This window comes from Caretta caretta, chromosome 8, assembly GCF_965140235.1.
Source record: "Caretta caretta isolate rCarCar2 chromosome 8, rCarCar1.hap1, whole genome shotgun sequence".
In the NCBI taxonomy this organism is placed as follows: Eukaryota; Metazoa; Chordata; order Testudines; family Cheloniidae; genus Caretta; species Caretta caretta.
Window position 1 is genome coordinate 108,180,025 of NC_134213.1, and position 1,101,145 is coordinate 109,281,169.

General features: G+C 49.8%; 5 protein-coding genes, 3 long non-coding RNA genes and 2 other non-coding genes across 37 annotated transcripts; 4 read left to right on the forward strand and 6 right to left on the reverse strand.

Moving 5' to 3' along the window:
* Positions 1-28,282: 28,282 nt before the first annotated feature.
* Positions 28,283-67,608, reverse strand: KDM4A (lysine demethylase 4A). 5 transcript variants are annotated; one of them, XM_075131904.1, is made up of 22 exons: positions 67,488-67,608; positions 67,129-67,295; positions 65,656-65,831; positions 62,272-62,386; positions 60,387-60,580; positions 57,980-58,029; positions 56,945-57,048; positions 56,206-56,343; positions 54,672-54,922; positions 53,778-53,968; positions 52,498-52,868; positions 47,979-48,099; positions 46,272-46,450; positions 41,088-41,292; positions 40,707-40,783; positions 39,742-39,797; positions 38,446-38,554; positions 36,555-36,743; positions 35,596-35,766; positions 34,304-34,423; positions 32,796-32,888; positions 28,283-31,924 (listed from the first exon to the last, which is right to left on the reverse strand). In XM_075131904.1, exons 2-22 carry the CDS (start codon positions 67,264-67,266, stop codon positions 31,784-31,786), a joined length of 3,189 nt encoding a protein of 1,062 aa, XP_074988005.1. In that variant the 5' UTR covers positions 67,267-67,295; positions 67,488-67,608; the 3' UTR covers positions 28,283-31,783. The 5 variants fall into 5 exon arrangements, with proteins under 5 accessions (XP_074988005.1, XP_074988006.1, XP_074988007.1 ...); XM_075131905.1 differs by having other exon boundaries at positions 67,129-67,307; positions 67,488-67,534; XM_075131906.1 differs by lacking the exon at positions 67,129-67,295 and having other exon boundaries at positions 67,488-67,504.
* Positions 67,609-78,729: 11,121 nt separating this feature from the next.
* PTPRF (protein tyrosine phosphatase receptor type F) lies at positions 78,730-684,175 on the reverse strand. Of its 12 annotated transcripts, XM_075131907.1 has the most exons (36): positions 684,083-684,175; positions 501,852-501,932; positions 439,430-439,589; positions 347,956-348,101; positions 345,925-346,066; positions 213,324-213,512; positions 204,908-204,925; positions 190,223-190,333; positions 170,332-170,601; positions 166,638-167,219; positions 165,649-165,782; positions 163,595-163,739; positions 158,811-159,116; positions 155,826-156,019; positions 146,520-146,546; positions 143,474-143,591; positions 140,630-141,208; positions 139,985-140,082; positions 132,573-132,826; positions 131,739-131,829; positions 128,982-129,185; positions 125,219-125,373; positions 121,329-121,444; positions 118,319-118,351; positions 115,272-115,369; positions 101,048-101,171; positions 97,647-97,822; positions 92,437-92,556; positions 91,274-91,428; positions 89,833-90,118; positions 86,211-86,389; positions 83,767-83,893; positions 82,941-83,066; positions 82,124-82,278; positions 81,481-81,616; positions 78,730-80,307 (listed from the first exon to the last, which is right to left on the reverse strand). In XM_075131907.1, the coding sequence occupies exons 3-36, from the start codon at positions 439,509-439,511 to the stop codon at positions 80,239-80,241; spliced, it is 5,745 nt and encodes a 1,914-aa protein (XP_074988008.1). In that variant the 5' UTR covers positions 439,512-439,589; positions 501,852-501,932; positions 684,083-684,175; the 3' UTR covers positions 78,730-80,238. The 12 variants fall into 12 exon arrangements, with proteins under 12 accessions (XP_074988008.1, XP_074988010.1, XP_074988016.1 ...); XM_075131909.1 differs by lacking the exon at positions 204,908-204,925; XM_075131915.1 differs by lacking the exon at positions 158,811-159,116.
* On the reverse strand, positions 177,122-181,831 carry LOC142073046 (uncharacterized). Its single transcript, XR_012669754.1, has 2 exons — positions 179,060-181,831; positions 177,122-178,692 (listed from the first exon to the last, which is right to left on the reverse strand). It is a non-coding gene; the product is annotated as an uncharacterized LOC142073046 (long non-coding RNA).
* A 39,654-nt stretch (positions 684,176-723,829) lies between the features above and the next one.
* LOC125642022 (U6 spliceosomal RNA) lies at positions 723,830-723,940 on the forward strand. Its single transcript, XR_007358231.1, has one exon. It is a non-coding gene; the product is annotated as a U6 spliceosomal RNA (small nuclear RNA).
* Positions 723,941-799,052: 75,112 nt separating this feature from the next.
* LOC142073130 (uncharacterized) lies at positions 799,053-809,735 on the forward strand. The gene is made up of 2 exons (XR_012669809.1): positions 799,053-799,121; positions 809,460-809,735. It is a non-coding gene; the product is annotated as an uncharacterized LOC142073130 (long non-coding RNA).
* Positions 809,736-858,460: 48,725 nt separating this feature from the next.
* On the reverse strand, positions 858,461-858,567 carry LOC142073148 (U6 spliceosomal RNA). Its single transcript, XR_012669821.1, has one exon. It is a non-coding gene; the product is annotated as a U6 spliceosomal RNA (small nuclear RNA).
* A 91,620-nt stretch (positions 858,568-950,187) lies between these two features.
* On the forward strand, positions 950,188-957,054 carry HYI (hydroxypyruvate isomerase (putative)). The gene is made up of 8 exons (XM_048862036.2): positions 950,188-950,416; positions 951,639-951,750; positions 954,951-955,065; positions 955,388-955,466; positions 955,574-955,623; positions 956,025-956,094; positions 956,365-956,499; positions 956,880-957,054. The coding sequence occupies exons 1-8, from the start codon at positions 950,218-950,220 to the stop codon at positions 956,951-956,953; spliced, it is 834 nt and encodes a 277-aa protein (XP_048717993.2). The 5' UTR covers positions 950,188-950,217; the 3' UTR covers positions 956,954-957,054.
* A 1,328-nt stretch (positions 957,055-958,382) lies between these two features.
* Positions 958,383-1,029,417, reverse strand: SZT2 (SZT2 subunit of KICSTOR complex). Of its 12 annotated transcripts, none has more exons than XM_048862528.2 (74): positions 1,029,337-1,029,417; positions 1,028,132-1,028,257; positions 1,027,727-1,027,900; positions 1,027,110-1,027,280; positions 1,025,139-1,025,270; positions 1,023,395-1,023,554; positions 1,023,015-1,023,121; positions 1,022,465-1,022,675; positions 1,021,004-1,021,174; positions 1,018,399-1,018,630; positions 1,017,568-1,017,697; positions 1,016,785-1,016,927; positions 1,015,093-1,015,245; positions 1,014,350-1,014,464; positions 1,012,332-1,012,537; positions 1,011,681-1,011,905; positions 1,011,140-1,011,218; positions 1,010,506-1,010,603; positions 1,009,976-1,010,144; positions 1,005,631-1,005,745; positions 999,788-999,901; positions 998,099-998,296; positions 997,886-998,004; positions 997,186-997,324; positions 996,526-996,687; positions 995,393-995,597; positions 995,015-995,127; positions 994,431-994,674; positions 993,473-993,632; positions 993,297-993,389; positions 993,000-993,081; positions 992,339-992,623; positions 991,797-991,935; positions 991,274-991,390; positions 991,104-991,167; positions 990,639-990,824; positions 990,110-990,508; positions 989,800-990,010; positions 989,315-989,389; positions 989,041-989,179; positions 987,823-987,943; positions 987,473-987,602; positions 987,235-987,387; positions 986,931-987,033; positions 986,472-986,589; positions 985,936-986,047; positions 985,212-985,330; positions 984,633-984,797; positions 983,256-983,337; positions 982,521-982,571; positions 978,965-979,153; positions 978,490-978,672; positions 978,120-978,295; positions 977,746-977,912; positions 977,303-977,400; positions 976,519-976,651; positions 976,210-976,337; positions 972,997-973,118; positions 972,247-972,429; positions 968,782-969,052; positions 968,451-968,530; positions 968,029-968,154; positions 967,511-967,713; positions 967,290-967,380; positions 965,897-965,977; positions 965,311-965,385; positions 964,209-964,274; positions 962,653-962,866; positions 962,017-962,200; positions 961,625-961,747; positions 960,789-961,287; positions 960,249-960,365; positions 959,722-959,790; positions 958,383-959,105 (listed from the first exon to the last, which is right to left on the reverse strand). In XM_048862528.2, exons 1-74 carry the CDS (start codon positions 1,029,364-1,029,366, stop codon positions 958,962-958,964), a joined length of 11,067 nt encoding a protein of 3,688 aa, XP_048718485.2. In that variant the 5' UTR covers positions 1,029,367-1,029,417; the 3' UTR covers positions 958,383-958,961. The 12 variants fall into 12 exon arrangements, with proteins under 12 accessions (XP_048718485.2, XP_074988021.1, XP_074988020.1 ...); XM_075131920.1 differs by having other exon boundaries at positions 987,823-987,940; positions 1,010,506-1,010,627; XM_075131919.1 differs by having other exon boundaries at positions 1,010,506-1,010,627.
* On the forward strand, positions 1,029,366-1,061,638 carry MED8 (mediator complex subunit 8). Of its 2 annotated transcripts, none has more exons than XM_075131929.1 (7): positions 1,029,366-1,029,455; positions 1,039,899-1,040,017; positions 1,043,609-1,043,753; positions 1,044,507-1,044,647; positions 1,045,070-1,045,151; positions 1,049,880-1,050,128; positions 1,061,036-1,061,638. In XM_075131929.1, exons 1-7 carry the CDS (start codon positions 1,029,450-1,029,452, stop codon positions 1,061,047-1,061,049), a joined length of 756 nt encoding a protein of 251 aa, XP_074988030.1. In that variant the 5' UTR covers positions 1,029,366-1,029,449; the 3' UTR covers positions 1,061,050-1,061,638. The 2 variants fall into 2 exon arrangements, with proteins under 2 accessions (XP_074988030.1, XP_048718496.1); XM_048862539.2 differs by lacking the exon at positions 1,061,036-1,061,638 and adding an exon at positions 1,053,057-1,053,565.
* LOC142073047 (uncharacterized) lies at positions 1,046,006-1,074,701 on the reverse strand. The gene is made up of 3 exons (XR_012669755.1): positions 1,074,635-1,074,701; positions 1,060,724-1,060,801; positions 1,046,006-1,046,253 (listed from the first exon to the last, which is right to left on the reverse strand). It is a non-coding gene; the product is annotated as an uncharacterized LOC142073047 (long non-coding RNA).
* Between the last annotated feature and the right edge of the window lie 26,444 nt (positions 1,074,702-1,101,145).

Genomic DNA, 1,101,145 nt, shown 5'->3' on the forward strand with positions numbered 1-1,101,145 from the left:
GGAGAATGCCAAACAGTTTCACACAAGCACTTCCGATAAAACTGGTGACAGAATCTGTGAAACTGCAGGGATTCACAAACACTCCCTCCAAGCTGCAGCCACCATGAGTAACAAATCCCACTTCCCCACAACCAGCGGCAGAGAGAACTCACCACATTTATCCCCAACAATATTTTCAACCCACTTGGTGTGTTATGTGATCAGCTCTAATTAATGCCCAGCCACCATAAGACACATTCAAACCACACACATTACACAGCTGGATTTCCCTCCTCTGACTCATTGGCACCAGAAATCTTCCGTAACGATAGAACAGACACTGCAGGGTTGGGCATTTCTGCCATGCACACACGTACGCAGTAGACCTATGGCAGATAATGTTGCTATTACAGTTTGTTCTTCCTTTCCAGATCAGGAGCGTCCCTTTTCATGCCCCAGCAGCGATCTCATACCCAAGCTGTCGTGTCCCAGCCTCACCTGGACTCCAGCGCTTCCCTCTTGGCAACGGGCAGCCAACCTTCAGTTTGTAATCCTGGTGCACGGGCGGTGAAAGGCAGCTGAGGGCTGAGAGAGAGAGAGATTGTCATTTCATCTCCTGTTCATCAGCCCAGGCAGACCTAAAAATAGCCCCAGGAGTGGGCTGACTGAAGTCATGCTGCTGTATCTGTTACCCTGGCAGCTGAGAGAGAGAGAGAGAGAGAAAAATTGCTAATCCGTGGCAGAAAAATGATCCCTCCGACCCTCTGGAGCCCAGCGAGAGTGGCAGCTACAGGAACTGCCCAGCTGCAGGTGCAAAAGGGGTAGCTTCAGCCTTTGCACTTTACCAGCCGGGAAACAAGAATCACCCAGGAGAGAAGGGGTGATCGTTCCCGAGACAAACACGGAGCGCGTTAATCCCTGTGCCCTTGTAATAGCGGAGCTGTGCGGGTTTGCAGGCTGTATCTGACCTGCTGGGAGCCAGGTACGTTCATGCCCGCAACACAGTACGTGATGCTCAGTATTGCTGTTGTTGCGCAAAGGAGCACGTCTGCCATGCCGACTCTCCAGGAGCATGGGACCTTTGATTGGTGAGGGCTGGGCGCCTGGAGACGCAACAAGCGAACCAGGCAAGGGGGAGCGGCGCTACTCCCACCACGGGCTGGGCAAGACTACGGCTGTGGGTTACCCACTCAGCAGCCTGCAGGCCTGCAACCCTGGCAGGGGGAGAATGGGGACTGCAGGGAGGGATGCATCCAAGCTCCTCCTTAAGTCTCACGTCTGCCCCGACGCCCACGGGCGGGGAAGACGCCCGCAGACTGAATTCAGAGAGGATCCTCCCGCCGTGCATCGGTCCTTTCTGCCCACCCAGTGGCATGTGAGCCCTCTGGGCAGGGGCTGCCTGCACCTATGCCTGGTACAGTGACTGCACTGCCAGCACTTGCATGACGGGAACAGGTGCCCCACAGGAAGCAAGTGGCCTGCCCAGCTCTTCCCACTTCCTGCCTGCAGTGCCCCAGGTCAGATCCAGCCCTGCCAGGCTGTCAAGGTTCCTTCCCCACTCTGAACTCTAGGGTACAGATGTGGGGACCTGCATGAAAACCCCCTAAGCTTATTCTTACCAGCTTTGGTTAAAACTTCCCCAAGGTACAAACTATTTTACCTTTTGTCCCTGGACCTTATTGCTGCCACCACCAAGCGTCTAACAGATATATAACAGGGAAAGAGCCCGCTTGGAAACGTCTTTCCCCCCAAGCCCTACACCTCCTTTCCTGGGGAAGGCTTGATAATAATCCTCACCAATTTGCATAGGTGAACACAGACCCAAACCCTTGGATCTTAAGAACAATGAAAAAGCAATCAGGTTCTTAAAAGAAGAATTTCAACTGAAGAAAAAGTAAAAGAATCCCCTCTGTAAAATCAGGATAGTAAATACCTTACAGGGTAATCAGATTCAAAACACAGAGAATCCCTCTAGGCAAAACCTTAAGTTACAAAAAGACACAAAAAAAGGAATATCCATTCCCTCCAGCACAGCTTATTTTATCAGGCATTTAAACAAAACAGAATCTAACGTATATCTAGCTAGATTACTTTACAGGAGTTCTGACCTGCATTCCTGCTCTGGTCCCAGCAAAAGCATCACACAGACATCACACACCCCTTGTTCCCCGCCAGCTTTCGGAAGTATCTTGTCTCCTCATTGATCATTTTGGTCAGGTGCCAGCGAGGTTATCCTAGCTTCTTAACCATTTACAGGTGAAAGGGTTTTTCCTCTGGCCAGGAGGGATTTAAAGGTGTTTACCCTTCCCTTGATATTTATGACACATGCGGATCCAGGAGGGCACCAGGGAGCTGCCAGGCTCCTCCCAGCGCTTGGTGCCTGGCTCAGCAGAGGGGTCAGTGCACCGTGAAGCGTGTGCACCTCGGCTGCCTGTACAGGTGAGCAGGGAGCGTGTCTCTTTACAGCCCTTCACCCATGCTGTGGGCAGGGAGATGAGCAGCCCAGCTGGGGTCATCTTCGTTGGTGGGCAAGGGACAGAGCAGCGTGGGAAGGGGAGAGCCAGGGTCAGGGGGCTGCAGGGATGGTTCCTGGGGACCCTTGCACCCTGCCCTGCAGGGTCCCAGCCGGGCCCCTCCTGTAGCAGTGCTCCCACTGTGGGGCTCCACTTGCCCAACAGCGAAGGTGAGCGTGCACCAGGCGTACGAGTGCACCCCGTGTGCACAAGGTGTGTGTGAGTGTGCACTCAGTCTGCAGCCCCTGGCGCTCCGGCCTCACACTTCGAGTAAGGAGAGTGCAGGACTCCCTGCATTACTGTGACTGCAACCCAGGAGGGCCTGGCATTATTGCCCCACTCTGCCCCACACACACCCTGGGGGCTGCTGCCAGCAAGGCGCCGCCTGATGGTCTCACAGATCCAGGGGCTCCAGGGCCCAGCAGGACAATTCAAGAGGTGGCTGCTGACTTCAATCCACTGGATGTCACCTGGCTCACATCCGCTCTGACTCTCTTGGCAAGTGGAAGCCCCGTGGCTGGCGGCTCCATTCGGAGCTTCTGACAGGCAGGTCCCACTTGTGCACGCAGCAGCTGCCAGCCAATGCCCGCTGTTGTCTCTCCCGCGGCAGAGAGCCCCAGTGTCAGCGGGGCACGGCCCTGCCCTCTGGAAGCCATGCAGCCAGCTGGGCTGGCTCTGCTGCAGGTTCTGGCTAGTGCAGACAGGAAGCATCCGCAGCCTGCGTGTGGCTGCCAGAAGCAGGCAGCAGACAGAGGAACCACTTCCTCTTTCCTGCCACAGCTGCTGTCAGCACAGCTCCAGCCCAGCCGTGGTGCGTTCAGGGCCAGCGCGAGGTGCTGTGGGGACAGCGAGGGAGAAGGCGACCTGGGGTCGCTTCCAGAGCCAAGGCAGGGCAAGTCCCTCCACATGCTGCCTCTCCCCTGCCCTGGGGGGCACTGCCTAGGACAAGAGAGGTCCATTCAGTCCTCACCTCTGTGCTGGGACAGCCAACCAGCCCCTTGGCATTGCCCAGAAACGACCTGGCGAGCACTGGCCTGGCCCATACGAGAATCCGCTGCACAGAGAGGCCGGGCTCCATCCCATTAGCAGCCACGTGCTCTGCCTCATCTTCCTCATTCTACACACCGTCACTAAACCAATGCACCCCACTGGAGCCTAGCGTTCCCCTCACCCCGGCCATGGCCCAGCTGTGCGTGGTCCCCCCGCCCCGCCAGCCCCTCCCCGGCAGCTCACGGCCTCCTACCCGGCACTCCCTGAAGCAGGCCCCCTTCCTGGGGGCGCCTGGCATGCTTTTGTGCACTAGAAATAAAGAACAGTGCGGCATCACGCTGCCCAAGCCCGTCACCCGCTGGTGTGTGTGGGGGGGTCCGTCTGCCTTGGGTCACACGTGCCTCTGGCCCAGGCATGTGCGTCTCTGCGTGTGCCCAGCGTGTCTCAGCAGGGGCCAAGGCCACGAGAGGTCTCATCAATTGCTGCAGAGGCCGTTGTGATGAGGGCAGAAGAAGGGGCCAGCAGCGGCGTGGGGCAGCCCAGGTGCCCAATGAGTGGGTGAGAGGTGGCACGATATTTACTGCCGGACGACGCAGGAGCAAAGGCCAGAGCACCACGGCACAATTACTCTGAACCAGTCCTCGCACTAGGACCCACAAGCAAAAGGAGCCCGGGACCCCCCAGCCAGGACCATTCAGTGATTGTGGGCTCCGAGCAGTGCTGGGGGGCGGGGTGAGGCAGCCCTGTCTGTTCAGCTCTCCAAGGACCACCTGTGAAATGCAGGCATCAGAGACAGAAATAGGGAACCTGCATCTCAGGCAGCCACATGGCGCTCACTGAACGTAGGTCCCACAGGGGCCCCCAGCTCCAGTTTACTCCCCAGCCAGGGGAGCTTTACTCACAAATAGCTCAGGACGACGGCTTTACATCCCCAGCAGCCAGCCCCAGCTGCGAAAGCCGTCAGCAACCCGTACAGCCACAACCACAGGGCAAACCCACACCCCAGTCAAGCCACGCCCCAGTTAACCACGGCTAGGCTCCTGCCCCAGACATTCGGAGAGTCCCACAAACACAATTCAGACCAAACCCACCACAGGCCCAGCCAGCCAAAACCAGAACCCATGCCCAAAGCATGATGATCACTATCTGCCCAGAAACCCTGGCCCTCACCCCCCTACCACCAATGAGACGCCTGCCATCGCAGTACCCGAGTACCTCCCAGGGATTTAGAAAACCACCACCAGCACTTTTCTCCTTCCCAGCTGGCGTAGTTAGCAGAAAAAGTAATCAGGCCCCCGATCTTATCCCAGTCCAACTATAATCCCCAGCCTCAGCCCCCATCACAAGCCAGGTCAGAGCCTACACTAAATCACCGTCCCCTATGTTCACATTAAACCATCCCAAATGGCCACCCATGCGAATGTGACCCTAATCAATCTTTACCACGGCTCCAAAGTCACCAGCAGCCAACCTAGCCCCTGACTATCCTTGAGCTTTACTGGTTCAATGCAACCTCAGAACATCTCGAACCTTAACCACAAACCACAGAGAAGGACTTCCTCCTGCACAGAATCTTCACAGCGCAATTCCCAGAGCAGAGCATCCCGCCCAGCCAAAGAGACCCGTCTGCACCAACGAGATCCTAACTCTCTAGGGGTCACGCTCTCCCATGCATTCGGCTAACCCTCGCCTGGGCTCTCTCGGGATGGACCTCCCCTGGGGCCTCGGCTGGGTGCAGGACGTGCAGCCCACCCACCCCTCCACACAGTGAAAGCCTGTCTGCTGCCTTTGCCCTGATCACGGGACTGAGTAACTCACCAGAACACAGGAGTGGACGGGACACCGGGCCCAGCCCAAGCCACCCCTTCTGCAAAGCTGTCCCAAATGGGGGGATGCACCCCCCACCCCCCGTCTCTGAGGCTTTCCTCTAGAGGCCTCAAAGCCCTTTCAAACTAATTGGCACCTGGCGGCCTGTCCCGGCCTGCGATTTCCACGGCAGCGACTCGGGAGCAGACGCTTGGCAAGCGGGACACGTTGTCTCCGGCAGACGAGGGGAGGCTCGCAGCGAATTAAACCAGAGCAGGGGCACCCCCAGGGCAACAGGCTGGTGCTGGAGCAGCAAGAACCGCTAACACCCGGCTGCGCAGCGCCTCCCAGGGGAGCAGGCCGTCAGTACACAAGGCACCGGCCCTGCCCCAAGGGCTTTGCAGCCGGAGAGCAATTAGTGTGATTAGACGCAAACGGAGCCAAACGTTTCCTCGGGAGGCTGAGCGCCGGCTGGCCACAGCACTGTCGCAGGCTGGCTCCAGCAGGGCCCTCAGATGGGTCCCAGTCCCTTCAACTGCTGCCCCACGTCCGCTCAGAGCTCTACCACCCCTGCTCTGGCTCCCCAACAGCGGGCGTGGGAGCGCCAGCCAAGGAGCCCGCGGGCCCCACGCCGCCCCAGAGAAAGGAGCCAGCTCCCCAGCTTGGGAAAGGCTCAGTCCCAAGTGGTGTTCTGCTGCCTGACTCACTGCCGGAGTCTGACCCTTGGCTGCCCGGGGAGCGCGCAGCTGCACGCTGATGACCACGACAGGCAGAGCCGCCCGGAGGCAGGGCCTTACCTGGCACTGCTGGTCTAGATTCCAGCCCAGTGGGCAGGCGGCCAGCAATGCGCACGGTGGGTCAGCCACAGCCGAGAGGGGACACACTGGACCCTCAGCCCCTCGTTTTGGAAGGGATGGGGGTAGCAGTGCAGAGGCCTCACGCCCCCGCCACCCCGTGCTTGGGCCCAGGGCCATCACAAAGCGGGCCGCACAGAGAGCCTGGCACCCGCAGGCAGCCGGGCCTTGCCAGCCGCCTTGGAGCCGCTCACCGCACGCACAGCTGGCCCCAGGGATGCGCTGGGCGCTGTTGCCATGGCTACTCACCATCACCCCCAGTTCTCAGACAGGCAGCTGCCGAGTGGGGGGCACCCCGGAGCCCCGGGCTCTGAACGCGCCTATCGCAGGAGCTGTCCCTGCTGGCAACGCGGCAGGACTGGGCTACTATGGGCTCTGCGAGGGGGCCGCCAAAAGAGTCTGGGGGACTCAGCAGGGACAGGCGGGGGCTTCCTGCCCCTTCGGCTCATCCCCCCGGAACAGGAGCCCCACGACTCTGCTCTCGCTGCTGTGGGGTGAGACAGAGGGGCCCTCCCGGGGTGAGCCCACAAAGTGGGGCCACAGGTGGGACGTGCCTAGAGTTCCCCCGCCCGGCTCTGAAGGGAGCAGCCCCGCCCTAGCCCCAGAGTGAGGGGAACTGGGTCACCCCCCACCTCTGAACCCCACTATTGAACAGGTTTGGCTGCCAGCCTGGTCAGCACAGACAGGGAACAAGTTCTGCGCTTTGGTGGCCTCCAGCACAGCAGTGTCCCCCACCCCCAACCTGGCACCCCACCGCTCCAGCCAATGCCCGACCCCCGCCCACCAAGCACAGTCCCCCCAGCCTATGCCCTGGCACCCCTACACCCAACACAGCACCCCCACCCCGCACCCTGTCACCCCTACCACAGCTTCTCCCCACACCCAGCACAACCACCCCACCCACCCAGCCAATCCCCTGGCACCCCCCCACACACCCAGCGCAGCACCCCCACCCTACACCCTGGCACCCCCCCACACACACACAGCCTATGCCCTGACACCCCCAGCGCAACACCCCCCCACCCTGGCACCCCCCCATGACCCCAGCCTATAGCCTGGCACCCTCCACCCCCCCAGACATCCCGTCACCCCGTGTTCTGTTACCCCAGTATGGCACCCTATGCCCTGGTGCCTGATGCCCATGGCCGGGCCCTACTATGTTCAGTAATTACTGGGGGGGAGAGGGGGGGTGTCAGGGAGCAAGGCGGGGCCTGGTGCTTAAAGAAAGAAAGAATGGAGGACCTGGCCCCACTGCCCGGCCCCCACATCTCTGTGGTTAGCTTCAGAGCCCCTGCAGCGCCCATCCCCCTCTGCTCCCTGCGGGCTCCTGCCCTCCCCATGTCCTGACAGTTCGGGGGCTTCCCTCCCACAGAGCAGTGGGGGGTGACCCTACAGGGGCTGGGCTGGGGGAGGCAGAGCTTCCCCCACCTTTGGTGGCTTGCAGCCCCTGCTACACTGGGGTTGGGGTCAGCTCCCCTGGGCTCCCCTCAGCAGCCCCCAAGCCAGCCAGCTCCGGCCTGCAGTGCACACGGGGAGCATGGGGCGGGGTTGGAGAGGAACCAGCTCTCACACCATGGCAACCAGCACGTCCAGGGGAGAGGATTAAAAAGGAGCAGCTGGCAAGACCTGGCTGTCAGAGCCAAGAGTCAGCTCAGCCGGGGACCCAGGGCGGGCCCAGCACCATGAGCATCAGCCTGACACTGAGCCCTCTGCAGCCCCCCACCCACTCCGGACTCCTGGCACAGGAAGCCGCACGCAGCCCAGGACCGGCTGCGTCGCTGCCCTGTTACGCTGACGGGCAGGGCGCCGCGGAGGGAGGCCATGGCAGGGACTCGTGTGCTGTGCAGCACCTGGCACATCAGGGCCCTGATGCTGGAGGGGGGATCCAATAAAGAGCAGGGCCAGGCCCCCACGGTCCAGCCCGCCAGTCTCCTGGTCCAGCCCCGAGAGCCACGTGCCCATTACATCGGGGTGGGGGGTAACCCTTCCCGGCAGCTAAGGGACATTCTAGCAGCATGTCAGAGTCACTGGCCGCTTACGGCCAGCAGGCACCAGGCCACCCGCTCTGGCCACCTGAGTCACCGGCGCCCCAGCACCAGCCAGCACCCACACCCCAAACCCAGCTCCCGGGATCAGGCCAAAGCCGCGCAGCCCAGGGGAGACCAGGCTAGTCCATGCCACGGATGGGGCACAGGAGGGACAGACATGCAGCCGGATGATCCTGGCACGTTCATGCCCAGCCTGGGTGGCACCGGGCAGGCAGGAAGTTGCTGGCACAGCTCATGCCAAGGCTGCAGCCTCTCGTCCCTCAGGACCCGGCTGGATGGAGGGGCAGACCGAGGCACACACTCACCTGGAGATCTGCTCCCCGCGGCGAGCTCCTGCAGGGTTCGCTCGATGCCAGCGCCTGCTCCCACCCCAGCCTCAGCAGCGCTTCATCGCTCCCTGACCTCACTGGGGCCCTGGACAGCAGCGCCTGGCTCGACTGGCTACGGGCCTGGGCAGCCCAGGGGCAGGGCAGCCACGGGCCCTGGGAGCGGAGGCGCTGAGGGGCAGCCAAGCTCTGCTGACTCGCACATTGCATCTCTCCACCCCGAGCCAACACGTTCAGGCCCAGGTAGCTCAGAGACCACACCTGCCCCTCCCCCAGCGAACGGGAAACGGGCGTTTCAGCCTAGAGCCGTGACAAGGAGCCATTGAGAGCAGGGCCTCGCGCTGGGCCTCTGCGCCAGGAGCGCTCGCTGCCCCGAGCCACGGGACAAAGCGGGGCTGCCAGGCCAGCGAGTGCTGCCAGGAGCTGCCCCCAGCTCCGTCCAACTCCCCGTCCCTCACGCTGGCTCGCCAGCGGCGCCTGCCCTCCAAACAGCCCATCTTATTATTATGCAGACACACTCCTTGAGTCCCACCTCCGGCCGTGCATTTCCCTCCTCTTCCCAGGCCCCTCTGCCCCGGGCTCCTCTCAACCCTGCCAACACCTTTCAACCCCAACTCCCAGCCCCGGGCTCCCCTCCCCCCGACCCGCAGCCCCTGCTCGCCCGGCCCTGGGCTCCCCTCAGTCCCGACCCGCAGCCCCTGCTCGCCCGGCCCCGGGCTCCCCTCGCCCCCCTCGGTCCCGACCCGCACCCCTGCTCGCCCGGCCCCGGGCTCCCCTCGCCCCCCTCGGTCCCGACCCGCAGCCCCTGCTCGCCCGGCCCCGGGCTCCCCTCGCCCCCCTCGGTCCCGACCCGCAGCCCCTGCTCGCCCGGCCCCGGGCTCCCCTCGCCCCCCTCGGTCCCGACCCGCAGCCCCTGCTCGCCCGGCCCCGGGCTCCCCTCGCCCCCCTCGGTCCCGACCCGCAGCCCCTGCTCGCCCGGCCCCGGGCTCCCCTCGCCCCCCTCGGTCCCGACCCGCAGCCCCTGCTCGCCCGGCCCCGGGCTCCCCTCGCCCCCCTCGGTCCCGACCCGCACCCCTGCTCGCCCGGCCCCGGGCTCCCCTCGCCCCCCTCGGTCCCGACCCGCAGCCCCTGCTCGCCCGGCCCCGGGCTCCCCTCGCCCCCCTCGGTCCCGACCCGCAGCCCCTGCTCGCCCGGCCCCGGGCTCCCCTCGCCCCCCTCGGTCCCGACCCGCAGCCCCTGCTCGCCCGGCCCCGGGCTCCCCTCGCCCCCCTCGGTCCCGACCCGCAGCCCCTGCTCGCCCGGCCCTGGGCTCCCCTCAGTCCCGACCCGCAGCCCCTGCTCGCCCGGCCCCGGGCTCCCCTCGCCCCCCTCGGTCCCGACCCGCACCCCTGCTCGCCCGGCCCCGGGCTCCCCTCGCCCCCCTCGGTCCCGACCCGCAGCCCCTGCTCGCCCGGCCCTGGGCTCCCCTCGGTCCCGACCCGCAGCCCCTGCTCGCCCGGCCCCGGGCTCCCCTCGTCCCCCTCGGTCCCGACCCGCACCCCTGCTCGCCCGGCCCCGGGCTCCCCTCGCCCCCCTCGGTCCCGACCCGCAGCCCCTGCTCGCCCGGCCCCGGGCTCCCCTCGCCCCCCTCGGTCCCGACCCGCAGCCCCTGCTCGCCCGGCCCCGGGCTCCCCTCGCCCCCCTCGGTCCCGACCCGCAGCCCCTGCTCGCCCGGCCCCGGGCTCCCCTCGCCCCCCTCGGTCCCGACCCGCAGCCCCTGCTCGCCCGGCCCCGGGCTCCCCTCGCCCCCCTCGGTCCCGACCCGCAGCCCCTGCTCGCCCGGCCCTGGGCTCCCCTCGCCCCCGACCCGCAGCCCCTGCTCGCCCGGCCCTGGGCTCCCCTCGGTCCCGACCCACAGCTCCAGCTCGCCCGGCCCTGGGCTCCCCTCGCCCCCCTCGGTCCCGACCCGCAGCCCCTGCTCGCCCGGCTCTGGGCTCCCCTCGCCCCCCTCGGTCCCGACCCGCAGCCCCTGCTCGCCCGGCCCTGGGCTCCCCTCGCCTCCCTCGGTCCCGACCCGCAGCCCCTGCTAGCCCGGCCCTGGGCTCCCCTCGGTCCCGACCCGCAGCCCCTGCTCGCCCGGCCCTGGGCTCCCCTCGCCCCCCTCGGTCCCGACCCGCAGGTCCTGCTCGCCCGGCCCTGGGCTCCCCTCGCCTCCCTCGGTCCCGACCCGCAGCCCCTGCTAGCCCGGCCCTGGGCTCCCCTCACTCTGCAAGGCTCTGCTGGAGCCCCTCAGTCCTGAACCGCAGCCCACACCACCAGGTGCTAATATCACCCTGGGATTCACAGCTAGGAGAGGGGAGTTTATCCAGGATCTCTCTGACTTGCTGGGCACCGTCACAGACATCTCAGATGCCGGCCTGTCCCACCCCACTAGTCCCGTGAGCTGGGCCTTCCTTGTCAAATGCCACCTGGCCAGCTCACCACAACCCCTGGCCCTGCACTCAGCCAGACCATTTTCCTCCCCCGGCCCAGCATGTCTGTGCCCAGCCTAAAGGGAACAAAGCCCTCCCAGCTCTGATGGATTCACCCTCTCCCCTGGGGGCCACAGCTAGGTCAGCCCCATTGTGGACAGCAATGGATCCCCAGGCTGAGCTGTCCAGACTTGGGGGCTCACGCAGCAGAGCCAGGGACTGAACCCACATTCCTGGAGCCCGGCTCTGGCACCATAACCCTGCAGCGACCATCTCCCGCCCCCACCCCCTTCAGACCCCTCTCCCCCCAGAAGGGGCAGCTCCCCCCTCCCAGCCCGCTCCTCCGGCTGGCACCAAGCCCAGCACACTGCACCCACCTCACTCCGCATCTGGCTTGGCCACAGGCTTCTCCCAGTGTCAGGCTGAGTCACTAGGAATAATGGGTCTTGTGACCAGCCCAGTGCGGGGAGGGGCAGATGGCTGCCCAGCCTGCCACATTGAGGAGACACTTGGATCTGGCCCGGACAGGGCAGCGCCTCCTGCCCAGGGGCTGTGACCAGGGCCAGTCTCCGCAACTGGCCCATGAAGGGCCAGATGAGGCACCTGGGTCCCAGCCTCAGCGCCCGCCTTCTGATGCCTGCGCCCACACTTGGCCCCGGGGATCATGCTGCGTGGGCAGGAGGAAATCAGCACCTCCGGGTGCTCCAGCACCAGCATGAGCCCTGCCAGGCATGCGGACCCACGGCCGAGCTGCTTCTGGTCGGGAAACGGCCCCTCTGTTCAGACACCAACTCCCGGAGCCCGGGGACGCACTCGCTGCCTGCAGCGGAAGAACAAAGCTGGTCAGACCGAGCCGTGAAAGTGGGCATGGGCTGGGAGTCAAGACTCATAGGTTTTATCCCTAGCTCTGGGAGGGCAGTGGGGTCTAGTGGGCTACAGCCAGTGGGGACCCACGCTCCTGAGGGTCTATTCCTGGCTGTAGGAGAGGAAGGGAGTCTAGTGGGATAGAGCGGGAGACCAGAAGTCCTGACTTTGCCAATCACTGAGTGACCTGTATCAGGGCTCAAGACATGCCTCAGTTTCCCCTTTGCATCCTGCAGCCGCCCCTGTGAGAGAAGGATCAATATTGCACAGCCCCGGGCATGGGGGACAGGCCCCTGTCATGCGCTGCTTGGCTAGAACCACCCCGATCACCCGGCGTGCTCCCCGCCCATGCTAGAAGGTTGTCTCCGCTGGCTGCTTTCCTGTTCCACGAGCAGGAACAGCGCACGACTGCTGCGGCCCCAAGACGGGGCTGCCTGGGAGCACAAGCGGGGCCTTGTGTCTGCTCCTCATGCAAGCAGAGAGACACACACGGCTCCTGGGCCTGCCCGCAGCAGCTGCCCTACAACCCCCAGAAGAGGGACTGGACAAATACAGGCCAGGCCCTGGGAACCTGAGGAGGGAGACCCAGCACGTCACCTCCCCTCCCTCCACCAACTGGACTGTGAGAGTGCACAGGAGAATCCAGGCTCCAGGGAAGGGGGTGTCTGCCCAGGCTCAGAGGGAGCCCATTTCCCTGGGGGCTGAAGGCAAGGGGGGCCCCCCATCTTCTCGAGGTGGAGTCATCAGCCTGTCACTAGGACAGCTGGGCAAATGGGGCAGCTCAGCACTCGCCAGAGGGCAGGGCTCCAGGGCAGCTGTTCTGCCCTCTGCTTCGAGTCCCAGCCCTCGACCGTCTCCTCCTCCCCCGCAGGATCCAGACATGATGTTTTCAGCTACGAATACTGAGCTTGCAGAGGGAATACAAACCTGGGAGGGATTTGGTGGCTGCAGACTCACTAGAGCATTTCACAAGCGTGCAGTGCAGCAAAGCCCAGAGAGATTTTGTACAGGCCAGAGTCCAGGTCCCCTAGTCTGACCCCGCCTGTATAGCACAGCCCCAAAACAATGCCCAGACCCCCTCTGTAGGAAAACATCCAACCTCTTCTCTGACCCCCTCTCCAATTTATCCACATCCTTCTTGAAGCCCCAGCACAGGACACAGGATCCCAGCAGCCATTGCACCGGGCCAATAACCTCACGGCTCCTATGCGAGGAGTCCCCTGGTCATGCCCCCCCCTTGGGAGAGCAGCTTTGGTTTGGGCCGGAGCGTCACAGCCCTTGAGAGGCTGGGCACTGGCCAATGCCGGGCAGAGAACTGGCCGTGCTGCCCATGGCTCCCAGCATGGGGCAGAGCTGAGGAAACAGGTGGGCTTTGCAGGCAGGTCCTGTTCCCCTGCCCACCCCGCCCATGCCACCCTCGCCAGTGCATCACCCACTCTCGAGGGCAGCACCTGTCCTGTGCTGCTAGGGAACAGCAGGGCAGCAAGAAAAATCCAGGTCAAGCACATTCCCACTGGAGGCTGCTCAGCAATGCCAGGAGCGTGGAGCGCATCAGCTGAAGAAAGGCTGCCTCAGAGGCCAGGGGCTAGAGCTGGTGCCAGGTCAGCACCAAGGAGCAGGGCAAGAAGGAAGGAGAACAATCTTCCCAGAGCTCCCAGCGAGGTGGCAGAGGGCAGACCAGTGTCACACGGGCAAGGAGCAGTGAGACCGGGAGCTGGAGTACAAGTTAATCCTGAGAAGCCCTAGGTGAAACAGGCATTTCCAAGGAGTTACTAGGAGCTGGAGGGGGCAGGTGGGGCTGGGAATTTGCCCATGACCCGAACTCTCCCGCTCACTGAACACCCAGGCTCTTTCCTCCCTGCAAGCTTTGGTATAGGTAGCTGGGAGTGCTGGCTGCCAACATGCCTGCCTGCATCCCAGCAGTAATGCAATGCACTGCTCCCCATACATGTCCTATTCCTTCTCCTCTGTGCTTTGGCAGGTCTCAGTATTTCCATGGCTGGGGGGTGGGAGAAGAGCTGTCATTTCTCTCTCTGGCGCACAGTGCCCTCCTCCAGCTCCCCTGCAAAGTGTTGCAGCCTTCTGGCTCCTAGAGATCCTCTAGGTCAGTGGTTTTCAAACCATGGGTTGCAACCCGGGTTACGGAATGGAAGGCACTGGGTTGTGGCGGCTCTGGTCAGCACCGCTGACCGAGCTGTTAAAAGACCCCTTGGTGGTGCTGCCCGGCTAAGGCAGGCTAGTCCCTACCTGTTCTGACACCATGCTGCAACCCAGAAGCGGCCAGCAGCAGGTCCGGCTCCTAGGCAAGGGGCCACAGGGCTCCACACGCTGCCCCCACCCTTAGCACCAGCTCCTAACTCCCATTAGCTGGGAACTGGCCAATGGGAGCTGGGAGGGGGTGGTGGTGCCTTAGGGCGAGAGCCGCACAGAGACACTCAAGTACATCTGCCTAAGAGTCGGACCTGCTACTAACCACTTCTGGGGCACAGCGCGGACAATTGGCTGTAAATGGCTGCTTACTTGCAAGCCTTCTTGTGAGTCAGGCCAGGAAGAATGAAGGCTTGGGATCCATCTTAAACATGGTGCTTTTCCATTTAGAAGGAGGGATGGGGACCCAGAGAGACAAAAGATTCCCACCTTGTGCCAAAGCTATATAAGGGGGTGGAACAGAACAAAGGAGGTTCCAGTCATGAGAAATCCCCTAGCTACCACCTGAGCTGGAGCTAACAAGAACTGTAGCGGAGGACGGATTGGGCCCAGACTAGGAAGGAGTCCAGTCTGTGAAAGAAGCTTATTGGAACATCTCTGAGGGTGAGATTTTATCTGTAAACAGTTTCTTAATGTACTAGGCTTAGACTTGCATGTTTTGTTTTATTTTGCTTGGTAACTTACTTTGTTCTGTCTGTCATTACTTGGAACCACTTAAATCCTACTTTTTATATTTAATAAAATTGCTTTTGCTTATTAATTAACCCAGGGTAATTAATTAATACCTGGGGGAGCAAACAGCTGTGCATCTCTCTCTATCAGTGTTATTGAGGGCAGACAATTTATGAGTTTACCCTGTATAATGAGTTTACTTCATACAGAGTAAAACAGATTTATTTGGGGTTTGCATCCCATTGGGAGTTGGGTGTCTGGAATTCACAGGAGCTCATATTGACTCAGTAGTAGCGAGAGCCTCCCTCCCAACACACAGATTGATGTCCCTATCCAACTTGGTCAGTATGATTTAGATCAGCCCTCAAACCCCAGGCAGGGACTGTCTTCAGCTACTAGGGCGCATGGTGGCAGGCACTTTTGTTCTAGATCACACACGACTGTAAAAGTGATGCCTTTAAGAGTGGCTCAGGCTGGTTTATTCACCAAGCAGACACAGTTTAAACACACAGTGCTTTCCACATCCACTTCTGTAAAGGAATCTCTCAATTGGTGGAAAGATCCTCACAAGGTGTGTGCCAGAGTCCCCTTCACTCTCCCTCCCCCAACAGTTGTCATAATGACAGATGCTTCCTGGTTAGGAAGGGGAGTGCATCTAGACAGCCACACAGCTCAGGACAGGTGGATGCCCCAAGAAACCACTCTGCACATCAGCTTCCTGGAACTCAGAGCAGTCGCATGTGTCTGTCTCCAGTTTCTGCCACTAATCAGAGGCAAACAAGTAAAGGTTACGATGGACAATACATCATGAATGTTTTATATAAACCAGCAAGGGGGAGCAAGATCCCTCTCCCTCTGAGCCGAGGCTATAAAGCTTGGAATTGGAGTATGCACAGATGGTTATCATGACAGCTTACCTTCCAGGAGTTCAGAACATGACCACAAACATACTCAGCAGGCATGTCTCTCAAAACCCAGCGTGGGAGGTAGATTCCACCATACTTCACCACATATTCCTTTTTAGATAGGCCTCTTTTCCATGGCGATAAACAGGAAATGCACCCAGTTTTGCTCCAGAACCAGGACGGGGCACCGATCCTTGGGGGATGCCTTTCACCACCAGGTCTTGCGTATATGTCCCTCCAACTCCTCTGATACCTAAAGTTCTACTCAAAATAAGAAAGGACAGGGCTAGAGTTATTCTGATTGTTCTGACGTGGCCCAGATAAACATGGTTTCTTTACCAGATACAACTGGCTGTGTTCTCTCTGATCACTCTCCACACTGCTTTTCCTCTCCTCTCCCAAGAGAGCAGGAAGATCCTTCACTCCAATCTCAGAATCCTTTGCCTCAAAGCATGGCTGGTCGATGGCTCATGGGCATAGAAACGGCCTGTTCACAGCAAGTAAAAAGAGTGCTTCTACACAGCAGAAAACAGTCCACATGCAGAACACACTCACAAAAATGGACAAGATGTGCCAACTGGTGTGATCTCGAACTCGTTACATCAACAACCTCATCAGTGCAAGACACACTGGACTACATTCTAGAACTAAGGAGCTTGGGTTTATTAGCTGAGCTCCATTCAAGTTCATCTGACAGCCGTCAGGGCCTTCCATTCTCCAATAGAGGATTACTGTATTTGCCTGCCCAATGACAATGAGGGTCTCTATGCTTACTAGAGCTCTCGCTACCTGAGGAACCAGCAACCTTCTGGTTACCATATTGGAGACTAATGGGATCCAGGGGAACTAACAACTTCGACTTCTTCAAGGTAGATTCCCTACCTGAAGAACTCAGGGCAAGGACTTTGGAAGACTTATGAGAGGAATCTTGGGGCTTCCTCTGAGATGCCCTTGACGAGTGTGGCTCAGAGAGAGAAGAGGCAGCTGACTTACTCAGAGACCAACGTACCAGGGGCACTCCTGGCTTGGGACAGAGGCTGGATACAGCAAGCTCTCCACCATAAGGCATCAAAGTTTTATCTCCCGGCTCTTTCTGGCTCTAGATTTTAGAATCCAGCCAGAAGTTGCACTTTTGGAAAATACGAGATTCCCCAAGGCAAAAGATGCAGCAGGACCATCCGTCACTAAAGTTTACCTCCAAGCACAACAGACAATGCTCAAATCCAGGAGAACCAGGCATACCCTTTGGAATGTGGGGAAGTACCATCTAAAAGTTATATTATATATAAAAACGAATACAGCTAACTATAACTACTAGACTATACTAACTACAAAAGCTAAGAGAACACAGTTGAGGCAAAATTCAATTTGGAAAACTAGCTAAGGTCCATCTCAGGCCAGTGCAATTGAGAAGGAACTGAGGATGGTTGGCTCACACAGTTCAGTGTAGCAACGGCATGGGGCTGAGCAACACACATGCATGGGCCGAACGGACACTGGTCTGCGACATCTCCGATCAAAGGTGCTGTGGAGCACCCGTAGGGACACTACTCAAAGCAGAACTGGTGACATTTTCTGTTGGTCTTTGTTGCAAACAGGCCCACTTGGGGAGTCCCCCACAGCTGGAAGACGGACCTGGTCACGTCCAGATGCGGCAACCACTTGTGGTGAGTGGAGAAAGACATGCTTAGGTGATCTGCCAGCATGTTCTGCACTCCTGGGAGGTAAGCTGCTTTGAGGTGGAGTTGGCTCTGCAAAACTCCCAGAGGAGAATTGCCTTCTGGCACAGTGGGGACAAACACACCCCTCCCTCTCTGTTTACATAAAACATTGTCGCTGTGTTGTCTGTTAACACTAGGGCTTGGCTACACTTGCGAGTCAGAGCGCATTAACTCAACCCCGGGCGCCCCAATTCCTGAGCTGTCCACACTGGCAAGGCACGTAGAGTGCCTGGACTCTGCAGCAGGAGTGCTCCTGGTAATCCCCCTCCACGAGACGCACAATGCTTGCTGCGCCCCGGCTGGCATGCCCGGGTGTCATGTGGATGACGTGTTGCATTACTGCGCTGCGATTGGCCTCCGGAAACGTCCCATAATCCCCTGAAGTCAAGTGGCCACGAATGTTACTGTTTTGAACTTGGCTGCATGCCTGCAGCCATTCCCTTTCAAAGCTCCGTTTCTGACAGTCGGCTGCTTCTCTGCTCCAGGACAAAGCAACCACCAGTGTGGAATGCTGCTGCTGCTGCCGAGACAGGCATTTGTGCGTGTGAGAGAGAGGCGGGGGTGGGGGCTGATGTCGGGGTTTCCCCCTTCCCTCTGCTGCTGGCTGAACTTACAAGACAGCATGCTGACACCCTCTCAGCCCCACAAAACACCCTCTCACTCCCCCCCCACATACACACAACACACTCCCTGTCACACTCCACCCTCACATTTGAAAAGCACGCTGCAGCCACTTGCACACTGGGATAGCTACCACAATGCACTGCTCTTTGTGGCATTGCAAGAGCTGCTAAGGTGGGCATGCCACTGCACTTGCAGCTGACAGTGTGAACACACGACAGCACTTTCCCTGCTGCTGCCTCTGAGAGCTGGTTAACTCCCGGCACGCTACATCTGCAAGTGTTGCCATAGCCTAGCGGGCTCCACCCCCCAGAATACTTGGACGGAAGGCTGAATAGGCTAGATGGATAACATGTAGTTCCCCGAGTCCTCATATCCTGCAAGGACCACAACCCGCGAGTCTGCAGGGTTCTGAAGTATGCCTCCCCATCCCAGGGACAAGGCATCCGTGACCAACACGAGCATTGGCTGCAGCAAAATGAAGGGAACTCCTGCACAAACGTTCTGAAGGTCTGTCCACCAGTCCAGGGAGGACAAAATTACCTCAGTCTACACCATGTTGACAAGAGAGATACACCAAGGTAGCCACCCCTAAAGCCTCCTGAAATGTAGTTTGGTATGTTGTACCACGTAGGTACATGCTGCCATGTGCACCAGAAGTCTGAGGGAAGTGAGCAGAGTAGTAATGGAATATGCTTTTAGATCCAGTACAAGGTCTCAGAGCATTTGGAATCTTGACTGGGGCAGAAACGCTCTGGTTTGTGTAGCATCCAGGAGTGCTCTGAAACTATTCTTCGCTCAGGATTCAGAATTGATTTTCCACATTGAATAAAAGCCCCAGTGCATTGATAGTGGATTGAATGGCAGCCATACAGGACAGCACTTGAGACGGGGATGGACCCCTCACCAACTAGTCATCCAGGGAGGGGAACACATTTGTCAAGGTTTGACATTTGTCAAAACTTCTCCAAGGTGCAAATTAATTTTATCCTTTGGCCCTGGATCTCTACTGCCACCACCAAACTCTAACTGGGTTTACTGGGAAACGTAGTTTGGACACGTCTTTCCCTCCCAAATCCTCCCAACCCTTGCACCCCCTGGGAAAGGTTTGGTAAAAATCTTCTCCAATTTGCATAGGTGACCACAGGTCCAAATCCTTGGATCTGAGAACAATGAAAAAGCATTCAGTTTTCTTACAAGACGACTTTTAATAGAAGTAAAGAAATCCCCTCTGTAAAATCAGGATGGTAGATACCTTACAGGGTAATTAGATTCAAAACATAGAGAATCCCTCTAGGCAAAACCTTAAGTTACAAAAAAAGACACACAGACAGGAATAGTCATTCTATTCAGCACAGTTCCTTTCTCAGCCATTTAAAGAAATCATAATCTAACACATACCTAGCTAGATTACTTACTAAAAGTTCTAAGACTCCATTCCTGTTCTATCCCCGGCAAAAGCAGCATACAGACAGACACAGACCCTTTGTTTCTCTCCCTCTTCCCAGCTTTTGAAAGTATCTTGTCTCGTCATTGGTCATTTTGGTCCGGTGCCAGGGAGGTTACCTTTAGCTTCTTAACCCTTTACAGGTGAGAGGATTTTTCCTCTGGCCAGGAGCGATTTTAAAGGGGTTTACCCTTCCCTTTATATTTATGACAACATTGATTTCCAGTTCCCTCAGATATAGAGTCATCAAGGCCAGGTACTTTGCTGATAAAGCAAATGGAAATACTGTGAATTGGTAAGGAGTTCCATTCACTATGAACCTGAGAAACCTGCGGTGGAGTCTGGATGGATCACTACATGGACGTAACTATTCTTTAAGTCAAGGGCAGCAAACCAGACACCCTGTTCCAGAGAAGGAATGATGAAAGTTAGGATAACCATGTGGAATTGTGTTTATTTCAGGTATTTAATTCTTAGATCCAAAAATAGGTCTGAAACTGCCTTTTGCTTTCATAGAATATCAGGGTTGGAAGGGACCTCAGGAGGTCATCTAGTCCAACCCTCCGCTCAAAGCAGGACCGATCCCCGACTAAATCATCCCAGCCAGGGCTTTGTCAAGCCTGACCTTAAAACTTCTAGGGAAGGAGATTCCACCACCTCCCTAGGTAATGCATTCCAGTGTTTCACCACTTTCGTCGTGAAAAAGTTTTTCCTAATATCCAACCTCAATCTCCCCCACTGCAACTTGAGACCATTACTCCTTGTTCTGTCATCTGCTACCACTGAGAACAGTCTAGAGCCATCCTCTTTGGAACCCCCTTTCAGGTAGTTGAATCAGCTATCAAATCCCCCCTCATTCTTCTCTTCTGCAGACTAAACATCCCCAGTTTCCTCAGCCTCTCCTCATGAGTCATGTGTTCCACTCCCTGAATAATTTTTGTTGCCCTTCGCTGGACTTTCTCCAATTTTTCCACATCCTTCTTGTAGTGTGGGGCCCAAAACTGGACACAGTACTCCAGATGAGGCCTCACCAATGTCGAATAGAGGGGAACGATCACATCCCTCAATCTGCTGGCAATGCCCCTACTTATACATCCCAAAATTTGGGAATAAGGAAATAGCAGGAATAAAAGCCTTTCCCCCCCCGAGGTAGAGGAATTTCCTCTATGGCTCCTGCCAGGAGAGACTGGATCTCCTGCTGAAGAATGGCCTTGTGAGAGTGGGGAAGAGGGTGAGAAGGGGGGATAGAAACAAATGAAAGGGAATGTCCCATATCCACCATGCTTTGGACCCAGGGATCTGATGTGATGCAAATCCAAGCACAGGGGAGGTGGGACAATCAGTTGGCAAAAAATACGGGTAGGAACAAGGTGTTCTGCAAGTATGGGCATACTGCCCTTGACAAACCTGTCAAAATGCAAGTTTTTAGACCGGGACACTGGGTGAAAGGAACCTGTCGTCGCAGATGAGTGGTCCCCTCATGTAATTCCTGCCCCTTCTTCTTTGCAGGTCTTGGGACAGAAAAATAAAGCTCTGATATTTGTGAGCCTGCTAAGGCCAAAATTGCTTCCTCTGTCACCCATGTGTAAATTCCAAGCAAATTCAGTACTGCCCTGGTACCTTTCAGGCTATGCAGCCTGACATCTGTCTTTTCTGAAAAGGACAGTCCCTGAAATGGCAAGTCCTGGATGTCTGCTGTACTTCAGGAAGGAGACTGGAAGATTGCAGCCACGAACACCTCATCATAGATATGGTGGATGCCATGGATCGAGCTGCTGAGTCAGCCACAGCCAAACTATCCTGAAGAGCTGTCCTTGCCACCAGCTTGCCCTCCTCTACCATGAAAGCTTATTCCTTCCTGAAGTCCTCCGGTAGCCTTTCAACTTCACAATGTTTTCTCAGAGTACTAAGTTTTAGCAACTTAGGAGAGCTTGTTAGCAATTCTTAGCTGTAGGCCTCCTGTCAAATAGTTTATGGCCAAACAAGTCCAGTCTCTGATTCGTTACTCTTTGGTGTCAATGCTTGGTGTCCATGCCTCCCCCACTCATTTGCTATCACCAACAAAGAGCCTGGAGGTGGGGGAGTAGAAGTGTTCGAAGCCTTTAGAAGGGACATAGTATGTCCTCTGCCCATTTAGCCATGGGTGAGAAGGAAGAAGGGGCTTACCAGCGTTTTAACCGATTCCAGAAATTCTTTGTTATTTCGAAGTGCCTCTCGGTAGGGCCCTACAAATGCTAAAATGTCCACTAGGTCTTGGCATTTCCTACAGACCTCTTCCACTTTAACATCTAAAACTGAGGCCACCCTCTTAAGCAATTCTTGGTGAGTCTTGTAATCCTCTGGTGGTGGTGAATCACTCATCAATTCTACAGCCTTGTCCGGTGAGGAGGAAGAAGATGCACCAGGATGCTGAGGCAATGGCTGGTCTGCCTCTTGCCATGGTTGAGCTGTCTGAGCAATTTCCAGTGACTAGGTCCTGGTACTGGATGTTAGAGAACATGGTGCGTGGTGCTGATCTCAGTGCACCTTTAAGGAAGTCATCTCAGACAGGTAAGATGTCCTTGTAGGGGACGGGACACCCCACAGGGCCCAGAAAGGCCACTGGTGTGGTGGTGGGGGCCCCCCTGGTTGCACAGGCCATTGCCTTTTGTGATGTGCCAACTGCTGTGACATCCATGGACCCTCCCCCGCCCCCGGCTCAGATGGAGGAGAAGCTTCCCATCTGCTACAAGGCACAAATCCTTTTACACATCTAATGAAGCGGATCAGTCTCCTGGTGGAGCAGAACTAGTGTGGACAGGAGATAGGTTAGCTGAACCCAGAGATGGTGGTACTGGGGATGTTAATGGTGGCTTGTGCCTGGAACGTACCGGCCTCCTCGGTACAGGAACCGGCCTCGGTACTGCATGCTCTTGCAGAGCTGGCATGGGGACCACAGTTGCCAGTACCAACAGCAACGCTTCCTACGCTGCCAGGGAAACGTGCCTGTGTCTGCTAGGGGTGTTGACTTGCCCAGGGTGGGAGCTACCCCGGTCTCCAAGCAGTTGTCTGTGACCAGCCCTGTGTGCTGGGACCAGGGGAATGAGATCCCAAGCTGTGTGTCTGGGAAAGGAGAAAGGGTGTCTGGTTCTTCTTCGTCTGTGGAGCAGACAGAAGGGGCCTTTCAGCCTGTGATGGTTGAGGGTCGTGCAGTTGTCTCAGAGCTGGTTCTGGATTCAGCTAAAGCCCAGGAGGGGAAGGGTCCTAAGTTTGTGTCTGCTCGGGAGAATGGCCCTGTAACTAGGTCGCATCCAGTTAGTGTCTATGTAAAATCCCAGAGACCGGACAATTCTGATGCTTGTATTTTGCCTGTTGCTAGTGTGTTGTTGGGAAAGGGTGTAGCAACTGTGTCTAATCAGGGTGAGATCCTAGCCAGGGCACAAGGAGAGCATGAAGGTGATGTGATTGTGTTACCTACTGAGGGTGTGGAAGCCTATAGCAAGAAGGAAAAGATTCCTGAACTTGTGTGTGGCAAAGGGAAGGAGAATGCTTCTGACCTTTTATCTAGGAAGTCTGTAAGTTTGCCTGAAAGGGGATTGTGTAGGAATCCGCCAGACGGGCCAGAGGTAATTCTGGATGTAAATGAGACCCAGAAAGTCTATTGTTGCTCAGGAAAGTGTTTCTCTAGAGCAAGCCCTAGGTAAAAAGGGTAAGAGCAGAATTTCTGTGAAGGGTGATTTATTGCATAGAAAAGCCCCTAGGGAAAGGAATCCTCATGGAGTCTTTGCAAGCAGTTTACTGCAGCTGAAGGGTGTGAAAGTGATTTAAGCAAGAAAGCTTCAGTTCCTAACAGCCAGAAATTTTCAGTTGTGAATGGATCCACTGACTCTCCTGTTGAAAGATCCAGTGTGGAGAGCTTTGAGAAGGTCTCAGATGGAGTGAAAGCTGTTAAGAAAGGTATACCGTCCTATAACCAAGTGGCTGTGTTTGGCCAGCTTGTTGGGGAGACAAGGTTGTTGAGAAAGGGATGTCTCCATGCTAGTTCTGTAAGTGAACAGTATGTGGCCCAGGTCAAGAGGGGGCTCTTAACTAAGAGAGCCCGAATTGCAGCCCTCCAGACTGAAGCGCTGGGAGAAGACCTGATCCCAGTTTGACCCCTGGGGGTTTTGGGGTGGCAAAAGGGCACAGGCTGCATAAACCTTCCAACATGCGGCATGCGAGTGCTATCGACCACCCCGACCTAAGGGAGGGCGTGAAACTGGAAAGGCCTGGTGTAACTCCCACCAAGGAATGGGAGAGATGCTGGGGCATCCATGGGAATGTTGGTGGCTTCGAACTTCCCCAGGCCACCGACTAAAGTGACCCTGCTCAGTTTGGTCTCAACAGGGTGAGAGATGTGACAAAACTGTTCTTAATGTTTCCTCTGAATAGTGTGGAGGTGCCTCAGTTTCCCCTCTGCAGTTCTTATCTATCTAGGTGGCGGGATAAGAGTGTATGATCGTTGCAGAGCCCTAGAGGGCAGGTGTGTGCAGGGGTCTGGACACAGAGAATGGCCAACACCCTATTTCCTGGCAACTGACGGCCTGGGCCCTTCCTCCCTGCAAGGTGAGAGCTAAAGGGTTGGAGAACAAAGGAATCCGGTGCCCTCCTGGCCCAGGAAAGGGACAAAGCCCAGAGGAGGAGGGGCTGGAGGGAGTTTCAGTTTGGGGCTGGCTGGGGACATGGAGTGAAGGGCAGACGTGGTTGTCTGGCTCACTGCCCCCCAAAATGGACCCGGCTGAGGGTCCTGTTCTCTGCACTGACAAGCTCTGTGTTAGACCATGTTCCTGTCGCCTAATAAACCTTCTGTTTTACTGGCTGGCTGAGAGTCACGTCTGACTGCGGCATTGGGGGGCAGGACCCTCTGGCTTCCCCAGGAGCCCGCCTGGGCGGACTCGCTGTGGGAAGCGCACGGAGGGGCAGAGGAGGCTGAATGCTCCAAGGTCAGACCCAGGAAGGTGGAAGCTGGGTGAGCTGTGTGTCCTGCAGACAGGCTGCTCCCGGAGAGGAGACTTCCCCAGAGTCCTGACTGGCTTCGTAGGGAGCAGTTCCAGAGCATCGCCCGGGGACGCGAGGACACAGTGCCAGAGATGTCTCAGGAGGCATACTCTGTACTCATGGTGCCTTGCTTGGAGCCCACTCTGAGCCCAACAGTGCTGATGGAGAGCAAGGAGATACAAGTCTCCTTGCTCCATCTTTTTTAGAGCAAGGCTTAAACCAGAGGTGGACAAACTATCACCCTGATATCTGCTGAGAGAGCAATACAGCGGTGCACAGACAATCCAGGAAGTTTTTGGAAATTGTAGGGGACAATTTCCTGGTGCAAGTGCTGGAGGAACCAACTAGGGGCAGAGCTCTTCTTGACCTGCTGCTCACAAACAGGGAAGAATTAGTAGGGGAAGCTAAAGTGGATGGGAACCTGGGAGGCAGAGACCATGAGATGGTCGAGTTCAGGATCCTGACACAGGGAAGAAAGGAGAGCAGCAGAATACGGACCCTGGACTTCAGAAAAGCAGACTTTGACTCCCTCAGGGAACTGATGGGCAGGATCCCCTGGGAGAATAACATGAGGGGGAAAGGAGTCCAGGAGAGCTGGCTGTATTTTAAAGAATCCTTATTGAGGTTACAGGGACAAACCATCCTGATGTGTACAAAGAATAGTAAATATGGCAGGCGACCAGCTTGGCTTAACAGTGAAATCCTTGCTGATCTTAAACACAAAAAAGAAGTTTACAAGAAGTGGAAGATTGGACAAATGACCAAGGAAGAGTATAAAAATATTGCACAGGCATGCAGGAGGGAAATCAGGAAGGCCAAATCACACCTGAACTTGCAGCTAGCAAGAGATGTTAAGAGTAACAAGGAGGGTTTCTTCAGGTATGTTAGCAACAAGAAGAAAGTCAAGGAAAGTTGTGGGCCCCTTACTGAACGAGGGAGGCAACCTAGTGACAGATGATGTGGAAAAAGCTAATGTACTCAATGCTTTTTTTGCCTCTGTGTTCACGAACAAGATCAGCTCCCAGACTACTGCACTGGGCAGCATAGCATGGGGAGGAAGTGACCAGCCCTCTGTGAAGAAAGAAGTGGTTCGGGACTATTTAGAAAAGCTGGATGAGCACAAGTCCATGGGGCCGGATGCGCTGCATCCGAGTGCTAAAGGAATTGGCGGATGTGATTGCAGAGCCATTGGCCATTATCTTTGAAAACTCATGGCGATTTTGGGAAGTCCCGGACGACTGGAAAAAGGCTAATGTAGTGCCCATCTTTAAAAAAGGGAAGGAGGAGGATCCTGGGAACTACAGGCCAGTCAGCCTCACCTCAGTCCCTGGAAAAATCATGGAGCAGGTCCTCAAGGAATCAATTCTGAAGCACTTAGAGGAGAGGAAAGTGATCAGGAACAGTCAGCATGGATTCACCAAGGGCAAGTCATACCTGACTAATCTAATTGCCTTCTATGACGAGATAACTGGCTCTGTGAATGAGGGGAAAGCAGTAGATGTGTTATTCCTTGACTTTAGCAAAGCTTTTGACACAGTCTTCCACAGTATTCTTGCCAGCAAGTTAAAGAAGTATGGGCTGGATGAATGGACGATAAGGTGGATAGAAAGCTGGCTAGATTGTCAGGCTCAACGGGTAGTGATCAATGGCTCCATGTCTAGTTGGCAGCTGGTATCAAGTGGAGTGCCCCAAGGGTCGGTCCTCGGGCCAGTTTTGTTCAATATCTTCATTCATGATCTGGAGGACGGTGTGGATTGCACCCTCAGCAAGTTTGCAGATGACATTAAACTGGGAGGAGAGGTAGATACGCTGGAGAGTAGGGATAGGATACAGAGGGACCTAGACAAATTAGAGGATTGGGCCAAAAGTGTAGAGTCCTGCACTTAGGACGGAAGAATCCCATGCACCACTACACACTAGTGACCAAACAGCTCGGCAGCAGTTCTGCAGAAAAGGACCTAGGGGTTACAGTGCACGAGAAGCTGGATATGAGTCAGCAGTGTGCCCTTGTTGCCAAGAAGGCCAATTGCATTTTGGGATGTATAAGTAGGGGCATAGCGAGCAGATCGAGGAAGGTGATCGTTCCCCTCTAGTCGACATTGGTGAGGCCTCATCTGGAGTACTGTGTCTAGTTTTGGGCCCCACACTACAAAGATGTGGAAAAATTGGAAAGCGTCCAGCAGAGGGCAACAAAAATGATTAGGGGACTGGAACACGACTTATGAGGAGAGGCTGAGGGAACTGGGATTGTTTAGTCTACGGAAGAGAAGAATGAGGGGGGATTTGATAGCTGCTTTCAAATACCTGAAAGGGGGTTCCAAAGAGGATGGATCTAGACTGTTCTCAGTGGTAGCAGATGACAGAATGAGGAGTAATGGTCTCAAGTTGCAGTGGGGGAGGTTTAGGTTGATATTAGGAAAAACTTTTTCACTAGGAGGGTGGTGAAACACTGGAATGGGTTACCTAGGCTGGTGGTGGAATCGCCTTCCTTTGAGGTTTTCAAGGTCAGGCCTGACAAAGCCATGGGTGGGATGATTTAGTTGGGGATTGGTCCTGCTTTGAGCAGGGGGTTGGACTAGATGACCTCCTGAGGTCCCTTCCAACGGTGATAGTCTATGATTCTATGACAAGGAGCAGGGGAGTTTGGATGGGTGGGGAGTTCTGAAGGGGGCAGGAACTGGGAGGGGTCAGATAGGGGGCGGGGGCCAGGCTGTCTGGGGAGGTAGAGCCTTCCCTACCCAGACCTCCGTACAGTTTTGCAACCCCAATGTGGCTCTCGGGTCAAAGTTTGCCCACCCCGGCTTAAACTGTCTACAAACATGATACTTGTCCTGGATGTGGGCTCTTCCAAACATTTTAGACAGCTGGGGTGTAGGTCACTGACCAACATCGGTCTGGCACACAACTGACAGGATCTGATCCCAGGAGATCAAGGCATGACTCCAGTCCTGAGAATTAAATTTGGTCCAAATAGGATGTAAAAACTAAAACCTACAGATGCACTCTATCTAACAATGAAAAAAGAATCTGATTGTACACTGAACGAGGACCACTAGCTTGAGATGACAAGACTGGAAGTACTTCAACAACGGTCACTGTTGTTAAGAAGGAACTAAGAGGGGGTTGGGGCACCTCCACCCTCATACTAGCACGTCGGGGTATGTAGTGACAAAGCACTCGAGCCACCCCAACAGGTACCACGTGGGGGGAGTTCTCTAACAACTGTGCATGAGGTGTGCACGCATCTCCAGTGGAAGAGACATGGGCAATCACTCAAAGAACTGGGTTGTTTGTTCCAGCATTCAGAGGGCCTTTCCTGCTGGCTGCCCAGCATGGTGCTTAGGCACACTGCTCCCGAGGAAGGAGACTGCTGAACAGCTTGGGCTGAGTGACTGGTTCCCTTTTGCTGAGGGGTGGAGATGGCAGGTAAGAAAAGAGGCTTTGGAGACCACAATAACTTACTCATATGTTAAATAAAACTAAGCATTTTACCAGCATATTGGATTCTGAACTGGTTACAACAATGGCAGAATGAATCTCGTCTCATTGTATTATTCTTCCAGGAAAAACAAAAAAAACCCCAGACAGTGGTGAACTGTTAAGGGTACACAGCTTTCGTCCCTACCTTTAGCTTCTTTGATCATAGTGCAGTTTGAATGAACCCCGGAATGGCAGCAACCACCACCCATTCTTACTGAAGGTACCCAAATTGTCATGTGACCACTGGACAGACATGCAAGGAGAGGGTGTAATGGAGGATTAGGAGGAGGTTAATAGGTAGTAAGACTAGACAAATTAAAAGCCTTGTGAGGATTTCCAAGTAAAATTGTTAAAGATTTAAAATCAGTCCAGAGATTCTCTGTTTTGAAGTTAATTATGTTTATTACTAGATCAAATTAAAAATACAGAGGCTGCTGGAGTCTTATTTCTCCCCATGTTCGCATTAAAAAAAACAAAGCACAGCTGTAGACAGGTCAGACAACAGGAGCCCAAGTGGCGCATGGGAACTGTAGATACATATGGAAGCCTCAGGCTGGGTGGCCAGAGAAGGGCGAGACCCCTCTCATCCCAGGCATCCCTGATCATGCCAATACAGAACTCATTTAGCCCCAGATCGGAGCTCTGTCTCATTCAGAAATTGGGAAGGATGATCTTAGAAAATGGGTGTAACCATTGAAACTACTTTCCCTGCCTGTCAGAAGGCCCTGCTTGTGGATCAGGAGTTCTCCTAGAAGTCTGGAGACAAAGAGGGATCTACAATAAGTAGTTCGCAAAACAGGCCACTTGCTTCCTAGTTCTAAAAAGGAAAAGGAAAACTGATTTGCCAATCTTTCCCAGGATTACATCCAGGCAGTTCCATTCTACAGTTTGCGAAGACTCCACCCTGAGCCAAAAATCAGACTTAGCATGAGGGGAGGCAGCCCATGATCTGCAATGCCACAGCAAATGGAGCGAATGAATAGCTCTCACCCAGAGCTTCCCTGCGGGGTGGATTAGCATCAACATTTGTGTTTTGAAGACTTTTCTAGAAGTAACATCCTATTTTAAATATATTCCAAAAGCACCTGCCCAACTGACATCCTAATGACACTTGTCCTGAGATTGGAAGGAATCCAGAGGAAGGGAATTTTCTGCCCCTTATATTTTAAGCACATTAATGGATGTGCCTACAGAATTGGTCTAAAATTTAAAGATTTTACTTGGAGTCAAAAAATTATATGGACTCCCTGAAATGAGATTTACATCTACATATGTTTATTTAACTACATTTAACAATGTAGTTTATGAGAAATGGGACAATCTTCCTTTAACCAATGATGCAGGAAACTCAGCAAGGATGGCAGTGGTTTCCAAGACAGTGCAGACAGCCGACAAGACCCTCAGTCTGAAGTCTGTTTACAGAGAACACTTTGGGTCACATCAAGTCAGAGCTCCCTGACCAGAACTAACACCGAGCATAGAAACTCTCCTGAAAGTCACTCAGTCCTGGGAGCGGCAGGTGACAAAGCATGGCGTAACTGAACTGGAACGCTTGCAGGACAAGCCCAGCTGCCTTGCACTACATTGTCATTTTAGGGTGGGAGCCTTCTTTGTAGATAGGTATTTATACCAGACATGTAGTATCACCCCCTAGAATGGAAACTCAGTCCATGCAGGTAATATAGCAGATTGGGTAGGAAGCCTGTACATCATCCAGACAGCTAAACTGGTAACTTTTTGGGGGTGGGGAAGCAGAATAGAGAATAGATTTTCCAGTGATGAACAGGACAGCATTCAGTCTAGAGGGAATTAAAGTGAATCCCAGGTACATTAGAAGACTAGAGGGCAGATTCAGAGAGATGCTGGCAGTTTCCTTTTGATGCCATTTCTTGTGGCTAACGAAAGGAGGGGAGTTGTCTACTTGCAGCTCTAACAGATTCTCGTTTCATAACCCTGCACGCTTGCAGATACTGTGACAATTTCACAATGTCCCAGTTCTACATGTTAGCAATTCCAATGCTCACCAGAATGATTCATCATCATTTGAAACCAACCATAATGAATTAAGTTACTGGGAAGTGAAGGCCCTGTCCCTTTCAGGAATCTGTCCAAATGCTGATTGACAGGGGCTTCTCCCACACATTGTAAGAGAAGGACACAAGAGCAAGCCTGAGCACTAGAAATTTGTATTGTCACTAGTCACATCAGCATCCTGATCCCAGACGAGTTTTGGTATAAACAGAGGATCATTTTTCAAAAAAGCCTGTTGTTTGACTCTTAATCAGCAAAGTAATAAAAAGTCACTGCACAACACTACATTTTATTGCTAATCACAAATTGATGCACCAGATTTCAAAATAATTTGGTTTATAGTGTTCTTTTTTAAACAAAGAGGAAACTGCTATAAATCAGGGTCTTGTGTATACAAGGTCCCTTTACTACAGCAATGGGTCTGTGTCAGTGAAGAGGATTAAAAGAAAATAACTGAGTACATCTGTACGATGTTTTTCTCAAAGGGAAACTACCCAAGTCACTCCATTCAGCTGGAAGGCAGCCAGTCTGCCCACAGTCTAAAATCCCTTTCCCAGGGGGTGGGAAAGCCCCACATCCTTATACAATTGCTGCTTTAACTTGTTAATGCTTTACTAGGAGCATGTCAGAACATCTTCAGGATGCACGCAATGCATGGCTCCTGAACTGACAGCTTTCCATTGTTGGGATAGTCAAGTCTCTCCGATGCAACTAAGAGTGTGGCCAATTAATGCTCTACACAGGATTTAAAAACAGATGCTCTACCAGCTGTGGCCAGACAGAACAACGTGGCAGTACTTCAGCTTCTGAGTGGCACTACGCCACCATTCATTAACAAGTACAGTTCAGTGCATCTTGTAACTGGGTCCTATGCTCAGATCTAATTATCCTAGGTAAGAGCCTGTGGCAGCATGGCCACAGACAAGCTGCTGGATTGCTACAAATACTGCTGCCCTGTCATCTCCAATACTGTGGTGTTTGGCTCTCCAGGGAGGACCCTTTGGACTTTATTGCCTTAGTGAAGTGTACACTCAAGTACTCTTTGGGGGCTGAATGAACATTCTTGTTAGAGGGCTGCACTGCAGGAGGCTCCAGACAGATTCCTATTTATACGTAGGCACAGACCATTACAGTTAAACACGAGTAAGTCTCAAAATATCAAAATCAGAACAAAAAACTAAATAGAGAGTTAAATAGCTCATCCAATAGGATTTGATTTTCACATTTCATCTCTTCACACAAACGCCTCCAATCCACTTGGCTCTGCACAGCCTGAGGCTCCACCCTCAGAGGGGAGATGCTGAGAAAGAAGAAACTGAAGCTGCTCCAGACAAAACACACAGGTATAAATATAAAAAGAGGTTCAATGTCAAGCACCAGTAATACTGCCTGCTCGGTGCAGGCGTGGCCATTGGGGAGAGACTCCCAGAATCAGGAACATTATTCAACAAAAATAACACACTTTGTATCCTCCTGCAGCTGCCAAGATTCCTGGGTGAAGTCCCCAGAAGAGTTTGCCACCTGTCAATTTTGGCTCAGACAAGAAGAAACAAAAAGACTGTTTGAGGAGATAAGCTGCGGAAGGCAGAACTCCCAAGCTGGCTTGCTGGATCTTTGTTTGGTGGAGACAACTTCAGGTGAGGAGCCTGCAGGCAGGCATCCACCCACTGTTGCAACGCTGAACGGTTCCACCATCCAACCATCTCCTTTCAGCTACTGCAGGGTACAGTATCAGCTTCCTTTTTTAAAAAAAACCCATGGATTTGAAATGTCCAAGTTTGGCCTCTGTTGCACTGGAGTGTTAGAATCCATTGGGAGGCTGGCATCTCTCCTTCTCTACCATAGGCAGTGCTTACTCCATGATGGCCCGGTACAGTGCAGGTTCAATGTAATCCTCCCGATAGCGTGAGTTGATCACTCTTTGTCTCTTCCGCTCTTGTTTGACCTCCTTCTCTGTGAAGATTTCTGTGAAGCGCATATCTGAAGCTACTGACTGCAAGAGTAAAGCAGGGTTAGACACCCACAGCGCCATTCAGATTAACTCATTACCCCTCACCTACAAGCGGTCCCACATGGCAGAGAAATCGCTTGGGGCATGGGGCGCTGGGACTGTTATGTACAAGCCCAAGTGACACTGCTGCATGGAGAGAGAAACAGCTTAACAAACCTGCAGTCACTAGACCCACTGAAATTATTAATGGGCAAACACCACTGAGGGCCAAAGGATTCTAGCTCAATGCCAAGCGTGAAGGAGACTTAAAGGAGTCAGTTCAAAGATCAAACTAAACACCCGGGACGTCTGCAGTATGCTCTGCTCTACTGAGACAGGCAGATTTAAACACCCACTCAGCATGAACGTCCCACCCTATCCTTCCTGGACTCAGACACACTGCATGCTTATTAACGAGTGTTGCAACTGAGCTAGGTCAGATGGGTGCACAGGACCTGTCTCTCAGGTCAGCAATGCACCTGGGTTGTGAATGGTCGTGGAGCTAATGCCTTACTATGTGAGGCCTACTGGAGCGATACAGGCCAAGGACACCAAGGCACTTCCTGGTGTACCTCACTATTTCAGAGAGGCAGGATTTCACTATTTAAGTCCCATAAATTGTCAGTTAGCACGCAATGAAGGGCTACAGACCTCAGCTAGAGGTGAGCTGAAGTAATGTATCTACAGAAAGAGAGAGATCAGCCAAGGAATAGACAGCAAACAAACTCCCAGAGCAAGTCTCACCTTGCAGTGCCCTTGCTGTGCACTTCAATGGGTTTGCTCCCATGAAGGCAGGCTACTCTCAGGGGAAGCCACGTGGACATCACGGTTATGTAGTGGACATTTAGTACGTATGCACACCCCCACTACTTACCAGCCTTGATTTGACTCTCTTTGGAAGCTCCTCATCAAGAGTGTACACATCATCTCTCTTCGCCATCAGCTGGGATCCATCTTCAAATTCCACCTAACACACAAATCATACTGTACTGCCCGAAGTCACAAGAGCCAGACCCCCACACTACTACAGAGTCTCCCTGTTCAGTTCCCGGCTCTCTAAGTGAGCTTCCATAATGAAAGCTTTCAATATACGTGTACTTTCTGGCATAGCATGGGGTCATGTGTAAATGAGGGGGGGATAGCAGCAGCTAGTTTTATATCTAGTACTGGGAACAGACTTTATACAAGCAATAATCCTGAGCGGAGCAGGAAGTTGCACGGCCCAATCTGCCTAGGGTCAAGGGAATGACCATTTTTAGGAATATTCTCAACACTTTGCAATAAGCCAGCCCCTCACTGGGGATTTTTACTCATCAGGCAAACTGGGTGCTTCAATGCCACTCTGGATATTACCTGAGCAGCAGGGTTGGGAGACTAGGGCAAGGTGTACACGAGTACTCTAAAATTCAAGGTTTTTTTTGTAAATAAAACTTTGCTTCAGCCAGATTCAGTTACAGGAGCTTAAATATTGGGGCCCATTTTCAAATACGGGCGCCTACCACGGTTCTAAGCTGTGCACGCATGCACACGGATTTTAAACCCCGCGAAACATCGCGTGCGCTCCGGCTTTTTTTTTTTTGGGCGCTTTGGCAGTGGCATGGAAGAAATAGTTTGCGCACACGGCCTGATAAAAATTAGAGGGAACATTGGTGCCTACAGCTAGGCAGCCAGTTAGAAGCAGCCTGAGTTTCAGAGGTGATGAGCCACCCCTAATGCTGCTGATTTCAGTGGGCGCTGCTGGTGCTCCGAGGCTCTTTTCACACCCGAGTCTGAACCTGCCCATATTGTGCAGGCTCAGCATGACCCCCAGGACATCTGGAAGCTCAACAGTCGCACTCGCAGGACTCACTGCTGAGGGGGGTGGCAGAAGGGCTTAGCTCACGGTGCAGACACTGACTAGATGCCACTTTTTCCTACAACCCGCTGCATGGAATCACTTCTCTGTATATCCCACGGATCTGTATTTCTAGTGCAGAAGGGAAGGGATGAATAGCCCACACATCTGTACCTGGCTATAAAACGGTGGGTCACCAAGGACATCTAGGCTAGAGCAGGGTCCTCAGCACCCAGTTATTCAGCATTTATGCTCCATCCAGACTAAAGGCTTAGATTTTTACTGCCATAAAAATATAATCTCTTCTCTATGCAGCTTTCCTTCCAATATACCAGGAACAAACCCCATAACCGCCCCCAACCCTTCCGGAGTGGATTTAATTGCAGGAGTTAAAGAGGGTCCTAGGACTTGGTTTGCCAGTAGTACCACAGTTCTACAAAAGGTCTTCTAAAATAGACAGTGGGGAGATGTCTAGAGACTACTGTGATGAGCATTTTATCTAAATAGTGAGAGGTGGAGGGCAGCGGTAAGGAGTAGGAGCTCGGTACCTGGTACATCTGGATGGCATGTGATGCCACAAATTTGGCTCCATAAACTTGCCCATCTGTCCATCTGACTTGCACGACCTCTCCTTCAGCAGGAGGACCCAGCTGAAGACAGTCTCGACTCTGATGGGACAAGAAAGAAAGTCGGGAGATGTGGAGAAGTGAGCAGTAACAACTTCTTTATATTTGCATAAAGATTCAGCAGGCCCAGAGATCCATCCAATTTTTAGAGGGCTTTCCATCAGAGTACCAAAGCACCTTACGAACAGCCCTTGAGATAGGTGCATATTACCACCTAGAGACAGGGAAATTGAGCCACAGGGTTCCACAACTAAACCATTAGTTCACAAACACAGGGTGTTTCCTGCTCCCAGCTATTTCAAATGGTCTGCAATTTCAAAGTCAAGCTTCTTGGATCCTTTCCTTCTCCTGGCTCAGCTCATTACAGAGACCCTGAACACCATCTGCACCCTCAGTGACAACTGTGCAAATGAATTGCCTTGTCATTTGCCCTTCACCACCCCACCACCCAGCCCTGCGTATTAGCCACATGGCTTGAATTAATATGCAAACTAGATACCATTAACTTGGGTTTGAATGCACCCAATGAAGTGAGCTGTAGCTCACGAAAGCTTATGCTCTAATAAATTTGTTAGTTTCTAAGGTGCCACAAGTCCTCCTGTTCTTTTCTGGGGTTTGAATAGAGACTGGAGTGGCTGGGTCATGACAATATTGAATCTATTTCCCCATGTTAAGTACCCTCACACCTTCTTGTCAGTCTAAATGGGCCATCTTGATTATCACTACAAAAGTTTTTTTCTCCTGCTGATAATAGCTCATCTTAACTAATTAGCCTCTCACAGTTTGTATGGCAACTTCCAACTTATCTGTATGTATATATATTTCTTCTTACTATATGTTCCATTCTATGCATCCGATGAAGTTGGCTGTAGCCCACAAAAGCTAATGCTCTAATAAATTTGTTAGTCTCTAAGGTGCCACAAGTACTCCTGTTCTTTTTAATGAATACAACTGTTCATAAGTCTGAAAGAAGATCAATACAGGCACTTTGCAACCAAAGCATTAAATTAGACAACAACAGGTTTTTAAGCGGGAAAAAAATCTAAAAAGCTGTAAGAAATTCTTTGCTCAGATGAGAGTACTTCCCTCCTTATGAGCTGTCATTAACCCCCTAGAGATGTTAGCAGACAGACACATTTGCTCCCACAATGGTGATGCAGTTTCCTTGTACCACATGCCCTCTAGTGGAGTAGCTCCCTTATTTCACAACATACCACAATGTCCTCTGGATAGAGGTTGTCGCTGAAGGAGCCATCATCAAAGTTGACTTCATAGAAGGTTTCCTTTGTAAGACTGACCACTTCGCACTGATAGAAACGACCATTCTTGTGCTTGCTGATTACCATTTGGCCAGCTGAGAGATCTTGAAGAGCAGCTTTAGCTCGCTGAGAGGAGAAGAGCTCTTGTTAGACAGCTAAAATGAAGGTCAGTATACTGGTACTGAACATGGGCCTTGGCAGATAAGAGACAGAACTACATTGCTGCCAAGAGTTCTTAATTGAACGTAGGATCCACCAGTGATCTGAAGTCAATCTTTAAAAGAGTTTTCCCCCAGAGTGCTTTAAATGCTTAAAAACCAAACCAGTCAGCGGCAGCGACCAAGACAGTGCAGTGCATAGCTCAGGCCACCTAGGGACTTACAAGCGCTCCGTCTTTAGAGTAGGTTCCTCAAGACAGTTTGAGGACTTTGCAGCAAGCCCTCTACAGGCCCATCTCGAGCAGAATACTGCAGTTCATTTGGCAGAAGGGCTACATGGGAACATTATCCACTGGTTGGTCAACAGAACAGGACATTCCACTGGGATCCCAATACTAACTCTGCACATTAGTATCACTTACTTCACACACATGTTAGCTATTCCTTCTCACAACAGCTCCAGGGGGGAGGTGGTTCTCAGTCACTTTATAGAAACTAGGGAAAAGTGACCGGCTGAAGGTCATATGCAGTCAGCAGCAGGACTAACATCAGGGCTCAGCTCTTGGCATGGGATGGGAGCCAAGGTCATTAGACTATGCTGGCCAAAATGCACAGGGAATTCTTTTATTGGTATGAATCTGTCAAAGACATTAACTCATCCACCTTATCTCTCTAGCACAGCCAAAAGCTTTTCCAGTTTCCCTTGATACTCTGGCCTATTCCAGAACAAATCCTAGTTGTGTCCCAAATACTCACCTCTGCCTGGGATGGAATCTTATGCCTAAAGCAGGTAATGAAGACAACGAATGGCCAGTCATCAGGCTGCATCATGACTCCAGCTGCTTGAGCACAGCTGACATGAAAGGACGTAGGACAGCGACCATGAGAGCACTGCACACAGCAACCTGCAATTCTCTTCCTCCGCTTCTTACAGAAGATGCATTTCTGCAGACAGGAAACTACAGATTACTGCTCAGCACTGGCTTTCCCCAAGTACAGAAGACTGACAGGCTCCCCAGGTGTTACTAGAAATACCTTTTTTCATTACTACATTATTGCAACTACTCTTTATCCCAGAAAGGCACCATGCTTTATCATAGTCTAGAGAGAGAAGGGCACTTGTTTTATTTCATAACCGGGCAGGAATCTCAGGAGTTACAAACAGGGACACAGGCAAAAAAGTTAAGTGTTCATAATATACCAATCCAACAAGCTTAACAGCAAAACATTGAACTGAAATGTCTGCAAGGGAAGGTGACCTGGACACGAGTCATTCTACCACATTTCAGCAATGACAAAAGTCAATGGCCCACTGCAACTCCTGCCTGTAGTTATACAAGGACAGAAACAGGCCAGAGGCCTAGAGTAACATTATACCCCAAAGGATTTCACAGAACCAGAGACAGAACTTCAGAAGGGAGGAGAACTGAGTAGAATTTGTACAGATGCAGATTCCATACCCTTACCCTAAAGGCAGAAAGCTAGATTTGGGCCAGCAGATTTGGCGTAACTGATGGATGTCACAAACACTGGTTTATATCTTTAGAGCAGGATTGAGCAAATGGAGGAAAAGGCTCTAAAATGTAAGTATTTCTAAAAATTAGTCGTGCCAGCCAGGAAGTCCCATATCTTACAGCTAAAGTCAACATACAGCTTTTTATTTAATAGTTCTCACCTTGTTTGCCCCGAAATACTGAAGGTGTTTTTTTTTTTTTTTTTTTTAACAACAAAGTGGTTCAGTTCATTGTCATATTTTTAGGTACAGGGGTTTTGAGAATAAATTAAATGATTGTGAAGCACTTTGAGATCAGCTGATGAAAATATATAAGGACTAGGCATTAAGTATTTGCACCTTCTCCTACTTCCATCAGTCTGAGACTCATGGAGTGGCTAGACTGTAGAAATCCTTAAAGAGAGAACACTAAAAATGATAAAGCCGCCCAGGACTCAGGCCAGTTAGCAAGGACTCGTGCAGAATAGGCTTATCGCGGTCATCTCAGACTCTTCAATGACTGAGAACGCTCTTGGCAGTGGTCTCCCCTCTATTATGCTGCTTTTCCAGAGGCTCCAAGTCCACTGGTCAAATCCCACCCCATTTCTTCTGCTAGTGCTGCACTGGATCGCAGGCTTGGGTAGTTAATAGCAAGGTATGATGCGATATAACCATACAAAGCTCAGTTCTCTCCTTCTGGATTGCGGGAAACTCACTCCTTTAGATAGAAGAGGAGGAAGGGGGAGTCTAACATTCCTTAAACTGAGTTTGTAGACAAGCTAAACAGACCCAGCTTTTATTTTATTTAAAGTGCCTAGAGATTCCTGCATAAGATACCAACGTATTACTGTATTATGCAATTCAAATCACTAGCTAAACTATAACAAGACTCCATACTGACCCCTTTGTTAATTCTAACTTCAAGTAATTATCATGCTCTGTGTTAATACCCAAGAACAAAGCTAGGTTTCAGAGAGTAGGGAGTACTCTAACTGGATTTATTTAACAAACCACCTCCCAACCATCAGAGTTCAGATTTTCTCAGACCTCTATTTAATAGAGGGAAGTTGTCTCCTTCAGGAGGAGACTAGAAGACCCCACAGATAGGACTTCAATGAAACCAATAAGCCTAACAGTGAATCCCAGATGTCTTACCAGTCTGAAGCGCTGCAGAGGGATTTTGCCAACATCCACTGGACTGCGCTCTGCAATATTCACAAATTTTGCCTCCAGTACAGCTACAGCACACATCACATGGACCCACCTGCCAGAATTGGAGATGAGAAAAAAAAAAAATCAGTACACACGGAAGAAAAAGACAGTTGAGAATTTAAGTCAGTTTAGTGTTAACGAAGCATAGCAGATTGGCAATCCCTCCAGCCCTAAGAATGAAGTCCTTTGTTGAACCATACAGCAGACTGGAGCTCAAGTAGTATAAGCCTCCCTCACACTAGCCCTGATAAAGGAGACATCTAGGAGCAAAACTAGACTTCATTCCATTTAGTTCTTGGCCTTTCCACTGAAGTGAACAAGGGAGCGACTGAGTGAGACTTGTGCTGCTGGTATTTATGCTGCAGGCACATGTGCCCTACAAGCTTGTTTCACTCAGGCCACAGACCTGTCAGATAACTATTTACAGTCACTACTGACCTGGTTTTGAAACAGTGACCTAGAGGTCAAAGGCCACTCCCAGAGTCTTCAGGCCAAGTTCCCATAGTTTACGCCTTGGCATTGCAAGTTAAGGTTTGGATACTAAATACCAATGTATTTTGCATCCGAGAACTTTAGACATACCAGCCAAGTTCATCTGTGTCCTTGTCCATTAACAGTCGCACATGCTGCAGCTGCCCAAGTCAGCCTTGAGCCAGAACATGCTGCACTGCAGGAGGGCCCCACCTCCCCAAGTCAGTGAAGTGTCGTTTGGGAAAAGTAAAGGAAGCTTTGTGGCTGTCCTGTGATGCAGACGCCTCCAGCCAAGCCCCAAGCTGAAGACACTAGCAGTGTAAATTTAGACAGTCTACTGGCAGAGATGAGGTATGTGGAGCCTTTGGTTGCTGTATGGGGCATGATCTCTCTGTACCCTGGTATTCAGAGTTCCTGGCCCCCGAGGTGGCTCTGGGAACCAAAGACAATTTTAATTAATAAGAAACTTCACAGTTAATAGCTATCACCACCTTGGGATGGGGAACTCCCTGGGAAGTCAGTGACTGGCTGTGGGTTTCTGTGATACTGCACCACTCACCCAAGTCCTGGTGCATAAGGCACCATGTGGTCACATCCTGAACTATGTTATATATGTTTACAACCCTCTGCATCCATCCTGTCAATCCATCTGGCAGATGCCCTTGGACACGACATCATCCCTGCAGCACACTCACACTAAGCAATGCACTTTTAACAACCTTACAAGAAAAGCTGCTCCACAGAGAATGAAAAAGCTGGAATACTCACTTGTCGTCATTGGCTCTCTGCAGTGCGCCTCCTCGTAATGAACACAAGCAGCAGTCCTGCCACAAAGAAGAAAATGAGGAACCATGTTATCTGTCAATGAAGCAGTAAGCTTGTGCCAGAGAGCCTCACTGTGACAACACATATTTAGAGGAATAGCTCTTTGTTGCCAATTAGCCCCACAGATACAATTACTTTGCAGAGGACAGCCTAATTAAGAGTTATCAACTGGCTTCTGCTTTTGAGAAATGGACCCACCTCATAGTTCTCTAGATACTCAGAGGTGGAGTAAACTAAGGAGAGCTACTCTGAAGATGGGTGGGAAAAATACTGAGAGCCAATGTTGTGAGCTCAGACCAGAGAAACAAAATCCTTTCCCAACTCGGCATAGCTGAAGCTGGGAACAAACCAGCTGGTGGATGCAATTCAAGGGGCTGGCCCCTGGAAGAGATGTAGCGGTCCACTCTATTGGTGGAGAGCCCATGACACTTTCTGAAAGAACCCCTCTACTCTGAGCCACCTTCCTCCTCAATGAGTTAGATTTCAGTATCCTCTCCCACTGCAGCCACAGCTAAGCAACAAGTTAGCTGCATTTTGTAGAGCAGAAGGCGTCATATACAAGGAGAGACCACCACATTCCTGCAGAACTTCCCTTCTCCATTTCTGACCACCACAGCCTGAATCACTGCACTGGGCAGCTGGTTCTTTAAGCCAGAAGACATTAAATCAAAAGGCCAAATGGAAGAGAATTACACTCTGGAGGTGTTCTCTAAATTACAGCCTTACCACAAAAGGGGAGCAGACATGGCACAACGCAAGATTTCAGGAAGAGCTCTGTAACTAGCCTTCATCTCACCTTTCCCCCTGCCCTCCCATGGGCTCCCCACAGCTTGGATACCCGACTAATAGGATCCTCCTGAGTCCTTAAAGAGAAAGTGAAGTGAGGCTTGTACAAGCAATTTTCTTACCTCTTCTAAAGCATTGGCTGTACACCTGGAGCACATCCAGTCTTCAGTGGCCTTGTCAGGGGACACACCATAACAACCTATAATGGAAACAGCACTGGCCTAATCTTACAGATCTCTCACCTTGGAGGTCAAAGAGGGAATATGAAAATTACAGCCCTTGGCTCCACTTCACAATCCCCACGTGAGGGTTCCATACACCTCAGGTTTGCTCATACACCACCCTTGCCCCACCATTCACAAGGCCGTCTCCATGATCCAACTGAGGAATGGACTCAGTTCTTTATTACAGCTAACAGGGGTTGGTAGGTGGAATTGTTACAATGTACAAGATCAGACTGCAGGGCAAGTTAGTGCCTAGGAGTGGGGTCTGGCTGTACTCACTAGCATGAACACAGACACTGCAGTTTTTGCAGGTGATCAGGACACTAGTTCCATCTTCCTCCAGGTAAGGGGTTGACAGATTGAGGTCAGTGCTGCAGCCAGTTGCAGTGAAGCACATCTCAGGAATCAGAGGTTTGGTTCGTAACTTCCTGGTGGCAGTACTTGGAGCAACTCCAGAGCTCTGACCATGGCCTCCACATTCTACCTATGAAAGTGAGGTGGGGAGCATAGGTAAATTTTACTGGGAATATTGAAAACCTCAGATTTCCCTCTCACATTTTTATTCTTACCACCAGCTTCATCAGGCAAGGATAACTACTACACAACAGCAAGCTAATGACCAGATAAACTTTACTTCCTGCGTCATTCAGAACATGATCCCATCTTTAAAGAGAAGTACAAGCCATAAGAACGGTCATACTGGGTCAGACCAATGGTCCATCCAGTATCCTGTCTTCCAACAGCAGCCAATGCCAGGTGCTTCAGAGGGAATGAACAGAACAGGAAATCAAGTGATCCATCCCCTGTCGTCCAAGCCCAGTTTCTGGCGAACAGAAGCTAGGGACACTCAGAACATAGTGTTGGATCCCTGACCATCTTGGCTAATAGCCACTGATGGACCTATCCTCCATGAACTTACTAACAGAGTTCAAAACAGAACTAGATGTCTTGGCCTTCACAACATCCCCGGCAAAGAGTTCCACAGGTCGACTGTGCCTTGTGTGAAGTAGTACTTCCTTTTGTTTGTTTTAAACCTGCTGCCTGTTAATCTCATTTGTGGCCCCATGTTCTTGTGTTATGAGAAGGAGTAAATGACATTTCCTTATTCACTTTCTCCCCACCAGACAAGATTTTATAGACTGCTACCATACCCGCCAATTAGTCGTCTCTTTTTCAAGCTGAAAAGTCCCAGTCTTTTTAATCTCTCCTCATATGGAAGCTGTTCTGTACGCCTAAGTATTTTAGTTGCCCTTCCCTGTACTTTTCCCATATATCTTTTTTGAGATGGGGTGACCAGATTTGCACACAGTATTCAAGATGTGAGCAGGTCATGGATTTATATAGTGGCATTATGATTTTTTCTGTCTTATCTATCCTTTCCCTGATAGTTCCTAACATTGTTAACTTTGACTGCTGCTACACATTGAGCAGATGTGTTCAGAGAACTATCCACGACTCCAAGAACTTTCTTGATTTTAAGACACCATCAGTTTGTATGCATAGTTGGGATGTTGTTTTCCAATGTGCATTACTTCGCATTTTTCAATACTGAATTTCATTTGCCATTTTGTTGCCCAGTCACCCAGTTTTGTGAGATCCTTTTGTAACTCTTCACAGTCTGCTTTGGAATTACCTATCTTGAGTAGTTTTGTATTATCTGCAAATTTTGCCACCTCACTCTTGACTCCTTTTTCCAGATCATATATGAATATATCTCTCTCCATTCTGAAAGCCAACCATTTATTCCTACTCTTTGTTTCCTATCTTTTAACCAGTTACCGACCCATGAGAGGACCTTCCCTCTTATCCCATGACCACTTGCTTCGCTTAAGAGCCTTTGGTGAGGGATCTTGTCAAAGGCTTTCTGAAAGTCTAAGTACACTATATGCAGTGGATCACTCTTGCCCACGTTTGATGACCCCCTTAAAGAATTCTAATAGATTGGTGAGGCACGATTTCCCTTTTCAAAAACCATGTTGACTCTTCCACACCAAATCGTGTTCATCCATGCATCTGATAATTCTGTTCTTTACTATAGTTTCAACCTATTTGCCTGGTACTGAAGTTAGGCTTACCGGCCTGTAATTAATGAGATCACCCTGGAGCCTTTTTTTAAAGGCTTTTTAAAGAATTTTGTTTCTTCACATTTGTGTGAAGAAACAAAATTCAGTAAACTCTCTACTAGTGTTCCATACTCTCCCAGGGCCCACAGAGTTCTCAGCGAGAGCAGCTTCAAATCCAGAGGTATTCCCATTCTATCTAGAGTAAGACTGAAGGTGTTTGAAACACATTGTTCTGTGACAAGCAGCAAGAGACCTCATCTGGAATACTGTGTACAGTTCCGGTCTCCCATGTTAAGAGGGATGAATTCAAACTGGAACAGTACAGAGAAGGGCTACTAGGATGATCCGAGGAATGGAAAACCTGTCTTATGAAAGGAGACTCAAGGAGCTTGGTTTGTTTAGCCTAACCAAAAGAAGGTTGAGGGGAGATATGATTGCTCTATAAATGTATCAGAGGGATAAATACCGGAGAGGGAGAGGAATTATTTAAGCTCAGTAGCAATGTGGACACAAGAACAAATGGATATAAATTGGCGATCGGGAAGTTTAGACTTGAAATTAGACGAAGGTTTCTAACCATCTGAGGAGTGAAGTTCTGGAATAGCCTTCCAAGGGAAGCAGTGCGGGCAAAAGATGTATCTGGCTTCAAGATTAAACTTGATTAAGTTTATGGAGGAGATGGTATGATGGGATAACATGATTTTGGCAATTATTGATCTTTAACTATTCATGGTAAATAGGCCCAATGGCCTGTGATGGGATGGGATTTGAGTTACTACAGAGAATTCTTTCCTGGGTATCTGGCTGGTGAATCTTGCCCACATGCTCAGGGTTCAGCTGATGGCCATATTTGGGGTTGGGAAGGAATTTTCCTCCAGGGCAGATTGGGGCACAGGTCACTTGCTGGAGGATTCTCTGCACCTCGAAGTCTTTAAACCATGATTTGAGGACATCAATAGCTCAGACATAGGTGAGAGGTTTATTGCAGGAGTGGGTGGGTGAGATTCTGTGGCCTGCATTGTGCAGGAGGTCAGACTAGATGATCATAATGGTCCCTTCTGACCTTAATATCTATGAGTCTATGAGATATATTTGTCTGTATGTGCCCCCTGGAATCACAAGGTCTGTCCCTTCCCCAAGAAGGGTATCTGTGGCACACCTTTACAATGCCTAGACTTTTACAGATGCAGAGTCAGACGACTGCAGTGCTACTATATGAGTACTGTTCATTTAGTTATATCCTCCGATCTCTTACGCTATGTCTACACTGGCAATTGAATAACAAAAATTTTGTCATTCAGAGGTGTTACCTTCCTGCCATCCCCCCGAAAGACAAAAGTTTTGCCACAAGTGCCAGTGTGAACAGCTCGTTGTCAGCAGGAGCGCTCTCCTGCTGAGAACGCAAATGCCACTCGTTGCGGGTAGAAGTCCTGTCAGCAGGAGAGCTGGCAAACAGCGGCTACACTGCATTACTTTTACCAGCATGGCTGTGGTGTGACAGCCATGTCGCTAAAAGCTGTGTAGTGTAGACATAGCCTATGATTCTAAAGACTTATACAAACATGTTTAAACATCCCCATAGCTGTTTCATACTCTAGGGCCTTGTCTACACTTGCAACAGTGTGTAGGGTACATGCAGTGATATGCTGCAGTGAAAACTAGGCTGTGTCCACACAGCAGTGTGTAGCTACACAGCAGTGGCAGGCTCTGGGGTGGAGGAAGCAGGGGAGGGCTGCTGGAACCCTTCCCTTCTACCTCCCCCCTGCCGGAGCTTTTCATGGTGGCTGGGAAAGGCTCCGGCAGCAGGGTGGCAGCGAGACACTACACTGCTAAAAAGAGCAGTGTAGACATGGGAGGCACTGCTTGGGCATACACAGAGCTGCGCAGGATACATAGCTGCGCAGGATACATATCTTAAGGTTCTGGTGTGTCCGTATTCTATTCGCCTAAGCAGTGTCTCACCATTTACACGGCTATTTATACCCATGCTAGCTAGATGTGCAGCGTCTGTATTCGACAAGCCATCTAGCCTAGTTGTGAACAAGACTACTGTCTCAAACAGATATTTGTTGTTAGGCAGGTAGACCTGGAAATGCATCTCTCCATTGAAAAACCAAGAGACTTTTATAAACTCAATGTCAAATTAGACACCAATTAAAATTTAAAGGGACAAGATGGGTGAGATAATCTCTTTTATTGGACCAAGTTCTGTTGGTGAAAGGCAAGATTCCAAGCTACACAGAGCTCTTCTTCAGGCTGCAACATTACAAATTAAAATTTAATGCAGTTCTAATGGACTATGACTCCAACTTCTGGAGGACTAGGTAACTGAGGTCAAGCACTGATAACTCAGGCATTCGCAACTCCCATTCTCAGGTTCAGTCCTCTGGAAAAACTTCGCTGCCTAGTGTAAACAGACACCTCTAGCTGCTCCTTTGCTCAACTATTTTTGCCCAAGTATCTGTTTATGCCATTTACAAATCAAGACGAGATGACAATAACTGGCATTATCTGCGCAAATGGGTGACTGTATGTGTTGCAGGAGTTAAAATCCCCGTGCATTTTGTTGTCCACAGTTATCAAAACGAGTACAAGAGCCAAACATGAACAGTCTCCTCGCACCTGACCTGGGGCAACCAACTTCTTCAAGGCCGAATTTAGAGATGCCTGTTTGAGATTATTTTTTCCTTTACATTTTAGCCCTCTGAATGCACTGCTCTATATGCTTCTCAAAAAAACTCAGAGTGATCATCCTAGGATACATAACCTCAATAAGGACCTGCCCAAAACATCTAATTTTCCTTTCCAATACAGAAGTGAACATATTAGTTTCTAGATCTAACACAATCATGGTGGTCCCAAAAACCATTATAGGTTTAGCCCATCAGTCCTCCTTCACCCTAGATGCCTGAGAGAAGAAAGCTTCTGCTTTTGCACGTACTTAGACAGCCATCGGGTTATATCCAGTCCTCTCCTTTTATTTTAAACTATGGGAATGTTCTTTCCCGATCCCTGCCATCAGGAAGCAGATTAAAGTGGGTCTCTAAAATTTAGTTTTCAGGAAAGAATTAATCTGAAAGTGAGGTGCTATGCACATAACTTTGATAGGAATTTAACAAGTTTGAGCTCAGCCAGAGCTAAGGAGGGAAGTTTCAAAATATATGCAGCTATGAAACAAACAAGGAAGTCTGATGCAACCTGAGGTTGTAAAGGGAAGAGCAATACTATTTACTGGATCACACAGATCTGCAGGCTTATTTAGCAACAGACTGAAACAACATTATTCTAAAATAAATTTACAACCTACTAGTTTACAAAATCCTGAGGAATGTGGCAGCTACCTTCTCCCTCAGCTTCTGCCATACAAAGAACAGCTCTGGGAGAAGTCCAGGATGCTTACCTGGTACGTCTGGAAGAGCATGCATACAGCACAGTGAGGGGGCTGCTGAGCCATGGTCTGATTATATTCTTTTTCTGCCTCAAAATTCTGAGGGCGATTTTGCCACAGCTGGCTAAGTGGTTTGGCCCAAGCCTCTGTCTCCTCAGCCTCTTCTTCAGGAGTTAGGTGCTCTGACATCTCTGCAACAAGAAATGGTTTCATTAGTGTTAGCGATATGTCCTGCTGCTGCCACTGTGTTGCAAGGAGAGCTTATGATAACCACCAAGATGAAGAATGGTAAGGAGAGGGGCTTCAATCTCTGACAGTGGGAAGTATGCACATGCCAGGAATGGTGAGAAATTGTTTATTTCCTTCTGAAGAAACACAAGGGAATTTAGCAGAAACATGACCTGAGTACACCACAAAGAAATTCATACAAATGAAAAGTATAGGCATGCATGATCCTGTTCCTGCTTACAATGGGGTGACCAACCCACACAAGCTCTGAACAGGGGCTAGAAGGGGCCAATTAACCTTATATGCTGCATCTGGAGGGTAACCAAGGACTGGTTGGAATGGCAAATGAAATTCATATGGGGAAGGAGCTGGGACAGGATTATAAGCCAGGAAGTGAGAGCACGAAGGGACTGCAGGGAAGAGGTCTGCAGTCACTCCCTGGAGGGAAAGGGAGTTAGCTAGGGACAAAAAGGGGATCCAGGGGGATAGTAAACCTGGGTTCCTGCCCTAGGGTGGGGAGTCCAACAAGAGGCAGAGAATGGAGAAGCAGCAATAGGGAGCAGAGGAATCTCTAGTGGCAAGCCAGAGATCAGCAAGGAGATAGAGGTGGGATAGGAAGAAGCCCAGGGAAACAGCAGCAAGGAGTGGGACTGCAGAGACCTGGGCTGCTGGTTACAGGGTCCCTGTGGTGGAACCCAGTGTAGAGGGAGGGCCTGGGTTCCCCTACCAGGGATCTGAAAGTGGTACAGGACCTGCAGACTTGGAAAGGAAGACTGTCTGTGATAGTGTCTGGACAGCTTGTCTAGTGGGACTCTTATCCCAGAAGGCAGGACGGACTATATAGTGACTTAGCTGGAGGGCCAAGTCACAAAGAGGGACCACATTGAGTCAGAGAGAGAGAGGGGAGCTCACAGTGCAAGCAACCGATGAAGTGAAAGCTAATTCTCAGACCCAAATTACAAAGAGGAGCACCTGTAGAGAGGTGAACCCCTTCATACTGCTTCAAGGGGCCTACAATTTAATCAGATCCAAAGCATATACAGGCTAAATGGTCAGTCAAGAATGTGCATGTTTTAAAAAATATGGATATTTAGTGGATTATTGGAAAGCGCCAAGGAAACATCAACTGTGGAATACAGAAATGAAGTTCAGCTACATTTAGAATTTGACTGGTATGCACAGTTGTGACTTTCTGTGACTGGAAAAAATATTCAGATTCCAAAGAAAGTAGTGGGAAAGGGTAAACACCTGGGGGTGAAACAATTCCACTGCCGAGGCTGTGCACTGGAGAACGAAGCAAGAATTCCAAGCAGAACTAAGAACCTCTCTTAGGCTGGAGAGAAGTCACATGCCTAGATGCCTCCCATATATCTTCAGTTACCTCATGGAACATACCATATTGCCCTCATACATCTGGAGCACTCTCCACCTTCCCATCCAAGGCCTCCCCAGATAGCTGAATTCCACCCGACTAAAGTATGTAGAACTTACCATCGTCACTGATGCAGTCTTTAACCACAAGAGGATGATGACGAGGAAGTTTGCTCAAGGGCTGGCGACGACCCTTTGACTTTTTACTCTCTTTCATTGATCTCAGGTACTCCGCTGCCACCTGGACAAGGCAAAGCAGCAACTCAGCAATAATCATGTTACAGCCAGTTTTGGGCCAAAATGGATCTGACAAGTTTAAAAAGCGGGCATTCTTACAAGACACTAAAACAAAGAAATATTTCCGTAAGGTATATTAAACTTTGGATTTATGCTTCTGAAAGTATTGGAAACCCAAGTATTTTAGCATTGTACTGCTATAGGATAGCCAAACAGCAAAAGTGACTGTTTTCATTGTTCAAGCTGAGTGAAATGCACAAAGTTAAACAGTCACCAGTTAATGGCGAAAAGTAAGTTAGATCTGTTGTGTAATCTACGCTGGACAAGTCCTAACTCAGCCCATTATATAAGTTTGTTTACATAAGGCAAGCTAAAGCTGAAGACACACTCCCAAACTGGATTGTTTAAGTTAAAAACAGTGATAAGGGGTCTTCAGGGTTCCAGGTAAAGTCCTGGGTTAATATGAAGACATGCTGAAAGATTCTAGAAATGGGAGAAAACATTTCCAGTTGAAGTCACTTAAGTGTGTTTTGATGAGGTAAAGGCTGAGGCTGCCATGATCTTCTGGATATTGCTTATCTGGGGGGATAAGTGCATGATGCTGAAAAAGTCAGCAGGATGCATGGACTGGAAGGAATGAGCGTTGCTGTTAGAACTGGTGCTGCCCCGCACTGCTGCCATATTGATCCTAAAAGATGTCCTGATTAGATCAAACCAGAGAGAAGTAACCAGATTACCTCACTACATCACTTCTAGCTTTGGCTAAAATCCTGAACTTCTGAAGTATAACCCCAAGGTTCCTACTGTCATCCACCTTCTTCCGTCTTTCTTCTTGCCCACCTTCTTGCTCCTTTTCCCCTCCTGACAAGAATTTGGCTTAGCTTGCTCAGATAATTCCAACTTTTGCAACATTACTACGAGCCTGGGATCAGAAAGGGAGCTAAAAGCAATGCCTTAAACAACCTGACACTGGTGAAAGTTTGCCAAATCTCTATGTGGCTGATAAGCCCACATGCGAGGTCTGTAATTTCTCTGCAGCTAGGATGCAAATAGAAGAAGATTTCTCTCCCCTTTCCAAAGTTTCATGGATTATAAAGCCAGAAGATCCACTGTAATCCTCCAGTTTGACTTCCTGTATAACAGACAGTAGTACTTTCCTGAATTAATTCCTGTTTGAACTAGAGAATCTGTTTTAGAAAAAACATCAAATCTTGATTTAAATATTTCCAGTAATGGAGGATCCACCACAACCCTTGGAAAATGGTTCCAATTGTTAATTACCGCAACTGTTAAAAATATGAGCCTTATTTCTGTCTGAATTTGGCTAGCTTCAACTTCCAGTCATTGGATCTTCTTGTAACTTTCTCTGTGAGACTGAAGAGCCCTCTATCATCAAATTTCTGTTCCCCACATAGGTACTTATATACTGATCAAATCACACCTTAACCTTCTCTTGGTTAAACTGAAGAGACTGAGCTCCTGGACTCTCTCATTATAAAGCATATTTCCAATCCTTTAATCATTCTCATGGCTCTTCTGTGAACCCTCTCTGATTTATCATCATCCTTGAATTGTGGCCACCAGAACAGGACACAGTATTCAAGTAGTAGTCACACCAGGTCCAAACACAGATATAACTATTCCTATTCAAGATTCCACTTTGTACATCCAAGGGTTGAACTAGCCCTTCAGGCCACAGCATCATACAGGGTTGAACATATGTTCAACCAACTATCAACCATAACCCAAGTTCTTTTCAGAGTCACTGCTTCCCAGAATATAGTCCGCCATCCTCTAAGTATGACCTTACATTGGCTGTACTGAATCACATATTTGCCTGCACCCAGTTTAAGAGAAATCCAGACAGCTCTGTATCAGTGCCCTGTCCTATTAATTATTTATCACTCTCCCAATCTTTGGGTCATTACAAATAAAGTTTTGCATATGAATGCATATTTTCTTCCAGACCACTGATAAATGTATTAAATAGTATAGGGCCAAGAACTGATCTCTGCAGAACCCCACTAGAAACACAACTGCTTAATGATTCCCCATTTACAATTACATTTTGAGACCTGTCAGTTAACCAGTTCTCAATCTACGTAATTTGTGTCATGTTGATTTTGTACTGTTCTAGTTTTATTCAAACTGTCATGTGGTACTAAATCAAATGCCTTACCAAAGCCTATGTATATTACATCCACACTATTATCTTTACCAAATGTACTCTCCTTAAAAAAAAAAAAGTTTGACAATCTATTTTCCATAAATCCTTGTTAACTGGCATTAATTACTCTCCTTTAATTCTTCATTAATCAAGTCCTGTATCAGAAGTTACATTTTTGTGACCAGGGTCAATATCAGACCGATAGACCTATAATTATCACGGTCATCCCATTTACCTAGTTTTCCTCCAGTCCTCCGGCACTTCCCAAGTATTCCAAGGGTTACTGACCAATCAACATTAATGGTCCAGAACGCTCCTTGGCCAGCTCTTTTAATAAACTCAGAAGCAAGTTATCTGGAACTGCTGATTTAAAGAGGTCTACTTTTAGTAGCTGCTGTTTAACATCCTCCTGAGTTATTACTGGAATGAGAAGTATTTCATTGTGATGTACGCACACATCTGACTCCCCTGCTCCACCCCAAATACAGAACAGAAATATTTAAATGAACACTTCAGCACTACCGACAATTCCACCATTTCCATCTAGTAATGGACCAATATCATTTATACAGTTCCTGACTGGATTCATAACTTTTTAGTTTTGTAAATCTGGCCCTTTAAAGACAGCAAAGTATATGTATTACCAGTTTGGATTTTATATTTTTTGGGTTCACGCAGACTGATCAAGTCATGCTCTCTTGATCAATCTGTGATATTTTGTTTTAAAGGGAGATTGAGCCTGTTTCAGCACCACCACCTCAAAGCTACCTGAGCTAAAAATCTCCCCCCTAAAATACAACCAGTAAAACTATTTAGGAAGACTAAAGAAAGGGTTTCTTACTATAAAAGACTATCCAACAAAAGGGAAGTGGAACAAGAGAAGCTGACCGGCTTTCATTTTAATTTCAATTTTTTATAGAACGTAAGAACAGCCATACTGGGTCAGACCAAAGGTCCATCTAGCCCTGTCTTCTGACACTGGCCAATGCCAGGTGCCCCGGAGGGAATGAACAGAACAGGTAATCAAGTGATCCATCTCCTGTCACCCATTCCCAGCTTCTGACAAACAGAGCCTAGGGACACCAATCCTGCCCATCCTGGCTAACAGCCATTGATGGACCTATCCTCCATGAATTTATCTAGTTCTTTTTTGAACCCTGTTATAGTCTTGGCCTTCACAACATCCTCTGGCAAAGAGTTTCACAGACTGACTGTGTTATGTGAAGAAATACTTCCTTTTGTTTTAAATCTGCTGCCTATTAATTTCATTTGGTGACCCCCTACTTCCTGTGTTAGAAGGAGTAAACGCTTCCTTATTTACTTTCTCCACACCAGTCATGATTTTATAGACCTCCTTCGTATCCCCCCTTAGTTTATTTTCCAAGCTAAAAAGTTGCAGTCTTATTAATCTCTCTTCATACAAAAGCTGTTCCATACCCCTAATCATTTATGTTGCCCTTTTCTGAACCTTTTCCAATTCCAATATATCATTTTTGAGATGGGGTGACCACATCTGGATGAAGTATTCAAGATGTGGGTGTACCATGGATTGATACGGAGGCAATGTGATATTTTCTATGCTATTATCTATCCCTTTCTTAATGATTCCCAACATTGTTAGCTTTTTTGACTGCCGCTGCACACTGAGTGGATGTTTTCAGAGATCTATCCACAAACACTCAAAGATCTTTCTTGAGTGGTAACAGCTAATTTAGACCTTATCGTTATATTTATTTATATATATTCTGTGAGTTTAGTAAAAATGTAAGCCAGCAATAACTTGACATGAATAAAACAAGGTTTTAACTAATACCTTGTATGTTGTTGGTCCCAAGACACCTTTTATCAACCTGACAAATTTTTGAAATGTTTACTTTTAGAGATTTGAGGTGATAAAGAAATTTGTTTTTCAAAATGTGTGACTTTTTGACTTGTGTCCCTGGTAGTATTATACATCCAAACGAAAAAGGTTTCTCTCGATCCAGTTTGTGAGGTGACAGTACCAATACATTGATGGTCTGAATGATAATTTAAATTAAAATTACAGTCAGGTTTCCATTGTAAAGATTAAATGACAGAGAAATTACCAAGTAAGGAGACCTGTTGTACTGACACCAGTAGAATCGAAAGCATGAGTGCAATAGATGAAGGACACTTACAATTTAACAGACCCACCAAATTCACCACAGCTTAATGCAGTTCTGAACTTTCCCCATCAACAGCTGCCATTCATACCTCTGCAAGTTCCTGTTCATTCACACTGGCTGTAATGCTGGCTTTCTTCCCTGAGGCATGTTCACTGTCAGCCCCATTGGCATCTCCTTTAGCATAGCTATGGACAGTAAGAACCCCAGCTTGGCCAAGAGTTCTTCTGGGCAAGAGTTCAGCTGACTCAGAGTCTGAAGTAGAAGAATATGCTGGAGAGCTGGACTGAAGGCTGAAAGCTGAACTCGGCTTAGAAGCAGTGAGGGCTGAGGTGGAACTGATTGAATGAGGAATGGAAAGATCCAGCGCAGCTGCCTCTTGCTCTTCCTCATCCTCCTCCTCCTCTTCCAGTTTCACATTTTTCAGTTCTTCAAATTTGACTTCTGAAGAATCCACATAATCTGAAACAAAGACAGATTGTTGATGAAGTCAGGGCAGCTTGGAGACTGCCTTGAATTAGGCACCATGAAATGATGGAGAAGACAACCACTAGATAGGAGGCTCCTGGCTGTGCAGAAGAAACGGAATGCACAATCAGGAAACAGTAGCCGATTTGTTCAAACATCCTGTCAGGTAGTTCACACACTGCTTAGCAGGAAGGAACCTACGGTAAGATAGGGACATGCTTTACTGAGCGACTGACCCTTGCCCTTTTCCTCTCTGTCTAGTCACTTGTCTAATGTCATAGAAGCTCTCTGGCCAGGACTGTTGAAGCATCCAGTATGTTTCTAGACAGAGGGAAATGATGAAGTGGAAAGACTAGAAAATTCTAGAAGCTAGAAGGGCCAGCTTTTTTACAGAAATCTCAAACACTTCCTCTTTCCTTTTAGACTCCTTGGAAATAAGAAGCTCCAAGGACATTTTCAATCATCCAAGCAGCCACAAGACAGTTGTCTGCACCCTTGTTCTTCCCCTCCCTCCACCCTGCTCATATTGGTCTCCTCCTCCTCCTGTTCTTAACTAGAAGTGCCACCTACATGTCGGGTGCTAACAAAGTCATTTAGGCAAGCAGTGGTCTCCATATGAACCAGTAGTGGAGTCAAAAATGCCACACACCCAGGAGCGGAGGCCAATAAATTGAAAGCCTCCTAAAGAGGGACTCTGGAGAAGGAAACCCCAAGGCACATGAATATTCCAAACACTCTGCTTGTCAAGGTTCAAACAGGCCTTTGTGACACGCTGTCAAACTCAAATGGCCTCTTAAATAAGAGGGGATGACCGGGATTCAGCACTAGTGCCTCTGGTCTGACCTTTAAAACACAAAAAACTTATCATACTATACAGTAAGATAGAACTTGAGAAGCAATTACCTGAAACTGGGAGTCCATCTTCACCCTGCTGCACAAGCTCACTAGTGGGTCTGACAGGAGGCTCTGCCACTTCCACCTCATACTGCACAGAGCTCAGCTCCTCCTTAGGAAAGGCTTCGCTCTGACTCACCTCTTGTGGCACCTCGAGGCAGACCCTGTGCCTCTTGGTTCCTATGCGATGCTTGGGCAGACTGCAGAAAACAAACCCACAAGTGGTTGATCACACAGAATTACTTAGGTGAAATCTCAGGTCAGTACCCTCAAGAAATGCCTGGTTTGGGTCATATGCCAGATGCCAGGAATTTTAGAAACCAGCACTGGGCAAGCCATGCACTCTCGGCTATTTCAAAATAGCCTTGTGTAGTACCACTCATCCTTAGGTTCCCTCAGCCCCACAATGTACAATTAAAAGATGCCAGAGTACATTGGCTCCCCTCACATAAAATTCAAGACCACCAGCTTAGACATCACTGTTAAACTATTCCTTAAGCAACAATGAATAGGAATTGTGTACTATCATGGCAACTCCAGCATTGACGCTGCTGGAATTTGGCCATGGAGAATGTTTACACAATCCCAACAAAATGCTTCTTCGTTCTTGTCTCCAACATACAGCACTCCTCCCCAACTTCAGGCTTTGGGCAGCAATGACCTAAGTAGGCAAACCATGGTGGATCAAGCTAGTGCTGTTGTATGGCTCCCTGCCATTTATCCCCTGACAGATACACATCAGCTTGGACCTAACCACTTTAGCAAAGAGCAAATCCTCTTCCTGAGACAGGAACCAGCCCAATCCCAGCTGCTTATGTTCCATTGGAATGTAAAGCATTCCAGTGCAGCAGGTTACACTGGCTTGTCATTGAACAGGGAAGCATTCACCACTACATGACATACCTCTTCTTCTCATCCATGTCTACATCCTCTTTACATGCCTCCCCAGTTTCTATTTCCTCACTGCACTGCTTCCCATTCTTGACTTTCTGGAAGAGCTCCCCCTTGAAGAACTCTGCTGCCTCTGGTGTGGGAAGGGTGTGGTCAATGGCAGTCGCATCTTTCCCAGCTTTCCAGAGCTTGTAGCGATCTGGCTGGTATTTCCTCACAAAAACATCCATGGAGATCTTCACCATATCCTTCCGACATGAGCACTGCAGTTACACAGAAGACACTAGGCCAATTACATAAGCATTTTATTTTCCAACCCAATACCACTTTGTTCTTTTGTATCTCAACTGATCCAAAATACCTCCAAGTGGTGAGACTCAAACATCTAAAATCTCCCTTGTCAGGATTATCCACCTATTATAACTGGGGAATCAGTGAGGACAAAGATTAAATGGCTTGTACAAGATCACGTAAGGAAGTCAGCATACATGACAGAACAGAAACAAGGAGAGTGAGCAGGTAGCTAGCCAGAAAGAAAAGCCACACCAGAGTGCATCGACCTATTGGTGGAGTTATCCACATAGTTAAGAGCACCAACCCATTTGCAGATTGTTTGAACTCCTCCCTATTTACAGAAATTTCTGTTCTGGGCCCTCTGATCTTTACATTGCAGAAATGAAGCTTAAATAATATCTGCAGCTTATACGACAATGCAGTTGGGTCCAGAGACAGGTCTTTAGCTTCTAAAGTTCTCTGCTTACTGGCAGCAAGTTGACTCCTCTTGCCCAGAGTTACACTTCCAGGGCTAGCAAATCTTAGTGTGTGTGTCCAGGGTGGGAAAGTAAGGATGGCCTTGCATGGTGGTGAGAGGGAGCGATCATTTGGACTGAACAGGTTCTAGCACTTCATAAATAGACTTTTAGTTGAGTTCTCTGGCAAACAGCAGTCTGTTGCTTGTGGGCTTGTCTACACACAAGTTGTATCGCTTTAACTATCCTAGCAGAGGTAGGGCTGTACCACCAGTTATATCGGTATAAAGGGGTTTACACCAATGTAGCCTATTCCCCTAAGGGGAGCAGAATAAGTTATACTAGTATAAGGCACCTTTGTAATGATATAACTATGTCCCACTAGGGGTTGTGCAAATTTAATTACCTCAGTACAAAAACATCTCTAAGCGAAACAGCTACAGTTGGTACAAAACCTGTTTAGACTTGGCCTAAGACCCTGCCATAATGTGCAACCTTCCAGTACCTGCTCAGTCTTACCCAGCAGTTACAGTCTAATCTCTTATGCTCTAAACCCTTAACATGATCTCTTCCTCTGGATATCTCAGATGGGATCGGTGTTCCATCATTTGCTGCCCAGAGTCTAAATGGGCACCAAAACCCTAGATAAGAGGCTCATTTGACTCTGCTGCCTGTAGTTATAGGAGATAGGAACAATGGTTTGTTCTAGAGGATCAGTCAAAGAACCAGACGTCAAAAATACACCAAAGCAGATTTTTTTTTCATATGCAATAAAAAAAGGACAGTAGACCACTTACTAACACAGACTGCTTTCCATATTCAATCCACCGAAGCGTAGCAAAGTTGGTAGATTCAGCACAATTAAACCCATGATTAAAGCCAGCATGATAACCATAAGGGAATGTTATCATGAATTCTCCAGCTTCCTGTGTCACCTAGAAGAAAGGAAGTCCACAAAGACTGTTAACTGGTTCACAAAACAGTTCTCATTCTCCTGGGTTTGACATATAAGCTGCCTTTGCTCTCCTCTTATGCAAGGATTTTCACTGTTTCCTTAACATGCTGGAGACACTCACTCAGCAGTAGCTGGTAAAATTGCAGTGAAGACAAAATGACTTAGAATGTTTATTTCAAGCTATGCTGGCCAGGCAAGCAAATAGATTCATGCCCTACTCAGGTCCCCTACTGCAGTGCAATGAACTACAGTCCAAAACTCAAGATAGTACAGTATTAAATATACAGCAGAAAACTGTTGGCAAAACTCAGGTTCTCAGCAATTCACCTGCATAAACAGACGTAGTCAGACACTCCAAGACCACAGAAGATACAGGTTAGAGTGCATGCTTCTAGAAGTCCTACTCACATGTGCATCATAAGAATTTACATTTTAAACATTTTCTTTTGTTGATTAGCTTAAAAAAATCCCTTCCCATCTGCCCTCCTCAGAAATCCCCACCGTCTCTCCAAGCGGACATTCTGGGAACCCTTTGACTGGACTTGCTATACTTAAAAGTATCCCAGGCCTTTTCCCTTCACCTTATCAAATGGGATGCCATATTTCTTCAATATCAATGGAGAGATGAGGGTCATCTTGTGACGGAGAAAAGCTTCACAACTCTGGGCACTTCCTGGAAAGAAGCCTGTTTAAAGAAGGGTATGGAGAGAAGTTGAATGCTCTGCTGCTGAAACCAGGAAAGAATAAGTTAATTAATCAGTACTCTACTAGGAAAGTTACTGCCCACACAAAGTAACTCCTTTCTGGCCTAGAATAGGTGTATTCCATTCTGGACCATACAAACCTGTACTATGTAAGGAAGACATGGTCAGAAATCAGATTGGTGACCTAAGCAGATATAGCTGCAGGCCTTAAAGAGGCCTTCTCTACAATATAGGGGATGGGGTGCAGTTACCTTCCCCGAGTCAACAGAAACCTTTATCAAAAGAGCAAAGACCATCTGCATATTCTTTTCCTGCCTTTTAAGCAAATTCAAATGACAGCAACAGATGGGTAACTTCCTATTTTGGAAAATTAAGTAAGTTTTTAATACATGGCAACAAGTAGTTTATGTTCAAAATGCAGCCTTTTAAAGAAGTTCAACAAAACCACTACGAACAGAACAGGTGTCGTAATTTTAGTAAGAGTCAAAGAAGACAGCTCATGGGGCTTTAATGATAATCTTGTATTATTAAAACCCATAAGCAATAGCACAGTTGTGCATCAGGCAGAATACAAGATTAACAAGTCTAATTCCATAGTCCAAGCTAAACTAAGGGCAAAACTATGAACATGAATAGTGGAGTGAGTAGTTTTTATAGCCTTAGTTTTAATTTATAAAACATTTTTGTCTTGAGTGTTCCTCTTATAGCAAGAAACACAAAAATAACCTCATATTATCAAGTGACAAGTTATGAAAACAATTGTATCACCACATACAGAACTATGGTCCACACCCACGTGAACACGTAAGCATGTTACAGTCTGGCAGAGACCTGAAGCCTATCGTAATTATCCCCCTACCCCATGTAAGAGGCAGAATATAGGATCAGGACAGAGAAGAGTTGAATAATTACCTTTGGCAAGTCGCTCCAGTCGCTTCCCATGCTCTGGAGGGATGGAATACCTGCAGTCACAAGAGCAAACCAGTAAAAAGGGGACAAGAAAGTTTGGTTCTTTTTAAAAAAAAAATCCATTTACAACTTCAAATATAGAATGGTCAGCAAGATATAGATTGCCTACTTATCCCACTAACCTATATTAGCTCACTCAATTTTCTCTTTTTCTCTAAGGACGGACAAGAGAACTACTGGTGAAATGATTGGTTAGGCCAGCGATACAGTATTGATTTGACCCTGTTACATACAGGAAAATTCCATCTATTTCTCTCTCTTCAACAGCCTGGAAGCTCAAACAGCTGCTTTCCAGCATGAACAAGTTGGGAAATGTACCTGTTAGTTCAAACTGGCATTTGAGCCTCCTGTTAGTTGCAGACAGATTGCTGGGAGAACATGGTTTGAAACACTGGTCATACAAGAGAGCCCATGAGTCTCCCAGAGGACCTCCCCATATAGACTATTCTCCCCACTGGAAAAGCCAGTTTCCCACCTGGATTCACACTAAACAGAGAAAAAGAGCAATGTTTAATTTCACCTCTGCTATAGGTGCCCTTCCTGGCAGATATCTGTCACTGAAAAGTATCCAACTTCATGCTGTCTCTGCACTGCAGAAAATGCCATGCTTGACAAGGGTACCAAACTGCAACCCTAAGGACTCCATTATTTCTAAGGCATTTGGAACCATACACTCTAAGTACTACCCATCTCTCCCGTAGCCTTGTACTGGAAACGCACAATTCCTCCAGTGTGAGAGGGCTCCCCATTGCGAGGCACTGGAAACTTCCAAATGCAGAAGAAAAGCATTTAGGTCAGGATGACCCACCACCCTTCTAAATTACAGTAAGTTACAATAATTTAAAATCCCCCTCACTGTTGAGGATTACAATACACTGACCAGTTTAACTGTCTGTCCATCACGCTTCGCTTTATTTAAATCTTCTCACTACACATTTGCTTAGTTTGATAAAATACTCTTACTACAATTTTTATCAAGCAAATGTTGCTATTGCATTCTACCTAAAATAATTGGTCATCACTTCCACTAAAATATTAAATCTCGTTTGCTTAGGCAAGAGTCTGGGGAGAAGTCTCTGAAGTACTTGAAATCACGGCATGTTTGTGCAGCCAAAGGCATAACAAAAAGGGAGAAGTTTGAACTACATTAGCGAACATAGTACTAGTGTGGAAGGGGTTAAGAAGATTAAGCACTCCTACAAGCTTTGCACTTTAAGGATTGGGGGTGTCTCTGCATATTCCTTTCATGTACTATTTCCCCCCCCCCCAACCGTTTCCAACCCTTCTAACCACAGTAATTAATTGCCCCAGACTGAAACAATAGCACTAAGCAGCTAGAATTTCCACCATTCATTGGTTCACCTAACAGCCAATTGCAATCAAGTTCTAAGGTGCAACACAATTAACTCTTTCCATTGATGACCTTAAAAATACCTAGGTGAGAGGATTTTCTCATAGGACTAGGATAATTTAGCTCAACAGTTCTCATCCTTTTGTTCCCACACTACTGGTGCGACATCTCTCTCCACACTAGGTGCACCCAGATACAAAGCAAGAGGAACAGAGTCTCACACCCACGCCCAGCCCTGGCCCCCAATCCAGGTGTGGGGTGGGCAGGCTCCTCCTGGCAGGATCCAAGTGCAGAGGGGCTTACTGGGGGGGGGGGGGGGGGGGAAGGGGGGGAATCTGGTGTGGGGTAAGAGGATTCTGTTGGGGCAATCTGGATGCACAGGGGCTCGGGGGGGGGGGGGGGAGCGCAGGGGGGAGGTGCAGGGGAATGGAACTCTGCAGGGGGGTCCAGGTGAAGGTGGCTGGGACTTGGCTGGGTGAGTCTGGGAGGTGGGGGAGTGGGGCTTGGTGGGATAGGAGTCTGGGTGCAGCTGGGTTGGGGTTCAGTAGGGTGGGGAGTTCAAGCACAGGGGGCTTAGCAGGGGTCTGGATGCAAGGGAGGGGTGGGGCTCCACGGGGAGTCTGGGTGCAGGAGGGCTCCAGATACAAGGGGGGGGGGTCCTGGAGATGGGTCGTCTGGATGCATGGGGGTTGGGCAGCCAGGGGAGTTCCCTGTATAGCTTCCCTTGGCTTCCCTGCCAGAAGTAATTTTTCTGCGGGGAAGGAAAAATAAATAAATCTGTGGGGGGATATGAATATGCGCACATGCAATGGCACAGAATTCCCGGGGAGTAAAGGAGCAGTAGCCTGAGGAGATGGGGGGGAAAAAAAACAACACTATTTTCCTAGTAATCGTTATCCCTTGTTTGCCCATCTGTCCCTCCTCATTTATCGAGGGACTCCAATAGTTTATGGTATTCTCTCTCTAGAGAATCTTGGAGGCTACTCTAGCAAACCTTACCATGACTTGGGTTCTCCAAAGTGCAAGTAATTAATACTATATAGGTCCATGTCCTCAGTATGCCAGGCAAAGGAGGTTTTCCACATGCCGAAGTAGAGGTAAGGAGTATTCACTCCCTCGATGGTTATGCCACTTTCATTCTCCACTACGTCCAGGATTGTGTTCAACTTGCCAATATTCCACTCATGTACATGCTGCAAAACATGGAGCTCAGATTAAGCAAGAAAAGCAACATGTTAGCAAGACATCAGTTATGTAACACTCACCCCTACATCACTCTGTACTTTGGGACACAGATTTGTTTTTCAATTTTGCTGAGCAATCTGAAGTCTTCACCTCCCTGTGACTCTCCCCCCCCCCCCGCCTTTTAAATACAAGTCTCATTTTCTATTAGCCTGTATTTAACTGCCACTAATCACACCCCTCATTAACATCTCAGCATAAAGGCCGAAATCAAAGAGGGACGTGCGTGACATGAATCTGAAATCCCCTAGCCTCTAGAGCAGGGGTGGGCAAACTTTTTGGCCCAAGGGCCACATCTGGGTGGGGAAATTGCATGCAGGGCCATGAATGTAGGGCTGAGGCAGGCGGTTGGGGTGCAGGCTCCAGCAGCTCCGGGGTGGCAGCGGAGCGCAGCGGGGCTCAGGCAGGCTGCCTGCCTGCCTGCCCTGGCCCTGTGCTGCTCCCAGAAGCTGCTGGCACCACATCCCTGTGGCCCCGGGGGGGGAGGGGGGGTAGCAGCAGAGGGGAGAGGCAGGGGACTGTGCGTGCTGCCCTCACCTGCAGCTACCTCCCCCGAAGCTTCCATTAGCAGCGGTTCCCCGTTCCCGGCCAATGGGAGCTTCGGGGGAGGTAGCCGCAGTGGAGAGCAGCGCACTGAGCCCTCTGCCCCTGCCACCCTCTCTCCAGGGGCCATAGGGATGTGGTGCCGGCCGCTTCCGGGAGCGGCGCGGGGCCCACGGTGCTGGCAATCCTGCTGGCTGGATCCAAAGCCCTGATGGGCCAGATCCGGCCCACGGTCCATAGTTTGCCCACCCCTGCTCTAGAGACAAACACTTCAGGGTGAGCCACACAGACGGGCAGCACAGGTGTAGAAAGCATGCACCACCACCCACTACACTGGTCCTGTCCAATGGGAAGAGGACTTCAGCATCCAGAACTGTCATGTTTTTCTTCCTACCATTGTGTTTCCTTCCAAACCCCCTGTTAAAAGATTGGACTAGACCCCTACAAATTTTTGAATGGAGGTGCGCACCTCTTTGGAAATCTCAGACAGAGGTCCACAGACCACAGTTTGAAAACTACTGTTCTAGTCTAACAAACTCTTACTGGCAAAACGTTGCTGCATGATTATGCACTCAGTTCTGATGGTTATCAGCATGTCACAGCTATCAAGGTGAGTCACACCACAATTAAGTTATCAAAACTACAAAGAGTCCCCCACGGAATTGTGTACAGCAGCAGGATACACAGGCGATACGTGTTCCCTGCTAGTCTTCATTTCAGGCTCCTTTGTATTCGTAAGTACATTAGCACCATTAAGTCAACTTTGTGCCTTACCTATATTTATATTTTTAGTTAATTTTGGCTCCCAGGAGTTTCCAACTGTATTACAATAAAGCACTAATGAATGGATACACATGAATACTCTCAGTGTCTTCTAGTCAGCCTCAATAATTTTGATTTAATTACAAATATGTTAGAGGTACAACTGATTGCATCTCTCACGTAATATATTTCAGAAGACAGAAGTCTGCTATGAACTCCATTAAACACTTCTGAAACTTTGCAAAGCTGAATTCCAGGGCAGAGAGTTTACATGATAAACCCTATCAAGATGCACAAGGATGATTATGCCACTAGAAGACAAAGTATTTTCCTTCACCTTCTCATAGAGCGTGCCATTAACATCAGCACCATAGATGGGGGCATTGAAAGTGAGGTTCTTCCAGTATTTCCGCTCAAGGTCCTCAAAGTCGGTATATCGGGGTGTGCAGTACCTTAAAAAAAAAGAGCCGTTTCGTCAACTCATTTAAGCAATAAAAATTTTGCAATTCAATACACTAGAGTTTAGAGCAACAGCCCAGAATTAAGAAAGCAGCCAGAAGGTTATATTCAAAAAGTTAATGAAAGAATAAAGAGGCACATTTAGCGTATCTCTCAGTAGCTAGGGCACTGGACTAGGAGCCAGGGGACCCAGGCTCTATTTTCTGCTCTGCCATAACCTGTTGTGTGACAGTGGGCAGGTCACTTCACTTCTCACCCGCTTTTTGTACAGTGTCTGGCAAAATGGGACCCCTACCTTAGTTGGGATCCGTAGGTACTACTGAAATACTAATCCCCAGCATAACTCCCCCAGCAAGTTACAAGTTTACAAAGCATATAGTTTATCCTTTACTGTTTAAACGAACAACCCACACTGAACAAAATGGAATAATGAGCATTTAATTAGTTTCTTCTTTAGTCCTCAAGCCACATCTTGTCGAGGGAATAATATCTTTTTAAAAAGTTAATTTACTAACAATTACATTTATTTCATAAAGTAGCATGTAAGTCTAGTTTACATTTCAATTTCTCTCAGCTAGAACAATGGAAACTAATGAAAATTTCACTTTCTGGATCTCAGAAACTAGTGTAGTAATGCAACTTTTGAGGTTTCAAACACGGCAATAAAATAGCTAAAACTCAGTTTTATGAGTGACTATAAAAACAACAAAAAGAAAAGGAGTACTTGTGGCACCTTAGAGACTAACCAATTTATTTGAGCATGAGCTTTCGTGAGCTACAGCTCACTTCATCAGATGCATACCGTGGAAGCTGCAGCAGACTTTATATACACACAGAGAATATGAAACAATACCTCCTCCCACCCCACTGTCCTGCTGGTAATAGCTTATCTAAAGTGATCAACAGGTGGGCCATTTCCAGCACAAATCCAGCTGGAAATGGCCCACCTGTTGATCACTTTAGATAAGCTATTACCAGCAGGACAGTGGGGTGGGAGGAGGTATTGTTTCATATTCTCTGTGTGTATATAAAGTCTGCTGCAGTTTCCACGGTATGCATCTGATGAAGTGAGCTGTAGCTCACGAAAGCTCATGCTCAAATAAATTGGTTAGTCTCTAAGGTGCCACAAGTACTCCTTTTCTTTTTGCGAATACAGACTAACACGGCTGTTCCTCTGAAACCTATAAAAATAACATTGTTGGGTTCCAAATTTGTGGTCTTTCAATACCTCAAGGTCAAGGGTGCTCAGTTAATCATGAAAAACCATTTGTTTCTAATTTCCAGCCCTGTAAACTACTTGTAATTTCAGTTAGGTTCGGTGAGCAAGTGCTGGATGATGTTGGTATCGTATTAGATGATCTGGTGCTCTCTTCTGGTCTTAAACTCTATGTAGCGCCTGCAGGTCAATTTCCATCCTTTCCTTCTTGTACATCAGTTTAAAAAAAAAAAAAAATCCCAGAAGACCAAAAAATGCCACCACAGCTAAACAGAGTAAAACAGGCAGTTATAGGCAAAAAAGCATCCTTTAGAAACTGGAAATCATATCCTACTGAAGAAAAGTAGAAAGGAGCATAAGCTATGGAATAGAATTGGGCAGGTCAAAAAAGAATTTGACGAGCAACTAGCAAAAAAGGGTTAAAAAAAGAACTGTATACATTCATGGAGGATAGGTCCATCAATGGCTATTAGCTAGGATGGGCAGGGTTGGTGTCCCTAGCCTCTGTCTGCCAGAAGCTGAGAATGGGCGACAGGGAATGGATCACCCGATGATGACCTGTTCTGTTCATTCCCTCTGAAGCACCTGGCATTGGCCACTGTCAGAAGACAGGATACTGGGCTAGATGGACCTTTGGGCTGATCCAGTATGGCCGTTCTTATGTTAAAAGACACAAGAACTAACAGCAAAACACAAAAAATATTAAGTGCATCAGAAGCAGGAAGCCTGCCAAACCATCACTGAGGCCATTGGACAATCAAGGTGCTACAGCAGCACTCAAGAAAGACAAGGCAGTTGAAGAGAAACTACATGAATTCTCTGCATTGGTTTTCACTGCACAGGATGTGAAGGAGATGCCCACACCTGAGCCATTCTTTTTAAGGTGTCAACTCTGAGGAACTGTCCTAGATTGAGATGTCAGCAGAGAAGGTTTTGGAACAAACTGATAAATTAAACAGTAATAGGTCACCAGGACCAGATGACATTCACCAAAGAGTTCTGAAGGAACTCATATGAAATTGCAGAACTATTTACTGTGGTATGTAACCTATTACTTAAATCAGCTTCTGTACCAGATGACTGGCGGAGACCTAATGTAATGTCAATTTTTTTAAAACGGTCCAGAGGAGAACCTGGCAGTTACAGGCTACTAAGTCTAACTTCAGTACCAGGCAAATTGGTAGAAAATTATAACAAAGAACAGAATTATCAGACACATAGATGAACGCAATAGGTCAGGGAAGAGTCAACACAAATTTTGTAAAGGGAAATCATGCCTCACCAGTCTATTAGAATTATCTGGGGGGGGGGGGGGGGGGAAGGAGGAGAAAGGGAAGGGAAGCAACAAACATGTGGACAAGGGTGATCTAGTAAGTATAATACAGTTGGACTTTCAGAAAGCCTTTGACAAGGTCTCACTTCAAAGGTTCATAAGCAAACTCAACAATCATGGGATAAGAGGGAAGGCCCTTTCATGGATCAGTAACTGGATAAAAGACAGGAAACAAAGGGCAGGAATAAATGGTCAGTTTTCAGAATGGAGAAGTAAATAGCGGGGTCCCCCAAGGATCTGTACTGGGACCAGTGCTGTTCAACATATTCATAAATGACCTGGAAAAGGGATCAAACAAACAATCAGGTGGCAAAGTTTGCAGCCAACACAGAAATCAGTCAGGATAGTTAAGTTGAAAGCAGACTGCAGAGTGTTACCAAGGGATTTCACAAATCTGGGCAACAAGATGGCAGATGAAATTCAAGTTGATAAAGGCAAAGTAATGCACATGGGAAAACATAATCCTAACTATACATACAGGACTAACAAAAGTAAAGTGTAGCAGGACAGATCTGTTAATTAATATGCCATTTTTGCATTGTCATTTTAAAGAAAATTTTGTTATCGCTAAAATGTTCTTTAACGGTTAACCAGCTAAATACCTCTACCCAAGAGAATCCATTTAACTATACACTAAATAGAGAGAAAGCTGTGTGATGGTAACTGATGCATAAGCCCCACAGATGTTAAAATGCAGGCACAAACACTCTTACTTGTCACTATTTGCAATTCTTCTAAATTCCCGGACAGTCATAGCCTTCTTCTGGATGTTGTACTGTGTGAAGAGGCCAGACTGTCCAGTCACCACCTGCTGAATTGGAGCCGGGATGACCAGTTCATCAATATCATCATAGCATGTTCGCGGTTTCCATTCCTTTGGGGGAATTACCTGATGGTTCACAGAATAAAAGGCAAAGATCAGAAAACATAGCAATTCAACCTATGAGTTAAGTTTCCTTTAAGCTGCATGGCCCCACAGCCGCCTATTAAGCCCTGTGCAAGGGCTCAGGGTTGCCGCAGGGAAAGGCACCCCTCCCCACCGTGGGCCTGCCCCAGATTTGCCGTGGCCAGCCAGGGAGGAGCCCCTCCCTTGGCCCGGCCCAGCCCAGCCCAGCCGGAGCTGCCACAGCCAGGGAAAGGCACCTCTCCCCCAGCCCTGAGCTGCTGTGGCTAGAGAGGGCTGGGGGGAGTCCTCTCGCCCCACTGCAGCCCTGGGGCAGCCTGCACCCCGAACGCCTCATCCCCCGGTCCCACCCCAGAGCCCACACTCCCCAACCCTCTGCCCTAGCCCTGAGCCCCCTCCTGTACCCCTCACCCCCAGCCCCACCCAGAAGCCTTGACCTTTAGCCAGGGACCTCACCCCCTGCACCCAACCCTCTGTCCCAGCCCTAAGTCCCCTCCCACACCCCAAACCTCTCATCCCTGGCCCCACCCCAGAGACCGCCCCCCATCCAAAGCCCTCATCTCCCCACACCCCAAGCCTCTGCCCCAGCCCCGAGTCCCCTCTCAAACTCCAACCCCCTCGCCCCCCCCCCCCCCACGTTAATTTGGTTATCTGCACCAGTATGAAGGTGATGTCTCACACATCACTTCCGTATTGGTGCACATACCAAATTTCGCTCTGCACACGGATGTAACGAATTAGAGCGAACACCGCCTAGGAGAGGAGCTTCATCTGGAGGGCAAGGATTGTCCAGTCAGCCACGTTCAGTAAGGAACGAACGCAGCGGGAGCGGGACGGCGTCAGTGGCTTTTGATTGTGGTTTGTGAGCAAGAACTAGAAGGTTCAGTTCACCGCACTCCAGACCCGCCGGCCGCCAGCGCGGGTGTCGGCGTGCCCGCCGCAGGGCGCTAGAGAGGCGAGGCGGGGGAGGCCGTCCCTCTCCCTGGGCCCACCTCTGCGGGCGGCAGGCCGGCCTGGGAGCTGCCCCGGCGCGAGGGAGGGCAGAGGGCGGGCGCGGCGCCAGCTCGGAGGCTTGTCTCTCACCCACAGAGGCGGCGGAGAGGCCGCGGTCCCAGCGCCGGGCGGCGGAGCGGCCGCCGGGCCCCGGCAAGGCGGCGCCGGCAGGTTCCGGGGCCGGCGGGAGCCGCGCGCAGGCGGCGGGGGAGGCCGGGGCGCGACCCCCCCGCCCCAGGGTTAACGGGGCCGCTTGACCCCCCCGCCCGCCCGCCCGCGCCGCACCCACCTTGGCGAGCCCGGCCCGGTGGGCGCCGCGGGCCTCGATGTAGGCGACGTAGCGGCCGAAGTCGCGGAACTGCGCGGCGGTGGGGCGGAAGGTCAGGATGCGGGCGCCGGGGTTCAGGCTCTCCAGCTCGGCGGCCATGGTCCCGGCCCGCGCGGGCCCCGCGCCCCCTGGGCGGAGAGCTGAAGCCAGTGAGCCCGCGACGGCAGCCGAGCCCCGCGAGCCCGCCCGGCGAGCCCGCCCCGCCCCGCCCCGCGCGCCGCTCCGCTGCCGGGGCCCGGCGCCTCAGGGGCGAGGCCGGGCCGGGCCGAGCCGGAGGAGACCGGGACCGGCGGCCCGCCCCGCGCGCCCCGCGGCCTCACCTCAGTCGGCGCTCGCGGCTGCCTCCGCCAGGGCCCCGCCACGATACGGCTCGGAAGAAGGAAAGAGAAAACAGCCCGCCCCCCGCGTACCAACCTCCGCTTCCATTGGAGGGGCAGCACCGCGGCGGGCCAATCGCCACAGGGTCCGCATCAGCCGCGCCTTCTCATTGGCTGAGCGCACCTGCCAATCACTTTCCTCTTCTTCCCCCTGTGTCGCCCCCACCGCGAACGAATCTCTCCTGCATCCCGAAATCAGTTCCGGCGCGGATGGATATATGGCTGCGCGCGACGATGTTACGTCAGGTGAAATGACAGCGACGTGAGCTGTATCCCTCCACTCGGCGTGCCGACTAAAGAATCCACCAGAGGGCTTCCACTGGACAAGCTCCTCCCGCCCTCGCAATCGGGCTAAGCCAATCACAGCGCAGTCTGGGATTCCAACCAATAAGAATTAGCGTCTCTGCCAGCCAGGGCGGTGGGAGTTGGCCAATCAGAAAGGAGAATATGTTGTTGCCAGGCAGATGACAGAGACCCCGGCTGGGGGCGGCGCAGTTGCTAGGGCACTGCCGGCCCGAAGAGACTCGCCGCTGCGGAAGGTCCCATGCGAGAAGGGGCGTGCTGGGGAGGGGCCCGACCGGGGCTGAGGGGGGGCCCTGGGGAGGGGGAGCCCCGCCCCCTGGTGCTGGGGGGGGCCTGCGGAGCCCCGCCCCCCTGGTGCTGAGGGGAGGCCCAAGGGAGGAGGAGCCCCGCCCCCCTAGTGCTGGGGGAACCCTGGGGAGGGGGATGGGGAGCCCTGCCCCCCTGGTGCTGGGGGGAGGCCCAGGGAAGGAGGAGCCCCGCCCCCTAGTGCTGGGGGGGGGCCTGCGGAGCCCCGCCCCCCTGGTGCGGGGGGGGGGCCCTGGGGAGGGGGTGGGGAGCCCTGCCCCCCTGGTGCTGGGGGGATCCTGGGGAGCCCTGCGCCCCTGGTGCTGGGGGGAGGCCCAAGGGAGAAGGAGCCCTGCCCCCCTGGTGCTGGGGGAACCCTGGGGAGGGGGATGGGGAGCCCTGCGCCCCTGGTGCTGGGGGGACCCTGGGGAGGGGGAGCCCTGCGCCCCTGGTGCTGGGGGGAGGCCCAGGGAAGGAGGAGCCCCGCCCCCTAGTGCTGGGGGGGGCCTGCGGAGCCCCGCCCCCCTGGTGCTGGGGGGGGCCCTGGGGAGGGGGTGGGGAGCCCTGCCCCCCTGGTGCTGGGGGGATCCTGGGGAGCCCTGCGCCCCTGGTGCTGGGGGGAGGCCCAAGGGAGGAGGAGTCCTGCCCCCCTAGTGCTGGGGGAACCCTGGGGAGGGGGATGGGGAGCCCTGCCCCCTGGTGCTGGGGGGAGGCCCAAGGGAGGAGGAGCCCCGCCCCCTAGTGCTGGGGGGGGCTGCGGAGCCCCGCCCCCCTGGTGCTGGGGGGATCCTGGGGAGGGGGGTGGGGAGCCCCGCCCCCCTGGTGCTGGGGGGATCCTGGGGAGCCCCGCCCCCCTGGTGCTGGGGGGATCCTGGGGAGCCCCGCCCCCCTGGTGCTGGGGGGACCCTGGGGAGGGGGAGCCCTGCGCCCCTGGTGCTGGGGGGAGGCCCAGGGAAGGAGGAGCCCCGCCCCCCTGGTGCTGGGGGGGGGCCCTGGGGAGGGGGTGGGGAGCCCTGCCCCCCTGGTGCTGGGGGGATCCTGGGGAGCCCTGCGCCCCTGGTGCTGGGGGGAGGCCCAAGGGAGGAGGAGCCCTGCCCCCCTAGTGCTGGGGGAACCCTGGGGAGGGGGATGGGGAGCCCTGCCCCCCTGGTGCTGGGGGGAGGCCCAGGGGAGGAGGAGCCCTGCCCCCCTAGTGCTGGGGGGGGGACCCTGGGGAGGGGGATGGGGAGCCCTAACCCCCAGGTGCTGGGGGGATCCAGAGAGCACATGAGATGGATAAAAATGAAGCCAACAGGGGACCCAAAATCCTCCACAGATATGGTTTGAAAAACTTTTCTTATATTGTGGGAGGGTGCAAGATAGCAGAAAAGTAGAACTGTGTGTTCCAGCGTGTGTGTCATTTGGGCAGGGACACTCTGTTTCATTTCTAGAATCCTGTACCAACTTGTCAATATTAGGAGGATGCAAGCCATTTTTCCATGGTAAATGGTATGGAGTCACCATGAGCCTAAACGTGAAGGTAGAGAAATCTGAGGACACATTTAATGGCTGATACTTGGGTGGAGATTGCTTATTAAAACTAGCAAGAGGGCAGCAGGCAGCTTTAGTTGAAGGGACCAGAATGTTTCCTGCTCCCAAAGGTGAGCTGGATCAGAACAGGCAAAAGAAAGTCCCTATCAGGGGAACCTTTACAAATGAAAATGTTTATGCAAGCAGCTGAGCACAAGAAAAACCCTGGGATTGGGCGGGAAGGAGCTGCCAAACGTCCATCTGGAGCAAACAGAGAGATTACTTGCTAAATGTTGCAACCATTTCTTTTCTTATTAAACAATGTACCAGTAAAAACAACCTTTAAATCAAATGAGTCCCAAAGGACCAGCGTTTGGGCAGCATGTTGCTTACTGTTGCTGGGAGACATATAAAGTGAGGACAGGGCCCTCACAAGCCATTGCCCTCCAGAGAGCAAAATGTGACAAAAAATTGGTACAGGACCTATCCTCACTCCTCACAAGTCATACAATCATAGAATATCAGGGTTGGAAGGGACCTCAGGCGGTCATCTAGTCCAACCCCTTGCTCAAAGCAGGACCAATCCCCAACTAAATCATCCCAGCCAGGGCTTTGTCAAGCCTGACCTTAAAAATATCTAAGGAAGGAGATTCCACCACCTCCCTAGGCAACGCATTCCAGTGTTTCACCACCCTCCTAGTGAAAAAGTTTTTCCTAATATCCAACCTAAACCTCCCCCACTGCAACGTGAGACCATTACTCCTTGTTCTGTCATCAGCTACCACTGAGAACAGTCTAGAGCCATCCTCTTTGGAACCATTGAAAGCAGCTATCAAATCCCAGCTCATTCTTCTCTTCTGCAGACTAAACAATCCCAGTTCCCTCAGCCTCTCCTCATAAGTCATGTGTTCCAGTCCCCTAATTATTTTTGTTGCCCTCCGCTGGACATTTTCCAATTTTTCCACATCCTTCTTGTAGTGTGGGGCCCAAAACTGGACACAGTACTCCAGATGAGGCCTCACCAATGTCGAATAGAGGGGAACGATCACGTCCCTCGATCTGCTGGCAATGCCCCTACGTATACATCCCAAAATGCCATTGGCCTTCTTGGCAACAAGGGCACACTGTTGACTCGTATCCAGCTTCTCGTCCACTGTAACCCCTAGGTCCTTTGCTGCAGAACTGCTGCCGAGCCATTCGGTCCCTAGTCTATAGCGGTGCATGGGGTTCTTCCGTCCTAAGTGCAGGACTCTGCACTTGTCCTTGTTGAACCTCATCAGATTTCTTTTGGCCCAATCCTCTAATTTGTCTAGGTCCCTCTGTATCCTATCCCTACCCTCCAACGTATCTACCACTCCTCCCAGTTTAGTGTCATCTGCAAACTTGCTGAGGGTGCAATCCACACCATCCTCCAGATCATTTATGAAGATATTGAACAAAACCAGCCTGAGGACCGACCCTTGGGGCACTCCGCTAGATACCGGCTGCCAACTAGACATCTCCACCTTTGTTGGCACCTCATCTGCTCGCCTCCCTCCTGTTTGGTGGCGACTGGACCCGTCTCAAACCTCTTCTGATAAGTGAGATCCCTTTCTCCTTTTCCTGGTGGCTCACCTAGAATCTTGGATTAGGAGTATTGAGATGAAATTAAGATTTTTTGTTTTTTAAACAGGCGAAATTTTGGAGTGAGTTGCACTGGAGTGCGGACTAGACTACAAAGGGCAGTACCCCAGTGCTTCACTGTGTGGAAGTGAAATATTTAAAAATAGACTGGAAGATCCCATCAGAGCACAGGGTTATGGGTTGGTGGCTCTTAACACTCTGCTCAGCTGTGGTGCTGAATAAACCATCGTCTGATTATCCAGCCCCCTCAGATGAACATATTTGCTAAGCATTGCTCTTAACAATCATAAATGAATAACATTTGCCTTGTCATGATCAGACTTTGGTATTAACACCCCATTGCAAGGGATGGGGTAGCGCACGTCTCTGCTGAGAACTATCATTTCAGAGTCTCTCTTCCCGCCCACGGGGCAGGGAAGGCGTATAGAATGCAAACCATGACATCCTGTTCCATAGGACCAGTTGCAGATAGGCTCTGTGATGGGCATTACACGCTGAGGATCTAAAAAAGAAGGTCAAGCAAGCAGGGAGTAATTTGGGGAATGACATTATATTGGGGCAGGGTCACCACCACACGCACATTCAGATTATCTTGTAATCTGCTGCAGTTTATGAGGGATGGGGGGTAGAGATCCAAATTTGGGGTTGTTTGAACAAGTAGGTCCCACAATACAGCCCCCCAATGAGCTTTTTATACAATTTACCAGGACTTTTTGTCTCTCCTGGCAGTTCACATGGCTCGGTTCTCCATCTGGGTCAGTGTCCAGTCTCATTTCAGGGTTACCCAGATCCAAAGAAACAGAAAGGCTCTTCTTCCTCCTGCCCTCCAGGCAGCGTTCCCAATCCCTTCTGGGCTACCGTCATCTCTGGCTCTGGGATAGAGCGCTGACTCCCAGACTGTTTCCCTCTCACACTCAGCCCCTCTGGGCTACCGTTAAGTCTCTCTGTGCTGGAATAGAGCTCTGGCCCCCCAGGCTCCTCCCCTGGAGTTAGGCCCTTCTGCAGAAGCCCAGGTTGCTCCCTGTCATCTCTCTTCCAAACGGAGTTTTATGAGGCCCAGGTGTTTCAGGGTGCCCCCTTAAGCTAGGAGGCAGGGAATTATGGCACAGGCAGGCCTGATTGAACAGGGAGGGCTAGCTGCAGCCACCTGGTCCGTAAGGCTATGCATACACAGCCCATGGCAGGGAGCCTCCCAGCCCAGGTCAATGGCTCTGCGTTCATGTTAGTGCTCTAAAAATACCTGCATAGACAGCACTTTTGGGTTGTGGCTTGGTTCCTGAGGCCCAGGAACAGGGGTGGGCCTCAGAGCCCAAGCCAAAGTCCAATTTCAAAGTTGTGGTTACGCAGCTGTTTTTAGAGTGATAATGTGAGTGCAGCTAGTGAGAGTCCCTCAAGCTGGGGAAGCCAGGTCCGGTGGTGTTGGGCTAGGCTAAAATGCGAGGGATTGGCTACCACACTGACAATGACATCAGAGAGGCTGGTGCAAGATTCCCAGTCAGTTCTGGGCCAGGAGTGTATGAGGACATCAAGAAAAGGAGGACTTGTGGCACCCTAGAGACTAACCAATTTATTTGCACATAAGCTTTCATGAGCTCCAGCTCACTTCCTCGGATGCGTTCCTACACTGGGATATGAGTGCTTAGACCCCTTTCCAGCCAGGAATACGCTATACCAGCATAAGCTCTTTTATAGCAGTACATTTCCATCCACACTAGGTGGCTGTACCATGTTAACTAGGCTGGTAAAGCAGTACAACTTGTGCGTGCGGACAAGCAGGGATAGGGGGATGAGAACGTCTGTTGGGCTGAATGGAGCAAGTCACAGGTCTCAAGCTGTTGTTTCAGGCTATGTCCATGCTAGCACTTTTGCCCGTCTCCTGTATGCTGCTCAGCACAGCTGCTGGAACTAGAGGTGCTCAGGGACGCATTCGCGCCAGTCGCTGGGGGTAGTTTAATTATGTCTCTCCCGCCAGCACAGAGCAGCTACAAGAGCGATGTTACCGCGGCACAGCTGCCTGGGTACAGCTGTGAGCTCGCTAGTGTAAATGTGGCCTCAGGTTTCACTCATCCCCGTTCATCTGTGAAAATCCTGTTACGATGAATGGGCCACTTCACATCTCTGCCAGCCTCCCATGCTGCTGATGGTGTGCAGCGCCCTTTCCCCTCCATTACACCCAGATGTGGGGGAGGGACTCAAGTGTTATCCACGCTGATGGATATGCAGTCCTCACCGCTCCACGCCGCCCCCCCCCCATTTTTAAGCAGTGCCCCCGCCTGCTTCTGACAGACATCATAGTGCGTTCTCCTTCCAGCTAAGACAGAGTGCTGCAGCGTGTGGGGACAGCAGGACACACGGTCAGATAGTAGCCTCACAAGTTGCAATTAAGACACTTGAGGATGTTCTACACGTGGCTGTAGCCCATAACAGCCAAGGCGCGCTAGCTTCCCTGGTGGACGCTCTTACTCCTCCGTGAGTGCCTTTATGCTGTTTAGCTTAATCCAATTTGCTCAATTAATTAATGTTTCTACCCACATTTCCATGTGTGTCTGCCTAAGCTAGAATTAGGTACAGTCCCCATCTCTGTAGTTCCTATACCTTCTCAAGTAACTTAGGTATGCACGGGGATTTGCTGGACTTCATGGACCAGTCACCTCTTACACCAGTTTCACTTGAGCGTGATGACTTCCGTTAAATTATCCCAGATTTATATCAGCGCATGTGGGCTCAGAATCGTGGCCCTTCCTGTGGCGAGACGGTGATCTGCTTGGCGTATCCTGTACCTGGGTGGTTTTATTTTCCCCTGCTCCCCCATTGATTTGGCTATGGTGAGCTAGCTTTGTCAAAAAGAGGGTCTTGCAGCAGTTCCCTGCGAAGATAAAATGCAGCCCAAAGACAGAGGCACCCTCTGGTGCTCAGACCAGGAACGTTGGCTCGCTGCAGCCTTTGCACCGCTCAGTTCAGAAGAGGTGACTGGGCGGGGAGCTCAGCGATGTGAGGGAGCGCAGCACGGAGGATACACTCTTGCCTTACGCTGCCATGTCCTGCACAGCAGCCCCTTCTAGAGCAGTTGAGGGAATGTGATTGGGGGAGGGAGCAGGGGTGGGGGGGAGGTTAAGACTCTAATAAGTGCTACTTATAGTGGTGGGTTTTTTTGCAGTTGGGATGTCCGTCCATCAGCTGGTCTGAGACTCCTCAATCCCAATTAATTTCACAAAGGCCACCAAACAGCCCTCAAAAGCTGACAGCATTTGGTCCCAACCATCCTGGACTTGGTTTGAACTGGTGACCTAGAAGCAAAAGGCTCCATAACTCATTCCCAAAACCCTGCACTAACCAGTCCTGAGAATGGTACATCAGCTCTGGTGCTGCAAGTGATCTTGGGGCAGGGACTGGGCCTTTATTTCCTCCACAAAGCACTCTGTTTATTGAAGGCATCCCATACACGTGTTAAATGGTAATGAGCTAGCCCTGGGAAGCCGATGAGTGCAGAAGACCATTATCCCCAGCAGGAGGAGTGGTGGGTTGGCTAAGCATCCTTAGCCCCTGAAATCAGCTGCAGATACCAGGATAAAATGCCAGCTCCTAGACTGGGAGCCTCCCCTGCCTCCAGGGGCTCGGGCTGTTCTTTGCTGCTGAGGCAGGCATGTGCCCTGCACACACCATCGGCTCTGAAAAGCAGCGGGGAACTTTGTATTGCCAGGCTTTGAAAGCCAATGGGTTTTTTCCTCTCCCGGAAAGGGATGCAGGAGCATCGCAAACTACAAGTCCCTTCCAACAGCCTTCACTGATGTTCACTGCCCAAAATCGTGGCTGACGCAGCATAAAGGTTGACCAGCTGTGTCTTGCACCCTTCCAGACTGTAAAATGTGCCTTACCTAAACCTCTGAAATGCAGCAAATACAGAATTACAGTACCCAGCAGCCCTGCCCCCTTAATTCTGCCCCAGGAAGCCGGAGAATGAACTGAGAGTCTATCCAGAGCTGCCTTGGTATGAGTGATAGGAGGAATTAACCAGTAAATGGGCCGTTTTATGTGGTGTGGTGTGTCCCACACAAATACATTCTCTCATTCATCGGCCTGCACCCAACGGCCTGGCCCTGTGTTTGGGACAGCCAGCCGGACCGGAGTGGGTAGTGCATGCAGCGGGTCACCCCTGCTCACACGGATACGAGGGGTGTGGGACATGGCCCTTTGCTTCTGTTCGGAGCTGTGCTGACAGATGCGGGCAACAGGCTGCTCTTGGGAAGTGCAGCAGTCCGGCCTCCTACGTGGCGGAGCACCGCAGAGCAGAGATGAGCGCAGGGGATGTTCACAAGGAATCCTTAGGGCTGGGGTCCAGGGGCAGGGACAGCTCCCATTTCCGAACAGGTGAGATGGTAAGCTTAGGCCAGATATGGCCAGCTGGTGTTCGCTATACACCTGTCTATACAGGGAAACTATTGAAAAAGCATCTAAGATGCGAATTGAAAGCCCAATAGCTATTCCTCACAAGCGCCCTGGGTGGAGGCTGAAAACTTACTTTGGTAGGGCTCCGGCTCTTGGGCAAGCCCCACCGCCTGAGACACAGAGCCATGCTGCCCGAACCCCGAGCTCGCCAGCGCTGCTCAGGGAGGTGATTTAACTACAGTGCTGGGAGAACCCCCCCCAAGGCTGCAGGGAGTAGCTAGGCTGGAACCCTACAGTGGCATAGCTGCAGTCTTCTCTGAGCATGCCTTCCTATGTGGTTAGCTTAACCCACTTCCAGGAAATGCATGGAGACATAAGAAGTTAAAAGAATCAGGGGGGAAAATATCACATCTGGGCAACGTGAAAGGGAAAATCACCCTGGACATGTTACAGGAAAATTCTTCTGAGAGAAATAGACTGAAAACAAGGTGGAGCCGGAGAGGGTTGTAAAAGTGAAATGAAGGCAGTAGCTACACCCAGAGGCCTCCAGCTGACAGCAGGGCCCCTGTTATGTTAGGTGCTGCACAGACCCATGGTGAGATAGGCCTAAGCTCTCCAGGGCAGGGACTGAGCTACACTTAAAAGTTAGGTTGTCATAGCTATGTAAGTCACGGGTGTGAAGAATACACACCATCGCTGTGGCCTCCCCCCCCACCCCCCAGCATGGATGTCGGTGGGAGGACGCTTTCATTGATGGAGCTGCCATTGTCCAGGGCGGTGACGTTCCTACCACGATGGAACAACCCCTTTCTAGGTGGAGGCTGCATCTCCACGCTGGGCTTACTCTAGCATGGCTCTGCCCTGGGGTCTCTGTAGCGTAGCCCTGCTCTTCGGCCATGGCTACACTACGAACTTCAGGCGACGCAAACATATGTAACCGTACAGCCGCTGAAGTTCGTAGATCACTGGGGCACGTGCATTTTGTCTGCTTTATTGGCGCTGGGTGTAATCTCCCGGAGTGGGTGCGCTGAAGTAAGGAGCGGTGCACTACAGGTAGGTACCCCAGCGTAGCACGCACCGCCGTCTGCTGCAACGCCTCTTTGGACATCTTTGCAGCGCTCTGTGGGCTAGTAACAATTCACCCCGGATTTCTGGGAGCTAGGGGTCAAGTACCCCGCATACAACTTTCTCCATCGCTGAATACATTCCAGAGCCCATAATTCTCACACTGTTTGAAAATCCCCCAAATCCACACAGCGCTTTTCAGTCTCGGCCATCACCCCCAGAGCTCAGCACTATTCTCACGAACTTCGCAAATGCAGGACATACCCTCCTCCTGTACTTGCCGACCTCCAGGGCGCACTGCAGCAACAGGGATCACAACGAGGACGATGAGGATCTCTCCAAGGGGACTTAGCTGCTGGACATAGCAAAGAAAACGTGCAGCTTCCTGGTGGCTTTCATGGAGCAGCTGCAGAAGGTGGAGCACTGCTTCTGGGCCCAAGAAATGAGCACTGACTGGTGGATCCCATTGTAATGCAGGTGTGGGCTGGTGAGCAGGGGCTGCAGACCTTTCCGATCCGCCACATTCCTGGATCTGTGCGCCAAGCTTGCCCCAACCCCCCAGCACAGGGACACCAGAATGAGAAACGTCTGGACGGGGAGAAGTGAGTGGTGATCACGCTGGAAACTTGTGACATTAGATTGCTACTGGTCGGTGGGAAATTATTTTGGAGTTGGGAAATTCCAAAGTGGGGCCGTTGTCATGCAAGTGTGCAGTGCCATGAATTGTCTCCTACTATGCAGAACGATGACTCTCGGCAACATGCCAGAAATAGTGGCTGGATTTGTGGCAATGGGGTTCCTGACCGGTGGTGGGGCAACAGATGGAACAAACATCCCTATTTTGGCATTAGCCCACCTGATACCGCAAGAGAAAGGGCAACTTCTCCATGGTTATGCAAGCACGGGCGGATCGCTGGGGACGCTTTGCTGCTCTCGGTGTGGGCTGGTCAGGGAATGTGCATGACGCTCCCACCTCGAAGATTATACCAGAGCCCCTGGCAGCTCAGCCATGCCCTAATGATGCCAGTGCAGCTCTGTCTCGGGTCTCACGGCTCCGTGCGGCGCAGCGTCCCGCGACCCCCGGCGGGAGGCAGCAGGGGCAGAAAGAGGCGGCAAGAGAGGCATTATATCAAAAAGGGGTTCCTGGCCGGCAGTGCCCCCCATCCACATCCCACTGGCCTGGAGCATCGGTACTGAGGGGAGGGGGGCGGTGGGGAGCAGGAACCTGCCAGGGGATGCACAGTGGGGAGCCCCGCTGGAACCCACGACTGGTGCCAGGGGTTGTGTTCTGCAGGGGGGTGGGGCACTCCCTCCCTGCCAGGTACCAGCTGCTGCTGGCAGTGCCCATCCCCCGTACTTCGCTCCACAGAGGAAGGGGAGCTGAGCCCCACCAAGCCCAGGAGAGGGAGCTCCCCCTCCATGGTTAGCAGAGCTGCCCCCTTTCCCCATCGCCCCTGGAAGGAGCGTCTGTTTCCGTCCGTCAGCCTCGCAGAGCCCAGCGAGCAGGGTTGAGCGTCTCCTTTCTCCAGGAGGGGAAGCTGAGCAGTGTCAGCCCCAGAGAGCTGTGGCACTGGGACAAGAGCGGCTCTTCACACCTCTCTGCTGACTGCAGCGGGCAAGGTCTGTCCCCTGCGACAGGGTCAGAGCGTGATCAATGCAGGTGCTCAGCTGCCAAGCCTCTGGCAGGGCCTGTGCCCCTTCTCCCTGCGCTGCACGTGGCCATGGCAGAGGATGGGGAGGGGTCATTCTGAAGAGGCCACAGCCCCCTTTCCCCTGCTCATCTGTTCTCAGCCAGGCTGGGCTCCACGACTTCCGCTGTAGGCCCAGCCAGCTGCCGGGAATCCCGCAAGGGAGAGGCCCCGAGGGCTCCGTCCCTGCAAGCAGCACCCCAGCCCTGGTCCCTTGCAGCCCGGGGAGCTTGCCTGCTCCGTAAGGGTGGGAGCTGACAAGGGCCCGCTGCAGAAAGGCCCCTGGCTTCTGTTTATTGCTGAACAAAGAAGGCAGCAAGACCAGCTTGTATGAAACCTGATTATTCAAATTTATTAACATCAAGAATTATGCAATGATGCTGTAGATTTGTTTTTTTATTAACAAATAGAAAACAGACTGTATACACCAGTGACCCCTACGGCACTATGCACCCACACGGTAAAAATGAACGTGTCCTCCAAGATCCCCACCCTGGGTTGCTGATTTCACCATCGCTCAGATTCTTAGCATTCAGAATACATTTGATAATACAATTAGCTACCCTTCCACCACCTTTATTGAGAACTCTGTGCACTCGAGAGAGGGCGGCTCTCCCCATCTTTAGTGCAAGCGTGACAGAATAAGGAGTAGTAAGATATAGTACCATTAAATTAAGTCCAGTAGACTTGCCACATTGGTTCATTAGAACGTCCTGAAGTAGCAGAAAGTACAATATTCTAGTGACTTTAAACATTTGCAGGATAGCAGAAATTATAGATACACCCAACCTCCGAAAACGTCCCCCCTCCCCCGCTGCCCCTTCCCTGAAGTACCCCATTTTCCAAAAATAGCCCATGCAGCCCCCTTGCGGGAGCGGCTAGAATTGTGCTCCTTCCCTGGGGAAGTGCGGCGATGCATTCATTGGTGAGAGTTCCCTGCACACGCACAACTGCAGCACGAGACGCGTTGCATGGCCGGCTTCTGCTGCGGCCCCGCCCCCTCCCCAGTGAGACACCCCCCAGCCAGGAGTCCGGGATGTCGGGTCTCTCACAACCGCAGCAGTGCCGACAAGTCACGTCAGGTTGGGATCGGCCAACACACATGGGCACTGAACGGGTTAATGCGCACTTTAATAGGACTGACCAGTTTCGAGCTTGTGCTGGAGTCGTCTCTCCCGCGACCCAAAGTCCCTTCCCCCCCACAGGAAATAAGGGGAAAACAGATACAAAAAGACTCAGTAGCTTAGCTCCAGTTCGGTGAAGTTTTCTAGTCTACAGAGGATGAAAAGCAGCCTATGGGGAATGGAGAGGGTCTGGAACTGTGAGCCAGTTACTGCTGGGGGTCTCCAAGGGGGCTGCACTAAAATGGGCAGCACCAAAGGCAGGGGCGGATCCGAACACGGGAGAAGGGAAGAAAGAAAAGCCAAAGGAAAGGAACCCCCAGAAGGCCTGACGGACCCAGCCCTGCCCAGCCAGATGGTCAGACTAGCAAACAAAGAGAAAGGGTTATAAAAACACGAGTAACTATTTTACAGATAAAAAAAGATCCCGTTCCATCCACCTAAAGCCTGGCTGTGAAATGCAGTCGCGCAAGGGGGGTGAGAGGGAGACGAGTGAGCAGAAATTGGACGGGACACTGGAAATGCTTTTGGAGTCGGACGCCCGTGCTCAGCGGGGGGCGATGCTCCCGAATGCAGGGGTCAGATTTGGTTGGTCGTGAGAGGACTGCTGCCTCGGCAGCAGCAGGATCTGTACAGGACTGAAGAATGGCAGCTGTGGCTCAGAAGGACCCTCTCAGCTCCCAGACATTCCCACTGCGACGGGGGAAGCACTAGTTACGTTGCATAGTGGTCAAAGCTGCCGAGATACTCCAGCGCTGCTCGATAGCACAGCTGGTACTGGTCCTGCGAGGAGAGAGGGCAGCGTGTGAAGGGAGGTGCCCTGTGCGGAAGGCGGGGCGCTGCGCGGCACAGGGGACTCACCACCGGGACAGCTCGAGCAAATAGAAGGTGCCGTCCCCAGCCCAGGTCTCTGCACACGGGCAAGCTCTAGGAGGCAGGGCGGCCCAGTGGTTAGAGCACTACCCTGGGACGCGGGAGACCTGCTCTGCCCCAGACGCCCTGTGCCATCTTGGCCCCTGCGTCTCTCTGGCCCCGTCGCCCTCTGCGCAGTAAGAACAGCCTGCAAGGCGGGGGCCAGGTGGGGCCCTTGGATGGGGTCTGGGGTGCTGCCCGAAGCAGTTTTGCCCAGCCCAGCTCAGGTTGGTATGTTAGCATGGAGGCTGCACTTCACCCAAGCCCCAGGGAGAGCGGCATGCGCTGGGCTGTCCTGCGGGATCTGGCCGGGAGCCATCCCTCCCTGGGTGGGTTGAAGGGTCAGAGGTTAAGGTGCCCCCCGGGGCCCTGGCCACCCTGCTTGACACAGTCGGGGCCTGCTGCTGGTTCCCCGCTCTGGTTGTCCCTAGAGCAGCGCCAGGCCTGGCCCTGAAGAGGGGCTCTCCATGCAGCTGGCAGCCCTCCTGCCGCAGACAGGCCCTTCCCAGCTCAGAGCGAGATCTCCAAGCACAGCCAGGGTCACGACAGGCCGGTGGCTCAGAACTAACCCCAGTGAGGCTGCTGCCTCCCTGCCCAGGCCCAAGCAGCAAGACGCCAGACATTAACCAGTGGCCTGGCCGTGGCCTGCAGAGCTGGACAGACACACCTGTGCCTGCAAACCCGCCTGGCTGCTCCAGGTGGGGGCAGGTTGGGGGTAGAGTGTGGGGCACAGCATAGAGCAGAGAGCGGGATTCCAGTTTCCACCCCCAGCCCCAGCCCAGCCCGGCCCAAGAACCCTCCTCCCACCGGGGCTGTGACCTATGCGCAGACGGGGCTTCCTGATCCAGCCTGGAGCCCAGGGCTGGCCAGAGACTGGGACCTGCTGCCAGATTCAGCTCTGTTGAAACGAGACCCTTCCAAACAGGCGTAGGGCAGCGCCGGGCCCCTGGCTGTCTCCCTTTTCCGGGCACACCCCAGCAAGGGCTGGAGGGGAGTCAGCTCCCATCCTGGGGGAGCTCCTGCCCTCAGTCAGCGGACACCTACCTCTGTCTGCACCATGGCTGGTCGCTGCGTTCGCAAGGTCTTCACCGTCTGGAACATGTCAACCACCCCTTCATAGCGCATGCGCTCCAGGACTATGCTGAGCGTGATGAACACTCCCGTGCGCCCGACCCCGGCACTGTGCAGCACAAGGAGCAGAGGGACTGTCAGCAGAGATCCCCGGCCCCAGGGACGCAGGTCCCCAGGATGGCGGCTTTGGGGCCCCACCCCCCCGCAGCCCTGCCCCGTCACTGAGCCACCTGGGCCCCCGGGGCCCATTCTGCCCAGTGCAGGACATGTTGGATGGGAAGGGGCTTGCAGAGACTCTCGGGGGCCTCTGCTTCCTGTTGCCCGGCCCTGTGGGCACCACCCGGCCTCCCTGCAGCTCCCCGTGTGCCTTCCCCAGCACACTGGCTCTGCTGGAGGTGCTGAGCCTGCAGAGCCATGGGGCCTGCTGGGGGTCCAGGCTCCACGCCGTGGCCTGTGTGGCAGCCTGCAGTTCCCCCTGCCGTTCCCAGCTCTGCCCCACGGAGGGCGCCAGGGAGCGCGGCTGAGCAGGACCCCTCATGGCTCTGTGGAGGACAGCGTCTCCGGGGAATGCTCTGCTCTCCAGGAATCCTCCGGCACCTGCCCGGCCAGCGCTCACCTGCAGTGCACCGTGATGGGCCCGTCCTGGCCAAACTGCTCCTTGGTTTTGTGCACCTGCCCTATGAAGTCAATGAAGCCCTCACCGGTCTTCGGCACTCCCTGCTCGGGCCAGTCTGTGAACTGGAACTGGCGGATGGTCCGTGATTGCCCATCCTGCAGGGAAGGAGGCATCTGTCTAGGCCCTGCTCACGTGCCAGCCCACAGAGCCCCAGGGGTGGGTTCCTGGGCCGGGGACTGGCTGTGCCTCGCAGGGGCCAGGCTCCGCAGAACCCCAGGGGTGGGCTCCTGGGTCGGGGACTGGCTGTGCCTCGCAGGGGCCGGGCTCTGCAGAGCCCCAGGGGTGGGCTCCTGGGCCGGGGACTGGCTGTGCCGCACAGGGGCTGGGCTCTGACGGTGCCTTGCAGGGGCCGGGCTCTGCAGAGCTGGAGAGGCGACCTGGGCAGGTTTCGTTCCCCTCTGCTGCTCTGGGCCTGACTCTCCTCTCGCACTGGGTGCGCCTGACTGACCCCAAGGTAACCGAGCGCTGCCCAGTGGGCACACCAGGGCGAAGGGGGCACGGCAGGTCTCCACTGGCTCTGCCCGGCCATGCCTGACTCAGAGGAAGGTGCAGCCCCAGCCCAGGAGCCCGGCAGCCTCTGTCACGGCTGGGATGGGGCTAGGCCAGCACAGACACGCAGCCAGGCCGTCGGCTCCTGCCCTGAGAGACGAGGACTGCTCCAGGAGTGACAGCCTGCTGGGCCCTCGAGGGGATCCCGGCCCCGACGAGTGGCTCCCACGGGAGGGACACGCGCGAGAGCACCGCCGGCCCCGCTCACCCTGGCATCAGTGACCTTGAACTCGCGGAGGATGTACTGGGGCATGCTGTACTCTGCCATGGGGTCCACCACGAAGTACTGGTAGCGGGCAGAGCGCTCCGCTGGCCAGTACTGGTGGCACTTTTCCTGCAACAAGAGGAGACGCGTGAGCAGCAAAGCCGGGTCCTCGCCCAGGGGGTCTGCGTAGCCCCAGCCCTGCCCCTCCCCATCCCCCGCACCAGACGCTCTCCAGGGCAGGGTCCCCCCCAGTCACCGCCCGTTATGGGGGCCTGGAATTGGGCCAAGCTCCCAAGACCAGTGAGGGCAGCTGGCCTGGCTAGGGGCTGGGCCATCACCCTGTGCAGTGGGGCTTGTACCCGGGATGCCATTGCTAACCCGCTGTCTGCCACCCCCGTGCAGCCTCGGCCAGCCGGCTCCACCTGGGACAGCCCTGGCCCTGAAGCAGCCACGGCCAGCCAGGGCTGGGAGCCTTCGCTGACGTAGGGTTGCAGCAGCAGCCGGGGACAGAGAACCATGTCCCCATAGGGTATCTCCACCCCTCGGGCAGCGACCCAACGGATTGCTCCCAAGCTGCTGGGCCCAGGCTAGCCTTGCCCTCCGGGACCCTAGCGCGGAGCCAGCCAGGCTGGGACACTCTGCTGATATGTGCACAGGCCCCACAGTAACAGCTCAGGGGACAGGGGAAGGAAAGAGCCAGCAGCGGCAGGAAACGGCCCAGGTCATTGGCAGCATGGCTCTTCCATGGGCCTTCCCCAGGCCCCCCTTCCCCGGCCCACCCCGCAGCCCTGGTCTGCCCCCCAAGCCTCACCCCCCCGCCCTTACGTACCCGGCCCATTTCGCGCAGCTTGGTCAGCATCACCACGATGGTGGAGTTATGCTCCCACAGCATGCGCCAGAAATCCTCCGTGGTCTCCGCCAGGGGCCCCTGCGTAGCAATGTAGGCTTTCTGCTGCCTGCAACACAAACAAGCCACCCTCAGAACAGCCGGCAAGGGGTCCCCAGGCAGCCCACACCCACCCGGGGGGCTCAGGCATCCGTCCCGCATGGGGCAGAGCGCTGGGCCCTGAGCATTCACCGAGCTGGGCACGGGGCTCTGCGGCAGCTGGGAGGAGGGACTGGCAGCCGGATCAGTGATCAGTGTGGGGGGCAAGAGGGCCGGTGGGAGGGTGTCCCCGTGGGCAGTGCCCACGGGGGTGGAGGGGGGGCATGCTGGATGCAGCTCTGTGTGCTGGACTCTCTGGGGGTTGGGGAGGGAGAGGAGTCCCTGAGCCACCAAGAACCTGTTGTCCCCTTGACAACCACCCTTAGCACACTGCTCCTCAGCTGCACAAAGCCCTACCCCAGCATCCCCGGGGCGTCGCATGGCCACGCCTGGGCTCGGCTGCTGATTCTGCCACCAACAGCATTGGCATCCAGCCCTCCTAGCTCTGCAGCTGGGCACTGGCCCCCGAGATGCCTCTTGATCACCCCAGACGTCGCCACAAGGGAAGCAGCGGGGCAGGCCCAGGCGCTGCTCTCTGGTGGCATTACACGGGCGAGCTGTTGTGCCAGGATAACCCCGGTGCCCCGCGCTCAGTGAGTGCAGGGGAAATCCACAGCAATCAGCAAGACCGAGGAGACTCCTGAGCCCTGGGCGTCGGTAACAAGGAGCGGTTCATGTTTCCACCACTAAGGGGCACTGGAGATCTCAGAATAGGGGCCTGTGGCACTTCCCAGCATCAAATCTCTCTACCATTTAATCTCTCCACTGGGGCTACAAACCAGTGACCGTTCGGCTGCTGCTTCTGGCGGGTTTATACGACACCAGAAACATGGAGAGTAAGGGGGCAGGAAGAAACAGAGGAGCTAATAAAGACGCAGCTTTCGCGATGCCTGCAGGAGCTGGGGCCTATTGATCTTGTTAGATCCACCTCGGAATGATCGCTCCGTTCCGAGGAATGGGCAGGAGAGAACAGAGCCCTTCAGGGAGGCGACAGGTCGGCCCTGAAACGGTGCCATCTGCTGTCCTGGCACTTGTACCTCCATGCAACAAACAGCCTCGCTCGCCGGGGGGGGGGGGCGGGGCACCGCACACCGAGCCTGGCGCTGGAAGGCAGCCCGGGGCAGAGCCCTCCCCAGGCACCCACCCCACAAGCGGCCCGGTTTTCAGCTGGCGTTTGCACTGGTTCCAGGGCATGAGAGAGGGAGGCGGCCAGCTCTGCCCGCTGCCACCTGGCTCCATGCAGCTCTAAGTGGCCTGTCCTCTCCCTCAGAGCACTCCAGGACTGACTGTATTCACTGCCCTGGTCCCAGGCTGTTCTCGGGCCAGCAGCCAGCCAAGAGGCTGCAGTGCTGGGAGCACGCTGACCCCACCTGCCCATTCCCTGAGAGCAGTGTCTGGGCCGGGCTGGGGGGACCCCCCGGTCCCTGGCATCCTACGTGGCAGGGTTTCACTCATTCCCACTCCTGCAGTCTGTGGCTCGGGTGTCGAGCAGCCGGGACCCAAGGCAGGAACCTGCTGGCCCAGTTCCTGGTGGGTAAGTGGCTCGTTAGTTTGTGCTGAATGCCAAGGGAAAGGGTTGGGGGAGGTTTTGTGCCTGGGCCGGTGGCTGGGTGAGGCTGCTGCTCGGTGCAGCTGGCACAGCCGCTGCCCTGCCTTGCCCTCACCGGTGCCCAGGAGCCGGGAAGACGCTGTATGGAACCACGGGAACGTGTCATGCAGGACACCGATTGCCTGCTCATGCTATGTACAGAGCGTCCCCAAGAGCTGGCTGCTGCGAGGCTCTCACTGGTGCCTGGCTCCAGCCCTGCCTGTCCCGAGCTTTCGCCCGAGTCCTCCCACAGCTCCGCTGGCAGACCGGCCGCTGCTGACTGCCAAGCGGCCCCTTCTTGAAGAGGCTGCTCTGGCTACTGCCGAGCTTAAACTGGGCTTCCCGGGAGGCCAGATACCGAGCAGGGGCTCTCAGCAGAGGGGCCCGTGCTGAGCTTTTATAGAGGGTGGGAACAGTTACCCCAGGAAGTGCCTGTCAGCACAGGGCAAAGAGTGCACACGTTGGGAGCTAGAAAGGGGGGCACTCTGGCTAACGCTTGTTTGTCATGCGGTACCTGACCCCAGCCAGGATCCCGATGCAATGAAGAGAAACAGGATCAGACTCAAATCCAACCCACTCCATTCCCATCCAGCACCAGGAGGCAACGTCTGGCAGACGGGAGAGCCCATCGCCCACAATGGGCAGTCCCAGCTGCTCCTAGGCAGGAGGGGATGGGCCCATGCGTCCTGGTGACTCTTACCTGTAGCCATCTATGAAGCTGGCGTTGATGTAATCGGAGCCCTCGACCCCACGGATGGGCTGCAGGCAGACTCTGGTCAGCTCGTACGGCATGATGTTCACCAGGCGGTTCTTAAATTTGTTGCATGGAAGGTTGGCACTGATGAACCGCGAGGTATGTGCTTTGGAATTGGCCAAGAGCTGGAAGGAGAGGAGGAGGGTCAGGAGTATGCAGGAGCCTGGGGGTTTAGTCACGCCTGCATGAGCAGCTCCATGTGCAGAGCAGCCAGGGGGTGGGGGACGGAGAGAATCCTAGAACATCAGGGTTGGAAGGGACCTCAGGAGGTCATCTAGTCCCACCCCCTGCTCAAAGCAGGACCAACCCCCAACTAAATCATCCCAGCCAGGGCTTTGTCAAGCCGGGCCTTAAAAACCTCTAAGGAAGGAGATTCCACCACCTCCCTAGGTAACCCATTCCAGTGCTTCCCCACCCTCCTAGTGAAGTAGTGTTTCCTAATACCCAACCTAAACCTGTCCCACTGCAACGTGAGACCATTACTCCTCGTTCTGTCATCTGCTACCACTGAGAACAGCCGAGCTCCATCCTCTTTGGAACCCCCTTTAGGTAGTTGAAGGCTGCTATCAAATCCCCCCTCACTCTTCTCTTCTGCGGACTAAATAGCCCCAGTTCCCTCAGCCTCTCCTCATAAGTCATGTGCCCCAGCCCCCTAATCATTTTCGTTGCCCTCTGCTGGACTCTTTCCAATTTGTTCACATCCCTTCTGTAGTGGGGGGCCCAAAACTGGACAAAGTACTCCAGATGTGGCCTCACCAGTGCCGAATAGAGGGAAGTAATCACTTCCCTCGATCTGCTGGCAATGCTCCTGCTAATGCAGCCCAATATGCCATTGGCCTTCTTGGCAATGAGGGCACACTGCTGACTCCTATCCAGCTTCTTATCCACTGTAATCCCCAGGTCCTTTTCTGCAGAACTGCTGCTTAGCCAGTCGGTCCCCAGCCTGTAGCGGTGCATGGGATTTTTCTGTCCTAAGTGCAGGACCCTGCACTTGTCCTTGTTCAACCTCATCAGATTTCTTTTGGCCCAATCCTCTGATTTGTCTAGGTCACTCTGTATCCTATCCCTACCCTCCAGCATATCTACCTCTCCCCCCAGCTTAGTGTCATCCGCGAACTTGCTGAGGGTGCAATCCACACCATCCTCCAGACCATTAATGCAAACGTTGAACACAGTCCCACACACGCAGAGCAGCTGGGCCGGGGGGTGGCACATAGCTGCCATCTAAAGGCTTTCGCTGCCTGTGTCCTGGCACCAGGAACTGGGACATTGGTTCTAAAAATCAACCCCTCCCAATTCCCAGCCCGTGGCCGGTACTGCCCTCAGATGCTGTCCCCCGAGAGGGGGATCCCTGGGGCTGGCTGCCCTCCCTGGAGACAGGGAACGTTTCCGTTCAAGAACCGAGTGCTGCCCTGCAGCATGGGCTAAGCTGGCCCTACTCATTCCCCGTGTCTAATGCCCAGCTCCAGCCCATTGGAGCACCAGAGGCTATTGCTGAGCCATGTGAAACGCTGGCTGCAGAGAATGCTCCTCCGGACCGCGCTAGCTGCTCTATGCAGACTGCCAAGCACCCCGCCTCCACAGCGCCTGCTTCCCTCGAGCTCGGGGCTTTGCCTTGTACTCAGCCCAAGGCGGCTGCAGACTAGAGCCCAGCGGAGCTGTTACTCTGCACCCACAATACCTGACGTGGGTGCACTGTTCCCTGCACTGGGGGAGGAGGGATCTTCCTTGGTGGTTAATGGCCTTGCCTGTCCTCCACCCACTCACCCCCTCCCTGTTCTCACGTTCACACCCTGGGAGCATGACGATGGAATGTAAAATCGGTGACATTTTCAGGTCACGTCTTGGGGCTGCCTTCACACCCAGCAGTGGCTGTGGTCAGTGCGGTACCTGGGTTTACAGGCAAGGACCACAAACCACTCTCTCTCTGGCCCCAGTAACTAATGGCGCAGGGGCTAGCAAGGGGGACCTGGGAGTAACACAGTCCCCCCACCCATGCTGATGAACCCTTTCTTGCACCCACATGGACACAGGAAGGGTGTCGACGAGACCACCCTTAGCAGGCAGCTCTCTCCTGGTGCTGCCCTAAGGCTTCCTTCCAAAGGGAGTCCGATTTTGGGCCACCTTTCTTAGAAGAGCTCCTCTGTTCAGAAACCAGTTTGTGTGGGTCCCTGAGTGGTCTCTTCGGCAGGGCTCACTGTGCACAAATACGGGGCATCTGGCCGCAGCACTGGTTGTCTACACTGTGAGCAGAGGTGTGACCCCCCAGCTGGAAGAGCTGCATCAGTCAGCGCACGAAACCAACAAAGCCTCGGGCAGACTAGCCCGCCTGAGACCCTAGGCAGTCCTCAGTGTAGCCCCTCCCGCAGCTCTCCCCCCCACGGCTACACTGTCGTTTTAGTGCCCTAGCTCCATAGCAGTGCAAGTACATCCCCTGGGGCAGGGAGTCACCCCCGTGCCAGTGTAGACGCACCCGTGAACAGGGATGGAGGGTTAAAATCTCTCTCAGATACAGAATCCTCCCAGAAGGGAGAGGTTTTCTAAAGAGCCTCACTTCACAATCCGGAGCGAGGGAATCTCCTTCTAAACATGTGAGACCTGGCAGATGTGCAAATACCCCCTCTCTTCCTCCCCACATGCCTAAGCCCTGAACGGATGGACTTAGTTGGACAGAAACCCCTGCTTATTGGCTCAGTGGAGACTGAGCTAATGCCCAAGGCGTCGTCAGTTGCTTTGGTGACCGCAGGATGAAGCTGCTTTGCCTTTCCCTGTGTTCACAGAAGTCAATGTCTGGCCTCTCCAGCCCTGTCTGCATTTGGAGGAGATTCCCAGGGCGAAGCAGAACTCCAGCAGCTCGTTTCACAGCCTGCATGGTCTGCTGCTTCCCTGCATGAGCTGTATTCCCCTGCATGCGTCTGCTGGACTAATGCCCATCATAGGAGTACATGGGCACTTATCAGAGCTGGTTTCCATCACCACGGCTGTCGTAAATATCTGTGCTAGGCTGTCACACACACACACACACTCAGCAGCAGATGGGCTGTTTTTAAAAACCCTACTCCTGTGTTCTTTCGGATGCTGCTGTCACCACGGCCTGACGCCCTAACTGGAGGTTAAATGATAACCGAGCTCAGCAGCACGAAGGCGGGACTATAAACATCTCAGATAGTTACACTGGAGCTGTTTCCAGACAAGTTGTTCACAGTCACATCAATTATCCTGAACACACAATCTCCATCTGGTTTCAGATGCAGCTCCAGCCGCACTGTGAACCAAGAGCAGAATGTGCTGCTAAGACTCTCGCATCTGCCTTCTAGATCCTCCCTGCCAAGCCAGGGAGGAAGTGTGGGCAGCCCCAAACGCCACAATTCAAATGGATTTTAACAGCTTCTACCTGGTTTGGAAATGAACAAAAGAACCATTATACCCAGCACAATCAGATTCCCTCCCTCCATGCCCAGAGCTAGCTGCTGGCTGCTCTCGGGGGTGCGGGACAGACGGACAGCCTGGCACCAACAGGGCCCAAGCCAGGGGATTTCGGGGGGGGCATGGATGCTTGCTTGCTTACCTTGAATTCCAGCTCCATTGCAGTGACGCTCTCGCCCAGGGGCACCTGGCTCAGCTTCTGGAGGTGAGCAAAGAGGTTGCGTGCGGGTACTTCGGTGTTGCCGCAGGTGGCTGCCTCCAGCAAGGCCTCGTGGATGAAGATGTATTGGTCCTCGGTCTGCACCATGTAGTTACGCTGAGATCTCATGCACGTCACGTGGCCATAGATGTCGACCGTCTTCTCATGCTTCATCCTCTCCAGCATGGCATCGATGACAATGAAGCAGCCCGTCCTGCCCACGCCAGCGCTGCAGGAGCACCGCACAGTGCAGGAGTTAGCACTACCCTGCCAGAGAGCTCTCCCACCTCAGCCCTGCTCCCTGGGCACCCTTTCCCTCCAGGGAGCAGCCAGCAGAGACACCACGAGGGTTTAAACGCCAGGCAGGGGAGTCAGGAGACCTGGATTCTAATCCCAGCCATGACCCCAAGTCACTGCATGGCCCTGGGCAAGCCCCTTCCCTCATTTGTGTCTACACTTCTCCCTCCGCACAATGAGAGCCCGACCAGGGCAGAGAAGGGGGTTGTGCACTTTTGTATTTAATATTCTGCACCTGGGCTCAGAACACACCTGGCTGGCGCTTTGGGAAATGGAAACCCAGACCAATCTCTATGTCTCGCCGCTCTCTATGTCACGCATGCGGGAGGGCGTTAGCCAGGGGTGATCTCTGCTGGGCTCACCCTGACAGGCAGCAGTCATGGGCCCTGACACAGGAACGCAAGGCAGAGATACGGAGCCAGGGCACTTCCTTGCTATTGTCCAGTCAGATCCGTAACTGGGTTTTATGTGGCGTGTATGGGTTTTAACTCTGAAACTGGGCATGAAGGAAGAGCTTTAAATCCTGTCTCCAAGGCATCTGCAAGTGCAGTGGTGATGGACTGGTTTGGGAGTAACACAGCCCCCCCCTCGCTGATCGTCCCCACTCTGGTGGGGGAGATAAATCTCAGGCCAGATAAGATGCGGATTCTTAGTGGACTAATAGTTCCAGCAAATACAGTCCTTCTCACCCCTCGTGGAGAGCTACAATAAGTGGTCTGTGCGGGGGCATGCGCATCGGTGTGTGGAATCCCCCTGGCTGGGCAGCTCTGGGCATGCTGCAATTCTAAACTGCGTTTGCTGTTTCTCATGGAGAATTGTGGCTTCTGCACCTCTGATCAGAACTGCAAAGCTGATTCATTTGACCGTGGAGCCACAATGCAAACTCCACCCGTAGCAAAGACACTGGCCCTGGGGTTCCCAGGGGATGCATCCCATCACCACAGCCCAGTCTGCAGCGAAAGCACGTTACCATTAAGCAGGAAAAAGCCAAACCGGTTTTATTACAGCAGCTCAAGGATCTCGCAGCTAAAACACGCACCCCCTGCAACCTTTAGAACACAGCAGCTCCTCCCGCAATGACTCTTACCTGCAATGGACAACCATGGGCCCAGCGTCAGGGGGGTTACAGGCTTTCACACGGCGCAGGAAGGCGAGGATGGGGGTGGGGTACTCCGGCACCCCATGATCCGGCCACGCCATGAATTGGAACTGGCGTAACTCTCGTTTCTCGCTGGAGCCATTCTGCCAAGAAACCCAAAGAGACATGCCGGGGCTGGCAACGAGCTGGTCTCTGCGGGGACTCAGCCATGGAACAATGCGCTGAGTGTCACTGTAGGCGATCAACACCCGCACAAACGCCAAAGGGCCAAATGCCCCCTCAGCACAGTGACCCCCGCCATGCCCCTGAGCCCAGGGGATGGAGGCCCCTGAGCACAGACAGCTGATCTGGAGAAAGGGCCGTGTGCGCTGTAGGGATCTGGATCAGACTGAAGAGAAGGTGAACAGCTCTCGGCACCGCACAAGGATGGGCCAGTGTCCATACCCCAGGTGGGTAAACTGAGACACAAAGGAATGAGAAGGCAGGACTTTCCCTGCTCTAATCGCTCCACTGATGTGTGGTTGGTTAAGCATGGCGACAGTGGGAGCTGGAGCCTCGCAAGTGGGGTAATCTGGCCTGCGATGGACCAGGCACACACGCAGTTCCCTGGGGAGCCAGCTGGGCAGCCAAAGGTGGCCATCTCCTGGAGAGTAACCCCCCACAGCCTCCTGCCTGGGGGAGTGAGTGAGCCCCCTGTGTAGCAGTGCTGTCAGCCTCTGCATGGGGACCCTCCACCTGCTGGGTGCAGGGCCCTGCAGAGCCAGACTCAGCCGGCTGCAAAGCCTGCCTCTTCGGGGGTTTCCACTGGCATGGCTAAGGAATGCAGCAGGCTGGAGAGGAGCAGTTGGCGGGACGGGCAGCTCCAGCTTCACGCTCTGCCAGGTGGAGAGAAGCTCAGGGCTAGCACACCCCATGGTCCTGCCCCAGGGAGCGAACAGGCACAGCCCAGGGGCAGGTCTTCTGGCCAAAATCCTGCATAGGCTGGGTGTGAGCCCTGTGGGTGCGAGACGGTCTCTGCCCAAACAGCCCAGCTGTGTGATCAGCCAGGGACCTGGTAATGGGCCTCTGTGGGGCTGGCTAACCCCAGGGCCAGGCATGCCGGGCACAGCCACGTCCAGGCCAGAGGCAGAGCAGCCACAGCCCCCCATTACCTTGTAGAGTGCAAACGTCCGGACGGTGTAGGTAGCCAGCTCGACTGTGTCCAGCAGCGTCACTTGAATCAGCCCGTAGGTCTCTGTGCCCCGGCCTGGCCAGTACTGGTCACACTTCACCTGCAGCATGACAGAAACGGATGGGTCACGGCTTGGCCAGGGCTCAGGACTGGGAGCAGGCTCTTGCAGGAGGCTTCTCCAGGACGCGGGACTCCCGTTAGTGCCTTGCCCTGGGTCAGGGCTGAACAGCCTCCCTGAATGTAACATGCAGTTTGCGGTGTAGGGAACTCAAAGCGCCTGTCCTGGGTCCCTCCACTGCAGCTCTGAGTCCTCACGGTGCCAGCATGCACTCCCCTGGGCCCACATTCAAAGTGGGTTTACTTTGGGAAGAGCTCGCTGATGCAGGAATGATCAGGGTGGCCAGGTGCCTGGTGCACAGAATGCAGGGACAGCAGCAAGGATGCTAATGAGTGCAGAGGAGAGGCACTGATGCAAAAGCAATTTCTCTCCCCTATAATTTCCTGTTCTCTACCTGCTCTTTGGGAAGACTGGGGTCTGCAGAGGAGCGCACTTGCGGCCTCCTCATCTGCAGGCACCTACCCAGAGCCTATAATCATCTGCTCCAGACCCCGCTGTGGCATGGCATGATCGGGGGCCACCAGCCCTGCCCCACAGGGATGCTGCAGGCATGGAGCTGGGCCCCGCAGGGCATCACTCATCTGGGCTTGGAAGCCATTTTCTTTGCTAACCAGCGAAGAGTCAGGAGGCAAGGAGAGAGGCGGGAGAGTATGCCCTTGAGAAGGGCAGCGGGAGTGAGAGACAGACACAGCCAGTGACCCAGCAATCTGCAACCAGCCCAGGGGCCTTCTCCCCCAAGCTGTGAGGGAAGAAACAGGAGTCTCCTGCAGCTCTGAGGCTGGAGTTGGGGTGAGCGCACAGCCCTCGAGCAGCTCTGCAGCCTGCTCCCTCAAGTGCCCCCACGCCAGCGTCACTGTACCCACCTTTGGTAGGTGGCGAGGCCCTGTGGGAGTGACAGGTCCCAGCACGCACCGCTCCACGCCTGGCTGCTCTGCGTGCTAGGCCCGGTACTCTCTGCACTGCAAGGAAGGCTGCCACGGGCACCTGCTCCCCTCCCTCATCTCACCAGCCCGGGGCACCAGCTTCACTCCCCCTACTCAGCTATTCGGTTTTTACAAGCTGCCTCTTGTTCTTGATTGTCTCTAAACCTTGGCTCCTATTAATTCTGCACATAAGTCCAGCACCCAGCTGCCTGGCTGACAACAGAAACTTCATTCCCACTCCTGTGAGCCGCACGGGACCCGGGTGCCTGCCCTAGGAGAGGGGAATGAATGGAAGCTCACTGGGGCTTGTCAAACCTAATTATTAGCTGTGTGTTTACAAGGGCCGTGTGGGAAGGGGAACAGGATGTATTAGAATCAATGGAATGGCACTGTAAGCCCAGTGAGCTTTGGGACAGGCGAAAGGACAGTGGGATGGCACTGGGGATGCTGGCATCCTGCCTCTTTCAGTTCAACTGAGCCGCTTCTGTCTCTGGCGAGGTCCTGGCACGCAGGGTTTGTTCCTGCCCCATCTCCCTCCAAGCCTGCTCTGCCCCTAAAAGAAGATGTGGAGGGGGGCTGCATGCCTAGAGGGTGGGTGCTGAGATTCCAGCCTCTCTCAGGATGCCCCAGTGGAGAGTGTGTGGTGAGACCCAGGCTGCGCGTACAGCTGAGCGCGCAGATCTCTCTCCCTCGCCGGGCATGGAGTAGAACATTGTTTTATGGTGACTGGCTGCAGAACGAACGCTGAGGTCACAACTAAACTAATCCTATCCTCACGGGTCAGTGGCAGCTGCAGCCAGCACAGAGCCACTCAGCTTGGCTCCAGGAGGAAGTGAACCCTGGCTAATCTGAGCCAGGTTCTCAGCGTCTCTAGAGTGTAAACTTCAGGGCCAGAGATCTGCTGCCCGCCCTCCCCACCAGCCAGCGGTCTCTCTCACAGCGACAGACTGGAAAGCCTCGTGAGACAGCTTCTCTTCCCGACACGTGGAAACCACGGAGCTGGGATTGCACAAACACAAACCCAACTTTTGAAGCACCCTGTGTCGGGCTCATAGGAGCTGCGGCTGGTAATTGAAAATTATTTATTCATGACCAGATAAGAGTCAGTCACATTTTCTGCCAAATTTACCCATAATGTTTATGCCCCATTTTCAAGCTCTGTAAATTTTATGCAGAAGCCGATACACTGTGGCACTAAAGCCGATAAGAGACGGTTTCTTCTGGCAGCACTCGCTTCTCATTGAGACAAGGAACATGCAAATATCCTGAACAGACATTTACTGCCAGCTTTGCTGAGTGGCCCTCCTGCCTCAGTGAGCCCGACAGCCACGGAAGGCAACCCAGCCCCGTCTGCCCACAGAGCAAGTGACGAGCCCGTGCCCACGCAGCAAGGGTCGCTGGTGAGGAGCGCATCAGGCTTCATCTTCCCTCCCTGCTCCGGTGCTACTGTCGGCTAAGTGGGAGGGGGAGCCCCACAGCAGCCGCCGGGATGCACTCTCAGGGTATTTGACGGGCATGCAGGAGCCAGTGGTAACATCTCCCCGCAGCTGGTGGGAAGTGCCAGGGCTCAGCACCCTGGGAAAGCTAAACGACGGCATGTGTTTCTGAACCACCACCACCAAACGATTCAGAAACTGACTGTAAAGCTTTGAAGGCAGTTAAATTGCCCGAGCCAGACGCTTCGGTCCTTTATGTGGCTCTTGCTTTGTGTGAACATGAAAAGGGAGGATGATTTGGACCATCAAGCCGGCTCAGATTGCTGACATAAAAGCTGATGTTCTTTAAAGATTTTTTTCTGCAGCTCATGCCCCCCTTCCCAGAGCCCATGAGCCCTTTAAAGCACTCTCACCCCGCAGGGCTGCGAAGCGGCGGCTGGCCTCAGGTCAGCTTATCTCCACATGGCATTACTGGTGGGATGTGCGCTCTCGGCTCAGAAATCAGGCAAAGCCCGCTCCGCATCGTGCGCCTGGCTCCGCAGCCCCAGAGCCTGGCCCACAGGCTACACAGCTGGAGCCGTGGTCTTGTGCTGAGCCTCCAGCTTCTAGCGGTGCCTAGCAAAGGGAACCAGCCGGCTGAGGCTGTCCAGACTCCCAGCGGAGTCCAAGAAGAGCTCCAGGCAAGCTGTTTCCAAAGGCAATGGGGCAGGACGGGGAAAGCGAGAAGGAGAAGACGACAAGGGAAGAGGCTGAATGGGAGTGACTGAATCCCAAATCGAGGGAGTTGGGAGATCTCTCACCAGGGAACACTGGGAAAGGAAATCCAATCCAGAGAATCTTCATGGGAAAGCGATTCCTTGACCCCCATCCCTCCGCCAGTCTCCCCATCCCCTCCCACTCCCTCCCGCATACCCTGTTTCCTTCTCTCTCAGCCCCCGGGTCAGCAGGGAAGTACCATTCCTCCTGTCCAGCACAGGGCTGCTGTAGGGAGTCACAGTACTGCTGTGGGTAACCGGTTTCAGGTGTACCCCCATACCTTCCCCACTTCCTGTCCCGGATTCTGTCTCGCTGGGGATGATGGGAAGGGCGGGCTCTGGCTGGCAGGACTGTCTCTCTCGTGGAGTGAGGGGCAGTGCTGCACGGACTTGGCAGAGTGGCAGCCAGCGCCCGGGGCTCCCCATGGCATTTCGTCCTGGCTCTGGTGGTGGAGGTTGCACAGGCCCAGCGCAGGGCCTGCCCCGTGCCCTGCATCCAGGACGGGAGGCAAGGCCAGTGTGTGTGTTAGGGGGAGATAAGGCACGTCTCAGTAGCAGGGGGCAGACAGGTGCTGGCAGGGTCCAAAGACACCTGTTACAGAGAAGCATGCACCCTGCAGTGCCTTTTGATAAGCAGCCAGCCTAAAAGTGAAATGACAGCGATTTAGTCAGCCACCAAACAGGGCTTTTCTCACACCTCAAATGCACCTTTAAAAAAAAAAATTTAAGGGCCACTCAGGTGTTTTTAGCCACTGGCCCTGCTCAGAGGTGCCCTTAGCAGCTGCGGCTCCTCCTCCTCTCAGGATGCGCCTCTGCCCACACAGCAACTGCTGGATGGAGCTGCAGCAGAAATCCCAGGGCTCCAGTCTGTTTGCTTCCCTCGGTGTGCACAGTCCTGGGGGGCTCAGCCCAGCGTCCGGCAGAGCATTGGGGCAGGTGCCGTAGGGCCCGCAGGGGGCACAAAGCTGCACCTGTGTGCACGTCTGTCTCTAGCGAGGGACTGGCAATTGCCCAGCGAGGAGCTGGCCTGGTCTCAGCAGCTGGGGGAAGCCTGAAGCCAGGCCCGCTTGGGCCCCGGGGGAAAGCAGTTTGTTTGCCAGCCTCTGGGCCCCTCCCAGCCCAGCCGTGCGCAGGGGCTCTGGACGGGGAGAGCGCCGCAGAGCTTGGCTTTTAGCTGAACCCAACCCCCCCGCTCTCCCCTCCTGCAGCCCCAGCTCACAGCCTGAGCACCGGCCCGCTGCCTGTGGTTGGCATGGCAACGCAAAGGCTCAGGTTTCGCCGCTGGGAGAAAATGGGGTCAGGAGAGAGACGGGCAGGGAGGTGCCATTCGCAGGGCAGGGCGGCCACACGCCCATCTCCAAAGGAGGCCCTGTTCCTTCCTTCCTGGCTCCGCAGGGGGCTCTGCATTGCAGCCCCAGGAGCTGAGCCCATTGAGATGGGACCATCCCTGCAGCTCTCTTGCATTGGCCAGGGACCGATCAGCCTGGTCATTGCAAGGAGATTCCACCAGCAGCTCCGCAGCATGGGGATGCCGCGGCCCTAGCAGTCTGCCCAACGCTTACAATGCTCCTTACCAGCCTCACCACCCTGCTTCTGCGGGGACACGGCGCCCAGGGGTAGGGGGCCTAGGGACCAGCCCCAACACTCCTATTGCAAAGCTTCGCATTCTTCTCCTGGCAGGCGTGGGTGGCACCTGAGTGTGGAGAGGGAGGGCGGAGGCTAGTGAGTGCATGTGGGTGGGATGGGGAGACAGGGGAGGCCAGCGGGGGCGAGGGGTGGGGTGGGGGCTATTACTCAGAGCAGTTTGGATCCAGGCCTGCTGCTCCCTCCCATGCAGTCTCTCACTGAAAACCTGAGGTCACCCCCAGCCCTGAGAGAAGCTTGTTCCCACCCTGCGCCTGTAACAGTGACCCGTGTTTCACTGGGGTCAGAAACATCCCACCCCAAGCTCCCTGTACCCTGGATTTCTCCTCCAGCCGGGTCATCATGACTATGGTCGCTGTCCTCTGCTCCCACACCATCCTCCAGAAGTCGCTGAGCGTCTCTGGCAGGGGCCCCTGAGTAGCAATGTAAGCATTCTGCTTCCGGTACCCATCGATGTAATTAGCATTGATGTAGTCACTGCCGGGCACCCCTGTGGAGACAAGGGGAGCCGGGTTACTGCTGCTGGGCCAGCACGACTGCAACGCTCCTGACAAACCTGGGAGACGCTGAGCCAGGCCCTCCCCGGAGGGCTGCGCGCAAATGGAGAGCGTGTTCCTGGAACAATCGAACTAACACGTTACCGGAGCAATCAGGCAACATGGAAGCAGAGACAGCTGCCACCTCACACGCGAAGGGAAGTCACAGGCAGCACATACAGCCCCAGGCAACAGATTGAAATAATTGTCTCACATTGGCCTGCTGTTCGCTAGGCCTTTCACCACTTCGGGACTGGCTTTGTTGCTCTGTTTAGTTTCACACTCCCTCGTGTCTGTTTGCAAAGGAGAACATGCGAAAAGCTTCACGTCCCCTAGCCTCCGCACGCTGCCCCCCACATGCAGCCCGCCACGACGCTCCCCTGCAACCCCCCTCCTCTGGCCTCTGCACGCTGCCCCACGCATGCAGCCCCCCATGATGCTCCCCTGCAGCCCCCCCTCCTCTGGCCTCCACGCATGCAGCCCCCCACGACGCTCCCCTGCAGCTCACCCTCCTTTGACGTCCACACGCTGCCCCCCAGGACGCTCCCCCTCCTCTGGGCCTCTGCATGCTGTCCCCCACATGCAGCCCCCCCACGACGCTCCCCTGCAGCCCACCCTCCTCTGGCCTCCGCACGCTGCCCCCCACATGCAGCCCCCCCATGATGCTCCCCCTCCTCTGGGCCTCCGCATGCTGCCCACCGCATGCAGCGCCCCACGATGCTCCCCTGCAGCCCACCCTCCTCTGGCCTCCGCACGCTGCCCCCCACATGCAGCCCCCCCACGACGCTCCCCCTCCTCTGGGCCTCTGCATGCTGCCCACCGCATGCAGCGCCCCCACGACGCTCCCCCTCCTCTGGGCCTCTGCATGCTGCCCACCGCATGCAGCGCCCCCACGACGCTCCCCTGCAGCTCACCCTCCCCTGGTCTCCACATGCTGCCCCCCCCCCCCCCGCATGCAGCCTCCCCACCATGCACGTAAAGCTCACCCTCCTCTGACCTCCGTAGGCTGCCACCAGTATATAGCGCCCCCTGCAAGCGGTGTCCCCCATGTGTAAAGCTCACCGTCCTCTGGCCTCAGTGTGCTGGCCCCCGCATGCAGCACACCCCCCACAAGCTTGCCCTCCTCTATGTTCTGCCAGCTGCCCCCAGCACAGTGCCCCCCCATGCAGCACCCACCGTATGCCCCCCCGCACATGCCCCTCCAGTGGAAAGCTCTTGCCTGGAAAGACCTTTAAAACACAAACCCGCAGTTACTAAGTCAAATGTAATACAGTTCTGCCCCGGAGTTGAATGTGAGCACCTGGCTTGGCGGGGGCTGCGGCAGCCCCTCAGCACCAGGTCTAGGACCCAGCAGGGATCCCCAAGTTCCCACGGAGGGCGTGCTCACATTTTCCTTTAAAGGAGGCTTAGGATTAGTTGCACCTGCCACAGGGCTCTGCAGAATCTCCTGCAGATTCCCAGCAGCCTTAAGCAGAATCAGTGGAAGAGAAGCGGGGGTGGGGGGAGGAGAAGCACCCTGGCAATCTGGAGCCTGGAGACCAGATCAGCCGGAGTTCTGTGCTGGCTCCCCCTTGGCCCAGCCGCGCTAACACATGGGGGCCTCTTCTTCCTGGCTGCTGCATCCTGCAGTGAAGGAGAGGGAGCTGGCAAGGCACTTTGGGAATGGCTTGGTCACAGGACCAGCTTACAGGACCAGGGTCACTTCAAGAAAGTGGATTCCCCGTGCAGAGCTCAGCCCCTCGGTATAGGGGAGCCCCACGCTGCTACGGGGAAGAGGATGAATCTCCTGCAAAGGAAGAGCAGCCCAGTGGCATTAGAGAGATGTTCCTTCTTGGGATGAAGAGAGACCAGGCTGCATGGCCACCTGCATCCCAAATGAGCTCCAGCCTCACCACCACATGGGCCCGCACATAATTAGCTGGGATCCCCTCACGCGTTCAGCCAGCAGGCTGGGCCACGTGCTCGGGTGCTGGAGTGTTTCCGTGTGTGCGACAGACAAGAGTGAGTGGGTGTTGTAATGCAACGCGCGCTGCGTGTCCAGGGACTGCAAAGCAAACATTAGCGCAGGTCAGAGAGCTCAGCAGCCTCCTATGCACAGAGCGGGAGGCGGATAGGTCAGCGTTTGGTCTCACTGCGCTATACACACATCAGCACTCAGGTGCTTGCCTCTCACACCAGAGCTCTTGGGCTTCGCTGGGCCTTGCAGCAGGGGCTGGAAATACAGCACTCCCATGCCTGGTTAGCTGAAGCCACCGCTTGGGCACCCAAACCTAGATGGGACAAAACCTTGAGGAAGGTCCAGCAGGGAGGAGTCCTGCCCTGGCCCCTGGACCGGGATGGACTAGATGGGGCCTAGGAGCACTTTCTAACCTCTGTGATTTGCCACCCTGAGCTGACCTGTTTTTCCTGGCCCCTAGACACCGGGCACAGAGCCAGCATTCCTGGCCAGCTGGGTGCGTGGCTGAAAGAGGCACATGGGTGCGCTGCCCGTTCTGGGAGGGGCCAGCCAGGGGAGCAGTCCAGCAGGCAGCACAAAGGGATGGCTCGCACTGAGGCTCCTGGGGGCGGCGGGGGAGGGCAGGGCAGGCCACGGGCTGCCTGCTCCACTCCCCCATAGGGGCAGGCACAGCCCCTTGGCGGCGGGTGTGGGCTCACTATGGGCAGAGCTCCTGTGGCCAGCACCCTTCTGTCTCCAGGGCTGACAAGCCAGCTCCTCTCACCCCCAACACAAAGTCCGGCCATGTGGCTTTGAGCTCATGCAGTTGGGGCTCTAGAGGTCCCAGGTATGATCCCGCCCGAAGATGACCGGGGTCTGCTGCCGTTACACCAAGGCTGGGAGAGCTGGGCCTGGGCGTGGCAGGAGGCAGCTGAAGCACCGCTGGGGAAGAGGCCAGCAGAATTCTGCTGTTGTTTCTTATCCTTCGGCCTGAAAGACACATTTGCAGGGTCTGGAGCCAAAGTGCACCTCTGGACTGTCTGCAGCCCCTGCCTGGCTACAAGACCCTCCTCAGGCAGCCTGGGGCGCAGCATGGACAAGCACCCCGCTCCCCTGGCTGTTTGCCCTGCTACACTCAGGGAGTAACCTTGCTCCACTGCCTGTTACAATGATCCCCAACAGGTGGCTTTCCATGCCACTCCCTCAGACGCCGCTTGGAACCGGCCCCAAGCCCCACGCTTACCATCGACAGAGGTCAGGATGACACGTGAGTGGTCATAGGCGATCACGTTTGCATAGCGGTTTTTTGGTTTATTCACTTCCAGGTTGGAGTTCTCCCAGGTGAACTGCTGCCCTGGATCGATGGACTGCAGGAGAGAGGACAGGCTGTTACAGCACGCTGGGCTGTCTGGAGGAGACGCACCTTTCCTGGGAGTTGCGGGATTGCCATGCCACAGCCTGCCACCCAGCCACACCTGGCTGCGACTCCGCTCGGTCAGGGCCAGCAAGGCATTCTCTGGGCTGGTGCTCAGCCGATGCCAATCCCGATGCCCTGCCAGGAAATCAAACCTGCCCTGGAGCAATTTGACAGTCACTGAAACAGCTTCTCTGCTGCAGCGCATGCAGGCTGGCTAGTGTGATGGGGGGGCCTCCTCTTCCCAGCCAATGCTCCCTAGTCCAAGCTTTCCCCGCCCCAAGCAGAAATTCCTCTACCTCAATTACTGTAGCAGAGACTGGCTCCTGCTGGGCCATGCACACACTTACTGACCCCAGAGGTTTTATCAGTCAGCAAACTGCAGGCCCTGGAAACGGAGCAGCCTCTGGAGCCTTGTGCAGCCCAGGGGATTTGGATATTAAAGAACAAGAGCGAACAAGGCTCCTGCTGGGAGACGTCATGAAACCGGATGGGTCACTAGCTGCTGCATCAGCGGCTTCCGCAGTGGGAGCATCTCTCCTTTCAGTTCATGGCGTGACAAGGAACTGCAGACCTGGGGACAGGGCCATAAACATGTGTAGGGCCCAGATGCTAGGGACTGGCTGGGAATCAAATGTGCGACTCATCTGCATCCCTGACAAAGGATTCCGCCCACGTACTCAACACTCTGCTGTGGGGCCAGCTGGGCCCGTGACACACCTGACATGGCTGACGGGACCCGCCCCACATACTGAACGCAGCCCGTCTGCTGTGGGGCTGAAACCTCCTGCCCTGCATAACCGCCACAGCCCCTCCGGGATCATTCCCCTGCGTCCCTGCCTTGGCTCATCCAGGACCCCCGCATGTACCCACCACAGCCCCTCCGGAACCCTTCCCCCTGCATACCTGCCGTGACCCATCCGAAATCCTGGGCCACCCTGCAATCAACACAGCCCATCCAGAACACACACACGCTCTGTACCTGACATGGCCCATTCATCACAGGGCTGCCTGGCCACTGTATTCCCAAAATCATCATCCTCGTAGTCACATTTCTCACGTGCAGAAGAGAAGAAAATGTGAAGGCCTGTCCCAAACATGTCTCTCTGAGCTGGGAGGGACCCTCCTCATCAAAGCCTCCCTCATTCCCACACCTGGTCTGGGTGCGCACGCAAAAAGGCAGCTATAATCATGCCATGAAACGCTGGGAGCTGCATTACCAGCCTTGTCAGCGCCTTCTCAAAACCACACGCTAGTTCAACCACAAGATATGGGCTGGCTGCAGGACCCACTATGGCCTGTGTGATGCATGAGGCAGGCCAGATGAACGTAATGGTCCTTCACCACTATGAAAGCCCCAAAGGGCGTCAGGCTAGAGACCAGCACTTTCTGTTGATCACCCAGGGAAACACAAAGTGCAAACACCAGCCCATGTGATTACTCCCTGTACCGCCCCCTCTGGTGTTCGCTGCAGCTGCCCTTGGATCAATAGCACGGTTAAGGGCACCATGTGCCTGCTCTGATATCTAAGTAAAGGATAGCCTGTATCTCATGTGGGGTATTGGCATCCTGAAGAGGGGCTGTCACCAGGCCCTTCCGCAGCTCTCCGAATGAACACGATCCTGCGCCGGGCCTGCCTTTGGCACAGCACACATCACTCCCACCCAGGGGCCCTGGCGGTAGCGCGCTCCCCCCGCAGGGCCTGGCAGGGAGACGTGGCATCACAGTGGAGCTAATAGGGGGTTTGGGCAACGCAGAATGTAAACAGATGTTTCTGACAGAAACCCTGTAATCTTCTACCATCAGAGTAATAAGCAGCCCCAGCGGCGGCAAGCAGGGGCGCTGTGGCTGGGGGAGCAGAGGACGCCAGCACCTGGCTCCTGGCTGAAAGTTTAGCTGCGTATTCCACTGGGTGTCCACACATCTCTGTGCTAACACTGGCCACTGGCTTGTTCCACAGCTCCTGACTGGGGCTGCTCGTGTCTCACATCATCTGATTTCACGTTGCACAATGGAGAATTTCATCACATTTCCTTTTGAAATGTTCTTCGCCCTCTGCTGTGGGCATGCGGGTCGAGGCTGTTCGCTGCGGGTCGAGGCTGCTCGCTGCAGCTCAGGTCTGGCAATCTGAGAGCCAAGCCAGGCTCCGAAGCCCCCAAACTGAAGGCCATGTTACTGAAAGGGCCCCATAGGGCAGAGGACGAGGAGATGCAGGGCAGGAGAGGGCCTGGGGCGGGGCAAGGCAGGGGGTGAGACAGGGCATGTACTGTTGTGATAGTTGGGACTACAGATTTACCCTAATTACAAGTTTAACGCGAAGAAGTGAGCAAAAATTCATAGAAGGGTCATGATAACCAGCAAAAGCAAACGTTGATGGGAAAAGATGGGAAAGGGAGACAACGGCTGAATTAGACTAAACAAAACAGCCTCCTGACAGAACTCAAGCACTGTGTTAAGATCATGCTGGGTAGCAAGACCAGCATGAAAGGAGAATCAGTGAACCAAAATTGGTGCATCAGAAACTAGGCCTAATTGGTGGAAAAAATACAGACAGGATGAGCCGGTGCACCCACCCCTGTCTTCTGTGGTCCTTCGTGAAAGGGACTTTGGGGGAGAAAAACTGGCTACTAGAATGAGGTTCACCATCACAGCTGTCACCCCACCATCTGCTGGGACCCTGGGCCTCCTTCACCCTAATCCTGAGTGATGTCCTGGCCAGCCCAGGCCAGAAAGAAGGAGCCAGACGATACAGTCACCTCCACTGGCTCCAGCCACATCCCAAATACTACCTGGGACTGTGTCACCACCCCTCTCCCACATGTGCCTTTTCCGGGTTCCTTCTGTCGAACATGAGTCTGGCTTAGCCGGCCAAGGCTGTGTATTGTGCACCATGGCTATGAGCCTGCAGCCAGCCAGAGGCAGCTAGAAGCAGTGCCCTGAACAGCCCAAAGCCGGTACGAGTCTGCCAGGTCTCGGAGTGGCTGGGCCTGTGTTTCTCCAGCTTGGGGTGGGGGTGGGGGTGCACGCAAGTGAGGGACACCCCAGGGACAGACGCTGCAGCCTCTCTCTCTGCTGCTCTTTTCTCTCCCCTCTTGGGTGTGTTCGCCTGGTTCTGTCGGCGAGGAAACGGGATCCAACTTCAGCCGCAGCAGCAGCTCCTGCCCGTGTCTTTGCTCCAAAGGCCCGTGACTCCCGCAGAGACTGTCCAGCCGTCTCTAAAACCTCTCTCCAGCTAAACTGCCAGGGACCAAGGGACGCTGTTACAAGGCCAGCCTCACTTAGCACTGTCCCAGGGTGAGGATGCCCAGCAGGGTGGGGCAGGGCGGGGCGAAGTTGCCGGGCGGAGGGGAGGGCCCAACAGGAGGGGGGCAGGACGGGGCGAGGATGCCGGGCGGAGGGGAGGGCCCAGCAGGAGGGGGGCAGGACGGGGCGAGGATGCCGGGCGGAGGGGAGGGCCCAGCAGGAGGGGGGCAGGGCGGGGCGAGGATGCCGGGCAGAGGGGCCAGCAGGGTGGGGCAGCACACCGCTCACAGGACTGTGGCCCATCCTCCAGGTGAAGAAGCCCCTCATCCATCGGGGCTGACACAGGCACTGGCCAGGTGTAGTCCAGCTACGGCCTGCTCTGCAGGGCCCGGAGGTGGGCGGGCTGTCCCCTCCCTGCCCGACCCCAGGAGCCAGCTGTCCAGGAGGGCGCTTCCAGATCAGCTGGTCTGTTCTGGCTCTGCAGGGTCCCAGCCGAGCTTGCTGCTGAGGGCTGATCGCTAGCCCAAGCCACGAGCCCCGCTGTAGGAAGGGAGGGGCGTGTGCAGGATGCAGAGAGAGCAGACCAGCATTCCAGTCCGCGGGGAAAGGAGTACGGGTGTCACGGGGCCTGCACAGACCAGCTGGGAGTTTACAGCCCTAGGTCGCCAGCCTCCTGGCTAGAGGCTAGAGCCGTGCTACTTGAAGTGAGCAGATCGAGGGACGTGATCGTTCCCCTCTATTCGACACTGGTGAGGCCTCATCTGGAGTACTGTGTCCAGTTTTGGGCCCCACACTACAAGAAGGATATGGATAAATTGGAGAGAATCCAGCGAAGGGCAACAAAAATGATTAGGGGTCTGGAACACATGAGTTATGAGGAGAGGCTGAGGGAGCTGGGATTGTTTAGCCTGCAGAAGAGAAGAATTAGGGGGGATTTGATAGCTGCTTTCAACTACCTGAAAGGGGGTTCCAAAGAGGATGGCTCTAGACTGTTCTCAATGGTAGCAGATGACAGAACGAGGAGTAATGGTCTCAAGTTGCAGTGGGGGAGGTTTAGATTGGATATTAGGAAAAACTTTTTCACTAAGAGGGTGGTGAAACACTGGAATGCGTTACCTAGGGAGGTGGTAGAATCTCCTTCCTTTGAGGTTTTTAAGGTCAGGCTTGACAAAGCCCTGGCTGGGATGATTTAACTGGGAATTGGTCCTGCTTCGAGCAGGGGGTTGGACTAGATGACCTTCAGGGGTCCCTTCCAACCCTGATATTCTATGATTCTATGAAGTGGTGGTCCGTGGACCGGTGCCGGTCCGCGAGCCATCGGCTGCCAGTCTGCACGCACACTGGAAAATAAAATGGCCGGTCCCCCACATCAGATAGCTTGAGAAGCGCTGGGCTAAAGGATTCACGGGCAGCTCAGCTGCCACGAGGACGGTGTGGGAGAAGGAAGGAGGGAGGCCAGGCAGATGGTAAATAGATCTCACTGTCAGTAAGGGGGCCTGATCTCAGCACTGACCCTGCCCCCCCGCCCCCTGGGTCAGCCAACCAATGTTACATACACATCATTAGCAGAAAGTCAGCCAGCGTTTCTAGCCATGAGGGCGACCAGCCACTGGAACAAACTCCCTCCCAACAGCTTCAGATCCAGACTGGCCGCCTTTGGCCAACGGCAAGTCACCTGGATCAGGGGTCACTGGGTAACGTTTAATGACCCGTGTCTACAGGTCAGACTGGGTGATCTGGTCCCTTCGGGCCTGGCACTCTACGGGCTATGAATGCCTGGGCACTGCCTTTACCACACAGCCAAGAGGGCTGGCGCCGGCCCCTGCCATGTGGGCAGCAGGGTGGGAGAACTGCAGGACAGACAGGCCCAGGCCTGGTCTGATGGCACCACAGGAGGGCCCTGTTCAGCCTTGGTGTCTCCCCACGCGTGTCCCCAGATCGATCCCTTGCTCAGCACAAGCAGCACCTCAGCGTCCAGACTGGTCCCACTAGCAGCTGCTAGCCACCGAGCCGTACAGCTAGCCGTGGAAGGGGCACTAGCCAGCGAATCCTGGTGTGCAACGGTGTTACAGCTTCACCGCAGCTAACTGAATGTCTTCATCTTGGGGCAGTCCAGCAGACACACAGGTCTCCCGGCTTCCTGTGCTCACACCAACACAGCTCTGTCCTTCCCCTCCGGCAGCTGGGCCAGGCCTTCCCGTGCTCAAGGCAGAGGAGACAGCATTCCCTGTCCTGAACTTTAGCCTCCCTCCTGGCTCTGCACAGCCACTTTTGCCTTGCAGAGCTGGTAACTGTCTGGGCAGGCTAGGCCGGCCACGCAGGTGCCCCGACGGCAGAGCACAGAGCTGGCAACGCAGGGCTTTCCACCAGGGAGAAGCATCCCAAACCTTCACGCCTCCCAGCGCAGGAGAGCGCTTGCCTCATGGCTGGGGCTGGGGGTCACAAACCTGCACCCCTCCCAGCGCAGGAGAGCACTTGCCTCATGGCAGGGGCTGGGGGTCACAAACCTGCACCCCTCCCAGCGCAGGAGAGTGCTTGCCCCACAGCAGGGGCTGGGGGTCACAAACCTGCACCCCTCCCAGCGCAGGAGAGCGCTTGCCTCATGGCAGGGGCTGGGGGTCACAAACCTGCACCCCTCCCAGCGCAGGAGAGTGCTTGCCCCACAGCAGGGGCAGGGCCCCACAAACCTGCATCCCTCCCAGCCCCGGGCGAGCATGCACCCCACAGCAGGGGTTGCGGGTCACAGGCTCCTGCTGGAGTTGTGCTCTCAGGAAGGAAGATGATCCAGGGCTGCCGGGCTCCACGGTGGGATGGGAGCAGTTCGCAGGCTGAGTCTGAATGCAGCGAGGGGAAGGATCATTTCTCCAGGTGGACTTGGCTGCAAAGCGCCCCAGTTGTGAAGAACGGCTATGAGGCACTGCCATTAGGGTAATTGTTTTGCTGTGTAGCGAGAATGTGCAAAAACAGTCTAATCACCAGCAGCCCCTCCGAGGGTGAACAGGTGAGAAGGCAGGAGTAATGGAGCACCTGGGTGCGAAGAGGCTCTAATTAAATACTCCTGCAAATGAGTGACTCATTTAGAAGTAAAATGATTTAATTTGAGCTCTGGTGATGAATTAATGTGCACCTGGCCCCCCTGGAAGGCAAGCAAAGGAGTAAACAAATGGGCGGCTGCTGGGAACACAGCTGAAGCCCATTCCGCAGAGCTCTGGGCTGGCCAGCCCCACCCGGGAGGGGCCACACAGGTCCAGTATGCGGTAGCAATACGGCTTCATTCCTGCCTGGCGGCCTGCTCCTAGTCCTGGGGAGGGGACCCCCCCTCTTCATGCAGCAGCTCAATGAAGCCAGTGGGTCCCCACCACCGTACAAACTCCACAACGCATCTCTTCCCTCTGCTCCTTCACCAACTAAAGCCGAGTAGTGTCAAGCGATGGGAGGGTCCAAAACTTAACGACTCCAGGAAAAGCTTGAAACTGTCCCAGGTTTTTAAACTACCAGTGAACGAGCCTCTAGTCGCTCCCAGCCCGAAGTAAGCAGCAGCACATCAGACAAGCTCCTCGTTATGAGCATATGGGTTATTACAGCCTCAGGACTCGGCACATGGGAAGGAGCGTGGGAGCCTGCAGAGATAATGTGCAGACACAGAGGCTGTTCCAGACAGCAGAAGCTCCAGTGGGAAACGCGTCTTCCTCAGCAGATCCAAAAGCACTTCACAAACGTGGCTAATGCGCCCAAGTTTTCTTTACAGTGGGGGGAACTGGAAAGCCGGGAGCAGAACATCCTGCTGCAGGTCCCTGAAGGAATCAATGGCAGGTGCCTGGACCACAGTCTATACGTCTTAGCCAGGGAGATCAGTCGCTGCCTGTCCCCTCTGCTCATACAGGAGTTGAGGAGCTGAGCCCATTCCCCTGAGGGCTGTAGGAGCAATGATCACAAAGCTCCTTAGCAGATGATTACAGTCCTCCCTGCTCATCAGCAGCCACGTACAAAATCAGGGGAAAGCAGAGCTGCCCTGACGAGAACCTGAGTGCTGCACGGCACCTGGGCGTGCACACAAGAACCAGCAGAGTCACCTACCAGCTTTTTAAGCCTTGCAGGTTCATACCAGAGAAGCCACTTGGGAGCTTGCTTTGTTAGAAACAGGCCTGGCCCCGGGGATCTCATGGACCTGCCCAGCCCTGCCACCAGCCATCAGCGCTTCCAAGCCTCCTGTGACAGCAGCCAGATTAGCGCAGCCATTGACCGCCGTCAATCTACACGATGTCTTAAATGGGGAGATAACGTGCTCCTGAATCAATCGCTGGCAAAGCTTTCACCTTATTAGTCACATTCCTGGAATGTACGCACTGAATGCCTGCCAGCAACTGCACATTAGTACAAGCAAATTAAACCCAGGACAAGGTTTACCCTGCACTGCTCTGGGACCCAAGGGTCACAGCTCATTACTTACCCTGCTGGGGCAGCCCCTAGCCATACTGCCAGAGAAGTGATGCGGAGTGAGGCCTGGGGCCCAGGTGCAAACAAGCGGCCAGAGGGACCCTGCAGGCTGCCTGTACCAGGATTAGAAATCAGGGTGCAGAGCCTGTCATGCTGAAGGTCTCCCCCAACCCTACTTCTCCCTCTAGCTCTTGGTGCCAGCCCTCCCCTTTCCCGCACGGGGGAGGCGGGGGGGCAGGACCCCGCAGTTCACAGGACAGCGTGTTAATACTCCTGTTGAGGTGGGAATTAGAAGGAGCCAGGGGGTCTGGGGCCCAATGACACAGCTCCCAGGCCTCAGCACTCTCCGGGCACTCCGCGGCACAGCTGTTGGATAACATTTCACAGGGCAGGGCCGGCCTGAGAGCCAGGATTCCTGGGCCTGGTCCCAGCTCTGCTACTGGCCTGCTGGGTGACCGGGGATGGGCCTGGCACCTCCTCAAGGCGGATGAACGCTGGAGAAGCTGGCTGCTCGGCTGGAAATGGCAGGAAGGAGATTTAATGAAGGAGATTTACTTCGGGGTGCACGAGATGCTGACCCCTCCACTCACCCCTAGAGCTCAGCTGGGGAGAACATGCCCAGTCTCCTCCCCTCTAGCAGCCCTCGTGCACTGCCGTCAGCCCGACTCCGGAGGTGGCCATGGCTGCTATGACTCCAGTGTGTCCCCGCGGCAGCGCTTGCTGTACCTCCCGCGAGCACAGGGCTGGCACCTCCGGGGAACCGCGCGTCTCTTGCCTGGGCAGTCGCGCCTTCCAGGAGAAGAGGTGGTCGAGTAGAGGCCCTACAGACGGAGCTGCCTGGACATACTAACAGAGCCAACCTACCAGCGTAGAGCCGACTGGCCGGGGAGACTCGAGAGCATCCCCAGTGGGACACTCCAGAGCCCTGGGCACCTAACACTACCCCTGCCTGCAAGAAGCCTCCTGCCAGCACGGGCTACAGAAACACCCTCAACAGCCCCAAGGGCTGCAAGTGTCAGGGGACAGCCACAGCAGAAACCATCGCTCCCTTGCACTAGGCCACGAAGGGCGCGTCATGTACAGACCCACTCACTTTCCAAGGCTCTTTGCTCTCAGTAACTGGCCCTTCTGCCCTATTCCTGCAGCTCTCCTGCTCCTCAGTCCCAGCTCTCCAGCACAGGCAGAGTCACACGGACAGCGGGGACCGGGCCAGGGGCGGGACCGGGCGAGCGCCGGGCTCCCTAGCCAGAGGGGCGGGGCGGGACCGGGCCAGCGCCGGGCTCCCTAGCCAGAGGGGCAGGGCGGGGCGGGACTGGGCCAACGCCAGGCTCCCAAGCTAGAGGGGTTGGGTGGGGCGGGACCTGACTAAGGCTGTTCTCTAGAACGGGGAAGGTGGCCTCTGCCTGCTCTCCTGTCACCTTGGTACATGGCGCAGCCGCGGTGCCAGGCCCCTGCCCGTCTTAAGATCTCCGTGTGACACAGCCCAGAACTGGGGAGAACAAAAGGCCCGAGTGGCTCTGTCTGGGCAGGCCTCGTGCCTGTCAGTGAGGGGGCAGCAATGCCCAACTCCCCGGTGTCTAGCAGTGTGTGCCACACAGCACCACGAGACACAACGATCCCCATCGGGGCTGGAGCCGACCCTGAGTAACACGCTGATGGGCACCTCGAGGCTGCAGTGCAGACAGGTGTCCAACAGGGGGAGCTCTAACACAGCCTCAGCACAAACCCATCCAGCCTGAGATAAATAATTAACCGGCTGAGCCTCCCTTGCCCTTGTTTAATTCCATTAACCCCAGGCCGTAAATCACTGGGACTCTCACTGGACGCTGCCAACGGCACGCTGGGGAGAGCTGCTGCCAGACCCTGAGTGCTCTGCTTGCCCCACCGGGCCCCGGCCGGCCGCAGGCTGCTCCGGCTCCAGCTCTGCATTAACCCTGCCTGCTCCGGTTCCAGGGTGAACCCTTCTGGCTCCGACCTGGCTGCAGCCTCCGGGAGGGAGCTCCTCCCCCGCGCCCAGAGCAGGCGCTGGGGTTCCCGGATTTGTCCTGGAGCCCCGTGCCCAGGCCCCGAGCACGCCCAGGTTACTGCCCCCTCCAACACAGCTCACTCCGGGCAGTTCTGCTCAGGGGCTGACGGGCTGTGAAAGATCTGCTCTGCGTCTGGGCTGCCTGTTGTGCCTGGAATACGCTCCCTTTACGAGAGCCCCGCACGCCACACAGAGATGTGAGGCTGTTGGCTTTCTATGGGAAAACACAAACTATGGCTCTTCCTAAAACAGACAGTAGAAGGGCCTCCGGTTCACCCCGCTGCACTGCTCCCCAGGCCGGGCCAGTGGCACTGGCCTGCATCCAGCCCCGGGCGCAGAGATTAAGCGCTTGAGTCTGCTCTCTCACTGAGCTGAGTCCCCAGGAAAAGGGGCGGCTGGCGGAGCTGGAAGAAGTCGGGACAGTGGGCACTGGAGGCCAGTGCTTACGACTCTGCAGAGAGCAGCAGTTGCTGCCTTGTGCACATGCTCATCCAGGCTGCAGCACACTGCCCCAGCGCTCCCTGTACTATTTCCACATCCACTGGGCAGTTCCCTTCCGAGCGCCCCAGGACGTCCAGCCCGGAGCGCCAGGCTCCCTGGCTGATTCCACTCCTAGATCCCGGCCTGGGAGTGTGTGACCATCAGCCAAACCCGGTACTGGGATGAGACCAACCCCATTTTCACTAGTGACCCTAGGCACCTGGTGCACACCTACTTCAGCCCACCCTAGCGTCGTTGCCTTATGAGCGTGCTGCGGTCAGTCATTCCACCCGAATCTGGAGTCCAATGTGGCGGAGTCCAATGTGGCAGAGTCCATGGGAAGGCATTACATGCAACAATCAGCTATTTAATAGTTATTCAGCATGGAAAAAGAAAAGGGGAACTTGTGGCACCTCAGAGACTAACCAATTTATTTGAGCATAAGCTTTCGTGAGCTACAGCTCACTTCACTGGATGCTCACGAAAGCTCACGCTCAAATAAATTGGTTAGTCTCTGAGGTGCCACAAGTACTCCTGTTCTTTTTGCGAATACAGACTAACACGGTTGCTACTCTGAAACCTGTCAGCGTGGAAACTACAACTGACTGGTGCTTTCAACCAGCCATGATATTCTACAAAGGGAGAACAAGAAGAGAGCAGCACAGGGAAATGGTTAAGGGAATTTACTTAATGCTAATTTTCTGAACCAGTTCAAGAGCTTGCTATTGTGTGGCAGGCTCTGAACGGCAAAGACAACTCTCACAGGCAGCTACCCAGAGCACTCACAGGCCTCTCCTGGGATACAGAAAAGATAGAATCAGGTTACAGCAGATCCGAGAGTTTTGCTTTAAATTTCAATTGGATTCATACAAAAGAATGAGGCAGGCAGGTTGGAACGTGCACAGGGTCGCCGTGCTCACGGCAAACAGACGCACAAAATGGGGGGTATGGCATTTCAGCGCACACTCACTGCACTGCAAGCTAGCGGCATTAACAAGGCCTCTCCCTGGATCAGGAGAGCTGTGCGTGGAGTGGCAGCTACTTGGCCGATATGCCCAGTCTCCTCAGAGTCCTCCATCACACAACCCTCTCCAGCGGGCTGCCACTTGTCCCTCACCTTGCTCACTTCCTTTCCAGCATGTATCATTGTATCTTGTGGGGAAGCGTCCTGATCCCATTGCATAAGTCCATGGAGATAGGCTCCAGCAGGGGGAGGCCCCAGGCAGAGGCAGATAACAATTCCAACAGCAGCGATCACACATGCACAGGACTCGTTCCCAATCTAGCCCCACTTAAAACTGGAGGGGGGGGGGGATAATTTATGAGTTATGCCTCACACAGCTGAAGTGGCTCCTCTAGGGATGTATGCAAGCCGAGGAAAACATTTCGACTGCCGCTGCGGCTCTAATGGCTGCATGGGAACTTCTCCCCAAATGAGAACTTTTCAGATTGATCGGCCAGTCTGGCCAATGGCTCCAGTGGGAGCAGGGCTGGAGCATGCCAGGGACAGACGCAGCAATTCGAGTGCTCATTAACCTCCCGACACCCGGCTTGGCAGGCTCCTCAGGAAACAGGGGAGAGGTGGCAGGGGAGCCCAACCACGAGTGATAACAGTTTGGGTTCTCAGAGTAACAGCCGTGTTAGTCTGTATTGGCAAAAAGAAAAGGAGGACTTGTGGCACCTTAGAGACTAACCAATTTATCTGAGCATAAGCTTTCGTGAGCTACAGCCCACTGGAGCAGCAGCAGCGGTCTGGGTTGTGGTGCAGGAAGGACTGCAGGAATTAAACAGTGGGGAGAAGGTTGCAGGTCGGGACCAAGGGGTATCCGCAGAGTGGGGGTTGGGGGGCCCAGGGCGAGACCTAAGAGCATCTGCAGAGCAGTGGATGGGGGCCCAGGGCAGGACCGAGGGGTATCCACAGAGCAGGGAGGGTGGGGGGCCCAGGGAGGGTATCAGCAGAGCGGGGGGTGGGGCAGGGCGGGACCAAAGCGAATCAGAAGAGTGGGGGGGACCGAGGGGCAGAAGAGTGGGGGGGTAACAGCACAGTGGGGGGCCAGAGCGGTATCCACAGAGTGGGGGGATGGGGGCAGTGGTGAGCTGGAGCCGGTTCGCACCGGTTCGCTAGAATCGCTTGTTAAATTTAGAAGTCCTTTTGTGGGACAACCAGTTCTAACAGGGCTTCTAAATTTAACAACCGGCCTAAAGTGGCGCCTTAGGCACCGACTCTGTGGGGGCTCCGGGACTGGAGCACCCATGAGGAAAATTTGATGGGTGCAGAGCACCCACCGGCAGCTCCCTGCCCTGCCCCGCCCCCGACCCCAGCTCACCTCCGCTCCGCCTCCACCCTGAATGCACCGCCCTGCTCTGCTTCTCCACCCCCTGCCCCGCCCCCCCGGCTTCCCGCAAACCAGCTGTTCGCGCGGGAAGCTGGGGAGGCCTGAGAAGCAGGGGGCGGCTTCGCACTCAGGCCCAGGGAGGTGGAGGCAGAGCGGAGGGGAGCTGGGGGGCGCGAGGAGGGCCACCCGCGCCGCAGCAGGTAACCCGGGCGGGGACTGGGGGACGCCTGCTTCTCAGCTCTCCCCGGCTTCCCGCGTGAACAGCTGATTCCTGGGAAGCCGGGGGAGGGGGCGGAGAAGAAGAGCGCTGGGTGGGTGGGAGAAGCAGAGCGGGGCAGCACGTTCAGGGGAGGAGGCGGAGCGGAGGTGAGCTGGGGCCGGGTGCCGAGCTGCCGTTGGGGGCTCTGCACCCACCAAATTTTCCCCGTGGGTGCTCCAGCCCTGGAGCACCCCCGGAGTCGGAGCCTAAGGCGCCACTTTTGATGTGATCAGTGGGGGGAGCAGCTGCTCCCCCTGCTCCCCCCCCAGCTACGCTCCCCCGCCCCTAGGAGCCGGACAGACCTGCCGGATGCTTCCTGGGAGCTGCCCCAGGTAAGCACCACCAGGACTCCGCACATCGCCCCCCAGCAGGTCCCTCTGGCTCTTAGGGGCGGGGTGGGCACCCCCTATGGCGGCCCACGAGACCTTCCTGCCCGGTTCTGGGGGCAGTCAGGGGACAGGGGAGGGGGGTGGACGGGGCGGGAGGACGGGCGTCAAGGAATGCAGGGGGTTGGATGGGACAGGAGTCCCTGGGGGGGCGGGGGGGGCTACGACCCCCTCGTGGGGTGAGGAGGGAACCGGTTGTTAAGGTTTTGGCAGCTCATCACTGGGTGGGGGGGCATGGAGACTTAGGGAGGGACCAAGGGGTATCAGCAGAGCAGGGTGTTTAGTGTCGTGACAGATGTGGGACACCGGGTGCTGCAGATCAGGCCTGGGCGCTTCGGGATAGCTACGCCATGTGACGAGGGAAGCAGCCGTGGAGCTGGAGCTGAGGTGTGTGTGTGTGTGGGGGGGGGGGAACCTAGTCTGGAAAGGGGGTGCACAGGGAAGCTGTGAGCGTGGAGGGAGTCGGAGGTTTGGCCTGACGTACCTCGGCAGAGCTGCAGGGCACAGCTTGCAGAGCGAGTGCCCAGGATAGGCCTGGATCAAAGAGAACAAACAAGCTCAGCGCAAGCCCAGTGCTGGGCGAGGTGCTGAGAGCCAGGAACCGCTCTGCTCTCACACTCCCTGTGTACGTAACTGGGCTGAGCCGGATTACGCTCCTGGCACCACCAGGGCCAGCAAGCGCTCTGCTGCCCAAGGCCACCTCCCCAGGGTAGGGCCCCATCATTACAGCCCAATCACCCATGGGAGCAGCATGGAGAGCCGCCAAGCTCCATGCTGCCTCCTCTGGGGGATGCTGCACACGGACCGGCCCCCCCCCCGCTGCGCATGGCTCTCGGGTCGGTCTCCCAGGAACACATGCACGCCTGTCTCCCTCTCTGCAGCTCACCTCGTACTCCTGGGAGAACCTCAGCCCGTCGTTGGCCTTCAGCCTGTCGATGTTGTCAGCGAGATCCGTCACCGGGATTGGCGGGTGGTCTCGCATACCTGGCAGGCCGAAGAGAGGGGGAGGGCAGAGTTACTGCTCTGCGCCAGGCAGGAGCGCGCGACGGCAGCACACTGGAGGCGGGCAGTGACTATGGGACGCGCTGGGCGGGATGGATGGCCCGCGGCATGCTGCGCGGGGGACAGAACAGACGGGATGTGCAGGATGGTCATGGCCAGGTGAGCATGCTCAAACGTGGGCACAGGGCCTGGCCGTGCAGAGGGGAAGCCCCGCTCCGCTCACAGGCCGAGGAGGGTGGTAATGCTCTGCCGGGGCTCCCGCACAGGCTGAGGTTGAACACACTGATTCTCAAGAGCGCTAGGTTCCCCTGGGGGAGGGGTGGTCTCAGGACTTACCCCTAACGATTACAGGGTCCCCAGAGGGGCTACTGAGCCCCTGCCTTGGCTAGTCTTCGTGGCAGCCAAAGGGGCATGCACACCAGTTGCTATTTACCCACCGATGCTCCCAGGGGCCCGTGCGGGGCAGCACGATTCCCGGCCCCAGGCCTGCCCCCTCGCATCTCAAACCAGCAGCTGTGAGGGAGAGCTCTGGGTTTACCGCAGGCACCTCCTCTGCAGAGCTGGGTGCCAGGCCTGGGCCCTTACGGACCTCAGGGCTCCCACTCACTGGCCAGACTGCCTCCACCGCGCTGCGGCTGTGCCAGGCAGGCTGGTAGGAGCTGGAGGCCCTGTAGGGAGCTGGCCTGCGTCTCTCAAGTCCCCATGGCCAGTGTGTTTGAGCGTTGATGGCACATGGCCCTGCTGGGAGGTCCGGCTGGCTGGCGCCTGTCCCTGGTGAGGAGCGCAGAGCCCCAGGAGGGATGGGCTGTATCACACGGGGACAGGATAGAGATCAGAGGAGGGAGCCTTATGACAGCATTTGGGGTTTACAGCCCAGGCCCCGAAGGACCCTTTGCTCTGATCCTGAACTGACAAACTGGCAGGAACGTGGCTGGAAAACAGCTCGTCCAAGTTCTCAAGGCTTGTGGCACCGCAGGCTGCTCTGTGGGTTTCCCAGAACCCCCACGTGGTTAACGATGATTAATGGGCGATGTTGTTGGTACACAAGCAGGGAGGCAGGCTGGAGCCCAGCCAGGAGCCTTCCAACAGAGCTCGGCAGCCTGGCTGGCAGTGACAGGCTACGACAGCAACCCAGCAGGAGCATCCACCCAGCAGTGACAAGCCACCAGGTGGCAACGCGCAAGCGTCACTGCACGCTGCAACGCAGCCACTGGGGAAACCACCAACTCTCCCAGCCACGAGGGCCTGTCACCACCCTCTAAAGGGAATTGCACAGTGCTCGGAGTCCGCCCCACACGTGCGCCCTCCCTCCACCGAGTGCCGCGAGCACCACCCCCGCCATGGCATAGAGCACTGCCCGACAACCGACCTGGGGCAAGGTGGGGTCCCTCTGCCGTGGCATTAGGGTCATCTCACAGTGACTCGCTGTTGGTCTCCACACTGAGGCCACTGCCCCACCCGGCAGAGGGCACAGATCAGTGCTCCGTAGCCCCGAGCCGTCCATGCGCTGCGCCAGGGCACCGGGGAGCAGCTGTGCGAGTAATGGGCATGTAGGAGAGCTGGCAGGGAGGGGGACACAGGCTGGAAGATGTGTGCTGTGTGTCAATCCAGTGCAGTACCTGCCTCAGCATGGCAGAGCCATGGGACCACAGCTCACACCACAGCTGCAGCTGCACCCTGCCGTGTGGGATTCCCCGTTAGCTGGTCAGGGCCATGCTGCAGCAGGCTGGGAGCACTTGAGCTCCAGGAGCAGCCCTGGGGGAGGGGCGCAACACCTTCCCCAGCACAGTGGCTCCCGAACAGCACCCACATATGCCAGGGGGAGGGGTCTGGAGAGCTCTGCTCTGCACAGCTCCTTGACTTCAACATGCGTTTCCAGGGAGGCCTCTGTAGCAGGCAGAGTGGAGATCAGAGAAGTGCTGAGAACGCTCCGGCAGGCCCTTGGTGGGGGAGGCCAGAGATCCCCACTCATCCCGACAGGACTGCAGGCTGCAAAGCCCTTAATACTGGCCAGGGGGTGCCATTCCCAGCTCTTGTTCACGTACTTGGCTCCCCAGCACCGGTGAGACAGACCTTTACAGTTATTTGGGGGTGAACTCAGTCTGAGGCTCACGAGAGACAGAGACTCCTAGCTACTCACACAGCTCTGCTCCTACACTGCTCTGCGCTTGCTTCTTGGCCAGGCCCTGTGGTCTGGGCCAGCTGTGTGGTGATTTGAAGGCTGAGGGCTGTGTACGCACCCAAGTTATTCTGGATTAATGCAGGGTGTGGATTTAAAGTGGAGCAACTATTCCGGAATAACTCCATGTGTAGACAAGCCCTGACAAGAGTCCCTCAGCATGCAGAGAACCTGTCCCCTCTGCTGTATTTCACTGGTGACCAGAGCTGGTCCATCCAAGGCGAAAGGAGAGTGTGTTCAACCCCTGGGCCACGGAAGGCCCTTCAATTTGTCCTTTTAGGGGGTTTAATTGTCTGCCTCTAAGGAAATGTCTGTTGTCCTGCCCACACCTGAGACGGAACTTCACAGCTGCAGAGTGCCCCATGCCCAGCTGTGCCCAGCGATCTGCCAAGGGACACAGCAGATTGGGCTGCATGAGCTGGACTGGAATGCAGCTCTGAAGAGAGACAGTTGTTTGCTAATCAGCTGGGATTATTTTAGTGAGATCCTCAAGGCCAAAAGCCTTGTAGCCCCCAGACTGCTTTTGTGCTGTGCTGAACTGCTGGAGTGTGACGCAAATGGCCCCAGAACCTGGCCTGTGTGGGAGGTCTTGGCCCATTAATCATGTTAGAAAGTGAAATTACTGCCACTCTAATCTGCTGTGAGTGAGGGTGACCTTCAATGACATCATAACAAAAATTACAGAGATGAGAGAAAGGGGAAGAGAAAGAAAAGCAAAGTGTCAAGATAAATACAGGAGGGTGAAAACTAACTTGAGATATTCGGGCAACTGGGGACACTGGAACCTGCAAAGAAAAAAAACGGGGCAAGAACAGAAATCCCATTAGCCGTCAGACAATCATCGCAGAGGTTCAGAGAGGGAAAGGCAAAGAGATGAGGATGCAAAGGAAAGAGCAGAGTTTGCTGCATAAAAGCAAGGACAAGCTGGAGGCTCCCTCCTGCACTAATCCAAGCCACACGGGCGCACTGCCTGGCTGGGGAGCTGTGATAACCTAGCAGTGGAAGAGTCAGATTTTAACCCCAACCAGCACACTTTACTGCCGCTGGGGTACAAATTAATGTGCTGCTCTGAGTATGTGAAATGAACACACATCCCACCCTGACCCTCCATCATCCCCCTGCAAACCCTACGACTGCCCATGCCTCCGGGGGAGGCAGGTGTGAGGTTAAGGAGCGGACGTGCACTGGGGAGGGGGATAGAATCACATTCTTCCTGGTGGACAGAGAACACGGCACCGCCCAACCTAGCTTCCGCTGCAGGGTCAGGCCTTTGGAATTCCAGCTGGCCGCTGTCCTCTCCAGCAGCTGGGCTCAGCCAGAGGCCTCACTGCAACACATTCTACCGCTTAGCAGAGACACAGTCTGGCCAAATGGCACATTAGTACAAAGAGGCTGACAATTCGTAAAATAACCTGGGTCTAGAGCAAGAACCATTAAAGCAATAAGGCTTAAAATTTAATAATGGCAGGTGGATTAATTATGCATTAAACAAGGTTTTCCCAGCCTCTATGGTCTCCAGCAGGGACTATCAGCCACCAGCCCGTGCAGGTCTGATTCCAACATGTCTCGTTCGTATCATGCCCATACAGCGCTGGGGATGCATCTCGGATGGCGGACAGCAAAGGTGCCGTTTGTGCCCCCTGGGCTCAGAGCCCGTCAGCGCCCCTTCATTCATCAGCACAGTCCCCTCATTTCTAGCCATGAGACTCCCCTTCCCACCAGCCGAGACTCAGCAGAAGCATTAGAGGGACAGGAAATGAGAGAGAAACTTTGCTTGGGAGGGAAGTGCCAGATCGCTGGAGACGTGGGCTCAGCAGCCAAGGAAACAGAGCCATCTCTGGGGAACTGGGCTTTCCTTCCCTCACACCTACCATCTGTGCTCCATTTGTCCTGATGCATGGGGAATGGGAGGCAGGGGGAGGCCTGCACCCCTCTTCCCACCAAATGTGTTTCTTGTGCAGATCTGTGTAGGGTCTTGCCCCTTTGTGCAGCATGTGACAGAAGCACATCTGACATCCTTTGCCCAAGGGTAGGGCCTATGAATGCATCCAGGGCCCCTGCGGGGACAGGATCCTACACAAAATCCCAGCCAGCCCCAGTGCTCCAAATAATTGCAAGGAACCATGGCTGCTTCTCGCTGGGGAGTGCGGCTGGTGCATGGAAACCAGATTTGGAAAGCACGTGCCCGGCATACAAGCAGTCTGAGCAAACCCCCAGGTACTGTCACCCTAAGGCCCTGCTGCTGCACCTCACCCGTCCCCAGCTCCAGCCTCAGCCCTGCACTCTGTGCGCTGGCAAAGCCCTGATTGTGAGCTCTCAGCTCCTCCTTTAGCTGACTGCTCCTCCCTCTCCCAAGACAGTAACAAACAATCTTCTCCAAAGTTGCTGCGTAATATTTGCTTCATTTCATACCCTGATGAGACCCTCAGCCCACTATTTATGGCAGAGTTGTCACCGCATCCTTCCCCTCCATGTGGAACACGAGCCTGGCATGAGTACTGTCTAGCAGCTACACAAGCCTGAACCTCCTGCAGCCCCCCAGCCCTGGCCCTGTCCAACCTCCCCTCTCGGCAGAGGAAGGGGAGAGCTGGGATGTGGGGCTGACTCAAAGAGCTGCGAGCCAGCGGTAAGAAGAAAGCTCTCGCTCACCCTCCCTGCCCAGACCTAGCAGGCTTCCCTCAGGACACACTCCCTTCAAAAGCCTCCCATTAGACAAAAGCTTGTAGCCAGAGAAGCAGCAGGAAGAAAAGGAAAGTAGGTTCCGTCCTAGGAAAAGTCACAGGCTGGAAGGCAGCAGGGACCAGGGCGTGCCCTCATTTACTGCTAACTGCCCCCACCACTGAGACAACCCAGTGGCCCTTCTGCTGCATCGAGGACTTGGGCTATTCTGAAAGGGGCTCAGTTAGCTTGGGCGTGCCGATCTCTGATCACGCTAATGACAGACCTGGTGCTTTCAGAGCCTTCAGAGACTCATGGGCTACAAAGCAGCAGCATGAGACGTCTCTGCACTGGAAAGTACAGTTGCCTCCAGTGGCTGATACACTGTCTGCGGATGCCAGGCACCACAGGACAGTGCAGGCATGACTGGTGATGCTCCACAGCAAACAACTGCACGCAAAACTCCCTGGGTGTGACCGAACCCTCGTCCTCTGGGCTGCCAGCACTGCCCCCAGCAGCATCCCTCTCTGTGCTGGGGAGGAGCTGTGCTCACAGCTTCCTCGCTTCTCCACACAGGAGCAGAGCAGGAGTAACCTCCTCTGGAGCCATCTATCAGATCTCAGTGTGGGAAGGGGCCTGCCCTGCCCAGACACAGCTGCTGTCTGACAGCACAGCCTCTTCGGCAGGCCAGCATCCCTCGGGCTGGTCAGAATGGAAAATCCTCAGAGCTTCCCTGAGCCCTGAAGTCTCCCTGCCAGAGCCTCAGCACAGACACTGCAGCAATTCCCCTGATCAGCCACGGTGCAGCCACGTCCTGCAGTGTACAAGCCTCGCTAACCAGCAGGGAGTGGGAGGGCCTGACACACACCAGGCTTCTGCCTCCTGGCCCCTCCAGGCCCTGTGCGGCCGGGGGAGCAGCATGTCAACGCACGGAGCAGAGATGTGGGAACTCTGCACAAAGACCACTGGCCTTATCGCTATGGCTGGGAAGGGGCAGAACGTTTCAGAGAGTGCCGGGAGCGAAATCCCCTCGGCCCAGTGTCTGGAGGTGGGAGGGAGCTCTGGGACACCCCAGCGAGGGCAAGCACTGCAGCAGCATCCTACCTGGGGTCTGGTAATTGAGGCGTCTCATCTCGACAGGGTCAGAGGAGTGAGCCAGCAGGGAGTCCTTGAGGCCGATGGAGTGCTCGTCCTTTGATGAGGGGGAGTTGGCTCTTTTCCTAGGGAAGGAAAACACACAATTGAGGGGCACAGTGAGGAAGTGCAAGTCCCATAGAGCAGCATGGCGACCATGCGCACAGCTGGTGCTCAGGCAGCTGCCTGCCAGCAAGGCAGACATGGGGGGCTGAATGTACTGATGGGTGCCTCTGACCATGAGCTCGGCTGCTGCACTCCGGGGCAGGGAGCGCCACTCCCTGAGCAGCTAAATCAGCTGCCCAGTCACTGTCACAAGGGAAAGCAAAACCACTTAAAAGCCCTCCCTGCCTGGCCCAGGGCTGCAGACGGGGGCCATGCTGGATGTGTGTGGGGGGGGATGGGGCGAGGGCTGCGCACAAGAGTGGCAGTCAGGACTCCTGGGCTCTCTCCAGTTCTGGGAGGGACTGGCAGGAAGTGTTCAGAGCAGGGGGCCAGGAGGAGTCAGGACTCCTGCATCTGAGACCCAGCTGGGCCAACACCTCTCTGTGGGACCGTGTCACTGGCCTAAGGTTCTCCACCTACAGAGCGCGGATGAGCACTCTGACTTCACACTGCAGGACGACAGGGGCTTACCCAGCAAGTGTGTGGGAAGCCCTCAGGAGATGCCATATTCCGCACAATGTATTTATCAGAAGCAAAGAAGAGGAAGCAAAACCCCATTACCTCTTACTCTCCCTAGGAACTATTTCCTGAAGCGGAAGGATATTGTCAATTTTTTTTCCCAAGTATTAAAAGAAATGAAATGTCAAGAACCATAGTGTAATGGCATAAAGACTCTTCAGGGTATGTTTTATTGGGCCATTAATACATGTCTGGAATGGCTGAAGGCACCCAAGGCGTGTATTAACGGGACAATAAAACACACTGTTGTCTCTTAATGCTGTATTTATGTCACCACCTTGGGCGCTGATCTTGGTGTAATTCACTAGCTATGGAAGGACAGACCAGATTGGTAATTGGATGGGAGACCTTTAAGGCAAACTTGGCACTGCAAGAAGTGCTATGGATGTTTCAGATGGCACCGCTCTTCCCCTTGGGTTACAACTAAAGGGAATGCCCCCATGCGGTGCTAGGGGGCACTGTGCTGTGTGGAGTGGGGACATTTCTCTGGGTCAGCGCTGACCCAAATGCCTCAGCGTAGAACTAGAGGGTGCTGCTGGGATACTGGAGGCTTTGTCTTTTGGACAAAACATAAACCCAGGGGGCTGCCCCACTGGTGAATATCAAAGACCCCACAGCTTTCTGTAGGAGACGAGCATATTGTCACCAATATCCCAGGCCAATTTTACCTTGTGTCCCCATCTAAATTCACCAGCTTTCCTCCCCTTTCTAATCTGTTCTGAGGAGTTGCTGGGCATTTTTAACAGCTGCCATGTTCCGTCCAGAAGTAGCTGCATTTCGGACTGGTGGCTGACCAGAGTCTCACATACCTGACAGGAAAGGTGCTGTTCCAGGGCAGGGTATTACTACATACACACTGATACAGAGCTGTGCACACGGGTTTCTGCATTAGTGCCGGCTGTGGGGAGCGGCAAGACGTCATTCATTGTTTGCTGATTCTAGGCAACAGAACTTTCCTTCACTCGGGGCACCCAACCATGACTGAAGTTCAGTCTGCAGCCACAACGTGTGGATATTGGGACTACAAGACATTGGGGGCGATCGGCAGGGGAGGAGCAGCATGTGATCCTCACACCATGTGGAGTCATCCAAGCATCCACCAAGTCCTCTGACTCTTTGAGAGCCAGACAGGAGAGTTCCCGGACTCAACAGCATCAATGGAAGGAGAGGGAGAAGTGCACACGAAAGCACTGTCTCTCCTGCTCTCAGACACCATGGTGAGACACGGCATATGCTATCGTACTTTGGTCCCCAAGTCCTTGGACAATGTGACTTGGGTCTCTGTGGGGAAGGAGGCAAAAGAGGTGTTTGATATTAGTCAGTTTCAAAAGCCCACACAGGGCTTCTGTGAAACCAACAAATCCAGGCTGTCCAGACTTTCATGCAATGTACCAATAGTTGGATTCAATCCATTTGCATTTGAAATTTAGAACTCCAGGGAGAAAACCCCTCAGAAAAGAAGCTAGAGAGCGAAGCCTTAGGAGAAACCAGCCGGACTCAGCACCCGGAGGAGAGCTGGGAGGCAGTGTGTGCCGGGTGCTGCTGTCTCACAATGCCAAGTGAAGAGCACAATGAAACCGAGTAATTTAATTTCTGAAGAGTCCATCTCACAATAGGGTCTGGGGAGCACAAATAAAACAAAACAAAACTAAGCCAAGCTGGGCCCAGCACCCAAAGGGACCTACAGACAGATAGACAGACAGAGGGAAACCCAGATGAGGGAATATCTGCCCTGGGCTTCCACAAAACATTCCTTGCGTGGCTCAGAAACCACTTGTGTGTGTCAACTTCCTTAAAAGAACCCTTCCTGGCAACAGGTGAATTGCCACACAGGGCCATCTGGGTGTGGGCTAATGCGTCAAGGCAGGGGTTGAATTATGGAGCCCAGCTCAGATGACACTTTCCCAAGCAGCACAAGTCCCTTGTCAAAGCAATGGCCACAAGCTGGCATTGCACCCGTGGTAAGGTCAGGGTAAACTTTACCAGCTGCAGGAGACACCATGTTACAGACACCTAAGTTCTCAGTTGAAAGACCAGCTATTCTGGGAGTGCACAGAAACCCCTATAATCACCTACAATCTACTCTGAAACATTTCTAGATTTGTAACCCATTTGCAAAAGACTCTGGCACAAATCTTGTGATCTGTGATTGTCGGCCACGTGAATCGCTAAAGGCTGAGGGGTAGGATGTGGCCACTGCCTTCAACCCTTGGCTTTCACCATGCCTGCACACAGGGAAGCAGGGACACACCAGACAGTAGGTTCTTAAAGGGGGAAGTAGATTTTAAACTTTAATCGAAGACGGAAGAGAAAAAAGATTCCTACCTTTCTTGTTTACTAGATCCAGAGAAAAGCAGAAACAGAAGAAAGGAGGTGATCACTGACTGCACATGCACAGAGCTCCATTTAATCAGAGAACAAAGCCAGCTCCCTTCCCCCAGCACAAAATACACATAGAAAGAGAGAATCCAGGAGGTGAGCTGATAGACTCTAACCGATTACAATTGAGTGGGCTATAGAAACTCATGTAAATGAACCAACAGCTCATCACAGAGACTTACAATACAGGGTCACACTACAGAGCTTACGGCCCAGGTATGGGGACTAACCCAGGGAGCTTGGAGGGCTGGTCCTTCAGCAGGGAGCCCGCAGCGCCAGTGGGGCGCTCAGCTAGAGCTGTGAGGGGCATCAGGAGGAGCAGCAGCATTTCTGTCTGGGTTTAGCCCCGAGTGTCCTTGGCCTGCAGAGGAGTGGAGTGAAGCAGGCAGGCTCCTCAGGAGGGGCACCTGAGAGGGGCCAATCAGGCGCCCACATCTTCAACTTCACCAGGACACTCCGGCTCTGGAAACCAACCTGGGGCAGCTAACCCGAGTGTAGGGGGGACTCCTCCTGGCATGCCACCAAGGACAGATAGCTTCCCCTTCCCCCGGGGCCCTGGACCTCCAGCCTCCCTCTTCTTTCTGTACCTGGGGATTCACATTCATGCCCCCAGCCAGCCGTCTACTGCCTTTGCAAACCAGCCCTATATGCTGCTTCGCACGTCCTCCACCATGCCTGTAGGCCCTGAACTGGGAGGGGCAGCATCAGATGGGGATGGGGAACGTGGGTCTGACGGAGGGAGGGAGGGAGGTCCCTAGGTGCTGACATGCTGTGTGGGGAGCAGGCCTGGCTCTCACCTTTTGAAGAGCAGGATAGCAATGACGATGATGATGATTAATATAACGGCCAGCACCGGTCCCATCACCCACAGCATCTCGGGCTCGTCCTGCTGCTTTGCTGAAGACACTTCCATCACGATCTCATCCGAGTAGGGGCTGGCTGCGTACCTCTTCTGCAGAGCACGGTGCGGGGGGGAGGAATGCAAACATCCGTTAGGCTGAAGGAAACAACCACCTTCCATCCTATTGTATGGCCCCCTGCCTCTGCCCAGTGTGGGGGGGCCTGGCTCCCACACCCAGGGCTCCCCGTGCGCCCGGGCATCGTGCCAGCAAGCCAGGACACAGCACACATGGATATCCGCCTTGTCCCCCTCCTGCTCCTGGGAAATGGCACAATCCAACTTAGAGCAATTCTCCAGCCAGCCAGCCAGCCGAGCTCCCTAGGTGCCGAAATGGAACAGCCCAGCTAAGAGCAACTCCCCACACTAGCAGCCCTGTTAGTCTGTAGCTGCAAAAAGAACAGGAGGACTTGTGGCACCTTAGAGACTCACTTCATCGGATGCATGCAGTGGAAAGATGTATATACACAGAGAACATGAAACAATGGGTGTTACCATACACACTGTAACCAGAGTGATCAGGTAAGGTGACAGATTTCAGAGTAACAGCCGTGTTAGTCTGTATTCGCAAAAAGAAAAGGAGGACTTGTGGCACCTTAGAGACTAACCAATTTATTTGAGCATAAGCTTTCGTGAGCTAGCAGGAGAGAAAAAAAACCTTTTAGCAAATTACAGGCTTTGAAATCCCAGGCACCGGCTGGCTGATGAGCGCTAAGTGGTTTATAACACCTATTATGCCAATATAAACACATCTCCCCAGGATGGGGCTCTAGTAGGAGAACCCCTGCCAGGCCAGACACTTCTCTTGAGGGAACAAAAGGACAAGAGACGTCTCTGTGTGTCAGCTCTGTGAGCAGAAATCTTGGCGCAGGGGTCTCTCGCTAGCAGGGTCCTTCCAAAGACCTAGGTGTGGTGGCCCCGTGACCTCCGGCCTCCAAGAGGCTGCTTCTTACAGCGAGTACAGCAGGGCAGGATTAACAGACCCAACGCACAGCTGCAGGCTTGTTATGCTGCCGTTGCTAAGGCTTATGTCGCCATGGCATCGCTTCACAGCTCAGCCTTACTGGGTCAGAGGGGTTAAATACTGCAAAAAGCAATCCCTTCCGCCTGGAGAGAAAGCTGGAGCTGCTCAGAATAGCGCCTGCTGCCCTACGCTCAGGAACTAGAAACTGTCCAGCCTCGCCACAGACAGAAAGTTCTGGTGAGAGAAAAGGTGCCCGTGGATCTACACATTGCTTGCTTTATGGTCAAGTTAAGACACACACTACACCTGGGTGCAGGTGCGAAGGGGCGGGTGGGAAAAGCAAGCGAGCCTCACATAAATGCACACCTTGATCTCCTCTCCTGGGCATCCCGGGTACAAACAGGAGTAGCATACGGACAGGCCTGCTATCTACGACCCCATTCCGGCGTTGGACCTGTGCATTGCATCTAGTCAGATTTATCAGCAGCCTGCAGTGGCCCTGGCAGCAGGTTCTGCTGGGGCAATGTGCCCTTGCACGCCCCACATAGGCTTCTGCAGACTTCAGGTTCTTCTCCTTTCCTGGCCAATGTCTGCGTGTGGCCATTAGGGGCACTAGGGAGATAGCTCAGGGCCCCCAGGTGTCTGGCGCTCTCCCGGATCCTGACACAGGGGTGAGGAGGGGAACGAGCTAACTCCATATCTGTCTCTGCCAGACGAGGCTGGGGAGGGGAGTGGGCAGCGGGAGGTAGGGGCTCATTGCTGAGGAAGGCGCACAGGTCCCACAGAAGACAGGGCTAAATGCCACTATCACCTGGAGCCTCCTTCCCAGCTCCAGCCAGCAGCGCTTCAGAGTGTTTGACCTGCTGGGCTTGCAAGGGGGCCTGAGACTCCAGCGTCCCCTGGCCTCCCCCCAAAGCAAGGAAGGAGCCCCAGCGAGGATGAGATTTCCAAGGGCACCCACTAGTGCCTGGCCCTTTCCAGATGGAGCAGGTGCCCCCGATGAGCCGTGCTCCCAGCGCCTGGCTGGTGACAAACCATGCTCGCCCCGACTCCTGGGACACAGCATGCAATGCAGGAGTGGCGTGGGGACAAGCAGCCCTGTGACTGAACAGACTGCTTTGTGCTTTGCAGGTGAATGGGCCCCATGTACCAGGGTGACGCAGTACAGAGTCCTGGGGCAGTAAAGCTACTAGCCGGCTGCCTTGCAGGTCTACATTATGCTTGGAATCCATCCCCATCCCCGCCGAGGTGGAAGCTGGCAGCGACCTCCCAGGGCTGCGCCTCCCAGCGCACAGGCCTCAGTTAGCTACCCGAGTGGGGCGTTTCTCGTAGGGCACGTAGGGTGCCTGGCTGGTGTGATCTGAGACCTCTGCATTGTGAGCCGGGACTCTTCCCCTCCTCCCTGGGTCTGCATCTTGCTACACGCACAGTGAGTAACGGAGAGTTTGACCAGTGCTAATGAGCCATTACAAGTAAACGAGGCTGAAGAAGTGAGCCCCAGCGTGGGAGCTGAGCGGAGGGTCCAGAGCATCTTTATTATCTCCCATTATTTACACACTGCCACTGCCACCTCTCTCCTACCCTCCCCCACAGGAGGGTCTCACTGCACAAGTCCTGCTCTGCTATTTCATGCTCACTGAGGCAGCCATCCTCTTCCTCCCGTAGACCCCTGCGTGCTGGGCCAGCTGATCCAGGTATGCGCCCTTTCCCCTTCGCAAGGAGAGGCACCAGGGCTGGGAACACTCACGCTTTCACGGCTTCGCCCAGCAGAGACCCTGTTACTGTGGGAAGAGGTGAATGTACTCCCTTACACGCCCCTTTCAAGGGAGATTCTGATCAGGGAAGTGAATCTCCAAGCTCCCCTCCAAGTCTCTTCTGAGTCAGCCCTTTTCAGCCAGGCAGAGTCCAGGGCAGCTGGAGTGCGCAGGACTCCGCCCCGCCTCCTGCATCAGGGCTGACTCCAGAATCGACAGGGTCACAAAGCGGAGTGCAAAATTGCTCTGCAGATCCCAGTGGCATCTCAGCACTCCTGGAGCTCCGACTTGTCCCGGGGCAGATAGGGTTGGAGCGTTACTGCCAGGAGACAGGAGAAAAAGGTGGGGGTACTCAGACAACGCTGATGTCTAACCTATTGTTACAGGGCACCAGAGCTACACCGCACCAGGGTGCACGGAGCAGCCCTCCTCCACCCACCCAGTGCTGGCGGGCTCCTCTCCGCATGCCAGTTTAGAGGTTTCTCCGCAGCCACCAGCTGAGAATCTGGTGAGCACAGCAGCAGTTTAGGAAGGGGGGTGAGGCTGCTGGATGCCTGTGGGCTGTCTCCGAGCCCTGGTCCCTGCGAGTGCACAGGCCTGGATTCACGAGGCTGCTCCACAGTCACTTTTCTGAGCAAAAATGTGTCTCAGAGCCAGCCCCATCACAGCAGAGTCTGGAGTTCTGCAGTGGCCCGGCTCAACTCCCATTGCTGCCCTCAGCTCTCACCTGGCATGTCAAAGATACCTGCTCTTTCCCTCGGAAAACACCATTCATCAAGGCAGTTCCAATGGACGCCTCCTCTCCCTGACACCAGCTACCTGCCTGGCTCGCCTCACCTTGCAGGGAACTCCACTGAACAGGCTGCCAGCTCCCTGCACTGAGCCCCTCGGGTGCCCCTTGGCTGGGGGCGAGGGGGATGCCCCTTCTAGCAAGAAGCCCTTACCGTCTCGCCATCCTCCAGCGACGCCAGCACGAAGCAGCGGTAGCTCAGATCCTCGGAGAGCGGCTTGTTGTAGAAGCCCTTGTAGGTCTTCTCGTCTCCCAAGGTGAAGGTCTCCGGCAGCACATCCACTTGAGCAGCGATATAGGGCTTCAGCCTGTCTGCTTGACGGCGCTGACGCCTGCCCTGGCTGATGGCCTCCAGTAACTGAGGACAAAGAGCTTGGGTCATTACCTCCCTCTCCCCAGCGCTGGAGAGGTGCACGCTGCCCTGACTGACAGCAGGGGACCTGCACGTGGACTGGGCCACGCCTAGCCAGGAACAGGAGTTTCAGAACTATCCTCCCCACTTATTTCACTAAAAGAACAGGAGGACTTGTGGCACCTTAGAGACTAACCAATTTTTTTGAGCATAAGCTTTCGTGAGCTACAGCTCACTTCATCGGATGCATTAGTCTCTAAGGGCCCACAAGTCCTCCTTTTCTTTTTGCAAATACAGACTAACACAGCTGCTACTCTGAAACTTATTTCACTAACTCCCATTTCATTGACCCCCGGCAGCCCCTCCCACTCCTCAAGTCAGAGGGCTGGATTGGCAACCTCATGCTCATTTCCATAACAACAGGCTGAGGTCAACGGATGAGGCTGGGCTGGGGAAGGGGAGGAAAGGCTCCTGGCTGAGAACAGTTAACATGCAGCAAAGCAACTGGGCGGCTGGGGGGTGTGACTGAAGCTCCCAGCCGTTGAAGGCATTGCTGGGGCCCCCATCACCGTGGGATCTGCTGCAAGCACCTTCGCACCTAGGCTGGCATCAGCAAGAGGTCTGGGCCTGGAGACTCGGCTGCTGTGACTCTCACGCTGTTATTTCACGGGAGGGGCATTGCTTGGACCCCAGGAGCCCTGGGTTAATGGATTCCAGCTGGCTGCAAGGGAAGCAGGCCACGGTCTGTGCTCTGTGTTGGCATAAAGAGCCGCTTGGCTCTGCACAGACAGTGGGTGTGAACTGCAGTCGCAGCTGCTGTAGAGAAAAAGAAGTGACATTTGTGCGTCTCTCCCCTGTCTGAGCTCCGCTATTTCCCTGTGCTGGGCTGCCGGTAGGGCTGCATGTGGCCACAGCAGATTTCATGGGATGCTCAGAGCAAAAATGGCAAATTTCATAGTTGGCCACAAATTCCTGAAAAAGGCATAAACACCCCAACATTCAATTACGCCGCTAAGGACGACTCTCCGGTGTCTGAAGAAGCTTTTCTCGTGAACAAAAATGAATGCCAGGCTCCGAACGGACATTTTAATTTCAAATAGAGGAGGAGGCATGAAATACATTTCACAGCCCAACGTGTCACTGCTGCATTGTCAGAGCAGACAGGGCCCGAGAGTGACCTGGGGCTGGAAACACGGGTATTTACGCAGAGGTGCTGGCAGGCTGTCAGAGCGCCCCAGCCTCTCCCCCTGGCAGCTGGGCCCCTGTTGCAGTGAGCCAGGGAGGCTCACTAATACCCTGGGAACCATGGGGAGCAGGAGAACGCCAATGAACTGTGATGTTTGCACCAGGCAGGGACGAATGAGAGCTGCAGGGGTGGGGAATTACAGCCAGCACGTCTGCACCGCAGCCATTTGCTGCCCATTGTCACCCTTCAGTCCCTTTCAGCTGCGGGTGACACCAGGCCGCACCGGCTCTGTGCTTGTTTGGCACCACGGCAGGACCTCGCTGCCTGTTCACCATGCGGCAGTGCAGACTTGGGCTCGTGCACAAGGGGCTGGCATCAGCGAAAGCCCCTTCTAGTGTCTACTGAAAAAACCAAACCTCTGCGTGCTTCAGAACCACCCTGTTACGGTCTCCACGAGCCCCCGTGCCGCACTGCCTCCTCTTTGGCTGTATTAGCCCACACTGCTGGAAGTCCGAGTATGGAGGATACAGACCGGCCTGTGTCTAACTCTGGGCTGCAGCGAGAGCGTGCGGCTCTGTGAGCGAAGTCAAGCATTCTAATGCAGGAAATGCCAGAATGCACGTTGCCCATGCAGCTTTCAGTCGGCCCCCTGGTGCCTATGCATTATGAGAGTTTTTAATTACACGATCACACACTATGCTGTCCACAGGACCCTGCCTCATTCAGCGCACCGGAAGCAATAATCAGCTGTTCACTATTTTGTTTTCTCCTTGTTCAATGTGTGGCCCCTGGGCCATATTTACTGCGCACCATTCAAATCCTACTCCAAAGACAGACAGGGAGCTGTGATGGTTAAACCATGAAGAGCATTTTGACAGTCCAACGTGGAAGGGGCTAGGGCACTGGATGGGGGGTTGAGAGTTTTGGGTGCTGAGTTTTAGCTCTGTACCCGACATTCGCAGACACCCTGGGTAAATGACCTGGCTTCTCAGCTTCCCCACTTGTAAAATGGGGACAGCACTACTTACTCTCTTGCCTAATGCCGGGGTCTGACTCGGTGTTTGCAAAGGGCTGAGGGAGTCTCCCAGGGAAGCAGCTAGAAGGCGAAGGATCATCGTTAGGAATCAAACCCTTGGGCAGGCTCTGGGAGTGCCAAGCATGAGGACTGTTATCAGACCCTGCATAGGCAGGAAGGAAAAGGTGAGCTCTGGGGGCTTCTCTGCAATCCTGTCCCCTGGCAGGCCTGGCTCTGCCCCTTAGCTCACACAAGCCGGAGCACTAAGCCACCTTTCCCAGGGCCCAGGCAGCGTGGGCGAAGCACAAAAGGAAGCCTTAGCAGACTCATACTTAAACCAGGTCTCATTGACTCCTACCTGGTCCAGCTCCATCTCATCAGGCGTCCGCCACCGGGCTGCGCGGCTGCTGGTGGTCTGACCCACGGGCACAACCACAATATAGTACCACCTGGGGAGGGAAGAGGGGTCAGGGGAGGAGGCTGCTGCTAGCAGGAGATATCAGGACATTTCTTCAGCAGGCGATTGACTAGAAACAGGTTCAACATGCCTCCCATCAAAACCCCCTCCCCAAATCTCCTCTTTCTCCCCTTCTGTAATGGGCAAAGAGCTTCACTGAGTCAGAGGCCAGTCTTCCTGCTGTGCTGAGGATCGGAGCACTCCCTGCTAGCGATCATTAGGTTAACGAAGATACACAGACCACGCGCTAGAGGATGGTAACAGGAGCTGGGGTAAGGACACTTATATAAACTGGCTGTAGCAGGAGCCCTGGGGGAACTGGGTTTCAGCACAAGGCTATCACAGTTACAAATGAGACTTCTATGAACTGGCGTGTTTTAATCTCCTGGAGGCTTTAAAGATACAATTTATTCAAAAGCTGTTGCACAGTGACAGAGAAAGCACCTCTGGCCCCTCAGCTGGCTTTACCGGGAGGGTCTCAGTCCCGCCCCTAGAAGGGATGGGGAGCTGTGTTGCCCTATCTCACAAAAACATCAGCTCAGAACATGCCAGCAATACGCTGTCATGTGGTGAAGGGAAAACCTGGCTCCAGCATTTGCGGGCTGCTCTGGCATTCATCCCACAATGTTACCGAATCAATGGGTTAGAATGGGTTAGACTTAGTGGGTACGTAAAGAGAACAATCCAGCCTCCTACCTCCCCTTGCCCTCTGGTCCATTAGCAGGGAGCACCTACCTAACTGGCGCTGAGGTCTGGACTTTGGGAAGGGTGAGGGTGAACTTTCCTTCCTGCATGTATTTGTTTGTGGAGATGGGTTTGTTCTGCAAGACATCAGGAGCCGTGTGGATAGATACCCGGTGCTGGAGCCCACCAGCGCTGCTGCCGCGGTTCATTAGCACAAAGGAATACTCCGTATCCGGCTGAAGGTCACTTATGAGCTTCTTCATCGAATGGCCGTCCACCTCCACACTCTGGCTGTTGTACAGGATCTGAAACAGGAAAGGACACATCATGCAGCAGGGCGGCTGCTGACAAAACATGCTCAGAATAGAAGGCAGCATTAGAGCTGATAATCTGGCTCTGGGCCCTACCTCAGGTGGTTCTCATCCTGTGAATTCCATAAAGAGCCATACAGCTTGAGGTCCGGCAGAGTAACCCACAGCCGCCAGCAGAGCAGCACTCACTGCTCCCTACAGCCACAGTGCGGCATCTCGAACACCAGCTGGGTGGTTAGAATCCTAAACTGCAGAGACTCCACCAGACGCATCCCTGGCGATGCCCCCCCCTTCAGCGCATAGGTAGGACGACCATACAGATGGGTTTATATTAATGGGTCTTTGTTTCCTTGTGGGGACATGACATACAATGGACTTTTGGCATAAAACCCCATTTGCTCTAAAGTGGTTTCATCCCTAATCTAACAGTAAACGCAGGTTAACTGGTTAACGCAGAACTGCCCCTTCCCAGAAAGGGAACTATAGGGATTGTTTGTTTCCTAGAATAATGCCTCTGACCAATCAGTAACGCATCTCACACATCCACAAGCGCGACCTCACTGGCTCACGGCCTCACTGACAATGGCTGCTGGCGCGCTGCAATCCAAGCACAGCGCTTGGGGCTCAAACCTTACCTCTGCCTGGGGTGGGCTTCCAAAGAACTGCACCCAGCGTCACTGCTGGAGAGAACGGGGAAATGACTTTAGCATAGAGCACTCTCCTGTTGGCATGGAGCAGGGCACTGCCACGTGGTATCATGAGGAAACAAGAAACCAGGCCCCTGTGGCTGCCTTCTCAACCCACCCTAGTTGGCTGACCGAGAGCTGCTCTCCTGGACGCGTGGTGCTGTGGGCTCTCCTTGGTGGTTGCTGCTGCCCCACGTGCTCAGCATGAATTTGCTCCAGCTGCTGTTCTGCATGAGCAGAGAGGCATCTGCTGGGCTCCGTTGGTTTCAGGCTGAAAATCTGGATCTGAGCCCTGGTTCAAACTCTCACTGGAAGAGCCAGTGGCACGGGGACACCTCCCCACCCCAGCTGTAACAGCAACGCGTGGCAGAGTCAGAAACACAAGCAACCCCCCCCACACACAGGCGGTGCTGGTGAGAGGACTGGACGGCCTGGAGCTACCTTCGGCTGCAGCAGAACGCCGGCTCCTTTCTGCTAGGCAATCCCCAGCACTCTGTGGGGTGTTCCTGAATCTAGTAGAGGCTGCTTAAGCAATTAACGCGCATAAAGCGCTCTGAAGATACCATATACTGAGAGCTGCTGTCAAGAACCAGGGAGGGGGTGAGCCTGGAGCACCCAGGTGGAGACAGCTGGCTCAGGCCAACAAACATGCTCTGCCTTTGGGCTCTCCAGAGAAGGGACCCAGCAATCTTTCTCCCCTCTGGGTGCAGCTGAGCCTGGCGAAGCAGCACAAGAGGGAGGTGGGACACTTCTGCCAGCCCACACTGCAAGCAGCCAGCAGAGCCCTGAAGAAGCTGGTGTCTCATTGGGGCAGGTGCCACTCATTAACTCCTCAGAGGAGCTAACCTCTCCAGAGAGAAGTGGAGCAGCAGGCCCTGCAGAACCCCAACGGGCAGCCAGGCACAGGGAGTAGAGTGAGGCGTACAGTGCTGCTCTGGGTTATCCAAGTAGCCACGTGCCAGAAGGCTTTGGCCACTGCACTCTGCTGAGGTTGGTCCATTCACATACAGACTCTTCTCCAGCATCCCAGAGGAGATGGTCAGCTGGGAACCGAGCACAAGGGGAGGGTTCAGTAGGAGAGGGACAGATACGATCAACGTTCTCATTGACTTGTGCTGGGCTTTAGGGATGGGTCCCCGCTGCTAAATTAACAAGGATGCCTGCAGCGATGAGAGCCCTGCTGGCTCCCCAGTGCAGAGGCGATGCAGAGAGAGTGTTCTCTGCTGTGACTGCTGTGAGACTATTTCTACCGAGGCTTTAATCCCTGTCTCTGCAGAGAGACACATCAGACAGGCGCGAGAGTGAGTGCAAAGAATCCGACCCAGAAATGCCTCTTAAAGCCTCTGGAATCTCAGATGTGTAGTTGGCAGGTTTCCTCCTGCTCAGTCACACCAGACTCAGCCAAGCCAGAAGAAACAGCTGGTTATTTTACAGCTCTGCAGTCTATCCTTGCATCAACTCCTTCAAACACTAACAGAACATTGCAGCAGTGGGCAACATATTCCAGACAAGAACAGGGCTGGGCTACAGGCAGATTCCTACCTGGCTCCCTGCCTCAGCTCAGGAAACCTGCTCAGACTCAAACAAGAACAAAGTTGAAACACGAAGGTCACACAAACCCGGCTCTAACTCTGCTCCCCATCCCAGACTCTGCAGCAGGTGGGATCTCCCATCACACAGTCTCCCACAACTAAGTGATTCCAAAGGGCTTCCACATGTGCTTTAGGAAGGCATATTGTCTATAAAATGCACACGTGTGAAGGTTATAGGCCTTGCTGGAGCCCTAGGCATGGTTAAAAGTATGAGCCAAGGTTGGCTGTGAACCAAAGTGGGCATTGTTAGAGTAGTAACACTAGGAATCAGCTGACCAAGCAAACACAGAAGACGCAGACCTCTCAAGTAACCACCTAATGCTCTCCTCAGAGGGCGGGGTGGGACCCCGTGTAAGATCCGGAGGGGAGGTCAGGATAATGGATGAGGAGGTTTTATCTGATCTATTAGGTGTGAGGCACAAGGATGGTAACTAGTAACATCTGGAGAGTAGCACGTAACTTGTTTGTATCGCTGTATAACAGGAGGGGCAGCTTTGTATTGGCCTATGGGACAGGCGTACACGTGTTAGTGTGCCGGTACCCAGCGAGCTGGGCACTGACTCCGAGCTTTGCTGACAATGACCCTGGCCGCGCTTTCGCCACCAAGTCAAGCCTGTGTCCGTCCTTTCTGAGCGACATCGCGGTCTGCTGAGTCAGCAACCAGCCATCTCTGCTGGTACAGAAACGCGGCAGCTCCAGGAACAGGAACAAGCGTGCGGTGTTTCCCTGGGGGTGGGGGCAGGAAGGCCCACGAGTGCTGCAGACTGGATGGACAGTCTGGGGCTTTCAGCCAGAGTCTCCTTGCTTGCTCTGGGTTTGGTTGAAAAGCTACATAAACTTGCATTGCATGGTCTCCTGCTGACATCCGAAGATGACGTTCATTGCCTTACCCAGACACGTGTGCCCAAAGACAACGGAACAACGCTCCCAGCCCCTCTCCCCACAACGGTTCCGTGTTCCTTTACCTGCCAATCTGCATTACCTTCTCTGCACCATTAGTTAGTGCCTCTCCATGAACCGTACGATGATGTAAGGGCACAGGGATAAAGTCACTGCTGCGTGGGAGCCCAGGGGCCTGAAGCTAACTTACCAGCCAGAGGTTGCAGAACGGCTCAGTGACACCTACTTTAGTCAGCAGTGAAATGTGGCCATAGGGCTTTAAACTGCTGAACACTGGGCTGACCCACGCCTGGCCTGCTATAAAATCCCTGTCAGAGCTACTCTAGCTCACAGAGACAGGCTTGCAACGCTAGGTGGGCCCGAATGCCCTTGCTGAAGGCTGGAGTCTTGGTTAACGCAGTGGAGGCTAGCTGCCACTCAGGTGGCTGTTTCTAAGCTCACCTGAAAATGTGCTGAACTGACTCACGCAACGACTGAAACAGAGCAGCTTGAGAGGGAATCTCAGGAAAACCTTCCTGACTGTCCGAGCAGTAGGACAATGGAACAGACGCCTCGGGGCGTCCTGGAAGCTCCTTCAAATAGAGGCTGGATAGCATCCGTCTTGGATGGCGCAGACACAACAAATCCTGCACTTTGGCAGGGAGTTAGAATCTTTTTCTCCCCTGTAAAAGACCTAACAATACTGCCCACAACCCACACAGCCTCTGTCCTAGGCAAGGCCAGGGAGGTGTATCAAGGAAACGAAAAAATCACCACCAAGGCTGGCCTTACACTTGACGTGAAAGCACCGAAAGTGCCCAAACCAGCTCCTAGCTCAAAATGGTGAGAATCCAGCAATTGTCAAATTTCGCCTTTACTTGGAAAATATGCAAGGAGGAAAATCCCTGGGACCTAAGAACAGCGTCCAAGGCGTATGGCCTGGAGGGCTGGAATGTAACATCTCCTGTAAAATGCCCCACCAAAGCCAGGCAGCGCTTTTCAGGGAGTTTATCCCGGGCCCAGATGAAGCTGTGAAGTTCCCTGAAGAGAACTGACACCTGCTTTACTGATTTGAGAGGAGTGAAAATTCCAGAGGTCTCCAATTCACCACCCCCCCACCCCCCAAAAAAAAAACAAAAACAAAACCCACAAGGTTGTGCCAGTACTCACAATCAGAACAAAATCCCTATTAATTAAATCGGTTAACATGGAATGTGACACCCTTTGGGATGTAGATTTAGTGTGAGACTGTTTATCAAGTGCAGATAATACTAATTGTTCCCAGGGAGATTTATCTGCTGTGGTTATTAGGCTCTGTCCTCTGCCTCTCATGTGCCTGCATTAAGCAGAGAGTAAAGAGGTGAACCTTGTTTGTAAAACAAACTCCTGAAGGTTGAGACTTCTATCAGTGCAGTCAAAGCCCAGGGGCTGTTCCTCTAAGCCCACATGCACCTGCATTTCTGGGAGTATTAACAGAAGAAAGATACTACTGGAGAAATATCTTTAACCACCCTCCCGTGTGCATGGTTGCTCTCAGATGACAGGTAACTAACACCATCTACTCCTGGGTCACAGCAGGGGCAGACACGGAATGAATCACTGCTCGTGTTTGGCTACAAGGCAGAGACAAGGCATCAGCACTATTCCTTCTGGCACCTGACCTGCTCTACCCACCCCCACAAGTTGCAGCACCCCACCCAGAGCACTTGGAGGGGAAACCACTGTGGCTAGAATAAGGAAACCAAACTGGCCATTCAACACACTGCACAAACTGGGATCTGGGCTATTCCCTCCGTCCCAATGAGACTCCTGTCTGTCCAAACATGGCCGGCCCCGGGAAGCTGTGAGTGCCATGCCCTCTCTGATTCCCTGTCTCTTTCCAGCTAAACTCTGCAAATTCAAAGTGATTCCGACTCAGCGTTCTAACTGAGAGGCAGGATTGAAATGGGGCGTGATTAGCAGCAAGCAGGGGAGAGATACACAAACACAGGCAGCCATTCCAGACGCTTCTCCCACTTGCTGTGGAGAAACTGCCCTGTGGTGTGGTCATATCCCTTGGCATTCAACTCATCCATTCCATGCGCTTCCTACACATGCAGCATGGATGGGCAATGCACCCTGCATCGCACCCCCTGCCCACACACAGGTGAGCACAGAACTCCCCTTGGAGACATGTTCACTCTCACCACAGGAAACTGGTGACCTTGATTTCACTGCTAGGCAGGGAGATGTTCAGGTTGTGGAGAAGGAAGCTCTGGACTCAGACTCAAGAGACCGGGTTTTCATCTCTGGCTCTACTCAGGCTCCCTGTGTGTCTCTGGGCCTAGTGCCCATCTGTGAAATGGGGGTAATGTTTTCCTGCCTCTTGGGGGTGGATGGGTGGGTGTAAATTCATCAGTGCTTGTGAGCTGCTCCACCACTACAGCGATGGGGGGGCACAGAGAACTCACGTTTCAGAATTCAAGGTGGCGCAATGCCCAGAAGTGTTAGCGATCACCTCTGTATGGGTCCAGCGAGTCAGTCTGCATGCCCATCAGCGCCCTTCGGCACAGCAAACTCTGAGCAGAGATACAGTGCTTCTGTCTGCAAGATTCTCCCCCCACAGCCCGGACCACCTCTGCAGAAATCCCCCACCCTGCGTGCCTCGGCTGCGCCCTACACCCAGCTGGGGCTGTTGAAGGGACACGGGCAGCTTGGGCCCATGGGAATAAGCCATTGTGGGCCCGGAGGCTGATATAACACCCAGCGTTGGGCCGGACAAGTGAGAGCAGCAGCCATTTGTGCAGGGTCTGCCCAGGCAGCCATCAGAGAGGGGACTATGTACTGCTAAAATGGAACCACCGCTCGGGATTGTGCCCCTGCTCTGATAGCTCTGTGGTGAGCAGGCGATCTGGTTAGCCAGGGCCGGGGCAAAGGGAGCCACTCTAAAGTCGAGTTGCTGCCTGGTTTTCAGGCTGTTCTGCCTTGTTCAGGTCCTGTGATGAGATCACATTTCCAGCTGTCTCATGGACACTCTGCAGCCTTGGGATTTCCCCTTATGTCCAGAGAGCATCTCCCTCTCCCCCTCTCTGAGGGCACAAAGCTGTAAGACACCACCAGCTCCGCTGTGCCACAGCGCCAGCCTGGATTACAAACAAATGCAGAGCCTGCTAGGATACTGAGAACAGGAGCGCCCCACGCAGGCATTGCCAGGGGGCTGTCCTGGCCAGCTGGAAGTGGGATCTTTGTCCAGCCAGACTCCAGACACCTAGTGGGGCTGGCACTGGCAGACTGTATAAGCCCCTACCAAAGCTGAGCAGGGGAGAGGTATTAATAACAGCCTTGGGAGGACTGCACAAGTCTCCCTCTTCCCCAGGTGGTAAGAGCAGAGCAGGGGGATGCTTTGGAGAATATACCGTGGAAAGGAACCAGTGGGCCCACGCCAGGGAAGGGTGGAGGCTTAGCACCTGGAGTAAATGTTCCTCTGCTCAGGTCTATAGCTGGATGGTGAGCTCGCTCAGTGTCTGCAACCTGGGCCTGTCACTATTAGCAACCCTCTAGGGCCACTTAATGACCTATCTAGAAGGAACCTCCCAGCACTTACGCACATTCTAAAGAACATGACCTAACATGGCACACGCCACCTTGACTTAGCACATGACACAAGCCTGTCCCATTTGGCTTTTCCTGCTGGCCTCAGAGCAATCATTTTCATTGTTTGACTCAACACTGCTGACCCCCTTCACTGGTATGGCTCTGGCTTGCAACCCTGCCAGAGACCAGGAAGGCAGGAGTAAACCAAGCAGCTGCAGGATGCCAGGAAGGAGGGTGAGAAACCAGCAGCACCTCTGCCTTAGTATCTTTGCTTTCCAAAGCATCAGCAGTTCCTTATTTCTGTGCTCGGAGGCCTTGCTCAGCCAACCATTTGCCTGGCAGCCTGGCGCTGCCATGTGACAGGCAGTCAGTAGAGGTGCTGCTGCCCTCCCATGGGGGCATCCCGTGCAGTTGGTCCTTACCTTGAAAGGCACCACCGACTTGTAGGAATCAGGCACTTCCCAGCTCAGCAACACTGATGTTTTCATCACGGCGTTGACGCGGAAGTTTTTAGCAAACACTGAAATTAAAAACAACACCTGTGAGCTGCCTGCACGGCCCAGCAGGAACTCAGCAGCACGGGGTACTGAACTCAGCAGCAGCAGGAAAGGAGACAAGCAGAGGAGCGCAGCAGCCTTTCCCCCAGCCGAGTTTCTGATGGTGACTACATTCTCCAACATCAGAGAACGGCAGCTCTAGACTGAACTGCAGCTTTCCTCTCCCCCCGACAACTCTCTTGGCCCTTTGCCAGGATCAAAAGCCAGCAGCTCTCAGGAGCTGGAACTTGCAGGTCTGCACCAGAGCCAGCAGAGACCCTTTCATGTACAGATGCAGTGGGAGTGTGCGTGTGAAGTGACAGAGGCAATTATGTTCCCACCAAAAATCCTCCTCCTAGTAACAGGCAATGTGAGGGAAGCCTTCAGCGAGGCTCCCTGTGCCGAGCCACTTTTACTAGAGGAAATGAGATGACGTACAGCCTCGTTAGCCAGAGCCAGGGGGAATCCAGCCTGCCACACCAAAGGGAGGGTCACCGGCTGGAGATGAGGCTGGACTGTAAGGCTTGTTACCTTGCTCAACAGGCATGGTCCGGGACTGGATGCTAGGGCTGAGCGGCCCCACCCCCTTGCTGGTGCTGGCCCTCACTTTTATGTCATAGGTGGTGTCAGGTCTGAGGTTGGTCAGCATGATGCTCGTGTCCTTGGTGACGTTGGTCAGCTCCTGCTGGCTGTTGATGTCTCTGTACATAACCGTGTAGTTGGTAATTCTCCCATTTCGCTCTGCCAGCACTGGGGGGTCCCAGGCCACCTCTGTGGTGGAGGTGGTGAGCCCAACCACACGCAGGTTCTGCGGGAAGCCACTGGGCAAGTCCTCTGTCGTGGTGATCTCCTTCTCAAACTCCTCCCCTGGACCGGCTCTGTTCTTGGCAGACAGCTTGAAGATGTAGGTGGCACCTTTGTGCAGCCTGGTCACAGTGTAGTGATGGTCATTTTTCCCAAAGTCCATGATGTTCATCTTCTCCTCGTCGGTGCGTTTGTACTGCAGCCGGTACCCCAGCAGCTCCCCGACCATCTCCTTGGGGGGGTGCCACTGGATGAGAGCGGTGTTCATGGCTGTTGTGCTAATCATCATGGTGGGCTTGCCTGGGACTGGAACAGAAAGACACTGTGACCACCCACAAACCCATCCTGCTGCCGGAAAGAGAGGAGAGAAAACTCAGGTCTACTGGGTCCAGGATTGGTGTAACTTTGTGCTCAGATAACACAGTGGTGAGTGCAGCATACAACCTAGATGGACCCAAATCCAAGTGCTGATAAAAGCTGGATCCAGCAAATTCTGGGTTCAGATTCCCCAAATTTTACTGTCTAAATGGGCAATGAATGCAGCAGCTGACATTACAACATAAAAATCCAGACCCAGACGTACAATGGCTTAATTGCACCTCAAAACCCATATCTGTCTCACAGATCATTCTGGATTATGTGGACCTCTCCAAGCGACACCCTCGCTGCAGACAAGTGCCACGGCACCAGGAAAACCTGGACCCTGAGGTACTGTGTTGCCACGGATGCCCAAAAGCCCATACCCAGCATCCTGATCTATCTGGGTGCGGAAAAATGTCACCCCCAAACCTTGTAATTTTACCATCTGCAGAGGCTGTAAGTGGTGCGGAGTGGGCTGTTAGCAATCAGAATGTATTTTGCTTTAGCTGATGAACCAAATCATGATGTGAATGTTGATGTGACTGGGGAGCAGCAACAGTCAAGCCACTGAAATTCTGCTCATGCTGCACAAGTGAAGGGCTGCTGCCTTCCCAGGTTAAGAACCGTTAGTTTGGAATTGAGGATTTAATACCTGGATTCCTCACTCCTTACACAAAGGGCGTCACCATTCCGAGGGAGAACAGATTTGTATACGATCCAACTGATACGGAAAACACCCCTAATCAGTGGGATAATGTCCTGGTAGTAATAAACCAGACACTGTATTTGATGGTGTTCTGGCCCAATTCTGCCCTCAGAAGCCCATAACACTGTTCCCTTCTGAGGTCCCGAGGAGCTAGACAAATCTGTAGGAGGGGACTCTGCTACTATTCAAGTACATCTAATTCAATATGCATTGCTAATGTCGCTCTCTCCATTACTCGAACTCACAACACAATTGCTAATAGCAGCCAAGAGTTAGGGACAGATGATTTTTCAAAGTTGATTCAACATATCGTTATCTTTAAATGTGCATCACGAGGTGGGACAATCTGCTGCAGTTTACTGTGTAGCACTGGGATGTTTAGGAAGCTTCTCCTGTTTGCAGGACAGCTGTGTTAACTCAACAGAATGTACGTCCTGGTGAGGCCTGCGGAATAGAGCAGCTGAGATGCTGACAATGGAAATGACCTCTGGAGTTATCCTGGTGCCATCTGGAGCAGCACAGAGAGTGAGCTGTTCCTGGGTTAAATGCTCCAGGAACTCAGATTTCCAGTTCATGCAAAATGCATTCCCATTATAATGAGCAATAAACATTATGCCTGGGGTTAGTCTGCCAATCAGCAGGACTACCACGTGTAGGTCAGGGCTAGTGATCCAAAAATGAATGACTAGACAATGCCGGCTAGCTGGTCCTCTCTCCCGACAACCACCCAAATCTGCTCCCATCATGTTTCCAGAGAAAAGCCAAATGCCTGATGTGTTCTTGTGATGTCCCTGAACCAGGGCCTGGGCTCCTCTGGGCACTAACACTGGATACGCTTGTCTGTTTAGACAGTAGAACTTTGGAAACAAACTATGGCTGGATTCAGCAGGATCCAAAGACTGCATATGGCATTTTGCTGCACTTCTGCAGCAGCAGGTGTTGGTTTAAGCTGGGCTTGTCTAGTGACATGTAGAGGCTGGATCCACTTCTAACTGCCTCTCAAAACCCCTTCAGCGCAATGAAGGCTGTTGCAGGAGGCTCTACAGCCACCGTGGCTAATCCCTCCAACCGCCCCAAACCAGGTGTCAGCGCATCAGAAAGCTGTGTGAGGAGGACTTCATTTCAGAGTCAGGTGAGGTCTGGTGTCTAGGACCTGGCTTTCCCTTCCCTACTCCCAGCACTGAGTGGGTACGTTAAGGCTGAAAGGTTTTCATAGATCTCTTCTAAAGGGCAGCTGCTTTTTCTCCCCTTTTGCCCACCCAGTGTCTGTCCATTTCCTACCTGCACCCCTGCTGTGTGTGAACCCTGCACAACTGATCCACATGTAAAGCCTGTGCGTAAGGGATGCAGATTGCACTCTCATCCTTTGCCCCCACTGCAGAAGTACAAATCCCCATGACATTCCCCATCCTGCCCACTCCTTTCAAAGGTGCGCCCTCAGCAGTATCAGGTGTGCCAGGTCCCAAGGAATTTCATAAACCCACCCAGCAGCACCACACACTCACCCGCCCCTGTCGTAGTGACGACTTTGGGTTTGCTGCGTGCCCCATCTCCCTTGGTGGTATAGGCTGCGACAGTGACGGAATAGGTGGTTTCAGGAAGAAGGCCTCCTATGATGGTTTCCTGTGGGACCGTTCATAAGGTGAGCAGAAAATAAGCAACAAGAAACAAATCTGGTTACTGCTTGGGATACAGGAAGGAGGCCCGGCATCTGAAGGCTTTCAGTCAGAGACGCACTGATGATGGCTGGTTTTGTTGCATGCATCACACCCCCTGCAGGTCTCTAACCTCACGCCCGTGCGGCGTTAACGGCACAATGACAACATTTATTCCAGTGGCTCCATTTCTAACATCTCACTCGCCCTCTCTCACAAAGATGTCACCTCTCCGACACTCAGGGTTTTGTGCCTGTATCCAAAGCTGCCACCAGACCTGTGCAAACTTGCCTAGAAACAGAGGCTGAGAGGGCACGAGGGCCATCCCTAACCGACTCTGAGTAACTCCTCTGAGCCTCGACCCCACCCTTGCCTCCACAGCTGCTGTTTCCAGGAAGTTTTGGTTGGAAAATGCACTCTAGGCAAAGCCCTCAGGGACAGCCAGGACCCAGCAAGTGGATCATAACAAATCAAAGCCACCAACAAAAGCAGAAGGCCAGCTCAGGGTACATCAGTGCAACCCTCACTGGGGCTGATTTTGGAATTTGAAGGTGCCTGGAGTCCTGCTGGGAACTCCTGGGAGACAACCCAGGGTGGGGGAGCCGCTGTGGTCCAAGAGACGGGCTTGTCAGGGTATTGCTGCTCAGGGCCCCCAGGCTGAAACTCCGCTGCAGCATAGCTGCCAGGGAGGGTCCATGTATGCACAAGGTGGGGCAAGTTCTCAGGGGTGGGCTTGGCCAGGGGCCAGTAACTTGGGATCACTCCAGCTCAGCCCAACAGCTGCCCCAAGGCACAGCCGCGGAAGCACTATGCTGCTGGTGGTGGAGGAAAGGCCCTGCTAGCAGTGAAGTAACTGAGGCTTGGCGAGGACGACGTGCTCAGAACGTGTCAGCTCCTGCTGAGAGTGCCTTGCTGCCGTGCAGCCCCACCCCCAGCTTCACCCTTCCCGGGGCACCAGGAGGGCATGAGCCCCCTAGGCACATTGAAATCAAAGAACCGAGCATGACCACCTGCCATTTTCTATCGGAGGTGACTCCGTGTGAGCTGAGGGGCTCCACCCGCGAAGGGCCCTGGGACTGGCAGCCAAGCGGTTCCCAGACTCTGCGGACAGGCTGAGGAAAACGACCCCTAGGACTTCTCTGTCACTGATGTTACGAATGGGATCTGCCTTGGTAAGCATAGCCCCCTGAAGACAGGGAAAGCTGCCTAGGCCAGGGCAAGGCTGTAACACCCTGCTGAGCTCCCCCAAAGCTGTCCTGGCTAACCAGCGAGCAGTGACATGGGGCAGGGGATGGGACTGGACACCCCAGTGCACACTAATTGGACTAATTATCTCTGTAGGACAGAGCCTGGCCTCTGGTGCGTTCCCTCTGCATCCACGCTCCACAGGGGCCACTGATTTACCTCCACCAAAGCCTATCAGACCTTCCACTGTGGAGCCCCCCACAGCCTCTCCCACTTTTTATCCATATTGCCTAATGGACAACATAGGGACGTTCTTGGAAAGGCAAAACCCCACTTGACTCCCCAGCTGAGCAGGGCCATGCAGGACAGACCCCACTCTCTGCCATGCCACAGGCTCAGCTGTTCAGACCCAACCACGGTAAAGCTACTGGCCAGGGTACGAGAGATGCACTACGACCAGATGAAAACAAACACAAGGAATAACATGGGACAGGGTGACAAGAGAGGGTGAATCATGTGTGAAGGGGCCAGGGGAGGACTGGTGCTGTGGGGGTGGGGAGATGGGATGCCTCCTGGGACTTGTGTCTACTTTCCAGGGATTCCTTAAAGGCCTTTCAAAGGATCTTTCGTTTGTTCGTTCTGGAATCATTGCTGCTCTCCCATTAATTGGTCTCCCAAACACCAGCAGCATCAGGCCCCCGATTCCATCCAGACCCACCTGCGAGGTGCCTGCCCAGCCTTACTTCGCCCAAGCCACCGGATTGTCATTGTGGAACCAGCAAAGCCAGAGATACAAATCAACAAGCACCAATAAGAACGACATCAAAATCAGAGCATGAGCGAAATTCCACCTCTCCACTCCACACCCGGCGTCTGTGAGAGCGAACAAGTGTGCAGGACAACTGGTGCCCACAGAGCCACGGAGAGCACCCCACAAAGAACCTGCAGACTCGGAACCTCCCAAAAAGATTAACTTCTCCCAAATCCATGCAAAGAGAAATTCTCATGCAAGAGCATACCATGGGGAGCAGAGGAGGGGGAAGTAAGATGAGGATGGATCAAGGAAGAGATGATTGCACAATGGAAACATAGGGCTGTCATCACAAAACCACTCCTACCAAAACTCCTCAGTTTAAACAGCGGGAGAAATGGACTGGGCCTGGAAAGCCCACAGTGGGGTGTGTAATTGAATTGCTGACTCTAAAAAGGTCATTTTCTAGTTTGTTCCTCCAGATTTTTTTTCAAAATTATTTGGGAAAAACTGGATTTAACTATTTAAATGTGATTGTTTTCCTATTACAGTCTCTGTTTCAGCCAAAGGTCACGGTTGAGCGTGCAGGTTATTTTTCACGACTTGGATCAATGAGGTTTAAAGATTATATATCTGATTTTACCATACAACTAGCTGAGCCAACTACTGCAGAGAGGAGGATGCACCTCCTGAGTCGATCACTTGAGTCTGCCTAAAATTGCATTGCAACAAGCTGGAGACACAGATTATAGAAAATGTCAATTGCTTTTCTGCATTTAGCAGCAGTCTAAATGCCAATTTTCTCTGGATTTGCTGCTTGTGGAAGTCTTCACAGTGCAACTCTCCAACCTCATTAAGGGAGTGAAAGGGATGTTTTGACAGCACTATGTCTACAAAATTCATACATCGATTTGCCAGACCCCTCTGATCCAAACTAGAACACACACGAGTGGTACTTACATGGTCGATGGAGTCCTCAGCCCTCCACTGATGGGGGAGAAAGGAAGGAGGAGAGAAAAATGAAGACAGAATTTTAAGGGAGGACTTCTAGGAAGGGGTGAGAATGACAACAGCCTGGGTTAGCAGGACAGGGTGTGGGGTTATAACACGTACACACAAGAGGATCACTCAGCGCAGGCTGCACCCAAGGCCAGACATGGGATACAGTGCAATCCCCGACATGCAGCCAGCCTGTGCAGCGGCGCTGAGAAAACACAGACAAAGCAGGGCCAAGCAGCTTCCCTCTCACAAAGATGGAGAGGTGACCACTTGCTAACTCTGCAGACAGGGTCTCTGGGTCCCTCCCTCTCTTCAGCCTTGCCTACAGCTTGCCTTTTCTGCTAGCTCCACCGGTGCTAGCAATCAGGGGAGCACTGGCACAGACAAGGTCTGAATGTTACACTCCCTGGGTCACCTAGATCTGCTCTGGACAATGATGGCTGCCTAGAGAGCTATCTTCACTAGGGCTTCCCCTATTGCCACCACCCAGGGAACTAAGAGAGATTTTTGGCCCAGAAGCCAATCACAGATTTGCTCTCTGCTCCAGAGTGTTGTATATGGTGACTTTCCAGCCATTGTCTCTCATTGGAAACCAGTGCTATTAACACAGTAAATAATGGAGGGGTTCATTGTAGAGGAAGTGCTGATGCAATGTTCAAAAGGCTTTTGATACTACATCATCTGCAAGAAGGCAGATCTGGAGAAGGGGGTGAACAATGAGGTGGCAAAACTTGCAGACGATACAAAATTACTCAAGATAGTTAAGTCCAAAGCAGATTGCGAAGAGTTACAAAGAGTTCTCACTAAACTACTGGACAACAAAATGGCTGATGAAATTCAATGTTGATAAATGCAAAGTAATGCACACTGGAAAACATAATCCCAACTATGCATACAAACTGATGGGATCTAAATTAGCTGTTTACCACTCAAGAAAGATCTTGGAGTCATTGTGAACAGTTCTTTGTAAACATCTGCTCAGTGTGCAGCGGCCGTCAAAAAAGCGAACAGAATGTTGGGAATCATTAAGAAAGGGAGAGATAATAAGACAAAAAAAATTATATTGCTTCTATATAAATCCGTGGTTCGCCCACACCTTGAATACTGCGTGCAGATGTGGTCACCACATCTCAAAAAAGATCTGTTGGAATTGGAAAACGTTCAGAAAAGGGCAACAAAAATAAGGAGGGGTCTGGAACAGCTTCCGTATGAGGAGAGATTAATAAGATAGGGACTGTTCAGCTTGGAAAAGGAACGACTAAGGGGGGATACGATGGAGAGCTATAAAAATCTTGACTGGTGGGGAGAAAATGAATAAGGAAATGTTATTTACTCCTCCATATAGCACAAGGACTAGGGGTCACCCAACGAAATTAATGGGCATCAGGTTTAAAACAAGAGGAAGTATTTCTTCACACAACACACAGTCAGTCTGTGGAACTCTTTGCCAGAGGATGTTGTGAAGGCCACGACTATAACGGGGTTCAAAAAAGAACTAGAGAAATTCATGGAGGGTAGGTCCATCGATGGCTGTTAGCCAGGATGGGCAGGGATGGTGTCCCTAGCCTCTGTTTGCCAGGAGCTGGGAATGGGCGACAGGGGATGGATCACTGGGTGATGCCCTGTTCTGTTCGTTCCCTCTGGGGCACCTGGCACTGGCTGCTGTCGGTAGACAGGGGACTGGGCTAGCTGGACCATTGGTCTGACCCAGTCTGGCTGTTCTGATGTTGTTGAGGCACTCTGGGGCGGGCCCATACAAAGCTGAGCTGCGAGCCCCACCTCACGTACACACAATACAAAGGAGGCCCCCAGCTCATACAAAATCGCAGGCTGAGCAAGCCTGGAAACGAGAGCATCAAACCTGCTGAACATTTAGATGAGAAATCCTGACGTACTGTGTAACAAAAGAATGGCAAGTGGTAAAAGCACATGTGGCAGGAAGAAGAGCTCCCCGCAGGCAAGGCTACGAAACGTTTTCTGGAGAGAGTGCTTCTCTGCCATCCTAGGGAGGCAGCACACAGATTTCTGATAACTGCTACAAACGGACTCGAGCTTGCAAGGCATCCAATGGCATCTCGGTCACTAAACCTCACGCAGGGCTAGGCTACCACTGTACATGCTGGCAGCTAGGTTCTTGTAGGCTGCACACAGAGGGCATGGCCACCGAGACCATGGCAAGGTTCCCTTGGCTAAGGCAGTGCATTAAGTTACGTGAGCTATGGCGTCTGCCCAGAGGAAGCACTGTCTAGTGGTTAACGCACAGGAACTAGAGTCAGGAGTCAGAGTTCTGCTCTTAGCTCTGCTGCTGATTTGTGGTGAGGCCCTGGGAACGTCACTTCCCCGCTCTTTGCCGCACTCCCGGCCCTCAGTGATAGGTAGTGTTCACACCCCAAAGCCCCATGCATGTTTGCAAAGGGCCTGGAGAGCCGCAGAGGCTCTGGAAGAGCTAATGTTAGCAGAACCACGAGGTGCTCTCGCAGACCGGGCCATGTCTGAACGGCGGGGGCTCTTGTAAACTCGCAGAGTATTAAAATGCATGACACGTCTTCAACGTTTTACTGTTTTAATCTCTAAATTCAGTGGGAACCAGCTATTGGCTAAACTGCTCTTCTGAATTTCTATTACATTGCACCTACAGAATGGCATTATATGGCAACTAAAATTGTGCCCGTAAACCATCTTAAAAGTCTCTTTCAAGGAAGAGGTCAGGTCATCCCCAGAGATGTCATATAAAACCAAGGTCCTGACCAAATGCCATCATTAAAGATCCTCTTTCATAAGGTCTGGGTGTTATCGCCAGTGTTCTGTCTTCAGTCCAACTCGAGTAATTACATTCTGCCTGGCTCAAGTTCTACCCGTACTAACCATCCTAAGCTGGGTGAAGTGTGCTGTGTGCAGGTGAACAGCCTTTGGAGGTCACTCCATTGGCCGACAGCTTGCTAGGGAAAGGATCAAAGGACCGGAATCCATTTCAGGAATCCATTCCTGCTCCAAGCGCTGCACCTCTGGCAGGAGGGGAGAACACGCATTTTATGACACTTGATTAAAGCACTGTCCCAAATACTGCCTGAGTGTTTGTCCAGACTCCGAATGAGAACACCTGCAGCAGCACCACTGAGCCGCCAACCCCACGCCTGTGTGCTGGACAATGGAGGAGATGCAGGTTCTGAAGGCCGGTGCCCCCACTAACCTCCTCACACCACACGGAGGGGGGTGTAATAAGCCAACAATGTACGTGCAATAGCTGTATGCAGGAGATTTGAGGATGAATTTTTAAAATGATGGAGCCATTTAAATTTACATCTTCTGCATATTGTAATTTTCTTTCAGATGACAGTGGGGCTAGATCCTGTCGGAACATATTTGAGATGCCATGCCTGGCCACAGACTCAGTTATAAATTCAGTTTCATTACGAAAATATCACCTGCAGATAAAAACATTTCCCTCCTAAACCAGCTCAATTACCTCATAAGTGTTTAAGGGTGCTGAGTAAGACAAATTAATCTTGAGAACGCAGAAGCCTTGATAAACGGCATTCAGACGGTGCTGCGTGCAGGAGGCAAGATGGCACAGAGAAGTGCTAAAGCTAACAGCCTGTATTTATGGCCGCTGCAATGCATTTACGACATTTCATTTTGCACTTCAGCACCGTGCGCCGCAGTTATGTCCCTCTCCAAGGAAACGGATGCCTCCCCTGACCATGGCTCTGGCAAAAGCACGGATTTAGGGCCCTTCTCAACTAGCTTGCCTGTGCAAGGCAGATTCTTGACCCTCTTTGTCCACTGAATGCAGTGGCGACAGTGAGATCTCTGTTACGTGCAGCGCTTGCTCAGAATTCGAGCTGAAGAGAGGCCCCAGTGGTCTACCTCGTCGCATTACCTCCTGCTCCAGAGTTCTCTGCAAATCACCCTCCGGGCACAGCAGGAGGAGCTCAGTACAAGCCTTCTTGTTGATGCTTGTGCAGGGTGGCCGGAGAGGAGGGCGCAGGGAAATGGGGCTTGCTAATTTCCCAGGCACGCTACTCAGAGAGAACTTGGTTTTCACTCCGCTGCTATTTTTCAGACGCTTGGCAGGACATGAGATGGTCTGTGAATGCCGGACAGATGGACAGAGCAGGGCTGTTTGTGCCACCCCCGCTCAGCCTCACCATGAACATCTCCTTTGGGACTGTACGTGCTCCACGGCTGAAGCACAGAACGGAGCAGTTGAAGCAGCAGCCAGAACGCTCTGCCATACAGCCAGTTCTCTTCACTCCCAGTGTGGCCAGCTGGTTCCCAGAGCCAGAAGCTCTCTGGGGAAGCCCTCCTCAATTAGCAGAGGGTCAACACAAGGGGAGGTTAATGCATTGCTTCCAAAGCTGCCAGAGGAGCATGTCTGGCGAGGGCTCACGGAGAGCGGAGGGCCAGAGACATTGGAAGCGCCCCAGTGACAGAGATGGCCCATCTCCACGGCTGGGCGAGCACCAAAGGAAACACAGCAGCCGACCATACAGGCCCACAAGGACACATGACTTTTCCAGAGCTGAGCGCGAGTCCCACGGAAAGCTGTCTGGGGGAAGCGTCACTTTCCAAGACACCCAGCTCCCCATCTTCCACAGGTTTTCTGCTGCATGTCTGTAAGGAGCAGGGATCAGAGCTCAGTCTGATCTGAATAAAGAAAAGGAGTACTTGTGGCACCTTAGAGACTAACCAATTCATTTGAGCATAAGCTTTCGTGAGCTACAGCTCACTTCATCGGATGCATACTGTGGAAACTGCAGAAGACATTATATACACAGAGACCATGAAACAATACCTCCTCCCACCCCACTCTCCTGCTGGTAATAGCTTATCTAAAGTGATCACTCTCCTTACAATGTGTATGATAATCAAGCTGGGCCATTTCCAGCACAAATCCAGGTTTTCTCACCCCCCCCCCCCCCCCACACACACACAAACTCACTCTCCTGCTGGTAATAGCTTATCCAAAGTGACCACTCTCCTTACAATGTGTATGAAAACCAAGGTGGGCCATTTCCAGCACAATCCAGGTTTTCTCACCCTCCCCACCTTTTTTTCCAAAAACCACACACACACAAACTCACTCTCCTGCTGGTAATACACATTGTAAAGAGAGTGGTGATGAAGTGAGCTGTAGCTCACGAAAGCTCATGCTCAAATAAATTGGTTAGTCTCTAAGGTGCCACAAGTACTCCTTTTCTTTTTGTGTATATAATGTCTTCTGCAGTTTCCACAGTATGCATCCGATGAAGTGAGCTGTAGCTCACGAAAGCTTATGCTCAAATGAATTGGTTAGTCTCTAAGGTGCCACAAGTACTCCTTTTCTTTTTGCGAATACAGACTAACACGGCTGTTACTCTGAAATCTGATCTGAATGTCCACCCAGTCCCCTGGACTGGCAGCTTACGTCCTCCATACCAGATGTTCCAAAATCACTGGTCACTTACCTGGCATTGGAATCTAGGGCATGTATGTTCACAGCTGCTCCCTCTCTCTGTGCTGAATCTGAGCCCACAGATGGGGGCAGAGGACAAAACAACAAGCTGATGTCCAGTCACCTTCTGGGAGTGATCTGCTTGGTCCCACCTTGGCTCACTATGTGGATTTGCAGCATAACGGGTCGGTTACTGGCAACTGGGGAGGTGAGGAAGGGTCACGGATCCTGCTCCTCTCTCCTGGAGACACCCACAAGTCCAGGATTGCCAGGAGGAAGAGAAGAATGGGGTTACTGCTCACGGAGCACGTAACATGCTGTCTGGGGGTAGGGTACCCCATGAATGTAGGTGGGGCTCCCCATTTGCTCTGGAAGCTAGAGTCGCCGATCTCCGGCAGCCACAGGACTCCGAACTCCATGGGGGAAGGATCACACACTCTCACACTGTGCGTGGAACCCACGAAGACTCAGGAGCCACAGACCCAGCGCAAGTGAAAGGAACGGTTCTGCTTCAAGTCACTTGCTCTCCTTCCATGCTCTCGTGGGTTCTCCCAAAGCCAGCCCAGAGACAGGGAGCCTCCATTCACAAGAACAGAACGGGGGATGAGAGCAGCCCCACACAAACTAGAAGCCTGCCAGCATCCAGCCTTGGCTTTATCTCCTGCACCACCAGCAGAGCCCATATGGGAGATGCAGCCCCACCATGTCGTTGTGCTCAGGCCAAAGTCTGCAATACCGCAGCACCTATTGCTGTCTTCGAGGTCTTCCCCACGGCCAGACGCGGACGCTGCCCTGCTGTCTGTCAGCCGGATGTGAGGGCATAGACTAAACATTTACTTAAATATAAAGAACTTGGATGGGAAAATCAGTCACAGCATAGCCATGGCAGAAGAGAGGCCTCGACTTCACCACAGGACCTTTCGAACAACCAATTACAGTCCCTACGAAGGCGGCTGGCAAAGGAAAACAAACACTCCCTGGCACCAAGATTGCTGCCTCACTGCTGGCTTCCTGCCCAGCTCAAATGGTTCTGGATATTATCTGAACAACTAACATCTCCATCCCCCTTTATTCTGCCTTTTGTCTCCAGTTACTCTCTCTCTGTTTCTCTGCTTCACACAGGGACCAATTCGGAGTCAGCTTTAGCAGCAATGACTTATACCACTGCAGGACCTCGATTGGGTAGGCTATTCCCACTCACAATCAGCAGATCATCCAGGAAGGGCCCTGCCCACATGCCTGGAAGAAAATTTCCTCTCTGACCCCAGATATGCAATCAGTTTAATTCTCTTGTGCTCGGGAATAAATCTTTTATGGGTGCTGAACAGCACCAATGTGATGGATTCCAACTGCCTTTGAGTCTTGGCCTTCATAATAGGAGTCCCAGTGAATCGTTTTGATTGCACTTACAAAAACGTTACTTTCCCCAAACTCCACATGCTCAAGTTTGAGTGGGCGGCCTCTGCTTAGCAAAGGCTTCATCCCTGTCCTGTCCACCTGGAAGAGCCTAACATTTCTGCAGTAACTCCTCCTTGCTGGCACCTCACGCTGTGCTGGGAAAGCTCTCTCCTAATCACTCACGGAAGACCTCTCCTTGCAAGGTTATCAGCTCATTTCTGCAGCCACTTGGTTCCTGGAGAGCAATACTCCTCCTGACAATTACCAGCTTGCCATTAGCTTCCCTTCTAATTTCACTCCATGGGACTTCCCTGAAATGGAGGGGACTGGCATGATCTGTAGCTCGGAGAAGTACCTGGGAGAATCCACAGCTAGCAATGAACTTTCCACATAATGCCAAAGACTGACAAGCGCTCCACAGGACCAAAAAACCCCAAGCAACTTGCTTGCTTGACCACAACTTGTGTGTGAAAAAACAAACAAACCCAAAAATCTGGGACAAACCAACACTGTCCCAGTGTATCCAAGGCCTAGGATGGGTAAGTCTTTCAGCAAGACAAGATGACAGTTAATTAATGAGGACTTCCAACCCCTTTGTACATCTTTGGCTATGGAACAGCTGCTCAGGTGCTGTGAAATACCAACATGGTCTCAGACACACACACAGCAGGGCTTACCCCTCCTATAGGGACACGAACACATCCCTGCAAAAGGGAGCTTAGGGAACCTTTGACAGGAGTTGGATACTCACTGGAAAGTTTCTATAGCCTTGGAATCTACCCTCATTGCAGTGAGCTAGCAGGGGGCTCCAGAGACCAGAACTGCTCTCTCTAAAACTCCCCATTGTCTAGGAAATGAGGAAGAAATGAAAACAAGATTGACTGGCTGAAGAGGAAAGGTTCTGAAGGCGACTACAAGTGCAACAGTGCTCGCTTTGACCTAAAACTGGGATTAACCCATTAGCCCCAAACTAAACAGGAAGGCGATAAACTGTTCAAGCTACAGCAGAAAGATGACGCTTTTGTGGGAAAAGAAAAGGCCATTAGGCAGCTTTTTTACGTATTCAAATAAAGAAGCATGTGAAACCCCAGCGATGTGCTCCATCCAGCCCTTCAGTGAGCTCTCAGACCATTTCCTCTCCTTTACATTGTCCTTTTCCACACTGCTACTGCCTTTAATCCTTCAGAATCTGAATGGGAAAAACCCTGCTCTGAGCACTGTGCTCCCTGCTGAGAAATGTGTAAATGATTCATAGCTGCATTTAGGAGATGGATCAATTAATGGCTGCAGCTCTCCAGTGTTTATTTTGGGTATGATTCAAGCAGGCCAGGTCTGAATTGGCCACTTGTCACTTGCAGCAGCGGATTTGTACAATTCTCTTTGCAGAGAATGGCCCAAGTCCATCCTGTGTCGGGCTCGGAGTTCTCCTCCAGAGGAATTTTATTCTATCTGCGGCTATGACTCAAGCGAGGCTCTGAAGACTTCCCTGGCCCTAGGAAAGTTACTCCCAGAGAGCAGCCATTGCTTTTTCTTGTGCTGGAAGTCTCGACTGCCCAGGGTGAGGGCCCGCACATGGGATACACTGCAGGAGTCGAGGCAGACCATAGAGCCTGCTGGCAGCCCAAAGCATGGAGTGAGTGTGAACGCAGGGAGGGAAATCCATTCCCAAGCTCCGTCTCACCTCTTCACTCCTGCCCAGCCCTCTCAGACCTGCCTGCTCTGTTTACCTTTGTGTTTCAAAAGGTAAATCGAGGTTGAGTCTCACCTTACAAAAGCAGAGCTGTAAATGGGCATGGCTGGCTGGAGTCCTCTGGGCAGAGCCTGGCAATGGGGAATTTCATGGCTCTCAGTGCAATGTGCCAATAGGCGGGGCTGGGTTGGATGATGGGCAAATATGAAGAAAGTCCTGCCTAGGGAGCTGTACCTTAAAGTGGCTCTGCCCCTTGCTGAACACTGGCAATGCAAAAGGAAGCAGACAGGAAAGACTTATTTAAACCTCTCTGAAGGATTACTCCCTGCTTGGCAAGATGCAGCCACTACGTGCCAGCTCCCCACGTCCCTCTCACAGGCAGGGATGGAGCTATAAGGAAATAAATCCCTGCCAGTTGAGCTCTCCCCTCTCACCCAGAATCCACAGGACAGTGCAATCATCATCTCATTAACTGTGTCACCAGCTCATGAGCTCTGTAAACACCAGTTTCAAGGGGGCAAGCCACACTTCTCCTCTGGGAATCAGCTTTGTCTGTCCCTGGGTCTAGCCAGTGACTTAGTGGCCTCTGGCTGCATCCCGTGTCCTGCACATCGCAGTGTACATCTATCTCTGGAATCTCAGAGTCACTGCAAACGGGAGGCGTTTGTGCAGAGCTTTACTCAAGACAGCGTCTGTGTGACACAGCAATAGTGACTGTCCCATGCCCACCAGCCCCATGCTGTACCTGGGCCTCTGCTAACATGACATCTTTGATAACAGGCTGCCCTTGCGGTTCATTGTTCTCCAGCTTCACGTAAGTGACCTGGTACCCCCGGATCTGTCCATGCTGCTTGTTGGAGAGCGGCAGTTTCCAGCTGACCCGGATGGCTGTTGAATTCACAGACTCCACCTCCACTTTTCGTGGGGGGGCGCTGGGCACTAGAATACACATGGGACAGGAGCGTTACTGGCACAGGTCACACCATTCCCACCGCCACAGAGCCTCCTCCCACACCCATGGCCACGCACACCTCCCTGCACAGCTACAGTCCCATCACCCAGATCCCTCCCGGTGGCCAGGCAGAGCCCTGTGGCCCCAGTGGGAATGGCTCGGGCTGTGAGCTACGGGAGTACACCTTGCCTAGGGCTCCAGGAGGCCACCTGCAGTCTGCTGTTTACTCTCCCCAGGGCAGACGCCCCGCTCAAATACAGACACACAGCTCTAGGCAGATGTAACATGGGCCCTGAAACTGACACACGTCCCCACATGCCCCATCACCGCCCAGATCCTGCACAGCACTGCCAGAATGACAACAAAAGGTTAATGGGAAGAGGAAAAACAGCAGAGAGAGCCCAGCCAGAGAGAGGGGCCGGCACTTCATGCCTGGCTCGCTGAATGCTTTTGGAGAATAAAGTGAAAATGTATGGTGCCCTGAAAATATCAATTTCCTTGCCAGGTGAGGCACATTTAAAGATATATTTACACCTTGTCCACCCTTTGGAAACATGACGTCCTTCTGCCTTTTTGGTCCCGTGCTGAGTGAACAATGTCAGTGCTGAAAAAGCCACCTCTCCCTTGCTCTTGGAAAGCTCCCTTGGACTGAACCAGCTGGGAGCAGAGTCACATTCCCTTCAGAGGGTGTCACTGCCATGCGAGCACTGAGGAGCTAGTTGCAAGACACAGCTCAAGTCCTTTGTCCCACTGCTGAGGGGCCCCCACCCACTCTTCCTTCCCCAGAAGGATCCAGGGCCTGTAAAAGGCCCATATGCCTCAACTCCCAGCACAGCAAGAAATCATCCCAATTAGGTAATTAGGGATGGATAGCTGACATGCAGAAATAATGAACGTTGCTATTCCAACCAACTAGATGGGAAGAAACAGCTACCAAGCAGGAAAGCATGACTTTGAAGCCTCAGGGCAATTCATTCTTTTCCCCAGATGTCTCTCTTAATTGTAGATAATTACATAAATTGGAGAAGGGAAGGAGTGAGTATTTCAGCACTGCTAGGCCAGCAAAGGTGACAGAGTGGAGGGGGCTGTGGTCAAGTGGTTACCACAAGCCTGGTGCACCCTGTGTTGTCATCCAACCCACTCAGTGACCTTGGGTGAGCCTTACAGCTTCCTTCCCTGGGCGAATGAGCCGAACCCCGCCCACCCACGCCTCTCAGCTGGGAACTGGGGCGAAAAGCAAGATGCTCCTGAGCTGAGCTTGTTGGGTAACAGATCATCAGCCCTGGCAGCGTCAGGAACAGATCTTGGGGTGGGAGGACAGTGTTTGCCAGGAATCCGGTCCTGGGGGACCAGGTGGGTTCCCCCAATTTGGGGTGTCTGCTGCACTGCCTGTACCAGTGATGTGAGCAAGGGATGGGTCTGAGATCCGAGAGGGAAAGTTCAATTTGTTCTCATCTCACTCAGAGTTCTGTATTTCACATTCCTTCCTTGGGGACATCTCCTGAGCATCAGCATGTTGGAGAAATCTGAAATCATTTCTGACAGCTGAACTGGGATGTCCAACCACGGTGCCCTAAAACTAACTAGGAGAGCTTGTTGTGACATTTCTAGGGTAGCAGCTTCCCTTGGGCTGTGACTCGGCTGGATGAGAACTGAAGCAAACGATACAGGCAGCAGTACACACAGACGTATTCGTCGAGCCGGGCAAACAGTCCGTGAACATTTCCATACACCACATCCCACAGCCGAAGAGGCACAAGGGACAGTGGCAGCACATTTAGTGAAACTGCAAAATGTCTGGTCTCAATTTGTGAAGCTGGCTGGGCAATGCAGAGATACTCCTCCGCTCGCCTCTCTGCCGCTTCCCTCCCACTGCCACGCACAGCCTCTGAGGTCAGCATCAACCACGGCAGTTCCTCCCCTCACTCCGAGCACCAGCACTTTCAAAGGGAATGGCTTAAGCCCTGGTGACATAACTGACAGACTTGCTAATGCAACGCAATTTCTGTTTAAGGCCGTCCCAGCCAGGAATGCATTCTGGACATGGGATATTCTGACGCTGGAGAGGAAGAACAGATTTATGTAAGCTGTGGCCTGCCTGGGAGCAGCTTTCCAACAATAACCATGAGCTTCAAATGGACTTTGTTTCCTCTCTCTGATTTTCTGCATTTCTAGCCAACAAGCTAACTTTAAATCCTGATCCGACAATGCAGGAGGGAACAGCCGCTGCCGGGGGGATCCACCCCACAGCCTTTGCCTGGAGGGGGTGGCACCCTACAGCCTTTCCCTGGGGGACCCGCCCTACAGTGCTTCCATTACAGAGGAGCTTTGCTCTCACACAAGCCTGGAAGGCCAGGGCAGGGGAGCTGTGCTCTGAGTGCAGGCAAGTGGCTGCCTCATTCTCCCAGCAGGCCCAGGGTTGCGTGGTGGGGATCAAATGGGGGAAGTGCAATGGACCAGCTCACCACTGGCATCCAGGACTCTGCCTCTCCAGTCACTTGGTGCCTGCCGTGAGCTCCCCACGCAAGGCACACAAAGGCCAGCGAAGAGACCAGCAGCAGGAGAGGGGCACGTGGCAGAGGCTGCAAGGCTGGAGCGTGGTGTGAGAGAAGGAACCACTCCCCAAGAGAATGCAGCCATCTGTCCCCGCTATGGCCGGCCGGTAGCGAGCATGTTCCGGGCACTGGCAACAGACTGAGCAGCGCCTGGCAGAACAGCAAGGAGCGGTCCTGGATACCTGCAGGGAAGTGGCTAAAGGAGCGGCTCAGTAACACCTACCGTCCTCATCAGTGCGCACATGCACCGGGGAGCTCTCCGGTCCAGGCCCCACATCTGTGTGGGCCCGCACCCACACCTTGTATTCTGTCCATTTCTCCAGGTCCTTGATCTCCCAGCTGGAGCGTTCCCGTCCAATTCCATCCACTACGTGCTTGGCGCTGTCCTCTGCGTCCACCGCCTGGTACGCAATGGAGTACTGCGTGATGACCCCATGGCGGCTCTGAGCAGGCGGTGGTACCCAACTTACCCGGATGGTAGTGGAGCTGGTGCTTACGCACTCGACTTCTTGGGGTGGGGCGGAAGGGGCTAGGGATAGTGGGGAGATGAAGGGAAATGAGCGGAAGGAAAAACAAAATGTAGAGGGAACTCTTACCCAGCCAACGGAGCACTGCGTAGCAGCAAAGAAATGCAGCCGAGAGCTTTGCAGACTCTCCCACTCCTCCTTTACAGGTAATCTGAGAAGTCGTTGGGGGCAATCTGTATCTGAACATCTGACAGGCAGCGCTGCCACACCAGACTGCCTCCCCAGCTGTCTGGGGTTTAATGCAGTGACAGCGTGGGGAGGGGGAGAGAGACATGGGGCCAGGGAGAAGAGAAATGTTTTCAGCTGAGATGTGAAACAAACAGAGCTGAAGAGGCGGCAAAATCCCAGCAGGCTGGAGCGATAGAGGAGACGGCTCCTGCACCAGATGTGGGGAGATGGCGTGAAGGGCAGAGAGGAGCCTGGGGCTAGCTGAGGGCAGGTGCAGCAAGAGAACAGAGAGAAGACACTTAGAAGACTGGCTAGAGCAAGATCCCGAGAGGGAACTGGGCACTGTATCCTGGAATGGGGCGGGAGCCTGCGGAGCTTTCGAGGCTGGCAGGGAAGGTGGCTGTGCTTGTGCATGTGAGAAGGGACGTCTGGAAATGGGTCCAGCTTGTTCATTACCTGTCAATGGGCTTCAGACCCTGCCCCAGCCCCAGCCCCAGCCTAGGGGGGACGGGGCAGGCAAAGTTTCGCTTCAAAGCAGACGTGAAAATCATCTGCCTCTAACACCAAGTTCTGAGCCACGCCAGCAGGAACCATAGCTCTGGGCTGGGGACAGAAGATGGTGGGTGTGCTGTTATGAAGGTGACCAATACACAGATGCTACCCAGCCCACCACTCCTGGCCCTGCTGGGAACGAGGAAGGAAGAGAATATGGGGCAGGAGGGGAATTAGCAAAGGACAACGACCTGCAGGAGGTGCTGACCGGTTACCCGCAGCCTGCGGTGAGGACAGGCCCCCTCTGTAGTGCTCAGGAACGGAGGAAACGGGCAGGGAGAGAGCAAAGGCACAGATACAGCACACACACCTGAGCATCAGCAGCCCAGACAACAGCCAGAGGGAGGACAGAGAAGGCAGACTGGAGAGAATGGAGTCTTGGGGAACACCTCAGAGGAGGCGCCTGTGAAGTGAGGAGCCATGAGACTCCGGGAAGTCCTTCCCTTCCACTACCAGCTGCAAAGGCCAAGCAGGCAGGCCAGCGTTTGCTCGGCCATTTGCTCTGCACCGCGTCTCCCGGGACCTAATGCGAGGAGCTGCTGTCATAAGGGCCCCCTCTGCAGGGCAGCACAGGTAGGCGTCTCGCTGGCCCTTTCCATCCTGCCTGTTGGCTGGGTAAGAGTCACACAGACAATGCACAAAACACACAAGCAGTCGCTTAACCCTTAAGGGAAATAAAATAAAAGGCAGTAACATAAGCAGGGTCAACTTAAACCACCCCCGGCATGGAAATGTCCATCCCCCGCCCCGGGCAGGCAGCAGGGCCAGCGTGCGCACGCATGCACACACGCACACACACACACATGCACGCACGCACGCATTCCCCCCCCCCCGGCAGACATGCTGCTGTCTCCACGTCACAGCAGGCCGAGGGCCAGGAGAGTGTGTACTGCTGCCCGGCTTTGGGCATGAGTGGGCCTGCACCCCTACCCAGCTCAGAGGCTCCTTACCAAGGGAAAATCTGCCTCAAGCACCCTGGCAAATCTCGAGGGAGAGCAGCATTTGAATTGGGGAGGGACCTGCGGGATAGGAGATCTGAGGGTTGTTACTCCTTCCACCTCCCACACCTACTTGGGGGACCATCAGCCCCTTTTCACTTCCAGATCCCTTTGCAGAACCCCAGCAGGTGAATTTAAACTAGTTTCCTAACTAGCTTCTCACCAAGCATAGGGTGGGCCGCGCCCCTGCTTCTGCAGACACTGTGTGTCCCCTGCCTGGGCAGCCTCAGGTTGGCAGGAGACTCGTTACTATTCAGCGGCACACAGAATATTTCCAGAACAGGTCCTGCTTCAGCATCCAACATCCCCCTCACCCCTGCCCTCCGCCCCGGTGCCCCTGCCAGGCACAGCTCAGGGGTTCCTCTGCTAAATTACGCACCTTGTATGGTGCTGCTGCGGACTCCTGCATTGATTGCTGCGCCTCTGGGACCCTCAGCAGAATGAGGTGTCCAAGGAAAACTCAACTCAGCCAAGCCCTTAGGAACGGGAACCTCTTTGCCCAGACCCCTCAGGAGCTGAGGGCCCTCTCTGTGCTGCTGGAGGCTAAGTGAAGAGGCAGCGCACCCTCCTCTGCTTCCTGCGCAGACAGCGCAGCTGCGGAAGGCGACCCCTGGCCCCAGCCCCTGGTCTATCAATGAATGCCAGAACAACTTGGTTCCGGCAGGGCAAAGCCCAGCTAACAACCCAGAACGGTCTCATTAAGGGCATGCCTCTTGCTTGTCAGTGCCAGGAATATCACCTGAAACAGGCTCTTCGGATCATGCAAGTCTGACTGCTGCTGCTTGCCACTCTCTGTGATCTAAACGCCTTTTCCAGGGCACCCAGATGGGATGGCACAGGGGACAACCACTTGAAGTGTGGACGAACGATACCCATCCTAAGGTCAGAGGGAACCTATCTGACCTGCACAGCAGGCCGGAGCATTTCACCCAGTGATTCTAGCACCAAGCCCATAACTTCAGGCTGAGCTAAAGCAGGCCTCTTCGACGGAAGTCCAAGGCTGCCTTAAAGACTCCAGGTGACAGAGCCCACTACACCCTTACATTTCTAGGCATCAGCAGCCCTTGGGGCTTTTTTCTGAGCCCTTTCCAATTTGTCAGCACCCTTTGTGTGGGGTGGACACCCGAACTGGGTAACTTTGTTATGTTACTGCTGTGGTCTTTGCTGAGAAAGCCAAATCTCTAACAGGGTGACTTTGGAAGTGCTGGTGAGGAGACAGTGTGTGCAGAGTAGGTTAGGAGCCCAGTGAGCAGGTAGGGCTATCTCCAAGGAGTGTCTTCTCCTAGTCTGACTATGGCAGGGCTCCTCAGGGCTTGTCTACACTTGGAGTGCTCTTGACGAATGGACTGTGTGGGGACAGAATGCCTTGCTCCCGGTTAGCTAAATCCCATCGACACAGCACTTGGTGCCTGCATCCGTTGCCTGTCTGGCTTTGTTATTTGAGTGGTGGAAGAGGTGCCCAACCCTTTGTCTATCAATGACAAAGTGGCATCAAAACCAGCAAAAAAAATAAAATGACAAATCCCTATATTCAGAGCATGTTCTCCAGCGCTCAAATATTTATAACGGCTTGAGCGGAGACTCTTTCTATATTTTATGTCCAACCTATTGCACAGGCACTGAGATTCCATTAGCCAAAGCACTAGTTTAACTGGGCTGCTGGGACCCTAGTGATTGATATGCTAATGGGGGGAAGGAAAAAACAGGGCTGCAGCCTTTTCCTTGAAGGGAAGGTCATTGTAATCATGAGTGGCGCTGCTGCCCTCCTTCTCTGAGGGCCACCTCAGCCTAGCCAACACAGCAGGAACAGCAGACGCTCTCCCTGCAGAGAAAGCCGGCTGCCTTCACCAACTGCTCACCCCACATGGTCACCAAATCCTAGACAGACGCTCCTTCTGCCCCTTTTAATGCTCTTTGCATGATAGCAAACCCAGAACTGGTTAGTGAAAACGAGCTTATCTAGAGAGCCCTTGGATAGCCCTAATCTGCTTACGAGCAGCACTTTGAGCTGCCAATCACAGCCAAGGGAACTCTGCTCTGCGATCGCATGGGGCAGAGAGTGGATGAAAGTGGTATCGCCAGGGTCACCTCAGAATCTGGCCTCTTTATTAACTTCCCTGCTGCTTGTGGTTGTTTCCCTCATGCCTGCAGTTCCTGAAGCAGCAGCCTCATTCACTCACACACAGCACCACGTTCCTCCGCCTGGTCTCCCAGCCGCCAGTCAGCACAGGGGAGCCCCGCCTTGCAAATGTGTCCAATGCAGTCCTGCGACTGGCACCCTCAGCAGACAGGCAGCTGGGGAGGTGGTTGGGAAGGGGAGGGGGAGGAATGAGAGTGTCCCATGGCCTGGGAGACAGGTGCTCTCAAGCTGCCGGAGTCTAGCAATCTGAGCCTGGCCTGCCCATCTGAATGGCATGACGGCATGTAAGCAAACTCACAGAGACACATTTCCCTGCCCAGCAGCCTCTCCCAGGCACTTTGCCAGCCCACGTTCCTCCCTCCTCAGTGTCTCTGTGAATCTACCTGCGGGAAAGGACGGCATGGCTGAACAATACAGACAGGACTTACCATATCACCTTCTGCCAATCAGGCCGAGATGGGAGTGCAGGCTGGCTTTCCCTAACCCCACACCGGGTCGCTATTTGTCAGTGGCTGGTCTGACAATACAAGGGCAGGAGCACTGAGGCCTGGTGGTCCCCATGCCTAGGGGGAAGCCAGGCTGCCTTTGCTCTGTCCTCACCAACAGCCCTGTGGACACTTACTGGATTGGGCAGTTCTGGCTTCTATGACTGGGGTGTACACCCCCAGCCCCAGCTCCGAACGGGCTCCCAGCTGGAACTTGTACAGCGTGTCAGGCTTGAGACCTTCCACTGCGTACGACGAGCTTGGGTCAAAGTCCACCTTGTGCTGGAGAACAGATGGGAGACGCCAGTTATTTTACACAGTTAGAGAAGAGCAGATAAACATTTCTCCCCGGGGATCAGCTCCCAAGGCCAGGGGAGCCAGTGACCATGCTCCCAGAACTGCCCTGAGCTCCTGAGCCATGGAGCCCAGACACAGCGTTCCCCCTGCTGCCCAACACACTCGCGATAGACACTCCTCCGGTGTCTCGGGTTACTGAGCGTCTTGAATTCATCGGCCGCGACTCCACAGTGGAGCAGCTTAGCTCTACAATGCTGCCCACGCAGCATGGCTGTAACGGACACCGCTAATTCCCTGCGCCAGGTTTGGGGGCAAGCATGACCTAGTCATTAAATATGCACCTGAGCCACAGAGCAGCTGGGGTCTGTTCCTTGCCCTGAGCCCTGGGGAGTCCCTGCCCAGCTGCGACGTGGGGAGAAAGCCCCACCTCGTGGACTCGTTCGTGTTTGTAGCAAGCCTGTAGATGCCCATGCGGAAGGCAGGCCCCCTGGAGCGCTCTATCAACACCTGTCCTGCAGGAAGGGCGAGTGGCTTGCTTATAGGAACTCACGGTTGTTCAGTGGAGTTCAACCTGCAAAGTGACTGGTATTGTTTCTGGCACCAACGTACAGGGAATTGGACCATGCACCCCACAGCAATGGGACACTAGGGCTTTGCGTCTGTGTTATCACTACGATGCTGCACGGCACCAGGGATAAATCTGGCACCAACGTACAGGGAATTGGACCATGCACCCCACAGCAATGGGACACTAGGGCTTTGCGTCTGTGTTATCGCTACGATGCTGCACGGCACCAGGGATAAATCTGGCACCAACGTACAGGGAATTTGACCATGCACCCCACAGCAATGGGACACTAGGGCTTTGCGTCTGTGTTATCGCTTCGATGCTGCACGGCACCAGGGATAAATCTGGCACCAACGTACAGGGAATTGGACCATGCACCCCACAGCAATGGGACACTAGGGCTTTGCGTCTGTATAATCGCTACGATGCTGCACGGCACTAGGGATAAATCTGGCACCAACGTACAGGGAATTGGACCTTGCACCCCACAGCAATGGGACACTAGGGCTTTGCGTCTGTGTTATCGCTACGATGCTGCACGGCACCAGGGATAAATCTGGCACCAACGTACAGGGAATTGGACCATGCACCCCACAGCAATGGGACACTAGGGCTTTGCGTCTGTGTTATCGCTACGATGCTGCACGGCACCAGGGATAAATCTGGCACCAACGTACAGGGAATTGGACGATGCACCCCACAGCAATGGGACACTAGGGCTTTGCGTCTGTATAATCGCTACGATGCTGCACGGCACCAGGGATAAATCTGAGATGGCTGCTTTGGGTTGATCTTGATTGTTCCAGGCACCCAACATGGATTCTGGAGGGACTCTCCCCACATCCTTCTCCTGGGCTGTGTGGCCATTCCTGAAGATCCAGCTCCCAAGGCCGCCAGGCCTCCAAAGCAGTTCTGGTTGTGGAGCTGTGCAGCCACAGTTTGTAGTCAAGTTTACTTTCATTACCCTGCACACGTCCCCTGCCAGCCCAGCACTAGGAATGCCTTGCTGAAACCCAGAGATCATTGCACTGCACTTTCTCGAGGAACTAGAGCTTCCGATCACAGGCCCCAGACTAACTCGATGGGACTCAACTCACGGGTTGGAGCAGCAGTGTAGTTGAAAGACAGGTGGAGATTAGGTTTCACACCACCATAGGCTAAAGACCCAAGAGCCCACTGATTTAGGGAGAAAACACCTCTGTTGCCGTCCTGCGATGCTGCAGCCCCAGATACTGCAGCTAAGGTTGTGGTGGCCTTTTCCCAGCTGCGGGATCATGATACTCTGACCTTATTGGTCACTGGCTGAGGCCAAGGTAGACTCCTCACCTGACTCCCATCCTCTCCTTCCCAGTACAGCAGCTCGTATTTTGTAATGCGTTCCTGTGAGGCCGGGAGCCACGTCAGCAGGATCCGGGTATCAGACTCTGCCTCTGCCTGGAAATCAGCTGGCTGGGCTGGAACTGGGGACCAATAAAATACAGTTAGCGATGGCCTGGGTGCTACGAAGGGTGGCAGAAACTCTGCTACCATAGGCTGAACCTGGTCCTGGAAAGGATCTTCTGTATTTAACCTTGGCCCTCTCTTCCTACTCCCCAGCTTCAGGCCAGGTGACAAGTCCTTGAGGCCAGGCCGGTGGAGCTGTAAAATCCAACTTGAGCAGACAGTCCTACCTGCTTGAGCTCTCACCGAGCTAGCACACTAAAAATAGTCGTGTAGCCGCTGCGGCGGGAGGGGCTGGCAACCCCAGTACGATCCCGTCCACCCAGGTATAGGCTCAGGCGGCCAGCCCCTCCCGGGCCTCTTGCCACTGCAGCTGCACGGCTATTTTTAGCGCACTAGCTCCATCAGAGCTCGTGTGGGTTTCTCTGTCTGAGCTGGGAATCACTTCGTCCAGCTCCAGCACAGACCCACCAGAGCCTACTCAGGAATTGCTCGTTTCTAGTCACGGATTCAATCAGCAGCCTAGGCCTCTTCCATTGCACACAGAGTCATACCCCTCCCAGAGAAAGCCCGGCACTGCTGCAGGGGTGAGTTACTCAGCCTCCGCGGGCTCCCGCCAGAGTCCAACACAAGTCGTTATGGTTATTTTTGCTGAAATTGACACAGATTCCCCCCAACACGCACTAACGGTGTGAAGCTGCTGTCTCTGGCACCAAGCTGTCACTCTGGCATGTGACCGGTAAAGCACCCAGCCTGGCTCGGAAGCCCAGTAAACAGAAGGTGGCCTGCACAGCAGCATGCAGGGGGCAGAGGGAAAGGGACACGCAGCACCAGGAGCAGGATGACAGCACTAAGAAAAAAGGTTTCACACATACCCCCCTGCTGAGTTTTGACCTGGATGATGTCTGAGGGAGGCCCATCTCCCACGGAGGTGAAGGCCAAGACACGGATGCTGTAGGTGGTCCCTGTGATTAGGCTGCCCACAGTGGTGAGGTGACTGTCGTCTGTGTTGTGTTTCTGCCACATGCTCAGAGGCAGATGCGGGTCCGTAGTGTAGTAAACCCGGTATCCTCGGATCTGTCCGTTGGGCTCCTCTGGCTGCTCCCACTGAACAAGCATGGTGCTGGCACTCAGCATCCGTGCCTGGACCTTCAGGGGTGGGCTGGAAGGAGCCTGCTCTCCGGTCCGTGCCTCCACCAGTTCGCTAGGAGGCCCCCTTCCAATATTATTGACGGCAATGATGCGGAACTCATACTCCGAGAAGGGGCTGAGGCCACCAATGCTATAGCGGGTTGTCGCTACGCCGTCCACCTCCTGGAACTGGCCCTCCCAGGACTTGGGCTTGTACTGGATGACATAGTAAGAGATGGGGTCTGAGTTGCCAGAGTCCCAGGTGAGGGTCACGCTGGTGGCTGTTGTCTCAGTCACCAGTGGCTCCGTCGGTGGCTTCGGCAGCGCTGGGATTGGAAGGATAGAGAAGCATTTTAAATAATTCAGTCAGCTTAACTCCTGCAATGTGCAGAGGGATAAAAATGGAGCTGCCACCTCCCATTAACATTCTTCTTTAAAAGGCAGAAATCATTTCATACTCTGGAACATGCATTTTTATATCATCATATATGGCACGAAGTGGTTCTTAATGGAAGGATAAACAGAGCAATCATATTATTAGACGTGCTTGAAGCACTTGCCAGCAGCAGGCTAAAGAAAGGTAATTTAACAGGGATGCTTGTTGTCGGGGTGTTGAGCTGGTAGTTGAAAGGTGCTCACCTGGGCTAGGCTACACCTCTGGGAGCAAGCTTCACAAAGGGACACAGGGAAACAGCCTGAGCACCACACACTATCTAGCTCCACAGAGACAACATCCTAGGCTGCGGGGAGCTCATGGCAAGTGCAGTTAGATGCGCTGAGGCTAAGAATGCCCTGTAAGTATTACAGGGCATGCAGACAGGATGCAGCCAGAGAAATTACCATTATTTCACAGGGTGGCGTGTCAAACCGTAACCAGACAATATATCGGTCCACAGGAATTCTGACACTGAGATCGCTGAAGTGTTTACATAAAAATGGCCAAACTGGGTCAGACAAAGGTCCATCTAGCCCAGTATCCTGCCTTCTGACATTGGCCAATACCAGGTGCCCCAGAGGGAATGAACAGAACAGGGAATCCTCAAATGATCCATCCCATCACCCATTCCCAGCTTCTGGCAAACAGAGCCTAGGGACACCAACCCTGCCCATCCTGGCTAACAGCCATCGATGGACCTATCCTTCATGAATTTATCTGTTTTTTTTTTTTAACCCTGTTATAGTCTTGGCCTTCACAACATCCTCTGGCAAAGGTTAATGAGGTCTGCAGTTGCTGCAGCAAAAAATGTCCAGATTTGCCATTTTACCAGAAGAACAAAGTGAGGGAAATCTGCAGAGCATCAAGCTAATAAGTGAATTAAAGTGTCCAGTAATGAAGTCTCCTATGTACTGACCCAGGTAACTGGTTATTCGTGCTGCAGTAATGCCCAAGTCTGAGCTAAAAGGAACTGACACTCTGTCCCAAAATGAGTGCCCAACTACCTTGATTTGAAGAAAAGCAATCCAGTTCTAAGTCAGACATCTGGATGTTCGATCAGGCTTTGCTCTCACACACTACAGAAAGCCCTCCTGGAATGTACAGCCGAATAATGTCTGCTCTTCAGGACAGAACCATGTCTGTTTGGATTTGTACACCACTGAGCACCCTGGGAACTGGAGTCTGACTGTGGCCTTAGGGTGCTACTGCAACGTAACGTTAAATCACTGTTGATGCTGACTCGATCCTGGGCATGCTGGTAGCAGGGACAGGCTCTCCCGCAACGAGTCACAGAACATGGGAGTATTTTGAGAGGGTAAAGCATTCCTCCAGGGGGACAGGTGAGTACTGATTTCCAGAGGCAGAGACGGGACACATGATATATACTTTAGATGGCCCCAAGAGCAAATCTAGTTAATGCATTAGCATGCAGGCCAGTGTTTGGGAGCACTGACGTTTAGGACACACTGTATGGAACCACGTAACTTGCTAATTTATAACGGCTTTTCACCAGCACTGACCATGTGTGTCTTCTCCTCTGCCCAATGACAGACCTGCTCTTCTGCAGGCACCTGATGCAATGACACTGTGGCGCCTAGAACACACAGCCCAAGAGGGGGGTGGAGAAACAGAGTGGAAGGGGCTTAAAGATCTTTGCTCCTAATGAGAACTGAGCAGAAAGCCTTAGGCCCCTTCAGAGTGCATGTGAGGGCTTGAGTTTCTGTTCCAGATACAGCCCTGTGTTAAACTGCAGGTGTCACCTTCTACCACCCAGATGTGGGGAGAGCGGACAGGGACTAAGGAGTTAATACAAAGAGCAGTCAGTGCTGTGGGGCTGTGCCTCCCACCCCCTCTGTGCTCTCGTTTTCCATCTGACTCTCAGCGGTGGACATTGTATAGGCAGGGAGAAACGGTCAAACCCAGGGATGGGACAGGAACCGAGTGACGGGTAATGCAAGTAAAAACTGAGGGTTAAAAGGCTTTTGCAAACAATATCTGGAGAAGAAGAATTTGTGTTGAACTCCCAGGTCAAAGGGGACCAAGTCTCAATTCTGGGGCACTGTCTGAGCAAGGCCTTGGTGCTAAAAGGGGACCGTGAGACAGTAGGGGCTTGTGAGGACAGACGGATTTAAAAGAACGATGCGCCTGTGGAAATGAGAGTTACAGCCTGCCTGCTGGGGGAGGAGGGCTGGGTTGTTCTGGGCCTGCCTGGGCACTAGCTGGAGATGCAGAGCCAGAATCTCAGGCCAAACGCAGACGTAGGGCTCTGCATCCACAGGAATCGATAGTGATGTGGGGCCAAGTAAACAAAATGCCTGTCAGTGTCAGAGCAGGAACCACACCTTAGAGACAGTGCAGGATGGGAGGAGGGAGGCAGAGAGAGGGGTGGAGGCTGAGGGTATAGCAGGCAGTTGAAAGAGTCCATTTAAGACCCTCCATGTCGTGGGTGGGGACAGGGAGCTCACCATTAAGTCCCTATGCACACAGCCCAAGGGCATAGGACCGGGTTTATCTCTGTTCAAAATGGGTCTCTTGACAAGGAGGGGGGTTGGGTCACGGGGCCTCAGGGTACCTGCGCTAAAGCGCAGCTGCAACCTGCCAGGGGCTGAGCCAGGACTCGCTGGCTGGAGACTTGGGTCAGAATTCCTCAGGAGAAACAGACCCTGTAGCCCCAGTGATGCCTCTTGGCACATCAGAGCCTGCCCACAGGCAAGCAGCCTCCCACGCTCTCCCTTGCCAAGGGCGGCGTGGGCTCCACGCACAGGGGGAGGAGACAGGCTGCTGGCGTGAAGAGTCAAATCGAAGCTGGAAAACAAATGGGAAAATCAGGTCGTGGGCTGTGAACTTCCTTCCCGAGACAGCAGGGCCATGAGGCTGCTATGGCCTGCAGTGCACAGAGTGCACCCAGCAGGAGCCCATGGAAGGGCCCTTCAGGTCCAGACCCCACTGAGAAGCAGCAGAGCTTGCTCACGAAGGGGTGGGGGGGCTGTGCTGTGTTTTACCTTTGACAGTGATCTGGGCCGTGGCTTCGATCATGCCGAGAGAGGAGATGGCCACGCAGGTGTAGTTGGCGGACTGCACAATGTTGTTCAACTCCAGGACATTCCTGCCGACAGGCATCTCATCTTCTTTGGTCAGTTCCTCCACACCAGCCATCCACTTCACGTAGGGCATTGGTGCACCCACGGCCACACATGTGAGGTTCACGCTCCCCCCAGGCATCACCTCGTGGTTGCTCGGAGGGATCGAGAATCGAGGTGCGACACGCCGCACTGTAACAAGGAGGAGACAGTTAGTAGTGTCACTGGATCGGCACGTGGCACTCAGCTACATTAAGGGGGTTTGACATTTTCACGGACAGGGCGTATATCTATCCATAGAGATAGATATAACGAAGCACAAAAGCTGTTTGCTGCTTTGTCAAATTGCACACACACTGCTCTCCTTCCTTAGCCACTGGCATCTTATTAAAACCACTCATTAGGGGTTGGCACATCCACTCCCCCCAAACGGAGGCTATTACTAACATGAACCATTCCCCCATTTAAATTACATCCCCCTAATTGGAAAGCATACACAAATGCCACTCACACTCTTTCTTCGTACAGGGCCCACTGAAGCTCTGCAAAATGGAATTACCTGATCAATTTATTAGCTTAGAGCCAAGCCACTCGCTCCCTACACCTCACAGAGTATGGGCAGGGGGTGCGGGAGGTTTTTTTTCCTGAATTAGCACTGGGGTTACTGCTAGATAAAATATAATTGCCCTGAAAATGGACCTCGGGATCAGGTTCAGAAAAAGAAACCGTCGCCAGAGCTGCATGACAACGTCACAGACTGATCTGATCACCTTGCTGGGCAGGAGACACTAATCCTGACAGCCATGAGATCCCACCCACTTCGACAGGAGAGTGCTGGGCTGCCAGAACCCGATCCACCTTTGTGGCAGCACTTTGGGAGACCTATTTCTCCTTATTTCATTGCAAAGCATCTCTCCGCAGCCACCTCTCGCAGGGCATTTAATTCAAGACTTATTTGTAAGCAACTCTCAGCTACAATAAAGCTCTAAAGCTGCCAGCCGTATGCATTCCAGTCAGAGAAATGACACTGAGAAACGAGGCCCCTTCTGCGGGGTTAGTGTTATGGGCCTATTTAAGAAGGGGTAGAGAAACACAACTGTGTTCCGTAAATCTTTGTCTGCTCTGGGCTAATGCAGTTTGGTCTGTAGTTAAAAAGGGAAACTGCCTGAATGTGTCTTGCCTGGAACTCTCGCTCTCCCCTGCCTTCTCCACTGGAAAGGAAATATCAAAGCCCAGGGAAGGTTCACGACTGACTCACTCACACGGAGCCGTCCATTTCCAATGACTCTCGCTCAGCGCAATCACGGCTGGCAGAGCAGCGAACAGTCATAGAGCGGGATCTGAAAGGGAATCCCAGTGGCTCCAGGTCCCAGAACTTTGCCCATGGAGTTGGAAGGACTCTCTGATGCAGGGCCTGTGGGGAGCACGGTGGCACTGGGCATCCTCCCACATCAGCCCTGGTACTGCCTCAGCAGTGTCAGCTCAGTCTGACAGGCTGATTCTGCCTAACCACATTTCACTAGCACGGCTCTTTGATGATTCACTCCCAAATCCACAGACTTGCAGACACAGACTGAACACAGAAGCCCCCACGCTAGATGTACAACAGAGCTATGACTTGGTGATAAATTAGACAATGCTGTCAACAATGCGTGTGTACTACACATCTTCTTGGAGACAAAACAGGGCTCATTAGCTCCTTCCCAGCCAGGGGGAAGGATAACGTGTGCTTTTTAAGATGTCTAAATCCAAAGTCTTGCTGGATGTTTCTTTTAATCAATTATTAAATCCCAAATCAATAGCTACATGTGTGATCGCCAGGAGGCGTTACCTGCCTGACAGGGGAGTGCTCCCCAAACCAGACAGAAATGAAACTTGCCTCGAGCGCTACACAGTCATGAGAATACCGCGCGGACTCGATGGACATGGCGATGGGTTTAACATGATGGTGTGTATTTTCAGTCAAAGCACCCCAGCACCATCCTTTAGGAGGCAGCTTTCATTTTCCAATGAACATGGCACTGAATTCTTTCAGACAGCCGCTGTTTGGACTGGATCCCAGTCCAGGGATAGCAACCCCCCCACACCTCCCACATTTTCAAAAGGAAGAAAAATTAGAGAGAAAAACTGTAGGTCTGCACAGAGCATTTGTTCATGCACCTGACATGCACCAGGCAGGCAAGAGAGGCCAGGATGGTGTCACAAAGCAAAGGGAATGAGTTAAGGGAGATGCACACTGACTTAGGTACGCAGACACTGGACAATGGAAAACATCGAGCGTGACTTCTCCCCAAGAGGCCATGCAGGAGGATTGGAGTCTCAGAAAAACCAGCATGCAGAAACAGCCCTCAAAGCCCAACCCTGTGAGAACAGGGCTAGAATGGCCTCTGTTGCCCCCCATAGACAGGGCCCCTGTTGCAGACACAGCTGCTCCCCAACCTATCCAATGCCATTCACTTCAGGCTCAGAAACCCTTGGGCCCAACTGACACGTATCCCTCAGACTTGAGTCCCTGGCTCTCCTTTGTGAGAGCGCGGAATGCTGTAACCCCCTTGCTCGGAAGGAACACAGCTTGTGAATCTGCCGATAAACGCCTCCGTTCATTCTGCAGCGTGCTACTGAGAGAACCTCTGGTCCCTTTTCAAAGCTGCTGTTTACTATGCTGTTGGCAGGGGAAGAGAAAAGGCTGCTAGACAATATACTGAGCTGGGGGTCTGCGTGCCTAGGGATGGGATGAATGGCAAAGAAAATACTCTCTCCTCCCCTCTCCAGAGCGGATCAATACAAGGAAAAGGTTTCTAGGCAAACCCTTGTCCTTGAGTGACAGTCGCATAGGCTGGTGGGGCAGGGAGATCATCCCAGGAGGCCTCTTGGTTAAATCTTAGCACAATTTTTTAGTCTGCAGAAGAGAAGAATGAGGGGGGATTTGATAGCTGCTTTCAACTACCTGAGAGGTGGTTCCAGAGAGGATGGTTCTAGACTATTCTCAGTGGTAGAAGAGGACAGGACAAGGAGTAAGGGTCTCAAGTTGCAGTGGGGGAGGTTTAGGTTGGATATTAGGAAAAACTTTTTCACTAAGAGGGTGGTGAAACACTGGAATGCGTTACCTAGGGAGGTGGTAGAATCTCCTTCCTTAGAAGTTTTTAAGGTCAGGCTTGACAAAGCCCTGGCTAGGATGATTTAATTGGGGATTGGTCCTGCTTTGAGCAGGGGGTTGGACTAGATGACCTCCTGAGGTCCCTTCCAACCCTGATATTCTATGATTGAATTTCTCCTTTTCTTAAAGGATTGTTCCCCCCATTGTGTGCATTGCTTGAATGTTCCTCTATCCTAGGTGGAAACAGCTCCGCACCCCTCCTGAGGGCTCCACAGCTGACTGCAGATGCCCTGTTACTCTGGGTCAGCCCAATCAGCAAGCTGAGTGTTGCCAGGCCATTCCCACCAACGCTAGACATGGTTCTAGCTGCTGACAGAGCACCAGCCACTACTCGACAGCCGGGAAGATGGGTGGAAAAACAGCATTGCCTTTGTTCTTCTCCCACACTCAGCTTTCCTTGAGGCAGGGACCCTAAGGACCCTCTCTGCCTGTGGCCTCACTCCACAGAGGGATTGTGCTGGTCTCACCACGACAAAGAGGCCAAAATGGCCTGGGCCCCCCTATCCGTGCAGAATTTGCACCAGGTTAAAACTACTGCAAAAGAGAAGCAACAGGAATTGACAGAACATCCTGGGGCACTAGGGAAACTGGCCACTGAACCAGGGAAAGGCCGGGCCCACGAAGGCCCTGCAGTGTGCCCTGGAGGTAAACAAGCCAGGGCTCTGCAGACCAGTGGGAAAACAAGGGCCTCTGTTCCCCCCAACCCCTTGTGCACCCTCTGTCAGGCCTCAGTGTCTGGGCACGTCTAGCTGGAGCTCCCAGGGAAAGCTGAGGTGTTCACACCTCACGGTGGTACCGAGAGCAGCCAGAGGCCGCTGCTGGCAAGGAGGCTCCATTGTGCCTCACACAGCCTCGGCTCTGACACCTAGAACGTGAGGAAATTACTAAGTAACTTCCTAAGGTTACTTGTGAGAGACTGCTTCAGTCTTGCTGGTGATGCGCTGCGCAATTGCCACAAAGCTGGCCCCCTCCCTCACCAGAGCGGGACTGGGAAATCAACGGTGGGCTCAGACAGGCTCCCTGCTAAGTGGAGAGAGGGGCCGCGTCCTTTCAGTTACACCTTCTCCACTAGTAACAATGGGCTGAGCTTTTACTTACGGGCGGTGGGAGAAGAGAGGGGGGCAGGCTCAGAGATGCCTTTAGTTACAAATCTGGCCATGATTATAATCTCGCCAGACCGTTGGTAAGGGAAATACAGGAGGTGAACTCTCACACAAACCAGCACATCATCTGGGGATAATTGGCAGCTGTTTTTAGTGCCTGGTCCGATGGGACAAGCAGAGCTGCTATCAGTTAGCATTAGAGAGAGTAGGTAGAGCTCTCACAGAAGCTTACATAGCACCCACACATACTGTTCTGGCTCAAGCCAGTTCTGTAAATCTCTTGCTTCCCCTAGCATAAGAACCCACTAATAATTTAAACCAGCATAACTCCCTCAAAGAGCAGTTCTCCAGAAACGTTCTCCAATTTACAAGTCAAATTACAACAGCTAGTGCAGCCCGTGATGTCACCTAAATGCACTGGAAATTTTTGTTACTCTCCATGTCTTGCAGTAATTTCCTCCCTTTTTTATTACAATTTTCTTGAAAAGAATTTGCAATTTTTTTTTTTAAATCTTCTTTTCGGATCAAGATCAAAGAAGGTGGTTTGGAGGTTTTGCAAGAACAGCATGGGGGAAACTGCTGTGCATATTAAAATGATTTCAGCGGACAATAGTATAATTCAGAGGTTCATTTAAACCAGCAGACGGTCGAAAATGAGATTCATTGCCATTCATCCCAGGCCTGGCCACCATGAAAGGCTGTGTAATGCAGCACAATTCAGCAAGCTTCCCCCCTTGGGGCACCCTGCCTGGGAGGGAAAGTGAAACCCCAAAGTGGTAAGCCACCCAATGCAACCTGAGCCATTGCTCTGGATCACACAGGGAAGGGCGAAAGGAAAGTACAGCACAGTCTCTGAGGAGCTGTGGGAGAAACAAGCAACATCACAGCGCAGATGGAAGAGACTGAGAAGTGTTAATAATTTAGCATGCATTAGCGTGCACATTCCCTGCATTTGGTGCAAGGAGCATGGATCAGTTGCCCTGCTCCTTTCACCCCTGGAGCGGCTGTTCCCTCAGAGAGTGACCTCACCCCACGAAGAGCCCGCAGGTCTACCCTCCTCTCTGCTCTCCATTCAGCCTGGGAGACTCTGGGCACGAACCAAGGGCTTCACACACTCATGGGTCACTCAAGACCTTTAGAGCCATCACATCTCTCATGTGCTGGAGCAGAGTAGGAAATGCTACAGCGTGCGTGCGTGTGTTGGGGGGGGGGGGAGGGGGGGGGGAGGAAAGACTTCCAAAGTGAAACAAGAGCAGCAGCACTGGGGAGGGGGAAGTGAAGCTATTTTTTCCCATGCGCTATCTTGGCGACAGCAGCCCCCAAAATACAGAGTCCCTCTCTCTAGCTCCCACAGCCCCTCCACCCCAAAACTCAGTGCTCCTCCCCCCACTAACCTGTACTCCATGCACCCGTTCCCTGGTCTCCCTCCCTACTGATTCCTGCTCTCACTGCCCCGGCCATGCTGGCACCTGTCCGACCCCCAGCTCCCACCCCCCTGGCCAATCACACGCAGTGGCAGGTGAGGGATGGGCAGGCAGATTCCCCGCAAGCCAATCAGCGCTGCCTCCCCATATATGTTCACAGAAACCTCTGCTGGTCTCTGGGCATGAAGGGACCGCCCAGTCTTCCAGCTGCTCCTCCTGCACCCAAACCCTCTGCTCCTGGCTTCCCCTCCACCTGGGAAAAGAGCAGCTGCTCCGCACCCACCCTCCCCAGAGAAGGAGCAGTGCTAGGAATGTCCTGGGTTTGGGGAGGTGACCAGATGTCTCTGGGGCGACAGACTCCCCCTTTCATTACATTTGAGAGGGAGAACAAGAGAATCCCAGGGAAGCGGAATGTCTTGGCACCCCAACTCCAAGCCTACTGCCTGCAAGTCCCTCTCTTTCTCCAAGCCACTTGCTTGAGGTGGGGAAGGAGTGAACTTAGGAAACAACCATCTAGAAACAGGATCATTGGGCTGCACGGTTTACGCAGCTGCAGACACCTTTCATCTCTCTCTTTTAAGCCAGGTCTCCAAATGGAAAGATAGTTACCGGAGCCTCATAATCTATTGTCAGAATCAACAGCAGGAGAGGAAAAATTGGAACCAGAAAAATGCATTTACAGTCTAATCTTGTGCTCAAACAATGCTGTACTATTTATGTTCCCAATGCATCCTTGAATGCTGACATTTTATAGACAATTTCCAAAACAGGGCCTTGCCATTTTTGGATTATATTTCAGCTATAACTTTTAGGTGTAATTATTTGCGCTGACAACCACATATAAAAGAGGATATATCATTACAGTGCTGCAGCACTGGAGACATCAGCATTCAGCATAGTGACATACTAATAGCAAAGTACGGGAGACGGAGATTGTGGAGCTATGCAATTTGCATTCACTCTCTGAAATTTCTCTGATGAAAATAACACAACATTAAGGAGGGGAATAAGAGAAAAGATCCACTGTATCAAGATAAAATAACTCTTTAATAAATAACCTTGTAGCAGTCGCAGAGCAGTAATTAAATGCATGGGTGAGCAGTACATAGGTTTAAGTAAAGCTAGAAAAACGTAAGATGTAATTATCAGTGCCAAACAAATTATAAGCACTGCAAATCCCATTGGAATATTTAGAAACTATTTTCTGCCACCACATTAAATATTTGTGTACGTGTGGATTTTTGGTAGGGTGAGAGGGAGAGGCCAATGGAGAGCGGAGAAAAGGAGAAATTATCTGCTCCTCTTGGCTGATAGCCATTTTCTCACTTGTTCAGCTCCTGGCCATTAAAGCATGTGACTGAAATGCAGAAGCACCGAGACAGAGCCCGAGATTCACTGTTCCTGTGATCTCTGAGCCTTCTCCGCAGCCTTCCAATTCAGTGACATCCTGCAGGCTCTGGGGCTCGGCTTTGGGTCTTTCTTTCTTTTCATTGTTCTCATTTTCCATTGTTGTCTTAGGTTCAGGTCATTCTGAACTCCAAGAATTCTTTTTTTAGAGGGGAAAACAAGAGCCTCTGCCTCAGTACAACTGAAATGAGAGCATGCTGCAGGGAGGGAAATGGGAAGTAAGTAAATACTGCACTGGAACAACTGCTAGGAGGACTCGTTCAACACGTTCTCCTTCTTGTTAAAATCAAATTAACTCAGATGGCTGCTTGGTGGCTTGTGTGAAACAAACTGGGGTCCCACCAGCTCCTGGGGGCAGGGCTGCACATCACAATACCAGCAACCTAACTGGATCTAGGGCTGAATGGGTCACAGAGAACGACCCCGCATTACAAGTGGTGACTCCAGTTCAGAGGGTGCAGGGAGAATCTGCAAAGTGCCTGCCCATGAGGGATCTGTTCTGGGAATTAAACCAGTCACCAGGGCTGTCAAAGCCAGCACTTTCATCCGTGCTAAATGTGTCACAGATCTCAAAGGCCTCGCATCAGCCTAGACCTGGCATTCCGTGTACAGATTTGACCTGCCCACGCCCTTTCCCTGTGCGATTGTTCTTTGGTCCCACTCTGCTCTCAGGGCAATGGAGCTGCATCAGGACAGAGAGGAGGGTAAAGCAACGTTCCCTCGTGACCCAGAGCTCCTGGTAGGACAGCAGCTGGGCTTGTCAAGGGGTCACCCAAGCAAGGCTGAGGTCACTGGGGCTCTTCAAATTCTGCTGCTAGCAAGGCAAAGACCCAGCACAAGTGAGGAAGGCGAAGGCAAACCCTGCCACCTGGACATGCAAGGGGGTTCAGAGGCCTGGAGATCCCAGCACGCCAAGGGAGTGAGAACCACAGAAGAGCAGGAAGCTGCATGTAACACAAAGGCACCAGAGCACTGGGCCAGTGTCCTCAGCTCCTCTTTCTATACAGGTGCAAGGGAGAGGAGGACTCGAACCTTTGCCTACAGCCGTGATCAAAAGGGAGTTTAGCAATCTAAAATAACCGAAACAATGAAGCAAAAGGAGAAAGTGCAGCTCCTGCTCTCCGCCAGCAGCTCACACAGCGAGAGGGGGAGATCAGTCACATCAAAGCTTCCAACTAGTGCTCTTGATCTCCTACCAGGAAAGAGAAGCAGTTCAGATGTATTAGCACAGAGCCTGGTACAGGTAATGGGTGAAGGCAAAACCCCGCATGCACTTCTTTCCCCTTAAACACAGAACCCTTAGCTTGTGTTTTGCATGCAAATATATTCTGTGCATTTTAACTCTCAAGCAACAAAGGCATGCAAGCAGTGTATCAATGCCATCACCAAAGTCACAGCAAACAGTAAGCAGATTTCATCAGGCGCACTGTGGCCGTGCCTGGCAGGGAGCCAAGGTCTGTAGGGGCCCGCCCCTTTCAGGGCAGGCTCTCCTTTCCCTACTGGAAAAGTCCCATCTGACGTGGCGTACTGTAGATGGATAAGAAGTGAAAAGGACCAACCTTCTCGCTGATCTGAGAGATGAAAGTTTGTTTTGTTTGATGGCAGAGTGCGATGAAGATGAGGAGGGAATAAAAAAAAGACAAGGAAAAACACAGAGAGTAAAAACAGGCCAAGCTTCATCTGTCCGCACACCACTGAAACAACAAGACAAGACTGCAGAAGTCAGTCAGGATTCCCCACAACGCACGCACACAGCTTCACACTCGCAAAAGACCCAGAGCCTTCCACATGCACTGCTCTGACCAGGGACAAGCACCCACTGACCGACTCGAGACACATGGAGACATGGCAGACAGGAGTGCACATCACACCCAACAGCTGCAGTGCATTTCAGTGGGCAGCCCCTCTCCTGGCCAGTATTCGAAGCACAGACATGTAAATACATGCAACACACACACACGCACGCCTTTAGTCACCGCATGGATTTGCTTCAAACACGCGCGTGCTCCCATTCCAAGCATAGAGATGATGGTAAAGGCACTTTGAACCCACTGACCACACACTGGGAAGAGCATAGACACGTAGATCATAACGTTAAAATATGGAGGAAATGTTCCTGGTGGTAAATGGAAAGTCTTCTACCATGAAGAGCTGCTCCCCCTCTCCAACCAAAGAGCTAACTGTGGCAGAAAGGTATTAGACAATTGACAGGCATGTGCAGTCTCAGCTGAGCTCAATGTCGGGAGAGCCTTACTGGTGCATTGTGCTGGCGTGAAAGACAGACAAGAAATCAAAGCAACAAGAACACCCAGAATGAATGTGGAGGTCCCAGTTTTTGTTCCTGCAGGAGAGACAGTAAAAGGTTAGTTACATTTTCCTTACGGATAAAGGACATCTTATTTCTTTAGCCAGAACGACATCACTCCAGCTAGAGATCTGTGGCATAGCTGCTGTAACTGAACCCTCGCTGAGAGAACACAAAGACGAGGGTTGATGGTTAAAGACTGCTTACGAATCACATTCTTTTGTGGCGAGGGAGGCTGTGGGGGGAGAAACCTGCTTTTCAGAAGAAACATTGCAAATTAAAAACCAGCATGTGGTACAGTATGTACAGTAGTCAGTCAGTCATTTCCAGTGATCAAAGAGGAGAGGATTTTAACGCACACTGACATGATGTAGAACAGGCAATGAACTGCTAATATGGGCTACAGCAGAGGCCTAAAAAGTGCAGTGGAGCTTGGAGGAGAACAGCACAAGCCTTGCTTTTATTTCTTTGAGTACCTGACGCTAGGGGACTAGAGCCAGAAGGCTGGAAACTCAGGAGCCAGTGCTAAGACCAGAGATCACACCTCTTGAATGTCCGTTATCAACACAGCCCTGATTCCAGGGCCAGATTTCCTTCAGTCCCTTTCAAAGCTGGTATTCTCCCTCTGCCAATTATTCATATCAAAACTGCTTCACCCTGTACAGACACAGAGGTACAAACCCACATACGGTAGCAGGAGGGAAACAAGCTGGAGGGACGCTCTCATCCCCTGAAGAAACACATCCCACCTTTTGCTGGGGGCTCAGCAGGTCGAGAGGGTTTGAGATTCAGCTTAGCTCATCTCAAGAAAGAGGTCACACTTCCTAGCAGCCCTTGCATTGAGAGGCAAGGCGGCGCCCCAGGCCAGTCCACTGTGCGAGGCAATACAGGGAAACAATCCTGCAGCCCATATGTTAACACACTGTGTACTAACACTGGCGGCAGCATCATGAGACGGGGGTACCAGGGAGCTGTGATAAAGGTGAGGAAACAAGTAGGTTTAATTGAACCCTGTGACTGAACAGGGCAGGACAGCCCAGGGCAGTCAGAAGAGGGTACAAAGGCCACAATCCTAGTTTAATGGCTAGGTCCAGTAACACAGCAGCTGTGGCAGCCGTAGTCTGTCAGTGGGTCACGGCATGCCTTAGTGGTGGGTGCATTAGATATCTACAGTCTCCAAGGAATCACAGTTGTATATGATCTGGCCTTTAGGATGGGCAGGCAGACTGAAGCCTGCTGGTTCTACCAGAGGATCAACAGGTTTCCCCTTTGAAATCTCAGGTCGGCACAATGTTTGCTGCACTCGTGTAGCTGGAGGGGATTGGGAGCTTGTCAGCATGTCTGGAGGGCTGGCTGCTCTGGCAATGGCTTTCCCAAAAGTATTTACCCTTCAGATTACAGTTACAGAGGTGAAGGGGGACACATGATACAAGCTAGTTCAAACAGATTATTTTCTAGCGTGCCAGACAAGATCAAGTTTCAAGGCTGTTGCTCATCACTAATTGCTGGATTATCTCTTAATCTCTTACTATATTAATGGACTATAGGAAATAAACAGCAGGCTGCTTCCCAAAGACTAGCAAAAGAGAAAGCCCCAGACAGAAAGCTCTCTCTTCTTTCTTTGGCTAATATTTAAATTTCTGCTGTTGTTACTTTGTCTGTAAAAAGGCTGAGACACACTGAATTGAAAGTTTATTCTCCTTCCAGCTCCCATTCCGATTCTCCCTTATCTGCAGGTCTCTATCCCTCTCACTCCTAGGCTGCGGCAGTATGTTTTACCAACAGGCCTGTCACCTTTCTCCAGTGCACTGGACACCGAATACTGACAGTGAAAACCGCAGGGGAATTTGTGCCATGAGGGCACAGAGGATTTAGAGATGTGGTGCCTGTCACGTGTCCACAGTGTCTCATGATCAGGGCCGGCTCTAGGCACCAGCAAAACAAGCACGTGCTTGAGCGGCACATTTCGAGGGGCGGCATTCCAGCGCTGGCCATGCTGCCCCTAGAAATGTGCCCCTGCCTCTGCCTGCTCCCCTGGGCGCGCCATCGCCGCCCACTCCTCCCCCCTCCCTCCCAGGCTTGCCGCGCGCGAAACAGCTGTTTGGCGTGGCAAGCCTGGGAGGGAGAAGCCTGTCAGCGGAGCGCTCGGGGGAGGCGGCAGTGGTGGAACGCAGGCGAGCTGGGGCGGGGAGAGGTTCCTCTACCCCCCGCACCCTCGCTCCCCTCCGCTCCGCCCGCTCCCCTGAACACGCTGCCTCTCCCTCGCCTGAGAGGGAGGGGGGAGAAGTGGAGCGGCGGCGTGTTCAGGGGAGCAGGCGGAGCGGAGGGGAGCGAGGGCAGGTGGTTGCGGGGGAGAGCTGCAGAAAGCAATGGCGGGGGGGATATGTGGCACACCCAGGAGAGGAGGTGGGGCCAGAGATTTTGGGAAGGTGGAGCCGGGGGTGGGCACGAAAAAAAGCGGGGGTGGCGAAATTTTTTTTTGCTTGGGGTGGCAAAAATCCTAGAGCCGGCCCTGCTCATGAACCCTGAGTATCCTGACAAGATTCAAACTCATCTGCCTTTCTGGGAACACTGATGTAAGTAAAATCACAATGGGAATGACTAGGGGGCAGCCAATCACACACAGATGGAAAAAAATCCCAATCCAGGGAGAGACAGCGAGGAAGCCTAAAGATCAAGGCCACGTCAGAGACATGCCTGCCAGCACAGACCATCAGGTGGCTCCAGCACGCCGAACCCTGAAATTCCCACGCTGACTGAATCTGGTCAGACTCTTCCAAGACAGGATCATTTTATGCAGCAGCCGCAATATTCTTACCGCAGCAGCTTGCTGCAGACAGAGGGACTGTAAGAGTCTTTGCTTTTAGATATTTTAGCCGAGAGCGTAGGCTCTTGTAGTAGGGATGGGGCCTGTGCCTAGGATATGTCCATACAGGGCTGAGAACAACGATCACAAGCTTAACAAAATGCTGGTAGGTTTCCAAGGCTCCGCAGGGTGGGCAGCAAACAGATTCTAACCCCCACGAGAGCTCAAGTCCAACTGGCATTGCCATTCCTCAGGGAATTCTCCGCATTTGCTGAGCACCAATAGGGCATTCAGTGCTGTACACGATAAAATACAGAACAATAATACCTCGCTCTTACAGAGCACTTCCCATCAGCAGATCTCAAAGCGCTTTACATCAACAGGCCCTACCTAAAGACCTTACAGTCTAAAGACAGAAACCACCAAGACTAGGAAAGCCCAGAGGGAATTAACCTGATCCTGCTCATTCACATAACTGTATTTTGAGCCCCAGGGACGCCACACTTTGTACTCTGACTTTCATTTTTCACACTTCTCAGCAGTGGAGAACTACACAAGGAGAAATTGGCTGTTTTATCCCAGATGAACTAAGAATAAGACCCTCCTCCCCCCACAAATACAGGATGTCCAGGAGCCACAATGCTGGGTGCATTAGAGACAGCCGAGAGATACAAATAGGATTCTCAAGACACCAAACTGTACCTTCCCACTTGTAGTGAACACACACTCCCGCACACAATCAGTGGCACAAGCTCAGGGATCCATTGCGTGTGGCATGGGAAACGAGAGGATCCCTTTGTGCATGGGAAATGAGAGGATCTGGGATGTTTAGCGAGTACAGTGAGATGATACTTTATACCAGATATTGTATGAGGGAGGGAAAATAACTAACAAGCCCTACCCAAGCAGTTGTATCACATCCTTGGACATCAACCAATTCGATTCCCTGTTTCATAAAGCACATTTTATAAATAATCAGACATGGTCCCTATATTGCACTGTTCACCTGCAAAGGGCTTCGCAAGGAATCATCAGTTGTGAGGTTTATTTATTTAACATCTGTACAGTGCTTTGAGAAAAGGGCGGAGAACTACTGTTTACTGAACAACAATTATTATTAGGGACACAGAAAAACTCTCATATGATGAGAGACTGAAAAGATGGTTTGCCTTAAAGGCGAGATGAATAAGAGGCGGCATGATAAAAATATTCAAAATAATGAATAGGACAGAGAAAGTACATCAGAAACGGCTGTTCTCCCTGTCTCATCACAAGAGCCAGGGGACATTTGAGGACAATGATATTGAAAGGTGGCAAATTTCAAACTGATCAAAGGGAAAGCTGTAAATACTTTTCCCCATGAAGCCCAGCTGGCCTATGGAACTTATTGCCACACTGTTGTTGAGACCATAAGCTTAGCAGGCTGGAAGGAGAGACTGGCTGTTTATATGGTTAACAGGAATATCCGGAGTTGCTGTAGTGCATTCAAAAACCAAAAAGCCACCAAGAGTTTTAAAGGGCAGTGGTTTTCAAACTGTGGGTCGTGACCCAGTAAAGGAAGTGGGTCGCGGTGGCTCTGGTCAGCACCATGGAGCGGGTCGTTAGACGTCCCATCAGTGGTGCTGCCTGGCTAAGGCAGGCTAGTCCCTACCTCTTCCGACACCGCGCTGCGCCCTGGAAGCGACCAGCAGCAGGTCTGGCTCCTAGTCCCGGGGGGCCACAGGGCTCCGCATGCTGCCCCTGCCCTGAGAACCGGCTCTGCACTCCCGTTGGCCAGGAACCGGCCAATAGGAGCTGGGGAGGGGGGGGTGCTAGCTCACCTCCGCCTAGGAGCATGACCTGCTCCGGGGCGCAGCGCGGTCCGCGGTGCCAGGACAGGTGGGAAGCCTGCCTCTGTACCCCCGCTGCACTGCTGACCAGGAGCTGCCTGAGGTAAGCCCACAACCCAACCCCCGGCTCCAGCCCTGAGCCCCCCAAAACCAGGGCCCCTTCCTGCATCCCAACCCTCTCATCCCCAGCCCCACCCCATATCCTGCACACTCAGCCCAGAGCCCTGACCCCCTCTCACACCCCAACCCTCTGCTACAGCCCTGAGCCCCCCCACCCCTCATCCCCAGCCCCACCCCAGAGCCTGCACCCTCAGCCCAGAGCCCTGACCCCCTCCTGCACCCCAACCCCCTGCCCCAGCCCAGAGCCCCCTCCAACACCCTGAACTGCTCATTCCCGGCCCCACCCCACAGCCCTCACCCCCAGCCCTGAGCCCCTCCAACGCCCCAAACCCCTCATTCCCAGCCCCACCCCAGATCCTGCACTCTTAGCCCAGAGCCCTGACCCCCGCCCGCACCCCAACCCCCTGCCCCAGCCCAGAGCCCCTTCCCACACCCCGGGACCCCTCATCCCCAGCTCCGTTGGGTCGCGGGCACCAACAATTTTCTTCAACTGGGTCCCCAGAAGCAAAGTTTGAAAACCACCATTCAAAGGGATGTAACCACCTCTTCTGCCTCATGGTTCAGGCAACACTCCAACTACCTGGGGGGAGCAAGGAATTTTCCCTGCAGACAGGTCATTCCATAGCTGCTACTGCAGGGCTTCCTGCTCCTTCCTCTGAACATCTGGGGCTGGCCACTGCCACAGACCACCAGTCCGATCCAACATGGCAATTCACAGATTTCTATCAGTAATACATTCTCTCCTGGCCAAGCTAACCAGGCCTCACCTTTGCAACATCTCTTTGTACGTGACCACTGCCAGGGCCCTTCTCTGGATTTGTACAGCTCCGCCGGATCAGAGGGGCAGTGACACGGCGCACGTACTGTAGGTGCGGGGGTGGCATTTTATCCCCTTTCTCAAGAACCCTCTTCTTTGATCACCGATCATTTGATCAATGCCCTCAGCTTTGACTGTCCCATCAGCAATGCCCTCAGCTTTGATTGTTGTTGCTACTTCAGCTGGTTTTAATTTTAGATAAGCAAAACATTTCCGTTTGAAATACTTCAAATCCTGCTGCCGTTGCTCCAGGCCAGCCTTTGTCATCTAGCATCATTATTGTGATGTGCACAGCGCCCGTGATGTGCTCAGCACTTCACAGACACGCAAATCATGGGCTCAGGCAGGCAGCCAGTTGGGTTGGTTAGGTGACTTGGCCCCAGGGAGGGCTCCAGAGACCCCCGTCACGTGCCTGGAGACATTAGCTGCGCTCTCATCGGAGTACTGTTGCCAGGACCAGAGCGATTTGCAATCCTAATTTTATTTTGGTTTAATTTGGTTCCGGGGTGAAACTCGGCAGATCAAATCTCAGCCCCCAAGCAAATTCTACCCCCTCCAAATTAAATACCAGCCCAGCCGTTTAAAAGACAAAGCAGGAAAATATACAGGTATCATAATAATACCATTTATACTGACTGTGATCTTGTTTAATTTACTGATGTATAATTCTGCAGCAGGGCCCTTATTTATAGCTGTCTTTTTGAAAGCCAGTTTTGCGGGTTCCTGCTCTGTAATGTACAGTATGTGTCAGACTCTTTGTAGTAGAAAATTTTCTGTGTCTGCCTCACCTACACAGTCACCACCAACTTGCTCTAGCCATACCTTGAAGGTCCAAAAAGTGGCATCTATAACAAAGGCCATTTGCTGGACAATGGGTATTTTTGTTTTACCCGGAACACGATGTCTGAATATGGAATCTCCTAATCAAACATGAGGGTACCCTACAGTTACACTATCGCGAGCAGCAGCACAGAGTCAAGTCCAGAGAATACTGTCGCGCTCTAAGAGGACATTATCCCATGCAGCCTCCCCATCCAGTGGCTTTGTATAAATTAGGCTAAAGCCAATTTCATCTGCAGGATAGACCGAGGCTGAGGCCAGAGGGAAGGGCCTATTCATGCAGGCTCAGATGTTTAGACTGTATCCCACAGCTAGGAGAGCCATGGGGAGCCTGCCCGATGCTGCCGGCATGGCAGTGCAAAGCCCTTTGCTGACTCACAAGCCTCTGTGTGCAGCTGAAGGCAACCGGAGGCCAAGTGGAGGATGGAAGAAATTTATTTCTTCTGGGAACTGGAGCCATTATGCTGGACACACAACTCATTGATGTAATAACATGGTCATACTATTGGCACGCCCATCTTTGCTCCTGCTGTTACATTGACGTACTGTGTCTTGTCTAAAATCAGACTGTAAGAAACATGACTTCGTATGTGTCTGCACAGCTCTCAGCACCATGGGGTGCCCTGGCCCTGGAGAGGACTCCGGGGCATTACTGTAATAACAGCACATTGGAGACTCCCGATCTGTTCTGACAGACTAGGCAAGGGATCAAAGCAGAGTGTCAGAAAGTGCACCTGGACAGAAGGACGTGCAGTTCTAAAATGGCCAGGTGAGGCTGTCCTCCACAGAGAGCACTATAAATTCTCTCTCTCTGACCTGCAATCCCCCTCTCTTTGGCATGGTCTTCAATGCTTTTGCTTCTCCCGAGAGCGCAAAACATCTCCTGCCAACCCTTTTGGGTCAAAGCCAGCCATTCAGAGTGAAGTGCTCTGTCAGGCTTACAGCACAGGGCTGCGCTGTGTGGCGTTGTCAGAGCGCACTCTTTACAGACAGATAGACCTGTCAGTTTAGAAGCAAAACACTTTTGAGGACTGCTTTTCAGCACACTTATTACAATGAAAATAATAGCTTGAAGGAAAATGCATCCACTTTCCTTTACAAATCCCTTGTGTGGAAATGTTTTAACTTTTAATGAAGTCCATCTGTGCTGAAGTGCTGGCTCTGAAGGATTCAGAGGCAAGACACTGCGGAGTAGCCAGCTCCATCCTCCTCCTGTTCTTTTAGTGATATGGGAAGCCCTGAGCAGTGCCTGGATACTCACTCTCAGCACCCAGGAACTTCCTCTGTTAGTGTGAGGGTCAGGATGTAACAAAGATGCTAATGAGCTTGTGCTTTGTAACCCAGGGTTCCCACAAAGGATTTCCTGGGGGGCTGTGAAAGGGGAGGAAATGATCAAAAACTAGAAACCCCAGGAGTCAAGTGACAAACAAACATTTGAACTATTAAAAAAACAATAGGCTGTAAATGAAAGCAGGCACAAGCTCTCCTGAGAATTACCACTGGATGGAAATTAATACCTCTGCTCACAAAGCTACAATAGAAGCAATACTCAGCCACTTTCCAGTAAGTAGCTAATTCCTTGGGTATTCATTGTAATAAGGTCAATCATTATGAAACCATCATGTGGCAGTGGTGTAGCTAGAACACTTAATTCCACTGTAATTTAGCATTAATTAATGTCTTCTCTAGCAAATATGTAGGCACTTTCCAAGGACCCCATTGAAAGTTGCCAATTCTTCTAACTAACCACAACATAGCATAATAACCACATGGGCAGAAACAAGAGATTCTTTTTATTCTGCAATGCAGACATGAGAGACAAGGGGAAAAAAATTTCAGTTTGATAAAGGTATAAACTATGGTTCTTGGTTTGGCTGACTTGTTGAAGCCACTAACTGATGTATTCATGATGAACATTTTGTTTTTTAAAACAGTAGATATCAGATACCTCATGCATAAATATTATCTAGGAACCAGGATATATGGGGAATTTCATCTGTGGACGATTTATGGAGTAACCGGTCTTCTCTATATTGCAGGGCTTTATCAGGATCATGCAGGCTGGAGATTCACATTGTAAAGATGATGTGCAATAAAAGGAGGCTTGGTCCAAAATGCACACAAAAGGAAAGCACTGGTAAACAGACAATGAACTGAGCACAGATCTGGGGCACTCTCTTTATGGAGCATCTGGATCCTCCCATCCACGTGTAAACCCATTTTCATCCCCAAGCACATGCAGGCCAGGCAACCCCTTCTGTGTGACAAGCCAAGTGCTGTAGCTTCCTGTATTTCTTACAGTCTTAAGGGATTCTCTTGGTAAATAAAGAATGAACATCCATGAATGGGAAACCAGGAAGATTTAAGCCGAGGTTTCTCCGTCCCTAGAAGCTGCCGCATTCAGCTGAAATACTAGCCTCCTAGCAGTATTTTCCGTAATATTTCTATGATCAATGGGGTACGTTTCATGGATTGATCCTATGTACAGGAAGGAAAACACTCAGCTATTGTGGCACGAAGGCTAAATACCCCCAAAGTCAGTGCAACAACATCCAGTGTGATACACTCAAATGAACACTCTCTCCTTCAGGGTGTGAAGGGACAACCTGGGGATGAATTTTACTAAAGCTGGCCTGAAAAATGAATGTACAAGAATACAGGGAGTTTAAAATCACCCATAATTATACTGCACGAGTCAAACGAGTGGGTCCACTGCACAGAGAAAGCTCTAATCTTCTGAGCATGTTTAATCTGACACTTTAGTTTGCCTAAGATTTTTACAATCCAAATGATGCTGCAAAATGAGCCCCCTGGCAAATAAGCGAAGAATCCAATGCAAGACGCAGCACCTAGAAGCAAACAAAAAAAGCACAAGGCACGAAGCGGAACCTAGAAGCAAACGCATAGCATGTGACGTTTTATCATCATCCTCTCCTCTCTCCACACTGACCAAAGCATTTGTAGCTTCCAAGGGGTGGCTTTGGGGGTTGTGCTCAAAGGAGAGAGAGAGGAAGAAATGAAGATGAGATTTCATTTACCAACAGTTGTCAGTGTCTTGAGTTACTATGTGGAAATAAAGTTGGGTTCGAAACACCTTCTGAAAAAGCATTACGTAGCATCACACCCCTTGGGCAAATCCCAAACCAGTTTTCAAGGGTTTCTGACCTGGTTGCTCTGGCGATACCAGATCCCAACCAGGGAAGCACTTTTTTTCCCTTGATGAACAGAACAGAGTTAATCAACGATTTAAAGATGCCCCTCTCTCCTTCCAAACTTGTAATTCAGATTTATTTAATGTAGAAAAATAAATTAGGCCAGAGGTCCATCAGCCATAAAGTCTGGTCATTTTTGTATTCTGAAAACAACAATTTAGAAAAGGCAAGACAATAACCATTAGAAAGTGGCTTCTTCGCATGAATAGCAACTGATTTTCAGCAGGGTTCTTAGTGTGTATCTTTAATACCCATAGGATCTACCTTCAATGAAGTTACAAGATGGACCGAGAAAACTTCTAAAAGCTGTTCTGGTCTCTAGTTTTTAAGGCTCAACACCCCAAAGCAGGTGGCTAAAGACCTGCTCATCCACAATTGACAAGCCTTGGCTTAGTGGGTAAATGGGACTTTATTTTAGACTTCTCCACTGAAGCTTTGTCTTTATACGAGAGAGATTGAAACACCTCTCCTCCCCTTAAGTAATTGTGCCACAAAGTGAAGAAATTCAGAGGAATTAAAATTCTGGCCTTAGCTCAGCTCTTTTGACAACAGAAGCATCCCACAAGCTTGGTGAAGATGGATTTCCAGATCTTGCTAATTTGAGTCAAGCCTGGTGTTATTCAAACATGCGTTTGGATTTAATCTGTCAAATCTTGAGCAAATGGCCACTCAAGTCACACAATCCACAAAGCGTTATCGATGCACAAAGACAGGACCACATACTTGTTCATTGCAAAGCCACACAGTTCATTAAACAGGGAGAGAGTGACCCTGGGAGAGAAGCTGCTCTTACCTCGAACGTAAAGGTTAGCTGGAGCAGAGTAGCGGGTTCCTGCACTGTTGGTTGCAACACATTCATATTTGCCTTGGTCAGACTCCTCGCTGTTCTCTATTTGCAGAGCTCCTGTGCACAAACAAGAAGACATAGACAACACAGGTTACGGCAAGTCCAGACATGGCAACTCAACAGTTTCACCACATGAGGAACACAGGCTCTACTTGAAAAGTAACTTTCCTGGGTAAGTGTACCACAAACTGCAGCCCTCAGACTCTCAATGGTACCTATCTGCAGCCCCAGGGTGTCCATGCTGTTGTGGGTGAGTTGTTTTTAATCGCATGCGAAAACCAGTTATTGATGCCTTTCCAATGGACACAGGTACTTAAATGCACTGCTTAAATAAAGAACACACACATCTCTATGTTAATTACAGTGTTGGATGGAAAGGATTCCTGTCTAATAAAACGACCTTTACCAGACTTTAAAATTAGATTTTTCTAATCAAAGCAGCTGAACAAAAAGTAGCCTAACCACGGCTGTTTGCTTCCTACTCCTCCACAGTCATGGCCTCTGCTGAACAGAACCAGGGCTCTGCCGCCTGCTCAGCCTCCCTCTTCTCCACCAAATCCCTCCTCAAAAGCCACATCTTTAGATTTGCCGTTAATCAGCTCTCTCCAGGCCAGTCCTTTCCTCACTCTCTCACCTGATTACAGACAGTATCAAATAGCAAAAACAAACAATCTGCGGAACAAAGAACATCACAGAGTTCCCCTTGCCTTTGTTCCCACTCCCCGCCCCAGGAATATCTCACTCAGGCTGTACGCGTCTCAGGGTCCAGAAGTTATCTCGTCACATGTCTAGAGTGCCAGGCGCACCAAGGGTACAAATGATAACAGCCCCCAGAACACAGCGAGAGTCGCGCTAAGCACGTGAGACCAAGGCTATGGCTACTCTGCGCCCGAACACTTCGTATGGAATTTCCAACCATCTCAGGTGAACTGTGATCAACCCACATCCGCACTGGCTGTCCCACCCACGTTCAGCACCCGGTTGGCTGGAATGCCATTTAACATTTCAAAGCCTGCTCTCCACCTTGTATGGATGGGACCTAAATCTGGCTGAACCTGAACTCTGCTAACTGAGCTGCAGGTGGAATCTAGAAGGAAAGAGGTGAGAAAATGAGAGAGACCCAGAATACACCTGGTGACAAGAATAAAAAGTAACCCACCACTGTTACGGGCAAATGCCCAGACCTGGCTCTCTCGGCTGCTCTGCCTGCTTTCCCACGGCAACAAGGAAATCATTTTTAAAGCACCTCCAAGTACTCAGATTTTTCTGGCTCCAGCAGCTTGTCAGAGGGGAACTCTGCTCACAAACCACACACTTGAACTAGAAGAAAACATTAACCCCTTTGCTTGTAAGAATTTGAACCCATTTCCATCTGCCACGGTTCAGAATAACTGTGAAGAGCAGCACTGTGAATAGCTGCAGAAATTGCCATCTCCCTTGTTCTCAGTTCAAGTGGAGGAGGTCAAACTCGGGTTTTCATATCATTAGAAGAGAAGAGAAAGTGATGTGAATCAACCACCACCCACCTGCATTATTTAGAAGGATAAACTGAGACTGTAGCAGAAGTCTGTGTGTCACGGAGAAAAAAATGAACTTCCTGGAGTTCTGCCACATAATACAAATGATGCACAAAGCCCTTGCTGTTGCATTAGGGCTGAAAATGAGGCTTCAGCAAGACAGAGAAAACACGCTACTGCATTCACTCAGTATGCTCGTTTCCCCAAACCACAGAGATCTCTGGACCGCTTCGAAATGCAGGGCCAGCCCAACATCTCTCGTGCATTATTGCTGAATTCAGGGGAAATGTTGGATTTCCACATGCTCTCAGTGAAAAACATCTTCAAACAGACAGCAGCATGACAGGCAGCAGGGAAGGAAGCTTCCCGGCCCTGACAAGCTGGAGAGAAGAATAAAATCTAGAGATGGAGAACACCTATTAGGTTATCTAGTGCATGCCCAGGGGCCCGTGCAGGATGGCTCCCAATTGTAATGTATTAGTGTTCTGTCCAATTCAGCTGTAAATATGCCAAATTATAGGGCTTCCACCACTTCCCCAGGGACTGTGTGCCACAACCTAACAGCCTCACTGGCGGGACAATCTCTCTGATATTTAGCCTATTTTACCCTCCCTCTTAATTTCCTCCTATTACTCGCTCGGGTGTCTTCACTGCGGAGTTAACTCAGGTGCTGAGCACCCAGGTTAGCTTACCCCAGGCGAGAGCCCCACACTGCAAGGCTGTAGCTAGAATGCTGTGTCGTGGCTGGAACAGCACTCCCCTGCGTGCGTCACTAGGACTTCAAGGAGCATATCCCATGGTTCTCTGCGCTGCAGGAAGTGGAGCTGCTCTAGGATTCCTTCCCAGTGAATTACAGGAGAATGGTTCTGTCCGTCTGGGCGCATGGAGTGGGGGGGGGCGGGGGAGGGGAGGAGGGATCGTGGGAAGGCCCTGGGGGACTATCAGCAGCCATTTATCCTGCATCCTCACCGCAAAGTGGGCAGGTTAAAAGAACATGAGAACGGCCAGACTGGGTGAAACCAAAGGTCCACCCAGCCCAGTCTCCTGTCTGCCAACAGGGGCCACCACCAGAGGCCCCAGGGGGACCGAACCGAACAGGGCAGTGTATCAAGTGATTTATTTTTTCAAGGGGTCATTGTGTGTGGGGGGGTCCTCTATTTTTTTTTAAATTGGGGTTGCATTTAATTTCAGCCTCTTTATGAGGTTTTTAAAAAGTTTTCCTGTAGCTTGAAGGCATTTCATTCGTTCTTGTGACTGTTTCTTTTAATTTCCATTTAACTAGCTTCCTTATTTTTGTGTAGTTCCCCCTTCTGAAGTTAAACAATACAGTGGTGGGTTTCTTTAGTATTTTTCCCCCATAAGGATGTTACATTTAATTATATTGTGGTCGCTATTACTGAGCAATTCCATTATAGTCACCTCGAGGACCAGATCCTTTGCTCAACTTATAACTAAATCAAGAATTGCCTCTCCCCTTGAGGTTCCAGGACTAAGGTTACCAAGTCCAGCTGAAAGTCTCACACTTTCTTTTTAGGGTTCAGAGGAGCAGCCGTGTTAGTCTGTATCCACAAAAAGAAAAGGAGGACTTGTGGCACCTTAAGGCTAACCAATTTATTTGAGCATAAGCTTTCGTGAGCTCCAGCTCAGTTCATCGGATGCATGCAGTGGAAAATACACCTCTCTTTTCAGACTACACCGAGAAGCCAGCTGGCTTGGGTTGAAAGCACCAGTAAACACGGGTGAGAGAGTTTTGTTTGAGGACAGGAGGGGGGTTAGGGCAACACAAGAAGACATCCTCTTTGTTATTTAGCCTGGTAAGTAAACTTCACTGGGGGCTTACATGCAAATGCAGACTTATGACCTTCCCACTTTCCTTAACCATTACTTAGCTAATCTACAGGTGCTTAATCTCAAGACACTCAAATGTCATAGCTCTGGTGGGGGGGGAGGAAAGAAAAGCAAAGGAGGGATGAAGGAAATGACTTGCAAAGAGGACTGTTGCAGATGAAACTCTATCGCAGTGTGGCCAGGGGCGTGGTTCTGAGAACACCACTTTCAGCGTGTGCTTCAGCACAAGTCTACAGACTCCTCCGGCCACTGTACAACCAACTCGAGATGTGTCCAGTATAGCTATGGGCATGCAGAGACAACAGTGACCAGGGCCACAGAGCACTGCATGGAAAATGCTTGAGAGGTCCCAGGAGACAAAGGAGGTAAAAGGAAACCTCCAGTCTGTGCCAGAGAAGAGTTTCTGACCGCTACAAAAACAAAATCGCCACTAAACAAATGTAAAAAGTCTGCAATATAATTAACAATAACAGGAAGCTGCCCCATCGTGATACTGTGATGGCAACCAGCAGGGCTGCCAGCGTCGTTTTTCTAGTGGGAAAACAAATGGTGAAGTGATAGACACAGGGAGATGTACATGTTCCCAAATATCTGCAGGGTGTGCATGCCACAGAGGATTATTAGTTATCTGAAGAGGGGGCAAGGCCATAGCTGGGGAAAGGGGAACAATGTAGGCTGAGGAGGAGGAAAATCCCCAGGTAGTGGGAGCCTCATCACTTGAGAAATTCACATTTAGTTTGCATAAGGCACTAGAAAACCTACCACAGGGAACAATCCGGGCGGGGCTGAAGGACTGAATGGGTCCTGACCAGCCCTCATCTGCAGAGCTGATGGAAGTTGCTGAGATGAGGGAGTTTCCAAGCACTGATAAATTCTATCCGTTCTTTGCAACTACTCTGACTGACAGTTGTCAAATCAACGATTAACCATTTACTCACCTGCTGGTGCTGGGAAAGCCCCGTCTGTCGTTTCCTCTATGCTCTGCTACCCTATAGCAAGGGCACAGGGCTGGGAATCTGGAGACCTTTGCCATTGACTCTCTGAGTGACCTTGGACAAGTCTCTTCCCCTTTCTCCACCTCAACAGCTCTCTCTGTACACCTGGAAAAATGACACCGACCTAGACCTGCCTTCAGAGAGTGTTTTGAAATCTAGGGGGCTAACAGCTGCCCAATAAACGTTAATCATTACCATCATTGTCACCCATCGGGGCTCCGGCTAGGCAGGATTTAGAGGGCAGACACCTGGCCCCACCTCCCAGTGAGACGACAGCCACACTGCTGATTAGACAAAGAAAATGTGACCGGATTTAAAAAAAAAATGCTTTTTAAAAAAATGATGTTGAAACATGTCTCAGGGCCCAATCCTGAAAACACTCCCTCCTGGGCAGCACTTGCTACATGGAGGACTCTGGCTGAGGTCACTGACGTACGTGGGGCTACCTGCCCTAGCAAGCACCACACCTGGAGGTAAGCCCTAAAACACGAACAACAAACACGGCATCACTGAAGGAATGAGGGAGCACATTACTATGCCTTCCAGCTTTTCCACTGGCGAGAGAGACTCCCAGCCAGAGGGTCTGAGCTGAGTAGGGAGGAGCGGCAAGCAGTTGACACTAGAAATGGGTGTCAGGCTATGCTGCTCTACACTGACATGGAAGCAAAGCCTCTTCCTGCAGACACTGCCCCTCTCAGCCTGCCTCCCAAGCAGGGCTCTGTCTCCAGCCCCTCTCCACCATGGGCAGGAGGAGCACAGGTTGCTAGGAGAGGCACTGGTTGTGATAAGCTGATCTTGATCACAGCTCAGGCCCATTACAGCACAGCAGAGAGCTGCAAGCTCTGAGTAGAGCCCCTGGCTGCTCTCCGGGGCCAGGGATGAGGCTGGACTTTCTGGAGCTGAGGGAAGAAATGGCTGCTGCTGATTGACAAGCAGCTCTTTCTTCTGCACTCAGGCCCCCGTGCCAATCACGTCTTCATTTTGGAGTTTTCTTTTTTTCTCCTTCAACATGGGCGCAGACTACAGCCCCGCAGCCGCTCTCCGAGATTCCTATCTATTCAAATAGAGTCGTGCTGCTTAGGGAACATCATTAGCTGGAATGATAGTGCTTAAAAGTGGCATTTAAAAAGCGCATTGTGAGAACATGGGGAAGGAAGATCCTGATAAGGCCATCAGGCTGGCAGATACGCTGGGGCAGGCTGGGCTCCACTCCCTCCACCGTCGGTAACGCTCTGTAAAAAGCTCTCTAGCTCCAAGACAAGTTTAACTCTCTGAAACCCTAATGCTGAAACAGACAGGAGGAAAGGCTGTGCTGCTCCACCGGGACCCCTGCGCAGCTTCTCTAGGGCCTACTTTTCTGCAGACGTTGAACACGGAGCTCTCCCAGGCACACGTGCACCCCAGTTTTAGTAGCAGGGGAACTCCTGGACTCAGCCACGAGGGCTCAAAGACAAGAAGAATTTTATCTTTTCCCTGGACTACGAGGATGAACACAAGTGAAATGCCCAGGAGTCAGAGAACTCACCGCTGAATGTATGTAAGGAAGAGGGTCACAATGCTGGTGCTAATCGATCCCAGCTTCTGACACAGACACTGTCCTTTCTCAACCAGCGGCTCTAGAGGAGATGGAATTTCACCCACCTGGCATCCCTGGGCACCTAGTTACCCTACTCCTCCCCATCCACGTCCTCCACAAGAGAGAAATCCAATGTGTGGCTTCCTCCGCAGTTGCTTTCCATGTCAGCCATTTGGTGAGCAGAACAATCCATAGTGCTGAGGCTGGTGCCCTACATTTCCCCTCACTACAAGGCACAACATAGAGAGATTTCAGAGGAACAGCCGTGTTAGTCTGTATTCGCAAAAAGAAAAGGAGTACTTGTGGCACCTTAGAGACTAACCAATTTATTTGAGCATGAGCTTTCGTGAGCTACAGCTCACTTCATCAGATGTTTACCGTGGAAACTGCAGCAGACTTTATATACACACAGAGAATATGAAACAATACCTCCTCCCACCCCACTGTCCTGCTGGTAATAGCTTATCTAAAGTGATCAGCAGGTGGGCCATTTCCAGCACAAATCCAGGTTTTCTCACCCTCCACCCCCCCACACAAATTCACTCTCCTGCTGGTGCTAGCCCATCCAAAGTGACAACTCTTTACATAGTCAAGTCGGGCTATTTCCTGCATAGATCCAGGTTTTCTCACATCCCCCCCACCCCCATACACACACAAACTCACTCTCCTGCTGGTAATAGCTCATCTAAACTGACCACTCTCCAAGTTTAAATCCAAGTTAAACCAGAACATATGGGGGGGGGGGGGGGGTTGTTAGGAAAAAACAAGAGGAAACAGGCTGCCAATTGTGCCCACATATCTATTCAGGGGACACCATCACAGGGCCTAATAACATCAGCCACACTATCAGAGGCTCGTTCACCTGCACATCCACCAATGTGATATATGCCATCATGTGCCAGCAATGCCCCTCTGCCATGTACATTGGTCAAACTGGACAGTCTCTACGTAAAAGAATAAATGGACACAAATCAGATGTCAAGAATTATAACATTCATAAACCAGTCGGAGAACACTTCAATCTCTCTGGTCACGCAATCACAGACATGAAGGTCGCTATCTTAAAACAAAAAAACTTCAAATCCAGACTCCAGCGAGAAACTGCTGAATTGGAATTCATTTGCAAATTGGATACTATTAATTTAGGCTTAAATAGAGACTGGGAGTGGCTAAGTCATTATGCAAGGTAGCCTGTTTCCTCTTGTTTTTTCCTAACCCCCCCCCCCCCCCCATATGTTCTGGTTTAACTTGGATTTAAACTTGGAGAGTGGTCAGTTTAGATGAGCTATTACCAGCAGGAGAGTGAGTTTGTGTGTGTATGGGGGTGGGGGGGATGTGAGAAAACCTGGATCTATGCAGGAAATAGCCCGACTTGACTATGTAAAGAGTTGTCACTTTGGATGGGCTAGCACCAGCAGGAGAGTGAATTTGTGTGGGGGGGTGGAGGGTGAGAAAACCTGGATTTGTGCTGGAAATGGCCCACCTGCTGATCACTTTAGATAAGCTATTACCAGCAGGACAGTGGGGTGGGAGGAGGTATTGTTTCATATTCTCTGTGTGTATATAAAGTCTGCTGCAGTTTCCACGGTAAACATCTGATGAAGTGAGCTGTAGCTCACGAAAGCTCATGCTCAAATAAATTGGTTAGTCTCTAAGGTGCCACAAGTACTCCTTTTCTTTTTGCGAACATAGAGAGAGGAATTCCTGGGAAACAAGCAGGGAGAACTGGAAGTCCTGGCACAGTCAAGGAATTATGATGTGATTGGAATAACAGAGACTTGGTGGGATAACTCACATGACTGGAGCACTGTCATGGATGGATATAAACTGTTCAGGAAGGACAGGCAGGGCAGAAAAGGTGGGGGAGTTGCATTGTGTGTAAGGGAGAAGTATGACTGCTCAGAGCTCAAGTATGAAACTGCAGAAAAACCTGAGTGTCTCTGGATTAAATTTAGAAGTGTGAGCAACAAGGGTGACGTTGTGGTGGGAGTCTGCTGTAGACCACCGGACCAGGGGGATGAGGTGGATGAGGCTTTCTTCCGGCAACTAACAGAAGTTACTAGATCGCAGGCCCTGGTTCTCATGGGGGACTTCAATCACCCTGATATCTGCTGGGAGAGCAATACAGCGGTGCACAGACAATCCAGGAAGTTTTTGGAAATTGTAGGGGACAACTTCCTGGTGCAAGTGCTGGAGGAACCAACTAGGGGCAGAGCTCTTCTTGACCAGCTGCTCACAAACAGGGAAGAATTAGTAGGGGAAGCTAAAGTGGATGGGAACCTGGGAGGCAGTGACCATGAGATGGTTGAGTTCAGGATCCTGACACAGGGAAGAAAGGAGAGCAGCAGAATACGGACCCTGGACTTCAGAAAAGCAGACTTTGACTCCCTCAGGGAACTGATGGGCAGGATCCCCTGGGAGAATAACATGAGGGGGAAAGGAGTCCAGGAGAACTGGCTGTATTTTAAAGAATCCTTATTGAGGTTACAGGGACAAACTATCCCGATGTGTAGAAAGAATAGTAAATATGGCAGGCGACCAGCTTGGCTTAACAGTGAAATCCTCGCTGATCTTAAACACAAAAAAGAAGCTTACAAGAAGTGGAAGATTGGACAAATGACCAGGGAAGAGTATAAAAATATTGCTCGGGCATGCAGGAGTGAAATCAGGAAGGCCAAATCACACTTGGAGTTGCAGCTAGCAAGAGATGTTAAGAGTAACAAGAAGGGTTTCTTCAGGTATGTTAGCAACAAGAAGAAAGTCAAGGAAAGTGTGGGCCCCTTATTGAATGAGGGAGGCAACCTAGTGACAGAGGACGTAGAAAAAGCTAATGTACTCAATGCTTTTTTTGCCTCTGTCTTCACGAACAAGGTCAGCTCCCAGACTACTGCACTGAGCAGCACAGCATGGGGAGGAGGTGACCAGCCCTCTGTGGAGAAAGAAGTGGTTCGGGACTATTTAGAAAAGCTGAACGAGCACAAGTCCATGGGGCCGGATGCGTTGCATCCAAGAGTGCTAAAGGAGTTGGCGGATATGATTGCAGAGCCATTGGCCATTATCTTTGAAAACTCATGGCAATCGGGGGAAGTCCCGGATGACTGGAAAAAGGCTAATGTAGTGCCCATCTTTAAAAAAGGGAAGGAGGATGATCCTGGGAACTACAGACCAGTCAGCCTCACCTCAGTCCCTGGAAAAATCATGGAGCAGGTCCTCAAGGAATCAATTCTGAAGCACTTAGAGGAGACAAAAGTGATCAGGAACAGTCAGCATGGATTCACCAAGGGCAAGTCATGCCTGACTAATCTAATTGCCTTCTATGACAAGATAACTGGCTCTGTGGATGAAGGGAAAGCAGTGGACGTATTGTTCCTTGACTTTAGCAAAGCTTTTGACACGGTCTCCCACAGTATTCTTGCCAGTAAGTTAAATAAGTATGGGCTGGATGAATGGACGATAAGGTGGATAGAAAGAAAGCTGGCTAGACTGTCGGGCTCAATACGTAGTGATCAATGGCTCCACGTCTAGTTGGCAGCCGGTATCAAGTGGAGTGCCCCAAGGGTCGGTCCTGGGGCCGGTTTTGTTCAATATCTTCATTCATGATCTGGAGGACGGTGTGGATTGCACCCTCAGCAAGTTTGCATATGACACTAAACTGGGAGGAGAGGTAGATACGCTGGAGCGTAGGGATAGGATACAGAGGGACCTAGACAAATTAGAGGATTGAGCCAATAAAATTTGATGAAGTTCAACAAGGACAAGTGCAGAGTCCTGCACTTAGGACGGAAGAATCCAATGCACCGCTACAGACTAGGGACCGAATGGCTAGGCAGCAGTTCTGCAGAAAAGGACCTAGGGGTTACAGTGGACGAGAAGCTGGATAGGAGTCAACAGTGTGCCCTTGTTGCCAAGAAGGCCAGTGGCATTTTGGGGTGTATATGTAGGGGCATTGCCAGCAGATCGAGGGATGTGATCGTTCCCCTCTAGTCGACATTGGTGAGGCCTCATCTGGAGTACTGTGTCCAGTTTTGGGTCCCACACTACAAGAAGGATGTGGAAAAATTGGAAAGCATCCAGCGGAGGGCAACAAAAATGATTAGGGGACTGGAACACATGACTTATGAGGAGAGGCTGAGGGAACGGGGATTGTTTAGTCTGCGGAAGAGAAGAATGAGGGGGGATTTGATAGCTGCTTTCAACTACCTGAGAGGGGGTTCCAAAGAGGATGGCTCTAGACTGTTCTCAGTGGTAGCAGATGTCAGAACAAGGAGTAATGGTCTCAAGTTGTATTGGGTAGGTTTAGGTTGGATATTAGGAAAAACTTTTTCATTAGGAGGGTGGTGAAACACTGGACTTTGGTAAATCCAGGACTTTGTCTAAAGTAATTTAAAGACCCTGTTTCTGTGGATCACTTCTTGCTGACATCCGGCGCTTTGGCTGGAGCATTTCCAATGGAAATCAGTGAAACGGAGCCACGCTGGCTTCTGCTCCATTCAAACAGAAACCCTCTCGCTGGCAGCAAATGAAAAGTAGCTGCCCCCTGTGCTTTATACATAGCAATACAAAGAGAGGAGAGAACAAATTCTAACTCTGGGCTAAGGGTCAGCTGCAGAAACGGCTCCAGGATGTGAAAGAGAGATGTGACATAAACCCACCCACTCCATTATGGCTCTAAAACTTGCCTTAGACACTGACACTTACTATGTTTTGGCCTTGACGTCTGATCATGTCAATAATGCTAATGAAAACGGAATAAAGTAACAGAGCAAAAAGCCATGTATAAAACAAGTATGGGAAAAAATCTGATCAGTGTCTGGACTGTGGTCTCCAGTTTGCTTCAGTCACTTTTTGGATGTGGGAAAACAGTTCTCATCAAGTGAAAGCTGCAAGGGGAGTTTTACAGCGCAGCTATCAGGGGATCCTACTGGGCTTGTGATAATCCTTACCGATCCATCAGAATGCACCTTTCCAAAGGACAGAAGGCATTGCAGACATGCCAGCCCCATGTGGTGCGCTGTCTCTGGGGCTGGGGAGAGCACTCCACCCACGACCCTCCAGAAGCACTAGAGACGGATTTTTAAGGGCTGGCCTGAAGGAGTGGGGACAGCAGGATGTGGACTGAGAATCTGACCTGAGGAGATGGCAAGAGTTTGATGCTGTGGTAAATTCCCCTAAAGAATCTGTGCTCACGAAGGAACACTGGGATGGACTCAGACTCCAAACACTTTTTAAAAAGTCTCTGACAAGCAAATAAATAAAAGCAACATTTCTAGTATTCTTTGGCTCATGCAGTACTACGGACTTTGTACTTTATAATGCAGTCAAATTCCAGCTATTGTAGACAAATGCACCCAGCCCATCAGTGGCGCCAATTATGCAAACACGATAACTACAAACATAATTTCCTTGTCCGTGCTCGCTATGTTCATTCCATCCCAGACCCTGATGACTGGCTTGTTAGGGACCTGTTTTGGATGCCTGTGCACTCTGATATACACCGAAGAGACAGCTGGCGATGTCACTGGACCTGAATGTGGGCAAACAGGAGAAAAGGGAGGTATGGAGTACACGCAGTGGCTCTTTTGGGCTCCTGGTACATTAGCGGGTCTTGGATGGCTCTGAGCTCTCTGGGCCAGCTATTGGGAAGGATCCCACAAATCTTCATGGTTCAGTATCAGCTGTGAACTACAATACTAACTAGGAGGAATACTGATTTGTGTAGTTCTGAAGGGACAGAGTCCACTTGAAGACCAGTCAGTCTATTCGTGTGCAATGAGTGACAAACTATTCCAATAGTTAGCCACCTGTGTCTCCCTGCCAACGTCTGGGGTTTTACAATCACATTCTACATTTTAAAAAATATTTGTTTCCCCCCTTTTTGAGAGTGAAAACCCCAGAGAAACAACAAGGAAAACAGTAAAGAAGACCATACACAAAGCACCATCAAAAGCACAAACACACACCAAAAGAACGAAGGAAAATACTTCCCTTCCCTGTACTCTCCCTCACATATAGGAATCTTAGGTGTTACCTGTGATAGTAGTGTGGTAACAAAGACAGGATAATGAAAGGGAATGCTAAAGTTGATCGTGTCTCTTTATCATTTCTGGTGCTACCCATGGCCCTGGTACATCACCTATGAAGTGCTAATGTCCCCATGAAACTCTGCATGTCTTGCTCCACACATCTACCATGGCAGGAGAGAACTGCCAAAAGACTCTCTGAGAGACTGATTAAGCTCGACTCCAGAGCAATACAGAAAACTAACATCGTGTTTTATACTTTGAAAACAGAGGACAAGGCATCATTTCCTCAGACTTAGAGTGGTTGTCATTCCTTATCCACCTGTTGTTTAACATGCCAATCACTCGCTGGTTCCATGTCTCTCTGAACAGTGTAACAGAACTCTGGGACTGGCCCATCAGCCAGGGCTTCTCCTGAAGGGCGGAGAGATAACATCTGGAGCTAAGAATACTGGATAACTAATAGAATTATCTCTCTGTGGCTGAGTAATTATGGCAGGCATGGACAGAAAGGACAGGTTTTGTAGTAGCAGGACCAAAAGAAAAGGTTAGTCACAGAAATAAATCTCATCCAGGCTCAATGAGGACTGATTAGGAGTTTCTTATCTTAATCTCCTGTTGATCATGCACTGATTCCTGCAATTGGGTCTTCCAGTGGTCTAGGCCTGTCCTCATAAAGTATTGGGCTAATGCTTGAAATTCCCAAGCTACTTCACACACCAAAAACCTCTCAACAGAGAATCATACAGATAGTTAGATCAGCAGTCACCCAAACTGATTGTTCTAACAGAGTCAAATTTCCTTTCGGACCAGGCTCATGGATTCTAGAGAAGCTCAAGCAGCGAACTTACCGTAATGAGGAACAAGAGTGCCGCTGGGTATAGAACATGGCAGAACAGTCACATCTAAGTGGACATAACCTCTCCTTTAGAAAAGTGGTTTCATCTAATCAGTTGTTATCTTTAGAAATTCAACGACCTCTGCTAAGGCGTTAGGCTAGCAGAAATCCTCCAGAGAAAGGCAGAAAGGGGCACATGGCTTCGGTTTGCACTCATAAAAATGTTGTCTTTGACATTCAAACAGGACACATACATTTTAAATAATGTCAAGCACATTCTTAAAATACCTTGTCAGGATTCGAATGGGAGGGATTTATGTTTTATGAGATGGATGATTCTTATTACAGAGATATGTTCAGTTCCCAAGCAGGAGGTATGGAACATCCACACGGTTCTGATGCTGAGTTACTAATGTCATCAGACAGCTGTGCAAGGAAAGGCCCAAGAAATGCAATGTGTTGTGTATGCAACGCTGGAAGCTTGGTGCACTCAGCTAGTTAGTATTCAATCTCTCCCTTCGTTTTAGGATTTGTAATAGGAATAGAGATGAAGAAATAGTTTAAGTAGCTTGTAACATCACAGCTGTCTATCTTGAAGCATTCCAAAGGTAGGAATGACACATACATAAACCCATTCATTTTTTATAAATAAATAAAATAGTTTCAATCTTTTTCCCTGACCCAGATTTGCTACACAGGCAACTTGATGCAAATACACATAAAACAGCAATCCTCATTGGCTCTAAAATCACTTTACAGGAGCTGAAAACATTAATCCACAGCAACAGAACCAGTTCCAAAGAGTCAAATTATTAACTTCCAGCAGTGATTCAGTGGCGGGTGGGGAGGAGAGAAGGAGCAGCATTGGACAAATGAGATTGTATCGATTTGGAGGGGTAATAATTCTATCCAGAAATGTAGGGGTCAGTCAACAGTGGTAACAGAAATCACAAGAGAACTCAAAGGGTCTTACCATGTAACACAGATTAACATATTAAAGTTAATATAAAAGGACAACTGTGAGTATTAGGCTAAAAAAACAACACTCCAATTGGTAAGTCATTACTGGTGCATACAGGCTGTGAAAAACTAGCCAAAGTCTGTGCATGCTGGGCTGTCAAACTGTTGGTGGGTTTAAGTAATGAAGGCTTAAAGCAGCCAGATCTGTTTCAGATTCATTTGCTCAGAACAAATCTCTATGCTACAATTCAGTGCCAACTGGCTCCAGGGGATGGGGCAGGCTTTTGGGTCTCCTCAGGAGTGGCTGATTCCTCACTCTCATGACAGTACTTGAAAGGCAAACACATAGCTCTCAAACCAAGGGGCTGCTTATCTCACAGCCAGATTTGCCTGAACTCTCTAGAATTTACCTTCATCTGATTAGATTTTCATGCCTGACAGCAGCAGAGTGACAAAAGGTTTGATTGTTCTCTTGTGAAAATGTTACAGTCTTAAACCTACACCACAGCGACTGATCAAAACTCCCTGTGCATCGACACCCAGCAGGTGACTGCTGTCCCATGCTGTATGGAAGTTCAGAGAGTTCGTGAAGCCGCAGGAGGAGCCAGCCCCTCTGGGGCACACGGGAGAAGTGTTTCCAGTTTTCAAACTTTCCGTTGAATAACCCCCTTTCAACAGTGCAACACTGCAATGGATGACTCTGCAAGGAGTCACACTAAAAATAAACCAAAATCAACACGCTAGTGGGAGAGTGCAGATGAGCAAGAGCACCGGCAGAGTCAGGGCTGAGAGAAAAAGCTGGAGATGAGAAACACTGGTGGAGAAGGAGCAGGGCAGACAGGAAATGAAGTGATGTGACACATTTCAGCATTCTTACCTCTGATTGGTGTACCACCTGGTGAGGTAATTTGAATGCAAATAAGATTAGAGAGAAGCGTTAGTACAAAGAGGAAAGGAAGAAAATTATAACTAAAAAGCAGAAAGTTTTTAAAGCTAGAATTTGTATTAGCGCAACAGGAATAAATAAAAAGAAACTGAAAGTCAGAGTGACACTCTTAGGTTAGTAAAGCTCATTGCTCCCAGGAGTGCAGCATCCACCTGGTGTTTGCCATTCCGCTCCTAGCTGCCCACTACGCTGCAGAGGAGGTGCTGGTGACTGGCCTACTCACTTGCATTCATTATTATTCAAGCAGTTGAGATGGAAGAGACATTGGAAAGATGGTGCGGTGCCCTTTGTTCAGTAGCAAGGGGTGAGGTAGTGGAGACTGAGTGGTGTGTGAGCCTGAGTGTGCTGGGAGGGTCGCGGTGTTAAGCACATGGTCGCTGGCGTGGGGCACATTCTGGCTTTCAGGTTAGAATGACCAGTGGGACAAAATCTGCTGATTTAAAGAAATGAAATTAAGGGGAGAGGAGAGCAAAGCCAGCCTCCATGAGAGCCCACTTGTACAAACCCAGTATTAGTCTCCTCTGGCATGGAGATTAGTGTCATGTAGAACTAACTTTATATAGAAAATACTTTCAAACAAAACTACAAAGAATTTCTACTAATCCCAGTGATTAAACAATGGCACACCAGCCACACCTCCCTCATTTCTGCCTAATTTGGACAGTAGCTAGAGGAAAGAATCCTTACCCTCTTTATAACGGAGCTGAAGATCATTTTTACATGCTGTAATGCAGTGCATCTTATAAGGAGGGCTTTTTGGTAAGGAGGTCCAGTTGACTTGATGCAACAGTCAGCAAAAATTTGTATTATCATTGGGTTTAAGATTAGCATGTGGAGCATCAACAAGTTATTGCCCTGAGTTTACTATGTGGTTAATAAACAATACATAGTTTCAAGTGTGTGGAAATCCAGGTAGGCAAATTGGCAGTGAACCCCTCTAATCCCCAGTTTTGTCCCCTTGGTCTTATTTTGCACATATGAAGGCTGTTAGTACAAGGGAGAGATTCATGCATATCTAATCTGTAGGCAGTTCATGGTAGGTGTTGGTTTTATGCAGATTTGTAAGATCTGAATACCAAGCACTTACCAAAGAAAACTGAGGAATTTAAACAGACAGAAAAACAGGGTTAAACAGGACACAGAGTGTCAAATCATGTTCAGTGTATTGATTAATAAATACCAGTATGCATACACGAGTGCTGTGTATCTCAGATTTACAGCTCCCCATTCCATTATCCACAACAATGCTCACCCAATGGGAAACAAAGAAAGACACTCAAAGAGTTTCTGTAAATACAAAGAAGGCAGATTTTAAGCATGTTTAACTTGCCTCTTAAAAAGTAATTAAAATATTTACACTTATTATCTCTCTCTCCTAACTACTGTTCCTTTAGGCAGAAGCCTTGTTCAAATCAGAAATAGCAATTCTGACAGCTCCTTTTAGCATTCTCCTCAGCCAAGATGACATTACTCCATTTTATTTAACTTTATGGCTGGTTATATTTTTTGACGTTTTTGTCCACAGATGAGTGAAGCATCAGGGAAGATCTTGCTGTCGCTGAAGTTGTGGGTAATCTCTCCTTTGCCATAGTGAATCTGCTGCCTATTTATCTATCTTGGTAACTACTGCTACCCTTGACAGAACAGTGACAGCCAGAGATATGTGCACAGCACTGATGCTGCACAGACAGGGAGCAGAGGGTTATTTTTCGTTGCCCAGGTGGAAAGTTTGGTAAGTGCTCAGCTTTCTCTGAAGCCGCTGGTTTTCTCTGCCTATTCCACCCCATGTAAAAAGCCTCAGCATAGAAGGTCACTCCCCACACAGGCATGGAAACGACACAGAGAACCCATCCCTGGAGCAGAACCCAGGAATTCCTTCCATGCTCTTGGCCGGCTGAAGTGGGGTTTATAGTTTTACACTAACACCACGGAGATTTGAAGCCAGTTGTTAAATCTACCCACCACAGTAGTTAGGCCCTTTTCTCTAATACGCAATTGTCTACACAGAGCTCCAGGAGCAAGTACACACTTGAAACAGATTCCCTCAAGCTAAGTGTGATGGGCTCATCTTCTCCCTGCACTACAGCTCAATCCCTCTGGCCTAGCAGCCTAAGCCAGCTCTTGCAGGAGGCTCACGGTGCAGAAGAACAATATTCATTCAGGGGCCTAGTCACCCTGCCAGGCTTGGGACATTTTCATTCTCCACTCAGAGGAACACTGATGTGGGGATGTTTGTGGCATTCGAGGAGCTCCTATAACACTTTCCTGTGGGATGCTCAGCGTGACAGAAAGAACACAGGCAACGAGTCCTCAAAAATCACAGGACAAGATCGATTCCCCCTCATACCCCAAAAGGGCTTCATTACAGAACAGACCATGAAGCTGGCAGCATGACAAACACTTGGACAGATTAATAACTGAGCCCAGCTTGTGTCCTGTGATGGCTAGGCAGGCTTATGACAAAGGGCATCCCAGGTACAAGCTTTCAGCCTAGTCCTTTGTGTGCACTGAAGGGCTGAAGTGCTCATCGTAAGTGAGAGAACTTAACAGTTCACGACCTCAATAACTGGCATTACATTAGCCTGGGCCCTCTCCCTCACTGGAGGTGCAGGTTGATGCACATTGGCAGGAGAGTATGTAGGGGAAGCTGGCATTGTCGCTGTCTGTGATGGACCCATTCTCTAGATAAGTGTAGACTTCAGTCTCTGTGGCCTTGCCTGACCCATAATTCCCCACTGGTGCAGCTGCAGCCACCACAGTGATGATGGAAGCATTAGTACGGACAGGACTTGAGTATTTTTACTGGTGGGACTGATAGCTCCACCCAGAGCAGGTCTAGAAACACCAGCGGCTGCGTGGCCCTAGCCCTTTCCACTGGTGGAGAGTGAGGGGCTGATTTCTGTTGGACACAGACTCGCCTTAAGGCTGTCAATCCAGTACCTCTTCACAGACACATAGTTCACCCCCCTGATCCCAGTTTCCGAGTATCTCACACTGAACGTAGCAGGGAGCTGGGTTTAGTAATACCCCCATCCCAGAAAGCTCAGTTCAGCTGGTATCAGATAGTTTTGAATGAAGCCCTATTTAAGGCAAGCCATTGTTAGGGAATGTGACAACAAGAGAGAGGGTTACTTACCTTGCACAGTAACTGTGGTCCTTCAGAGCTTTACCGGTGTGGACCCCCTTATTGGTGTGTGCATACATCTCATGCACTGACAGCCACATGGACAAACATTCAAAGAATGACAAATTCTTACTCTGTAGTTCATCTCTCTAAACGTTTTGTCTGGGCCATCTGTCTGCTCAGCCCACTCCTGAGAGAGCTCACACCCTTCACATGGGGAACTGTATCCTTTTGGACCATGCTATTATGCAGTTCTTCTTTTCAGCCAGATGCCCACATGCTTTCTGGATTTACAACCTGATCTTGACAGGAGGCAAGAGCCTCCTGCCAGACTCTGAGCACCTTCCACACTCGATGAAATAAACAATTTTAATGTTCTTGGATTCGGTAAGCTGTTTGGGACAGGGACTATCTCCTCCTGTGCGTCCATGCAGTGCCCAACGCAAAAGAGCCCCAAGCCTGACTGGGGCTTTTGGGCATGACTGTAATGGAAGCGGGAGAAGCAGAAGGTGCTCAGCTTCTTGCAGGATCACTTTCTCAGGTGGCTGAGCATCCCAGTGATCTGACAACAGCGATAGCCTCTAGGCTGTCAACCACAAGTAACAGATCTGAAAAGCAGGCATCTAAGTGAAGCAGCATAACTGGAGAGAACATGTTTGCTAACAACTCAGAGTGCGCAACTACCCAGGGATAATCTAGGTGAGCAGCCGCGCACACGGCCACCATGGAATGAGGCATCACACTTGCACTGAGAACGATTGGGGGTCTTCTGCAGAGCCATGTTTCGTGACTTGAATATCAAATGAGCTGCCTGTTAGCAATCGCCAGGTCCAGGACACAGTTCTAGTCGCTATGAATTAAAATACATCATGAACAGGATGACTCTTGTTAAACAAAGCTGTTTAACAGATGCAGAATTTTTGGCATCACAAAACAGTGTTAGTGAAACATTTCCTCTTCTAACCTCAGTGGGGGTGGGGGCGGGGGCAGAAAGACTTTGTTTGTCTAACCTGTTTTAAAGAGCAGGTTAGACAAACACCTGTCAGGGATGTTCTAGATAATACTTAGTCCTGCCTCAGTGCCGGGGACTGGACTAGAGGACGTACCGAGTTCCCTTCCAGTCCAACACATATGAGTCTTTGTTAGCATTCAGGATAAATGGAACATCTGGTTCCAACATTACTTTCTTACAATTTTTTTTTAAATTTTATCAGACAATTTTCTCATGAGCAAGGCAAAAACGCTTCCTTGAATATGAATCCTGAACCCATGTGTTGGAAGTGACCAACAGGTTGAAAGGTCTGAATACCATAAACTTTGTAAGAGGGTCCTTCAGAGAGCTGTACTGAATTAAAGGTTCTCTGCTCAAGACCCTAAAATTCAAAATGAGCTCCTGAGCATCAGTAGAAACGCTTAGACCTGGTCTACATTGGGAAAATTGTCTCCAGATCACTAAACTAGTTTGAAAACAAATTCCCCTAAATCTATTTTAAAACCAGTTGGAGCCATAATGTAAACTAGACTCCTGGTTGCCAGAACCTGTTTTAAAACCACTTAGTATACTACATCTCCAGCTGTTTTAAAATTGGTTTAGCAGAGCCAGTTTTAAAATGGTTAGCAGTCAGGGTAAATTTCTCCAGTGCAGACTATGCCTTACATCCTGTGGCCTTTGTCGATGATTATGAGGCACTGACAGGAAGTTGTACTTCCAGGACAGAATCACTTGGGTCTTTCCGAGTAATTGGTTTGTGGCAAAGCCTACTTACCACAAGAGGAAGGAGATACTGGTAAGTTTAGTACTGGAAATGTTTAATACAGCCAGGTAGGATCAGATCCTGGACTGTCTATCTGACAAGCTAGAGAAGATCTTGTACCTACTGCTGTGTTGAACTCTGTAGAAGAACTGTGTGTATGTGGAATAGCCCCACCCCAATTTGCAATAATACACAAGACTTGACATTAAGGAACAGAAAGATTTTGTTCCTGGGTGGGGATACATTCCTTTTATAAAAAGAAACTAAGGAGCCAGCTAACTATAAGAAAGTTTACTAAAAAATGCATATACGCATGTATATAAATAACAGACAAGTTTCAGGAATGACACCCAGGACATACATGAATAGGAGTTTTCTTTCTGACAAAGACTCCAGCTGGTAGTGTTATAGAACTAAACCTGCCTAAGGTTAAGTCGCGGGATCTCCTGGTCAGCCTCCTCCTGGCCCTGGCTAAAGTGGCCATCTATAAAACCAGGGTGAGGAGGTTGGCCGATGGAGTCTCCTGCGACTGTGGGGCCTATTTCCGATCCTCTGTCCGTTCATGCCTCTGGGCAGAGTTCCTCTGGGCGGCGTCCACTGACTCCCTTGACGCCTTTGAGGAGCAGTGGGCGCTGTCCGAGGTTCTCTGCTTTGCCCGCCCACTTCCTGGATCCCAATAAGGCTACGACTGGTCTTCCTCGCAATGCACATCCTCTTCAGGACCCCTGTCAGAGGAAGACTAGACCTCTAGAAAGTGCTGGGCAGAGCCCATCTTGAGTATACATGGTCTGACTGCACATTATTTCAAAGCTTCTGTCTGAAGCCCCCTAGAGCGCTGCCAGCCCATGTAAATCGGGGTGTCAAAGGAGAGCACCTTTTCTAACTATCTGACTTATTATCTATCTAGCTGTTCATACTGCACCAGGAGCCTGAAGAAATAAAGGGGAAAAAACTCTCTCTCACAAGGGAGAATGTAGATTTCCAAAGCGGCTTTGGCATTTTCAGACTGACGTTCAATATGTCTGAGGTAGAACTCTGGCCCTTTTGGAAAATAATATATAGCAAACGACTGTGTGCTGGGTGAAGACTTTGTTAGGAAATCTCGTATATGAAATGGCTAGACGTTACTCTTTATATGCAACTATTTTAACTACATTCCATCGGTCTGGGTCTTATTAGTTTTAATTAAATTAAATGAAATGAGTTTGTGCTCAGACCGCGACAGTCTGAGCTGACACCAGGCTGGCTGGGAGATACTATTGTATCAGATGATTTTGCTCTAAATGGAGCAGAGACTCCTTTTTTGTGGGAAGATGAATACTTCATAATGAAATGCTTGTTTACATTTATTTTCTTCTGAAAAACAACTTTCCTTCATTATCAAATTCTGCTGGAGTCTCTAATAGCAGCTGGTGGATTGGATCAGGGACTGCCTGATCTATTGCACTGGTACAAACAGGACAACTGCAGAGGGGAAGGAAGGATCCATATTCCACACCCAGTTCTAGCTCAAATTGTACTTACAGGAATGACCACAAGCTGGCAGCTGCTAAATTCTGACCCAGGAGAAGCCAGAGTCTCATGGTGTAAATTACTTGATTCCACTTTTGTTAGGAGGTGGGAGAATCTTCATCCTAACATTGGCTTTGCGTCCTCCTTCCCCACCCCCTAAAAACAAAACCCTCACCCACACTTGGAAGCCTGCTGTGCTGAAACCACACTGAAGTCTAATCGATTTCCGTCACAGGACTGAGGATGTGTGTTGCTCATTGATTTCTAAAAAGGTTCCCTTGATACCTCCCTTGGTAATTATAGTCTCTTCAACAAGCAGTCAAATTCTAGAGTTTGAATCCCCTGTGAAATTCAATTGAGACGCGTCTTGAGAACAGGAAAAAGGAAACAAAACTTGGACACTATGGCAGGGCTTATTGTTTTTACACTCTAGCTGTCTCTCCAAGCTCACCCAGCAGACAGGAGATGGACAAGTGCCCATAAAGAGGATGCAGAGAGCAAGTGCATCAGAGCTGGCTCTCTTATTTACAGTTTTACCTAAGGATGCTGATTTAGTCAGTTATGAAAAACAAAATATCCATAGCACTTTCCTACTGCTGCTTACCTAATGCTTCCAGGAATAATTAATGAGTGTGATATTTTCTTTCAGCACAAACGTATCAAGATTAAACCAGGTTTGTTGGGGAGAAAAGCTGAAGGTCACTGTGAAATTTCCTAAGCTGGAAATGTATTAGTGTAATTAGTGCTCACTAGCATATCTAGGTGAAACCAGAATGCCAGGCTAAGTTCTAATGTAGGTGACAGAGGTTGCTAATTACCCACTCTCCCCGTTAAAGGCTGTTCCATGCTAGCACAAGAGACAGAGCACCACAGTCAGGTTGCACAAGGAGGGCACACATTAAATGTCCATGTTATAAGGAGAGAATATAGGAATGCCCTGGTAGCTCTGGACAAGGCAAACTATGCCTTTGGGTGCCAGTAGATACCACAGCCAGGCAACAGAGGCTGCATTATCTTATTTCTAGTCAGGAGGCACCATATCAACTCCCTTCTGCGCTTTCAACTGACTACCACAGGATTCCTTACTTCCAGCCCTGTGGGATAGTGCTGCTATGCATTGTTAAACACTTGCTGTGTTCCACCCCAGATGTGGCTGTGTTTGAGCAATAGATTAGGCAATCCTTTTATGTAGTTTAACTTTGTAAAGGGCTCTGAGATCCTGCAGGATGGAAAGACATGACAGAAAGGCAAGAGAGCATTATTAAGAGGCCCAAGTGCATTTCCATCCATTGGAGCAGACTAGTTTGTGCCAGAGTGTTAGAGAGAAGTCTGAAGCATGTATTGCACATTCTTGTATTTAACTCGTTAAATAAGAAATAAGAAAGTGCAGCCTGGTAACCATGTTTCTGTTCTTGAAATCTACAGACCAGTCATTTATTTGCTACTCGACTTCTTGGTTTTTCTTTATCCTTGTTCTGCCAAATGTGGAGACTGGTGAAGAATTCAAGAGAAAAAAGGGTGTTGTCTTGACGGCTCTGGGCCTTGACATCCTGTGTGCTGTGTTCTCCATTCTGTTCTAGAGAGGTTCTTACACTGCGCTCATCACCGTAGGATCTGAGCGCCTGCTGAGCTATGGGGAAGTGTCTGACCTTGCCCTGAATCTGAGGCAGTCTCATTATGAGCTAGCCTCCTCAGCCAACACCCCGACTGACAGAGGAATCTGCGTGATGTTCCCAAAGGCATGTCCGTGCTAATCTCTCTCTCTAGCAGGCCATGATATCCTGCCAGAGGAAACTGGCCCCCAAAGGTTGGTTTTCATATCACAATGGGACAAAGTTAACGTCTGGGTTTAGGTGCATAGCTGCACTTCAGAGTAATATGCAAAAAGCTATAATGGCAACAGGCTGGGAGGGAAGAGCGAAGGAGAAGGGAAGCCTTACTTGCTTTGCGGCCTTACCTGAACGGAGCTGCTTGATGCGCCCATTGCTAGTTCCTGTATCCACAGGAAGGAAGTCCTTGAACCAAGAGATTTCAGGATCGGGGTTGCCACTGGCAGCGCAGAGCATTGTGGCTGTGCGGGCCTTTTCTACCACCTTCAGCTGCGGGCCCATGTCAATGGTTGGAAAGCCAGATGGGAGGTGATCTTCTGCAATAGGAAACAACACACACCAGACTGATGAGTTACAGGTTGCATAGTAATGGGATCCAGTGCCATGCTGCAGCATCTGTGCCTCTGCCGGAGAGCATCAGCCCAACTCCTCCACTGTGGTTATGTCCACACTACGGCCGACGGCAGCTCAGGGGTGTGAGTATTCCACCCCCTGAGCACCAGGTGTTACACCGACATAAGCGCTCGTGTGCACAGCGCTATGTTGGCAGGGGAGCTTCTCCCGCTCGTGGAGGTGGGTTTTTTATGCTGACGGGAGAGCTCTTTCCTGTCGGCACAGAGCATCTTCCCCAGACATGCGGCAGCAGCTGTAAGTATAGACATGGCCTGAGATGCTTGCAAACCCCCAAAGCGCTCTAGCCTCTATAATGAGCACTCACTGCAGCAACAGGGGCTGCTGCTAAATTGAACTCTGTTTGAATCAGCTGCCGTGGGACATGCCCACGATTTTCACCGATGCGTAAGCTCGATCTATTGTTGTTAATAAACTCTCAGAGCAGGTGTTTGTCTTTATGCAAGAAGAGAGAGGTGTTCTGGATGCTACACAGACATGCAGCCAACCACCAGGTCAAATAGGCACCTTACAAACAAACAAACAAACATACTAAACAATACAAATTGTCAAGAGAGTATGAGTCTTCCCAACGGAAAGATCCATTACAAATCTCTCCCTGCCCCAAAAACTGGTGTTAAAGAGGTTATTAGAAACAAACGAATGTAAACTTTACATCTAACCACGAAGAGCAATGCCAGGCTGTGCATTAGGAAGCTCCCGATGGACTTCCTAGGCAGCTGAAAGCATCGGAGGTGTGCAAGAGATGACTAATGCACACGCTGGTGTGGCTTACTGCTATATTATAAATGAAAGCATCCCCATGCTGAACTGTGAAAAGCACAGATAGAACGGCTTGAAAAGGAAAGGCCAATTCCGCGTGCTGCTGCCGTACGTGCACAGGTAGGCTTGGCTGAATGTGTTAAGTAGCCTGTGCTGAAAAACAGAGGAAGCTTCAGAACAGCCATTCAGCAAAGAAGTGCAGGACAGAGCTCATTTACTCACTTCTGTGGCAAGATGTACTGTACTCTACTAAGCCTAAATGGCAATGAAAAAGGACACACTTCCACGCAAAGAGAGAGCCAGGAGAACATTAAGGATCCTGAAAAGCACTACAAATTCAATTATTTTCAGCAGGCTCCTGTTTTCTCTAGTTTGAGAGCAGAACTTAAGCAAACCCTCTCCTTGCCTGCTAATCTGCCCCTTCCACTCACTGGAACATTTCAAACCTACCAGGCCCGACGGATCCCCCAAAGTCCAACAAGATTGTGACCCCACCATACCTCGATTTTTACATTTCTTTCCCTGGGATCCTACCATCCCCATATTTTACCCACCCTCAGAGAAGCACGAACAAGAAGATACTTTGGTTGTGTCTTTTATTTTAAAGTTCCACATTTGCAGCACAAACTAGGAACATTTGGTGACTAATCTTAAACATCCTTTCCTAAGATCTCGGGAGAATCCCCAAGACACTTCCCACTTGTTTGTGCATCAAGATTCTACAGCACAAGGCAACATCTGCTGTAAACAAAACAATGCACTAGAATGTTGCTTCTGTGTTTGGATGCGAGGGGCAGCCGGGTTTTCTAAAGGGAAAAAGCTACTGAGGCTTATTAAAAGCATAAGCCATATTTTGGCTCCCAGTCTGGCCTCCCTAGAAACCTCCCCCATACCAGCAAACATAGGAGGATTTTTTGAAAGGTACCACTGAAAACTAGTTCCTTTTTTTATTTGCACTCCACTGATTTTCAAAGACAAAAGGCACCCAGAGCTTAAACAGAAAGACACCAGAGCCTGCATTCAGTAACCAGCAACACCACCACGGACACAACCACAACACATATTGCGCCTTAGTTCACAGGAGAGACACCACAGTGTAGAGTGCCGTAGACTAAACTGTGAAGGGAGATACACAAACAGTGGTAAACAATTAAATTCCGTCGGCGCACAGCCAGGTGTCCTTGAAGTCCAGCACCTTGCTATCTGCGATGTGAAAGCAGATGTTCAGTCTGGGGAGGCTGAAACCCCAAAGTGCTTTTTAATTTAATACCACGCTGAATATTTACACAGTCTTTTCTGGCTTGCTTAAGAGTTTACACAGAACACGTGAAGCAAAGTATCAAGTAATTAACTTGATCCAAATCATGCATGGAGATTTAGCATTAAACTATCACTAAGGCTGCAAGTTTGTCACGGAAGTCACAGATTCCGTGACTTTCCGTGACCGCTGTGACTTCTGCAGTGGCCGGTGTGCCAGGCCTGGGGACAGCTCAGGCAGCCCCTGGGCCAGTCGCACCAGCAGCTGCTGGGGCAGTCTCGGACCACGCCTCCGCCTAGGAGCTGAGCGAGGGGGATATCGCCACTTCCAGGGAGCCCCCCAGGTAAGCGCCGCCCAGAGCCCACCTCTCCCCATCCCGTGCCCCAACCCACAGCCAAACTCTGCTGCTGCTGGGGTGGAAGAGATGCAGAGCCAGGTAGGGAGCCCCTCTTCTGGAACCCTCTTTCCCTACATATTGTACTTCCTCTTTCGGGGGGAAAGGCTTCCCCTTTTCCCCAAGCAGGAGGAACGAAGCAGGCTCTTGCCCCTTGCTCCTACCCTTTGTCCAAAGCAGCTGTTTTGCCCTTTCTTCTCAGCACCTGCCATCACTGTTCTCGTTCACCAGCTTGGGTGACAATGACTTTTCTAGAAGACACTGGCACTGGACACATGCCCCCTTCTCCCATCTGCTGCACTGCTCCAAGAACCAGCTGGAGTGAAGGCATGGGACATGTAGTCAATCCCAAACTTCAGTCTTACATGACCACAGGGATCAGCTCCAAAGTGCAGCTGTAAACACATGGATAACAGCCACTTACATGGAAGGACAGCAGGAGTCCCTGGTGAATACAGCAGTTGGCAGGAGAATCCTGAGGAGTCAGCCTGGTGAGCTCTCCAGGGTCAACGCTATCTATCACAGAGAACAGACACTTTGGGGCCTGCTCTCTTGTTGGATGAGATTTATATGCCTAAGACCCAACGATATTACTGGCCGTCCTTAGCTGCACGCATATCTGTTAGGGAGAAGAAATACCCTATGGTGTGGTGAGAGCCGTTTATTTGCTACGAGCCTGGTCACGGTACATGCAGGTTGTATAGCCACGAGTCTGCTTTGCAGGTCATCACAAACAGGCACCAATAAAACCTTTACCCCACAACAGCTGGGAGTTTGTTTGTGTCAACATATTTCTCAGAAAGACTAGTTCAGATGAAATGATAGCGAAAACTGTAAACATTTTTATGGGCACTATTCTTCATATACCTCAGCCTGTAAAGTCAGGCCCCCTTAGTACCATAAGTCCAATTGCTCAGACTGCAGAGGGAGAGCAAAAATGATGCCCAATATATTTTGAAAATAACAAAAAATTGTCTAAAGTACCTTTTCTATATGTTCCATTATAACTGTAATGTTAAATCTCGCACAATCCATCAAAAGCTTTATACCACTGGAAAGGCACGTTCTCAGCTTATTCCCAGTGAGATACTGGGCCATAAACCTGTCACTGAGCTAGAAATATCCTATCTAGCCACTGGTTTGCTAGAGTGCCCCTCATCTCGGTCTCTCTCAGTCCAGTGTAACTCTTAGGGGCTCAGTAAGAACGAGTAACATCCAAAGCTGCTTTGTGCTTTCACATCTGGCAGCTGTTTGAAGTTGCTCAGAGGTCTGGAGAGCTAGACACAGGCTTGGTGGAAATGGAATTACGGGCAGAATGCAGGTGGAGTGAGGGCTGTGGTGCATTTTTGACCCCCTGCGTATCAGCACGGCACAGAGAGGGCGGTACATACACAGAATGTGACCATTCAGTGAATGGGCCAGAGCTCTCTCCAAGCTGAAATCATTTATTCTTAAAGGGATCCTGAGATGAGGCCTGTGCTATCCTGGGTACGTCACTCTGTTCTCTCGTGGCGTCTCAGAGACATACAGAAGGGTATGTTAGGAGTGAGCACGCTCTACTGATGAACCTTTACGATAGTTCTATACTTGATAGATGATCAGGATTAATTTATACATTTCACAAGCCTCCTAACCGCCCTCAGAGGCATTGAAATGCAGTCGCAAATGAAAAATATCAGTGACAGTGAGCTGGTCATTTACAAAGCCGTGAGTGGCAGGCAATATTAACGAATGGAAGCAGCAGAGTAACAAGGGCCCAATGCACAATCCACTCCGGTGCCGCTGCTTGCTGAACAAACAGCCCCCACTCTTCTGGCACAGGCTACCCAGAGCTGCTGCTCAATTAACGCAAGACAATCAAAAGCAACCAAGCAATTTCGGGGCCCAGCAGAGGGGCATCATTTTCTGTGACAAGAAGCAGCACTGAGGTGGGTGTGTTCAGGCTGAACAAATCTACACCAAAAGCTTGTTATTAATAGCTCTGAGAAGAGAGTCTTCCTTTATGGGCTTGTATTTTCACAGACGTCCATGTCAGCGCACAGCAGAGAAGTGCAATTTAAAGCCAAACTCTCTGAAAGCTCCTATTGCCCAGGTTAAAGCCTGTGGGGAGTGGCTGGGAGGAAGGAAAGTGACCAGTGCCAAGTCTCATACAGCTCTAGGAACGTCCCAAAACACTGGCACAATCTCGCTACCTGCCCGAGGAAAAGGTGGTGCAGTGAAAGTAATGTACTTTAAAGACAACAAAGTATTAATGACTGGGATGGCAAAGTATAAACAGCTTCACGCAGGTTATGCAATTACAAAAAAATCTAGTCATCGATGGGTTTCAATGACAAACCCGCCGACGTCCTGTGGTGTCACTCCGAAAATGACATGCTGAGACGGCTCTTTAAAAACTTCATTTTAACCGAAAAAACCCAAACCCAAACCAAGCCCTCGAGAGATCTTCTCCGAGCAAAGCCCATGAACTACCACGCAACAGCTGAAAGTAAACAAAGCAGTTGGTACCTCTTCAAAAGACCACACAGCAGCAGCGAAATGTTCATAAAAGGAAAGAGTCTGAGTCATGCGAAGCAAAGGAGGAGGAAATTTAAGGGAAATCTAAGGGAATACTAGACTGGCCACATGGTAGAAGAAAATAATCTCTTAGGAAGAGCCCAGCCTTAGATGTGCTGTGGGTAGGATCTCACATGGTTCTCTCACTCGGCTAGAGATTATGATTCAATGAAACAGCAAATAAAAGAGCAGTCCTTAAAGTGCCAGGAAAGGAAGCTGCTATTATTATTATTTTTCATGCTTTGTGTGTATAAAAAGATATTCTATACTTTCCACAGTATGCATCCGATGAAGTGAGCTGTAGCTCACGAAAGCTTATGCTCAAATAAATTGGTTAGTCTCTAAGGTGCCACAAGTACTCCTTTTCTTTTTGCGAATACAGACTAACACGGCTGTTACTCTGAAACCTTTTTTTTGCTGAAATCCTTACAACTCATAACCAGGTAGAGATACAGTTTTACTGGCCACACCCAGCAGCTGATTAAAAATATTACTTAGAAAAGGCTTGTGACCACTGGGAGTTATTTGCATTTTTAAACATAATTCACCCCTCCCTTGGTAGGGGGGTTTCAACGGGTAAAGGAACAATGAAGGAACCCAAAGTTGCTCTTTCAGGCAGGTCCACTGGGCTCCAGTAAATTTGTTGGTACCAGCAGAATTCTCCCTGGAATTATTCTCAATCCATGGTTTTTTAAAAATGTTTTGTATCGAGAACCTCAATACAAGTATTGTCATGTCCTTCATTTCCCTGTATTATTGCAAAAACGCGACAAAGCACATACACCACACGCCCATGTAAGGGAAAAAACCTCCATGCTTTTCTAAGAAAATACTATACCTGGCCCTTACTCCTATTTTCAGCAATCCATTAACCCGTTACATTTTCCATACTTCTTCGCGTGCACTATGGGATATGCTATTAGCGCAGAGATTTTTATTTTTAGCTACATAATCAATAAAGCACTTCCATATATCATTAAGTGCAACCTACTGTTAAAATTAATGGGGCATTTGACTTGTGATCCATTTGAGTATGGTTGCAGCTCAATGCAGAAGAAAATGCACAGGAACTGAGTTAATGGGACAGAGAAACTCTCCCATGCTTACTAACGTTCAGACTCAGATTAATGTGAAGGATTCCGGCTGTCACTCAGCTGAAATACAAAGTTCATTCGCTTCCAGTTCACACCCCAGGATGCAAGATTTTGGATTACCTGAAAGGTCAGACTTTACTAAAATCTGGTTTCCGTTTGGCTTCTGCAGCCCATCTGCATCATTGTTAACCCACTGGCATCTCTTCCTCTGGTGGAAAGTCATGCCCATCAGAGAGAACAGTCAAATAACCAAGAATAGAATTTTCAGACAAAAACTTTGTTAAGATGGAAGACGTTTGTAAATATCAACAGTAGGCACCTTTAAAAAGTCATATCAGCAGATGTGACATTATGGCATCTTAGATAGCACCACCTTATGTCTAAACTAGCTAATAATGGGGGCGTCTCCAGATACCACAGTGTACTAATTACCGGGAAATGTTGATTTTTAAATGGCACTCACTGCAGCAATTACTTAAGGGAAAAAACCTTGAGAATATTATAGTTTTCCTCCCAAAACACCAAGACTTGCAAGACCTTTGAGGCAGTTAGGCTGGTTCTGTATTTTACTGGTGGGAAAGGGACTTGCACAGAGGTGGGAACACAGTGAGTTTGTGGCAGAGCCAGGGATAGAAATATACCTCCCTACTATCCATCCTATGCCTTTACTATTAGACTATTCCGATGAAGTGAGCTGTAGCTCACGAAAGCTTATGCTCAAATAAATTGGTTATTCTCTAAGGTGCCATAAGTACTCCTTTTCTTTTTGCGAATACAGACTAACACGGCTGTTACTCTGAAACCTACTATTAGACTGTGGTTTTGAGAAGAAACATTAATTGCCCTGACAGCAATTGGGTGCAGGATTCTGGCTACATGAACCATCTTTCAGAGATCATACACAGCAGAAGCAGAGAGGCTCTGCGTGTCAGGCCAGCAGCAAGTCAATGGTCTGGATACAAACAAATAAAATACTGGCTTTTGACAAGTGATGTTTTTTAATGTTGGGCTGATGTAATTGATCGGAGGTTAATGGGAGGACATCAAATTTTTTACATAGGCAGCAAGTGTTACAGAAACTCAACCCTCTATTTACTGCTCTTAAACAATACCCATCTTTTCAGGAACATGTACAGCAAAAGCAGTGGCTCCCAATTTCAATCAGGGCTTTAAACAAATCCCCTGTGTAGGCCCTCATGAATTAAAGAGCACATTACAAACAAATGGCAAGTTGGCTGTGGAACAAGATCAGGGCCATATGGATAAAAACGGTACCTTTCACACTTTCATTTTAATACAAACCAATTCAGCAGATCAATTAAAATTCCTCTTGATTACATGGTAAAATGTATTTCTGAACATTATACTCATTTGCACATGCTCCAGTGTCTCAATTTGTCAAATGACTGATAAGAAAAGTGGCTGGGGTTCGCTCTCATTTTCACAGGCACACAAGGAGTGCGATTGTTTTCTCCCTGGGAAAGTGTTCAGCTCAGCAGCAAGCTTGTGGCAGAGGGGCATTTCCCACCTTTGCATGCAGGAAGGGTACACTGCCCTTGAATCCTGTCCTCTCCACTTTCCAAGTACGTTATATATGATGGCTGAAGAGTGAGAATAAGGAACAGCCCCCTGACTTCATTCACTAAGTGTTTTAATGCAGCATGCAGGCTTCAGAGTTCCTAGACTCTTGAGTTTAATTCAAGCTAGACATTTAAGATGATCCTTTTCCCTTGAAAGGAGACAATATTTACCTCAAACTTTTAAAGACAGCTTGCTGCTTTGCCACCCCACTACAGTTGCTGTGTTCATGAAGAAGGGCTCTGTCTCTGTATGGACCACACCTAGATATGTCTACATGAGAGGAGAAACCCCAGAGCTTCCTTCATTTCTTGAAGGATTTCTTTTCCATTTTTTTAAATCAGAGAAAAGGGAAAACATGGCAGGCTGTGTACAGTTCCCCTATATCAGTTATGCAACACATCTTAACATCAAAGTGAGAGATAAACGAGTAACTGTCCTTAGATCTGTTTAACTTCTTCATTCAACTACTGCAGATAAATTCATTTCTGTCTCTTACTGAACTGCAATCAGCATGCACCAGACCAGGATTAAAACACAGCAATTATGGTGTCTCTCTGAGGAAATTATTGCAAGGACACAGATTGCATGAAATGGTTTGTTACTTGTTCCTGGATGGCAGCAGGGGACAGAGAGAGGGACACACAGACAGACAGATTTTCTTACACCACCATTCTGGCACCTCTACACACAGCACATCTTACAACAATGGTTGTATCAATACACACTGGGACTTCTGAATCAACATATCCCAGATCTTCCTCATTCCGCATCAAGACATGCTGCACTGGGTGGGTGGAGTCAGGAGGTCTGGGTGAGCCAGGTCATCTGCAGTGAATGTGACTTCCAATGTAGACTGAGGAGAAACCAGCGGAGTGGGTACCAGGTCAGATGGAGCTAAGCTAAACCCAGGCCCACTTGATGGGATCTGCAGGTACAGCTGCAGCCAGCGCTCGGAAGCCGTGGGGACAGGTGTGTGGATATGAGAGATTGCACTGGTGCTGCAAGCTCAAAGTTGCTCAACCAGTGTATTGTGAGGTTTTTTACTTTGTGTATTTGGATAGAACAGGAGAAGAAAAAAGATGAGTTTCCCAAAATGGGAGATGCCCACATGGCCTTCTCTTCTCCTAGAAGACTTAAGTGTTTATGCTGCCAGCTTCAAACAAGGGACGATGTTACTCCTATCTCTGTTTTCCATTTCCTGGTGCTTATTAACTAGCCAGCAGAGCTGCTAGACCGGAAACCACTGCCCATCACTATGTCTATATGTGCAAGAAATGTTGAAAGGGCATTGTAATGCATTCCACATTCTTTCCCACATTGCAATCACTGGGTTGCTCTACTTTGCAAGCCATAAGGACGTCGCTACCATTGTCAGAACACACAAGGCACAATGCCTTCTTTATTCTATCTGGTCCAGCTTAGACGAGGCTTTCTGGGAAAGAGCTGCCATAACTGCAGGGTTACATTTCAAATGGCTGAAGAAAACCTGCATAGAAAGGGACTCTTCCTCTTCTGGAGTAGATGAACTGCATGTAAAGGCAACAGGAGCCACCACCACCTGACCTGGCCAGCCATTCTGTTTTCATGAACTGTCTCACAAGGTCAGGTGTGTGGAGCTGCTCATTACAGGACGCCAGTGACAATGAACTGTAACCAAGTGATGACGGAAAGTGATTTACCATCAGCTAAGCTGCCATCTGATAGTGACCATACAAGAGGTCAGACAGCACTATCCTTTATTAATACACCAACAATCAGCAGCACAAACCGTGCTCCCAGATTAGACTCCTGAAGCTGGATGTGAGCACATTCTTTCTAATTAGAAAATGGCCCTGAATTTCTAATAAGCAAAGTTAGAATTTTTGGGATTTATGCCAAATTAAAGACAATTAATTTTCCCATCTTGAGTATTACATACCTTAATAGCTCTGTCCTTGAGTCAGTCTCACCCTTCATGAGCACAGCTATTTAGCTCAGTCTCTAAAATTTGATGTGCGTGAAGAACAGCTAATAAGAAAGTTCTGAAACAAACCTGAGTTACCACATCAAAATTTCTCATGTTTTACAACACTGCAAAAGCAACTGGATTCCAAGTCTATCTCAGATCCTAGATTAGAGGCATTTGCCGCAAAGCCTCTGCTCTCTGGTCTTTAGAGGCATTAAACAATTCCATGTTTCCCTTTAAGATGCTCTTTTAATATACAGCGTGACAATACATACAGATAATCAGAGTAGTTTTCATCAAGTGATCTGAGTGAAGCTCATTGGCTTTATTTGATACTACAAAAGACTATTTAACCTGCTCCCAAATTATTTCATCGATGTAATTAGGAGCCAGGGACTAGGGAAGGCTCTCCAGAGCTGTAACTATCAGCATGGGAGAGAACTTTCTACTGTGCAGCACTGTTGTAGCTATGTTGGACCCTGGATATTAGAGAAAAAAGAAGTTGGGCCAATAAAAGATATTACATCACTCACCTTGTCCCTCTAACTTTCTACTAAGCAGACACTGATTAAAGTCTGTCTGTTTCTGTAGGCAGTGCTGTGGAGGGGGCAGCCTGTAACTGTTTAGCTCTGGAAGATTAGACCATGGTGGTTAAATTTTTATATTCTCATCCCAGTAAATGCGTGTTGCTGTTCGGGGTCCAACACAACTGAACGAGAGAGACACATTCTAGCAGCTAACTCAAGCTTCCCAGGTGTCTTCCAGTGAATGGAGTGTGGCAGCAGTCTCCCTCCTGAGCTCTCTCAGCAAACACTGCAGGGTCACCCCTCACTATTACCAGCAGGAGAGTGGGGTGGGCAGAGGTATTTTTTCATGCTTTGTGTGTATAAAAAGATCTTCTACACTTTCCACAGTATGCATCCGATGAAGTGAGCTGTAGCTCACAAAAGCTTATGCTCAAATAAATTGGTTAGTCTCTAGGGTGCCACAAGTCCTCCTTTTCTTTTTGCAAATACAGACTAACACGGCTGTTACTCTGAAACCCTCGCTAACCAGCACTCTCCTCTGCGGCAGCACTGAACACTCCGGTTATGAGTTTCAAAGCTGGGGAGGGGGGAGGATTCAGTACACAGGAGATGTGTAGCTAACTCTCCTAGCCAGCTTGAGAATCTCAGCCATTCACTTTACTGAACCAGGGATTGATACAAATGCCAGAGAGAAAAAAACCTGCCTAATGAGTCTTCACGATTTAGACTGACCACAGCAGCCTTGAACAGAATTGCCCCCACACAAACTAAGGAGAAGGCCTAAGAGCAGATGAATCAGCGATCTGCTTGAGGGGATCAAGTGTAGGTCCAGACGAGTTCTGTAATCAATGGATCTCTTATATCCTCAACACAGACACAGCCCTGATGGTCTCCAGGCAATGGCCAGACCCCACTGCGACCAGTTGTCTCTCATCTAAGAAGTGAGAGGGAGCTCTTGTGAATTTCTTTAGACAGGGAGATGACTCTGGAAAGATCTTTGTTACTAATAACCTATCTGATCCGTCTGTCCTATTTCTAAGGATTACCAGCAATGTGCAAAGGCCCTTGAGCCAACAAAAGATTAAGCGCTCTGACTGTCACCCCACCACACACGGGCTGGCACAGCCATACATCCCACATCACCTCATCTCCTTCAGATCCAGGACACTCACGGATCTTTTCAGTACATGTGCAATGAAAACCATTCCCCCTGGATTGAAGGGAAGGGTGAGGGACTACCTACATAATGCCGGGAAAGTTTCCCCACAAGAGGGGGAAGGCTGAGAGCTGGAAATTGCTTAATTTGATACTATCTTAAATGAAATCATGAATCTCTGACACAGGGCTGGGGAATCGGGCTCTTTGGGGCTCTGCGTTTTTCCTTTGCCTTCTTCCCTTCTCCTCCTCTTTCTCCCACACTCTTTCCATTTTCAGCTGCCTTCTCCTCCTACTGTCCTATCTTCCAAACCCAGGAGCAACTGCCTGGAGCTTGGTGAACTGCCAGGATGGAGAGCACTGGGAAAAGATAAATGCAGGGGAATGCATCTGGGAAAGCTTCTGGGAGAGACTTGAGAAGGAGGCAGGGTGGTCTTGTGGGGAGGACACTGGCCTGAGACTCGGGAGGCCGGGGTTCTTAACCCAACTCTGCCACTGACATGCTGTGTAACTCTGAGTGTGTCACTTCACCTTCTAGGCCTGTTTCGCCTCCCACTCTGTAAGGAGGAAGGACAGTCTAGTGGCTAAGTCACAGGAGTGGGGCTCTGGATTCCTGGGTTGAATTCCTGGCTCTGCCACTCAGTTTCTGGGTGACCTTGGTCTAGTTGTTTACTCCATCCCGTGCCTCAGCTCCCCACCTGTACAATGGGGATAGCTCTTCTCCACCTGGCAGGGGTGTTGCGAGGCACTCATGCCATGGTAATGGAAGGCTGTGAGGCTGGACCGCAGCTTTGGGGTCAGACCCTGTCACACTTACTCTGGGAACAAAGCAAAAGACTGATTCACTAGATAATGGAGAAAAGCAACATCTTAAATTTACATTGAGAAGAGAAATTAAATTAGCAAGTGCATTTTGATCATGATGTGACCTTTAGAAATGATTGAGAGAGGAAAACATTAGCCACCATTATGTTCTCCTGCACAGATCACTCCCAAATGCGGCTCACTGTTCAAAATATTATTGCTAAATTTATTCCCTGTTTTCAGGGTGAATTTAAGAATTTCAGATGACTTTGTTATTTCCTCATTTCTTCAGAGACAGCCTTTGCTTCTCTCTTTATGTGCTGGCAAATTGGGACAAATACTGTGGCTAGACTTAAAAGGACTGGACAATTTTATGACATTTAATAACATTTGTACCTATAAAAGCCGAGAACAATAGGGGTAATGAAATCTCATGCTGCACGGCACAAGGAATTCTTTTTCTCCTGTCCCAAATACAGAATTTATGCAACTGGCCAATGATATTATGGGAATAAGGAGGTTTATCCTCCTCTTAGGCATCATCATGTGTTGGCCACTTCTGGAGGCCAGGAACCTAACTAGAAAGACCAATGATTGGATAGATCTCAAAAAATGAAAGTTCCCATATCCCTCCCTATGCTGCTCCATTTCCGACATCCGTCGGCTCATTAGCAACGACAGAGTTTGGTGCACAAATCTTCCCACTAAAACAGGCCTTTGCTTTCTCCCCAGCTTGGCCAGGCTCATGGAAAAGATGCTAACTGTTTTGACTAATATTATGGTTTCAAGGTGCATTGTCTTCTCCTGTGCTTGTACAAGACACTCTAGGAATTATAGACCAGTCAGCCTAACTTCAATACCTGCAAAGATACTGGAACAAATTATTAAACAATCAATTTGTCAGCACCTAGAAGATAATAGGATTATAAAGCATAGCCAGCATAGATTTGTCAAGAACAAATCCTGCCAGACCAACCTAATTTATCCTTCTCTGACAGTATTACTAGCTTATCAGATGGGAGGAAGCTGTAGATATGACATACCTTGGTTTTATTAAGACTTTTGACACTTATCAGACTTCCCTTTTATTTTCCAAAAACCACACACACAAAGAGTGAGTTTGTGTGTGTGGTTTTTGAAAAAAGGGTGTGTGTGTGAGAAAACCTGGATTTGTGCTGGAAATGGCCCAACTTGATTATCATACACATTGTAAGGAGAGTGATCACTTTAGATAAGCTATTACCAGCAGGAGAGTGGGGTGGGAGGAGGTATTGTTTCATGGTCTCTGTGTATATAATGTCTTCTGCAGTTTCCACAGTATGCATCCGATGAAGTGAGCTGTAGCTCACGAAAGCTTATGCTCATATAAATTGGTTAGTCTCTAAGGTGCCACAAGTACTCCTTTTCTTTTTGTTAACAGCAAGGTTTACCCTGAAAGAGTGTAGCCACTGTTTTATAAAATTTGTCTTTTTAAATACTGCTGTCCCTTTTTTTTTCTCCACCAGCTGCATGTGTTTCAATGATCACAGGATCTTCTCCTTCCCAGAGGCTAGTGAAGATTAGAAAGAAAAAAAAACGCACTCGAGATGAAATGTTCTCCGAGCTCATGCTGTCCTCCCGCACTGACAGAGCACAGACGAATGCGTGGAGGCAAATAATGTGAGAGTGCAGGAAAGCACAAAATGACCAGGAGGAGAGGTGGCGGGCTGAAGAGAGTAATTGGCGTGCTGAAGACAGGGCTGAAGCTCAAATGTGGCGGCAGCGTGATGAGAGGAGGCAGGATTCAATGCTGAGGCTGCTGGAGGACCAAACCAGTATGCTCCAGTGTATGGTTGAGCTGCAGCAAAGGCAGCTGGAGCACAGACTGCCACTACAGCCCCTGTGTAACCAACCGCCCTCCTCCCCAAGTTCCATAGCCTCCACACCCAGATGCCCAAGAACGCAGTGGGGGGGCCACTGGCCAACCAGCCACTCCGCCACAGAGGATTGCCCAAAAAAAAAGAAGGCTGGCATTCAATAAATTTTAAAGTTGTAAACTTTTAAAGTGCTGTGTGGCATTTTCCTTCCCTCCTCCACCACCCCTCCTGGGCTACCTTGGTAGTCATCCCCTTATTTGTGTGATGAATGAATAAAGAATGCATGAATGTGAAGCAACAATGACTTTATTGCCTCTGCAAGTGGTGATCGAAGGGAGGAGAGGAGGGTGGTTAGCTTACATGGAAGTAGAGTGAACCAAGGGGCGGGGGGTTTCATCAAGGAGAAACAAACAGAACTTTCACACCGTAGGCTGGCCAGTCATGAAACTGGTTTTCAAAGCTTCTCTGATGCGTACCGCGCCCTCCTGTGCTCTTCTAACCGCCCTGGTGTCTAGCTGTGCGTAACCAGCAGCCAGGCGATTTGCCTCAACCTCCCACCCCGCCATAAACGCCTCCCCCTTACTCTCACAGATATTGTGGAGCACACAGCAAGCAGTAATAACAGTGGGAATATTGGTTTCGCTGAGGCCTAAGCGAGTCAGTAAACTGCGCCAGCGCGCCTTTAAACGTCCAAATGCACATTCTACCACCATTCTGCACTTGCTCAGCCTGTAGTCGAACAGCTCCTGACTACTGTCCAGGCTGCCTGTGTACGGCTTCATGAGCCATGGCATTAAGGGGTAGGCTGGGTCCCCAAGGATAACTATAGGCATTTCAACATCCCCAACAGTTATTTTCTAGTCTGGGAATAAAGTCCCTTCCTGCAGCTTTTGAAACAGACCAGAGTTCCTGAAGATGCGAGCGTCATGTACCTTTCCCGGCCATCCCACGTTGATGTTGGTGGAACGTCCCTTGTGATCCACCAGAGCTTGCAGCACTATTGAAAAGTACCCCTTGCGGTTTATGTACTCGGCGGCTTGGTGCTCCGGTGCCAAGATAGGGATATGGGTTCCGTCTATGGCCCCACCACAGTTAGGGAATCCCATTGCAGCAAAGCCATCCACTATGACCTGCACATTTCCCAGGGTCACTACCCTTGATATCAGCAGATCTTTGATTGCGTGGGCTACTTGCATCACAGCAGCCCCAACAGTAGATTTGCCCACTCCAAATTGATTCCCAACTGACCGGTAGCTGTCTGGCATTGCAAGCTTCCACAGGGCTATCGCCACTCGCTTCTCAACTGTGAGGGCTGCTCTCATCTTGGTATTCATGCGCTTCAGGGCAGGGGAAAGCAAGTCACAAAGTTCCATGAAAGTGCCCTTACGCATGCAAAAGTTTCGCAGCCACTGGGAATCGTCCCAGACCTGCAACACTATGCGGTCCCACCAGTCTGTGCTTGTTTCCCGAGCCCAGAATCGGCGTTCCACAGCATGAACCTGCCCCATTAGCACCATGATGCACGCATTGGCAGGGCCCATGCTTTCAGAGAAATCTGTGTCCATGTCCTGATCACTCACGTGACCGCGCTGACGTTGCCTCCTCGCCCGGTATTGCTTTGCCAGGTTCTGGTGCTGCATATACTGCTGGATAATGTGTGTAGTGTTTAATGTGCTCCTAATTGCCAAAGTGAGCTGAGCGGCCTCCATGCTTGCCTTGGTATGGCATCCGCACAGAAAAAAGGCGCGGAACGATTGTCTGCTGTTGCTCTGAAGGAGGGAGGGGCGACTGACGACATGGCTTACAGGGTTGGCTTCAGGGAGATAAAATCAACAAAGGAGGTGGCTTTACATCAAGGAGTATTTCAGGCAGGACTTCATGGAGGGTTCCAATAAGAAATGGTGCACCTAAGTTATTCTTCTTATTGGAACAAGGAGGTTAGTCTGGCCTCTGATTGATACATGGCTAGATTTACCTTGCTGCACCTTCCCTGTGAGTGACTGCAGTGTGACCTAGAGGAATGAGTCCCCTAGATGGGGGAGGAGGTAAATGAGTACAAAACAAATCTGGTCTATTTCTTGTTTTGATCCACTCCATCTATCTTTTACATCTTTGGCTGGCAGCAGACGGTGCAGAAGGACTGCATGCCATCCACATCTCATGGCTGCTCGGCAGAAGATGGTGCAATAGGACTGCTAGCAATCCATATCGCCTGCCTGCTCACCATAAGACGGTTCAATAGGACTGACTGCAGGACTAAAGAGAATGAACTGGTCAAATCACTCCAAATTTAGTCCCTGCGCCCATGTCTGCCCAGGCGCTCATGGCCGACGTGGCCAGGAGCACCTCGGACATGACGATGACGGCTACTAGTCGTACTGTACCATCTGCTGCCACAAGGCAAGGGGTTGCTGCTACTGTGTAGCAATGCAGTACCACGTCTGCCAGCACCCAGGAGACATAGGGTGACGGTTACCTGAGCGGGCTCCATGCTTGCCGTGGTATGGCGTCTGCACAGGTAACTCAGGAAAAAAGGCGCGAAACAATTGTCTGCCCTTGCTTTCACGGAGGGAGAGAGGGAACGGGGGCCTGACAATATGTACCCAGAACCACCCGCGACAATGTTTTAGCCCCATCAGAGTGCTCCATTGTGACTGCTCTGGACAGCACTCTCAACTCAGATGCACGATTGTTTGCCGTTGCTCTGACCCAGGGAGGGGCAACTGAGGACACAGCTTAAGGGTTGGCTTCAGGGAGCTAAAATCAACAAAGGGGGTGGCTTTACATCAAGGAGTATTTCAGGCAGGACTTCACGGAGGGTTCCAATAAGAAATGGTGCACCTAAGTTATTTTTCTTATTGGAACAAGGAGGTTAGCCTGGCCTCTGGTTGATACATGGCTAGATTTACCTCGCTGCACCTTCTCTGTGAGTGACTACAGTGTGACCTAGAGGAATGAGACCCCTAGACAGGGGAGGGGGGGAAGCAAATGAGTACAAAAAAAATCTGGTCTATTTCTTGTTTTGATCCACTCCATCTATCTTTTACATCTTTGGCTGGCAGCAGACGGTGCAGAAGGACTGCATGCCATCCACATCTCATGGCTGCTCGGCAGAAGATGGTACAGTACGACTGCTAGCCATCCTCATCTCTTGCCTGCCCGGCAGAAGATGGTACAATACGAGTGCTAGCAATCCATATCGCCTGCCTGCAGGACTAAAGAGAATGAACTGGTCAAGTCACTCCAAATTTAGTCCCTGCGCCCATGTCTGCCCAGGCGCTCCCAGCCGACGTGGCCAGGAGCACCTCGGACATGACGATGACGGCTACCAGTCGTATTACACCATCTGCTGCCACAAGGCAAGGGGTTGCTGCTACTGTGTAGCAATGCCGTACCGCGTCTGCCAGCACCCAGGAGACATACGGTGACGGTTACCTGAGCGGGCTCCATGCTTGCCGTGGTATAGCGTCTGCACAGGTAACTCAGGAAAAAAGGCGCGAAACGATTGTCTGCCCTTGCTTTCACGGAGGGAGGGAGGGAACGGGGGCCTGACGATATGTACCCAGAACCACCCGCAACAATGTTTTAGCCCCATCAGGCATTGGGATCTCAACCCAGAATTCCAATGGGCAGCGGAGACTGCGGGAACTGTGGGATAGCTACCCACAGTGCAACGCTCTGGAAGTCGACTCTAGCCTCGGTACTGTGGAAGCACTCCGCCGAGTTAATGAACTTAATGCACTTAGAGCATTTTCTGTGGGGACACACACACTCGAATATATAAAACCGATTTCTAAAAAACCGACTTCTATAAATTCGACCTTATTCCGTAGTGTAGACATACCCTAAGAGTCCCTGTGCAATCTTGTTTCCCAGCCTGCCTCAATCTCAGGCCAGGCCAACTTTGGGTAGGGATGAAGATGGAAGCCAGTTTTATGAAGGGCAGGGGGAGAATCAGCAGAACTGGTGTGAGAGTGTAGGTGGAGAGCGCTAGGGATGCAGCAGATAGAGATTTTCTGTCAAGCAAGAGAAGGACTTTCTCATGCCTCATGACTAATCTTAAGCTTGTTGTAAGTGGAATGACACTACAGAGATATAATATTGACGGGGTCCACTGCTTATTAGTTTTGAACTTGCCAGGGGGCAAGTAGGTAAACATAAGTGGGTTATAAGGCTTGCTAAGATTAAGGCCTGTTGTATTAGCGTGAGGCCTTGTGGGAGTAGTTATGCTAAAGGCTGGGTTTTAGCTGAAATGTTACAGGCCTAAGGAAATAACCTCACGTCATAAATTCTGTGCACGCAAGTCTGAGAGATCAATGAATAACCATTAAGGGTACAGTACAGCCGAGTTTAGCAAGAAAGGAAGGGGGGGAGGGGTTTAGCAATCTGGTTACTAGGTAGTAATTAGGCAGATGGACCGTATTTACATATAGGAATTATTCAGAAATGTGACGTACTTTATTAATATTCATAATTAAAGGGGTAGTTGTAGAGACCTGGAAGGCCACATATGGATAGTAGGTAGGTATTAATCTTGTTATGGTCACAGACTTTAGTCATGAAGTTACATAAAACTGGGGTATAAAGGACCCAACCTACTTCCTCATTTTCTGGGTTCTGTTGAACTAGCCTTAACTAGATCCATGGTCTTCTGAGGGACTTCACTAACTTTGTATTCCTCTATTTCTTCCTCGTGTGCGTAAGTATGCTCTGATACCTTGTGGCTTGGAGGTATTTGTTTGATATATCATCTGGTAGAGTTCAATTATATGGATAAATATCCTTGTTTGGTATTTAAATAAAGCAAGCATTCAAGGCGCATCTCATTATTGCAAACTGCCTCAATCCCTTAAAGAAAGGAAAATTTGTAAGATAAACTTCTGTGTAGCCTACTTTGGGAAAGAGCCTTTGCTGAACAAAACAATAATACGAGTGTCTGAGTGTTTGATTATTAATAAACATCCTAAGTGTGGAAAATTTACAGTCTTGTTTGACTAGGCTACAAGACCAAAGGGTCCCATCCTGATTTCCCAAGGGGCTCCAGGTATGGTCCCCAGGGAGCTCTCAGTCAGACTGAAGCTACTCGTGCTCTGCAGCACATGGTGCAGGCATGGCAAACACCATGGTATTGTGAGCAGGTCATGATAAGGTGAGGCCCCTGAGGCCACAGGTTTGGCAGCACTCTCAGAACTGGCTTGGGTAGCTGGCTACCCCCATACTGATCTCCCAAAGGGCTTCATTCCAAAATCAAATCAATTCACAGAGGAAGCCACTAATGCCTGGGCAAAAGGGCAGTCTTCCCACATGCACGTGGCAGTGCCAGGCAGGAGAGGCAGAAAATATCCGAGTGAAGCCACGAAGCCTCAGCACACAGAGTCCTGGGAGAGCTCTGAGACTTTGTCTTACTCAGGTTGGTAATAAAAATGGACTAGCCAAGATGGCAGATTAGGAGAACTATCTGTCAAGCTGCCCTGTTAAGCATGCCCCTGTTCCCCCCTCCTGGCATCATGAGAACATGTCAGAACCTTTCTTTGCACGGAGCTAGCTGTCAGCCTCGCCTGCTGTCAGTTTGCGAAGAGCCTCTAATAAACTTGCCCATTTGCGAGCCCCATGCAGCACAAGGCATCACTGCAAACTCATAATTAAATTCATTACTCCATACAATTTTAAGCCATTCTTCAAATAATTACAGTAATTTGATAAGCAGAAATCACATAAACCTGCTGCAGCTTTATCACTCCCATTTGCTGTCTGAAGGAAAATGTGTGAGTAATTAGTCAGATGATAACAGTCCAGGTTATGCAAGCAAAACAAAATTAAAATGATCCTTACTCCAAAAAATAAAATAAAATGGAATAAATGACACCTTAGGCAGCAGTGGAGAGGGAGCAAGGGAAGCAGTGGCAGCTGGATGGAAAGAAAGGAAGGTGAAGCCCCTCGCTGAGTGGCATTTGCCGGCACAATCAGGAGGAGGCAGGTGCGCTAGACCAACCAACCTGCAGCTACGTCTCTCAGGAAAGTCACGTCAGGTAACCTTGGTAACTCGGAGGCTCAGGAAGGCAGGAGAAGAATGCTTCTTGAAATATTCACAGGACCATGACAGAACATTCATTAGGGCTCTAATGCCAAAAAGAATCAGCTGCCTGAACTGCTACTCTGCATTTCCCCACTCCTCAGCTCCCCTTGCTTATGAGGTTCCTGACCTTTCCTGCTATGAGGCGGTGAAAGTCAGCAAAACTGCAGCTCACGGTGCAATGAGGAATGGTGAAGAAATGGCAATGAAAAATTCACACCTGCTGGCTTCTCCAGTGGGCTTGAACAGATGGGGTCAGAGCTCAGGGAATACAGAGCACACATACAGCTCTTCCTACAAGCTCCAGCTCAGTGGTGACGGGTGACCAGACAGCAAACGTGAAAAATCGGGACGGGGGGTGGGGGGTAATAAGAGTCCATATAACAAAAAAATCCAAAAATCGGGACTATCCCTATAAAATCGGGAGATCTGGTCACCCTAGGGTGACCCCTTTCACACAGCAAGCTTCTGAGTGTGACCCCCCCTCTAAATTAAAAACACTTTTTTTTATGTTTAACACTATGATAAATGCTGGCAAAGCGAGATTTGGGGGTGGAAGCTGACAGCTCGTGACCCCCATGTAATAACCGAGCGACCTCCTGTCTGAAGCTATTCTGGTTCCTCACCTCCTCCTTGGATTGTCTGGTTCCAGGCTTTTCAGCAAACACAAACCAATAATAAATAGTACACTGGAAGCACTAAGAGCACTTTTCCGGCAATCAGTCTCAAAGCACTTGCCACTGTATTGTTAGCCCCCTTTCGCAGATGTGGAAAAGGAGGGAAGAAGAGGTGAAAGCCAAGGTCCAGGTCACTCAGTGAGTCGCTGTCAGTGTGTAGTAGAACCCAAGTCTCCTGACTCCCAGCAGCATGCTCACTCCACTAGACCACAGCTGGCCTTTCAATTACACACTTTAAAGCAGAGTTGGTGAGAGTGGCCACCTCCAATCCTTTGAGTGTGTTTTATATCTGCCTGGGAAAGTCTCCAATTCCACCTAGAAAACACTGCACCAGAAAAGGAGCTAATAGAACAAAGGGTCCTTGGCTGCCATTTGTCAGAAAACACTGAGTGTGATGGGCTGCAATAAAAACCTGGCCCAGAAACAAGATGAGTAAAGAGGAGAAGGCCAGAATGGTGGTTTATGTGGTGCCCAGATTAAGAGCCTCATCAGGTTTCTGCAATCAGATCTGATAGTGCCACAGAAGGAACAAAGAAAAGGCTCCAGACCCTCATTTCACAGAAAAGTGAGCAGTCCTCAGTTTCCTCAAAGTGACTTCATACCTCATTAAAACTCATCTAAATTCCATACAAGATGACTTGCAAGAAACAGAAAGAATGAAACCGCAGATAGCCCTTTTCCTACTTGAAGACGCATCTTCAACCAGCCTGACCCCCAAACACTAGTTTTAGGGAGAGAAATTCCCTTTGCTACAAAGACACACGTAAAAAAACCTGAACATTTCATTTCAACTCAACTGCACCTTTCCTCCCCTAGAGCAGTGGTCTCCAAAGATTTTGGATCATGTACCCCCACGGTGCCACCGAAGAAAGAAGGAGGGAAGACCTGCTGCAGGCGTGCAGAGCTGCCGCCAAAGAAAAAAAAACGGCAGAGTGCAGTCCGGTGGCGCTCCTCCTGGGGTGCGCGCACCCCACTTTGGAGACCACTGCCCTAGAGTATGGCGCTCTGGCCATTAGAAGCAATCCATGTCCTAAGCACCACACAAATTCAGTCAACTTTAACTGCGACACTTTTCAGAGGAATCAACCTCTGTGCTGCAGCTCTTTAGCTACTCTGTTTTTTAAGATCCTAAAGTGAAGAAAATTTCACATCCTTAATCCAGAAATAAAACAGAAGCTGCAGAGTAAGCAAGCGCAACACAACATAGAAACAGGAGGGTCAGCAGTACTAGATACGCTAGAAAAGATGGTTTTTCAAGCTTATATTTTACCAGCCATTAAAATCTGAGTTAATTACATGCCCAGGAAAGTGAGAGATTGATCACATTGGCTATACCCCATTACATTATACACTGCTAGACACAAAAACTCCTGTGTCCAATCAATGGTCTCAGAATCATAGAAATGTCGGGCTGGAAGGGACCCCCAGAGATCATCAAGTCCTGCACTCTATGCTGAGGCAGGACCAAATAAACCTAGACCTTCCCTGACAGGTGTTTGTCCAACTTGTTCTTAACCTTTAATGACCGGGATTTCACAACCTCCCTTGGAAGCCTATTCCAGACCTTGATTACCCTTAGAGTTCAAATGTTTTTCCTAATCTCTAACCTGAATCTCCCTTGCTGCAGATTACGCCCATTAATTCTTTAGTGGCCATGGAAAACAGTTGATCATTGTCCTCTTTCTGACAGCCCGCAGCATATTTGAAGACTGATGTCAGGCTCCCCCTCAGTCTTCTTTTCTCAAACCTACACATGCCCCATTATTTTTTTTAACCTTTCCTCATCGGTCAGGTTTTCTAAACCTTTTAGCATTTTGGTTGCTCTGCTCTGGACTCTCTCCAGTTTGTGGTGTGTGGTGCCCAGATCTGTACGATGTGCTCCGGCTGAGGTCTCACCAGGGCCAAGTAGAGCGGGACAACTGCCTCCCGTATTTTACCTACACCACTCCTTTAATAACGCACAGAATGAGATTGGCCTTTTTTGCAACAGCATCATACTGTTGACTCATTTGCAATTTGTGATCAACTATAACCCCGAGATTCTTTTCAGCAGTACTGTGGCCTGTCAGGCTAGTCCCCATTTTGTAGTTGTACATTTGGTGTTTTTCTTCTTAAAGTGTAGTACTATGCACTTGTCTTTACTGAATTTCACCTAATTGATTTCAGACCAGTTCTACAATTTGTCAAGGTTGTTTTGAATTCTCCAGAGTGCTAGCAACCCCTCCCAGCTTGGTCCATCCATATGTCCTATTGGCATATTCTCCACTCCATTATCCAAGCCACCAATGAAAACATCGTATAAAATCAGACCCATGACAGACTCCTGTGGGACTCCATTAGAGATGTCCCCCTGGTTTGACAGCAAATGACTAATAACTACTTTGAGTTCAGTCTTTCAAACACTTTTGCATCCACCTTGTAGTCATTTAATTTAGACCAATTTCCCTAGCTTCCTTATGAGAACCTCATGTAGGACTGTGTCAAAAGCCTTACTAAAATTAAGATGCATCACATCTACAGCTTCCCCCTTACATACTAGGCCAGTAACCATGTCAGAGAAGAAAATTAGGTTAATTTGGCATGATTTGTTCTTGACAAATCCATGTTGGCTATTATTTAAAACCCTATAATCCTCTAGGATGGTGTTCACAAAGTGACTGTTTAATGATTTGTTCCACTATCTTTCCAGGTGTCTAAGTTAAGCTGTAACTGGTCTATAATTCCTTGGCTCCTCTTTGTTCTTCTACCATTACCTAGAGTTCATCCCCCTTCTTCCTACAATTGTTTTCTCACACGGCTCTGACAATGGCCATCAATTTCAACCTGCAGCTTCCCTGCTATTCTAGCTAATCTTCCCCCACAGCGCTCTGCCGATGCTGCTGAAAACCTCACCTGCAGCAAACACTATGATTTCCACTGTGGCTTTTCCCTGTACAGAAATTGCCATTGCTGCAGCTGTTTAATAATGCGAACACATCAGGGAGTAGGATGTGACCACCAAACTCATGTCAGCTGCTTCAGCTAGATCTGAGCCCAGATTCCAGCTGGAAAGAGTTAAAGCCTGAACTTGCATGGATCACCCCACCTTTCTGAACGCAGCATCTCTCAGCCTAACACACAAAAAATAATCCCTTCCGAAATGGACACATGCACAAAGTGCTGATATGGCAGCTGTAGTAGCTGCCAGGCTGGCGTGGCAGCTGGCACAGCACTGGCCTGTGACACTGAGTGTTTGTTACAATTATTGGGGATTTATGCAGATAGGGAGCCTGTCAGTTATCACTGATTTCACTCTGGAAGGCACTCTCTGAATCAAACCCTCTTGGAGGGAGAGGAGCAGCATTCTTCTCAGGGAGGGGGGAGTGTTTTAACTCGAACAACCCTTTGACAGATAGTCTGTTTAACCAAGCTCAGCTGCACAACTCCCCTGGGGTCTGCCAACGGCCTTTGATTAAAAGTTAGTGTCTTCTACAACGGACCCAGCAGGAAATGATGCTGCCGCCCTGCTGGCCGGAGTTAAAGAAAACAGAGCCAAGTTTAGCCCAAGCTAAACCCATTAGGGTCTCTTCTACGCTATGGATATGCACTGGTGTAAAGGAACTGAGAGAAGCTGGAAGGATGCAGCACATCCACACAAGCTGACCTCAGGCCATGGCTGGTGGCTGCAGCTAGCAGAAACATACAAATCTCACTGCCAGAAAAAGTGACTCCCCAGAAACATACAAGATAGGGCAATGGTGAAGTGAAGGGGAAGGGAAACCGAGAATAACGGCCACATTTGATTGAAATACAGGTAGCAGCCCTCCCAGATGCACACATTTAAAAGTATGCTGCCCTGATTAAGTTTGAAGGTTTCTAATACCAGCTTCATACTATAGAAACCCAACAGGCACTTTGCTCCCTTTTCTAATTATGAAGACTTTAGCTCTATGGAATCTGATCTTTGCTAACATAACTGCACATCTTTTCTGTCTCTAAAACCCTGCATGAGGAGTGAACAGAAGACGGGGAATACATAATGCAGAGGAAGGTATGCTATGCTTCTTTCTATAAAGCTATAATCGTAAGACTTCATAGCTCCATTTATTCCACTATTCAGGAACTTCATGTACTAGCAAATACACTGTGCAATGTGCTTTGCAATTATCAAAAGTCTCTAAAAAGTTTTTAACAGTTGCACTAGATTTTCTGTTGTACACATTGCACATGATAATTCTTTCTGCAGATTTATGTACTGAAAAACAAAATAGTGCGACTGTGGCAGCTCTTTGGGCCATCAATCTTTTATACCTCAGAACAGCAATTTCCTGTTAATGTGTGTTTAATTTCACTCACATAGATATAAGGTCCTTGTCAGTCCTAAATGTCAAAAGGACAAACTTCACTACAACTAATTATAGGATAATCCTTTTGGGGGAATGTTTATCTTGATGCTTCCAGTGGTACAAAAGACAACAGGAAATAGTTCAAAGTCCAGTTAGGTGTATATCCAGACTAAGGCATCTTGGCAGTGCCTTACAGTTACGATTGTAATTAGGTTCCCAGTTTTCAAGAGCAGGAAGTCTCATGTACAGACTGCTGGCAAGGGAGGAATTTTGAGGGAAGTCTTCAGTTAATTGAACAAGGTGTTTGAGAGACAGTCTGGGAGGGCTTGAAAAACAAATCCCGTCCTCCCTCTTTGTGAAAACTCTTCAAATGTTTTGGAATGTCATATCTCAAAGAGCCTAAAGCAGACACTCCTCAATTTGGTTTATTAACCTGCCTTGGACTACCTCTGGAAGGTGGCTGGTTATGTCTGGGGATACTCACGGCACGGTTTTGAAGCTGCAAGAACGCGGGTGTGGCTAGCGGGGTCCTGCAGGGCTCAGAAGTACGCCTGATGCTATTTAGTATTTTTATCCATGATCTGGAAGTAAATATAAACTGACTGCTGATCAGCTCTGTGGATGGCACAAAGACTGGAGTGAGAAATAACAATGAGGACGGGCTGGACAGTCAGACAGCTATCCGGATCACTTGATAAGCTTGACCCATGCAAACAGAATGCAGTTTAATACAGCCAAGTGCAATGTCATACAGCTCAAAAGGAGAAGTGTAGGCCACACCTACAGAACGAGGGACTGAGCAGTGACTCTGAAAGAGAGTTAGCGTCCTGGGTACATCTACACAGCAAAACCAAAACAAAACCCCCGCTGCAGTGAGCCTGGGTCTACAGATGCTTGTAGTCCACTAAAAATAAGGTGTAGACATTTGGGCTTGGGCTCTTGACACCCACCTCCTGTCTAAGCTCCAGTCTGAGCCCAAATGTCTGTACAGCTATTTTTAGCACCATCATGTGAGCCCAAGTCTGTTGACCCAGGATCGGAGGATTTTTTCTGGTATGTAGGCATATCCCTAGTGGACAAGCAACTCCATGTGAGCTCCCAGTGGGATGCGAGTTGGAGAAGAAAGGTGATTCTACCTCTGTGTAAGCCATTAGTAAGAGCCATACTGGAATAATGTGTCCAGTTCTAGTGTCCTTATTTTTAAAAAGTACAGCAGAACCTCAGAATTACAAACTCCAGAGTTATGAACTGACCAGTCAACGACACACCTCATTTGGAGCCGGAAGTACGCAATCAGGCAGCAGCAGAGACCAAAAAAAAAAGCTAGCAAATACAGTACAGTCCTGTGTTAAATGTACACTATTAAAAAAATAAAGGGAAAGTTTAAAAAAACCATTTGACAAGGGAAGGAAACTGTTCCTGTGCTTGTCTCATTTAAATTAAGACGGTTAAAAGCAGCATTTTTCTTCAGCATAGTAACGTTTCAAAGCTGTATTAAGTCAACATTCGGTTGTAAAGTATTGAAAGAACCACCCTAATGTTCTGTTCAGACTTATGAACAACCTCCATTCCCGAGGTGTGTGTAACTGCGGGTTCTACTGTACGTTGAAACGCTGGAGAGGCTGACACTCATTATTGGGGAGCTGGAGAAAAATGCCGTAGAGAGAGAGGCCTAGGCCATGCCTTCACTAGCAGCGTTCGCGGTAGCACTTTAAAGCGGCTGTGTAGTCGCGGAACCTGTGTAGTCACAGCACCCTTTTTATCCCAAAGAAGATGGAGAGGTGACTTGCTTAGGGTGTATACGTATCTTTTACATCGGTTCTGGGGCTTATGGGAATGGGATGACTTCACCATCTGGGCACATCTTAAAAACAGATCTCTGGAGTGGAAGAGTCCGACTAGGAACCAGAAAGAAGTGATACACAAGCTATATCAACTCAATGATTATATGCACATGAGGTACTGGCAAGCAGTGATGTAAGGAATTTGGGAAGAGGTTTCAATACAAAAGCTTGATAAAAACAATAATGGCTATTAAGTGGGAAGACAGGAAAGGGAAACAAGGAGGCAAAGGCATTAAGTAACAGGAATCTCCACCAGCTGACAGGGTCATTTCATCTGTATGGAAAGGCAGCAGCTCACAACAAAGCAAAATAGCTAGAGGGAATTTGGTCTGCTTCATCAAACAGGCTCTCTGGGAATGGCTGGCAGGAGATGGAAGTGAAGAATAGGCTGGAAGATGAAGTTAGACAAATTCAGACTGGAAACAAGGTGTACATTTACAACGGTGAGAGTAATTAACCACTGGAACAATTTACCAGGGGCCTTGGTGGATTCTCCATCACTGGCCATTTTTCCACTCAAGATTCGACGTTTCTCTAACAGATCTGCCCTAGGAATTATTTTGGGGCAGTTCTCTGCCCTGTGCTGTACAGGGGGTCAGCCTAGATGATCACAATGGTCCCTTCTGGCCTTGGAATCTAGGAATCTACGGATGTGTCCCATGCCTCACCAGAAGAGACACCGATGCTGATGACAGGAGGATGAATATTTGTGCTTCCCATCTTTGAGTGCTCCATTTATTCTGAACTAATCATCCCCTGCTTCACTGTGGCCATTATGGCTCCTGCCTAGAGCAGAGCTTGCCCCAAACAGTAGTTTGTTCTGAGTCTTGGTGCCAGTGAGTGTGAAGTGCTGCTCACATGAACTTTTGGACATATCGTCTTTCTGCAGGAATAGTTTTCCAGCTGCAACTCGCACAGACACTTAGATACCTTATTGTGCCAAGGCATCTCAAAATACTCTATAAAGCCTAGCACACCAGCATCAGGTGACCTGGGAACGGCCTTGGTGATGTAGACATAGCTAGCCCAGAACAAGATTCCTAAAGGCTTTACAGTGCAAATGAAAAGGAAGCCCTTTCATTAAGGGAATTTGACTTGTAGTGTCAACCAATATAACTAAGTTACATGCTCACACCATCTGTTACATGTTGCCCGTTCTATGAAGTTTGTTCTTGGCTAACGGGTAACTGGCCAGTCTGGAGGACAGCTGCTCACCTTTAATTTATGCCAGATGTGCTAGCAGTTCTGTACTAGATTTTCTTCTCATCCTAACTGACAATTGTAGAAATGTGACAGCAGTTTCTGTCAGCTGGCGTGTTCAGCCACATCCTTTCCTGCTTTTGGGCTTGCCAATTTCTCTCTGACAACCTTAGAAACATTTCTATTTTGGAAGTCTGACGACATGACAGCCAACGACTACATACAATGCCCATCCTTATTCTGTTTTTTTGTGAGACTTCCATTTTCTGTTCCACACCGTGTGTAAATGGGCTGAGCATTGGTGGTTATCATTAATGCTCTGCCACCAACAGATGACATGGTCCCAGAGTCAACGTCCAAAACTCACCCCTTCCCTTGTTGTCTGACTTGTTAAGTCAGAAACAAGAACACAACATAAACCTCAGCGTGAGCATCTTCTGAGTTGGGCTGTTCCTACAGCTTCCTTACAGGACTTCACTGCACTAGCTCTGCAGTTCCCTTTGGCCAAAGAGAGACTACCACCACTTCTATGTCCTGGTGCTAACGGCTCACCAGCCACCTTGATTCAGCAGTAATTACCGTGAACCTCAAAGCATCTAGAGCCTTCAAGTGACCCATCAGAACAGTGCTGCTTTTCCCTGTGCAGGGGCTCAGTCTGCCATCCTGTTCACAGAAGCAAAACAGGAATTTACGATCCAGTTAATTAATTTTTGGAAAGTATCTACAAAGGTTGAGATGATGATTTGCTATTAATGTATGTAAATGACTCTGGTTTGCGCCATAGTCACCGATCAGGCATTACTCGCCTACAGGATGCAGACTGAGGTTCAACGGTGTGCAGTAGTTTCACTTGTCCATATTTCAGAATAAACAAGCTGCAAACTAAGTATCCGCAAGGCAACACTAAGGGTCTTAATTAAGCTATGAACAGTAGATTGCCATCTTGTGAGAGTAGCTTTGGTGGCACATGACAGAAGGGTCCAAGGCAGCCGTTATCTCTCAAACAATCCGCATCCACATGGAGAATGGCAGACCCATCTTCTCTTTAACAGCCACCCCAGTTCTCTAGCACCAGAGGAGTTTTTGGGAGTGTCGTCTCCTATGGTCCATATATAGTGCTCAGACACTTACATCACATATATGCAAAGCTAGTTTGAAGAACAGGGTGGAGAGCAGCGTGGGTAGGAAAAATTAATTATAAATCTGAGAGTCTGTTTTAGTCTTTTAAAGAAAATGTTTAATTAGGCCATTTTTATTAAATGTAACAATGTAATTCTTACTACAGCCATTTTCAGATGTATATTCTCGCTATTGGCAAGGTTTCTAAAGGAGGTAACCATAGCCTGGGGTGCCAGCTTTTTGTCTTTGAGGTAAGAAATAGCTTGTTCTCACTTTGCATTTTAAGAGCATCGTGTAAAATCTGCACAGGCAGCCTGAGAGGAGATCAGTGTTGATCATTAGTGCCCATTAGATCGTTATTGCTCCTGCACACAGACGGAATCAATCTTGGGGCAGAGCTTCGGTGAATCGGGAGAGAGAACAGCCTGCCTGTCTCCATGTCGGTAATGCTGTGCGGGCTGGAAAGGAACAAAGTGCACGAGAGCAGAATCCTGAATGGAGGAGAGAGATAAGCAGTAAAATTCTTCAAAGGTCACCCTCACTGAGAGGGGGAGGAGATGGACCAAGAGAAATGAAAGGCAGTCCTGACAGTAACAGGAGGCATGGAGAGTCACACTGCTATTGAGAACATGGGTTTTCCCGTTCAGAGGGGAGTTTCATGCACACACAGTTTGTTTGAAATGTCTCTTCATTCTCACCAGTTTACATGACCAGAAACCAACTGCAATATCTGAAGAGGATATTAGATTATTATTAACATTGTCCTCAATGCTGTACAAAAACACAGAGACAGGCTCCCAGCCCTGAGGACTATCCCAAGTAAAACATGCTGATGACACAGCATGCTGGCAGACCCGGAGAATGGTGCCAACTTAGAGGGGCTTTAACTGACACATGTTGGCACTTGTGGACCTCAGAGAGAAATTTTAATGAAGAATTGCTGGATGCCTGGAGCACTGCAATAAGGAGGGAGCTCCATGCACAGGGACAGCATGCAAGCAGACAAAGGGAGAAGAAAATACAGGGAATAGTGAGGCTGGCATTACTGGCCAAGCTAAAGGATGACCAAAAAAAAAACCAAGAGCGGAGATCTTGGTGAGGAAAAGTTGTGCAAGAGCGTTGAAGGCAAGGACAAGAACCCTGATGTGGAAGGTGAGAGGGAACCAGCAGAGGGATCTGATGTGGTCCAAACAGCAGGTGAGGAAGATTTTACTCCATGGATACCTTGATTATAATGATAATCTTGCTGTGACTCAAGGAGACCCTCTCACTCACATTTGGTATTTCAGGGAAACTGTGATTGCAGAAAGACTGAATTTTTTTAAAAAAATATGTTCTATTGCAACAAACCCTCGGACATCAAAGAACTCCCCAGCAATCACCGTGCCAAGTACAGTGCTTGAGACACCGCGTGTGCTTGTGACATTGGGAAAGAAGGAAGAAAGAATGTGAGAACTAATCCAGTAATCAGGATTATCGTGATAATTCTAGCTAGTAATTAGTAAATGAAAAGTTAATTATCACACCTTTCTCTCCCCTCCCCCACGATGTCTCACTCAGCTGTTCACAAGCGGATAACCATAGAAACAAGTGTGAACGGAGCTTGGGTGGTTTGTATTCATGCAGTAACAAAAGAACGCATTTGCATTCTTTGCCACAAGACTCAATTTACCTTGACTGATGGTTGAATTTCAATAAGTTCTTTAATATTTTGGTCATTAACCAGGATGCCATAACTGTATCACTGGAGTGCTATTGTATTTCATACGCTGGCTCTTTGTAGCTGCATTCTGTAATATGTTTGAACTTCTAATTGAACCTGTTTAAAGATTGATGACCAACATATTTTAAACATGATTCATTGAAATGAGGAGACATGCCTCAAGGTTTACACACACAGCACCGTGCTGTTCACTAGGATTGGGAAGTTCCAAAAATCCAGTCATGTGGCATAGTAAGTTCCTGAAAATCTCCTTTTCTAGATCTGTCCTTGATTCCCTCTTTCCTCCCCAACAATGTTTAGACATTGTTTACAACTCCAACCACTGATCAGGACTTCAAAATATCTGGGGGTAACTTCACTTTTATTGCTAGCAACAATCTCAATTAGTTCACTAGCAACACTTCTCCTCATACAGTTATGTTCCTAGAAATAAATGAAGATAGAGCCAAGACAAACTTCCCCATCACAGATATAATGTTAAGGTTCAAGTGCCATGGAGACTTATAGTGCTATAAAAAGAAATAATATATTTTAAAACAACATTGTTACTATGTTGCAGCTTAAGAAAATGGAAAGTCAGGAAATAATAGGCATACCTCTGCGCTCATCTTCCACTTAATGGTGAAAGAACTCTATGATTTACTTGCCAGATGAGAACTTTAAAGTCGCCCCTTGTTGCATATATGAATTACAATGACGTGGTCCCTGCTACGGGGAGTGCCAATGAGAAGTGCGGTTGGGAAAGTAACTGAAATACTTCCCTGATGGATTTTATTTTCTAAATGGACAACCTATCCTAAATGCTCAATTACTGAGGGACAATCTACAGGTTAATATATTTGCTTTCTACCACCAACACTCTGTATAACTTCTCATCAGTGATGTACCCGAGTACTCAGATTCTAATATCTAAACCAGGGATGGGCAAACTTCTTGGCCTGAGGGCCACATCTAGGTATGGAAATTGTATGGTGGGCCATGAATGCTCACGGAATTGGGGTTGGGGTGCAGGAGGGGGTGAGGGCTCTGGCTGGGGCTCTGGGCTCCAGGGTGGGGCCAGAAATGAGGAGTTCAGGGTGTGGGAGAGGGCTCCGGGCTGGTGCAGGAAGGGGTGAGGGGCTCTGGGGTGGGTCCGGGATGAGAGGTTTGGGGTGCAGGAGGGTGCTCCGGGCTGGGACCGAGGGCTTCAGAGCGCAGGAGGGGTAGGGCTCTGCTGCATGCTGCCCCGTCTGTAGGTGCCGCCCCTAAAGGACCCATTGGCCACGATTCCCGGCCAATGGGAACTGTGGGGAGGCACTTGCGGTGGGGGCACATGCCGCTCCTTTTGGGAGTCATGCGGCATTGCCCCCAACCCTGCTCCCCATCTGGAGTGCCGGTGTGAGGCAAGCCCCAGACACAGCTCCCCAGCGGGAGCTTGAGAGCTGGATTAAAACGGCTGGTGGGCCGGACGCGACTCACGGGCCATAGTTTGCCCACCCCAATCTAAACTGTATTCTTAAATTTATTCCCCTTAATTTGGGTTATTGCTGATTATGCATTATATATATCTTCTGACTTTTAAAACAAACTTTGTGTTTGTGGCTAATCTAAGCACTATACCCAGAGGTACAGACACTATTTTCTTAACCTGTGTATTATATAATTTTTTTAACATTAGCTTTAATAACATTTTTAAATTTATTATTTATATTGCAGAAGCACTCAGATTCCAATCAAAATCAGGGCCCATTTTACACAACAGAGTAAGAGAAAGTCCCTGGTCTAAAGAGCTCACAGTTAGTTGTGCGACGATAGAACCTGAACCAGCCCTCCTCTGCAGCAGCACCTGGCCATGGTAAGAATATGAAACGCCCGTAAGAGGCTGATAACATTTTAATACTGTGTTTAGAGGTGAGGCAATTAATGAAACTGTGATAGCAGTGAATCTATTAAACCAAGGGGACAGTGGGAATCTGCACTCTGCTCCTGTCGCACTGCCTGCCGCCGAGTGGCTGGCAAGAATTAAAATTGTGCTGTCAATAGTGTATGTTTCGCATGATTACACACCTTTAAAGTTGATCAGGAAGAAAATAAATTCAGACGTGTATGTCAGGAGCTGAATAGGAAAGATTCTGTAACAAATCTCAGACACCTCAGAAGAGCTGCTCAGACACGAACAACTAGAAAATGTCTTGGGGAAGCCACTTGTAGGGTTCACTTTTCCGTCACTGTTGGATTGTAAATGGCACGCTGGAACCACAGGGCTGTTCTGTCTAGGTTGTACTGTAGAAGGGTTGTTTTCCTCATCCCCCAGCAGTATGATAGGAGAGACTTCACGGTCTTTGGCTTGAATACCTCTAGTGCATATGGATCTGCAACCTCCCTTTGCAACAGGTCTCATCACCCAGACTGTTCGCACAGGGCTTTTGCTAATGTAATACTTAATCTGAATTTTCCCCAATGCTGTTTATGCCCATTCTTGCCCTTCTGTCTGCACAGCCTGCAGAGAATAGTTGTTCCCTGTCCCCATTTCTGAAGTAGCAGGCGCTTTGCCTGCCTCCCCCAACTCATCTTTTCTCCCTACTGAAAGGCCTAGCTCTCCTTTTATCCAAAGGTCCCAGCAAGTGTCCCACCCCCACCAATTTGTTATTTGTCTTTGATACCCAGAGGAGAAAGAGCAAACGCAAAGGAATTCTTTTGTCTGCATCTCTTTGTTCTCACATCTCTGCATAGTAACAGAATATTCAATGAAGTCATTTAACATTTCTCAGTGATCGACAAATAATCCTTTGTGTTTTTAAAGAGCGACTATGGACAGAAAAAGGACTGTAAAAAAAATGACGTATTTTTACTTAGCAGATCTGATCCTTGTGTGTAGTCAGCCACATCTGCCCACTTTATTAACAAAAATACACCTGAACAAGTCTTTCTTCTGTTAGTTTGCAAATCAATGTAGTTCTGGGAGAGAGAGCTGCAACATTCAGAATTTTGCATATAATTATGTTAATTACTATTCTGCTGACTTAACACCCCATAGGTCTCTGCTCGCTCCTCCACAGAGTATAGGATTCAAATCTATGGGAGAAATGATGCAGACACACCCTTGTAAACAAAAACTCTCCTTTTGGTATCGAATGACATTCTTCTTTACTGTCTGGAGGCAATCAGACCAGGACCAACAAGGAACATGCAACAACTTCAAAGTAAGGTGAGCATTATAAAAAACAAGGCATAAAAAAGCACGCATTTCCAACTGATGAAATACCTCTTATGAACAAGTTAGAGGGTTTACCTAACATCCATCAAGAGCCTGTTAGTGGATTTGGGAGATTAAATCCTGGATCCAGTGCACTCTTCTCTGAGCATGGTTGACACAACAGTTTCTCTAACGCAACCGCCTACCAAACGGGCACATTTTGAGGCTGCTATAAGGGGTAAACACAGAGCCCAGACATAATTTACTATAGAAGGCACTCGGGGCTCATCCAAAGTACTTTCTTCTAGGTGTTGCTTGTTTAGTTGTATTAGGAATCTATCATTGAAGTTAAATGTATAGAGACTCAGCTCTGAAAGAGAGCCAACTGACCATACTGGGTTAGACCAGTGGTCCATCTAGCCCAGAATCCTGTCTTCCTACAGTGGCTAGTGCCAGATCCTGCAGAGGGATGGAACAGAACAGGGCAATTACTGAGTGATCCATTCCCTGTCATCCAGTCCAAGCTTCTGGCAGTTAAGAGATTTAGGGACACTCAAAGCATGGGATTGCATTGATAGCCATTGATGGACCTATCCTCCATGAACTTATCTATTTCTTTTTTGAACCCAGTTATACTTTTGGCCTCCACAACAGTCTCTGGAAAGAAGTTCCATGGGTTGAGTGCACGTTGTGTGAAGAAATATCTCCTTACGTTTGTTTTAAACCTGCTGCTGAATAACTTCATAGGGTGACCCCTGGTTTGTGTTATGTGAAGGGATAAATAATACTTCCTTATTTACTTTCTCAACACCATGATTTTATAAACCTCTATCACATCCACCCCCACCATCTCTTTTCCAAGTTTAACAGTCCCAGTCGTTTTAATCTCTCCTCATACGGAAGCTGTTCCATACCTCCATTCATTTTTGTTGCCCTTCTCTGTACTTTTCCCAATTCTAATATATATTTTGTGAAATGGGGAGACCAGAACTGCTTGCAGTATTCTAGGTGTGGGCATACCATGGAGTTATATAGTGGCACTGTGATATTTTCGGTCTTATTAACTATCCCTTTCCTAACGGTTCCTTACATCATTAGCTTTTTTGACTCCTGCTAAATATTGAGTAAATGTTTTCAGAGAACTATCTCTGATGACTCCATGATCTCTTTCTTGAGTGCTAAAAGCTAATTTAGACCCCATAATTTTGTATGTGCAGCTCGTATTACGCTTTCCATTGTGCATTACTTTGCATTTATCTACACTGAATTTCATCTGCCATTTTGAGACCAGTCACCCAGTTTTGTGAAATCCCTATGTAGCTCTTCGCAGTCTCCTCTGGACTTAAATATCTAGAGTAATTTAGTATCATCTGCAAACTTTACCATGTCTCAGTTCACCCCTTTTCCAGATCATTTATGAATACATTTTCCAGATCATTTATGAATACATTGAACTTCACCGCTCCTAGTACAAATCTTTGGCGGACCCTTCTATTTATCTCTCTCTGCTGTGAAAACTAACCATTTACTCCTAGACTTTGTTTCCTATCTTTTAACCACCCTAACACAACTAAGATTTTTTGTATATGTTTCACTTTTTAACCACCAAAAAAAGAAGTGCTCCTATGCATCTACTATTAAGGTATCTGCAGTTTCCTATAACGTTTCACCCTTGGTCATCCAGATCAGTTGGTGTCTCTCTGCTAGTTCTGTACCTGTCCATTTAGATTGTACAATGTATTTGGTGTGATATAGGGCCCATGCTTCCACTGTCTGAACACTAGCCCTGTCAGATTTGCCTCCTAACACTTCAATTTATTACCCCACAACCTCTCTCAAGCTCTAAGATACAGTCAACCCTCTAGGCACTTTCCTTTCTGTGTTGTTTAATGCTCTCCTAAGCAGCCCCGGGAGCCTGCCTGCCACCGGTGTATTCGTATTTCAGTGTTGGCAGGATGCAGCATTGACCAGGGTCATACATACAAACAGTGCTAGAGATTGGTCTCACCCCATATTACAGTAGTCCCCAAACATTTTACCTCGCGCTCCACCTTACCCTTCTCCACCCCCCCACTGAGCCAGGGCCGGGAGCGTGGGGACATGGACAGGAATAAGGGGGCCGAGGCTGGGGCCACAGCTGGGGGCGGGAGTGGAGCGGAGGCCAGCAGTTGGGGTTCTGGAGCCAGGAGTGGAGCTGGGCAGCGCTGGCTGGGGCCCCAGCTGTGCCTCCCCGAATGTTCCTCCACATCCTCCTAGGGAGGTGAGCCCCAGTTTGAGGACCTCTGCCATAGTAGCTTAAGCTAACTCTACAGACAGAACAGATCAGATGCACAGAGTGGCTCAGGATTGCTCCTAGCACCCTACAAGATTTTCTGTTTCTAATGACTGAGGTGTGACAGATTTCTTTTGGAGGATTGGGCCAAAAGAAATCTGATGAGGTTCAATAAGGATAAGTGCAGGGTCCTGCACTTAGGACGGAAGAACCCAATGCACAGCTACAGACTAGGGACCGAATGGCTAGGCAGCAGTTCTGCGGAAAAGGACCTAGGGGTGACAGTGGACGAGAAGCTGGATATGAGTCAACAGTGTGCCCTTGTTGCCAAGAAGGCCAATGGCATTTTGGGATGTATAAGTAGGGGCATAGCGAGCAGATCGAGGGACGTAATCATCCCCCTCTATTCGACATTGGTGAGGCCTCATCTGGAGTAGTGTGTCCAGTTTTGGGCCCCACACTTCAAGAAGGATGTGGATAAATTTGGAGAGAGTCCAGCGAAGGGCAACAAAAATGATTAGGGCTCTGGAACACATGACTTATGAGGAGAGGCTGAGGGAACTGGGATTGTTTAGTCTGCGGAAGAGAAGAATGAGGGGGGATTTGATAGCTGCTTTCAACTACCTGAAAGGGGGTTCCAAAGAGGATGGCTCTAGACTGTTCTCAATGGTAGCAGATGACAGAACGAGGAGTAATGGTCTCAAGTTGCAGTGGGGGAGGTTTAGATTGGATATTAGGAAAAACTTTTTCACTAAGAGGGTGGTGAAACACTGGAATGCGTTACCTAGGGAGGTGGTAGAATCTCCTTCCTTAGAAGTTTTTAAGTCAGGCTTGACAAAGCCCTGGCTGGGATGATTTAATTGGGGATTGGTCCTGCTTTGAGCAGGGGTTGGACTAGATGACCTCCTGAGGTCCCTTCCAACCCTGATATTCTATGTCCTACTTGAGGAGATACACAGAGACATGCCTGGAAGAAGCACCAAGTTGTCAGGAGGCATCGCAATGACTCAAAGGAATCCATCCCAACACAGAACCACAGTTTACCTGCCAGGTCTGAAGCAATATTCTGCTTTTGGCCAAGGGAGCTCAGACCTCTGTACACGTTTTTCTTGAGGATACTAGGAGAAAACCTTTCCCTGGAAAACAAGCTGGTTGAGACTGACTGTGGAGGAATGAATTTCTATGCCCGTATGTGGCAAAGAGAGAGGGAGGGAGGGAGTTAGTCTCACACTGAAGCTTTTATCTTTGATTTCTTCAGCTGGAAACTGCCACAACCACTTATTCTCTACTTTGATTACATCAAACTTGGCATTTTAAAAGCGTGTTTTGTTTTTTTAATTCAGGTGCTGTTTTGAATTTGTTTTAAGATGAATGTTGCTTTTGCTTCCATCACTGGTTTCTAGCCTGCACTGTAGAGCTTCTGCTGCATTTTCACAATGTATAGTACTTCTTAGACCATTATCACTGAGTCAAAGAGAGTGGTGGCATTTTTGCAGTTCAAGTACACTGCTCTGTATTTGCAGTAGCTGATTTTTAAACTCGTTAAAATGTAAATAGCATCACCTATTTGCACAGATCAGAATGTCATCAGCTAATTCTTCTGCTTTCAAACCGATTTGTTTGTCAGCTGTTCTGTCACCTTATGTATCAATAACAGGATATATTTTTGATCACCATTATGAATGTAATGCCAGAACTCCTTTTGTTCTCATTCCCAGGTGTTCGTGTCTTGGCTGTTTCAAATCTCATCAGGGTGCCATGTCTTGCACAAGCTGAATCTGAATGTACGTGTGTTGCATCACAGGGTGAGCTAACTTTGCTGCAATCCCTCATTTTTAAAATGACCAGTGCAGGATTATTAGAGTTCTCAGGGGAAAGTGACTTCTAGGCCAGTGCACATCCCTCCTGTATTTCAACACAAAACATTTCAGAACCTCCACAATATATATGCATGTTTGATCATGGCAATGTGTGGGGAACAGGGATTTAATAAATGGAATGCCCAAATTTTCCTTGTAATTCTTTGAAATGAAATTCACCCCTTAAAAATCACCTTACTATTTTTCAATACAACCCTAACTCCATTACACTAGCATTATTGTGGAAGAAACTATTTCCACAGAAGCGTCTGAAGAGGCCCTTAGACATCCAAATATGCTGTAGTAACATGAAGTGATGAGGGGAAATTATTCCCAAAGAAATCTATTATTATCCATTATGCAAAAAGAAAAGGAGGACTTGTGGCACCTTAGAGACTAACCAATTTATTTGAGCATGAGCTTTCGTGATTAAATTGGTTAGTCTCTAAGGTGCCACAAGTCCTCCTTTTCTTTTTGCGAATACAGACTAACACGGCTGTTACTCTGAAACCTGTCATTATCCATTATGACACCCAAATAAAAGAGCAAATGCCATTGACATTACGGAGAAGAAAAGGGAAATTAAAGTTCGTTCCATTACTGTGCAGATTCTGACACAGATACCTCAAGAATGGGATTCAGGCTCAGGCTGCCTCCATCTCAGAATCCTGCTTGCTTTGTTGCCATTCATCATTATTAAGTTTGTGATATGTCCCTGCTCTATGTGGCAGGAGGCCTGCCGCCGCTCCTCTAGCCAGCCGGTCTTGTGAGAATGGGGACAGTTATTTCTTTCCCCCATACTTCTGCTGACCACTAATCTTCTTTCTTTGCTCTGTTTACCCCAGCCCCTTCCCCTTTAGCTCTCAGGATTCCTCTGAGAGAGAGAACATCCCCTCTTCCCCCCGACTGTAATGCATTTTCTAAAGCTCCAGGCCTTTTATAAGGAGTTCAAAGCTCAATGTCAAGTGCACGGCTGTGACCCAGGACATAATTTAACAGAACATACATTGAACGTGGGGTCAGCAGGAAAAGGCTGTTAGATTTCCCAGAAGGCCTGTTTAGGAATTAGGACCCCTAGGAATATGGCACTATGAAAAAAAGTCTGAGGAATCTCAAGACACAATGATTAGCTAGCTCTCACTCCACTCTCCTGTGCCGAGGTACAACACTGGGAGTCTGTGGCTGCTGGGAGCGAGGAGTGGGTTAGGACACTGCTACTCAAAGCGGTGGTCCGTGGACCAGCACCGGTCCGCGAGCCATTGGTTGCCGGTCTGCGCGCATATTGGAAAATAAAATGGCCGGTCCCCCACATCAGATAGCTTGAGAAGCACTGGTTTAGGACACTTTGGCAGAGTGAGTCCTCATGCACGCCACACCTTCTGTCCCATCCTCTCCACACATGAAAGTAACAGGAGGAAGGCAGGTCAGTAGCAGCTCCCTTAAAATGGATGGGGAGAATGACGCTTGCTGCCAGCCAAGAATGGGTGCCCACTCCTGGCACTTCTTGCCAGACCCTCTGCCACATGAGATATAGGAAAGCCCTTGTTCCAGGGAGTGAAGGAGGACGGGTCTGCTGGCAAAGTGGAGAAGAGAAGAGGAGAGAAGAGAGTAGTTGAGTTTTCCTGTCTTTGCCCTTTGCCTAAAAGTTCTAAGAATGAATAGATTGCCCTAAAGATGAGGATGCAAACTAATCAGTTATGCTGGAAAGGAAGAATACAAGGGGAGGCCAGCACAGCTTTTTAAGAAGCTGGGGGTTAAAATAAAAAATCCAGCCTAGAAATGTAGACAGGGAATGATACAAAGCAAAAAAAGAAAGATCCAGAGCCAATCAAGGAGCACAGGAGAGAGAAAGACAGCGGAAAAGCAGAATGAATTAATGTGCCGAAGGGGTTAACAGGGAAGAAGAAGAGATTTTAGAGCTAAAGCAGGGGAAATAAGGCAGAGGGGGGATGAGATTGAGGATTCTGAAGAGTCTGAGGCAATGAACGATTTTTAAAAGAAAAATAAGGGGAAAAGTGATGCTGAATAGTTTAATCTCAGGCTGTTAAAGAATTAGCTAATGAATTTACTAAGCCAACAGCAATTATTTTGAAAGGCCCTAGAGGGGCCTGAGGCATCAGAAGACTGGAAAAGGCAGGCAAACCTTTATGCAAAAAAGACAAAAGGAGTGATCCTGGCAATTATTGCATGCTAAGCCTAACGCCATCACAAAACAAATGTGAACACAAAAATCCATACATACTTCAATGTTAGCAGAAACTCTAAAATAAGTAACTTCATTGGGGATGTGCAAAGAACAAAAGATGTCAAACAAACCTGAGTGTTTTTGATAGAATTAGAAAGTGAATGGGCAAATGGAAGAGTCAATGTGATATATTTTGTCTGGAGGAAAGCATGTACTATAGCCTTTCACAGAAATGGAATGGGCTGACGTTAGAACACTGTTGGGGGACTGAATACTTACTGAATGTCCGTAGCTAAAGGGAAGGATAAATGACAGCGTGTCACCACTGGGGATTGGCGTCAGGACAGTTTTTATTTAACAGTTTAATTAATCTAGAAGAAGGGGGTAAAGGTGTACATTAATGCAATCTGCAGGTGATACGAAACTGGGCTACTAATATCAGCAAGGACAGACATAACATGAAGGGACTGAGACACACTAGAAGTACTGTCCCCAAGGAGACTCAAGCTTAGTAAAAATCAGTTCGGGAGCAGTTACACTACGGAAGACCTGACAGTCCCAGCTGGAGGCACATTGGGTATTGGTGAAATGGGACAAAGACACCAAAGTATGTGATGTGGAGATGTGGAGAATCATAGAATCATAGAATATAAGGGTTGGAAGGGACCCCAGAAGGTCATCTAGTCCAACCCCCTGCTCGAAGCAGGACCAATTCCCAGTTAAATCATCCCAGCCAGGGCTTTGTCAAGCCTGACCTTAAAAACCTCTAAGGAAGGAGATTCTACCACCTCCCTAGGTAACGCATTCCAGTGTTTCACCACCCTCTTAGTGAAAAAGTTTTTCCTAATATCCAATCTAAACCTCCCCCACTGCAACTTGAGACCATTACTCCTCGTTCTGTCATCTGCTACCATTGAGAACAGTCTAGAGCCATCCTCTTTGGAACCCCCTTTCAGGTAGTTGAAAGCAGCTATCAAATCCCCCCTCATTCTTCTCTTCTGCAGGCTAAACAATCCCAGCTCCCTCAGCCTCTCCTCATAACTCATGTGTTCCAGACCCCTAATCATTTTTGTTGCCCTTCGCTGGACTCTCTCCAATTTATCCACATCCTTCTTGAAGTGTGGGGCCCAAAACTGGACACAGTACTCCAGATGAGGCCTCACCAATGTCGAATAGAGGGGAACGATCACGTCCCTCGATCTGCTCGCTATGCCCCTACTTATACATCCCAAAATGCCATTGGCCTTCTTGGCAACAAGGGCACACTGTTGACTCATATCCAGCTTCTCGTCCACTGTCACCCCTAGGTCCTTTTCCGCAGAACTGCTGCCTAGCCATTCGGTCCCTAGTCTGTAGCTGTGCATTGGGTTCTTCCGTCCTAAGTGCAGGACCCTGCACTTATCCTTATTGAACCTCATCAGATTTCTTTTGGCCCAATCCTCCAATTTGTCTAGGTCCTTCTGTATCCTATCCCTCCCCTCCAGCGTATCTACCACTCCTCCCAGTTTAGTATCATCCGCAAATTTGCTGAGAGTGCAATCCACACCATCCTCCAGATCATTTATGAAGATATTGAACAAAACCGGCCCCAGGACTGACCCTTGGGGCACTCCACTTGATACCGGCTGCCAACTAGACATGGAGCCATTGATCACTACCCGTTGAGCCCGACAATCTAGCCAGCTTTCTACCCACCTTGTAGTGCATTCATCCAGCCCATACTTCCTTAACTTGCTGACAAGAATACTGTGGGAGACCGTGTCAAAAGCTTTGCTAAAATCAAGAAACAATACATCCACTGCTTTCCCTTCATCTACAGAACCAGTAATCTCATCATAGAAGGCGATTAGATTAGTCAGGCATGACCTTCCCTTGGTGAATCCATGCTGGCTGTTCCTGATCACTTTCCTCTCATGCAAGTGCTTCAGGATTGATTCTTTGAGGACCTGCTCCATGATTTTTCCAGGGACTGAAGTGAGGCTGACTGGCCTGTAGTTCCCAGGATCCTCCTTCTTCCCTTTTTTAAAGATTGGCACTACATTAGCCTTTTTCCAGTCATCCGGGACTTCCCCGGTTCGCCACGAGTTTTCAAAGATAATGGCCAATGGCTCTGCAATCACAGCCGCCAGTTCCTTCAGCACTCTCGGATGCAACTCGTCCGGCCCCATGGACTTGTGCACGTCCAGCTTTTCTAAATAGTCCCTAACCACCTCTATCTCCACAGAGGGCTGTCCATCTCTTCCCCATTTTGTGATGCCCAGCGTAGCAGTCTGGGAGCTGACCTTGTTAGTGAAAACAGAGGCAAAAAAAGCATTGAGTACATTAGCTTTTTCCACATCCTCTGTCACTAGTTTGCCTCCCTCATTCAGTAAGGGGCCCACACATTCCTTGGCTTTCTTCTTGTTGCCAACATACCTGAAGAAACCCTTCTTGTTACTCTTGACATCTCTGGCTAGCTGCAGCTCCAGGTGCGATTTGGCCCTCCTGATAACATTCCTACATGCCCGAGCAATATTTTTATACTCTTCCCTGGTCATATGTCCAACCTTCCACTTCTTGTAAGCTTCTTTTTTATGTTTAAGATCCGCTAAGATTTCACCATTAAAACTTCACACCAAAGATCCTGAAGGTAAACTGTAGCCCCTTTCTACAGTTACCAGTGAGATTCACCAAGGACCAAGCATTCTGCTCTCAGCACCAGAAAGGTATCAGCGACTTATCAAAGGAGTTCAGAGAAAAGAAAAGGAGGACTTGTGGCACCTTAGAGACTAACAAATTTATTTGAGCATAAGCTTTCGTGAGCTACAGCTCACTTCATCGGATACATGCAGTGGAAAATACAGTGGGGAGATTTTATATACACAGAGAACATGAAACAATGGGTGTGACCATACACACTGTAATAAGAGTGATCAGGAAAGGTGAGCTATTACCAGCAGGAGAAAAAAAAAACCTTTTGTAGTAATAATCAAGGTGGGTCATTCCCAGCAGTTGAGAATTCAGAGTCCAGGAGTTCAGGGAGGAGACAACACGAGTGATTAAGGGGAAGAATTTTTCAAAGACACAAATGGCATCTAGGTACATAATTCCTGTTGACTTTCAGTGGGAATTAGTCACCTAACTTGAAAATTTTCCCTATGGATTATAGGGACTGACAAATAAGAAAAGATTAACAGAATCAAAAACAATTATGTTTGGCACAGCAATGCCATAATGAGGTACAATATCTTACATGTACTAAGTGCCTTTCATCTAAATAGAGCTCAAAGTCTTCAGAAACTCCACCCAGAAATCACTTCGCTCACCACTAAAGCACAGCCACATCTGGGTTGAAATGAAGCAGCTGTTGAGGACATGAGCAAAATATACTCTACTTAATTCCTCCCTGATTTTTTTTATTTTATATATATATATATATATATTACACACACACACACCTATCTATAGATATATACACATTTAATTTCAAAATATTCCAGCTACAAAAGTCATAATATCCTAGACTGTCCCATTGGTCTCTCAGATGAGACTGACTGTCGCATACAGTATAGCATTATGGCATCAGTGTGTAACTATGCAGAAGGAAATGAGAGGTGAGATAACTGCACTTCTGGTCTGAAGAACCCATTGTTTTAGTTCATGCAATGTGAGAAGATGAATGTGTCTGTCTGTGTGCTGGACTCAGTAAAATACTCTCATCTAGAAAAAATCCAAAGCAAGTCTTGACTGATGCTATTGAGGACGTGAATACAGTTTCAAAAGCTTACACAGCAATACTGAAGGGTGGAAAGACCGACGAGATCTATTAGAAAAGGGGATCTGTGTTTCGGGCAATGTTCCTCTTCTCCCTCTGCCATCTCACTCATCACCATCTTGTTCACAGTCCCAACTGAGCCCATTCTTGCTACTGAGGCAAATGCTTCTTCATTGTCCTAAAGCCTTCAAGAGCTTTTTGTCACCCATTCTTTGGTCCAGAAGATGTTCCTTATCAGAACATTTTTATTAAAGTGAATCTAGTCCTGAACCAACAACCTTGCAGACTGAACACATGAAAGAGGTTGAGAATCTCCAGCAAACTAACTCCACACTGCACTGCCCTGCCTTGCCTTGGAAGGACTCTCACTAGATAGGAGAGAGGAGGTCAGTGTTTATGCCCAGTTAGTCCTTGTGCCTCTCTGCTGAGGCTGCAACAAATAGGACAATTGTGACAGTGGCTCTTTTGTCGCAAACAGCTGTCTGATAGAAATAATACAGAGGTAACATTCATGTCAAGTAGTTCACTGAATAACTAGTAGATTGAAAGTTACCATCACTAGCAAGTTAAGACAAATTGGAACCCATGAGCTAGATGACAGGCTCTGCAAATCCCATTGCCAATCTTCTGAGCCACGCCACTCCCTCAGTACACAGGCTTGACAAACGTGTCGTTTTACTAGGTGTATCTGCGTAATCTGTTTTCTTCCTTCACATTAACCACTGCTGCAGGGGTCTCTTTCCTAGAGAAGCTCTTTAAGTTAGGTCCAAAACTTTGTCTTGTTTTCAAGCACAAGCTGACAGTGAAAGCCTGAAGTCTAAGAGTTCTAGCCTTCCGAGGCTTTTTCTGTGGAAAGTATTGTGAATTATTCCTTAGCTTTTGTCCCCATTGCCTGTTACGATGCCTCCTCCCTAAAGCACAATTCTGAATTCTCTCAATACTTTTCTTCCGTTCACAGTGAAACGGGCAGACAAATGATGAGTTAGTTTAAGTTACACACTGATCCTTCTTCTGAGTTAACATTTATGGCCTGACCAGACAGGCTAAACCCCAAGTAATCTATTCACTTTCCACCATGCCATGGAAGAAGCAAAGGAATAACTCCCAGCACTTTTACTGAAAAGGGCCCAAGATGTAAAGAACTCACAAGACTTGACACATTTACAATGAACTTAAATTTGAAAATGACATCAAATTTTTGACCTAACTTGCAGCTTCCCTAGAAGAGAAACAATCACAAAAGTACTAGCAGACGTTACTTCAGTGTGGAGACATGGACTTAAGTGCTAGCAGATGCTGCGCCTGTGGATGGCACCACGGATGGCACCAATGCTCGAGGCTGGAGTACAGGCAAGGCTTAGGGACTTCTGCCATCATGCCATCTAACTCGGAAGCAGGGTTAGAGGACACACTTGTAAAAACACTTGAGCCCTGTCTACACTACATCGTTCACCAAGCTACACTGGTGGTGACGTACGGGTATGCAATCGGCAAGAGCATACGCAGTCTGAATCTGCCCTCTAACAGGAACATCTGTTCTTCTCGCCTTACCAAACAGGATTTGTGTAATCAATGAGCACTGTCAGAGGTGTTTGTGCAGATGCTAGCCTGCGCCCACATATGCTTTCCAATACCACTATTAATATAGTTGCATCATCTTGTTGTGTCTAGACTTGCAATGTTTTTCTTTGATTGTGAATTTCCTTGATTTTGGCAGCATGTCTCCTAACTCTGAAGGCCTTTCCTAAATGTAGTTTTCAAATGTTTATATTTCCTTTGCCCCCCCCTTCACCCCCCACAGTAATTTTCGGTGCTTTGAACATTTCAGGAATTTAATTACATAAATAGCTACCCTAATCTTGTAACAGCATACTAAATTACATAATTGCCATTAGGATGGGTAATTACACAGTGAACATATGAAACAGACAGCTTTCTGCATTCCATATCACAGCCATGTCAAAATATTTTATTTACAGAACACAAGAAGAAGTAATTCCACAGACCGTATACAATTTTATTTTAAAACATAAAATTGTTTTTGAGATACGGCTGTATAAAAATAGCATTGGAAAAACCCCTTCCTATGTTTGTATGTCCTTATTTATTTTGCAAAGAAATAATACAATTCCAGGCTCTGGCCTTTGGGAGACGGTTTCAGCACATAGCTAATGTTTACAGCCCTGAAAATGGCTGTGCTGTCTTACAGCAGATATACTATTGGGCTTCACTAAAATGTTTTCCTGAAGTAGAGCTCACAGACTAAGTCAAAAACTTAGTCATGATTGAGATTTTTGCTCTGTTAATGACCTGTTAATTGCAGAACTACAAGTGTTCTCACTGAGTGAATCTTAACTATCTCATAAAGCCATAGCTTATTCATCACAGTTATGAAAATAGCTCTGAATATAATGAAAGTTTTATTTTTGTTTTCAGCCAGAACCTCAGATTTATAACCTTTAATGTCAGAAAACAGTTCAGTGCGCTGAAAAACACAGGGAGCCTAGCAGTCAATTACTGAAAAAAGGATAGATACTTCTCTAGAATTTGGGGGGAAATGGATAAAGTTTTTATTAGCTGTTGGTTACACAGCCAGCTTGAAATGGAAAGAGACAGTAAGCTGAAATAAAAGTTTAAGCACCACTGTACAGATTTGCATAAATATCACCGGAGGTTACTTCAGTGCTGAGACGTGGACTTAAACTTGGGTTCAGTGCTTGCTGACCCAAATCCTGTAATGACCCAGAACTGGAGACTGATTGGCACAAGCCTAATTACATGTTTACAGCACAAGCAAAATTGCGCAGATGAATTTCTTCAGCGTGGCTAAAATGAGACTCTGTTAAACAAGGGTGGAGCTGAATCAATCCAGATACAAAAGTAACTGAAACACTGTCAAACACTAATGTATCAAATAAGTGTTGAAAATCATTAAAAATGTAATTTAGTGGCTCTAGTACAACTGAACTGCTGTTTCTATTAAAAAAAACAGTTTTGCAGAGGTTTTACACAGTTTAATTTGCAGCAGGATTAAACCTGACATAAGCGCTGGCATTTGATTCAATACTATTCACTGCTCTATACTAATGCAACTGCAAAGTGTAATATACTTCCAGGATTATACACACCATGTCTCAACAGATGAGCTCATGAACAGCTGATAATGTGCGTGCACACACACACACACACACACACACACACACACACACACACACACACACACAGTCTCTCGATACCATCATCTCAAAGACAGGATGCTACACTTGAAACCACCACATTTTAGATGAAGAAAAAACAATGCCCAATCACACTTACAAGAGAGTACTATAGATTTCAACCATTTTCACTAGGAAATTCTGGTCCTTCTCAGAAGCAAAATGGCTTTTCAGATTTGAATGGAATCACTACAGAATCATTCCTCCTCTTTGATACAATCCTACACTAGCCTGGCCCTGCATTACTGGCAGGGAGAGGGCTGTCTGTTTAGAAGATTCCTGTGGGAGCAGCACTGGAACAAGCCAGGAGACAGGCTGTGATTCCAGGTTTTCCCTAAGCCCACCTCCACAAGCAACTTACCTCTTCTTATCATCATCATCTGTATTGTGGTCCCACAACAGGATTCAGCCACACTGTGCTAAGCACTGGGCAACAAAAGATAAGAATGGGGTCCCTACCCCAAAGGGCTTACAAATGAAAAACAGAGGGTAGCTATTAGCGAGCTGCCAGCAGAGTAAAATGGAGCCTGCACCAGCCACAGTATTGAAGCAAGAGAGGAGGACGTGAATTGGAGGAAGCCAGTATGGTGGCAAATTTAAACAGAGGCTGCTCTAAGTTGGCAGCCACCAGGAAAGGCTGCAGTTGAGGGAGAAGGTTGTAAGCACAGTGGACAAAACTCACTCTTCCCCTCATTCTAGCTAATTTTATATTTTTTCCAACTGGAACAAAGCACTCCTTAAATTGTGGCAGCAATGACTGGAGCAGTTAGAAAGGAGTCAAAGTGCCACCATCTTGGAAAACACTGGGATGATCCAGCAGCACCCTCCTCCAAGTTCTTCTTCAGCACTCGTCTCCCTCCAGGCAGCCTACACCCCTACGCTTCCCCTTTGAGAAATGGTACCAGACACACACACAAATTTTCAGAACCACCATGACATGTCCAGCACCAGCAAGAGAAGCTGCAGTCATCTCTTGTCCTCCTCCTTGTAAGCATCACTACCTAGGTCACCTCTTCACCTAGACTGTGGATGGAAGTGCCCTGTTAGGTCTGATCCTGCAGTACCGGAGAGTTTAATGGAAGGTTTTCACTGCGAGATCATCAATACCAAAGAGATCAGCAGGTGGGAGAATTGCAGGTTTTTTCAAGTAACTTGCTAAGATTACGCAAAAAGAAAAGGAGGACTTGTGTCACCTTAGAGACTAACAAATTTATTTGAGCATAAGCTTTCATGAGCTACAGCTCACTTCATCGGATGCAAGATTGTGGGTCTTTTGCTCTTTAGTTTACATTTTTAACTGGGTCTTTGTTCGTTCTCCACCCCACCAGATCCCAAGAGGGCAGCTCAGAATCTCCACCAGGCAGCGGGAGGAAGTGTCACAGCCCTGTAGAGTCCTAATCAGGAGTTACTGGTTACAAAAGAGATAAGAGGGCACAGAGCACAAGTACAATGAAGTAGATAATGCAACCAATGTGGATATTCGGCTTCTGCATTTCAGAGCATAGACAGATTGCTCTGGGAGAAACTGCCTTTCTTATTGTCTTGTTTTCACCTGTATGGGAAGCCATACTCCTGTTCAGTCCTGCTCCCAGACCTATCTAGCATCTTTCCATCCAACCCTAGTCAGAACAAACCTCAATATCTCATTTCTTGAACTTTTAGACAATGGGGACTTCTCCAGTAGGCTCAGGGCAGGGAATAATTTTAAACGGTTATTCCATGATTGATGAGAACTTGAGTTAACATTTGAGAAAAATATTTTTAAAAGCTGAATTCTCACATAACACTTCAAAGTGTGGTTGACGGGCCAGAAATGCCTCCACTCCATTTATTTTCTGAGCCAACACTAAGCCTCCCGACAAAGCTAATTAAATCGTAAGGAAAGGCATCTGACAAGGTCCAGCAGACTCAAATGCAGTCTTAATCGTGGCCTCTGGCAGAAAGTTCACATTCGACTGGGGAGCAACTTTATGTTAAATCTCCTTGAAATCTCGTGCCCTTGACTGACTCCCTTCCAACAGCTCCAGTTACCCTTGCCTAGACTGAAAGAGTGCTTTGTTCCAGCTGGAAGAAAGTTTAAAGTTAGCTGAAATGGAAGAAGGAGTAAATCTCCATGCTCCAACCAAACAAGATGACATCCATTCCATCCTCCACTTTAAATAGAGGCCAGAAAAAGGGCATCTTCTCAGCAGTATCAGAATCAACCATTCTACTGGAAAACCACTATTAGCTAGGATTATACCACCTTGCACTCGTCAAGAGTTGACCCATTGCAATGTATTATTGTGTGAGTAGAGACTGCTGAAGTCCACAGCTCAATAATCTCATGTACTATGGTGCAAACCTGACAGCAAAATGAGCTAGCTTTATTGCCAGAGATGAAGGTGGAAATTCCACCAAAGGCCATGAAGGGTAAAATCCATACAAAAATATCAAGATAAAAATGTAACTGGTCTTGAGAGCTGGATTCACAGGCACAAGGCTGGCTTGCAGATCTCTAAAGGAAGAAGACTGGAAGAAGTCCAACATATATACAAAGGCAACGCCATGTAAAGATCCAAAGCACAACACTGATATAAAGTACAGGATAAGATAACAGGGGATAAGGCATAGATTGTAAAGGCGTAGAATAAATATTTTGTGATAGCTAGCACTGGGTTTGATCCATAACGTCCCAAGGCTGCTTGTCATTATTATTACCAGATTATTATGTGCCTGATTTAAAGGAAACTGATGAAAGATTACTGTTAAAACTATTTCCAATAACTAATTACACAGCCTGTATTTACAGTGCTAGTTCAGTCTCAATTTTGATCAGCTTTTGTTGATTTATAGCACTGTCACCCACTTTAAAAACCTGCAGTCAACTGAATTATACAGTAGGTAATGAATGGACTCACTATTTCAAATCAAAGGATGAAGCTCCATTAGACAACAATTGCATGAAGTGGCGCTTAAAAAATATAGTTATGAACCCTCTGTCTCCCTGAGAGCTGTTGACTGGGATTCCTACTTTCTTAGCTACTGGCAGAGTAAAGTTTGCTGTAAGCCAGTCTGAATAAACACGTAAAACCCAACACATTATCTCACATAAGTTTCAAGGAGGAAAGGGTTCTGCTCCACTCAGAGAGCCACATTCTGTTCCACGGCTGGACTGAAAGAGAAAAGAAGACTCTAGTCGGGCAGCCTAAGAGAGTTATTACTACATGAATAAACCAGTGGCTGCGCTAAATGCCAGTGAACCAGTGGGGGCTACAGAACAGGGGTATGCACAACAGGGGGTTAAGTAGGGGCTCGGGTCCCCCCAGTAATCATCAGGTGCACAGAACTCCTCCAGCCCCAGGGCTGTGGCTGGGGGGAGGGTGAGCTCCTCCTGGCTCCAGGGTTATGACTGGGGATGGGGGGGGGGGGACTCCTCTGGCACTGGGCCTCAGTGAGGGCACAGAACCGTGCCTCTCCAAAAGAGGTCAAATTTAAATTTCTGCACACATCCCTGCTGCAGAACCATAGCAAGGTCGCTATCCCACTGTGGTCTACCTACAGTACAGGATGTAAACCAAACAAAGTAATTGGGCAGACAAACAAGAACGTGTGTCTTTAGTGCTCACTCTTCTTCCGTAACATCCATGGGAAGAGAGTCAACAGTAATATAAATAAAAGGCGTCCATGTTATTCCCTCCTCTGGGGTTTCCCTGGGCATCTCTAATCCAGTAAATTATAAATTTTCCCAGAAGAAATGCTCTCCTTTTGTGCCATATACAAGGCCAAGCATATTGTTGGTGCTTAATGAACAGTAATAATTGATGATTACATATGGACATAGCACCAGCTGAGAATAAAAATCAAGTTAAAATGATATTTGAATTTTAGAAAGAACTTTATTTCATGACAGCTGAGGAATAAAAATGGTGGGGAAGAGCAGTTACAGCAAAAGATTCTGGAAGGAATGGAGTGTGTACCTTTGGGGCGGCGGGGCGGGGAATAAACAGCGAAAGAAGGGTTAATCACAAATGGGTATGAGCAAGCCCAGCATGTTCTGATAATCATGATGGCTGGTTGGTGTGTGCCAATTAAGAGGATTCTACTGTAATGTGTAGCCTCAAACTGTTTTTCAGAGCAAAACCATTACCACTGAAATGCTGTTCAGGTTTTAAACGAAGCACTGACCAGCAGCTGTGGGATTCACTTTGCTCTTTGTATTTTTGCTTTTTGTATAAAAACAATGCCTGGTGCTGCATGCAGATCAGGTACAATGTGTGCAGCGAAGTCTTCTCAGAATAGACAAGGAAATGAGAACATATGGCAATTTAGCTCAAGCTCCTGCAATCAGCCCCCCTCATTGTCAGGGACAAAAGACACTAACATTGTTTTAAAGAAAGAAATTATCTCTTTTGATCAAGGGTTTATGTGGCTCTCAACGAGGCAATATTTGACTTTCCATGCCAGCAAGCCTTCCTCTGTTAATTCCACCTGGTGCTGAATCATGTGTTCTAAAGGTGGTGCTTCTGCCCCACTGGGAATCATGGAGGCAGACGTAGGCTGAACACCTTTGTTCATATTAACTTTAGATTAATGTATGGGTTTCTTTCAACGTGTGTTATGGTAGAGCCCGGGGCTCCAATCAGGATCGGAGCTCCACTATGCTGAGCACTGTACAAACCTAGTAAAGGACAGTCCCAGCCCTAAAGAGCTTACATTACTGTATCTGTATGTATTTCCCACCCCACCCCCCTTATTTCCCACAGCACTCACATAAGCAGTGCTGTGTAAGTCATGGCAGCTTTATAATAAAGTGTTACAGGTTTCACGATGTCATTTATGGACTGAACTTGCTATATCCAACTTCAGTTAGATGTGAAATGAATCAACAGACAGATTATTGCTCTTCGCCTAGCTCACCTTTCCCTTTTGGATTCAGGATTTACCTATCAGTCTGTCACTTGACTGGAGTGGTAGCCAAGGTTACTGGCATAGCATTCTTTTCATCACTAGCCCTTTTGTTTCCCATAACTGTGGTGTAAACAGATTACTATAGCTTAAGACCCTTACTGACTGAGAACCACTTATTGGTGTATAATTTTGCATCATATTTAATATGTTGTAATACCACCTGCAGGCCTACAGTCAGGATCTGGGCTCACTGGGTTAGGTGCTCTACGTACACAGAAGAAGAGCTGAAGCGCTTACAATCTGAACTCATGAGAAATGTACCTAGCACGTACAGTAGGTGAGTCCCTACTCCCTACTTCTATTCACCACTCCCTGTTCACACATCCATGGATAATATTAGACCTTTGGGCCACAGCATCACACCAGGAGCTCAGGTCAAGGTGTTTATCCACCATGAACACAAAATCCTTTTCAGAGTCACTGCTTTCCATGATATAGTCCCCCATCATGTAGATATGACCTCCCACTCCTTGTTTCAAACTGTGGGTTGGGACTCCAAAGTGAGTTGTGACCCCATTTCAATGGGGTCACCAGGGCTGGTGCTAGACTTGCTGAGGCTTGGGACCAAAGCCCAGTGGCTTCAGCTCTGGGTGGTGGGGCTCAGGTTACAGCCCCCCTCTCCTAGGGCTGAAGCCCTTGGGCTTTGGCTTTGCCTCCTTCCATTCTGGGGCGATGGGGCTCAGGCTTTGGCCGCCCCCCTCCCTCAGCCCAGGGCGAGGGGACTCAGGTGTGCTCAGGCTTTGGTCCCCCCCTCCTGGGATCGTGTAGTAATTTTTGTTGTCAAAAGAGGGTTGTAATGCAATGAAGCTTGAGAACCCCTGCTCTAGCTGTATCACTTTGCATTTGGCTGTATTAAAATGCATTTTGTTTGGAAATGCACAGCTTACCACGTGATCTAGACTGCCCTGTATGACTGTCCCGTCCTCACTGCTATTTACCACTCCATTGATATTTGCATCATCTGTAAATCTGATCAGCAGTGATTTTCTATTTACTTCCAGGTCACTGATAAAGTTACTGTTGAATAGGATCAGGCCCATAAATGATCCCTATGGAAACACCTCCATTTTGGGATGAATCCCCACTGACAGCTACTTTTTGAGATCTGCCAGTTTCTTAAAGTATCTAACATGTCTTATTGATATTTTATAGTGCGGCTTTTTAAAATCAAACTTTTGTAAGGCACTTGAATTATACCACGACCTTCCATAAGAATGGCCACATTAGGTCAGACCAATAGTTCACTTAGCCCAGTATCCTGCCTTCTGACAGTGGCTGGCGCCAGATGCCTCAGAGGGAATATACTGAACAGGGCAATTTTGCGTACTCGATCCCCTATTGTCCAGTCCCAGCTTCTGGCAGTCAGAGGTGTAGAGACACCCAGAGCATGGGGTTGCTTCTGTGACCATCCTGGCTAATAATTACAGTAACTCCTCATTTAAAGTCGTCCCAGTTAACATTGTTTCGTTATTAGGATGCTGATCTATTAGAGAACATACTCGTTTAAAGTCAAGCAATATTTCATTATAAGGTTGTTTGGCTCATCCTGCTCCGCCCGCCTGGCGCTCCTGACAGAGAGCGGGGTCGGGACGCGAGGGCTTGCCCCATTCTGCCCAGCACTCCTGCCAGGGAGAGGGGTTGGAGCGTGGGGGTTTGCCCCAATTCCACCCGCCCGGCATTTCAGCTGGGGATCGGGCAAGGCCCCGACCCCGCTCCCTGGCAGGAGCACCAGGAGGGAAGAACATGGCAACCCCCCACGCCTGACCCCACTCCCCAGCTGGAACGTCAGGTATGCAGAGTGGGGCAAGTCCCCAATCCCGGTACGCCCCTGTCTCAACCAAGCTTCACAATCATCATTGGTGAGTACAGTATTAAATTGTTTGTTTTAAACTATTTAAAAACTTATACTGTGTATGTGTATAATGTCTTTTGTCTGGTGAAAAATAATTCCCACTTACATTAATTCTTATGGGGAAATTGGATTCACTTAACATCGTTTTGCTTAAAGTAGCATTTTTCAGGAACATAACGACAACATTAAGTGAGGAGTTACTGTATTGATGGACCTATCTTCCATAAACTTATCTAATTCTTTTTTGAACGAAGTTATAGTTTTGGCCTTCACCACATTCCACGGCAAGCAGTTCCACCATGGGTTAACTGTGCACTGTGTGAAGAGGTATTTCTTTTTGTTTGTTTTAAACCTATTAATTTCTATTAATTTAATTAATTCTATTAATTGCCTATTAATTTCTAAGCACATCATATCTACACAGTTACCTTAATCAACCAAATTTGTATTCTTACATCAAAAAAAGGTTTCAGGTTTGTTTGACATACCTATTTTCCATAAACCTAACTGATCTATAATACCCAGGTACACAACTTCTCCTTTTAAAATATTGGCACAATATTACCACTCTTCTAGTCTCATGCAATTTTCCCAGGATTCCAAGATTCATTAAAAGTTAACAGCAGACCAGAGATCTCAGCCAGCTCTTTTAGGACATCTGGACACGTTATCCAGCCTGCTGATATAAAAATGTTTCTCCCTTGTGGATACTGTTTAACATCCTCTTTTGTCATTAATGGACTGGAAAGCTTTATCATCCTCATGTGAAATGAGTACATCATCCTACTTCTTTCCAAATGCAGAACAGAAATAGCTACTGAGCATTTCTGCCTGTTCTGCATCATTAACAATTTTACCATCTTCATATATACCATTCCTGGGGTTTCAATGATACCATAAGACAGATTATTCCTGGTAGTGTAGTGAGTGATATGGAAAAGGTATAGTCATGGGTAGAAGAGGACAACAAAGGCAGCTTTAGGGAAAGAGAACTTGCTGGGGAAGGGATCTGAAGGTAGTGAAGAGATCCAAGTGGACGGTGAGGTGACAACTGGTCAGTGAGATGGGAGAGGATGTGTTTATTAATATATTGTGCAGGATTTAAAGAACATTCTGTCTCAATCTATTTGTCCTGTGCTGCTGCTCCTTGTGCTTTGCACTCACCTCCCCTTCCTTTATTTCTGTTCTTCCTGGAAGTAAACCATGATGCCAAGCCAATAAACTGCGCACAGGCCACTCCTGGATCTGTGGTTTGCATGTTAAACCCGTTTGGAACAGAGGCTGCTCCAGCCTTCCACAGCACTTTCTCCAAAGCCCAGCCACCTACAAGCTTCATTTTTATGCCTATTTGTGCAACAAGTGCCTCACTTTATTGGCTATTTTTGGTGATGCCATCAGAAAGCTACTGTGCCAAGCCACCTCACTTGCCTCAGAGTTTCTCCCTCGGGCGAGGGGGGCGGGGGGGAAAGCCCAGAGTAAATCAACCCCACTCTGTCGGGTTTTATTTTTCACGCTGGTTGATTGTTCAATATATTTACAAGGTGGCCTCAGGGTAGGCCGAGTCGTTCTCCTAAGCAAAACAACAAACCCCCCAAACTCAGCACAAAAAGGAATACCTTTCCCTGCCTCTTTCCGGGGTTTTGTCTTATTATGCTGGCTTCTGGTGGCCAGTCCTTTACCAACTAACAGTTAACTTCCTATAAGGAGAACAGACAGCCTTCCACCCAGGAGTAGCCGTCTCTCCCTGCTGCAGCTTGCTTCTCCTCCTCCTTCTTCCTCTCACCAGAAGAGGGGTTTTAAAGATCACTAGCAGCCCTTAATTAGCCTCAGGTGTCTCTAATTAATTTGAGGTGACCTCTTTTCAGTTTATAGGGAAAAGGGTCTTCCTCATTCTGGGGCTGATGTATCTGCCTTCTCCCACTCTCTTAGATCTGTCACACACCTCTGGAGACCACAGGTAATGGCTTCTAATTTTCCCCAAGGGTATAGAATCATAGAATCATAGAATATCAGGGTTGGAAGGGATCCCAGAAGGTCATTGTCACGGAGTCCCTGGGCGATGCTCTGGAACTGCTCCCCATGAAGTCAGTCAGGACTCTGGGGTAGTCGCCTTTCTGTGAGCAGCCTGTCTTCAGGACACACAGCTCACACAGCTTCCACCTTCCTGGGTCTGACCTCAGAGCATTCAGCATCCTCTGCCCCTCCGTGCGCTTCCCCCCAGCGAGTCCGCTCAGGCGGGGCTCCTGGGGAAGCCAGAGGGTCCTGCACCCCAACTTCGCAGTCAGACGTGACTCTCAGCCAGCCAGTAAAACAGAAGGTTTATTAGACGACAGGAACATGGTCTAAAACAGAGCTTGCAGGTGCAGAGAACGGGACCCCTCAGCTGGGTCCATTCTGGGGGGCAGTGAGCCAGACAACCACGTCTGCACTTCCCTCCATGTCCCAGCCAGCCCCAAACTGAAAACCCCCTCCAGCCCCTCCTCCTCTGGGCTTTGTTCCTTTCCCAGGCCAGGTGGTCACCTGATTCCTTTGTTCTCCAACCCTTTAGCTTTCACCTTGCAGGGGGGAAGGGCCCAGGCCATCAGTTGCCAGGAAACAGGGTGTCGGCCATTCTCTGTGTCTAGACTCCTGCACACACCTGCCCTCTAGGGCTCTGCAATGATCATACACCCTTACCCCACCCCCTAGATACTTAAGAACTGCCTAGGGGAAACTGAGGCACCCCCACACTATTCAGAGGAAACATTAAGAACAGTCCCACTTCGTCACAGTCATCTAGTCCAACCCCCTGCTCAAAGCAGGACCAATTCCCAGTTAAATCATCCCAGCCAGGGCTTTGTCAAGCCTGACCTTAAAAACCTCTAAGGAAGGAGATTCATTCCAGTGTTTCACCACCCTCTTAGTGAAAAAGTTTTTCCTAATATCCAATCTAAACCTCCCCCACTGCAGCTTGAGACCATTACTCCTCGTTCTGTCATCTGCTACCATTGAGAACAGTCTAGAGCCATCCTCTTTGGAACCCCCTTTCAGGTAGTTGAAAGCAGCTATCAAATCCCCCCTCATTCTTCTCTTCTGCAGGCTAAACAATCCCAGCTCCCTCAGCCTCTCCTCATAACTCATGTGTTCCTGTCCCCTAATCATTTTTGTTGCCCTTCGCTGGACTCTCTCCAATTTATCCACATCTTTCTTGAAGTGTGGGGCCCAAAACTGGACACAGTACTCCAGATGAGGCCTCACCAATGTCCAATAGAGGGGAACGATCACGTCCCTCGATCTGCTCGCTATGCCCCTACTTATACAGGGGCATACTCAACCCCTACTCAGCCCCAGTCCCCGCTCCTACTCCACCCCTTCCCCCAAGGCCCCACCCCTGCCCCACCACTTCCCATCCCTCTCCCGAGCACGCCCTATCCCCACTCCTCCCCCTCCCTCCCAGTGCCTCCTGCATACCACGGAACAGCTGTTCCAAGGCGTGCAGGAGGCACTGGGAGGGAGAGGGAGGAGTTGATCGGCAGGGGGGAGCTGGCTGCAAGTGGATGCCAAGCAACCGCTAATTTGGAGCACCCACAGAAATGACGCCTATGCTAGAAACTGATCTGAATCACCACATTCCAGGTGATTTTCTCTCCAGTAATAAACATTTGGACCAGCATCCATATTAACCTGACTGGCAACAGCTGCAAATCTAACACAGACCCACAAAACGTGACCCCAACAATCCAGATGTCTTCTGTTCACGGGGCAGTCCACCTACAAAAGAAACCAAATGGGGACTAGGAGGCCAAGTGCAGCCGGGCTCCAAAGGAGTCAGACATGTTTCTCTCCCTCCCTGGTTATGGAAGAAGTTTTTCTTTAGCTCCCTATCCTCATGTTCACATCAGACTGCGTTGGATCACTCTTAATTGCCAGTCCGGAGATCAGACTTTAAAAGCAGAAAGACTCCTCAATGCAGCAATGGCAGGGTTCAGGCACCACACCTCTCCCTACCCTACCCAGGCTCTGACTCTCTCAGTCACCACACACCTGAATGGACTCTTAAAGCTCTTCCTCCCACCCCCCGAAATTACAAGCAAATCTGCTGCTATTCCACTTTAAACAGGCAATTCCTATATTTCCCTCCTGGCTTTGGGAATATGCTGAGTCACAAGAGACAGTAATGGAAAAGCTGCTCTTAGGGGCAAAGCCACTAGGTTGCAATCGCTTTGCTTTTGCAGGATGATTTTATTCTCGCTGCTGCCCTCAGTGTACGGGGGAGGGGAATGTCTGAGTTCTGTGTTTGAACGGAAGGGATGAGTGAACTGGGCCCATTCCCTTGATGTATCAGAAAATCTATTCGGTTTCTGTCACTTCTGAAGCTACTTCTATGTGATGAGGTGTTCACCCAACACTAGCCTAGAAGGGATTAATGAGGCTGGGAGGGGCCAATTAACCAAATAGGCCACATCTGAGGGGAATTAGGTGGCCCACAACTCGTGAGCGATGATGGAGCCCAGCAGAGAAGGAGCAGGAGGGGCTGGATGAAGCCATGAAGCTGGCAGCAGAAAGGGGCTGCAATCAGGGAGCCTGTAGCCATTTTCTGGACATTAGAGAAGGAAGGAAACATGTGGGAGAGGGTGTAGGAAAAAGCTAGGAGAATGGCAGCAAGGTTTAGGATGGTGCAAACTTTGGCTGCTAATTACAGGATCCCTGAGCTGGAACCTGGAGTAGAGGGCAGGTCTGGGTTCCCCTACCAGCTACTGAGGAAAGTGGCTCAGTCTGGGCAGTGAATGGAAAGACTGCCGGAGACAGTATGTATGGTGAGACTGAGTCATCCGGGAAGGAGAGGACTACAGTGACCTGGCCAGAGGGCCAAGCCAAGAAGAGAAGCACCCCAAGTTGAGCAGAGAGAGGTGCTGAGGCATGTAAATAAGTGGCAGAAGAGGGTGCTGCACCTGGAAGGAGCTAATCCCCAGAGCAGGCAGAAGGAGGCATCTTAGCAGTAAGTGGACCCTGCTGCAGTCTACGCTGCAAGCTAAGGGTGTGGGTCTCCTGCTTGCATAAACCTGCTGGTGCTCGCACGAATATCAGTAGTAGCGTAGCCGCGGTAGCACGGGCAGCAGCAGCAGCAAACGCATGGCTGAGCCCACGCCTGCCTGGAACAGGTAGGTAGGTATTTGGCATGGCTAAGCCACACCTCCACTGCCGCTACCCAGTCTACCGTGGCTACACTGCGATCTACAGTCCACACCGCAAATGCTTGGGGGCGGCGCTATGCCTCCAGGACACGGGTGCAAGCAGATTAGATCAAGAACTCACCAAGGAGGACACAGCTGCTGCTATGCTGTTTCTGGTGAGAGGTAACCCTAAGCTGATCACCCCGCAGGTGAGAAGGGAAAACCAAGAGGAAGTCCCTCATCTCCCCAGACGTACACCCTGAGATATTCAGCTAAGTGCAGACTCATGTGGATGTGGTGGTCTCTGAAGCGGGTGGACGCAGAATACTGAACTAGATGGACCTATAGCCTGATCTGACATGGCAGCTGGGAATAAAGAGTAACAAAAACAGTATGAACCCACCGGGAGAAAAGCGCTTGCTGTGAATGTTTGGGAAGGAAGACGAGTAGAAGTCCACACAAATCACGTAATCCTGGTTTTCAAAGACATGTTTTGCTGAATTGTGATATGAAGACAGGGCTAAAATGATCCCATGCAAAATTTTAAACTCCATAACATACAGATACCTTAGTTACCAAGCACAGAAAGAGCACAAAGTCCTCACCATCAACTTATCCCTCTCTCAGTATATGTTTGCTTCATCATTGCTGAAAATTTTTTTTTAGTAATTGTTATACAGTCAGCATGAAGGAATCACACTGAGTGCACATGCATTCACAAAGTAACCATAAGAACACAAAAAAACCAGGAGTACTTGTGGCACCTTAGAGACTAACAAATTTGTGAGAGCATAAGCTTTCGGGGGCTACAGCCCACTTCATCGGATGCATAGAATGGAACATATAGTAAGATATATATATATATATATATATATATATATACACACACACACATAAAGATAAGTTGAAAGTTACCATACAAACTGTGAGAGGCTAATTAGTTAAGATGAGCTATTAACTAATTAGCCTCTCACAGTTTGTATGGTAACTTCCAATTTATCTGTATGTGTATCTATATCTATCTAACTATATGTTCCATTCAATACATTCGATAAAGTGGGTGGTAGCCCACGAAAGCTTATGCTCTAATAAATTTGTTAGTCTCTAAGGTGCCACAAGTACTCCTGTTCTTTTTGCGGATACAGACTAAAACGGCTGCTACTCTGAAACCTGTCATAAGAACACAAGAATATCCAAACTGGGTCAGACCAATGGTCCACCTAGCCCAGTATCCTGTCTTCTGAAAGTGCCTGGTGCCACATGCATCAGAGGGGTGAACAGAACAGGGCAATTTATCAAGTAAACCATCCCCAGTCATCCAGTCCCAAGTTCTGGCAGTCCGAGGCTTAGGGACACTCAGAGCATAGGGTGGCGTCTATGACCATCTTGGCTAATAGCCATTGATGGACCTATCCTCCATGAATTTATCTACTTCTTTTTTGAGTCCTGTTATACTTTTGGCCTCCACAACATCCTCTGGCAACAAGTTCCACAGACTGACTTGGCCTTGTTTGAAGTAGAACTTCCTTATGTTTGTTTTAAACCTGCTGCCTAGTAATTTCATTGGGTTCACACAGTATGTGAAGGGGTAAATATTCCAGGCGTGGCGTTATCTTATTATCTATCCCTTTCCTAATAGTTTCTAACATGCTGTTAGCTTTTTTTTTTTTTGGACTGTCGCTGCACATTGAGCCTATGTTTTCAGAGAACTATCCATGACGACACCAAGATCGTTCTTGAGTGGTAACAGCTAATTTAGACCCCATAATTTTGTATGCATAGTTGGGATGATGTTTTCCAATGTACATTACTTTGCATTTATCAACATTGAATTTCATCTGCTATTTTGTTGCCCAGTCACCCAGTCTGCAGGTCCCCTTTCACTGAGGTTCTCTCTTGTATCAAATGACGAGAATACCCTATTTTACCTTCAGCATATCCGAACATTGCTGGAAAAGCTATTACAAACACACTGATTCTGTATATAATCTGAAGGAGGGACTCGAAATTGCACCCTCTTATTGATTATGCTGGTACTAGTTTGCACTGTCACACATCCATTCATTTTACCAAATTTAATTCCCATAGAGGCCGAAGGTCTAAGAATTATTATAACAGAGATGCGTGCACATCCCCTGTGGCACTAGGACAGTGTCAGGACTATACAGAGGAACATAAATGTTGTTCTAAAAGAGAGACACTACTTTCAGCCACATTTTCCAATAAAAACCAATTTAATCTCCAAATATAACACAACAGCACCAGCAAGGAATCAGACCTGACCTTTGGGGACTTTGTAGCTCATTGCCAACTTCTCTACATTGTGGCCTGGAGATCTCAGAGATCAACGCAAGTTTCATTTTTTAAGTTCCTACCCCTTTGCTTTGTGAGAATGTAACTGATATAAGCCAGTAACGGGGGTCAGAAGTTAGGCCCTGATTTGTGGTTAAGAGAATACGTAATTCACAGCTTCACTGCAGCTGCTCAGGTCTGACTTTTGGGGTTTAGAAACGAGCTCACTGGCCTCCTATGTTTTGAAAGGACCCCTGACCAATTTGCGGCTATGAAGACAGCACGCTCAAAAGCTCCCTTCCCACTCCCAGCCGGCTGAGCTGGATCCTTTGTGGAATAGTCAGCAGGACCTGTGGCCAGTAGAAAGGGCACCTCACGCAAATCTCAAGCCCTCCAAAATCATGAGATTTTTTAAAAATATAAATGTGTGGGTATCAGTATTTGACTTCTGGATTTTGAATCTCTAGGGACACTTGGGTCACATTTTCAAGCTTTTCTCTGTAACCAGTATGGTTAGAAATTTCCTTTTATTTTAAATGGGAGCTGAGATGCTCACGTAGTCACTTGACTCCAGCAACTGGGGCTTTAAATGAGGTCCTAGATATTGCGAGACTCACAATAAAATCATGAGAGATGGAAACACTGAGCTCCACAGCAGGAGAGAAGTGTGGTTCGGTGTACTGAGCAGATTGTCGTCACCAAGGGACTCCTGCTTTCCAGCCCTCGCTCTAGCAATGCAATGAAAAGAACAGAAAAGAAAGATGAAAGATCAGACTAGAGCAAGGATGGGTGACTGTTATGGCTCAATTCAATCAGAACATTTAAAACTCAATGAGCAAAAAAAGAAGTGGGGCATCACCCGTTTTGGAGGGCATATCTTCAGTAGAAAAGATTCCTGGGTCCAAACCAAGCAGAAATGTTGTTCATATCTTAGCTGCATATAACTTCCAGCAGATGGAAAACAGCGGAACTGGAAAGCACCTGCTATAAGCAGCAACTTGGCGATTCAGGTTTCCGTTCACATAAAAGCTTTGTCTATACAGTTTTTCCTCGGTGCTGCCTACACTGCAGCCTGGTTCGGCATAACCTAAGTCGCTCACAGGTGTGGGCCCTCCCAGCGACGTAAGTTACACCAACACAGCGCTATGTCATTGGGGGAGCGTCTCCCGCTGACACAGCTTCTGCTGCTCGCGGAGGTGGGCTTTTATGCCTCCCGTCAGCACAGAGTGTCTTCACCAGACACACTGCCGTGGAGCAGCTGTATCGGTCCAGCCGCACCGCTGCAGCGCTGTACGTACAGACATGGCCTTAGATGTTGTTGCCTCTTTATTTGCTTGTGTTCACAAGCTTAACTCCCACAAGGAAGAGAAACAAGATGAACTAAAGAGGAGCTACAATGCAGGAAAATAACAGCTATTTACCTTTACAAAAAGAGCTTCAACTGGTTATTTTGTTTCCAGTAGCACAGGAGTTTTACTTCTTACAGCCCATTAAACCTGTTTCCACACTCCCATCCCCTGCTCCAGGCCCCTAACAAACCACATGAATACAGACTGGAAAACACAAAACCTCTTTGCTGATGAACTGCTGAGAAAAGGTTTCAACAGGGCTGGTATTAACAGTGCAAATTTCCAACCTTCTTCTATTTATATCAAGGATAATTGGTGACTAGAAATATTTGCATTGCTAATTTTCCTCCATTTAGAACAAACACCAGGTCCCAGTAATATGGTTTAATAGCTGCAGTTAAGTTGCTGCCCCCTCTCTTGTTTTCTTAAGGAGTTTTCTCTCTCCATTTATTAATAAGTTCCAAAACAAAGAGCCCATTGTATCATAGCTCCACTATTACAAAGTTTGCTGCACTAACAACATCATAAACGTGACATTCGCCAACCTAATCAGGAGCCAAAACAGAAAATGCAGAGTGGGGCTAGGAAGAACGGTAATTAAAAACCTGTTACTCTGTGTGTGACTGTCACCTTATTATGAATTAATGGAAAAACGTGTGACCATTTCCACGGCGGACAATGCTGTGCAGATCTTAATTACTGTGTAAGGCACTTCCATTGTTCAGCAATAGGTGCCCTAGAAATACCTCAGGAAGATCTGAACTGGATGGCTAAACTATGCTTTCATTGCCATTAACAAGGGACATTACATCCCTTTAATTGGAGTTCCCTGAAGGTAAACATTCTGTTATAGATTCCCATTCTTCATCTGTCTTAGGTCACCCATGAGGCTTTGGGAACTGATTAGCAGGCTCATAGAGTAGAGTTTAGAGCCCTCCAAAGAGGCAATCATTATACGTGCCTCAAGGGAAAAAAAGAATACATAGAGTGCATTTGACTTCAACCAGCAGCTCCTTTTCACATAACAAACGAGACACTGTCAAGTCCCTTCAGAATCACTTTAAAATAGATGAGGCAGATTTGGGGCCTAAAAAGAAAGCTTGCTTTTCTGGTCCACTGGATTTGCAGGCAGTGCCCATTGAAAGCATTTGTGTTGCATACCAAATTAACTGTGTCTCTGCCAAGATAGTAGCTGATAATATTTAATCACCGTCACCTCATGAAGTCACTCAACCCATAAGCAAAATCCTTTAACTGGCATTTAAACAGGAAGTTCCCAGAAAGTATTCACAACATGTACCTAATTAATCCCATCACATATCAAAGTCAGCAAGGAACGTCACGGCCACATAATAGAGAAACGTGCTCTGTTATAGGGTTGTGTCATTCAGCTGAGCTGTCACCTGACATCACAGTGCCAGAAGTGAATTTGCCTAGGGGAAAGGAAGTTGCATAGCTTCTGGGTACTGTGGTGATTCACTGAATAAGGACGTTGCTGATTTACTTCAGCTTTACACTGTCTAATGGCCAACTCTGTCACGTCGGAAACGAAGGACGCTGCTCCCTGAAGCGGCACAGAACAGGAAGAGCACAACAATTCAAAGGAGCAGCAACGGACTTGCAAAGGACACAGCCTGAGGCTGCATGACTACCTAGAATTATCACCACGACAGAAGTGACTTTTTCAGTGACTTTGGCCTGGTCTACACTATGCAGTGCTGCTGAAGCATCCTCGTTAAGAATCTGGCTCCCACCAATGTAAGTGCCTCTCAACACCAATTTAGTACCACTGCCTCCGTGAGTGGTGTAGAGTTGAAGTAATTTGGTCGACACAGTGTCAGTGTAGGCACTCCACTGCTCCATCCCACAGTGCTCCACACTGACGATACAATCGCTCCTGGCGAGGTCACACACGGCCAACACAAGGAGCCATGTGCGCACACACACAAGCAATTTAATAACTGCAGTGGCTATATGCTGATGTAGGTAAACACAATTTTGAAGTGTAGACGTGGCCTGGGAAAAAGATTTGGGGATCATGGCGGATAATGAGCTGAACATGAGCTCCCAGTGTGACGCTGTGGCCAAAAGAGCTAATGCGATCCTGGGATGTATAAACAGGGGACTCTCGAGTAGGAGTAGAGAGTTTATTTTACCTGTGTATTTGGCACAGGTGTGACCGCTGTTTTAAGATTGTGTCTAGTTTTGGTGCCCACAATTCAAGAAGGATGTTGATAAATTGGAGAGATTTCAGAGAAGAGCCACGAGACTGATTAAAGGATTAGAAAACATGGGGCTTACTGATAGACTCAAAGAGCTCAATCTATTTAGTTTAACAAAGAGAAGGTTAAGGGGTGACTTGATTACAGTCTGTAAATACCCACATGGGAAACAAATATTTAACAGTGGCTTCTTAAATTTAGCAGAGAAAAGTCTACCACGATCCAACAGCTGGAAGCTGAAGCTAGACCAATACAGCCTGGAAATAAGGTGTAAAGTTTTAGTGGTGAGAGTAATTAACCATTGGAACAATTTACCATGGGTTCTGGTGCAGTTTCCATCACTGGCAATTTTTAACTCTAGATTGGATGTTCTTCTAGAAGCTCTACTCTAGGAATTATTTGGGGCCAGTTCTCTGGCCTGTGCTATGCAGGAGGTCAGACTGGATGATCGTAACAGTCCCTAATGGCCTTGGAATCTATGAAACAGGTGAACACAGCCTGGTAAAGTAGTAAGCCAAGTGCATAATCATTCTCTCTGACAGGTGGGTGTGACGTATCTAATACTAATCCCCAAAGCTAGAAGCCCAGGAATCCTTTGAGTAAAACTTCCTTTTTTATGATAACTGAATCCACATGGGTAGCTCCAACAGAGTTAGAGATTGCAGGAGGACAGATACCTAAAAGGATATCACCAAGCTAAAGCCATGGAGGCTCTAAAAAGAGACAAATAAAACATGGTTGTTTTTCTGTCCTTTGCCCCAACACCATATTTCCCGCCATACTTCTAGAAATATCATAATCTCCTGAAGAAATCTGTTATTTTAACAGATTTTATTAATCCCTGAAATTATATCCTTACTCGGATATAGTCAGCGGTATGATCCAGGTAACTTAAAAGAAAGATATAGACATTTTTCTCAGCACAGGACACTAGAACAATCTCAAGAAGTTTAAGATAAAAAATTAATCTGAGATAAAGTTTATCATTCAAATTCTAAGTCTCCTGCTCTCAGAAACCATTGCATCTTGCTAAAGAGCAGATTCCGTGATCTCACAGCTCAGTGTCAGTTTCCATGTTATCCTAATCAGAAAAATAACCTCATGAATTTAAAAAAAATATATTCCAAAACAGGATGGTCCAGTAAGTTCATCCCCTGCAGCAGGAAAGGATGGATTTCATTATGTAGGTACAACTTTCATAATTTGCTTCCAAGGAGATATAGCAGAAAACAGTCTTCCAGCACTGTGTCTGCAGAACTAGTTTTAGAAAGGAGCAGTAGGATCTCTTCTACTATGTACAAAACAGTCACTCATAACCTCAACTCTGACTTATTAAATTTGTTATTTCATCACAAAACATATTTTGGCTACACACAATACAACCCAGGTCTACATCTCATTAATATCTGTGTATGGTTCAATTTAGTAATGGGTACTGGATAGCTGACCTAATTTTTTGAAAGATATAATGTGTGTATGTAAAAGTTGGTGTCCTGATAAGGTCAGACATTTTGAGTATGTAATAAACAGTGTGTACTCCCTGTGTGTAGTGGTATATGTCACATGAGAATGCAAGGATTGCAATTGTCTTTAAATCATCAAACAATGCTGTGTTGGAAGCCTGGAGTTAAAGTTGTGCATTGCAGTGTGATTGTCATTTTTTGATGTGTGCCTGTATTGAAATTAGAGAGGGTATTAAGGTGATGGTGTGTGTCATGCCAGCAGTACTAATTCTTAAGAGACTGATACTGTGAATGTAGCCTTAATTTCTGCTTGCCCTGCTTTTCCAGTGTTGTGCTGAGAGGAAATACACTTGATCAACCTAAATTCTAAGGGCATGGTTATGCTGGGGAAATCTTCCAACCCATCAACCAATTTTAAAACTGGTTACAGCTATAGCATACACCCATTTTCAGCTGGTCTTTAAACCTGTTTGGTAAACACAGGCCAGGATACCTTAAACCACCTACTACAAGGTGTATACTTTTGTTTTTAACTGATTTAAAGTTGATTTAACTGGGTCAGTTTTTAAACTGTGTTAGAAAATTTCCCAAGTACAGACATGTCCTAAGCTATTAACAGTTTTTGTGTGGGAACAGAGAAAGCGGTTTGATGCATTCTTTTCCAGTACATGTTGCAGCAACTCCAGCACTTATTCAGTGGAGTTTACAAGAGGTGTGATTTATAGCATGTGCACATTCCAGCCAAGAGGATGTGGGATGGTGACTTCAAAAAATTCAGGAATCATTGTGATAGGGTGTGTTTGTGTCTAGGGGGAGAGTGCGCTAGGGGAAAATTCCCTCGTCTATTAACTCATTTTTCTGTCCTCTGAAGGTAAAGGGCATTGTAGGAAGAAGTCTCATTTAAACATGCTCCATCCACAATCTCAAGGACTTCTGGGCACCCTGTTCCTCCTACTGGAGGACAGACTCTGGTTGACTAATATGACTTCTCAGCAAGGAATATCAGTCTGCACGAGAGCTTTCTAAATGACGACAGGATGTTTGGTCAGTGCACCCTGGTCTTCCAGAGGGCTCGTCTATCCTTCTCAAGTGCATGTCAACCTAAATAATGGAGATTGCAGGACTCTGGCTGCCAATCCTTCCTGGGCCTCTTCATTTTTGTCTTATGAAAACATAACATCCACCATTTCTTAAGCAATAAATGACTAATATTGCTATCACCTATGTGTTATTTCCCTCATGCAAGACAAAGATTTAGAGCAGCCTAGTTAAATCTGTTCACAAAGAGATTGTTTTAATCCAGAAATTAATTTGTTACCTCGCTTTTCAAAAATGGCAAAGAAAGTATCAGTTAATATAATTGGAAGGGAACTTCCTGGCTCTGCAGATTTCTCCTCACCAACATGCAGTAATGAGGAGTTCCTCCCAAAGGCCTTTTGTGGACACAGTATTTCAGAAAAAGAAAAGGAGTACTTGTGGCACCTTAGAGACTAACCAATTTATTTGAGCATAAGCTTTCGTGAGCTACAGCTCACTTCATCGGATGCATACTGTGGAAAATACAGAAGATGTTCTTATACATACAAACCATGAAAAAAATGGGTGTTTACCACTACAAAAGGTTTTCTCTCCCCCTCACCCCACTCTCTTGCTGGTAATAGCTTATCTAAAGTGATCACTCTCCTTACAATGACAGGTTTCAGAGTAACAGCCGTGTTAGTCTGTATTCGCAAAAAGAAAAGGAGTACTTGTAGCACCTTAGAGACTAACCAATTTATTTGAGCATGAGCTTTTGTGAGCTACAGCTCACTTCATCAGATGTATACCGTGGAAACTGCAGCAGACTTTATATACACACAGAGATCATGAAACAATACCTCCTCCCACCCCACTGTCCTGCTGGTAATAGCTTATCTAAAGTGATCATCAGGTGGGCCATTTCCAGCACAAATCCAGGTTTTCTCACCCTCCACCCCCCCACACAAATTCACTCTCCTGCTGGTGCTAGCCCATCCAAAGTGACAACTCTTTACATAATCAAGTCGGGCTATTTCCTGCATAAATCCAGGTTTTCTCACATCCCCCCCACCCCCATACACTGTGGAGGGGGGAGGGGGAGAAAACCTGGATTTGTGCTGGAAATGGCCCACCTGATGATCACTTTAGATCACTTTACTCTGAAACCTGTCATTGTAAGGAGAGTGATCACTTTAGATAAGCTATTACCAGCAAGAGAGTGGGGTGGGGGGAGAGAAAACCTTTTGTAGTGGTAAACACCCATTTTTTCATGGTTTGTATGTATAAGAACATCTTCTGTATTTTCCACAGTATGCATCCGATGAAGTGAGCTGTAGCTCACGAAAGCTTATGCTCAAATAAATTGGCTAGTCTCTAAGGTGCCACAAGTACTCCTTTTCTTTTTGCGAATACAGACTAACACGGCTGTTACTCTGAAACAGTATTTCAGAACAGTTATTGAGACAGCAATGCACTGAAGGAGAATTTGTCAATGTTGTAGAACTATTGTAACTGGTCTTTTCTCTCTGGACTTGAAGTAATTTGAATTGAATTAAACTGGGTGTTTGTATTCTAACCACAAGGAGAGGGAAGTGCTGCAGCTCTATGCACAGCCTCTCCTGGCACACTCCCCTCTGGATGCTGGCTTTTTAACTCAGAGGCAGCTCTCAAATGGCCACTTTACTTGCATTCTTGCATGTTGTCACTCCTTTCCACCCTCCCAACCTGCAAGATTTGGGCTTGTTTCCCCTACTCATCTCTCACATGTTTACTGAGTACTTTAATTGCATCACCAAGACTGGCTGGTAACCAGTAAGGCCCATATTTATACAAGTCTTTAGGTGTTGCTGTGCTCATCGTTACAATGCCTAACTGATTTAGGACTGTACATCTCAGAGATACCTAGGAGCCAAACTCCCATGGACTGTTGATGAGGTTTAGATTCCTAAGGGCCTACATCACTTTTGAAAATGAGACCTCAGCTCCTCAATCAGTTCAGCACTGCAACCTTGAGTGCTGCAGCGCCAACGTGCCTTGACAAATCTGGACCTACCTGCACAGGCTCTCCTGGCACCTTCACCACACGGGTGGAAGAAAACACAGACTAGCATTTCGGGGGGGCTTAGAAGAAAATGAAAGAAGAGTCTCTTCGTTTGCTTCAGTAAGAATCTCCCGGCACTCCAGTGTCAAGGGGCTATACCGAGCTCAGCCAAGACGGGTTATTTGCTTCCCTGGGGGAAGAGGTTGAAGGAAAGCAGTCTGAGCATGCTTCTCACCTTCTGGAGGAGCAAGACCACCTCAGGTAATGCAGGATGATTTATAACATAATTCCAAAGCATACTGCATGTTTGTGTAAGTAAAACAGTCCAGCCCTGAAATAAAGGAAAAACTGGGTGAAAGGTAAAAAGCAGAGGCAAGAAGAAAAGATGGTAGGGAGCAATCAAGGCCCTGGAAGCAGAGAAACCTTTTCCTAGGCACAAGCATATATAGATGACACCTCCCAGCAGGTTCAAGAGAAAAGGAACGGACTATTCGAGGCATGTAATGCCCTCAGTGCACCAGTTTATCACAGCTGGTTCTAAACGTTACCTGATAAGGCTATTAGCTTCTGAAGTTAAGTCAGGGAAGGAAACCCAGGAGTAGGAACCTAGAGAGCATACTCCATTTCAAGAGCAGCACCGATTTCTCTCTTGATTACCAAAAGGTCATCTGACAAACAGTACTGAGCTCTTTCATACTGCATCTAGTCAACCTTTTCTCCAGCAGAAGCTGCTGTATTAGATTATTTAAAAATATTTATGTTTCTCGAGGACAACCTCTGCTCAGCAGTGCCTGCCAACTTCTCCAGTTTATTATACTGATGGCAAATGTTTTAGTGTTGACATCTTCTGAAATTTCAGTGAAGATAAATTGCATTAAACACTAAAACATTACTTACAGGTGGAAAATAGACTAACTTCATAGACACCAGCAAGCAGGGCATCTCCAGTTCCAGAGTGGCAGGGACTGCGGCAGAGAGCTCTGTTTAATAAGGAAAAATCAATTGGCATTAACAGAAAAAGCCACCTTTACTTTCATTCTCTGTTACAGAAATGCTGTTAGACATGCTACACCAAGACATGGTACTAGACAGAATCCGCACTTCTTGCATACGCAAATGAGTTCTGCTTCGAGCCACTCCATGTAGAAATAGAGCACCTGTTAATATCCTCTGCGGTGCCCTGACCTAGGCAAACAAATCCTGCTTGTTTCTCACTTTGTTAGCAAACATGCATAAGACAAATGCTGCCAACTCCTTCTACTCCCCTCACAAATTTGCATCCAGCTATGCAGCTTGGAACCATGAGCAGGAACTCTCTGTCCTGTTCCTCTCACTTTACTCCCTGGCCCTCTTTCCTGCTCCCTTAGATACAGAGGTTCCTGATACGTATGTAATTGCTCTAATTCACATCCCTTAGGGAGAGAGAATATTTCTCCTTTTAAAGGATATTAGTAACCCTCTGGCAATTCCATTTATCTCGTCAGCACAGTGAGTCTGAAAGTATTAGCACTTGCTCGCTCTCTCTCTCACACACACACTCACAACCCCCCCCCCCCGAGCATCTGCAGAGACAATGGGAGCTGCGAGTGTATATTATACACAAACACTGTTACAGCAATTGAGACAAGGCCAGCACAAAACAACAGATGACAATTTCATAACTACTACAGAGCAGATACTCCGTCATATTGCAAGATTAACACCGTGCATATTTTACTTATTGAACAGACAGTGGAGATACGCTGATTGATTTGCCAGAGCTAAAAGGTTTCAAGATGCTACGGATGCAGCAGAGCAAGAAATGGGTTAAAGCTACATTTTAAACTGAAATCAATCCCGTATAAACCCTTTCTCTGTTTGCGTATGTCTCTCTCTCTCTCCCTCCCTCTCAACACAGAGAGAAGATAAATGAATGGTTAGAGCACTATCATTCTAACAACTATGTATTCATTACAAAATTATCAACCATAGAATCATTGAATATCAGGATTGGAAGAGACCCCAGGAGATCATCTAGTCCAACCCCCCGCTCAAAGCAGGACCAACCCCAACTAAATCATCCCAGCCAGGCCTTTGTCAAGCCAGGCCTTAAAAACCTCTCAGGAAGGAGATTCCACCACCTCCCTAGGTAACCCATTCCAGTGCTTCACCACCCTCCTAGTAAAAAAGTTTTTCCTAATATCCAATCTAAACCTCCCCCACTGCAACTTGAGACCATTACTCCTTGTTCTGTCATCAACTACCACTGAGAACAGTCTAGATCCATCCTCTTTGGAACACCCCTTTCAGGTAGTTGGGGTTTTCCAAGAGTAAATGGAAAAATTAATCTCCCTCCCACTCTCTACCCCCACCCCCATATCACGGTTTAACTTTCTTAGGGTACGTCTACACTAGAAATTTAAGTTGACTGCGGTGGTGCATGTCCACGCTACCTTCCTCGGGTCTGTGGTGCACATCCTCATCAGAAGTGCGTCCATCGACCTATGAGGGGCAGCGTGGAGAGCTGAAAGCTGGTCTCTCCGCTCCGCTGGCAGCTCCCTGCCAGAAGCCCAGCTGCACCAGAGGCTCCCGAGGTCCCAGTGGGCTGCCCCTCCCTCACAGCACCCTGTTTCCACTTGGAGTCGGGGGGAAACCACCCGGGGTTTCTCGCCTCCCCGTTCCCTGCTGGGAGCTATGGGAAGCCCCCCGGGGTTTTGTGTGTCCTTGTTCCATGCTGGGAGCAGGAGGAACCTGCCGCCCAGGGCTTCTTGCCTCCCCGTTCCCCACCAGGAGCAGGGGGAAGCTTCCCATAGCAGGAAGCTTGCCCCCAGGAAGCGGGGTTCAGATGCCCCAGCTTCTCAGACCCACCCCCCACCTCCTCCCTGCAGGGAGCTGGGCAGCCTTATCAATGCTGGAGCCGTGAAATTGAAAAGACAGACAGCATTCCCAGCCAGGAGCAGGGTCCAGCTGCCTGGGCCTCTTGCCATCACTCCCAGCCGGAAGCAGGGTCCAGCCGCCCAGCTCTCTGGGGGAGTGGGAGAGGAGAGGGGGCTGGGCTCTAGCTGCCTGGCTGTCTTGTCAATTTCATTGCCCCTCTGCAAAACTGACAAGATGGCCAACAGATGTAAGTGACACAGTGTCTACACAGAACTACACCAACATATGCCCTCGCCTCTGGTGAAGGTGGAGTTATGTCAGTGTAGTAGGGCACCTACACCAGTGGGAGCAAGGCTGTAGTGTAGACACTGACAGAACTGGGTCAACGTAAGTTGCCTTACGTCGACCTAACTCTGTAGTGTTGACCCGGCCTTAGATTATGAACAAAATAACCCCCAGGAAACAACCAGGATGAGTGCTGCTTTATTACAATATACAGTCTTCCCTAGACTGAATATTTGTCTTAGAATTATTCTCCTTTTGTTCCTGCCCCTCACATTCAGACACATTCTCATAATACCTTACACAGTCCTCCTGCTTGCTTCTGTAGCCAGAGACACTGCAATCATTCTTCTGGGTTGGTAAAGCAAGGCAAACCCTCCTTTACTCCAGGCACGAGAACATGGGTTGGGACTCCCACCTCTGTTGAGCTTCACATGGACACAAAATTCATAGCTTATGGGGACAGGAAACAGCATCACCAATCCCAAGCATTCAAAAGTCACATGTCAGGCCCTGCAAAACCCACAAGACTGGCTTAAAAATAATTCAACTTTTAAAATAATAAATTCTGGGTCTTTTTCTTTGCCATCTGGTTTTTTACTTCAAGCTTTTCTCCACAACCATGAGGCCAGAAGGTGAGATTCTCAGGTACTCGCATGGTTTGAGGAAATGGGGCTGTTAAGAAAACACCAAATACTGCAAGACTTGAGATAAAATAATGAGAGTCAGTAGCACAGAGGAAAGTGCCTGGTTTTTCCTCTCTTTAGAGGTGGGTGGGGATCGTCAGCTTTGGACCCCGTTTCCTCCAGCTTTCATTACACCTAGTTTCCAGCTGCAAGGACAATTTTATTTTCTCCTGCCTAATCTCAGAAGCTAGTCTCAACCAGGAAGCTATTCTCAGCACTGCTTCCTCCCACTTATTTCTAGTGTCCTAACCAAACTCCCCCCACCATAGATATGAACCCTTCACAGAGTAGGAGAAAGAGTATCTTAGGTGGTCCAATGCTGGCTGAAGCTGCTGGGTGTGCTAACCAGATGCCAGTGGCTCCATGTATCCCCATTTCCTCCTTCCAGTTTTCCGAACTTCACCAAAATCAATAGGGTCCTGCCTACTGATTCCTAGAATATTCCCTGGAATTTTGGAATTGATCTCAGGTGGTGTTCAAAAGTTATCACATTATGGCAAAACAGAGAAATGCCATCAAATTGAAGAAAAGGCCTCACAAATTCAGCCAATTATCTGTTTCAAAACCTTAATCTGATTCCCAAATTTCAATTTACATTGGTCTTTCCACTGTATAGTCCACTCAGAGGCAGATGGAAAAGGTTAAAGAGCTACTGGTTCTACATAAAGGTCAAATACCCTGATTTTAATGGTTTTACAAACCTTGAATAACAGGCCACCCAGTTCGTCTTTCAGAGGGAGTTAGCAGGTACCACTTCCATACTGACACTTCCCCATACGTGTATGATTTAATATGAGCTCAATTTTATTTACACAAGTTCTATTCCACCAATGACATTTTTAAAAGAGCATAGGTGATTTAAAGAGGACTCAAGCTGATGAGAACTAAAATTAAGCTTTCCAGCTGTAGGGCAGGTGCACAATGTGCATGCATCACCTGTTGCCTCTTCCTCTCCAGCCTGCATTCTTGTGAGCAGCTGGTCTCAGCAGGGTTCTTGTATATTTAAATATCCTGCCCTCATTAGAACTGAGTGGACAGGACAAGTGATGGGCGCCTATATAGCAACCTGGACAGTTACAGATAGATGCTAGTACCCTGGGCTTGCAGGACTCAGACATACTTTGTTTACAGGCCCTGTTTGAGAAATGGATTTCATAGCCCTAGCAGGACAGGGTGAATACAAAGTAACATATGATGATTTTTAAGGTAAGGTAAATGGGTCTCAAAACCCTGCTCCTCCCCTCCTCTTCCTCTACAGAGAGCCAATGTTACATTCATTTAGCATAAAGATTGCAATTGATAAAAAAAATGCTTGAAATTCGTCCAAGTTCTTTCCTGAAAGCCCTATTTTCTCAACTGACACCTGCCCCTGGCGTATCCCGAATGGCAGAGAAAGACACAGCGCTGTCTGGAAAGGAGGAGGTCTCTTCAGGTTCTCAGATACTACGTTCTTATTCCCCCCATCCTTCCCCCCAAAATGCTTACTGTCCACTAGCCCGTGGCTCTTAATCCCAGCTATCCTAAATGGAAACTGACACCTAAAGCCAGCAGGGGAAACACTGCAGCAGTCATGAAACCCCTAGATACAAAGCTAGGTACTGGGCTGTCCAGCGAACCACATTCTGAGCATCATCTCCAGTGTTTGGCTTGGAACGTTAGGGGCCTCCATGTTGAATCATCTCTTTGCCTGCCTGATTGGGTCAAGGATGCTTGTTTGCGATGCTCTTTCCCATGCAGGAATGATTTCCTGTAGATCTCATATGCCACTCCCAGCAGGTGCTGGCCCCAAACATTTGCTCCTGAGAGTATGTATTTTACATCACAATACACACTATGGTATGGCTTGGCCACAGTCTAGAGGACAAGACGACGAAGCGATATCTAGTGGGAACAGCTTCCCTGTCACTATGTCTCCTGTGGAGCACAATGGGCTCTGAGAAAAAGGGTGACTGAATGACCAAAAAGCGTCTGCCTTGTGTAATGATCACAGAGAGCAGAGCTGCAGAAGTGCTGCATGGTGTCTAATCAGACAGGAAATCATCATCTTCATCATCAGGAAATCATCAATGAGAGAGACACTGATGGTACCAGACACAGATCCACAACTTCCCCCTTCGGCCTCCCTATTCCTCTTTGGCCTGCAGCATCCTACCAAAGAAAAGTTAATTCCTGGAGATGCTTTCCCCTATGTATAAATTTACTGAGCTCTGAGACTCGGCAGGGAGAGGAGGGGAGGGGAGGGGAGGGGAGGGCTCAGGTCCCAAAAGCAATTCACGGAATAGAACACAGGAAGGCAGGGCTGGTCTGAATCATATTTGTGTATACAATATGCACAAAATGAAAAAAGGGACAAGCTTGAAACCATTCTTGGCTAATACACCTTGCAAGCCATTCTGAGAGGGTACCAGAATCAGAATTAAAATGCCTCAGAAAGGACTTGCTTTCAGAAAGGATGGATCAATAAGGCTGTAAAGGTTTTAATTCCTTTTTACCAAAGCTCTCTGCAGAGTAAGAATCAGGCTCTCTTATTTACAGCAGTTTAGGATTTTGTCTGCTACAAGCTGCTGCCCTGCTGTCTGATGAACCCACCTTCAGGTCACCCAGGGCTTTGAGAGTCTGAGCTGGTGCCTACCATTTGTCTGTGTAGATTGTAAGCTGCTTGGGCAAGGCCTTTGTCTGTCTCTTCCATGTTCCGTCAGTGGTCAAGCACCCTACAGGCACTCAAACAACAACATGCTTCTCTCCAACACCAGACAACACCAGTCTTGAAGCACCCTCATTGGGGCAGCAAGCCGGAGACATCCCAAAGTGGGTTCTGCACCACAACGTCAATTCCAGACAGCCAGTGCCAACAGAGCCACCTTCTGCTCATGGTAATGACTCAGGATATTTTGTCTGTTAAGTCATTGCAATATCCAGCGAGGAACCCAGCCAGCCAATTGTCAGTACTTCCGGTTCAGATACAACCCACATGAGGAAGCTGAACTCAGCAGCTGCTATACAGTGGTGGATTAGCCAGTGGGCCAATGTGACCCGTGCCCAAGGGCCCCAGCCAATTGGGGGACCCCAGAAAAATGGGCACCCCCATGTCCCAACCCACTGTGCCTGCCTGGTGCTCCTGCCGGGGAGCAGGGGAAGTCCCCATGCCTCGACCCTGCTCCCCGGCAGGAGCTCTGAGCCAGCAGAACGGGGCAAGCCCCCGTGCCCTGACGCCACTCCCTAGCAGTAGCAAGAGGCAGGTGGGAGAAGCCCCCATGTCCCAACCCCGCACCCGGCAGGAGAGGGGAGATGCGGAAGGGTTGGGGAGGGACCTCCACTTGCTGTGGCCCAGGGACCCACAAAAGCTTAATCCGCCTCTGCTGCTATGAGCATACCCTGTCTCCAGGTAAACACCACTGTTTGACAAGTACGCTTTTCCTCCCCTGCTGATGGTCTCCACTTGGGAAGCACTGGAAACACTCTGCTTTCCCCGCCTCCTTTGTTTTCAAACACAGCTGAAACGAAGATGGTGTTTTGTTTATTTCCTTGTTTGCGTCCCTACACCATATGCAGCTTTGAAAACAGCGTTAGACAACGGCTGCAGCAAGAGCCTGGAGAGTTCACAGTCTGCGTTCATGACTCTCTGAGAGCAGCGGCTCTTGAAATGTATTTCCATTAGAAGAAACACCAATCTGTGACAACGGGATGATTTCAATATCCCGCCTCCTGCCACAGGTGCGCTTACAGTCCCAGATGCATGATTTTACAGCTGGCAGGTCACCTCAGGGCAGTAAAGCTTGTAACTGATGGTAATTTCTTCTTGTGGAGCAAACCTTAGGCTCCATGCTCCAATAGCAGGCTGTGGCAGGTGTCTAACCACAGGTTCAGCTAGTCAATGGACGGCACTGATCGTTACAACCAGGGCCACTCTGAACTGTGACAAACCCCTTTCATCCAAGGCCCTCGACACACACACAAGCAGTCCCTACAGAATAGGGAAAGTCATGATTCTTCTCTAATATGAGGCAGATCCTCCATTGATCTAAATTGTCATAGCTCTATTTATTACTTCATCCATCCCTGTGTACAGACAAACTGTCCCTCTGGGCAGCTCCTCGTGCCCAATGTAATTTCATGTGATAATGTAAGTTAATGTGTTAACCATTCATCCTCATCCTCACACCCTCTTCTCACTTAGGTACTGCTTGTTGATCATCCTCAGTGGAATACAGCAGGGACCATCTCTCGAAGAAGAAGCAGAAATAGAAGAAGCAGTAGAGGAGGGAGTAGGAGGAGGTTACTCACCTGTAACTGGAAGTTCTTCGAGATGCGTGGTCCCTATTTCTATTACATTGAGGGTTTACCCATGCACACCATGTGCCCGGAGGCAAAGATTTTGAAAACAGTAGTGTCCGTTGGATGGACGTCCATGGATGGACCAACGGACATTACTGTTTGGTCCATCCATGCACTTGATTCACCTCATGGTTTCATCCACGGAGATAAAGGGCAGGACAGAGTGACTGCGTCTCCAGTGCCTTCTCCACAGTAAATACAAGAGATCTGCAGGAGAGGGGGAAGAGGGCGGGCAGTACAATACAGATAGGGACCACACATTTCCAAGACCCTCCAGTTACAGGAAAGTAACCTCCTCCTCTTCTTCGAGAGATGGTCCCTACTGTATTCCACTGAGGGTGATTAACAAGCTGTACCTAAGTCGGAGGATTTTGCAAGAAGAGGATGGAACAGTTGAGCAGAGGACAGCCACACCAAATGAGGCATTCATCATACAGTCCTGCACCAAGGCATAATGCATAGCAAAAGTATGTACTAAACTCCACGTGGCCACTAGGCATAAGTCCCAAAGTGGCACATCATGGAGGGTGGCTGGGGTCGAAGCCTGGGCTCTCATGGAATGGGCCCTTATGCCAGGGGGTGGAGGCAGTCCTGCCAACTGATAGCATAGTGTAATGCACCCTGAAATCCACTTGGTGATTCTCTGTGTGGAGATCACCTGTCCCATGACTTTCTCAGCTATTGCAATAACCAATCTAGGGGATTTCCTGATTGGGCTCATCCTCCGTAGGTAAAAAGAAAAGGAGTACTTGTGGCACCTTAGAGACTAACCAATTTATTTGAGCATAAGCTTTCGTGAGCTACAGCTCACTTCATCGGATGCTTATGCTCGAAAGCTTATGCTCAGATAAATTGGTTAGTCTCTAAGGTGCCACAAGTACTCCTTTTCTTTTTGCGAATACAGACTAACATGGCTGTTACTCTGAAACCTCCGTAGGTAGAAGCCCAAGGCCCAGCAGATGTCAAGGGAGTGAAGTCATCATCCCAATTCCGAGACATGAGGATTCAGGAAGAAAGCAGGTAAGTGGATAGGTTGTTTGAGGTGTAACTGGGATATAACCTTTGGCAGCAACTTGGGACGTAGACACAGGGAGACTTTATCCTTACGGAAAGTGCTGAATGGAGGGTCTGCCATCATGGCCCCAAGTTCACCTACCCTTCTCGTTGAAGTGAAAGACACAAGGAAGGCAACTTTCATGGAAAGGAGGGTCATAGAACACTAAGCCAGAGGTTCAAAGGGGTGTTTCATTATTGCTGATAGAACTAGGTTGAGTTCTCGCTGCGGAGTGATAGGTTGTACGGGTGGGAAGGTTCTGAAGAGGCCCTTCCAAAACCTAGCAGTCAACGGGTGTGTACATACCGAGTGTCCTTATATGGGTTGGTGGAAGGCGCTAACTGCTGCAAGTTGGACCTTGAAAGAGTTGAGGGCGAGACCAGATGCTTTCAAGGATAGGAGGTAATCAAAAGAAGAGGAACCTCCACCTCTTCTGGGGAAAGCCCTTTCTGTTGGGCCCAGGATGTGAAGTGCTTCCACTTGGCCTGGTAAGAGCACCTGGTGGACTCTTCCATGCTGCTTGAGAGGATGTTTTGCACTTTGGATGAACACGCCCATTCTAGAGAAGATTCCCATCCAAATACCACGCTTTGAGATGATGTGTTTGCAGATTAGGATGTCTGATCCTGCCATTGTGTTGCATTTGTATCCGGGGGAAGGTGGAAATGAGAAGTGGGGGACTGCCTGACATGCGGAGAAGGTTGGGAAACCAGAACTGTCTGGGCCAGAATGGAGCAATCAGGATGACCATTGCTCTTTCCTGCCTGACTTGTGAAGTAGTCGTGGCAGAAGGGGGAAGGTATAGTTTATCTGGTCCAACTTGCGGAGCATGAGAGCATCGCCCTGAGAGTGGAGACCAATACACCCCCTGAAGCAGTACCTGCTGCATTTGTTGTTGGCAAGGGAGGAGAAGTCGTCTCTGGTCAGAGTCCCCCATTCATGATCAGTGATGATTCTGCTGCTGAGGGAGTCCGCAATCATGTTCCGAGTCTTCAGAAGATAGGCTGCAGACACAGGGTCTTGTGGGAGATGCACCAGTTCCATAGACTGACTGCCTCTGCACATAGAGCCGTTGAGTCATGCTTCCTTGTTCGTTGATGTAACAAACAGTGGTGGTGTTGCCTGACATGATAAGAACACGATGGGAGCAGATGGATGGAAGAAATGCTTGGCATGCCTTCCATACAGCCCGGAGTTCCAGCAAGTTGACATGCACCCTGGATTCCCAAGGGGTCCATGTTCCCTGTGTCATGTTGTGTCCCATGTGTGCTCCCCATCTACCCACGATTAGTGATAATCATCCTTGCCGAGGAGGATGGGAGAAAGGGGACCCCCATGCATACCTGTCGCGGGTCCATCTACCACTGGAGACAGGAGAGTACCTCGGGGGACTCTAAGCATAAGGTCCATGGCATGGCGCATAGGTGAGGAAACTCTCTGGAGCCACATTTGGAGGCAGTGAAGGTAGAGACAAGCAAAGGCGGTGACGTATGTGCACGAGGCCATGTGGCCAAGGAGGGACAGGCAAGTCCTGGCTGGGACAGAGGGACTGTTGACTACACTGGCTATGAGTTCCTGCAGAGTCTGGAATCTGTCTCTTGGTAAGGACGCTCGTGCTGTGACTGGAATTGTTGGTGGTCCCTATGAAGCCTAGGCACTGTGTGGGATATTAAGTTGATATTTCAACACTGATGATGACTTTGAGAGAGGAAAGGAGCCTGAGCAACATGGAGGTTGAGATCCAGACTTTGTCTCTGGACCACGCTGCTATGAGCCAGTCAACAAGATAGGGGAATACAGGGACCCCATAATGCCTGAGTTAGGCCACCATGACAGGGAAAATTTTGGTGAAGCCCCGGGGAGCAGTGATGAATCTGAATGGCAGGATGCTGTATAGAAAATGCTAAGGGCCTACTGTGAACCTCAGGATCTGTCTGTGGGCCAGATGTATGTCTATGTGAAAATAAACATCCTGCATATTGAGAGCTATACACCATCCACCTTCTTCTAATGATAGGATGATGGCTGCTAAGGTGACCATACGAAACTTGGGTTTGGGGATTTAACCATTGAGACAGCAGAGATCCAGGATCGGTCTCCATCTGCCCTTCTTTTTGGGTATCTGGAAGTAGGCTGAATAGAACCCCTTGATAGTCCGGAGGGACCTGCTTTACGACCCCTCTTAGTAGTAAGGAGTTCACCTCTAGAGAGAGAACGCTGTGGTAAGAGTGGTATCTGAGGAGGGATCAGGAAGGGAGATGTGGATGAGGTAGTGAGATGAACTTGATCGTATAGCCATGGTGGATGACATTTAACACCTACTTGTCCATTGTTAGAGTGCTAAACAACTCCCAAAGGGGATTGGGTTGACAGCTGGCAAGGAGGTTGGCAGCTCTCTAAAGTTTCTCAGAAATACCTCTTCTGTGAGGGGTTGCATCTGGAAGGAGGAAAACTGTGAGGATGGTCCTTGAGAACGAGATCTTTGAGTCTTTTGATGCTTCCTTGGTGGTTTTTAAGGCTTCTGGTGGCAAAATTCGGAGGTTCTGTAACATGCGGACTGCGGGCGATAGTTAAATTTTGGTGCAGGTGTGTAAATACCCAAGGAATGGAGTGTAGCTCTCAAATCCTTGCAGGTATGGAGGGAATCGTCAGTTTTTTGGTTAAAAAGATGTGATTCATCGAAAGGGAAGTCTTCTCTGGTATTTTGTGCCTCCCTCGAAAAACTGGAGGAGTGGACCACAACTCTCTCCTCATTACGATTCCTGTGGCCATTGAACATGATGCGATACCTGCCGCATCTACCACTGATTGGAAAGAGGTCCTCACTACTAGCTTGCACTTATCAATTATTACCTGAAATCAGGCCTGGTCTTGCTGTGGTAGATTGTCGGCAAAGTCCTCCAATTTGCTGTAATTCAGGAAATCATATATGGCAAGCAATGCCTGGTAATTCAAAATCCGAAATTAAAGGCTGGCGGAAGAGAAGATATTGCAGCCTCAAAGGCCCTGTCACTTGCCCTCCCCCTTGGATGGGCTTAAGTGTGGATGCTGTTGCCTAGTCCATTCTGTCACGGCCTGTACTACAAGTGAGTCGAGAGGTGGGTGTGAGAACAGAAACTCAAATCTCTTGTCTGGTACACACATCTTTTTTCTGCCCCTTTTGTGGTAAGCATACGCATACATGTGGCCGGCATATGCCAAACTGTCTTAGCTGGCTCAACGATAACATCACTGATTGACAGAGTGACGCTGCTTGGCACTGCTCAGTGAAATATATCCAGCAGCTCAACTTCCATTACTGGTTCAGAGCGTCAACTCAAAAGCACCCAAGACAGTGAAACAGGCGACTCCTCCCTGACAGAACAGACAAGTTCTGAAGGTGGGTATTGGGGCCAAGATCCTCAATAGAGCCAGCATGATGGATCTGGAAGCTGTTGTGGAGGGCCCCCGGGCAAAGGGAACCAGTGATTCTGTGTTGGCTGGAGCGGAGATTACTGCCATGATGTAGAAGGCCACTGTTGGTACTTGTAGTGGAGGGAAGGGGAGGGACAGTCCCTGACCCCCAACTGATTCCTCTGAAGGTGAAAACTTGGAGACCAGTTCCATCAGCACTACTGTCGGAGCCAGTGGAATGTGAACACCATCAGAGTGGGGGGTGAGGAGTGCCTCACATGCACATCTCATGCTGGAGAGAATGTCTCCTTTGAAGTTGAGGGCCCCAGAAGGCGTAGGGATCTTGGCTCTCCCTGGGCAAGCACTTGCTGGGCTTTTCCCAACTTTCACGGCGTGCCAGGCACTTTTTCAGTCCCCATAACTGGTACAGAAGCAATCGTCTTCCACCAAGAGGATGGCGCTTTTGCTCTGAGGGGCACTGATGTTAATTCTGTGTGTATGGGCCTCATTCAGTACTGACGGATCCGTCACTTTACGTGGCTTCTTCTTGCGCCTGTGTGCTTTACAGCGTGTTCCGGCCCCATGACTGGAACTCATGGAACGAGTCTCTCCCTTCTTAGGTTTAGGGGAAGATTTACTGCTATGTCTATGTGCGTGTTTCCTTACCTCCTGACGAGGCCCCGGTGCGGGGTCTATTATGGTGGTACCACTGGAACTGCCCTCTGACTCTGTAGTTGGAGGCACTCTCCTGGCAGCCGATGTACAGGGGGGTTGCCCGACCAGGATCCGAATGAGATCTCATGGTCCTTCCAAAGGTGGAGAGCCGGCCTTCTCAGGTACGGCTTGAGAAGGACAGCAGATACTGCATCTGGATGAAACGTGGGCTTCTTCCAAGCAGTACAAGCAGTGTTGATGTTAGTTGTGGACTGAGAAGGAATGCAGGTAGGGGGAGCAGATTTTAAAGTCAGGGGCTTTCGGCATAGTTCAGTACCCGCATGTGGGTGCGGGGGTTCACAAGGAATCAAAATCCCCCCAAAAAGGACCCCCAAACTTCTTCCTAAAACTGAAAACTACTAAAAACGACTATATAAAGCACTTAGAGGAGAGGAAAGTGATCCGGAACAGTCAGCATGGATTCACCAAGGGCAAGTCATGCCTGACTAATCTAATTGCCTTCTATGACAAGATAACTGGCTCTGTGGATGAAGGGAAAGCAGTGGACGTGTCGTTCCTTGACTTTAGCAAAGCTTTTGAAACAGTGTCCCACAGTATTCTTGCCAGCAAGTTAAAGTAGTATGGGCTGGATGAATGGACGATAAGGTGGACAGAAAGCCGGCTAGACTGTCGGGCTCAACGGGTAGTGATCAATGGCTCCATGTCTAGTTGGCAGCTGGTGTCAAGCGGAGTGCCCCAGGGGTCAGTCCTGGGGCCAGTTTTGTTCAATATCTTCATTCATGATCTGGAGGATGGTGTGGATTGCACCCTCAGCAAGTTTGCAGATGACACTAAACTGGGAGGAGAGGTAGATACGCTGGAGGGTAGGGATAGGACACAGAGGGACCTAGACAAATTAGAGGATTGGGCCAAAAGAAATCTGATGAGGTTCAACAAGGACAAGTGCAGAGTCCTGCACTTTGGACGGAAGAACCCCATGCACCACTACAGACTAGGGACCGAATGGCTCGGCAGCAGTTCTGCAGAAAAGGACCTAGGGGTTACAGTGGACGAGAAGCTGGATATGAGTCAGCAGTGTGCTGTTGTTGCCAAGAAGGCTAATGGCATTTGGGGCTGTAGAAGTAGGGGCATTGCCAGCAGATCGAGGGACGTGATCGTTCCCCTCTATTCGACATTGGTAAGGCCTTATCTCGAGTACTGTGTCCAGTTTTGGGCCCCACACTACAAGAAGGATGCAAAAAAATTGGAAAGAGTCCAGCGGAGGGTAACAAAAAAGATTAGGGGACTGGAATACATGACTTATGAGGAGAGGCTGAGGGAACTGGGATTGTGTGGTCTGCGGAAGAGAAGAATGAGGGGGGATTTGATAGCTGCTTTAAACTACCTGAAAGGGGGTTCCAAAGAGGATGGCTCTAGACTGTTCTCAATGGTAGCAGATGACAGAACGAGAAGTACTGGTCTCAAGTTGTAGTGGGGGAGGTTTAGATTGGATATTAGGAAAAACTTTTTCACTAGGAGGGTCGTGAAGCACTGGAATGCGTTACCTAGGGAGGTGGTAGAATCTCCTTCCTTAGAAGTTTTTAAGGTCAGGCTTGACAAAGCCCTGGCTGGGATGATTTAGTTGGAGATTGGTCCTGCTTTGAGCAGGGGGTTGGACTAGATGACCTCCTGAGGTCCCTTCCAACCCTGATATTCTATGATTCTAAAATCTAACTATGTATAACTGAAACCTGTAAATTTTTTCAAGTGCGACACACACAAGAGGACATAATAGTTCTGACCCAGACTATGCAGCAGTGAGAAGGAACTGAGACGCAGTTTATGAAATCGGTGACCCTTCCAACAAATGTTATTTCTCACTGTTTGGTAAAAATATATGTAAATAAGAGACACTGTTAACCTCTGCACCACTGAAATGGTGTTTTAAATACCCTCCTTCAGATAAACACTGCCAAAACCATTAGTAAGCTTATTTTCCCACTTAAAACCCTTAATAACCTCAGGTTTCAGATTAACAGCCGTGTTAGTCTGTATTCGCAAAAAGAAAAGGAGTACTTGTGGCACCTTAGAGACTAACCAATTTATTTGAGCATAAGCTTTCGTGAGCTACAGCTCACTTCATCAGATGCATCGGTTGCATCCGATGAAGTGAGCTGTAGCTCACGAAAGCTTATGCTCAAATAAATTGGTTAGTCTCTAAGGTGCCACAAGTACTCCTTTTCGTTTTGCTTAATAACCTCAATTCTTACAAGACGCACGAAGCTGAAGTTACTTATTTCATTACCTACTAACCTCCAGATTAATTTCCATTCTGTGCTGCACAACGGCAGGGTCACAGTGGGGTTTCTATGCTACAGGAGCTGCACAGGTAAAGGTGTGGCCTGTAAACAACAAAATGGGTGAAGTCTTTATTCTATCGCTTCCTAAAGCAATGGGTTTAATTACCTTTCCTTTGAAATATTAAAGACCCACCCATTTTCTCAGATCTAATTAATGCCAAATTTTACACAGGAAAGTTTTTTACTGTATTTCAAAATGTCTAGCACTAGCAGTTCCAGCTTTTCGACTTATGCTCCATGGTAGATGGGCCAGGGAAGGGCCATGACGACTTCTACAGTAGTCCAGGTCTCCTCCTTATGGGCTGCCTCCCTTTTGCACTATTAGAAGAAAGAAAAGGAGGACTTGTGGCACCTTAGAGTAACAAATTTATTTGAGCATAAGCTTTCGTGAGCTACAGCTCACTTCATGCTCAAATAAATTTTGTAGTCTCTAAGGTGCCACAAGTCCTCCTTTTCTTTTTGCGAATACAGACTAACACGGCTGCTACTCTGAAACCTGTCACTATTAGAAGAGTTTACTTTTTCTTAAACTCCGTTGCAGGTCATCCAGCTTCTCCCCTTTCCCACACAGACTCACTGGGAAGCAGGCAAGCTGTCCACTTACAGATCTTCATAAGATAGGAGGAAATAATGAAGGGAAGAGCAAGAGTAGTCAGTAGAGGCAGACAGCACCAAAGAAAAATGTGTTGGTTTGAATACAGAACACACATCTGCCCTGGCACTCTTCCCTTTCCCCGGGGGTTTATAATGAACACCCTGTCTCACCTTCTCTGACCACCATGGAGAAAAAATCAAGAGCCTTCAAGAGAAAACGTCAGAGATTCTTTCAAATCCACATCAGCAGTGAAAATAGTCTTCTGACCTGGCCCAAGTAAAATATTCCATCTGCTCAGTCTCTTGCTCATTAGAGAGAGAAGTCACGGATGTTTTCACTTTAATATGTCTACATTTATCAGCATCAGGAAAAAAATCAACACCGATGGAAGTGTGAAGCATCCCTGTTTTGATTTCCAGGGCAGCAGCGAGAGGGCTTGAACAGGCACATCTCCACAGGCAATCAGTGACCTGCTGACCACCGCATCTTTTGTATACATTGTGGCATTTACAGTTTTGTACAGAGGTTAAAATCAGAAATTGCCAATCATTCTAGACCACAAAGTTGGTAATATAAAGCATTTCCACGGGTTTCCTTCTGGAAACAGAACAAAATTCTCATTACTGAGTCCCCCTTTTTTGTTTTACAATTTGAATAAACCCATGTGACACTTCAGACTGCACCCCGGATCCTAGCCAGAGTGTGAAGGGGAGCTCCCACACCAATCTACAAATTCCTCCACGTGATCTCTGGTTTTCAAGCACTAAAGGCAACAAATCAGAATCCTAATATGAGAATTCTCTGCCTGTTTGCTCCTGCACTAAAAGCCAGTATTAAACGAACTAGTTCATTACCTTTTTCCTACAGTATATAAATATTCAACACCCCCTGACAGGGTTCGAAAACGTGAAAACTAGTTACATTTTCAATGCAGCATTTGTTCTTTCCTAAACTAAATCTACATATTCACATTATTTACACATTTTTCTTTTAACCATTTTAAAAGCCAATATTGATGTTCCCAAAGAAAGTGTATGAGGGCATGCTAGCCTACACCTGTTTCTGAAGAGCGAATCACCGTGACCATGATAAAGAGTCTCTCTTTGTTTATTTACTTACAGGGGAACAATGTTCTGGGCAATTCAAAAATTCATGTTACCGTATAGACAAGTTAAGGTTAGAATCTCAGGGGGGGCTTTGGAGTCTAACTTTTCATTTATCCACCCAAGAAGTCTATTCTTCCAGAAGGTGGTTTCTGTAATTGACGTTTCTGAGATATTTTTGCAGCCTGCCTTCCCTTCTGCAGATTTCCAAAGGCCTCAGTGAAATCATGAAGAGAATTCATAGCAGAATGCCTTGTATTCATGGAAACCAAAGGACAACAAAGGCAACTGAGGGAGGGAGATTTTTCCTCAGTTCACAGACACCAGGACATACCCTTAAACGCAATTAACAGCCATTTACAATATCCCAGGGATTCTTAAGGGAATGGGTGCAGGATGACGCTCTTATTAAGACAGAAATTCCCACACACCCATTATCACCGATATTCTATTTCCTCCTTCATTAATACCTGCAAAGCAGTCAAAAATAGCCACAGGAGATCACAAAAAACTAACCAAGAGGTAAAAGAACTTTTCTGTGTGGTTGTTCTACGCATATTAGTTCCTATTTTAAAAGGAGACTTTTAGGCTATTTTACCATCAAGTTGGGTAAAAGCTGGCTCAGCACTTCCCAAGGCAAGGAGCATGGAAATCTTGCTGAAGAAGGAATATTATGATCTGCTAAGCTTAATGGGAACTTGGTGAGAGGAGTCTCACCATTAGACTATCAATACAGCTCAGTAAAATCTACAGAGAGGGAGAGGAAGGGATAGAGTCAGTCCAAAGTACTTATGTCAGGGAGCTACAATTCCACAAAAAAAGAGTGTGCTTCTTTGGATTATAACCAAAGGAACGAAAAAGAAAGGAGAAACCAAAGAGGTCATCAACTCTGAAGGTAACAGGCTGCAGGATATCATGCTCTGGAGGGATTCTGACTATCCAGATATTGGTTGGGGAAAAAATACAAACAGAGCAAACATGTATCAAACATTATTGAGTACGATTTATGGTCAAACAAGAGAAGAAACTGCAGCCCAAAGAGATCAACTTCTCATGAACAGAGAAGAACCAACTCAGAGTTTGAACACAAAAAGGCAGCTTGAAACTAGGGAGCACAAGCCACTTGGGTAACAGAATAGTGAGGGCTGGAGGGAGCTCTACAAATGCAGCACCACCAGGGTGTTAGATTTCAGGAAATTAAGTTTTGGGGGGAATTCATGCTGAAGCCTGTGCATGTAGCCCTACCATCACTGAGAGGAGTCTTGGCGAAATCCTGCTTGTCTCATTCATGCAACTACTGAATACTGTGCAATCAAAGCCACAAAAGTATGGCATAAAGCAAGGGGACCCTAAAAGACACCAAAATTAAGGTACAGTAGAATATGATTCCTTTGACAAAAGGAATGTGAGGAACAAGCAGCAGTCAATGAGGCTTCACAAGGGGCTATTGAAGCAGCACCAGCAGTAACTGGAGGAGGAGACATCTGATGGAAGCTATTTATGCATGAAATGTCACCTGACAGAGCTCATGGCAGAGACATTCCAAGGATGAAAAATGCAGCTGGAGATAAGGACGAAATTCAGATGAGGATATGAAGATATAATGAAGAAGAGGAGACAGGAGATAGAACACACAACTCAAGATTTGTGCACACCTACTGAACAAAAAGACTTGGAGGGTGGACTGCCAGGAGAGTGATCCATGGAAGAACGTGACCATGAGGACAAGGCAGAGGAAGAGATCAGACAGTAGTGGTGAAATTGAGCTGAGTAACAGGTTTGCTGTACTGGGGAATGAAGAGAAAAAGGCAGACGACGGAGTGGCTAGGAAAAAAAGAAGGGAAGCCAGTCCCTGTAGATGAGAGAAAGAGATGCTGGAGATAGCCAGGGCTTGGAGCCTAAGGAAAAGTGAGTAAGATCATAGAATCATAGAATATCAGGGTTGGAAGGGACCCCTGAAGGTCATCTAGTACAACCCCCTGCTCGAAGCAGGACCAATTTCCAGTTAAATCATCCCAGCCAGGGCTTTGTCAAGCCTGACCTTAAAAACCTCTAAGGAAGGAGATTCTACCACCTTCCTAGGTAACGCATTCCATTGTTTCACCACCCTCTTAGTGAAAAAGTTTTTCCTAATATCCAATCTAAACCTCCCCCACTGCAGCTTGAGACCATTACTCCTCGTTCTGTCATCTGCTACCATTGAGAACAGTCTAGAGCCATCCTCTTTGGAACCCCCTTTCAGGTAGTTGAAAGCAGCTATCAAATCCCCCCTCATTCTTCTCTTCTGCAGGCTAAACAATCCCAGCTCCCTCAGCCTCTCCTCATAAGTCATGTGTTCTAGACCCCTAATCATTTTTGTTGCCCTTCGCTGGACTCTCTCCAATTTATCCACATCCTTCTTGTAGTGTGGGGCCCAAAACTGGACACAGTACTCCAGATGAGGCCTCACCAATGTCGAATAGAGGGGAACGATCACGTCCCTCGATCTGCTCGCTATGCCCCTACTTATACATCCCAAAATGCCATTGGCCTTCTTGGCAACAAGGGCACACTGCTGACTCATATCCAGCTTCTCGTCCACTGTCACCCCTAGGTCCTTTTCTGCAGAACTGCTGCCTAGCCATTCGGTCCCTAGTCTGTAGTGGTGCATTGGATTCTTCCATCCTAAGTGCAGGACCCTGCACTTATCCTTATTGAACCTCATCAGATTTCTTTTGGCCCAATCCTCCAATTTGTCTAGGTCCTTCTGTGTCCTATCCCTCCCCTCCAGCGTATCTACCACTCCTCCCAGTTTAGTATCATCCGCAAATTTGCTGAGAGTGCAATCCACACCATCCTCCAGATCATTTATGAAGATATTGAACAAAACCGGCCCCCAGATGTACAAGGATCTGCAAGAGAGAACGTAAGACAGATTCTGACCAACATTAGGAATAGATAGGTCTATGTGACTGGGAACTCCATACTCAGAAGAATCAACAGACTTGTCACCAGACCAGACCCAGAGAACAGAAGAGTGCACAGTTTGCCAGGAGCAAGTATAGGACAGGTGGACATTAGGCTGAAAAGGATCTTGATGGGATCAGGAAAAAATCCACTGATTGTCCTGCATGTTAGGATGAATGATGCTGCTAGATTCTCCATGGAATGGATCCAGGACAACGGCGCTCAACTGAGTAAGATGCTGAAAGAAGTGGAAGATCAGATGATGTTCAGGGAATACTTACAGCCCCTAAAGAAGAAGGGCAAAAGCATGAAAAGGTTAAGATCAACTGATGGCTCAAGGATTGGTGCTATGACAAAGGTTTTGAGATGACTGACCATAGGGAGGCATTCACAAAAAGAAGACCCTTCTCGACTGATGGACTCCACTTGAGCACCTGTGGTATTAACCTTCTGGGATCAAGGCTGGCACGACAGAGAAGGGTGGCTTTAAACAAGGAAGAGATGTGGGGAGAAGGTTGGGAGAGACTCAAGAAACCTCCACTCCTGGTTTCAACAGACAGGACGACGAAAATCAGCAAAGGGAAGACATAGTAAGGAGTAATGGAATACCACAAGTTAAGAGTATAGACAGCAAAGAGAAAAAGTATAAACATTGATTGGACCAGTCATCAGATATTATAGTTAGTAAGAGGCCTGGATACAATCTGGCTAGAAAGCTGGGTCAGGTCTGAGGGAAACAACTGAAATGCTTGTACATGAATACAAGGAGTCTGGGCAATGAACTGGAACTGGTGCAGGAAGTCAAACTGGTTATTATAGTGATTACAAAAACATGGTGCTATAGCACTCAGGAGGGCATGTGCTGTTTAGGAGCAATAGGAATAAAGGTAAAGGTGGTGAGGTAGCATTGCACATCAACAAATCAGTCAACTGTAAAGAAATAAGAAGTGATAGTGTGCACAAACAGGAATCTGTCTGGGTCAAAATCACTTTGGGGAAGGATTGTAAGGGAGGTTGCCTTAGGATAGTATTAGAGATCTGATACAGAATCAGACTCAGCTATGGACAGGGATCTCATTATTATTATTACTATGAGAGAGATAAATGCTTCTGGAATTGTGTCATAATGGGAGACTATCTTCCTGGATACAGACTGGAAGATAAATGCTGCTGATATTGGTATGGCCCAGTTATTCCTGGATATGACAGATGAGTTTTCTTCATCAAATTGTTACTGAACCAACAAGAGGTGATGCAATTTAGACTTGATTTTGGTAAGTAGCAAGGACATCACAGAAGAGCTGGCTGTAGGAGATAAGCTTGAATTGAGTGATCACAAGCTGATTCAGCTTAAATTAAAGGGAAGGATAATCAAAATCAGGTAATCAACTTCTTTTTATTTCAAAAGAGCAGACTTTGGGAAATTAAGGGAGTTAGTTAACGAAATCAACTCGACTGAAGAACTCAAGGATTTAAATGTGGAGAAGGCTTGGAATTTCTTCAGATCAGCTCTACAAAAGCTACCTGAAAGTTGCACCCCAAGTAAGAGGGGGGAAAATTTGTAGGAAAAGTCTCCAGACCAAGCTGGATGAATAACTACCTCAAAAAGTTAATTAGGAATACGCAGAAAGTCTACAGGGAATGGAAAATGGGGTTAATCAGCAAAGAAAGATACATTGTAGAGGTCAAAAAATATCAAAATTAAGTGAGAACTGCTAAAAGACGAGCTGAATTACCTTTGCCAGGGAGATTAAAAATAAATAATAATAGGCTTTTTAGTTATATAATTAAAAATAGAACATGAAAATTTAAGACTGGGCCATTATGCAATGTGGATGGGAAGGAGATTAAAGATAATCTAGGTATGGCCCAATAACTAAATGAATATTTTGCCTCAGTTTTCAATATGGATGACATTATGGAACATGGGCATGACAGTGGGACAGCTGATGGAAATGACTGTTTACAAATGGAAATTACCACATCTGAGCAGACATGCCAAACCTGTGGAAAAAAACGCAGATATTGGGCTTATTTTTGGCAAATTGGTTTGTGAATTGTTTGTTGGCTAGTTTTTGGCTTGTAGATTGTTGCTTCTTCTTCTTTTTTTTTTTTTTGATTGGCTCCCAGCAAGCAGGGGTAAGCAGAGGCAAGGGAGGGGGGAGGGAGGAGAGAGAGAGTCAGGGGTGCAGAGCGGGCCCACCACAGTCCCAGACTGCATACCAGGGGGATCTAGTCACATAGAGCGTTGGGGTTCTTAGGGATTGGCTTGTTTTGGCCTTGTTTTGAAATGGGATTAGCTTGATTTTTGGCTTATTGTGAAAGTCAGGGTGCTTATTTACCACATGAAAGTTGGCAACTGTGCATCTGAGGTGAAAGAAAAACTTAAAGATCTTAATGTGCTCCAATCTGAGAGAATAGATAATTTCCATTGCAGAATCCTGAAAGACCTGGAATATGAGATTGCTAGTCCAGTACCAAGAATTTTTAATAATTCTGTGTAAACAGAGATTGTACCCATATAACTAGAGAATAGCTAACATCATACCTATATTTAAGAAAAGGGAAAAAATTGATATGGATAATAACAGACCTGTTAGTCTGACCTCAATAGTATGCAAGGCTTTAGAACAAATTGTGAGGGAAAGACTAAATAAATTAATTGAGGTAAACTGTGAACAGGATGTAATACGACATGGGTTTATCAAACATAGATCATGACAGACTATCCTAGAATCACAGAACTGTAGGTTCTGAAGGGACCGCAAGGGCCATCTAGTCTAACCCTCTGCCAAGATGCAGGATTTGTTGTATCTAAACTACCCAAGACAGATGGCTATCCAGCCTCCTTTTGAAAACCTCCAGTGAAGAAGCTTCCACAGCCTCCCGTGGCAGACTGTTCCACTGTCCTACTGTTCTTACAGTTAGGAAGTTTTTCCTGAGGTTTAATCTAAATTGGCTATGCTGTCATTTGAACCCTTTGTCTCTTGTCCTGCCTGCTGTGGCAAGACACAAGTGCTTGACAAGACACTGCTCTGTGCTGATTAGGCCTCAACTGGAGTATTGGGTCCAGTTCTGGGTGCCACTTTTCAGAAAAAATGTGGACAAAATGGAAAAAGTCCAGAGAAGAGCAACAAAAATGATTAAAAGTCTAGAAAACACGACCTATGAGGGAAGACTAAAAAAAACTGGGTTTGTTTAGTCTGGAGAAGAGAAGACTGAGAGGGGCCATGATAACAGTTTTCAAGTACATAAAAGGTTGTTACAAGGAGGAGGGAGAAGAATTGTTCTTCTTAACCTCTGAGGATAGGACAAAAAGCAATGGACATACAGTAAGGAACGTTTAGCTTGGACATTAAGAAATAATTCCTAACTGTTAAAGGAGTTAAGCACTGGAATAAATTGCCTATAGAGGCTGCGGAATCTCCATCATTGGAGATTTTTAAGAGCAGGTTAGACAAACACCTGTCATGGATGGTCTAGATAATACTTAGTCCTGCCATGAGTGCAGGGGACTGGACTAGATGACCTGTTGAGGTCCCTTCCACTCCTATGATTCTATGATGGGCTGTTTGTGATGCCAGAGGCAGGGCTCAGCAGTCCTGGGACTCACTTCCAGTTTATGTCTTACATTCCTAAAAGCTTATGCTTCGGATCTTCAGCCAGCCACCTACAGGGATCAGGAAGGATACTCCAAGTGTATTCTGTGCAGGGAGGGTTGGCGTCCTTCCTCTGAAGCATCAGAGATGGCCACAGTTAGAGAGATGGGACACTGGACAGGGTGGGCCACTGCTCTGAGATGACACCAAGCATTCTCTGTCTCAGGTGCTTGGCTGGCTGATTCTTGCTCACATGCTCAGGATCTAACTGATGGAGTCAGGAAGGAATTTTCCCCATGTCAGATTGACAGTGACCTTGTGGGGTTTTTGCCTTCCTCTACAGAGTGTGAATGTGGGTCACTTGACATGATTATCAGGAATATTTCTCTTAATCTTTCGCTTGCCATTGCAGGGGCCTCGGGCACTGGTGCACCTCAGTCCCTTCAGTCTTCTGTATGTAGTACATAATAGTCTAGTCTACTGCGAGCTCTAATACTTCGGTCTAATTTTGGTTGTTGGGTTGAGTGGTCAAGTGCTGGATGGGGTTGGTGGCCTGTGATATACAGGAGGTCAGACTAGATTGTCTGGTGGCACCTTCTGGCCTTAAACTCTATGACTCTATCTTGTAATGTTTCTTAATTTTACACCAGATGTCTGGCAGCCACATTTCCCTCAAACCCTTCTGTATTATCCACCTGCTCTGAAAATAACTGTGGCTTTTTCAATTATCTTGAACTTGATTTGTTGCTTTAAAAACAACACCTGCCCCTCTAAGCCTTTCCTTTTCACTGTGCTGCAAGCGTATGCAATATGTTTATGATAGGAAACAGCAGGAGTGTTGAGGAGTTTCACCATCTCTAATTAAGGCAAGGTTCATCCTACAATTTTATCCATGTAGAACACTGCTCGTTTATTTGTTTAAGTGTATGGGCTTAGCTTGCAACTGCCAAAATACAGGTGTCAGTATATGACAACCATAAGCTGCTGAGGTGGGAGCTTTCTGCTAATCCTTTTAGGCAGATGTGATGCTGTAGATCAAAGAACACAAGCTCCCATAGCCTGGATTAGAACACATACTAGAAAACTGGTAGGGAAATGCTCAACTGTTGTGTTTCCTTGTAACAGGGACAAACACACACAGTTGTGTTGAATGCACCATATCACAGTAACACGGATCCTGTCTACATCAGCCAGTGAAACCATGATGATAACCTATGCATAATTCACTACGAGGTTGCCAACACAGTGCCAGACCCTGAGAGCTCACAGATTACTATGACTGCAATGAAAAGATACTAATATGGGAAGCGAAGCAAAGGGAGGGAGGGAGAGGCGATTAAACAGCAAACCAATATCCTCTCCTGCTTTGCCCCTATGTTTGATGGGCTCTGGAACAGCAGCAATGGTCACCTCTGTTCAGGTGAGCCACACGGGCACACAATGCAGTGCTAGAAGTTCACCAGTTCAGTCTTCTGTCTGGCCTTTGGCATGCAGACTACTTTACAAAAACACTGTGTGGTCACTACAAACTTATTCTCCAAGGCAGGCCACCTAGCCAGCAAGATCCCAAGAGTGAATCATTAGAGTCAAATACTTCCCTGCTTCCAGCAACACCTGGCACAAACTTCCAGCAACACAACTCCCCATCCCACCAAATGAGCTTCTGAGAAGGTAGATTCTTCTGAAATGCACAGTCAAAGACAGAAAGCTTTAAAAAAATGGACCACACACAGACAGATACACATCCACCCACATGTCCTGCTTTGAGCAGGGGCTGGACTAGAACTTCCTGAGGTCCCTTCCAACCTGGATATCCTGTGTGTGTCAAAAACTACCAATAAGCAGCAGCAGCCAAAGCCTCAACACAGCCCTTCCTATGTTAATCAAGGACTCCCTATTCAGTTCCTTCCACAGATGAGCCTTCCTTTCAGTATTGCTGATGAACAAGGTGTTCCAGACAGGCCAATTTCTCCTCATGTTAACACACTGGTTTAGTCTAGGGCAAGACTTCTATACAGAGTTCCTTGAAGACTCAGCAGCCAGCAGTGGGGGAAGGGATTTCTGGAGAGATGACCAGCTGTCCTAAAGTACTGTCTTAAATCATACAGTGTATGACATATTCCAAATATCATGTAGCGGAGTGTCTGGGCATTCTGGCTGCAGGTCTCTCTCTAAAGGAAACAGGATAGAACTTGGTAGTGCATTATCCTCTCATTCTGGACTAAGTAAGAGTCAGGTGATTTGTCCTGCACATGATTACTAGGTTTGTTCTGAAGAATAATGAAAAGGACTGATTGACATGTTTGTTTATTCCAGTTCTACAGTATCAAGTGCATTAGTAGTTCAGCAACTCAAGAGACTGCTCAGTCTAGCCAAGTATATTTGATGCATTTCCCCTCACCAGCCAATTCTGCTCCTGCTATTTAAGGTCTTCCATACCTGTCCCAAGCAACCAGTTTCTCTCAGCAGGTTGCTAATCTTTAACTTCTTCTTTGCAGGACAGAAGGTTTAGACCCCAATAACCCTCCTTTTATTGTCTTGTATATTCCCTACAGCAGAGCTCTGCTGAGGTATAGTGAGAGTGTCAGACAAAGACTGCAGCCACTGAAATGATAACTGAATGACACTCTGAAAGAGATGACAGTTATCTAGAGTTGTGGGTGTAAACATCAGTGCTGTCACCTGGTGATCACAGGCAACATAACTGGTCTTGCAGCATCATTAGATAAGACAGACTAAGTTAGCCAGGGTGGCCAACTGCTGGAATCTAACACACATTCAACAAAGTGGCAAAGCCGGCAGCAACTGAGTGGAACAGAGAAGACTGGGCATTCTTAGCCATGATACTAACACAGCATGGTTGATATGCTAGACAAGGAGAGTCCCTGTTTGGTAGAAAGAGGCCAGCACTGGGAATTAACCCTCTTCTGTGGGTGCTGACTCTGCAATCTGGGGATCTTCTGTCTTTTATTCTGCCCTCAGAATGTCACTTCCTGCATGAAGTGGCAGAGAAGATTTGTAACTGCCCTTGGGGGTCTGTCTATTTAGTACGTCTTGTGGCTATGGATTTTTCCTTATGAATACTATGAACATCAGCCATAACTATACAAACCCTTCCTAAGTCAAATATTGACAAAAGAGTTGTGATCTATAACATCATTAGAATTTATGTCCAGTCCAGAGACTTCCCTTGTTTTATAGGCACAAGGCTAACAGGTTGGTTAGAGGCCAAAAATGAAGAAACAATATTCATCATTCTTGATTAACTTTGAGAGATTCTGAAGCAGATGGAAGTCGCTCAACCATTCAGCAGCTTGTGTTACAAACATTTCACTTTGAAAAGGCTCTGGCATCCTGAACGGACTGGGATTCAAACCAGTGTATTTCTTTCCATTTAAACCTCCTTTATTAAAAAATTTGACAAGCCAATGTCAGTCAACAGTGGAGAGTTCTTTGTGAAAACAAAAACACAAAAGCAGCCCTATAAAGTTGAAAGGGACCTTGTTTTACACACCAGAATGGAAAGCCTCCGAGATATCTCACTTTTTAATGCAGAATTAAGCCTGCTGGATGTTTGTGTATCACTGACTAAAAGAATTCCTTTTCAACCAGCCCCATTCACTCCTGGCGTTGGCTGGGTGCAATGAAAGCTCATTACATCTATTTGCCTCCAAATCAATGACCAGCTTCAGTGCAGAGGCAGTTTACAACAAGTTCCATCTCTCAAGTCAGAACTACAACAGATCCTCAGCCTAGCTGGTTTGCAAAGACGCTTACCCAGGGCAACCAGCTCACATCACAACAGACCTTCAGTAGCAAATGGAAGCCTTGCCCTATTCAGAAAGGCATAGTCAAGGCATTCTAAATTTATCTAATCAAGTAACCTAGCAACAGTCAAGATTTGAAGTTTTTAAAGTTCACTGTTTCAAGGGAGAAAAAGGTTTCATCAATTAGTCTTTCCCCCCAAACCACAGAAATAACCACAGTTGCACCGAGGGGATCAGGAATAGAAGAGTGCAGCAGAGGTGACGTTGCACAGGCTTCCCAAGAAAAGGTGGCATCTCTTTCTGCCGGTCACTCCATCCCCTGGCTCTGGCACGCACTGCAGCTTTACCGAGGGGGAGAAACTGCTGCTGGCAAAAACAAAAATCAAATTTCAAAGGAAAAGTTAATTTTGTACAGCATTAACTATGAGATCCTAGTCCAAACCCTCTCATTAGTTGTGGCACACAAAATAGTCACTGTTTTGTTTTGTTTTGACCTTAGGCTAGTGCAGAATACAAATCTCCTTGCTGACATGACTGCATGTTTCTTCTGCAAGCTCAGTGCAAGAGACAGTACACCCAAAGACGGGCAATGGAAATTCTTCAGGTCATTTCAACCCAACCTAAATACAAGTCTACAGAATCTGAGCAGCAATCACACTGAATTCTGTTACAATCAGCTAACTCCTCCTCTCCCCTCACACACACACACAGAATAGCTAGCTGGTATAGTCTCTGCTCTGGCTTATGCAGATCACACTGCAGAACACAGGAGTGCTCAGAATATTAAAACACCGGAGTCTAATTTTTTTTAAATCAATGGAAGTTGTAAAGGATAAGGGGTTTGGTGGTGGTTATTCTGCTGTTTTATTCCAGGCTCCCTGGTACGTGTGTGCATGTGTACCCCCAAAGTATGGAGAGAATGAGGCAGCTGCATCCTAGACTGCTCCTTCCTGGCCCACAGAGTAGTTACATATTCAGAGCTCATGCATTCCAATTACCTGCCCCCAGGAACAAAACTACAAAGGATTTCAAGCCCTTGAGGTGGCGCACAGAACCCAACTTTCTCAAACACAGCTCTGAAACACTGGGAATTTGTTACAGATTTGAAAACACTCTTCCCTTGGATTCCACACAGATGGACCCTCTTCTGCTCCTCTTCAGTTTGATCTCCTTAAGCCTGGAAGTTATGTCTTTATCTGCTGTGAAAATATTTTATCAGTGTAATCTGGTTACGAATATTTACACAATTTGCCCAAAATTCCCTCATTACAGCTGTCATTCTCAATTATTCACAGGTAGTGGTACATGCAGTTTCCGTGGAAACCAGCAGCTCACAGCCAACAGATGTGCAGTCAATTGCAGGCAATGACCACTCAAGCAGAACTGGTCGACCTGATAATTATGTTGATGTTTGACCATCTCAAATCTACAGATAACAAAAGTCTGGTTTACATTTCAGCCTCTTATTTGCAAATCTTTCCTATGCTGCGAGGCAACCAAGTCCCAGTTTCATTCCATTTGCTGGGTACCTCGGAAACATATAATAAATGTAATGAGGAGGCCGTATCTTTTATGACACATCACATTTTCCACATCTCACTACCACTTTCTGTATTTACAATTGAATATAAATGTCAGATGACACCAACTGTAAAGCCAGTCATAAGTGATTCATTCCACAACATTTCAAGAGTTTGCCTACTATTAACTAGTGAAAATGACTGTGCTAATGGCTTCAATCATTTTTCAAGAAAAGAATTTAGAGCTGCCACTTGTTTCCCTAGTATCTGGTGTCTTATTCAGCTGAAAAAGTTAGTATTCAAATGATCATACTTCCCTATTCCTCTAAGCTTTATTCACTATTTAATGCTTTGTGTGTCTCAGGCACATAGAGCAGAATCCAGAGAAAGGGATGAATAGCCCCATGGAAATGCTCTTTAGCTGGCCTTGATGCACAGAAAAATTAGAGTATGTGGGGGCAAACTGGGGTCACAAACCTATGTGATGTAAATTAATTACTGTAGCCAGACCATGTAAGTAGAACTGTATGGCTATCACCTGTGTACTTGAAGGGTTAGCATCTTTGTGGGACTGTCAGTGCCAGGGAGCCTAAGTTTCTGTGCAGATACCTGGTAAGCAGAACTTTAGAAGGAAATCTAGATTAGACAGGACATTTTTCCCATCGGTCCTTGGAGCTGCTCAGCCTTCATTAAAGTTTGAGGTAACACACTTTGTCTGTTCCCCATGCTTATAGAACGTGATAAAACAGAACATTCCACTAGCATCCCCCACCATTCGACAATTGGCATCATCTTGCCAAGGAGTTTGTCCGGGGGAGAGTATCTTGCCAGCTAACCACACAGAGTCTAGAATGTAGAGATATCGGCCTGCATTACAAATAAATGACATTTCAATTTGTGTTCAGCTAAAATGGACTAATACATCATGAGGAATGAACACCAAGCTGTCTTGCTAATCCAAGTCAATCATACTATGCAGCAGAGACTTCAGCAGTGTGACCCACTGGACTCCAGGAGAAAGGCCTCATTTGTTCTCATCTCACAAGTCATCAACAGTAAAATGGCCAATAGCTCTCCTTCCTGCAGAGATGGACTTGTCACCTGACAGATTGAACAAAACCGGTTACCGACCTCTCGTAACTGTTGTTCTTCGAGAGCTGTTGCTCATGACCACTCCAATTAGGTGTGCGTGCACCATGGGTACAATTGTCGGAGGGTTTTTCCTCTAGTGGTACCCATCGGGTCAGCTATGGAGCCCCCTGGACTGGCTCCTTTATGGTGGTGTATATAGGTCCTTGCCAACCCGCTGCTTGCTCAGTTCCTTGCTGGCTACTCCGACAGAGGGGAGGCAGGCGGGATTTGAAATGGACATGAGCAAGATATCTCAAAGAACAACAGTTACAAGAGGTAGATAACCATTTTTCTTCTTCGAGTGCTTACTCATGTCCATTCCAATTAGGTGACTCCCAAGCCTGTACTCTTGGTGGAGTGGTCCGAGTTCATCTGGTTGCAGATTGCAGCACTGCCCTGCCAAACGCTTTGTCATCTCTGGACTGTTGCGAAATTGCGTAATGTGAGGTGAAGGTGTGGCTAGAGGACCATGTGGCTGCCCTGCATATATCCTGAATGGGCACTTGAACTAGGAAAGCAGCAGATCGAGCTCTTGTAAAGTGTGCTGTCAATGTTGGGGCTGGAGTCGTGGCCAAGACGTGATCCAGAATGATATGCGTTGGGAGGAGATGGGACGCCCTTTCATCCTCTCTGCGACAGCGATGAAGAGCTGTGGGGACTTCTGAAACGGCTTTGTGCACTCGATATAGAAAGGCAGGGCGCATCTCACATCCAAGGAATGCAATCTCTGTTATTGGCATGTGGCTTGGGAAAAAACACAGGTAGGAAAATGTCCTGATTTATATGGAATTGAAAGTCTACCTAAGGAAGAAATGCAGGGTGTGGGCACAGTTGCACTTTGTCTTTATAAAAAACAGTGTAAGGGGGCTCAGATGTCAGCGCCTTGACTTCGGAGACCCTTCTGGCTGAGGTGATGGTCACAAGGAAAGCTACCTTCCAAGATAGGAAGAGCAAGGAACATGTCGCTATGGGCTCAAAGGGGAGGGCCAAAGCCTGGGAGGACCATATTGAGGTCCCAAGGAAGAAGAGGCTTCCTCACCTGAGGATACAGTCTATACAGCCCCTTGAGGAAGCTGCCTACCATTGAGTTTCCAAAGACTGACCCACCCTCCACCCCTGGGTGAAAGGCAGAGATGGCGGCCAAGTGAACCCTGATCGAAGAGATTGCCAACTCCTGTCATTTCAAGTTGAACAGGTAGTCCAAAACAAACAGGATCGAGGCTCGTGATGCAGCAGTACCCTTATGCATAGACCAAATTGAGAACCGTTTCCACTTGGCAAGGTAAGTGGCGGAGTAGAGGGCTTCCTGCTTCCGAGAAGTACCTCCTGAACTGAGTCGGAGCATTGAAATTCAGACTGGTTTAACATGGAGCTTCCTGTGAGGTGAAGGGACTATCAAAACCTGCTGTGGTCTTCTGTGATGAGGTCCGGGAACAGGGGAAGGGCTATGGGCCTGTCCACTGATAGGTCCAATAGCGTGGTGAACCAGTGTTGGCGGGGCCATGCTGGTGCTATGAGGATCAACAGGCGGACTTTGAGGAGGCCCCTGTGTATGAGAGAGAAGGGCGGAAACCCGTAGAGCAGGTGATTTGCCCTTGAGAGGTGAAATGCGTCCGCGATGGAACCTGGGCTGTGATTCAGGAAGGAGCAGAAGCGCTGACACTTTCTGTTGCTCTGTGTTGCGAATAGGTCCAGGAGGGGAAAGCCCTACCTCTGGAAGATGTCCAGGGCGATATTCGCTCTGAGGGACCATTCGTGCCTGTCAAATGAGCAGCTGAGCTGGTCTGCTAGCTCGTTCTGATCTCCTGGCAGATATGATGCCTCCAGGTGGAGGGAATGGGCGACACAGAAGTCCCACAGATTGAGGGCTTCCCAGCATAGGGGAGAGGAGTGAGCACCACCCTGTTTGCTGATATAGAACATCCCCGTGGTGTTGTCCATCAGTACCAGCACACAGTTGCCTTGAAGATGAGCTGAAACGCATGGCATGCCAGACGGACCGCCCTCAACTCTCTGACGTTGATATGCAGCGATAGTTCTGCCTGGGAGCACATGCCCTGTGTCCTGATACTGCCTAAGTGTGCTCCCCATCTGAGCGCCGAGGCGTCCATGACTAACTGTAGCGAGGACTGCGGTTTGGCAAAGGGTAGTCCCCCGCAGATCACCTGAGCCTGCAACCACCAACCAAGGGACTCTAGAACCTGCTGCGGGAGCATGACTATTCTTTCCAGAGAGCCCTGACTGAGCTTGTATACCTGCGCCAGCGATATTTGTAGGGGATGGAGACGCAACCTGGCATGCTGGACCACATAAGTGCAGGACACCATACGCCCCAGCAGTTTCATGCACTTTCTGGCAGTGGTTGTGGGGAATCGGCAGAGGCTCTCAATAATGTCCCTGACAGATTGGAAGAGGGCCTCAGGCAGGGATGCCCTGGCTTGCGTGGAGTTCAGAAGAGTCCCAATGAATTATATCTTCTGCGCTGGGGTCAGTGTGGACTTGGGCACATTCAACATGAGGCCCAACCTGAGAACTGTGGCATGGAGGTGCTCCTCCACTTGTGCTTGTGACCTGGCCTTGATGAGCCAGTCATCCAGGTACGCGAAGACTTGGACTTGATGTTTGTGGAGGAAGGCCACCACGACAGTCATGCACTTTGTGAATACCCGAGAGGCCGCCGAGAGCCTGAACGGGAGCACCCTGAATTAGTAGTGCTGGACATTGACCACAAACCGGAGAATTCATCTGTTGGTCGGGATGATGGAGATGTGGAAGTAAGAGTCCTTCAAGTTGAGGGCAGCGTACCAGTCCCGCGGATCCAGGGAAGGAATGATGGAGGCCAGGGAGACCATGCAAAACTTCACTTTCTTTATGAATATGTTGAGGTCTTGCAGATCTAGCATAGGTCTGAGCCTTGGCCTTGGGGTTGAAGACGTATCAGGGGTAGAACCCTTTCCCCATGAACTCCTGAGGAACCTCCTCTATCGCTCCGGGAGCGAGGAGCGATTGCACCTCCTGTAAAAGGAGATGCTTATGAGAGGGGTCCCTGAAGAGGGACAAGGAAGGGGGATGGGACTGCAGGAGGGAACAGAATTGGATAGAATATCCCACCTCTACTGTGCTCAGTACCAAGCAGCTGAGGTAATCTGGGCCCAGGAAAGGCAGAAGTGGGACAGACGGTTCACAAAGGGGGGAGAAAAATCTGGGAGATGGACTGGTGCTCCGTCCTCAGGCACACCTTCAAAAATTAGGCTTCAGGAGAGGAGGCTGTTTGGACAAACTGTGGCCCGGGTTGGAGGAGGATCTCGATGGCCTCCTCCAGTTGTTCCTACCCCTCCTTCTATTGAAATCCTGCCTTGTGCTCCCTGAGTAGCAGCATCGGGGAGGCTGAGGCTTGAAGGGCTTCCTCTGCGGAGCAGGGGGGTGGATTCCCAGGGACTTACAGGTTGCCCTAGAATCCTTCAGATTGTGCAGCCGTGAGTCTGTCTGCTCTCCAAAAAGACCAGCACAGTCAAAGGGGAGGTCCTGGATGGCTATTCTGGACCTCCGTGGAAGGCCCGACACCTGAAGCCATGAGCTTCTGCGCATAGTAATCGCAGTGGCCATAGTCTGCATAGCAGAGTCCGCAGAGTCCAGGACTGCTTGAAGGAAGGTCCGGACCACCACTTTACCCTCCTCGAGTATCCTGGTGAACTCCAAACGGGAGTCCACGGGCAACAACTCCTGGAACTTGGACAGGAGGGCCCAGGAGTTGTAAGCATATTGGCTAAACACTGCATGCTTGTTGGCGATGTGAAGCTGGAGCCCCCCGGTTGAATATACCTTGCGATCGATGAGGTCCAGCTTCTTGGCCTCCTTGGCCTTTGGAGTCGGACCTGGCTGTCTTTGCCGCTCCTTGTGATTGGTGGTGTCCACCACCAATGTGCCCAGCTGGGGATGGGTGAAGAGGTGCTCATACCCCTTCTGTGGAACAGCATATCGGCATTCTACCCCTCTAGCTGCTGGTAGGATAGAGGCCGGAGTCTGCCAGAGCACCTTAGTTGTATTTAAAATAGTTTTAATAAGAGGAAGGACCACCCTAGAGGGCTCCTCAGGAGCCAGGATATCAACCATTGGGTCTAAATGCTCTGTGACCTCCTCAGCCTGTAGGTTCAAGTTTTGCCACACCCGGCGAAGGAGTTCCTGATGGGCCCTGGTGTCCATTGCTGGCAGAGAGGTAGTCGTCCCTGCTACTGCCTCATCACGTGAGGAGGAGGAAGATAACTGGGGAGGGATTGGGTCCTATTCCCCTTCTGGGCAGTTTCAGGTGCATCCACTACAGGTGCCCTTCCTTGCACCGAGGATGGAGCGATAACAGCTCCCGTCTAAGGGTAGGATTGCCCCAGGCCTTCCTCTCGGGACACAGCCCACATTCCTGGATCCCTTGAGACCGATGTGGCTGACAGGGTCTCGCAGTGTCCCAAGGCCACTGAAGTCACCCTCGAGCCCGGCCCCTGGGCCTAGTGGTAGGCCCACAGGGTCCAGAAGGGCCACTGCACCGGCCTCTGCATCTGGGGAGGCCATGACACTGTTGGTGCCAGTTGCGGTGCATTGCTTCTCAAGCTGTGATGGCAGTGGTGCCGGGATCTAGAGTGGAACCAGCTCCGCCTGGAGGTGTAGGATTCCACCTCTGACTCAGAGGAGTACTCAGATGCGGACCAAGACAGAATGGTGCCGATGCTCCTTACCAGAGTCCTTTCTTGGAGCCAAGGGTTCCTGCACCGATGCCGGCGCCCTGCGCACCGAGGCTGCCGAAGCCGGCTCTGGCGCCGGCTGTGGGTGAAGTGCAGATTCCATTAGGAGGAGCTTCAGAGGAGAGTCTCTCTCCTTCTTTGTTTTGGGCTTAAAGCCACTGCAAATCTTGCACCTATCCGCCTGATGATTGTACCCAAGGCACTTGAGGCAGGAGTTGTGCAGATCGTCATGTGGCCTAGGCTTCAGACACTTCTCACAGGGCCTAAAGCCCTGGGACCGAGGCATGCCCCAGTCTGGGGGAAAGGGAATCAGGGAAGCCCCCCCCAGCTAAGTATTATTCAACTGATTAACACTAATGGGTAACTATTTACAGCAAGAAAAGGAGTACTTGTGGCACCTTAGAGACTAACAAATTTATTTGAGCATAAGCTTTCGTGAGCTACAGCTCACTCAAATAAATTTGTTAGTCTCTAAGGTGCCACAAGTACTCCTTTTCTTTTTGAGAATACAGACCAACATGGCTGCTACTCTGAAACCTATTTATAAGAGCTATTTGAAGAAAGACCACTAAGTAGGCACTTGCAATATGCAAGACCGAGCTGCTCCAACAACTGTCACTTGCGTTAAGAAGGAACTCAGCAGGCAGCGGGTCGGCAAGGACTTATATACACCTCCATAAAGGAGCCACTCCCAGGGGCTCCACAGCCAACCTGATGGGTACCTCTAGAGGAAAAGCCTTCCGACAATCATGCACGCGGCGTGTGCACACCTTATTGGAATGGGCATGAGCAAGTACCCAAAGAAGAACTGGAAGCTACCCAAATAAGCATCCCTAAAACTTGATGCCAAAATCATAAGATTGGCCATACTGGCTCAGTCCAATGGTTCATCTACACCAGTATCCTGTCTTCCAACAGCAGCCAATGCCAGGTACCCCAGAGGGAATAAACATAACAGAGCAACCATCAAGGGCCCCATTGCCCATTCTATGCTTCTGGCAAACAGAGGCTAGGGACACCATCCCTGCCCATCCTTGCTAATAACCATTGATGGACGTATCCTCCATGAACTTATCTAGATCTTTATTGAACCCTGTTATGGTCTTGAAATGAGTCCAGTGCTCTAACTAAATTGTATAAAGAGGGGTAAAACAATGCTTAGGAACCATATGTCGGCTAAAATAAATGCCTTTCATTTGCTAATGATCTCGATATCAACTGAGGCATTTATACTGGTGTCAATAACCATAGTATCCAAGTACCTCCTTCCACTCAAACTAAAATCTCAGCCTCTCTTTCTGACATCTCCTTGTGGACGTCCAGTCATCAGTTTAAACTCAACAAAAGAGCTCCTAAACCCCACCGCCAATCCCACCTCATAGCTTCCTTTCACGATCACAGGGGAGAACACCATTCCGCTTATCACTCAGGCCTGTAACCTGGGCATCATCTTCAACTGAGACCTCTCTCTAGGTGCTTATATCCAGACTATGTATAAATCTTGCAAATTCTTCCTGAACAACAGCTCTAAAATATGGCCTTTCCTCTGTACACTCAGCCAAAACTCTCTTTACATATACAATGATGGAGTCTAAATTAGCTGTTACCACTCAAGAAAGAGATCTTGGAGTCACTGTGGATAGTTCTCTGAAATCATCCACTCAATGTGCAGTGGCAGTCAAAAAAGCGACCAGAATGTTGGGAATCATTAAGAAAGGGATAGATAAGACGACAGAAAATATCATATTGCTTCCATATAAATCCATGGTATGCCCACACCTTGAATACTGCGTGCAGATGTGGTCGCCCCATCTCAAAAAAGATATATTGGAATTGGAAAAGGTTCAGAAAAGGGCAACAAAAATGCTTAGGGGTATAGAACAGCTTCCATATGAGGAGAGATTAATAAGACTGGGACTTTTCAACTTGGAAAAGGGGTGACTAAGTGGGGATATGATAGAGGTCTATAAAATCATGAGTGGTATAGAGAAAGTAAATAAGGAAGTGTTATTTACTCCTTCTCATAATACAAGAACAAGGGGCCACCAAATGAAATTAATAGGTAGCAGGTTTAAAACAAACACAAGAAAGTATTTTTTCACGCAACACACCTGTCAACCTCTGGAACTCCTTGCCAGAGGGTGTTGTGAAGGCCCATACTATAAGGAGGTTCAAAAGGGAGCTAGATAGATTCATGGAAGATAGGTCCATCAATTGCTATTAGCCAGGATGAGCAGGAATGGTGTCCCTAGCCTCTGTTTGCCAGAAGCTGGGATTGGGTGACAGGGAATGGATCACTTGATGATAACCTGTCTGTTCATTCCCTTTGGGGCACCTGCCATTGGTCACTGTCAGAGGACAAGATACTGAGCTTGATGGACCTTTGGTCTGACCCAGTCTGGCCGTTCTTATGTGTTTACGTTCTTTCAGGCCTTCACCATTTCACATCCCAACTACTGCACCCTCCTCCTCTCCAATCTTGACCAATTCCATCTTGCCCCAATTATACCCATTCAAACCACTGCTGCAAAGATCATTTTCCTGAATGGTCACTTCATCTCCGCCACCCCTCTCTCTGCATCCCTCCACTGCATCAAACACAAACTATTTGTCTTCCCTTTTAGGGCCCTTCCTGGTCTAACCTCTGTCACAAACCATGGAGACACAGAGGGCTTGTCTACACTGGCAATTTAATGAGCTGCAAATTTCTCGCTCAGGGGTGTGAAAAAACACCCCCACCCCCGAGCGCAGCAAGTTGCAGCGCTATAAAGCGCCAATGTAGAGAGTGCACCAGCACTGGGAGCTATGCCCCTCATGGAGGTGGGTTTTTTAAGCACTTTTTCATTACTTTATATATCAAAAGAAATAAAACACTCATAAAGCATCCTTAGCATATAAACAGTTCTTTCACACACAAAAAGGCTGCACATTGGCTCTCTTGTTCTACTTCACAAAAGAGGTGATAAGACCAAACATACTGAAACAGATGAAATTGTCAGACAAATGAAACCTTCCCTCCTTGAAAAACATCAGCGTCAAAACATTAGGGACAGCTTTCCTTTAAAAAGATAGTATGGATTTCTAAAAACCTAAATAATACGTTATATGGCCTCTGCTTTTGCTCTTTTAGTACAGAGGGAAGTCAGCTATGACAGTTGGCCTGTGGACTGAAAATAAAAACTGTGAATAGACAAAAGTTAGTGTTTGATTTTAAACAAACACTAAATTATCTTCAAATTTGCTAACTTAGATAGTACTCAGAGAAAAGATAGGAACAGCTGCTAGACTGGAAGCCACATTCATTATTGTTCTCCTCCCTTGTGTTTCCCATGTTTAAAACTAACCCAGAGGTTAAAACTCAAGACTTTGTTTTGTTTAATTCAGCCATAACGCAATTCAAGCCTGCAGTTAACCATTCAGTCTCGTCTCCAAAGATCAGTCTTTCAGATACATGTCACCTACAACTTTAAGATAAAAAAAGTTAACTATAATAAATGTCAAAATAACCTTTAAAAAGCTGAAAGCCTCATATTGGCAGGTAGCACTATGGAGACGTTCTTACTAACACATCTATGGAGCTTTGGGTAGCTCCTGCTGGTGGATCAGACACACGGATATTTGGGTAGGCCAGACTACCACCTTTTCCCCAATAGTCCTAAGTCTTAGACTCTAAGATCAGCAGTTAATGTGACAAGAGGACAACTTTATTTTATTTGGCACGGAGGTCCAGTTTCCATGCAACCTGGTGCTTCATGTCTGGATGAACAACAGGCACAAGATAATGAATCACATGTGTTGTTCAGATTTTGCAGATTCATTTTTCAGCTACAGAAAAACATCACTTGTCAGTCTTAGAATAGCAGCGTAGATCTAATGTACATTGCTGCTTGCAATTTTTTAAAAACATATACCAAAAAAGAAAAGGTTAAGTGATAAGAGAAGGCATTTTGATTCAATGCTTCAGTGAGTATTAGTGACACAGTTGTTAGAAAAGTGGGGAAGATGAGTTGTCAAGTTTTGTGACTTAACTTATGTTCCAGACAGATTTGTTAAAAACTTAGTGCTTTTCTTTTTAGTGCCCCATCTTTTTAATGTTTTTTAATAGTAATTGAATATACGACTCTGCACATAACAAGGAGGAGGACACATGTACAAGTAGTAATTCGAGATGGACAAAAGAACCAGCTTTCCCTGTGAAATATTGACTCGGCTCCAGTTCCTTCTTGCACCAACATGGATGTTACTTATAGTCTGGCAGCATGTGTAATTTCAAGGGGCAAGTTAATGACTGATTAATAAAAATCTACAGAATCATAAATGCAGTGGTGTCACCCTCTGCCCCTGGCGGAGGGCTCTCTATCCCCTATATCCCCTAGCTCCCAACTCCAGGTCCAGCAGCTCAAGGAAATGTTGTTAATACATTGTCATTGGAAATGGGTCAAGTTGGGTATCATTCGAAATACACAAACACAATGGTACCAAACATGACAAGCCTGGAACAATTATACAGATATCTATTTGAGAAAATGTTAAAAAACAATGTTAACACAGATGTCAAACATGCAAACCTCACAAAGTTAAATAGTGGCCCTCGACTGAAAATACTGTGTGATCAGTTACTGCTCAGAACAGAACACCGGATTTTTTTAATGTTACAGATTACTATAAATGAAAGGAGTGCTGCACGTTGATCTGCCAACATTGGCAAAAACTAAGCCATTCAGTGGCACTGATTATCGGCTTTGTTTATTACGCCAAAAGAGTTCTAAAGAGGCACTGGTTCAGATAGCAGAATCCAGCCAGAAATCACTGCAATCCATCCGCAAATGGCACGCCCATTGTTATACAATGGGCATCAAATAACATAATTAACTACAATCCAAAAAGAACAAGGAGTACTTGTGGCACCTTAGAGACTAACAAATTTATTTGAGCATGAAAGCTTATGATCAGATAAATTTGTTAGTCTCTAAGGTGCCACAAGTACTCCTTGTTCTTTTTGCTGATACAGACTAACACGCCTACCCCTCTGATACAATCCAAAAGTAATTTATTACAAAATCCTTGTTTTTACTTTGGTCTTGATAATGTTTAGGCATCTGTGGCAGGGTGTATCAGGCCCTCTGAGGCCTCAAATCCCATAAAGGAGCAGTGGCAGGGAGGCTTCCAAGTGGCCTCGAGAGGCTGCATGGGACACAGCCAGCCAGCGACGGGCTGCAGGGAGCAGCAGGGAGCAGCCAGGGGCCTCAGTGCAGAGCAGAGAGTAGTTGTTGCCTGGAGCCAGAGGAGTGAAGATGAGATATCAAAGGAGCGGAAGGCTGCAGACCTACTTCACAACCTGATAGCAGATGCCTCAATAGTGCAAGATGCTACAGAGATGGTGCATACTTCAAAGCACCTCCCTTCATCCTACTAGGATCATTTCCATCTTATCTGGGTTCAGCATTAGCCGGCTGGCAGCTGAAGCTGGGGAATGATGCTGTTACTGTTTGATGTAAATGAGATGTAGAACCCCGTACTACTGGCATTTCCACCCATGCTGTCTCATCAGCTCTCCCAGAGGCATCATCAGATGTGACCAACACAGGGGAGATGACGGAGTTCGTGGATTTGATCAATGAGGGTTCTGGATGGAAGATGATTTGCCCATAAAACCCCAGGTCTGAGAAGGACCTGAACCATATTAGGGTATTTCTGCTCAACCCTGCTGCATCTTTGAGACAAGAGAGGATAATTACTTGTACCACATATCACTAAAGGGTCTCAATGAGGGCTGATGGTCCTATAGTGCTAGATGTTGTCCAAACACATACGAAAACATTGGCCTTAACTTCCAAAGAATTTGCCATATCAATGTACAGGAAAGACACTAACAGAGCGAAATGTCAATGGCACACATCTTGCTCTATTTTCATTATTTTGGTATTTGCTGATCAACTGTATCAAACCCCGGAGAGAGGTACTGCAGAAGGAGCATGGATGTACAGCCACATATGGACAGGAAGTGGCTATTCATCAGAGAAACTTTCTGTACGGTGCCCTGGCAGGTGGCATTGGAGACCTGTTTTTACTGGAGTCTTGATTACCTTGCTTCGAAAAGGAAGATGACACGCTTGGTTTCTGTCTAGCAATGATCACCATTCCTTGAGGCTGCTGCATGTTTTAAAGTGAGTGGCAGATTCCACTCATTATGAAGTGCTGACAATCTCAGTTAGCAGGGCCCAAGCATTCTCTGCTCTCTTTTAGCAGACAAAGGGCCAAAATTCACAGTATGCAGCCATGAGGGCCATCAGTGCTTCCATGACTGCTTGTGTGAAAGATGATAAGATGTATGTTAGCTCTAGCTCCTGGATAACTCATCAAACTGAGGTCCTGTCTGTCTGTGATCACTAAAGATCTGTTTCAGAGTAACAGCTGTGTAGTCTGTATTCGCAAAAAGAAAAGGAATACTTGTGGCACCTTAGAGACTAACCAATTTATTTGAGCATAAGCTTTTGTGAGCTACAGCTCACTTCATCGGATGCATACCGTGGAAAATACAGAAGATGTTTTTATACACACAGACCATGAAAAAATGGGTGTTTATTTTTAACAGGAGAGTGGGGTTGGGAGGGGGGAGGGAGAAAACCTGGATTTGTGCTGGAAATGGCCCACCTTGATTATCATACACATTGTAAGGAGAGTGATCACTTTAGATAAGCTATTACCAGCAGGAGAGTGGGGTGGGGGGAGAGAAAACCTTTTGTAGTGATAAACACCCATTTTTTCATGGTCTGTGTGTATAAAAACATCTTCTGTATTTTCCATGGTATGCATCCGATGAAGTGAGCTGTAGCTCACGAAAGCTCATGCTCAAATAAATTGGTTAGTCTCTAAGGTGCCACAAGTACTCCTTTTCTTTTTACTAAAGATCTGGTGCACTTTCCCCAAAGGGCAGGATGTTAACTCCAAATATTTGGCCATATTACAATTTGAGTTATTACTGTACTGCCTCCTGAAAATCTCCCTACAATTTCAACAGGCAGCTGTTAAGCACTGAAAACGTATTTGGTACGTTACAAAACACGGAAAGAGGCTCCCTGCCCCAAGGAACTTGAAATATGAAAGACAAGACACAAAGACAGCAAGCCACAGTAGGTGGTACTCAGTTAAACGGTCATACTATGCACTCCCCTTTGGGTTTCAGAGTAGCAGCCGTGTTAGTCTGTATTCGCAAAAAGAAAAGGAGTACTTGTGGCACCTTAGAGACTAACAAATTTATTTGAGCATAAGCTTTCGTGAGCTACAGCTCACTTCATCGGATGCTCACGAAAGCTTATGCTCAAATAAATTTGTTAGTCTCTAAGATGCCACAAGTCCTCCTTTTCTTTTTCCCCTTTTAGTGTGTGCAGGACATGAGGGAGAGAGGGAGTCTGTAAGGGCTTGTCCTCACTAGAAAGTTACATTGAACTAGAACATGATCATGAAGAGCTGTGTTGACTAACGCAATACTGACCACGACTTAGTAGTCGTATGACCAGCATTTACCCATGACCATCTGGCACATTGCTGGACTTGACTTGTCCCTGTCTATGTTGTCTGAAAAGTCATGCTCAGCATGGAGTTAGCAGATGCAACTCTTCAGGATAGAATTCTAACTCAATGCAGTTTTCTAGAGAAGACTAGCCCAAAGAGAGATCTGAAGTAAGAAAGGGTGGAGTGTGCACTGTTTAACTATCAAACTATGGAGTAGCGTTGCTGCATTCTGTAAGAATCTTAAATGAACCAAATTGTACCACACAATCTTTATGGATAGTAATTCCATGCTTGAATAATAAGAATATAGCAGTACGGATATCTTACCGACCACCTGATCACGATGGTAATAGCAACTGTGAAATCTTCAGGGAGATTAGAGAGGCTATAAAAATAAAAAAACACAATAATAATGGGGAATTTCAACTATCCCCATATTCAAATGTCACCTCAGGACAGGATGCAGAGATAAAGTTTCTTGACACCTTAAATGACTGCTTCTTGGAGCAGCTAGCCCTGGAACCCACAAGAGGAGAGGCAATTCTTGATTTAGTCCCAAGTGGAGTGCAGGATCACAGTCCAAGAGGTGAATATATGAATCAGTTGGTAACAGTGACCATAACATTATAAAATTTAACATCCGCGGGGACGGCACGGTGAGAGAAGACACCACAGCAGGCCACCACAGTAGCATTTAATTTCAGAAAGGGGTGCTACATAAAAGGGAGGAAATTAGCTAAACAGAAACCAAAGGGTACAGAGCCAAAAGTGAAATCCCTGCAAACTGCTTGGAAATTTTTTAAAGACACAATAATAGAGACTCAACTTAAATGTATACCCCAAATTAAAAAACATAGTAAGAGAACCAGAAAAGTGCCATTGAGGCTAAACAACAAAGTAAAAGAAGCAGTGAGAGGCAAAAAGGCATCCTCTAAAAAGTGGAAGTTAAATCCTATTTAGGAAAATAGAAAGGAGCAAAAAACTCTGGCAAGTCAAGTGTAAAAATATAATTAGGAAGGCCAAAGAAGAATCTGAAGAATACCTAGCTAAAGACTCAAAAAGTAACAGCAAAAAAATTAAATACATCAGAAGCAGGAAGTCTATTAAACAACCAATGGGGCCACTGGACGATCGAGATGCTAAAGCAGCACTCAAGGACAATAAGGCCATTGCAGGGAAACAAAATGAATTCTTTGCATCAGTCTTCATGGCTGAGGACATGAGGGGAGATTCCCAAACCTGAGCCACTCTTTTAAGATGACAAATCTGAGGAACTATCCCAGTTTGAGTTGGTTTTGGAAAATTGATAAACAGTAATAAGTCACCAGGACCAGATGGTATTCACCCAAGAGTTCTGAAGGAACTCAAATGTGAAACTGCAGAACTACTAATTGTGGTACACAACCTATCACTTAGATCAGCTTCTGTACCAGATGACTGAAGGATAACTAATGTGATGCCAACTTTTAAAAAAGGATCCAGAGGCAGTACTGCCAATTACAGACCAGGCAAATGGGTTGAAACTATAGTAAAGAACAGAATTATCAGACACCTAGATAAACATGATTTGTAGGGGAAGAGTCAACATGGTTTTTGTAAAGGGAAATCATGCCTCACCAATCCACTAGAATTTGATGAGAGGGTCAATAAGTATGTGGACAAGGGTGATCCAGTGGATACAGTGTACAGTAGAACCTCAGAGTTACGAACACCCCAGGAAAGGAGGTTGTTTGTAACTTTGAAAAAACTTTAGGGTTGTTCTTTCAAAAGTTTACAACTGAACAGTGACTTAATACAGCATTGAAACTTTACTATGCAGAAGCAAAATGCTGCTTTTAACCATTTTAATTTAAATGAAACAAGCACAGAAACAGTTTCATTACCTTGTCAAATCTTTTATTTTTAGCAGTTTACATTTAACACAGTACTGTGCTGTATAGTATTTGCTTTCTTTTTTGGGGTGGTTGTGGGTGGAAGGGGGTCTCTGCTGCTTGACTGCGTACTTCCAGTTCCAAATGAGGTGTGTAGTTGACCAGTCAGTTCATAACGATGGGGTTCATAACTCTGAGGTTCTACTATACTTAGATTTTTATATTGTACTTTGACAAGGTCCCTCGCCAAAGGCTCTTAAGCAAAGTAAGCTAATATGGAATAAGAAGGAAGGTCTTCTTAGTAACTGGCTAAAAGACAGGAAACAAAGGGTAGGAATAAACTGTCAGTTTTCAGAATGGAGGGGGTAAATAGTGGGGTCCCCAGGGGTCTGTACTGGGCCCAGTCCTATTTAACATATTCATAAATGATCTGGAAAAAGGGGTGAGCAGTGAGGTGGCAAAATTTGCAGAAGACTACTCAAAACTACTCAAGACAGTTAAAAAAAAGCAGACTGTGAAGAGCTACAAAACAATCTCACAAAACTGGATGACTGGGCAACAAAATGGCAGATGCAATTCAGTGTTGATAAATGCAAAGTAGTGCACACTGGAAAACATAATTCCAACTATACCTATAAAATGATGGGATCTAAATTAGCTACCACTCACGAAAGGTGGATAGTTCTCTGAAAACATCCACTCAATGTGCAGTAGCAGTCAAAAAAGCAAACAGAATTTTGGGAATCATTAAGAAAGGGATAGATAATAAGACAGAAAATATCATATTGCCTCTACATAAATCCATGGTATGCCCACATCTTGAATACTGCGTGCAGATGTGGTCGCCCCATCTCAAAGAAGATATATTGGAATTGGAAAAGTTACAGAAAACGGCGACAAAAATGATATGGGGTATGGAATGGTTACAATATGATGAGAGATTAATAAGACTGGGACTTTTCAGCTTGGAAAAGAAACAATTAAGGGGGGATATGATAGAGGTCTATAAAATCATGACTGGTGGGGAGAAAGTGAATAAGCAAATGTTATTTACTCCTTCTCATAACACAAGAACTAGGGATCACCTAATGAAATTAACGGGCAGCAGGTTTAAAACAAACAAAAGGAAGTTCTTCTTCACACAATGCACAGTGAACCTGTGGAACTCGTTGCCAGGGGATGTTGTGAGGGCCAAGACTATAACAGTGTTCAAAAAGCACTAGATAAGTTCATGGAGGATAGGTCCCTCAATGGCTATTAGCCAGGATGCGCAGGGATGGTGTCCCTAGCCTCTGTTTGCCAGAAGCTGGGAATGGATGACAGGGGATGGATCACTTGATAATTCCCTGTTCTGTTCATTCCCTCTGAGCACCTGGCATTAGCCACTGTCGGCAGACAGAAGACTGGGCTCGATGGACCACTGTTCTGACCCAATATGGCCATTTGTACGTGAACGGCTGCTTTGACAGTTTGTAAAGTGTTCTGGAATTCTTTGAGACAAGAAGTGCTGCATAATGTGAGTTGTTATCATTATGTTATTACCTAAAGCTATGACAATCATTTAAATCTTAATACCCAGGAGTCCAGAAGGTCACCCCTACGAACCTATCACACTTTACATGACTCAGTACAGGAAAGAAGCCTCTCTCTCCCTACAGGCAAAGACACAGAAGATAAGCTACAGATGAAAATTCAGGTAGCATAGGAAAGGAGTTACAAGCCCCATAATTTTCCTTCCTGCAAGGATAAAGGCTGCACTGACAACCAAATCCCACTGTTTAAAATGTGGAAAAAAGAGACCAAGTAGTATCACAGGAATAAAAAGGCCAGGTCTCTGCCATCCACAGCAAATTACTCGATAATATGAAATGGCACTTGGAATGCACTGAACGGCCAGCTGCAGAGTATTTTTTAAATAATTAACACATTGGGATCACCCAGATGTACAGTTCAGATTCATCTGCTCATTGTAATTGCTACAGTAGTCACAACTTAATGAATCATCAATTGTGACAGGATCAATGAGCCAAACTGAACAACAAACTAAAGTTCGTAAAATTCATGCCTGGGGCACTCTCTCTCTCTTTACATTTCCATCACTTTTAGTGTCTGATTGATAAAGACAAGACTCTTTCTGCATCCTTCTCCTCTCTTGTTTATGTGAACGACACACTCTGAAGGTAAAAGTTCAGTTTTACTGCATCTGAGCCTTGGCATTAGTCCTCTGATCAGTTACAAAGCCTTCAACAAGCACATGAAGGATGGAAGCTGCAATGTAACAATTACGTTCCGTGCTAGAGAATTTTTCATGAGATATCATTGCTCCTGCAGATAAATTTAAACCAATCGAGTCACTAGGCCCTCTACTGTGCTACTTTATTGGACACAGTCAGTATAGGAAGACCAGGGTACCCAATAGCTTTCCTGTGAAGGACAGGATGCAGGAAGTGGCAAATGCACTGTGGATCCTCCCCATAACCTGTATCCACACAGCCAGCTTGAGAGGGATTTTCCCCTCATTAGCATCTGATGAGTGTTGACAAGCTGAGTTGTGAATCTAACTGCCCCTGTAATGCCAGTGAAGACATTCACTTCACATTCACAGGAAGACTCTGCCTGGTGCTACTTTGCCTCGCCCATTGGGAAGAAAGAGACCAATGTATCTTTGAATATGGGTGTGTGAATTAAGAAAGCATCTCCTTTATCTTCTCACTGTCAAAGATGAAGAAACATGTGGTTGAGGCTAACATGAAATCTCCTCAATGTACGTGGCATGCTCCAGAGATTCTGGATGGTTACCATGCATTAGCTACAGACAGACTGTGCCACCCTCTTTCTGCACTCCTGGAACAGAGAGCAATCTCTTGGCATTGCCTGGAGTGTTTTCTGGGTGGAGCACTATGTGGTAGGTAAATCCTGTTTGAGATGGTGCAGGCAGAAGATGCTGTGCTGTGCATGTCCAGGCCACGAGAAGTTGTGAATCATGAAGTGGGAGGATATAAGGCCTGTTTTTTCTCTCTCACTCTTCAACAGACTCAGCCTTTTCCTCCTTTGCTCTTGTTCTCCATATTGAATATTCTCTGATCCTGGGCTGTGCATCCTCCAGACATATACCTTTCCCCACAACACTATTTAACATCACCAGCTGACAAGTTGTACCTCAATTTATCATCAACACTTTCACTACCCTTCTTTCCTCTCCAAGGTGGCCAGTGAGATGACAAAGGTACTACTAAAATCAGAGACATAGAAAGATGAATTTTAACCTTGCTTGGCTGGTAAGGGTGATATACAAACTGTGGATTGTGAAGCAAAAACCAAGGCTTCGGATTCTAAGTTGGAGGAAGTACTCCACAGGTTAAATGCTTCCAGTCATCACCACCGAGCAAGAAAAGTGGTTGAAAGATCATTAGTTTGGGAATATAACTGCATTAAGTTACAACTCTAAATCAGCATTTGCATGTCTCCATTGAACTCTCAGATCTAGAATTTGGAGAGATTTCATTTGGGCTGGATCCATGTGATAAAGGGACTGAAGCAACAGAGCAAAGGATTAGCATGACAGATGAACACACTGCAGTTTTTCCCCCTGGCATCATCCATCCTGGATCAAGGATCTTGAAAAGAGGGCTCTTATAATGTCTCACGCCCACTGGTTTTCTTTGGGAGAAAGGATTTTTAAAGAGCTCTAAGCAGAAGGAAACTGAGCAGGTCAGAGGTACCAATAAGAATGACTGCTGTATTATTAGACTTTGAAATTTCGGAGAAGACAATCAACAGTTTGCAACTGCTATGGGGAAGAAGCTGGCTGAGTACCATAAGATTAATGTTAGATTAACATTCAGGTGAGCTTCTTAAAGAGCCTATGGAGGGCAAATATTTTAACCCTCAGTGCACCAATTGTGCTAGGTGCAGAAACAGAGTACAATTAATGAATCAACAACAACATGATGACTTTTTGAGGCAATGTTATTTATCCATAATCTCTAGCACCAACTTCCTGGGAGACGGGGCTCAATGGTTTTTCCTGATCAGTAACTGGTACTGTATTTTAACAGGTGCCTTAACCATAGACTCTCCCCTACTCCAAACAGTATTTAAAAAAAAAAAAAAAAAAAGACAAAAGACACAAGATAAAGTAGGAGCTGAGTCTTGAGTCTGAGCTCAATGGATTGAAACCAACTGTTAAAATAATCACGACTGGCAGGCCTTTGTTGCAAGTCAACTTCATTTTGCACTGTCAACGCCTCAGGCTGAGATCAAGAGGTGGTCAATCGATAATAATGGTTTGATTATACTTCTTCAAGAGGGGAAGGAAGGGGAAAAGTATCAATGAAATTTCCTCCTCTGCACGTATTGTAGGTGATAGATGAACGACAAATTCCTTTATCATACTTCTCCCAGCATGGAGGTCTGGTTTTTGAAGCACTGTGGTTGCTTCAGCTATTTGAGTTCATTAGCACACTGTGTCGTTTCAAACTTACCGTTTGCTGGGTGTCTCATTAGGATTCAGGTTCCCATCTTGAGAACGGTTTATTTGGTGCTGTGATTTTTAGTGGGAATGTAAAGAAGAAAAGGTGGATCTCTAACCAGAGAAGCTTCTCATAATCGTAAGATTTAATGATGTTTTGTAGGTATTTGCACTGAATTCTCTGCAACTGGATAGGTACTATAATGTTTCGTTCTCTCAATTTTTACTGACTGGAAGTGTGCTTCCCTCATTTCTGTATAGGGAGTTATTGAAGATCACTGTGATCCATATATATATGGAAACACTTAGCACCACAGTGATCTTCAGTATATATATGAGAGACAGAGTGTGTGTACACAAGTTACCTTGTAACAAATCATAGAATCATAGAATATCAGGGTTGGAAGGGACCCCTGAAGGTCATCTAGTCCATCCCCCTGCTCGAAGCAGGACCAATTCCCAGTTAAATCATCCCAGCCAGGGCTTTGTCAAGCCTGACCTTAAAAACCTCTAAGCAAGGAGATTCTATGTATGACAATATATATATATATTCTATAAATGACAATATACATGCCACAATAAATTTACGCACAAACAAGTTTGCGCTATTATGAGTTAATTCAAAAGTTAATTTCTGCCATAGAAGTTAAGGAATGGAAAAGACCTGTCAGGCCATCTTGTCTGTCCCCTTTCTCCTTTCCTTAGGGTCCATTGACATTTTCAGGAGAATTTTCCAGTTTCGTTTCCAAAGATCCATGTGATGCGTTCTTCAGACTCTCTTGGAGGACTATTCTATAGCCTAGCAGACTTCAAAAGCTCTGAACACACAATATGACTAACTTTAGCAGTCAGCAGAAGATATCAGGCAGGGTTGACATATGTACTACAGAGAACACAGCTATCAGTAATAGGTTGCTACGCTTCTCCATATAAGCTCTCAGAATGGGATAACTTGAAGGAGATCCAGCAGTAAGAAAGAAAGATCCAGTATGTTTGAGCTTGAAACATATGGTAAGTAAGGAGCTGTTATTCTTTAACTTCTGAGGGACACTAGTAGAGCTGAAATGTATGTGATGTTTGTCTTCTTTTCATATGAGTAGCATTTATGGATGCAACTACTCAAGTCTTCCAAAGTTACAAATTAATTAGATCTCTGTGTCTCTCTTCTGCTAGAATTAACTCAATCTCCATCCAAGTGCATCTTATGCTTAGAAACAACAGGGAGTCCGGTGGCACTTTAAAGACTAACAGGTTTGTTTGGGCATAAGCTTTCATGGATCTGAAGAAGTGGGGTTTTTACCCACAAAAGCTTATGCCCAAATAAATCTGTTCAATAAAATAGTAGCTAAAGGAGAACTGGTCAACATAATTTATTTGGACTTTGTCAAAAACCTTCATAAGAGACTATTCGTGGGGTGAGAATCATAGGACTAGAAAGGACATTGAGAGGTCATCTAATCCAGTACCCTGCACTCATGGCAGGGCTAAGTATTATCTAGGCCAGCGGTGGGCAAACTACAGCCAGCGGGCCGAGATGTTTTAAGCCAGCCTGCAAGTTCCTACTGGGGAGCGGGGTCTGGGGCTTGCCCCGCTCCGGTGCTCCAGGCGGGGCGCCGAGTCGGGGGCCGCACGATATGGCTCGGCCCCGCTCCAGCCGGGGTGCTGGTTCGGGGGGCCGCTCCGGAACTCCAGCTGGGATGCAAGGTTGGAAGCTGCACCACGTCGCTCCCGGAAGCCATGGCATGGCCCTGTTCTAGAGCTCCAGCTGGGAAGCAGCGTCAGGGGACACACCATGAGACTCCTGGAAGCCGCAGCATGGCCCCATTCCAGCACTGTAGCCAGGGCGCAGGGTTAGGGGCTGCTCTGGCTCCTACGTGCTCCAATGGCCCCCTCTGACACTCCAGTGGGAGCTGCATGGGTGGTGCCTGTGGACGGGGCAGCGTGCAGAGCTGCCTGATTGTGCTTCTGCGAAGGAGCTAGAGAAGGGACATGCCACTGCTTCTGGGAGCTGCTTGAGGTAAGCACCGCTCAGCTCCTGCACCCCTGAGCCTCTCCCCACACTCCAACCCCCTGCCCTAGCCATGATCCCCCTCCTGCCCTCGGAACCCTTTGGTCGCAGCCCAGAGCTCCCTCCTACACCCCAAACCGCTCATCCCCAGTTCCACCCCAGAGCCCACACCCCAGGGCCCGCCATACAATTTCTATTCCCAGATGTGGCTCTCAGGCCAAAAAGTTTGCCCACCCCTGATCTAGACCATCCCTGACAGGTATTTGTCTAACCTGATCTTAAAAATCTCCAATGATGGAGATTCCACAACCTCCCTAGGCAATTTATTCCCATGCTTAACCACCCTAACAGTTAGGAAGATTTTCCTTATGTTCAGCCTAAATCTCCTTTGCTTCAATTTAAGCCCATTGTTTCTTGTCCTATACCCAGAGGTTAAGGAGAACATTTCTTCTCCTTCTTCCTTGTAATAACCTTTTATGTACTTGAAAACTGTTATGTCCCCTCTAAGTCTTCTCTTTTCCAGATGAAATAAACCCAATTTTTTCAATCTTCCCACATAGGTCACGTGTTCTAGACCTTTAACCATTTTTGTTGCTGTTCTCTGGACTTTCTCCAATTTGTCCACATCTTTCCTGAAATGTGGCATCCAGAATTGGACATAATACTCCAGTTGAGGCCTAATCAGCGCAGAGTAGAGTAGAAGAATTACTTCTCGTGTCTTACTTACAACACTCCTGCTAATAATCCAAGAATGATGTTTGCTTTTTTTGTAACAGTGTTACACTGTTGACTCATATTTAGCTTGTGGTCCACCATGACCCCCAGATCCCTTTCCGCAGTACTCCTTCCTAGGCAGTCATTTCCCAGTTTGTGTATGTGCAACTGATTGTTCTTTCCTAAATGGAGTACTTTGCATTTATCCTTATTTAATTTCATCCTATTTACTTCAGACCATTTCTCCAGTTTGTCCAGATCATTTTGAATTATAATTCTATCCTCCAAAGCACTTGCAACCCCTCCCAGCTTGGTATCATCCACAAACTTTCTAAGTGTACTCTCCGCCATTATCTAAAGCACTGATGAAAATATTGAACAGAACCAGACCCAGAACTGATCCCTGTGGGACTGCACTCGTTATGCCCTTCTGGCATGACTGTGAACCACTTATAACTACTCTCTGGGAATGGTTTTCCAACCAGTTATGCACCCACCTTATAGTAGGTCCACCTAGGTTGCATTTCCCTAGTTTGTTTATGAGAAGGTCATGTGAGACAGTATCAAAAGCTTTACTAAAGTCAAGATATACCATGTCTATCACTTCCCCCCATCCACAAGGCTTGTTATCCTGTCAAAGAAAGCTATCCGGTTGGTTTGACACGATTTGTTCTTGACAAGAAGTCACAAGAACGCGAGGCAGGATATGACAACTCTCTGGACCAATCCTGAACCAATCTCAGGAGATCTGATTTGGGAAACGAGAAAGAGAACAGTTGTTTCTGAATCAGAAATATACTCAAGTTTAAGAAGTCAGTGTCTTCTCAGACTCCAGGTTTTCACCTCAGGGTACAATTCCCAAAGGTTCCACTGTGTATTGGTTTCAGAGTAGCAGCTATGTTAGTCTGTATTCACAAAAAGAAAAGGAGGACTTGTGGCACCTTAGAGACTAACAAATTTATTTGAGCATAAGCTTTTGTGAGCTACAGCTCACTTCATCGGATGCATTGTGTATTGGTTATGTGAGATTCCATTCAAAACTTTTCAAAGGATGTATTTCTTGCTTCATAAACTAAGTGGAATGAACCTGACTGATAATGTCAGTACATGGCAGTCTTCTGATGGAGTTGGTCATTGTGGATACATTATATGGTCATGTACCATTAGTTAAACATTTAAACAGAGATGAGAGATGGAAATGATGGTATTTGGGTCTAATGAGTTCTACAGATCTGCTGACTCTCCTGTTTGGAGAAGAGATTGACAACACTAAGCTTTCTAAACTAAACTAAAAGCAAAAAATAAATTTAAGTACATTAGAAGCAGGAACCCTGCCAAAGAATTAATGGGGACACTGAATGATCGAGGTGCTAAAGGAGCACTCAAGAAAGACAAGGCCATTGTAGTGAGGCTAAATGAATTCTTTGCATCGGTCTTCACTGCAGAGTTTGTGAGGAAGATTACCACACCTGTGCCATTCTTTTTAGATGACAAACCTGAGGAACTGTCCCAGATTGCATTGTCAATAGAGGAGGTTTTAGAAGAAATTGATAAACTAAAAAGTAATAATTCAACTTCACTACCAGGCTAATTGGTTGAAACTATATTAAAGAACAGAATTATCGGACACATGGATGAACATGATTTGTTGAGGAAGAGTCAACATGGCTTTTGTAAAGGGAAATCATACCTCACCAATTTATCACAATGCTTTAAGGTTGTCAACAAACATGTGGACAAGGGTGATCCAGGGATATAGTGTACACGGATATTCAGAAAGCCTTTTACAAGGTCCCTCACCAAAAGTTCTTAAGCTAAATAAGGAGCCATGGGATAAGGGGAAGATCCACTCATGGATCAGTAACTGGTTATAAGATAGGAAACAAAGGGTAAGAATAAATGGCCAGTTTTCACAACGGAGAGAGGTAGGATCTGCTCTGGGACCAGTGCTGTTCAACATATACATAAATGATCTAGAAAAGGGGGTAAACAGAGAGGTGGCAAAATTTGCAGACGATACAAAATTACTCAAGATAGTTATGTCCAAAGCTGACTGCAAAGAATTATTGACATTTCATTAAACTGGGTGACTGGGCAACAAAATGGCAGATGAAATTCAATGTTGATAAATGCAAAGTAATGCACACTGGAAAACATAATTCTGATTATACATACAAATTTATAGGGTCAAAATTAACTGTTACCACTCAAGAAAGAGATCTTGAATAGTGGATAGTTTTCCAGAAACATCTGCTCAGTGTGCAGTCAAAAAAAGAGAATGTTCGGAATCATTACGAAAGGTACAGGAAAATAAGACCGAAAATATCATATTACTAATATAAATCCACAATACTGCCACACCTTGAATACTGGTCACCTCATCTCAAAAAAGATATTAGAATTGAAAAAAGTACAGAAAATGGCAACAAAAATTATTAGGGCTGTGGAACAGCTTCCGTACGAGGAGAGATTTCTAAACTGAAGAGTCCCAGGTTTTTAAAGAGACAGTTAACGGGGGAATATGACAGAGGTCTATAAAATGAGAATGCTGTGGAGAAAGTGAATATGGAAGTGTTGCATCCCTTCACATAACATGAACACCCAATAAATTACTAGGCATCAGCTTAAAAAAGAATTAGGTAAGTTCCTGGAGGACAGATCCATCTATGGTTATTAGACAGGATGGTCAGAGATGCAACCCCATGCTCTGGGTGTCCCTAGCCTCTGACTGCTAGAAGCTGGGAGTGGATGACAGGGGAGGATCACTCAATAATTGCCCTGCTTGGTTCATTCCCTCTGAAGCACTTGGCATTGGCTGCTGTCGGAAGACCGGATTCTGGGCTAGATGGACCATTGGTCTGACCGAGTATGGTCATTCCTGTATTCTTCGGCTGACAAAGTTACTTCTCAATTGTCTCGTTTGCAGCCAGGAAAGCCACTTTCTTTAACTAAATTAAAAAACAACATTAAAGTAATGCTACATTTCTCGTTTAATCTGACATAAATAAGGAAATTTAGAAATCTAGACTCTGAGGTGATGGGTGGTTTGTAGGTATCAAAGATAGAACAGCTGCACCACAGTCATTTAGGATACCCTGGCATGTCTAGGTATTAGGAGCACACAGGATACAATGCATGTAACAACTGTTATTACTCAGGCAATACAAGGTGAGTTAAACAGTGATTGTGAATGCTCTTGGCCCTAGTTAAAGTTAAGTCCTTAATGCTCACCTCTATCCCTATGATTCCTGGGGTGTCAGAACCTCAAGAAACCTCTTATTTCCCCCCATCCTCAAGGTCTCATTTTGCAGTCACCACCTTAGCAGCTGAGAAACTAACAAAACTTTGAGCCAGTCAACACGGCTGCTAAGTCTGCCTGCCAGAGCAATATAAGGGCACCTGCTGTTGCGCAGTGAAAGGCATTCTTTCCTTATGAGTAGAACGCGCACCTTGCCATCATGGGGCTTGAGTCTGAACAGTGAACGAGGCTCTCCGGCAGGGCAGGGCAGGGCATCACACATAGGTCATCCACAAATGATTGGCTTAATTTTAACTTTTGTTAAAAACATGGTACACCACCAGCTAAGGGGAAAAAACCAGCCTTCTAGGCAGCTCTGTTTCTATGTATGTCACAGTGCTATTTGGAAGTTTCCCAATGCAGGAAAGCATGCAGAGACTCACTGTACTGCAGCACTCAGGAATGCAATGTTTACAGAGGGCATTTAACCCAGTATCACACCAGTCTCTTCTATACAGTTAGACCAATTTCAGTGGAAAAGAACAGTGGGATTCGAATTTGTGGCACAGTCTCCCAAGGGAGACTATAGAAGACCTATTACTTAGGCCATGTAAAACTAGACTCCTTGAGCATATACAAGGGAGAACAGCCATGTATTGGCCAAGAGAATGGACAAGACATTTCTAATATCTTCTTCTACAGAAAGGGCACATTTCATCACTCTTAAGATGAGCTACAGTGCACATTTGGGGTTGCAGCATTCAACTTTGCATACAGACATACTGCATCTAAACCGAATCAAGCTCTCCTCCCTCATCACTCTAATTTTATAACAGTTACTGACAGATTTTTCCTGGCAAGAAGATGTGAAAGAAAACGAGAGACACATTAGCCAAAAGGGGATGTCCTTACTGATCCTTTCGTAACTAGCCAAGCATAAATAAGGATTAAACGCAGCTAACTTTTGTTTACCATAGCTATGCTGAAACCGCTGTTAGACGAGTGTTTACAACAGGACATATTGTTTCAGGCCTTTGGAGATCCAGCTCTCTGCAGAAATCATTTGTAACTGTCAAGTGTTTATCATTTGCAGTGTTTCAAACTGGGTAACTCCAGGAACTGGGATGGAGCCAGCAGATGGTGAGAGAAATTAAGCTCATGACATGGTTCAGTAATCAGTGAGCCACAATCTGATGGAGGTGCATCCCACCCCAATACAATGTACTCTGGAGTTTTACTAGCTTCTGGGGCTCCATTACAATTCACCAGAACTTCCCTGACTTCTGGCAGGGAAAGTCCATCAAGTAAAACTCACCTGGTGGGTTACCTTGAAACTAAAGCCTACAGTGTAAGTAAAAAGAAAAGGAGTACTTGTGGCACCTTAGAGACTAACCAATTTATGTGAGCATAAGCTTTCGTGAGCTACAGCTCACTTTATTGGATGCATACTGTGGAAAGTGTAGAAGATCTTTTTATATACACACAAAGCATGAAAAAATACCTCCTCCCACCACTTCATCGGATGCATACTGTGGAAAGTGTAGAAGATCTTTTTATATACACACAAAGCATGAAAAAATACCTCCTCCCACCAGTGGGGTGGGAGGAGGCATTGTTTCATGGTCTCTGTGTATATAATGTCTTCTGCAGTTTCCACAGTATGCATCCGATGAAGTGAGCTGTAGCTCACAAAAGCTTATGCTCAAATAAATTGGTTAGTTTCTAAGGTGCCACAAGTACTCCTTCTCTTTTTGCGAATACAGACTAACACGGCTGTTACTCTGATCCAGTGTAAGTAGTCCCTCTGCTGCTATTTTGCTTCTCCTCAACAGGAGTTACTTCATGGCAGGGTTTGGCAGCACACTCAAGATGAATGCACTGGGGCTCAAAACAAGCTCAGTTATGCAGCAGATAATAAGTCTAGGATACAAGGCATGAGGGATTTGTGTAAACGAATGCTGGAAATGGAAATGAGAGATAATATTTTAGCATTCATTAAACTTAAAACCAAGGAGAATTAAGCTCTAAATGTGTTTCTTCACTGTTGCCTTGATATGACACAACATGCTCTGGGCAGCAGAGGGCTGAAAAGTCTGTTCACAGAGTATCAAGGTTCACCAAGGTTGAGATCATTTCTCACCACTGTTTATTAAGGCTACAAACTGAAGATAACAATGCCTATGTTCCAAACTCTTGGGAGAAAGCACAGTACTTCACAGCTAAGCAAGCTCACTACGTTGGCCAAGGCGAAGGTAAACCCTGGTGAAAGATCCTGCACTACTTTTTCCCTATGCCTGCCAATTGGAATTTGCAAATCAATGCTGAGAGAATGCAGATTACAAGAGACCAGTGGAGAACATAATTACCTCTGCCTTTCTTAATATAGTGACGAAGCTGAAGACGCAAGGCATTTTGTTAAAGAGCAGTATGTGAAGACTCTTGTAATCAGGTTTGTTCAGGGTAGGAAATATTGCCAAATTCTTGCCACACTGCTCATCCTTCTCTATTTACATTTCATATAATCACCCTACTTAAAAAGCTCTATAATGCTAGACGTAATCCTGCACACTGCAACTGAATAATATATTTATTAATTTGTTACATGGAGTGTCCACCAACTGTCCCTGAAGGTTTCCTTGGGAATGTTTGTCAATTTATTGATTCTAACCCTCCCCTGTTTGCTTTGCTTTCACCCTGCTGCTAGGCATGCAAGAGTGTACTTGTATGCTGCTTCAGGTCATAATTGAAAAAGACAGAAATGTTCAATATGACTCATACATAATTCAGCTTATCAGCTGCCCAGGAGAAAAAGAGAAGAGGGGGTGTTCACATGTCTACCTCACCCGCTATCAACAGGAGAAATAATTTTCAATTATATTAAGTATATGCAGCTCTGCTCCCAAACAGGATTTGAAGTTACACAGAAAAAAACAGGGAGATGCAAGCAGCTGATTAAGGATGTGGCAGGGAATCAAACTCTTAACAGAACATTCACATGTGTTTGAGCTCCTGGCTCCTACAGGAAGAAATGAGACTCCAGCTTGTCTCTTAATATACTGAATAGAGTAAGTTAGCAATCAGAAAAGACAATGTGCCATTGATGCACAAAACACAGCAGAAATCTAAATCAAATAAAGCTCCAGATTAGTCTGCAACCAACAGAGAAGTCAGCTAAACCCTGAATGTTTGTGAACTTCTGGTTTCAGTGCTAAGGTCTGTGCTCTAAAGATCAAATTGTGAAGAATTCAAAGGGTTGTAATGTAAAATCAATATGTGCTGTGCCTTTAGCAGCATGTACCCCTGAAAATGTCTGTGATGAGCAGAGCTCTGCTGCGCACCTGGGATCTTTGTACTGGTCAGGCTCTTGAAAGACAGCAGGTTTGCACCATTTCAATTTCCACCTGACAGCAATTACAAAAACTATAGGTTTCAGAGTAGCAGCCGCGTTAGTCTGTAATCGCAAAAAGAAAAGGAGGACTTGTGGCACCTTAGAGACTAACAAATTTATTTGAACATAAGCTTTCGTGAGCTACAGCTCACTTCAATCCGATGAAGTGAGCTGTAGCTCACGAAAGTTTATGCTCAAATAAATTTGTTAGTCTCTAAGGTGCCACAAGTCCTCCTTTTCTTTTTACAAAAATTATGTTAACCACACGATCAGCAAGAAAAGCCAAACCCCACTAAGATCCCTGAGGATTTCACCCTCCTATTTAATTTTCTCATTTGCTTCACACAAAACGTGCCGTTTCCAGACAGCTTGGTAGAATTCTTGTTGGGGAAGAAAAACAAGAGGAAGAGGAGCCTGGGCTAAAGTGTATTCCCTGAGTGCCGGAGAGCGCCCTGCAGGATCAGCTGGCCAGGCCTAGTATCCACGCTGACGTTACCTGAGCAAAGAGAGAAGTGGTTTCAGGTATAGCCACAATGCAGGAGAAGCGTCACAAACCCCCATGCTTATGCATAGCAGACATCAGGTGCAATATGGAAATGGGCACAATAAAGAGGGACATTGAGAAGAGAAGGGCAAAGATTTCGCTAAAAAATAAGAACTTATCTGTAAAAATCCTCAAAGGAAAAAAAAAGGATAAAACATTGTGTCCAAGTCTAATTAGCTCTACACCGTATTTTAACGAATGGAGCTCATCTTCTCCCTCAGCCCCAGGAAATGCGAGTGGGAGATTCCCTGATTCCCGCGCCAGAACAAGTAAGCTCACAACTGCGTGTGTGTGCATGCACCCAACAAACCCACACATATCAGACACCTTCCATTTTAAACCACATTTCCACTCCCTCAGAACTTTCATAAACATTTTCCTTTTGGGGTGAAATTCCCTGCTTAATCTCAGCCATAGTACACATTTATTATTTTGACACTGTGGTAATGCCCACCATGGACTTGGTGCACCTCTAAAGCAGAGGTAGGGCAGTGCCACTACCCCCACATTACAGATGGGGAACGGGAGGCTCTGAGATTGTGAGAGTTACAAAGAGTCCTGTGGCACCTTATAGACTAACAGACGTACTGGAGCAGGAGCTTTCGTGGGTGAACACCCACTTCGTCAGATGCATGTAGTGGAAATTTCCAGAGGCAGGTATAAATATGCAAGCAAGAATCAGGCTACGGATAACGAGGTTAGTCCAATCAGGGAGGATGAGGCCCTCTTCCAGCAGCTGAGGTGTGAACCCCAAGGGAAGAGAAACTGCTTTTGTAGTTGGCGAGCCATTCCCGGTCTTTGCTTAATCCTGAGCTGATGGTGTCAAATTTGCAAATGAACTGAAGCTCATCAGTTTCTCTTTGAAGTCTGTTCCTGAAGTTTTTTTGCTGTAGGATGGCTACCTTTAAATCTGCTATTGTGCGTCCAGGGAGGTTGAAGTGTTCTCCTACAGGTTTTTGTATATTGCCATTCCTAATGTCTGATTTGTGTCCATTTATCCTTTTATGTAGGGACTGACCTAAGTCGTGCAGAACGCAATGCCATCCACAACCTCAGAAACAATCCTGACGTTATAATCAAAGAGGCTGATAAAGGAGTTGCTGTTGTCATCATGAACAGGTCTGACTACCAAAAGGAGGCTGCCAGACAACTCTCCAATACCAAATTCTACAGGCCACTTTCCTCAGATCCCACTGAGGAATACACCAAGAAACTGCACCATCTACTCAGGACACTCCCTACACTAACATAGGAACAAATCAACATACCCTTAGAGCCCCAATCGGGGCTACTCTATCTACTATGCAAGATCCACAAACCCTGAAATCCTGGACGCCCCATCATCTCGGGCATTGGCACTCTCACTGAAGGACTGTCCAGATATGTGGACTCTCTACTCAGACCCTACGCCACCAGCACTCCCAGCTATCTCCGTGACACCACTGATTTCCTGAGAAAACGACAATGCATTGGTGATCTTCCAGAAAACACCATCCTTGCCACCATGGATGTAGAGGCTCTCTACACAAACATCCCACACACAAATGGAATACAAGCGGTCAGGAACAGTACCCCTGATGATGCCACAGCACAACTGGTTGCTGAGCTCTGTGACTTTATCCTCACGCACAATTATTTCAAATTTGGTCACAATAGATACCTCCAGACCAGTGGCACCGCTATGGGCACCCGCATGGCCCCACAGTATGCCAACATTTTTATGGCTGACTTAGAACAACGCTTCCTCTCGTCCACTCACACCTCTACCTACGCTACATTGATGACATCTTCATCATCTGGACCCATGGGAAGGAAACCCTGGAAGAATTCCACCACGATTTCAACAGCTTCCACCCCAACATCAACCATAGCCTGGACCAATATACACGGGAGGTCCACTTCCTAGACACCACGGTGCAAATAAGTGATGGTCACGTTAACACCACCCTATACCGAAAACGCACCGACCGCTATGCCTACCTTCATGCCTCCAGCTTCCATCCCAGATACACCACACAATCCACTATCTACAGCCAAGTGCTGAGGTACAACCGCATTTGCTCCAACCCCTCAGACAGAGACCAACACCTACAAGATCTTCACCAAGCATTCTCAAAACTATGATAACCGCACGAGGAAATAAGGAAACAGATCAACAGAGCCAGACATGTACCCAGAAGCCACCTGCTGTGAGACAAGCCCAAGAAAGAAACGAACAGAACTCCACTGGCCATCACATACAGTCCTCAGCTAAAACCTCTCCAACACATCATCAGTGATCTACAACCCATCCTGGACAACGATCACTCACTTTCACAGGCCTTGGGAGGCAGGCCAGTCCTCGCCCACAGACAACCCGCCAACCTGAAGCATATTCTCACCAGCAACGACACACCACAGTAACTCTAACTCAGGAACCAGTCCACGCAATAAACCTCGATGCCAACTCTGCCCACATATCTACACCAGCGACACCATCACAGGACCTAATCAGATCAGCCACACCATCACCGGTTCATTCACGTCCACCAATGTAATATATGCCATGTGCCAGCAATGCCCCTCTGCTATGTACATCGGCCAAACTGGACAGTCCCTACGTAAAAGGATAAATGGACACAAATCAGACATTAGGAATGGCAATATACAAAAACCTGTAGGAGAACACTCCAACCTCCCTGGACACACAATAGCAGATTTAAAGGTAGCCATCCTACAGCAAAAAAAACTTCAGGACCAGACTTCAAAGAGAAACTGATGAGCTTCAGTTCATTTGCAAATTTGACACCACCAGCTCAGGATTAAGCAAAGACCGGGAATGGCTCGCCAACTACAAAAGCAGTTTCTCTTCCCTTGGGGTTCACACCTCAGCTGCTGGAAGAGGGCCTCATCCTCCCTGATTGGACTAACCTCGTTATCCGTAGCCTGATTCTTGCTTGCATATTTATACCTGCCTCTGGAAATTTCCACTACATGCATCTGACGAAGTGGGTGTTCACCCACGAAAGCTCCTGCTCCAGTACGTCTGTTAGTCTATAAGGTGCACTCTTTGCCGCTTTTATATAAACAAATACTCTCATCTCCATGTATATTAAAATAAGTACCTTTATCTTAGTCAAAAGTGGAAAATAATTATTATAATCTATAAAACAATTACATGGAAAAAAGCAATGGTCTCTAAAGACACTATCCCTTTATACAAAATACATACTAAAGCCATTTAGAAGCAGGACCAGCACAAGAACTAAAATAAAGTCATATTATACTGTAGGCAAGTATGAAGATCTTTATATCAAACATAGTGCTTTATGTAGCCACTACAGTCCTCCGTAAAGACAGGAAACAGAATGGAAAGTTGTTACTATAACAAAAAGTAAATACAGCTAAATTCCACACCAGCTGCAAAAGCTGAAGAGCGACTTGCAAACCCATATACAACAAACTGTAGCAATTTAGTCCAGATGGGGTAGAAATATAGCTTAAGTTTTTCACATTTCAAAGTGCAGGTTCTTAGATACCATGGAGAGGGCCACTGTAGGATGACCGTGACAGACGAGAAAGACCATAAAGGCGTATCTCTGGCTAGATCCCAAAAGCTGGTAATGGGCATGGCACACCTCAGTTCCATAATTCATCTGATTCACTTCAAAGCAAAGCTCACAATCTACAACTCCTTCCTGCTCACAAACATTAACGGACAAAGACTTCTGTCATTGAAGGAAACAACGGCAAATAGTACTGGAGGCCTACAGCCTTCCAGAACTAATTCAGAATACCTCAGTATTATCTGGATTCACTAAGAAAACCTGCAGATATTGAACCAAAAAACATACCACCAGCCAACATGAGAAATTCCCACCTACCTTCTAACACTGTTAATTTGGCACTGGTGTTTATCTCCCCAACACTGTTGGTTGCTGTGCACTCATAGATTGCTTCATCTCGATGAACACGCAGGGGTTGAATCCGGAGAACTGATCCTGACCCATCATCGAACTCAATAACCTTGACAAGAAAAAGAAAAGGGTTTTTTATTGGCTCCTACTGAAATGGAGACTGAAAGTGAGATTGAATTCAGGAACAGAATCCATACACACAAATATACCACCTGACAAAAGAGATGTTCCTTATCCAGTGAAGCAAGAAAATTCAGGGTTAGGAATATATTTGCCCTTTGCGGAGCCCCAGAACAAAAGGAGATCCAATGCTGTTCTTTATGAAACAATTAAAACTTGAAAAAATATCAACCTGCTAATACAGATGTGGATCCTCTGACTTAAAACATCTGAACCATATCTACACTGGTGATTTTACTGATCACACTGATGGATTTTCGTGTCAACTTTAACCTCGATTCAATATAAAAGAACAGAGCTCTAAGATCCTGTGGGCTATAAGAGAAATATCGTTAAGCGTGGGACAATATGCTGAGCCACTTCAGCAATCGCTAACTTCAATAGGAGCTGAGGATGCTTAGCACCTTCCAGGATCAGGCCCTTCACAACAGTGGCACGATCAACAGTGACATAATTACAGTTCCTTTCCTAGTATAACAAACAGCCACTCATCGTTCCATCATGCTAAGGTGGGAGAAGTATTACTCGAACTCTTCTACATGGCAGAGAAGAGAGGAATGTATTACACTACAGGACTATTATAAATGACTCTTTAATGGCAGATTGCAAAGCCACAGCCTCAGGCCACAGCTAACTTTAAACTCATCCTGTTTCAGTTACTGAAAGAAGCAAAACAATGCAAACATGAGAAACTGAACTATGTTAGTGGTACTACAGGAAGCAGGGCTACGCCCTGGAGCACAGACCTCACCTCATCATTTTATCACTCAGGTCATATATGAAGTGGCTCAGCAATACTGAGCACTAGGACGACCTACTTCAAGTCCAGACCCTGTGCTACCTCCTCTCCTACACGTAGTGCTATGTCCCGTGAAACACTGTTAATGCTGCACAGCCAAAGGATAAAGAAGAAATAACTGACAAGAGTGGTCAGCAGAAACCACTGAAGATGAAAGAAGTGGCAGGAAACAAGAGAAACAGGCAGAAGGTGAAAGATAAGTAGGGGCACTGAAACGCCTCTGGTGAGAAGTCTCCTGTGCCCAAGGTATAAAACTGACACAAAAAAACATACTTCAGGTGCCAGGGTGGGGTAGATGGGTCAGGGGAGGCTGCGCCAATAAAAAAAGCAAAAATATCCAAGAGATGGAAACACAGAGGAAGGGTTACATTCCCAAGGGTGGAGTGGAAGAAAAGGGCATAACCCAAACGGAAGATAGGAGGAGAGGTGGGGAGAGGAACTCAAATTGCTTTTCCTGTTAAAAATCTTAGAACAATGTAGGTTGGGAAGCCCTGTTTGCCCCATCCCAGTTACTCTAAAGAAAAATCAGATTCTCCCTTTGGCATCTTCTCCCTATTCCTATTCTGAATCTCAAATCAGACCGAGAGATGGCAGCAGTTCTGCCTGGAAAGCTTCCTGCTAGAGCTTGAGCACCCCATTTCAGTCTGCTTGGGGCTGGGAGGCTAAGCAGGTTTCCATGCCCACTCCCCTCCCCCACTCTAACACACACAAAACCTACATAAATCGACCGTTTATGACCCAGCTCTGACATCTCAGTTAGTGCTTCTACAGGTTCTGGGATGACCAAGGCTAGACCAGATTCCTACCAGAACAAGCATTCAGTATATTTAGTCAAATTCTGACTCACCATTGCAATGTCTGACCTAAGGCAGGGCTCACCGAAGGAAGGAAAAATTTCCCTTGCAACAGTTCTCAGCCTTTTCTCCTATAGCAACTGCCAGAAATTCAGGCTCTGACCCTGGTTACTGTGCAGCTAAGATTGGCAAGTGACAGATTTGGTTCCAGATCTCTGCAGTTACCTCAAACCGCTGGGAGCTGACCTTCTTCCCTTTCTTCATCCATGTGATGCGAGGCTTGGGCTCTCCTGTCGCCTGGCACACAAACGAGGCCACTCCTCCAGAAATCCCAATCTGATCTTCGGGAGCTTTCATAAAGCTTGGCTTGCCTGGAAGACAACCACACGATCAGTGGTGAGCCACCTCAGGTAAACAAGGGATAGATCAGGATAGATCCTGGGTACCCTGTTATCCCAAGTGAAAGGACCCCCAGCGTCACTACTTTAAAACCCAATGGTAATGACTGTCCTCACACCAGCTCAGTGTAGGCTGCAGCATAACAAGCATGGTTTCAGCTCAGAAACATTTTTTTCTTATATAAAACAGTTCACCTGATTGTGTGGAAATAACGGCAATGCAGACTCCCGCTCACACTGACTCCGGCCGATGACACCGGGACAGGGTTTTTCTCCTCTAATTTAAAACCTCTTCATTTTGTAAACATAAAATTTTGCAGGTGAATAATGCGATCACATCATTGGAAATTACAGAACAGCTGAGACGTTGAGGTGTATTGAGTGCATGCTGCACGTGGGCACTAATTACCTTTCCTGAGAGCTTTCAGAATCTAGTCCGAACCAATGGGTATTATTATTAATGCACAATTGAGTCTAATTCAAACTTAGGCTCCGATCTACCTAAAGATCCAAGGATCCCTACACCTGTCCAGCCTGGCATGTGACCAGTAAAAGACTATTAACTAAAACTGGGAGTGAGCAGAGAAACCGGAGAGACATTCAGGCCTGAGTGACTCAGCAAAAAAGGAAATTTAGTGACCAATTTAGTGATCAATAGAAGACATTTCATGAAATATGGCCTTGTTTCCTGAACGTATATGACTCTGTTCCAGCTCGATACAATTAGTTATTTGGTTTGAATATAGTGTTTATATTTTTCTTAGGCAGAGTCAGTCCCAGAGAATACTGCAGCTCTTGGTCAAGTAGGTATTTTTACAAGATTTATACTGCTTTGCCTTGTTAGGAGCGTGAGGCACACATGCTGTCATTTCTATAAAACAATAAAGCCTCTCTCTCTCCCATCACCCACTCTCAGACACACACAGTTAAAACCAGCCCATGATGACACCAATCACCTATCACCACTTGTGAGTTAAAAATCACAGGTGGTTAGGGAGGGAGCCATTCTCCTGCAGAGCTCAGGAGCAGCTCTGGGGGATGAGGAAGAAGAGGGAGCCTTCCTCCTGTGAAGCTCAGTAGCTGTGCAAAAAGAAGGGAATAACCATCTCCTTCCCTGCTAACAAACATAAAAATCCGGGTGGAGCTCTTCTGGCATTGTAGGAGAAGTCTTCCATGGAGTGACCTATCGAATAACTTGTGAAGGGCTGGCTAAAACAGTCACAGCACGTCTATCCTGAGTACTGCACTGGCCTCCATATACTTATCGTTAAGAATGAGTCAAATTTTAATACATAAACCCATTTTTCCCCCACGTGCCAGAACATCTGAAGAGAAATTTTTCATTGGCTGGGTTGAAAGCTGTGAGACGCTAGCCCCACCTAAAATCAAAATTCTCTTTCTACTTTACCATGTGCTAACTGGTCACATTAAATCCTAGTCTCTCCCCAGACTTAAGCTCAAAGAGTTAGCACATGGAAACAACCTGCCCCGGCCTGAGCAGAGTGCTAGTCAGCTCAAACCACCTAGCACTATTTAACAACACAACTTTTAATGCTAGTCTAGACAAAGTCAGAGGACCAAACCCTGTTCTCTGCCTCTCCCACCAAGTGCCTAGCAGGCCAAGGGCAATGCCACCCACATTCTATTTGCAACACAATGTGCTACTCCCCTTTATTTACTTGGGATCAACACAACTTGCTTGTCAGTACCTACAGTGCACTCAGGCAATGCCTGAATACCATGGGTGGGGGAATTGCCCTGGATCTAGAAGGAAAGGATATACAATATTTTCTATAGGCCAATGCCATTAATGAGGACAATGGCAAATAGGAGCATCTGAAATTCAACAAGCATCTGAAAAGTCTTTGCGAGCATGAGACAAGGCCATATTCCAGCCTGATTCAGAAACATGCAATCATCACCTCACCAGACACCTGGATTACCCAGGTACCTGATTCAACAATCTTGTAAAGAATCTGTAAAAAGGATATGCAGAGGCCTGAGGAATCAAATGGAGTAAAACAAGGGTCAGAGGAGAGGTGACTCATCTTGCCATGCAGTCAGTGGAACCATCAATGCCGAGGGGAGAGAGATGCCCAATCTCGGTAACTAGAGACACAAGGTGGGTGAGGTCAGATCTTTTATTGGACCAATTTCTGTTGGTGAGAGATGTCTCTCTCACAAACAGAAGCTGGTCTTATAAAAGATATGATCTCACCCACCTTATGTCTCTAACAGCCTGGGACCGACATGGTTACAACACCACTGCATGTACCAATGGAAGACAATGAATTTTGCTGTCTGAAATGGAAACTCCACAGCAGGCTCTTCCGCCTTGTATTTAGTGGCGACACTCCAATTAAGTGTCCCAGACGTGAAGAAGAGTTCTGTGCAAACTAAAAACCTGTCTCTCTCACCAACAGAAGTGGGTCCAATAAAAGATATAACCTCACCCACCTTTTCCCTCTAATAGCCTGGGACTGATATCACAACAACACTGTATACAACAGTGGTAACTAGAGACAGTCTTACAACATACGAAGCTGCTGAAACGTGACTATGAAGTTCTGTAGATGACAGAGAACAACAGAGCCTAGTGAGGTGGGGAAGCCTTTCATCATCATACGCTCATATGCAGAAAAGGACCTGGGGATTACAGTGGTTGAGAAGCTGGATATGAGTCAGCAGTGTGCCCTCACTGCGAAGAAGGCCAACGGCATATTGGTTTGTATTAGTAGGAGCACTGCCAGCAGATTGAGGGAAGTGATTATTCCCCTCTATTCGGCACTGGTGAGGCCACATCTGGAGTACTGTGTCCAGTTTTGGGCCCCCCCACTACAGAAGGGATGTGGACAAATTGGAGAGAGTCCAGCGGAGGGCAACGAAAATGATCAGGGGGCTGGGGCACATGACTTATAAGGAGAGGCTTATTTACTCTGCAGAAGAGAAGAACAAGGCAGGGATTTGATAGCAGCCTTCAACTACCTGAAGGGGGAAGTCCCAAAGAGGATGGATCTAGACTATTCTCAATGGTGGCAGATGACAGAACAAGGAGCAATGGTCTCAAGTTGTAGTGGGGGAGGTTTAGGTTGGATATTAGGAAACACTATTTCACGAGGAGGCTGGTGAAGCACTGGAATGTGTTACCTAGGGAGGTCGTGGAATCTCCATCCTTAGAGGTTTTTAAGGCCTGGCTTGACAAAGCCCTGGCTGGGATGATTTAGTTGGGGTTGGTCCTGCTTTGAGCAGGGGGTTGGACTAGATGACCTCCTGAGGTCTCTTCCAACCTTAATATTTTATGATTCTATGACTCAATGAAGCCTGGAAACTTGTGCTATTCAACCCAGTGGCAGAGAGCTGATTGGCCCAACCATACAGGAAACAAGCTGTTACAGATTCATGGATCAGTAAGGCACCTCACAGGAGATGAGAGCTTACTAACTGACTAAGGACCAAGTGTGGACCACCATTATCGTTTGCTTGTTCTGCAGCAGCATCCAAAAGGCTCAAAGAGAAACAGGGTCCACAGGTATACGTGGTCCTTTCCCCATAAAGCACATGAACCGTAAAAAGCAAGACAAACCTGACCCAACCATAGAAATGAGACAGAGTTAGGCTTCCAGAGAATGGTTTCTAAGGGTTATGTCAGTATAACTTTTGTGGCGCACCCCCCGAGCAATACAAGTGACACTGACCGGTGCAGATAGTGCTATGTTGGCGAGAGAAGCGATGGTTTTATTATGCCAGCAGGAGAGCTCTCTCCCGTTGGCACAGAGTTTCTTCACCAGATGCTGCATCAATGCAGCTGCGCCACTGTAGCGCTTCTAGTGTAGACACCTAACACACTGGAACTTGATGGCTCCCTGTCGTGCAGAGTCCTGACACTAAAGACCCGTAATTACTAGTTGTGGTTGCCTGATTTACATTGATTTCACACATTTACTTTTCTGTAATCACATCTCTGTAGAAATAGTTTATATTCACAAATATTTGTATTTATTCCCCTCTACCATTGCTCCCAGTGAAATACTGATTTACTGTTCATGTTGATTGTGGTGTGATTGACTGGTTTGAAACGCGTGTTGAGCTGATATGTCTTGTATTGAATTTCTGCAGTTGATTTTTTCTTTTGATTTTGTTATTTACTTTGTGATGCTAGTAAACTAGCGTAAATTTATTAAATGACAAATACTACAGAATCCAAACCATCTATCCTTGAAGAACATATAAGGAGTACTTGTGGCACCTTAGAGACTAACCAATTTATTTGAGCATAAGCTTTCGTGAGCTACAGCTCACTTCATCGGATGCATACTGTGGAAACTGCAGAAGACATTATATACACAGAGACCATGAAACAATACCTCCTCCCACCCCACTCTCCTGCTAGTAATAGCTTATCTAAAGTGATCACTTTCCTTACAATGTGTATGATAATCATGTTGGGCCATTTCCAGCACAAATCCAGGTTTTCTCACCCTCCGTCCGTCCCCCCCTCCCCCACACACACACACAATGTGTGGGGAGGCGGAGGGTGAGAAAACCTGGATTTGTGCTGGAAATGGCCCAACTTGATTATCATACACATTGTAAGGAGAGTGATCACTTTAGATAAGCTATTACCAGCAGGAGAGTGGGGTGGGAGGAGGTATTGTTTCATGGTCTCTGTGTATATAATGTCTTCTGCAGTTTCCACAGTATGCATCCGATGAAGTGAGCTGTAGCTCACAAAAGCTTATGCTCAAATAAATTGGTTAGTCTCTAAGGTGCCACAAGTACTCCTTTTCTTTTTGCGAATACAGACTAACACGGCTGTTACTCTGAAACAGGTCAAATATAGATCGCGTTATATACCTGTTCCCCAGACTGCGCATGCTGAGAACTTATTGTGTCTTTTTTTAAACACACAAAAATAAAACTTTTTTTAAAAAGAAACAAAGGGAAATTGGGCTTAAACAGGAATAAAACCTGGGAAACTCATAGCCGTGTTTAGCTTACAGTTACACCATTGGAATGAATCTCTTACTCCCTACACATTTCATTAAGCAACACCAATTTCTGGCAACCATCTAAATACACAGGGAGTGTATTAGTTACAAAGGTATATCTGTATATAAAACAAATTCTCAGACATGTTTTGAGACAGTAAAAAACATAATTAATTTTGAGTGTCCCAAAGAAGAAGAAAAACCCTGAAGTTTCGAAAGCCAGGAAACTCCGAGTTAAGATTATACAAACAACAAAGACTCAGATTTCATGTCCTGGCCCCCCAACCACATATTGGGATAGGGATATGTGTGACCCACTGTACCTTCAAACAACACCCTGTACCCCCATATTCGTCACTTGAATATGGGTACGATATGTTTTATACAAAGTATGCCTTGTGAAGTACCATTTGAAAAGTTATAATTGTTGAACATCACTATCCTGTCAAAATGTGTGCATCATCGTTGTATGTGAAGTTAAGAAATTTTGCTATGTTTGTTACTGAACCATGTTGATAGTCTGGGTAACGCCCACAGACTAGCTCTTCAGTGTCAACAAAGGAGTGACCAACACCCAGCCAGGAGTTAAGCGACCATCTGGGCCATTCACCAGCAGGAAAGATGTAAACAAGAGCGTTACCATTCACATGAGAGAGTGCTGCTTGAGTACCTACACCATGTGCCTGCCTAACCTGCCTAACCCCCACCACACAACATGGGTCTTTCCAGCACCTGGAGGAGAGTATCAAATAAGGGACAGTGACAACATCAGACCAACTCTCCTCCCCCCACAGTGAAGGCAACAAGATCATTTGGAAGACAAACATTTAAATGGGGAGCAGGGACTAACTGACAAAGCTTTCCAGTTAGCACAGATTGCTGTAGGGTTTTGGTTAAGAGAAAGCTTATTGCTTCAAATTTGACTTAGTCTGACAAAGTTTATTAAATAGCTTGCAGTTTTTATCTTTTATTTCCTTTTGTAACCAATTTTGAGCTGCTACGCTTATATCACTTAAAAATATATATATCTTTCTGTAGTTAATAAACTTACTTCTATGTTTTATCTAAGCCAGTGTGTTTTTGATTGAAGTTTGGAGAATCTACTCAGGTTACAAAGGCTGGTGCATATTTGTACCCTTTGATGGTCTGAAGAACTAATTAATGAGTTTACTCTGATCAAGGGGGTCTTGAGCAGTGTAAGATGTACATTTCCGAGGCTCGGGCTGGGGAAATTTGCAGGTGTCTCCCTGTATACAGTTCATAAATGGCTGTGAGAGCCTTCATATAACTTTGGGAGTGCCTCCACATGCTAATGGCTATGTGAGAGCAAAGCCCAAAGGGGCTACTTGTCACTAGCAGAGCAGTAAGAGAGAGACCCTGAGCTAGCAATTTAAGGGGGCACAGCAATTTCACAGTCCAGGTTGTACCCCAAAGCATGACACAGTACAACAACCAAGACTCAGATCTTATGTCCTGGCCTTCTGGCCACATACATGGATTAGGGGTATGTCAACAACTCTTGAAACTTATGTTAGTGACGATTAAGGCTAAGATTTTGTCAAGGACATTTTTAGTAAAAGTCACGGACAGGTCATGGGCAATAAAGAAAAATTCATGGAAGCCTGTGACCTGTCCCTGACTTTCACTAAAAATATCCGTGATAAAACGGGGAACTCACCTGCAGGGGTCCCCACACCGCTCACAGCGGCTAGGCAGCTGCGGGGGCCCGCTCGGAGGTCCAGGCCGCTGCAGGCTGAAGTCACAGATTCCATGACATCCATGACCTCCGCGAAAAAAATCATAGTCTTAGTGACGATTAATGAACAGGTCATAGTCCACACAGTCCTCAGTCAGGGTATCACGGAATGTGGGACTCTAAGCCACTGTGTAGAATATGTGTCACATGGACTGCGTAAAAGGTGCCTAGCTGACTTCTTTCCAGAGTAAACAGATTAGAGTTCAACCACTAAAATATGTTATGGGGAGAGGGACAAGAAGCAGGGATGGGCCAGGGAAAGGCCCGAGCAATCCATTTAACCTGTTTCTTAATCCTGTTTTGAATGCGTCTCTCTCCAGGTAGCCACTGGAGACACAGCAAGAAAACTGTATACTGCAAATATTCAACATTCAATTTTTTAAATCACACACAATTCTTCCCTCTCGCACTTTAAATTGGGCAAAGTGACTAGCCCCTATGGAGACGGACATACATGTCAGCTCAGAAATTCTAAATTCAAGTTACCTGTTTTTTGAACGAATTGCAAATGTAAAAAAATAAAACATTTTTTCAAGGGAACAACATGCACTTTCATGCTCAGGGTCCAGAAATAGTTTTTACAAAATCAAAGCAGATTTTACTCAGAAAGCACATTTCTCAGAAAGATTTAGCTTTGGAATGAGACCAAGCTTGCGAAATTTCAGTCCGAGAGAGAAACTTCTGGGAAAGTTCTCAGTGACTGAAGGGAGTGGTATAGGATGGCTGAATGCCCATCACAGCCTGACCTCACTTGCCACCAGTGCAACACTCTTAAGATCTATCTGTTTCCCTCTATGGGCTCATTATTCAAAGTGGCAGATCCCCAGAATGTGCTCGATCCACACCCTTAAAGAAACTCTTATTCCACTCTTCACCCAAATAATGTTTTCTTGTCTATAGTGGGAGTGGCAGCAACTGCTACAGTTAAAAGAAAAGGAGTACTTGTGGCACCTTAGAGACTAACCAATTTATTTGAGCGTAAGCTTTCATGAGCTACAGCTCACTTCATCGGATGCATACCATGGAAAGTGAGCTGTAGCTCACGAAAGCTTATGCTCACATAAATTGGTTAGTCTCTAAGGTGCCACAAGTCCTCCATTTCTTTTTGCGAATACAGACTAACACGGCTGTTACTCTGAAACCTGCTACAGTTAAAGCTACTTAAATATTTCTATTTACTTACAACTTTATTAAATTTTCCATGCTAGGTCTTCCATGCTAGGTCCATGCCTAAAGGTGAATTATTCCAGAAAATTGAAGGGAAAACAGTTCAGCATGTGAGTACAAAGAGAGTGAAAATGACACTCTTCTCACACAAAAAAAAACATTGCAACATAAAAAACAAACAAACCAAGAAGACTGTGCTCCAGGTGAGGTTGAAGGGTGACACTCTGCAAGGTGACAGCCCTCACTGAACGCAGTGCTCTCGTCTGTTCCAAAGGGATTTTTATTTCACAGTTAATAGTGACTGATAGTTACTCACTGAGCATACTCAGATTTTTGGCTAAGTTTATAAAGTACACAGCCAAGGAAGGATTTGCTGTCAAAGAGGGCTAATTTAGTTTCATTGTCACAGAAGAGTCTACGCCAATATACTGGTACAAATCAGTAGGGACACCCAGAAGCAGTCAGATGGGATCTGGCAGACTTTAAGGGGCTTGGGAAGGGTGCTAAGGTGCCCAGGAGAAGGGATCCCTTCCTCACACTTGACGAGATCTAGAAGAATGATGCTGTCCATAAGTAGTTAACACATATTTCTATGGACCATTCAAGGTGAAGGGGCCCATTAACACTCCTCCAGTCATAGGGGGGAAAGAAAGGGGGACGGGGGATATTTGTGGGTTACAGATTGTTGTAATAAGCTATTAAACCAGTGCCTCTATTCATGCCATAATTTTTAGTGACTAACAAAGTTATGAATTTAAGCTCCCAGGCCCACTTTCTGAATGTGTTGTGCCCGTTTCCTTTCAGAATGAGGACTGATTATAGAGTGACAGCTTTGTGAAAAGCGTTCACCCACAGGTGATATGGAAATGACAAAAGACAAAAACACTCTATCACCTATTACCTGTGTAAACTCGAATGCTTGTCTCTCTCACCAACAGAAGTTAGTCCAATAAAAGATATTACCTCACCCACCTTGGCTCTCTAAAACAGTTCAATGTCACCTGAACTCAACGCATCTTCTGTAGACTCGATAGTTCCTGTCTGAAACCTAGAACATGCTCTGGGCCTTTCCTACAGCCTCCCTCTGTGAAGGATTCAACCCCTCCTCTCTGAGGGGATCTCCTACCCAACCTTCCCCTGACTTGTGCACAGAGCCCCTCTCACAGGTCCTTTCCCTGACCCCTGGCATCTCCCATTTGACTGAGCAGGATCTCTCTTACAGGAAACACTACCATTGAGCTGTTACTTGTTACCCTTGTCACGAAAGCTTATGCTCAAATAAATCTGTTAGTCTCTAAGGTGCCACAAGTCCTCCCTTTCTTTTTGCGAATACAGACTAACACAGCTGCTACTCTGAAACTTGTTACCCTTGGTCACCTGACTCATCTGGTCAATCAGCCTTCACATTGGGTCTAAGGCATGTGCATACCCCCGGAGGTGCAACCCCGGTTACAAGTTTACTCTGCACTGGTTATATAAGGAACACTCCCTTCCTATTAACTTTGTAACGTCCAGGGTATGAGAAGGAGCTCTAACTTGAGACATGCCTATACAAACAGATCTACAGACTTGCTGGTACAGGCTAATATTTATCCTATGGATTTATGTCAAATCAGACATGGCTAGAAGGTTCCTTTTTATATCTTTTTAGATGAAAATCAAATCCTTATGCTTTTCAACATTTTGTATCTGAATCCAAGTTCAAAGTTGATGTATTCTGAGACTCATACCATTACTTCCATTCTCAGGGATTGTTTTAAGTAGGGGAGACAACCAAGATCTGTGAAAAAAATTAATTATTAAACACAGCTCTGTAATTAGACAGATGAATATGCATTCACCTGTTAAAAAGAAAAAAATCATTCTATGATAACTCTACAGGTTATGGGGACTGGCCATATTTCTGAACAAAACAGAGGAGCAGACACAATCAACAGACTTCACACAGAGGGAACTGGCACTTTACATGATGGTTGTCACTGTGACGGAGTGGGGAGGGGAGTTTTATTGGGACTGTCTGCATTGGTGATGGGATACCAGGGTGTGACTTCACTTGAGGGACAGTACCTGAGCGTGTAACCTGAACCCAGGAGGGGGGATGGGGCCAGGTGACACCTTTTGCCCAGGAAACTGGACAAAGGCTGGAAGAGGAGCTGGGGGAGGCTGGGTGAGACTGCTAGGGAGAGTTTCAGCTTGGAGCTGGCTGGGGAAATGGAGGGAGGCCTAGATGGGGCTCTGGCTCCCTGCCCCCAAAGATGGACCTGACTGAGGGGTCCTGTTGCCTGTACCTACAAGCTCTGTTTTGGACTGTGTTTCTGTCGTCTAATAAACGTTCTGTTTTACTGGCTGGCTGAGAGTCACGGTGAATCGCAGGAAGTGGGGGGTGCAGGGCCCTGACTCCCCCACACTCCATGACAGTCACCACTTGGATTAAACAGAGATTCTAATTTACATTCTTTTTGAGAAAAAAAAAATGTACTGGATGAGATTAACTAACCCCCTCCAATCTGCAAATATGTATGCATTGGGTAACATTACTAATCTGAATAGCCTGCCTGAAGTCAATGAGTGCCTGAATGAGACAGGAAGGATGGTTGAGTAGTTAGCTCTCTAGCCTGGGATTTAGAAGACCCCTGTTCAATTCCCTGCTCTACCACAGACTCCAAGTCACTATGCTGCAGGTCCCTATCTGTAACTCATACTTCCCTTCCTCGTGGGTGTGCTGTGAAGACAAATACTTTAAAGGATGGGGAGGTGCTCAGATACCACAGGAAGGGGGACCATGCAAGTACCTTAGGTAGACAACAGCTTTACTCTGTGCATGGCTGGTCCTAGAACAGCAATGTCCAGAACAGAGAGGCGGTGGTTACTGTACACAAAGGAAGAATACCACAATTTCTCTTCATCCCATATCACCTTTGACATAAATATGTATGAAGGATTGGTGTTTTTTCTTCCTCCCCGATTTATTCCACTGTTGAACCATGATTCCTCAATTAGCACATTATCCGCCTTTGTGAGCAATAGCGTAAGTTGGATATTTTGAGTCACCATACTAGGAATACTATCTGACTGAATGTCTTTTGATTCAAAGGTTGTGGTCTCGATTAATTTTAAAGTATGAACGATCCTGTTTAGTCCTTTTAATATAACGGGATGGTGTCCCTAGCCCAGGGGTGGGCAAACTACGGCCCGCGGGCCAGTTCCGGGGCCGCACCATGCAGTCCCCAGAAGCCACGGCATTGCCCCACTCCAAGGGTCGGGGGCCGCTCCAGGCTTAAGAGCCAGAGAAGGGACATGCCATTGCTTCCAGGAGCCTGCACCCCTGAGCCTCTCCCCACTCCCCGTCCTGATCCCCCTCCTGCTCTCCAGACCCCTTGATACCAGCACAGAGCACCCTCCTGCACCCCAAACCTCTCATCCCCATCCCAGAGCCTGCACTCCTGCCCCAGCCCTGATCCCCCTCCGAACCCATAGGTCCCAGCCCAGAGCACCCTCCTACACCCCAACTCCTCATCCTCAGCCCCACCCGAGAACCTGCACCCCCGAGCAGAGCCCTCCCACCCCAATTTTGTGAGCCATACAATATCTATTCCCCAATGTGGCCCTCAGGCCAAAAGGTTTGCCCACCCCACCCTACCCTCAGTTTGTCAGAAGATGGGAATGGGTGACGGGATGGATCACTTGAGGATTCCCTGTTCTGTTCATTCCCTCTGGGACACCTGGCACAGGCCACTGTCGGCAGACAGGACACTGGGCTAGATGGACCTTTGGTCTGACCCAGTATGGCCGTTCTTATGATAATGGGTTACTGATATCAGCTGGTATCAGTGATCGTGCTGTTAGAAATGTTCTCTGCAGAAAGTTTCTTTGGCTCTGATGAAGACACTTGTGGTGTGTGTGTTCACTCCTTTTTTAATTGAAGGGTCATAGCCCATTCTTTTGTAATGTACACACGCCCCATTTTCACAACATGGTACCCAAAGTGTGCTACAGTCCTCAGCTTGTATTTAAGCATAAAAGGTTACCTAAAGCTAGCTCTGTATTACACTATCCTAATTGTAGTCTTAATGTTGCTTAGGCTTTCATGTCTACAACATGCCCAATAGCTAGTATAAACTGTTATGGTATTTCAATTCAATTTTAATGGCAGTGTTTTTTCCAGTTTGAAGTGTACTTATCCATGGTAATCAAATCTGCAATCAATATCTCAAAATAAGATGCATTTCTCTTTACCTGCCATTTCTACTGCTTTTTCTAAAGTTCCCAAGCGTAAATATTTACACAAATTCACATAAAGTGAAGTGAATAATTGATAAAGAATTCATTTCAGTGCCAGACCCTTTAACATGCTCAGGCAAATCTTCAATGATTTTTCAAATGTTCAGAATCATATAATCCTTCACCTGTCTATTTAACAAACCAAAAAAAAATCAACATTCTGTTCAATGAAAACTGATAAAACTTGGTCAACTTGGTCAGACAGCGGAGGCTGCTCTTTTGTCTATGTACTGACAGAAAACATGATGAACTAAGAACCAGCTCAGTGTGGCTCGAAAGCTTGTCTCTCATCAGCAGAATCTGGTCCAATAAAAGATATTACCTCACCCACCTTGTCTCTCTACTATCCTGGGACCAACACTGCTGCAGCTACCCTGCATATAAGATCCAAAGGGTTGATGTCAATGGGAAGAGTGCTGTACTGTGTTTATGTATGTTAGAACACACTTAAGTCAGAGAGTGGGGGCATACCCATTATTAGCGTAGATGTCATTTTACAGGTACACAAATACCTCAAAAGACCCACACTCTTCTGTAATCATTGTCTCCACTCCCACCAAAATGATACGGCTACTTTCTGCCAGTTCTCCTTCCACAGTTCCACTTATCCAATACTGGACCCTTTCATGGGGGCATGGCTGCCTCTAAGAGCTCACAGGCACCCAGTGGCAGAGAAACGGTGAAACTTTCACTGGCATTCCTTGAAGTGGTTTGATTTTTTACTGATTTTATATATGATTTAAAGGTTCATAGTTTCAAAAGCCAGAAGGGAACACTGTGATCATCTAGTCTGACCTCCTGTATAACAGAGGCCATAGAACGTCCCAAAATAATTCTGAGCATATATTTTCAAAAAACATCCAATCTTGATTTAAAAATTGTGAGTGATGGAGAATCCACTATGATATAAAGTCTGAAAGCACCTAAGATTACTATTTTTAAAATTCCCTCTTTTATTAAAGCATCAATATAATACTGCTGGTATAAATCCATTTCTGATTAGCCACCTGTCCTTGTTTATTTCTCTGAAAACCATCACTGTACATTGATGACACTGAGTAAGTAAGAAAAAATAGGTGTTTATGTTAAGTACTGATGATGAGAGAAATTCCCTTTTGTTCCATTGAAGTGTAATGTGAATGAGGTTAATGCTTTTAAATGTTAAGGCCATGATTGCTGGGTATTAATAAACGATAGCAAGAGCCGGCCATAGTATTTTAGCACTTCAGCAGACTTCTCATACTGTCTCGCTGAATCACAGACATTGCTCACAAGAGATTAAATGCCGAACATTAACTAGCATCATACTGAAATGGAACGGTTTCAGCCAACCAGACTGCAGTGGTGCTGTACTGTTCGGGTATGTCTACACTAGAGCCCTGGAGGACTATCTTTTTATCCCTGCTCCTGCCCTTCCCCGCAATACCTGCTCTAGCATCGTTTCTTGAGTTTTTATCCCACTCCCACCCTCAAAAACCTTAGATCCTGCAAACCCCACGAGAGAGAGAGTCCCCCAGGCTGCTAAAACAAAACAAAAACCACCATGGTCGGTTAATATATTTTCATGCCTATAAACGGAATTCAGACACAATTTTTATGTGGTTAACTGAGGAGAGGTTAAGTGGTTTCCCAAAAATTCCCAGAGTCTGGGTTTTTTGCCCACCCAATCCCGCTCACAACATTTGCCCGCTCCTGCTATTATGGCAGCAGGTCCTGCGAGACCCCGGGATGCCAGTCCCGCCGTAGGGCTGTAGTCTACACTACAGTGACACAGCTACAGCGATGGAACGGGTTTTTCTCTTGCTGTAGTAGAGACATGGTAGGTAGGTTGACAGAAGAATTCTTCGTTGACCTAGTGGTGTGTATACCAGGGCTTAGGTCGGCTTAATTATGTGTAACCCCTTTGGGGTTTAGAGAGCATGGCCCCTTTAAATCCTTTTCCTGAGTGGGGAAGTGTTGGTTGTTCCTGGTGGAAGTAATGTGGGGGGAGGAGGAGCAGAGAGAGGGGGGACAGGAGAGCAACAGGAGAGCAGGTTGGAGCTCCAGACACAAGGGCTACAGAAAGCAGGCCCACACACAGTGAAGGAGCCAAGAACCTGCCTGAAGCCTGGGAGGAACAGATCGGGGACATCCCAGGACAGGAGTCAGGAGGGACACTGTGCCAGACAGGAATCACCCAAGAAGGACAAACGAGGGCTGGACTCAGTATCACTGCTGCCCAGAGCTGTATGCGGCTGTGAGTACTGGGGCTTGTGACTTTGCATTGGGAATAAGGAGGGAGGCTGTTAGCGAGTTAAGTGGGGAGTTGTTCCTCTGTGTGGCTTTGCAAAGACCGGCAGAAGAGGGCATCAGAGGTGTTTGTTGGGAAAGGTTTACTGGCACCAAAGATGACCAGGAGCACCCACGACTCACCACTGGTCTGGAACTCTGCCCAGGACTCCTGAACTCTGTGTGCAGACACATTCATAATGGCATGGAGAGTGCACTTACAAATGGCATAGAGAGTACACTTATAAAGTTTGTGGACGATACCAAGCTGGGAGGGGTTCAAGTGCTTTGGAGGACAGGATTAAAATTCAAAATGATCTGGACAAACTGGAGAAATGGTTTGAAGTAATGCAAAGTACTCCACTTAGGAAGGAACAATCAGTTGCACACATGCAAAATGGGAAATGACAGCCTAGGAAGGAGTACTGTGGAAAGGGATCTGGGGGTCACGGTGGACCAGAAGCTAAATATGAGTCAACAGTGTAACGCTGTTGCAAAAAAAGCAAATATCATTCTGGGATGTATTAGCAGGAGTATTGTAAGCAAGACACAAGAAATAATTCTTCCACTCTACTCCGTGCTGATTAGGCCTCAACTGGAGTATTGTGTCCAGTTCTGGGCGCCACATTTCAGGAAAGATGTGGACAAACTGGAGAAAGTCCAGAGAAGAGCAACAAACAGGATTAAAGGTCTAGAAAACATGACCTATGAGGGAAGGCTGAAAAAACTGGGTTTGTTTAGTCTGAAGAAGAGAAGACTGGGAAGGGACATGATACCAGTTTTCAAGTACATAAAAGGTTGTTATACGGAGGAGGGAAAAAAATTGTTCTCCTTAACATCTGAGGACAGGACAAGAAGCAATGGGCTTAAATTGAAGCAAGGGAGGTTTACGTTGGACATTAGTAAAAACTTCCTGTCAGGATGGTTCAGCACTGGAATAAATTGCTGAGGGAGGCTGTGGAATCTCTATCATTGGGGATTTTTAAGAGCACGTTGGACAAACACCTGTCAGGGATGGTCTAGAGCAGGGGTGGCCAACCTGTGGCTCCGGAGCCACATGCGGCTCTTCAGAAGTTAATATGCGGCTCCTTCTCTAGGCACCGACTCTGGGGCTGGAGCTACAGGCGCAAACTTTCCAATGTGCTGCGGGGGTGCTCACTGCTCCACCCCTGGCTCTGCACCCACTCCACGCCTTCCCGCCCCCTCCCCTGAGCCTGCAGTGCTCTCACTCCTTCCCCTTCCCCCCCGCCCCTGCCCAGAGCCTCCTGCACGCCACGAAACAGCTGATTGGGAGGTGCGGGGATGGAGGGGGAACCGCTGATTGGTGGGGCTGCTGGTGGGTGGGAGACACTGAGAGCGGTACTGGGAGCTGCTGACGTATTACTGGTTTCAGAGTAACAGCCGTGTTAGTCTGTATTCGCAAAAAGAAAAGGAGTACTTGTGGCACCTTAGAGACTAGCAAATTTATTTGAGCATGAGCTTTCGTGAGCTACAGCTCACTTCATTGGATGCATCCGATGAAGTGAGCTGTAGCTCACAAAAGCTTATGCTCAAATAAATTTGTTAGTCTCTAAGGTGCCATAAGTACTCCTTTTCTTTTGACGTATTACTGTGGCTCTTTGGCAATGTACATTGGTAAATTCTGATTCCTTCTCAGGTTCAGGTTGGCCACCCCTGATCTAGATAATACTTAGACCTGCCTTGAGTGCAGGGGACTGGACTAGATGACCTCTCGAGGTCCCTTCCAGTCCTGTGATTGCTCAGTGTCCGCCCTTTCAGTCTATGGTACCACTGGCCCTGTGGGACCTTGAATTGAATGCAACCCTGTGTTACTGATCCCTCTATTTTTCACCCTGTTGCTTTTCTCCTTTTATCCCTCTGTGAATAAATATTTCTCTTTCCTTTATTCATTGTATTCTTCCCGTGTGTGGGGGCGTGTTTTCACTCTGGGGAGTTCTGAAGAGGTGCCCCCGGGGTTAAAGGGACTTTCCCTGCTGCATTCCTGCACACACCTTCTCTTGGCTGGAGCTGCCTGCAGAGCAGACTCCATCTTGGCCATGAGGGCACTAAAGTTATCTCTCTCTCAGGGGTGTTGAATTTTTCACACTCCTGAGCAACTTAGCTTGGTCACATCACAACCAAGGGCTTAGTAAGCAACCTTGAAAATTTCCACTTGCCCATTCCCCTGGGGCTAGTGATGACTTTGATAGGCAGCTAAAATTTCAGGGGGGTGGGGTTCAGTCTGATCCTCCTCAGCCTGACGAGAGTGGATGAGCAGATTTAATGGGAAGGGTGCTAACCTGTCATCACAATTTTGCAAGGCTGATGAAATTGCAGCTTGTCTCCTATGCAATTCCATGCATGCTGGTTGGCTGTGGGTGGGGAGGTGCATATTCACTGTGTGGATACTCCTCAACATCTACTGTGAACATGGCATTCTCTCTATTCTGAAAACATGTCAAAAGGTAAGAAAATGGGGCTCAAGCTGCTCAATGGGGACATTTTTAAAAAGAAAGACTGTTATAGAAACTGAAAAAAATTCTTCACTCCCACCCAACTTCCATTTGAGCTCCTTCAACCCCAGCAAGGCTCTTGCACCCAGGAAACAACTGTGATCTTTGTGTTCCCATTGCTGGCTACACTGGAAGAGTCCGGGGCTGCCAACTGGAGTCAGTCTTGAAGCACAATTGAATACGAGCTGTACTGCACTTATTCTGGGGAGATGTGAAAGGGTGTGCATGTGCACAAAGCAAGAGGTAAGGGGAGGAAGAAAAGAAGAAGGTGACAGAAAGAAGCAACAGTTTGCTGTTTCCAAACCATGCACCTCTCAGCACCTTACCGCAACCCAGGCTGCAGCTTTCCAGTTTTAGTTTCGCTTAAAATTTGAAAATTGACCCAAAACTTCCATGTATTTATAGCTTGGGGGCACTTCCTGTTATCTTAGTAATATATATCCCTTTGGCTAATAAACTCTTATTTATTAGACTCTGTGTTTATAAGCCCATTTGGACTCGGACTTTATTCATCTCAGGATAGGATCAGGAGGTTGCTTCCTCTTTATTATGATGTACACAACATTCTTTTGAGAGCTTTCAGCTGTTTACCTAAATAACTTTACCTTAATGTCTAAATATGGCCTTTTTCATCTTCATAGATTACATACAATGGGCTGGAGATTAGCAGTGCTGGTTGCTGGGCATTAAACAACTCAGTAATTATAGCACTGCCTCAAGCAGTCTGCACAGCTGTGGCTGCTCCTATCATAGAATATAAGGGTTGGAAGGGACCCCAGAAGGTCATCTAGTCCAACCCCCTGCTCAAAGCAGGACCAATTCCTAGTTAATTCCTAGTCACTTTTGTGATTTTTCTCCTAATCTACAGTTTATTATTTGCAACTTTCTCCAAAACTTCAAAGTTTTACTTTGTACTGGAAAGTGCAAAGGGCCCCTAGCATATGCAGAGGTAGGAAACAAAGGCAGAGCAAGAACAAGCAGGACTGGAATCTCATGCTTGAAAATTAAATTTAGTGAGCATGCCTGCCACATTAAACACAATATTCTTTTGCACAAAGGGATTAAAAGGTTTTAATCCCTTTTTGCAAGCAGCTAATTCTTGAATCGGTAGTTCAAAGGGCCTTGCCAGGCTCAGGTTTTTCCTGGTTTTAAGACTTAAAAGTGAATGTTGCCTTATTTTGTAAATATAGGACCTTTACTCTGACTCCCCACTCCATTAAAATCCATTGTAAGCAATCATAGAATAGCAAACAAATTCCTTAGCTCCTAAAAAGGCCTTTTGCTAGGGAAACTGCATTTCATTTTAATTATACTGTACATTGTTCTGTACTTCCCGTAGCAGTGAATTGGACCTTTGCCTCATCTACCTGGTGAGGAAGAAAGCATCCTGCTTAATGATGAATTCACTCTGGCATTCCCATTATACAAGTCATTTCTCCCCATTTGTAGAAACTACTTTCACATTCATTCAGAGTCCACAAACAGTGCGCACAGGCAAACAAAAATTCATGTATACATTTAAATGGTTACTACAATATAAAGTTTCAGAATGTGACTAGGCACCTCAGAAAAATTCTCTTACACTCTCTCACACACAGAGACTCTTGGAGTTGCCTCAGGAAAGGAGGGTTTCAAAGAACTTTAAGAACTTTCCTCCAGCTCAGGTTCTGAAAGAGAATCTATGAGATGGAGAGATTCCTTAGTGTTCTTAGAGATACTGAAGAATGGCCATTCCCCCAACTGTATGTTTCGTGGATTTATAGGTTTTTAAGAGCAAAGGGAACATGGAGGAGCCCAGTAAATTATCCTCACATGCTTCTGACTGGTGAATCCTAATCTTCATAGGCAATCTTGGTCTTTGATATACTCAAAATGTGCATCAAAGGGAAGGGAGCGGAACGTGTCTGGATGAACAGGCTCAAGAGCTGTAAGGAATCACCAGCACAGATGTTATGGGTAGTAGTGATGCTGGCACTGAGGAGAGTAATGATGCCATGCACCCACTGCATGTGTTAGTGTCACACTCCATGACAAAGCCTCCCTGAAGACAGGGGTGCTGGAACAATTTGTATGTGGGGGTGGTGAGAGCCACTGAACCAAACTGTAAACACTATACGTGATGGAAACCACTTCAAGCCTGGGGGTGCAGCAGCACGACCAGCATCCCTAGTTTCCAAACCTATGCCTGAAGGGACTGAGCCTGTCCAAGAGAGGCCCTTCTTCAATGTCAAGGGTTATTCTTTTTCCAACTCCTCTAACAATATCTGTATCACTACGTGAGACTATCCAGGCATGGTAACAACTGAAGCAGACATCACTGAGGTGGTAAGGCCAAAAGACTGCACTTAAGCGCTATCAAGTAGGAGGTGTTTGAGCTAATGCTTTCTAACCTAGCGCAAGAACTGAACGAGGAGTAGAGCCTATTAGCCAAGGAATAAGCATCCCAGTCCCAAACACAGAAGGCCCAAATCAATCTAGGTCTGGGAGGGTGGGAGAAGGGTTCCCATACAATTTACATCCTGATGTTAAGTCAGTATCATCCACTTCAGCAAACATTTCAGAAGTCTGTAGAGGATGAAATTAAAACAGCCTTTACATCAACATGGAAAACCTCAGTTGAAAGAAAAGCTTGCTGTGGTACATGGGGAGGTGTCAGCAGCTCTAGGTTCAACAGCCAGTGGAAAAAAATAAGTCATCTCCCCTTTCACAGAAACCATCTCAGCCCCCTAGACCAGGGGTCGGCAACCTTTCAGAAGTAGTGTGCCGAGTCTTCATTTAGTCACTTTAATTTAAGGTTTTGCGTGCCAGCCATACATTTTAATGTTTTTTAGAAGGTCTCTTTCTATAAGTCTATATATTATATAACTAAACTATTGTCGTATGTAAAGTAAACAAGGTTTTCAAAATGTTTAAGAAGCTTCATTTAAAATTAAATTAAAAGCTGATCTTATGCTGCCGGCTCACTCAGCCCGCTGCCAGCCTGGGGTTCTTTCACCTACGGCGGCAGCAGGCTGAGCGGGGCCTGCGGCTGGGACCCCAGCTGGCAAGGGGCCGGCAGCCAGAACCCAAGACCGGCAGTGGGCTGAGCGGCTCAGCCCGCTGCCAGTCTGGGGTTCCATCCGCTGGCTCCTGCCAGCCAGGGTCCCGGCTGCCGGCCCCTCTCAGCCCGCTGCCAGTCTGGGATCCTGGCCCTGCCCACACAGAGTGGGTACCTACCTTCTCCCCGGTTCTAGCCCATTCTCTGCCTCTCTCTCTGCACTGAGCTGAGGGTGGGAGTGCACTGAGCACAGAGCTGGGGGTGAAGGTGCAGGGTCTGGCCAGGAGCTAAAATGAGGGAGGGGGCTTAGGGTTGGGGCAGGAGGTTTGGGTGTGGAGTGCTTACCTGGGCAGCTCCCATTTGGTGCAAGGGTTGCAGGTGGGAATGTGTGTGGGGGGGGGGATGCAGGAGCTCCCGTTTGGAGCTCAGGGTGGGGGTGGGAATGTGGGTGGTGCAAGAGTCAGGGCATGGGGGGTGCAGGAGTCAGGGCAGGGGGCTGCGGGTGTGTGAGGAGGGTGCAGGAGTCAGGGCAGAGGGCTGGGGGCATGTGAGGGGGGTGCAGGAGTCAGGCATGGGGTGTGGGGGGGGCTGGGTATTTGTAGGGGGTGCTGGAGTCAGGGCTGGGGTAGTGGGGGTGTGCAGGAGTCAGGGCAGAGGGCTGGGAGTGTGTGTGTGTGTGGGGGGGTGCACCGGTCAGCGCAAGGGGCTGGGGTGTGTGTGGGGGAGTGTAGGGGTCAGGGCAGAGAGCTGGGGATGTGGGCTAGGGTCATGGGGGGTACTCCCAGCCCCCTGCCCAGAGCGGCTCACAGCAGGGGGCTGGAGGGGATATGCCCTGATTCCACCCCCCTTCCCCAAGACCCCATCCCCACCTCTTCTCTGCCTCCTCCCTGGAGCAGTGAGCCTGCTGTGGCTCCGCTTCTTCCCCTCCCTTGCAAGGGCCATCAGCTGATCGGGGGCAGGGAGGGAGAGGAGGGGGGGCAGGAACCCAGCATGCTGGGGGAAGAGGAGGGGGAGGGGGAGGTCGCCTGCCCTGCAGCAGCAGCCCTTAACCCTGCCCCTGGGGCGGGTGGGGGGGGGGGGGGGCGCGGAGAAGAGCAGGCCGGGGCAGGCAGGATTTTTAAATGGCACGCTGCTGCCTGCCGGGGTCCCGGCCTGGGTTCGGCAGTGGGCTGAGCGGGACCGGCGGCTGGGGCCTGGCAGGCAGCACACCCCGAGGGCTGCAAGTTTCAGCGCTGTAAAATGCCAGTGTAGACAGTGCACCAGTGCTGGGAGCCGCGCTACCAGCTTCATTAAGGACCTAAACTAGAATTTGAATCTGGTTTTCCACGTGGTGAAAAGCTGAGACTTAACAGTGGGAACCTTCCTGATCTACTTCAAGTCAATACACATACACACTGGCTGCGTAAACCAACACATAATCTGGCATAAGGAGGAGAAAGCGGCAAGACACCTTGCTCAATTAAGCCTGACTCAAGCAAATGTTAGTCACTCAATTCACTCATATTAGTAACTTGGCAACTGGGTCTTGTTTGAGAATGATCAATGCAAGAACTCCCTGTCTACCAGAAAGCCTGGCTATTTAAACTGGCTGAGAAGTAGATGGCTGCCAACTGCAGTTACACTCCCCAGGAACAAACACCTACCAAAAGAAACTCTTTGTCCTTTGCTGAGCAGGAACTGATTACATAAGCATGATGCTGATTGGATTGTTGAGTCTAGGTTTTCTGTACCAAGCAACAGTCGGGGCAGCAGTATTTCTAAAAGCAGAAATTTTGCATAGTAATAACTGAACACCAGGAGAACCCTGGAGTTTGTCAAAGAGAACAGAGATGGGGCACTCAAAACAGTTTAAAAAAACTTTCACTTGTGCTTTATAACAAGTCTCCATTTTCACTGAGACTGTGGAGCATGTCTGTTTACCAGCCAGAGGTCTCAGAAGGGACATGCATTTTGTGACCGTGTCAGGATGATGTACAGTTAATGGACAAACATGCACACTTCAGCTGGCATAATAGTATTTCAACATGCATTTTCTCAGTCTTTTAAAAAATGATCATAACGTAACAAAACACAAATTTAAACTGGGGAAACAAGCCTTATTTACAGCAAGGAAACGGCTTCCTAAGCTCCCAATACTTCCAGTTTAAAATGATGGCCCACAAAATGATTTGTCATGTGCTGGCATTCACTCACTGGACCACTCATCGTTTTAGATACAAATTTATTTCAGCCAGCCATTCTCCTGCTATTTATTATTGATCACACAGGCTGGTGAATGATTTTAAAGTTAGAGAAAATACAACGTTACAGACTTCAGTCCCACATTATTTCAAAGGTCCCACCTCTTTCCTTTTTGTGTTATGCATGTCTCATTATGAGACCATCCAACCTTTACGTATTGGAGGATGAAGAGACTCTAAGCCATTAACTAGTGAAATGCAGCCTCTGCACAAGTGACAGAGTTTTAAAAAATTTTGTATTCACATAGTAGCATCAACCCATATTTAAGGAGACAGTATTTAAGATTCTAGTTGAGAGACATCCTCATCCAGTGTACTATGAATTCAAAGGCCACCCTGCAGCAGCAGGCAGGGATTTATCTTTCAGACTGATGCAATCATTAACAACAACATTACCAGCCACTTCGGTTTTGCTGATTTGGTGCTTCACCTGTGAGTAAGTGAACTTCACGAAATAAATTACATACAACACTATTAGTGATACCTGTACTATATTTACAGGCATCCATGTAGGTTATTTGCCCACTGTGGTTTCTGAGTATATCTACATTGCACATAATTCCATTAGACATTGATGGGTTGGCTTGCAACCAAGCACACTGTTAATGGACTCCTCCTGGGCAGGAGGGTAGTGGAGCTCACTCAGACACTTAGTGCATAAAGACCGCTGTTCTCAAATACAGACCCAAGAACACTACAGTATGGCAACTATAAGGCATAATGCTTTTGATAATCTCATGTCTTTTTTTGTGTTTGGGTCAAAAATCTTTAACAGGAGAGCTGGAAAATTAATTACTAAAATATTAAAGTTAAAATCATTTCTTCTTTAACTTGAATTCCAGACTCTGTGGTTCCCCTTAAACAGGTCATAATGTCAAGCACCCTGAAGAGAGCAGAGTGTGTCTTCTTCTTAGTTTCAGAGTAGCAGCTGTGTTAGTCTGTATCCGCAAAAAGAAAAGCAGTACTTGTGGCACCTTAGAGGCTAACAAATTTATTTGAGCGTGAGCTTTCGCGAGCTACAGCTCCCTTCATCGGATGCTCAAATAAATGGGTTAGCCTCTGAGGTGCCACACGTCCTCCCGTTCTTCTTCTTAGTGTATGCGCAAGTGCCTCAAGTGGCATGTGACCGGGGTTCATCGCTCAATTTGGTCTTCTGGGTAGATGAGTAACTTCCCCAGCCCAGGCTGGGCCCTGATGGGGAGTGCGACCTGAACGTTGATCCATGTCCCACGGAAGAGTGTGCAGAAAAATGCTTCCTGCCCTATTTGAGTTGTGACTGAGTTCATTTGCTGTGGCTGGAGGAAAAAAACCTGAACTCCAGCGTTGGAGTGTAAGAGGAGCAAGAACTTATTATTTAATTTCATTCTGCAAATACTGTGCTCATGATTTCACTGGGAGTTGGTGGGTACGTATGTTTGTGTGAGAATTTCTTTTACAGAACCTTGAACTTAGCTTTAAAATCCAAAACTACTGCCACCTTGGCAGAATTTAAATAGTATCCAAGTGACACAACTAATTCACATTTAGTTGTGCAAGACCTTATAGCTTTTGGCATCGAGAAACCCATCATGTTTATCAGGTGAATAAGGAAAAAACTGCATTACAAAGTTTTAAAAGGATCATTACCTGTAGGAAGTCATAGCAAAGTAGTAAAGTAAAATAAAGTAAAATAAAGTAAAGTAGCAATAATTGCTCCCTAAAACCTGTTCTCCTCCTCTTATTAACCTTAAATAAATCTTAAATCAGAGAAAAGTATCACTAACTTCTCAGCCAGTGAACTCCAAGTAAGGATCTTGTTTGTACATTTACTGTTAGCTCTAAAAAGTCTTAACTCTTTGAATCTTCTTCGGAATTTAAGAGGAGGAAACACTGATTCCTGTGTGTTTTGGTTTTTAAGTCTCCTGTTAATTACTGGAGACTTGAGTCCGCCACATCCATTCAGCTGAGAGACTAGTTCTCTGATGCCTGGTCTACATGGGGGTGGTGGTGGGGATCAACCTGAGATACACAACTTCAGCTATGACAATAACGTAGCTGAATTCAACGTATCTTAGGTCGATTTACCTCGTGTCCTCATGGCACAGGGTCGACGGCAATCGCTCCCCCGTCGACTCCGCTTCTGCCTCTCGCTGCAGTGGAGTACAGGCATCAACGGCAGAGCGATCGGGGATCGATTTATCACATCTACACTAGATGCGATAAATCAATCCCTGATAGATCGATCACTACCCGCCATACCCTAAAGCATACGTTAAGATGTCCACTGCTCCAAAGGCCATATAAACTTGCCTTTCACACACTGAATGACCATAATGTGTTCACCTTGCCATCTGGAGATACTGAAATCTGATCTCCAGTGGTACAGGCCAAACTGAAAAGTACAACAGACACTAGCAACAAGTTAGATCAGATCTCTTCTAATCTTGCCACACTAAACAGTCAGTTCTCTAAAGTACCCCTACCCTGAGGATTTAAGGAAAACAAAGAATTTTCAGAAGATTTCTGACTAAAGCATGCAAAAACTAGTGATACCATTAGAACCTTATACTGGTGTTACAAGTGTCATCATGGGCCCAAGTGTTACACCTGCTATATAATACATCAGAAAAGAGGGAGGAAACTATGTTCCTTTCAATTTTATGAAAAGGATTTCACTTGATAGTGCTGGAGCTCAGTGAGGCCATCCCATTTCTACCTTCTAATACCTCCAGAAAACCCATATCTACCGTGACGTATACGAGAAAGTGGATAATGATGGCAGAGTCTACACACATTTTATATACGCATATAACACACACACCGTGTGTGTATGTTACAAAAAAGCAACTATTTTGAAGACATGGCCAATCATGACATCGACCAACTAATAAATGACAAGTTAAATGGAAGTTGAGTATAAAAGATATTTCTATTTTTTTAAAATCAACAATTTACATAAAGAGGCATTAAATGTCTATGAAAATTGTACATATTCAGTCTGTATCCTTCTCGTTCAACATTTTCATGTTGTTTATCCTCTTTGAGCCCAAGTTCTTCTGGGCAGGGATCATCTTAACAGGTGTGTGTGTCGCATCCAATGTGCCTGGGCCCTGGTTCTGATTGAGAGTTCTTGGCATTAGCCAAACAGAAACAATAGTCACTGTCCACTTCATTTGTGCACCATATTCCTCTTCTCTGCCCTTTAGATGCAACTTGACTTTTCACACTGAGCTCTTCAGGGAAGGGGGCATGTCTTCCTGTATATTTGTACAGTGCCTAGCACATGGTAGACTCTACCAGAAACAATATCAAATAAAAATATCTTGTTGTATTAAGTAGATCTAGATTCTGTGTTACGTTCACTTTTCCCTCTAAGTCCATCCTGAGCTAGCATCCCAACATGGTGGTGCACTATGCTATGAGAGATGCACTCTTTCTATCTTCGGCAGGCACATGTTAAAAGTTCATTCTAGTTTTAGAAACATTTCTAGTTCAAATGATATTCCTTATACTTTGGGTGGAGAATGCTGCTGGAAGAGGTAATACCTCTACAGCTGTAACCACCTTTTTAAGCACACTCTACCATAGGTGCCTATAGATCCCAATCACTGCAGCATCTGGGTGTCTTACACTCTTTAATTCATACATTCCAAGGCCAGAACAGATCATTGTGAACATCTAGTCTGATCTCTGGAATAACACAGGTCAGAAAACTGCCCCAAAATAATTCCTAGAGCAGAGCTTTCAGAAAAATATCCAATCTTGAGTAAAAATTTTCAGTTATGGAGAATTCACCATGACCCTTGGTAAATTGTTCCAATGGTTAATTACACTCACTCAAAAAATTATGCCTTATTTTCAAGCTGAATTTGTCTATCTTCAACTTAGAATCATAGAGTTGGAAGGGACCTCTGGAGGTCATCTAGTCCAACCCCCTGCCCAGAGCAGGACCAATCCCATTTAAATCATCCCAGCCAGGGCTTTGTCAAGCCTGACCTTAAAAACTTCTAAGGAAGGGGATTCCACCACCTCCCTAGGTAACGCATTCCAGTGTTTCACCACCCTCCTAGTGAAAATTTTTTTCCTAATATCCAACCTAAATCTCCCCCACTGCAACTTGAGACCATTACTCCTTGTCCTGTCATCTGCTATCACTGAGAATAGTCTAGATACATCCTCTTTGGATCCACCTTTCAGGTAGTTAAAAGCAGCTATCAAATCCCCCCTCATTCTTCTCTTCCATAGACTAAACAATCCCAGTTCCCTCAGCCTCTCCTCATAAGTCATGTGTTCCAGACCCCTAATCATTTTTATTGCCCTCCGCTGGACCGTCTCCAATTTCTCCACATCCTTCTTGTAGTGTGGGACCCAAAACTGGACACAGTACTCCAAATGAGGCCTCACCAGTGTCGAATAGAGGGGAACGATCATGTCCCTCGATCTGCTGGCAGTGCCCCTACTTATACACCCCAAAATGCCATTGGCCTTCTTGGCAACAAGGGCACACTGTTGACTCATATCCAGCTTCTCGTCCACTGTAACCCCAAGGTCTTTCTCTGCAGAACTGCTGCCGAGCCATTCGGTCCCTAGTCTGTAGCGGTGCATTGGATTCTTGCGTCTTAAGTGCAGGACTCTGCACTTGTCCTTGCTGAACCTCATCAGATTTCTTTTGGCCCAATCCTCCAATTTGTCTAGGTCCCTCTGTATCCTATCCCTACCCTCCAGCGTATCTACCTCTCCTCCCAGTTTAGTGTCATCCGCAAACTTGCTGAGGGTGCAATCCACACCATCCTCCAGATCATTAATGATCTTCCGCCCATTGGATTGTACTGAACCTTTCTCTGCTACATTAAAGAGCCCACTATTAAACATTTGTTCCCTGTGTAGATACTTCTATACTGTAAACAAGTGACCCCTTAACCTCTTTGTTAAGCTAAATAGATAGACTCAGAGCTCAATCAATATAAGGCAGGTTTTCTAATCCTTTCATCATTCTCATGGCTCTACTCTGAACCCTCTCCACTTTATCAACCTCCTTCTTGAATTGTGGGCACCAGCCCTGGACACGGGATTCCAGCTGCGGTCGCACCAGTCTCCAGTACAGAGGTAAAATAACCTCTCTGCTCCTACTCCGGATTTTCCTGTTCATGCCTCCCAGGATCCCATTAGTTCTTTTTGGCCACAGCCTCACCCTGGGAGCTCATGTTTAGCTGATTATCCACCCTGATTCCCAAATCTTTTTCAGAGTCACTGCTTCCCAGGATAAAGACCCCCATTCTGTAGGTATGGCCTACGTTCCTAGATGTAAACATTTACATTTAGCCATATTAAAATGCATATTGTCTTCCTGAGCCCAATTTACCATGAGATCCAGATTGCTCTGAATCAATGACCTGTTCTCTTCATCAGTTATGAATTAATGCATTTCTCCTGACACATCCCGGTGAGACAGGGCAGAGCTGCTGTCCACACTTTACAGAGAGGAAACTGAGGCACAGAGACTGACTTGCCTATGTTCACACAGGAAGTCTGCAGCAAAGCAAGAACTGAAACCAGATCTCTCCTGAGCCCCCAGCCAGTGCCTTTACCACAAGACCATCTTTCCTTTTGGAAGATCTAAACCCAAATCCTGACCAGTTGTGGTGATTTTTAATAAGTGAATAGAAAGAAGTGTAAAATCTCATGTCCTGGCCACATCCCAGCATATGACCCTGCACTCTGTTCCCTACACACCTGGATGCATTGTTCTTCACTTCCTGCCCTGAGCTGCCATGTAGAGTTGTTTTTAAACAGCTGTTGTGACCCATCTCAGTGGTGGCTGCATTTCAGCTGTCAGGAGAGAGATCTCTGTATTGCTCCCTTAACTACTTCACGAGTGTGTTTGTAAGGCACTTTGAGATCTTCGCTGTAAGTGCAAAATGTTATTACTGTTAAAAGCTGCTTCTTACACTATATCCCTTTGAGACCACATGAGCTGCGCAGGAAATTATCCTACAAATTTTTGATGTCTTTTGCAGCAATGTCACTTGACTGGCATCCGCATCTCTTTCACATTAACATCCTTGTTATGAAATTTCATATTCTGTGACACTCACATCTGGGATGGCAGGGGGCCCTTAATGCCAATATTTAAGGTTACTTGGTGTTTGTTACCTGCCCTACTGGTTAGTCCAACCAAGTCAGACCACTTCATGCCAACACAAAATGGCCCCTGCTCCTACTAAGTGCATCTTCACAAGATTTCTACTTTAATTTTCTCATCAGGAAAAAACAAGCAACTCCTCTTCTACACTAACGTCCCCTTTCTGGACCACATCATGAAACCAGGACACACCAGTATTATCCAAGAATCCTAACACAGATTAGGAAAAGCTCCCTGCTACACAGGCCCATTGCTTACATAAAAACAGCTTAAGAGAATGATTTCCAACACTTCTTTCAACAGACTGTCTCCATTTAAGTTTATCTCCTATACAAGTCTATGTACCAAACCGATATTCCAGTTGAAAGCTGTAGCTAAATTACAAAGCCACTGATCACTGCAGAGCCACACACAAAGAATTTTGCCTTTTCTGGCTGTCCTAGAAGCTCTGCAGTTGCCCTTTCCACTCTAGAAAGAGACAGTCTTGACACATGTGAGATGTGAAATGCTCAGAAGAAGGTTGCTTCAAGTTTACCAAAAGACAGTGATGATCACAAGGCAAAAGCAAGTGTTAAGTGTCATCAGTTCTGATATGGCACAATCAGGTGGAGACCACCACCTACCTACAGAATCAACACTTTGTGAACTCCTTCTAGTCTTAACTCTTTCCCATCTGGTTTTCGGTTGCCTTCAGGCTGCTGACAGCGATAAAGCTGTACAGGGAAAATAGGCAGAGTCCACTGGCTGTAACCCACTGCAGAGAAATCAAAGCTATTAATGACCCCAGAGTCAACCTAAAGGGCGGCAGAACTAGGGGGAACAGATTCCCCTGCCAGTGACCATAAAAAAAGTGGTAAGATGCCCTTCTCTTTAGAATTATAGCTATCCTGTCTGTAAGAAATGAAATACCGTTGCTATTTAGTCACAGGCAGCATTGCAAGAACTTTCCCACATCAGCGCGAAGGAGGCAAACAGCATTTCAAAAACGTATCTCTTGGCTAGTTTCCTCGTAGCATGCAGTTCTATGGATGTTCCTGTTTCACATTCATGAGTGTGCTCACGAATGCATGGACACACCGGGCTGATCAATTCCTGAGGCCCTCGTTGCTGCCAAATCATTTGGCATCAACACAGGAGACCAGAATTGAGAATCAGCTTCTGGTTGCTCACTCAATATATATTATGTGTGTGATTTGCTTGCATCCCTACGGGTTGGTCCATGGAGTAGCGCTGTCCTTGGCCTCAGCAGGATGGGGCTCTTGGTCAAGGGGTTAGGAGAGAGAAACTATGTTCTCACGGAGGCACCATGAAAGTAGTAACAACCTCCTACAATACTCAGATAAGAAACCAAAACGCATCAGACATACTGATCAGAAACTTGCACCGTTGCAATTCTTCCCTATTCCAATTCACCCCTCAATCAAAGAAACTGCATGTAATGTTTAATGCCATACATCTAGGTATAACCTGGATATTAATGCTAGCTCTCTCCCGTCTAGTTACAAACAAGCTGTGTCACACATGGCTACCCTAAAAAAAACAAAATCATCTTTAACCTCACCTGCCTCGCCAACTACTACCCATCCCCCCTTCCTCCTTACACCTTTAGGTTGATTGACTGCGTTGTTTATAACTTATGCTCCAGCTCAGCCAGAAGTTACAGCCTTGATGCAGGAATCATTGGGTGAAGTTCTCTGGCCTCTGGTATGCAGGAAGTCAGACAGGATGATTTTAATGGTTCTTACTGGTCTCAACATCCATCAGTCTATGAACATCACTTCAAGTGCCTTTTCTCCAATTCCACCCTTGAATTCCTCCAATACAGCCTCCATCCCTTGTACTCTGCTGGATCTGCTTTCACCAAAATCTCCAACCACCTCTTCCTAGCAAAATCTTGAGGTCTCTACTCTATCCTTATCCTTGCTCCATCTTTCCTTTTGACACTGGGTAAAATTGCCTAAGTGACTTAGAACCCTAAATCCTTTTTTTTTTTTTGGTAAGTAACCTTCTCCATCTGCCACTCGCCCATGGCTCTCACCACACCCCTCCTCTACATCATAGCTTCCATCCTCCTTCTTTTGCCCTTCCCCACACTGGGTCCCCATCTTGTTACAATCACCCCTTTACAGTTCCCACCAGCACTACCAGGTCCTCTTCCCATCTCCATTCCTATCTCCCCCTCCCCTCCCCTCCCCTCCCCAACACTAATCCAGATCCCACAGGCACACCATTCTCTTCCACCTCCTCCTCCTCACCTCTAGTAATATTTGCCCCAACCCTCCCACTCCACCAAAACTCTCCCCACCTCCCAGACCCATCCCTGCCATCATCTTCACCCCCCCCCCCTTCCACCAGCTCCTGGTTCTCACAGAGACCTTTGTCTGACACGGCCTCTGCAGCTGCCCTCTCTTATTGAGGCCTCTCCTTCTATCACACCCTCCACCCTCAATCAGACCATGGTGGCGGAGCTGGACTTTCTCCCATTCTGCCACTTCCAATCCCTCCCACCTCCCCTTCCGACTTCTCCTTCTTTTGAACAGCACTGCATCCTCCATCCACTCAACTCCTCCACATCAGGGGCCAGGGGAAGTAGTGGGTGTGTTAAATGCAGGGGGAGTAAGCAAGAGAGCTAGGGAGTGTTGGATGGGTAACATGGGTATGGGCAGGGGGGCAAAAAGGCGGGCAGGGGTGTAAAGGGTTGTGGCAGGCAGAAGGGATGCTGTGGTGGTGCTGCGTACGGGGCAGGAGGCAGGGTGTAATGGTGAGGGGAGGAGGGGGCACTTGGGGTGGGAGAGGAGGTAGGGCAGAAAGTGGGAATAATGAGCAGTTAAGGGTGTGGGAGGAGGCAAAGGAAAAGATGCAGCGGGGTTAGGGCAGAGGGAACTAGGCAGTCTGCTGCAACATGGCTCAGCAGCACTGTGGATGCCAGCACAGGAGCTGGCCAAGGGGTACTCTGTCACCTTGCTACATGCCGACTCTAGGGCCATCTGTATTCATTAAGGGCCCCCACTATTTTCTTTGCTTATAATCCAAGCACTAAGATACCTCCCCTCTGTGTTCCGCAGTGCAGGAAGAAAATGAGCACTCCTCCTTTAAAGGTGGGGCTACCCCTCTATGGAGTGTCAAGGCGGAGTGTCCCTCACCGCGGCAGCTGAAGAGCCAACAGATACTGCAGCAGTGCTGGTAATCAGTACCCAGGTAAAGGGTACTCTCCTAGCTGAGGACAATAATGGTGACTCAGGCTGTACAATCACCACAAGATCACTTGGTGCTGAGAATAATGTCAGTGCTGAGAAAGTTGTGCTGGAAGCATCTGTACCACAGCGGCCATCCCCAGCGTCATGGCGCCAGGCTCGCTGCCACGGCATGTGCTGATGTCAGCACAAAGAGGTGGTCACTGGATGAAGTGCAGCCTGCTCTCTCAGAAGACACCATGTGTATTCGGAGACTGGATTTTGTCAAGGTGTCAGAGGGACCCAGTTTGGGCTCTAAACGGTCTTTTGCAGAACAATCTGAGCTGACCTAGGTCTGCATTCACGGTGAGAATGACATTCCTTCTCACCTCTTTCTAACTGCTGGGTAGAGAAGGACTTAGCTGCTCTGCTGGTCTCACTTGATGAAGGTTTTGGTTCTTCTTGGATTAGAGCCCCAGCTCAGAGGAGCACTATGGAAGAAGCCTGTTCACAACCGGTAGCCCCGTTTGTCTACAGTTCTGGGGTGGCTCTCATTAAGAGCTCCAGTAAAAAGTTTAAGATTAGCATCTCTCTCACCTTCTGCAGCCTCTTAAGACACTGTTGGCCAAAAGAATCCAATCACACATGCATGAGGAACATGTAGAAAGAAGTGGAATCCATGTGGCCAATTGCTTGAAAAATAATTATCTTTTTTCCCCGCACAGACAAGCTTCCCTATCAGGTTATGCTCTGAGATCTACATCAAGGAGAGGGCACTAGATCTCAGATAGTAGGTAACAATGGTTTTACTTCTCTTTTTTCCTCCACAAAGTGGCAGAAAAACATCAGCAGACTTTTGGAACAGCATTCAAGACCTCTCTCTAGATCACCATTCAAGAACTCCTGGACGGTTCACTTCAAAATTGCAGAAACATTTGACCACGGTCTCAGTTGTAACTGCTGTGCTCCATAATGAATCCAAAATCTTGTGTGGAAAAAAGAAAAAACAAGGATCTCAGTGTTCCTGCATTGTAACCTTGTCAGGAAGCCTCATATTCTGTGCGCTGTATGTATATGAAAGTACCAAAGAATAAGATCCATCTGTTGGGGACACCGGGGCATGGCCACTAGGTAACTCGAGGGGATGGAAGACCACGAGTGTCGATGAAGCCCCCTCGCACTAGGCCCAGGTGTCCTTGCCCCCTTCCCCTTCCCCCCCCCCCTCCCCCCGCCTGGAGGCACTCGCAGCAGCTCTGCGTACTAGGCCCAAGTGTCCTTGGCCCCCCCGCCTGGAGGCATACACAGCAGTTATGCTGAAGATCTGCAACAATGTGCTGCAGTCAGACTGCCTGAAACTAAGCAAGGCCAAACAGGGCAGATATGGAAGAACAATGCTGAATAAAGCAGCTTTATGTATAGTTTAACAAATGATACAGAGAACCAGGGAACTAGCTGGGAACTGGATTGGCTAGCTATATGGATACTTGGGGCAGCTTGCTATTGGATAAGTATGCTGGGAAAGGTTTCAGAGGAACAGCCGTGTTAGTCTGTATTCGCAAAAAGAAAAGGAGTACTTGTGGCACCTTACAGACTAACCAATTTATTTGAGCATGAGCTTTCGTGAGCTACAGCTCACTTCATCAGATGCATACCGTGGAAACTGCAGCAGACTTTATATATACACAGAGAATATGAAACAATACCTCCTCCCACCCCACTGTCCTGCTGGGAAAAAGGATGTATAAAAGCCTGTGTGACTTCCTGCTCTGTGTACAGGATTTGAGATTCAAATCTCCCTGTACCTATTTGAAGCTTCAAATAAACTTTTCTGCTTCTCCACCCCGTTGTGATTATTGGGTGTAGCACACCGGGTAACGAACCACTCAAGCTGTTGTTCAGCCTCTCGGCACTGGGTGCCAGCAACACATCCTATTGCAAAATTTTCTTTTAACATATACACCTTCGGTATCTGCTCTGAGAATTTTTGAAGGATAACAGTCCACAAGAGAGTGAGAGCATGAAGACAGCTGCAGAAAGCACACAAAGCTGACTGGTACATGCATGCCACAGCATGTTGCAAGCCCTTGTTTATTGAACTGCAAAGAATGCTGTGGCCCTCCTTGCAGAATCTACCTGTTGACATGGACACAATATTGCATATTTAAGGAGCTATACCAATTATTCAGTGTGCTCAACAGCTGCAGCTTCACACAACAAAACTACAGGAACAATGTATGAATTCATAGCATCACACTGCTAAAACCTGTAAGCTATGCAGGTAAAAATTCTGATGTACAGAAGAGATTATTTTGCTAGAGGAAAAAATTAATCTTTAATACAAGAAATCATGTTATGGCTTCCTGGTATTTACAATACAGTTTTAAATCCACATATTTAAATGTTCAGTACTAACTCAATTCTTTACCTGGGATCTTAATTCTAAAGCATTTATCATCCTTTCTTAAAACAGCATTAGCTTAACCCTTCCATATCTGGAGAGCGGAATTTCCTCAAGATTACCACTATTATTTTGTGATTACTCCTCATATACTGAGCAGAGTACAAACAAAGAAGGACACAATCCCTGCTTTCAAGAAGTTTACTATCTAATTCAGGCAAAGGCAGGGTGGTTCAGGTGCCAATTATGTATATTGAGGTACTCTTACTGGTTCAGGTATTCGAGGTTTTTTGTTTGTTTGATAAATACTATCTGGATTAGATATCAAACCAAGAGACCAAGGGGATGCCATCATAGCGCTCAACTATGATGATTACATTAACGAGGCCAACTGACAACTCTCTGTCACCATCTACTATAAAGAACTCAAAGAAAACCCTACACCACAATTTACCTGGGAGTTTAAACAGCTCCGAGAGAAACTCTATCACCTTATCCCCCATGCCAGGGACCTTCTACATGCTTCCCAAAACACATAAACAAGGGAACTCAGGCAGACCCATCATATCTGGCCACCGCACACATGCTGAAGGAATATCGGGACCCACAGAAACCATCCTGAAACCACTCAGCACCCAAACAATACTACTGAATTCAGGATACTACTGACTTCCTCGAGAAACTCTGCATCACCAACAACTTCCCTCAGAACACCGTCCTTGCCACCACTGATGTCAACTCCCAATACACCATTGTCCCTCACAATGACGGCATTGCTGCCTATTCCAATATTTATAAGATAACGGACAGCTCTCAGATATCCACCCCAAACACATCGCCAAACTCATCCATTTCACCCTTAACCACAACAAATTTACATTCAACAACAAACACTTTCTCCAAACCATGCAAACAGCCATGGGTACTAAGATAGTTCCCCAATATACCAACCTCTTATTGGGACATTTTGAAGAACAATTCCTAGACAAATGTACCACGAAACCGATGATATACTTGAGATACACCGATGATATTTTCATCCTCCAGACAGACCACCTAAACGCCCTCATAGAGAGCCATCACAACTTCCACCAGCATCACCTATCCATCAAACTCTCTCTAGAACACACTCATACTAGCATCGATTTCCTGAACACCTCCATCAGCTTCAACAATGGAACCTTAAAGATAACTATATATAAAAAAAACCCCAGATCACCACGTTTACTGTCAAAGATCATGTAGCTACCCCAAACACACCAAGAAATCTGTTATCTACAGCCGGGCATTCAGATATCACAGAGTATGCTCCAAGGAGACAGTCCATGATATACACCTTAACACACTTAAAACCGCCTTCACTGAACAAGGACCCTCCCCCAGAGAAGTAGATTTCATCATAGATTAGGCCACCCAAATACCCCAAGATAACCTGCTTCAATACAGAAATAAACCCCTCTCCAACAACACTCACCTAACCGTCATTTACCACCCCGCACTGGAACACATACAGGGTTACAACCTATAATATTTGGGGGCCACGTCCTGAAAGAAATATTTCCTGAACTCCCCTCTTCCAGCCTTCAAATAACCCCCCAACCTCACCAAGCGCATTATAGGAAGCAAGCTCCACACAGACCAGGACACATCAACTTTGATAGCTGCTTTCAACTACCTGAGAGGTGGTTCCAGAGAGGATGGTTCTAGACTATTCTCAGTGGTAGAAGAGGACAGGACAAGGAGTAATGGTCTCAAGTTGCAGTGGGGGAGGTCTAGGTTGGATATTAGGAAAAACTTTTTCACTAGGAGGGTGGTGAAACACTGGAATGCGTTACCTAGGGAGGTGGTGGAATCTCCTTCCTTAGAGGTTTTTAAGGTCAGGCTTGACAAAGCCCTGGCTGGGATGATTTAATTGGGGATGGGTCCTGCTTTGAGCAGGGGGTTGGACTAGATGACCTCCTGACGTCCCTTCCAACCCTGATATTCTATGATTCTATGAACTCAAAGAAGCACCAGACCTGCCAGAACAACAGATGAAAAACCTGTAAACATCTCTCCACTGCTACAATGATCAACACCCCCCACAACACACTTTTCAAGATCCATGCCTATCACAACATGTGGTATACTTCATTTCAATGTTCCAATAACAACTATGTGAATGAAATGAGACAATCACTACACACTCTACACTCTGAACTCACGCAGAAAAATTGTAACAAATAAAAACACCATAACATTGTGGGTGAACACTTTTCACAAAGCAATTTCTCCATATCTGACCTCTCAGTCCTCTTCCTCAAAGGGAACCTGCACAAAACCTTCCTAAAATGAGCTTGGGAGCTTAAATTCATAACTTTGTTAGACCTAAAAATCATGGACTGAATAGATACACTAGATTTATGACTTATTACGAAGGCTGTGAATCTGTCACAGATTCCGTGACTTTCCATGACCTCTGTGACTTCTGCAGCAGCTGGTACAGGTTCAGGGGCTGCCCGAGCCGGGCAGCCCCTAGGTCAGCAGCAGCAGTTTGGGTGTGTGGGAGGGGGCTCAGGGCTGGGGGTTGGAGGATGTAGGGGGCTCCCTGGCTCCCATGGGCATGGCCCTGCAGCTCCTAGGCAGCAGAGGGGCCGGGAGGGGGTCTCCACGCAGTACGCTGCCTGCAGACCCCATCCCCACATCTCCCATTGGCTGCGGTTCCCGACCAATGGGGGCTGTGGCAGCTGGCGCTTCTAGTGGAGCCCCTGCCCTGGTCCCTCCGCCGCCCAGGAGCTGCTAGTTCCTGCCTTTCTCTGCTGGATTAGAGGGATTTTTAGTACCCAGTATATTCTCCTTATTCTCATCCACGTCGTCTCTCTAATATCCTGGGACTGACACAGCTACAAAAACACTACATATGAGCAGTTACATTGGGCAAGAATGAGTGCAGGGCATCAGAGACCAGCCTTACTCACAAGCTTCTATTTTTCACTTCAATGAAAAACGCAGAATAAATTAAATTACAAGAAAAGGCAGTAAAGGAGATTCTGGGGCCCAGTGAAACCCAGAAAAAGCAAGAAACCGTTTGCTCTCCCAACCACGTCTGTGCCTGCTGAGGATTGTGGTGTTTTCTAAGCAGTGTCAGTGAAAACCTGGGTGTGTTTTCCACCAATCACCTGAATCTCAGATTTTCCCCAAGGGGTTCTGATGAGCTGGTTTGGTACAAGACTTGTAATGAGAGATCTGAGGACTGTTATGTGGATGCATGAGTCTCCTTTTAAGGATTCATTCATGTCTGACACGTCCCCAAAGTGGAGTGCACGTTCTGCATATGGCTGCACGTTTATTTCACAATTCCAGTTATTTTACCATTTAGTTTCCACAGGAACTCCATGGTGCAGGTGCACTAATGTTTGTTCCATTATCTCTCAGTATTGGCACCTTTAGCACCTGTCACTACTGTATAGCTGTCACTCTTGGACCTGGTGGTCTGATCTGTGCGTTTAGAAACTTCTGTGGATTTGGGTCAGATTTTTTGTGTTGGTTATAAACCTGTTTTCAGTGATGATCTTATGCTCCTGTGCTGGCTACATATGCAGCAGCCATTCCCTGAGAAACCTGTTTAATAACCTGGAGAGGTAGTTCAGAAAAAATGGTGTGTGTTGGAAAGGCGTTTTCTCTGTGCTCCTTCCCTGCACCCTAATCAACTGCATCCAGTGACTAAAGGTTGCCATCGGTTAGAGAGTTTGCATGTGATTTTTTCCAGGCAGGCTGCTGTGGGATTGCAATTTATCTATACTTTCTGTGAAGTTTAGCCTTTTAATTCCCAGGATTATTGCTTAGGGTAACAGATGCTCGGAGTGCAGAAATACCATAGCCTGTTCAGTTCCATAGACTAGTCATTAAGTAATTTTACTGGACTGGTGTCCTCCTGCCTGTATAAAACAGGTATTCTCTTAGGCGGAGAGAATGGCAGCTAAGCCTATAGATCTGGTGCCAGATGGAAGCTAACATTTCAACCACCATACCATTTTTCTTTTGACATTTACCTGTCAACTGCATAGTTATTATCTAAGGACAAAGGTTTTGCTGCCTTAGCTATAATTCTGTTCCAGGCAGGGACTGCATTTTATCTATGTACGTGGGAGATGCTACCAGTTCTCGGTAAAAGTGCTAGATTTCCATATAGACATTTACAGCCCCTCATTCCTCTTTTGTGCTGTGCATGAGGGTAAAGGTGAATATGCAGAGCCAAGACTTTTCACAACGTACCACATCTTGATACAAAGAGTATTCGCACTCTCTCCTGAGAATATAGGAAAGTTCTTAGATTGAACTGAGTTAGGATTTCTTGAACAGTGCCGCGCATATAGGGATCAATTTAGATGGAGAGCTTTAATTTAAATTGCACACTGTTCAGGGCAGGGATCCTAGATTTCTGTTTGTTTCTGTAAAGCACTTTGTGTGCTGTAAGAATAGTAATAAAGTAGCAAAATATTCACTGTTTCAGCCCCTGATCTTACAAAAGGGTCCTCTGGTATGGCACTTACTGCCTGCATGAAGCCCCTTTCAAGTCATTCCATGCAGGTTTATGGCCATATTTCTTAAAAGATTAAGTTCTCAGCTTCTTCCTGAAAGGTCATGGAGGAATAGGAGTAGCTGTGTGTGTCTTTATGTTACTTTGGCAAGGGGTGTGTGTGTGTGTGTGTGTGTGTGTGTAAAAAAAATAAGCTGGGATTAAACAGAAATGCCTTTATTAAATTTTTTATCAGGATGTGTAAAACCAGACTTTAGTTTTAACACACATACCCCATTCCAATAGCAACCCTAAGCACAGAACAGTGTTTGGTAAAGAAATGGACTGGACATGTTAGTGTCTCTGCCATAGAAAAAGTGGTCAGCTGGAAATGAATGTATTTATAGTGCCTGATGTGGGGGGGGTGGGGGGGGAAGCAGGGGAGAGAGGAGAGATGATCTTGTCATTAAAGAACAGGACTGGGAATCCGGAGATCTGGCTTCATCCCCTTCTGTGGCTTTCTTTCATCATCTGTAACATGTAGATATTACTGACCTATATCACAAGGAGTTACGAGGCTTAGTTCATGTGTAGCTTTTTGAAATTGCTTTTAGATCCTCAAATGGGTGGTCTAGAGAAGGCACAATACAAAGTATAGGACTGAAAAATATCCTCTTTGACCAACTTTTTCTCTCTCTTTTTTTTTTGATTTTTTGACAATCTTTCAGTTTATTTTATTGCCAGCTCTAGTATCCCAATTTATATGATGCATCCAATGAAGTGGGTTTTAGCTCACGAAAGCTTATGCCCAAATAAATTTCTTAGTCTCTAAGAAAGGGAGTACTTGTGGCACCTTAGAGACCTACCAATTTACTTGAGCATAAGCTGTCGTGAGCTACAGCTCACTTCAATCCGTTGAAGTGAGCTGTAGCTCACGAAAGCTTATGCTCAAATAAATTGGTTAGTCTCTAAGGTGCCACAAGGACTCCTCGTTGTTTTTGCCAATTTATATGGTTATCTCCAATTCATGGTAATAAAACATTTACACCATCATATTCCCTATATTATGGTGTATAAAGATCTTCACAATATCTTTTATTAGACCAGCTTCTGTAGGTGAGAGAGAGAGAAACTTTCCAGCTACACAGAGTTCTTCCTCTGGTCTGGGGAAGGTGCTAAGAGCATCACAGCTAAACACAAGGTGGAACAGATAGCTTAGAACTTTAGCATAAGCAATTAGCACATGTTCTAAGGGACCATTCAAGGTGAAGTGGCCCATTAACGCCCCGGCAGTCATTGAGACCATGATTTTAAATGTTTAGCAAAGTGTGATAAGCATATGTAGAATCCATGAATCTGTTGGTCTGTCAGGGTCCGGTGCTGCAAAACCTCCAGACACATCTCCACTGCTACAATGATCTACACCCCCACAAGACACCTTTCAAGATCCACAGGTCCTGCCATACCTATCACAACACGTGGTGTACCGCATCCAGTGCACGAAGTGCCCCGATAACAAGGATGTTGGTGAAACCAGACAATCACTGTGCTCTCAAATGAACTCGTATAGAAAAATGATAACAGACAGAAACACCCTATCACTTGTGGGTGAACACTTTTCATAAAGCGATCACTCTGTATCTGATCTCTCAGTCCTCATCCTCCAAGGAAATCTGCACAGCACTTTCAAAAGACGAACCTGGGAGCTGAAGTTCATAACTCTGCTAGACACTAAGGCTGTGTCTACACTGCCACTTTCCGCACTAAAACTTTTGTTGTTCGTGGGGTGTGGAAAAAACACACCCCTGAGCGACAAAAGTTTTAGTGCTGAAAAGCACCAGTATCGACATCACTTTATCGCCGGGAGCCGCACCCCAGTGACAAAGCTATCACCGCTTGTTCGGGGTGGGGTTTTTTTGTTTTTTTTTTTATCACCGGGAGAGGTCTCCCCCAGCCATACAGCGTAACTACGCTGCCCATGTCACAGTGCTGCCGCGGCTGCGCTGTAATGTGGGTAGTGTAGACACACCCTAAAAATCATGCTCTCAATAGAGACACTGGACTCATGGTTTATTACAACTATCTGTAACCCACTAACCTCTCTTTTTTTCTATAAAAAGAAAAGGAGTACTTGTGGCACCTTAGAGACTAACCAATTTATTTGAGCATGAGCTTTCGTGAGCTACAGCTCACTTCATCAGATGTTTACCGTGGAAACTGCAGCAGACTTTATATACACACAGAGAATATGAAACAATACCTCCTCCCACCCCACTGTCCTGCTGGTAATAGCTTATCTAAAATGATCAACAGGTGGGCCATTTCCAGCACAAATCCAGGTTTTCTCACCCTCCACCCCCCCACACAAATTCACTCTCCTGCTGGTGCTAGCCCATCCAAAGTGACAACTCTTTACATAATCAAGTCGGGCTATTTCCTGCATAGATCAAGGTTTTCTCACATCCCCCCCACCCCCATACACACACAAACTCACTCTCCTGCTGGTAATAGCTCATCTAAACTGACCACTCTCCAAGTTTAAATCCAAGTTAAACCAGAACATCTGGGGGGGGGGGGGGGGGGGGGGAGGAAAAAACAAGAGGAAACAAGCTACCTTGCATAATGACTTAGCCACTCCCAGTCTCTATTTAAGCCTAAATTAATAGTATCCAATTTGCAAATGAATTCCAATTCAGCAGTTTCTCGCTGGAGTCTGGATTTGAAGTTTTTTTGTTTTAAGATAGCGACCTTCATGTCTGTGATTGCGTGACCAGAGAGATTGAAGTGTTCTCCGACTGGTTTATGAATGTTATAATTCTTGACATCTGATTTGTGTCCATTTATTCTTTTACGTAGAGACTGTCCAGTTTGACCAATGTACATGGCAGAGGAGCATTGCTGGCACATGATGGCATATATCACATTGGTGGATGTGCAGGTGAACGAGCCTCTGATAGTGTGGCTGATGTTATTAGGCCCTGTGATGGTGTCCCCTGAATAGATATGTGGGCACAATTGGCAACGGGCTTTGTTGCAAGGAAAAGTTCCTGGGTTAGTGGTTCTGTTGTGTGGTATGTGGTTGTTGGTGAGTATTTGCTTCAGGTTGCGGGGCTGTCTGTAGGCAAGGACTGGCCTGTCTCCCAAGACTTGTGAGAGTGTTGGGTCATCCTTTAGGATAGGTTGTAGATCCTTAATAATGCGTTGGAGGGGTTTTAGTTGGGGGCTGAAGGTGACCGCTAGTGGCGTTCTGTTATTTTCTTTGTTAGGCCTGTCCTGTAGTAGGTAACTTCTGGGAACTCTTCTGGCTCTATCAATCTGTCTCTTTACTTCTGCAGGTGGGTATTGTAGTTGTAAGAAAGCTTGACAGAGATCTTGTAGGTGTTTGTCTCTGTCTGAGGGGTTGGAGCAAATGCGGTTGTATCGCAGAGCTTGGCTGTAGACGATGGATCGTGTGGTGTGGTCAGGGTGAAAGCTGGAGGCATGCAGGTAGGAATAGCGGTCAGTAGGTGTCCGGTATAGGGTGGTGTTTATGTGGCCATTGTTTATTAGCACTGTAGTGTCCAGGAAGTGGATCTCTTGTGTGGACTGGACCAGGCTGAGGTTGGTGGTGGGATGGAAATTGTTGAAATCATGGTGGAATTCCTCAAGGGCTTCTTTTCCATGGGTCCAGATGATGAAGATGTCATCAATATAGCGCAAGTAGAGTAAGGGCTTTAGGGGACGAGAGCTGAGAAAGCGTTGTTCTAAATCAGCCATAAAAATGTTGGCATACTGTGGGGCCATGCGGGTACCCATAGCAGTGCCGCTGATCTGAAGGTATACATTGTCCCCAAATGTGAAATAGTTATGGGTAAGGACAAAGTCACAAAGTTCAGCCACCAGGTTAGCCGTGACATTATCGGGGATAGTGTTCTTGACGGCTTGTAGTCCATCTTTGTGTGGAATGTTGGTGTAGAGGGCTTCTACATCCATAGTAGCCAGGATGGTGTTATCAGGAAGATCACCGATGGATTGAAGTTTCCTCAGGAAGTCAGTGGTGTCTCGAAGGTAGCTGGGAGTGCTGGTAGCGTAGGGCCTGAGGAGGGAGTCTACATAGCCAGACAATCCTGCTGTCAGGGTGCCAATGCCTGAGATGATGGGGCGCCCAGGATTTCCAGGTTTATGGATCTTGGGTAGTAGATAGAATATCCCAGGTCGGAGTTCCAGGGGTGTGTCTGTGCGGATTTGATCTTGTGCTTTTTCAGGAAGTTTCTTGAGCAAATGCTGTAGTTGCTTTTGGTAACTCTCAGTGGGATCATAGGGTAATGGCTTGTAGAAACTCGTGTTGGAGAGCTGCCGAGCAGCCTCTTGTTCATATTCCGACCTATTCATGATGACAACAGCACCTCCTTTGTCAGCCTTTTTGATTATGATGTCAGAGTTGTTTCTGAGGCTGTGGATGGCATTGCGTTCCGCATGGCTGAGGTTATGGGGCAAGTGATGCTGCTTTTCCACAATTTCAGCCCGTGCACGTCGGCGGAAGCACTCTATGTAGAAGTCCAGTCTGCTGTTTCGACCTTCAGGAGGAGTCCATCTAGAATCCCTCTTTCTGTAGTGTTGGCAGGGAGACCTCTGTGGATTAGTATGTTGTTCAGAGGTATTTTGGAAATATTCCTTGAGACGGAGACGTCGAAAATAGGATTCTAGGTCACCACAGAACTGTATCATGTTCGTGGGGGTGGAGGGGCAGAAGGAGAGGCCCCGAGACAGGCCAGTCCTTGCCTACAGACAGCCCCGCAACCTGAAGCAAATACTCACCAACAACCACATACCACACAACAGAACCACTAACCCAGGAACTTTTCCTTGCAACAAAGCCCGTTGCCAATTGTGCCCACATATCTATTCAGGGGACACCATCACAGGGCCTAATAACATCAGCCACACTATCAGAGGCTCGTTCACCTGCACATCCACCAATGTGATATATGCCATCATGTGCCAGCAATGCTCCTCTGCCATGTACATTGGTCAAACTGGACAGTCTCTACGTAAAAGAATAAATGGACACAAATCAGATGTCAAGAATTATAACATTCATAAACCAGTCGGAGAACACTTCAATCTCTCTGGTCACGCAATCACAGACATGAAGGTCGCTATCTTAAAACAAAAAAACTTCAAATCCAGACTCCAGCGAGAAACTGCTGAATTGGAATTCATTTGCAAATTGGATACTATTAATTTAGGCTTAAATAGAGACTGGGAGTGGCTAAGTCATTATGCAAGGTAGCTTGTTTCCTCTTGTTTTTTCCTCCCCCCCCCCCCCCCCCCCCCCAGATGTTCTGGTTTAACTTGGATTTAAACTTGGAGAGTGGTCAGTTTAGATGAGCTATTACCAGCAGGAGAGTGAGTTTGTGTGTGTATGGGGGTGGGGGGGATGTGAGAAAACCTTGATCTATGCAGGAAATAGCCCGACTTGATTATGTAAAGAGTTGTCACTTTGGATGGGCTAGCACCAGCAGGAGAGTGAATTTGTGTGGGGGGGTGGAGGGTGAGAAAACCTGGATTTGTGCTGGAAATGGCCCACCTGTTGATCATTTTAGATAAGCTATTACCAGCAGGACAGTGGGGTGGGAGGAGGTATTGTTTCATATTCTCTGTGTGTATATAAAGTCTGCTGCAGTTTCCACGGTAAACATCTGATGAAGTGAGCTGTAGCTCACGAAAGCTCATGCTCAAATAAATTGGTTAGTCTCTAAGGTGCCACAAGTACTCCTTTTCTTTTTGCGAATACAGACTAACAGGGCTGTTCCTCTGAAACCTGTCTTTTTTTCTATGACTACAGAGGTGTAAATGGGCCACTTCACCTTGAATGGTCCTTTAGAATAGGTGCTAACTACTTATGCGAAACTATCTTGTACTTAGCTGTGACAGGATAAGTCCCTTTCCCAGACCTGAGGAAGAGCTCTGTGTACCTCAAAAGCGTCTCTCCCTCGCCAACAGAAATTGGTCCACCCAAAGATATCGTCTCACCCGCCTTGTCTCTCGTCTCTCTCTCTCTCTAATAACTTCTCCTCTATGCAAACACCAAGGGAACTGGCATCTTCTCAGCTGAGACAAGGATGGAGAAAAATTGTTCTTGTTAACCACTGACGATAGGACAAGAAGCAATGGGCTTAAATTGCAGCAAGGGAGGTTTAGATTGGACATTAGGGAAAAAATTCCTAACTATGAGGGTGGTTAAGCACTGGAATAAATTGCCTAGGGATGTTGTGGAATCTCCATCATTGGAGGTTTTCAAGAGTAGGTAAGAATTAGACAAATATCTGTCAGGGATGGTCTACTCCCTAGATAATATGTTGTCCTTCCTTGAGTGCAAGGACTAGACTAGAAGACCTCTAGAGGTCCCTTCCAAACCTATGCCTCTAAGATTGGTTGTGGCTCCCTCATCAACATTGCTTCTGAATGGGGTGCTACAAAGCAAGAGAAGACATGAGCTACCCCCAAAGGGTTGTCAATGCTGCCTTGGTGCAAGCGCTGCTCCCAAAGGATACAGTATGAGTCTGAAACTTGGGTCTGCACAGGAGTCCAGCTAAACACCACACAAGCACAGGAATCCCTCCTTTGGGTGTACGACATGTTTTAGATTCTGCTTATTGAACCACTGCAGCTATATTGTAAAATGAAGTTCTGCTGACACTGAATAATCCCCAGTGGGTGCTAACGTTTTAGGGTTCTAGCTGCAAATTTAGATTTGTGAACCCACACTTCTAGTGTGATGAATACATCTAAAGAACTCTAAGGCACCATTGAAATGAAGGGCCTATTTGAACACTTAGAATCAACGTGAGATTGGCAGCATTTTAGCCAGATAAGAAGGGGGCGGGAAGCTTGTTTCCACAGCCTACGGAAGGAAAATACCCATGGTTTATGTGAATCAGAGTCAGAGTTCAAGGTAAGAAGGGACCAGCAGGTGATCTAGTGTGACCTGTATATCACAGGCCATCAACACCACCCAGCCCCCACACACTAAACCCAACAACCGAAATGACACTAAAGTATTACACCTTACATGAGACTAAACTAGGATATGCCACAGGTAGAGAATTGGCCCGGGGGGGGTGGGGTGGGCGCAGAGAGGTGCACCAGTGTCCGAGGTCCCCACAATGGCAGGGAAATTATTAAAAGGCAGGTCGTGTGCAGTAGCCACTTTTCTACACCCCAATAGCCCACTTTCTTTATGTTACCCATGTATTTCTAACATACATCTCTACCCCGGATATAACAAGATTTCAATAGCTAGTGGTTTATTGGACAGAGCTTTGTATATGGTTGTTGGAACTTTCGAAAACTGTGTATATTCAACTGTTGCAGCCCTAGATCTCCTGTAATAATGTTTCACCTAGTATAGATGGGACGGACACTTGCCTACATTAAAATTAATAGCATGGAATATTTTAGTTTAAAAAATCCAAATATCTTTAAGTAACATATCTAGAAAATACATTTACAAACATTAATCACATTGTGTTCTTAAACACTTTAAAGTTAAAAATCCTGCCAAACTGACTTTCATAAGTTACTAAATAATTTGACCCCAGGCTTAGATATTTTATGCCAAGTTGAAACCCAGAGGAGAATTTTTACAGGCAAGTTATAAACTCTCTGAAGTCAGACTTATACAGGAAAACACCAACAGTCTTATTTTCCTATGCTTTCCAAACTTTCTCCCTCACCCTCAAACTTACTCTCCTTTCACCTTGTCTCCATGACTAATGATCTATAGGCTCTATGTCGGGGTGGGCAAACTTTTTGGCCCAAGGGCCACATCTGGGTGGGGAAATTGCATGCAGGGCCATGAATGTAGGGCTGGGGTGCAGGAGGGAGTGGGGGGGTGCAGGAGGGGGTGTGATGCGCAGGAAGGGGCTCAGGGCAAGGGGTTGGGGCGCAAGAGGGGTGCAGGGTGTACGAGGGGGCTCAGGGCAGGGGGTTGGGGTGCAGGGAGGGGTGCAGCAGGGGCTGGGGTGCAGCAGAGGCTCAAGACAAGGGGTTGGGGTGTAGGAGGTGTGTGGCAGGGGGCTCAGGGCAGGGGGTTGGGGTGCAGGCTTTGGCCCGGCACCGCTTACCTTGAGTGGCTCCAGCATGGCAGTGGCGCACAGCGGGGCTAAGGCAGGCTCCCTGCCTGCCCTGGCCCCGTGCTGCTCCCGGAAGCGGCCAGCACACGTCCCTGCGGCCCTTTGGGGGGAGAGGGTTCCACGCACTGCCCTTGCCTGCGGGTACCTCCCCTGAAGTTTCCATTGGCCGCGGTTCCCCAAGGGGCAGCAGGTACATGGTGCCGGCTGCTTCCGGGAGCGGCACGTGACCAGGGCAGGCAGGGAGCCTGCCTTAGCACTGCAGCACCATGGGGGTGGCAATCCTGTGGGCTGGATCCAAAGCCCTGACAGGTTGGAGCCAGCCCACGGGCCGTAGTTTGCCTACCCCTGCTCTCTATGCCTCCGCTCTCACGCCTCCTCCTCTGGATGTATGTATCTGGTGTCTATACAATTTGTATGACAAGAATCATAAGCACAGTACTTGTGTTCTGAAAAGGAAAGAGCATACCTTTGGTGCTATAAAAGTAACTAAATCCATTCTAGTGGGCACTACCATAATTTCTCTATGACAAAGGATGGTGGCAGTGCTGTAACCTACATGATCAACTCCTGAACCACCCACAGTTTCACAATTAAACAACGGTGACTTGGGTTGAAGAAAAGATAGTGCAAGGATTTAAAAAGTGGAGGTAACTCCTCTAGAGAAACATGTAACAGAGACCATGATATGAACTGTAATTCCTTTTAACTGACATTAACTTATCCTCAAGCTTTTCACGGATTCAGGTAGGACATATAAAAGTCATAGTAGAAAGTTGCAATGACTAGGTTACAACTTTGAATTTAGCCTATGACTCGGGATTCCCCTGAGGCAACAGTGGCCATTTCTCAGTGATCTCACTAACATCCCACGTTTTAGCAATGATAAAGACTAGAAAAGCCCACGCCCCCTGGACTCAGAGGGGAATCCAATCTTTAGCAAGATAATGCTATCTTCTAATCTGATTAGCCCCAGAGACTGCAGATAAACATAACAAAGAACAGCCGGACACCAGCTGTAAAACCAATCCAGTCGAGTAAATAATGCAGCTGGCCCAGAGAAGCTCAGCATCTGGGACCTGTCGCTTGCAATGCTTTTAGGGAAATGACAGACTCAGTTCTCACGTCAGACATGGGAAAACGTGTTAATCTGTTTACTTTAAATGGATTTACCTCAATCTCAGTTAGAGAGGATTGATATAGAAAAGCACAGCCAAGACGACCAGGCAGACAAAGCACCACTCATGGAAGACAGCATTTCATGACACCAATCACATGGGCTCCAAGGATCAGATATGGCACAGGTCAAATAGGAAACATTATGAGATTAAACAAATGCATTTACAATTAGGTGCAATGTGCATCAGCCTGAGCGTCAGCTGCTAGACTCCACAGTGACTATGGCTAACACCTCTCCAGCAGAGGGGAAAAACAGTTACTTACTGTCATGGAGCCACTGGGCCAATGCTCTGGAACTACTCCATACAAAGCCAGCCAGGACTCTGGGGAGCCTCCTCTCTCTGAGCATATTGTCACCAGGGCAAGAAGTTTACACAGCTTCGACCTTCCTGGGTCTGACCTTGGAGCATTCAGCATCCCTTTCCTCCCCGTATGCTTCCTGCAGCGGGTCTGCCCAGACGGGAAGCCAGAGGGCCCTGTACCCCAACTCCGTACTCAGACATGACTCTCAGCCAGCCAGAAGGTTTATTAGTCGACAGGTACACAGCGAAGAACAGAGCTTGCTATTACAGAAATCAGTGACTTTCAGCCAAGTCCACCTTGGGAAGTCCTGGGCCAGACGGCCTGGACTCCCCCCCTCTTCCAGTCCCCCAAACAGACTGCCCAGTCTCCAGCAACCAGACCTCCAACACCCACCATTGCTCCTCCTCTTCCTCCTCCTCTTTGTCCTGCTTCCTGGGCAAAAGGTGTCACGTGGTCACATCCCCCTCCTGGGTCTCAGGTTACATAGGTGCAGATAGCTGGGCAGCCTCAGCAAAAATCACACACCCAATTCCCACCACCGAAATCTTGGCGCAGTACACAGGGAAACGGAGGTACGCGCAGTGTTAGTATAGGACAGTGAGACATAAGAATCGGGGGCAGGAGGGTAACGAGTCTATCCCGAGGGTCCCGGCTGGGTCTGTATACCTTCGCCAACCAAGCCTGGAGGGGACAAAGGCGCAATCTGGCGTGTTTTACTACATACACGCAGGCCGCCATATACCCCAGACGTTTCATGCAGTTTCTGGCCGTAGTTGTAGGAAACCGGCGGAGGCTCTTGATGATGCCCTGCTGCTTTGGAACCGGGACTTGGGCAGGGAAGCTCTGGCTCAAGTGGGAGTCCAGGAGAGCCCCAATACATTTTTGGGTTGGGGCTTGGGCCCATTCAGAATAAGCCCCAGCCTGCAAGTGGCACGTGCCAACGCCACATGCTCTTGCACTTGTACTCGAGAAATCGCCCTTGATGAGCCAGTAGTCCAAGTACAGGAAAACCTGTACCCTGCTTTTATAGAGGAAGGCTGCCATAACGGCCATGCACGTTGTGAACATATGATGGGCCGCTGAAAGCCCGAATGGGAGTACAGTGAACTGGTAGTGTCAGCTGCTAACCATGAATCTCAGGAATCATCTGTGCGCCAGAATATTCAATATATGGAAGTACGCTTCCTTCAAGTCGAAGGTGGCGTACCAGTCCCCCGGATCCAGGGAAGGAACAATACTGTCCAGAAAGACCATACGAAACTTTAGTTTTCTTATAAGCGTGTTGAGGTTTTGCAAATCCAGAACAGGCCTGAGCCCCCCTTTGGCCTTGGAGATGAGGAAATATTGGGAGTAAAATCCCCTGCCCCTGAACTCCCCTGCCCCTGAGGAACCTTCTCTATTGTCCCTAGAGCAAGGAGTGATTGCACCTCCTGTAGAAGGAGTTGCTTGCGAGAGGGGTCCCTGAAGAGGGACGGGGAAGGTGGGTGGGAGGGCACAGAACTGGATAGAATATCCCACCCCTACCGTGCTCAGGACTCAACGAACTGAAGTAATCTGGCACAGGCATGGTAGAAGTTGGACAGATGATTCACAAAGGGAGGAAAAGGATCTGAGACTTGGGCTGGTGCTCCATCCTCGAGCGCACTTTCAGAAGTTCAGCTTCGAGCTGGGAGACTGCTTGAAAGAGCCCTGGCCCTGGCCAGAGGACTGCGGAGGACGCCTCCTGTTGTTTCTGCTCCTCTGTTGACTATAGTCGTGCCTAGGGGGCCCTGGGGCATGAAGGGCTTTCTCTGGGGTGCTGGCGTGTGCATTCCCTGAGATTTGACGATTGCTTTAGAGTCCTTGAGACTGTGCAGTCTCGAGTCCGTCTTGTCAGCGAACAGCCCTGCAGCGTCAAGTAGAAGGTCCTGTATTGTATTCTGGACCTCCGCCAGGAGTCCCGAGACTTGTAGCCATGAGCTACACCTCATTGTAATGGCGTAGCCATAGTCCGCACTGCAGAGTCAGCAGAGTCCAAAGCAGGTTGGAGGGAGGTTCTAGCCACCACTCTGCTCTCCTCTAGGACTGCAGGAAATTCCTGTCATGACTTCAGTGGGAGCAGTTGCTGCCACCTGCTGGTTGGAAATTTGAATCTGGAGACCCCCCGGTCAAGTATACCTTTCGACCAAAGAGGTCCAGCTTCTTGGCATCCTTGTTTTTTGGGGTAGGCCCCAGTTGCCCCTGCTCCTTCCCCATGTTTTGCTGCATCTACCACCAGGGTCTCCGGTGGGGGGTGGGTGAAGGTGCTCATACTCCCTTTGTGGGATGAAGTAACTCCTCTCTACAACCCCTAGCTGTAGGGGGTATAGAGGCCGGGATCAGCCAGAGCACCTTTGTGGTGTTTTGTATAATTGTTATAAGTGGCAGTGCCACCCTGGACGGACCCTCCGGGGCGAGTATGTCGACCATCAGGTCCGACTCCTCCACAACCACCCCAGTTTGCACGCTGAGGTTCTGGGCCACCCTCTTAAGGAGGTCCTGGTGGGCTTTCGTGTTCATCACTGGAAGGGACATGGTTGTGACCGCTACTGCCTCGTCCAGCGAGGAAGATGAGGAGGCTCAAGGTGGGACAGGGTCTTCCGGCCCCTCTGGTGATGTGCTCATGGACATCCACCGCCGCTACAACTGGTGGTGTGGGAGCCACGGATATTGATGGCTCTGACAACGCGCCCGATCTGGGAAGCCCAGGATCTGAACCCCGCTGTGGGTCCTCAGGAACCCCGGACACATCGGTGGTGACCGACGTTGCATAGGGCAGGGCACGGGCAGCGGAAACTACTGATGCTGCCCTGGAACTATGCCCTTGGGCCTGATGATAGGCCCAAGATGTCAAAAAGGGCCATTGTGCTGGGCCCTGATACTGGGGTGGCCAGGATACCATTGGTACCGAGGAGTTCTCCATTCTACAGTGCTGAGAACGATGCTGGGATGTTGAGGGGTACTGGCTGTGTTGGGACACGAACAACTCCACCTCTGACTCAGAGGAATAGTCCAAGCCTGATCAGGGTTCCAGGGAGCGCTGCATCATGGTGGGATTGCCCCGGTGCTAGATAGCTGGTGCTGCAGACAGTGCCTGAAGTGGTGTCTGCACCTGAACCGGTGCCTGGGAATGTGAGGTGCGGGACTTGCCGTCATGGCAATCAAGTCCCACATGGCCAAGAAAGATTCTAGTGTGGAGGGAAGGTCAAGGTCCTCCTTCAACACCTCCTGGACCAGGGAGTCCACCGACACCGGGCTCCACAGACCTCCTCTCGAGGCCGGAGTCAACGGTGCCAGGACCGATGGATCTGCCTTCAGGTGTCCCGGCATGGGACGCATCACACTCGTGTTCTGTGTGCTCTTCTTGACGGGGGAACAGTCTTTCTCCGCCTTTTTCTTCTTATGTGGCACAGGGGACTATGATTGGTGTCACACTGATGAGCCAGCCTCCCGCGCCGGGGAGTGGTGCTGATGCTCTGTATGCGAGTCCTTCCTCAGCGCCGAGGTGTCCTGCACCGGAGCGGCTAGGGCCACCTCTTGTGTCAGTTGAGGCTGGAGAGCGGACTCCATTAAAAGGAGTTTCAGCCGACAGTCTCCCTCTCTTTTGGTTCTGGGCTTGAAGCCTCTGCAAATACTTCACTTGTCCTAAAAATGTCCCTCTCCCAAGCCCCTTAGACAAGCAGCGTGTGGATCCCCTCTGGGTGTAGGCTTACTACACCTATCACACAGCTTGAACCTCTGGGGCCACGGCATGCCCTGGCGACAGGAAAAACTTGGGGGGGGGAACCCCCAACTTAAACTTACCCATTAATTAACTAAGAAACTCACTAACTACTTATGATAACGATTAACAACTATGTACGGGGGAAAAAACTCTAGGAAAGTACTTGCTAAAGCAAGAGACAAGTTGCTCCATCAACCGTCACTGGCGGTAAGAATGAACTGAGCAGGCGGCGGGTCTGTATACACCGCCACGAAGGCGCCACTCCAAGGGGTTCCACAGCCAACCCAATGGGTACTGCTAGGGTAAAACCTTCTGACTATCGTGCACGTGGCGCACGCACACCTATTGGAATGGACATGAGCAAGCACTCGAAGAAGAACACATAGTTTTGTTTCAGAGTAGCAGCCATGTTAATTTGTATCCACAAAAAGAAAAGAAGTACTTCTGGCACCTTAGAGACTAACAAATAAATTTGTTAGTCTCTAAGGTGCCAGAAGTACTCCTTTTCTTTTTACATAGTTTTGTGTTGGGGATATTTGGCTGGGGGGAAATTTAAAAAATCTAAATGAAGATAGCTGCCCTGCCATTTCTATTTCACAGGAATTGGGATGCTGAAATGGAAGTAAGATGAATTACACCAGAACCATAGTAACCAGAAACAGGCTGTTACTTTTGCCTGAATTTACCAGAAAGTAATAGATATGAGTGATAAGTACCTTCTTTATTTTATATATTTAGAGGGTGATGTGGGAGTACTTTTGTTGGTTACAAAAATAAAAAGCGGTGCCTATCCAAAACTGTAGGCATCCCTGCCATTAACTTCAAAAACAATAAAATTAAACACAAAATCCCTCTCCATGCCAAGTCTGATTGCCCTCCAAAGCCCACCTCTGCAGCAGCCCTCACAAACAGAGCTGTCTTGAAGCATGCCCTGAAAGTCAACAGATTTCATAAACACCTAAGACAGATATATCTTTTATTGGACCAACTTCTATTGGTGAGAAAGAAAAGCTTTTGAGCTACACAGAGCTCTGTCCAATAAAACATATGACCTCACCCACCACGTCTCTCCAATATCCTGGGACCGACATGGCTACAACACTGCATAAGACAGATATATATACACAGACAGGTCCGGTTTACAAAAAAGTACTCCGTTTTTCCTACCAACCAAGCACAATATTGAATCCCAACAGCACAACCACCACCTCCACTGGTACTTTCTCAGTTGCATAAGCGTATGACAAATATGTCACAAAATAACTTCCTTTAAAAATTCCCCTCTAAGACTTTCTAACTTGAAGGTGCACGTATTTCATGCCTACACTAAACCGTGGTGAGGAGCTCCTTTGTCTCTGCTGGCTGATTAAGAATGAACTTATGAAGCCTTTACATTAGGGTGACCCCAGGATAGCACAGCAATAGCTGAGCCAAGCAATTCCATGGGTAGCCACTCTAAAATGCAACGTATGAAGAGTCCAATCAGTGTTATATACCACCTGTCCCCTGGCATTCCTATAGGAATGCCTATGGTATGTGTATATGAGGCCCTCAGGAACACAAACGAATGAGCCTCCCAGGCACAATGAGAATATGAAGTGATTAGGAGAACCCAAAGCGTTATACAAGAAACACCAGATAAGAACAACTGAAATAGATACTGCTGTGCTATCTGTCTTTAAAAAATACAAACTTTCTATTTTTATGGAAACCATGACTAGTTATAGTTGTAGTTATATTGCTACAAATAATGCAGACCCCAAACAGGACAAATCGGTTCCTTATTACAGCACGTAACATGATCTAGTAAATAACCTTATGTACCAAGCTCCAACACTTTCTAAAAACAAAAGCCACAATATGGACACCAAAAAAGGAAAACAGTACAAAAGCAGAGAAGGAAAAATAAATCAAACAAAGAGGCAAGACAACTAAAACAGTAGAAGAGATAAGACAGCTATCTGCAAAGGAGATACAGACCAAAATGCACCCGCTCTACACTTGCTAGCCTTCTTGCATTCTTCAAATGCATCTGTTCCCTGAAGCTGCTTATGAGATGCCAGGAAAGCATATCTTTCACCATCAGTCTATTATCCTTCAGCCCAATGTACTCTGTGAACAGATGTCATATCGAGTCATATTGACCTGGGTTATGTAATCAACAAAATGCTATTTTCTCAAACTGCCCTGCTTCTGAAAGCTCTTAGTCCAGTGAACAATGATACAAATGCCAACCATTTCCCACAGTACAGTTACTAACTTCTTGATTGTAACTACTGTATTCTAAGATCATTTTTATAATTTAAAAAAATAGTAATATATTAATCTAAAATCCTTACAGTGCCTGCAGCCTCCCACACAACCTCTTTGTGCAATCAGATTTGTGCCATTTACATTGAAAATTAAGATGTTTTTCCTTGCTTCTAGCTCAGTTACCTTTGCCATAATGTAGCTTGTAAAATCATATTAACAGAGGGGAACAGGGATTGTTTTCATTAGTATGTTGGCTTCTGGATGGGGAAAATAAGGAGAGAAATAATGATAAAATTAATATGTTATAATTTAATAGCACAAGAAGCTTGTCTATAATTTAACAACATTTATCTTTTATTGAACATGTGACGCTGAAAAACCAAATGCCAGTTCTGGCCAAGGCAATAGAAACTAGCTAAAAATTGAGGAATTCATAGCTGGAAACCAAACCAGCTCACCTGTATGTTAGTTTTGTTTAAAATGGGTGTTAGTCTTATAAGAATGTATTCAGTGTTTAAACTCTGTAAAATGCTTGTAAATTCCTACATGCATTAATCTCACTTGTAATGTCTGTATTCCATGCTATAGGGAAATATGTAAGTTTTGCTTTATAACTTTGAAAATGCTTGTTCTGAACTTGTGAACCCAAGCAAGGCCTGTATCTGTACTTTTCAGTCCATGCATCTGAAGAAGTGGAGGATTTTTACCCATGAAAGCTTATGCCCAAATAAATCGGTTAGGGCATGGCTACCCTGGAAACTTCACAGCGCTGTCGCAGGAGCGCTCCCGCAGCAGCGCTTTGAAGTGTGAGTGTGGTGGATTACCAGCACTCCTGGTAATCCACCTCCACGAGGGGATTAGCTCCCTGTTTACACTAGCGCTTTAAAGCACTCTGACTTGCTGCGCTCAGGGGGGTGATTTTTCACACTCCTGAGCCAGCAAGTTAGAGCGCTATAAAATGTAAGTGTAGACAAGCCCTTAGTCTTTAAGGTGCCACCAGACTCCAGGCAAAGGAATCATTCTCCCCTCTTCCCCACCTCACCCCGCCCACCCAGGAGGACTATCAACAATTAATAAATTTGTTAGTCTCTAAGGTGCCACAAGTCCTCCTTTTCTTTTTGAGGATACAGACTAACACGATTGCTACTCTGAAACCTATCAACAATTAAGTGGCCCATTATAAGACAAAAGCTCTGTTAATTGACCGATCCACCTTTGAAGAAGTTCGTGCAGAAGGCCTCCTCCCATCAGTCTGAATGCTGGAAGAGGGAAATAAAAACAGCTGACATGAAGATTTTTCATCTCTTTGCTGTTTAACGTCTCTGGCCCTGTGAGAGTTCAAAATCAGGCAGAGATCCCTAAGGGTGGTCCCCAGGTCTACTTGGACACACTAGCTCAAAGTAGCACCTTGGAACCCCCATATTCACCAAGTCCAAACTGTGTTCCAGATTAGAAAATTCTAGTGCATTATTAAAGTATGCAAACTTTATGATATAAAGCATCAGAGCTGAGAAAAGAACAGTGATTGCCTGATAGGACCCTGGCTTGACTCAATACATTTCCATTTGCTGTAGGGGTGAAAGAATTGCTAGGACTGAAATCTCAGACTCTTTCTGGGTTCAAGAGAGCTTTAATCTTGATCACCTATCACAGTAACAGCAAAACAATCTCACTTTAAAGTTTGATGGAAATACAGTACATGGAATCACAATTCATCTGCCAGATAATGAGGTAGTATTAGTGAGCTGTATCTCGTTACAAAGTATTAACACAGCAGTGGTACTTAAAGTTTACCTTTGCAAAGACATCCACAAATACGCAACAGCAAAATTGGTAAGTCTTAAAGAACATACTGCTAGACTTTTCACAGGAACCATCTGAGGAGAGGTTTACATTTTCTTCTTCTCTAAGAGGCTTCTGTACTTACAAGTTTGTTTTATTTCTGCAAGAGTTTTCTATGGGGACTGAAAAAACATCTGTGAGATTATATTTAACAAGTCAATACAGTTAAACAGAAGTTTTCCCAGGAAAGTACTCTGATCCAAGTTCATTTGTGGAGTTTGAACAAGAACATCACCAGTCAAACTGAAAACACAGAGCTCAGTAATGGGCAGTGATTGTTGGGACTTTGAAGCACTAGGCACAGGTCATACCAAGAGACTGAGAATCTGGTTTCATAGGTTCTGTGTGGGGCAGCTCACAGAAAGATCTTGGGTAATTCACTAAAATGCACTGCTATGAAAGTTCTTCATTATACTTTGTAAAATAGGCTCTTATTGTCCTTTAATCATTTAAAGAAAGATGAGATTCCCTGACTGATCGTCAGCATTTTAGGCTCGCATACAGCAGACAAAATATAATGTGTCAAAAGGGACTAAAATCAAGTCTGTATACATCAAGACTGTAGTAATCTAGTAACAAAATTCACAGTTTGGACCATATGATATAATGAAATAGGCCCTATGCATAAAACTAGCACTAATGCAAAGCTAATGGTGAGAGAACTCAAGCATTCAAAAGTCAGGAAAGGCAGAGGTAAAAGATCTGAAGCTTAACTTTTAACACTGCTTCCTTGGTCTGTTGTCCTAAATTAGGGCTTCTCTTTGTACCATAATTATTCATCAGTTAATACAATATACAGTATAGTACAACTAGAATTTCTTTTACATCTTTATCTACAGAAAGTTAACTACAGTGTTCAGAGTCTTGGTTTGGTTTTAAAGCGTCAAGTGAGATCTTTAAAAAAGCCAATTCTGAAGAAAATCAATTCAGTAGTTTTAATGTTCCCAATTTTTAAAAATCAGCTAGTTAAAACTTTTTCATATATTTTTATGATCAACTCAAACCTAGAGTGGGGTAGAACATAGGAGGGTTCTGACGCACTTTAGCTCTGTATGGATTCCACCTGGAGATGCTGCAGAACTTTATTTCAGATTTAAAGGGGATAAAGTCTTGTTATAAATACCTCCAAATGATGTTTCCATAAATTTTACTATGTTTGCCTTTTCTTACGTTTCCTCCCATCCTCTTCTAGTTATGGCCCCTTGAATTATTCCTTGCCCTCCTTGGATTTTAACATCTTTTCATCAGACCAACAGTACTTGTAGGTTTTTGATCCACCTAGCCTTTTAGGGCCCAATTTTGCCACCCATATTAATGATGAGTAGCCCCTAACTGAGTTACTCCACTGAAACCAATGAGATAATTCATGAAGTTAAATGCTACTACACATTAGCAGGTTAGCAGAATAGGGCTTTCAATCATTCCTTGGCCAAGACAGACTATGCTCATAATCTTTTGTTTCTCCAATACACTGATCATTTTCACCGTACTCCCTCAAAATTGTAAACACCTCCCTAGTAACATGGTACCCAAAATTAGTGCACGAGAATCTTCTTATGGAGTGAAAAAACTCATAGTTCACACCACTCTAATTCTATGTGCTCATCACCATCGAGGAAATGCAGCTGCTCAGCCCAGACTGAAAAAACAAAAACTTTACACTAAATTTTAAATTTTCACAGCACACACATGAAGTTCGGCCCAAAATTTTGAATATATTTTAAAAATATTTTATTTAAACAGCTCACACTCATTCGCATGGCAACATTTGTTTTATCAGAGCACCCTGCTTGTACCGTTCCCTCTGTAGCCATCTGTCAGCTTTCGCCACTGAAGCTGCTTCTACAGAAAACATCACTGCAATATCAGAACAGCATGAATTTAGGCAGACAGCCACCTCCTTAAAAGGGTAGTGTTTGCATTATTTTAAAGCACTTTTTGCTCTAAAAGTCTTTGCTATTCTGGACAAATACAGATACTGAAATCAGCATTATCTAGGCCCAGATGGTGCCAGCACTTCAATACCACATTTTATTATTCCCCTCCAAATAATCAATGACCTGCTCATTTTCACTTGCCGCCAGCTGTCAGCCCAGAATTATTGAGCTAAAGCAAGAACGTGCAACTCACCCTATGAGATCAGGTAGATTAATCACATGTTAAAAATGGAGCCCCCTCAGTATTCACGTACAGTTTCTAAAATGATCCCTGCCTCTCACTTATTTCACACACATATTAAAACTTTACCAAACTTTGCCACGCACTTCCTGGGCTGGTTGAATTTCTGTTCAATACTGAAAGTTTGAATCTTTGTTTGATTAACTTGATTTCATTTTCATATTGAATTAAGTGTTACAAAGCCTAATTTAAAACAAAGTAATCAAAGTGGCTACAAATTTTAATAGATGACACATTAAAACAGGCTCTCAGCACTTCCTGTCTTTTAGAATGGAAGCTTTTGGGGAACACATACGGTCTCCATTTTGTGATCTGTACAGTGCTTAGCACTTCGTTGGTGCATAATGAATCAAGCAATACCAAAAGAAACATCTTGTCATAATCAAGCAATGAAGAAAATTCAACATAAATATCCTAACCAAAGAATATACTGGGAGTGGAATATAGATCATGCAAGTTCCACGCCCCAGAAGAGCTGTTTATCCATAGTTTTAATTTTAAAACAAGATTTGAGGATGAGTGCATAAAGCCCAAAAGAACTGAAATAATACTGAAGAGCATCAACTGTTAATGGCTGGGGGGCAGGAAGGAGGAAGGGAAAAGATGCAAAGGTTTTGAGAAAAGATATTTAAAGTCTTCTCGTATAGATTTGCCTATTTCCTCCCATTCATGGTTTTCCAGCCTGTTTATCCTAGACCTCTGCGCATTTTCACCAAGTCTCAAAGCAGTCAGTGACTTCATTATGTTTCTGTTAAAAGGGATTTGCAATACAAGCCTGACCACTAACATTCCCAAAATGTTACACACAGGAAATAATTTGAGACTTCCTATAGGCTGAGAAAATGTGTATTTTTTTTGGGTTATAAATTCTGCCATGACATTATAGGGGGAGCGGCAAAGACTCATATTCAGGTTGCCTAACACTGTCCCTTATAAAAATTCTTCCAACTTTATTTTACCCCCTTTAAAAGATCACTAGTACCTCCTCCATTATTAGCAGAACCCTGTTCTCCTAGGTAATATTCAACTGCCTTTATCATGAGATCATGCTTTCTCTACCTGCAATCCCCTGTCTTGTTCACTACATAAATTCCAACTTCTGCAACAAATGAAGCAGGGGTCCTACAAAAAAAACACTTAATTCACCACATGACCCTGATCAGGTCTGAAAGCAGGACCATCCTGTGCACCAAATGAGGCAGGGGTCCTGTGGGAAAAATAGTGTGTGATCGATCACATAACTAAAGATTGTATCATAATACATAAACACATGGATGCAGAACTAAGGTTGCATGGAGCCACCTTAATTCTGGTATTTTCTAATTTTTGAGTGTTTGATTTTGCACCTTCATAACATTCTTAATGTAATTTAAAAAAAATATAATTATATTAATAGGGCTATTTCAGAAAACAAGCAACAAATGGCAAACAAATGGATGGCTCAACTCCATATCACAGACAGTAAGTCTCCAGCAAATACTGAAGTGATTGAAACATGTCTCTTCTATGGTGCAGATACATAAACTGAAAAGGGTTCAAGAACTTTTATTAGTCACAATTAAGGCTACGTTTTAGTCACAGGTATTCTTAGTAAACGTCATGGACAGGTCACAGGCAGTAAACAAAAATTCATGTATATACCCCTGACTAAATTTTGGGGAGGGAGGAGGAGTGCCGTGGGTGCTGGCAGGGGCAGCCCAGGGGCCCACGGCCCAGGACCCCCACTGGTGTTTGGGGGGAAGGGGGTTGGCGGGGCTGGCATGCTTCCTACCTGGCTCCACGCCTCCCCAGAAGCAGGGACACCCCCCTCGCTCAGCTCCTCAGTGAAGGAGCTGCCCCTGCCCCAAGCACCGGCTTCGCAGCTCCCATTGGCCAGGAACCATGGCCAATGGGAGCTGTGGAGGCAACGTGCAGAGCTACCTGGCCATTTCTCTGCCTAGAAGTTAAGCGAGGGGATGTCGCCGCTTCCGGGGAGCGCCACCCAGAGCCTGCCTCACCGTGTCCCATACCCAAACTCCTGCCGCTGTTTCAGGAAAGGAGGCGCAGTAGCCCGAGACTGCCCCAGCAGCAACCCGTGTGATTGGCACCTGAGCTGTCCTTGGGCCAGGCGCACTGGCTGCTGCAGATGTCACAGAATCCTTGACTTCTGTGACAAACTCGCAGCCTTATTCATAATCTTCCAAATAAGTGACAAAATAGCCTCATGCAATGTCCATGATGGGAACTGATGAAATTATCCAGTTGCAATTTATACCAGCTGATGAGTTTGCTAAATGTGAGAGAGAGTAAGGAAAAATATGCTATAATTTCACATCTTTGTCATTTCTCCATAATTCTTACAGGTACTGCATCTTCTCAGTATATGAAAGGAATTGTACAAAAAAGGGATCTTACAACTGAAGTGCACACAACTATAAAGCATTCAGAAACAGTTTGGTTTCATTAAAATCTGCTACTCTATATACACGTATCTCCGTATCACCCAACCATTGCCAATCCCACAAAATCTAATCAATTGGTTCTCAAACCACTTATCTTTCTAATTACTCTTGTCAAAGTGAACATAATTACATGAAAAAGGCCTTGCCTATACTCTTCTCTAGTAAACAATTTCTGTTATTGCCACTGAGCGGAGATGCAATACAAAACCCCAGAAACAGCAGTAGACAAAACCAAGGAAGAAATCTGCTACCATGAAGGAAGATATTCCAACAGGTAACACATGCTAGCGAGATTTCATTGTTTTTCAAAAATGGATACGCACAGTAGTAAAGGAAAAGGCTGACCAAATTAAAACTATCACATGCTAAATGCAACATTAGTTATCCAGACACCGATATTACCCTCTGACCTGAAGGTCCTCCTATTCTTTATACAGGTAAGGAAAACACCATCTGCATTCAGGGCTGAGTGTTTTATGGTAAAAGCCAACTACTCAGCCTCCCTGCTAAGGGAGGGCACAGCAAGGGAAAGGATATAGCAAAGTTTCTTCTGTAGGCTGTATAAGAGCCTGATTAGTGTTCATTCCGTGACATATATCTCAACTCCTTGGGCAAAATTATCTCTCTCAACAGTTTCACACTAAACTAATCCAGGCATTTAAAAATAAACAAATGAGGCACCATCTAATCAGAATTCCCATCTAGCAAAGTGGAGCAGTTGGAATCTGCTGAATGAATCTCATTTAACAACCACATATACATTCATGACTCCCCTCAAGGAAGCTGTATCATCCAAGAGGGTCATTGTCAAACAACTCCACCCGTTTTGCTATTTCACAAAGTCCATTAAGTTCCCACTGGAAGGCAGTGCAGGGGATTGGTAGTGTGATATGGAACTTATCACATCTTCCATCGATCACTGAAACCAGTGCAACTTAGGCAGCCGTGACCAAAAATTACAGCCACATGATAGATGTTTACTGCTCTGCTGCTCGTGAAATAAGTTGATGTCCTCAGTTCTATGCCTAAGGAAGAGCTCTGTGTAGCTCAAAAGCTTGTCTCTCTCACCAACAGAAGTTGGTCCAATCAAAGATATTACCTCACCCACTTATCTCTCTTAATGTCCTCAGTTCAGTTACAAGCTGACTGGGGTTTATACATCACCACTGGCCATCTCAGTAGTCGCAACATGAAGGCCAAAGATTTAGTGGGCCATGGAAAATGAACTCTCCTCCATTCCTATTGTTCCATGTCAGGAACTGAGGCATACTGGCAGAAGTCCATGTGAAGGAAAGCTTGCACTGCTATGATCCATGATGTAACTATTGCTCAGTGCTATAAATTATCGATTTTCACCAGAATAACCTTTACTTTGGAATTAAAGAAGTAGAGTTTGTACAGTTTAAATTTACTGTTATGTTTTAAAGGATGGGTTGATAGAAAGATCCTATACAAGCTACTGAGAAAATTCCGTCATCAGAAAAACAATATCAATGTTTTAGACTAGCTACTCATCAATTTTTTCTATTCTGTTTTCCTAGATTTGGAAATGTCTGAAGCAGAGACTCTGGGACTCATAATTTTAATGTAGTTATTTCTTGTATCAGTACAGGGTTTTGGAGTCACTTCAAACAAATCTTTATTTGTAGCCAGGTTTTAAAACTACATATAACATGATACTTGAATATAATTTTTAACATTAGTCTGGGGGGCGGAGGAGAGAATACTCATTTGCTCAAACACGCCTAAACCATTTATTCAGCTGCCTCTTAGCACCAAGTGAGACTGATTTATGCAACTAGAAAAATAAACCACTTATTTAGGGCAATGAACAACAAGGAAAATTTCTCCAAGATTAAAATATCTTTACAAGGCTCAGTCCAGGACCACACACAGAGAAAAACTTTCTTTACTTCAATAGAAGATTGATGCCAATCCCAACAGACCTTTTCTAATCTTGCAACCAAGAGAAGAGGAAAGGGCTTAGAAGTCAAAGAAATCTTTTTAATGCCTCTGGAAGAGTCAGCAGGTTGACTTTCGGAGTTAATAGCTTGGGGCAGCAGAATGAGGTGTAAGATATTATTCCCGACCATATGTAGCCATATTGCCTGGATGGAGATATAGTCCAGGGATAGTCATACTGAAATGACCATCTTACTTATAGAACTGGAAGCCTGAGGTTATGTACTAATTGGAGTTGGCATGTTTACCAACTCTCTTAGACAGAGTGAAATAATTCCATTGTGATGAGGACTGGGGGAAAATAAGGACAGAAAGTGTTTGCAGAAAGCCACCTTCTTCCCCTTTACTTTTACTCAGAAGCATAGAATGTACAATTGAAAATTGGCAATCAAATCTATAGGGCATAAAGTTAAGAGAACCTTGAAACTATTGCAAGTGAGAAACCTCATCTAACACAGGAAGGATGGAAGTATAGTCATGCAGAAGACTGATCTTCCAATGACACCCAAGGACCAAACAGGTTTCAACACTTTTGGAACTCAAGGTTGCCTGATTCCTTGTCAACAAATCCCTACAGATACAGATCATTCCTAGGCAGAGGTGATGAGGATGTGTCCTGTCCTATCCTATACACCGCAGATAGTGATAGCAAATAAGAAAAGTTTAAAGGGTGGAACTGTATGTGTGACCATACTGGTACAGTAGCTAGTGACAAAACTAAGTGTAAATATCTTGCACTAGGATGCTGTATTTGGTCCAGAGCCTCAAGAAACTGCTGTTGAGTTTGGCACAGTAATTCCACAGGTGACCTAACCTAATTCTGCATATTAAACACCAGGTATTTTAAAGATAGCTGAAGGTGTACATAAGCAGCAGGAAAAAGTTTGTTTATACAAAGTTGTCTGCTGAAGGTGACAATATAAGGGATTTTCACGTTCACAAGTGTAATCATTTAAATGACAAATTTAACAAATGAAACGCCACTTGTAAGCTATTAATTACATGCAATGAGTTCCATGCTGAAGGACCTGGAAATTTTAACCAATTACTTTCTGACATCTCAGTAGCACCATTCTGCATCTCCTTCCGCCTCGCCTTGTTTATAGCTCTACTCAGTAACAGTTTTTACTTGTTTCCTTGATGTCTTAATTTCCTGCAATAATACATCTGCCATGAATAATTAAGCAATGCATTTGCTGCTTGCTGAAAGCTGAGTAAGAGCTATAAATCAGTTCTGGGACCCACTGCCAGTACAGAAACAATCAGTGAACTGCTAATATTTGTCTCTCTCTTTGCAGGTTAGAGAGGGGGAACCAGCAAGCAGCACTTCAACACTGACCAACCGTATCTGGTTTCCTGCACCCCAGCATCTCTAGTTAGCTCTGTTACCTGTTTCTAGCATTTAACAGCAAGATTCTATCGTCAACTCTTGCATCTCCTATGATAATGAAGGGAAACTTCCTGGGTGTATTATGATTTTCATATTTATTTCTTCAAGAAAGCTCAGCTCACTGTCATTTCCACAGAGGTTTCTGCTGATTTCCTTGCTCTACACGTGGGATAAGGGAAGCAATGGCACATCAGTTCGCTAGCCTGAGGGCATGAGTCTGTCTCCCTATCAGGATTAGATCCAGAGGTGATCCTAGATTCTTTACTCCCACCCTTGAGCAGTTTTTTTTTCCCATAGTCGAAGCGAGATTCAATCCATCAGTCAGGTTACAGAGTAGCTAATAAAACCCTGTAGGAGCAGAAAAGCCCATTCTGCATCCCAGCAGTGCCCTCTGTAAGGCCATGTTTGTGCTACCACTTACGTCAGTAAAACTCGTGTCACTCGAGCAGTGTTCCCTCCGATTTTTTATGTCCATGTGCGGAATGAATTTTGTTATGTGCACCAATATGGAGGTGATGTGTGGTGTGGGGCTGAGGGCTGGGGCAGAGGGTTGGGCTGTGGCGGAGGTGGGGGATGAGGGCTCTGGCTGGGGGTGCCAGTTCAAGGGTGGGGCCAGAGATGAGGGGCTCAGAGTGCAGGAGGGGGCTCAGGGCTAGGGCACAGAGTTGGGGTGCAGGGGGGTGAAAGCTCTGGGGTGGGGCCAGGGATGAGGGGTTTGGGGTGCAGGCTGCCCCATGGCTGTGGTGGGGAGAGAGAACTCCCCCCAGCCCTCTCTCGCTGCAGCAGCTCGGGGCCAGGGGAGAGATGCCTCTCCCCAGTCGAGGCACCTCCAGATGGGCTGGGCCGAGGAAGGGGCCCCTCTCCATGGCCAGGGCAGCTCCAGCAGGTCTGGGCTGGGCTGGGCGAGGGGTGTCTCTCCCCAGCTTCAGCAGCTCCAGCAGGGCGGGTGGGACTGGGGGAGGGGCGCCTATCCCCACCTGCACAGCCCTTGATAGTCTGCTGCGCGGCAATGCAACGCAGAGGGAACTTAGCTCAGGGATGTGGAAAAAAACACACCCCTAAACGACATAAGTTACACTGAAAAAAGCACCGGTGTGCATAATGCTATGACAGCAGAAGAGCTTCTCCTACCGACAGCTCCCACTACTCACTGAGGTGCTTTTATTAGGTTGCCAGGAGAGCTCTCCCGCATCAGCACAGAGCAGCTACCCTAGCGATCTTACAACAGTGCATCGGTACAGTTGTGCCACTTTAAGCTCACTAGTGTAGACACGGCCTAAGTGTCACCTTATCCATATTTCAGAGAAACAGCCGTGTTAGTCTGTATTCGCAAAAAGAAAAGGAGGACTTGTGGCACCTTAGAGACTAACCAATTTATTTGAGCATGAGCTTTCGTGAGCTACAGCTCACTTCATCGGACAGAGACAAACACCTACAAGAGCTCTATCAAGCATTCTTACAACTACAATACCCACCTGCGGAAGTGAAGAAACAGATTGACAGAGCCAGAAGAGTACCCAGAAGTCACCTACTACAGGACAGGCCTAACAAAGAAAATAACAGAACGCCACTAGCCGTCACCTTCAGCCCCCAACTAAAACCCCTCCAACGCATTATCATGCATCTACAGCCTATCCTGAAGGATGACCCAACTCTCTCACAAATCTTGGGAGACAGGCCAATCCTTGCCTACAGACAGCCCCCCAACCTGAAGGGAATACTCACCAGCAACCACATACCACACAACAGAACCACTAACCCAGGAACCTATCCTTGCAACAAAGCCCGTTGCCAACTGTGCCCACATATCTATTCAGGGGACACCATCACAGGTCCTGATAACATCAGCCACGCTATCAGAGGCTCGTTCACCTGCACATCTAACAATGTGATCTATGCCATCATGTGCCAGCAATGCCCTTCTGCCATGTACATTGGTCAAACTGGACAGTCTCTACGTAAAAGAATAAATGGACACAAATCAGATGTCAAGAATTATAACATTCATAAACCAGTCGGAGAACACTTCAATCTCTCTGGTCACACGATTACAGACATAAAAGTTGCGATATTACAACAAAAAAACCCTTCAAATCCAGACTCCAGCGAGAAACTGTTGAATTGGAATTCATTTGCAAATTGGATACAATTAACTTTCCACAGTATGCATCCGATGAAGTGAGCTGTAGCTCACGAAAGCTTATGCTCAAATAAATTGGCTAGTCTCTAAGGTGCCACAAGTACTCCTTCTCTTTTTGCTTATCCATATTCACCATCAGCCAGCCAGCCACACAGATTTTTTACTTTTCTGTATATAGAGATCTGCAGTAGAGAACAAAGAACTACAAAAAACCCAGTGATAACACTTTCCTTCAGCCTTTCTACTTGCATACATATCATGGGACAGGAAAAATAAAGCAACTTTCCATTACCAGAATAGCATCACCTTTCAATTGGAAAGAGGTTTACAGTGCAACCACTTCAAAGGAAACTAAACTAAACAGAATGCAAGTGTCTCAGGCTTGGCGGAGCAAACACATTAGAAAACTAATCAAGCACAGGTATCCAGCCAGGTCTAGCAAAATGTCAGAATAACCATTAAGATTCTGAACGTCTAAATTTCAAAATCTCACCAATTCACTGGAAGATGCAAGAGCTCAGAAAATTTAAAAAGGTCAAAATGCAGAACAGTTTATCATTAAATTTCCTTACAAAATACCCTCATGCAGAAACAAACCATGTAATGTTCCTGTTTTTAATTCTGTTGACAAAAGATTGTACATATTTTAAAAAACACTTAGCAGCTGTGCTGTCAGTCTGCAGAGTTTCTGTGTATGTTGCTGTAATATTCCCATATTCTACTATTCATAACAGGCTGCAGATTTGATTCTCACTGTTTTTAAAAAAATTTAACTATTTAAAACCACAGAAAGACTGGAGAGAACATCCTGACAGAACAGCTGGAGTTTGCAGGACTCTGCAACTCACTGAGCAGACAATATCTTTATTTGCTTTTTACAAATGTTTTTTTCCTATTAAAAGGAAATACAAGTGCATTTTTATGTGAACTGGCTAGTTAAGAGAGCTTTCAGAATAGCATGTAAGAATATAGGATACGCATATAGTAAGCCCTGATTCATACTACAGACTTATGTCAGTATGATATTCAATGATTCAATCACTATTTCGCTCAGGGGCATGGACAATCCACACTTGTAAGCAACGTCGTTAGACCAAACTAACCCCTAGTGTAGACAGGGTCTGTCGATGGGAGGATTCCCATCGACATAGGTACCGAATGGCTCGGCAGCAGTTCTGCAGAAAAGGACCTAGGGGTTACAATGGACAAGAAGCTGGATAGGAGTCAACAGTGTGCCCTTGTTGCCAAGAAGCCCAATGGCATTTTGGAATGTATAAGTAGGGGCATTGCCAGCAGATCGAGGGACGTGATCTTTCCCCTCTAGTCGACATTGGTGAGGCCTCATCTGGAGTACTGTGTCCAGTTTTGGGCCCCACACTACAAGAAGCATGTGGAAAAACTGGAAAGAGTCCAGCGGATGGCAACAAAAATTATTAGGGGACTGGAACACATGACTTTTGAGGAGAGGCTGAGGGAACGGGGATTGTTTAGTCTATGGAAGAGAAGAATGAGGGGGAATTTGATAGCTGCTTTTAACTACCTGAAAGGTGGATCCAAAGAGGATGTATCTAGACTATTCTCAGTGATAGCAGATGACAGGACAAGGAGTAATGGTCTCAAGTTGCAGTGGTGCAAATGGTTGGCTGGGCTTTTTCAATATCAACCATGCAGCAGCTTCCAACAGAGTAGACCGAGGACCATCTCACCAAACAACAATTCATGCAGCCATGATGCTGAATGGGTGAAGGGCAAAATTAAAATAAGGAAAAGAAAAATACTTATTTTATTGACTTTCTTTCCAATATTTCTTGACTTTTTAAACCAATATAGCTTTTGGCTACAAAGGCATCCAAAGTGAATAATCCCTTTTTTCTCCCACTATACGTAGATAGGGACTTTAACTTAAAAAATGGGAAATTCAAAACCAATTCTAGGAAATACTTTTTCACAAAACATGTCTTTACATTATGGAACTCTCTGCCACAGGAAGTCAGAGACCAACAAGATTAAAAAAGGGACTGTACATTTTAACAGAATATTCAAAGTTATCAATATTAATTATACATTTTGTGGATGAGATATTAAACCTCCTGTTTTAGGGCTTACCCCAACCTCTAATTATTAGAGATCAAAAGGAGACCTAATATAGGAGCAAGTTATCCCACATCTGCTACTGCAGAGTTCTTACACCTTCTTCTACAGCATCTGGCACTGCCACTGTCAGAGACAGGAGCCTGGATGAGATGGACCTTGGGTCTGATGTAGTCTGGAATCTCTTATCATCCTACTACAATATCATAGAATCATAGGGTTTGAAGGGACTGCAAGGGTCATCTAGTCTAACCCTCTGCCAAGATGCAAGATTTGTTGTATCTAAACTAAGACAGATGGCTATCCAGCCTCCTTTTGAAAACCTCCAGTGAAGAAGCTTCCACAGCCTCCCGTGGCAGTCTGTTCCACTGTCCTACTGATCTTACAGTTAGGAAGTTTTTCCTGAGATTTAATCTGAATTGGCTATGCTGTAGTTTGAACCCTTTGCTTCTTGTCCTGTCCGCTGTGGCAAAAAACAACTTTTCTCCATCTTTTCTGTGGCAGCCTTTCAAGTATCTGAAAACCGCTATCAGATTACCTTAATCTACTCTCTTCCAAACATACCCAGTTTCTTCAGCCTTTATCCATATGGCTTGCATTCCATTCCTTTGATCATCTTTGTCCCCTACCTCTGGATACTTTCAAGTTTTTTCCCATTCTATATTTGTGCATTTGGTTTTTCTTCCCTAAGGGTAGCATCTTACATTTATCTTTGTTGAATTTCCATTGTGTTGTCTATAGCCCAGTTCTCCAGTTTATCAAGATCCCTTTGAACTTTAGCTCTATTCTCCAGAGCTTTGTGCCACCTGCAAACTTGGTCAAAAAGCTCTATATCTACATTCAGGTCATTAATAAAGATGTGGTAGAATCTCCTTCCTTAGAGGTTTTTAAGGTCAGGCTTGACAAAGCCCTGGCTGGGATGATTTAACTGGGAATTGGTCCTGCTTTGAGCAGGGGGTTGGACTAGATGACCTTCTGGGGTCCCTTCCAACCCTGATATTCTATGATTCTATGTTAAACAACACTGGACCCAGAACAGATCCCTGTGGAACGCCATTCAAGACCTCCTTCCAATCCGACATCATTCCATTAATAGTTACTCTTTGTTTGTGGATGTTTAGCCAATTATGTATCCACTTCATGGTAGTTCCACCCAACCTGCATTTCTCCAGCTTATTTATTAGAATGTCACGTGAGACTGTCAAAAGCCTTGCTCAAGTCCAGCTATATTATGTTCACCGCATTCGCCCCATCCACCAAATCAGTTACCCTGTCAAAGAAGGAAATCAAGCTGGTTTGGCCTGATTTGTTCTTGGTAAATCCATGCTGGCTGCTAGTGATCACTTCTACATCCTTCAGATGCTCTCAAAATTGAATGTTTTATACATCGCTCTGGTAGCTTCCCAGTCAGGCTGACTGGTCTACAGTTTCCCAGTTCCTGCTTTTCCCCCTTTTTAAAGATGGGCACCACATTAGTTCTTCTCCAGTCTTTTGGGACCTCTTCTGTCATCCATGAGTTTATCAATACGGTTGCCAGTGGCTCCGAGATTTCTTCAGCTAATTCCTTCATTACCCTTGAGTGAATAGCATCCTGCCCCGCTGATCTTAACTCATTCAAATTGGTCAGAAGATCTCTGATGTGTTCTTTACTTATCCCAATCTGCATCTCTTCCCCCTTTATTGTCTATAGTAACATCGCTAGTCATCCAGTCACATTTTTTGTGAGAAGATTGACACAAAACAGGCATTGAGCAGCGATGCCTTCCGATCATCTACCATTACAAGCTCACCTTCTCCACTTAGCAGCAGACCTACACCATCCTTGATCTTTCTGTCTGACATATTTGAAGAACCCCTTCCTGTTGTCTCTAATATTCCTTGCCAGATGTAACTCATTCCTTGTCTTGGCTTTCCTGATTTTGCCCCTACATGCTCATGCTAGTCCCATGTATGCTTCCTTGGTGACATTCCCCTCCTTCCATAAGAATTAATGTAAATGGGGGGGGGGCGGGGGTTAGGTTCCAGGGATTTTTTTTTTTTTTTGCCAGACAAAAGGCACTATATCCATTTTAAATAATTTTAAACAAGCAATTTAATACAGGTATAAGTTTTAAACAATTTTAAAGAAACAATTTAATACTACAATCATCATTGCTGAGTATGAAGCTTGGTTGAAGTGGTGGAGTCAGAGAGTGGAAGAGGATGGATTGTCCGGCTGCTCCTCTTGCTGTTCTTGCAAGCAACAGGCACTGACTTTGCCGGGGGCTCAACCCTTGGCCCATCCAGTCCACCCCTTCCCCCAAGCCCCCACCCTTGACCTGCCTCTTCTCCCCCCTAACCTCCACCCCCTTTACTTCACATGCTGCGTCCTTACTCCTCCCCCTCCCTTCTGAACGCTGCAAGCCAGCTGATTACCATGGGCAGGAGGCAGGGGAAGGAGTGGGGAGGTACGCCGAGTCCTCGCTCCCACCCCCACACCCCGCCCGGGGCAATCAGCTGTCTTGCGGAGCAGGAGGGAGGGGGAGGAGTGAGGACTTGGCACGCAGGCTCCCCCTCCCTCCCCTGCCTCCTGCCCAGGGCAAGCAGTTTGTTTGCATTGTTCAGGAGGCAGGGGATGGAGGAGGAGCCTGCGCGCCGAGTCCTCGCTCCTCCCCCATCCCTCCTAAACACAGCAAGCCAGCTGATTGCCACGGGCAGGAGGTGGGGGGAAGTGGGGGGGAAGGCGCTGATCTGCGGGGTCTGCCGGGGAGCAGGAGGCACTGTGGGGATGGGGGGGGCCGTAGGGAGGCTGCCAGCTGTGGAGAAAGCAGGCAGCCAAACAACGTAAGGGTGGAGCATTGCACGATTTTAAATGAGCATGTTCCCTAATTGATCAGCAACGTAACAACGAAACAACGTTAACCGAGATGACTTTAAAGTGAGGAGTTACTGTATGTAACCCTTTTGGTTTATAGAGAGCTAAAAAGATCCTTGTGCAGCCACATTGGATTCCTATGGTTCTTCTTATCTTTCCTCAGAATAGCCTGATGTTGAGTCTCTACTATTACCTCTTTTAAGAACTGCCAGTGCCCTTTGATTCCTTTTCTTCCTAACTGGTCTTTCCATGGGACCTTGCCTACTATTTCTCAGAGTTGGTTGAAATTCACCTTTCTGAAGTCCAGTGTCCTGGTTTTGCTGTTCTCATGTCCTCCTTTCCATAGGATCTTGAAGTCTATTAGATCATGATCACTTCCTCCCAAGTTCCCAACCACCTTCACGTTCACAACTAATTCATCCATATCGGTCAACATCAGATCCAAAATGGACGCTCCCCTAATTGTTTCCTCAATTTTCTGTCCCCTACACATGCTAAGAATTTGCAGGATGTATTATGTTTTGCTGCAATAGTTTTCCAACAGATATCAGGGAAGTTAAAATCCCCCATTAATACTAGCTCGTGTGCTAGCTAATTTTGTTACCTGCTTATGGAATGACTCATCCACTTCCTCTTCTTGATTTGGTGGTCTATAATAGACCACCACTCTAACATTGCTCCTGTTCTTTTCCCTTGTTATCCTCACCCAGAGACTCTCAGTAGGTCTGTCACTCACTTCCTCTTGGACCTCGGAGCAAGTATATATATTCTTGACGTACAGTGCAACACCTCCCCCTTTTTTAATACCTATCCTTTTGGAACAAAGTATATCACTTAATGCTGGTACTCCAATCATGGAAGCTGTCCCACCAAGTCTCTGTGATGCCAGTTAAGTTAATTTTCTTCATATACCATGACTTCCAGTTCATCCTCATACTCTTTGCATTTATATACAGGCATAGAAGATATTTTGCAGACTGCCCTGTTGCTTTTCTTTTTGCCTTTTTAATCCAGTTGTGATTTCTAGGCCCTTTCCCAGAAATTAGTCCTTCCCCTTGTCTTCGATACTTGAGTCCAGATGCATATTGGCTAGATTTTGTTCAGCATCCCCCACAGGACCTAGATTGAAGCTCTCTATGAGGTTAGCCGGGTGATGTTCAAAGATGCTCTTGCCAGTATTTGATAGATGGAACCCATCCCAGCACAATAATCCTCTTTATATAATGTCATATAGATTTTTCTATAGCCTTACGCACATAGGAAATATATTATGATATACTGCTCTATGTATGCCAAGTAAATAGAGTTCCTCGTGTCTTCAAAAGTACAGTAAGCTGTTCTAACACAACATATTACAGAGTAAGTTAAACGCCACAAATTTAAACTAAATTAGCTTCACAGTAAATGCCTGACCCCCTACAGAAAGCTGTGCTGCTGGCTGAAAAGAAATTCAATAGCACATATTCGTTGACTAAATCAAATACAAAAAAAGAACTTATCATAAAAACGTCCAAGCCAATAAACACATTCTGGACCCCTATAACAATGAAAAAGATATTGCAAGATGCTATGCATATAACTCTAGGGTTATAGAAAAAGTATGAGATTATATAGTATTTGAGAAATGATGTACTCAATTAGAGGCAATGTTGTGATCCTGTATACCCACAAAGGGACAGAGTTAAGGTTGAGCAGACAGCCTCAGGGGAGACATTTTGTTACTTGTGTGTCCTGTGGTGTAACCGTAATGTTCCTTTAACAATGGGAATTATATACATATTCACATGATTAAGAAATAGAGAGGGAAATATTTCATAACACGGAACCATGAGTAGACACCACCTGAATGCCCTACACAATGCAGATAATAAGATGTAGAGTGGTGAATTCCTTCTGCAACTTTTACCTTATAGAGACCTTTGTTTCATTCACTGCACAGTTTACCTAAATTTTCAAGTATACAGCTAATTCAGTCGTGCACAAGCTAAGGATGGCATCCTTTGGTTAGTGAGTTGGATGATTTCAGAAGAAAACTTAGTGCAATATATACCATGTATCTATCTATATGGTATATTTTTCAACGTGTTATATCTTGGTCAAGTCAAACTCCATTTTCACTGGGCCACTGAAAGGCATTTCCAGTGAGGGCTATTCCATGTCAAATTTACAACTTTCTAACCTCAGCCATTTCAGCAGTAGAGTATTTTTAATAATGTTGCATGATTTTTTTTTAAATTTAATCTATAAACATGCAAAGTGTTATTCCCCACTCTCCTCATTCTCAAAAATGGTCAAAAGCATTTTTGCTCAAACTTTCAAAAACAAACAAACAAAACCTTTTACCTTTAGCCAAAGGCCAAGATGGAAAATTTTCACCCAAAAGTGTAAGCTTCAAAAAGTTACAAGTAACTGAAACAATGAGTGGAAACATTTGTGCAAAACCTGTACCATGCCTGCTGCAATACATATTATACCATGTTGGAAGTGTGTTGAGATCAACATAAAACACAAGCAAATGACAGACAACAAGCAGGACCTCTCTCACTGATGAGAAGATCAGAAATAATTTTTTGTAGCTCAGCACTTCTTATGTAAAACACTGTATTGGAACATAGTAATTGCCATACCCAAGACTGGATACCTTTCTGGAAGATGCTTATAGTCAAACAAGTTAATGGGGCTCAATACAGGAGTAACAGAATGAAATTCTATGACCTGTGTGATAGGTCAGACAAGATGATCTAATGATTCCTTCTGGACTTAAAAGCTATGGATGACAGATCAGACCAGTGGTCCATCCTGACTAGTAAACCCTATCTAATTACCATCGGTACCAGATGCTCCCAAGAAAGGTGCAAAAAAGCCGACACTAATGGACCATTACTGAATAACCTTGCCACAGGGAATCCCAGTTTCTTCCTATCCCCAGACAGTGAGTAACTGGGCCTGTGCCTCAGCACATGGGGATACATAGAACTTTCATCCTATCTAGTGTAGCCAGAATATTCTCACCATACACATAAATACCTTAGGGCAACAAGTTCACTAGGTAGGTATTCTGTTTTTCTGGGATTAATAATATCATTTTGGGGGTTTACTTGTAGCCATTTTTATTCAAAAATGGGGGAGAGGGTTCAAGTATTTGTCTTTGCATATATGGTAATGAGTAATGCATATTATCACACCCCTGTAAGTGCACATTACAGCACTGTGTAGACAAGCCCTTCGATACGCATAACCATTTCCAGTGTTTTCCCAGTGTTTATTGGATAAACACGGATTTCTTTTTCTTTTCTTTTTTTTTTGTAACAAAGTAGTTTTATTTGTGTTTATCAGTTAAAATGTAAAATCAGAAGCCCTGCCAAAGCATAATTGTGAGTGTGTGTGTGTGCGCATGTGTAAAAAAAAGTACTTTTTAATCAGAAGTGTCTATTCCAGACCATTCATTATTTTGTATACCTCTATCTTCTCCCTCTCTAAACTAATCAATCCCAATCTTTTCAAGTTCTCTTTGCAAGGAAGGCTTTCCAACCTCTAATAATTCTCATCACACTCCCGAAACCCTCTCTATTTCTACTAAATCCTTTTTGAGAAAGCATGAATGCAGTATTTCAGGTAGAGGGCATCCTGTTGCTTCATATAATTGCATTTGAATATTTTCATATTATTTCTAACCTAGTCTTCATACATTCAAACCTTTGTTTGTTTTCTGACCACCACTGGTCAAGACACACTAAACCCATCTGTGATTACCATATTATAAAGTTCACTTTGCTTTACAAGTGATCTCTCAATCTGACATTACAGAAAGACACACTGTTCCACATTAAATAATTAGATACTGAAACATATACCCAGCTGTTTACATCAATATTTTGATTCAGTATCTTTCTCAGCCTCAAAATCCTTGGCAACATCCGACTTTTAACCTCCACAGTTCACTCTTCCTGATGCATCTTTCTTCAGACAGAAGGCAGGCTCCTGGCCAGTAGACGAAGACCATAGCCTTCTCATTTCTAAAACAAATTTCTTCAAACACATCAGAGGCACAAGTCCTTGATGAAACTCAGGTTTATGCCAATTTGTGAAGCATGCTCTCACTCTCTTTAAAATCCGTTTAATTCGTCAAGCAAAACAAACGCATTTGAAAAATTCCATGACAGATTAAAACATTTTGCATGTTTTCAGAACTCAGAAAACTTTTCTGCTCTCTCTTGCTATCCCCTAATATATTTCCTTTAGAGTTGAGACCTGTAAGAATTTCCAAAAGCCCAAAACGTAGTATACGCAGAAAGCCAGAATTTGAAAACAGAGCCTTCAGTACAGCCGTAAGTACAATTCTACCGTGAAGCAACAGTTTAGCAACAAATTACTCACAAGTAGGTTTTATTTCTACTACGGTCCACTTCAATGGCCTAGTAAAAGCAGGTGGTATGTCATTAATACAGAGCCTGAGTTTCATGAACAAAAACTGCCAAATTCGGCTAATAGAGGATTTTTTTAGTATTTCCTTCTCAAAAAATTTCAACTGCCTGTACATTTACAAACATACTTATTACTTTTTTAGCTGGATGAGATGTGGACAAACAAATGAAACTGGCCTACAGCTAGTTCTGGAAATGAGAAAAGAATCCTGTAAGAGCAATGGGTTTATTGCTGATAAAGTCTTCAGGTGACACAAACATCTGTGGGATGGTAAATAATTACATGGACAGATCACTGATACAGAGAGATCTGAATCAGTTGGTGAGTTGGGCACAAACAAAACGTATTTTAATAGAAATAATTGCAAGATCATACATCCAGGAACAAAGGATGTAGGTCACACTCAAAGTATCAGAGGCTGCATACTGGAAAGCAGTGACTCAGAAAAGGACTTAAGGGTCATTATAGATAATCAGCTGAACACGAGCCCTTAGTGTGATCCTGTGGCAAAAAAAGCTTAACATTGTACCTAGATGTGCTAACAGAGAATACCAAATAAGTGTAAGATGGTGGTGGTATTATCTCTCTAAATGGCATTTCTGAGACCACCACTGAATACTACGTCCAGTTCCGGTGTCCACACTTCAGAAAACATATGTTGGAAAATTTGACAGCTTCAGACGAGCCACAAGAATGATCTGTAGTCTGAAAAACATGCCTTAAAATGAGAAAGGTAAGGAGCTCGATCTATTTTATAGAAAAGAAGGTTAAAGAGATGATTTGAAAAGTCTATAAAGTACCTTGTATGCAGTGTTGTTGTAGCCATGTTGGTCCCAGGACATTATACACTGGATTTATGGCTTATTAAAACAATCTATAACCACTAACAAGCCCCCCAACTGCCACACATACACACACACCCCGGCTTTCAAAAGCTTGATATCTCTCTCACCTACAGAAGTTGGTCCAATAAGAGATAATACCTCCCCCACCTTGTCTCTATAAAGTACCTTCACAGGAAGAAGATATCCAATACTAGATACTGAAACAATCTGGCAGACAAACGAGTTACAAGACCCAACAGCTAAAAGCTGAAAATCAGCAACGATCAAATTAGAAATAAGATGAAAATTTTTAATAGTAAGGATGGTAATCAACCATTGTAACAGACCACCAAGAGATGTAGGTAAGATATCCATCACTTGAAGCCTTTAAATCAACACCAGACATCTTTCTAAAAGATATACTCTAGCTCAGCAGTTCTCAAACTCATTAACCCATTGTAATGAAGTTGCCAGGGCTGGCTTAGATTTGCTGAGGCCCAGTGCTGAAGCCAAAGCCCAAGCTCCACCGTCTGAAGCTGAAGCCAAAGCCTGAGGGTTTCAGCCCTGTGTTTTGGGACTCAGGTTACAGCCCCTGCCACAGCCCACATCCAGGGCAGTTGGGCTTTGGCGGGCTCAGGCTTCAGTCCCAGCTCCTGGGGTCATGTAGTAATTTTTATTGTAAGAAAAGGGTGGCAGTGTAACAAAATTTGAGAACCCCTGCATCTAGCTCAACCCCAAATTGTTAAACTAGATGCAGAAATTATTGGGTGAAATTATACAGCCTGTGTTATGCAGGAGGTCAGGCTTAGAAGATTATAATGGTCCCTTTGGGGTTTAAAATGTAGGATTCTATGCTGAAGATAAAATTTTAAAGAGAAGCTTTACTGATCTCTTTCAAAAGCAGCCCAGTCAAGAAGGACACAACTGACCCTCTCAAAAAATATAAAACATTAACTCTGGCTCAGCACGTATCCATATGCTGGGTGATCAATACCAGGATTTCAGTATAGCAACTTCCTTGCAAAGGCAGGAGGCAAATCTGGCTACACAGATTAGTCCCAGTTTTCATGTCATCATAAACTGACACTGACAGAAAATGAGAGAATCCTGCACATTTCACCAGCAATGCCTGGGTTAATGAGGACTTTAAGCCTCCACTCCTTTCCCTGAAAAGGCAAGGTAGAGACAGGTACCATACCACATTCATCACTGAAATCACTGTACCCCTGTTATTATTTATTAATTGCTGCTGATGTGCTCAGAGTTGTATGGGACACAAAATACAGAGTCCCTGTACAAGGAGCTTCGCGTCTCAGTCAGAAACTGAGAAGACAGATGCACTGGGAAGCCCAGAGGAAGGAACAGCTTATGACTTGGTTTTGGTATTTTTTTTTAATGTTTGGGTTGGCTCTCCTGTGAATATTAGTAAACATGCGTGTCTATAGGAGGACCCTGAACACTTGGAGGTTGGCAGTTTGACAAACCAGGATGAAAAGGGTTTGACACAAAATACAGTGAATGATGTTGTAAATGGGTTTATGAGAAAAAAACAAAGGAAAGATTAATTGAACTGTGGACTGCTGCTTTAGAAGCCACACTTGCTACCCAAACAAGCTGTCACAGGAGATTGTGTACATGACAGAGCAATAAGAGGCTTGGTTATCAATGGCTGTCCAGTCTCCAGGTAGTGTCCATCTTCTTAGGGCGACCCAAGGGTATCATGGGTCACTGGAATTGAAGGGACAAATGTGGGAGGTTTAATGTTTTAATTGTGCTAGCCCCAAATGATCCAGGTCACATTGCATTTGGTGTAACTCAAAGACAGTTTATTCCCCTAAAGAATATTTTAAAGTTTTGCTTCCAACCTTTATTGGTGAAGATGGTTAAGCTACCCAAACATAACACAGTTAATAGCTGTAGAAAAGTACCTGAACATTTACTTAACTACTTGCAAAGACAAAACACACTGGTATCTGGATCATACCTTATAAAACCCACACAAAACAGTCACGCACATCATTTTAGGGACATCATAAAAAAACAAAGAATAAAGAAACAGGAAGAGGTAAAGGATAAGTCTCGGGTTCAGAACTTCATCTTTGGGTCTCTCCACTTGGCTCTGCAAGTGCCTCTCTTTCATAGACTTTAAAGACTTTAAGGTCTGAAGCGATCATTATGATTGTCTAGTCTGACCTCCTGCACAACGCAGGCCACAAAATCTCACACACCCGCTCCTGTAACAAACCCCTGACCTTTGTCTGAGCGACTGAAGTCCTCAACATGTGGTTTAAAGACTTCAAGGCACAGAGAATCCTCCAGCAAGTGACCCATGCCCCATGCTGCAGAGGAAAGTGAAAAACCACCAGGGCCTCTGCCATTCTGCCCTGGAGGAAAATTCCTTCCTGACCCCAAATATGGCGATCAGCTAAACCCTGAGCATGTGGGAAAGACTCACCAGCCAGACACCCAGGAAAGAATTTTCTGTAGTAACTCAGATCCCACCCTATCCAGCGTCTCATCACAGGCCATTGAGCATATTTACCGCTAATAGTCAAAGATCAATTAATTGCCAAAATTAGGCTATCCCATCATATCATATCCTCCATAAACTTATCAAGCTTAGCCTTGAAGCCAGATATGTCTTTTGCCTCCACTGCTCCCCTTGGAAGGCTATTCCAGAAATTCACTCCTCTGATGGTTAGAAACCTTCATCTAATTTCTAGTCTAAACTTCCCGATGGCCAGTTTATATCCATTTGTTCTTGTGTCCACATTGGTACTGAGATTAAATAATTCCTCTCCCTCCCTGTTATTTATCCCTCTGATAATATTTAGAGAGAGCAATCAGATCTCCCCTCAGCCTTCTTTTGGTTAGGCTAAACAAGCCAAGCTCTTTGAGTCTCTTTTCATAAAACAGGTTTTCCATTCCTCGGATCATCCTAGTAGCCCTTCTCTGTACCTGTTCCAGTTTGAATTCATCCTTCTTAAACATAGGAGACCAGAACTGCACACAATATTCCAGGTGAGGTCTCACCAGTGTCTTATATAACGGTACTAACACCTCCTTATCTCTATTGGAAATACCTCGACTGATGCATCCCAAGACCGCATTAGCTTTTTTCACAGCCATATCACATTGGCGGCTCGTAGTCATCCTGTGATCAACCAATATTCCGAGGTCCTTCTCCTCCTCTGTTACTTCCAAGTGATGAGTTCCCAGTTTATAACAAAAATTCTTTTTATTAACCCCTAAATGCATGACTTTGCACTTTTCACTATTAAATTGCATCCTATTACTCTTACTCCAGTTTACAAGGTCATCCAGCTCTTCCTGTATGATATCCCAGTCCCTCTCTGTATTGGCAATACCTCCGAGCTTCGTGTCATCCACAAACTTTATTAGCACATTCCCTCTTTTTGTGCCAAGGTCAGTAACAAAAAGATTAAATAAGACTGGACCCAAAACCGATCCCTGAGGAACTCCACTAGTAACCTCCTTCCAGTCTAACAGTTCACCTTTCAGTATGACCCTTTAACTAGTTCCTTATCTGCCTTTCAATTTTCATATTGATCCCCATCTTTTCCGATTTAGCTAATAATTCTCCATGTAGAACTGTATCAAATGCCTTACTGAAATCAAGGTAAATTAGATCCACTGCGTTCCCTTTGTCTAAAAAATCTGTTACCTTCTCAAAGAAGGAGATCAGGTTGGTTTGATATGATCTACTTTTTGTAAAACCATGTTGTATTTTGTCCCAATTACCATTTACCTCAACGTCCTTAACTACTTTCTCCTTCAAAATTTTTTCCAAGACCTTGCATACTACAGATGGTAACGACAGGCCTGTAGTTACTCAGATCACTTTTTTTCCCTTTCTTAAAAATAGGAACTATGTTAGCAATTCACCAGTCATACGGTACAACACGAGTTTACAGACTCATTAAAAATTCTTGCTAATGGGCTTGCAATTTCATGTGCCAGTTCCTTTAATATTCTTGGATGAAGGTTATCTGGGCCTCCCGATTTAGTCCCATTAAGCTGTTCGAGTTTGGCTTCTACCTCAGATGTGGCAATATCTACCTCCATATCCTCATTCTCATTTGTCATCCTACCATTATCCCTAAGCTCCTCATTAAAGATTGAGGCAAAGTATTTGTTTAGATATTGGGCCATGCCTAAATTATCCTTAACCTCCACTCCATCCTCAGTCTTTAGCAGTCCCACTTCTTTCTTTGTTTTCTTCTTGTTTATATGGCTACAGAACCTTTTACTATTGGTTTTAATTCCCTTTGCAAGGTCCAACTCTACATGGATTTTGGCCTTTCTCACTTTATCCCTACATGTTCTGACCTCAATAAGGTAGCTTTCCTTGCTGATCCCTCCCATCTTCCACTCCTTGTAAGCTTTCTGCTTTTCTTATTCACCTCTGAGATGCTTGCTCACCCAGCTTGGTCTACAACTCCTGCCGATGAGCTTTTCCCCCTTTCTTGGGATGCGGGCTTCTGATAGATTCTGCACCTTGACTTGAAGTAATTCCAGGCCTCCTCTGCCTTTAGATCCACAAGTTCTTCAGTCGAACCCACTTCCCTAACTAATTTCCTTAATTTTTTAAAGTTAGCCTTTTTGAAATCAAAAACCCTAGTCACAGATCTATTTTTGTTTATCCTTCCAGTTAGCTTGAACGGAATTAGCTCATGATCACTCGAACCAAGGTTGTTCCCCTACAGCTGTCCTTCAAGGGTGGCCTGCACCGGTTATCTCTGTGGCTGATCAGTTACGGAGTCACCACCAGTCAAGCAGGTTGAAAGTCTAAGAAGGCCCAGTTGAATCAAGGAGTCAAGATCAGTCAGGTTCAATCGTTGGGTCCCAGGAAGTTAGAGCTAACAATTCTTTATCATCTTCCCATAATCTTTGGTTTCCTGTTCTTGACCCAAGTTAGGATCCAAATAACGTGGCCATAGGTAAAAGCCCACATTTGATATGTGTGTCCGTCCATTGTTGTATAGACAGATCCTCACAGGGACAGAGGCCTGTTGACATAAGAAGTCAGCACCTATTTTCACAGTCCTTTCTCAGATTTCACTGCTGCGATGCCGAACGCTATGCCATTATTAGCACAAGCTCACAATTGGCCAATTATTTACCCTGTCCTCCCCATAAATAAATAAAGTTGAAGTTCATCCAAAATCTTTAGAAATCAAAATAGTTAATTGGATATTTGCCACATATCACATTCACACCTCACTTGACATATGCCCTGCTGTAGCTCTTCCACCCTACAAGGTCACTTTGGAAGAAGCTTTCTTCTTTAAATCCTTTGAAATTCTGCCTGAGATAATCCAAGACACACGTGGTTAGAAAAGACCTCTGCTGGGTCACTTCGTCCGCCCCTCGGTTAATGGAAGCCATGCCCAGGATGTCAAACACAAAGCCTAATTTAAAGAAAGAGTGATGATGGCCTCCGCCTAAAGTATTGATTTCTTTTCCTGAGACTCCACATATTTTGGTTGAAAAGATTTTTTTTTATTAAAGCAAGAAACATATTCCAAAGGCCTGAAAAGAGCATTTTTTCCTTGACAATTGAACTAAACATTAAATGAAATCTGCGAAGCCATTTTTCTGTGGTATAGTTGAGATCTAGCAGAAGGGGAAGCAGAGAGAGTGCATAAAAGAAAAACATGAGCAAGCTGAGGGAGAAAGTGTAAAACAATCATCCTGAATCAGCTCCAAGCTGCTCTAATGGAATTAGGGTCACCCTGACAGAAACACACTCAGATCACAGATAAAATTTAATAATTTCTCCACAGCAGTCTGCAAAAACAATAGGAGGGTTTTGAAAGTACTGTCTGCCAAACTAGCACTATAGATATGTATATACAAGATACATATATCTAATATCCACCCACCCACCCTTATGCTCACCTATCCCTGGCGGTAGCTCACCAGAAAGGTTTGTGATGCTGTTGACTCTGTTCCCTTACAGTGTGGAACCCACAATCTAATCCGGGGTGGGCAAACTACGGCCAGCGGGCTGGATCTGGCCCCTCAGGGCTTTGGATCCGGCCCGTGGGATTGCCACCCCACGCTGCTCCTGGAAGCGGATGGCACCATGTCCCTGCAGCCCCTAGGGGACAGGGCGGCAGACAGCTCCGTGCGCTGCCCTCGTCTGCAGGCACCGCCTTCCGCAGCTCCCATTGGCCACGAACGGGGATCCGCGGCCAATGGGAGCTTTAGGGGAGGTACCCACAGGTGAGGGCAGCGCAGGGAGCCCTCTGCCCCCGCAGGGGCCACAGGGACATGTGCCGGCCACTTCTCGGACCAGTGCTGGGCCAGGGCAGGCAGGGAGCCTGTCTTAGCCCTTATGCGCGCCCCTGCCATCCCGGAGCTGTTCCAGGTAAGTGGCGCTGGGCTGGAGCCCGGAGCCCAAACTCCTTCTCCACCCTGCACCCCAACCCCCTGCCCGTAGCCCCCTTGTACATCCCACAGCCCTCCTGCACCCCAACCCCTTGCCCATAACCCCTTCCTGCACACCACCCTCCCACCCCCCATCCCCTCCCACACCTCAACCTCCTGCCCCAGCCCTACATTCATGCATGCAATTTCCCCACCCTGATGCGGCCCTCAGGCCAAAAAGTTTGCCCACCCTGATCTAACCTCTTTTCTGAAACAGTGACATATGGTCAACCTTTGTATTACCCTCCACTTCTTCACCACTACCATTACTTGCAGCTTCTGTGAACTCAATTCCAAGCAAGTCAATGTAGTAAATTCCCTGCACTACTATGTACTACATATTCAATCTGTTTTATCTCACCCTTCCACGTCTCGCTATATGACAGTTGCCTAACTGTCGAAAAGCTACAGCAGCAGCACTAAAATCTGTTGTGACAACAACAACAGACTTAGCAAGTAGGGAAACCCAGGTTATGTGTGGGCTCCTGAGTACAAAGCAGGGCAACAGCCTATTGTCAGATACACGACACAGCTGATCCACACATACTGTCCCCTTTACCCTCAATTATTTACCGGGTCTAGGGGATCTAGAAACAATGAAACATATTTTATATGTTCATATCTAGAAACATATTTTCCCTGTTCTGTCACCTTTTATCAGAGGAACTTAGAGCACTCAACAGATATTAAATTGATCCTGACACCTCTGTAGCACCCTCCAAAATGGCTTTCCAACAGGGAGAATGAACAGCCACAGTGATCTAGAGGTCACTTCTCACTATGTATCAGCCCAGCTCCAAATCCTATGGCAGGGCTTCTCATTCTTTACCTCAAGCTCCAGCTTTCTCCTTTGGAACAAGGATATCACAAGGTTATACACACCAATGTATTCTGCCTTGGCTGCAATGTCCTTTTCTACAAAACACAATTTCCATCTCCAGATAAGTCATCCCTTAATTGGAAGTCTAATTGCTCCCAACCTGCCTGTCCCTCGGACAGAAAGGAAAAATGAAATTGTCACTTTTTTTTTCTCCTGCCACTGGCAGCTGAGGCACTTCCTTCCTTTCTGTTTCTCAGATGCTGCGATCCAGACCAATTTGTTTTGAACAGTTTCACCCTGTTATTCAAAAGAGAGTCAGTGGGGAAGGATAAAGGAAGAATAGGAATTTAGAGCCACTACTGGGGTCAAACTGCACCTCCACAGAAGCTCTTGACAGAAGCTCTTTCTGTTTCTTGACTTTAGCAAAGCTTTTGACACGGTCTCCCACAGTATTCTTGTCAGCAAGTTAAAGAAGTATGGGCTGGATGAATGCACTATAAGGTGGGTAGAAAGTTGGCTAGATTGTCGGGCTCAACGGGTAGTGATCAATGGCTCCATGTCTAGTTGGCAGTTGGTGTCAAGTGGAGTGCCCCAGGGGTCGGTTTTGTTCAATATCTTCATAAATGATCTGGAGGATGGTGTGGATTGCACTCTCAGCAAATTTGCGGATGATACTAAACTGGGAGGAGTGGTAGATACGCTGGAGGGGAGGGATAGGATACAGAGGGACCTAGACAAATTGGAGGATTGGGCCAAAAGAAATCTGATGAGGTTCAATAAGGATAAGTGCAGGGTCCCGCACTTAGGACGGAAGAACCCAATGCACAGCTACAGACTAGGGACCGAACGGCTAGGCAGCAGTTCTGCGGAAAAGGACCTAGGGGTTACAGTGGACGAGAAGCTGGATATGAGTCAATAGTGTGCCCTTGTTGCCAAGAAGGCCAATGGCATTTTGGGATGTATAAGTAGGGGCATAGCGAGCAGATCGAGGGACGTGATCGTCCCCCTCTATTCGACATTGGTGAGGCCTCATCTGGAGTACTGTGTCCAATTTTGGTCCCCACGCTACAAGAAGGATGTGGATAAATTGGAGAGAGTCCAGCGAAGGGCAACAAAAATGATTAGGGGTCTGGAACACATGACTTATGAGGAGAGGCTGAGGGAACTGGGATTGTTTAGTCTGCAGAAGAGAAGAATGAGGGAGGATTTGATAGCTGCTTTCAACTACCTGAGAGGTGGTTCCAGAGAGGATGGTTCTAGACTATTCTCAATGGTAGAAGAGGACAGGACAAGGAGTAATGGTCTCAATTCGCAGTGGGGGAGGTTTAGGTTGGATATTAGGAAAAACTTTTTCACTAGGAGGGTGGTGAAACACTGGAATGCGTTACCTAGGGAGGTGGTAGAATCTCCTTCCTTAGAATTTTTTAAGGTCAGGCTTGACAAAGCCCTGGCTGGGATGATTTAATTGGGGATTGGTCCTGCTTTGAGCAGGGGGTTGGACTAGATGACCTCCTAAGGTCCCTTCCAACCCTGATATTCTATGATTCTATGATTCTTGGTTAATCTGTGCCAATTGTGGAGGGTACAGGATCATCCAGGTCACAGCTCTACAAATTTGCCTTCCATGTCAGGAAGAAGCAATTCAATCACTCAGAGCCTGAGAAAAAGACTTGCCTGCCTCCTAAGAGGCAGCGCTTCACACCCCAAACATCAATATTTGGAAATGGGGCTGTGAAGCAGGGCCAATTTTGGTAAATTTAAACATGGGGAAGTGTAACATTCCATGGAATTAGCAACATGTAAACAACACAGAGTATCACTAGAATCAGAAAAGTCCTGAGATACCTTGGATGACTCCTGCTTTTGTATCTGATGCAGCAAAGCTCTTTGTTCTTTCTAGGAGAGGAGCAGGGATAATTATCCATCAGGAACCTTCATACCTTAGAGGATAAAGCTTGCACCCTCTTGTTCTCTCCTGACTCCAAAACAGGCTAAGAACTATTTATATCAGGTGAGGTGAATTAAAAGTTTACAGTCAACACCACTCAGGAGAACTTGAGGAAGGGGATAGCTGTGGCATAATGACCATTCTTTCCCCCAGCTGTAGTCGTGACCCACTCAGAGAGGCTCTGAAAGAGATTACATTAACCCACCAGCTGTGCAGAAGTGCTATTGCTGGTAAATATTAATTACTCATCTTTCCTCCTATTCCCCCACGTCCCTCATCTTACTTCCATCACCTCGGAGCCCACTGTCTCCCCTTCACTCAAGCTTAAAAGCTTTTGATCCCTTCCCTCCCTCCTCACAACCAGGCTCTCATCAAGATCCACAGTGACTTTCTCTAGTTTTTGTAAAATTGTAGCTTAAATACAAATCTGATGACAAAGTAATCATTGTGTGAGAAGCAGCTAATTGTTATAACAAGCTGCACTGGAAGCACATCTCAGCCATCTACTGCCAAACTTGACTTTCTAATTTCCAAGAAAAACTGAGAATCCGCCTGATTTTCAAAAAGTACTAATCACCTGCGGCTCCCATGGACTTCAGTGAGATTTCTGGTTGCTGAGCCTTTCTGAAAAAAATCAACCCTCTGACAGGTATCAGTGGCAGCCAGAGCACCACTCCTATTCCCCATCAGCTATCCCATCCAAGGCTGGTGCCAGACAGCTGTATCAGAGACTGAACACCAATTATCCATATCTCCCCTGCTCAGAAACCTGTGTTCTGACTTCTCTTTTCTGCTTCATGTGCAGGATAATACCGGCAGTCTTGAAGTTTCACAACAAAAATGTGTGGGAGGGAAAGTCACACCAGTCCAGAAAAAGCAGCAGACAGGAAGGTGGTGACTTGGCACCTGCCATGTGTACAGGGAGATGAGGGGGAAGGGAACCTGTGTCATAGGTACAGAGGAAGCTGTCTTACCTTAGACATGGCCCCACAAATATCTAAGGATAGGCCTAGCTAATACAGATGGCTGCCCAAGCTGAGGAATGAAAAGCAAGGCTGAAAAACGAGCCTGCAGAGCTTTCTGCATTATGTGTAACACATTCACTAGAGCACTCCTGGAACGCATTTTCAGCAGCTCAGTTAGCCAAGTTTCTCCTCTCCTCTCCCTCCGCTCCACAAACTCTCTTTTCATAGCTTTTTTCTAGGGGTGTCAAGCGATTCAAAAAATTAATTGCAATTAATTGTGTGATGAATCACACTATTATTAATAGAATACCATTTATTTAAATATTTTGGATGTTTTCTACATTTTCAAATATATTAATTTCAATTACAACCCACAATACAAAGCGTACAGTGCTCACTTTATTTTTATTACAAATATTTGTGCTGTAAAATACAAAAGAAATAGTATTTTTCAATTCACCTCATACAAGTACTGTACTGCAATCTCTTTATCATGAAAGTTGAACTTACAAATGTAGAATTATGTAAAAAGAACTGCATTCAAAAATAAAACAATGTAAAACTTTAGAGCCTAAAAGTGCAGTCAGTCCTACTTCTTGTTCAGCCAGTCACTCAGACAAACAAGTTTGTTTACATTTGCAGGAGATAATGCTGCCTGCTTCTTGTTTACAATGTCACCAGAAAGTGAGAACAGGCATTCGCATAGCACTGTTGTTGCCAGCGTTGCAAAATAATTACATGCCAGATGCGTTAAACATTCATATGTCTCTTCATCCTCAACCACCATTCCAGAGGACATGCGTCCATGCTTGTGACTGTAGTATTAGGATTTTGTGTTTTTATTTTGTATAATTTAAAAAGAAGGATAAAGAATTTTGTGTAGCATGTATTAAATGCATTGATGTATGATTTGATTATATTTTGCCAGCCACCCTTTCTGAAAGCAGAAAGGAATGGCCTAGTGTGCCATTGGTAAAGATGCATTAGCCAGAATTTTGTGTCTGAATTTTGTGATTTCAAGGCAGTGACAGACATTTTAGGGTCACCACTTTGTTGTAGGTTTAGCATTTTAAAATAAATAAAAGAATGCAATGATTGTTTTTTCTTGCATTGCAATTTGATGTTCCTGTTCAAATGCTTTGTGTAAATCAACCCTGTTTTGTGTGTGAATGAGGAATGTGCGTGTTCAAAAATAAGTGTGAAGGCCATCACTGGACCAGATGTTCTAGGAAGGAATGGAGGATGGACGTAAAAGTGCCAGAAGGAGATTGCAACATGCCCCTGTTGAGATGTCAGAGGAGGGCAGATTGATGACTCTGGAAGATGTGGCAGGCACCCATCAGTGGGGACAAAACAGCTGTAATCAAAACCCGCATGGGGTAACTCCCTAAAAAACTAATAAAAGAACAAAATAAAGGATGAGAAGGACAATTTAAGAAAACAAACACTCGTCAAACAACAATTGATTACAACTTGATGATGCAAAACTCACTGGTCCCAACGAAGGAAAATCTCTATGTAAACGGGGCTTTGCCATGAGACTTTGGGTTCGTCCTGCCAACATTTCCCCGAAGCATCGCATCATAACTGACAGAACTCGGCTCCTCCCTACCTGCGATCAACCCAGCTGGCCACTAGATTGATCCAGTCTCTGGACTGATAACTATAACATCAACTTCTGGACAGTGTGGGTGTGTGATTGAATGCACATGCTAATTGTTGTATTTCCAAGAAATGTGGCATATTGCCTTTTCCCCTGAAAAAGATCTTGTGTGATTCTTATAACATGACGGGTACTGCTTGATAATGATTCAAAGCATTGCAGACCGACAGCTGTTTACTTTTATCATCTTAGTCAGATGCCACCAGAAGAAGGTTGATTTTCTTTTTTGGTGGTTCGGGTTCTGTAGTTTCCACATCAGAATGTTGCTCTTTTAAGACTTCTGAAAGCATGTTCCACACTTCATCCCTCTCAGATTTTGGAAGGCACTTCAAATTCTTAATCCTTGGGTCAAGTGCTGTAGCTATCCTTAGAAATCTCACACTGGTTCCTTCTTTGCGTTTTGTCAAATCTGCAGTGAAAGTGTTCTTAAAATGAACAACATGTGCTGGCTCATCATCCCAGACTGATATAACATAAAATATATGGCAGAATGCAGGTAAAACAGAGAAGGAGACATACTATTCTCCCCCAAGGAGTTCACTCAAAATGTAATTAACACATTATTATTTTAACGAGCGTCATCAGCATGGAAGCATGTCCTCCGGAACGGTGGCCGAAGCATGAAGGGGCATACGAATGTTTAGCATATCTGGCATATAGATACCTTGCAATGCCGCCTACAAAAGTGCCATGCAAACGCCTCTTCTCACTTTCAGGTGACATTGTAAATAAGAAGTCAGCAGCATTATCTCCCGTAAATGTAAACAAACTTGTTTGTCTTAGCAATTGGCTGAACAAAAAGTAGGACTGAGTGGATTGGTAGGCTCTAAAGTTTTACATTGTTTTGTTTGAATGCAGCTATGTAACTGAAAAAAAAAATCTACTTTTGTAAGTTGCACTTTCACGATAAAGAGATTGCATTATGGTACTTGTATGAGGTGAATTGAAAAATACTATTTCTTTAGTTGATCATTTTTACAGTACAAATATTTGTAATAAAAATAGTAATATAAAGTGAGCACTGTACACTTTGTATTCTGTGTTGTAACTGAAATCAATATATTTGAAAATGTAGAAAAGCATCCAAAATATTTAATACATTTCAGATGGAATTCTATTGTTTAACAATGTGTTTAAAACTACAATTAATCGTGATTAATTTTTTTAAGTTAATCATGTAAGTTAACTGTGATTAATTGACAGCCCTACTTTTTTCATTTCTCTCCTGGACTGGGCTAATCACGGCCGGAATGAGGGCTCCAGAACGTTTTGAGCATTGTGTTGGTTGATACAGGTTAAAAACAAGGCAGCACCATACTAAAATATTTTACCTTCACTCTACTGACATGCGAATCTAGAAGTGCTACAGCAGGGCCACCTGCTCAATCTTCAGCAGCTCTCACCCATTCAAAAATTCCAAGGACAGAAGGGACCATTGTGATCATCGAGTCTGACACCATATAACACAGGCTGGAGAACTGCCTCCAAAAAATTCCTTTTGAACTAGAGCAGATCTTTTTTTAAAAAAAAATCCGATCTTGATTTAAAAATTGTCAGTGCTGGAGAAACCACCATGACCCTTGGTACTTTGTTCCAGTGTACAATTATCCCCACTGTTAAAAAATGATACCTTTTTTCCAGTCTGAATTTGTCTAGCTTCAACTTCCAGCCACTGGATCGTGCTAGACCTTTCTCTGCTACACTGAAGAGCCCCCTATTAAATTTCTACTCCCCCTGTAGGTACCTGAAGGGCCAAAATCCATGTGCTGTTTATGTAAAAACCTGATATAGGTTGTGTCAACTCTTTTTACAGGCCCAAAGTCCAGAGTTTGGTCAAGAGGCCCAGTAAACAGTGAACAATATTAGCTAAGAGAAGGAGAACAAATAAAAGACAACCTTGCTTTTTACTAAGGTACGCTTGGTCACCAAAACGCCAGATGGGGAGCAGTAATTGGAGCTCTTATCTGAAGCTGCAAACAGACCAAAGGAATGAAAGCAGCCCATGATGTTTGTGTCTTCTCCTCTGGCAGAGGAGGTAGCCATGCTCTCCCCACACACCAACCTTGAGTTTATGGAAGAGGTTCAAGCATGTCAGCATGAGATATGGCATCCTCCTCCCCTCCCCAGATACCAGTGTCTGCCTTTGGAAGTGCAAATGACAGCAACTCAAAGACAATTCCTATTGCCCCATACTTTTCAATGTTTTTCTACTTTAACCCCCAAGTATGTACCTGTTGGACAATCAGAGGAGCTACTTCATTCCTATGGACCCCAAATCAGAATTCAACAGATATATTTTATACTAACACACTTTACACGTTGTTTAAAGTACAAATTGTATGTTACTTGTTAACCTGAAACCATGGGCAGAGACATTATGTAATCTTTGACTATTGGCTACTGTGTTTATCTTTCAGAATAGCAGCCGTGTTAGTCTGTATTCGCAAAAAGAAAAGGAGTACTTGTGGCACCTTAGAGACTAACAAATTTATTTAGTTAGCCCTATCAAGGGGCTTGGGACTACCTACCTTGTCATTTCCTTCTGCCCATGGAAAATCCATATAATCCAGTGTAATCAATTATTTGGCAGTGTCTCTGAGCCTAATAAGCAAGGTGACACTCCGCCAGCGCTGTGTGTAATAAACCCACGTGCTTGATTCTACATGGTGTCCATTTTGTTCCTTCAGTACTTATGAACTGTGATCAAGTCACCTCTTAACCTTCTCTTTGTTAACTAGATTGAACTTCTGAGTCTCTCACCATAAGGTGTGTTTTCCAATCCTTCTCATAGGTCTTTTCAGAAACCTCTCCAATTTATCAGTATCCATGCAACCATCTGACTGCTAGGCTTCAGCAGAAGCATGGAGGTTTTGAGGGTCAATGAAATTAATAAAAGAATGGGGAAAATAAAGTAATGGAAATTCCCTGTGCACGGTAGCAGCTCCTCCTCCCAGTACAAAGCTGTGTTTAGTCCATTATAGCTGATCAGAATCAAATCTAAGGTTTCAAACTCACAGTCATTAGACATATTGCTCCCCCAATGCCACACAACTCTTACTGACGGTTTGTTTTTCAAAGTCACAGAAAAGGACAAGATTTTATTTTGTCCTTCCCAGGCATGTCCTATTTAATCGCACTGGAAACAATAGACCATTAGAGTTACTTTTCCATTTCTCTCTCAGCACATACCTGAGCCAAGCAGGTGAATATTTGATGGAAGAAAATATTTAATGTTCATGAGGTTTTAGGAAGTTACGGTTTGAACGTTACTTACTGTCTGCCTCCATTGAAGGCATCAAGCAGCACAGAACTACTGCTGGTACAAGGAATACTGGGACACAGAAGTGAGGCACCATATTCCAAAGCAGAGCCAGTCCTCCTTAGTCTGAAGCAAGTGGCCAGTACATCCAGCATTAAGAAATGCAGACTTATTCCTACAAACAAAGAGAATAGGAGAAAATGGATCAAATCTAAAAGACAAGACAGTAAAATTAGACCATGGTGCCCCAGTATCTCACCCCGAATCGCAAAAAATATATACATATCATAAACTCAGATTTTTTTAAACGTCGGTTTAACCATCTTTCCTACTTTAACAATGCTGTGCCAATGATGCCCCTGTGGCATGAGACATGTCCTGGTTACACACCTGGTTAGTATGTTCCTGGGCCCTGGTTTGAAGCATTGCATGTAGATTATGAGCATTCTGGAAGGAAAGTGGAGCACTAGGGAGACCACTTATCGCACACGACACTACTCATAGCACTCTTGCTGTTCATGAGAATTTCAGAGAAGGGCTCAAGTCCTAGCTCTGGGGACAAAGATTTTGGCTGTTCTTCCTTTTGGGGTTTTTTGTTTTGATTTTGTTTGTGTTTGTTTTTTAACCTTTTTCTGAGATTCACAGATATCATAAAAACTTTTGACGGTGATGTTAAGCATTGCGTTTTAGGAACGTTACCTTCTGACAAAAACAAAAAGTGTTCAGACAATGGCAGCAACAATGGTGCCCAGCAAAATGTCAGGAAAATCCACCAAGACAATATTTACATCCTATCATACTATCTAACAGTCAATGATGTTTCTTCTTCCCTCTATCACTGTATTATACAGTAAATCTCTTCACATGTTATATCATACAATACAAAGATAATTTTATTTATGTAGTGCCTTCTACAGCCAAGACATCTGAAGGTACTTTACACAATAACCTAGTTCTGAACTAGATATGGAGAAAATACTGATTATTCCATCCCTGCTTCTATTATCTCAATACAAAAATAAACCCCAGTATGCTCAGAAGCAGGATTCTGCACGCTGAAAGAAATGCCCTTCGTAACAGCCTGACACCCCATTCTCTTCTTGCTGGTATCTAACCCCTAAATCCTCATTTGGCTCCCGCAAAAGAGTTACTGAAAACTCCATTAAGATGTCCTGCTCTGCAGAGACAGAGACAGATAGTTGTATCATTACCAGCAGCATCAACTTTATTTCAACAGGAAACTCAATTCAAGCCCCAGTTGGTTTGCCCAATGTTGAACAGCTCTGTAAATATGAATGAGTGCCTGGGCTAACAGTGAAGATTATGCCTCTAACTTCTGCAGGTGCTGTTAACTTATTCAACCTGATAAAGCGAGAAAAATTCTGCAGCACGCTTTCAGCAGCACTATTATATCTGACTCATCAGCAATAGAACTGTAAGAGGGCTACTCTCCTCACAAAAGGCGCTAAGTATTCAGAATTACTGTGCCAAAACTAACATTTTGTGTCAAATTCCACCTCTGATCAGGGCAGAAAATGTGAGAGGTTTACAACTAGCTTAGAAGGCAGCTTGGATATTTACCAGCCTAACTTTTGAAGGAGTCATTTTGTAAGAGTATTGGCTCAGGTCTGTCTACCAGACAATGCTCAGAAGTCACGTGAACAGCAGCATGGTTTCTCATGTTCCTCATTCAGAGAAAACTTACAGAGAAACTCCAACTAAGAGAATAGATCTGTCTCCTCATTCCTGTCTCTCTTCAGAAAACGAATTCAAATTTGCTCTCGTCTCAGGTTTGACAGAATTATGACTTTTCAGGCCCGTGAGCTGGACATAAATTGCAACATAAGAAATTGATGAATTTATCAGTTGTCCCATAAGGTATTTTATAGACTTGCTCTTTTTGCAACCGTTCACTCCCTTAAACTAATTTACCATCTTGGTTAAGAGAAACCAAATTTCTTAGGCAAAATTGTTCTTACCCACCCCAATCCCCATTGCCCCATGGCTAATAAAGCCCCATAGTCTTTCTTTGCCCCTCAGTAGGAAGAATCCTCCTCCTCCCCACCTCCATTGTTGCAGTGTATGTGGAAAAACTGTCTACATACAATATTTAAAACCCTCTAAATTGGAATGCTTTAATTTTTTATAAATCTAAGTAACTGTCATTCTGTTTGGAAACTGAAAACATGAAACGGGCCTCTATTTATATGGTTCAGCTCTCCCATTTTTAGAAGCAAACAGCTCTCCCCAGCCAGACAACTGAGCATTTGATGCAACATGACAGAAAGTCAGGTGAAGCACAATGAACCCTTAGGAGGCAGATGTTACCCATAGCCGAACAGCTGGCAGAGGGAAAATCCTGAACCAAGACGGTTAGAGGAGCTCTTCCCTTTGCTGCAGGAGTGGCGTCAGAAGAAAATTATCTACAAACAAGTGAGATAAGTTTGACAATGAACTAAGCATGCATCCGATGAAGTGAGCTGTAACCCACGAAAGCTTATGCTAAAATAAATTTGTTAGTCTCTAAGGTGCCACAAGTCCTCCTGTTCTTTTTAAGAGTATCAGTGATTCATATAGTGCTGGGCAAAACAGGGAGCAGCCAGCTCTGTTGGGAGAAGGTTAACTCTAAAACATTGAGAGAAATCATAACCAGCACTGAATAGCTCAAGTCCTCCATGAACTTCTAATAAATGAAATAAGTGGGTCATCAGCAATGAGCAGCACACCGAAGAGCTGGATGAGAAATCTCAAAGAAACTAGGTGAGGAACAAGAGACTCTCACAAAAACACACATTAAAATTAAGCTACTTAGGAAGGGATGCTTGGAACAACTTGAAAATCAAGTGAAGACAAGGGATATTTGAATCAAAGATTTGAATCAAATTCATCAAGGGGAAGAACTGCCAGATCCAGTTTTGCTTATGATCACAAGATAAAAACAATCCCATCTTTGTTGAGAAACATGATGGGTTTCCCTCCAGAAACTTTTCTGAGCAAGAAGATAACTCCAGCACATCAATTGTATCACTATCTGACATAGGAGACAAGGAACAATTTTTCCTAAAGAAAGCCACAACAAAAGGGAGCTGCTTTTTAATGGTGGAAAGGTATAAAATGCTCTGAAACTGGAGCCCAGATATGCAGATCGGGAGATGTGAACTAAACACTGTCCAATCCCAAGAGAGGCTGCAGATCTCCCTGCTCTTTCCAGACTTGCGCAGTATAATGGGACCCCCTTTGCATTGTACATATGATGTCCTAGAGTAGAATCTGCACAGCCTAAGGATCCTGAGGAAGACACTGACTCGTCCGTATGGAGAGAAGTGTCCACAGCACTTTGGGGTCCTGAACAACATAAAACTGACCAAGCAAAGCACATGCAAAAGTAGGGTGGTGAGCAGCGAATGAAGCAGGCTACATTATTAACAGTGATGATAATAATCAGTATAGATCAGCGGCTTCATCCAATGCTAACATCTAATCTGCATACTGAAGGAGGAATGGAAAACGTATGGAACCGGGTTAATTAAAGACTATCATAATGCACACACACAAAGTAGCAGAAATAGAGTTGTGTAGGCAGTTCCTGACTTGTCTTGTGAATGTTTCACTTTGAAGCCTTAACATATTTTTAGCACAGTGTGTTTTTGTTTTGTTTTTTGAGGGGGTAAGGAATAGAATACAAAGACACTAGTGTAGCAATATGAACAAGACTCAATCTGGTGATACTGCAAGATGCAAACTATAGGGCAAATCTGAAAGATATGAAAAGGGAGATCTATTTGGGAGGCGATGATACCAAGAGAGATTTAGCGTGAAACTGGATGGGAGCTTGCAGTACAACAGAGAGGTAAAAAAGCTGCTGCACGTGCAGAGATATCACTTCACAGACCAAGGTGAGACCATGCCTAGAACATCAGTTCCCAACTATAAATATAAAACAACCTGGAGAGAACTGACCAGCAAAATGTTTAAGGGGCTGAAGGGACTGACATACAAGACAAGCGGCAAGTATCATAGAGATTGGCTAAAGAAGGAATCCGATAACGATCTGTAAGTATGTGAAGTGTATAGACACCAGGGCGGGAAAGGAAGTTTATGGCTACTCATGGTTGCACACCTTTGGCTAACGGAATGAACAGAGCAAAGGGAAGTTTTGGCTGAATATCCCGATAAACTCCCTGCAGGTCAGATGTGGGAGACCGCAGTGCATTAAAGCACATAAAGAACATTTAGTGACCACCAACAGGGCCTACATGGACCAATTAATGTGCACTTTAGAATTCACACCCCTGTAGTGTGCATTACCCACTGCGTACACAAGTCCTAAACTGAAATTAAGAAAATATTCCCTCGGCACCTGCAGAAGAAATTACAGCTGCCAAAAGCTGGTTTAGCACTTGAACAAACTATCATTTATTTGTATCCATCCTGTTCAGCAATGAGCATAACTTCTGAGACTCTATTACTGTTTTCATGACACCTCCAAGGATTTTATTCTCTTTACTTTTAATTTTAGAGCTTTTTGACTAACCTCATTTTATTTAAATTGCCCTTTCTGAAGTTGTGTCACATTTTGATACCCAATCTGGCCAGTGGAATTTAATTATATTGTAGTTAATAATACTTAGTAGCCTCAGCTACAGTCACTTCCTGAATCAGCTCCTGTATATACTTAAAAATATACTGATTGGTCCTTATAGTGCTGTGATATAATTGACAAACTGTGACCGTATAAATCATTGTTGCAACCACTGTTCTATATTTGCAGCAAATATTGTACAAAAGTTGTCGTGTGAGGTGTCTATGACAATGTTATGATTTGCTGGTTATGATTATGCTACCTGTATGCATGTATCATTTTTCTATTTAAAGTGGTATGCATTGGCTCGATACTGTCTGTATTTCAAACTTGTGCTATGCTTCTGGGTGACACCCCAGACAATGTGGCATCAGCTCTGCCTAGTCTGCTCGATGGCCCATTAAGGACCCTCAGCTACACAACTGACCCATTGAGAGAAGGCAGACACACCTTGTGACCCAGCAAGGTATGCAGGGACAGGCCTATGGACAGAACTCTGAGGTTTTTCCAGGCCATATGCTGGGTGGCTTATGGTTGGAACAAAGAAAGCACAAACCACATGGCAAAAGAACTATAAAAGGCAGCAGCAGCATCTCCATTTTGTCTTTAATCCTGCTTCTAACCTCTGGAGGAACTTTGCTACAAACTGAAGCTCTGAACAAAGGACTGAATGACCCATCCCAGCTGTTGATGTACTCCAGAGACTTGATTTGTGCCTGTAGTTTATTCCATCACTGCTACAAGCCTGAACCAAGAACTTTGCCATTACGGTATGTAATTGATTCCATTTAACCCATTCTAGCTCTCATCTATATTTTTTTGTTTTTATGAATAAACCTTTAGATTCTAAAGGATTGGCAACAGCGTGATTTGTGGGTTAGATCTGAATTGTATATTGACCTGGGTCTGGGGCTTGGTCCTTTGGGATCGAGAGAACCTTTTTTCTTTTATTGGGTTATTGGTTTTCATAACAATTCACCCCCATAATGAGTGGCACTGGTGGTGATACTGGGAAACTGGAGTGTCTAAGGCAGAGGCGGGCAAACTGTGGCTCCTGGGACCGTCCTGCCCAGCCCCTGAGCTCCTGGCCGGGGAGGCTAGTCCCTGTCCCCCCTTCCCCGCAGCCTCAGCGCGCCACCAGCTTTCTGGTATGCCTCTCCTGCCGGGCACCGTGTCAGCGTGGCTGGCTCCAGCTGGGCTGCGAGCTCCTCCTGCTCTGAGCAGCATGGTAAGGGGGCAGAGGGAGGGGTTGGATAAGGGGCAGGAGATCCCAGGGGGGGCAGTCAGGGAACAGGGAGTGGTTGGATAGGCGTGGGAGTCCCAGAGGGGGGCCTGTCATGGGGCTGGGGGTGTGGATAGGGGTCAGGGGGGCAGTCAGGGAATGGGGGGGTTGGATAGGGGATAGGGGTTCCAGGGGGGGGCAGTTAGGGGTGGTGGTCCCGGGAGGGGGCAGTCAGGGGACAAGGAGCAGGGGGGTTGGATGGGTCATAGGTTCTGAAGGGGGAAGTCAGGAGGCGGGAAGTGGGAGGGGGCCAGGCTGTTTGGGGAGGCACAGCCTTCCCTACCCGGCTCTCCATACAGTTTCTCAACGCCGATGTGGCCCTTGGGCCAAAAAGTTTGCCCACCGCTGGTCTAAGGGAATTGCTTGGATGACTTATGGTTAGCCAGTGGCGTGAGACCGAAGTCCTCTCTGTTTGGCTGGTTCGGTGTGCCTTAATGGTAAAGGAAACCCAGCTGTAACTGCCCTGCTCTAAGCAATTTGTCCTGAATTGTTACTCTCAGTAGTGTCCTGCCAGAGGCCGCATCGTTACAATTGCAACTGCAGACAGACACTATTGTCTCCTCCTCCCTCTCCCAACAGGCTCTCATGAAGCTTCCATGGCACTAAAAGTGACATTTGTGTTGGCATCCTTTCGTCTGCAAGAGATTATGGGAATTGCAGCCTATGATGTAGATGGTTTGCAATGTCTCATGTGACTGAATTATCCAATCCGAGATGTACATGATCTCTAGCAGTTATTGCAAATGTATCTATCTTGGTTGGGAGCTGCTTGCTTCCTGTGGGTTCTTTTCTCTTCAAGCTGTAGGAGACAGCTTCTGTCATGGACTCTGATACCCTGATGGAGACGATGGCACCACTTTTTACGATCACTTGCCAAGATTTCCCATCAGTCAGGATCAATTCCAAATTCCTTTATATCTCGCTTGCTTGCGTCTTTATAACGAAGCTTGGGACACCCTGTTGTTCTTGTTCCCTCCGATAGCTCCCCGTATAGCATGTCCTTGGGTAGGCGTCAGTCTTCCAAACTATTCAGATGATCCAGCCAGCGCGGTCGTCTTTGCTTGACCAGGGCTGTCACACTTGGTAAATTTGCCCTTTGAAGAACTTCTGCATTGGTGACTTTATCCTGCCATTTGGTGTCGAGTATACGGTTGAGTATACGGTGTAAACAATGTAGGTGGAAACTCCATGTTTCCCCAACATACATGAGAGTGCTGAGGATGCAGGCTTGGTACACTAGCATTTTGCTCTTGATGGCAAGCTCTGAGTTGTTCCATGATATTTTAGTTAGTCTGCTAAAGGTGGTGGCAGCCTTTCCAATGTGAACATTTAGTTCTTCATCCAGTGAGAGGTTGGTGTCACTGTAGAACCTAAATAGCTGAACTTCTGGACCACTTCTAGCTGGTTTGCATTTAAGGTAATTGAAGGATCTTGTGGAAACCCTGTCCTCCTAATACAACCATTTTCTTGCTGATGGTGACAGGGAATGCCTGACAGGCACTTGAAAGGCAGTCCATGAGTTCTTGTAGTAGATCACAAAAAGAAAAGGAGTACTTGTGGCACCTTAGAGACTAACAAATTTATTTGAGCATAAGCTTTCATGAGCTACAGCTCACTTCATCGGATGCATGCAGTGGAAAATAGAGTGGGGAGATTTTATATACACACAGAACATGAAATAATGGGTGTTACCATTCTCTGTGTATATAAAATCTCCCCACTGTATTTTCCACTGAATGCATCAAATGAAGTGAGCTGTAGCCCACGAAAGCTTATACTCAAATAAATTTGTTAGTCTCTAAGGTGCCACAAGTCCTCCTTTTCTTTTTGCGGATACAGACTAACACGGCTGCTACTTTGAAACCTGTAGTAGATCGTCATTGTGGGCTATGAGGGCATCAGCAGCAGCAAATAGGAAGTTCCCTGAATAGCACCTTTTTGACTTTGTTTCAGAGTAACAGCCGTGTTAGTCTGTATTCGCAAAAAGAAAAGGAGTACTTGTGGTGCCACAAGTACTCCTTTTCTTTTTTTGACTTTGGTCTTTGACTTAAGCTGGGATTGGTTGAAGAGTTTCCCATCTGATCTTGTGTGGAGATGCACTCCACCTTTCATGTCTTTAAAGCACAATTTAAGAGTACCGAGAAGATTCCATGGAGTGTAGGGGCAAGAACACACTGTTGCTTCACATCGCTTTTCATCTCAAAGCTGTCCGAAGTGGACCCGTCAAACTGGACTGTTTCTCTCATGTTATTGTGGAACGAATGTATAAGACTTAACAAGGTTAGCGGGCATCCTATCTTTTCTAGTACTGCAAATAGACCTGCTCTGCTGTGTTGAATGCTTTGGTAAGGTCCACAAGGGCGATGTACAATGGCCGGTTTTGCTCTCTGCACTTTTCTTGGAGTTGACGCAGAGAAAATATCATGTCTATAGATGACATGATACATTACATAAATTAACGCAGTCTATAATGGTACCCTCTAATTTTCTTTCTACATATGTTTTTCACCAGGACATCTGAGTGCCTATGGAAGTGGGAACTGTTCCCATCTAACTAATCCAGTAATCCTGTCTGACAGTGGGCCATACCAGATGCTTCAAAAGAATGTGAAAGAGTCACTCTACAAAGGACAATTACAGAGTAGCCTGCCCATAACAGATCATTTGGTGTATGACCTATGCCATGATGGAAGGTTTATAATATCTCTAATTTAAAAAAATTAATCTAATCTAATGTAACTGTGAACGTTCTCAGCGGTAGATTTTGATATTACTCCTCCTGAAGGATGTTGAACTTCGTTATACTGTAGTCATTACTAGTGGTTCAACTACAGTTACTTCTTGAACCTAACTACTGTGGATTGCAAAAGGTTAAGCTCAGAACAGCCTCTTCTCTTGTGTGCTCTAGAACTAGTTTTTCCAAGAATCAATAGTTAACGGTGTTGAAAAATTGCTTCTCTAACCTGTGCTCTGACATGATATAATGATCAGCTTATACACAGGTAGTTATCACCCATAATTACTGCTTTATTAGATTTAATTTCCTTTTTTATCTCCATCAACATTGCACACGATCCTTTTCCGAATCAGGAGGCTCTCAGATAAAATAGTGAGGAGGGTCAAATAAGCAAGCAGGTAGATGGAATATATCCGCACAACTCTATTTGTATTCATAACTCAGGGACTGTGAAAAGACAAGTTTTTCATGTAAACATTCTTCACCCTGAACTAAAGCAAAAAATGTTCTCCATCTCCTGTAAGATACTCAAGACATGGCAAGCCAATGATAAAATAATAATGTCAAGGGAAAAAGTCTGATTCTCATTTCCACTAGGCCCCCGTTATATTGGTCTGATAAATACAAATATAATATATTCACCCTGAGCAGTGTAAAGGAGCCTCAAAGTAAATGAGAATCTGCCCCTAGAATTAATGAACATTTAAGGTTGAGATATCAGGCACTCAAATGAGGAAATTCAGTGTTGACGTTGAGAACTCATCCTTAACTCTGTTTCTTATGGTTTACAATGAATCTCTCTCTCAAATTGTTGCTGCATACTTGCAGAAAACTAAACTTGAATTTCTTATACAACAGTCTGTATAGTAAGTTATGTAACACTATCACAGTCTTCATACCCTGCTAGGCTTAAGTCTATCACCCTCTTTCATGTGCTCAAAACAATCTGTTTTTGAAGAAAATCGATTAATACACATTACAACTCTTCTTTATTTGGCAGATTAATATGGTAGGCTTCAGAGTAACTTTCTGCTTGAAAGGCCCAGACAGCTGCATTGACACTGCAGCAAATCACAACACTTCGGGATGAACAGTCGTCCAACACATCCACCTTTCACACCACATGGCAAGTCCCCAGATCTCTGTCCAGCAGAAAAGGCCAAGATTTGTTCCAGTGCTGTCTTTCGGCTCATATTTTCCTGAAGACATGTTTGCAATATTACCATATGAGTGTGCGCACTGCAGAATCTGCCTCATGTGAGCACTGAAAGCTCACAGTAGAGGAAGACGGCAACGCTCCTGGGTGGCTATTGTTCCATGCTGCCTGCTAGTCTTCACGAAAACGCAGCCTCATCCATTTCAGATTGGGAAATGCAAAGAGGAAGGGAGAGGGCAAGAACACACTATCTATCCTAATTGCATCAGTCTGTACAATTGCCCCCATGACCTATGACAGTGAAGTGCAGAGGCTGCTGCAATAAAGTTAAAAAATAACTACGTGCAGCACTGATGCAGGAAGAGCTCCTAATTATCCCTCCATATTTCTCACTGCGCCTCGTTCTTTGACTGTTTCAGTCCCTGTTAAGATCTTCGTTTTCCATAAGGCTCAAGACAAACTTACTCAGCTTGTGCCTTGGTACCTGGATGACACCGATTAGTATAAAAACTACGTGACCAGCAGTCAAAACTGTGAGTATATGATGGTCGCCTATCAGTTTATGGTGGGCTTTTACCTCTATACTACAGGGATAACAAACATGGTAGAACAGTAGTCATGACTGGAGTACAGGAATTGAAGGTATGTGCTGTTCAGGGAAGACGGAAATAAAGGCAGTACAGTAGCATTGTGTATTAATAAGGAGGTAGACTAAATAAATTAGAAGTGATGGAACATCACATGCATCCGACAGATATGATAATCTTCACTTTCCAGGATAACCCCAACCATGATCTGAAACACCTGTTTATTTGCTCATCTTTAACCAAAAAGTGAGGAGGAGGAGGTCTGTTTTACAGGAGAGGACCAGGTTTGACATTTTATTTACTCTAGAACTTCCTACTATCACAATTACAAGGATGTTTTCTTTCTATCTCAATTACACCTCACAAATTTTATATATCCTCTTTACCAAGGGAATTGTCCCATACTAATAGGGTGATTCAAGATAAACCTGGATCCTAAGAAAAGATCCACCTGAGAAAGTGATGTACCTCACAAAGAAGTGCCCTTTTGTAATGAAGATTTTTGCAGACAGCAAATGGAAAGACCTTTGTAAAAAGGCTCATTCCATCTATCATCTGTAGAAGCTTCACCACATTGCTATTGAAGTTATTCACTCTTTCCTTCCAGGCTACAGCCTTTAAGTGACCTTGTGTAAGACATAAAGGGGATATATAACGTACAGCCTCCTGGGATACCATTCAGTAACATTTTACAAGGAAAGAAATTACTGTTAGTTGGTTTTTCAATCCATTCATGCATTAATGTGCTGAAATATACACTTGGAGTCATTAGGATCGGATTCAACACACACACACTTTACAGCACTTAGGAGGAAAGCCATTTTAATTCTGTTAGTTGCCAAAACTTAAATTCCTGAAGGCAAAAGCTTTATGTAGAAAGGAACAAAGCAAATTTTAATGGAAAAAAATGTTAGCCTGTTTCCAGATTAAGGAGAAACAAAGGAAACCCTCATGTGGCATTCAGCAACTAAAATTCCAAGAAAAGGTAATAGCTAAGCTATGCTCTTAAACAGAGCTAATGCTAAAGTTCACCCACTGACAGAAGACATAGCATCTTATTAATCAAATCCAAGCATATCAAATTAACAGAAGTATGGAATTCAGCTCTTCAGCTGTTGCACCCCTTAGCAGATATTGTTCTGGCGCTTGAGACATTGACCTAAGGCCATGGGACCTCACCAGCTATCCAGGCCTTTGTCACCTGCTGATTGGATACAGCAATGAACTCCATTATGTGCAACCCCTGAACACCACTCCGAAATTTCACTTCATGTGCAAATCGGCTGCCTGCTTTGCTTAGATGTTTGTCATATTAGACTTGCAAATTCAAGGTGCTGAGCTTCGAGGTATACAACTATATATGACTTGCACCCCAGCTATCTAAGACACTGTCCCCCCATACTTCATGAACAGAGCTGAGACTCTGATTAACCGCCTCTAAAGACGTGTCTGGGAGCCAGACACAGAACCTTCACTGTGAAAGAACCTTCACTGACTTACGTGCATCCTCTATTGGTCCAAAAGTCAGAGGTTTTTTTTACCTTTAGCCCTCTAGCAAGGACCACGTATTTACTCAGCCTTTCCCCTGAAGGCATGGTACAAAGGGCAAAGTTCCTTTTACGGGTCTGTTCTGAATGAGCTCTCTTAGCTCTGTTTTAACCCAGTGGCTTTCAATATAATAGATCTGCACCAAAAGGTAAAAACCAGCACATTTTATAGATTGAATAAATACAAAAATTTATTCAAATATTAAAACCACAAAAAAGTTTATTACATTTTAATTGTTGCCTGGTGGTGCCTAGCTGTATTTCTAAAGACACTGCCATTAACAAGACTATCTCATTATGCCTATGCACAAAGTAATCAAGGTCAGGACTGCTCTGGTTATAGATAAACTGCTGCTGCACCGCCAGGTGAGGGAGCACCACGCACTTTAAGTGTCCATTCACCCCACCCTTCCGTGTATTTGTATTACTGTAGCACTAGCAGACTTAGTCACGGAGCAGGAACCCATTGCACTAGGCAGCGTACAAACATGGAACAAAAAAGTGATCCCTGCACCAGGGCACTTATAATTAGGGCTCCTTGTCAGTCTCGGGGGTCGCGGAAGTCACAGATTCTATGTCTTTCTGCGACCTTTGTGATTTCTGCAGCGGCTGGTGTGGCTGACCCTAGGGCTGCCCAGGCGGCCGTGGGGAAAGCCACACTGGCCACTGCTGGAGTGGCTCTGCAGCCAGATGCTCAGGCGGCCCTGCTCCCGGGACCACCTGCAGCTCAGTGGTCCCTGGGGCAGGTGGGCAGCCCCACAGCCAGCCACATCGGGACAGCTGAAGCAACCCTGGACAGCTGGCCCCGGAGACCACCTGAGCAGCAGCGGGTGGGCAGCCCCAGGGGCGGCCAGAGCAGCCACTGCTCATGGCCCCTGGCCCCCAGGACCCTCTCCAGCAGCAGCAGCCCCCCCCCTTCACATCACCCCCAGAGCAGTGCCCCCCTGCCCCAGAGCTAAGATGTAGTCAGGGGTATATAGTACAAATCACGGTCACGGGCTGTGAATTGTTGTTTATTGCCCATGACCTGTGCATGACTTTTACTAAAAATCGTCAACTAAATCGTAGCCTTACTTATCATCGAAGGTGTATATCTATATTGGCATTTTGTCTGTATAACTGTACCACACCCCTCTGAGTGACATAAGTTACACCAACAAACACTGGTGTGGACAGTGCTATGTCAGCAAGAGACGTTCCTCCACCAAAATAACTACCGCCGCTCCTTGGAGGTTTGAGCTAGAGGGGTAGCTCAAAACCTTGTTGCTTTCACCAACAGAAGTTGGTCCATAAAGCATTACCTCACCCACTTTGTCTCTCTAATATCCTGGCACCAACCTGTCCGCAATAACACTGCAAAAGAGCATTCTAAGGGTAAATATACAAGAGAACACCCCAGGGGTCCCACTTTGCTTTAGAATGTAGCTTTAGCATGGGGCATCTCAGGGCTATAACCTTCCACTTGTGTCTTTGACACTTGTACTCTTAAGAGCTATGTGGGACTGAAACCTGTGAGGAAGAAAATCTCCATCCAACTCTCGTGCACTGTGAGAGCTATTTTTCCTTCAAAGGGTACTTTTGAGAAGAGCTTTGAATCAACTGCAAATATTTATCATCCAGTTTTTATTTTATTCCCTCTCGCTGCCTTTTAGAAAAGCTGAATCTTAATGTAGGCCCTGGGGGGGAAAAAGGTAGGTGTGGAGAAACATGGCGCACACTCCATTACAGGAAACAGGGAGAGCACACAGTGGCGTTTGCCTGATGCAGCTGGTATCCTCTCTGCCTGCATTCACAACACATTACGTTTCTGAACTAGCATTGAAGACATGAAAACATTTGGAAAAACATCAATAACCAGCTCATTAAGTGGAAGAACTGAATACCCAAGCACTGTCAGAGCTGGATTAGTGATCCAACTCTTCTTGGAAGATCTTGGCACTACAGAACATATTTTACACAAAACAGGTGGTTCATGAGAAGTGGTTTGTTTTTTGCCCTTCTAAGAGATTCTGTAAAGGGGTTTAAATAGCTATCCACTGAAACTCACTTCGTCGAACCCCATTAGAATATTGCAATGAAATCCAATTAATGATAAAAGAAAAAGACTAACCTATCAGTTCCATTTGTTACAGAATCCATTACAAAACAGATCCCACAGGAAGTAAAAAAAAAAGTGGTGTGATCAAAAATATCATTCACTCTAACCTCAGCTGTTGAAGATATACAACCCCAAACACCTTGCAACAGAATCAGGGACATACCTAGGGTTGCCAGGTGTCCTGTTTTCGACCAGAACGCCCGGGCGAAAAGGGACCATGGCTGCTCCAGTCAACACCGCTGACCAGGCCAATAAAAGTCCAGTCGGAGGCGCAGCGGGGGCTCCCTGCCCGCTGTGGCTCTGTACAGCTCCCAGAACCAGCAGTGTGCCCCCCCCCCCGGCTCCTACAAGCAGGGGCAGCCAGCTCTGCAGCTCCCATTGTCCGGGAACCGCAGCCAATGGGAGCTGCACGAGCAGCACCTGCAGATGGGGCAGTGCACAGAACTGCCTGGCCATGCCTCCGCATAGCAGCCGGAGGGGGCACATGCCGCTGCTTCCGAGAGCTGCTTGAGGTAAGCACCGCCTGGAGCTTATACCCCTAACCCGCTCCTGCGCCTCAACCCCCTGCCCAGCCCTGATCCCCCTCGATCCCAGCCTGCACCACCCTCCTGCACCTCAAACCCCTCATCCCTGCACCCCAACCCCCTGTCCCAGCCCTGACCCCCTCTGAACCCTTTGGTCCCAGCCCAGAGCCCCCTTCCACACCCTGAACTCCTCATTTCTGGCCCCACCCCAGAGCTCACACCCCCTCCCGCACCCCAACCCCCGGATCCAGCTCAGTAAAAATGAGCGAGTAAGGGTGGGGACAGCGAGCGACAGAGGGAGAGGGGGATGCAGCGAGGGGGGGGCAGGATCTCGGAGAAGGGGCGGGAGGGGGTGGGTCCTCAAAAGAGGGGTGGGGCAGGGCAAGGGTGTTTGGTTTTGTGCAAGTGGAAAGTTGGCAACTCAAGACTAAACACCCAGTCTTTTTAACCTTTCCTCAAAGGTCAGATTTTCTCAAGCTTTTTATCATTATTATATTACTATTATTACTCTCCTCTCCCTCTCATGTGTCCACATCTTTCCTGAAGTCTGGTGCTCAGAACTGGACACAGTGCCTCATCAGTGCCAAGTCATGTCTTATAGAAGATACCTGTTAATACAATACACCCCAGAATAACATCAGACTTTTTCACAGCCACATCACACTTGACTCATATTCAATTTGTGAGCCACTATAACCCCCAGTTCCTTTTCAGCACTACCACCACCTAGCCAGTTAGTCCCCATTTTGTAGTTGTGCATTTGAGTTTCCATTCCTATGTGAAGTACTTTGCACGTCTCTTTATTGAATTTAATCCTGTTGATTTCAGACCAATTCTCCAATTTGTCAAGGTCCTTTTGAATTCTAGTCCTGTCCTCTAAAGTGCATGCAACATTTCCCAGCTTGATGCCCTCGGCAAATTTTATAAGCATACTCTCCACTCCGTTATTCAAGTCATTCATGAAAATATTGACTAGTACCAGACCCAGGACTGGCTCCTGTGGGACCCCACTAGAGACGCACTCTCAGTTTCATAGTGAACAATTCATAAGTACTCTGAGCATGGTCTTTCAACCAGCTGTGCACCCACCTTATAGTAATTTCATCTAGACTGCATTTCCCTAGTTTGCATATGAGACTGTAATGTGGGACTGTATCAAAAGCCTTACTAAAATTAAGATATATCACATCTACTGATTCCCCTCTATCCACTAAGCCGGTAACCCTGCCAAAGAAGGAAATTAGGTTGGTTTGGCATGGTTTGTTCTTGACAAATCCAGGCTCACCATTCCTTATGAATCTATTATCCATCCATGTTCTTACAAATTGATTGTCAGATATCAAAGTTAGGCTGACTGGTGAATAATTCCACAGTCCTCTTTGTTCCCCTTTTTAAAAGTAGGTACTAAGTGTGCCCTTCTCCGGTCTTCTGGGAGCTCACCCATTCTCCAGAAGTTCTCAAAGATAATTGCTAATGGTTCCAAGATTGCTTCAGATACTTCCTTATGTACCCTAGAATGAATTTCATCAGGCCCTACTGACTTGAGTAGATCTAGTTTACCTAAATATTCTTAAACCTGTTGTATCTGGTTGCCATTATCCTTTTAAGTGACGACTGAAGACATGAATGCCTGAAAGGGTCAGCCCCTTGATCCATAGACAGGAAGTAGAAGTGCGGGGGGTGCTGGATCACCCCCTGTTTTCATGTGGGGCCACTGGCCTGCAACCAGGGCTCCACTCCCCAGCTTAGTTTCTGGGGACTGGCGCCGCACCTGGGGCCCTGCACCCAGGACTACACTCTCCAGCTCTGCACCCGGGGCTCGGGTCATGGCCACTTGCCCCGCTCCCCAGCCACTGGTCCCAGGCCCCACACCTCAACCCTGCACTTGGGGCTCAGGTTACAGCCGCCAGCCCCACTACCCGGCCGCTGACCCTGTACCCAGGGCCCACACCAAGGGCTCCACTCCCAGCCACTGACCCTGTTCCCAGAGCTCCATGCCTGGCCCCACTCCCAGGCCTCTGCTCCTGGACCCACATGTGGGGTCCTGGCTGCCAGCCCCTGCCCAGGGCTCTGCTCCTGGCCCCACACCCAACCCCAGCTGTGGCCACAGCCTCGGCCCCCTTACACCTGTCCAGGTCCACCCCTCCCGGAGACACAGCCCCGCTCCCAGCCTCAGCTCAGGGGGGAGGAGACAGGGGTACAGGCTGTGGGTTGGCTTTTAGAACCTCCTCTACTAAAAATGTTCCAGTGTCACTGCTCTGATCTTATTTACTGAACTCCCCACTATTCAGCACCCATATTCCAAGAGAAGCCAGAAGTATTTTCTTCCATCTATTCGGGAGAGGGACACGAGAGAGACTTGATCATAACAAGTTCTGGCTCTGCAGGGAGGGTTCATAAAGAAAGTCAGTCAGTTATTCAGATAGGGCTCACAGTGGGGTTGACTGCTACTAAAACATTTTTTTAAACTGAAAGTTGCTAGCTGAGGGACTATTGTATGATCCGTAGGACTAAACCTTTTACAGTTGGATGCTACCCCTGTTTTGTTGGGAACACACCACAAAACCCTGCTCTCAACCAGCTGTACTAAAAGATTTCTAACGTGTCACTGATGGCTGAGAACCACATTCACTTGGTCCATTGTTTAAAAAAAAGTTCCACTTTAATTTATCATACTACCTGCAAGTCAGACGTCCTCCAGCTGAATGAGAATCTCAAGCCCCCTTTCATCACTGGGGAGTGAGAAGAGCTGGCAGAGCTGCCTGCTTGCTCTACTGAAGATGTTACATTAAACCAAAAGCAGTGTCACTTTACCTTGAAAGGCCTTTTAAAAGAGCTTGAAGCAATTCAGCTGTAACAGCATTTGTAGGTTTTGGATTAACTACAAGCCTTTTTTAACCCTTTAGAGACTCTATATGTGCATATTCCCATCTTTGTATGTATTCTGTCACACGCTGGTGAGTTAAGCATTAAATAGTACTGCATGTAATTACTGTAACTTGCAAAGAAGCTCAAATTACAGAGGTCCATATATTTTCCTCCCCACCAGAAAGGGCCTGCAGACTTTAGTAAATTAGCCCAAGCCTTCCACTCATATCATTTGCAACTTCCCTTGTTAACATCCTGAGCTCAGAGGGGCAATGAAAAGGTCAAAATTCTACTAAGACCGTGCTAAAATATTTATTAAACCATTACCTTAAAACATTTCCAGTTAACACGAATACAGAAAGATGTCTACCTCTTGGGACTTTGTAAATTCATGATTCATATCATAGAATTTTTCAAGCCCTTTTTAACAGTTTTCAAGCTGTTAATTGCCAATACAGTGCATTAGAAACCGCAAAAATAAAATTTGATTTGAATTCTTTTGAAATGAAATATTAGCAAAAAATGCTTTGCCACCAATAACTGCTTCTGTTTGTCATTTTTCTGAACAGCTGAAAGCCTGAGGGAACAGTACAGGGAAAAACAGCAAACCAGCTCTTTAGTCTTTTGTTTATTAAAGTCCTGAATTTATTCAAGTGATTTTGAATCTTGAACTGCACAAGACAATCTTCTGAACCATTCTATACTCAGTTACTGATAAGGAAGGACCGAGGAGTGGGGGGGTTTGGAGAATCAAAAATGTCCTTTAAATGTAGATACAGTACTTCGAAAGAAAACATTACCTAACATAAGCACAACCATCACAGCTCTCAGATCACAATGGTGAGAATATGTATTTACCAGAATCAGATTAAGTCCTGCAGGCATGTCAGCCAATCTTCAATAGAAACAAAGTTAACATACATGAGTATTGAAGAAATTCAGAAGTGGGAGGAAGGCAGAGCAGCAGAGCAGTTTTAGCAATAATTCAAAAAACACAAGCTTGTAGTATCCTATTAAAAACCGGGCAGACTGAGTTTTAAATGGCTAACATTACTAACTAGGCCAGCTAGTATACGACTGGTCAAGTGATTGATGTCTATATGCCAAATTAGCTGTGCTATTTTTACAAGCCTCTTCTTGAAAGTTTAAGGTGACTAATTGGTCTCACAATTCACCAAATACTGAAATAGAGTGAAATTTCTCCATGCGACTAATTCCACCCAGCATGAAACAGGTAGATCTGTTAATTGATTTCATGGACTCTTCTCTTCAGTGAGCTTAACAGCGAAGTGCTGAGGAAGGAGAGAGGGAGAGAGAGAATTACTGAATGACTGTGTGGTATTTCATTACTAAATGACTGCTGACAGCTGGGCAGCCCCATTCTTTGTTCACTACATTCAGCCAGAAGGCCCAAGAGAATTTTATAGCAGGGACTACTGAGACATTTTTTACTGCATTACTTTATTACTTTTCTCCCCCAGAAACTCTTAATAGATGGAATAGGTACTGCATACCATTACAGTCTTCCATACAACAGTGATGCTGCACAAAGCTATAGGATGGCTTGATGTTAATATCTGACCCAATGATCACTAATGTGGTAAAATACATCACAGGCTTCCTTACACTATCTGCGGGACACGCTCACCCTTTACAAGAACAATGAGGTACTGATTTAAAATACACTTTTGAGCATTCCTCTCATTGTGTTATTTTTTCAGCCGAACACATACATTTCAGGACAACATGTACACATTCTATAGATTATATATGGTGTACGAAACAGTCCCAAGCAATATCCAGAAGTAGAAGATACAACTCCTGTCACTCATATTAAACAGGGGGAAACAGTTTCTACACGTAAAAATTAATATAAAAATAAGCAATCATGGGGCCACTATCCTATTATTTGTTTTCATATTAAATCCAATAAAGACCTCCATTCGATATTTAAAATAAAGCTTGCTGTAGACTTTATAACGGATTATATAAGAACTTGTTCACAGGATACCACTTCCTCACCATGTTCCAGGCAATAAATAAAGTTATAAAGCTTACATATAATTTAATTGGCAGTAGACCCTGCTCTAGAACTCCTTAAGTTCAGCCTCTTACATTTGCATTTCCCCTCCCCTGTCAACCCCTCTGTTCATATTCCCTAGAGTTTATTCTGCAAGAAGCTCCTGGGAAAAGTTGGAGTTTGCATCACAGATGGATTCCAAGTACATTGCTTGCAATCTGAATCTAGACTCCACACCTGGTAGTTTAAATCTGTACGCAAGCAGAGGAGAACTAACTGGCTCGATCTATTTTACTTCATCTTTTCAACAATAAATTACTTGTATAGTGCTCACAAAAGTCAGTCCAATCTAAGAACACAAGCAGCACAGGAAACTGGGGAAGAGGGACATAATCAAAATATACATGCTTTTTATATAATGTATACATTTTTGTTAAATAAATTAGCTTCAACTATACCTGACTGTTTCTTAGCCAATTCATTATTATTTGGTCAACAACAAGAAAAGTACAGGCTTTCCTCCCATTCCTCCCCCACAATGCATTAATCTACAACTTTACAAGCAGGATCAATCTATCACAGGTCTATCATACCATATAAAATGAAAATGGCTCTAAAATGCGCCTGTACATACCAATTAATTATTAAAGACACATTAGCTGAAGCTTTTCACCTGTCATTTAAAAAGTTAGGAATAAAATGACATGCCATTCATTCAACTAATGGAGCACAGTTTACCCATATTCATCAGTTCACACTAACAAGAAGATCCTAATATTATCCATCTTGCTGCTGCTGAATACTCCAAGTAGATCCTAACAGAACGCACCTTCTGTGTGGCTAGAGGTGCCAGTTCAAGCAACTTCAGAGTAGGGCAAACCAGCAGGTGCAGTGAATGCAGCAATAAGCAGCATGTGTACCTCCAAGCTATGAAAAGCAATTCCACTGCATTAATCTTCGACAGGAAAACAAAGAAGAAAAGCATGAAACTATGAGACAAGGGACCTCACAAATGGTGGATCCAGCATCCCCAGAAACCACGACTGATGTTTTTAGCTGTGCTTTCCTTGGTTTAATCAAATGAAGTGGCTGGCAGTGATGAGAATGGAGGAGCTGGGAGAAGCCAGTCTGCTTGACAGGCAAGCTTCTCCCAATCCAACCAAAGAAGTGAGTCTGTTGCCTCCACACCTGGAGTCAAAGCACTGACAAAACAGAAGTTTAATTAGTTGGAGGCATATAACTCTAGGTTTCAGAAATAAACTAAAGTTATTTCTAAATGCACCCAAGCCAATAGCACCAGGAACAGATAACAAAACAGCGACTTCAGAGAATATCGTATTGCTACCACTTGTGGCCTGAGCTTTATTCTAATGGCACAAATCAAAGAATGATTATCAGTTGCATAGACAGTAAATGGCCTGATGATGTAACCAAAATAGAATTGCTTCACCCAGAATGGTCACTTAAGGCCATAACTGGAATGATTCAAAATAAAAACATTCATTAAAATCATCACGTCAGAAGTGGGAGGAAGGCAGAACAATCTTCAAAATATAATCTTCAAAAAATAATTCAAAAACCACAAGCTTTTAGTATTAGACTTTCTAGAAATGGAGAAGCAGGACCCCACCCCCACCCACAATATAATACCATAAACCTGTAACAGTTTGCATCTCGTCTTTTACAGTCTCTGAAAATGTACTTTTTATGAATACAAATGCTAACAAAATTCATTCCAGCTATTTTAACATCAGGCATCCATATAAAAATCTATATCCAATTTCATGAAAGATTCATATTTTTATTGGAAATGTTCTAAACAGTTTAAGGTTAGTAGTAGTGGTGAGTCAAGGTAAAGGCATATTCCATCAGGCCTCTAAGGGGAATACCAGGTGTAACCATAATAAATACATTTCTATTGCCTCGGCTTTTATAACTTTTACAGGCAATAACCTTTCTAATAAAACTACCAAATGAGCCCTAGTGTATATATGAAATATCTCAACACTAAAAAATGAAACTTATGTTTAAATGTTTTGTTTAATCTAACCTACATCTCTTCCACAGAAGCTCAATTTCTCAGCCCATCCCCACTGCCATGAATTAAATAGTGCCCCACAGAAGAGACTGACTGGCCACTCTTCCAGCCAAACATTTTTAGGCTGATGATTTCCCATCCCACCATCAACCTCAACCTAGACCAATCCACACAAGTGCTCCATTTCCTGGACACTAATGTGCTAATAAGAGATGGTCACATTAACACCACTATACCGGAAACCTACAAACCGCTATACTTACCTACATGTGTCCAGCTTCCATCCAGGACACACCACACAATCCATCGTCTACAGCCAAGCTCTAAGATACAACCGCATTTGCTCCAATCCCTCAGACACAGACAAAACCTACAAGATCTCTATCAACCATTCTTAAAACTACAATACCCACCTGCTGAAGTGAAAAAACAGATTGACAGAGCCAGAGGAGTACCCAGAAGTCACCTACTACAGGACAGGCCCAACAAAGAAAATAACAGAATGCCACTAGCTGTCACCTTCAGCCCCCAACTAAAACCTCTCCAACCGCATCATCAAAGATTTACAACCTATCCTGAAAAATGATCCCTCACTCTCTCAGATCTTGAAAGACAGACCAGTCCTTGCTTACAGACAGCCCCCACAACCTGAAGCAAATACTCTCCAGCCACGACACACCACACAACAAAAACAGTAACTCAGGAACCTATCCTTGCAACAGACCCAGTTGCCAACTCTGTCCACATATCTATTCAAGAGACACCATCATAGGACCGAATCACATCAGCCACACCATCTGGGGCTCGTTCGCCTGCACATCTACTAATGTGATATATGCCATTATGTGCCAGCAATGCCCCTCTACCATGTACATTGGCCAAACCGGACAGTCTCTACGCAAAAGAATAAATGGGCACAAATCTACATCAGGAATCATAACATTCAAAAACCGGTAGGAGAACATTTCAACCTCTCTGGCCACTCAGTAAAAGACTTAAGGGTGGCAATTTTGCAACAGAAAAGCTTCAAAAACAGACTCCAACGAGAAACTGCTGAGCTTGATATGCAAGCTAGATACCATTAACTTGAGTTTGAATAGAGACTGGGAGTGGCTGGGTCATTACACATATTCAATCTATTTCCCCATATTAAGTATTCTCACACCTTCCTGTCAACTGTCTAAATTGTCCATCATGATTATCACTACAAAAGTTTTTTTTCTCCTGCTGATAATAGCTCATTTTAATTAACTAGCCTCTTACAGTTTGTATGGCAACGTCCACCTCGTGTGTGTGTGTATATATATATATATATATTCATATATATTCTTGCTATATGTTCCATTCTATGCATCCGATGAAGTGGGCTGTAGCCCACGAAAGCTTATGCTCTAACAAATTTGTTAGTCTCTAAGGTGCCACAAGTACTCCTGTTATTTTTAGGCTGCTTCACCATTGCTCACGCATTTATTCGATTTACTTAGCTTTCCAGCTCTGAACTAAATTTGGCTTCAAAGTGACTAAACTGAAGAGGACTAACTCTGTATTTCATAAAAACGCTGTGGGAGATTACATAGCACGTCATTCTTAAGGCTCACATACTAAAAAGGCAACTCCCATCAGGTATAGAGGTCACCATTAAAAAGATACCATATACTTAGCCACAATTATGTCCGACTCTGTACATAAGAAAAATTGTGGTACCTCCAATACCAATATTGGATACAATTGTCAGATGCTGCTGTTTTAGTGGCAGCCACAGTATAAAATGCAGGTTGGATGTGGAAATAGTTTTTATCTAAATTCACGTTTCTGATTCATTTCTCAACAGCATGACCCTAATTTTAATCTATATTGTTCAAGAAAAAGTTTTGAGTTTCAGTTGCCAAATACATTGCATCTACTAAGGCAACTGTACATTTTAAAGTTGATGGAACAAATCAATCTATTGTATTTAAAATGTCCTTCAGGAGCTCTCATGTCTTATGCCACTTGTGAAAGATTTCTTGTACTTGTGGCATCTCTAAATTAGATCTCCCAGTGCTGGTGAATTCTTCATGCCCTATGAGACAGTGTCATAAATAGAAAACCCAGGGAATGTTCAGAAGAGACCACCTAGTTAGGTACTTTCACCTTCCTTGTGATTTGCAAGTGCCACAAACCAAGATAACTTCTGCTCTTCAGACCCTTACTTTACCTAATGTCTCCTGGCTCTTTGACCTCATTGTAAATATTCTAAAGCTTTGTTTCTAAAGAACATAGTATAAACAACACATTTCAAATTTCATCATGAACAGGAGAACCTGCCACAATCTACAATATTTCATCTGCAGCTGATTTCCCCTTAGATTTTTATGTCCTTTTACCTCCAAAATATACATCTTGAGGGTCACCCCTCATTACTACTTGAAGGATGTCAGGAAGAGAGAAAGTATCAGTTATTCAAAGCTGTACTGAACTTCTGTGCATTAAGATAGAGAGGGAGAAGGAAGAGTGGCATAGAGCTGTGCTTTCAACGTGGTTCCGGAGATCATGTAGCCCAAAGCTCTAATCCGAGCTCTGAAATGGACTCCTCCCATGACCTTGGGCAAGTCACTTCACTTCTTTGCTGGACACTCCTGTCACAAGATTTACTATTCACCCGGGGGGGGGGGGGGAGGCGGTGCTTCCTTCTGGCTCATTTGCGAATTAGCTCTCAACCATTCTCACGCCCCCTCATTCAGTTGCTTGCCCCGTTGTTCCCTCCTCCCCCCAATCTCTGGATTCATGTTACTTCTTTATGGCTTGGCCCTCCAGACAGGTCAATAAAGTTTTCCCCTTCCACGGTTACCAAGTGCCATTGGACAATCCACCTCAGGCAGTCTTCTGGTTCACTGCTGAGACCGTGCCAGTGCTCTGAGGGCTGATGGGGAACCCAGGCCCACTCAGTACTCCAGGTTCCAGCCCAGGGACCCTATGCCCAGCAACCAAGGTCTGTTCAAGCTCCAACCTTGTTACCAATTCCCTGGGCTCTTTCCTGCCTTTCCTCCCTATCTTTCACCTGCCCTAGGTAACCACTGGAGCTTGCTCTGCTCCCTGCAGCTAACCTCCCGCTAGGGCAGAGTCAGTATTCCCCAGGCAGGATACCAGGGTTTCCTCCACCCAGGATTCTTCATAGAATCATAGAATATAAGGGTTGGAAGGGACCCCAGAAGGTCATCTAGTCCAACCCCCTGCTCGAAGCAGGACCAATTCCCAGTTAAATCATCCCAGCCAGGGCTTTGTCAAGCCTGACCTTAAAAACCTCTAAGGAAGGAGATTCTACCACCTCCCTAGGTAACGCATTCCAGTGTTTCACCACCCTCTTAGTGAAAAAGTTTTTCCTAATATCCAATCTAAACCTCCCCCACTGCAACTTGAGACCATTACTCCTCGTTCTGTCATCTGCTACCATTGAGAACAGTCTAGAGCCATCCTCTTTGGAACCCCCTTTCAGGTAGTTGAAAGCAGCTATCAAATCCCCCCTCATTCTTCTCTTCTGCAGGCTAAACAATCCCAGCTCCCTCAGCCTCTCCTCATAACTCATGTGTTCCAGACCCCTAATCATTTTTGTTGCCCTTCGCTGGACTCTCTCCAATTTATCCACATCCTTCTTGAAGTGTGGGGCCCAAAACTGGACACAGTACTCCAGATGAGGCCTCACCAATGTCGAATAGAGGGGAACGATCACGTCCCTCGATCTGCTCGCTATGCCCCTACTTATACATCCCAAAATGCCATTGGCCTTCTTGGCAACAAGGGCACACTGCTGACTCATATCCAGCTTCTCGTCCACTGTCACCCCTAGGTCCTTTTCCGCAGAACTGCTGCCTAGCCATTCGGTCCCTAGTCTGTAGCTGTGCATTGGGTTCTTCCGTCCTAAGTGCAGGACCCTGCACTTATCCTTATTGAACCTCATCAGATTTCTTTTGGCCCAATCCTCCAATTTGTCTAGGTCTTTCTGTATCCTATCCCTCCCCTCCAGCGTATCTACCACTCCTCCCAGTTTAGTATCATCCGCAAATTTGCTGAGAGTGCAATCCACACCATCTTCCTTTTCTCTTCGTAACTCCCCTACTCTCTAGGGAATGACGGCAGTGTTCCTTCCTGCAGCCCCCTCTTGCTCTTCACCTCTGGTTTTATGCTTGCACCTGCCCAGCTGGGCTTCATTATCAGTGAGGCCTGATCAGCTCTGACTCTCCTCCATGTGCAGCCTGTCACAGGGTTAACTGGCCCGTTTTACATATTCAGGCCTTTTGCGGGGTGGACACCCCATCACAGCTCCTCATCAGGGAAATAGAGAATACTTATTCAGAACTTTTATAAACATCAATTTAAGTGGTCTGACCATGAAAAACACTATAAAGCTGTCAAGTATTATTACTATTATCCTGAAGATTTGAGAAAGTTCTTGGTATAATTCTAGTTACTGAGGTTTTAGAAGCGTTGGAGATTATTTAAGTTTCTAAACGTTTTCTAGTTTAACTTGTTTTCACTCCTTAAAACTCCCCCAAAATTGTCATTTTTCTGGCTGAGTCAATAGCCAGCTGGTGATTTTTTTGGTGAAAACTGAAGCAAAAATGGATCAGCCATTTTTAAGATGAAAGAGTACAAAAATAAATACACCTTTTTAGAAAAACAATTCCAGCACAAAAATTGCTGAAAGGTAAAAAAAATTATATTTAATATAACAGTCATCTACTTAAGCCCTGATCACAGTATCAGTCTTTATTAGCATTTTCACACAGTTCTTTTAGAATAAACTCCTTTATGTAACAGTAATAATGAGAAATAATCATTTCAGAAATATTACTAGCCAAATCCCAAAGATCAAAAGAGCTCAAATGATATTCCTTTGAGTAATCCACCTTCCTTGTATCTTCACAGGCATTTAAAATTAGACACACAAGTGGAACAGTCTAGCCAGCAGGATGCATTTCAGTATTCAAAGTAAAAGCAGATCACATGACTCCAGACATGTGATCTGTACCCAAAGTAAAAGTTAACACCTCCTATCTTCTGTGCCTTGCAATAGTTTTACCAAGCTGCAGTCCAGTATCTGGTCAGCATTCATCTTTAATTGTACACTGACACATTAGCTGGAGTCTTGGGGGTGTGTGTGTGCATATTTCACCTTTTAACAGAATGCACTGAAAAAAGGCTCAAACTAGACATGGCAGATGGAGCTGTATAGTCTGCCCATCTCCAGAGAGCAGATTTGTAATGCAAAACACTGAACTGAAGATGCGATCCATGGATACAAGGAAGCAATCAGAACCAAACTGATTAAACAAGACTCAGGTCTCAGTATGGTACACAGAATACTAAATAGAAACAAGGATACCTTAGAGAGAAACAAATCGCACACTGAACACAGGACAGCAAGATTTTCATTACCAATATTACTGTCTTCTTTAGAAATATCAGACAACGCTTCTAGAAATGCAAAATATATTTGCATCTAAGGAGAAATCACTTGGTCAAACTCACCTGAATACGCTCAAATGAAAATCGATGCTTAAGGTTTGTTTTTAAAATGTACAAACCTCGCAAGTTTCTAACCAACAGAGCGAGGTTCTGAAACAGCCTCCCAATAGGTATGGTGGGGGCAAACATCCTAATTCGTTTTCAGAAAGATCTTAAGACATTTATGAGTAGGATTATACCACAGGGTTGCTGGGGTTAGTGGGGGCTTGGCTAGGCTCAACTGCTTTGGAGGTCTATTCTGGTTCTGTCATATGTTCCTAAAAATCTCATGTTTCCAGTCTTCAGCTAGTCACCTGCAAATATCAAAACCCCAGTGCTGTGTTGAGATGTATTCTGAGTTTGTTTGGTGTCCCCTCCTCTCCCTGTCTCCTCCTTCAAAGCATCAAAGATGGCCAGGGTTAGAGATGGGACACCTGACGGGATGGGATAGAGCTCTGAGGTGGTTCTGAGAATACTATCTTTCAGGGGCTTGGCTGGTGGGTCTTGCTCACATGCTCAGGGTCTAATTGATCACCATATTCAGAATCAGGAAGGAATTTTCACCCAGCTCAGATTGGCAGGGAACCTGGGGTTTTTTGCCTTCCTCTGCAAATAGGTGCAGGTTGCTTCCTGGGATCAATGGAGTAGAGCTCACTTAATCCCCTGCCATTGCAGGGGCCTGGAGAGTTGCTGCATCTTGGTCACTCCTATTTGCCACTTGTGGAACATAGCAGTTTAGACTTCTGTGGGCTTTAATTTTTTGGTATAATTTTGGCTGTTAGACTTGGCGTAGGGTTGACTGGGTAGTGTTAGTGACGTGTGACCTACAGGAGTTCAGACCCAATGATCTGATGGTCTTTACTGGTGCTCCTGTGACTGGGACCAATACTATCCAAAATATCTGCATTTAGTGAGCCGGTTTCTCAGACTCAGATTAATTGAGTTTGAGGCCAGAAGAGGCCACTAAATGTAACCCAGTTATCGTTGCACTGAGCCAAATAGCTTGTGTTTGACTAAACCATCTTCCAGAAAGGCAACCAGTCTTGATTTGAAGACTTCATGAGATGAAGAATCCACAACTTCCTTTGGGAGTTTGTTCTGGTGGTTAATCGCCCGCACCGTTAGAAATGTGCGCCTGGTTTCTAATTTGAATTTGTCTGGCTTCAGATTCCAGCCACTGGTTCCTGTTCTGTCTTTCTCCGCTAAAAGAGCCCGTTAGTATCCCATATTTTCTCCCTGTGATGAGCAATCTGCTTTCCTGTACTGAGCCTGAACAGACTTTACAGACCTCCCACTGGTTCTGTTTCATCAGCTAATGGAAACTTTTAATTTTTTTGAACAACCATCTTAGGGTTCCAACAACTGCTCTGCCAGTAACACCCCCACCCACACACTTTTAGTCGCCCTTGCTCAAACAGCCTTCAGAAAATCTATAATTTAGACTTCCCAACAGCTCCTCTGGAGAAGCACAGAAACCACCCCTCATAAAGCTGGTTTTGTTTTACTCCTACTCAGCACAAAGCCCAGCTCCCAAACTACTGGAATCAGCTTGGTATTTTATTTTGCAGTCGTACAACTGTCTGCAAAGTGGATGATATCACAGGTTCTGCTAGAATAGATGCCTTCTAACTCTCAACAGAGAAAATGAAGTGAGATCTACTCATCCAAGAACTATGTGAATTTATACGTTCTATGTCCTATCAGCGTTAGATTTCATACTGAAAGGAAGTTAACTTTTTCGTTCAAAGTCAAAAAGTAAAAAAAATCTTTTGTCTGTCTGTAAGGTAGGTACATTTTATAACTACTGGACTCATCCACTGAGCTATTGAACGTACATACCACTGAACTGTTGCAGATTCTACATGCCTCGCTATCTAGGTGCTGCTGGAAAATTCCTGTCACCTGCAAAAAGGGTAACTAATGGCCAAAATAGAGCCCAAGATACTTAAGTAGAGTATTTTGTGCACCTCGATTTCGATGAATTAGCTTTAGATTTAAAAGGATGCTGCGGCAAATCATTAGTTTGGTTTTTTATTTGTTTACTTTTCTGCTCAATATAAGCAATACCAGCTCAGAAACTTGACAATAAGCATCCCTTCTCCAAACTGATTTAATTCTCTCTCATTTGTCCAATATTTTTTCTGTGTTTCAAATAGAATAGACTCCAGCCTCTTTTAACACAAAACTTGCACAGCATCTTATCATACCAAACAACCTCCAGCTTCAATTATATCAGCCCTGCTCTGCAAATAAGATGTATTATTAGTTAACTGTTGCAGCTGAGCCACCAGAGGAAGCATAACATTCTTGTTGCTCCACAGTAAATGGGGAAGGGATCAGTCGATCTACCTTCTGTGATCTGCATTGGTTCCATAAATTTTAAGGCAGGAAGGGATCATTATATGATCATCCAGTCTGATCTCCTGCATAACACAGGGTATTGAATTCCTAGATCAAGCCCATAACTTCTGACTGATGCATGTAAGAATCTCCTCATAAAGCCTTTAATAATTGAGGTCTAAGGTAACTGTGTCTCTCCCTAGTAAATGGGAAACCATCTCTGCACATTGACAATCTTACTGCTGACCTGTGTACAATCTTCTGTTTTGGGGGGAGGGGGGATAGCTCAGTGGTTTGAGCACTGGCCTGCTAAACCCAGGGTTGAGAGTTCAATCCTTGAGGGGGCCATTTAGGGATCTGGGGCAAAAATTGGGGATTGGTCCTGCTTTCAGCAGGGGGTTGGACTAGATGACCTCCTGAGGTCCCTTCCACCCCTGATATTCTATGATTGGCAAGAAGGTTGCACAGAGTAATTCTGACATCACCTCTAGTCCCCAGGCTTTCTTGATGCCAGTCAAGTAGGCCTCATGCCTGGTATAGGACAGACATTGTGTCAGTAACCTCCTTCTAGCAATTTACAAGGTTGCTGATTTATTTTTCCTTATACCGAGGACTGGAGAGATCCACAATGAATACTGCAAATTCAGACAGCTCATAGAATCATAGAATATCAGGGTTGGAAGGGACCCCAGAAGGTCATCTAGTCCAACCCCCTGCTCAAAGCAGGACCAATTCCCAGTTAAATCATCCCAGCCAGGGCTTTGTCAAGCCTGACCTTAAAAACCTCTAAGGAAGGAGATTCTACCACCTCCCTAGGTAACGCATTCCAGTGTTTCACCACCCTCTTAGTGAAAAAGTTTTTCCTAATATCCAATCTAAACCTCCCCCACTGCAACTTGAGACCATTACTCCTCGTTCTGTCATCTGCTACCATTGAGAACAGTCTAGAGCCATCCTCTTTGGAACCCCCTTTCAGGTAGTTGAAAGCAGCTATCAAATCCCCCCTCATTCTTCTCTTCTGCAGGCTAAACAATCCCAGCTCCCTCAGCCTCTCCTCATAACTCATGTGTTCCAGTCCCCTAATCATTTTTGTTGCCCTTCGCTGGACTCTCTCCAATTTATCCACATCCTTCTTGAAGTGTGGGGCCCAAAACTGGACACAGTACTCCAGATGAGGCCTCACCAATGTCGAATAGAGGGGAACGATCACGTCCCTCGATCTGCTCGCTATGCCCCTACTTATACATCCCAAAATGCCATTGGCCTTCTTGGCAACAAGGGCACACTGCTGATTCATATCCAGCTTCTCGTCCACTGTCACCCCTAGGTCCTTTTCCGCAGAACTGCTGCCTAGCCATTCGGTCCCTAGTCTGTAGCTGTGCATTGGGTTCTTCCGTCCTAAGTGCAGGACCCTGCACTTATCCTTATTGAACCTCATCAGATTTCTTTTGGCCCAATCCTCCAATTTGTCTAGGTCTTTCTGTATCCTATCCCTCCCCTCCAGCGTATCTACCACTCCTCCCAGTTTAGTATCATCCGCAAATTTGCTGAGAGTGCAATCCACACCATCCTCCAGATCATGAATGAAGATATTGAACAAAACCGGCCCCAGGACCGACCCTTGGGGTACTCCACTTGATACCGGCTGCCAACTAGATATGGAGCCATTGATCACTACCCGTTGAAGCTCATTTTGAAGGTACTGTATATTTATTGAAAGGTTCAATATGTATCCAGAGCCTCTTAAAAATTTGGGCACAATCAGTCTAGAACTTAATAACAGAAGGGGGGTATTCTAAGGCCTGCCCGGCCCCTCTCTCTTTCCCAGACCTAGCACAGGCTGCCTTTGAGAGTGAGACCAACAACCTGCCCTCCCACTTTCCATATGGAGGCCCTACGTCAGTGAGGAAGAGCCACAAGGAGGCCTATGTAAGACCTCATTCTCTGGTGCTCCCTCTCCTCTTAGCAGCAACTCCAGAAAAGACCAGGCAGAAAGACTAGGGTCTCCCAGGCTCCTCCCCGTGATCATCCTCACGGCCTGGTAGACCCTTGGTGCCACAGGAATCATTCAGTTTTGAAATCTCAAATCTGGATTCTACATTTCATTCCCTGATCTGTGTCTCCCTTACCCACCAAAACTACTTGGATACACAACCTCCTTCTCCATGTTCACCCACATTCCTCAGTCCTTTCCTTCCCGTTTACAAAATACACCAGCTTTGAATTCCCAGGCTACGGAGGGGCCATTTTCAAGAATGCATGGAGGAGTGGGTCTTCAGTTTTCAAACAGAAAAGGAGTACTTGTGGCACCTTAGAGACTAACCAATTTATTTGAGCATGAGCTTTCGTGAGCTACAGCTCACTTCATCGGATGCATACCGTGGAAACTGCAGCAGATATTATATACACACAGAGATCATGAAACAATACCTCCTCCCACCCCACTGTCCTGCTGGTAATAGCTTATCTAAAGTGATCATCAAGTTGGGCCATTTCCAGCACAAATCCAGGTTTTCTCACCCTCCACCCCCCTACACACAAACTCACTCTCCTGCTGGTAATAGCCCATCCAAAGTGACAACTCTCTTCACAATGTGAATGATAATCAAGGTGGGCCATTTCCTGCACAAATCCAGGTTCTCTCACCCCCTCACCCCCCTCCAAAAACCACACACACAAACTCACTCTCCTGCTGGTAAAAGCTCATCCAAATTTGTTTTCACCAATCCTGGGCAATAACAAGTGAGTCCCAAAACATCTGGATTTTAATCCCTCTTCAAGCAGGTGTGACAGGGTCAGGCCAGATGGCTACAGGAGAGTAATTTTTTTTTTTAAATAGCACTGTGCAGCTTTATTAAGTCACTCAGTTACAGTAGTATCTTATAAGACTGGGACAGTCAGATTTTGAAGTGTAACAGACATTCAGCATGGAATAGTATACTACATATTCCTTTCACAAACATGTCTTACAGAGCAATAGAAGGCAGATATATTAGCCCCAGGTTAAGTAGGTCCCTTTTCCCTGGTAAGGTAACAGAGAAGATTCCAGAACAATCAGGAACCTTCTGGAGACAATTAAGACAGGCTGATTAGAACACCTGCAGCCAATCAAGAAGCCGCGAGAATCAATGAAGGCAGGCTAATCAGGGTACCTGGGTTTAAAAATGAGCCCACTTCAGTTTATGGTGCGCATGTAAGGAGCTGGGAGCAAGAGGCGCTAGGAGCTGAGAGTGAGAACGCGGACTGTTGGAGGACTGAGGTGTACAAGCATTATCAGACACCAGGAGGAAGGTCCTATGGTGAGGATAAAGAAGGTGTTGGGAGGAGGCCATGGGAAAGTAGCCCAGGGAGTTGTAGCTGTTGCACAGCTGTTCCAGGAGGCACTCTAGACAGCTGCATTCCACAGGGCCCTGGGTTGGAACCCGGAGTAGAGCACGGACCCGGGTTCCCCCCAAACCTCCCAACTCCTGGTCAGACAGAGGAGGAGTTGACCTGGCCTGTGGGTTCATGAAAACGGCCAAACTGAGGGCTGCCGTGAAGCTCCATGGACAGCAAATCAGCCAATAAGCGCAAGACCCACTAAGGTAGAGGAGGAACTTTGTCACACAGATTAGAATACAATACATATGTTAAAGGAAATCATCTTTTTGTAAACTGGTGTCCTTTTGAAGCTGTCAGTATCATCCTGTTACTAGCGTTAAAACAAAGCCTTGGAAAGGAAGGTTAGAGGTGTCGTTAAAGCATACTATTGGAAGTAGAACTAAGATCTACACAGGGTTTTTGAGGTCTCTGGTAAGTCACTACTTACTCAGTGGGGATACATTCCTTACTGTTTGTAAGTTGCTTTGAGATCCTCATATGGAAGGTGTCAGAGAAGGACATATGTACCAAACCAAGACTCCACAGCATGCTACTGGCCAAGTGCTCTGGGGACAATTATAAAAATGTGCTCACTGGAAGCCCGGTGTGAGCAGACATCAGCTAACTGTGCTCAGGAGGGGCAGTGTTTTCCCTCAAATATTGGTCATTATTTTTTAACCCAATTTCTTGCATAGAAAGCTGCGGTTTCTTTCCAGCTAGCCTTGTATTTGCTTTGGTGAGAGAGTACATGTGCTTGTGTTTATACTTTTCCCGCCATGTTGTGACATCTTTTACCCATACAGTATGGCAGGACAGGTTATTTACCAAGTATCAGTGCTCTAGCCACTGTTTTCTAAACGGCGCCCTTGTTCTGTTTGGAGGTACATTTTTCTTGCTTACTTTCTTCTCTTTAAAAGCACTGCATTATTCTACTTGTAGTTTATGGCTCAAACACTGCAACTGTAAGAAAAAGGTGGGATACGATTATTTTTATAAAATTCAACCATAGTGAATAAATGATAGATTGGCTGCAGAAGAAATTCAGAGCTACAGTTCAGAAGTTCTTGCACTTTAGAGCAGACTGGAATAGCACTGCAATTGACATAGGAATTGGCTATGCATTGGCAGCATTCATTTCCCTACCATTATCGTGCCTTGGCTTAGTCTTGTGCGATCTAAACATTTACACAGCACTCATAGTATCTGAGCACTTGTGAGGGTGAATCTCCCTCAGATTGACCTATCTATACATTTATCATACCTGCATCACCATGGAATCAATAGTAATGAAGACAAGGATTGTTAGTGTCGAGTAAGGACCAAGATGCCTCTTCAGCAGGTGCCTCCTGCTAGGAGAGCAATCCAGTGCAACATACAATAATAGCAGGGGATGAGTAGGAACAAAAAAGCAAGGACACGTGAACACAACTTTCCAGCAGTTTTAATGTTTGATTTATACTGAATTAGATTGTGTTACTTTCAGGAATGCTTTGGGAGCCCTGGTATACAGCACAGCACTGCAAAATGGCATAAAGAATATGGATAGAAGTGAAACCCATGTTATACACTCTCTATTTATCATGTACGTTTGACCACCTCTGCATCACTCTGCCTTCAAATGCATCTCCACTGGAACTACTTCTGACATTCAAAACTTCTGAGCAGCTCCCCACGCCTTCCTTTCAAAAACCAACTGCCACCATCACCACCAGACAGCAAAATCTCTTCCTCTCCCCTAAAGAATAAAAATCTCCTTTAAAAATGCACTGCCTTCAAGACTGATGGACAATATTCAATCCTGGACCAGTGACAGGTATAAGTGCCAATATCTGAAACCATCAAGCCCAGAAGCAGAGAATATAGATGACCTCCTGAGGTCTCTTCCAACCCTAATCTTCTATGATTCTACAATATGTGCTACTGGAAAGCAGAAGTTCCCCAGCAGCACACAACACTTATGTGTAGCCCTGGCAGATCCAGAGATATGAGTCCTCAGGAATCATGTTATTGTGAACAGAGGATCTATTTCAGAAGGTCAGAAAAATGGACTGTTTAATACTTCTCTCTCCTCTGAGACCTCTAAAGATGGACACACAGTAAATAACGGAGTCTGGCTTTACAGTGGGAGGTATATGAAAGTCTCTAATAAAAAATTTGTAAAATGTGGTATCCTATACAGAGACTACACTATGGAATAGTCTGGAATGAATGTTTTATGAGCACTTTTTTGGGATCATCTGAAAAACCAGTGTAAGCAATATGCATATTAAAAAGTTATGTCAATACAATCTTTATATCACACCATCATATATAATCTATCTATTCATTGTATGCATTTAGGTGCTCAGATACCACCAGCATAAAAAAAAGAAAAAGGAACAAGAGAGTTTGGTCTTACCTATACTGGCCAAAAAAACAAGGCAGCATCTTGCTCGCTAAAATCATGTTTACATAGGGATCTCGCGAATATTATTATTAGAACTGTACCAGAAAAATATTTGATGAGGTCCTTAAATAAAGACTGGAAACATGATATTTTCTTAAGAAAAGGTACATTGGTTAAAATACAAATGTTTCATTTGTACCTGCCACTCACTATAATGCAATCAATGCATGACATCGTTTTATTGTTTTTTGAACACAGTGGCATGTATTCCTTAATTACACTTTAAACCAAGAATAAAGGTCAGCTATACATAATTAGCAATGGAAAGCAATAGTCACTGTATGATTGTAAACAATTCCCATAACTTAGTCAATTACTAATAGACCTTTAGACTTAAATATCTCATAGCCCCCTCCACACAGGGAAAACATCATTAAAACAGATTAAAACTGCTATTTTAGTCAAACTGACTATTTAATGGATGAGAAAAATGTGGACCTGTAATGCCCTTCTTCAGAACAAATGATGAAATCAACTGTTGCCCTCAGAGTCTTAATCTAGCAAAAAGAACGTTCTTCCTAATCAGTTTCCAAAATCTATTCTCCCCTCTGTTAAAACAATGTATTTGCATAATCACAGAACTATTTCAAAGGAACATTTTTATGGTGGATAACCACATAAGTTGTACGTGTTCAGATACACTGAATTAGACTAAATTCTTTAATGAGAAAAAAATATATAAGTGGAATCCAGATTTACAATTAACATTTGATTTATCTTTATCCAAGATGGCATTTAAGCTATATGCATGTATGAGAGCACTTTATCTCACAATGCCACTTTCCCTGGAGTACCCACGTCTCACTTCAATATCAGTGCACAAGGACTTGAAACAGGCTTTACCTGCAGCAGAGAGAGAATTCTTAGACTATCCGTTTCTAACAGCATCAGAAAAGCAGCAGAGAGTAATACTGACAGATGGCCTCACTCACCCTCCATGTAAAAGACTTAACTCTGGCAACACTTTTCCCCACAAATTAATCTTTGGGGAGCTGGTAGATAACTATCCACTTCAATCTTTCCACCAACAAATAATACATATATTTAAAATAATTAAGCCCTGAAGAAAATTTCCCGGAGAATACAAACTTCCCTACAAACCATTAGTTCAACTAATTTCTGTCTTTGGAACTACAACCATCTTTGGAGTTTGGGCTAGCCAGACTTTTGATCCATTTGTTCAATGTCTGGAGCCTCATTTTCAGAAGTTCTGAGCATCCACAACTCCAACTGAAACCAAAGAAAGTTGCTCAACACTTCTGAAAAATCAGCCTATGATATTTATACATTAAGCGATAGTGTTGCCAACTTTCTAATCACACAAGACCGAACACCCTTGTCCTGCCCCCTACCCCGCCCCTTCTCTGAGGCCCTGCCCCCACTCGCTCCATCCCCCCTCCCTCCGTCACTCACTCTTCCCCACCCTCACTCACTTTCCCCAGGCTGGGACAGGGGGTTGCGGGTTCAGGAGGGGGTATGAGCTCTGGGCTGGGGATGAGGGATTTGGGGTGAAGAAGGGGGCCCTGGGCTGGGACAGGGGGTTGTGGTGTGGGGACTCTAGCTGGCGGTGTGGGCTCTGGGGTGCGGCCAGGGCTGAGGGGTTTCGGGTACGGGAGGGGACTCCGGGCTGCAGCAAGGGTTGAGGTGCAGGAGGGGGTGCAGGATGCCAGCGGTGCTTACCGTGGCTCCAAGGAAGCAACTGCCAGGTCCCTGCAGCCTCTAGGCGCACGGGCAGCCTGCATGCTGCCTTCATGCCCGCAGGCACCACCCCCTGCAGCTCTCATTGGTTGTGGTTTCTGCCCAATGGGGGCTGCAGAGCCAGCACTGGGGGCATGGGCAGCACGCAGAGCCTCTCAGTCCCTGGCCATCCCAGCACCTAGGGGCCCCAGGGACTTGGTGCCCGCTTCCAGGGGCAGCGTGGAGCCAGGGCAGGTAGGAAGCCTCCCTTAGCCCTGGGCTCCCACTCTGCCGCTAACCAGACTTTTAATGGCCCGGTCGGCACTGCCAACCAGAGCCACCAGGGTCCCTTTTCGACTGGGCGTCCCGGTCGAAAACGGGACACCTGGCAACCCTATTAAGTAGTAGGAGAAGGGGGTCTTCAAATCAATGGTGTTAGTAGCAGCAGGTTGCTGGCCACTGAAAGGGTGGCTAATAAGAATGCTATGGTGCTGCTTCCTGCAGCCTGCCTCTCTCCTTACGAAGTTACCTAGCATTTATTCTGAAAAAACATTTTTTCCACAATGCATAAAATGAGTGAGTCAATTACTTTCACTATTTTTTGAATTTGATCTATTTTATTTTTACATACATTAAAAAATATAGGAACATGAATGTGCCTTAAACAAAGCAACCACATTATTATTACCTATCCCCTCTGCTCCTTTGTATCTGTCACCCTTCACCATTAAATCAAGTCTAAATTTAGATTATAAGCTTTTTGGTGCAGGGATTTTCTATACTTTTTGTGAGATGCCTAGCACAGCTCTGGAAACCATATAATAAAAAAGGAAACAAGAACAGGCGTTGGTACCAAAACACAGGTTCTCGGAACAGGGAACCCCAGATATGTAGCTGGGCTATGTAAACGCTCTGCTTCTATCTGTGCAGTTTTACATGATTAAAAAACTCATTTTAAATTGGAGAGAATAAAATTAAAAGTTATTACTGAAGTATAAGCACACACCATGCTTCCTAACAACATCCACTAAGTAGCAACAGACACCAGGCTATAGCTGAATAAACTGGGACAGTACCCATCCCCCCAATATAGACTGCAGATTATTCAACCATATTAGTACTCAAACCCTTCAAATCGACTATGAAATGTTTGCAGCACTGGGCACTTCAAACATAAACTCTTCGGGGTAAGGGCCTTGCCCCTGCATCTCCCTGCAAAGCATCCACCACATTGTTAGGAATACAAAAATAATAAAAAGAAATAAAAAAACAAGAGTATCAGTCCAATAGGAAAATACTGATTGCCCGAACTCTATTCACCAAGAGGAAGCCAAGAATGTATTTAGTAGGGAAATAAGAGATCTACTCCCACATCATTTATGGATTGTGGATTTTACCCTTCAGTCTGAATTTCAATGGAGGGCTAGTGTACAAATGTAATGGGAGTTCTCAATTCAGGAAATCAGCATCTATGGCAGAATGTGTATCAGTGTTGGGATGTCATTACCAGGTGTGTTTAATTATTGCTTTTACAGTGATCAGGAAATGGCTGCAAGGCACTTATTTTTCAAAGAGACAAATCATCACAGGGCAATGCAGAGTGTTTTAACAACTCTAAATACTTCACCATCTGCAAAGTCACCTGATTTAAACATCAACCCCAAAAAATATTCATTATTCCATTCTTCCCTTTCCAAACCATAGGTATATATCTACACAGTACTTGTATCAACACTGACAGCATGGTATCCAAGTGCCTATGTACGCATGGTTTAATACATGTTTAGCACATAAAGAAATACATCAGAAGAAATCTGCACAGAAAGGTTCTCTTATGGGTACAATATGTAGCACATATGTGAGTAAGCACACACAATACTTCAACTGACATTTAGTTCTATCTGAACTGTAAACAATATATCACACCCAGGAAAGTAAATCTACTGTACTCCTTTCACTTTAAGGTGAATACAAGCCAATTGTTTTCATACGGATACACCATCTGTAAGGAAAATAAATCTTAGTGTCCAGTAGAAGAGTTGAAGCCTACATGGAATTTAGGATCAAACAAATTAAAAGTCAGTTACTCAGACATTCAGAGGACTCCGGCAGACATGAAGCTTTCAGATTAACAAGTCCATCAAACAATAGATGCAACTCCTAATGTCTGCTCTGATGCCAAGAAACGGAGGTGGCTTTCGAATCAGCACTGAAGAGTTCTAGGCAGTGCTTGCACTAGAAAACTGAAATGTGGCCATAAGGGTAAGATTTTTAAAAGCTCTCAAAACTGGCTTAACTCTGGGAGGTTTACCACTGACTTCAATGGGAGCTGAGGTAGGCCAACACTGAATGCTTTTGAAAAGCTCACCATAAAGCCACTATCAAATCAAAACAACTGACCCATTTTACACGGTTTTCACGAAACCTTGGCACGAGCCACATACTCAGGTAGCAGATTGCTCGGTCCCTAGGAAGAGGTATAGCAAGCAGAGAGAGCATCCAAACACTCAGTGAATCCAGGACCAAGGTAAGGGAGTGAGCCATTTGCAGCCCTCCCTGGACTGAATAAAAGGCAGACCTTTCATTTCGGGCCTTGAAGAGTAGGATGAAATGGATGTTGAGGAGCCCCAAAGCAGAAATAAATTAAGAGATGAGTTACAGAGGAACCACTTTTAACTGCTCAAAAATTTTTAGCTTTTCCATGGGGATTCAGGCTTCTAAATCACTTTGATGCTGTTGAAAATTTTACACATAGAATCATAGAATATCAGGGTTGGAAGGGACCTCAGCAGGTCATCTAGTCTGCTCAAAGCAGGACTAATCCCCAACTAAATCATCCCAGCCAGGGCTTTGTCAAGCCTGACCTTAGAAACTTCTAAGGAAGGAGATTCCACCACATCTCTAATTTGTTACTAACATCTCAAAAACGTACAACTCCAGTGCAAACAAACGGACCCTTTCACACAAACATGCACAAAGTGACTTATTTCAGAACAGTAAAAGTCACTTCTCCATTTCACTACCAAATTTCTATTTTTTTAATGGGAAAAGTTTCTCTTTTTGCCATTCTTCTTACTCTCAAAACTGCTTAAGAGATTTTGATCTATGTTTAAAAAAATATATTAAAAATGGAAAAATTTGGCCTTCAATGCGCCACAAACACTTGGTGGCTGAAAACAGGAGGTTACACTAGAAAGAGTTATGCAACCTTGACTATTGTGGTCATTGCCAATTTTACACAGAGCATGTGTATACACACACACGCACATTATGTTAATAAATTTAATCCCATTGCTTCCAGTGCCACTGGCATAAAGAAAATGCTTTAACCCTGTCTGGGTACTGCCGTGACAAGAACGTCTCTAAAGAGACAGTGAAGAGAATTTGTGTCTTTACCTGAAAGCAGCCATAATTAGGAAGTGATGGATGCCACTAGTAAAAATGAGTGACGCTTTTCTGGAGCTCTCTTATCCGTAACTGTGCTGTTTTCAGATAAAGTAACCCTTTCTGTCAGATGATGTCAGGAACATCTACAGCCAGTCAGTCACTCTGCTATTGAGGAAAAAATGTAACATACGTGTCATAACATCTACATACTGGTTTTACGAGCCCTTCTTCCTTGCTCGTTTTGTCAGTTAGACTCCTTAATTCAGACAGTGCCGATGGGTAGTACTCTCTGGGCAAGTTAAAACAGCCAAAAAAACCCTCTCCAATGTTCCTTCTTTCACACACTGTACCAACGTTCCCTCCTATTTTTTACATCTATGTGCAGAATGAATTTTGTTATGTGCACCAATATGGAGGTGATGTGTGGTGGGGCAGAGGGGTTTGGGAGGGGGTTCAGGGCTAGGGCAGAGGGTTGGGGTGCGTGCCCTGGAGTGGGGCTGGGGATGAGGGGTTTGGGGTGTGGGCGGGGGCTCAGGGCTGGGACAGAGGGCTCCAACTGGGGGTGAGGGTTCTGGGGAGGGGATGCGGGGTTCATGGTGTGGGAGGGGGCTCGGGCAGAGGGCTCCGGCAATGATGGGTTTGGGGTGCAGGCTGCCCCAGGGCTGCGGTGGGGAGAGAGGACTCCCCCCCATCCCTCTCTTGCCGCAGCAGCCCAGGGCTGGGAGAATGCACCTCTCCCCTGGCCCCAGCACTGCCGCAGCCAGAGGAGAGGTGCCTCTCCACGCCTGCGCGGCCCTTGATAGCCTGTTGCACAGATGTGCAGCTTAGAGGCAATTTAGCTCAGTACCAATAGCACACCCCTTTACACAGCAGACAAAAGTACTTGCCATTTGGAGGCAATTATGCTAAAGCAAAAATCAAGAGCTAATCTTTTTCCTTGGTCCTGTGTGGTGGATGACAAAGTGGAACCACTGCAAGGAAACATTTGCAAAGAAAATGTGGAAGATTATAAACAAGAATCAATTTAGAATTCAGTGAGATACCCAAAAAAGGATTCAAACTCTTACACCCTTAATTTTAAGGCTTTTAAAATATTATAAAGTGGAAAGGACTATATTATATAATGCAATTAACCCAGACTACACAGATGGTCTTCAGTTTCTAAACCACCATATAGATACCATCTCTCTGGATGCAAAGCACTGTGTTCCAATGGACAAGCAGGGTCAACTTCCTAATCACTAACTGAAGAAATTAGACCCCGCAGACTGCTAACGGCTATCAAGAAAGGTAATCTGAAATCGGCCACACCTCTGACTAAGGTGGCCTCATTAATTTAATGGAACTGCTTGAAAAAGGGCACCGACATGATGAACAAAATGGGGAAAGACGGGCAGGGCGGGCAGGTAAGTCTTTCAGAGCAAGGAGTTCGGTCCTTTGTCAAGCAGCCTACCTACATTTTTAAGCAACTAGATCAGACCTTGAAAGACACGAGTCTAAATTCTTCAATACTCTAAATCGGTGAAACCTTTTCAAGACAAGCAATTCCACTTAACTGTTGATCAAGTTCATGAAACAGTGACTTCCTTTCATAAGGCAAAGCTTAAATCTCTGTGATCTCCTTATGAAATTTCACAGAGGCAACAATCAGACTTCATAGGTTTCATTCTTGATCTTTAGGCACAGTCTAAGACTATTAATACTTAACCATTGCATGTTATGGATTGCATATAACTAACAAGCTCGTGACTCTTCAAAACATCCCTGCCAAAGAAATAATCAGGTATTGCCAGTCACTGATCACATGCTTTCTTAGTAGTTTAGAGTAACAGAAGCTGATGAGCCACTCTGATCAGGCACGTGTTTTATCCTGTACTGCAAAGCAAAGATCGCCACTGAATATTCAGTACAGTACAATGCAGGTTAGTGTAGTTTCATTTGCACAAAAATATCAGAGTACTTCACTAGCAATTACAGGGTACACATGCAACTGTAATTTAACAAGGAGGTTAAATGACAGTATGGTAAGTAGCATATGTTGATTTAGGAAGAAAGGAGAGCACACTGACAAAATAAACAGAGGACTTTAATAGTAGACTAAAGTCCTTACTTGGGGTCAAATATTCTTTTGCAAAATATGCACCATCAGTTCTTTCAGGAGTAAATCCTGTTCTAAAGGATAGCTGGAGTACTTCTTTCTTTCTCTTTTTTTTTTTTTTTTTTTTTTTAGAAACAGAGTCATGTCTGCAGCAGAACTGGTATGGTTCTGCAGCACAGCAGGATGGGTAGGATCTGGGAAGGCTATGTCAGGATGGGTTTGAGCATTGGCCTGTTAAACCCAGGGTTGTGAGTTCAATCCTTGAGGGGACCATTTAGGGATCTGGCGCAAAAATTGGGGATTGGTCCTGCTTTGAGCAGGGGGTGGGACCAGATGACCTCCTGAGGTCCCTTCCAACCCTGATAGTCTATGATTCTATGATGTATACATGCGAGCTGAGCAAGGACTCTGTGCATCTCCTCAGTAGGGACTTCTGGGTAGGACAGACTGCAAGAAGGTGAAGTCTAGTGGATCTGTGGCAATGCACAACTATCAGCCATTTCCCCCATGGAGAGGAAGCATGGGAGGAATGGGGGCTATTCCAGCTCTGAAGCTGGAACACAAGTCAGTCGCAGCTGTGTTGTCTCCTCAAAAATCCCTCCAAGGGACCTCCAGCACACCAGCTTGCTGCACAGCCGATACACTAAGGAGAGTAATTTGGGGTAAAATGTTAAGTTTCCAAACTGTGTGTATACAAGTAAACATCTCACCATTTACCAACACCATACATTTCTGTTTACTTTATTAATAATTTATATTAATTGTTAGCACAAAAAGGCCCCAATCAGGATCGGGTCCCCCTTTGATCTGTGCTCTGTACAAACAGTGTCTTTCAAAAACTATTAACAGTTTACATCTTCACATACAAGGGTTCATCAGAAACAACAGAGGAGGAGAAGGAACTGGATGTATTAGTCTATCAAATGACAATTACTAGCCACCAATGTGAGGCAACCCTGAGAAGGAGGGGTGGGCAGGCAAATGTGATCCTAGGATGTATCAGGTGAGGAATTTGCAGCAGAAATAGGGAAGTATTTACTGCCATAGAATAAGGCACTGGTAAAACCTCATCTAGAATACTGGGTACCGTTATGGTTGTAACAGATACAGCAATTCCCTGCAATATCGTTGCAAGACCTTATTGGAAAAAGTGCATGATCATGGGGAACTTCAGTCTGAGTGACACATGCTGCCAGTACTCAAATATCCTTGGAATTTTTAAACATTATAGATTACTAATTAGATGTGCTAATAAAGTTTGCAGATGATACAAAGCTGAGAGGTATTGCCAATTTAGAGAAGGACAGGGGTATCCTACAGGAGGATCTGGATGACCTTGTAAACTGGAGTAATAGTAATAGGATGAAATTTAACCGTGAGAACTTAAGGTCATGCATTTAGGGATTAATAACAAGAATTTTAGTTATAAACTGGGGATGCATCAATTAGAAGTAACGGAGGAGGAGAAGGGCCTGGGAGTATTGGTTGATCACAGGATGACTATGAACGGCCAATGTGATATGGCTGTGAAAAAAGCTAATGCGGTCTTGGGATGCATCAGGCGAGGTATTTCCAGTAGGGATAAGGAGGTCTGAGTACCGTTATACAAGGCACTGGTGAGACCTCACCTGGAATACTGTGTGCAGTTCTGGTCTCCCATGTTTAAGAAGGATGAATTCAAACTGGAACAGGTACAGAGAAGGGCTACTAGGATGATCCAAGGAATGGAAAACTTGTCTTATGAAAGGAGACTCAAGGTGCTTGGCTTGTTTAGCTTAACCAAAAGAAGGTTGAGGGGAGATATGATTGCTCTCTATAAATATATCAGAGGGATAAATACCGGAGAGGGAGAGGCATTATTTAAGCTCAGTACCAATGTGGACACAAGAACAAATGGATATAAACTGGCCACCAGGAAATTTAGACTAGAAATTAGACGAAGGTTTCTAACCATCAGAGGAGTTAAGTTTTGAAACAGCCTTCTGAGGGAAGCAGTGGGGGCAAAAGATCTATCTGGCTTTAAGATTAAACTCGATAAGTTTATGGAGGAGATGGTATGATGGGATAACATGGTTTTGGTAATTAAATATTCATGGTAAATGGGCCCAATGGCCTGTGATGGGATATTAGATGGGGTGGGATATGAGTTACCCAGGAAAGAAGTTTCTGTAGTATCTGGCTGGTGAATCTTGCCCATATGCTCAGGGTTTAGCTGATCGCCATATTTGGGGTCGGGAAGGAATTTTCCTCCAGGGCAGATTGGAAGAGGCCCTGGAGGTTTTTCGCCTCCCTCTGTAGCATGGGGCACGGGTCACTTGCTGGAGGATTCTCTACTCCTTGAAGTCTTTAAACCACGATTTGAGGACTTCAATAGCTCAGACATAGGTGAGAAGTTTTTCGCAGGAGTGGGTGGGTGAAATTCTGTGGCCTGCGTTGTGCAGGAGGTCAGACTAGATGATCATAATTGTCCCTTCTGACCTTAGTATCTATGCATCTATGACAATTTCCTAATTCAAAAAGTGTTGCAGCCAACACAGGGGATTCCTTATTAGACTTTGACTTAACAGATAAAGAGGAACTGATCACAGAACTAAAAAAATAAAGGTATCTTAGATGTAAGTGATCATGACTTGATCACACTTATAATGCGTGAGCAGAATAAAGTCCAGACCAGTGATATGTATTTGCTTTAATAGGGCCAATTTCACAAAGCTGAAACAAATATGAGCCAAATCAACCAGGAGGAAGAATTTAAACAGGAAAATGTGAATGATAACTGAGAATCATTTAAGAACACCTTCCAAGATGCCCCAAAAGCCACAATCCCACAACAGAGGAAGAAAGCCATGCCGATTCAAAAACCGATCTTGGGGGGAAATGAAGGCAGCCATTAAAAAAAAAATGTAACAAATGGAAGGAAAATGGAGGTTGGTTTTAATGCAGAAAGTTAACATTGTGCCAATTTTTAAAAAAGGTAAACAGGATGACCCAGGTAAATATAGGTCTGGCAATTTAACATCGATCGATCCCAGGCAAGATAATGGAGCGTCTGATATGGGAGTCAATTAATAAAGAACTGAAGGAAGGTAATGTAATTAATGCAAATCAATATGGATTTATGGAAAACAGATTCAGTCAAACTAACTTGATATCTTTTTTATGAGATTACAACTTTGATAAGGAAATAGTGTTGACGTCATATATTTAGACTTCTGTAAGGCATTTCACTCGGTATCACATGACATGTTTAAAAAACTAGAATGATATAAAATTAGTATGTCATATATTAAATGGATTAAAAACTGGCTGAGAGGACTTAAAATGTAATTGTACATGAGGGACTGTCACCGAGAGGGTGCGTTTCCAGTTGAGTCCTGTAGGGATCAGTTCTGGGCCCCATGCTATTTAATATTTTTATCAATGATCTGGAAGAAAGCATAAATGATCATGGATAAAGTGTGCAGATGACACAAAAACTGGGGGAATGGTAAAATAATGAAGAGGACAGGTTAATGATCCAGAGCAATCTGCACTGCTTGGTAAACTGGGCACAAACCACATGCATTTAAATTCAGCTAAGGTAAATATATACAGCTAAGAACAAAAAATGTCAACCGTACTTACAGGATGGGGGACTCTGTCCTGGGAAGCAGTGACTCTGAAAACAATTTGGGGGTTGTGATGGATAATCAGCTGAACATGACTAAGGCTAAGATTTTGTCATGGTTATTTTTAGTAGAAGTCATGGACAGGTCACGGGCAATAAACAAAAATTAACGGAAGCTGTGATCTCTCTGTGATTTTTGCTGCTGCGCCTCCGTGGTTTCCCCCACCACCGTGGTGGCTGTGAGCTGTGAGGTTCCCCCTCCGCCCATGGCAGCTGGGAGCTGCAGGGTGACCATATTTCCCAAACAGAAAATGGGACACGCCCGAGGTGTCCCTGTTGCCCATTGTTGGAACCTCAGTAGTCTGACACCTGTCGCTGGAACTTTGCAGGGGGCCCCCCGTCGCTTGTCGCTGCTCTCACCTGTCGCTGGAACCCTGCCAGGGCCCCACTGGCTGTCAACTCCAGAGTCCTGCAGCCCCTGGGAAGCAGAGAATGTCATGGAGGTCTCGGAAGTCACGGATTCCATGACCTCTGTGACAAACATAGCCTTAAACATGAGCTCCCAGCATGATGCTAAAAGAACAGGAGTACTTATGGCACCTTAGAGACTAACCAATTTATTGGAGCATAAGCTTTTGTGGGCTACAGCCCACTTCATGATGCTGTGGCCAAAAGAGCTAATGCGATCCTGGGATGCACAAACAGGGGATTCTTGTGTAGAAGTAGAGAGGCTATTTTACTTCTAGATTTACCACTGGTGAGACAGCTGTGGGAATACTGGGTACAGTTCTAGTGCCCACTATTCAAACAGGATGTTGATAAATTGGAGAGGGCTTAGAGAAGAGCCATGAGAATGATTAAAGGATTAGAAAGCATGCCTTATAGTAATGAACTCAAAGAGCTCAATCTACTTAGCTTAACAAAGAGAAGGTTAAGGGCACGGGTGAAAGTAAGTTAGAGGAGTCCTGAGCAGGGGGTGTGGCCTCAACCGGAAGAGGCAGGGCCTTAAATCCCCGGGCCCTTTAAATCTTGATTTAAAGGGCCAGGGCTCCAGCTGCGATAGTGGCGGCTGGGAGCCCCAGGGCTCTTTAAATCACTGAAGAGCCCTGGGGGCTCCCGGCTGCCACTGCTACCCCGGGGCTCTGGACTCTGACAGAGCTTTAAAGGGCCTGGGGCTCTGCTGTGGTAGCAGCTGCCGGAGCCCCGAGCCCTTTAAATCCCCACCTGAGCCCCACCGCTGCTACCCCAGGGCTTCAGCAGCAGGGCTCCAGCGGGGATTTAAAGGGCTGGGGCAGTAGCGGTGGCTGGAGCTCCGGGGCTCTTTAAATCCCCGCCAGAGCTCCCCCCCACCCCTACCCCAGGGCTCAGGCGGGGATTTAAAGGGCTTGGAGCTCCTGCCGCCGCTACCGCCCCGGCCCTTTAAATCCCCTCCGGAGCCCCGCTACTGCTACCCCAGGGCTTTGGCAGCAGGGCTCAGGAGGGGATTTAAACGGCCCTGGGGCAGTAACGGCAGCTGGAACTCCAGGTCCCTTTAAATCCCCACCAGAGCCCCACCGCCACTACCCCAGGGCTCGGGCAGCAGGGCTCAGGCCGGGATTTAAAGGGCCCCGGGGGGGATAGCAGCGGCTGGAGCTCTGGGGCCCTTTAAATCCCCGGCACAGCCCTGCCGCTGCTACCCCAGGGCTTTAAATTGCTCTCTGGGAAAGCTGGACCTGGTACGGCGCACCGGCTTACTTTCACCTCTGGTTAAGGGGTGACTTGATTATAGTCTATAAGTATCTCCATAGAAACAGTATCTAGCAGAGAAAGGTCGAACACGATCCAATGGCTGGAAGTTGAAGCTAGAAATAAGGCTTTAATTTATAATGGTGAGAGTAATTAACCACTGGAACAATTTACCAAGGGTCATAGTGGATTCTTCATTACAGACCATTTTTAACTCAAAATTGGAAGTTTTTCTAAAAGATATGATCTTCTAGGAATTATTTGGGGGACTTTCTCTGTCCTGTGTTATACAGGAGGCCAGACTACATGGTCAAAGTGGTTCCTTCTAGTCTTGGAATCTATAAATTAAGTTTAGTATCTCTGGGGTCCATTGTATTAATTTAATGGTTTATGTATTTTTATGGGGAGGGGAGGGGAGAGTCGTGGTGGTTTAAAGAACTGTACTGAACAATGTGCTAGACAAAAATGGACTCTTGGAACAAAACATGTTAAGTGATTTTCATTTACTATAGTACACTGGACCCTCGCTAGAATGCGCGTCTATATAACGCAAATTCGGATATAACGCGGTCGCGGCCATGGATCCCAAATTTAAGTACAGTACAATTTTTTTGAGTTTTAAGTGACTTTAGTGTTCATTACCTTATCATTCATGCAAGATCGCTGGAGGAAAGACACATACTGTATCACAGTCCAACGAGGAATTCGACTTCGAGGGATTTACAGAGGAGGAAGTTGGAAGAACAGACACGGAGTGGATGGCAAGAGCTATCCCAGCAACTGTCTGGGCTCGGGGTAACAGTTCTGCCACAAAATAACAAGTCCACGATTGTGTACTTTACCGAGTTAGCCGGCTATAAAGCATCGACATCATATTTCTATAAGATTTTCACCCAGACAGAACTCTCCAAGGTATGTACGAGTTTTGTGTTCTACCATCATCATCGCCATACATTTGCGTAGTTGTGTCGCTGAAATAATTTAGTCAAGTCCCTAAGACGATTGCTGTAGGCCTAGAACGCCATACAAATGTAATGTAATAAAAATGTATTTATGTTTAGAAAGATATCAAAAATGTTGGGCAAAAGGAAGGCTTACTCGGTGCAGGAGAAATTGGACACTATCGAACAACTTAGAAATGGCGAAACCCAGACAAAGATTAGCCGTGATATTGCCATTAACGAGTCCACCTTTCGTGGAAGGCTGAAGAATGCTGACAAGCTCAGAACTTACATGCATAACCTGGATGAAGAGCATGGCCTTCAAAGAAAATGAGCCCGTTTAGCGAATGATGCCGATCTTGATTCTGTGGCGTACACATGGTTTGTGCAAGAACAGCAGAAAGGCATTCTGATCTCTGGTCCGCTTATAGCCATGAAAGCGGAAAAATTCAACCGGGAACTTAATGGCGAATTCAGGTTGGCTGTGGCAATTTCAGAAAAGACATGGAATCTCTCAGATTGCAGTTTCGGGAGAAAAACGCTCTGCTGATGACAACACCATGCAATCGTACCCTGCGATGCTGAGGGGAATTTTACAAACACAGAGTTACTCGGAGGAACAGGTTTACAATGCAGATGAAACAGGAATTTATTATAAAATGTTGCCTGATAAAACCCTGGCTGTCAGAACAGATGAACGTAAGAAAGAAGGATATAAACAGGCAAAAGATCGCCTTACTTTATTGTTTTGTGTGAATGCAACAGACAAGCATAAATTAAAACCATTGTGCCTTGGAAAGTCTCGCATGCCTCGGTGCTTTCATCACGTAAATGTGAATTGCCTGCCGTTTTCGTACAAGAACTCCAAAAATTCCTGGATGACAAGTGAGATTTTTGAACAATGGTTCTTCACAGAATTTGTCCCTTCTGTGCGAAAGCATTTGCAGGCAAAACGCTTAGAAGAAAAGGCCATTCTTTTGCTAGACAACTGTCCAGCGCAACCTCCAGCCAAAAGATTCAGAACCTGTGAAGATAAAATACGGGTTGAATGCTTACCTAAAAACATGACTTCCAAAATCCAGCTGCTTGACCAGGGTGTTAACGCCATTTTTAAGCAGCACTATCGACGGAACTTGGTACGACCAATGATAGAAAGCGAGTTATCTGTCACCGATTTTTTGAAGAAGTTGACTATAAAAGACATTTTACATTGGCGGAGATTCCTGGAATTTATTGCACGCTGAAATGATAAACCGCCGTTGGATGGTGGGACTGAGAAAGTCGTTTGGCCACCTGCTCCTCTAAGAAAATGAAGAAAGCCGATCACAGTCTGATGAAGAATTCGACTTTGAAGGATTTACAGAGGAGGAAGTTGGAAGAACAGACATGGAGTGGATGCAGGAGTTGTCCCAGCAACTGTCCGGGCTCGGGGTAACTGTCACAAAATATCGAGTCCTGGATAAGAGGCGACGATGAAGCAGAAGAATTTTATCCCACTGCTGAAAGTCTAACGGATGACCAAATTCTTCAGGCAGTATGACCAAACAACATTCCAGAAGCTGAAGAATTGGCCTTTGCCATGGAAGAAGAGGAGAAAGATGAAGCGGACATCATTCCAACATCAACTACAACCGTAGCCGGCTTAGAGACTGCTTTGAGATGGTTTGAGACGCAAGACGTTGAGCCTATAAAAATTATGCAGCTTCGTAGTCTTTTGCAGTTTCTTAAGCAGAAGCAGCACAGCAGCAAGAAGCAAAAGGAACTCACCGACTTTTTTAAGAAAAACTAGACTAGTTTATTGTAATGTCTACTTTAAATCTCTAATAAAGCAACACTTTTTGTCTCCTTTATTGTTTCCTTTACGTAGGAGTTTATTTTCTAAGGATTTCTATACTTTATGGATATGAAGGTAATTAGCACTACAAAAATTTCTATATACGTATTTATATATACAGGGTATATACATTTCTCTACGGCATTCCATACGCGAAGACGGAAGTTTCTCTATGGCATTCCATATGCAAAGATGGAAGTTCATGGCGCCTGAAAGTGGACAATCAAAACAAAGCACACAAAGCATTTAACCGAATTCATTAAAATCACTTCCATTTTAAAACACAATTTCCACTGATCCCTATGGTGATTATTGTATCTTATAGACTCGTTTTTTACTATAGTTCTGAGTTTTGATGCTATTGTTAGCGCACTATAAACTGCAAATTCACAACTACATACACCTGTACTGAAATTTCGGTCATAAAAATATAATTTCATTTGAACGCGGTCCCCGCTATAACACAGTACTTGGAACGGATCCCAAATCCCGCATTCTAGCAAGGGTCCGGTGTACTATATATTCATATTTAAACAGTATGACAGGGAAATATTTAGTTTTATTTATTTATTTTTTCCTCACAGTGAAATGACTAGCCAAATATTATTATTTTATCAACTACAATTGGTTAATAACATAGTAAAATTGGTTCATAACTTAGATTGCTTAATAATTAAATCACACAGTGTTACATTAAAGAGTCACTTGTGGGTCATGAGCCTCAGCCAGAATATCACTACCCTAGACTATCTGGGATGTTTTAAAAGACAAAGAAATTTAAAGAGCATCTACTGCAGTGTTTCTCAAACTAGGGGTTCTGACTCAAAAGGGGTCCCAAGCCCGTTATGGGGAATCATGGTATTGTCACCCTTACTTCTGCCCTGCCTTCAGAGGCTGGAGAACAATGGCTGCTGGCCAAGCACCCACCTCTGAAGGCAGCGCCGCCGCCAGCACCAGCCAGAAGTAAGGCTTGTATGGTATGGGGGGGTGTCATAAATAGAAAGGAAAGGGTAACCACCTTTCTGTATACAGAACTATAAAATCCCTCCTGGCCAGAAGCAAAACCCTTTCACCTGTAAAGGGTTAAGAAGCTAAGATAACCTCACTGGCACCCGACCAAAATGACCAACGAGACAAGATACTTTCAAAGCTGGAGGGGGGGGAGACAAACGGTCTGTCTATCTATGTGATGCTTTTGCCGGGAACAGATCAGAAATGATCTTCAGAACTTCTGTTAAGTTAGTAAGTAATCTAGCTAGAAATGTGTTAGATTTCCTTTTGTTTAAATGGCTGGTAAATAAGCTGTGCTGAATGGAATGGATATTCCTGTTTTTCTGTCTTTTTGTAACTTAAGGTTTTGCCTAGAGGGATTCTCTATGTTTTGAATCTGATTACCCTGTAAGGTATTTACCATCCTGATTTTACAGAGGTGATTCTTTTACTTTTTCTTTAATTAAAATTCTTCTTCTAACATCCTGATTGCTTTTACATAGTTCTTAAGATCCAAGGGTTTGGGTCTGTGTTCACCTATGCAAATTGGTGAGGATTTTTATCAAGCCTTCCCCAGGAAAGGGGGTGTAGGGCTTGGAGGGATATTTTGGGGGGGAAGACGTCTCCAAGTGGGCTCTTTCCCTGTTCTTTGTTTAACACGCTTGGTGGTGGCAGCATAGGGTTCAAGGACAAGGCAAAGTTTGTACCTTGAGGAAGTTTTTAACCTAAGCTGGTAAGAATAAGCTTAGGGGGTCTTTCATGCAGGTCCCCACATCTGTACCCTAGAGTTCAGAGTGGGAAAGGAATCTTGATGGGGGTTTGTCACTTTTTGAGGAGGGGCGGGGGGAAGGTTGTCATCTAAATTCCCTGTAAGCTGCACAGCCATGCAGCAGCCTTCTTAGCACCGTGCAGGTGCTCAGGGAACCCGTCCGGGGACCTGCTGGGGGAGCGGCGACCTCCCCTGGCCCCAATCTAGCCTGGCCCCCAACCTGCTGTGGCCAGTGCGGCCCAGATCCACTGCGGCGCTCCTCCCCCAGCCCCAGAGCTGCCACGGCAGGGGGAGGCTCCTCTGCCCCCCAGTCCTCTCTCCCCACCACAGCCCAAAAGCACTGTCCTGCACCCCAAACCCCTCATCCCTGGCCCCACCTCAGAGCCCACATCCCCAGCCAGAACCACCTCACCCCTGCACCCCAACCCTATGCCCCAGCCCTGAGCCCTGTCCCACACACCGAACCCCTTGACCCCACCCCCACCACATGAATTTTGTTATATGCACCAATATGGGTGGGAAAAATTAGAGGGAACACTGGTTGTCACAACCTGAAATATTTTCAAAGGGGAACTCCCTTCAAAAAAAGTTGGAGAACTTTTCTCTGAGAAGTGACAGAACGAGAAGCAATGGTCTCAAGTTTCAGTGGGGGAGGTCTAGGCTGGATATTAGGAAAAACTATTTCACTAGGAGGGTGGTGAAGCACTGGAATGGCTCACTTAAAGAGGTGGTGGTAGAATCTTCATCCTTAGAGGTTTTTAAGGCCCAGTTTGAGAAAGCCGTGGCTGGGATGATGTAGTTGGGGTTGGTCCTGCTTTGAGCAGGGGGTTGAACTAGATGACCTCCTGAGGTCTCTTCCAACCCTAATCTTCTATGAACCACTGATCTACTGTAATAGTAAGGATTAAATATTTTAAAACATGAGTTTTGAACAGGATATAAACCTTCAAAGCATAAACCAACCACTAATAGATGAGAGTGAGAAAGAAGCTTCCCCTGTGGGCAGGTTATTCAGTAATTACTTACTGCAGGGTTTCTTGCACCTTCCACTGAATAGTTATCTGGTACTAAACACTGCTGGAGATAGGATACTGAATTAGATGGACCACTGGCCTGTTCCAGTAGGGCAATTCCTACTAGGTTACGTTCCTATAAATTGAAGGTGCAGCCTGACTGGAGATTCCGGCAAAGATTTTCAAAAGTGTTTGGTGATTTGAGTGCCTCATTTCCTGTGCCCGATTTGAAATACTATAAAGGGGATGATTTTGAGAAAGTGCTGAGCTCTCAAAAATCAGTAATAATTTTAAAAAATTGGTTTTTATCTTTAATTGAGCTCTCCCTTTCTGTAGCAATGCAACCTTTATATTAGTAAAACAAAGATACATTTTATGTTGCCCCTGTAAAAACTCAATATAACAATTACATTATCTTCCCTACAATATCTTCATGAATTATTTAGATAATGGCATGGAGAGTACACTTATAAAGTTTGCGGACGATACCAAGCTGGGAGAGGTTGGAAGTGCTTTGGAGGATAGGATTAAAATTCAAAATGGTCTGGACTTACTGGAGAAATGATCTGAAGTAAACAGGATTAAATTCAATAAGGACAAATGCAAAGTACTCCTCTGAGGACAGTACAATCAATTGCACATACAAAATGGGAAATGACTGCCTAGGAAGGAGTACTGTGGAAAGGGATCTGGGTCTTATAGTTGATCACAAGATAAATGTGAGCCAACAGTATGGTATCAAGGCCGAGTGCAAGCCCTCTGTACAGGGGTGAATTTCATCCTAAATTCACAACACTATTCACCATGAATATCTCAGCCAGAATGTCAGAATATCAGAATATACTTCTCAGCCGTCTCTGTTCGCCCTTCCAGATTCAGCAACCAGATGGCATGAGCATCAACTTTTCTCTCCACGGCTTGAATCACAGCCACTAGAGTCAGGGAGATCTCCGCAGTTTGCAGCGGGGTTTCTCTCACAGAAGTCCATCTGGGGACAGCATGGACAAACTGGAGAAAGTCCAGAGGAGAGCAACAAAAATAATTAAAGATCTAGAAAACATAACCCATGAGGGAAGACTGAAAAACATGGGTTTGTTTAGTCTGGAGAAGAGACGACTGAGAGGGGACACAAGATTGTTACAAGGAGGAGGGTGAAAAATTGTTCTTGTTAAACTCTGAGGATAGCACAAGAAACAGTGGGCTTAAATTGCAGCAAGGAAGGTTTAGGTTGTACATTAGGAAAAACTTCCTAACTGTCAGGATAGATAAGCACTGGAACAAATTGCCTATGGAGGATGCAGAATCTCTGTCACAGGAGGTTTTTAAGAACAGGTTAGACCAGTGGTTTTCAGCTCACAGTCCTCTTGCAGCTCACCAGCACACAGCTGCGGCCCATGTGACATCCTCAGGGTCACACAGGTGGTATATATATTGTGTGGATGTGGCCCACATAACACAGAGAATTGCATATGTGGCTCACAATGCTAAATAGATTGAGAACCACTGGGTTAGACAAACACCTGTCAGGAATGGTGCAGTTATTGAATGCAGGGGTCTAGACTAGATCACCTTCCAGTCCTACACTTCTGTGATCGTTCCAGTATTACAAGACAATATTGTAACAGTCTACTCCAAAATATGAATCTGTCTGAGGATATTTACCTCTAGGATAGTTGCTAACAAAGTACTGAAGTCTGCTTTCAGTGTAGTTAGTTTTTAGAAAACATTAAAAACAAGCTTGGTTTCCTACATCACTATACCAAAAGATTTTTCTACAACCCATATACATCTTTAACTATTCATGTGTCACATATTACCGTCAATAAGACCTTTCCCCGCTGACTGTCTCTAATGAAAAACTGTTCATAATTTGAACAGCCCTTTAACTATGATCTTTGTGCTATAATGGATAGATACCACAGGCGTCAGAAGGACTGCCAAAGACCCCCTACCCCCAAACGGCCTGACCCTCCTAGAACCCTTGCCCTACCACCCCCCAATCCCACCCTACCAAGGCCCATTCCCCCCACCCCACCCCACACACTTTCTCCTTACCTTTCTCTCCCTGCTGACCAACCCAAAGTCCTCAAGTGGCAGGTCCCCGGCACCAATTGGATCCTCCACTGCAGTTTTGGTAGCTGACAGGTAAGGACCCAGCTACCAGCATGTGGCTCAATGCAAAGCACGACCTGGGTGCCAGCCAACCAGGCCAGGTCATGGCTCACTCCTTCTCAGCCAGGTGGGGGGGCAGGGGGAGAACAATGGCCCGAAAACCTTTGTAAAAGTGGGGGAGAGGGGCAAGGCCAAAGTGGTGGATGAATTAATATTTAAATATCCCAGAGTGTGTATGTTTCTTGTGTTAAAATGCTGGGGGGGAGGCAGCCATTTCCGGCGCTGGTGGTAGATACATAAAAGAAGAACACAGAACAAAGCCAGATACAATGAAATACCAGTAATTTTCTACTCTTACTGTTCCAGTTTACTATTGTAAAAATTCAGGGGCTGTTTGAATTGGGTCAGGAGAGTCTGGTAACCATGTAATTGTTCAACTACTGTATGGCAAACCCAATTATTTCAGGCAGCTTTAGGTCTCCACAGTTTTGCCTAAGAATGTAATGTGATACACATCCACTCTGTGTGGAACCTTTTATCCAGAAACTCTACAGCTAGATGCTACTATCTGCATAAAGATTCCCAGCTGTTGTCACCAAATGTGATTAAAGAACCTGGAATGGCAACTTATGGTCCATTCCTCCCTACCACAAAAAAATACCCATATACTTTTTAATTACACAGTCCTTTCTCATTTGAAACCCCATCCTATATTATTCCAATACTAACATCTGAGTCAGTCTGGCACTAGTTAACCAAACTTCAAGATTACCCTGGTACTGGATAGAACATAACCAATTTAATTAGCATTAAACGTATCCTCAAAGGAGAGCTTGGCACCAAAACTCCTTATATGCATAGACATGTGTATCTTGTATTTTTAATGAGTTCAGCGGTTGTCTCGGGTTTAAAAGCACGCACATAGTGTGGCAGCTATTCAAACCCATTGCTTCAGAGTGCTAGCAATTGCTGACTATGTGTTATGACAAAGCTAAATTGTCAATTATGATGATTCTACTATCACCTTTATTATATAACCTTCAGGTATCAAAATTAATTTAGTAGATAATATGACAAAACAAAAGCCACCAACAAATTGCCTAGGGAGGTTGTGGAATCTCCACCACTGGAGATTTTTTAAGAGCAGGTTAGACAAACACCTGTCAGGGATGGTCTAGATAAGACTTAGTACTGCCATGGATGCAGGGGACTGGACTAGGTGACCTCTCGAGCTCCCTTCCAGTCCTATGATTCTATGAAATGTACCGAAGAAACAAAAGAAAAGTTAAAAGAACCAGAGGGCTAGTGCTTATGTTCAATTTTGCAAATGTGATTACATTTTGCACCATCTTCAGCTACCGGTAAATACTGTTTTTTAAGATATTCAGTTTGGCAAAGAAGCCCCCAACGTAGGATAAGTAAGCATTCAGCTTCAGCCAAAGATGAACTTCACCATCAGTATACACTAGTTTAAATCTGCATCTTTAAAACACACACACAACTAATGGTAACACCAACAGCTAACCCCTTGAGGCATCAATATACTCAAGGACTCGAAACTCGACTCATTTGTTAGGTAAAATGAACTGTAACATGTCTTAAGTCCAAAGGACCCTACATAGTGATATGCAGGAATGCTGGGATAGGCCCACACGGTCAAGGTACTGTTCATTATATTAGAGACACAAGGTAGGTGAGAAAACATCTTTTATTGGACCAACATTGTCTCTCTAATATCCTGGGACCAACACAGTTACAACAACACTGCAAACAACTGTTCATTATATAGCAGATAAAAGTATCCAGAACTTTACTGTTTTAAATTAAGTTTAAGATGCTCTGGCCAAGAAAACATGTTAGTGGTATATATATAATTGAGTCATTCGGAACTGATTATATTTTGTAACAGTGCTATCTAGGTATATAAATACGAAACTAACATTTATAGTAGAAGCCTTCAGGTGAAAAAAACATTATCAAAACACATCTTACAAAGTGCACAGAAGTTAAAAACAGAAGTACTCAAAGAATTAGATGACATCAATTATCATTTTGTAATTTGGGATTCGAATACTGGTTGCAGAGAGAAAGCTCAATTTAAAGTGTGTGTTCCATATTAACTTGGAACCTTCCAAACTGCAATGGTGGCAGTTTCAGTGTTAAAAAAAGAAAAACAAAAAGCATCTCCACACCCTTAAATCTCTGCCAAAGGATGCATATTTCTAAAGAAAATTCTTGTAAACTGCACTTTTAAAATAGTTTGTACGGAGCAGCTTTTCACTTCAGGGAGTTTGTTAACTTCATGACAGGTTTCAGAGGAACAGCCGTGTTAGTCTGTAGAAAGCTCATGCTCAAATAAATTGGTTAGTCTCTAAGGTGCCACAAGTACTCCTTTTCTTTTTGTTAACTTCATGATTACAATATTCAAAAGCAAATTTTGCATACTATGTTAAATTCCTGAAAGAGCACTAACACAATAATTTGTGATTAAAACACTTTGTAGAGCATGCTTCAGGAAGTAACACAGTTACCAAGGTCTACAAAACAATCTGAATTCTGCTAATCAAGGTTACAATTTATCTTCAGGGTCTCTCTTGTAAAATCATTCCTTTCTGACTTAGACCCAGCCTGATGTGACTGAAAAGGCAACTCTGAAAACTCTCTCCTTTTCTTTTTTACTCCCATTCATCTGAATAGCAGGAAGAGGGTGAAGGAGTGGGGGTTAGGGCTTGTTTGTGTTGGGTTTTTTTTCATTGATTTTACTAAGGAAATTATTTTAAAGAAACGCCCCCAAGTTAAACTGTGACCTCGATCTGTAAGAACCTGCCCAATTTAACTGGTAAAACAAAAAAGTTACTTAAAGATTTTACTGTATGTCACTCAAACCTCATTTTCAGCTATATATTGCATGGGCAAGACTTGCCTGTCTTAAATCATTATTTTTCTTAGATTTGCAGAAAAGCTAGGCTCATATTAGGAACCATGGAATGACTTAACTCCTCAAGGCCAGCTGAAAACTTTCAGAACTGTGTGTTTCCAAATTGTATATATAGCACACAAAAGCTACTTTGAAACCTATGCTAAATTGGGAAACACTTGAAGATTGATCTAAACTGATGCTTCTCTGAATAACAATAACATCAAGTCTGAATAACCAATGCAAATTTAGACAGAGCAAAGACAGTCAGTCATTAACACAGTGCACTGATTCAGTATGTTCCCACTTAGGTAACCCTCCTTTAAGGGTGCTGACAATCTTCTTCTATACACTCTCCCTTAGGTAGTCAGAGAATGCTTATGTCTACGGGAACACACGTAAACAGACAATTATGGAATGTTCTCTCATGTGTTACAGAAATTTCCCATAATTCTCATTTCTGGGCTCGCCTCCTTGCTCACACAGTATAATCCCCGGCACAGTCACTGATGTTTCCTCTTGTCAGACAGGTTTTAACCACTTTGCTGATGTACTTGGGGCTATTATGCTGAAAAATCAACAGAGGGCCAATTAAACACCTACTGAGGATAATCCATGGTGGATAAGATTTAGCTGTACTTTTTCAGCATTAACTGCCCCTCAGTTTTGCATTTCCCAACCTCCTTGCGAGGCAGACCCAAACTCTAACAATGCATAGCAATAGTGTGCAAACATGTGCAAGTGTTCCTCACCCACTCTGTTGAATAATCCAGCATGTGCTGGACCCAAAACTTGTCATCTGTAAACAAAACAAGGATTCCAATCATACTTGCCAACAACTTCCACTCCGTCATATTTTCTTTTTGAAGCACAAGGACTTTGGCACCCACTTTCCCATTCATACCATCTTCAGCTAACAATATTTCTGACCTGACTTGCACATACCACCTTCCCAGTACTCTCTCTGATATCAGTTGCCATTTGAACATTATCTGTTCTTGGCAGAGTATACCCTAAAATACTTAGATCCTGAAAGTTTTTGTTCTCTTCCAGCTTTGTCGTCAGACTTCAAGAATACTTAACACAACAAGATCTTCCTCCTCTAAGTCTTTGCTTAGGTATTATGACCAATTTCCTGGTTTACAAACTTCCTAATTGTTTCAAACAACAGCATCCTATTTAATGAGCTTCAGGTTCCTTTCTGCACCCTCCTCCCCACAATACCAGCTAAGTAATGTAAAGCCTAATTGACTGTTAAGGTCAATGGCCAACACTTTAATCTTATTTAGTATATTCTCAGACAGTTCCATGAGTCATTATAATTTTTATTCTTACTGACAGGAAGCAATATAATATATTGGGGGAGGGGGGAAATATCAGAAAATTTGGAAATGGCAGAGATGCTTAACTTCTTCATTTCAAAAAGAAAAGGAGTACTTGTGGCACCTTAGAGACTAACCAATTTATTTGAGCATGTGGCTCACGAAAGCTCATGATCAAATAAATTGGTTAGTCTCTAAGGTGCCACAAGTACTCCTTTTCTTTTTGCGAATACAGACTAACACGGCTGTTCCTCTGAATTCTTCATTTCAGTTTCCAACAAGAAGGTTGGTGGTGATTGGACGTCTAACAGTGAATGCCAGTGAAAATGAGGTAGGATAAATGGCTAAAATAGGGAAAGAACAAGTTAAAAATTACTTAAGACAAATTAGATGTCTTCAAGTCACCAGGGCCTGATGAAATGCATCCTAGAATACTCAAGGAGCTGACTGAGGAGATATCTGAGCCATTAGCAATTATCTCTGAAAAGTCATGGAAGACGGGAGAGATTCCAGAAGACTGGAAAAGGGCAAATATAGTGCCCATATCTATAAAAAGGGAAATAAGAACAACCTGGGGAATTACAGACCAGTCAGCTTAATGTCTGTACCCGGATCAAAGTTAATGGAGCAAGTAATTAAGCAATCAATTTGCAAACATCTAGAAGATAATAAGGTGATAAGTAACAGTCAGCATGGATTTGTCAAGAACAAATCGAGTCAAACCAACCTGATAGCTTTTTTTGACAGGGTAACAAACCTTGTGGATAGCGGGAAAGCGGTAGACTGGTATATCTTGACTTTAGTAAAGCTCTTGATACGGTCTCACATGACCTTCTCATAGGCAAACTAGGGAAATGCAACCTAGATGGAGCTACAATAAGGTGAGCGCAAAACTGGTTGGAAAACCATTCCCAAAGAGTAGTTATCAGTGGTTTCCAGGCATGCTGGAAGGGCATAACGAGTAGGGTCCTGCAGGAATCAGTTCTGGGTCCGGTTCTGTTCAATATCTTCATCAATTATTCAGATAATGGCATAGAAAGTACACTTATAAAGTTTGTGGACGATACCAAGCTGGGAGGGGTTGCAAGTGCTTTGGAGGATAGGATTATAATTCAAAATGATCTGGACAAACTGGAGAAATGGTCTGAAGTAAATAGGATGAAATTCAATAAGGACAAATGCAAAGTACTCCATTTAGGAAGGAACAATCAGTTGCACATACACAAAATGGGAAATGACAGCCTAGGAAGGAGTACTGTGGAAAGGGATCTGGAGGCCACAGTGGACCACAAGCTAAATATGAGTTAACCGTGTAACACTGTTGCAAAAAAAGCGAACATCATTCTGGGATTATTAGCAGGAATGTTGTAAGTAAGACACGAGAAGTAATTCTTCCGCTCTACTTTGTGCTGATTAGGCCTTAACTGGAATACTGTGTCCAGTTCTGGGCACCACATTTCTGGAAAGATGTGGACAAATTGTGGACAAAGTCCAGAGAAGAGCAACAAAAATGATTAACGGTCTAGAACACATGACCTATGAGGGAAGACTGAAAAAACTGGGTTTGTTTAGTCTGGAAAAGAGAAGACTGAGAGGGGACATGATAACAGTTTTCAAGTACATAAAAGGTTGTTACAAGGAGGAGGGAAAAGAATTGTTCTTAACCTCTGGGGATAGGACAAGAAACAATAACCTTAAATTTACCACAAAGGAGGTTGAGGTTGGACATTAGGAAAAACTTCCTGTCATGGTGGTTAAGCACTGGAATAAATTGCCCAGGGAGGTTGTGGAATCTATGTGATTGGCTATTCTAAGAGAAAGTAGATATCTGTCAGGGATGGTCTAGATAATACTTAGTCCTGCCATGAGCGCAGGGGACTGGACTAGGTGACCTCTCGAAATCCCTTCCAGTCCTATGATTTATGTTGATAAAAAGCATAAATCATGTGAAATGTGTATATTTTACAGAGTGCTAAATTAGAAAGATGGCATGAAATATTCCCTTTTCCATGTTATCATATGTAATCCCGTTGCTTATTTTAATAGACAATAAAATATTAAACTGCAGGATTCTGCTGGTGCCTCCACAATTTGTAACTCTAAGAACATTTCTAATACAGTAAATGTCATACTTTAAATACCAATTTGTTACAGTGAAGGAAAACCTTGAAGGGAACCTACCCAAAACTTCTCTACTTTAAAAAAAGACATGTTCCAAGCTGCTATTCGTGATGCTTGATTTTACAATGTCTATCTGAGCTCAATGTACACAAATATTGCAGGGTTCCTGATATACTTGTTTGAAAAGCAACACCATCACTAATCAGACACTGAAATGTCACTTGTGGGAGAATTTAGGAATGCAAAACTGAACATTCTAGGAGGACTGGAGTGACCTTTGAAAAACGATGTAAGTGAAACAGTAACATACATAAATGTGAGTGACAAATTCTACACCTGCCCAGACATGAATTCAGGGCTCTGCATTGATGACAACGCCCAAAATACGCCAGGAAGCAGCATGCTCTGCATTGCTTTAGGTAATAGATATGGCATCAGCTGACACAGAGTAAAGCTGAACACTAACCTCAAGTCTAGGCAGGTAGATAAAAGAGGAATTAAGAGAAAAAACATTTTTGCAAGTTATCTGTAGAAAGTCAACATATTAATTATTTAACATCATCAACAGTTCTGATATTTTTAAAAGGTATTTCAGCTCATTTCTAACAAAACTTTAAAAGGACATTAAAACCCTAGCCATATTTTTCATAGGGTCTTTCTCCAGCCCCAATGGCCAAGATTACTTCTAGTAAAGCTTAGAAGAGGAAAAAACACAAAAGCAGGTATGTGGGCAAGGCAAAAGATAGTGGAAAACAAATTTCAATTTCTGGCTGTGCCTCAAACTTCTTGTCTCACCTTAATCTCACTGTACCTCAGTTCCCAGTCTGTAAAATGGAAATAATAATGCTTCCCTACCTCACAGAGATGTTCAGAGGACAAATCCATAAATGCCTGGGAGCCGCTCAAATACTAGAGTGACAGTGGCCATAAAAGTACCTAGAAAAATAAAATATATAAAAATAAATCTCCTGCATAAGCATAGTAGCAAAGGAATTTGCAGAATGAAAGGGTTAAAACCTCACATTGTGGCATAAATCCCCCACCAGGGCCAAGTCTGTGTATCTGGAGTGGGGGTGGGAGTGACAGATTCCCATTCAGCCACCATGAAAACTGAGAGAGAGGGGGACAATTACCTATGGATCCACGAGCCCCATGCTCCGTTCAGCACTGCCCCAAGCTCAAAACGCACAGTGGTGGGGCAGAGTGCCCCAGTGGAACTGGGCTCCATGATACTCAGTGGTTGCGGATCCAATAGATGGATTCCCCAGATCTACACCCTACAAGAAGAACATCAGTTCTGCTATGTTTGGGCCAGTCTGAGCTTGAATTAGCTGTTAACTGTTAGTTAAAACAAGGCAAATGAGTACATCTATTAAAAAAGGGAAATTATTTAAGATTAAACAAAGGTGTAAATCTGTTATTAAAAAAGACTGCAAAAACCTAACATATTTCCTGAAGAGTTTTGGGACCATTTTGAAGACTGAACAGTAGTCTCCTTAAACCTGGATATTAATCATTTCTTATTTTCTGTTAAGCACAGACTGCAGGCTTAAAAAAATTTACACATTGTGTAATATTATAGTACACATAGATATACACAGATGCACTTGCGCAGACGTGCACACAGTCTGAATGCACTGTTACGACATTCAGATTGTGTTCATGTTCCTATGCTAAACCCGGATGTTTAGAGGTTCCAATATCACCCTAAATATATTTTATATCATTCACAGGATTTAGACCTGTTATAATCTAGTGGGTGAAATATGCCTTAAAAAAACCCTCTAGTACCAGTGTGATGACGGATTGCATACTAGCCCTTTTCACCCCCTCCTTCATCAGCTAGTCCTTGATGCAAGTGTGGCAGTCACATCACAATGGAAGCTTTCCAACAATATTTCAGTCAGTAAGTGGCTTGTTAAATGCTGGGATGTATTATCTATGGAGAACGATACTTAAGCTGTTTATCTTGAGACATGGCAACCCTTTATTAAATCTATAGAAAATGCCTGAAGTTTATGTAAGCCAGCAATTCATATTAATTTCCCATGTTTCTAGTATCAATTTCTAATGCAAACTATGATGTTGCTTTTTATATCTCTTTTTAATTTATTCTCTGGACACCCTATGTAATTTGCTATAACCCCAACATATATAATTGCAATCTCCTATTGTATACCTGTACTTATTTACGCATTAAAATTTCTTTTTTAGACACTTAAATTTATACAGTTCAAATCAGAAACTCTCCTACACAATGGCTTTTCTCTCCATAATACCATAAAAAAAGGAAATGTGCTACCAAAACACCCTTCTGTTTTGGAAATATTAAGACAGAGACAAACAGAGAGGCAAGGAAATTCAAGGTTAAAGTTGGAACTCACTCTCAGTCATGCCCAGATCTTGCAGAAGACAATTTCAGGCCACTGAAAAACCCAACCACAGTAAGATCAGTCAAAACTGTACGCTCCCATTAGCTCTGAATGTCTTTGGTTTTGTTAGTTTGAGTCACAAACCTAATATTATGTAATTCGTCAGCTGCAAATGTTCGACTGATTTAGTTTTGTATGGCGTATCGAGATTTACAGAGAGCAAATATTTTCAGCTTCACACAGAGACCAGTATAAACACTGCACATTTACTAGTTAGGCTTAAATATTAAAAAAGTTCAACCAGCAGTGATGAATTTTTCCATGCAGTACGCTGCATCCTCTATGATGGAGGCTCAGGGCATTAGAATCTACAGTGCTTGGGGAGAGGTTATATTGACACAAATTTTATACCATGGAGAATGGCAGTACAAAGTTCTCCACAAAGATGAGGGGACCACACACATTATATCCTTGGCCCTTCTACCCAATGGGACTCAGTGCAGAAGAGGACATCAGAGATTATTAGTTTTGCAGTTCTCAAACTGTGGATTTGTGTCTCCAGAGATAACGTGCTTGCTAACAGCAAAAATGTATGTTTGTTTATTTGTTTATTTAGTTATTTATAAATAAATATATAGAGGTGAGAAATAACAGACCTCAACCCTATTGTCCCTCCGCAAATTTGTGTACATAGAATCAATCCCTTACCTCTCTCTAAAAGTGCAAAGTTTCAAAAAATTCAGTGAATAGAAGATTGTTGGGGGTGGAATGGATCTGGACAAGGAACATTAGAAGAACGTAAGAACGGCCATACTGGGTCAGACCAAAGGTCCATCCAGCCCAAAATCCTGTCTACCAACTGTGGCCAATGCCAGGTGCCCCAGAGGGAGTGAACCTAACAGTAATGATCAAGTGATCTCTCTCCTGCCATCCATCTCCACCCTCTGACAAACTGAGGCTAGGGACACCATTCCTTACCCATCCCGGCTAACGGCCATTAATGGACTTAACCTCCATGAATTTATCCAGGTCTCTTTTAAACCCTGTTATAGTCCTAGCCTTCAAAACCCCCTCAGGCAAGGAGTTCCACAGGTTGACTGTGCGCTGAGTGAAGAACTTCCTTTTATTTGTTTTAAACCTGCTGCCCATTAATTTCTTTTGGTGGCCCCTAGTTTTCATATTATGGGAACAAGTAAATAACTTTTCCTTATTCATTTTCTCCACACCACTCATGATTTTACAGACCTCTATCATATCCCCCCATTAGTCTCCTCTTTTCCAAGCTGAAAAATCCTAGCCTCTTTAATCTCTCATCATATGGCCCCTGTTCCAAACCCCTAATCATTTTAGTTACCCCTTTTCTGAACCTCTTCTAATGCCAGTATATCTTTTTTGAGATGAGGGGACCACATCTGTATGCAGTATTCAAGACGTGGGCGTACCATGGATTTATATAAGGGCAATAAGATATTCTCCGTCTTATTCTCTGTCCCTTTTTTAATGATTCCTAACATCCCGTTTGCTTTTTTGACTGCTGCTGCACACTGCGTGGCCGTCTTCAGAGAACTATTCACAATGACTCCAAGATCTTTCTCCTGATTAGCTGTAGCTAAATTAGCCCCCATCATATTGTATGTATAGTTGGGGTTATTTTTTCCAATGTGCATTACTTTACATTTATCCACATTAAATTTCATTTGCCATTTTGTTGCCCAATCACTTCAGAAGGAGAAGAAGTCTGGAGATAAATGTGAGAAGGGAGGGACAGGCAGTAGAAACAAAAGTGAAACTGGTTGAACAGCATATTCCAGAAGTCTTGAGATCTTTCTGAGTGTAGCCTTCGTTGATCTGACATCTATCATACCATTCTCTCACTAAAAGGGAAAAACCTATAATGGCAGCAGTCAGTAAGAGACCCCCAGTTTGGGAATATTTTAATGAAGTTCCTCTACCTATGGGTAACACAGGCATGCGTGCAAAATGCAAATACTGCAACAAAGAAACGCAAAAGGCCTGGCTGCCCGAATAAAACAACATCATGAGAAGTGTTCCTTCTCAGGAGGAAGCTGCATTGAAGAGGATGAAAGGAACATGTCTGAACATGCAGGATCTTCAGGTTGGTAAACTTTTTTATTCCATACTTCTTTCTTAAGGACTGCCTGTCCTCCTCCTGGACTATTCTCAAATTCTCATGTTTGAGCAAAAAATATAGTTGGTTACTCTATGGTCCTGTCATTTCAGATGCAGTTGTGATAAAAAATGAATAGCTGAAATAGGCAGATTGTCCTTTTACAATTTCACCTTTAAAGTGCATTCACTGACTCTCCATACTAATGAGTAATACTAAATGAGCAGTATGGTAATAATAATTAAATAACAGCATTGACTTATTTTGTTTAGGAGAATCCATCCTCAACATACAGGATTCTGAAGGCTATCCACCTTCAATATCACCATCATTTTCTATAGTTTCAGAGTTATCTGCCAATGATAGTGTTTCAGTCACATCAGGTATGTCACATAGCCACAGTGTATCACCTATAGCAAAAAGAAAAAAAATCTCCATCATTCAGAATCAACCACACAAAGTTTGTGCTAAGAACCAGCAGATTACAAAACAAGGGAATAGATGAAAAACTTGCCCCGTTTGTTTATGCAACAAACTCTCCTTTCGGTATGACTGAGAACCCACACTTCAGTAACATGGTTCAGTCATGAAGACCAGGATACAGTCCACCCAACAGAGTAGATGTCTCAGACAAATTGCTGGATAAAGTGTATGAAAGAGAAATTGAGCAGTGTGCAAAAATGTCTAGAGGGTAAAATTGTTAACCTGAGTCTTGATGGGTGGAGCAATGTCCACAATGATCCTGTTGTATGTGCTTGTGTGACAACAGAAGACGGGAATGTCTTCCTTACAGAAACAATTGATACATCAGGAAATGCACACACAGCAGAATACTTAAAAGAAGTAGCAGTAAAAGCTGTAACAAACTGGAAAAAAATTCAAAAGTCTAGTACGCAGATTGGTCACAGACAATGCTGCAAATGTATCCAAGATGAGAAGAAATTATTTAGAAGAGAGTCCCAAGCTAATAACATATGGTTGCAGTGGTCATTTGATGCACCTCCTAGCCAAAGACTTCGGTGTTCAAGAAATAAAGGCTAATGTTATTGAAATTGCAAAATACTTCCGTAACAACCACTTTGCAGCAGCTGCTCTGAAAAAAGTGGGAGGAACCAAGCTAACTCTCCCACAAGACATGCGATGGAACTCAGTAGTGCACTGTTTTGAGCACTATCTCAAGAACTGGCCTAATCTGATGACAGTTTGTGAAAAAATCAATGCAAAGAGTCCTGTGCCACCTTATAGACTAACAGACGTATTGGAGCAGGAGCTTTTGTGGGTGAACACCCACTTCGTCGGATGCATGTAGTGGAAACTTCCAGAGGCAGGTATAAATATGCAAGCAAAAATCAGGCTACGGATAACGAGGTTAGTTCAATCAGGGGGGATGAGGCCCTTTTCTAGCAGTTGAGGTGTGAACCCCAAGGGAGGAGAAACTGCTTTTGTAGTTGGCGAGCCATTCACAGTCTTTGTTTAATCCTGAGCTGATGTCAAATTTGCAAATGAACTGAAGCTCAGTTTCTCTTTGAAGTCTGGTCTTGAAGTTTTTTTGCTGCAGGATGGCTACCTTTAAATCTGCTATTGTGTGTCCAAGGAGGTTGCAGATTCTTGCTTGCATATTTATACCTGCCTCTGGAAATTTCCACTACATGCATCCGATGAAGTGGGTGTTCACCCACAAAAGCCTGTGCTCCAGTATGTCTGTTAGTCTATAAGGTGCCACAGGACTCTCTGCCACTATTACAGACCCAGACTAACACGCCTACCCCTCTGAAAAAAAGAGATGGCACTGTCTCTTTTTGAAATTTGAAAAAGAGATGAAATTTGAAAAAGAGATGGCACTGTCTCTTTTTGAAATTGAAATTTGGGAGGAACTGAGTGAGAGCTTAAAAAGAGAAATATGTAAAGACAGAGTTAAATTACAAGCATTAAAAAAAAAGGAATGGGACAAGCACTATCTCCAGGTTATGTTCTTGCAAATATTCTTAATACTCGGTACCAGGGTCAAACCTTAATTGCTGATTAAGAGGAACTGGCTATGACATGAACATCCAGCTATCATCCCATTACTAAAATAAACTTCAGAGCTAAGGGTGAACCATTCAAGACATATATATTTGCTAATGATGTTTTAAAGGAAGTCACACTAGTGAACTGGTGGAAATCACTTGGATTCAGAGACTGTTGACGTGATAATCTCACTTTTAACAGCAGTAACTTCTTCTGTCAGTGTAGAAAGAATATTTTCTTCCTTTGGCCTAATTCATTCCGAATTGAGAAATGGTTTGGGACCTGAAAAAGCAGGAAAGCTTGTTTTTCTTTTCCAGATTATGAACAAACAGGAAAATGGAGGTGAAGACGATTGAGTTAGCTGCAGAAGTCAAAATTTTAAGTTTCTCATGTTTACCTGCCTAACATAGTCAATTTAATTTTTGTTGGTTTCTTTTAAATATTTCATTTAACTCTTTTAGTTAAAAACAATTTTAACAAAAACAAACCTGATTTTAAAAAACTGTAATGTTTAAGTAAATTCAAAAATTCATATTTTTTTTGTTAAAATATTATATGTTTGCTGTTGAAGAAAAAAAATCCAGAATGCATAACATTGTTGTTTTAGTTAAATAAAACAATTTAAATGTCCGTCTGGTGATGGTCTCCTCCTAATGCAGCATGACAAGAAAATCCTCCAAAAATTAATGATTAACATGTTGAATTGGAGACAGTTCACCTCCCAATTACTTCATAAATATCTGCTTCAACTATCATTGGTAAATGAAATAACCAAACAATCATTCGTTTTTCTGATATAGCTGTAAAACTAATCTGAAAAGTTTTCAAAATAAATCACTTTCATAGAATCATAGAATATCAGGGTTGGAAGGGACCTCAGGAGGTCATCTAGTCCAACCCCCTGCTCAAAGCAGGACCAATCCCCAATTTTTGCCTCAGTTCCCTAAATGGCCCCCTCAAGGATTGAACTCACAACCCTGGCTTTAGCAGGCCAATGCTCAAACCACTGAGCTATCCCTCCCCCCCAATATTTTTTTTAAAAATAACGGGGCAGATCCCTCCCCTCCAAAACCATGAGATCGGCTAAAAATAATTTTTAATGGTGTTCTGTTTATTTACCTTTTGACTGGAGCCTTTGGTTCACATTTCTTGCAACCACGAGGGTGAATTTTTTTTCATACTTTTTTAAAGAAAATCTAAGATTCCCAATTAATAACCTGATTCCAGCAGCTAGGGCTTAAAGAAAAACACCAAACACTGAAATACTGACAATAAAATTGTGAGAGCTAGCAACACTGAAGTCTGGTGCATTTTTATCTCAAGGCAGTGCCATTGTGTTTGCTTAACTTTTTATTCTTGGAGACCTGTCTTTATTCTACAACTAGGAAAACAGAGGCCACAACGTTAACCTAACTGCTCATGATCAGGAAAAAAGGCAGATAACTAGATGGAGAGAAAAGAGGGATGACATTTAAAAATGTATAGTGTGTACCTTCTAAAAATGAAACCTACATCTATCTCTGAGTTGTGAAGAATATGTATGAAGGTTTTAACAACCAAAAATAATGCACTTTTATGCACAAAGTATCAAAGGGGTAGTCGTGTTAGTCTGTATCACAAAAAACAACGAGGAGTCTGGTGGCATCTTAAAGACTAAGATTTATTTGGGCATAAGCTTTTTTTATGTAGAAATCCATGATTAAATCGAATCTTCCTGACTAGTGACCGAAATAAAATCCACCCTGCACTGAAGAGTGGGTTACACACACACACTGAAGTTAATTAGCTTTGAGAACTTCTGGAAGGCAGGTGAGGTCCCAGAAGACTGGAGAAGGGCAAAGATAATACCTATCTTAAAAGGGAAACAAAGAGGACCCGGAGAACTATAGACCAGTCAGCCTAACTTCAATAACTGGAAAGATACTGGAACAAATCATTAAACAATCAAGTTGTAAGCACTTGGAGGATAATGGGGTTATAAGGAACAGCCAGCATGGATTTGTCAAGAACAAATCACGCCAAACCAACCTAATTTCCTTCTTTGACAGGTTAACTAGCCTAGTAAATATGGGGGAAGCAGTAGATGTGATATATCTTGATTTTGGTAAGGCTTTTGATATAGTCCCACATGACATTACTATAAGGTGAGTGCATAACTGGTTTAAAGACCGTACTCAAACAGTACTTATCAGTGGTTTGCTCTCAGACTGGAAGGGCATCTGGGGTCCCGCAGGGGTCAGTCCTAGGTCCAGGAATATTCAATATATTCATAATGACTTGAATAATTGAGTGGAGAGTATGCTTATAAAATTTTCAGTTGACATCAAGCTGGGAGGTGTTGCTAGTAATTTGGAGGACAGGATTCCAATTCAAAATGACCCTGAAAAATTGGAGAATTGGTCTGAAATCAAGATGAAATTCAATAAAGACAAGTACTTCACATAAGAAGGAAAAATCAAAAGCACAATTACAAAATGGGGAATAACTGGCTAGGTGGCAGTACTGCTGAAAAGGATCTGGGGGTAATAGTGGATTACAAATTGAATATGAGTCACCAGTGTGAAGTAGCTGCAAAAAAGGCTACTATTATGGGGTGTACAGGAGTGTCATATGTAAGACATGGGAAGTAACTGTCCTGCTTTACTTGGCACTGGTGAGGCCTCGGCTGGAGTACTGAGTCCAATTCTGGGCACTGCACTTTAGGACAGATGCAGACAAACTGGAGAGAGTCCAGAAAAGAGTCCTGAGCTGCAGCCTGAGCCCAAATGTACACTGCAGTTAAACAGCCGCTTAGCCTGTACTCTGTGAGCCCCAGTCAGCTGGCCCGAGCCAGCTGCAGGTTTTAATTGCAGTTTAGATATACTCAAAGAGTACCGAAACACCTGGATAGCAAGTTTAGCTCTCTGTGCAAAACTATAATACAGGGATGGCCGACCTGTGGCTCCGGAGCCGCATGCGGCTCTTCAGAAGTTAATATGCAGCTCCTTGTATAGGCATTGACTCCAGGGCTGGAGCTATAGGCACTAACTTTCCAGTGTGCCGTGGTGCTCACTGCTCAACCCGTGTCTGCCACAGGCCCTGCTCCCCCCCGTCCCCTGAGCCTGCCACGCCCTTGCTCCTTCCCCCTGAGCCTCTTGCACACCAGGAAACAGCTGATCCAGAGGTGCAGGGAGGGAGGGGGAGGCGCTGATCGGTGGGGCTGCTGGTGGGCGGGCCGCGCCAGGTCACGGGGGCGGAGCTGCTGACGTATTACTGTGGCTCTTTGGCAATGTACGTTGGTAAATTCTGGCTCCTTCTCATGCTCAGGTTGGCCACCCCTGCTATAAGAAATACAGCAGAACCCCATGAGCACAAATACAGCAATCTAACATTCACAGAGGTTAAAAAGCTATTATCCTTTTCAAATGGCAAAGTGAACATGTGTGAAATAGAAAACCCCACCCCACCAGGAAACAAAGATTCTTCTCTTTCAGTTCCACAAACACAAACTGCAGGGAGCAATTCAAATGAAAGTATTATGAAGATTACATTAGGCAACTTTGATCTATTGTAAAAGACTTGCATACAACATTAAGAGACAGAACAACCTTTAACACCTTCTTTCACTTCAAACATAGCATTATCTATGTGCAAGGCTTGGCTCTTAATGGGACGGAATCTCAAACTAAATTACATGGCTTACTGTACCGGAAAAGAATATTTAAAATGTTTGGGACCTGGTGGCCCATTAATACCCAGCTATCAAGAATATTCTGCTCAAAACCTGCACTCAGCTAATCTGCTCAATTGGCTGGCTCCCAACAACATGGCTCCACACCGTAGAAGGCTTTCACCTTTCTGTGAAATGTTATGACATGAGAGGAGACACGGCAGCTGGAAAAGGATTTTGTGATCCAAGCAGCACTGAAAATCATCATAAATATTCACATACAAGCTGATTTGTTTTCTTACCAGTAACACACTGTTATTCACAAATATTAATTAGTTTCTAAATACCACCTGTTACTCAGCTCTCCCCTTCCCTGCATATTACAATGCCACAAGAATTTTTCACTTCAGAGGTTTATAACCACTATGCTGCTGCTCTGAAATTTAATTATGTTCCTAGTCCCATGACTTCTATAGCTCATTCTATTTGGGGAGAAGAGGCAGGGAGCAATAACTGCCTTGTGTCACTCAGTAGCAATCCCCTTCTGGGGGATTAAAGGAGCAGTGTTAATGAACTCTGAAGAATGTCTGGTTCAATCCTACTCAGAAGGATGTACTATGGCTGTAACATTAGGTCTCTAGAGTGAAGAATAGTTTTTAAAGCAGGGAAAGCCAGGAACCTCAAGGTCCTAAGGATGGGGGAACCCCTAGACAAAAACACTTTCCATCCTTGGCTTTAGGGTTTCCAGTGAAGCAGCTAAAAGCCACATTTCAGAGAGGAGCTAATGCATATGGGATTCCATGTCACATACCTATGGCATTATAAATAAATCTCAGACTGCAAAAAGGAAAGTTTTTAATAACATAAAACATTTCCTTTAGATTTCTATAGTAATCCTCCTAGGGATTATCATTACAAACAAAAGCACACAGATGAATGTAACTAGCTTAAGGGATATTGGATTCCTCTTCCATGGCAGTTACAGAGACTATGCTCTTTCCCATCCCCTTGCCCTTCCAACCCCAAGATACAATGATCAGCATCCAATAATAGGAGTAAGTTGGACTGAGTGTAAATTTCTCACCATGTAAACTGATAATAAATTAAGGTTGAAGAACTCACCAACTGTTGAATGATGAAATATTCATAGATTCATAGATATTTAGGTCAGAGGGGACCATTATGATCATCTAGTCTGACCTCCTGCACAACGCAGGCCACAGAATTTCACCCACCCACTCCTGCGAAAAACTTCTCACCTATGTCTGTGCTACTGAAGTCCTCAAATCGTGGTTTAAAGACTTCAAGGAGTAGAGAATCCTCCAGCAAGTGACCCGTGCTCCATGCTACAGAGGAAGGCGAAAAACCTCCAGGGCCTCTTCCAATCTGCCCTGGAGGAAAATTCCTTCCCGACCCCAAATATGGCGATCAGCTAAACCCTGAGCATATGGGCAAGATTCACCAGCCAGATACTACAGAAACTTCTTTCCTGGGTAACTCATATCCCACCCCATCTAATATCCCATCACAGGCCATTGGGCCCATTTACCATGAATATTTAATTACCAAAACCATGTTATCCCATCATACCATTTCCTCCATAAACTTATTGAGTTTAACCTTAAAGCCAGATAGATCTTTTGCCCCCACTGCTTCCCTCAGAAGGCTGTTCCAAAACTTCACTCCTCTGATGGTTAGAAACCTTCGTCTAATTTCTAGTCTAAATTTCCTGGTGGCCAGTTTATATCCATTTGTTCTTGTGTCCACATTGGTACTGAGCTTAAATGCCTCTCCCTCTCCGGTATTTATCCCTCTGATATATTTATAGAGAGCAATCGTATCTCCCCTCAACCTTCTTTTGGTTAGGCTAAACAAGCCGAGCTCCTTGAGTCTCCTTTCATAAGACAAGTTTTCCATTCCTTGGATCATCCTAGTAGCCATTCTCTGTACCTGTTCCAGTTTGAATTCATCCTTCTTAAATATGGGAGACCAGAACTGCACACAATATTCCAGGTGAGGTCTCACCAGTGCCTTGTATAACGGTACTCAAACCTCCTTATCCCTACTGGAAATACCTCGCCTGATGCATCCCAAGACCGCATTAGCTTTTTTCACAGCCATATCACATTGGCCGTTCATAGTCATCCTGTGATCAACCAATACTCCCAGGCCCTTCTCCTCCTCCGTTACTTCTAATTGATGCATCCCCAGTTTATAACTAAAATTCTTGTTATTAATCCCTAAATGCATGACCTTAAGTTCTCACGGTTAAATTTCATCCTATTACTATTACTCCAGTTTACAAGGTCATCCAGATCCTCCTGTAGGATACCCCTGTCCTTCTCTAAATTGGCAATACCTCCCAGCTTTGTATCATCCACAAACTTTATTAGCGCACACCCACTTTTTATTGCACTGTGCTTTTTCAGAAAAGTGTAACCCTTCAGTCCCAAAGGACTATCCCTCGCTATCCTTTAAGAACTGCATTCCCAGTTCCGGTCTAGCAATATGCTTGAACTTTCCAACCAGGCTTTTCAAACTTTTTGACTACCTCTATTCCTCATCTCTGTCTGCCCATTTGCTCCCATACACTTAATACTTTAGCCTCCCATTCACCAGTTACGTTGTGTGTACCTCAGCCTGCTAATGACCTCTCCTCTAATCCTGGTTCTCCCCACATTCCCCCACTCCCTGTAACCTAGTTCTTATCCATCAACACACTTTTAAAAGGGTAAAATAAAAAACATGCACACATTGTCTCTATATCCCTCTGCTTCCCTCTTTATATATAACTTTTTTTTTTTTTTTTTTTTTTTTTTAACAAAATAGTACCTAGAGCCAAATTAGCTCAGAGGAAAAATTTAATCAGAAAAATCTGAATGATAATTGGGAATCATTTAAGAACACTTTCCAAGACGTCCAAAAAGCCCCAATCCCACAACTGAAGAAGGAGGCCATGCTGGGTAAAGAAATGACCTGGTTTAGAGGGGATGTGAAGGCAGCTATAAAGAAATAATATATGACATATAGAAGGAAAGGGGAAGTTGAAATCAGAAATTAGGAATTGTAGAAAATTGATAAGGAAGGTGAAGGGACACAAGGAGAAATCTAAGGCCAGCAGAGTTAAGGAAAATAAAGAGGTGTTTTTAAAATATATTAGGAATAAAATGAATCCTGACAATGGAATTGGTCCATTACTAGATCAAAATAGTAGAATTATCAATAATAATGCAGAAAAGCCAGAAACGTTAAATAAATATTTCTGCTCTGTATTTGGGGAAAAACAGATGATATAGTTTCATCAAATGGTGACAACACTTTTTCCATTCCACTAGTATCTCGGGAGAATGTTAAAAAGAAGCTTCTAAACCTGGACATTTTAAAATCAGCAAATCCAGATAACTTGCACCCAAGAGTATTTAAAGAGCTGGCTGAGGAGCTTACTAAACTATTAATGTTCATTTTCTATAAGTCTTGGAGCACTGTGGAAGTTCCAGAAGACTGGAGGAAAGCTTATGTTGTGCCAATTTTTAAAAAGTGTAAATGGGACGACCTAGGTAATTATAGGCCTGGCAGCCTGACATTGATCCTGGACAAGATAATGGAGTGGCTGACATTGGATTTGATTTATAAAGAATTAAAGGACAGTAATATAATTAATGCAAATCCTGTCAAACTAACTTGATATCTTTTTGATGTGATTACAACTTTGGTTGATAAAGGTAATAGTATTGATGAAATACACACAGACCTCTGTAAGGTGTTTACCTGCTACCACATGACATTTTTATTAGAAAACTAGAATGACAAAATTAACATAGCACATATTAAATGAATTAAAAATTGGCTGATAGATCTCAAAATGTAATTGTAAACAGGGAATCAAGCTAGATCTAATGCGTACATTTTCAGTGCTACCGGGAAGACTGACATAAGAATATAAGAATGGCCATACTGGGTCAGACTAAAGGTCCATCCAGTCCAGTATCCTATCTACCGACAGTGCCCAATGCCAGGTGACCCAGAGGGAGTGAACCGAACAGGTAATGATCAAGTCATCTCTCGCCTACCATCCATCTCCATCCTCTGACAAACAGAGGCTAGGGACACCATTCCTTACCCATCCTGGCTAATAGCCATTAATGGACTTAACCTCCATGGATTTATCCAGTTCTCTTTTAAACCTTGTTATAGTCCTAGCCTTCACAACCCCCTCAGGCAAGAAGTTCAAAAGGTTGACTGTGCGCTGAGTGAAGAATTTCCTTGGATTTGTTTTAAACCTACTGCCCATTAATTTAATTTGGTGGCCCCTAATTCTTATATTATGAGAACAAGTAAATAACTTTTTCTTATTCACTTTCTCCACACCACTCATGATTTTATAGACCTCTATCATATTCCCCCTTAGTCACCTGTTTTCCAAGCTGAAAAGTCCTAGCCTCTTTAATCTCTCCTCACATGGGACCTGTTCCAAACCCCTAATCATTTTACTTGCCCTTCTGTGAACCTTTTCTAATGCCAGTATATCGTTTTGAGATGAGGAGACCACATCTGTATGCAGTATTCAAGATGTGGGTGTACCATGGATTTATATAAGGGCAATATGATATTCTCCATCTTATTCTCTATCTCCTTTTTTAATCATTCCTAACATCCTGTTTGCTTTTTTGACTGCTGCTGCACACTGCGTGGACGTCTTCGGAAAACTATCCACGATGACTCCAAGATCTTTCTCCTGATTAGCTGTAGCTAAATTAGCCCCCATCATATTGCATGTATAGTTGGGGTTATTTTTTCCAATGTGCATTACTTTACATTTATCCACATTAAATTTCATTTCCATTTTGTTGCCTAATCACTTAGTTTTCAGAGATCTTTATGAAGTTCTTCACAGTCTGCTTGGGTCTTAACTATTTTGAGTAGTTTAGTGTTGTCTGCAAAGTTGGCCACTTCACTGTTTACCCCTTTTCTCCGGATCATTTATGAATACGTTGAATAGCATTTGTCCTAGGACTGACCCTGGGGGAACACCACTAGTTACCTCTCTCCATTCTGATCATTTATTCCTACCCTTTGTTCCCTGTCTTTTAACCAGTTCTCAATCCATGAAAGGATCTTCCCTCTTATCCCATGATAACTTAAATTTACGTATGAGCCTTTGGTGAGGGACCTTGTGAAAGGCTTTCTGGAAATCTAAGTACACTATGTCTACTGGATCCCCCTTGTCCACATGTTTGTTGACCCCCTTCAAAGAACCCTAATATATTAGGAAACGTGATCCACCTTTACAGAAACCATGTTGACTTTTGCCCAACAATTTAGGTTCTTCTATGTGTCTGATAATTTTATTCTTTACTATTGTTTCAACTAGTTTTCCCGGTACTGACAGTAGACTTACTGGCCTGTAATTGCCAGGATCACCTCTAGAGCCCTTCTTAAATATTGGTGTTACATTAGCTATCTTCCAGTCACTGGGTACAGAAGCTGATTTAAAGGACAGGTTACAAACCATAGCTAATAGTTCTGCAATTTCACATTTGAGTTCTTTCAGAACTCTTGCGCGAATGCCATCAGGCCCCGGTGACTTGTTACTCTTAAGTTTCTCAATTAATTCCAAAACCACCTCTAGTGACACTTCAATCTGTGACAATTCCTCAGATTTGTCACCTACAAAAGATGGCTCAGGTTTGGGAATCTCCCTAACATCCTCAGCCATGAAGACTGAAGCAAATAATTCGTATTAGTTAGATAAAGTTATCGTCTTTAAGTGCTCCTTTTGTATCTTGATCGTCCAGGGGCCCCATTGGTTGTTTAGCAGGCTTCCTGCTTCTGATGTACTTAAAAAAACATTTTGTTATTACCTTTTGAGTTTTTGGCTAGCTGTTCTTCAAACTCCTTTTTGGCTTTTATTACATTTTTACATTTAAGTTTGGCAGTGTTTATGCTCCTTTCTATTTACCTCACTAGGATTTGACTTCCACTTTTTAAAAGATGCCTTTTTATCTCTCACTGCTTCTTTTACATGGTTAAGTCAAGCCACGGTGGCTCATTTTGAGTTCTTTTACTGTGTTTTTTAATTTGGGGTATACATTTAAGTTGAGCCTCTATTATGGCGTCTTTGAAAAGTGTCCATGCAGGTTTGCAGGGATTTCATTCTTGTCACTGTACCTTTTAATTTCTGTTTAACTAACCTCCTCATTTTTTAAATTAAATACCACAGTGTTGGGCTGTTGAGGTGTTCTTCCCACCACAGGAATGTTAAATGTTATTATATTATGGTCACTATTTCCAAGCAGTGCTGTTAGACTTCAGCTACACACTTTGTATTCACATTAATGGAAGTTACATGCCTAAATCCTCATAAAGCTATGTTAAAACATATCTCAAATATTTGTGGTATCACTGGCCATGGTGAAAATATATTGGGAGCTGGGGAGAAAGGAGGAGCTCCATGATATAAAGAGGGCACCTTGTTATCAACTGTGAAATCCCATATCAACTTATTCACATAACAGAATAATCTTCAAAGAGCTGGTATTAACATTTGCTAGCATCCAAATCCATGACAGGCCCAAAACAGCATGTTGGAAAATTTCAGAGCAACTTCTAGATCACAATCACACTGAAGTATGTCCCCCATCAGTTGATGTTAACCTGTCTCTCTATATAACTATTGACACAAAACCCCAAGATGGGTCCTGGGAACAAATTAACCCTCAGAGAATTAGCTCATGCCTGACTAATCTAATTGCCTTCTATAACGAGATAACTGGCTCTGTGGACGAGGGGAAAGCGGTGGACGTGTTGTTCCTTGACTTTAGCAAAGCTTTTGACACCGTCTCCCACAGTATTCTTGCCAGCAAGTTAAACAAGTATGGGCTGGATGAATGGACTACAAGGTGGATAAAAAGCTGGCTAGATTGTCGGGCTCAACGGGTAGTGATCAATGGCTCCATGTCTAGTTGGCAGCCGGTATCAAGTGGAGTGCCCCAAGGGTCGGTCCTGGGGCCGGTTTTGTTCAATATCTTCATAAATGATCTGGAGGATGGTGTGGATTGCACCCTCAGCAAGTTTGCAGATGACACTAAACTGGGAGGAGAGGTAGATACGCTGGAGGGTAGGGATAGGATACAGAGGGACCTAGACAAATTAGAGGATTGGGCCAAAAGAAATCTGATGAGGTTCAATAAGGACAAGTGCAGAGTCCTGCACTTAGGACGGAAGAATCCCATGCACTGCTACACAGTAGGGACCGAATGGCTAGGCAGCAGTTCTGCAGAAAAGGACCTGGGGTTACAGTGGATGAGAAGCTGGATATAAGTCAACAGTGTGCCCTTGTTGCCAAGAAGGCCAATGGCATTTTGGGATGTATAAGTAGGGGCATTGCCAGCAGATCGAGGGACGTGATCGTTTTCCTCTATTCGACATTGGTGAGGCCTCATCTGGAGTACTGTGTTCAGTTTTGGGCCCCACACTACAAGGAGGATGTGGAAAAAATGGAAAGAGTCCAGCGGAGGGCAACAAAAATGATTAGGGGACTGGAACACAGGACTTATGAGGAGAGGCTGAGGGAACTGGGATTGTTTATTCTGCGGAAGAGAAGAATGAGGGGGGATTTGATAGCTGCTTTCAACTACCTGAAAGGGGGTTCCAAAGAGACTGTTCTCAGTAGTAGGCGATGACAGAACAAGGAGTAATGGTCTCAAGTTGCAGTGGGGGAGGTTTAGGTTGGATATTAGGAAAAACTTTTTCACTTGGAGGGTGGTGAAACACTGGAATGGGTTACCTAGGGAGGTAGTGGAATCTCCTTCCTTAGAAGTTTTTAAGGTCAGGCTTGACAAAGCCCTGGCTGGGATGATTTAGTTGGGGATTGGTCCTGGTTTGAGCAGGGGGTTGGACTAGATGACCTCCTGAGGTCCCTTCCAACCCTGATATTCTATGATTCTATGCTATAGTTCAGGGGTTCTCAAACTGTGGTCGGGACCCCAAATTGGGTCACGACCAGTGTTCCCTCTAATTTTACCCAGCTATGTGCACCAATATGGAGGCCACGTGTGACATATCACCTTCATATTGGTGCACATAAAAAAAATTCATGTGGTGGGGGTAGGTCCGAGGGGTTGGGAGTGTGGGAGGAGGCTCAGGGCTGGGGCAGAAGATTGGGGTGCAGGGGTGTCAGGGCTCCAGCTGGGGATAGGGGCTCTGGGTGGGGCCGAGGATATGGGGCTTAGGCAGAGGGCTGGGGTGCAGGCTCTGGGGTGGGACTGTAGATGAGGGGCATAGGGCTATGGTTGGGTGCAGAGATGTGAGGGCTGGAGGTGCAGGATTTGGGGTGAGGCCAGGGATACAGGGCTCAGGGCTGGAGCCGAGGGTTGGGTGCAGGGGGTGAGGGCTCCGGCTGGGGATGCAGGCTCTGGGGTGGGGTCAGGGAGGAGGGGTTTGGGGGTGCAGGAGGGTACTCTGGGACTACAGTGGGGAGAGAGGACTCCCCCCAGCTCTCTCTCCCCACAACAGCACCTGGGCTGGGGGGGGGGAGGGGGTAGATGCACCTCTCCCCGCCATGGCAGCTCCGGGGTTGGGGCTGCAGGATCGGTGCTTCTCCCCCAGCCCAGCAGGTCCAGGCCAGGGGAGGGGCACCCCAGTCGCAGCTAGGTCCAGGCTGCGCTGCCCCGGGGTGGGTCTGGGTCCAGGCCACCCCATGCCGCAGCGAGGTACGGGCCGGGGGAGGGGTGCCCTGGCTGCAGCGGGTTGGGGACCAGGCTAGGTTGGGGCCAGAGCACCTCACCCCCGGCCCCGGGCGGGTTCCCTATGCACCTGCACAGCACTAAATAGGCTGCTGTGCAGCCACACAGCTTACAGGGAACTTAGGTCGCAACCCCATTTTAATGGGGTCACCAGGACTGGTGTTAGACTTGCTGGAGCCAAAGCTCACTGGCTTCAGCTCTGGGTGGCGGGGCTCAGGGTATGGACTCCCTTCCTGGGGCTGAAGCCCTTAGGAGGGTAGCTGGGCTTGAATTTTGCCCCCCACCCTCTCGGCCCAGGGCAGTGGGGCTCAGGCTTTGGTCTTCCCTCCTGGGGTTGTCTAGCAATTTTTGTTGACAAAAGGGGGTCGCGGTGCAATGAAGTTTGAGAACCCCTGGTATAGTCAAAGCCAAAATGGCCATTCAATTCTAAAACCAAACTGAGAAATTGAAAGCAACAAGCGTCTTTCAGGCTGGAATGTCTGATCCTATTCTGAAGTTTAAGGGCAGGAGGGTGATTTTGAGAGGGGTGTGTGTGTATCATATTTTGCCAAAAATATGCTTTTTATATTCAACAAGTCAAAACCAGCTTCACTATAAACACTTCAAGATTGTCATGGATATAATCCCCAATGAGTGCTTTGCTAAAACTGAAATAACAAAATTAAGAGCAATTAAAAGTTGTATACTGTACATACACTGTATATTTTATTTTGCAAAATAGATCTGCTACACATATCATTTCTGACGCACTCTATGATTTTATAAAAGTATGCTGATGAGCGTGAATATAATGTAACTGGAATATTGTTCATGAAAAGGTCTCTTGTAAAGTATCGTTACAAGGCTTATAATCTACTGAATGTGGTCATCCTATTTGTGTAAATGTATCACTCTTGTATCTGAAACTAGAAATACGAAATATAACTCTGAAGGCCTATTGTAGTTATGCAAAGTGTGGGCCATTAATGGTGGTTTGGAATCTTGATGGCTCCCATCAACCAGGATAATTGACTGTGGTTGGCTCTGTTTGCAGGCAGGCCTTCCTGTGAGTCAGGCTAGGAGGAATGAAGGGCTTGGGGTCTCACAGGACATGTGATCATGTCACCTGAACTGGAACCCATCTTTAACCTGGTGCTTTTCCATTGAGAAGGATGGGTGGGAACCCAGAGGGACAAAGGATTTCCACCTTATGCGAAAGATATATAAGTGGGTGCAGTGATGAGCTGCCAGAAGCTGAAAAACCGGTTCCTTCAGTCACTCTGGGTCTTTGGTGGCACTGAAGGACCTGCCGCCGAAGGCCCGGAGTGAGTGAAGGACCCGCCACCGAAGTGCCACCAAAGGCTCGGAGTGAGTAAAAATTCACAGGGGAGCCTCCCCAGCTGAAAGCTCAGGCAGGACGGACAGGACAGTCCCATGGGCCGGAATTTGCCCACCCCTTTAACAACCGGTTCTAAACCAGCTTCAAAATTTAACAACCGGTTCATGCAAACTGGTGCGAACCGGCTCCAGCTCACTACTGAGTGGGTGGAACAGAACAAATGTGGCAGCCATCATGAGAAATCCCCTAGCTACCACCTGAGCTGGAACAAGGGCTGTACCAGGGGAAAGGATTGTGCCCAGACTAGAAAGGTGTCCTGTCTGTGAAAGAAACATTGAAACATCTCTGAGGGTGAGATTTTATCTGTATTCAGTTTTTATTACTGTACTAGACTTAGACTTGCCTGTTTTATTTTGTTTTGCTTGGTAATTCACTTTGTTCTGTCTGTTACTACTTGGAACCACTTAAATGGGGGGAGGGATAGCTCAGTGGTTTGAGCATTGGCCTGCTAAAGCCAGGGTTGTGAGTTCAATCCTTGAGGGGGCCATTTAGGGATTTGTGGCATAAATTGGGGATTGGTCCTGCTTTGAGCAGGGGGTTGGACTAGATGACCTCCTGAGGTCCCTTCCAATCCTGATATTCTATGATTCTATGAAATCCTACTTTCTGTATTTAATAAAATCACTTTTTACTTATTAATTAACCCAGAGTATGTATTAATACCGGGGGGGAGGGGGGGAGAGAACAGCTGTGCTTATCTGTCAGTGTTATAGAGGGCAAACAATTTAGGAGTTTACCCTTTATAAGCTTTACACAAGGTAAAACAGATTATTTAGGGTTTGGACCTCATTGGGAGTTGGGCATCTGAGTGTTAAAGGCAGGAACACTTCCGGAAGCTGCTTTCAGTTAAGCCTACAGCTGTTAGGGGACATGGTTCAGACCTGGGTCTGGGTTTGCAGCAGTCTAGCAGGTCTAGCTCAAACCAGGCAGGGCACTGAAGCCCTAAGCTGACAGGGCAGGAAAGCAGGAGCAGAAGTAGTCTGGACACATCTGGTGGCAGCTCCCAGGGGGTTTCTGTTATCTAACCCATCCACACCGTTATCTGGACCATGTTACTGCATTTATTTTAATAGTTACACATTCAAATAATAAGCTAATGTCCAATTGCATACATGTGTAAGAACAGTGAAATAAATGCAATACATGCTTCATATTTAACTCATTAATTCCACATCTCAATTTCTTTCAAACTTTCCTGTCTTTTTAAAAGCTCCAGGAAATTCAATTCCACATTAAAACTGAGAAAGTAAACAGACAATAAAATTAAGGTTCCCACAATAACGTTAAAGACTACATTAAAGATATGTATTAAAGAGTAAATGTAACAGTATAAAACAGTAAACTTTTCACACAATGGCCAATTTAACATTGCAAGAGGAATAAAAAATTAGGAATATCTTAACTTTTGTACTGTACCTACATGGTTTGCATTGAGTAAGCTTCGCCCCCAAAAACCTGAGTTTCCTTCTTTCCACATTGCTGTTGTGGGTTTTTGTTTTTGAAGCGGGGGTGGGGGTGGAGGGGTTGATTTTTAGGAATATGGGAGATGTGGCAAAAAATGTTAGACTTTTTGAACTCTGGTGATCAGCTCTGTTTGTATCATAGGTCAGGAGCTCTTTGTCCAATTCACTTGAAGTTTTGTAGAAAAATTCTACTTCAGCCCTACACCTAATCTATCAATTTTGTGGCTGATATTCTCTGGTTTCAGGATTTTAGATGGGGCCAAAAATCAGGCTTCCAACTAGAACTCATTTGCAGGGCTTTGTAGCAGAGCCCGGAGCTGGAACGCAGAGCAGCTCCGGAGCAGTGGAGCTGCAGGTTTTTGCCTGGAGCTGGAGCGGATCCGGAGTACAGCTCCAAAGCCCTGCTCATTTGGAACCTTAACTTAAAGCACAGCTACCACCACCCTCATAAAGTGATTGCAATATTACAATAGTAAGTGAGATACACAAAGAATATTAACCTCCAGGTTCTGCACTGCAGAAAACCCCCCTCTTATTTAGTTTTCCACCAAAATAACGGCACACATCTGCCTGTCATATACTGGATTTACTCCTTCGTATCACAGCAGGTGATTTGCTCCTACTTGATCGGATGCTTAAAAGGTAAGCACCAGAAACTTGTGTTTACACAGTTGCATATGGAGGATCAAGGCGCACATTTAATACAAAGAGAGAGCTCGGGTTTTGGAGGGTTGGTTTGTTTTTAATGGGAAAGAGCCTTTTGAAAATTGTTAAGAAGTTGAAAACACTCAGTTGTCCCAGGTCACTATAATACACTCATGACTGTGCTGAGAATCAAGCTTTTGCTAGTGGGTGAAGACCCACATCTTTCCTATTAATGCAGACAAATGTATTTTTTTATCTTCTAGTATTTTAATTAAACTCTTTTGTTATGTCTGCCAAGCACGTGCAAAGTGCTGCGATGCACCAGCAATGAGAACACAGAAGTCTTGTTCTGCTCGGAGAAAAATGTTTTCAACTTTCACCAAAACAGCCATTTTAATTACTACAGGAATAAATCAAATTTATAGCAGGCAACACAAAGCATAATCATTTTTGTGCAGCAGTAAATCAGTTTATTTTTGTGGTAATACAATAAAAGTTTAACATTTTCTACATGTTAGACAGAATATTCTGATAGTATTCTTTACATTTCCTCCCTATTAATTAGATGAAATAATTACTAGTAAAATATGCAAGTCATCTCAATCCATCTTGCTACTGGATAAGATTCAACAAGACCTAGAAGTACTTTCCACAAACACAAACCCATCCACGAAACTGGGGCTATAACAATAGACAACATTCTAGTCTTTCAAAATATCAGCAGCTGAAATCCAACAGCCTAGTAATTTGGGTAGTTTTTCAAATCTGTTCCGAATGCTGCTATGTTGACGACAAAGACAGTCCTAATTCTCATTTATTTTCCACAGTTTTTTTCAGTTTAACTGAATGTGGGGAAAATTTGCTGTTTACCAATGCCGAAGACTGCGGTTTGTTTTTAAAAAGAACTTCCACGCTTCCCCCCTCTCACTCCCCCATTGAGCCTTTCTAGATGAGGAACAATTTCTGATTACCTAGCAATTTATCATTTGCTGGCCTCTGTCCACAACAATGAAGCATGTGAAATGGCAGATGTAGGGAATTACTACGTAGCTTGAATAATTTGCATTCATATAACTGATTATGGTTCTGCAAAGCCTAAATGTAATGTTGTCAAAATGTGTGAACACTTGTATATAAAATGTATGGCTAACTGCAGAACAGCAGTGTATGTTTAAAGCACTCTTTTCAGTTCAGCTATTCGGTACTTTTTTATGGGCACAAATCAGTTGTTTCTGGTTTGGATGCCTATTTTTATATACATACTTACAAGTCCACCTATAATCAAATCAACCTTATAGTCCCTGTCCGAGAAAGGTATTTTTGTGCGATAATGTGCTTGGACCCAGCAGAGTAGTATGGAGTGAGTTAATTCAAGAATTCTCATACTTAAAATATTCAGTTTCTCCTTGACTTGTTCTGGGAAATTACTGTTACGAATTATACCTGACAGGTCACGCACACAAACTGTTACGAATTATACCCGATAGGTTACGCACAAACCAAAATGGAGTCACATATGCTAACTTTTCCTTAACATTACCCCAGGAACGTACAGCAGAAAACACTTCAGGTAGACAGCCACCCTCTTCTGCTGAGAGAGACAGATGAGTATGATAAAGGAGTGGGAAGGATGACTCTGGGAACATTTCTGCAAGATCGTTGCAGAAAGAGCTTCACCAGGTAATGAGAAATTTACTTTTCACAAAGGAATCTTCTGGAATAATATCCACAGAAAGGACGTAAAAAGCAATTATTTTAACAAAACAAAACGACTCCGAAGGCGGCAGAAGGCAACATATTTTGCTGAAATATGTAGACTGGACACCTAGATCTTAGTGTATGCTATCATCAGACACTAAAAAGTGAGTGTAGTGGCATCAGTTGATACTTGCTACGGAGAATATCTCCAAATCGTATTCCATTCATAAACAAGGTATCAAAACATCTGCCTTTTCCTCCAAAAAGAAGAGGTAATTGTGCTCTTGGGGCCACAGCATTTCATTATTTGCGAGACTGCAAATGAAACTTATTTGGCAGATTACAACTAAGTTAAAACAATGTTGCTCCTCTTTAGTTCTATCAGCATATGTTAGCCAGAATTACATCTAGCACAGCGTTTCTCAACAACCAGTCCGCAGACTGGCGCTGGTCCCCGAGATCTCCCGACAGTTTAGGAAGACAGCAAGCCAATCCCTGATTCAAAAAAGCTGAGAAACACTGATCTAGAAGACTACTGCTGACTATGAGAATTAGTTTCTCTGATTTCATCCTACTAGGGGGTGTGGGGGGGTGGAAGATGATGTTGGTGACCAGTTTTTTGTTTGTTTTATTAAAGTGGTGGTTAACAGGTTAAAATACCTACAGAATCTCTATTACTGATACAAACACATATGCCACGAAGAATCCAGCTTCACTCTCAGACATCAAGTCACCTGTTTTTCAATCAGAACAATCAAGCAAACAGAAGTCATTGAGAAAATAAATATGGGTCCTTAGGATAACATTCTACAAAGTCACTTTTTCCTTTCCTGTTGTTTGTAAATTGTCTCAATTAACTTGCAAGCTCTCAACCACCTACACCCAATAAACTTTTTAACTCATCCATGTGGCATGGAAACCTGAATATACCCCAATACCATCCCTTCATATATTCATGCTGACTTCAATGGGAGTTGCCCAGATTTATGGGCAGACAAAACTGGGTCCAGTATGTTCAATATTGCTGGGTTTAACTCACTGAGAATTGGTATACCATTGGTATATACTGTAATAATAAAATTACAAAGATTAAACAGAACAGAAAAATACTGTAATGCACAAACTCTTGCCCAAGTGAATTTATCATCTTACGTTACTGGGATGTTAAAGATACAGTTTAAAAACACTCAAAAGTCAGGTTTCAGAGTGGTAGCCGTGTTAGTCTGTCTCAGCAAAAACAACGAGGAGTCCTTGTGGCACCTTAGAGACTAACAAATTTATTTGGGCGTAAGATTTCGTGGGCTAGAAGCCACTTCATCAGATGCATGGAGTGGAAAATACAGTAGCAGGTATAAATACACAGCACATGAAAAAATGGGAGCTTTTTTCCTGCAACTGTATTTTCCACTCCATGCATCTGATGAAGTGGCTTCTAGCCCACAAAAGCTTATGCCCAAATAAATGCGTTAGTCTCTAAGGCGCCACAAGGACTCCTCGTTGTTTTTACTCAAAAGTCAGGATTTTTTTTTTTGTTAAAACTGTATCTTTAGCATCCTATTAACATAAGTTTATACATTTACTAGAATAAGAGTTTGTGCTTTAACAACATTCTCTATTTAATTTTGATAGTTCAATTTTTAAAATATATGCCAATTGCCAAAGCCTCTGGGTGTATTTACATTAAACAAACACAATGAAACCAAATGAAAATCCTCTGTACTCTTTTAAGGAGGGGACCATTAAGAATTTCTTGCAATGTAATTGAAATCTGTAGGATACATCCCTAGAGTAACTCAGCCGAAGATAACAGTTGGGCCAAGGGAAATTTGTCTGCATTGTGGAGAAAAATACTCAACAGAAATTATTTAATATTTGTATTGTAGTTGCACACAGAAACCTCAGTCAGAATCAAGACCCTAAAGTGCTTGATGGTTCTCTTGCTTTCAGCTTGTATACACAGAGCAGCAAAGTGCACTGCGGGAGTGTGATTTCTAAAGCGCACTAATGTGTTGCACAATAGTTGGTCCAGGTAGACCCTGCTGATGTGCACTAAAGGTTCCCTAGTGTGCTTTACTGTAGTACTGTTTGAAACGCCACTATGTTAAAGTGCACTAGGGAATCATAGAATATCAGGGTTGGAAAGGACCTCAGAAGGTCATCTAGTCCAACCCCCTGCTCAAAGCAGGACCAACCCCAACTAAATCATCCCAGCCAGGGCTTTAGTGTGCACCAGCATGGTCTATACAGACCAATTAATGCACGTGTTAGTGTGTTTTAGAAATCAGACCCAGAACACACCCTCCCCCAAAATAGCTTACAACCGTCACCTGTTTTGGCAGAAACAATAAGATACCAAGATGCTGATTTACTAACATCAGACTAAAACTTTGTTCTTGCCTGTGAGAGGATCTCCACAGGACTCTACCTTTTCTCATTTACTTTTTTATATCAGTCTCAGCAATGTAGAAAGTAGAAACTGCCGTTCAACCCATGAGAAACCAAAGACAAGTATATGGAAGACTTTCTTCCCATATCTACCCAGACACATAGCCTCTCTCGGTATTTCTGCTGCGTCTTTCAATGCATTGATTTAGAGTTGCAGTCCTCATGAGAGGAGGACATTGATGTGAGGCTCTAATGCTGCATTTCGATACAATTGCCTTCAAAAACCTTTCAGTTATAGCAGGCAACACATTGCTAAAACCCTGTAGAAATGCACAGGAGTGGCACATGAAGAACACAACAGCATCTAAGCAAGTGAAAGTTATAAATTTCGGAAATGACAATTCTAAAATTATCTGTCTTCAAGCTACCACTCTGCTAATACAGGGATCAGACCTTCTCTGCACATTTAGCCCACAAGTTTGGTACTGCTTCAGAACATTATTTCACTGCATTATTAATTATATTGGATAGAAAAAGAATATAATCTACAGGATCTCCATATTTAACCAAGATTAGCTTATTTTTCTTATTGAAACTTTTAGGTGTCAGCGAAAAGTTTATTGGCAGTATATCAACTTGCATCTGTCTTTTAGATAAAATGGTAAATTTAATCAAGATATAGTGTGATCTTTTTTGTCTATGTTTTTCTTTACAGACATAGTTAGGTCCATTCTATTGAAAACAATTGGAAGTGTGGCAACTACAGTCGTGAATAAACAATTTTCCAATAGTCAAACTTTCCCATATTTCTAGAAAAAAAACTGAACATACTCTACACTACAGAAGGCAACTATAACTGATGTAATCAAGCCAACTACACTAAGTGTTGTCAAACAGTCCCCACTATACCACATGCTTGGAGGCAAACGTCAATGCTCTAAGCACTAGGCTCTACAGACGGTAGCCCTCTGTGGGTTCCTGCGCTTAAATATTCACACATTTTCAATAACTGAGGATTCATTTTACTTGGGCTAACAGAATTAAAACATGCCCGGGGTATTTACACAATTCTTTAAGTTACAATAAAAGATCAACCCAACAGTTCCTAACCAAGCCACTTGGGGCAGCCCAATATAGGGAAAATAAAGCATGTCTTGTTGGGGTCCCCTCCAAAATGTCTTCCTGCTATGCATGTGCAGTTGCCCCCAAGCTTCCTGCTTGCAGACCACTGAACTGATTCCTCCAGATGCAACTAGTATTGGCCCCATGCCAGCAACAGGCTGCTTTTCTACCCTGCCCTCAGCTTTCCGCAACCAGGATCCCTGCTACCTGGCCTTCCTTCTGGTAGCCATCTCCCAGGCTCCTTCTCATGCAGCCTTTGACACTCTCCAGAGCCCTCCCTCCACTGGCTAGAACCTTTCCCTCTAGCTCAGCCAGGGCGGGAGTGAAAAAACCCAGTACTGAGCCAGCAGGTGCATTACAGTACCAGTAACGGAGAATGTGAACACATTGACATATTATATTGATACGTGAGGCTCTTTGTTAACGAGACACTGTTGGAGCACAATGAAATGTTTTTCCTTTAAATCTAGGGCGAACTATTTTTTTTTTTTTTTTTAGAAAGAAGGTTTTCTTTAAATGTATTACTCATGTGCTTGCAAAAGAGCCGTTCAGAGGATTAAGATTCAGTATAAATGGAGTTCAGGTTATGTTAACTTTTTGGCTTGAATTGATTAGTTACATAAATTTGGTAAGATATTCACAAGCATGATCCACTTAACACTACAAGAGAATACCAGTGAGAAAGGCCCAAGCTAGTCAGAACCAAGCCAGAGGTAACTTGCTCATCCCTGTGAGTTCTCTCGACTCATGTCTCTGCCTCGCTACCACCCACCATCCCGCTATGTTAGCGCTTTGGAAGTCATGATTTCAATTCGTGGTCAGCAAAGTAAACAAAGAAATAGGACCTAATACAAGAGTACACTTGGGAGGGGATTCCACAAGGAAATATGCCATAAACATTCACGTTAGAAAATTCCCACTGCCTCCTGCTTCTCTCCCCAATGTGATCTGTGAGTCCTCTGCCTTTTTAAATAAAAATTAAATCCACAGTTTGCCTAAAATAATACCTTCTCTAAAATTAGATAAATTTAAGTTCTGTTGATATGGCAGTTCATGATCAATTGTACAACTCTAGTCCCTTGCTCATTCCACATACCTGCATTCAAAGTTAATATACATGAACCACATTTAGAAAATAATTATACGTATGGCATTATACTCCTTCTAGCAATCTTTTAAATATACTCCATTTTACCTTTAAATAAAATTAAAAGTTTCTATAGAACCACTTGAAAATTTAAACCAGGGAGAGGAGTCTGAAATAAATGTCAAGGAAACAGCCTGATTGCTCAGAAGAATATCCTAGGCACTGTAAACTCCTTCTTCATTAGCGGAACATTCCACCTCCCTTTACACTTGGGTCTCCAAAACCACCCAAATGATACAAAAATAAAAATCTTTAAGGCCACCTTATTCTTGTAGAGTCGTATCTAATGTCTGGAGAATTTATACATTTACTCCCTTCCTTCCCACCCCTCCATTATCATTTGGCATGTTTACACCTTCCCCCAAAAGACTGACTTTTAATGAACATTGAATTACATTGAAGTGAGGGGAAGAGGAAAAAAACCCATGAAACAGCAGCAATCAGTAACTGAAGGAGGGAAACCAAATGCAGGAAAAGATTGTTAGTCACTCTTCACGGCATAGATTCATTGCAAAGCCTGAAGGGTCCACTGTGATAATTTAATCTGACCTCTTGCATAATACAGGCCACAGGACTTCCCAGAATTAATTCCTATGCGAACTAGAGAATAGAGCTTTTAGAAAAAGATCCAATCTTGATTTTAAAATTTCCAGTTGCCACACACCAAGTCATCACTGCTGCTAAAACATATACACTAGCAACTATTCTGTGTTCTTCCTATGGTTGCCAACTGTCTAATCACACAAACCCAAACACCCTTGCCCTGCCCTGAGGGTCCACCCCTCCCCAATCCTTCTCCAAGGCCCCACCCCGCTCACTCCACCTCCCCATCACTCGCTCTCCCCCACCCTCACTCACTTTCACCAGGCTGGGGCAAGGGGTTGAGGTGCAGGAGGGGGTGTGGGCTCTGAATTGGGGGATGGAGCCAGGGGGTTCAGAGTGTGGGAGGGGGCTCCTGGCTGAGCCTGGGGCAGAGGGTTGGGGTACAAGAGGAGGTGCGGAGTGCAAGCTCTGGGAGGGAGTTTGGGTGCTGGAGGGGGCTCAGGGCTGGGGGCAGGGGATTGGTTTGCAGGAGGGGCTGCGGGGTGCAGGCTCTGGGAGGGGCTTCGGGTGCAAGAGGCACTCCTGGGGTATGGGGTTGTGGTGCAGGCTCCAGCTGGGAGGTGCTTACCTTGAGGGGGTGGGGGGCCTGCAAGTGCCACCCCTGCAGTTCCCAGCCAATGGCAGCTGCAGAGTCGGCACTGGGACAGCACTTGGAGCTGCCTGCCCCCTCCCCCCAGGGCCACAGGGATGTTCCAGCCACTTCTGGGAGTGGCGCAGGGCCAGGGCAGGCAGAGAGCCTGCCCTAGCCCCGCTGCGCCGCTGTACTTTCAGGGCCTAAAATCTCCTGGTTTGGCCTCAGTAGCCTCTGGGAGACTCCCGGCCAATCCGGGAGGGTTGGCAACCCTAGTTCTTCCCCAAAATTAAAATTCACCATTTATTACAAGTTACACTTGCAGTAAAGCTACAAGAACAAACTGCTTTTAAGAAACACTGTCCATTTTACACAGGTTTACATTAATACAATGTAGATTTCACATAAAAATCAGGGAATTCACTTTAAATTCACAATCTCTTGTTTACAATTTCTCGCAAAATTCTGGGAAATATATGATCCTATTTTTCAAATATATGAGAACTTTGTTAATTCCTCTGTTCCACTTCCTCCAGTGAAGACTAGCAAGGACATCCTCTTAGGCCTGATCCACACTTAAAAGTTAGGTGCTACAGTGCTATGGTGTAGGACCCCCTCACACCCCTGAGACTGTAGTTAAACTGACCTAACTCCCTATGTACCAGCAGCTAGGCGACAGAAGAATTCTTCCATTGACCTCGCTACCTGCCACTCGGAGAGGTGGATTACTTAAGGCAACAAAAAGCCCCTTCCATCACTGTAGGAAGCGTCTACACTGCAGCAATATAGCTGCAGCGGCACAGCTGTGCCACTGTAGCACTCCAACTGGAGACATGGCCTTACAGACAGGCATAAGCAGAGAGTCAGCCAACAGAATGCTCGAGTTTACACATTTTTGCAGTTAACCTCAAGAGTCATTCTTCCTCTACTCTCCCGTCAGCCAACTTCCGGAGCTGAAAAATGTAATTCCTGATAAACCAACCTTTCAACTACGAGAAAACTGATTTTGCCTAAGTAAAGACAAGTGTCTGGATCAGAAGAATCTGTTCGGTTCTATTTAGGTTTTTTTCACTGTACTCATCACTATATTATCAGAGGACACAGAAATGAATTAAGAGGTACAACAATCTATTCTGTGTCTTTGTCCACAGGCACAGTCTAGCAGAATCTGTTTAGCATTCCCCATAAAGACAGATCAAAGAGGGGAGACAAAAGCTGCCATAGCTACACAAATCCCCACCAGAGATACTTTACTCAAACACAAGTGTTAAATATCAGAAACACAAAGCTCTGCCCATGGCCAAGAAACTGATGGGGTAAACATTTAACATACAACTAGCCCCCAGAAGGGGAAAGGTAACCGTTGATCACGAATCAGAGAACACACTCCCCCCCATAGGAGGCACCCACTGTTGCACACACAGCAAGTCTAATGAGGAGAAAAGTTGTGTGGGTAGGGCCAGAACATCTTTATTGACTTAGAATTTTTATTGGGTAACTTCTTTTACCTCTATGCTCTACACCCAGTTACTACACGATCTCTTTTCAGTTATCAGCACAGCTTTCCTTATGTATGAAATTCCACAGACAAAGCAATTATGAAATTAATTTACCTGCACATACATGCAGACTGAATCCTTCCTTAAGAGCAATTTAGCAGAGGAGGTATTTATTACAAAGCTAACATTAGCTGCAAATTTGCCTGAGTTATATACAGCAGTACATTTTCACGATTAAAATACTTTATGATGGTAAACAATCTGTAGTATGTTGTGCAAGTACATTTTATTGTGCACTTTTAGATGGTTTTCACAAATTTTGTTTAAATGGCATGCACAGAGTAGTACACAATACTAGCAGGTACTACACAAGTTGCAGGGAAAAATTACATTAGCTCGTATTCAAGAAAGAGCCTGATAGCATATCGAAGTCGCAGCCAGGCCTGTATACAACTGAAACCTGTAAACAAGGTCTTGTAAGTACCCGTGGCCACATGGCCCAACAATGCAGGTAGAATTGTATGGACGTTATGGGGCTCAAATAGATTTGCTATATGAGCCCAGTATGCAAGGGAAGCTGTCCTCTGGTAAGTAAGCCCTGGCTGTAACAGTGTCTAGCCTTGTCCCTGATGAATTCTGTCAACTGTGAAGATACCAGGGTGGGCTTCACCAGATTCACTATGAGGCCAAGCCTCCCAAATAAATGCAGAAGCACAGAGATTGCTTCCTGATAAGATAGTCCCTTCAAGGTAAGCCATCACCCTCTGCTGATGAAAGCGAGCTGCTACCAACACTACCTTGGTAAACACTCTCAGTGCCAAAAAGAGCCCGAAGGACAGAACTCCGTACTGGTATTGTTTTCAGGCAGTCACAAATCTCAGGAATCTCCTCTGCACCAGATGAATGTCTACATGTTTACTCTGATACATGAAAGTAGGCACCTTTGAGATCAAGGACTCAATCAACTGCCTGAATCTAGTGATGGGATAATGGATAACAGAGTTATTATTCTGAATTTTAAGCAGTGAATGAATTTGCTCAGTTCCCAGAGGTCCACCTCAAGTAGAACCTCTTTCCCCTTCCTGTAGAAGGTACTAGTTCCAACATCCCGAGGTCGAGGAGTGACTACCCACTGGACGAGGGGTGCCTGAAAGAGGATGAGGTAGAGAGAGTGAGAAAAGAAAGAAAACTGGATGGTGATCCCTGAGGAGACAACCTCTAGTGCCCATCTGTCCTCTGTAATTCCTGTCCAGGAAGATAGGTAGCGGGAAAGTGAACCTCCTAAGGGTGGGGAAACAGCAAAGGGGTTGTGCAGCTCTGGAGGAACAGCTGATGCACAGCTCTCAAAAGGTCCCATCCCAAACCCAGTTTTGAGGGTGGCAGTGGAAGATGGTTAACTGTGGGCATCCTTTCTGTGTGTTCTCAGATGCTCATGTGCTAGTTCATACCGCTGCTGGTGATGAAAGGCCGGGGGGGGGGGGGTGTCATCTAAACTTGGTTTGCTGGGATTTTGTTTGATTGTAAGTGTGTAAATACCCCGCGATCACCATGTGGCTCCAAGTCCTCCAAGGAGTGGAGAGACATCTGTCTTTTTAGCACTGAATTGCACTCAAACAGATCTTCTACCGTTGTTTGAAGCTCATCCTCAGAATTCCTGAGTAGAGCAAGAATGAGCACATCAGATCTCGCCACCATGCCTGCTGCATCCAGAACAGTCTGAAGCACCAGCCTCACTACCAGCTTTCCTTTGTCACTTTGGGCCTAGGACAGGTCACTAATGTCCTGAGGCACTTATCGACGAAGGTGACCAGCTCGTTGTGATGGTAAAATCATACTTGGCCATCAGAACTTGGCAGTTTGAGATTCAGAACTGCAGAGGCGCTGAAGAATACACCTTCCTGCCAAGGAGGTATCAAGCCTCTTCACTTCTCTCTCATGCAGTTTAGATCTGGGTTATCCTTAACCGCACACCACCCCATTAGTGAAATGGTTGAGAAAATAAGCACTCTCACCCTTTTGCAGGTATGAAATATCTATTTTCATCCCACTTGGACACTGGTGGAATTGTGACATGTCTCCTAGAGAGCCCTGGCAGGTTTGAGGATGGCCTCATTAACAGGAATTGTCACTCTGCTTGGGCTCAAACTATGCACGATGTCCAGTAATGTGTGTGGTGTCTCCTAGACATATTCCAAGGCAATTTTAAGTGACACTGCCACTCTTTTGACTAAGTCCTGGAAGGCTTTAGGGTCACCAGGGCCTGATGGGAAGCTGGAAGCACTGCCTTGTCTGGGACATAGACTCCTCCTACTCCTGTTGCTCTTCTTCCTCATGGGGATGGAGCTATGGTTCCTGACAAGGCTGAGAAAGCTCCTCTTCCACCCTGGGAACCCTAAGTTTGCTTGGCTACCCTATGCCACCAAGTGTATTCTGGATAGTAATCCAGTGGATGTTCTGTGACCCAGTACTGCCCCTACAGGATCTTATAGCCAGTCAGCACCAGGGGTACAGTACCAATAGGGGAGTAGTCTCTCAGATAGGCGTAGTAAGAAATCCTGGAGACTCCCAATATTCTATCTAGGCTCCATCCTCTCAAGAGATCCCTTGGGGCATAGTCTAAGGCTTGGTGCCTTCCACCTCTGGGGATTCTGAAAAAACTTGTTAAAACTATTTACAGCAAGAAGTTGAAGAAGTCAGCATGCATACTGAAGCTTTGTCCCCTAGACTACAAGCGTTCCAACAGGCCCCAATATTCCCTCAGTGCAGAGCACAAGGAGAGCAGGGATGCTCTATGTCTAGTTGGCAACTGGTATCAAGTGGAGTGCCCCAAGGGTCGGTCCTCGGGCCGGTTTTGTTCAATATCTTCATTAATGATCTGGAGGATGGTGTGGACTGCACCCTCAGCAAGTTTGCAGATGACACTAAACTGGGAGGAGAGGTAGATACGATGGAGAGTAGGGATAGGATACAGAGGGACCTAGACAAATTGGAGGATTGGGCCAAAAGAAATCTGATGAGGTTCAACAAGGACAAGTGCAGAGTCATGCACTTCGGACGGAAGAATCCCATGCACCGCTACACACTAGGGACCGAATGGCTAGGCAGCAGTTCTGCAGAAAAGGACCTAGGGGTTACAGTGGACGAGAAGCTGGATATGAGTCAACAGTGTGCCCTTGTTGCCAAGAAGGCCAATGGCATTTTGGGATGTATAAGTAGGGGCATTGCCAGCAGATCGAGGGACGTGATCGTTCCCCTCTAGTGGACACTGGTGAGGCCTCATCTGGAGTACTGTGTCCAGTTTTGGGCCCCACACTACAAGAAGCATGTGGAAAAATTGGAAAACGTCCAGCGGAGGGCAACAAAAATTATTAGGGGACTGGAACACAGGACTTATGAGGAGAGGCTGAGGGAACTGGGATTGTTTATTCTGCGGAAGAGAAGAATGAGGGGGATTTGATAGCTGCTTTCAACTACCTGAAAGGGGGTTCCAAAGAGGATGGCTCTAGACTGTTCTCAGTGGTAGCAGATGACAGAACAAGGAGCAATGGTCTCAAGTTGCAGTGGGGGAGGTTTAGGTTGGATATTAGGAAAAACTTTTTCATTAGGAGGGTGGTGAAACACTGGAACGCGTTACCTAGGGAGGTGGTGGAATCTCCTTCCTTAGATATTTTTAAGGTCAGGCTTGACAAAGCCCTGGCTGGGATGATTTAGTTGGGGATTGGTCCTGCTTTGAGCAGGGGGTTGGACTAGATGACCTCCTGAGGTCCCTTCCAACCCTTATATTCTATGATTCTATGCATGCACAGACCACACACACTGCTAAAGAAAACTCTCTGGTCCTGGGCCAATGGAGCGCATGTGCCAGGAGTAAACTACACATAGGAGCAATCATTCAAAGAAGAACAAGCATGCAGGAGAAAGGAGGGAAGGGCCTGCTGCCTCCTGATAATAGCCAAGTAGCCTGTTGATAATAGTCCACTTTAATTGACTTGTCTCATTAGAACTGACCCCGCCACTTGGTAAGGCAACTCCCATCTTTTCATGTAGTGTGTGTGTGTGTGTGTGTGTGTGTGTGTGTGTGTGTGTGTACATACACACACACACACCCCTTCCTATTGTATTTTCCACTCCATGTATCTGATGAAGTGGGTTTTAGCCCATGAAAGCTTATGCCCAAATAAATTTGTTAGTCTCTAAGGTGCCACAAGTACTCCTTGTTGTTTATACTAAAGTAATTTACATGGAACCATTATGAGTGACCAGCTGGCAAGAACTCACATACATTTCAAAACAAACTGACTCAATTTCCTCAAGTCAATGAGACTTTATTGGCATGACAAATGTTGCCAAAGTATAAAACAGAAACAGATCCTCAGGTATCTGCATAGATAGGCAAGATCCACTAAGAACAGTGATACATACTGTGTTTGGGGGTTTTATCCACTATGTTTATTTCTGATTCAATGGCAAGTTGCTATGTATTCAATAGAAATAGATTTAATAGGCTAAATAAACACTAAGTTTCTCACAAGTATCAAACTGTATTTGTTTTATATATCTAAAATTTGACTCAAGGCCATTGGGTCATTCATGGTACCAAGTATCAGAGGAGGAGCCATGTTAGTCTGTATCCACAGAAACAACAAGGAGTCTGGTGGCACCTTAAAGACTATCAGATTTATTTGGGCAGAAACTTTTGTGGGTAAAAAACCCAGTTCTTCAGATGCATAGAGTGAAAATTACAGATACAGGTATAAAATATATATTGGCACATGAAGAGAAGGGAGTTACCTTACAAGAGGAGAACCAGTGTTGAAGGCCAATTTAGTCAGGGTGGATGTGGTCCACTCCCAATAATTGATGAGGGAGTGTCAATACCAAGAGAAGGAAAATTGCTTTTGTAGTGAGCCAGCCACTCCCAGTCCCTATTCAAGCCCAAATTGATGGTGTTAAGTTTGCAAATGAATTGTAGCTCTGCAGTTTCTCTTTAAAGTCTGTTTTTGAAGATTTTTTGTTGAAAGATGGCTACTTTTAAATCTGTTATTGAGTGTCCAGGAAGATTGAAGTGTTCTCCTACTGGCTTTTGTATGTTACCATTCCTGATGTCTGATGTGTGTCCATTTATCCTTTTAAGGTAAGGATAAGATCCTTGTAAGGTAACGCCCTTCTCTTCATGTGCCAATATATATTTTATGCCTGTATCTGTAATTTTCACTCCATGCATCTGAAGAACTAGGTTTTTTACCCACAAAAGCTTATGCCCAAATAAATCGGTTAGTCTTTAAGGTGCCACCAGACTCCTCGTTGTTTTGTGGCTCAGATACCCAATCTAGGTAACCATGTTTTCCTGTCAATGTTACCTCCCCCATTCCTGAATTTATTTTGTTATATCCATTTGTTCCATCTTCTCTTAAATTAGATTGTAAATTCTTGGGACAGAGACTGTATCTTAATACGTTTGTAAAGCACCCAGAACAAATGGGACCCCGATGAGCCTTTCTGGGTGCTAACACAATCCTTCTAGGTGCTAATAAATTTTGCATTTGCATTTCAGATTTTCATTTCAAATAGCACTTCTCAATTTACTGTACAATACATAGAGTATACAAAACAGTCCTAAAAAGACTGGAGTTAGGGTCATAAAAAACAAGTATTTCCCTCAAAGCCATGCTTCATCATGACTGATTTGTCCTTCCTGTATAAAAAGGATTTTGTTTAAAGGCTAGTAATGTCATTTGCCACATGTCATGGCAGGAAAAAAAACATAAATCCATGCTGAAAGCTTGTTCAAGGCTCATTCTTGAGTTTAAAAACCTTTGTCTACTGGACAGGTAACCCACTAAAAATGACCAGCAGCAACAACAAACCTTGACCTTTAGATATTACAGAAGGTAGAGAGAGGAAAACACAAGTTATTAAGCTCCATTAACAAGTGTTCCTGGCTAAGAGAGGGCATTGATTATTGTCTTTATTTATTATTATTAATATTAATGAATTTACCCCCACCTTCAAAAAGTAGAATTTGCAATACATTAAAGCACAACATGTATGCAAAACATGCATGCTTGTGAATTCTCCTGAATACTGCTGCTTATATCATTGTCTCAAACAGCTACTCGTGAGATATGGAACTTTCACTCTTTATGAAAAGTAAATTAAGCTGTTATCTTTCATTTATCTGTGGAGTTACCAAATGTTTATTTCTACAATCAGGAGAAAACAGCTTCCTGAGGTCCTTCATTCCCCACTGAGTCAATATTAATAGGGATAGGAATATAAAAGGATTTAAAAAGAGGAAAAGATAACATTAAAAAAACACGACTATCAAATTTGAATAATGAAGCAGCTTTATCTTAATCCAAATCAGTATATCAATATATTCACAAACAGCTACAAGAACATATTAAATTCCAATGTTTTGAAGTTAAGCCATTAAGTTGCTTGGACAACTTGTTAACCTGAGCTCTCAGCAACTAAGACACATTTTCGCTGGATGACTCCATGCTTTAAAGTTCCAATTTGCAATAACATTAGCCTATCAACAAGAGACGTCCCTAGCTTGAGCCTTTGGAGTCCATGGCAGTCTGCTGGACTAGCATGATGCTCTACAAGCATCATCAATATTCAGCTCATTTTGTGGATAAATTTAATTGTTTTAATTTTCTCATTCACGAGTAAAATTTAAGGCTTAAAGAGAAGCTTCTCTTAGACTAACCTTAATGTTTCTACTCAGACAGATAACTCATTTGAGAATTAACAGATAAAGTCACTCAGATTGGTAATGACTGATGTATAAACTACATCAATATGAGCCTGCCCAGAGAGATTGTTCATACCTCATTTTTATTTATTATTCTCTCAAATCAATCCTTCCCTTTGACCAAAATGACTTAAGCTTTAGACCCAGGAAGGTTTTGTATTGGGTGGGTGTGGGGTTTTTTTTAGTTGTGGTGGTGATATTGAGTGAGTTTTTGGTTTTGGTAAATAATGAAAATCCTTTCAGTTTTTCACTTAGAATTATAAAATACAAGGAGTGTTTAATGAGCATGACAATTTTTCCATTACTTTTTTGTACACAGATAACTCTAAAACAAATCTATTTTAACACTTCATACTTCATATATACAGTCAGGTACTTCAAGGTTAATATTCTGGGGGTATAGTAAGAAAAATGTCATATGTAAGACCCAGGAGGTAATTCTTCTGCTCTATTCGGCACTGGTGAGAACTCAGCTGGAATAGTGTCCAGTGCTGAGCACCACACTAAGAAAGATGTGGACAAACTGAAAAAAGTCCAGAGAAGTGCAACAACAATGATAATAGGTTTAGAAAACCTGACCTACGAGGAAAGGTTAAAAAACATTCTTGAGAAAAGAAGACTGAGGAGGAACCTGATAATAGTCTTCAAATATGTTAAGGGCTGTTATGCAGAGGACACTGATCAATTGTCAAGGTCTACTGAAGGTAAGACAAGAAGTAATGGGTTACCAGGGAAGACAGTAGAATACCCTTCATTGGAGGTTTTTAAGAACAGGTTAGACAAATACCTGTCAGGGATCATCTAAGTTTACTTGATCCTACCTCAGTACTGAGGGATGAACTAGATGACCTGTGAGGGTTCCTTCCAGGCCTACATTTGTATGATCCCATAAAACAATCCTACTTCAGTCAGGTACCATGGTAATAAGAGTGCTAAAATCCTATATAGATAAGTCGCTTGTAATATCTGACTAGATCTAAAGAGGAACAGGCCTGATCAATACTTTGGACAGAAAACCTACAAAAAATCCAAGGGTTTTTGATGGGTTTTGGGGGGGTTTTTTGGTATCAGGGTATGTAAATAAATTTAGATTCTTAACTGTTTGCTTGGAAATATAGTAGAGATTATAGTGCTGCCTACTGCTGTGATGAACACAGAATTCAAAAAATTGAGGACTTTTTGTCCCCATTTTCTCTTAATGGAACTGCTTGTACAGTCACTGAAACCAAGAGCAAATATATGTGGGGAGGTACATGGGGAATGAAAACTCCAGTGATGCCTATCCCTATTAGGTGGAGCATGGGAGAGGGGGGGCGGAAGAAATTGTCAAAAGCAGGTAATTGAGTTAGTAGCTCTGCTGCTAGTAGCTGAAGGAGATTCGGCAAGAACACAGATGGGTGTAGATAGTCAGAGGATGGATAGGATGGATAATTTTTTTCCCCAGGAAAACTATTGAGAGGCATACATAGCTACCAGTTAAATTTTTAAGACTGCATTTTGAAAAGAGAGGGATTTTCTTTTCAGATGAATGATTAGGTCCTCAGTGACCTGGTGCCATTAAAAAATAACCAGTGACCTAGAAACAATTTTAGCAATCCTAATACACCAGTGAACACTTTCCTAAATAAGCCTTTTTCAATTAAAATCTAGTCTTGTGCAGCTCTCACCAAGATCTTCAAACTAACCTTTCAAATAGGTGCTCAGGTAGCATGGTGGTAAAGGCCAGACAGATGGTTCATCTAATTTTGTGTATAAATGTAATTGTTTTAATTTGGTCATTCAGTAGCAAAATTTAAGGCCTGCAGAAAAGCTTCTCTTAGACTAACCCTAACATTTCTTCTCAAACAGATAACTGATTTGAAAACTAACAGATAAAGTCACATCTGATCACTCAGATTGGTAATAGAGTAACAGCCGTGTTAATCTGTATTCGCAAAAAGAAAAGGAGTACTTGTGGCACCTTAGAGACTAACCAATTTATTTGAGCATGAGCTTTCGTGAGCTACAGCTCACTTCATCGGATGCATACCGTGGAAACTGCAGAAGACATTATATACACACAGAGAATATGAAACAATACCTCCTCCCACCCCACTGTCCTGCTGGTAATAGCTTATCTAAAGTGATCATCAAGTTGGGCCATTTCCAGCACAAATCCAGGTTTTCTCACCCTCCACCCCCCCACACACAAATTCACTCTCCTGCTGGTGATAGCCCATTCAAAGTGACAACTCTCTACACAATGTGCATGATAATCAAGTTGGGCCACCCGGGGGGGGGGGGGGGGGGAACAAGGGGAAATAGGCTACCTTGTTTTTTCCTTCCCCCCCGCCCCCCGATGTTCTGGTTTAACTTGGATTTAAACTTGGAGAGTGGTCAGTTTGGATGAGCTATTACCAGCAGGAGAGTGAGTTTGTGTGGGTATGGGGGTGGGGGGATGAGAAAACCTGGATTTGTGCTGGAAATGGCCCACCTTGATTATCATGCACATTGTAGGGATGCATCTGATGAAGTGAGCTGTAGCTCACGAAAGCTCATGCTCAAATAAATTGGTTAGTCTCTAAGGTGCCACAAGTACTCCTTTTCTTTTTGCGAATACAGACTAACACGGCTGTTCCTCTGAAACCTGTCATTGTAGGGAGAGTGGTCACTTTGGATGAGCTATTACCAGCAGGATAGTGAGTTTGTGTGTGTGGTTTTTGGGAGGGGGGTGAGAGAACCTGGATTTGTGCAGGAAATGGCCCAACTTGATTATCATGCACATTGTGTAGAGAGTTGTCACTTTGGATGGGCTATCACCAGCAGGAGAGTGAATTTGTGTGTGGGGGGTGGAGGGTGAGAAAACCTGGATTTGTGCTGGAAATGGCCCAACTTGATGATCACTTTAGATAAGCTATTACCAGCAGGACAGTGGGGTGGGAGGAGGTATTGTTTCATATTCTCTGTGTGTATATAAAGTCTGCTGCAGTTTCCACAGTATGCATCCGATGAAGTGAGCTGTAGCTCACGAAAGCTCATGCTCAAATAAATTGGTTAGTCTCTAAGGTGCCACAAGTACTCCTTTTCTTTTTTCAGATTGGTAACGATTCCTAATTAACAACACAGCCAAATATTTCTCTCCATGAATAAAAACCAGAAGGGAATCATTCCTGGCAGCTAAGACAATATATCTTGCAGGATGACATTCATCACAACTTCATTACTAGTTTGGTCTAGTTTTGTTTTAGAGTTTAATTGCAAATATTTTAGAAAACTGTAATAATCTCAATCTACTTCCCACTATAACATGGATTTAACAAAACTCCACTAAAGGAAGATAATTAAGAACATAAGAATGATAATACTGGGTCAGACCAATGGTACATCTAGCTCAGTCAGTATCCTGTTTTCCAACAGTGGCCAGTGCCAGATCCTTCAGAGGGAATGAATAAAAAAGGACAATTATTAGTGACCCATCTCCTGTTGTCCAGACCCAGCTTCCACCAGCCAGAGGCTTAGGGACACCTAGAGCACAGAGTTGCATCCCTGACCATCTTGGCTAATAGCCAGTGATGAACCTGTCCTCCATGAACTTACCAAACTCTTTTTTGAACCCAGTCACACTTTTGGCCTTCACAACATCCTTTGGCAATGAGCTCCACAGGCTGACTGTGTACTGTGTGAAGAAGTACTTCATTAGGTACCCCCATGGTTCTTGTGTTATGTGAAGGGGTAAATCACACGTCCTGATTCACTCTCTCCAAACCAGTCATGATTTTACAGACCTCCATCGCCCTTTAGTCGTCTCTTTTCCAAGCTGAACAGTCCCAGTCTTTTTAACCTCTCTCTTCATATGGAAGCTGTTCCAGACCATGAATCATTTTTTGGTTGGGGTTTGGGGTTTTTTTGGCCCTTCTCTGTACCTTTTACAAGATGGGGCAATCAGAACTGCACATAGTATTCAAGGTGTGGATGTACCATGGATTTTATATAGTGGTATTATGATATTTACTGTTTATTATCTGTCCCTTTCCCAATGGTTCTTAACATTCTGTTTGCTTTTTTGAGTGCTGCTGCACATTGAGTGGATGTTTTCAGAGAACTCTCCACAGTGACTCCAAGATCTCTTTCTTGAGTGGTAACAGCTAATTTAGACTCCATCATTTTGTACGTATAGGTGGGATTATGTTTTCCCGTGTGAATTATTTTGCATTTATCAACTTTGCGTTTGAATTTCATCTGCCATTTTCTTGCCCGGTCACTCAGTTTTCTGAAAAAAGAACAGGAGGACTTCTGGCACCTTAGAGACTAACACATTTATTTGAGCATAAGCTTTCGTGAGCTACAGCTCCCTTCATCGGATGCATACTGTGGAAAATATAGTGGGGAGATTTATAAACATAGAGAACATGAAACAGTGAGTGTTACCATACACACTGTAATGAGAGTTATCACTTAAGGTGAGCTATTACCAGCAGGAGAGCGGGCAGGGGTGGGGGGAATCTTTTGTAGAGATAATCAAGGTGAGCCATTTCCAGCAGTTGACAAGAACGTCTGAGGAATTTCGGGGGGTGGGGGGGAATAAACATGGGGAAATAGTTTTACTTTGTGTAATGACCCATCCATTCCCAGTCTGTATTCAAGCCTAAGTTAATTGTATCCAGTTTGCAAATTAATTCCAATTCAGCAGTCTCGCATACTATCAGAGGCTCGTTCACCTGCACATCCACCAATGTGATATATGCCATCATGTGCCAGCAATGCCCCTCTGCCATATACATTGGTCAAACTGGACAGTCTCTATGTAAAAGAATAAATGGACACAAATCAGACGTCAAGAATTATCACATTCAAAAACCAGTCGGAGAACACTTCAATCTCTTTGGTCACTCAATTACAGACCTAAAAGTGGCAATTCTTCAACAAAAAAACTTCAAAAACAGACTCCAACGAGAGATTGCTAAACTGGAATACAGACTAACATGGCTGCTACTCTGAAATCAGTTTTCTGAGATCCCTTTATAACTCTTTGCAGTCAGCTCTGGACTTAACTATCTTGAGTAATTTTGTATTGTCTGGAAACTTTGCCACCTCACTGTTTAACCTTTTTCCAGATCATTTAGGAGTACGCTGAATAACACTGGCCCCAGTACAGATCCCCAGGGAACACTACTGTTTACCACTCTCTATTCTGAAAACTGATCATTTATTCCAACCTTTTGTTTCTAGTCTTTTAACCAGATACTGATCCAGTGACACTTTTACGATGACACTTACTTTGCTTAAGAGTCTTTGGTGAGGGACCTTGTCAAAGGCTTTCTGAAAGTCCATGTACACTATATCCACTAGATCACCCTTGTCCATGTGCTTGTTGACACCCTCAAAGCATTATAATAGATTGGTGAGCCATGGTGACTCTTCCTCAATTTGATATCACGCTCGTCTATAGGTCTGATAATTCTGTTCTTTATTGTAGTTTCAAACAATTTGCCCGGTACTGAAGTTAGGTTTACTGGTCTGTAATTGCCAAGATCACCTCTGGAGCCTTTTTTTAAGATCAGTTTTATATTAGCTACCCTCCAGTCATCCGGTACAGAGGCTGATTTAAGTGATACCTTACATACCACAGTTAATTTCAGATCCCAGGTCTTTTAGAACTCTTGGATGAATACCACCTGGTGCTGGTGACTTATTACTGTTTAATTATCAATTGGTTCCAAAACCACCTCTACTGACACTTCAATCAGGAACAGTTCCTCAGATTTGTCACCTGAAAGAGTGGCTCAGGAGTGGGAATCTCCCATATCATCTGCAATAAAGACTGATGCAGAGAATTCATTTAGCTTCTCTGAAATTCAGAGTCAGAATTGAACAGTAGTCTTAACTTGTACTGCTGTACTTAGGAATCGCAGGGAAGAGTAACCCACCTGGGTTCTGCATTACATTCAATTTGCAATAGTGACTGAGACCATTTAGTCTGGTATCCTACCTCAAGCAATGGTCACTACAGTACCTCATACTTCAGAGGAGGGTTAAAAAAACCAGTGGTGCACCTCAGCTGTACAATGTTAGACAGTGGAAAGGTGTGAAGAATCCCTTTCTAATCCCTAAAGACCTTTAGCTCTGTAATTTGAAGCAAGAGTTGGTCAGAGTTATTATCTTAGCTTGAGAAGTACTGATCACTTCTCACTAGGCTCCTCCAAATTTTCAGGCGCACAATCCATTTCCCTTTAACCATAAATGGGATATACCAAGTATTGTAAATGATATCCTAAATGTCCTAAATATGATCCAAGATGAGAAATTCTGTATTAATGGCTACAGTGACAATTATTGCACTGATGGCACAAGTTAACAGAAATAAAGTAATTAAACAATAAATCTCTCAGAAGAAATCAGAACAGTTTTGCTTGTTTTTATCACCCCAGTGACCTTCCCAGAGTTAGATTTGGGGTATGTCTACACTACGGAATAAGGTCGAATTTATAGAAGTCGGTTTTTTAGAAATCGGTTTTATAAATTCGAGTGTGTGTGTCCCCACAGAAAATGCTCTAAGTGCATTAAGTGCATTAACTCGGCGGAGCGCTTCCACAGTACCGAGGCAAGCGTCGACTTCCGGAGCGTTGCACTGTGGGTAGCTATCCCACAGTTCCCGCAGTCTCCGCTGCCCATTGGAATTCTGGGTTGAGATCCCAATGCCTGATGGGGCTAAAACATTGTCGCGGGTGGTTCTGGGTACATATCGTCAGCCTCCCGTTCCCTCCCTCCCCCCGTGAAAGCAAGGGCAGACAATCATTTCGCGCCTTTTTTCCTGAGTTACCTGTGCAGACGCCATACCATGGCAAGCATGGAGCCCGCTCAGGTAACCGTCACCCTATGTCTCTTGGGTGCTGGCAGACGCGGTACGGCATTGCTACACAGTAGCAGCAACCCCTTGCCTTGTGGCAGCAGACGGTACAGTACGACTGGTAGCCGTCATCGTCATGTCTGAGGTGCTCCTGGTCGCCTCTGTGAGGTCGATCAGGAGCGCCTGGGCAGACATGGGCACAGGGACTAAATTTGGAGTGACTTGACCAGGTCATTCTCTTTAGTCCTGCAGTCAGTCCTATTGAACCGTCTTATGGTGAGCGGGCAGGCGATACAGACTGCTAGCAGTCGTACTGTACCATCTTCTGCCGAGCAGTCATGAGATGTGGATGGCATGCAGTCCTTCTGCACCGTCTGCTGCCAGCCAAAGATGTAAAAGATAGATGGAGTGGGTCAAAACAAGAAATAGACCAGATTTGTTTTGTACTCATTTGCTTCCCCCCCTCCCCTGTCTTAGGGGACTCATTCTTCTAGATCACACTGCAGTCACTTACAGAGAAGGTGCAGCGAGGTAAATCTAGCCATGTATCAATCAGAGGCCAGGCTAACCTTCTTGCTCCAATAAGGACAATAACTTAGGTGCACCATTTCTTATTGGAACCCTCCGTGAAGTCCTGCCTGAAATACTCCTTGATGTAAAGCCACCCCCTTTGTTGATTTTAGCTCCCTGAAGCCAACCCTGTAAGCGCCCCTCCCAGCGTCAGAGCAATGGCAAACAATCGGGCATCTGAGAGTGCTGTCCAGAGCAGTCACAATGGAGCGCTCTGATGGGGCTAAAACATTGTCGCCGGTGGTTCTGGGTACGTGTCGTCAGGCCCCCGTTCCCTCCCTCCCTCCGTGAAAGCAAGGGCAGACAATCATTTCGCGCCTTTTTTCCTGAGTTACCTGTGCAGACGCCATACCACAGCAAGCATGGAGCCCGCTCAGGTAACCGTCACCCTATGTCTCCTGGGTGCTGGCAGACGCGGTACGGCTTTGCTGCACAGTAGCAGCAACCCCTTGCCTTCTGGCAGCAGACGGTGCAATACGACTGGTAGTCGTCCTCATCGTGTCCGAGGTGCTCCTGGCCGCGTCGGCTGGGAGCGCCTGGGCAGACATGGGCGCAGGGACTACATTTGGAGTGACTTGACCAGGTCATTCTCTTTAGTCCTGCAGTCAGTCCTATTGAACCGTCTTATGGTGAGCAGGCAGGCGATACGGACTGCTAGCAGTCGTACTGTACCATCTTCTGCCAGGCAGGCAAGAGATGAGGATTGCTAGCAGTCGTATTGCACCATCTTCTGCCAGGCAGGCAAGAGATGGGGATGGCTAGCAGGCGTACTGTACCATCTTCTGCCGAGCAGCCATGAGATGTGGATGGCATGCAGTCCTTCTGCACCGTCTGCTGCCAGCCAAAGATGTAAAAGATAGATGGAGTGGGTCAAAACAAGAAATAGACCAGATTTGTTTTGTACTCATTTGCCTCCTCCCCTGTCTAGGGGACTCATTCCTCTAGGTCACACTGCAGTCACTCACAGAGAAGGTGCAGCGAGGTAAATCTAGCCATGTATCAATCAGAGGCCAGGCTAACCTCCTTGTTCCAATAACAACGATAACTTAGGTGCACCATTTCTTATTGGAACCCTCCGTGCAGTCCTGCCTGAAATACTCCTTGATGTACAGGCACCCCCTTTGTTGATTTTAGCTCCCTGAAGCCAACCCTGTAAGCCGTGTCGTCAGTCGCCCCTCCCTCCGTCAGAGCAACGGCAGACAATCGTTCCGCGCCTTTTTTCTGTGCGGACGCCATACCACGGCAAGCATGGAGCCCGCTCAGCTCACTTTGGCAATTAGGAGCACATTAACCACCACACGCATTATTCAGCAGTATATGCAGCACCAGAACCAGCACCAGAGCAACGCGATACCGGGCGAGGAGGCGACGTCAGCGCGGTCCCGTGAGTGATCAGGACATGGACACAGATTTCTCTGAAAGCATGGGCCCTGACAATGCATGCATCATGGTGCTAATGGGGCAGGTTCATGCTGTGGAACGCCGATTCTGGGCTCGGGAAACAAGCACAGACTGGTGGGACCGCATAGTGTTGCAGGTCTGGGACGATTCCCAGTGGCTACGAAACTTTCGCATGCGTAAGGGCACTTTCATGGAACTTTGTGACTTGCTTTCCCCTGTCCTGAAGCGCATGAATACCAAGATGAGAGCAGCCCTCACAGTTGAGAAGCGAGTGGCGATAGCCCTGTGGAAGCTTGCAACGCCAGACAGCTACCGGTCAGTTGGGAATCAATTTGGAGTGGGCAAATCTACTGTGGGGGCTGCTGTGATGCAAGTAGCCCACGCAATCAAAGATCTGCTGATATCAAGGGTAGTGACCCTGGGAAATGTGCAGGTCATAGCGGATGGCTTTGCTGCAATGGGATTCCCTAACTGTGGTGGGGCTATAGACGGAACCCATATCCCTATCTTGGCACCGGAGCACCAAGCCGCCGAGTACATAAACCGCAAGGGGTACTTTTCGATAGTGCTGCAAGCTCTGGTGGATCACAAGGGACGTTTCACCAACATCAACGTGGGATGGCCGGGAAAGGTGCATGATGCTCGCATCTTCAGGAACTCTGGTCTGTTTCAAAAGCTGCAGGAAGGGACTTTATTCCCAGACCAGAAAATAACTGTTGGGGATGTTGAAATGCCTATATGTATCCTTGGGGACCCAGCCTACCCCTTAATGCCATGGCTCATGAAGCCGTACACAGGCAGCCTGGACAGTAGTCAGGAGCTGTTCAACTACAGGCTGAGCAAGTGCAGAATGGTGGTAGAATGTGCATTTGGACGTTTAAAGGCGCGCTGGCGCAGTTTATTGACTCGCTTAGACCTCAGCGAAACCAATATTCCCACTGTTATTACTGCTTGCTGTGTGCTCCACAATATCTGTGAGAGTAAGGGGGAGACGTTTATGGCGGGGTGGGAGGTTGAGGCAAATCGCCTGGCTGCTGGTTACGCGCAGCCAGACACCAGGGCGGTTAGAAGAGCACAGGAGGGCGCGGTACGCATCAGAGAAGCTTTGAAAAACAGTTTCATGACTGGCCAGGCTACGGTGTGAAAGTTCTGTTTGTTTCTCCTTGATGAACCCCCCCACCCCTTGGTTCACTCTACTTCCCTGTAAGCTAACCACCCTCCCCTCCTCCCTTTAATCATTGCTTGCAGAGGCAATAAAGTCATTGCTGCTTCACAGTCATGCATTCGTTATTCATTCATCACACAAATAGGGGGATGACTACCAAGGTATCCCAGGAGGGATGGTGGAGGAGGGAAGGAAAATGCCACACAGCACTTTAAGCACAGCACTTTAAAAGTTTACAACTTTAAAATTTATTGAATGACAGCCTTCTTTTTTTGGGGCAATCCTCTGTGGGGGAGTGGCTGGTTGGCCGGAGGCCTCCCCACCGCGTTCTTGGGCGTCTGGGTGTGGAGGCTATGGAACTTGGGGAGGAGGGCGGTTGGTTACAGAGGGGCTGCAGTGGCAGTCTGTGCTCCAGCTGCCTTTGCTGCAGCTCAACCATACACTGGAGCATACTGGTTTGGTCCTGCAGCAGCCTCAGCATTGAATCCTGCCTCCTCTCATCACGCTGCCGCCACCTTTGAGCTTCAGCCCTGTCTTCAGCCCGCCACTTACTCTCTTCAGCCCGCCACTTACTCTCTTCAGCCCTCCACCTCTCCTCCCGGTCATTTTGTGCTTTCCTGCACTCTGACATTATTTGCCTCCACGCATTCGTCTGTGCTCTGTCAGTGTGGGAGGACAGCATGAGCTCGGAGAACATTTCATCGCGAGTGCGTTTTTTTTTCTTTCTAAGCTTCACTAGCCTCTGGGAAGGAGAAGATCCTGTGATCATTGAAACACATGGAGCTGGTGGAGAAAAAAAAAGGGACAGTGGTATTTAAAAAGACACATTTTATAAAACAGTGGCTACACTCTTTCAGGGTAAACCTTGCTGTTAACATTACATACATAGCACATGTGCTTTCGTTACAAGGTCGCATTTTGCCTCCTCCCACCGCGTGATTTTGGTTGAATGCCAGCAAACATACACTGCAATGCTTTGTTCTACAGTGATTCCCCAGTACGTGTTGCTGGCCTGGAGTGGTAAAGTGTCCTACCATGAAGGACGAAATAAGGCTGCCCTCCCCAGAAACCTTTTGCAAAGGCAGAACCGCAAATGCCAGGGCAAAGTAATCCTTTCACATGCTTGCTTTTAAACCATGTATAGCATTTTAAAAGGTACACTCACCAGAGGTCCCTTCTCCGCCTGCTGAGTCCAGGAGGCAGCCTTGGGTGGGTTCGGGGGGTACTGGCTCCAGGTTTAGGGTGAGAAACAGTTCCTGGCTGTCGGGAAAATCGGTTTCTCCGCTTGCTTGCTGTGAGCTATCTACAACCTCCTCATCATCATCTTCTTCGTCCCCAAAACCTACTTCTGTATTGCCTCCATCTCCATTGAAGGAGTCAAACAACACGGCTGGGGTAGTGGTGGCTGAACCCCCTAAAATGGCATGCAGCTCATCATAGAAGCGGCATGTTTGGGGCTCTGACCCAGAGCGGCTGTTCGCCTCTCTGGTTTTCTGGTAGGCTTGCCTCAGCTCCTTCAGTTTCACGCGGCACTGCTTCGGGTCCCTGCTATGGCCTCTGTCCTTCATGCCCTGGGAGATTTTCAGAAAGGTTTTGGCATTTCGAAAACTGGAACGGAGTTCTGATAGCACGGATTCCTCTCCCCAAACAGCGATCAGATCCCGTACCTCCCGTTCAGTCCATGCTGGAGCTCTTTTGCGATTCTGGGACTCCATCATGGTCACCTCTGCTGATGAGCTCTGCATGGTCACCTGCAGCTTGCCACGCTGGCCAAACAGGAAATGAGATTCAAAAGTTCGCGGTTCTTTTCCTGTCTACCTGGCCAGTGCATCTGAGTTGAGAGCGCTGTCCAGAGCGGTCAGAATGGAGCACTCTGGGATAGCTCCCGGAGGCCAATACCATCGAATTGTGTCCACAGTACCCCAAATTCGAGCCGGCAACGTCGATTTAAGCGCTAATCCACTTGTCAGGGGTGGAGTAAGGAAATCGATTTTAAGAGCCCTTTAAGTCGAAATAAAGGGCTTCATTGTGTGGACGGGTGCAGGTTTAAATCGATTTAACGCTGCTAAATTCGACCTAAAGTCCTAGTGTAGACCAGGGCTTGCTGTCTACACAAGGAGCAGCAAGGGTGGAGACAGGAATGGAAGAGGAGGTTTGAATTAGACTGTTCAAGGTGAGGTTGCTTCATGTACAGACTTACACACACATTTCCACAAAGCCTCCTACAAACTGCAGACACCATGATAAAAGCTTTTCATTTTGTAAACATTCTTTTACTTTTCTGGAGTGCTTCCTTGTAACAAAAGCAAATACATGCTGCCAGAAATACTAAATGAGATTGGTACTGCAGGAACCAGCACATTCCATCACAAACCTCCAAATGAAAGAGCTGTTGAATGGCAACTAACGCACAGAAAAGCTCTAATATTTCAGCCCCTCTTCTACAGGCCGATACAAATAGAAATATTCACACAACCCTACTAAATATGTGAACAGCAAACACACCAAATGGAAATGCTGAATAACTTTTATACAATGGTTATCAAAAGCAAAAATTACAGATAGGGAAAAAATAAATCAGGACATCCAATGTCCAAAATGCAACACTAACTAGAACGTCAGAACAGGTTGGAGTAAAGAACTCAGACACCACTTTCCTTTCACCACTAATAAATAATAAAATCACCAATAAATAATCTTGAAATTCTCGATTCTCAATCCCAAATGTTACCTTGGTTTCTCTCGTCTTTATAGCGAATGAGTATTTTTAGATTCAGCACGCTAAAGGCAGAAATAACAAAGAATACACTGAACAAGCTAAATCATAAAATCATAGACGATTAGGGTTGGAAGAGACCTCAGGAGGTCATCTAGTCCAATCCCCTGCTCAAAGCAGGACCAACCTCAACTAAATCATCCCAGCCAGGGCTTTGTCAAGCCGGGCGTTAAAATCCTCTAAGGATGGAGATTCCACCACCTCCCTAAGTAACCCATTCCAGTCCTTCACCACCCTCCTAGTGAAATAGTGTTTCCTAATAAATAAATTAAAACACCATTTCAGTGGTGCAGAGGTTAACAGTGTCTCTTATTTACATATATTTTTACCAAACAGTGAGAAATAACATTTGTTTGAAGGGTCACAGATTTCATAAACTGCGTCTCAGTTCCTTCTCACTGCTGCATAGTCTGGGTCAGAACTATTATGTCCTCTTGCGTGTGTCGCACTTGAAAAAATTTACAGGTTTCAGTTATACATAGTTAGATTTTAGAATCATAGAATATCAGGGTTGGAAGGGACCTCAGGAGGTCATCTAGTCCAACCCCCTGCTCAAAGCAGGGCCAATCTCCAACTAAATCATCCCAGCCAGGTCTTTGTCAAGCCTGACCTTAAAAACTTCTAAGGAAGGAGATTCTACCACCTCCCTAGGTAACGCATTCCAGTGCTTCACGACCCTCCTAGTGAAAAAGTTTTTCCTAATATCCAACCTAGACCTCCCCCACTGCAACTTGAGACCATTGCTCCTTGTTCCATCATCTGCCACCACTGAGAACAGCTGAGTTCCATCCTCTTTGGAACCCCACTTCAGGTAGTTGAAGGCTGCTATCAAATCCCCCCCTCACTCTTCTCTTCTGCAGACTAAACAAGCCCAGCTCCCTCAGCCTCTCCTCGTAAATCATGTGCACCAGCCCCCTGATCATTTTCATTGCCCTCCGCTGGACTCTCTCCAATTTGTCCACAGCCTTTCTGTAGTGGGGGGCCCAAAACTGGACACAATACTCCAGATGTGGCCACACCAGTGCCTCTAGTCTCTGGCCTCTTCATTATCTTGTTATATTACACAAGATTTACATGTGCTCAGAAGATTCTATTCATCACGTTAAATATTTTCACTCAAATAAGATCATATGCTGTAGATCCTGAAATTGGAGTACAATACACAAAGGAAAAACTATATGTTCTTTATTCACTACTTCAACAAGCTTTCCGCAGAAGTGTGCCCTACCATCTCCCAAAGTGTTGTATCAATTTAAATATTACACGTTTAATTAGATATATTAAGAAACAGATTTAAAGATGAATTCATTTGTCAGAAACAACAAAATAAAAGCAGGGATGGGATTACCTCAGAAGACACTAGCCACATGAACGTCTGACCAAGACTTCAAACAACCCTAATGAGAAAACAAAACCTTAAGTCACTGAATTGGTAAATATCACTTCTAAACCTTTTTCAGAAACCAGGAAAATTAAGTGAATCCAGTTCACTGCAACAAGACATAAGGCAGCCCTTAAAAATTATTAGTTCTTCTTTGAGTATCCTCTGCTTATTCCCACTCTTGTACAGCCCCTGCCTATGACACAACTGTTCTGAGAACTCAGTGCAGTTTTATATTAGACTAGTTTTATATTTGAAATATGGCACCATTCATAAGACATTTTTAAAGAATTATAGACCATTATTTACAGTACTACAGCTATTTTAGTCTCATTGTTTAAACATTTCCTCTAATGGCTTTCCAGAAGAGACTAAAAGTACCCATCCACAGTCATTGCTATAAGCATGCTACATCAAAATTAATCTGGCGCTTGTGTAAGATTTGGCAGTCATACTCAATAAGCTGTTTCAGCCATGATGAAGCAGTGGCTGACAATTCTAACAGACAGACCTGGGCATAAAGCTTCCTATGCCTCATTACAGCACTATACTAGTCAATATACTGTATTCTGGCTGGCTATCATCACTAGTCCCATCACGCATTACAACAGTCTGCAAATAAGACTAACTGCCCTCTGGAATCATCTCCAAGAGCTTATTTGCATGAAAAATTCTTCAAAGCAGAAATTCTTAAATTATTGGGAGAACATTTAGTAAAAACAAACCAGAGTTATAAGTGATACTAATGCATCCGATGAAGTGAGCTGTAGCTCACGAAAGCTTATGCTCAAATAAATTGTTTAGTTTCTAAGGTGCCACAAGTACTCCTTTTCTTTTTAATGAGTTACGAGTTTCAAAGAAATCAGGGAAAAAAAATATGTATAGACGAGTTTAACTTAGCAAATTTAGATTCTGTTAATGGGCACATCCCTCACTAAAGCACCACTGTGTGGCCCATGAAATCTCATACTGACATTTCATTGCTTTTTTAAATTCTTGATTTCATCGTGCTCCTCAAACCATCATCTTGCCAACAATGATTATCAAAAACTCGAGAGCCACAGGAGAATACTCTTTGCTTTGCCCCTCTATTGGAATTCTGTAGACAGCAGTCTCGAATTACTCAGATAGGATCCATTTTTGTAACTCATTTATTCTTGGTTTGTATTGTACTGCATTTAACAAGGTTGCGCATAATCATTTGAAGACATGCAAATCATTTTTATTTTGTGTTTTACCTAGGAAATTAAGTGCTGCCTTCTCCTTTATCTTGTTAGTAGAAGTCATTACATCTTTTTTCATAAGCCAAGATAAATTTAACACACATTCATTGGTTTCTAAGAAAAAAATCACTGGGATCAAATTATACCTAAAAGCACATTTAATTCCCTGTGTTCTCCAAATCGTATTCAAAGAGCCTTACTTCACCCCGATAAGGACTTCAGCTTTCCCTGACTGATTGCTAAAATGACTGCTTTTCTTGATCATTACTTATCTTCTCTTTCACAAGCTACCTTAAAAGAACACTGCCTTTTTATTTGTTTGTTATTCTGGAGTTACTACTCCATCAACCATCACCAGAAAACCTGGATTTGTGCTAGAAATGGCCCAACTTGATGATCACTTTAGATAAGCTATTACCAGCAGGACAGTGGGGTGGGAGGGGGTATTGTTTCATGGTCTCTGTGTGTATATAATGTCTACTGCAGTTTCCACGGTATGCATCCGATGAAGTGAGCTGTAGCTCACGAAAGCTCATGCTCAAATAAATTGGTTAGTCTCTAAGGTGCCACAAGTACTCCTTTTCTTTTTGCAAAGACAGACTAACACGGCTGTTACTCTGAATACTCCATCACTGTTAGTAAAGCCTTATTAGACCCTTGAAAATAAGAGACCTTCCTCATCCTTTTCTATCTAACAAATCAAGGCTTTTCCTCCCATGCTTTTAACATACTTTGTGTGTGTTTCTCTCTTCCTTTGTGTGCACACACACCAGCTCAGCTTGGGAAATAAACTTTATTAGTAAACAGCTGCAGCAGGGCCAGCAGAGGGAGTACAAGATATTTTGCCTGAAATTATGACTGTCTGATGGTGTGTTTTGCTTTGTTTTGATTGGAAGGCGGGGGGAACCAAAAAGTGGTTATTAAAATTACTTAGAATCAAAAGAACATTTTCCATCAGATTATAAGCCCAACCACAACAGCACTACTTAATTTTACAGTCACAGAATTCGGAACAACCATAAATGCTTAAGTTCTATGGATCCATAGTAATTCTCTGGAGTGACAGCATATTGCCAGCATAATAAAATGTTTTGTATATAATCCATTCCCCACAGCTATGCCTTTTAGTGATGCATTTTTCTGAATGGTTATTGCCAGAGGCTTTAAACTACAAGGTAGTGGACAGCATAGTCTAGGGTCTCTTTACAGCATGAAAACTGTGTGTGTGGAAAATTACACATTTTAGATGTCACTGGTATAAAGAAGCACAATACATTTTGTAAAATTAGGTCCAACTCCAAATGGCCTCAGGATATAGAACATAGAGTTCCACTCCCCCCTGTCAAAAGCCTTTGCTGCATCTAGCAACAGAGTATGAAAAGGGGAAACAAATCTTTGACCTTCCACCTCAAATGGAAAAGTATCCTTGCATTTCTATCAGATTTGGTAATAAATTCTCAATAATTCTGCCTAACACTGTACAACAGATCTTAAGCTCCAGGCTGAGAAGAGAAAATAGGTTGTTATTTTCTCAGTGTTAGGGGTCTTTATCTTTTTGGTCATCCACTGAATGCATCCAAATGAAGTGAGCTGTAGCTCACAAAAGCTTATGCTCAAATAAATTTGTTAGTCTCTAAGGTGCCACAAGTACTCCTTTTCTTTTCGCGAATACAGACTAACATGGCTGCTACTCTGAAAGAAATGGTAGTCTGTCTATTGCAAAGTATGTTTTTTCCTTTGCCTCCACAAACACTGCATGTAAAGTTAAACACACCTATTCCCGTTAGCACACACATTTAAGAACTTCAGTAATTTACTTTGTGAAATCCTCTAAAACAATGGTCCTTAGACATTCATATTGCGGACCATTACTTAAAATACAGATCCTCTCAGACACCTAATCTAAATCCGACACCATCCCTGAAGTAATTAGAGTACCTGAATTCATGAAAAAGTGATAATACGATGAAATTAAGACAACATGGTGAAAATAAATTAATTAAGACAATTGGTGCATCTGCTTGGTTGTAAAACTTTCATTTCATTTTGTGCTCTTCATTTCCCTTCTCAGTCTCTAGAACTTCACGTTTGTTCATAGTTTCCGTTGTTACCAGCAATCCCCACTGCTTTAATCCCTTCAAACTTTCTAAAGTTTGGTTTTGTCCTCCAGTGTTTATTGCCCATCATATTTTAGTTTCATCTGCATATTTGATCACGGTTGAATTTATACCGAAAAAACCGTTGTAGGAAGCAGTTTTGCAGGAAAATATTTGGATTTTTCTTCTTCCTGTGACTTTAGTTGATCATAAAACCTTCAGAAATCCTGACACACCCTAAAGCAGGCTACAAGTGGCAGCAAGTATCATTTTGAAGGCTGATGGATGACTTACAATTGTGACAAAAGCAGCTCCACATATCTCCCAGAATGTAGCTTGGTGAACCACCCACAGTGTTCCCACAGACCACCAGTGGTCAAGACACCAGAGTTAAAGAACAATTCATCTAAATGTCTTTGCTCTTCACTGGTAATAGATGGTATGACAAGCCCATTAAAATGTGCTAGTAAATTAGCCTTATTACAACTAGACGTGTATGAGTTCTTATAAAAATTGCATCTCTAATTTGCTATATCAGTTGTGTAAAGATCTCATTTAATGATGTAAGTATAGTTTTTTTGTCTGGTATATTATGAACTGAAGAGTCAATCACTTGCCATTCTGCTGCTCAGTAATACAGGATGTCTCATTAATATGGAACACTATATGCCTTTTTTATTGTAGTTTAAATCCATTAGTCGGCCAATTGCCATTAAATTAGCCAACCGAAAGCCACACCCCAGCACTCCTTAACAGCCAACCTCAATAGATGGACTTGTAATGGCCTTTAACAGCAAACAATGTCAGGCTATTCAGAGCAAGGAGTGAGTGGATTCTGAAGTGGAGAGAACACCCTGTCATCAACTACAGTTCTTATATACTAAGGGAGCTCCAGCTCAGACATCCCCCATGACCTCAGCGATGGCAAAGCTGGACAGAAGGAGAGAGAGTCTCTCTCTCCGTCAGGTAGACCACTTCTCAAGTGACCGAATATGCTCTTTTCCATTTCATTTGTAAATCGCTTTCTATGCAGTTAAACTCCTAATGCATACTTAGCATGATTCTAATACTGTTTTAAAAGATAGCAGAATTTACATTATGAGACAAAAAGAAAAGGAGTACTTGTGGCACCTTAGAGACTAACCAATTGGTTAGTCTCTAAGGTGCCACAAGTACTCCTTTTCTTTTTGCGAATACAGACTAACACGGCTGTTCCTCTGAAACCTGTCATTATGAGACAAATTTCCTCCTCCTGTTTTGATGTAGTCTTCAACATGTTTGCTCTGATCTTAAGCCCAATATAAGCAGTAGCAAAAGAGGATTCAGGATTTCTGGAATCAAGCTCCCACAGTTAGACAAAATTTACCAACTGTGTTAATTGTAGGGAAAATAGCTTATGGCCTGACATGCTGGCAACACCTCTAAAGGAAGCAGTTCCCAGTGACAAAGCTGCTGGTCACAGAGGAGAGCTGACCTTGTGCAGGGAGGATTTATTCCAGCCAACAACTGGATTAAAGATCTGCTTCATTCTATTACTGTGCTGGGCAGAGCTCTCATTTTGCCATATCTTCTACTTCCCTTTACCTCCCAAAGGAAACACCATCACAACAGGTTCACCACAGACCCCAGATAGCACGCAATGAGAACAGAACATGCACACAAGAAAAGATTGGCAAAAACTGCTATTCTTTCAGGGCTAAGATTTGTCAGACACAATCAGAGGATTTTATTCTGCATAAGGAGCTTCAGCTCTTCATATTATTCATTTAATTTTTAAGGCTGATAAATTCAAGTTTAAGATTCAGCCTCCCAATTTCGGCAAAGCTTAATGTTTCAGGAGAGAGTGAATTAACCATAGAAAGCTGGGTTAGGTCTATGAAAGCCAAACGGAAATGACACTTTCACAAACAGCACTATTATGTTTCCAACATCTAAGGTGTACAAGTACTGGCATTTTGCACTTAAACATGTACAGCTAGCAGCACAACTGTGGAGACATGAACAGCCTTCTTTCTGCATAAAAGCACAGACAACATTAAAATTAGATAATGCATGGACACTCCACTCAAATTCTGTTCCGAGTCAATGCAAATCTGCACAAAGTCTAAGATGCTAACACAGAACCCCCCCAGAACAGCAAGCAACAGACACCCTCTTCAATTACATTCACTATTTAAGTACCAGTTCAACAAGCAAAATGGAAGATTATCTTCTTTGCTACCTCAACTCTGCGCTGAATTTTACTAAGTAATGTTTTTAAAAGTCCCTGCTAGAGGGCTGATGTTCATTCAAACTGTGTAAACTGCATCTGACATGTTAGCGTTGGTGTGCACAGCAACTCAAGCAAAAATCAACCAATTCCCAGAGCTATCTTAGAGTGAGGTTAGTGTCTAATACATCTTAGTAACTATAGAAGTGACAACAGGATACCAAAAGCTCACCAGGCAATGCAGAGAGAACCTTGAAACATTACTGACTGAGAATTATTCTCCCATTATCTATACTTAAGATGGTCCCCAAGGGGGTGGGGGAGAAAAGATAGTAAGTTTAAATAGAAATTTCTAATAAGGGTCATTTTACATTGAGGATAGCATAAACAAATACATCCATGTGCCCTTTCAGGCATTCAGTCCTTGAGTACTCTTCTCCCACTTTCAGTCCTCACCTAAAACTGTAATTATCACTACAAACTTCATTCTTCCATTCTATGCTATTGGCTGGCTTCTCCTTAGTTGCTCATTAGAAGCTTATAAACAAACCTTTTTGACTGAACTGCTCGCTAGCAGTATTCATTAGTATCAATTCACAACTATGTATTGGCAAAATATATGTATAGAGAAGATATATTTGGTTTGAAAGAATTGACCCCATTTTGCTCATATTAAATTGCATATAGCAAATGGCACTCAGCACCTAAAAGAATAATTAAATCCTGGCGTTCATAGAATCATAGAATATCAGGGTTGGAAGGGACCTCAGGAGGTCATCTTGTCCAACCCCCTGCTCAAAAGCAGGACCAATCCCCAATTAAATCATCCCAGCCAGGGCTTTGTCAAGCCTGACCTTAAAAACTTCTAAGGAAGGAGATTCCACCACCTCCCTAGGTAATGCATTCCAGCGTTTCACTACCCTCCTAGTGAAAAAGTTTTTCCTAATATCCAACCTAAACCTCCCCCACTGCAACTTGAGACCATTACTCCTTGTCCTGTCCTCTTCCACCACTGAGAACAGTCTAGATGCATCCTCTTTGGAACCCCCTTTCAGGTAGCTGAAAGCAGCTATCAAATCCCCCCTCATTCTTCTCTTCCGCAGACTAAACAATCCCAGTTCCCTCAGCCTCTCCTCATAAGTCATGTGTTCCAGACCCCTAACACATGACTTATGAGGAGTGGCTGAGGGAACTGGGATTGTTTAGTCTGCGGAAGAGAAGAATGAGGGGGGATTTGATAGCTGCTTTCAGCTACCTGAAAGGGGGTTCCAAAGAGGATGCATCTAGACTGTTCTCAGTGGTGGAAGAGGACAGGACAAGGAGTAATGGTCTCAAGTTGCAGTGGGGGAGGTTTAGGTTGGATATTAGGAAAAACTTTTTCACTAGGAGGGTAGTGAAACGCTGGAATGCATTACCTAGGGAGGTGGTGGAATCTCCTTCCTTAGAAGTTTTTAAGGTCAGGCTTGACAAAGCCCTGGCTGGGATGATTTAATTGGGGATTGGTCCTGCTTTTGAGCAGGGGGTTGGACAAGATGACCTCCTGAGGTCCCTTCCAACCCTGATATTCTATGATTCTATGAACGCCAGGATTTAATTATTCTTTTAGGTGCTGAGTGCCATTTGCTATATGCAATTTAATATGAGCAAAATGGGGTCAATTCTTTCAAACCAAATATATCTTCTCTATACATATATTTTGCCAATACATAGTTGTGAATTGATACTAATGAATACTGCTAGCGAGCAGTTCAGTCAAAAAGGTTTGTTTATAAGCTTCTAATGAGCAACTAAGGAGAAGCCAGCCAATAGCATAGAATGGAAGAATGAAGTTTGTAGTGATAATTACAGTTTTAGGTGAGGACTGAAAGTGGGAGAAGAGTACTCAAGGACTGCATGCCTGAAAGGGCACATGGATGTATTTGTTTATGCTATCCTCAATGTAAAATGACCCTTATTAGAAATTTCTATTTAAACTTACTATCTTTTCTCCCCCACCCCCTTGGGGACCATCTTAAGTATAGATAATGGGAGAATAATTCTCAGTCAGTAATGTTTCAAGGTTCTCTCTGCATTGCCTGGTGAGCTTTTGGTATCCTGTTGTCACTTCTATAGTTACTAAGATGTATTAGACACTAACCTCACTCTAAGATAGCTCTGGGAATTGGCTGATTTTTGCTTGAGTTGCTGTGCACACCAGGGGGTTGGACTAGATGACCTCCTGAGGTCCCTTCCAACCTGATATTCTATGATTCTATGATTCAGGAAAACTGAATATCCACTTGATTATGGCTACAGAAAGATAGGCCTTGATTCCAGAGGAAGAGTCTACAGCCTGGTCTACCGTAAAGAAAAGCCCTCACCCATAACTATTTCACATTTGGGGAGAATGTATACCTTCAAATCAGCGGCACTGCTATGGGTACCCACATGGCCCCACAGTATGCCAACATTTTTATAGATGACTTAGAACAACGCTTCCTCAGCTCTCGTCCCCTAACGCCCTACTCCACTTGCGCTATATTGATGACATCTTCATCATCTGGACCCAGGGAAAAGAAGCCCTTGAGGAATTTCACCATGATTTCAACAATTTCCACCCCACCATCAACCTCAGCCTGGACCAGTCCACACAAGAAATCCACTTCCTGGACACTATGGTGCTAATAAGCAATGGTCACATAAACACCACCCTATCCCGGAAACCTACTGACAGCTATGCTTACCTACATGCCTCCAGCTTTCATCCAGACCACACCACAAGATCCATTGTCTACAGCCAAGCTCTATGATACAACTGCATTTGCTCCAACCCCTCAGACAGAGACAGAGACACCTACAAGATCTCTATCAAGTGTTCTTACAACTACAATACCCACCTGCTGAAGTGAAGAAACAGACTGACAGAGCCAGATGAGTACCCAGAAGTTACCTACTACAGGACAGGCCCAACAAAGAAAATAACAGAACGCCACTAGCCATCACCTTCAGCCCCCAACTAAAACCTCTCCAACGCACCATCAAGGACCTACAACCTATCCTTAAGGACGACCCATCACTCTCACAAATCTTGGGAGACAGGCCAGTCCTTGCTTACAGACAGCCCCCCGACCTGAGGCAAATACTCACCAGCAACCACACACACCACACAACGAAGACACTAACCCAGGAACCTATCCTTGCAACAAAGCCCATTGCCAACTGTGTCCACATATCTATTCAGGGGACACCATCATAGGGCCTAATCACTTCAGCCACACTATCAGAGGCTCGTTCACCTGCACATCCACCAATGTGATATATGCCATCATGTACCCGCAATGCCCCTCTGCCATGTACATTGACCAAACTGGACAATCTCTACGTAAAAGAATAAATGGACACAAATCAGATGTCAAGAATTATAACACTCAAAAACCAGTCGGAGAACACTTCAATCTCTCTGGTCACTCGATTACAGAACTAAAAGTGGCAATTCTTCAACAACAAAACTTCAAAAACAGACTCCAACGAGAGACTGCTGAATTGGAATTAATTTGCAAACTGGACACCATTACATTAGGCTTGAATAAAGACTGGGAGTGGATGGGTCATTACACAAAGTAAAATTATTTCCCCATGTTTATTCCCCTGTCCTCCACACACTACTGTCCCTCACATGTTCTTGTCAATTGCTGGAAATGGCCCACCTTGATTATCACTACAAAAGGTTTCCTCCCCCTTTCCCCCCCCCACTCTCCTGCTGGTAATAACTCACCTTACCTGATCACTCTTGTTACAGTGTGTATGGTAACACCCATTGTTTCATGTTCTCTGCATATATAAAATCTCCCTACTGTATTTTCATAGAATCATAGAATATCAGGGTTGGAAGGGACCTCATTTAGTCCAACCCCCTGCTCAAAGCAGGACCAATCCCCAATTTTTGCCCCAGATCCCTAAATGGCCCCCTCAAGGATTGAACTCACAACCCTGGGTTTAGCAGGCCAATGCTCAAACCACTGAGCTATCCCTCCCCCCACTGAATGCATCCGATGAAGTGAGCTGAAGTTCACAAAAGCTTATGCTCAAATAAATTTGTTAGTCTCTAAGGTGCCACAAGTACTCCTTTTCTTTTAGCGGACACAGACTAACATGGCTGCTACTCTGAAACCTGTCATTACGTTGCTCAGGGGAGTGAAAAAGCCATACACCTGAGCAACGTAGTTAAACTGATCTAACCCCCCAGGTAGACAGTGCTATCTTGGCCGGAGAGCTTCTCCTGTTGACATAGCTACCGCCTCCCAGAGACGTGGCTCACCTATGCCGATGGGAGAGCTCTCTCCTGTCAGATGAGAGGATCTTCATTAAAGTGCTACAGTGACACCGCAGCACTTCCACCTTAATTGAATTGGCTCATTAGCACTGACCCCCCATTTGGTAAGGCAACTCCCATCTTTTCATGTGCTGTGTATTTATACTTGCCTACTGTATTTTCCACTCCATGCATCTGATCAAGTAGATTTTAGCCCACAAAAGCTTATGCCTAAATAAATTTGATACATTCTATAGACAGTTGCAGAGGTACTTGAGGCTGAGGCTGTGACTGGTAGGATCTTTCATATGTCCTCCATTTTTTCCCTTTTCAGTTTTCTGGTTTCCCCAAAAATCAACAGAGGTCTGTCCACTGATGCCTAAAACTTGTGTCTGAAATTTTGGAATTAATAGAATTCAAAAGTTATCACCTTATATACAGACAGACAGACACACAGAGAAATGCCCCTGAGAAAAGAATAAGGCTTTCGGAAGTTTGGTCAATGATTGAGGTAGCAGGACAGATGTTTAACCCCTAACCTGCATTGATAAAAATCCCAGTTTTTTGTACTTGGATTGACACAGAGCATATTATTCTCCATGGCAACCTAATTCTCTCTGAAGTGACTGTGCAAACAGACCCTCTCCCAAAATTAAGAAATTTCAAATACCTATTCCTTTTCATTATTTCCTCATTAAATTTGGCATGTTCCTTTCATGTTAATGTAATCAAACTTTGTTAAGTCACTTTGTATGGAAATAATCTCTGCGTGAATTGTATTTAAAACAGAATATGCCATTCCATGGAAAAAGTTTCAAGTCAAAATCCAAATGCAATTTTTCTATGAACTACAGACTGACAAATTCCAGTGTCTGTATAGTTTCTTGTGCTTAGATTATACACTGTATCTTGATTAGAGAGGAGAACAAGAGAAATCTTCAAAGCATCTTGATATTATTTCACATTAATATATAATCAGAAAGGGTTTATATTCACATATTACCCCACAATGAGTATACAAAACACTTGCCTAGTGTATTTGTCCTGAAATATATCAAGGTTAAACCACTGCTTAATATAATACAAAATGTTCACTTAAAGTATGCATCATTTACAAGAATAAGTGCCACACTTCACAATTTCAGGTTAAATTTTAGCTGGGTACTACTAAGCTGTTCCAACTGCATTAATAGTATGTACTTTGTGCTAACCCACAAAAATAATCTTCCAGAAACATTTTTCTAAACATAGCTTTTTTTTTTTTTTTTAAATAAAAACACAGTCATACCAAAAAAAATGCAGTCTGTGCTGTTGAGGCAGTAAAAAAAAATTCAAAGCCTGTATTTGAATGAATCTTCTATATGTTGTACATAAAAATTCTGCTGCCTCTGAAGCACAGAGAAAAATTCTCTGAATTAGGTATTGCCTTGATATTTTTTTTTTAAACAGAAGGGGATTTTACAATAAATCTCTTTATTCTCTGCTACTGTCTGGCAATTCTGAACTAGTTTGAATTTTGCAAAATAATATTTTTTTCAAAAGCTACAGTGTGGGAATAAATATTGCTAACTTGACAGTCAGCTCTTTTAGCATGGGGTATATAGAGAGAAACAAACAGCAGAATATTGTTGTAAACTGCCAGATCACTACAAATCATCATCCCTTCACCTGCCTACAAATCAAACTGTAATCTGAACTAATTAAAAAGATAAACCTAGTGCCCAGATCAAGAGGAGAGTTTTCAACAGAGCATTCTCATTAACCTGTCCCTAGTACATCCAATCAACTTTTCACGGTGGAGAATTAATTCTGTGCAACTGGAAAAACTCTGTGCAGTTATTTATGATACTGCATCTTGGTCTTACCCAGAAAGTAATTTCCTAATTGCAGCGAATTAGCCATGTCTTGATTCTTGGCCAAAAGACTCTCATAACTTGTGGGTTATGCATGACATCATTACCCACGTTCAGAGCAGACATTTAATTGGAGTTTCTGACAATCCATCTCCAGCTGTGCTCTCAAGCCCTAATGATTTGTGCCTGCTGATGAAATACATGTAATGACTTTTGTGTGCCCTATGAAAACATTACCATTAAATTCCGTGGCTACAGTTATGTGAATTAGGCTTTTATCCTTTTCCAGTAAATACTCTAAATGCATTGAACTGATTTAAAGATGTACTGTTTTTTTACCCAGTATCACATTGCTTCTCCATACAGCAGAAATAGGTTTCAAGTTAAACTCTAGAACTTATAGCAAGTTAGTATATCTAGAAACATTCAGCTGGAGTGTTCATTCACAATAATTTACTTACTGTTTTAGTGCAGCATAACAACAGTGTCAGGGTCAAATTCAGAGTGTAGGTTCATGTACATTACAACTTTCTTCGGACTCCCTCACCATGAACATGAATTTCAGGCTTGTCTACACATAAAAATTACATTGATTTAACTAAATCAGTTTCTAAATTGATTGTAATAAATCAGCATAATCCTCTTCAGCAAGCACTCTTAAAATTGTTTTAAGTGCAGTGAAAATAGATGTCGTGTAATTCAGTTACTGTAATATCCTGGAAATCACAGCAAGATGTCTCGGCTTCAATGCCCTCAAAAAGTAATTAAAATTATCCTTCTATGAAAACACATCTGAAACAACTGGCTTTACTTCACAATCAAACATTTGTGTTTCCCTTTCCTAAATAAATAAATATTTCTTAATATTTATATAAATGCAAACAAAACTCCTCCATTTCAGAGTACCAATGCTGGCGTATAAATTCATGTCAGGGCTCCTTGCTGGTGAGTAAATCAACAGGTATTCAAATAACTAAGTCAGTATATCATATTAAAAAAAATGCAACCACTTTCCAGATGTTTGGTATTTTCTGGGTTCAAGTTTCAGCAGAGAGTTTGGGCTATCCCAAAGGCTGACACTGTAGTATGTTACTGGCGGGGTGGGGTGGGGGGGGTGGTTAGAGACATGAAGGTGTTCTTGTCTCAAGGGTCATCAAGCAAAGACCTCTTCTGCCAGTCTCTGGTGGTTGTTCTAGTCTACATTAACATTTGCTCTATTTGTGCTGCTACTTTTCCCTCCCTGCAACTAAACTTAAATAGGCTTCCCAGTGAAGAATCTGACATGTCAATATACAGATACCAAATGTTAGATCCCCATTTGCTGGAAATTCATAAAGGTTTTACTTTGAGATCACAGTAACTACAGTTTAATGATTTTACTTCCTAATGCTTACGTATTTGAGCCAAGTAGGAATTACCCCTTTCCACTGATCATCACTACCAGCTCATACAGCCAGTCCCACTCTGCTACTCTACTACTTATTTGAAGAGGCTAACATTATGGGAAGAAATTTAATATTTTACTCTTCAGTCCAACTCCTAAAAATCTGAGTGAAAGTGCCAAGTTACATTTGAGAATGAAAAGCCTTCAATATTTAGCAAGTCTGGGGAACATAGGAAGCTGAGAGATGTAAGGAACCCAGGGAACTCAGATAACTAAACAAGAATGTGAAGAAAATACAGCTATTTACTTATAATACAACTGTAATGCCAGTCAATTTCTTCCTACGGAGACTAATGCCTTAGGAAGTGTCAGAGAGCACGGAACAAGATGGTGGCTTAAGCAAAAAGCTCCAAGACTTCACAATTCCATTACATAAAAATTGCATGAAGTGTGTGTGTTTGTTTTGGGGAGGGAGGTTTACATTATGTTCATTACATTGCAAGTGCTTTTTCTCTTGATCGCACAGTAGTCTCCCTCATTAAGACTTACTAGAGGCACTACTGTCTTCTAGTATCAAGGACAGCAGATGAAGGAGTAAAGACTAAGAACCCAATAAGCTCAGGAAATATATAAGATGGCCATGAGATTTGCACCTACTTCAACATGAAACAAATAAAACAAACATCAGGTTTGCAACGTTCTCTCCACCAAGGCTTCAAAAATGGACAAAGAAAACACCTAGACAAATTAGAGGATTGGGCCAAAAGAAATCTGATGAGGTTCAACAAGGACAAATGCAGAGTCCTGCACTTAGGACGGAAGAATCCCATGTACCGCTACACACTAGGGACTGAGTGGCTAGGCAGCAGTTCTGCAGAAAAGGACCTAGGGGTTACAGTGGACGAGAAGCTGGATAGGAGTCAACGGTGAGCCCTTGTTGCCAAGAAGGCTAACGGCATTTTGGGCTGTATAAGTAGGGGCACTGCCAGTAGATCGAGGGACATGATCATTCCCCTCTATTCGGCATTGGTGAGGCCCCATCTGGAGTACTATGTACAGTTTTGGGCCCCACACTATAAGAAGGATGTGGAAAAATTGGAAAGAGTCCAGCAGAGGGAAACAAAAATTAATAGGGACTAGAACACATGACTTATGAGAGGCTGAGGGAACTGGAATTGTTTAGTCTGCGGAAGAGAAGAATGAGGGGGGATTTGATAGCTGCTTTCAACTACCTGCGAGGTGGTTCCAGAGAGGATGGTTCTAGACTATTCTCAGTGGTGGCAGATGACAGAACAAGGAGTAATGGTCTCAAGTTGCAGTACGGGAGGTTTAGGCTGGATATTAGGAAAAACTTTTCACTAGGAGGGTGGTGAAGCACTGGAATGGGTTACCTAGGGAGGTGGTGGAATCTCCTTCCTTAGAGGTTTTTAAGGTCAGGCTTGAGAAAGCCCTGGCTGGGATGATTCAGCTGGGGATTGGTCCTGCTTTCAGCAGGGGGTTGGACTAGATGACCTCCTGAGGTCCCTTCCAAACCTGATATTCTATGATTCATTGCACAGGTTATGTCCCATATATTACTCAACGTGGGAGATTTTTCCATAAAAGATGGCTCTATAATCACCAACTGCCTCATTGGATAGAAGATTTGGAAAACTAAGCACATTACTACAATCTCACATTCATCTGTTTCCCAGTAGCTAGTGAGAGATTATCACTGCTTTCCCACAAGCCTAAAAAAGATGCTTTAGCTCAAGGCAGGTTTTCCTGCAGGTAGTCATTGAATTGTTCCCTATTTCGTCAAGTTCCAGATCTGAGGAGAGACAGTGGGCTGGATCACCTCTTGAGATGTGTGTTCTATGTTCAGTTTTAACATTATACTCTCCTGTTTATGATTTGGCAAACGATTCTGGGTTACATGGAGACCTACGGAGCTAGGTAAATCGGTCAGGCTTAATATGTTTGATCTATTATGTCTAAGGATAAGGAAGTACTCAGCTACAAATATCATGGAGACAAAAATCAGAAAAAGAAGAAAAAGGTCAGAAAACATTTTAATTTTTTTCTTTTTTTACTTCAAAGAAGCCTAAGACTTAACTGGATAAAACTGACAGATTTTAAGGCCAGTTATCCTGAAACTTAAACAAAGAGCTCCAAAAATATCACAAACTTTCCACTTCTGCTTTTATCATCTTTATACTCTACTTTAACCAGCCTTTTCAATTCTCCTTTGTACCTAAAATAAACTAAAAATAGTCAAAGGAGTAACATCAAATAAAGTGTACATATTTTCTGTCTCCACGACAAAAAAACACACCACAGATGCCATTTATGAAAGTATAAAGCAACTCAAGGATGGTAAGGCAAATATAAAATATGCACTTACACAAATATTTTTGCACGGGTGAGATAAGACCTTTATAGTCAAACTGGGGGTGTTTTCAGGCATAATTTATTACACTTCATGCAACTTACAGAAGGTTTTCTATTTCACATAAATCCCTGAAGTACAATCTTTATGTATACAAGCAAAACATGTCCCTTCGTGCTCATTTTATTTGCTTTAAATGCTCTTTTTGGACACTTTCAAGTCAAAAATCAATCCTACAGATAATATGTGCTACAAAAAGCAGATCTTCCTTTATAACTGTTAACAGTAACTTTTATAAACTTTGGAAATAAACTGATTTAATAAATAGTCTTGTAATTAATTTTTATAATTGAAAGTAAGATGCTCAAGTATGCAGTCAATTGTTTGAGTTTTCCTGGAGAAGATTCTGTCTACCTTTGTTCAGTAAGGGCAGAGACAGTGCAAACTGCCTCCATAAATTACATCAAAAAGGAACGTTAGCGAATTTTTTAAAAAGCAGGGTTTTTTTCTCTCAGAGGGCTGCCAGTGCAGCACTAACCATAACTTCCCCCTTTATGGTGTGCTGGGAAATTTGTAGGCAGTCTTTTTAGGATCATGATTCTATAGTCTGTGACTCAATGGCTACACTGACCACAGCCAATAACTTTAGGATTTTCTACCACAATAAAGTGCCCCCTTCCCTCTTGCACTTGCTGCTTTGGTTTCTTTTATTGAACCTAAACATTTTAGAGTCTCAAATCACCAAGTTTACAGCATGTTATTTGTCAGACTGTAGAAACACAAATGAAATAACCATATCAGTAAAGATGTTAACAGAGTTTGACTGAACTCTCACGCATTGCAATGAAGATTCTTTTCGTGGAAATGATGGCAGCAGAGAAGAGCATGCCCTGCATAGCAAGTTCACACGGCATACATTTACAAAGCTACCAGAAAAAGTGAATACTGGGTCACAAAGCAGGTCACCTGAAAACTCTGCATTATACAAAATATGAACTGCATGCACTCAAAAGTCATCCAAATTACGTAAAGCCTCACACCAGAGTAACCTCACTGGGGTGAAAATCACTTTGTTTAAATTATGCAGGCAGCCCAAAATGCTTCAATTCATTTTAGGTACTGTACAAAGTGAATTAGATGCCTTGATTTAAATACATGTTCACGGGTCTCAGGTCACACAGGCATGTGGAAATCCCTGGTACAGTTAAGGGGTACAGAGGCCAAATATTCAACTATAATACAATGAATACACCAAGAGACTACCGAACTTCTATGAATCAAAGGCACCTGGGTCCAAAACGCAGGATACAAAACACGTGAACACATACCCTATTTACAAGTTGAGCAGGAAGGAATCATTAGGTCTCATCTACGCTAGAAAATGTAACAGTTTTTCCAGCTGCAATTTAGCTGTTTGGCATCATGGAAACCTGCTCTGAACAGGATTAGATAAGGACACCTAAGCACCGTCTACATATCATTACTACCACCATCGCAGCTTCACCATTTCTGGACAATAGATACATTTTCTAGTGTACATGTACTTAGTCTGAACTGGCAAACTTCATAGCCACAATTCACAGCTGGTGCAACTCCAGTGGTATAACAAAGATAGAAGCTACAGTAAACATAGGACTTGGGTGTTTCTGAACCAGTGTGTCATCTAATCCTGAGCAGAGTAGGGTTGAAGGACATGATAGTAAGAACGCCAGCGGATGCATGTGCCTTGTCCACACTGCAGTCCCACTGGTGGAATTGCACAAACGTTTTCCTCATAACCAGCTTTCCCTCCTATAGGATAGTTTGGAATCAGGCTTGATCCTGCTGGAGAAGTTTGTCTGTGAAGTCCACCAACTTGGTGTAGGCAAGAAAGTCATACTTCACAAACAGCGCCAGGTAATTCGAAATACGAAACTGAAAACTTGCAGAGGAAAAAACCTTGCAACTTAGAATGTCCAGGCATTTGCCCTCTTTATCCACCAGGATGGAAAGTAGGTGTTGCTGACGGGCCCGTTCCATCGATGCCTGAATGAAGAGGGAATTGGGTGGGGGAGGTAAGAGAATAGAAACTCAGACCCCTTTGGAGGCACGTAGTACCTCTTTTCCACCCCTTTAGGAGTGGGTTTACTGGTGGCTGGGGTGTAGCAGACAGTCCAGGCTGGATGAAGGATGGCCTCATTGATTGATAGGGCAACTCTGGCCAGTACCCAGACATGCAAGATGTCAAGTAGCTGGGTGTCGTTTATTTTGCACTTCCTCCAGTGGGATGTCAAGAGCACCAGCCACCCTACACAGCAGTTCTTGGAATTGTCAGTCATCATTAAGGGGTAAGAAGGGAGTCGAAGACACTGCAGCATCTGGGGATAATGAGGGGAAACAATCCGATTCCAGCAGTACCACTGGAGTGAGGCTAAGTGGTGCATCTTCTAAAAGCAGTTAGGAAAGTCTATTCAATGATGGCCAAAGGGGGGAGGATTGGAGAGACTTCACAAGCAAAGTGGGAAGGTTCCGACGCTGAATACTCTAGCCAGGATCCCCAGTACAGCCGTTCCAGTGGATGCTGAAAAGGGTCTCATGGAGCAGGGTACCAATGACCCCGCTACTGGGTAAAGGGAGGATATTGCCATTGAGCCGGCAGGGCCTTGGGGTAGTCACACTGTCGGTAAAGGAGGGGCGGACCCTGTGCCCCATCCAAGTCCTCTGACCCTAAGAAATCAGAAGCCAGTTCGACTGATGGTGCTAGCAGAACTGCAGGAGCCTCAGAGGAGCGGGCTGGAATACAGCTCGAAGGAGGCAAGTCTAGTGTAGGGGAACACATCCTCAGAAGAGGTGATGGTTTATGAGGGCATGAAGACCTCACCCAGCTAACACAAACAGTTCATGAAGCACGGGGCTGACTCTAGTCTCCTCAGTGTCAGCAGTACATGCTCCTCAGTTGGAACCAACTGGAACTGGAAGGGAGGACTGCCTTGAAACCAGAGATTACTTGACCTCAGCAGAGCCAACCCAGAAGGAGTACAATGTTCAGTGGACGAAACTGATGGTCTGTGCAGCTTTTCATCATCCTTGTGCACCATGGAATGTGCCACTTCTCCATGGCTGGAACTTGTGGATGGAGCAGTATCCTTCTTGGGCCTGAAAGGAAGACTTACTGCCATGCTTATATGCAAGCTTCCTTGCTTCACAGCTAGGCCCCAACATGGGGTCCATAGTGCTGGTACCAGCGGAACTGGTCTGAAGCTCTGCAAGAGGAGGCATGCTCTTAGATTGCTCAGACCTATGTACAGGGGGTTTCTCCAACCTGAATCTAACTGCAGCCTCATGGCAACCTCCATGAGGTGCTTCTTGAGGCAGAGAGCCTGGCCTTCTTGGGCACAGGCTGGGAAGGAAAGGCAGATACTTCACCTGGATGCAACATGGACCTCTCCCATGGAGTAAAGACAGCATTGGTGCTCATCACTGACTAAGAATGAGCAAGAGCAGAAAGCGCAGATCTCAAACCCCGGCATCTTCAGCATAATCCATTACTCAGGCATGGGTGCTTGGGGGCAGGGGGAGACCTGTGAAAATGGAGTCCCAAAGTCCTTCAAACCCTAAAAACTACTACTAACACTAAAAATACTATAAAAACAACAAAATACTAACAGGAATGAAACAAACAGTCTTTTTTTCAGATTGTAGAAGTGGGTCACGAGGACAAGAGAACAGAAGAGGCTCCAAATCAGACCACGTGGCGATGAGAAGGAATCAAGGGCACAGCTGGTCCGCCCTGCCCATTATCAACTCAAAAAAAACCATGAGGAGGAGCAAGGGCACATGCACAGACCAACGGACGCTACTACTTTTAAAACCTCTGGCTCCAGGCACATGGTACATGCTTTTAACCCTCAGTGGAATGCAACAGAGCCCATCACTCCAAGGAGAATCTGAAAAATAAAGGAGTGCCTGCTAGTTGGCCCCTAGCAGCCACATTGGAGCCTATGTACTCCCAACACCTTACTTCTTCTCCAGCAGAAACAGGAGTAGCAGTTCTGACAAAGATAAAGATACACCATGTTACTGCCCACCACTACTTCAACTCCCTGAGAAGTACAGCAAAAATTTTTATTAATTATTATTATTATTGTGGGTGGCAGCCTGGTCCAGAACCCATAGATCTGGGTAAGAGCCAGGAGTTCTCAAGGTCCATTCTTTGGCTGTACCACGAATTCACTGTGTGGCATTGGGCAAGTCACTTCCCCTCTCTATCCCTTAGTTCCTCATGCTGTAAAATGGCTTGAATGATACTGCCTGTTCTCCATCCCAGAGTTATGAACATAGTTGCTTTTACAGTGCTGAGTACTATACTATTTATTACAGATCTAATGATTGTATGTAAATGTAAAAATACTGGACTCATGAGTTCACAACACAATTTTAGGAATTTACTTGAATCATAGACACTCATCATCTCCTAACAATCTAATTAGCCAATGTTTGTACAATGCTATGAACATATAAACAATTATGTAAGGTCAGTTATTAATTTTCCATTAGTATGGATATTTCAAAATAGTGACAGCAAATGTTTCCCTCTCAAGCCAGAAAATGTTAGCTCATGTTGAAACCACTGAAAACTCCTCTATGCCAGTCAAAACTGACCCCCAAACAAAAAGAAAAGGAGTACTTGTGGCACCTTAGAGACGAACCAATTTATTTGAGCATAAGCTTTCGTGAGCTACAGCTCACCTCTTATTTGAGCATAAGCTTTCGTGAGCTACAGCTCACTTCATCGGATGAAGTGAGCTGTAGCTCACGAAAGCTTATGCTCAAATAAATTGGTTAGTCTCTAAGGTGCCACAAGTACTCCTTTTCTTTTTGCGAATACAGACTAACACGGCTGTTACTCTGAGACCCCCAAACAAGCATCCTAACCCAGCATGCTAAACTCAGTGAAATACTGAAATCCACAGCTGTGTACAGCAGTAGTGTTATGCATCTGACAGTTTTATTTGTGTAACAGTTTATGCTTTCATTATGTTCTGTCATTTGCTACATGGAATTTGTGTTTAAGAGGATTCCACTGTATCATATCTAAGAGGTTTACAACAAAATCCAAATAGCTAAACTCTAAGATGCACTGCATTACTAGATTTAAGGGTTCACAGTAACATGTTGTAGCAATGCTACCTACATTAACCATCTTTTCACAAGGAGTTTCACCAATAAACTATATAAATTGCACCTGAAAAGTTATCTTAAGCATGGATAAACCAAAACAGCAGAGAGGAAAGGTTCAATTGTGGTAGGAGCCAACCTAGTCGTTTGCATCAGATATTGAAAGAAATGTGTCAAATTACTACTTGTTTTTTTACATCCAAGTAATGAAATGTCAAATAATTAACTAAAATAACAATATTCTAATATTCACAAGATCTCAAGCATTTCATTTTCTATTTTCTATTTTAGGTCACAGACAAAATAAGATTAAACTGGCGACATATTATTTTGAAAACAGTAAGGGATGATGGGATATAGTAAGACTTTCTTTACTCTAACAAACCTAGTGACAGATTTTAAAGCCAGAAGAGATCATTGCCGTCACCTAGTGTGACCTCCTGTGTATCACAGGCCACAGAACATCACCCACAAGTATCTGCATCAAGCCCAAAACTGCTGTTTGAGTTGGAGCAGATCTTCAGAAATCTGAAGACTTTGAACCCAGGAAAATCCACCACAATGCTCAGTAATTTGTTTCAATGACAAATTTCCCTCATGCTTTAAAAAAAAAAAAAAAAAAACACACTTAATTTCCATTTTTATTTTTCTTGCTTCAACGGCCAGCCACTGGATCTTCTTACACTTCTGTCTTACTAAATTAAAGAACACTATAGGAAATTCTCTTCCTTGTAGGTACCTTTAGACTTAAGATAATTACATCGCATCTTAACCTTCTCATGGTTAAGCCACAAATATTTACAGCTTCTTTAGTCTCTCATTATAAGGAAGTTTCCAAGAACCCAAATAATTCTCATGGCTTTCTTTGAGCCCTTTCCCAATTTTATAAATGTATATTTTGAAGTTTGGCTATCAGGACTGGTCACAATATTCCAGTCATACTGTCACTGATGCTGTAGATTGAGGTAATAATATCATCACAGATTCATAGATTCCAAGGCCAGAAGGGACCATTGTGACCACAGAGCAGGGGTGGCCAAATTTACAGATCCTCCAAGCCACACACGATAATCTTCAGAAGTCTGAGAGCTGGGTGCACCTATGGCAGGGTGGTGGAGCTCAGGGCTTCAGCCCCGTGGGAGGTGCCTGTTGGTGCTCAGGGCTTCAGCAAGAGTGAGGCTGAAGTCTGAAGCCCCGGCAGGCGCCACCTGTGGGGCAGAAACCCTGAACTCACCCCTCCTCCCCAATCTGGTAGGTGGAGAGTGGCGGGCATGGTGGGCTCCAAGAGCCACACTAACTATAAAAAAGAGCCGCATGTGGCTCGCGAGCCCCAGTTTGGCCACCCTTGTCATGTAGTTCAACCTCCCGTATATAACACTGGCCAGAGAACAGCCACAAAATAATTCCTAGGGCAGAGCTTTCGAAAAAAAACAAAATCCTGATTTAAAAATTGCCAGCGATGGAGAATCCAATGTGAACTTTTGTACACTGTTCCAATGGTTAATTACTCTCACCATTAAAAGTTTACACCTTATTTCCAGTCTGAATTTCTCTAGCTTCAACTTCCAGCCATTGGACCATGCTATACCTTTCTCTGCTAGACTGAATAGCAATCATCAAATAATTATTCCCCAAATAGCTACTTATAAATTGTAATCAAGTCATCCCTGAACCTTCTCTTTGTTAAGCTAAATAGACTGAGCTCTTTAAAGCTCTCTCTCTATAAGACAAATTTTCTAATCCTTTAACCATTCTCATGGCTCTTCTCTGAACCCTCTCCAGATCATCATCCTTCTTGAACTGTGAAGACCAGAACTAGACACAGTATTCCAGCGGCGGTGACACTAGTGCCAAATACAGAGGTAATATTACCTCTCTCATTCCTACCTGTGATTCCCATTTATGCATCCAAGAATCACATTAGCCGTTTTGGCCACAGCGCCACACGGGGAGCTCATGCTCAGCTGATTATCCACTATCATCTCCAAATCTTTTTCAGACTCACTACTTCCCAGGACGGAATCCCCCCCATCATGTAAATATGGCCTACATAATATTATCCTAAGTGTATGCATTTACATTTAGCTGTATTAAAATGCATGTTGTTTGCTTGCGCCCTGTTTCAAGTGATCCAGATTGTTCTGTATTGGTGACCTATCCTCTTCATTATTTACCGCTCCCCCGCAATTTTTGTGTCACCTGCTAACTATTTGGAATGATTTTACATTTTCTGCCAGGTCACTGATTAAAAAACGTTAAATAGTATAGACCCAAGAACCAATTCCTGCGGTACCACACTCCCACACAATGATGATTCCTCGTTTACCATTCTGTTTTAAGACCTATCAGTTAACCAGCTTTTAATCCACTTAATGTGTGCCAATCAACATGTTAAGCAGGATCTGGACCAACTAAAACCAGGAAATTCAGAATAGAACCGTCTATTCCACACACAAAATCCATATGACCAAAACGTATTATAAATATGTTTTATTCTTGCAGCATAGTCAGAAAAATTATATCACTACATTACAGCACCATATTATAACCTCAATAGGCCTTTTCTACACTAACCTTTCTTCCCCAAAAATATACCAGCGATACTATCACTAGTGCAGCTTCATAGGTTACAGCGACAACGGGAGCACCAGTGTAGACAAGGTGCCATGGCCATCAGCTTTTTAACCACCTTGTCATCTAGAAATTCTCTAAATTAGGTTAGATGATACAGAAGTCAGAATTCCAGAAACTGGTGTATAATATCGTTGTCACTAGTAGTAGCAATGGCATGAAATTTTAGGGAGAAAAAGCCACGGCAGACTTTTAAATGTAAGCTAAAATGTGGTTCTGTAACTTGGCTATAAAATGAGTATTTTCTGTCCACACAGCTAACTCTACTCCAACACAATGTTACTCTGTTTTTAATCCAAGGATAGCCCTTTTATCCACAGATGTCGCACTGGAAGCTCATATTCAGTTGGTTATCCATCGTGAGTTCAAGTCCTTTTCAGTCACTGCTTTCCAAAACAAAGTCTCCCATCCTGTAAGTGTGATCCAGACCTTGGTGGAACCATTTGATAGGAAGTTTTCTTACCTCTGAAAGGTATTTCCTGCAGAGCAGTCTCATTATCTACCTTCAAAATTCTCCTCAAAACTCTCCTTTACCAGGATGCCTACATAAACCTTGACATGGGTTATGCTGCTGGCATACTGCAACACTGCCTATCATGCTGACCAATATTGTGTCATTGTTTACTTGTACTCCCTTGTCTACACCCATCTGTTCTCTCATCTTATACTTTGATGGTACGCCATCAGGGCCAGGACTCTGTTTTTGTTCTATTTGTAGTGTCTAGCATAATGTCGTCCTAGACCATGATTGGGGCTCTCAGGTACTACGGTAATACAAACAAACAAAATATAAATGCTCTGTCATGAATCATGATGACAAGAGAATTAATCTAGGACGTGTCCTCTCTCTTCTTACTTCTACAGCTGCGAATTGCAATGTATTTGCCATAAAGAGATATTTACAAGCTGAGAAATGATACATCTGGATGGAATGAAGCTGGCTGATGAACCAAGAAAATGTCAAAAGAAAAGGAGTACTTGTGGCACCTTAGAGACTAACGAATTTATTTGAGCATGAGCTTTCGTGAGCTACAGCTCACAGCTGTAGCTCACGAAAGCTCATGCTCAAATAAATTCGTTAGTCTCTAAGGTGCCACAAGTACTCCTTTTCTTTTTGCGAATACAGACTAACACAGCTGTTCCTCTGAAACCAAGAAAATGTCCACTCTCAAACTTAGAATAAATAGCTTTCCTCCAGAAACTTCAAATTACAAGCCACTAACAGAGACTATCCTCAAATAGACATATTTCAGAAGCAGGACAGGAGAAACAGAATATTGGTGATACAACTAGCATTAAACCAGAATACAAGTTAAGGGTAAAGCATTAAAGACTGCACTTCTCTATCAGAGAAACATTATTTAGTTATATATAGGTAAGAAAAGCTTTCTTTTTCTATTTAAGCAGGAAGGGCACTCTCTAGCTAGAGGGGATCAGCACAGCATTCCTGGCATATATAGCAGGTTGGGATTACTTCAAGAATAGAGGTTTGAACAGGTGACATGTTTGGTTTGGCAGGAGCAGAGGAGAGATTCTTCCAGAATCATTTTGGCTGTCCCAAAGACCTTCACTATCAAAGAAATCTGTAAAGAAGAAGAAGAGGAGGAAATTAACCATGTCTGCAAGAGCAAGTTACTTTTTCGCATGTGAGTCTAAGGCGGATTGGTTGTTGAAGACTGCTCATCACTGGCTTCAAGCTGAGGTTGAGGAGAACCTAGAGATTAGTCTGGCATGAGAGCCAATGACCTCTAGTCAAACCAAGATGAAAACCTTCACCACAAAGGAAGGACAAACTGGGAATTGGTCCTGCTTCGAGCAGGGGGTTGGACTAGATGACCTTCAGGGGTCCCTTCCAACCCTGATATTCTATGATTCTATGACATATTAGTTTTTCTGTTCATAGAATCATAAAATCACACAAGTTTAGGGTTGGAAGAGACCTTAGGAGGTCATCTAATCCAACCCCCTGCTCAAAACAGGACCAATATCAAATAAATCATCCCAGCCAGGGCTTTGTCAAGCCGGGCCTTAAAAATCTCTTCAGGATAGAGATTCCACCACCTCCCTAACTAACCCATTCAAGTCCCTCACCACCCTCCTAGTGAAATAGTGTTTCCTAATATCCAACCTAGACCTCCCCCACTGCAACTTGAGACCATTGCTTCTTGTTCTGTCATCTGCCACCACTGAGAACAGCCAAGCTCCAACCTCTTTGGAACCCCCCTTTAGGTAGTTGAAGGTTGCTATCAAATCCCCCCGACTCTTCTCTTCCGCAGACTAAACAAGCCCAGTTCCCTCAGCCTCTCCTCACAAGTCATGTGCCCCAGCCCCTGATCATTTTCATTGCCCTCCTCTGGACTCTCTCCAATTTGTCCACATCCCTTCTGTACTGGGGTGCCCAAAATTGGACACAATACTCCAGATGTGGCTTCACCAGTGCCGAATAGAGGGGAATAATCAATTCCCTCGACCTACTGGCAATGTTCCTATTCATGCAGCCCAATATGCTGTTATCCTTCTTGGCAATAAGGGCACACTGCTGACTCATATCCAGCTTCTCACCCACTGTAATCCCTAGGTCCTTTTCAGCAGAACTGCTGCTTAGCCATTCGGTCAGCAGCCAGTAGCGGTGCATGGGATTCTTCCTGCCTAAGTGCAAAACTCTGCACTTGTCCTCCTTAAACCTCATCAGATTTCTTTTGGTCCAATCCTCCAATTTGTCTAGGTCACTCTGGACCCTATCTCTACTCTCCAGCATATCTACCTCTTCCCCCAGCTTAGTGTCATCTGCGAACTTGCTGAGGGTGCAATGCATCCCATCATCCAGATCATTAATAAAGATGTTGAACAAAACCAGCCCCTGGACCGACCCCTGGAGTACTCCGCTAGATTCTGGCTGCCAACTAGACATCGAGCTGTTGATCACTACCCATTGAGCCTGACAATCTAGCCAGCTTTCTATCTACCTTATAGTCCGTTCATCCAATCCATACTTTTTTAACTTGCTGGCAAGAATACTGTGGGAGACAAAAGCTTTGCTAAAATCAAGGTATATCAAGTCCACCGCTTTCCCCATATCCACAGAGCCAGTTATCTCATCACAGAAGGCAATCAGGTTGGTCAAGCATGACTTGCCCTTGGGGAATCCATGTTGACTGTTCCTGATCACCTTCCTCTCCTCCAAGTGTTTCAAAATGGTTTCCTTCAGAACCTGCTCCATGATTTTTCCAGGGACTGAAGTGAGGCTGACCGGTCTGTAGTTCCCCAGGTTCTCCTTCTTCCCTTTTTTAAAGATGGGCACTGTATCTGCTCTTGTTCAGTTGTCTGGGACCTCCCCCGATTGCCACGAGTTTTCAAAGATAATGCCCAGTGGCTCTGCAATTACATCAGTCAGTTCCCTGAGCACCCTTGGATGCATTAGAACTGGACCCATGGACCTGTGCATGTCCAGCTTTTCTAAATAGTCCTTAACCTGTTCTTTCACCACTGAGGGCTGCTCACCTCCTCCCCATACTGTGTTGCCCAGGACAGCAGTGTGGGAGCTGATCTTGTCTGTGAAGTCTGAGGCAAAAAAAGTATTCAGTACTTCAGCTTTTCCCACATCATCTGTCACTAGGTTGCCTCCCCCTTTCAGGAAGGGTCCCATACTTTCCCTGACCCTTTTCTTGTTGCTAACATACCTGAAGAAACCCTTCTTGTTACCCTTCACATCCCTTGCTAGCTGCAACTCGAAGTGTGATTTGGCCTTCCTGATTACACCCCTGCATGCCTGAGCAATATCTTTACACTCCTCCCTAGTCATCTGTCCAAGTTTCCATTTCTTTTAAGCTTCCTTTTTGTGTTTAAGCTCACCGAAGATTTAACTGTTAAGCCACGCTGGTCTCCTTCCATATTTGCTATTCTTTCTGCACATCAGGATGGTTTGTTCCTGCACCCTCAATAAGGCTTCTTTAAAATACAGCTCTCCTTGTTAATCTTCATCTTTTCAGATATTTTCTTATGACGTGGCTGAACTAGCTGAACCATGGGAATACCCCTAATTCAAGAAAAATGTTGAAACAAGAGACAGCCAATCACTCATGTTGTTCTCTCTGTGTGAGGCAGAACATAACCAAGGAAACTAACAGGTGTTTTGAGACAACCTAGGTGCATGCTCAAAGTTCTGCAAATTCACTGGATTGCTTGTGCCTGTTCCAGTGAGACCATAAATGAAAATCCCACTATTTCAAGGCTGTTCTCTTTGAGCACTGCATTGGATAAAATGTGCACATCATTCAGGATGATAATGCCAGTTAAATCATTTGATTGTACCCAGCTGAGGTAGGTAGGATTTAGAGTACAAAGGATTGATTTAATCACTGGCTGTACGTCCAAGGAGTAAATACAGCTTTTCTGTTAACTAGTGAGGATATGAGTAGTAGCTAACTGTTGCCCACCTTTAACTCAAGAGTATGCATTACAAAAACAAAATATTATTGAAATAGATGCAAGGTTTGTAAAATCAGCTATCAGGATTGTATTAAATGCTCAGAAATCAAGCAGCAGCCATAGGGAGGTTTGGTTTATTTACCTCAAGCGTACAACACACACACCAAAGGCAAGATTTTTCAAAGGCATAGACGGGAATTGGATGTCAAACTGCCATTTGTGCATTTGAAAATATCCTGAAACTCTCACGAGGAAGTCCCATAACCCTAAATTGTCCACTAAACAATACAGCAATCAAGCTGGACACAACAAGCGTAGTTAAATCTGCAACGCAGTTTCCATTCTAACCCTGCTTTAACACGCTCAGATCTTAACACATTTACCCGTTCTCCATCCTTGCTTCACAGCTCAAAGGTATTTTTTTAAGTTTGAATCCCAGACTCATCTTTGGCAAATTTGGAACAAAGATGGAGATTTAGATATACACTTGAATGATTTAGTAAAAAAAATCTGACACCTTTTTGTAGGTAAGATAACTGAAAAATTATTGGACTGTTAAACTGTAAAACTGGTAGGTAAATAACTTAACCATATGTTCACTTCATTTATGTCTGGACAGGAGGGTTGGGGTGCAGAAGGGGTGAGGGCTCCAACTGGGGGTGTGGGCTCTGGGGTGGGGCCAGGGATGAAAAGTTTGGGGTGCAGGCTGCCCGGTGCTGTAATGGGGAGAGAACGCCTCCCAGCTCTCTCTCCCCGCAGCAGCACCTCGGTTGGAGGAGGAGGAGGGGCATCTTTCCCTGCTGCGGCAGCTGCGGCGCTGGGGCTGTGGGATAGGAGCCTCCCCTACAGTTGCAGCAGGTCTGGGCCAGGCTGGGTTGGGACTAGGAGAGGGGTGCGTCTCCCGATGCAGTGGCAAGTCCATGACTGGGCTGGGTTAGGGCTGCAGCGGGGAGAGATTCCTCTCCTCCAGCCCCGGACCCAAGTGCCTGTGCAGCATTTAATAGGCAGCCGCACAGCTTAGAGGGAATTTAGGCGACAGGGGATGGACCACTTGATGATGACCTGTTCTGTTCACTCCCTCTGAAGCACCAGGCATTGGCCACTGTCAGAAGACAGGACACCGGGCTAGATAGACCTTTGGTCTGACTCATTATGGCCATTCTTATACCATGTCACAGCTCTCCTGGGCCCAGCAAGCCTCCCCATAGCACCCTGATGGGGAGGAATTGCAACTCCTTTTCACACCAAATGTCACTCATGTGGCACCCCTAAAACACAAAGGGAGCTACCATTAGAGAGCCATCTAAATATATACATTAAACTGCCTCTTTAGCTCATATATATAGTTTCAACTGCTTGTATTGTATTAAAAATGTCAGCTGCAATTACTATACTTTGTTTCTCTACCTTGGATGGCTAATACCACTCTACCAAACAGCCTAATCCCACTGTGCCTTTTATGGATAAATTTGCCAACCTCCCTCTCAAAGGACTCCTGAATGCAAGGATTACAAAGATGAGGAGAGACTCAAGGCTTCACAGATTAGAAATTAGCCTCACTAATTTGTACCAACAAGACTGTCTCATTTTAGCTACCACTGGAGGATATGAAAGCAACCTTCATGGTGATTAACCAGTCTTAATACTGAGTTTTTCGGGGGGGAAAGGGGGGAATTAACACCATACTGAAAGGTACCAGCCTTATTATACTATGCTTTGAAATGTTGTATCCTCATGCCCACCCTGACTTGAAAGCTTTCCCCACCTTTTATTTAAAGCAACACAAAGTTATACAGTTTAGCTCCCACCTCTTCCCCTCCCCTCCCATGCTGTTATGCCAACAGAGATATTTTAACAGCTTGGACTTTTCCCTCTCCTGAAATCTTGTGGCAATCTCAACACTAATTTCATTTGCATTACTGATACTTAGCTGCCAAATGGCATGCCATCGTCTCCTCTCATTTCACCACAATTATTTTTTTAAGCATTTCAATTTAAGATTTTTTTCAAATAAAGATTTACTATTCTGCTTCACTCAGGGTGATTTAATTGATGAGATGCAGCTACTTCTACCCTTATGGTGCTTTATACAAATAAAAGGCATCACCAAACCTCATCCCAACAATGACAACTGATGCCAGGGAGAGTGAAATGCAAAGTTCCACTGAAAGGCCTGCCCCTGCTTATATACACATTATGGATTGTGAGCTCAAACCTCCCAGCTGACCTCCTCTAATAAAACGAAACACAGGAAGAAGGGTTCATTCTCTGAGCCTCTGGAGACAGCCTCTTCTCTACTCTCTTCATGATTATGGGTTGCATACATCAATCCCAAAATCAGGTCATCTGAAAGAATTTGCTGAGCACCGTTGTGGAAAGTGTTTTTATGGGTAACTTTAAAATCCTGCCAATTCATAGCATTTCAACAATTAACTTTTAGTTTTATGAAAGATTTTACACACATGCTTGCCTACTTTGGATCAAGCCATTTTCTTTCTCTATTCTCAATTAAGTAATCCAGCAGTGTTTACCTACAGAACAGTGGATGTAATAAGAGCTGGCAACTTATAGTTAACTTCCTCCTGCTTTCATTGTACCTTTCCTAACTTCAGTTCATGATTTGGTGTAACTTGATGGTGTGCGGGGTGGGGAGAGCCGGGGTTGCATTTGAAGGATTAGCTGAGCTTTCCTTTTCTTTTCACTCTCCCACCAGCTTTTTAAAAGATAAACAAGACAAAGGAGTCTCAAGAATAAGGACAGAACTGAATTCCCAAAGCATAACATTTCTCAACAACTTTTTAAAATAAAAGCCTAGCATTGTAAGACAGTCTTGCAAAATATTTCCTGGTTTATGTCTCCTCCAAAAAGGGAGATACAAGTTAATATCACAATTTCATTCAATATCCAGATCTAGCACTGATGTGTTACAGGGAAGCCAACTTCTTAACTGTGTATACTTGCTGTCACTAGAGGAGATTACAGTTAGAGCTGGGTACCTTCTCCAATAATGCCAAGTTTTTCCTGACTTGTCCTTTTCACTAGGGCAGATACTCTAGATTTTGGTCTAGATGGCTCAAAGTTTTCAGAGACTAATTTAAAACATACTTCTGATGGTGCAGTTGAAATATTTAAGAAAGGTCAGATTTTCCTCCTACAAAATTCTGTCTAGTACAATACGATGGCAGCTCCAACAGAAATCTGGGAGTGATCATGCACCTTTAGTTGACATTTGAGAATCACCAGGTGGCTGACAGTAAAATGGCGATTTATGATCTGTAGACAACATTATTTGAGGGCAACGGTCCCCATAGGCAGGCACTGAGACAGCACAGCATATCTGTAATTCTCTGAAGTTCACCCTAATCCAGTGCATTCTGGAGGCTTCAAATGCAATCTTTATGTGAGCAAGGCAATCTTGCATACCATTTACTTTTTAAAAGAATTTTCAAATTTTTTTTAATCAGTTTGAAAACGTTCCTGCTTCCTCTAACAGAGTAGATGGTCTCATTTACAGAAACTGACTGCATCTTCATGGTAATTCCAAAACAAAGACTAAGAATAAGTGTTTATAGATTTCCCCATCTCTCACTGTTTAGAAAACTGGGTCATTCACAAGACAGGATTTAGAGTGTGATACACACTTTTAGGAGGCTCAGCTAGACTTAACTACTAATTTCTTGTCTTTTCATTGTAATAAAAGCTTGAGGTGTGAATTGTTAAGAAGCCACTGTGAATCAAGCTGTATAAATCTCTCAGCTATCTACAGAAAACCCTAATTATTAAATCCTTCCTTTGGAAACTGAGCATATAATTTGGTCTACAAATGGAGAAAAATTCTCAGCAGTAGTGATTTTATAGTTCAGAGTAAAGAAAATTTAAATCTGCAAGAGATATCATTTTCTTTTCTTCAGAAGGAAAAATAATCTACCACTTGTAAAAGTTATTGATTTCATGCAGGCTAGCTAAACTGCACATTAATTAAAGTAATATGCCTGTTAAAGAGAGATAAAAGAATAAAAACTGCCTTTCACAATTTTAAATCCGCTCAGCTGGCATTGGGATGGCAGAGTTCAGTTTGGTTTTGCTGGATTTTTTTTTCCTTACTTCAAAACTAAAACTGGACTCATCTACCTTTATATGTACTATTGAAGAGATTCAAGCAAGTTTATGGGGTTGGGAGCAAGTTGCATTTAAGAAATCATAACTGAGCTTAATATTAAACATCCCAATTAAAGTCAAGTGTTGGAAATATGTACCTCTATTGGCCCTGATGTTTCAACCTCTTTGGCTGCAACCAAATGCACACTGATATACAATGGCTTGATGAAATACTGCATTAGTATCATTTGTAATGATTTTCATTCCACTCTTACATAACTTTCATTCGCACAATAATCCAAAATATCTTTAGTCACTCCAAAATTGAGGGGGTGCAGCAGCACCCATTAAAAGTTAATCAGAACACTCACACATGCTCAGACATTGACAATATTATTCTCCAAAGATTCCATCCACAGTGAGCACAGTCCATCATTACAAAGCTGTGTGCCAGCGAGACCACACATGCTCCACCACAGGGCTCAGCAGGATTTTTCCTGCAATTACTCCTCTCAGTTGTCAGGGGACACTGCAGTGCAAGAACTGAGACATTCTTTCCTGTGCTCTCAATTCCGCCCCCATTCTCTCTCCACCCCTCACTAGTGCCAAGCGAGCATGGAGGAGGAAGCAACTCAACTCTAATGCAAAGGGGTGAGGAATGCAAGGGATGGGACAGGAGCTGATGACAGACCACGACAGGGGCAGAAGTGGGTGGGAAGAGATTAGGAGAAGATGGCAGGGACATGCTGTTAGGACAGTGGTAGAAGAATCTATAACCACTACAAGACATGCCCCTCCACAACCTGGCACTGAACCCATGACTGATTAACCTCAACGTTCCTCTGCTGTCTAAAAGCCAGCTGTGAATCCCACCGGCAAAAATGCATTCTCCATTCCTTTCTAGAGGCTGGTCCACACTAGCTGCCAGTTACTCTATTAACTCAAGTGGTAGAGGTCTGTTCTGGGGGAATGAAAGGTCCCAGGCCTGATGATGAACCATATGGGGATCAATGTGTTCCACATGATGGAATTTTTATTTTATTTTTACTTTGCTTTCTGTTATTTCATACCAAAAACTACATAGTGCTGTGCTGCATATTACATACAAAAAGCTACATTAACACTATAGTAACATTACAAAGCCAAGCATTTAAAAGTTAGGAAATGCCAGAATTGCAGTTGTCCATGCAACTCAAATTCAGTCCTTTGTGCAAATGCATTATGATAGTCTAATTACACAGTTACATACTATTTCTTCCACAGCAACCTGCCATAGTCAATGCATGGAATGGACGATATTCATTTCCTAACTTCTGAGTGCTTGAATTTGCAACCTTCATGTTCTTTTACCAGGTTTTTTTTTAATGTAATAATATGTAGTACAGCACTGCTTTCTCTAGACAAAAATGACTGAAGCAAGTTAAGATACAATTCTCTAAAGCTAACCAGCAGCTTCAAATCAATAACAACTTAATTATTTGACAAAGATTATTAAATGATGCCATGCAAATTACCAGCAGCATTCTTCTTCCAAATTCAATGAAGTGATAATGGCATGATGTTATACTGATAGATGCCAAGTGCTTTACACTGAAACACTGGCACAGGCAATGTGGCCTTCAACTCTTGTTAAAGTAGCACATATTTTAAACTGAAGGCAGAAGAATTTACACATCTATTAGCCTCCTTTGATACTAAACTCAGAGAGGATAAGATAAGGTAAAAATGACAGTAGTCAGAGAACATTAAGACAAAAGAATCAAACGGTAATCTAAAAAACTAACTGGATGCAACTTCAGCAAAGTTGTATATATGGAGCAGCAATGCACACTAGAGAAAGAACACTGCATTAAAGGGCACTGTGGAACTTTTAGTTCACGCCAGCAGTTTCTACACAGACCAGTTAGTGCACAGCATGGTGGTGCACTCCGTGTAGACATACTTTTATTTACTTTCTAGCTGCAGAACATTTTGTATATTAGGATTCATTTTAGAGCCACTTTAAAAAACCTGATCTCAGAAACAAAAGAAACAATTCACTCCCTACCTGTTGATTCTGTTTCCATGCTTAGAATCCACCCTTATAGGCAAGATATTCCCTCATCACACCAATCTGAGCAAAAGGATTTTATGCACACACCACTCTTCTCTCCATGAGTTTCCCAGAGCAGTCCACAGAGAAGGCCTTTGTGCAATATGTGGAATCTATGTTGGCAGATCCCAGACACTCAGTACAAAAATGGTTGGCTGTTTCCCTGTAACTAAAATCTCAAAATGTTATCACTACAGATTTCAAATGTTGAATTAGACAGGTGAAGTACCTATGATAAGATTTATACAGCTGCTTGCTGCTCTTGATAATATGGCTGTAGATTTGGTTATAGTCTTAAACTTCATATTGTCTATAAAGTGGCATGGGGTCTTCAAAAAGCTAAATCAAGTGCCTTATATTCTGGATAAGTTCTGAGGATTTATTAATTTTTTTAAAGATACACTCTTGGGGACAATAACTGCCAGGTACAAATACAGCTGAGTAAGAATAAAAGATGATCTTAAATTGTATGCAGACAAATTCAAAAGTCAGAAAGTAGAAAATCTTACCAGAGGGGAAGCTACATTGGATCTCCACTGGAAACCTGAGTTAAAGAAGGTACTCTGATACACAAGCGCCAGCTTTCTCCTTTCCCTGGGGGTGCTCGACCTCTGTTCAGCCCCAGGCCCACCCCACCTCTTCACACTCTGGCCCCACCTCTTCCTGTCCAGTTCCGCTCCCTCCCCCGAGCATGACCCATTCCTGCTCCTCCCCACTCCACCCCCAGCACCTCCTGTGTGCTGCGGAACAGCTCATCACGCTGGGCGGGAGGAAGGGGGAGGAGTTGATCGACAGGGCCGCTGGCAGGCGGGACGTGCAATGGGGCAGGGGGAGGAGATAGCTGCTAGTAGGTGCTAAGCACCCACTCATTTTTTTCAGTGGGTGCTCCAACCATGCACACGACACTGGACATTCAACCCAGGTCTGTGGGACCCAGTAGGGTTGCCAACCCTCCAGGATTGTCCAGGAGTCTCCAGGAATTAAAGATAAATCTTTAATTAAAAATTATATCATCCAATGAAACCTCAAGAAATATGTCCCAAAAAAGTTGGCAACTCTAGGACCCAAGCTTGTGGACTTGGTGTTTCCAAGCCTGTACTTGAGCATCCACACTGCATTGTAAACCTGGGTATACAATTATTGGAACCAAGTCTCCCAGCTATGCTAATGCACCCATACTGTACTACTGCCTCAGGTCTGAGGCCTGATGTACGTCTACACTACAAAGTGACAGGGCTTAGACTCAAGTCATAGTGGGACTCAGGCTCTAATCCACCCCCCCAGAAGGGTCCTAGAACCCAGATTCTGAGCATTTGCTGACCCAAGTCAGACTAATTTGTGCATAGACAAAAAAGGGACTTGGATTCAAACATGAGTCAGAGCGCCAGCTTAGTGTACAGTGTAGACATAGTCAGACATACCCACCCAGAGAGATTTGAAACCTTGGTTCCAGCTATCACAAGCTAAAGCTATTTGAATGCAACAGAGTAAGAAGGCATTCACAGAACAAAGTAGCAAGAAACTCATAGAGGTCAAGAAACAGACTGAAAACTGAAAGGACATACATGTCACCATATTGAGTTGAGGTGGGACATAGTGGAGTGTCTCAAGAGTCAGTCTTTGACTTATTCCTATTTATTAGTGATCTAGAAAATAAGAGAAAATTAGCCACATGTGCAGATACTGGGAGGTGTGGCAAGGACTGAAATATGTAATCAATTTAAGAAAAGTGTATAAAATTGAATAATGGATTAGAAGAGATAACCTATAAAGAAGGACTACAGGAAGTATAATTATTTGGCCTAACAGTAAATATAGGGTAAGTATGATAACCATCTAATTAGTATCTACAAGGTGTAAACATCAAGGAGGGTAAATGAATATTATATAGTGGTCAAGAAGAAATGTGATGAAATTAAGCAAAGAAAAATATAGGTTAGCTATCAAGAGATAGTTCCTAACAATGAGATCTATTTCTGTAGGCTGTGGAACAGGCTGTCAAGTGAAGACATGGAAGTCCCATCACTTTAGTCAATTAAACTGGGTCTGACAAAGCACTGGAGAATACATCATCATATAGAACATTCTTTAACTGGGCCAAGTAATGAACTCAAGAATCTTCTTTAGCTCTACGTTTGTTATAAAAGTCTTGCTCCAAGTAGAAACAATTTTAGTGATGTTATCAAGTCTAAGTTGTGCTAGAGTAACAATCTGAAGCATGCTGGGGAAAATCTGGAGATGGACCCCAACTTTTGGATAACATAGAAAGATTCAAAACACAAGACTTGTGGCATTAGTAAAATACAAAAGGGGAGTGCTAACGCATGCATGTATCGAGACAAGGCAAAGCAGAGAGACTGCACCTGGAGCAGAGAGGACTGGATTGAAGATAGGGCAATTCCAAACCTTTATACTGTGGTTGCACTTTCCTTGATCAAGCATGGCAAAGCTCAGTTTGTCTGAACTGGATATCAGATTCAGCACTACCACCAATGCGTCCAGAACACAAGATTGTAAATGACCAGTTCTGATTTTCAAGTGTATTTTAAATTAAGAAAGGTAATTTAGAAACCTCTCAACATACTTAGCTTTAAATCTCTCACCACAGTCTGGGGGGGGTCACTTGAGGACATTGAGCACATTCTAACTGGCTCCCTCTGTGTACTTGGAGAATACTATCACTAAGGCTACATTTTAGTCACCGGTATTTTTAGTAGAAGTCATGGTCAGGTCACAAGCTATAAACAAAAATTCACGGCCTGTGACCTGTCCATGACTTGTACTATATACCCGACTAAATCTTGGGTGCTCCTGCTGGGGTGGGGCACGGTGGCCCGCGACTGCCCCAGCAGCGGCCAGCACGGGTGACCCAGGGACTACCCGAGCTGCTCAAGTGGCTCCCAGACCAGCAGCACCGGCCGCTGCAGAAGTCACGGAGGTCCCAGAAAGTCATGGAATCTGTGACCTCCGTGAGAAACTCGCAGCCTTAACTATCACACATGGTTCCTGAATACCAACCCTACTAAGACATAAGTGTGCACCTTCCAAACCAAACAAACAAACCAAACAAACAAAAACCAGATATCTGGAGATGTTACAATATTTAAGTACTATGAATTTCCAGTGTACCCTGGGGTCCCATTAGACTGAAAGCTGACATTTAAAGAGCACACATTAAGAAACTGAAAAAGGAAGTGAACTCCAGGAATTGTAAAAAGAAAAGGAGTACTTGTGGCACCTTAGAGACTAACCAATTTATTTGAGCATGAGCTTTCGTGAGCTACAATAAATTGGTTAGTCTGTACGGTGCCACAAGTACTCCTTTTCTTTTTGCGAAGACAGACAAATACGACTGTTACTCTGAATCCAGGAATTGTGTACTCCATAACAGGGCCGTCAGAAAATGGGGAGCTGACCCCAAAACATTGTGAGCAGTCTCACCCTGTGTTACTCAGCTGAGGAGTACAGTGCCCCAATATGGTCATGCTTGAACCATGCACACGAAGTTGATACCAAACTTAATCAATCCTGTAGGGTCATCACAGAGATCTTCACCCGCAATCCCACACTGTCACTGTACTGCTTTGTAGGGATTACACTTCATCAGTGAGGTGGAATGCCTTCAGTAAAATGGAGAGACAAAAAACAGAGCATAAGCCAAGACACCCCCTTCATGGACATTTTCCACACCCAAGAGGTTGAAGGGCAGAAAGAGCTTTCCTTCCGAAAATCCCTTACCCAAAAAATACCAGTGTGCAAGGCTATGGAGTAATGAAATGCCAGGAAATAACTATCTTGGAGAACCTGGTTCTTTCAAAACTCCTCCCTCCAGGCACTGACCTCAAAGGAAAACACTGGGGTACTCTAAATCAAGGAAGAGCTGGGGTGGCAAAGACTGGTGACAATATGACCAAGCAGAAGCTGAGGAACGATCCCAAATGTGAGTGTGGAAAGCCCAGGTGGACATTTGAACACTGCTTGATATAGTGCCTTCTGTTCACATCCTGTGCTCCCAAGGAGTATTGGATTTTGGCAGCACTTTTGGAGTGATAAGCTATGGTAACCACAGTCTAGATAATAAAATTGAAATATTCCTCCATTTTTCCCATCGCTATGAGAACTGTAGCTATGGGATTTCTTTAATCTTAAAAAAAGTTTAACTGTTTGTTTGGTTTTTTGGGGGGGGAGGGCATTGCGGGGGGATTCACACTTTTCTCCTACGTGTCTGGTGCTGGACTGGAAGTCTGAAGACTGACATCCTCAGGACACAGAGCATAAAGAAGCAATGAGATTATTCCACACTTTCCCACCAATGATGGGGTGTGGAGCTACTGAAATGGTTGACAGAAAAGTTCTTTCTTTGTGGCCTACTCAGTTCTTCACTTCTCTTCACTGCCAATCTGAAGGGAGGAGGCAAGTCACTACCAACTGTGTTGGTAATCTGTGTTTTTTTAATTTTATTTTATTTTTAAATATGAAATGAAGTTGGAGAGTTCTGAGTCCAATTCCTGGGATGTGTCTACACTGCTACTTTAGTCATTCAGGGGTGTGAAAAAACACCCCCAGAGCGATAAAAGTTTTAGTGCTGAAAAGCACCAGTACAGACAGAACTTTATCATCACTCATTCAGGGTGTCGTTTTTTGTTTGTTTTTATCGCCAGGAGAGCTCTTCCCCGACAATAAAGCATGACTACACTGCCCACATCACAGTGCTGCCGCGACCATGCTGTAACGTTGGCAATGTAGACATAATCTTAGTCTGCAGAGTAGTTATCAGATGGTAATAAACTGCCTTTTTGAATTAAAGAACAGCCTCAGGTCCAGAAGTTTCCTTGTACTGACCTAAAACATCCCAAGGAATAGTCTTATTTTCTAATTTCTTCCCCCCTTCAATCCTTGCCCTTTTGTATGTCCCCTCATGACTAGATTTCTCAGCTGCACACTCACTGTTTAATTTCCATCTTCCCATGCCAACTGAAAAAATAAGCTTATATCTTTTCATTCCCTATTACTAAACCACCCAGAAGCAAGGTCAGAACAGAAAACTAAACATCTGTTCATACAGAATACCATACAAAGAACAGTAACATGGTTTGCAAACAGCATCATGAGCCTTCTAAAAATTCCTCAATTGTCACTTTATCTCAAAACAAAGGGAGAAATATAAGGGATTCGAAGACAGTTGACAAAAAATTATTAGAAGCCCAGAGAGACTTGCATGAGCGAAGACTGGGACTCTTTGGTTTAGAATAAAGATGGAAAAGAGAAGATGTAATAGATGTTTGCAATATTGCTGTAGCTTTGTTTGTTCCAGGCAATGAGAACAACAAGGTGGGTTAGGCAATACTTTTTATTGGACCACTTTCTTCAGTGAAAGAGAGATGCTTTCAAGCTCCGCAGAGCTCTTCTTCGGGTAGCCTTTCACCAGCAGAAGTTGATCCAATAAAAGGCATTACCTTAACCACCTTGTACCTCTTGAGACATGATAGAGACATAGATGATAATCTATGGTTCAGAGAAGGTAAGTCAGGTGCTCTCATTTATCTCTTTTTATTATACAAAAACAGAGGGATTTTCTAGAAAGGGAAGTCTTGTTGGCATCCTTTCTACTTATCCTGCCTCGTTTACTCTGAGGAGGAGACAGAAAATGATCTTAGACACCACATGGCCCCTATTCCTAGTCGGTGGCACTGCCTTGTGGTTGTGAGACCAACTTGTGAGGTGCACCTTTAAGTCATGCATCATAATCCCTAAGCCCCTTGGCCTACCTCACGGAAGCATTGTTGCTTGAGAAAATCAGCTGCCCTCTTGCTGCAGCCACAATGGTGGGGATGGAGGAGCTGGAACCAGTTCTCCAGGGGTCCATTACATGCTTCCCAGAGGTGTGTGAGCAAGGGCCACAACAAATCTTGGGAGACAGGCCAGTCCTTGCCTACAGACAGCCCCCCAACCTGAAGCAAATACTCAATAGCAACCACACAACAAAAACACTAACCCAGGAACCTATCCTTGCAACAAAGCCCGTTGCCAACTGTGTCCACATATCTATTCAGGGGACACCATCATAGGGCCTAATCACATCAGCCACACTATCAGAGGCTCGTTCACCTGCACATCTACCAATGTGATATATGCTGTCATGTGCCAGCAATGCCCCTCTGCCATTTACATTGGTCAAACTGGACAGTCTCTACGTAAAAGAGTAAATGGACACAAATCAGATGTCAAGAATTATCACATTCATAAACCAGTTGGAGAACACTTCAATCTCTCTGGTCATGCGATTACAGACATGAAAGTGGCTATTTTACAACAAAAAAACTTCAAATCCAGACTCCAGCGAGAAACTGCTGAATTGGAATTCATTTGCAAATTGGATACAATTAACTTAGGCTTGAATAGAGACTGGGAGTGGCTGAGTCATTATGCAAGGTAGCCTATTTCCCCTTGTTTTTTCCTCCCCCCCCCCGCCGTTCTTGTTAAACCCTGGATTTGTGCTGGAAATGGCCCACATTGATTATCATACACAATGTAAGGAGAGTGGTCACTTTGGATAAGCTATTACCAGCAGGAGAGTGAGTTTGTGTGTGGGGGGTGGGGGTGGGGGGGGTGGGAGAAAACCTGGATTTGTGCCGGAAATGGGCCAACTTCATTATCATACACATTGTAAGGAGAGTGATCACTTTAGATAAGTTATTACCAGCAGGAGAGTGGGGTGGGAGGAGGTATTTTTTCATGCTGTATGTGCATATAATAAGATCTTCTACACTTTCCACAGTATGCATCCGATGAAGTGAGCTGTAGCTCACGAAAGCTTATGCTCAAATAAATTGGTTAGTCTCTAAGGTGCCACAAGTACTCCTTTTCTTTTTCCGAATACAGACTAACACAGCTGTTACTCTGAAACATATCTTCTCTCACTCTATGAGGGAGAAGCAAGTATACTATTTCATCTCTCTTCCTCTTCTCATCCTCTGGAAGATTTGCAGGCCAGACACCTAGAGGCATGAGCATGAAGAAAGGACATGTTGCTTGGTGCACTCCTCCAGAAGTAGTTCTTTCCATGGCCTACCTTTCAAGAGTACCTCTTGCTCCCAGCCTCACTTAACTGTTGCGGGGGTGCACTGAATCCAGCTCTCTTCTGAATGGTTCAAGTAGAAGGCCTTGCTCTGCTTGGCTGCAAAGGGGTCTGGCAGCAAGCACCTTCTTGGCTAGAACTGGGCAAATAACTTTTGCCAGGGTCAGCCATGCTGAACACTGATAAAGGTGCCTGTTGCACATGGGACTGAGTGCCCAAAGGTTGTCCATGCCTCACGCACAGCCATGGAGGCAGCCATGCACAGTAGTGTTGGTGGAAAACTTCCTGATCTCAGAGGCCTGCTTCTCTTTTCTCCAGTGTTCAGTCAATGAACCTAGGAGGGTTACTGTTCCTCCACCTGCTGGAGCCACTAGAGTCTGATGGAGAGTCCGAGAATTATATGTAGCTGGGTTGACATACTGAAAAGACTATGATCTGTCCCTGACCATTGGGAGGAATTGACACTAAAATACCTGGACTTGTTGAGAAGACAGAAAAGAGAAATGGTACTAAAACAATACCTCTGTGGTAATTTACCAGTGGTTTGTTTATGATGTCTCGTGCACTCCAGTTCTCATCTAACAGGGAGGGAGCCATTCATGCCACACACTGCCAACTCTTACAATTTGCTTAAGTCGCCCACAGTTCTTGAATACACAGCTGCTAAATCCTGAGTGCCAACTCCACCGAAAATTCTGAACTCCTTCTTGATAGCATTGCAGGTCAATAATAATCACTCTTTGATCTAAGAACAGTCTTATAAAGAAGAAATTGAAAATAATTTGATGTTTTGTCATTCACATTTATTTTCCCGTTTTTGTGGCAATCCTTCAATTTTCTTAAAGTATATGGTAATTTTTAACTACTGGTTTGGACAACAAGAAAGCAGGATGAATCATTCTGTGTATTTAAAGCCTACTTTCAGACAGCTTGAATCTCCTAGCATTTTGCTACAATTCTCAACCCAGAATTCTATTTTTTACATAACAAGGTGCAATAATTCATTTAGAGAAGCAATATGTTTCAGAGTTTAGGGAGTTTTAATATATATATTTTACCAAGTTTTATATCATTTTCCCCCTTTTAAAACTGCACACCCAGAATCAGTTGACTTGACTTTAGAGTTAAAATAGGGTGTCAGCACATGTGTATAAACATACGATATAAAAATAAAACTGGGCAGATGCATCAGAAATTCCCTGCAGCATACATTATCCTTGTTTTCCTCATCACTGCGTAGACAGCACATCTACTAATACAGTATTTCAGGAGCCAGTACTGCTCTTAGGGATAGAGAGGCCACACTGTTGGGTAGAAGCCGCCCTTGGCAAGAAGCCAACTCTTCCTTTGTGGGTATGTCTACACAGCTGGGCTGTGCCAACTGACTCGGGCTTATGGGGTTCAGGCTGTGGGGTTGTTTCACGGCTGTGAAGGCATTCTGGCTCAGACTGCAGCCTGAGCTTTGAGACCCTCCCACCTCGCAAGGTCCTAGAGCCCACGCTGCAGTCTGAGACCAGAAGTCTACACAGCAACGAAACAGTCCCTCAGCCTGAGCCCCATGGGACCGAGTCAGCTGGCATGGGTCAGCCACAGGTGGTTCTTTGTCATTGGTCATTATCTTTGAAAACTCATGGCAAATTGGGGGAAGTCCCGGACGACTGGAAAAAGGCTAATGTAGTGCCCATGTTTAAAAAAAGGAAGGAGGAGGATCCGGGGAACTACAGGCCAGTCAGCCTCACCTCAGTCCCTGGAAAAATAATGAAGCAGGTCCTCAAGGAACCAATTCTGAACAACTTAGAGGAGAGGAAAACGATCAGGTACAGTCAGCATGGATTCACCAAGGGCAAGTCATGCCTGACGAATCTAATTGCCTTCTATGACGAGATAACTGGCTCTATGGATGAGGGGAAAGCAGTGGACGTGTTGTTCCTTGACTTTAGCAAAGCTTTTGAGACGGTCTCCCACAGTATTCTTGCCAGCAAGTTAAACAAGTATGGGCTAGATGAATGGACTATAAGGTGGATAGAAAGCTGGCTAGATCGTCAGGCTCAATGGGTAGTGATCAATGGCTCCACGTCTAGTTGGCAGCCGGTATCAAGTTGAGTGCCCCAACGGTCGGTCCTCGGGCCAGGTTTGTTCAATATCTTCATTCATGATCTGGAGGATGGTGTAGATTGCACCCTCAGCAAGTTTGCAGATGACACCAAACTGGGAGGAGAGGTATCATAGAATATCAGGGTTGGAAGGGACCCCTGAAGGTCATCTAGTCCAACCCCCCGCTCGAAGCAGGACCAATTCCCAGTTAAATCATCCCAGCCAGGGCTTTGTCAAGCCTGACCTTAAAAACCTCTAAGGAAGGAGATTCTACCACCTCCCTAGGTAACACATTCCAGTGTTTCACCACCCTCTTAGTGAAAAAGTTTTTCCTAATATCCAACCTAAACCTCCCCCACTGCAACTTGAGACCATTACTCCTCGTTCTGTCATCTGCTACCATTGAGAACAGTCTAGAGCCATCCTCTTTGGAACCCCCTTTCAGGTAGTTGAAAGCAGCTATCAAATCCCCCCTCATTCTTCTCTTCTGCAGGCTAAACAATCCCAGCTCCCTCAGCCTCTCCTCATAAGTCATGTGTTCTAGACCCCTAATCATTTTTGTTGCCCTTCGCTGGACTCTCTCCAATTTATCCACATCCTTCTTGAAGTGTGGGGCCCAAAACTGGACACAGTACTCCAGATGAGGCCTCACCAATGTCGAATAGAGGGGAACGATCACGTCCCTCGATCTGCTCGCTATGCCCCTACTTATACATCCCAAAATGCCATTGGCCTTCTTGGCAACAAGGGCACACTGCTGACTCATATCCAGCTTCTCGTCCACTGTCACCCCTAGGACCTTTTCCGCAGAACTGCTGCCTAGCCATTCGGTCCCTAGTCTGTAGCGGTGCATTGGATTCTTCCATCCTAAGCGCAGGACCCTGCACTTATCCTTATTGAACCTCATCAGATTTCTTTTGGCCCAATCCTCCAATTTGTCTAGGTCCTTCTGTATCCTATCCCTGCCCTCCAGCGTATCTACCACTCCTCCCAGTTTAGTATCATCCGCAAATTTGCTGAGAGTGCAATCCACACCATCCTCCAGATCATTTATGAAGATATTGAACAAAACCGGCCCCAGGACCGACCCTTGGGGCACTCCACTTGATACCGGCTGCCAACTAGACATGGAGCCATTGATCACTACCCGTTGACCCCGACAATCTAGCCAGCTTTCTACCCACCTTATAGTGCATTCATCCAGCCCACATTTCCTTAACTTGCTGACAAGAATACTGTGGGAGACCGTGTCAAAAGCTTTGCTAAAGTCAAGAAACAATACATCCACTGCTTTCCCTTCATCCACAGAACCAGTAATCTCATCATAAAAGGCGATTAGATTAGTCAGGCATGACCTTCCCTTGGTGAATCCATGCTGGCTGTTCCTGATCACTTTCCTCTCATGCAAGTGCATCAGGATTGATTCTTTGAGGACCTGCTCCATGATTTTTCCAGGGACTGAAGTGAGGCTGAGTGGCCTGTAGTTCCCAGGATCCTCCTTCTTCCCTTTTTTAAAGATTGGCACTACATTAGCCTTTTTCCAGTCATCCGGGACTTCCCCCGTTCGCCACGAGTTTTCAAAGATAATGGCCAATGGCTCTGCAATCACAGCCGCCAATTCCTTCAGCACTCTCGGATGCAACTCGTCCGGCCCCATGGACTTGTGCACGTCCAGCTTTTCTAAATAGTCCCTAACCACCTCTATCTCCACAGAGGGCTGGCCATCTCTTCCCCATTTTGTGATGCCCAGCGCAGCAGTCTGGGAGCTGACCTTGTTAGTGAAGACAGAGGCAAAAAAAGCATTGAGTACATTAGCTTTTTCCACATCCTCTGTCACTAGGTTGCCTCCCTCATTCAGTAAGGGGCCCACACTTTCCTTGGCTTTCTTCTTGTTGCCAACATACCTGAAGAAACCCTTCTTGTTACTCTTGACATCTCTTGCTAGCTGCAGCTCCAGGTGCGATTTGGCCCTCCTGATATCATTCCTACATGCCCGAGCAATATTTTTATATTCTTCCCTGGTCATATATCCAACCTTCCACTTCTTGTAAGCTTCTTTTTTATGTTTAAGATCCGCTAGGATTTCACCATTAAGCCAAGCTGGTCGCCTGCCATATTTACTATTCTTTCGACTCATCGGGATGGTTTGTCCCTGTAACCTCAACAGGGATTCCTTGAAATACAGCCAGCTCTCCTGGACTCCTTTCCCCTTCAAGTTAGTCCCCCAGGGGATCCTGGCCATCTGTTCCCTGAGGGAGTCGAAGTCTGCTTTCCTGAAGTCCAGGGTCCATATCCTGCTGCTTACCTTTCTTCCCTGCGTCAGGATCCTGAACTCAACCAACTCATGGTCACTGCCTCCCAGATTCCCATCCACTTTTCCTTCCCCCACTAATTCTACCCGGTTTGTGAGCAGCAGGTCAAGAAAAGCACCCCCCCTAGTTGGCTCCTCTAGCACTTGCGCCAGGAAATTGTCCCCTACGCTTTCCAAAAACTTCCTGGATTGTCTATGCACCGCTGTATTGCTCTCCCAGCAGGTAGATATGCTGGAGGGTAGGGATAGAATACAGAGGGACCTAGACAAATTGGAGGATTGGGCCAAAAGAAATCTGATGAAGTTCAACAAGGACAAGTGCACAGTCCTGCACTTAGGACGCAAGAATCCCATGCACCGATACAGACTAGGGACCGAATGGCTAGACAGCAGTTCTGAAGAAAAGGTCCTAGGGGTTACAGTGGACGAGAAGCTGGATATGAGTCAACAGTGTGCCCTTGTTGCCAAGAAGGCCAATGGCATTTTCGGCTGTATAAGTAGGGACACTGCCAGTAAATCAAGGGACATGATCGTTCCCCTTTAGTCTACATTGGTGAGGCCTCATCTGGAGTACTGTGTACAGTTTTGGACCCCACACTACAAGGAGGATGTGGAAAAACTGGAAAGCATCCGGCAGAGAGCAACAAAAATGATTAGGGGACGGGAACACATGACTTATGAGGAGAGGCTGAGGGAACTGGGATTGTTTAGTCTGTGGAAGAGAAGAATGAGGGGGGATTTGATAGCTGCTTTCAACTACCTGAAAGGGGGTTCCAAAGAGGATGGATCTAAACTGTTCTCAGTGGTAGCAGATGACAAAACAAGGAGTAATGGTCTCAAGTTGCAGTGGGGGAGGTTTAGGTTGGATATTAGGAAAAAAATTTTCACTAGGAGGGTGGTGAAACACTGGAATGCGTTACCCAGGGAGGTGGTGGAATCTCCTTCCTTAGAAGTTTTTAAGGTCAGGCTTGACAAAGCCCTGGCTGGGATGATTTAGTTGGGGATTGGTCCTGCTCTGAGCAGGGGGTTGGACTAGATGACTTCCTGAGGTCCTTTCCAACCCTGATATTTTATGATTCTATGGACATACCTTGTATATGCTGTTCATTAAGTCACCAGCTGAGCTGAATGCTGAAATAACTCAATGAAAATCAGTTTTAATTTGTAGTCTGTATTTTAAAATATGATACTGCTATAATAAACTCAATTAGTAAAGACTGCTAACAGTCTGTAAAGATCAAGCAAAGCTTGCTGAAGACTTTTCTCAGATTGAATATATCTACTTAATGGATCCTTTATAGCACAACACCATGTTCCCTGCTGCTTGTTGTTTCTTTTTTAAACTTACCTTTGAAATATATTGTAACAGTAGCAAAGCTGTGTCAGACGAGAGTCTAGCAACACTTTTTTGTTTTCACAAACACACTATTCTTCTATTGTTACTCAATATGGATTTTAAAGTATTTTTATTATGCATTACAAAAGTCAGCAACAACCTAGAGAATCTGAGGAAATTGACAATATCAATTTATTGTGAAACAGGACAGCTACCAGACTAGAATCACGTCAGAGCAGAATTTCAATTAGGTCATGCAATATGTAGTGCACGAACGACATAGCCTGACTATCATATGTCAACATGCAGGTTTTACATGGCAGTGATAAACTTGCACTGGTTCAAGTGATACAATAACTGCGCACCTTTATAATTTATCCCTGCATTTATATAACACCTTATTTCATCCTGCAGGATTCCAAAATGCTTTACCCCTTTACAGTCACATTATTGGGATTCCCCTTTACTCCCTCCTCATAGGAGAGTGGAAATTTCTCCTCTTCCTCCTTTCTGCAACCAGAGCAGGTGATAATCCCCTTTGAAAGCAGTATTTAACACCTATCTGGCAGATGACAAGTGCTACAATCCAAGAGGATTAGCACAGTGAAGTCCTTTACTGTGGAGTGAAATTCACTGTAAGCAAAGTGAAGCATCTATGGCCCTGTCTATGCTATTCAAAGCATTTAACAGACACAAACACGGGGCATGTATACACTACCACTGTTACAGCGGCACTGCAGCCATGTCACTACAGCACTGCAGTGTAGACATTTCCTACACTAAAGGAAGGGGATTTTCCATCGATATCATTAATCCATCTCTACAAGAGGTAGTAGCTAGGTTGATGGAATAATTCTTCTATCGACCTAGCTGCATGTACACCAGGGACTAGGTCAATCTAACTACAGTGCTGAGGGAGTGAAATTGTTCACAATCATGAGTAATGTAACTTGGTCAATCTAATTTTTAAGTGCTTCTGTATCTTATCCCTGCCCTCCAGCGTATCTACCACTCCTCCCAGTTTAGTATCATCCGCAAATTTGCTGAGAGTGCAATGCACACCATCCTCCAGATCATTTATGAAGCTATTGAACAAAACTGGCCCCAGGACCGACCCCTGGGGCACTCCACTTGACACCAGCTGCCAACTAGAGGACTCAAGCACGTTCTTGCCGTGGAGGTTGGGAAGCTTTGAAGGCTCCGGATGAGGCTCACCAAAGCTTGGAAATAAGCGTCCGGCAGGAGGGCTCGAGCACGCACAGAGTCCAGGACTGCCCTGATGAATTCTAGTCTCGGGGTCGGTTCTAGCATCTAGTTCGCCACGTTGAGAAGGAGGCCTAATTGACAAAACATGTCTGTGACGAACTGAAGGTGGGACTGCACCTGTTCTTTGGTGCGACCTCTGATGAGCCAGTCGTCGAAATACTGGTATACCTGTATCCATCATCGATGAAGGAAGGCTGCCATGACTGCCATACATTTGGTGAACAGCAGGGAGGCCACAGAGAGGCCGAACAGAAGGACCGTGAACTGATAGTGTTGGCAGTTGACCACAAAGTGGAGGAAGCGTCTGTGCGCTGGATGGATCGCTAAGAGGAAATATGCGTCCTTCATGTCGAGGGAGGTGTACCAGTCTCCAGGGAAGGTATAATTGTGCCCAAGGAGACCATGCGGAACTTCAACTTTACCATGAATTTGTTGAGTCTGCACAGGTCCAGGATAGGCTGAAGGCTGCCCTTTGCCTTGGGGATTAGGAAGTCACGGGAGTAAAACCCCCTGCCCCTTAGCTCCCTTGGAACCTCCTCGATCGTCCCCATGGCAAGGAGCATCTGAACCTCCTGAATGAGGAGTTGCTCGTGAGAGGGTTCCCTGAAGAGGGACAGGGAGGGAGGGTAGGAAGAAAGAAAATTGGAGAGAGTATCCCCTTTCCACCGTGTGAAGACCCCAACGGTCCATGGTTATGAGGGGCCAAGTATGGTGGAAATGGGATAAATAATTTAAAAAGGGTGGGGTAGGATCCAGAATGAAGTCCGGTACATCATCCTCGGGCATCCCTTCAAAAGTTTTGTTTAGAACCTGCCGAGGGCTTGGAAGGGCCCTGGCCCTACCCGGATTGGTGGTTGGACGGAGTCCCCCTGCCATTACGCCCCTGTCTCCTATAAAAATCCTGCCTCGGCCGAGGACGGGGATAGGAGTGTTGAAGCTGAGGTTTAAAGGGCTTCCGCTAGGTAGCCGGTGTGTGCATGCCCAGCGACCTCATTATGGCCCTTGACTCTTTGAGGCTCTGAAGCCTTGAGTCAGTCTTGTCTGAAAACAGGCCCTTCTCCATCAAAGGGGAGATCCTGCAACGTTTGCTGAAGCTCCGGTGGTAGGCCGGAAGCTTGCAGCCAAGAGATACGCCTCATCGCGATCCCTGAAGAGAGGGGCCAAGCGGCGGAGTCTGCGGTGTCCAAGGAGGCCTGCAATGAGGTCCACTCCACCGTTTTTCCCTCTTTCACCAGGGCCCCAAACTCTTCTCTGGACTCTGGAGGTACCAGCTCCTTGAACTTCATCTTGGAGTTCCAAGAATTAAAATTGTATCAGCTCAGTAGCGCCTGCTGGTTCGCAATCTGGAGCTGAAGTCCCCCCCGAATAATAGACTTTGCGCCCAAATATATTAAAGCGCTTGGCCTGTTTTGACTTGGGCACCAGGGCTTGCTGACCATGCCGCTCCTTCTCGTTCATTGAGGCCACCACCAGTGAACAGGGCTGTGGATGAGTGTATAGGTAGCCATATCCCTAGGAGGAAATGAAATACTTCTGCTCCACGCCTATAGCAGTCGGGGGAACAGACACGGGCATTTGCCAGATTGTTCTGGCTCTGGTCTGAATGGTCCGGATGGGTGGTAGGGTCACCATTGATGGAGCCTCTGCAGACAAAATGTCAACCAGAAGGTCCTCCATCTCTGTAACCTCCTCTGCTTGCAGGTTCATGTTCCGCGCCACTCTGCGTAAAAGATCCTCGTGGGCGTGGAGGCCTATTGGAGGGGGACCCGATATAGCAGTTCCTGCCACCGACTCATTGGGTGAGGATAAGGATGCGGCCACGAGAGGAGAGGATCATCTGGAACCTCTTGCTGAGCTGGGCCCCGTTGCCCTGAGCCCGCGACCTCGGTGTCCAGACCAGGAACTGGAGTTGGAGGAGGGCCTGGAGCCGGGAAGGACAACACCACAGTCTCCATGCCTCCAGGAGCAGGACGGCTGGCGGTGGCCTCTGGCACTCATGGCTCAGACAGGGTTGAACGAGAAGCCCCAGACAGAGCGCCCTGGGCCTGGTGGTACGCCCAGGGCGTCCAAAAGGACCACTGAGTGGACACTTGAGCGGGACCTTCCTACTGTGCCTGCCAGTGTCCAGCCCCTGAGTCCAGGTGGCCGTGATCCAAGTGGCAGTGGTCTGAGAAACGCGACCCTGCCTCCGACTCTGACGAACGAGAGGTGGAACGCGATGGCCATGGTGGTGCCGAGTGGGTCTGCGCCAAGTAACGTCAACGAGACAATGGAGAGCGGTACCGCGAATCTGGAGATCAGTGCTGCGACAGTGGAGAGCGGTGCTGTGACACTGGGGAGCGGTGCCTGGATCTGGACCTAGGCCGCGATGATGACTAGTGTTGGAAGCGGCATCTGGATCTGGATCTACTCCTAGATGGCAACCAGCATAGGGAGCGGTGTCAAGAACGGTGCCAGGAATCAGAGCGGCGCCACGAGTACAACCTGCGCCACGATGGAGAGCAGTGCTGGGACTGTGAACGGTACCAGGACTGCAAGCGGTGTCGGGAGCGGGAACAGTGCCGAGAACGGGATAGGTGCTGCAGTTCAACTGACAGTGCTAGCGGGTGAATAAGAGCTGGCTTGCCCCGGGATGGTGCCACACGAACAGGTGCCGGTGCCTTGGTCTGCTGAGGAGATGCCGACACTGTCATGGCAATCAGATCCCTTGCAGCCGCAAAGGTATCTGGAGTAGATGGTAACTGGACCTCAACCATGCTGTGAGTTGGGGAGTCCAGTTGCACCGGACTCAATGGATCCACTCTTGGTGCCGGAGTCAATGGTGCTGAAGCCGCCACTTGTGCCCCGGGCGCTCCGCTGCGGGACGCAGCTCTGTGGGCAGATCCAGGGAGAGTGCCACCTGCTGAGGTGGGCCAGCCTTTTCCGGTTTGCAGTGCAGCTTCTGGCCAGGCGAGTAGAAGTGGTGCTGGACCGATGATGTTGGTTGCAGTGCCAGGGAACGTCGGTGCCACAGGTCTCTATCAGAGTCCAACTGCGGTGTCGTTCCTACTGCTGTCGCTGGGTCTTGGCACGCCGCTGGAGGCTGAGGACTAAGAGCCGCCTCTATGAGGAGCTGTCTTAAGCGAAAGTACCACTCCTTCTTAGTCCGGGGATGAAACCCCCTGCAGATCCTGCACTTGTCGCCTTGATGAGACTCCCCCGGACACTTCAGGCAAGAGTCATGGGGGTCGCCCGTTGGCATGGGCTTAGAGCAGGAACCGCAGGGCTTAAAGCCCGGAGCCTTGGGCATGGTCCCAGGCAAAAGATGGGGAGGAGGGAAACCCCTTCCAACCCCACTAATACAAATAAACTATAACTATAACTACAATTTTAACAACTATAAACTATTAACAAACTGTGTAGGAAAAGCTACGTAGAGTGGAGAGCAGCAAAGCCGAGCACCACAGTTCCAACGACCATCACAGGCAGTAAGAAGGAACTGAGGGGACGCTGGGTCGGCTGGGGCATATATCCAGCGCCATGAAGGCGCCACTCCAGGGGGCTCCACAGCCGACCCACCAGTTGTTGCTAGGGTAAAAATTCTCTGACAGCCGTGCACACAGCGCGCGCGCACACCTAATTGGAATCAATATGAGCAAGCACTCGAAGAACAAGAAGTTACCACATACTAGGAAATACTCCTATGTAAATAAAGTCATTGCTCATGCTACACAAGCACTTCAAAAATCTGCAAACATATTTTAAATAGTGCCCGTTGCTATGTAATATTTTTTAGTGATATTTAAGGATACAACTTAGTCACAGAAGTCATGGATTCCTCCATGACTTCTTCAGCTTCAGTGCCCCCCCCCCTCCATCTGTGGTGGGGCCTGGAGCTGTTAGCCCCCGCAGCTGCAGCAGGGGCTGGAACCCCCACCCCGGGCAGCAGGGCTTGGGCTGTCAGTCCCCCACCCTCTACAGGGCTCGGGCTTCAGTCCCCCGCAGTGGTCACCCTCCCCTCCACACACAACACACACACCTTATTTTTAGTACAAGTCAGAGACAGGTCGCAGGCTTCCTTGAATTTTTGTTCATTGTCCATGACCATGACAAAATCTTAACCCTTGTGGTATTTTACAATATAATGTTTATAAGGGCTCCTCTACCAGCTGTTTTCTGATACAGTAAAGTGATCTCATGACCGGCTTAAGTAACACTAAGTACTGAAAGACTAAGTGAGCAGATCCTGAATTGAACAAGCAGCCCCCATTTCATAAAAGAGAAGCAGGAGATTCCCTAGTGTACTGTATGAATAAGAATATAGAACATTTTCCCCCAAAGGACCTCAAATTAATTAAAAACAATCAAGTCTCAAAAAATTCTTCCTATGAGGTATTACGTCCATTATACAGACGGGTAGATGAAGGCACAGATTAAGATCACGTTGCTCACACATAGTCTACTCTACAAAGTTAAGTCAGCATAAATTGCCTTGCATCAACCTATTTGTGCATATGTCTAACACTCTTATTTATCTTTGGCCCCATTACGCCCCATTATGGTGCCATAGTAAAACCACCTCCCAGAACAGAGCAGAGCCATGGTCAACCTACTAAAGTCGACAAACCGCGAGTGTAGGCAGCTGTCCCACAATACCCCATTCCCTGAGTGACTGATCTGTTCTGGTGACAGCAATAAACCGCAGTAGCCAGGGGTCACTGAGACCAAAAGCCACTGCCCCACCCCTCCCATGTACTTCTGAAAGGCCTTTTCCTGATTGCTCACTTTGGTGAGCACACCTAGGTGCTCTCCTTTATAGTGTGCAACTGACTCTTGTCAGCTCCACACATCAGATGCACTCCTGCCTGGAACAGACATGAGGTGTAGGATATTTTGGGCCTGGGAGGAAAAAAGATTGTGCAAACAGAGCTATGGATGAGCCATAGTAGCAAGGGCATCACTCAAAAGATTGTATGGGGGATGCCCGCAAAAGGGTATAACAGGGATTAGCAGCAGGGCAACATGAAAGCAAAGAAACTTTGCAAGGATACCACAAGGCTTGCAAGGGAGGCTAACCATCAATCTGGTGCTGAGCCACAGACCTGATGCTTTTACAACAAGCTGCATGTCATCCTTGGCAGAGACCCACCAGCATCTCGCAGACCACCATAGATCTGTCAAAGGAGACCAAGACATGGAATTGTGGGGTGGGAGTGAAATGCAGCAAGGGGATGAGTCCTGCCACGCTAGTCAAGCACAAGCAAGCTCGATGAACGGGAAGGGACCTCAGGTAAATATATGCATGCATTTTTCCTTACAATCTTTACATTTGAAGATGGCACCCACCCCATCTCCAAGTTAACAAGACACAAATATTGACTTTTCATTGTTTTACTCCTATGAAAAGAGGCAGCAGTACAGCAGAGGTAGAGTTGGCATCTGCTTTTCATTCCCCTCTTGGGTTCGGAAGATGGGTGGGGGGGAGGGGGAGAAATGAGGAGCAGTTTGTTTATGTACACTGGGATGTCCCTTCTATCCCCCAAAGAGATCTTGATGAAATTTTCATGGAGATCTCTGCAATCCACTCTCTAAGGTTTCTAGGGATGGCTGACTTATTTCTTCCTCCACAGTAGGACCCTTTCCCACACCACTCTGCAATGACTTCAGCTGGCATCATTGCAGTAAACAGGCTAGATGCATATGAGCCTGTGTGGCTTCAGGCTGCCAGTAGCTGCTGTGACTTCTGTGCCTTTTTTACCCTCTGGAGTGAGATATCAGCAAAAACCACCACGGCCTGTGGAAAACATTGCCAATAATCAGTGCCACTGCCCTATCCTCGTACTCATGGAATAGGGATGAAAATATTATTGTTCCATGCAACCAAAATCCCCCCCACTCCTCAGGCATACTCAACATGGCTGCAGCTGGAGAGCAGTGCTGTGCAGATGCACTTAGGGTGACCAGATGTCCCAATTTTATAGGGACAGTCCAGATATTTGGGTCTTTTTCTTATATAGTCTCCTGTTACTCCCCACCCTGTCCTGGTTTTTCACATTTGCTGTCTGGTCACCCGAGATGCACCCCAAAGCTGAAGTGTCAATAACCATGTCTTATTAGAAGCTTTTATGGGGATAAGAGAAGGGAGTTTTGAAACTTAGCTTTCCCATTTGGTTTTGACTGTTAATCCAATGATATATCTGCCTTTATCAGCAGCTGCTGCCATCACAGTCTTGAGGGGCACCCCCTACAAACCTGCAAAATGCCTGACCCCCTAATGAGGCAGAGAAAGACTGTGAGTAGGGAGGACATTTTCAGCAAGATCCAGAAAGCAACTGCTTCATCAGACTGTGAACAAAGAGCCTGGTGGGCCAACGTGGCAGACAGCATGGACAGGAGAAAAGACCAGGAGGTCCAGCAAGCAAACAAGAGGGAGACGCACTGAGACAAAATGGATCTTTCTCAGGCAGCAAACTCAAATGCTGCCAACCCTGGATGACCTACAGGTCCCAAAATTCCAGACTTCCCCCACTTTACGAACCTCTGAGAACTCCATGGTAGCAGTTCTTTACACCTCTCACCATACCACATACACCATGCAACACAGGCTGCAACCTTATGCTTACCACTCCACGCTGGGAGACAGCAAGGAAAACCACAGCTTCACTTGTACACAAGCCATGGTTCTCACAGGTCAGTGTATGTCCACAACAAACTACATATGTACACTGAAATGGACAGAAATGTTTGCTGTCTTTCCCATTTTAAACTTCCATTCCACTAATTTATGTTAAAAGTTCATATGGCATTGCATGTTGACTTTTTACACATTGTTTTTCTGCACTGGCTTTGCCATTCCATAATTTTATTCTCCAAAGATAGAAATTTATCTTTATTAGTTCAGAACACATATTGCGGAATCCACAGTAGTATGCAAAGGACATTATTGTAAATGTACAGCAAGCACCCCCTCCAAAAAAACAGTCTAATATTTATAACTGTACATCAAGTGATGAATAATTCCTACAACCACCAAAAGCTTCAGACCAAGAGAACAGTCCAGCACAGAGTACTACTGTGGCTGACCATTAAAGTGCTCACTCAAAGCCTCCCTCAGCTGTATAGCTCCATGCTGAGCCCTTCTAGGGGCCCTTATGTCAAACGATTCAAAGTCAGCAGACTTCTCCATGTCCACAGATATTGTGCAGGATAAAACAGGCAGCTATAACCATTCGGATATTTTTCCCACTGAGATCCAATCTAGTGAGTAAAAACTGCCAGTGTACTCTCAATCGAGCAAAACACATTCAAGTCATTCTGCACCTGCTAAGCCAGCAGCTGACTCTTTCCTTGGTGCTCCTGAGTGTACATCTTCATGAGCCAGTAGAGCAAGGGGTAGGTTGGGTCCCCGGAATCACTATTATCATTTCAGGACCACCCATGGCAATCTGCCAGTTAGTAAAGAAAGTTCCTGCGTGCAGCTTTCTGAATAGTCCTGTGTTCTTAAAGACATGAGCTATCATGCACCTTCCTTAACCAGCCCATACTGCTATCAGTGAAGTATCCCTGATGATCCACCAGCATTTGCATAACCATAGAAAAGTACCCCTTTCCAAGGTGGGATGGTGCTAAAATAGGAATATGCATGCCATCTATCACTCCACCACGTCAGCAACCCCACAGCTGTGACATCATCAACTCTTTCCTGCACAATGCCAAGAATAACCGTTCTGCATAACAGGAGGACTTGTGGCACTTTAGAGACTAACAAATTTATTTGAGCACAAGCTTTCGTGGGCTAAAATCCACTTCATTGGATGCATGCAGTGGAAAATACAGCAGGAAGAGAGATATACACACACACACACACACACACACACTCACAGCGCGCATGAAACAAGGGGTGTTATCCTACACACTATAACGAGAGTGATCAGTTAAGGTGAACTATTACCAGCAAATGGGGGGGGGGGGGGAGATAATCAAGATGGGCCATTTCCAGCAGTTCACAAAAACATGCGAGGAACAGTAGAGGGAAAATAAAAATGGGTAAATAGTTTTACTTTGTGTAATGACACATCCACTCCCAGTCTTTATTCAAGCCTAATTTAACGGTGTCCACGTTTTTTTGCTGTAATATTGCGACTTTTAGATCTGTAATCAAGTGACCGGGGAGACTGAAGTGTTCTCTGACTGGTTTGACCATTCCCAGTTCCATGACAATAGCCCCCCATTATATTTACAGCTCCAAAATGATTTCTCACTAACAGGTAGTAAACCAGCAATTCAAGTTTCTCAAGTTCCACTTGCTTCTCCACTGTCAATGGAGTTCTCATTCTGGTGCCCCCGAGCTGGGGGGCTGAGACAAGCTTGGCGCACAGATCCAGAAATAAAAGGCGTACTACTGGCACTTAGAGACTAACCAATTTATTTGAGCATCCAGAAATGTAACCTTTCCAATCCAAAAGTTCGGCAGTCGTAGCTTGTCACCCCAAACCTACATTTCAACTCCACAACAGATTATGAAACTTTCCTAAAAGGCATTGCATGAGACAATAGCATGTGGTACACTGGGAATAGCTACCTGTGGTGCACCACACTTTGTATTGACATAAGCACTCCTGGAGAGTGCAAGCAACGCCGACACAAGCAGCCGCGCATGCACGTGGCTAAGCAACATACAAACTTCGGTGGCTGTATGCTGACATAACCAGCATCAACCAAAGCTTGTAGTGTAGACAGTATCAGACACTATTGCACAGAGCTCCACATAAATATGTACATTTAAATTTTCTTTCAAACTCATGTGAACTTGTGAATTTGAGAGGCACCAAACAGCCCATTGCTTTCCCTTTCCTGATTTGATTCTTTTCAGGTCTGCTACAAGCCTCTCAGAGAAAATCATTTCAAGACGAAAGCTTGTTTTAAACCCTATAGATATTTTTGGAACATTTTTAGTTTCTTGTGGAAGGCTGCTAAAGACAGTGGTAAAAAGCTAGTGCTGATTTTATTTACTTTATTTTTTTAAGCAGACTTATGCCAACTCACACAGAGGATAATGTGTCCCTTCCGTTAGGAGGTAGGCACGCCTTTTTAGGACTGGTCTACATGTCAAATAAATCCAGCCCTCCCACGTGAGACACACAAACCAGAGTCTTGCACTTAGGACGGAAAAATCCCATGCACCACTACAGGCTGGGGACCAACTGGCTAAGCAGCAGTTCTGCAGAAAAGGACCTGGGGTTATAGTGGACGAGAAGCTGGATAGGAGTCAACAGTGTGCCCTTGTTGCCAAGAAGGCTAACCGCATTTTGGGATGTATAAGTAGGGGCATTGCCAGCAGATCAAGGGAAGTGATTATTCCTCTCTGTTCAGCACTGGTCAGGCCACACCTGGAGCATTGTGTCCAGTTTTGGGCACCCCACTACAGAAGGGATGTGAATAAATTGGAGAGAGTCCAGCAGAGGGCAACGAACATGATTAGGGGGCTGGGGCACATGACTTACGAGGAGAGGCTGAGGAACTGGGGTTATTTAGTCTGCAGAAGAGAAGAGTGAGGAGGGATTTGATAGCAGCCTTCAACTACCTAAAGGGGGGGGTTCCAAAGAGGATAGAGCTCGGCTGTTCTCAGTGGTGGCAGATGACAGAACAAGGAGTAATGGTCTCAAGTTGCAGTGGGGGAGATTGAGGTTGGATATTAGGAAACACTATTTCACTAGGAGGGTGGTGAAACACTGGAATGGGTTACCTAGGGAGGTGGTGGAATCTTCATCCTTAGAGCTTTTTAAGGCCCAGCTTGACAAAGCCCTGGCTGGGATGATTTAGTGGGGATTGGTCCTGCTTTGAGCAGGGGGTTGGACTAGATGATCTCCTGAGGTGTCTTCCAATCCTAATATTCTATTATTATAATACAGAGGTGGGCAAACTAGGGCCCACGGGCCGCATCCGGCCTGCAGGACCGTCCTTCCCGGCCCCTGAGCTCCTAGCCTGAGAGACTAGCCCCCGGCCCCTCCCCTGTTGTTCCACCTCCCCCACAGCCTCAGCTCACTGTGCGATGCTCTGGGCAGCAGGGCTGCGAGCTCCTGGGGCAACGCAGCTGCAGAGCTGCAGCCTGACCTAGTGCTCTGTGCTGCACGGCGCGGCTGACTGTCCTGGGGTGCCTTGGATAGAAGGCTGGGGAGTTCGGGGGTGGTCAGGGCTGAGGGTATGGACAGGAGTCAGGGCGGTCAGAGGACAGGGAACAGGGAGGTTGAAGGGGGGCAGTCAGGAATGAGAGGAGGGGTTGGATGGGGTGGCAGGGAGCAGTCAGGGACAGGGGTTCTGGGGGAGGTTGGATGGGGCAGTGGGGGGGCAGTTGGGGTGGGGGGGTCTGCGGGCAGTCAGGGAGAAGGGGTGGTTGGATGGTGCAGGGGTTCCGGGGGGGGGGGCACAGTCAGGAAGGAGGGGGGGTTGGACGGGGTGGCGGGGGACAGTCCGGGGCAGGGGTTCCTAGGGACGGTCAGGGGACCGAGAGCAGGGGGGTGGAAGGGGCAGGGGTCCCTGGGGAGCCATCAGGGAACAGGGGGGAGGGGGAGGAGGGGTTGGATGAGGCAGGAGTCCGGGGGGGTGTGTGTCTGATGGGGGCAGGGGCCGGGCCACACCTGACTGTTTGGGAAGGCACAGCCTCCCCTAACCAGCCCTCCATACAATTTCAGAAACCCGATGTGGCCCTCAGGCCAAAAAGTTTGCTCGCCCCTGTTCTAATATCTTTTATTGAGCTACCTTTGGTTACGGAAAGAGACATGCCTACGCAGAACTGATTGAATAGACCTGAAAAAGAGTTCAGTGTAAGCCTCTTTCACCAACTGTGTACCTAGTCCAGGAAAAGACATCACCTCACCCGCCTTGTCTCTCCAATATCATGGGACAAACACAGCTACAACAACCCTGCAAACACCATTTGCTGGGCACACTTATTTCAGATTAGAATCAGAGAATCACAGAATATCAGGGTTGGAAGAGACCCCAGAAGGTCATCTAGTCCAACCCCCTGCTCAAAGCAGGACCAATTCCCAGTTAAATCATCCCAGCCAGGGCTTTGTCAAGCCTGACCTTAAAAACCTCTAAGGAAGGAGATTCTACCACCTCCCTAGGTAACGCATTCCAGTGTTTCACCACCCTCTTAGTGAAAAAGTTTTTCCTAATATCCAATCTAAACCTCCCCCACTGCAACTTGAGACCATTACTCCTCGTTCTGTCATCTGCTACAATTGAGAACAGTCTAAAGCCATCCTCTTTGGAACCCCCTTTCAGGTAGTTGAAAGCAGCTATCAAATCCCCCCTCATTCTTCTCTTCTGCAGGCTAAACAATCCCAGCTCCCTCAGCCTCTCCTCATAAATCATGTGTTCCAGACCCCTAATCATTTTTGTTGCCCTTCGCTGGACTCTCTCCAATTTATCCACATCCTTCTTGAAGTGTGGGGCCCAAAACTGGACACAGTACTCCAGATGAGGCCTCACCAATGTCGAATAGAGAGGGACGATCACGTCCCTCGATCTGCTCGCTATGCCCCTACTTATACATCCCAAAATGCCATTGGCCTTCTTGGCAACAAGGGCACACTGCTGACTCATATCCAGCTTCTCCTCCACTGTCACCCCTAGGTCCTTTTCCGCAGAACTGCTGCCTAGCCATTCGGTCCCTAGTCTGTAGCTGTGCATTGGGTTCTTCCGTCCTAAGTGCAGGACCCTGCACTTATCCTTATTGAACCTCATCAGATTTCTTTTGGCCCAATCCTCCAATTTGTCTAGGTCCTTCTGTATCCTATCCCTCCCCTCCAGCGTATCTACCACTCCTCCCAGTTTAGTATCATCCGCAAATTTGCTGAGAGATTAACAGTGCCTTACTTTGATTCTCCTTAAATTGGCTCCTCACCAACTTCAGCAAAATAGGAATACGGTTCTCAATACAAAATAGTGTCCACATCAGGTGGTCACATTGATTCAATTTAATTGGTTTCTGAGTCAGTAGGAATAATGCTCTAGTGCAAAGCACTGCACTTGTTTGTGTAATAGCTCATTTGGAAAAAATCAGTTACTGAGACGGGTTAGTGATTAGTGCCAATTGGTGATGTTTCACTGTGGTGGAATTTGGAATTGGAAAAGGGGAAGCATCTCAATATAGCTGAGAAAGTTGAGTTAACTTTCTTTGAAAAAGTAATTGAGTTGACAACAACCCTCCTTCAGAAATCCAAATGTTTATATTAAAAAGTATTAACAGAAGACTTTAATAAGAACATTGGCTAGGCTCAAGTCCTCATAAAGGACATTTCCCTCCACTATGAATCCTAACTAGTCACATTTCTTGTTTCTGCATTTATTTTTTTTAAAAGCTAAAGAAATTAAAGACTACCACGGTGTCCCTTTAACTCATTCTCCACAGTGAACCCCACACAGTACATACTGAAATACCCAGCTTTCCAAGACCTTCTCATAATAAATGACCAGGGCTATATATTCTGAAAAAGCTTGGTACAGCAACAGGGTGAATTAAGGCAATTATGACTATAACTCAGTGACTTATCTTTTATTCTTTTAATTCAAATTACTTTGATCTACATATTTATCTTACTGTATAAATACACACGGATTCCTCAAAAAAATCGTAATGCCATGTTTGTACAAGAGCTCTATCTTCTGGCCAACAGAATTTTCACAGATATCACTTGTCACATAGATTAATGATTCCTATATATTCACCTACCTTAGCAGTAGTATATCAAGGCCATCACTATTGTAAATGATCAGTAGCAGCCCTTGTATTTCGGCTTTAATTATGCATATCACCCATTTTATAAAATTTTATTTAAAAATAAAAGTAATGAAAGTTTGTTTCCATTTCTGCCAGAAACAAATTAAATAAAGTGAAGATTTTGTGGAGGAAAGGGATTTTTAACAAAATAGCTGATTTGCTGCTGGAGGGTGTCTTTGGTTATATTTAAAATATACCATGTTTTGCTGACACCTCCCTGCAAAGTTGACAGTATAAAGCCCAGCCACAGGGTGACTATGGCAACAGCAATGGGGAAAAAAAAGAGAATGACGCTGAGCTACTTAACCTGATACTCAGGGTTTTCTTTATTTGTTTGCATTCTTAAGGGGACATATAAGCATTTCTAGACAGGCTGGGGTGGGAGCAGTCATTTCTACATGATGGAAATATTCAAAGAGGAGACACTTAGATTTATATATAGACGAACACACAAAAATACTTCATTTTGTAGCCAATAAAGAAACCCACAAGCCTGTTTGTAGAGATCCCATAATGTGGCTAGTATTTCAGCTCTTAACTGTCAGCATGGCAGGCACTTTATTTTCCATATTCCCTTCTGCAAAAGGGGGTTAAACCTACAGTTTACCTCTAGTACTATGGTCTCACCTAACAAAAGGCAAGCATGCTATTTTTAGACAGAACCATCCCAACCTTTCACCATCTGGTCCCCCTCCCCCAACACAAAATACACAAAAGTATTTCCAGACAGCAAATTAAATACTACAAACTGAGCTGAAGTTATTTCTGGTATTAATTTCTCTCTGCAGACAAATCCAGGTAGGTGATGCAGGAAATCTGAAATGACAACAAAGGCTTCTCCTCACACCAGTAGAGAACGCTCAGCTAGAGGGGAAAAATGGGAGAGCACAGAAGGCTCATACAGTATTAAGCTTATGTACACTAGACAGGGTATGTGTTGAGTCCAGCAACCAAAAAAAACGTAGCAGACTCAATACAGTATTAATAAATATTAATCCTTTTACCTCCGGGTTATTCATGAGCAATATGCAAAGCTGTCTCATAACACAGAATCATAGAATATCAGGGTTGGAAAGGACCTCAGGAGGTCATCTAGTCCAACCCCCTGCTCAAAGCAGGGCCAATCCCCAACTAAATCATCCCACTATAGATTGACTGTGAATGACAACTACCCTCCGAGTAAGACTTTTCAACCAGCTGTGCAATCACCTTATAGGAGGTTCATCTAAGCTATATTTCTCTAGTTTGTTTGTGAGACAGTCATGTGAGACAGTATCAAAAGCCTTATTAAAGTCAAGGTATATCACATCTACTGCTTCCCCCTTACCCACAAGGCTTATTTCTCCATCAAAGAAGGATATTAGGTTGATTTGACATGATTTGTTCTTGACAAATCCATGTTGACCGTTACTTATCTTATCATCGTGTAGGTGTTGACAAACTGATTGATTACTTGTTCCATATCACGTTTGCAAAGCTGTGGTTATGCCAGCATCAGCATTCCCATTATGAGCTTCTGTTTTCAGAAGTTTATCACTTTGCCAAGTTTTAGCCTGGAACAATTTTACTGTGAGCCTATGCAATCTTAGTCCAGGATTTCATTTTAAGCCTGAGGAAAAATTTGGATAAAATTTGCTTGGCTACGATATTAATTTGCATGCAAAACTGATCCTCCTCAACTGCTGGACAGGAAAACCCAACAATAAAATACTTTATTTTCCAGCTAAGGAAAGAATACTCTGCCCCGTATTTTTGCATTACCAAATCACTGCAATGGTATCCTGAATTGAGCATTTAGATTGGAACACTTGGTCAGCTGGAACAAAAATATTTTTCTGAAGAAATACCTTCTCCAAAAATATTTAAAACATTTTTCACAGCCCACTAAAGACAAGTAACAGCCTACAACTTTGGAGATGCACTGCAACAGTTTGTAATTGGTCCTCATCATGAACCAGCTTGCTTCCTAGCTAGCACAAACAGGTGAACACCATATCACGCTGGTGCTGTACACTTTAACCAGCTGTAGAACTGCTTCAAGGTCATGCTGATTTTTAAAGAATTCAATGAGAGGGGGGCCCAATTCTGACCAACATCTCCTGACTGCTACTTAAATTTATAATAATAAAAGACCCCATTATCTCAGAGACTGCTTTGAACTCCATAATTCACCTCAACAACAACTGTAATACCCAGTGACGCTCTGGCTAACTAAAACCACTGTCAAGGTTCCTTCCCCACTCTGAACGCTAGGATACAGATGTGGGGACCTGCATGAAAGACCCCCTAAGCTTATTTTTACCAGCTTAGCTTAAAAACTTCCCCAAAGTACAAACTTTGCCTTGTCCTTGAACAGTATGCTGCCACCACCAAGCAATTTAAACAAATAACAGGGAAAGAGACCACTTGGAGACATCTTTCCCCAAAATATCCCCCTAAACCCTACACCCCTTTCCTGGGGAAGGCTTGATAATAAACAAGATGAGCACAAACCCCTTGGATTTCTTAGGACCCTAAGAACCCAATCAGATTCTTAAAAAACAGAACTTTATTCGAAGAACAAAACAAAGATAAAAGAAACACTCTAAGATTAGAATGGAAGATAATCTCACAGGCAGGCAGATTCAAAACAGAGAATCCCTTTAGGCAAAACCTTAAGTTACAAAAAGACACAAAAACAGAAATACACATTCCTCCAGCACAGCGAATTTTACAACCATTAAACAAAAGAAAATATAATGCACTTTCTAGCTAGATTACTTAATAACTTTACAGGAGTTCGAAGGCTTGCATCCTTGATCTGTTCCCAGCAAAGATATCACACAGACAGACAAAACCCTTTCTCATCCCCCGCCTCCAGATTTGAAAGTATCTTGTCCCCTCATTGGTCATTTTAGGTCAGGTGCCAGCGAGGTTACCTTAGCTTCTTAACCCTTTACACGTGAAAGGATTTAGCCTCTGGCCAGGAAGTATTTTATAGCACTGTATACAGAAAGGTGGTTACCCTTCCCTTTATATTTAGGACAACCACGATGAAACTTTCAGGAGTTGAGTACTTTCAATGGCAGCCCCCACCCCAACAGTTAAATGCCACACCACCACCATGAGATTAAGCCCACTTCCAGAGAGCAGTGTACAATACAAAAAGCCTTTCCTCGAATAACCCGTCTCCTAAATAAAGACAGAGGAAGAAAATCACACTTAAAGTGACAAAATCCTGAAGAGATGATAGTTTGGATCCTTTCGGATAAAACAGATTCTTCTTTATTTATCTATATAGCAACCAACTGCCAGGCTCTTGGGTGCATTAAAAATACATAATGTTCAAAAAAGACAGATGAGTGTTGATAATTAATGCAGCTTTCCTGTCAAGGCCTATTAGACCATTTATATTTACCCCTATGAAAATCAATTCTCCATGAAACGGATTAAATTCTCTGAACAGGCAAGGACAAAGTCACAAAGTTTATCCACACTAAAGTTCTGATGAATTACAGCTAAAATTACTCTTAATCCAATTTAAAAAAAAAAAAATCTGTTGCACGAGATCTACTCAAAATCTCCCTACCGATTTTTGTGTTGACAGACGTTATTTTAAATATCCATCAAAAACAATATTGTTTTGTTCATTGTAAAGATTAATTATTGGTTTTCCTATAAGTAAAACAAAAACAGACGGAAGTTCCCATACTAGGCCTCTCAAGTACATGACTTTGCTCTGCTTTTGTATCTTTGTACCTGTATATTTTCAACACATAGTTAATTCAAAAACTACACACTTCTCTAAAAACCAAGTTTTGTTACCCCATCTCTCTCGGTCTATCATGTGCCAATTTAGATTAATTTCTTATTAAAATTATATGCCATTGTGTTGAACAAAAAATGTCATTGGTCAGAGATGATAATTTTGTATCAGTTCAGAGGTACTGTTTATTTATATGCAAAGTCTGTGAGCATGTCCACCTGGCTGTACTTTAGACCATAATATACATTTCATGCCAACCTAACTAGTTTAGATTGTATACTAAATTTGCAGCCCCTAGCTAAAAAACATATATTTAAAGCTTCACACAAGAATCAGTATTAAGACAGACTATATTGGACTTTAGACATCGGGTACAGCACCAAAAAGAATTTGTTTAACGTGTGTTATTTTTCTTTGAAGGGAACAAAAATATTCAGCACACAAACTGTTCCTGAAAAATTAATTTCAAACAAGTGTGACAAAGTTCCTGCTCTACCTTGAAAAAAGAAAAGGAGTACTTGTGGCACCTTAGAGACTAACCAATTTATTTGAGCATAAGCTTTCGTGAGCTACAGCTCACTTCATCGGATGCATACTGTGGAAACTGCAGAAGACATTATATACACAGAGACCATGAAACAATACCTCCTCCCACCCCACTCTCCTGCTGGTAATAGCTTATCTAAAGTGATCACTCTCCTTACAATGTGTATGATAATCAAGTTGGGCCATTTCCAGCACAAATCCAGGTTTTCTCACCCTCCGCCCCCCCACACACAAACTCACTCTCCTGCTGGTAATAGCTCATCCAAACTGACCACTCTCCTTACAATGTGTATGATAATCAAGGTGGGCCATTTCCAGCATAAATCCAAGTTTAACCAGAATGTCTGGGGGGAGGGGGTAGGAAAAAACAAGGGGAAATAGGCTACCTTGCATAATGACTTAGCCACTCCCAGTCTCTATTTAAGCCTAAATTAATAGTATCCAATTTGCAAATGAATTCCAATTCAGCAGTTTCTCGCTGGAGTCTGGATTTGAAGTTTTTTTGTTTTAAGATAGCGACCTTCATGTCTCTAATTGCGTGACCAGAGAGACTGAAGTGTTCTCTGACTGGTTTATGAATGTTATAATTCTTGACATCTGATTTGTGTCCCTTTATTCTTTTATGTAGAGACTGTCCACTTTGACCAATGTACATGGCAGAGGGGCACTACTGGCACATGATGGCATATATCACATTGGTGGATGTGCAGGTGAACGAGCCTCTGATAGTGTGGCTGATGTTATTAGGCCCTGTGATGGTGTCCCCTGAATAGATATGTGGGCACAGTTGGCAACGGGCTTTGTTGCAAGGATAGGTTCCTGGGTTAGTGGTTCTGTTGTGTGGTATGTGGTTGCTGGTGAGTATTTGCTTTAGGTTGGGGGCGCTGTCTGTAGGCAAGGACTGGCCTGTCTCCCAAGATTTGTGAGAGTGTTGGGTCATCCTTCAGGATAGGTTGTAGATCCTTAATAATGCGTTGGAGGGGTTTTAGTTGGGGGCTGAAGGTGACGGCTAGTGGCGTTCTGTTATTTTCTTTGTTAGGCCTGTCCTGTAGTAGGTGACTTCTGGGAACTCTTCTGGCTCTGTCAATCTGTTTCTTCACTTCCACAGGTGGGTACTGTAGTTGTAAGAATGCTTGATAGAGATCTTGTAGGTGTTTGTCTCTGTCTGAGGGGTTGGAGCAAATGCGGTTGTATCATAGAGCTTGGCTGTAGACAATGGATCACGTGGTGTGGTCAGGGTGAAAGCTGGAGGCATGTAGGTAGGAATAATGGTCAGTAGGTTTCCGGTATAGGGTGGTGTTTATGTGACCATTGTTTATTAGCACTGTAGTGTCCAGGAAGTGGATCTCTTGTGTGGACTGGACCAGGCTGAGGTTGATGGTGGGATGGAAATTGTTGAAATCATGGTGGAATTCCTCAAGGGCTTTTTTTCCATGGGTCCAGATGATGATGATGTCATCAATATAGCGCAAGTAGAGTAGGGGCGTTAGGGGACGAGAGCTGAGGAAGCGTTGTTCTAAATCAGCCATAAAAATGTTGGCATACTATGGGGTCATGCGGGTACCCATAGCAGTGCCGCTGATCTGAAGGTATACATTGTCCCCAAAAGTAAAATAGTTATGGGTAAGGACAAAGTCCAGCCACCAGGTTAGCCGTGACATTATCGGGGATAGTGTTCTTGACGGCTTGTAGTCCATCTTTGTGTGGAATGTTGGTGTAGAGGGCTTCTACATCCATAGTGCATATTACCAGCAGGAGAGTGAGTTTGTGTGTGTATGGGGGTGGGGGGTGAGAAAACCTGGATTTGTGCTGGAAATGGCCCACCTTGATTATCATGCACATTGTAGGGAGAGTGGTCACTTTGGATAAGCTATTACCAGCAGGAGAGTGAGTTTGTGTGTGTTGGGGGGTGTGTGTGTGTGAGAGAACCTGGATTTGTGCTGGAAATGGTCCACCTTGATTATCATGCACATTGTAGGGAGAGTGGTCACTTTGGATAAGCTATTACCAGCAGCAGAGTGAGTTTGTGGGGGGGGGAACCTGGATTTGTGCTGGAAATGGCCCAACTTGATTATCATACACATTGTAAGGAGAGTTGTCACTTTAGATAAGCTATTACCAGCAGGAGAGTGGGGTGGGAGGAGGTATTGTTTCATGATCTCTGTGTATATAATGTCTTCTGCAGTTTCCACAGTATGCATCCGATGAAATGAGCTGTAGCTCACGAAAGCTTATGCTCAAATAAATTGGTTAGTCTCTAAGGTGCCACAAGTACTCCTTTTCTTTTTGCGAATACAGACTAACACGGCTGTTATTCTAAAACCTGCTCTACCTTGGTGGGTCTTGAGCTTATTGGCGGATTTCCTCACCTTGGAGCTTCACGGCAGCCCTCAGCTTGGCCATTTTTCTGAACCCACAGTCCAGGTCAACTCCTCCTGTGTCTGCCCAGGAGTTGGGAGGTTTGGGGGGAACCCGGGCCCGCCTCTATTCCGGGTTCCAGCCCAGGGCCCTGTGGAATGCAGCTGTCTAGAGTGCCTACTGGAACAGCTACAGAGTAACAGCCGTGTTAGTCTGTATTCGCAGGTTAGTCTCTATGGTGCCACAAGTACTCCTTTTCTTTCTGGAACAGCTACGCGACAGCTACAACTCCCTGGGCTACTTCCCCATGGCCTCCTCCCAACACCTTCTTTATCCTCATCATAGGACCTTCCTCCTGGTGTCTGATAATGCTTGTACTCCTCAGTCCTCCAACAGTCAGCGTTCTCACTCTCAGCTCCTAGCACCTCCTGCTCCCAGCTCCTCACAACGCACACCAAAAACTGAAGTGAGCTCCTTTTTAAAACCAGGTGCCCTGATTAGCCTGCATTAATTGATTCTAGCAGCTTCTTGATTGGCTGAAGGTGTTCTAATCAGCCTGTCTTAATTGTCTCCAGAAGGTTCCTGATTGTTCTGATTATTTCCCTTACCCAGGGAAAAGGGACCTACTTAGCCTGGGGCTAATATATCTGCTTTCTATTACTCTCCTATAGCCATCTGACCCAACCCTGTCACAGAAGCGTGAATATAACTATCGGCTCCAGTAAATGGATTGGAGAGTAACTGAAAGACTAACACACACATATATCAATGAAGCATACCAGGGAACGTTCCTAGTAAGGTAACAGGAATCAGAATTTGGCCCAGCCATGTTTAATATCCTCATTAATAATATAAAGATGTAACAAACACCATAATTACATTTTCACATATTTAACTGGGAGACACTGAAAACAGCAACCACCACTCAGTGACCATGAGTTCAGAAATTAAAACAGAATATCATCAGATTCAATCTGGAAAAATTAAAGCTGGAGAAAAATAATCCAAAATAGATATTCAATGGGATGGAGGGGAAAGATAACCCAGAAAGCAGCAACACCAAAAAAGCTCGAGGGATGGTAAGAAGTTGCAATGCAATATGTAGGAAGAGGAGAGACCAAAGCAATTTTTGATGATTATGAAGAGAAATCAGAATGATGGGAAAATAAAAAAATTCCAAGGCAATTACAAAACAAATGCTGACCTTTTACAAGGAAGAGCATGGTGGTGAAATTCTTTTGTTAAGCATACAAGGAATTAAAAAAACCCACAAAGGAGAAACAACTGTGGGATCTGTTACAGACCCCAGAGACTGAAGGACAGAATTCCTGGACCAACTCCCAGAGTACTAGAAGCCACAGGAGACCCTATTCATGGGGGGTTTTAATTAGCCAGTTCCCTGTTGGATAAATACAGCCAAACAGGCATCAAAGAGGTTCCTAAGTTACACAGCATACAACCTTATAGTCTCAAGAAAGAGAGGTTCCAAATAGAGGAGAAACCATCCCGGATTTACTTCTCACCAATAAAAATAAATATATCAGAGGGATAAATACCGGAGAGGGAGAGGAATTATTTAAGCTCAGTACCAATGTGGACACAAGAACAAATGGATATAAACTGGCCACCAGGAAATTTAGACTAGAAATTAGACGAAGGTTTTTAACCATCAGAGGAGTGAAGTTTTGGAACAGCCTTCCAAGGGAAGCAGTGGGGACAAAAGATCTGTCTGGCTTTAAGATTAAACTCAATAAGTTTATGGAGGAGATGGTATGATGGGATAACATGGTTTTGGTAATTAAATATTCATGGTAAATAGGCCCAATGGCCTCTGATGGGCTATTAGATGGGGTGAGATCCGAGTTACCCAGGAAAGAATTTTCTGTAGTATCTGGCTGATGAATCTTGCCCATATGCTCAGGGTTTAGCTGATCGCCATATTTGGGGTCGGGAAGGAATTTTCCTCCAGGGCAGATTGGAAGAGGCCCTGAAGGTTTTTTGCCTTCCTCTGTAGCATGGGGCACGGGTCACTTGCTGGAGGATTCTCTGCTCCTTGAAGTCTTTAAACCATGATTTGAGGACTTCAATAGCACAGATATAGGTGTGAGGTTTTTTTGTAGGAGTGGTGGGTGAAATTCTGTGGCCTGCATTGTGCAGACTAGATGATCATAATGGTCCCTTCTGACCTAAATATCTATGAATCCAAGAATCTATGAACTGGGATGGCAGTGTGTTCACAGCATGTAGCAGAACAAAGGTATTTATTTCATTTCAGGAAAGAAAATTTTGTGGAATTAAAAGTCTAGTGAAGTCAGATAGGAGGAAATATTAAAATCCACCAGTGTGGAAGAAGTTCGCAGAATCCTAAAATACATCCTAATTAAGGCACAACAAACTATAGCCCCTTTGAAAAGGAAAAATGTAAGAAAAAAATGTTTACTAACCTTCCGTAACTGTTGTTAAAACATAACGGCCATACAGGGTCAGAACAAAGGTCCATCTCGCCCAGTATCCTGTCTGCTGACAGTGGCCAATACTAGGTACCCCAGAGGGAACGAACTGAATAGGTAATCAAGTGATCCATCCTGTCGCCCATTCCCAGCAACTGGCAAACAGAAGCTATGGACCCCATCCCTGCCCATCCTGGCTAATAGCCATTGACGACTGGAAAAAGGCTAATGTAGTGCCCATCTTTAAAAAAGGGAAGGAGGAGGATCCGGGGAACTACAGGCCAGTCAGCCTCACCTCAGTCCCTGGAAAAATAATGAAGCAGGTCCTCAAGGAATCAATTCTGAACCACTTAGAGGAGAGGAAAGCGATCAGGTACAGTCAGCATGGATTCACCAAGGGCAAGTCATGCCTGACTAATCTAATTGCCTTCTATGACGAGATAACTGGCTCTGTGGATGAGGGGAAAGCAGTGGACGTGTTGTTCCTTGAGTTTAGCAAAACTTTTGACACGGTCTCCCACAGTATTCTTGTCAGCAAGTTAAACAAGTATGGGCTGGATGAATGGATGATAAGGTGGATAGAAGTTGGCTACATCGTCCGGCTCAACAGGTAGTGATCAATGGCTCCATGTCTAGTTGGCAGCCGGTATCAAGCGGAGTGCCCCAAGGGTCGGTCCTGGGGCCGGTTTTGTTCAATATCTTCATTAATGATCTGGAGGATCACGTGGACTGCACCCTCAGCAAGTTTGCAGATGACACTAAACTGGGAGAAGAGGGAGATACGCTGGAGGGTAAGGATAGGATACAGAGGGACCTAGACAAATTAGAGGACTGGGCCAGAAGAAATCTGATGAGGTTCAACAAGGACAAGTGCACAGTCCTGCACTTAGGACGCAAGAATGCCGTGCACTGCTACATACTAGGGACAGAATCTCTAGGCAGCAGTTCTGCAGAAAAGGACCTAGGGGTTACAGTGGACAAGAAGCTGGATAGGAGTCAATAGTGTGCCCTTGTTGCTAAGAAGGCTAATGGCATTTTGGGCTGTATAAGTAGGGGCATTCCCAGCAGACTGAGGAACGTGATCGTTCCTCTTTAGTCGACATTGGTGAGGCCTCATCTGGAGTACTGTGTTCAGTTTTGGGCCCCACACTATAAGAAGGATGTGGAAAAATTGGAAAGCGTCCAGCGGAGGGCAACAAAAATGATTAGGGGACTGGAACACGTGACTTATGAGGAGAGGCTGAGGGAACTGGGATTGTTTAGTCTGCGTAAGAGAAGAATGAGGGGGGATTTGATAGCTGCTTTCAACTATCTGAAAGGGGCTTCCAAAGAGGATGGATCTAGACTGTTCTCAGTAGTAGCAGATGACAGAACAAGGAGTAACGGTCTCAAGTTGCAGTGGGGAAGGTTTAGGTTGGATATTAGGAAAAACTTTCACTCAGGGGGTGGTGAAGCACTGCAATGCATTAGCTAGGGAGGTGGTGGAATCTCCTTCCTTTGAGGTTTTTAAGGTCAGGCCTGACAAAGCCCTGGCTGGGATGATTTAGTTGGGGATTGGTCCTGCTTTGAACAGGGGGTTGGACTAGATGACCTTCTGAGGTCCCTTCCAACCCTGATATTCTATGATTCTAAGGTTAAGGATTCCCTCTCGGACTCCTCTCTTGGAGACCATGGAGGAGCTATACCTGGTTCCGCCTCTGGGCGGTGCTGGGGAATCTGTGATCGATATCAGATAAGGGACCACTGTGGCTGGGCCACTGAAGGCTTCCCTTTGGAAGGTGCTGCTACTCTTGGTGCCACAAAGTAGCCCTCTGCCCCTTGAGCTCTCCTGTCCCCGGTAGCCCTGGCTGGCAAGGGACCTTAGGGGGGTGGGCAGTATCAGGAGGATATCCAGTCCTTTGCAGCCTGGAAAGCCTCCAGAATCAAGGGGCCCACAGACACAAGGTGCCATGACCGCTCCCTGGAGTCAGAGGTGGGTCCCGAATCAGTCTCCGTACACTAGGCACAGTCGCTGGAGCCGTGGCTCTGAGGAGGACGACTGCCCTAGTGCAGTCTCACTGCATCAGCTGCTCCCCGCTTGTCCCTCTTTGGTACTGGAGAGCACCCTCTTTTAGTGTGCTGTTTCTTGTGCTTCTTCCTCGGCACCAGGGATGGAGATTGGTGCCAGGAAGAACACAGTGCCGATTGAGCATTTCACACAGAGGCCCAAGTGCTCGGCGACAATTTGGAGTGACATGCCTCCGAGGTCAGTCTGAGGGCTACCTCAATTAGCACACTTCAGGCGAATGTCTCTGTCTTTTTGACTCCGCGATCTGAAGCCCCTACAGATCTTACACTTTTGCTTAACATGAGCTTCCCCAAGGTAAAAAAAACCCCAACTATACATACAATATGATAGGGGCTAATTTAGCTACAACTAATCAGGAAAAGAGAACTTTGAGTCATTGGGGATAGTTCTCTGAAGACGTCCACACAGTGTGCAGCAGCAGTCCTAAAAAACAAACGGGATGTTAGGAATCATTAAAAAAGGGATAGAAAATAAGACGGAGAATATCTTATTGCCCTTATATAAATCCATGGCACGCCCACATCTTGAATACTGCTTACAGATGTGGTGGTCTCATCTCAAAAAAGATACACTGGCATTAGAAAAGTTTCAGAGAAGGGCAAGTAAAATGATTAGGGGTTTGGAACAGGTGCCATATGAGGAGAGATTAAAGAGGCTAGGATTTTTCAGCTTGGAAAAGAGGAGACTAATGGGGGGATATGGTAGAGGTCTATAAAATCATGAGTGGTGTGGAGAAAGTGAATAAGGAAAAGTTATTTATTTGTTCCCATGAGAACTAGGGGCCACCAAATGAAATTAATGGGCAGCAGGTTTAAAACAAATAAAAGGAAGTTCTTCTTCACTCAGCGCACAGTCAACCTGTGGAACTCCTTGCCTGAGGAGGCTGTGAAGGCTAGGACTATAACAAGGTTTAAAAGAGAACTAGATAAATCCATGGAGGTTAAGTCCCTTAATGGCTATTAGTCAGGATGGGTAAGGAATTGTGTCCCTAGCCTCTGTTTGTCAGAGGGTGGAGATGGATGGCAGGAGAGAGATCACATAACTCCATATAGCTCAGTGGTTTGAGCATTGGCCTGCTAAACCCAGGGTTGTGAGTTCAATCCTTGAGGGGGCCATTTAGGGATCTGGGGCAAAAATTGAGGATTGGTCCTGCTTTGAGCAGGGGGTTGGACAAGATGATCTCCTGAGGTCCCTTCCAACTCTGATATTCTATGATTCTATGATTCTATGAATCATTACCTGTTCGGTTCACTCCCTCTGGGGCACCTGGCACTGGCCACTGTCAGACAGGACACTGGGCTGGATGGACCTTTAGTCTGACCCAGTATGGCCATTCTTATGTTCTTAAGGTACTTTAGACAGGCTGAAAGCAGGTGGCTTACTGGCATGGGCTTGCTGTAGGAGGTGCACACCTTGAAGTCCAGAGCATGCCCAGTCCCTGGGAGAACATCCCTTGATGACTGGGACTGCTATTTATAATATCTGCACTAAGACAAACTGTAACTAAATCTGCTCACCACAAAAACTATATACAATCAAGATCAGACCACTGGGAAAACCTTGCAAGAGCAAGAAGTTCCTTCCAAGCAACCATCACAGGCAATAAGAAGGAACTGAGAGGGTACAGAGCCAGCAGCGCCCCTTCTACCTGTGCATGTGGCTGGGGGCGGCATTAGGGCTAGTCTTACGGATACCACTGAGCGGAAAATCTCCAGCAACTGTGCACGGGGCGCCCACACACCTGACACTGAATGGACATGAGCAAGCACCTCGAAGAAGAAACATTATTAATCATGTTTATTGCAATAGTACTAAGGGCCAACCAAGAACAGGATCCCATTGTGGTGCAGTGGTCCCCAAACTTTCTGGGTTGTGCCCCACCCTTACCCCTGTCCCTCCCCCGCCCCAAGCCAGGCTGGGAGCGGGGTCACGGCTCCCCAGAGGAGGGGGAGGTATGCGGACAGGGTTAAGTGGGCTGAGACTGGGGCCGCAGCTGGGGGTGGGTCTGGGGCCAGGAGCAGGGCCACAGCTGTAGCGCATTGGGGGCTGGCAGCCAGGTGCAGAACCATGCCAATGCTGGGGCAGAGGCCAGGCCTGGGGTTGGGGGCCAGAGCACAGCTGGGTGACTATCCCTCCCTGCTCCCCCATGGGGGCTGGCCAAGGCCTGCCACACCCCCCGGAACGTTCCTTCACACCCCCCACGCTAGGCACTGTACAAACATTGATGGTCCCTGGCCTGAAGAACTTTACAAACTAAATAGACAAGACGCAGACAGAGTCAGGGAAGCAGTATAACGCACAAGCACAAGCAGAGTGAACAACGTAATGGTCAATGTAGAGGTCAACACAGATTCCGGGGAGACTGCTCAAAAATCAGAGGTTTAACAAACCAGTATTGGAAATGGCAAGAGGGAGGGCAAACAAACAAAAGTTACCAAAATTATTCTTTGCAGTATACAACAAGCGTAACATACAAGCCAAATTAGATGATGCTGCAGGGGCCATTCATGAGAACACTAAACTATTAATAAATGACGAAAGGGGAGAAATTAAAGACTCAAAGAGGCTACCATACTGACCCTTTTAACAAGAAAAATAAGGAAATACTAGACATTCAAGAATATAATTAAGAATTTATAAAAATTATTTACATAGTGCCACAGGCACACATGGTGGTTTACAGGAAAATAAAGCTTACAATCTCAATTAGTTAAAATCAAAATTATGACAGGCAACTACTCTCAGGTATAAGGCTATTACTGATAATATGTAGTGTGGCAGTTTCATGATTTTTCTTTTTTTTGTTTTCATTATAGATATAAGGCAAGAATTTATACCTATTGCAAATGTCTCTGAATAAGTACATCTAAAAAAAGACTTGGAAAATGTAGAGATCTACAAATCATCTGATCCAGACAATAATTCATCCTAGGGTGTTAAAGGAATTAGCAAACAAATTTAACATACTACCAATAGTTATTTTTTAGATGTCATGGAAAACTGGAGAAGTACCCATAGATTAAAGACACTTATAGACCCAAACTTCAGAAAAGGGATGAATAGAAATCCTCGCAATTACTATCCTGTAAGTCTAACTTCCAACTCCAACTAAAAGAATCTGTATTAAGAGGGTAAAAAACCCACTAAACTTCTAGAAGATCATTATCTTCTTCCAACCAGAAGCAATAAATGGTACTGAGGTTTATAAAAATAACATTGTGCCTGACAAAACGGATTGCTTTTTTTGAGAATTTTAATTAGTGGATAAAAGGAATGTGGTAGATGTTAATATACTCTGATTTTAGTAAGCCATCTGATACTGTCTTATGACATCTTACTATCAAAATCCACTCAAATTGGCTTGGATGTGGACCGAACACTGACTAAAAGACAGAAGAAAACAAAGGAAAATGAGAATCAAATAGTAAGCTGGAGAAGATGCCTACTGAGTACTGCTGGAATCTGTGTTAGGTTTGGCCTTATTAATATCTTTGTTAATGATACAGAACAAGTAGTAAAATATATGTTCCTGAAATTCAAAAATGATACTCAAGTTGGAGGAGTTGCAAACACCAGTGAGAACAGAAAAACACAAATGGACAAAGAAAAATGAGAAACATGCAATTAAATAATGAGATTTTCCTTGGTAGAATGCAGCAAATACATTTGAGGGGAAACACTCAGACACAAATACTCCAGGGGAAGAAGCGATGCAAGGAGATCTACAGGACTTGGCGGCAAGACAGGCTGATCAAAGGTTGGGCTGCATGTGCAGAAATACCATGTCAAGGAAGAGGGAAGGAGAGATCACTAATCTTGTGCAGTAACTGCACTCTATGCATCCTCATGCCCCGTACCAAGGATATATAGAGCTGCACAGGTAAACCACCCACACAGTTCCTTCTGTACCTCCAAAATCCCACAGAGGAAACTGAAGCAAGAGGGAGGAGGGCAGGTAATGGAGCACCAATAGGGACACACATTTTAAAAAACTCTAGTTACTTTCATCTCCTCCTTGTGCCTATGGATGCTCCATTTCAGGTGACTATCAAGCAGTATTCCCATGGGGGCGGGAAAGGAGCTTCAGGGCAGAGCCTAATACTGAAGACAAAAATGCATTTCCAACAGCATTATCTGATCTAGAAGCACGAACCAAGTATAGTGTTTGCAAGAAGTAAGTACTGAAATCCAGGTTGCAGCCTTGCAAATTTCAGCAACTGGAATGAGCAATGCCACAGAAGTAGATTGAGACCTCGTAGAATGAGCTAGAGCTCTAGGAGGATGAATGTTATCAGACTTATAACACAAGAGAATACACCCAGAGATCTACCTTCACCAGTCTTTGGGTGGAGACTGTGGATCCTTACAATTGAAACTAAGAGTCTGGGAGATTTTCTACATGGTTTGATTCTGTCCTGATAGAAGGCTAACGCCCATGTGACATCCAATGTATGACAGACCTCCTCCCTACCCTGATGTGGTTTTAGGGGGGAAAATGAAAGATGAATGGTCTGATTAATATGAAATTCATAAGACATCTTAGGTAGAATCTTAAGATGTGGTTGTAATGAGATTTTTTCCCTTGAAAAACACTGTTGGGGGTGGGGAATCTGCCATTAAAAGCCCTAGTCCTTCGACCCTCTGCACAGAAGTGATGGCCACCAAGAAAGCTGTATTCTTTGAGAGGTGAAGCAACAAACATGTAGCTAACAGCTCAAAGGGGTGTTTTATAAGGCAAGTAAGGATGAAGTTAAAGTCCCATGCTGGGGTAGGTTCACTAATCTGTGGGAAAAGATTTATCAGTCCTCTGAGGAATCTTGACTTTGCAGGGTGATCAAAAATCGAAAAAACTTCCACAGGTGAAAAAACTTCCACTTGGCTGTAATAGCTGCCAAGTGAACTCTGATGGAACTGAAAATAAGACCTGACCTTTTAAATTCCAACTCGTAGTCTAGGACAGTGGAAAGAGAAGAATGAACAAAAGGAACTTGTTACCAGTTAAACCAATCATGAAATCTCTTCCATTTCTGAATATATTTCCCATATACTGCCTGACCTGAATCCTGAGGACAGCAGACTGACTGGAAATCTCAGAGGTGGATGAGAAGCAAGCCAAACCAGGTAACGATACCAAACCTGTCTCAGTCAAGTCGATGCAATTAAAATGACCTTGGCCTTATCCTGCTTGATTTTATTCAGTACTTTTGAGAGCAATGGTGTTGGTGAGTATGCATAAAGAAGGCCCTTCATCCACGAAATAAGGAAGGCATCCCATAGTGACTGAGAATCAAGTCCCTCTCTCAAGGAAATTTTTTTGTACTGTGTGTTGATTAGTAGTGGCAAAGAAGTCCATTTCTGGAAACTTCCAGGTTAGAAATATGTTGTTGAGGACTTGTGAGAACAACTCCCATTCATAATGCTGGGAGAAGAGCCTGCTGAGGTCGTCACCCATGGTGTTTTGTATATCCAGGAGGTAAGAAGCTGAGATGACTATCTTGTTGGCTATGCATCCCAGATCCCAAGTCTTACTGCTTTGCCACAAAGAGAGGGAGAGTGCACCCCCCCCCCCACACACACACACTCCCTGATAATTGATGTAGAACATGCAGACATCATTGTCTGTCATGATCTTGACAGATTTGGCTCTGATCATGGAAAGAAAAGCGTGCAAGCATTTCTGACTGCTCTGAATTGTAGGAGGTTGACGTGAAGACGACACTCTTGTAAGACCCCTTGCCCTAGATGGTAAGAGACCCTAGATGCACTCCCCATTCCCAAAAGAGATGCATCTGATGTTGTTGCGGTACTAGGATAAGGTTGAATGCAAGGGCCTCACGCATAGGCTTCGGAGAGGTCTTGCAACTGAGTGAATCCAGAACCTGACATGGATCACTCATGGCTTGTCCAGACTATGCTTGCCCTAAGCCATCCCTGGAAGATCAAAGATGTACCCTGTCAACATTAAGGTACAAGCTGTCATAAGTCCTAATAGTTGGAAACAATTTCTTGCTGATTTTTGAAGACTTATCTGATTCTCAGAAATGAGATACTTTTAGGTTCACGGACTTGTCCACAGATTGGTTCACCCTGGCAGGCTCAGCGTCCAGAGAAGCTCCTATGAAACCTATCTGCTGTACTGGAGGGGTCAAGGCAGACTTTGAGACTGAGTCAAAGACCTAAACTGGGGAACAGAGACCTTGTTGTTCATACTGCCAAGAGAACCTCATGGTAAGATCGGCCCCTCAGCAGCTAAATCACTAATATAAGGAAAGATAATTATTCCCTGTCAACGTAGGTGGGCAGCTATGGCCACTATGACTTTCGAGAATACCCTTGGGGAAGATGAGAGGCTGAAATGGGAGCACACGGTACTGGAAGTGATCACAGTTGACTGTAAAATGAAGAAAATGAGTAAGACCGGTGAAATCCTAGCGGATCTTAAGCATAAAAAAGAAGCTTACAAGAAGTGGAAGGTTGGACATATGACCAGGGAAGAGTATAAAAATATTGCTCGGGCATGTAGGAATGAAATCAGGAGGGCCAAATCGCACCTGGAGCTGCAGCTAGCAAGAGATGTTAAGAGTAACAAGAAGGGTTTCTTCAGGTATGTTGGCAACAAGAAGAAAGCCAAGGAAAGTGTGGGCCCCTTAATGAATGAGGGAGGCAACCTAGAGAGATGTGGAAAAAGCTAATGTACTCAATGCTTTTTTTGCCTCTGTCTTCACTAATAAGGTCAGCTCCCAGACTGCTGCGCTGGGCATCACAAAATGGGGAAGAGATGGCCAGCCCTCTGTGGAGAAAGAGCTGGTTAGGGACTATTTAGAAAAGCTGGACGTCCACAAGTCCATGGGGCCAGACGAGTTGCATCCGAGAGTGCTAAAGGAACTGGTGACTGTGATTGCAGAGCCATTGGCCATTATCTTTGAAAACTCGTGGCGAACGGGGGAAGTCCCGGATGACTGGAAAAAGGCTAATGTAGTGCCAATCTTTAAAAAAGGGAAGAAGGAGGATCCTGGGAACTACAGGCCACTCAGCCTCACTTCAGTCCCTGGAAAAATCATGGAGCAGGTCCTCAAAGAATCAATCCTGAAGCACTTACATGAGAGGAAAGTGATCAGGAACAGCCAGCATGGATTCACCAAGGGAAGGTCATGCCTAACTAATCTAATCGCCTTCTATGATGAGATTACTGGTTCTGTGGATGAAGGGAAAGCAGTGGATGTATTGTTTCTTGACTTTAGCAAAGCTTTTGACACGGTCTCCCACAGTATTCTTGTCAGCAAGTTAAAGAAATGTGGGCTGGATGAATGCACTATAAGGTGGGTAGAAAGTTGGCTAGATTGTCGGGCTCAACGGGTAGTGATCAATGGCTCCATGTCTAGTTGGCAGCCGGTGTCAAGTGGAGTGCCCCAAGGGTCGGTCCTGGGGCCGGTTTTGTTCAATATCTTCATAAATGATCTGGAGGATGGTGTGGATTGCACTCTCAGCAAATTTGCGGATAATACTAAACTGGGAGGAGTGGTAGATACGCTGGAGGGGAGGGATAGGATACAGAAGGACCTAGACAAATTGGAGGATTGGGCCAAAAGAAATCTGATGAGGTTCAATAAGGATAAGTGCAGCATCCTGCACTTAGGACGGAAGAACCCAATGCACAGCTACAGACTAGGGACCGAATGGCTAGGCAGCAGCTCTGCGGAAAAGGACCTAGGGGTGACAGTGGAGGAGAAGCTGGATATGAGTCAGCAGTGTGCCCTTGTTGCCAAGAAGGCCAATGGCATTTTGGGATGTATAAGTAGGGGCATAGCGAGCAGATCGAGGGACGTGATTGTCCTCCTCTATTTGACATTGGTGAGGCCTCATCTGGAGTACTGTGTCCAGTTTTGGGCCCCACACTACAAGAAGGATATGGATAAATTGGAGAGAGCGAAGGGCAACAAAAATGATTAGGCGTCTGGAACACAAGACTTATGAGGAGAGGCTGAGGGAACTGGGATTGTTTAGTCTGCAGAAGAGAAGAATGAGGGGGGATTTGATAGCTGCTTTCAACTACCTGAGAGGTAGTTCCAGAGAGGATGGTTCTAGACTATTCTCAATGGTAGAAGAGGACAGGACAAGGAGTAATGGTCTCAAGTTGCAGTGGGGGAGGTTTAGGTTGGATATTAGGAAAAACTTTTTCACTAGGAGGGTGGTGAAACACTGGAATGTGTTACCTAGGGAGGTGGTGGAATCTCCTTCCTTAGAAGTTTTTAAGGTCAGGCTTGACAAAGCCTTGGCTGGGATGATTTAATTGGGGATGGGTCCTGCTTTTGAGCAGGGGGTTGGACTAGATGACCTCCTGAGGTCCCTTCCAACCCTGATATTCTATGATTCTATTCTATGACCATGGAGGGCCACACAGAGCATGGAGGAGGCCCACTGTTCATCCTACCAACTAGATGGAGGTAGAGATAAACTGTTCCCAACAGTCTCTCTCTTAGGATAGGTAAGACAGTAGTGTCTCATAGCAGACAGGAGATCCCTGAACCAAAAACAGAGTCAGAAGAATCATCCTCAACATATTCCAGGGCAGGTGATAACTGTTCACCCTGGATGGTCAATGTCAGTTAAGCAGGAGGTCTCAATGACCCAGAAGATCTTGGTGAAAATAACTATGTTACCAGTAAGTAGCGGAGACTCTGGCTCATCCAAGACAAAAAGAGCCCTTGAATATCTAAACTCCTGTGGTACTGATGATACATGAGCAGGAGTTGAGTAGGATCCTTGAAGACCGACATAGGTACCACAATGGGGACTTGTCTATAATACATCGGGGCTGTGGGCACCAAATGCTTTGACCGAATACATCCAAACATGCATTCCAGTGTTGCCAACATGGGGGTCTGGGACATCACTATAGGTATCGAGGATACAGAAGAGTCTTACGGTGCAGACTTCTTTGAAGTGGAATGTCTACTAGAATGGACATGACCACCCAACACCAAAGAAGTCTTCGGTATTGAATCCAGCTTAGTGGTAGAGTGGCTTTTAGAGGAAGCCTTAGATGATCTCATATTACCAGTACCACCTAGAACCTCAATAGTACTCCTTCTGGGACCTGAGTCTCCAGAACATTCTTCCTAATAGGTGACTGACACTTCTTAGTAGGAGACCTAACACCCCCTGTATCCAGAGTCTTACTGTACGAAGCTCTCAGTACCATGGATGCAGATGCAGGTAGTGTATCCCTCACAGTGTTTGGTGACCAAGATCTGGAGTTAATTGGGGCACCTGAAGCTATATCCCTTGAGGATCTTGGTCACCAGAATCCAGAGACAGACAAGGCACTAAGTATGTTCAAAGACTGGTGTACAATTCTTGTAGCTGCGTCAGAGGTTGGTCTTCGGGCTTGCTCCATCATTAGCAATTTAAATTTTACTTCTCTATTTTTAGGAGATCTGCTCTCAGAGGAGCAGATCTCACACTTGGTCAGTATATAGGTGTCTCCCAAACAATGAAGCCACCAGGAGTGTCTGTCACTAACCAGGATAGCTTCCCAGCAGGAAAGACAATACTTAAAACTTGCAGATCCCAACATATCCCAGAAGCATCAAAGTCCAAAATAATCCCCCAGGCATGGAAAGAAAAAAAAAGGAGGGGGGGGGAACAGACCCCCAACTAAATACTACAACTAAATTAAGAAACAGAAAAAACTATATTTAACTAAGTACATCTAAGTGAAGCAGGAGCAATTGATGTTCCATCTCACACCGAAGACAGTTGGGAGAAAACTGAGGTCTGTTCGCCTGCACTGCTCTCTGTATAGTCTGTACAGAACATGAACTTGCATATAGCACATGTGGAGGCTGAACGAGCACTGCTACTGAAAATCTCCAATCAAAGATGTATGTGCACCTGGAGTGGAACACCCATAGGGACACTACTTGAAGAAGCACAATAGCTAAATATATTTAGCTTGGCTAACAGACAACACTACAGTCCCCAAATATTAAAAGGATGTAAACACAACTGAGGGGGGAAGAATTATTCAGTGTTATACATGAGAGTACATGGATAAAATTAAGAAGTGGAAATATTTAAGATGACTATCTGGAAGGTTCCTCCCAATGTGGCCCCTTCTCAGGCCAGTCCTACACTCTCACCATTACTAGATATGGGGGTCCACACACAGAAGTCAGACTGAAAGACCAGGGCTGTATGGTAGAGAGTAGTTTTTCATAGGATGTAGTGGAAACCCCACCACATAGGGCACTTCAAGCTGGATTGGACAAGACATGAATAAATGTACAAGAGGAAACAATTCTGAATTGGGGCCAGAGAGATGGACTGTGTAATTCTAAAATTGGCAGAAAGCAATACAATTTTCAGTGAGGAATGAAAAGCATATTTATTTTCTTCCAGAAACAAAAACACAACCATTTTCACACCAGAAACACAGCAAGTACCATAAAGAGAGCCTATTTTCATACATTCACATATTCCAGGGCCAGAAGGGACCACTGAGATTGTTTAGACTGATCTCCTATTTAGGATAGGCCAGAGAACTTCTCCAAAATAATTCCTAGAGCAGATCTTTTAGAAAAACATCCAATCATACCTATAGACTGTACTCTATCACCCCTTAACCGTCTCTTTGTAAGATAAATAGATTGAGCTCCTTGAGTCTATCACTACAAAGCATGTTTTCTAATCGTTTAATCAATCATTCTTATGGCTATTCTCTGTACCCTCTCCAATTTATTAACATCCTCCTTGAATTGTGGGCACCAGAACTGGATAAAGTATTCCAGCAGCAGTTGCACCAATGCAAAATACAGAGGAAAAATAATCTATCACAGTTGCCAACTTTCACGTGGTAAATAAGCACCCTGACTTTCACAAGAAGCCAAAAATCAAGCTAATCCCATTTCAAAACAAGGCCAAAACAAGCCAATTCCTAAGAACCCCAACACTCTGTGAGACTAGATCCCCCCAGTGTGCAGCCTGATACTGTGGTGGGCCTCCTGTGCACCCCTCTTTACTCCGCCTTGCCCCTGCTTGCCAGAAGCTGCTCAAAAAAAGAAGCAACAAGCTTCAACAAGCAACTCACAAGCCAATTAAGCCAAAAACAAGCCCAATTTCTGCTTTTTTTCCTGTGGGTTTGGCATGTCTGTCTGCTCTCTACTCCTACTCAAGATTCTCCTGTTTATGCATCCAAGGATTGCATTAGCTGTTTCAGCCACAGAATCACATTGGAACCTCATGTTCAGTCGATTATCCACCACCATCCCCCAAACCGTTTTCAGAGTCACTGCTTCCCAGGATAGAGTCCCCCATCCTGTAAATATGGCCTATGTTCTTTGTTCCCTAGTTATATAAATTTACATTTAACTGTATTAAAAAACACATTATATGCTTGCGCCCAGTTTACCAAGCAATCCAGATCACTCTAAATCAGTGAGCTGTGCTCCTCAATCTTTACCAATTTCTCTCCTAATTTCCATCATCTGCAAATTTTATCAATGATGATTTTATGTTTTCTTCCACATTATTGATAAAAATGTGAAACAGCATACAGCCAAAAACCGACACCTGCGTACCCCACTGGAAACACACCCACTTAATAACAATCCCCTGTTCACAATTACACTGACACCTATTAGTTAGCCAGTTTTTAATCCATTTAATGCGTGCCATGTTAATTTTATATCATACTAGTTTCTTAATCAAACTGTTATGCAGTACCAAGTCAGACAGCTTACAGAAGTCTAAGTATATTATATATACACCACTTTAAATCAACAAAACTTGTACTCTCACACAAAAAAAATCAAGTTAGTTTAACAGGATCTATTTTTCATAAACCCAGGTTGATTTCCATTACTTACATTATCCTCCTCTAATTCTTGATTAATCAAGTCCCATAACAGCCATTCCGTTATCTTGCCAGGGATCCATGTCAGGTTGACAGGCCTATGATTACCTGGGTAACTTTTTAAAAATGTGCACAACATTAGCTTTCTTCCAGTCTTCTGCAACTTCCCCACTGCTACAAAATTTATTGAAAAAAAAAAATCAACATTAATGGTCCAGGGAGCTCCTAGGCAACTCTTTTAAAACTCTTGGATGCAAGTTATCTGAACTTGCTGATTTAAAAATGTCTAACTTTAGTAGACTCTGTTTAACATCCTCCAGAGATATTAATGGAATGGAAAATGTCTTCCATATGATAAGACTATCATGTTTTCCCCCCAAAATATAAAACAAATATTTATAAAACACAGTTCTGCCTTTTCTGTCTTATTGATAATTCTACTATTTCCATCTAATAATGGACCAATACCATTGTCAGGATTCTTTTTATTCCTAATACATTCTAAAATCTCCTCCTTATTGTCCTTAACTCTGCTGACCATAGATTTCTCCTTGTGTCCCTTAGCTTCCCTTGTCAATTTTCTACAATTCCTAACTTCTGATTTAGATTCTTTACTATCAACTTTCCCTCTCTACCACTGGTTATATTATTATTTTGTTCTACAAAGATTTAACCTGTAACCAAGAAAAAGAAAACACTACACAAGTGCAAGGGACCGAGTGAACATTGCTATGAAGACTTCATATTTCCTGATTTTTTGTAAGTTTAACTGTTCCATCTGAATATTGCATTAGCAGCACTTTGTATTTTCTTTCCTTGCTTTTATAAAAGAAAGCAAGACACAATAAATTTCCAGTTTCGCTTAGCATTTTGATAGTTCCAACTAGGTTTGAAGTTCATACCTCACTGGAATGAACAGGCTGGAGGTGGAGGAGTAACTCATGGGACCATCCTCTTTATCCAAAACCTTCCCTAAAGCCCACTTTCTTCGATGAATCCCACAAATCCTGATCCACATCAGTAAAACAAACATACAAAAGGGGGGGGGGGGGGAGATCTCAAACCACTGCTAACACAAAAAAATTTACACTCCAAATTAGCACCATCCTCTGAGTCTCCTAATGCACTTCTGTGTCCAGTCTTTACCTATTTAAATTGTAAACTCATAAAGGGAAGGGATTATCTCTTCCCTTTTATCTTGTACAGCACCAAGCACACTAAGTGCATAAACAAAGGTAAATAAACAAAGTGAATTCTAGCCTTTACTTCAGCTATTGTGTGCCTGCTTCTTTTTCCCATTCCCTTTCTGGAGCATTTGACTAGGCAGCCTATGTATAACTTACTTGAGTCTCTGCAGTAACAGTTGTTTTTACTAGCATGCATTATTCAGAGAACATGTTGTTTCAAGCATGCCTAAAAAGTACAATTTCAGAACTCAATAAAGATAAATATTAATATCAACATTTTAAAATAAATATGGACCTGGGGATTACAGTGGACTAGAAGCTGGATATGAATCTACAGCGTGTCCTTGTTGCCAAAGCTAACGGCATATTGGGCTGCATTAGTAGAACCACTGCCAGCAAATTGAGGGAAGTGATTATTCCCCTCTATTTGGCACTGGTAATGCCGCATCTGGAGTAGTGTGTCCAGTTTTGGGTCCCCCACTACAGAAAGGATGTGGACAAATTGGAGAGAGTCCAGTGGAGGGCAACTAAAATGATTAGGGGGCTGAGGGAACTGGGCTTATTTAGACTGCAGAAGAGAAGAGCAAGGGGGGGATTTGATAGCAGCCTTCAACTATCTGAAGGGGGGTTCCAAAGAGAATGGAGCTCGGCTGTTCTCAGTGGTGGCAGACGACAGAACAAGAAGCAATGGTCTCAAGTTGCAGTGCATGAGGTCTAGGTTGGATATTAGGAACCACTATTTCAGTAGGAGGGTGGTGAAGCACTGGAATGGGTTCCCTAGGGAGGTGGTGGAATCTCCATCCTTAGACGTTTTTAAGGCCCAGCTTGACAAAGTCCTGGCTGGGATGATTTAGTTGGGGTTGGACTAGATGACCTCCTGAGGTCTCTTCCAAGCCTAATGTTCTATGATTCTGTAGTTTGTTGACTCATTCTTTATTTTGTATTCTTACTATAACAAGATTTACCAATTATAATATATTAATGGTATCATTTTGGCATATGCTGCACCAAAATCCAGATAAGCATTTGCTACAGAATCTTCTCTGACACAAGATGATTTTCTGTTAACATCTATGATGTGGCCCTGGTGTGGAGGCGTGACAAGGAGCACCAAGGAAAGAAATGTAATTCACTAGGAAGATTCTACTTTCCATCGAAAACAAGTTTAAACAAGGTTCTAAATGCAGACTATTGAACTTCATGTCTGTGGGTAAGACTGGCAAAATAAAAAGTGTTTTCACTGAGAGACTGGTGTGGTACAGTAGTTCAAGCATAGATCCAGGAAACAGTAAGCCATGAAACCTCTGTGCCTCAATTTTTCATTTGTGGACCAAGGAGACTGCCTGCCTGCGAAGGTGCTATGAAGAGTGATGTGTAGGTGACGACATCTGACACCTTTCACGATCTCTGGACTCTCCCTATATTCCTCTGACAATTTTGGGAGGGAGATCATGACTCCTGCTCTGCCTGGCACTTTGACCTTAAACTGCTGCATACCCTGACTCTGCATTACAGGAAATTCAAAGTGTTGCTGCAGTCCCAGAATATTAGAGATACAAGGTCGATAAGTTAATATCTTTTATTAGACCAACTTCTGTTAGTGAGAGAGACAAGCTTTCAAGCTTACATAGAGACCTGAAGAAGAGCTCTGTGTAAGCTCAAAAGCTTCTCTCCCTCTTTCACCAACAAAAGCTGGTTCAATCAAAGATGTTACCTCACCCACCTTGTGTTTCAGGAGATTTAAAGACAGTTTCTCTGAGGTGCCCTTCAGGGACTGCCCCAGTTTTGACACTCTATTCAAGTTGCCTCAAACAAAAGAACTTTTACTAGCAAATTAGAGAGAAAAAGTAGTTGAATGGCACGCTTTAGAGCAGGGGTGGGCAAACTATGGCCCATGGGCTGTGTCTGACCGTCAGTACTTTTAATCCGGTCCTTGAGCTCCCGCTGGCGAGTGGGTTCGGGGGCTTGTCCTGCTCCGGCACCCAAGCCGGGTCGGGGGCTTTCCACGCAGCTCTCGGAAGCAGCAGCATGTCCCCCCTCCGGCTTCTACATGTAGGGGCAGCCAGGGGGTTCCCGGCCAATGGAAGCTGCGGGGGCTTGCCTTGCGGACGGAGCAGTCCACAGAGCCACCTGGCCGCTTGAGATAAACACTGCCCGGAGCCTGCACCTCTGAGCCCCCCCCCCCCCCCCCCCCCGTGCCCCAACCCTGATCCTCCACACACACTCCGAACCCCTTGGTCCCAGCCTCCTACACCCTCCTACATCCCAAACCTCTCACCCCTAGCCCCACCCCAAAGCCTGCACCCCCAGCTGGAACCCTCACCCCCCCTCTACACCCCAACCTGCAATTTCGCGAGCATTCATGGCCAGCCATACAATTTCTATACCCAGATGTGGCTCTCAGGCCAAAAAGTTTGCCCACCCCTGCTTTAGAGACTAAGACTGCTAAAAATATTGCTATCTGGGCAATACTTTGGGGCAGGCTTTTGGCAACATATGAATAGGGTAATTCCTCCCAGGGTAATAGTACACAAAGTTCTTGCTTACAGTCAATTAAAACTTTCTCTGATCAGTATTTCATTGCCAAGCAAAGGGAGATCAGTCCTGCACATGTCATAAAACACAAGCATAACAGTATGGTCTGCTCCTTTCAGGGCCCAGGCAGCCTTCTCCAATTTTCAGACACAGCTGGAAAGGGCCAGGTGATCCCTATAAAGGCCTAAGAGAACTCATTTGGAGGAGAAGTTCAGAAGGGCTGATGACAGGCCCTGGAGCAGAGAAAGTATCAAGTGAAATGCCTCTGGGCCCCTGTATGTAGTCTGTGTTGGGCAGTGGGATAATTTGTTTTGTGTTACTTTGTGAGTTTTTGTTTGAATTAATAAACCATGCCCTGAGGGAAGACATGAGAGGATACTGGGGCATAGAAGGCAGCACCCTCTGACAGGATACAGGAATTTCTCTTAACAGACCTAACCCAATGTCCACTGAAGTCAACGGGAGCCCCTCCATGACTCCAATGGGCACTGGATAAGACACAAGAAGAGCATTAAACTAATTATTAAACTCTTTAATAATTACCCCACAGCTAAAAATCCAATTACAGCGATTCTCAAACTGGGGTTGGGACGCCAAAGTGGGTCGGGACCCCATTTTAATGGGGTTGCCAGGGCTGGCTTAAACTTACTGGGACTGAAACCGAATCCCAAGCCCCACTGCCCGAAGCCAAAGCCCGAGGGCTTCAGCTCTGGACAGCAGGGCTCATGTTACAGGCCCCCTGTCTGGGGCTGAAGCCCTTGCCCTTCGGCTTTGTGTCTCCCCCCATCCACGAGGATGGAGGGCTTGGGCGGGTCCAGGCTTCAGTTCCCCCCTCCGGGGGTCATGTAGTAATTTTTGTTGTCAGAAGGGAATCACAGTGCAATGAAGTTTGAGAACCCCGGCCCTATTACATAGCCTAGCGTAGTGAGGGGGCATGTCCTCCCTCAGAGACTGACAGGAGAAACCTCTCTTCACCCCTTTAGGCGGAGCCAGGCAAGCCATGCCCCCTCCCGCCGAAAGCATAGGGGCGGGACAAGCAAGTTAAAAGGCAGGCCCTGCAGCTGACTTGTGCAAGAGCTGGAAAAGGAAACGTGTCTCTCGCCCACTGCCATGCCCTGCGCCCGAGATCTACATTGGTGAGGACCCAGACGAGATGCCAGGACTGCCAACTGACCAGTTCCTGGAGGAGCTACTGGGACTACCGCTGGCCATTATCCCGGGGAGATGGAGGAACCCCAGGAAATGGTGGTACACCCAGGAGGGGTAGTAGGAAATAAACCAGGGACACTAGACATTAGTCCCATTCTTTTGCCAGAATCTAGGTCAGCATATTTCCGTGGGATCCCCACTAACCCACTGTCAGGGCCTTGGGCTGGGATCCAGTGGAGTAGTGTGGTCCCAGGTCCCCAGGGGTGGCATCCTCCCCACCTTAGGCCAGACAGCCTGCATTCGCTAGTGCCCAGCCCTGCCCAGAGGGCCAGAGCCCCTTTAACTGCGGATTGCTCTGCCCTGCCCAGAGCCCCATGAAAAGATTGTTACCTACCTTTTCATAACTGTTGTTCTTTGAGATGTGTTGTTCACGTCCATTCCAATTAGGTGTGCATGTGCCGCGTGAACAGACGACGGAAACTCTTCGCCTTAGTAGCTCCCGTCAGCGTCCTCATAGCGGTGTAGAAAACAAATGTCCTGACCCATATGGAATTAGGAGACCACCTTGGGGAGAAATTTAGGGTGTGGTCTAAGCTGCACCTTGTCCTTATGAAACACCATGTAAGGCGGTTCAGAGGTGAGAGATCTCAGCTCGGACACCCTCCTTGCTGATGTAATGGCCACCAGGAACACCACCTTCCAAGAAAGGTAGAGGAGGGAGCAAGTGGCCAGGGGCTCAAATGTGGGCTCATGAGCTTGGAGAGGACCAAGTTTAAGTTCCAGGTTGGGACAGGTGGGCGAGAATACAGGAACACCCTCTTCAGACCTTTGAGGAATCACCCCACCATGGGATTAGAAAATACCGAGTATCCAGACTCCCCTAGATGGAAAGCTAAAATGGCTGCCAGGTGTACTCTGAAGGAGGAAGGGGATAGACCCTGATGCTTAAGGTGTAGGAGATATTCTAGAATAACTGGGATGGTAGCTTGGAGCAGTTGAAGGCGCTTGGTTCACACCAACAGGAAAACCTTTTCCATTTCACCAGGCAGGTAGCCCTAGTGGAAGGTTTCCTACTGCCAAGGAGAATCTGTCTCACTGACTGAGAGCACTGGCTCTCCACAGAACTTAGCCATGGAGCTTCCACACCATGAGATGCAGAGATTGCAGGTTTGGGTGAAGGAAGCACCCATGGTCCTGCGTGATCAGGTCACGGTGGAGGGGCAGGGCAATCGGGACGTCTACAGACGGCTCAAATAGGGTTGTATACCAATGCTGTTGGGGCCAAGACGGGGCAATCACGATCACAGTCATCCTGTCTCTGCAAATTTTGAGGAGGACCCGGTGGACAAGCGGGATAGGAGTGAAGGCATACTTCAGACCCCCGCCCCATGGTATTAAGAACGCATTGGCAACTGAGCCCGGACTGTGGTTTTGGTATGAGCAGAACTGAGGGCACTGTCTGTTGCTCTTGGTGGTGAAGAGGTCTACTTGGGGATAACCCCACTTCTGGAAGACTGACTGTATGATGTCTGACCTGATTCAACACTCGTGCATAAGACCTGCTGAGGTGATCCGCAAGCTCGTTCCACACTCCTGGAAGATAGGATGCTTCGAGCTGAATGGATCGGGCTATACAAAGTCCCAGATAAGAAGAGTGTCGTGGCAGAGAGGTGAGGAGAGAGGTCCGCCTTGTTTATTTATATAGAACATGGCAGTGGATGTCTGTCAAAACTGTCAAGCTGTGACCTCGTAATGTGGTGTGAAAGGTTTGGCAGTCCAGACGAAGTGCCCTGAGCTCCTTCAGGTTGCTATGGAGAGGTATCTCGTCCCTCGACCACAAGCCTTGTGTCCTCAGGTCCTTTAAGTGTGCACCCCAGCCCAGTGCGAGCCAAGCTTGTAAGGATCTGAGTCTCAGTCAGGCATGCTTGAGCTGTAGGCAACATTTGACTGTGGCAGCGGGATACTGAATCATTGAATTTACAATCTACTCTATAGCTTGGAATCTGGGCTCTGGAAGGCTCGCTTTTGCCTGTACCAAGTCCAGAGCTGCCCCTATAAACTCTAACCTTTGGGTGGCTATGAGAGAAGATTTGGGCACATTGAGGAGGAGCCCCAGTCTGTGGACCTCTTCCTTGGAACGACCTGTGAGAAGCCAGTTGTCGAGGTACAGGTACACTCGAACCTACCTTTTCTGCAGGAAGGCTGCCACCACCAACATCCATTTCGTGAACACTCGGGGGGCTGTGGACAGGCTGAATGGGAGAACCGTGAACTTGCAGTGATGTTGGTTTATGGCAAACCGGAGGAAGCGTCGGTGCACCGGATGAATACTGATATGGAAGTAGGCGTCCTTCATGTCGAGAGCAGCATATCAATCCCCCAGATCCAAAGAGGGAATAATAGTGCTCAGGGAGACCATGAGGAACCGGAGCTTGACCCTAAATTTGTTGAGTCTGCGAAGGTCTAAAATGGGTCGAAGACCCTCCTTTGCCTTGGGGATTAGGAAGTAACAGAAGTAAAACCCCTTTCCCCATAGCTCCTGCGGAACCTCCTCCACTGCACCTCGAGGAGCAAACGAACCTCCTGCAGAAGGAGTTGCTCGTGAGAGGGGTTCCTGAAGAGGGACAGGGAAGGTGGGTGGGAGGGAGGGAGGAGGATAACTGGAGAGAGTATCCCACCTATACCGTGCGTAGGACCCATCAGTCCGATGTTATATGGGACCACGCATGGTAAAAGTGGGATAATCGGTTTAAACACTGTGGGGATGGATCCAGGAACTGGGTTGGTACACTGTCCTTGGGCACACCTTCAAAACCCTTGCTTGTTTCCGGGTTGGGGCTTATTCTGGCCTTGGTTAGGCGCGTTGTTCCGTCTGCACCTGTTATTTCTGCCCCGCCTGTGATACGGCTCCTGCCTGGGCCTGGGTTGATACTGCCTCTGCTGTGGAGGCTGAGGCCTGAAGGGCTTTCGCTGGGTTGCCAGCGTATGCATCCCTAGCGACTTCAGGGTGGCCCTAGAATCCTTAAGGCCATGAAGCCTGGAGTTTGTTTGCTTGAAGAAAAGGCCCGAACCCTCAAAAGTAAGGTCTTGAGGGTATTCTGGACCTCTGGAGGGAGGCCCGACTCCTGGAGCAACACTGAGCGTCGCATGACTACCCCCGAGGCAATGGTTCTGGCCGCAGAGTCCACTGAATCGAGGGAGACTTGTAATGAAGCCTTAGCCACTGCCTTCCCTTCCTCGATTAAAGCCGCAAACCCAGAGTGAGAGTCCTGGGGCAGGCGATCCTTAAACTTGGACACTGCCATCCAAGAGTTGAAGTTGTGTTTATTGAGGACCACCTGCTGGTTGGCTATACGTAGCTGGAGGTGCCCGGAGGAGTAGACCTTTCTACCGAAGAGATCCAAACTCTTAGCTTCCTTGGCCTTGGGGGCCGAGGCTTGTTGGCTGTGTCATTTCCTTTCACTGACAGCTGAAATGACTAGGGAACAGGGAGTCGGATGGCAGAACAGGAACTCATAGCCCTTAGAAGGGGCAAAGTATTTCCTTTCTACCCCCCTAGCCGTCGGCGTCATGGAGGCCAGGGACTGCCATTTAGTGTTGAAATTCGACTATATGGTCTTTATGAGAGGAAGCGCGACACTGGAGGGACCCTCGGGAGCCAGGATGTCCACCATAGGATCCTCGTGCTCGACTGTTTCTTCGGCCTGAAGGCCCATATTGAGGGCGATTCTGCTGAGCAGCTCCTGGTGAGCCCTGTGGTCTACTGGTGGCAGTCCAGAGACTGACGTACCCGCCACAGCCTCGTCCGGGGAAGAGGAGAAAGTGAGCTGCTGCTGGTTGTCCTCATCTGGACCCCCCTACATGTCCCCATAGACCTGGGTCACTTCAGAACCCTAAGGGGCTGACACCTCTCGAGGTGTCGCAGAGCCTGCCACCACCTCAGGTATTGGACCTGGGGGCGCCAGTTGCTCTTGTGAGTCCGGGGGCGACCTAGAGAGAGTGGACTCCCTTGACCTTGATGGGTGCCTGTGTGGACACCTGGATTGGCATCATGGAGCAAGTCCTCAAGGAATCAATTCTGAAGCACTTAGAGGAGAGGAAAGTGATCAGGAACTGTCAGCATGGATTCACCAAGGGCAAGTCATGCCTGACTAATCTAATTGCCTTCTATGACGAGATAACTGGCTCTGTGAATGAGGGGAAAGCAGTGGACATGTTGCTCCTTGACTTTAGCAAAGATTTTGACACCGTCTCCCACAGTATTCTCGCCAGCAAGTTAAAGAAGAATGTGCTGGATGAATGGACGATAAGGTGGATAGAAAGCTGGCTAGATTGTCGGGCTCAACGGGTAGTGATCAATGGCTCCATGTCTAGTTGGCAGCCGGTATCAAGTGGAGTGCCCCAAGGGTCGGTCCTGGAGCCAGTTTTGTTCAATATCTTCATTCATGATCTGGAGAATGGTGTGGATTGCACTCTCAGCAAGTTTGCAGATCACACTAAACTGGGAGGAGAGGTAGATACGCTGGAGGGTAGGGATAAGATACAGAGGGACCTAGACAAATTGGAGGATTGGGCCAAAAGAAATCTGATGAGGTTCAACAAGGACAAGTGCACAGTCCTGCACTTAGCACGGAAGAATCCCATGCACCGCTACACACTAGGGACTGAATGGCTCGGCAGCAGTTCTGCAGAAAAGGACCTAGGGATTATAGTGGACGAGAAGCTGGATATCAGTCAACAGTGTGCCCTTGTTGCCAAGAAGGCCAATAGCATTTTGGGATGTATAAGTAGGGGCATTGCCAGCAGATCAAGGGACTTGATCGTTCCCCTCTAGTCGACATTGATGAGGCCTCATCTGGACTACTATATCCAGTTTTGGGTCCCACACTACAAGAAGGATGTGGAAAAATTGGAAAGCGTCCAGCGGAGGGAAACAAAAATTATTAGGGGACTGGAACACATGACTTATGAGGAGAGGCTGAGGGAACTGGGATTGTTTAGTCTGTGGAAGAGAAGAATGAGGGGAGATTTGATAGCTGCTTTCAACTACCTGAAAGGGAGTTCCAAAGACGATGGATCTAGACTGTTCTCAGTGGTAGCAGATGACAGAATGAGGAGTAATGGTCTCAAGTTGCAATGGGGCAGGTTTAGGATGGATATTAGGAAAAACTTTTTCACTAGGGGGTGGTGAAGCGCTGGAATGGGTTACCTAGGGAAGTGGTGGAATCTGCTTCCTTAGAAGTTTTTAAGGTCAGGCTTGACAAAGGCCTGACTGGGATGATTTAGTTGGGGATTGGTCCTGCTTTGACCAGGGGGTTGGACTAGATGACCTCCTGAGGTCCCTTCCAACCCTGATATTCTATGATTCTATGATAGACTGTCCGGACCTACAGGCTCTGGAGGAGATGCCCTGTTGCTGGTGGTGGGCCCATGGGGTCCAGAAGGGTCACTGACCCGGAGGGGCCCATTGCAGCTGCCAGGCTAGTTGGGATTCTCTGCTAGCTATTGCTCTATGTCTACTATAGCTAGAGCGACCGGAGTCAGCCTCGGATCCGGAGGATGCCAACAGAGGACCAGGGTCGCGGGGAGCGGTGCCTGACTGACTGGGACCGCAAACAGCACTGGGAGTCTCTGGACCGGGATCGGTGTCTTGCAATTGGTGCCGATGACGTCAGTTGTGGGCGCCGGGGAATAATAGGATGCCGAACTTGACCATGAGCGGTGCCGAGACTGTGACCTCGAGCGGGGCACCACTGCCAGCTTCCTGCTGGACGGCACCTTTCTAGGTGGTGCTGGAGGCTTGGCGCCGACAACTCAATGAGGGCTTTTGCTGCCTCAAAAGTGTCGGATGTGGAGGGGAGTTCAAGGACCTCCTCCAGCCCTTCCTTGGCACTGAATCCGCTGGATACCGGACTTAATGGGGCCTGTGGCACGGCAGTCTGTTCTTTGCTCGGGCCCGCAATGTGTCTTTGCGTGCTGGGAGTGTCTTTGAGCAGCTTAGTAGCTCTATGGGGAGAGCGCCCTCTTTCCCCTTGCTTGTGCCAGTTAGCCGCTGCCGAAGAAGTGGACCGGTGCCAAAGTTGGTCATCCTGTCTCGGTGCCAATGACTTGTGGTGCCAGGTCACGCACGGACGCCCGAGGAACTTTGCAACAAGGAAGCTGAGGCCGGTGCCAGTCAGTCAGAGGCTGGTGGTTGTAACACGGCCTCCATGAGCAACAGGTTATGGCGAAAGTCTCTCTTTCTTTCTTTCTTGGTGAGTGGCTTAAAGGCCTTGCAGATCTTGCAGCACTCTGCCTGAGGAGACTCTCCCAGACACCAGAGACAGAAGTCGTGGGGGTCACCGTTGTAACCCTGGGCTTGCGGCATGCCCCGCAGCGCAAGGAGGGTGGTGGAACTAGCTTCCAGACACATGAAACAATGGATTTCTAACTAACTGATAACTATCTATGAAAAACTAAGGGATCACTCGCAACTGAGAGAGAGAGAAACATTCCAATGCCGCCACGGATGGTAAGAAGGAACTGAAGGGGGGTTGGGCCGGCAGTGTAATATATACACCACCATGAGGGCGCCACTCTAGGGGGCTCCCCTGCTGTCCCAAAGGGAGCTCCTAAGGGAAAAAGTTTCCGATGTCTGTACATGCGGCGCGCGCGCGCACATCTAATTGGAATGGACGTGAACAATCACTCAAAGAAGAACTGTTAATTCCCCTACTAAGCGTTGCATTTATAGGTACAAAGTAGTCAGGGGGCTTGGCCTCCCTCTGAGACTGAGGGGGAAGGATGGCCACAAGTCTCTACACTTGGTGGAGAATACAGGCAGCAACCCACCCCCGAGAAAAGGGGTTTTGTTGCACTACCAACCCACTTCCGGGTCCAAGCTGCCAGAATGGAGCTGGATAAGCTAACGAAGTGGTGGGCAGAGAACCAGCAACAGCAGCAGCACCTGGTGAAGCAATGAGGAGCCCAGCAGCAGCAACTGATCCAGAAGCTGGGGGCCCAACAGCAGGAACAGCAGTGGCAGTGCATTCAGCAGCTTGCAGCCCTGCTGCCCAGCCTTACTGGCTGCCTCTGCAATACCCATGCAGTTTTCGAAGATGGGGTGCGAGGACAACCTGGAAGCCTTCTTGGTGTCTTTCAAACAGGTCATCTCAGTGGCTAGATGGTTCCCAAACCAATGGGCCACCCTCCTAGCCCCGTACCTGATGGGGACAGCCCACACACAGCTATCATGGGTTAATCTATGGGCATGTAAAGGCAGCCATAACTGCCTCTGGAAATTTCCACTACACGCATCTGACGAAGTGGGTATTCACCCACGAAAGCTTATGCTCCAATACGTCTGTTAGTCTATAAGGTGCCACAGGACTCTTTGCCGCTTTTGCATTTATAGGTGCACCATAGTGAACAGGCATGGCCTCCCTCCAAAACTGACAGGAAGCAATGGCCACGAGCCTCTACACCTAAATACATCAATCTGCAGCGCATTAAATAAGTGCTGAAGTCTCCCACTTCATATGATTCCTACTTGTGTGGCAGACTATGACATGCACTTTCCTCTCCACACACAGAGGCACAAACTGACCATGCTCACAGATAGAAATAAACGATATGAACAGCCATAATGGATCAGCCCTGAGACCCATCAAGTCAAGTACCCTATTTCTGACAGCGACTGCACGTGATATTTCTGAGGAAGGTACAAGAACCCCACAGCAAGGAGATGTGGGATAATCTAACCAACACACCAGGTTTCATTCTACTCTAGTAGTTAGAGACTGGTTAAAACCACAAATCATGGGGTTTCATTTCTTCCAAAATTGTTGTTTGGAGTAACTATCAACTCTTGATATCCAATGACGAATCTCTGAATTTTGCTAAATTCTTGGCCTCAACAACTTTGTGCACAAATAAATTCTACACTCTAATTACACATTGTGTGAAAAGGCATTTCCTTTTACCACTTTTGAATTTGCCATCTTTAATTTTGCTGAATGTCCCCTTGTTTTTGTATTGTGGAACAGGGAGAACAGTAGGTCCTGATCTACATTCTCTAGACAAGTTTTTATTGTATATACTATTATGTTCCCTCTGATTCCTCGCCTTTCCAAGGGAACAATCCCACTCTTTTCAATCTGTCTCCCCATAAGAGTTTTTCTAGGCCCTTATTCGTGTTTCCCTTCTCTTAATTCTCTGCTTTATCTATTTCTCCTAATCAATAAAACATTGTTGTAAAAATGTGTTACGGTCTGAGATCAGAACTTTTTTTTTTTAACTGAGTATTTTGATTCAGCATGAAAATGTATTAAATGAAATAAAGGTATTTTGGTTACTTCAAAAATTAGTCACAAATTACAACTTGACTGAGCTGCTTGGTTATTTGCAAACTATTCCACACTGACAGCATCCAAAAATTACCTAGAGAGCAACTGTAAATAAATGCAACCTTTGAAACAGTTTAAAAGCATAATGATAGCAGAGAAAGATATTGCTTATATCCTTTGTTGCAATGCACAGTTTGCAGGCATTTGAAGAAGCTATCCACGGTTTGCATCATGCTGTGAATGTGCTTAGTCAAATGATGTTTTGTACAGAAATGAACTACATGATCAGGCAAGAGTTCTCTTTTAGGAGTAACCCTTGTAACTAGTTATTAAGGGACTGCAGCGAATCTTGCAGAATCAAACAATAGGAGTGGAAATGGTGGAGTTGGTAGCTGTACTCCCAGTAGCATGCAAAGTTACTTAAAAGCAGGGGTTCTCAACCTTTTTCGCTCTGTGGCCCTCCTGAACATGCTATAAAAACTCCAGGGCCCAGCAGGGAGGGAGGGGGCCCTCAGGAAAAGGGCCTTGGGCATACGTGTAGTTTGACTTCTATTTGGGGGGAGGGGGAGCACAGAGGCCAGCAGGGCTCAAGCCACCTCCGCATGGTGGGGTCCAGGGAGGGAGCGCCACCTCCACCCCCTGACTCACCTCAGCAGCCACCCAGACTGTCTGGGTTGGGGAAGACGTACACAACCAAAAATTATAACTCAAAGGTGCGGGGATTAGCTCAAAAAGATTGAAAACAGCACTGGGTACAGACAGGGGGTAGCTAGGGGCTGTGTGCAGGCAGGGGGTAGCTCAGGGTGTAGGGATGGGGTAGCTGGGGGCTGTTGTGAGGGCCGGAGGGTAGCTCAGGGTGCAGGGAAGGGGGTAGCTCGGCGCTGTGTGAGGACAGGGGGATAGCTCAGGGTGCAAGGAGGACATAGCTAGGGCTGTTTGCAGGCAGGGAGGGCATAGCTCAGGGTGCAGGGAGAGGGATACTGCAGGCTGGTGGTAGCTCAGGGTGCACGGAGAGGGGTATTAGGGTCTGTGTGCTGGGAGGACTCCCCTGCAGTCCCTGTTCCCGGAGGGGTCTGGCAGCCACGGAGCCAGGTCTCCCCACCCAGGGGGCTCTTTCCAGCTGCCTCTGCGGGAGCTAAGGGGGCTGGGAGCTGAGAAGCAGCTTCAACCTGGGGCACCAGCAGTAGAGGAGGGAATTCTGCTGCTGCCTGCTCCATGGCACCAGCTGCCCCTCTTCCCACCTCCAACCTGGCCAGGGGGTGGAAAGAGATGAGGGGGGAGGTGTGGCACAGTCCCCGGGACTGGCTGTTCTTGCACTGCTGTTTTTTTTGAGGGGGGGGCGGGGGGGTGTTAAATGCCCTCCATGTCCCCAACTTTGCCAATGGGCTCAGGGCTTCTGCCCCACAGGGAGCACCAGGGCTTGGGGCTTCATCCCCGCACCTCCCGGCTTCAGCCCTGCAGGGGGGCTCCAGGGATCAGGGCTCTAGCCCATAAGCTCCCCAGAGATCAGGGCTTCAGCCCAGCGCCTCCCAGTTTCAGCCCAGTGGGGTGCGCCGGGGATCAGGGCTTCAGCCACAGCGCCCCACGGGGGCTGCGGACACCCTGTTGAGAACCACTGCCTTAGAGAAAACATTGCAGTTCTAACTCCATGGATTTGGAAAATGAATATGTCTGCCTAGAGCCAGGAACAGTCCGTCACTTTGTAACCTGCTGCCGTAGAAACCCAGCTGAAGTCCTGCCAAAACATGAATGCTGGTTAGAATCAGTGGTTCTCAAACTTATTTGATCACACACACCCCTTCTTTGTGTCCCCCTGCCACACAAGTACATAAACCAATACAAAAAACAAACATGCAACTCTCACTAAATGTTAACACTAAAGCATTGATTCAAACAGAGCCAACAATCCATTGTAATAAGAGCAAAAGCAAAACTGAGATTGTGGCATGCTTACAATTAAATGTGCACACCGTATCATAGCAAAAGGATTAAAGTACAGATGGCAACGACTTTGTATAATGCTATGCAAGCTTTGACAGAAATCTGTCAAAACGCACAGCGCCACCTAGAGTGAAATGTACAGTGCCATTTGAGGACAGGATATGTCTGGAGGAATCAGCTTTGCTAGCTATTCATTGCTGTGGGTAAAATGTGGCCAGTAAGGTTTTTCATTCCTAAAACATTTCTCACCCTCCCAACCCCACCGCCAATACATTCCACACACACACACACACACCCAGGGAGGCACACCCCCGAGTTTGAGAACCTCTGGTTCAAATCATTATCTTCCTTTCAGCACCTACTACCCTCTGGCTGCCCTGCCCTTGTTCCACAAAAGAACTGCAGCATGATTTCTGAAGTGACTAACTCCACAAGGAGTTTTAAGGAGTACATTTTTCTTGCTTATGGGTTTTCCCACAAAATGATATCCCTTAATCATTAAAAGAAGTTATGATTTGACCCTTCCTTTTTATTAAATGGAAGAAATCCAGGTAATTGAAGTTTAAATTTTGGAAAAAAAAAAGGAGTACTTGTGGCACCTTAGAGACTAACCAATTTATTTGAGCATAAGCTTTCGTGAGCTACAGCTCACTTCATCGGATGCATACCGTGGAAACCGCAGCAGACATTATATACACACAGAGATCACAATCAGGAGAGTGAGTTTGTGTGTGTGGTTTTTGGAAAAAAAAAAAAGGGGGGGGGGGTTGAGAAAACCTGGATTTGTGCTGGAAATGGCCCATCTTGATTATCATACACATTGTAAAGAGAGTGGTTACTTTGGATGGGCTATTACCAGCAGGAGAGTGAGTTTGTGTGTGGGTGGGGGGGGGGGGGGGGCGGAGGGTGAGAAAACCTGGATTTGTGCTGGAAATGGCCCACCTTGATTATCATACACATTGTAAGGAGAGTGATCACTTTAGATAAGCTATTACCAGCAGGAGAGTGGAGTGGGAGGAGGTATTGTTTCATGGTCTCTGTGTATATAAAGTCTTCTGCAGTTTCCACAGTATGCATCCGATGAAGTGAGCTGTAGCTCACGAAAGCTTATGCTCAAATAAATTGGTTAGTCTCTAAGGTGCCACAAGTACTCCTTTTCTTTTTGCGAATATAGACTAACACGGCTGTTACTCTGAAACCTTTAAATTTTGAGAGGCCTTCTTGACTATGCTGATCAATGTCATTTAACACACGCACACACACATATCCTGGAGATAAAACTTACTTTGCACCACTGAAACTATATTTCTATTTGCATTGCCCTCAAGATTTTCTTCATCCCAAAATTAAATGTCCACTGTCCAGTTTACCAATCTATACACCAAGCTTAGAATCCATAATCCTAAAGCACCTGCATCAAAATCTAACCAAAAATCTCCTTTTCTACAACCACATTATACTCACCAGTGTTATTAAACCAATTTCCATATTGGTGTTTCAACATCCACCATTTTCCTAACATTTCGTGTGTAATATCTGTCCCTCTCCAAAAAGGGTCATTTTTCTCTATGAACAATACATTTTTGGAATAAATCTGAGGAAAATATTTTAAGGAAGCAATAAAGATTTGGAATTCAAAACAAAAATGAAGATTAAATAAACCCAGAACAGGAGAGAGAGAAAAATATAAGTCAAGTAGTTAATTGCATTGTCTAGAATAAGTTTACTAACCCACTTGTATTTTCCTTCTTGCCACTTAATTTCTGTTAAATAAAACTATACTGCATAAACTTGACTGAATAGATGAAGCTGCTAAAATGTTCTCTAGCTAGTTAATTAGAAAAACTGATTTAGTTACACTTTGAAGAAAAACAGCAAAGCTCTCTGAAAAACAAAAAGTAGTCTGTAAGATTCCAAATACTATATGACAGTTGTAAAGTAGGTCATAGGAATGCCCATAAAATAATTAAAATATCAACACAGCCCTGAAAAATCATGAAAATGTACCAGCCCCAGTGCAAAAATCTTTTCACCCAACCTTACTGAAGTCATGATGAAAAATCTAAATACTTTATTTTGTACTGCCCTGTCCAAAAATATATATATATATATATTATATATATATTCATTGCAGGCTAGTGGGTGAACAGAGTTTTGCAAGGCTGATTAGTAGTACTGTATCTTAAAGGTTTCAGAGTAGCAGCCGTGTTAGTCTGTATTCGCAAAAAGAAAAGGAGTACTTGTGGCACCTTAGAGACTAACCAATGTATTTGAGCATAAGCTTTCGTGAGCTACAGCTCACTTCATCGGTGCACCAAAATGTATTTGAAAACACTTAAGGTGAAAAGACTGTTGAATCTTATATCATTAACAAAATACAGGGACAGCTACAGTATTCTAATACATGTTAAGAGTAAACAAAGTTATGTTTCCTTCCAAGACCTGAGTGTTAGGAGGTTCTTCTAAAAGAGCTGAACACCTAATAAACATTGTCCCTTCCATCTTCCAGCATGTGTATGTCTCAAATATGTCTACAGTATCTACAGTGGAAGCTGCTTGGGCTAGGAACACATCCTCCTTCACATCTTGCACAGTAGCATTTGCTGGTGCTTAACAAATAAATAAATAAATGTAAAGAACTACCATGGGGTCCGTAATGTCATGAGAAAGACTGTGCCATGAAGTCAAGGCCTTTTGCTTCAAATGCAAATATACTTATACAAATTTTACGTTCATACACATTTTGTTAATGGGACCTTACGCAACATTTTGTATACAAAAGTATCTCTTAAAAATGTACAATTAGCCCTCTCAAAAACATAAGAATTAGAGTTGCGGACTTCCTGGGTCCCCTGACACAGCAAACATCATCACAACCCTCCCCCAGCCCCACCCCACACACACACACACAGGCTGGACAAGACTTCCATTGTAGCTCTGAATTTCTATCTGACCTTTTCTAAATGTTTGCCTTTTGGGACATACATTCTTATCTCAGCCCAAAGGTTAATAAACATTTTCTACAACGGTGGTGTTAAGAGAATGTGACTAAAGTGTCTTTGAGGTGTTTCTTCACAGGATTCACATTCACTTTCAGCACTGGGCAGGACCAACCCTAGAACAAATGGCACCCTAGACGAGGAGAGCCTTTGGTGCCCCTCCCGCATTTGTTAAACTTTTGAATACCTTTTTTTTTTTTTTTTGCATTGATAGCCCTTTGCATGACTTTGAAGCACAATTTGCATGCATGATTTATCCCTGTCATATAAAACGATAAATCTGCAAGCAAGCTCTGTAAATCTGTATTTATTCAAGCCATATACAAGCAAATACAGAATACCGGAAACATGTTACTTTAAACGTTCTATTTTCCCTTTTGTCGCTAACAAAAACAGCACCTAGAGCCCGGCACCCCCCAAACTCAGCACCCCGCCTGCCCCCAAATCCGGCCATTGCACAAGGTATAGAGCACTGCAGAAGTCAAGTCTGAAGGTTGCAAACACTTGGATCACTATGGTCATAACTGCATTCAACAAGGAGGGCAGAGTCTTTTGACCAGCTAAAAATAGTATAAGGCATTTCTCTTTACTAAAGCTGTTTGTGTGAACAAGGACACAAGTTCAGAAGACACTGTGGATCATCTTGATTATCAGAAAACAAATGCCCTCATATGATGGCAACATTATGGTTTTGACCAGTTCTTCAAAATGTTTCTCTCTGTCCACCTACAGTACATCTCTCTTACTTGCATTCAGTTTTAGCTAGCGATTCATCCAGAAATGAGGCTTTGAAACCAAGAAGGCCACACCCCTGACCCAATCCAGACAACCAAAGGACAGTGATCACAACTCAGTAATCTCAGGTTTCAGAGTAGCAGCCGTTTAGTCTGTATCCGCAAAAAGAAAAGGAGGACTTGTGGCACCTTAGAGACTAACCAATTTATCCGAGCATAAGCTTTCGTGAACTACAGCTCACTTCATCGGATGCATGCAGTCGAAAATACAGTGGGGAGATTTTATATACACAGAGAACATGAACCAATGAACCAGCAGGAGAGCGGGGGGGGGACAGACGGGGGATGACCTCTGGTAGTGATAACTGCTGTCAACTGCTGGAAATGGCCCACCTTGATTATCACTACAAAAGGTTTTCTCTCCACCACCCCCCGCCACTCTCCTGCTGGTAATAGCTCACCTTACCTGATCACTCTTGTTACAGTGTGTTTCATTGTTTCATGTTCTCTGTGTACATAAAATCTACCCCACTTTATTTTCCGCTGCATGCATCCGATGAAGTGAGCTGTAGCTCACAAAAACTTATGCTCAAATAAATGTGTTTGTCTCTAAGGTGACACAAGTACTCCTTTTTTCAGTAATCTCAGTTGCTCTTGATGTGACAGAACAAAATGTGACCATCTATGTACCACAGTCCTAGATTTTAGTTGCCTTTTCAAACAGTATTCAGTAGTCAGAAGACATTTCACAATCTAAACATATTTCAGTGAGAAAAAATGTTTATGGTATGAGAATCTGTAAATTATGTTGATCATGAAAGAATTAATGAAAAGAAACCTGCAGGAAAAAGAAATCCTGTACTTAGGACAAAAAATTGCAGAGGCACTTTAAATGAATATAGTATGTAGCAAAAAGAAAAGGAGGACTTTTGGCACCTTAGAGACTAACCAATTTATTTGAGCATAAGCTTTCGTGAGCTAAAGCTCACTTCATCGGATGCATACTGTGGAAAGTATAGAAGATCTTTTTATACACACAAAGCATGAAAAAATGGGTGTTTACCACTACAAAAGGTTTTCTCTCCCCCCACCCCACTCTCCTGCTGGTAATAGCTTATCTAAAGTGATCACTCTCCTTACAATGTGTATGATAATCAAGTTGGGCCATTTCCAGCACAAATCCGGTTCCCGCCCCCCACAAACCCACTCTCCTGTTGGTAATAACTTCAATCTCTCTGGTCATGCTATTACAGACATGAAAGTTGCAATATTACAACAAAAAAACTTCAAATCCAGACTCCAGCAAGAGACTGTTGAATTGGAAGTCATTTGCAAATTGGATACAATTAATTTAGGCTTGAATAGAGACTGGGAGTGGCTAAATCATTATGCAAGGTAACCTATTTCCCCTTGTTTTTTCCTCCCTCACCCCCCAGACGTTCTTGTTAAACCCTGGATTTGTGCTGGAAATGGCCCACCTTGATTATCATACACATTGTAAGGAGAGTGATCACTTTAGATAAGCTATTACCAACAGGAGAGTCAGGTGGGGGGAGAGAAAACCTTTTGTAGTGGTAAACACCCATTTTTTCATGCTTTGTGTGTATAAAAAGATCTTCTGTATTTTCCACAGTATGCATCCGATGAAGCGACCTGTAGCTCACAAAAGCTTATGCTCAAATAAATTGGTTAGTCTCTAAGGTGCCACAAGTACTCCTTTTCTTTTTGCGAATACAGACTAACACGGCTGTTACTCTGAAACCTGACAGTATGTAGCACAGATTGTTATTTCTAATGGAAAAGTGCATGAACTGTTTTTTCTTTGATCTTTCAAAGATGTGGAACTTCGCAAAAGTTGAATGAAAAAAGGACAAGATCCCAGAGGAATCCGATTCCCTGCTTCTTTCAGTGAATTTCTAAAGTTCTCTCTTTATGACCAAAAAAGATCACTTCCAAGTGAAAAATGTAAATGGAAGCATTTCCACTCAATCCCTTTCATGTCTTTCCACTGCCTAGTTTGAGATCATGTGACCATTTCTGACCTTTAAAAATTCTCCTCTCTGCCTTGCTATCCTGTGTTATTCAGACTATCAACTTCATTTAGTGAAACTATCCTGTTCTTTCACACTTGACTCTTTTTACAGACAAGCAGTTCATTTTCAGGCAAACCCACTTTCAACTTCAAAAGGTTTCTTTGCCTCTCAGTCTCTCAGGTCCCTTGTTAAAAACACTTTCAAATAAGGATCTAAAAAAAAATGTGGTAGGCTGGGAACTCTCAACCCTAAAAAGGAAACGTTCCAACTCTTAACCAAAGCCAGAGGGCAAGCGTCCACACCGGATTTCATGCAACTCCTCCGAACCACACCTAGCTCTTCTGTGCACAATCAAGGTCACAAGAATTGCTCTGAAACCTGAACCTACTGCTACAAGGACGGGTTGGGTTCCTGTAGTTACTTTCATGATGACACGTGCCTTTATGATATATACCTTCTGTGAATTCATTCGTTTCCAGTTAACTGCTCACAGGCACTCTCAAGAGGAGTATCTAATTTAAACCAAAATATAACAGAATCTAAAATGTATGTGACAAATCACCAAAAATTTAAGGGTGTCTTACATGTGGCAATTACATATTTTGACAAGTGAAATGACCCTGAGCCACTGTAAAAATTAGAAGTCATTTATTCACTTGTTTAAACCTGACCATCACAATAGTATCTCATGCACCATAACACTGAACAAATGAACAGTATTACTTACTTCAACAAATCAAACTAATTTCATTCCCCTTTCTGTATCCTAATAAAGCCTCATCTCCAAACCAGTACACAGCCATACATAATTGTGCTCCTCGCAGTGAATCAACATTTTGAAAAACACACTGCACAAATGCTTCCACCATAACTGTGAACCTGTCCATTTCAAAAGCTTGTATTTCAAGCACTGAATCACGTAAATCAGTTAGTCTGCCCAAAAAGCATCTAATACCTATTCAGAAATGCTTTAGCAAGTATGCAAAGCCAGTTTAATTAACAAGATTATACAGAGGTGTGCAGAGTGGTTTAGTTGAGAACACAAGCTAAAGAAAAACTGCAACACTTTCTGAAATTTAAACCCAGCCAAAAAATGTTTATTTTGCAGTAAACTCTATTAAAAACATTGCAATAGTACTGATCATACAATCATAGAAATGTAGAATTGGAAGGCACCTTGGTAGGTCATTTAGTTCAGCTCCTTGCACTGAGGCAGTACTCAGACCATCCGAGAGGTGTTTGTCTAACCTGTTCTTAAAAACCTCCAGTGATGGAGATTCCACAACTTCCCTAGGTTTGTTCCAGTGCTTAACAACCCTTACAGTTTGGAAGTTTTTCCTAATGTCTAACCTAAATCTCCTTTGCAGCAATTTAAGCTGATTACTTCTTGTCCTCAGTGCATCAGGAGAGCAATTTCTCACCCTCCCCTTTATAGAATCATAGGACTGAAAGGGACCTCAAGAGGTCATCTAGTCCAGTCTCCTGCACTCATGGCAGGACTAAGTATTATCTTCCAGACCATCCCTGACAGATGTTTGTCTAAATACGCTCTTAAAATCGCCAATGATGGAGATTCCATAACCTCCTCCAATGTTTAACCACCCCGACAGATAGGAAGTTTTTCCTAATGTCCAATCTAAACCGCCCTTGCTGCAATTTAAGCCCATTGCTTCATGTCCTATCCTCAGAGGTTAAGGAGAACAATTTTTCCTCCCTCCTCCTTGTAACAACATTTTATGTACTTGAAAACTTTTATGTCCCCTCTCAGTCTTCTCTTCTCCAGACCAAACAAATCAGTTTTTTCAATCTTCCCTCATAGGTCATGATTTCTAGACCTTGAATTATTTTTGTTGCTCTTCTCTAGACTTTCTCCAACTTGTCCACAGCTTTCCTGAAATATAGTGCCCAGAAGTGGATACAGTACTCCAGTTGAGGTATAATCAGCACGGAATAAGCAGGAAGAACTTCCAATGCTAGTTAATAAATGCTAGTTATAACAACTTTACGTCCTTGAAGACAGTTATGTCCCCGCTAAGTAATCTCTTCCCCTATTAAAAAACACAATTTTTCAAATCTTTCCTTGTAGGTCATGTTTTCTAGACCACCAGTTCTCAATCGGGGATCCGAGGCCCCTGAGAGGCTCTGAGCAGGTTTCAGGGGGTCCGCCAAGCAGGGCTCACATTGGACTCTATGGGACCTAGGGCAGAAAGCCGAAGCCTGAGCCCTGCCGTGCGGGGCTGAAGCCCAAGCCTGAGCAACTTAGCTTCACAAGGGACCCTGTGGCATGGGGTCCCAGGCAACTTCCCTGCTTGGTACCCCCTAATGCCAGTCCAGGTTTTCATATGCAGAAAAACCTTTGTTGTGCCACAGGGGGGCTATGGTTTTTATAGCATATGCGGGGGAGGGGGGAAGCACCTCAGAAAGAAAAAGGTTGAGAACCCCTGTTCTAGACCTTTAACCATTTTTGTTGCTCTTCTCTAGACTTTCCCCAGTTTGTCCACATCTTTCCTAAAATGTTGTGCCCAGAACCAGACATAGTACTCCAGTTGAGGCCTTATCGGTGCTGAGAAGAGCAGAAGAATTATTTCTTGTGTCTTGCTTATATATCCCAGAATATTCACGGGGGGCAGAAGCATTACATTGTTGAATCATATTTAATTTATGATCCACTATAACCCCCAGATTCTCTTCTGCAGTACTCCTTCTAGGCAGTCATTTCCCATTTTGTATTTGTGCAACTGATTATTCCTTCCTAAGGGTAGTACTTTGCATTTGTCCTTATTGAATTTCATCCTATTTGTTTCAGACCATTTCTCCAGTTTGTCAAAATCATTTTGAATTCTAATCGTGTCCTCCAAAGCATTTGTAAACCCTCCCAGCTTGATATTGTCAGCAAACTTTATAAGTGTACTCTCTAAGCCATTATCCAAATAAATTATGAAGATATTGAATAGAACCAACCCAGGACAGATCCCTGTGAGACTCCACTCAATACTGCCTTTCAGCTTATCATAGAATCATAGAACATCAGGGTTGGAAAGGACCTCAGGAGGTCATCTAGTCCAACCCCCTGCTCAAAGCAGGGCCAATCCCCAACTAAATCATCCCACTATAGCTTGACTGTGAATGACAACTACCCTCCGAGTAAGACTTTTCAACCAGCTGTGCAACCACCTTATAGGAGGTTCATCTAAGCTATATTTCTCTAGTTCGTTTGTGAGACGGTCATGTGAGACAGTATCAAAAGCCTTATTAAAGTCAAGGTATATCACATCTACCGCTTCCCCCTTACCCACAAGGCTTGTTTCTCCATCAAAGAAGGATATTAGGTTGATTTGACATGATTTGTTCTTGACAAATCCATGTTGACCGTTACTTATCTTATCATCGTGTAGGTGTTTACAAACGGATTGATTACTTGTTCCATTATCTATCCGGGTACCAAAGTTAAGCTGGCTGGACTATAATTCCCCAGGTTTGTCCTTACTCCCATTTTTATAGATAGGTACTATGTTTGTCCTTTTCCAGTCCTCTGGGATCACCCCATTCCTCCATGAGTCCTCAAAGATAACTGCTAATGGCTTAGAGACCTCTTCAGCTATTCCAGAATGTATTTTGTCAGACCCTACCGACTTGAAGATATGTAACTTGTCTAAGTAAGGCTATGTCTATACTAGAGACCTTACAGCAGCACAGCTGTACCGATGCACCATGGTTCAGAGGAAAATCAAAGGCAGCTATAAACAATCATACAGTACATTAATCTGAAGCCTGAAGAGTGAAGACTGGAACTGAGTAGGTGAAGGACATGGGAAGGGAGGGGTGGGGTAGAGACAGGACTGGTCAGGGACAGGTTAGAGGAGATGAGAAAGAAGAGGTCAAGTTTGGGGGAATGGACAGAAGAGTCTGTACTCATACTCCCCTCCAGAATCTGGAATGGAACCCAAGATTCCTGAGTCTCACCGTTTCTCTGTCAGCATATATCCATGAAATCCACTGATAATGCACCCCATCCCCCTCTAGTGCTGGTCCACATAGATAACCTACTATTGCCAGCAGTTACTCTGTTAGCTCTAATGGCAAAGGTCTTTGTGATGGATCTAAAGTTTCCCAACCCTGATGATGAATCATGTGGGTATCAATATGATACCATGTGATGGAATTTCTGTTTTTTCAGTTTGCTTTTCTAAAAAACATGAGATTACAATCAAGAAAACAATGTTAAAAGAACATTAAGGTTACAAAGTCAAGCACTGAAAGTGAGGAAATGCCATAATTAAGGCAGTCTGTGCAACCTTAATTTTACCCCCATGTGTGTATGCATTAATACCATCTTTAATATATAGAATTATAGATTCTAAATTCATAAGGGACCATTGAGATCATCTAGTCTTACCACCTGTATAACACAGGCCAAAGATCTGTCCCAAATCATTCCTAGGTCTTTTTTTTTTTTTTTTTTAAATCAATTTTGATTTAAAAATTGCAGGGAAGAATCCATCACAAACCTTGGCACATAGTTAACCAATCCAATGGTTAAAAATGTATATCCTATTTCCAGTCTGAATTTGTCTAGCTTCAACTTCCAGCTGTTGGACTATGTTATACCTTTCCCTGCTAGACTGCAGGGCCTATCATCAAATAATTGTTCCTCATGTATATACCTACAGATTGTAATCAAGTCTATCTTTAACCTGCTCTTTGTTAAGCAAAATTTGAACTCTTGGAAACTATCACTATAAAGCATGTTTTCTAATCCTTTAAACAATCATTTTTGCAGCTCTTTTCTGAACCCTCTGCAGTTTATCATCCTCCTTCTTGAATTGTGAACACAAGAACTAGATACAGAATTCCAGCAGTGATCACACTAGTGCCAGATACAGAGGTAAAATAACCTCTCTCATTCCTACTTGAGATTCCTATCTATACATCCAAGGATCGCATTAAGCCCTTTTCACCGAAACATCACACTGGGAGCTCATGATCAGCTGATTATCCACTATCACCCCAAATCTTTTTCAGTCACTGCTTCCCAGAATATAGTCCTCCATCCTGTAAGTATGGCCTACATTATTTGTTCCTAGATGTATACATTTAGTCATATTAAAACACGTTTGCTTGCACCCAGTTTATCAAGCAATCTAGATCGCTCTGTATCAGCAACATGTCCTATTCATTATATACTACTGCCCAAATTTGTGTGTCATCTGCAAACTCTATCTGTGATGATTTTATGTTCTCCTCCAGGTTGTTGTTAAAAATGTTAAATCCCTGTGGGACCCCACTAGAAATGCACCCATAGAATGATGTTTCCCTGTTTACCATTACATTTTGAGACCTAGCAGTTAGCTAACGTTTAATTCATTTTATGTGTGCCAATCAATGTGTTAAGCAGGGCTTGGGTCAACTAAAATCAGGAAATTCAGAGTAGAACCCTGTCTATGCCACACAAAATCCACACAACCGAACCATATTGTAAACATGCTTTTTTTCTTGCCGGCATAGACAGAAAAACGTTACCACCATATTACAGAAGCATATTATAACCTCAATTGTCCTTTTCTACATGAGCCTTTCCTCCCCTAAAATTTACCCATAATACTACCAGCATTGCAACTCCACAGGTAATAGCAACGATGGGAGTCCCAGTGTAGACAAGGGGCCTTGACCATCAACTTTTTAACCACCCTGACCTCTAGGTTAGATGATATAGGAGTCATAACACCAGCAGCTCATCTACATTAGCATTTTCGCTAGTAATTGCAATGGCACGAAATTTTAGGGGGGGGAAAAGCCTAGCACAGACAGTTTTAAACAAACATACGCTAAAATTTGGTTCTGTAATACGGTTATAAAAGGACTACTTTCTGTTCACAAAGGTAAGCAAAAATGTTATAGAAGGGTTTAGCTGTAACAATATTTCACAGCTATGCTTAAACATGGTTAGATTTGCAGCATAAACAGCATGCAGCATCTTTACCTAGGCACAATACAGTGAGTTACTGAAGTAGTTCAGAGTAGGGAATAAGACAGTACAATATATCCTGCAAACATACTGTGTTGTGTCTAGGGTTTAAGTAGCTAATATCTCTTTGATATTTATCACTATTTGACAAATAATGGATACAAAGAGAGACAAAAAGGTTTGGCAGGTGGATAGTACAGTGCTTCCAGTGATATGGAACGCATGGGTTTCAAAGATACAAGAGTTCTGTGTTGTGATCATAGAAGATTAGGGTTGGAAGAGACTTGAGGAAGTCATCTAGTCCAACCCCCTGCTCAAAGCAGGACCAACACCAACTAAATCATCCGAGCCAGGGCTTTGTCAAGCCGGGCCTTAAAAACCTCTAAGGATGGAGGTTCCACCACCTCCCTAGGTAACCCATTACAGTACTTCACCATCCTCCTAGTGAAATAGCGTTTCCTAATATCCAACCTAAACCTCCCCCACTGCAACTTGAGACCATTGCTCCTTGTTCTGTCATCTGCCAACACTGAGAACAGCCGAGCTCCATCCTCTTTGGAACCCCCCTTCAGGTAGTGGAAGGCTGTTATCAAATCCCCCCCTCACTCTTCTCCTCTGCAGACTAAACAAGCCCAGTTCCCTCAGCCTCTCCTCAACAGTCATGTGCCCCAGCCCCCTAATCATTTTTGTTGCCCTCCGCTGAACTCTCTTCAATTTGTCTACATCCTTTCCGTAGTGGGCGGCCCAAAACTGGACACAATACTCCAGATGTGGCCTCACCAGTGCCGAATAAAGGGGAAAAATCACTTCCCTCGATCTGCTAGCAAAGCTCCTACTAATACAGCCCAATATGCCGTTGGCCTTCTTGGCAATGAGGGCACACTGCTGACTCATATCCAGCTTCTCATCCACTATAATCCCCAGGTCGTTTTCTGCAAAACTGCTGCTTAGCCAGTCGGCTCCCAGCCTGTAGAGGTGCATGGGATTCTTCCGTCCTAAGTGCAGGACTCTGCACTTGTCCTTGTTGAACCTCATCAGATTTCTTTTGGCCCAATCCTCCAACTTGTCTTGGTCACTCTGGACATTATCTGTACCCTCCAGTGTACCTACTTCTTCCCCCAGTTTAGTGTCATCTGTGAACTTGCTGAGGGTGAAATCCATCCCATCATCCAGATCATTAATAAAGATGTTGAATAAAACCAGCCCTAGGACTGACCACTGGGGCACTCCACTTGATACTGGCTGCCAACTAGTAGCCAACTAATGCTGATAAATCAGTAACAAAGATTATTGTATTGTTTTCCCACCAACAAGAGTCTTGAAATATGAATTCTCAATGGAAGGTTCGGAAACATTTTTGATTTACTATCACATATATGGCCATGATTTGCTCAGTAATGCTGTCAATGTTTAGATAGGTTTTGTTGGCACCATAACAGGTGGTATCAAACTAAAATGAGGTCATGTGAAACATGGATCTTATACGGATTTCTACCTTCTTGAAGCTGCTATTGCAATTGAGCTGCAAACTGAATGCGAAAAATGGCCAACTTTCTAGCCAACTGCAATGACTGCTACAAAACTCTGGGTTAGCAGAATATAACAGCAACTTTCCTATTGAAATATTGGTCAAACCAATGGTAAGCAGACTAAAGAGACGTAAAATAAATACTTGCTGGCAATAAAATTGGCTGTTCAGCAGGAAATTTTGGCAACAGAATTACGTGTTTTCACAGCAGTTGTTCAGTTTGTTGGACACATTTCTTTCTGAGAAGTTATTTAAATTAGAACATTTTGGCATGCTAGAATTTCACTTAGTTCATCACTCTGGTTGTTGTGTAGCCTACAGCTGTATTACCCCAAGAGATGAGGTAATAAGATTACCCACAGCTTTTTCTACATATTTCAGGGCAGCCCTGCAAAAATTTTCATATCAATTTACCAGACTAAATAAAGTCTATTTGCCCAGACTTGATCGTGGTGAAAATTACAATTAAAAATAATAATTTATTGGTCTGCAACCACCAAAAATTTACTTAACCTGGCAAGTAGGTGAATAAAGTTGTGCAAGGCTGTTTTAGAAAATGAGGATGTTGTTTAATATTCCCACAGTCTTCTTCCATTAATATCTGTAACATGGAAACAGTTTTTGCAGAAGTAGTCAGTGCAAAATATGCATTGTGAAGTTCCAGTATTCACAACATGAGACTTCACAATAAAAGCAAAATTTGACAAAAAAACCTAAAACTTGGCCTCCTACCAAATGAAGCATGACCAGCTGTACTGAAAAGCTGACCGTCCACACATTGCATTGACACATCTGCAAATAGCACTCAAAAACAATCAGCTTAACTGCCACATCACCAAGAACTGTTCATTATTTCTGCTTTTTCCTTGGATCACTATTTACTAAATTAAAATACCGGGAAATGACAACTGTTCATATATAAAGCAAACAGGAATGGAGTACTTGTCACATTCCTACTTTTCCCAATAGTATTAGACAAAAAAAAAACTGTTTTACATCAATATGAACGAACCATTCTTCAACATGTAATAAAATACTGAACACTGAGATATTAAGTATTGACAATCAGACTCCCACTGATGTCGATGGGATTTTTGATAGAACCCTTGATATGGAATGTAAATATGTATGGTAAGAGAAACGTAAATGGACAATAGCTGCTGTTCACAGTTAAACCCAAACATTTTAAATGTCTTAAACAAAAATACACTAGTCTACACTAGGACTGAGTGCAGAAATTGTTTTTTAAGAAGTATATCTGAAAATGGAAATAAATCTATCATTAACATACAGCTTAATTTAACCCATTTCTACCAGTGTTTGCCTCTATTCCCCAAGAATTTATGTGCTGTTTTTCAGCCCGATAAGAACTTAAGTCAGGTAATAAAGCCTTCAAAAATTAATTTTTAAAAATAATAAAATGCCCCCATTACTCCCTCACCTCTGCAACAACAGATCTTAACTGAGGAAGTATGCAGAGGCACAACTATAAAAGCAGAACTAGCAAGCAAGCCTTAGATATAGTGGTGCTAGCAAGCTGCTACAATAAATCAATATTAATTCTACACAATTTCATTATAAAAATAAAACTATGAAATTCCCTAATGCCCAGCTGCCCAGTCAAATCTCAGACCAAGATTGCTGGTGGAGTTTTTTTAAAACATCTTTCTAAAGGTATGTAATGGATTTCAAGAATAAACTTGTGTTGAATGTTCACTGAATCAGATAAAATCTCCTTTCAGGAATGTATTAAAAATTATGTTTTTATATCATTTGGAGATCTTGGAATAACAATCCGATTCAACAGAAAATGTTTTTCTGTTTTGAGCCAAGTTTCTCTGTTTTAAGAAAAGCAGTTATGCCCACAAGATCTTTTTTCTGATATATTTTACCTGACTCTTCTAATTATCTCTATACAATCCAAGAATTATCTTAATTTCTTCAAGGGTTTTTTTATACATACCAAGCAAATTTGAAAGCTTCTTGCCATAGAAGCAGTATATAAACATCTTAGAAGTAGAGAGAACTTTAACCTAGGCCATGTCTATACATACAGCACTGTGGAACATTCACACCCCGAGCGACATACGTTTTACCAACGTAGGCGGTAGTGTAGACATAGCCCTAATGTAAGAAAGAGGAGGGAAAAATCACCTTAATTAACATCAAGACTAAACAGCCCCATCATTATGGTGATCTACGGCAACTAGGGCCTAGATGATGCAGTGAAGTGGCTCTCAACTTTTCCAGACGACTGTACCCCTTTCAGGAGTCTGATTTGTCTTGCATATCCCAAGTTCTACCTCACTTAAAACCTATTTGCTTACAAAATGAGACCTAAAAATACACAAATGTCACATTTCAGTGTATAGTATATAGAGCAGTATAAACAAGTCATTGACATTTTAGTTTGTACTGACTTTGCTAGTGCTTTTTATGTAGCCTGTTGTAAAACTAGGCAAATATCTAGATGAGCTGACCCCCAGAACACCTCTGTGTACCCCAGGGCTACACGTACCCCTGTTTGAGAACGACTGATGCAGTGGATTAACAAACTACAGCTCTCCATATGCAGATTCAAAACTCAATTGTGTCATAAATTAGATTAGTATTGAGATTTCTAATCCTAATCGGTTTGTCATGTCACAATAACTGCCGTATAATTCACTAAAATACAGTCTAAAGCAGAGGTGGGCAAACTACGACCCAGGGCCGCATCCAGCCCGCGGGACCCTCCTGCCTGGCCCTTGAGCTCCCATCCCCTCCCCTGCTGTCCCCCCTGTCTCAGAGCCTGAGCTCACCATGCCACCACCGCTCTGGGTGGTGGGACTGCAAGCTCCTGCCGGGCAACGCGGCTCCCAGTCCTGCTTCTCTGAGCAGCACAGTAAGGGGACAGGAAGCGGGGCGTTGGATAAGGGGCAGGGGGTTCCGGGGGGCAGTCAGGGAGCGGAGGTTCTGGGGGGGGGGCCATCAGAACACAGGGAACGTGAGTGTTGGATAGGTGTGGGAGTCCCGGGGGGCCTGTCAGGGGGCGGGGGGTGTGGATAGGGGTCAGGGCAGTCAGGGGACAGGGAGTGAAAGAGGGGAGCTTAGATGGGGGTGGGGTCCCTGGAGGGGGGCAGTCAGGGGACAAGGAGCGGGGGGGGGGGGTTGGATGGGTTGGGGGTTCTCAGGGAGGCAGGAAGTGGGAGGGGGCCAGGCTGTTTGGGGAGGCACAGTCTTCCCTACCTGGCCCTCCATACAGTTTCAGAACCCCAACATGGTCCTCAGGTCAAAAAGTTTGCCCACCCTTGGTCTAAACCACGCTGTCCAAAAGCATACTAGCAACAACTGTGTGACCTCGTTGTTTCCCTGGAAAAGGAACTTTCTCTCAACTGTGTTATTAAAATATTCCCGCCTATATCTTTCTGGAAAATTGTACTATGACCCTTAAACACTGCTGTTACTTCCATAGTAGGCAGGGTCTTATTTCAGGACAAGGCTAGGACAGCAGAACCTTTACAGGTTAGGACTTGAGCAGAACTTTAGCAGCACTAGCTAATCATTCACTTGCATAAATTCCCAACTACACATCACTATCAGTCAATATCTCATGAAAAACAGCATACCTATTTAAATTACATAAACTGAAAAGATCATTTAACAGAGGCTCTCAGACTCTGAGCCATGAACCATCTATACCCCATAGATCCCTTACCAGTTACCCACAGAATGAAGCACTTTTAGAAGCAACAGGAGATTGGAAGGGGAGTTAGTCCATTGAACTCTCTCATGAAGTGGTCTGCTGAACAGAACAGTTCGAGAAGTGCTGCACTAACAAGCAAGAGAAACTGCAAAGACAGGAGCCAAACTCCGTTCAAACACTCCTCCATACAAAAGAGACCTTGAACTGCAGTCGTTAGGAAAAACATCTGGTATGTTGCTTTGATTTTCAACACTAGTCATTGGACAGAAACAAAATATCATTATTTTTCCCTCAAAGAAGTAAATAATTGCAAATTTACATCTATATATAACTTGTCATTTATTCACTTCATCAGTGACTGCTTGAGTCTAATGGAATTAAACACTCAAGTGTGGCAGTTTTTCTTAAAAGCAATAATAACTTTATTTCTAGAATATACTGTTAGGTAAAAAAAACAAAAATGAGTCTGTCTAGCAATATTTTATCCACTCTCACAGAAATACTACTGGACTGGAAACAGGCAGCCTAATAAACAAAATAAAATAATATTAAAACTACTTTCACCAAAAGTATAGCAGTTTCTAATTTAAAACTTCAGCCAAAGGCAAAAATATACAAATGATTACCATTATAGTGTTTATTTTAATTACACTGTGCAATTAGAATCTAGCGGACTGTCAACTCACTTAAGATACACAGAAAACCAATAATTTCACAACAGGCTCTAGTCAGAACACTTGCCCCTCAGTTGCTACATTACATACTTATTTAGCCAGTTACAGCACCAAGCTGTCATGACAATATACCAAACCCAAACTGAAATGTTAATGCTTCTGATCACATCTAAAAACAGCACACATATCTTTAGTGATAAAGAGGAAAAAAGAAAAAGAAAAAAGAAAAACAGGGAAAGGCAGTACAGACCTGACCTACTTGCTGCTAAAGGAGACATACTTTAATGACAAGAATCTCTAAAATACAACTATAATTTAATAAATTAAGAATAATCCACCTCTAACTCAGATTTATATTTACAGACAATGTATTTTTCACTACTAGAACAAATTCATATTAAACATTTTACAGCACTCTAACATGTTCAGCACCACACAGTACAGATAAAGTGCACATGGTCCCATCCCCTGCACAGCTTGCAAATTAACGAACAGAGCAAAACATATAATTTGTTGTGTATTTAAAAGCCCTTGTTCTTATTGTCACTGTGGGCAGACCTTTGATTCTTGTGATTTTGGGCAGGTTATTTTTCAAGAAGTAGACAATGGTCTGTTCTGTATCTAGCTACTTTCATGGCCCCAATCACCATCGTATCTGAGCTCCTGTAGAAACCCCTTACTGGCTTTTTTAGAAAAATTCTACAGCTTTAAAAAGTACAAAACATTATAATGTCTGGAAATCAATAGAAAGCCATGCAGCCTGTAGCTCACTAACATACAATGCCACAGAATTTACTCTTACTCCAGTTAGTTTATACCACCCAACCTCCCTTTGCTCCCTAACATTAGCAAAGATATATGCAGAGATTATACAGGTGTATGAGTTAATGTAATAACACAATTTTGTCACTGAGGTCCGTAAGAGCTTTATAAGTATAGTAAGAGCTAAGCGTAATTATTAATACTTTACACATATAAAACTCTTACAATTTTGTCACAAGGCATGTGTCATGCTCTTATATAGCACTGTACACAGGTGAAAACAGCTCTGAGCATGACCCAGGCTGTAGTAGCCCAAGGTAACAAAGGAAACAAGGAAAAATAGAAACAAAACACTACTTTAAACTGATTAGAGGTATTTTACTTTGTGCAGACCATTTCTCCAGCTTATTACAGGCAAAAAGATGCTTTCACCAAGCTATACCGGCAAAAGCACTTTTATGCCAATGTAATTGTAATATTTCCATACCAGCAAAGACTCTAGCACAGATGCAATATCAGGAAAAAAAATAGTAATAACCCTGTTTTTGCCAGCATATTTTATTTTACTCAGGAAATTGGTGTAAGCCAGCATTTCTCCAACTTGGGCCCACGGACCCCTGGGGGTCTGCGAGGGTACTCCAGGGGGTCTGCTGGTCCTGCTGATGAACTCCTCCCCCTCCCTCCAGTGCCTCCTGCATACCAGGGAACAGCTGTTCAGCGGTGTGCAGGAGGCGCTGGGAGGGAGGAGGAGCAGGAACAGGGCACACTCAGGGGAGGGGACGGAATCATGTCTGGGGCTTCCGGCCCCACTGATCAACTCATCCCCCTCCCTCCCAGTGCCTCCTGCACGCCGCAAAAAGAAGCAGGGAAGAGGAGGGGCAGGGGTGGAATGGGGGTGAAAATATTTAAATCAAAATGGGGGTCCTTGGGTTGCTAAAGTTCAAGAACTGGTGGTGTAAGTTATAACAGATAAAGCACTTTTTTGCCAGTATAAATTGCATCTACACCAGGACGGTTTGCCTGTGTAGTTATACCACTAAATCTTTTCTAGTGCAAACCTGGCCTTAGTAAGAGATATCAAAAGCTGGTTTTATAATACACCTTGTAATGCTGAAAAACACCCTCCACCCCAAATTATTAAAAGGCAAATTTCATCATGGCCCAAAAAAAATATTTTGAACCCTTCTAAAGGTATTAAGAACCCCAAAAAAAGTTTTTAAATAAGTTTAAAAGTGAAATTTAGGGAAGTGTTCAGAATTCCCAGAAAAACTTACAACAAGGTGTGGAATGCAAAATTTCGGGAAAATAATTTTATTTTATTCTAAGCAGTATTAGTTATGTTATGATCCTGCCAAAAAGCCCCAATCAGGATTGCAGTGCTATTAACACTTTCTCAGGGTGTTCCGGATTGAGTATCACCATGTTACCCTTCTGCCTCCAGCAAGGAGGAGTATTATTTGCGATAGCTGGATGTCATTCACCTCCCTCACACTCTTAAGCCCTTCAGCCACTCAAGCACTCCCCTCAGGGCTCTGCTAGCCCCTGCTTTGCCTTGCAGGTTACAGCTGATGTATTCCCTGATCTCCGCAGAAGCACACCCATGGAGTGTCCAGCGAATCACTCGACACTCACCGTAATTATCGGTAAGCTCTCCCCAAAGAGACAGCGTATACATAGCTTGACTGGCACAATTCAGAATCAGCTCCCTATATAACACAGCACTGGAATCTACTTATAGTGAAAACAAATATAAGTTTATTTACAAAGATTAAGATTTAAGAGACAGTGAGCAAGGATAATAAGATCACATGCAAAACAAAAAGGATGCTTCCTCAACTTAAAGTTAACATTCTAAAATCCTTGCCTAAAACATTTTCTCACCTAAAGCAAGCTCCCAGCATCACTAGCGCTTCATGGTCAGGATTCAACTTTCATGAATACAAAAAGCACTGTCCTTTTTGCTTCCCGATGTCTTTTTGCTTATCCTTGTATTTCCCAAACACATTGTTTTCTCCCCCAAAGATGGGATGACCTCTGTGATTCTCTTCTTGGGGTGCCGGCTCCAACTTGTCTTCCCAGACTCCTGTTTGTTTCACATTCCCCAGTTGACCAGTTTTTCCTGTTGACTTTCACATGTAAATGGATCTTCCATTGTGTTGGCTTTACAATGCTTAACCTACACATCTGAAAATACCTCCCTTTGTCTGGCAAAACCAGTTTTTCACCTCTACTGGGGAGTAAAACCTGAATACAAACTAGAATGATATATTTTCAGTATACAGGCATAGCTTTTTAAATATAATCTGTACATACATTTCATAATGATATTAATGACCAGCATAATCCTGGCTTTCATTTAAGATCTCACATTACATTCTTTATAGATAACTACTATGACAGCAAAGTGTTAGGTGTAGTGAGTTTGTCAGGCATGATAAAAAGAGTTACTGTTACAGAACAGTGAACTCTGCCAATTAGCATCAAGGGGGGTCTTAGGATCACAGTCCCATTGTGCTAGGTGCTATACAAAACACAAAAAAAGAGAGAATCCCAAACCTGAAGGGCTTACAGCCTAAAGACCTGGACAGATGAAGAGCAGGGGATGAGGATACAGCATAAAATCAAGTAAAATTGTGAAGACTTTTCTCAGCTTCATAAATGACATAGATTGTAAAATGTGGTGGGGAACGAGATTAAACTTGGGGCAGGGGGATTTTTAAAATTCGTTTTACAATGGGATAGGAAGCAACTACAACCACTCTGGAATATCCTATTTTAAATCCGTCTGATTGTAGGAAGAATTTGCTTCCAAGCACCAAATAAATAAATAAAATAAATAAATGAATAAATAGAAAGAACCACGCAAATTAATAAAACCAGTGAGAAAAGTAACAATTTTAGAAAGAGAAACTTCATTCTCTCAGGTCCAAAGGAAACAATCAGGTTTTTGCAAAAGTTTACCGTTTTTATCTTAATAGCAAGAGATGTCAGAAAACTAAATCCATAACCTTACGATCTGCTGAAATACTTGTTCCCATGCATTTATTCTTTTTCATATCTAACACTGCAGTAATTGAAAGTTACCCAGAAACAAGATTAGCACAAGGAAACAGAACCTCAGCAATCAAATTCTCCACAGAGGGAGAAAAATTAATGTACCTTAAAGAGAGAAATGTCTCAACTCAGCAACCAACATTTGGCCAACTCACCTTTAGAACAGATAGCTAAAATGTGGTCAAAAATGCAGACTTCAAACAGACAAGTTAAAAAAAAATTTTTAAATGGGTTCACTTACCTTATATTAATACAAAAGTTTTATTAAAAATATAATTAAGACCCTAATCATGTAAGCAGTCCCAAACTCAACAGAACTATACACATGCATGAAATTATTTCCTGCTTACAGGTTGATAGCTTTAGTACCCTAATTTTTACTATTTATGCAATTTACTTTTTGCATTTCTTTCTGCTTGGACAATGAAAAGTGACTACTGAATTTCTTAGGTTTGTTCACTATCAGCTTCTAATCATTTTCACTTTCAAGTTCTATGCATGATACAAGTTACAGATTTTCCTTTGCAATCTTTGTATTTTATAAAACCTTCCTTTGGATTTTTTTTTTTAATTGAAACATTTCTATCGTTTTTATATTTTGAAAAACTTCAACTTTTGCCCTGATGATAGTCCTTTAACAAAATATAAGCAAACATAATTATTTCACATTTGAAGTAATACGCACCTAAAAAGTTCTTTCAGAGAGCATATTATCAGGTTTTCTTCCTTAGAGATATGTCATATCTTGATAAATATTAGACAAAATAAATATACAGTTTCTTTGTAACACATTTAATCTGACAGGTTTCCTGTGGTATACAACCAGCACCATTCCCACAGGGCACATCTTCACTGGCAATATTAAAGCGCTGCCACAGCAGCACTTTAACGTGGCTTGTGTAGTCGCGGCATAGAACTCTCTCCCAGCGCTCTAAAAAGCCACCCCCACGAGGGGAATAGCTCCCAGAGCTGGCAGTGTGGCTCCCAGCACTGGTGCACTGTCTACTCTGGCACTTTACAGTGCTGAAACTTGCAGCGCTCACGGGGGTGTATTTTCACACCCGAGTGAGAAAGTTGTAGCACTGTAAAGTGCCAGTTTAGACAAGCTCATTGTGTTTTTTTCAACTCAAAGGATCCCAAAGTGCTTTACAAACTACATATTTAAACACACATCATAAAATATATACACATAACAGCATCAAAGATAAGGACAACATTATCCCTTCACTTTATACCTCCTCTCAGACTCATTTACTCTCTAGTTTATATAGTGAACCTATCAAAACATCTCTAGGCACATGCAGAATTTAAATATATATATATATTTTACAAACTGACATACCAACAGTTCCAAAAACTACCCCACACAAATGAGAAATATAAACTTCTTCAGACAGCCACCCCCTTTTCCACCCTCATCCCAAGAAAACGTGGGCAGAGTGGTCTTCCAGGCACACCACAAGGTCTAACTTTGGTTCTCTCAAGCCAAACATGAGGAAATCTAACTCAAGAATCAAGTGTCCTATGTTAATAACTTCCTGTTGCACAAAGGTACAAAGCTCAAGGATCCCAGTTGATTTCATCTGTTAAAACGAAACACAAAGAAGCCAGACACTGGAAAAAAAAAACCTCAAGCAGCTGCCCTATATGGGTGTTATAGAGACAGAGCTGAATGTTATCCCTAGAACATAAGTGTAAGGAAACTCATGAAGTTCAATGCGGAACACTCCAAGGAATTTTATAAGTTATAAATGGTAGCGGCCTATTACCCAATACAGGATTCTTCTCCATAGTAAATATAACAGTGTTTTGCTTAAATAAGCGATAGCGTTCTACCACTGCCCTTGAGACATGAAGCCACATATTCGACCTTACATTTTTCCTCTGCTCAATTTCATCCCGCAACTACCAATTATAGCCCCCTTGTGCCAATCTAAATAATTCCTCTCCTCACAGGTAAGGCCTGAAGAAAGTACTTACCTACATGTCAGCTGCAACTGTGAGTTTAGTGCTGAAAAATAAATAGCTTTCTGAAAGGCTGTATCCTAGAAGTTTATATGCTTACTGAAGGACAAGGATCAGAAGACTACTCTGCATGCATTCTGACCCTTTGCTGAGAATACTCCTTCCATGCTTTTGCCATACAGAGGATTGCACTGGGTGACAGAATTCGACGAGAGATATCCTTGCTAGTTGCCTGACCCGGTCCTCTGGGGTGCTTCTCCACTTCTGCTGCCAACCAGGATTTTCTATGTATATTACTCCCATTCTCCTCTCCAAAGCAATGGAGAACCTCACAGCCCAGCACCCAAAATCCCAACAATACCCTAAGATCAGGAAAAGAGAAGGTTCCCAAACTGTAAGCCCCTTGAATGGGCAGGGAGTGTCTTTCTGTAAAGCACAATGTGCATCCATACACTGTATACAAGTATTAAACAACAGCAAATGTTCAGGCTCCCCTCCCTGGGTCTCTAATAAGAGTCACAGAAGATCTCAGACCTTCCACAGACTGCAGAAGAACTTTCTGGCACTTGCCAATCACATCTCCCAGAAGAGATGGGACGTGAAGACTCATACTAGTGAATTATGCATTCCCCATAATGGAGAAAGGAGGAGGAAAACAGAGAGAGTAACGGAGGAGTGGGATGAGTAATGAGGATGGTTCAGGGATATTTTAGAAAAGAATGGAAAGAAGCGATGGGGGGGCGGGGCTCTCAAAATTTACCACCTGTTAGATACGGTGGTTAAACAGGGGTAGTCCTTCCAGCATGATGCACTAATACACACCACTCTCCAAGAAGCCATTCATTAGCTTCTCACACAGGCATTGCCCATGGACACTGTTGGCCTCCACTCTACCAGTCTTTCCTATTAGCCTCCAAATCAGTAGGATTTGCTTTGTGACTAGAAAAATTTACCATAGTTTAGATGTTCTGCACATTTAGACGTAATCTCAGCAGAGCCATAGAGAGGGGGACTATTATCTTATTGATACAAGACTTTCTTCCTCTCTCTCCACAGCCCAAAGTCAGTCATGTCGGCATCCATACTCCAACTGCAGTGATATGTAATTTGCTGTCCACTAATGACCACTGTGTCTTTTTCTAAAACTTTTTTCATGTGTGTCCTAGACTAACCACAAAACTTGGAGGATAGCAGTCAATTTCACTAGAGTTCTGTGGAATTTCCAACAATATATCATGAGCACAATACGTGAAAAATACGTAAATATGAAAGATCTACAATTAAAACTCACACTACTCCAATGGGAGAGTAGTTCCCTCCCCTTTAATCTGCAATTACTGCACCTTAACCCTGTTGAATAGTGTTAGGTATTCACTTTGATAACATTGCTTGAAATGTATTCACAAAGAGTTTAGCAAGATTCTAGGCTTGATTTCTTGGTTAATATTCCAAACAATGAAAGACGTTTATGTAGATGATCGAAAGAAAATGAAGCATGTATACTTATACAAGATGGTAATAGAAAAGAGAAAGTATTATTGATATACTGAAGAAGTCACCATTTTATATAATAAACTGAATGAATGAACTAAGACATCCACAACACTGTGGACCAAGTTCCAAATGCAAAGAGAAGATACCACTCCATCACCACCACAAATTGCAGAACCAAGTAGCACTTACTTCCTGTTCTCATTAAGGCTCTTCCAGTGATGCCTCATGAATGTCCACATGTACCATTTCATTAAGTTCACCCGACATCAGATGAGAAAAGAAAACAAGGGAATTTCATATTATTTGCCTGAAGTACACATTCCATTTAAAGTGTATGTATAGATAAGATAAAAATTAATGAGCAGCAGGTTTAAAACAAATAAAAGGAAGTTCTTCTGCACTAAGCGCACAGTCAATCTGTGGAACTCCTTGCCTGAGGAGGTTGTGAAGGCTAGGACTACAACAGGGTTTAAAAGAGAACTGGATAAATTCATGGAGGTTAAGTCCATTAATGGCTATTAGCCAGGATGGGTAAGGAATGGCGTCCCTAGCCTCTGTTGGTCAGAGGGTGGAGATGGATGGCAGGAGAGAGATCACTTGATCATTGCCTGTTAGGTTCACTCCCTCTGGGGCACCTGGCATTGGGCATGGTCAGTAGACAGGATACTGGGCTGGATGGACCTTTGGTCTGACCATGTATGGCCATTCTTATGTTCTTAAAGCACTGATGTCGTGGTTCATTCTTTAATTTTAGGATTTGTAGTCTGCATGCTCTTGACAGTTTTCGTACATAAATTACATAATACTTTCCAAGACAAGAAATTTCAGTTAGCAACCTCACCACAAAATTACAAGTTTCTACCGGAGAAGAAATGTATATTTCGCATTTGAACACTGTACAAAAGTTTGTGGACATGAAGCTTATTTTTGCAAACAAAGTGTGCTAATATGTCCAAAATGAAAAGTATTTTAGACATCCCCACAGATCACCTCAATGTATTTCAGAAAGACCGGTGTGCATAACAATTAAGTTCTTATTAAGAACTGCATCCAAATCATCAAAATTAATGACAACTATAAGAAACCTTCTTAACATACAGTTTAAGCTGCGCATGAATGCAATTTTAACTTACAAACTACTACACAAATTACCTAACACACAGTAATGTGTTGATAGTGTCTTATATAAAGTGGATAGTTTATTTTTACAGTCTTCTGTATTGTCTTAGCATAACATCAGCATTTTCCCCTGCCATCTTAGTTCTCTCTGTGTGTGTGTGTAAGTTGCATAATGGAATGAAGTAGTTTTAACTCTTAAGCCTAGATTCTAAAAGGCACTTTAAAACCCACTGTAAAACTGAAATGCAAAGGTTTGCCCTTTATAATGTACTAACAAGACCAGATAAAACTGCTGCCTAGTGGCATTTAGCTGATCCAACAAATGCCTGATGGGTTTGTTATTGTACAATACTATTGTGAAATACATGTCTCAACTTTTCATTCATAATCATGGAAACCAAATTGCAAAAACTGTAGCTGCATATTATGTCATATGAATAAACATATGAATCATGTTTTTTGTTTAAACTGGCTACTAAACTTCCTCCTACTGGCTACTAGTAGTCTCTGAACATCAAATAAAATTCCTGCTGAACTGCAGCAGATCTTCTGAATCTGTTAAATCTCTACAATCTGAATCTGTTCTACAGTCTACAGTCTCCCTAAGACAGAGTGGAGAGAAAGAAAAACCTGTTTTTAATTCGATATTTAGTGAAGATTCAAGAAAGTAAGGCTGAAACAGGCCGCAACAAATGTTTTTTTAAACTACAAATACAGCAACTGCTATAAGAAACATTTGCTGGTAAAAGTAATACTTAAATTGAGATCTATGGCTGAATGTTATCACAAGGATTGCACTTACTTGACAGTCTGCTATTAGCCGGCTCCATTATTGCTATTTGCAGTGTTTAAATGTACAGATTCAGAAGTAACTGTACAAAGCCTCCATTACAAGTGGATTTATAGAAAGCCACAGACATAGCAATAATCATCCTCATTAAGCATCTCTTCCCACAGCCCTGCATTATGTGGACACAAAGAGGAAAACATTTCTTCTCCATTACCCACAAGATCTTTCTGCTTATAATCACAAGTTCAGGCAACTGTCATTGGCAGAAGCACAAAACCTAGTCCAAACATACCCAAAAACAGTCCCATAAGCAAAAAATAAGTTAAAAATACCTGAACACCTCTCAATCCACAACCACTTTGATTTCCCAACAACTTACATTTTCAGTAGCAGAATGCATCAGAATAAAACCTTAACTAAGGCTTTATTATTTTGCTAAGAACCACAACAGTACATCTATCCAAGATACATTTATGTTCATGCACATAGAAAGAAAATGACAGATGGAAATATTTGTAACTAAGCTGAATTAAAAAAACCTTTTGAGCTGAAGTGATGCATTAACTCTTCAGCCATAAGCTGTTTTAACTCCTTAGTATGAATGTTCATGGTGCATCCTATTCCAGCAATAAGATGGATACATGTCAAGAAAACCACACTTCAAGCCAATGGGTTAAAATCACATTAGAACCTGAGACTACTATCTACCAGACATTCAGGTCAGAGATTGGCTGTTGTGATATGCAGCTTTTATTTCTTGATTACAAAGTTCAGTTTGCTGATTGTACCCTTAAACGTATGGATATATCACTAATAAGTTCTCAGACCCATAAAAGGCCACCCTGGAAGAAGTAATAAAAATTAGGATTAAAGTACACTGACACCCATCATAAAATTGTTCTTGTGAGCCAAGTATTTCCCACATTATCATAAGGAGCTGTTTTTAAAACCAGTCGGCAGATTTGGAACAATCACCCTAGTGACCAGTCACAAAGCAAAGTAATTTTCAGTGTGGGACTTTGGTAATCTGAAATTAAATTTGTCATATCTCTGACATTTACTTTGAAAAATTAACAAAGGTGGTTATACAAGCAATATAAAGAGAATGTATTTGCTCGCCTTCCCTGCTCAAGTTAACTGTCTTTGGAGAGTTCCAAACCAGCAAATATTCAACAAAATGCACATCTCCAGAATAAATCATTCTTTAAAACTCAATTCTATATGTGACAAAAGAGCATTTTATTTGATATTGACAGTACAACTTAATTTAGTTACATCTGTGATAGTTGAAATAAATATGGATCTTCAAAATGCTTTAAAACAGTTGCCACAATCAGTGTCCTGGAAATAGAATCCATCTTCTTCTACATGACTATATCTTGGTTTAATAGTGTGGAAATACTTTTTATAAATTTAAATTTGTGCTAAGCATTTAAACTTCAACTGAAATGCCGAGTTAGAGTGTAGAAACGGTTTAAAGATACTGGAAATTTCAGAACGTTAAATGCATTAATTTTCAGCATAAGTTTTTCCTCTTCCACATTAATAATTCCTCTAGCTACATTTTTTAAGTCTAAATTGAACTCTGATTCAATACTGTGACTTCATGGTTTACACTTTTGCACTGCCATATAGCCCGCCATGAGAAGATTAAAAACTACAAGAAGCTAAACACCAAAAATGCTACTTTAGATCCTGATAATTCAGAGGTTTGGGGATTTCATACAATCTGCTACTCTCTGCTCTGTTAACAAAACAAATCAACAGGTTGAGTGGGAGACTGCTCACTAAGTACCTACACCATTTGCATTTTAAAAAGGGGCCTTTTTCTTCTGATCTACAGATCACTTCACCAGTCCAATAGGGGGCAAAAGTTGGAATCTTAGGCATTTTACTTTAGAGCCCCTTTGAGAATAAATTGTGAGAAAAAGGAGGGGATATAGTTGGGAGTTTAAAGAGATTTTTTCCAGTTTCAAATTATCATATAGACAACTATCGTTTAATATCTCATCTCTAACTCTGAGGGGAATTTTTTCATTATTTTTCCACTCCTTGTTAAAGGCCTTTGAGAATTACTATCAAAACCATTTTGTTCTTAGCACCCATAAGAACCTACTGAATACTTAAGAATCACCATCACCACTATTCGTAACATTAAGAGAGAGTTCATACCATTTTTCTCTTTATCATCCATTAATATTATTCTAGGAGCAGAAAGTGATCACCACTGACCCTCATCACAGAAAAAAATATGCAAATAGCATGAGTATGAGGCTCACAACTCATTTTAATGCACTTCTTCCTTTGAAGGAAAAATGATAAATGCTAATAAACCAACTGGTTTCAGAGGAACAGCCGTGTTAGTCTGTATTCGCAAAAAGAAAAGGAGTACTTGTGGCACCTTAGAGACTAACCAATTTATTTGAGCATGAGCTTTCGTGAGCTACAGCTCACTTCATCAGATGTTTACCGTGGAAACTGCAGCAGACTTTATATACACACAGAAATCATGAATTTCATTGTTTCATGATTTCTGTGTGTATATAAAGTCTGCTGCAGTTTCCACGGTAAACATCTGATGAAGTGAGCTGTAGCTCACGAAAGCTCATGCTCAAATAAATTGGTTAGTCTCTAAGGTGCCACAAGTACTCCTTTTCTTTTTGCGAATAAACCAACTGTCACTGCAAAAATGTGTTTTAGGTAGTTTTCTAATTACCCCATATATAGCTTAAATCACTAATCATATACTTTGAAACAAGAAGGCACTTTTCTAAAGCTATCTGAAAGCATAAAACCACAAACCAGTATAACCAAAGTCAGGAAACCCATTGTATTTCTATCTTTTCTCTCAATACATCTGTAGTTGAAAGAACAAAGCTTTGAAGATAAAAAGCCCAACACTTTTCCTTGCCCTTTGAAAGGGTGAAGAAGCCATTCTGAAAGTATCTGGTTTTTGAGGGTTACAACTAGAGTGGTGTCAGTCTTTTCCAGACTGCTTGGTAGTAGACCTAGTTGAAATTCAAAATTTTGTTTCTGAACATTTGTCTCCAAGTGGAGGAGAAGGAAAGGCAACATTTCTATGAAATTTCCTATCATAGGCACCCCAGGTAAAGTCAGTCAGATGTGTACACCTTACCTGTCAAAAGTGTCAATGGAAGAAAATTTTATATGAAACCGGAAACGATGAACTTTCCAAAACCATGAAGACTTAGGTACATTCTTCCACAGAGAAAGGTCACTCAGCCATTTTCATTAATAACTGAAGATTCATTACACCAATACACTTTCCTCTCTTGTAAGGTGATTTGTACCTGGAATGTTTCCTTTGTTGTCCTTCCAAGTAAACTAGTTTTCAAAAGGGTAAAAAATTACAAAGACTAAAACTGGAGAAGATTTTTTACAGCCATTTAGCTGTGTGCCCGTTAAAGTGCCTGGCTCTTCTGCGGCAAATCGGCCAACGCCCCCATTTGACAAAAAAGAGTTTTGTACTTGCCAAACCCGAACAGTATTTAAAATACACAGGTGAAAAAAATATACAACCGTTACAATCAGGTACAACTAAGTCCACAAGAGCTATTTAATCATAAATAACCAACGAGAGCAAACAGAATAACCTGAGAAAGGGGTGCTGATTTGCTGGACGGTCTCAGTGTCCACCTACACATGTATTTCAACAATGAAAGACAAAAACATGCAAGAGGAGGCTGTGAAGAGCCAACCAAAGCCACAGAACTGACAAAGCTAAACTCCAGTCCTAGATCCTGGCTTCACGGTAATCCTTTTCCCAGAGACCTGAGTTCAGGATGGAGTTTCCACTGTGATTAAAGAGCTTTTTGTATTTTGTTTCCTTGGGTTAAGAGCAATTTACGCGTTCCAGTAAAAGGTAAAAGGGGGTTGCGAGGCAGCACCTCGGCTGCGAGGCGGGCAGGCTCGGCTCCCGGGCTCCGGGAGACAGCGCGGCCCAGGGCCGGGCCCTGCCATGGGGCACCGGGCGCGCGGGAGCCCGGCTCGCCTCCGCGGGCCCTGGGAGCCAGGCGCGGCGCGGGGCTCGAGACCCGGGTCCGAGCCCTGCCCAGGACCGGACCGGACCGGGGCTCCCGCCGTAAACGTGAGCCGGGGCGAAGGGGGCCGAGCCCCCGGGGGGGGGGAGGAGGAAGGGGGCCGAGCCCCCGGAGGGGGAGGGGGAGGAGGAAGGAGAGCGAGCCCGAACCGAGCCCCCGGAGGGGGAGGAGGAAGGGGGCCGAGCCCCCGGAGGGGGAGGGGGGAGGAAGGGGAGCGAGCCCGAACCGAGCCCCCGGAGGGGAGGGGGGAGGAGGAAGGGGAGCGAGCCCGAACCGAGCCCCCGGAGGGGGAGGGGGGAGGAAGGGGAGCGAGCCCGAACCGAGCCCCCGGAGGGGGAGGGGGGAGGAAGGGGAGCGAGCCCGAACCGAGCCCCCGGAGGGGGAGGGGGGAGGAAGGGGAGCGAGCCCGAACCGAGCCCCCGGAGGGGGGGGGAGGAGGAAGGGGAGCGAGCCCCCGGAGGGGGGGGGAGGAGGAAGGGGAGCGAGCCCGAACCGAGCCCCCGGAGGGGAGGGGGAGGAGGAAGGGGAGCGAGCCCGAACCGAGCCCCCGGAGGGGGGGGGGGGGAGGAGGAAGGGGAGCGAGCCCGAACCGAGCCCCCGGAGGGGGGGGGGGGAGGAGGAAGGGGAGCGAGCCCCCGGAGGGGGGGGAGGAGGAAGGGGAGCGAGCCCGAACCGAGCCCCCGGAGGGGGGGGGGGGAGGAAGGGGAGCGAGCCCCCGGAGGGGGGGGGAGGAGGAAGGGGAGCGAGCCCCCGGAGGGGGGGGGGGAGGAGGAAGGGGAGCGAGCCCGAACCGAGCCCCCGGAGGGGGGGGGGGGGGAGGAGGAAGGGGAGCGAGCCCGAACCGAGCCCCCGGAGGGGGGGGGGGGGGAGCGAGCCCCCCGGGCGGGCGGCGAAGGGGGCCGGGCACAGACCCACCCACCCGCAGCGCTCTGGGCCCCCGCGGCAGGTCGGGCTCCCCGGGGCAGGGCGGGGGTCGCCCCCCGGGCAGGGGCTCCGGAGCCGGCTCAACAGGCGGCGGCGCAGGCGGCTCGCAGAGCTGAGCCCGCCGGCTCGGGCCGGGGCTCTCGCTCTCTCTCCCTCTCGCTCACTCACCGCGGGGCTGCTGCTGCCGGGGTCGCCGCCCGCCCGCATGCTGCCGCCCGCCCGCCGCTCCGGCTGCGCGACTGCCCGCCCGGCTCCGGCTCCGGCTCCGGCTCCGCCGCCTCAGCCGCGCGCGCCCGCCCGCCCCGCGCGCCGCCGCCTCAGCCCGCGCGCGCGCGCGCGCCCCGGCGCGAGCCGCGCGTGCCCGAGCCCGGGCTCAACTCCACAGCGGCGCTGCGCGAGGCGGCCCGCCCCGTCCCGTTCCCGCCCTGCCCTCTCCCCCCTCAGCGCCCCCGGCCCCCCGGCGCCAGCCCCTCGCCCACCCCAGTCACTGCCCCCAGCCCCCTCGCTTCCCCCTCCCTCACCCCTGGTCCCCCTCAGCCCCAGCCCCCTTGCTTCCCCCTCCCTCACCCCTCCGCCTCCTCACTTCCCCCTCCCTCACTCCGCCCCCTCACTTCCCCCTCAGTCCCTAGCCCCCTCGCTTCCCCCTCCCTCACCCCACCCCACCTCAGCCCCCTCGCTTCCCCCTCCCTCACCCCCGGCTCCCCTCAGCACCCTGGCTTCCCCCTCAGCCCCTAGCCCCCTCGCTTCCCCCTCCCTCACACCCGCCCCCTCCGCCTCCTCAGCCCCCTCGCTTCCCCCTCCCTCACTCCGACCCCTCGCTTCCCCCTCAGCCCCTAGCCCCCTCTATTACCCCTCCCTCACCCCACCCCACCTCAGCCCCCTCACTTCCCCTTCCCTCACCCCCGGTCCCCCTCAGCCCCTAGCCCCCTCCGCCTCCTCAGCCCCAGCCCCCTTGCTTCCCCCTCCCTCACCCCGCCCCCCTCAACCCCCTCGCTCCTCCCTCAGCCCCTAGCCCCCTCGCTCCTGCCCCCTCCGCCTCCCCCCCAGCCCCTAGCCCCCTCTCTTACCCCTCCCTCACCCCACCCCACCTCAGCCCCCTCACTTCCCCTTCCCTCACCCCCGGTCCCCCTCAGCGCCCTGGCTTCCCCCTCAGCCCCTAGCCCCCTCCGCCTCCTCAGCCCCAGCCCCCTTGCTTCCCCCTCCCTCACCCCGCCCCCCTCAACCCCCTCGCTCCTCCCTCAGCCCCTAGCCCCCTCGCTCCTGCCCCCTCCGCCTCCCCCCCAGCCCCCTCGCTTCCCCCTCCCTCACCTCGCCCCCCTCAGCCCCCTCGCTCCTCCCTCAGCCCCTAGCCCCCTCGCTCCTGCCCCCTCCGCCTCCCCCCAGCCCCCTCGCTTCCCCCTCCCTCACCTCGCCCCCCTCAGCTCCCTCGCTCCTCCCTCAGCCCCTAGCCCCCTCGCTCCTGCCCCCTTGGCCTCCCCCCCAGTCCCCTTGCTTCCCCCTCCCTCACCCCATCCCCCTCAGCACCCTTGCTTCCCCCTCCCTCACCCCCGCCCCCTCAGCTCCCAGCCCCCTCGCTTCTCCCTCCCTCACTGCACCCCCCTCAGCCCCCTCGCATCCCCCTCCCTCACCCCTGCCCCCTCAGAGCTCAGCCTCCTGCTACCCCTCCCTTGCCTCGGCCCCCCTCAGCGCCCAGACCCCTGTTCCATCCTCCTCTCAGCACCTGGCCCCCACCTATCCTCCCCACTCAGTGTCCAGCCCCCCACAGCATCCTTACCGTGCCCCCCTTGGGCTGGGCCCTCCCTGGGCTCAGCCTCTGCCTGCCTCCAGCTGTTTCCCCTCAGGTGTCCCCAGCCAGGCTTTTCACCCCAAGGCTCCCCCACCCTGCTTTGTCCCCTTCACCCTGCGCTGCCTCCTGGAGCCTGCCCTTCTGACACTCTCTGCCCTGGGGCGGGCCTGGCCTGGGCACCCCGCTGGGTAGCAGTGATCTCACCTGCAGGGAAGAGTTAAACTGTTGCTTGCTCTGGTGCTTTGGGTTCACAGGGATGTGTGAGCAGTCCCCACGCTCATCTCAGCTGCAGCCACAGACAGACTGCCTGCGGCTCTCCCCTCCCCCTGTGCTCCACAGTTGTTTCAGGTGGTGCTCATAGCCTGCAGGACGCCCCCACCCCACAGTGGAGACAGGTGACGGTTCTGACAGGAAGCAGACAAACCTGCTATCCCTCCTCTGTGAGGGGCCTGTGGGGGAGGGGTGCTCCTCCTAACATGTGTGCACCACATTGCATCAACCTGGCACCCGGTGCACTTCACATATTCCTGGGGCTTTATTAAGAATTATAAAAATCATTAATAAGAATCGCAACATTGTGCATTTTCAACCATGATTTGAATCCAGGTACCTCTTAATGGCGTTATATGAGTTAATGCTTGTTGGGGCAGGCTTGGCCTTAGGGCCATGATTTGCCAGGCATACACAAAAGATCTATATCTGAGCCACCTTTGGAGAGAAAGAGATGGAGACAAAAAGAAGAAACGAGACGGATGGAGACAGGCAGAAGCAGCAAAACGGAGGAGCTGCTGGAGACAGAAAAAAGTAGCAAAAAGAAAAGGAGTACTTGTGGCACCTTAGAGACTAACCAAATGCCACAAGTACTCCTTTTCTTTTTGCGAATACAGACTAACACGGCTGTTACTCTGAAAAAAGTAGCAATAATCCTGATTGTCCAAACCATTGCCCCTGCCATTTGTAAAATAAAAATCCAATAAAATAAATAATATTCACTTTCCCTTTCTCCTCTTTTTTCTCCTGTACATTTTTAAATCCCTTATAGATTTGTTTTCATAGTTCCCGTCTCTCTCTTTCTTTTTTTCCTCCATCCCTCTGATGGATTTATTCCTTGCATTCTTTCAGTCACAGCTCTTCTTCCTATATTCAAGCTCTTTCTGTTCTCATTCCCCTTCTCAAGTCAGCCCACGTCTTCCTTTGCCAGACCTGCCAGATCAGAACCCACTTTTTTCCTCCATTGCAGCTCCCCTCCAGTTTAGAGTCTTCTTCCTTGGCCCCCATCCCAGCTCATTCCTCCCCAGCTTCCAGAACTCCTGTCTTATTACCACATCTATCCAGTGTGATTGAGGGGTGCCATAAATATAAAGGGAAGGGTAAACACCTTTAAAATCCCTCCTGGCCAGAGGCAAAACCCTTTCACCTGTAAAGGGTTAAGAAACTAAGATAACCTCGCTGGCACCTGACCCAAAATGACCAATGAGGGGACAAGATACTTTCAAATATGGAGGGGGGGAAACAAAGGGTTTGGCCTGTCTGTGTGATGCTTTTGCCGGGAACAGATCAGAAATGCAAGCCTTCCAACTCCTGTTCAGTTATTAAGTAATCTTGCTAGAAAATGCGTTAGATTTTCTTTTGTTTAATGGCTGGTAAAATAAGCTGTGCTGGAGGGAATATAGATTCCTGTTTTTGTGTCTTTTTGTAACTTAAGGTTTTGCCTAGAGGGATTCTCTGTGTTTTGAATCTGATTACCCTGTAAGGTATTTACCATCCTGATTTTACAGATCAGATCAGATCTTTTACCTTTTTTTCAATTAAAATTCTTCTTTTAAGAACCTGATTGATTTTTCATTGTTCTTAAGATCCAAGGGTTTGGGTCTGTGTTCAGCCGTACCAATTGGTGAGGATTATTATCAAGCCTTCCCCAGGAAAGGGGGTGTAGGGCTTGAGGGAATATTTTGGGGGAAGACATCCCCAAGTGGTCTCTTTCCCTGTTCTTTGTTTAAAACGGTGGTGGCAGCATACTGTTTAAGGACAAGGCAAAGTTTGTACCTTGGGGAAGTTTTTAACCTAAGATGGTAAGAATAAGTTTAGGGGGTCTTTCATGCAGGTCCCCACATCTGTACCCTAGAGTTCAGAGTGGGGAAGGAACCTTGACAAGGGGTTCATCCACATAGCTTGCTGGTAAGTGCAAGTGGCTTTGAAGCTGGCATCCTCCAGTGCTAAGGGGTAGAATAGGCAGGGGACGGGGATTGAAGTGGGACTGGAGTTAGTGAGATATCTGCAGAGCAGAGCAGAGCAGATAAAGTTGAATGAGGTCCTCATCAGGTATTGGAGCACCTTTCATAGCTCAGCAGCCCTTGAGAAAGAACAGAGCTGCACCAGGGGGATGTGTGTGTAGAGGAAAGGTATTGTTATGCTACACAGCCACACTGGCCCAATACAAGCACTGTTCATCTGTAAAAGACTCATAATCCTGCCTCTGTGGGGGTTTGTGATGCTCCATTACCTAATGTTTGTAAAGCACTCCCAGGTCCTTGCATCAAACAATACAGTAGTGCAGAGTTATTGTTGCTATCCTCCTCCTTTCTCTCTCATCCACCCAGTTACATCATTCCACTCCTTCGCTCATCCCCAATCACTGCTCTCTTCCCTAGATTCTTATCACCCCCATCTTTGCTGAAAAAGTAACATTTGGGTGGGTTCTGCCCAATCTCAGCAGGGAAGGGCAGAGATTCCCCAGTATACCGTGGGGATGCTACGTATATGACAGCTCAAGATCTCTTGAGAGCCTTGCAATGGCAGCCACAGGAGCAATTAGAGAATTAAACAGATTGTGGCAACTGGATGTTACCTTTCCATCAAAGATGCAATGGCGCCGATCTTGTAAAGAGACACGTTGGGTGGGGTGGAAGGGGATGGTTCAGAGAAGCCAAGGAGGCAATTGCCCCATTAGAATGAGGCTTCTCCTACTTCATTCAAGCTGGAAATAGCAGAGTTCTTGCAATGCCTTTGTTCTTCTTCCCCACACTTCACAGGAAGAGAAAGGGAAAGGGAGTGATTTTCTGTTAATCCCAAATTTATTTTAATTTGTTTTTTAGCAAGTGGTGCACTTCATCTACATATTATCTACAATGTAAATCCTATTCATTTTGTCATTGATCCATAACATGGAACCATCACAACACTAATATGAATACATTAATACCAGAAGAGTTTTAATGCATGCTCAGTAGTCAGCTTTTACATATTAATGGTTTCACTATTTTAACATAGACAAAGAGATGGCTTTGGGGAACTGGCTTGAATCTGGCCCAGGTCAGCAAGTGAGCATGGGGTTGCATCCCTGGCCATCTTGGCTAATAGTGATTGATGGACCAATCCTTCATGAAGTTATCTAGTTCTTTTTTTAACCCTGTTATAGTTTTGGTCTTCACAACAAATTCCTCTGGCAACAATTCCACCAGTTAACTGCGCGTTGTTGTGTGAAGAAGTACTTCCTTTTGTTTGTTTTAAACATGCTTCCAGAGGAGACACATAACTGTGGATAGCTGAGGCCCAGGGGCACGTTTGAAAGGTTCTGGGAGGGTTCATGACCACCCCATATATTGCCACTGCTTCATCTCAGCAGTCTGCGAAGCAGGCAACAGGAAGATCTGGAACTCCAGCAGCAGGGAAGGAGAAGCAGCCCCATGGTCAGCCATCCATCCTGCTGCTTCCTCTGTCCCTGCACTGCAAGGACATAAGGTGAGTGCCACCACCAGGAGGAGACACTGCCTCCTCACTGCTGGTCATCCTGGCAAGAGGTGACCCAAGAAATTGGGGGCGGGGGTGACCCTGCATGCCCCACACACACGTCATCTCTGCCCCTTGGCTATCAATTTAATTGGGTGACCCTTAGTCAGGGGTGGGCAAACTACAGCCTGCGGGCTGGATCTGGCCTGCCAGCCATTTTAATCTGGCCCTCTGATATTGTGGCTGATGTGATTAGGCCCTATGATGGTGTCCCGTGAATAGATATGTGGACACAGTTGGCAATGGGCTTTGCTGCAAGGATAGGTTCCTGGGTTAGTGGTTCTGTTGTGTGGTGTGTGTGGTTGCTGGTGAGTATTTGCTTCAGGTTGGGGGGCTGTCTGTAAGTGAGGACTGGCCCGTCTCCCAAGATCTGTGAGAGTGAGGGATCGTTTTCCAGGATAGGTTGTAGATCATTGATGTGCTGGAGAGGTTTTAGTTGGGTGCTGAAGGTGATGGCTAGTGGCGTTCTCTTATTTTCTTTGTTGGGCCTGTCCTGTAGTAGGTGACTTCTGGGTACTCTTCTGGCTCTGTCAATCTGTTTCTTCACTTCCGCAGGTGGGTGTTGTAGTTGTAAGAATGCTTGATAGAGATCATGTAGGTGTTTGTCTCTGTCTGAGGGGTTGGAGCAAATGCGGTTGTATCATAGAGCTTGGCTGTAGATAATGGATCTTGTGGTGTGGTCTGGATGAAAGCTGGAGGCACGTAGGTAGGAATAGCAGTCAGTAGGTTTCCGGTATAGGGTGGTGTTTATGTGACCATCACTTATTAGCACCATAGTGTCCAGGAAGTGGATCTCTTATGCGGACTGGTCCAGGCTCAGGTTGATGGTGGGGTGGAAATTGTTGAAATCCAGGTGGAATTCCTCAAGGGCTTCTTTTCCATGGGTCCAGATGATGAAGATGTCATCAATGTAGTGCAGGGGCATTAGGGGACGAGAGCTGAGGAAGCGTTGTTCTAAGTCAGTCATAAAAATGTTGGCATACTCTGGGACCATGCAGGTACCCATGGCAGTGCCGCTGATTTGAAGGTATACATTGTCCCCAAATGTGAAATAGTTATGGGAGAGGACAAAGTCACAAAGTTCAGCCACCAGGTTTGCCGTGACATTATCGGGGATACTGTTCCTGACGCCTTCTACATCGTACTGGGTAGGATGGTATTTTCAGGAAGATCACTGATGGATTGTGGTTTCCTCAGGAAGTCAGTGGTGTCTCGAAGATAGCTGGGAGTGCTGGTAGCGTAGGGCCTGAGGAGGGAGTCTACATAGCCAGACAATCCTGCTGTCAGTGTGCCAATGCTTGAGATGACGGGGCATCCAGGATTTCCAGTTTTATGGATCTTGGGTAGCAGATAGAATACCCCTGGTCGGAGTTCCAGGGGTGTGTCTGTGCAGATTTGTTCTTGTGCTTTTTCAGGGAGTTTCTTGAGCAAATGCTGTCTGATCCTCAATGGGATCAGAGGGTAATGGCTTGTAGAAAGTGGTGTTGGAGAGCTGCCGAGCAGCCTCTTGATCATATTCCAACCTATTCATGATTACGACAGCACCTCCTTTGTCAGCCTTTTTGATTATGATGTCAGAGTTGTTTCTGAGGCTGGGAGACAGGCCAGTCCTTGCTTACAGACAGCCCCCCAACCTGAAGCAAATACTCACCAGTAACCACACACCACACCACAGAACCACTAACCCAGGAACCTATGCTTGCAACAAAGCCCGTTGCCAATTGTGTCCACATATCTATTCAGGGGACACCATCATAGGGCCTAATCACATCAGCCACACTATCAGAGGCTCGTTCACCTGCACATCTACCAATGTAATATATGCCATCATGTGCCAGCAATGCCCCTCTGCCATGTACCTTGGTCAAACTGGACAGTCTCTACATAAAAGAATAAATGGACATAAATCAGACGTCAAGAATTATCACATTCAAAAACCAGGCGGAGAACACTTCAATTTCTTTGGTCACTCAATTACAGACCTAAAAATGGCAATTCTTCAACAAAAAAACTTCAAAAACAGACTCCAATGAGAGACTGCTGAATTGTAATTAATTTGCAAACTGGATACAATTAACTTAGGCTTGAATAAAGACTGGGAGTGGATGGGTCATTACACAAAATAAAACTATTTCCCCATGTTTATTCTCCCCACCCCCCGCTGTTCCTCAGACGTTCTTGTCAACTGCTGGAAATGGCCCACCTTGATTATCACTACAAAAGGTCCCCTCCCCGCTCTCCTGCTGGTAGTAGCTTACCTTACCTGATCACTCTTGTTACAGTGTGCATGGTCACACCCATTGTTTCATGTTCTCTGTGTATATAAATCTCCCCACTGTATTTTCCACTGAATGCATCTGATGAAGTGAGCTGTAGCTCACGAAAGCTTGTGCTCAAATAAATTTGTTGGTCTCTAAGGTGCCACAAGTCCTCCTTTTCTTTTTGTCCACATGTTTATTGAGCCCTCAAAGAATTCTAGTAGATTGGTGAGGCACGATTTCCCTTTACAAAAACCATGTTGACTCTTCCCCAACAAATTGTGTTCACCTGTATGTTTGATCATTCTGTTCTTTACGATAGTTTCAACCAATTTCCCTAGTCTTCATAGCAGAGAGGGAGATGATGGAATGGGCCATGGAAACTGATCTGTGCTGACACTTATCAATAGTTCCATCAGAAGGAGGTTGAGGCACATTGCTAGGACAGTGTGATAAAACTGACATTCTCTAATGATGCCATGTTGACTGGATCCCCACTTGTGGGTGTCTCAGCTCCTTCCTGGGTGATAAACCAGAGATCCTTGAGCACCCAAGCAGTTTTGTCCCTTTGAGGCCCTGGCAGATGAGCTCCATTCTGAGTCCCACTGTTATTTCAGGACCATTCTGACCAGGCTTAACTAGGGAGCTGTGCCTGTTAAGGGTTACTCCAGGCTTTGGATTCAGTTATGGCATTTATAAATCTTTTTATTGATTTTTCTCTGGTTTCCCTTTAGTCCCCTGGGCCTCAAAGCAATTCCTCGCAGCTCTAGCATCTCCTCTTGTGCGATAACCTGCACAGGTGAGGTCGCCAGAATTATCTCCATGCCTTTGAGATGATGAGGGTTTTTTGGCTGCTGTGGCTCACAGGCATTGATGATTTTGGTGCTCTGTGGGTTATTGCCTTGTCTCCCTTAGTTGTTGATGTTCTTTTGGTGCAGAGCGCAGCAGAAGCCTTGGCAAACTGTCAACAGTCTTGATGTCTCTTCTGCACACTGGACTTAGATATCCTCAGTGTTTATCATGGTGTGTTGAGTTTCCTATCTACGTTATTGTTTCCAGTACTTTTTCTTGGTGCATGGAGACTGTCTTTCTAGTTTTTGGGGTGTCTTCACATCTCATTTCAATGGAAATGATGTTAAGAGGTGAAGAATAGGAAAGGTAATGGTGTAGTTCAGGGGTGGGCAAACTATGGTCCTTGGGCCGGATCTGGCCCACCAGCCATTTTAATCCAGTCCTCGAGCTTCTGCTGTGGAGCGGGGTCTGGGGTTTGCCCTGCTCTGGCACTCCAGCTGGAGAGCAGTCAGGAACCACTCCACACAGCTCCCAGAAGCAGCGGCTCCAGTCCTCAAGCCTGGGAGCAGGGTTGGGGGCCACTCAACCCTGCTCCCAGAAGCAGCGGCATGTCCCCGCTCGGGCTCCTATGCGTGGGGGCAGCCAGGGGGCTCCGCTCTGCACTCTGCTTCCACCCCAAAGACCGCCCCTGCAGCTCCTGTTGGCCAGGAACTGCAGCCAATGGAAGCTGCAGGGATGGCGCCTGCGGACGGGGCAGCGTGCAGAGCCTCCTGGCTGCACCTCCACATAGGAGCCAGAGAAGGGGCATGCCGTTGCTTTCAGGAGTCACTTGAGGGGAGCGCCGCCTGGAGTCTGCACCCCTGAGCTTCTCTCTGCGCCCCAACCCCCTGCCTCAGCCCTGAACCCACTCCTGCCCTCCAAACCCCTCATTCCCAGCACCACCCCAGAGCCTGAGCCTGCACCCCTTCCCGCTCCCCAACCTCCTGGCCCAGCCCTGATTCCTGACCTCCAAACCCCTCAGTCCCACCCCAGAGCCTGCATCCCTAGCCAGAGTCCTCACCCTCCCCTGCACCCCACTCCATCGCCCCAGTCCAGAGCCCCCTCCCGCACCCTGAACTCCTCATTTCTGGCCCCACCCTGGAGCCCTCACCCCCTCCCGCACCCCAACCCCAAGTTTGTGAGCATTTATGGCTGGCCATACAATTTCTATTCCCAGATGCGGCCCTCGGGACAAAAAGTTTGCCCACCCCTGGTGTAGTTACATTCAATATGTCAGCCCTATGACTTGAAGCCCTAGAAAGAAGGGAGCTCACTATTGACACCTATTGGTGAATAGAGAGAAGTGCAGCCCAGAGCTGTGTGGAAGCTGCTGGTGGATGGGCTTCGTAGAGGAGGGAGCTCTCTGCCAGGATCTGTGGGAGAGCGGCGGGAACTGACTGAATGGTCCAGGCTTCATTTGCCTTCTCTTGCGTAACCGTTTGGGGCATGTTGATTAAAGTGCAATTAAGTTTTGATCTTGGGAGCAACAAAATCGTCCCCCTCTATTCGACACTGGTGAGGCCTCATCTGGAGTACTGTGTCCAGTTTTGGGCCCCACACTACAAGAAGGATGTGGATAAATTGGAGAGAGTCCAGCGAAGGGCAACAAAAATGATTAGGGGTCTGGAACACATGACTTATGAGGAGAGGCTGAGGGAACTGGGATTGTTTAGTCTGCGGAAGAGAAGAATGAGGGGGGATTTGATAGCTGCTTTCAACTACCTGAGAGGTGGTTCCAGAGAGGATGGTTCTAGACTGTTCTCAGTGGTAGCAGATGACAGAACGAGGAGTAATGGTCTCAAGTTGCAGTGGGGGAGGTTTAGATTGGATATTAGGAAAAACTTTTTCACTAAGAGGGTGGTGAAACACTGGAATGCGTTACCTAGGGAGGTGGTGGAATCTCCTTCCTTAGAGGTTTTTAAGGTCAGGCTTGACAAAGCCCTGGCTGGGATGATTTAACTGGGAATTGGTCCTGCTTTGAGCAGGGGGTTGGACTAGATGACCTTCTGGGGTCCCTTCCAACCCTTATATTCTATGATTCTATGAAAATGCTACTGACCATGTTGGAAGATGAAGGCAGAAGACAGTCACACCAAATGTACCTGTGGTCACTCAGTCAGGCGCAGCTAGATACAATCTCCAGGACATGGCTACAGTGAAGGAAAAAGAGAGTGTTGTTGTCTGCTGAGGGCCTCTGCCTGGTTGTCAGGACTCCGTTCAGGGGTGGTGCTGATACCAGGGATTTCTCTTGGAAGAGCAGAGGTGGTTTTGAGGCAATGGACAGCACATAACAGAGCATTGGAAGCCTGGCTTGAAGCTGCAGAGAGGAGCAGCAGCCCACTGAAGGGAGTCAGGTGTGGTCTCCCTATTCAGCAATTAAAGCTGAAATCAGCTGGGCTGGGGCAGGTGCTAGACCCCTGGAATAGATCAGACAGCACGGTCCTTGCAGAATCTTTGGATACCACCAGCTCAGGACAGCAAACTGTGAGTGGGGAGCCCCGCTAGGGAGGAGGCAAGTGGCTCGAACGCACCAGCCACTCACTCACAGGGGAGGACTGAGATTGGGACTATTGTTAAAACATCCCGGGGGCGTTACTTAATATTAATTGCTGGTTTTCCTAAGTGTTTTCTCTTGTCTCCCTCCCTCTTTGTTTTAAATTCCTGGACTCGCTGCTTGCAAGTGGGAAAGTATTGCCTATCCAGGGTGCCCAGGGTAGTGTAAGTAGCTTCCCAGGTTTCTGGGTGTGGTCTTGAACCACTATTAAGTCTTCAAACATTGAACCTGTATGTTTTTGCTGCTGACAGCAGCTGGAGGATGGGTTACAAATACAGGGTTGCCTCAGAGCATTCTCAGCACAGGCCTCAGACACATTTTCATCCTTGGGTTGGAGGCACAGGGTCCTGGGTGTCGCAAAGGCACAGTCTGACGACAGTCTCAGCCTGTGTTTTATTGAAGCAGGTGTTTGCGTGGTCTCCTCTAGAGGGGATTCAGCCACAGAACTCGCCGCCCCTGCCAGCATCTATCTCCACGTGGTGCCTTAGCACCAGCGCTATTCAGAGCCCCACCCATATTTGGGGCCGGGTATCCCCCCTGGCCCCACCTGCTGCCTCCCCATGCCTCCCCCCAGTGTCCCTCGGCCCTCTCTTGCTGCCCCCCTGGCCGCGCACCTCCCCGGGCCCTGGAGCAGAGCATCCCTGCCTCTGCCTCTTCCGTGCAGCTCCATGCTGCCTCCCTGCAGCAACCCCTGCCGCACAGTCCTAGTGTCCCCATCTCCACTGCCAGGGCAGACTGACTGAGCCTGCCCTTCCCCCTCAGACCCTTCCCTTTTCCGGCAGGACCCTCCACCAGCACAGGGGGCCCCCCCGCCCACAGTCACCGCTCCTGCCCCACGCTGGGCAAGGGGCAGCCCCATCCCCCACCCCCAGTGAGGCTACAGTCAGGGGCAAGAGCAGGGCGGGAGGCGCATGCAGCTCCCCCCCCCGGCACCCACCACGGGGGAGGCAAGGGAGATTTCAGGACCTGAGAGGGGCCCTCGGAGCACATGCAGTGACAGTGGTGGGGGTGAGTGTGCTGCTGGGGGGGCAGGAAAGGGGGGCTTCTCCCCCAGAGCTCGCTGCCGGCAGAGAAAGGGCTGGGGGGAGTCCTCCTCTCTGGCCCCTGGCCTGAACAGCCTGCCTGCCCCCAAAACTTATCCCCAGCCCTGCCCCACCCCCGAGCCCACACCCCCAGCCAGAGCTTTCACCCCCCATTGCACCCTCAACCCTCTACCCTCGCCCTGAGCCCCTCCAACACCCCAAACCCCTCATCCCCAGCCCCAGCCAGAGCCCTCATCCCCCTGCACTCCAACCCTCTGCCCCAGCCCTGAGCCCCTCCCACACCCCAAACCCCTCATCCCCAGCCCCAGCCAGAGCCCTCATCCCCCTGCACTCCAACCCTCTGCCCCCAGCCCTTAGCCTCTCTAACCCCCCAAACCCCCCAGCTCCAGACAGAGCCCTCCCCCCTACACCCCTACTCTTGCCCTGAGCCCCTCCCATACCCCAAACCCCTCATCTGCAGCCACACCCCACAGCCCTCACCCCTGTACTCCCTCCCTCTGCACCCTTTCCCATCCCCAAACTCCCTCCAAGACCCTGCACCCCAATCCTCTGCCCCAGCCTAGGGCCTGCACCCCAGACCTCCTCCCCCACCCAAACTTCCTCCCAGAGCCTTGGGCAGGTGGGAGGCAGAGTTTGTGGGGGGCAGAGTTTGGGTGGGGGTGGGTTCTGGGCACCACCAAAATTTCTACAAATCTGCCAGCCCTGAGGGATTGGATGACAGTGGATAGATCACCTGACGTGACGATCACCCTGGTCTGTTCATTCCCTCTGTAGCACCTGGCATTGTCCACTGTTGGAAGACTCAGCATGGCTGCTGTTATGTTCTGTGCCCCTGTTTCCCTTCCCACCCTTTGTCTGTCTTAGGGCCTTATTGAAATTAATTAAAGGCCCCTCCCAGAACCTTTGGGGAGGAGCCACTGGACCTGGGACTCCACTGAAGATGGGGGACAACTACCGAAAAACAGGGCTGGGAGTGGGGGTCATGGGTTAAAAACTAGGGATCCAGAGAGGGACACCAAGCAGAGAACCTAGACAGCGCCCGCTGCTCCTCAAAGCTGTCCAGGGAGCCAGCAGACCCGCCCAGTAGAACTCTGCTCAGATGCATGAGACAAGGGAGGAACGGAAATAGGCCCCACAGTCACAGAGCACCTCCCCTTCCTGGTTTATATAGGGCCACTTGGGCCAGGAGCAGGTTGACTTTGTGGGGCCACAGACAGGGTGTGCATATATGAAAAGGTGTGGGGAAAAGTGCAGCCAGAACCTCACCAGGAGGTTCTTGAGGAGCCTGAAGAAGGGTTGCAACCTGGTGCATTCCAGATAGGCATGTGCCAGGGTCTCCCTCACGCCACAAAATGGACAGGCGGTGGGGATGGGGGTGAACCATGCCAGGTAGGCGCCCATGCTCAACGCTTCATGAAGGAGCTGCCAACCAATGTCCAGGCAGGCCATGGGACCAGGGTGGACTACAGGCTGGCCCGCTGGGATTCCTCACCTTCTGCAGGTGGTAGTAGGTCCGTCACTTGGTATCGGGGCGGGACACAAGGGTGAGGAAGTGAAATGTGTGCAGCATGGGCGTGTAAAATTGTTCCTGTGGCGTGGTTCAGAAGTAAACTGCCTGCAGAGCGTGCAGCCGGCTCAGACTGTGGAAGGGAGGGGTCCTGCAGGACTTGTAGGACAGGGCGCTGATGGAAAAAGTCCGGAGGGCCTGGAGTGAGGGGTGGGCAGGGAGCACCGTCTCGCAGGACCTGCTCAAGAAAAACCCAAGAGGTGGGCAATAAAGCTGCCCCCACCTCCTGGAGTACCCACAGTGGGGTCTGAAGGGTGGAGAGCCCCATGCACCGGCTGGGCGCTCGGGGATCCATCCAGTCCTGCTGGTCATAGTCCAGGAGGTCTCCGATTCTGGTGGCTTCTGGTGGTGTCTGTCTTAGAGACTGTCTCTGACTGTGTGTGCAGTGCTTAGCACCATGGGGCCGTGATCTCAGCTGGAGCTTGGAGGCACCATTCCACTATAAATAATATTTAATTGAGAACCCTCCTTTATTCACACAGGCCCAAAGTCGCAGACTTGGAAATGTAGTAATCTCCTTATAAAAACTCATAAGCCTGCCTTTTCCAAATCTCATTATATTGCCTGTTAGGGTTCAGAGTCTTTCCAACATTCCTCCCCACCCTTCTTAGGTCTCTGAGGACCTACACGTTCTTTCTGATTTTGTTATCATGGCCTCTATGCCAAATGAGAACTAGCTAGGACTTCTTCTGGAGCCCTGCAACGCTGGTCCTCTCCAGTTTGGTGGGCACCAGGGTTCCATGCTGAACACTTTCTGAGAGGCGCTGAGCACCTTCAACCCCCACTCACCTCCAGAGCACTCAAACTGACAGACCACAGCAATCCAGAGAAGGCACTGAGATTTTAAATCAAACTCAAGGCTTTGTTGTGGGAGAATCATTGGCCTGGGTAAGTGATGGGGATTTTGATACTTCCCTTGGGGAAGGAAGGTGTCTTTTCCACAGGTCAACACATCTCACTATCAAGAAGCTTTCCCTGATATTCTGCCAAAATTCCTGTATCCTGTTAACTTTAACTTTGCCATTAAATTTATCTTTAGGGCTGAAAGATCCCCTGCTTGGTGTCAAGTTAAGAAAGTCAATCTTTTCTGTCAACTATAATTTTAGGCTATTTGGCTTGTTATTCTGTTTGATTCTTTGTTACCAGAACGTGTTTAAAAATATTTAAAAAGCAGGTATGAAAAGTTAATATGGTGGAGACTTTTATGCTGAAATATCTTAGAGACAATGTTGTTTTAAAACTTCAAACTTGGCTTGTACGTACTGGATGAGGAATGCTGCTATCATACATTCTATCTACTATGTACAAGTGTGGATTTTTAAGTGCTTATCCTGATAAGCATATAGAAGGGAAAGGGAGTGACATACCTTAGTCTTACAGCAAATTTATAGACCTTGTTACAGGGTTTGGTATTTTTATACTGAGGGAACTCTCAACACCTTCTTCCTGCAGTAAAAATACTCCTAAAAGTTTCAAATCGTGACCCATGTAGCAGATGTAGTAATACAAAGCACTGCATACCAGTGCAAGAAAAATATCTTAAAATGCAATTCTGATCTCAAAAAAATGATTCTGTAAGAATAGCAGCTGTTCATTCAAACAGTTCTGCTCCCTGCCTCTATCAGAGCAATAGCTGCCAACTTTAGTAACAGGAAAATGCTTTTTATACTTTGTGTTCTTTTTAACACTACAGAAGAAATTCTGTTCTTTCTCATGCCCCTGAGTTCTGACTGCAGGGCCAAGTTCTGTCCTCACTGCACATGTGCAACCTCCCTGAAGATACTGGTGGAACTGAGAGTGTAATTAGAAGATTGTACAAGTGTAACTGAGGCATGGGGTGGCCTTGCAGCAGCTTTCCTGCTGAGGATGACAAGCAAACAGGAAAGACCCAAGACGAGTTTGGAAGGCTGCTACTTAAAACACCTTCTATTTATTTATTTTATTTGTAAACTGGGTAAATTTGATCCTGAGGTTGCGGGGGACACAAAAAGCAGGGAGATCTGTTTTGACAGAGTCCCTTTTCAGAGCAGACCTACGCTGTAGTTAGATTTGTAATCCTGAAAAAGTGAAGCAATTAATGTATTGTTCTTGCGGCAGCTAATCCCAGATCTCTTGTATGTGAGTATTCTCTCTCCCTGTATCCAGCAACTGCTGTGTCAATTCTTCCTGAGCCTGGAATGCTCACAGGAGCCCCACCCTCACCCCAGTATAATCCACAAAGAGAGGCAGTGTATGGAGAAGCCAGGTGGGGGAATTTGGATATAGCAATCCTCTGCAGTGGGTCCACGGAGCAGAGCGGAGGGCCTGTTCAGTGGATACATGAAAGTCTGGATCCCCAGGCCAAAACTCATGTCTAGGAGCCAGAGCTAGCCATGCATACTACAGCAGCCTTGAGACTATGGATGCTGCGTATGCCCTGCTTGCAGGCTTGGGAGAAGAAGGATTATGCCCCACTGTAACTACCTATGTCGCTGTGGACAGCTTTCTGCAAAGACCAGAATTAATACAGATGCACAGCATAGCTAGGTCCCCTCCCAGCTGCTGTGGAAAACCATAATGTTGCCTATCCTGACCTTAGTACAATTAATATTTCTGTCTTAATGTTACACAAACACAGGGTGATGTCCTCCCTCTGGTCTGTGTGTAGAACTCCCATTATTCTCAGTGAGTGATCGTCTCCCTTGGGCAGAGGGCCAGCACAATGGCTCTGTATTATTTAATCCCTATGAATCTGAGCAGGACACGGGGCTTTCACTGCCCCTCTGCATGGGGCTGAATTTTAGCTGGGGAGACTTGTGAGCATGGGATCAGGGTGAGGCTATCCCCTGTTGAGTTTTTTTTGCATTTAATGCAGCCTTTATAGGTAAGCCTGGGCAACAGGAATCAGCCGCCTTGACAGATCATTTTAAAAAATGCTTTGGTACTAGCAGATACATATTTCATAGCTTGATATTGTAGAGGCTGGTGACTGGTTAGAATCTTTTCAGTACATGCAGCTCTTGCTGTGGGCTCCTGCCTTCAAATGAGTCTGTGGTTGTCATGATTTATTGTATCTGATATAAGAGGAGTACACAGTTTTGCCAAGGAAAGACATTTGGGTGCTATCTGGGGAGATACTGGGAGATTTACTTAGATTGGTGTTTACGTAGAATAGTTTTCTTGTTTCTGAAGTCACCTGTGCTAGAAGGAACAACAGGTATTGCCTTATGAGCAGTCGAGTCATCCGCTGCGAGGCCACAAAAGGTTCTGTACGAGTGCCAGGACTGTGAGGGAGGGTTACAAGTTTAACATGGAAAAACTACCAAGGGACTCGGAAATTCAGAATATCAGTTTTGTTTGAATTTAACAACCCCCCATCTCAATTCCAGCAGAATGGTACAGTCCTGTGAATATCAGAACAGCAGCTAAGGTGGAGATAATAATTAATGTTGTTTATAAATATCCCCCTGTCAAGATGCTCAGGGTGGTTTTACATCAGTATGGAAACCACTTAACATACATTTCCAAGCCTTAGAGGTTACACATTTAAACTACAGATTTAAACATATAAGACCAATAAATCAGGGAGGGTCAGGTAATAAATGTGAGGCAGACATTGATCAAACTTTGGAATAAAGATCATTTAAAGGTATCACTTAACGGGGGGGAGAGATGGCTCACATGTACCATAGGAATGGGCCCTCTGCTCTGCAAATACTGCAGAGTGAGTGGTGGTTGTTTTTGTTCATCTCAGCAGCTTGGGGACGCCTCTCTCCAAAACTGAAGGGTTAGGCATTCTAAACAAATGAAATAATCTGACTAGCTGAACACTTCTTAGGTCCTTATCTCCCCAGCCTCTTCTGTGTGGAGAGCTGCAAGGTTCCATCCTTTGCCCTCCTCAAACTGGAAAGTCTTACTCAGCCTTGTATGTCTTTCTATTCAGATAACCCCTAACTGTTCAACTCCCTGACCTATCCAGCTTCCCCACACTTAATGCTTCAAGGACTGAAGTCATGCCTCTGGGAACTAGCTGTTCTTTCAGTATCAGATCTATCTCTGACTCCTCCTGACAAACTCCCAAGACTAGAAATTTTTAACCCATCCTTGATCTTGTACTTTCTTTTCCCTCCCACATTTTCCTGTCTACAAGTCACCACTTGCTATGTGTGCCACATCTGTTCTGCATGGGTTTCTGTCCTGCTCTCATTGCTATAGTATCTGAGCACCTTCCTGTCATGCATTGAGCGTTCGCCTAGCATCTGCTGTGTGCAGGTCAAATTCTCTCTCATCCTTTCCCAAGGGGGAAGAATCATGCGTGGAGTGGAATGTCCTGCTTTGGTAGTGTGCTGTTTTGGGATATTTTTGTTTTTAAATGTACACACTTATGTGTTTATGGTGGAGAAGGCAGTTTGGAGAAGTGCACCTGGCCCTTGGAGCAGAAGGTGGAGAGATTTGTGATGGTCTTTAGTGCCAGTGGAAGTTTGCTCCACAGTTGCTCCACAGCCTCTGAGAAATCTGTCATCCACCCAGCTGAGCTTTAACTTTGCGGTAAAAAGTTCCATTGTGCTGGAGGAGCAGAGTTGTTGACCACAACCTTCATCCAAGAGCTTTATGCCGGGCTGCAAGTCAATCTTTACCTTATCCATGCACTGTATTCATATGGCTATCAAAAATATTCAGAGTTGTTATAATTAATGTCAAGAAAAAAAATTGGAAGGGATATTAAACCACATGCTTTAGGGATTAAGATAATCGCTAGCTGTTAGAGACCAGGGTGGGAATTAATGGGGGCGGGGGGGGGGGGGGGGAAGATTATCCCACATTTGCCTGTTGCAAGGTTCTTACACCTTTGCAGCATCTAATGATGCCATTGTCAGAGACAAGATATTGGGTTAGATGGACATGGGATTGCTCTAATCTGGCAATTCTTATACTCCTATATCCTGAAATCTTTATTAGTGTCCTTCAAGGCAGCTGGAAAAGGCCTCACAAAAGCAGAAAGACATTCTGTACTACACTTTCTCTTTACTGTTCTGCCCACATTTCTATTACAATGGATATTTACAAGACAACAGCTTCTTGGAGTTTTTCTCTGCAAGCTTTGTGTTTTTAATTACATTAAGAATTCTACTATCTAAAAGATGCTAAAAGGAAACTAATGCAATGATCAGATCCACCATCGGTTTAAAATGTCTAAATGGTCCCTGCCCAGCAGTCTGCAGCTGAAAAGAAAGGGAGCAATAATGTTCCATAAAGAGAGGGAAGAAAAAAAATATATGTGCAAAAAGGGTGGAGGAAGGTGATTTGGAAAGAACTCCCAGCTATACACTACTTTTATTTTTTCCAACTTTTCCACATTTGTGTTTATTAAAAATTGACACTAAACAAAACTTGTACAAAAAATGTCAGGCTGCTTAGAATTTTGTAACCTGTATCTGTGGGGTGAGAGAAGTTATTGGCTAGGTCCCCCTTGTCCTCTACCACGGCCTCTTCCTGCAACTGTTTCCCTTTTCTTGGATTCGACTTTTGGTTCAACATCCACTAGCAAGGTATCCAGAGGTAGACTGTCTGGCAGAATGAAGTCTCTAATGTTGTTTCCTCGAATACTCAATGTCTCCAACTGTCCAGGCTCTCTGTTCTTCAGTGTCATTTTCACAGCTTTAAGATGCTTATTCATACGGACATCCACTCCTGTGATGGTTCCATTCTTCAGTTCAGTGGTCACAGTCTCAGGATTCAATTTCATTAGAAACCTCACGAGCTTCATGGCGGCAGAGCAGGGGCATCAGGCCAGCCGGCTGGGACCACAGAGCAGCAACCCCGGCAGCAGAGAGGGGAAAAAATTGAGCTCAGTGCAGAGGCCTCAGACCAGGCCGCTTGGTAGGCAAGAAACCAAACCTTCACTGAAAATTTAACTCTAATGAAATACTAAGTAATCTTTTAAAAATAATACAGATAAGCTTTGCTGAGTGCATGGCATTTCTGTAGATCATCTGAACGCCCTGGCACTGTCTTAGGAGTCAATTTAGAGCACTCTAAACTGATAAAAGCCTGAAACTGCAAAGAGTGAGTCACAAAGCAAGCTCCAGGCTGCCTCAGCTCTTCCATGATTTTACTACAGGCACTTGAGGGGGAATGATATCCTTCTCTCCCACACATTCCCCTTCCCCCAGGGCTGCTTTCCAGAGAGCCAGGCACAAGGCAGGGCAGTGTAGCTGAGACTACTCCTGGAATAGAGTCCTCACCTAAATTTCCCCAAAGTTCAGGGTGTTTAGGTGCCATGTTCAGATCTGACCCGTTTTAGAAAGATCTTTGAGCTGCAAAACCCAGAACGTAGCCTCCCAAGGCTGGCCTAAAAGGGAACCAGAGAAACCCAGTTACTGACTCCAAGGACAAGTTTATCTGGTGTTACTGACTCTGTGCATAGCTCCAACCTGACTCGTTGATCTCCTGTTCATGATGCTCCTCTCTGCCCCTCTCCTATGACTCTCCTTGGGTAAGGAAAGTCTCCCTTCCCACACCTACATGACGTACACTCTAAGCTGTTTCCTCTCTCCAAGTGTCACCCGCAAGCTTTATTTGCCTCATTCTCTCGCTCATGATGAATTCTCTCTGAAGCATTTTGAGACACTCCGTCTGAAAGATGCTCTATAATGAAGAATGTTGTATTGCACTGCTTTAAAATGCCAACTGCATTGGTCTTTCAAATGGTGTTTAGCGTCGCCAGTTGTGATGCTGTAGATAAAACTTTGTCAGTGTTCCCATTATGGACTTCAACTGCCAGCTTTTGCCACCAGGTGAAACTTGGCAAACAGCCTCTTGGACGGGAGCGAGTAATTCTTTCAAAAGGTGAAGATACAAAACCCTCCTGAAAATAATTTCTGAAAAAACAAACTGTTAGTGGGATTTGTTGCTTGTATAACCCAGGAACAGGTTTAATTAAACCATAAATCTGAGACGCAATTAGGCAGAAAGTAGTTGAAGCAGAGATGGTGTTTTGAAAGAGCCGATCTAGTGCGGTTTAAAAATCCGCTCTGCTGTGTGCGCGCAGCAAGATTCTGCTGCAGCGCCAGTGGGCGAGCGGCATGCGCACTGCGCCAAGGGGCAGTTCAGAAGCAGCTGCCGACCAGGCAAGAGGGCCTCATGTGTAGCTAGGGAATGACGCAGCTCTCCACCGGTGACGCGTCACCATAGATATGGGGGTGGACACAGCGTAGAGGGTGGGGAGTGAACCCTGGCAGCATAGCCTCAGTCACTTCCTGCACCTCCTTCAGTACAACGTGGAGCAGCTTCCCTGCTCACAGCCAGCTCCTGGCCCCCCGGCCAGCCCCATCTTTGGCCACAGGCTCCCGGTCCCACCCGGCCTTTGGCCGCATGGTCCCAGCCCCCGAGGCTCTATTTCTGGCTCTCTGATGCCCAGCCGAATTAACCTTATGTGGGCCCTGGCGCCTAGACCGTGGTCCCACCCTGCTGCTCCACCCCAAGGCCCCGCCTGCCGCTCGCACGAGGGGAGGGGGTGGAGTGCAGGAGTGGTGCCTTTCGGAGTGTGGGCCCGGAGCCGTGGCACCCTTGTAAACCCAGTACTGCCGTGATGGACACTGCACTTGGACCAGGCAGCTGGGCCAAGGTCTCAGGGCTGCAGGGGCAGCCTCTGAACCCACAAGCAGCTGCACAGTTATAGGTGGTTAAATGTGAAGCCTCCCCCACTCTGTGCTGTGGGACCCTACTAGACTCCCAGCGGTGCCCTGCAGCTGCTTGTAAAGCACTTGGAGACCCTCGGAGAGATACCACCAGAGCAGGGCAAGCCACGTGCTGCTCCAGGGAGACACACTCTGAGCCAGCCTCGGAGACCTGCCACGCTGCACTGAGCCCTCCTGGATTTCTGCCAGGCAGAGGGGATGCTTAACTGTTAATAATGTTCAGAGTAACAGCCATGTTAGTCTGTATTCGCAAAAAGAAAAGGAGTACTTGTGGCACCTTAGGGACTAACCAATTTATTTGAGCATGCTCAAATAAATTGGTTAGTCTCTAAGGTGCCACAAGTACTCCTTTTCTTTTTGTTAACAGTGTGTGTGTGGAGGAGACCACAATTTAAAGGTTCTGATGGGAACCCTGAAGAAATCTGGGGGGACTTTTGACCCTGCACCTCCCACCCCCCGCATTGCTTCTGCAACTTTTTAAAAGCAGAATATTAATACCGCAGCCTGGATTGGCTTCAGTCATGTGCATAATAAATGTATTTGGAAACATCCTAATTATGTGTTTACCTGAGAGAGGGAGCTACTAATAGTCACCTTGGCTCATAGACAAACACGTTTGAGAAATCTGCCTGCTTTTGCTTTTTACTCAAGAGATGTAAAGTGCACGTTTTATGACCTCTTTAAAAAAAATCCACAAAACATAAGGTTTTCAAAGGGTGTCAAAGGCTTTTCAATCATATTTTTCTTCTCACTGTAGCTTGGAGTAAACTTTGTCTGAGTTGGACTCAGAGCTCTTCAGTGCAAGGACCTTGCCTTTTGAGTGTCTGGTGGAACAATATCTGCACTCTAGAAATAACACACCCCTGAAAGCCGGATACTATCCCTCTTCCCTGAGCAAGCATCTTTCCCTTCAGCGAGCAGGTCCGTGTTGTGTTGTTGGATTTGCTCATGAACCTCAGCATGCATAGGGGTGTGTGTGCGCACGCATTAGGTTCTAGGGTTTCTCCTGAGCGCTGAAAATATGCCCCCGAGTTTGCTCTTGTAGCGAGTTCCAGGCTGCACACGCTAGTCTGTTACTGGCACTTTGTTCCTGGGTCTTTGGGTGTGCATACCAGACTTGTTAAAGGACTGCTCATTAGGACTCAGCTATGTAGTCTCAGTTATTTCAGGGTCACTCACGACTGCTGGAGCTAGAGGAGATTTAGTTCTATAATAAAAACAAACAAAACTAAGTATTGAAGCCTCTGCTAGAAAGAAAAGCAAATACAGAGAATTCCAAGAACTTTGCAAACAGCCATGGGAGGAAAAGTATGGCAAATGTGGGGCTTTGCAACCTTGACAATCTCTTTTAATAATAGTTGCCCGATATAGTAGCAGAAGTAAAGTACATTAAAATTTACGGATGACTCCATCCTTAATGCACAGGATTCTGGTTTAGGAAGAGGAAGGATTATACCAGCATGATTTAAGGGCGGCAGTGGCAGCCTTAACTGCACATTCTTTCATTCTCATTTTAACTTAAACTCTAAACTAATTTAACCAACTCAGTCTGGATTTAAAGGAATACTCTTCAACTTGACATTTTCTTTAACACTGCTTCATCATTAATAACTTAGATATTTTTAACTAAATGTTCAAATTGGTTTTTGCCTATTAGAAATATTTTTTAAACTAAATAACGAAAAAGGGGTTGTGGTTGCCCTTCCTGGTTGGCATGGCCTGCCAGCATGGTTATACAACCATTACAGTCTGCAGAGCCCAGCACGAATGTAAGAGCTGCTGGTCTACTGTCTAACATGGCTCCAATTGCTATGGGTGAAACCCTGTCCCATTGAAGTCAATGGCAAAATTCTTATGGATTTTGGTAGATCCGGGATTTCATAGTCTCTCTTCAGAAGTCTGAATGTCAATAAATTATTGACCTCACTAATTCCATGCCAAAGAAAACCAAACCCACCATTAATGCTACATTCAGGCTGATTGACTTTTGAGTACTTTATTTACTTGAAAAGTCAATCTCTATGGCATATGCATTACAAAAAATAGACCCTCAACTTCAAAACAACTAAACAAAATTTCCTTCAAACATGGGCTTGTTTTTAGATCTCATTGAGGTCTATGGAGCAAGCTAAGTTTGAACAAAATTTGTTCGGATGTTGTTTTACCATATGATTAGAAGTTACAGGACACATTCTAGTTGGCTTTTTGTACCTAAAGGTAGAATTCAGAATGGATTTACTGACAGGTTCAAAAAAATCAGTCCCGTCTGGGATAAGATTTCAGCCCCAAAGGAATTTGTATGTGAACATTATGAGCTATCAGAATGGGGATTACAATCCAATTTAGTTTACATTCTACAGAACACCTCCAGAAGCGGGGTGTCAAGGTTCCTCCCCCACTCTGAACTCTAGGGTACAGATGTGGGGACCTGCATGAAAAACCTCCTAAGCTTATCTTTACCAGCTTAGGTCAAAACTTCCCCAAGGTACAAAATATTCCACCCATTGTCCTTGGACTGGCCGCTACCACCACCAAACTAATACTGGTTACAGGGAAAGAGCTGTTTGGACGCGTCCTTCCCCCCAAAATACTTCCCAAAACCTTGCACCCCACTTCCTGGACAAGGTCTGGTAAAAAGCCTCACCAATTTCCCTAGGTGACTACAGACCCTTGGATCTTAAGAACAATGAACAATCCTCCCAACACTTGCACCCCCCCTTTCCTGGGAAATGTTGGATAAAAAGCCTCACCAATTTGCATAGGTGACCACAGACCCAAACCCTTGGATCTAAGAACAATGAAAAAGCATTCAGTTTCTTACAAGAAGACTTTTAATAAAAATAGAAGTAAATAGAAATGAAGAAATCCCCCCTGTAAAATCAGGATGGTAGATATCTTACAGGGTAATTAGCTTCAAAAACATAGAGAACCCCTCTAGGCAAAACCTTAAGTTACAAAAAAGATACACAGACAGAAATAGTTATTCTATTCAGCACAATTCTTTTCTCAGCCATTTAAAGAAATCATAATCTAACACATACCTAGCTAGATTACTTACTAAAAGTTCTAAGACTCCATTCCTGGTCTATCCCCGACAAAGACCAGCATATAGACAGACACACAGACCCTTTGTTTCTCTCCCTCCTCCCAGCTTTTGAAAGTATCTTGTCTCCTCATTGGTCATTTTGGTCAGGTGCCAGTGAGGTTACCTTTAGCCTCTTAATCCTTTACAGGTGAGAGGAGCTTTCCCCTGGCCAGGAAGGATTTCAAAGGGGTTTACCCTTCCCTTTATATTTATGACACGGGGCTTTGAGAAAACCCACCAGATAGTGCGGGAACTGGCAGAACTGTATTAGTAACACCTTCATGCCACAGATATTTCCCCTCCCCCCCAACCTCCTGTGAAAGAAGGCAGCTGGCAGGCCATTTCCCCTAAAGGAGATGGTAGAACCTTGCTGGAGACATTGTCCTGGGGAATATGTTGGAGGGAACAATTGAAGCTGGCTGGGGATCAGCTGATCCCCTAGCAGGTTTCCTTCATCTCTGTTTAATATGCACTCCTGCTTGTTAGCTTGCTCAAAAGATCCTTTGGGGTCTGAACAGGCTCCAACCCCTTTCTGCTGCCCCAGGCTCCCATCAAAGGTGTTTTTATAGGAGACTTCGCAGATCCTGCCTTCTGAGATGCCACTTCACCACTGAGTGGCAGCACTGGATACTGGAATTGCGCTCACTGGCAGGCCATCAGGCAGAGTGCGCTTTCAGGGGACTCATGGCTCAAGGGTTGCTAGTGGAACCTAGAGCATCCGGGGCACTGCTTTAGTCCAGCTGAGCTTGGCAGTGGGAGTCAGTGTTTGCCCCTTGGTGGCAGTTTGGTAAAGTTAGTTCTGCTCCCAGAGCAGGGCAGCCACAGAGTGGAAGCCCCAAATGCAGCCGGCCCATTCTAGGTACAAGGCGGGTGAGGTAATATATCTTATTGGACCAACTTCTGCGGGTGAGCGAGACAAGCGTACACAGAGCTTTTCTTCAGGCCTGGGAAAGGTGCACAGGGCTTGTCTACACACACAGCACTGCTGTAGCACTTAGTGAAGACGCTCCCTACACCAATGGGAGAGCTTCTCCTGTCTACGTAGGCACTGCACCTCCCTGAGAGGCAGTGTTGGTGGGAGAAGGCCTCCTGTCAACATGGCGCTGTCTGCATTGGCGATTAGGGTGGTTTAACTGCATTGCTCGGGGGGTTTCCCACACCTCTGAGCGCTGTAGTTACACTGATGTGAGGCTGTAGTATCGGCCAAGCCCCAGTGTTGGAGCTAAATACAAGGCGGAACAACTTACTTAGAGCGAGAAACTGCTGAATTGGAATTCATTTGCAAATTGGATACTATTAATTTAGGCTTAAATAGAGACTGGGAGTGGCTAAGTCATTATGCAAGGTAGCCTATTTCCCCTTGTTTTTTCCTACCCCCTCCCCCCAGACGTTCTGGTTAAACTTGGATTTGTGCTGGAAATGGCCCACCTTGATTATCATACACATTGTAAGGAGAGTGGTCACTTTGGATGGGCTATTACCAGCAGGAGAGTGAGTTTGTGTGTGTGTGTGGGGGGGGGGGCGGAGGGTGAGAAAACCTGGATTTGTGCTGGAAATGGCCCAACTTGATTATCATACACATTGTAAGGAGAGTGATCACTTTAGATAAGCTATTACCAGCAGGAGAGTGGTGTGGGAGGAGGTATTGTTTCATGGTCTCTGTGTATATAATGTCTTCTGCAGTTTCCACAATATGCATCCGATGAAGTGAGCTGTAGCTCACGAAAGCTTATGCTCAAATAAATTGGTTAGTCTCTAAGGTGCCACAAGTACTCCTTTTCTTTTTACTTAGAGCAAGTAGTTAACAGGCATTGTAAGAGCCCATTCAAGGGGAAGTGGCCAGTTAACGCCTCTCCATTCATAGAGCAAAAGGGGGAGGGGGGGTTAAGAGGAGCCATAAATCTAGCATCTTTACTGAGGCCATGATTTTTAGGGTCTAGCAAAGTTATGACTTGAAGCTCCCAGGTTTGTCTTTTGAAAGTGTTGTGCTGGTTTCCTTTGAGGCCCCAAGCAGACTGCAAAGAGCTACAAAAGGATTGTGCAAAACTGGGTGACCAGGCAACAAAATGGCAGATGAAATTCAATGTTGATAAATGCAAAGTAATGATCGGAAAACATAATCCCAACTGTACATATAAAATGATGGGGTCTAAATTAGCTGTTAGCACTAAAGAAAGAGCTTGGAGTTATTGTGGAGAGTTCTCTGAAAACATCCACTCAATGTGCAGCAAAAGTTAAAAAAGCAAACAATGTTAAGAATCATTAAGAAAGGGATAGATAAGACAGAAAATATCATGTTGCCTCTCCATAAATCCATAGTACGCCCACATCTTGAATACTGCGTGCAGATGTAGTTGCCCCATCTCAAAAAAGATATTAGAATTGGAAAAGGTTCAGAAAAGGGCAACAAAAAATGACTAGGGTTATGGAATGGCTGCCATATGAGGAGAGATTAAGAACACTGGGACTTTTCAGCTTGGAAAAGAGATGACTAAGGGGGGGGTGTGTGTCATGGGGTAGGTACACCCTGCCACAGGGTGTCGGGTCATATGTGGTCCAAAAGAAGGGAAAAGGATATACTGCAGCCCATTAGGTCTTATACTAATAACCGTTACTATGGCTGGGATATGGCTGTTACTATGGCCTAGTGGCTGGCATCAATAAGGTGGCCCTTTCAGCCAGGGCAGCATGGCCCAATGGCCAGAGTCAGACAGCCCTTCTGTACAGGGCAGTGTGGCCTAATAGCCAGAGTCAGCCTAGTAGCCCACCTCTGCGAGATTGCCTGGCGGCTCACTGGGGGAGTGGGGTGCCACTCAGGGGGTGTGGCACCCCACATAAGGGGACTCAGGCCCTCACTGCTCCTCTGAGCCCCAGCCCAGTGCCCTGGCAGTGGTGGGGGTGCTCACCACCAAGTCAACAGGGATCCTCCCAAAACACAATGACTGGTTCCCCCATTCATTCATCATTGAAAAGTTTAATTCCCCTGGGCTGCTTCTTTCCCTTTCCCCCTCATTGAAGCTCCCTGGTTCCTCTGGGGTCCTCAATGGCCAGGCTCCCATGAGTGCAGCCCCTTCTTGGGGCTCGTCAGGCAGCCTGGAGTCTGTCTGGCACTCTGTTAGCTGTGATCCTGCAGTTGGGGCCTGTAGCAACTCCCCAGAGAGAGCTTACAGCCTGCATCCCTCCCCTCCAGCAACCTGCCCAGACTGAGCTGGGCTGCTACCTTTTATATGCTGCCTCCAGGCTGAGCGTGCCCAGCAGGGTCGGAGGGCGGGGCTTCCTCAGCCTGCAAAACAGAGTTAACCCTCTCGGGACTGGTGCGGGGTGGGTACGCCCCATCACAGGAGGATACGATGGAGGTCTATAAAATCATGACTGGTGTGGAGAAAGGAAATAAGGAAATGTTATTTACTCCTTCTCATAACACAAGAACTAGGGGTCACCAAATGAAATTAATAGGCAGCAGGTTTAAAACAAACAAACAGCAAGTATTTCTTCACACAACACACAGTCAACCTGTGGAACTCCTTGCCAGAGGATGTTGTGAAGGCCAAGACTATAATGTGGTTCAAAAAGCACTAGATAAATTCATGAAGGATAGGTCCATCAATGGCTATTAGCTAGGATGGGCAGGGATGATGTCCCTGGCCTCTGTTTCCAGAAGCTGGGAATGGGCGACAGGGGGTGGATCACTTGATGATTCCCTGTTCTGTTCATTCCCTCTGGGGCACCTGACATTGGCTGCTGTTGGAAGACAGGACACTGGGCTAGATGGACCTTTGGTCTGACCCAGTATGGCCGGTCTTATGTTCTTATGAGGATAAGGACGGATAAGTCAGATATAGAGTGATCATTTTGTGAAAAGTGTTCACCTACAGGTGATAGGGATTTTTTGTCTTCTATAATTTTTCTGTGTGAGTTCATTTGAGACCATGGTGATTATCTGGTTTCACCCACATAATTGTTACTGGGGCATTTAGTGCACTGGATGTGGTACATCACATGTTGTGATAGGCATGTGTAAGATCTGTGGATCTCGAAAGGTGTGTTTGGGAGAGGGGTGTTGATCATTGCAGACACATCTCCACTGCTATAGGATTTGCATCTGTTGTTCTGGCAGGGTGTCGTGCCACTTTAAGTTGGTGTGTCGTGGTGTGAGGGGAGCTTGCTTTGGATGAGATGAGCTTGGCGAGATTGGAGGTTGTTTGAAGGCCAGAAGAGGGGACTCGGGAAAGATTTCTTTCAGGATGGGGTCCCCAAAAAGTTTGGGTTGTAATCGTTTAAAGCTATGCCCCATGGATTGCAGTGTGGGTTACTAGGTGACAACGAGGGGTGTGCGGTTGGAAGATTTCTCCCCCTCTCCCTATGGAAGCAGGTTTCGTGGGGTATCTGGGAGGCCCGTTCCATGATGTGATCTACTTCTCTGGAGGAGTGTCCTTCTTTGGTAAAGGGGATTTTAAGTGTGTTTTGGTGGGTATCCTGGGCTTCGTCCTGGGATCATGTTGGGTGGTGTCTGGGCGCCTTGCTGTAGATCAGATTTCTGGGTTATAGGATCGGTGACGGTAAGGAGTTTCTTGGTGCATTCTAGTAGTATCAGCAGAGAGGACAAGCTGCAAATGGCCACAAAGATTGAATCTTCTCTCCCCAGCGGGGTTGGGGCAGTGCGGGGAGCTTTGCACTACCGCTGCTGCCCACACTAGGCCTGCTCTGGGGAAGGGGGAGGTTTCGGTTTTCCAGGGCTGCCAAGCCAGCCCCTGTCAGCAGCAATAAAGGAACAAATCCTTCCGCTCCCAGTAGCCCCTCTGAGCTCTGAGAACATGGCATTGGCTACATCCTGAATCTGCTGCTGACAAACCAGAACTTTGGAAGGTTTCCCTGAGACCTCCCTCTTCTGCCCCCCTCCCCCCCCGCACCCTCTTAGATGCCAGCAAGTTTTGCTAGCCCAGCTGCCCCCATCACAGCTGGCTCACAGGCTCCAGGTTAGCATTCTGTAGGACTGGGCCTTACCTGTCTCACCAAAACTTTCTCTAACCTGTTCTCAGTCCCTGCTGGGATGGGGCCTCCCCACCTTCTTACTGTAGGGTTGCCAACTTTCGAATCGCATAAAACCGAACACCCCTGTCCCATCCCTGCCCTGCCCCTTCTCCAAGGCCCCATCCCCGCTTGCTCCATCCCCCACCTCCATCACTCGCTCTCCCGCACCCTCATTCACTGTCACCGGGCTGGGGCAGGGGTTGGGGTAGGGGAGAGGGTTTGTGAATCACATTCACTGAATGGTTGTGTGGTGGGGGGGCTGAGGGTTCTGACTGGGGGTGCGGGCTCTGGGGTGGGGCCAGGGATGCGGGGTTTGGAGTGAAGGAGGGGGTTGGGGCAGGGGGTTGGGGGTTGTGGGTTCTGAGAGGGAGTTTGGGTGCAGGAGAGGACTTCGGGCTGGGGCAGGGGGTTGGGGTAGGAGAGAGGGTTTAGGGTGCGGGGTCCTGGTGGTGCTTACCACGGCTCCCGGGAAGTGGCTGCCAGGTCCCTGCAGCCTCTAGAAACACGGGCAGCCAGGGAGGCTCCACATGCTGCCCCTGCCCCGAGGGCTGGCTCCGCAGCACCTAATGGCCGGGAACCGTGATCAATGGCAGCTGTGGAGGTGGCCAGGAAGGCTCTGTGCGCTGCCCTAGTTCCTGGCCAATGGGAGCTGCGGACCGGGGCAGTGTGCAGAGCCTCGCTGACCACCCATGCATCTCGGGGCTGCAAGGACCTGGTGGCCACTTCTGGGAGCCGCACGGAGCTAGGGCAGGCAGGGAGCCTGCCTTCGCCCTGGACCCCCACTGTGCCACCGACTAGACTTTTAACGGCCCGGTCGGCACTGCAGACTGGAGTTGCTGGGGCCCCTTTTCGACTGGGCGCTCCGGTCAAAAACCGGACGCCTGGCAACCCTATCTTACTGCCCAATTGCCCTTACTGGAAAGAACAAAATATCTAGCCTATGCTTTCCCCATTTTAACTCCAGGCTGTTGCTCTGTGTCCTACTATCTTCTGAGACTATGAATTAATTCCCTTCCTTCCATTATGTAGTTACCTAGAAGAGATTGTGTCCCCTTGACTCTTCCATTTGCTAAATTGTAAAACTTCAGCTCCTACAGTCTCTGTGCTGTATGCGTCAATCCTGAGTCATTTTTGGAGATTTCTCTATCTTTCCAAAACTTTTGGGATCTTTCTACCATAAATGCAGAGCAGCATGTACACTCTTCCAACCAACCAAAGCCCTACCAAAACAGAACACCCTGCTGCACTCACAAATCTCCCCCCGAGAGAGAGAACAAACAATGCCTGATGGATGTTAGTCATGTTGCTTAATGCATGGTGGGAAGGCACTCAGACACTACTGTAAGGTGAACCTGGACAGAATAGAATAAACCAGAAAGGTCCCCCACATTCCAGATGAGGTCATACAAAGGCATGTGAAGAAGAGGCTGCTCGGCAGCTCTCCAACACCACTTTCTACAAGCCATTACCCTCTGATCCCACTGAGAGTTACCAAAAGAAACTACAGCATTTGCTCAAGAAACTCCCTGAAAAAGCACAAGAACAAATCCGCACAGACACACCCCTGGAACCCCGACCTGGGATATTCTATCTGCTACCCAAGATCCACAAACCTGGAAATCCTGGGCGCCCCATCATCTCAGGCATTGGCACCCTGACAGCAGGATTGTCTGGCTACGAAGACTCCCTCCTCAGGCCCTACGCTACCAGCACTCCCAGCTATCTTCGAGACACCACTGACTTCCTGAGGAAACTACAATCCATCGGTGATCTTCCTGACAACACCATCTTGGCCACTCTGGATGTAGAAGCCCTCTACACCAACATTCCACACAAAGATGGACTACAAGCCATCAGGAACAGTATCCCCGATAATGTCACGGCAAACCTGGTGGCTGAACTTTGTGACTTTGTCCTCACCCATAACTATTTCACATTTGGGGACAATGTATACCTTCAAATCAGCGGCACTGCCATGGGTACCCGCATGGCCCCAGAGTATGCCAACATTTTTATGGCTGACTTAGAACAACGCTTCCTCAGCTCTCGTCCCCTAAAGCCCCTACTCTACTTGCGCTATATTGATGACATCTTCATCATCTGGACCCATGGAAAAGAAGCCCTTGAGGAATTCCACCTGGATTTCAACAATTTCCACCCCACCATCAACCTGAGCCTGGACCAGTCCGCACAAGAGATCCACTTCCTGGACACTATGGTGCTAATAAGCGATGGTCACATAAACACCACCCTATACTGGAAACCTACTGACCATTATTCCTACCTACATGCCTCCAGCTTTCACCCAGACCACACCGCACAATCCATCATCTACAGCCAAGCTCTACGATACAACCGCATTTGCTCCAACCCCTCAGACAGAGACAAACACCTACAAGATCTCTATCAAGCATTCTTACAACTACAATACCCACCTGCTGAAGTGAAGAAACAGATTGACAGAGCCAGAAGAGTACCCAGAAGTCACCTACTACAGGACAGGCCTAACAAAGAAAATAACAGAACGCCACTAGCCGTCACCTTCAGCCCCCAACTAAAACCTCTCCAGCGCATCATCAAGGATCTACAACCTATCCTGAAGGATGACCCAACACTCTCACAAATCTTCGGAGACAGGCCAGTCCTTGCCTACAGACAGCCCCCCAACCTGAAGCAAATACTCACCAGCAACCACACACCACACCACAGAACCACTAACCCAGGAACCTATGCTTGCAACAAAGCCCGTTGCCAAATGTGCCCACATATCTATTCAGGGGATACCATCACAGGGCCTAATCACATCAGCCACACTATCAGAGGCTCGTTCACCTGCACATCTACCAATGTGATCTATGCCATCATGTGCCAGCAATGCCCCTCTGCCATGTACATTGGTCAAACTGGACAGTCTCTACGTAAAAGAATAAATGGACACAAATCAGACGTCAAGAATTATCACATTCAAAAACCAGGCGGAGAACACTTCAATCTCTCTGGTCACTCGATCTCTGACCTAAAAGTCGCAATATTACAACAAAAAGACTTCAATGAGAGACTGCTGAATTGGAATTTATTTGCAAACTGGATACAATTAACTTAGGCTTGAATAGAGACTGGGAGTGGTTGAGTCATTACACAAAGTAAAACTATTTCCCCATGTCCCCCCCCCCCCCCCACACACACACACACACTGTTCCTCAGAGGTTCTTGTTAACTGCTGGAAATGGCCCACCTTGATTATCACTACAAAAGGTTCTCCCCCCCACCCCCACCCCCGCTCTCCTGCTGGTAATAGCTCCTCTTAAGTGATCGCTCTCCTTACAGTGTGTATGATAACACCCATTTTTTCATGTTCTGTGTGTATATAAATCTTCTCACTGTATTTTCCACTGAATACATCCAATGAAGTGAGCTGTAGCTCACGAAAGCTTATGCTCAAATAAATTGGTTAGTCTCTAAGGTGCCACAAGTACTCCTTTTCTTTTTGGACATGCATTATCTCTCCTCCTCACCCCCCTACAGACACACTAGAAAAGATCTTGGCTTTGTTCATAACTGCATTATATTTCAGGATTGTACAATAGTAGTTTTATCACCTGTTAGCCTCAGTCTCTCAGACTTGCTTTTATTTATTTCTTCTCCCTAGGTTTATGGATTTATATTTATTGGCATGGAATCTCATCTCGTTTCATGCAGTCCATGGCCTTAATGTCTCTGGGTCACTTTGGATGCCTTCTGCTGTGTGTTTGCTGTCCATCTGGTTAAAATCAATCACGGATGATATTACATCTTTCTCCGCTTAATGAAATTTTAAATACAGGTCCCAGTGTTGACTCCTTCAGTGACCTATTCAAAGCTGTTACCCCTTTGGAGGTTTTACCTTGAATGATTACTCTTTGATCCTGACTCATCAGCCAATTCCTAGCCCACACTAAAATATTTGTATCTAATTGGAATTTAACCAGTTTATTTTGTGGTTGCAACAAAAACAGAAGTGAGGGGACTGAGCAGTCAGTTACTTAATGAGGATGGTCTTTTAGTAAAGGGAGAGCAAAACTGTTCTAATCAAATGGGGAGTGGGTCAGGGTTGGAGGTTTCACAGCTACACAGGCCATTGGCCATTCCTTTGGGCAGAACGGGGTCCAGAGCTGGGTGTGCTGCAGCAACGTTGAGGCTCCAGAACTGGCCACAAAGCAGCTGGGGGTGGAAGATTCCTCCCCTGCTACTGCAGACCCCACAAACTCACAAACTGGTTACTTGGGTCTGGACTTACTATACTGACTCCCTGATTTTACACTTGACTTCTCCCCCTTCCGCCTGCCAAAAAAACCCCTATAACTTTAGTTTGGGGAATGATTCCAGGTGCGGTAACAAAGGTCAAATGCAAACAGATTCCCTCCTGATGTACTGGGAGGATTAAAACAAAGCCATATATATAGAGAAGAAATGAATGCAATAAGCAAGCTGCCTTACCTGAATGTTTTGATTACTGCAGTTTAGTGGGGTCCCTTGGCAAGCACTTGGAGGTTCAGCACAAGAGTAACAAAATGAAAGGGAAGAGGTGAGAGGGGCCCAGGAAGAGAGAGAGAGAGAGAAGTGGTTGAATATTTTGCTTGGAAAAGAGGTGTGGTGAGTTGGCTGGTAGAGTCCTCCTGTCCTTCCTTCCCACCCTTTCTGAAGACAGGAGCCACATTTGGTATTTCCCAGGCACCAGGTCCCTCTTCTGAGTCCCATGATAAATGGAAGATTATCTTTCAGAGCTTCTCTTCAGTGACTTCTTTTACAATTCTCAGGCAAACCACATCTGGACAGGCCGGTTTACAACATACAGGTGTTGTTCTGTCAGATACTCTTACATGGTCTTGGCCTCTCAAGCTGCTCCCTAATAAATTCTCTGCTTCCTGCACAAGGTTCCCTAATTTCCCCAATTTGTTCAATTTTTGGAAACATACTTTGGAGAGAGTCCAGAGCAGAGCAACAAAAGTGATAAAATGTTTAGAAAACCTGACCTATGAGGAAAAGTTAACAACACTGGGCATGTTTCTTCTTCAGAAAAGACGACTGATTGGAGACCTGATAACCGTCTTCAAATATGTCAAGGGCTGCTCTAAGGAGGACAATGACCAACTGTTTTCCATGTCCACTGAAGGTAGGACAAGAAGTAATGGGCGTAATCTGCAGCAAGGGAGATTTGGATTTGATATTAGGAAATTTTTTTAACTCTCAGGGTTGTTAAGCTCTGGAACAGGCTTCCAAGGGAGGTTGTGGAATCCCCATGACTGGAGGTGTTTAAGAACAGGTTGGACAAATGCCTGTCAGGGATGGTCTAGGGTTACTTGGTCCTGCCACGGTGCCGGGGCTGGACTTGATGAGTTCTCGAGCTCCCTTCCAGCCCCACGTGTCTATGATTAGTGAAGAGTGATGAAAAATAGTTCTGTGAAATCTGTGCTGTTGCGGAGCCTCCCCAGCTCTCTCCTCTTCTGTTGCACAGCTCTCCTTCTGTCCTTCGTTCTCCTTTTCTATGCTTGTATTCAAACTGCAGTGTCCCTTGCTAACTGCTGCAAGGTGAGCAGGAGCAAAGCTGTTAAAGTGAAGGGTGTTTAATGTACACAATTTGTGCATGTTACAGGTAAGACTTGGTATCATGAGTACAAAGTTACGCTGTCACCTCCTGATCTTTATGCTGATTCTGTGTCCTATTGTTCTTGGTGCATTGAACCAACAGGTCACGGCTCTACTGGTCTTTATAGACTCTTTGCTTATTTCCGGTGACTCACCTCACTTTTGTGTAATTTCATTTGGCTTTTTTCAGCCTTTCGAAGTCTGTATTTCTTGTTGGCTGTCTTATACCTCTGGGTCAGCTGTGAACTCTTAACGTGAAAGCCACCCAGTTATCCTGTAAAATGGAGTTTGACCCCTTTATCCGTCCCCCCAGTCATACTTTGGCATTAGTAATGAAGATCTATCAGCCAGTCTCATCTTAATGGGCAGGAGGCAATGGGCCCTGCACCCACTGGCCATCGCTGACCGAGCACAGCAGATTGATGATGGTAGTGTGCACACCGGCACCAGGTGGCTGGTGTTCCTGCAGAAACAAACATGTGTCAGTGTAAAGTGCTCGCTGGGCACCCTCACTTGCTGTCTGTGACCATATGGAGAAACAAAGTGGTGCCCCGGGAGCTGAAGGGTGCCAATGGTGGTGCCATTTACAAACCAAATGACTTGTGAAAACTGCCACTGGCATATCCCTTCTGCCCTGTGCCAGCGTGACACCTGCTTCCCCAAATGTTTTCCTGCCACAGACACAACATGGACAGTGTCTGAGCTCAGAGCAGCTTCTCAGACAGGGTTTCTGCCTTGGCGCCAGAAAAATACCTTGAACCGCAAAATGACCCATACTCTGTCCTCACCTAAAGCCTCCGACGCTGAAGGATCACCTAGATTATGGAAACTGTTTTCAGGCTCCGAATGCTCCCAAAGGTGTGTGAGTGTTATGCACTACCTTTGTGATGACCTGCAAGATCAGAGGGTATTGATGGGACGGCGTGCGCACCTCAGTGTTCACTGGTATAACATGACTGCAAGGAAAGCTAGAAGAGGTCGGACTGACCTTCTAGCTCAGTTCTGGCAGCCCTATCAGTGCCCGTGAGATACACATTTTAAAATATTTTAAGCTAAGTTTCTAGCTCGGCTGGTTGCAAAGAGAACTTTCCAAATACTACCTGATGGTAGTGCTGACTTCCTGAGTCTGCAGGAAGAACCAGCCTAAAATAATAGCTCTAAGAGAGGGATGAACATCTTGCGCTCTCTTCAACCGGATGTTGATAATTCAGCAGTATTAACAATTTACTGCTGCTCATTGTGGGCTTGATCCTGCAAGATGCTGAGTAACAGGACTGTGATCCAGCAAGGCACCTCCTTTTAATGTTAAGCATATGGATAAGTGAGGAGTACTGATGTGTTTTGCTGGACCGAGAATCATAGAATCATAGAATATCAGGGTTGGAAGGGACCTCAGGAGGTCATCTAGTCCAACCCCCTGCTCAAAGCAGGACCAATCCCCAATTTTTGCCCCAGATCCCAAATGGCCCCCTTAAGGATTGAACTCACAACCCTGGGTTTAGTAGGCCAATGCTCAAACCACTGAGCTATCCCTCCCCCCTGAGGGTTTGGTGCTCAGCAGTTCCAAGGGTTGAGTCCTTTAACTGAAACATGCAGATTACGTGCTTGTCCAGGGTGGTTTGATGACAACAGAAGTTAGAAATGGAGAAAAATAAATTTAAAATCTCAAGCAACCTGGAAGATCTCCATGGTTAGGGTTACAGTGGAAAGTTACAAGAAGTCCCAGGTAATGTTTAGAATCAGGTGATAAGGCCACCTGACCTAGCAGTGTCTCAGTTACATGCCCTGATGCTTCCCAGGAGGGAGAGAGATAAGTATCTTCATGGTTTTGTTGTTCCTTCATGATGGCTCATCAAATTTGATGACCTGTGGTCTGGTGGGTGTCCTCCCAATACACACCCAGTTGTAATTGTTACATAGTCCATATTTCTAACTTTAGATACAGAAATGCATGCAAATGGAATAATCACATTCAGTAAAGCATAACCTTTCCAATGATACCTTACAAGAGCCATCTTGCCTAAAGTATATCTGTTTTATCATATCAATATTATAAGCGTATTATTATCAAGAATATGGAGTGTAACGTCACAGTGATAATCTCAGATAAAAATCTAGCAGGAACACAGAGGATGTTGTTAGAATTTATATGGAATAAGTAAGGATCAAGAGAGAATGCAGACTCTTTGTACATAGCCATTAAACAGGGTGGACTAGCTTTTACAAAAGGTCTATGATACCATCAAGCCAGCCAGGTCAAAGCAGTAGTGGATTGAGGTTGCTCTAACCAACCAAACACTGGGTCTTTATTGAACAAGAAAATGGCAGCAGTGTAAACATCACTAGGCTACCATGGGATTAATAAAAAAAAAAAATCACGCCCTCCAGAACTGTATACAACATCCTTTAGTGCAGACTGCTCCTCAGGCCTTGAGACCCAACGAGAGATGATAAAAGTTCTTTTCCCTCACCATTGCCAACAATCCAGATACTAACCCAAACCACAGACCAGAGAGCTTTAAAGATTGGAAGAGCCATGGAACACATATGGTTGGCCAGCTGTTCAGCAAAGAAACTTTTCTAATTTATTTAGAGATCAAAACTACCTTTAACTGGCTCCCTCTCCCCGGTACCAGTACTTTCAAGTGACGCATTGTGTTTCTTGACTTTCTGGCTGTGCAGTTTTATACAGAAAACTAACTTTAATAGGTTCCAAGACGAAAAGGGACCATTGTGATCACCTAGTCTGACCGTCTGTACAGCACAAGCCAAGTATCAGGGGGTAGCCGTGTTAGTCTGCATCCACAAAAACAACGAGGAGTCCGATGGCACTTTAAAGACTAACAGATTTATTTGGGCATAAGCTTTCGTGGGTATACATCTGAAGAAGTGGGCTTTTTACCCACAAAAGCTTATGCCCAAATAAATCTGTTAGTCTTTAAGGTGCCACCGGACTCCTTGTTGTTTTAGCACAGGACAGAGACCTGCCCCAACATAATTCTCTTTTAGAAAAACATCCAGTCTTGATTGAAAAATTGTCAGTGATGTAGAATCTACCACAACCGTTGGCAAATTGCTCCAATGATTAATTACTCTCACTGGTAAAAGATGTACACCTTGTTTCAAATCTGAATTTGTCTAGAAACAATGGCATCTGGTCAATAAGGAAACAAACTAACAAAACTATAACTAATTTATATCAAACTTTGCAGACACCTTTCCTAACTAAAAAAGGCCATATATGACACACTGGAAAAAGGACCTGGACAGACACATTACCCCAGAGGAATGGAGTTTGATCTGGAAAAGAGGACCAGTAACCTCAGTTTGCAGCACAGTAAAAGACAATGTCTTTAAGATACTGTTTCAATGGTACCTCTCTGTATAAAATGAGGATAAATTTTGGAGAAATTGTGGTGAAAGAAGAAAAGGAGTACTTGTGGCACCTTAGAGACTAACCAATTTATTTGAGCATGAGCTTTCGTGAGCTACAGCTCACTTCATCAGATCTCGCGAAAGCTTATGCTCAAATAAATTGGTTAGTCTCTAAGGTGCCACAAGTACTCCTTTTCTTTTTGCGAATACAGACTAGCACGGCTGCTACTCTGAAACCTGTGGTGAAAGAGGAGATTTTATGCATATATGGTGGACATGTGCAGTCATTAAAGCATATCTGGATGCAATTCAGAACCAAATATCATAAAATGTTTGATATGTATTACCACGTGATCTTTTAGTAATTTTCCTGTGGCTTCCTAGCAGAAATAGTCCCACAAAGGGAAATGAAGAATTAAGCTCTCCTCTGCTAGGCTACTGATAACCTTCTTTGGAAAAAGAAAAATAGTTCAGCTCTCGCGGAATGGCTCAAAAAAGAGAGGAAGGTGGCTGTTTATGGAAAAATAAACTCACCAATTACTTACCCAGCAAAACAGACAGAAGACAAATAGATACTTAGCTGTTCAGTTACCACTTATTCAATACTCAGAAAACGTACGTTCTCCTGCAAAAAACACCCTAGTACACCTGTTCATTTATTTTTTAAATATGAACATTTGATAGCCGCACCTCATTTGTTAAATATGAGTAATCAGAGAATTTACTCGATTTTATAAAATCGCTACAAGCACCGTGTCATGAGTAGTGCAAAGGTGCTCACTCTGTCACACTGTCACACCCTGTAAAATAGAGACCAGTAATTACATTACTGAATAAGGCTCACTGTTGTAACGATTATGGTTTAGTCTCTAATATGCACATGGATAGGATTTGTAAACCCGTTAAAACTTCCAGAATAAAGACATAATGTGGTTCATTTTTTTGTTCTTTTTTTTAGAAATGGAAAATACGAGAGTTTGATATTGGTGGTATTATTATTATTTATTAGTGCTTTTCAGCCCTAGATCTTCGAGTGCTCCACACAGGAGACGAGACCAGGCAGTTTAACTCCTACTTTCACTGGGGTGAGAGCAGGACTGTTCTCTGCGGGACATCATCCAGGGATTGGACCATTTTAGGCTTAAACAATTCAAGGGATTCTCTTGGGAGAGTAATCCTCAGCCTGCTGTTTGTTTGTCTTGTGGAAGTGCCTAGAGCCAGGGCTGCATTGTGCTAGGTACCGTACAAACACCTGTCAGACAGAGTCCCTGCCAGAAGAGCTTATAGTCTTAGTACTATGCCTGACAAGCAGCACAGATACTAAAATTGGAACGATACAGAGAAGATTAGCATGGCCCCTGCACAAGGATGACACGCAAATTCGTGAAGCGTTCCATAATTTAAAAAACTCTCCCTGTCAGGTCACGTTTCCCTTGATATTCAGGCCTCACCTGCTGTTTTTAGCATCCCCTCATTACTCTTAGTTAAACCACCAGGGGGGAATCCTGGCCCCATTGGAGTCAATATGAGTTTTGACATTGACTTCAGTGGGGCTAGGTTTTCACCGTGGGGCTCGGAATTAGCCAGCAGGGATGGGAAGCTTTTGCCTTTGAGAAAACGTGACGTGTACTGAAGCTGGCCAATAGATATTTTTTAAAATACTTTTCAAAGACTCTTGGGTAACTGGTCAGCTGTAATCTATTTCTGCACTCAGTGGCTGACTGGTTTTCTCGGGACAGGGCCACTAACAGCTTGCACCAGGCTTGTTGTTCCGTGCTGTCAACCTGGTCCCCCTGGGATTTGGCAGCCTTTGGGAGGCTAGTGACCACAATGATTCTGGATACAGGATTTCTAATGACCAGAGTTTTTCCAATGCCCATTCATCTGTCTGCTCAATGCCAGGCAATTTCAGTTGCCAGCTATTCTGGTAAGGGAATATTGACTTTTCAAGTTGATTCTAAGTGTCTTTTTTGCTCTCTGTAAAATTTACATTAAGTCTTCAGTTGTGCTTTTTAAGAGTCCCAGCCCAATTTAAAATAGCAGTCATCAAAACTTCAACACCTCAAGCCTCAAAGATCCGTGCAATTACTGTTTGAAATACGTCAGGAGCAGGACTAATGCTAAAGGGCATTCACTTACATTTATAACATCCAAAGGACACATTAGAGATGGTGTAGGAGATAGTTATGAGCTTGTTTTTTTTTCTTTTGAGAGCTTAGCTGCCATGCTAGTTGTTGTCCTAGGATAATGTTAGTTTGATAGTGTTGTTTAAATGAGGTAAATTACTGGGAGGAAGGATGGTCCAGTGGCTAGGGCCCTGGCCCAGGATGTGGGAGACCCAGGTTCAATTGCTTGCTCCACCATGGACTTCCTGTGTGACCTTGGGCAAGTCCCATAGCCTCTCTGTGCCTCAGTTCCCAGTCTGAGTCCTACCCTGCTTCCCAGGGCTGTTGTGAGGATAAATACATTAAAGGTTGTGAAGGGTATTATTATTCATTAAAGCGTCTCTCTGCTGCACTTGGCTCTTCAATTACAGACGCAGAGTGAACTCGAACCCCCAGATTTTCCATATTCTGTTACGTTTTTGCTTTATCTATTCAGGGTAATGGATTTTTTCTTTGTGATGGGATACTGGAGCACTGATCTGTCTTAGCATGGTATTCTCTTTCCTAACAACCTGAGCCTTACCAGACATCTGGGAATTCTCCTAGGCAGGGCCTAGGACAGCAAATGTTGAGCCTGTTTTTGAGAACCAGTGCGGCTACATAGCTGCTGAAAAACCGGCACTAAGTTTGCTCATGTAGATGAACTTGGGCTGGCCCACTGCACGGGTGAATATCCTGTATGCAGTTCTGTGGCATTTACAGCAAACCTCTCTAATTAATTTCACCGTGGGGAGAGGCTCTTAGTTCTAACGAAGGTGATGCACTGGGATTTATTATTTGGGAAGTTATTACGTGATGCTATTTTTTAAAACAAGTACCAGCTGTTGTGCTGGTATTTTGTATGTCCAAACTATGACACAAGCATTGCTTTAGGCTTCTGACTAGTTTCCTTAGCTGCACTGTTCTGTGTTGCCCTTAAGGTAATATTGTTCCCATAATATAAGAACTAGGGGCCACCAAATGAAATTAACGGGCAACAGGTTTAAAACAAATAAAAGGAAGTTCTTCACTCAGCGCACAGTCAACCTGTGGAACTCCTTGCCTGAGGAGGTTGTGAAGGTTAGGACTATAACAGGGTTTAAAAGAGAACGGGATAAATCCATGGAGGTTAAGTCCATTAATGGCTATTAGCCAGGACGGGCAAGGAATGGTGTCCCTAGCCTCTGTTTGTCAGAGGGTGGAGATGGATGGCAGGCGAGAGATGACTTGATCATTACCTGTTAGGTTCACTCCCACTGGGGCACCTGGCATTGGCCACTGTCAGCAGACAGGATACTGGGCTGGATGGTCCTTTGGTTTGACCCAGTATGGCCGTTCTTATGTTCTTATGTTCAGTGCTTTCCATGCTGGAGCAGTGGCTTTGCAGTCACTCTCTGCCCCTGCAATGGGGGAGATCTGTCACACTGTTCTCCACACTGCCGGGCACCCTGGGACAACTGTGCAACGTACTATTGAAAATGGCTTTCTATTGCATTTTTGGCAAATTTTATGAAATTTGAAGCAAGTCCTTGGCCTGTGTTCTCAGCGAGTCCTTGCATGCAGGGATTATTACCTGTCAGTACACTTCTTTCCTCTTTGCTTTCCTTCATTTCTAGCTTCTTGTCTTTGAATGATATGCTAGTGTTCATTTAAAGCCCTAATTTGCATTTATGTCTGCAAGGCCTATTTGCCCCCGCCTCCGCTAGAGATGGAGTGGTGCATAGCCCTGCTGCTGGCCCTCCTTCGCACAGGGTGAACTTCACCCCAGATGGCTCTGGCTCAGGGTCGGGTTCAGTCAGTTTCCCACCGCACTCTGTGCTTCACTGCTTAATTATATTCTACACATGCGCCTATCTGTTCTTAATGAGTCACTCAGCTTCCCAAGATCCTGTGTTTGAACTTTAAGGTTTAAGTCAGTCACATGTGCATAAATTAATTTGCAGTGCCCTTAATTATGAATAAAAATGAGAGTCCCTCTTCCAAATAACACTTTCTTTGGGAGTTAGAGATCCGCTCAGAAGTCTCCATAATCTGTGGCAAAGCCTTGTTCTCCTGGGGAAGTATCATGAACCTACAATATAACTTATTACACCAGCCAGACTTGAGCCCACAGTCTTTGGCCCCACACCACAGGCACTAGACTTGAGCCACGAAGCTGGCTGGTTCAGTTCACGGTGTGGGCAGATATCCTGCTGGCTCTGTACCTGCTTCATCAGCAGAGTCGGGAGTGATGAGAAATGTTTCAAACTGTTGCTTAAACTAATTCTCTCTCTGGAAGTTTGCCTTGCAAGTTGAGTGGGTTTGGTGGGGGTGGCTGTTTGAAACCGCTTCCGTTTCCATACGATACTAGTGAGCGTGCAGGAGCCAAGCTTGCCAGGAGAGAATGCCCTGCACTTCTCATTGGCTGCATGAAGCTCCGTATGACTCTGCTCCAGCATCTGGAAACATCTCAACTAGCACTGGGCATGCTCAAGGGCTGAGCACAATTGCATCCACATTAACATTACATCATCTCATTTGCATGATGTCTCACGTACTAATGACTTGGTGCTTAGCCTTACACAATGCTTTCGGCTTCCTTTATCCTCATCCATAGGCTTTCACTATCTCCCCCTCCCTCCTATGCATGTATGCACTCCAAGGCTTTTATGTACATTTTGATATATGGTGCTACATCCTTTATTTCCCCGTAATGATGCACTTCCCTGAGTAGTTCCCTGTTGGCATTCCAGTCATGTGTCACACCACCGGGTCTCTGTAATACCAGCGAAATCACAATTGTGTTCATGCATGAGAACACATGAAAATATGTTCATGCATTCCTCCTGCTTATTCCCCTGGTTCCCAGAGTTAGTGCAGAGATGGCTCTGACATATTTTGCCTACTCCCTCCTTAATTCTCTCTCAGCATTTCCTATACTAGTCACATGGATGCATTTTTTTGCCCTGTGCAGACTCCAGGCTGCTGAGTCCTAACATGGAGAAACACACCCTTAGAGCTGCACACCTGGCCTGGTTAAACTTTGTTCCTGTTCTGCAGCTGCTTTGTGCTGGAGCTGCGGATAGGATTTCTTCAGAAAAGTGAGATGCTCATTTACATGCTGTCATTACCCAGAATGCTCTTCCAGACAGCTGATTTTCTTCACTTCTCGACTCCAGACTAGAAAAAATAGAAAAACAATTTAATGATAAAAATTCAAACACGTTTCCATTTTGTGGGGTTCAAAACACAATAATCTATTCAGGAATTTTTATTTTTTTTAAATTTAAATTTTCATCCTCTCTCTCCCCGTTTTCCTCTTGTCACTGAGTACTATAAAGTCGATGATTATCCAGGAGTTCTTCCTTCATGTCCCATGTTCTCTTTTTGCTATTGTGGCTTTCCAGGACTTCCCTAGCTTTGGTGGTGGTCCAGAGTGATAGTTTTGTTTTTCCTTTTGCCATTTTGTCCCTTCTCCAAAGTTGAGGAAGCTTGGATGAGTTCTAAGATGGCAAAAGAACAAATGGAAAAGGTCAGGAGAAAACACCGCTAGACATCTCCTTTAATCTTACCTGTTCTTAAAATAACTCCAATGGTGGGGATTCCACAACCTCCCTTGGTAGCCTGTTCCACTGCTTAAATAGCCTTAGATTTTCCTAATATCTCACCTAAATATCCCTTGCTGCAGAGTAAACACATTACCTCTAGCCCTCCCTTCAGTGGAGGTGGAGAACAATTGATCGCAGTCCTCTTTATAACAGCCCATAACCCATGTGAAAACTGCCATCAGGTCCCCCCGCCACTGTCTTTTGTGAAGACTAAACACACCCAGTGTTTTTAACCTTTCCTCATCGGTCAGGTATTCTCAACCTTTGATCATTTTCATTGCTCCCCTCTGGACTCTCTTCAGTTTGCCACATCTTTCCTGAAGTGCGGTGCCCAGAACTGGACGCAGTGCTCCAGCTGAGGCCTCACCAGTGTCGAGTAGAATTACCTCCCATGTCTTCCACACAACACTCCTGTTAATACACCCCAGGAGATTCACCTTTTTCACAACTGCATCACAGTGTTGAGCCGTATTTGATTTGTGACCCGCTGTAACCCCAGGTTCTTTGCCGCAGCACTGCTGCCTAGCCAATTTTTCCCGTGTGGTAGTTGGACATTTGATTTTTTTCCTTCCTAGGTGAAGTTCTTTTCACTTGTCTTAATTGAATTCCATCTTGTTGATTTCAGATCAATTCTCCTAATTTAATCATGGGTTTTTTTTTAATTCTAACCCTGACCTCAAAAGTGTTTGCAACCCCTCCCAGCTTGATGTCCTCTGCAAATTTTATAAGCATACTCTCCACTCCGTTATCCAAGTCATTAATGAAAATATTACAGAACCCAGGACATGATGAGATCATGGATGATAAAGGACTTCCAGAGCAGAGCCCTGGCACTGATCAGCTGGAGCCTTAGAATCCGGTGTGTGTCTTTGCTGGTTGTAAACTGTTGCGAAGCAGCTGTTGCATTTGTTTGGCTGCTGTGCTCTGGATGCTACTTTGCATGTGCTGTGGGTGTTTTTAACAGACAAGACGTGGATTGGGAAGAAGCATTGGGTGCGGAGCTGCAGTAGCTGCTCTAGATCGGATCTGAGCTGTGTGCTTGACCTCGCTGGGCACCGTACTGTGGCAAAGCCATGGGCAGCAGGAAGGCTGCTGATACCTGGCTCCAGAGGAGAGAGGAGTGGGAGGCAACGGAGGTGCAGGTTCTAGGCTCTTTTGGGAGTTGGAGTGAGGAGGGCTGCAGCCCATAGCCTGGTTTAGTGCTGGGACGTGGCATCGGGGTGGGTCCCACTGCCCTTTTGGTTGGGAAGGGGAGAGTGAGGAGCTGGTTGATCCCGGGGGCCTGCTTCCGCTGTGGTGAGTCAAAGACACGCAGCTGACCTGCTCTGCGCCCTGACTCACAGCTGCTGGGCCGTCTGCCTGCTGCTTGCGCTGAGGCCAAGGTGCCAGGAATAATACAAATAGCGATTTAACCCCAGGGCGGTGACATCGTCTCAGGCTGGACAGTGAAGAGTCATTACCATCTAAACAGCGCTGGGCCTGGCTGGCAGGCTGGGAGCAGCTCTCTGGGGAGGCAGAGAGAAGGGGCGGCTATTTAAATTTACAGAGAAAATCCTCCGATGTTCGAAAACCAAATGAAAGCATTTTGTGTGAGATTCGTTGGGGAAACTATTAAACAGGAGCCGGGGCCTTGAGCGTGCTCTCTGGGTGGAAGCCCTGTCTCTGTGTTTGTCCGAGTCCCTTCTTCTATCCCCCCCTCACTTTCAAAGGCGTCTCCCTGATTTCACATCAGGCTCAGCTCCTTGGCACCTTCCCTGGTGCTGCGGAATCTCTCTCGGCTGCACCCCGGGCCAGCGCAGGCAGGACTGCACAGCCGCGGGAACTGGAATTGGGCAAGGCCGGCTCTCAAAGGGAGTGGCCGCACCCTGGGCTCATGGGAACTCCCAGGCCAAGGAGGCGCGTCCCTGCCCTGCTGCTGACCTTTTCTAAAACAACAAACTTTTAGTGTTTCACTGGAACAAAGGAGGGGAGTGCAAGGGAGGAACGGACAGACCCTGTGGGGAGGGAGGAGTTATTGTCAGCATCTGGCTGGGGCTGCTTTGCCAGTTTTCCTTTGGCTGTATAATTCTACAAGGGACACAAGTCAAACATTCACACATTTTGAAAACCAAATTTCTTTATCATCTCAAATCTCTAAAAATGAACATTTCAAACATTTATCAGGTTGATATTAGTTAAACACTTGTTTTATTCATGTCAAGTTCTTGCTGGTTTACACCCAGCAATCATTAAAACTTGTTAAATTTTTACTAAACTCACAGAAAAAAAAACCCATATAAAATGATGAGGTCTAAATTAGCTGGTACCACTTAAGAAAGGTCTTGGAGTCATTGTGGGTAGTTCTCTGAAAACATCCACTCAATGTGCAGCAGCCGTCAAAAAAGCGAACGGAATGTTGGGAATCATTAAAAAAGGGATAGATAACGGGACAGAAAATATCCTGTTGCCTCTACATAAATCCATGGTATGCCCACATCTTGAATACTGTGTGCAGATGTGGTCGCCCCGTCTCAAAAAAGATCTGTTGGAATTGGAAAAGGTACAGAAAAGGCGACAAAAATGATTAGGGGTTTAAACAAGTTTAAAACAAACAAAAGGAAGTATTTCTTCACACAACGCAGAGTCAAACTGTGGAACTCTTTGCCAGAGGATGCTGTGAAGGCCAAGACTATAACAGGCTTCAAAATGCACTAAATAAACTCATAGAGGATAGGTCCATCAATGGGTGTTAGCCAGGATGGGCAGGGATGGTGTCCCTAGCCTCTGTCTGCCAGAAGCTGGGAATGGGTGACGGGATGGATCACTTGAGGATTCCCTGTTCTGTTCATTCCCTCTGGGGCACCTGGCATTGGCCACTGTCGGAAGACAGGATACTGGGCTAGATAGACCATTGTTCTGACCCAGTATGACCATTCTTATGTTCTCCCTCTTGCCCTGTCCTCTCCCCATCTGCAGGGTGTCTCCTTGTGCATTGCCTGAGTCCGCCTGATGCGGAGTGCTGGGCGACTGTTCCAGGCCAGTGGGCTGTTCTGGGAATGGCTTTGTCCCAGGGGAAAGCTCACTGCTCACAATAATCACAGTGTGTAGCAGGCTTGGAACAATAACCCATTAACAATTAACTTGGCACAGAAGGGCGCTTGTAATAGCATCCTGGCTCCCTTCCCCAGATTCTTCCCCAAGCGTGGTGGTAAGCTGACGGAGGCTGTGATTGGCATGGCTTCCATGGGTAATTGCTGTGGTCCTGTTACTAACACCTGCTCGCTATCTGGATCTGGCTGTGCCTCCACCTCGTGTGTGACCTCCCATCGGGCTCAGGTGAGTGCGAACAGGGGTGCTGCAGGGGACAACGCACCAGCCAGCCGAGGTACACATTTCGCTCCCCCATCTCCGATTCGTGGGGAATCTCTCTCCGCCCCAGCCGTCCCGGGCTGTGGCAGCGAGGCACTCGTGTCCCATAAATGAAATGTCCTTTTTTCACCGTGGCAGCCCTCATCTGTGCTGTACCCAGAGCTGATCCTGGGAGGGGAGCTGGCTGGGGGAATGCCAGGCCAGAAGGGACGGGGTAAACCCCCAAACAAAGAGTTCCTGTGCCCCTTGCCAGTGTGGTGCCCTCCCGCTATCTTCTCTGAGTGCGAGCTTTTCAGGGCTGGGACTGGCCCCTGGTCCAGGGCCTCAGCCGTTGGTGGAGGGGCTGGGAGCTGGAGGAGCCTTTAAGATGAAGGGATTCCTATGGCATTGTGAGTCAGGAGCGGCAGAAGGTCCCTAAAAGTGGGGGGGCCACTGGCGCCTGAACCGTGGCCCCAGCCCCTCATGCTGCCTCTTCCCCCCCAAGACCCTGCCCCCGCTCACTCCTCTCCACCCTCTCTGCCCCGTAGCTCACTCTTATGGCTGGTAAAAAGTGTGGGGGGGTCATGCCCCACCCCTGGTCTGAGTGCGCCCGCCATGTGGCTTTCCCCGCTGACCAGCGTGTGAACCGCGGAGGGGGGTGTTTCCTGTGTGTGCCTTACTCAGCAGTCTCTGGATCAATCGCAGGCCTGGTGTCTGTGTAATGCCCTTGGGGAGTATGTTCCTCTCTGCCTGCTGCCGTGAGCTCTGTGTTACCAAGCTGCAAAAACAACCCAGCAGGGGGAAAGGAGCAAACCAGGAGTGCCAGGTCCCAATGGGGTGAGAACCATCACAGGCAGCAACCTCCCCCATCCGTCCGGGGCAGGGCATCTGCAGCCCCCAGAGCTTCATAAGGAGCAGCTGGATGAGCAGAGGAAACCTTTCAGCACAGAGCGGTGATGGAGACCCTCTGAAAGAGCTGTCAGTGTTGGGCTCTGCACCACTCCCCCAGCAGCCCCAGACTCTGAGACAGCAGGGCTGAGCTGGCAGGGTGCCAGGGGTCCAGAGACCCCCCTTCCCTGTCATGCGATGGGGCAGACTGCTCCCACACAGAGGTTAGTGAGGAGACTGCGGCCCCTGGACCCCCACCTCCCCTCTTCCTCAGCAGACTCGTGTGCAGGAGAGCCCCGGGGGAAGCCACCTGCAGGGAACAAGGTAGGTGGCAAACATCATGGGACTTAGGAGAGAGGGGCTGTCCTGCCCCCCAGCGTGACCTCCTGCGTGGCCCCAGCCAGGGACCCTCTCCAGCGATTCCTGCATCCAGCCCAGAGCCTGGGTGCAGCCGGAGGGCATTTCATTATTTGCTCTTCTCTGGTGAATCCTGCATGCTGGAGAGAGGTCTCTGGACCACGGCCCACGGAGCCCGAGGAGACTGAGCCCTGCTGTGGGCCTGGAGCCCTGACTCCCTCCTGGACCAACGTCTGCGGAAGGGGGCTAGGAAGCGTGCTCTCCCCAGTGCTCCTGGGTCAATACACCTAGCACACCTAGCACACCTGTGCTAACCCACGCTTGTTACAACTAAAGCACTCCTGGCACCTTCGTCACATGGTGGCCCCTGTGCTGGGATTGGGAATGTGCGATGGAGGCAGAGTGGCAGGGCAGCGCCCCGTCTCTGGGCCCGTAACTTCCTCAGCGGCGGCTGGGAGTGGCTTGCGGCATCACTGCAGACTTTTCTGGGCCATTCCAGAGTGGCCTGACTGCTGGGGAAAGGGGCGATTGTACAGTGGTGGCCGGAGTCAGGCGCTGAATTAACTTTCCCACAGTCACCAAGTTTTCACGCTCGTGTGGCCAGGGGCAGCCAGCGCTCTGTCCAGCTCGTGTAACCGCTAAGGTGCTGGGGCTCCAGCCAGGGCCTTGCCCAGGGGTCAGAGCATTTGGGGGGAGTGTTGGCAAGCAGGGGGGGTGAGCACCCCAAATCCCTTTTCTAATGCCCCCAAATGTCCACGAGCAGTTTCCTCACTCGTCACCCGGCTGTGATGGGGCCGGAGCAGCTGCCACCTGCCGGCGGGCTCGGAAGACCCACAGCCCAGCTGAGGAGCTCCCTCTGTGGTGAAGGGAGGTGTCTCTGAGGGCCCGTGAGGTGGGTCCCAGCCCTTGAAGCCCTGTGCAGGAAGGACTCCCCACTCCTCTCAGGCAGGTCACTAACGAGAACGGTTCCTCCTTCGCTGAAACAAGTTCCTGTACCCCCTGCCCCGCCCCTGGGACCTCCCCGCTCAGTCGCTCTGATGTCATCGTGTGTTTCCATGGGGACAGCCATGAGGTCACAGTGTAGGAGTTGGGGGATGGGTGTGAGGCTGGGGAGAGACTCCCGGGCCCCCGTTCATTTAGAAATGCAGAGAAATGTAATTCATCAATCAAAATTCTTTCATCAGCGAAGAGAATTAATTTTAAGCACCATTTGATTTTAAAGAGCTGGAGTCTGCAGCCACCAGAGACTCCGAATTGAGTGCAAATGCAGCTTTTAAAAAGCAATGATTGAGTGTTAAGAGTCTGTTATGAAGCTGCCTTCCCCAGCTTTCCTCTCCCACCTCTTCTCCCTCCCTGCTTCTTCCAGGCTACAGACTACTGGGGCGGGTGCTGCCGGGGATGGCTGAACTGGCCTGGAGCATAAGCTGTGCACTTTTCCCAGGCACAAGGTTACACCTGCAGGTGCAGTAGTAGGATTTTATGTGCACAGGAACGATCCCTGTTGCTGATTCTTGAGAAGGAAGCTTACGTGACACCTCAAGGCCATGGAGCTCAAGCTTCCGGCACTGGGGTAGAGCAAATGAAAGATAAAAAATCAGCTCCAGGCAGCTCGGCCCAGCCACAGGGGACATCTGTGGTTATATGCAAAAGGCCTGTTCTTTGCAGGCCAATGCAAACTGGTGCTTCCTGGCAATCCCAACACCAATGTTCCCCTCCACTTCTGCATGTCCGCCGGCCAAAATAGCAAATCTTCTCAGCCGCGTGTGCCTGGATTTCATGGGCTGCGCCCCAGTGCTAAATCACCCGATGTTCGCTGGTTGTTTCTTTAACAAGTTGTGAATGTTCCAACACAATTGTGCGGAGTCCCTGCACGCTGGCTCCCAGAGCATTCAATAAATTGCCGGCAGCTTGTGCAGAATGGAAAAGTCGGGCCTTCCCTCCAAGCCCCCGAAGCGCCTGTGGTGCAGATGTGTGTAAAGCTTAGCGGTTTGGACAGTGCTGCCAGCCCAGATGCTCTAGGATTTCAGATTCACAGGAGCTGTGAGTTCTGACTCCTCTGACAGTAGCAAAACAGAGGCCAGCTAGTATTGCAAGGGACAGACACTGCCTGCGAGTGCCCGTGTCCTGTCTGACTGCTCTGCACAGGTCTGCCTGGCCTGATTAGCAGATGGAAAAATACCCCTTCTACTCCAGAGAGCTGTTTATGCAGGGTCCCACTTTATGGCACTCCCCAAGAACTATCGGGGAAACTCCCCACCCTGCCCAGTCACGTGTGATGTGGCTGGGGCCCAACTGGAGAAGTGAACGAGAGCTGAGAGCTTGGGCTCCTGCACAGGGTTGCCATATCAACCGGGTCCTTCAGCAGAGAGCCGAGTTCTGGGTTATCTTGTGCATGCGCTACACGCAGGGTGCGCGTATTATAGCTCCACGGAGCCCCCAGACTGCCCCGGCCAGGCTCCAGCCCTGAAACACCATGCTCTTGTTCCAGTTTGACCAGGTTCAGGCTTTAAGTCCCTGTCCCCAGACCTAGCAACCAGCGCTCCCAAGTCTGGCCAGTTGGAACGGGGAATAATTAGCCATCAGTATGATGGCTGGGCTCCAGCGTGCCCCTGACCTGCGGGTGGCCCTCTGATGGTTAGACCTCTGAGCCTCCGGGGCTCTGCTCAGCTCCTGCCCCTCTGGGCAGCCGTTAACATGGCCAGGCCAGGCCGAGCAGATGGTTGCAGCGATGAGGAGGCGAGCTGCACAGGAGTGCTGGCCAGAGGCTGAGCTCTATTTCCTGGCCCCACATGTGATGTTGGTCAGGGAGGTGAAGGGTTAACGCCCCTAACCCAGGGCAGGGCCAACAGTGCCAGTGGCCTCAGACAAGCACAGGTTGGGGATCCCAGTGTGCAGGATGGCTGCCAGGGGGCATGCTGCCATTTGCCTTGGCAAGTGCCCCTCAGAGCCTCATAGAGCCCTTTTTGAGAGTGCTGGAGCAGCATGCCCAAAACACCCCTCCCAGTCAGCTGGGAAAGGGTTAAGTGGGTGCTGCTGACTCATTGAGGCAGGTGGCTCCTTACCCCACCTGGACATGTGGGAGGGGAGAGAGGACCCAGGGTGTGGGCTGAGCAAGCCTGAGGGAGGAGCCCTGGGAGCAGCCCAGCCTGGGGGAAGGTCTGAGTGTGACACCCTTATTCACCACTAACATGTAATCAGGATATGTTTTGCACAAAGTGTGCCTTGTGAGGTATCATTCTAAAAGTCTTGATCTGCTAGACATTAATATCTCATTGGATTGTATGTTGCTATCATCATTATGTGAAGTTACGAAGTTTGGCTATGTCTGTGTTACTGAAACATTTTGTGAGGTTGAAAACACCCACAAGCAGCCTTTCAGGTACAACAGTAAAAAGGCCAAACAATGTTAATGGCTCATGGAGGAAATGCACACATGCACCAGGATTACCCGAGGAACTGTGTACAATAGAAACCTCTCAAAGATAGCACTGCACAGTGGGAACTGTTTGACCCAGGTCACAGCAAAAGAGCTTTCCAGCAAGTGGGAATAAGATATAAAAGGGGGAAAATTATATCATGATAGTACCTCACTCTCCCTACAACACCTCACCTGGAAACACCTGAGGAACAAAGACTGAACGGGGGGAAGTGATGGTCCCAGTCTAGAGGGATTTCTAGCCTGTGTATGAAAACCTGGGAAACCCAAGCTGCAAAGCAAAGGCAGCTTGTGCCTTAAGAATCTGCCAGCCTGTTTATCACTCAGGATATGAATTAGCAAATTCTCACCCTACCTATCTAGTGTGTTAAGATCAGTTTGCATTTTTGTTTATTTACTAGGTAATTGGCTTTGATCTGTTTGCTATAGAATCATAGAAGATTAGGTTTGGAAGAGACCTCAGGAGGTCATCTAGTCCAACCCCCTGCTCAAAGCAGGACCAACACCAGCTAAATCATCCCAGCCAGGGCTTTGTCAATCCGGGCCTTAAAAACCTTGAAGGAGGTTTATCACTTATAATCTCTTCAAATCTATCTTTTTGTAGTTAATAAACTTATTTTATGTTTTAATCCAAACTAGTGTGCGTTTGACTAAGGTGCCTGGGAAAAGTCTCATCTTGGTTACCACAAGTGTGCACAGTCCTTTTCACATTGAGGGAGAGACGGACCGGGTGTTAAACCCATATACTGTCCAGATTTGACCAGGGCAGGACGGTCCTGCTCTGGGGTCCTAGGCTGGGAGGCAGGTGGTTAAAGAGCCTGCGTGTAACTGCAGCTGGGTGTGTCCCTACTTGTGTGAATGCTGGTGAAAGTGCAGGCTGGGGGGCTTTGCAGCTTGTCACAGCAGCACAGTGTGAGAGGGAGCCCAGGCTGGTGGGTCAGAGGGCTCAGGGGTAGCCCAGTTCTAGATGGCACTCCGGGGGGAACCCGTCACACTGCGGTGGAGTTTATTTCCCTGTACTGTTCTTTTCTATGTTGTTAAACCCAGGCCCCAGGGAGCAGCTGCCTCTCCAAAGGGTCCTCCAGTGCTGATGTTCCCATCCCCTTGTTCCTGAAATCAGTGCTGAACAACCCCTGGCTGCTCTCCGGCAATTCCATAACGGACGTTCTTTGTCTGACAAGAACGGCCTGAGTAGGAGAAGGACACATTTCAACCTTGGGCAGGGGGTAGTATAGGCAGGGGAAGGCTGTGCTTCCCCAAACAGCCTGGCATGGCCCCGCTCAACTCCACCCCCAGACCCTTTTTCCTGCTTCCAGTTCCCTTCCCACTCTTCTGTGGCTGAGAGGCTGGGGCAGATGTCTGGGGCCGGTGTGCACAAGGGCTGGGGTTGGGGCCACGCCACGCCACGCCACCCGTCTGTCTGTCTGGCACTGGGGGTGGTCGGGCTGTGCTGCCCGCCCAGCACTGGGGCTGGGGGCCAGCGGCTGTGCGGGTGTGTGTGCTCCGGGCTCCAGCAGGGGCGGGGGGCGAGGTCTCGGGCAGAGGAGGAGGGATGAGGGGCTGGCTAGCCTCCCCCACCAGCACGTTCACCTACCGCCTGTTGGCACTCAACACCACACCATGTGCTGTCGGAACCGCCCCAGGGATCCCCCCAGCTGAAGGTGACGGAGAGAGCGGGAGAGACGCTAGCAGAGGGAGAGGAAAGGGCTGGGTGCAGGCTCGGACAGGGTGAGAGACAAATAAGCATTTGAGGGTGAATGAAAACAGAAGAGCAACAGAGAAGCTACTTGCCCATTTCACTGCCCCTTGCGGGGGAACGTCCCTCCAGCCCGTGCTGCACCTGGGGGCTCGCTATGCGTGACCTGTCATTGCCAGGCCCTGCCCCACTCCGCGCCGGGCACCCTGGCTGCTACAGCCTTCCAACGGGCAGCCAGGAGAGGTGCCCCCGCCGACACCGTCAGGGGCCTGGGGCTCTCCCGTCAGCGCAGGTACAATGGCAGGAATTCGCTCCGGAGGCCTTGCTCGCTGCTTCAGATGCTTCGGATGCCTCAGTGCAGAGGCTGTTTACATTTTCACAGCTTATCAGTGCCCTGCCCCTGCAAGCCATGGACGCACCTGGCGGGGCTGCTCCCTGCTGCACCACAGGGGCCTGGCCGTGTGCCTGCAGCCTGGCCCCGTGCGGCTTGTCTCACCCCTGCCTGTGGCTGCGTGACCCAGGGGCTTCACCCACAGCCTGTGCCAGCCTGGTGGGCCAGGATCAGTGCGGCAGGGGAGAAGTACAAAGGAGAGCCAGCCGGCCATGGTTTGGGTGTCTCTGCCTCTGCTTGGGAGGGCCAGGCCCCCTGGACAGGACAATGCCCAAGGCTTCCCCAAAGCCCCCAGAGTTTTTCTTTCACACACTGCTCCTCCCACTGGCAGTGCCACTTTCTCGCACTGGTCCAGGGCCAGGGAAGGGGGTTACAGTGCAGAAGAGTCCAATGGGGTGGTGCTGGGAGGCCCTGGAACTGGCAAGAGTTGTCTTCTAACTTCCCGACGTCCTGTCCCGATCCTGACCGGCACTAGGCAGCCCAAGGGTCGTAGCTGCTTTTCACACCCTGCAGGCTCCGAGGTGGTGCCGTGGCCAGGTGGAAGGAGGGGCCCCAGGGGCCCTTGCCCCAGACAGCAGCCGGCAGCATGCGAACCCGCGGATGCAAATGGTGCTGTCCTCAGGCCTAGGCTGCCAGTCGTGGAGCGTGGTTGGGAGTGGCTGTCCCAGCCTGGGCTGAGCCCCATGTGGCTTCAGGCCCTGCCTTCTCTAGCTGAGGGTGCACGCGGGAGCGAGTGCTGCTCCGAGCACCCCACCTTGCTGAGCCCCCTCTGCCAGAGGCTGGGGAGCAATCCCATGGGTGTGCCTGAGCTCAGGGCGGGGGCAGGAGTTACAGCATCACAACACCCTGTGACGAAGTGGGACTGTTCTTAATGTTTCCTCTGAATAGTGGGGGGGTGCCTCAGTTTCCCCTAGGCAGTTCTTAAGTATCTAGGTGGTGGGGTAAGGGTGTATGATCATTGCAGTGCCCTAGAGGGCAGGTGTGTGCAGGGGTCTGGACACCCTGTTTCCTGGCAACTGATGGCCTGGGCCCTTCCCCCCCTGCAAGGTGAGAGCTGAAGGGTTGGAGAACAAAGGAATCAGGTGACCTCCTGGCCCGGGAAAGGAACAAAGCCCAGAGGAGGAGGGGCTGGAGGGAGTTTCAGTTTGGGGCTGGCTGGGACATGGAGTGAGGTGCAGACATGGTTGTCTGGCTCACTACCCCCCAGAATGGACCCAGCTGAGGGGTCCCGTTCTCTGCACCTGCAAGCTCTGTTTTAGACCATGTTCCTGTCGTCTAATAAACCTTCTGTTTTACTGGCTGGCTGAGAGTCACGTCTGACTGCGAAGTTGGGGTGCAGGACCCTCTGGCTTCCCCAGGAGCCCCGCCTGAGCAGACTCGCTGGGGGAAAGCGCACGGAGGGGCAGAGGATGCTGAATGCTCCGAGGTCAGACCCAGGAAGGTGGAAGCTGTGTGAGCTGCGTGTCCTGAAGACAGGCTGCTCACAGAAAGGCGACTACCCCAGAGTCCTGACTGACTTCATGGGGAGCAGTTCCAGAGCATCGCCCAGGGACTCCGTGACACACCCCCTTTGTGCTAGGCTCAGCCTGTGTCTGGGACATCCCCCCGGTGCCCACGCAGCCCCAGCACGACCTGCCTTCGCACAGACACTGGCTGCGCTCCGTACTGATCGGCACCTGGAAAGGTGGGTTGGCAGGGCTGTGCGTGTCAGATCCTGGCGAAGCTCCAGCCAGGCTCGCCAGGGCCCTGCAGGATTCCCCCTTGCTGGGCACTGTGTGGTGGGGGACCCCAGCCACTGGCTGGGCTATGGTTGTCCTGGTGCAGTTAGGAGCCCTGGGCAGGGCGGGGGACTGACAACACAGATTGCAGGTGCCAGCTTGGTTCAGCGGGACATCCCCACGGGAAAGCCCAGAGAAGAAGGGGGAGGCCTGCGTGCTGCAGAGCCAGGCAGCCATGGCTAGAGCTGGGGAGCCGGAGCTGGCTGGCCCCGGGGATCTGCAGTGGGGTGGCACTGAAGACAGCAAGGCATGTGTGACAATCAGGGCTGTGTGTTTTCCTGCAGAGTGGGGTCAGGGGGCCGGGGACCTGCCGGGCTGCCCTCGTGGGGCCCTCACTGGGGCTCATCACCATGATATAAGTGGAACCAGGGCGCTGAGCGGCTGCCGGAAGAGGGAGGGGCCCTTTCTCCATTGAAGCCCAGCCTGAGGCAGCTGGGAGAGCAATGGCAGCTCCCAGCACCGGGGGAAGGCAGCTTGCTCTGCTGAGGCCCGCGTAACCCTGGGAACCAAGAAATCCCGGCCTGCTGCAGCTGTGCACACGCCCCTCTTCGGCCCCCTGCCACCTGCCTAGCCTGAGCCGGGGCGTGCGACGCACGTTGGCTCTTCGCGTGTGTTCCACGCTGGGGTCTTGCGGGGCTCAGCAGTGTCCTGGCAGCCCCACGGACCCAGCTGCCCTGCACAGCCCAGCAGCGAGCCGGGCTCTGTGATTCGCAGGGCGTCGGCGCATTGCTACGTGCAGGGCAGCCTGCTGGAGCCCCGCTAACACGTGTGCTGTGGGGCGCTCAGAGGAGGCACCGAGCGTGTTCGGAGAAGCCTGGACAGAAGGCACCTGCTCTGCGCAACCAAGCCTTGGTACAGGACACCCGCTGTGGTCCTGGGAGGCTTGCCCAGCACTGCGCAGCACCCTCAGAAAGCAGGGCCAGGACACCAGCCCCCACCGGCACCCGCTGCCTGGGACTCACCCGCTGCCTGCCCAGACCACCGGGCACATGCCTGCTGACGCTGATCAGCTGTATTGCAAAACAGCTGTTCAGTGGCCGTATGCCCGTTCCGCTAACAGCCCCTCCTGGGGGCGCCGGGCGGCCCCGCACGCGTCCCCTTCCGCCAACAGCCCCTCCTCGGGGCGCCGGGCCGCCCCGCACGCGTCCCCTTCCGCCAACAGCCCCTCCTGGGGGCGCCGGGCCGCCCCGCACGCGTCCCCTTCCGCCAACAGCCCCTCCTGGGGACGCCGGGCCGCCCCGCACGCGTCCCCTTCCGCCAACAGCCCCTCCTGGGGGCGCCGGGCCGCCCCGCACGCGTCCCCTTCCGCCAACAGCCCCTCCTGGGGGCGCCGGGCGGCCCCGCACGCGTCCCCTTCCGCTAACAGCCCCTCCTCGGGGCGCCGGGCCGCCCCGCACGCGTCCCCTTCCGCCAACAGCCCCTCCTGGGGGCGCCGGGCCGCCCCGCACGCGTCCCCTTCCGCCAACAGCCCCTCCTGGGGGCGCCGGGCCGCCCCGCACGCGTCCCCTTCCGCCAACAGCCCCTCCTGGGGGCGCCGGGCCGCCCCGCACGCGTCCCCTTCCGCCAACAGCCCCTCCTGGGGGCGCCGGGCCGCCCCGCACGCGTCCCCTTCCGCCAACAGCCCCTCCTGGGGGCGCCGGGCCGCCCCGCACGCGTCCCCTTCCGCCAACAGCCCCTCCTGGGGGCGCCGGGCCGCCCCGCACGCGTCCCCTTCCGCCAACAGCCCCTCCTGGGGGCGCCGGGCCGCCCCGCACGCGTCCCCTTCCGCCAACAGCCCCTCCTGGGGGCGCCGGGCCGCCCCGCACGCGTCCCCTTCCGCTAACAGCCCCTCCTGGGGGCGCCGGGCCGCCCCGCACGCGTCCCCTTCCGCTAACAGCCCCTCCTGGGGGCGCCGGGCCGCCCCGCACGCGTCCCGTTCCTCTAACAGCCCCTCCTGGGGGCGCCGGGCCGCCCCGCACGCGTCCCCTTCCGCCAACAGCCCCTCCTGGGGGCGCCGGGCCGCCCCGCACGCGTCCCCTTCCGCCAACAGCCCCTCCTGGGGGCGCCGGGCCGCCCCGCACGCGTCCCCTTCCGCCAACAGCCCCTCCTGGGGGCGCCGGGCCGCCCCGCACGCGTCCCCTTCCGCTAACAGCCCCTCCTGGGGGCGCCGGGCCGCCCCGCACGCGTCCCCTTCCGCTAACAGCCCCTCCTGGGGGCGCCGGGCCGCCCCGCACGCGTCCCCTTCCGCCAACAGCCCCTCCTGGGGGCGCCGGGCCGCCCCGCACGCGTCCCCTTCCGCCAACAGCCCCTCCTGGGGGCGCCGGGCCGCCCCGCACGCGTCCCCTTCCGCCAACAGCCCCTCCTGGGGGCGCCGGGCCGCCCCGCACGCGTCCCCTTCCGCCAACAGCCCCTCCTGGGGGCGCCGGGCCGCCCCGCACGCGTCCCGTTCCGCTAACAGCCCCACCCGAGGGTGCCACGCTGCCGAGCTGCTCCCTACGGGTCCCATTCTGCTAACAGCCCCGCCTGGGGGCTGCTCCCAACGGGTCCCCTCCAGCACCACAGCCCCAGGAGTGATGGGCTACACATGGGCACTGAGGCAGCCACGTGGCTCATGCCCCACATGGCTGCTGTACCCCTTGGCTTGGAGCGTCCAGAGCGGGGTGTGAGACGAGAGGCCGGAAGGGACAGGACTGGGAGTCAGGAGCATGCGTGAAACTGGGCAGTAACAATCATTCTCGTCAGTGCCTGGCCCCATTGTGCTGGTGCCGGGGTGGGGCGGGGCAGGCTCTGCCCGAGGGAGCTCACAATCAAAACAGAGGCCGCGTACAACACGCTGGTGAATGCACCAGGAGGGAGCAGCAAGGCAGCCGTGACAGGGCCCTGTGATTACCCCGATTACCCCGAGCACAGCGAGGTGGTTCCCAGCTGTCCCCACCTTCCAGCCCCCGCCCTTGGGGGTCTCCTGCCCTACACCTCATGGCATCATTTACAGCCGTGCAAAGTGAGGGCAAGACCAGGGGGCAGGGGCAGCTCAGCCCGGGTGTGGGTGAGAGCCCCTGGGGGCAGGCGGGACAGGCACGGTGGCCTGCCCTGGGTCAAGGCACGAAGCCCTGGCCACGCTCAGACAGCCCAGGGAAGGGCTATAGAAATGCCTGTGACTCCACGAGCGAGGCCGTATCCGCCCCAGGCTGGGGCACTGAGCGCTGCGATGGTGCCCCAGTGCCGACCTGGGAGCGTGGCTCTGGGCACCCTGTGCCAGCCATGCCGTGTGCTGCCAGGGCAGCGCGACCGTGACGCTTCAGAGCTCCAGCGAGGCCCAGCCCTGTTTGTTTCAGGCTGGCAGAGGCTTGCAGCAGATCCATCCATGCGCCCTGGCTTGGAGGTCGTGCGTGAAGGGGATTCACTGAAGCGCCTGGGGTGCTGGCAGGGGTCTGCAGTGCAAACAGCAATAGGTGACTGTCACGGAGTCCCTGGGCGATGCTCTGGAACTGCTCCCCATGAAGCCAGTCAGGACTCTGGGGCAGTCGCCTTTCTGTGAGCAGCCTGTCTTCAGGACACACAGCTCACACAGCTTCCACCTTCCTGGGTCTGACCTCGGAGCATTCAGCATCCTCTGCCCCTCCATGCGCTTCCCACAGCGAGTCCGCCCAGGCGGGGTCCTGGGGGGGCAGAGGGTCCTGCCCCCCAACTCCGCAGTCAGACGTGACTCTCAGCCAGCCAGTAAAACAGAAGGTTTATTAGACGACAGGAACATGGTCTAAAACAGAGCTTGCAGGTGCAGAGAACGGGACCCCTCAGCTGGGTCCATTTTGGGGGGCAGTGAGCCAGACAACCGCGTCTGCACTTCACTCCATGTCCCAGCCAGCCCCAAACTGAAACCCCCTCCAGCCCCTCCTCCTCTGGGCTTTGTTCCTTTCCCGGGCCAGGTGGTCACCTGATTCCTTTGTTCTCCAACCCTTCAGCTCTCACCTTGCAGGGGGGAAGGGCCCAGGCCATCAGTTGCCAGGAAACAGGGTGTTGGACATTCTCTGTGTCCAGACTCCTGCACACACCTGCCCTCTAGGGCTCTGCAATGATCATACACCCTTACTCCACCCCCTAGATACTTAAGAACTGCCTAGGGGAAACTGAGGCACCACCCCACTATTCAGAGGAAACATTAAGAACAGTCCCACTTCGTCACAGTGACCGTGCCCAGATGGCTAATGCAGGGCAGGTCTGTCGCTGAGTCGCGTGGAGTCGAGCCCCTGGCGCAGCAGGGCAGGGCAGGAATTGCTTTCTAGTGATGCTATTCCCCGCATTCTCCATGGGGCCAGGCGGGCTCATTAAACCTTCCCGGCCCTGGACTGGGCTGCTCACAGTGCTGGGCCCCTTTATTCTGTGATTTACTGTGCGCTGGGCTCTTCGCCGGACACTGCAGGCCCTCCCTGGAAAGAGAAAGGAATTGTTAGAAAAACAGAGGAGGGGCTGGCCTGCCACAGTCAGAGGAGACGGGAGAGGACTGAAGACGGAGAGCAGCAGACAGAGATGCCTGCTGGTTCTCTGAGCAGGAGAGCTAACGCCAGAGGGGCTGAGAGGGCAGGAGGCAGGGGCGAGGTGTAGTGCCAGGCGCTGGAGCCATACCTGGGAGATGAGCGAGGTGAGAAATGCTTGGTGTGTGACTGGCTGTTGGGACTTGAAGACAGACTGTACTGTTTGTAGTGTGCCGGGGAAGTCTGGACGATGGTTGTGCTGTATGTAGATGGGGTTTTCTTTTGTAATATTAACCCCATGCGGGCTCTACATACTTGGAAAACCTTTGTGGACTATTTCTGGACCATGGGAAGGGAAACTGAGGCAGGCACACCTGTTGTGCTTTGACCTGTCAGAGGAGGGAACCCCAGGAGGGGCTGCCTTACGATCCCGTCCATCCATGAGTTGACTGACCAGCAGTCTGGAGGGGACAGATGGGGCCCAGGTTGGGCTAGGAGAAAGGAGGCCTCCAGTTCTGAGTTCCTTGGATTCCCAGTAATGTTTCGGAGCAGGACAGAGGCGTGAGTAGAGGGCGGAGGGGTGTGGAGGTGGGCAGATAGAGAAACATCCCATTTCTGCTAGGTTATTACAGCAGAGCAAGACTCAGAGAACTCCCCCCAGCCCCAGACCTGCCAGCACTGTCTAGTGCAGCCTCTTGGGCTCTCTCTAGGGCCAGTGATCCTCAGTTCTTCCGTTTGCTATGGGAGTGGGGGTGATACGCAGCTCCTCCGTCCCTCCTGTTCACATCTGCCTGGGGCTGTGCCAGGGGCCTGTCAGGGATTCCATGGTGAGGCGGTTACAGAGCCTGGACAGGTCACACTCCATAACTGGTTGTTGAAATCCAAGTACAAAACTCACCCCTGGTTTGGGGTTTGTGCCCTGGTTCCTACCAGTGCCCTGAGGTTGGTACCCACACTCTAGAGCCTCTGCAGGCAGCATTACAAAGGGGTCCTAGGAACGTAGGCATCTCAGACTGGACCAGACCCAGTGTCCATCTAGCCCAGTGGCCAGTGCCAGATGCTGCAGAGGAAGGTGGTAAAACCCACCCAGAAGCAGATGTGGGGTAATCTGTCCTCTTGTTAAGTCCCATTCTGAGCCCTTTAGTCTGTGATTGGCTTAAATCATTTGTCCAACATTTGTTAATAGTGATAACTCTGGATATTCTGTTAGCCAGACATGTGTCCAGTCCCTTTTGGAACCTTGCTACGTTTTTGGCTTCTACAGCATCCTATGGCAATGAGTTCCACAGTCCAAGTACACGTTTGGTGTGGAAGTATTTCATAGAATCATAGAATATCAGGGTTGGAAGGGACCTCAGGAGGTCATCTAGTCCCACCCCCTGCTCAAAGCAGGACCAACCCCAACTAAATCATCCCAGCCAGGGCTTTGTCAAGCCTGACCTTAAAAACCTCAAAGGAAGGAGATTCCACCACCTCCCTAGGTAACGCATTCCAGTGTTTCACCACCCTCCTAGTGAAATAGTTTTTCCTAATATCCAACCTAAACCTGCCCCACTGCAACTTGAGACCATTGCTTCTCATTCTGTAATCAGCTACCACTGAGAACAGTCTAGATCCATCCTCTTTGGAACCCCCTTTCAGATAGTTGAAAGCAACTATCAAATCCCCCCTCATTCTTCTCTTCCACAGACTAAACAATCCCAGTTCCCTCAGCCTCTCCTCATAAGTCATGTGTTCCAGACCCCTAATCATTTTTGTTGCCCTTCGCTGGACTCTCTCCAATTTTTCCACATCCTTCTTGTAATGTGGGGCCCAAAACTGGACACAGTACTCCAGATGAGACCTCACCAATGTCAAATAGAGGGGAACCATCACGTCCCTCAATCTGCTGGCAATGCCCCTACTTATACATCCCAAAATGCAATTGGCCTTCTTGGCAACAAGGGCACACTGTTGACTCATATCCAGCTTCTCGTCCACTGTAACCCCTAGGTCCTTTTCTGCAGAACTGCTGCCGAGCCATTCAGTCCCTAGTCTGTAGCGGTGCATGGGACTCTTCCGTCCTAAATGCAGGACTCTTCACTTGTCCTTGTTGAACCTCATCAGATTTCTTTTGGCCCAATCCTCTAATTTGTCTAGGGCCCTCTGTATCCTATCCCTACCCTCCAGCATATCTACCTCTCCTCCCAGTTTAGTGTCATCTGCAAACTTGCTGAGTGCAAACTTGATGGTGCAATCCACACCATCCTCCAGATCATTTATGAAGATATTGAACAAAACTGGCCTGAGGACCAACCCTTGGGGCACTCCACTTGATACCGGCTGCCAACTAGACAAGGAGCCATTGATCACTACCTGTTGAGCCCGATGATGTAGCCAGCTTTCTATCCACCTTATAGTCCATTCATCCAGCCCATACTTCTTTAACTTGCTGGCAAGAATATGGGGGGAGACCGTGTCAAAAGCTTTGCTAAAGTCAAGGGACAACACGTCCACTGCTTTCCCTTCATCCACAGAACCAGTTGTCTCGTCATAGAAGGCAAGTAGATTAGTCAGGCATGACTTGCCGTTGGTGAATCCATGCTGACTGTTGCTGATCACTTTCCTCTCCTCTAAGTGCTTCAGAATTGATTCCTTGAGGACCTGCTCCATGATTTTTCCAGGGACTGAGGTGAGGCTGACTGGCCTGTAGTTCCCAGGATCCTCCTTCTTCCCTTTTGAAGATGGGCACTACATTCACCTTTATCCAGTTGTCCGGGACTTCCCCATGAGTTTTCAAAGATAATGGCCAATGGCTCTGCAGTCACATCCACCGACTCCTTTAGCACTCTCGGATGCAATGCATCTGGCCCTATGGACTTGTACTCGTCCAGCTTTTCTAAATAGTCCCGAACCACTTCTTTCTCCACAGAGGGCTGGTCACCTCCTCCCCATGCTGTGCTGCCCAGTGCAGCAGTCTGGGAGCTGACCTTGTTCTTGAAGACAGAGGCAAAAAAAGCATTGAGTACATTAGCTTTTTCAACATCCTCTGTCACTAGGTTGCCTCCCTCATTCAGTAAGGGGCCCACGCTTTCCTTGACTTTCTTCTTCTTGCTAACATACCTGAAGTAACCCTTCTTGTTACTCTTAACACCTCTTGCCAGCTGCAACTCCAAGTGTGATTTGGCCTTCCTGATTTCACTCCTGCATGCCTGAGTAATATTTTTATACTCTTCCCTGGTCATTTGTCCAATCTTCCACTTCTTGTAAGCTTCTTTTTTGTATTTAAGATCAGCAAGGATTTCACTGTTAAGCCAAGCTGGTCGCCTGCCATATTTACTATTCTTTCTACACATTGGGATGGTTTGTCCCTGTAACCTCAATAAGGATTCTTTAAAATACAGCCAGCTCTCCTGGACTCCTTTCCCACTCATGTTATTCTCACAGGGGATCCTGCCCATCAGTTCCCTGAGGGAGTCAAAGTCTGCTTTTCTGAAGTCCAGGGTCTGTATTCTGCTGCTCTCCTTTCTTCCTTGTGTCAGGATCCTGAACTCGACCATCTCGTGGTCACTGCCTCCCAGGTTCCCATCCACTTTTGCTTCCCCCACTAATTCTTCCCGGTTTGTGAGCAGCAGGTCAAGAAGAGCTCTGCCCCTAGTTGGTTCCTCCAGCACTTGCGCCAGGAAATTGTCCCCTATACGTTCCAAAAACTTCCTGGATTGTCTGTGCCCCGCTGTATTGCTCTCCCAGCAGATATCGGGGTGATTGAAGTCTCCCATGAGAACCAGGGCCTGCGATCTAGTAACTTCTGTTAGTTGTTGGAAGAAAGCCTCGTCCACCTCATCCCCCTGGTCCGGTGGTCTATAGCAGACTCCCACCATGACATCACCCTTGTTGCTCACACTTCTAAACTTAATCCAGAGACTCTCAGGTTTTTCTTCAGTTTCATACTTGAGCTCTGAGCAGTCATACTGCTCCCTTACATACAGTGCTACTCCCCCACCTTTTCTGCCCTGCCTGTCCTTCCTGAACAGTTTATATGCATCCATGACAGTGCTCCAGTCATGTGAGTTATCCCACCAAGTCTCTGTTATTCCAATCACGTCATAATTCCTTGACTGTGCCAGGACTTCCAGTTCTCCCTGCTTGTTTCCCAGGCTTCTTGCATTTGTGTATAGGCACTTGAGATAACTTGCTGTTTGTCCTGCTTTCTTAGTATGAGGCAGGAGCCCTCCCCTTTCGCGTTCTCCTGCTTGTGCTTCCTCCCGGTATCCCACGTCCCCACTTACCTCAGGGCTTTGGTCTCCTTCCCACAGTGAACCTAGTTTAAAGCCCTCCTCACTAGGTTAGCCAGCCTGCTTGCGAAGATGCTCTTCCCTCTCTTCGTTAGGTGAAGCCCGTCTCTGCCTAGCACTCCTCCTTCTTGGAACACCATCCCATGGTCAAAGAATCCAAAGCCGCCTCTCCGACACCACCTGCATAGACATTTGTTGACTTCCACGATTCGACGGTCCCTACCCAGGCCTTTTCCTTCCACGGGGAGAATGGACGAGAAGACCACTTGTGCCTCAAACTCCTTTATCCTTCTTCCCAGAGTCATGTAGTCTGCACTCAAGGTCATTCTTGGCAGTATCATTGGTGCCCACGTGGAGAAGCAGGAAGGGGCAGCGATCCGAGGGCTTGATGAGTCTCGGCAGGCTCTCCGTCACATCGTGAATCCTAGCTCCTGGCAAGCAGCAGCAGAGTTCTCGGTTGATGGATCAGTTCTGAATTTGCCATCTTTTCATTTAACTGACTGTTTATCCTTGTACTATGGGACACCATGCACTGGTGTGCCTAGTCTCCCTTCTCTAGACCAGTCAGGATTTTACAGATGTTTATCTTGTCCCCTCTTATTCATCTCCAATCCCAGTCATTTCAATATCTCTTCCTAAGAGAATTTCCCAGCCCTGGGATCATTCTTGGTACTCTGTGCTGAGTCCCCCGAGTTCTGCGTCATCCTCTGGGAGGTGCGGAGAGCAGTGCTGCACCCGCATCCGACAAGCTGGGTGAACGTTCTCTGTTATTCCCCGTCCCGTTCCTGAGGCCATCTAATGTCACGTTTGCCTAGTAGGACCTTGAGGACCCTGCTGTTCACCTTCATCCAGGATGAGAAGCGACTATTGACTCCAACTTTTTGTTTTCTGCCTTTTGTGGCAGTTCCTGAGTCATGATAACACTTTCCCGCTCATCCCCTTGGTGACTTAGCTCCTTAGTAACCTGTCGAGCAGGAACTTACCAAAAGGCCTTATGGAAAGCTAAATAAACTATGTCAGCTGGTTTTTCTTTATCTGCCCATTTATGGACATGTGTGAAGAATTTTAATAGATCAGTGAGACAAGATTTTTTTGGCAGAATACATGTTAGTTAGAGCCTGGCATATTCTGATCTTCCAGATGTTTATTATTCTATTTTTAATCATTGTTTCAACCCCCAGTTTCCCAGGCAGAGGTGTAAGGCTGACTGGTCTCCATTTCCACAGATTATCCCAAAGCCTCTTTAAAATACAAGTACAACATTTGCTATCCTCCATCTCAGGTAGAGGAGCTCTTTTTACTGAGAGTTTGCACATGTTTTATACCTGCTCTGGCACTTCATCCTTGAGTCCTTTCAGAACCATCCAGGGCTGGTCGACCCAGCAGTGCTAATGCTCCCTGGTACGTGAGTTCCTCCAGCCCTGTGCACTGCAAAGACCTTCCCATCAGATGTTATGGCAGAGGCTGAGGAAGGCAAGGAATCGAGATCTTACTGGAGCTGGCGAAGCCGGAGTGGGAGGAGGATGGGCGGATTGGTTCCTCAGGTTCATCTCTTACACAGAGAGGTGATCGTTGACTGTAGATATAGGAACTTGTTGGCCTAAAACAAAACTTCTCTTGCTGTTAAGAATGCTAATTGTAAAGGGGCATACAAGGTCAGACTCTCGGGTGAGGATAGATACAGGGGGCCACAGGCGCTGACTTACTCAGATCCCGGGGGGTGCTCGACCTCTGTTCCACCCCAGACCCTGCCCACACTCCGCCCCTTCCTCCAAGCCCCACCCCACCCCACCCCGCCTCTTCCTGCCCTGCTCCTCCCCCCAGTGCCTCCTACATGCTGCTGAACAGCTGATTACGGCAGGCAGGCGGGAGGTGCTGGGAGGAAGCGGGACGAGCTGATTGGTGGGGCTGCTGGCGGGTGGGACACGCTGCGGGGGGAGGTGCTGATCTGCGGGGCTGCCTGTGGGAACTTCTTTTTCTTCTTCAGTACATAGCCAGACAATCGGCCATAGTGATCGTTCGCCATTTGGTCCGTTCCTGCGCAACCGCAAAGGCTTGACGGCCTGAGAGTCCCACTTCGGAACAGACTTGATGAACCCATGTCATAGGGAGTCTGCCTCTGGGCCACCTCCACCCTCGGTTGGTGGAATTTTATCCTGGATGTTACAAGCGACCCGGAGAACGGCGTTCACCGGAACGTCTTGTGGCATCCTTGCGACGTGTCCAAAAAGTGCAAGGTGCCGCCTGTGGACAGTGGCCCCAACAATCTGTAGACCTGAGCAATCATAAACATCTGCATTACACATGAAGTCATTCCACTTTATGCCCATTATATGATGTTGACATTTTGTGTGGAAAGCCTCCAGCTTTATCTGAGCGGCGTAGTGTCCATGTTTCGCAGCCGTACAACAGCATGGGAAGGATACAGCTCGAATAAATCCTGAACTTGGTTGCCATACTAAGATGATGTTGATTCTGTATCCATTGTAAACGGCCCATGGCAGATGTTGCGATGCCAAGCCGATGGAGAACCTCCATGTGAGAGCTGGAGGAGCTGGTACGTATAGAACCCAGATCGCAAAAGCTGGAAACTGATTTGACAGTTAGGTCAAGTGAGATTGGAGTCGTGGGTGGACCTGGTCCTGGATTTTGCAGTTTTGCCTTTGACCATGAAACATGGAGACCGGTCTGAGCTGACTCCTCCGTATGCTGGAGAGCCACACGAAACCACTATTTTTTTTCTGTGGGTGCTTCAGCCTCGGAGCACCCACGGAGTCAACGCCTACGCAGGGGCCCAGTAATCTGTCTATCTGCCCAGGCACTGGCTGGGAGACTTTGCTGTGGGCCTCCAGAAATTGCTCTTTATTTTATTTGCACTGAATATTGTGTGTGCATCAGTCCCGCCCATGCATGTGGCTGTGGGGCCAATTCATCAGGCCGACCACAGACGTTTCCGGACCTTGTAAAATGAAAACCTGCTCTGTGGTGCTGAAGGAGACCCTGCCAGCCTCGAGGATGAAGAGGAAGCCTGGATTTTCTGTCATTGCCTCATTGCTGCTTCTCCCAGGGTGCAGTTACTCGGGGAGCTGCAGCCCGGGGTGGGCAGGGCACTGGCTGGGTTTGGATCAGGCTCCGTTTTGTGCTGGAGGTAGAGATGTTGCTCCCTGGGGAGACATGGGCAGAATGCCCTGGGATTAGGGATGACAACAGACCCCTCCAGCTCCTCCCGCGCCGGGCTGGAGCGCAGGAATGAATTCACGGAGTTGACCGGGTGCTGGTGCTGACACCCCTTCCCGGGCATCTCCAGAAACCCTCCTGTAAAGTTTCGGACCTGGTGAGTGCGCTCAATCCTGGCTCTGAGTAAGATGGGGCTCTAACGCGGAGTTCCTGGTTCCAGTGCACACAGGCCCAACCCCATTTAACTCTCAGCCACCCCACACCTCCCCGGGCTGTTCCTCGAGCACAGCCCCAGCTCCCTGGCTCGCACCTTGCCTTGCTCACTGACAGCTCAGCCTGCCGGGCCAGCACACACTGCTCGGCACGCTCCACTCCCACAGACCTGACTGCTCGCCACACCGGCCCCTGGTGGCAAGGAGCAGGGTAAATGCTTGTCAGCACCAGAGCTCCGGGCCCCGCTGGAAGGACCCTCGCAATTTGAATCGACATCTCAGGATTTGCTTCATTGCAACCCCAGGGATAAACTCCAGCCCCCTTTCCCCCAGGCGAGTCTCGGACTGACTGGTGTGGACAGGGCGGCCTGCCAGCTGCTCCCCACCCCTCTGCTTCGCCGGCTGATCAAAGTGCAGCTGGGTAGATCCTGGCGGGAGTCCTGATGCCATTTAGATCTGCGCTGAGTCTCTCTTACATTCCCCAGCTGCTGGGTGCTGCTGCAGGGCGAGTGTGAGCCTCTCTTTGGTGGGCCTGGGGCTGCTCAGCCGAGCCATCCGAGGGCAGGGGAGAGGACACCGCACCGCTGCAAAAATTAAATTGCCCGGAGCCAGGCCAGGAAACCCCACGTCGCTGAGTGCAGGAGAGAGCCGGACAGCCCCAGCGTGCAGAGCAGGCACTGGGCTTTCCTGCATCATTTATTTATCTGTGCTGGCCAGCAGGCTCCAGGGGATTAGCGCTTCCTGCCCACGCTGCTCCTCTTCATGCTCTTCACAGGAGATTAAAGGCTCAAAAGCATCTTCCAGATCTTTCACAGGTCGTGCATGCGAATGCTTCCATCAAGTCTGCTGTAGCCCAACCTGTCCTGCCAGGAGAAACCTCTCCCAGCTGGGAGCTGCTGCCTGGCAGCACCAGGACCATGGAATACAGCGAGGGAAGAACTGCAGAACCCAGCAGAGGACAAAGACTGGGCCAAAGGACTGACAGACCCTCGTGAGTCTTGAGCAGGGTCTGCAGGGACCTGCGGGCTGCGGAGCAGTGCATGGCTGTCATGACAGACCAGAGAGGACACACTCCTGTGCCTGCTCAGAGCAGCCCGCGGCCCAGCGATTGCCACCTGCCAGGCTGTCTCTGCCACAACCTCCTCTGTTTGAACTGGGTGGGCACAAATCACTCAACACCCATCCCAGGAGCTTCCCACTATTCTGCTGTTCCCCAGCTCTGGGCCTAGTCCCTCCCTCCCTGACTGCCTCCCCGGTGCCTGCCTTTCGGGCCTCAGAGATCGCACCGTCAGCAGCAACAGGGCGCTGCCCTAGGTCCGATCTCCACATGATGGGCCTGTCGCTGCGTGGGGTGCCTGGCCCTGTGTTTGAGCCCAGGATTTGCTCCAATGAGGGTATCTGCCGGGGCTTAAATTCACACATGGTTTTTCCTGGAGCCCTAGGGGTCGGGGCTTCAGCCCTGCGGGGCATGCTGGGGCTCCTGCAGGTTTGCAAATATTTATGGAGCTCCACTCTGGCTGGCTCCAGCTGAATTTACACCCTGGTATCTGCTCACACTGCCCTGAGCGGAGAAGCTGCCTCTAAAGCTTCCCATTTTGCTCTCTTGGGGGAACAGGAGCTGTCCATGGCAGCTTCCCCCTTCCATCTGACATTCCCCAGAAACCCGACAGCTGAGAAATAACCTCCAAGCGCAGAGTCAGTGACTGCTGTTGCCAGAGGTGCGAGGCACATGCCTCTGCTCAGCAGAGCCCCCCCCGCTATGATGCCCGTCACTTGCCATGCAGGGGAAGCCGGAGACCTGTCCTTTGCTAAGCCTGGCAACCCAGGCAAGAAGCGGCGGTCACGCACGGAGCCTCGCTCTGCCAGCTGCACTGGAGCTGATGCTTGGAGCTCGAGGGTTTCTAGTGGAGCTGCCAGAAGCCACAGCCCAGCAGGTGGGTTGTTTTTCCCTCTGCACAGCACAGAAGCCTGCTCTATGCCTGGCCACGCAGCCAAGCTACATGGATGCGCTGCTGCTGAGGGGTGAGCTCAAATCCTGCCTCAAAGGCCAGCACAGACTGGGACAGCCCACGTTGCTTCTTGTTCTGTTAGTGTGAAAGTCATCCCTCTGCCGAGAGCCGTGGCAAGGCCTAGGCACCCTGTCGGTCCCGGGGTCAGTTTCACGCCTTCCCCTTAGCTCTTGTGCACACTGAGGCCGGCCCTGGATGGCAGCCTGTGGTATGATGCACGCCCCTCGTGCAGGTCACTGGAGCTCACACCTGGCTTTGCACTGGGCGATGGGCATCAGTGCATGTTGCAGCGTGGCACTGTTCACCCCCCACCATCTGCACTGGTGAAATTCCCAGCTCGAGGGAGCCCTAGGCACAGACAGACACAGTCAGCCGAGTTATGGCTGTTCGATGTCGGTGTTAGATCAGCGGTCCCAGGACTGCCAACGTTCTGCGGCATGTGTCTTTTGTTCTGTTTAGACAGCGCCAAACACACTGGCTTCCTGGTCCAGGACTGATGCTCCTGGTGCTACCACAGTACAACTCATAATAACTGTACCAGGCAGTGCAGCGACACCCAGTGAGAGACAGTCCCTGCCCCCAAAGCTTACAATGGAGACAGACCAAATGTGGGAGGGGAAACTGAGGCACAGAGCCGGGAAAGTGACAGTTCAAGCTCGGATAGCAGGTCAGCAATGGAGACCGGATTAAAGCCCATGTTTTCTGGGTTCCAGTCTCTGGCCATTGTCCTATCCATTAGACGATGAGGTTTCACCTTAAGCAGGCAGATTCTAGCACCGTCGCCCGCTGCTGCATGCAGGGTTCCTTTGGAGAAGGGCGTGGGACTGGATCTCAGTCCAGCAGAGAGAGGCAATGCTGGTAACTGTTAGTGAGTTACAAAACTGTAATTAATATCAGAAAATTTCCTATCTGCAAATAACTCAGCCCTTATGAAATCCCGATAAAACCATTTGTCACAACTGGTTCTTGCATGCTGCTGGCAGAATGCCCAGACACGTGGGCAGTAATTGATGGCCTAATAGAATTTTAAATTAAGGTTTGTGTTATTAATTTGAGTCCCTCCAAGTCCCTCTTTGCTGGGAATAAATCCAGCGTCTCCTGCCGGTCCCCAGGGAGCTGGGTGACTCCTACTGGGACCTGTTGGCCCTGGAATTCATTCCATGGGATCAAATGTGGCAGACATTTCACCTCCAGGAGGCCAAGCCCAGCGCTTGTCCCACAGCTGCTCTGAGATGGTTACCGCCCAACTCCCCGGGCGGCTCCTTCCCCGGCTTCCCAACACTGCACTTGTGACATCACAGTCGTTTCCGTAGTCACCAGCAGATGCCCTGAGCCCAGGGTTGTGATGTCACTGTGGGATACAGGTGGACAGGGCCAGCCCACAACATTTTGGCACCTGAGGCGGGGAGCTCAAATGATGCCCCCATGTCCCCTTGCTTGGGCCAAAACTTTGAAAGGTTTCAATTCTGCCTTCTTCCTGTTTTACTCCTCTCAGGGTGCTGCTCTGCTACCTACCCCAATAAAGGAGAACAAACAACTTAAAATGCCTTGTTCAAAAATTTTAAGTAACACTTAACTTTCAAACTCCTGAACAGCAAATAGAAAAGGAGGACTTGTGGCACCTTAGAGACTAGCCAATTTATTTGAGCATAAGCTTTCGTGAACTACAGCTCACTTCATCGGATGCATGCAGTGGAAAATACAGTGGGGAGATTTATATACACGGAGAACATGAAACAATGGGTGTTACCATACACACTGTAACGAAAGTGATCAGGAAAGGTGAGCTATTACCAGCAGGAGAGCGGGGGGGGACGGGGGGGACGACGACCTTTTGTAGTGATAATCAAGGTGGGCCATTTCCAGCAGTTAACAAGAACCTCTGAGGAACAGTGTATGTCGGGGGGGAAATAAACATGGGGAAATAGTTTTACTTTGTGTAATGACCCATCCACTCCCAGTCTCTATTCAAGCCTAAGTTAATGGTGTCCAGTTTGCAAATTAATTCCAATTCAGCAGTCTCTCATCGGAGTCTGTTTTTGAAGTTTTTTTGTTGAAGAATTGTGACTTTTAGGTCTGTAATTGAGGGACCAGAGAGATTGAAGTGTTCTCCGACTGGTTTTTGAAAGTTATAATTCTTGACATCTGATTTGTGTCCATTTATTCTTTTACGTAGAGACTGTCCAGTTTGACCAATGTACATGGCAGAGGGGCATTGCTGGCACATGATGGCATAGATCACATTGGTAGATGTGCAGGTGAACGAGCCTCTGATAGTGTGGCTGATGTGATTAGGCCCTATGATGGTGTCCCCTGAATAGATATGTGGACACAGTTGGCAACTGGCTTTATTGCAAGGATAGGTTCCTGGGTTAGTGGTTCTGTTGTGTGGTGTGTGGTTGCTGGTGAGTATTTGCTTCAGGTTGGGGGGCTGTCTGTAGGCAAGGACTGGCCTGTCTCCCAAGATCTGTGAGAGTGATGGGTCGTCCTTCAGGATAGGTTGTAGATCCTTGATGATGCGTTGGAGGGGTTTTAGTTGGGGGCTGAAGGTGACGGCTAGTGGCGTTCTGTTATTTTCTTTGTTGGGCCTGTCCTGTGGTAGGTAACTTCTGGGAACTCTTCTGGCTCTGTCAATCTGTTTCTTCATTTCAGCAGGTGGGTATTGTAGTTGTAAGAACGCTTGATAGAGATCTTGTAGGTGTTTGTCTCTGTCTGAGGGCTTGTAACGTTTCTTGTCTGCATAGTAAACACTGGCATTTTTATCTGTTTGAATAATCAAAGTGGTGCTTTCCGTGCATTCTTGGTTCAAAGATTTGAACTGCTTCCTGAAGGTCCACAGTCTGGACCAGCTCATGCTCTACTGAGATGGTTGCAAGGCCAACCAGCCTCTCCTGTGTCATTGTGGAGCACAGATGTGTTTTTATTAACTTCAGCTTGGAGAAGCTGCTTTCTCCACTGTTACAGGAAGTGTTAGAAGTATGCGCCGAGCAACAAAAGCATTTGGAAAGAGGGTGGTCATCTTATTTGTGCACATATATTCCAGAACAGCCTTTGGAGTTGATCCTGCTGAAATGCATCTTGAAAGGGCTTTCAGTTCATCACCTAAATCACTCACATCAACATCGCGCATGTCATCATGTGTCAACACTGTCTCTAGTGCCCTGCATTGCTGGTGTAGCTCTTCTTCAGGTATAGTGAGGAGTTCTGGAATATCCTACAACATCCCAAATATACTGCTGTGTTCCTTGAGCTGCACGAAACGTTCTTCAATTGACTGTATTGCACAATCTAGCACATGGTTAAAGAATTCAACTTTGAATTGTTGTTTGGCGTCTCTTATGGGATTATCCCATACCTCGTAATCAAAATGTTGTCTTCTTTGGTGACTCTTGTATTCTTGAATGGGTGGGAAAATAGTTTCAGTGTGAAGTTCCTCTGCCAACTTCTGTGCATTCTTCAGAACGTTTTGAAATCCCTCATCTGACTGGTAAGACCATAGGTATGACTTTGGTTTGTCCAGTTGTTCCATTGTTCCAGATGTATCAAGGTCAACACCTTGGAGTCTCTTGCTTACAACATTTATTTCAAACAGTATGTCATGCCACAACACTAAGCCACACAGAAATTTGAAGTTATGTATGTTTCCAGTGATCCCATTTCCCTCTGACACTGTTCTCCCACGAACAGTTCCTGTCATAGCATTATCCTCCATAATGGCCACTATGGCATCATCTATCTTCCCAGTTTGGTGTTTGATAGACTTTATCGCCTCCACTCGACTTTCCCATTGTGTGGCACTCAGTGGTTTCAGTGTCAGGGAGGATGTTCCCAGATGTCACTTTAAAATTTGCCATTGATGAGTTGATGCAGAGAAAAAAACATAGATGCTTTGAATTACATTCAAAAATTCAGCAGCCTCACTAGAAGCTGATGCTGCATCACTGACCACCAAGTTCAATGAATGAGAACTGCATGGGACAAAAAAAGCTCGAGGGTTTAACTCTCGGATCCGTGTCTGCACACCTCTGTTCTTTCCTCTCATGTTGGCACCATCATTGTAGCCCTGACCTCTCCTGTCAGCTATTGCAATTCCCGTCTCTTCCAGCTTTTTAAGAAGCACATTTGTCATACCCGCTCCTGTAGTATCATCAATGTCAATAAATTCTAGGAAATGCTCTGACAGTCACCACTGCTGGGACATTTTCACTAGGTTCTGCTGTTGTTACAAAACGCACCATTAAAGTCATTTGTTCCGTATGGCTGATGTCAGGTGTGCAGCCCAGAATACAGAGTAATATCTTGCTGACTTCAGATCTGCCACAATCTTCTGTTTGACTTTTGTTGCCAGTAACTGTATGATCTCATTTTGAATGATTTTTCCAAGATAGTGGTGTGTGTACATTTCTTGGGTGGTGACTCTTCTTAGGCTATGTCTACACTACAAAATTAGGTCGAATTTATAGAAGTTGGTTTTGTAGAAAGCGTTTTTATACAGTCGATTGTGTGTGTCACAAATGCGCTAAGTGCATTTAGTCGGCGGAGCGTGTCCACAGCACCGAGGCAACCGTCGACTTCCGGATTATTGCACTGTGGGTAGCTGTCCCACAGTTCCTGCAGTCTCTGCCGCCGGGTAGAAATTCTGGGTAGAAATCCCAGTGCCTGATGGGGCAAAAACATTCTCACAGGTGGTTCTAGGTACATATCATCAGGCCCCCTCTTCCCTCCCTCCCTCCGTGAAAGCAAGGGCAGACAATTGTTTCACGCCTTTTTTCCAGGGTTACCCGTGCAGACGCCATACCACGGCAAGCATGGAGCCCGCTCCGCTCACTGTCACCGTATGTCTCCTGGGTGCTGGCAGATGAGGTACTGCATTGCTACACAGCAGCAGCTCATTGCCTTTTGGCAGCAGACAGTGTAGTATGACTGATAGCCATCATCACCGTACTCCAGGGTGCTCGTTTAGCCGACCTCGGTGAGGTCAATCAGGGGCGCCTAGGCAAACATGGGAGTGACTCAGCCAGGTCATTTCCCTTTTAAATTTCGTCTCATGGTGATTCAGTCCTGCCAGCAGTCGTACTGCACCATCTTCTAATGAGCAGCCAGGAGACGACAGTGTCCAGCAGTCATACTGCACCGTCTTCTGCCGAGCACCCAGGAGATGACAGCGGCCAGCAGTCTTACTGCACTGTCTGCTGCCAACAAGATGTATAAAGATAGATGAAGTGGATCAAAACAAGAAATAGACCAGATTTGTTTTGTATTCATTTTCTCCTCCCTTCCTCCCTCCCTCTGTGAAATCAATTTACCTGCTAAACCCAGGTTTTGAGTTCTATCCTTGAGGGGGCCATTCTGTTTCTCCTTGATGCAAAGCCACTCCCTTTGTTGATTTTAATTCCCTGTAAACCAACCTTGTAAGCCATGTCGTCAGTCGCCCCTCCCTCCATCAGAGCAACGGCAGACAATCGTTTCATGCCTTTTTTCAGCGCAGACGCCATAGCACTGGGAACATGGAGCCCGCTCAGATCACTGCGGCAATTATGAGCACAATGAACACCGCGCACGTTATCCAGCAGGATACGCAGAACCATAACCTGCAACAAAAAGTGAAACCAGGTGAGGAGGAGGCGACTGCAGTGCGGTGACGAGAGTGATGAGGACATGGACATAGACTTCTCACAAAGTACGGGCCCCTGCAATGTGCACATCATGGTGTCAGTCGGGCAGGTTCATGGCATGGAACGCCAATTCTGGGCCCGGGACACAAGCACAGACTGGTGGGACTGCATAGTATTGCGGGTCTGGGACAATTCCCAGTGGCTGCGAAACTTTTGCATGAATAAGGGCACTTTAATGGAACTTTGTGACTTGCTTTCCCCTGCCCTGAAGTGCAAGAATACCAAGATGAGAGCAGCCCTCACAGTTCACAAGCGAGTGGTGATAGCCCTGTGGAAGCTTGCAATGCCAGACAACTACTGGTCAGTCGGGAATCAATCTGGAGTGGGCAAATCTACTATGGGGGCTGCTGTGATGCAAGTAGCCAACGCTATCACTGAGCTGCTGCTATCAAGGGTAGTGACTCTGGGAAATGTGCAGGTCATAGTGGATGGCTTTGCTGCAATGGGATTCCCTAAGTGTGGTGGGGCAATAGACAGAACCCATATCCCTATCTTGGCACCAGAGCACCAAGCCGGCGAGTACATAAACCACAAAGGGTACTTTTCAATGGTGCTGCAAGCACTGGTGGATCACAAGGGACGTTTCACCAACATCAACATGGGATGGCTGGGAAAGGTACATGACGCTCGCATCTTCAGGAACTCCGGTCTGTTTCAACAGCTGCAGCAAGGGACTTACTTTCCAGACCAGAAAATAACTGTTGGGGATGTTGAAATGCCTATAGTTATTCTTGGGGACCCAGCCTACCCATTAATGCCATGGCTCATGAAGCCATACACAGGCATCCTGGACAGTAGTCAGGAGCTGTTCAACTGTAGGCTGAGCAAGTGCAGAATGGTGGTAGAATGTGCATTTGGGCATTTAAAAGCGCGCTGGCGCAGTTTACTGACTCGCTTAGACCTCAGCGAAACCAATATTCCCATTGTTATTACTGCTTGCTGTGCGCTCCACAATATCTGTGAGAATAAGGGGGAGATGTTTATGGCGGGGTGGGAGGTTGAGGCAAATTGCCTGGCTGCTGATTACGTGTAGCCAGAGACCAGGGTGGTTAGAAGAGTACAGGAAGGCGCGGTGCACATCAGAGAAGCTTTGAAAACCAGTTTCAGGAATGGCCAGGCTACGGTGTGAAAGTTCTGTTTGTTTCTCCATGATGAAACCCCCTGCTCCTTGCTTCACTCTATTTCCCTGTAAGCTAACCACCCTCCCCTCCCCCCTTCGATCACCACTTGCAGAGGCAATAAAGTCATTGTTGCTTCACATTCATGCATTCTTTATTAATTCATCACACAAATAGGGGGATAACTGCCAAGGTAGCCCGGGAGCGGTGATGGAGGAGGGAAACACTGGGAGGAGTGGTGGAGGAGGGAAGGACAAGGCCACATAGCACTTTAAAACTTATTGAATGCCAGCCTTCTGTTGCTTGGGCAATCCTCTGGGGTGGAGTGGCTGGGTGGCTGGAGGCCTCCCCACCGCGTTCTTGGGTGCCTGGGTGAGGAGGCTATGGAACTTGGGGAGGAGGGTGGTTGGTTACACAGCGGCGGTAGTGGCGTCTGTGGTCCTGCTGCCTTTCCTGTAGCTCAACCACATGCTGGAACATATGAGTTTGATCCTCCAGCAGCCTGAGCACTGACTCCTGCCTTCTTTCAGCAAGCTGACGCCACCTACCATCTTCAGCCCGCCACTTCTCCTTGCGGTCGTATTGTGTTTTCCTGCACTCTGAGATTGTCTGCCTCCACGTATTTTGCTGTGCTCTGTCAGTGTGGGAGGACAGCATGAGGTCAGAGAACATTTCATCGCGAGTGCCTTTTTTTCACCTTCTAATCTTCGCTAGCCTCTGGGAAGGAGAAATATATGCAGCTGGTGGAGGAAAAAAAAGGGAGAGTGGTAGTTAAAAAGACACATTTTATAGAACAATGGGTACACTCTTTCATGGTAAACCTTGCTGTTTACATTATGTAGCATATGTGCTTTCATTACAAGGTCGCATTTTGCCTCTTATTGAGGATATGCCGGTTTGGTGTGAGAGATCACTCATGCAGGGCCAGGCAACAGAATTCGGCTTGCAGGCAGCCATGGTAAGCCACAGTTTTTTGGCTTCTTTAACCATTGTAACATGTGGGAATGGTTTCAAACAGCAGCACCTTCATTTCCCATACCAAGCAGCCATTGGGTTGGCCATTAAAAATGGGTTGGCAATTTAAAGGAGGGGCTGTGGTTTCCGGGTTAATGTGCAGCAGAAACCCAACTAACCCCTCCCCCCCACACACCCAACTCTCTGGGATGATGGCTTCACCCCTCCCACCATGGCATGACTAACAGCGGGGAAGATTTCTGTTCAGCCACAGGCAAACAGCCCAGCAGGAACAGGCACCTCTGAATGTCCGCTTACTAAAACCACCCTATTTCAACCAGGTGACCGTGAATGATATCACTCTCCTGAGGGTAACACAGAGAGATAAAGAACGGATGTTGTTTGAATGCCAGCAAACACCGAGACCATACGCTGCAATGCTTTGTTCTGCAATGATTCCCGACTACGTGCTACTGGCCTGGCATGGTAAAGTGTCCTACCGTGGAGGATGGAATAAGGCTGCCTTTTGCAAAGGCTTTGGGAGTACATCCAGGAGAGCTTTATGGAGATGTCCCTGGAGGATTTCCGCTCCGTCCCCAGACACGTTAACAGACTTTTCCAGTAGCTGTACTGGCCGCAAATGCCAGGGCAAATTAATCATTAAACATGCTTGCTTTTAAACCAGATATAATATTTACAAAGGTACATTCATCAGAGGTCCCTTCTGCGCCTTCAGGGTCCGGGAGCCTGCCTTGGGTGGGTTTGGGTGGTACTGGCTCCAGGTTTAGGGTGATAAACAGATCCTGGCTGTTGGGGAAACCGGTTTCTCCGCTTCCTTGCTGTGAGCTATCTACAACCTCCTCCTCCTCATCATCTTCCTCGCCCCCAAAACCTGCTTCCGTGTTGCCACCCACTCCTTGGACGGAGTTGGGGTAGTGGTGGGGTAGTGGTACAGGTTTGGGGTAGTGGTGGCTGCACCCCCTAGAATGGCGTGCAGCTCATCATAGAAGCAGCATGTCTGGGGCTCTGAACCGGAGCGGCTGTTTGCCTCTCTGGTTTTTTGGTAGGCTTACCTGAGCTCCTTAATTTTCACGCAGCACTGCTGCGGGTCCCTGTGATAGCTTCTGTCCGTCATGCCACTGGAGATTTTTTTCAAATGTTTTGGCATTTTGTTTTTTCGAATGGAGTTCTGCCAGCATGGATTCGTCTCCCCATACACCGATCAGATCCTGTACCTCCAGTTTGGTCCATGCTGGAGCTCTTCGGCGATTCTGTATAAGTAGGGGCATAGCGAGCAGATCGAGGGACGTGATCGTTCCCCTCTATTCGACATTGGTGAGGCCTCATCTGGAGTACTGTGTCCAGTTTGGGGCCCCACACTTCAAGAAGGATGTGGATAAATTGGAGAGAGTCCAGCAAAGGGCAACAAAAATGATTAGGGGACTGGAACACATGAGTTATGAGGAGAGGCTGAGGGAGCTGGGATTATTTAGCCTGCAGAAGAGAAGAATGAGGGGGGATTTGATAGCTGCTTTCAACTACCTGAAAGGGGGTTCCAAAGAGGATGGCTCTAGACTGTTCTCAATGGTAGCAGATGACAGAACGAGGAGTAATGGTCTCAAGTTGCAGTGGGGGAGGTTTAGATTGGATATTAGGAAAAACTTTTTCACTAAGAGGGTGGTGAAACACTGGAATGCGTTACCTAGGGAGGTGGTAGAATCTCCTTCCTTAGAGGTTTTTAAGGTCAGGCTTGACAAAGCCCTGGCTGGGATGATTTAACTGGGAATTGGTCCTGCTTTGAGCAGGGGGTTGGACTAGATGACCTTCTGGGGTCCCTTCCAACCCTGATATTCTATGATTCTATGATTCTATGATTCTATGATTCTGGGCCTGCGTGGTCTCCTGCGCTGATGAGCTCTGCATGGTGACCTGTGCAGGTGAACTCGCCTCGCTGGCCAAACAGGAAATTAGATTCAAAAGTTCGCTGGCCTTTTCCTGTCTACCTGGCCAGTGCATCTGAGTTGAGAGTGCTGTCCAGAGCGGTCACAATGGAGCACTCTGGGATAGCTCCCGGAGGCCAATACCGTCAAATTGTGTCCACAGTACCCCAAATTCGACCTGGCAAGGCCGATTTCAGCGCTAATCCCCTCATTGGGGGTGGAGTAAAGAAATCGATTTTAAGAGCCCTTTAAGTCAACAAAAAGGGCTTCATCGTGTGGACGGGTACAGGGTTAAATCAAGATAATGCTGCTAAATTCAACCTAAACTCGTAGTGTAGACCAGGCCTTAGATGCTCCTGGAGTACAGCATCAAACTCAGCCATCGACTCCACAATTTTAAGGAAGTTTCCATTGTCTGGCACATACAGCTGATCTGAAGTGCCATGCAGTGCTAGGTTTTGGGTAGCAAGCATTCTCACAATGGCAACAAGCCTTTTCAGAACATTTTGCCAGTAAAGAGACTCTGACTCTTAGTGGGGGGAGGGATAGCTCAGTGGTTTGAGCATTGGCCTGCTAAACCCAGGGTTGTGAGCTCAGTCCTTGAGGGGGCCATTTAGGGATCTGGGGCAAAAATTGGGGATTGGTCCTGCTTTGAGCAGGGGGTTGGACTAGATGACCTCCTGAGGTCCCTTCCAACCCTGATATTCTATGACTCAATCTTCTCTTGATGCTGATCATCTATGGTGGCCTTTAACCTTAGTCTCATCTCAAGCTCTTTCCACCTATGAAATGCTCTCTGGTGATTTGCTGCCTTCTCCTGGCATGCCAGATTTCTAGCCAGATTTTTCCAGTCCTTTGTTCATGTAGAACCCAGTGTGTCTGGAACATTAGACTGGAAGAGTTTGCAACAAAAGCAGTATGCAGCATTCTGGGTTTTTGAGTACATAAGCCATGGCCTCTCCACTTTGTCACCATTGGGGATTTCACGCCAGTAATGTGCTGGATGGAAACTGCTATTTTCATTGTCTTTGGGGAACATGAAGTTTTTCACTTGCTGTGGCCCATGCAGTACAAGGAAGTCCCTCAGGCTACTGCTCAAGTGGGTCCACAGTCCCGGGTCATCTAGATTTAAGGAACTAAACTCGGCAGCAGCTGTTTCTTGCGCCTCCACCACACTCTTCTCTGATCTACACTTTTCTCCAGGAATGTGCAGGGCTACATCCATTTGCAGTGGAGATATGGATGCTGCAGTAGCTGCCAGGTCACCTGCTCTCTGACTACCTGGAAGATTAGGCCTCTCCTCACCACTCACATCCTCACTGGGGCCGGAAGGCTCATCGAGAACATTTGTGTCTACGTATCTCAGGAGAGCTCCTTCCTGCTTAGATAGAAAAGCTTCCTTTGCTTTCTTTCTTTTTCTGAATGCTGCCCCAGAGGGGCGTTTTCTTCTTTTACTCATGGCTGCTGTTCTGGGCCAGCTATAGTGGCTCCCAGCACTCAGTTGAAGGGGACAAATAAGAAGGCTGGTAGCAGGGCCTGAGTGAGGGAAGATGTCAGGGTCTTAAGGGCCTAACTGGCTCCTACTACTTCAGCTGACTGCCTGCTCTCCTCAATGGGTTCAGGGAAGCAGGAGGAAAGAGGAAGCTCCCCGAGAAGCTGGTGTTAATCAGTCCAGGCTCCTGGGGTGCTAGCGAGGTACATAAGAGGCTCCTCCCCCTCTCTCTCTCTCTCTCTGCAGCTCCTGCTGCTTTCTGTGATTCCCCCTCACCTTGTCTCCTGCCTGCCTGTTCTGTCTCTTGTGCCCTCCTCCCTCCAGCCCAGCACTCCCCCATCTCTATGCATCCAGAGCAGAGAGAATCCAGATGCACCAGCAGCAGACACCATTTTCTACACGTGGTGGAGGGAGGCAAAATGCGACCTTGGAACGAAAGCACATGTGCTGTGTAAGTAATGTTAACAGCAAGGTTTACCGTGAAAGAGTGTAGCCGTTGTTCTAGAAAATGTGTCTTTTTAAATACCACTGTCCCTTTTTTTTTCTCCAGCAGCTGCATGTGTTTCAATGATCACAGGATCTTCTCCTTCCCAGAGGCTAGTGAAGATTAGAAGGCGAAAAAAATGCACTCGTGATGAAATGTTCTCTGAGCTCATGGTGTCCTCACACACTGACAGAGAACAGACGAATGTGTGGAGGCAAATAATGTCAGAGTGCAGGAAAGCACAAAATGACTGGGAGGAGAGGTGGCGGGCTGAAGAGAGTAAGTGGTGGGCTGAAGAGAGTAAGTGGCGGGCTGAAGACAGGGCTGAAGCTCAAATGTGGCGGCAGCGTGATGAGAGGAGGCAGGATTCAATGCTGAGGCTGCTGGAGGATCAAACCAGTATGCTCCAGTGTATGGTTGAGCTGCAGGAAAGGCAGCTGGAGCACAGACTGCCGCTACAGCCCCTGTGTGACCAACCGCCCTCCTCCCCAAGTTCCATAGCCTCCACACCCAGACACCCAAGAATGCGGTGGGGGGGCCTCCGGCCACCCCATCCTAGAGGATTGCCCAAGCAACTGAAGGCTGGCATTCAATAAGTTTTAAAGTTTTAAACTTTTAAAGTGCTGTGTGGCCTTGTCCTTCCCTCCTCCACCACCCCTCCTGGTGCTTCTCTCCTCCACCACCCCTCCCGGGGTACCTTGGTAGTTATCCCCCTATTTGTGTGATGAATTAATAAAGAATGCATGATTGTGAAGCAACAATGACTTTATTGCCTCTGCAAGCGGTGATCGAAGGGAGGAGGGGAGGGTGGTTAGCTTACAGGGAAGTAGAGTGAACCAAGGGGCGGGGGGTTTCATCATGGAGAAACAAACAGAACTTTCACACCGTAGCCTGGCCATTCCTGAAACTGGTTTTCAAAGCTTCTCTGATGTGTACCGCACCCTCCTGTGCTCTTCTAACCGCCCTGGTGTCTGGCTGTGTGAAACCAGCAGCCAGGCGATTTGCCTCAACCTCCCACCCCGCCATAAACGTCTCCCCCTTACTCTCACAGATATTGTGGAGCACACAGCAAGCAGTAATAACAGTGGGAATATTGGTTTCGCTGAGGTCTAACCAAGTCAGTGAACTGCGCCAGCGCGCCTTTAAACGTCCAAATGCACATTCTACCACCATTCTGCACTGGCTCAGCCTCTAGTTGAACAGCTCCTGACTACTGTCCAGGCTGCCTGTGTACGGCTTCATGAGCCATGGCATTAAGGGGTAGGCTGGGTCCCCAAGGATACATATAGGCATTTCAACATCCCCAACGGTTATTTTCTGGTCTGGGAATAAAGTCCCTTCTTGCAGCTTTTGAAACAGACCAGAGTTCCTGAAGATGCAAGCATCATGTACCTTTCCCGGCCATCCCACGTTGATGTTGGTGAAACATCCCTTCTGATCCACCAGAGCTTGCAGCACTATTGAAAAGTACCCCTTGCGGTTTATGTACTCACTGGCTTTATGCTCCGGTGCCAAGATAGGGATATGGGCTCCGTCTATGGCCCCACCGCAGTTAGGGAATCCCATTGCAGCAAAGCCATCCACTATGACCTGCACATTTCCCAGGGTCACTACCCTTGATATCAGCAGATCTTTGATAGTGTTGGCTACTTGCATCACAGCAGCCCCCATAGTAGATTTGCCAACTCCAGATTGATTCCCGACTGACCGGTAGCTGTCTGGCGTTGCAAGCTTCCACAGGGCTATTGCCACTTGCTCCTCAACTGTGAGGGCTGCTCCCATCTTGGTATTCTTGCGCCTCAGGGCAGGGGAAAGCAAGTCACAAAGTTCCATGAAAGTGCCCTTACGCATGCGAAAGTTTCGCAACCACTGGGAATCGTCCCAGACCTGCAACACTATGAGGTCCCACCAGTCTGTGCTTGTTTCCTGAGCCCAGAATCGGCATTCCATCGCATGAACCTGCCCCATTAGCACCATGATGCCCACATTGCCAGGGCCCCTGCTTTGAGAGAAGTCTGTGTCCATGTCCTCATCACTCACGTTACAGCGCTGATGTCGCCTCCTCGCCCGGTATCGCTTTGCCAGGTTCCGGTGCTACATATACTTCTGGATAAGGCGCGTGGTGTTTAATGTGCTCCTAATTGCCAAAGTGATCTGAGCAGGCTCCATGCTTGCCGTGGTATGGTGTCTGTACAGAAAAAAGGCGCGGAACGATTGTCTGCCGTTGCCCTGACGGAGGGAGGGGCGACTGACGACATGGCTTACAGGGTTGGCTTACAGGGAATTAAAATCAACAAAGGGGGTGGCTTTGCGAGAAACTGAATGGCCCCCTCAAGCATAGAACTCAAAACCTCAAGGATAGAACTCAAAACTGGGTTTAGCAGGCCGTTGATTTCACAGAGGGAAGGAGGAGAAAATGAATACAAAGCAAATCTGGTCTGTTTCTTGTTTTGAGCCACTTAATCTATCTTTATACATCTTGCTGGCAGCAGACTGTGCAGTACGACTGTTAGCCGTCGTCATCTCCTGGGTGCTCGGCAGAAGACGGTGCAGTATGACGACTAGCCATCATCTTCTGCTGGCTGGAGGTTAAAAGACAGTGCACTGCCAGTAGGACTGAATCGCCACGAGACGAAGCTTAAAAGGGAGAGTCACTCCCATGTTTGCCCAGGCGCCCGGTTAAAAGAGCACCCTGGACTACGTCGTTGATGGCGACCAGTCATGCTGCACTGTCTGCTGCCAAAAGGCAATGAGCTGCTGCTGTGTAGCAATGCAGTACCATGTCTGCCAGCACCCAGGAGACATAGGGTGACGGTTACCTGAGCGGGCTCCATGCTTGCCGTGGTATGGCGTCTGCACGGGTAACCCAGGAAAAAAGGCGCAAAACGATTGTCTGCCCTTGCTTTCCTGGAGGGAGGGAGGGAAGGGGGGCCTGACGATATGTACCCAGAACCACCCGCGACAATGTTTTAGCCCCATCAGGCACTGGGATTTCTACCCAGAATTCAAATGGGCGGCAGAGACTGTGGGAACTGTGCGATAGCCACTCACAGTGCAATGCTCCAGAAGTCGACAGTTGCCTCGGTACTGTGGACACACTCCGTCGACTACATGCACTTAGAGCACTTGTGTGGGGACACACACAATCAACTGTATAAAACCGCTTTCTACAAAACCGACTTCTATAAATTCAACCTAATTTCATAGTGTAGACATACCCTTATTAATGCCAGGTTTCAGAGGAACAGCCGTGTTAGTCTGTATTCGCAAAAAGAAAAGGAGTACTTGTGGCACCTTAGAGACTAACCAATTTATTTGAGCATGAGCTTTCGTGAGCTACAGCTCACTTCATCAGATGTTTACCGTGGAAACTGCAGCAGACTTTATATACACACAGAGAATATGAAACAATACCTCCTCCCACCCCACTGTCCTGCTGGTAATAGCTTATCTAAAGTGATCAACAGGTGGGCCATTTCCAGCACAAATCCAGGTTTTCTCACCCTCCACCCCCCACACAAATTCACTCTCCTGCTGGTGCTAGCCCATCCAAAGTGACAACTCTTTACATAATCAAGTAGGGCTATTTCCTGCATAGATCAAGGTTCTCTCACATCCCCCCCACCCCCATACACACACAAACTCACTCTCCTGCTGGTAATAGCTCATCTAAACTGACCACTCTCCAAGTTTAAATCCAAGTTAAACCAGAACATCGGGGGGGGGGGGGGGTAGGAAAAAACAAGAAGAAACAGGCTACCTTGCATAATGACTTAGCCACTCCCAGTCTCTATTTAAGCCTAAATTAATAGTATCCAATTTGCAAATGAATTCCAATTCAGCAGTTTCTCGCTGGAGTCTGGATTTGAAGTTTTTTTGTTTTAAGATAGCGACCTTCATGTCTGTGATTGCGTGACCAGAGAGATTGAAGTGTTCTCCAACTGGTTTATGAATGTTATAATTCTTGACATCTGATTTGTGTCCATTTATTCTTTTACGTAGAGACTGTCCAGTTTGACCAATGTACATGGCAGAGGGGCATTGCTGGCACATGATGGCATATATCACATTGGTGGATGTGCAGGTGAACGAGCCTCTGATAGTGTGGCTGATGTTATTAGGCCCTGTGATGGTGTCCCCTGAATAGATATGTGGGCACAATTGGCAACGGGCTTTGTTGCAAGGATAAGTTCCTGGGTTAGTGGTTCTGTTGTGTGGTATGTGGTTGTTGGTGAGTATTTGCTTCAGGTTGCGGGGCTGTCTGTAGGCAAGGACTGGCCTGTCTCCCAAGACTTGTGAGAGTGTTGGGTCATCCTTTAGGATAGGTTGTAGATCCTTAATAATGCGTTGGAGGGGTTTTAGTTGGGGGCTGAAGGTGACCGCTAGTGGCGTTCTGTTGTTTTCTTTGTTAGGCCTGTCCTGTAGTAGGTAACTTCTGGGAACTCTTCTGGCTCTATCAATCTGTTTCTTTACTTCTGCAGGTGGGTATTGTAGTTGTAAGAAAGCTTGACAGAGATCTTGTAGGTGTTTGTCTCTGTCTGAGGGGTTGGAGCAAATGCGGTTGTATCGCAGAGCTTGGCTGTAGACGATGGATCGTGTGGTGTGGTCTGGGTGAAAGCTGGAGGCATGCAGGTAGGAATAGCGGTCAGTAGGTTTCCGGTATAGGGTGGTGTTTATGTGGCCATTGTTTATTAGCACTGTAGTGTCCAGGAAGTGGATCTCTTGTGTGGACTGGACCAGGCTGAGGTTGGTGGTGGGATGGAAATTGTTGAAATCGTGGTGGAATTCCTCAAGGGCTTCTTTTCCATGGGTCCAGATGATGAAGATGTCATCAATATAGCGCAAGTAGAGTAGGGGCTTTAGGGGACGAGAGCTGAGGAAGCGTTGTTCTAAATCAGCCATAAAAATGTTGGCATACTCTGGGGCCATGTGGGTACCCATAGCAGTGCCGCTGATCTGAAGGTATACATTGTCCCCAAATGTGAAATAGTTATGGGTAAGGACAAAGTCACAAAGTTCAGCCACCAGGTTAGCCGTGACATTATCGGGGATAGTGTTTTTGACGGCTTGTAGTCCATCTTTGTGTGGAATGTTGGTGTAGAGGGCTTCTACTGTTGATCACTTTAGATAAGCTATTACCAGCAGGACAGTGGGGTGGGAGGAGGTATTGTTTCATATTCTCTGTGTGTATATAAAGTCTGCTGCAGTTTCCACGGTAAACATCTGATGAAGTGAGCTGTAGCTCACGAAAGCTCATGCTCAAATAAATTGGTTAGTCTCTAAGGTGCCACAAGTACTCCTTTCCTTATTAATGCATTACTTTGATTTGATTTTGGAGTCCATTTGCTATCATGTTGCTCATTCACATGGCTTGTTCAGCTCTCTCTGAAGTTCTCCCAGGCCCCTCTGGTCCTGACTCATCTAAATAATCCTGTGTCAGCTGCAGATTTTGCTCCCCTTTCCAGGTTGTTAATAAACATATCAAACAGCACGGGACCTGGTACAGAGCCTTGAGGCCCTGCTGTTCTCCTTCTGCTGGGATGAGAATTGACCATTTACTTCTATGCTGTTTCCTGTCTCTTTAGCCAATTTTTGATCCATGACAGTACTTTGCATCTCACCCAGTGATGACTTGGCTTCCTTAGCAGCCTCTTGTGCAGGGCCCAGTGAACGTCCTTTTGGAATTGAAATAAAGCATGTCAGCCGTTCTCTAGCCATTACGTAACTGATACGTTTAAAGAATTCCAAGCGATTCGAGAGACACAAGTTTCCTTTGCAGAATCCATGCTGGCCAGACCTTGCCAAATCATGATCTTCCAGGTGTTGCTATTCTGTTTTAAATGATTGTTTCTACCAATTTGTCAGATCCAGATCACCCTGAGACCTTTTTTAAAATATAGGTACAACATTTGCAGCCCTCCAGTCCTCTGGAACAGTGTCTGGTTTTAATGAGAGATTGCAGAGTTTTGTTAGCAGATCAGCTACTTCGTACTTAAACTCCTTCAAAACTCCTTGATTTATATCATCTGGGCCTGGGGACTGGTTTTTAAATGATCAATTTGCTCCAGAACTCCTACTTCTTGCATCTCAGTCTCAGAGAGAACCTCATATTTGGTCCCAGAACCTCATATCTGGCCCCAGGGGTCAGATCTCCCCAACATCCTTGTTGTTGAAAATTGAAGCAAATAAATTATTTAGCTTCTCAGCAATGTCCAGCGCTTCCTTTACTGCTCCTTTAACCGATGGTGATCCAGTGGACCCACCAGTTCTTTCCCAGACTTCTTGATTCTGATAGACTTAAAGAAACTTTTGTTTTTACACCGTTAGATACTGGTTCTTTGAACTCCATTTTGGCCATTCTGATTTTCCTCTTCCTTATCACCTGTTGTGAGTTCTGCTCCTGTGTATTGCTTTGCGATGGTTAGATTTCCACTTTGAAGGATTTCTGTTTGGCTTGACTATTCTGGGGAACCTGCCGTTTACTCCTTCCCTTCCTGCTTCCCTTGTTTTGCAAGATGAGGGGCAGCAGAATTTGTCACTTGAGTGTCACGGAGATCCTGGGCGATGCTCTGGAACTGCTCCCTACAAAGCCAGTCACGACTCTGGGGAAGTCTCCTCTCTGTGATCAGCCTGTCTGCAGGACACACAGCTCACCCGGCTTCCCCCTTCCTGGGTCTGACCTCGGAGCATTCAGCGTCCTCTGCCCCTCTGTGCGCTTCCCACAGCGAGTCCACCCAGGCAGGGTCCTGGGGAAGGCAGAGGGTCCTGCCCCCCAACTCCACAGTCAGACGTGACTCTCAGCCAGCCAGTAAAACAGAAGGTTTATTAGACGACAGGAACATGGTGTAAACCTGAGCTTGTAGGTGCAGAGAATAGGACCCCTCAGTTGGGTCCATTTTAGGGATCAGTGAGCCAGACAACCCCGTCTGCCCTTCACTCCATGTCCCCAGCCAGCCCCAAACTGCAACTTTCTCCAGCCCCTCCTCCTCTTGGCTTTGTCCCTTTCCTGGGCCAGGAGGTCACCTGGTTCCTTTGTTCTCCAACCCTTTAGCTCTCACCTTGCAGGGGGGAAGGGCCCATGGCCCATGCCCCCAGTTGCTAGGAAACAGGGTGTTGGCCGTTCTCTGTGTCCAGATCCCTGCACACACCTGCCCTCTAGGGCTCTGCAACGATCATACACCCTTATCCCACCACCTAGAGACTTAAGAACTGCATAGGGGAAATTGAGGCACCCCCACAATATTCAGAGCAAACATTAAGAACAGTCCCACTTTATCACACTGAGTAACTGCAATTTACTCATCCTTTAGCAGGATTCCTGTCCGCCTGTCCCCACAGTGCTGCGTAGCCTTGTTAAACAGCTACTGCATCCCACTCCAGAAGCAGCTGCATTTCAGTGGTGGGTGAAGTGAAGTGATCCCTGTACTTACGTGGTTTATAGTTTTGTAGTGTGCTCTGAAGCTTGCAAAAGATTCGCAGAAATGAATATATAATGATACCCGAAATGTGACAGTTTCACAATCCCAGAGATAAAATATTCCCTCGTAATTCAACCAACAATCAAAATAGAAAGGAACCAAAGCCCACGGCTAAGCATTCTGTGTTTGGTGAGATGAGTCACCGCCATTAAATGTGTTCAGATAAAGACAGAGGAGAAGGGACTGATTGATTCACTCGCAGTGAATGGCAAGAGAGAGATGTCACTGAAATGCGTGCAGATCCCACGGGGCACAGGAAGGTGCGTTGTAATAATTGGGTGTACAAATTTCCCCTAATTGTGAGCTCAGCTGTCAAATGTGAATGTAAATTGCTGAGATGTCACAATAACTGATAACAACCAGTGTTGGTGGGGAAAGGTGCAAAAGGGAGACGCGCTGAATTAGTCCCAACAAAAAGGCCTCCCGATAGAACTTGAGGACTCCGCCAGGATCATGCTGGGGGAACAAGAACAGGGTGGAACCAGAAATCAATGGGCCAAAATTGGTTTCTCAGAAACTAGGCCTAGTAGGTGGATGAAATAATGAGGCCATGGGCTGTTCCTGCCACCACTGGGTCCTTAAAGAAAGAAACTTTGGGGAGAAAAATTGGCTACTGAAGCAAGCTGCACCATCCCAGATGCCACCCCCGTCTCTTGGTACCTTGGGCCTTCGTCCCCCTGATCCTGAGAGCTGTCCTGGCCAGACTGGGCGGGAGAGAAGGACCCAGATCACAGCGCCACCTCCCCGGCTCCAGCTGAATCCCAACGTCCCCTGGGACATGAGACTGTCATATGCCCCCCCCGCCCCACACACACCTGGTGTATCCTTTTCCTTCCCCTCTTTATTCTTTTCTGCCCCCCTCCTTTGCCTTCTGTCGAACACGAGTCTGGCTTAGCCGGCCAAGGCTGTGTATTGTGCACCATGGCTATGAGCCTGCAGCCAGCCAGAGGCAGCTAGAAGCAGTGCCCTGAACAGCCCAAAGCCGGTACGAGTCTGCCAGGTCTCGGAGTGGCTGGGCCTGTGTTTCTCCAGCTTGGGGTGGGGCTGGGGGGGCACGCAAGTGAGGGACACCCCAGGGACAGACGCTGCAGCCTCTCTCTCTGCTGCTCTTTTCTCTCCCCTCTTCGGTGTGTTCGCCCGGTTCTGTCGGTGAGGAAACGGGATCCAACTTCCGCCGCAGCAGCAGCTCCAGCCCAGCTCCACTAATCTCTTCTCTTGGCCTGAAAGACCAGTGGTCCTGTCTTTAATACCCGCTAATGTCCAACAAGGGGGTTTTTCCTTCTAAAAACTGTCTCCAGCTGTAGGGAATGGGACCCAGGCATGTTGTTACACTGACAGCCTCACTCGATACTCCACCTGTCGAGTGCTTTAACCCCCCCTTTCTGCACCCGTGGGAAGAGGAGAAGAGGCTGTTTCGTGGTGTGTTTTGCATGGCTGAGGTCTCTGCATCCTAAACCCTCAGCCTGGCCTGAGGCTATTTAATGTCACAGTGACTGGGTTAAGTTAAACCCTGTGGCCCCCATCTCCATTAACACAAAAGCTGGGGTGCCAAACAGTGTCCCTCTCATTCCCCCCCCATGTGCAGAATGAATTTTGTTATGTGCACCAATATGGAGGCCACGTGTGACGCATAACAAAATTCATGGGGCGGGGGTGGGGCTGAGGGGTTCAGAGTGTGGGAGGGGGCTCAGGGCTGGGGCAGAGGGTTGGGGTGCAGGGGAGTGAGGGCTCTGGCTGGGGGTGCGGGCTCAGATGAGGAGCTCAGGGCTGGGTGGAGGTGAGGGCTCCGGCTGGGGGTGTAGGTTATGGGGTGGGACCGGGGATGAGGGGTTTGGGGTGCAGGCTGCCCCAGGGCCATGGCAGGAAGAGAGGACTCCCCCCAGCTCTCTCTTCCCGCAGCAGCCCCTGGGCTGGGAGAGAGGCGCCTGTCCCCGCTGCCGCAGGTCTGGGGCTGGGCTGGGTTGGGGGAGGGGGGCCTGTCCCCTGGCTGCGGCAGGTTCGGGGCTGGGCTGGGTTGGGGGAAGGGCACCTGTCCCCCGGCTGCGGTAGGTTCGGGGCTCGGCTGGGTCGGGGGAAGGGCACCTGTCCCCCGGCTGCGGCAGGTTCGGGGCTGGGCTGGGTTGGGGGAGGGGCACATGTCCCCTGGCTACGGCAGGTTCGGGGCTGGGCTGGGTTGGGGCCAGGCACGGCCCCTCCCAAGCAAGGGCTGGGATGGGGCCCTCACTGCTGGTGCCACGGCAATGGGCTCTCCAGGAATGAGAGAAACCAGCACAAGCCTCCCCGTGTGCAGTCCAGGGGAGTGTCTCTCCTCTGCCTTCTCCGGCAGACGCCGTGCCGGCTGGAGCTGCTGCCCCTCAGCCCCAGTCTCTGAGGCCTGCAAAGGGACCCTGTGTGACGAAGTGGGACTGTTCTTAATGTTTCCTCTGAATAGTGTGGGGGTGCCTCAGTTTCCCCTAGGCAGTTCTTAAGTATCTAGGGGGTGGAGTAAGGGTGTATGATCATTGCAGAGCCCTAGAGGGCAGGTGTGTGCAGGGGTCTGGACACAGAGAATGGCCGACACCCTGTTTCCTGGCAACTGATGGCCTGGGCCCTTCCACCCCTGCAAGGTGAGAGCTGAAGGGTTGGAGAACAAAGGAATCGGGTGACCACCTGGCCCGGGAAAGGAACAAAGCCCAGAGGAGGGGGGGCTGGAGGGGGTTTTCAGTTTGGGGCTGGCTGGGACATGGAGTGAAGTGCAGACGTGGTTGTCTGGCTCACTGCCCCCCAAAATGGACCCCGCTGAGGGGTCCCGTTCTCTGCACCTGCAAGCTCTGTTTTAGACCATGTTCCTGTCGTCTAATAAACCTTCTGTTTTACTGGCTGGCTGAGAGTCACGTCTGACTGCGAAGTTGGGGTGTAGGACCCTCTGGCTTCCCCAGGAGCCCCGCCTGAGCGGACTCACTGTGGGGAAGCGCACGGAGGGGCAGAGGATGCTGAATGCTCCGACGTCAGACCCAGGAAGGTGGAAGCTGTGTGTCCTGAAGACAGGCTGCTCACAGAAAGGCGACTGCCCCAGAGTCCTGCCTGGCTTCATGGGGAGCAGTTCCAGAGCATCGCCCAGGGACTCCGTGACACCCTGCATCCAGGGCCAGGCCAGTGCTCCAGTCAGCCAGGCGACAGAGACGAGACATGCATGGGGGATTGTACACCAGGCGCCAGGGAGGACGGGGTGCACCTGGGCCCCCCAACTGGCCACCTTCTCCCCCGAGACAGAAAGCCGAGCGCTGGTAGCCTCACTGCTCTGAGCGCTGGTGTCCGCAGGCCTGTCGGGCCAACAGGGCATGTGGGAATCGGAGGTCGGGGCTGGGCAGTGCTCTGGAGGACGGTGTGGACTGCACCCTCAGCAAGTTTGCAGATGACACTAAACTGGGAGGAGTGGTAGATACGCTGGAGGGGAGGGATAGGATACAGAGGGACCCAGACAAATTGGAGGATTGGGCCAAAAGAAATCTGATGAGGTTCAATAAGGATAAGTGCAGGGTCCTGCACTTAGGACGGAAGAATCCCATGCACCGCTACAGGCCAGGGACTGAATGGCTAGGCAGCAGTTCTGCGGAAAAGGACCTAGGGGTGAGAGTGGACGAGAAGCTGGATACGAGTCAGCAGTGTGCCCTTGTTGCCAAGAAGGCCAATGGCATTTTGCGGTGTATACATAGGGGCATTGCCAGCAGATAGAGGGACGTGATCGTTCCCCTCTAGTCGACATTGGTGAGGCCTCATCTGGAGTACTGTGTCCAGTTTTGGGCCCCACACGACAAGAAGGATGTGGATAAATTGGAGAGAGTCCAGCGGAGGGCAACAAAAATGATTAGGGCTCTGGAACACATGACTTATGAGGAGAGGCTGAGGGAGCTGGGATTGTTTAGTCTGCAGAAGAGAAGAATGAGGGGGGATTTGATAGCTGCTTTCAACTACCTGAAAGGGGGTTCCAGAGAGGATGGATCTAGACTATTCTCAGTGGTGGAAGAGGACAGGACAAGGAGTAATGGTCTCAAGTTGCAGTGGGGAAGGTTTAGGTTGGATATTAGGAAAAACTTTTTCACTAGGAGGGTGGTGAAACACTGGAATGCGTTACCTTGGGAGGTGGTGGAATCTCCTTCCTTAGAAGTTTTTAAGGTCAGGCTTCACAAAGCCCTGGCTGGGATGACTTAATTGGGGGTTGGTCCTGCTTTGAGCAGGGGGTCGGACTAGATGACCTCCTGAGGTCCCTTCCCACCCTGATATTCTATGATTCTATGATCTCTCGCCCCCAGGAGAGTTTCTCCATGCAGCATTTGGCTGCCCCAGGGGCCTGGTGTGGCTGGGCTCACTGGAGGGCAGTAATTCCCCTGAATGGCTGTGACATGCCGGTGCCCATGGGGGGAGATCCCCTCATGCAGCCATAACGGTGCCCGCGGCCCGGGCAGATACACTGCACGCCTGGTCCCGGCCCCCCAGGAGCACGCGCAGCCTGCCTGGCCAGTGGGTCATGCCGGGCACCCCATCAGCCCCGGCAGGCACTGCCAGGCAGCGGTGCTAGACGTGCCCCCCAGCTGCCTGGCAGTGAAGGGGCTGCAGCCCCAGCGCTTCAGCCAGCAGCTGCCCTAGGGCTGGCATCTCCTGCCCCCTCCCAGCCCCAGCATTTGCTGGGAAGACCCCAAAGGAGGCTCCTTCCAGAGCAACCTGTGAATCACAGGAACCTCACTGGCTGGTGCATGATAAACTCCCCTCTCCGCCCTGTGCCATGTCTGCGTGGCACCCGCATGCCGGGTCCCAGGCTGGCTCCTGCCAACGCTGACCTGGCAGGGGTGCCGGGGGGGGAGGGGTGTTGTGCTGGGTGCTGCATAGACACAGACCTGGTCCTGGCTCCAGAGAGCTCACAGTCGAAATGAGCATCGTCGTGAACCCCCTTGGCCCCGGGAGATGGGTCAGGATCGTTGTCTCTGTACCAGAGGGGAACCGGTGGGGATGGGGGGACTCCTGGCCCGTCCTTGCACAGGGCAGGCTGCCTTTCAGCCTAGCACTGGCGGCCCCAAGCCTTTGCCCTGGTTAGTGCACCCCGCCATTTGTCAGTGTCAGACCCCCTCCCCCTTAGTGGGGCGAGGAGTGGGGGGGCAGAGCAGGCGCTGCTTGTGGGGCTGGATTGCTCCAGGAGGAATGCTGAGCTGCAGCTGTCTGCCAGGAAGGACATGGCGTGTGTGTCCCCACGGTCCCCGTGCAACGCTGGGGGCAGGGCAAGAGCGGAGCTGCCCTGCGTGGGGCACAGCCAGAATGCTGCCCCACGCCGCCCCCCACACCCTCCTGCGCCTTCCCTGCCCCACACCTGCCACCCATGCCCTCGTGCACCTTCCCTGCCCTACACTGCCCCCACGCCCTCCTGTGCCATCCCTGCCCTACACTGCCCCCACGCCCTCCTGCGTCTTCCCTGCCCCACACCTGCCACCCATGCCCTCGTGCACCTTCCCTGCCTCACGCCGCCCCGCCACGCCCTCGTGCGCCTTCCCTGCCCCATGCCTGTCCCCCACGCCCTCGTGCGCCTTCCCTGCCCCACACCACCCCGCCATGCCCTCGTGCGCCATCCCTGCCCTACACTGCCCCCACGCCCTCCTGCGCCATCCCTGCCCTACACTGCCCCCACGCCCTCCTGCGTCTTCCCTGCCCCACACCTGCCACCCATGCCCTCGTGCACCTTCCCTGACTCACGCCGCCCCGCCACGCCCTCGTGCGCCTTCCCTGCCCCATGCCTGTCCCCCACGCCCTCGTGCGCCTTCCCTGCCCCACGCCACCCCGCCATGCCCTCGTGCGCCATCCCTGCCCTACACTGCCCCCACGCCCTCCTGCACCTTCCCTGCCCCACACCTGCCACCCACGCCCTCGTGCACCTTCCCTGCCTCACACCACCCCGCCACGCCCTCGTGCGCCTTCCCTGCCCCACGCCACCCCGCCATGCCCTCGTGCGCCTTCTCTGCCCCACGCCTGCCCCCCACGCCCTCGTGCGCCTTCCCTGCCCCACGCCACCCCGCCACGCCCTTGTGCGCCATCCCTGCCCTACACTGCCCCCACGCCCTCCTGCGCCTTCCCTGCCCCACGCCTGCCCCCCACGCCCTCGTGTGCCTTCCCTGCCCCACGCCTGCCCCCCACGCCCTCGTGCGCCTTCCCTGCCCCACGCCACCCCGCCATGCCCTCGTGCGCCATCCCTGCCCTACGCTGCCCCCACGCCCTCCTGCGCCTTCCCTGCCCCACACCTGCCCCCCACGCCCTCGTGCGCCTTCCCTGCCCCACGCCACCCCGCCATGCCCTCGTGCGCCATCCCTGCCCTACACTGCCCCCACGCCCTCGTGCGCCTTCCCTGCCCCACGCCACCCCGCCATGCCCTCCTGCGCCATCCCTGGCCTACACCGCCCCCACGCCCTCATGTGCCTTCCCTGCCCCCGGCTCCCTGCTGCTCCAGGGTGCAGGGTGCAGCCTGCAGGGAGGTCTGGGCTGTGTGTGTGTGCGGGGGGGGGCAGCTGGGCCAGCGTCTGTCAGCCTGATGCAGGGCTGGGTGACGGGCTGGGCCACCTTGCTCCTCGTGCAGAGCCTGGCAGATCGTTTCTTGGGTGAGTTATGACTTTGTCTCCCCCGGTGTAAATTGCCGGGCAGAGCAGCTAATGTTCTGTGCACAGCCGAGGCAATTAGAGTCCTCAGCAAGGCAGCGCTGGCCCCCAGCCCCAGCATGCAAGTCAGGCCTGGGCCCATCCCCACCCCTGCCACACACACCGCGTAAAGAGCGGCCTGCAAAACCAACAGCGTCAACCAAGCCTGGTGCTGCCTGCGGCCCTGCCTGTGCCCCGGGAGCCTGCCGCCCGGTCCCCCGAGCCTGCCACAGGCCCAGCCACTGGGCCGTTGCCGGCTCTTCCCGTGGGCTGACGGAGATGCCCCGTGCCGACACCGCCCAGCAAACCGGGGAGACAGGCCCCCGGCAGCCCTGCCCGGGGACAAGGTGCTGGCGGCTCCGTTACCGAGAGGACCGGGAGTGCGGCTGCTCCCAGCCACGCACCGCACGCCTGTCGGCGCGACGGAGCCGGGGGGCGCCGGGAGCTTTCCAAGCCAGCAGGGCACGGCGGCCCCCGGCAGGCCCCCGGCAGGCCCCCGGCAGGCCCCCGGCAGGCCCCCGGCAGGCCCCCGGCAGGCGGCAGCGTCTGTGTGAGCTGGGGCCCCACGGGACAGACGGCCCTGAACCAGCCTCATTAAGAGCCACTGATTTGTTTGCTACTTAATATATTTTTCATTTCCAAATGTGTTTTTCCAGGCTCCACAGCGTGTGCAGCTTGTACCAATTAAGGCAGCCGCACACAGTGAGCACTGCAGCCCATTAATTAAACGTATAGGGAGAGATTAAGGGCCCACTCCATTCTCCCTGGCAGCTCTCGCTGGCCAAGAGACACGCTGGGTACTGCAGATCAGGCAGAGAGCGGTCTCGTACTGCTGCACCCCCACATGTGCACGTAGACACCCCACAGCTCCCCCCATGCCCCACAAACACCCCCAAGAAACTCACCCACACCCCCAAAATCTCACGCACACCCAGAAACACCCCCTTTCGCTCACCCACACCCCACAAAAAACTCACCCAGACCCACAGACACCCTCTTACACTCACCCACACCCATAAATACCCATTTACGCTCACCCACACCCATAAACACCCCAATAAACTCACCCACACCCCAAAAATCTCACCCCCACCCAGAAATACCTCCTTACACTCACCCACACCCCCAATAAACTTACCAACACCCACAGACACCCCCTTTGTCTGTACAAAGTGCAAGCTGGTCTCCATATTGGAAGAGAAGATTGAAGGTCTGGAGCAACAGATAACGACCCTGTATGCGTTGCATACAAGAAACTGAGGATTTTCTAGACAAAACTCAGGATAGGCTTCTAGGGGCACAAATCTCTAAAGATTTAGAGCAGGTTGCACAGAGGAGCCAAGAGGCCAGTGAAGAAGCTTGGCAACATGTGACCTCCAGAAGAGGTAAGCGGAATGTCCGGGTTCCAGTAACAGACACAGGTAACTAACCGCTTTCATGTTCTCTCCACAGGTACCGTTGCGGAGAGTGGACCAGATGATATGTCTGGGGCGAGAAAGCAGAAGGAGACTCCGCTGGTTGGAAGGCATGAGATGCGATGTCCTGAGGTTGGGGGTTCCACGACCACCACTCCCAAGAGGAGAAGGCGGGTGGTGGTCGGGGACTCTCTCCTCCGGGGGACTGAGTCATCTATCTGCCTCCCTGACCGGGAAAACCGAGAAGTCTGCTGCTTGCCGGGGGCTAAGATTCGCGATGTGACGGAGAGACTGCCGAGACTCATCAAGCCCTCGGATCGCTACCCCTTCCTGCTTCTCCACGTGGGCACCAATGATACTGCCAAAAATGACCTTGAGCGGATCACTGCGGACTACGTGGCTCTGGGAAGAAGGATAAAGGAGTTGGAGGCGCAAGTGGTGTTCTCGTCCATCCTCCCCGTGGAAGGAAAAGGCCTGGGTAGGGACCGTCGAATCGTGGAAGTCAACGAATGGCTACGCAGGTGGTGTCGGAGAGAAGGCTTTGGATTCTTTGACCATGGGATGGTGTTCCAAGAAGGAGGAGTGCTGGGCAGAGATGGGCTCCATCTTACGAAGAGAGGGAAGAGCATCTTTGCGAGCAGGCTGGCTAACCTAGTGAGGAGGGCTTTAAACTAGGTTCACCGGGGGAAGGAGACCAAAGCCCTGAGGTTAGTGGGAAAGCGGGATACCGGGAGGAAGCACAGGCAGGAATGTCTGTGAGGGGAGGGCTCCTGCCTCATACTAGGAATGAGGGGTGATCAACAGGTTATCTCAAGTGCTTATATACGAATGCACAAAGCCTTGGAAACAAGCAGGGAGAACTGGAGGTCCTAGTGATGTCAAGGAACTATGACGTGATTGGAATAACAGAGACTTGGTGGGATAACTCACATGACTGGAGTACTGTCATGGATGGTTATAAACTGTTCAGGAAGGACAGGCAGGGCAGAAAAGGTGGGGGAGTAGCACTGTATGTAAGGGAGCAGTATGACTGCTCAGAGCTCCGGTACGAAACTGCAGAAAAACCTGAGTGTCTCTGGATTAAGTTTAGAAGTGTGTGCAACAAGAGTGATGTAGTGGTGGGAGTCTGCTATAGACCACCAGACCAGGGGGATGAGGTAGATGAGGCTTTCTTCCAGCAACTCACGGAAGCTACTAGATCGCAAGCCCTGATTCTCATGGGTGACTTTAATTTTCCTGATATCTGCTGGGAGAGCAATACAGCGGTGCATAGACAATCCAGGAAGTTTTTGGAAAGCGTAGGGGACAATTTCCTGGCGCAAGTGCTAGAGGAGCCAACTAGGGGGGGCGCTTTTCTTGACCTGCTGCTCACAAACCGGGTAGAATTAGTGGGGGAAGCAAAAGTGGATGGGAATCTGGGAGGCAGTGACCATGAGTTGGTTGAATTCAGGATCCTGACGCAGGGAAGAAAGGTAAGCAGCAGGATATGGACCCTGGACTTCAGAAAAGCAGACTTCGACTCCCTCAGGGAACGGATGGCCAGGATCCCCTGGGGGACTAACTTGAAGGGGAAAGGAGTCCAGGAGAGCTGGCTGTATTTCAAGGAATCCCTGTTGAGGTTACAGGGACAAGCCATCCCGATGAGTCGAAAGAATAGTAAATATGGCAGGCGACCAGCTTGGCTTAATAGTGAAATCCTAGCGGATCTTAAACATAAAAAAGAAGTTTACAAGAAGTGGAAGGTTGGACATATGACCAGGGAAGAGTATAAAAATATTGCTCGGGCATGTAGGAATGAAATCAGGAGGGCCAAATCTCACCTGGAGCTGCAGCTAGCGAGAGATGTCAAGAGTAACAAGAAGAGTTTCTTCAGGTATGTTGGCAACAAGAAGAAAGCCAAGGAAAGTGTGGGCCCCTTACTGAATGAGGGAGGCAACCTAGTGACAGAGGATGTGGAAAAAGCTAATGTACTCAATGCTTTTTTTGCCTCTGTCTTCACTAACAAGGTCAGCTCCCAGACTGCTGCGCTGGGCATCACAAAATGGGGAAGAGATGGCCAGCCCTCTGTGGAGATAGAGGTGGTTAGGGACTATTTAGAAAAGCTGGATGTGCACAAGTCCATGGGGCCGGACAAGTTGCATCCGAGAGTGCTGAAGGAATTGGCGGCTGTGATTGCAGAGCCATTGGCCATTATCTTTGAAAACTCGTGGCGAACCGGGGAAGTCCCGGATGACTGGAAAAAGGCTAATGTAGTGCCAATCTTTAAAAAAGAGAAGAAGGAGGATCCTGGGAACTACAGGCCAGTCAGCCTCACCTCAGTCCCTGGAAAAATCATGGAGCAGGTCCTCAAAGAATCAATCCTGAAGCACTTGCATGAGAGGAAGGTGATCAGGAACAGCCAGCATGGATTCACCAAGGGAAGGTCATGCCTGACTAATCTAATCGCCTTTTACGATGAGATTACTGGTTCTGTGGATGAAGGGAAAGCAGTGGATGTATTGTTTCTTGACTTTAGCAAAGCTTTTGACACGGTCTCCCACAGTATTCTTGTCAGCAAGTTAAGGAAGTATGGGCTGGATGAATGCACTATAAGGTGGGTAGAAAGCTGGCTAGATTGTCGGGCTCAACGGGTAGTGATCAATGGCTCCATGTCTAGTTGGCAGCCGGTATCAAGTGGAGTGCCCCAAGGGTCGGTCCTGGGGCCGGTTTTGTTCAATATCTTCATAAATGATCTGGAGGATGGTGTGGATTGCACTCTCAGCAAATTTGCGGATGATACTAAACTGGGAGGAGTGGTAGATACGCTGGAGGGGAGGGATAGGATACAGAGGGACCTAGACAAATTGGAGGATTGGGCCAAAAGAAATCTGATGAGGTTCAATAAGGATAAGTGCAGGGTCCTGCACTTAGGACGGAAGAACCCAATGCACAGCTACAGACTAGGGACCGAATGGCTAGGCAGCAGTTCTGCGGAAAAGGACCTAGGGGTGACAGTGGACGAGAAGCTGGATATGAGTCAGCAGTGTGCCCTTGTTGCCAAGAAGGCCAATGGCATTTTGGGATGTATAAGTAGGGGCATAGCGAGCAGATCGAGGGACGTGATCGTTCCCCTCTATTCGACATTGGTGAGGCCTCATCTGGAGTACTGTGTCCAGTTTTGGGCCCCACACTACAAGAAGGATGTGGATAAATTGGAGAGAGTCCAGCAAAGGGCAACAAAAATGATTAGGGGTCTAGAACACATGAGTTATGAGGAGAGGCTGAGGGAGCTGGGATTGTTTAGTCTGCAGAAGAGAAGAATGAGGGGGGATTTGATAGCTGCTTTCAACTACCTGAAAGGGGGTTCCAGAGAGGATGGATCTAGACTATTCTCAATGGTAGCAGATGACAGAACGAGGAGTAATGGTCTCAAGTTGCAGTGGGGGAGGTTTAGATTGGATATTAGGAAAAACTTTTTCACTAAGAGGGTGGTGAAACACTGGAATGCGTTACCTAGGGAGGTGGTAGAATCTCCTTCCTTAGAGGTTTTTAAGGTCAGGCTTGACAAAGCCCTGGCTGGGATGATTTAACTGGGAATTGGTCCTGCTTCGAGCAGGGGGTTGGACTAGATGACCTTCAGGGGTCCCTTCCAACCCTGATATTCTATGATTCTATGATTCTATGATTATGCTCACCCACACCCCACAAACACACCCACACCCACAAACACCCCAATAAATTTACCCATACACTGAAAACACCCCCTTATGCTCACCCACATCCACACTCCACAATTACACCCACACCCACAAATACCCATTTACGCTCACCCACACCCACACCCACACCCCTATAAACTCATCCACATCCCAGAAACAACCCCTTACGCTCACCCACACCCTCAAATGCCCCCAATAAACTCACCCACACCCACGAACACACCCACACCCACAAACATCTCCCAGTAAACTCGCCCACACCCACAAACACCCCCCAATAAACTCACCCCCACACACCCCTTTATGCTCACCCACACATACATGCACAAACACCCCCCAATAAACTCACCCACACCCACAGACGCCCCCTTATGCTCATCCACACCCCACAAACACACCCACAAACACCCCTTTATGCTCATCCACACCCCACAAAATCTCCCAATAAACTCACCCACACCCACAAACACACCCCACAATCACCCCCCAATAAACTCACACCCACACACCCCTTTATGCTCACCCACCCCCACACACCCAGAAACACCCCCCAATAAATTGACCCACACCCACAAACACCCCCTACGCTCACTCACATCCACAAACACCCCCCAATAAGCTCACCGACACCCCCTTATGCTCACCCACACCCCACAAAGACACCCTTCCACACCCCGCACATCAGAAACACCTCCTCACACAACTCTCTCTGTCTCGCTCACACACACACAGTTTCTTTCTTGCACACCCACTCCAAACTCGATTCCATGCGACAGGGCTGGCATGGCAGGCTGGGTAAATGTGGCCCAAGGGTCTGACCCAGCAGATGCAGGGGTCTGTCCCAGGAAGGTGGGGCCCGCTCCAGACGGGGTTACGCTCTGTGTTTCAGGTTGGCCCCGCGTCCCTTTGTCATCGATGCCCACTCCCAGTCCTGGGGCAGGTGGTTCTGGGTACAGGCCAAGCCCCCTCGCCACTGATCAGAGCAGCCCTGTGGGGCTGGCCCTGACCCGGAGGCCTGGCTTGCTGGGGACTCCCCACCGCGCAGAGAGCCCTGGCTGGCTGGAGCTGCCAGAAAATCCTGCCCCACGCCCTGGCCGGAGCAGCGGCCCTGTGCGGAGGGAGCGGGCAGGCTGCAGAAGGGACGCAGCCCTCGGCCGCCCGCCCGGGGGAAACAAGAACCAAGCGTGTCCGACATCCCAAACCTGCCACAGGCCAGACACTTCCAGAGCAGCCCAAGGGGCCGGCCGTGCCCTGTGCTAAAGGGCTAATTGCCCGCGGGGAATGCACGCCTGTGCTAATCTGGACCGGCCTGGCCACAGGGGTGGGTGGCTGCCATGGGTCAGCGGGGGGCAGCCTGGCTGTGCCCCCAGCAGGGAGCTGGGCTTCCCCGTCCCACTCTATTGCCATGGAAATGACTGTGATGTCACAACTGCAGCATCCTAGAGAGGGGAGGGGCTGGGACGTGAGGGACCCTCCCCCACCGCAGGTGAGGGGCTGGAGCTTGCTGCATGCCCAGACGCTGGTCCCAGGCAGGGGGCCCTGCCGCACTGAGCAGTGTTATGTGTCTGTGGGCTCTGGGGGCAGGGCTGTGCATTAATGATTGGGGGGTGCTTGGGGGTGCCAGGCACAGCTGGAGGCCATCGCTCCAGCCAGCCTTACCTGGCCTCTGTTCCCGCGGTGCCATCTGTGCCCAGTGAGTGCATTGCATTGGACAGCTTTGTGCCAGGAAGGGGATGCACCCTGTGGAACCCCAGCCTCTCCTGGGGCTCTGGGACCCTTTTCTACCTGGACACCCCAAGAGAGAACCCTCCCTCCATCAGGGTCACCCTGGTGCAGGCAGGGCAGGGTGGGGGGTGGAGGACGCAACGGGTAGTTCTGTGTGGTGTGCAGAGCAGGGAGGGGGTCACTTTGCTGGGGTTGGACTGTGCATAACCCACCTCCTTGGGCCTTAGCGATCCTGGCCAGCCCCGTACCAGGGGGCTGGAGGGGAAAGGGGAGCTGATTCCTACACAGCTCTGTGGGTGTGGGAGGTTGGGGCTTGGACAGGGCTCTGGGGGGCTTGGTATGGGGCAGCCTGGATCTGGGGCCTGCCTTGGGGCTGGCATCGCTCTGAGGACGTGTTGAGCTGGGGACCCCGGCATGGGTGGCGTGTGAACCGCCCACAGGGGGAGGCTCGACCCCAGCCCCGCTCCTTCTGTCCAAGGCTCTGCCCCTTCCGCCCGCCCTGCCAGAGCCCAGAGCCCCTGCACCGTGGCCACCTGCCCCCGCCCCAGGCTAGTAACCCCCACCCCGGAGCGCTGGGAGGGAGGGCGGCACAGCCCCAGCCCCTGGAGCTGGGCTGCAGAGCGGAAGCAGGGGCCCTTGGGGTGCAGCAGGGCCATGCCTGGCTGTTTGGGGAGGCACAGCCGCCCCCAGCCTATGGTACCTGCCGCCCGTGGACCCAGGGGCAGCCCTTCGGAGCCAGGGTGGCAGGGAGCACTGAGGGGCAGGCAGAGCGGGAGGGGTTTCAGGCTTTCTGGTCACGCAGCGTCTTGGCCTGCAGGGACCCGGCTCTGAATTCGTGCTGCTCAGGGCAAGGAGAGCAACTCAACACCCCTGCGCCCCCACCTAGCTGCTTTCAGGTGCGTGTGCGGGGCAGGGGCCTGAGTGGGTGACCCCAGCCTAGTGCTCAGGCCAGCCCGGTGCACGGCAGGGCTGGGGGTGCCCAGTTTGCAGCTGCCCCCCAGGTCTCCTGGTCCAGAGTGGGTCTGCCGGAGCGGGTGCGGCGGGGCTAACCTGGGCCTGGTGTTGCGGTAATGACCCTGCTGAACTGCGTGGGCCCTGCCCGCGCCGACGCCAGCCCCTTCTGGTTGTGGCGGGGCTCCTGCTCCGTGGCCACCCTGCAGCCAAGGTTATTTCTGGCCTAGCTTGGCCCACTGGCCAGTCCCTGCGCTGGAAGTGGGCAGAGGTGATGCCTGTCATGCCCCAGCCATGCCCCCCATTCTGCTGGGGTGAAGGGCCCATAATGGGCTCCCTGACCCGGGACCACTCAGACAGAGCAGCTTCCAGGCACCACGGCCTCATCCTCATGCTGGCTGATCTGGGGGCTGCTGCTAGTGCAGGAAGCCCTGACCCGTGGCACTGCTTCCAGGGGAGAGCAGCCGGGACCGGCATTTCCATGGCAGCCTGGACCTGGACTGTCCACGCTGGGAGCTGGCTTTTCTGCAGATATGTTGCCTCCGATCTGGAGCCAGCGGGGCTGGGAGGGGACCAATGCAGCTGCTCCGCTGTGTGTCCGGGGTGCTGCTCAGCAGAGACAGATGGCCGGACCTGCCAATGGGGGGCAGAGTGAGGGCAGCGGCTTCAGCCGATGTTACTGAGCGTGCTCAGGACAAGCCAAGCAGCAGCTCTGGGGAGCTGTCAAGGTTCCTTCCCCACTCTGAACTCTAGGGTACAGATGTGGGGACCTGCATGAAAACCCCCTAAGCTTATTCTTACCAGCTTAGGTTAAAACTTCCCCAAGGTACAAACTATTTTACCTTTTGTCCCTGGACCTTATTGCTGCTACCACCAAGCGTCTAACACATATATAACAGGGAAAGAGCCCGCTTGGAAACGTCTTTTCCCCCAAAATCTCCCCAAGCCCTACACCTCCTTTCCTGGGGAAGGCTTGATAAAAATCCTCACCAATTTGCATAGGTGAACACAGACCCAAAACCCTTGGATCTTAAGAACAATGAAAAATCAATCAGGTTCTTAAAAGAAGAATTTTAATTGAAGAAAAGGTAAAAGATCAGATCTGATCTGAGCTGTAAAATCAGGATGGTAAATACCTTACAGGGTAATCAGAGTCAAAACACAGAGAATCCCTCTCAGCAAAACCTTAAGTTACAAAGACACAACAACAGGAATATCCATTCCCTCCAGCACAACTTAATTTCTCAGCCATTTAGAGAAATCATAATCTAACGCATATCTAAGTTCTAAGACTCCATTCCTGTTCTGTCCCCAGCAAAAGCATCACACAGACAGAGAGAACCTTTGTTTCTCCCCCCTCCAGCTTTGAAAGCATCTTGTCTCCTCATTGGTCATTTTGGTCAGGTGCCAGCGAGGTTATCCTAGCTTCTTAACCCTTTACAGGTGAAAGGGTTTTTCCTCGGGCAGGAGGGATTTTAAAGGTGTTTACCCTTCCCTTTATATTTATGACAGATCCTGACAGCTGCGCCCGCCGTGAGCGTGTAAATAACAGCCCCGGAGGAGCCTGGTGCATGCTAAGGGCTGGCTGCAGTGCCCTGGCCTCTGTATTCAGTCCAAAAAGAAAAGGAGTACTTGTGGCACCTTAGAGACTAACCAATTTATTTGAGCATGAGCTTTCGTGAGCCACAGCTCACTTCATCAGATGTGTGCCGCAGTTTCCACGGTACACATCTGATGAAGTGAGCTGTGGCTCACGAAAGCTCATGCTCAAATAAATTGGTTAGTCTCTAAGGTGCCACAAGTACTCCTTTTCTTTTTGCGAATACAGACTAACACGGCTGCTCCTCTGAAACCTGTATTCAGTCCAGCCGGACAGGCAGGAATCTCCAGCATCAGGAATGGCCGTGCCTCTCACCGGCTTTGGCAGGGTCTCTCAGGAGCCTGCAGCCAGCCTGTTTCTGCACCAGCATATGCTCCCCACAAAAGCATCGACTGTGGGCTTTGCTCCTGAGCGCTGGGCATCACGGGCAGGTTGTCAGTGCCAGGAGGGCTGTGCTGGTCCAGTTAGCGCTGAGCTGGCTAGGTCCGCGCCCCCTTCGCCCTGCCCAGCCTGTGCCCTCCCTCCCACTCCACACATGGGGGCAGGGTCTCCGCCTTTGGCGAGCAGCATGGCTCATTCCTGTCGCAAGAGCTGCCTAGGCTGCTGGTAACATCTCATCCGGCTCTTCTGCTGGCTGCGTGTTCCTGGCCCTACGTCATTCCCAGCTGCAGCCACCTACCTCTCCCTGGCCCACTCCCACAGGAGCAGTGCATGCGTCCCCATTGCAGCTCCTGTGCATGGACCACATGCTGCCTAGCCACTCCCCACCCCATCTGAGCCCCCGAGCCGTACACAGCCACCGGCACCATCTGCCCCTCTGGGCTGCCCGGGCCAGACACTGTCACCAGCGCCAACTCCTCCCTCTATCTGGGCCCCCGGCCAGGCCATATGCTGCCACTGGCCGTAACTCATCCCCTCCTGCCCCATTGGGCCCCCCCATGCCATATGCTGCCACTGCACTAACCTGCCCCCACCCTCCGCCCCACCTGGGCCACCAGGGTTTGCTGAGGGGCTTGGCGGAGCCCCGGGGGCAGCTCCGTGTTGGTTTCAGGACCTCTTCAGGCGCAGCCGTGGGGGCACCAGGACCCACAGGCTCAGGCACATTCGGGAGGGAGGCTGGCTCAGCGGGGTGCTAGCCTAGCTCTGGGAATTCCCTTCTGTGCCCCAGGTGCCCTGGGTGACGCGGGGACTCACGCCCGCTGGCTGGTACATCCACGCTGCAGCTGGGAGCTCGCCTGCCAGCCCAGGCCCACTGGCTTGTGCGGGTGCTGTGCGCTGGGTGCTCAGCCGAGCCATGCGGATGCTCTCGAGCCCCGGGGCGGTGGGAGAGGGAGGGGATGGTGGAGCTTCAGCCTGATGCTCCTCTGAGTGTCTAGTGTGGGCCCTGCCAGGCCTGCCCGTGGGCCCAGGCTGGGAGGCTCGTGGCCAGCTGCAGCGTAGACATAACCTGTGGGTCTCCGCGCTGTGTGTAATGAGGGACAACTGCCCTGCCCAGCTCGCGGGGGACGGGGGATAGGTCTCAGAGAGAGGGACTGTGTCGTCTCCCCTCTGCGGGCAGCAGTAGGCACCAGCAGGGCATGCTTCCCCCATTGCGGGGCACCGCAGGCTGCATGTTGGCTGGATGCCCCGGGGATGCCCCAGCAACTAGCTTGTACGTGGGAGAGGAATGCCCAGCGCGGCCTCCTGCAGGGTCCTCCGTGCCCCAGTGGGAGCGACTGCCCTGCACTCCCATGCCCCTGTGCCCGGGTCCCGGGGGGCTGCTGCTGCAGTGCTCCATGCCCCAGGCTGTGCCCACTGCAGCCCAGCTGGCGCCGGGGCGTGTGAACCAGCCCTGCGGGCGGCTTGGGCAGCTCAGCCTCCGCTGCTGACGCGACAGCTCTCTGCGCAGGGCCCGGCTTTTACTGTCTTGTTGCTTTTGATTTAGCCCCTGTGCCGTAAACTAGAAGCTACAGTTTCGGGAGCATCTGCATTTTAATTAGTAATTACCGAGGCAGCAGTGCGGGCTCCTGGCCAGCTGCTGCCTCCTTCCTCCGGCTCCGGGGCCACCCCAGCTGCGCGGGGGAGCGGGGCGAGGGCAGGGTTTGGGTCCAGCCCGCAGGGCAGGCAGCCCGGCCCGTGCCCTGGGCACCTCAGCCAAGGTGCTCCGTCCCAGCACCCCCCAGCCACGGTGCTCCCTCTCCCACAGGGGGGCCCGGCAGAGGGCAGCCCAGCTCCTGGTGTGCCAGGCCCTGGGGACACAGAGGCTGTTCGGTAGCCCCCCCTTCCCCACCCCCAACCTGACTGCTGCTGCGGGGGGGGGCAGAGCCTGGGCCTGAGGGGGACAATCTGCCTGTGAGCTCTCAAAGGCTCCTGGGTGTTGGGCGGGAGGCCAAGAGATTCAGGGGGTGAGGCAGAGACTGTTCTGTATTCAACCCCCCAGAATACGGCCTTCAGATGGGTCTGTGGAGGGAGCCATGTCACCTTCCCCCCCCCGTGCCCCCAGGGTTTGTGGGAGGAGCCATGTCCCCTCCCCCTGCACCCCCAGGGTTTGTGGGAGGAGCCATGTCACCTTCCCCCCCACCCACCAGGGTTTGTGGGAGGAGCCATGTCACCTTCCCCGCTTCACAGAGCCCTTCCCCCCACTCACTACATTCCCCCTCCCTCTGTGGCTCGCTCTCCCCCACCCTCACTCACTTTCATTGGGCTGGGGCAGGGAGTTGGGGTGCGGGAGGGGATGAGGGCTCTAAATGGGGGTGTGGGCTCTGGGGTGGGGCCAGAAATGAGGGGTTCAGGGTGCGGGTGGGGGCTCTGGGCTGGGGCAGGGAGTTGGGGTGTGGGAGGGGGTGAGGGCTGTGGGGCGGGGCCAGGGATGAGGGGTTTGGGGTGCAGCAGGCTGGGGGTGGGGCTGAGGGATTTGGAGTGTGGGAAGGGGCTGCGGGTTGAGGCAGGGGGTTGAGGTGCAGGAGGTGGTATGGGCTCTGGGCTGGGGGTGCAGGCTCTGGGATGGGGCCAGGGATGAGGGGTTTGGGCTGCAGGAGGGGGCTCTGGGTTTGGAGGGGCTCAGGGCTGGGCTTGGGGGTTGGGGCACGGGCTTAGCTTGGTCAGCAGCGCAGTGGGGCTAAGGCAGGCTGCCTGCCTGTCCTGGCTCTGTGCTGCGCTCCGGAAACGGCCAGCAGGTCCGGCTCCTAGGTGCGGTGGGGGCAGGAGGCTTCACAGTGCGCACTGCTCTCACCTGCAGGCACCGCCCACGCAGCTCAGCCAATGGGAGTGCGGAGCTGGTGCTCTGGCAGGGGCAGCGTGCGGAGCCTCATGGCCCCCCTGCCTAGGAGCCGGACCTGCTGGCCACTTCCGGGCGCAGCGCGGTGCCCCAGGACGGATAGGAACTAGCCTGCCTTAGCCCTGCAGCACGGCTGACCGAGCTTTTAACGGGGGCTGGTATCATAGCTGCGTACAGGCTAATGACTCGAGCTGGCGAAGGTCAGTATCTCCAGCGGCGCTCGCTGGCGGGTGGTTACAGATTGCAGAGCTGTGTGTCCCCTGCGGTGCAGGCTGCATGGAGCCGTTGCAGGAAGCTGCCACAGGCTCTTAGCTCCTTTGCAGCAGACGGTGAGGTGCTGAGCCCTGATGGTGGGATGTTCGGAGACCTCCCCACCCCGTGTGCCTGTGGCTTTCTGGGGGTCCTGGCTCTGGGTGATAAATGCATCTGCTTCCCACTGCAGAGTCAGCCCTGGAAACGCTCAACCTGCCTATGCTGCCCCTCCGGCTGCCAGCTGGGAACGCTCCACCTCTGCAGGCTCAGGTGGGTCCCCAGTGGCTGCTGCCCGAGCTTCAGGGTGACTCCCACGAAACCAGAACCCACCCGAGGGTGCTGTGGCAGGAGGAGCCAGCTTAGCACCTGGGGCCCCCCATCCTCTCCAAACAGAGGCTGCTGTCGCGTCGCTGTGGGGGCCAGGAGGCTGCTGAGCCCCTCTGCAATGGGACGGCATCCCAGCAGCCCTGAGCGCCCTCCTGGGGCGACACCTGGGATGCTGTGATCAAACCACACCCCTGCAGGCGGCCTCTGTGCCCCTGCGACGGCGTGCTCCTTCCTGCAGCGCAGGGCCGGGCTGCTCGCAAGGGCCGCAGCGTGCTGGGGGCTGTTGGGTGGCGCTCGCCGAGTGGAGTCCTGCCCTCAGTGCGTCTTCGCCTCCTGGCTCTCGGTGGGGTCTGCCTGGGGCCTAGAGCTGCCGTCCTGATCCAGAGCTCCTGCCCCCTGGAAAGGCCGACTCGCTGCCAACCAGCAAGAAAGCGACTTCCATGCGGCACTTCAGCCGCACGGAAACCTGGAGAGCAAAGCAGCTCCTGGGAGCGGGGATCTGCCCCACAGCCAGCGCTCCTGCCCCACTCCCCACAGGGCCCCCTACTGGGACTGAAGTAGCCAGGATCTGCCCCACAGCCAGCGCTCCTGCCCCATACCCCACAGCACCCCCTGCTGGGACTGAAGTAGCCATGATCTGCCCCCAGCCAGTGCTCCTGCCCCACTCCCCACAGCGCCCCCGGCTGGGACTGAAGTAGCCAGGATCTGCCCCACAGCCAGCGCTCCTGCCCCACACCCCACAGCACCCCCTGCTGGGAGCGGCTGGGGCTGGAGTAGTGGGATCTGCCCCACAGCCAGCACTCCTGCCCCACACCCCACAGCACCCCCTGCTGGGACTGGAGTAGCCAGGATCTGCCCCACAGCCAGTGCTCCTGCCCCACACTCCACAGCGCCCCCTGCTGGGACTGGAGTAGCGCGGATCTGCCCCACAGCCAGCGCTCCTGCCCCTTTCTCTGCGAGTGCTGCCATTACCCCTGAGCGCCCGCTGCTCTCCTTCACTCTGCCCCCAGGCCAAGGGGCGCTGAGTGTCAATTCTTGGTCTCTCTGTTCTGGTGTCTTTCTCCTCAGCCTCCCTGCTTCCTCCGCTCTGCGCCAGCCAGAGGCCCTGCCCATGGGGCCAGTGGGAGACCAGCTCGGCTCAGTCCTCCTGGGCCTTGCTGCAGCCCCTGCCAAGCTCTGGCCCGGTCCCCCCGGCGAGGCGGGGCAGCCCCCGCTATGGAGGCCCTGTGGTTAGCCGGGCGCAGACACAGTCAATCGAAGAGGAATGTGGAGCCGCGGCTGAGGCCCAGCTGGGAGGGGCTGCAGGGCTCACTGAGATGCCGAGAGCCCGGAACGGGTCTGGGAGCGTCTCCTGCAGCCTGCGCTGGGGACCGCCGGGGTGTGCTGCAGGCGTGGGGCTGCACAGCCGTGTGCAGGGCGTTGCTGCCGGCGCCTGCGTGTGAGCGCTCGCTGTGCGCAGGGTGTGTCCCCACCGGCGGGCGTCCAGCCCTGCCTGCCTGGCGGGGCCCTTTGCTGGCTCTCGGGCCCGTGTCTGAGGTCAGGGGAGGCCAGCCAAGCAGCGTGGCAAGGGGCGCTTGGCTCTCCAAACTGCCCGGCCCTGCAGCCCAAGCCCAGCAGGGCCTCTGGCTCGACCCTCGCCAGCAAGGAGTGGAGGGGAGGGGAGGGGGCTGCGCCCGCAGGATCCCTTAGGTAGACAGAGGTGCTGGGTGGAGGGGCCATGAGGTGCCGCGAGAATGCAAACCCTGGAGGGAGGGGCGCTGCATGGGGCTGGCCTGCGAGCTAGTGAGGGGGGTGAGGGACGGCTGCCACGAGAGCCGTGCAGGGGCAGCTTCCCTGATTCCTGCTGCAGCCAGCCAGGAGCCCTGCCATGCCGGCCGAGGGAGCTGCGCTTAGCAAGTCCCTGTGTGCCCCTAGAGCTGCCACCGCCCTCTGCCACACCCTTGGCACCTCTGGGCCAGCCCAGCCCCCAGGGCTCCCGGCCTCATGCCAGAACCCACATCCTGCAATTGCCACACGGTGGGGCAGGCGTGTCCTTGGGGAGCCCCCCTGGTTCCTCACCCAGGGGCTCTGGGACTGCCGCCGTCCGGACTCCAGGCTGCACCCTGGCTTGGCCCCTGCTGGCAGAGTGGAGTGGGCAGGAGCTCGCCTTCTGGGCCTGTGTGACGAAGTGGGAATGTTCTTCATGTTCTCTCTGAATACTGTGCAGGTGCCTCAGTTTCCCCGAGGCATTTCTTCAGTCTCTAGGGGGTGTGATTGTGGCAGAGCCCTAGAGGGCCAGTGTGATGGTGTCCGCACAGAGAATGGCCGACACCCGGTCTCCTGGCCACTGATGGCCTGGGCCCCTCCTCTGCAAGGTGCCAACTGAAGGGGCTGGAGAACAAAGGGATCGGGTGGCCTCCTGACTGGGGAAAGAGACAAAGGCCGGAGGAGGGGCGGGAGAGTTTCAGTTTGGAGCTGGCTGGGGAAATGGAGGGAGGTCCAGATGGGGCTCTGGCCTCCCTGCCCCCCAAGATGGACCTGACTGAGGGGTCCAGTTCTCTGTACCTACAAGCTCTGCTTTAGACCGTGTTCCTGTCGTCTAATAAACCTTCTGTTTTACTGGCTGGCTGAGAGTCACGTCTGACTATGGAATTGGGGGGCAGGACCCTCTGGCTTCCCCAGGATCCCCCCTGTGCGGACTCGCTGTGGGAAGCGCATGGTGTGGATGGGGATGCTGAATGCCCCAAGGTCAGCCCTAGGAAGGTCGAAGTTGTATAAGCTTCTTGCCCTGGGGAGAGGAGACTTCCCCAGAGTCCTGCCTGGCTTCGTAGGGAGCAGTTCCAGAGCATCACCCGGTGACCCTGTGACAGCCTGGCATCAGGGCCAGCCTGCTCCTCAGGCCACAGAGCTGGCAGGGGCCTACAGAAGGGGCCTCTGGGCTGGGGGAAGCTGGCACAGTCTCCCTGGATGGTACCTTTGACTGCACTGCTGTCCTTGGCTCAGCTGCGCCCAGTGTCTCACTGCAAGACACCTGCTGAGCTCGCAGCTTCTCAGCCGCTGCTCCTGCGGCCCCGTGTCCTAGGACTGACGCTGTGGACCGTAGCAGCTGAGACCTTCGGCTTCTTTCCCACCGTCACCAGGGCACAGCTCCATTTAACGAGGCTTTTAGGCCTAAGTGCTGCTTGGCTCGACTGGGAGAAATTGATATTTTGAGCGTGTGATTGCAGGGCTTCGTGAATAATTCACACCCAGGGCGGTTCCATTCCCAAAACCAGGCTGCTGAAAAATCTCTCTTAACAAGGAAACAAATTCTCCTTGTGCAAAGCCCCGGCCCCAGGGCTGCTGCCAGTGAAGCTCTAGTCTCTGTGAATTGATTCCCGTAAGGCAGGGGCAGCTTTGGGGGTGGTGTCTCTAGACTCTTAACTGGGATTTCCCATCTTCTGCGCTGCCCGGTTTGCCAGGCCGGGGTGAGAAACACAGCAGGTGCTCAGGGGTGGCTTACCTGAGAAAAATGCCTTTCGGAATAGAGGCGTCGAACCCTGCGGCTCGGAGGTGGGTGTGAACGGCAGGCCCACGGGAGTGAATGCTGCTGGGCAGGTGCCCCTGCGTGGGGCTGAGATGGGCACAGCCACATAGCGTCTGAGGACGGGAGCATGCCCAGCCGGGCGGGTGCAGTTCAGGATGGCACGTGAATCCCTGTATCCAGGGGCCAAGCCCACCTGCCAACAGCCTGAGCACGAAGGAATCAGGCCTCTAGTCTTTACTCAGCGCCTGGGGATCCGGGCCCTGTGGTGGGGAACCCAATGCAGGGATCTGCCCCTGTCGCAGGGGGAATTCGTCCTCCACTGGGGGGAACCTACTGTGGGGGAATCTGTCTCCTGTTGGGTGGGGAACCCTGTGCGGCGGAATCCAGCCCCTGTTGGCGGGGAGGAGGGGGGCAGCATGCGGGATCTAGTCCTGAGATCTTCGGCAGATTTGACCCTAAAGGCCCCTTCGCTGTGGGGACGTCATCACGCCTGAGGCTGCAGCAAAGACTGGGGCCCTGACTGCTCTCAGTGATGCAGGTGTAAACCTCTAGGAGCACGAACTTGTGGATGGCCAGGCCCCGGTCCAGCCCTGTCCCCACAGCCGTCTCTGCAGCTCCCTCCATAAGGAGAGCTGGGCTGGACGATCTGGGGCTAGAACCCAGGGCCAGGAGCTGCTGGCAAGTGTGAGCCCTGGGGCCTGCAGCCCAGGGGAGCAGGGAGCTCACTACTGACACCTGCTGGTGGACAGGGAGAAGCGCCACCCAGAGCTGCTTGAGAACCCTAGGGGGACAGGGGCTCCCCACAGGGGAGGGGGCTCTCTGCCAGCATCCGTGGGTGAGCAAGGAGACGCAGCTGAACGGCCAGGCCTCACTTGCATTTCTAGCGTTGGCCGGTTTGGGGTGTTGGATTAAACTCCAGCTGAGTGTGGGGGCGATGAACTGTTCTGATCCCGGGTGGGAAATGAAAGGGCAAGAGACTGGCACCCAATGTGCCTGGCATGAGGGGTCACCCTGACCCAGCCACAGCCTGGCATGGCTGAGTAGCAGTGCAGGATGAGGCCGCACTGGGGCCTGGACTGGGGGCAGCCAGGGCAGCACCAACCCCGGGGCTTAGCACCAGGCCCTGGCCTGTGAGCCCCGGCTCAGGGCAGGAGTCTGCCCTGCTTGACAGCTGAGTCTGGAGTCTCAGCCAGCAAGACCGTAGCCCAGGGGCCCACCATCCTGCGTCCTGCCCTGCTGGGAGCCAGCTGTGGGAGGGTCTCTGGGCCTGGCAGCCCCATGGAGCCATGTCCAGAGGCTGACGTCAGGAAAGCATCAAGGCCACTGTTCAGTCCCCCCTTGCAATGGGGGTGGGGCCTAAGCCAGCCCTGGGGGAGAGGCAGGAAGTGCTGAGAGTCCCCTGGGAAAGCCTGTAAGGGGGCAGAGGGTATTCCCCAGACTGGGGTCTTGCCCCAGGCATAGCTGCACTCTCGCTGGGGCTGAGGTTTTCTCTGTCCCCATTGATACTGGTCTCGCTCTCTCCGTCGGTTTGTCTTTGATCCACAGAGCCTGAGAGTGGGGCAGGGACGGCATCTCATCCTGCCTCTCCGCGCCCTGACCCTCTAATCGCTCCCGGAGCTCACTAGGTCCTGGCTCCCTGTGGCACAGAGTGCACTGCAGAAATCTAAAGAGCTGGGCTGAGAATCCGGGCACAGACCCCGGCTGCTCCCCGGCAGCCCTTCTGCAAGGCGGGTGACGGGTGGGCAGCGGCCTCTGGAGCCAGGCTGTTCGGCTTCTGCTCACTGAGCCACCTGGGCCTGCAGCAGGGGCTGCTAGGAGCCAAGTACATTGTCGCAGTGCTGCCTGGGGGTCCCAGCCCCACGGTGCCAGGTGCAGGACACAGCACAGAGCCAGGCCTGGCCTTGAAGAGCCCGAAACCTGCATTTAAGGCAAGAGCCAAAGGGCAGCTCCTGAGAGCTCCAGGGAACCGGAGCTGTTGAGCAGGGGTTACAGTGACTAGAGTGTTAATTAGCGCTCGGTAGATGCACATGGGCTCAGCTGGGGCTGTGTGCGGTGCTCTGCTTCTATTGGCTACAAGCACTTGGGAGCAGTGAAACCCCAAAGAGCACGCCCTTGGGAGCCCAGAGTCCTGGGTGCTCTCCCTGGCTCTGCCGCGAATTGCTGAGTGCCCTTCCCCGCTCTGGGCCTGATGGCCTGGCTGCTGAGTGCCTGGCTGCTGAGTGCCTTGCGGGGTGGAGGACAGGAATGTGCTGTCGTAACATGTTCTAACCGCCAGCTGCAGGGAACAGCGCTGTGCTGAGCAGGGATGTGAGCTGCGTGGATAAGGAACGCCAGGTGGGTGCTTTGTCTTCTCGGTGCTGGACCCCCACACTGCATTCCTGCTGCATGGCTGGGCCGGTCCCAGAGGCCAGCCACCGTGCTGATGGGAGCCCTGAGAGCAAGCCCACATCTGCCTGCACCTGCTCCCTGTGAATCCCTGCTGGGCAGGGGATTCCCCTAGGGTGCGGCAGGCTGGAGAATGGGGTGCTTGCTTGGCCTAGCTCTGCCCTGGCACTAGGCCCATTGGCTGGGGAGGGTTGTAGGGTGTCAGCGTGGCTGGACCCAGGCACATGCCTGCACAGCAGCCTGGGCTGGTTCAGGGACCTCTGCCTCCTGGCACTTCCCTCCCCTTCCCCTCCCACCCCCGGCCCCTGGGGCAGAAGCAGGAGGCCCAGCCCTTCCTGTGGGTGGGTCGTCCAGCCGGTTTAGCCAGCCCAGGGTGGGGTGCGGCAGCCTCCCTATGGAGGAGCGGGAAGCCCAGCCAGCTAGGTGGGGGTTGGACCCAGCTCCAGAGCAGAGTTAGAGCTTGCTCTCTGGGCTGCAGAGCTCAACTCAGAGCGAACTGGGGCTAAAGCCCCATCAACCAGCCCTGGGGGTGCTCAGCTGGGGTGGAGACCCCCCCAGGACACAAGCAGGCATAGGGGTCGTTAGGGCTAGACAGGAGGGGTCCCACCATACAGATCAGGGCATGGCGAAGGTCCAGAGCCCTGGTCTAGAGCCTGTCCCGGCCCCGCCACGCTGAGCGCATGGGGATTGGTGTGCACGTGGGAGGGGACGTTACCATGCGTTACCCAGGGAGGTGGTGGAATCTCCTTCCTTAGGAGTTTTTAAGGTCAGGCTTGACAAAGCCCTGGCTGGGATGATTTAGGTGGGGACTGGCCCTGCTTTGAGCAGGGGGTTGGACTAGATGAGCTCCTGAGGTCCCTTCCAACCCTGCTATTCTGTGATTCTGTGACATGGCCCCCCTCTGGGGTTCTCCTGTGCTCACCCCAGGCAGGGCTGTCAGACTCCCTGGGCGCTGGGGAGAAGGGCAGAGAGAGTAGACAGCAACGCGGCTCCCCCAGCACGGGGGAGCTCGGGCCAACACCCCTCCGAGTGCAGCCCCTGGCTGCTCCCGCCCGTCAGCACCTGTCAGCAGGGAAATCGCTACCCCACAGCCTGTCTCCCTGCCTCTGGCACAGGCCCGGCTGTCTCCACGCCCTGCTGCGGAGTGCTGGGGGCTCCCGGGCTCTCCTGCTCCAGGCCAGTTCCCAAAGGGAATCCAGGTTTGGGATCCTATTCACAGGGTCTGGTTCCTGCTGCCCCCAGGGCCTCCCAGCCCCACAATCAGAGTTTCGGTCATGGGCAAGCTCCTCCTCTGCCGCGTGGGCTTTGTGCTACCTGCACCCAGCCTCCTCCCTGCTGGGAGCTCAGTGCCTTTCGGAGCCCCTGGCCGTGGGGTCCGGCTCCTCGTGCGGCATGGGGAGCAGGCTGGACCTGAGGCGGGTGGGAGATGTCTGTGGAGGCCCTGGCAGGAACCGGGTGCGGCTCATGGGCATGGTGCTCTGCTCAGGCTCTCGGCGCTTGGAGCCGCACAGCCGTCGGGGAGCAGCCGGGCACGGCTCTGCCCGCGGGATCGAGACGCCCAGAGCGGCCGCAGGCCCAGAGCGGCGAAGCAACTTGCTGGGGCTCCTTGGCAGAACTAGGGGTCGGGAGCCAGCTGTGCCCATCAAGATGGGGAGATCTGGTGACTGCCCCCCTGCACCAGGGTAGGGAGAGCAGCAGGGAGCCAAGCTGGTGTGCCCGGCCAGAGACCATCAGGCAAGATCCGTTTGCACCAGCAACCCCCGAAGGCCCGTTTCTGAGTCCATCGCTTCCAGAGCGGCCCAGCACCTGCCAAGTTGGCAGCTCCAAGAGCTGCTGGAGTCCTTGCTGCTGCCACAGCAGAGTCTGCTCGCGGCTAGTGTCTCTTCCTCTCTGGCGGCTCCTTACTGGATGTCTTCCAAGCACAAGGCTCCACGAGACTCCTCTGGCCGGTTTCCTCACACCCGGGCAGGCTTGCTTTGGAGAAGGGCTCAGTGGCTGCTCCGGTGTAGCTGGGGCAAGAGACAGGCCCTGGAGACATGGAGACAGACCCGCCTTGCCCAGGGTCTCCCCACTGGCGGCGAGCTAAGATCAGTTAAACTGGGCCGATCCTCAGACGGGGGCGGCCCATCAGATTCTGCAGTGGGGGGGTGGGTCCCTCAGAGTCGGTGCTCATCCCAGTGCTGTAGCATGATGCTAAGGTGTGTCTTTGGACACAAGGCTGACCCCAGCTGACCTGCAGGGAGCGGGGTGGGGCACCCAGCAGGGGTGCTGGGCAGCAGGGAGCAGGGTGGGGTGGGGAACCCAGCAGGGGGTGCCGGGCGGGGTGGGGGACCCAGCGGGGGCGTCGGGTGGTAGGGAGCGGGGTGGGGGACCCAGCGGGGGCGTCGGGTGGTAGGGAGCGGGGTGGGGGACCCAGCAGGGGTGCCGGGCGGCAGGGAGTGGGGCGGGGTGGGGGACCCAGCAGGGGTGCTGGGCGGCAGGGAGCGGGGCGGGGTGGGGGACCCAGCGGGGGTGCCGGGCGGCAGAGAGTGGGGCAGGGTGGGGGACCCAGCTGGGGGTGCCAGGCGGGGTGGGGAACCCAGCGGGGGCGTCGGGTGGTAGAGAGCGGGGTGGGGGACTCAGCGGGGGTGCCGGGCGGCAGGGAGCGGGGCGGGGTGGGGGACACAGCGGGGGTGCTGGGCGGCAGGGAGTGGGGTGGGGAACCCAGCCGGGGGCGCCGGGCGGGGTGGGGAACCCAGCGGGGGCATCGGGTGGTAGGGAGCGGGGTGGGGGACCCAGCAGGGGTGCCGGGTGGGGTGGAGAACCCAGCGGGGGCGTCGGGTGGTAGGGAGCGGGGTGGGGGACCCAGTAGGGGTGCCGGGCGGCAGGGAGCGGGGCGGGGTGGGGAACCCAGCGGGGGTGCCAGGTGGGGTGGGGAACCCAGCGGGGGCGTCGGGTGGTAGGGAGCAGAGTGGGGGACCCATCAGGGGTGCCAGGCGGCAGGGAGCGGGGCGGGGTGGGGGACACAGCGGGGGGTGCCGGGCGGGGTGGGGAACCCAGCGGGGGCGTCGGGTGGTAGGGAGCGGGGTGGGGGACTCAGCGGGGGTGCCAGGCGGCAGAGAGTGGGGCAGGGTGGGGGACCCAGCGGGGGTGCCGGGCGGCAGGGAGTGGGGCAGGGTGGGGAACCCAGCAGGGGGTGCCGGGCGGGGTGGGGAACCCAGCGGGGGCGTTGGGTGGTAGGGAGTGGGGTGGGGGACCCAGCAGGGGTGCCGGGTGGGGTGTGGAACCCAGCGGGGGCGTCGGGTGGTTTGGAGCGGGGTGGGGGACCCAGCAGGGGTGCCGGGCGGCAGGGAGTGGGGCAGGGTGGGGGACCCAGCAGGGGTGCCAGGCGGCAGGGAGTGGGGCGGAGTGGGGGACCCAGCGGGGGTGCCGGGCGGCAGAGAGTGGGGCAGGGTGGGGGACCCAGCTGGGGTGCCGGGCGGGGTGGGGAACCCAGCGGGGGCGCCGGGCGGCAGGGAGCGGGGCGGAGTGGGGAACCCAGCGGGGGCACCAGGCGGCAGGGAGTGGGGTGGGGTGGGGAACCCAGCGGGGGTGCCAGGTGGGGTGGGGAACCCAGCGGGGGTGTCGGGTGGTAGGGAGCAGAGTGGGGGACCCATCGGGGGTGCCAGGCGGCAGGGAGCGGGGCGGAGTGGGGGACCCAGCGGGGGTGCTGGGCGGCAGAGAGTGGGGCAGGGTGGGGGACCCAGCTGGGGTGCCGGGCGGGGTGGGGAACCCAGCGGGGGCGCCGGGCGGCAGGGAGCGGGGCGGAGTGGGGAACCCAGCGGGGGCGCCGGGCGGCAGGGAGCGGGGTGGAGTGGGGAACCCAGCGGGGGTGCCAGGTGGGGTGGGGAACCCAGCGGGGGCGTCGGGTGGTAGGGAGCAGAGTGGGGGACCCATCGGGGGTGCCAGGCGGCAGGGAGTGGGGCGGGGTGGGGGACCCAGCAGGGGTGCCGGGTGGCAGGGAGTGGGGCGGGGTGGGGGACCCAGCAGGGGTGCCGGGCGGCAGGGAGCGGGGCGGAGTGGGGGACCCAGCGGGGGTGCTGGGCGGCAGAGAGTGGGGCAGGGTGGGGGACCCAGCTGGGGTGCCGGGCGGGGTGAGGAACCCAGCGGGGGCGCCGGGCGGCAGGGAGCGGGGCGGAGTGGGGAACCCAGCGGGGGCGCCGGGCGGCAGGGAGCGGGGTGGGGTGGGGAACCCAGCGGGGGTGCCAGGTGGGGAACCCAGCGGGGGCGTCAGGTGGTAGGGAGCAGAGTGAGGGACCCATCGGGGGTGCCAGGCGGCAGGGAGTGGGGCGGGGTGGGGGACACAGCGGGAGTGCTGGGCGGCAGGCAGCGGGCAGGTAAATCAGCAGGGGATGCTGTGCTGCAAGGCGTGGGGCAGGGGCTTGCCGGGGGGCACTGTGCTGCAGGGAGCAGAGTGGGGGCTCGCTGTGGGGGGTGGAGGGGGAGCCATGCCTCCAGGAGCAGGCTCATTGGGGGGCTCCCCTGTGCTGCAGAAGGTGCCATCTTTGGAACGAGCCATAAAGTGAGGCCCTTGCCGCTCTCTGTCATTACTAGTTACCTGGCTGGCCTGTTAACCTGCCAGCTTGGCTCCTTAAATCCTGTTGCCCTGCCGGGGCTGTGGCCGGGGAGATAGTGCTGGCCAGAGGGGTTAGCTGGGTGCACGCCCCCGGAGCGGTCCCAGGCACGCTCTGGGAGGAGCCAGGGTGGGCAGGAGACCCCTGGTGCAGCGGGGAGTTACGCATCTCCTGGGCTCTGGCTCGGTGCTGGAGAGGTGAGAGGGTGGAGGATGCAGGCTGTGCCGGCCCCTGAGGTTGGCAGAGGGGAGACTGTGCCCCGGCCAGCCTCCCTGCCAGCTCGCACCTTGCTCATGTCGAGAGGGGGGCTGCCCTGCTCCCGCACGGAAGTCAGGGTCTCTGGGGTTGCCCGGGCTGAGGCTGTGGCCAGTGCAGCATGGGGAAAGCAGCGCTGGGAGGGGGGAACAGGTTACGGGAGAAGGAGGGCTCTAGCTTTGCGGGCAGTGGTGCCCTGGGGGGCGGGAGGGGGGGCGGAAGGAGCCCGGGCTAAGTGCACAGTGTGGCCTGGAGCCTGCCAGGGGCTGGGTGTGGACCTGGCACATGAGCTGCTCCCTTTCCTGGCTCCGGCTGCCATTGATTTCCCACTAATGGGCTCGTTGTGTGGGGTGGAGCTCTCCCGGCCCCTTCCCGCAGAGCTGTGGAGCTGCTGCTGGGCCTGGGTTCGCGGGGTGGGGGCGGGTGCTCTCGGTGCAGGGCCGGGGGGGGGAGAGGTGTGTGTGCGTGGGCACGCACTCTGTCCGCTCCCTCCCTGGATCGCTCTGGCAGCAGCTCCCAGGTCTCCTTCATTGGGATGCTGGGGGTGTCTCATCCCAGACGTTGCCAGGCCCTGGCCCAGGTTCCCGCCCGCCTGCTGCCCCCGTGGCCTAGCCGGGTTGCTTGGGGCCGAGGGGATGTTCAAGGGGAATCCCAGCATTAGCATTCCCCAGTGCACCGCCAGCTCCTCCCCGGGGCTCCCCATGCCGCTTGTGGCTCCTCCTGGGCCTGGCCTGCCGCAGCTTCGCCTGCTGCCCCGGCCCGGAGGCTGGGCCCGGGGGACGGATTCCGTCCGTGGCAGCTGCCTTGCCCGGTGCCTGCCAGCTCCTGGGCTGCGAGGCCGGAGCTGTCTCATGCCGCCCTCTCCGCTGCCCCGGCTCCTGGCCCTGCAGCAGCTCCAGGAGCATCTGCCCTGCCCGCCAAAGCAGCGCCCTGCCCCCTTCGCCCCTTCCTGCCCCCAGGCCCTCATGCAGCAGGCTCAGCCCTGGCCCTGGGAGCTCCCCACCCAGACTAGGGGGAGGAAACCCCATTGCACGTCTGCGCCCTTTACTGCGGCAGGCATCAACGCCCACTTCATGCAGCAGCCTTGGGGAGCCAGGGTAAAGGAGAGTGTGGGGCTGGGCAGGGTCCTGGTGCTTGACAAGGAATCCTGGGGGGCCCTGGGTAACAGGGGGGCCCTGGGTAACAGAGGGGGACACTGGCCCCTGGGGGGCTCTGGGAGCAGGGTGGCAGTGTGGAGAATTGCCCTGGGGGGCTCTGGGGGCGGGATGGCAGTGCAGGGAGCTGCCCTGGGGGGAAAAGGGGGGCGCTGGGGCTGGGCCCTGGGGGGCTCTGGGGGCGGGATGGCAGTGCAGGGACTGCCCTGGGGGAAGAAGGGGGGCGCTGGGGCTGGGCCCTGGGGGGCTCTGGGGGCGGGATGGCAGTGCAGGGACTGCCCTGGGGGGAGAAGGGGGGCGCTGGGGCTGGGCCCTGGGGGGCTCTGGGGGCGGGATGGCAGTGCAGGGACTGCCCTGGGGGGAGAAGGGGGGCGCTGGGGCTGGGCACTGGGGGGCTCTGGGGGCAGGATGGCAGTGCAGGGACTGCCCTGGGGGGAGAAGGGGGGCGCTGGGGCTGGGCCCTGGGGGGCTCTGGGGGCGGGATGGCAGTGCAGGGAGCTGCCCTGGGGGTGGGGGTATGAACCTGGAGCTGCTGCCCTGGCTGTGGATCCTGCGGCGCCGTGGGGTGGGAGCGAGGGTCCTGGGTTGTGATGCGGGCTGTGCTCAGCGACTGGGAGCGTCTCCTTGGGAGCAGCCGGGGGCCGGGGCGCTCTGCTCTGCGGCTGTTTCAATTGCAGCATCGTTCATGCAGGGCAGGATGAGCATCTCTGACAGGCTTGATCTTCGAGGGATGTAATTAAACCCCCTCTCTGAGAGGGAACTGAGCGGCCCCAAGCCGGGCTGCCTAGACCGAGCGGCAGGAAATCGGCCCGGACCTGTGGGCCACGTCTGCCGCCTGGGCTTCGGTGCCATCAGCAGGCTGCCCGCTGCCTGGAGACCTCTGCTAGCCTGGGCGTGTGGGGAGGGGCGCTCCCTGCTCCCAACCCCACCTGAGCCTGGGGGAAGGGGCAATTGCTACAGTCACCAGGAGACCCCCAGGAAATGCCTCCTATCTCTGGGGGCGGCAAGGGGAGTCCGATTCCCATGGTCAGTGGCATCCCACCCCCTGCTTCCCTTTGGGCTGTGCAGCCCAGTGACAGGAACCGCGCTGCCTGGGGCTGGCATTGTGCCTGGGGTAGCAGGCCCCAGGATGCAGCTCCTCTTCAGCGCTCAGCCCTGGGTAATTGCCCAGGCTCCTGGCTGCCAGGACCCTTCACCAGTTTCCCATGGCAGATGTCCTGGCTGAGCCTCCCCCACTTCCCCTGGTCCCAACCCCTGTAGTCTCAATGGTGATGCCTCCCTGCTCTTGCTAGCTTGTACCCAGCGCACACCCGCTTCGCTCCCTTCCGTTCAGAGAGCTGGTTTTAATTACGTCCACTAGACTAGAGGACCATGCCTGTCAGAGATGATTGTTCCTGCCCGGCATGAGCGAGCCAGATTTGGGTGAGATGAAGGGGCAGGAGTGAGCATCCAGCAGTTCAGGGGTAAGAGTTGGAAGAGTGCATGGGGGGGGGAGCGTGCATGGAGGGGGCGGGTGCATGGAGGGGCATGGGGGGAGTGTGCATGGCAGGGGCATGGGGTATGGAGGGGGTGGGTGCATAGAGAGCACCACAGAGTGGGACATTCCTCTAGGCTCAGGGAAACTGCAGGGGCTGGTGCCCCCGGGGCTGTCTGCTGGCATGGGGAGGTCTGGAGAAATTCATAGAATATCAGGGTTGGAAAGGGCCTCAGGAGGTCTAGTCCAACCCCCTGCTCAAAGCAGGACTGTCACGGAGTGTGGAGGAGTCCAGGCCCTGCACCCCTCTTCCTGAGATTCACCGTGACTCTCAGCCAGCCAGTAAAACAGAAGGTTTATTGGACAACAGGAACATAGTCCAAAACAGAGCTTGTGGGTACCCCCAGGACCCCTCAGTCAAGTCCTTCTGGGGGGGGGGCAGGGAGCTTAGACCCCAGCCCTGGGGTTCCCTGTGTTCCTCCACCCAGCCCCAAACTGAAAACTAACCCCCCCAGCAGGCTCCCTGCTGCAGCCTCCGTCCACATTCCTGGGCAGAGGTGTTACCTCCCCCTCCCCCTCCCGGCTCAGGTTACAGGCTCTCAGGTCTCCCATCCTCAGTGAAAAAGAAAAGGAGTACTTGTGGCACCTTAGAGACTAACCAATTTATTTGAGCATGAGCTTTCGTGAGCTACAGCTCACTTCATCAGATCATCATCAGATCATCACTTCATACAGTGAGCTGTAGCTCACGAAAGCTCATGCTCAAATAAATTGGTTAGTCTCTAAGGTGCCACAAGTACTCCTTTTCTTTTTGCGAATACAGACTAACACGGCTGTTCCTCTGAAACCATCCTCAGTGAAACTCCCCTGCCACATTCCCAGGTCCACACTCCCCCCTCCCTGCTGCGTCACAAGGACCAATCCCCAATTTTTGCCCCAGATCCCTAAATGGCGTCCTCAAGGATTGAACTCAACCCTGGGTTTAGCAGGCCAATGCTCAAACCACTGAGCTATGCCGCTCCCCTAGAAGGCAACGCTGCAGTGTCCATCTCTGAGGTCAGAGTAAAAGCAGTGCCTGGTGGAGACAATCCAGAGTGAATGGGGCCATAAACCCCCCTGGGCACCAGTAATTCCCTCCTACCCCCATCATGTTCTGGCCCCAAACAGCCAGGGTCTGAGAGCTGGGCAGCACCCCGGGGGCACCAGCAGGGCAAGGCCGCTCTGCCAGGCCAGGGAGAAACATGTGGAGGAAGATCAATGAGGAGAGCAAGGTTAGGCTGGGCCTCACAGATGGGAGGGCTTCAAGGCACAGACCAGTCCCAGCCCCCCAGGGCCTGGTGTGTTTAGATGGAATAAAGGGGCCCAAAGAGTCAGAGGTTTGAACATGACCCAGTCACCTCCCAGCTCTGAACAGTGTTAAACAAGGGTCCAGGGACCCCCGCCTGCTCCGTCCCAAGCAGCGACACCATGAACAGCCCTTCACCGTTTCCCCACAGATACAGACTTGGGGGGCGGGGACAGTGCTAAGTGAGGCTGGCCTTGTAACAGCGTCCCTTGGTCCCTGGCAGTTTAGCTGGAGAGAGGTTTTAGAGACGGCTGGACAGTCTCTGCGGGAGTCACGGGCCTTTGGAGCAAAGACACGGGCAGGAGCTGCTGCTGCGGCTGAAGTTGGATCCCGTTTCCTCGCCGACAGAACCAGGCGAACACACCCAAGAGGGGAGAGAAAAGAGCAGCAGAGAGAGAGGCTGCAGCGTCTGTCCCTGGGGTGTCCCTCACTTGCGTGCACCCCCACCCCCACCCCAAGCTGGAGAAACACAGGCCCAGCCACTCCGAGACCCGGCAGACTCGTACCGGCTCTGGGCTGTTCAGGGCACTGCTTCTAGCTGCCTCTGGCTGGCTGCAGGCTCATAGCCATGGTGCACAATACACAGCCTTGGCCGGCTAAGCCAGACTCGTGTTCGACAGAAGGAACAAGTAGGGGGGTAGGAAAGAGAAGGACTAATGTGGAGAAGGAAAAGGACACACCAGGTGTGATGATGTGGGAATTTTCTGTAATATTTGTATGGATTGTATGTGTGCCTCAGTTCCCCTCTATAATTGCTACCTGAGGGGGGCGGGGGTGACACAGCTCCTGGAAGAGCACAAGAGACATTGGGGGGGGGGTGTCACCTCGCTGCCTGGGGGGTGTGAATAGGGTGGCTGAGGAGCTGGTTGACACCAACCCAGGTCAAAGCAGGGTCCATAGAGACAATGCAAACTCCAGCAACTCAACAGTCAACACTCAGCTGTGGAAAGCTCTGGCAAGGGGGGTTGTGAACTCAGCATGGAGAACAAGGGACTGGGAGGTGACCAGCAGGGAATTAAGTTTGGGCTCCTGGTAAGCTGGCTGCTCTCGCCTGGGCCTGCCTGAAGAATTCAGAGAGACAGAGCCTGAGGTGGAATCTGCGGCAGCTTGGCCGGGGGTTTGTGCTGGCTTGACCAGGGTGGGCCACGCTTTAGCCTTTATTTCTTGGTGCTGGATAAGGACGTTCAGTGCTGAGTTCCAGCTCTGTGTCCACGAACGAAGAGTGCACAAGTCTCTGCCAGGAGTCGTGGTGTGAAATGGGTGTTGGAGCTGTGACAAAGTGGGAATGTTCTTGATGTTTTCTCTGAATACAGTGGGGTGCCTCAGTTTCCCCTATGCAGTTCTTAAGTATCTAGGTGGTGGGATAAGGGTGTGTGATTGTTGCAGAGCCCTAGAGGGGCTGCACAGAGAATGGCTGACACCCTGTCTCCTGGCAACTGATGGCCTGGGCCCCTCTCCTCTGCCAAGGTGCCAACTGAAGGAGTTGGAGAACAAAGAGATCAGGTGACCTCCTGGCCCGGGAAATTCACAAAGGCTGGAGAAGGAGCCGGAGGGAGCCTGGGGAAGACAGCTGGAGAGAGTTTCAGTTTTGGAGCCGGCTGGGGAAATGGAGGGAGGGCCAGATAGGGCTCTGGCCTCCCTGCCCCCCGAAGATGGACCTGACTGAGGGGTCCTGGTCTCTGCACCTGCAAGCTCTGTTTTAGACCATGTTCCTGTCGCCTAATAAACCTGTTTTACTGGCTGGCTGAGAGTCATGTCTGACTGCGGAGTTGGGGGGCAGGACCCTCTGGCTTCCCCAGGACCCGACCTGGGCTGACTGGCTGTGGGAAGCGCACGGAGGGGCAGAGGAGGCTGAATACTCCGAGGTCAGACCCAGGAAGGTGGGAGCCGGGTGAGCTGTGTGTCCTGCAGACAGGCTGCTCCCAGAGTGGAGACTTCCCCAGAGTCCTGCCTGGCTTCATGGGGAGCAGTTCCAGAGCATCGCCCAGGGACTCCATGACAGAGCCCAGGTCCTGTTCCAGGAGGGGGTGAGGCTGTATGGCCTACCCTGATGGACGAGTGGGACCCCTTGGGGGGCTCCCACACTGAGGGGGCTCTGCCAAGAGGCTGTGGAAAAGCTGGGGTGTAGCTCCAATTCTGAGGCTCTGTGACAGTGTGAGCGGGGCACAAAGTCTCACATCTAGGGTTGCCAACTTTCTATTGCACAAAACTGAACCCCCCTAGCCCCGCCCCTTCCATGAGGCCCCGCCCCTGTCCCACCCCTTCCCAGAAGCCCCTCCCCCTGCTCACTACATTCCCCCTCCCTCGGTGGCTTGCTCTCCCCCACCCTCACTCACTTTCACTGGGCTGGGGCAGGGGGTTGGGGTGCGGGAGGGGGTGAGGGTCTAAATGGGGGTGTGGGCTCTGGGGTGGGGCCAGAAATGAGGGGTTCAGAGTGCGGGAGGGGGCTCTGGGCTGGGGCAGGGAGTTGGGGTGTGGGAGGACGTGAGGGCTCCGGCTGGGGGTGCGGGCTCTGGGGGCGGGGGCCTGAGGATGAGGGGTTTGGGATGCAGGAGGGGGCTCCAGGCTGGGGGGTGGGGCTGAGGGATTTGGAATGTGGGAGGGGGCGGCGGATTGAGGCAGGGGGTTGTGGTACAGGAGGGGGTGCAAGCTCTGGGGTGGGGCCAGGGATGAGGAGTTCAGGGTGTGGGAGGGAGCTCTGGGCTGGGGATGCAGGCTCTGGGGTGCAGGAGGGGGCTCTGGGTTTGGGAGGGGCTCAGGCCTGGGGCGGGGGGTTGGGGCTCAGGGTTGGGGCACGGGTTTACCTGGGGCAGCTCCTGGTCAGCAGTGCAGCAGGGCTAAAGCTAGTCCCTGCCTGTCCTGACTCCATGTTGCGCCCCAGAAGCAGCCAGCAGGTCCGGCTCCTGGGAGGGGGGACAGGAGGCTTCGCAGCTCGCGCTGCTCTCGCCTGCAGGCACCGCCCCCTGCCCAGCTCCCATTGGCCGTGTGCGGAGCTGGTGCTCGGGGCGGGGGCAGTGCGCCGAGCCCCGTGGCCCCCCCGCCTAGGAGCTGGACCATCTGGCTGCTTCCAGGGCGCAGCACGGTGCCCCAGGGACGAGCCTTAGCCCTGCTGCACTGCTGACCGGGATCTGCCCGTGGTAAGCCCATGCCCCAACCCTGAATCCCAATCTCCTGTCTCAGCCCTGAGCCCCTCCAAACCCGGAGCCCCCTCCTGCACCCCAGAGCCTGCCTTAGCTCCTCACCACCACCGACCGGGCTTTTAACAGCCTGGTCGGCGGTGCTGACCGGAACTGCCAGGGTCCCTTTTCAACCCGGTATTCTGGTCGAAAACCGGACCCCTGATCCCCCTACCCACATCCCAGGTGGTGTGCAGGATTCAGCGGGGGCCAGTGGCAGTGGCATCCTCTCTCTGGCCCAGCTCTCGGGAGGAGGCTGCTGAAGGCCTGGGGTCCCAGGAGAAGGTGGCGGGCGGCAGCCATGAAGGTACAGGCAGGGACAGCCTTGTAGCTAGAGGGACCCTCACCCTTGCACGAGTACGAGCCCAGCCAGTGGACACGGACGTGGACAGAGCACTGTGCCCTGGGCGTGCGTTGGCAGCTGCTGCCCTCAGCCTCAGCAACCTGGGGCTTGTCAGAGAGAAAAGCTTTGAGTGACAGCAGCCGCTGGGCTGCAACTGTCCCCCGGCAGCTAATGCCAGCACCGCGATTGCCATGCCGGCTGGGTGCGATTTGAGCCCTTACGCTCCAGGGGGTGGCCCGGGGAGGAGGAACTGCCAGCCTGCGCGTGGGCACATCTATGCTGCTTCAGTGCTGCAGCTATGCCATCCCTTCCCCAGGGGCCAGGGCAGCGCGGGGGTGACCTGCTCCACTGCACCCAGCTACAGCCTCCTGCAAGCCTGGGGCAAAACGAATCCTGCAGTGTCCACCCAAGGCCCGGCACTGCCAGGGCAGCACCGAGTCTGGGGGCAGCAGACCCTGCTGGGCCGAGGGCCCAGGTCGCTGCACTGAAGCAGGGCGGGGGGCTGCCAGGACGGCCGGAGTCCCAACGGGGGTGACTGTTTAGGATAGCGAGCAATGACAGGAAGGCCCTGCCCAGAATCTGACCTCTTACGGCTACCCCAGCCCACTGGATCTCTGCAGCCTGTCTCTACGCCCCACCCGTCCCCCCGTGGGGCAGGAGACTGACTGTCCCTTCCCCACTTGGAGACAAAGGCTGAGGGGCTGGGTGGAGGAGATGAGCCGGGCAGACTCGATACCAGCTTCCAGGGCACAGCATTGGTCCTGGCCAATAAAGCCACCCCCATCCCATCGCCCTGCTGTCTGGGCTTCCAGCACCTACCCACATGCTGCTGTGGGTCTGGCGGCCAGGATGGTGGGAGGTTGACCTGACCGAGAGCCTGTCTGAGCTGGAGAAGGTCGGAGCCAGCGGGTCTAGGTCCCTGCTTATTACAGGCAAATCCTGGGCTCAGAACCTGTTCTGCTGTGAGCCCCCGGCAGGACAAGCCCAGCAGCCCTGGAACAGGAGCCTGCAGCCCCTCAGAGCCGTGGGGAGCACTGGCCAGCGCAGGTCCCCCCACGCTCAGTGCAGCTCCGGCCCGGCTGGGAGCTCTGCCAGCATCCCCCGTGTGCCGCAGCCAGGTCTGATCGCACGTCCTGCACGGAACGTGGGCCCCAGCGCCAAACTGCCTCCACCCACATCTGGAGGAGGGTGAGGGAAGACAGGAGTCAAATAGGTCTCCCTGCATGGGGCAGGCAGGGCCTTGGGCTGGGTTCCCCCGTGCTTGGGGCCTAGGGCCAGGGCCTCGTTCCCCCGTGCTTGGGGCCTGGGGTCAGGGCCTGGTCCCCCCACTTGGGGCCTGGGGCTGGTGTGTGGGGGCTGCAGCTGGCCCTTTCGGCTCCCTACACGAGGACCCGGGGCCCTCCCCCTGCCCTCCCCAGCAAGCCGCAATGTGGCAGGGACAGAGCAGCAAAGGTGAGTCCTCCAGGCCTGCCTAGAGGGGCCAGGTGAAGCAGCGAATTGGAGCCCAGCAGAGCCCCCTCCCCACCCCAGGGAGAACCAGAGTTGGGTTCTGGCTGTGCTTGCTGGGCTGGGAGGAGGTCCTGGTACTTTAGCCCTGAGCTCGGGTGACGCGAAGGGGCCAGGGGGAGCGAGGCCCTGGGAGGGGACAGCACCGGGTGCAGGGAGCTGTACGTGGCTAGGTCCCCAGGCTGGAGCCCGGAGCAGCGGCGAAGTGCCCTAAACCCCGAGCAATGGACGAGGTTCGTTTGGAAGCCCAAGTGAAGGGCTGAATTTAAAAGTCCGAGCTGGGGCCAATGCCCCTGGTGAGGGCAGTGTGACGAAGTGGGATTGTTCTTAATGTTTCCTCTGAATAGTGTGGGGGTGCCTCAGTTTCCCCTAGGCAGTTCTTAAGTATCTAGGGGGTGGGGTAAGGGTGTAGGATCATTGCAGAGCCCTAGAGGGCAGGTGTGTGCAGGAGTCTGGACACAGAGAATGGCCGACACCCTGTTTCCTGGCAACTGATGGCCTGGGCCCTTCCCCCCTGCAAGGTGAGAGCTGAAGGGTTGGAGAACAAAGGAATCAGGTGACCACCTGGCCCGGGAAAGGAACAAAGCCCAGAGGAGGAGGGGCTGGGGGGGGAGTTTCAGTTTGGGGCTGGCCGGGACATGGAGTGAAGGGCAGACGGGGTTGTCTGGCTCACTGCCCCCCAGAATGGACCCAGCTGAGGGGTCCCGTTCTCTGCACCTGCAAGCTCTGTTTTAGACCATGTTCCTGTAGTCTAATAAACCTTCTGTTTTACTGGCTGGCTGAGAGTCACGTCTGACTGCGAAGTTGGGGTGCAGGACCCTCTGGCTTCCCCAGGAGCACCGCCTGAGCGGACTCGCTGGGGGAAAGTGCACGGAGAGGCAGAGGATGCTGAATGCCCCGAGGTCAGACCCAGGAAGGTGGAAGCTGTGTGAGCTGTGTGTCCTGAAGACAGGCTGCTCACGGAAAGGCGACTACCCCAGAGTCCTGACTGACTTCATGGGGAGCAGTTCCAGAGCATCGCCCAGGGACTCCGTGACAGGCAGGCAGACCATTTCTGGTGGGTTTTGCTCCCCTGGAAGGGATTCGTTTTGACTGTTTGACCTGGCTGGAGGGCAAGCCACAGAGGACCCACCGAGGACAGCAACAGTGTGCTGGGGGAGCCGGGGCGAGGACTGCAGTACCGCACCCAGCTGTTAGGAGGTGCTCAAGGGGTGAGTGTCCCTGTTACAGCCAGGTTCCCCCATCACTGGGTCTGCGGTGAGAGCTGGGTTCCCCCACATTCGTGGCCCACGTTATGGCCAGGTCACCCCATGCTCGGGGCTGGGTTTCCCTGTGTTTGGCACCCAGTGTGCTGATCGCAGAAGCCTGCCATGTATTGGGGTGCATAATGGGGACTGAGCTCTTGGGAAGGTCTGGCCTTTGGACTCTGCTGGGCTCAGAGAGACGGAAATTCAAGGCAAGGAGACCAGCTCCCGATAACGTGCAGAGGCAGGGAGTATCCTGTAGCCCTCAGCTCCCAGCTGCATCCTGGCCTGGGGACTCCCGTCCCCTGTCTCTTCAGCCCGAACAGCTCCCCGGCAGCCCCACATGGGCTCTGGTGGTGAGGCAGGGGCTGAGGATGCCTTGGTGATGTAGCTCCTGTGCGCTCAATGGCAGGTGTTATCCCGGGAACCCCGCAGACTTGTGGCCTTAATTGGGATCCATGTGCCCGGGGTGCTTGGCCCCTGGGCCCAGCTGGCACCCATGGACTGGGACAGATCAGTGACTCCTGTGGGTTGCTGGGAGTCCTTCTAATTCCTTGTCTGGATGGACTGAGGTGACTTGGAGGCCTTGGAGGCTGAGTTGAAATTGCTTTGGATCAAGATGTCCAATGGGTATGGGCCTCCTGTCCCTGAGGGGCTGAGAACATGCTGGGCTGGACCCCTCTGTCCATAGGGGCTCAGGCCAGGCAGGGTCCCCAGTGGGGCCGAGGGTTCTGGTGGCAGCTCTGTCCCAGTCCCATTCGCTCTCTGGGAATTGTGGAGCAAAGCGCCTGGCTATTCAGAGCACGGCAGAAGCCTGTGGCAAGGCCTCGGCTCGCTGCCATTGTGCAGGGAGAATTGGCTGTAATAAGTCATGATCATCCCTGATGACGGACACTTAATGCGCGCCAGTTCTTCTATCCAAGCGCTCTTACAGCCCAATCACCTTGTCGATAGCAATGGCAGAGGCTGATGGATCCCCAGCTGCCTGCCTGCACGGCCACTCCCAGCATGCCCCGGGCAAGGCCATCGATTTCCCACAACTGCCAAAAGGCGAATATTTGAAGAGTGATAAATAAGGGGGGCTGCCGCGTGTCAGCACCTGGCATTAAAGCAGCGGGGTGAGACTAGCCAATTAAATCCCAATAAAAATGGCTGCAAATTCAATTTTCCCCTCATCCGTATCCATTGTCTGTGCCGAGCGGGAGGGGGCGCGGAACACGGGCTCATCGATTGCCGCTGCCAGGAAGAAATCTCTCTGAATGTAATTAGATTAGAAAATACACAGGGCCTTGCAGGGAGAGCGATTAGCCGAGGGTGTTATCTCCATCAGCAGGGCACTGCCCCAAACACTCAGCTGGTACCGGCTCTGCACCTGCAACATGCCGTCTCCGAGGACAGCCATGCGGTGCTCACACGCCCAGGGGCCTCTGTGCCCTACAGTGCCCCTGCCAGGACTGGAGTAGCTGGGAGCCACCGCTCCTGCCCTGCTCCCTGCTGCACCTCCTGGGGGGAGAGGACAGGACTGAAGTAACCAGGGGTTCCCTGCACTGCTGCAGGCTGGGGACCAACTGGCTAAGCAGCAGTTCTGTAGAAAAGGACCTGGGGATTACAGTGAACGAGAAGCTGGATAGGAGTCAGCAGTGTGCCCTTGTTGCCAAGAAGGCCAATGGCATATTGGGCTGCATTAGTAGGAGCATTGCCAGCAGATCGAGGGAAGTGGTTGTTCCCTTCTATTCGGCACCGGTGAGGCTACATCTGGAGTACTGTGTCCAGTTTTGGTCCCCCCACTACAGAAGGGATGTGGACAAATTGGAGAGAGTCCAGCGAAGGGCAACGAAAATGATTAGGGGTCTGGAACACATGACTTATGAGGAGAGGCTGAGGGAGCTGGGATTGTTTAGCCTGCAGAAGAGAAGAATGAGGGGGGATTTGATAGCTGCTTTCAACTACCTGAAGGGGGTTCCAAAGGGGCTGGAGCTCGGCTGTTCTCAGTGGTGGCAGGTGACAGAACGAGGAGCAATGGTCTCACGTTGCAGTCGAGGCACCGACTCCGGGGCTGGAGCTACAGGCACTAACTTTCCAGTGTGCCGGGGGGTGCTCACTGCTCAGCCCCTGGCTCTACCACAGGCCCTGCCCCCACGCCACCCCTTCCCGCCCCCTCCCCTGAGCTGGCCGTGCCCTCGCTTCTCCCCCCTCACTCCCAGAGCCTCCTGCATGCCATGAAACAGCTGATGGGGAGGTGTGGGGAGTTAGGGGCAGGTGCTGATCTGCAGGGCTACCGGTGGGTGGGAGGCGCTGGGAGCGGTAGGTGGGGTGGGGGGAGCTGATGGGGGCTGCTGACTGGGAGACTGGGAGTGGCTAAGTCATTATGCAAGGTAGCCTGTTTCCTCTTGTTTTTTCCTACCCCCCCCCAGATGTTCTGGTTTAACTTGGATTTAAACTTGGAGAGTGGTCAGTTTAGATGAGCTATTGCCAGCAGGAGAGTGAGTTTGTGTGTGTATGGGGGTGGGGGGGATGTGAGAAAACCTGGATTTGTGCAGGAAATAGCCCGACTTGATTATGTAAAGAGTTGTCACTTTGGATGGGCTAGCACCAGCAGGAGAGTGAATTTGTGTGGGGGGGTGGAGGGTGAGAAAACCTGGATTTGTGCTGGAAATGGCCCACCTGATGATCACTTTAGATAAGCAATTACCAGCAGGACAGTGGGGTGGGAGGAGGTATTGTTTCATATTCTCTGTGTGTATATAAAGTCTGCTGCAGTTTCCACGGTATACATCTGATGAAGTGAGCTGTAGCTCACGAAAGCTCATGCTCAAATAAATTGGGTTAGTCTCTAAGGTGCCACAAGTACTCCTTTTCTTTTTGCGAATACAGACTAACACGGCTGTTACTCTGAAACCTGACATATTACTGCAGCTCTTTGGCAATGTACATTGGTAAACTCTGGCTCCTTCTCAGGCTCAGGTTGGCCACCCGTGGTCTAGTCTGACCTGTATATCACAGGCCAGAGAACTGCCCCAAAATGATGCCCAGAACAGATGTCAGACAAAAATGCAACCCTGATTTTAAAATTGCCAGTGATGGAGAACCCACTGTGCCCCTTGGTACATTGTTCGAGTGGTTAATTACTCTCACTGTAATTGTAGTGGTAAAAATATACACCTTATTTCCAGTTTAGCTTCAACTTCCAGCCATTGGATCCTGTTATAGATCTTTCTCTGCTGGATTGAAGAACCCATTATTAAATCTGTGTTCCCAATTTAGGTACTTATAGACGTTAATCAGGTCATCTCTTAACCTTCTCTTTGTTAAGCTAAATAGATTGAGCTCTTTGAGTCAATCATTATAAAGCAGGTTTTCTAACCTTTTAATCATTCTTGCGGCTCTTCTCTGAACCCTCCCCAATTTATCAACATCCTTCTTGAATTGTGGGCACCAGAACTGGACACAGGATACCAGCAGTGGTCACACCAGTGCCAAAGACAGAGGTAAAATAACCTCTCTATTCTTACTCTATTCCCCAGTTTATGCATCCAAGGATCCCATTAGCCCTTTTGGCCACAGCATCATACTGGGAGCTCATGTTCAGCTGATTATCCACCATGACCTTATTTATTTTTCAGAGTCACGGCTTCCCAGGGTAGAGTCCCCCATCCTTTAAGTATCGCTTATATTCTTTATTCCTCGATGTGTACATTCACATATAGCTGTATTAAAATGCATATTGTTTGCTTGTTCCCAGTTTACCAAGCGATCCAGATTGCTCTGAATCAGTGACCTGTCCTCTTCATTATTGTCCACTCGCTCAATTTTTGTGCCATCTGCAAACTTAATCAGTGATTTTATGTTTCTTCCAAGTCATTGATAAAAATAGGAAATAGTGTAGGAAAGTGTTCCCTCTAATTTTTTACGTCCATGTGCAGAATGAATTTTGTTACATGCACCAATACGGAGGTGATGTGTGGTGGGGGTTGGGGTCGAGGGGTTCGAAGTGTGAGGGAGCTCGGGGCTGGGGCAGAGGGTTGGGGCGTGGGGGTGAGGGCTCTGGCTGGGGGTGCGGGCTCAGGAGTGGGCCCAGGGATGAGGGCATTGGGGTGCAGGAGGGGGCTCAGGGCTAGGGCAGAGGGTTGAGGTACAGGGGGGTGCAGGCTCTGGGGTGGGGCCAGGGATGAGGGGTATGGGGTGCAGAGTGCCCCGGGGCTGCGGCAGGGAGAGAGGACTCCCCCCAGCCCTCTCTCGCCGCAGCAGCTCGGGGCTGGGTGAGAGAGGCCTCTCCATGGCCATGGCAGTTCTGGTGGGTTGGGGCTGGACTGGGCCGGGGCAGGGGTTCCTCTAACTGGCAGCTGCAGCGGGCCTGGGCTGGGCTGGGCTGGGCTGGGGGAGGGGTGCCTCTCCCTGCCTGCGTGGCCCTTGATAGCCTGCTGCGCAGCCGGGCAGCTTACAGGGAACCTAAATGTAGGACCAAGAACCGATCCCTGCGGGCCCCCACTGGAAACACACCCGCTCGGGGCTGATTCCCTATTTACAGTTACATGTTGAGACCTATCAGTTAGCCAGTTTATAATGCATTTAATGTGTGCCATGATAATTTTAAATCCTTCTAGTTTTTTAATCAAAATGTCATGCAGCACTAAGTCAAACACCTTAGAGAAGTCTGTCTGTATTACCTCAACACTGTTGCTGTTATCAGTCAAACTTGTACTCTCATCAAAAAAGCTATCAAGTTAGTGTGACAAGATCTAGTTTCCGTAAACCCATTTTGATTTGCATTAATTACATTGTCCTCTTTCAGTTCTTTGTTAACCGAGACCTGTAGCAGCTGCTTCATTGTCTTGCCTGGGACTGATGTTAAGCTGACAGGCTTATAATTACCCCATCACCCCGTTTACCGCTTTTAAAAATTGCACAATGTGAACTTTCTTCCGGTTTTCTGGAACTTCCCCAGGGCTCCAAGACTTACAGAAAATCAACACTAATGGTCCAGAAAGCTCCTCAGCGAGCTCTTTTAAAACCCTTGGGTGCAAGCTATCTGGCGTGCTGGTTTAAACATGTAGTAGCTTTGGTTTAACATCCTCCAGAGATACCAGTGGAATGGAAAGTATTGCAAAGTATAGCACCTCCTGTGAGAGGAGGTGGGGGCTCCCCTCAGACCCCCTCCAGGGCTGTGCAGGCTGGATGGGACAGGAGGTCACTTCTGCGCTCTGGCAGATGGGCACTGAGCCCGAGACTCTGCAGCCTTTGGCCTCTCCTGAGCACATAGTGCCGGGCTGCACGTACAGCTCAGTCCAGGAACCTCTGCAGAACAGGGCTCACAGGCTAAGAAGTGGCTACAGCAGACAGCCTCTCCTCAGAGCTGGTTTGGTACCCAGTTGAACATTACGTGGGTCAGCCTGATCCATGTCGGAGTCCACATGGACTCGGACGAGCTGACATGTTTCAATTAGCCCAGCTGCCATGGCCCTGAAATCTCCCAGAATGCTCTGCTTCTGGAGCCGAGCCAGGAATTCTGGGGCAGGTAGGCAGAGGACATTGCTACCCAGCCAGGTTTAGAGCAATGCGAGCGTGGACGCCTGGCACAACCTATCCTGCCTCCGCCGGGCCAGCCTGGCCAATGGCACTGGCCCCTTTGCCCAGGGCCCGGCTGAGCTCCAGGCTCCCAGCCAGGCTGGTGCACAGCAGCAGCATTTAGGCAAGCATCAGGGCTCCTCGGTGATCTTCCTGCCCCTGCGCCCTGCTGTGGAATGGGGTGATGGGCCCGACCCCCTTCCCAGGGGAGGGTGGAGAGGAGCAAGACTCAGGAGGCGGATTCCTGGGGCTCCAGAAAGGCTGAGTGCTGAGTGCCCCTCCTTCCCAGGTGGCACTGCTCAACTCCATGGGGCTGTCCAGGGGTGGGAGGTGGTGGGCTGGGCTGGAAGGGCGGGGTGCAGACACAGGGCTCTGGCTCTCTGGGAAGCAGCCCCTCCATGCACCAGCTGCCCTGGTCTCCTCACCCCGTACATGGGGCTGACCTTGCAGCTGTCCGCTAAGACATCTTCTGCCTCAGCACATCCATGCTGCCAGGCCTGGGCTCTCTGTGCCGCGGCCTGTGGATCAGAGCATGCGCTGGGCATTTCGGCTGGAGACTCGGTTGTCGCGATGCCACGCGAGGCGTGCAGCAGCCCCTGGCCAGCACTGGCCCCTGCTCGCGGAGACAGCACCGAGCCGGTGTCCAGCAACTGCCTCCAGCCCCAGCCCCTCCAGCTCGGGGCGTCACAGCGCTGTGTGCATGGCGGCCAGGGACGGGAGGCCGACAACTCTGTGCAGCCCATTCCCTGGAGCACGGGCTGATGGGGTGAGAGTGGGCGAGGCCAAGGAGACTGGCCCCGACACAACCCTCAGCACCCGCTTCAGGGAGCCCATGGCCCCCTCCCTGGGCAGGGCAGGGTGCCCATTGTCCGCACTGTCTTCCCCCCACCCCGGGCAGGGTGCCTATGGCCCCCACTGCCCACCCACTACAGGCAGGGCACCATGCCCGTGATGTTCACTCTCTCCCTCCTTGAGGAGTTCAGCTGCAGAGTAATGAACCTGTCAGGCTGAAGAGCCATTAAGTACAGTCACCATAGAAACAGAAGGGACAGTTCCTTCTGAAGCTGCTTCCCCCCTTCCCCAAGTTACTGGGAGACCCTCCTCCCCCACCCGCCTTATGCCACCCAGGGGAGCTAGGCCCCACCACACACTGGGGAAGTGGGCCCCTCCCCGCACTCCTGAGATGTGGTTGGATTTGGCTTAGTTCCCCTTTCCCCGTAGACCATCCCTGTGGTCCCAGGCTCCCAGCGCTCTGACTGCAGCCACCTGCAGGGGACCAGGAGGTTCTATGCTCATTTTCCAGAGCCAGAAGTGTCTGTACAGCTCGGGGTGTGGGTGGGGGCTGAGTGTGGATGCCCCAGGTGCCCCATGAAGCTCCTGTGCCTGTGAGATGCTTGACTGGCTTGGCATGCTGGGGCGGGCACAGAGATCCAGGGCAGAGAATCATAGAATATCAGGGTTGGAAGGGCCCTCAGGAGGTCATCTAGTCCAACCCCCTGCTCAAAGCAGGAGCAACCCCCAACTAAATCATCCCAGCCAGGGCTTTGTCAAGCCTGACCTTAAAAACTTCTAAGGAAGGAGATTCCACCACCAGCCTAGGTAACGCATTCCAGTGCTTCACCACCCTCCTAGTGAAAAAGTTTTTCCTAATATCCAACCTAAACCTCCCCCACTGCAACGTGAGACCATTACTCCTTGTCCTGTCATCAGCTACCACTGAGAACAGTCTAGAGCCATCCTCTTTGGAGCTCCCTTTCAGGTAGTTGAAAGCAGCTATCAAATCCCCCCTCATTCTTCTCTTCCGTAGACTAAACATCCCCAGTTCCCTCAGCCTCTCCTCATAAGTCATGTGTTTCAGTCCCCTAATCATTTTTGTTGCCCTCCGCTGGACTCTCTCCAATTTTTCCACATCCTTCTTGTAGTGTGGGGCCCAAAACTGGACACAGTTCTCCAGATGAGGCCTCCCCAATGTCTAATAGAGGGGAACGATCACGTCCCTGGATCTGCTGGCAGTGCCCCTACCTATACATCCCAAAATGCCATTGGCCTTCTTGGCAACAAGGGCACACTGATGACTCGTATCCAGCTTCTCGTCCACTGTCACCCCTAGGTCCTTTTCTGCAGAACTGCTGCCGAGCCATTCGGTCCCTAGTCTGTAGCGGTACATGGGATTCTTCCGTCCTAAGTGCAGGACTCTGCACTTGTCCTTGTTGAACCTCATCAGATTTCTTTTGGCCCAAACCTCTAATTTGTCTAGGGCCCTCTGTATCCTATACCTACCCTCCAGCGTATCTACCTCTCCTCCCAGATCAGTGTCATCTGCAAACTTGCTGAGGGTGCAATCCAGGCCGTCCTCCAGATCATTAATGAAGATATTGAACAAAACTGGCCCCAGGACCAATCCTTGGGGTACTCCGCTTGATACCGTCTGCCAACTAGACATGGAGCCATTGATCACTATCCATTGAGCCCGACAATCTAGCCAGCTTTCTATCCACCTTATAGTCCATTCATCCAGCCCATACTTGTTTAACTTGCTGGCAAGAATACTGTGGGAGACCGTGTCAAAAGCTTTGCTAAAGTCAAGGAATAACACGTCCACTGCTTTCCCTTCATCCACAGAGCCAGTTGTCTCGTCATAGAAGGCAATTAGATTAGTCAGGCATGACTTGCCCTTGGTGAAGGGAGGAATTGGAGGAGGATTTACAGTGACGCCTCCAAGGTGGGTTTGCAGGGTCGTCCCAGCATAGCAGGGTCCCTCTGAGAGAGCAGGGCCGTGAAGAGGCAGGGCGTAGCGCACTGCGATCCCCACCCTTGCGGGCTGCTGGGGAAAGGCAGCTGTGCTGGGAAGCAGGCTGGATCTCACGTGGGTCATCATGGCAAGAAGGGACAGCTCAGCCTGGCTGGATCCCAGCTCAGCCTACCCTGCCGGCTGGCCCCTGCCTCTCAGATCCCAGCAGCAGACAAGATCCAGAAGCTGTGCCCTGAAGTGGCTGAGACATTGGCATGGGTCCCAGGCCCTGGACACGTGGGGATACTCTCCCTGGGCAGTGCCTGGTTTGGTCGTCCGCAGCCACGTGACACAGCAGGGACCAGGGGGGTCTGGCGGGGAGCAGGACATTCAGCCAGAGGGGCCGATCTCCTGCAAGGGGCAGCTCCCTCCCGTCTGCCCTCAACACTCAGAACACAGGCTGCGCTGCCTGTTCTCCCCTGGGGGCAGAGCTGGGGGGCAGCTACCCTAGGCCGTCACCCCTTGACTGAATAAGGCCGGGTTTGTGGCTTCTCCTACTTCCTCCCAGTGCTCTCTGTCACAGAGTCCCCGGGCGATGCTCTGGAACTGCTCCCTACGAAGCCAGGCAGGACTCTGGGGAAGTCTCCTTTCTGTGAGCAGCCTGTCTGCAGGACACACAGCTCACACAGCTTCCACCTTCCTGGGTCTGAGCTCGGAGCATTCAGCCTCCTCTGCCCCTCCGTGCGCTTCCCACAGCCAGTCCGCCCAGGCAGGGTCCTGGGGAAGCCAGAGGGTCCTGACCCCCAACTCTGCAGTCACACGTGACTCTCAGCCAGCCAGTAACCACAGAAGGTTTATTAGACGACAGGAACATGGTCTAACACAGAGCTTGTAGGTGCAGAGAACAGGACCCCTCAGCTGGGTCCATTTTGGGGGGCAGTGAGCCAGACAACCCCGTCTGCACTTCACTCCATGTCCCCAGCCAGCCCCAAACTCAAACTCCCTCCAGCCCCTCCTCCCCTGGGCTTTGTCCCTTTCCCGGGCCAGTAAGGCACCTGATTCCTTTGTTCTCCAACCCTTTAGCTCTCACCTTGCAGGGGGGGAAGGGCCCAGGCCATCAGTTGCCAGGAAACAGGGTGTCGGCCATTCTCTGTGTCCAGACCCCTGCACACACCTGCCCTCTAGGGCTCTGCAGTGATCATACACCCTTATCCCACCACCTAGAGACTTAAGAACTCCCTAGGGGAAACTGAGGCACCCCCACACTATTCAGAGGAAACATTAAGAACAGTCTCACTTCGTCACACTCTCCTTATGACATCAGCCTGTGGCCATGGTAACGTTGGTGATGTCACTGCAGTGACCTCATGGCTGGCATCAGCAGGGCCACGAGGGAGGCGGTGGAGGAGGATGTACAGTGACGCCTCTGAGGTGGGTTTGCGGGGTCGTCCCCGCGTGCCAGGGTCCCTCCGCAAAGGCAGCGTTTCCCCGGCGTTTCTTGGCGGCAGAACCCGTTGTGCGGCGGGTTCCCCCGACCTGATCTGAGGGCAGACAAGCAGGCCAAGGCCAGGGGAAGGGCAGTGAGTTATCCAGAGACACCCTGGTTGCCTGGAGGCAGCAGGGAGAGGTGGGCCTGCAAAGTGGCCGGGGTGGTGTGAACTCGGGGAGGAAGCACCGCGCACAGGCAGCTGCCTGGGAGACTCCCTGGGGCGACGCTGCCAGGATCTGACAGGGGCCCGCGGGCAACAAAGAGCCTTGCAGGGCGGGCCATGGAGCTGAAAGTCAATGCAATCATAGACGGGGAGGCACAGCGAACCTGCCTGCATTCAGCATGGAGTGGGGGAGGTGTGGGGGGCAGGGCATAGGCGCAGTTTAACGTCTATGGTTGGGGAGGCAGCTCTGGTCAGGCCAATGGGGCCATGCCTGGGGGCGGGGGGCAATTCTGCACCTGCCTGAGGCTTGCAGTTTTGGGGGCAGGGCAGCACCCTGTGTGCCCCACAAACTAAACCCATAGGGCAGGGGTTGGTGTTAAAGAGACAGGCCGGGTGGGATGGGAGGACTTTGCAGGATAAAATGGGGCAGGAACAAGAGGTTTGGTGGTGGGCATGGGGAGGAGAGATGGATCTTAGGGGAACCCTCCCTTTCTCTTGGCTAATTATCCCTGTGCCGTGTCGGCATCTCTCACCCGATCAGATGCACGGCTCGTGGCTGGATTGCCTCACGGGGAGCTTTATCTCCCTGGGCTCAGGTGCTGAGTGCGGATCGGAGCAGCGGGAGCTGTCAGTGGGGATGCAGGGAGCAAATTGCAGGATATGGGCGATCTCTGCTGATTGTGTCTGGGTGGGCTCTCTCTAGCCTGCGGCGACTGCAGAGACTTGGCCTCTGTCACAGCCGCTCGCTCGTAGGCCCCGGTGAGCTGACAGGGGCTCCAGGGCCAGTCCTTGGCTTTGCAGGACAGCACCCTCCTGCTTGTGGTGCTAGGTCCCTGTACCGGGAGGGCTGGCTTGCAGGTCCTTTGCCGCCTCCTCCTTAGCCCTGGTGAGAGGTTCCTTCTGGAAGCAACCGTTCAGCCTCTGCTGCCCTGCTGGCAGCCTCCGAGGTGTCCCAGTCCCCCAGGCAGAGCCAGCCTCTCAGGGACGTCTGGGACGAGCCTGAGTCCATGCAGCTAGCAGCCTGCACTGAGCCCCCATGGATTTCCCAGCTCACCTACCTCAGCCACGCAATGGCAGCGTGGGGTGGGATCCGCTGGCAGCCTGTGAGGTCTAAGGGAATAAGCCCAGCACAGAGGCAGGAGGCCTGGCACTGTTGCACGGCACCGTATGGGGACAGCTTGGACCCTCCGTGGCTCAGTTTCCCAGCTTTACAGATGGTGCTGAGCAGGGCCCAGTGTGACGAAGTGGGACTGTTCTTAATGTTTCCTCTGAATAGTGTGGGGGTGCCTCAGTTTCCCCTAGGCAGTTCTTAAGTATCTAGGTGGTGGGGTAAGGGTGTATGATCATTGCAGTGCCCTAGAGGGCATGTGTGTGCAGGAGTCTGGACACAGAGAATGGCCGACACCCTGTTTCCTGGCAACTGATGGCCTGGGCCCTTCCCCCCCTGCAAGGTGAGAGCTGAAGGGTTGGAGAACAAAGGAATCAGGTGACCACCTGGCCCGGGAAAGGAACAAAGCCCAGAGGAGGAGGGGCTGGAGGGGTTTTTCAGTTTGGGGCTGGCTGGGACATGGAGTGAAGGGCAGACGGGGTTGTCTGGCTCACTGCCCCCCAAAATGGACCCAGCTGAGGGGTCCCGTTCTCTGCACCTGCAAGCTCTGTTTTACACCATGTTCCTGTCGTCTAATAAACCTTCTGTTTTACTGGCTGGCTGAGAGTCACGTCTGACTGCGAAGTTGGGGTGCAGGACCCTCTGGCTTCCCCAGGAGCCCCGCCTGAGCGGACTCGCTGTGGGAAGCGCACGGAGGGGCAGAGGAGGCTGAATGCTCCGAAGTCAGACCCAGGAAGGTGGAAGCCGGGTGAGCTGCGTGTCCTGAAGACAGGCTGCTCACAGAAAGGCGACTACCCCAGAGTCCTGACTGACTTCATGGGGAGCAGTTCCAGAGCATCGCCCAGGAACTCCGTGACACCCAGTGAATCCCATGGGACAGTGCAGTCTGTCCATGGCACAACAAGCCGCCGTGATGCACGTGAGCTACCAAAACGCGCCCAGTCCCGGTCCCATTGGCCGCGTCCCACAGGTGGCAGAGACCTTGGCTGGCTGGGCCCCATGCAGCAGGGCAGGCCGGGGAGACACAGCTGTTCTGCAGACGCTGGGAAGGAGCTATGTACTGGGCACCGTCCAGACACGTAAAGAGACCCAGGCCCTGTCCCAATGGCTGCGAAATGGAGGCAGAGCCGCCAGGGTGCTCTGGGTCCTGCAGCAGGCGGGGCCTGGGCTGGTCCCTCCATTCCGATCGCAGCTGGGTTTAGGGTTCAGTCTGTAGGTGTCCGAGTGGCGAGTTGCCTCCCTCCCAGGTTTTCACACTTGCTCAGAGTTTCCCAGGCAGTGCAGCTGGGCGATGTCCCGACTGCTTCGACTGTTTTCAAGCCGGGGTCCCATATCAGATCAGACCGGCTGCTGCTGGAACGGTCTGGAGCGCCACCCTGTGTGCAATGTCTCTGAAATTGGACCCAGCCACCCCTCTGTCCAGGGGGAGGGCCAGCCAGGCCACATGGCGCTGCGACCGGGGGCGTCTGTTCCTGTTTGGCAGAGTGCAGGGGAGTCTCCCAAGACCTGATTCCTGGCAGCACCGACCCCCGTGCTGTGTGGGTAAGCGAGGCCCGGCCCAAAGGAGACCAGAGATGCCTGTCGAGGGGTCAGGGGAACGAACGGCTCGCTGTTGGGCAGGGACCAGACTTTGCTCCCCCCGAGAAGTACCTGAATCGGTGTCCCTGGAGAGAGGGTGGCACCTGGGCCTGGTCAGGGACCGCGGTGGTTTGGGGAACCTAGGTACGGCTAATGCCTTGTGGTTGATGGTATGAAGTCACTAAGCGGACCTTGCTGTGAAAGTTGCTATGTCAGGGATGCCCTCTCTGTCTCTGTGCACGCACCACAGCAGCCCAGGGCCCATGGCGGGTCATTAGAGCCAACAGCTGCCCAGCCAGCGTCAGCACCTGGGGACAAGGGGTTTGCTGGAGGTGGGAGAAGAAATCCCCCCTCCTGTGTGAAGGGAACGGGAGGGTGGAGAGCGGCAATCCCCTGGCAGGAGAACCACGGAGGGCCCGGGCAGGTGGTTACGAGAGGGCTCCCGGGATGCTCCGTGTGTGGCCAGGAGAGGGGCAGAGGTTGGACAGGTCAGAGCAGGTCAGCTGTGGGCGGTGGGCAGGCTGCATGTCTCAGAACCCCAGGCAGCATGTGCGGCAGCAGGACCCTGGGTGGCCCCGGGTGACCACGTGCCCAGCTCAGAGTGCTCTGGAGTGGCGAGGAAACTGAGGCAGGGAAAGGCGCGTGGGGTTGTACAGACTTGTGTATTTCTCGGGTGAGTAACGAGAGCACCAGTGGTTTAGAGCCCAGTGCAAAGCATCTGGCTGTGCTACGCCTTTACCCTCCCACGCGCCCCCCTTTGGGTGGACCCGTGGGAGAGAGGGGGAGTGAGCCCCGGGGGAGCCCGGGGTCGGACGGTTCCAGGGGCCAGGCAGGGGGATGCCAAGAGGCTGCGAGACCGTGGTGGTGCCTGGACACTGTGCAGGCTCCGGGGGCCCAAGCGAATGGGGATTGAACGGCGAAAGAGCCTCCGCTGCTTCCAGACTGGCAGCTCCTTGGGGCAGGGACTGTGTCTCCCTGGGACGCTGTGCAGTGTCCGGCCCAGCACAGCCCCATCCTGACCAGTGGTAGGGCACCCCCCTCAACCCCCCCGCCCACGGTGCAGGGCTACAACCCCCCCCACACACACACCCCATGGCGCAGGGCTACAACCCCCCCCCAGACACACACCCCATGGTGCAGGGCTACAACCCCCCCCACACACACCCCACGGTGCAGGGCTACAACCCCCCCCCACACGCACCCCACGGTGCAGGGCTACAACCCCCTCCCCACACGCACCCCACGGTGCAGGGCTACAACCCCCCCCCACACACACACCCCACGGTGCAGGGCTACAACCCCCCCCCACACACCCCACGGTGCAGGGCTACAACCCCCCCCCACACGCACCCACGGTGCAGGGCTACAACCCCCCCCACACACACACCCCACGGTGCAGGGCTACAACCCCCCCACACACACACCCCACGGTGCAGGGCTACAACCCCCCCCCACACACACACACCCCACGGTGCAGGGCTACAACCCCCCCCACACACACCCCACGGCGCAGGGCTACAACCCCCCCACACACACACACCCCACGGTGCAGGACTACAACTCCCCCCCCCAACACGCACCCCACGGCGCAGGGCTACAACTCCCCCCCCCACACACACACCCCACGGTGCAGGGCTACAACCCCCCCCACACACACCCCACGGTGCAGGGCTACAACCCCCCCCCACACGCACCCCATGGCGCAGGGCTACAACCCCCCCCCAGACACACACCCCACGGTGCAGGGCTACAACCCCCCACACACACACCCCACGGTGCAGGGCTACAACCCCCCCACACACACCCCACGGTGCAGGGCTACAACCCCCCCCCACACGCACCCCACGGTGCAGGGCTACAACCCCCTCCCCACACGCACCCCACGGTGCAGGGCTACAACCCCCCCCACACACGCACCCCACGGTGCAGGGCTACAACCCCCCACACACACGCACCCCACGGTGCAGGGCTACAACCCCCCACACACACACGCACCCCACGGTGCAGGGCTACCACCCCCCCACACACACCCCACGGTGCAGGGCTACAACCCCCCCCACACGCACCCCACGGTGCAGGGCTACAACCCCCCCCCCACACACACCCCACGGTGCAGGGCTACAACCCCCCCACACACACACCCCACGGTGCAGGGCTACAACCACCCCCCCACACACACACCCCACGGTGCAGGGCTACAACCCCCCCCCCACACACACACCCCACGGCGCAGGGCTACAACCCCCCCACACACACACCCCACGGCGCAGGGCTACAACCCCCCCACACACACACACCCCACGGTGCAGGACTACAACTCCCCCCCCCAACACGCAACCCATGGCGCAGGGCTACAACTCCCCCCCCCACACACACACCCCACGGTGCAGGGCTACAACCCCCCCCCCCACACACCCCACGGTGCAGGGCTACAACCCCCTCCCCACACGCACCCCACGGTGCAGGGCTACAACCCCCCCACACACACACACCCCACGGTGCAGGGCTACAACCCCCCCCCACACGCACCCCACGGTGCAGGGCTACAACCCCCCCCACACACGCACCCCACGGTGCAGGGCTACAACCCCCCACACACACGCACCCCACGGTGCAGGGCTACAACCCCCCACACACACACGCACCCCACGGTGCAGGGCTACCACCCCCCCACACACACCCCACGGTGCAGGGCTACAACCCCCCCCACACGCACCCCACGGTGCAGGGCTACAACCCCCCCCCCACACACACCCCACGGTGCAGGGCTACAACCCCCCCCACACACACCCCACGGTGCAGGGCTACAACCCCCCCACACACACACCCCACGGTGCAGGGCTACAACCACCCCCCCACACACACACCCCACGGTGCAGGGCTACAACCCCCCCCCCCCACACACACCCCACGGCGCAGGGCTACAACCCCCCCACACACACACCCCACGGCGCAGGGCTACAACCCCCCCACACACACACACCCCACGGTGCAGGACTACAACTCCCCCCCCCAACACGCAACCCATGGCGCAGGGCTACAACTCCCCCCCACACACACACACCCCACGGTGCAGGGCTACAACCCCCCCCCCCACACACCCCACGGTGCAGGGCTACAACCCCCCCCACACACACACCCCACGGTGCAGGGCTACAACCCCCCCACACACACACACCCCACGGTGCAGGGCTACAACCCCCCCCCACACACACCCCACGGTGCAGGGCTACAACCCCCCCCCACACACACCCCACGGTGCAGGGCTACAACCCCCCCCACACACACACCCCACGGTGCAGGGCTACAACCCCCCCCACACGCACCCCAAGGTGCAGGGCTACAACCCCCCCCCACACGCACCCCACGGTGCAGGGCTACAACTCCCCCCCCCACGCACCCCATGGCGCAGGGCTACAACCCCCCCCACACGCACCCCACGGTGCAGGGCTACACCCCCCCCACACACACAGGCACCCCACGGTGCAGGACTACAACTCCCCCCCCCCAAAACGCACCCCACGGTGCAGGGCTACCACCCCCCCACACACACCCCACGGTGCAGGGCTACAACCCCCCCCACACGCACCCCACGGTGCAGGGCTACAACCCCCCCCACACACACACCCCACGGTGCAGGGCTACAACCCCCCCCACACACACCCCACGGTGCAGGGCTACAACCCCCCCCACACGCACCCCACGGTGCAGGGCTACAACCCCCCCCACACACACACCCCACGGTGCAGGGCTACAACCCCCCCCACACACACCCCACGGTGCAGGGCTACAACCCCCCCCCACACACACCCCACGGTGCAGGGCTACAACCACCCCCCCACACACACACCCCACGGTGCAGGGCTACAACCCCCCCCCCACACACACACCCCACAGCGCAGGGCTACAACCCCCCCACACACACACCCCACGGCGCAGGGCTACAACCCCCCCACACACACACACCCCACGGTGCAGGACTACAACTCCCCCCCCCAACACGCAACCCATGGCGCAGGGCTACAACTCCCCCCCCCCACACACACCCCACGGTGCAGGGCTACAACCCCCCCCCCCACACACCCCACGGTGCAGGGCTACAACCCCCCCCACACAGACACCCCACGGTGCAGGGCTACAACCCCCCCACACACACACACCCCACGGTGCAGGGCTACAACCCCCCCCCACACACACCCCACGGTGCAGGGCTACAACCCCCCCCCCACACACACCCCACGGTGCAGGGCTACAACCCCCCCCACACACACACCCCACGGTGCAGGGCTACAACCCCCCCCACACGCACCCCAAGGTGCAGGGCTACAACCCCCCCCCACACGCACCCCACGGTGCAGGGCTACAACTCCCCCCCCCACGCACCCCATGGCGCAGGGCTACAACCCCCCCCACACGCACCCCACGGTGCAGGGCTACACCCCCCCCCACACACACAGGCACCCCACGGTGCAGGACTACAACTCCCCCCCCCCAAAACGCACCCCACGGTGCAGGGCTACAACCCCACACACACACACACACCCCATCGTGCAGGGCTACAACCCCCCCCACACACACCCCCCACGGTGCAGGGCTACAACCCACCCCACACACACACCCCACGGTGCAGGGCTACAACCCACCCCACACACACACCCCACGGTGCAGGGCTACAACTCCCCCCCCCCAACACGCACCCCACGGTGCAGGGCTACAACCCCCCCCACACGCGCCCCATGGTGCAGGGCTACAACCCCCCCCACACGCGCCCCACGGTGCAGGGCTACAACCCCCCCCACACGCACCCCATGGTGCAGGGCTACAACCCCCCCCACACACACACCCCACGGTGCAGGGCTACAACCCCCCCACACACACACCCCACGGTGCAGGGCTACAACCCCCCCCACACGCGCCCCACGGTGCAGGGCTACAACCCCCCCCACACACACACACCCCCCACGGTGCAGGGCTACAACCCCCCCACACACACACCCCACGGCGCAGGGCTACAACCCCCCCACACACACACACCCCACGGTGCAGGACTACAACTCCCCCCCCCAACACGCAACCCATGGCGCAGGGCTACAACTCCCCCCCCCCCACACACACCCCACGGTGCAGGGCTACAACCCCCCCCCCCACACCCCACGGTGCAGGGCTACAACCCCCCCCACACACACACCCCACGGTGCAGGGATACAACCCCCCCACACACACACACCCCACGGTGCAGGGCTACAACCCCCCCCCACACACACCCCACGGTGCAGGGCTACAACCCCCCCCCCCACACACCCCACGGTGCAGGGCTACAACCCCCCCACACACACACACACCCCACGGTGCAGGGCTACAACCCCCCCCACACACACACCCCACGGTGCAGGGCTACAACCCCCCCCACACGCACCCCAAGGTGCAGGGCTACAACCCCCCCCCACACGCACCCCACGGTGCAGGGCTACAACTCCCCCCCCCACGCACCCCATGGCGCAGGGCTACAACCCCCCCCACACGCACCCCACGGTGCAGGGCTACACCCCCCCCACACACACAGGCACCCCACGGTGCAGGACTACAACTCCCCCCCCCAAAACGCACCCCACGGTGCAGGGCTACAACCCCACACACACACACACACCCCATCGTGCAGGGCTACAACCCCACCCCACACACACACCCCACGGTGCAGGGCTACAACCCCCCCCACACACACACCCCATGGTGCAGGGCTACAACTCCCCCCCCCCCAACACGCACCCCACGGTGCAGGGCTACAACCCCCCCCACACGCGCCCCATGGTGCAGGGCTACAACCCCCCCCACACGCGCCCCACGGTGCAGGGCTACAACCCCCCCCACACGCACCCCATGGTGCAGGGCTACAACCCCCCCCACACACACACCCCACGGTGCAGGGCTACAACCCCCCCACACACACACCCCACGGTGCAGGGCTACAACCCCCCCCACACGCGCCCCACGGTGCAGGGCTACAACCCCCCCACACACACACCCCACGGTGCAGGGCTACAACCCCCCCCCCACACACCCCATGGTGCAGGGCTACAACCCCCCCCACATGCGCCCCACGGTGCAGGGCTACAACCCCCCCACACACACACCCCACGGTGCAGGGCTACAACCCCCCCACACAAACACCCCACGGTGCAGGGCTACAACCTCCCCCCACACACGCACCCCATGGTGCAGGGCTACAACCCCCCCCCACACACACCCCATGGTGCAGGGCTACAACCCCCCCCACACGCGCCCCACGGTGCAGGGATACAACCCCCCCCACACACACCCCACGGTGCAGGGCTACAACCCCCCCCACACACACACCCCATGGCGCAGGGCTACAACCCCCCCCACACGCACCCCACGGTGCAGGGCTACACCCCCCACACACACACACGCACCCCACGGTGCAGGACTACAACTCCCCCCCCCAACACGCACCCCACGGTGCAGGGCTACAACCCCCCCCCCACACACACCCCATCGTGCAGGGCTACAACCCCACCCCCCACACACACCCCACGGTGCAGGGCTACAACTCCCCCCCCCCAACACGCACCCCACGGTGCAGGGCTACAACCCCCCCCCACACACGCGCCCCATGATGCAGGGCTACAACCCCCCCCCACACACACACCCCACGGTGCAGGGCTACAACCCCCCCCCACACACACACACCCCATGGTGCAGGGCTACAACCCCCCCCACACACACCCCATGGTGCAGGGCTACAACCCCCCCCACACGCACCCCATGGTGCAGGGCTACAACCCCCCCCACACACACACCCCACGGTGCAGGGCTACAACCCCCCCCCCCACACCCGACGGTGCAGGGCTACAACCCCCCCACACACACACCCCACACCCCATGGCGCAGGGCTACAACCCCCCCCACACACACACCCCACGGTGCAGGGCTACAACCCCCCCACACACACACACCCCATGGCGCAGGGCTACAACCCCCCCCACACACACACCCCACGGTGCAGGGCTACAACCCCCCCCCCCACACACACCCCATGGCGCAGGGCTACAACCCCCCCCCCACACACACACCCCACAGTGCAGGGCTACAATCCCCCCCCACACACGCACCCCTCCCCGGCTACACACTGTGCTATCAGGTGCAGGAACACTAGGCTGGTGGTGTGCCAGTCAACTGACACCCCACTGCTGTGTTTACCCTCTCCATCCCGCCCCCTGAGGTGCGAGGGAAGGTGCTAATTAAAAGCAGATTACACTCACGTTAAAGCCAGCCGTGCTGGGGACCCCACACAGCGCATGAGCTGCAGCGCCCGGGGAATCCTGTTCCGCAGCGAGCCCTGCGGGAACCCGAATGGAGCAGCAGCTGGGGTGCTGGGCCAGCTGTGAGCTCTCTGCACAGAGGAGTGGAGCCGGAGGGCCCCACTGGCCCATGCCGCTAGCCACGGCCAGGACTGGCCCCTGCAGCCTGCTCACGGGGCTCTGTGTGGCCCAGGGCTGCTGTCCCAGGCTCTGCTGGGAGACATCGCCTCAGCTTCGGCCTAAACCTTCCTCCTCCTCGCTCTGTGCCAGCCCGGCCTGGGCCGCAGGGCCAGCTCTCCCAAATGCAGTGCGTTTGTGGCCCCTGCTGCAGGACGGCTTGTGACGGCACGGAAAGCTGAGGCCGCTCCGTGACCTGGGGGCCACAGATTTCAGAGGCCACAGCAGATAACTCGCCCAAAGTGATTTTCAGCAGAGCTGGAAGGAGACCTGGAGGGGTACCACACCCAGGCCAGGTCTCCTCCGCTTTGCCTCCGTCTTTCAGCAGGGAGAGGTCAGATTCGGAGCTTGTGACTCGAGGAACCGACCTTAGCACAGTGTTGTGTCACTCTAGTGCCAGAGCGGTGGTCTCTCGCCGTCACTGCTTTCCTGCTCTGCTCCCAAAGCCAAGAACGCTGCTGCCCAGGCCCAGTGCCTGTGGGAAGCCGCTGGCGGCATGTGTATTGCCCACATAAGAGCGTACGAGCCTGCTCCCTGCACCCCGGTCCTTCCTGGAGCTGAAGCAGGAGCGGGCTGGGCTGTGGATGTGAAGGATGTGGGCGCAGACGCTGCCCCAGGCGGGTGACCACACCATCCCAGGAATTCAGCCTTCCACAGCCTGGTTCTTCCAGGCACAGCCTCGGGGCTTACAGGGGTTGCTGCCCCAGGGTGGCGCTAATGAGCCTTTCACTGGGGGTCCCCCTTCTGGTTCCTGCCCAGCCCAGCAGGGGTTAACAGCTGTGCGGTGGTCCCTACAGGTGATGAGTTTCGTGGCCCTAGTTTCCGCATCACAAGCTCGCCACCGCTTTCCATTGGACTGTAAGCTCCTGGGGGCAGGGACTGTCGTGCTCCATGTGGCTATGGGTCCTAGCATGATGCGGCCCCAGTTTCAGCTGGTGCCTCTAGCCCGTGCTCCTGGAGCAGGGTCCGAGGGCATGAGTCAGGAGCAGAGCTGTTTGCCAGAGTGCCGGGGCAGGAGGCGGGGACCCCAACGCACCATTCCATCCTTGCAAAAATTGGTCTGGGGGCCAGCGTTGTGGGTTTCAGGGTCTGGTGTCTGATTTTTGAACAGGTGGGGCTGGCACTACCATGTGGGGCGATGTGTGTCCAGGCATGTGCACAAGGCGAGGGGACATGCCGGGTGTCTGGGCTGGCCTGGCGTCACTCTGGCTCCACACCACATGCCGGCGCTCTGGAGTCATGCACAGGACCAGCCACCGATGCCATGGGGCAGATCCTGGCACTGGGGTTGCAGAGCCCTGGGAATAGGACCCTGCAATCTCATGGGTGCAGCGGCCAGCACACAATCGCTCCCCATGGAGCACGGTCAAGGAGAGGTGGCTGTGGGGGCTTTGCCATCGCAGGGGAAGGTGCCTTTGCCAGGCGCACAGGGGCGGGGGTGCAGTCGCTCTGCCCAGGGCAGGACCAGCTGCTGAGGGAGCGAGCAAGTGGTTGTAGCTACCCCTGGGCTGGTGAAGCCCTCTGTGTGTCCCTGCATGATGGTGTCAGTGCAGTGGTGCAGGAAAGAGAACATGCTCCTGAGGTGCCAGCCCCAGGGGCCTGCAGCCCCGAATGACACCAGCTCGCTGGCTTTCCTTGGCACGACACTCTGCAGCATGTGCTGTGGGAGTGCAGCCTGCTGGTGGCCCAGCCAGCTCCTGCAGGCACCCAGAGAGAGCACGGGGGGCTGAGAGCGTAGGGGAGGGGACCCAGCACAGAGTCTCCCAGGTGGCACATCCCTGAGCAGGCAAAGGGCCTGGGTACCTGGGCTAGGGACAGAGCTGCCTGCTGGGCCAGGGCGTGGTTCCATGGGTCATCTGGGTGGGGTCCTGTCTGTCTTGCATCCAGCCACCCTGCTCTCTTGTTTGAGCTTAATGGAGAAGCTGCAGCCAGCCTGGAAGTGCTGAGCTTACTGGGGTGTCCCCTACTCTGCCCTGCGCCCCAGGCCAGCACCTGACAGGAGGCCAGAAATCTCGCTGTGTGGGGTGCGGAGGCTGACGGCATCGGTCCCCCACTTTCTGTGAATATCCAGCAAGGAAGTTGTCCAAGGCTGGGGAGCCCTCACTGGAAAGTCTCTGGCACCCAGGCTACCTGGAACACTCGCCCATGCAGACGAGCTCTCTCAGGACAACGCTCTGGGGTGAAGGCGGAATATCTGCAAATGTGGCCCACACCTGTTCCAATGGCTGCATCAGGCGGAGACACGCCCTGCTGGGCCGGCAGGGGACAGTGGGCAGGCTACCCCAGTTCTGCTAGGACAGAGCATGTTCCTTGTGCTTTCCCTGCACTTGGAGGAAATCTCTCCCTCTGCAATGGCCAAGGTCGCTCAGCCTGGGACATGCCCTCAGTGGGACACGGTCCCTGCCAGGAGGAGCTGCCAGCCCTGGGGGTGGATACAGCCCACTCAGGAGTGCAGGCTCTCCCCTCCACATCCAACTGCAGCTCCCATTGGGGCGTAATAGCACCTGCCAGAACAGCCTGGGCTTGCCTGAGTCGGGGCCAGCTGGCGTCTCCCCTCCTGGTGGGGTGCAGGCTGGGCCTGGCAGCTGCCTGGGTGCAGGGAATGTGGGTGTGACTGGTGCACCCCTGAGAGCAGGAGGTTCCTGGCTACAGGGCTGATCAGTGTCCTACCACACCCGTCTCAGGAAAGGAGCATAAGAGAAGTCCTCCAAGTCGCCTAGATGGTTGTGAGGAAGCAACTGACGAAGTGGGACTGTTCTTAATGTTTCCTCTGAATATGGTGGGGGTGCCTCAGTTTCCCCTAGGCAGTTCTAAAGTATCTAGGTGGTGGGATAAGGGTGTATGATCATTGCAGAGCCCTAGAGGGCAGGTGTGTGCAGGGGTCTGGACACAGAGAATGGCCGACACCCTCTTTCCTGGCAACTGATGGCCTGGCCCTTCCCCCTGCAAGGTGAGAGCTAAAGGGTTGGAGAACAAAGGAATCAGGTGACCTCCTGGCCCGGGAAAGGGACAAAGCCCAGAGGAGGAGGGGCTGGAGGGAGTTTCAGTTTGGGGCTGGCTGGGGACATGGAGTGAAGGGCAGACGTGGTTGTCTGGGTCACTGCCCCCCAAAATGGACCCAGCCGAGGGTCCTGTTCTCTGCACCTGCAAACTCTGTGTTAGACCATGTTCCTGTCGTCTAATAAACCTGTTTTACTGGCTGGCTGAGAGTCATGTCTGACTGCAGAGTTGGGGGGCAGGACCCTCTGGCTTCCCCAGGACCCCACCTGGGCGGACTCGCTGTGGGAAGCGCACGGCGGGGCAGAGGAGGCTGAATGCTCCGAGGTCAGACCCAGGAAGGTGGAAGCCGGGTGAGCTGTGTGTCCTGCAGACAGGCTGCTCACAGAAAGGCGACTGCCCCAGAATCCTGCCTGGCTTCATGGGGAGCAGTTCCAGAGCATCGCCCAGGGACTCCGTGACAGCAACCAATGAGTGACTCTGACCCTACAGCCTCCATCAGTTGCTGCCTGGAGCCGGAGGAGAGAGAACCATGTTCCTGGCTGGCTGAAAGAGCAGCCGGACCCTGAACCTGGAGGGGGCGGGTTGTGCCAGCATGGGGCACCATGTGGGTGGGTTACAGATACTGTCCTAACGTGCAGCTGGGGTCTGGTCATGATACAGGCCCCCGTGCAGGCCGCATGGCTGCGTATGTCCAGGATGCGGGTAGGGAGAGGGGGGTCCGGACGGATCTCTAACCGGAGGTTGTTTTCACTGCTACCTCAGTGTCACTCTAATACCCTTGCTTCCTTAGTTGCCTAGTTACTCAATTCCCCAAATGCAGCAGAGCCAAGCTGCTGCTGCTGCTAGGAGTCACTGGTGGGCTCCCTCGTAACGATTAATTGGGATGGAGATGGATGATTACGTTGCTAGGGAGTGTTTCAGCCCACACTGCAGAGAGCTCTTGGCCCAGTGCTGAAACGCAGCTGCCTTGAGCACAGCCTGCAGCGCTTGCCCAGCAAGGGGAATCTCATAGCCAAAATACGACAGGGAAAATGTGGGGGAGGCAGAACCTGAGCTCCCCAATGAGGAACTTACTTTATTATGGTAGCCCCAAGAGTCCTCATCATGCCGGGCGCTGCAGAGACACAGGGACCGAGATCAGGGTCCTGGTGCACCGGGCACCACACAGACGCACACAGTGACTGACATCGGGGTCCTGGTGCGCCGGGCGCTGCATAGACACATGGTGACTGCGATCAGGGTCCTGGTGCGCCAGGCACTGCAGAGACACTGTGACAAAGTGGGACTGTCCTTAATGTTTCCTCTGAATACTGTAGGGGTGCCTCAGTTTCCCCTAGGCATTTCTTAAGTCTCTAGGTGGTGGGATAAGGGGGTGTAATTGTTGCAGAGCAAAGGGCCAATGTACATAAATGGCCAACACTCTGTCTCCTGACAACTGATGGCCTGGCCCTTCCCCCTGCAAGGTGAGAGCTAAAGGGTTGGAGAACAAAGGAACCAGGTGACCTCCTGGCCCGGGAAAGGGACAAAGCCCAGAGAAGGAGAGGCTGGAGGGGGAGTCAGTTTGGGGCTGGCTGGGGACATGGAGTGAAGGGCAGATGGGGTTGTCTGGCTCACTGCCCTCCAAAATGGACCCAGCCGAGGGTCCTGTTCTCTGCACTTACAAGCTCTGTGTTAGACCATGTTCCTGTCGTCTAATAAACCTTCTGTGTTACTGGCTGGCTGAGAGTCACGTCTGACTGTGGAGTTGGGGGGCAGGACCCTCTAGCTTCCCCAGGAGCCCCGCCTGAGCGGACTCGCTGTGGGAAGCGCACGGCGGGGCAGAGGATGCTGAATGCTCCGAGGTCAGACCCAGGAAGGTGGAAGCCGTGTGAGCTGTGTGTCCTGCAGACAGGCTGCTCCCAGAGAGGAGACTTCCCCAGAGTCCTGCCTGGCTTCATAGGGAGCAGGTCCAGAGCATCGCCTGGGGACTCCATGACAGACACACAGTGACCGAGATCAGGGTCTGGGTCAGAGGTGTGCACAGGAATAAAAATTTGGCTGCTTTTGGAGGGGCACTTTCTGTGTCCCCCCACAGCCAGTGGAGCTGGCTCTCCCCCTGCAGCAGGGATTTGAGCCCAGGGCTTCTGCCGCCAAACCCCCACAACCTTACACACAAGCCCATCCTTGCTATGGGCCTGAATATGCCATTCCTGGGCCTCCTCAGATGCTCTGCAAACACCACAGCGTCTGGTCTGGAAGATGCCTCTAGTCCAGGGGTGGACAAACTTTTTGGTCTGAGGGCCACATCTGGGTATGAAAATTGTATGGCGGGCCATGAATGCTCACGAAATTGGAGTTGGGGCTGGGGGTGCGGGCTCTGGGGTGGGGCCAGAAATGAGGAGTTCAGGGTGTGGGAGGGGTCTCTGGGCTAGGGCAGGGGGTTGGAGTGCAGGGGGGGGTCTCTGGCTGGGGGTCCAGGCTCTGGGATGGGTCTGGGGATGAGGGGTTTGGGGTGCAGGAGGGTGCTCCGGGCTGGGACCGAGAAGTTTGGAGGGCGGGAGGGGGATAAGGGCAGGGGCAGGGGGTTGGGGAGCGGGAGGGGCTCAGGGGTTCAGGCTTCGGGCAGCACTTACCTCAGGCAGCTCCTGGAAGCAGCGGCATGTCCCCTCTCCGGCTCCTACGTGGAGGTGCGGCCAGGCGACTCTCCGTGCTGCCCTGTCCGCAGGCGCCATTGGCTGCAGTTCCTGGCCAATGGGAGCTGTGGGGGCAGTGCTTGGGGTGGGGCCAGTGCATGGAACCCCCTGGTCGCCCCCAAACATAGGAGCTGGAGGGGGGACATGCTGCTGCTTCCAGGAGCCGCGCAGAGCCGTGGCACATATGTGCGGAGCAGCCGCTGGCCCTGGTCCCCGGCTGGAGCAGGGGAGCAGGGCAAGCCCCAGACCCTGCTCCCCAGCGGGAGCTCGAGAGCTGGATTAAATTGTCTGGTGGGCCGGATGTGGCCCGTGGGCTGTAGTTTGCCCACCCCTGCTCTAGCCACACATTGCTGCTAACGGTTATGCTGGGGCCATGGGTTCAGCGCTCACCCTGGGACCAGGTTCTGGTGGTCACCATCTCCGTAAGCCCAGCCCCGCTCTCTGCCACTTGGGAGACCTCAGCCTCCAGTGGCCTGGCTGCAGCCAGGCCATGCTGGGACCCACCCGAGGCAGCCCAGTGGGCTGGGGCTCCGCCAAGCGCTTCGGTCATCCGCTCTGCAGCCTGCGCTCCTTTGTGTGCGCCCGGCATGTCTCCCGAGGGCAGGGGCCGTGCTGCCCTGTGTGGCCGTGCTGTGCCAAGGCCCCACCTGACGGGGAGGTCTCTGGGGGGCAGTGACACCCTAGTGATGCTGCCACCTGGGCCAAGCCCGGCCGGGGGCCAATCTAGGAAATGCCCTTTTCACAACTGGGCTCCTTGCACCCTGGCAGCTGCCTGTGCCATGTGGGTGCGTGGGGGGCAGAGGTGCTCGGGGAGGACTGGCCTGCAGCCAGTCAGTCAGCTGAGCCGCTGGCATTAGCTTGCAGCGGGCTCAGCCCTTCTAACAAGCCATGTTTAGCTTCTGCTTCTCGCAGGGAAAACACTAATTACACAGCGCTAAGTAAAATATTTTATGCTGTGCAGCAAGGGGCACACGTGCCGGCGCCTCCGAGGAGCAGCTGTGCCCAGGCAGAGCCCACAGCGCCACGGGGCTCGGGGCAGGATGCAGCGGGGGGAGGGGAGGGATGGAGGAGGACTCGGGCCGACACCAGCGTGAGGCCTGCAGGGCCAAAGCCACCTTGGGACAGTTCTGGAGATGCTGGAGTCAACCTGAGCGCTGCGCAGAGCTGCCAGCAGGGGGCGCTGCCCTGCCGTCCTGCCTAGCTGCCCCCATAGGCTGGGGGGGGTGGGTAGTGCCCGGGCAGGGTGAGCCCTGGGCCCCTCCCCTGCGTCCGGTGCTGCGTTCACCCAGGCAAACGGCACCCCTGGGTCGCTCGTGAGCATTCTGGGTCTGGGCTGCGATCGACTACCTGAGTCTGTTCCCTGATTGGCCAGCCTGGCTGCTGAGCCGATGCTGGCTCACATGGCCACGAGGTGTGGCCCAGGGTGGGAGTCAGCCGTGTCCCTGGGGAGGCGACCCCCAGGCCAATGGAAACCCCACACTCCGCAGGCACCATTGCCAGTGCCAGCCGTGCTCCGGGGGGCTGGGCAGTCCCTCCTGGGAAGGGGTTCGGCCTCTCCTGCCCCACTGTCCCAGAGACGTGGCCCTGGGCCTCTCCCAGGTGCTGGGATGTGCTGTGACGCGTGGGACCACAGGGTGCTAGAAGGCTCTCTGGCGATTTAAAGGGCTACAGCTCAGATCCTCACTGTCCCTTGGTACTGCTCCCGCACCCCTCCCCACGGTGTCTGATCGCCCCGTGCTCTGGGGTGGTGTTCTCCCCACACCTCCTGGGGCAGGGCAGGGCTGTTGGCCCCCAGGGAGCCTGGCCATCACCCTAGCCTCTTGGAGCGTGTTGCCACCTGGCTTTCAGCTGCTGCCTGAGCAGCGTCCAGCTACTTTAGGCTCCCCAGAGCCACAGGTCACGTCCCTGGGTCAGCCTGAGACCAGCCAAACCCAGCCAGCCCGCCCGGCATACTCCCAGCCCCGCGCTGCCAACAGTCTGAGGCCTGAGCAGGGGCTGCCTGAGCTGTGACGGGGAAGCCGAGTCGCCAAGGTTTCTCCAGCACGAGCAGCCTGCGAGGCAGGAGCTCCCAGCTGCCAGGCTGTGTGGGTCTCTGCATGGCTCGGGCTGTCTCTGTGGGTCTGTCGGTCTCTGTACGTGTGTGCGCGTGGCTCGGTGCGGCTGCGTGGGTGTGATGAAGTGGGCCTGTTCTTAATGTTTCCTCTGAATACTGTGGGGGGTGCCTCAGTTTCCCCTATGCAGTTCTTAAGTATCTAGGTGGTGGGGTAAGGGTGTATGATCATTGCAGAGCCCTAGAGGGCAGGTGTGTGCAGGGGTCTGGACACAGAGAATGGCCAACATCCTATTTCCTGGCAACTGACGGCCTGGGCCCTTCCCCCCTGCAAGGTGAGAGCTAAAGGGTTGGAGAACAAAGGAATCCGGTGCCCTCCTGGCCCAGGAAAGGGACAAAGCCCAGAGGAGGAGGGGCTGGAGGGAGTTTCAGTTTGGGGCTGGCTGGGGACATGGAGTGAAGGGCAGACGTGGTTGTCTGACTCACTGCCCCCCAAAATGGACCCAGCTGAGGGGTCCTGTTCTCTGCACCTGCAAGCTCTGTTTTAGACCACCTAGATACTTAAGAACTGCATAGGAGAAACTGAGGCACCCCCCACACTATTCAGAGGAAACATTAAGAACAGTCCCACTTCGTCACAGTGGGCACATCCGTCGGTCTGTGCGTGCGCACACGTCCCCGTGTCTGTCTGCATGCGCAGGTGTGTCTTGGCGTGTGCATGGCGGGGTGCTTACGTACGTGTGTGCACGTGGCTCCGTGCCGACGCGTGTGCATTTGCACAGACAGGCTGAGCCCTGGGGGAGGGGGGATGTGCCTGTGAGCGGCTCAGAACCCTGGGGCGGGGCTGGGGACAGGTGCTGAGCCCAGTAGCCCCCATGGCAGCCTTGAAACAGGCAGGAGATGCCAGCCAATGCGTATACAGGGGATGAAGCTTCCCCTTGGGGCATGATGCTCTCCTGGGCCCCTCCGGCTCCAGGGCTGGCCCCCTGACCCTACAGGGCTGGCATGAAGCCAGGTGGCCAACTGCTCCCCCTTCCCAACCCGCTCCCCAGAGCACACCTTCAAGAGCTTCCTGAGCTGCCCAGCTACAATCCCTCTCAGCCCTTTCTCTGCACTTCCCCGTCTCCTTCCGGAGTGAGAGCTGCCGGCTGCCCAAGACCACTTGGCATGGAGTCTCCTGCCCACGTTGGCCAGGGCACCTCACTACCTCCTTCCCAGCGGGTGAGGGCCAGTTGCAGGAACAGCAGCCTGCTCGCCCTGCTGCCCAGGCTGGCTGTGCTCACTCACGCGGGTCACACCTCACTGGCTCGCAGGGTCGGGATCCTGAGCAGCGGGACGCTGGGCCCATGTCGGTGGCACTGCTCCCTTCCCCTTGGTGAACCTTGTAGGGGTTACAGTGGACGAGAAGCTGGATATGAGTCAACAGTGTGCCCTTGTTGCCAAGAAGGCCAATGGCATTTTGGGATGTATAAGTTGGGGCATTGCCAGCAGATCGAGGGACGTGATCGTTCCCCTCTATTCGACACTGGTGAGGCCTCATCTGGAGTACTGTGTCCAGTTTTGGGCCCCACACTACAAGAAGGATGTGGACAAATTGGAGAGTGTCCAGTGAAGGGCAACAAAAATGATTAGGGGTCTGGAACACATGACTTATGAGGAGAGGCTGAGGGAACTGGGATTGTTTAGTCTGCCGAAGAGAAGAATGAGGGGGGATTTGATAGCTGCTTTCAACTACCTGAAGGGGGTTTCCAAAGAGGATGGATCTAGACTGTTCTCAGTGGTAGCAGATGACAGAACAAGGCGTAAAGGTCTCAAGTTGCAGTGGGGGAGGTTTAGGTTGGATATTAGGAAAAACTTTTTCATTAGGAGGGTGGTGAAACACTGGAACGCGTTACCTAGGGAGGTGGTGGAATCTCCTTCCTTAGATATTTTTAAGGTCAGGCTTGACAAAGCCCTGGCTGGGATGATTTAGTTGGGGACTGGTCCTGCTTTGAGCAGGGGGTTGGACTAGATGACCTTCTGGGGTCCCTTCCAACCCTGATATTCTATGATTCTATGAAAGGGAACCCGGCTCCATGGAGCAGGGAGGTGATGGGTGAGCCTGGCCAGGAGCTTGCTGCGTGACTCAGAAACACGGCCCATTGCGTGTGGCCGGGGGGCAGCCCCAGCCCAATGCAGAGGAGACGCTTCCAAAGAGATTTTGTTTTGCCCCAGATGCAGAATCATCCCTTCCCCCTCCCGCAATCGCCAGCCAGGCCCCCCATCTGCGTCCCTGCCTCTGCTGTGTCCTCACTCCGCACCGGGCACAAGCAACTGGCCCGTGCTGGAAACAGGCTTTGATGGAGGGGTTGCTGATTACATACTTACATAAACAATTGCTGGGAGGAGCGTGTGGGGCAGGGCCCTGCCCCCGGGCTGCGCTGGCCAGCAGCAGGGCGGCCAGGCCAGGCCATGGCCTGGCACAGCAAGTTGAGAAGAAACAGAAGCTTCTTCCTCTGTGATGGGGGGTGCAGTTGCCTGCCCTGCCATCAGCGTGTGTCCCCCCCCCCCCCCCCGTGGCACCGGCTCCCCTGGCCCTGCCACACAGGCCTGAGTGAGAAGACCCCCCAGCCCCCCCCCCCAGCTCCACTGCCTGTTCTGCCCATCCCGGGAGCACCCCTTGCCCTGGTGCCGGGTGGTGAGCTGGGTGTTGTTGGGGCCCTGCAGCGGGTGGCAGCACCTCCTTTCCCAGGTGCCTTGACCCCACCAAAACCCTCCCAGCAGGGATGCCTCATGGCCGTCGTGCTGAGGAGACCCACAGCAGTGTGGGGCTGGCAGCCAGGGCTCCTGGGTTCGCTTCCTGCTCCTCAGACTCGGTGCACAGCCTCAGGCAAGTCACTTCTCTGTGCTCCTTGCTCCCTCCTCTGAGAGCTCACCCCAGAGTCCTGCCTTCACGCCCCCCCCGCAGGCCAAGCCCATCTCCCACGCTCGGGCCCCTTGCAGCCGGTGCCCACTGGCTGGGCCAGGTGCTGGTGCTGCTCTGGGCCCCCTATGCCATGTGCCAGCCTGGCAGCTCCACGGCCAAGACTGTGATGCATCATCCTGCCTGCTCCCCTGCACACGCGCTGGCAATTAGATAATAATTGTAATATTTGCATATTCATAACAGCTGAAATTAATCATATTTGCATAATGGTAATGAAAGGGACTTCATTAATTACTGCTTTTTCCTGGAGATTTTGCATATAAATAGGCTCCATTAAGCTGCTGTGATGAGTGTGGCTGGCACGGGGAGGGGCCGCGGCGTGTGCTGTTCCCCGAGTGCAGATGGCACTAACATGCTGCGGGGGAGCTGGGGGGCGTGGCGACAGCAGGGGGAGCTGCTGTCCACACCCCAGCGGGGCCAAGTGAACCCCAACAAACCCAGAGCTGGAGCTTTGATCCTTGCCCTAGGATCAGCCTTGGCAGGTCGGGGCCGTCTGAACCTCTCCCCCGTGGGCTGATTGTCGCAAGCCCCTGCCCCTGAGCCGCCCGGGGAGGGAGCCAGGCTTCTGCTCCCTGGCTGCCCGGCTGGGACTCCTGGGGGAGAGGGGGGGCAGCCGGAGATCCCCTTCCCCAATGCCGGTAGGCTGAGGCTCAGGGCTGGCACAGAGCAGCCAGCCATGTGGGGCCGGTGGTCACGGAGTGGGGGAAGGGGAGGTCCGGCCCAGCCATCGCTCTTCTCCTGCAAAGCATGCTGGGAAAGGGGAGGAGTCTGGGGCCTTTAAAATATGGGCTCGCCCCACCCCCCCTCACTTGTGATGAGCTCTCCTGCTTGGGGAGTGTGGGGCCTGGCCCATGGCCCAGTCCCTGGGGGTCTGCATGGCTGGTACTGGGAGCTGAAGAAGTTTAGTAATTATGAGACTTTATCCGACCCATAGTTCACCTTACCCAGGATCCTGTCTCTGGATAACTGCCTCCCTGCCCCTTCCTTTCCCCCTGTGAATGGTCCCTAGAAATATGCAGAGAGCCAAGGTGGGTAAGATCTTTTATTAGACCAACTTCTGTAGGTGAGAGAGAAGCTTACACAGAGTTCTTCCTCAGGGCTGGGAAACATGTCCCTGCTCAACACAAGGTGGAACAGATTGTTTAGCATAAGGAGTTAACACGTATTTCAAGAGACCATTCAAGGTGAAGGGGCCTGTTAGCACCGCTCCAGTCATATGGGGCGGGGGAGGGAGGAAGAGGGGGAACTGCTGGGGGGGCGCGGTTGTTAGTGGGTTACAGATTGTTACCAGATCAGCCACACCATCATCGGTTCATTCACGTCCACCAATGTAATATATGCCATGTGCCGGCAATGCCCCTCTGCTATGTACATCGGCCAAACTGGACAGTCCCTACGTAAAAGGATAAATGGACACAAATCAGACGTTAGGAATGGCAATATACAAAAACCTGTAGGAGACCACTTCAACCTCCCTGGACACACCATAGCAGATTTAAAGGTAGCCATCCTACAGCAAAAAAACTTCAGGACCAGACTTCAAAGAGAAACTGATAAGCTTCAGTTCATTTGCAAATTTGACACCATCAGCTCAGGATTAAGCAAAGACCAGGAATGGCTCGCCAACTACAAAAGCAGTTTCTCCTCCCTTGGGGTTCACACCTCAACTGCTAGAAAAGGGCCCCATCCCCTCTGATTGGACTAACCTCGTTATCCCTAGCCTGATTCTTGCTTGCATATTTATACCTGCCTCTGGAAATTTCCACTACATGCATCTGACGAAGTGGGTGTTCACCCACGAAAGCTCCTGCTCCAGTATGTCTGTTAGTCTATAAGGTGCCACAGGACTCTTTGCCCCTTTTACAGATTGTTGTAGTAAGCCATGAGTCCAGTGTCTCCATTCAGTCCATGATTTTTAGTATCTAGCAAAGTTATGAACTTAAGCTCCCAGGCTCGTCTTTAGAAGGTTTTGTGCAGGTTTCCATTGAGATGAGGCCTGATGGGGTCTGGCGGATTATCCAATGGGTCAACGAGGCCTGTGCCCAGGAGCCCCAGCCAACTGGGGGGGCCCTGGAAAAATGGGTGCCCCAGCAGAAGTCTGCCAGAGAGTGGCGGGAGCCTGGAGTCCTGGCAGAACCCTCAGAGCAGGCAGGGAACACCCCAGCATCCCAAGCTGGGGTCCCGGCAGCGCCAGGCTGGAGGGTCAGGGGAAGCCCCAGTGCCTGGACCCTGGCTTCGGCCCTGGAATTGGAGGAGCTTTCACTCCCCACCACGGCCTCAGGGCCACAGTGTGGGGACAGAGCTTCTCTGGCCTTGGGGCCGCAGTGTGGGCAGGTGGCAGAAAGGAGCAAACGAGTTGTGGGCCACAGTGGGGGAGGGGCAGAATGGGGCAGGACCAGGGGCAAAACAGGGGCAGGGCCACGGGGAAGGGGAAGAATGGGGTGATGCTGTGGGCAGAAGGGATGGAATGAGGGAGGGACTGCAGGCAGAAGAGGAGGGGAGGGGGTCCCCATTTGATGTGGCCCAGGGCCCCAGGAAACCTTAATCCACTTCTGCTGATAGGTCAGATACAGAGTGATCATTTTATGAAAAGCATTCACCCACAGGTGACAGAGTGTTCTGTCTTTTATCATTTTCATGTGTGAGTTCATCTGTGAGCTCAGTGATTTTCTAGTTTCACCCATATAGTTGTTATCGGGGCATTTAGTGCACTGGATGCAGTACACCATGTGTTGTGACAGGCAGGTGTAGGATCCAGTGGAGATATGTCTGTCCGTTTTGGATCTGCTGTTCTGGCAGGGTCTAGTGCCACTTTGAGTTGGTGTGTCCTGGTCTGTAGGGACATACGTGTTAACGGCTTGTGCTAAACAATCTGCTCCACCTTGTAGGTAGCTGTGACACTCTGAGTACGTTTCTCATACCTGAAGAAGAGCTCTGTGTAAGTGTGAAAAGTTGTCTCTCTCACCAACAAAAGTTGGTCCAATAAAAGATATGACCTCACGAACCTTGTAGTCCTGGACAGCAATATGTACAACCTGGTGCTTTAAAAGGGCCCCTTTGTCAAAGCTGAAAACTATCATAAGCAAAACTGAGGGGAAGGAAATATTTAAACATGAAAATGTGAAAATTTGGAGTTGTTTAGGAATGCTTTATTAGACTTTCAAAAAACACAATTCTGCAAACATAAGGGTAATGAGGGGTAGTGGCAGAAGCAATTAAAAATAAATATTTAGCAAATAGAAAAGCTGATACCAATGAGTACCAATACAAATTAGCACCTAGGAAACATCTTTAGCTTCCCTTATCAATTGTCTGTATCAGTGAAGGATTAAGGATAATAAGAATGAATTCTTTTAAATATATCAGAAACAAACCAAATCCTAACAATGGTTTGCATCTGATTCTAGACAAGGATGGTAAGATTGTCAATCATGATGCAGAAAAAGCAAACGTTTTCAGTATATATTTCTGTTCTGTATTTGGAAAGAAGCAGAATGATGTACTCATATCTAAGAGTGATAATTGCATACGTTCTATTCCATCAGTTACTAGAGAGAATGTTAAACAGTAGCTAGTAAAGGGACACAATCAGTAAAGAATTAAAGGATGGTAGCATAATTAATGCCAATCAACATCGTTTTATGGGAAATATGTCTCGTCAAATAGATTTGATATTTTTTAAAAGAGCTTATAAGTGTGGTTGCTCATGATAACACTGACAGAACAGAGTGTTAGGCGGGAAGGTGTTTTAATGGCTTCCCTCAAGCATGTCTTTGATCTGTAGAACAATCAGAAATTAGGACACCCATGGACTGTAACCAACCACCTTTCATTCAGGCTCACTGGAAGGAGCAATTAAATGACCCTTTGTGTCCTGCGACAAGGCGGGTTGGCGGGGGGGGGGGGTAAGACCTCTTATTGGACCAACTCCTGCTTTTGAGCTACACAGAGCTCGTCTTCAGGTCTTTGTGTCATGGTAGCTGAAGCAACAGGGAGCTGCTGCCCGGCCCAAGGCGCTGAGTCACATGGCAAGGTGGGCCGAGGCTATCCCTGGGGCTGACTCCAAACAGGAGCTGGGAGCAGCTGCGTGCCTCAGGGTGGGAAAGGGAGAAAGCGAGCAGCTAGCAGGAGCAGTGGTGTGCATGGCCCAGGGGGATGCAGGGTTAGAGCTCCTGGGGGCATGGGAATGCAGGCTTGGCGTTCTGAGCAAGGGAACTGCCTGCCCTGTTCAGGGAACAGGGCTGTGTAGATTCTGTGTCCACGAACAGCACTGCACCAAAGCACTACCTGGCTCCATCGCTCCTTTCCGCTTCTACGGCAAGCAGCCCACAAGGCCAGGAACGTTGGCTCGCCCCTCTGGCCAAAAAGGGGTAATACTTAGGACTGAGTCAAAGGCTCCATAACAGTCTGCGTGACAAGCTGACTTAAATAACCAGCACTCTACAACATCAGTGTAGCCCATACCAAATGGATTAAAAACTGTTTAACTGATCGATCTCAAAGAGAGACCAGGTGGTGGTGGTGGGGGGGTGATATCTTTTATTGCCCCAACCTCTGTTGGGGAGAGACAAGCTTGTGAGCTCCACAGAGCTCTTCTTCAGGCCTCAAAAAGTAACTGAAAATGGGGAACCATCCTGCAGGGGGTGGATCTGGCGAGGGGCCACAGGGCCCTGGTCTTGGCCCAGGGCTATGCCACGTCTTTACCAATGATCTGGAGGAAATGATGCAATCATTGCTGGTAAAACTGCAGCTGGCTGACTTCCTTTTGGAGCGGCAAATGATGGAGTCAGGGCAGGTCTACCGAGTCGTCGCTTGGAAAAGGGGCTCATTTGAACAATATGCATGTTAATGGAGACACATGCAAGGTTGGGGGTCTAGAAACAAAGACACTGATAAGATGGAGAGCTGCATGTGAGAATGTGAGGACGTGGAAAGGACACAGAGGTCAGAATAGCAAACCAGGTGAACATAAGCTCCCAGTATAATGCTTTAGGTCATGGCTTGTCTGCTCAGGGAGATTACCGGCATAGCTATACTGGTGTGACTGGGCTGGTAGATTTCCCTGGGTCGACAAGCCCTATGAGGGTGACTGCAATCCTTGCACTATTAAGCAGGGGAATCTCGAGGGTTATCACTGCCATATACAGCACTCGGGAGACTGTTACTAGACACTGTGTCCCCTTCACAGAGAGCTGCGAGAAGGGTCTAAGGTCTGGAAACCCTAAGCTTTGCCGCAAGTCTAAAGGAGCTCAGTGTCCTGAGTCATCCAAGTGACCCTCAAGGTCCAACAGCAGAAAGTGCCCACATGGGACGAGATTTTTTTTTTTTAACAGATGGGTTTCAATCTAGCAAACACAGGACACATGAGATCCAAAGTTGGAAAGGAGCTGGAATGTTTCCACAGTGAGTGTGAATGAATGGCAGGCACATCGTCTAGGAGGCTTGTGGTGGATTCTCCATCGGTGGCAATTCTTAAATCGAGAGTGGATGTTTTTTAAAAGAGCGGGCCTAGACGCAAAGGAGTTGTTGCTTGCTGCGGAAGCAGGCCCAGTGCTGCTGGGACGGAGGCTGGAGAGCTGGCACCTGCCTGGTGCAAAGCAGAAGCAAGTCCCCCTTAAGCAATTTCTCCCTGTCCCGTCCCACCTCCCCAGCTTGCCCTGCTAAGACGGGGGTGGGGGGGGTGGGGGGCAACTGTTCTGCTAAGCAGAGGGTAATGGAATTGGGGTTTTGGTTACCTCCCTAGTGCCTCTGATGTCCCCCAACCTGCCACCCTGCCCTGGGCCAATCCACCCCTCTCAGTGGCACCCCCTCGTGAAGATGCACACGCAGGCTGCAATGCCCTTCTCTGAATTCCCCACCTGGCCCCAGGTTGCTCTGTCTGGTGGAGATTCCACAGCATAGAATCAGAGAATCATAGAATACCAGGGTTGGAAGGGACCTCAGGAGGTCATCTAGTCCAACCCCCTGCTCAAAGCAGGACCAATCCACAACTAAATCATCCCAGCCAGGGCTTTGTCAAGCCTGACCTTAAAAACCTCAAAGGAAGGAGATTCCACCACCTCCCTAGGCAACGCATTCCAGTGTTTCACCACCCTCCTAGTGAAAAAGTTTTTCCTAATATCCAACCTAAACCTCCCCCACTGCAACTTGAGACCATTACTCCTTGTCCTGTCCTCTTCCACCACTGAGAATAGTCTAGAACCATCCTCTCTGGAACCACCTCTCAGGTAGTTGAAAGCAGTTATCAAATCCCCCCTCATTCTTCTCTTCCGCAGACTAAACAATCCCAGTTCCCTCAGCCTCTCCTCATAAGTCATGTGTTCCAGACCCCTAATCATTTTTGTTGCCCTTCGCTGGACTCTCTCCAATTTGTCCACATCCTTCTTGTAGTGTGGGGCCCAAAACTGGACACAGTACTCCAAATGAGGCCTCACCAATGTCGAATAGAGGGGGACGATCACGTCCCTCAATCTGCTCGCTATGCCCCTACGTATACATCCCAAAATGCCATTGGCCTTCTTGGCAACAAGGGCACACTGCTGGCTCCTATCCAGCTTCTCATTCACTGTCACCCCTAGGTCCTTTTCCGCAGAACTGCTGCCGAGCCATTCGGTCCCTAGTCTGTAGCTGTGCATTGGGTTCTTCCGTCCTAAGTGCAGGACCCTGCACTTGTCCTTATTGAACTTCATCAGATTTCTTTTGGCCCAATCCTCCAATTTGTCTAGGTCCCTCTGTATCCTATCCCTGCCCTCCAGCGTATCTACCACTCCTCCCAGTTTAGTATCATCCGCAAACTTGCTGAGAGTGCAATCCACACCATCCTCCAGATCATTTATGAAGATATTGAACAAGCAGGAGCCAGAGACCCCCTTTCTTTTTTATTATGCTGCCTTCCCTTCCGGCAGCTCCAGCCTGCAGAGCAAATCCATGGGAGAGGCGGCTCAGGGCAGCTAAAGACTCTCAATGAGACGATAATTGCTCTGGTAATGACAGCAAAGCCCTGATGCTGCAGATAAGGAAACAGCTCCGCTTTTACTCCCTCTGCATCTTGCTGGGATCATTTGTCCTGCCTGGCCACAGGCTGCCCCGCAACCCCGAGTGCCAGGCCCAGTGTGGGGTGGGCCCAAGCCTTCTGATGTCCTGGGTTTCGCCAGCAGTGGGGAGCTACAGGGTCTCCGCCCCTAGGCCTGGGGGGAGCTCTGGGCACAGTTCGAGGGAGCAGGGGCAGCGGTGCCTGTCCTGGCAGCAGGGGAATGGGGTCAGGTCTCTCCCCAGCAGCAGCCAGTGTCAGTTTAGCACCCCCGGGGGTCACAGGGGCTGCTGGGCTGTTCCCAGGCTGCACAAATAGCAAGCGAAGGCGACATGTGCAGGGTATTTATAGAGCGGTGTGGGTGGGCACTTCCCCCCACCAGCATGGCAGGAGCCGCCCCCCGCCCCACAGAGCCAGCGATGCTGCAAAGCTGAAAGGAGCCTGGACTCCACACCCACCCAGCCTGACCTGCGTCCATGGCTCCCACCCAGCGATTCCTGGCGCCGTCTCGTCATTCCTGCACCATTCAGCCGCCAGAACAGCCGCGGCCAGGGACAGGGTGGGTATCAGTGAGCTGCACCAAGCCTGCCGTCAGGCTAGAACCCGGAGCCTCCTGCCCCGGCCGCTGGAGCCAAGGGAGACTCTCCGCTCCCTGCCACAGTGTGGGGCTGAGGAGCAGATGCAGTGAGCGGGCTGGGGAGGTGTGCGTGTGCACACACACGCACACACGCACACAGATGTGCACACAAACCCCTCTTCAGAGAGCGCGCGAGGAGCTGCTGTCGTTATTCAAACTCTGATTTTTAAATTTCCCAGCTACCCCTGATCTCTGGGGCAGCATGTGCTGGAGGCTAAGGTACAGGGTGACCAGATTTCCCGATTTTATAGGGACAGTCCTGATATTTGGGGCTTTTTCTTATATAGGCGCCTATTACCCCCCGCCCCGTTCCGATTTTTCACACGTGCTATCTGCTCACCCGGCTAAGGTGCCAGGAAGGGCCCTGGCTAGCCCTTGCTCGTTACCAGGCTGCTGCCATGAACTGCCCCCAGCCAAATGTGACTGCCCAGCGAGCAGGGGCCCGGATGGCACAGTTCAGCCTCTGCCCGTGTGTGTGTGTGGGGGGGTGGTTACCAGAGACGGGGCCCAGAGCTGCTCCCCCTAGCCGAGGTACCGGTTCGCAGGGCCCCGTCCTGTACAGGGGGAGCTGCAAGGTGTTCACAGCCCAGCCCCAGAGCCTGCTGCACCGGGACTGGAGGAGCCGACGAGACACCGGAACCCCCGTGGCTGGGCCAGGCGTGCCCAGGGCCCACCGGCCAAGAGGAGGCGAGGCCCCCACCCGTGTGCGAGCAGAGCAGCCCCCACCCCCCGCCACGGGGCACAGGCTGCAGCAGCGTTGGGGCCCTGGCGTCAGGCAGGGCCAGGCCACGGCCATGTCGGGGTGGCAGGACAGTGCCCCACCGCGAGCTGGCAGCCCACCACGCTGCACCCCACTCCAGCGTGCCCCATTAATGGGGCACTGATTGAGTCAGGGATTAATTAATTCGAGGCATCATTAATTATGAAAGCCTCTGGAGCCTGCAGGCAGGAGGCTGCGGTAAGGCCCTAGTGCCTTGCAGCCAGGGGCACGGCTGTAGGGTTGCCAACTTTCTGATTGCAGAAAACCAAACACCCTTGCCCTGCCCCCTGCCTGAGGCCCTGTCCTGCCCTGCCCCTTCTACGAGGCCCCGCCCCCTCATTCCATCTCCCCCTCCCTCTGTCGCTTGCTCTCCCCCACCCTCACTCGCTCATTTTCACCGGGCTGAGGCAGTGGGCTGGGATGTGTTGTGGGGGGAGGGCTCCGGCTGGGGGTGCTGACTCTGGGGTGGGGCTGGGGATGAGGGGTTTGATGTGCAGGAGGGGGCTCTGGGCTGGGACAGGAAGTTGGGGTGAGGGCTCCAGGATGGGACCAGAAATGAGGGGTTCGGGGGTGCGGGAGATGGCTCAGGTCTAGGGCAGGGGGTTGGGGCATGGGGAGGGGTGTGCGCTCCGGATGGTGCTGACCTCAGGCAGCTCCCGGAAGCAACCAGCAGAAGCAAAGCAGCAACCAGCAGAAGCAGGAGTCTCTCTGGCTCCTAGGCACAGGGGCGGCCAGGGGGCTCTGTGCGCTGCCCGCGCCAACAGGCGCCTCCCCCACAGGTCCCATTGGCTGCCATTCCTGGCCAATGGGAGCTGCGGAACGGGTGCTGGGGGCGGGAAGACTGCGTAGAACCCCCTATGTCTAGGAGCCAGAGAGATGTGCCAGCCGCTTCCGGGAGCCATGCGGAGCCGGGCAGGGAGCCTGCCAGCCCTGCAACAACTGGACTTTTAATGGCCCTGTCAGGGGTGCTGACCGGAGCTGCCAGGGTCCCTTTTTGACTGGGCATTCCAGTCGAAAACTGGACGCCTGGCAACCCTAAGCACAGGGAAGGCCTTGTGTGAGGGGCTCGGGCCAGGGCCTCATGGGGGCAGGGGTGATGGAGAGTCAGTGGAGGGAAGGGGCAGGGGTGTCTGTGGGGGAGGGAGCAGCTGGGACGATGGGGTTCTGGGGGTGCGTAGCAGTAGAGGGTCAGGGAGGGGGCATCGGGGTTGATGGGGTGTCTGGGGGGAGGGGCAGCGGGGGGACTGACATTGGCAGGTGGCCGAGATGCTCATGTGGGGTTGGGGTGTGTAATCACTGCTGGCCCCACGGGCCCTGCCTCCCGCCTCTGGGTTTGCAGCAGGGAGTTGGGTTTTGCTTCTCTGGAGAGCAGCCTGGAACACCGCTGCCCCTCGCCCCCCTCCTGCAGGAAGGCCCTGGGCATGGGGCTGTGCCAGTCACTGGGCTCCAGGCATGGGGTGCGTGGTGTGGGGCGAGAGTGCCCTCTGGTGGCTCAAGTGGTGCATCCCACAGCGCATGCCCCGATGATTCCCTGCTGCTGAGCCTTCCGGGCTCTGGTTGGGACCTGCCGGCCCCTGTTGTCACAGCTGGGGGCTGGCAGGCCTACCCGCTGTTACCTGCGCACATGAGGGCACCCCACCTTTTCCCAGTCCATAGGGCTCCAGGCGAAAAGCACCTACCCTTACCCAATCTGTAGGGCTCAGGGCCACCCGTACCCAATACGTAGGGCTCCGGGTGTATACTACCTCTGCAGGTTCGCAGGACCTTTCACCAGTGAAAGAGCCTTACACAGTAATATCCGACATAACCCCTATTTATTAACAATCACCAAAAACAGACAGGTTTCAGAGTAGCAGCCATGTTAGTCTGTATTCGCAAAAAGAAAAGGAGTACTTGTGGCACCTTAGAGACTAACCCATTTATTTGAGCATGAGCTTTCGTGAGCTACAGCTCCCTTCAGACTGCACACGCTACACACACAGTGCTCACCACGCCCAATAAGACAGATGAACTTTTCTTGATGGCCAGTCGGGATCAGTCCACCTGAGGACTCCAGTTTCTGCACAGTGTCACTGGCAGAGTGTTGAGGTCTGACAGCTCTGACCTTTGGGGCTGTGTCCTGGAGTTGGTTCCCAAAGAACTTCCTTTTGGACCCCAGTTTATATAGGAAAATTGGAGTCCTTTTTAGCTATACCTTAACCAATCATTATACTAAAATTTTACGAACCAATCCTAACATTGTAAAAAAATTCTCTAACCAATCCTACCCCAACACTTTAATTAATTTACATCTTGCAAAATTTATTAAGTAACAGATAGAAACAATTAAAGAACCAGACAGAGACCATACAGATAAACACTAGAGAAGTGGGGACCATAATGACAGAACAATAAAGAAAGGAGGATTTCACAAGCACAACTGTTGAGAAGTGATTTCTTGACAGACAGGATGGTATCAAACTAAGTTTTCTTTAACCATCTTAAGATCTGTTTCTTTATCTGGTGATAGTGGGGCCATTAGGACGGGGTCTCCTTCTTACCAGCTGGATCTGACATTGTTTTAATGTAATGTAGATGGAACGTGAGGATGTGACTTCCTGCTTCTCAGCTAATGGCTGCTGCGTGGCTGCTCTTTTAATCTGGCTGCAGACGAAGGCCTTATCCTTACACCGCGGTGTGCACCTCACTGGGGGAAAGCTGGGGAAGGATGTAAGATGGTGCCACCCCCTATCGGTGCCTGGCAAAGGGCACAAGCGACGAGTCAGCCAGACGAGTTAGTCTAACCCGTGAGGCCATCAGGCCTGTGCACCACTCCAGGGATTTTGGCCTTTGCCCAGGAGCCCTCCCGAACGTCACGGCCTCAGAGCAGTCCAGACCTCAGCACAGCAGCAGGGCCACCTGACCCGTCTTGCCGCGCCAGCAAACACGGGGGATCCGGCTCCCCTGCCCTGGTGTGTCCCTTTCTGCCCCCCTTGTCCCTACTGTCCTGTCTCTGTCGCTCTCCACTTTCCCTTGGCGCCTGAGGGCAGCTGTGCCACACGGCCGCAGCGCAATGAGCCAGCCCTTCCAGCTGTGTCCCGCCTGAGAGCATGCAGGAGAGGGATGCGATCAGCCAGACGCTGCCCCAGACCCCAACCCGTGACATGAACTGGCACCTGGGGCAACTGTTGTCGCGACGAGCCAGCCAACCCAGAGCATCCATCTGTGCCTGACCTGCTGCCTGCAATCCTGAGAACAACACAAGCCGCATTTCCCCTCCTTTATGCGGGTCTCTTCTGTCAACAGCAGTGCAAGTGTCCATCCTCCGCAGCTCAGAGCCGAGCAACCAAACTAACACTTCCAGCCCACCAGGAAAGGTGGCCCACAAAACCAGACTGACTGGGCTCCTCCCAGGGGTTTGGTTCCGTTGTTTTATAATCATTCCGTTTCCATTACGTGCCCTGTCACTTGGGTTAGCTCTTTTCCCTTGCATGCCCTACCTGTAAATCTCCAAACTCGAGGGTGCATTTCTTCGGGTCTCTGCCTTGGGCCAGAGCAGGCGGAGGTCTCTGGACACCAAACCCCGACTCTTGTGTAGCATTGGACCGTGTCAGGGTCCCATTAATCCCTTTGACGCTGGGCCCCTTCATTCCATCTGACTTAGAGCAGCAGCACCTGGGGCGCAGAGCCGCCCCCTTGGGACGCTCAGCCCGTCTCAGGCACCCCGCTCTCACCGGTCGGGCAGTAGTGGGCCCCGTGCGGCATGGTGCCGGCAATCCAGCCTCACCATCATCCAGGACTAAATTTGCCAGACACTTTTAGCCTCTTTCCAAGGGTGACCATATTCCCTCTGCCGAATGCGGGGGCTGCGCTGACGGACCGGCAGGGGGAGCGGCCAGCCCCATGCACTGCATCTTTGCCCTGCCACCAGCCTTGCACACCCACCCCCATCAGCGGCCACTGGACCCCCCACTCACCACTGGTGGGCAGGCAGCTGGTGAGCAGCGATCTGGCCAGCAGCAGGACCCGCCAGTACTGATGGGAGGGAGACAGAAAATACGGGACAATTTGCCCATTTTTAAGAAAAAATCGGGACACCTTCAGGAGGGCTTAAATACGGGACTGTCCCTTTAAAAACAGGACGTCTGTCATCCTACTCTTTCCCAGGCACCCAGAACAAAGCAGGGCAACGGGGCAGCAGCCCACCTGTGGGTCGCATCATTCACGGAGTGGGGCAGGAGGAAGGCCAGGCCTTGTCCCTTCTCCCAAGCAGCACCCCACCCAGGCTTGGGGCAACCTGCCAGAGCTCACCAAGAAGTTCCCTCCTCAGCCACGGCGAGGTCCCTCTGGCCCCCTGCTGCCCCCAGCAAGGCTTCGTGACTTGTACAGAAACGCTCCTGCACTTGTTCCCTTTCGCCTCCTCCCCAGCCCAGCGAGGTGCTGCCGTCACCCAGCCCTAAACACCAGTGGTAACGGGTTGCCGCTGAGCGGGGCCTGCCATGTCCATCCTGAGCAACACAAACGGCCCCTTTCAGGAGCAGCCCCAAAGCTGGCATCCCCTCCGGCCCCTGAGCAGGGTGCTCTCCCTCTACCTGCCAGCAGGTATCTGATGCGCTCAGTGAGTACTGATTACACTGATTTCCAGTGAGTCACTGATCACAGTTCCTGAGAGCTGGCCAAGCTGCTAGGCCCAGAAGGAGGCACAAGAGATTGAAGTCCAATAGTGGGTTGGGGACCCCGGCGTGCACAGCCGAGGGCGAAGCTGTCATTGGTTTTATTACCACGAGACGTAAAAACACAAATGTTCCAACCCACAAGACAATAGAGCTGCAGAGCCAGGACTGAAGCAGGCTGATGGAGCACGTTAGGTGTGTCAGTATTGAGTGAGAGTCCTAGGCTTCTGTAAAAACCTGTGCAAAAGAATCCAGTGTGGACTCAAGGCCATTTTCAGCGTGCACGAGGATGGCACAAACATCAAAAATATGGAAGGCCTCATGCATTTGCGTGTCATCCTTGTGCAGGGGCCGTGCTAATCTTCTCTGCAGGTTCCAATTTTAGTATCTGTGCTGCCACCACAAATCACCATCGAGGGTCAGACTTCGGAGACAGCCGAGCACTTCTGCTACCTCGGTAGCCAACTCTCGCAAAACACCGACAGTGAGATCCAGCACAGGACCCAGTGTGCAAGAGCTTCCTTTGGGAAATTGCTCCGAAGCATTTTCACGGCCCGTGACAGGACCCAGGTCTATAAGACAACGGTTATTCCTACACTCCTCTATGGATGTGAAAGAACTCAAATGAGAAATTGCGGAACTATTAACTATGGTTTGTAACCTGTGCTTTAAATCAGCTTCTGGTACCCAATGACTGGAAGATAGCGAATGTAACACCAATATTTAAGAAGGGCTCTAGAGGTGATCCTGGCAATTACAGGCCGGTAAGTCTAACGTCAGTACCGGGCAAATCAGTTGAAACAATAGTAAAGAATAAAATTGTCAGACACATAGAAGAATCTAAATTGTTGGGCAAAAGTCAACATGGTTTCTGTAATGGGAGATCATGTCTTACTAATCTATTAGAGTTCTTTGAGGGGGTCAACAGCCACGTGGACAAGGGGGATCCAGTGGACATAGTGTACTTAGATTTCCAGAAAGCCTTTGACAAGGTCCCTCACCAAAGGCTCTTACGTAAATTAAGTTGTCATGGGATAAGAGGGAAGATCCTTTCATGGATTGAGAACTGGTTAAAAAACAGGGAACAAAGCATAGGAATAAATGGTAAATTTTCAGAATGGAGAGGGGTAACTAGTGGTGTTCCCCAAGGGTCAGTCCTAGGACCAATCCTATTCAACTTATTCATAAATGATCTGGAGAAAAGGGGTAAATAGTGAGGTGGCAAAGTTTGCAGACAACACTAAACTGCTCAAGATAGTTAAGACCAAAGCAGACTGTGAAGAACTTCAAAAAGATCTCACAAAACTAAGTGATTAGGCAACAAAATGGCAAATGAAATTTAATGTGGATAAATGTAAAGTAATGCACATTGGAAAAAATAACCCCAACTATACATACAATATGATGGGGGCTAATTTAGCTACAGCTAATCAGGAGAAAGATCTTGGAGTCATCGTGGATAGTTCTCTGAAGACGTCCACGCAGTGTGCAGCAGCAGTCAAAAAAGCAAACGGGATGTTAGGAATCATTAAAAACGGGGATAGAGAATAAGACGGAGAATATCTTATTGCCCTTATATAAATCCATGGTACACCCACATCTTGAATACTGCGTACAGATGTGGTCCTCTCATCTCAAAAAAGATATACTGGCATTAGAAAAGGTTCAGAGAAGAGCAACTAAAATGATTAGGGGTTTGGAATGGGTCCCATATGAGGAGAGACTAAAGAGGCTAGGACTTTTCAGCTTGGAAAAGAGGAGACTAAGGGGGGATAGGTAGAGGTCTATAAAATCATGACTGGTGTGGAGAAAGTGAATAAGGAAAAGTTATTTACTTGTTCCCATAAGAACTAGGGGCCACCAAATGAAATCAATTGGCAGCAGGTTTAAAACAAATCAAAGGAAGTTCTTCTGCACTCAGCGCACAGTCAACCTGTGGAATTCCTTGCCTGAGGAGGTTGTGAAGGCTAGGACTACAACAGGGTTTAAAAGAAAACTGGATAAATCCATGGAGGTTAAGTCCATTAATGGCTATTAGCCAGGATGGGTAAGGAATGGTGTCCCTAGCCTCTGTTTGTCAGAGGGTGGAGATGGATGGCAGGCGAGAGATGACTTGATCATTACCTGTTCGGTTCACTCCCTCTGGGGCACCTGGCATTGGGCACTGTCGGCAGACAGGATACTGGGCTGGAAGGACCTTTGGTCTGACCCAGTTTGGCCGTTCTTATGTTCTTGTGTTCTAACCTGGGTGACTTCAAGAATCTGGAGAGGTATCACCAACGATGTCTTAGGAAGATCCTTCACGTCAAGTGGTCGGCCATGGGCTCCGTTCCGCTGGCTCTGCTGATCCGCATCCCTTGTGTCTGAGGGAGGCTGGCAGGCCTGGGTCCGGCCTGCCCTGGGCCAGGAGCAGGCGCTGTGCAGAGGCAGAGAGGCCTGGCTTGGCCCAGCCCTGCCCCCCTGTGGCTGACGTGACGCTGGACACAGCCAGAGATGGGCTAAGGTGGTGTAACCCTTCGGCCCGGCGTAGTCAGCAGCAACAAGGGCCGGTTCCGTGTCCTGGGGTTCCCCTTCACAACACAAAACAGAGCCAGCTCGAGCCCCCACCCAGTAGCTAAGATAATGTAACACAGCCCCAGGCACCCCAAGAGGCCGTACGTCCCCTCTCGCATGCTCCCGATCTGTGCACAACAAAAGGGTCCTTTTATTCACAGGGAGCCAGAGCCCAGCCTGATGGGGAGCCTGCCTCAGAGCTGACTGGTTCTCCACAGTAGGGGCTGAGCTGACAGAGGTGCTGCTCATCGTTCTACCACAGCCACTTGCCCCCCAGCTCTTTCCATCCCCAGAGGACCCCCAGCCCACCTCCCTGCAGCCATGGCCTCTCAGGATCTGCTGTTTCCAGCCCTGACTTTGGCTGAGCCTGTCTGTTCCAGCACCCAGGCAGGGGGTGCGTCCCGCAGCCATGTCGGTGTGGGCACAGGGCACAGCTGAGGGCCAGCGCGAGAACGCCTTGCTGCTGTGAGCCGCGCTGGCTCCTCCGAGGCGTGGAGTCAGGCACGGGCCTGGGATCCAGACATCTGGCTGCGCGTGGCTGGAATGTGCCAGGCCTGTTGACTACAGTCGTTAGTCTGGGGCATCTGCTTGGCAGCATGGCGTCTCTAATTAGCCAAAGTGCTCTGTTCCTTGCAAGCCCAGTTCTGCACGTGAACTGCAAAGCCCTAAACCCGCTTTGCAATCAGCATCCCTGCCTGGCCCTCCCAGCTCTGTGCTTCCTGCCAGTGCAGAGCAGCCGTGGCCTAGGCCCCCTTGGGATGCAGCTGCCTCATCAGAGGTGCTCAATGGGGGCCCAGCTGTGGGCTCAGTTGGCGGGCAGCTGGGGCAGGTCTCGGGCCCCTGGGCGTGAGCTGAATGCTCCAGCGAGGTGCTCACAGGGCTCAGGCCAAGGACAGGGGTGAGGTGGGCACAGCCTGTGGAGGAGAGCTGTGATCAGAGAGAGCTCCTCAGTCGGCAGCTGGACGAGGTCAATGGCTGGAAGGTGAAAAGACAATTCAGATTGGGACTGTCACAAATTACACTGGGATTAACAATTGGACCAACTCTCCCAGGGACACGGTGCCTCTCCAGCACGATGGGCCAGAGCGTGCTCAGAGCTCCCCTGGGCCGAGGCCCCGTAGGTTCCTCCCCCCTCTAGCATCTTTCAGTCTCGAGGACTGTCAGTGCCCCCAGGGTCTCCTTGAGAGGACCCCAAAAGGGGAGTGGGGGGTGGGTGCAGCAGCTCAGCCTCTTGTTATTTTCGTCCACCCCTTAGGCCTGATTTCCAGCACCCTAGTTCTGGTCCACGAGTTCCCAGTCCCCAGGCACGTTGTACCACACGTCAGTGTGAGTGTCACTCACTCGCCCAGTTACGTTTTCCGGGCCCAGCATCACACCGTCGCCTGCCGGGGGAGCCACAGCTTCCGCTCATGCCGGGGAGCTCTTTCATTGTGTGTCCACAGGGAAACAGCTTCCCCGGGAGCCTGGGGGAGTTCCCGTCTGATTAGCCTCTAGCCCAGGGCTTGGGGCACGCTGTTCAAATCCCTTCTCCCCGTGGGCAGCACCACAGGGACAAACCGGCCGCCCGCCTCCCAGGCGATGCCCTAACCGCTCTGAGCCGGGGTGTGTGTGTGTGTCCTGGGCCCCAGGCAGCAAGAAAGGAGCCCGCAAATCCTGGCCCCAGATGCCCGGGGCCTGCTGCTGCCTCCCTGGGCTGCTCCCTGGGCCCAGCCCCAAATGGAGTGTCTCTGAATGCAGACTCACCCATCCGCCTCGGGGCCTGGTGCAGGGCCGGTTCCAGCTCCGCCCGGTGTGTGCTCCTGCGACGCCAGCCCGTCTGCCCCAGGCTCTGTGCCACTGCGGGCTCTTGCCGGTTGGGGAGGGATGCCGCCCTAGCTCAGGTTACGGTCACACAGGGCTCTGTGTTGGGGCAGGTGTGAGCACCCAGCTGAACTCCTCACAGGAGGGGCAGGGAGCTGGGGAACTGCCGTCCCACCCTTCATCTTCTGGTGCTTGATGCACCCCCTGCATGGGACAGTGGCCCGGTTAACGCCCACCTTCCGGAGACCTCATCATAGAACTGCAGCTTTGCCAAAATCCTGGGCCTTGCATGCCTCGAACACAGCTCAAGCTGAACCCTGGCATGGGCCGGTGGCCGCCTAGCTGCATGCTGAGCCGAACGTCGGCGCAGGCCACGGGCCATGACGGGTTAAAACGCAGGCGGCTGGAGCATCACCAGCAGGTGGCTCGCGGCTGTCCTGGGATGCAGAAGGGTTGGCTCATGCAGGCCCTAGGAATTGCGGGCTAGCACTGGTGACTACCAACACGTGCACGAGCTGTGGCGTCTGGCTCCCTAGGGCTGGGCAGGGGGTCCCTGGGGGCATGCACAGCTGTGGAGTCTGGCTCCCTGGGGGCCGGGGGGGGGGTCCCTGGGGGCATGCACAGCTGTGGTGTCTGGCGCCCTGGGGGCCGGGGGGGGTCCCTGGGGGCATGCACAGCTGTGGTGTTTGGCATCCTAGGGCCACGCGGGGGGGTCCCTGGGGGCATGCACAGCTGTGGTGTCTGGCTCCCTGGGGGTGGGCGGGGGGGTCCCTGGGGGCATGCACAGCTGTGGTGTCTGGCGCCCTAGGGCTGGGCGGGGGGTCCCTGGGGGCATGCACAGCTGTGGTGTCTGGCGCCCTAGGGCCGGGGGGGTCCCTGGGGGCATGCTCAGCTGTGGTGTCTGGCTCCCTGGGGGCTGGGCGGGGGGTCCCTGGGGGCATGCACAGCTGTGGTGTCTGGCGCCCTAGGGCTGGGCGGGGGGTCCCTGGGGGCATGCACAGCTGTGGTGTCTGGTGCCCTAGGGCTGGGCGGGGGGTCCCTGGGGGCATGCACAGCTGTGGTGTCTGGCGCCCTGGGGGCCGGGCGGGGGGTCCCTGGGGGCATGCACAGCTGTGATGTCTGGCTCCCCGGGGGCCGGGCGGGGGGTCCCTGGGGGCATGCACAGCTGTGATGTCTGGCGCCCTGGGGGCCGGGCTGGGGTCCCTGGGGGCATGCACAGCTTTGGTGTCTGGCGCCCTGGGGGCCGGGCTGGGGGGTCCCTGGGGGCATGAACAGCTGTGGTGTCTGGCGCCCTAGGGCCAGGCTGAGGGGTCCCTGGGGGCATGCACAGCTGTGGTGTCTGGTGCCCTGGGGGCCAGGCTGGGGGGTCCCTGGGGGCATGAACAGCTGTGGTGTCTGGCGCCCTAGGGCCAGGCTGAGGGGTCCCTGGGGGCATGCACAGCTGTGATGTCTGGCGCCCTGGGGGCCGGGCTGGGGTCCCTGGGGGCATGCACAGCTGTGGTGTCTGGTGCCCTGGGGGCCGGGCTGGGGGGTCCCTGGGGGCATGAACAGCTGTGGTGTCTGGCGCCCTAGGGCCGGGCGGGGGGGTCCCTGGGGGCATGCACAGCTGTGGTGTCTGGCGCCCTGGGGGCCGGGCTGGGGGTCCCTGGGGGCATGCACAGCTGTGGTGTCTGGCACCCTGGGGGCCGGGCTGGGGGGTCCCTGGGGGCATGCACAGCTGTGGTGTCTGGCGCCCTAGGGCCGGGCGGGGGGGTCCCTGGGGGCATGCACAGCTGTGGTGTCTGGCGCCCTGGGGGCCGGGGGGGGGTCCCTGGGGGCATGCACAGCTGTGGTGTCTGGCTCCCCGGGGGCCGGGGGGGTCCCTGGGGGCATGCACAGCTGTGGTGTCTGGCTCCCCGGGGGCCAGGGGGGTCCCTGGGGGCATGCACAGCTGTGGTGTCTGGCGCCCTGGGGGCCGGGCTGAGGGATCCCTGGGGGCATGCACAGCTGTGGTGTCTGGCGCCCTGGGGGCCGGGCTGAGGGGTCCCTGGGGGCATGCACAGCTGTGGTGTCTGGCGCCCTAGGGCCGGGCGGGGGGGTCCCTGGGGGCATGCACAGCTGTGATGTCTGGCGCCCTGGGGGCCATGGGCTCACAGCAGCCAGGCAGGAGGCCGGGCCGAAGTTCAGAGGCTCCCCATTGGCGCCACTGGCAGGAAGCCCCCATGGAGCAGGGCTCTGGATCTTGCGTGTTTGTGGAAAGGAGCTGAGGCTGAGAGGTTCCTGTTAATTTGTCTCTGCACTAACCCCCCCGGGATGTGCAGCGAGAGTCGCTACATGCTGCCACGGCCCGCGAGCAATCTCTGCTCCTGCTCGATGAGCCAGCACGGCTTGCTGCTTCTCTTACTGTGCCGCACAGACACTGGCTCGTGTTTTACACCTGCCACTTCTCAGTGTGGCCTCGCCTGCCCACCTGGTTGGCTGAAAAATGAAGCAGTCACGTGGGTGGACGTCTCTGCTATTGACCGGAGCCTCTGGCCCTGACTCAAGCCGCTGCCTGTGTTTAGTGCCCCAGCTGGGAGTGCGAGATGCATCAGGACCTGGCTCACTTCTCGGGGGAATTTTGCCTTATTTGAAGCTGGAAAATTTTCTGAGACCCTGCACAAGGCTCCTGGGTGCCTCAATTACGCAGCCTCATTCTGGTCGGCTCCGGTTCTCCAGGGCCAGGCCCACGCCCCCAGCATGGGGCCCTGGCTGACGTGGGACGAGCCAGCCAGGGAGTACAGACAAACCCACGCGGTGTAGGGAGCTAACCCAGCCGACGCTGGTGTGGATTGAACGTTGCACTCAGCCTGTGGTTGGGCACTGGCGCGTGGGGTCAGCTCTCCCCCAACCCCGCACTGATGACTATTCAAACTGGCCAAAGGAAATACTTCTCCAGTTACTGCATAATCAGACTGTGGAATCAGACCGGTATCAAGTGGAGTGCCCCAAGGGTCGGTCCTGGGGCCGGTTTTGTTCAATATCTTCATAAATGATCTGGAGGATGGTGTGGATTGCACTCTCAGCAAATTTGCGGATGATACTAAACTGGGAGGAGTGGTAGATACGCTGGAGGGGAGGGATAGGATACAGAAGGACCTAGACAAATTGGAGGATTGGGCCAAAAGAAATCTGATGAGGTTCAATAAGGATAAGTGCAGGGTCCTGCACTTAGGACGGAAGAACCCAATGCACAGCTACAGACTAGGGACCGAATGGCTAGGCAGCAGTTCTGCGGAAAAGGACCTAGGGGTGACAGTGGACGAGAAGCTGGATATGAGTCAGCAGTGTGCCCTTGTTGCCAAGAAGGCCAATGGCATTTTGGGATGTATAAGTAGGGGCATAGCGAGCAGATTGAGGGACGTGATCGTTCCCCTCTATTCGACATTGGTGAGGCCTCATCTGGAGTACTGTGTCCAGTTTTGGGCCCCACACTTCAAGAAGGATGTGGATAAATTGGAGAGAGTCCAGCGAAGGGCAACAAAAATGATTAGGGGTCTGGAACACATGAGTTATGAGGAGAGGCTGAGGGAGCTGGGATTGTTTAGCCTGCAGAAGAGAAGAATGAGGGGGGATTTGATAGCTGCTTTCAACTACCTGAAAGGGGGTTCCAAAGAGGATGGCTCTAGACTGTTCTCAATGGTAGCAGATGACAGAACGAGGAGTAATGGTCTCAAGCTGCAGTGGGGGAGGTTTAGATTGGATATTAGGAAAAACTTTTTCACTAAGAGGGTGGTGAAACAATGGAATGCGTTACCTAGGGAGGTGGTAGAATCTCCTTCCTTAGAAGTTTTTAAGGTCAGGCTTGACAAAGCCCTGGCTGGAATGATTTAACTGGGAATTGGTCCTGCTTCGAGCAGGGGGTTGGACTAGATGACCTTCTGGGGTCCCTTCCAACCCTTATATTCTATGATTCTATGATTCTATGATTCTATAACTCACTGCCTCAGGAAGTCAAGGCCAAACACTTAGATTTGAGGATGGACTGGAAGAATTCATCTTCCTCTGCAACTTCTGTTGGAGGCAGGATGTGGGCTAGCCGGGTCTCCAGTCTGCCAGTAACTATGTTCCTCTGCCACTCATTGGGGAATTCAAAGCAGCCTTTGGGGGAAGATTCCCCTGTGTTTGTTCAGTGTTGCTGCTCCCTCCTGGAGCCTGGGCCTCACGCCGCCCCCCCAAGACACGCGGGCCCCTCGCCTGCTGCTTCAGGCAGCCACAGACTTTGTGAGCTGCCAGGACCTCCCACAGGCAACACTGATTTGCTTAAAGAAAAGGAGTACTTGTGGCACCTTATAGACTAACCAATTTATTTGAGCATGAGCTTTCGTGAGCTACAGCTCACTTCATCGGATGCATACCGTGGAAACTGCAGCAGACTTTATATACACACAGAGAATATGAAACAATACCTCCTCCCACCCCACTGTCCTGCTGGTAATAGCTTATCTAAAGTGATCATCAAGTTGGGCCATTTCCAGCACAAATCCAGGTTTTCTCACCCTCCCCCCCCCCCACACACACAAATTTGCTTGGAATCTTTCTAAGGTCACCCTCTGTTCCATGCCTTTCATTCTCCCCTCAAACCTTCCTGTAGCTGCCACACCTGGGAGGGGGAACACATCAAACCCCACCCAGGGAACGAGTTCTTGTCCGACCTGCTTTGCCCCATTGATCCAGCCCCACTGAGCACATGAGAAATGGCAGTGGTGGCAATGGGCCATAACAGAGGTGGGCTCTCCTGGCTTGGCCCAGAGGGCTGCTGTGCCCATGCCCTTGCAGAGGGCAGGATGGGAGCAGTTGCCCCAGACCCAGAGCAGGTTCTGGTTCTGGAGGGGGCAGGCCCCTTGGCAGAGCTCTGCCTACCTCTCTGTGGCACCACGAAGCAGCTGGGCTGTGCAGCGCGGCGGGCCAAGCACGCAGGTGGGAGGGATCTGCTGACAGCATGATTATAGCGTCTGATTAAATATTTGTGCCGAGTGACAAAGGCCTGGGCTGGCTGGGAAATCACTTCCCACCAAGGTAGCTGTTAAGGGGCTGACTGGCACCCAGATTATAGGGGTGCAGGGGAATTGCTCAGAGCTGACAAACCTGTTGTGACAAACACACACTTTGAGTGTAAGGGATGCAGCTCTGCTGCCGCCTGGCGAGGACAACGTCTGAGTGTCAGCGTTGCCTGGGAAGTGCAATATCCCGCTCCCGGACAGCCCCTCCCAGCAGAACTGCTGTGCCATGCACGGCCGGGGCAGCCAGTGCTGGGATTCCCACACGGCCCACATGGGACCTCAGCAGGGAGCAGGACAGTCCAGCAGAGGAGCCTAACCCACCCAGAGGGCTGCGCCTACAGAGTGGCAGGCAGCAGGCATTGCCTATGGACAAACCCTTCCCAGATAGTGGCTTCACCCAGGCTGGGGGGACCCTGCACCTCCCACTGAGTGCCTTGTAGGCCAGGTGCGCCTCCTGGGGCTGGTGGGGAGCATGGGGCCAGGGCAGGGCACAGAGCTCTGCAGGAACATGCTGTCCCCAGCCCACTCCAGAGATGGCAGCTGCATCACAACCAGCTGCAACTCCCTCCTGAGCCCTCAGGCCAGGCCAGGCCAGGCCAGGCCAGGGAGTCGTCCCGCCCCACATCTCTCCTGGGTGCTGCAGGCTCCATTCTCCTCCTCATGTGGAGCAAATGGGAGATGGATGGCTGCACAGAGAGCCGTGACCAGCCGAGCACATCTGAGCTCCATGACAGGAGTGGGGCGAGCCCAGGGGTGGCTCTCAAGGCCTGCTGGAAAGGAGGGGTCTGACCAGTGCAATTCCTGCAGAGAGGGCCCAGCGCAGGAGGATAGGGCAGAGACATCTGATGGTGTCTGTATCGAGCAGAGTCTTCACCAGCGCAGCCAGGGCAGTTTCGTGCTGTGCCGTGCCAGGTCCTGGGGTCACACTGGCCGGGGCCAGGATCCCGGCAGAGGCTGGTGACATGGAGCCAGTTTGCTTCTCAATAACCTTGCCAAGGCAGGACTGGCGTGAGCCAATCTGGGACCTGATGCTTCATGGCTCTGCCCCGTGACCCACCCTCTGTTGGATTGGCAGGGCCAGAATTCCCTCAGAACAGTGGGTCTTGGAGATCACACCCCATGAAGACGCATGTGTGGCTGCCGGTCTCAGAGCAACCGTCGCGGGCTCCCTTGCAGACCCAGGCAGACGTCACAGCGCAGGTTACAAAGGGAGCAGCTCCCACTCTCAGAGCGACCGTCACAGGCTCCCTGCAGACCCAGGCAGACGTCACAGCGCAGGTTACAAAGGGAGCAGCTCCCACTCTCAGAGCGACCGTCACAGGCTCTCTGCAGACCCAGGCAGACGTCACAGCGCAGGTTACAAAGGGAGCAGCTCCCACTCTCAGAGCGACCGTCACAGGCTCCCTGCAGACCCAGGCAGACGTCACAGCGCAGGTTACAAAGGGAGCAGCTCCCACTCTCAGAGCGACCGTCACAGGCTCTCTGCAGACCCAGGCAGACGTCACAGCGCAGGTTACAAAGGGAGCAGCTCCCACTCTCAGAGCGACCGTCACAGGCTCTCTGCAGACCCAGTGTGACGAAGTGGGACTGTTCTTAATGTTTCCTCTGAATAGTGTGGGGGTGCCTCAGTTTCCCCTAGGCAGTTCTTAAGTATCTAGGGGGTGGAGTAAGGGTGTCTGATCATTGCAGAGCCCTAGAGGGCAGGTGTGTGCAGGAGTCTGGACACAGAGAATGGCCGACACCCTGTTTCCTGGTAACTGATGGCCTGGGCCCTTCCCCCCCTGCAAGGTGAGAGCTGAAGGGTTGGAGAACAAAGGAATCAGGTGACCACCTGGCCCGGGAAAGGAACAAAGCCCAGAGGAGGAGGGGCTGGAGGGGGTTTTTCAGTTTGGGGCTGGCTGGGACATGGAGTGAAGTGCAGACGTGGTTGTCTGGCTCACTGCCCCCCAAAATGGACCCAGCTGAGGGGTCCCGTTCTCTGCACCTGCAAGCTCTGTGTTAGACCATGTTCCTGTCGTCTAATAAACCTTCTGTTTTACTGGCTGGCTGAGAGTCACGTCTGACTGCGGAGTTGGGGGGCAGGACCCTCTGGCTTCCCCAAGAGCCCCGCCTGAGCGGACTCGCTGTGGGAAGCGCACGGAGGGGCAGAGGATGCTGAATGCTCCGAGGTCAGACCCAGGAAGGTGGAAGCTGTGTGAGCTGCGTGTCCTGAAGACAGGCTGCTCACAGAAAGGCGACTGCCCCAGAGTCCTGACTGGCTTCATGGGGAGCAGTTCCAGAGCATCGCCCAGGGACTCCGTGACAACTGGTGGCAGTGGTGGGATGTACTGCACCCCGTGGATGGTGCTTCCTGCAGTAAGTGACTGGGGAGCAGTAACACGAAGGGGGATTGCCGAGGACCAGGCCTGCTGAAGGCTCAGAGAGGAGCGGTTTCGGGGGGCGGTTAACCCCTGGGAGTGTGTGACCAGCGAGAAGGACTGTGCAGTAACAGGGTTCCCCGGGGGATTGCAGCGAGCAGTCCAAGGGGCGGAGGAGTCTGCAGCTCGACCCTGGCAAAGAGGTGGTGACCTCGAGAAGGGCTGGCACACTAGGGGTTCTCCCTGGAAACCGTGGGGAGCTGAGAACACACGGGCCTGTGAGTCCACAACAACTTGGGAGGAGCGGAGTGATGGCCTGTCACCGTCTCCTTAAGAAGGACATTGTAACCCTGTGCAAAAAGAGAGGGTTGAGCGTTGGAAAGTTCACCAAAGCAGAGTTAATCGTGCAGCTGGAGGAGGATGACTGCTCTAAGGAACAGATTCCTGACCCCAACTGGGGCTATAGCAGGATCTGGGAGCAGCTGGAGCGGGAGCCAGGCATCGCCAAGACTCCTGTCCCCGACCAGACGAGGGTCTTCACGATCGGGTTCCCCATCGGGGGATCGAGACGGACGGGATTGGAGCGGAGTCTGAGAGAGCAAGAGGACCGTGGGAGACAGCGAGAGCCCGAGAAAGAGCTGCAGAAGCAGCAGCAGCATGAACTGGCGGTGGTGGGGCGGAGAGGCCTAGGGGACCTCCCCGGGGTGAGTGGGGATAGATCCCGGGGGGCCAGTTCCGCAGGGAACCTCGAGACTAAATTGCTGCCCCTGGTTAAGGAGGGGGGGTGTGGATGCCCACCTCACTGCCTTTGAGCAGGCTGGCGATTTGAACCAAGGGGACCCTGCGGAAAAGCCCCGGTATCTAGCTCCCTTGCTGGGTCCCAAGGCCATAGACTCCGTCAGCCAGATGGTTGGGGATGTGGACAGGCTCCCACTCCTGACCCCAACCTATATGTCTGTGTGGAGTTTCCTGGGGCCAGGCCCCCCGGACCTCCAGTGGGAGCAGAAGGTGATGGTCAATGGGGAGACATTCTTGGGGTGGCCAAAGGGCATGGGCTGCATAAACCTTCCCACATGCGGCCTGCGAGTGCTATTGACCACCCCTGACCTAAGGGAGGGCGTGAAACTGGAAGGGCCTGGTGTAACTCCTACCAAGGAATGGGAGAGATGCTGGGGCATCCATGGGAACGTTGGTGGCTTCGAACTTCCCCAGGTCACCGGCTAAAGTGACCCCGCTCAGTTCGATCTCGAAGGGGGGAGAGATGTGACGAAGTGGGACTGTTCTTAATGTTTCCTCTGAATAGTGTGGGGGTGCCTCAGTTTCCCCTAGGCAGTTCTTAAGTATCTAGGGGGTGGAGTAAGGGTGTCTGATCATTGCAGAGCCCTAGAGGGCAGGTGTGTGCAGGAGTCTGGACACAGAGAATGGCCGACACCCTGTTTCCTGGTAACTGATGGCCTGGGCCCTTCCCCCCCTGCAAGGTGAGAGCTGAAGGGTTGGAGAACAAAGGAATCAGGTGACCACCTGGCCCGGGAAAGGAACAAAGCCCAGAGGAGGAGGGGCTGGAGGGGGTTTTTCAGTTTGGGGCTGGCTGGGACATGGAGTGAAGTGCAGACGTGGTTGTCTGGCTCACTGCCCCCCAAAATGGACCCAGCTGAGGGGTCCCGTTCTCTGCACCTGCAAGCTCTGTGTTAGACCATGTTCCTGTCGTCTAATAAACCTTCTGTTTTACTGGCTGGCTGAGAGTCACGTCTGACTGCGGAGTTGGGGGGCAGGACCCTCTGGCTTCCCCAAGAGCCCCGCCTGAGCGGACTCGCTGTGGGAAGCGCACGGAGGGGCAGAGGATGCTGAATGCTCCGAGGTCAGACCCAGGAAGGTGGAAGCTGTGTGAGCTGCGTGTCCTGAAGACAGGCTGCTCACAGAAAGGCGACTGCCCCAGAGTCCTGACTGGCTTCATGGGGAGCAGTTCCAGAGCATCGCCCAGGGACTCCGTGACACCCAGGCAGACGTCACAGCGCAGGTTACAAAGGGAGCAGCTCCCACTCTCAGAGCGACCGTCACAGGCTCTCTGCAGACCCAGGCAGACGTCACAGCGCAGGTTACAAAGGGAGCAGCTCCCACTCTCAGAGCGACCGTCACAGGCTCTCTGCAGACCCAGGCAGACGTCACAGCGCAGGTTACAAAGGGAGCAGCTCCCACTCTCAGAGCGACCGTCACAGGCTCTCTGCAGACCCAGGCAGACGTCACAGCGCAGGTTACAAAGGGAGCAGCTCCCACTCTCAGAGCGACCGTCACAGGCTCCCTGCAGACCCAGGCAGACGTCACAGCGCAGGTTACAAAGGGAGCAGCTCCCACTCTCAGAGCGACCATCACAGGCTCTCTGCAGACCCAGGCAGACGTCACAGCGCAGGTTACAAAGGGAGCAGCTCCCACTCTCAGAGCGACCGTCACAGGCTCTCTGCAAACCCAGGTAGACGTTGCAGCACGGGTAATGACGGGGGCAGCTCCCGCTCTCAGAACGACCATTGCAGGCTCTCTGGAGACACACGCAGACGTCGCATTGCAAGTACCGACGGGGGCGGCTTCCGCTCTCAGAGCGACTGTTGCAGGCTCCCTGCAGACCCAGGCAGGCATTGCAACATAGGTAATGACAGGGGCTGCTCCTGCTCTCAGAGCAACCATCGCAGGCTCCCTGCAGACCCAGGCAGATGCTGCAGGTAACGACAGGGGCAGGTTTTTCAAGATTTAATCACAACCATGAGGGCCAGAAAGGGACTTTTTGGGACACGAAAGCTGTGATGATGCCAGGCGCTGGGCCCTTGCTGCCTGTCCCTCAGGCTGGCCCCATGCCCAGCACTGGGCGGTCGGGAGTGGCCGCCATTCAGGAAAGCCACTGGTGCTGTGGGCTGGAGTCTGAGAACAGCTGGCTCCTGTGTGTGGCAGGGCCTGAGGGTGCCGTCTCTGCAGGGATGATGGTGATTCCCTCTGGCCAGCCAGGAGGGGCTCACTATGCTGCAGGCAGCGGTGCAGGTCCCATACAGCATCTCCAGGCCCTGCTCTGTGCCCATGGCTGGTGTGCGCTTGCCACGCTGCTCTGGCCTGGTGTGGTCCTGATTTCCCTGAGCTCCGTGTTAGCAACTTGGGAAGAGCCAACATGGGGAGGATGGAAGCCATCAGGCTTTGTAAGGGTCTCGTGGGTGCAAGGATGAGGCTGGGCCTTTCCAGGGCGAAAGGGGGGCTGCTGTTCATCTGGGCCCAGCCCAGGCGCAGAGCCCAGAATGTCACCCCAGGGGTGCCACAGGGCCCACCCCGCCCACAGGGCCCAGCCCCAGCACGCTGCCCTGGGCAGCCGCACAGCGCAGCCTCATGCCCCAGGCTGTGCTAAGACGGACGAATACCCCTGATGGCCAGGCCAGCTGGGTCCAGTTGCGGGTCCCCTGCTCAGAGAAGCGAAGCTGTGGGACTGAGAGGGGAAGGGGTCCCCAGGGCCCGCGGCAGAAGGACACCGCAGGGGAGATGGAGACGCGCGGCAGAGGGATGGAGACAGACTGGGACGACGGACGAATGGCTAGTCAACCCAGTGCCCGCCCGCACAGCGTGCCTGGCCAGCGGTGCTGCAGGCTTGTCTATGCTAAGTGGCTAATTGAGGGCTTTGGAAGTGCAGCTGGGGGCCGGAAGGGCGTTCAGCTGCAGGAAGATTCTTCATTAATATGCCGGTGGGTTGGCTGATCAGTTTAATGAAGGCCTAGCCAGGGCCACAGCTGCATCACTGGCCCCAAAAGCAGCTAATGAGTCCCTGTGTTTGCAGCCGCCGTGTGTGCTGCTCCTGCTTGCCGGCCCCTGGACATCCAAAGGCTCGTTAGTGCTCTCTGGGGGGACTGTGTGAGCTGGTGTCACGGCCTGAGGGGGAGTCAGAGTCCTGCATCCCCACTTCCTGCGATTCACTGTGATTCTCAGCCAGCCAGTAAAACAGGTTTATTAGAGACGACAGGAACACAGTTCAAACCAGAGCTTGCAGGCATAAACAGGATCCCTTAGTCAGGCCCTTCTGGGGGGCAGGGAGATTAGACCTCACCTTGGGGCTCCCTCCTCTTCCCCAGCCAACTGCCAAAACTAGAAACCCCTCCAGCCGTCTCCCCCAGCCTCCCCCCAGCTCCTCCTCCAGCCTTTGTCCAGTTTCCCCAGGCAGAAGGTGTCACCTGGCCCCAACCCCCTTCCTGGCTTAGGTTACAGGCTCAGGTATCTTCCCTCGGGTGAAGTCTCCCATCCCCAGTGAAACTCCCCTGCAACATCCCCAGGTCAAATCCGCCCCCCGCCCTGCTGCGTCACAGATGGGCAGAGGAGACACGGCCAGGGCAGAGCACACACCCGCCCAGTGACTGAGAGCTGCTGGCCCCGTGCCGCTCCCAGAGAGCGAGCCAGGGCGGCACACGCCTGCTCTGTCAGCCCATCTCTACCCATGCTGCTGGGGTCCTCCCAGCTCGCGGAAGCCAGGAGGTGAGACACAGTGAGCAAACCAAGCTTTGCTGTGACATTCCTCCTGCAGCCGGCCTCGGTGAGCAGCCGGGGGGCACAGGCAGCCCGGGGCCAAGGAAACAGGCCAGCGCTCCCTGGACTGCCAGGGGCTGGGCAGAGCCAGAGCTACTGTTTGCCTGGTGAGGGCTGAGGACACAGCGGACAAAGACTGGGACCTCGAGCTGAGTGGAGCCCAGACCCCTCCCCATCCAGGGACCACAGAGAGTGATGAGAGAGGAACACTGCCTCTCTCAAAACCTGCAATGCTGCCCTCCAGCCCAGGGCCCCACACAGACCCTATTATCCCGCACGCCACTCTAGGCTCCCCTCCCCTCCATTTCCCCCATGCCCTGCTTCAACCCACATAGACCCCATTCTCCCCCATGCCATACCTGGACCCCCTCCCCTCCCTTTGCCTCTCTGTCACGGAGTGTGGGGGAGTCCAGGCCCTGCACCCCTCTTCCTGGGATTCACTGAGACTCTCAGCCAGCCAGTAAAACAGAAGGTTTATTGGACAACAGGAACACAGTCCAAAACAGAGCTTGTGGGTACAACCCGGACCCCTCAGTCAAGTCCTTCTGGGGGGCAGGGAGCTTAGACCCCAGCCCTGGGGTTCCCTGCGTTCCTCCACCCAGCCCCAAATTGAAAATAACCCCCCCCAGCAGGCCTGGGGTTCCCTGTGTTCCTCCACCCAGCCCCAAACTGAAACTAAACCCCCCAAGCAGGCTCTCTCCTGCAGCCTGTCTTCACATTCCCGGGCAGAGGTGTCACCTCCCTCTCCCCCTCCCGGCTCAGGTGACAGGCTCTCAGGTCTCCCATCCCCAGGGCACATTCCCAGGTCAACACTCCCCGCTCCCTGCTGCGTCACATCCTCACATCTCTCCCCCCTTCGAGACTGAACGGAGCGGGGTCACTCTGACCAGTGACCTGTGGAAGTTCGGGGCCCCCTCTCCGGGACAGCGCATCCGCTATCAGGTTGGCACTTCCCTTCACGTGGACCACGTCCATGTCGTCACGCTGCAGGAGCAGGCTCCATCTCAGGAGCTTGGCGTTGGCTCCTTTCATCGGGTGCAGCCAGGTCAGGGGAGAGTGGTCGGTGTACACGGTGAAGTGTCGCCCGAAGAGATGGGGCTCTAGTTTCTTGAGGGCCCACACCATGGCCAGGCACTCCTTCTCGATGGCCGCGTAGTGTTGCTCCCGGGGTAGCAACTTCTTGCTCAGGTACACGATGGGGTGTCTCTCCCCATTTTCATCCTCCTGCATTAACACCACCCCTAGTCCCGTGTCTGAGGCGTCGGTGAACACCACAAAGGGCTTGTCAAAGTCTGGGTTTGCCAGAACTGGGCCACTGACCAGAGCCTCCTTCAGCGCCCGGAAAGCCTCCTAGCACTGCTCAGTCCAGACCACCTTGTCTGGCTTCCCCTTCTTGCATAGCTCAGTGATGAGGGTGGCTATGGCGCTAAAGTGGGGCACAAATCTTCGGTAGTATCCTGCCATCCCAATAAAGGCTTGGACCTGCTTTTTGGTGTGGGGAGCGGGCCAGTCTCTGATCACCTCCACCTTGGCTGGTTCCGGCTTTAGGCGGCCGCTCCCCACCCGATGGCCCAGGTAAGATACTTCAGCCATCCCCACCTTGCACTTCTCCGCTTTTACAGTCAGGCCAGCCCCCTGGAGTCGGTCCAGCACTTGTCTAACCTGGGACACGTGGTCCTCCCAGGTCTGGCTAAAGACACAGATGTCATCAATATACGCCACGGCAAAACTCTCCATCCCCCTCAGGAGCTGGTCCACCAGGCGCTGGAAGGTGGCCGGTGCTCCCTTGAGGCCGAAAGGCAGGGTCAGGAACTCATAGAGCCCCAGAGGGGTGATAAAGGCCGATTTCAGCCGGGCATCTGCATCCAGCGGCACTTGCCAGTAGCCCTTTGTAAGGCCCATGGTGGTGAGGTACCGAGCTCCTCCCAGCTTGTCTAGGAGCTCGTCCGGCCTGGGCATGGGGTAGGCATCAGATACGGTGATGGCATTGAGCTTCCGATAGTCCACACAGAACCGGACCGACCCGTCCTTTTTGAGGACCAGCACCACCGGCGAGGCCCAAGGGCTGGCAGATGGCTGGATCACCCCCAAAGCCAGCATGTCCCGGACCTCTCTTTCCAGGTCCTGAGCAGTTTTCCCTGTGACTCGGAAGGGGGAGCATCTTATCGGCGGGTGCGACCCTGTCTGCACCCGGTGGACAGTCAGATTAGTGCGTCCAGGCTGGTTGGAAAACAGCTGTCGGTACGGATGCAGCACCCCCCTGACCTCAGCTTGCTGGGCAGGGGTTAGCTGATCCGAGAGGGGAATTGTTTCCAGGGGGGAACCAGCTCTGGTCCAAGGGAATAGATCTACTAAAGGGTCATCTCCCTGCTCTTCCCACTGTCCACACACGGCCAACACCACATTCCCCCTGGCATAATATGGCTTCATCATATTCACATGGTACACCCGGCGGTGGTGCGCCCGGTTCGACAGCTCCACCACATAGTTCACCTCATTGAGCTGCTTGACAACCTTGAAAGGGCCCTCCCAGGCGGCCTGTAGTTTGTTCTTTCTCACCGGGATGAGAACCATCACCGGATCCCCGGTGGCGTAGGCACGGGCCTGCGCCGTGCGGTCATACCAGACCTTCTGCTTCCTCTGGGCTCGGGCCAGATTCTCCCTGGCCAGGCCCATGAGTTCAGCCAGTCTCTCTCGGAAGATCAGGACATACTCCACCACTGACTCTCCATCGGGAGTGGCCTTCCCCTCCCACTCATCTCTCATCAGGTCCAGGGGACCCCTCACCCTCCTTCCATATAACAGTTCGAAAGGCGAAAATCCGGTCGACTCCTGGGGCACCTCCCTGTACGCGAACAGCAGGTGAGGTAAGTACTTGTCCCAATCCTGCGGGTGCTGGTGCAGAAAGGTTTTCAGCATCATCTTTAGCGTCCCGTTAAACCTCTACACCAGCCCATTGGACTGGGGGTGATAAGCTGAGGCCCAGTCGTGCCGGACCCCACATTTCTCCCACAAGCACCGGAGCAGGGCCGACATGAAGTTGGAGCCTTGGTCTGTCAAGACTTCCTTGGGGAACCCCACTCGGCTGAAAATGGTCAGGAGCGCATTGGCCATGGTGTCTGCTTCAATGGAAGCTAAGGGCACTGCCTCGGGGTAGCGGGTGGCAAAATCTACCACCCCCAGAATGTATTTCTTCCCCGACCGGGTCGTCTTGCTGAGAGGCCCCACGATGTCCATGGCCACCTTCTGGAAAGGCTCCTCTATGATGGGCAAAGGTCTCAAAGCCGCTTTCCCCTTGTCCCAGGCCTTCCCCACCCTCTGACAGGGGTCACAGGATCGGCAATACTGCCGGACCGTGGTAAAGACCCCGGGCCAGTAAAAGTTCTGTAGCAACCTCTGCCGGGTGCGCCGGATTCCCTGGTGCCCTGCGAGGGGGATGTCATGGGCCAGGGACAGGAGCTTGCGGCGATACTTCTGGGGGACCACCAGCTGCCTCCTGATCCCACAGGACTCCACTTCCCTTGTGGGAGCCCATTCTCGGTATAGGAACCCCTTCTCCCACAGGAACCTCTCCTGGCAGCCTCTCCTCATGGTCCGTCCCCCACTGAGGTCGGCCAGGTCCCTGAGCTTCCGCAAGGAGGGATCTTTCCTCAACTCGGCCTGGAACTCAGCGGCTGGGGAAGGGACGGGGCCCGGTCCCCTCAGTGTCCAGGTCTGAGGCCACAGCCTCTCTGAGCCGTGCCCCTCGGCCCTCCCTTCCCACCAGGGTAGGGTCCTGCGCCTCCGGTGCGGTACCCTCCCCGAGGTCAGGGAGCAGTGCCCCTCGCCGGCTCTGGCTATGGGTCACAACCAGGGCGGTCTGGGGCTTGCTTGGCCAGTCCTCTAGGTCTCCCCCCATCAAAACTTCAGTGGGCAAATGGTGGTGTACCCCCACATCCTTGGGGTCCTCCTTGGCCCCCCATTTCAGGTGTACCCTTGCCATGGGCACCTTAAATGGGGTCCCGCCCACCCCTGTCAGTGTCAGGTAGGTGTTGGGCACCACCCAATCTGGGGCCACCACCTCAGGCCGGGCCAGCGTCACCTCCGCACTCGTATCCCAGTATCCATTGACCTTCCTCCCATCCACCTCCAGGGGAACAAGGCACTCTCTCCGGAGGGACAGCCCCGCGCCCACCCTGTAAACCGAGCACCCTGAGTCCAGAGCCTCCAGCCCTCTGGCGGAGCTGGCCTGGGGTACTCTTCCCTCCTGCGCAGGTGGTAAACTGGCAGCCCCCCTTGCCTGGGTCGTCTGCCCCTCGTCCAGCTGAGTCCCTACCCATTTAACCCTGGGTAGGTTGGGTCTGCTCAGTTTGTCCCTGAGCCCAGGGCACTGGGTCCTTACGTGGCCTCTCTGGCCACAGTGGTAGCAGCTCAGGTCACGTTGGTCCCCTCGAGCGGGTCGGAGGGGTCCGACGCCAGGCGTTCCCCTTTGGAGGAGGTTCTCCCTATTTCCCCACTGGGAAGCCCCATGGTGACTCTCTCTCTGCATCGGGGGGGGGGAGGCTGTTCTTTTGGGACTCCTCCCGGCTACCCCCTGACCGACTGTTCACAAACTCGTCGGCCAGCTGCCCTGCGTGCTGGGGGTTCTCGAGCTTTTTGTCCACCAGCCACAGCCTCAGGTCGGAAGGGCACTGTTCATACAGTTGCTCCAGTACGATTAGGTCAAGCAGGTCCTCTTTAGCTCGGGCCCCAGCTGTCCACTTGCGGGCATATCCCTGCATCCGGTTGGCCAGCTGTAGGTAGGTGACCTCAGGCGTTTTACGCTGACTCCGGAACCTTCTCCGGTACATCTCGGGGGTCAGCCCAAACTCACGGAGCAGGGCCTGTTTGAACAGTTCATAGTCCCCTGCCTCCGGCCCTGTCATCCGGCTGTACACCTCCACGGCTTTGGGATCCAGTAAGGGGGTGAGGAACTGGAGCCTGTCTGCAGGGTCAACCCTGTGCATCTCGCAGGTATTCTCAAAGGCCGTCAGGAAGCTATCTATGTCCTCCCCCTCCTTACGCTGGGCCAGGAAGCACTTATCAAAGCTCCTTGCAGTCTTGGGTCCCCCCGCACTCACCGCAGCTGGGGTCTCACTGCTCTTCAGCCTGGCCAGCTCCAGTTCATGCTGCCTTTGTTTGTCCTTCTCCTGACGTTCCCTCTCCTTCTCCTGACACTCCTTCTCCTTCTCCTCCTGCTCATGTTGACATTGTTTCTCCTCATGTTGACGTTGTTTTTCATGATCCTCCAGCTCCCTCATTTTCATCTCCCTCTCCCATTCCAGCCGCCTCCGCTCCAGGGATGGGGAGCTCCGCCGGGAGGATCCCCTGCTGGCTGCTGGGGTCAGGGTGCCCTCGGTATTCGCTGGGCTTCCCCCAACCCCTCCCCCAGGCATAGGTAGGAAGGGTCTCGGGATGTCCTGGGCAGCAGTCTGACCCCTCCCAGCCCGGTCAGGCCCTAGGGCCCACGCTGCCTCCACCGGGCGGCTTCCCTCAGGGACAGGGATCGGGTCATCCAAGCGATCCCTCTCCTCCAACTGGGCAATCAGCTGTTCCTTGGTGGACCCCCCGATGCGCAGCCCCCTCTGCCTGCACAGCTCCACCAGGTCGCTCTTCAGGCGTTTAGCGTATGTCTCCCTGCTGGCCACTCACAGGCCAGGCAGCTTCCCACGGTTTCCAGGAAAAGCCCCTAGTGTGCCAATCCTTTTTGAGGTCACCGACTCTTTGCCAGGGTCGAGCTGCAGACTCCTCCGCCCCTGGGACCGCTCGCTGTGATCCCCCGGGGGACCCTGTTACTGCAAAAGTCCTTCTCTCTGGTCACACACTCCCAGGGGTCAACCGCCCCCTGAAACCATCTCTCGCTGACTCTTCAGCACGCCTGGTCCCCGTCAATCCCCCTTCGTTTTACTGTTCCCCAGTCACTTACTGCAGAAAGCGCTGTACACAGGGTGCAGGACATCCCACCGCTACCACCAGTTGTCACGGAGTGTGGGGGAGTCCAGGCCCTGCACCCCCCCTTCCTGGGATTCACTGAGACTCTCAGCCAGCCAGTAAAACAGAAGGTTTATAGGACAACAGGAACACAGTCCAAAACAGAGCTTGTGGGTATACCCAGGACCCCTCAGTCAAGCCCTTCTGGGGGAGCAGGGAGCTTAGACCCCAGCCCTGGGGTTCCCTGCGTTCCTCCACCCAGCCCCAAATTGAAAATAAACCCCCCCAGCAGGCTCTCGCCTGCAGCCTCTGTCCACATTCCCGGGCAGAGGTGTCATCTCTCCCTCCCCCTCCTGGCTCAGGTGACAGGCTCTCAGGTCTCCCATCCCCAGGGCACATTCCCAGGTCAACACTCCCCCCTCCCTGCTGCCTCACATCCTCACACTCTCAACCATTCTCCCCCCATGCCATGCTGGGGCTTCCCTCCCCGATCCCATGCCAGGGCTCCCCTCCCCCCCCATTCCCTCTCCATTCCCCCCATGCCACGCTCCAGACCCCATTTCCCCCATGCCATGCCTTTGGCTTATGCTTTGATTGGCAGCTCTCTGGGGCTCTGTGTCCATACAGCACAGCGGGGGCCTGGCACCTAGGTGCGCTGGGAGGAGACAAAAACAGGAGCCAATCACAGACAATACGGCTGCTCTGCAAGTTGCCTCCTATGCCCTGATGGCTCTGCCCCGCCTGTAGCAGGGCCTTTCCTTCACAGAGACCCCAGTAGAGCTGGCAGGGCCTGACCCACTGGCAGCCCTTCAGTGTAATGGGGAGAGGGAGGCCGCAGGGTTACGTCCCAGCCATTCCAGCAGATGAATGGAACACAAAAAAGAGGCTTACAAGAAGTGGAAGATTGGACAAACGACCACAGAGGAGTATAAAAATATTGCTCGGGCATACAGGAGTGAAATCAGGAAGGCCAAATCACACCTGGAGTTGCAGCTAGCGAGGGATGTTAAGAGTAACAAGAAGGGTTTCTTCAGGTATGTTGGCAACAAGAAGAAAGTGAAGGGAAGTCTGGGCCCCTTACTGAATGAGGGAGGCAACCTGGTGACAGAGGATGTGGAAAAAACTAATGTACTCAATGCTTTTTTTGCCTGTATCTTCATGAACAAGGTCAGCTCCCGGACTGCTGCACTGGGCAGCACAGCATGGGGAGGAGGTGACCAGCCCTCTGTGGAGAAAGAAGTGGTTCGGGACTATTTAGAAAAGCTGGACGAGCACAAGTCCATGGGGCCGGATGCGTTGCATCCGAGAGTGCTAAAGGAGTTGGTGGATGTGATTGCAGAGCCATTGGCCATTATCTTTGAAAACTTATGGCGATCAGGGGAGCTCGCGAACGACTGGAAAAAGGCTAACGTAGTGCCCATCTTTAAAAAAGGGAAGAAGGAGGATCCTGGGAACTACAGGCCAGTCAGCCTCACCTCAGTCCCTGGAAAAATCATGGAGCAGGTCCTCAAGGAATCAATTCTGAAGCACTTAGAGGAGAGAAAAGTGATCCGGAACGGTCAGCACAGATTCACCAAGGGCAAGTCATGCCTGACTAATCTAATTGCCTTCTAAGACGAGATAACTAGCTCTGTGGATGAGGGGAAAGCAGTGGACGTGTTGTTCCTTGACTTTAGCAAAGCTTTTGATACGGTCTCCCACAGTATTCTTGCCAGCAAGTTAAAGAAGTATGGGCTGGATGAATGGACGATAAGGTGGATAGAAAGCTGGCTACATCGTTGGGCTCAACGGGTAGTGATCAATGGCTCCATGTCTAGTTGGCAGCCAGTATCAAGTGGAGTGCCCCAAGGGTCGGTCCTCAGGCCGGTTTTGTTCAATATCTTCAATAATGATCTGGAGGATGGTGTGGATTGCACCCTCAGCAAGTTTGCAGATGACACTAAACTGGGAGGAGAGGTAGATACACTGGAGGGTAGGGATAGGAAACAGAGGGACCTAGACAAATTGGAGGATTGGGCCAAAAGAAATCTGATGAGGTTCAACAAGGACAAGTGCAGAGTCCTGCATTTAGGATGGAAGAATCCCATACACTGCTACAGACTAGGGACCGAATGGCTCGGCAGCAGTTCTGCAGAAAAGGACCTGGGTTTACAGTGGATGAGAAGCTGGATATAAGTCAACGGTGTGCCCTTGTTGCCAAGAAGGCTAATGGCATTTTGAGCTGTGTAAGTAGGGGCATTGCCAGCAGATAGAGGGATATGATCGTTCCCCTCTATTTGACATTGGTGAGGCCTCATCTGGAGTACTGTGTCCAGTTTTGGGCCCCACACTACAAGAAGGATGTGAAAAAATTGGAAAGAGTCCAGCGGAGGGCAACAAAAATGATTAGGGGACTGGAACACAGGACTTATGAGGAGAGGCTGAGGGAACTGGGATTGTTTAGTCTGCCGAAGAGAAGAATGAGGGGGGATTTGATAGCTGCTTTCAACTACCTGAAAGGGGGTTCCAAAGAGGATGGATCTAGACTGTTCTCAGTGGTAGCAGATGACAGAACAAGGAGTAATGGTCTCAAGTTGCAGTGGGGGAGGTCTAGGTTGGATATTAGGAAAAACTTTTTCACTAGGAGGGTGGTAAAACACTAGAATGCGTTACCTAGGGAGGTGGTAGAATCTCCTTCCTTAGAAGTTTTTAAGGTCAGGCTTGACAAAGCCCTGGCTGGGAGGATTTAGGTGGGGATTGGTCCTGCTTTGAGCAGGGGGGTTGGACTAGATGACCTCCTGAGGTCCCTTCTACCCCTGATATTCTATGATCATTAACCCTTTGGTTCCAGACCCATTTCCAGCAGCTCGCCCTGGAGCCTCAGGCCAAGCCCAGCGGAGGTGGGTCCCGTCACTCAGCGGGTTCCATCAGGCCAGTGCCCCAGCTTGGGGTCCGACAGACACTATCACCAGGCGCTGGCTGGGCACAGTACTGGGCCCCCCACTCCCGCAGGGGGTCGCAGCTCCCAGCAGCTCTGATGCTGCTGCCCCACCACCCCAGTCCGCTCTCTCTCATGGTGTCGTGCAACCACGAGGCCTCGCGGCGCAGAGGAGGCAGATGGACCGAGCGCGAAGCCTGCTCCAGTTAGTTAAGGAAAATAGCAAATTGCCCTAATTTGGCTGCCGGCCGTGCTCTGATTGACAAACGCTGGCCATCTGCTGAGCAGCCTGCGCGGGGAGGCAGCACGTGGCTCGGAGCTGCGGCAGCGGCCCTTGTCTGGGAAGCTGGGCTGATCTGCATGCGTAACAGAGCCAGGGCTGCAGACCCCCGCGAGCCAGGCGGGGTGAGAGAGGGAGCGTGGCAGGCAGGCTGCCCCGGAGAGAGCACCAGGCACGAGTGGGCCTGGCTCCTCTGACCCCAGCCTGTGTGTTTGCCCTGTCAGTGAGGCCGAGGAGCCAGGGAAGGAGAGAACAGAGAGAGAGAGAGAGTGCACGGCGACCATCGCGTGCGTGTGTGTGTGTGTGTGGACGCGCGCACACACGTGTGAATATGGCAACCAGCCAGGGTATGTGTGTGTGCACCTCTGTGTGAGCATGGCCACCATTCAGGATGTGTGCACACACATGTGTGTGTCAGAGAGAGATCTCAGGGCTGTCATCCAGTGTGTGTGCATGCTTGCTCACGCATGTACATGTGAGTGTGAGCTCAGCTACTAGGGTTGCCACCTTTCGAATTCCCAGTAACTGGACCTCGAGGCCCTGCCCACCCCACCTGTTCCCCCAAGACCCCGCCCCCGGTGCTCTCTCCTCCCCTCGCTCACTGGACCGTCTCCAGGCGCCTGCCTGCACGTGGGAGGTGGCCTGGCTGAGCCGCCCCGTGCCATGTGCTAACCAAGGCTTTCGTTCAGGTGCCGTTGAGGGTTGCCGGGTTCCCAAAAGCCAGGCATCTGGCAACCCTAAATGGTATCTGGACACAGAAGCCAAAAACTGGATGGGTGGCAACCCTACTACCATCGATTGTGTGCACACACAGGGGGCGAGCATCCCGTGTGTGTGTGTGCAGGTGTGTGCACATGTGTGTGAGAGCACGGCTACTGTCCTGTGTGCGTGTGTGCACGCATGTCCACGGGGGGTGTGTGTGACTATCCCGTGTATGTCTGCCTGGGGTGGGGGGGCCTGCATGGGTGTATGTGTGTGTGAACATGGCTACACTCCTGTGTGGGTGTGTGCACACGCATGGGGGGGCAACCATCCCATATGTGTGCATGTGTCTGCATGGGGGGGCCTGCATGGGTGTGTGTGTGTATGAGACCAAGTGCATGGCTACTATCCAGTGTGTGCACACGCGCAGTCCCCATCCATCATGCCAAGGAGTGGAGGGATTTCTGCCCAAGCATAGTTCTAGGTGAGCAGAACCATCTCCCGAGGCCTTTGCAGAGTCAGCGAGCTGTGAAAACCTGGCTTGCAACAGGGTGTGAACCTGTTAACTACCCAAGGCTCTCCTCCTTCCCCCACAGCTTGGGTGCTTCATGACAGAGCTTCAAACTTTCCAAAAAACCCAACCCCCCAAAAACCTGTGTGATGCTGGCAGACTCATGCCAAGGTCCCCAGGTCTCAACGTTAAACACTGGAAATCAAATCCTACTAAGACAAAGAGAAAGAAGCATCAATTCTGGCAAGTCAAGTGTAAAAGTATAATTGCTCTTCAAATTCTTCTGTGGCCAGTGTAACTATCAAAAGACACAAAAATTAAGAGAAAATTGTTTTAAAGTACACCCGCAGCAGGAAGCCTGCCAAATGAATGATCAGTGGGGCCACTGGATGACTCAGTTGCTAAAGGTGCACTTGAGGAAGGCAAGGCCATTGCAGAGAAGCTAAATTAATTATTTGCATTGATCTTCACTGCAGATGATGAGAGGGAAATTCCCACACCTAAGCCATTCTTTTTAGGTGTCAAATCTGAGGAACTGTCCCAGACTGAGGTGTCATTAGAGGAGGTTTGGGAACAAAATCAATAAATTAAACAGTAATAAGTCACCAGGACCAGATGGTATTCATCCAAGAGTACTGAACAACCTGAGATATGAAATTGCAGAACTATTAACCATGGTATGTTTCAGAGGAACAGCCGTGTTAGTCTGTATTCGCAAAAAGAAAAGGAGTACTTGTGGCACCTTAGAGACTAACCAATTTATTTGAGCATGAGCTTTCGTGAGCCACAGCTCACTTCATCTGCAGTTTCCACGGTACACATCTGATGAAGTGAGCTGTGGCTCACGAAAGCTCATGCTCAAATAAATTGGTTAGTCTCTAAGGTGCCACAAGTACTCCTTTTCTTTTAACCATGGTATGTAACTTACCACTTAAATCAGCCTCTGTACCGGATGAGTGGCAGATCACTAACATGACACCAATGTCTAAAAAAAGGCTCCCGCGAGACAATCCTGGCAATTACAAGCCAGAAAGCCTAACTTCAGTACCTGGCAAACTGGTAGAAACTCTAGTAAAGAACAGAATTATCAGACACATAGATAAACACACTATGTTGGGGAAGAGCCTACACGGCTTTTGTAAAGGGAAATCAGGCCTTACCAATCTATTAGAATTGTTTTAGGGGTTTAACAAGCATGCGGACAAGGGGGATCCAGTGGATATACTGTACTTAGATTTTCAGAAAGCCTTTGACAAAGTCCCTCACCAAAGACTCTTCTGCAAAGTGAGCTGTCATGGGATAAGAGGGAAGGTCCGTTCATGGATCAGTAACTGGTTAAAAGACAGAAAACAAAGAGTAAGAATAAACGGTCAATTTTCACAAGGGAGAGGGGTAAATAGTGGGGTCCCCCAGGGGTCTGTACTGGGACCAGTGCGGTTCAACATATTCATAAATGATCTGGAAAAAGGGGCAAACAGTGAGCTGACAACATTTGTAGACAATACAAAACTATTCAAGATAATTATGTCCAAAGCTGAGTGGCTGGGCAACAAAATGGCAGATGAAATTCAATGCTGATAAATGCAAAGGAATGCACTTTGGAAAACATAACCCCAACCATACATACAAAATTATGAGGTCTAAATTAGCTGTTACCATTCAAGAAAGAGATCTTGGAGTCATTGTGGATAGTTCTCTGAAAACATCCACTCAATGTGCAGCAACAGTCAAAAAAGGGAACAGAATGTTAAGAACCATTGGGTAAAGGGTAGGTAATATAACAGTAAATATCATAATACCACTATATAAATCCATGATACACCCACATCTTGAATACTGTGCGCAGTTCTGGTTGCCTCATCTCAAGAAAGATACATTAGAATTGGAAAAGGTACAGAAAGAGCAACAGAAGTGATCAGGGTATGAAACAGCTTCCAGACGAGGAGAGATTGAAAAGACTGCAACTGTTCAGCTTGGAAAAGAGACGACTGAGGGGGGAGATGGAGGTCTGTAAAATCATGACTGGTGGGGAGAAAGTGAATAAGGACGTGTTATTTTCTCCTTCTCATAACACAAGAGCCAGGGGTCACTCAATGAAATTACTAGGCTGCAGGTTTAAAACAAACATAAGAAAGTATTTCTACATACAACCTGTGGAACTCATTGCCAGGGGATGTTGTGAATGTCCAAACTATAACTGGGTTCAAAAACGAATTAGATAAGTTCATGGCTATTAGCCAAGATGGTCAGGGACGCAACCTCATGCTCTGGATGTCCCTAAAACTCTGACTGCCAGAAGCTGGGACTGGACGATAGGGGGATCACTCGATGATTGCCCTGTTCTGTTCATTACATAAGAACATAAGAATGGCCACACTGGGTCAGACCAAAGGTCCATCCAGCCCAGTATCCTGTCTACTGACCATGGCCAATGCCAGGTGCCCCAGAGGGAGTGAACCTAACAGGTAATGATCAAGTGATCTCTCTCCTGCCATCCATCTCCACCCTCTGACAAACAGAGGTTAGGGACACCATTTCTTACCCATCTTGGCTAATAGCCATTAATGGACCTATCCTCCATGATTTATCCAGTTCTCTTTTAAACCCTGTTACAGTCCTAGCCTTCACAACCTCCTCAGGCAAGGAGTTCCACAGGTTGACTGTGCGCTGAGTGCAGAAGAACTTCCTTTTATCTGTTTTAAACCTGCTCCCCATTAATTTCATTTGGTGGCCCCTCGTTCTTCTATTGTGGGAACAAGTCAATAACTTTTCCTTATTCACTTTCTCCACACCACTCATGATTTTATAGACCTAGATCGTATCCCCCCTTAGTCTCCTCTTTTCCAAGCTGAAAAGTCCTAGCCTCTTTAATCTCTCCTCATTCCATTCCAAACCCCGAATCATTTTAGTTGCCCTTCTCTGAACCTTTTCTAATGCCGGTATATCTTTTTTGAGATGAGGGGACCACATCTGTATGCAGTATTCAAGATGGAGGCATATCATGGATTCATATAAGGGCATAAGATATTCTCTGTCTTATTCGCTATCCCTTTTTTAATGATTCCTAACATCCCGTTTGCTTTTTTAACTTCCTTCTGAAGCACCTGTCACTGGCCAATGTTGGAAGACAGGATACTGAGCTAGATGGACTTTTGGTCTGACCCATTATGGCCGTTCTTATGTAACTGAATGCTGATAAATATATAACTGGAAACAGTCTGGCTCACCTGCATGCTAGTATGGCTAAAACAGGTATTAGAATGTTAAGAATGTGTTCAGTGTTTAGACTGTAGGGAATGTTTGTGATTTGCTGCATCCATTCTCACTTATAACATCTGTATCCCATATTGTAAGGGAATATGTGAGCAGTTGTATTGTGAGCCTCTGTGACTGTGAAAGTCACCAGACAGGAGAGAGACACTGTGAGATTCTATATCTTGGGGGAGTGCCCTTCAACCCCCATATTCCTCATTTATATATAATTGTGATCTTTCATATAAAGTAGACCATGTGAGGTATCAGGGAAAAGGTTATGATCTGCTGAAAGTCACTGTTCTATCGAAATATGTATATCATTAATGCATATGAAGTTATGAGAATTGTGTTGTATGGTTGTCACTAAAATATGCTCTGGGTTTGGGAAGCACCCAGATACTAGCTCTCCAAAGACAATGCCAAGGAAAGTAACCAACGCCTGGGTGGGTGTCAAACGACCGTTAACATCCATTGTCCAGCAAGGGAACTGCAATTCAATGACGCACCTGCATAAGGCCACACCAAAGGACCTGCTCAACCTTGCCTGGTGACTCAGCAATGCCCCCAGACATGCCTGGACTTGTGTTCTCCAAGCACATGGGACCGAGGGTATAAAATAGAACACAGGGGCTCCATGCTTGGCCTTTTCTCCTGCCCCAGCCTACGCTGCAAACAACAAAGACACTCAGAAGACTGAAGACTCCAACAAAGGAGACTGGCCCAGGTTTAAGGCATAAACCTGTATATTAAGGACTGTAATATCCAATGGGGTAAGAAAAACTGCTTAATCTAGATGTTTCCCAGTCTAATCGGGTTGAGAGTTTAGACTGAGTGCTTATATTTTCTTTTCTTTTGGTAACTATCACTTATAATCATTTAAAATCTCTCTCTTGTGGTCAATACATTTGATTAACTGTTTATCTTTACCAGTGAATTTTCTTGAAGTGTGTTTGGTAAATCTGCTCAGGTTTACAAAGTATAACCACATTCCATTGATGAAGTGGTGAACCAATTAATAAATTTGCACTCCCCACCTTGAGCAGTGCAAGACGGTATATTCCTGAGATACAAGGCTGGAAGCTGGGGAGATTCAGCCGGTGCCTTTCTGTGTGTGATTCGTGAGTGGCTCTGGGAGCATTCATGCGATCTAGCCGGGTGTGGGGCTCCACATGCGGTTGTGCTGAGTGATCACAGCGCCTGGAGGGGTTTGCTGCTTGTCACTAGCAAAGCATTGTGAGAGACAGCCCAGGCTGGAGAGTTCAGGGGGCACAGTGGTCCCATAGTCCCGGCTGCACCCTGGGCATCCTGTCACAGACACTAACTAGTGTGAAGGGCTGATCTTTAACAGAAGGTTTTACACCCTTGCTGAAGGGAAAGGTCCATCGATACCAGATAGACTGTTGTGGAGCATTAAAGAGGACAAAAGACTTTTGCTACTCTGCTCTTCTCCCCCTGCCCCATGAAGATGAGTCATGCAAGCGGACTCCTTCCATCAACTGAGTTTGCAGTTCAGAGCACATGGGCAGGGGTGGGGGGAATATACAACCCTCTAACAAGACAGAACCGGCTCTCTATGCTGCTTGGATTCTGGGGGTGTGACGCAGTAGGGAGAGGGGTGGATTGACCGGGGAATGTCGTCTAGTTTTACTGGGACTGTCTGCATTGGATGGGATAGCAGGGGATGAGCCTGTAACCTGAGCCAGGAAGGAGGTGGGGCCAGGTGACACCTTTGCCCAGGAAACTGGACAAAGGCTAGAGGAGAGAGCCTGCTGGAGGGATTTCAGTTTTGTATTGGATGGTGGAATGTAGGGAACCCCAAGGCTGGAGTCTAAGCTCCCTGCCTCCCCAGGAGGACTTGACTGAGGGGTCCTGGTTGTACCTTCAAGCTCTGTTTTAGACTGTGTTCCTATTGTCCAATATACCTTCCATTTTACTGGCTGGCTGAGAGTCATGGTGAATCCCAGGAAGAGGGGTGCAGGGCCCTGACTCCCCCACACTCCGTGACAGCGGGGACAAGGTTTTTTAGGCATAAGCAAAAGATCCCCAGAATTTAGCCTGGCTTAGCCCTAAAGGACATATAGAGCTTGCTTATTATAGAAGTTTCTATTACTTTTTGAAACATAAGATTGGAACGTGTGTGTGTATATATATCTATGGTTACCTGCTTTAGTCTTGTAAATCACTCACTTGGTTCCTTTTCCTATTTAATACATCTCTGGAGAATTTATGTCTGTGGTGGGAGATCTAAGGTGAAATTGACCTGGGTCCCTTGGGATGGGGAGTGATAGGTGATAGGTCCCTTGGGATGGGGAGTGACCGGAATGCTGCTGTGATCCTTGGTGTAAGGGACCATCTATCACAAAGGCAGGCTCACCAGCTGGCGAGGCAGGTCAGAGCACCCCAGGGGCCTGTCAGTGACTCCATGGTGAGGATGTTACAGAGCCTGGGCAAGTCACACTCCATAATTAGTTTGTGAAATCCAAGTACAGAGCTCACAGCCGGTTTGGGGTTTGTGCCCTGGTTCCTACCAGTGCCCTGAGGTTGGTACCCGCACTCTAGAGAACTGCAGGACAGCAGGAGAAACTGCTTTTCTGCACCAGCCCCAGGTTGCCCACTGCCCTGCCTGGTGCTGTGGGAATGCAGGAGTGCTGCTGGATTCTCTGTGTGGGCACCTTGCCAAGAGCATGGAAGTCCCACGGTCCCCTCTGGGATCCAGATGCTAAGCCCTCGGGAAAGGAAGGGCTCATCCAACCTGCGTCCCAGACTGCTTGACAGACCTGCAGTTACATGGGGATGAGGCCCTGGCATCTTTCCTTGCGCCCGCTTGGAGATGCCCCGAACTGGCTCCATCTGTGGAGGACGTTCTGCCAGCTGCCAGCCCAGCCACATGCAGTGGCCCTGCAGCCTCCCTGGCTGCAGCGAGAACAACTTTGCCCAGCCTCCATCGTGGGGCTGCAGAGTCCTAAGGCCGCTACCTGGGTGAGGAAGGGAAGTCTCCATTGCGAGGAAGCAGAGTTCACTTATGGCACTTACCAGGTAGATGCCTCATTGGGCCTGTAGCCAGTGGAGCACAAATGCACAAGGCATTTGGCGCAGAGGGGCCGGGCACAGAGCCTCTGATGGGGACCAGCAGCGTCTGGAGGGAGCTCAGTGTTCACTGCTGAGTGGGATCCCTGGGGAATCAATCAGCACACATGGTGTGACATTATTGACTTGAACTGGGACCATATAGAACATTGTTGCAATCAAGGTCCTGTAGTGGCACCAAATCTTGTATAAAGGGAGTCAAACAAGGTATCTAAGACAAGGTTCTTGTTGGCTGGTTAGGATTATGTTGTCTGTATGCATGTATCATTTTTGTAGTTAAAGTTATAAGTATTGGCTCTGTACTGTCTGTATTCCAAACTTATGCTCTGCTTCTGGGTGACACCCCAGACAAGTTGGTGTCAGCTCTGCCTAGCCTGCTTGATGGCCCATTAAGGACCATCAGCGACACAACTGACCCACTGAGAGAAGGCAGACACGCCTGGGGACTCAGCCAGGTGTGCAGGGACCTGCCTAGGGACAGAACTCTGAGGTGTTTCTAGGCCATGGGATGGGCAGCTTGTCTTTGGGACAAACAAAGAGACCACATGGCAAGAGACTATAAAAACCTGCTGCAGCTCCTCCATCCGGTCTTCAATCCTGCTTCTGACCTCTGAAGGGACTTTGCTACACTGAAGCTTTGAACCAAGGACTGAAAGACCCATCCCAGCTGGAGATGTTCTCCAGAGACTTGATTTGAACCTGCTGTTTATTCTGTCACTGCTGCAAGCCTGAACCAAGAACTTTGCCATCACTGTGTGTCATTGATTCCATTGAACCCATTCTAGCTCTCGTCTCTATCTTTTCCTTTTATAATAAACCTTTAGATTTTAGATTCGAAAGGATTGGCAACAGTGTGATTGGTGGGTAAGATCTGACTTGTATATTGACCTGGGTCTGGGGCTTGGTCCTTTTTTCTTTTACTGGGGTGTTGGGTTTCATAACCATTCGTCCCCATAACGAGTGGCCCTGGTGGGGATACTGGGAAACTGGGGTGTCTAAGGGAATTGCTTGGGTGACCTGTGGTTAGCCAGTGGGGTAAAACCAAAGCCCTCTCTGTCTGGCTGGTTTTTGCAATAAGGTTGCCAGTGGCAGTGTCCATTGTGCCTCCGTCACTAACCCAACAACAGGAGACCTGCAGAATTTCGTTCCAATGCCACAGCTGGGTGCCTCAGAGAGAATCCGCGTCGACAGCCCAGGCTGGAGGGAACGGTCGGCACGTGGCAGCCATACACCCTGCAGAGCCAGGAGAGGTGGAGGCATGTTCCTCGTCTAGGCCGTGGGCGGGGAAGCTGAACGCCTCTTTCAATCCTTTGCCTTTGTGAGGAGCCCTGAGAACAGTTACATGGTGGTGCTGGCCACGTGTGAGGAGCATGTTATACCTCAGCAGTGTAACGCGGTGTGAGGCAGTGTGTGCCTACCAGTGCATCCAAGTACCTGGGCCGCCTGCAGAATCTCTGCTACGAGGCTTGTGTGGCAGCACAGAAAGTTGTGATTTTGAAGACAAAAGGGAAGAGCGCACTCGAGACGGAGTCGTGACGGGCACCAGGCAAGGGCCTGTCAGGGAAACTGAATGGAGGGAGATTTAACCCTTCCCATAGCCACCAAAACGGCAAGGCAATCAGCGGTGATTAAAAATCAAAACCGAGACCAGTGGCTGCCAGAAAGAAGCCTTGAGGAAGTGACTTACATGATAGGAATCACAGCACATCTGCAAAAAGCAATTGTAGTAAATCCTCAAAGGCAATGTGGTGTCAGCCCCAGGCAAAATGTTGCCCTTTTCAGAGCAGGAGCTCAAGATGTGGGAACGGTGGGGGGGGGAGGGGGGAACTCAATCAAGTGTGATTACACAGAGCCAGCCTGGAGGGTGGAGCTGAGTATCTGTAGAAAGACTGGTTTCAGAGGAACAGCCGTGTTAGTCTGTATTGGCAAAAAGAAAAGGAGTCCTTGTGGCACCTTAGAGACTAACCAATTTATTTGAACATGAGCTTTCGTGAGCTACAGCTCACTTCATCAGATGTTTATCGTGGAAACTGCAGCAGACTTTATATACACACAGAGAATATGAAACAATACCTCCTCCCACCCCACTGTCCTGCTGGTAAATGTCCTGCAGGAGAGTGAATTTGTGTGGGGGGGTGGAGGGTGAGAAAACCTGGATTTGTGCTGGAAATGGCCCACCTGATGATCACTTTAGATAAGCTATTACCAGCAGGACAGTGGGGTGGGAGGAGGTATTGTTTCATATTCTCTGTGTGTATATAATGTCTTCTGCAGTTTCCACGGTATACATCTGATGAAGTGAGCTGTAGCTCACGAAAGCTCATGCTCAAATAAATTGGTTAGTCTCTAAGGTGCCACAAGTACTCCTTTTCTTTTTGTAGAAAGACTGTTAATTTTAAAATAGACGTAAATATGTGTGGATGCAAATGTAATAGTTGTATCAGAAGGGATTTATAAGCGCCTTCCACCCCTGTCCGAGCTGCAACTAGCAGACCCTGTCCTCAGTAGCCCAGGAGGTATTTTGAACAGTGTTGGACAATTTTTCACAGAAACAACCTACAAATACAAAACTTTAATTATAATGTTCATTTGATTAGAGCACCAGAGGCTGCCAGGCTCCATAGTCGCAGTATGGTTGCCATGATGGGTCTAGTGAGCATGGTGGAAGAAGTTGATGGAATATTTAGTGATATTTGTGTGATGGGATCCCTGGGGTGCAGCCTGGGACCGTGGGACCACCATGCCCCTTTATCTCTCCACCCTGGGTTGTCTCTCACAATGCCTTGCTAGTGACAAGCAGCAAACCCCTCCAGGCGCTGTGATCACTCAGCACAACCACATGTGGAGCCCCACAGCCAGCTAGATCGCATGAATGCTCCCAGAGCCACTCATGAATCACCCAGAGAAAAGCACCAGCCAAATCCCCCCAACTCCCAGCCTTGTACCTCAGGAATATACCGTCTTGCACTGGTCTATAGTATGTCACAATTGGCCTTTTAAAAGGAGAGCCAGTAGAAATAATCTTGAAAGACTATGCTGACCCACACAGAGTACATAAACCACACAGAATTCCTGTCCTGTTCATTGATAAAGCAGTGACAGAGTTAAACAGAATGGAAAAGAATGGCATAATTGAGACAATCTCTGAGACAGCTGCATGGTATGCACTGAAGGTACCTGTTATAAAGAGAACAGGGAAGATAGATACAAATCTGTATGGATCTTAAAAGACTAAATGAAGTGTTTATGGAAGAGAAATATATCCTCCCAGCACTAGACAAATTTCTACCTAAAGCAGCAGGAGTTACTGTGTTTCTCCAAGCTAGATGCCTCAAGTAGTTTTTGGCAAATTCCTTTAGCCAAAGAGAGTGCTAAACTGACTACACTCATCACACCATTTGGGAGATTGTGCTTTCAGAAATTACCTTTCAGGATTAGCAGCTTTTCTGAAATTTCCCGAAGAATGACAGCAGAGCTGCTAAAGGACACAAATGAGTTTTTGCGGCTGACCTCCTGCTCCCCATCCCATAGTGGGACCTCAATTGTGGGTCTAACATGTGGTGGAGAATGCGGGTATTGATCCCACTACCTCTCGCATTAAAACAATAGAAACAATTTAAAAAAAATAATTAATAAAAGAAAAAATATCAGGCTGTGTGCAAAAAATGTACCTAAGTCTTCTCAGCTAAACAAACAAACATACATTTTAATCCACAATGGTCAAATATTAAAATTTAAAAAAAAAAAAAAAGGCAATTTCTCATTGGTATAATGTTTTAAAAAATAGTCTCCCAGTGTCACAGCTCTTCTAAATTTAATACTACATCCTATTGTCATAATATTTGCATTAATAATTTTGTTAACCTTTATTATGTTATGTTTATACTGCCAAATAAAAAAGCAACAAAAAGTTTTAAAGCAAGTAATATATAAAATTAAATTGCTTGCAAAATTATAAAGTGATACAATAATTAATGGCATTAATCATGTATCAAGTGGGGGGAATGTTGGGGTATATATAATATAATATACATTGAGATTCATGTATTCATGTAATATATTATAGGTCATTGAGACCTGGTATGAATGATGCGTGCTTAGCATAAATACGTGCATTGCAAGTTGGCAACTGAAGCAAGAACTTAAGGTCAAGGACTATTAAAACTATTTGTGCAAAAACAATCTTGTTATGTTCAAAGAAAAATATGGAAAGAAAAACAACACCATCAGCTAGACTGATATATAATTGTATAAAAATTGAAAAAAATTGCACACCTTACATCATGGTGGCTTGTTCAGGATTTTCTCTTTGGAATTGTGTGGGTAGAAGGCCTAGTAAACGGAAGCAAAGAACTGATAATGCGATGGAAAGAACTATCAATGGTTGCCTAACATTTCTGCAAATCGGAGTCATTTATTGATCCAGAATCCCATGTGGATATAGATGTGGTTTTCGCCGGCTCCCCACATCTTATGATCAGAAGGAATCTCGACTGGCCATCAGGACCATTCTGACCTTTGGACTCTGGTATAGTATGTTTGGGGTGTGAATGCGGAGTGAGTAAGATTTGTTTTGTAATCAATAAAAAGCATTTAAAGTATTATATACCAACACTGTCCTGTATCTGCCTGCTCCCCATCTTGTAGGGAGACTTCTATTGTGGGTCTAACAAGTATACAAGTCATCAACGGGAGAACATGACAAAACCCTCAATGAAGTTCTGAGCTTAATCTCTGGGGCCAGACTCAAGCTAAATAAAGTATATTTTCTGCCTACATCAAATTGAATTTTTGGGACAGATAAACAGATGGAATTAATCCTAGCCTGGAAAAAGTAAAAGCAATTAGAGCATTGAATGCACCAGCAAGTGTACCAGTCCTGAGATGCATGCTGGGGATGGTAAATTATCTTGGCGAATACCAGCAAGCCTTTTCTACAGTGACAAAACCCCTGAAGGAACCAGTAAGGTCCAATGCACCCTGGCTCTGGGGCCAAACCAGGAGACTCTCTTCAAAAGGGTAAAAGAAAAGATCTCAGCTGCTCCAGTTTTAAACAAACTCCCAAGAGTCAGTGCTGATGCCAGCAGCGATGGCCTTTACTGTTACCGTTGGTGGTGTACTGTTACAGCGATATGGAGCGGAGTGGAAGCCAGTTCCTTCTACCCTTGTGCATTTAGAGAAACAGAAAAACAACATGCCCCAACTGAAGAGACGTGTCAGGCAAGAGTATGGGCAGGGGAGAACTTCTATAGCTAGCTGGATGGGTTGGGTTCCTTTAAGCTGATAAAGGTTCCAAAAGGATTATGGTTGGTTATCAACAGAAAGGACCTGGATCAAGTAAAGCTGAGACGCCAACATCTTTTGATTAGGCTAATGTGATTTAACCAAGTCGCTGAATATATTCTTGGTGAAAATCTGACAATAGCAGACCTGCTGTCATGGAGACCAGTGTCACTCAAACACCTGTGAGCCAGATGAACATGGAAAGGCTTACCAGGATCCTGTGGAAGCCTACAGTCCAGTGTCAAGTCGGAGACTATTCCTACTACAAAAGCAACCTTGGTAGATAAGCAACGTCAAGAAGTTTTTAGCTACATTTGGGCAGGGTAGCCTGAGTATTTAAGAACTCTATGGCTGTGGCAAGAGAACACTTTGCTGTATGCGGACCATAAAGCAAGTTCAATGGGCTAATGATTAAAGGTGATCACATTGTCCTCCCAAGTGCTTTGAGAGGAGAGATTCTAGACCTCATCCATGAAGGACGTCAAGGTCTAACTAAATGCCGTGAACGGACCAGTCAGTCAGAGGGCTGGCCTGTAATCAGTAAGGACATGAAGAATAAAGTATCTTCATGCAAATATTGCAGAATTAACAGACCAACACACTGCAAAGAGCCTCTAATAACACCACCTCTCCCGGACAACCCCGGAAGAGGCCAGCAGCAGATTGATCCAAATTCAGAGGACAGCATTATTTAGTTGTAGTGGATTATTTTTCTAGCTATGTTGAAATAATATATTTTAAAAATACAACATGTAGCAGCGTTATCAAGAAATTAAAGAGCACATTATCCCATGTCAGTACTCCAAAACTATTGACAGAAAATGGACCACAAGTCACTGCAGCTGAATTTACGTCATTCCAAACAAAATATGATTTTGAACACAGCAGCAGCAGCAGCCCATGTTTCCCAGGGTTATACAGACAGCCAAAAAAATATTGAGGCAGGAAGGTCTAGTCCCTGCTCTTCTGATCTACAGAGCAACACTATTAGCAGCTGTCAGCCGAACCCCAGCCCAACTCCTGATGGGAAGGCGACTTCTGGTCCAACCCTGCAGCGGTGCCGCCATGCACTCTCCCTCCCGGCGCGCTCTCCCTCGGGTGGAAGGGGTGGGGCTAGCCCCCCCAGCCAGCGGTTCATGCGCCACCCAATCGCGCCGGCCCCCGCAAAGCACGGGGCCCCGCGCAGCCGCCCCGATTTGCCATACCCTGGGGACGGCACTGGTTCCTGTAATGACCTCCCCTTTGCATGTCATCCCCGAGCACGTTGCACTCCTGAATGCAGCCACCCAGGGAGCACAGCGCAGCCGCTGTCCTGTTGCCGCGCAGACGACCAGTGAGGACGGACGGGATAGACCTTGGGGCTGGAAAAGCCCAGTCTGTTCCCTGAGGCCACACCCCACCCTGCTGCACATTTCCATGGGGCAAGGAGCCTGCAGCCAGGCAATCCCTGTGCTCAGGGGAGAAGGAGCAAGGCCCAGCATGGGTGGTGCCCAGCCACACACTGGTGAGTCCGGCCCCGCAGAGCCAAGTGTCTACGTCATGGTCGGTGGAACGGGAGTCAATGGCCCACGCTGCCTGGAAGGGCTGCTGCTGAGGGGACCCCAAGGGAACGGGGATCGGGTGGGGTTCAGCTCAGCCACATGGACAGAGCAGCGACTAGGGTTTGATAAACTTCCACTTGCCGAACTTCACCTGCACCCAGCTTCGCCCCGCAGACGACATGAGTCACCAGTGTCACAGGTGCCAGCTTGCTCAGGGCCCCAGGGTGCTCGACCTCCTCCTCTGCCCCACCCCTCCTCTCAAGCCCCACCCTGCCCCTTCCCGCTCTGCCTCTCGCCCCACCCCTTCCTCCAAGCCCCTACCCCACCCAGTTCTGCCCTCTTCCCTGAGTGCACCCCGTCCTCGCTTCGCCCCCTCCCCCCAGCCCCTCCTGCCGCCAAACAGCTGATCCGGGGTGGGTGGGAGGCACTGAGAGGGAGGGGCAGGAGTTGACTGGCGGGGCCGCCTGTGGGCGGGAGGTGCTGGGGGGCAGGGGGAAGCTGGCTGCTGGTGGGTGCTAAGCACTGGCCAATTTTTCCTGTGGGAACCCCCGGAGTCGGTGCCTATGGCCAACGAGCGGTGATTCCCATGCAGTGCAGGAGCCGGGGAACTCAGTCGGAAGCCCCCGGAGCCCAGAGGTTTGCAGACACAGAGCCAGCCCAGCGATGGACCCAGACGAAGCGGGAGTAGGAGCTGAACGCGGCCCAGGCTGGGCAGGAGGACGACGACGACGACAGCAGGCAAGTAAAACGGTTACCTCACCCCACTGGGAAATGAGGGAGAGAGGTCGGCCTCACACTGAGCTCCCCTCTGCCTCCAGCCTCACAGCTGCTTACAAGCCCAACCAACACCGGCCTCCCCCCGGGCCCTGGCAGCTGTCCGGGAATGAATGCACAACTCTGCTCTTCGACAGAAGGCCGTCACACCCGCCAGCCATGCAAGAACCGCAGCAGGAAGAGCCTGGTCCCAGGTGACCATGGGAGAAGGTGGAGTGGGCTTATTCACCTCCCAGGAAAAGCAGCACTTGATTACAGGGAACTGCTGTTTGAGCTTTGGGAGGCCCATGCCTTGCCTGACACAAGAAGCAAGGCAGTGATCAGCAAACTGGCGGCCCACCTTGTGAGCTGTAACACGTGGGCACTATTCGCCAGCAGTGGGCCCTGTATGCCTGGGCAGAATTCAGGGAATTTGCACACGAATGGGAATTTGACCTGCACACCTACCTGGTCCCCAGCATGCCCCCAGGGTGCTGGTGAGACTGCCCCCTTGGTTCAGATGACTTGCTAAAACCCTGCCACCAATGAGGGGAGACCTGCTGCAGCCAGAGGGCTGGAGGTACTGCCGAGAGATGGCCGACAGCCAGAGACGCCGGCTCCAGAGTACAATGGGTCAGCCAGGATCTATTGGCCCTGGAGCACTCCGGCGAGGATCCAGCCATGAGAGAGAGACCGGCAGCAATGGACTAAAGGAGTCGGGAGGGGTGCAATGGCACCAAGGTCATTCGAAGTGGCTACGGAAGAGGGATCAGGGTCCCGGCAGAGCAGGAGGCCCTGACAAGCCGGCAGACTCCGCACCCAGAGAGTCCACGAGATACCGACATCAGCACAGAACAGAGATGGAACCGTCTGGAGGCCAAGCCCGGGGGGAGAGGGAGATGCTAGCGAGCACTTGCTAGACTCGGAAATGGGCAGGGAGACAGAGATGGGTCACCCGGTGAGGAGACTGAAGCATGTAGCTAGAAACAGTGGAATGTCAGTGGAAATTAAAAACCGATTTCAGAGAAGAGAAAAGCTCTCTTTGAAGGGAGCGAGCCGTGGATTTATGGGCCAGCAAAGCAGCCTGGTGACTGGCACGTCAAGATTAATGCCACTTGCTGGCCGCGTTTACCGTTTATTCCCTCACAAGCTAATACCTGCTCTGAATTTTCAGACCCAGCGCTCCTGCTGTCCAGATGCTGGGGGAGGGCTGAGGGGAGGGGGTCTCCCTAGCCCCCTACTGGGGGCAAAGCTGGGGCTGAGCTCTTTGGCAGCCCGGCTGTCAGTGAGCGGCTAGGAATGCAGTCACTCGGCCAGTCGTTTTCCTTCCAATTACTCCTCAGCAAAGACCAGAGCAAGGTCTGCACCGAAACCTCCCCCTGCTAGTCAAACCAGCCAGCTCCACGGGGCCACAAGAGCCTCTACAAGACAGCTACCTGCCGCTTCCCTGGCCTGGGGCCGAGGCTGCCGCCCACCCGCCGGCCACGGACAAGCCGAAGGGGCTACAGGGAACATCCCCCTGCTTGTAGGTGCTCTCAGCAGGACCAGGCAGCGTCCCAGAAACACTGCCAGGTCACGACCTGCAGCAGGAACGTCCCTGGGCCGACTCCATGCCAAGTCTGGGGCTTCTGGCCTGTGGGTTGCCTTGCTGCTGCAGGTCCCCCGAGTCCCGGTCGTTGCCGTCTCCCCAGTGCTGAAAGCACATGGACGCCCCCAGAGCCCAGACCCACGCAGCGGGGGCGGGAGCCTCCCTGGCAGGGTAGGGCTGCACCTGGGTTCTTACCCCACTGCCTTCACCCCGCTGCTTGGGCACTGCCCACAGCACCATGTGGCAGGAACCGGGTGCTGGTGCTCACAGGAGCCCCTCTTGCCCCCTCTCCCCGGGGAAAGTCACGGGACGGCACCCTCTGCCACGGCCGCTGGGCTGCGTGTGCAGCTCCCACCCTGCCCGTTCTGCGCGCGCCGTGCTGTATTGGCGGCTCAGAGCAGCCTGCCGGGCTCTGGGAGCGGAAGATCGTGGCATCGGCTGCAGGTGGTGTCACGGAGTCCCCGGGCGATGCTCTGGAACTGCTCCCCATGAAGCCAGGCAGGACTCTGGGGCAGTCGCCTTTCTGTGAGCAGCCTGTCTGCAGGGCACACAGCTCACCCGGCTTCCACCTTCCTGGGTCTGACCTCGAAGCATTCAGCATCCTCTGCCCCTCCATGCGCTTCCCACAGCCAGTCCGCCCAGGCGGGGTCCTGGGGAAGCCAGAGGGTCCTGCCCCCCAACTCCGCAGTCAGACGTGACTCTCAGACAGCCAGTAAAACAGAAGGCTTATTAGACGACAGGACCATGGTCTAACACAGAGCTTGTAGGTGCAGAGAACCGGACACCTCAGCTGGGTCCATTTTGGGGGGCAGTGAGCCAGACAACCCCGTCTGCACTTCACTCCATGTCCCCAGCCAGCCCCAAACTGAAAATTCTCTCCAGCCCCTCCTCCCCTGGGCTTTGTCCCTTTCCCGGGCCAGGAAGTCACCGGATTCCTTTGTTCTCCAACCCTTTAGCTCTCACCTTGCAGGGGAGAAGGGCCCAGGCCATCAGTGGCCAGGAAACAGGGTGTCGGCCATTCTCTGTGTCCAGACCCCTGCACACACCTGCCCTCTAGGGCTCTGCAGAGATCATACACCCTTATCCCACCACCTAGATACTTAAGAAGTGCATAGGGGAAACTGAGGCACCCCCACACTATTCAGAGGAAACATTAAGAACAGTGGCCACTTCGTCACAGGTGGTTTTTAGACTAGCCTGCTGAGCACCCCTCCCTGGAGAGCGTCTCCATGTGGCTGATGTAGAGGGACCGCAGCAGCTATCATCCCACACGTGGATGGTTAAGCCAAAGACCCACGTCTGGAGCGGCGGGGTGGAGCGCTCTGATGCCGCCTGCATATTTGTGAATGGGGCACGGAGCTGTTCTGTGCTCCTGGGTCTGTCCGGGTGACCCCTAGAGAGTCTCTAATGTTCTATCTGTGCAGCAAGTGTCCGCGTCTGCTCAGGTTTGTGTGGCTGCGGTTTCAGGCCAGCCCAAGAGCGTGGTGGGAGATTGAAGCCAGGGATCTTCTGCATGGAGCCTTTCACGGGGGGTTTCTTTGAGACTTCTTGTGAACTCCACTCGGCTTGCCAGGGTGAAGTCGCTGTTGAAGGTGAACCGCATGGGTCCAAACGGGCTCAGGCAGTGGTGAGGGATGCTGCGAAGGTCCCAGTGGATGGGGAGACGTTCCTTTTCCATGACACTCTGGAATTCCCAAAGGGCTTCGGCGTCACGCTGCATGGATGGGGAGCAATGTGTGACAGGTGCTGGGCTCGCCTAGAGGGGTGCCGTGATGTGCTGCACAGCAGTGTCCAGCTGGACGTCGACAGGTCGCGTGTGGCTGCTCCTGGTCCCTCCTGGTGCACAGCGCTCGGCTACAGCGTACACAGTGTTTGTGACCTGGTGCTCACAAACTGGGAAGAATTAGTAGGGGAAGCAAAAGTGGATGGGAACCTGGGAGGCAGAGACCATGAGATGGTCGAGTTCAGGATCCTGACACAGGGAAGAAAGGAGAGCAGCAGAATAAAGACCCTGGACTTCAGAAAAGCAGACTTTGACTCCCGCAGGGAACTGATGGGCAGGATGCCCTGGGAGAATAACATGAGGGGGAAAGGAATCCAGGAGAGCTGGCTGTATTTTAAAGAATCCTTATTGAGGTTACAGGGACAAACCATCCCGATGTGTACAAAGAATAGTAAATATGGCAGGCGACCAGCTTGGCTTAACAGTGAAATCCTTGCTGATCTTAAACACAAAAACCACTTCTTGTAAGCTTCTAAGATTGGACAAATGACCAGGGAAGAGTATAAAAATATTGCTCGGGCATGCAGGAGTGAAATCAGGAAGGCCAAATCACACCTGGAGTTGCAGCTAGCAAGAGATGTTAAGAAGGGTTTCTTCAGGTATGTTAGCAACAAGAAGAAAGTCAAGGAAAGTGTGGGCCCCTTACTGAATGAGGGAGGCAACCTGGTGACAGAGGATGTGGAAAAAGCTAATGTACTCAATGCTTTTTTTGCCTCTGTCTTCATGAACAAGGTCAGCTCGCAGACTACTGCACTGGGCAGCACAGCATGGGGAGGAGGTGACCAGCCTTCTGTGGAGAAAGAAGTGGTTCGGGACTATTTAGAAAAGCTGGACGAGCACAAGTCCATGGGGCCGGACGTGTTGCATCCAAGAGTGCTAAAGGAGTTGGCAGATGTGATTGCAGAGCCATTGGCCGTTATCTTTGAAAACTCATGGCGATCGGGGGAGGTCCCAGATGACTGGAAAAAGGCTAATGTAGTGCCCATCTTTAAAAGGGAAGAAGGAGGATCCTGGGAACCACAGGCCAGTCAGCCTCACCTCAGTCCCTGGAAAAATCATGGAGCAGGTAATCAAGGAATCAATTCTGAAGCACTTAAAGGAGAGGAAAGTGATCAGGAACAGTGAGCATGGATTCACCAAGGGCAAGTCATGCCTGACTAATCTAATGGCTTTCTATGACGAGATAACTGGTTCTGTGGATGAAGGGAAAGCAGTGGACGTGTTGTTCCTTGACTTTAGCAAAGCTTTTGATGCTGTCTCCCATAGTATTCTTGCCAGCAAGTTAAAGAAGTATGGGCTGGATGAATGGACTATAAGGTGGATAGAAAGCTGGCTACATCATCGGGCTCAACAGGTAGTGATCAATGGCTCCATTTCTAGTTGGCAGCTGGTGTCAAGTGGAGTGCCCCAAGGGTCAGTTCTGGGGCCGGTTTTGTTCAATATCTTCATAAATGATCTGGAGGATGGTGTGGATTGCACCCTCAGCAAGTTTGCACATGACACTAAAGTGGGAGGAGCGGTAGATACGCTGGAGGGCAGGGATAGGATACAGAGGGACCTAGACAAATTGGAGGATTGGGCCAAAAGAAATCTGATGAGGTTCAACAAGGACAAGTGCAGAGTCCTGAACTTAGGACGGAAGAATCCCATGCACCGCTACAGACTAGGGACCGAATGGCTAGGCAGCAGTTCAGCAGAAAAGGACCTAGGGGTTATAGTGGACGAGAAGCTGGATACGAGTCAACAGTGTGCCCTTGTTGCTAAGAAGGCCAATGGCATTTTGGGATGTATACGTAGGGGCATTGCCAGCAGATTGAGGGACGTGATGGTTCCCCTCTATCTGACATTGGTGAGGCCTCATCTGGACTACTATGTCCAGTTTTGGGCCCCACACTACAAGGATGTGGAAAAATTGGAAAGCGTCCAGCGGAGAGCAACAAAAATGATTAGGGGTCTGGAACACATGACTTATGAGGAGAGGCTGAGGGAACTGGGATTGTTTAGTCTGCAGAAGAGAAGAATGAGGGGGGATTTGATAGCTGCTTTCAACTACCTGAAAGGGGGTTCCAAAGAGGATGGATCTAGACTGTTCTCAGTGGTAGCGGATGGCAGAACAAGGAGTAATGGTCTCAAGTTGCAGTGGGAGAGGTTTAGGTTGGATATTAGGAAAAACTTTTTCACTAGGAGGGTGGTAAAACACTAGAATGCGTTACCTAGGGAGTGGTGGAATCTCCTTCCTTCGAAGTTTTTAAGGTCAGGCTTGACAAAGCCCTGGCTGGGATGATTTAATTGGGGGTTGATCCTGCTTTGAGCAGGGGGTTGGACTAGATGACCTCCTGAGGTCCCTTCCGACCCTGATATTCTACGATTCTAAGGGCCATCGCTGATGCTCCCAGCTTGTGCCTGCCAGTTTCTGGACCAGGTTGACCCTTGTCTTCATCTTGGCAGCGACCTTCATCAGAGGGAGACGAGCACCCATGGCAGTTGGCATGAAAGGCAGCTGCAGCCCCAGAGCCTCCTCCTCTCTGGCCAGTGGGGACAAGTCCTTCCCATGCCAGCACACCACAGCAGAGGGGCCAGGACTTGCAGCGAGAGGAGACTAGAGCCTAGGTCCTGAGCACAGAAGGAGACACCCACAGAGGTGACAGGGGCTGCGGGTGCTCCACACCTTGGCAAGCAGACCCTGCAGTAAGGTGCCCAAGCACAGGGTCACAGGCCAGGTTTGAGGCCACAACTTTGGGAACTCCTGGCCCATACGTAAACTCCTTGCCCAGCCCGAGCAGCCCAGCCAGCCCCCAGCTCTGGCTGACGGTCACTCAGTCCTTGTTATATATGACCCATCAGGGTGCTGATCAGGGCGATCCAATCACAGCCAGTGCTGGGCGTTAGCAGGAGGCTGTCCTCCGCCAGGCAGTGACCGACGGGACCGTGCTCCCGCTCACACCTCTAGTACTCACCTTGTGGGCTGTACAGACGGAGCCTGTTCCCCTGGCCAGCCATGGGCTGGGCACATCCACCTCTGCCCCAGCAGGGTGCTTCCGCCTGGGCTCGGGGGCACTTCAAGCCATGATAAAAGCCCTTCTCGGCTCTCACCCCTGCCTGAGCCCTGCATGGCTGCACCCCGAGGCAGATGTCTCGCGACCCATACAGACCCACGGTGGAAAGGCTGTGGCTCGAAACCCCACCACACCTGGCTCTCAGGAGCTGTTCCAGAGCTTAGGGGAGGACCCACAAAGGGCCGCACAGCCCTAAACGGCGGCATTAGAGCCGTAATACGGGACGCTCTTGTTTCCCTTTGAAGGGTTCCCTCTGGCGCAGAGCCAGGCTGCCGGCAGCACACGCTCACCTGCACCTGGGACCCCACCAGCACAGCCGGCTTACACTGTTGATTAGCCGAGAAATCCCTCTCAACGCTCCAGGTGCCCCGGGCAGTCTATCCCTGTATCTGTAAAGCCCTGCTCTGCGCCAGGCCTGGCAACTCCTGGGCAGCCTGCAGCCGGCCACGGCCTGTGGCCTAGGGGCACGCGCGGGGGCCAGGAGACCAGCCCGGTGAGGCACAATGGGGAGCAGGTATTCGTGGTCCCATCACTGAAGGGAGGCAGCATTCCCCCTCGCGTGTCTCAGCCCAGGCTGCAGCAGCCAGTCAAAGGGATCCTCATGCTGCCAGCCTGCCTGGGAGAGGAGCAGAACTGAGCTCCATGTGCAGAGGGGCTGAGGGCGCCTGGCTTGTTAGCTGGGCCAGGAGCTGGCTTTGCAGCACAGCCGTAAGCCTGCTCCCGCTGAGAGATTGTGCAGGGTCCAGGGCCAGGCCTCAGCCCTGTCCTCGGCAATGGAAGGGAACAGCTCATTAGCAGAACCACACGCAGCCCTCGGTCCTTCTGCTGCAATTCCACCAGCCCTTCCACCTTCCCTGCAATAGCCCCGAGTGCTGCTGTGACCCCGAGATGGGGAGCACGATGCACACGCATTCCTGTGCCTGGCAGGTCCAGTCTAGTCGCTGCCCAGCCCCACAGTGAAAGCGTCCCTGCCTTGCAGCGTTACAGCCCAGGGAGGATCGCCTCCCCCCAGCCCATGTGTTACAGCTTCAAACACCTCCCGTGCTGCCCCCGTTTCTCCCGTGCTGCCCCAAGGCTTGGGAGACGCTGCTGTGCACAGCTCCAAGCAGCCTCTTTACCCCCCTGGCTCTTTGTTCCGTTTGTCCAGCGCCTGACACCGTGGGCTCCTGGCCCCTGCCTAGGCACTGCTGGGATACAAATACCGATAGGAAAGGGGGCAGGGGTTACCCATTGCCCAGCAGAGGGGCAGGGAGACTGGCTTGGCCAACGTCACACCAGGAGTCTGGCAGGGGTGGGAATGGAACCCAAGCGTCCTGAGCCCCAGGCCAGTGCTCTGGCCATGAGGTCACCCTTCCATAGTTACTCCAATCCACCACTGAGCGGGGCCAGCATCAGCTGCCTCCCAGGACAGCGTGAGAACCCTGCTTTGAATTGTGCTGAGCCTGGGGCCCCCGTGACATCTTGTGGTAGTGAGTGCCCAGGCCAGCTGCACCCCGTGTAAAACAAGTGGGCAAAGGATCTCCTTTGACAGGCTGAATTCTTCTGCCTTTAACGTGTTGTGGTTCATCCCCTTGTTCTTCTGTAACAGGAGCAGAGCAGGCTCACCACCCACAGACCTTCCAGCTGGCCCTTGTGAATAGCTGACATTTGCACCATAAATGCTGCGGTCTTGGGGCCTGGAACATTGCTGGGAAAAGACTGAGGTGCTGAAACCCTGTGGTGCCAAATGGGGGTGGGGGATTTCCCCCCGGCACAGGGAGCCAGCACTTGGCCTGGGCGCTGGAATGGTCCCCGGAGTGCAAACCAAATGGCCCAATGAAATTCCCGGCATGGGCTGAAAAACCCGCTTCCATTTTTGTGATGCATAGCTGCTCATCACCAGATGGGGATTTTGATCATTGCTGAAAAGCGAAGTCAAGCTCGTACCGATTAATCAATACCCTTAATTGAGTTGAAACTGTTTGATGGATAGTGTCACTGACCCTTCCCTACCACCGCCACCTGCACTGACCAGAACCGCTCTCCTGCGGAAAGTCACCTGCTCCAGCCAGACTCAGCATTGGTTGGAAATGCAGCCGGTCACTGCTGTGAGTTGTCAGCTACTGGCCTGCACTCCTCCTTGGGGCACAGGGCTATAGAGCAAGGGCAGGGCAGCTTGCCTGCTGGCTCAGTCCATGAAAAGTCCCAGCTGCTCAGTTAAGGTTTTCCTGACATTCAGCTTAACTTGTCCCATTCCTAGGGCTCAGGCCCCAGGTTGCTGAGCCCTCCAGCCCTGGAGCGGCCGATCCAATGACCCCCGCAGCACAGTATTAAACACTGGACAGAAAGGCAGAAAAGCTGCCAGCCTCAGCACAGAATGCAACAAGGTCCTACTGATGCTGGGGAACAGGCAAGGGTGCCGTGTGTGCATGGGCAGGGAGGGTGCGGGAGGGGGTGTCCCGTAACATTGCTAGGGGGCTCTGTGGGTGGACGAGTGGATCTGCCTGGCTGTTTGGCCCTCCAATCAACATACAGATCAGAACGCTCTGTTTACGGTGCCACCTCAGCCAAAATCCGCAAACCTTCCCCTGCAGCTCAGGAGGGAAGATTCATTCCCTGACCTGCAGGCAGCCCTGGGGAAGGCTATGCGGGATGTGACTGGGCAATCAGGACAGTCCCTTCTGACCTCAACCCCCATGTCCTAGTGTGATGCTGTAGCCAAAAGGGCTAATGGGATCCTGGGATGCATGACCAGGGGAATTCAGAGTAGGAGCAGAGAGGTTATTTCACCTCCGTATCTGGCACTGGTGCGACCGCAGCTGGAATCCCGTGTCCAGTTCTGCTGCCCACCATTCAAGACAGAGGTTGATAAATTGAAGAGGGGTCAGAGAAGAGCCACGAGACTGATTAAAAGCTCAGAAAACATGACGCACAGTGATAGACTCAAAGTGCTCCAGTTGTTTAGCTTAACATAGAGAAGGTGACGGGTGACTTCATCACAGTCTATTGATACCTACATGGGAACACATTACGGGCTCTTCAGCCTAGCAGAGACAGGTCTGTCGTGGTCCAAGGGCTGGGAGCTGAAGCTAGGAATAAGACGTACATTGTTGACAGTGAAGGTATTTAACCATTGGACCAATTTCCCAAGGGTCATGGTGGATTCTCCAACCTGGACGATGTTTAAATCCCGGTTGGATGTTTGTCTAACAGCTCTGCTCTCGGAGTTTTGTGGGGCAGGTTGTGAGGATGTGACGGAGCAGGGAGGGGGGAGTGTTGACCTGGGAATGTGCCCTGGGGATGGGAGACCTGAGAGCCTGTAACCTGAGCCGGGGGGGGGGGGGGGGGGGGAGGTAACACCTCTGCCCGGGAATGTGGACAGAGGCTGCAGGAGAGAGCCTGCTGCGGGGGTTTAGTTTCCGTTTGGGGCTGGGTGGAGGAACACAGGGAACCCCAGGGCTGGGGTCTAAGCTCCCTGCTCCCCCAGAAGGGCTTGACTGAGGGGTCCTGGGTGTGCCCACAAGCTCTGTTTTGGACTGTGTTCCTGTCGTCCAATAAACCTTCTGTTTTACTGGCTGGCTGAGAGTCTCAGTGAATCCCAGGAAGAGGGGTGCAGGGCCTGGACTCCCCCACACTCCGTGACAACTGGTGGCAGCGGTGGGATTTACTGCACCCTGTGAACAGTACTTCCTGCAGTAAGTGACTGGGGAACAGTAAAACGAAGGGGGATTGACAGGGACCAGGCGTGCTGAAGAGTCAGAGAGAGACGGTTCCAGGGGGTGGTTAACCCCTGGGAGTGTGTGACCAGAGAGAAGGACTTTTGCAGTAACAGGGTCCCCCGGGGGATTGCAGCGAGCAGTCCCAGGGACGGAGGTTCTGCAGCTCGACCCTGGCAAAGAGGTGGTGACCTCAAGAAGGATTGGCACACTAGGGGCTTTTCCTGGAAACCATGGAAAGCTGCCCGACCTGCGAGTGGCCAGCAGGGAGACATACGCTAAACGCCTTAAGAGTGACTTGGTGGAGCTGTGCAGGCAGAGGGGGCTGCGCATCGGGGGGTCCACCAAGGAACAGCTGATTGCCCAGTTGGAGGAGAGGGATCGCTTGGATGACCCGATCCCTGTCCCTGAGGGAAGCTGCCTGGCGGAGGCAGCGTGGGCCCTGGGGCCTGACCGGGCTGGGAGGGGTCAGACTGCTGCCGAGGACATCCCGAGACCCTTCCTACCTATGCCTGGGGGAGGGGTTGGGGGAAGCCCAGCGAATACCGAGGGCACCCTGACCCCAGCAGCCAGCAGGGGATCCTCCCGGCGGAGCTCCCCATCCCTGGAGCGGATGCGGCTGGAATGGGAGAGGGAGATGAAAATGAGGGAGCTGGAGGATCATGAAAAACAATGTCAACATGAGCAGGAGGAGAAGGAGAGGGAACGTCAGGAGAAGGACAAACAAAGGCAGCATGAACTGGAGCTGGCCAGGCTGAGGAGCAGTGGGGCCCCGGCTGTGGTGAGTGAGGGGGGACCCAAGACTGCAAGGAGCTTTGACAAGTGCTTCCTGGCCCAGCGTAAGGAGGAGGAGGACACAGATAGCTTCCTGACGGCCTTTGAGAATGCCTGCGAGATGCACAGGGTTGACCCTGCAGACAGGCTCCAGTTCCTCACCCCCTTACTGGACCCCAAAGCCATGGAGGTGTACAGCCGAATGACAGGGGCGGAGGCAGGGGACTACGAACTGTTCAAACAGGCCCGGCTCCGTGAGTTTGGGCTGACCCCCAAGATGTACCGGAGAAGGTTCCGGAGTCAGCGTAAAACGCCTGAGGTCACCTACCTACAACTGGCCAACTGGATGCAGGGGTATGCCCGCAAGTGGACAGCTGGGGCCCAAGCTAAAGAGGACCTGCTTGACCTAATCGTACTGGAGCAACTGTATGAACAGTGCCCTTCCGACCTGAGGCTGTGGTTGGTGGACAAAAAGCTAGAGAACCCCCAGCACGCAGGGCAGCTGGCCGACGAGTTTGTGAACAGTCGGTCAGGGGGTAGCCGGGAGGAGTCCCAAAAGAACAGCCCCGATGCAGAGAGAGAGTCACCATGGGGCCTCCCAGCGGAGAAATAGGGAGAACCCCCTCCAAAGGGGAACGCCTGGCGTCGGGCCCCTCCGACCCGCTCGAGGGGACCAACGTGACCTGAGCTGCTATCACTGTGGCCAGAGAGGCCACGTACGGTCTCAGTGCCCCGGGCTCAGGGACAAACTGAGCAGACCCAACCTACCCAGGGTTAACTGGATAGGGACTCAGCTGGACGAGGGGCAGACGACCCAGGCAAGGGGGGCTACCAGTTTACCACCTGCGCAGGAGGGAAGAGTACCCCAGGCCAGCTCCACCTGAGGGCTGGAGGCTCTGGACTCAGGGTGCTCGGTTTACAGGGTGGGCGCGGGGCTGTCCCTCCGGAGAGAGTGCCTTGTTCCCCTGGAGGTGGATGGGAGGAAGGTCAATGGATACTGGGATACGGGCGCGGAGGTGACGCTGGCCCGGCCCGAGGTGGTGGCCCCAGATCGGGTGGTGCCCAACACCTACCTGACCCTGACGGGGGTGGGCGGGACCCCATTTAAGGTGCCCGTGGCAAGGGTACACCTGAAATGGGGGGCCAAGGAGGACCCCAAGGATGTGGGGGTATACCACCATTTGCCCACTGAAGTTTTGATGGGGGGGAGACCTAGAGGACTGGCCAAGCAAGCCCCAGACCGCCCTGGTTGTGACCCATAGCCAGAGCCGGCGAGGGGCACTGCTCCCTGACCTCGGGGAGGGTACCGCACCGGAGGCGCAGGACCCTTCCCTGGTGGGGAGGGAGCGCCGAGGGGCACGGCTCAGAGAGGCTGAGGCCTCAGACCTGGACACTGAGGGGGAACCGGGCCCCATCCCTTCCCCAGCCGCTGAGTTCCAGGCCGAGGTGAGGAAAGATCCCTCCTTGCGGAAGCTCAGGGACCTGGCCGACCTCAGTGGGGGACGGACCATGAGGAGAGGCTGCCAGGAGAGGTTCCTGTGGGAGAAGGGGTTCCTGTACCGAGAATGGGCTCCCCCAGGGGAAGTAGAGTCCTGTGGGATCAGGAGGCAGCTGGTGGTCCCCCAGAAGTATCGCCGCAAGCTCCTGTCCCTGGCCCATGACATCCCCCTCGCAGGGCACCAGGGAATCCGGCGCACCCGGCAGAGGTTGCTACAGAACTTTTACTGGCCCGGGGTCTTTACCACGGTCCGGCAGTATTGCCGATCCTGTGACCCCTGTCAGAGGGTGGGGAAGGCCTGGGACAAGGGGAAAGCGGCTTTGAGACCTTTGCCCATCATAGAGGAGCCTTTCCAGAAGGTGGCCATGGACATCGTGGGGCCTCTCAGCAAGACGACCCGGTCGGGGAAGAAATACATTCTGGGGGTGGTAGATTTTGCCACCCGCTACCCCGAGGCAGTGCCCTTAGCTTCCATTGAAGCAGACACCATGGCCAATGCGCTCCTGACCATTTTCAGCCGAGTGGGGTTCCCCAAGGAAGTCTTGACAGACCAAGGCTCCAACTTCATGTCGGCCCTGCTCCGGTGCTTGTGGGAGAAATGTGGGGTCCGGCATGACTGGGCCTCAGCTTATCACCCCCAGTCCAATGCACTGGTGGAGAGGTTCAATGGGACCCTAAAAATGATGCTGAAAACGTTTATGAACCAGCACCCGCAGGACTGGGACAAGTACTTACCTCACCTGCTGTTCGCGTACAGGGAGGTGCCCCAGGAGTCGACCGGATTTTCGCCTTTCGAACTGTTATATGGAAGGAGGGTGAGGGGCCCCCTGGACCTGATGAGAGACGAATGGGAGGGGAAGGCCACTCCTGATGGAGAGTCAGTGGTGGAGTATGTCCTGATCTTCCGAGAGAGACTGGCTGAACTCATGGGCCTGGCCAGGGAGAATCTGGCCCGAGCCCAGAGGAAGCAGAAGGTCTGGTATGACCGCACGGCGCAGGCCCGTGCCTACGCCACCGGGGATCCGGTGATGGTTCTCATCCCTGTGAGAAAGAACAAACTACAGGCCGCCTGGGAGGGCCCTTTCAAGGTTGTCAAGCAGCTCAATGAGGTAAACTATGTGGTGGAGCTGTCGAACCGGGCGCACCACCGCCGGGTGTACCATGTGAATATGATGAAGCCATATTATGCCAGGGGGAATGTGGTGTTGGCCGTGTGTGGACAGTGGGAAGAGCAGGGAGATGACCCTTTAGTGGATCTATTCCCTGGGACTAGAGCTGGTTCCCCCCTGGAAACAATTCCCCTCTCGGATCAGCTAACCCCTGCCCAGCAAGCTGAGGTCAGGGGGGTGCTGCATCCGTACCGACAGCTCTTTTCCAACCAGCCTGGACGCACTAATCTGACTGTCCACCGGGTGCAGACCGGGTCGCACCCGCCGATAAGATGCTCCCCCTTCCGAGTCACAGGGAAAACTGCTCAGGACCTGGAAAGAGAGATCCGGGACATGCTGCCTTTGGGGGTGATCCAGCCATCTGCCAGCCCTTGGGCCTCGCCGGTGGTGCTGGTCCCCAAAAAGGACGGGTCGGTCCGGTTCTGTGTGGACTATCGGAAGCTCAATGCCATCACTGTATCGGATGCCTACCCCATGCCCAGGCCGGACGAGCTCCTAGACAAGCTGGGAGGAGCTCGGTACCTTACCACCATGGACCTTACAAAGGGCTACTGGCAAGTGCCGCTGGATGCAGATGCCCGGCTGAAATCGGCCTTTATCACCCCTCTGGGGCTCTGTGAGTTCCTGACCCTGCCTTTCGGCCTCAAGGGAGCACTGGCCACCTTCCAGCGCCTAGTGGATCAGCTCCTGAGGGGGATGGAGAGTTTTGCCGTGGCGTATATTGATGACATCTGTGTCTTTAGCCAGACCTGGGAGGACCACGTGTCCCAGATTAGACAAGTGCTGGACCGACTCCAGGGGGCTGGGCTGACTGTAAAAGCGGAGAAGTGCAAGGTGGGGATGGCTGAAGTATCTTACCTGGGCCATCGGGTGGGGAGTGGCCACCTAAAGCCAGAACCAGCTAAGGTGGAGGTGATCAGAGACTGGCCCGCTCCCCACACCAAAAAGCAGGTCCAAGCCTTTATTGGGATGGCAGGATACTACCGAAGATTTGTGCCCCACTTTAGCGCCATAGCCACCCCCATCACTGAGCTATGCAAGAAGGGGAAGCCAGACAAGGTGGTCTGGACCGAGCAGTGCCAGGAGGCTTTCCGGGCGCTGAAGGAGGCTCTGGTCAGTGGCCCAGTTCTGCCAAACCCAGACTTTGACAAGCCCTTTATGGTGTTCACCGATGCCTCAGACACGGGGCTGGGGGCGGTGTTAATGCAGGAGGATGAAAAGGGGGAGAGACACCCCATCGTGTACCTGAGCAAGAAGTTGCTACCCCGGGAGCAACACTACGCGGCCATCGAGAAGGGAGTGCCTGGCCATGGTGTGGGCCCTCAAGAAACTAGAGCCCCATCTCTTCGGGCGACACTTCACCGTGTACACCGACCACTCTCCCCTGACCTGGCTGCACCCGATGAAAGGAGCCAACGCCAAGCTCCTGAGATGGAGCCTGCTCCTGCAGCGTGACGACATGGACGTGGTCCACGTGAAGGGAAGGGCCAACCTGATAGCGGATGCGCTGTCCCGGAGAGGGGGCCCCGAACTTTCCCCAGGTCACTGGTCACAGTGACCCCGCTCCGTTCAGTCTCGAAGGGGGGAGAGATGTGAGGATGTGACGCAGCAGGGAGCGGGGAGTGTTGACCTGGGAATGTGCCCTGGGGATGGGAGACCTGAGAGCCTGTCACCTGAGCCGGGAGGGGGAGAGGGAGGTGACACCTCTGCCAGGAATGTGAACAGAGGCTGCAGGAGGGAGCCTGCTGGGGGGGTTTAGTTTCAGTTTGGGGCTGGGTGGAGGAACACAGGGAACCCCAGGGCTGGGGTCTAAGCTCCCTGCTCCCCCAGAAGGACTTGACTGAGGGGTCCTGGGTGTGCCCACAAGCTCTGTTGTGGACTGTGTTCCTGTTGCCCAATAAACCTTCTGTTTTACTGGCTGGCTGAGAGTCTCAGTGAATCCCAGGAAGAGGGGTGCAGGGCCTGGACTCCCCCACACTCCGTGACACAGGTTTCGGCCTGTGTTACACAGGAGGTCAGACTAGTTGATCACAATGGACTTTTCTGGCCTGGGAATCTGGATCCTCAGGGTAACAGCTCTAACCCCCTGGCCAGTGGGACAAAAGCCAAGTCACTCTCGGCATGGCAAACCAGCAGCAAGCCGCCAATATGTGCAGAACTCAGCTACAAGCTCCTTAGGACTCTGAACCTCTCAGCACTAGCCCAGAGCTCCTGTCACACCCCAACCCCCTGCCCCAGCCTGGAGCCTCCTTCCACAACCTGAACCCCCTCATTTCTGGCCCCATCCCAGAGCCCACACCCCCTCCTGCACCCCAATCCCCTGTCCCAGCCCAGTAAAAGTGAGTGAGGGTGGGGGAGAACGAGTGACAGAGGGAGGGGGGATGGCATGAGTGGGGATGGGGCCTTAGGGAAGGGGCCAGGCCTCAGGGAAGGGGAGGGACAAGGGTATTCGGTCTTCTGTGATCAGAAAATTGGCAACCCTACTTGATGCAGAAGGGCAGAGGTGTTCAACAGTGATTGCTGTTCTGTACTGGGGGGACAGATGAGGTAATTCTGTCATCTGATGATGATCATGGCTCTTCCCAGGCCACTGGTGTCTCAGGAGGATGTTAAACAGTGGGACACGGTTAAATCAGAAGGGCCAGGGAACTGGAATCTGAGATTTGTCCAACACGGTCTGGGCGAGGAGCTTGCTGGACGGTTGATTCACAGTAAGTTGTGGAGCCCTGGGGAAGTTCCAGATGACTGGAAGAAAGCTCACATTGTGCCGATATTTAAGAAGGGTCAGTGGGGTGACCCAGGTGATTATTGGTCTCCCAGCCGGATGTTGATCCTGAAGCAAAATAATGGAATGGCTGATACAGAGTCGCTTAATAGAGATTCTGAGGTCAGGCCAGGCCTGTACGGCCTGCCCCTGGCCCCAGGGTTCAGGTGCTCATCGACAAAACCCAACACTGAATGGTGGGGGTTATGCCCAGTGATACTCATTGGGCTGAAAACCAATATCCACAAATGAGCCATTCCATCTGGTACTGCTGCCTGGAGCTAGCTCCTGGCTGAGCAAAGGCTAGGGGAGAAAACCCAGAACTAAATCCACTGCAGAGAAAGTGTCAGCCAGTCACCAATCCAATTCAGCTCTGCCCTCTGGCAACTCCTGCAGCCGTAGTGGCTTCCAGATATCTTGGTCTTCCAAGCTTTTGGGCTGGTAAGTACCGCCAAGATAGGGGGCTTTGGTCCTAAGGCCAGACTCTGCCTCCTTAGTCTTTCTGCCAAGGGGTGCGCACCAAACATTTGAATACAACGGTCATCCTCATCAAACGGAATAAAGAATTAAGGGAGGGGAATGGATGGGTTTTGGAAACTAGATCTTGTCAAACTGACTTGATGTCTGCAGTGTTGCTGTGGCTGTCCCAGGCTATGAGAGAGACAAGGTGGGTGAGATCATATTTTTTATTGGACTGGCTTCTGTTGGTAGAAGGAAGGGAGAAGCTATTGAGCTACACAGAGCATTTCCTCGGGTCTGGGGAAGGATGCAGAGTGTCTGAGCTGAATGCAGGTTGGGACAGACTGTTAAGCAGAAGGGGTGACACAGGTGAGAGGCAATCACTTGAAAGGAAGGTGGTAACTGGGTCACGGAGTCCCTGGGCGATGCTCTGGAACTGCTCCCCATGAAGTCAGTCAGGACTCTGGGGTAGTCGCCTTTCTGTGAGCAGCCTGTCTTCAGGACACGCAGCTCACACAGCTTCCACCTTCCTGGGTCTGACCTCAGAGCATTCAGCATCCTCTGCCCCTCCGTGCGCTTTCCCCCAGCGAGTCCGCTCAGGCGGGGCTCCTGGGGAAGCCAGAGGGTCCTGCACCCCAACTTCGCAGTCAGACGTGACTCTCAGCCAGCCAGTAAAACAGAAGGTTTATTAGACTACAGGAACATGGTCTAAAACAGAGCTTGCAGGTGCAGAGAACGGGACCCCTCAGCTGGGTCCATTCTGGGGGGCAGTGAACCAGACAACCACGTCTGCACTTCACTCCATGTCCCAGCCAGCCCCAAACTGAAAACCCCCTCCAGCCCCTCCTCCTCTGGGCTTTGTTCCTTTCCCGGGCCAGGTGGTCACCTGATTCCTTTGTTCTCCAACCCTTTAGCTCTCACCTTGCAGGGGGGGAAGGACCCAGGCCATCAGTTGCCAGGAAACAGGGTGTCGGCCATTCTCTGTGTCCAGACCCCTGCACACACCTGCCCTCTAGGGCTCTGCAATGATCATACACCCTTACCCCACCACCTAGATACTTAAGAACTGCATAGGGGAAACTGAGGCACCCCCACAATATTCAGAGGAAACATTAAGAACAGGCCCACTTCGTCACATCTCTCCCCCCTTCGAGATCGAACTGAGCGGGGTCACTTTACCCGGTGACCTGGGGAAGTTTGAAGCCACCAATGTTCCCATGGATGCCCCAGCATCTCTCCCATTCCTTGGTAGGAGTTACACCAGGCCCTTCCAGTTTCACGCCCTCCCTTAGGTCGGGGGTGGTCGATAGCACTAGCAGGCTGCATGTGGGAAGGTTTCTGCAGCCCATGCCCTTTGGCCACCCCAAAACCCCAGGGGGTCAAACTGGGATTGGGTTTTCTCCCAGAGCTCCAGTCTGGAGGGCTGCAATTCGGGCTCTCTTGGTTAAGGGCCCCCATCTTGACCTGGGCCACATACTGTTCACTTACAGAACTAGCATGGAGACATCCCTTTCCCAACAACCTTGTCTCCCCAACAAGCTGGCCAAACACAGCCACTTGGTTATAGGACGGTATACCTTTCTTAACAGCTTTCACTCCATCTGAGACCTTCTCAAAGCTCTCCACACTGGATCTTTCAACAGGAAAGTCAGTGGATCCATTCACAACAGAAAATTTCTGGCTGTTAGGAACTGAAACTTTCTTGATTAAATCATTTTCACACCCTTCAGTTGCAGTAAACTGCTTGCAAAGACTCCATGAGGATTCCTTTCCCAAGGGCTTTTCTATGCAACAATTCACCCCTCCCAGAAATTCTGCTCTTACCCTCTTTACCTAGGGCTTGCTCTAGGGGAACACTTTCCTGAGCAACTACAGACTCTTTCTGGGTCTCCCTTACATCCAGAATCACCTCTGGCCCATCAGGCGGATTCCTACACAATCCCCTTTCAGGCAAACTGACAGACTTCCTAGATAAAAGGTTAGAAGCATTCTCCTTCCCTTTGCCACACACAAGTTCAGGAATCTTTTCCTTCTTGCTACAGGTTTCCACACCCTCAGTAGGTAACACAATCACACACCTTCATGCTCTCCTTGTGCCCTGGCTAGGATCTCACCCTGATTAGACAGAGTTGCTCCACCCTTTCCAACAACACACTAGCAACAGGCAAAAATACAAGCACCAGAATTGTCTGGTCTCGGGGATTTTACATAGACCCTAACTGGATGCGACCTAGTTACAGAGCCATTCTCCCGAGCAGACAGAAACTTAGGACCCTTCCCTTCCTGGGCTTTAGCTGAATCCAGAACCAGCTCTGAGACAACTGCACGACCCTCAACCATCACAGGCTGAAAGGCCCCTTCTGTCTGCTCCACAGACCAAGAAGAGCCGGACACACTTTCTCCTTTACCAGACACACAGGTTGGGATCTCATTCCCTTTGTCCCAGCACACAAGGCTGGTCACAGACAACTGCTTGGAGATCAGGGTAGCTCCCTCCATAGGCAAGTCAATACCCCTGACAGACAGAGACCCATTTCCTTCACTGTCCCAATTCTCCACCCAGCTAACAGGTAAGGTCCAGGGACTCTCATCTTCCACTCTCCTCGCCTTCCCACCCTGCTGACTGGACACAGCCATCAGCTCACAAGGCTGCCTAGGCTCATCCAAACTTCCCTTACCAAGCACCTTGCCACTCCCCACAGATCCCCTGCCCTGCCTGTGTCTCCCCCCACTCAGCTGGGGTCTCAGCTCCCCCCATGCTCAGCGCTGCCCTTGCTGTCCCAGTGGGGGCAGGCAGCGAGCTCGCTGCTTTCCTCACTGCATCAGAGCCAGCGACAGTCCCCAGTCTGGTGTGCAAGGGGGCAGGGAGCATCTCTCTGTCCCACCGAGTCCCAGGGGTCTGGTTACAGGCAGGCAGGTAGCCTGAGCCTAGCGGCTCCTCCCTGCTGCCAGCCAGGTCATCTGCATTTTCACTGACCATTTCCCTCTCCACCGATTGGTTCCCTGGATTCAAATTCAAACCCTCGGCAGTTACAGGAGCAGGGCCTGGATCCTGTCCCAAAGAGACACAGTCACCCCACAACAGGGTCTCGCAGCTGGTGTCCTGGGGCACCCCAACGGCCAGCCAGCCCAACCCCTCCTGGGTCTGCACAGGGATCTGGGCCATAGGCAGGGCGAGGGGCTTCGTCCCTGGGACCCTCACACAGCTCACACAGGCCCTCAGCCTCTGAGGCTGCACCACCCAGGGTCTGACACCAGTTCTCTCTGTCCCAGGATCTCGCCACCCCAGGAATGTCTCCCTATTGACCATCACCTTCCACTCCCACTGGGGGTCCGAGGGGCCCGACCCCAGGGAACTCCACACAGACATATAGGTTGGGGTCAGGAGTGGGAGCCTGTCCACCTCCCCACCCATCTGGCTGATGGAGTCTGTGGCCTTGGGACCCAGCAAGGGAGCTAGACACCGGGGTTTTCCGCAGGGTCCCCCTGGTTCAGATCTCCAGCCTGCTCAAAGGCAGTGAGGTGGGCATCCACACACCCCCCCTTAACTAGGGGCAGCAATTTAGTCTCGAGGTTCCCTGCAGAACTGGCCCTCCGGGATCTATCCCCACTCACCCCGGGGGAGGTCCCCTCGGCCTCTCCGCCCCACCACCGCCAGTTCATGCTGCTGCTGCTTCTGCAGCTCTTTCTCGGGCTCTCGCTGTCTCCCACGGTCCTCTTGCTCTCTCAGACTCCGCTCCAATCCCGTCCGTCTCGATCCCCCGATGGGGAACCCGATCGTGAAGACCCCCGTCTGGTCGGGGACAGGAGTCTTGGCGATGCCTGGCTCCCGCTCCAGCTGCTCCCAGATCCTGCTATAGCCCCATTTGGGATCAGGAATCTGTTCCTTAGAGCGGTCATCCTCCTCCAGCTGCACGATTAACTCTGCTTTGGTGAACTTTCCAACGCTCAACCCTCTCTTTTTGCACAGGGTTACAATGTCCTTCTTAAGGAGACGGTGACAGGCCATCACTCCGCTCCTCCCAAGTTGTTGTGGACTCACAGGCCCGTGTGTTCTCAGCTCCCCACGGTTTCCAGGGAGAACCCCTAGTGTGCCAGCCCTTCTCGAGGTCACCACCTCTTTGCCAGGGTCGAGCTGCAGACTCCTCCGCCCCTGAGACTGCTCACTGCAATCCCCAGGGGAACCCTGTTACTGCAAAAGTCCTTCTCTCTCCCCGGGCCAAGCTGCAGGCTCCTCCGCCCCTGAGACTGCTCACTGCAGTCCCCAGGGGGACCCCATTACTGCACAGTCCTTCTCGCTGGTCACACACTCCCAGGGGTTAACCGCCCCCCGAAACCGCTCCTCTCTGAGCCTTCAGCAGGCCTGGTCCTCGGCAATCCCCCTTCGTGTTACTGCTCCCCAGTCACTTACTGCAGGAAGCGCCATCCACGGGGTGCAGTACATCCCACCGCTGCCACCAGTTGTCACGGAGTCCCTGGGCGATGCTCTGGAACTGCTCCCCATGAAGTCAGTCAGGACTCTGGGGTAGTCGCCTTTCTGTGAGCAGCCTGTCTTCAGGACACACAGCTCACACAGCTTCCACCTTCCTGGGTCTGACCTCAGAGCATTCAGCATCCTCTGCCCCTCCATGCGCTTTCCCCCAGCGAGTCCGCTCAGGCGGGGCTCCTGGGGAAGCCAGAGGGTCCTGCACCCCAACTTCACAGTCAGACGTGACTCTCAGCCAGCCAGTAAAACAGAAGGTTTATTAGACTACAGGAACATGGTCTAAAACAGAGCTTGCAGGTGCAGAGAACGGGACCCCTCAGCTGGGTCCATTCTGGGGGGCAGTGAGCCAGACAACCACGTCTGCACTTCACTCCATGTCCCAGCCAGCCCCAAACTGAAAACCCCCTCCAGCCCCTCCTCCTCTGGGCTTTGTTCCTTTCCCGGGCCAGGTGGTCACCTGATTCCTTTGTTCTCCAACCCTTTAGCTCTCACCTTGCAGGGGGGAAGGGCCCAGGCCATCAGTTGCCAGGAAACAGGGTGTCGGCCATTCTCTGTGTCCAGACCCCTGCACACACCTGCCCTCTAGGGCTCTGCAATGATCATACACCCTTACCCCACCACCTAGATACTTAAGAACTGCATAGGGGAAACTGAGGCACCCCCACAATATTCAGAGGAAACATTAAGAACAGGTTTCAGAGGAACAGCCGTGTTAGTCTGTATTCGCAAAAAGAAAAGGAGTACTTGTGGCACCTTAGAGACTAACCAATTTATTTGAGCATGAGCTTTCGTGAGCTACAGCTCACTTCATCAGATGTTTACCGTGGAAACTGCAGCAGACTTTATATACACACAGAGAATATGAAACAATACCTCCTCCCACCCCACTGTCCTGCTGGTAATAGCTTATCTAAAGTGATCAACAGGTGGGCCATTTCCAGCACAAATCCAGGTTTTCTCACCCTCCACCCCCCACACAAATTCACTCTCCTGCTGGTGCTAGCCCATCCAAAGTGACAACTCTTTACATAATCAAGTCGGGCTATTTCCTGCATAGATCAAGGTTTTCTCACATCCCCCCCACCCCCATACACACACAAACTCACTCTCCTGCTGGTAATAGCTCATCTAAACTGACCACTCTCCAAGTTTAAATCCAAGTTAAACCAGAACATCTGGGGGGGGGGGTAGGAAAAAACAAGAAGAAACAGGCTACCTTGCATAATGACTTAGCCACTCCCAGTCTCTATTTAAGCCTAAATTAATAGTATCCAATTTGCAAATGAATTCCAATTCAGCAGTTTCTCGCTGGAGTCTGGATTTGAAGTTTTTTTGTTTTAAGATAGCGACCTTCATGTCTGTGATTGCGTGACCAGAGAGATTGAAGTGTTCTCCGACTGGTTTATGAATGTTATGATTCTTGACATCTGATTTGTGTCCATTTATTCTTTTACGTAGAGACTGTCCAGTTTGACCAATGTACATGGCAGAGGGGCATTGCTGGCACATGATGGCATATATCACATTGGTGGATGTGCAGGTGAACGAGCCTCTGATAGTGTGGCTGATGTTATTAGGCCCTGTGATGGTGTCCCCTGAATAGATATGTGGGCACAATTGGCAATGGGCTTTGTTGCAAGGATAAGTTCCTGGGTTAGTGGTTCTGTTGTGTGGTATGTGGTTGTTGGTGAGTATTTGCTTCAGGTTGCGGGGCTGTCTGTAGGCAAGGACTGGCCTGTCTCCCAAGACTTGTGAGAGTGTTGGGTCATCCTTTAGGATAGGTTGTAGATCCTTAATAATGCGTTGGAGGGGTTTTAGTTGGGGGCTGAAGGTGACCGCTAGTGGCGTTCTGTTATTTTCTTTGTTAGGCCTGTCCTGTAGTAGGTAACTTCTGGGAACTCTTCTGGCTCTATCAATCTGTTTCTTTACTTCTGCAGGTGGGTATTGTAGTTGTAAGAAAGCTTGACAGAGATCTTGTAGGTGTTTGTCTCTGTCTGAGGGGTTGGAGCAAATGCGGTTGTATCGCAGAGCTTGGCTGTAGACGATGGATCGTGTGGTGTGGTCAGGGTGAAAGCTGGAGGCATGCAGGTAGGAATAGCGGTCAGTAGGTTTCCGGTATAGGGTGGTGTTTATGTGGCCATTGTTTATTAGCACTGTAGTGTCCAGGAAGTGGATCTCTTGTGTGGACTGGACCAGGCTGAGGTTGGTGGTGGGATGGAAATTGTTGAAATCGTGGTGGAATTCTTCAAGGGCTTCTTTTCCCTGGACCCATGGAAAAGAAGCCCTTGAAGAATTCCACCACGATTTCAACAATTTCCATCCCACCACCAACCTCAGCCTGGTCCAGTCCACACAAGAGATCCACTTCCTGGACACTACAGTGCTAATAAACAATGGCCACATAAACACCACCCTATACCGGAAACCTACTGACCGCTATTCCTACCTGCATGCCTCCAGCTTTCACCCTGACCACACCACACGATCCATCGTCTACAGCCAAGCTCTGCGATACAACCGCATTTGCTCCAACCCCTCAGACAGAGACAAACACCTACAAGATCTCTGTCAAGCTTTCTTACAACTACAATACCCACCTGCAGAAGTAAAGAAACAGATTGATAGAGCCAGAAGAGTTCCCAGAAGTTACCTACTACAGGACAGGCCTAACAAAGAAAATAACAGAACGCCACTAGCGGTCACCTTCAGCCCCCAACTAAAACCCCTCCAACGCATTATTAAGGATCTACAACCTATCCTAAAGGATGACCCAACACTCTCACAAGTCTTGGGAGACAGGCCAGTCCTTGCCTACAGACAGCCCCGCAACCTGAAGCAAATACTCACCAACAACCACATACCACACAACAGAACCACTAACCCAGGAACTTATCCTTGCAACAAAGCCCGTTGCCAATTGTGCCCACATATCTATTCAGGGGACACCATCACAGGGCCTAATAACATCAGCCACACTATCAGAGGCTCGTTCACCTGCACATCCACCAATGTGATATATGCCATCATGTGCCAGCAATGCCCCTCTGCCATGTACATTGGTCAAACTGGACAGTCTCTACGTAAAAGAATAAATGGACACAAATCAGATGTCAAGAATCATAACATTCATAAACCAGTCGGAGAACACTTCAATCTCTCTGGTCACGCAATCACAGACATGAAGGTCGCTATCTTAAAACAAAAAAACTTCAAATCCAGACTCCAGCGAGAAACTGCTGAATTGGAATTCATTTGCAAATTGGATACTATTAATTTAGGCTTAAATAGAGACTGGGAGTGGCTAAGTCATTATGCAAGGTAGCCTGTTTCTTCTTGTTTTTTCCTACCCCCCCCCCCCCAGATGTTCTGGTTTAACTTGGATTTAAACTTGGAGAGTGGTCAGTTTAGATGAGCTATTACCAGCAGGAGAGTGAGTTTGTGTGTGTATGGGGGTGGGGGGGATGTGAGAAAACCTTGATCTATGCAGGAAATAGCCCGACTTGATTATGTAAAGAGTTGTCACTTTGGATGGGCTAGCACCAGCAGGAGAGTGAATTTGTGTGGGGGGTGGAGGGTGAGAAAACCTGGATTTGTGCTGGAAATGGCCCACCTGTTGATCACTTTAGATAAGCTATTACCAGCAGGACAGTGGGGTGGGAGGAGGTATTGTTTCATATTCTCTGTGTGTATATAAAGTCTGCTGCAGTTTCCACGGTAAACATCTGATGAAGTGAGCTGTAGCTCACGAAAGCTCATGCTCAAATAAATTGGTTAGTCTCTAAGGTGCCACAAGTACTCCTTTTCTTATTAAGAACAGGCCCACTTCGTCACAAGAAGGTTCTGCATAAAGGCTTTGAACCTGGCTGTTAAGTGTAGCAGGCAGCTGTGGACTGTTACAAATCATCGTAATGAACCATAAAACCAGGGTCCCTGTTAAGTCCATGGTTTTTGGTGTCTAGGAGAGTTATGGATTTAAGTTCCCAGGCCTGCCTTTTGAACTTACTTGATGTCTTTATTTGATAAGATTACATGTTTGGTGGATGCAGGTAACAGTGTTGATGTAATATCCTTGGACTGCTGTAAGGTGTTTGACTTGGTATCACAAGACATTTTGAGTAAGATACAAAATAAACGTGGCACACATTCAATGGATTAAAAACTGGCTAACGGATAGGTCTCAAAGTAATTGTAAATGGGCAACCATCATCAAGCGGGTGTGCATCCAGGGGAATCCTGCAGGGACCAGTTCTTGGCCCGGGGCTAGTTGACATTTTTTTAAATGACCTGGATGAAAACATAAAATCATCATTCAAGGTTTGCAGCTGACCCCCAAAATGGTAGGGTAATAAATAGCGACCAGGACAGGTCACTGACCCAGAGCAGTTTGGATCAGTTGGAAAGCAGGGGGCAAGCAAACACTGAGTTTTAATATGACTGTAAGTCAGTGGTTGGGGTTCTCGAGCAAGGGAGCCCTCTGCACTGACTAGTGGTGAACCAGAGGAAGGGTCCTTGTGAGCAGAGCTCATTTGCTCGGGTGGTATCTACTGTGCCTGTGGGATCACTGTTGGCAATGCTGGGTTAAAATGCACCTGTCTTAGATGTAGGGGTGTGAAGGTGTTTGCTCTCCCCTAGGGTGGCCTTTGTGGCCAGGCGTGGTGTAGTAGCTAAGTCACAACTTAGTCCGCCCCTTCCAGGGTAATAGTGTCCCAACTCAAAGGAGCAAAAACTCTATCCTTCCCAGAGTCAGTTATCTGCAGGCTCTTCACTCCATGCCTGGGCTCTGGAGAACTCCTCACTCTGTTACTGAGGGCCTGCTCCCCGAAGGCCCGCCTTCCCCCAAGCCGCTGACCCTAGGGCTTCTATGGGAGGCGGGGGGGATTCATTGTTTGCGTTCCCTTTAGTACAAGTGGTCTGTTAGAGACAGGCCCAGAGGTATTTAGTTTTCCCAAGTTTCTGGTGGGGGCTTGACCCAATTTTCTCTTGTAGTTTTAAGAGAAACCCCTAGAGATTGAAACCAGCCCTTGTTGCTGCCGCCAACACGCAAGAACATCAGAATGGCCACACTGGGTCAGAGCAGGGGTCCCTCTAGCTCAGTCTCCTGTCTGCCGACAGCGGCCAATGCAGGTGAGGGGTTACATGGCTAAATGTAAAGTCAAGCAGCTAGGAACAAAGAATGCAGGCCAAACCTACAGGCTGTGGGACTCTATCCTGGGAAGCCGAGATTCTGAAAAATAAATAGGGTCACGGTGGAGAATCAGCAGAACATGAGCTCCCAGCGCGACGCTGTGTCCGAAAATGCTAAAGGGATTCTGGGAGGCATAAACAAGGGCATCTCAGATAGGAGCAGAGAGGTTGTTTTACCTCTGGATTTGTCACTGGTATATCTGTTCTGGTGCCCACAATTTATGGAGGATGTGCATAAATTGGAGAGGGGTCAGAAAATCGCCATGAGAATGATGAAAGGGTTGGAAAATCTGCCTTATTCTAGTGAGAGACTCCAGGAGTTCAACTGGTGGAGTTTCACAAAGAGACGATTAAGGGGTGACCTGATCAGCCTGTAAATACCCACCTGGGCAACAGAGCATCTAGCAGAGGAAGGTCTAACACGATCCAAAGGCTGGAAGCTGGACAAATGCAGACTGGGAATGGCTGTACAGGAGGTCGGACTAGATAATCACAAAGGTCTCTTCTGGCTTTATAATCTAGGAATCTGTGAGCAGACTCTGAACAACCTCTCCCCTGACTTGGGGGAAAGCAGGCCAGGAGCAGCCCATATTTGCTGGTCTGCTTAGGTGACCACCGACAGAGCTGCACAGAAAATCCTGGTTCCTGCCCCAAAGAGCTTACAGTCTGGGAGTGGGGGACTGACCAGGCCAGGGGGGCTGAGCCTTGAAGAAGCAGCAGCAGCCGCCCCTGGAGCGAGAGAGGAGCTGCAGACTGCGAGAAGGCGCAAAGCAGGACGGGGTATTGGCCATGCGCAGCTAATCCCATCCTGCAGTGAGTACAGCAGCGTGCCACAGTGCCCAGCCCCTGCAGGGGCCAGAGGGGCTGGAACAATTTGTATTGTGAGGGTGCCGAAAACCATTGAACCAAACAATGAACCCTGGACATAACGGAAACAGCTGTAAGCCAGGGAGTGCTGCAGCACCCCCAGTTCCAGCACCTCCCGAGGCCCTGCCCCTTTGCCATGGATCTGCCGTGCTTGGGGTGTTACTGGAAGGAGCCATCCATACAAGGGCCATTTGCTCAGCTGGCACCGACCCCCCTCTGCACTGCTCCCTGGCTTTACATGGGCTGGGCCTGTCCAGCAGGAGGGAGGACACTGCTCCCACCCACCCAAACACAGGATCCTGGGGAGCCCTGCTGAGCTATGATGGGGTGACAATGAGCCTCCCCCCCTGCCCCAACAGTGGGTTTTACATAAAACCCCAGTGAGTTGCAGGGTAAATAGCTGCTCTCCAAGCAACGGGATCAGGCTCTCTGCAGATACAGGAAGCATCACTGTGTCGGTCTCACTCAGGACAGTTCCCTTCTCCAAACAATGGGGTCAGGCTCTCTGCAGACTCAGGCAGACGTTGCTGCATTGGTTACACTTGGGGCACATTCTCAAGTTTTTCTTCACAGACATAAGGGCCAGAAGCAATCCAGTTTAACTCAAAGCTGACAGTCTTTCATGGTCACATGCCTCCCGGTGCCGGGCCGAGGGCATGGAGCCATTGTGCCTGTGACTTAATCCAGCTCCAGCACATACATTCACACCCACAAGGATACCAGAGCTGCACAGAGACTGCATCAGTTCACGGCAAACTGGCCAAAGCATAGCGCGGTCAGAGCCGCGGGGTCAGAGTCCTGCGCTCTGTGTTGAGGGCGCGGCCTGCCCAGGCCAGTGCTGCGTGCTGTGCTGCAGATTTCTGGGCCCATTCGGACGTGGCAGCAGGCGGCTCCATAGCCCAGGACTGTCCCTCTCCTTTCCCTGGGGCCGGGCACAGCGTTTCCTCCACTCCCTGATAAAGCATCTCTGATGGTTCCAAGAGTCTGAGGAAAAGGTCTCTGATATGGTGTGACGAAGCGGGACTGTTCTTAATGTTTCCTCTGAATAGTGTGGGGGTGCCTCAGTTTCCCCTAGGCAGTTCTTAAGTATCTAGGGGGTGGAGTAAGGGTGTATGATCGTTGCAGAGCCCTAGAGGGCAGGTGTGTGCAGGAGTCTGGACACAGAGAATGGCCGACACCCTGTTTCCTGGCAACTGATGGCCTGGGCCCTTCCCCCCTGCAAGGTGAGAGCTGAAGGGTTGGAGAACAAAGGAATCAGGTGACCACCTGGCCCGGGAAAGGAACAAAGCCCAGAGGAGGAGGGGCTGGAGGGGGTTTTCAGTTTGGGGCTGGCTGGGACATGGAGTGAAGTGCAGACGTGGTTGTCTGGCTCACTGCCCCCCAAAATGGACCCAGCTGAGGGGTCCCGTTCTCTGCACCTGCAAGCTCTGTTTTAGACCATGTTCCTGTCATCTAATAAACCTCTGTTTTACTGGCTGGCTGAGAGTCACGTCTGACTGCGAAGTTGGGGTGCAGGACCCTCTGGCTTCCCCAGGAGCCCCGCCTGAGCGGAGTCACTGGGGGGAAGCGCACGGAGGGGCAGAGGATGCTGAATGCTCCGAGGTCAGACCCAGGAAGGTGGAAGCTGTGTGAGCTGTGTGTCCTGAAGACAGGCTGCTCACAGAAAGGCGACTGCCCCAGAGTCCTGACTGGCTTCATGGGGAGCAGTTCCAGAGCATCGCCCAGGGACTCCGTGACATATGGGGCCCCTGTCTGTCGCTCTGTCCCCTGCCCTCCTGGATCTCTCCTCCCAGGGCCAGTGTTTCATGCACCCCAATCGCCAGCTCTCCCCGTCACAGCCTCCCTTGTTGGCTGTGATGGGGAGAGCCTTTGCCTTGCACCTCTCACCACGGGGAGGCCTCAGTGGGAATCAGCAGCAGGTGGCTGCTTGTCTGCATTTCTTCGGCTTCTCCTAGCAGTGGTTATTCCCTGCTTTATGTCGCTGTAATGTAAAGACATGGTCCCTGCCCACTCCCTTTCTTTTACCTATGCAGGGAGACTTCTTTTTAACCCTTTACAGGTAAAACAAGCAGAGAACAGCCACCAAGAGGGACTTTATATCTAACTGGCTGGCTGGACCGGCGCTTCATTTGTCACTGTACCCAACACCAGCCAAAGTTGATCCTTTGACACAGCTGTAAATGATGAATATGTAAACAGAGCAGGAGCAAACACACCCAGAGTCTCTTCCCCTCCCAGCTAGCTGTCAGAGAAGCATTCGGCAGACCCTGCTTCCACACGTTTAATACATTAGGAGGAAGGAAAGGTGCTGGCTTGAGACCAGCCCAGGAGCGACTCACTGCCACACCCAGCCCCATTTCTAGACCGTTTTAGTTTTCAGACACAGGCGAAAGCTCCATGAGCGCAGCTCCTCCGCCCACCCACAGCTACAGTTCCCAGGGGATTGTGTGTGTCTCAAGGACGATGTCTGCTGCAGGATTCGCCCCTGCTCTGAGCGTGACCTTCCGGGGCTCTCTCCCCAGAGACTCTTTTCCCCTAGCATAGGGTTACCATGCTTCAGGTTCCCCAAAAGAGGACACTTCCTGGAGGGGGAAGCTGGAGGAGGGGGTACAGTTGGGGGTGCTGGAGGGGTGCATGTGTACTGGGGGGTATTGAGGGTGTGCTGGAGGGGTGTGTGTACTGGGGTACAGTTGGGTGCGTGTGTACTGGGGGGTACTGGGGAGTGCTGGAGGGGTGCGTGTGTACCGGGGGGGTACTGGGGAGTGCTGGAGGGGTGCGTGTGTACCGGGGGGTATTGAGGGTGTGCTGGAGGGGTGTGTGTACTGGGGGTACAGTTGGGTGCGTGTGTACCGGGGGGGTACTGGGGAGTGCTGGAGGGGTGCGTGTGTACTGGGGGGGTATTGGGGAGTGCTGGAGGGGTGCGTTTGTACCGGGGGGTATTGAGGGTGTGCTGGAGGGGTGTGTGTACTGGGGGTACAGTTGGGTGCGTGTGTACTGGGGGGGTACTGGGGAGTGCTGGAGGGGTGCGTGTGTACTGGGGGGTACTGGGGAGTGCTGGAGGGGTGCGTGTGTACTGGGGGGGTATTGGGGAGTGCTGGAGGGGTGCGTGTGTACTGGGGGGTATTGAGGATGTGCTGGAGGGATGTGTGTACTGGGGGTACAGTTGGGGGCGTTTGTACTGGGGGGGTATTGGGGAGTGCTGGAGGGGTGCGTGTGTACTGGGGGGTATTGGGGAGTGCTGGAGGGGTGCGTGTGTACTGGGGGGGTATTGGGGAGTGCTGGAGGGGTGCGTTTGTACCGGGGGGTATTGAGGGTGTGCTGGAGGGGTGTGTGTACTGGGGGTACAGTTGGGTGCGTGTGTACTGGGGGGGTACTGGGGAGTGCTGGAGGGGTGCATGTGTACTGGGGGGTACTGGGGAGTGCTGGAGGGGTGCGTGTGTACTGGGGGGGTATTGGGGAGTGCTGGAGGGGTGCGTTTGTACCGGGGGGTATTGAGGGTGTGCTGGAGGGGTGTGTGTACTGGGGGTACAGTTGGGTGCATGTGTACTGGGGGGTACTGGGGAGTGCTGGAGGGGTGCGTGTGTACTGGGGGGGTATTGGGGAGTGCTGGAGGGGTACTGCAGTGAGGATACTCACTGGACGGGGGGCAGCATTGCACCCTGTCGTTGTGGCTGCCACAGACCCAGTGCCAGCCCATCCATCAACACCTCCCTGTGGTACCACCCTCCCCAGGGCTGGGAGCTGGGGCCTGGTTGGGTGGGAGGGATCTGGCAGCTGTGAGGGACCAATCAGATATGGATACAGGGAGAAACCAATCAGGAAGCAGACCAATCGGGGCACTTTCTCAGCTGCAGCATCTGCTCCACCAAAGTCCAGGACCTTGCCTGTTATTTGACAAATCTGGCCAGACAGAGGCCGGGGGCTCAAAACAGGCTGTGTCCGGGAAACCCTCCCCTAGTAGGTTCCCAGGGCCTCTCCTCCCAGGGGACTTCCTGCTGCCCCAGCTCGCCTGGTCGGTCTCTATTCCCAGGGAGGGAGAGCCCCTGGTCCGCTCTCCTGGCTGCTGTGCCCCAAGGGATCAGGTGCCTTCTCTTGTAGCCCGTCTGGGGCTCTTAAAGGGCCAGTTCCACCCTGTGATGAGGAACAGACCCATGACCTTGCTGGATGGAAATGGGAAAATTGCCAATATTAATGCTAGGGTTGCCAGGTGTCCAGTTTTTGACCAGAATGCCCGGTCGAAAAGAGACCCTGGTGCTGATCGGGCCATTAAAAGTCCAGACAGTGGGGCTGGCAGGTTCCCTGTCCATCTCTGTGCGGCTCCTGGGAAGCAGCTGGCGTGTCCTTCTGGCTCCTAGGCCTAGGGGCAGCCAGGAAGGCTCCTCTGCATGCTGCCCCTTCCCCGAGCGCTGGCTCCACAACTCCCTTTGGCCAGGAACTCCCTCCCAGAGCCCATACCCTGCCTTGAGCCCCCTCTCGCACCCCAAACCTCTCATCCCCAGCCTCACCCCAGAGCCTGCACCCCTGGCTGGAGTCCGCACCCCCTCCCACGCCCCAGCCCCCTGTCCTAGCCCTGAGCCCCCTCCGGCACTGTCACTGACCAGAAGAGCCCATGGGATGGCTAGAACTTTTAAAAATTGAAACAAGACTCCTGCTTTGTGGGGCTGCTGCTGTTCTCCGGGAAGAGGGGAACAGGGCAGCAGTTATGCTGTGAGAAGCTAAAGGCCAGGTACGAAAATAATCAGATTCATACCTAGAAATTTCTTATTTGGAAACCCAGATATGTAAGTAGATCAGAAAATGTGTAGAAAGACATGATTAGGCTTATTTTGTTTATTTCTTATGGCTTGTGGATTCCTCTGTGTTAACCCCAGATGTTTTTGTTGCTTGTAACCTTTACACTGAACCCCCAGAAAACTATTTTGGGTGCTTAATTTTTGGAATTGCTCTTTTAAAAATCTAGCAATAGCCTGAGTTTTCAGATGTATTTTCTTTCTTTTGTTTTAAATAAAATTTACCTTTAAGAACAGGATTTGGATCTTAAGAGGTTTGTGCACCTAGCTGGTGGCAACAGCTGATTTCTTTGTTCTCCTTTCTGAGCTCCCCCTTGGAGGGGGGTGAAAGGGCTTGAGAGTACCCCACAGGAAGGAATTCCCAAGTGCACCTTCCTGGGTTCCAAGGGGTTTTGCATTTGGGTGGTGGCAGCATCTACCCATCCAAGGTCAGAGAGAGAAGTTATAACCTTGGGAGTTTAATACAAGCCTGGAGTGACCAGTATTAATTTTTAGAACTCTTGTGGGTCCCCACCTTCTGCACTAGAACTGCCAGAGTGGAGAATCATACTTGACAGGTACAAATGACCTTAGTACTGAATGCAGGGGTAGTGAAATATGGTTACCAATGTTGTAATTATTGTAGGAATACAGGAAAGCAGGACTTGCTTAACCTGTCCCAAATGAGGGGGGCGCCCTCAGTTGAAAGAGCCTGGTTAAGCCAGGGGCTCAAATGCCAGAGCCCTGTGAAAGTAAGAGGGTGGGGATAGGAGTTCTGGTCAGGAGGCTGTACAACTCCTCCAGGGATTCTCTCTAGACTGGCTTAACCTGTTCTTTCCTACTGTTCAAAGAATAGAGCTAAATAGGCTTCATTAGGAGCCTCTTTTGTTATTTCAGTTGCTCAGTCAGAGCTGAAATCAGTTGTGGTAGGAGTGAGTTTCTGTCCAGCCTGCAAGAGAGCTGAAATCACGGAGAGAATGATGTGCAGAGGTCACAGCAGAGAAGCAGACAGTGACTGACAGTCAGCTGGTGAATGAGTGACCAGCAGGGAGGCGGCAGAGAGGTGTGATGAGCAGCCAGCAGGGCAGCTGGTGGAGAGGCCCGGTGACAGCAGTGAGCAGGTGGCCAGCAAGCGGCCGGAGGAGAGAGCAAGATGCCTCTTTGTCCTCCCACCCAGGGTGGGAGGTGGACTCTGCATATGCATCTTTGAGCTCTGGGTCTGCACTGACCAAGGACAGCAACGGTCCTGAAGGAGTGCAGAGAAGGAACGGGCAAGTGAAAGGGACATTTGGGTTGCTGGACTTAAGAACCTGAGGGGAAAAGGGCACTGCCCAACCTACTTGGGTGTGGGTTTTTACTCATGGTTTATGTTTATGAACCCTGTTTGCAGGGTTTTCCCCAAATTAACTCAGCGTTATTGCCCTCCTCTTATTAAAAATTTATTTTCTACACTCAGACTCTGTGCTTGCGAGAGGGGCAGTATTGGCTCTCAGAGGCGCCTGGGGTGGTGTGTAATTGTCCCAGGTTACTGGGTAGGGGCTTGAGCTGGTTCTGTGTTGCATCAATGGAAAGAAACCCCTACATATGGAACCTGGCCCTGGTTGTTGCTCGCTCCACCTGGCAGAAGGGTTACACATACTTCCTGAACTCCGCTGGGTATGGATTTCACCTTGTGGCCTTTTGCTTATTTTGTCAATTTTCTATAATGCCTAGCTTCTGATTCTTATCTAGAATACATATAGTAAGGACTAGCAGTGTCCCCTGGCTTCCATTTATTACAGATTAGTTTTGTTATCTTTCAATTTAATTATCCCCTTGTTCTCATGTTATAAGACGCTGCATTTCTCAACACCGATTCCTGGCTGCCAGCGTGTTACCTGTTCACCTGTCTGAATTTGGTTCTTTTGAAGTTCCTTTCAGCGTTTACTAAATTATTTTATGTCATTGGCAAATTTAGCCACTTGCTCAGCCTGTTTTCCAGGTTGTTAATTAATGTGGTTCCGCTTGAAGCTGGGTGGCTCCCCGCACTGTGTCTTTGATCTGTGAGCAGTCACAAACCCCACTGGGCATGCTAGCTGCCTTCCATTCAAGCTAAATCAGGGAACAACTAAATGACTTTGTTTGGTGGGAGGTGAAACCAGAGCCCAAAGACTAGACTGGATGCAAACACAGGGGCCGGAGGCGGATTTCATTGCAGCTGTGTGGGTATCTGTGCGAGTTGAAGCAGCCAGAGAAAGAAGCAGAAAGCCAAGGACAGCAAAAAATGTACATGTATCTTGGACTTGAGAGAGAGAGGGAGCCCAAAGAGAGAACTTTTTGGGCAGAGTGCTGACTGGAAAGAGGCTTGGAATTGTAAGGAAGAAAACTGTCTCCTGTTTAGCCTGCTGTGTTCAGGGGAAATCAGACTTTATGGACATTCCTTGTGTATGTAACCTTTCTGCCAAGCCAAGTTGATAGCAGCAAGGGCCGGGTTCAGTACACAGGGGTTCCCGCTCATCAAAGCAAATGCAAAACTGGCTCGAGCCCCCACCCAGTGACCTGGGAAAAATCTTACACAAACCCCTGGGCGCCTCAAAGAGGCAATACTTCCCCTCTCGCAAGCACAGAGTCTCGGTGTAGCAGAGACTCTTTAATAACATGAGGTAAACGACATCAGCATTAAATTGGGAAACCACCACAACTAGGGTTCATCGACCAAACCATGAGCAAAGACCCACCCCAGCAAATTGGGCCATGTCCTTTCCCTCGGGTTCTTGAGTCCCACAACCCAAACGTCTCTTGAGTCCAGCAATCCAAAAAATCACCCAAAGTCCAAAAAGGTCCAACAACCCCAAAAGTCCAGCCCCAGAGTTCAAAAGCTCATCTGCAGAGTGTTACTCCCCAGTTTGGGTAAAAATGTGCTGGGGGGGGGAAGGGGAGAGGTAAGGGGCACCTTATGTGACCTGAAGCTGACTGCTCTGCAGGGCTTCACTCTGATCCACTCTGCTCCACGTCACACAAGCAGCTCCCACCTTCCTGTGAACTTCTCCACCAGCCCATCCATGAACACTCTGCTGCACTCTAGATCTTCAGGCTCCCCACTACTTGACAGTGCTCAGTGATTTTAGCTCTTTAGTGATTTCAGCTTGTAGTAGTGGGAGCCTTACTTAGTGCTGGTGCACCATGAGGCCAAAGTGAATTCAGCACAGTACCTAAAGCTAGACTCTTAATAGACCCAAAATTAGCTTTGACATTCCATGGTGGGGAGAGACAGAGGTGCAATTGATGTTTCAGGCCCTCACAAAGGCACCCACACCACCAGATACTAATACCTGTCTCCAGCCTCTCTCAAAACAATTCACAGAGTTTTGGAACCCATGTCCCTTGCCGAGCGAGTGCTACTTAGTTGATGGCAAGTCCCTCCATCATAACAAAAGGCCAAGTACAGTTCCACTGTCCTTGATTCCCATAATCAGGGTAATAACCATTTATTCTTCCTGCCCCAATAACAGAGACACTGGGGATCCCACAGCAGCCAAAGTGACCATTTGGGCAGCTATGGCCTCATTCTAGGCGGGGTGGGTGTGCCTATGCAAATGAGATCAGCCCCTGAAGTTCTTTTCCACAACTTGCCACACCTCATCACCAGAGGTCAGGGTGGAGCTCATCCTGATTCGGCTCACATGTATAAACAGGATTGCATCAAAGAAATACCAGATTACATCATCAGTAGCTCCTCCTCATAGAAACCATCCCAAAAGCCCCAAATATTGGCTAACCACTGAGGCGGTAACAACATTGGTCCTAGTCTACAGCCTCATGTCAGCCTTCTGCCAGGCTGAAAACTGATCATTTATTCCCCCTGTTTCCTGTCCCTTTGGCAGACTGTGATCTGTGGCACTATCATACCTTTCGCCTATGGCCTCTTAGCTTCTTTAAGAGTCTCTTGTGAGGGACTTGGACAAAGGCTTTTTGAAAATCTAAATACATGATGTCATCCAATTCCCTGGTCTGGTGGCTTGAAGGGGAAAGGAGTCCAGGAGAGCTGGCTGTATTTCAAGGAATCCCTGTTGAGGTTACAGGGACAAACCATCCCGATGAGTCGAAAGAATAGTAAATATGGCAGGCGACCAGCTTGGCTTAATGGTGAAATCTTAGCGGATCTTAAACATAAAAAAGAAGCTTACAAGAAGTGGAAGGTTGGACATATGACCAGGGAAGAGTATAAAAATATTGCTAGGGCATGTAGGAATGTTATCAGGAGGGCCAAATCGCACCTGGAGCTGCAGCTAGCCAGAGATGTCAAGAGTAACAAGAAGGGTTTCTTCAGGTATGTTGGCAACAAGAAGAAAGCCAAGGAATGTGTGGGCCCCTTACTGAATGAGGGAGGCAAACTAGTGACAGAGGATGTGGAAAAAGCTAATGTACTCAATGCTTTTTTTGCCTCTGTTTTCACTAACAAGGTCAGCTCCCAGACTGCTACGCTGGGCATCACAAAATGGGGAAGAGATGGCCAGCCCTCTGTGGAGATAGAGGTGGTTAGGGACTTTTTAGAAAAGCTGGACGTGCACAAGTCCATGGGGCCGGACGAGTTGCATCCGAGAGTGCTGAAGGAACTGGCGGCTGTGATTGCAGAGCCATTGGCCATTATCTTTGAAAACTCGTGGCGAACCGGGGAAGTCCCGGATGACTGGAAAAAGGCTAATGTAGTGCCAATCTTTAAAAAAGGGAAGAAGGAGGATCCTGGGAACTACAGGCCAGTGAGCCTCACTTCAGTCCCTGGAAAAATCATGGAGCAGGTCCTCAAAGAATCAATCCTGAAGCACTTGCATGAGAGGAAAGTGATCAGGAACAGCCAGCATGGATTCACCAAGGGAAGGTCATGCCTGACTAATCTAATCGCCTTCTATGATGAGATTACTGGTTCTGTGGATGAAGGGAAAGCAGTGGATGTATTGTTTCTTGACTTTAGCAAAGCTTTTGACACGGTCTCCCACAGTATTCTTGTCAGCAAGTTAAGGAAGTATGGGCTGGATGAATGCACTACAAGGTGGGTAGAAAGCTGGCTAGATTGTCGGGCTCAACGGGTAGTGATCAATGGCTCCATGTCTAGTTGGCAGCCGGTATCAAGTGGTGTGCCCCAAGGGTCGGTCCTGGGGCCGGTTTTGTTCAATATCTTCATAAATGATCTGGAGGATGGTGTGGATTGCACTCTCAGCAAATTTGCGGATGATACTAAACTGGGAGGAGTGGTAGATACGCTGGAGGGGAGGGATAGGATACAGAGGGACCTAGACAAATTGGAGGATTGGGCCAAAAGAAATCTGATGAGGTTCAATAAGGATAAGTGCAGGGTCCTGCACTTAGGACGGAAGAACCCAATGCACAGCTACAGACTAGGGACCGAATGGCTAGGCAGCAGTTCTGCGGAAAAGGACCTAGGGGTGACAGTGGACGAGAAGCTGGATATGAGTCAGCAGTGTGCCCTTGTTGCCAAGAAGTCCAATGGCATTTTGGGATGTATAAGTAGGGGCATAGCGAGCAGATCGAGGGACGTGATCGTTCCCCTCTATTCGACATTGGTGAGGCCTCATCTGGAGTACTGTGTCCAGTTTTGGGCCCCACACTTCAAGAAGGATGTGGATAAATTGGAGAGAGTCCAGCGAAGGGCAACAAAAATGATTAGGGGTCTGGAACATATGAGTTATGAGGAGAGGCTGAGGGAGCTGGGATTGTTTAGCCTGCAGAAGAGAAGAATGAGGGGGGATTTGATAGCTGTTTTCAACTACCTGAAAGGGGGTTCCAAAGAGGATGGCTCTAGACTGTTCTCAATGGTATCAGATGACAGAACGAGGAGTAATGGTCTCAAGTTACAGTGGGGGAGGTTTAGATTGGATATTAGGAAAAACTTTTTCACTATGAGGGTGGTGAAACACTGGAATGCGTTACCTAGGGAGGTGGTAGAATCTCCTTCCTTAGAGGTTTTTAAGGTCAGGCTTGACAAAGCCCTGGCTGGGATGATTTAACTGGGAATTGGTCCTGCTTTGAGCAGGGGGTTGGACTAGATGACCTTCTGGGGTCCCTTCCAACCCTTATATTCTATGATTCTAAGTGCCGCCTTGCTGAAGTTCTCTCAGAACACTCCGGGACTTTGGAGAGAAGGTTCCCACAGCAACGTCATTCAGCCCCCTGATGCCTGCGTTTGCAATCGGGTCATTCATTACACAATCATGGAACAAAAATGCTGGAACACACAGTGCTATGCAGGTTCGTCCACCACCAGACAAAGCTACACTCTTGCAGCCGGACAGCCACATGTGAAACGCAGCCTGAAGGAGAGACACACAAATATTAACCCTTACGCAGACAGCCCCTAGCAGCTGAGAGCTGATCAACAGAGGGTTAGCACGGTAAGTCAGTAAAAAGCGAGGGCCCTGGCCCCTTGGGACAGGGCAATTGGCTGCCTTTAGCCCAGCCCCCTGGCCGGGATGGGCCGGCAGCCAGGCCCCAGGCAGGACAGAACAATACAGCAGAAGATGCGAACACCAGAGTTATGGACTGACTGGTCAACCGGATGCCACGTGAAACCAGAAGTAACCAATCAGGCAGCAGCAGAGACAAAAACAACCAACCAAAACACACCACACTAATACTGTACCATGCCTGTATTGCATCTTAAAGGTAGGCAAGTCTGGGCTGCCTGTCCCCACCCCACCCGCATTCCCATCCACGGGGCAGCCACTTACAGGAAGATGCCGGGGCTACCAGCCCAAAGCGGCCAGAGCCAGCGGAGCAGGAGTAGCACTGGGGTCTGCTCCATTGTTTTTACCCCCCCTCCCCCAGGAAGGGGATTCACTATTTTCACCCCCCCCCACCCCCACAGGAGGGGACAAGGTTGCAAACTCATGCCAGGGCTGAGTAGGGCTCAGCTGCTGCTGAAGCCTGGCCTGGAGCATCAGCTGCTGGATCTGGAGCTCAGCTTGTGCTTTGTTCAGAGTTATGAACATTTCAGGGTTACAGAACAACCTCCCTTCCCAAAGTGTCCATGCCTCTGAGGTTCTCCTGTAGCAGTCTATAGCCCAGCTCTCCAGGCTGCAGACAAATGCAGGCCATCTGGCCCAACATGGGTGGGCAGGCAGCCACCCCAGGAATGGGGCTGGCAGCAGGGGGTAGGAGGACCTGGACTTACTGCACTCCACCAGGTCCCAGCCCAGGGCCCCGACAGTGGCAGCAAATCCCACCCGTGGGTCAGAGGGGTTCCCACTGAAACACACTGACCTAGACTCTGGCAACCAACCAGACTGTCGGATGTCCCTAGGCTATATCCTACCTGCACCGGTTCATAGGGCTTCATCACTCACGGGCCACCAGGTTCCTTGGGGTCCTCAGACGCTGGCAGCTCCTCGGGGTATCCCGCTGGGGGCAGGGGTAATACAGCTCAGTCCCTGGCTCAGGGACCCACAGCAGCATCCAACTCCTTCCCTGGCTCCCTCCCAGGTGAACGGGAGGCCCCCGCCTTTTATACTTCCTGTCCCGTCCCACCGCTTCCAGCATGGGGGGCATGCCTGGCCTGGCTCCACCCACCAGAGGGCGGGGAGTGGCCTCCCTGTCAGCCCACGCCAGCTCGCTACACCGACACTTCCATAAAACCGCTCATCCGAAAGCAACCCACAGCACAAGGCCTCCACACGCACCTCAGAGTGAGAGGTGGGGTTGGTGAAAGCCACATAACACCATCGTACAACAGTTCAGGGCAGGAAGTGAAAAGTACCGCATCCGAGTGAGACTGCAGGGAGTGTAGACTGGCAGAATGAAATGAGCCAAGCCGGAATGGGGCTAACCCTCACGCCTGTGGCCCTTTTCTGACTGGTCAGTGGGAGTGATCAGATCGGAGAATGCCGGTATTAAATGGAGAGTTGTCAGGGGATGTGTGGAGTTTGATACATGAGCCAGTCACATTGGTATCAATAAACGCTAACCATAGGCTGGTGGTATTTAATCATCAGCACAGATTATTTTATCACGTCAAAACGAATGTTCGCTGTGCATCACCCCTCTGCTGCGGAGCTGTGTGCCAAGCGCGAACCCCAGGGGGCATCAGCAAGGCAGGCCAGTGGGACGGGCCCGACTGCACACAGGACATCCCGGATGAGTTGGTTTGTGACAGGCCCAATTCTGCATGGTGCAGAACATGCTTGGACCTCATTGCTAGGCCTGGAATCATAGAATATCAGGGTTGGAAGGGACCCCAGAAGGTCATCTAGTCCAACCCCCTGCTTGAAGCAGGACCAATCCACAACTAAATCATCCCAGCCAGGGCTTTGTCAAGCCTGATCTTAAAAACCTCTAAGGAAGGAGATTCTACCACCTCCCTAGGTAACGCTTTCCAGTGTTTCACCACCCTCTAAGTGAAAAAGTTTTTCCTAATATCTAATCTAATCCTCCCCCACTGCAACTTGAGACCATTGCTCCTTGTTCTGTCATCTGCTACCATTGAGAACAGTCTAGAGCCATCCTCTTTGGAACCCCCTTTCAGGTAGTTGAAAGCAGCTATCAAATCCCCCCTCATTCTTCTCTTCTGCAGGCTAAACAATCCCAGCTCCCCCAGCCTCTCCTCATAAGTCATGTGTTCTAAACCCCTAATCATTTTTGTTGCCCTTCGCTGGACTCTCTCCAATTTATCCACATCCTTCTTGTAGTGTGGGGCCCAAAACTGGACACAGTACTCCAGATGAGGCCTCACCAATGTCGAATAGAGGGGAACGATCACGTCCCTCGATCTGCTCGCTATGCCCCTACTTATACATCCCAAAATGCCATTGGTCTTCTTGGCAACAAGGGCACACTGCTGACTCGTATCCAGCTTCTCGTCCACTGTCACCCCTAGGTCCTTTTCCGCAGAACTGCTGCCTAGCCATTCGGTCCCTAGTCTGTAGCGGTGCATTGGATTCTTCCGTCCTAAGTGCAGGACCCTGCACTTATCCTTATTGAACCTCATCAGATTTCTTTTGGCCCAATCCTCCAATTTGTCTAGGTCCTTCTGTATCCTATCCCTCCCCTCCAGCGTATCTACCACTCCTCCCAGTTTAGTATCATCCGCAAATTTGCTGAGAGTGCAATCCACACCATCCTCCAGATCATTTATAAAGATATTGAACAAAACCGGCCCCAGGACCGACCCTTGGGGCACTCCACTTGATAATGGCTGCCAACTAGACATGGAGCCATTGATCACTACCCGTTGAGCCCTACAATCTAGCCAGCTTTCTACCCACCTTATAGTGCATTCATCCAGCCCATACTTCCTTAACTTGCTGACAAGAATACTGTGGGAGACCGTGTCAAAAGCTTTGCTAAAGTCAAGAAACAATACATCCACTGCTTTCCCTTCATCCACAGAACCAGTAATCTCGTCATAAAAGGCGATTAGATTAGTCAGGCATGACCTTCCCTTGGTGAATCCATGCTGGCTGTTCCTGATCACTTTCCTCTCATGCAAGATGTGATGATGTGACTCAGCAGGGAGGGGGGAGTGTTGACCTGGGAATGTGCCCTGGGGATGGGAGACCTGAGAGCCTGTCACCTGAGCCAGGAGGGGGAGGGGGAGGTAACACCTCTGCCCAGGAATGTGAACAGAGGCTGCAGCAGGGAACCTGCTGGGTGGGTTTAGTTGGCAGTTTGGAGGCTGGGGGGAGGAACACAGGGAACCCCAGGGCTGGGGTCTAAGCTCCCTGCTCCCCCAGAAGGACGTGATTGAGGGGTCCTGGTTGTACCCACAAGCTCTGTTGTGGACTGTGTTCCTGTTGTCCAATAAACCTTCTGTTTTACTGGCTGGCTGAGAGTCTCAGTGGATCCCAGGAAGAGGGGTGCAGGGCCTGGACTCCCCCACACTCCGTGACACAAGTGCATCAGGATTGATTCTTTGAGGACCTGCTCCATGATTTTTCCAGGGACTGAGGTGAGGCTGACTGGCCTGTAGTTCCCAGGATCCTCCTTCTTCCCTTTTTTAAAGATTGGCACTACATTAGCCTTTTTCCAGTCATCCGGGACTTCCCTCGTTCGCCACGAGTTTTCAAAGATAATGGCCAATGGCTCTGCAATCACAGCCGCCAATTCCTTCAGCACTCTCGGATGCAACTCGTCCGGCCCCATGGACTTGTGCATGTCCAGCTTTTCTAAATAGTCCCTAACCACCTCTTTCTCCACAGAGGGCTGGCCATCTCTTCCCCATTTTGTGATGCCCAGCGCAGCAGTCTGGGAGCTGACCTTGTTAGTGAAAACAGAGGCAAAAAAAGCATTGAGTACATAAGCTTTTTCCACATCCTCTGTCACTAGGTTGCCTCCCTCATTCAGTAAGGGGCCCACACTTTCCTTGGCTTTCTTCTTGTTGCCAACATACCTGAAGAAACCCTTCTTGTTACTCTTAACATCTCTTGCTAGCTGCAGCTCCAGGTGCGATTTGGCCCTCCTGATATCATTCCTACATGCCCGAGCAATATTTTTATACTCTTCCCTGGTCATATGTCCAACCTTCCACTTCTTGTAAGCTTCTTTTTTATGTTTAAGATCCGCTAGGATTTCACCATTAAGCCAAGCTGGTCGCCTGCCATATTTACTATTCTTTCGACTCATTGGGATGGTTTGTCCCTGTAACCTCAACAGGGATTCCTTGAAATACCTTTCCCCTTCAAGTTAGTCCCCCAGGGGATCCTGGCCATCCGTTCCCTGAGGGAGTCGAAGTCTGCTTTCCTGAAGTCCAGGGTCCGTATCCTGCTGCTTACCTTTCTTCCCTGCGTCAGGATCCTGAACTCAACCAACTCATGGTCACTGCCTCCCAGATTCCCATCCACTTTTGCTTCCCCCACTAATTCTACCTGGTTTGTGAGCAGCAGGTCAAGAAAAGTGCCCCCCCTAGTTGGCTCCTCTAGCACTTGCGCCAGGAAATTGTCCCCTACGCTTTCCAAAAATTTCCTGGATTGTCTATGCACCGCTGTATTGCTCTCCCAGCAGATATCAGGAAAATTAAAGTCACCCATGAGAATCAGGGCATGCGATCTAGTCGCTTCCGTGAGCTGCCGGAAGAAAGCCTCATCTACCTCATCCCCCTGGTCTGGTGGGCTATAGCAGACTCCCACCACTACATCACTCTTGTTGCTCACACTTCTAAACTTAATCCAGAGACACTCAGGTTTTTCTACAGTTTCGTACCGGAGCTCTGAGCAGTCATACTGCTCCCTTACATACAGTGCTACTCCCCCACCTTTTCTGCCCTGCCTGTCCTTCCTGAACAGTTTATAACCATCCATGACAGTACTCCAGTCATGTGAGTTATCCCACCAAGTCTCTGTTATTCCAATCACGTCATAGTTCCTTGACATCACCAGGACCTCCAGTTCTCCCTGCTTGTTTCCAAGGCTTTGTGCATTTGTATATAGGCACTTGAGATAACCTGTTGATCGCCCCTCATTCCCAGTATGAGGCAGGAGCCCTCCCCTCACAGACGTTCCTGCCTGTGCTTCCTCCTGGTATCCCGCTTTCCCACTAACCTCAGAGCTTTGGTCTCCTTCCCCCGGTGAACCTAGTTTAAAGCCCTCCTGTGATGAAGTGGGACTGTTCTTAATGTTTCCTCCGAATATTGTGGGGGTGCTCAGTTTCCCCTATGCAGTTCTTAAGTATCTAGGGGGTGGGGTAAGGGTGTAGGATCATTGCAGAGCCCTAGAGGGCAGGTGTGTGCAGGGGTCTGGACACAGAGAATGGCCGACACCCTGTTTCCTGGCAACTGATGGCCTGGGCCCTTCCCCCCCTGCAAGGTGAGAGCTGAAGGGTTGGAGAACAAAGGAATCCGGTAACCACCTGGCCCGGGAAAGGGACAAAGCCCAGAGGAGGAGGGGCTGGAGGGAGTTTTCAGTTTGGGGCTGGCTGGAACATGGAGTGAAGGGCAGACGTGGTTGTCTGGCTCACTGCCCCCCAGAATGGACCCAGCTGAGGGGTCCTGTTCTCTGCACCTACAAGCTCTGTGTTAGACCATGTTCCTGTCATCTAATAAACCTCTGTTTTACTGGCTGGCTGAGAGTCCCGTCTGACTGTGAAGTTGGGGTGCAGGACCCTCTGGCTTCCCCAGGACCCCGCCTGGGCGGACTCGCTGGGGGAAGCGCACGGAGGGGCAGAGGATGCTGAATGCTCCGAGGTCAGACCCAGGAAGGTGGAAGCTGTGTGAGCTGTGTGTCCTGCAGACAGGCTGCTCACAGAAAGGAAACTTCCCCAGAGTCCTGCCTGGCTTCATGGGGAGCAGTTCCAGAGCATCGCCCAGGGACTCCGTGACAACTGGTGGCAGCGGTGGGATGTACTGCACCCCGTGGATGGCACTTCCTGCAGTAAATGACTGGGGAGCAGTAACACGAAGGGGGATTGCCGAGGACCAGGCGTGCTGAAGGTTCAGAGAGGAGCGGTTTCGGGGGGCGGTTAACCCCTGGGAGTGTGTGACCAGCGAGAAGGACTGTGCAGTAATGGGGTCCCCCTGGGGACTGCAGTGAGCAGTCTCGGGGCGGAGGAGCCTGCAGCTTGGCCCGGCGAGGGAGAAGGACTTTTGCAGTAACAGGGTTCCCCTGGGGACTGCAGTGAGCAGTCTCAGGGGTGGAGGAGTCTGCAGCTCGACCCTGGCAAAGAGGTGGTGACCTCGAGAAGGGCTGGCACACTAGGGGTTCTCCCTGGAAACCGTGGGGAGCTGAGAACACACGGGCCTGTGAGTCCACAACAACTTGGGAGGAGCGGAGTGACGGCCTGTCACCATCTCCTTAAGAAGGACATTGTAACCCTGTGCAAAAAGAGAGGGTTGAGCGTTGGAAATTTCACCAAAGCAGAGTTAATCGTGCAGCTGGAGGAGGATGACCGCTCTAAGGAACAGATTTCTGACCCCAAATGGGGCTATAGCAGGATCTGGGAGCAGCTGGAGTGGGAGCCAGGCATCCCCAAGACTCCTGTCCACGACCAGACAGGGGTCTTCATGATCGGGTTCCCCATCGGGGGACCGGAGACAGACGGGATTGGAGCTGAGTCCGAGAGAGCACGAGGACTGTGGGAGACAGCGAGAGCCCAAGAAAGAGCTGCAGAAGCAGCAGCAGCATGAACTGGCGGTGGTGGGGCGGAGAGGCCTAGGGGACCTCCCCGGGGTGAGTGGGGATAGACTCCGGGGGGCCAGTTCCGCAGGGAACCTCGAGAGTAAATTGCTGCCCCTGGTTAAGGAGGGGGGGATGTGGATGCCCACCCCACTGCCTTTGAGCAGGCTGGAGATTTGAACCAAGGGGACCCTGCGGAAAAGCCCCGGTGTCTAGCTCCCTTGCTGGGTCCCAAGGCCATAGACTCCGTCAGCCAGATGGGTGAGGAGGTGGACAGGCTCCCACTCCTGACCCCAACCTATATGTCTGTGTGGAGTTTCCTGGGGCCAGGCCCCTCGGACCTCCAGTGGGAGCGGAAGGTGATGGTCAATGGGGAGACATTCCTGGGGTGGCGAGATCCTGGGACAGAGAGAACTGGTGTCAGGCCCTGCCTGGGTGGTGCAGCCTCAGATGCTGAGGGGCTGGGTGAGCTGGGTGAGGGTCCCAGAGACGAAGCCCCTCGCCCTGCCTATGGCCCAGATCCCTGTGCAGACCCACTAGGGGTCAGGCTGGCTGGTCGTTGGGGTTCTCCAGGACACCAGCTGCGAGACCCTGTTGTGGGGTGACTGTGTCTCTTTGGGACACGATCCAGGCCCTGTTCCTGTAACTGCCAAGGGTTTGAATTTGAATCCAGGGAACCAATCGGCGGAGAGGGAAACGGTCAGTGAAAATGCAAAAAGAAAAGGAGTACTTGTGGCACCTTAGAGACTAACCAATTTATTTGAGCATGAGCTTTCGTGAGCCACAGCTCACTTCATCAGATGCAGATGACCTGGCTGGCAGCAGGGAGGAGCCGCTAGGCTCAGGCTACCTGCCTGCCTGTAACCAGACCCCTGGGGCTGGGTGGGACAGAGAGATGCTCCCTGCCCCCTTGCACACCAGACTGGGGACTCTCGCTGGCTCTGATGCAGTGAGGAAAGCAGTGGCCTGCCCCCACTGGGACAGCAAGGGCAGTGCTGAGCACAGTGGGAGCTGAGACCCCCGCTGAGTGGGGGGAGACACAGGCAGGGCAGGGGATCTGTGGGGAGTGGCAAGGTGCTGGGTAAGGAAAGTCTGGATGAGCCTAGGCAGCCTTGTGAGCTGATGGCTGTGTCTAGTCAGCAGGGTGGGAAGGCGAGGAGAGTGGAAGATGAGAGTCCCTGGACCTTACCTGTTAGCTGGGTGGAGAAGTGTGACAGGAAAGGAAATGTGCCTCTGTCTGTCAGGGGTATTGACTTGCCTGTGGAGGGAGCTACCCTGATCTCCAAGCAGTTGTCTGTGACCAGCCTTGTGTGCTGGGACAAGGGGAGAGAGGTCCCAAGCTGTGTGTCTGGTAAAGGAGAATGCGTCTCCCGCTCTTCTTTGTCTGTGGAGCAGACAGAAGGGGCCTTTCAGCCTGTGATGGTTGAGGGTAGTGCATTTTGTCTCAGAGTTGGTTCTGGATTCAGCTAAAGCCCAGGAAGGGAAGGGTCCTAAGTTTGTGTCTGCTCGGGAGAATGGCCCTGTAATTAGGTCGCATCCAGTTAGAGTCTATGTAGAATCCCAGAGACCAGATAATTCTGGTGCTTGTATTTTGCCTGTTGCTAGTGTGTTGTTGGAAAGGGTGGAACAACTGTGTCTAATCAGGGTGAGATCCTAGCCAGGGCACAAGGAGAGCATGAAGGTGATGTGATTGTGTTACCTACTGAGGGTGTGGAAACCTGTAGCAAGAAGGAAAAGATTCCTGAACTTGCGTGTGGCAAAGGGAAGGAGAATGCTGCTGACCTTTTATCTAGGAAGTCTGTCAGTTTGCCTGAAAGGGGATTGTGTAGGAATCCGCCTGATGGGCCAGAGGTGATTCTGGATGTAAGGGAGACCCAGAAAGAGTCTGTTGTTGCTCAGGAAAGTGTTCCTCTAGAGCAAGCCCTAGGTAAAGAGGGTAAGAGCAGAATTTCTGGGAGGGGTGAATTGTTGCATAGAAAAGCCCTGGGGAAAGGAATCCTCATGGAGTCTTTGCAAGCAGTTTACTGCAACTGAAGGGTGTGAAAGTGATTTAATCAAGAAAGTTTCAGGTCCTAACAGCCAGAAATTTTCTGTTGTGAAAGGATCCACTGACTGTCCTGTTGAAAGACCCAGTGTGGAGAGCTTTGAGAAGGTCTCAGATGAAGTGAAAGCTGTTAAGAAAATTAAACAGTCCTATAACTAAGTGGCTGTGTTTGGCCAGCTTGTTGGGGAGAAGACCCAATCCCAGTTTGACCCCCTGGGGTTTTGGGATGGCCAAAGGGCATGGGCCGCAGAAACCTTCCCACATGCGGCCTGCGAGTGCTATCGACCACCCCCGACCTAAGGGAGGGCGTGAAACTGGAAGGGCCTGGTGTTAACTCCTACCAAGGAATGGGAGAGATGCTGGGGCATCCATGGGAACGTTGGTGGCTTCGAACTTCCCCAGGTCACCGGGTAAAGTGACCCCACTCAGTTCGATCTCGAAGGGGGGAGAGATGTGACGAAGTGGGACTGTTCTTAATGTTTCCTCCGAATATTGTGGGGGTGCTCAGTTTCCCCTATGCAGTTCTTAAGTATCTAGGGGGTGGGGTAAGGGTGTAGGATCATTGCAGAGCCCTAGAGGGCAGGTGTGTGCAGGGGTCTGGACACAGAGAATGGCCGACACCCTGTTTCCTGGCAACTGATGGCCTGGGCCCTTCCCCCCCCCCAAGGTGAAAGCTAAAGGGTTGGAGAACAAAGGAATCAGGTGACCACCTGGCCCGGGAAAGGAACAAAGCCCAGAGCAGGGGGGGCTGGAGGGAGTTTCAGTTTGGGGCTGGCTGGAACATGGAGTGAAGGGCAGACGTGGTTGTCTGGCTCACTGCCCCCCAAAATGGACCCAGCTGAGGGGTCCTGTTCTCTGCACCTACAAGCTCTGTGTTAGACCATGTTCCTGTCATCTAATAAACCTCTGTTTTACTGGCTGGCTGAGAGTCCCGTCTGACTGTGAAGTTGGGGTGCAGGACCCTCTGGCTTCCCCAGGACCCCGCCTGGGCGGACTCGCTGGGGGAAGCGCACGGAGGGGCAGAGGATGCTGAATGCTCCGAGGTCAGACCCAGGAAGGTGGAAGCTGTGTGAGCTGTGTGTCCTGCAGACAGGCTGCTCACAGAAAGGAAACTTCCCCAGAGTCCTGCCTGGCTTCATGGGGAGCAGTTCCAGAGCATCGCCCAGGGACTCCGTGACACCTCCTCACTAGGTTAGCCAGCCTGCTGGCAAAGATGCTCTTCCCTCTCTTCGTAAGATGGAGCCCGTCTCTGCCCAGCACTCCTCCTTCATGGAACACGATCCCATGGTCAAAGAATCCAAAGCCTTCTCTCCGACACCACCTGCGTAGCCATTCGTTGACTTCCACGATTCAACGGTCCCTACCCAGGCCTTTTCCTTCCACGGGGAGGATGGACGAGAACACCACTTGCGCCTCCAACTCCTTTATCCTTCTTCCCAGAGCCACGTAGTCCGCAGTGATCCGTTCAAGGTCATTCTTGGCAGTATCATTGGTGCCCACGTGGAGAAGCAGGAAGGGGTAGCGATCCGAGGGCTTGATGAGTCTCGGCAGTCTCTCCGTCACATCGCGAATCTTAGCCCCTGGCAAGCAGCAGACTTCTCAGTTTTCCCGGTCAGGGCGGCAGATAGATGACTCAGTCCCCCGGAGGAGAGAGTCCCCGACAACCACCCGCCTTCTCCTCTTGGGAGTGGTGGTCGTGGAACCCCCAACCTCAGGACATCGCATCAGCGCAGCACCCACAGGATCCGGCTCTTCAGTCAGATATCGGCACAGCTGAGCTCATGCAGAAAGAGAAATCAGCAGAGCAGCAGCAGGTGCTGGGTGGGGCAGCTGTGGGTGTTGTGTAGGGATCTGGAGGGGAGGGGGCTGCAGAGACCGGGGGTGGGGCTCTGGGTGCAGGGAGCACAGCCTGGCTGGAGCTGACAGCCAGCTCTCAGTGCTGTGTCCTGGAAAGGTAGAGACAAGGGTGATGACTAAGAACCCCCAACGTGTCATTCACACCTGCGGAAAAGAGCCTGCGAGCCCTGCAGGCAGGGGCTAGGCCGAGGCTCACTCTGTAAACTGCCCAGCAGGCTTCAGGCGCTGGCTCAATAAGTGACAAGAGCAAGAACTGACCTAATGAGCCATAAGCCCGGCCAAGGGGTAGGGATGCAGCTGTCCCATTAGGTCAGCCACAGTGCGCGAGGAGGTCAGGGCAGTGCCCGGGGTGGTCAGGGCGATGCCCGGGGGGGACAGGGCGATGCCTGGGGGGGACAGGGCGGTGTGGGAGGAGGTCAGGGTGGTGCGTGGGGGGGACAGGGCGGTGTGGGAGGAGGTCAGGGAAGTGCGCGGGGGGGACAGGGCAGTGTGGGGGGAGGTCAGGGCAGTGCGGGGGAGAGACAGGGCGGTGTGGGGGAGGTCAGGGCAGTGCGCGGGGGGAGGTCAGGGCAGTGCGCGGGGGGAGGTCAGGGAGGTGTGTGGGGGGGAAAGGGCGGTGTGGAAGGAGGTCAGGGCAGTGTGGGAGGAGGTCAGGGCGGTGCGGGGGGCGGTCAGGGCGGTGCCCGGGGGGGACAGGGCGATGCCCAGGGGAGGTCAGGGCGGTGCGGGGGCAGTCAGGGCGGTGCGGGGGGAGGTCAGGGCGGTGCGGGGGGAGGTCAGGGCGGTGCGGGGGGAGGTCAGGGCAGTGGGGGGGGGGACAGGGCGGTGCGTGGGGTGGTCAGGGCGGTGCGGGGGGTGGTCAGGGCGGTGCGGGGGGGGGACAGGGCGGGGTGGGGGGAGGTCAGGGCAGTGTGGGGGGAGGTCAGGGCGGTGCGTGGGGGGGACAGGGCGGGGTGGGGGAGGTCAGGGTGGGGTGGGAGGAGGTCAGGGCAGTGCGGGGGGGGCAGGGCGGTGTGGGGGGAGGTCAGGGCAGTGCGGGGGGGGCAGGGCGGTGTGGGGGGAGGTCAGGGCAGTGTGGGGGGAGGTCAGGGCGGTGCGTGGGGGGGACAGGGCGGGGTGGGGGAGGTCAGGGTGGGGTGGGAGGAGGTCAGGGCAGTGCGGGGGGTGCAGGGCGGTGTGGGGGGAGGTCAGGGCAGTGCGTGGGGGGGTCAGGGCGGTGTGGGGGGAGGTCAGGGCGGTGCGGGGGGGGCAGGGCGGTGTGGGGGGAGGTCAGGGCAGTGCGGGGGGGGCAGGGCGGTGTGGGGGGAGGTCAGGGCAGTGTGGGGGGAGGTCAGGGCGGTGCGTGGGGGGGACAGGGCGGGGTGGGGGAGGTCAGGGTGGGGTGGGAGGAGGTCAGGGCAGTGCGGGGGGTGCAGGGCGGTGTGGGGGGAGGTCAGGGCAGTGCGTGGGGGGGACAGGGCGGGGTGGGGGAGGTCAGGGTGGGGTGGGAGGAGGTCAGGGCAGTGCGGGGGGTGCAGGGCGGTGCGGGGGGTGCAGGGCGGTGTGGGGGGAGGTCAGGGCAGTGCGTGGGGGGGACAGGGCGGGGTGGGGGAGGTCAGGGTGGGGTGGGAGGAGGTCAGGGCAGTGCGGGGGGGGCAGGGCGGTGTGGGGGGAGGTCAGGGCAGTGCGGGGGGGGCAGGGCGGTGTGGGGGGAGGTCAGGGCAGTGTGGGGGGAGGTCAGGGCGGTGCGTGGGGGGGACAGGGCGGGGTGGGGGAGGTCAGGGTGGGGTGGGAGGAGGTCAGGGCAGTGCGGGGGGTGCAGGGCGGTGTGGGGGGAGGTCAGGGCAGTGCGTGGGGGGGTCAGGGCGGTGTGGGGGGAGGTCAGGGCGGTGCGGGGGGGGCAGGGCGGTGTGGGGGGAGGTCAGGGCAGTGCGGGGGGGGCAGGGCGGTGTGGGGGGAGGTCAGGGCAGTGTGGGGGGAGGTCAGGGCGGTGCGTGGGGGGGACAGGGCGGGGTGGGGGAGGTCAGGGTGGGGTGGGAGGAGGTCAGGGCAGTGCGGGGGGTGCAGGGCGGTGTGGGGGGAGGTCAGGGCAGTGCGTGGGGGGGACAGGGCGGGGTGGGGGAGGTCAGGGTGGGGTGGGAGGAGGTCAGGGCAGTGCGGGGGGTGCAGGGCGGTGCGGGGGGTGCAGGGCGGTGTGGGGGGAGGTCAGGGCAGTGCGTGGGGGGGTCAGGGCAGTGCGGGGCGCTGCCCGAGCACGCGGGGGCCGCCCTGCGGCAGGGAGCGGCGGGGGCGGGGGCGGGGGCGGGATGGCAGCACGTGGCCGGGCTCCCCCCGCTCTGCCCGAGCCCCCGCCCCCACGCAGGCCCCGCCCCCAGCGCTTCCCCCGGCCCCGCCCCCGCCCCGGCCAGGCCCCGCCCCCGGCCCCGCTCACAGGCTCGCCATGGCTCCGCTGCGCTTCGCCGCGAACCTGAACTGGCTCTTCACCGAGCGGCCGGCGCTGCCCGAGCGGCTGGAGGCGGCGGCCCGGGCCGGGTTCCGCGCGGCCGAGCTGCCCGAGCCCTACGCCTGGGACCCGGCGCTGCTGCGCGGGGCTGCGGACCGGGCCGGGCTGGCTCTGGTGCTGATCAACACCCCGCCAGGTACCGACCCGGCTCCGAACCCGAACCCGGACCCGGCTCCGGACCCGAACCCGGACCCGGACCCCCCGCCCGACCCCGACCCGGACCCGGACCCGGACCCCCCGCCCGACCCCGCCCGACCCCGACCCGGTTCCGGACCCGGACCCGAACCCCCCCCCGCCTGACCCGAACCCCCCCGCCCGACCCAGGTGCGGACCCGAACCCCAAAAAACCCCCCACCCACCCGCGGCCCGAACTCCGGCCCCAGCTCCGGGCACGAGCCCCGACCCGGCTCCGGACCCCGGCCCGACCCAGCTCCGGGCCTGACCCCCGAACCCGCCCCCCCTGCCTGGCTCCGGGCCCGAATCCCACTGCGCGATCCGGGTCCGGACCCGAACCCCCCGCCTCTCCCCCTAGCAAGCTACCGACCCGGGTCCGGACCCGAACCCCCCCCCCCCTCGCCGCCCGACCCCGACCTGGCTCCGGGCCCGAACCCCCCGCCCAACCCCAACCCGACCCCCGAACCCTCCCCGCCCAACCCAGGTGCGGACCCGAACCCTGAAAAACCCCCCACCCAACCCCGACCCGGCTCCGGGCCCGACCCCCGACCCTGACCCGGCTCCGGGCCCGACCCCCGAACCCCCCCGCCCGACCCTGACCCGGCTCCGGGCCTGACCCCCAAACCCTCCCCCCCTCGCGACTCTGACCCGGGTCCGGACCCCAGCAAGCTACCAACCCGGGTCTGGACCTGCACCTCAAACCCCCCCCCCCCCCCCCGCCTCCAGACACCGACCCGGGTCCGGACCCGCACCCCGAAACCCCCCCCCGCCAGACACCAGCCCAGGTCCGGACCCGAACCCCCCTCCGCCGCCAGACACCGACCCGGGTCTGGACCAGAACCCCGAACTCCGGACCCGAACCCCCCAGCCCCCCCGGAAGGTACCGACCCGGGTCTGGGCCCCCAGGCAGCAAACTGGACCTGGGTCCCCGCGCAGTCAGCTACTGCCTAACACCAGCTCTGTCTAGGAGCCAACTTCCCGGGCCTGTCCCTGAGCCCAGCCCCCAGATGAAGTCATGGGGCCTGGGGGGCTGCAGCCCCCAGTGTATGGGCAGATGGGGGCACTGACTGCCCAGGTGCGGGGCCCTGGAGCGAGCCCCTCCCACGTGGCTGCAGGGGTCCCCATCTCAGGGCTTGGTCTCTCCTGCCTCTAACCCGGGGCTGTCCTGGCTGCTTTCTCCCTAGGGGACCAGGACAAGGGCGAGAAGGGGCTTGGTGCAGTGCCCGGCCGCCAGGCTGCCTTCCGGGAAGGCCTGGCCCTGGCCGTGAAGTACGCAAAGGCCCTGGGTTGCCTCAGGTAGGGAACCAGCCCAGCCCTCCCGCCGGAGCCAGGGGGAAGGAACCGGGCCTTGGTGACAGACAGGGAGGCTGAGATCACAGGTGTCATTTTACTCGTGGTGGGAGCTGGCATTCTCCAGCCAGGGGCACTGTAGGCCAGCAGAGAGAGGCAGGCTGCCACGGCCAGGCACGCTGGGGCCCCACACCCCTGGTCCTGCGCCTCGGTCCCTACCCACCACACCCAGCCTGGGCTCTTCCCATGCCCACAGCTCAGCCGAGGCTCCACTCCCACCCCCTGGCCATTGCCCCAGGGGCTGTTGGCATAGGGGAGAGGCTGCTAGCAGCCATGGGCTGGGCGGCGTAGACCAGTTAGTGCCAAGCATGGTCAGTTACAGCCAAGTCCCTGGATGGGGGCAGGCAGCTCCCAACCCAGCTCCCTGGGGCGGCGTTACACCTGGCAGAGCACCGGGGATCACCTGGTGCACGGGTCACAAGCACCCAGAGTGGGTTTTAATACGGCTCAGTGTAACGGTACTCTTAGGAGCCAAAACCCTTGCCATACCTACAGGATGGGGGGCACTGCTCAGGGAAACAGCGACTCAAACAGATTTGGGGGCTGTGGTGGGTAATCAGCTGAACATGAGCTCCCAGCGGGATGCTGTGGCCAAAAGAGCTGGTGGGATCCTGGGATGTGTAAATGGGAACCTTACCTAGGAGTCGAGAGGTTATTTTACCTCTGGGTTTGGTACTGGTGCGACGGCTGCTGGGATCCCGTGTCCAGGGCTGGTGCCCACGATTCAAGCAGGATTTGATGAATCGGGGAGGGTTGAGAGAAGAGACCTGATGAAAGGATTAGAAACCAGGCTCTCTCATGAGCAGGTCCAGCCGTTCAGTCTGGTTAACCAAGAGAAGATTTGGGGTAACTTGATTACAGAACCTACCACAGGAAATTGATAATAGACTTTATCAGAGAAAGGGGGAGCTGAAGCTAGACACACACAGGTAATTTTTGAGTAATTAACCAGTTAACCAAGGGAGCAATCTACCGAGGTTCATGGCGGATTCTCACTTTGTAACGCTGGGCTGGATGGTTTCTAAGAGCTCTGCCCGAGGAGCTACTGGGGGCAGGTCTCTGGCCTGTGCTGTGCAGGGGTCAGACGATCGCAACGGGCCCTGTTTGTTGCTGTATGAGAATACAGCACCGTGGGAGAGCACCACACCACAGCTCTCTCCCCCGGAGTTTGGCTGCCTCCTCCAGCACCTGGTTCTCGGGGCTGGGCTGGGCGGGCCAAGGCAGAGGGGGCTGTCCAGGGGAAATCCCTGGGTTGGGGTCCTTGGTTGCTCTACATTGCAGAACACTGTGCTGGGGTTCAGTGCTGGCCTCCATTGCACAAGTCTGTTCCAGCAGCTTGTAGGAAGGACATTTCTGGAGCATCTGTTCTCGGCCCTGCGTGATTGTAGCTCCTTTGTGGGTGTGGCAGCCCTGGGCCGTGTCCTTCCCCAGCATTTGCTCTGCCCGCCACTTGTAGATCCTGGCATTCCTGGGACTCTTGCTCACAGCGGCCTGATTGCTCACAGCGGTCTGACTGCTCCTCTTCCACGAGGGCCCCTTGGTGAGTCACACACCCACAGCCATGTACCCAGTGATGAGCTGCCAAAATCTTAACAACTGGGTCCCTCCTCACCCCACGAGGGGGTCGTGGCCCGTCCCCGCCCCCCGGGGACTCCTGCCCCATTGAACCCCCTGCGTTCCTTGACGACCCCCCCCAGGACCCCTGCCCTATCTACCCCCTCCCCTGTCCCCTGACTGCCCCCAGAACCGGGCAGGAGGGTCTCGTGGGCCACCCTATTGGGTGCCCACCCTGCCCCTAAGAGCCAGAGGGATCTGCCGGGGGGGCGAGGTGGGGAGTCCCAGCAGGGCTTACCTGGGGCAGCTCCCAGGAAGCATCCGGCAGGTCCCTCTGGCTCCTAGGGGCGGGGGAGCGTAGCTGGGGGGGGGAGCAGGGGGAGCAGCTGCTCTCCCCACTGATCACATCAAAAGTGGCGCCTTAGACGCTGACTCCCTGGGTGCTCCGGGGCTGGAGCCCCCACGGGGAAAATTTGGTGGGTGCAGAGCCCCCACCGGCAGCTCCCCACCCGGCCCCAGCTCACCTCCGCTCCGCCTCCTCCCCTGAACGCGCTGCCCCGCTCTGCTTCTCCTCCCCCCCCCTCCCCCCCCCCCCCCCCCCCCGCTTCCCAGGAATCAGCTGTTCAGGCGGGAAGCGGGGGGGGGGGGGGGGGGGGCTGAGAAGCAGGCGGCGGCTTCGTGCTCAGGCCCAGGGAGGCGGAGGGGAGCTGGGGTGGGGAGCAGTTCCCCTGCGCCCCCCCCGGGTTACCTGCTGCGGTGCGGGCAGCCCTCCTCGTGCACCCCCGCCCCAGCTCCCCTCTGCTCTGCCTCCACCTCCCTGGGCCTGAGCGTGAAGCCGCCCCCTGCTTTAACAGCTGGCTCCAGCTCACCACTGCATGTAGCCCCGGCATCAGGCGGGTCTGGGCTAGGGGTACATGGCTGCGGGTGTGTGAATCACCAAGGGGCACACCTGGCTGCACACCAGCGTTGAAATTGGGAAATGATTCTGGCCAAGGTGAGCTTGGGGCAGGGAGGGGTGCCCAGATAAACAGAGAGGCCCAAGCAGGTGTGCGATGTGGGATAGCAGTGGGAGGACTGCCAGAAGTGCAATAGTTCATTCAAAACAGGGGTGCATTCCTATGACCCTTATTCAGTGGGACGCCCCCCTGCCCCTGGAGGCAGCCTCTGCTTGGGAGGCTCCAGGGGCTGGGAGTGCGGGCCTGTGGAGGGCACGCTGAGACTCCTCCCAAGGGGTGAGTGCTGCCCGTGGGCCCCATGCCAGAGGTGGCAGGGGAATCAAAGCCCACCTCCTCCCGCCCAGCCTGAGGCAATGCTGCTGAGCCCCCCTGGATCCCTCCTCAAATCACAGCTAGTGCTGCCCCTCAGAGGGCACCCCAGCTCCCTCCTTGCGCCGTGGCCTGGGCCGGCGCCCCAGCTGCTGCCGGAGGGCGCGTGCCCTAGAGCTGTTCCCTTCACCCCTCGTGCACTGGGCACCTGGAGCTGTTTGCTTCATCCTCTGTCTCTGCACCCATCCCACTCGCAGTCAGGCTTGTGCTAGGCCCTGTGGGTGGCTCAGCTCCTGCCTGCAGGCTCTGACCCAGGTCTGTCTGCAGGATCCATCTCATGGCTGGGCGGGTCCCTGCGGGCACCGAGCGGACAGCGATGGCTCCGGAAATGGAAGCCACCTTCATCGAGAACCTCAGATATGCTGCTGATATCCTGGCCCAGGTACGAGGGGACACCAGGAGTCACTGTGCCCCCCGTGGGACTTTCCTGCACCCGGGAGAGGGATAGGCAGAGGAGACTCCCCCAGTGGGGCTGCACCCCTGGGGGCATGGGGCCACACAGTCCCTGAGATGACTATGCCTCTGCACTGAGGGACAGCCCCTGCGTGAGACACTAATACCAGCTGGAGGAGAAGGGGTGGGTCACAGTTCCTGCCTGGCCAGAGGCTCATTCTGGCTGGGGAGGGAGGTGAGGGTGCAGGGAGCTATGGCCGCCCTACCCCATTGAGGGGACAAACGCCCAGGGCCTCAATGTGGTTTTGCAGGAGGACATGACAGGCCTGGTGGAGCCTATGAACAGCCGCATCACTGACCCACGCTACTTCCTGACCACCCCTCACCAAGGTAAGGGGGCCCTGCCATGCTCCGACTGCCCCGGCCCGAGCTGAGGGGAGCTGGGTGCTCACCCTGGGGGGCCCCTGCTTTGACTGACTTGCCTCTTCCCCCCACAGCTGCAGCCATTCTGGAGAAGGTGGGGAGGCCCAACCTCTGGCTGCAGCTGGTGAGTTTCTGTAGTGCCCAGACCCGTTTCCTTTACAGTTAAGTAAGTTCCCAGCCCCTGGTGCCAGGAGAAGGAGGCAGGTGCCAGCCCCTGGGTGCAGCAGGTGGGTAAACCCGCCCCAGTGGTTGTGCAGAGGCGCCTGCTTGCATGGGCAGCACTGGATAAGTGATGGTGCCATCCCCCAGGTGGGGCTGAGCTACCCTGGCCATGCCCCCACCATTCCCCAGCCTGCCGGAGGCAGCGTGGGCCCTGGGGAGCGTTGCGCTGTGCGCAGCGAGGGGCGGGGAGAGGGTCTCAGACATCCCAGGCACTAGGTCTCCGCTGCCAGCCCGCTGCAGGACAGGAGTTGCACTCATTCCCTGCACCTCCCAGACCCTGAATTGCAGCTCTGATTCCTGCAGGACATTTTCCACTGCCAGATCATGGATGGGAACCTGACACAGACCCTGAAGACTTACTTCCCGCTCATTGGTGAGGGTTGTGGCTCTGCTCCAAGCGTGGTGGGGAAGGCACTGGGCCTAGGCTACGGGGTGGGAGGTTTGAGTCAAGGCAGAGCCCTCCAGGGGCAAGGCTAGCAGGGGTGGTGTGTGCCTGTCCCCGGGAGGGAAGGGCTGCTCGTAGCATGGGTGTGGTGGGAGGACTCGTGGGTTAGGGGCTGTGCCCCCGTGGATCAGAGCCCGGGGCCATGCTCACTACAGCAATGCCCCGGACACCCTGAGGAGATGCTGGTTCCACCCCCAGGTCACATCCAGATCGGGCAGGTGCCTGGTCGGCATGAGCCTGACAGCCCAGGCGAGGTGAACTTCCCCTACCTCTTCCAGCTGCTGGAGTCGCTCGGCTACGAGGGCTACGTGGGCTGCGAGTACACCCCGCAAGGTGAGCGGGGCTGGAGCGCAGGGACCCCACCAGCATTTGGGGTAGGGGGGGCTGGCTCACTGTAGGGTGGAGCCAGGGCTTGGGAGCTGAGAGGTGTGCCTCTGCCTGGTCCCTGCCCCTGCTGGGAACAGGGCCGGGGGGCACATGCAATGCCAGGCTGGGAGGGGGGTGCCCACTGTGGCTCAGACAGCAGGTGCTGGACTGGAGCAGGGCTCCCGGGGGAGGAACACGTGTTCGGAGAGGTAGTGTTGCAGAACTCACCTGGTGGGAGCTGGCCTGTAGCTGCTGCTCGCTCACACAGGGTCAGGGGTACCTGGCCTGCTCCAAGGCAGGGGAAGCTGCTCATGGCCTGCTCTCACAGTCCCCGGCTCTTGTTGCAGGAGACACGCTGGAAGGACTGGGCTGGTTGCACGCGTACTGGGAGAGCCGAGGCCGGCAGCAGCGCCGGTGGTAGCCCTACGCAGGAATATTTTTAACCCTCCCACTCACTCAAACAGGCGAGTTCTTGAATAAAAAGTGAACAGGGGCCCTCCAGCCACGCAGGGCCCCAAGCAATTGCTTAGTTTGCTTCTGCCAGCGCCGGCTGTGCCCACCAACCGGGGGGAGCTGCGAGGTGGAGGCCGTAGCAGCGGGGATCAAGAGCCATCAGTGGCTGAGACGCTGAGGGAGCAGCTCTCCTGTGTGCTGGCTCCTGTCAGTTCGTGGAGGGTTCACGCCCATGTGCCCCTCCCGTCACACTGCCCCACTGCTTACGCAGGAGGCTGCCTTGATTCTCCCGTGCGCCGGCCCCAGCAGCACATGCATCTGCTCCCTGAGGCCTGCTGGGACAGGAGAGCAGGGCTGCCTGCAGCGGGAGGAGTGCCATGCCCCACACAGAGCAGGGGTAAGTGGCTGCAGGGGGGGCAGCCATGGGGCAGGTCTGGTTCCAGGGCTCTGCTCTTTCTTGGAGAGGCCCCAAAACTGCCTCCTTGCAGCTCTGGGTAAGGGTAGTCACTTGGCAGAGCCTGCCCCAGCCAGGCTGGGAGCGTCTTATCTCCACCTGGTAACGCTCTGGGCCCTTGGTCCCTGCTGGGGGTGGGGGGCGATGGCAAAGAGCAGGTAACCGTCCCCCGCCAGCCCTGCAGCTGGCTCGAGGTAGTCTCTGGCTTGCAGAGGGGGGAGCAGCACTGAGCCCAGGCCCCTGTCCCTCCACAGCTTGGTGAAGTCTGTCACTCCTGCCCCAGTCGACCCAGCAAGAGGGCAGGGCTGCAGGCCCATTGCCACGCTGAGCTACTCCCTGAGACAAGCTGCCAGCCCTTCTGGGTGTGGCTACAGCCCTTTAAAGGCACCAGGAATAAGCAGGCCAGCCCTTGGGCAGGGGCCTCCCAGCAGCAGCACTGTTAACTTTCCCTGCTGAGCACCGGGGTTCAGAGAAGGGGCAGGGAGCGGGTGCTCCCTGGATGGCACCCAGGAGACCCTCCCCCCCGTCAGACCAATGGGCTCGAAAGCTGGTGGGGCAAAGGGAAGCTAACCCTGCAGAATGCCCAGAGCCAAGCGGATGGAAGGACAGTGTGGTGACTGTCAAGGGTCCCCCAGAGTCCTTCACAATGTGCTCTGCCCTCCCCATTGCCCTGCTCAGCCGGTGAGCTGCCCCCACGCAGCCCCACCACCACAGGGCTCCCAATGCTTCATCCTGCCATTCCCAACAGCTCCCTGCACTCATCAGCCAGGCTGCGGGGCCAGGTCGAGGAAGTTGCCCTGGCAGGCCTTCTGCCTCCCCACTGTGCTCGGGGGGAGAGGGTAGGGGGCCCTGTGGGCACTGCCCAGCTCCTTGGGAAGGCCATGGGCAAGGCTCGGAGCACCCTGCCCCGTGCAGCGCCAAGCTGGGAGCCAGACAACAGCAGGCCGGTCTGAGGCAGTTTATTTGACAGTGACATCCTTCAGTACATCCTCATAAAACCCCCTGCCGCCCCGCGGCTGGCCCACCACTGAAATCCCACCCATCGAAGTGACAGGCCGCAACAGCCACACTCAGTGCCCTCAGGACTGGGCCTGGCTCCGGCCCAGCATGCCAGGCAGCTCCGTTGCCAGGCCCAGTGGGCTGTGCATACGTGGGTGCCAGGTTTCTGGGCCCAGAGATGGCAGCTGTTTCGCTATGGCATGTGCGCCAAGCTCCTGCTGCCGGGGCCTCCCTGGGTCTCCATTTCAAATCCATTCAGTGTCAAACACACGTGAGTGTCCTTAACAGCAGCTCCTCTACCTGAGAGGGGGGGACCCCTCCTGCCCTGCCCCTTCTGGGGAGTCTGAGCTAGCTGGAGGTCCAGGAGAGCCGCCAAGCCCCATGCACCCTCCACTCTGTCCATTACTCATGCATCACGTGACCCCCATGCTGCCAGCAGCGCCAGGGGAATCCTGCTGGAGGTCAGCTCCTTGGTGCAGACTGGGGTGCGCGGTGTGTCGGGCTGGAAGGTGCTGGCACCTGGCTAGAGCAGCCCCGTCCAGAGGTTGAAGCAGGCCGTGTTGATGACGGATTCCAGGTGATGGTAGGTGGACACTAGCTGTGGCAGGGGGCTCTCGCTGTTCTGGGGCTGCACAGGGAAAGGCTCCCGGAAAACCACTGTCAGGCTCTGCAGAGAAAAACAAGCTGCTCACAGCAGAGCAACTGCCCCCCAGCCCCTTCCCAGCTTGGGGCCAGCTCAGTGCCTGTATCTGCTCTTGGCAAGGATCCCTGCACCTGCCAGCACAGGGTCCCAGAGGGGGACATACAGCTTGGGGGGGGGGGGGAGGAGACAGGCTCCCAGAGGGACAGATACAGCGGGGGGGCGGGGAACACTGGACAACACAGGCTCCTGGATGGGATGAGACCCCCAGTTGGGGGGCAGGGCACCAGCAGGCCCTTGGGTACCTGGGCTCCAGGCTGCTGCCTCATTGAAATGCTGCAAGTCAGGGCTCCTGGACTTTCCGTAGCGTGAATCGTTTGTTAGATATGGCCCCTGCTGCCCCCAAATCGCCCCTGCCTGGCCCCCCATTTGGGAGCTGACACCTCTCCGGGGAGAGCACAGCAGGAAAGGGATGGTGGAGCTCTAGCTCCGAGTTCTGGGCAGAGGCCAGCCTGATGGTGAACGCTGAATCCCCGCCGGGCTCTGCCTGGGCACTAGAAGCCCACTCCCTCCTGCTGCCCCCGGCCAGGCACACCTGAGGAGCCAGGTACCTGCCCAGGCCCCCGCAGGGAGCAGCTCTTACCGTCTTCCCTGAGTGGGAATCCAGAAACACGAGAACAAAACAGTCTGTGAACTTCTGATTGAGCACGACCTGCAGAGAGCACGACAGGCTGTCAGGGCGTGCAGTGACAACGGCTGGGGGGGATCCCTGATGTGCTGGGGGTCACAGTGCCAGAACCATAGGGGGCAGGCTCCCCAGCATCCCACGGGGCACAGCGCCAGAACTGTGGGGCATGCTGTGGGGCACAGTGAGAGCGCCGTGGGTCAGTGCGCAGTGCATTCGAGGCAATGCTCCTACTGCTGTGCCCTTGTGACATCACACCTCCGGGCAGCCCCACTAAAGCCAACACAGAGGCGTCACATCCAGCCCTGGCGCAGGCAGGAGCCTGGGGGCGCGTCTGGGAAAGAAGAGAGTCCTGGGGCAGGGGAGCTGTCTCTGGCTGCAGGGCAGGAGGTGGGTCTGGCCATAGGCGCGGGGGCAGCATGTCCAGGGGCAGCGGCCGGCTGCAGGGGCTGGGGCGTGGGCGGGGCAGGGGCCCTAGTCCTTACTAGATACTGGGTGCCAGTTTCGACGTTGTGGAAGTGGCAGCAGCTCTGGGGGAAGCGGCTCAGCAGCACTTTGATGAGGCTCTGGTACCAGGGCACAGTCATGGTGAGGAAGCAGCCCTGCAAGGATGGAGAGAGGGTGAGGCCAGGTCCCCTGTACAGCAGCGAGAGACCACCGTGCCAGAAGAACACAACCCAGAAGCTCCGAAACTCATGAGATGTACGCTCAAACCCAGTTCCCTGCCAGCCTACTGGACCAAGCCCCGCAGCTACATCCCCAGCAGTGCCCAGCCCTACCCCTCACCAGCGTGGGGGACAATGGTCCCAATGATTCCCACACGCCATGCGTGTCTCCACTCCCACCCTCACCAGCTGGGACTGTGCCTGCCCCCACAGATGGGGATGATGGGTCCTGGGGGTGTGTATACACACATGCGTATCTCCCGCCCCTCTCCAGCCAGGGATGATGGGTCCTCGGGGGGGAGGGGGAAGGAAAGGGGAGACACGACGTGTACACATGCGCGCGCGCCCCCTGCCCCTCACCAGCTGGGGGTCGATGTCGGCGATGGATTTCCCATGCACTGCGTTCAGCAGCTCCTCCAGCTCCCCCAGCGACAGCTTGCCCAGCTTGAGCTTGTCCGAGGCCAGCGGCTCCAGCAGGAAGAGGCGCTTCCAGAGGGTGTCCCTGCGGCAGTGGCATTTGGCCAGCTGCACCATGCTGCTCAGCTGTTTCTGGGCCACGGCCACCTCGGAGGCCAGCAGGGGGAAGAGCGGCGAGGTGTAGAACAGTCCAGGGCCCAGCTTGACCTGGGCACCACCCGCGTAGAATTCGCTGCTGTCCTCTACCTCCTGCCACAGGTCCCGCTCTGCCTGCTGCTGGCAGCCCTGACCGGGCTCCAGCGCCTCCCACGCCGCCCGGCCCACCACTGGCTCCAGCGTGCTCTCCCGCTGCAAGCGCGGCTGCTTCTTGAAGCGCCGCATGTCGGCTGTCAGCCGGGGGAACAGCTCCCGTTGGCTCGTCATGATGACGTAGAAACGCAGCCTGCAGACGAGACGCCTGTGAGGAGGGGGCACCCCTGCCAGCCAGGCTATGTGCCCCCAGGGCCTCCTGAAACGCTCCTTCCCCATGTGGACGTGCCAGCCAGTGCCCACCCAACCCAGGCCCTCCCTCCCCCGCCAGCCAACGCTCACTACCTTGGGACTGCACTGGTACCACACCCCCAGGGCCACCCTGTTTGTGCCCCCAGGAACCTAGCCCAGCAAGCAGCCCTGGCCTGCACACCACCCCGCATCCAGTCCCCAGGCACGTCCCCGCCCAAGCCCAGTCAAGTCCCCCTGGGCCTCCCCACCCAGCCCTGACTGAGGACCCTGGTTCTCACCGGAGGACGTGCCTCTCCGCCTCGCTCTGCTCCTCGAACGGCGCCGCGCTGTGACACACCAGCAGGGACACGTCGAAGTCGTCATGGTGCCGCAGCCCCTCCGAGTCCTTGTAGGAGCCTGAGCTACAAGCACAAGCAGAGCGTTGGGGGCCCAGGCGGTGCCACCCCCCACCACAGCTCGAATCACCGGGGGCAGCAGAGCCTCGCAGGTGGTGTCCAGGGAGGGGCAAGGAGAACCAGCGGCAGCACCCACCCACCATCCAGAGCCCAAGGCCAGCAGCTGGCGTGACAGCGTCTCCCAGCCCATCCTGCTTGGCTGTGACCAGGCAATGCCCTAAGCGGGGCGGGCTCTTGGGGTTCCCGGAGCCATTGGGGCATTGCCAGGTGCTTACCTGTTCCAGATGGAGACCAGCGCATATTCGTTCTGCTCCATGCCCGGGGTCCCCTTCCTGCCGTCGCTGCCCGCAGCCAGCCGGGCCATGCGCAGGGGCTTCATGTGGTAGGTGTTGGCATGGTCTGCCACGTAGTTGTAGAGCTGGTGGGCTGTTATCATGTTGGTGGGCATGGCCAGCGTGCCTAGCAGAGGAGGAGTCACTGTTTGCCAGGGTGTCCCCTTGTCTTCAGGGGCTGGTCGGGGCCCCCAGAGCCAGACACTAGGACAGCAAGATTCTGCTTCCCAGCCCCCAGAGCGCACTCACGAGGCAATGACGCCTGCCCCGAAGTCCCCGGGCAGGGCCCTCAGCACAGCCCCAGCTGAACGCAGCCTGGCTAGTCCCAGACAACCCATGCCCTGGAACCGTGCAGGCCAGGGGGGTGGCACAGCGTGCCGCAAGCGGAGCTATGGAGCAGCTCCACCTAGGTTGGCCGAGGAACGGACGGGGCTGGATGACACTGAATTTGGGAAAGGTGTCTCCAGCTGGTGCGTGGCCCCAGCCCTGGGGGAAGGCCCTGGGCCCGGCACTCCTGGATGCGGAAGTGGATTCAGCCAGGAGCATAAGGGCCATGGGCAGCGCCCCTCCCCAGCTCACCTTGGAAGACATGATTGCGGCCGAATTTGGGGATGTCGGGGTGGTGGGCAATGAAGTCCTCCAGGAAGCCGGTGAGATGGTAGCCCTGGCGCAGGGTCATGTGGGAGCCCAGCAGGTACTGGTGCACGATGCGCAGGTGGAAATCATAGCTGAACGAGTGCACGTGCATGAGGTCCCGCACCTTGTCACACTCCTCCGTGAAGAGCATGGAGAGCTGGGGAGGGGCACAGGGTCAGGGCACAGGGCAGGGGAGCCCCAGATGCCTGGAGCCCGGCTGGTAGCAGAGTGAGAGACACCAGCAGCCTCCTGGCAAAGGCACAGGGCCTGGCAGTGCGGGGAGCTGCCCATTCACCCCTCTCTGCCCAGGCTGTGCCCAGCCCGAGGCAGCTGTCGCTTCAATTCCAAGCCCTGGTGCAGAGTCGCTGCGGACACCTGGCTGCTAGGAACCAGACAGACCCACAGCTGGCTTTGAGTGGCAGGGCCCCAACCCGACAGCCTGCAGCAGTTCTGCTCTCCCACCTTTAGCCTAGCTCTTCGCCATGCTGCACTGACTTCCAGCCAGCCAGGACCCCACCGGCTGGCATTAGGCAGTCAGGCCACGGGCAGGCAGCACAGCGCTCGGCAAGGACTGCAGAAGGCTGAGGGCAGAGACTTGGGCTGCCCCCAGAGCAGGGAGCTAGGGCCTGCTTCAGTCTCCACACTTCCTGCCCAGCCACCCTCTCTGCCCTTCCCCACACGCCCCCAGATGCGACACGCCCTGCTGAGCTCAGCCACTGGCAGCCCCAGCAGGACGCAGCACAGCTGCTGGGATCCCGCCGCGGATGGCTCACCTGGGCCAGCTCTGACCACAGACACCCCACCCTAACAGAGCACAGCTGACACACAAGGCCAGTTCCCAGAAGGCCTGAGGAGGGGAGGCAGAGGTGGCTTTCCCCATCCAGATCCTGGGGCAGCCAGAGGCCAACTGGGCCGGAGCACAAGCTAGAGCAGCCTCAGGGGCACCCTGATGTGTGCCGCAGTACCTGCCCCGGTCCAGGATCACCAGAGCACAGTGTGCTCCGGTCACACCACCCACGAGGTACTGGCATTACTGGGCTGGCTCCAGCACCTTCATTCCTCACAGGGATGCCCTCTGGGTTGCACCAAGGGGACAGAGCTGGCCCTGAGCGTTCGAGAAATGGGGGTGAACAAGCAGCCAAGGGGACTGGGCAGCACTACTCACTGCACCCAAACGCAGCACCCTCACCCCATGCCAGCATCAGAGAGGACACCAAGCGGATCTAAGAAGTGAGCCCAGCAAGAGGCGCCTTTGCCCCAGCCTGGGAGAGAGAAGCAAGACGAGCGAGGCTGTTTTCAAGCCCCCTCCTGAGGGCCCAGCTGCCTGCTGGGATGTCTCCCTCACGGGAACCACCTAGCAAGAGGCCCAGCATCAGCCAGCACCCAGGGCAGGAAGGGGCTGTGGGTACAGAGCACCCAGCATGCCTGGCAGGGCGAGGCCCAGCCCTGCACAGGGAGATGCTGCAGTGCCATGGCAGGAGTGGAAGGAGAGGACGTACCGCAGACTCAGAGATGGAGCTGGGTCCCATGCAGCTCTTGCTACGAGCTCTGGCCGTGAGAGCACCCTGATGGAGAGAGGAGACGCGCAGCCAGTGGGAACGGGGACACTGCCTTGCACTGCCCAGGCCTGCCCCTGTGCCCTGCCCGCCCTCCACGGGCCGCAGGGAGGAGACAGCACTCCAGCCCTGTGGAAGAGGGGCTGGCACTGCAGTCCCAGCCCCCGGGGGAGGAAAGGCCCTGCCCCTGCAATGAGCCCCATGCTAACCAGCCCTGCCCAGCGCTGCAGAGGGAGGCCAAGCACCAGCGAAGAACTGGGCAGTATCTCCCCATCAGATGCCCCAGCAGAGGTGGGACACCTGCCACCCACTGCAGAACCCTGGGTGACCTGCCGGCGCCTAGAGGGATCTATGGTGACAGGAGCTCAGCTCACCACATGAAGGCTCCCCGGAAAGCAGGCTCCATGTGCCCTCAGCAGCTGCTTCAAGGGCCTGGCAGACTTCAGCCCAGGGGAACAGCCCCACTAGCCAGCCAGGGCGATCAGCTCCTGGTAGGACCGGGTGCTCTGCTCCTCGCCCTGCTGGAACTTCTAGGGCGCTCGCTCCCTGGGGAAGGAGGATGTGTGCCCCATTCCCAGAGGCCTCCTGCACTCAGCCCAGACTGCTAGGGCAGCAGGCAATGGATGGCTGGCCCCTCTGGCAGCAGCCCGCTCCTTATAAGAGACCAGGAAAGCTGGCACGCTCCACATTCTACCACTGCTCCACTGGGGCTCCACGGGGAGCAGGGCAGACCCAAGGCACTGCAGTGGGCATAGCAATGCATGGTCCTGGAGGGGCCTCTCCCAGCCCAGGGTGGTCCATGTGCGTTCTTGGACCTGCTTCCCCCTTGTTCAAGTGAAGCAGAAGAGTTATTGCTTTTACTGTAGGAAGTCAGCCCCAGAGCAGCCGCCCCATGCCAGGGGCCTAGGGAAAGGTGGATGTGTTACCCGGAGCCCTTGCAGTCCTGCCCTCCTGTCCCGGCAGGTAGCAAGCTGGAGATTCCAGCCCTGCCTGCCCAGGCCCAGAGCATCCAGGACAGAGCAAGCACCTGCAGGCCAGCTGTTACCTGCGAGTTGACGGACTGGCCCATGGGGATCCGCGAGCACTCCAGCGCATACTGCTTCACGCAGAAGTAACAACCCTGAGGAGAGAGCGCACTAAGCACATGGCCCTGCTGCCAACAGCCTCCCACAGGGCCAGCAAGATCCTGTGCACATAGCCAGACCACACCCCAATCGTTCCTCAGCTCCCCTGGGCCAGGCATCAGATCTCCCGGCCTGGGCCCTCCCCCATCTCTGGCCTCACCACTCTAGTCCCAACGAGCCACGAAAACACTTTCCCTGGGGCATGGCTGAGCACCCTCACGGCCCGGGCTCTACCCTCTCGCTGCCTCTTGGGCATTCCAGGCCCTTCCTGGGCTGATCTGTGAGGAAGTGCGCTGGGCAGGGCCAGACGAGGGACAGCTCTGTCTAGACAGCGTCTCCACTCCCACCTGCCATGTGGGGCTCGTCTCCTTCAGCAGCTAGTTCTTCAGGGCAGGGACAGTGCCCAGCACGGTGTGAGCATGGCTGGCAGAAGCTCCATGAGGGCCCTAAGTGAGCTGGGCACAGAGAGCCCGGCTAGGGACGACAGACCTCTCTCTGCCCGCTCACCTGGAAGCCCAGCTCCATGAGTACGATGCCGCCCGGGAGGGCTCTCTGCAGGTGGTAGGTGGTGACTGGGGGGCTTGTGCTCTGGAGAGAAGAGGAAGAGAGCTGATCAGAAGGCAGGTGGGCACTGGTGCCCAGCAGCAGCCGCCATCCATGCCAACAGCCAGGCAGCAGAAGCTAGGAGAGGCAGCTGGCGTGGGCGTCCCTCCCTCTGGAGCCAGCTTGTTCCCCACACTGTTGGGAGTCCGGAGGGGGACCCAGGGCCACCCAGGGCTTGGTCTGTTTATCTGAGAGAAGGGGAAGAGGAGACTTGTCTGGAGACGCCCACCTTGGGAGGTGGTTTCTGGTCAAGGGTCCGTTAACCTGCATTACAACAAACCTAGGGACATGGTGGATTCACTGGCTCTTGGAGACTAAGCCTGACCGGACACCAGAGGGGCTGCTCTCTCCCCCAGCCCGAAACCCTCCCCACCAATTCCTGCCCAAAACCTCTCACTGCGGCCTGGGCGACACTAGAAAATTTACTCTGCTTAACTCGGCGTGTGAAAAATCCATCCCTCTGAACAGCGTAGTTAGGCCGACTTAACCCTGCCATGTAAACAATGCTAGGTTGATGGAGGAATTCTTCTTCTTCTCACTCAGGGAAGTGGACTGCCCGCAGATTTCCTCCCATTGGCATAGGTAGCAGCTACACTGACATGCTACAACCGCACAGCTGTGCCACTGTAGCATTTTAAGTGTAGACACACCCTGAGCTAGAGCAGATCTCACAGAAAGACACTCCTGGTCTGGGTGAAGAGACTGTGCTGGAGACCCACCTACATCCCTGGGTGAGTTGTTCTGATGGTTAACCAACCTCAAAGCTTCATTTGCACCTTATTTCTAGTCTGGGTGGTCTTGCTTCAGCTCCCAGCCACCAGAAGAGCCCTCTGCTATGGAGCTCTCCTCCCCAGATGGAACTGCAACCGCAACCAAACCCCCTCACTACCACAGACTGGGCTCCTTCAGTCTCCTACAGGCAGGTTTTCCTCATGCGACAAGCAGAGCATCACACTGCATTGTGTGTTACACAATTCACATACCCAGTGAGAGGCACCAGGGCCCAGAACACCCCTGGCTGGAGCTCTGGGAGAGAGGATGAATAAGCTGTGGAAGGAACCTGAAGGGTGAGCACTGGGTCCAGGGGCTGGGCAGGGTCTGCTGGGTTGCAGCTGTCAGAAGAGGTGCTAGATACTGGATGGACGTGCCAAGAGCATGCCCAGGGGCCCCAGGAGAGGGATGCGTAGAACCTCCAGGATCCCATGATTGGCTCTGCTCCCAGCAGCCTGGTGAATAGCCAAGAGCAGGCATGTGAGTGGAGCAGTGACCCATGCCCGCCCTAACACTCGGCTCTCACCTTCGGACTCCCATCTGCTTTGGGTTTGTAGGAGAAGGAGCCTCTCCCCTCAGTGCCCAGGAATGCCAGAGCTCGGATCCGGCTAGTGCTACTGCAAAGCAGACAGAACAAAGTCATCTGACCAGGGAGTCCAGCCAGAGTCACCCTACAAGTATGCCCTGCCCGCCCGGGCGTCACTGCACGGGGAGGGTGGGGGAGGGCAGTCTCTGAGTCACACTGACCTGCGGGCAGGCGAGGGAGGCCGCACCTGCACCAGGATGAAACCCATGCTCTGCAGGTACTGGATGTACTGCTGCAGGAAGGCGTTGCACATCTCCTGCAGCCAGGGCTCCTCCTTCAGCTTGCAGGGCAGCACCTCTGCCGAGTCGCAACTGTGGCTCCGGTCCCGCCCCGACGCTGTCGAGTCGCTCGAGCGATGGCGTTTCTGAAAGACAAGAGAGCCGGGGCAGCTAGCTCCTGCGGTAGAGAAGGGCCAGCAGGCGCTGCCCCGCCCGAGAAGAGAGGGACTGGCTGGCTGGCTGGCGATAGCCGCTCAGCTGCTGCCCCCGAGTGCTGGAACACAGGAATTGTCTGGCTGGACGGCTCCGAGGGCCTTCTGGCCCAGTGGCCTGACCCTGCACAGCTGGGGCAGAGCCCCTCCTCCAGCTCTGGGGGAACTGGCTCCCTCCCTGGGACAAGGCTGCAGCTCAGGCAGGATGGGCCCCATCACAGCACAACCCCCACTTGGTGAGTTGCTCACCTTCCCCTCCAGCTTCGCCTGTTGGTCGGCCTGGATCTGCTGCCGGAAAGCTGAGTCGAAGAGGAGTGGTGTGGCACAATAGTGAACCAGGCGAGAGGACTGCTTCAGGGTCTCCAGGTCTGCCAGCTGCACAGTACAAGGGGCACAGCTGCAGGGGATGGCCCATGGGAGCCTGCTTCTCCCCCAGGCCCATGCAGGGCGTCCTGCCCTTCCAGGGCCCACCAGCCTGCTCACCTGCCCAGGGGGACCACTGGCTCTTCAACCCTCCCCCGCACTAGTCCCACTGCAGGACTCCCCACCCCTGGGGCAACACCTCCCCTCCCCACATGTCCCTATGCCCCCAGCTGAGGCTCCACCTGCCCATGGGGGCAGTGACCATATCAGAGCGGGGCGAGATGGTCATGCTGATGGGCAGCACTTACTCCGATGGGCATGTTGGACTGCGCTGATCTCTGCTGCCACGTCACAAAGAGATTCTCAATCTTCATCTGCTTCTCCAGCTCTGAGAGGGAAAGGAGCAGCCATGGGATCCGGAGCCACAGCCAGGCCGCTCCCACCCTACAGGCTCCCACCGTCCCCCCACATAGAGTAAAGCCTCCAACCCCCCTTGAGCTGCGGGCCAGGCTTCCCACACTCCTGCTGGGAGAGGCCAGGGCTGGAAAGCAGGAGAGGCTGAAATGCTGTGGCTGTGAGCACCCCCATCCCCAGAAACCAGTGCCCGGGGCTGGACAAGCTGGGGGTCTCCCCCTTTACCTTTCCTCTCCAGGCTCTTGATTTCCAGGAACTGGGCACCATGCCAGGACACCGGGTCACGTGGCCCCAGCTCTGGGCCGAGGGGGACACCCTTCAGGGTGGTGACATCTCGCAGAGCCTCGTCAAAGGGCATCATGTCAGGGGGGAAGTGCAGGGACGGCAGACTGCGCGTGGAGCTGCTGAGCCGCCCTTGCTCCTTGCTGGGGGGAGGGCTCGAGCTCCGGATCAGGGCATCCACCTCCAGGGTGGAGTTCAGGAAGGGGTTTGGTTCCTACATAAACAAGAGACAGCCCTGAGACCCCCCCTCACCATGAGCCTGGGAATGGGAATCAGAGAGCCGAGAAAGCCCCTGAAGGCCCCTAGACCTTGCCCAACAGGGACAGGTCCCCAGAGCATAGCCCCAGGGCTCTGCCGAGTCCTACTTCTAATGTGGCCCCTGCCATAGGCAGCAGATTCCCCAGCCTGGCATGGCCTACCCCTCCCAGTTCATGCCCTTGGCCCCTGTTGCTGTGATAATTGTACCCGAACTGCAAGCTCAGCCACAGGAAGTGAGAGAAAGCTCATAAGAACCAGCTGGCAGGAAAAGGTGCAAAAGGGAGACGCGCTGAATTAGTCCCAACAAAAGGGCCTCCTGATAGAACTCGAGGACTGCGTTAAGATCATGCTTGGTGAACAAGAACAGGGTGGGATCAGAAATCTATGGACCAAAATTGGTGGGTTGGATGTTAGGTATAATTGTTGAACAAAACAATGAGGAAATGAACTATTCCACCCATCGCTCCCTTCAGAGGGGTCTTAAAAAGAAACAAAAAAAGAAAGTGTGATGGAATGCACCCTGGATTCACACCCTCCACGCTCGTGTAGTCATCCATGTACAGAGCATGCCTGCTGAGGGGTCACTTGAAAACTAACAACTTTCTGGTCAGTAGTATCATGGTGAAATGCATGTAGCAACTTTACACGTAAAGGTATGAACGTGAGTTGGAATCATGACTGACGTGCATTTACCAGACAAGTCTGAAGAACGGGTAAACTGGTTTCTCAAACACAACGGACAATTTTACACCTCTAGCCAGGTGTCAACAAAGCTGATGGGCCACCACTAAAGCTGCGAGTTTGTCATGGAAGTCACAGAATCCATGACTTCCCGGGACCCCTGCAGCGGTCAGTACAGCTGATCCGGGAGCAGCTCTGGCAGCCCCTGGGTCAGCCGTACTGGCCGCTGCTGGGGCAGTCTCGGGATGGGCAGGAGTTTGGGTGTGGGAGGGGGCTCAGGGCTGGGGCAGGAGGTTGGGGCATGGGAGGGGTGAGGGCTCTGGCTGGCGCTTACCTCGGGGGGCTTCCCGGAAGCGGTGATGGGGCCCTCCCGCAGCCACTCGGAGCTGAGGCGAGGCCAGGTGGCTCCATGCGCTGCCTGCGCTTGCAGGTGCTGCTCCTGCAGCTGCCACTGGCCACAGTTTCCGGCTAATGGGAGCCGCAAAGCTAGTGCGCAGAGACCCCTGGCGGCGCCTCCGCATAGGAGCCAAGGAGCATGTCGCCACTTCCAGAGAGCCGCACAGAGCCAGCCAGGAAGGCTGCCAGCCCCGCCAACGTCCCACAGCAGCAGCAGGGATCCCCGCCCTGAGCTCCCAAGATTTAGTCATGGGTATATTAGTACAAGTCATGGACAGGTCACAGGCTGTGAATTTTTGTTTACTGCCAGTAACCTGACCATGACTTTTACTAAAAATACCAGTGACTAAAACGTAACCTTAGCCATCACCTCTCAAGCAGCCATTCTTTGTTCCTGATCCCGTTCCTAGACAAACAGATTCTGCATCTTAGCAAACAACAGCATGAAACCTCTTTCCCACCAGACTCTATGTCTCCTTTCTCTGAGCCAGAAAGATCTTTATCTAGGGGTCACGCTCCGGAAAATGCACTTCAACGGGGGACTGACCTATAAAGGTGAGGGGCAAAACCACCCCAAGTTCTCTCTCTCTTTTCACAAGAGAGCAGAAAGAGCCGCAGACCTTAGGAGCAGAGCCTGACCAGAAACTTGGTCAGCATTGCTACTGAAAACCTGTGGTAAGAATTTCACCTTGAACTAGAATCATAGAATATCAGGGTTGGAAGGGACCTCAGGAGGTCATCTAGTCCAACCCCCTGCTCAAAGCAGGACCAATCCCCAATTAAATCATCCCAGTCAGGGCTTTGTCAAGCCTGACCTTAAAAACTTCTAAGGAAGGAGATTCTACCACCTCCCTAGGTAACGCATTCCAGTGTTTCACCACCCTCCCAGTAAAAAACTTTTTCCTAATATCCAACCTAAACCTCCCCCACTGCAACTTGAGACCATTACTCCTTGTCCTGTCATCTTCTACCACTGAGAACAGTCTAGAACCATCCTCTCTGGAACCACCTCTCAGGTAGTTGAAAGCAGCTATCAAATCCCCCCTCATTCTTCTCTTCTGCAGGCTAAACAATCCCAGCTCCCTCAGCCTCTCCTCATAAGTCATGTGTTCCAGACCCCTAATCATTTTTGTTGCCCTTCGCTGGACTTTCTCCAATTTATCCACATCCTTCTTGTAGTGTGGGGCCCAAAACTGGACACAGTACTCCAGATGAGGCCTCACCAATGTCGAATAGAGGGGGACGATCACATCCCTCGATCTGCTGGCAATGCCCCTACTTATACATCCCAAAATGCCATTGGCCTTCTTGGCAACAAGGGCACACTGCTGACTCCTGTCCAGCTTCTCGTCCACTGTCATCCCTAGGTCCTTTTCCGCAGAACTGCTGCCTAGCCATTCGGTCCCTAGTCTGTAGCTGTGCATTGGGTTCTTCCGTCCTAAGTGCAGGACCCTGCACTTATCCTTATTGAACCTCATCAGATTTCTTTTGGCCCAATCCTCCAATTTGTCTAGGTCCCTCTGTATCCTATCCCTGCCCTCCAGCGTATCTACCACTCCTCCCAGTTTAGTATCATCCGCAAATTTGCTGAGAGTGCAATCCACACCATCCTCCAGATCATTTATGAAGATATTGAAAAAACTAAGGCTAGTTTAAGTTTAGAATGTGTTTTATCTTTATTTCTCTTGTAACTGGTACTGACTTCAAATCCTAGCTTCTGCTGTTAAAGAAACTGGTTTTATTCTTTAATCAAAATTACTCCCATGCTGTGAGCTGTGTGGGTAGCTGCATTGAGGTGGCAAGCTGCTGCACGTTGTTCCCTTACAGGAACAACAGACTGAACGATATCTGGACTGCCCAGAATACCACACACATTTCTGAGGGGGAATTTGGGACTGGGAGTGGGTTGGGGTCACCTGACAAGTAGTGACCGAGGCTGTTGGGAGCCAGTGTGTCCTGGGGTTTGCGGACAGGCTCTGGGTTAGAATTGCCGAACCACACTCGTGGTGCCCGGTGAGTGGCCCAGGTGGGAGCTACGGCAGGAAAGCCTTACAGGGCTGGCAGTGCCATTACCTGCTTGCTGTCCTCATGCCAGGGTGTGTCCAGGTAGCAGTAGTGATGGAAAAGCCCCAGTTTCTGACTGAGGAGGCAATGCACGACGTGGGAGCGGGCGTTCTGCCACTGCAGCAGGCGGGTGAGCGAGCTGTTCAAGGAGCTGCCCAGGTCCGGGGACCAGTTGTAGGTGTAGAGCATCAGCTAGGCGGGAAGGGAGATGGTGAGAGCTCTGCTGGGGGAGGGCCCGCACCAGCTGAGCCCCGGCCAGGCCGCTGTGACCCAGGAGCCCGTGGGCTGCTGCTGCTTGGTGGGTCCCTGCTGCACCACCAGCTGGCTTCCACTACAGGACGTGGGGTGGGGGGCACAGCTGGGAGGCCACAGCACCAACTCAGCGCCCAGCCGATCACCACGGTGACGTGTCCTGGTGTTCACACCTGCTCTGCAGCACGAGGGCCCAGAGATGCTGACAGCAAAGCACCTGGGAGCACAGGCTGGCCATGGGCCTTTGGGAGCCACCAAGGCTTTGGGACCAACAGCTGTCATCAGCATGCCCGGTCGGAGAGCGTGGCAGTGCCAGGCCGCAGGGAGACCACTGGGTTTGCCGTGCAAGAGCAGACAGAGAGGCAGCTGCACAGCACTGCCCTGGCACGGCTGCCTGCTCCGCCCCACCTCACTGTTATGCAGGGCCCCGTGAGGAGCCAGGCCAGGCTGTCCTCACCCACGGCCCCCGCTCGGACGGGCTCCGGGCCAGGCTGGATTTGTGCCCACCTTCTTGTCGAGGATCTCCAGGAGAAGGAATCTCTGTCGCGGGGCCAGCGAGGGGCTGGAGTTGGAGCCCTTCTCCGCCAAGCTCAGCTCCATGGCCTCGAAGTGCTGGAGCCCCTTGTGGGCTGAAAGAGACCAGAGAGAACCACAATGTGCCTTCCTGCTGCTCACTGCCCGCACCTTGCAGGGAGGCGTTGGCAGGAACCTGGGCGCCACAGACCCCCTGTCCTCGGGAAGGAGGCCCAGGACAGCAACTAGCTGGGAACCAGCTGGAGCGTATCAGTGCTGGAGCCTGCCAAGACCCAGCTGGCCAGGAGGGCTACACCGTAAGTTCCAGACTAATCCCCAACCACGCATGCCAATATTTGCTCCGGGCAGGCTGGCCGTGCAGCGGCAAGAGCCCACCCCCCACCCTCAGCACTGAAGATCCCAGAGCGACTTGGCAAAGTTGCCCCAGACCCACGCTGGGCTGCAGTGTTCTGTGTCCATGTCTGATACCAATTCCCGCCCCCAGAGGTGGGTGCATTTCAGTGGGTATGTAGGGAAGGACCAAACATTGAGGGCCACCAAGCTGTAGGGAGCACTCCCCTTGTGCTCCCCAGCCCTGTCTCAACGGAGGGCCCCTGTGATGCTGCCATGCCAGGTCTAGGGTGGAGCCAAGGCCCCCTCCTGCCATCCAGTCCTGAGCTAAGGGCATCCTAGCCATACCCTTCTCTCGGGCCACGCCCCCTCTCTGTGCTGACATCACAGGGAAAGGGAGCTGGCCCTACCCGCCATGCTGGGGTGACCCAGGCCATGCTGCACCAGAGTCTCAGTCTGTAGAGCACTGGGAAGCAGCTACTCCTGGCTTCCCCACTTCCTAGGCAACAGTCACCCCCAGATCCCTGCCTCTCCCGGGAGGACAAGTGCTCAGGGCACTAGTGTTAGAGCCACACGGACACACTTGAAACCACAGCAGCACAGAGCCCAGCCCCTCTGCTGGCTGCAGGTCTCCTGTGTCTGCAGCCCCTAGGGGCGGGACAGCCCCGTGGCTGAACCTGGTCAGATTAGCCCTAATCAGCAGCATGTGCAGCGTTCCCTGCCGTGGCAGGAGCACTTGCACAGCCGCCCGCTTCCACTCCAGCGCAGAGGCCCGGAGGCAGCCTGCAGCTGCCCTTCCACTGGGTGGCACAAGGACTGGGGTAGCAGTGGCCCAAGCGCTGGCTCATCACTCCAGCGAGAGACTCACATTTTAACCTCCTGACACCTGCTCCTGCTGCGTCTCACTGCAGGCGAAGACAACGTCAGCTCCCCAAGCCTGCGCAGGCCCCAGCTCGACCAGCGCTACCTGCTCTGGGGCCTAGTCAGGACACGGGCCGGAAGGGACCATGACAGCGCTGGCGAACGGGAGCACCCCCAGCCAAAGATGGGCCCAGGGGCACATCCCCGACTCCAGGCAGGGCTAAGGCGGAGAGCTCAGGCAAGACAGGAGCAGGGCTCAGGTCAGGCCGGTACCATGCAGCGCCACATCTCCCAAGCTGCTCTCACTGGCCACTCTCAGCTGGTAGGAAAACCTCAACGCAGGGACGCCTGCGCAGCTGCTGCAGAAAGGGGTGAAGGGACTGCCCCGTGCACCCCGGCGGGCTCAGCGCCTCTGCCTGGATGATTGCTGAGACATCAGCTGTGCTCACTATTTCATCCCCCCATGCGAGAATCCGGGAGGGTCACAGACCTGTGCAATTTACTGCAGGTGGCCACGTTCTGGAGCCATGAGTGGATGGCGCTGGGAAGACGTTTTATTTTTCCCCAGCCAAGGTGCCAGGCCCAGGGGCACATACACAGCCCACCATGGGGAACGCAGGGCAGCTTCGGGCGCTGCGCATTCCTGTGTGGGACATCTGCCACGAGCAGCATCATGCTGGTGGGCACTCATGGTGGGTGGCGCTTATTTTGTGGGCGTGGCTTGGAAGAGTGCCCTGCAAGTGTGAAGGTGCCCAGCTGCAAAAAGTGCCCAGCCTGTGCTTGGAGCCCACCCAAAGGGCAGAGGGGAGCTGATGGCAAAACCTGCTCAGGCCACCGTACGGACACTCGGCATGGCCCTTCTTGGGAAGCAGAGGCGGTTTCTAGTCAGGAACATCAGGTCTCGTCTGCCCTGGCTCCATCAGGGTCTTGAGCACAGGATGGGAGGATCAAACCCTTCCCAAAGAGCTTTCCTGCAGAGTGCACGCGCTGAACACCAGTGTTGGCAGCCTCACCCCTGGGTGCTGGTACAGTCAGAGCCCCAGAGCTCTGCAGCCACCCAGAGACCAGGCCTGAATTTTAATGGGAAGGACCGGACCCTGGGTACACATACACCCACCCACTCACCGAGCAGCAGCCCCCCGTGATTCTCCTCAGCAGAGGATGAAGTTTTGATAGAGCTGATGCTGGAGGAGTTCCTCTTGTTGCTCTCCACATTCTCCTGAGCACCAGCTCTGAGCCTGTTTCGCTGGGACCTCACTCCCCTCCCTTTGCCCCACATGGGCAATAAGTGTTGCCCAAGGGGGCGGGAGACTAAGGGCAGAACCCCTGCAGGAAGCCAGCCAGGGTGGGCATTGTCCAAGCCAGCTACCCGCTCTGATGAAGGAGCAGCATGTCTGGGGACAGCACAGTGTGTTCCCCAGGGGCGCCAGCTTGTCCCTCCCTGCAGCCCCTGTAGGGCCTGGCCTTCCCTTGTCCATACGGCGCGCCACCTGCAGGAAAAAAGCCCCCCGCTCACTGCGCTGCGAGATTCCGGCAAAGCAGAGATAGGTTAAAACTCCCGGCGGGCCCTGGCCCAGGAGAGTTACCCTCTGCTCAGCCACCGCACATTGCTCTGGGTGGAGCAGCCACCCGGTGCGGCCTGAGGGGTGCACGGCGCAGCCTGCGCCGCACGCATTGCTGGGGCGTCTCAGAGCAATGGCTCCTCCTGGAGGATGTGCCGTGTGGGGTGTTCGCTAGGACACAGGCGGACTGGGAGAGGGGGACTTGGGGTAGGGCAAGCCTGGCAGCTTGGCCTACAGGCCCAAGCCTGAGTCCCAGCTGGGGTGAAACAAGCCCGACAGGGGCCACGAGAGAGTCTGAGAACAAATGCCTTGTGGGTCCAGAGCTGGGCATGGGAAGTTTCCACCTGGGCGCCTGCCCTCTCCCAACACGGCTTGCTGGGGCCCCCGGGCGGCTCCCCAGACCCACAGGATGCCTGCCCCCGGCCCCGCTCACCCTGCTCCGTGCTGTAGCGCCACTGGGGGAAGTTGCGTCCCAGCAGGATGAAACGTCGGACGGCCGCGGGCCGAGGACTGGAGCGCTGACTGGGGTTATATGGAAGGAAGGTGGCGCCCCGAGGGCAGCTGCAGAGGAGAGCACCACACAGAGCATTGGCCGCCAGGAGCCACCCCACCCAATCCCTGCCAGCTGCAACAGGGAGCGTGGCAGCAACCCCCCACCCTACCTCCCAGCTGAGCTCAGGGCAGCCGACTCCCTGGGCCCTTCTCCCAACCCCACAGCCGATCCCCCCAGCAAGACACTCACCAGTGCTGCTGGAACACCTTGACAGCGGTGTCGCTCGCCAGGGCCGTGACCAGGCTCACCACCTCCTCCAGGATGGAGGAGAGCAGGAAGCGGGAGACGATCTCCACCGAGCACTGCTGCACCGAAGGACACCCTGCCCCGCACAGGAGAAGCGGCATGAGCCACACACACACCCAGTCACAAAAGCGGCCTGCTGGGAGCAGAGGGAGCTGGCCTCCTGCCGGGTTCTCAGAGTGCTCACCCTAGTGGGGACACGCTTGGCAGAGCACGGACTGGGAGGAGCCGCAAGGGTCTCAGGCTGGTATTCCGAAGGCACCAGAGCTCCTCTGCAGAGCTGGACAGCGCCCGACTCTAAAGCGCACTGCGTGGGGCTGGGCTCTGGCCTGTCTCCTCTGGCGGGAGCCCGCTGGCTGCAGACGCCTAGCAGACGCTCCCACATCGAACCCTCCTGATGGGCTGGGGAGTATGACCAGGTCTCCCAGGCTTCCATGTGCCAGACCACAAGCCTTGGCCTCTGTGCGGGCATGTGCAACACTGGACACTGGCTGGCCAGTGCAGGCCCATCTGTCAGAGGCCGGGTTACTGCTGAAGCTACACCCCGGGCACATGGTGCCTTTAAGGAAACAAACAGCACTTACAAGCTGGGCTAGAGGCACAGGCTGGGGGTCAGCATGGGCCAGAGGAAGGAATGGTTACACGGGGTCCCACAGACAAAGCTCTGGGGAGAAGATCCCCATTCCAGCCCCATCCTGCAAGGCAGGGGAGATGGGCCCGTAGTACATACCCAGCCGACTCATGAATGCCATCCACTGCCGGCAGGTCTGACTGAAGAGCGGGTGCATGGTGCCCACCTCCCCTTCCTCGAGCTGGCAGACTTGGCGCCTGTGGGGGCAGGGCACTGGTTATGCAGCCGAGGCCAGAGACAGACATAAGGGGCAGTGCAAAGCAGAAGCTAGAGGGATGAGTGGATGGTGGTGTCCCCCCTGGGCACATGTGATGTCTGGCCACTCTCCGTCCCTCCCTGTCCACACGCAATGCCCTGTGTGGGTCACCACAAGCCTCGGGCCCAGTGGGCCAAAGCCCCTCTTGCTCAGAGTCCTGCCATGCACACAGCAGCAAGGGCAGCCAGACACAGCGTGAGGCCTGCTGTGGCCATCGCAGCACCACACCGTGCGCCTTCCCGGGCTGCTGTGGGTACAGCTGGCTGGCCGCGCGGGGGGCACTTGCCTCTGGGCCTGCTCCAGCTCGGCCGTGGCAGAAGCACGCTCCTGGCTCAGGTGCTGCTTGACGCTCTCTGTCTTGTGGCGGCGGCGGGTGCGACTCTCCTCTGGCCGCTCCAGCACGATGTCATCAGTGGTTTTGGGGCTGCCCAGCTCCGAGGAGTCGGCCTTACTCTGGGGGGCGGGGCACGAGAGGGGGTGAAGAGTGGAGAGAAGCAAAGCTCTGACCTCCCCTTGCCCGCCCACCCCAGCTGGCTCCCAGCTATAGGCCTGTCCCCAGCACAGCTGGCTCCTCCCCTCCCAGGCCCCGCTGTGACCCCAGCCCCGGGGGCCGGGCTCAGTCTGAGCACCCTGCTACAGCCCACGTCCTTCTGAGTGTACCAGCATGTCCCAGAAGCTCCGGCGTCCCATCTTGTTTGTGGGCGTGACTGGCTCGCCAGAGCCAGAGCTGGGGGCTGAGGCGAAGTGCAGAGGGGGCGGGGGCACTCTACCAGCACCAGCAGTGCCCGCAGGAAGAGCCAGCCCCTTGGTCTCCGACATGGTCCTCCTGAGGCCTCCTGCAGACAGAGTACACATCAGAACCTGGGCAGAGGCTGTGAACCCAGCACTGGAGCAGCACGGTGGGGAGCGCTCAGCCAGAGCAGCCTCCCCACGGAACCAGGTCTCCCTGGCTCCAGGACACAGCTGGCTGAGGGTCCTGGCCCCACAGATGCTCATGGCAAGAAGACCCAGAAGAGACCCTGCAGCTTACCGCCACCGCTTTGCTCCTCCAGCGGGCAGGCAGCCTCCATGCAGAGTGGGGCCGGCAGCACTCGGAACTCCATGACCGCGTCGCACAGGGCGTGGCGCACGGCGCTGCGCAGCTTCTCCGACAGCTGCAGGGGGCTGATGTTCCCTTTCTCCCAGACATCCAAGCGCACCAGGGTGCAGGCAGCTGCAGGAAGAGGGTAGTCACCAGAGCTGCACGGCCCCTGCAGAGGGATGATCCCCCACAAGGCTCAGAGACACCTACAGCCACATGATGCCCTCTCCCCTGGGCACAACAGGCCCTCCCCAGCTCCAGCGAGCCATCCTGGGGACACGGTTGGAGGGCCCCCCCCCCAGAGCCCTGAGCCCACTCTGTCTATGGTGCCCAGAGCTCGCCCGTCAGGCTGAAGCTCCTGCCCGGGCATAGGGTCAAGGTAGCTGCTCAGCGGCTGGGACTGGCTTCAGTACAGAACATGCACCTGGTTGGAGGGTGCCGGGCTCAGCATGGTGCCTGCTGACTGCAGTGAGGCTCTCAAAGTCTGAGTCCTGCAGCAGGTCTGTGCCAGGTGGAGACGGGGGCAGCTCCAGGGGACTAGACCGTTCCCAGCGCGCCAGTGAGAGGGGGCTGCCACGCTCATCCACGAATGACAGAGCAATGCACGCAATTCCTGCAGGAGAGGACAGCCCGAGTCACTGTGTGTCCGCCCTGCACTGGACACCCCCAGCCCACAGGGACTCTGGGCCCATGGTCCCTGGCCGGGGGAGCAGAGGGGATGGGTTGCAGATGCCCACATGATGTCTGGAGGAAGGTGCGTGGGGGTCCTGTACTCATCATGCTGCGTTTGTATTGTTGCTTTGGTGCCAGGAATCTAGCTATGCTGCCCTGGATCCCCCACCCCCCAGAATGCTGCCCTCCCCCGCCCCCCATGGATGTCCCCGCAGCACCCTAGCTAGAACATGCCCTCCCCACTTCCGGGACAGGGCTCTGGTGTCCTTGCTCCTCTCCAGGCCAGCAGCCAACACTCTTCAGTAGCCCCCTCTGGGCCAGCACAGTGGTGCAGGACCTGTAGCTCCTGGTGGTGATGCTGGGGAAGGCTCCAGGCCTGCACTGGGGTTTTTACCCCCTCAGGGACTCACCCTGCAGGGGCAGACAGAGTGAGGGGATCTGGGTGCAGGGCATAAAGCAGTTAGTTATTTGTATGGCAGGAGCCAGACCCTCGACTGGCCCCACTGTGCCACACACAGCCAGAGGCCTTGTCCCCAGGGGTCCGCAATCTCCATCGGGGCATGGGGCACCAGCAGGAGAGGAAGGGAGGCAGCAGCAGTGGCAGGAGCAGGTGACACAGCCCAGCCCTGGGACCATAACTCAGCCACCCAACCCCTGCTAGCCCTACCCAGCCACACACTGTGCTTCTTAGTGCAGCTCTCCGAACAGCCACAGAACGGCAGCACCACGCTGATTTTGCAGACAGCAGCCCATGCAGGAAAGGCCTGTGCAGGAAAGGAGGCTAAGAGCAACATGTCCACTGCACATTGTCCTGTGTGGGGTCCCCGCACTGCTGTGTCTCTGGAGAGAGAGCTGGCTCCCCATGGGCCACCAGGAGGGCCCTGGCAACTGGGAGGGGGTGCGGGGAAGCTGGCGGGGTAAGGGCGAGATCCCTCCTAGGGGCAGTATGCGCAAGGCAGCCCAGGAACCGACACTTAAGGGCACGGAGACAGGCAAGTCACTGCACAGCGGCTGGCACACGAACGCGCGCAGGACCCACGCGCAGGACCCACGCGCAGTGTGTGTCAGTTACATGCCAGCAACAGTGGCCATCACAGGGACCGCCAAGGCCCTGCCCCAATCCATCTCACGGGAGGGTAACCCCCTCCCCTGCAGAGGGCAGTAAGTCATTCTCAGGGTGCCAGCAACCCAGCTGGGAGAGTGGGTCACCAGGGCTGCCCATCACACAGGGAGGGCAGCAGGTGGCCGTGGCCTGCCCCGACTCAGCACCGGAAGCAGCGACTCCTTTTCCAGGGGGTGGAGGGAAGCTTCCAGCAGAGCAGGAGTCAGCAGAACGGCAGGTTTTTATCTTAGTGCCGCACCTCAGACGGTGCTGGGCCACTTCCCCTGCGGGGAGGGGGCGCAAAGGAAGGTGAAGAGAAGCAAGTGATGCCCCCTGCTACACACACTCCAGAGCGCAGTGCCCACCTTGGCAGCCCAGAGAGGTGCTGAGGTGGTGCCTTTTCCTGGCGCCCACATGTCAGAGCTCTGCAGTCTGGGATGGCAGCAGAGCGCTCAGATAGGTTCCCTGCAGCCTGCCCTTCTCCCAGGACATGCCCTGAAGTGTCGGTGGCAGATTCCCAGCAAGGTGGGTGCTGAGAGACGTTCATTGAGGACTATGATCATCATCCAGTTTGACCAGGCACGTAGCAGGCCAGAGACAATCTCTCCTGGGATTCTTGGATCCAGCCTAGAACTTCGGTCTGAGCTAGAGCAATGGCTAATTACATCCAAAGTTTAATTTGTTTATAGTCTGAATTGCCTAGTTCAGCATCCCGCCCCAGATCCCGTTCGGCCTCAGTCTGCCAGCCTGAAGAGCCCTCTGCTAGCCAAACACGAGGCTCCGCCCCACAGGTAGGTACTCAGACACGCTCCAATCACCCCTTCTCTCTCTCTTGCCAACACACTGAGCTCCTTTAGTCTCTCCTGACCAGGCAGGCTTTCCAGCTCACGAGTCCTCCTTGGGACTCCTGAACCTTCCATCCCCCGAACGCACGCACACCTGAATGGGACACAGTAGCCAGGGCTGGTCCCTGTCTGCCTGCAGCAGGAGGGCTGCTACCCCCTCCCTGGGGCAGGGCTAGCAGTGCGGCTTTTTGACCTGCCTGACTCCCCAGGCCTGCTCTGTGAGTGCCTGCCCCAGACAGATGGCTGGTTCCCATGGGCTGCCCCAGCACGAGAGGCCAGCCAGGATCCAGGCACAATGCTCTAGAGCAGGGGAACAGGCTGGTGTCCACCAGAGCAGACCCACTGTTGCACCTGCAGGGGGCTCGCTCCTCCTCCAGATGCCAACGCTGCCAGTCCCATTATGAGAGCAGAGGGGAGCTCAGCTGCGGGGTCCCCACGCTGGGCATGGTGGCTGGGAGCTGCGGGGGCCCCACTATGGCTGGGCCTGATGCCTGCAGCAGCTCAGAGCTGCCCACTGCCACCCACAGCAGATGGGAGCTTCGGGGTTCCCCTGCTGCCTCATGCCGCGGGAGGACCCTGAGGTTCCCAGCTGCTGCAGGCTGAAGTCATGGAGGTCTCGTGAAGTCAGGGACTCCATGACTTCCATAAGAAAATCATAGCCTTAACCATTGCTGGTGTGATGGTGTTTAAGGCCCAGCTGAAACTGCAAACCTACTCTCCCACTCTCGGGCACAGCCTAGACGGGCAGCAACCGAGATCATGGTCCTCCCACTTCCTGCCAGGATTCCCACCCAGACCCACACTGATGGAGATTAGGGCTTTGTCCCCTCCTTTGTCCCCGTTTCCACTGGAAGTGCGGGCCAGACTGCAGCAACCACCCAGCCCCATCGCACCGGATCCCCTCCATCCAGCCCCATCACACCAGGGGTGCTGGCCACTATAAACCCCCAATGCAGCCACCTGGGTCTTGGGGTGCAGGGTGACCCCACACAGCTTTATGGACGCAGCCATGGAGGGAGCCTGTACCCTGTGGGCACTGCCTGCAGCATGCCCTGGTGGCAGGAGACATGTTCCCATTGTACAGAGCCCTGGAGCTCCCTGGGCTGAGCTAGGGGGCGGGGGGAGCCAGGAGCAGAACACTCTCTCCAGGGGATTTGAGGGTCATGGCCCCAGGCAGCAGCAGCCTCCTGCTCACTGACCCCACAGGCCGCTGGGAAAAGGGAGCCTGGAGTCACAGACAGCCACACAACGAGCCAGTGCTGAAGCCACAATACAACCCAACCAGTCCATGGCAGGAACCAAAGAGGGGCCAGGTGGGGGGAGGGGAAGAGGTTCAGTGCAACACGAACCACAGGTGCTACCTTGAAAGTGGGAGAGCGGAAACAGGTGCTGCACAAGGTCCGACATGGTTCCTACACAACAGAAGAGCATTCAGAGGGCACCGCGGGCCACACCAGCCTCACCACAGTCAGACACAGAAGGGACACCACCACCCAGCACAGGAGGGGCACAAGGGACCAGCTCCAAGCACAGGACGAGCAAGCTCTCCTCCAACAGCCCACAAGAATGGGCAGGGCACTGCACCCATAACAAATCCTCAGGAGCAGGTGCCTACGGTGCTCAAGGGACTCCATTGCCAGGCGCCTGCACCCAGCGGACCTGCCCTTCCCCACCCAGGACCCTGAACCCTGAGGGTTACCACACCCTCCTACCTGTTGGAACCCAGCTGCGTCTCACCCCAGAGCTGGCTGAACAGTGACCAGGGCGCACTGGGGCCCTCAGGGAACAGCGCCGCAGGAGCTCGGCCATGTCCAAGGAGCCTCCAGCCAGCCCCAGAGCTGCACTGCAGCAACACCGCTCCAACGGAAGGAATGGGGCAGGGGACCCTCTCCAAGCTGTGCTGGGCCCAACGGCCACGGCGGGGCTTTTCCCTGGGGGGACTCCCCAGGGAACAGATGATCCCCACGGCACCAAATCCACACTCTGCGCACAGGGCACGTGCTGCCTTCCTTTCCCTGTGGGACGCTCAGCACGAGAAAGCAGCTCCCTGCTGCTCAGCCCCTCACCCGATGCTGGAGAGCCCAGCGCCCCAGTACCTTTGCCGCCAGTGCCTTGGCCACCGGGCTTGTTGTACAGGTAGAGATCTAGGTCGGGACTGCCACTCTGCTGGACGTAGTGCTGGGGAGCAGAGACGGAGCGGAGTGAAGGGCGTGCCAGGGTAAGCACCCCGCTGAGCGATGGGAGGTGGACCCAGCCACATCAGCAGGAGAGCAGAGCCTTGTCCCCAGGGACGGGCGCATGCCAACCCAGCGTGGCTTCACCCACTGTAAGCGCTCTGCCTCCAGCCACATGAGCAGGTCCCTTGCTAACCCTGAGCCCACCCCACATGGCATCTGCTTCAGCCCTGCCCTCCGTGCTCGGCCCTCATCATCTACCAGCCTCTGGGACTCAATGGGCCCTGGGCCGGTGCATAGCAACCTGCCTTGCTTGCTAGTGGCATCACCCCCTCAGCCACAAGTCCAGAAAGGCTGCCTGGGACACTGAGCTGCCTAAGATGGCTGTCAACCTGCCAGGCCCCACAGCTGGAGGAGAGGGGAGCAGACAGCCTGCCAGCCAAGCAGCACACTGCTGGGGGTCAGCGGGCGCTGAACTCTCCACCACCGGCCAGCCCCACCTTCACGCTTTGCTGTGGAGTGGGTGGGGCTAGAGGCTGGGTTCCGGAGTCTGAGCCTTCCTTAAAGGCATGAAGCCCTTGGACACACATGGCAGCACACCCAGGAAGCTGGAGCCCAGCAGACCCAGGGGAAGGCTCAGCACCCACATGGAGGCTGGCACAGCAGCCCTGCTCATTCTGTAGGTGTGGCATGGCTGGCCAGAAGTGCTGGCTCAGTGGGGCCAGGAGACAGAGCCACGGGGCATTGTCAGAATGGAAAGAGACAGACGTGGCAGGGGTGTCTCCATGGTGACTGCCAGGAACAGGACCATCAGCTTAGCTAAACACAGATGAGTGCTGCAGCTGGGCCCCTCCTACTCCCCACCCTCCTTGTCCTCTAGGTCATACCCCCCCTCACCCCAGGGCCTCAACCCCCTCCCCACCCATGTCGGCCCTTGGCTGCGCTTTGCTGTGCAGAGCGCTAGCTCTGTGGGGCATCAGCCTGTGCGTGGGGACAATGCCCAGTGCAGTGCAGTAGGGAAGTGGGGGGTGACTGCAGGGTAAGGAACCAGCACCAGGCAGTGCTGCCTGCACCCACTGCTCCCGGAGGGCTCTTCTCTTTGGGTGGCATTTCACTCTTCTCAGGCTCCAGAGCGGAGGGTCAGCCTGGACCACTCCACCACTGCCCATAAGCGCAGCCAGGCAGCCACAGACTGCACCCTCTGCAGCAGGTGGCACCTACCCAGTCTGAGCCCTGCACTCATACCACCCCCCAGCCCACTGTGGGAACATGGCCGCACGCAGGGCCCCAGCCCCTCACCTTGAAGTGGTGCTCAACGTTGCTGTCTGTGTACTTGGGGGTGTGCAGGAAGATGAGCAGGTTCTGGCGCAGGTAACAGGCCACGGCATGGAGCCAGGGCAGAGAGGCAGAGGGCAGAGTGAACTGGAGGACTTCTGTGGGCGGAGAGCCCGGGGGCTGGATGAACTGTGAAGAGGAAACCTGCTAATCCCTGGGCACAGCACTCCTGGGAAAGGCAGCGTCAGACAGGCCCCTCCGAGCGCTGCTGCACACAGAACCCCTGAGGACCCAGCAGATGTACAAGGGGTGTTCATGGGCACCCTGTTCCAGAGATGGCCTGAAATAGGGGGTCTGCACTCAGACACCTGACAGGGGGCCTGTGCCACCCCAGCGCCTGACACCCTGGCCATGGAGACAGCCTAAGGCAGTGGATGCTGATTTTCAGCTGTTCCCTGCAGAGGCAGGGAGACTGGCCCAGGGGTGGGGGACAGCAGAGGCGCAGCTGGACTGGGGGCTCCTGGTCTCTAGCAGGGTTATGGATCTGGTTCCGGGTTCTGTACTGCACAGGGCAGCTGGCTGCAGGCCCTGGGGAAGCGTTACCTCCACGTCGGCTGGGGTCAGCTTGCAGTTCCGCACCAGCATGACAGTGATGATGTCCAAAGTGGCTTCATCCAGACGCCTGCGCAGAACCTTCACCAGCTCGTCTGTGATCTCGGGCCCTGGGGAGAAGCAGAGGTGAGAGCAGCCCCCAGGACAACATTCTCATCGGGGCACCACCACCGGAGGTCCTGCCCCACCCCTCAAGCAGGGCACCCGCCTGTCACAGCAAACCCCGAGAGGCCACGTGCCAGAGCAAGCTGCTCCCATCGGTGGAGCAGCCCTGGCACCAACCAGGGGAGGCATGGCACTGTCTGGGCCGCACATGGCATGTGGGGTTTGACCCTGGGGCCATCTGGCATCAATGCCCAGGACAGCTAGGGGGCAAGGGGAGAACAGGGCCCAGCCAAGGGAGAAACTGTTCCCCCTGCACCGAGACATGCCCCATGCCACACTGAGCTGCTGAGTCCAAGCCCCAGCACCTGGGGCATTGCTCAGAAAACAGCCAGGGCAGAGAACCTTGCCCCCCAGCCCACCCCCCACCACTGCCCCGGGGCGATCTTGCCCCCCAGCCCACTGCCCCGGGGGCGATCCTACCCCCAGCCCACCCCCACTCCCACTGCCCAGGGCGCACCCCAGCCCAACCCTGCCACTCCCACACCACTGCCCAGGGTAGGGGGTGATCGATCCTGTGCCTCCCCTCCCCTCCCTGGAGGTCATGACTCACCTGCTGGGGCGACACCATGCACCGTGAGCTGGATGTGTCTGTCCACCTGGCCCACAGGGCGGGCAGAGTCTGCGCTGCGGCAGGAGGCTGTGTCTAAGGAGGAGCGCAAGCCCTGGGGGGAACAAAGGGGCTACACTAGACACACCTTCTTCCACAGCCCCACCCAGAACTACTGGGGAGTCACTGAGCTCTGGCAAGGTCCAGCACCTGCCGCTGCTCAGACGACCCCCCTACCCCACCCTGTCTGCAATTCCCCCCACATACCTCCCTGCCCTACCCGCAACCCCCCTACCCCACACTGCCCCCTGCCCTGCCTGTAATTCCCCCACCTGTACCCCCCAACCCTCCCATGCCCCACATGCACCCCCTCACAAACCCATGACTGCCTACCACAGAGGAAATGGGGCTGCTCCCTTTATCCCAGGCTTTCGGCGCCCACCACCACTGCGTGCCCATGCTGGGCTCACTGACCCGCCCCCCACAACCCTGAGGAGCTGCCCCAGATCCCGCATGGACAGAGAGCACTGCAGACTTACTGTCTGATCCTCCGTGTAAATGGGCTCCTGACTGCGCGTCAGAGCCAGCGAGCGGCACACACAGCCCTGGATGCTCTCCCCTTCCCACGCCTTCCCGCTGTGGGTGGTTTCAGAGAGTCTGGGCACAGGGAGAGAGGGACGGGAGAAGTGTGGGGCAGCAGCCTCAGCCCTAGGGGGTGGGGCCTGGGGCATTAAGGTGTCAGTGAAAAGGAGCAAGAGTTCAGTGGGGTTTTTACTGCAGGCTCAACGGGTCTCCGTGTGGAGGGCCAGGCAGCAGCGGGCAGGAGGGACCCAGTCTGCCTGGCACCCCGGTGGAATGGTGCAGTCACTGCGGGTGCTGCCCAGACACAGACCGTCCCTGCCCCAAGGAGCCCAGAAATCCAGGGCAATAGCCCGGGATGGGGGCACGGCCTAGGGACAAGGCGACCAGGGGCAGGGTTGGGGAAGGGGGCTCCTTACCGGAGGTAGAAGACTGACTTGGTGGATCGCTCCTGGTAGACAAACATGTTCTTCCTGTTCACCACGCAGAAAGCATTGAGCACCGAGCGCAGCGCCTGGATAGCTGCAGAGACACAGGACACTGAGCTCTGTTCTGCAGCCCGCTGCCCAACTGAGCGCTCTGCCCCCTGGTGCAGACATGGGGCCTCCGCAGGCACCGCTCAGACTCCCGCCTGCCGGATGCTTGGGAAAGGCAGGGCCCGCCCGTCTGTGTCAGCAGGGCAGTCGGTCCCTATGGCAGCGAGGGGACCCCGATGGTACGCACCTCGCGAGACTCCCATGTTGGGCCCCATCTTGAGACGGGAGTGCACATGGATGAGGGTGCTCCACACCACGGGGCAGGCAAAGTGACCTGGCATGAACTGCATGGTGGCTGCCAGGTAGTCACGGGGCTGGTAGCTCTCCTCGGTGGAGTAATCTGCAGGGCAGAGAGTAGGGCACTCTGGTCATGCCGGGGCTGCAGGCCTTTCCCTGCCTGGCAGCAGGGGAGGAGAGTGGCTTACCATCGGTGGGCTGGGCGCGCTGCCGGTAGGAATTGTAGGGAGTCTCGCTCTTCCAGATGTCCTCCTCGCTCTCCGCCACCAGCAGCGTGTTGCAGACGTGGCTGTCGTGCAGGTCCTGCAGCAGCAAGTGCTGCAACAGACATGGGGGGCTCAGGCCGGCTCACCACGGCCCGGGCCCCAGGGCAAGCAACGCTGGAACCCAGGGCCCAGGCGGAACAAGGGCTGCAGAACCCTCCTTGCTCTGGTGCTACAGAAGGGAACTGGGTGCTGGGCCGAGCCCAGGAACCCCTGTTCATTCGAGAGCCAGGCTGGGCCTCAAAGCGCCAGAGCCTCCCCAGGAGCCACGTTACCTGGTTAACAACCCTGCAGATCTCGCCAATCTTCCTCACCACGGTCTGGTGGAGACGCAGACATTCCTCGGCCGGCTCCTTCCCGGCCTCAGCCATCGCCATCTGCTCCGCACTTGGGCTGCTTCGTGGGGATAAGAGAGGGAGGTCAGCAGGCCTATGGGGTATAGGCTACGGGGCCCAGCGATGGGCACAGGGCCTGGGAGCCCCAGCTGCACTGGGGAGGTCCTTGGCAGCTGGCAGGGACGGGGGAAAGCTGGCAGAAAGGGCTGGTCTCCCAGTGGGCAGGAGGGATAGAGAGGAGTGGAGTGATGCATGGAAGGGGAGCACAGCCAGTCAGGACCCCAAGCCTGGACAATGGAAAAAGCAACAGCCAGAGTGGCTGGCAGGACAACATAGGGAGAGAAAACGAATCACTCCTTGGCAGGGAGATGTGAACTGGGGCTGTGAGAGCAGAGACCCAAGACTGGGGCGCAGGGCTGGGAGTGAGAGCAGTCACATGGGGGTCCTGGAGAGAAGGGCAGACAAGGGGATCTCAGAACCTGTGGGAGCAGGCTTGGGGCAGGCATACTGGGGCAGGACGGAGACTCGCACCCCGCGACCCAGACTGCAGGCGAAGGTGCAGGGGGACTCCGTCTGCTGTGGGAAGGATCAGCAGAGGGGAGCGAGTGGGATCCAGTGGGGAGGGGCTGGGAGCAGCAGAGGCCGCAGAGTCCTGCTGAGTGGGGTGTGCGGCCATTACAGGCTCCAGACAGGGAGCAGCAGAGTTGCTAGCAAGGAAGGCAGCTTCTCCCATGAGTGGCTAGGTGCCTGCCCCAATCCCCCTGGCCACGGCCATGGCTGGGGGGGCAGCTGGAAGGGCAGAGCGACAGGAAGCCCCAGCTAGCTCAGCTCACAGAGATTGGCAGCATTAGCCCAGCTTACCCTGCCACACGTGAGAACGAACCACCCAGCTGTTTGTCTGAGGTCGTGAGCGTTGTGACAGGGGCTGTTGTGTCCTGTGCCCCATGTGACATGGCTGGCACCCGAACACCCCAGTGCTGGGCTGGGGGCAACCAGGGTGCCCCCGAGACAGACAGCAGATGCAAGGAGCGAGCAAGGCTGGGAGCAGGTTACAAGGGAGCAAAGGCACTGGGGGCAGAGAGCAGGAGAAGTCTGCGGGCCAATGCAAGTGACAGGAAGGGGGTGTGGAGATGGGAGCTGGCACAGCACCTTCATTACCGTGTGTGAGAATACACCTCTACCCGGTCCTGCTGGATCTTTACAATGAGCCAGAAATCTGGCATCAGGGGGCACTTGGGGTCATGGTCGCTCATCAGGGCTTCCTCGCACTCTGAGTCACTGCTCCCTCCATCGTAACCTGCCGCAGAAACACAGGCCCTGTGAACTCAGCCCTCCCCCGGTTCCTTCCAGAGCAGTAGCCGGCACCTTGGAGCCCAGCGCCCCAGCAAGTCCCGTGCCCCACGCTGCCTGCCCTTGCCGAGGAGAATCTCACCTAAGTGATCCGAGTCCATGCTGCCCTGGCTTGACACTAGACTCTGCACTCGGCTGGGACGCTGCTTACTGGCGCCTGCGGGAGAAGAGGGAGCACTTAGCAGAGCACTTGTTGCAGCTCCCAGACCTGCGCTCCCAGACTCCACAGGGTGGGACATCACACCACCCGATGAGCAGCACAGGCCCAGGGTTCTGGGAGGTACAGTGACAGGCCCGGGACTGACTCTGGAGCGGCCTGTGTGCCTAGAGACACCCAGCACAGCCCAGTTCATGAACCTCCGTGTGCCAACAAGCAGAACCAACCCCCCAGGCTGGCATGGAAAGGGGGAGGCAGACGGCCTTGAGACACCCCATTCCCAGGAGCAGGGCTCCCCCGATGCAGAACACCCGTGTCAAGCAGGGACCACGAGGCACCACCCAGGAAGCTGCTCTCATGCCGTAGGCTCCAGCCCAGCACATGCTGCCCAGCCCCATCAGGGCTCCTACCTTCCCTGCCCTGGGTCCCCGAGTCAGACAGGATCGCTGTAGATGGCGATTTCTCAGCACTCCCCTTCTCCGAGGACAAGGGCAGGAACCGAGAGTGGGGAGGAGTCAGGGGGGTCATCTCCCGGGCTGCCTCCTCCAGCGAGCTGTGCCCCACAGCTCCACTTTGCTCCACCACTCCACTTTGCTCCAGCCTCAGCACCTCCTGTGGCTCCTGCACCCAAACCAGGGACTGCATTACTGACCCACCCCCAGGGCTGGTTGCCAAAGCTCAGCTCCCCCATGCCATCCAGACAGCATCCATCCTTCTCACCTCATCCTGCATCTGGTCGCTCTCACCCAGTGCATTTCCCACATCTGGCCCAAACTGGCTCTCACCCACTGGCCAGGCCCAGAGGCCCCCAGTTCCCTGCGGCAGGGAGGGCATTGGATGGTTTGGCTGGAGGCCTTCAGCATCTGCTTCGCTACTCCCCTCCTGCCCAACATGGCTCTGGGCTGCTCCAGGGCTTCCTCCTGGCGCAGGCCGCTGCAGGCTGGGGACAGCGCTGGCGGGGGTCTCTAGGGGGCTCGGCCACGCCTGTGGGGGCTGCTGCAGGCTGTGGACAGTACTGGCGAGGGTCTCCATGGGGCGCAGGCGGCTGACGGAGACGTAGTGGTAATCACAGCCCTCTGCATTGAGCACGTAGCCCGGCAGGGTCATTCTCCGGAACTCCTGCAACACAGAGCCCAGGAGAGTGCGCTGGAAGGGGGGCTGGCCACTGCCGAGGGCAGAGCAGAGAGTATACTGGGCACGCACGTGGGGGTGGGGCGGGACACATCGGCAGGGGCCGTGGGGCTCTCACCTCTCTGAACTTCTCCAAGGAGTGCTCGGGCCCGAAGACAAACTGCAGGGGCACCACCTCACTGTGGCAGCTGGGCCGCCCCTGGGAGCTGTAGACATGGGTGGCGACCCGGTCCAGGACCGAGGCGCTGACCGCCTGCGAGCGGCGCAGGGCAGACACCATCTCATCATCCAGAAGCCAACGGATCTAAGGGCCAAGGACACGACCTGGATGACCTGTCCCCACACTCCCCGCCATGCATCCTGGGTCTCTATATCCCTCCCCAGCCACGCCCACTAGTGGCCAGAGACCCTCCTGCACCAACCCCAGACCTTGGCTGGATTCAGACAGATTTGCCCCAGCAGCTGGGCAGCACACAGCCAGTATGCAGCCTGCTGCAGGCAGCATTGGTCCCCGGGCTGGGACACGCTTGGTTGGGCGAGAAGGCGGCTCTGCGGTGACCCAGGCAGGGCAGCCAGGGCTCACCTCATTCATGGTGGCTTCGACAGCTTGTCTGTGTACCCCTGGGAGGTTGGAGAGCGCTGGGTGCCTATGAGAGACAGAACAGTAGGGTTCATTCTCCCACGCCCCCTGCACTGCAGCCTAGCATGATGTCCAGCGTACCAGCCCAGCTGCCAGGCCAAGGGGTGCAATACCTCTCGCCTCCCGTAGACGGCAGCCGTTCCAGGTTGTGCATGAGCTCCTCGTCCGAGCGAAAGGAGGAGGGCTGCCCGGGTGAGCGGGCGAAGGAGATGCTGCTCTCAGACGTGTACCTGCCATGGGAAGAGAGCACAGGTTGGGACAGCAGCCCCAGAGCCCCAGGCAGGAGCCACACAGAGGTGGCTCCAGTGGAGTGCAGGGGCCCCAGGCTAGGGCTGGGCAGCTGTGGAACAGAGGGCTGTTTCTCCCATAGCCAGGGACCCTGGTGCCACATCACGGGGAATCAGGGCAGTCTGGCTCTACAGGAGGGTCCAGGATGCAAGGGGGGAATTCCACCTTCCTTGTCTGGAGGGGTCACAGTTCAGGAGAGTCAGGCCAGCTGGGTGCCTGGTCTGAAGGTCTGCCGGTCGACAGGGCTAGGGGAGCCGGGCACCTGCTCTATAGATCGGCAGGGCTGGGGAAGCCAGCCCCTGGTCTGGAGGGGTCAGTTCAGGGGAGCCAGCCCGGTCCCACACCCACCTGTTGTGGTGAAGGTCAGCGTTTACACCTTCTATCTCCAGCGGCAAAGTCAGCACGAAGATGTCCAGGGTCACACAGAGGTCGCTGAGATCAATGCTGGCCATAGCCTGGTGGCTCTCCAGGCAGCTCAGCACTTCCCCTGAGGAAGGACACCAGGAGGTAAGGAGAAGGGGCTGGCATGGGGGTCCTGTGCCAAACTCCACCCTGCTCAGACAGGTGGAAGAGGCCCCTGAGGGGTGCAGGGGAAGCCCAGGTTCTGCAGTTCCTGTGGAGCACCCTGAAGCCACTTCCCCAGGGACCAGGAGGGCTGGCTGGCTGATGGCACCAGCATGGTACTGGGAGAGCTCTGGCCTCCAGCCTGGGTGGGAACCTGCCTCAAGCGAGCAGCCTCTGGGGCAGAGGGAGAAACGAGCGCGCTGTGCTCCAAGGTGCTCCGCTCACCCAGCCAGCAGCCTGGCATCGACCCAGGCTCCCCGCTGGAACCCTTCAGCTCAGGCTGCAGCCAAGGCCCTAGCCCTGGCCGCCTGCAGGCACGCTCTTACCCAGGCAGGTGGGCAGCGACCGCACGGGCATAGAGCTGTGCTGGCTGCGCAATTTCACAGAGCAGGTCAGGTGCATGAAGAGCGGTGGCATCTCCTGCTCCAGGAGCTCCTGCTCATTCAGCGAGTCCCCGCCCAGGACGCTGAACGAGTCGTCGTCATCGTGGTTGACGGTGTTCGAGTCCGAGAGGGAGCCCACGTCTAGGAATTCGTTCTCCAGCTTCTCCCGATACTCCACCTCCAGCTCTGGGTCACTCTCCGTGGCAATGCCGCAGCCCGACACGGTCCCTGCGCATACACAGGGCTGCTCCACTCTAGCACAGTGTAACCGCACTATTACCCTGCTAGCGGAGACGCAGCTCACAGCAGCAGTGTCAGCATGGCCAGGACTGGCCCCCCAATGAGCCGCACTTATAACTGCAGCTACACTAGGGCTTCTGCCCGTACAGCTACGGCAGTTGTGTGTGTGTGTGTGCGCGTGTGTGGGGGGGGGCCGGGGCGGGGCGGGAGAAAGAGGAGAGAGATCTTCACACTGCTCCCAGAGCTACGCTGGAACACTAAGTGCAGTCCAGCCAAGCTCCCCCGGCCGTGAAGTGTGGTGGAGTCCAGCCCCCACGGCACTACTGCCAGGCACATGCACTCTGTAGGGAGGACAAAGAGTTACCTTCTTCAGCTGCCAGTTCAGCCTCTGACCCCTCCATGTCCTCGCTGCCCTTCCTGTCTGCCTGGTCCCGGGAGGCCTCCTCCTGAGCAGGGGGAACAAGCTCGTGTCAGTCAAAAGGCTGGGCAGCAGGGCAGGCTGCTCCAGCGCCCCGGGGGCTCAGTGGACGCCCAAAGGGTAGACCTGGGGAAAGACAAATAGCACTTCCCTCCTTGGCAGAGCCTAGTTCACTTGTCCCGCCACCAGGGCACTGGGGCCGCACCAGGCACAGGGACCCAAGCCCCCGCCCCACACACACACCTCTTTCTTGGCACAGGGCGGACAGTAGAAGAAATAATGAGGATTCGACAGCACTGGCTTAAAATGCAAACTCCCGATTTCCAGGAACTTCTCCTGCCAAGAGAGAAAGGAGATTGTGAATGTGAGACTGACCCGCTCTGGCCTCAGCTCACTGCATGCTTGTTCCCCTCCCTCACCTGGATGATTTTATGCAGGTTGGGGTGCACCTGGCAGGGCTGGTCACTCTCCAGCAGGGATAGGGGGAACTCCGGGCAGCAGCTGGCGCTGATCTTGGGCTCCTCAGTGGGGCATGAGAAACCTCCGTGGTCCTGCTCGCTGTAGTCCTCCATCTCCGCACTGACGAGGCCACATGCATACAAGCCAGATGGGCACAGTACGAACCATGAACAGAGTCACTGTCACCTCCAGGTACAATGCCACCATCCCTAGCCAGTAACAGACTTATAACCCACTCAGCCCAAGGTGCCGGAAAACACCTCTGCCCATGGCAGCCAACTCCACTAGGTACCCAGACTGCCACGCAGGCCCTGCTGGGTACCGTGCCCCTCTGCTAAGCCCGGGGGGTAGGACCCAGGAAGAAGAGTAGAGAGACAGCAGCTTGGTATCAGGCCTTGGACTCTATACAAGGGCTGGGGGGCAGCTGTGTCTATACCAGGCCTTTGCCAGGCTTTCAGGAGAGGAGCAGAGGGAGTCAGATCGGGGTCTGGGTACAGACACAGAGTCCAGGCACACGGGGGAGGGCTGGTGCCTCTGGAGAAGTGGGCAGAGTGCAACACTGTCCCTGCTCAGTGCTGACTGGGGCTGGTCTCTCTGCACACAGCGGGTATTAACCAGCTGATCCTGTGGGATTCAGGGCCCTGCAGCCATGCCGCAGACCTTGGCTCAGCACGAAGTCCACCAGCCACAGAACTCGTCATGCAGACATCTCGTGCCATTCTGTGCCTAGGCACCGTACCCCTTGGCAGCACCAGGGAGAGGGAGTACACACTGCAGCCCCCAACCCAATGCTGCCTTACTTTCTTAGCCGTCCTGCTCCATGACGCTGTGTCTCCTCTGCGTGAAAATGACCCATGAAGGCCCAGGAGCTCACAGCTCTTCCCTGAATCAATGGGAAGGGTGGCAGATGGCTCCTACCTAGACTCTGAGATGAGGACGCCTCTCTCCCTGGAGAGCGGCTCTTCCTCCTGCTCCAGGCTGGCTGCCCTGGGGTGCGTATGGAAGTGCCGGTGGCTCTCGCGGAAGGCCCGAACGTGGCTGCAGAGGGTCAGCAGGAAGTTGGTGATGTCTATCTCCTGCAGCAGCTCCTCGCAGTAGTCCATGGCTGTGAGAAGGTCCTGGGAGCTGATGCTATGCGACTGCTGCAGGCTCTTGAACAGCCCTGTGGGTGTAACACCGGGCTGAGTGCATGGCTGTGTCCAGCAGGGCAGGAGGTGGGAAGGGAGTCCATGGCCAAGGTTACTCAGGCAGCTCAGAAAGCCCACAATGAGAGGACTTAGCAAGCAGTGCCCGCTCTGTGCTGAGCTCCCCACAGCTGTGCCCACACACCTGGGCCCCAAGGGGCCATGCGGGAACAGCTTTAAGCCAACTCTGACAAGAAACTAGTTTCCTGAAGAGAGTGCACCCCTCCCCTCGCCCGCCAGAGAGTGGCGTCTAGGAAGGCCCTGGTTCAGCCCCCCTCCATGCCAGGGCACAGCGCCTTGCCATGCCCCTCTCCTTACCTTTCACATAGCACTGGTGCGAGTGCTCCTGCAGCAGCGTGCAGTAACTCACCAGCTCCTTGTGCTTGTGGTCTAGCCAGGTGGCATTTGTGGGGCGCTCCAGAAACTGGGACCTGGAAAAGAGCAGCAGCATCACCACTCAGCCCTGCTGGAGGAAGAGGTAATCTGTGCAGGGCCAGGCCGGGCCATGGCCAGCCTACAAGCTCCTGCAGGCAGACAGGCACCACTGTGAGTGAGAAGGAGTATGCCAGCAGACTAGGGCAAGGCTGGAGCCAGCATCCTGCACAGGAAAGACTCGACTGTGCAGCCCTGAGCTCCCTGCACTTTCACCCCAAGGAGGATGCGCTCCCAGCCCAGAGCCAGGGAAGCTGGCTTTACCTGAAAAAGATGTCCCGTGGAGGCCGGTGTGTCCGGGGGCTGACCATCTGCTCCCGCAGCAGTTCCATGGAGCAGCTATAGACGTATATGGGGCAGCGGACCCGGTGGCACTCACTCAGCTCGGGCTGTGAGGCCTGGCGGCTGAAGGAGATGCGTACATCCTTCCGCAGGGCAGCGCCTAGCTCTCCTGCGTCCTGGCCTGCTTCTGCAGAAGAGAGATGCCCTGAAGGAGCGTTTCCCACTGACAGCCCGAGACACCAGCCACTATGTCTGGGCTTGCCCTTTCCTCACTAGATTGCCCATTCCGCTCAGTATGCCAGTTTCCCCAAGAGCACCGCCCCCCCGTCTTGCTCCCATGCCCCCCAGCCCTTCTTCGGGCCCACAGGGAGCATGAGACCGGTTTGTAACTTCCCTTAGTCTCTCCCCACCAGACCATATTGGGCTGAGCTCCCTGGGAGCTGGCCCAGGGCTTTCCCACTCCTGTCCCCTGCCACGGCTCTGTACAGCAGCATGGGCCCTCCGCTCCTCAGACACCAGCCAGCCAACTGATTCCCCCTCCCCTTTTCAATATCCAGGGCTCTGCATGGGGCTCGAACACCCCCCGCCCGCAGTGCTGTGTCTTCCCCTGCCCTGTGGGGGCTGTGATCTCCAGCAAGGAGCAGTGGCTCCGGTCCACGCTACCAGAGCGACACAGCACACTCTGAACAGCCTGTCGGGACAGGGTCTGGGTGAGATCCAGGGGCCTCCATGGCAGAAGAGCTGGTGTCTGTCTGGCACCCAGCGCTGCACTCTGAGGAAGCCCCGTTGCTTTGCTGGAGGCAGAGTCACCTGGTCTGCAGCCTGTGGGCCAGATTAGCAGACATCCCTTTCCCAAGGAGCGGCCCCTCTGGAGGGGTGCTGACTGCATACATAGCTATGCTGCCTGGGGACTCCTCAGCCCTTCCCCATGCCCTTATCAGGGGACGGGCATACCGCACAGCCACGCCGGGCTGAGCCAGGAGCAGCACATAGTGCACAAGCCTCTGGCCTGCCTGGCCATGGCAAGCACTCTGAGTGGGAGAGGAGGACTCTCCTGGGCTCAGGAATGGCCCCTGCCCACAGAACATATGGGGTGGGGAGCCAGGGGTCAGTACCATTGGCCGGCGTTACACTGAGAGTAGGTAGGAATGCCGCAGCCGCTGCCTCCTCGAGTCCCATTCTGCCCGGCTCCCCACAGGCAGGGTCCAGGCTCTCTCCTGCTGAGCTGTCCTCCTTCAGGGCTTTCTCCAGAGAGCAAGCCATCAGCTTCTGTACGTCTAGAGAAGGAAAGGAGAGGTCAGGCCCTTCCCACATATCCCGACAGGCGGTGGCTGCTGCCAGCCCAGCACCCCAAGGGCAGCTTGGAGGGCCAGCCAACTCAGTAGCTCACCCTGGGTAACTGGTATCAACCCTTTAAATACCCACCTCCTGTGAGAGGCAAGGGCCCTCAGAGAACGCCCTGCCAACCGCCCCAGCCTCCACCCCTGGTAGCCCCAGGGGGCTTCACTCGGGTCCCCCACCCCCATGGCGGGGTGGGGAGCTCAAGGCATACCCCAAACTAGGTTGCAATAAATTGGGGAAAGCCAAAGCTCCACACGGGAGCCAAGCAACAGCCAGACTGGTCCCAGAGCGCTGCAAGAGGCCCATTGATAAGCCCCTCAGCCTCGAGCTCTGCCCATCCCCACATAGCTGGAAGGCTGTCCCCCCGCAGAGAGTCACTCAGCATTCCCGCTGCCGCCCGACTCAGTTCCCTGGCTCAGCAGGGGCAGACTCACCAGGGAAGGTGGCTGGCAGGAAGGTGAGGAAGAGGTGCTGTGGACTGACCAGCTTGGCATAGCATCGCCACTGCAGGAGACACCCAGCAGCATCGGCCGGGGACATATCGGCCTCCGGCAGCTCTGCGTTGCACAGGCTCTGAGGAGAGAGCACAGCGGGGGTAAGATTGCAGGGACGCCCCCAGGGCAAGAGAGGGGTGACGCAGAGCAGAAACACCCCAGGGGGGCTGCCTGGCCCTCGGGTGCAGCAGCCTCTGCGTCCACGCTCTTGACCTGCTGACAGAGCAGCTGGCTCAGATCCGCACTGCTGCACGCTGCATAGGCTGGGCCTCCCCCGTCACTGCAGGTATAGCACAGGTGACCATGGGGCCAGCTTCCCCAGGCCCTCCTCAGCCTCGCTCCTGTCCTGGGTCATCCCCAGCCCTTTCTTTCGCTGCCCTCTCCATGGGCAGTGCCAGCTGGGGCAGTTCTGTGTCCCTGCCCCCGAGCGGGGCCCTCGCTTCTCCCAGCCCCTGGGCAGCCAAGAGACGCTGGTGGGTCGTCACAGACAGGGGCTGGATTTTCAGCGCTCCATCCCCAGCCCCTGTCACAGGGCTGGGGCCGTGCCCCAGCAGCTCCCCTTTGGGCAGCATTCAGGAGCTTTCGGGGCAGGGGGCCCATGGCCCCAGCAACACGAGGGATACAGGGCCAAGGGAGGTACCTGCAGGGTGCTTGTGGTGCCACTCACGTCCCTGGTAGCGCTACTGCCAATAGGGTGAGCACCCAGAGAGGGACCCTGCTGTTCCAGGGGCGCAGGGGCCTCCAGGGGCTCTTCTGGAACTGAAGAGACAGGTTGTGAGGAGGGGAGCCCAGGTGCAGGGCACCAAAGGCCCCCTTGCTCACATCTCCGGCTGCCAGGCTCTCAGCCCCTTACCTCGGATCACCGGGAGCGTGAATGGGGGCAGGTGGCCATCGCGGTCCCGCTGCAAGACCTGCTCCACGAAGGCTGTATGATCCGAGTCCGCCAAGGGGACCTCCCGGTCGCTGAGGTAGTGCTGCAGGCAGCCATGGAAGAAGTCTAGCAGCACTTCATTGGGTGCAAACGAAGAGTCCTTGGCCGTCACATCATCCTCTGCTCCAGAAAAGAACCACCAGCATCAGAGACCCCCTCCAGCCAGCTACTGTCCCAGCACCCCTCCCGACAGGCAGCTCATAGCAAGGAGCCAGCTGCACGTGACTGGTGAGGTTTTCCCTTTACGTTTACACAAGGCTGAGAGGGAGCCCTCTACTATCAGCCACACAAACCTCTCTGCACCCACCCACACCAGGTCCTGGAACCATGCTGAAGACGAGGTCCAAGAGGTAGGAAGCCACAAGACAGCAAGAGACCCAGGCCTGGCACTAGCAAACAGAGCTGTTGCCAAGCTGACCCCAGCACAGGAGCAGCAGCAACCCCCCAACATCTCCGCCAGCGACGCTGGGGCTGCAGGAGCCACCCCGCATGCCCCAGCTGGGAGACGTGAGTTGGCACTGCTGCAGGGAGGTGAGGAGGCAGCTCCCCTACCCTGCTGTAATAACTGGGGCCCGGGGGCCTCCCCGAGCTGTGAGGTCAATGGTGCAAAAACAGATGAAAGTTTATAAAACATTCCAATCACCTACATCAATGTTAATAGAAAAGGTACAGAGGGAGACAGCCCACATCCTAGGCAGCCTGCTGATACCACCCCCAGACCGTTGGGATCATTGCTGGAGGACTGTGGGACAGAAATCGATGGAACAGAACTGGTGTGTCGTAAATTAGACCTAACTCGTGAACAAAATGATGACCGGCTGGGGTACTGCACCCATCACCTCGCTTTGGGGTCCTGAGAGTACTGGCTGAAAGACCCCCCCCATCCCACTCTGGGATGCCAGGAGCCACTGCGATACTGATGGGCCTTCACTGGCCTGATCCCAAGAGCTGCCCTGGCCAGACTGGGCCAGAGAGGGGGACCCAGATCACCTCAGCTCCAGCTAGATTCCAACCACCACCTGGGACGTGAGGCATTAGTTTCTGCTGTCGCCCCTTCTCCCTCCCTTTCGTCCCCCACCTTATTTCCTCTTTCCTGTGCCTGGCCCTTGGCCCTTTGCCCTTCGTCTAAAGAGAGTCCGGCTTAGCCGGCCAAGACTGGACATTTTGCAACACTGTGGGAGCCTGAAAGACGACAAAAAGCAATTCCCTGAACGGCTTGAGGGTGGCACCAGTTTGCCAGCGCTTGGGGTGCTGATTAGTCTCTGTGCTGTGCTTGTATTTCTCCAGCAGTGAGACTGCAAGCGAGCCAACATGAGAGATAGCAGCTGCATTTTCCCTTTGCTCTTCCTTTCTCTCCCCTTTGTAGGTGCGCGTCTGGCTTCGTTTTCAAGGAAGCAAACTAACTAAGCAGCAGCAAATCCAGCCCTCCTCTCTTCCCCAAAAGCAGGGTTACCGCAGTCAACACTGTGGAAAGGAGTGTCAAACAAGGAAGGCTTCCCTGCTAACAACTCTGCAGCAAAAGGAGCGTGGTTACAATGAATGCCTGACTCAGTAGTCACATTCCCTAGGCTTTCACTCTTCTTCCTGTCTCCAACAAATGTCAATGCTCACCTCCCGTCAGCATGAGGAAGAACATTTCAATCTGCTGGCATTTGGGTAGCAGCTTCAGGAGGCTGAACTGGAATGGGATCTCATGCACATGGGAGCCAGCCCCCATGTCAGGGCCTGCAAGGAGAACAAGGGAGATGAGGCACTTGCTCCCTGCCCATCTGAGCAGGGGAGGGGCACAGGAGCTACAGCAGCATCAGGTGGCTGGAAGCAGCACAAGCTGGGAGACATGCACACAACACTGAAGGCGCCCTTGTGGCTCACTTTTCAGAGTAGCAGCCGTGTTAGTCTGTATTCGCAAAAAGAAAAGGAGTCCTTGTGGCACCTTAGACACTAACCCATTTATTTCAGCATAAGCTTTAGTCTCTAAGGTGCCACAAGTACTCCTTTTCTTTTTGTGGCTCACTGTGTAGTGGCACCTAAAGCCAAGGATTCATTATTAATTATTTCTATTATCGTAGCATCTAGGAGTGCTAGTCATTGAGTGGGACACTAGGCATTGGACAAACCCAAAACAAAGAGACAGCCCCTGTCCCACAGAGCTGCCGATCTAAGGGCAAGAGATGGCCACAGAGACACGGCATTGGTCAGCAAGACGGGCAGCGGTCTCATCACACAATTGGCTGTAGACGGCAGAGCAGATTTTGCAGGAGGCTAATGGTTCCTTTAGGGGCTGTTTACAGGGATCTCCACCCAAGCGTGAGGGGCAGCAGGGGACAAACCACAAAAGGGCTGGAGGGTGGCACCTAGGGCCAAATGGAGGTGGGAGCTGGCTTTTCTGCACTGAGGGAGACGATGCACGGGATGGGGATAAGAGGGGATGGAGAGATCAGGAGGCGGGATGAGCGGCAGGCAGCGAGGTTAGGGAGAGAGAAATGCAGATGTTTCTTGTCTGCTGTGGCCTGGAGGAAGGAAAGTTGTTACAGAGGAAGGGGAGAGCATGACGCACTTTTTCAATTATCTCTTGAAAGAAAATCAGTGAGACCCTGTCGAGCGGCGATGCTCAGACCTCAGCGACTCAGGAGCCAAAGTAGCAGCCAGCATTACCCAAAAGAGCCACAGCCAAGTGAAGTCATTGTTTCATTTACTATAGTGCTGTAGTGTCATATTTAAACAGTATGACTGGGAAATACTTTACATTTTGTATATATTCTCCTCCTTGTGCGTCCGGGGACAGAATAGGCCCACTGCTCCTCCTGCATGGCGTAAGAGGGGACTAAAAGGGGGCTGCCTGAGAGGGATGGGCTCCGCCAGGTTAGAAATTTGCCCAAGACACATCATATGATGAGCAAGTCAACCATGTCCATACCAGATTGATCGCAGCCCATCTTAATAATGACCACGCCGTCCGTCTCCCACCAGGGCAGATGCGACCAGTATACTACTGGTGTAACCCCAACAAAGAGGATCCATGGAAGAGATATCACCACCACAGCCACATGGAGAGTAAGGACGTTGAAACAAATAGGGAGGTTTAAAGAACTCACGTACGAAATGGAACAATACACCTGGCACCTCCTAGGAATCTGAGGTCAGATGGAAGAACTTCGGAGAGGCACTAGAGGAAGAAGGCCATGTACTCTATTATAGTGGACAGGACAAACATGTCAACAGCGTAGGATTTCTTGTGCATAAAGATATCAAGAATGCTGCCCAATGCCCAGCAGGCTTATTTCCATCCATCTAAAGGCAGTACCGTTTAATGTCACAATGGTACAAGTCTACGTTCCTACAACAGACTATGATGATGAGCAAATTGTAAAAATCTTCAATCAGCTCCAAGACATCATCGATAAGGTACACAAGAAAGATATCCTGATTGTACAAGGAGATTGGAATGCTAACGTGGGTACTGACACACAGGCAGATTGGCAAGATTATTGTGGCCCTTTCTGTAATGCAGTAACCAATGAGAGAGGATTAAGACTTTTGGAGTTTGCCAGCTATAACAATCTGGTTCTTGCAAACACATTAGGAGCACATAAAGCACCCAAAAGATTAACGTAACATGCACCTAATGGTCTACATCACAGCCAGATCAACTACATCATGGTTCAAAACTGATTTCGTTCTGGGATTAACAGAGCTAAAACAAGGAGCTTTCCTGGTGCTGATATTGGAAGCAATCATAACCTTGTGATGCTAAATTTTTGACTGTGGCTAAGGAAAATTGTCAGGCCAAAGTTCACCAGAACTAAAAGCGGCAAAGAGTGCTGTGGTACCTTATAGACTAACAGACGTATTGGAGTTCCTCTCCACATGGCTAAATGCAGTGCCTTGCATGGTGTCAAGTATCAGACGGGTAGCCGTGTTAGTCTGGATCTGCAAAAGCAGATCCAGAACTAAGTTTGACTTAGAATGACTCAGAGACCGAAACACTGCAGAGTCATTCCAAGCAATAATCAGCGGAAAATTTGTCCCACTGCTTGCTGTAGAGGATGACATAGAAACAACGACCAACCATTTCAATGCTGTAATGAATGAGGCAGCAATGGACATCCTTGGGAAACATCGTAAGACGACAAAACCACGGGTCACAAATGAAATATTACAAATGTGTGACATCAGAAGAGAACTTGAGAGACAAGAACAGCACTGAAGGAGCTGATAAATACAAAGCAATTGGCAGAAAGATCAATAAAGGAATGAAGGTGGCCAAGGAGATATGGATTGAAAAACGATGCCCTAAAATTGAAGAGTGTATCAATAATAAAAATAGCAAACGAGCCTTTCAGAACCACCAGACAAATGAAGATCCTAGTGTCTTAGACAGCCCAGATTCAACAGAGGTGGATGACTTTCCAGTACTACATGAAGAAGTGGAGACAGCTGTGAAATCACTCAAGAACGGAAAGGGTACAGGTATTGACAACATCCCAGCTGAACTGATGAAATTCGAAGGAGAAATAGCAATAGATGTACTCACCAAGATCTGCAACAAGATCTGGCAGACCAGTGAGTGGCCCTCCATGTGGACACAGTCACTAATCACCACTCTGCCAAAAAAAGGCAACCTGCAATTGTGTCAAAATTACTGGACCATAAGCTTAATTAGCCATCCCAACAAAGTGATGTTGAAAGTCATATTGAACAGATTGAAGCCGCAAGTGGAGAATATCATCGCTGAAGAACAGGCTGGCTTTCGTGCTGGAAGAAGTACCACAGAACAGATTTTCAACCTTCTTGTTCTATGTGAGAAGCTCTTACAACACCAGCAGGACATCTGCCACGTCTTTGTTGACTTCAAGAAGGCGTTTGACAGAGTATGGTACGAAGCTCTCTGGGCAACCACGAAGAGGTACAATGTTGGTCGTAAGCTTATTCTTACCATTAAACAACTGTATGCCGAAGCAGTGCAGTTCTTGTCAATGGCACAATAGGAGAGTGGTTTCGCACCATAGTTGGAGTCCGGCAAGGCTGCCTTCTTTCGCCCACACTGTTCAACACCTACTTGGAGCACATGATGATTGATGCCCTAGAAGATCACACACGCAGAGTCAGCATTGGGGGGCGAACAACCCCAAATCTTCGGTTCGCTGATGACACTGATGGCCTGGTAGGCAGCGAAGATGAACTTGCCAACTTTGTGAAATGTTTGGATGAAAGCCTCCACAAAATATGGCATGGAAATCAGTGCAGAGAAAACCAAGCCGATGACAAACAAACATGATGGGATCAGCTCACGTATCACTGTCTGTGGACAAGAGCTGGAGACAGTGAAACAGTTCAAGTATTTGGGGGCAATCATCACTGATGAAGGATCCAAGGCAGAAATTGGGGCAAGAACTGCGCAAACAGCAGCAACAGTGGCAAAGCTAAAGCCAATTTGGAGGAATAAAAACATCTCCCTGGAATCCAAACTGAAACTGCTGCACGCATTGGTCATCTCCATTTTTCTATGCGTGCAAGACATGGATCCTTCCAGCAAAACTTGAACAGAAAATACAGGTAGTAGAGATGAGATACTTCCGTAAAATCCCGGGCATCTCCTACTTCGACCACATCACTAATGAAGAGGTCTGCAACATCATCACCCAATGCGCTGTGTCATATGAAGACCTCCTGACGACTGTGAAGAAGCACAAGCTGAAGTGGTACGGCCATGTAACAAGATCATCTGGCCTATCCAAGATCCTCCTCCAAGGGATGGTATGGGGAAGAGAAGAAGAGGTAGCGAGAAGAAGAGATGGATTGACAACATAAAAGAATGGACAGGAAGGGACTTCGCAGAGACTCAAGCACTGACACACGATCGTCAGGGATGGAGACAATTGGTTGATTGCTCATCAGTGATGGTGCCCCAACGACCAATGTGGTTATGGGAGTGATGATGATGATGATGATATTATTCTCACAGCAAAGTGACTGACCTAGTATGTTATTTTACCAATTACAATTGGTTAATAACATAGGAAAAGCAGCTTGATTTATTTATTAACCAATCACACGTGTTCTAATATCATGTGTTGCAAGGAGTAGACACATTAAAGCGCACTTGTGGCTCGAGTGCCACAGCCCGAGCATCACTGCGTTGAGAGGGGGAAACGCTTCTGCTGCCACCACTCCTCGGGAGAGAGCCAAAGGTCGCAAAAAGCGAGCAGGGACTCAGGACTGAATTAAGCTGGAGAAGGAGAGCTGTTTAGTTGGGAAGAGTATAACCTGGAGGGACAGGACAGAATAGGCTGAATACCAGGAAATCTTAACCGGGCAGGGAGCACATTAAGCTGTGAATCCATCCTCCAGGGAAGTAGGGGCTGCATTCATGGGCACCCAGTACAAGAGGTACCCCTGGCCCGGCCTTGCGGGGGAGAGGGGCCTGAACGGCGCTTCCCCAACTCTCATTCCCACCTTCACTGACTGGTGGGTAGATCCCGCTGCCCAATGGTGCCAGGCTTACCTTGCCACACAACACAGGGCCAGTGGCTCCAGAGTGGGCAAGGCTTTCAGAACAGCTGAGCTCCCACAGGCTTGCTTGAGAACAGTGGAGATGCTGGAACTGAGCTTGCCTGAAAGCCTGGCCCCCGGCTGTACAAAGGAGAGCCGGCTGTGGGGACCTTGGTGACAGAGAGCCTCCAGGACTGTTCTAGTTCCCTTACCACCCCCCAGCCACTGGTGGACCATCGCTAGCTGCAGTGTCAACACGAAACTGCACAAACGGAATGCGTCCCCTTGCTGTGCTGCCCTCCAAGACCACCTCTATTCCCTTTTGCTTCCGGAGGGATGGTCACCCAGGTTAAATGAGTCGAGGTTCCTGGGCTGTTAGTGCACCAGATCAGGAGGTGCCAAGGGAACATGACTCGCAGACAGGTAGCTGCAATCTCTAGCTAAGGGATTTAGTGCTCAAAGAGGTTCAGAAGGGTCCTGAGAGCAGACCTCCTGGAGCATCAAGGGAGCTCCCCATGGTTTGGTCTGTAACCCTTCCTACATTCAGCTGTCCATCTAGGTGTGCAGCCCACCCTCAGGACCATAGAATCTGAGCACCTGCTCCTAAGAGGGATTCTCTTTGCAAAGAAGTTGAGACACCCACGATGTCCAGTCAAGGAAAAGGGAATGGAGACAGACAGCAGCTCTTCCTCACCCAGAACTGCTCCGCAAGCCAGAGAAAAGGATTTCTTCCCCCTCCCCAAGACCTCAGGCTGCCTGCTGGCTTTCATAAGCCCAGCCCGCCTCTTCACCAGCTGAGCCACAGGCTGGGTGACCTGTGGGAGCAGCGCAGGAGGCTGTCAGACAGTAAGAGCGAGCTGTCAGAGCTCCAGAACGAGCTGTTGAGAACTTCGTCTTGCTGGCAGTAGGCTCTGCCCCGGTTCTGTCCATCATGCCAGAGCAGAAATAGATTCTTGACTCACCTTCAGCAGCCTTGGTGTCCAAAGCCAGGGACACCCACTCCTTGTTCTGGCATAGCTGGCTGATGTACTCGAAAGTTAGCATGGTGCTAACGCAGGCCAGATCCCTGGGGTACAGCTGCAAAAGGGACACAGGCTCAGTCTCGAACAAGCCTCAAGCGGAAGACGACCCAGGGCAGAGGAAGTCTGAAGACAGGAGACTTCATCCCAACCCTCCTGATCTCCCTTGTATCCACTCTCATCCCCTCCTTAACCTGTCTCTCTCCTCTGGCTCTTTCACTTACAATACTGTCATGTTTTAGTCTCTCTCATCTTGGAAGTCCACCTTTGACTCCACTTGCCACTCCAACTATTACCCCATCTTCCTTCCATCACTGAAGGCACTATCTATAAATCGCTGACTGAGTTCCTCTCCTCCAATTCCAGCCTAGACCCTCCAGTACAGCTTCTGCCCCTTGCACTCCAGGAAACCGTTTTTGATGAGGACTCTGTGACCTCCCCCTAACCAAAGCTTAGAACGAGTGCTCCGTCCTCACCCTCCTTGACCTATCAGCCACGCTCCTCTTGAACCGTTGGCCTCCCTTGGCTTCAGTGACTGTCCTCTCCTAACTCTCTAATCTCACCATCAGCGTGTCCTTACAAGTCCTGCACCTTCCGGGGGGGGGGGGGGGGGGCGTCCACAGGGCTCTGTCCTTGGTCCCCTTCTCTTCGCCCTCGACACCTTATCTCTGGGTAATTTCATCCACCTACACAAATTCAACAGCCATCTCTATGCTGATGACTCTCAGATCTATTTCTGCTCCAGACCTGTCTCCTTCTCTCTGTTGACCAGTATGTGCTGGCTAGCATATACACACACCCCTATCTCATATTATTACTAGGTATTATCCACACCATATATATATTAGTATCCATTAAACACAAATATTATAGCAATTGCATAGCCTAAATTGGCCTAATCTTAACTAGACTCCTGTTCACTTACATTAAGAATTCAACTGTGATTTCAACAATTTCCACCCCACAATCAACCTCAGCCTGGACCAGTCCACACAAGAGATCCACTTCCTGGACACTACAGTGCTAATAAGCAATGGTCACATAACCATCACCCTATACCAGAAACCTACTGACCGCTATACTTACCTACATGCCTCCAGCTTTCATCCAGACCACACCACGCGATCTATTGTCTACAACCAAGCTCTACGATACAATCGCATTTGCTCCAACCCCTCAGACAGAGACAAACACCTACAAGATCTCTATCAAGCGTTCTTACAACTACAATACCCACCTGCTGAAGCGAAGAAACAGATTGACAGAGCCAGAAGTCACCTACTACAGGACAGACCCAACAAAGAAAATAACAGAACGCCACTAGCCATCACCTTCAGCCCCCAACTAAAACCTCTCCAACGCATCATCAAGGATCTACAAACTATCCTGAAGGATGACCCATCACTCTCACAGATCTTGGGAGACACGCCAGTCCTTGCCTTCAGACAGCCTCCCAACCTGAAGCAAATACTCAATAGCAACCACACAACAAAAACACTAACCCAGGAACCTATCCTTTTAACAAAGCCCATTGCCAACTCTGTCCACATCTCTATTCAGGGGACACCATCTTAGGGCCTAATCACATCAGCCACACTGTCAGAGGCTCGTTCACCTGCACATCTACCAATGTGATATATGCCGTCATGTGCCAGCAATGCCCCTCTGCCATGTACATTGGCCAAACTGGACAGTCTCTATGTAAAAGAATAAATGGACACAAATCAGATGTCAAGAATTATAACATTCAAAAACCAGTCGGAGAACACTTCAGTCTCTCTGGTCACTCGATTACAGACCTAAAAGCGGCAATTCTTCAACAACAAAACTTCAAAAACAGACTCCAACGAGAGACTGCTGAATTGGAATTAATTTGCAAACTGGACACCATTACATTAGGCTTGAATAAAGACTGGGAGTGGATGGGTCATTACACAAAGTAAAACTATTTCCCCATGTTTCCCCCACTGTTCCTCAGATGTTCTTGTCAACTGCTGGAAATGGCCCACCCTGATCATCACGACAAAAGGTTTTTTTCCCCCCCCTCTCCTGCTGGTAATTTTTTCCCTCACCTCACCTGATCACTCTAGTTACAGCGTGTATGGTAACACCCACTGTTTCATGTTCTCTGTGTATATAAAATCTCCCCACCGTATTTTCCACTGCAGGCATCTGATGAAGTGAGCTGTAGCTCACAAAAGCTTATGCTCAAAAAAATTTGTTAGTCTCTAAGGTGCCACAAGTACTCCTGTCTTATTAAGGATCCCATGACACCTTGCATTAGCTGAAGTAGATAGGAAAACTGTCAGGATCAAGACATAGGGGTGTTTTACCACAGCAACAAATAGGGAGCTACTCTCACAGGCTAGTACTGGAATGTCCCAAAGGAAGAGGATCAAATATCGGATCGTTCTTCCGTGGTACAAGCCTAGGAAGGTACCTTCAGGACCAGGATCTGGACTGCTAGGTTCCAGAATAACGATAAGGAAAGGACTTACAAACAGGGACAAACAATGGGTGCATTACAGTGACATAAGCAAACGTGTAACTTGGAAAGTCACCCTATGAACACTACCAGCTGAAGTGCATAGTTTTGGGAGCACACCTTCTGCATAAAGTGAACGTAAATGGCTCCTGAAGACTGGTATTGCATAGAACCTTTCCCCTTGTATATTATTACTGGCTCATAGCTAAGGCTAAGTTTTTGTCACGGATATTTTTAGTACAAGTCACGGACAGGTCATGGGCAATAATGAAAAATTTATGGAACCCCGTGACCTGTCCCTGACTTTTAGTAAAACGACCCATGACAAAATGGGTAGCCTGAGCAGCTCAGGGGGAGGCGGAGGGCTGGGATCTCCAGGGTCCCCCTCTGGTGACAGTTCCAAGTTGCGGTTACCCAGAGCTCTGGGGTCCCCCCTGCCAGCCAGCACTGGCTGATGCCACAGAGGTCTTTGGAAGTCACAGATTCCGTGACCTCAGTGACTAAGCCTTACTCATAGCAATAAACCTGAATGACATTGGCTATTTGGTCTCTGAGTATCTTTCATAGTGAACCAAAGTGTGGTCAAGCAATTGTCCATACAATTTATCAACACGTCCAAACTAAAATCTTGGCCTGCCTCTCTGACATCTCATGGATGACTAGCCATCAGCTTCAGCTCAACCTGTCTAAAAAGCAGAGCTCTTAATCGCCCTCCTGCACCTCCTTTCTCAGTCACTGCGTACACCACCATCATCCTGCCCGTCACTCGGTCGTCGTCACTTTTGACTAAGACTCTCTTTAGGTCCTCACATCCGGCTATCTGTCTCTCCAATTCTTTCTCCACAGCATCTGTAAAATAGGGCCTTTACCAGACACTCATGCACCTAAAACACTCATCCAGGTGCTACTCACTTCACATCTCAATCACGGCAACATTCTCCTCCTGGCCATAACCAATGCAGTCTTTCCCGCTCGTACCCATTCAGAGTGCTGCCATAGAGATCATTTTCTTACCCTGTTTTGACCAAACTCCTTTCTTTGCAACCCTTCACCAGCTGCCCTTGCTCTACTGCATCAAATGTAAGCTACTTGCTTTCACTTTCTCTCTCTCGTTCATGATTGTGGTGTCCACTCCTGCCTCTCACCATCCCGTGAGGCCAGCCTCCCTCACCCACTCGGCACACGTTCAAACAAACACCTTTGTGCCTTTCTCCCATGCTGCCCCTCACACCCGGGAGGAGCATCCCATAAACATCTGCAAAGCTGCCTCACTACCCTCCTTCAAATCTCCCTTGATGATTTATCCTCACGCCTAGTCACGGGCTGTGCTAAGCAGTGCACAGACAGAACAAAGACAGCCCCTGTGCCAGAAAGCTTCTAGTCGGAGCATAAGAGAGAGATGAGTACAGGCAGACTGGGGAGCACACAGAGAAAGTGAAACCCTATTGGTCACCATGATGGGCAGTGAGTTCAGCACACCAGGAGTCAGTTGTCATAGTTCTGTGGGTATCCCAGCAAAGGAGAGTTTTGAAAAGGACCACCAGGTAACTTTGACCTCCCCAGGTCTCCTTGGCCATGATGCCCAGAAAAGACCTGACAACAGCAAGGCCGCGCGTGTGCTGAGACCAGAGCCCGTCCTGCTGAGCAATACTGTCCCACTGTTTCCCTGCACTTCGCTGTCAGTCTGACTCATCTAAGGTCCCACGCTTAGAAGATTTTGGTCTGTATTTGCATGGAGCCTGACCCAATGGGGGCCTGGCACGTGACTGGGCTCACCATCCCCACCCGCCCTTGGAGACTCACGGCTTTGGGGATCTTCTGGTAGGGCAGCCCTTGGAGATACCTCCAGTTCTCAGCAGTGCTGCGGATGTGGCCACTCTGTGGTTCCACCCAGCACTCAGTGACCAGGTTCAGCTCGGTATCCACTTCAATGGCCTCCACCTCTGTGTCATTGTCGTCATCTGTAGAGAAGCTGGAGAACAGCGTACGTGGGGTGAGCGTCCTGCACAACCAGGTGTTTGCTCAGGCCTCTCCACCGTACTGCACCAAGGGCTGCCCGGGCTCCAGACACCCCCCAGGCAGCACCACTCGCCTACCCCTGCAGCACCTCCAGCCTCCAGAGAGTGGGCATCAATGGCTAGCCCACCCCTGCAGCAGGCCATGCCCAGCAAGGCACAAGGGCACTGCAGCTCCAAGCAGTCACAGCCCAACAGCTGCCAAGGGTGCGCTAGGTATGGCCCTCCCCATCCCCACACGCTGCTGGACAGGCCTGAGGCCAAGAGCCAGAGGGGCTGGCTCTCAGTGCTACCTGGGAGGCTGATCCCCGACCTCACCTGTCCTTGGTGGAGGTGGAGTGCGGCGGGAAGAGGACATACTGGACGATGCAAGTGTGCTTCTCTCTGCCGCTGCTGTCACCACTGGAGGAGTCACTCTGCGGCCAAGATGCTGCATGAGCCTGACTGGCAACAACAGCACCAATGTGTGCCTACCCCCTGCCTCCACCAAACCCTTCTGCCCCATCACTGTGCCCCGAAACACAACCCACTGCCATATCAGTCTCCTGTCACCACTCCCCAAATCCTTCTGACCCACTTCCTCATGCCCCCTGCAACAGCCCACCCACAAGTCCCTCTGCTCCCAACCCCATACCCTCAAATCCCCTGCGACACAGCCTACCACACCCCTCTGCCCCCATCCCCACACCTCCCCCAACACAGCACACCCCAAATTCCCCCACCTCCCCCAACACACCTCACCCCCCATGGCAGGGAAGTGGAGAGGGAGCCTGCACCTTTACAGTAGAGAGCCCCCCCAGGGCTCCATGGGACCTTTCAGCCCCAGGGCTGGGGAGACGACAGAAGCCACTGAGCCCCAGAGAAGTGAATGGGTCTCCCCACACTCGTTCCCATGGTGTCTCAGAGAGTGTGTCCCCTTGGAGGGGCTGGGTGGGGCAGGGACAGGACTCACCTGTATGGGCAGCTCCAGCACCATATTGATAATTCCGTCTCCACTGGATGCAAAATGGAAACCCTCTGACAAACGGATCCTGGGCAGCACCAGAGAAAAGCACTGGGAGATGAGCAACTCCTCCGCTCCGCTCTCCCTCCGACCACGACCACAGGAGCCCCTCAGCCACAGGAACTCCCCAGGGCCCCCCTGCAGGGACTGGGTCTGAGCCAGCCCCGACACACCGGGAGTAGCTTGGCATGTTACACAGACACGGCCCAGACAGAAGCAGAGGCCAGGCCATGGTGCCATGCTCCAGGAGACGCCTCCTGCGCCCTCACGCCAGGGAACTCACTCCCCCTTAGCTGGTGGCAGCAGGACTCGGTGAACCCTCCAGGCCCAGTGGTTCTGGCAGCTGCTCACAGAATCAGAGCCGTGCTGAGATGGGTTATGGGAGCCCAGACCAGCCTCAGACCATCCGGCCCTGCCCTGGGGTCTGCACCTTCGGAAAGGGCAGCTCCCCGCCAGCCAGCTCCCTGCCCCGCTCAGTCATGACACTTACTCGGTGAGCGTGGACAGGAGCTGGGCTACAGCTGCGATGGGCACGGCTGGGACGAGCCCCGACTGGATGCACCAGATCCAGCGCTGGTGGTAGAAGTAGCGGGAGAGCGAAGCCAGAGTGGAGGAGGCAGTACGGTTGGCTACCATGGTGAGGGGGCCGGACACAGGGGGGTGTTCCAGGGTGAGGATGAAGGGAGCCCGGTAGTCGGAAGGCAGCTTCTCATACCTAGAAGGGTGGAAGGGAGAACGACCAGCCAAGAGGGAAGCGTCCCCAGACAAGGCCTGCACTTCTGGCTGAGTGGCCTGATCCTGGATCTAACTCCTCGGGGGCAGCAGCAGGAAGGCTAGGACCTGCTCCACTTCGGTGATCCTCTCTTCCCCTGAGCTCTGGCCAGGTTCGAATTCTCCAGCGCAGCACTGATTCTGAGCCCTGCGACTCACAGCCACTCCTAGGCCATGGCCACAGCTCTGTCAGGGAACATGCCTGCTGAACCCACCCCAAGGGCACAGGCTCCCCAGCCGCACCAGCCTTCCACGGGCCCCTCCTCAGGTGCAGGGCTAATCCTCAGCGCTTCCCCTCCCGCTCGACTACTAAGCAAGAGGAGCCCTGGAAGCCTGATGCCCCTCTGCCCCACCAGCCCACCGCCACTACCTGATCAGGAGCTTCTCCAGCGGCTTGTGCAGCACGACAAGGCAGGGCCTGTCCGAGAGGGCTGGTGGGGCCCCAGCCACGGGTGGGGACTTCGAGGGAGAGCAGCTGCCAAAAGTTTTCCTCTTCACTTTGGGAGTCGCCTCTTTGCTCTGGACCCTGTGGGGGAAGCGCAGCTGCAGGATCCGGTCCTGTAACTCCTCCACTATCTGCAGGACACAGGCAAAAGGAACCCTGAGCAGCTCTATTTAGGGATCACAGGGGGTCTACAGTGCAGACTACACCCAGGTTCCGACTGCCATTCGAGCCCAAGCCCCCTTTCCATCCACGAACAGATCAGGCGGACCCAGGTCGGCAGGCACTCGGAGCCTGGGGCCTAGACCTGCTAGGGGAGAGAGTCAGACCTGGAGTCAGCCACAGCGCGGGCTGAAGCCCATGTGTTCTGCAGCACGGCTGCAAGTCAAGCCACAATCAGAAGGGCTGCCGCAGCACGGTGTGGATTTGTTCGCCCATCTGAGGGAGCCAGGCCCAGCCAGGGCAAACCCAGAGGTACAATGAAGCATGGACGCTCAAGCAGGGCTTGGAAACACAGGGCTTGGGTCCTGCAGACTTGGGCTTAGCTACGTCCTTGCTGCCTGTTGTAGAGACAAGCAACTCGAGGTGAGCAGCTAGTGCAGTGCCTTGGCAGAGGGCGAATGTGGTCCTGGGATGTACAGACAGGAGCAACAAACAGGGAGGTGATATTACTTCTGCATGTGACATTGGTGAGGCTTATACTAGAATACAGAATCCCGTTCTGGGTCCACATTTTAAAATGGACATTGAAGATTGGAGAGGGGGCAGAAAAGAGCCACAAATTGCTCTTAGGGCTGGAGAAATGCTTTATAGTGACAGGCTTAAAGAGCTCAAGCTGTTCAACTATCAAAGAGAAGACTGCAAGGTGACTGGATTGCAGTGACAAGTACTTTCCAGGAGAGAAAACACCCAGTACCAAACGGCTTTTTAACTTGGGACAGGAACCACCAATGGCTGGTGGCTGAAGCCAGACAAATAAGGCAGAATTGTTTTTCGATCCATGAGGGTGACTAACCCCTGGAACAGTCTGCTGAGGGAGGAGATGGACTCTCCAGCTGGAGGCCTTTCTGCAAGAGATGCTTTAGCCAAACAAGTTACTGGGCTCAGCACAGGGGTGGCTGGATGAAGTGTAATGGTCTGTGTCACACAAGATGAGCACAATGGTCCTTTCTGGCCTTAAACTCTATGAATCAACCGCCCCTTCCCCACTCCTGATCAACAAACAGCTCTGCTCTGTGGAGAGAGGCACCAGGGGAACTACTCCCTACTCTTGCCCCATTCTGGGTCTGCAGGAACCCCATTACACAGGCACTGCCAGATGGGTCCAGACCAAAGATCTGCCTAGCTCAGTGTCCTGGCTCCAACAGCTGCAGACAAGGTACAAAAACCCCACTGCAGCATGTGGATAATCTGCCCCCATACTAGTCTCCTCCTGATTTCTAATAGTTACAGGTTGGGTTAAGCCCCAAAGTGCAAGGTTTTCATCCCTTCCAATATTCTTTTTCTAAATTATGTTAACTAGTTTGCTCTTCTATCCACTACTTTATTAACACTCGAATTCTAATAGCGCAGTGAGTCATGGTTTTCCTCTGCACAAATCAAGCTAGTTAGATCAAATCATATAATCTTCAGGTGTTTTATTATACTATTTTTAATAATCATTTTGACTTGTTTAGCAGGCACAGATGTGAGGCTTATTGGTCTGCAATTCCCTGGATCACCCTTGGAGCCTCTTTAAAATACAGATGCAATATCTTGCCACCTTCCAAATCTCTGCTACAGCAGCTGCATTTTAAATTCATTTGTCCCAAATCCCAAAAAGCTGCCTGGTCAAGGTGTCAGCTCTGTAAATACGTCCACCTGCTTCTTCTCCATGCCTGCCCCACACGCCTCGCAGGCTGCTCACTTTGTTCCCACTGCCCCACAGCGTTCTCCCTCAGACTCACCTGGTTCCTGGCCTGGGCAGGCGTCCCAATGGGGAACCCTAGCCGGAGAACCATGCAGGGAGCTTTGGAGATGATCCGCACCACATAGAATGAGGAAGGAGCTGGATCCTCAGAGCTGGAAGAGGAGTTAGTCACTGACTGGGCAGCAGGGAGAATGGTCTAACCAGGCAGCCTGGCCTTGGCAGAGCTCTTGCTGCTCTGGAGCCCAATGCAGAGTGGATGCTCCTTCCCCAGCTGCGAGGTCAGAGAGTTTCCTGCTATGGGCGAGCTGCAAGCTGGGTTTGGAGTCATTCAGAGATTTCCACTGCAAATGGGCAGCAGAGACAGAACCAGCGCTGGGGTCAGCCAGGAGGAGCCAAGCAGGCCCTGCTAGCAGGGATCAGCCTGGACTATTTCCATTGCACAGCACAAGAGGAGTGCAGACAGCTGCTGAGTCAGATGCACTCCAGGGCCCCAACAAGAGAAGACAGAGTACTGCCATGGGGGTTACAGCTGAAAGGCTTCCTGGCAAGAGGAGGGGCTGTCTTATGCAGACGGGGCAGAAAGGGGGCCAGGAGCAGAGAGGGGAAGAGGGCTCTGGCAGCGCACGGAAGGTGGGGAATGTGGCACACCTGAATGGCAGTTCCAACAGCGCATCAGCCATGGTGTTAGTGTGCAAAAGGAACCCTGACTCCTTCCCCACCCCTGCCAGGCTCTATGGAGCACGGCGGAAGCAGCACCCTGCAGTACAAGGAGCCTCTCACCTGGGCATCAGTTTGACATAGGAGTAGCCTTCCACCAGCACAAAGCTGCTCCAGTCCCGCAGCAGGGAGGTGAGCGCTGAGTGGGAGATGCGGCACTGGATGGTGCTGTACCGGCCATTGTTGCCTGGTGTGTGCAGGTGCTTTGGGACGGGTCTGTGGAACACACCAGCGAGTCACTAGCCCAGCCCTCCTGTCTGCTCCCAGCATGGCCCAAGAAGGGCCCCTGCAGAGCCCCTGGCCCACTCACCTTCCCTCACGAGCCTGGGCAGGATCAACCTGCCCCCACCCCATACACACATACAAAATGGCTGCCACAAACTCCTCTCCTGCTGTGCTGTCTGGCTCTGCCACCTCTAAGGGAGTTCCACTGTCACAGGAATCCTGCTCTCCCCCTAGGCTGATCTGCTACCTCTCCCTCTGTACAACGGAGATAGCATTACCTACCTGCTTCCCAGGGACCTAAGGGGTAAACCTTTGATCAGGGCTGGGGATTAGCCACACTGATCCTAACAGGGCGCCCTCCCCTCCTTGGCTTCAGATGATCTCAGGGTGGGCAGCAAGCCAGCTGTTGACTGCACTGTGTCCATATGAGCCAATGGAGCTTCGCAGTCACCTGCCATAATGTCAGGACATCCAGAGTGAGATTCCCAACTGGCCCCGCTCCTGGAGGCTCCAGCTCTCCAGAGGTTCCTGGCCCTGGGCTCTGCCTGGGGCGGGAATCAGAGCAGACTCCTGCAGTGTTTTACGGAAATGAGGGCCATTGTGAACTGGCAGCCCCTTTCTCAGCAGGACACAACAGGCTGTACCTGTCCTTTGATACCCCTGGAAGAGGCCACAGCCCCACTATACTGAGCCCTGGGCTACACCAGAGTTAGGTTGACGTAAGGCAGCTTATGCTGCCCTAACTATGTAAGCATCTACACTAAAATGTCGCTCCCGCTGACGTAACTCGCCCACTACGTGACTTAACTCCACCTCCGCAAGAGGCTTAGGTCAGCGTAGTTAGGTCGACCCAGTGTCAGCGTAGACACTGCCTTGCTTACATCAACCATTGCTGCCTTTCAGAAGCCGTCCTGTGATGCCCCACACTGACTGTACAATCGGTGCAAGTGCTCCTGGGGAGGAGACGCACCACTGACACACGGAGAGTAGGGTGGACATGCACAAGTGATTCAATTCCGGCGGCGCTGTACATCCATATAACTTAGGTTGACATAATTTTGTCGTGCAGACACACCCAGAGCTTCCCCAGCCCGCAGGGAGGCCTACTGAGCCACAGGGTGAAATTCCAACTGGGAGGCCCACAGGAGACCCTGCAATCAGATTCTCCGGCAGACACAAACCCCAAGGGCACCCAACACTCCCAGGAGCTGCCTTTCTTCTCCCCTCCCCCTCCAGCCAGGATGCCTTCCCAGCCTGCAGAGGGTTAATGCACAAACAGCAGGGTCTCCTCCGGCTAGTGGGCCTTCCCATGCCTGAGAGCCAAGCCTATTCTACCTGCGCTGTGCAGCAAGCAGCCACCTTCCAGGGCCCTCCTGTGCACTGAGTAATCCTGCGTAGCCCCCTTCCGTCAGCGAGGCAGCTCCTGCAGGCTCTGGCTGCAGAGCCAGGCTCCCGCTGTCCCTAGGGCTGCTTTCCTACCCACTGCGACTCATCCAGGTCATGGCTGCCCTAGCCCCACCACGGACGTACGTGTCATGCTCCAGCATGAGGACAATCCGATGCATGTGCAGCCACCGCTGCCAGAAATTAGCATCCATGGAGAGAATGGGCTTCCAGTAGGAGGCAAACTGCGAATGGCTGCAGTCAGAGCCGCTGTGCTGCAGGGACAGCACCTGAGAGACAGAGCGAAAGAGCTGGGGTTACAGAGATCAGTAGCAAGCTGTTGGTTTCCCCACGGAGAAGGTCCAAGCCTCCCCGGAGTCTGAGCCATGCAGGCACCTAGCAGGTGGGCTGAAGAGCATTACATTGTCTCTGGGGAGAAGTAATGCTTTCAGCAGCGTAACTGAGCGATGCAGCCCCTGACAGCCAGTATGGGCTTCCACACAGATGGGAAGGTATCCATAGACACACCAAGGCAGGCTGAGCCTGCGACACTCCTGCCCTCTCTAGTTGGAGTGCACCTGGAGCACACACTGCATGCTTGCTGGAGAACACTCTGCACATTGCCTAGAATGGGAAGCCTGCTATTCACCCCAGAGACTTTCCAGGAGCAGCAGTCTGTGGAGCAGACACCCTAAGCTGGCACCCTGGAGTGCACAATGCTCGGGAAAGGACATCAGGGAAGGGGTGGTTCACACAGCATCACGCGGAAGTGGAGCAGTGCAACTGTTAGCAAGGAGAACAGCCTGTGGGCCGTCCCTGTGCGGCACAGTTACCACAGCAGCCACCGGCATGGATCAGCCATCTGACACCAGGATTCAGAACAGAAGGGCACCTGTTCCCAGGCTCTCAGGAAAGGGGGAGGTGGCATACCGGGGTGGTGGAGCCTGGTGGGATGTAGAAAAGGGGCACTCCGTTCTTAGTGCTCTCAGGGATGGTGAAGTGCTCTGGAACGGTGTCAAAAGACTGCAGGTGAACTAGCATCTGATCGGTCTGGTTGATGCTGCAAGACAAAAGCTACTGTTAACTCTCCAGGGCGCTCCCAGCCAATCTAGCATTCAGAGCTGTGCTGTTAGGCCAGCTGGGGGCATGTCCTTGGGGGAAGGAGGATTCCCCCATGCCCGGCAAAGGACACACTAGAGGGAACCCGAAAGCAGCAGCCCACCCCCCCAGGCGAGAGAGCTCAGCGACAGCAAGGAAAGTTAGGAAAGGGCTCGGCCAAGTCCTTCCCTCACAGGTACAGCAGGCAGGGAACAACTGCGCAGAACAGGGGTAGATGCCTCTGCAGAGCTCGGGAACACTGGGCAGATGCCCACAAGTCATCTGGGATCAGCCACACACCCCACCTACCTGAGAATCACCCACAACTCTGACCTTCAGAGCAAGGCAGCATTGCAGGGTGGTGCCAACCTCACTGGGCACACATCCCCTGCTCACTGCCCAGCCCCTCCCAATGCCTGGGGTCTGGTTAGATACAGCAAACAGACCAGGGAACGAAGCGCTGTCGGCTCTGGGAATCCTACTGCCTAGGACACAAGTCAGTTCAAGTCCCTCTTCCCAATTGTGTCACCGCAACTGGCATTCCTCTTCAGGCCACCCCCACTGGGGGGCTCAGGTGAGCAGGGAAAGGGGGTGCAGAGGCACCCTGGAGCCAGCAGGTACTGGGGTCAGACTATGAGAGCGGCAGGGAATGGCCAGGCTCACCTCTGCAGCGTGTTCCAGAAGCGACGGATCACTGTAGTGCGGTACAGGCTGGTGATAGGCTTCCTCATGGTGCAGCTGATATCATGCAGGATGTCATAGCTGCCCTCCATTGTCACCTCCACCCAGGCACTGCGCTTGGAGGGGTCCAGGGGCCATCCCGCCACAGCCAGGTATTCTATCCGCATGTTGTGCTTCCACAGCAAGACCAGTTTCACCTCCAGCTGGGAGCCACCTGCGTGGGGGGAGAGCAGGGCAGTGAGGGGCTGCGGTCAAGCTCCCTCCCACGCCATGACCCAGCAGCATCACCTCTTGCCTCCAGACGCAAGCGTCACCTGACATGGGGCCCCTGAACAGGTACGATGATTCCCAGAATCCTTTGGGTGGGATGGTCCCTCTGCTCCGTGGGGTCAGGGCTGAACTCAGCACCCCCAGCCTGCCCTAAGCACAATGCACCCAGGCTCTGCTCTGACTCCCCAGCGATGGGGACTCCACAACGCCCCCCAGCAGCTTGTTCTGGCAGCTGGGTGGGCCATCCAGCTAAATGAGCCCCCTCCTACTTACCCCGGCCTTTCCCTTCAGCCATCGCGGCCTGCTCTGCACCCCACAGCACAGGAGCACAAGTGGGCCCAGGCCCACTCAAATACCACTCTGAACTGGCAGAGGCCACTCTGCCTTGTACACGTGTCTTCCTACCCCCAAACACCTTCCAATCACACGCTGAGCAAGGGGACGTGTGGTTCATTCTCTCGCGCACGCCCCCACGAGGACAGAGGTGTTTATGCAACACAGCCTTTTGCTGGGGAACTGTTTTGAAATGCACACGCTGCTGTGTGCATGTCACAGACATGCACCTGGCCTTTGGAATGAGAGGCCAGTTCCTAGGGCAGGCTCAGACCCGCCAAGCAGAGCTCTGTCTCCTGCACAAATGAGCTTTCCCCTTGTGAAGGAAGTTCCATGGTGCCAGAGGAGCAGAGTGGTCAGTCAGAGGCTTCATCCTGGAGTTTTGGGCTCTCAGACATGCTGGGCTAGGTCATGGAGCACTATGCACACTAGGACCAAGACCCTGCCCCTAACTCAGCAGTCTATAGGCAGCCAATGCGGAGTGTACGACAGATGTGGTTTGCTCACAGTATCCTGTACTGGTGAGGAGACACGCTGCGGCACTCGGTACCAGCTGGAGTTCCCTGATGGCTGACAGCCTTCATGTCACACTGGTCCCATCTCTCCCCAGACATGCCTGCCCCAAAGTGAACAAGCCAGCCTGCCCCAAAGTGAACAAGCCAGCCTGCCCCATGGGCTGTTCTCCAAAGTCCTTCAGCTCTTTGGGGCCTGCTCCAAGCGCTCCATTCCCTCACTTGTCAGAGTGATGGCAGCGCCCAAGGAGGGCCTAGCTGGGCCAGGGGAGCAGAACATCCATCCCACACATTAGCCTGTGGAAGCAACCCAATCGAACGGGTCATCGCACTGCCGACTCATTCACTCACTCCCCCACGAGGTCCCCAGTGCTGCACTGCTAGCAGGGCTTCTCAAACCTTTCCTCGGCGAGTGGCTGGAGATGCTAAGCCACCAAAGGAGGTAAGTCACTGGTCAGAAGCCAATCATCCCAACCAGACCTGATGCAGTGCTGCCCGCCTGAGTCTGCAGCCAGCCTCAGTTTCCCCCGCACAGCGCTACCCAGAGCAAGAGTGACATTAACTAGACTCTGGTCAGCAGCAGAGCAGCTGTCCAGAACCACACCCACAGCAGTGACACCAATGAGAAAGAGTCTGGTCAGCTGCATTCTGCTGCTGCCTAATAGCGAGGCATCCTTCTCCTTTGCGGAGCCTGTGCTGATTACACCATCAGGTCCAATTTTCCAACCATTTTATAATTCTGTTTTAAAAATTGTTGTTCCAACTAATTTACATAGTGCAATGATTCTCCTGCAGGCATCCTGTCTTTTCATATGCAAACGATTTCTTGATATTTGTGTTTGGCAGTCTGCTCTTCAAAAGTCCTGTTCTCACCCTAGTTTCCGCTGTACATTTCTCCTGCTGGAATTTATGCTTCTTTACTTAGCTTCACCAAAGCAAGATTTCCATTTTCTCTCCCTCTCTCTAGGTAGCACCAGGTACATTTATGGTGCTACTGAAATCCTGCCCATGCTATCATTTCTGCAGCCACTCACCTGGCTCTGCTGCAGCCACTGCTGTGCTGGCAGGAGTGCAGGCAGCTTAGGTAATGTAAATACAGCGCTACCTGCTGGCAGCCACTCTCTTTGCATCAAGTGCTACTATTTGCACCTTCCTAGTCTGCAGCCTTGGTTCAGTACTTGTGCCCATATCAGACCTTGCACCGATGTCACCTATGGGGCACCCCCTCACCCTGTAGCTGCTCCCCACCTCTGAACTGTGGGTATCACCATACTGTGAGACAGGATTTGCCTAGCAGGCACACAAGCACCATGCAACTGCACAGGGCAATCCTGTGCATGTGCCATGGAGAACAAGCTTCTTCCTCAAGGCCATGGTTTCCTGTCCTCACCCCACTGAGGCTGGCCAGACTAAGGCTGTGTAACTGGGAATGGAGCCCCAAGTCACAGAACGGCATGGCGCAGGCAGGTCACCTTTGGTGATGTTGACCTCCCGGATGCTGTAGCCCTCACGCAGCCGGACAGAGACTATGCTCACGAGGTCTGCATGCACCTCCTTCTCAGTGTGCTTCTTCCTCCTCATGGCCAGAGCCGGGTTGCTACTCGCGGACACCAGGTGCTCGTTGAACAGTCTGTGCTGGGACACTGCAAACAACAACAGGCACATGGGTCACGCAGCTCCTCCACTCCCCAGCCTGCAGCAGGAGCCCAAGGCACTTGGGGAGTGCAGCTGTGGGACCCCTCCCTCCCAGTGAGCAGTACTTCCCTCCAGGCTCACTCAGGAAGGGGCAGGAGAGGCCTGCTGGTGCAGAGGAGCTATGTAACAGGTGGGGGCCCAGCTTGAGCACATGATGTGACAGGCGTGATAATCAGGAGCAGCACAGCAGGGTTATGCATTTAACCAGACAGGAATGGCAAGGCCGCTGCACTAATCCAGCTGCAAGCTTCTCAGGCAGGGATCCATTTCCCCTCGTCCCTAGGGAGTCTCATGCCTACCCCAGGTGCTGTATAATGATCAGTTAGCAGGGCCCTGACAGCCTTCGCTGCAAGGTTTAACTACTAACAGCTTTTAAACAGCATCAGATGACCACAGCACCTCCCCCTGCTTCCTTCAGGCCACACCCCCTCTGAACCACCCCCACAGACAGCAGGCACTTTCCAAGAACTGCTGATGCTTCTGAGCCTTAAGGCCAATTTTCAGTAGACGCAAACTGTCATACCCCCCCCCCCCCCGGCATCCTCAGTGGCAGCACCCACATGCTGGCATTGTGGCCATTTCTCTGGGGACCATAATCTTGTAAGCCAAGTTCCCATGTGCAGACATGGTCTGGATGTGCTCTGCAGAGCGCAGCCAACCAGGTCAGCGTTCAGAGAGCCTCCATGTGCAAAGGGGCCAGTAAGCGTTTCCTCACCCTCACTGTACTCCCGTGGCAGCAGGGATTGTGCTCAGGCTTCCACACACAATCCCCTTTGGGCTCAGATCAAGTCTGGCTGGGTAAGCAAGCTGAGAGCAGGGGGCAGAAAGGCACGCTAGCACCCAACTCCCCAGCTAATGCTCCCTAAAGCACCATGCCCCAGGAAGGGAGCCACAGAGATTCCGCTCCAGCATCCAGTAGCGTTCAGAGCCTCGAGGCGGCCTAGAATTCTGCGGGCCTTGATCACATGCTCTGATCCACTGAGCAGCATGCTTGTTAAGCTGTCCTCCCCAGACCCGAGCTCTCAGGGCTGCTGGAGAAAAGAGGACCACTCCCTTGCCTAGTGTGCACTTCAGTAGGTAGGAGGGGCTGGAAAAAGGCTCTCCCCACTGCCTCCCTCACCCACTGCTATTGGCAACAACCAGGAAAGGGAAGGGGACATTGATGTATCCAGTCCCCACTGCACGAAGGAATTCCAGACCCCCCATCCGACAGAGCAGGACATATATGCTCTCCTCACCACAGTAATACTCTGGGTTCAGGGACTCCCCAGTGCGCAGGAAGGAGTACAGCAGGAAGGCCTTGTGATACACATTCAGGTCGAGGCTTAAGGGATCCAGCTCAGGGCAGGTGGACAGGTACGCACCAAAAGTTGCCATGGCAATAAATTTCATCAGTTCCACATTGGGGACGTGGCCGAAGCTGCAGTCATATGAGTAGACTCCGCCCACCTGAGAAGGAGCAGGAAAGAGATCCATGTGAGACAGAGCAAAGGAGGGGAGAGGAGAGAGACAAGCACAGGTAAGCTCCACTCCATCCTGCTCGGGGCGAGTGAGTATCAAACCCATTGACCCAAACAGGGAGAGCGCATACCAGCACACACAGCATGGTGCCTCCGCTGGGGGTCAGCGCCCCTGTCCTGGATTGGCATCCCCGTCCCCACTTCCCACCCCAGACTGGCATACCTACAGACTGGTGCAGCACCCCACCCCCACCCTCCACCTCAGACTGGCATACCAGCATACACGGTGCAGCCTGCAGTGCCCTCGCCGCCCCCACCCCAGGCATACCTGCACAAAGGAGCAGGCCACAGTGCTACTCCGCAGCTGGTTGAGCAGAGTTTCACACACAGCCACATCCGGCACGCTGGTCACACCATCTGTGATTATGATGATGCCTGGGGGTAACAAGGCACCATTTCAGAGCACCATCCCCCATCTGTGATCAGACTCCCCACCCTACGCCCCCAGGGCACTCGCTGACTCTTTGCATTACCACACCATAATGGGATCATGAAATGCTGCAACCCAGAGCTGCTGCCCTGAAGCCTGGTCCTTCCCCCACCTGAAGGGCCCAACATGACTCCTTGGGCATGCCCACCATGAGTCCAGGGCTAGAGGGATACAGACTTCCAGGCCAGGCTCCCTGAATCCCAGGAGGTGGAACTAACCTGCACTGGAGTTGGAAGGCAGCAGCTGCAGTGCTAAGATCCCCTGTCGGATCATGCTGACGAGGCCAATGTCAGCAGTGACCATGGAGACACCGGGCTTCCTTCCAGAGGGTTCCTGTGTGGCACAAGAACTCTCCTGGCTGAGGAGTGACAAATCTACCTAGCAACAAGAAACCAACGAGACGCCATCAGCCACACTCTGACCCTGTTCCACTCACTCTTTTTGCAGGTCCCCTGGAGTCTAACAGCCCCATACATTACCCCAGCCCTAGTGTGATTTACCCGGTCCTATGCTAACCTTTAATCTTCTAGCCCTTCTCAATCCCCTTAATGTGGCATTCCCCTGAGCTCTCACTTCTACTGGCCCCTGAGAATAAGGCTTCTACCTTACGGAGTTATATACCCAATATTCTGTCTGAGCAGAGCCTGGGCTTACTAGATCTCCCCATGGGGTGAGTAGAGGAGGTGATGCTGGGGCCACTAGACTTCTGCAGTCAGCACTAGGAGATGTATGGCTACACTGCAATTAGACCTGACAGCTGACTTGGACTAGTGGGGCTCAGGCTGTGGGGCTGTTTCATTGCAGTGTACACTTCTGGGTTCGGGCTGCAGCCCAAATAGGGTCCCAGAGCTCGGACTGACAACCCAGCCTGGAAGTCTACACTGCAAGGAAACAGTTGCATAGCCCAAACGCCAGTCAGCTGGCACAGGCCAGCCGCTGGTGTCAACTGCAATGTGGACAGACCCTAACTCCTTCAATCTAGTGCAAGCTGCAGCTGTGCAACATCTCTCACCGCGCAGACCGAGGTCTCTCTTGCCGGGCATCTAAGAAAGGTAGGTCTCTTTTGCCCTGTCTGGGGCACTGATCCTGGAGGCGCTCTGAGGACTCGGGTCGTAAACAGATGTGTACCTATGTGCTTAGATCTGTACAAGCAGAACAAGTCCTGTTACAAAGACTGATACAAATGCTGTCCAGTCTTTCCCGTCATTTGCCCAAAGGCTATTGTGGGTGAAAGAGGGTGTGTGGTCCTGGGGTACATAAATATTTGTCATGTAAAACCAAGAGCAGCCCTGGGCCCTTCTGGTCTGGGATGGCGTGGGACAGCTCTGCCAGCCTCATCCCATATAACTATTATTACCAGGTAAGGGTAAAAAACCTCCCCGGGCACAATCAAAGGGCTTCTCTTGGCTGGGGAAAGATACATGATCAGCAAAAATTAAAATCCCTCAGTGCACATCAATACCCCTTTAATTCATTGAATCCAATACAGTCATCAGTGTTTGCTGGCAAGGACACAGTCAACTGAAAATCTAGGCAACTTCAAAAAATAAAAAAAAATAAATTCCAATTCTAGCGTGTCCTCTGCTCCAGATCCTCGTGCCCAAGGCCACTGCCAGTTTCCGTGGTTTTACAACCAGTCAAATAAATCCAGCTGCTTAACTGTATAACCCCAAGCTAGGGTAAATATTTCCCACATGACCCCTCCCAAATACCTCTTGGTCCTGCTTACCTACTTTGGAAACCCCTCAGTCCACTTATCTCTGCAGCCATGTGCTGTTCTCTCAGCCACTGAACAAGGCTGTTCCTCAAAAAGGACAGACTCCCAGCTGAGGCTTATACAGCATGCCCATCCTAGTACAAGCCAGCATCCTATGAGCCCCTCCCAGAGGGGCAGGGCAGGTAAGCAGCCCCAGAGAGCCTAGATCTCTCCTCCAGTCCATCCATCATCTCTGCCTGCCTCACCTGGGGCTTGAGTTCATACTGTTGTTGGAGCATCTCAGCCACTTTATTCTCAAAGGCACACAGCTGTGTGTAAATTTGCTGCAGGAAGCTCTCTCTCTTGGTCTCATCCAGCTGACAGCCTTGGAATAGCACCTGAGCCAGAGACACATGGGAAAGACATTACCTTAGGGTTTTAAACAGCTACCCATCACAGTGGTATCTGACCCACGGACCCAGACACACACATGCACTACCCTAAGGAAATGCAGGAGAAACACAAGAGATGGCAGGTAATTAACTCATGACAAGAAAGGCCTCACACCAGCCACCTCTGTGTAGCAATCCTGGGAGCCACCACAACATGCACCTGTCAACCTCATTTGGGGGCAAGAGGTTCCTGCTGCCCTAGGAGTCAGGCAGAGGGAAAGGCACTGAACAGGAGGAAGTAGGGCTCCTTGTCCAAGCTCCTAGATGCCTCTAACTTCAGCCTAACATTCCTCAAGGCGGCACATTTGTTCTACTCTAACTCACATGCAGCCTGATCCAACTACCTGTTGATAATTGGCAGGATAAAGCCTGAAGTAGCCTGAAGCAAAAGAAAAAAAAATTAGGGTAGAGACTAGGGAAAAAGCCTGAGCAACTGGACAGTGAAGTCCACTGGTCAGGGAGGTGGGAGCCCAATCACAGCAGATAATCCACACCAGGTCAAAGATGATGCTCTTACCATTTATATTACAGCAGTACCCACAGGCCCCAGCCAGGATGGGGGCTCCATCATGCTGAGTGCTGCACAGATCCAGAGTAAGAGACAGTCTCTGCCCCAAAGAATTCGCAGGATGACAGGGAGGGGAACATGATGCAACACACATGCAGAGAGTTCAGGAGATGATCGGCACACAACTTGCTAGCTCCATTCTCCCCCCCGAGATGAGTAACAGATTGGGGGAGAGGGAAACAACTAGAATATGGACAATTTTATTTAGATGAGTTGCACATATATATACACCCTTCTCCTCCCCACCATATGCACAGGGATCCCCATCTGCCCCTCAGCCCAGGGCTAGTTTCTTGAAGGCCTCATGGAAGAAGTGGGTCTTGAGAAAGGATTTCAAGGAGGAGAGGATAGTGGCCTTGCAGATCAATTCAATGTCACTACAGGAGATGCACTAGAACAAAGCACACAGACGGTTATGGGAGAACTGGACAAGCAAGCAGTCCAGGATGACATCAGTGACAGAGGGCTAATGGGAAGGACAGAGGGAGGCATCCTCATTATGTTTATTACGGTCATGCCTAGAGACTAACCAGGAGTGGGGCCCCGTTGTGCAAGTACTGTATAGACAGAGTAATAAGCAGTCCCTGCCCCAAGCAGCTTACATTCCAAACACACAGACAGAAGACAGAGGAAAGGGGTAGAACACATCAGCAGGATGAGCAGAGTGATGGTCTGCAAATGGCATGGTAGCACCATGATTTTTGAGGGTTAAGGTTTTGCTGGGAAGTGATGAGCTACATGGGTGCCTTCTGGCCCCACCAACCAGAATTCAGTTGTTTAAACGGGAACTGCCCTTGCATGTGTGGTTTACAAAGCGCCTGAGCTGTGGTCCAATCTCACTAGGAAGCCACCCAAAAAAGTGAATTGAAGAGAGTTCAAGTCACATTGGGGCAAAAGATATCCTAGATGTACTTCCCTTAATTAATGGCAGGCTGCGGCCCACAGATCCCCTTCTTTGCTTGGCATTGCCCACATATGCCAAATCTCAGCCTCCTGTCCACAGGTACATAATGAAGCTGTGCCCACATGAGAGGAGTTGCTCCTTTATGGTCTAGCATTGCACCAGACTACAGGCTCTCATGAAGCAAGACTACATCATCATATAGCAGTGCTCAGACAACTCCCGTCTCCGCCTCCCTAGGATCTCACCAGCAACCAGGGCAACAAAAAGTGCTCTCACACAAAGATGGGGGGAGGGGAAGGAGGTAGAACGTTACCTGATGGGACTGCAGGCCAATGATGGAGGAATATGCTTGGATGGTGACAAAGATCTCTGGCTGGTAGGTAATTTCTGAACCAGGAATTCGGAAAGGTTTTAGCAATCCCACTAGGCATCGGGAAAGGGCATGAAACACCTCATCAAAAATGATCTCCCCTGTTGAGTCATCCTGCAGAAGTACAAACAGGAAATTTTAGCTGTTCCCCCTGATGTAATTGACAAGGGTCCCTAGCACATGGAGTTACACCATACAGCCTTCTAGAAATACTCTGCAGAGCCCCAGCACGGGGAGGCGAACACTCCTGGGCCAGCTCCTAGCAGGCAAAGCCCATGCACAGATAATCCCTGCATAAGGGGCAGGATTTTCCTGTAGGGATTATCTGTGCATGAGTTTTGCCTGCTAGGAGCTGGCCCAGGAGTGGCAGCTGGCCAAGTGGCAGCTGCTGGCACACACTGCTTCTACTGGGAGCCAACCTCTCCTGGCACACAGAAGGGAGATGCATGCTGGGAGTAAGTGCACAGGAGGAAGCCCTTCCAGAACAGAGATGGCAGCAGGAGCTCCTTGTGGGCAGAGCCACGGGGTACACAGGAAGAGGCAGGGACGCATACACTTACCACAATGCCTGTGGACGGGCTCAGGTCGAGCTCAATCACAAATCGGTACTGTCGTGCCAGGAAGGTGACCTGTGTGGAGGGCACTAGGAGATAGGGCCTAGGCCGGACAGACTCATGTGGCTGCCACCCATTTGGCAGGATGCTGAGAACATCCAGTTCATTATCTGACTTCACCTACGGGAGAAAAGAAACAGCAAGTGAGGGAAAGCCAGGCTTGCAGGGGCGCAAGAAAAAGAGGAGAAAAAAAAAAAAAGAATTGGGCTAAAGCCTTTCACAGGTTCCCAAGAAGCAGTAGTAGCCAAAAGTCCTACAGCTTCTCTCCTACTTGGCCAAACTGCCAATGCCAGAGGGCACTGATCAGCACACAGTGCCACCCTGCCTTCAAGCCTGGGCACATGTACTCACCAGCTCTGACTCAGGCACAGCCCAAATGACTTGATGCAGGTGATTGAGGAACCAGGCTAGGCGCACGTTGCGGGAGATTCGATAGTCTTTCTTCATCAGGAGGAAGACCTGCCCTGCGTCTTCCACCTGCAGCAAAGAGGAACAAGTCACCATATCACTAGGGAGGAGACGACCAGAGAACACACCAGCTAAGCTGCTTATTTTTCTCCATTAACTAAAACCCTTCTACAGCTAAAAGTGCATATTTCTCATCTCTGCAGATACATACTGCTTCTCCATCCTCACCCACCCACCATGCCTCATCCTGAGCCAAAGCTGTAGGGTCTGGGTCAGGGACTGTGCTTTGCTAGACGTCCGTGCAGCTCCTTGCACAACAGGCCAAGGCTTTGGCGCCACTGTAACCCTGAACAGCGACAGTCACTGCAGGGCACCAACACCGTTCACTAGGGAGCCTGCACAGTTCAGGCAGACGCTGCAGCCAGCACAGGCTGTCCCCGCCAAACCCGCAGCCAGACCCAGCACCAACCCCTCCCCCTCCACAGCATCAGGCTCAGACCCCAGGCCCCAGCCCACCTCCCCCTGACCAAGCTTCCCGCCCAGCGCCAGGCCCGGCCCAGCCCGGCCCTGCCCCTTCCCCCCGCCCAGCGCCAGGCCCGGCCCAGCCCGGCCCTGCCCCTTCCCCCAGCCCAGCCCGGCCCGGCCCGGCCCGGCCCAGCCCTGCCCCTTCCCCCCGCCCAGCGCCAGGCCCGGCCCGGCCCGGCCCTGCCCCTTCCCCCAGCCCAGCCCGGCCCGGCCCCCCGCCCAGCGCCAGGCCCGGCCCAGCCCGGCCCTGCCCCTTCCCCCCGCCCAGCGCCAGGCCCGGCCCAGCCCGGCCCTGCCCCTTCCCCCAGCCCAGCCCGGCCCGGCCCGGCCCGGCCCAGCCCCCCGCCCAGCGCCAGGCCCGGCCCAGCCCGGCCCTGCCCCTTCCCCCCGCCCAGCGCCAGGCCCGGCCCGGCCCTGCCCCTTCCCCCAGCCCAGCCCGGCCCGGCCCGGCCCTGCCCCTTCCCCCAGCCCAGCCCGGCCCCTTCCCCCGGCCCAGCGCCAGGCCCGGCCCAGCGCCAGGCCCGGCCCGGCCCCTGCCCCCCGCCCAGCGCCAGGCCCGGCCCAGCCCCAGGCCCCCCCCATGGCCCGCAGGGGGCGGCGGGCGGGGAGCCGGGGGGGGGTACCTCAGAGGCCCCTCGCTCGGCGGCCGCCATGTCCGCCCCGCCCGTGACCCCCCGTGACCCGGAAGCGGAAGGGAGCCGAGCCAGGCCCCCCGCGCGGAGCCGCCGGCGCCGCCATGCAGGTGCGCGGGGCGCTGGGGGCGGGTCTCAGGTGGGGGCTGGTGCCCGCCCCAGGCGGCCGCGGGGGGCAGCCCGGCCTCGGGGGGCGGGGCGTGGCTGGGGGGCCGTGTGATGCGGGGGCGGGGCGAGGCTGGGGGTCTCTGTGAGATGGGGCAGGGCAGGGGGCTGTGTGATGCGGGGGGAGTGGCTGGGGGGCTGTGTGAGATGGGGGGAGTGGCTGGGGGTCTCTGTGAGATGGGGCAGGGGGCTGTGTGATGCGGGGGGAGTGGCTGGGGGGCTGTGTGAGATGGGGGGAGTGGCTGGGGGTCTCTGTGAGATGGGGCAGGGGGCTGTGTGATGCGGGGGGAGTGGCTGGGGGGCTGTGTGAGATGGGGGGAGTGGCTGGGGGTCTCTGTGAGATGGGGCAGGGCTGTGTGATGCGGGGGGAGTGGCTGGGGGGCTGTGTGAGATGGGGGAGTGGCTGGGGGTCTCTGTGAGATGGGGCAGGGGGCTGTGTGATGCGGGGGGAGTGGCTGGGGGGCTGTGTGAGATGGGGGGAGTGGCTGGGGGTCTCTGTGAGATGGGGCAGGGCTGTGTGATGCGGGGGGAGTGGCTGGGGGTCTCTGTGAGATGGGGCGGGGCAGGGGGCTGTGTGAGATGGGGGGAGTGGCTGGGGGTCTCTGTGAGATGGGGCGGGGCAGGGGGCCGTGTGAGACAGGGGGCAGGGAGTCGCTGGGGGGCCGTGTGATGCGAGGACGGGGAGTGGCTGGGGGGCTGTGTGAGACGGGGGTGGGGAGTGGCTGGGGGTCTCTGTGAGATGGGGCAGAGCAGGGGGCTGTGTGATGCGGGGGGAGTGGCTGGGGGGCTGTGTGAGATGGGGGAGTGGCTGGGGGTCTCTGTGAGATGGGGCAGGGCAGGGGGTTGTGTGATGCAGGGGGAGTGGCTGGGGGGCTGTGTGAGATGGGGGGAGTGGCTGGGGGTCTCTGTGAGATGGGGCAGGGCTGTGTGATGCGGGGGGAGTGGCTGGGGGGCTGTGTGAGATGGGGGGAGTGGCTGGGGGTCTCTGTGAGATGGGGCGGGGCAGGGGGCTGTGTGAGATGGGGGGAGTGGCTGGGGGTCTCTGTGAGATGGGGCAGGGCAGGGGGCTGTGTGATGCGGGGGGAGTGGCTGGGGGGCTGTGTGAGATGGGGGGAGTGGCTGGGGGTCTCTGTGAGATGGGGCAGGGGGCTGTGTGATGCGGGGGGAGTGGCTGGGGGGCTGTGTGAGATGGGGGGAGTGGCTGGGGGTCTCTGTGAGATGGGGCAGGGCTGTGTGATGCGGGGGGAGTGGCTGGGGGGCTGTGTGATGCGGGGCAGGGGGCTGTGTGAGATGGGGGGAGTGGCTGGGGGTCTCTGTGAGATGGGGCGGGGCAGGGGGCTGTGTGAGATGGGGGGAGTGGCTGGGGGTCTCTGTGAGATGGGGCGGGGCAGGGGGCTGTGTGAGATGGGGGGAGTGGCTGGGGGTCTCTGTGAGATGGGGCGGGGCAGGGGGCTGTGTGAGATGGGGGGAGTGGCTGGGGGTCTCTGTGAGATGGGGCGGGGCAGGGGGCCGTGTGAGACAGGGGGCAGGGAGTCGCTGGGGGGCCGTGTGATGCGAGGGCGGGGAGTGGCTGGGGGGCTGTGTGATGCGGGGGCGGGGCGTGGCTGGGGGGCTGTGTGACACGGGCTGGGGAGTGGCTGGGGGTCTCTGAGATGCAGGGCAGGGGGCTGTGTGAGATGGGGGGAGTGGCTGGGGGTCTCTGTGAGATGGGGGCGGGGCGGGGGGCTGTGTGAGACGGGTGTGGGGAGTGGCTGGGGGGCTGTGTGATGCGGGGCAGGGGGCTGTGTGATGCGGGGCAGGGGGCTGTGTGAGATGGGGGGAGTGGCTGGGGGTCTCTGTGAGATGGGGCGGGGCAGGGGGCTGTGTGATGCGGGGGGAGTGGCTGGGGGGCCGTGTGATGCGAGGGCGGGGAGTGGCTGGGGGGCTGTGTGAGACGGGGGTGGGGAGTGGCTGGGGGTCTCTGTGAGATGGGGCAGGGCAGGGGGCTGTGTGATGCGGGGGGAGTGGCTGGGGGGCTGTGTGAGATGGGGGGAGTGGCTGGGGGTCTCTGTGAGATGGGGCAGGGGGCTGTGTGATGCGGGGGGAGTGGCTGGGGGGCTGTGTGAGATGGGGGGAGTGGCTGGGGGTCTCTGTGAGATGGGGCAGGGCTGTGTGATGCGGGGGGAGTGGCTGGGGGGCTGTGTGATGCGGGGCAGGGGGCTGTGTGAGATGGGGGGAGTGGTTGGGGGTCTCTGTGAGATGGGGCGGGGCAGGGGGCTGTGTGAGATGGGGGGAGTGGCTGGGGGTCTCTGTGAGATGGGGCGGGGCAGGGGGCTGTGTGAGATGGGGGGAGTGGCTGGGGGTCTCTGTGAGATGGGGCGGGGCAGGGGGCCGTGTGAGACGGGGCAGGGAGTCGCTGGGGGGCCGTGTGATGCGAGGGCGGGGAGTGGCTGGGGGGCTGTGTGATGCGGGGGCGGGGCGTGGCTGGGGGGCTGTGTGACACGGGCTGGGGAGTGGCTGGGGGTCTCTGAGATGCAGGGCAGGGGGCTGTGTGAGATGGGGGGAGTGGCTGGGGGTCTCTGTGAGATGGGGGCGGGGCGGGGGGCTGTGTGAGACGGGTGTGGGGAGTGGCTGGGGGGCTGTGTGATGCGGGGCAGGGGGCTGTGTGATGCGGGGCAGGGGGCTGTGTGAGATGGGGGGAGTGGCTGGGGGTCTCTGTGAGATGGGGCGGGGCAGGGGGCTGTGTGATGCGGGGGGAGTGGCTGGGGGGCCGTGTGATGCGAGGGCGGGGAGTGGCTGGGGGGCTGTGTGAGACGGGGGTGGGGAGTGGCTGGGGGTCTCTGTGAGATGGGGCAGAGCAGGGGGCTGTGTGATGCGGGGGGAGTGGCTGGGGGGCTGTGTGAGATGGGGGAGTGGCTGGGGGTCTCTGTGAGATGGGGCAGGGCAGGGGGTTGTGTGATGCGGGGGGAGTGGCTGGGGGGCTGTGTGAGATGGGGGGAGTGGCTGGGGGTCTCTGTGAGATGGGGCAGGGCTGTGTGATGCGGGGGGAGTGGCTGGGGGGCTGTGTGAGATGGGGGGAGTGGCTGGGGGTCTCTGTGAGATGGGGCGGGGCAGGGGGCTGTGTGAGATGGGGGGAGTGGCTGGGGGTCTCTGTGAGATGGGGCAGGGCAGGGGGCTGTGTGATGCGGGGGGAGTGGCTGGGGGGCTGTGTGAGATGGGGGGAGTGGCTGGGGGTCTCTGTGAGATGGGGCAGGGGGCTGTGTGATGCGGGGGGAGTGGCTGGGGGGCTGTGTGAGATGGGGGGAGTGGCTGGGGGTCTCTGTGAGATGGGGCAGGGCTGTGTGATGCGGGGGGAGTGGCTGGGGGGCTGTGTGATGCGGGGCAGGGGGCTGTGTGAGATGGGGGGAGTGGCTGGGGGTCTCTGTGAGATGGGGCGGGGCAGGGGGCTGTGTGAGATGGGGGGAGTGGCTGGGGGTCTCTGTGAGATGGGGCGGGGCAGGGGGCTGTGTGAGATGGGGGGAGTGGCTGGGGGTCTCTGTGAGATGGGGCGGGGCAGGGGGCTGTGTGAGATGGGGGGAGTGGCTGGGGGTCTCTGTGAGATGGGGCGGGGCAGGGGGCCGTGTGAGACAGGGGGCAGGGAGTCGCTGGGGGGCCGTGTGATGCGAGGGCGGGGAGTGGCTGGGGGGCTGTGTGATGCGGGGGCGGGGCGTGGCTGGGGGGCTGTGTGACACGGGCTGGGGAGTGGCTGGGGGTCTCTGAGATGCAGGGCAGGGGGCTGTGTGAGATGGGGGGAGTGGCTGGGGGTCTCTGTGAGATGGGGGCGGGGCGGGGGGCTGTGTGAGACGGGTGTGGGGAGTGGCTGGGGGGCTGTGTGATGCGGGGCAGGGGGCTGTGTGAGATGGGGGGAGTGGCTGGGGGTCTCTGTGAGATGGGGCGGGGCAGGGGGCTGTGTGATGCGGGGGGAGTGGCTGGGGGGCCGTGTGATGCGAGGGCGGGGAGTGGCTGGGGGGCTGTGTGAGACGGGGGTGGGGAGTGGCTGGGGGTCTCTGTGAGATGGGGGCGGAGCGGGAGGCCGTGTGAGACGGGGGTGGGGAGTGGCTGGGGGGCTGTGTGATGCGGGGGCGGGGCTGGGGGGCTGTGTGACACAGGGGCTGGGGAGTGGCTTGGGGTCTCTGAGATGCAGGGCAGGGGGCCGTGTGAGACGGGGGAGGTGGCTGGGGGTCTCTGTGAGATGGGGGCGGGGCGGGGGGCTGTGTGAGACGGGTGTGGGGAGCGGCTGGGGGGCTGTGATAGGAGCAGAGTGGTTACTTCACCTCCATCCAGCTTTGGGGCCCTGCTGCCAGCAGCCCCTGCCCCATCTGGGGCCTGCAGCTCGAGAAGGGATCTGATAAATCCAGGAGGATTTAGAGAAGAGCCATGAAGAAGATCAGCAAACATCCTTCCAGGGGTAGCAAACATAGTGTATGGATGGTGACTTAGCCTTGGGCCACTGTGCAAACCATAAAACTTCAAACTACATCCCACATTATAAAATATTGTAACTGCAGATTAAAAAGAACACACCCTGTTAATCTGCTTGCCTTTTCCTTATTTTAGTGCCTGACCATGCAAATAGGGCAACTGCTTTGAATCACACACACACATTGTCAGCTCCCAACAAATATTCTGGTTTTTGAGAGGCCATAGAAAAAGGCCCCCAGGGCAAAAACACAGAAAGCCATTTTGACCTAAAATGGCAGTATAAATGACAGCGTAATAAATCATGGCGTAGGTATTCTGCATGTCCTAAACCGCATGGACAGAGACGATTATATTTTTCCGTTCTTTCGAAGTAAGCAGTCTGCATGGATTAGAAACAGAGAACTGTAAAGGCACTCCTTAGTGTGTTGTTACAAAGGTTGTCTAAATACGTGGCATACCCATATGTCTTTTTAACAAGGGGAAACTAGGGTGACATATTTGAAATCAAAACAATAGCCGTATCCAGTTGATGCCTTGTAGTGATAGACTCGAGGGTCTATCTATATAGCCTAATAAAGAGAAGATTAAGGGGTGACTGGGTTACAGTCTATAAGTACCTATATGGAGAACAGATGTTTAATAATTGGCCGTTCGTCTAGCAGAGAAAGTTATATCATGATCCAATGTCTGGAAGATGAAGCTAGACAAATTCAGACTGGCTATAAGGTGTAAATTTTTAACAGTGAAAGTAACTAACCATTAGAACAACTTGTGAAGGGTTGTGGTGGATTTTCCATCGCTTCAGTTTTTACTTCAAAGTTGGATGTTTTTCTAGAAGGTATTCTCTAGACATTATTTTGGGGCAGTTCTCTGACCTGTGTTATGCACAAAGTCAGACTAGAAGATCACAATTATCCATTCTGGTCTTAGAATCTATGAAACTACTTTGATCTCTGTATAACTGCAGAGGTACCTGGAACTGGGGCTGTGCTGAAGAGTAGGCTGGGGCTTCCTGTGTCTCCCATTTTCACCATTTTCCAGTTTCCCCCAAATCAATAAGGTTCTGACCCTTAATGCCTGAATGTGGTGTTCAAGAGATATAATGTGACAGAGGGAGAAATACTATCGAGTTGAGTGTGAAACCTTCTTGAACATAGCCATTTAAAATACAGTCTTGTCATGTTGGCATGAACATTGAAGATCCCTGTCAAGGTCTTCACTGAAATGCCTGATCATTTAAAAAAGCAAAAACCTATCACAAAATATGGGATAGGTCAAACAGACTGCTTTATTTATTTATTATTCCGGGGGGGGGGGGGGGGGGATGGCATAGCTCAGTGGTTTGAGCATTGGCCTGCTAAACCCAGGGTTGTGAGTTCAATCCTTGAGGGGGCCATTTAGGGATCTGGGGCAAAAATTGGGGATTGGTCCTGCTTTGGGCAGGGGGTTGGACTAGACGACCTCCTGAGGTCCCTTCCAACCCTGATATTCTATGATTACTGTACTGCCTAGGAGGTCTAGTTATGGGCCAGGACCCCACTGTGCAAGATGCTGTACTGACACAGAACAAAAAGACAATCCCTGCTGCAAATAGTTTACATTATAAATACAAGACAACAGACACATGGGGGAGCACAATGAGACAGTGCTGATCGGTATGCTGGGCAATAGTCTCTGCGCACCAACAGCATAAGTGTTGTCTAGTGTTTTGTAGGCCTTGTGGAAAAGGATAGTTTGAAAAAGGGTAATGAGTTTTACATATGTTTACAGGGAGCTTCTTCATAAGAACGGCCATACTAGGTTAGACCAAAGGTCCATCTAGCCCGGTATCTTGTCTTCCGACAGTGGCCAATGCCAGGTGCCCCAGAGGGAATGAACAGAACAAGGAATCATCAAGTGATCCATCCCGTTACCCATTCCCAACTTCTGGCAAACAGAAGCTAGGGACACCATCCCTGCCCATCCAGGCTCATAGCCATTGATGAACCTGTCCTCCATGAACTTGTCTAGTGCTTTTTGAATCTGTTATAGTCTTGGCCTTCACAACATCCTCTGGCAAAGAGTTCCACAGATAGGCAAGGTGCGGACAGACCACAAAGGGCCTTGAAAGTGAAGACAAGCAGCTTACGTTTGATGGAATAGAGAAGAGGGAGCCAGGAGAGAGATGCGAAGAGGGGGGTGATATGGTCAAACAACTGGCTACAAAAATGATCTCTGCAGCAGCATTTTGAATGAATGTGAGCAGGGCAAGATTGCATTTGTCACAGCCAGAGAGAAGGATGCTACAGTAATCGTGATGTGAAATGGTGATAGCCTGGATGAGAATTTTACTTGTGTGGAGGGGTACGACAGTCCATCTCTGACAGATGTTAAGCAAATAGACTGCAAGATTTAGAAAGAGCTTGGATGTAAGGACCTAGAGAGTGGTCCGAGTGGAAGATGAGACCCAGGTTTCCAGGCCCAAGTGGCAGGCAGGATGGTGGCGTTGTCCACAGGGTGGTCCATAGTGATCAAGAAGAGATGGGGGAGAAAGAGGAAGAGCTCTGTTTTAGCCATGTTGACCTTAAGCTGGCCGCTAAACATCCACAAGGAGATATGAGAGAGACAGATTTTCACAAGGATAGAGCAGACAGGTAGATCTGTGAGTCATCTGCATAGAGATGGTGGTTGAATTTCAGTTTGCAGATGAGATTACCCAAAGATAAGTGAGAAGAAAAGCGGATCCAAGACAGAGCCCTGTGAAAAATGGCAGAAGTTTGGAGAGCAGATGAGGTCACACTGAAGGTGTGATTAGAGACTTAGAAGGAGAACCAGAAGAGGGCCAAATCATGGAAACCAAGGGAGAACAAGATTTCAAGGAGAAGGATATGGTTGACTGTGTCATAGGCAGTTGTCAGGTCAAGGAGGATGAGGATGGAGACTGATTCTGAGCTTTGACTAGGAAGAGATCGTTAGAGACTTGGTGAGAGTGATTTCAGTGGAGCGCAAGGGGTGGAAGCCAGATCGGAGAGGGTCTAAAATGGAATTGGAGGAGAAGAGATCAGACAGTGACTGTAGACAGCATGTTCAATGAGCTAGGAGATGGGGAAGTAGTTGGAGAGGCAAGTGAGGTTATAGGTGGTTTGGTTTTTTTAAGATGGGAGAGACTAAAGCTTGCTTGTATTGTGAGAGAGGAAAGAGCCCGAGAATAATGAGAGGTTAAGGAGAAAAGTGAGGGTGGGGATCAGAGTGGGCAGTGAGGGAGATCAGGAGATTGGTTCACTGGAGCAAGTGGAGGGGTTCGAGGAAGAGAGCAGATGAGACACTTCTGTATGTGTGACAGTGCAGAAGGAGAGATGTTGGAGGGGGAGGGGGAAGGGAAAGGCAAGCTGAGGGGAGGGGAAATGTTACGTCGTATTTTGTCAACCAAATCGGTGAGATCCCGTGGCAGGAGAAGGGATATGTTTGGAGAGTTGGGCCACGTCTGCACTACGGCCCTTCCAGCAGCACAGCTACACCGCTGCAGCTGTGCCAGTGTGAGAGCTCCTGTGCAGCCGCTCTACGCCGGCAGGAGACCGCTGGCAGAGTTGAGCCACCCCCCACGAGCAGTGGTAGCGATGTCAGCGGGAGAGTGTCTCCTGCCAACATAGTGCTGTCCACACTGGTGCTTTTGTCCGTAACACTTAGGTCAGTCAGGGGGGTGTTTTTTCATATCCCGACCCACAAAAGTTTTGTCAACAGAAGTGCTAGTGTAGACAAAGCCTGAGTCGGAGACGGTGAAAAGGCAGTTGGCTTTGCAGCCATAGGAATCAGGGACATTGAAGAAGTAGTGTTGTTTAGCTAGGAAGCTGGCAGAACTGAAACGGGTGAGAACAGATTTGTAATGGAGGAAGTCAGCCTGCTCGTCCATAAGAGATGCTCTGCAGTGTGAGAGCGGACACAGAGGAAACAGGTGTTGGGGGTGAGCCAAGGCTGGGGATTGGCAAGGTGGACCTTGTGATGAGAGAGAGGGTCAAAAGAATCAAGGGTGGAGGTGAGAGAAGCGTGGAATGAATCAAAACAATCCTAGAAATGGGGGGAGAGGGTTGAGAGCAGAGAAGCGCTGATGGGCTGGAGGCAAACAGAAAAGGCGAGTTCCAGGGCAGGGGCTGACTGGTGGTGCTGTAAGAGGGCAGGTGATGGTGAGAGAGAGGGAACACAGCAATTAGAGAGAGCAGTGCTTGGTGAAGTCCGAGTCAAGTGCAAGAGTTGAGCCAGGGCTGCAGGTCGAATGAAGGGTAAGAAAATGTGCAGCTGAGAGGTTGGATGGGTTATCAATGTGGACGTTGAAGTCATTGAGGATGAATGTGGGAGATTGCGAGGAGAGGAAGGAGAGCCAGTCATCGAGATCTGAGAGGAAGGCTGATGGGGAGGAGCTAAGTGGATGGTAGATGAGAGCAACGTGGAGTGGGAGAGGAGAGAAGAGTCAGATACAGTGCTGTTCGAGGTAAGGGAAGAGGGACAGGGTGGAAGCTGTAGGAGCAGGAGGGGAGACATCCAACGCTTCCACTACGGTCTGTTCCAGGGTGGGAAAGGTAAGAGAAGGAGGGGCCTCAGTAAGAGGGAAGCTGCAAAGGCTGGATGAGGCAAAGGGATCCCGGTCTTGGTGAGAACCAGGAGCTGGTAGGAGGGAGATATGAAGAGTCTGTGGATGGCTGTGATCTTTTTAGAAATGGCGTGGTGTTCCAAAGGGACACAGGGAAGGGCATGAGGATGGAGGAGAATGGATGTCAGGTTGGGAATAGTGCAATGAGGGGGCAGAGATGATGGTGGGCATGTGTGTGGCAGGTGGAGCGGGTAGGGATGGAGGGAGGACCAGGGCTGGTGCAAATGTCAGCAGAGGTGAGGAGGAGGAGGTGGCAGAGAAGGATGTGGATGTGGGATCTGGATTTGTGGTGGTGGGAGGAGTGGTAGATTGGAATGGGAAGAGGAGTGAGTAGAGCTGGTTGGAACCGTACAGGGGTGATGGTAACCAGGATGGGGAGATGGACCCAGTGTGGGGAAGGGTTGAGGAATGGAGAAGGATGGTTGCTCTGAAACAGGAAGGGTGTGGTGAGAGCCATGGGTGGATGCCTGTAAAATGACTGTTTCATGATCTGCTTTCCCAATCAGCATTCCCTTCCCATTGTTTGGTTGCTCTCTCCCACCCTCCTTGGTGTATTATTATTCTCTTTGTGGTTTACACTGGTAAATTAGTGGGGCAGGGACCTAGTCCAACTGTGTTTCATAAAGAATTTTGTGCAACTCTGCTACTGTGTAAGTAACATAGTAGCCAAGATCCTAGAGTACTTTTCGTAAGAGTCCAGTGTTTGACCCAGCTTCCTAGGCTGCAGATACCCACCCATCTGTTAGGTGGCATGCTGTGCCCCAGTTGACTGCCACCCTCCATCCCAGAGGATGTCAGTGAGATGGCTCTATGTAGGTATGAAACACTTTGAGATGAAAGGCAGTAGTCAACTCCGTTTGTGGGTCTAGGTGTTATATGACACTAATCACCACAGTGTCAGAGCACCAGCCGCAAATTAAAAATGGCAGATGAAACATGGGAGCCTACAGGTTCCATGGCAGCTGGAAATGACATGTGGTCAGTCAGAGACCAAAGGCAGAGGGTGAGGGAAAGAGGCTGGTACCTGAGTCTCAGGTGGGTATGGGGGTTGGGTCTAGTGGTGCTTAGGAAATGCAGGAAACCAACTGCCTTGTGAGCTGCACGAGACTGAGTTCCTGGCCAAAGAGAAATGGGACTGTGACAGAAGAAACCCCAAGCATTTTATCTCAAACACGTTTCTCTCCTGGAAGAGTGGTATTGTTCTATCCGCTAAGGGGGAGTGGGGCGATGCATATGAGTTTGTGTCTGGTGACCTCAGTGCATTTCTGGGGCTGAGGAGAGCACTAGGCCTTGTCCTAACCCTTCTCTTTCCCGCTTTCTGCAGAGGGAGGAGAAGCAGCTCGAATTGTCCCTGGAGGCGCTTATTAGCCAGGTGGCTGACCTGAAGAATTCCTTGGTCAGCTTCATCTATAAGCTAGAGAATGAGTATGACCGGCTCACCTGGTAAGAGGGTGTGCATGTCTGTGAGTGCGGGGTGTCACGGCTAATCTGTCCTGTTGTGCAAGATGTGCTCTACATTCTGCTTGCTGGGGTTCACAGAAGCCTGACTATACTCGTGGCCCTTATTTCCAGCTGCTAAATCCCATGAAAAGAATCCCCACCCAAAAAATCTTTTCTTAATACTAACTTTTCATGCTAGCAATTGCAGGTGTTGCCACATGGCGGTCAAGTGATTTTGGAGGGGAGGTGCCCACACACTGGGTTTGGCAGATGATCTTCTGAACAAAGAAGCAGCCACAAGCCTTGTAGAAGAAGTGCAAACTACAGAGGTGCCTGCTCCTTGTGTTGGCTCCTGAGCAAACTGTGCTTCAGGACCAGTCATGAATGGAGTAAGCGGGGACCCTCCCTTGCTCTGTATAGATTCTAAGGCCAGAAGGAACCACTGTGATCATCTAGTCAGACCTCTTGTATAGCACAAGCCAGAGAACTTCTGGGGAATGTAGGGATAGTTGTGCATGATATTCTCCACTCTAGAAATGGTCTGGTTCTATTATCTGATCTAATGTGGGTGGTTTCCTTGCTCGTTAGTCCAGGGTTGCAATTGATTTCTAAATCTCGGTTTGGGTCTTTGTTCTAGGGTTTTTATGCAGCGCCTATCACCATAGCATTGAAGTACTTGAGGGACACACATCTCTCCCTATATGCTGTCATGACTTTTCAGCTGTGAAAATTCAACTTCGGGATTGAAATTTTCAAGATTTGGTCTTTGCCCAGAGATTAACTTCATAGGAGAGTTTGACCACAATCCACGCTGGTGTTTCTGAGTTCGGGGGGGGGTGAACTCCCCACTTTTCCCACTTCTAAAAATGGCCACATTTTACACATTCCGTTGCCATGGTGATGGACACAGTGTAAGACCCTAGAAAGAATAGAATTACCCTACACAGCTCAGTGCTGCATGTGTTCTGAAATGTGACCTTGTCTTGTGAGTGAGTCCTTATGGAAAGGAATGTCCACCCCCAAGGAAAGGAAGGAGCATTTCCAGGACATCAGTCATGGGCAGGATAATGGAACAGCTGATATAGGACTTGATTGATAAAGAATTAAAGGAAGGCAGTGTAACTGATCCCAATGAACATGGGTTTATGGAAACCAGATCCTGGCAAACTAACTTAATATCTCTATTTGATGAGATTGCAAGTTTGGTTGATAAAGGGATGCGTGTTGATATAATATAGATAGACTTCTGTGAGGTGTTTGACTTGGTACTGCATACCATTTTGTCTGAAAAAAAACCAAAAACTAGAAGGATATAAAATTAACATGGCATACATTAAATGGATTAAAAACTGGCTAACTGATAGGTCTCAAAATGTAATAGTAAATCATCATCAAGTGGATGTGTTTCCAGTGGTGTCTCGCAGGGATTAGTTTTTGGCCATATGCTATTTAACATTTGTATCAGTGAGCTGGAGGAAAACACAACATTACTGATAAAGTTTGCATATAACACAAAAATTAGGGGAAGTTGTAAATAATGAAGAGGTCAGGTCACTGATTCAGAGTGATTTGGATCTCCCGGTTAAGCTGGGCACAAACAAATAATGTGTGTTTTAATACAGCTAAATGGATATATCTGGGAACGGAATGTAGGTCATACTTACAGGATGGGGGACTCTATCCTGGGAAGCCATGACTCTGAAAAAAATGTGGATGTCGTGGTGGATAAGCGTTTGAACATGAGCTCCCAGTACTGTGGCCAAAAGAGCTAATGTTATCCTGGGATGAATAAACAGGGGAATCTCGAAGAGGAGTAAAAGAGTTTATTTTTCCTCAATATTTTTCACTGTTGTGACCGCTGCTGGAATATTATGTCTAGTTCTCGTGCCCACAATTCACGAAAGATGTTGATAAATTGGAGAGGGGTCAGAGAAGAGCCACAAGAATGAATAAAGGATTAGAAAACCTGCCTTATAGCGATAGACTAAAATAGCTCAATCTATTTATCTTAACAAAGAGGTGGTTAAGGGCTGATTTACAGACTATAAGTACGTACGTGGGAAAAAAATATTTTAATAATGGGCTCTTCAGTCTAGCTGAGAAAGGTTGAACATGATCCAATGGCTGGAAGTTGAATCTAGCCAAATTCAGACAGGAAATAAGGTGTAAATTTTTGACATTGAGAGTATTTAATCATTGAAAAAATTTACCAAATGTCTTGGTCAATTCTCTGTCACTGGCAATTTTTAAATCAAGATTGGATATTTATCTAGAAGACGTGTTCTAGGAATTATTTTGGGGAAGTTCTCTGGCCTGTGCTATACAGGAGGTCAGACTAGATGATCACAATGGTCCCTTCTGGCCTTGGAATTTGTGAATCTATGAATGACTATGCAAAGGCACAGACAGGTGGATCTGGTCAGGCCTCAGTGCAGCCAGCTTTCTCAACATTCTCAGATTCTGAGAGTTCACTGAAAGGAAAGATCCAGTTGGATTTTATCCCTGCCTAGAGATGGCCTTCAGATCTGTCTGCCCACACCACCAGGAGTCATCCTCCATAGGGGTTCTAGCAGCGGGGATGTATGAGGATTTGTATGATCTATCCTCAGTTCTGAGCTCCATCCTTGGTTCAGCACTGGCCTGCAACTCCTTGATACCAAATCTTTGTTAAATCGGGAACTTCAACAGAGCCTTGAGCTCCTTAATCCCAGCCAGGGACAGAATTGCATTGAGATCTGAGAGAGACCACATCCATCTCATTCTTTTGTTGCTCCTGATTAGGGCCACTATATCTTTCTTCCTGACTGCACTGCTTACCCAGGCCATCCCCCCCAGCCCCACCCCGTGTGTGGCAGTAAAACTCATAGTTGTTGCTTTGAATCTTTGTCCATGTGGATCTTACTCAAGATGTGCTTGGGCCTCATGCATGAAACTGTGTGCATGGCTCCTTGAGTAGGACCTTGAGAGGGACCCACGTGGAGAAGACATCTTGAAAACCCACATTTACTATACGATAAGTAAATTGTTTGTTCCACGTTTCTTGGGGTACGTCTACAGTATGAAATTATTTCGAAATTATTCTATTTGAATTTTCAGAAGCTATTTTATACATTCGGTCTTCTGTGTCCCCACTAAAGAGCGTGAATTCGGTGGAGTGCGTCCACAGTACCAAAGCTAGCATTGAATGTCGGAGTGGTGCACTGTGGGTAGCTATCCCACAGTTCCCACAGTCCCCGCCTCCCATTGGAATTCTGTTGGTGTGGGCAGACAGATCTGAAGGCCATCTTGTCATAGCATGTAATTTAAAACCTACAGGCACCTCCTTCCCCTTTTCCCTTTCAGTGGTGCTGGGAATGGCGCCACCCATGGCATCATACAGGGGGAGGTGGAGTTATTAGTCCCTGCTTTGAGCCTTTGAAGTAGGCTTCTTTCACAAATACCAGAGACCACCCTTCCTCCCCCAGCCTGCTCTGCCCCTGGCTCTGAGGGTTTTGCAGAGACGAGTGGATGACGAACTGAGGCTGAGCTGTGAGAGAGCTCTTTCTGTCTCCTGCATCCATTCCCAGGTCTCGCTCATCCCCTTTCCCTTCCCAGGCCCTCAGTACTGGACAGCTTTGCACTGCTCTCAGGCCAGTTGAACACGCTGAACAAAGTGCTGAAGCATGAGAAGACACCCCTAATGCGCAACCAGGTTATCATCCCCCTGGTGCTATCTCCAGACCGTGATGAGGAGATCATGGTAAGAACCTGGCAGCTCTGCTCTGCTGAGAGATGCCCATGGAGCGCTGGAATGTGCTTCAGGCAATAGCTCCAACTCACCTACAACCTCCTAATGCTTAACACGCATGGCCTTTCCACAGAAGGAAGAGGGGGATGAACCGTTTGGGGGAGGGGTGGCTCATCCCAGAGCTGCTGTGTGGAATCGTTTCACCTGCGAACTTGCACTTTGGTACAGTCTGTAGTCCTTGCTCCACTTTGTGAAAATGCAGTCACCGTGCAGCCAAGGCCCCTAGAGAGAGCATCCCCTGTACTGACAGGCCTCCCCACTGGCTGTCCAGGAACTTCGCCTCAGCCATGCTCTCTCCAGAAGAAGTCTGCATCTTGCATCATGTCCTCAACTAACTGACCAACAGGGAAGTAAATTCCACAGTCCAAGACACGCAACTAAGAACCCCCAGGCCCCCAGATATTGAAATGTGGGGGCTGTTAGCACAAGCATCCCAGCTAAATGTGACTGTCATGGCAGTCATTGCCTTGGGAGAGAAGAGGGATCTCGGGTAGTCCCTAGAATGTTTGGATACTATGAGGACAGGCGTAGTGTAAGAACCTAGTTAGATAGGACCCAAACCATTTAATGCTTTGTAGATCAAAATCGCTCAACAGCAAATTGTTAGCCAGAGCTCTAGCTTCCTAGCCTGTGTTCTTTGCTCCAGTTGAGTGACTGCTCTGCTGGAGGGTTGGGCTCTGAGCGTGGATTCTCTGATTGTTCCAGCGACAGACAGAAGGACGTGTGCCAGTCTTCAGCCATGAGGTGGTGCCGGACCACCTCCGTACCAAGCCCGACCCTGAGGTGGAGGAGCAGGAGAAGCAGCTGATCACAGATGCAACTCGAATCAGCTCTGATGTGGCACAGGTAGGGGAGGAACAGCTAGGTGCTGCACCCACCTTCAACCCAGAGAACAGGCGCAGGCTCCCCATTTCTCTGTCTTGCTCCTGGGTTGCTACACCCTGCCATTCTGTCCTTGTTGTAATTTGCTTTTCTTCTAGGCCCTTCTCCCTTTCCCCTTCTGTGATTTCTCCAGCTGCCCCAGACCATTGGGCTCCACCTCCTCCTAAAGTGCATCGCATTCTGTAGGGATTGCTGTTTGATCAGCAGAGATGAAGAGTACACAGTCATTCACATGGCTGTTCCCTGCCAACCTTCTTTTGGACCCAGGCCCCCTAAATGCCTGCATTCAGTCACACAGCCACTGAGAAAGGTTTTATACACTCACCTTGCTGTCTTGTACCATGCTGGAGATGTCCTTGCATTTTCTCATTATTTCCACTTTGCAGAAACAGATCCAGAGCCTGAACAAAATGTGCTCAAATCTGCTGGAGAAAATCAGCAAGGAGGAGCGAGAGTCTGAGAGTGGAGGTATGGCACTGGGGTGGAGATGGGGTACAGAGTCCAAGGGGAAGGCTTGAGAGGTCAAGTAGAACACAAACCATAGGGCCTGAGGAAAGCAGAAGGGCCTTATGGGAGAAGAGTTCGGGGTGGGTGGTGGGAGGAGAGGCTGAGCCAGGAGAGCCATTTTTTAGAAAGGAATCCAGACTGTTTGAGATGGGTTTCCTGTGTGCCAGGCATTAGGTATTCTGTGCTGTAGGGAAATCTAATTGATCCAAACTAGCATCATTCAGGTGAGTTCTGATCCTATCAGGAATGTCATTCTGGCCATTCTGGCACCACTCCATGCAGGTTGCTATTTCTTGTTTTTTCCTTGATGATGCTGTGAGTGGTGCTGTCCAAGATCCAAAATATAGGTTTTCTCTGCCTCAGAGGGCTTACCATCTAACCAAGGCAGATGTGTAGCAGCGATCTGACTCCAGCAGCCCACCTACAGCACAGCAGCCCACATCCTGGTCTTCCCCGGCCTTGGTTACTACTTGCAGGGTGACCTCAAACCCCCCCCCACCACCACCGCCCCAAAGCACCTCAAAACCGTCTGGTCTGAACTGCCCAGCCCTGTCCGGGGACAAGTTTGTTGCTCCTCTAAAGAGACAAAATTGCAGTTTGCTACTTTAACTGGAGTTAACAATCACTTCAATTCAAACACAGCACTAGGTTGGTTTAGATAAAAGGGAAACAAAAATATTAGCACAAAGAGACAGCACCACCCAACCATCTAATTTCCTTCCAAATGCAGCGCTGGGATGGATATGGACCTTCTCCAGATTTTGTGGATCTGTAATAGCTTTGATAAGTGCTTTTATTCTCTTAGGATAGTCAGTCAGTTTAGTAAGTTTAGTTTGTTAGCCAGTAGTTCATAGTTAAATAGCATTAATCTAGGTTTTAGTATCTCATGAGAGTACAGGTGTCTATGGTGGGGCCGAAGACTAAGAAGCATGGCTTTGAAAGATGTGTGTTATGTTCCGTGGTCTTCCCAGCTTCGGATGCCCACACCAGGGGCTTCAAATGCCTAGAGAAAAGACCTCGTTCTTCGTGTGATGCTGTCTGTTGCACATTTACTCCCCATGTCCTGCAGGAGAGACAAAAGATTTCAAGCCCTCTTATTACAAGAAGTTTTGACTGTTACCCCTTTGGGATTGGGGGTATCAAAATCATCTGAGGGAAAGAACAGGTGGTCTGAATCAGCCCCAGGAATTTCCAGAGTGAGGAAGTTGATTACGCCAAAGGCATCAACCTCTGCACTGAGCTCTAGTTCCAAGGCAACCAAGCATTCAGTAGCTAAACCTTCAGACCCCGTTGCAAGAAAGGTACAGCCCTCTACTGAGACCATTCAGGATAGAGGACTTAAACCCCCTGACATCATGTTGGACCTGAGGACATTAGTTCAAACAAACAGAAAGCCAAGATGAAACATATCTTGGAGTTGGAAAAGATTTCCCATTTTTATTCATCAGATTCGTTGGATTGTGAATTCAGTGTGGGTCCAAAGTTAGCTAAGGAACCGCAGCCTAAAAACATAATAGCCAATTGTAGGGTTTTCTTGGCCTTCAGACAAAGTTTTGTTTAATAGTTATAAAGGCTTGTTCCTCCTCCTGAGACCAATGCAAAGTAGCCAAAGAATCCAAAGTATCCATCAAAATCGAGCACTTCATCTCTTCCGGTTCTTTCTATCATGGTTTAGTCCTAAGTGGAGCACAGGATCTGGTCCAAGAGGTGAATATAGCTGGGCCACTTGGTAATAGTGACCATAATAGAATTAAATTTAATATCCCTATGGTGGGGGAAACGTCACAGCAGCCCAACACTGTAGCATTTAATTTAAGAAAGGGGGACAACACAAAAATGGAGAAGTTAGTTAAACAGAAATTAAAAGGTACAGTGCTAAAAGTGAAATCCCTGCAAGCTGCATGGAAACTTTTTAAAGACACCGTAATAGAGGCTCAACTTAAATGTGTACCCCAAATTAAATAACCTAGTAAGAGAACAAAAAAAGTGCCACTGTGGCTAAACAACAAAGTAAAAGGATGATAAGACCATTGCAGAGAAACTAAATTAATTCTTTGCATCAGTCTTCACGAAGATCATCTGACTTCTTGGCTCCACCTGCGAAGACACCTACATGGTCTCCAAGAAAGACTAATTTAATCTGTATCTCTGCTGCAGATTCCGACCTCAGTTGTATCTCACATAGTCTTTGTCGTGCTGTATGGAGTGGCTCACAACCTAAGTTCCCTGTAAGCTGTGCAGCCATGCAGCAGGTTATTTAGGGAGGTGCAGATCCCCCAGCCCAGCCCCTCCAGAGCTGCTGGCGAAAGGAGCCCTTCACCCGGCCCAGGCCCACCGGAAGTGCTGCAGCTGGGGAGAGGTGCCCCTCCCCTGGTCCAGTCCTGCCCCGCCAGAGTGGCTGTGGAGAGGAGTCCCTCCCCCGCCCAATCCAGCCTCTTCCCCAGCCCGGCCCCACGCTGCCGGAGCTTTCAGGGAGAGGAGCCCCTCCTCCGGCTTGGCCCAGCCCCTCGGGAGCTGCCACGGCTGGGGAGAGGTGCTCTTCACCCAACCCAGCCCAGCTCTGCTGGAGCCGCCGCGGCGGGGAGAGGTACCCCTCTCCCCCATCCCAGGTGCTGCTGTGGGGAGAGAGCTGGGGGGGGGTCCTCTCTGTTCGCCACAGTCCCGAGGCAGCCTGCACCCCAAACCCCTCATCCCCGGCCCCACCCCAGAGCCCGCACCCCCCACACCCCAACCTTATGCCTAGCCCTGAGCTGCCTCCCACACTCCAATCCCCTCATCCCCGGCCCCATGCCAGAGCCCGTGGCCCCAGCTGGAACCCTCACCCACCCCGCACCGCAACCCTGTGCCCCAGCCCTGAGCCCCCTCCCACACACTGAATCCCTCGGCCCCACCCCGCCACATGAATTTTGTTATGGGCACCAATATGGCGGTGATGTGTCACATGTCACCTCCATATTGGTGCACATAACAAAATTCATTCCTCACATGGGTGGGAAAAATTAGAGGGAACACTGCTCACAGCTATGAGTGCCTACTGCTTACCTCAGGGCAGACTATCAAAGGGAAGGCAGGCATCCCAAACTGGTGAAGCCTGTCTGAGCTTCTTCCCTGAGCAGGGTCTGTCAGAGGATTGTAGCATGTGTGCTGTGGTTTAGCAGGTATGTACCCAAGTGGAAACAAATGTTGGCTTCACTCAGCTGCATTCTGTGTTTTAGCTCTGGTATAATTTCCACTGATCTAAGATATTGAAGCTCTTAGGATAACCTGTTCCCAGATGGCAGCACCTTTGTTGTCTGGCTTCCTCTTAACACTGCGAATTTCAATAACCTTTGTAGTTTCCTAAAGACAATATATAAAATTGACTAAGTTGGCTAGCCTTTTCAATAAAGAGCTAGCCATGCCCCAGATCACTCAACATATCCCATGAGTGGGAATATGCAGAGTTCATCCTGAAGAACTCCAGTTACAAGTGAGTAACCTTCATTTCTACAAGAGCTCAAGCAGCATCAGCTGCATTCCTTAGGTAAGGTACCCATCAGTGACATTTGCAGGGCTGCAACCTGGACATGTGAAAATATGTACCCGAGTCGTATTATTTTCCAAGCACCAAGGGAAGATGCCAGATCTGGACGAGCTGTATTGCAGTTCTTGTTCAGATAGACTCTGAAACCCTCCTCCTTGCTGCACTGCACCTGAAGTGGAATGGACGTGAGCAACCACTTAAAGAAGAAAAAAAAACCAGTTACTCACCTGTTCTGTAACTGTTGTTCTTTGAGCTGTATTGACACATCTATTCCATGACCCACCCTCCTCCCCTCTATCTTAGACTCCAACTTCCTGTTTCTGGTAAGAAGGAGCTGAGGGAAGGTCAGGACAGCTCTGCCCCTCTATTCCATTGGCTAACACCACAAGCACGCAGACAGTGCATGCGGTGCTTGATGGGTACTGGTATGGGGAAAGAGCTCTGGCTTTGGTGCACTTGAACACACATGCTCACCCTGAAGGGGAATGGACATGTGCAACACATCTTGAAGGGCAGCAGGTACTGAACAGGCAAATAACCATTTTGTGTGCCATAAGGAGTCTCAATTCTAAAGTTCTGTGCTCTATCTGTACAGGAAACCTCCTGTTTTTAAAAACAGATCTTAGGTATTTCTGGTATCCGTGGCCAACATGGACTAGCATGGCCCTGTTACCTGAAACCATGTATGTTCAGTTCTGGAAAGTAGGTTTGGTTTTCCAACGGTCTGGGAAGGCTGTGGCATCTTATTCCATTGCTACCTGCCAATCCACAGCATGGCATCTCGGAGAAAGGGGCCTTCATGGAGCCTCACGGATGTATCGTAGGTGTCCCATAGTGTCTGAGCACCTCACGGTCTTTAGTGAACTTACCATCATGCACCCCGGTGAGGCAGGGCAGGGCTTTTGTCCCCGTTTTACAGATTGGGAACTGAGGCACAGAGACTGACTTGCGCGAGGTCACACAAGGAGTCCTTGAGGGGGAATTGAGCCCCGGTCTCCTGAGTGCCGCTAGCATGCTGGCCCATCCTTATTCTATTTCATCTACTGGTATCCATGCCAAGTTCATTGTTACGGACGCAGGACAGTAGTGAGCCCAGGTTGCCTCCTGGGAACTGTCCAATGGACTTGGCTGTTGAAATGCTCCAGAAATCTTCTCTTTCCCTGCAGGTTTACGGCAGAACAAGCAGACTTTCAACCCTGCTGATACCAATGCACTGGTGGCAGCTGTGGCGTTTGGAAAAGGGCTGTCGAACCGGAGGCCTCCAGGCTCAGGGGGACCTGTCCAAGCAAGTCAGCCAGGAGCCGGTGCCATCATAGCAGGGGCTTCAGGCATCCAGCAGGTCCAGATGTCAGGTGCTTCCAGCCAACAGCAGCCTATGCTTGGAGGAGTGCAGATGTCACAGGCAGGCCAGCCAGGTAAATAAGAAGAATGCCTAAGAGTGCTTGGTGTATGGGGGGGAAGAGAGGGACATCAAGGCCAGCAGTCCTACCCCAAGCACCACGTTCACCGTGCTGCCGGGGAGAGCGGGCTCTGAGAGCAGAGGGATACGCAGTATGGCGCTGGGGAGACCTGGCTTTGAGAGAGACATCTTTGAGGCAAGATGGGGGCTGAGGGCAGGGAGAGCAGAGCATATGTGGCATGGAGCTGGAGAGACCTGGCTTTGAGGGAGACCTCTCATGGAGTTGTGGGGGACACCAGGGTGTAGCTGAGTAGACTGCGGTATCTTGGGGATCTAGGTTAACCCACAATATGATCCAAACTGCCATTAAACAACAACTCAGAGCTGGAGTCAACAAAGGGATACAAACGGTGAAACGAACCCATATTCTCTTAGTACAAGGGAAATCTAGACATGAGGCTTCACCTCAGTGCAACTGAGCTTATTCCCACACCTCAGCACAAGCCACACTAATCTCTGTGGATCTTTAACATGGGTTAAAGCCCACTCCTGGCCCACGCTCATCCACTCTGCTGGGAGTGACCGAGAATCCTGTTTTAATAAAGACATTTCCCAGCATGTTGCAACCAGACATGTCAGAATGCACAGCATCCTGTTGGGGACCATGCATGCAGTCTGCAGGCTAGCGTCTTCTGTCTGTATTTGCTCCCCAGCAGAGAGTGAGCGCCCTGGGAGTGTGACCCTACCCCCCCACCCTCTGCACCTTCCTAACTCCCACCTCAGAGAAGTTAAGCTCTCTCAGTGATGGATTTGTTTTTACTTGAAAAGTCTGTGATCTGTTGTGAGGTTTTGGGGACCATCCAGATGGGTATGGGGTTCTGTCTCCACCTGCCCTGTAACCTTGCGGTCCTTAATGCTGTGCAGCTACCGTTCAGATGGCTGACATCAGTGGATTTCCAAGAAAAGCCAGAGATTCAGAGATGAACTAGTCAGGGAATCCAGCATGAACAAGTTACACAGAAAATAAACATAAAGACGCAAACTTGATTTACATTTCCATGTTCGATAAAATCCCTTTGCTAATAGAAGCTGCCTGTTGTCTCTGAACAGTTGCCCGGTGTGTGCCCTGCTGTGGGTGGAATCTGGCATTCACTGACAGCTTCCTGCCTAGAGGTGTCCCTCAGTTTCTGGATGAAAGCCTCCTTTTTAAAGGGGTCCCCCCAAAACTATGGTGACATGTAGTTATTCAGAGTGGGGAAATTCCATCTTGAGGTGATAGCTGGGGATGTCTCAGTGTCTCCCTATTAACTCTCATCATTCATCATTATCTGTTCCTGGGTTGGACAATGGATGATTACATGGAGCCACTTGCCTTAGGAGGTGCCCCTCCCTGCTATGAGGTGGAGTTGAAGTTGTAGTACCAGTTATTAGCACAGTTTTCTCTATATAAAAATACTTAGATTCATAACCAGTCTGTACACCTATTTCATTATGGCCATCACATTCAGAACATGACAAGCTGTGATACAAGATCTTACTCAATATACTTTGCATACTGTATTCTTGTTCTGTAAATCAGTGGCTCACTGCCATTCTCTCCGGGGGGTGTCTGGACCTCGATTGTCATGTCGGTTACTAGCCAGAAATGCTGAAGTCAGCGGTAAGGCACGCCATGGGCATGACTCTGAGCAATAGAATGTGAGTGCTGTGGATGCTCAAAGCTGAAGGAAGTTACGTAGATGCAGACTCTGGCTAAGTTTGGTGTTAGGATCCAGGCCCATGGATTTGCGATGCGTAAGTGTCCTCCAGAAACTCAGCTTTATTCAAAACACACATTTCTAGCCCTTACAGTTGTGAAGGAATCCTTTGAAATATAACCCAGCATAACCAGTGCAATGGTGTCTGCTGGTGTCAGCAAACATCCTGAAACAATGCCCCAGAGAGGTAGAATGGCCTCATTTATCTCAGTGGGGTGATAATTATGAACCACGACAATGTAAATGTCAGCACTGTTAGCAATTTCATGGTTGGTCCTGTTAGCAGAAACCTCCAGTTAATGTGTTTCTCCAAATGCTCCCATTCCTAGGGTGTGGGAGGCCCAGCTGCCACTTCCCCCCACAGCTTCTGCAATGAAATGACAATGTAGTGTCAATACAGAATTCTGTAGCACACAACACTGAATTTAGGGCAGCCCAGAAACAACTGAATTAAAATCATAAGGAAAGCTGAGCTGATTGAATTACTCATGCTCCTATTTACTTCACTAAAAATCTCAAATTTCTAAATTATTCTTGAAGCTGCCACAGAATCCAGGGGTGGGGGGTATGATGTTTGGGGAAGGAGGTGTTAATTGAGGGTAGTGTGGATATAACTCTGCCTACTGGTGAGTTCCTGGATGTGCAATGATAGTATTGATGGAAAACACCTTTGAGCAGCAGTCTTAACTCTAAATTAACATTGAGGAAGACAGTGTTTAGTGTTAGTCATTAATGCTCTGAGATCCTTGTGAAATGGAAAGTGCTATAGCAGAGCAAATTATAATGTATGGCTTGGCCAAAATAATGAGCAATGGTAGCAAATCTACCTGCCTGCAAACATGTGATGGAGGGTGTAACCAGGAAGAAGAGGGGAAGGATTTATTTAGGATGGGACAGAAGTTGGAACTGGATGACAGGAGAGGATCACCTGATAATTTCCCTGTTCTGTTCATTCCCTCTGAAGCACCTGGCATTGGCCACTGTTGGAAGACAGCATACTGAGCTAGATAGACCATTGGTCTGACCTGGTGTGGCCATTCTTATGTTCTAACCAGCCTGCCCTAGAGCCTGGGGTTGGGACTGGATGGCTCCCAATAGGGCTGTTTCTGCACTGATGTTTTGGTGGTGCTCTCCTGTACAGACGATTTATCTTACAAGTGACTTCACAACTCCTTTTTCTTCTCTAGGTAAGATACCCAGTGGCATAAAAACCAACATCAAATCTGCCTCAATGCATCCATACCAGAGATGAGCAGGGAGGAGCCTCGTCCTGGCTGACCACACAACACCAGCATTCTTCCTGCCAATTGCCACTCCAGGATTTCCTTCCATGCCTGTCAAATCCCCTCAAGCCTCCACTCATAATCCCCAGCAGGGAGATTTCTGGGTGGGCTCTCCCATCCTGTGAGCTCCAGGCTGTCTCCTTCCTCTGGTTTTATTCAATGCTGGAGGGTTTGTGCGGAGCTGCTGGTGGCCACATGCTTGGGGTAGGAGCTCCCCAGACAAGGGAAAGCCTGTCTCCCACCTGGTCTGGCCTGGAAGGGTCCATACGCTTCATTCATCCGAATGCAGAACCTGAACGGCTTCAGAGAAAACTCTTCTCCTGGCTTTTGTGTAAGGAGGTCCATGAAGGTTGCACTGCCTCCTCCCTTTCCCCTGCCTCCCATTATTGAATAAAGACCATGTACTATGCCAAGCATGACCACTGCTGTCTGTTTGTCAGGTCCAAGGGAGCCTCGCAGCCTGAGTCTCATTTCCCTTTGGGAATGGCTGTAGAACAGTTCTGCCTGTAAACATGGCATGGAGCTGGCCATTTATATGGCATCTTGTTCTCTATTGAATATTGATACGGAGGTTGAATCCAGGAGTTGCTGTTGGGTTTCACCTGGACACAGCACTCCCTGCCATGAGCAGAAGAATTTTTGTTTACTGTAAAACTCGCAATAGCTATTCCCCAGGCACCAGTGCTGGAATGAAAAAATCCATCCAAGGGGAAAATGAGCAACCCTGTACCACCCTTCGAGATTCCATGTTGTGAGGGTCATAGCAGAGGGAGCTGCAGGAACAGAAGCACAGATGCTCTGTTTCTTATCTACGCTCCTCTAATGCCTCTACTTGCCTTGATCCCGTCCCATCTCCTGATCTCCCTCGCACCCATTTTTGCTCTTCTCCGTAATTTCTCACTCTCCTCGTGCTCTTTCCTCTCACAATACAAACATGCTTTAGTCTTTCCTATATTAAAAAACCCTCGTTTGACCCCACTTGCCTCTCCAACTACTGCCCCATCTCCCTCCCATCTATAAAGTTCATTGAATGCACTGTCTAAAATAATAGATAATCGAGGCCAGCAGGGACCACTGTTGATCATCTCATCTGTCCTCCTGCCTAACACAAAGTGTGGAACTTGCTGTCTGGAGTTCCATCCCAGGCCCTCTCCAGTCTCGCTTCCACCCTTACACTCCACTGAAAGCACTCTTGCCATAGTCTCTAATAACCTGTTCTTCTTTTGGAAATCCTGTCCTCCCTGGGCTTTGGTGATTTTGTCCCCTCCTGGTTCTCCTCCTACGTCTTTAGTCACACATTCAACATGTCCTTTTGAGGGAGATCTTCATCTGCACTCCCAATGTTATATGGTGGCTCCATAGGGCTCTGTCCTTGGTCCTCTTCTCTCTCTACACACCTGTACAGGGTAATCTCATCCACAAATACCAGTTCAACTACCAGCTGGATGCTGATGACTCTCAGATCTACCTTTTCTCTAGGCATGTCTCCTGTCCAGACTAAAATCTTGGCCTGTCTCTGACAGCTCCTCATGGATGTCTAGCCATCAGTTCAAGCTCAACATGGCTAAAACAGCTCCTGACCTTCCCCCCGTATCCTCCTCACTACCTGCTTACTTGATCACTGTGGACAACACCATCTGCCCGCCTGTCACTTGGGCCCATTACCTGGGCATCATCTTCGACTCAAACCTCTGTCTAAGTCCTTGCATCTGGGCTATGTTTTAATCTTGCCAAGTCTTTCTGCATAACATCTCTAAGATAAGGCCTTTTTCTGTCCACCCAGAGAGCTAAAACTGTCATCCACGTTCTCATAGTTTTCTTGATTATTGCCACATCCTTCTGTCTGGCCTTGACAAATGCCGTCTTTCCCTGCTTATATCCATTCTGATCGCTGCTCCAAAGATCATTTTCCTAGCCTGTTGCTTTGACCATGTCACCCTTCTCTTTGCATCTCTACACTGGCTCCCGCTTCTCTATCACATAAATATAAGCTGCTTGTCTTCACTTTCCAGGCCTTTCATGGCCTATCCCTACTTTGCGTATCTCATTCATTCTCGTAATGTCAACTCCCTGCTCTTATCAGCCGAGGACGTCAGCCTACATCTTCTACTTGTTAAATTTTCAAACAAGCATATTCATGCTTTCTCCTATGCTGTCCCTCAGGCTTAAGAGGAGCTCCCCGTAAACATCTGCAAAGCTACCTCATTATCTTCTGTGACAAAGTTCCTGCTCTACCTTGGTGGGTCTGGTGCTTATTGGTGGATTTGCTCGCCTTGGAGCTTCACGGCAGCCCTCAGCTTGGCTGTTTTTCTGAACCCACAGTCCAGGTCGACTCCTCCTGTGTCTGACCAGGAGTTGGGAGGATTTGGAGGGAACCCGGGTCCGCCCTCTACTCCGGGTTCCAGCCCAGGTTCCTGTGGAATGCAGCTGTCTAGAGTGCCTCCTGGAACAGCTGTGTGACAGCTACAACTCCCTGGCCTCCTTCCCCATGGCCTCCTCCCAACACCTTCTTTATCCTCACCATAGGACCTTCCTCCTGGTATCTGATAATGCTTGTACTCCTCAGTCCTCCAACAGTCCGCATTCTCACTCTCAGCTCCTACTGCCTCTTGCTCCCAGTTCCTCACACACACACCACAAACTGAAGTGAGCTCCTTTTTAAAACCCAGGTGCCCTGATTAGCCTGCCTTAATTGATTCTAGCAGCTTCTTGATTGGCTGCAGGTGTTCTAATCAGCCTGTCTGTCTTAATTGTCTCCAGAAGGTTCCTGATTGTTCTGGAACCTTCCCTGTTACCTTACCCAGAGAAAAGGGACCTACTTAGCCTGGGGCTAATATATCTGCCTTCTATTACTCTCCTATAGCCATCTAGCCCGACTCTGTCACACTTCCTTCAAATTCCTCCTTAAGACTTTCCTTTACCATGATGCCTACAAAAAAATTGACTAAGGTTAGGCTGTTGGTGTGCTGAGACCACTGTCCAGGGTACTGACTGGTGGTGTCCCATTGTTTGCTTGTACTCTTCCATCCAGTAACAGAGATTCTTCTTCAAGTGCTGGCCCTTCTGTATATTCCACCATGGGTACACGTTTTCCATGCACCCAGAGTTGGAGAATTTTGAAGGCAGTGTCTGCCAGCCTAAGATCAACACAGACTTTAGACTTTGTCAAGGTGTCCCTAAATTCAGTCATGGCAAGGGCTTACCTGCCAATGGACATGTTCCAAACAATGACTTTATAGATCAGGTCATGAACAACCCTTGAACATCAACCAAAATTTCTCTCTCTCGGCACATACGGCTTCATGCACTCACATCACATCGTTTGACAGACTCCATCTTCGTTGCCTACAGGCATGGCTTCAGACAGTGTACTCATCAAACAAACAGTCCATGAACACAAAAGTAACAGTTCCTACCACAGTAATCATCTCTACTATGGTGGAAGGATCCCCACCAAATATGCATAAGTGTTCCCTTTCTTTCCCCATCACCAGGCACAGTGATCATTACAGATGTCTCCCTCTTAGGCTGGGGAGCCCAGATGGACAGTCATACAGCACGGCACTTGGACATCCCAAGAGACTGGGATGTATATGAACATTCTGGAATTGTGGACAATCTGAGAGGCTTGCAAAGCCTTTCTCCTATTCATACAACGTCACCATGTCTTGGTAATGTCGAACAATATGACAACCATCTTTTACATCAACAAGCAGGGAGCAGTGAGATCCATCCCCGTGTGCAGAAGGATTCAATCCATGGAATTGGTGCATCAGCAGTCAGATCAGGCTTTTGGCAGCTTACCTTGCAGGGAATCAAAATGAGTTGATGGTCACACTCAGCCGACACTTTGCTATCAACCAGGAGTGGGAGCTACATGACTCCATGGTAAACAGTATTTTTGCTGGCACCTTAAAGACTAACAGATTTATTGGAGCATAAGCTTTCATGGGTAAAAACCCCACTTCTTCAGAAGTGGGTTTTTTACCCATAAAAGCTTATGCGCAAATAAATCTGTTAGTCTTTAAGGTGCCACCGGACTCCTTGTTGTTTTTGTGGATACAGACTAACCCGGCTACCCCCAGATACTTGACAGTATTTTTGCTCTATGGAGAACCCCCACCACGGACCTGTTCACCTCTCAAACAACCAGGAAGTGTAACATATAGTGCTCCAGAGGCGCCCTAGGGCTTCATTCGTAGGATGACACTCTCCTTCTGTGGTCAGATCATCTGAACTAGGCCTTCCCTCCCTTACTACTCCTATCTTAAAAAGAAAAGAAGTACTTGTGGCACCTTAGAGACTAACAAATTTATTTGAGCATGAGCTTTCGTGAGCTACAGCTCACTTCATCGGATGCAGCTTAGTCGCTAAGGTGCCACAAGTACTCCTTTTCTTTTTGCGAATACAGACTAACACGGCTGCTACTCTACTCCTATCTTGAGTCTTGCAGAAGATTCATTGGGACAAGACACGAGTCATCATCATCACCCCCAACTGGACCAGACAGTTTTGATTCCAGAGACTTGTACTCCTGTCATCTTACTCATCGATCAGTATTCAACCCTTTTCCAATAGCCTGACCCGGGGAAGGGCAGAATCAAGCATTCCAACCCCCAAGCACTCCATCTCAGGCATGGGTTTTTGGATGGGCATCAACTCTAAAACATTTCTGCTCTGAAGCCATGCAAAGCATCCTTACTAATAGTTGAAAAGATTCCACTCGGAAAGGCTACTTAGCCAAGTGGAAGTGTTTGTCTGGGCACAAAAAAAACTTATATCCCCAGAAGCTGCAGGTATTCTCCTTATTCTGAACTATCTTCTTTCCCTCAAAGTAGCTCGTCTTTCCATCAGCTCTTTATGAATCGACCTGGCACCAATCAGTGTGTACCACCCACCTTCATATGGGAACTCAATTTTTGCTCACCTGCTGACTGCCTGGTTCTGGAAGGGCCAAGTTAGAACTTTTCTGCCATTAAGGAACCCTGCTCCTCAGTGGCACCTACGCCTTGTTCTTTCGGTGCTCACAAAGCCACCCTTGGAACCACTGTCTACATGTTCCGTGTCTCGCCTATCTATGAAGGTTGCATTCCTGGTAGCCATAATCTCAGCCAGGAGGTGGGTGTAGAATAAGTACAAAATTAAAGAATTAAAGTTAGCTTGATAAGTTAAATGATAAGGCCAGAAGGAATAAAGTAGGGAGGACGTCTGGTTCAAAGAACTACTAGTGAGATAAAGGGAAGTTTCTAAACAGAAGGCCTCTGACCAATAGGAGAAGCTGTAGATGGTTTTAAATAAGACAAAGAGAATCTGTCTTTAAATAAGCCAACATGACCCTTCCCCAGCCCACACACCAATAACGCCTGTGTGAGCCCAGGTGCAATGGGGAACCTGTTGGACAGCAGGAAGGAGGGAGGAAAGGCCTTGGGAAGAAAAGAGGTTGTAAATCTTACCTGGATTAAGGCTGGAAATAAGGGTGAACTGTCTCCAGTTGTCTTTTGCTGTAGTCACATCAAAGTGACATCACTTGTTTGTTAAAGATATAAATAGTAAACTCTTAAAGGGTTCACTGATCATACCTGCCTGACCAAGCAAGAGCCGACCAATATGGGTCTAAGCACCCCTTGCTTTTAGCCCATTTGTAAGTATCTTGATCAAATGCTTATACAGGTTTTGTTACTGTTTGGATGCATTGCTTATTATTCAGGCTTTTTAGGCATGTTTAGAGTAATTGTATAAGTTTATCTTTGGATTTAATAAAGGAATTTATGGTTGTAATGGGGTACACACTGCACTCCTCTGGATTCGGCCCCTTGGCCCCTTCTCCTCCGTGAATCAGGGACACTTTAGTCTGGTGCAACACCCGTGTTCTTTATTTGTGATCAGTTTCCCACCACCAGTTTCCAGCTATATACAGGCTTTACAGCTGCTTGGCCTACCACAGGCCTGGCCAGCAACAGACTAAGAGGCTCCTACTCCCTCTGCTACACAACCCCCAGCTCTATGTGCAGGTGGCGGAGTCCCACTCGGTGCAACAGAGGCTGGTCCTCGCAGAAGTCACTAGAGTCAGAGACCTCCTGGACTACGACTGGGGAGACTGGCTGGATCCCCTGATGCTCGCTCAGTGCATGGGGCTCTCCGGCCCTCGTACTCCCCAGCACGTACTTCAGGAGGCGAGGGCCACTTTACCACCCACTGCTCGGGCCTACCTTGACCGGGTCCTGCGGGAGGTTGCCCACCCTACACCCCAGGCCCTCTGGACATTTTCATCGGGACTCTGCCCCGTGGCCCCACCCGGCCATCCCACCCCTTCACTGTGAGCCAGCTGCACGAATTGCAGCCAGTTCATTTCTGGACCATGCCAAGGAAACATCTGTACACGCTCATGCTCCACACCCTTCACGTCCTCGCCCCCTGCCCCATCACGAAGTGGTGGGACCTCCTACCGCCTCTGGAGGGTGAGGCACCCCGGTGGGCCAGCCTATACTCCAGCCTGGTCCCAAAGCCCGCCGGGGATAACAGTTGGCGGCTCCTTCACGGGGCCATGAGCACGGGCATGTTCTTGGCACGGTTCACCCCCATCCTGGACACCTGCCCCTTCTGCGGCGTGAGGGAGACTCTGGCACATGTGTATCTGGAGTGTGCCATGTTGCAGCCCCTAGTCCGACTCCTACAGAACCTCCTGCTGCAGTTCTGGTTGCACTTCTCCCCACACTTGTTTATATTTGCACACCCTGTCCGTGGCCCCACTAAATTGCGAGACCTCCCCATCAACCTCCTCCTGGCACTAGCTAAAGTAGCCATCTACGCCACCAGGAAGAGGATGCTAGACAAGGGAGTGCTCTGCAACTGTGAGGCCTATTTCCACTCCTCCCTGGTCTCACTCATCTGGGCAGAGTTCCTCTGGGCGGCATCCGCTGGCTCCCTTGACACCTTTGAGGAGCAGTGGGCACTGTCCAGGGTTCTCTGCTCGGTGTCCCCGTCAGGTTCTCTTCGTTTAGCCCTGTGACCTCACCCCTGTCCCTGTTATGTCTTTAGTTGTCCCCCATACTTAATTGAGATCCCAGACCTTGTGGATCCTCCCCTTAGGCTGGGAGAGGTCCTTTAGGAGGCCACCCATTTCCAGGATCCCAACAGGCTGAGGCTGAGCTCCTAGTCTCCACCCCCCAACTTTTTCTGACTTCCTTCCAGCCTTATAGCTCCTGCTAATGAGGCTGGTAGGTGTGGTCAGTTACCAGGCAAACATAGGGCAGTTCACCCAGCCCCAGTCTATTCTCTCTGAATGGGGCTGGAGTGGCAGGAGCTGGTTAAGGGCTCTTTCAGCGCCTGCCACAATGATTAAATTAGTGTTTGGTGGTTTCCCATTTTAATAATTTCAAAGATTATTAATCATTCCAGCAGTGGGTGATCTTGGAGCACTGATGGTGGATCCACCTTACATCATATTCCATAGAGACAAAGTTTCATAGCATTTGCATCCCAAGTCTCCCCCCACTCCCATCACCCTCTCCCTGCACACACACACACACAAATTGTTTCAGAGTGTCACCTGAACCAGTCAATCCACTTACCTGTGTTTTTTCCAAAACCACACACATCTGAAGAGGAGAGGTGACTTCAATCCCTTGATGTGAGTCTGAGCCTTTTACCTACAAAGGAGAAAACCAGTCAGGAAATCTCCCAGACTGTTCATTTCCATGGCGGAAAGAGTCTGAGGCCATGCTGTTAAATGCATCTCGAACTGTGTCTCACACTGCTCCCAGCTGTGTCATTGCCGGCCCCCTTTATAACAACCTTTTGCATAGTTGAAGATGGTTATAAATTCTCCTCCTCAGTCTTCTCTTGACTAAAATATGCCTGTTTCTTTCAATCTTTCCTCATAGGTCTTGTTTTCTAAACTTCTTACCATTGGTGTTGCTCTCCTCTGGACGCTCTGCAGTTTGTCCACATCTTTCTCAAAGTGTGGTTCCCAAAACTGGACATGACACTCCAGCTAAAGCCTTCCCAGCGCCAAGTAGAGTGAAAGAATTACCTCCTGTGGTCTTACATACAACGCTCCTACTAGGACATTCCAGAAGGACATTTGCCGTTGCAGCATTGGCTTTTTGTAACCTAGTGGTTAGCGGGTTTTTAATCCATTTGAGTGCCATGTTAGTTTTGCATCATAGAATATAGAATCATAGAATATCAGGGTTGGAAGGGACCTCAGGAGGTCATCTAGTCCAACCCCTGCTCAAAGCAGGGCCAATCCTCAATTTTTGCCCCAGATCCCTAAATGGCCCCCTCAAGGATTGAACTCACAACCCTGGGTTTAGCAGGCCAATGCTCAAACCACTGAGCTATCCCTCCCCCCCACCACTGCATCGTTCTAGTTCAAAATGTTGTACCACACATTTGCTTTACAGAAGTCTAATTATATTACATCAACACCATTACCTTTATCAAACAAACCTGTAATCTCATTAAAAAAAAACGGGTTATTCTGACCAGCGCTATTTTCCATAAATCTGTGTTGACTGGCATTAATTATATTACCCTCCTTAATTGAGTCCCCTATCATCCATTCCATTATTTTGCCCAGGCTCGATGCCAGTCTGTCAGATCTATAATTACCTGGGTAGTCCTGTTTATCCTGGCACAACATGTTGAGATTGGTTTTGCATTCAGATCACTCCCAAAGCCACTGGACCTGAACTTAGTTCTCATGAAGAACAAGCTTCTTGTAGATCTGGGAAGAGTTCACCTTAGACATTTTAGAGTGAAGTGCTCAAAAACTTCAGGTAGGGTAAGTGAGGGACATGGAGAGGCAGAAGGGCTCAGTGGTTGGAGTGCTAGCCTGGGACTTGGGGGACCTGGGTTCAGTTCCCTGCTATGCACAGGCTTGCTGTGAGACTTTGGCAAGTCATCTAGCTACAGGTTTTTAAAGGTATCTGGTTCACTAAGGATGCAGAGAGGCACCTGGCTGCTTCTGAAAATTCCACTGGGTACCTATCTGCATCCCTGGGCAAATCGATACCTGTAAAAATCTGGCACTGAGCCTCTCTCTGCCTCAGTTATCTGTAAAAAGGGGATGAAGGAACTTCCATATCTCACAGGAGTGTTGAAAGAGCAAATAGAATAATAGAAATGTAGGCCTGGAAGGGATCTCAGTAGGTCGTGTGGTTAGGGTTGCCAACTTTCTAATCTCACAAAACCGAACACCCTAGCCTGCACCTTCCCCAAGGTCACGCCCCTTCCCCAAGACTCTACCCCCTCCTTGGTGGCTCGCTCTCCCACACCCTCACTCATTTTCAGTGGGCTAGGGCAGGGGCTTGGGGTGCAGGAGGGGTTGTGGGCTCCGGGGTGGGGCCAGAAATGAGGGGTTCAGGGTGTGGGAGGGGGCTCCAGGCTGGGGTAGGGGGTTGGGGTGCGGGAGGGGGTGAGGGCTCCGGCTGGGGGTGCGGGCTCTGGGGTGGGGCTGGGGATGAGGGGGTCAGGATGCAGGAGGGGACTGCGGGTTGAGGCAGGGGGTTGCGGTGCAGGGAGGGTGAGGGCTTCATCTGGGGGTATGGGCTCTGGGGTGGGGCCAGGGATTAGGGATTCGGGGTGCAGGAGGGGGCTCCAGGCTGGGAGGTGGGGCAGAGAGGTTCAGGATGTGGGAGGGGGCTCTGGGCTGGGGCAGGGGGTGAGAGCGCCATCTGGGGGTGCAGGCTGTGGGGTGCAGGAGGGGGTTCCGAGTTTGGGGGGCCTCAGGGCTGGGGCAGTTGGGGCATGGGCTTACCTCCGGCGGCTCCCAGTCGACAGCACAGTGCGGGGGCTAAGGCAAGCTTCCTGCCTGTCCTGGCACCATGGACTACACTGTGCCCCAGAAGCAGCCAGCAGGTTCAGTTCCTAGGTGGAGGCATGGCTGGCAGCTCTGCGCACTGCTCTCACCTGCAGACACTGCCCCCGCGGCTCCTGTTGGCCGTGGTTCCCGGCCAATGGGGGTGCGGAGCCAATGCTCAGGGCCGGGGCAGCACACAGAGACCCCGGCCCCCCCCGCCTAGGAGCTGAACCTGCTGGCCACTTCCGGGGTGCAGCACGGAGCCAGGACAGGTAGGGACTAGCCTGCCTTAGCTCTGCAGCACTGCCAACCGGACTTTTAATGGCCTGGTCAGCGGTGCTGACCAGAGCCACCAGGGTCCCTTTTCACCAGCCACCTGGTCACCCTACATATGGTCCAGTCCCCTTCAGTGGGGCAGGACTAAGTATTATCTGACCATCCCTCACCAGCGTTTGTCTAACCTGCTCTTAAAAACCTCCAATGAACAGGGATTCCACACCCTCCCTAGGTAATTGGTTCCAGTGCTTAACTACCCTTGCAATTAGGAATTTTTTCCTAATGTCTAACCTAAATCTCCCTTACTTCCTATATCACATCTACTGCTTCCGTCCTAGCCACAAGGTTTGTTACCCAGTCAAAGAAGGATATTAGGTTGGTTTGACATGATTTGTTTTTGACAAATCCATGTTGAATGTTACTTATTATCTTCAAGGTGCTTACAACCTGATTGTTTATTTGCTCCCTTATCTTTCTGGGTATCAAAGTTAAGATGACTGGTCTGTAATTCCCTGGGTTACTTTTATTCCTCTTTCTGTAGATGGGTACTATATTGCTCTTTGCCAGTCCTCTGGGGTCTTTCTCATCCTCCATGAGGTCTCAAACATAATTGCTAATGGCTCAGAGATCTCTTCAACCAGTTCCTTAAGTATTCTAGGTTGTATTTTGTCAGGGCCTGCCCATTTGAAGACATCTAACTTGTCTAAATTTGTGCTGGAAATGGCCCACCTTGATTTTCATACACATTGTAACTTTGGATAAGCTATTACCAGCAGGAGAGTGAGTTTGTGTGTGTGGTTTTTGGAAAAAAGGGGGGGGGGGGGGGTGAAAAAACCTGGATTTGTGCTGGAAATGGCCCATCTTGATTATCATACACATTGTAAAGAGAGTGGTCACTTTGGATGGGCTATTACCAGCAGGAGAGTGAGTTTGTGGGGGGGGGGGAGGGGCGGAGGGTGAGAAAACCTGGATTTGTGCTGGAAATGGCCCAACTTGATTATCATACACATAGTAAGGAGAGTGATCACTTTAGATAAGCTATTACCAGCAGGAGAGTGGTGTGGGAGGAGGTATTGTTTCATAGTCTCTGTGTATATAATAAAAAGAAAAGGAGTACTTGTGGCACCTTAGAGACTAACCAATTTATTTGAGCATGAGCTTTCGTGAGCCACAGCTCATCTGATGAAGTGAGCTGTGGCTCACGAAAGCTCATGCTCAAATAAATTGGTTAGTCTCTAAGGTGCCACAAGTACTCCTTTTCTTTTTGCGAATACAGACTAACACGGCTGTTCCTCTGAAACCTGTGTATATAATGTTTCCTGCAGTTTCCACAGTATGCATCCGCTGAAGTGAGCTGTAGCTCACGAAAGCTTATGCTCAAATAAATTGGTTAGTCTCTAAGGTGCCACAAGTACTCCTTTTCTTTTAACTTGTCTAAGTAATTCTTAACTCGTTCTTTCCCTATTTTGACCTCAGATCCTACCCCAGTTACATTGATGTTCCCTACATTAGTCATCTATCACTGTTCATCTTTTTGGTGAAAACTGAAACAAAAAGGGTATTTAACACTTCCACCCTTGCTGCATTTTCTGTTGTCTTTCCTTCCTCATTGAGTAACAGGCCTACCCTGTCCTGGGTCTTCTTTTTGCCTCTCATGTATTTGTAAAATGTTTTCTTGTTACCTTTTATGACCCTGGCTAGTGCAATCTCGTGTTGTGCCTTGGCCTTTCTAATATTGTCCCTATATGCTTGTGTTGGGTTTTTTTTATATTGCCTTTGTAATTTGACCTAGCTTCCACTTTTTGTACACCATTTTTTTTCAGTTTCAGGTCATTGAAGATCTCCTGGTTAAACCAGAATGGTCACATACCTGACTTCCTATCTTTCCTATACAGTGGAATAGTTTGCTCTCGTGCCCTTAATAATGTCTCTTTAAAAAAAAACTGGCAAGTTTCCTAAACACTTTTTCCCCTTAGACTTGCTTTCCCACAGGATCTTGCCTTCCAATTCTCTGAGTTTGCTAAAGTCGCTTTCTTGAAGTCCGTTGTCTTTATTCTGCTTGTTTTCTGTCCTACCATTTCTTAGGATCATGAACTCTATCATTTCACAAAAAGAAAAGGAGTACTTGTGGCACCTTAGAGACTAACAAATTTATTTGAGCATAAGCTTTCGTGAGCTGCAACTCACTTCATCGGATGCATGCAGTGGAAAATACAGTGGTGAGATTTATATACACAGAGAACATGAAACAATGGGTGTTACCATACACACTTTCCACAGTATGCATCCGATGAAGTGAGCTGTAGCTCACGAAAGCTTATGCTCAAATAAATTGGTTAGTCTTTAAGGTGCCACAAGTCTTTAAGGTGCCACAATTGGTCCTGCTTTGAGCAGGGGGTTGGACTAGATGACCTTCTGGGGTCCCTTCCAACCCTGATATTCTATGATTCTATGAAGTCCTCCTTTTTTTTTCACCGTACACACTGAAATGCAAATGATCAGGTAAGGTGAGCTATTACCAGCAGGAGAGCGGGGGGAGGAGGGAACCTTTTGTAGTGATAATCAAGGTGGGTCATTTCCAGCAGTTGACAAGAATGTCTGAGGAACAGCAGGGGGAATAAACATGGGGAAACAGTTTTACTTTGTGTAATGACCCATCCACTCCCAGTCTTTATTCAAGCCTAAATTAATTGTATCCAGTTTTCAAATTAATTCCAGTTCAGCAGTCTCTCCTTGAAGTCTGTTTCTGAAGTTTTTTTGTTGAAGAATTGCCACTTTTAGGTCTGTAATCGAGTGACCAAAGAGATTGAAGTGTTCTCCAACTGGTTTTTGAATGTTATAATTCTTGACGTCTGATTTGTGTCCATTTATTCTTTTACGTAGAGACTGTCCAGTTTGACCAATGTACATGGCAGAGGGGCATTGCTGGCACAGATCACATTGGTAGATGTGCAGGTGAACGAGCCTCTGATAGTGTGGCTGATGTGATTAGGCCCTATGATGGTGTTCCCTGAATAGATATGTGGGCACAGTTGGCAACTGGCTTTGTTGCAAGGATAGGTTCCTGGGTTAGTGGTTCTGTGGTGTGATATGTAGTTGCTGGTGAATATTTGCTTCAGGTTGGGGGGCTGTCTGTAGGCAAGGACTGGCCTGTCTCCCAAGATCTGTGAGAGTGATGGGTCATCCTTCAGGATAGGTTGTAGATCCCTGATGATGCGTTGGAGAGGTTTTAGTTGCGGGCTGAAGGTGATGGCTAGTGGCATTCTGTTATTTTCTTTGTTGGGCCTGTCCTGTACTAGGTGACTTCTGGTTTACTCTTCTGGCTCTGTCAATCTGTTTCTTCACTTCAGCAGGTGGGTATTGTAGTTGTAAGAACGCTTGATAGAGATCTTGTAGGTGTTTGTCTCTGCCTGAGGGGTTGGAGCAAATGCGGTTGTATCATAGAGCTTGGCTGTAGACAATGGATTGTGTGGCGTGGTCTGGGTGAAAGCTGGAGGCATGTAGGTAGGAATAGTGGTCAGTAGGTTTCCGGGATAGGGTGGTGTTTATGTGACCATCGCTTATTAGCACTGTAGTGTCCAGGAAGTGGATCTGTTGTGTGGACTGGTCCAGGCTGAGGTTGATGTTGGGATGGAAATTGTTGAAATCATGGTGGAATTCCTCAAGGACTTCTTTTCCATGGGTCCAGATGATTAAGAGGTCATCAATATAGCGGAAGTAGAGTAGGGGCGTTAGGGGACGAGAGCTGAGGAAGCGTTGTTCTAAGTCAGCCATAAAAATGTTGGCATACTGTGGGGCCATGCGGGTACCCATAGCAGTGCCGCTGATCTGAAGGTATACATTGTCCCCAAATGTGAAATAGTTATGGGTAAGGACAAAGTCACAAAGTTCAGCCACCAGGTTAGCCGTGACATTATCGGGGATAGTGTTCTTGAAGGCTTGTAGTCCATCTTTGTGTGGAATGTTGGTGTAGAGGGCTTCTACATCCATAGTGGCCAGGATGGTGTTATCAGGAAGATCACCGATGGATTGTAGTTTCCTCAGGAAGTCAGTGGTGTCTCAAAGGTAGCTGGAAGTGCTGGTAGCGTAGGGCCTGAGGAGGGAGTCTTCATAGCCAGACAATCCTGCAGTCAGGGTGCCAATGCCTGAGATGATGGGGCGTCCAGGATTTCCAGGTTTATGGATCTTGGGTAGCAGATAGAATACCCTTGGTCGGAGTTCTAGGGGTCTGCGCAGATTTGTTCTTGTGCTTTTTCAGGGAGTTTCTTGAGCAGATGGTGTAGTTTCTTGTGGTAACCGTCAGTGGGATCATAGGGTAATGGCTTGTAGAAAGTGGTGTTGGAGAGCTGCCGAGCAGCCTCTTGTTCATAGTCTGACCTATTCATGATGACAACAGCACCTTCTTTGTCAGCCTTTGTGATTATGATGTCAGAGTTGTTCCTGAGGCTGTGGACGGTGTTGTATTCTGCACGGCTGAGGTTATGGGCCAAGTAATGCTGCTTTTCTACCACTTCAGCCCGTGCACGTCGGCGGAAGCACTCTATGTAGAAGTCCAGTCTGTTGTTTCGACCTTCAGGAGGAGTCCACCCAGAATCCTTCTTTTTGTAGTCTTGGTAGGAAGGTCTCTGTGGGTTAGTATGTTGTTCAGAGGTGTGTTGGAAATATTCCTTGAGTCAGAGACATCGAAAATAGGATTCTAAGTCACCACAGAACTGTGTCATGTTCGTGGGGGTGGAGGGGCAGAAGGAGAGGCCCCGAGATAGGACAGTTTCTTCTGCTGAGCTAAGAGTATAGTTGGATAGATTAACAATATTGCTGGGTGGGTTAAGGGAACCACTGCTGTGGCCCCTTGTGGCATGTAGTAGTTGAGATAGTTTAGTGTCCTTTTTCTTTTGTAGAGAAGCAAAGTGCCTTCCACCTTCAAATTCTCAACCAGTTTCCTCCCTATTTTTCAGACTCAAATCGAAAACAGCCTCTCTGTTCGTCACTTTCTCCACCTTCTGTAATAAAAAGTTGTCTCCAGTACATTCCAGGAACTGGCTGGGTACTCTGTGCCCTGCTGTGTTATTTTCCCAGCAGATGTCTGGGTAAGTTGAAGTCCCCTGTCACTACTTCTTTGGATGATTTTGTTAGTTGTTTAAAAAAAGCTTCATCCACCTCTTCTTCCTGGTCAGATGGGTCCGTAACAGACTCCCATCGCGACATCCCTTCTATCCTTCCCAGAGACTTTCAACAGGGCTGCCTCCCACTTCTGTTTCAACCTTAGTCCAAGTGAAGACATCTTTGCTATACAAGGCAACACCGCCTCTGTTTTCCTCTTGCCTGTTCTTCCTGAACAGCCTGTACCCTCCTATGCTAATATTCTAGTCACGTGAACTATCCCATCCCGTCTCTGTGATGCCAGTTATGTTGTAATTGTGACTCTTAACAGGAAGAACTAGAAATACTAGTGAATTCCCCAAACTTCTTGCATTAGTATACAGACAGCTAAGATGTTCATTGGATTTCCCTTCTACATTCCTTCCTGTCTCTCCTTTGACCCTGCTAGGATTGTTCATGTGCCCCCCAGATTCCGACCGTTCACGCAGGTCATCATGTGTTGGACTTACCTGTGGGCTTTTGTCTCCTTCCCCCGTCAAACTAAGGGCAAGTCTACGCTACAGAATTAAGTCGACTTAATTCTACATACAGCCACTGGAGTAATTAATTTGATTTTTAATGGCCACACTATGCCGCTTCTGGCAGCGTCCTCACCCAGAGCCCCGCCGCCCAGGCTCCGGCCCGCCTTCCCTCCTCCCCCACCCCCAGTCCCTCACCTGGAGGCAGCCTGGGCTCGGACTCTTCCCCCCCAGCCCCTTATTCCCTCACCGGGCCGTGGCAGCAGGGCTCTGGCTGTCAGTGGAACATGGCGGGGCTCCGGCTGTCAGCCCTGCCTGGCAACAGGCAATGTAAGTAGCGCAGTATCTACACGGGCGACTTACATCGGTGGGAGAAGTGTAGATGCTTGCAGAGCTAGATTGACCTAAGCTGCCTTAACATCACCCTAACTCTGTAGTGTAGACCAGGCCTTAGTTCAAAGGCTGCCGCACTGGGTTAGCCAGTCTGTATCCAGATATTCTTCCCATTCCTTGATAGGCGGACCCCGTCTCTGCTCAGCAGTCCTTCTCAGAACAGCCTCTCATGGTTGAGGAAGCTGAAGCCCTGGCAACACCAGCCATGTGTTCAACTCCAGGATGTGTCTGGCTCTGCCTGGGCCGCTACTCTTGATCAGAAGGATTGATGACAATGCTACCCGCACCACCAGCTCCCTCACTCCCAGAGCCCTGTAGTCATCATAGAATATCAGGGTTGGAAGGGACCTCAGGAGGTCATCTAGTCCAACCCCCTGCTCAGAGCAGGATCAATCCCCAACTAAATCATCCCAGCCAGGGCTTTGTCAAGCCTGACCTTAAAAATAGCTAAGGAAGGAGATTCCACCACCTCCCTAGGTAATGCATTCCAGTGTTTCACCACCCTCCTGGTGAAAAAGTTTTTCCTAATATCCAACCTAAACCTCCCCCACTGCAACTTGAGACCATTACTCCTCGTTCTGTCATCTGCTACCACTGAGAACATCCGATGAAGTGAGCTGTAGCTCACGAAAGCTCATGCTCAAATAAATTGGTTAGTCTCTAAGGTGCCACAAGTCCTCCTTTTCTTTTTACTGAGAACAGTCTAGATCCATCCTCTTTGGAACCCTCTTTCAGGTAGTTGAAAGCAGCTATCAAATCCCCTCTCATTCTTCTCTTCTGCAGACTAAACAATCCCAGTTCCCTCAGCCTCTCCTCATATGTCATGTGTTCCAGTCCCCTAACCATTTTTGTTGCCCTCTGCTGGACATTTTCCAATTTTTCCACATCCTTCTTGTAGTCCCTTCTGATCTGTTCAGGGTCACACCTTGCAGTACTTTTAGTGCCCGCGTGAAGGAGCAGCATGGTAGTCAGAGGGCCGGACGATCCTCAGCAGTCCTTCTGGAATGCCTCAGATATGGGCCATTCCAGGATATGTCGTGTCAGGCTGGCAATTGAATGCCTCACTTCCCCCTTAAAAGGGAGTCACCAACCACCACCACCCTTTGTTTCCTCCTGGGCGTAGTGGCCGCGATCCTCCCAGCCTTGGGGGTACACGGCTTCTCCTCCTCTACCTTTGGGAGAAATTCCTCACACCTGGATGCCAGGGCAGCATATGGTTTTATCTCTAGGGACGGTGGGTTGGGAGCAGAGGTGCAGCACTGCTTGCTGCCAGAAATAACCTGCAGCCAGATTCATAGAATCATAGAATATCAGGGTTGGAAGGGATCCCAGAAGGTCATCTAGTCCAACCCCCTGCTCAAAGCAGGACCAGTTCCCAGTTAAATCATCCCAGCCAGGGCTTTGTCAAGCCTGACCTTAAAAACCTCTAAGGAAGGAGATTCTACCACCTCCCTAGGTAACGCATTCCAGTGTTTCACCACCCTCTTAGTGAAAAAGTTTTTCCTAATATCCAATCTAAACCTCCCCCACTGCAACTTGAGACCATTGCTCCTCGTTCTGTCATCTGCTACAATTGAGAACAGTCTAGAGCCATCCTCTTTGGAACCCCCTTTCAGGTAGTTGAAAGCAGCTATCAAATCCCCCCTCATTCTTCTCTTCTGCAGGCTAAACAATCCCAGCTCCCTCAGCCTCTCCTCATAACTCATGTGTTCCAGTCCCCTAATCATTTTTGTTGCCCTTCGCTGGACTCTCTCCAATTTATCCACATCCTTCTTGAAGTGTGGGGCCCAAAACTGGACACAGTACTCCAGATGAGGCCTCACCAATGTCGAATAGAGGGGAACGATCACGTCCCTCGATCTGCTCGCTATGCCCCTACTTATACATCCCAAAATGCCATTGGCCTTCTTGGCAACAAGGGCACACTGCTGACTCATATCCAGCTTCTCGTCCACTGTCACCCCTAGGTCCTTTTCCGCAGAACTGCTGCCTAGCCATTCGGTCCCTAGTCTGTAGCTGTGCATTGGGTTCTTCCGTCCTAAGTGCAGGACCCTGCACTTATCCTTATTGAACCTCATCAGATTTCTTTTGGCCCAATCCTCCAATTTGTCTAGGTCCTTCTGTATCCTATCCCTCCCCTCCAGCGTATCTACCACTCCTCCCAGTTTAGTATCATCCGCAAATTTGCTGAGAGTGCAATCCACACCATCCTCCAGATCATTTATGAAGATATTGAACAAAACCGGCCCCAGGACCGACCCTTGGGGCACTCCACTTGATACCGGCTGCCAACTAGACATGGAGCCATTGATAACTACCCGTTGAGCCCGACAATCTAGCCAGCTTTCTACCCACCTTGTAGTGCATTCATCCAGCCCATACTTCCTTAACTTGCTGACAAGAATACTGTGGGAGACCGTGTCAAAAGCTTTGCTAAAGTCAAGAAACAATACATCCACTGCTTTCCCTTCATCCACAGAACCAGTAATCTCATCATAGAAGGCGATTAGATTAGTCAGGCATGACCTTCCCTTGGTGAATCCATGCTGGCTGTTCCTGATCACTTTCCTCTCATGCAAGTGCTTCAGGATTGATTCTTTGAGGACCTGCTCCATGATTTTTCCAGGGACTGAAGTGAGGCTGACTGGCCTGTAGTTCCCAGGATCCTCCTTCTTCCCTTTTTTAAAGATTGGCACTACATTAGCCTTTAATTCCTCAGGGGTGAGAAAAATCCACTTCCAAGCAGCGGAGTTAAACCGACCTAATCCCAAGTGAAGACAGTGCTAGGTGTGGAGGACTGCAGGAGCACCACCAGGGCAGGAGGAAACGGCTCCAGCACAGAGAGATGAAACACCTCTCCCAGGATCACACAGAGAGTCTGGGTCAGAGCTAGGAATTGAACTCAGGATCTTCTGAGTCCCAGACCAATGCCTTGCACAAGACAATCCTTCCATTCTTGTAAAAACTCAGATATCTATCAGCATCTTCAGGAAACGACTTTAAAGCACAGTACAAACGGCTAATGCCAGCAGCTAATTAACACAGTATTACAGAGTGTTACCCATGTGAAGTGTGTCCTACTTAATGTTGCTGAGGAACCACAACTCTGGTTATTTTGAATTTGTACACTTAATTTTTTTCTAGGTGTTGCTGTAATAACAGCAGTAGTGTAGTTTGGGGGTTTTGCAATGAATAACACAGTGACTATTATCAGGACTCCATTTCACATGCAATGAACAAAGTACAGTCCCTGACCCAAAGACCGTCTGGGCTCAACAGGGATGTTAGCTGACCACAGAGGAGTGTAGGCCACAGTGGCAGAGGGGAGCTGCCCAGAACACAAGTTTGTAATACAAGCCTGTGGAGGAGCGGAGAGATGGGTTAGTGCTGATGAGATGGGGGCTGTTAGTTATTCATTGACAGCTCTTGTTCATTCATTTACTTAAATAAAGAAAATAATTGACTCTGCAGCCTCCAACAGAGACACCAGCTCCTATCTACAGCTGTGTGTTCCTGGTGCCATCGCTCTGTCCTCCCCCTGCTCCCTTTGTTGGGCCCTGCACTCCCCTGTATTTAGACGGTAAGCTCATGGGGCAGTGCCCTTGTCTCCTGTGTGCAGTGCCCAGCACAATGGGCATAGAATCATAGAATAGCAGGATTGGAAGGGACCTCAGGATGTCATCTAGTCCCACCCCCTGCTCAAAGCAGGACCAATCCCCAACTAAATCATCCAGAACAACTGAACCAAAAAGATAAGTTTGAGAACAGCCGATGTTCTTTTCCAGCTTTGTTAAGGGTATAAGAATTTCTCTTCAAAACAGAGATGATTTTAGAGATGTCAGGCTGGAAGGGACCTCAAGAGGTCATTGAGTCCAGCCCTCTGTGCTATGGCAGGACTAAATAAACGTAGACTGTCCCTGACAGGTGTTTGTCCAGCCTGTTCCTAAACACCTCCAGTGATGGGGATTCCACAACCTCCCTTGCACACCTGTTCCAGAGCTTAACAACCCTGATCTCTAATCTAAATCTCCCTTGCTGCAGATGAAGCCCATTACTTCTTGTCCTGCCTTCAGTGGACATGGAAAATAATTGGTCACTCTCCTCTAACAGCTCTTAGCACATTTGACAACTGTTATCAGGTCCCCCCTCAGTCTCCAAAGATTAAACATGCCCAGTTTGTAACTCCTTTCCTCATAGGACAGGTTTTCTAAACCTTGTATTAGTTTTGTTGCTCTCCTCTGGACTTCCTTGAGGTTGTCCACATCTTCCCCAATGGGACTTCAATCTAGTCTTTTCCAGGCTTATCAGTCCTCCATTTGAGCCTCTACCCTCTTGCTCTCTCTCACACCTGTCGTGGAAGGTCGCATTCCCCGTAACTATTACATTGGTGAGGCGAGTCTCCAAGATAAAAGCTCTTACATCGGATCCCCCATACATGGTGTTCTACAGAGATAAAGTCCAGCTGCGTCACCTTCCTGCCAAAGGTGGTATCGCACTGCCATGTCAGCCAGGACATCTTCCTCCTGGCGTTCTGTCCAAAGCCGCATGCGTCTATTGAGGAGCGGCATCTGCACACCCTAGATGTTAGGCGTGCCCTGGCTTTCTGCCTGGAGCGCACCTAGCCTTTCCGCAGTTAGACTCAACTTTTCATTGTGGTGGCTGACAAAATGAAGGGCCTTCCAGTGTCGTCCCAGAGGATTTCGTCCTGGATCACTACCTGCATCCATACCTGTTACGAATTCGCACAGGTGACACCCCCCACCAATAGTAACTGCTCACTCCACGAGAGCTCAGGCATCGTCGGCCACATTTCTGGCCCTTGTCCCCATCCCTGCAGAGCCGCAACGTGGTCGTTGGTACACACCTTCACCATGCATTACGCCATCACCCAGCAAGCCAGGGATGGAGCTGGATTTGGCAGAGCTCTGTTGCAATCGACACATCCATGAACTCCTACCCACCTCTGGAGGTACTGCTTGGGAGTCACCTACAGTGGAATGGACATGAGCAAGCACTCAAAGAATTAAAAACAGTTACTCACCTTTCATAATTGTTGCTCTTCGAGATGTGTTGCTCATGTCCATTCCATGGCCCGCCCTCCTTCCCCCTCTGTCGGAGTTCCAGCAAGGACGAGCTGAGGGAGCGGGGAGCCGGTGGCGCCCCTTATACCAACGCATACACACGCTACTCCAGGTGGCGCCAGAGCCGGACCCCTACAGGTACCTCTGGGGGAAAAGCTTCCGGCACCGGTGCCTGTGACAAGCACACACACCTACAACGCAATGGGTACGAGCAACGCATCTCGAAGAACAACAGATACAAAAGGCGAGTAACCGTTTGTTCTTCTCATACATTCTAGGAAGCTGTTTGAGGGTCTCTTCCTCCCCACTCACCCCAACAGCTCGGGGCTGGTCTCTGCTGCTGACTGGGCTTTCGAAGGATCACAGAAGAGGACGTGTGTGCTGGGGCGATGGCCAGAATGCCCTTGGAAAGGCACAGGCCCTTAACAAGTGTAACTGGTGGTAGTTGTAACAGTCACTTCAGCAATGCTCCAGGCCGTTTCTATGCTCAGCATTCAGAAATGCAAGGAGGCCAAAGCCCAGACCAGCTGGGGGCTGAGAAACAATTCCAGATTTGTGTGGCCGCTCTGCCAGCACAGAGCTCTGCTGTGACAATGGATCCCTCTGTCCCGCAGAGAACAGCAGCTTCTTCAGCCAGACTACAGTGAATTCCCCTGCCCCTCTCTGGATGCCAGCACCTGGTGACCAAGGTCCCTGTGCCCCGCGGCAGCTGGGGCCTAGGTTCTGCATCAGGGCTCCTACGTTCTGCTGGATCCACGGAAATTCTGCAGCAGCTTCAGATAGACAGTGGACATCTTTGCTCCCCGCAGAGCAGCCCTCAAAGGAGCTGGGGGTGCTGGTCTGCTCCCCAAAGTGTGTCTGCTTTTGGTCCCAGCACTGACCCCACATGACTGCACCGTGAGGAGTGGGCTGGGCAGCTGGGGAGATTATTTCAGATCAAGGGGTAAACACACTAGTTTGGTGTTCACCCAGATATTAGCAACTGTGGTTGCAATTTTAACACCCCATTGGAATGATTGGGGAGTTTCCCTTCTCAGAGCTGCTCCTGGCTGTCTTCAGCCTCAGGCCTGGACCACATTAGAAGGTTTTACTAGCAAAACTTGCCTTTTCTTGGTAATTGCTGTGGGCATGAGCGCCCTGTGCTAGGTCCTGGCGGTAAAACTCTGACTTTCTGGCCGTGGCTGAAAACCCCCTCGCCGAATGACATACACCGCTGCTGGCACGGATTGACTGGTACGATGTCAGTGTGGACACTGCACTGCCTGAACCAGTAAAAACAGGCCTTCAGGAACAGTCCTGCAGTGTCCCTGTCCCTGCGGTGGTGACCTCTCTGCTGCGCTGCGGTCACAGTGACCAGAAGCCCATCCCCCTTTAAAATCCCCAGCGTGCTTTTGAAGTGCATATCTTCCTGCTAGCCTGCCTTGGTGAGCAGGCACCCAGGCCTGGCTCCACACAAAGCTACAGCTAAACCTCATGCTGCTGCCTGGTCCCAGAAGGAAGTCCTGGATCTCCTTGGCCTGTGGGAAGAAGGAGCAATGCAAACACAGCTGCATAAAAACCCAGCTGCCAAAAGAAATCTGTCTTCAGACATTGCAGAGGGCGTGCAGCAGTTGGAGGATGAGCAGCAATGCTGGGTGCAAGGAAGGAACCGCGCCAGTCCTACCAAAAGCCAAAGGAGACCAACACAAGCCAACGCTGACCCCACACCTGCAGCTTCTATGCGGAGCTGAATGCCACCCTTGAAGGGGATCCCACCACCCCCCTGCAAGTGACAGTGGACACCTCAAAAGCCCCGAAGGCAGGAACCCCCACAGGCCCCCCTGATGAGGAGTTCATTTGGGGAAGGGGATGCAGGGCCTGTGGACTGCCAGGAGCTCTTTGAGACCCAGCAGGACCTGACCTAGACAAGCCTCAAGACAGTACACATTAACACGTGTATTAATGCATGCTGCTTTTTTCCTTATACTCTCTGCACGGGCCCTGAAACTACCTCCCCCTTCTCCACCCTCTCTCCCTTTTCAAAATGGTGGCCAAGAGTCTATGTGCGGAGAACAAATAAATTGCCTTTTGAAGAAGAAATTTTATTTCAAAAATGTGCCCTGGCAGTAAAGCTAAAGACTACTGTAAAGATTACCAGCATATAAAACTTGCTAGATTTTCACAGGCCTCCAGATTGGATTTTTACAAACAAAAATCAATGCATTCATTGCAAACACTGAGACAGATACTGGACCACTCAAATCAAAAATGGAAAAATTCAAATAAACCTTGCAAGCAGCCCAGTAACTGGCCATTCAGATGACCTGATTCTTATGAATAAACTTGAAAACTGAACATGCAACATCACCATTGCAAAAGGCAGGGCTTTGGTTTTCCAGTCCCAGAGCACAAGTCCGAAATAAATCACTCACACTGTGTGCGTGGATTCAGGGATACAAAGAGGTAGAGATGGTCGGTTGCTGGCGCAGGGGGCTTGGCTTTGTACTGGCTTGAAGAGCTAAGTACCTGCAGCCGCGGAGTTCTGCGTTTGTGAAGTTATCTTGCGTATGTCCCTTCTTGTCCTCTCGCACAATCCCAGTAACATGCTGAAGCAGATGCTCTTTACTCTGACAGAACCTGCCTAGGACGGACCGCCTTGGCTCATTCACCGTGGACGGCCACTGTGACTCTTCCCAGGAATAGCCAGGGTGGAGGCACCTCGCTACCACCTGCCCGTACCATGAGGAAGCCTGGTCCGTGCATCCCGCTTTTGCTTCTTTGGTAGCATCTCTGTTTCCTGGACTCTTTCCTTTATTTCCAGTTTTCTCATCTCTAGTTTGGCCACTTCCAACTGCATTGCTATTCACTGGGACTTGTGCCAGGCTGGTATCCGAAGCCCACACCCCTCTTGGCTGCAGGCACTTTGAATAGATTAGTCGGTTCCGCCTGATGTCTGTCATCTTCCAGGAGCATGGCTCTCATCCCCTCTGCACGAGTTGTACTGGCCGGTGGTACCCAGGCTCCAGCAATGTTCAGGGCCCGGGGGCCCGGCTCCATCAATGTTTGGGGACGAGTCTCTCCCCTGGCCCCGCCTGCCGCCCCCATGCGCCTTCCCGAGTGTCCCCCAGCCCCACTTGCTGCCCCTGCACGCCTCCCACCCCCCCACCCCCGGGTCTGGAGCCTGCAGCTCCCCCTGACTCTGCTCTACCGGCTCCCCGCATCAACTGGTGCTGCGGGGTCCTAGTGTCCCCCAACCAGAGCCCTCATCCCCCCACACCCTAACCCTCTGCCCCAGCCCTGAGCCCCTCCCACACCCCAAACCCCTCATCCCCAGCCCAGACAGAGCCCTCATCCCCCCGTACCCCCCGTACCCAGCCCTGAGCCCCTCCCACACGCCAAGCCCCTCATCCCCAGCCCAGACAGAGCCCTCATCCCCCCGTACCCAGCCCTGAGCCCCTCCCACACGCCAAGCCCCTCATCCCCAGCCCAGACAGAGCCCTCATCCCCCCGTACCCAGCCCTGAGCCCCTCCCACACGCCAAGCCCCTCATCCCCAGCCCAGACAGAGCCCTCATCCCCCCGTACCCCCCGTACCCAGCCCTGAGCCCCTCCCACACGCCAAGCCCCTCATCTCCCTGCACCCTAAGCCTCTGCCCTAGTCCTCAGCCCCTCCCACACCCCAAACCCCTCATCCCCAGCCCCAGACAGAGCTCTCATCCCCCCGCACCCAACCCTCTGACCCAGCCCTGAGCCCCCTCCTGCATCATGAACCCCTCATCCCCAGCCCCACCTCACAGCCCTCACCCCTGCACCCCCTCCTATCCCCAAACTCCCTCCCCCTTCCCACACACTCCCTCCCCTTCCCACATCCCCCCTCCCAAAGCCTTCACCCCCCCCTGCACCCCTCCCACCCTCAAACTCCCTCCCAGAGCCTGCACTGCTCACCCCCTCCTGCACGCCCACCCCCTGCCCCAGCCTGGAGCCTGCATCCAGCACCCAAACTCCATCCCAGAACCTGCACCCCAGACCCCGTCCCCCACCCAAACTTCCTCCCAGAGCCTGCACCCTGCACCCCTCCTGCACCCTAATCCCCAGCCCAGGGCCTGCACCCCAGACCTCCTCCCCCACCCACTCTCCCTCCTAGAGCCTTAGGCAGGTGGGGGGCGGAGTTGTGGGGGGGCAGGTTCTGGGCACCACCAACATTTCTACAAACCTGCCACCCCTTACTGGACCTCCTGGGCCATGCTCGACACTGAGCTTTTCCCGCTGCAGTGTGGTATGTTTAGCAGATGTCTCTGGCTTACTCACCTTGTCCTTCCCTTTGTTCTGTTTCCCTTACCCAAAATAAATGGAAACTAACAAACTGTAACCTTTTTTCTTTACTTGTTTTCAACCTGCTCACCTTTGAATCTCTCAATATCTGTATTATCTGGTGTATAAGTGTCTGGAGCGTGAGCCCTGGCTTATGAGCAGGCAGGCTGTAGATCATGGGGGGTACCCAGGGCTTGGAAGCACCTTGCTACCACCTGCTATAAGCATGCAGAAGCCTTGCTGATGCGTGCTGGGGGTCAGTTCCCCGACTTTGCCAGCCACAGGCCACACAAGCACTCCCCGCTCAGCCTCTCTCTTCGGGTTAGTGATAGGCACACTCCAACCTCTGAACCCTCCTACCATCTCCCTCCAGTGTCCAAACCGTTATCCACGGGGCACTCGCAGTATTCACAGAGTCACTGCTACCAAAGGGACAGTGCCCCCGGCTCACCAGATCACTTAGATCACTGCTCTGCTTCACACATGGCACTTAGATAAGTTTACAGGGTAAACAAGTAAAAGTTGATTTAACAAAGTCCAGAGATTCTAGTGATGGCAGGTAGACGTATTAGGAACAAATGGTTACAAATAAAATAAAATCATAACAGTCTAGAGTCTAGACTTAATTAATGAGAATCTCTCAAATCTAATAAAGTACTGCTCAACAGTGCTTTCCAGGCAGATAGGCAGGCTGTGATTAGGGTGACCAGATGTCCCGATTTTATAGGGACAGTCCCGATTTTTGGGTGTTTTTCTTATATGGGCTCCTATTACCCCCCACGCCCTGTCCCGATTTTTCACATTTGCTGTCTGATCACCCTAGCTGTGATGCTTTTTTCATAAGACACACCATGCTGTCAGCTTGCGTCCTGGGTGAAGAATGCTGTGCGTTTCCTGGAGTTACCTGATGTACCAGTCTACTCCTTTGATCTTAGTAATAAACAAGACATCTCCCTGCTGATTACTCTTTTCCTGTAGATTTTCTCTTATAGGTTTCAAAATCTTGCCTTACCTTCAACCCGGGGCTAAAATTCAGTTTGGACACATATATTCTATGTCCAAGCCAGAGTTTGCAGTTTCAAGACAGTGCATCCAGGAAAACCTAGGAAAAAAATGTATCCACTGCTCTACCTCCCCTGCAGGCGCTCTGGTACTCTCTGTTAAAAGAAAGCTCTCGGAGACTGGGTGGACTACAGGGCACTTAACCAAATAACTGTAGGCTATCGGTACCCACTGCTGTTAATTCCAGAGCTTTTGGATCAAGTACGGTCAGCCTGGGTGTTCACCAAATTGGATCTTAGGGAACCATATAACCTAGTTCACACCAGGAAAGGGAATGAGTGGAAGACAGCCTTTAGAACTAGCTATGGGCATTTTGAATATTAAGTAATGCCCTTCAGCCTTATTAATGCCCCTGCCACCTTTCAGCACCTAATTAACAATATCCTTTGAGACATCCTCAACCAATATGTGATCACATATCTGGATGATCTCTTAATGTACTCCTTTGACCAAGCGAGCCATGACCACCACATCCGTGAGGGTCTCACAAGATTACACCAGCACGGATTGTACACAGAGCTAGAGAAGTGTGCGTTCAGTCAGTCATCCATTGAATTTTTGGCATTTACCCTGTCAGTGGGAGGGCTATGAATAGATCCTCAGAAGGTATCCGCAGTTCAGTCTGGGCAGAGCCCCAGAGTATTTGAGACATTCAGAAATTCAGGGGGGTTGCCAACTGCTATAGGAGATCTATTCCTAACTTTTCAAAAAAATCACATCTACCATAACCACTATCCTTCATGAACCTGCAAAGTTTCCCTGTGCCCCAGAGGCCCATCAAACATTTGAACATCTGAAGGTAGCCTTCATCTCAGCCCCAGTGCTGGCCCACCCAGATCTGGACCAAGCTTTTATCCTTGAAACCGACAGCTCCCATGTAGCTGGTGAGGCAGTTGTGCCCAAAAGAATGGGGTCCCAACTGGATGTGCTTTTTCCCCTCAAAAACTTACTTCAGCTGAATGCAATTATGAAGCAGCCAATTACTGGCAATCAAGGTGGGGCTTGAGACATGGGGACACTACCCCGAGGGGGCTAAGCACTCCATGCTCATCTTAACAGACCACAATCTGGAGTGTATATAATCTGCCTAGGGGATGAATCTACAGCAGTTACGTTGGGCCTTGTCCTTTTCAGGGTTTGACTTCATGATCACGTACCATCCAGGCCACAAGACCAGTACATGCTTCCACAGAAGGGGGAATGTTATACAGAGCTTGTGAACCCCAAAGAACCACCACCTGACATACTGAAACCACACCATTTCCTTGGTGGATCTGCGTCATCGGATTTCCTTACCTCCCTACCAATCCTTTAGTAAAACTTACAACATCATCCAAGGAGGGCCTCCCTGGCACCGGGCTACACAGTTACTCCTGGGCTGACACTCTCGTCTATGTTAATGGCCATCTCTATGTCCCCAAGGGTCCCCCATGATTTGAGATGCTGCACATCACCATCACAGCCCTCGTGTCTCTTTGGATAATCCAAGACTTGGCATGCAGTATATCGCTCAGTCAGGTGGCTGCAGATGCAGGATGATGTCCCAGCCTACGTCAGGTCCTGCAACACTTGTGCTCTGACTAAGATCTCCCAAAGCAAGCCTTTTGGCCTCGTGATACTGTCCAGACCTACTTCCTGGTCACCTATGACCCTTGATTTCGTAGTAGAACTACCAGAATTATAAGTGGATCCACTCACCAAATTGGTCCATTTTATACTATGTGTACGCTTCCCAACTGTATAAATTACTGCATGAGTCCAGATTATGCATGTTTTTCGCCTCCGCAGCCTCCCCAATCTTCTTACCACAGATCAAGGTTCTCAGTTTTTAATCCAGGTTTGGAAGGAAGTGTTTATCCTCCTGGATGTATGTTCTCATGCATCCACCTCCTGATGGATGGCCAGTTACCAGACAGGAAGGATATGTCCGACAAGCCCTATAAGATCTGATGGGTCTCCTATAGCAGTAAGGGATCTCTTGTCAGAGAGGGAACTACTGGAATTTCAGAAGTCGGCTCCAGACTCTGGAGGGATGACATGTCCAGATAAAAGTGTGGGGGATAAGTTGGCCTTGTCACCATTGGAAGATGCAGTGGCATTCCATGAGCTGATGGATTGCATGGTAAAGACTTTAGATATTCCTTCAGGTTCGTTGAAGGAATCATTTCAAAATCAGTTTTTAATACACTGGGAGCAGCTACCCGACAAGGGGTTATACTCCCCTCACTGGAAGGATTGTTCCAGTGAAGGAGAGAGTCCAGCGAAGGGCAACAAAAATGGTTAGGGGTCTGGAACACATGACTTATGAGGAGAGGCTGAGGGAACTGGGATTGTTTAGTCTGCGGAAGAGAAGAATGAGGGGGGATTTGATAGCTGCTTTCAACTACCTGAGAGGATGGTTCTAGACTATTCTCAGTGGTAGAAGAGGACAGGACAAGGAGTAATGGTCTCAAGTTGCAGTGGGGGAGATTTAGGTTGGATATTAGGAAAAACTTTTTCACTAGGAGGGTGGTGAAACACTGGAATGTGTTACCTAGTGTGGTGGCGGAATCTCCTTCCTTAGAGGTTTTTAAGGTCAGGCTTGACAAAGCCCTGACTGGGATGATTTAATTGGGGATTGGTCCTGCTTTGAGCAGGGGGTTGGACTAGATGACCTCCTGAGGTCCCTTCCAACCCTGATATTCTGTGATTCTATGATTCCAACCAGCAAAAGCAGTATGGAATACTCCATCATCTCAGCCTTTAGTGAAGAGGGTAGACAAATTGTATCAGTTTCCACAGTTACCATCTATGGGGGGAAATGCTATCATTCCTCAATACTTTACCTGAATAACATATGAGGTTAGCAGATGCTCTTCTCCCGGAGGGGCAGGATGTTGCCAACATCAGCTGAGAGCACATTTGATTCTTCAGATACTTTGGCAATGGCAGTAGCTTCAGCCATCACTCTAAGAAGGCACGCATGACTTAGGTCAATAGGTCTGCCTCATGAGACAAAGAGGAGGATTGAAAACCTTCCTTCTGAAAGAGAAGGTCTATTTAGTGTACAGAGGGATTAAGTGTTAGAAAAGGTTAAAAGTGTGAGATCTACAGCTAGATCTCTGGGTTTCTTTACTATGGAGAAGAGACCCTCTGCAACTCCATTATTCAGATACCAACAACAATATGTGACGTCCTCTGCATCGATTCCTTACCATTATCACTGAAGAAATTATTATCACCAACCTCAGTATCGTCTCTCTTTGCAGCAACATCAAAGGAAGGCATTGTATAAGCCTCATAATAATAAAGGGAAAACTTCCACTTCTTCATCTGCTGCAATTCCTGTAGGGTCTCAGGTTTGACATGAGGACGTGGGGTTGGATATCATGTATCCACAGTTTGGGGGCCATTTGTCCCATTTTTATTAGCAATGGGAATTAATAACATCTGACAGGTGGATCCTGGAAGTTTTTGCAAGCAGTTATACAATTCAGTTCAAGACCCTTCCCCCCGAACAACCCACCCCTTTCTTCCCACGTCAGGGATCAGGTTTGCTTTCATTTGCTAGGGAAAGAGGCTCAATCTCTACTGTAGTCAGGAGTGATCGAGACAGTACTGCAAGATCAGAGAGGGATGGGATTTTATTCATGCTATTTTCTAATTTAAAACAGGTGAGGCCTTTGCCCTATCTTGGATTTAAGAAAACTAAACACCTGTATAAAGAAATTTTGTTTCCTCATGTTACCTCTTACCTCTTTAATCCCTTCTTTTTTCCTTCAGGTTTGGTTTGCTGCTCCTTTTGGGTTGTCCAGAGATCCTGGAGTGTTTACAGAATGCCTCCCTGTAGTAGTAAGAGTGAACCTAAGAAGGCAGGGGATGTGTGTATACCTCTACCTACATCCTATCACGTGTAAAACAAATACGGTCCTTCTTTGCCACTAAACTGGGAAAAGTTGTTCCTAAGCCCAATTCAGAGGATGCCTTTTAGAGGGGCCATACTAGATTCAGCTGTGTCAAGAACTTTTCTCCCAAAGGAGAGATTTATAAAAACGTCTACATATCTCCTTCTCCAGTCCCCACAACAATCAATTCTCTTTTGTTCTCCGGTTGCTGAATCTGTTGGCATCACTCATCTCAATTACGCCATATGCTCATCTTCAGATGAGAGATCTGCAACACTAGTTAGCAGTAAGTTACTGGCCAGGTTTAAACAACATGCATCGCAAACTAGTAATTCCACAGCAGGTGATAACATCCTTAATGTGGTGGACAAATCCTAGACGTGTAATGAAGGGTGTGCTTTTTAATTTCCCTCTGCCATTAGTAATACTTACCTCTGACACATCTATACTGGTATGGGGAGCTCATTTTACTAAAAGATATTACCTCACCTACCTTGTCTCTAACAATGTGTTAGTCAGAGCTCATTAGTCACCAAAATAAAAGAATCTACGTATTAATATATTAGAGCTGAGAACAATCAGACTGGCCTTATAGTCATTTCTACCTCAGGTCAAACACAGGGTAGTTGCGGGTAACAGAGAATATGACAGTGTTATATTCATCTGGACAAGCAAGGTGTGAGGGGCTCATTCCCTACAGTTATGCCTGGAGGCAGAGAGCCTTTGGAACTGGTTTGTAAAATATGATGTTCACCCAATAGCAATCTATGTATCTGGGGAGCAAAACACCCTTGCAGATCATCTGGGCAGGTCAAATGCACAAGTGGTCTCTGAAGGACAAAATAGTAGCACACCTCTTCCAATTCTGGAGGAATCCAATAAAAGATCTGTTTGCATCCAGCAGCAACAAGAACTGTCAGAAATTTTCCTCAAGATGCAGCAGAGACAGGGACCCAATGTCAGGCACCTCTCTAAAACATTGGGGTCAGGGCTTAACATATGCATGTCCCCTATTTCCCCTCATTCAGAGAGTGATAAACAAGATAAGACAAGACAAAGCCAGGATCATTTTAATAGCATCAGCATGGCCAGACAACAATGGTACCCAGACTTAATTCATCTGTCGAGAGGACTAATGGAGCCTCTACCATTAGTACCGAACTTGTCTCAGAAACACAGGATGGTTTATCACCCAGCTCTTCATCTAACAGCAAGGGGCATAGGAGTCTGGGATTGTTAGAAAAATGTTATTCATTACATTCCAGGAAAGAGTGCACAGAAAAATGTTATAGTCATAAGTGGAAAAGGTTGCTATTCTGGATTTCTGTGTGTGATGTATACAGCACCAGTTAGCTATATATTAGAATACTTATTGACTCCTAAGACAACAACTCTTTCACTATCTTCTGAAAGTTCACCTTTCAGCCATAGCACCATGTTTCTGCAGGTGGTCAATCAATTTTTCCTAATGATATAGTCAAAACATTCTTAAAAGGCCTTAATAATGTATATCTTCCAATAAGACATCCGGTGCCATCTTGGGGTCTGAACTTCGTGCTATTGCAATTGATGAAACCTCCCTTTGAACCTTTGGGAAGTTGCACTTTGTTTCAGCTGTCTATTAAGACAGTGTTTTGTATAGTGAATACATCTGCAAGGCACATAAGTAAATTACAGGCACTAATGCCTGATCCACCATTCACTGTCTTTTGTAAAGATAAAGTAATTCTTCGTAAATTTTTACCAAAGGTACTCTCAGACTTTCACATAAATCAGTTTATAATTTTACCGTTCTTTCCCAACCCTTGTGCTCAGGAAGAGGAAGCTAAATAACATATGTTAAATATTAGAAGAGCTTTAGCCTTTTGTTCAGACAGGACTAAGCAATTTAGACAGACTCCAAGATTGTTTATTGCCTATGAAAAGAGAGAGAGGGTTAAAGCTATTTCTGTACAAATACTTGTAAGCTGAGTTAGATTTTGTATTAACAAAGTGTGGCAAAATACCTTGTTTGCCTCCGTAGGCTCAGTACTTTTTAGCCTTGGAGACTCAGGTTTGGGGCAAGGCGAATCCTTATAGGTGGCACAGGGTCCGGCTACTCCTCTCCTCCGTCAGTCCCTTGGACTGGTTTTCCTTCCCTTCTGGGGAGCAAGTGCAGCCTCTCTACTGGGAAGGTCTGGTGTCTTGCCGCAAACAGCCTACTGGCAACTTCCCTGCTCCTCTCACTCCCTCACTCCCCCTCCTACCACCCAGAGGAGGGTTTAAAAAGGTCCCAAGTAGTTGGAGTCAGCTGAACCTAATTGGTTCTCTAGCAACCCCTTTTCCAGCTGAACCTTATTGCCCCATGGTTCCCTCTCCTCAGTGGATAGGGAGGGGCCTTTTAAACCCCTGGAAATAATTACTACCCCCCTTTTGTAGCTGTTTGTCCTGGGTTTACCACATATCCCCCCCACTCAACACTACAGGGTTGGGCTACTTGGGTCGGCAAACAGTGCGCTCTCGACAGGCCATCCACATTGCCATGTTGGATTCCAGACCTATGTTGCACTCTGAAGTGGAAGGGTTGAAGAGACAGGAATCATCTCGTCACTCTGGCATTTTTGTCTTTATTTTGGTGCATCCACTGCAGAGGGGCATGGTCCGTGACAAGGGTAAACCTCCATCCCAGTAGATAGTAGCGGAGGCTTTCTACAGCCCATTTTACTGCCAGGCTTTCTTTTTTGACAATGGCGTATTTCCGTTCCCTAGGCAGGAGCTTCCCACTGAGGAAGAGGACGGGGTGTTCGTCATCCCCGACCATTTGTGAAAGTACCATCCCCAACCCTACATCAGAGGCATCGGTTTGTAGGATAAACTCCTTCCCCCAGTCAGTGCAGGGGGTCAGTGAGAGAGGGCTGTCCGTAGATCTGAAAAAGCGTCTTCAGCCACGGTTGTCCATCTTACTATGTCTGCGCCCCGAGCTTTCATTAGGTCCGTTAATGGGCATGCCCTGGTGGCAAAGTGGGGAATGAACTGTCTATAGTACCCCACTAGTCCCAGGAATGCCCTGACCTGTTTTTTTCGGAGCAGTGGCGGACACTTCTGTATAGCTTCTAACTTGTTGAGTTGGGGCCTCACCATGCCCCTCCTCACTATATACCCGAGGTATTTGGCTTCAGCTAGCCTGAGCGAACACTTGGAGGGGTTTGCCGTCAGCCCCGCTTTCCTCAGGGTATCCAGCACTGCCTCCACCTTCTCCAAGTGTGTCTCCCAGTCGGGGCCATATATGATAACGTCGTCGAGATCGGCTGCCGCGTACTTGCCATGTGGTCGCAACAGTTTGTCCATGAGCCTTTGGAAAGTAGCGGGCGCCCCATGCAACCCAAAGGGGAGGACGGTGTACTGATATAGTCCCTCTGGAGTTGCAAAGGCCGTCTTCTCTTTGTCGGCCTTGGCCAGGGGGATCTGCCAATAGCCCTTGGTCAGGCCAAGGGTAGACATAAACCGTGCTTTTCCCAATCAGTCAATTAGCTCATCTATCCAGGGTACAGGGTACGCGTCAAACTGGGACACCTCATTCAGCTTTCGGAAGTCGTTGCAGAACCTCACGCTGCCATCCGGCTTAGGCACTGAAACCACTGGACTTGACCGTTGGCTCTGAGATTCTTCAATGACTCCTAAGGCCAGCATTTTCCTGACCTCTGTCCTGATCTCCTCTCTTTTGGCCTCCGGGATCCGGTATGGCTTGACATTCACTTTTACTCCAGGCCTTGTGAGGATGTGATGGTGAACCTCAGTCGTCCTGCCTGGCTTTTCTGAGAACACATCCTGGTTGCGTTTAATCAGGCTGATCACTTCAGATCGTTGCTTCGGAGTCACCTCCGGGGATATTCCCACTTGGTCGGGCTGGTCGCTTTTAGGGGATGGTGCCCCTAGCACGACCACCTGCACTTCTCTATCCTGCCATGGCTTCAGCAGGTTTATACAGTAGATCTGCTCCAGCTTCCGGCGACCCGGCTGTCGGACCTTATAGTCGACTTCTCCTATGGCTTCTCTTATCTCATATGGCCCCTGCCACCTGGCCAGGAGCTTGCTCTCTGCCGTGGGTATGAGCACTATTACCCGGTCTCCCACCTGGAACTTCCGGGTTGTTGCTTGGCGATTGTAGTATGCCCGTTGGGCCCCTTGGGCCTTCTCCAGGTGTTCGTGCACAAGGGGGGTGACTTGGGCTATCCTGTCTTTCATTTGCAATACATGTTCAAAGATGTTTCTCCCGGGGTTCGGCTGTTCTTCCCAGCCCTCTTTGGCCATGTCCAATATGCCCCTAAGGTGGCGACCATACAACAGCTCGAATGGGGAGAATCCAGTGGAAGCTTGGGGAACCTCCCGTACAGCAAATGGCAAGTAAGGCAGCAGGGCATCCCAGTCTTTCCCGTCGTGACTAACCACTTTCCGTAGCATGTTCTTCAATGTTCTATTGAAGCGTTCGACAAGACCATTGGTCTGGGGGTGATAGACTGACGTCCTGAGGGTCTGTATATGGAGCATTATACATAGGTCCTTCATTAACTTAGATACAAAGGGGGTCTCTTGGTCCGTCAGGATCTCTTTAGGTATCCTTACTCTGGAAAAAATCCAGAATAATTCTTTGGCTATGGTCTTGGACATGGTGTTCCATAGGGGTGCAGCCTCAGGGTATCAGGTTGCATAATCTAGTACGACCAGAAGGTACTGATGACCCCGGGCTGACTTCTCCAGTGGCCTTACTAGATCCATAGCTATTCGCTCGAATGGGATTTCAATAATTGGTAGAGGTACCAAAGGGGCCCTTAGGTGAGGTCGGGGCCCACGTAACTGACATTCCAGACAGGAGGTACAATATTGCCGGACAGCCGCATAAATGCCGGACCAAAGAAACCTCTGCAGAATCCGATCAAGGGTCTTATCTACCCCTAGATGGCCCCCAAACAGATGGCTGTGGGCCAGATCCATCACGCCCCTCTGATGCTTCTGTGGGACCAAGAGTTGTTCTACGACTTGCTCTTGGACCTGGACTACTCTGTATAGCAGATCACCCTTAATCACATAATTAAGGTGAAGGCCCTTGACTCTCCCCTCTATGGGGACCCCATTTACCTCGACTACGTCTTTATGAATATTGCTATATATTGGATCATTGGCCTGATCCTGACCAAAATTCCCAAGTGAGGTCCCCATTTGTCCAAACTCAGGGGGATCTACCTCTGTCTCCCCCTCGGGGAAAACCCCCAGGGAACAAGGTCCGGCTATTGGGTCGTTGATCTCCTGCCCCTCCCCGCTGTCCGTTGATCTGCCTCTTTCCCCTACAAGCGTAGATTTCTGGTACTGGGTCAAGATCCTCGTTCCCCTCCTTTTATGTGCCCTCCATTCCCTCTGAGTCTTCCAGGGCCTTCCCGGCGGGGAGAACAAATCCTGGCCAAATTCATGGAAGGCCGGGGGGGTTATCTATCTGGGCCACCCCCTGGGTCCTGGGTTCATTATTTTCTTCCACCTTCTCCCCAGGGAGTAGGCTATCAAATCCCGGGAAGTCTCGTCCAATAAGGACTGGGTAGGGGAGTTTCGGAAATACTCCCACTGTCACCTGAGTGGGGTTTTCGAGAACTTCTATTTTTATGGGGATGGTCAGGTAGTAACTGACATCCCCACGCACACAGGATATTCCTGAGCGTTTGGCCTGGGATAGTTGATCCTGCCCGACCAGCTTTCCCAAGATCAGCATGATTGCACTTCCCGAGTCTACTAACGTGGTGGTCTCTATACCATTCATCTTAACGGGTCTAGTGTATCTATGAGGGACCATCGCAACCCCTACTAGACTTATTAGATCACATGGTCCCCCTATATCTCCCAGTTTGCATTGCACGGGCTCTTCTAGATTTGGGCATTGGGCAGCGATATGCCCCAATTCGCCACATGCATAACATTGTTTCCCTGCTCGGGGCAGCCCCTGATTTTTCAGGCTACTGGGCTTTATCCCCTGAGCCTTTCTTCCCCAGTCCTCAAGTCTCTCTGGGACCTCTGGCTGCTCTTTGGCCTCCTTCCTCCCCTCCATAATCCGGCCTGGTGCTAGGGCAAACCGGGGCCTCGGTGCAGAGACTTGTCTCCGATCCTGGCACCTTCCTTCCCCGGTGGTCCGCGAAAGTTCTTGGGCTGCCAGGTGTCTCTCTATGAGGGCAACTAGTTCATCATAGGAGGAGGGATCGTTTTGCTGGACCCACCCCCATATGTCCGGCAGCAACCCCCTCATATACCTGTTCAACACGAGGATTTCCACTATCTTCTTTGGCCCATGGGTCTCAGGACGGAGCCACTTCCGGGCGAGGTGGATGAAATCAGATAGCTGGGACCTCGGCGGTTTGCTGTCCCAGTATTTCCACTCATGGAAGCACTGGACCCGTATGGCTGACATCACACCTGACCTTGCCAGGATTTCCGCCTTCAGCTGGGGGTAATCCATAGCTGTCTCTGTGGTCATGTCAAAATAGGCCTTCTGGGGCTCCCCACACAGAAATGGAGCCAGGATACCTGCCCACTGGTCTTGGGACCAGGCCTCCCACAGTGCCGTCCTCTCGAAGGCGAGGAGATATGCCTCTATATCGTCGTCCCTAGTCATCTTCTGTAAATAGGTTTCAGAGGAACAGCCGTGTTAGTCTGTATTCGCAAAAAGAAAAGGAGTACTTGTGGCACCTTAGAGACTAACCAATTTATTTGAGCATGAGCTTTCGTGAGCTACAGCTCACTTCATCATGCTCAAATAAATTGGTTAGTCTCTAAGGTGCCACAAGTACTCCTTTCCTTCTGTAAATAGTTGCTTGCCCGCAGCGGCCGGATCCCCTGGGGCCCTTGTGTCAGCGTGATCAGGGCTTTTAACTGGTTCACTACTTCATTCAGGGTGGCTCGATCTTGGGCCACCTGGTTCATCAGTAATTGGTTTGTCTCCTGTTGGACGCATACTGACTCTTGCTGGGCAGCCATCTGCACCCTGGTAGCCTCTTGTTGGGCCGCACTGGCCTGTACCAACGCCTTCACTACATCCTCCATTTTTTTTTTTTTTTGGTGTGATTTACCCTGCCCTTAGATGGCTTGCCACAGAGCTTTACTCACTCACCACATCCCACTTCTGACACCAAGTGTGGCAAAATTCCTTGTTCGCCTTAGTAGGCTCAGTCCTTTTTAGCCTTGAAGACTCAAGTTTAGGGCATGGCAAATCCTTATAGGTGGCACAGGGTCCTGCTACTCCTCTCCTCAGTCAGTCCCTTGGGCTTGTTTTCCTTCCCTTCTGGGGAGCGAGTGCAGGCCCCCTTCTGGGAAGGTCTAGTGTCTTGCCGCAAACAGCCTACTGGCAGCTTCCCTGCTCCTCTCACTCCCTCACTCTCCCCCTCCTACCACCCAGGGGAGGGTTTAAAAAGGTCCCAAGTAGTTGGAGTCAGCTGAACCTAATTGGTTCCCTAGCAACGCCTTTCCCAGCTGAACCCCCGTAGTTGCCCCGTAGTTCTCTCTCCTCAGTGGATAGGGAGGGGCCTTTTAATCCCCTGGGACTAATTACTACCGTGCTTTTGTAGCTGTTTATCCTGGGTTTACCACAAAAGCTTATAAATATAAGCGTTTTTCTGTTCCCCAGGGAATTAGAACACATTCTACTAGGTCAAAGGTAGCCTTTATAATTTTTTCTAGACATACATCTCTAATAGAGCTATGCAGAGTAGCAATGTGGAGTTCTGCTCACACCTTTACTAAACACTGTTCTTTAGATTTAGAATCTAGAGCTGATGTGAGATTTACTACAGACATCCTGCTGTCCTCCTTCAGTGAGGACTCAATGGTCCCACTGGCCTGGGTCAGAGAACTGCTTATTAATCTGCCCCAAGAAGTGAAGGTGACTTACCTGTAACGGAGATGCTTCAAGATGGACTCTGCACGTTGACACTCTCCGCCCGCCTCCTACTTACCAAAGATATTGGGGCCACCGGGGAAGGGACTGAGGCGGCTGGAGCAACATGTCCCTTTTATACCCTAGCCCTGCAATGTTCAGCATTCACGGTGGGGGTGGTGGGGAGGGTGAGATGCTCCAGTGGCTACTGCTAGCTAGAGTTCTACCGTTCAGGCTGCACGGGTTGGGGTATCCTAGGAGTGTGAATATGTGAGATCCTCAGTTACATGTAAGTAACCTTCATTTTCCTGGTATTCAGACATTTGAATTTGCTCAGCTCAGCGTTCTACAAGGGAATGACAGGCCACCAAGCAATCTTGGCTCTGCATTAATGTCGGGTTTTGCCGTTGAATGTCCTAGTTGGCTTGAACAGAAAAAGATATGATGGTGGTGAGTTAGCAGTCATTTTACCGGTTGTACGTATCATGTCCCATGCTTTCCATATCAAGCCAGCCAGTCCCCACTCCCATGAGCTGGGCCCCTCCCACCAGCCCTGCTTCAGCATACCACCCAAACCATGTCCCAATCCGTTTGCTGCCTTCCCCTTCCAACCTGGCTGGGTACAGTGGTGTGAAGGGGGCCCCCTCCCCCCACAAGCAGGGAACACGTCTCCTGAAGTCTTTACTCCCTGGTATACAAACGTTTCTAGCTCACATCCCCCGCCCCCGGCCCCTTCCCTGCCCCTAACCCCGGCCCCGTTCCAACCCCTTCCCCAAAGTCTCCGCCCCCTCCATGCCCCTATTGAACCCCTCCCCAAATCCCCGCCCCAGCCCCACCTCCTACCCCGAGCGTGCTGCGCTCCCCTTCCTTCCCCCTCCCTCCCAGCGGGGCGCAAGCACTGGGAGCCAGGGGGAGAAGCAGGACACGGCAGTGCGCTCAGGGGAGGAGGCAGAGCAGAGGTGGAGGTGAGCTGGGGGGCGGGGGGGGAGCTGCCGGTGGGGGCTCTGCACCCACCAATTTTTCGCGGTGGGTGCTTCAGCCCCAGAGCACCCACAGAGTTGGGGCCTATGGTTTCTATCGCCAATACTTCCCCTGCCCCCCAGAACCCCACTTGCATGCATTGCCGAGAGCAAAGGACAGCTACGTTACAATGGCATGGTTTTTCTGTTAGGATGGCCACTCACCCATTTCTGGACTACCGACTATCCCGGTACTTCCTGGGACTGTGTGGGCTGCCCCATGGGCATGACCCTGCCTCCAGTGGTGGAGTGGCACACACTTGAAAATGGTGTCCCCCATCTAACATCAGACAAAACCATGTGCACTTTTGTCCCAAATGGGGGACAAACCACCCCAAAAGAGGACTGTCAAGATCACAACCGCTATGCTCTCAAATGAACTCCTACAGGAAAATTATAAAAGACAAAGACACCTGGCACATGTGGGTGAACACTTTTCACAAAGCGATCACTCTATATCTGCCTCTCAGTCCTCATCCTCCAAGGAAACCTGCACAGCTCTTTTCAAAGATGGGCCTGGGAGTTTAAATTCATAACTTTGCTAGACACTAAAAATCGCGGACTGAATAGAGACACTGGATTTATGGCTTATTACAACAATCTGTAACCCACTCACCCCAGTTTGTCCTATGACTGCAGGGGCGTTAATGGGCCACTTCACCTTGAATGGTCCCTTAGAACATGTGCTAATTGCTTATGCTAAAGTTCTAAGCTATCTGTTCCACCTTGTGTTTAGCTGTGATGCTCTTAGCACCTTCCCCAGACCAGAGGAAGAACTCTGTGTAGCTGGAAAGTTTCTCTCTCTCTCTCACCTACAGAAGGTGGTCGAATAAAAGCTGTTACCTCCCCCACGTTGTCTCTCTAAGCCTCTGACCGGCAGGGCTACAATGGCACTGCAAACATAAGATCAAAACCAGACGGGTGGCCTCTCTTGTGCCTGGTCATGTTTCAGAATGGTTGGAGGGGGCAGTTTGTGGTAGGGCTGGCGAGAGACATCACAGACTGGGTTTCTGTTCCAAAACACTGGCAGTTTTATGTCTGAGAGATCCTCCGACCCCTGATCAATAGGCGCAGGCCCTCTCTGAGAACCAGCGAGGTGTCTGAAACCAGAGCTCCTCATGTGTCCCTGCCTCCCTGTACATTTTCTGATCAGCCACGAACCCTCCGCATTCCTGATTAATGCGTTTCCAACACTGATTAACAGCTTTCGTCTCATTACTGAAGCAACTATTCGGATGCTCAGCCAACCCAGAGAAAACTATTACAGCTCCTGGACACAAAGCTCTGATGTGGTCCAAATCTCCCCTCATACCTTTTGTGAGGTGTGCACCAGGACTAAAGCCTAGATCATTTCACCCTGAGTGAATCACCACAATGCCCAGTAGCTCACAACCTCATAAGTCACCGGTTAGAGGCTGCAGAGTGGGCAAAACAAGATGCCAGCTCAGACCACCTCTCTCTGCACCCCAATCAGCCCGTAGTCAGCAACCCCCATGTCATGGTGTACTCCAGCTGCTGACTGTTCTGCTGTGTTCACAGTAAACCTCCCCATAAAATAAAACGTGTTATATTACAACAGAGATAAGATGTAACAAGCAACAGGAGTTACTAAATCTTTACAATCTGCACAGGTTTACAAAGCTTGGGGCTCGAGTGTCAGCCGAGGGGAGTTCCCCAGAGGAAATAGTGTCTGCGCATTCCTTCGAGCTACCCAGGCAAGTGCAAAGTGGCTCCATAGAAACCCTCTCACTTGTTTTTTTAAATTGGTGCATGCGCAGTGGAAGCCTTCCAGGCTGCACACCTCTGCGAGTGCAGAAATAAACATCTTCTTAAACAGCGTTCTCAGATTGGGTCTCCCAAAAGTTAAGTGGGTGCCATGCACTGCCTTGGTCAAACCTGACAGACTGAGACCATTTTAACAAGGTCACATCAGTAATTTGATCTCTAGCTCTGCACAAAATAACCCCCAACAAAAAACCCACCACCTAAAGAGCTTTTCAAAAATGGCTATTTTTTCCAGGGCTTATTTCACCTCAACTCCTAGCTCAAATGGCCCCAAATTTGGGTCACTAATACTACCCTGCACCGTCCTGTGGCATACCAAATTTCAAGGGAATCCGAGTAAGCATGCCAATTTTAGAAAGGTCAATCTTTGCAGAGAAGTCGTGACAGAACCTTAACTGCAATAGAACAGGAGCACCACTATAATGAAGAACTTCATGGGTAAATTGTAGGGCGTTCTGACATTCGTATCTTTTCCTGCTCGCTAAGCCTTTAAATCTAACGATGACTTTGTCCTGGTCATGAGTGACCTCAGTGTCCTCAGGTGACCCCCTCCAACACCCCCCCAACACACACACTCCTCCACACCTGCTGAAAGGCTGACATTGATGAGGAAAGAGAAGAAACACACAAGCCAGGACATTTTTCAGATCTTCTTATGACCTCTGAGGCCAGTTTACAAGAAGCAAGGGATTGGAAAGAGCACATGCTGGAGGACAGGCAAAAGAGCCAAGAGATGCAATGAGAAGTGCATCAAGACATAATGCAGCTCCTCAGATGGCAAACTCAGATGCTTCATTAGTAGGAGTGTTACCAGCAGATCGAGGGAAGTGATTATTCCCCTCTATTCAGCACTGGTGAGGCCACACCTGGAGTATTGCATCCAGTTTTGGGTCCCCCACTACAGAAAGGATATGGACAAATTGGAGAGAGTCCAGCAGAGCACAATGAAAATGATTAGGAGGCTGGGGCACATGACTTATGAGGATAGGCTGAGAGAACTGGACTTATTTAGTCTGCAGAAGAGAAGCGTGAGGGGGGGATTTGATAGCAGCCTTCAACTACCTGAAGGGGGGTTCCAAAGAGGATGGAGCTAGGCTGTTACCAGTGGTGGCAAATGACAAAACAAGGAGTAATGGTCTCAAGTTGCAGTGGGAGAGGTCTAGGTTGGATATTAGGAAAAACTATTTCACTAGGAGGGTGGTGAGGGACTCGAATGGGTTACCTAGTGAGATGGTGGAATCTCCATCCTTAGAGGTTTTTAAGGCCCGACTTGACAAAGCCCTGGCTGGGATGATTTAGTTGGGGATTGGTCCTGCTTTGAGCAGGGGATTGGACTAGATGACCTCCTGAAGTTCCTTCCAACCCTGATATTCTATAAATCTATTATTCAAGGAGAACTGTTACAACTGTCCATAGGCTGACCTGTGATTCATGCAGGAGCAGTGAGCACCTTGGACTTTGCTTTCAAGCTATTTTTAATGTTTTAAAGTATTTAAGTTGTTTGTTTGTACTGCTTAGAAGATTGATTAGTAAATAAATCATGATTTTTACCATCTGACAAAGCAGACATGTAGTGCAGTTTAGCTGTGTTGGTCCCAGGGTATTAGAGAGACAAGTTGGGTGAGGTAATATCTTTTATTGGACCAACTTCTGTAAGTGAGAGAAACAAGCTTTTGAGAACATAAGAATGGCCACACTGGGCCAAACCAAAGGTCCACCTAGCCCAGTATCCTGTCTTCTGACAGTGGCCAATGCCAGGTGCCCCAGAGGGAATGAACAGAACAGGGAATCATCAAGTGATCCATTCCGTCACCCATTCCCAGCTTCTGACAAACAGAGGCTAGGGACACCATCCCTGCCCACCCTGGCTAATAGCCATTGATGGACCTGTCCTCCATAAATGTATCTAGAGTTTACACAAAGCTCTTCTTCAGGTCTGGGAAAGGTACTCCGAGTGTCTCGGCTAAATGCAAGATGGAACAGGTTGCTTAGCAGAAGTAGTTATGCAAATCTTATGCTAAAGAATCGGATCCATCTTGCATTTAGCTGTGGTGCTCGGAGTACCTTTCCCAAAGCTGAAGAAGAGATCTGTGTGAGCTCAATATCTTGTCTGTCTCTCTCACCAGCAGAAGTTGGTACAATCAAAGATATTACCTCTCCCCCCGGTCTCTCTAAAGCAGACATGTGACAGCCCAAATCAGAGCCCCTCCCACCAGACTCATAACAGATGTTAACAAATTGTTTAAAATTCATATAGAAGCTAAGCACACCAAACCAATACACTCCAGGACGAAGGCACACTGTTAAAGTGATCTCGTAAGGTGTCAAGGTTCCTTCCCCACTCTGAACTCTGGGATACAGATGTGGGGACCCACATGAAAGACCCCCTAAGCTTATTTCTACCAGCTTAGATTAAAAACTTCCCCAAGGCACAAAATCTTTGCCTTTGGACTGGGGTATGCTGCCATCACCAAGCGCTTTAACAAAGAACCAGGGAAAAGGACCACTTGGAGTTCCTCTTCCCGCAGCTATCCCCCCAAGCCCTCACACCCCCTTTCCTGGGGAGGCTTGAGAATAAACAAGTTGAGCACAGACCAGCTTGGGTTTCAGCTTTAGGACCCTAAAAAACAATCAGATTCTTAAAAAAAACCAGAACTTTATTGGAAGAACAAAACAAAGATAAAAGAAAGACTCTAAGATTAGAATGGAAAATAATCTCACAGACAGTCAGATTCAAAACACAGAGAATCCCTCTAGGCAAAACCTTAAGTTACAAAAAGACACAAAAACAGGAATACACATTCCCTCCAGCACAGCAAATTTACAAGCCAAACAAAGAAAACCTAACACATTTTCTAGCTAAATTACTTACTAACTTCACAGGAGTTGAAGGGCTTGCATTCTTGATCTGTTCCCAGCAAAGGTATCACACAGACAAACAAAAGCTTTTTTCCCCCCCTGCAGATTTGAAAGTATCTTGTCCCCTTATTGGTCATTTTGGGTCAGGTGCCAGCTAGGTTACCTTAGCTTCTTAACCCTTTACAGGTGAAAGGATTTAGCCTCTGACCAGAAGGGATTTTATAGCACTGTATACAGAAAGGTGGTTACCCTTCCCTTTATATTTGTGACATAAGGCTTCCTTCAGCAGTACAGCTTCTTGATGTGCTCTTGCTGAGGTCCTTGTGTCTGCTGATTATGAACAACCAGAGAGTTTTTCCACTTCCCCTGCAGGGATTTCCCCTATGGGGATAGCCCCCCCCCTGAATTTCCCCAAACCCCGCCCCCAGTTTTGTGAATTAGTTACATACAGTGTTGCCAATTTAGTGATTGTTTGGAAATTTGAATTGAAATTGAAACATTAATACACACTTTAAAAGCATATAAAGTGTATGATAAAATATGTGTATCTGAAAAAGTATAATAGACTTGAAAAGTATGAACATAGACTAGCTTCCTTATACAGCTGTTGTTTTTTATGACAATGTCAGTGCATTCATTTCGGTGATGTTGGCCAACCTAATAATTTCAGATTATGATTTATAAGCAAAGTCTAAATGAGCTCTCCCTGACAGCTAGTGATGAGCTGGGGGCTGCGGAGGAAAAGCTTCAGGACCAGATTGTATTTACATTCACACCTAATCTACCTAGGTATCCAGCAAACAGAGTTGCCTTGCCCAAGTGATAGATTTTGGCTGGGGTTGGGTTACAAATCACTTGAATGCGGGGGGGGGGGGGTAATGAAATGTTGTTGTTCTTATTGCAGGAGTAAAGGGCAGTAGGACTGCACTTAGCCTGTGCTGACTGAGGGCATCGAGAGAGAGGGTGGGGACAGGTGTTTTACTTGATGGTCTGCCTGAGTCACAAGTACTAGTTGACCTGCCCCTCTTCACTGTTTAAAGACAGAGCTGATTAGGCTGCATAGAGAGTCTTTTGATCTGTTAAGTGACCACTACAGCTGAAATCACTGATAATCAGGTCTAAGTGCTTAGACCTGCTGTGGGACAGGGTTTCTGTGGAAGAGACGGCCCAGTCTGCACTCGCAGCGAGGTTCCCGCACTGAGAGCTCGGCTGAAATCACTGAGAGCCGGTGGAACCTCAAGAGACCCACTCGCAGAGGTCACAGTACTGGCTGGTAGCAGAAGGTGACGGCGCAGGGCCGTTGGCAACAGAGCGATGGAGTGAACGGTGGCACAATGAACAACAGTGGCCAGATTTCAGAGTAGCAGCCGTGTTAGTCTGTATTCACAAAAAGAAAAGGAGGACTTGTAGCACCTTAGAGACTAACAAAGTGAGCTGTAGCTCACGAAAGCTTATGCTCCAATGAATTGGTTAGTCTCTAAGGTGCCACAAGTCCTCCTTTTCTTTTAACAGTGGCTAGAGTGAACCGTGAGCAGCTGGAGGAATGAGCAAGGTGCCTTCTTGCCCCCACTGGGAGGTGAACTCATGTGAAAGCAGCTCTGAACTCCGAGTCCCCACTGACCAAGGACAACACCGGTGAGTGTTAACAAGGCTGTTAAGAATACTGGAGACACAACACAGTTCATGCGAACACACATGGCTGTGGCATCCTACTTTCTATTTAGGCAAGAGATACCACACACTACGAACTGGAGGCCGATGTTAAGTGCATTGTCACTTGTTCATCCTGAAGTTGAACACCGGTTCCGAACAAGACCAGCAAATGCTCACTGTCTTTCTGCAAGAAACTCAACTGACTGGCTAGACACATGTGGTATAACAGTGAAAGACTCAACAGTTGAAAAAGTGAAGAACTCTCTCACCACATTCAAAATATTTGCATACATGGCTGATGAATGCACCAATGCAAATGGGCATCAAGTATTAAGTCATTGTGTACGTTATCTTGATGTCAGCACTACCAGCAACGGGGCTGCCATGTGCTCAGGACAGAATAGAGAATTTTAACACAGAGTGGAATGTCATACGATGAATGAATGAAGATTTGACTTCAACTTCTTTTTTATCATCACTAGTGGCTCGACCCAATCTTTATGCTCCGTTTCCTGGGCTGAAAGAAGTAGGAATTCATCTCTTGCTACTCCCAGTCACAACAGCTACAGTTGAGCGTTCTTTTTCATCATTGAATAGAATTTTGTGTTTTGAAAGAAGTTGCCTTCTGCCTGATCATGTGAATGAATTAATGAGCATATCAGTTGAAGGAATGGAAGTACCGGACACACGAGAAGCCACCAAAGATGAATGCATTGCATTCAAGAAGTTCATTAACAGAGTTGTTCAAAATTATAACAAGAAACCAAGAAGGATGTAGATGTAGTGCTTCATCGAAGGTTTGAGTAGCCAACTTTAATTTGTGTGATGATTTTAAAATCTAATAAAATGGTCATGAAACATTTTTCAGTTTTTACTATGGTGCCATACAGCCCACCTTCACCCTCACGGTCTCACGCCTCATCGGCCCTGTCAAGGTTCCTTCCCCACTCTGAACTCTAGGGTACAGATGTGGGGACCTGCATGAAACCCCCCTAAGCTTATTTTTACCAGTTTAGGTTAAAACTTCCCCAAGGTGCAAACTATTTTACCTTTTGCCCTTGGACTTTATTGCTGCCACCACCAAGCATCTAACAAATATATAACAGGGAAAGAGCCCGCTTGGAAATGTCTTTCCCCCCCAAATCCTCCCCAACCCTACACCCCCTTTCCTGGGGAAGGCTTGATAAAAATCCTCACCAATTTGCATAAGTGAACACAGACCCAAAACCCTTGGATCTTAAGAACAATGAAAAAGCAAACAGGTTCTTAGAAGAAGAATTTTAATTGAAGAAAAAGTAAAAGAATCACCTCTGTAAAATCAGGATGGTAAATATCTTACAGGGTAATCAGAGTCAAAACATAGAGAATCCCACTAGGCAAAACCTTAAGTTACAAAAAGACACGAAAATGAAACAGGAATATACATTCAATTCAGCACAGCTTATTTTATCAGCCATTTAAACAAAACAGAATCTAACGCATATCTAGCTAGATTACTTACTAAATTCTAAGACTCCATTCCTTTCTGTTCCCAGCAAAAGCATCACACAGACAGAGAGAACCTTTGTTTCTCCCCCCTCCAGCTTTGAAAGCATCTTCTCTCCTCATTGGTCATTTTGGTCAGGTGCCAGCGAGGTTAGCCTAGCTTCTTAACCCTTTACAGGTGAAAGGGTTTTTCCTCTGGCGAGGAGGGATTTTAAAGGTGTTTACCCTTCCCTTTATATTTATGACAGGCCCCGACCCCCACTCCTGTAAATTTGAACACCCCCACTAATTTCAATTCCTGGGGAAAACACTGTTCCCCTGTCACTCTGCTGGTCACTTCCCCACCCCGCTTTGCTTTGCAAATATTAGGTAAAACACAACAGGCAGCAATAACAGTGGGGATATTTGGATCACTGAGATCCAGACTAGCCAGGAGGCAGCACCAGCATCCTTTCAATCTACCAAATGCATTCAACTGTCATTTGGCACCTGTTCAAGCAGCAGTCGTTGCTGCTTTCCAGGTGCCCACTGTATAGCTTCATGAGCCGGGGAAGCAAGGCATAGGCCGGTCTCCAAAGGTCACTATCTGCGTTGCAGCCCCACTGATATGAATCTGCCATCTTGAGAAAAATGTGCCTGCTTGCACCTTTTCAGACAATCCAGGAGTAAAGCTGCGAGCATCATGCACCTTCCCCACTGATCTGTTCAGGATCCACACTTCTGACAGAGAGATGGCAAGAACTTGGAAACTGCTTATGGGCTGTAAGAGAGGAATTGTGGGGATTGTTTTGAAAGCCACAAAAATAGCAGATGGTGGGTTGGAGCTAAGGAAATTGGGAGAACATGACCTCAAGATCCTAGTGTTATTCTACACACACTGCAAAAATGCCCCTCAAGGC

Bases quoted from the DNA above. Each gene is read 5' to 3' on its own strand.
- KDM4A (XM_075131904.1), bottom strand. From the start codon at position 67,266: ATGGCCGCCGAGCTGGAGAGCCTGAACCCCGGCGCCCGCATCCTGACC. The intron at 54,923-56,205 runs GTAAGTGGTCTA...GTGTAACTGCAG, and splicing joins ATGGAAAGCAGTCTGTGTTA to TGCTCATGTCGGAAGGATAT. The intron at 36,744-38,445 runs GTAAGACATCTG...TCCTGTCTGCAG, and splicing joins CTCTGCAGCGCTTCAGACTG to AAATGCATCTTCTGTAAGAA.
- HYI (XM_048862036.2), top strand. From the start codon at position 950,218: ATGGCTCCGCTGCGCTTCGCCGCGAACCTGAACTGGCTCTTCACCGAG. The intron at 955,066-955,387 runs GTACGAGGGGAC...GTGGTTTTGCAG, and splicing joins CTGCTGATATCCTGGCCCAG to GAGGACATGACAGGCCTGGT. The intron at 956,095-956,364 runs GTGAGGGTTGTG...TTCCACCCCCAG, and splicing joins GACTTACTTCCCGCTCATTG to GTCACATCCAGATCGGGCAG.
- MED8 (XM_048862539.2), top strand. The intron at 1,040,018-1,043,608 runs GTAAGAGGGTGT...TTCCCTTCCCAG, and splicing joins GAGTATGACCGGCTCACCTG to GCCCTCAGTACTGGACAGCT. The intron at 1,044,648-1,045,069 runs GTAGGGGAGGAA...TCCACTTTGCAG, and splicing joins TCAGCTCTGATGTGGCACAG to AAACAGATCCAGAGCCTGAA.
- PTPRF (XM_075131907.1), bottom strand. From the start codon at position 439,511: ATGGTGCCTCACTTCTGTGTCCCAGTATTCCTTGTACCAGCAGTAGTT. The intron at 156,020-158,810 runs GTAGGTGTTACT...TGTGTATTCTAG, and splicing joins TGTGCGCACTGATGAGGACG to TGCCCAGCGCCCCCCCACGA. The intron at 131,830-132,572 runs GTAGGTGCTCCC...TTCCCTCCCCAG, and splicing joins CAGACCTCAGCGCCAGTTAG to GTGGTACTATATTGTGGTTG.
- SZT2 (XM_075131919.1), bottom strand. From the start codon at position 1,029,366: ATGGCGGCCGCCGAGCGAGGGGCCTCTGAG. The intron at 1,028,258-1,029,336 runs GTACCCCCCCCC...TCTTTGCTGCAG, and splicing joins CCGAGCGAGGGGCCTCTGAG to GTGGAAGACGCAGGGCAGGT. The intron at 993,633-994,430 runs GTAGGAGCCATC...TGGCCTCGTCAG, and splicing joins GTCCTCATCTCAGAGTCTAG to TGCGGAGATGGAGGACTACA.